This window comes from Agelaius tricolor, unplaced genomic scaffold, assembly GCF_023055355.1.
Source record: "Agelaius tricolor isolate 1412-34295 unplaced genomic scaffold, bAgeTri1.0.p SCAF_3, whole genome shotgun sequence".
Classification (NCBI taxonomy): domain Eukaryota; kingdom Metazoa; phylum Chordata; class Aves; order Passeriformes; family Icteridae; genus Agelaius; species Agelaius tricolor.
In genome coordinates, this window is record NW_027269263.1 from 23,547,113 (window position 1) to 24,700,545 (window position 1,153,433).

General features: G+C 38.3%; 12 protein-coding genes, 2 long non-coding RNA genes and 4 other non-coding genes across 51 annotated transcripts; 6 read left to right on the top strand and 12 right to left on the bottom strand.

Moving 5' to 3' along the window:
* Positions 1-14,095: 14,095 nt before the first annotated feature.
* On the bottom strand, positions 14,096-23,873 carry GAS2L3 (growth arrest specific 2 like 3). The gene is made up of 8 exons (XM_071424299.1): positions 23,856-23,873; positions 22,711-22,879; positions 22,222-22,340; positions 21,373-21,514; positions 18,732-18,795; positions 17,931-18,069; positions 16,979-17,086; positions 14,096-16,273 (listed from the first exon to the last, which is right to left on the bottom strand). Exons 1-8 carry the CDS (start codon positions 23,871-23,873, stop codon positions 14,903-14,905), a joined length of 2,130 nt encoding a protein of 709 aa, XP_071280400.1. The 3' UTR covers positions 14,096-14,902.
* A 6,422-nt stretch (positions 23,874-30,295) lies between these two features.
* On the bottom strand, positions 30,296-60,431 carry NR1H4 (nuclear receptor subfamily 1 group H member 4). 3 transcript variants are annotated; one of them, XM_071424301.1, is made up of 9 exons: positions 60,347-60,431; positions 52,000-52,362; positions 46,580-46,720; positions 42,777-42,910; positions 42,169-42,267; positions 41,523-41,622; positions 40,416-40,562; positions 31,605-31,718; positions 30,296-30,534 (listed from the first exon to the last, which is right to left on the bottom strand). In XM_071424301.1, exons 1-9 carry the CDS (start codon positions 60,429-60,431, stop codon positions 30,296-30,298), a joined length of 1,422 nt encoding a protein of 473 aa, XP_071280402.1. The 3 variants fall into 3 exon arrangements, with proteins under 3 accessions (XP_071280402.1, XP_071280401.1, XP_071280403.1); XM_071424300.1 differs by having other exon boundaries at positions 46,568-46,720; XM_071424302.1 differs by lacking the exon at positions 46,580-46,720.
* A 22,173-nt stretch (positions 60,432-82,604) lies between these two features.
* SLC17A8 (solute carrier family 17 member 8) lies at positions 82,605-107,487 on the bottom strand. Of its 2 annotated transcripts, XM_071424303.1 has the most exons (12): positions 107,150-107,487; positions 100,276-100,528; positions 98,073-98,191; positions 94,585-94,699; positions 94,033-94,120; positions 92,077-92,163; positions 91,027-91,166; positions 89,383-89,532; positions 87,722-87,854; positions 86,336-86,446; positions 84,860-84,987; positions 82,605-84,230 (listed from the first exon to the last, which is right to left on the bottom strand). In XM_071424303.1, exons 1-12 carry the CDS (start codon positions 107,290-107,292, stop codon positions 83,892-83,894), a joined length of 1,806 nt encoding a protein of 601 aa, XP_071280404.1. In that variant the 5' UTR covers positions 107,293-107,487; the 3' UTR covers positions 82,605-83,891. The 2 variants fall into 2 exon arrangements, with proteins under 2 accessions (XP_071280404.1, XP_071280405.1); XM_071424304.1 differs by lacking the exon at positions 89,383-89,532.
* Positions 107,488-119,164: 11,677 nt separating this feature from the next.
* SCYL2 (SCY1 like pseudokinase 2) lies at positions 119,165-153,632 on the bottom strand. Of its 2 annotated transcripts, XM_071423196.1 has the most exons (19): positions 153,499-153,632; positions 149,511-149,714; positions 145,443-145,600; positions 141,390-141,534; positions 140,601-140,750; positions 139,761-139,982; positions 138,791-138,907; positions 137,303-137,428; positions 135,692-135,868; positions 132,452-132,463; positions 132,197-132,319; positions 130,851-130,964; positions 130,272-130,404; positions 128,406-128,524; positions 127,685-127,785; positions 127,084-127,150; positions 126,874-126,960; positions 125,648-125,767; positions 119,165-125,055 (listed from the first exon to the last, which is right to left on the bottom strand). In XM_071423196.1, the coding sequence occupies exons 2-19, from the start codon at positions 149,685-149,687 to the stop codon at positions 124,405-124,407; spliced, it is 2,799 nt and encodes a 932-aa protein (XP_071279297.1). In that variant the 5' UTR covers positions 149,688-149,714; positions 153,499-153,632; the 3' UTR covers positions 119,165-124,404. The 2 variants fall into 2 exon arrangements, with proteins under 2 accessions (XP_071279297.1, XP_071279298.1); XM_071423197.1 differs by lacking the exon at positions 132,452-132,463.
* Positions 153,633-153,706: 74 nt separating this feature from the next.
* Positions 153,707-166,124, top strand: DEPDC4 (DEP domain containing 4). 3 transcript variants are annotated; one of them, XM_071423198.1, is made up of 9 exons: positions 153,707-153,852; positions 155,354-155,780; positions 156,303-156,454; positions 157,001-157,187; positions 158,736-158,962; positions 159,796-159,938; positions 160,132-160,257; positions 161,477-161,555; positions 163,899-166,124. In XM_071423198.1, the coding sequence occupies exons 1-9, from the start codon at positions 153,768-153,770 to the stop codon at positions 164,114-164,116; spliced, it is 1,644 nt and encodes a 547-aa protein (XP_071279299.1). In that variant the 5' UTR covers positions 153,707-153,767; the 3' UTR covers positions 164,117-166,124. The 3 variants fall into 3 exon arrangements, with proteins under 3 accessions (XP_071279299.1, XP_071279300.1, XP_071279301.1); XM_071423199.1 differs by having other exon boundaries at positions 156,306-156,454; XM_071423200.1 differs by lacking the exon at positions 155,354-155,780 and having other exon boundaries at positions 156,306-156,454.
* Positions 166,125-167,883: 1,759 nt separating this feature from the next.
* ACTR6 (actin related protein 6) lies at positions 167,884-177,264 on the bottom strand. The gene is made up of 11 exons (XM_071423201.1): positions 177,035-177,264; positions 175,913-176,030; positions 174,173-174,241; positions 172,719-172,842; positions 171,816-171,951; positions 171,669-171,725; positions 170,909-171,007; positions 170,667-170,745; positions 169,794-169,965; positions 169,086-169,224; positions 167,884-168,300 (listed from the first exon to the last, which is right to left on the bottom strand). Exons 1-11 carry the CDS (start codon positions 177,100-177,102, stop codon positions 168,171-168,173), a joined length of 1,191 nt encoding a protein of 396 aa, XP_071279302.1. The 5' UTR covers positions 177,103-177,264; the 3' UTR covers positions 167,884-168,170.
* A 5,165-nt stretch (positions 177,265-182,429) lies between these two features.
* Positions 182,430-230,294, top strand: BLTP3B (bridge-like lipid transfer protein family member 3B). Of its 4 annotated transcripts, XM_071423204.1 has the most exons (22): positions 182,437-182,787; positions 189,855-190,001; positions 195,712-195,874; positions 197,050-197,103; positions 199,597-199,688; positions 201,217-201,406; positions 204,351-204,491; positions 205,109-205,279; positions 206,545-206,725; positions 208,117-208,200; positions 210,337-210,519; positions 210,621-210,739; positions 212,495-212,636; positions 213,429-213,622; positions 215,542-217,040; positions 217,521-217,696; positions 219,012-219,148; positions 219,841-219,991; positions 223,959-224,215; positions 226,346-226,454; positions 227,367-227,536; positions 228,233-230,294. In XM_071423204.1, exons 2-22 carry the CDS (start codon positions 189,979-189,981, stop codon positions 228,356-228,358), a joined length of 4,362 nt encoding a protein of 1,453 aa, XP_071279305.1. In that variant the 5' UTR covers positions 182,437-182,787; positions 189,855-189,978; the 3' UTR covers positions 228,359-230,294. The 4 variants fall into 4 exon arrangements, with proteins under 4 accessions (XP_071279307.1, XP_071279305.1, XP_071279304.1 ...); XM_071423203.1 differs by lacking the exon at positions 189,855-190,001 and having other exon boundaries at positions 182,438-182,787; XM_071423205.1 differs by lacking the exons at positions 182,437-182,787; positions 189,855-190,001 and having other exon boundaries at positions 195,766-195,874; positions 197,045-197,103.
* Positions 230,295-245,109: 14,815 nt separating this feature from the next.
* Positions 245,110-653,280, top strand: ANKS1B (ankyrin repeat and sterile alpha motif domain containing 1B). 13 transcript variants are annotated; one of them, XM_071423209.1, is made up of 26 exons: positions 245,110-245,361; positions 290,976-291,056; positions 294,694-294,850; positions 303,271-303,567; positions 311,013-311,088; positions 313,245-313,346; positions 321,553-321,663; positions 324,750-324,925; positions 345,092-345,232; positions 362,140-362,305; positions 385,098-385,234; positions 398,503-398,683; positions 440,369-440,949; positions 442,882-442,954; positions 464,067-464,173; positions 490,787-490,885; positions 500,580-500,732; positions 603,629-603,736; positions 609,012-609,191; positions 620,374-620,448; positions 625,801-625,929; positions 630,059-630,130; positions 640,727-640,813; positions 645,375-645,512; positions 650,048-650,215; positions 651,356-653,280. In XM_071423209.1, the coding sequence occupies exons 1-26, from the start codon at positions 245,228-245,230 to the stop codon at positions 651,461-651,463; spliced, it is 3,837 nt and encodes a 1,278-aa protein (XP_071279310.1). In that variant the 5' UTR covers positions 245,110-245,227; the 3' UTR covers positions 651,464-653,280. The 13 variants fall into 13 exon arrangements, with proteins under 13 accessions (XP_071279310.1, XP_071279312.1, XP_071279311.1 ...); XM_071423211.1 differs by having other exon boundaries at positions 245,111-245,361; positions 651,185-653,280; XM_071423210.1 differs by having other exon boundaries at positions 245,113-245,361; positions 640,730-640,813; positions 651,353-653,280.
* On the top strand, positions 513,892-556,082 carry LOC139588175 (uncharacterized). Its single transcript, XR_011678572.1, has 4 exons — positions 513,892-519,383; positions 525,290-525,483; positions 526,336-531,300; positions 545,497-556,082. It is a non-coding gene; the product is annotated as an uncharacterized lncRNA (long non-coding RNA).
* Positions 653,281-667,787: 14,507 nt separating the features above from the next.
* Positions 667,788-699,298, bottom strand: APAF1 (apoptotic peptidase activating factor 1). 6 transcript variants are annotated; one of them, XM_071423221.1, is made up of 27 exons: positions 699,146-699,298; positions 697,867-698,008; positions 697,400-697,589; positions 695,979-696,176; positions 694,790-694,973; positions 691,729-691,841; positions 691,075-691,206; positions 690,432-690,670; positions 689,320-689,487; positions 688,395-688,526; positions 686,423-686,536; positions 685,678-685,856; positions 684,153-684,279; positions 682,097-682,222; positions 681,380-681,511; positions 680,582-680,707; positions 679,365-679,526; positions 678,968-679,096; positions 678,073-678,198; positions 677,057-677,176; positions 676,294-676,419; positions 675,815-675,940; positions 674,339-674,458; positions 673,884-674,009; positions 672,996-673,121; positions 672,412-672,558; positions 667,788-669,430 (listed from the first exon to the last, which is right to left on the bottom strand). In XM_071423221.1, exons 2-27 carry the CDS (start codon positions 698,002-698,004, stop codon positions 669,287-669,289), a joined length of 3,750 nt encoding a protein of 1,249 aa, XP_071279322.1. In that variant the 5' UTR covers positions 698,005-698,008; positions 699,146-699,298; the 3' UTR covers positions 667,788-669,286. The 6 variants fall into 6 exon arrangements, with proteins under 6 accessions (XP_071279322.1, XP_071279323.1, XP_071279324.1 ...); XM_071423222.1 differs by lacking the exon at positions 699,146-699,298 and adding an exon at positions 699,009-699,026; XM_071423223.1 differs by lacking the exon at positions 695,979-696,176.
* Positions 699,299-699,405: 107 nt separating this feature from the next.
* On the top strand, positions 699,406-707,080 carry IKBIP (IKBKB interacting protein). 3 transcript variants are annotated; one of them, XM_071423229.1, is made up of 5 exons: positions 699,417-699,544; positions 700,142-700,241; positions 701,100-701,328; positions 702,026-702,143; positions 703,026-705,181. In XM_071423229.1, the coding sequence occupies exons 3-5, from the start codon at positions 701,135-701,137 to the stop codon at positions 703,851-703,853; spliced, it is 1,140 nt and encodes a 379-aa protein (XP_071279330.1). In that variant the 5' UTR covers positions 699,417-699,544; positions 700,142-700,241; positions 701,100-701,134; the 3' UTR covers positions 703,854-705,181. The 3 variants fall into 3 exon arrangements, with proteins under 3 accessions (XP_071279331.1, XP_071279329.1, XP_071279330.1); XM_071423230.1 differs by lacking the exons at positions 700,142-700,241; positions 703,026-705,181 and adding an exon at positions 706,055-707,080 and having other exon boundaries at positions 699,406-699,544; XM_071423228.1 differs by lacking the exon at positions 700,142-700,241 and having other exon boundaries at positions 699,406-699,544.
* A 2,661-nt stretch (positions 707,081-709,741) lies between these two features.
* SLC25A3 (solute carrier family 25 member 3) lies at positions 709,742-722,228 on the bottom strand. Its single transcript, XM_071423231.1, has 8 exons — positions 722,076-722,228; positions 721,765-721,921; positions 717,077-717,198; positions 714,716-714,895; positions 714,417-714,598; positions 713,511-713,683; positions 712,937-713,047; positions 709,742-712,827 (listed from the first exon to the last, which is right to left on the bottom strand). Exons 2-8 carry the CDS (start codon positions 721,913-721,915, stop codon positions 712,667-712,669), a joined length of 1,080 nt encoding a protein of 359 aa, XP_071279332.1. The 5' UTR covers positions 721,916-721,921; positions 722,076-722,228; the 3' UTR covers positions 709,742-712,666.
* LOC139588733 (small nucleolar RNA SNORA53) lies at positions 714,004-714,243 on the bottom strand. Its single transcript, XR_011678792.1, has one exon. It is a non-coding gene; the product is annotated as a small nucleolar RNA SNORA53 (small nucleolar RNA).
* A 4,636-nt stretch (positions 722,229-726,864) lies between the features above and the next one.
* TMPO (thymopoietin) lies at positions 726,865-748,377 on the bottom strand. Of its 6 annotated transcripts, XM_071423232.1 has the most exons (9): positions 747,970-748,377; positions 740,267-740,393; positions 738,478-738,633; positions 736,854-736,954; positions 732,169-732,288; positions 731,964-732,059; positions 731,308-731,418; positions 730,035-730,126; positions 726,865-728,760 (listed from the first exon to the last, which is right to left on the bottom strand). In XM_071423232.1, exons 1-9 carry the CDS (start codon positions 748,210-748,212, stop codon positions 728,463-728,465), a joined length of 1,344 nt encoding a protein of 447 aa, XP_071279333.1. In that variant the 5' UTR covers positions 748,213-748,377; the 3' UTR covers positions 726,865-728,462. The 6 variants fall into 6 exon arrangements, with proteins under 6 accessions (XP_071279333.1, XP_071279335.1, XP_071279334.1 ...); XM_071423234.1 differs by lacking the exon at positions 732,169-732,288; XM_071423233.1 differs by lacking the exon at positions 731,308-731,418.
* Positions 748,378-755,108: 6,731 nt separating this feature from the next.
* TRNAW-CCA (transfer RNA tryptophan (anticodon CCA)) lies at positions 755,109-755,180 on the bottom strand. The gene has a single exon. It is a non-coding gene; the product is annotated as a tRNA-Trp (tRNA).
* A 449-nt stretch (positions 755,181-755,629) lies between these two features.
* TRNAD-GUC (transfer RNA aspartic acid (anticodon GUC)) lies at positions 755,630-755,701 on the top strand. Its single transcript has one exon. It is a non-coding gene; the product is annotated as a tRNA-Asp (tRNA).
* Positions 755,702-755,811: 110 nt separating this feature from the next.
* On the bottom strand, positions 755,812-755,883 carry TRNAD-GUC (transfer RNA aspartic acid (anticodon GUC)). Its single transcript has one exon. It is a non-coding gene; the product is annotated as a tRNA-Asp (tRNA).
* Positions 755,884-1,079,991: 324,108 nt separating this feature from the next.
* Positions 1,079,992-1,102,656, bottom strand: LOC139588181 (uncharacterized). The gene is made up of 4 exons (XR_011678573.1): positions 1,102,481-1,102,656; positions 1,086,903-1,087,000; positions 1,083,701-1,083,860; positions 1,079,992-1,083,608 (listed from the first exon to the last, which is right to left on the bottom strand). It is a non-coding gene; the product is annotated as an uncharacterized lncRNA (long non-coding RNA).
* Positions 1,102,657-1,153,433: the final 50,777 nt, after the last annotated feature.

The following is a 1,153,433-nucleotide window of genomic DNA, read 5'->3' on the forward strand; positions in this document are numbered from 1 at the left end:
AGCCACATGAAAATAAATGTCTAATTAAAACAACACATATAGAACACATATGTGTGTATATATCAATAATATATATGTGTACCTAGATATGAAAATATATATAAACACACACATACCCATGAAAGTGTATGTATGAGAAGCAAATACAGGAGTTTTAAATTTTTGAATTTCAAAGCCATAACTGTTTTGTTTGCAGAAAACTTTAGTTTCAATTGGGTTTTTCTTTGGAAGGGGGGAAAATACTCCCTGAAAATTTTCAACTCAGAACAAAAAAAGCCACTTGACAAAGTTGTCATAGTTAAAAGACGTGTCTTTCAAGGTGAGTGCAACACCAGGGATCATTGCAAAATGCAAGGAATGTTGGCTAACCCTGCAGCAGCACAACAATGCGTTTAACTACATGATCCATGCACAGGCTGTTTCTGCCTGTCTTTTCAACTGACAGAAAACCAGCAGCTGAACCAGAAGAATCCAAAAAAGAGACTTTTGCTGTGGTCACATACCTTTTAAGTTGTACCAAAAATTTTAATCTTATAACAGCAAAGGAAAGCAGTATACAGCTCTCAACAGAAGGCAGGGAAAGGGTTGCCTGAGATGTGCTGCAGGAGACTCTTTAGCAGCCTAATAGAATCGAGGTTGGAAACAAGAGGACAACTATGAATCCACAGACACTGTTCCAGCCACAAGCTTAATGCCATTCCCAGGTGTTTGGATATGCTTTGCAGAGAAACAAACACAAGCACCCTCTACTAGCAATACAGAAATTAAATTGTATACCTTGGAATAATTTTTCCAAGTGAAGAAGACTGAAAGGGGCTTGATAGTCCCTCAGAGTATTGCAGAGACAATGCCCTGAAGAGCAAACCTTAAAGCTTGAACATGGATGCAAACCTGGCTATCCTAGTCCCCCAGGTTTTCCTGTCAGGCATCCACTTTTTGTGCACTTGTTCCACTGTTAGACAGGTTTCCCTTTCTCTCTGCAGTTTTCTCTGAAGTGGTGGATTTGCATCTCTGAGTTTTCTCTCTGCTGGATGGCTCCCAGCCTTGTTCTCTCACAGACAAACCACACTCAAAAATTCTCCCCAAAAACCCTAAACTTTTGTACATCCTCCTGAAGCAGTAATACTCAAAACCAATCCCCTAATGCTCCTCTTACCCCATAAATGTAGTAATGCTATACAGCAAGCACATAACTCAGTGCTTCTCCTGCTTCTGCCTTATAATGTAACAAGCCAAAAGTAAGAGAGATGAAAAAATAACATACCTTGCATGGTCCATGCATTTGCCCTGCCTGGGCTCCAGGCTGGGTTTGCTGCAGAGCACCAGCAGTCTGTCTGTCCTGGCCTGTGCACCTCCAGACCTCCCCTGTTTCCTGGGGTGCTGGAATCCCCCATCCTGCTAGGATGCTTCTTGCTGCTGCTGCCCAGCCAGTGCCTCTCACCTGTGCTCCTGCTGCCTCCTGAAGCCTGCATGGCACATGCTGGCCACATGTTAGAAGTGCAGCCTTGCCATTCAAAGGCTTGGGTTGTTTTTTTTTTTTCCCTTTTCTTTTCCCCTCCCTCCTCTCCTCTCTTCTCCCAGTTCTCCAGCTAATCCCGATCTTCACAATCAGACACACCTTTCCCCTCCTGCAGCTGAAGTGGAGCAGGAGCTGCTGTTCTTTCACATGGCTGCTGCTCCAGTCAGGCTGCTCCATAGGGAAAGAGTCTCCCTCAGGGAGGTGGGAACAGAAAAAGGCACAAACACATTTGCAAAAACACACATATATTTATTCACTTAACTCCTTTTTGCTGCTAAACCCTCCCTGAGCTGTGGTGGTAAAACCAGACACAGCCCTTGCATAGGAAAATGAGGCTGCTGCAGGGTGGGCCAAATACATCTGCACAAAAGATGGGACATTAAAAGGAAGTGTTTATATGGAGACAAATATACACATTATAACAAAACAAATCCAAGTCCAAGAGACTCCAGTGGCAAGTTTTACTGCTACATTTCCACCTGAGATCCCATTCCACCTCCCCTGCTCCTGTTCAGAGCAGGAGGCAGAAAGCTCAACAGATTATCTGGGCCTGAGCTTTACTGCAGGTCAGCAGCCAGCCAGCTCCTCTCCTTCACCAATGCCAAGGGATGCAGACTGTGGCCACCCGAGTCACACTCCCTGACACTTTCCTCCAAAAGCTTAAGCTGTGGGTGGCCAGCATGCAACTTGCTGGAAACTCCTGAAGCTCCCAGACCATCCCACTTAACCCCTGCAACATTAACCTGAAATGCCTCAACACGCTAGGGAGGCAAAGCAGGACACCCATTTTCTCCCAGGGTAAAACTCTCCCAGTTGTATTAAAAACTGCTCTTTTTAACCCAGGAATCTGATTAAAAGCTCTGCAGTGTAGGGAAGGAGGGCAGAAGAGAGACAGGACCAATCCTGGCATCAGAGCCTGCCTTACCACCTGCTCAGCTTGCTTATCTGACCTGAAATACTGCATTGGGCTACCTGCTCTGGAAAAGGTTCTCCAAATTCTCTGACCCTTCAAAGAGGTTAAAGGATTGAGACATCTTATTCCAAAATTTTTCTTCCTTTTTTGAAATAATCTGTTCTGAATAAACCACTTTATTCATTTCTTTCCACTTAAAATATACATATTGGGAATAGATGACATATAGCTAACATGGCAAAAAAATTCACAGTAAGAGACTTAGAGTACCAGTTCTCAAATAACCCCACCCCCCCCCAAACTATTAAGTCTATATCAGCATTTTCTAGTCTTGCATACTTCTGGTATGTTTATAGGTATATTTAGCCAAATAGGACAACAATAATTACTTTCAAGAAATTCTGTTCCAGCTAAGCATATTTGACATTCACACACAGCATAAAACTGAAAGTGCATACATGGGATTTTTTCAAAGTTTAGGTTAAGCAGAAAAACATCTTTTAGGTTTTTATTATCTATGTGTGCCCCAATTCAAACTTTTCATCTTAACCTTTCCTTGTCCAGGTTTCAAATATTGGTGTTAGCTGGCAGACTGGCTAACACATAACCAGATACAAAGAGCATGGTATAGATTTGATATGACTGAATTATTTTACATCTTAGCAATCACTCTATCCCTTCCCCTTTGTAGAAAGGGAATTATCCTTTAGCTGCCTCTCCTAGGAGGAGATATGCTGCCAAGGGTGAGCCAGATCTTCCATGGCCTTTATTAATTCATATCTGGTTTTGACAAGAACTGATATTTATATTAACTTTTGGTAGAAAATAAAAACACATGTACATGAAAGTCGTATGTGCAATGTGCACTCACATTGCATCTGCTGACATGTGAGTCATTTCCTTTGGTTCATGTTGAGACTATAGATGCACATCCAAGGACAGAGATTTGCACTCAACCACAGAAAAGGTGCACAGCAGACCGTGTCACTGCTTAGCTTCACTTAGCTGCTTTAGGAGGGGAGCCTCCATAAGTCTCTCCCCTAAATGAAGAGAGAAGGATAAACTGGAATAATATGTAGTAAGATCAAAAGTCTAGTCTGGGAATAATTCTTGATAAGAGCTTTACTTTTCTTTACCATTAAGTAATGATACAGCACAAGGAAACTAGCTACCTAATTTAGCTGGCTAAATCAGTTTCCTGAAATAGGAAATGTAAACCATGACCCACTGTATCCATTTTGTCATCCAGTCTCCTTCCTTTTTTTCTGGATTCAATAAGCACTTAAAAGTTTATTCTGGGGAGGCAATTCCACAAGTGTGTTGTCTACTTCTGTGGGGAAGAGCAGTACCAGCCTCCACTATCACAGCTTGTCTTCCTCTACACTGGGCATCCATCAAGATCAGGACAGATTGCAAATCATAGACAGATGGTGGAAATCACCCTGGATCTCTACAGATTGAGGCAAAAAAAAAATTATTAAGGAAAAGGTGTTGCTTCCACCTGTCTCACTGCAAAGCAGTGGGTAGAACACCTGGCAGAGCCAGAACACACAAAGCACTAAAAGCCACAAGGGGTTTCCCTGTCTTCTTACCTAAGGATTTTGAGACTGCTTCCTGTGGAAGGAGAAAGTGTAAATAGCAGTTTTGGAAATATCTAAAGGAGAACAACAAGACTTCCTCTGCTTACACACAGATCTATGCCACTAACAAAAGCCTTGATCTTTAGCTAGTCACCTCAGACTGCTTATCTGTCAGATAACTTCAATTTGATTGAGAGCCCTTGCTGTGACTTTTCATGTTAGTGCAATAAAATACACTGCTATGGATGTCCACTTCATCAGTGGTGTGGTTGAGAGGGTGGATTTTTTTTTTGGTTGTCTGTTTAGCTGCACAAGGTGAGGTAGGAGCATTGCAAATCACTGCTTTAGACATACCATAGCAGAGGGGCTGGGGAGAGTTGGAGCATAATGCATGGCAAAGAGATTTAATTCACAACAATAATTTATATTTACACTAGAGACTGCATCATTAAAAATCCCCACTGCAGAAAAAGCCTGGGAGAACAATGACTATAAACATCTTTCCTGAAAAAGTTTGATGCAAGTCAGTGAAGGCCAAATTCTAGCAGAAAGCATTCAGCATGTGGAACCTAGATGACTCAAGATGAGGAGTTATGAGTTGTCTTAGTAGTGCACCATAAAATTTTAAGTAATTAATTATTAATTTAATTTTTAAAAAATACATACTGGTGACATATATTGGCATTTTAATGAAAAGACAAGTAGCTCAAGAAGAGACTGGCTTGCTGCATTCTACAGCCTGCACAGGAAGAAGTCTTTAAGCTTAACATCTTCTCTTCCCATTAATAACTGTGATATACCAGCTGAATACAAGTTAAATAAATCCTAAAAGCTTTAATTTTTACTATGGAAGTGGAGAATGAAAGATCAGACGTCACAGCAGCATGAAGTTTACCCAGTCCTCTCTATTTAACCAAGTTTTCATATCTGCTAAGGAGAATTCTGTTCAGAAAACAGCTTTGTTGCAAGTGCTGACAAATGGATAACACAAGGTTTGCTATAGACCTTGACAAAAAATAATTGAGCGTCAATCAAAATCTATTTGGAAAACCTCACTGTGTATTAGATACAAGTTATGGATGTCTCTTCCTAACTCAAACTTTCAGTCAACAGGGGTGAAGACTGAGTTGCAGAGTGCCAGCTGCCTGAAATATGTAACCTACATCATCATTCAGCACACAGATCCTGTCCCAAGAGCCTTGGCACCCTAGGTCTCACCTTTGCCTGAACATGCGCATGCTCAGAGACACAGAGGGGCTTTGAATTCTACAGCAGAGTTTCCTTGTATAAGATACAAATTACACCTTTAAAGAAAGGCCTCTGCTCTGCAAGCAAAGCAAACTGACTAAGCCTTCCCATTGCACAGAGTAGAACAAATCCTCTCCTCAGCTTGGTAACTTTTACCAATTTCCTGTCTTACACAGACTCCACACAAACCTGCAGAGTCTCTGTTGCCTCCAAAGGCCCAGAAGGCTGAGGTACGTCTGCCCCACCTTTGCAGATGCTGATGTTGGAAGGTAGGGTTACCTTGCTCCTCTGCAAGAAGAACATATTCTGAATGTAGTGGGCTCCAGCAGGTGTCACCCAGGTTTGTCAGAATAAAATTAACAATTTGATAGATATTAAATGGCAAAGCTTAGTTTTCATTGTCACTGGGTAATGTAGTCTTAGTGAAAACTTCATTGAAATTTGAATGATTATTCTCCTTTTCCAAACTCATTCCTGACTTCAGCACATAGCCACACAAAGACTCCTAACCACTGTCATCTTATTGCAAATTTCCCATACCTTCTCAATGATTTCTTGTGGGCACCTCCTTACAGCACTGACTCCTTCTTCTTCACAGCACAGCCAACTGACTCCAGCTCTCCTCAGAACCAGCTAACCCACTCTTTTGTAGCACTCATCCTCATTGGATACAGCTGTGGCCTGTTAAGGGCAGGCCTGTTCCTAATCTTTGGTGATTAGTACAGCTGCAACTCCTCAGGGGTGAGATTGCCTTCTGCACTATCTTTAGTTTCTTACATTCTATGCCCCCACACCTAATGTTTTTACTTCTGTTTTAAAACACATTTTTCTGTCCTGCTATTTCATTGCTTAGCCCTTAATAATTGAGTCATAAGCAATTTTCACTGTTAAAAAAAATCAAAGGATTTTTTTCTAGTTCTTGGAATAGGATTATGAGAAAAAGAACATGTACAAAAATAGCTGCTTTAAATGTAACAAACTCTCATTTGTTATTGCTGAATTTCACTTGTTGAATTGAATGGCAAGCATAGGTTTTTACTGCATTTTATGAAGTTGCTCATTAAGGTACATTTTTGCAACTTCCTGGGCTTGAGCTTAGCTTAAGGATCCCATTGGCCTGAGTACAGTTTGAGAATTCCTGCTGTATAGGGATAAAGCATGCAGACAGAGAGCCTGAGCCTTGTTTCCTTCCAAAGAGCCTCTCAAAACACCACTACATACAGCTCCTCCTAAAACACTGAGCTCAGTTGGCTTTGAGAGACATTGCTACATCTCACATTTGTCTTTTACTTTATGAACTGCAGAAATCTGTGAAGACTCAGGCAATGTAACAGCACATGCCCTTGAATTTTTATTAGTCTATGCAGAATCAGATTTTATTGAGAGCAGTACTTGTTCAGCTAAAACCAAATGCTTTATTGTCACAATACCACTTCATTGTTTTTAAAGACACTGCAGTATTTTCCAAAACACATTTCTAATCTGGTTTTTAAAAACTCCTTTGTGTTTATCTGTGTGTCAGACAGATGTCTCTTCCTAACTCAAACATTCAATCAACAGGAGTATCTGTATATGTGTCAAGGGAAAGGCAAACTAAGCCAAACACTACCATAATTCATTTTCTACTAGAACATTTGGTGATGAGAATTTCCCAAGAAGTGCATTTGCAGAGAAGCAAAAAGCTGAGCTGAGAACAAGAGTGAGCTCACCTGCAAACTTTGCTTCAGAGAGATCTTACTGAAGCATCCAGCACTCCAAAGGCAGCATCCTGTCATCCAACCCACTGACAATCACCTAGTCACCAGGTTGTTCTTGATCAAAATTTTCTTTATTTTTTGGAGATAGATACAGATTTTTAATCCTCCAAATGAGACAATGCTGCCTGCCCCATTATGTGGTTGTGGTGGTTGTAGGTTGTGACTGGAGATCTGGGGGTGAAGAGGGAGAAGGCAAGGCCTGAACAGGGCTGCTGTAGAAACTTCAGCAGAGGTTTTGGAGACTGAAGGTATGACTTCATGACTGCTTAATATAATTTCCTTATTGAGGGAGGGGAAAGCAGTAAAAAGTAAAAGACCTAAATTAAGCTTATGTGCTTATTTTAAAGCTTTATAAAACCCTCTCAACCCAATTCTTGGAAAATCAATCACAATGCCTTTTTGCTCAGTCGCAGCAAGAGCGACACTCTCTCACAAATTACAGTTCTCCAGGCACCCATTTCCATTAGAATGTTCACAAGAAGTTTGTTAACCAAGTTGGTAGTGACTAAGAAGGTGAATAATAAAAAATGGTAAATAGTGAAGCATCAGCTGTATGTTGTATGCAGTTAATCTTTTCTCATTGTTTTCTTCCCTTCACCTTTGGCATTATACTGTTAGGTTATAGCCCAAACCCAGCTGAATAACTCAAGCATTGTTTGAACCTCGCTATATCTTTCACTAGTACAAGCAGCTACTTTTGCTTGATTTGAACAGGAGCACATGTGTGGTGACATGGAGCAGAACAGCTAAATTGGAATGGACCTATGCCACTCATTTTGTCCAACAATACTTACAGTGTAGTCCAGAAACTGTGGAACAGAGAGACTTTAAGTTTCATTCTACAGAATGTCTTCTTCAACATACAAAATGGTCAAATAATTTCAGAGGCAGATATTATAAGTTTAGGAAATGACAGAAATAATTTGGTCAGAAATGCTTGTAGCTCCTGAACACAGATCCCTTACATGCATTTAAGATGAGATGAACTGTAAATTCCTGAAGATTGGTTCTGCATCCTTGGGAGACGTAGATGAACATGTTGAAAGAATACAGGAAAGCTGTACGATTTGCTTCAAGTAAAAAATTTCTCTCTCTATGAACAAGATTTATATGTCCTCTTTTTTCTTTCTACCTCCCTGCATGATATTAGACAATTGAGATAAGCTCACTGTTTCACAAAGAGTTACTTTACTTTCTTGTTATAAGTGTCTGACTCAAGCCCATTACTCAAATTTGCAATGCTGCTAAGCACTCCCAAGATATAAAGCCAAGTCACCTGAAATTTCCAAATTATTCAGTCCTGTATCACCACACTATCACACTAACTACTTTGAAGTGCAAGTTAATTGACTCAACTGAATGGATACTTTAATCTCAGCGACTTTCAGCCCTGACTTTTCTCAATTTTTAAGGAGATAAGCTTCAAGAAACATTCAGGTGCTGGGATAAGATCCTGCAAATGCCCATATGACAATGATTTACTGTCTTCAGCACAGGCTAAAAAATAAGGCAAGGGGCCACACACTGATGTACAGAGAGTATCCCCAATCCTGAACAACTGCCTGTGCAGGCAGAGCTGTCTCTTCTACAGCCTAAGGGAAACAGCATTCTGATGAAATCATAATTGATAATGGACATCTGTGTCAAAATGATAGAAAGAGAGAATGGTTTGGGTTAAAAGACACTGTCAAGACTATCTAGCTCCAATGCTCCTGTCACAGGCAGGGACACCTTCTATTAGACCAGGTGGCTCAAAGCTCCATCCAGCCTGGCCTTGAACACTTCCACAGAGGAGGCAACCACAACTTCTCTGAGCTACCCATGCCTCACCACTGTCATAGTGAAGAATTCCTTCCTAACATCCAATATAAACCTACCTTCTTTAATGTCATTACACCCCTTATCCTCTCACTCACTACATGCCCCCATAAAGAGCCCCTGCTCAGCTTTCCTGAAGGCCGTCTTTAGGTACTGAAAAGCTGCAATGGGCTCTCCCCAGAGCCTTCTCTCCTCTAGGCTCAACAACCCCACCTCTCTGAGCATGTCTTCATAGGAGAAGTGCTCAAGCCCTCTGATCATCTTCATGGCCCTTCTTTGGGCTGGCTCAAACAGGTCCATGTTCTTTTTTTGCTGAGGCCCCAGAGCTGAGCACAGTACTCCAAGTGCTTCATGTATGCTAGTGAAACAGTCACACGTACCCATCTGAATTACACCTTTCTCTAAATTGTGAATGTTTGACTTCACAGACCTAATATGTTACTTTTACACACCGGTGTAAATGAACTGTGACTTAAGGACCCAAGTCTTGGGGAAACTCATGGGGTTTTAAGAAGGAAATCACAAAGAAACTAACCAATATTTTTCATTAAACAATTAAATCTAGCACACATTCTTATGGCCATTGTCATGTACATCACCAAAAATGCTTTTTCATGGATATATTTGTAAATAATTTGACCTAGCAAAATATCCTACTACAGCTAAGTGTTTTAAAATCCAGACTATACAATTGTGTAGTCAGAAAAACCTCCAAAATCTAATGTATTATAGTGGACCCTAATTCCAGGGCTATAGATCCAGACAAAGATATTTAGTTTGATTTTTAAATAAACTCATTCTGCTGCTCTTTTCTTTGGATGCAGCAATAAATAACATCACAGTACTTCAAGGGTCAATGCTGCAATGTGTACACAGTAAAAGCAATTTATTTTAGTTTTATTTCACAGGTGTCTATAGAGCAGTGTATTCAGCAAAAAGGAAAAAAAAGCTGTGAAGCAGCATATTGTTCATCAGGATGACACATCACAGTAATTATTTCTGTTCTTCTGGGAATATAGGTTCTGCTACAAGGCACTTTTTCTTACAGCAGCAGGGCTTCAGAAAAGTAAGTAATAATAATGCTTAAATAAAAGTTCAGCAAATTACAAGATTCTCAACCTGAATTTCAACAATTACTTTTATTTTAGAATGCAAGAGGTAAAGTATATGCTTTCACTGTAAAGATGCATGTAACTGACTTTAACATGGTTCTTATGAGGTGCCCTGTCTGAGTATTTTGACAAACACTAATATATTCCATTTTTCCTGAGTGAATATCCTAACAGGGTGTTTGAGGAAGCAGGCAAGTTTGGCTTTCTTTAATAGGACCTCAGCTTTGCACAGTACTTTCTGACTCAGCACTATAGGCCAATTTTACATCAAAGTTCTGTGCTGCAATCTTACCTTCTAAAAACTCTTAGCACAACAAATCTGTCAATACTTTCTGCCTAGCTACATTCTTTGGAGAAATGGCCAGCTGCTCCCATCCTGTAAGGGTTTTCTTCCATCTGGAACAAAATACTTCACACAAAATGCCATAATAGCTTTGCTTTAGACATCAGTACCCCTCCCCAAGTAGAAAGCTGTCCACTGCTGGCACTCCCACCAGGTGACACACCTGAAAGTTCATTTCTCAGTTAATGGGGATTGCTGGCTAGCTAGATCTGAACTGTGAGCAGATCTCACCCCTCAAATATTTCAATGCTTTATTTTTTATTAAAATGTCAGAAAGGTACTAAGTGTTGAACTTATCTACATTTCAGACAATTTAATTTTTCAAAACTTTTATTAAGGAATTAGCTTCAATTTTGGCTTTAAAAAATAATGAAAAGGAAGTTTTCAAGAATGTACATGCATGAAATGAAAGGGTCTTATAGCATTAAATGTCTCTTGCATTACTTATTTCATGCCAAATCTGGATTTTGCTAGCTAAAGGTTTTATTTGAATCAAAGAGAAAAGTTTTGTCTGTGCATTTCTAGAAAAGTTAAGGGGTTTACATTGTCAAAGTAGTCTCTAGAAAATTAACAGACACCAGATGACCCCATAGAATTCACTCACCTAACAGATTTCATTTTCCCTGCAGGGAAAAAGAAAAGGAGCTGCCTAGTTTGATGTTCAAAGTTACGGGTGCTTCAAGTTTTAGAAGGAAAACTGCCTTGAAATTTGCCAGGTAGATAGATAGATATGATTAGGATATATAAAAAAGCGTTAGGATACTTACCTGAGAAAATCTTGGACTGCCTTTGCATTTTATGGGCCAGCTGTAACAGCATCTCTTTAAAAAAACAGCCACAACTAACACCTATGCAGAGCTTGGTCCTGTAGGAACAAGGATGGTGGATGGCACTTGCATGTGCTCACTAGTCACAGCTGAAGTGGAAGGGTAAGTCTGTGTGATTAGGCACCAGCACCACACCGCCAGGAACTGAAGACACTTTGGAACAGCAGACAAAGGCAGGCTTTAACAGAGTTTAAAAAAAAATAGAATAGGGAAGGGGGAAAAAAGTTAATTAGGTGGTTCCAGTGAGAACACCCAATTCTCCACCCAAGAAAACTAATTAAATTTCTGTCATTAATGGCAACAGACAGAGAGATCTTTTGTTGACAAGATATGAGCAGGGAAAATATGGCACGCAGATGCTTTATATTTCAAGTAGAGCTGCAAACACAACTTTTTGGTATATCTGAAACTACTTAGGCTCATTACTAGATGAGGATGCCCCTTCCCCACAATTAGTCAGACTGACAACAGGGTAAGAGTAAAAATGTCTTGAACTCCAAACAAAGCAATGGATTAGACTCAGCTATTTATGCCAGAGATGGAATCTACTATTTATGTGGTGGCAGAGGGAAAACATGAGCCTTCTGAAATGCATTCTTTTTCCCTCCCTGCAGAAAGATGTCAGGAGAAGAAACATGTGTGCACATAAAAAGGTGCAGTGTATGTTTATTTTAAATAAGTACTCATACAGAGGACATCGATATCACATGGAGAATTCAGTCAGATTATCCCTCCAAATTATCTTTCCCTCATAAAAGGTAATATAAACTGAAGATTAGATTTGCTATTTGGCAACAGTTGTCATAAAAATAGTATCCATTTCCATTAGGAGGTACTTTGTTACACTTTTTTCTTGGCTCACCTCACATTACATGACTATGCAGCTGGTGACAACAATTTCCACAGAAGATGGATCACGCTCAAATACAGTATTTTTATAATAAAACCAAACAAGTCTACCCATGTGTAACTTTAGATTAGCTTATTAAGGTATCAACTGTAACAGTTTCTGCATTTTTATCTCAATTTTGAACTTTAAAATTCAGTTTATTACATGACATTATATATGACAAAGACGAAGCCATTTGCTTAATTTTCTCTGTAGTTCAGAAAGGCAGAAGTTGCCTGACACCATGATCCAAGAGCCTCAGTGTTTAAATTGATGCTAAGAACTTTGTAAATGGTTTAAAAGGCGCTGTGGGTTGACCCCACTCAGAAGCCAAGTACCTGCGCACTCCCCTCGCTCTCCTTATCTCTCCTCCACCCCCAGCAAGATAAGGAGAGTGGAGCAGCAAAAGCAAAACTCACTGGCTGGGATAAAGAGTTTAATGAATGAAGAAAAGATATGAAAAGTAAACCACCAAGTGATGCAAAGGCAATCCTTCACTACTCCCACAGACAGACTGATGCCCAGCCAGCTGGCAAACAACCACCATAGAAGCCACACAACCTGCACGCCCTTCTTTCTCTACCTCCTCCTTCTTTTTATTGTTGAGGTGATGCTTTATGATATGGAGTAGCCCTTTGGCCAGTTCAGGTTGGCCAGTTCCCAGCCATGTCACTCCCAATCTCCTGCCTACTCACTGTGGGGGCAGAGCAGGAAAAAGAAAGACTTGACTCTGGAAGGGTTGTTCAGCAACAGCCCAAACAACAGCACGTTATCAACATGGGCTTAGATTTTAATCTAACACACAGCCCCATAGGGGATGCTATGAAGAAAGTTAACTCCATCTCTTCCAGACCCATTACAGAAAGAAAACCCCAAGAAGTCAGCTAATCTGCATGAGATATATCACATGTAATTTACCATTTGGAAGCCCAAAAATAAAAAGCAAGTCAACTACTGTAAAATGCTTTCAGCACATGAAGCCATGTGCCAGATTTATCAAACCTGACAGGAAACCACTATAGTCAATACTCTGCCTAACACTGAAGCAGTGGCTTTGACCAGCGTACATTTAAAACAAGCAAGACCAAGGCCTTCCCCAAACATACAACTTTGTATGGGATCCTGTGGGACTTGTGTCCATGTTATCAAAACAGATCTCTTTTCCTCCTACAGTTTGGATACTGGCATCTACTGCTTACTCCCAGCAGGTTGTGAGCAGTATTGTACAGTAGATATGCATAAATAGAATCATAAATTAAATAAAATAAGCTAACAAGGTGCTCAGAAAAGCAGCTCTACGACTCTGCCACATCGCAAGAGAACTCAGCTTACGATGTTTGCTTACACTAGTTCCAAGAAAAAAAAAAAAAAACTAAAATAAAATCCCTTAACAACAGAAACTATATATTCCATGGAACTCTTCTCCTTCTAAAAAGACTTCCCAGTTCCACTATGCAGGAGCCTTTAAGGCAGTGACATCCACTCCTGCCCATAAATAGACTGGGAATGAAGGGCAGAAGTGATGGTCTGTGGAAACCACCAGTGTGTCTTCAAAGACCTTCAGAGCTCCTCAGAGTCTGGAGGGACAACTGTTCCTTAACACCAAAATAACCCAAACAGCACTAGTCCCAAAGACAGTAGTTCTCAATCTACCATGAAGCTCACTCCCCAAGGTTAAAGGTGTTGAGCACCCAGATGTTTAACTCACTGAAAGACTTCAGGAGCTGGGTGTAAACAGTGCATAGCTTTCTGGCACTTTAAGATGTTTAAAGGCAAATGCAGGCTATATTCCTCTTTGAGAAACTATTTCTCACCTCCAGAGAGTGATAGAGGAGAGCCAGGAAAGAGGTGTCCACAAACAAAACAAGAAAGGCCCCTGCAGACTAGAGTGCCAACAAAAATTAACCCATAGCACTGAGAAAAGCATTTGGCAATTCAGTCTTCCATGCAAAGGCCACTCCTGCAGAGCAGTAAAGCTCTGCTAGAACAGGTCAATGCTTGCAGCTCAGTGTTGCTGCAGCAGGAGCTGTTTTGGGGCTCAAACCCAGGAGTAGGAGCTGGCGTGGGGCTCCAGCCCAGGGGCAAGTGTCTTCCCTAGAACACAGAAACATCCCTCCATGCAGCAAGAGCTTTCTAGGAAAGCTAGTCAGATTTGAATATGGACTAAGCAAGGTTATCTGCCAGGGGTTTTAAAGGTAGCATTGCTCACTGGAGAGTTCTGTTCTGAATTTGAGAGGCTAAGGCACAATGAAAGTGAGCAATCAAGGCCATGATTATTGGTGTCCAATTTAAACCAAACCAAGCTCCACTTCCAAGTGAGCTGAATCCACTTTAAGGCATATGGGGGGGACACAATGAACATTCATAACAGCATCTGTCAAATCTAAACAGGACTAGAAAATTCTTCTCTTTCTAAAACATGTGACCCAGACTGGGTTCTGGGATACCAGTGAAGCAAACCAACAGTTTTGTTTGAGGTATTAGAAATTTTACAGCTTGTTGCATTGAGGTATTAGAAATTTTACAGCTTGCACTGCTCTGTTACTTGCCACACACCCCAATGCAGATGTGCCAGAACCACCAGAGTTCTGCTGCAAAAGCATCAGCCTTAATTCCCCTTTCCTCTCCCACACTTTTTTGCAGCAGATCAAGGATATTTGCCATTCCACAGTGCCACACAGCAAGTAAGCTACTTCTAAACATACCCAAATAGAAGTTTCTAAACCGCAAAATAAACACAGTTCATACACTAAGTTAGGCAGCAAAAGGCATGTTATACCTAATATTTCATATTAAATGTAGTGCTATTTAGCTTTTTTTCCTTGTCCTCAGTGTAGCAGTTACAAGAGGCCCTTTTGAACAAGACAGGGACTTCCCCAGAAAGTAACAAATTAGTTTACTTTCTGGGCTTTTTAGTCCCTGTCATAACAAAATAGTGATCATCTTGCCTGCTCTTCGTAAGAGGAACTTTTGATGCACCAGGTGTTCCTTTGTTATACGCCTGTTCCTTTGGAAGTGGCTTCTTGGCTCCTGGGGTCAAGCTTTTGTTTGTTTGCAAGTTTTTGGTTGAATGCTGACCTTTTGTGGAAGGCTGTGCTGGCTTTTTGGTCACTGCTGCTTTGGCTGAAGTTTGAGGAAGCCGTACGACAGACAAAGGTGTGCGTTCAGCAGGTTTGGATAAAGAGGCTCCAACCTGAGGGGGATTACTGGCATTTGGCTGCTTGCTGCCAGCTGATGACACATTTTTGCTTGTAGGTAACAATGGAGGTGGTGACTTTGATGCTTTGCTAACGGCAAGGGAAGGTGCAGAAGTGGAAAGTTTTAGCTCAGAAGCAGTTTTCAAGTTTCTTGCCAGGTGAGAAGTTGTTTGTGGGGCTCTCAGAGGATGCTGAGACCCAGCACCTGAGATCTGAATATCTTTTTCAGGAGGTTTTGCAAGGAGTTGCTGGGAATGTGCAAACTTGGCAACAGTGTGCAGATTTGTAACGGGTGGCCGAGCAGCCCCGGGAGCAGCTGAATTCACCTTGGTTTTAGCGACAGATACAGGTCTGCATTTAGCAGGCACACACTTTTGTTTTGAAGTAGTTGTTCCAGCTGTCCCAGACAAGAGAGAGGGTTGTTTTTTAGAGGGTGAGGGGGCACGATGGAGTGCTGGTGCTGGGGAGCCCCGAGGCAGGGCAAATTTCACCTTGGTAGCATCGGGGGACCGAATACGTTTGCGCAATGTTTCAGAGGGAGCAGGAGCTGTCCTTGTTCCTGCACGTGTAGAACTTTTGCTTCCAGGCTGTGAAGGAGCAGAAGCTGGTGAGTTGCACGCAGGAGACTCCAGTTTCTTTGAGGTGCCAGCTAATGGTTTGAAAGGAGACTGCACACCTGTTGCTGAGGACCCTTGTAATTTGGACCTGACTGTGGATGACTTGGCAGTGGAAGATGGGGTCACTCTGGGTGATGCCAGGGCAGGGGACTGAGGACGTTTAGCTAAAGCCTTCTTGGCACTGGCCCCAAGACCTAAAGCAGGAGCAGGAGGTTTTGATGGCTGCTTTTGAAACATATTGACAGCTGACATTGGATTCATAAGAGGAGGCTCCTGATTTCTAGCTGACAAGCTGGGGACACTGTCACTGGTGACCCCTTTCTGAAATGCCAGGATTTTTTGTTCCAGAGTTGCAAACTGAAGCACTCGGCATGGATCATATTTGAGCAGAAAGCCTTGAAGAGTGTCCCAGCCTCCACCAACACGTACCATCACATGTTTGCCATGTAGCATCTGAGAATGGGGAAGAGGGAGGAGGAGCAGAAGAACAAGAGAAATTCTTATCTTGTTTCATTTTTCTTCATCTTACATTGCCACCTATTGAAATTGACTAAAAATAGCACTTCCTTTGAAAAACATTTCAAAATAAAATTATGTGATAAACAAGGTTTTTGCTTCCCAATTATTTTATTAGATAGCTTCTCCTGCACAGGTAGTAATTCTGTGTCAGGAAATAATGGAAACATCTTTATAGAAGACCTTTAAACCATTCTGTAAGAATCTTTGTTTAGTATGCATAGTTCTGGGCATGGGTTGAATTTAGATTATGTCCTTGCAACACAAACTCTTATGAGTATGAGAGTACTCAACAACCCTGCAAATTATAAACCCCAAGAATCTAGGTTTTGAACAAGCAACATTCTCAGGATATTCTATGGCATTTTCCATATTTATGTTGCAAGTCATTACTGAAATTTTAGTGACACCACAGAGAAACATTATCTTAGTTTAGTGTGGTTGTAAAAATCAATGTTTGTGGATCAAAGATCTAAAGAATGGAGTAATTAAACCTATTTAGAACAAGGGATCGAATGTCAAGTTGTCCCAACCTAAATAATTCTGTAATTCTAAAACAACTCCATAAAAATGAGGTATTTCACTTAAAAGCATTTCTCTCCCCAAAATAAATATAAATTGGAGTTCTAAAAAACTACTTACTCGTATGAAGAGTATTTTATCTCCCAGCCTATAACGTCCCTCTGACAAGTATTCAATTGAAAATCGATGGGAACAACTGCAGGGAGGATCTTCTGCTATATGTTTTACCTAGTTATTAAATTGAAAGCATTTGTTAGTATTTTGACAGAAGCACAAGTTTAACCATCTATTGAGTTAATCTTCTATTAAGATGGAAGACCCAAGAAGGAAACAACTGAAAAAAGGGGAAAAGGAGTCTCCAAAGAAATGCTGGGTTAGAGAAGATCTGCCTCTAAGAGCCACTTAGAAATGCAACAAATTGGAAGGGTGAGACTATTGCCAAGAAGGAGAAATAGTGAGTTTCCAGAGAAAGTGAATCTGGTGGCTGACATTCCCAAAGAAACAGACTTTTTACATTACAACACAGAGGACCTTTAAAACAAATGAATTTTTAAGCAGAATAGGAAAATTGTTCATCATTTCCTCTGGACCAGTTTACAAGCTGTACAAATAATTTCCTTTTCTGGATATATATTCATTTCCAATTGGTACAGCTACAGAGGTTTGATTTAAAAATCTTCTTTCAAAAGACTTTCATCAAAGCCTACTTTAACACCTGATGAAGTTTTATGAAAAGATCAAATTGAAGAGCAACATTCATTGCAGTCATAGAACATTGACACCAGAAAAATGGAATGAGATCATTCCCTATACTCAAAGAAGCAAGGAAAAGGAAGAGGGGAAAGGAAAACAATGTAGGCTCTATGCACTCCAAAACACATAGAACAGCATTTTAGTTATATTTTCAAAACAAAACAAAAAAAATTGATTAAAAGAGGTGCATAGCCTTCTGTTTGAGGAGGCTTATACATATTAGATGAAAACCAGCCTGTCCATACTGAGACAGATCATACAAGTTTAAAACTAAGAGTTTAATTTAAAGCCTATATCCCACTACGCAAGTAGTACTTACTGCCTCGTGTAGCTCCCCATGGTGACAACATGACTTTGGTGTGCTAAGAGGTGATGGTGGCCCAGAGGTCATCAGCAGGGTTTCTTCTAGCTCAATTTCCTTCTCTAGTTTTACAAGTACAGGAGGTTCAACTCCATACCTCAAAGACCAAAGCAGAGTGTTTAATTACTAATTTATTAAAGAAAACGAAAAGAAATGAATGATAAACTTGTAAAATTATAATGGCTTGACAGACAAGGACATCTGAATCAGAGGAGTAATTGCCTTGATAATCCAAAAGAAGGAGCGTCTCTGAGTTTCTAGCAGGAGCCCTTCCTAAGGTAGCCTTGGTGTTTCCAGAGGATGCAGTAAAAATACTGCCAAAACTATACAGTTGAGGTCACATCCAATTTAGATGGACTATTTTAAAGCTTCCAGCTCTGCACTAGAAATAAATTAAGTCTACATTTAGATAATAAAGAGATACCTTCCAAAAAGCTGAAAAATTGAAACCCTTAGAATCGTATTTAATGCTCAGTAAGCTGTTCCAAGAGGTACACATTATCTATAGGATGAATGTATAACTGAAACACACAGCTATAGAAACCAGCATGGAACAGCACCTCTCCAAGGAAAGAGTCCAATAAATATTTGAAAAAAACATTCATATTGTACGATGGTCCTAGAAAAGCTGCTCATTACTTTTTGCACAGAATTAACATCACTTGACAGCTGCAAATAATATCCTAACTTTGTCTTAGCTTTTACTTAGTAGGATGTGTCCTTCAATTTTCTTGTTGGGAGCGTGTGTGGATCACCTACCCGGATACAATGCGCCCAATTTCCAGCAGACAAAGATACACTTGTCTTGGATCCTTGTGCAACACTAAAAGGGAAGAGAATAAAGAGGAGTTATAGTTCATATTTATTGCAGGAGGCCTATGCAATTAGGTACAGCCAAGAGAAGGGAAGATGAGGTATCCATGACTATAAATTTCCCATCATCCTACCCAGAGGCAAGGTACATTATCATTGACAATGCACTACATGCTTTACAACTCTAATTTTCTATTCCATAAAAATCTTTAAACCCATCCTGGCACTCCTGAAACCACTCTTCCTCCTAAGAGAAATATGTTTTATAATATCCTTTCTTGATGAGAACAGGAAAGAAAGAGACATGAATGCTTCCCATTCCCTACTCCCAAATGCAATATTACAGTCTTAAAGATGAAGAGCACTTAAAAAAGACCAAAAGGAAAATACACAGATCTGTTCATGCTCATGCCTACAGACACAGCTAGGTACATGCACTCTGGAGGTTATTATCCACAAGAAGATACACTGCAAGGGCCCCAGCTCACAAGTGGATGGCTACACAGCCAGTCAGCCTGAGTGGATTTAAACCTCTGCTGGGAAAGAACAATCTGGGTGATTGTCACCAGTTCAGTAATCAACAAGTAAGATCTTTTCTTATCACTGCTTCAAAAGTTCCAGCTCTATCTTTACAAGTGAAATCCAACATCCCTCTGATATCAATTTGATATTTGAAAGGCCTTTGTTTTAAAAGTGTTTCCTAAAGTATAGTCCAAGTATGAAGTCAGATTTTCTGATGATGTTTACATCATCTACTCCAGTTTCTAAGTCTGCTGTTTAAAAGATCTGATTATGAAGGGTAAATCTAGAATAGAAAGTTGACAAAGCCATAATCTCAAAGCTACTTTTAGAGGCCAATCAATCTCTTTTTTAGTGTATGTGCATGTGTGCGTGTGAATTTGCCAGCTGTAACAAAGGTGTTTTAATTTGCTTGAGTCCAAAAGGGAAAAATCCAAATACATCCCTAGCAAGGATCAAGACATTTGTTTTGGCTTGATGTCAAAGGGCACCCCACAATGCCTACTCTTTATTTCTGCTGTCTCAGGAGCCTCTTGATTTATTCCCTTCCCAATCATCTACATTTTTCAGGAGGTGCTGCTATATGTCCCTGATGGGTAAAAGACAATTTTCAACTTATCCTTCCCCTGTTTCATTCATGAAGAATGGCTTGAAAGTCTGATGAAAAACATCAGTGGAAAGAATGTTTCATCTAGGAGGCTGCAAGTCTGCTCATTTCAACTGCCAAAAAGGCTCACAAAAGATATTTATGCCACAAAGCAAGCTTGTGTCAAGAGTTACAGACTTCAAAACACTTCTTTGCAATGAGTGAAAGCCACAGCACTAGGAAATCATGTCTGCTTATCACAGGGAAGCTAAACAGGTCCTAGTTACCTGTCCACTTACAGGAACTAACATGTTTAAGCAATATAATTAGTACAAGGAACTAAAAAAAAAAATTCAAATATTCTTGTAACTCAGTTCTACTCTATATTTCCTGGCACTGAAAAAAGATGCACTCACTAGTTAATCAAAATGAAACATGCAAATGATGGAGTTTTCTCAACTGTTTTAAAAGATGACTTATCCAGTAGAGATGCATGGGCAGTCCAGCCAGTATGTAAATAGCATTTAATTAGCATTAATGCTAATTAATAGCATTAATGGAACAAAGACTTCAAAATACAGTAAATATTATGACAATTTCATAGAATTACTGAAAACAAAGATGGTTCTCAGTTTTTTGCTAGTCTGCTGACAGGCAGATATTTTACTTACTAAAAAAAAAAAAAAAGCCAAACAACAAAAAACAGAATTTGGCTTGCCATAGAAAGTTTTGTATTAATTAATTTTTACTGACATAATAGCTGATAGAAGAGCATTTCCTTATTTATTATGTGATGAAAGTACAATCTTCTTAACTAGCAGTCAAAAAAATTTTATTCCATCGTGCCAGTCTAGAAGATGCTGTACAGCACCAGTTGTGCACTGAGGCAGGCATACTCATAGTTGGTAATATTTATTTTTATAACTATCTTATAAACAGAAAAATACAAATGGTTTAGAGTAATGTTGTGTCCTGAAGTAAACATTAATTACCAACAGGCTGTTGCCACTTGAGACACAACGCCCTGATGTTGTTACCAAATTTAACCATCTTAAACATATTATTCTGAGGGATTTTTGTAAGAAGAATGAGCTGTAATACCAAATAAAGGATCTTATTATGAGTTGACTCCATGGCCCTGTGGTCTTCCCACACACAGAAAGTGAAACCACACTTTTCTCCTGTTTCTCAGTGGTTCTTTTTACTGAAGAAAAACATGGTATTTTGTTGCACAGCTCTCAGTCCCCACTTCATCCCACACAGTAACTTTCAGAAGTTTGCAAAAGCATCATGCAAGTTATATTAGTCACTGAACTGATTTTTCAATGCTTTTACTTGGACACTACCTTAAAATAAATAAGAGCTTGCACAACACATGCAGAGTCAAGAGAAAAAGTTCAAAAGTCTGTAACAAGGCATCTCCCTGACCAGGTAGTGATTCACACAGAGATCAAAGCAAATTTAACAAAAAGAGAGAGCTACCTAAGCCTTCAGATTCAAAGAGGTATGTCTCATCAACTCCAATGGCTCTACACCAGTTAAGAAAGTTGGCTGTATTATCTCTGGCAAAAAAAGATCCTGATGGAGCATCCTTCTTACATGGAACTTTTCTCATAGGAAAATTCTGGCAAGGGAAGAAAACAAAAAGCACATTGTACACATCAACATTGCCAACAGATTTCAAAGCATATTTGCAAAGGAAAATACACCCTAAATTCAGAGTACAGAAACAGTTGTAACTATTTTGTGTTCACCTCACTATGTATTCCATGAAAAAAGCTACACTAATATAGAAGGCATTCTACTTTATCATTGTGAACAGTCACTGAACGAACAGTCCTCAGTTCTGCAGCCTTTGTACTCCAAAGTAACAGGGACTTGCTTGAGATTCACACTTCAACTGAGCACTGCCTCTCAATGGAAACACTGAAGCCCACCTGCAGGTCTGGATACTTTTATGGCTGACCTGTACACCTGAGTTCAGCCACCACTTTCTGGCATAAAACATATCACCAAGTGCAAATGGATATCTCAGTAACAACCCACACTGGTGTCAGGGGAACAAACTCCAGACTTGGATTAGATCGTCCTCTGGCAAGATTTCTACTGAAATCAAACCAAAAACCTAGTAAAGACCTTAGGATGTGATTAACAAAGCAAGCAATTTATTGGATGAGTTTATCCATCTATAAAGCCACTTTGCTGTTAATCAGTCTCTGGATACACAGCATACAAAACACTTATTTGGGAAGCCTCACTCACCTGCTTTCCCTGTAACTACTACTTGAGATTTAGGACTTTGTATTTTAAAAAAATCATTATAAAACTCACCCTTAAGTTATTTGTGCTACAACATTTTTTAACTGTGTTTTGAAGAACATCAATCAATTGGCAAAGCAGTACCCCATTATCAAGTTCTTCTAGCAGTTGCTCTGCTTTGACTTCCATTCCTTTAAGAAAAAGAAGGTCAATATTAAAGTTACTCCATGAAGGTAAAGAATTTTATATGAACTTAGAGGCAAATCAAACAGCATTCCAGTGTTAAAGACTGAAAAATAGAAAAATAGAATTAGATTAATTAGATTTTAATTAGACTAACAAGATTCATAAATATAAATTAGAATTATTAATTGTGCAACCCTTAAGAGGTAGCAGCTAATAAAACTGAAATCAAAGCATACATTTTAATGCAATTCTCCCAGCCATTCAAACTCAAATACACCAGCTCTTAACAGTACTATAGATATTACACATCAGTGCTGACTAGAACATTGGATGTGCTTTGAAATTCATGAGAGAGTGATTTATTTTTAAGCTCACCCAGCAAGCCAGACAGCCAAATGGAGAGATCTTCCTGCATGGGCACCAAAGTGGCCTCGTGCCTCACAGATATCCATTGGTCATAGAGGCACACGTCTGCCAGACCTGGCCCATGCCTCGGAGTCAGGGGACTTCGGGGACTCAAGGGAAGCTCATCTCCAAACCACACCTGCACAAGAGTCCAGTAAGCTGCAGACAGAGGCTCTAATATTTGCAGTCAGATAAAAAAAACCTGTGCTTCTGAATTAGACTGAAGAACTATTATTCAAAGAGTGTTCGCTTCCCTTTCAACAGATATAGCAAACCAACAGAGCAATCAAATGGTTCTGCTCTTGTTAGCAACTCCTGCATCAATATACCACTGCATTCCTCCTCTTGACTCCCTTGGATTTAAAATTACATACTTGCCTGAGTATAGAATAAAGACAACATGCATTAAATGCTTCGGGTTTTTTAAACTCAGCACATTTTAAGTCACAAAATCTGCAAATTATCATATAATTTACTACTGATTTCTTAATCAAATGTTTCAGAGGCATTTTGTGCTTAGATCATGAAAATTATAGCATTAAAAGAGGAAATGTTTCCATGCAAGGATGTAACATATTTCTTGAACACAAATACTTAGCAGTTCTCTTCAGAACTGTATATCTAGTAAATGAAAGGTAACTTACACTTCAAGAAAAGGACCATACTGAAATTTTTGAAGAAAAATTTCCAGATTTTTTTCTGAATAATTTTTGACTGAATAAAACCAGAATCTTTCTGGTACTCTTAACTATTTTCCTTCAGTTCAGTGTGTATGTAAAATACATTTATTTATTTATACTTAAGTGATTAATTAGAATAAAAGGTTACTAAAAAAGCACTTCTTAATCATGATGGAAATTTTTCAATAATCTCAGGCTTTGACTTCAAAACCTTAGCTAACAGCACTAAGAAGTGAATGGGTCATCTATCTGATAATAACAGTGGATTATCCTTGTCACATTGCTTCTTGTAAAAGGGGAAAACAACTACTTTTTTTTTTAATCAGAGGTAACTGGGGAATCTAGTATTTTATCTGCTTCAGGGTAAACTTTTGTATTAAAAAGAAAAAGTAGTATACATGTATACAGGATTTAAACACTTCAAAAGGCATTTACCTGAACTGCATTCTGCATGGTCACCTGCTTTACATTAGTTTCTCCTCCTGGGGAAAAAGAAGAGATTTTTATTGCAGTCTCTCCTGCTTTCATGAAAATCCTGAGGAAAAACCCATCAGTGCTGTTTTGGAAAAATAAGAATGTGTCTAATAGGAAGGGAAGGGGAAAGAGGGAAATATCTTAGTAGCTAAAGTTTTGATCCAGTACTCAGTCAAATTCAGTTCTCTGCCCTTAGATAAAAATGCAGTTATTACAGCAAAAGTAGCTAATAACTTTGTATGCATAAACAGTGCTCCAAAGTTGGCAAGATTTTTAGGAGCTGTAGGATATTTATTTTGTCAAAGAGTAATGCACATATTTGAAACCATTTTTGGATTTAACACTGTTGGCTCTGATTTTTCCTTCCAAGTTATCACAAGTGCATCTCATACATATGTGCAAACAGATATATGCATCCTGAGTTCACATTAAATACTTGGAATATCATGAAAACCTTAAAACAAAGAAATAATTTTGACAAATAAGATTTTCTCTTACAGAATCATAGAATGGTGTGCATTGGAAGGGATCTCAAAGATCATCAAGGTCTAGCATAGACACATGAGAGAAATCAATGTTTTTATAAATCTCTGTTGCAATTGTGACTTTGCTGGCAGCATGCATGCACTAAGTTTTCAACAGAATGCTGCAAACTATTGCAGCAACATAGTTATCAGAACAAATCCCTGGCAAAAGGAACATTAAGGAAACTTTAGATACAATCCAGTCTCTTTCTCTCCTGAAGCCAACACTGTATTTTCCAGCAATACTTTCAACCATGGGAAAATCCAGCACAAGCTCTACACTGGGCTAAGGATTACTAAGTCTTTCCTTGGAGGCTCCAGGACTAAAGATGTGCAGCATTGCCAGGTTAGCTGCATGCATGTGTACAGAGGGTATTTCTCCATAATCATTTTCCAGTGGTATTTTACAATGTCAAAAAGTTCCTATCTGCGTCTTGAAACCTGTTAAAAAAGACTTACTTGCTCTGTTACTCAATAGCTGCAATAAAATTGCATCTTACAGATTAAACTGAAAGCCATATTGAAGACATTATCAGACATTTTTAACTCATCTGTTTTCATTTAAAATTAAGTATTTTTCCTCTCCTGTCCCAGATATTTAGGCTTTGTAAGTAGATGGCATCTTCTGTCCTGCACAACCTGGCCTTCCTATGACAAATATTGAAATGCCCATCACAGAAAACACAATTCTTGTAAAAATTCTCACCCTTTCATCCTACATAGAAAGCAGAATAGTGTCATTTTCTCCCCCTTGCTCCTTCCCACTGCCTTAAACCTCACAGACTACATGGGACCACACGTAGTAGGCATTTCAAACAACTTACCTCTACGACTGGCAAATGAGCAACCAGTTTGGTTTCAGGTGAAGACACTTCCTTGTACCAGGACTGCTAGCACTTCTCAGACCTTATCAGAGACACTCCAGTGATATCTTTCCCCTTCCTTTTATTTCTAGGGAAGGAAAAAAAAAAAAAAAGAAAGAGACATCCTCTCCTTGATGTCATTTTTCCTTCTATGAATGAACAAGGGAAGGAAAGGGTATATACCAAGCATTACTAATGAGCATGTTATGCTTCCCACAGCTTTGTCCAGGGGAATACATTTTCCTTTCGCATAAGAAAGCTATTGTCCTAAGAGAAGCTCAATAAGAGGCTTCATTGATTAAAAAAAAATAAATAAAACAACAGCAGAACAGCCAGTAGAGAAGCTGGTCTCATTAAAATAAGGAGTTCCATATAGGCTAACAAGAGCTCTAGCATATTAACTGCCAAGGGAAAACAAAAGACAGCCTAATTCACAGGGAGCACTCAAAACATGAACAAAGCAAAATATTCACACTGCAGCTATCACAGGAATGCTCAGCATCTGCAGTTTTGTGGCATGCCTAACAAAAACTAGTCTTGCCAAAAAAAAGGAAAATAGGAGATTGAGGGAAATTGTGGCACTTGAACTCCAAGGGCCTGCTCTTCTTAAACAAGTTATTTTGTAAGTCCATATGTCAGAGCTCCCTAGTAAGCCAAAAGGCTTCACTTATTATCAGGGCATCTGAAAAACACTTAACAAAAAACCCCTCTGATGATGAGAGCTACAGTACATGAATTTTGAGTTGAAAAGGAATACAGTAACAATTGGCCATTTTCAGATGCCAAAGTGTTCAGCTCAGAGCTTGCAGGGAATACAGATTAATGTAGCCTTATCACTTACTGTGAGAGGCACAGGATGAGAAGACCCAGGTCTGCCACCTTCAAGTAGTCTGCCTGTAAATGTGCAGAAGGTGCTGTGGTGAGGTGAATACTGCAGTACCAGGCAGAGTCATAACCAAATCTGACTTCTAAAACCAGTTGGGTTCCCTGCATCAAAAAGCTGTACATAATGAATGAAGTAAGTAGCTGATACTGAATTTTGGCAGCTCCAGATAGGACTGTATCAGTTTCTACACATGCCAGTTTTATCAACTCTCATTCAACAGGCATTTGGTGTTCAGACACTGAAGTTTGTGAAAGAAAGGAGCTCAGAATAAAAGTACACTGTAACACATCCCCCGCACAGCTTCAGGCCGTGCCATTCTCATTTCCAGGCAGACCTTGATATCCTCAAGGTCCCTTGGGACGGAGGACTGAATAAGCCCATCACAGCAGAAACAATTCTTTTAATAATTCTTCCCCTTCCTCCTACTGTTTCTGGTGCTGTTTCTTCCCCATTTTCCCCTCCCTGCTTCACCCCTTAAGACAAGGAAAAAACCAGAAATGTTATCTTTTCCCAACCAGGGGGCAACCAGCCCAGTTCCAAGCTCAGTAAGCATAGAGATCCCCCACCACCAACCCCACCTTCAGAAAACCCCTCTTTTTTGCTGGTGTTTCTGCTGCCAATGGCTCTGTGGGATGGAAGGAGAGGAGGTATCACCAAGCCACACCTTGCAGCTGGATCAATAGAGAGACACTGATTTACTGGGAGACAGGTGGTCAGCCACAAATTATATACTAGGAGAGGCAAGAATTGCTTTCAGCTGGTTGAGTGCCAAACCTCCAGTGAAGGACTAGAGCTATGGATCAACACCAGGTAAGAGAGATGAGAAAAACATCCCTATCTATTGACACGTGGCATAGGGACAGGCATTCCTCAGGAAAGGGGGTGCAGACACACCCTGGACATGACCCACACAGACTTGTGAGACCACAGTTTGCCTCTGCTCTCCACAGAGATGCCCAGCACTTTGCCCCCAGACACTCTGAGAAACAGCAGAGTCAGCAAATACTAAAGCACTTTACACAAATACTTCAGGGTGCTAACACATGCTCTTAGATACTCCATGAGATAGTCTTCTTAGGATCAGCTGTATCAGGATGTATGGATCACTCAGTGGGCCCCAACCAGCAAGACATGCTACACTAATTACAACCCATTCTGCAGCACAAGATGAACCGAGTCCAAATCCCATTTTACTTGACTGAACAGTTTACATATAAACAAACAACCAAACAGAATCCACAACTCTACAGATAGCTAAAACATTGATGAAGCAGCCATTGACCTAGCTTAAGTGGAACCTAAAGGAATTCACAGGCTCATTAAACTGCCTTCTGTTAACAGGCTCATTAAGGAAACACTTGGGTAGAAATGCTTTTACATCTTCACCCTATATTTAAGATATATAATATCATCTTCTACTCCATCAACACCCAAAGGTAGTCACAACAGTCTAACCCAGAGCAACTGGCTTAGTCTTGACAGTGCCTACTGAAACTCATGTTTATAAACAGACCGAAATGAAAGAAGCTGTCATGTCAGTATCTGTTGAAACATACTACAGGATAGTCAAGATTTTTTTTAGACACATCTACCAACACGCAAAAGAAAAGGGGTAGGCACAAGAGACTGAACGGAGTGCTTCTCCATCACTACAGCAATTTCAGAGCCTTTTTGTTGCATTACTGAGTCAGCAGGAGCTCTGCTTCCCTGGGGAGGCCTCAGAGGCACGAAAGAGAAAGAACCAGACTGGTCAGTCCGCGGTGATGGGCTTTAAGGCGGCAACCAACTCCTTACATTAAAGCACGCTGACTGTTCTCCCCAGATACTGCCTCTCCACACCTGTCCATGAAGTGCACACAAACAGAGGCAGTGAGCACGCTCTCCCCTACCAAATGGCAACAAAGGGCCCGGGTACACCTGTCAGAGCAGAGAAACCCACTCGAAATCAGGGAGGAGCACTTCGTCTCAACAGCTGCCATCTCCGCAGGAGACATGCAGACGGCTGCTTTCCCACAGGAGCATCCAGTTTGGGCAGAGGCTGGTTAACACCAGACACACTGCCCCAGCTGCTCCCTCACATACACAGGTAAATTCTTCTCTCCCTCCCATTTCTAACCCACACTTCTTCCAGCAAAGCATTTTTCAATGCCCATTCAGCAGGCTGCTGGCTGGCCACAGCCAGGAGTAGTTTATTATGATTTAAATATAGAATCATGCATTATTCTGAAAGATCCACCCAGTACAATTTCAAATGCATAGGCCAGTTGGCCTTATAGCTCCCCAAGGAATACATGTACTTTTTCCCATGTCTTGATCTGGTACTATGCCAAAGGTGACACACAGCATCCCTGGAACACGGCCAGCTTTTGGGCAAAGAAAGGAGCCAGACGCTTTTTGGCTTATTAAGCAAAATGAATGAGTGTTTTAGCCAAGAGCACTGTGGCAAATTTCCTACAGAAACAGCACTGCATCCTCAAACGCCTGCGTAGGGCACAGGAGATACTGGTTTGAAGGCGGTTATGCAAAAGCTCTCCCCTCTCCCTTCCCCAGGGTAAGTTTCGAGGCACTTCCCTTCCGACATCCGTGACTGAGACGCTGGATGAACTGCTGCCGCTGGACGTGTGACCGGGCCGATGGCAGCGAGCGGCTCCGCCCAGCACCGGGCTCTGCCGGGGCTCCCCGACACGCGGGACTCTCAGCGCGTTCCCAGCGCTGCCCCTGCAGCTCGGGACCCCCCGAGCGCCGCCGCTCCGGAGCTGCGCGCTCGGGGCACTGCGGAGAGCGGGGCTCCGCCTCAGCGCCCCGCTGCCCGCCCGGCCCCTCAGCCCCCTCAGCTCCGCCGCGGGCCGGGGCCGGGCCACCGCCACCCCCCGGTGCGGGCTGCTGTCACACCCACCGCTCTGCCGCGCCGTCCCTTGCTCCGCCGCGCCGTGCTTTGCTCTGCCGTGCCGTCCTGTGCCGTGCCGGGCTGTGCTGTTCCGTGCTCTCACAGCGCAGCGGGCGCCGCCGCGCCGGCCGCTCCTTTCGAAAGCGCCAATCGGCGCCGGGGGCGGGGCCGTGCCCGCCGCACCTGGCCCGGAGCCGCGGCACCGCCCCGCTCCCGGGACAGCGGCCGCGGGCTGGGACACGGCCCCAGGGCTCGGACACCGCCTCCGAGCTGCGACACGGGCCCCGGGCTGGGACATCGCCTTCGGGCTGGGACACGGCCCCGGGCTGGGACATCGCCTTCGGGCTGGGACACGGCCCGCCTGCAGCCCCGGGCGCTGGGAGCCGAAGAGCCCCCGGCAGCCGGCGTGCTGCCCGCAGCGCTCGGCACAGCGCTGCCCCCGTCGCTGGGAGCGGAGCCCCGCACGAAGAGTCCCCCCCATCCTGCCTGCAGCCCCTGGCGGCATCCGCACGCCCGCGCACGGCATCCAGATACGCTTACCTGTCCCAGGGGTGCTGCCGATGGTATTTCTGAGAGGTATTAAGCAGAAGCAATCTGAGTCATAAAGCAAAATAACCTGTGACACACTTTCACAAAGTGAAGATACGCTATAATTTTTACTTCAAAATAATATTGCAATTGAAGTTACATGTTATATCATTAAAAGAGTTTGTGTGTATGTGGTTTTTCTCCATTACATAATTTTTCATCTTGTGAAGAAATAATATCTTGTGTACCTTAACATGAACGCATTTCAGAGTTGAACAGCAAATGACTGACATTAACCATTTCAGCTGGTTTATTACTGTAACAATCTGGAATATATTCTTTGTCAGAGGTAAAGAACAAAAAAACACTGCAATGAAAAATTATGAATGGAAACTTAAATTTCCCCTTTTCCTTACAGAGGAACAGTTACTGCAATCAACTTAATTGCAGCAGGAATTAATTGGGTTCCTCTGAAGAGCTGGTGGGCTCTTTCTGGTCAAGGGGTATAAATACAGAAAAAGTTATACTCACGTGTGAGGGTCTGATAGCTATACAATATTCTGTGTATAGTGGACAAAATGACTTTTATGAATCCATGGCATAAAAATGCAGTAAAGAAAATATAATGCACCGTGGGAACTTCTCTATGAAAATAAGTGCTATGTGGTCCTTTAAAAAGATATTTCTCCTAAAATAAAATAAAGAAGTATCCATCACTGCACATCCCAGATCTCACAGAGAAGAGGTGTGAATTTGTGATCATTCACTCTCCATGACATCAGCATCTCTGCGTGGTGATGGTTAAATGTCCGTAATTCTGTGAGACGGCCCAGGAGGCATGCAAAGTGTTGAGGGTTATCTGGGTGGTGAAGTTTGCAGACTTTTTGTAGAATATCCAGCAGTGGTTCTTGAAGCCTTTCCACAGAATCTCTGTCCTTTATATATTGTCGATCTGATTATGGTTTTAAAGAAAATAAGTGATTAGCAAATATACGCCCTTATACATTGCAATTATTTACACTGAAAAGTTAAAATAAAAATATTCAAATATTTACACTGGCCACTGATATTCATACCTACAAAGAATATTTATTTTCAAATTAATATGAAATAAAAATGTTTAATGCTCTATTTTTGCTTAAACTTAGGGTTTTCATGTTAGCTTCCCACTTCTACCTAGAGAAAATTTTTAACCTTCTTAAAAACTGAACTGTTTTAACTCTGCAACGTTTCACTGGAGTTCTGTCATCATCCCTCCATACTCTGGTTCTGCACCAGAGTATGTCATAAAATGCATTTCAAAAGCTGAGCAACACCCTAAGTTCTTGGAGGTGTAGTACTGGGGAATTTAGCCAGAAGAGAAGAGCGTAAAAGCAGGTCACCAGGGGGAAATCAAACATCTTCATCCTCAGATTAAATTTCCTTGTTAGAAAATACTTGTATTTTATTTTGTTCATATGGAAATATGTTTGAATATTTGGATTGGGAGGAGAAGAGAAGGATGAGATTTTTGGTGTAAAAAAATTTCCTGAGACACAGTGACTCAAAGAGTGATGGAAATGCTTCACCTTCCCATCTTTCATGAAACCTGGTTTGGAAACCTCCCAATAAATTCTGAAGACCTCCATTGCCATACTCTTAGTTATTCTAAGTTATAGGGTTTCCCAATTCCCCTTTAAAATAAGTAGCATTCCACAGTGGTCAGGGGTAATGTGCTTATGAAGCCACATTTGGGGTTTTCTGAAGGAAGAAGCCTGTTTTGCTAAGCAGTGAAGAGTTACATGTAATTTTTAAAAGAACGTTATTTAAGCAGTTTCTTCCTTGTATTCAAAACCAAATGGTGTAGCAGGACATTTGGAGTTTGCATTTCTGTGCTTTTTTTCTGGTTTAACAATTGAATGTGCATAATGAGCATGCACATTGACTTACTCCATGCAGAATGTAAGTTTTTACAAATCTCATATCTGCTCCTCGTGCTTTCTTTCCAGAACCACTAATATTTAATTCTGGATGAGAAGTTACCTGGAGACAGGATAACTATGGCTGTGAGCAGTGCATATTCTTCCTGTGTCATCTTCAGCTCTCCAATGCTTTTATAAAAATTAAACATGGGAGTTATGAATTCATCTGAGATACCTGTGAGAATGAAAAAATAGTTATAGTATGTCTTAATTATTGAAGCATTCTGGTTTATTGCTACACAGCAATTATTTCATATTTCATATTGACTGTCTTGGTGGGAGAAATCTACTACAGAAATCATGATGCAAGACAATTAGTTACAGAAGTGCAAGCACATCCTTGTTTTCCAGAGCAAACTAGACACAGGCAAACACTGGCAATTTCTTTTTGCATGGTTTCAAAGTCTTTTTTTCAAACAATTCATTTCACTCTGCAGGTTTGTCCATCTGGATCTTCAGGACAAGTCTCATAGGTGGTTTCCTTGTCTGTTGATAATCCTCTTTGGGAAGCAGACCCTGTGTTCCCTGTCTCTGCATTAGTTATGTGGAAACCTCTCAGTCTGTATGGTTTAATTCCAGCCCAACTCTACAGCCAACTGCCTTGGGCAGTTGCTTCAGTTTTCTCCATAAAGACACTTAATTACTCCTTTTATGTAGCCTGAAACTTTCATTAGGTCTAGGATTACCTGCAGTCCAAGATCAACTTGCTTGCAACCACTACCACCTTAAAGCATAAAATAATGTATTATAAAATACAGAGCCAAAAATAGCTAAAATCCAGTCCTATTTAAGAATATGATCATGTGATTCACCATCAGCAGAAGCCTGACTTTGTCATCAGGTCACAATGTTCTAAGTTAGCCTTGAATTACAGATGTACTCCATCCTACTCTTTGGTGTAAAAGAGAAGTTCTGTGACATCAAAATTATTCCTTTTTTAAATGATATGTGAGTCACTCAGAGCAGAGACTAAACTATTGTCAGTGGCTGCTTGCAGCTCTGAAGCAGTGTGGACATCCAAACCAGTGGTTCTGCAGCAAGAACCTTTTGGCCTTCCTTGGCTGAAAGGATGGGAACCTCCTCGGTTCCCACAGATGAGGGCCACAGGATCTCTTGTAGATTTAATCTTAATTTTGAGCTGTTCTAGGAGAAGTCTTTATAACTTCCTTTGGAAACCATGTGAATGAATGTGGGTTTGAGTGTTGTGTACAACAACAAGCTGAAGTCCAGGACTAGTGCGGTTTGGAGTGCCCCCAGTAGGCACAATTCAAACTGAAACTCAGCATGTGGAACCTAAAGAAAGGAAACATGAAGTCACTTGACTCAACTATGAAACAGTCACATTTTGCTGTGACAGTGAATTTACTTCAAGCAATGGAATAGTTATGCGTCCCAACAGTGAAGGAATCATCTTGTAGGGTGTGGTTTATTTCATGGCTGAGTCATGTTTTTAAACACATGACACGAGCAACCTATGTTCACTTCAGACTACAAGCCACAAATCTTGTTTCCTTGATGAGTTCAATACTACTAAGTCAATTAAAGGGATATATATGATGTGGGTCAGCTTGTCCTTTAGAAGTTAGTAATACAGCTGGCCCTTCTTTCAGGGCAAACAATAGTCATAGCATCTAATGTGCTGCAAGGCTTATGCTGTTAGTCATCAGTATTAACTGCTTAGAATTTTGAATACTTGTTATTGCTAACTTTTGGGGACCCCCTGTCTCCCTCTCAGGTGGTTTGAAATGCCAAGGTTCCTTATATATGTAAGTAGCACATATATATGGAACACCAAAGTCTTAAAGTTTGCATGAAAGTAGAAAAAAAAGAAGTGAAAAGCTGGGCCCTAAAGCAGAGCAAATTAATTCCTTTCATGGAAATGAGTAGCTCAGCAGCAACATGAGAAAAGTCTAAGACAAAGTTGATATTTTTAGAAGTCTCTGTGCAAGGTATTGTGCTGCTGGGCATAATCATCTTGACAGGAAACAAGAAATGGTAGGAAGTGGGCTGTGGCTGACTCCCATCATTTGTTTCTCATATTCATAATTTGAAGGTTTTTTCTCTTTTTTCTTTCGAAGGTCAGGCTAGCTTTCAGCTAGATTGATTTATTGCTTTTGGTGACCCCAAACTCCTCAAATTCTATTGTTTGTATAGCAGAAGTAGGATGAAAATGGTGCTAGCAAGCAGGATATGGAAAAGCTAGTGAGGACCTAAATTCACATCCTCACTGCTCCAAACAATGCCTAAGCATATAGTGAAACAATCCCTGCCCAGACAGCTTCTAAGGTAACATTAAGTATGGAAGGGTAAAGCAAAAAATGAGTATAGATGTGAAAACAAATGAAATTACTGCAGAGAACTCTGCATCAGTGTACTGCAAACAAAGAAATAAAACCATAGAGATGAAAGGGAATTATAAAGGTATGTTTGAGCAATGCAAGGGATTTACCACTTTTCCAAGGGAGAACAGAACTTCAAAATCTTTAAACTGATATATGTCACAAGACAATTATGAAAAAAATCCGTGAAAAATGAGCAATTTTGGAACTAGAATAATGGAATCTTTTCTCTTAGTAGTTTTGCTGTCATCCCACCTATGCTGAAGTTTCCCTGCTATTAGTTCATCTTCCGGCATGCACGTTACACAAATTGCTTTTCTGTCACAAGAGGGAGCTGTTTTCTAATGTGATTGTAAAAGCTTCGGTTTGGCTTTAATAAGCTCCAACAGAAAGAAAAAAAAAAAAAAAAAACCAAAAAAAAAAAAAACGAGGAAACACAGGAAACAGATGTTTATAGTTCTTACTTTTTTTTCCTAGCTACTGTATGAGATGTTGCCACTTCAGATTATCAGAACAAGAATTAAAGGTGATTTGGTGCTTGTAAATGGAAAGGCTAGAGAAGTAGTGAGTTACATGATTTTCCCAAAGTCATACCTCAAAGTTATAGCTCAAAAGTAAAAAAAAAAAAAAGAAATTATATTTCTGGCTTCATTGAGAACAGAAAAGTTAGTTCTGCCTTACCTTCTATATTTCTATATTTAGATCAGATGAGAGCCCTGCACAGTGCTGTCAGGCAGGCAGAGCTTCCTGGTCACTGCTAATAGTGCCTCCTTCCTAACTTTCTTCAAAAAGGTTTCAAAAACCTTGTTTCAGGCAGCATTACAGCAGTAAGAACATGCTTATCCTTCACATGCCATTGGGGCATCTTTCTGTGTTATACAAATTCCTACCTTACCCAGCTCAGACACCTGCAGAAGGTGCTGCAGATCATTTGATTATTTTGTTGTGTTGTGTTCATATATGTCTGGCTGTAAATCCAATTGTGGTCACTGGGAAATGCAAGCTTTACTGAGTGCAGCTTTGCAGCATCAAACTAGAGCAGATTTAAACACATTAACATTATTCATTCACATCCCTTACTTGCACAAGTTCATGCCCATCTGTAGTTCAAGGCACAGCATTACTTTAGATCTTGTCTTTTTTAGAGTTTTGTGGCTATGATTACTCTTTAAAGGTAAGATGACTGATACCTGATATCATAAGGTTTGCAGTTTCAGGCCCTGAATAATTATCTGTTTAACATAATTCTGGAATATGTGTATTTACTGTGATATCAGGTCAGTATTGCCAGCTTTTTGAGGCAGCATTCTCTCTTCTACTTTGGCTGTGTTGCAAAACTGAATAATTAATCTATTGCAAGAAGAAAGCTTGAGAGTAAATGCTAATTAACAGTAACTAACACTGTGTTATTAATATAGATAGAGATCATTTTTTCTTTATAAACATTTAAACATTAGTGAATATGAATCCAAGGGTATATTAGTAGCTGCTTTATGCAAATAAAATATTCTAATTACTCAAACTTATATTTTATCTTTCACATTATTCCATCTACCAGCATTGTTTTTCATGCTGCTTATTAGCTCTCCCTTCTGAGCTATTCAAATGCATAAATGGTGCTTTAAACACTGACCAAATTCACCCCTGTGATGCTGAGTGCCAAACCAGGGGAAAATCTAGCCAGGAGAGAAGACACACCAGAGCATGGGCACATTCTTTTCTGTCTGCTGTTGTCTTGTAGGGGTTAAATGGCCAGCTTAAATGAGACTTAGCATGTGTTGAGCAGAACTCACAACCAAGTACCAAACCCCCCTCTTCTTTAAAGCAATCTATAGGACCTCTGTTAAGTCATAATTGCAAGCAAAGAAACCTTAGTTTAAACCCCCCGACCCCCCAAAAAAAACCCAGTTAAAAAACAAACAAACAAACAAACAAACAAACAAAAAAAACCCCAAACCAAGCCTGTAAGGAGGGTGCAAATGACCTTTCCACATACTCTCCTTTAGCAGTGGCCTGAGTCAAGAGTCAAGAGAGAAATGTGGTCTGGCCCACAGTAGCAGCATCTGCAGTGCCTTGAGCTAGTCTTCATAGGCACAGTCTAAAAATGCTTTTGGCCTGAAGAAACACACATGCAGAAGGAAAGAGATTGGGTTCCTAACATCTGTTTTGCTTCCATGGGTGTAGATCTATTGTGTAGATATGATTTAAATAATTTTAGCAACTTGAATTGTGGTTCAGGTACCTAGAACCGGATGACTCGGTGTGGTAGATTGTGCAGGAAAGGTGTGTGGACAGAAAAGCTCTTTCCTATATTTTACAATGTAGAGTGGTCAAAATCTCTTAATGTTTTGGGCAGTGTGCCAGTTTCACCTTGAGTCACAGGCTGATGTGTCTCCTTCCACGAGGATGCACATGACCATTTGGAGGGTTAGACACTTTGGACACGTCAGTGAAGATCATTTTGTTCCTCTGCACAAACCCCAGCACAAGGGGGGTTTGAAGCGCTACCCTTGCTCAGTACTAATAACCAAATTATAAAAGACAAGGGCAATGGAAGTTATTCAGTATCCATGCTCCAATATCAAACTTTGCTTTTGGTTGCAGGAGCCTCTTATCCAAATCAGTGGGAACTTTGTATCCCACATTCGATGGCAGGAGGTGGCCTTTTGCCAGTGCTTTGAAAGTGCGGCTATTTCTTTTTTTCCCTTGGATCTGAGTGTACTTCAGCACCTGTAACCCATCCAGGAAGACAACAGTGTGTTTCACAATGTCAGAGCTCCTGCTGCCAACTTAAAATTTGGGTCCAGATTCTTCCCTTTCTGTCAATATCAGTATTTTATTTCCCAATACTCAAATTCCTAGAACTGCTCTGTAGAGTAAAGTGATGAAATAAAAATCTCGATCTTTTCATGACTACTGAAACCTGGTATCTTTAGCAAAACTACAAATACTCACAGAGAAAAATTTCTGTATCTCAGCTCTGTTTTTTAAAAATAGTGTACTGCTCAATAATGGGGAGAATTTACTTTCAAAATAACAGAAAAACACTAAGCATTAAATTACTAGAATGTCAGCCTTTCACAGAATGAGTCAATCACATATGGTATATGCATAGTGAAGCACCAAATAAGATGACTAAATGGCAACAAATCTCAGTAACATTAAATTTAAAAAGTCTATTTCTCATTAAGTCTCAATATTAGGGTGTGTAGGAGAGGATTTCAGTCACAGGAGAATATAATGCAAGAATTTTCCTAATGGCTTACAGAGAAAGACCATCAGGGCTCAAACAAAGGCATTCTCTGAGGTGCAGCAGGACTTGAGCAAATGCACAAGCTGAGAAATAAAAGTATGCCTCATCAGCATGAGAATGAAAATGAATGCTGATAATGCTCAAAGGTCATCACCACCAGATCTCTGACTTCTTTATCAGGAAAAAAAAACCCCAAACATTCCATACAGGCACAGCAGAGAAGACATAAATATTAATAGATGAGAGCAGCTTCAAAGTGGACATGGTGGCAGGTGACAGAATGCTGGACAGCTTGTGACTTTTAGGCAGAATCACCACCACCCTCCCTGATTTTATGGATACAGGCATCAAAGCTTGACAATAGAACTTCTGATATTCAGACATTAGTCTGTACCTAAAAATATACAGACAGAAATTCTGACTAACAGCAATAATTTATGGCTGCTGGCATGACAATATTTAGGACCTCACTAGGAGCCATAAATAATCCTGATGCTATTTTTTCATTTGTTACCTATAATCTTGATTTTCAAACTCCCATTCAGCCATCACTGAATTTCTTCTGATGCTCTCTGCTGTCTTCATATGTTTCAGTTTGCTGCATTTAGCCTTTTTTGTTTCTGTGTTTATTTGTTTGTTTTCCAGTGAGGCATATGGAAAAAGAGGAGTTTAATCTCTTCTGGCCATTCTTGTCTCTTGGACCAGTCTATAACATGATAATGGGCAGCTGCAGCTTTTAGTAGCATTTGTCCTTACTGGTTAAGACTGGAAAAGATTGTTTACATTTCTACTCTAATGTCACATTTGGTACAGGCTACCGTGAAACCTAGAGCCCTGGTGTTGAGTTCTATGACATTCAGGGGTGTGAACTGCATAATATTTAATATTTTTAATATTGAATACTTGTAATATTTTATTTTACTATAATTTATATTACAGATTATTGAAATATTATTGAAAGTTGTATCTGTAAACAATGATAACAGAAGAATTTGGATGCCTTTCTATCATTTTGTTTAAACTTTGACACATGAAAATAATGAGTGTTTAAACTGCAAAAATAAGCTATTTCTATAGTAGATATTTTAAAACTATTTCAAAGTTTAGTTTATTTAAAAGTTAAATAGGTCCAGTAGCAGTAATTAAACTAGAAATGCAAAGATTTACAAGCTGCTTTTTTTATTGTCACAGCCCCATTAAATGCAGCAAAGGAAAATCTTTTAAAGTAGGTTTGAATTTGCACTAAGTAAAGAAATAAAATATATGAGTTCTTTTATTCTGGCTATTAATAGAAGGAAAAAATGCAGTCAGCAGCAGTAAGCTGGATAATACATTATCCTTCTGTAATACATGGGGGGGAAGTTCTAACATCAGAATTTCCTCTTATGTCTTCAACTTGATCCTGGCTTGAGGAAAGATATTTTAGAAAGCTTCTTCCAAGAGCAAGAAGTTACACATTTGTATTTATACATGCATACAGGTTTAAAAAGTTATTGTGTTTCATTTTTTGGGAACTATTCAGCCCAGGTTTTTGTTCTAAGAGTTTGCTTTTAATTTACCCTGGAGCTTTCCCCACAGAAAAAAAAAAAAAAAGAATTGCAGGAAACATACCACATTTGTTACTTGTCTTGAAATTTCTACACAAATTTCTTCTAAATTGTTCTAAACAAAATGTGTTTGTTTTAAATCTGCAACATGACAGGTAAATAATACTGAGGCAGGATACAATGTAGTATTCCAGCCAGTTGTATTATCATGAAGTCAAGCACAAACTTGTAAAATATAATATTGCATCTCATCTGGATTCGATAGCTGCAGAAAATGAACAGAATATTTTTACATTATGACTAAGGAAAATTATTGGTGTGACATAAGGGCTTATGCAATGTTCTGGATTAAAGTATTTCTTGCTTTTGGGTTTGGTTTTTTGCTTTCTTTTTTAATGAATAGTTGATACCTGGAACAAAGAAGCTTCATAGTCATTGTACAGATTAGAGAAGCTTTCAGTAATCATGTTGCCATATGGATTCATTTCTCCAAGACCTATTTTTATCAAAAATTTGGGTTATAATCCAGTAAAAAAATCTCTTAATGAAGACATTTGGATCTGTGACAACTCATTACAGTTTCCAGGAAACATATCTGGCCTTCTTGGCATACTTCTCTGCCTGCAGAACCTGGACCAGAAGTTGTTCATATCACTCTGGAAATCACTGTTTCCAGTCCATCAAATAGTACCCTCTTATAATCAATGAAAATGAAAGAAATAGAAAAAACTACTAATTATACATGAGTGTGCCAAGCCAAAATAAATACATATATTCAGCTAGTGAATTATTCTCAAGTTTTCTGAACCTTTTCAGTGGATCAACTATGTAAATATTGGCTTAATTTTCCCTACATCAGTAGTAGTTTCTGAACTGAGTTCAAGCCCATTCCCATGACCAATATTAAGGTTACATGTCCCTTCTCCTTCTGATCCTTAAAAAGGAAAGTCAGAAGGCAGAATCTATAGACTGACTCTCTCATTCAGAATTGTTGATCCCTTTGAATATTCATTGATAGGTATCTGAGGGTTGGATAAAGCCCGCTGGTCAATACCAAAAAAAGCAAACATTCAGTATTGTATTGGTGGAGCACAAAGAATACATAATAATGTACAACACAACTTCTGCTATAAGGAACAAACAATATCTAGCCCCATTTGGCTTTTCAAAATTATTACGATTTATGTCTAGAACCAGTGAACTTATCAGAGTCACTGAGCTTTCAATGGACTTTAAGAAGAAAAAAACATACTCAAAACCTGCTGTATTTATAATTCTTCTATGGACCTTGTTCAGTGTGATTCAATTTTACCAGAACAACCCTAAGAATAGGTGCTTGCCTTCAGTCATCTTCACTAACATCCTACAATATTTTTTTCTTTTCTGCTTATGGGGATTGTCTTTGAAAGCATAATTACCAATACTTTATGTGAACAATTTGAAATGGTAGTAGCTCTTCTTCATCATTCTTTCATTCTTATCACTGGAGACATGCACTAGGTTTATTTGATGTAGCATTATTCATAAAAGTTGCAAGGTACTTGTAAAGAATCCTTTACCCTATGAACTTCAGACTTGAGGCTCAGTTAGATTTGTTCTAGTTAGTGTAAAGAACATTCAGATAAATCTGTCTCAATGCTACTAAACAATCTCACCAGCTTCCCAAGGGCCAAATACTGACACAGAAGTGGAATGGTGTGGTTTGGTTTTGCCTCATTGAACAAGGTACCTACCACTATTGCGAATTCTCTCTTCTAGAAGGACAGTGTGTCCCGAGGGAAGTTTCCTGCTGAAGATCTCAGCTGAGCGGAGGAACATGGCTTCTACTGCTGAGCCCTTCAGCAAAGCAATCTGGTCTTCATGATCAAGGGTTTGGAAGCCTGAGGACACATTATAGACAAATCAGACAGCAGCAGAAACAGCTCCCACTTCTTTCTGTCCTGCAATTCCTGCATGTGAGGTGCCACACATCTGCATAACCTCGATGCTGGTGTCAGTAGGCTTGCTAATTGCTGCAGACATTCAAAACTGGACTTCAGCACATGACACTAATTTGAACCTCCCCAGATTTTATGAGGATTACACACGTATTTCAGTGTTCATGGTATTTTAGAGGATCAGCAAAGGGTGGTGGTGCATAACCAATAGTGAGAATTTTGTCTAACCTGATGTTGCTCCATAACATTGTCTGTTGTGTTTCCACCAGAGCTCTCTACACTCCCACTGCCATGCTGCTTTCAGTGTTACAATGCACCTTCCTTAGTTAAAGGGACCTCTACCATACGCCCAGTGTTCACTCTTGAGGTAACATGAACTTGAGAGTTAAAAAAATGCTAATAAACTCAGATTTTCAGTACTTGTCCATAACACACTAGGCAAGGACCATAAATATTGGTGCCACCAGCTAGAGAAAGTTCTTGTGTGGGACTCACAATTCAGTGGGTGTTATAACCTAGAAGCATAGCTAGAAAAGCAGCAAAGGGAGTCAAGTACAGTCTAGCAAGTGTTAGTGGTAATTTAGAGGCAGACTATTTGGCACTGCAGCAATATATAAAAATAAAATCTCTCTACAGACGCAATCCTTTCTCCGAGCATTTTCTCTGTCAATAGCTAAAGGGTGCCACATCTTGGAGTAGCAGAGTTTGGATTGTTCAGTCTACTATTCTTCTGACCACAAAGCACCTTTACTTTATACAACATCTAAGCAGATAGAAGGATCTGTGTAGAAGGATCAGGCATTTTTAAATAGTCTTTAAAACATATGCAAATCTTTCCAAAAGGCAACAGAAAGGCATGTAAGCATTGCAATAACAAATATTTCCCCAACACCCTGGATGTACCTGGTAGTTTTTTAGTGAATTCCACAAGAACCTGCACATGACTGGTGGCCATTTCTGTTAAAATCAGAAAATTTCCTTCAGCGCTGAATTCCTCATTCAACTGTTGAAAATCAAACCAAACAAAATCTGTTAATTTTCACTGACATTTCCTCTTTAGAAGCATAAAATACAATAACTGCTGGATTGGACCAGGCAAGAGCTCTGCCAAACATTGTAATTTGTCTCCAATGTTGTCAAAAGCAAGTATTTTGGAAGGCAGCATAAGAAGTAGACAATGTCTTTTTACTCTAGAAAATATTTTCAAGATTCCGGACTGATGTCTTTACAGGAAAAGAAGCTTGACAGCAAGTCAAATTCAAATCATTGCCTACACTGAAAATGGAAAAAACAAAGCTCCAATCAGCAAAGATTAGATTTGATCATAAGAGTCTTATCCTACAGTTGAAAGATTTTTCTTAACATTTAAGTTTCATAAGATGTGGTCTAATTTTTGACTGAATGGGAAAGATTCTGCCCCACTTTCAGCATACTTAAAGTGTAAGCCCACAGTTTGCTCTACTTACTACTTGTGCTGACTATGTTTTTTGCCTTGGAATCCTCAACTTCATTATCAGTGTTTCAAAAATGAATTTGTCAATATACTTACTAGTTTTTTTGACACCTCCTGGGGTATTTGTTGTTTACTGTATGAATCCATAATATAATCAAGAAGTTTCTGCTGCTCTGGGGTAAGTTCTACCTTCTCCTATACTGGCAAAAAAAAAAAAAAAGCCCATCATGAAATGCAGTCATAGTGAAGATGTAGCATCGCTTGCTTTAGGCAAAAGCTATACATCCATTTCTCACCATTTGGGGACTAAGGACATAAGAGGTTTTCTTGTCACTGTAGTGTACAGAAGAGAGGTGTATAATGTTTTTAAACTGCATAGGTTTGTGTGGTTAATTATCAGAAATAAGGAAATGATTAGCAAATGACTAGGTGTGTTCAAGTTTTAATATCACACCTCAATGTATGTGATATATGTACCACAGAAAAGATACTGCATGGATCTTACAGATGCTTTACAGGGTTTTGACTAAAAATATCAGAAGTACATCTACACTCAAGGTATTTCCTTGACTTAGTTGAAGATAGAGTTTTAATCAACACAGGCAGCTCCAGAGGGTTTTCAATACCCTTTTTCACTGTACTAGATGCACTTAACAAAAATCATATCACCTTATAGTAATGAGCTATTACAAGAATTCTCTTACCCTATATATTTTAGTTGTAGAAGTTACTTGTTTCACATCATGGCCTTCGTTGTCTTCACTGACTGTCTGATCTGGGGGCTGCTTCACATTTTTCCGTAGCCTTTTTGACTTGCACTGTATCTCTGTTAAGAGACCTAGGACACATAATGCAACACAAGGCAATTGGATTGATATATGCCTGAGGTACTGAAGAGGTACTTTACTTAGACATGCCCATGAATGCCCTTTACACCAACAACCCTCTTACCTGAGCAGATCATCTCCTGAATGTGTCACTATCTTTGGATGTGATCCTACTGAGACAAGCTAGGCACACACTATGAGTGGTCTACCCCACATGGAGCTTATCTGCAGAGGAAAACAGTTGGCTTTGTTGGCCCAGAATCCACACACTGAGCATGTCAGGGGTCTTGCTTTGGACCAGGTCTAATATATTCTTACAGGCAAAAAAGCCTATTAGTGCTGGAAGTATACTGTATTTGTTTCAGTTTTATAGAAGAGAAAAGCCTTTCCTGTGCTCCAAGACCTGAACCAAAGTGCAAAAAAATAGGAACAACTGGAAGACTGTCATCAAAGTAATGTTCTTTTGCTTTGATCCAAAACAGTGCTGGAGGTGCAGCTGTTCTTACACGAAGGGCATTGGATATTTTCAATAATCCTCAAGCAATATTAGGTCTGTTGTGCACAATTTTTGGAAAGAAAGTCCACACAGAAGAGGGCATGCCCAGGCTTTAGCCTTTACTACCTCCCTACACAGGTAGACCAAAGCTGAAAACATAAACTCAGAAGTAACTCAGACTGGCAAAATACCTTTAAAATGCATTTAAGAAGTTACCCAGCTGGTCTTGTTATTTTACTTTTCATTGTATTAGAGAAGTGCATAAAGCCGTGATTTGATTTTAGAGCTTCACTTGCAAAAAATGATTTTTGAATTTGTGGTATGGGATTTTTTCTTTTTTTTTCTTTTTTTTTTTTTTTTTTTTTGTTCTAGACTACATTTCAGTACTTTGAACCAGGAAGCATCCTTGTTTGGATGTCCTAAAAACTATCAATTTTCTTGTTCTAACAAAAGAAGGGAACAATAGGTACCCTACACAATCTGTGGAAGTAAACACCTAAGTATTCATCTAAAAATAAACCTATTTATTTTAAGCATAGGACTTCTTTTTCTTTCTTTCTTTCTTTCTTTCTTTCTTTCTTTCTTTCTTTCTTTCTTTCTTTCTTTCTTTCTTTCTTTCTCTCTTTCTTTCTCTCTCTCTCTCTCTTTCTTTCTTTTTTTCTCTCAAGTATTCTTCCCATTCTTCACCTTTAAAAATGCAGAGCAGGAAAAGAGGCCCATTCAGCGAGTATATGATGTGGAGGAAGATACCATGAAACCAGTGAATCTCGTTGTGAATGTTTTTAATTTCCTGTTTAAGCCCTATATAAAATGACCTACCTGAACTGCTGAGAGAAGAGGAAATTTACATGATTAAAATAAGACCTGCAAAGAATACCTTGAAAGGAGGGAATAGGAATGATAGAGATAATAATTGGTATCGAGCCATGTAATTTGTGGTGCCACACAGCACCATAGATTTCTTTTTCTAAATTATTCAGTGCATCTTTGGTGCTGTTAATGGGCTTGTGCTGTTTTCCACCAGCTTAGGTTCTGGTCTATTGCTTTTCTAGGGAAAATTTGCTTTATATTACCTTGAGCATTAAGACAGATTTTCCTCATGCTTCTTGCTACTAAGTATTACCTTGATATCTTATTCTGGCTCCATTTAAGTCATCTGAAAAACTTGTGTGTGAGACAGGACATCACTTTTTAGCTCAGAGATAGCTAGGTTTCAATGGGTATAATTCCAAAAGAGTGGCAGAACCTGGGTCTTCCCTAGGTAGACATTTCACCCAAGAAACTTGCAGTTTAGATCCAAATGACAGCAAATGACTGAAATTGATGGGTAGTAATTTTGGTCTGTCTGTAGTTTGCACATAAAGGGCAGGAGAAAGATTGTTGAGTAGCTGTGCCATAAATATTTATAATACTTTAGCTCCTTGTTCAGAGGGAAAGAAAAAAGAATCCCCAGAGCTTGCAATTACAATCCTACAAAATGAGTAAGTGAAACAAAGTTCAAGGTAACCTTTTATTTCCTAGTCATATTTTTTCAAATAAATGCCCTATACTACCAGAAGTTTCATGTTTTACTGTCCTAGATTGCCTTGAACAAAAAGCAATTATACAACACACTCCTACTTTAAAGCCATTAAATGGTGCCTTGCCAAACATCCTCATTGCAGTGCATTAGAGCACACTTATGGTTAAGTCATGAGCAACACAAGATACCCCGTGTTTCCATTGCAGAGAGGGAATCAAATGGCAGCAGCACCCACTGGCTTTTATTTCCCCTATGCCAGCTTGTGAAAATGATAGGCCAGCATAAAAGTTTCATGTGGTCCCAGTCAGTATTATTTACGCTGACCTGGTTTTATTTTTTCAGCAGTGGGTTGTTGGGTTTTTTGCTGCACTGAGTGACTCAAGCTATTTTGAATTCTCAAAATTTTGAAGCAATGGATCAGGGGTGAGCTCCACAGGGGAATTATTTTCCTTTGACAACGCAGAATGCATTGGTTCTTCCATCAAAGTGGGGTCTGCTCATATATTTATGTATTGCACAAGAATATGTCCTATCTCAGGATCTTTGCAGCCTGTTCAATTTGCAGAATGAAAGATTAATTACATTATGCTGGCAACACCTTCGAAATATTGATGGAGCTTATTGTTTCTCATATAACCAACAGTTACTATAGCATCTTCTGATCAGATTGAAGGATAGAAATATATTAAAAATTCCAAGTAGATTAATTTCCTGTATGAACCTAAATTGATTTCACACATACGTGTATGCTAAAGTGACTGGAGCCATAAAGAAGAATAAATTGTAGTCTTATTCATGGAAGGCAAAGGAGCAGATGTTTACAGAGTGTTTACAGGAGCAGGCTTACAAAAACAGTGCAATAACTCAAAGAGAAGCTTTAAACATGTTCAAAGTTGTACTTCAATATCCCCATTGTTCTAAGTTATCCAGCTTGAAGCTCAATAAAATTTATAAACTGTCAGTCTGAATAGAATATTTGCTTTACTATGCAACATTATTAAAATCCATTTGGTTCATTTCTGGAGACCTATGTGTCCATGAGTTCTACCTGTGTGCCTGTAGCACCATGAGGAAAGCTAATGAGACTATAAAAAAGGGCCAGCCCTTACCCGGCTTTGCCTGATTGCTGGGTGAGGTCTGGGAACATACATTTGGCAAGTCCACAGAAACTTCCTGCTAGCAACACTCCCGCTCTTTTCTTGAAAATGGCATTGTGTATGTGCCAAAACTTTCACTTGGCCAGCAAGAACTTGACTGGGGGAGCCCCAGAAAGAGGAGGAAAGAAAAACGCCAGGACTTTCCTGCTCTGGCTTCCATAACACTGCAAAACCCTGACTCCTGGGGAGTCTCCCACAGACCCACTTCCCCTGCTCCTTCCCACTCAAGCAGACTAAGAGCTGTCATCCAGTGCAGGACTGGCCTTCCTTCACCATTTGCTCACCTCTTATGCCCTCTATCCCTGACCACCAGTTAAATCCCATTGTTTACAAGTGCATTTGTCTTTCAACAGGGTTTGATGCGCAGGCACGGCATCTTCTTTCATACACCTTCCACCTGCCAAATGACATCTTTTATAACTTTACTGTCAAACCCAGACCACTCAAGCAAATCCAGTATTTAATGCACTCTCTGCCTGCATGATGCAAATACCTGTATACATACATTCAGCCAACATGCCCATCTGCTTGCATTTCCTTAGACGACACTCCTGGCATTTTCTCCTCATGTACATGTCCATCTCACAGTTGCCTCCATTTTTACACTTGTATACTGCATTTTTTGTGATGCTTCTTCTGAAGAATCCTGCACAAAACAGCAGTGACATAGATGAAAGAAAACACTCAGAAGCAAAGTCACCAAGGTGAAGTTCACCTCCATCTGCACTGAAATGACGCATGTTCTGCCAGATCAACAATTTATGTCAGTGCCTGGATGACTAAAATCTTGATACTTGTACTGACAACTGTATTCAAGTTATATAATTTTTAAAATGAGCCCAAGCACTAGACATTAGTCCAAAGTAAAGTCTTGTAACTGTGAATTTTGGGAAAATTCAGACCCAAATCTGAAACCTGCCTGTAGCAGGCTGAGCACCAGCACTAGAGCCGTAGGGTGATACCATACAAATAAGCCAGTGAAAAAAAATGCTAGTCTGTTAAGTCTCTTGAGATGCAGAATGTGCAGAATGTACAGAATGTGCAGAAAGAGAGATGAGTAATTCTTCACCCTTCCCCCTGCTCCTGGGAGCAACAGAAGCTCCACATACTGCTCTGCTCACCCACCCCCAAGTTTAATAAGGAAGTTGCACTGTACCTGCCTATTGTACATGTGGCCTCCGCCCCTGTTTACAAGATCCTCCAGCCTTATTCACTAAGTACTGTCCACTTGATGAGTTAAGTAGTCACCTAATTTCACCTGCACAGGTAGTTCTACTGGTATTGTCACTGTATTCACTCAAAAATTGCACAGTTATAGCTGCAAATAGCAACTGATACAAAAAATTGAGAGGACCCTTCCTAAGTCTGTTCAAACCTCCTATTTGGTTGCTGCCCATCTGTGAGAGCGGCACTGTGGGCAAAACATGGGGTAGACAAGATAATAAATGTGATTAAATAAGGGTCATCACAAAGCAACAGAATCTTTGCTGTCAATGTTTCCTGAATTTTTAGTGTTAGTCACTGTGCCATTATAATCTTCTTACATTGCCCTTCACATGGCAGAAACTATTTAGCATCAACTACAGTGGGAATCAGTTTTCCTCCCCATGTGAGGGCAGGTTTCTGAAATAAACTCCTGGGAGCTTCTGCTGCCACATCACTGATTATACTGTACTTCAAACTAGAGCTCTGTGTACATTTATATTAACCAGAGCTATTCAAAAAGCTTTTGCTTTCTTATCACCACTGCCTGGCACAATAAAACTATTGTTTTCCAACCTGACACTCTAATGCATTAAAAGAAGGACCAGATAAGAGCCAGTCTCCCATAATCAAATCATAAAGCACATTCAGTTGTGAATATAAAGAATTGTCTGTGTGTTTGAAGGATCATGCATTGTCAGATGACAATTTCCCAAATTTGCCCCATGGTTTTATAGTTGCCTAATCTCGTCCATGCACTGGTGTGTAGCAACCAGTAAAACAATTCCACTACCTGGTCCCAAAAATCTGGCATTTCTCTGAATCTTCAGTAATTCCTGCTTGAAATCTCTTCCATGCTGTGTGTCTTATTGGCTGCTTTTCAAACAAATACAGTTGACTGGCATCAGTCTCTTTTGAAATGCAGATTACTTAGAGCCTCCAGAAGCCCCAGGCATTATTTTTATTCATCACTCACATGGTTTTAATACATTGCCATTTACTGGTCAGGGAAGGAAAAAAAGCCTGGATTGAAGCTGTAAGTTCTCACTGTCAGTTAAAGGCAACTGCATCTGCTTTATAAAATTGATTGTTTTATTTGCAAATTTAAAATCGTATCGTTTATGATACGTTATTTAGTAGTAAACACTGAAAAGCTCTGCACCAATATTTATAACATTCTAAGACTGATTGATGACTTTATCACTTAACCTATTCACAAGGTGTGCATTTACTTCATGATGGAAGAAAGAAAAAAATTGATAAATAATTTATTTAAGATATACAAGAAAGAAAAGGGCAAAAATATGGATGCAAAAGCTAGGAACCAACAATATTCAAGCAGTCAAATACTTTCTCTTGAAAACAAAGGTGAAATGATCTGAAATAAAAAGCAAAATAATTTTTTTCTTTTTGGCAAACACTAGTTTTAACCCTATTCTTGCTTCAGTTTTCTGTGAAGTGACTCTTGAATCATTGTCTTTTTGAACAGACTTCTTCATAACTAATTTGGAAATTAGCTTTTGGTATGAATGAAATTTCTGTATATATTATCCACTACTAATTCAAAATGAATTTACACTGCCAGATATGTGACTTTCTATAACAGGAGGAGTTTTACTAAAATTTAAAGGTAAGTCTGAAACAACATAGGTTAAACTAACAAAGGGTTAGCAATCCCAAAAGCTGAAGGTTTTTCTGGCACAGTCTAATTTTTATCTGATCTCGCCAAATTACAAAAAGCTCATGTTGGCTGGAAATGTTGAATTTGCTTTGCTCTGAGGTAGTCATGAATATGATTAATTATGGTAGAGCTGCTCCAATGTTACTGATGCTGATTTTTTCTCATGGAAATTATGAAAGTTGAAGGAGGGAAGCTGTAAAAAGATTGGATGGAAGCTTTGGAAATATCTCTGTTTGGCACTCTGAAGGGTTTTAAATTTAAAAGTTTTTGAAATTCACAGTTGCTAACAAAGCACCTGCTCTGCTCTGTCAGACCATCAAGACATCTTCTGGCATTCTTTTGCCCCATGCCCCCATGGTGGGTGTTAGTGTAAGGAGAAGATTAAAGCGGGACCCTTTCTGCAAGAAGAATTCTAGTCTGGTGTGAGACACATCAAGCAGCACAGGAGTGGTTTGAATACTGCAAAAATTCCTACTGCAAGCCTGCATGGAGGGGATGTGTAACTAGCTTTTCATAGAGTCACAGAATGGCTGGGGTTGAAAGGGAGCTCAAAGATGGGCGCTTTTTGTTTCAACCAAACTCATTCTGTGGCTTAATTAAACAAGCACAACATTATGTCACACTTGTCCTGTAACATCTAAAAATGGCCCTCAAAACCCAGTATAACTGTCCAGGCTGAGGCTGTACTAGAATGTCTTTGATGTTAGTCTGCAAAGATTGTTTCAGAAATGGTCTCCACAGTAGCAAGTTTAAACATAGTGTATTGCTCCTTGTGCTGTAAATATTATGTAAAATACCAATGAAATAGTTCATACATATTTGTTTATGGATGACAATATATTAAGAAATATATATATATCAATATATACTCCTGCCAATATCTTCAGATGAATATTCTCATAAGGACAATAGATAAGATCCTAATATTGTTTCATCTGCACAAGAAAGAAAACCAAAGAGAATGGAATACATTACCCATGAAAGAAATAATAAAAAAAATTAACATATTCATCACAGAGGATTGAATCCCATAAAAATATGTGCAAAGCTTCTTCCTTTGAATAAGAACAACCACTGCATCAATGGAGCAGAGGTGCTCCAAGGTGAGCACTAGAAAGGGACCTGCATATTATTTTGGACACACATTGAGCATGAATTAGCAGTCTTGTTGCAAAAAGAAGGGATAATCTCATACTGAGGTTCAAGACACAGACACGTGAGGTGGTTATTATACTGCACTGATAAGAGCACAACTGAAGTGCCGAGCATAATTTTGGTCTCCATGCTTTGAAGGTAATGTATACCCATGTGAAAAACTCCACAGGTAACAAGAATGATCAAGAGATCTAGAAAACATAGTATCTGCTCTGCCTTGTCAGACAGAATTACTGTCCTCAGCACATCTCTTTACTGAATCAGCTGGTACTTTAGTCACCTTTAAAATTTATTGTAGAAACAGAATCCATTATCTTTAAGTAATTCAACTTTTACTATGTTTGATCAAGGGTACTATTCTTTGTAATTGATGTTGCAGTCATGAAACAGAACAAAAATATAAAATAGATTATCCCAATAAAGCAGTAAAATTATGGTTACATAGAGTGATTCAAACTGAATCAGTAGGGAAGTGGATGCACTTTTCCTTTCACCATGGGTTTTAGTCTGAATATTTACCTGATAGCTTTAACCTCTCTTCCAGAAACATTCTATACAAAATTCAAAGTTTGTAATTTTAAGTCTTTGAAAAGTTTCTCACACATTAAATACTGCAGTTAATAAAGAGGAGGAACAGCTTACTAACAGAATTAACTTAACTGTATCATTACTTGGAATTGTCACATCAAAATTGAGTTTAACCTGGTTTATAATGACAGCATTAATATGAGTTAATTCACAGTTTTTGTCTCGGAGACTATTCACTCAGACAGCAGAAATAAATTAATCTCTTATTTATTGGAATTATTGAAATAAACTGTGTGAGCCTTGACTGTATTCATGTTTCGAGTGTTCGAATCTTGTGATCTGTTTTTCCCTCACAAATGATTCTGTGATAGATAAAGCACACATTAGGTCCAGGTCCACTCTCTATAACAGTGAATTCCACATTAAGATATTTTAGTAATTTGGTAGTGACCATGCTTTAGTCTTTATCCATAAAACAGAAATTTTATTGAAATATTTATTCACAGAACAGGATGAAAAAATGGGGCACTATTTTTCTGGCCATAATGTACCTTGGCCTTGTCACAGGTATATTATACTTCTTCAGGTATGATAGTTGACATAATCTCTTGTCCCTCTCTGCTAAAATATCTGACAATCATGTTTACCATGACAGTAATGATTTTTTACATCACATTTATCCTGATAATATTATGTGAATAATATTTTTCTAAGAAGCAAGATATTTGTCCTACAGATAAAACCTTCTCCTGAAGAAGCTCCCTCCCTACAGATAGGGGCTACCCTAAGAAGAAAGTACAGAACTAGAAATCCTTTAATTTCACAAACCTGAAGATGCCCATCATATCCTTTGGGAGCTGGGGGAAAGAGAGTCCCTGGGAGCAGCCTGCAGGTGGGGGTTGACAGCTTTTACTTCCCTTCAATGCATACTACATGAGGCACTTGGGCTGGTTTTAGCTATTTTCTAGGGCAGCCTAGCACTCAGCTCCCAGGGGCCTCCATGGGCATGTTCCTTCCAGAGGCAGAGAATGGCATGAGCAGCTTCCACAGAGAGCAGAGCCAGGCTGCCAGTCTCCAGAGAAAGCTGTTCACCAAAAGCTAATGGTGCTCAAGAGCTGGAGGTTGGCCTGTTATGCTGTATAACCATAGGGCAATGGTAGAAGACACTGCCAGTCTGCCCTGGGGGAAATGCAGAACAGGGTGCACAGGCTCCAAATGCAAATCTCTAGTATGTTTAACGATTTGGACAAAATTAACAAGTAAAAAACAAACCACAGAACAACAACAACAACAACAACAAAAAACCAAACCCAAAAAACCTGAGTAGCTGCTGTGCCTATTAGCTGATTTCATCCTACCTTTGCATCCTTCACAAGTCAGGGCATTATAGTGATACCCAGAGGCTTTGTCACCGCAGACCACACAGAGCTCTTCTCCTTTCACTCTTCCCGTGGAGTGACCCAGTCTAGGCTTTTTGGCTGCAGGGATGTCCATTATCTCTGTCTCCCTTGTGAAAAAGGTCTCTGAGGGTAACCTCCTGAGTTCATACATCCCAGGGGAGTACCATTCCTCATGCTGTGGAGGGTAGAAGCCTAGGTTGGAGTAATAAGGTGGCGACGAGATCTGAGGCTGAACTTGAGGAAATGGCACATTGTTGTACTGTGCATAAGGTGACACATCTGCCTCTTGCACTGGAGAACTCATTGGTTCTGAAAGGACACCTGGAAAATAATAATGCAAAACCAATTTCTATTACTACCATGAAATTTTAGTTATCAGAGAAGTTTCTGCTTCCAGACATCTATCTCAAAAACCAGGCACAAAGATTGCATTATCTAAACTCAGATTTGCTACACAAATACACTGCAAGAAGTTTTAAAAATAATTTATTCATTCTCAAACACTCCTTTATAATTGGTGGAAATGTCCAGCACTGGCAGTTACATAAAAAAATCTTGAAAAATATTGTGCAGGTAATCATATAATTGTTCAGTTTATTAGAAAGAGCAACCCCACCCCAGAGAAGTTAACAATCCAAATTAGGCCTAAAAGCAGAATGGAAGAAATCCAAACAAATGGCAAAAACCCCATGGTATTGGTGAATGCTAAATCAAGATTCGAACATCATGTTAATTTGTATTAATTCTGAATGAACACATCATGACAGACAAAAACTTCACTAGGGAAAATTACAAGGGTGAGGCTTAATTAGAAGACTGAAAACATGAAATAAGCCTTCAAGAAGAGCCTGAAATAAGAAGGTGAGGTTACCAGGAAAGAACAAGAAAGGTATCCCTAATGTAAGTGATGAAATGCAACCTTCTCACCATCCAGCCTCCAGTGGCCAGCCAGACTCTGCAGCCTGGTCCCCAGCCCCTGTGCCACTCAGTGAGCCTCTCATGGGAAGCACCTTTGTAAGCCAGCATTAGTCACCTCTGAGCCAGCAACAGAGCTGGCAGTGGCACAAGGAGTGGCAACCTTTCCTGTTGGGATCAACACAGTATCTGGAGATTACCTTAACCTTGCTCATTAAATAGCATATTTTAAATTGCAGACAACTGAACCCTCTTTTCTTTTCTGTACTCCAAGCACAGCAACATCTCGCAGTCCCTGGATGGCATAGGTAAAATCCAGTCCACATCAAACAGCTGAAAAGCTGAATTTAAAAGTTATTTGCAAACTATTTCTTATTTTCGGTTGGAGAGAGCCACATCTTGCGGTTTCATGAAAACTCTGACTCTCAATTCTTTCAATAGTTCCAAGAAGAGAGTCTGAGGAAAAGAGTGCATATTTCCAGGAAGATGATCAGTCCAGTCTTATTTGAATCAACAGCAGTATTTACAGGAAAATCATAGATTAATGCTCATTGGTGACCATCACTTAACAGTACTTCAGAAGAACTCCAAAAACATTTTTGCTGACATAAAATTGGTCACGGACAAGTGTCCTTCTTTTGTGAGGAATCAAAAACAATGAAGAAATGCCAACAGTTAAGAACAGAGAACATCTGTAATGACAAAAATAATTAAAATCTATTGTGGGGGATCCTTCCCTCTCCTTTGTCTCACTTCAGTTAATGCCAGGAACTGACCTTTTAATTACACTGGCTTTTTCACTTTCAAGGTCTCACACTTTTGCTCTGCAGCTTTCTGCCCTTCTTATTTTACCATGCTGCAGAAGCCATGCGCATGTTTTGGGTTTTTGTGGCTTCTCTACTATAGCCCACAGCACATCTTTGCCAATCACAAGTGTTGAGGTCCCAGTTCCAGAATAAGCAGCGAGATGTATGTCTGGAAAAAGGTGAGCCAAAACCAAATGAGAATAATGGTGCCCTTTATTACCAGCAATTAGTTTAATTATGGTTGCTTTTTGTTGCTCTGGAAGAGGCCAGGGCACCAAGTGCTACAGTGGCAGAAGCAGAGTAGCAGAAGGCACTCCCTGAATCCAAGGTTATGCCATTTAAACAAAGAGTATAGACACACAGAGGGCATCTGGGGACTCTGTGAAAGAGCCTGGAAGTGACACTACAGCTTCATGCATCAGATGCAGACTGTCACTGATACCTGCCAGCCACAGCAGTGATGAAACAAGTAAAGGGTGAGGACAGCAAAGATTTCATATCCAGTATAGGTTTAATGAGTGGTATTTTAGCTCTATTTACCACTTGCAGAGACTGCTGCTCATGAAGACTGGTCAAGGTACCTCAGGTACCTTGATGATGGTAAATATGGGGTTAATTGTGGGATACACAATCATTCAGTATCTCTTTGGAAAGGAAACTGTTCACTGTGGAAATCTAAGTTTTCACTTGCTCATTGGTAATTAGGTGAGTTTGCTAAAAGAAAGTGGGACAATCCCAAAATTAAAAGGAAGAAACTGTTGATTTTTAGCTTTTTGCTTTCTGTCATACACAGGAAACTCCACAACAGCTGTATACCAGCCTCTTGAACTGCTTGGGCTTCTGAAAGAGCAAGAAGAGAAGGCAACATTCCTTCCATGGAAAAAAATATCAGGGCTTGTTAAAAAACTCAGATTACTAAAGGACTGCAGCACATCCTGAGACAATACTGGGGGTTTATTTAAAGAACTGTAGAGCCATTTGGGTTACAAGTATGTTTAGAAAAATCTCCCCAGTCATTAATTCTACTCTGCTTCCAAAGGAAACAAACAAACAAAAAAAAAGAGTCTTAATTAAGTTTAGAAAAGGAAAAAAAGCCAAACAGCCCAAATCACCTCCTTTCTCCTTCCATCAGACACTTTAAACAATTTAGCTGAACTGAGTCCATGCTCAGAGCAATGGAAGGGAAAAGGAAAACCAGACAGGTTTGAGAGAGACTGAGAGAACATGGCCTTGTTTTATGTAAAACAGACTCACAGCTTAAGCTTTGGGAAGTGCTTAAAGACCAGTATGATTTTTGAAGATAATTAGGTGGCAACTCTGTAGGTTTTCCCACTTTAGCTTGAAGTTTTGAGGGTTTTTTGTTTGGTTTTGATTTGGTATGTTTTAAGTAGACCTGAGCATGACGTACCTGTAGACCTGTACATGAGAGTCTGGACTAAATAATTTCTTATCACAGAAGAAAAGTAATCTTATCTTACCAAGCAGAACGTACATAAGCTTTTCTCCAGATATATATATAATAGAGGTCTGGCATGGACTGGTCTCATGCAACTAAAGCATGAGCAGCCCAGTAAAATCATTGTAGTGGCAGTAGCATGAGCAGTGAAAGTGAAATCAGAAATGAGCACATTGGACTACACCGACATTTTGTTTGTGTAGTCTTAAATATTTTGAACCACTTATCTCTTTTTCCTTTTGGAAGGATACCTTTCAGATTTTTAAGGAAAGACTATTTAAGCACACACAAATGTTAAGTTTATTACATCTGCATATTTTTTTCAATTTGCAAATCTTATATTTTGTAATAAGTATTTTTCAATTAAAACCTTTTACAAAAATATTGACCGCTTACTAAAAACAAAGTGAAACCTTCACATGTGTATGATCATTGTTTTACAAATATTTTTTTCTACTTGCAACTGAAACTTATTAGCGAGTTTTACTTTTGTTACTTTAAATTTTACACTGAATACTTTACAAGAAGCTTCAAAAAATATTTGACTTGTAGAAATATTCCTTGCAGGAGTAAAGAAATTGTTTTCAGTTCACAGAATGATACTGAGATTTTGGACAAGCTAAATATGATTTTATGCAGAATATTACAGAAATTACAATGAGATCACATTTTAATGTAAAAGTTATTGTTCCACTAATATAAAGTTCAACAAAGAGAACTAAATTCTAAGCAGGTTTAAAATATGAACCCCTGGCTCTCCTTCATTATTCATCAAGGAACATAATAAAATAACAATATCCAGAATTAGGTCATTCGGAAACCATGGCATAGCCATTATCAAAATCCTGGTTTAATTCCAAACAAATTATTTGTGCATCTTTTAAAGATCACTTGGTGTAAAAAGCCTACTAGCATCCCACAATTTCAAGGAAGAGTGCAAGAATAGATAACAAAAATATCCAAGGGAGAATATGGCAATATCCTACCTCAGGCTGCGTTCAATCTGTCCATTTCCTGATGAAAGATACTCTCCTTAAGGTGCCACAGTCCTTTTCTCACTCTCTTTTTCCTTTTTTGACCTCCTAAAGTCTACATGTACATAAAACTTCTTAATTCTGCTTTGTCTGTGTCCTGTTCACTGTGAGAACTTTCTTTAAGATTAGAAAGGAGTGACACAGACCAGGGGTTGTATAGTTTACTAATTAACTTTATTACGAGCAACTTGTTTGTAGATGCCGGAAACAATGTCTGTTCCCAGTGTGGATTTACCTGGATAAAATTTGGCTACCAGTTTGAGGGGATGCCTCCAAGTAGCCTAGCCATTGTATTTTTGTACCTATTGTGGTTTTGTTCCAAACAAATTTTCTATCAATCAATATTTGGTAAGGTCAGGTGATTCTGTGCAATAGATTAACCACTCCCATATCACAGGAAGCAGGGTTTTTAAGTGGAGAAATGTTGCATTCTCAAAAAAAGGCCAAAGTGCTCAGACCATACTGGACACACCTGTATGACAAGACAGAATGGTTTGGGCTGGAAGGGACCTTAAAGATCACCTAGTTCCAAACCCTAAAATAGAAAGGGATACCTTCCTCATAAGTAGGTTGCTGAAAGCCACATCCAATCTGTCCTTCTCATTAATTTTTTTACTCACATTGCCACTCTGTTTGGTTTGGCTCTCTTAATAATTATTATGCATCCAATGTTTTCTGTTTTAATTTGTGCTGGTTTGTTCCTTTTGATTTGGGGGTCAGTTATGAGCCTAATTATCTTCTCTGCAGGGATGAAGCCAGATGTTGCATCAACTGCCAGGTGGTGCCAAAGACAAGAAGTTATTTAACATATCTTATGATCTTGAAGCTGTTTAATCAGTTTGGACACTTGACCCTAACAACTTTTTCATCACTCTTATTTATTTTAAAAATACACACACAAAAAAAAGACCAAACAAAACAAAACAAACAAACAAACAAATCCCATAAAACAAAACCAAAAATCCTCACAAAATAAACTGAAACCCCCAACAAAACAACAACTAAAAGAACCCAAATAACCACAAATCAAACCAAACCAAACTAAGCCAAGAAAAAAAGCAGAAAAAAAAAAGTACATTTACCTAAAAGGAGTCAGTCTTTTAAGCTACTCTTAGGCCCAGTTCTGTGTCTACAACAATTAATTTTCAATTATATTTGTTGTTCTTTCATTAAGAAGTTTAGGTATACAGGTTTTTTTACCCCCTTTGTTACACGTCATTTTTTTTCTTATTGTTCCTCATCCTTTCCACAGCTTTTAAGAGTGTTCATTTCCCCCAAAACCTTCTTTCCCAGCTAGATACATCTACAGTGAGGCTGGCATTTCTTGTCTTGTTATATTTTAGCATCACATTACAAGAAAACATTTTCAGGCCATCAAGAATACTTGAAATACTTGAAAATACTTGAAATAGGTGTTCATTCAAACTAAGAATTTTATTTTCTTTTCAGTTTCTTAGAAATAATTCAGTTTCTGATATCTGAAGTTTCACATTTAGTATCCTGCATACTAGCAACTTGTATATGAGGTGCTTTCACAGAAAATAAAATGGAGCTAACTACTTATCATAGAAATGACAGTTTGAGTCACATACTGTATATACTTCAGGTGCCACACAAATATATAACCTTTCTGAGTAGAGAGTCAGAAAAAAAGCAGTTTTGCAAGAAGACAGGGTGGAAGGGAAGGACCCTGAATTTAACTAGGTTAAAAATCCTTCCTCATTTGCATTTTGAGGCCCTTTCCCCAGGGACTGCAGAAGTGAAAAACTATGGTTAGAACACACTACCTCCAAAGACATCCAGAGATACTTTACCTTAGACATATACTCTTAAAATGGCAACATACAATTTTCATCTACTGAAAGGCAGACAACCTTTTCTTTTCTGAAACCTGCTGCATCTGAAAGTCTTGAGGCAAAGGATGTAGAAGTGCCCTGGAATTTCTATGGTGATGAGGCTCAAAGCACAAGCAACTCAGAATTGACAACATTTCTTTTTGAAAGACCTGAACCCGGAGTTAATGTTTGGAGTAGCAATTAGATTTGCATCTGAAGGTCTAAGAACACTCTCCCCATCGACTGAATAAAGCAGAGTGAAAACAAAATGTATTTCCAAGGTTCTTTTACAGAATGAGAGCGTGCATCTTTGAATAAAGGAGACTGTTTGTGTAAAGGGTAATGTCTGTAAGCCAGCAATTTTTAACTTGTGAGCTGAAATGTATGAGAAGACCTAAAAGAAACATGCATTATAAGGACCATCTAAAAGAAAAACTTTCTTCCTGTTTTCTGGGGTTCACAAGTCACTTCCTGCCAAAATGGAATGACAAAAATTGCAAATAATTTACAAAGATAAAGAATTGAGAGACAAAGCCATTTCCTACAAGTGTTTTGTGGGTATGGAGTCATATTTTCACAATGAGTAATTTTCTCTGTGCACTCAGTTGCATATTATTTCTGATAGGCTTTTTTCCAGCTATAAAAACAAAAAAGACACCCTATTAGAGTGACACCCCACAAAAGAAAAGTCAGCTTAAGTGAAACACAGCAGGAGTCCTAAGTTTTCTTCCTAATAAGACCCCTGATTCAACTCCTTAGTACATTATTTCTTTATGTTACAGAAATGTCAGTTTGAATTAAATCTCCATTGTGCTAAGCTCTGAACACCATTAATGAGACACATTGCCTCTTCTGAAAGGTTCACAATTTGTAAGTAAGATTACCCTGTGGAAGGAAAGTATTTTACATTAACACTCTTCCTTGTATTTTTAAGCAACCTTATAATTACTCCTTTAATTAATGAAATAATTAATGAAAAAGTAGATATTGGGGAGGAATGTATTAATAAAAATCTGAAGTAGCTCGCGTATGCAGGAGTTTTGAAAGATCACTGGATATAAAATTTGGCACCCTAAATTTGAACATCATTCTCCTCTCTGTATATCATGGCCTGACACTGGAATTTAAAGGTAGCAAAGGAGTGTTTTAGCTGTTAGTATATTTTTTTTTCAACAACTCCAAAACATTTCTCCAACCAAGCCCCAAAACAAAGAGGAATAAAAACTGGTAACACTCAATAATGGAGTGGGTTCTGCCTACCATTAGTGATAATTCTTTAATTTAATTTTCTGGAGCCGGGCCACTGCAAGTGGTCTGACTTGTAGAGATGGTCCTGACTCCTGGGAGCTCTGCAGCTGGAGTGGCTCTGCGTGCCAGAGCCCTTCCTTCCAGGCCCCAGGCCATACTCCTGTTTCAGACAGGTGAAACTGCAATGTGTTGGTCTTTCCAGCACTCAAAAAGGCAGAATTCTGGTCTTATTTGGACTGCAAACTTCTGAAGTGTTGCAGCATTTTGTGGGGGTCTGTATTGTGTGTGAGGCCCTCAATGTGTCATAACTTATTCAATGAAGGACCCATTGTCTTGTCAAATGAAAGGCTAAAACAATTTATTATTATCTTTTTTTTTTTCTTAGTGGTACATATACCAGAAAACAACTTACCCATGCTTATAAAATATTGACCAAGAATTTTTCACTTATTAACAAACTCATGCTTAGCCTTAAAAAATCCAGTGAAACTGGAGCAAGGAGAATCTTCCAGCCTGCTTTATAAATTTTCTTGTGCACTGAAGCTAATAGGATAAATTTTTAATGGCCGTAATAAGACAGGGATTTTAATTTAGGTGAAATTACTTTCATAAATTTGCATAATATGGCAATACAAATACATTGCACTATAACTTCGTTACAGATTAACTGAAAATATATCTGCTCAGCTTGATTTAAGTGACTCACATGAAGGTAACATCCAGCCTCCATACAAAGGTCTGTTTTTGCCAAATGATCTCCAGTATTAGAAGAGTGTCACAAAAACAACCTACAGGTTGTAGGTGAGACTGTGAGCAGTGATGAGAGCAAGAATGTGCAGGATTGCATTAACACCACAGATCTATTGTTTGTTATTCCTCTCACAGGTATTGAAGATTCAAGAAGGTTGGCACATTTCAGCCTAATATCCTTGACTTGAAATTTCAGTCCATTTTCTCCTAGGTTTCTGAGTATAGGACAGCTTGCTATTTCAACCCAGTTTGGTGACTTACCAAACAAATGAGGACCTTCAGCAAGAGGAAATCCATCAGCAGAGGCTAGCTGATGATGTCCTATTAAATTCATTTCAGATCCCATTTATTCTTCAGTTCAGGAGGAATATGCTGATTAAACAGGAGGTTGAAAAGAGACCCTGAAAAATATGAAGCAAAAAAGAATATTTTAAACAAGACAACTAACTTTTGTGTACCTAGTGTAAAGCAGAATGCAGGAAGTTGTTTCAATATTTGTTGTAACAAATATTGTCTTGAAATTACAAAACCTAATTCAGCCTTTAAATAAAAAGCTACATCCAGCCTGTTTGTTTTTTCCTTGCTGTGGCATATTTTTTTTTGCCCTCTTTCTGGTCATTTTAAATTAATAGCGGTTCATGCCCGAATTTATTCAAATATTCAGACTGAAGCACTGGCCTGACCTCCTGAGGGTCAATTTAGCATGCTGCCCAGCCCCCCTACCATGCAATACCAATTGTTTGCATTATTTTTCACCACCCTTTCATCATTTCATTGTTTTCACTTCCTGAAAAAGTGTAAGTTTATGGTTAGATCAGAAGAACACAGATGGGAAACTTAAGTTTAATTTCGAGGGACCAGCTCTTTATCTTGTCTTCAGTAATTACTGAACAAGATAGATGGGAAAAAAACCACAGAAGCACAGAAACAGCAGAAAGCCAAGCCTTGCTCTGATAACCAGGCTCAGCCACCCTCTCTCTCTGGTCTCAAGCAGCCACACAAGCCTCCCTTGGGGAGGCTGGGAGAGGAGTGAAAGGGGCTCCCCTGGCCAGCTCACCTGGGTGCACTGGGCCAACTCCAGATTTGCATTTGAGGCAGGACCAGCAGGAGAATATAGAGCTCCAACGAGGAAATGTTGGAGGGCTTATACAGACACCAAGAGGATTCTGCACAAAGTTGTCAGCAATCTGTTTTACAGTCTTAATTCTTTATTTGGTTTTATTACCGTGGGACTGTCCCTGGGACTGCATTTCCACTCACTGAAGGCATTTGAGAGTTCTAGCCCAGTCTGCTTCTCAGTGAGGGCCCAGCATGTTTCTCGAGGAGAAATGAAATCATCTGACAAAAACGTGAATGCTGAAGGAGGCCCCAGTGCTGAGCAGGCTGGGAAGTAGCTTGTGAGAGTGAGTGACAAGCACACTCTGTAATTATATTCAGATTTGTCTGTAAGGATTCATTAAGTTCTTTTTTAACATAAACAGAGGCCCTCTAATTAGACAGATGCATTTTAAATGTCTGCCCACAGATAATTTAAACAGTTTACTTAGAAATGTCAAAAGCTACTTGTATCACAGACCAGATAGGGTTCTTGAGGCAAATCACATATAAACACAGTCTCAAATCTAGCACAGAAACATAGTTTTGCAACAGCAAAAAAACTCCCTGTATCTTGGATGGGGTTTGGCAACCATCCCAGCCACCCCACTATGTCCATGTTTAATTCCAACCATTTTATTGCCTTGCTGCCTCATTTTCCAGGCAAGCTATCTGCTGAAATGAAGATGTGGGGCTACTCACATGGCTTTAAGGTCTTAAAATTCCTGACAGACAGATTTCTCATGAAATACCCATGACAAACCCTTAGAATGGGATTCCTCTTACAGCCCATTAGAAGTGTTCTGTGATGGGAGAAGGCAAGAAAAGCATCAAAATGAGGTATTTTCCGAGGGCTAATGAATATTTGTCTGGATTTTCTTGTTGAAGACCAGAGAAGAGAGACCATCAGCTCCCTCTCCTCATGTCCCAGCCCTTGAATATCTTCCTTGCAGCCCATGGGAGTGCAGCCCTTAGAGCTCCTTGCAGGATCAGCTCACCTTACAGCCAGACATGAAGACTGCTCCACCACTGCCATCCTACTTCTCATATCTCCTCATCAGCCCATGTTTGAGGGCCTAACACTGCAACACCTAACATCAGCACTGGGATTATGAATTCCTCTATGTTAATACAGAGCCTAGAATTTATCTTCTCAGGGAATGTTGGAAGCTATATCAAAATACTTTAAATACAGTCCCAAGAAGACATCTATTTAAAAGTATTTACTGCCAGTATATCCTCAGAGTTTCAATGCATAGATTCTTAACTTGTAAATTCTATATTCTGCATCCTGCTAGTTTGTGCTGCAAATAAGAAGAAAGAGGGCAAGCTATGTTTCTAAAGGCTTATAGAAAGCCTTTAGAAACTTTCTAAAGGCCTATGTTTTTATAGTCTCTTTGATATGCCTATAAACTTCTTTCTCATTTTTTGAGGACATTCCATTTTTAACATGTCATTGTATAATGACCTCTTTAACCTCAAGATGGACTCCTTAGAATCTATTTTCTTCGCACACAAAAAGACAAAACCCTCATGTTTTTAATACTGCCTTGTTGATAGTAAGAATCTTGAGGACATATTTGTTATAATCTGCACTATTGTAGGACATTTCAAGTTTTGTAAGTCCATGCCTTCTGCCACATATATTTTTGTCTGGATTGATTCAGTTCAAGCCAAATGTTCATGATGATTTTTCCATTCCCACCATTTTAATACCTCATTTTCTTTAATATATCCACCTGATGTAGACCATTTACTAGATTTCATGGAAGAGATTATTCCTATCTTCTTGGGTTTTCTGCAAGCCACAAGATCACCATAAAAAAGACCAGAAATATATTTTCCAATGCATATAACTTTGGTACTGGAAATTTCACTGAAACAAATTCTTTATTAAGTACTGATTGATATTTGGCTTTGATTTTCTCCTGAGTCCAGCCTGCTGTGAGCTATCTAGCCTACATTAGATTTATCCATATAATTAATTTCACATGTATTTAAAAGGAGCAGGTGCTGATTTGCAGCTCTGAGACCCAGAGTAGGTACACAGTACAGAGCATTGAAGCTACACTTACTACATAATTGTTCAGTTCTGGGAAATAATGTAGGTCACTATATTGGATTGATACTCCATCTTGAGGTGTAACAACAGAAACAAAGAGCATCTGACATGTAAAAGCTGAAATAAAGGCAATAGTAGCACAGGAAATCAATATGTTCTCCAAAATAAGAGCCCTTCAAGAGAAAAGAAAAGGCGTGTGATAAATTAAAGATTCTTTTTTCCAAATAATTTTTAGTTAACTTTTTCAATAAATCAATTTACTCCACCACTTTTGGAGATTATTTCATAGGCTAAAATATACAGCAAAGGAAAACAGAGATCAGCATGTATAAAGTAAAATATGCGAACAACTGCTTGAAATTATTGTCTTCAACTGCACGTTAGAATCTCAGAATTGCATAAAATTTTGTTACATGTAACCTTTAACATACTTCAGAACAATCAATGTGTGTTTACTTGTTCTATGTTTAACTAAGGAAATTTACATGTATATTATTATAGATGGGGCTCGTTTTTCCACTGTGTGGGTGTATATACCTATTCATTCAGATTTCTTATGGGATGCATGTTCATTGAAGTATACAAATAGGTATGTAGAGACAACTGGGCTTACCACTGAACTCTGGGTTTCAGATGTATTGTCGGCTCTTATCTATGCACTACCCTGACCTTGCTATGGTCAATAGTAAAGCTTTTCCTGGCTTCTGTGCCAGCAAAGCCAGGTCTCTTACTGAAATAATTAAAGTTGAATCAACTGGCTTCACTGAAAACGAAAGCATAATGGCCCCACACTTTCAAGTAAATGTAAAAATACATTTGATCATCAGAAAAGCTCCATGACAGCTCTAATTGTGGTTTACCTTCAGAAGAATGGTTGAATCTATTTCAATTACTCAGCAAAGGAAGATGTATCAAAGCACATGCAAAATCTTTCACGAATATTAGTGAAGTACATTTCCTTCCATCTGTCCCATAATATTTTCCTATTCTTCACACATCTGACTGCCTATTGCCCAAAGAGAAATTTCAATAACATCATTAATCTATGGCTCAATCCAAACATTGTTAACATCAATGGGAAGATAGATTCCCATCTCATTCACAGGCTTTTGATGTGGCCTCATAGCCTTTCTGTAAAATATTTAATGCAGTGCCTCAGTTATTTGAGAAGCTATTTTATTTGCTTACAGATTTGTTTTAAAGTGTATCAAAGGGACCTGAAAGCATTAGGAAGATTCATGCTCTCTATTTCCAGCCTGCTTCTCTCAGGTCATTTTGGCAAGCGCAGCACTACAGGCAACTACACAGCAACTCTTGCAAAATGCGAGCAACCACACGAGCAAGTTTGAGAAGCGGAGGCAGGACGAGTGTTATTGGGGTTATTTGAAATTTTCTGTTACATTTCTTAATATGGAGTTTAAAATCAGAGCAGGAAAGAGACACAGGACACAGGAAAAAAAAATAGAATATTCCTACTTCTTAATTCTGCGTCCCAAGTAGAACTGAAAACTCTATGAGAAGTATCAATGACATTTCTGTAAGCAGGTAAGTGACTTCAAAGAGCGGGGCCAGCTTCTGACTCTGCCTGGGATTACCAGCCAAACACCATCTGTGTGTTTCTTGCTTTCTCCAGCATGGTTTTCATGTCTCACCTGAAAAACCTGCAAGCCCTCCACTTCTAACTTGTTTTTGGACTGCCATTTGGACTAGTGCAATTCCAATACATTTCCCAATCTTTAGGTTCTCTGTAACACAAGCAATAGCACTAAAAATAACAGAAGTGAAATGTGTTCTGCCACAGTGATAGTTTTCTGAAGATAAATGAGTAGCAGAAACACTCAGAGTAGAATTACATTTTCTTAAAAACTAGCAATGGATTCAAATCACTTGAAATTTGAAACCCCCTTTTACTTTTCCTAGTTATGTGAAATATATGCCAAAATCTTCAACTTTGGAAGATGCACTTGAAATATACACACAGAACTGTGAAAGAAATAATTGGATGAAACAAATACAATTTTCCCTTTCTGGATTTTTCTCTATTCTCCCATTAATCACATTGAAAATATTTCCTGTTTCTAAAAGGAGAAAAAAAAATTCAAAGCTAATGCACACAATTAACTAGATACTGCTGTTGCAAGAAAGTCTCAATATCAAACTTCCACCTTCTGTTCCGGTGAGACACAGAATCCAGATTCTAAAGAAAAATTTCAACATGACCTTATTTTTCACCTTATCATTTTTCCCAAAGGGAATTCCCACTGTTGAGAGAGTTTTGTGGATGAAATGTCTTCTTAAATTATTCTTCACTTCAATTTTTGTTTCTGATAAAAAAATCCATTAACATCTACTAAATAATTCAGGTGATAAAATTACTTTTATACTACACAACAGCAAGAAGCTATCAGTTTAAGGAATTATTACTTACTTGTTCTTTTCTGGAAGACTGCAGATGGCAGGATGTAAGACAGTTCTGCACTCAGTTCAGTATCCTAATGATTCTCACATAGGAACATTTTTGTTTTGTTTTTCTTTCATGTTTAGCAGAAGCCTGTAGTGATAACACAATGAATCAAAGCTTGGGTTTATTGGCTCAGTGCCCTAATGGACAAGGATTACTCATTAACAATTCTTCCTTTGCGAAACTCTCCAAACATGGGCTGTATTAAAATGTTGTGAATTCCAGCTTGACCATCAGCAGAGAGATTTGAGATGCTCGTTAATACTCTGATCAAGTGCAGAGGGGAAGTTAACTCAGACACTGGGGTGATAGTACCTTGTTGCTAATTATAACACTTTCCTTGCACATGTACATTTTATGACATCTTCAGCCTCCTTGTCTTTCCCATCCAAAGAGCCTAGATGTTATTCCAAGACATAAACTTGTTTTTTAAGTCTTTCTGTTATTTTTTCATACTTTTTTATGGAGACTGAGCATTAGACTGAGTACTGAAGCAGAATAGGCTATAAATTTCACCATCACAGGGATGCGAGGACATTGAAGTTTAATTCCTGTATCTGCAACAATCTCTAAAAAATTGCATCATTTTGATTTGGGCTCATCACATAAAGCTTTACACAAGAAACTGAGGCCCCTAATTTTAAATCTATCAAACTCATGCACTAGGTGTGCACAGGGAGAAGAAATTAGTGCCTGTAGATGGAAAACCACATCCTTGAGTGGGTTGCACTGTATCTGAAAATGCTGATGTGTTGTCACCGACAGAAAGGGGACCTTGAATGACCACATCCCAATTTATCCTGCAGAGGGAATCAAAGTGAAGACAAATGGATTGAGGCTGTTTTATTTCAACATCCCACCTGCTCAGGAAGCATAATAATTCCCTGGTTTGCATTGCTAAACATACCCAGTGGGCATGAGTTGATCTGACAGTGGTACTGAGACAAATTTCAGTCAGAGGAGACTACTGACAGCATCACTCGTGGTAAGTGAGTTTATGATTGCCACACAGTATATGATGTCCATCCTTCCCTACATATTTACGCTGTCTGAGAAAGATTGAATACACAGAGACACAGGCTGTGCCTCCTACTTGAGCAAAGAGAGGCACTGGGCAACAAAGACGGTCCTTTCTCTGAGAAAAGTGAGAGCTGCTGGCCCTAAAATTACCAAGAATAAAATTCCTCCACTTTCCCTCATTTTAAGAGGAAAAAAAATACTTAAAAAAGGTATATTAATCCTCAAGCTTTTATCAGGGCAACTCAAATTTTCTATAAATTCTCTATATTTCTCATGAAAATATTATTAATAATGAGTCTCTTATGTGTTCTGTCCCTTGCAAATTCACCTGGTAGCCACCCAAACACTCCTGGTCTGACAGATTTCTGAAGAGAGCAATGGGAGAATGATGCCATAAGGCTGTCACTGGATACTTACTCCCAAGAGACTACTGTTTCCAGGGATTTATACCTACAACTCATTCCAGCAGGCACTAGACACATGATAAATGCATTTAAGACTAAGGCTCTCTCAGTCCTCATGTCTGACTCTCTGAACATCATCTCACTCCTGTAAACAATGAGATTTCTGTTTGACAAATTAATATTTAGCAAAATCAACAAAGTACTTTCAAGTAAGAGAATTCTTCCAAAACAGCCCTATCCACAGGAGACAGGTGGTCTCTTCAACCAAGCATGCCAACAGCCCATCTGACACTTTCCACTATATGTCCACTCCAGTGGTGCCTAGAAAGCACATGCCATTTTAGTATGCCAAAAAAGCCAATTTATTTGGTCATACTGAGGCCAGTGATGGGTTTTGTCCAGGAGAAAAAGCAGAAGTGGAGGCAAGAAATCCAGCAAATGTCATATTATGTGCCGTGGAGCTTTCGGTCTCTTGGTAGGTTTCAAAGATCTGAAATTTCCTTTTCATCATTCAGCTTCCCCCAGCATTGGGTTGATATAGGTGGTGGCACAGAGCAATTGCTTTTTAGAAGTCCCTAGAGACTAACTTTCAATAAATGTTCTTTCTCAAAAAGCATTTTCCTCTGTGTGGATGTTGTTTGTCAGACAGCTAAGAGTTTAGCACAAAGGAAATGGAATTTAGTGCCCCTATTCACCAACACATTTGTTGCATTGAAATATTTTTCCTTTCCTTAAAATAATAAAGAGGCAAGTGCCAAAGTGGTGCTTTGTCCATTAATCAATATATTCAAGATATTATTGGAAAAAGCAAAGAAATCATCCACATGATCAAAAGAGGAGATGTTGCCCGTAGCAATGACATGTGGCACTACTGGTTAAAGCCCGGTGTTCATATTTATTGTGGTTCATGTACAAATGAGAATTGAAAAGAAAGGAATTGGAGCAAATTAAATATATCTTCTGTGGTGTTTCAAGAGATTACATACACAGCATCAAGGGAGAGAATAGAAGGAGGAAATATTCAAGCACAGATACTTATAAATGGAATATCTCCTCTAAGATAGCATTGCATTCTAAAATTTTTTAAATTTCAGATTATCTGACATCCTGAAACTTTTCCAGACAATAGTAACATTACTTCTGTAATTGACAAAGAGTATGTGTTCTACACTACATCTATGTCATTAGCAGTCCAAATACATGTTCAGCAACAAAACCAGGGACATAGATAACATTCAGAGCTAGAAATCTGTCTGCCTAGAAAATACCGCTTCATGAACTTCACATTCCATGAAAGAAAGGGGGTGTTTGCCATAGCTCATTTGCTCCTCCTCTTGCTACTCTGTCTTTTCTCCACTGAAATAAATGACATTCCACACTTTCACTGACAAGGTACCTCATGGAAAGGCAAGACAAGTCCTGGAAACAAAGTAGTTTGCCATCAAAAGTGTGGGTGGGAAATATGTAGTACAGAAAGAGATAGAGGGAAAGAAGAAAAAAGTAGGCTGGGTGTTCGCCTTTAACATTTCCTTCTTTCCACATCCAAATGAATGCATCATCACACATTAAAAAAAATGAAAATAATACACCCACAAATAACCAGTACCTGCTCCTTTTGCTCCGAATTTTCTTCCAGCAGCTGAAAAACTTACTGACTACTCACAGCCAGTTTTCTGGAGCTCCAACAGCATTGTACACATGACAATTGTAGAACTGTTCCAGTTGAAGATGATCTCTAAGGATCCAACCATTAACCCAGCACCACCAAATCCACCAGTAAACCACGTCCATAAGTGCCACATCTACACAACTTCTGAATAGCTCCAGGGTTGGTGACTCAACCACTTCCTTGGGCAGACAGTTTTAATGCTTGACAACCCTGTTGGTGAGGAAAGTTTTCCTAATATTAAATCTCAATCACCCCTGGCACAACTGGAGGCAGATTCTTTCCTGCATTAGACAGCCATTCCCACAGGGAAGGTAAGGATGAGGAGCTAAAGCCAGATAGATCTCTGCCAATGGATTAATTTCTCTGTTCTCCAAGATGCAAAGGGAGAAACTTCCTGTCTTGCCAGTGGGAAAACATACCTTCCTGGCCTAGGGATTTCTGGAAACATCTTGGGGCAAGTGGGAGTTGCAACAAGGAGTAGGTCTGGTCTGGCTGAAGGATAATTCAGCTTTTCCAACTGGCACCTGGAGCTGTCAGTACTTTGAAAACACCTGGGCATTCCTGACAAAAGATCCAATTTGCAGCAGTCATGAGTGAGATGCCTTGGATCTGTGTTTGTTTCATATGCCAAGATCTACTTTTGCTGAAGGATTTATTTTTCCCTATTCTTATATCTCCTGCAATGAATGGTACTGCAGACACGTGAGAGATTATGCAAACTAAATTGTGCCTCAGCACAAACCATCAGTTTCAGTTCAGAAAGTGTTCACAAAATGACCAGAAACAGTTACCACTAAAGAGCAGTCACTCTCAGCTCTTCATTCATCCCTGTGGCACGCCTTATTTATCATTGCTACCCAGAGGATTCACATCCTCTACACCACTTTGGGCCATGGTTTGTCTCCTTAAACCAGCCATTTCTTACTCTCAGGCACCCTCACCTTTTCATTTCTGGAAAGAGGCCCAAGATTATCATATGCTTACAATTAATTTTATCATCTGAAGACAATTAAGCAATCTTAATAGCTATGGTTGTTTCTGTACAGGTTAAAAAATTGGTAAGGAATGGCTGCAAAGTTTAAGTAAGTTAATTCTTATGTCTGTTAATCTTTTTTTTTTTTTACCTCCTGCATTTTAAAAGTGGAGGAATTACTGCTTTTAAGATTAGTTTCGTTGTTGATTAAATATTTCATTGACCAGAGCCTCTTCATTATAAGTTGCTCTCTGATTATTCAGTTTCTGAGCAGGGCAAAATTTATTCAATAATCTTATATTCTGCCCTGATGAAATAATCTGTCTTTGCCACTCACATAGTTTAAGTGGAATATCATGAAGGGTAAAATGACCACAGAACAATCTGTCCTAAGAGGGGGAATTCCTCCCTGGTGACAGGCAGTTAATTGTTAGCCAGCATGCTCTAGTGAGATCATATATGTAAGATACCATCTTACAGCTGCCTGGGTGCAAGAGGAGAGCTGACTATATGTGGAATCAGCTACAGCATCAAAAAGTTAAGTTTCAGTAGGGGAAACTTGGTCTACTTCCCTCCAGCTAACTTAACTGAAAATTTGGATTTGTTTTTCTATTAATAAATTCTGGTATTCCACATTAGATTATCTCTCATTATTTTAAATTTTAATTAACACACTGATATTACATGTTCTTCCCCACCCTTACCCCCTTCTAGAGGTTACAAGTTTACAAGTTCCTAAAGAAATCACAGCTATAAATTAAACATGTTGGTACAGTATTAGCTGATAAGAAGTTCTCCTAGAGGCCTCGGGCTAAATATATACTTTATTCTTACAGTTTTTTTTCTCTTGACATTTTGATGTTTTACAGTGTGATAGAGATTGAGTTCAATAAGGGTTAGCCTTCATTTATGTAAATATTTGTAGAGATAAAATTGTTAAGAAATGTTGATCTATTCCAGTAAATGAAAGCACTGTCCTTTCATTAATAAGTAGTTCTCTTAAACTAAATGTCAAAGGTGACCAGTGAAGTATTATTAATAAATAAATGTTAGAATATTTTTAGATGGGTTTTTGAATTGTTATAATAATCACACCAAGTAAATTCATTCTGCAAACTTTTAAAACTCTACTTTTTTCTCATACTTTGTCTAATGTCAAGAAAAAGACAGATGTTTAAAAGGACTAGTTCAGTAGCTAGCCAAGAACCATTTCTTTCAGGAGGGGAGAGGAAGTGTAGACTAGACAGCATATGAGTGGACAGTGTAAAGCAGTGGAGGTGCAGGACAAGCTCTGCTGATGCTATCTGGCAAGGCAGAGTCACTGTTAACCTCTTAAACCCTCAGGTGTACAATTTATTGTTCTAGAGGAGGCTCTACCATGCCCTGAAGCATTGCAGGCTGATGACTGCTCTCACTCATTGAGAGGGAAAGCTGCAGAGCTGGCATCAGATGCACAAGAGGTCCCCAGGACAAAGCCTGGGAGAATATCCCTATCCTGTCCCAAGAAGTCCATGATAACCAGGGAAAAATGGGAATATTTCACACTCAGCAGCTGATGGAGATGTCATCACATCTGCCTGGACATTTGAGAGGAAAGAGAACATCAGATTCCACTGTAAGTAATGCTGCAGTGCTCAGTTTGGGAGAGGCTGCCTTCTTCCTTTGGCAAGGCAGGCACTTGTACATCAGGAAGGAGCAGGAGCAGGAGCAGAGCTGTTCCATGAGGGGATAAAACTGGAGCTAAGGACATCTCCACACTACCTGAGTGGCCAGGTTGCTGATGGCAACAGGCCCAGGGGAGACAACATCGTAAATTAGAATGAGGGGCCATCCAGGGATGAGGGATCAATGAGGGACCAACCAAGAGCAGCAGGGAGATGTGGGGCCAGGTGCATGGCTGGGAGCACCCTGCATGCAGCCCCATACCAAGGGGGAAGCACCCAAGTGCAGCCCCATACCAAGGTCCTTCCAGGAGGCAGAGCAGAGGCAGGACTGCAGATATTGCAGGCTACAGCTTAGCACCTACATTCGACCTGGGGAAAAATCCACTTATTAGCCAGGGCATGAGGACACAATACCAAACACACTTCCAGAAACTTAACACAAACCAGCACTAGAAAGCCAGGCTTGAACTTAAACAGCATCCTCAACCCACAGGTAAGGCATGTGGGAGACTCCAGATGAGGCTGTTTTAAAGCTTAGTAGTACCTCAGGACCTTATTGTGGAGCAGCTCTCAAAGCTTTTGTTGACTCTTCCTTGTTCCCTAAGAGAATTTAGACAAACAATGAACTTATGATCACTTGTGGCAAGCAAGAGGAGTAGCAGCAGGACTAGACCTTCAATGTCCAATTAGCAGAGAAAATACTGAGATATGTCACAAGTTTAGCTGAAGAGTACTCATGACTCCAGTCAGCTAAGAAGAGATGAAAGGGACTGGAAATTAGTGAATGTTGGGCTCTGCACATTGCTGAGATATTTCCAAACTCAGAAAAGTAGTTTCATGTACCAGGGCCCAGGTCAATCTGATCATGCTCTTAGTTTCCACCTAGTAAAGAGCTGGTCCTAAGGAAAGAAAGGGATTTGAAGATCAAGGAAAATTGTGGTTATTGAAGGGAAAGTTAAAGGGATATTGAACAATAGATCTTGGAAGAATTAATTTCTTTTCCTTTCTTTCCTAATCTTCAGTTGACATCATTGCATTCTGAAAACAACTTACTTTCCTTTTTAGAAGAAAGAAACTAAATGTGGTATAAAGCTTATTAAATTTATATAAAGCATATCAGGAAATGGAGAGGTTACTTATCTCATAGCAGTATTAGCTTGGGCTCAATCTGAACAAAAGCTTCATTTATCAATATCTAATCTGAATACCATTTTTGCCCAGAATTTGGTCTCATCCCAAAATATGGGATCATTTGCATTGGCAGATCCCTCATTTATGTCAAATCTCACTTGGCTGATGTATTCCATCTCACCATCTCATCCCAAAACACAAAACATATAACAAAACCATGTTATCTAGAGGAGATTGCATGCATGGAAAGTTTGTCTAGTTCTGTTTCTTGTCTTTTGTGACCCCCTCCTGCAAAACCTTCGTAAGGGAGGGAATCTTACAATGAATTTTAGGCATTAATTCTTTCTCTAAGGAGGTGTGTAATATAAGAAAATTTATGAGGAAAAGGGGAAAATAAAATCAATTCAAAGCATGGCAGCTCACCTACTCAGCAACTTAATCAGCAACTTAAGCCATTGTTCCTCCCTATGCACTGGCTCTTCACAAATATGGAGCCAAATTACAGGTTTCTATCCTTTCCCTTGAGGTTTCCTCAAAATTGCCTCAAGTTAGGGGGGACTGTGCCTACAGCTCTCTGAATTTAAAAGCCTTCCACCAAAACTTGTATTTCTCTTGGTCAATGGAGTTGCCTTCCCAGAAGATGCGCTGTGCTCATAAGGAAATGGCCTTTTCTCAGCTGATAATCCATGGTGGAATAAATCCTCAATGGCCTGCAGGATTCATTCCTACATATCACAGCCAATTGCAGCCATATTTGTATTTCTTGGGCATAGAAACTGGTTACCACGAGGGAAATGGGGGAAGGAAGGTGTTATATATAATAATGTATATAATATAATAATGTATAAATACCAGCTAGGAAGGTCTTCAGAGAAGTGACTGGATTGAGCATCCAGCCCTGGTGTTAACTCTTTTGTCCAGCAGGAACTAGCAAAGAAATGGGCTCCAGTAGGCTTCAGGAGGCTTTCTACCAACCCATTTGATGTACAGAACTGCTTGATAAGAACATCCGCAGTCCACATGAACCAGCCACCACATAGAACGGAGAGTACGGTTCCAGTTTCTCATCTATTAAATTTGAGTGAAAAATTAAAACAAGATAGTACCAATAATGGGAGCTGCTGTTCTGGTTATCATGAGGATGACAGATAGGTCTCAGCTGCAGCAAAATTACACATTAATTTTTTGGGAGGTGAAGCACGCATATGTCCATGTGTAAGTGTTGTTATTTCTACTCAAAGGAAGGAGAATCTCTACATGTGATTAAATTGACATCACCAACAACTGAGGGGAAAAAGTCATATCTTATTCTTTTTCCAGTTGTCTTTCCCCATAATAGCTGATGCTGATAAACTCAGCAGCAGAAGCTGATGGAAACATCAATGGTACCAAATACTGGAATAACAGTGTGATTATTAGATGCAACTAATCTTGTTCTAATATTACTAAACTGATTACTTCCAGTATGTAATGTATACCTCCAGAAAGTTACCCTCATGTAACACAACAACAAAAGGGATTCCTTCCTGTATGCATGAAAATTATCAAGATACAGGCAGATGATTCTGTTTCAGATTGTGTCTCACTAATGTGCAGCTGCTACACATGCATATATACACATGCCAAATAAAAGATTAATAGAGGAGGAAAAAAAATGCAGGTAGCAACATTAGTCTTTCAAAACAGAAAACATTTTTCAACTGGATATGTGATATCAATCTGGAAATGTTTATAAACCCTGAAATTGCATTCTTTTTTTCTCCACATCCAGTTCATTCCAGAGAGAGCAAAGGAAGAATATACCTAGCTCTTACCACTTTCAATTTAGTTCAAGGGTGGTAAGTCAAAGTTAGAAAATGTGAGGGAACTGCTATGTTCCCAATGACAGAACTGCTGTTCAGATAGGTGATGAACTGTAACCTTAAACTCTGCAAGACCTTTATGTCACTGCTATTGCATGATACTGTCTATATTGCAAGATGTTTGCTCTGAAGAAGTCTTAAATCTTTTTTGAAAACTGACAAAGCCTAACTTTTCTGTATTGTAAAGCTGATCTATAAATGGAATATGGCAAAAATATGCCTCTCCTCAAATATTAAAAATGATAAAAAAAGAAATTGCCTGAGAAAGAGGACAATTAATAAATGCCAGAGACTTTAAATAAGCAGAACAGAAACATTTTAGTACTTCAAATTTCTTACAACTCAGAGAAGTGGGTTTTTTTCTTCATACTTTCTAAATATCTTTTTAAACTAGCAGAGTTGATATCCATCTTATCCGTTTAATCATTGACTTGTTGCTTAACTTGTCTTGTTACCTAGGCCTTTTAAAGTCAACAGATAATAATATGAAATAAACAAAACCTTTGTCACTTATTCCTACACCAAGCTTTATGTAACTCCCCTAAATATGAGTTGCAATAGAAACCTTTGAACACCATGCCAGTAAAATGGACTGTATTGCAAAGAAGCTGATAAAATCTTGTTTGGAATACCATCAGTTTATTCCAGGAATTAACTATAATTAACCATATATTTTAGGCTTCTTGAATGTAATAAATCTCTGTTCTGTTAATATACTGTTCCTTGCTTCTTCAGGTGGAAAATCTTGATCCATAATTGCCTGGATACAGTTTTTTGAGATTACCATTTAAAGTGGGCAGAGACACATGATTTCTCTAATCAGAATGTCAGCCAGCAGGTGCTAAAATGAAATGAGACCTTGACTGCATTTACAACTGACCTTGGATTATTTCAAGGCAATAAGTGAGGTATGGAAAAACACTCTTTTCCTGTACCTATGCTTGATCTCTCCACTTAATTTCACAATTCAACGGTATTTTAGCAATCTACTTCCCAGTTCAGAATTTTAGAAATTAATTAAAAATTTGGTGTGTCTCCGTTATTTGCCTTAAGATGGTGGACCATAACTCTGTGTACTTCAGCATGTTGAGGACTTGTTTGGAAGAATATCATGGGATATGGCCCTGGGGAGAAGAGTGGTCCAAAAGAGCTGGATATCATTCAAAAATCACCTCCTCCAAGTTAAAGAGCAGTCCATCTTTAAAGCCTGAATCAAGCAAAGTCATCAGGTGGCCCACATGGATGAACAAGGAGTTTCTAACTAAAATCATAGAAAAGCAGTGTAGAAGTGGTAGAAGCAGTGTTACATGATCCAGGAGGAATACAGAGCATGCAATGCATGCAGAAGTAGTGTTAGCAAAGTTAAAGACCACACCATTGCATATGGCAAGAAATGTGCAGGGCAACAAGAAAGACTTTTACATGTGTATAAGCAGAAAAAGGAAAATTAGGGAAAATTTGGGTTTGCTGCTGAATAGGACAGGGGACTACCTGACAAACATAGAGAAAACCAAGGTATTCAATGCTGCCTTTGCCTCAGTCTTCACTTATAAGAGCAGCCTCCAGGAATTCCAGGTACCTGAAACCTGTATAAAAGTCCAAGAAAGTCTTGCCCTCCGTGGAATCAGTTTAAGGAGCATCTACACAGACTGGACATGCGTAGGTCTATGGGTTCTGATGGAATGTACTAAGGGTGTTGAGGGAGCTTCTGGTGCCACTGTAAGGCCACTTTCAATTGCCTTTGAAGGGCTGTAACTACTGGGAGAGATTCCTGATGACTGGGAAAAAAATCAAACCACTCTGGTCTTTAGGAAGGAGGGAAGGAACCCAATAACCTTCTATGAAAAGAAGACAGGTTCCATGAACAAGGGCAGAGCTTGAACTTAACAAGGCTTTCAGCACTGTCTTAATTGACAAAATCATAAAGCACGTAATAGATAAGTACACAGTGAGTTTGATTTGAAATTAGCTAAATTGTTTGTCTCAAAGGTTTGGGATGAGAAGGAGGAAGCCCAGCTAGAGGCAGTGATTTGGGGTATATCCCAGGACCGAAGACTAAGACCAGTCATTAATGACTAATATGACTAAGACCAGTCATTAAAGACTAATACAAGTCATTAATGACTTGTATGATGGGACAGAGCACACCCTCAACAGCTTTGCAGATGATGCAAAACTGGCAGGAGCGGTTAGTGCGACAGCTCCTCATGCTGCCACTCAGAGGGGCCTTGACAGGTTGTAGAAATGGCCTGACAGGTATCCTACAAGCTTCAACAAAGGGAATTTCAAGTACTGTAGCTGGGGAGGGATAGCCCTCTGGAGTAGCCAAATTTACCTGGGCATCTTTCACTAAGACCCTAGTACAGAAACCTATCTCTCCAAATATAGCATCACTAAATAGATTAAACTGTTAAGCCACAATTTGGGGAGAACATCAGGTGTGGAAACTCAAACTCTGTGCAAGTTTGGTGGACTTCAGTTGCTCATTCTTAGATATTTCATAGTTTCTTGGGGGAAGCACTAAAGAAAATACTACTGGAGGAAACACTTTGCTTCCTAGTAGGGTTTGTACCAGGCATTCCTGGTGAGGAAATATGCATGTGTGGTGTGTTGGGCTGGAAGCCTTGCTGACCTTCAGCTCTTGCAGTAATTTGATGGCTCAAGAAAACATTTTGTGATTTTTTTTTCAAACTAATATGTGTCTGTGTCCTCTGAAACCAATGCCAGCCATTGACACAAACAGAGAACAACCTGTTAGCAAACTTCTACTGCATATTTTTTGAAGAGGCACGTTTCTTTTGAGGTAAGTCTTACCCAATATCTGGCATGAGTCAGCACCATATCTTCTCTGAAAGACACAAAATTGCCCAAGAATCATAGAATCATAGAATAGTTTGGATTGGAATGGACCTTTAAAAGGCAATCTACTCCACCCCCACTGCTATGAGCAGGGACATATTCAACTAGACCAGGTTTCTCAGAGCCTCATCCACCCTGACCTTGAATGATTCCCAGTCTGGGGCACCTGCCACCATGCTGGGGAAAAAGGTGGGGACAAGAGGGGTGCATGGACCAAAGGTACAGCTCAAGGGCACTGAAGGAGGGTGAGATTGGGAGCACTGATGCATAATGAGCTCCAGGCTTGGGATACATCTTGGGAAAGAGAAGATGCCAGTTGACAAGGGGCATTTTAAGCTGTGCACAATTTTCTGTTAAAATGGAATAGAAGTGGTTCCTTGGGTATAGTAAGATTGTGGATGAGGAATGCAGAAAATTCTTAGAAACACCAGATGTTTCTCATGGTCTGACAGCTCCTGTACCCAGGCAGCCAACAAGGGTAGGAGACAGAGATCCTGACTGCAGCTCCCCTCCCAGCTTTGTCAGCAACTTTGCCCTTCAGCCCCCTACAAGCGTGACAGTTTGCTGTGTGCTCTGGCAGAGCAGAGGGGGCAGGACAGGCCAGCGTGGCCTTGACCTTTGGCCAGCCAGGGTAACATTTCAGCTGCCCACCAAGGACACGGTTCCAGCCTCTGCTGCCACGAACCTTGGCACAGAATTTGCCACTTCCTAGCAAAATTAAAATACAATAAAATAATAATAAAGCTAAACTAAACTAAACCAAACTAAACTAAACTAAAATAAGGAATATGCTAAAAAGCAAACCCTTGGTAATTTTGGCTTTGGGCTGTCCCAGTGTCCAGTGTACCAGTCCATCATTTAGCAAGGGTCAAGGGAAGCCACTCATGAAAACAAGAAAATACAAGGTAAAGATAGGGGTCTGGTGTGACTGCAATAATCTTCTTCACTCCATCCAAGCATTGTAACAGGTAAACTTGCAGGCAGTATGGGGCACTGGGAAATGGGAAGGGAACAGTGCGGGACAGAGGTAATTCCATTACATTCCCTTGCTGAGGGAAAACCTACTTGCTAGGGTTACTCCCAGTTGCCCATGTCTGCACCACACAGCAGCATTATTCCACAGAAGTAACATTACATCCATTCACGTTGATTGTCCTTCACTTGTTTGTCCTTAATGTTAATCTCTTTCATGTCTAAATTCAAGTTTCATGTTAGTGTTACAGTTTCCCCTTGCCCAACATAAATCAGCAAGGGCCCATAAGCCACTTCCAGCCTCCTGCAGATTTGTACCAGTACAAACTACATGGCTGATCACTGCCAAGGAAAAAAAAATAGGGTCTCTCAGGACCTGCAGACATTTTTCTTTTGATTGCACACCAGAGAAGGAGCAGGGAACAAGCAGATGGGATCAAAGTCCCCTCCCTAGAAGAAGAGAAAGTCCCATTTTTCTTATCTTAAGCACTGCATCAGCAAGTTTCTCCCATGAATTCCCCTTATGTTCATTACATTTATTCCCAGCCAAGAGAAAGCACCTGGCATGTTGCTTCTGGTGATGACTGCCAGCTTCAGAGGCATCTTTATTGGGGTTCTCAAATACTTCCTGTTTTATAAACATTGTTGTCTTCCTGGTTGGTGCTTCAAAGATTTGTCAGACACCTCTGGGCAACCAAAACTCTGAGCCAATGGAGATGTATTTTTCATGAGTTCCACTGTTTTCTTGACACATATTTAACAAAACAGCCATGACCTTCTCAGAGGAGTTCTGAATTTGCCATGCAGATAGAACTAAGTCTAAAACAAGGAGTGAAATTGTTGTCAAAAACTTGTACAGCAAGTGTCTGAGCACTGACTTTATTGAGCAGATAAATATGCTTATACATAAATAAATTTAGTCTGCTAGCTACTGCAGATATCCAATACAGTAATTAAATTGAGGGGCAGTACAAGACAACATGGGACAGAGACAACAAAATAAATGGGTCAAGCTTTTATTGTGATCAAGAGTTAAAATACTCAAATATTCTGTGGAAAAAAATGTGTTGGCTTTTATTATGCTATAGATAGTTCAGCATGAAGAAGTACAATCTTACTACATTTCTTACATAATTTTCCTTCTGTACTTGTGTAATTTTGCATGCAGAAGAGCTGTAAAAATGATAAATCATATAAACACAAAACCAAAAAAGTCAAGATAAAAAAGGGACAATTTTTTTCTGTCACAGCTAAACACTGTTATCAAATGGAAGTTAAGAAATAACTGATACCAATATGTAAGTAGTTGAAAGCTTTTTTACTAGGAAGCCTGTCTTCTGCATGGACACATAGAGCTGCAATATTATTAATAATGTTACTTTTCCAGCAGTATTATCTAATCCAACATTTGGAAGACATAAGAATGAGGAGTTTTTAATCTATTCTTGATTTCATGAGACTTAAGCTTTGACATGGGACCTGAGAGTGAATTCCCTGGACCCTAGGATGATGCAGAATATTAGACCATGGCACACGTCCTGTAGGTTTTTAACTCAAATATCTAGAGAACTCCAAGTCCTATTTCCAGGATTTGAAATTTGACTTCTTATCCATCCTCAGCCTTCTGTCTGCATGGCCTTGTGGAAGCAATTTTCTTTCTCTTTTTCTCTATTCCCCTTTCTATTCTTTAAATCCCAAGAAATACTCCTCTTTCTTAAAATATGAATAATTAAATAGCAGTCTAAAATTAAGATCTTCAATTTAAAATAAAGAGAAAATTAAGATAAAAAAAACTGGTGGTTTACAAAATTTTCCCTAAAATAATGACTAAACTTACAGATCTCTGTAAGTGTCAAAAGAAGTCAGTTGGAAACATATATGTGAAGCCTTAACACATTTTGCATGACCTTCAGTTAATTTTTACCTTCCTGCTTTCAGTTAATTATGTTACACATGAGACTCCTCCTGGCGCTTTGTCAACATCTGGATGCCCTTATTATCTATTTCACCCCAAAGTCTGTACAATCTTTTGGACTGCGATTATTTCCCTGGAGAAATTCCTACTCAGGTGAATTTTTCATCATTTCTGTCATTAATTTGGCCTTTCTCACTAAAAGGAGCATTTTTTTTAACTCTTACAAAAATATTAGAGGAGTATTAATTATCATTAAATGTCTACTGGTAGTGCCTAAAAAATATAAGCTGTCAAAGAAATAAAAGCTACAGCTTTCTTTGTTAAGAAAGATCAGTAGATAACAACACAGAACAACATATTCCTGGGACTGTACTGCTTTTTTTCTCCTGAGACTTGAATTCATTCCTGTGGTCTATTCTACCATTTCAGCTTATGGAGAGCTGAATCTTCCTCTGGCTTAATTAAAATCTCCATTCCAGTGTAAAGAAAATTTTGCTTCCTTCTGCAATCAGAAAGCCATTTCCAAATCAAACTCTGACTGGTATGAGCACTGTCATATTTGAAAATATGCAAAAGTTATTTTGGACATGGGGACAGAAAAATATTCAAACTGTGTAATAAATGAAGTGTAATCAAGCTACTATTTCTCCATAGAAAATATCATTTTAATTATTCACATCCACTACCATCTGAGACATGACTTTTTAGAAGTCTGAGTGGGATATACCAGTTTCCCTGATTGTTTAAATGTTCCAAATTCTGACATATTTTAAGAAGTCATTTTTTAGGAAAAATATCCTCAGTGACCATATCTCCTTAGACTCCACAAGAAAATTTTACTGAAGCATATTGCAGATAGAAACATCCAGCAAAACTGGAGCTACAAAGTCCATTTCTTCTCAACAGGTTGTCTTTATTCTTTGTCATACAGGATTGTGGAAGCCACTGTGTAATCAAAGAGTTGATTAAGTACAGAGATTTCCAGGAAAAAAACCTAGTTTCCAACCAGTGCTGATGTTTACACTTCATGCAATGCACCTGAAATATTTAAACAAATGAAAAGGAAAGAGAGAAAGCCCGAACATCTCACTGTGAGTGCCTGAAAAAGCACTGTGGCATGTATGTAACTGGTAAGAGTTGATATATTATTATCAACCCAGTTGGTATATTGAGTTAACAGACAGTTAAATTCAGACAAAAAAGAAAGGGGGTTTTCAAAAGCAAAAGTTTTCCAGATGTTTTTAAGCTATTTCTTTCATAGTATTAAATAATGCTCAAATGTCCACTGAAGTCAAACTTCCACTGAACTAAATCAGTGCAGTCTGTTTGTGGATACAAAATGATCCTGCTAAACTGAGCTGTGGCTTGTCACTTGTGACAGCTGTGGTGCATCTGCAACAGGAAAAAAATAGCAGCTACACTCACAGAGAGGCAGCCAAGCTCTCATGGGCCAGCTGGCCATTTCCCAAACTGTTGGGATGTTTGTAGTTCTTTGTCATAACAACAGCATCCACTCCTTTTGTATTCCTCTTAACAACAGGAAAGTTACCCTTCATCATTACTGGAAAAATGATGCTGCTTCTAAGCAAAAGTTACTGTTTCTAGAGTAATACATTGTCTGGCCTTCTCTTTTCTCCCTCAGATTATACAGATTCTTATATTGAATCCCTTCATAATATGGTTTTCCCTATTAGACTTCCTGTAGCAACTATATGAATGTTACATTACTGGAGAGGGAGGAAGAAGCTGTTTGCTTTGCACATATGCAAAGTGGTGGACCTCTTTCTTTTGTAAATTGTGGTGAATGTTGCAAAATAGTTTGACAGCAGCTGGTCCTGCTACTGTGATAGACTAATGAGAATATTTGACCCAAGTTCTTGCCAATTAAATCCCCAGAAGCTGACTATCACCTGAAAGAAATAAGATATTTTCTTGTACCTGTTCTAAATATCAGTAGTGAAATAAGGAACTCTAGTCTAAAATGAGTCTTTGAATTTGAAAAAAAGTATTATTTTCTGAATAACAGCATAAAGTGAGAAGTTTTTTTGGGCTGTGCCATAAAACTACCCCTTTCATTAAATTATCTGCTCATATCGAAAGTCTTCACTGTAGTCAAATTAGGCATTCAACTCACTTTCCTTTTTACCCATATACAGTTGCAGATTGGATTTTGCTGAGTAGAACAGACACAAGAGACACATCAGAGAATTAGCTAACTTCCCAGTATACCTGTTTGAAGGGAAGATAAATCATCCATGGATTCAAATGAATGTACAAGTGTAATTGCACTCATGCTATTCAATTGCACTTCAATAAAATAGCAAAATGCATCTGAGAAATGTTCAAATCCTGTGTGCATCATAGTGTCTGCATGTGGTACACAAGAACAATAATACTGAAACATCACAAAGCACAGCGTAGGCCAGACAATATAGCTTTCACTTGAATTTAATGAGGCAGTAGTCATAATGAGAGACAAATTAAATCACATCTTACTGAAATTATCCATTCTGAAAAGAGTATTAATGCCACAATGAGTCTCTGAGTTGCACCTAACTGAGATGATACAGCATGCTCCACTGTTTGATTCTAAAAATGGTAGAAAAAGGTTAAAGCCACTTTATACTGTCAAATATATACCAATGGCAGAGGATAATTACTTTTATACATAGGTACCCTGTTAACTCTCAAATAGTACAGAGCTTCATTCATAGCAAGACCAAGACTGAGGCATTGAAAATTACAGATCCAGAACTAAATGCTCCTGTAAGAAAGCTCCTTTGCCTAAACGAGGACTGTTGGTGTTGAGAGCAGGAACTCTATCAGTATAATACTAGAAAAATATATTCAAATTACTTCGCAATGATGAATTGAGTGAGAATCCTAATCAAAACAGGGCTAAGATTTCCTTTCATAAGGATCATTAATATTGCATCACTAATGATGATTTTGAATTCAGAATTATCTCATGCCAGCACAAAATCTTTGGAGGGGGAGAAATTTAACAAGTATCCATTTTATGGTCTTATCCATACTCTGTGAGGTGTGCATATAAAGATATCTGCCAATCAGTTTGTAGGAACTGTTGAAACAATCCTGCCACCTCTGCCACATGTTCCTCTTCCCCTTGTTGAGTGACTATTAGCAATTAATTACAGCCTACTGTCATAAATCTGCTTTTCCCTCTGCTCTGATCTTTCAGCATGAACTTGTGGTTTGACATGGATTAAGCAGTTCAAATGCCACCCTACTGGAAACCTAAAAAGGCAAAGCAGGCCTGCTCACTAGAGACTGTGACACCACAGTCAGGGATCACACAGATCACCGTGGATCCACCATCTGGTATCACTTGTCCTTTCTCTGTTCAGATGAGATGATGAGGGAACTCCTTGCTCCTACAGTAAGTTGCTCCTTGCTCCTACAGTAAGTTCTACAGCTTGCATCAAGCAGGAGCCCTGCCAGGGTTGGTCATCTAACTGGCACAGAAGCTCTCCCAAGGTCATATAATGGCTAGGAGAAGATTTAGGATCACTTATCCCAGTCCTATTGTTGTTAGCTTCTTACACACCACTGGGAAGGAACTATCACCCCTCAAATCTAGCCATGTGGCCAGATGTTACATAATTGAATAAGACAATAAATGTGAATACCTGATGATTTGGGGCAGCTAGGCAGGAGTCATGGGAGTAGCTGCTATACAAATTTTACAGTTTCAAGTGTTAAGACAAATCTTGAAAATTTCCATTTTCATAATGGTAAGAAGTCTGTTCCTCCATGTCTTGAGTTACTTGCTCTTGCTTCCTCCATTCCCTTCTCTGTACTTCACTATTTTGACTGGTAGCACCATACGTTTTCTTTGGACTTACAAAAGTTTCATTGTTCATCTCTGTTTCTTCTGCCAGTTCATCCTGATCAATTATGCCACATTTCTCTTCACTGAGGTTTTCGGGGTCAGCCCATTCCTGCTTCTCCCCAGAGGCAAAGATAGCGTAGAATATCACACCACTGTAATGCACCAGGGCTGCAATCAGAAAGACGTTCTGCCATTCCTCACGGGTCTGAAAGAATGGTGCAGGTCTCATTAAGGTTCCAGTTATAAGAAATGTCACTCTCCAAATTATGCCATGAATTAGCTCATATTGAGGAATGACTATGAGCACTGTTTGATTCCTGATGCTGAAGATAGAACAACATATGAGAACCATTGCAAAGATTTTTTTTTACTATCTATAACTACAGCAGATATAGTAAACTTGGGTTTCTTTGTTGGTTTTTTTTAACAGTAAAGTTTCTCTCTTGCATGTGAAATATTTGTGGAGTTGGAAATGCAAGGATTTCTCTAACAACTACACAAATATTATTGTAGATTAATGTTTGCTTAGAAACTCTACCATGGGGGTATGGATGCATTGCAGAGGAGTTTTCCAAGCCCTATAAGCATTGCACAGTTGTATGGAGATGCTGCAGAGACTCAGGCTCAGATGGTACTAAAAAATATCTGCCTACACAGGTAATTAGTTATAACAGCTGAGAATTAGGCCAAAGTGGTAATTAAAAAGTGCATGTTTAAGACAAACAAAAAGCAGGTGCAGAGACCAAGGATGGAATGGCATCCCCAGGAATCTAAAATGTCTTAAATTTGTTGCATTACCTAACCCTTTTCCTAGAAAACATGGAGAAATGTTACCTTATGCTTTGTCATTGCACCAACGATGAGTGGGCACACCATTCCCGACAGCGTCCCCACGCCATTGGAGATCCCCATCAGAATGCTGGCATAACGAGGGGCTATGTCCAAGTGATTCACATTGAAGCCTACAAAAAATGAGAGAAACAATCAGCTGTACAGCATTGCACTACCCGGCCAACAGGGCTTTCTACAGCCATTCTGGCTGAAGAAAACGAAAAGGGCTAGCAACCTCCCTAGTGCACCTCCAAAGATTATGTTGTATAGAAAATAAAGTTTAGTTTGGCCCTGTTTAAAGTGTCTGTACTTTCCATTTTCTCATACTGGAACAGTGAACTTGGCAAATATTTTTAATTAAGGAATCAACGCCACAAATTAGTGAAATGTCATTTGTCTTTTTATTTATGTAGTAGTGTTTTTAATTAATTTCTTTCCGTGTTTTAACCACTTGAGTGGTTTAACAGCAGTTTAACAACATGATAAAAAAACAGAATATAAGCCAGTAGGAAAAACAATTATCCTTACTGTAGTGTGTCTTCTGAGCACATATTTTATTAAGAAATAAAAACAAATACTAAATGTCAGCTGAGATATTTATCATTCCTTAGGTAATGAAAATTAGTCATATTAACTATGGTTGATGACAAGAAGTGCCAAGTGCATGGTAATAAATAAGGTAAGAAATAGACTACTGGGAAAATCCTGCAATAAAAATTGATTGATAGAAATGACCAGTTATGCAAGCACCTCGTAACTGAGCAGCAAAACCACTTCCCATCTGCAGAATCTTGAAATAACTGAACACCAGCAGTTACTTTGCTGGTCAATTTTGTTCAATAGATTAATGTTCTTGGCAGTCTTCTTGGAAGATCTTCAATCTTAAGAAAATCTTTAATCTTCATAGCAAAAGGAGCTTTTTTTTCAGTGATGCTGGTACTGATGGTGCCACAAAACAGCTTGAGACTACAAATCGTGGGTGAGACTCGTGAAAGTGTTAGAAACAACTTCTGGAGAAGGGCTGGATGTAGGATGCAACAGAGGGAGGGCTGACATAGAAAGCAGAAATTGGGTGCTAGGGTTTGGGACAGAATTGTAACTGATAGCCTTTGTGCAACTATTCACTGCAGAGTAATTCTCTCTCTCCCTCGCTCTCTCTCTTTCCTTTTAGGCATACAAATAAATAGGATGAAAAGGTGACTGACAGTGTAAAGGTATATTAGAAAATAACAGCATAAAGCTGATGTAAATTGGGATCAATAAAGAGCAGATTCTTTTCAAAGCTTCAGGTATTGTGTGCAACATGTTTCATAGATACCAAAGTAAATTAGTTCTGATATGGGAAGAAATAACAAACACCCCATAAGTTGCCACATTAAGAGCAAACAAAATAATAGAAATTATGACAGTAAGAACAGTGAGGATAATAACATCAGTTTTATCATGAATAGTAAAAGCAAGAATAAGATTAATTCTTACCTGAAATTGCAAAGCCGCTGAAGCCTACTGCTAACACCAGAAAGGAAATAGCCACACCTTTTGTGTGAGAATAACCAACCACCAAAAGCAAGGTTGCTTCCATCCCAAAGCCTTCCAATGAAACACATGAGAATGAATTACATTTAAATTTCTAGTTGCCATGAAAATACTAATAAGCACTATCCAGGGTAGCAGCTTAAAATGAGAGAAAATTATTTTGTATCTTTTAGCTATTCTTGAACACAACTGGGAGCTTTGTACATTTGCAGAAGTGTTTGTATATTTATTGTTTGAGAATATATTCTTTTTTTCTCCTCGTTCACTGCTGTATACATGACCCAAACAGTTGGTGAAGTTAATTCACTGTATTCACTGAGCAATACAGGAAGGAAATTGAGAAAGTAAGTATGTGCAAAGAGCAGAAAAATTCACAAACCCACAAACATTTGAGTGAAAGAAGAAAAACGCTTGCCTTTAATTTCTTATGGTTGTAGTGATACAAGAAGTTCTTGGTAAATGGAGCAAAAGAGTGTTTTACATACAACTGTGTTACCAACACAACAGGACATCCCTGAGCATCACAGGGAACTTCCAGTCTCTGCCATTATTGGAAATTAATATTTTCTAATATGTAACATTACAACCCTTCTGTTTTGTTGTTTTAATGACATTATTAATATGCCCTGAAAATACAATGAATTTAACCATCCTTTCTGAAGATGCATAGCCAAGTTATGTGATATCACTGGCTGCAGGCATCTCTACTTCTAGGAGTCTGTGCCATTTATAAATAATGCAAGCCAGCAATTGGCAGAGGGCAACTAACTACTCCACAGGCTGTCTGGCTTGAAATCTTTTCTCTAATTCAATATCAACCCTACATGTCACTGATTTTTCACTTCAGTGATGGAATTGGAAACAAATTATTTCGTGCTGAGTTAAAATTTTCCTGTTCATCTTTCACTTTTTACCCCCACCCTAAAACTTCCAGCCTAAACTTGTCAGTGGGCTCTTCTGGAAGTAACAAATGGGAACACGGCCAGTTACTTCAAGAATATATCCACTGGGAAAGGGTCTCTCCAGCACCATGATACAGGGCTAACTTTGTATGAGTTTGCAGAATGAGGCCTATTTGATCATACTATGCTATTGCCATTCAATTATTAACCAGACGTTTTGTCTCCTCCCTTTTTTAAAGCATGCTCATATGAGTAAGGATTTATGTCATGAGGCATCAGCTCTCCACTTAACGCTTCAGATTAACCAGCTATAAATGCAATCTTGAGTAAATTGTCTCTTGTTAAAATTAAACATGGGCAAAACTATGATACTTGGACTGACTGCAGCACACAATTGGAATGCCATATTTTTAGAATCCAATAGTACCTCCACAGTTCATGACCTTCCTTACAGTGGTAGTGGTTAAGATCTTCCTGCTCCGTAAGAAGTCAGCTAGTTGCCCTCCAATGGGCACAATGATTGTCATGACCATGTGAGGAACTGCAGACAAAAGGCCAACCTGCAATTAGACAAATGCATGTTTAACTGTCATTTCTCCTTCAAGATTTAGAGGCAAGAGAACAGGAATCATAATGATTCTTCACCTCTTTTCCCTTGGATCATTTTATCTGATTACAGCAGGTGCTCAAAGCTGGGTGAGGGAAGAAAGATCTCCTTGTGGTCCAGGAGGAGAAATCAGAGCACAAGTGAGAATCTCACCTTAGAAATGCCATGCAATATCCCAAGTACTCATGGTTGCTCTAAAGAGTTGCACAGAAGCCTGTTTATATTAAATTCTATTGTAGACATCACAAAGCCCTGCCATTTGTCCTGATACTGGAGTGCTTTATCTCGGTTTTCAACTGTGTTTTTATATTTTTGTTATTCATGTTCTCAAGGACCTCCTTCCTGAACAACAAATCAATCCCTGCTTCCTACCTCTGTGTAAAGGAAGGAAGCACCTGCACATTGCACAGGGACTGAAGACCGTACAGCATAAAACCTGACATAATGAAATAATTTTACAAATAATTAAATAATCATATATGTAAAAACATTGATTTATTTTTATTCTTGTGGGATTACAGCCTACAAACTGATGTTCACCTTTTTTCATTTTCCCAGAATCCCAAAATTGTTGAGGTTGGAAGGAGCCTCCTTCTGCTCAAGCTGGGTTGCATAAAGAATGATGCCCAGAAATGTTGTCCAGACAGATCCTGAGTGTCTCCAAGGATGGAGATTCCACAACCAGGTAATTTTTATCCTCTTCTTGATTTTTGTGACTTTTCATTAGCAATGAAGATCAAAGGATCTGAGGACTCTGAGGAGCCTGTTCAAGTACACAGTCCTCCTCACAGCAAAAAAGTCTTTCCTCATGTTCAGAAGGAACCTCCTATGAAAAGAGCCTATTTTCATCTTCTTTACACTCTCAGATGAGTTTTAAAAACTTTTCTAAAACAACTATTCCGTATTCCTCATTCATGCGCCGAAGAGGAAGTGTAACAATTCTGATTTTAATGAAATGGTGGTGGCACCGAATATGTACCTATAAAGAATTTGATCTTCATTGCAAATGAAAGTCACAAAAATCAAGAAGAGGATAAAAATTATCTGGTTAAATGCTGAACGGTCAACACTAAACAAAATGTACATTTCTATTTACTCACTTAGTGGTTTTTCATGATAGGTGGGGGCTTTTAATCAACTATTTCCCAAAATAATTTCTCCATTCTTTCCTTTTTCTAATAATTTCATGCTTGCAGACTTTTATTTCACTCAGGTCAGCAGAAGTATGTAATCCCAAATACTGGGAATAATCTACAGTAATTATTCCAGGTCTATCTGGATCTCCTCAAATAACTAAACCTTACCACTAGAGTGCCATGCCCAGTTATTTCTTTAACATCTTCAGGTATGATACTCACCTCCTCTCTGGGCAGAGCACTCCAATATTTAACCACCCTTTCAGTGAAGAAATCCTTCCTGATGTGCAACCTGAACTTCCCCTGCTGCATTTCCTAAGTCTCTGCTTATTCTCAGACATTTACCTTGCTTATTGCAAATCCAAAGACTTCTTCAAAGTAAGCAGGCTGACTTATAAGGAGCAAATAGAAGGTCCAGCTTCTGCAGAAGTTTGCCACAATGATTGCATAAACTGGCATTGAAGTGAAAAATCTCTTCCATGGAGTACTAAATTTCTAGGGGGAAAAAAACCCACAAAATTGGGTTGATAGAGGCAAAATAAAGAACCAGTATCTTTTATTATCAAGTCTATTAGATACATTGCATACAACTTACATTGCAGATCACTTAAAATGCAAGTAAAATATATCTCTTGAATTGCTGACAAAAACGAGGTGGAGAATCTTTCTTAGAAGTTAGGATGTTAAAGGTGGATACTGCACTGCTATTGCCCTGCTTACTGAAATTACATGAGGTCTTCTGGAATCCTGCTAGTGGGATAACAGGAGCAGTAAAAGAATCAAAGAAAACTAGAGAAAACCTTGTGCCATTCCCGACTTTTTGGCTGATGCAGTTTGACATTCTATTGAAAAGAATGGGGAAAAAGGGTTATCCAAGCTAAGGCACATGCAGTAGCACAGCAATAAGCAGCTACCTGCTTCAGTCTAATTAGTTTAATTCAGAAAGAAAAGGCCTTTGGTACAGAATTTAATTTCTGTTACTTGCTTTTTTGGCATTTTCAATTAGTATTATGCTCCAATACTCCGTATAGCAGGAAACATACTGCAGAGACCTATTGATTTTTAATCGAATTCCAATCAGAAGCTGAAATCTGTGGCTATGGCAATACACATTGATATTCTCCTTTTTTTTTGAAAAGAATGTTAATTGTGTTCTACAGGCCACCATATGCCTGCAGTTGTGCCTGCACCCATGAAGTTGGTACCAGTTTCTTCTGCATAGAAACCATTGTACTGCAAGAAACATCCACGACCTGGAACAAGTGTGTGTGTATCTCCAGCCAAGACTTGATCAGATGAATTTCAGATGCATGCCCAAAAAGACAGTCTGGTACTTTACACTCCCAGCCTTGCTGCTACCCAAAACATGTAGAGGAAAAACCTGGAGTTACTTTATTCCAGAGCGTTGAAAACTGAAAGCTAAGAATGAACAAAAAACACCTCTGTTTTTCACTACTGGCAAAAAAGTTGCCTAAGGGAACAGAGGGAAATTTGATGGGAAAATAGGTTTTAACTCAAAGTTTCCAGGATCTTCTCAGAGAGAGGATGAGAAGTCTTAAAGGACCTGAGCTGCTGTGAGAGTGAGCAGGGCAGAAACCCAGTCCTTAAGCTATTAGATTTGCAATCATCCATAAAAGGAGTTCAAAAGGCAGCTGGATAACTTAATATCTGCAGTCAAATTCTTATTTAGCTAAATCCATTGATATTTTTTAGAACAAGCATGACAATTACTCAAGAGCAGGAGACCAGAATGTGTGGTTCCCCGTCCCAACCCATCCCTTCCCTGCCTAGATCAGAGAACCTCCATAAGCCAAGAGCTTAAACAGCATTACGGGTTTTCCTGTACTCATCCAGTCCAGCTGCAAGAGTCTGATTCTGTAATTTTCTTGAAAAGAAAAGCCTGCTAACAATATCCATCCAGTCATATGCTCGTCTTCTGCAAAGGGCTCACAAATGACAACAAGGAAAGCCTTTTTTTTTTTTACTTACACTTGCATTAGCTAGGCTGGCTCCTTCTCCTATACTTGTTTCTATATATATCTTTTCTTCACTGGTTATTGTTGGATGTACAGCAGGGCTCTCATAGGCATGAAGCAGCCAAAACACGTACCAAACAATACCAAACATTCCTGAAGAGGCAGAAAAGCGACTTGGTTTTCAAAGCCAATAAAGCTACACTTCAGTATCTGCAAGCCTTGAAGTTTATTTCAAGTGCCAGTTAAACAAAACCCGCAAAGAAATTATGCCCAGGGAATAACAAAATATGGCAACTAACTCTGTGTATATTGTATGCCTGCTTGCAAAGCATTTGAGCATTTTCTCACTTTTATTACATTATGCAAAGAAAACACAGGAAAAAACCTCTCTGTTGAACCTAGGGGAAAAAGAAAAGCAGATGGGCCATAAAGTGGTGGGAATCTGCGTGAAGGGACTTCACTGTAAGATGACAATGGCAAATCTTGTGCTGTGTCCTGTATTTCCAGGGAAGACAGGGAAAACCCGCTTTAACTGGGCTGCTGATGTGCAAGGTTGGTTGCAGCCACCTCTGCCATGTACTTTGAGGGGAAGAATGAGGCATTGCAGATCAGCCACAAGACACATGGGACCACTTTGTAAAGGTGGCACTGCTTTATTAAAGGTGGGTAGCATGGGGAAGATTTCTCAGGGCAGAAGTTTTCAGATCCATTTGGCTCCCAGTCAGCAGCATTTGCTGTAATTTTTGCTGTTAGTGTGCACTCTGGGGCAGGTTCCACACAAGTGTTTGTGTTTGCAAAGAGGAACCTTTGCAACCACATCCAATCCTGTCACTGGGTGACCATGGGCTGCAGCCTGGTCATCACAATTTTACAAGATTTTGTAACAGATGATTACAAAATGAGAGCTCTCAGAATCTGCAATAAGTAGGGAATAAATTGGAGCACACATTTGCAACCTCTTCATTCATCAAAATAACTTTGATCCATCCTTGTTAGACAGGTTTTAGCAAACAACTGGCAGTACTGATCTAGTGGCAGATGTCCTTCATGTTAGGCAACTCACCATAAATATAAAAGACTGATGACCATCCTATGTACTGTACCAGCACACCTGCCAGGGGCATGGCCACCACTGCGCCTGCATAAGACCCTGAAGAGAAAACAGATGTGTAAAACATGTCAGCTGTGGTAGGTGTGCCCAGCTTTCAGAGCAGATGATCCAGACAGGCGCTCACGAGAGCAGAACTGGAGGGATGGGTCTGATTGACTTTTTATGAACTTGGAGAATGGGATGGAAGCTGCAAAATTTTGACTGGGGTGACAGGAAGCACTGACCCCTCATGCATCACCAGTCTCTTTTTGCAGAGTCGTGCCTTGTAGGGAAATAGGAGTTGCAAGTCCAAGACTGATGACCGACGACTGCAGAGACATAACCTATGTGTGTGCTCTCGAGTGGGAAATCCCACCTGGCACTGTGTGAGGTGAGTTTTGGAGAAGATAAAGGACCAAGTTTCAGAAGCTTCATGGAGGAATCCTGCAGATGATCCTGCATATGATGACTGCAGGTATGTTGGGAGGCTCTTGTCATGGCCCTAGACCCATGACCACACAAGCACTGGTAGCAGAGAGGGTGTTCAAACCAACCTTGAGTCTGTGTAACCATGCTTAATTCATATCAACATAAACAAACAGCTGGAATAAATTGGAAAATGTTGACAGGGGGATAAAAGAGGATAAAAATGTTGTCTGTGCCAAGGTTTCTGATTGGGAAATACATAATACTGGTGAAATATATTTCTAAGTGTCTTGTGGGAAGAGATGAGTACTTAAGTGCAAACTAGATAATAGGTTTCAGTGCAAGACAGTGCCAATGGCTTTATATATGAAGAGTGTTGCTCTGAATTATTCTAGGAAATCAGATACTTGCGGTTTTGAGAGTAGTACATGTTTTGTTAATAAACATTTGTTAATGGTCTACTCATTAGCAAATACTTCTTTGCAATGGTTCACAGTGATCCTTCTCCTTCATCTTCATGTAATTAATTTTTCCTACAGCTTTCCTACAGAAAAGCCCTAGGCCAGAATGTAGATAGAAAAACCAGGAACCTGCTTAACCTGGATTTTCCTAATTTTTCACTGCTCCAATGCAACTTTCAAGTGCAAGGATCAGTGACCTGTAGCTACTAAAATGGATGTCAAGCTGAAGGATGGATCTTTCTCTAGAGATCCCATGCTAGGAATTTCATGGAAGGAACACTGAGAGTGGAGAGGCTTTTCTTTGGGTCTTTTCTTCTGCAGGAAGTGAAAACACCTAAATAATGAAAACCTGAAGCCATCTGTAGTAAAAATAAAATTCCCATAATATACAAACATGGGGTTTTTTCCACTTGCTCCACTCTTCCTTTTATTTCCTATCTTTTTTTAGTGCTGTATTTTCCCCAGCCATCTGCTGATGGACAGAATTTTTTTTCCTGTGACTTCTACATCTTTACTGAACATTTTCTCCTACAGACATTCATCTTCAGCAGTCAGCATTGGAAAGGGACACAGAGAAGAGAGCAAAGCATATGTCTGATCATAACTCAGAACAGAATGAAGCAGGGCAGCTGCTGGCAAGAAGTTACATCACCTCCACTGCATTATATTGAGCAACCAGCCTAAAGCAATGAAGATAATTTCAGATAATTTTTAAATGTGTGCTTATTTGGAAGTATCCAAGTATTGAGTATGTATAATAAATGGAATCCCTAAGGATGATACAAATAAAAAAATACAATATAATTTCTCACATGTGAACCTCTAGACCCATTTATTATGAGAGTCATTTTGAGTGTTGGCTTTAAATGATAAAATGATGGCATATTAAACAAAAAAGGACTCACAAGTTCCTAAGTTTAGGGTACAAGGTGATTGTAGCAAAGGGCAGAGTGTCTGTGCAGCTCCTTCCAATAATGAAATGAATAAAATAAATCTCATAAGGACACATGCTTACACGAACCCTAGAAGCCCATGGACTCACCACAGAATGAAGTGGTAGCCAGCCTGCTCCTCTCCAGCGGCGGGGCCCACTTACTCCACATCCCATGGCAGGCTGGGTACGTGACGCCCTGGCAGACATTTCACACATCACATTATTTGCTTTCACTGTGTTCCACCTGAAATACTTGCTGATGCTATTCCTACTGCCTAGCTGTTTGTCACCATCGAATGATACAGGAAGGGTAAGGTAAGTCTGGAAGAACTCGACTGCTTGAGTATGAAGATGTCACACTGATCTGAATTACCTATCACCTGAATAGTAACATGTTCTGAGATAAAAACACTGTTTAGTATATGCAGTTGATGGCACAAGAAAACTAAAATAACTCAAATTGCAGCACCAGAAATATACATTTTCCTTTACTTTAAGTAAACTTAGAAATATGAATCAGTATAATTAAAAAATTATCACCTCAAAAGGAGCAACCGTATATTGATGAGAAACTGTGATCAAAAGAGATCTTACGACTTCTAGAACCAAATCTCAAAAGCAAGCTCAGTTTGAAAGGACCAAAATGGTGTGTGCTCCTACCTCTACCAAACCTTGAAGAATCCTTACAAACATCACACAGCCATAATGCACTCTTGCTGCAGAAGGGATGATCATATTCAGTGTAGATGTTAGAAAGATAGCTGCACCAAATACCCTATGGAGAAAAGTAGCATGAAAGGGAATACAATCATTATCCATTCTTCAGAAGTGTTTTCATGTTCCACTTTATAAATATTTATAAACTTATTTTAAAATATTTTGTTACAATTCTTTTTCTTTAAAATATGTATTTAAATTGTTTGCATTTCAGCCTCTGAAAACTTGTTCACAGGAAATATATGTGACTTCATTTTTGTGTCTGGTCTTATTCACAGTAGGATTAATGTGTTAGAGCATGAAAAATTTACAGTCAGAGAACAATACTGTTTGATCTAAATCCTCTACACCTGTTGACAAAAGCAACAACCCACTCATTATCTGAGTGACAAGAAAGCACTAAACAGATGAGCACAAAAGCAAAGAAGCTGAGCAGGCTTCTATGTAAATCAGTTCCTTTGTCACTTAGAGAAGTGACAAAGTAACTGATTTATATAGAAAACAGTCTGAAAATATGAATTGGAATACAAAGCCCACAGTCATATCTTGACATTTAGGAGACTGCTTTAAAAGTCAAGTAAACATTTAACTGAGAAATAAGTACTATCTCTCTGTTGTGATCCCTGAAGAAAAGACTTCTGCCTTTTGCTTTTTACCACTAATAGGAATATCAGGTCTGTTATAACACTATTGACTCAGCAAACCATGTGAATTAATAACCATGTGAAAGAAAAAACTGTAACAAAGAGAATATGTTAAATTATCCAAACAGCTATCTCTAAAGACTGAGATTCCAATCTCTGCTACTTCTTTTGATGCCAACTCTTAATATTCCTAGGTAGTAAATGCATAATTTATATCGAGTTGGAGCCAGTCACTCTTCTGCTACTATTTAAAGAGTTGAGTATTGTTTCCACAGAGGCAGCATCTTTTCATCAATTCACTGCCATTTATCCCAAAGAAGTTTGTCTCCACTTTGACAAGAAATATTCCAGTTTTTTTCAATTAATTCACGTATTCTTCTGTCCTTGCTACCACAATTCCTGGGCAGCTGCCACTTTTGGATCAAAACAGACCTCTTCAGCTACAGACTCCTCTGCCCAGCAGGGTGCTCTTCCTGAAAACTGATATCAAGAGGTGCCTCGTGTTTCATGCATCCATCAAGCAATTCTGAAATCACATTTAGATGCATGTTTGAGGATAAGCACCAAGTTAAAGGGATGGTGTCAGTAAATGGCTGATGAACTTTTTGGTGGAAGGCAGATTTACATCGATTTGGGTGAATGTATTGAGTAAATTATGTACTGTTAGAGGGGTTTGGTGCAAACCCATAAAGAACTCAATATCTTCAGCCATTGTGAGATCCATTTGAATCCCTCACTATTACAGATAATTATGTGCATTAGAGAAGTGCCTGGGGTGGGTAGATATGTTCAAGGTTGCACAGTTTAAACAAGTGGCAAAGGAGTCTTTGCCTAAATCTATAAGGTCAGTATTAGCATAGAATCTCATTTCCAGAGTGCATCTGGGACAAAAGAAAGTTTTTCCTCTCTTTAGAGCTGGTAGGTTCATTGGCCACATGACACCTGTTTTTCTGCCCTGTGTCTTAGCAAATAACCTCTGAAACTGAAACTGAAACTTGGCACCACTGGTGAGCCTACCTAAGCTGAAATTGGTTGGGTAAACAAGAATTAAAGGAAAAACATGGATTTAGTGAATCCTATTACAGCAAATAGAAATTCTCTTTGAGCTCAGCTCTTGAGCTATTTTTGTTCCTCAGCAAATTCTACTCCTCAACCCAGTTATGATGGGCAAATCCATAATGTGATGTTATAGCATAGCTTTAGGTTGAGTTGGAAACTCTCACGGGGATAGTGATGTTATAGTATAGCACTAGATTGAGTTGGAAACGCTCATGGGGATAAATGCAGAGCTTTCTGTGCTTGTGAACAGCCTGTACTTAAGGAAACACTCTGCTGACAGAACACATCAAGTTATGGTGTAAACATGGTTATTTTACTGCTTGCAAGCAAATTAAGGAAACAAAAGCTAAACTAATAATATGCCAAATTATTCAGCCAACAGTGTGCACATCTGTGTTTTGGAGCCCTTCTGCTGCAAAAGCTGGTGGCAAGACTAGAAAGGCTGGAGAAGTGATTAAGCTTAGCTAATTTGTTTGGCTTACTTGGCAGATGGAAAAATATTGTGCCTAGGCACTGTTATGTGGTAGAGAAATAAATAATTGAGGATGAGAACAGTGCTGAAGAAGCAGTGCAAACCAAATTCTGAGTAACTTTTGGTTCTAGACAGAGGAGAGTGGGACTGAACAGTCTGGGTAGTTCTGTGGGATGACTGTTCTGGAGAAATTTCCACAAGGGCATATGGGTGGGAAGAACATCTACACAGTCTTGTAACCCTCATAGCTCTTTGCAGAATGCAGAAAGCAAAGTACTTTGATTTGGGGCAAAGTACAACATAAAACTGGTCTTAAAGACCCTTTCCAATCCTGACACTTTGCAGATAAGTCACATCTCGTTTGCAGAGAACAAAGTTAGTATCAGCCATCTTTTTTTATTTTAATCTGTAGATTCCAAGTAGCCTTAATATGCATATCTCATGAGCTCATTCACAACCAGCTGTCTTCGGACAACAACCCTCTCTCTTGTGATAATATTCAAAGTTCTGAAGTAAAGTACAAAATCAAAGTTAACATTGACAAAATTAGCTAGTTTTTCTTATTCACATTTTCAAAAGCAGCTGAATTTTTTATAAAATAATAAAAATTGGCCGACACATTGATGGTAAAAAAAAAAATCTGTGCAGATTCTCAGACTTCACCAAGCAGAAATCAGAGGCTCTATTAGAAGTTGTATGCAATCTTAATTACAGTCAGTACTGTATCCAGCCTTAGCAAGGATATTTGTGTGCATGAGGATAGATTCATGAATTCAGATCATAAATAGTTCTGTAATTCCTTTATTCCCAGCTTCAGTCCACAGGGACTGTGGACTGTTAAAGGAGGAAGACTAAACACTGCTGGAAAACCATTGTTTGATGTTAAGTTGAGGTAAAGAGCACTAAGGCAACTTCTTAAAGACAAATGCTTCAAACTTTGTTGGAAGCATTAGGTGTGATTTTCCTTGAACTCTCCAGAAAGCATTATTGTTTAGAGAAGAAATGCATAAATATTTGAGATGAACAAGTTAAATTGAAAAAAACAGCAATAGATCCATAATGGAAGTCTTGTCCTCTGAAATAATTTTTATTAATTATTAATTATTATTAATAATAATTCTTGATAAATACTGAATTTTCAGCTTCAGATGTGCATTTCTGAAACACTAATTTGCTATTTTAATAATTCCCATTTACACAGTGCAAAACAGTTGTCAGGCTCTAAAGCTTAATTCATTTCCTTGTTGTTTTCTTACCTGTTAGCAGCTAATTTGTTTGAGATGAACCCTCCTGGAATTTGTGTCACAATGTAACCCCAGAAAAAAGAGCCATGAATGAGTCCTACAGTCTCTGGATCCCAGTTGAATTGGGCTGTCTGGAAAGGAAATGGGACACATGCTGCAAGATAAACCATACTCATTGTAAGGTAACTGTTGCTTACAAGTCACACAGAAGTCACTCATTGCACCAAATCAAGCCTCTTTACACTGGCTGCTCAGGATTGCTGAGCTTGAAAGCCCCCAGTTAAGGCAAAAGGATGTTCAATTCCCCTGTGAGATTACTGCTTTCACTCCTAGGAGTGGGAAAGGTTTCAGCCATAAAGTAGCTAATGCTGGACCTTCAACTTTGCCACTTGCCACTGCTTCCCCTTGGGCTCCTTAAACTTGAAGCCTTTGCTTTCAAGACTGCTCAGAGTTATAAGAAGGGCCTGGTACCTTTCAATGGACATATTCATTTTCCCAAGATTATCAAGGCTGCTTAAATCCTTGGAGTTGATTTGTTTCCTGGTCAGATTTGTTCATGGCTCTCCCTGTCAGGGCCCAACTCTGATCCTCCACTGTCAGCATTAAATGGCATGGAGCAGAAAATAGTTGGAGGCAAGGAGAACATCTGAAGACAAAGCAATCTGAAAATAAAACCAGGTAGCACTAGCCAGTGACTAGTTTATCTTTTGTTAGAAGTGATGCCAGAATAGCAGTTATCACTAAAATACCACAGAGAACTGGCAACGGTAGTGACATCTCTTTTTTCAATATTACTTTCTGCATGTTAAAAGAAAAACAGCTTTTCCCACTACATTGATTTTTTGCTCACAAAGAAGCAAACTGGGAATCAGCTCACTATTTGACCTACAGCCAGATGGCATTGATTAGCCAGACATGTTTACAGAAGGCTAAAGGGCTTCCTTCCCCATCAATACTCATTTTGATGTGTCCCACTTTCCTGTGCTGAAGCACTTCTGTTTAAACACCTAACTTTCTACTGGCAATTTCCAGTTGAGTTTCTAGGTAGTGTTAATTTCTGAAGGCAGAAACACCATGAGATATGGAAGAAGGTTCCTCCTGATTCAGGAGATGCTCATACCCAAACACTATGAGTTTAGATTTGTGGAAGAAATTTACTCCCATTTTCTGAAACTACCTCTTCTGAGTTTCCCAACCTATGCAGGCATGTACTTTCTCTTGCTTAAGTACAGAACCTGGAAGTCCCAGCAGGACCATGGGGAGCAGGGATTAGACTGAATAAATACAAACTCAGCAGGAAGTCTAAGCATGGCTCCTATGATCATGAGTCATGGAGACAGGCATACTTTTAACATTGGAAATTTATGATAGACATTTTCTGCACTCTTCTTTACCAAAAAGTTAAAAGGTGTAGGAGAAAAGCTGGTAAATATTTGCACAGCATTTCATTCAAGAGTCAAGATTCCTCTGAATTTGTTAGGCCAAAAACATTCAAAAGATATCCAAACATAAGTCAACAAGTAGAGCGAATGTAGAGATTTAAGTTCATGAAATCCACAAAGGGACACGACATCACAGCCAAATACTGAGGGAGGATGGGGAATGCTGTGGTATGGATTGAATGCACCTGCTGGGGTGCATTGATAAAGCTGTGTAGGATCTGCTGTGGACCACATGCCATCCACTGCAAATTTGAAAATAAGCATGGCACCTAGTTCTTAATAGCTCCTGACAACAATCTACACTGCCAAAAACCTGATGTCGTATTGCCAATGACTGCTTTAAGGTCTTGAAAATCATCTGCTGATATGAATGTAGTGGCTGTAGCCCTACATAAAATAATTGATAATTCCTTCTGCAGCAGCATCACAGCACATTTCTCTGAGAGGGAGTAAAGAGCAAAAGCTTCTGCCACCACAGCAAAATCTGTCTTCAGCTGACAGATCAGCTACCTGGGAGACATGCAAGTTCAGTTCCCATTACAGGTACTTATACCCTCTCTATGACACTGCAAATCCTCAGATCTTGAATGTTTTTAATGTGACTTCATCACATAAGTAGGAATTAAGTGCCTGCTCATCTATGTGCATCAAGACTGATGTGTCTCCCTCATTCTGCTTTTTTAATCTGTACATACACAGGACTTCGCTGTGTGGCATTTGGGAGATTTCGCAGCGGGATCTGCTCAGAGCAGTGAAAGGAAGCCTTTTCTCACCCTCAGCTCTGGCTTTCCATCGACATAGACAGTGTTGTTGTTGACCATCTCCACGATGGCCACGCCCAGGTTGCACCTGATGCCGAAGGAGATGCAGAAGCCCAGGCCGCTCATGATGGCGATGATGTAGCGCTTGGGCAGGCCGCAGCAGTGGCACTCGCACAGCGCGGCCCGGCGCCCGCTCGCTGCCACGGGCCGCCCCTCCACCGTCAGCTCCAGGGGCTCCTCCTCCACATTGGTGCCATCGAGCTTCCTAGACACGTGAGGGAAGGAAAAATGAAGGTGCCCTGTTGTCTCAATAAAATTTGCTGAAACATGGATGGACAGCTCTGTGCTCCAGTCACCTGCTAGCTCCTGTTGTGAGGTGCTTCTCTCCAGGCAGTTGTGAGGTGACCTAATGCTGAACAGGCTGTGAAAGGTTAGCAGAGACCACACTTTTGCCTGAATGAATTCTGAAGGTTGCACGTCTGAGCCATCTAGCCAGACAGCCAACTGCAACAATGTTCACAGGCTATTCATGAGCGTAACTGTGACATCTAACTGGAGGTCTCTTGTGATAAATTCCATTGATTCTTTGGAAAATTTACATTTAAATTAAGCATAATTTCTGACTAGATTTACTAAGCAGACCCGCCAGTATGTTTCAAGAAAAAAGGCAAATACAACACAAAGCATGGTTTCACTCAGCCCCAAACTTCCTGGAATTTGTTTTCTCCCATGAGACAAAAATCAGAGCTGTACAGCAGGGGAGAAACCTCTCTGGCATCAGGTCCCCTATTAAAGACACAAAAGTGACAGGCCCAGACTTTCTTTGCCCATCAGCTACCAACTAACACAGGAGTGCAGCTCCTCAGGCTTTGCATATCCAGCCTTTCCTTTTTCTACAGGCAATCTACCTGAGATATTCATATTAAACAAAATGGCACTTCCATGCAATCTGGAATTGCATGATAGGGCAATTAAAATTTAATTTGGTCTCTCAATCTGATTAGGGCCATCAACATCATGCTGCAGGACCAGGCAGTCTGTGGCAGGAAAAGTGAGGTAAGAAAGCACTAGGCATACCTACCAGACCAGAGCTAAATAATTCCTTTTCTAACATTACTTTTCCAGGTGTATTTTAAAATGCAGATTATGGTTTTCCTGACATGCTGAAACACTTAAGGACATGGCCAGCTGTGACTAACCCACTGAACACTAACCATAAGCTTAAGGTTAAGCCTTTACTAAGAGAGGCAGCACTGAGCTCAGGATCCAGCTCTTTTTGTGCCTGCCATGGAGTACTGTGAAAATATGAACAGTTAATTAACCTAAAGGAAGCCCAGCTTGCCATGGAAAATTATGAGATTATTTCATTCACTATTTTCTGATAAGGAATAACTTCTTTCCTTCTTCCATGCATCTGGCTGAGTGTATTTGAAATCTAATGTATATCTTTGATATGTATTTGAAACATCAATTTTCAGTATCAAAATTACCATAAACAAATGCTGACAGAGCATACATGGATGGGCTACACCTGACTGGGTTGGGTTTTTTGGGACAGTGTTGGCTAAATCACTGCTTTTCCCAGTTGCTTTAAGTCTAATGTACCACCCATAATCTAACAGATAGTACTCTGCACTAGACAGTGTGCAGATAAAGATTCTAAGTATGGCTTCTTGTGCACTTAAATATATCTTTCCAATATAAAGTTCCACTTAAAAATCTCATCATTTTTAGCTCTACAGCTAACTGGAGCATCATTTACCATATTATTCCTTTTTACATCACAATATAAACCATTGTTTCAGCCGTAGTCTTAGCAAAAAGAAAATAAACATACTGCAATCCATCAGCTCACATTTTCAAGAAGCACTAGAATCACTGTGTTTTGGGCCAGAAGGGAACTCCTGAGATTATTTTATTTAATTCCTTTCTCAAACCAGTGCTCACTACAAAGTTAGATCCTTAGCTCATTGTCAGACTGGAGCAAAGACTTTCCATTCAAGCAAGGTAACACAGAAAATGTAATCTTACTGTGGTGTTATTGGGCGTGATGGAGATCTTATGATTCACCTGCAGGGGAACAGCATTTGTTAGTGAAATGGCAGTACAGAGACTAATTCAGTCAGGCACTTGAAAAAGAAGACACCAATATTCTGTGCTCTATGTACTGATAGAGGTAAGGGTAAACAGAATGAGATACCAAAAATAAAGACCTCAGGAAGTGAAAAAACAATTGAATAATTATTTTTTTTAGAACTGTTGTCATCTCCCAAGTGTTATTAACAAGCCAAAAGAAATAATTTGTCTTCCTCTAACAGAATATAAGATATTGATGGAATTAAATCAATTAACAATTTTCCAAATATTACCAGACATTAGACTTTAGGGAGTGCATTATTTTGGGCAGCTGGCAAAGATTAGACACTTCATGCAAAGCCAAAACATCTGGACGTCTTCAGCTGGCTGTCAATTCAGATTGGCATGAAAACATCCTTCTGCTCCAAATGCAGTGCTAAAAGTGGTGACCTAGGACTAGAACTATGGGCCAATATCGTCTCTGCAGAGAAGTTCATTATCCTGCTATTTTATTTGACTAATGAAAAGAAGCAAGTTGAGGACTGATCGATCACCCCAAATCCACATAGTTTGTTTCCTACTCCCAGAGATTAATTTCAATGCCTCTATACCAGGCTTGTCTCGGAGAAAACTATTTTTCAGTAGCAGTCCAAACACATAGATATTAGAGAAGTGCAGATATTCACAAAGCCAGTGTCTGCACTGGTTTTTTGGGGTTTTTTTTAATTGAATAGATACATAATGAAAATATGGCAATTCCATGAAATGATGAGAAATTTGTCTTCCAATTGATCCATGTACTTTCGTAGTGTCAGTGAAAATTTTTATTAGTTGTATACCAATGACTTAGAAGGAAACTGCTTCAGGGCCAGTGCTCTCCTCTAATTATCAGCCTCATGCAGGAGATGCAGGTGTGCATTTTCCTGCACAGGACATGTTCACTTCTTAGATATGTTTTTGCTTTTTTCAGCAAATACACAACACTTGGCAAGTAAGAAGGGCTAAGTTATTTCAATCTGCATCCGTATTCTGTGCCCAAATGTCATTAAACTTTATGCAAAATTTCTCTTTTTTATTAAATGCCTACTCTGGCATATATAGAATTTTGAAAGCATGAAAGAAATTTTAAAAATCCCATCATGAAAGAAATTTTAAAATTTTATTTATCAGTAATAAATAAAATCCCTAGAGCATATATACATTCAGCTCTCTGTATTTAAGGGGGTTTTAGCAGAGGAATTAGATCTTTCTAGGTGTACTAGAATTTAATTTCATTTATTAAAAACTCATTGATTGTACAGTAACAAACAATGTTAACATCTGTTGTGTTAAAACACATTGTAGAATGGATTTCACCAGATGTGGCAGTCTTTCACAGGCAGCTGGAGCACAATCATACACAATGTTCAAAGCTCACACCTACAAATCCAGTAACTACAATGATCCCTGCGTAACTTCAGAAACCAGTAATTATCATTATCAATAACCAGAAATACCAGTATTATCAAAAAATATCATTAATCCAAAAGCAGATACAATCTCCTAAGATCTTATTAATTCTTTGGGGATTTGTCCAGGTGATAATTTTCCATAAGAAATCCTGTATTTGATGCATCGGTACCAAATCCCAGCACAAATATCCAAACTCTCTCGAGTTACTCAGGGCATGGGGCCTCTCTTGCTGGTTTCTGCACGGTATTTCCATGAAACCCACAACAAGGCTCAGACATGAGGGACTGCATGGCCCAGGTGCTGCACTCCTGGGCTGCAGGGCATCCTGTCCTCAGCAGGGATGTGCAGCACCGCAGCACTGCAGGGGCAAACGAGTGCTCTGTGCCCTGGCACTAACAGTGCTACAAAGGCAGGACTTGTGCATCAGCTGGGTCTGCACACCCACAGTGCTCACAGCACTGCGCAGTCTGGGAGACACCAAGTTCCCCCTGCTTTTGCACAAAGGGAAAATCTGAGAGGAATAACTCCATGATCCAGCACATTCAGAGGAGCCCTGTCCAATGCAAGTGTCTATCACCCAGGTTCAAGATGCAGTTTTCAGCAATTTAGGCTAATTCACCAAGGGACATTTACAGCAGTCAGAACTACACCTATCAGAGCTACACTCTATACAGCAGCCATGTGGCATAGCCCATATGTCTTTTTACATTAAAAGTGACAATACTGGGCTGTAAACCCATTTGAACACCTCCCACTTCACCAAGAAGCCCACAGTTGCCATTAGCTGGTCCAGGACTCCTGAAATCCTTAGAGTAGAGAGAGGCTAATATCTTACTTCAGTCTTTGGCCTTTTCCTTGACTGCAGTAAGTTCACAGAAGGACCAAAGTGTTTGTGTCTGTCAAGAAGATCTGCAGGAAATCTTTCTTCTCTGAGAAACATAATGATGACAGAGCCACAACTCTGACATTCATTCACCCAAGCCTTGAATTCTCTAATTTTTTTAACTGCCTCACTGCATAAAATTAATCAAGAAAAAAACACTTTTGAATTAAAAAAAAAATTATGCAAAGCATTTACAACATTTTCTAAAACATTTTCTAAGATCTCACAAATTAAACAGCTGCCAACAGCCTAAAGAAAGGATGGCTCTTGGGTCTCTCAATTCAGTCTTCCCTGCCTCCCTTCCAGGATCCAGACACCCTAAAGTCTCCTCCTGTGAGCAGACTCTTATTTTGCAGCACCCACCAAATAAGCACACCTGTGAGGAGGCAGTAAGCTGCTTTATGCTGCCTGTGCTTTAGCACTTGAGCTGGACTGTGGATAATTGCCATGGAGCAGCTGCTCTTGCCAGGCATCTGCTTCTCTCTTGTTTGCAAGACAGAGGAAATGTGGCAGGAAGGCACAGGCCAGTCATATTTACCAAAGCTAAAACATGTTTTTCTACCCGCTTTGCCAGTTTTGACATCAACACACCACAGTCAGTGAAGTCACACTTGGAGGTCTAATCAAGGATGTGCATTATAATAATTCATCAAACTATGATGAATGCTAGAAGAGAAACCAAATTCTTTGCTGATTTTCACCGCATTAAAGACAATTGGATTGGATGAAGAGCAAAGTCAAGTTTGTCTTCCAAGCTGGTCCATATAGGTATATGTGCCACCATATAAAAACACAAGTGTGTGCTGTCATTTGTAGCCTAAGCTGTAGAGAATGAAGTTCATATTAAAAACATGCGTGTTTCGTTCATTTATGGAAACTTTCAAAGATGACTGCATATCTCCTACAGGACTGCTCAAGTTGCAGCAATTCTTACTTAGATCTGACTGCAGACATAATAAAAAGATTTTATAGTTTGGATTATTTCCTCTGCTGATTGGTACATCTAAGGAAGGCTCTGAAATACCTATGTTTAAAACAGAAAATAATTAAGTTCAGCAAACTTTCTTGCACCTCAAGTGATATTTGGGTTAATTTGATTCAGGAGCAGTGTTGCTGAAGTTGGCTGCCTGTACTATCAACTGTGTAGAAACTAGCACGACAGCTTTAATAGATAGCTACAAGAGGAGAGCAATCTAAATAATCTATAGTGAGCCCAGTGTACTGTCACATCACGTATTCACTAGATACAAACCTTACAGGTATTTGGTCAAATTGACCAGCAGAGCCCACAGCAAAGAGAATTTATCACTGAATAAATTACTTGAATCAATGTTCTAAAAGATAAACAGATTTCTTGGAATTACTGTAGAGTATTGTAAAAGTAGAAAAAGAAGCAAAACATCAGGCTTCATCTGTAACACTGTAAATTAAAAAAAGTTAAGTAGAAACTGTATAGAACACAGATACTCTGTTCACATGATAAATAGAATAACTGCAGTATAATATGTGTAAATTCTTACACATTTTCTTGTGATCAAAGGCTTGGTTAGATATACTATTTCTTGACTCAAAATAGCATTCCCAATAGAAGGCAAAAGGGTGGATATGAAAGCAAATACATTTCAATCACTAGAAACCCCTTCGGTTAAAATATTGGCCTGATCCACACAAAGATTTAAAACACAACATCAAGCATTGAAGCATTGCCACTAACCTCTCTGGCTTTCATCTATTGATTACACAAATAGGTGTTGTCAGTAGCCATTACAAACGTAAATAAGCTTCTCTTTAAATAGGAAATATCTTTCCCTTTATGAAACTGGTCATTTCTTACATCAGATTTTCATTTCTCTAAAAATAAGAATCCTCCATTTCTTGGTTCATAAAACCATCAGGTTAAGATGAAAATCTTAAATCTTTTTTCTGCTTTTGATAGCAAACAGCTGCTTCTCCTTATTCTCTCTCTAATTTGCTAGTGTCAGTAAACTCACACATGCACATCTCTATTCAATATATTTTCTCTTACTGATTTGGAACAAGTTTTAAAAAACTCCAAACCTGTAATTTAAGAACATTTAGTCTAATTTCAAGAGTGGCATCATTGGGAGTGTTAATTCCGATTAAATTATTGCTTTTTCTCATGCAAGTTAAACCACAGAATTAGTCACATTTAATTATTTAAAGGTTTTTTAATTAAACAGTTCTTCAAGCTCTTTTTTATATTAGAACATTATTTCATAATTTATTTTCAACTTTTTTGTTTAATATAAATATTCTATGATCTACAGTCATATGCTGTTGTAACTGCTCCTTTTACATCTTCTGTCTTACAGCAAGCTGTCTCACTCTCTGTACTCGGATATTAATTTTGCAACTCTATGGTCTGTTTTATGTTTATACATTTTTTTCTATACTACATTTCTCTTAATAAATGGAATCAATGGACCTGTCTGGGAATTTTCTGTTGAGTTTTACCTTCTCAGATTCCCCAGCGAGTCACTAATGGTGTTCTTCACCTCTTCCTTTCCTGGGTTAAAAAATCTTTCTTTCAGTGAACCAAGCCCTTTGAAAGGCATTTTGTCTTTCTTCTTCAGTAAATCCCTTATGTTAACGAGCATTCACTTCTGCTGTCATATTTCCCAATGCCAGAGCCAGGAGCCTCCACCAGTCCCCTCGGTGACCTCTTCCACAACAACCAGTTGCTCAAGAAAGGAGTGGGTAAAAAAATAATAATAAAAAAAAATTAAGTCAGATCTTGCGAAGCCAGAAGGGAAAAGCTGTGGAGCAAAGCCCCCCCAGAAGCACTCAGGGGCTTGGCGTGGCCCTGGGAGCAGCTCTGGTGCCTGCTGCCGGTACCTGCGCGGGGCAGCGGCTCCGGGCTGCAGCTGGGAGCTGCAGGTGCTGCTCAGGCCGGCCTCGCTGGGCAGGAGGTGCTGCCTGCTCCACAGGCAAACATCAGCCTGCCTCGCTGGGGCTCATCCTCAGTGCATCCCTCTCTCTCTTCTTCCCTCCCTCCCTCCCCTGCCTCTTTCACACCGAGATCCTGTGCAAGGTGGTGCTATAGTAACAGACACAATACCTGTCCTCAAGCCACTCCAGTTCGCTAATAAGACCTCATCTATGGCAAGGGCCAGAAGTTTATTAAATATTTACGAGACCTTTCTGCAGGGAGGGAATTATTGCAAGCTACAGCTCCCATTCACTGTGTACCCCCCACTCAGGGGGGTGTGTACCCCTGCCCCAACACACTTGCTGGTTTGAGCCCAAAGCTGCCTTCCCATGCCTGGTCATTTATTATTCATGTTGCTGGTCCCTTAGGCAGACAGGCATGGAGGGGCATTGGTGCGATGCTGTTTGAATTAGCAATGGAAGACCAGCCATAAATTGAATTCATTGCATTTTTGAAACACAAAGTAGCTTAAAGAGGTGACCAGTCCAACTCAGTGTGACTTTGTGACAACAACACTCTTCCTAGCGTGGCAGAAAGTACCTAATGAAAACTCTTGTGGAAATGCAGCTGGCCACTCCACTCATCATGCCTGCACATTGGCTGGGGTCAAATGAAGAATTTCTGCTCTTGGCAAGGCCTCAGATATTGGATTTGGGTTACGGACAAGTTAAACAAAAAAAACAAAAAAAAAAACCAAAAAACCCAAAAAAACCCCACACATAAAAAAATAGAACAAAAAAACCCCCCAAAAAAACCAACCACAACAACAACTAAAGCAACATCAACAACAATAAAAAAAATAAAACACAAAAAAAAACCAAACCCAAACAAACAACAAAAAAGCCCAAAGCCACAAACCATTTAATATATTCCCTCTCCCATCAGTCCCTCCCTTCAGGTGATGAGGAAGGCAGAAACTCTGTAGATTGTTAGAAAAATGGAGAGCTTTGTGTTTGGCACATTACCTCACTCCTACAAGAAAAGTGAAATTAAGTACCTGTCAGTGCCTCATCAGGCCAGCAGCACAATAAGAATTGATTGCCCCTGGAAGTCCCCAGCTGAGAGCTGACATGTGTTGGACAGGCAGCTGCCCACCCACCAACCCCATCTCCTGTTCTGCCACAGGCCACCTGGTGTCCCTGAGCCAGTGGGTGACTCTGAACCCTCTCTCCTGCCCTACACTGTCCTTCTCCTTCCACGCTCAGGAGCCACACTTTCACTCTAGCTTCTGTAGAGCTTGATCTACCCAGACTCTACAGAGAGACACAAGGAAAAAAGAAACCCAGAAAACTATTCCTCCAGAGAAACAAACTGGATCTGACTTCTTTTCACTTAAAAACTCCTCATTTGGGTGTTTGAACTGAGTGAGCAGGTTTGAGTGGGATGTAAATGTGGGCCAAAGCTGTGCAAGGACTATTCATCCACCCATTCCTCTCCTGGCTCCTTACATGGACCCCCAGTCTCTGGGTTTTAGAACTCTCCATAATACAAACACCAAATGTCTGGATTGTCCCAGCTCCACTTTGAGGAAGGCAATTTTGGAAAATACATTTTCTCAGGGTTATGTGAGGCAGGCAAGCAGCTTTCACTGAAATCCTTTATTCCTAGTATAAACCAGGAGGGAAGAAGAGAGGGAGAGGGAGCATACTTAGGAGCTGAGAGTTTGCCTTTGCTGCAGTCTCTTTTGTTGCAGCACTGGTTAGAGTTTCTTCTCCTCTTTGAATAATTCATGTGATGTAGGAAGCGTTGGCTCAGCACAGCCAACACACTTGTCCCTGCAGAACAGTCCTCTCATAGCAAGCATTTAGAACATGGGTACCTCCAGATCTCAGCACTACCCACATGCCCCTGGCAGGGCTTCTCTGGGTGAGTTTCTCTCTAGCTGGGTTGAACAGCAACTGCTCTTATTGCCAACTCAAGGACTGACCAGTGACCCTCCTTGCAGCACATCCCCTGTCCTGGCAGCAGCTGCACCTCCTCCTCCTCCTCCTCACACTGCCCAGGCTTGGACTGCTCAGGCATCTCCAAACTGAGCAAGAAGAAGGAATTCCTCCTGGTCTCACTCCAGACCCCTAATCCTGGTTTACCATTGGGGTGTGCAGACAGGCAAAGCAGCAAGGTCACCACAATGGCACGGCCCAACACGACCACGTGTGTGGATTAAAGCAGCCCCTCCAATTTCCACCAGGCACTGCTGCAAGACACCAGAGGTACACATGGGTTTGGGAATATATACATGTGAAACTACAAAACAAAATTGTCTTCCATGTATTTGCTGGCATCTGAGATAGTATTGTGAATGCTCTCATGGCAGCTGAACACCTGAAATCATGGAAGAACCCAGCTCCAAACTGGAAATGGTGCAAACTCCAGTGCAAGGAATTCACTTTGGAAGACTGGAACTCAGGTTGGAAAGTGGTGTTCAAAACCCATACCTGCCAGCTGCTGTGGAAAAAAGGGTTTTATCTTGTCCATCTTTCTGGTCTTCTGGTCCTGGTTTGGATAAAGAGAGCACAGAGCAGACAGAAGAAAGGAGTTATGCTTAAAATGTGGTGTTTTGTTCACTTACCCACACATTCTCTAGTTGCATTTAGCACAGATGTCTGAAGCCTGTCCTCCATGCATTTGGGGCTGATTCAAGTGGTTCCCTCAGAGATCTATCCTGGCTGGTCCCTGGCAGAGTATGCTCCCCTCAAGGATGCAGGGGTCTCTCATTAGCAATACCCCTTACCTTACCTCCCCATTAACAGAATTACACATTTCTCACAGCAGGTTTCCTCTTTCCCTCCTCTTCACTCTCAGGAATCCTTCACTTCCTGCACGTCTGCAGTGCTTCAGCAGTAGCCCCTTTAAAATTCACAGATCCTTTCTCTAAGGTCTAGAGAAAGTGTGTTACTCACTCCTGCTTCTCTGAGGGCAGGCAGCTCCACAGGAGCAGCGCTGCTTCTCTGTGTCCTCCTCCTCCTCAGGCTCACAAGCTAACAAACTGCCTGGATTCCAAAGCCCTGCTGCAGAGACTGTCCCAGCAGCCTGGCAGTGCCCTGCTCCTGCTGCCACCATCCACAGGGAAACAACCAATTCCCAACAGGAATGTGCTGGATGAGGCCATGGCAATGCCTGTGGCACTAATCCCAGCACGCATTCCAGAGCATCAGCTGAGGAACTCTTCCTGGATAAGACCTAACATGATAACAGCCCTTAGAGACCCAGCTGCCATCGTTACTGCCTTTTTCTTTCCTGTTTTAACCTGTGCCCTAATTTTCTTTTTCAGAAATTATACCACATTGTGATTCTTCTTTTGCTATCTCAGACCTCCTTAAAACACAATGTATTACATAATTTCATTTTAAGTCTGCTGTTTGCAAGCTGGAGCTAAGTCCAAGATACAGAATTTGCTTGCACTTGTAAGGAAATACTTTGCAAAATTAAAACTGTATGGCTCACACGGCTTGTAGATTGAAACTACAAGTTTCAATTGAACTACTACTGTTGAAACTACAGTTGTCCTATCCCTAGAGACAACTAGTAAGTGTACTAAAACCATATTTTAGACCCAACACAGACCTAAACCAGCATGCAGACAGGCACTGCTGAGTGCACATAACACCATCACTACCTCAGGTGTTTAAGAGTAAAGTGAGCTGCAAGAAAACTCAAAACTGGTCAAGTGCACATACAGGAGATGTGCCTTCCTAACAAGAGCTGTGCCTTGCAGACATAGGGCTTGATTCAGAGTTTTAGCAACCCCTTAAGTGTCGTGAACGGCGGAAGAATTGCAGCACACAATATGCGTGAACAGCAAATCCCAAAGTTTATTGATAACGCACACCTATTTATATTGGTGTTAATGAAGCTTATACATATTGCAAAAGCTGAGCTCATTATTGGTTAAAGCACACTTAGATCAACCACACCTACTTCTATGCTCTAATGATTATTTTGTTTCTATGTTTACATTCTTATAGCTACTCTACCTAGGCTATCTTCATTTTCTGGCAAACGATTTTCTCCCCCATCTTCCTGTTGCAGCGAAGGTCACCATGACCTCTGTCAGTGATTGGACACATTACTTAATCCCCAGCTTGTTTCCCCTATCCTTATCCAACGGTATCACATCAAAGTGGCCCTTCTCAGCTAGCCAATTATCCACAAAGCTCTCCACACTTAAGAAAACCAAGCTTGCAAATATCAGAACTAGCAATAAACATAACTTATGTGGAACAGTACTTTTTACAGGTACAAGTAAATGTACACCTAGAGGCTGTCTAATTTGTTACACTTATTTCTTTTGTTGAAAAGCCTTGAAATACCATCTTTAGGCTGCTCCTACTGATGATTCCTCAACATAATGGACAGGTAAAGTCTTTGCCACATTTAAAAGAGATTTTTGCTACTGCTTTCAGTGCAGACTGGATAGCATATACATTTCATGTGGTGATTGTCTTGCAAGCAGTCGCTTCTCCCAATGCTTGTAAAATATAAAATTTTGATCTCTTTACAAGCATTTAATTATCACAGTAATTGACACCCTGACACCAACACCCTGAGAAAGAAAATTTAACCTTTTGGTGTCTGCTGAATTAGCATAAGCATGCTTCACTTTGTGCTGTGATCAACCTTAACAATAACCAGAGGCTGCTGGGCTCCTCCGGTGGAAATACACAAGAATGACTTTGTCAATTTTTAATTAGTTTCTTTTCAGTTCAGGGCCATGTGATCACATCCCTGGTGCTTGTGAGGTGATTTTTAGAACATAATTTGCTCTTGTTATTTGGAGGAACCTTCTTTTGTTAGAGCAAGATGACTTTGCCTTTTTAGCTCTTACCAAGAGCTCAAATGCTAGAAAATCCTGAGTGACCTCTCTTAGTAAGGAAGATTTCTTAAAATTAAACTGAATTTTAAAATTTTGATGTTTCAAAACTGAGTATCTTTGAAAGTTTTAAATGCCTCCATTTCTTGCAAATGGAGCAAAGTAATGAAGCAGAGATAATGAATATTGGTTTCATCTGCACATAGGTCTTAGGGTTGGCAAACTTTAATGTTTACAGCACTGGGAGTTTGACAATGCTGTGCCCAAGAACAAGGCCTTGGTAAAAGTTGTCTGGTAGATTCCATTGAATCATGGAATCATTCTTTCAGGAAAAGACCTTTGAGATCATCAAGTTCATCTGTTAACTCAGCACTGGCAAGTCCACCACTAAACCATGTCCTTAGGCAGTGCCTAAGAGTCCACTCAGATGACAAGCATATTTTATTGTTAGGCACAAAATTTTGGGTTTAAGCCAATTCTTCCTTTGTATTTGTACAGTGTCTGGTGTCCTGAAGACCCTATTTCTGTTGGCACCTGTGAAAGGCATTGTAACATTCCATCAAAAAGAGAGTACTGCAGGAATTCAGCCTTCAAGATCCACAGCATCTGCTGTCAAAGATAAAAGTGGTGATCTGGGATCCCATGTTATACAAGGGTTTAGAGTAAATGGTCAGTCTGGTCCTTCAGATTTTGAAACCTATGGCTTTACACCTACAGTATTCTGCCATAAATGAGGATAGATTCAAAGACTTCAGAATCCTGATTTCTATTTTACCATATATGAGAACTGAGTGCTTTCCTGCCAGGTTAAAACGTTTCATGTTGAGTCAGCCCAAACCATGTTTGTTTCCCTGATAACTGCAGCAAAACCAGCACTAATTCTAAATTTAAAAAGGGTTAAAAAAATCCCTCTTTAGTTTCTAGTTTCTTCTTCCTGATCAGATTGCTGGTATGAAAAAATCTAATCACAGTTGGACAAAATAAAAATAGTGGCTCCTGGGATGTTAATAACATATAAAATAACAATAGAAATAAGAATTCCTATTTATAATTTTCCTTACTGAAAACTACTAATTAAGTACTAATTTCTTACCTTATGCTGTAAGAGGGCTTTTAAAGCATTTCTATGTGGAAAGTTCCTATGTGAAGCATGTTCTTTTTTCCACAAAAAAAAAAATGGGCAGAGTTTTTACATCATTGCACTAACACAGATATATTTGATGATGATTTCTGTGCATAAAGGAATACAGTTTGCTAATTAAAAATAAGGTCTTTTTTACTTTCACAAAACTATAGAAGAAAAGTCTTGTAGCTGGACAAGACTATTTCTATAATGTTTGGAACTTATTTGAAAGTTTCTTGGGTTATAGTGACCCCTTATGGCAGTTTTATTGTAGCTGACAGATCATTTTGAAATTAACATTTTACAGCCTGTCACTATCAGTAAGGAACTGCTTCAATGTTTTTAGAACTCTTTTAGTTACAAGTTACTCAAAAGATCATTCCACCTCTTCAAATTTGTGTTTTCCCTTTTCCTCTTACTAGAAAAATATATTTTACAGTCTTTGGCATTATCTTCTCTCCACATTTAACAGATAATCTATGCCAAGCAGTACAGTTAAAACGTACTATTCATACCTACCTATGGTGATACCAATTTGTGAACAGTCTCTTACTTGATTGATTCACTAAATTATAGAATGTAGCTCAGTGTGTTTCTCTAATCCTAGATCTGAATTTTTTAAAAGAAAACATCATGATAGAGGTTAAGGAATTTTTTTTTCCTTTTACATGCTGTTGGAAACCAAAACTGTGGGACATGAAAATAAAACTCACTACTACATGAAGAACAGAAATTATAAAACCTGCCTTCCTGGGGCTCTCCCTTACATGAATTTTCCAGTGTCTAACCAGACCTATCTTTACCTACAGCCCTTCCCTCACCTGAGGTACAAAGTTGGTCCCTCTAATGAGGCAACAGTTACCATAAAACTTACATTAATTCTTTATCTTTGGCATTTTAACAACACTTGCATCGAACAAGGGTGGAAACTGGGCAGCAGGTTTGAAGTTGCAAGGGGCTGAGAAGGAATGAGGGAGAAGGATGACTGAGCACTCACATTAATCTTAAAAACAGAGATGAAAATCTTCAAATGCTCAAGCTAACTTGAAAGAGGAGTTGTGTTTATGCTGAACTGCAGTTAGGGCTTAGTTATGTTAGAATAAAATAAGCTCCAGAGTACCTTTCATGTGACCTTTTCTTGTTTTAAAATTGACATAGAGACAGCTTAAAATGATAAAGATTTTTTTTTCTTTGAGCAAGATATTTGTTTAAAATCAGTATCTTAAGTGCCAACAGATGTCAGTTAGTACACTGTTAAGTGTATTAACAGATGTCAGTGACTAAATATGTCAAATCTTTTACAATCTATAAATTAAAAAATTAAAACCCACATACTTTTGCCATCATTTTAAAGGTATTTCCATTGCTAAGGTAGCTGAAATGACTGAGTAAACACCTAGTATGTCCTGCAGCTCTTTTGAAAGAACAAAAGGGAAACCAGCTCAATTTCAATTTAAAACTACTAGTATTTCAAAACTAAGAAACTGAGCAACACAGAAAGCAAAGTTTCTTCCCTCACAATGCCTGCATTAAAATGTACTGAAGAAAAATTAAATTAAACAATTGTAGCTTCTTGAAGGACACGGTGACTAGTAACTCACAGTTCAGGACAGTACTTTTAATTACTATTGCTTTTGTTCAAATAAATTTTGTTTTAAAACACACAGATTTAATACAGTCCCTTTCTAATGTCTCTAATCTTTATGTACATTTACATACTGAATATTTGACCTAACTTTCACTAGAAAATGTCTGCTACAGCAAAACAGGGACTGGGAAAAAAAGTTAATTATTCAACTTCCTAATCGCAGTCATTCAATTTAACAAGGTAATCACTTCCAACAAAAAACAAACACAAAGAAATGAAACATTCCAATAAGAGTGTTAAGACTAGATTTAATCAGAGGTCAAGCAGCTGCCCATCAGCAGCAGTAATAGTTGTCAGGACCAGTCAGGCTCTTCCATAAAACAGCATCCAGCAGCATCCCTGCATAGGCCCCAGGAACGTGAAGAGAGCAGGTGGGAAGGAGATAGAATTTCAAAGAAAATAGGTCCAACTCTGCAGGGCAGGCACTAGGTACTCTGGCATTTTGCAGATGACAGTTTCCACTGTCCTTCCTGGTTTTTTTCCTTCAACAATTCCATGAACTCTGCCTCTCTGCACTGAAGGGTTGCTCTATCACTCTGGCACCTGGATTCAGTAATCCTTCAGGTCACTCACCTGCAGCTGCTCTTAACACTTCTACTTCAGGCTCACACTGCCTGTAGAACAGATGACAAGGGAACCAGATGCCTACTCATCAGGCCACTCCACTGCCTTGCCAGAGCTGGACCATCCAGCTGAGATGCAGAGCCCCATGTTAGGTTCCCTTCTGCAGCCCCTCATGGCAAAGCAACAATCTCCAGCTGAAATGCAACAAGCACAAAATTCAGCCTGTCACTGTCATAAAGTCAGCATTCCCTTACCAAGCATCACCAGAAAAAAGAAATTGTCAGACGCCCTTGAGTTTGGCTGCCCTTCTACTTCTAAAGCTAGGGAGCAATGATGCAGGAAAAAATTGAAGAGAAAGTAGATGCAAGAAATGCCTTCACCAAAAGGGGCCTGGAAAAGTAGCAGGCACATGGTCCAAAGGAAAATTCTGACAAAGGAAGTGCTACGTGTGGGATTGAGCTCAGTTAAGTTGGAAATTATGTGTGAAGAGACTCACATAATTTAAGACACACTTATTTAATCTCTGCAATGTGCTGGAAATCACAGCTTTGTCCTATCTATGTCATGAATAGAATAAGGTAACACTTCCTACCCAGCAGCCAGTTAATGATCTGGTTAGCTTAAGAAATATTTACTGTTTGCTAAATCAAAGTATTCCAGCTGTATGGCTCTGGTTTGCAAAATGTAGCAATGAAGATATTGCAAGAGGTATTTGCTATTTCACTGCAAATCTTTTATTTGTAACGGCTGTAAATCAGTAAGACTCAAGCAATGAATTCTTTAGGAAACATGTAACCAGTAAGAACAATCAAACTGAAAAAAAAATCAGCTAATTTAACAGTTTTCTGCTTGCTAGATAATAAAAATAGAGAAACAATAATTTAATCATACACAGAATAATGATTAAAATGTTAGTACTTTATAGTGAAACCACCCCAATTGCAGAAATGACATTTAGTATCTATCAAGTCAGAAAATTACACAGAAAATACTTCTGTTGCTATTTTATATAACAGATCAATAATTTAAGCACAGCTTGCATCAAAATTGTATATAGATCTACAAATACTTTGATTTTTTTTTCCTATTTTGTAGCCAAGTAAAACCAGGGTTTGTAGCATGAGGCTATTTGAGGAAGATCTACAACTGAAGTTCCCATTCAACAACAAAAGTATGAAAATTATATTCTAGTCTAATTTTATTTTTTCCTGATTCTCCTACTTTGATTTTTTAAGATTATCCTTGTAAGACACAATTATTTTTAGAAATTCTTAAAAATAGAAATAATAAAAATATCTATCTGTTGCCAAGTTAGGATAGATTCTTCAAATGAAATTTACGGTAATTACAGAGGCCTCTGATTGCTTCATTAGCATTTTCTTATTTGCAATATTTGAAGTCACTGCTGTGACATTGGTTAAAATGCTTATTCACAGCTTTGGTACCACAGGTAAGTGTTTATTTCATCTGCGTGGCAATAGCAGGAATTCCAATTCTAGGTTTTTTTTAGTTCTCTGCTCTAGAATTTGATTTTTCTGTTCAGAAGATAAGCAGTTATTCTTCTGTGTGGTGTGTGGTTCTAAAGTCACCTGCTGGAAATCAAGCTCTACAAGGTTTTGATTTCATTTACTCTTACAAGTACTAGGTTGCATCAAGGAGAATCAGACTGACATGAACAAAGGCTGCCTGTGTTATAACTTCAGCTCCCAAACCCCTTGCTTCCCAGGTAAAAGATAACAATGTTTTCATTGATGTAGTTACAAATGGAGGTTCTTCTTTGATTATTTGACTAATTATTGCAGGAGAATGTAAAATCTAGTCTTTTGATGTTTTGCAAAAGGTGAAGCATTTTAAGAAATTCCATCATAAAAGGCCAAATAATAATTAAGGCACAAGCAAAAGGATGAAAAAAATTCCTTTAAAAAATTGGTACGTAAATGTAGGTAGGTCATTAAACTTCTACCATTTCTGAGTTTCCAATCGTTACACATCCAGAACAGCCTTAATTTGCAGGAAGAAACTGCAATAGATCCATAATAGTACAGTTCATAGACAAGTTTCATACAGAGGGAAAAAAAAAGACTTTTTAAAAAAAGCCTAGAGTTTTAATTTTATGTCTAGAATACTTAGTAAATTATTTCAGAGCCTGAATAACTAGTATTTATTGAGGTGCTTTTGGGTTTGTGCAGGGATAGGAGTATAAACTGAATTCCTGCTTTGTCAGTTTGGCACAGGGAATCAGAATCCACCTTGTTACCTTAGGAACCATTTTCCAGTCCTCTGAGCAACTGCAGTGGTCCCCAGCTGGTAACACATCTCTACAAAGGCCGATATAAAAAAGATTAATTGAAGTTCTAGTGTATGACAAATCTAAAGGTTGGACTAGAGATATTTAAGTGAAATATCTGATGAAATACAGACAATTTCATTGACAATATCAAAGAATTCCAGGCGACGAAAAACCAACTGCAAATATCTCCAGCTTCCCTGTTTGAAGATTTAGGCTATCTGGATTGATGAAAGAGTTTATAAAAATGTCAACTCTACTCCACAACAAACCAACCCAGAACATGTGGATTTCAGCACTTGAAACCTTCTAGCTTAAGAAACAGGTAGGAGTTATGGATCCTACCAATATCCAGAACTGGAGAGACAAAGAGAACATTTCCAGGGTGAAGGACATGCCAGTCAGATCAGGACTCTGATTAGCTGAGCAATTTAAGGCAGGCATTTTCTCAGCAGGGAGCTGGCATATGACAGGACTGTGCTCACTTGATGGATACAGCTGTGGAAGGAAAGGGGCTGCTGTCACCCTCAGCAAGTGAAATCAAAGAGAGAACTGAAGCCAGCTGATACTACCTTTCCATTTTCACCTCATCTATCTTTTTGTTCTTTCACTCTCTTCTCCCACACCATCTCTGCTTCTAAGCAGATCAGACATCAGATGTCTTGCACTTTAACAATTTATACCATACAAAAGGCTGAAAACTACATTTCTTCAGAATGCTGGCAAACTCTAACCTGCCAGAGCAGTGTATCTTGAAACTCTGGTTTAAAGAAAGGGCTGGTTTATGGGTCAATGAGCTGTGAAAATGCAAATTGAGATCACTATGTGTCATCAGAAAAAGTAAATGCTAATTTTAGAGGCATCTAGCGTGGTAATTTTCCCCCAGAACTTTAATCCACTGCATGAAGGCAATATGTGATGACATTTGACAAATGTCTGGACTGCAATCTCTAAGAAATGAACTCAGAAGTACATGGGATAAAACTCAGAAGTACATGGGAAGTATATTTTGTTTGTATTTCAAACAAAATGTACAGGGGAAAAGTGTTCTGTAGAAGTTACTGTTAGTTAATTTAATGAAAATTATCAATAAAAATATCTTCCAACGTGAAAATATGAAAATTCATTTATTTCCATAGGCAACCTAATTCAGAGTACAAAGTGATGTGTATTTCTCAAAACTGTCACTGTACCTTTTACATAGCTTTAAAGTAACTGATCTAAAAGTTGATACAAGAATAATTTTGGTTTTGAAGAGCTGTCCAATAAATCAGATATACACTAATGCCATGCTATGACAGTTCTATTTATGAATCACGGCTGACACAACAACAACATCACTATAAATCCCATGAGAATTTTAATGTTTTACAATCAGAACATAAAACTGCCACTAGTACAGAGACTGTACAATTAGACAAATAAACAAGTATTAAATATTTTGCACAAGGCCTGAGTTCACTATAACACATTTTGATTTACAGCTTCATCTCAGAAATCTGTACAGCAGTTACACCTGTTCCAGAGAACTTGAAGACAATACAACTTCAGGGCTTATTTGTTATGTTGATACAAGGGTGAGGCCTGAAAGGCAAGAGGATTTGGTGTATGAATCCAGGGTTTTACTGCCTTGTGTCATTTTCTTGCAAAGCAGTCAAAACTTAATTGAAGGTAATGTACAAGGCAGAACCTCAACTGAAAATCAGCTCACTCATCTGAAGTTCTCCAGACAGATTTCCTCACAGCTTTCCAAAGGAAAAGTTCACAATGAGTATATAAAATGCAGCATATCTCTTAACAAAGAAAAAGAAGGATTACATATACAGCAGGGTATTTTTTTCTGTACTTCCCCTCCCTTCTTTCATTGGAAATGGCACTAATCACCAATATCCCACCCAACCCCAATAAAAAAACCCTAATCAATAAGCAAAGGTCACTCCAAAGTCCAAAAACTTCATTGCAATGCAAAATCTAGTAATGCAAGATCCAGTGTTCATAAACTTATGTTTAAAAAACTTTCCTTTTCTGCTCAAGTCACACAGATGTAGGCAGACTAAGCATGTATTAATAATAGATAACACAAGTATCATAGAATTCTTAGCCTGTATGGAAGCTTTATGGAATTTGATTCAAATCTAACTTCTCATTTAATCTGGTTTTTTGGTGCAGTTGAACTGAAAAATCCAAAAATCCTATAATCTAGAATATAATCACACTTATCTATCAACAGACACAGATAACATTACAACAGAGGTTAGAATACAAAAGTCAACATACATTTTTCTTACTTTAAAAGGCAATCGGGGTATTTGTTAAGGTTCCACATAAATGTGAACCAGTTGTTGCTAAAAAGATGAAACAGAAAAGGAAAGTTTTAAAGAATAAGGCTTGAAATGTTGTGCACCTACACATCCAAAAATTCAGCCTTTTACCTGGGGTACTTAACACCTGTGTAAGGCCACAACTTCCCCACAACATTTCTTATTCACAGTGAGGAGAACATAGTATCTTCATTAAAATAAACTAGCATCCTCCCACGCTCCCAGTAGAATTTCTTTCCCCCATCTCCCAAGTAACTGTTAACTCCTTTACCTTTCAAAAGCCTCCACTGGTACTGCTGCCCTCCTGCATAAGCAAGTTCCAAGGGCTGTTCTGTGCCTTAGTCACACCACTTGTGTGATGAAAAGGAACAGAAGCAGCTCCCTCCCCCAGTGACACCTGTGCCATTTCATTCCTGGTTTCTCTCAAGAGTCAGAACTAGGGGCTTCTAAGCTAATCTGAAACTCAGTAGTTTTAAGGTTCTCCATTAGCCCAAGTAGAGAAGGTTTTTCAAGCTTCTTTATTACAATCCTTTCCTCTAGCAGGATTAGTTCGTTTTCTGTGACTGAGTTTTGAGAGGATGCTTCAGACACATTAATACTTAAACCCAAATGGAACCAAGAGCTCTAATATGGAAAACACTGCTGTCTTGGTGCAGTCATGTTCATTCAGCATACACCAGAGCAGGAAAAGCACAACTGATGTAAGATGTGCAGCTATTTTCACTTAGCTTCTCCTTTTTAGAAAACAAAATATAGATTAATCACTTCAAGAATAGGAACTTATGCCCTTCCCTTTACAAATCAATGTAAACTAGATGGGCTGGGCATTTCAGCCCAGACTCTGTCCTCATTTCCACAGTAGAATGAAGACATGCTGACAGTGGGTGAGCCAAGTGGGTGCACAGGGGCTGCTGTCATGATACAACCTGACAGGCTTTCACATTTTTCCTTTAAATTAAGTTGAATATGAAGGGCAGAACTTCAGTGTAATTTAGTGCCTTGTCTTCCTCAAGGCATTGTAAAGAATAACTTATTACCAGGTTACTATTTCATTAACAGCATTTGTAGTTTCTTAACCACGTACCAATTCCAAACCTGTGTTCTCCACTTTACTTTGCATGAGGACTAGACAGACCCCCTCTGCTTCAGGCCAAGCTAGATGTAGCACTGCTTTCCATCCAAGTTCAGCCAGAGGAAGCTCCTGGAACACCCACATTTTGTAACATTGTTCCTTCCCTTTGTCTTTCCCAAAAAACAACTTGGATGTGAAGCACAACTGCTGCTCTCAAACAACTCACTCTGGCCACAAAACAAGTCTTCCAGCCTCTTGCAGGGCCTCAGAACAACGACTTCTAAGGGGAGAGATCAGTTGGCCAAAGATTCCTAAAGAAAAACTATTGTAGCAGGAGCCAAGTGGCATGTGGCCATGGTGACTTACCTCTTGCAAGTGCTCTTTCCTTTAAGTTAAGAAGAAATCATTTGAGAACTTCAAACACACTGAGTTTCCTGACATACTAAGCAAGAAGCATCTATGTGGAAAAGGGATTGGACTCACTGCTTTTGTTGCACTGAGTTTAGAAAAAAAAAATTAAATAACTGGAAAATTTTGTTAGAGCTTTTGTAAGCACCCTTTCCAGTTTTCTTTGTTGTTCTTCCATTCTGGGCATTCTGAAAATTGCAGCAAACAAGAGAAATCAAAGTTATGCTCTCACATATAAATGAAAAAAGGCCTATTGCTTGAGTCAGATAAAGACCTTATTCCATTGCATTACCACTTCAAAAAAGAGCTTATTTTAATTTGAACCTGTAGGATTTATTTTTACTTTGTTCTTACAAAACAGTGTATGTTCTGGTACAGCCCATGACAAAAGCACATACCCCAAACCACACAGTTTAGGAGGTCTAGTAAATGAAATCAGATCTTTTTTTTTCTACTTTCCCTGCAATAGGCTAAACTAAATCCAGTTCTGAAAAGCTCCCAGTCCAGAGACATCAGGACACTGACTTTTAAGACTGCCTTTGCCATAGATGTATTAATTTAATACATTTTAGAGTCCTATGAGATGTTTTTAACATAAACTTATTTTCCTAATAATTTAGAGGAATACAGATTCAAGTAATTCTTCAAAGGCTTGCCTTAGGTTACCCTAACAAAACACAGCTTCGAAGGGTTGACATAAAAGAAGACATGAGTGTGATTGAGAGTATAGAGTGCCAGCAACTGTAAATGAATTTAAATAGTTCAACAGTTCTAGTATTGTACTTCAATTTACATGGATATTTTAACATAACCTACAATGCTTACCATGAATATTAAGAGCACATAAGCATCACAATATATTAGGTATTGTTTTCCAGACCACAAATTTATTGGTCCCAGGTATTTTAAAATGATAGGACTAACGCGGCAGCAATTATACACAAAGAATTCTTTAAGAAATATGCTTAATGCTATCACGGCTTAGAACTGTGGAAGTATAACAAAATACAAGTCATATTTACAGCATAAGGCCCTTTGGTTTCTTAAGCAGCAAATGAAAGAAGAGTTTCTTCAGTGAAAGGCTTTGAAAAATAAAGCAAGTAGGCTTTCCATAAAAAAGGTAACTAGTTCTTTCCTTCTCAAAATAACCATTTATAGTCTTCAAAATACTAGGTAAGAAAGCACTTGAAATTCTTAGGGAAAAAGAAGTTAAAACTCAACAGTAGTATCTGACAGAGCAGAGATTCCACCATGGGCAAGCTGAACGTACACCTTCTTGAAGTAGAAGAAACTACTCTTTGGATTTCTGGAGACCTTTATTGAATTTAGCATAATACAATAAAAAGGATCTGAAATACCTGTGTATTTATCATACACTCTAGAGCTTACAAATCCGTATTTGAGAAATCACTTCATGTCAATCTATCCTTCATAAGGACTTGATTTAAACCAAAAGTAAAATGAAATAGTTCACTCTTAGTCAAGGCAATTTATGGCAGTCTGCTTTTTCATAAAACCCTGTGCAAATTGTATAAGGTGATCCTTTTTCATTGTCTCAATTGAGCCAAAAATTATTAATTAATTCAAGATATTTCTCTGTAACTATGTAACGTGTGTTTAGTTACACAGTTGGGGCAGTCAACATGAATTTCACATTTACATTCATTTTTTGAGGTTTCATAACTACAGGGTTTTTTTCACATCAGTTAGAAGCAGCATCGTACTAGCCAAAACAATGGAATATACAGTAAATGTGATGAAATCACCACATGTATTTTAAAATCCTGCTTAAGTGGTATGTTGCTTTTGCTATGGGGCTTGTAACAAGGATGTGGCATTATAAAAGAGCTTGTAAACCAGCATGACCTTTGAAGCAGTGTTCTTCCTCTGTCCCAAACTTGAATCAAATTTTAGAACAACTTCTTATGCCTGATGAATCTTGTTAGATCTTACTACCACATTCATTACATTAGCTTACATGAGAGAAGAAAGTCAAAATACGCTCCCTTCTTAGTCTCGCCCTTAGTTATGGGTTAGAGTGCTCTCTGTATAATTTGGCTATCAAAATTTTTAGGTCAGCATAAGAATTTTCTTTTTGCAAACTGTCATAGGACAAAATGACAGCTTGTGACAAATTCAGGCAACATGAGTAATTCTCCAGGTTTGCATCCAATAGCAGCATTATACCCCATAAGCATTTTTGCTTAACTTAAAATTTTGTAGGGAATTTCATTGGACTTGACTGAATTCAGCTCTGAATAATTTCAATATACTTTTTTTTCAGATGAATATACGCATCCTACCTTCAGCACTCTCATGTTGGTAAAGAGACAGGAAATCTTTAGCATGTAAGATGACTTTGCACTCACACAATTCCACTGCAGTACCAGGTGAATGAAACATCAGCCTTTTTTCCTGCCCAGAAGTCTTTACTTTGCTGGGTTGAAAGTTTCCCCAAGTCATGCTTTTATTAATAAAAACAAGATGTTAATCAGCTTACCCATGATCCAAATTTCACCAATCTTTGAAGGAAGAAAACAAAACATTTTACCCAAAAAGATCTTTTAAGTCATTGCTAGCTGAGCTGCTGTTTGTCATTGTGTTTGCTGGTTGTGCAAAGTTCTGAGGAGAAAAGAAAGGATTACCCTGTATGCCAAAGCCTGGCTGTGCTAGCATGTTCATCTGAGGTCCCAAGGCTGTATTGCTCGCATTCGGGGACCCTGAAGGTGGCACAAACTGATTGACCCACTGGCTTGATTTCTGTTGAGCCAACTGCTTCATGCTAACTTTGGGTTTTTGAGGACCAAAAAGATTATCTAAAGCAGACATATCTGGGGGTCTGTTTTGTTGTGTCAGTGGAGAGATTGCAGATGCAGCATTCATAGGACTGTAATTTGGCATATTGGCAGGCGGTACCATGTTCATCTTGGTTGCTCCTGTTGCACTTGGACCACTGAAGAAATTCTGAGTGGCAAGACCTGCTCCCATGGTGAATCCAGCAGTCTGAAATCCCATATTTGTGTTTAGTCCATTTGTCATATTTCTCTTTGCGTTGTCAATGGGTGATGAAAATCCCATCCCAACACCCATAGAGGGAACGGAAGAGAAGCTGTTTGAAGATGCAACTTGAGCTTGGTTGATAGGACGGCTGGTCAAAGATGCCATATTATCTATCAAGGTATCTGTCAAGTCTTTTGTCTGCAAAATACATAAAATGCAGTTAAATGTTTTCCCTGTACAGACTCTGGCAACAGTATTTTATTGTTACCCCTGCAGACCTGGTATTAATTTTTCAGAAATTAGAATTCACTGCAAGGAATTGTGCATGAAATGTAATAATACACAAGAGAAATTACATTATTTGTGTTCTTTGCTACTTAGAACTAATTGTTATGCAGCTTTAATTTGACATCTAAGATTCCACACACAGCACTACTGTGACTGTTTGCTTAAATGCCTCATTCCTATCCCCAAATCTTATATATATTTCCTTAAGAAACTCTTCAGAGAAAAAACCTTTCTTAGTATATCCTTTTTTCTTATCTAGTACCATGACCTTCTGATAATAATGACACCCTTGGAAACTCTAGCAATTTAAAAAGTGGGAATATTGCTAATTATGCAAATGGAAGACACATGAAAATTTAATTTAGCTTTTCTCAGCTGTGCTGTTGTACCACTGGAGAAAACAAAAGTGACTCACAGAAGGAAAAATATGCTAAATGCATACAGCCCTTGAAAAAGCATCAGAGCTCCAATGGAAACAGTGCAGTTGTTTGTTCTCTCTCACCTGCTTCACTGGAGGTGTCACTGTAGTTGCCTGGGGCTTAAGAGGTTGCTGGCTTTTCAGTTTCTGTGCCTGTTCTTGTTCTTTAGCTAACTTTTGTTTCTCTTCCAGTGTAAGTGAGGCCTTTAAAAGGAAAAGTACTGGTAGTATGTTGTACAAAATGGTTATTCTAACACTCATATTTTTATTTCATACTAGCACTGTTGTTTCAATAATATGTGATAAATACAATTATTTACACAAAAGAGAAAGGCAGTAAGTGAAACCTACTATAATATTTACCATATCACTAGAAAGTACTTCAAGCAAATAAATATAATATTAAGAGCAGCATAATGAGAAATTTGGGCAGATCTCAAATAAAAGAGACATCAGCAAAACCACTTTAGCTTTGTTTCCTTAATATTGGCAAAAGAAAAAGTGTTCTTCACAGTTTTTGTTTTTATATGGTTACTAACTTGATCTAGAAATTCAATTGACTGTGGAGTTGAAAAGGGAATTTCATTTTAAAACTGCTCAAGAGTATTTTGAGGATTTTAACTCCACTTCTGTTAATAATGAAGGATGAAATAATTATATCATTCCCCCTTACTTTAAAATTAATGCAAGGATTCAGAGAACTAAAAAGAAAAATGATAAAACATAGATTCTGGGCAGCATTTCCATAATTAGTACAAAAAGAATTTTACAATACTTAAAGCTTAAGTATTACTGCTTATATTTTATGTTATGCTATGTTTTTCTTTTACTTCTTGTATTTAACCACATATTGACTGTTTTCACTTAACTTTGAAAGGTACAGTAAAAGTTAGTATCTATTACTACTTAAAATTCTACACTTTATTTTCATTTCTCTTTGTCATTTTTCAATTAGTCATAGAGTCTAACTTTGCTCTTCCCTTTACTCTTCGTACCTATATCCAGTGGTGAAGTTTCAGTTTCATTTAAATCTATAATTAAGGAGAAAGCAAATGACCACAAATTTATAATCCTATTTGCTGCCTGCTTCATACAAACATATTTTCAAGGAAAGGCTTACATGAAAACTGAAGGATATGATCTGAACGTTTTTTATGGACCTTCTCATGTGACTATATAAAGCAGTTAGTTTTTCTACTAAAGCTTTAAATATTGTACCTATTTACACACTTTTTCTGCAACCCTATCAGCTTTGGATTAGACAGATGGAAAAAAAAAGAATTACAAAAAAAAAAAAAAGCAAAGCACACCTTTCTCTGTATTGATGACATCTCATTCTCTTTACTATCAGATCCACTAGTCAGAAGGTCAGCTCCATTATTAAATACCTTGTCAATCTGGTAAAGTTCCAAGAAAAAAAGCTTCATTATTTGAAATACTGCAATTTAAGGCTATGTAAATATCAACTAAGTGATTTTAAATTTCAATATTCTATGTGTAAGTTACATACTGTTACTTACCTGATTGCCTGTACCACTAGATCTTGCCTCTTCACCCCCACTCATTTGGTTGGCGATGTCCAAGGATCTACACAGTGCAGAGTACATTACAACAAGACAACTTTGCAATCACAGCCACAACATTAATCTAACAATGCAGATCATTCTTCTGCATTTAAATAATACCAAACAATTGCACTGAGAGCAACCACTTTTATATAATGCCTTCAGGAGACTGGCAAATGTTCCTTTGAGAAGTAGTAAACATCTCCTAATAATCTCCCATGGTCTTCATTTCTCCCTTTGAGCAGGGTGACCCAGACTTCAGATATCACAAATTATTTTGTCTCAGAAATCTCACTTCATATCAGGCTCCATAAAATAGCACCAAGTACTTCAAAATAGCACAGCCATGTTTATGTTTCTCTGATATGGTTTATTTCTCAGCAAGTACAGGAAAGCAGCTTAGCACATAAAGTGGATCTTCTGCCAGCTGTGCTTATTTGAGATAATTCTCAACTACTGAACTTAGAATTACCTGATTTTTTTATTGCTATGGCTAGAGTTCTCAAACATTTGCCAAAAAATGACTACTTCTCCAACACAAAATATTAACACTTACTTCTGTTGCTCTTGCATGACATGAAGTTGCTCAAGTTTTGTTTTATGTTCTGCTTCCAATCTATTGAGCATATCTCTTATAACACAAATAAAAGAATTGAACTGGAAAAGAAATACATAAGAAGTTTGGATTTTGCAGTGATGGAATTCAGATAGGTGTAACTTAGCAGGTAATACCTCATAAACCTACAATACACAATGTAAGATAAAGTCATCTTACACAATGTAAGATAAATAATTTGTACTCCACCTTCATTCTTGTGCATTAGATAGAAAATTACAAGCAGAGTGCATAGTGAAACATGGAAAAATACATGCCACTAAAAAAATTCAAATGGGCCAATGCAGACAAAACCTCCACACGAGTATTACCAGATTCATTTTCAAACAAACAAACCAACCTATTATTCCCTTTCCCAATATTTCATAGCATCATAGCATTTTATTTTAATACTTACTATGTTAGTAGCTAACTGCTTTTGCAGGGTATTTGGAAGGTGACAGTATTAATTTTGAAATTTTACACCAGATCAGTTAAATACACTAAAAAATAACAAGCTTCAAATACAGCAATACAGTAAAATTGGGAAGGGTTTTTGTATTGTTTATTTTCACAATAGACACAGACATGCAGTAATGAATGAATTTTTTTTATGACAACAGTTTAAATTTATCCTCTGATAATTGTCAAGGAAACGCATGCAAAACAGTTGTGTTCCTACCTGATTGAGATTCAGATTGTTCTCAATACTAAGAGGAATCAGATGGGGCAATACTTTTCCTGCAAGCTGTTCTTTGGTAATTCCCAACTTCTTGTGAGTAAATGTACATTTGTAAATACCTAACACAGCATATCAAAATAAGAGAAATTGTTAAGTTTAGCAAACAATGTCAACAAACTCGAAGTAGCACACTCATACATGTATTGAGCAAGCACTGTGCTTGTGTGCAAGCAGGGACAAACATGGCCAAGAGACTTAAAGGCTAAGTACTGATCCACACAAACTGCAAGAGGCTTTGCTACAGATCAGAACAAGATGTCCAAAGTCTCACTTTGCAGCTATGAAACCTGGTATTAGTGAAAGCCTTGCTCGGGCCAATTATTTGAGAATATAAATCTTTGAATGTGCAAGTGATTTGCCACAAACTGACACACTGCCACAGAGGAATAAGGCTGCATCAACTAAGGGTGTGTTCTCTCTCTCCTGGCTCACTACAAGTAGCTAGGATTAACTATCATCCTGCTCTCTGATGTTTGTTTTACAAAAACTGTCAACTATAAGTTTTGGACTGTTACACATAGTATCAGAACTCATGCATAATCTTTATCTGTTTCAAATTCACTGGGAAAAGAATCCTGACATGCATGAGAGACCCAGTGTTAAGCCCAAATGTTCTGTAGTGTTTCTGACAGGAAGAATCTGGTAGCTCTGGTAGCAAACACTGAACATACTAGCATAAAAGACACAGCAGCTTTCCTCAATTGCTATGGTAGTAGAACAGAGCTGTCACCAAGACAAAGACAGTGAAGGATTGTATTATGATTATGGAAGAAAGGAGAGCCTGAGTATATAAAACTGATTTCAGCCCATCATTTCCAAACCAGGATTCACTTACTGTATCTGAGTAGAATTCAGAATTTACACAGCTAAAGCAAAAAATAGAGTCTCTTATTCTTAGCAAATAAAAGTCGAAGCTGCAAGGGTTAAGGGAAACAGGCAGCTTTAGATCAGTACAGACAAGATGCCTTCTTGCTGCTTTTGAGCAAATAAAAATAATGCTGCCATCACACATGAGCACAGTGTTTAATGAGGGCTCCTGGCAGTGCAGCTCAGCTGTTACAACTGGTCTACACCACTTTGGTGTCAGGAGGGGAAACAGTCACTGTCTTCCAGACTTGGCCAAGGAGTCACAACTCTTCCTTGGCAGTGGCTCTGGTCATCTGGATTCCTTAAGCCCATTCAATTTGCTAAAATCACACACCCTGCGAAAGGCAAGCATCAAGCGGCAGTAGGAAAGCTCAAGTGGGAGTGAGGTATTCCCCTTGCAGAATTACCAAACCATTGAGTTTTGTTAGTCATTTTGGGAGACCTCACTCAGACTGTGTTCCACTTCTGCCCACAGGCACAACTGTGTGCCTAAATATCCAACAAAATGAGTCTAACAAAACCTGCAGTAAGGAACAGCAGATTTGTTCACCATCATTTACAGCATATGCTATGCAAGAGTGGTAAAAGAAGGCAACAGTAACATCTCAAAAGCTCCAGCATCTGAAAGATGACAGTTCATATATTCTTCTGAAGAAAACACCACCTCTGACTCTGTGGAGCACCTAGTCCATGTAAGTGTTGCAGTCCAAGAACTGCAGTGAGTACTCAGAACTGCACCGGGCCCTGAAGACTGAAAATATATGTACTAGTGCTCAAATGTCATACATAAGGTAACTGAACAGGGACATACTCAAGAACCAGAAAGTTTTTAATAGTCATTTTAGGGATACACTATGTAAACATGTTCAATGGTAATACAGAAAGCTCTTGGATTTACAGTATCAAAATACAAAAGAGAAAGTTGGAAGTATTAGTTACCTAAAATTCCCATGAGCACCGCAGGTTCCTTTGATGGAATTTGTTGTAGAAAAGGTAAAATATCATCAAGCACAAACCATTTATCCAAGTACTCCAAGATCTTGCCCAAACACACTAGTGAGTTTACCCGGACCTGTGAAGTATGATAAGAATTAAACAAAGTCTTTATTTATAGAAAAAAACCCAAAACAAATTTACAAAACTCGTAAGAAAATCTTTGTTCTGAAAAATTCAAGACAAGTTAAAAAAAGGTTTTGTATCATGAAAGAAAAACACTTGTTTTTATGCTCACAAAAACTTAGCTTTTCTGCATGACAAACATTGTCAACGTGTATTACTGTGGAACTCACTTCAGTGATTTTTACACTATTACTAACATGGTAAGTTGTTAACAACTTAAAAAATTGTTAGAGCAAAGAAATGATGCTTTTGCACTTTTAAGAAGTTTTTTAAAAAAAATTCAGTAAGAAATCAGAACACAATGGTTGGCTTTTCTTTAAAGATGCAACATGGTAGACCCAAAGTAATTAAAGGTTACAATATTTTCTGAATACTAGAGAATGTTACTATGATACTCACAGCAAGAGAAGAAGTTTGCAAACATGCATTTTTAATTCTTGGAATTAATGAATTTTTCATTGATGGGTAATCTATTAAATTGGCAAACGTGGGAATTATGTTTAAGCAAAGCTCCTAAAAGAAAACCAAAAACACACAAGTTTAAAAAGAAACATGCACATTTATTATAAAATTAGTACTAATATAACCCAATATCAGTTAGTTTGAAGTGTCTTCTTATGCTTTCCTCTTAAGAAAATCTGTTCAGCTAAGCTGCCCTTAATCTATCACACTCACTTAAAAATAGCTATAATAATAAAGCATTATGGCATGTGTACAGAATCTTCAAAAACGGATTTTATAAAAAAAGAGCCTTCTTAAATTCATAATATTTAAACAGCAAAAACATCTTGCATTTTCGTGAGGCTCATTTATATAAAACCCAGCTTTTACTGCACCAAACTACCAATCTCTTACATAAATCAAGAAAATGAGTACTATCAATAATACTGCAGTAAAATGATAGACTGAATGATAAAATATCATGTCAAGATTAACCATACTTTAGCACCAGAGAAAAAATAAACACATAATTTCAGACCAATCTCAAAAAAAAGAAACAGCAATACTAAGTATATGTTGTAAGTAAACACCTCAGTAACCAAATTACTGATGCAGAAAGAAACTCATGACAGATACTTAGAAACAAAAACCTTTGTCCCTAATACTACAAAGGCAGAAGTCACATCTGATTATCCAAAACCGCCTTTGAGAAATATTTTGTTTCTTTATCTCCCGCTCCTGAACGTTTTTGGGTAACTGGAAGTTAACTGCAGTTGAATGATTAAAAAAAAATCCCCAGAAGAACTTTAGAAAGGTAGAGAAAGACTAAGGAGAAAAAAAATCATGGATATATAAAAATGTCACCAGAATGTAGATTAATACGAGTTTACAGCACAGGTCTCCTGAGGTAACTGTCAGCACAGATGTTCTCAGCAGCAGGAGCTCAGAACAAGCCACCTCTCACTGACTGGTAAAGCATGCATGGTTTCTGCATGGTTTCTGCTGCACAGGCAGTGAAATATAAATGCATATCCTACTTTCTGCTATGGTGGCTAGTAGGAATCTAAGATAAGAGCATTAGAACAACAGCCAAGTGGTTACCTTCCTGGAAAACAAGGAAACTAAATTTTACATTAACAGAAACAAATGTTCCTTAATAAAGCATTCATCTCTTTCAACATTCAGGCATATTATACAGTTTTGGGTTTTTTTAAGTAAATAAATACATGAGTACACAAAGAGTTGGCATGTCAGCTGAAAGAGGAAAAAAGAAAAGTTTTAAATAAAGGCTGCAACTACTATACCTGGATCTGAATTGAAGGTGCTTCCAAGGCTCTATAAACCATTGGTAGAACGCTGTTCTTTATTTCATCTGGTGGAGTTTTGGTTAGAAGCAAGTCCATTTTTTGCAGGAAGATTAACAATATCTATTCAAAGAAAGACAATTCAGAAGCCAAAAGTTTTAACTGCAAAGGATATATTTACAATTTAAAGTGTGTTGTATCATATCAAAAAAACTTCAGAAGTTTTCTTATAACTCAGGAAATATGGTCACTTACCATGTTGCTTGCCTGAAGGCATGGAAGACAAAAAACACTTTGACATGTTATTGCATTTTAAAAACAGCAAATACAAATCCAACAAAATATGTATGTTCTAGACTGATTCTTCTGAAATAACAAACCATAATGACTCAGTAAGGAGTTCTTGTTTCTACTTACACGAACTTGTAAATAGTTCTTGTTTCTCTTTATAGTCTTTTGTTAATATACACCCACAGAAAATCTTTATACACACATCACAGCTACAAAAGCTAAACTTCCAAAAAACTGTAACTCAAATTCTGTCCTCAAAGCACTTGATCACAACTCCACATATACAGCTGTATTCCATGTGTCTAAAATCAAAATAGGGACATAACAAAAACAATATAATGGCTACTAGATGGAAAAATAAGCCTTTATTCTATTTAACATGGAAATTGTGTATCCTAAAATTAAAAAGATAATAATAAAATATTCCTCAAATAAAATATTCACATCACATTAACTTAAAAACTAGAATAGCACATATGCATAGTGGGATCCATCTTGCTTAAGATTAGCCATCTAAAGGTTAAACACTATTCTAAATCACTCAGCCAGCTCAGTTTTAAATACAGAGCACTCATAAGATTCATATCACAACTCGGACAGGTACCAGAGGGGACAGTGAGCATCCATTGATAGCAGAACTCCTTTCAGGAAACAGGTTAAACTAGATGGATAAATTATGTTTAGAAGTATCATATTTATAACAAAAAGCCAAGTATTTTATAGGAACATTTACGTTTTTGTCTAAAAATACATGGCAATCATGTATGTCATGATTCTATGTCTTCTATGTCAAATAAACAGAAGCACTGAAGTGTAGAAACAGAAATGTACCAAGACCCCATTACAAATTTTCCCCTTTTATTTATTCCCCCTTCTCTTTACAGAGAAGAAAAATAGATTTTTATAGTGCAGCTAATATGTGTTTTCTTGTTGGAAATGTGTAATTTCCCAAATTGCACACACACACACACACAAAATCATTCATTTGTTCCATGAACATTGATTCTGATGTAATATCCCCATATTTGGGACAATCAGTGTGAAATGGACGAGACTAGTTTTAAAGCTAAATTTCATGGTTTTCTTCAATACACAATTTTTGTCCTAAACTTGAGTTTTTAAGCCTTACATGTTCTTTTAACCCCTGCTCTTCTCTAACAACCCTAACCACGTAATGTGGAATTACAGTTTCTATGTTTAAGCTTCGATGATTCCATTTGATACTTTTTATCTATTTAGGTAAAAATTGAGAAGGTACTGATTCACACACACCATTTACTAAGCAATTAACAGCAGCTGCACTCTAAGTAACAATGCTTCATTCATTAATGCAGGGCCCAGTACTTGTCAGGGACCACTTCTGAGTAGTGAACTAGAAAATGAATTTACAGCACATCCTATGCTGTCTATGGAATCCTGTAGATACAAATTAAGGGTTTGTCTGGGAAGCTATGTCAGAGTAAGCAAGGATGTTAACATACAGCACACATTACTCCACACTAACAAGAAGAATAAGTTTATCTAAATATTCCATTTTCATATTATGAATTCCCTTACAAAAAGACATTGTGAACACTACCTGAATTTCTTCATCTTGAATTAGAGCAGCTTTCCTATGATGCATTCATTTCCTAATTTGAATATCCTACTAAAGACAAGCAACAAGCCCCTCCTACAAATCTGTAACATTTTGAAAAAGTGTTTGGAAGAAACACTGGCATCTTCCCTGAATACCCTTCTCCAGGAGTTAGAAGCACACAGAAACCAGACATTTCTGCCTTGTACAAAGATAGTCACACCTGGAAATCTATCCTCTGGCATTCTGAACCTCTAATTTTTTCTGGAATTCCTGATATATTAACTTTGAAAACATGACCTAGATTATTTAAACTCTGCCATACTAAAAAGACCATAGAAATAATAGTTGAATAAGCCATGCAGTACTTTGCATTAAAAATACCAGCATAAGAATTTAATAGTGTCTAGATAGTCACAGAGAAGCTTTGCAAAGATCTGCCATTATGAGTTGACTCCAGGTTTGTATTTTGCTTCCTTCATCTCTCAAGATACAAACAGCTTTTGTGTCCATTATGCTCCAGATGTAACTTTGCTACAAACGTTTTGCAGCAAGGATTATGTCACAAATCTAATGCTAAAGGCAACAGAACACAGATTTACCTTTTAGGATGACACAGCACAAATGAGATATTCACTGGCTTTTGGTTAGTTAAACATTGACTTTTTTCAAGACAAAAGAATTAACATAAAGCTTCGGTGTACAAAGTATAAACAGCATTAAGTAGTTCAAATTTCCTGAGGTATTCTCAGACAGCTGCTTCCTTCCCTGCCTCCACAGTGTAATGACACTTCTCTGGTCCAGTTTTCTGAAATCCAGAAATCAAAGGTCTGCTATGCTTACCTTGCCCTTTAAGTACTCTGCAGATAAATAATGGCACACAGGAGTGAGCTAGAAGGAATGCATACCCGTCTCTCATCTGTGGAGGTACAATGCCCTACTTTGCGACAGATTTCTCAGGAATCATCACGGTGATGACAAAAGGATGCAAATTTTTGCTCCTTTCCAGTAATGACTATGTCTTAATGTTATACATTTAAACAGCAGGGAAAACAGCATATTTTACTTACCTATTACAATTGCCAAATAAAAATGAAATTAATTTCACAAATTTTTGCACAGTCCTCAAACAAATGCTATTCTTAATATGAATAAAGAGCACTTCTTAGAGAGTGTCAATGCTACAATTTTTCCACCCCATGATCCCAATGTCAGCAAACTGGATAGAAGAAAAAACCCAACTCAAAAAACCCCAGGTTCATCTACTGGTAGAATATATGCAAACTGTACTGTACAATCCTGCTCAGATTGCCAAGATATGTGTTAACATGCATAGAAATATATCTCCTACAATCAACCAAAACCAAGTGGTAAATGAAACCTTTTTTGCAAATCTCATCTCAATATAAATGCAATATACCCTCAGAACTCATCTAAACAAGCAGAGGTAGAGGCTTTGAAAATTTCCTGGAAAAATCTATTTTGAATGAATCAAGACTGCCTGGACAACTAAAGAGCAGACTGGGCAATGTGTGTGAAGCTGGAAAAGGGAAATAGAACAATTAGTCATTTTTTCAGGGAAAACAAAAACAAATACAAAAATGTTAATATGAATAATATTAACATACCTGGATTGGTTCTTGCTGCTTAAAAACAGGACCAAGATCAGGTAGAATGAGCTTGATATATTCTTCTTTGGTGCACTCCTCAGCAATTAAGAGAACATTAGGCAAGACAAAGGGCACCATATCCGGATTCACAAATTCAGAAGTCAAGCAAGGCAAAATTCGCTGAATTATAACACGCTAAAAGAAAAAAAACCCCAAGTATGAATCATGTACTGCACCGCAGTAAGTTACCATTGTGCCAGTTCAGCAGCTTCTGTATTAGCCTGATATTTACAAAAAAGTAGACATGTAATTTTCAGTTCTGATCTCTTATTGGCACAGTACACTGCAGTTAATTTACACTGTGCTACTCTGTTTAATTTTGTGTTTGTACTCAAAATTAACAACTGTGAAGAACAACAAAAAGCAATTAACTGTACAGAAAATAGGACTTTGAGCCACACGAGTTATGAAAACCATGCTCCATATGCTTTCTTTAAATATACCCTAACAAGACCCTTAATAATGCCCTATAAACCCTCCAAATTAGTAATTTTTTTGTTTCTGATCCCCATGATTCACTGAACAAACACATAATCCTACTATACCTTCCTGCAAAACTCCAGACACATTCCCTAACTAGGATTCTGCTGATGAAACAGATATTAAAACTGTGGATGTCTACTGTAGCGTTAGACATCCTTAAATGCTCTTGAAGTCAATAAACAGAAATATATGGTTCAAGGGCATAGTCATTTCCCTCATAAAATATACTTTCAAGACAGAAAAAAAAAAGATTATTTGATCAATCAGTGGCTGTCTAAAGTTAGGTAAAATACATGCCACTTATTTCCAAATTCAAAGCACCAACCATATCTGATCAAACGAAAAAATTACTAAATTAAAAAGAATCGAGTATTGACTATGGAGTCTAAATGTTGCAATTTTTAATTCTGCAAAACAGAATTAAAAATACAGAAATCTAATGCACTGGTTGAGAAGCTCAGTTATTCTATTATGTATTAAACTAATACTACTTTTCTATGCCATGTGCATTACGGCTTATATAAATTAAGGTATACCAGAAAAGGAAAGGGAGCCTGTCTAGACATCTTGCTTAATACTGCACAAGAGAAATATGTAATGACAGGCATTTGCCTTTGAGATTTCTGAGCACTGCCAGCACAAGAAAGCACTTAGTCTACTGAGGGAAGAAAGTTTTGCATCATTCAACAGTAAAGCACTGCCTTGCTACGAAAAAACTTGAAGCAATCTTATAGGAAAAAAAGGTGGCAAATTGGCTTCAAAGAGCTATGATGGCATCTAAAACACAGGGAAAGCCTTTAAGTGGAGAGAAGACAACTCCTTTTCAAACTGGGATGAACTACAACAGGACACGCAAATGATGGCTCCTTATTTGGCTTATTTGCCATTTCCCATTTAAAGTATTATTGATTGCTGAGGAATACTTCCAGAATAAGGTTCTAATCTCCCTTTATTTCCTTCTACTCTATTCTGACAGTCTCATGGCAGTCTATTATGGTACAATGCTAAAGAAAGTCCAGCTTTCCAGAGTCAAAATGCTAACAGATGTTTCAAACTGGCTAAACAAGACATCATTACAAGACATACCTTAGGTAGTTTTGGCAGAACTTTTGGTAGTCCTTTAAAGAATTGTGATTTCTGCAGGTTATCCCTTTGAAATAATGAATCAAAATACTGAAGCGTCATTGCTCCTACATCATCAAAGAATGGTATCTAAAAATAAGACTAAAGGTTATGATCTGGAGGGGGACAACACTGACACTGCTACAATAATTATCATCTACCTATGATAATTACCTGTCCTTTCAATGCATGACAGTAAGCTTTTACAATGACATGTCTGCAACTAACAATTAGAAAATTAAATTTTTACATACCAAGTAGTAAAATATTCAGATACAGGTTTATTATTAAGACAGAATTTTCGTAGCATTTTTCAAAAACTCATGCATGTTATGTGTATCTAAGTTAAAACATTATTTCATTTAGTGGCTTACAAAAAAAATGCAATGTAAAATAAAAACTTTGAATAAATATTCTTCTAGGAATAATTATGCTATATTATATTATATTATATTATATTATATTATATTATATTACAACACAAGATGACCTACTAGGTCATCCACATCTGGCTCCCACCCCTGGAAACTCCAGAAACCCTGGAAGCTCTGGTATCTCTACCCTATAATTCAGTGTGCAGATGTGGTAAAAGAGACTCAACATCTTTATAAAACCATACTGCTTAATACAACCCCTCACAGATTTGTTTGTTGTAGTCCTTCAGAAAATTGAGTTGATACCCTAAGAAATATCTGCCAATTCCCTCACTCCCATCTTTCAGCATATAGATGCACAAAACCATCACCTGCTCCCTCTCACTTCTTTGCCCACTGTTTCCTTCAAAAACAGTCAAAACACTGATTCCTATCTCTGCATACCATCTTTTTACACCACAAAAAAAAACTCCTTTAGCAAAACAAATCTATAAGCAGAAATCTGAAAAGCTATCAGATTGGAGAAAATGGGGCATAAGACAAGGGAAGAACAATGCTACTTTCAGATAGAAAAATGGAGCAACAGTTTTGACAAATTAAAACTTACATTATTTCCTACTTGCAATTAAATTTTGCTTTGTTGGGGTTAACAATTTCTGAATATAATTTATTATTCTGGATACTTAAAAATACACAAAAGTTAATCCTTACGTTTATTGCCCTTTATCATTTCCTCACTTTCAAATCCTTCCAATATAATTTTGAAGACTGAATTGTATAAAACCATAGCACCAAAAAGCTTTCAACTGAATAGAAAGGAATAAAACAGTGTTGCACTGAATAATTTTTGAATAATTGAATAATTTTTTTCAAATTCTGTCTCAGCACCCACTTTTTCCCTATAAATAAATATCAGCACAAGGATAACTTTTGGCATCAACTAATATTACATCTAAATGGTTAAAAAATATTTAACATTTCAAATAAAATAATTAGCAGAAAACACTTCAAAATAGGTTTACAAATCAAACAGTAATTTCTCTCTTTCCTATGGCTGCTGTATTTTCCATGGACTGACCTTAGTCATTTGATCAGCGTCTGGTCTGACTGCTGGCGCTACGTTTAGGAGGAGCTTTACGTGCTCACGCACCTCCTCGGGTATGTTCTCAAGAGTACTGGAGCTTAAACGGCTCAGCTGTGGAAGTAATTCAAGCATGAACACCATGAAGTCAGAAAACTCTGCATGTAACTATTTCCAATATACAACAGGCCTATACTTTGTTCTCTTGATGGTTTCTCTATCCACGCATTTGATATCCCTCTCTTCTTGCTCACAGTCTCCTCTGTTTCCCAAGAGCCTACCTGTTTTAGGCCCCATCTCTGTTTTTAAAACTTCCCACTGTAGTTCAGCTTATCAGAGAACACAAACACATTATTTTAAACAGGCAAATGTCATTATCTGAGGTGATGTCTACAAACATTAAAACACAGTACATACTGTGTGGCAATGGGCACCAAAAGAACTTACAACAAAGGAAACCTGCATATGAATAGACATTATGTCAGCTAATCCAATTAACTGTGATGCTGTCCTCTGTTAATACTCACAGTCCACAAAGAATGTGAAATGGTGATAGCTAAATGGATACCAACTGCCATGTCAAGTGATCAAATCACTCTAAACCCAGCCCTCTTCAGTGGTCCTACACAGGTAATTTGCTGCCAGGTGTTTCATACTGTTCACCCCAACAGGTAAGCATTATTTCACAAGACCACATTCAACAGGTTTACAGAGGAATTAGGTGAAAAATGCAATTTTTAGTTTATAAAGTTGGTACACGTAACCTCCTCTAAACATATTTTTATTTCTCATATTTTGCTATGATGTTTTTCCTTGTTATAACAACAATATGCAGGGTAAGATACCATTGTCAGATGGTTTATGTTGGAGCACTGATAGTGTTCTCAATATTTAAATCTATTTTACAGTAGTAGTAACTTTTCAAATACAAAAATCAACAAACAATAACCATAAAAAGAATAAATACCTGGTCCAGCTGTCTACTAAAGCTTTTATAAATATCTTGCTTGTTGACTTCAAAAATTGGTTTCCCTTTATTAAACACTGCATACATAACAGCTCCCAAAGAGTACATATCACTGGCTGTCTCACAGCTCACAGAGAGAATATATTCTGGCGCCAGATACTCAGGATTTGGAAGACACAAGGATGGCAAGTTTGGATCCCATTCCTTACAAGGGAACTTTGGCTACAAGAGAAGTGTGAGAAGCGAAACAAAGTACATTTATCAAGGATTTTTAAAGACCATTTTCAAAAAGAAACTCAAGCAGCAAAAAATAATTAAGCCACTCAAATTCAATTATGAATCAAACATCAACACAGTAAGGCAAAACTGTTAAGTATCTCTGTCTGCAGCTTAGAGTGATTCACTGATGCAGTTTTATCTGAATATTAGAGCTGGGAAGTGTAATGTAAAATCAAAGCACTGCTGTAATGGGGAAACATGAGATATGATGGAATTAATTTTCAAAGGTAGCAGCTAGGCACTGAGTAAGTGCAACACACTAAGTTAGGCTTGCAAGTCATCCAACATAGAGGGGAGCAGAAGTGGCACAGGCTCCAGCCTCTGTTTGAAACCATCACTAGTCTACTGTGACCCCACTGAGCTCACTCAGGCTCTTTTTCTGAGACTATCAAATGCAGCACTTCAATCCAGACCTGTGCCGTATGTTCTAACTTCTGGCCAACGAAATACAGAGGTGAATATTAAATAAATGGCTATATACTGGAATGCAAAATCATGAAACTGGTTCCAGGCAAAGACCTGAATTTGAAGCTGAATGATAATAAATATTAAGATGATTACCTCCTGTTCAGATGGATTTGTTGATTGGATACAAAAATCAAAGCCCATAATTTTCCATGCTCCACTCTTATTCAAGATTATATTTTCAGGAGTAATATTTCCATGGACCATTTTGACACTGCTATGCAAAAACGACAAACCTTCAGAAACCTGTTCATAAAAGATCATTATTTCAGGTTAAATATTTCCCCAAACGTCCTATAAGACATTTACAAAAATTCTGTTCATATGGTCACAGTTAAATTCCTAAGTTAACTACGAAACAATTTTTCCTATTTTAGCCTATGCCTTAAAAATTACGCATGAAGGAAATGAAACACAGATGGGGAATCAACAAGTGAGAGTACTAGTGTTAATCAACTATGACAGCATAAGTGTGGTGGTGCATTCCCCTCTCCTCTCAGGCCACACCATCTCAGAAGAACAAAAATGCTTTATGAAGCTGGTCAACAATATTCACCAAACAAAACCTGGGAGCTAATGGTTCTCCACAGAACATAAAGGAAAGATTCACATATGGAAGAGACAGATGTAGCATAGACATTTACATGGAAAATAAAAATTAAGTTTCTAGTTTACATGTCAGAACAATCAAAGAAAGAGTAGCACCTTAGAGTTTCTAGTGTTTATCCTCTTTTACACTAGAGAGATCAGGGCACTATTATCTCTCACCTCACAATTACTTGATTTACTATAGGCAGACAAAACTTTGGCAGTGTACTGACTTCATTTAAAAAATCATTAACACTAAAAGCACAAAAAAAATTATAAAGACAACCTGTACCATACCTGAAGCAAACCATATTTGGTCTCCACGTCATAAAGTTTGTATTCTTTAATGTCTGATGGTAAAGGAGAAGGTAGGTTGTCCCAGCTGCCAAGAACATTAGCTAAACTTGCACAGACTGGTTCTGTACAAAATGCCAAGCAATCCCTGTATAGGAAATGCATTAAAAAATTTCTTGTACATAAATGTAATATATCTCTTGACTGCAAATAAAGAACCATACAAATATCAAATATATTGCCAAAGCACCTGGTGCTACCAAAAGCCATGTTATATTTCAGGTTTTGAATTCTTTTAATATTATACTAAAGAGAAACACATAAATGTCTGAAGTTGAAAAAATTACTAGAATTAGGATATTTTATTCTCTAATATTCATATAAATCACTAATGATTCACACAATGCCTCATAAATATTTTTTTTAAAAATAATGCTTTCCTTGTCCTGATCCAGGACAAATTGATCAAGTAATTCTTACTGCTATTAAAACTTGTAAAATCAGACTTCTACCTATGCCTAAAACCAACACATCCCTGACTGAAGCAGTACTTAATGAGGTCAGACAATGATCAGAAACTAAATTAATATAAGGGAGCACCTGAATATTCTTTTACTTTGACAACTGACAGTGAAGACCCGCAAACACAAATACACTTGTTATATGAACAGCAGTTTGCATGTGAAGTGATTGTTCTCTAATTATTTTCTTGATTTTTTTTTCTTCATGAAAAATTAATGGTCTTGCTTATGCATTTTTGTGTCAATTGTGTTTGAAAAGCACAGAAGAAGCGAACTTCCATACATAAGGTCCGGTTGTATCACTGTCAAAATTTCAAATTTCAGAAATGGTCTTACATATTGGAAACCAATAAATGTCTCAATTTCCCAAGCTTCATGCAACACAGACATAGTCATTCTTTACATGTGCATTCTTCACACTGCTCTGCATAGCAGTGGAGGCCCTGGACAGACAGTGCAATTCACTCCTTAATTGTTTTAAAGGGCTTTTTTTGAGAAAGCACTACATGGATGGTAGCACACATACCTGCTTTAAGGATCATTAATTCATGAGAACACTAAATACTGCATCAGTATGGACACAGAAAACAAACCATAAAACAGTTAACAAAGATGTATTTTTTAATATAAAGTTCTAGGTAAGAGGACAGAGCCTAACTTTTTGATCACTCCATAAAAACATCAGAAGATACGTCTCAGCATGAAACTACCACATATTTTTTTTAGTATTTCAATAATTAACAAGCTTGACCTTTGAAGTAAAATAAGGCTGCTCTAACATGCAAACCTCTTACTATCCATCCAGACTTTAGTTTTATCTACTGCCTCTCTAGAAGAAAAACAACTGAAAAGTAAAATACATTGAATGCTAAGTGCCAACCAACCTGACAGAATTTTTTTGCTTGCTTTCCTCCCTCCCATTCTGATAATAACATACCTTTCATGTTTCTATTGATATGGCTAGGGTTATAAAACTTGTTCCTGTTATAAACACAACTCAAAACGAGAAGATAGAAAGAAAAAGTACTTTCTTTTCAGTCTGACTTCAGCTTTACCATAGAGCTTATCCATTTAGTAATGGTTGAGGCACAGATGAAAATACCAAGGGAACAGTTATTCCATGGTTTTCATAAGAAACTGTCTGATTACTGCTGGTTTGAGGCAATAAAAATATGGCTGTTTATTTTTTACTTTAGGAGGTAATTAAAAAAAGGGCCCAAGCCACAATACTGGAGGGATGCAGTAAATCTAATTAAATAGTAGAATTTTGCAGAAGGTGATGTCTGCCACACAGGGCACCTGCCTTAACAATTTCCTGAATAATATCAACATGAAAGTCAGAATAGTAAGATAAAAACATTTTAAAAATAAAAAATGACAGCTAAAAATACATATGCTTTCTACAGGGAAACAATGTAACAAATGCAATGTCTAGTAAATTATAAGGGCCAATTCACACTACTACTATTTTTAAAGGGTAGGAATGATATTATGAGTTAACCCACAATTTGTTTTTTTTATCCTTTTCTTCAATAACAAGCTAAATATAAATTAATAATGCTTTCCAGTCCTGTTAATGGAATTCAAGACCATTTTTAAATAAACATACTCATAATGAATACTCAGTATAAATACGGAGTTACTCATATAAATGAACATTAAGAGGTTTTACATCATTATATGTATTACATACATTTATATTAAATATAACTATGTTGGATACCAATAATTTGTAGTAGAAACATTCTATTAATAGTGGAAAAGCTATCCAGACACTAGGGTCAGAAAGGTATGGCCTTTCTTTCCATATCTACTTCAGCCCTCCAGGGGCATCAAGTATCTATTTGCATCATATAGGAGGAATATAATGGGTGACCTGCAAGCAGTTCATTACAACTGTACGCTACTTTGGGGAAACACAAAATAAGAAAAAAGGAAGAAAAAGAAAGATCAGGTACACTCTAGCTAGAGGCTCACAAGAGATTTCTTCAAGAATAGGCACGCTGGAAAGACCTGAAATCCTAAAGCAATCTTACAGTATGTTTGCACAAGGTTACACACACATATATTCTACATAAACGTTTATTTTATTAATCTTCTCCAGAAATTGTTATATCCATTTCTGGCACAGCAAGCAGCTGTACAGGTTTTGTGCTTCTGGTGTTTCTACCAGCAGCTGAGTGTGCTGAGTATGGAAACAAATACAGCAGAAGCCAAGTGTGAGGCATTACTAAAGACTCACAAACAAGAACTGTGATGTAACTACACTTATACTCAAAAAGCTTAAATGCTTCACAAGAACACCACCAAAGGTTTCTTAAAGGTATGAATCTGGGTGTTTTCTTCTGAAAGGCAAAGTTCAGGGGGAAAGTTGCTGAGTCAACTGGAAAGCTGTGACAATTTTAGGAAGAAGGCTGAGGTATACTCTGGGATTCACTTGCATACATTATAATTTGAGATGACCCTAGGCCATTTAGCATGTAATAGTTTGTTTACTGTTGTAGAGTACTGAGAGCTGTCTTCAACTACCTAATTGATTTTCTTTAGGCCATTGTAAGGGACATCCTAGATCATAGGTGCAATGACAGCTTTGAACCGCTGTTAATGTGAAATGTGTTTAGCACTGGAGGAAAGATAGATATGAATATGAAAGTGCAATTTAATCCAATAAACCTGTCTCAAAGCAGCCATTGCAAAGATGAAGAAGCATTACTACAGTATTCGCAGCTCCTAGAAACAATTTGGAAAAAGTCAACACAGAAAGGAAGGACATTATATAATGAATCTCTATCAGGCTACAATTAGGATCACAGAATGGCTGGGGTTAGAAAGCACTTCTGGAAATCATCTAGTCCAACCCCCTTCCTCTTTGGGGAAAAAAACCCTAAAACTTCCATGATCTTCTTTGGTAGTATCAGGATCAGCTTCCTATTTTAACATAAAAGCTTGATTTTCTATGTTAGATTTTAGTGTGCTGTTATCCCTACAGCTGAACAATAAACCTGTAAGACTAACCAGTTATTGTTCCTAGTGACCAACCTTTCAAAAATCAAATAAGCACTAGAAGAACATGCTGAATTTTGTCTTCCTTGATAGGCACTTGAGGGCCTTTTCAACACATATTTAGCTACAACACATACAGTTTATCAAAAATCTCTAATCTCACATGTACTAAATACATCTTATACATGGAACAAAATGTATGAATAAGTTTTTGAGAGAAAACTATTTTAAGAGAGTTCTTTGAAAGCAAAATTAATTAAAGCACCAAATTTTCATGCTGTAATGGTCATATGTAGCCTTACAGCTGCAACTGGACCAAAATCAAGCAACAGATTATTAATTTGATTCACACCCAAACTGCATTCTATGGTGGGGGGCGGGGAATATAGGGATAGGGTGAATACCTTGTCATATGAATAAATACACTAAACTTGAATCTCATCAAATGTATGTATTGAATGTTCCAGACAGTTTACATCCACTACCAAAACAATGATTAAAAGTAACTGTTCTCTACTTTACTACAGCTTACCTGGACTCTTCTAATGGATGCTGTACAGTAAGTAGTCTGGGGTGTCGAAGCCTAGTTAGCTGTTGAACACCTCGTTTTAAGGAATCAATAATCTGATCTTTTTCAAATTTTTGGTACTTGTCTATTAGCTTCTTATCAAAGACAAAAACAGCCACTTCCTGAAAATAAGCAACAGAATTCTCTCAGTATATAACACAGCCAAAATCTAAGCCTATACACAATTATATACAAATGTGGTTTTTGAATCAACAGTACAATCCCACCAATACAATAACCAAACAAAGAAACTGACTTGTTCTTATTTAGTCCCAGTCATGGGAGACCTTACTGTAGATAAACCCTGAAACAGGCATTTTGAATTAAGGTACTAATGTTCCTTTATTGTATAAATAGTAATGAGCAAACTATAACCCCTACCTACACAGTGAAAAAGCAGCAGATCCACAGTCAGAAATCAGCCTGATTTTAAGTAGATCAAAGCATTTATATCTACTATGAACAGTTAAAATATTCTGAGTATATATCAAGTGTTGCTTTATTAAACCAAGTCCTGTCTTAGTGTTCTGCTCCAAACCAGTACAATCTGTCAAAGGAGTCACAGCAGTCTATAAATCTGATCGGACCATTCACATGATAAAACACTAAGAATTTTGTAATGCTTAAAGATGTGAAAAAACCAAAAACATTAAGAACAGAGAAATCCTCTCCAACTTCTGCAACTGGAGCAGAAGAAAATTAAGAAATCTGTATGAAACTTTGAAATTACAGAGGTCGATGTAAAATAAAAAATTAGATTACATCAGCATCTGGGAAGTGGTTAATGTGAAATTTATCAACTGACGAAAACAAGGAATTAAAACCTTTCATCATTAAACAGACTTTTATATGCCGCTACAACAGCATTATGAATAATAATAAAGGTTAGAAAGCAGCAGAAAATAATATGAAAATACAGTTTGCAGTCCCAAGAGGAACTCGATGCTCTTTTACTGCACATTTTATAACCATTACTCTAATTTAAATCTCATAGGAACAACTTCATTATTAATTAAATAAAACCCTATAAACTTTTAGAAATAGGCTATCTAAAATATGAAATTCAGCCCTATGCACAAAAAATTGGTTTTTAGCTATTTTCATGAAGTCCTTAGCAGGTGAATACTTGTACCTAACTCAACTAAGTACACTTTTGCTGCCTCTATCCATATTGGCTCCCTGTTCCAGCTTTTAAGTGTGATGGATCAAATATTAACACAAGGCAGAGAAGAGCAATGACAGGAGATGGAAGACATACACTGAGCAGTACATGACCAATAACAAAATTTCAAACTAAGACTGCACTTCTGAAAAAACTTCTGTTTGATGACAAGTGAAAAGAATCAGAAAGTATTTAAATCAGCTATGGTTTGAATATTTTGTGATGGGTCTAAGTAAGTTCTATTGGTGCTTGCTGCAATCCTGCACGGTTTGTTTAAACTCTTAATTCCCTGCACCTGGCAGAAGAGAACACAATTTGTGCTTCAGATCCTTAACCAGCTGATTCAAGGCCATTAGGACCCTCTTGACTGTCTGTAGCCTTGTTGTTGAGACTTACCTGATTTCTGCTAGCTTTACAACTGAGCTGGCAAGTGCTTTGTGACCTTACCCTACCTATTTATGATTGCACTTTCTAAGCAGAAGGACAAGTGACATACTGTGCCAAAAAAAATGCAAGCGCATAAAGTCTAAGTTAATAAATCTAAGATGAGCTGAAATACATACTATACTGTGAAATTATACACCTATATATAACCAGAGTGACTCATAAATCTTTCAAACAGCAGCAGATCAGCTATGAAATAGCACCAGACAAATATATGCATACAGGTAAGTAATTTCCTCACATTCTGTTAGGTTGTTACTAAGTCACCTACACAGCAAGCAAGAAAAGACAAGGTACATTAAAAAAACAATAACAGATAAACATTCAGAAATCCTAGAAAAGCAGCAAGGGAGGAACCAGGCAGAACTCGGAAAAGAAGAATAAAGTTAGAGATATCTACTCTCACCAGAGATGGAATATTTGTAACTGTCCACTGACTCAAAACAGGAACAAAAATAATCCTGAAAACAAAGATTTCTACTGCTGTAACATTAAAACCTCCAAATTTAGTTGTTTTATCTGGCTACAATGACTTAAACTATCAAGTCTATTAGACTTATAAGACTTAAACTATTGTGTTGTGGTAAAGTGACAACAACAAGGCCTTACATCCTACTTGTCTGATTACAATACACACTGCAAAAAAACCCTTGTAGCTTCAACTTAGATATACACACTTGTAATACAGCAAATATGTGCAACTTCACAAAAGTGACTGCTATCACCTGGAAAATGACAGCCAGCCCAAAGAACATTCAGAAGGTACATGGGAGAGAAATAAAAAATGTTAAAGAACATATATTGCAATACAACACACCATAAGCCTGTATTGCTGCACAATTTGTTTTGCAATGGCAAAGTGAATGTTGACATGGTGTTACTTAACTGGTAATATTAATACTTAATGGTAACTGCATGTCAAAAGACCAGCCATCTAAAATTCCATGCAGTACAACTGCTGCTGTATTTTTAATTACTAATGATGGCATGCAACGGCACGGATGCTAGTCCGGGTTTACAGATATATTGCAGGACCACATGGAGCACCTGAACTAAAACTCTGTAAAATTGTTGGTCAGAACACCCATTCAAGGCTTGAAAAAGGTGATTGACAGGAAACTAGTTACATATACTTTGTCAACTATACAGTGAAAGAAACTTGCTACAACTCTCCAGACCTTAAGGATATACCTGCTACAGGTCAAATGCTTACTGGGCACATAGATCGTATAAAAAAGATCAAAATTACCATGCTTCCAATGTTATTACTGTGTATAGCTGAGTAAGACCAAAAAAAAGCCCAAATGAACAGCTATGTTGGGCAAATTCAGTAAATAAAAGAAGCACAGAGCTCTGCACCAGCTAAAAAAATGAAAACATGGCAAAAATACCTGATTAAACATTGTTCAGACTCTGTCACACAGAATCAGATCACACATTCTTTGCAGATTATTTATTCTATCTATTATATATATATTTGCTACTGTTTATTTGCTTATTATCTATCAGATTGTATAAACATTTTCCAGCGACATTCCTTTGTGTCCATTTCTTTTTGGTATATTTGCAGCAAGCTGTTGCATTGTCTAAGTGACTTCACATTTCTCAGCACTACTTTTAACTAAAGACCATAATTTATTAACACTTCATTTACACTTTGAAACTTGTATTTCCTCCCCGAATTTGAAAAAAGACTTTTCACATTTCTCCAGCGCAACAAAATAATTTTCTGTAATAATAACTCTTAAACTCTGTTTTTTGCAAACCTTCTTCTGAAGTCACAGTCCTATATTCATTTATACAAGTAATTTCAAATGAGTCAAATGCTTGAGTATTGGTGCTCTAAACCCTAATACTGTAAGGAAACTAAAAAGGAGCAATACAGATCTGAAAGCAGCACACGAAAGCGTAACTTCCTTCACAACCTCCTCCTCTATCCCATGCCTTCCTGTTACAGTATCTCATAACTTAACATTTCTAAGTGCTCAATTTCTGTATGGTAGCTGAGCAAAAAACTACAGTGTCGGTTGCTGACAACAGATGACGACACACTTCGTGGTCATTTTAAACTGTAAAAAGTCAGAATTGTTACCAAAAAAAAAGCTGCAAGCTGCAACAAACTGGGGAACCAATCCATGGTAAAGTAAACTTATTGTCAGGTCACTTTTAACTTGGAAGAATTCTTGATCTTGGTTCCAAATTGTATGCTATGAATGTAGAACCTCTTCTTTCTCTGACAAAAAACTTAAAGCAAGTAATACTTATATATCTGAGAACAATGTACTTAAATAATGCTGAGGTTTTGTGTCATTTCACTACCCTTAACATGAGTCTGTCCAGTTGGACTTTAACTGCCACTTTCCAACTGCTACCTATCAATCTGTCATCTAATGCTTATAAACACAGGTCTTTAGTTGGTAACTCACCTGCTTTGTTGATTTTTTAGTTCCATTGAATATCTTCCAAGCAAGCCCGTTACCTCCACTGGCAATGTGTCGCCCGACATCGAATTCCCTGGTGACGGGATTTCCCATGACTGCACTGGTGACATCAGCTGTCACCTTTGTGACAGTGCTCTTCAGCTTGTTCAGCATGGACTCCATGGTTTCAGTTTGCACCAATGGCTTATCCTACAAAGATAAGACAACAAAGGTTTCACGGTCTTCTCAGTTCAACCATTTATTGGAAACTGTAATCAAATAATGCAAAGGATTTGTAAACTGTCCCCCGACAGGAAAGGTTCACACTCTGTGTATTAGTATCCGTCAAATAGAGAAACAAATCTGAAGGAAAACAGACTCCTTTAATTCCAGTGCTCACAGAATTACTCATTTGTCTGAAGTGAAGGATTGCTTAAGATCCCAGGCCAGCAAAATAATGGATGTGTATTATACAGACAGCAAGTAAAAACCAGAAATATTCTTTCCTATGCAGTGCTTTTCAAAACACAAGCTCAAAATTCAATATTTTGCCCATCAGACTGCTGACATTACCATTTGTATTACCCAACAATTAATGAACTTAAGTATCAAGTGCATGGGAAGGGAACAAGAAATCCATCCTTTTATGCTTTACCAAAACTGTGCAAGGAAACTTTTTTTCACATCACCTTTCAAATTTTAGAGTTATAAGACTGTAGCAGCTTCCAATTTACTTCATCTTCCCCTGTAGTGTAGACTTCCAGAGTTTTCTGTATTTTCTCAATAAATCTGACTTGCCTATTCTGCCAGATACAAGTTCTGAAGCCATTTATGCAATTGTTTCTCTGATAATGTGTACACAAGAAAGAATGAAGGCAGCAAACAAACAGCAGAAAAAAAGATATAGACATTCAGCTTCATTATCTGTGTGAGCAAAGAAAAAGAGAATGCAAGAAGAAATTATTTCCTGGAATCAGTATTATGCAGTATATTCAAAAGCAACACTTGAGGATATTTCTTCAGTCTCTCTTTCAAGTAAGATGTAAAAACATCCGTATCCTTCAGTCAAACTTAACCAAAATCAACCACACTGAGGTTACCTGGTCATGCACTCCTTCTCTCTCTGGTACTATAGATTTCATTCCACTACAAATCAGGACAAATAATCTGATTAGGTTCCAATTGCAAAGACAGACCTGTAATAGAGGTCTATAAATGTAAAAGAGGTAATAAACATACTAAACAAAACTGTTTAAAAAGTTCCCTGTGTTATGGGACAATTCCCTCCAGTGCAATTGTGTGTAACAGTATTAGCCAAGCCCCAAGCAAATCTTAGTGCAGCACTGCACATGGAACAGCTGTGCTGCTCTATCTTGACTCTTCAGATAGAGAAACTGTGCCTGAAATCAACAAGACAATCTTAAGAATAACTACAAACTTGTTTGGTATATCGTTAGTGTTTTGTTGAGAACAAACCTTGAAATAAATTATGGAAACACAGAATTCCTTTATTAAGTAATTTTATTTCAGTATTTTAAATTTCATTATTACAAGAAATTAATTTTACTTTCTGATTCATTATATAGAAAAACACATGCAAGTCCTAACTGTGCAGCCCTATACCAAACTTCTAGTAAGACACTGGCTAATATCCCTGTATGAAGAAACTTTTCATTAACCGAATAAATAGGCACAAACAAGGATCATGGATTATTCTAAAAAGGATCTATAGGCATTTCCAGCTCTCAGCAATTTTATTCAGCAGCTATTCTGTGGGCAAACTCTATATGCTAAAAGACTATAAAATCAATCCTAACGAGTTCAAGATAATCCCAAATCTAATTTACTTGGGTTTAGATCTCATGCTTTTTCCATTGTTTTGTTCACTCCCAGCCATCAAATCTTCTCTAGTACCAATGCAACACCATCTTGTTAGGACTCTCAAACACTTTGCAAAATTAACTGCAGAAATATTATTAAGAAAACGCATGTGGATGCATGTTCAAATTCCTTTGTATAAATCTGAAAGGAAACTTTCTCTACAGAGATGATGGGAAAATGGTGTAGTATTCATTAAATCAGAGGTGTCCTCTGCTGTGGGTGACAGACAAACTGCAGTGAGTAGCCTAAAAAAGCCACTAGGTGAGAATGCCAACAGCACTTTAGTATCTGAAGTGCCAGAATTTAAAATTCAAGCCTGGCAGACCCTGTCCAACCTGTTCCCCTCCAGCCTGACAGCAGGTAAACTATTGTTTAATTTAGCTTCTGAGCAAGCAGTACCAAGCAACTTATTTCTCAATAAGCAGATGGGGTTTAAAGCTTACATCTACCTAACCGTAAATTTGTAGAAATCCTCTTATCAACATCTGAATATAAGTTAAAATAATACATTTTGCTTTATTAAAAAAATTGCCATCACCAACTTCAGTAAAAAAATCTATATATGTCAACAGGAACAAGGTATCTAGAAAATCCATGCCCCACCAAAAATATCTGTTTTGGATAGGATCTCTAATACCACCACAAATCATGACAAGTTAACCACATCTGAAATACACAAGTCTGGTTCTCTGCTGTAGGAAAACTTGTTTGTTCAGTTAAGACTGGTCTAGTATTTCCAAAAAAAATAATAACCAAGTGGCATTAAAGTCAGTCACCCACAATGAAATTTGCATTTCAAGTTAAAAGGTAATAAATGAGACAAATGCAAAATTGGAAGTATAACAGTGTCTGTACAAGCCACACAGCACATGCAATAAATGTTTAAGAACTCTTCCTGTTTGAATTTCATGAGTAATATCAATGCTACTGATTCTGACTCTGCAAAACCTGGAACTAATCCTAAAACATTCTGGATGTTCAATATGTTTTTTCATGAATGCCCCTCACAATCAGTAATGGTTTTTATACTGGTGTACATCAGCAATCATAAGGCAGCAGGATGAGAACAATCATTTAGCAAGGTAGTAAGCAACAACCACCACTGCACTCAGAAAGGAGGCAGAACATTCAAAATGCTGAAATACTGGCTGCTGAAATCCAAAACAAAGACTGCCCACCATTTCTCAATTCTCACTCATAAAAAAAACCCAAAAAAACCTGCATAATGCAAACCCAGCAGTTTAACCTCAAACTAATTCACAGCTTCATCTGATGTATGGCTGTGAGTGCACACCGCACAGCAGTACAACACACACTACCACTACTCTGAACTATAACAAGCTGGGATCCCCCTTGGGGAGCCCAGACCAGCAGGCTGCTGCTGCACAGCTACTTCGTGCTGCCCAACCGCATCCTACCCACCTGCCCCAAGCCAGGATCAATCCACAGAAGTAAGTGCTGGAACAACTGAGTCACAGCAAATAAAAGGACAAAACCCCAGCATTTTTAAGGCAAAACCAAGCTTTTGCATTTGTTACAAAACATTGAGAGGATCAAATGCAATGAAGCACTGGACAAGGCTGCCCTCGCCGCACGTCAATTTCTTAACTTTCATGTACCATGTCGGTACTGAGCTTCAGCTGAATCCCTACCAAAACCTCACGGAACGAGATCCATGAACAAGGTTCTGTCTGTCGCCTGGTGACAGGTGAAACCCAGCCTGTGCACTGCACAAACCCCGGTCAGCCTCCTGCGGGCTCCGGGATGAAGTATTTACTGTTATTTCCAGCGAGAGCGGACTCGCACCGCTCCGCGCCGCAGGGCCGGTGCCTGCGCTCCCTGCTCCGCGGGGCAGCCGGCAGCAGCGCGCCGGGGGCGAGCACAGGCGGCCGCGGCCACAGGCGGCAGGTGACCCGCGATCCGCCGGCTCGGGCAGCTCAGCGCTCCCCGCGCGGCGATCGAGCCTCCGGGGCGGCCCTTCCCCTCCAGCCCCCAGCGCCGGGCACCCAGGACCCGAGACCACCGGCCCCGCGGAGCCGGCCGGCCCTGCCCGCCCCGCGCAGCGCCACCAGGCCACGGGCAGCCGCTGTCGACCCGGGCCGCGGCCTCTCACCTGAGCCCGCGGGAAGCTGCCGGCGCAGCGCCCGGCTGCCCGTCGCCCTGTGGTCCCGGCGGGCCGCCTGTCACGCCGGCTCCGTCTCTCGCTCGAACCCCGTCCTGCCGCGACTACTCCATAGTGACGGCAGCAGCCTCGGCGGCGGGGCGGGGGCGGCCGGAGCTCGGCTCACTTCCGACCCGCAGGGGCGGCGCTGGGCGCGGCCGGGGGCGGCGGGCGGGAAGTGATGCGCTCTGCCGGCTTCCGCCAGGCGCCCGGCCGCGGCCATGGCGGGGTATTTGACTCCGCGCTTCAGGAGGATCCGCAGCCAGAGCGAGTTGCAGCCGCGCCGGGGGAGCGGGCGGCGCCGAGGTGGGCGACGAGCGTCATCCCCGTCTCTCCCCCGCAGTGTCGGAGGGGCCGGGGAGCGGAGCAGGCTGCGAGGGGCCGGCGTTTCCCCGTTGTTTGTGCTGCACCCCCGGCTGCCGGTGCCGCGGGAGGGGGCGGCGGGCAGAACGGGGCTAGGGAGGCTCGGCAGCTGGACGGGGGGGAAAGGAGCTTCCTCCGGCCGTACCCCTGGAGCTGAGCTTACGGGGGACGCCGCTGGGAGAGCTGGGCTGGGTGCCAGGCGCGGTTAATGCTCTTCAAACACTTGTTTGTCGTCTGCTGATCTGGGCGCCATATGTGAGGATCAACTGGGGGCTTCGGAGCATCTCCCCCAGAGGGGCTGAGAGCGCTGGGGCTGCTCCGCCGGGAGAAGAGAAGCCTTGGGGGTGTCTTTGCAAGAGTGCAAAGAGGATGGAGGCAGACTGTGAAAAACGCATGTATTTTATGATTGGCTTTCACAAATATTAAAATGAATATTATATGTGTTGTGTTAGAAAGTAATGCTGTATTAATTCTCTTTAAGTAGTGTATTAAATATAGTTTTAGTTTATAAAAAGTGTTAAAATAGAAACTACGCTATGTAGGATACTTTTTTTAAAGAAAGGACTTGCAGTGAAATAGCAGCCACAGGACACCTAAATATTTCAGAGAAAAAGAATTTATTGCCCTCTTATCAGAAGAAACAAACTCGAAGGCGCTGTTAGGATTCAGAGGAAGAAGCTGAAGATGACCAGACAGAATCTTGTATTTGAATGGAATTTATGCATCATGTATGAAGTGTATGAATATGCAACAGGCTATTGCTTTTAAGGGTTAATCCTTTGTTAATGGGTATCCTTTTTCAGGCTCGTGCTGCCCAGAAAAAGGTACCCGGACATCCGTAACTCCTTGTCTCTATTGTCTCATATTGTCCTAATTCAAATTGTCCAAATTATTACTACTGTAATTGTATTACTATTTTTATAACCATTTTATTACTATTAAACTTCTAAAATTTTAAAAGAAGTGATTAGCGTTTTTTACACTGACTCTCTTCAGTGGTACCCGGAGAGGTTGTGATATCGTGTGTGGACATCTCGGCTTCTGGAAATATTCAAAACTTGGTTCTGGGTGGCCTTGCTTGAGCAAGGAGGTTAAACCAGATAGACCCCAGAGGTTCCTGCAAGCCTCGGCTGTTTTGTGATTCTCTAATGATTTAATGTGTATGTACACAGCACATACGTACAATATGTGTGGTCGTAACAATGACCAAAAAACCCCTTCATCCCCTGTTTTTAGTGGATTTTTGTTCTCTTCTCTTGATTCTACCATAGTGGGTGTGAGTCAGCTTACAAGAAGGACTGAGTCATGAAATATTATCTTTGTGTTTGTAAAATTCAGCTGATTTCTGAATATTTAAAAAAAGATATAAAACTAAAATCACAGTGTATTTTTTTAAGTATTTAAGGTTTTAAATTTGTACAACTTTCACATAAACATTTTGCAGACTGCGATGGTCCTTTTCAAGCAACTCAGCTGTGGAATAGTATTATACATGCCCTTTACAATCAAGTGGAAATCAGAAGACGTAGACAACACCTGAAAACATACAGAAACTGCTTCACCGGCTCCAATGCTGTTGATGTGGTACTGAGCCATCTCATGCAAAGCATGTACCTAAGCTGCAATGACATTTCTCGGCTGAAGGGGGTCCGTGTATGCCAAGCACTGATGGATCACAAAGTGTTTGAGCCAGTTGGAGCCAAGCTTTACTTATTCAAGAACGGGAAGGAAACAGAGTTTGAAGACACGGACACTAGTCTCTATAGATTCGTAAACAGCAGTCTTGATCCTCTTCTTCCAGGAAAGAGTAAGGACAATGAAAGCTTATCTCCTGAGCAAATCTACAAACAGAAAACAAAACTGTGTTCCAAGTGAGTTATTCTGGACTATTCCCATTTTTCTCTTTTTTAAAAAAAGTTAAGGAAGGTTACCTTTAAATGAAGTTATGTCTGACTAAACCAGGTATTGGAGACTTCTGAAAAGTATGTGCCAGTTTTGAGAAACATTATGTCTAAATTGTAGATGTTTCCAGGTATTTTTGAGTAAAGTATTTTGATCTGCTGTTTGTTATTTGAAATAGTCTGGCACAATAGCATAAGCCTAGGAATAATTTGGTTTTGCTATCAATTGTGCTGAAATCTGAAACTTAGCATGAATGAGCTAGTTACTGAAAGCCAGTAAACAAAGTGGAACTAGCTAACAGTATTTGGAATCAATATCCTTGCCCTTGCTGCAAAGCAGATGTGGATGGTAGGAATTCTAGTAGCAGGATAGACTCCAGATATAATGAAGCCATAAAGTTCTGATTTAAGAGCAATTTAGTAAGTAACAGAAAGCCAAATGTGTTCTAATAGTATTTGTTTTACATCTTTTTTTTTTCCCCCCTCCCTAAGCAGAAAGTGTGGCACAACACTTTCAAACCCATTAGCATTGGAAGCAGCTGATAAAAAAAGGATTGAGGAGCTTCTTCAATCAATATATGTTCATGCATCTTTACCTCCAAAGATCATGGTTAATGAGCCAACTCGCCTGCTTTCAAAAGGAGGTGAGGATTGCATTTTTTCTTTTTAAAACTTGATTGTTCTTCACTGTATTATTTGAAATCACACTGCAACACTGTATCTTGTAGTGAGTGCCCCGTTTCTGTACAACAATGCTCCACGGAGACCTAAATTTAACCTGTCGCTAATAACAAAATATCTAAATGAGCCTTAAAGGGGTTAATGCTTGTAAACAGAAGGAAACACAACAGGGGTATGTTTTTGCATAATGTGCTATTTATGAAAATACTACTTCAGAAGGAAGTAGGTTTTAAGATTAAGACTATCTTTATTATGTGATTCCTTTGCTTTTCACTTGTCTTTTTTTTCTTCTACTAATTAGTTTATTCTGAATCCTAGATGGGGGAGACATTTATATTTTTTTTAGCATTCCTATTTTGATCCCTTCTTACCCAGCACAGCAACTTCACATTATGCTGTTACTGAGTTTTCTTTGAACACTTAAAAGATTCTTTGGTGAGTAAAAACAAAGGTTAGTTGTTTATGTAAGATCTTGTTTCTGAAGGTTTTTTGTTTGTTTATGGTATCAGTAATAGAAGATGTCTGGAAACAGCAAGCTCTGCTACGACTGCTGCAGTTAATTGATGTTCCCCTTCTAGAAGATATCTTGGTGTCTTCAGTGAAGACAAAATCAGAGAGTTTTGGCAAAGAAGAAGACATGATTATCTCAAATACTTTCCTGGACAGAGAGGTTGCATGTAGCTTAAACTTGCCTGAGTAAGTTTTATATCTGTTAAATGAATTTGTTAGTAAAGGCTTTATTTTATTCTTGATCAAAGGTTTGTGTTAAGTGAACAAACAGACATCATTATGTTTGTGTACTTGTAGACAGAGGTGACATAAGTGTGATTGACTTCAGAAGTGCTAAGTGATTTCACAAAAAGTATATATTTAGAGTTGGACATTTGAGCATTTTAAGTAAACATTAGAACTTAACCTTGAATGTTGTAAACATGCCTAGTTTCTAGATCAGATTCTTTACTCTTAGGCCTCTGTAACAGATATCAGAACTTGAAAACTTTATTCTGAGTCTTTGTAGCAGTTCCTGGTGGCTGTGGTGTGAAGATAGATAGAAAGTCAATAATGCATCTATTGTTAGCAAGAGAAAAGGAGAAACTAAGCTGTAGCACTGAAGAATGCTTATATAATGAGAATATAAATGTGGCTGCATGTTGTCAATGTTCTTTTCCTTAAGTCTTCTCTTACTTTTGTAGTGTTCCTGTTTAGTGTACTGAGGCTGATCTCTATCTTGCATATACTTCTAACGAATATGTCAAGGCTCATGTGAATGTCTTAGGAATTACTATTTTTGTCAAATTAATTCAGTTTTTATCTGTAATTTAACAATCTTTGTTTCTGTTCTCCATGATAAAAATAAGATTCTGTGGATCTTAAATTATATTTGCAACTTGTCATTGGTTCAGATCAAATTATTTTAGGTCCAGAATCAGGTAAAAGCTATTGTTCTTCTGCCCCACACATTTCCATGATTTTATATTCCTTCTGTACAAAATGGTTGGGACTTTTTCCTCTGATTTTCTGGCTTCTTTCAACAATAAATTGTGCACCCGAATTTTAGGTACATAATTAGGTTACATTTTCTTTCCTTAGTTAAGATATACAGACAATAGATGCTTGTGAAAACTCATACCTTTATAGTAGGTTATATAATAAACTGCTTCTGTAGTCCTCTGGGATTTAACCAACTTTTATTTTCCTCTTTTTTCAAACTAACTGTCTTTTTCTCTTCTGTTAAGATCAGTTTTTTTTCACCCTGGTTAGCCCTGGTGGGTTCTGAATGTGTGTGTTGGAGTAATGGTTTTTAAATACTGCTGGGGTCAGTGACAGTCTGGCATGATTGCAGCTTGTTTTGATCTGGGTTTGTCTCAGGTGTATTGCCTTTAGCATCAGAAAAACATGGAAGTTGCCCATTTTGAGCAGGTTCTTGAACTGCTGTAGTGAAATAAGTTACACAAACTGCTTAATAAACCAGTTCAGCATTGTGGTTCATATATGTGACTATACCTGCATGGTTATTTCTATCTAGTTTTCTTTTAGAGGATTAAATGGACCCTGAGATAGCTCAGTTGTTTAGAGCATGGTGCTAATTATACCAAGGTTACAGATTCAATCCTATTTCCTTAAGAGTTGGATGCAATGATCCTTGTGTGTCCCTTCTGACTCAAAATATTCTATGAATCTGTGAAAATAAAAATAGGTAGAGCATTTTAAAGCAAGCACTAAAACAACCTTTTTCTTCTGCAGGCTTGACAGATGGCTCTATGCTGCAATTGAATGCTTGGAGTATTTTCCTGACCAATTCCTAGTGATGGTTAGTCAGCAGTTACCTCAAAGCACTGACAACCCCAGCAGTCTGAATGCATACAAGAAGATTCTTTTTGATGTTATTATGAAGTATTACAATCAAAAGAAGGATTCTCTTCTTGCCACTCAGGATTTTGATATTCATTCAGGAATTATAGAACTTATAGGTAAGAGCAGCCTGGAACAAAAAATAAAGATGGAAGCTGTGTAGAGGAAGTCACTAAGTATCAATTGACTGAATCATGACACCATTTGCAGTGCCAATGCAGATGCACTTTTTAGGTTTGAAGGAAATGCTCAAGATCACTATTATGAACCTCTACTCAAGACAAGGACAAATTTCAAAGTTAGATCAATTTGCTTAGGGCCTGGTCCAACTGAATTTTGAAAATCTGGAAGGATAGAGATTCACCAACCTCTGTGGGTAACTCAATATGTAACTACTCCCATTGTGAAAGTTACTTACCCCAGGTCAGAATTTGCCTTATTGCTACTACTAAGTAATAACATAAAACTAAAATCATTGCTATGCAGTTTTTCCTGTTAACCAGAATAAGGTTTTTAAAGTTATGAACATAGGGTCCTTTTCAGTAATAGAAATTATTTAAAATTATAAAAGGGACTATTGAGAGCCCTCCCATCATATGCACAGAAGTAAACCAGAAGGGTTTCATTTAAGTACAAGTTTAGGATTTATCCTACCTAAATAGGCTTTAGTGCTGCTGCTTCAGTCCTGTTGGGTTGTTGTGCCTTAACCCCAGCTGCCAACTAAGTACTACAAAGCTGCTCACTCACTGCCTGCTGCCACTCTGCCCCTGGTGGGGGAGGAAAAATTAAAACTTGTGGATTGAGGAAAGAATCCTTTGATAACTGGAACAACATGAAATTTTGTTTGGAAGGAAACACCCCCAAAACTGGGATTATTATTGGGATTTAAGTAAGTATTCATGGCTCTGAAAATGAGTAGTAACATTGGATATGCTGTTTTACTCCATGACAGAAAAAGGAAAAACAGATCAAGCTCTAGAGGCATTACAACTTTATTTAAAATTATTAGCACCAAATATCAGGGAAGAACTTCACAGGCTCCTTACATTCCTAGCCATTGCATCGGAGTCTGAGGGCTACAGATTGCAAAAACAAGTAAGTATCTGTTCTGCTTAATGTGAAAAATAGCAGTTTGTCATAGTAAAGTTAAATTTTTGTCTAGTTAGAAGTATTCTGTTTACTGCCTTTCCGTGTTATCTGTTTCCCACTGATAGCATCCCGTTGTACTTAGTCTTTGCTAGCACTCTGCAAGTCAATCTAATGCCAAATCCGGGTACTATTTTTCTAGTTTGAGAACAGATTTGTGATCATCAAGACTTGTACAAAGTTCATCTTACAAAACAGGACACTGTCAAAGCCACAGGCAGAACTGCTGACTCAGTTTCTGATGGACAATCACTCCGAGCTCTTCAAGGTATCATTCTCCTTTACATCATTGGCTTTGTCATGTTAAAAGCCATGAATTGCCTTTTTTTGAGCACGACAAGTCTGAGGAGCTGTGTTTAATGTTCCATTTGTTACAGTTTAATAGTACAGCCAAACAGGGTGAGAAGCTATTCCAGACTATACAGGACAGATTTTTGAGAGCTTTTCAATCCTTTATAAATTATATCCTCTCTTTGTATTTGAATGATTTCTATTAGGAAAATATTTAAAATATTAATAATTTTTATAGAGTCATTTTGGCACCTTGTTGGTAATGAATGCCTACTAAATATTTAAGTATCTTAATGTATTTCTCCTTTAGAAGTTCACTGGCATACTATGAGTGGTAGAAAAATGGCATGCTCTTGTACCCCAGTGTATGTGTATAGCTTTGACAAATCTAAAAGATCCTTCAGCATTTTGGAATGTTAACTTTTAAACTGAAGAAAACAAATAGAACCACAAAATACTAGTAGCCTTTCTATTAAACTTGATGAGTTGTGTAAATATGCACATATAATCTCCTTAATTTATGTTTCATCATATTGTCACATTGAAAAGATGAAACTTTACCATACTCTATAAAAAAAAGCTTCACAGAAATTTGGTTTCAGTAAAATAGTGGTTTTTATTTTTATACAACACATTGATTTCCACTTCTGACTTCAGGTTGAGACATGGGAGAACTTTTTTTTTTTTTTAATTAGCTCCATTTTAGTTTGAAAGCATTAAGTGGTTAGTGAGGGTTTTATATTTGTTAATACACAGCCAACTCCCCTTTTTTAATTTGTGTTAAGGGTTCTGACATGAGGGTTGGGCCTTTGATTCCCCACTAGAGTTAGGGCCAGAACTGTGCAGCAGTGACAGCAGGATGGTGGTTCACTCTGATAGCTGCAATTGAGAGCCTTGTGTGAAAGCTGAAATCAGCTTGTTTTAAACTGCAGTTTTTGCCATGGAAAGCAGCATCTAGAATTTTTGCTTCCTATTTCTTTGGCCAGAAATACCAGAAATAAACACATGTATCTTAGTAAAACTATGTATTTTAGTGCAATTCTGTGAGAGACTTTGAATGTGTACAAAAAAAATTTGGGCATAAATTCTTCTGCATTTATCTATGTGTTTTTAAATTGGTTATCTGAAAGCTTTACATTATAAAAATATAGAAGTATTGCTTTTGTAATATTTTCTTTGTTGGGTTGTATTTTCAGGCTCCTTTAACTCTTCTGGAACTAATGAGTAGGAGACTTCAGAGTTTGCTAGAAGAGCAAGATCCAGATATCAATTCAGGTAGATGATGGGATAAATTTTTTATTTAAATTATTGTATAAGAACTAATTTATCATCAGTTGCCTATAATTGTGTGTAGAGTTCTTTTTCTTTGTTGGAAGTGAAGCATTAGGGGCATTAGTGGCTAATGCACTAAATATTAAATTATATGCTATCTGCAAAACTGGTCTGAATATTGGAGAGCAAGGATTCTATTAATATCTACTTTGGATAAGCTACGATTTTTAAATTTTTTTTTTTTACCAAATAATTTCTTTCTGGAAATAGTAGTGCAAAATGTGCTTCCTGAAGTGATTTGCGTCTAATTTGGTTTGGGAATTTAATGAGACTTTGTATTTAGGAGCAGTAGTCTTTTATTTTTGCCACAAGACACCTATAAATTGTCACAGAACTCAGTAGTTCAAGGTTCTGATAGATGACTTGAGTACAGACTTTGATTGTTTAGTGTTTTGAAGAACTCTCCTTTTTCTGGGTAAGCCTAAAGTTTATTAAGATCTTAGGCACCAGGTGTCAAATGCCTTCCTTTTAGGCTACAATACCTTTATGTATGTGGAGTTAATGCTTCTCAGCTTATTTCTTTTGAGCTAACATTGTGTCTGGCCTTGCTGCCAATACTGATTAATAGGGTTGGCTTAAATAATTGAATTTCTCTCTGACTCTTCATCTTCTTTGACTCCTGTATTGCCAGTGCATTGTGTGCTTAAACACTGAAGAGAAACCATTGGGAAACAAACTGCACTAAGTTATTTTGCTGTGGAATATTACATTTAATACAGCAGCTGCTGGAGAAGTAGTTTGGTACAGAATCTTTTACCATCTGTGTTGGATTCTGGAATGAGGCCAAATTCCTTCTGGTTCAGTGTTCTGAGAATCACATATTATGAAGCCAAAGAATACAGAAATGAGCAGCAGTGGGAAGAGCTGCCTATCTGTAATATTTTCAGAGCCTGTGTGATCTCCATTGACACCCTGAAGAGACAACAGAAGCACAAACCCCATATTCCATTTTTCTTACTAACTTTTGGGGTTCCGATCTATAAATGCATATAGGTTCCATTGACTTGTTGAAATAGTTTGATCTAATTGTAAGCTCTCTGACATGGCATATTTCTGTTTTCCTGTGTGCCTCATATGCTGGTGTCATTTTCCCTTTTTCCAAAATCTTTCCTAGGAGCTATTGAGCATTCTTAGCTGGTGAACTTCTTAAGTCCAGGTGGGAGCAGGAGGGAATGCTGGGAGACCCACATAAGAAAAGGGCTCTGTCAATTGCAGGAAAGTAATCCTTAGGTCTGCTGGAAATAAAAAATACTAAAACCAGCAAGAGAACTCTGGAATTTGTTTTAATCTAGTAAGACACTTGAAACCACAGAACTTAAGATCCATACTGAAGTTTTAAAAGTTAATCTTTTTGTCAGTTGTTAAGCCTTCCCTTTTAAAAGAGCTGTCTTTTTTCTTCATCTGATTCTACTAAACCATAAAAATATTGATATTTGACAAACTTACTTTATAAGAAGGGAAGGACAGGTCCACATGAAAACTCTGACAGGTCAGGTTAATACTACTCTCTATGTGAAGCCTAAAGATGATGGTGTTTGTAAAGGATTAATAAGAAGTCTTTCCCCTTTAGGCAACTGACAATTGTTCAACCAAATTGCTCTCTAATATGTATAGGAATAAAAAGTGTCTGTGGAGTAGCTGAATGCCTGTCTTTGCTCAGGCCAGAACTCACCTGCCCAGTGAGGGGGCTTGAGTCCTTGCAGGGCAGCACTTTACTGCAGAGATTCACAACCTTTCAGTAGCTAAGGTGTGCTGAGTTAAGTATCCTTCTTGCATCACCTCTGTTTCTGGTGCCCAAACCATGCTCAGATGTCTACTCATGTAGAAGCTCCTAAATTCTGTTCCTGATTTTTGTAGTCTGGTTTAGAGGCAACTATTTCTCCACAGTATGTATTCACTTGCATTAGGTACTGAGCCTTGCTTACAGATCTGATTTAGTCACAGAGAACCTTTGGATCCTGACAAATGCAAGGTGCCAGTCTTATTGTGTAATGTTCTTCTTGTCTCTGTGTGAGAACTGTATTTGCTCTTTTTCTTGCAGGCCTGTTTTGCAATACAGAATCTTCTGTGATACTGTACTTGTAACGCTGCTTTTTAACTTTATTTTTGCAATTCATGTTTAGATTTCTGTCCATTCTCAGTGGAGAGCTGGATGTTTCACATTACTTGTAGATGTAATCACATCTGAACTAAAATATCAATATACCTATGTTTCTTACCATATTTTGTAACAAGGCTTTTACATGATGCACGAAACTTAATCTGAACCTCTGATTTCTCACAAAGGCTTCACCTTCTGTCAACGCATTACAACTAAAGAATATGAAGATCAAAAGCAACAAACCAATCAGTATCTTCTAGCACTGGTTCAAGACATAGACAATGACCCTACTGTTCCTTTGAAGCAAAAGAAGAAGTTAATCAAAGAATTTCGAAAATACCATTCTTTTGTCTACTGTAGTGGTTGTAAAACTACATGTGAATTTTGTACTCCAAATGGTTAGACTTCAATACAGCCTTTTTTAATATTTTTTTAAAAGAGTGAAGGAGGCACATGAAAATTGCTCATAAAAATGTTTTTATCTTCAGTTTCAGGAAGCTACAACTATCAAAATTACTATGCTGCTATAAAGCATTAAATCTAATTTATCTTTTAAGCAAAATATACTTAATTATTTGTAAGTAAGTAGTAACAGGTCACTGCTTGGGCTGCCTTGAGTTCAGGGTTTGGCACTTTTTTCAATCTGTCCCACAGCCCCATGGCTTTCTGTCTGAGCCACATCTGTGTTCTGAGCCATGCTTGGGTTGATAATCAGTAGGGGGTTTTAATCTTTTCTATCTTTAATTAATAATAACTTAATCTCATCTTAAACATAGGTTATGACTCCTGTGGGTATTGTAAAAGTGTATGAAGTGTGTAAAAAATGTTGGAAGCAGGTCAGTGGGTTTTGAATTTGCAGCAGGAAGGATTTATTAGGCAAGTGAGCTGTGAGTGCTTGCAGTCAGTAATTACAACCTGTTGTTACTGCCTCCCCACTCTGGCAGACTGAGCCTCTGCTAATTCAAGGAAAAAGTTACATTTTGAAGAAATCCTCTCCAGGTCTCTTTGTAGGCTCCCTTAAGGTACAGGAAGGCAACAATTAGGTCACCCCAAAGCCTTCTCTTTTTCATGCTCTCTCAGCCTTTTTTTAATAATAAATAAATATGTGATATAGTGTGAGAGGTTACATTACTTCTTTGATCCTTGCAACAGACATTTAGTCATGTATTGGACAAAGGCTCAAAGACTTGGTATTGGAAGGGACCTCTGGTCTACTCTCACCAGCCAGATTGAAGTGGAGTTGGTCAGTGCAGGCTGCTCAAGAACTTTTCCAGTTGAGTTTAGAGTATCTACAAAAACAGATATGCCACAGCCTCTTGGGTGAGTCTGGTCCAGACTTTCACCAGTCTCACAGTATTTAAAAACAAACAAACGAACCCTACCTCCACACAAAAAAGAAAGAAAATACCCAACCAAACTAAACTGCCTTATGCTTAGGCAGAATTTCTTGCACTGCCTCCTGTCCTTTTACTGGCACTGCTGAAGTGTTTGGCTCAGTCTTCTTCACTCCCTCCCATGAGCATTCTCAGGGCTAAACAATCACAGCACTCTCAGCCTCTTCCCTGTGTGACAGATCCTCTACTTTATCATTTTCTTGGCCCCAGTGCTGGACTAGTTCCACTATAAGCATGATTTAATGATTTATTTTTTTTCTGTTGTGAGTGTGCTGCTTTAGGTGTCTCCATCCTCCTGTAGGCTCAAATACAGTCAAGTGAACAGGATACCAAAGCTTTCTTAGAACAAGTGCTGTTTGTATTTTTTTTAAATTGAAATGGTTGCACTGTAAGATATAAACAACACAACTTATTACCTGTGCACTTAGTTAACTTGCATATTTGAAGTAGCCTTATTTAAATTACCTGGCCCTATTAGAAATCAGGGAATGTAGTTGAAATCTCTGTCCATGAATCCATGTTTATGCACTTGTTATTTAAGTGTGACTTACCAGTGTGAAATAAATAATTTCTAGAGGAGGAAAAACATCCAAGTTTCCCCTTTCAGAGGTGAATACCCTAATTCCTATACTACAGGGCCATGTATTCTTTTTCTAGCCCTGTGTGGGATTTTGGTCACTCTCCCAGAAGAGGGAGCATATACAGAAGCAGGTTATTGAGACTTGTAAACAGGAAAGTTTTTCCTGACTAAGTGCTTCTGATGTTGCGTAATAGAAGAAAGAGGTTTGAGTTGGTTTTTTTTCCTAATCTCTGTGTCTTCAGTCTGTTTACTGTGTCTTACTCAAAATACTAAACCTGGTAACAGGGAGGGGTGATAACATGGTAATTTGTAGGCTGGATGGGCTGGGAATTGCTTTGGGGAAAAACTGTTTTGTTAAAAACAAACTTGCACTTTGTGACTTGATTTAGAATTTTCTTGGGGTAATTTAAATGTAATAAATAATTGTATAAAAAGTGGTGAGCCTTTCATTTCATAGTGTGTGCATTGGGAAGAGGCAGGTCAAGGGGGGTAGAACCAGGTATTAAACAGTTAGGAAGTGTTCTGAGCAGCAGTTTATAGCTGCCCTGTGGTTCTCTTCAGTTCATGGGAAAAGAAGCTAAATTGATCTAGTTCTGAAAAGGAAAGGAAGAGCACTTGAGAGCCATATTTTATTCACATACCCTAACAGAGGATCTACTTACCTTTTAATCTTCTCTTGACAGAAGCTTGTTATTTTACATCTAAGGGCCCACAGAATAGTTTTGGAGAACTATAGACTACTGGTTTTCAGTTAAATTCCAAAATTAGAAAAAATTTACTGGACTTTAGAAAGTTCTGTCACATATTTTTAACAGTATCTGACACAGAATCATGTGCTAAGGAAACTTGGGACCTGTCACTCATTTCTGTTTATGATTTCTAGCATACAGCTATCAAATTAATTGCCAGTATGAATTTGCCAGTTTGAAGTAGAGAGTGTTCAGAGTGAAGAGTTTAATCAAGGTACTTTTCAGTACAGTCTTATCAAAGCACAAGTGGTGCTACCTTCAAAGGAGGCTTGCTTCTATTCACAGAGCATTCATGTTTGCTCCTACAAAAAGTTCAATAGTGCTTTCATGAGAATGTGTATGTTTCTTTAAGTCCCAGCTAAAGTATGCTAACACTTTCATGAAGCACTTAGTTAAAAAACTAGAGCTTGGACACAAGGGCTTCTCCATGTGGCTGTCAAAGTGACAGTGTACCAGACTTACTCATGTCCTAACAAAGTCATACAGTCTGTGTCCAACAAGTTGTAAGTGCTGGTCTCACGCCCTCATACCCTAGCTGCTAACAGCAGGAGGAAGGTACTCCTTTCATTCCTTTCAGCAGCTTAGACTAGAGGAAAGCAACCTTGAGCTTCTTCCAAAGTAAAAAAAGCCACATTCAATAAGTAAGATTGTCTCCCTCTCTTTGAAGCACTGGCTGCTCTTCAATGTTGCCCTTAAGCAAGGTAGCCAGGTAAGTGCACTGTGTAGGAATATTTACTGGCTTTATGTTAGGATGGACAAGAGAGGGAATATGAGACACAACAGAACACTCCAGTGTCCATTTTCCACCCTATCTGAGTGCCTCTGTCTTGGCAAGCAAGCAGGCCAGGTGGGGCACCCCCAACTAGCCTGGCCCTCCAAGCCTTCTGCCTCTTAGGCCAGGCTCTTCTCCCTCCTGCATGCCATGCTGCACAACTGATAGCAAAGTAACAGCTTCTGATGCAAGAATAACAAGTTCTGGGGTGTTTATGTTTATCTAGGATGCCTGGAGAGGACACAGATGGGTCATCACTCAGAACACAGCTGTAAGCTTTGTTCATCACCTTTGTGTCAACTTGTTATCAGAAAGATGGGAGTGGCAGGAAGCTTATTTGCTGGGGCATTGTTTAAAACAACAAACAAAAAACTCCACAACCTACTAAATTAAAAGCCCTTTAGAAAAATGAATTGTTCAAATTACTCTCTTCTCAAAGCCTAAGCATATTGTCAATAGCAGTGGTCACATTTCAAGTATATTTCCCTCATAGCTACTGACTAAAATAACCAAAAATAACACTCATGTATTTCTTTGCAGGAAAGGAAACATCAAAGGCTACTTCTGAGATACATTTAATGCCCTTTTAGTGGAATATGTGAGTTAGAATAATACTCATTTTGAAAAAGAAAAAACAAACCCATTTCTTCTCACTGTGTATTAGCATCACACCAATACAAGTACTTGGTATTTTTATTGCCTCATGCACTGAGGTGTTCTGCAATAAAAATACAATGAAGCTATCAGAAAAGATACAAACATAAGGAAATTACAGTGAACATATTACTTCATAGTATTACGCTTGTAAAACTTTATTTCTAAACTCTTAAAATTATTTTTTCTCAACCCAATTCAATACAGGAAAGCTAAAACACAATCCTAGCTGATGGAAAAGGGGTTGTAGTTCAAAGAATTCCATTCTAAGTAAATCAATGGAATAACAACATATCCAACTATGCTACCTATATATCAAATTTTTCTTCACAGATATTGTGTCCATGTTCTTCATAGTCTTCTCTAGTTACTATCATGTCTTCAAAATCATCATTTTCAGAAATGAGCTTCCCACCTTCCCAAGAATAAGTGATAGGGCTGGAAAACGAAAGTTATTATTACTCCTCTATAGATTCATTTAAAATAGAAATATGCAGTGATGATTTCCAAGACTTTTATTTAGCCATACCTATTTAAACTACATTTTTGATTGCTAAATCAAACCATCCAGCTCCAGAGAAGTTATGAAACAAAGTCTGAAACTTTAGCAGGGCTAGCTGACTTGGGTTTTAAAAAGGGGCCTCTTTGAAGGCAGGTGTGAAGAGGGAACAACATGGATATGCTTTGTATTTACTTTGCACAGATAGTAATTCTTTAATAGTATTTAAAAATACTCCTTAAAAATACTTTTTTAAAAGTAGACTTTTTTTGGTATATTCAAAATATACTTGTTTTGTCTCCACTCTTTCTGTAAAGATGTTACCCCTTCTAACCCCTGAAGTGGTATATTGATAATGACAAGGCAGCATTCAGATGCTGAAAATTCTAAGTAAAAGACCAAGTTCTAATCTTACATACTTACAATACAGTCTTATTTATCTGTTTGCAGTAAAAAGGCTGACTCTAAAAACAATTCCTTAACTTTATTAGGTAAAGTACAGAGCAAAGAGGTGATCGCTAGTTTATATGGCTTGTCTGAAAGCCATATAAATATAGATGCGTACACTGATTTAAAACATCCTTTTTGCACAATTTTTGTTCACTTAGTATTTAAATTACTGCCTTTACTCAATCTACCTTCTTAATCAGCAAAAGAAACCCTACTTTATTGTTTGTTCTGCTAGAAAGATAAGGCCCCTTCTATTTATTAGTTTAGGACTTACTTTTCAGGAAGAACAACGGAAACATCATAGTCAGTTGGCGTAAGACATCTAACTTCAGAATAAACCCGATCTCTGAAGCCTGGAAAAAGGGTGTTTCCCCCAGTCAGAACTATGTTCTTGAAGAAATGAGGCTGCATTTCTGTAAAATAATTATGTAAATATGTAGTTAAGAGATGGAACATAAATCTAAAGATTAAAGGTGGTAATTTTTCCAATTTTGTTATGAATTTAAACAGAAGTAAGAAATATGCATACAAAAAATTTATGATCATCTAAACAGCATATCAGTTAAATAGAAATATGAGAAGGTGATCAATCACCCTATGTTCTCTCTGATTTCAGAATTTGGCTTTGATAACTACTGTTTTCTCGTATTTATTAAATTTCACAATCACCAACACAATTCCCCTTTCAAGAGGGATTTTAAACGAGGGCTTTTTAAGACTACATTAATAGCCTAAATGCTGCCATATTAACATGGCATCATAAAACCTATGAAAATCTTCTTTGTAATAATAATTACCTACACATAATCTATGAAATGAAAGCCTTAGTATTACTTCTGACAAACAGCAGTCAGAAAGGTTTTACTCTTTGATGCTTAAATTACTGACTTTTGGTCAGTTTCACACCAAATTAAACCAAGCCATTACAACATCCCTCCTTCTCCCACTCCCCTGTCTTTTTCCAAATACTTTCAGGATATACCTTCAGGTAAATTCTGAATAGAATAAACAATGGCTTCAGGAATTCCCATCTCTTGAATACCAATATCCGAAGGATGGAAAAGTATTTCTGGAACTGCAAATCTTTCATTTGTTAGACGAAGTATTTGTTCACCGGTCTTGTATTTTCCACTTAACACCATCTCTTCCCTTGGCTAAATTAAAGACATGAATAGTATCCACTGCTTAAGAAAAGAAATCACATCCTAGAAAATTCAGCTGATCTATTTCATGTCCTGCAGAGGTAGGCTGCCATTGTGTATGCTGCCATTGTCATATTATCTAGCAGCAACTCTTTTAAAAATAATGCATACTCCAGTTTTAAATCTGAAGTGACTTTGCTCTTACCAACTGTAGTTTTGCCCAAAGCAAAATAAAGCTAGGTAGGCATGAGAGTAGCCTTAAAAGTATAGGACTGCTTTCAAAACTTTGGCTGGCTCAGTAAATGAGATAAAACTGTTAAACTGTCTTCACTGATATTTCAGGCTCTTCTATAACATTGAACTTTCAACCTTATTTGGGTCTTTAAATGTAATTCAGAGAAACTTACAAAAAAAAACCATCAAAGCAGAGAAAACATTTCCTAACTTAATGTTCAAAATCTTAATAATGATATGGATAAGTTATATGACAGAGCACAAACAGAGAAAGCTACAACTGTTAAATAATAGAACATAAAATGCTATGCTAAAAAAACAGTATTTTGTTGTCATCCCAATTTACTGAGGAAAAACTTTACCAATTAATGCATAGCAAGAAAAATGCTACAGTACAGTATTAGAAAAAAGGGAGTATTTTTAACCTCTCCACTAGACTTGTGCAGGAAACAGCCAAAAAACTTCAGAACTATTATTACCTTACAAAATCCTTTTTTGATTGTGCTGAAGTCTGGCAAAACATAATCTACCATTACAGTATTTTCCTCTCCTTTCAATCTGAAAAAGAATGTAAAATTCAACAGAATAAAAAACAAGTTCTAAGTTCCAGCTATTTTATACTAACAAGACTTCTTTAACTTAACTGCAAAGTTTTCTGATAAGAGTACAGTTTTGTTTGTACAAACAGGTTATTCTACATTTAGTACCATCGCATACATACTTGGCAATGTCCATGTCTTTGTAAAAGTCTTGAGAAACATAACACACATCTTCTTTCACTTGATTAATTACATGTGTTTCATCCATAACATGTAGCTGCCTGTGAACAACAAAAACCAAAACCACAGAAGTTTGAGAATAATTAAGTGTTCCCTTTCCTGTCCAGTTTTGCTCTGGAACTGAGCAACCATTGTTTTTCAGCCACAGGAAGCTACTGTCTCAATATCTAAACTTGCATTCAATTTACAAAAGCATTCCTGGCCTACTGGAGCTTAATATTGTCCTGTTTCACAGTTCAGTAAATACATCAACCTGCATTTGCCCACTGTCTTGCTAACAAGCACAGCTGTAATCCTGCCAGTAGCTCTTTGGTAAAGACCTTTACCTAGATATACTTCGAAGCTGAAGGATCCCAATGAAAGGTTGATCCTACTGCATTTTATTTTTCAGTATTGATACAATCAGTCATCAAACTGACTGATGATCTACTCAGAAAATATGTTAAGACTTGTATAATTGTGAACAGGTAACCTCAACAACTTCAAAAACACTGGCACTTTGAAAAATAACAGCCTAATTCTTCAATCTTAATTCATCTTGATCTTAAGGTCAAGATGGTAGCTAGCAGATTATAACAGACAAAAAATTCCCTTCTCCTTTAAACAGCAATTAATCTAAAATTCACAGAACCAGTAAGAATACCCCATAAACTTCTAGCTCATTTCATACCAAGTTTCAGAGTGAAAATTAGGATTCTTTACCTGTAAGAGATGATCTCCTTTAGATGGTTGGTTAAGAGTTTCCCTCCAACATTAATCCTACAGAAAAAGAAAAGCATGAGGAATTCTGTCATTATTAACTTCAGGCACAGCAAGCAGTTCTTCTAGAAAATACATACTGCAGTATACCTGATGATTGCCTCTTTTTTCTTTTTACTTCTGCAGTAAGGTACAATGTGGGTAAAAGAGTATCCGCTATCCACGATGATACAACACAGCTCAGATGGATTATCCCGGAAATACCTGTGTGCACTAAGAGCTCCAGCTGAAATACAGAAGATTGAATTCCATTTTTTTATGAACATTTAGAATTCACAGTGATATGAAGGTGTACTTGCTTCATATTTTACATGCCTTTGACAGACTTTCAAGACCTCAATACATAGTAATACAGCCACTGCATTAATTCATTTTGGCAGAGGATAAAATTGTTATATATGGTCCTATTTAATATTTTTCAGGAATTCCAGTGCATGTTCCATTTCCTCTAAAGTCTAATCACACTGATCATGCTACAAACTTATCAAACTTATCAAAAGGAGTATCCTGTGTCCAGTTACCTATCAGAAGGGTGGTATGGTTGTTTACACATTCCCTTTGAGACACCATACATTTCATAATCATAATGCTGTATTTTATTTGCTAACACATAACAAAACCAAACAAAAAACCAATCCTACCCCCCTAAAAAAGGAAAGCTATCAAAGACTTCATGCAAAGTTTTAGTAGAATTCTTTAAATGTTATCCTGTTCCAAAATCCATCTGTTATTTCTGTCATACTTACTCTCCTCAAATTTCCTGTCCTTATATACCATGACACTCTTTAGGAAGTAATACAAGACTACAGCTGGAATTTGTAAAAGATATAATTTTTAAAATGTTTAATCCACTTTTACTCAAGAGCCAGGAAGCAACTGAAGTAATATTTTTTACTACATATATGTGTGTGTGCATGTGTGCTTGCTAATTCATTTATTTAAAGAGTTAATCTTCAAAATACATAAATGCAAACTGGAAGGAGACATACTCACCATTTACTCTAAGAACTGCTTGAAATTGATATTCTTCAAATAGAATTTCATTCATAGATTCTTGTATTGAAGTGAAGTTAAAATAAGGTTCGGTAATAATTATATTGGTATCTACAAAATCCACCTATAAAAAACATATTAAGATTGTCAGTACATAAAAGGTAAAAATTAAATAAAAATCCCTTACCATCTTTTGCAGCACTGGAAGGTCATGTGAATCTGAAGTCATGATTACCATCTGCCATATCTGTTTGTAGAAGCTAGACTTAGAATGTTTTAGCTTTTTAAGGGCTTCATGATCAGTGATACAAATTTATCTAATTAATGGGTAAAAAACATAATAGAAGGCAACACTTTCATACATATCCTGATTCTGTTTCCATCCTTTCAAATTGTAATCCAACATTCTAAAGAGACACCACAAAGGAACACTACAATTTTAATGTAAAATACTTTACACTAATCCTGTCAGCTACAGAAAAATAACTCTCCTTGACAGCTCAGGACTTGCACCACAGATTACTTGTCTAATAACCAAAGCCCTGTACAGTGAAGAAACAATAATAAAACTCCCAGTGGCCTCTACTGAGGCCAGCAAAGGATCCTGGATTTTCCATGTTTACCAGTATCTAAAACACTCTGTTAGAGAGGACTTAATACGGTTACTTCAATCATAAGTGGATATGGCCCTAAAAACATTACCAGCTGTATCTCTCTGTAGTCTTCACTTGTGAAGAAGAATGAAAAACAAATTCCCAAAACCATAATTACATTGAATACAGTTCCAAAATGAAAATGGAATTTATGTATCAAAAGTCAGCACTTTATATTTTAAATATAAAAATGTACAGAGACTAACTTGATTTGAGGGATTACGTTCATTCTCAGTACGCAGGTGTTGGAAAAAACTCAAGCATTTCCAGAAAACTTAACATTTTTAAAAGAAAAAAATTAAAAGAAAGTTTTAATACACTTCCTGTGCTAAATCCAGCTTGTGTGATATGAAAAAAATAAAGCATCAGATATTTATATTTTATACATTTAAGTTATTCAGAAGTAGAAAATGGCTAGCCAAAGATGATTACTAAATGCGTATGTATTTTGGCCTACTGACCCAGCTCATCCCTCCCTTTTACATTTACTATTTCTTGATCTCTTAACTACATTGTATCTGTCTGTGATTAATTTTATTAATTTGACCCCTTAATTATATTGATATGAATTTCTTATGTGAGCTGCACTCAGTACATACCTACAAGACTAAAAAATTTAAATAATTTTCAAAATTCTACACCAGAACTCAAAAACATTTGCAAAAACTTAAATCCCTGTGATTTCTAATTGAAGGCACTTTCAAAAAGAACAGTAAGATCACTTGTTCTACTTAATATTTGTTAATTCCATTAGTCAGTATTTAATCTACACAAAATATGTAGTTAAGAAAAGACTCTTACTTGATACATTTCTTTTCCAAAGAGATAATCCCAAACCTGTCTCTGAACATCCCAGTTCACCAAGTAACCCTGTAGGAATTTAGAAACAAATTTACACTGTTTAGAAAAAAAAAATCATACTTTAAAAAAACAGTCAACAATTGAGACTAGTAATATTAAAAAATTGAGAGTTAAAATGTCTAAATTTACATTTTTAGGCTAAGGAGTAAATGTTACATAGGATTAAGGTATTCCCCATTGATACATTGATTACTGCACGCCAAAAACAATGCACATGATGTTTTCTGTATACATTATTGTTTTTGGCATAAGTTTCTCAGTCTTCCTCAGTGCCAGGGAAGCAGATTATGGAGCAGATTACCTGGAGTGCCACCACCCAGCATGTAGGGGACATACAAGTGATCAGGTCTAGTCAGCATGCAGCTTGACTAACTTGTTGTTCTCCTATGACAACGTGCCCCACTGATTGGAGAAGGGAATGGATGTGAATGTTGTCTACATGGACTTTACCTAAGTTAGTAAAGTCTTTGACAGCAGTTCTCACAGCATTCTCTGGAGAAGCTGGCTGCTCATGCCTTGGGTGGATGAACTCTTTGCTGGGTAAAAGACTGGCTGGATATCCAGTCCAGAGAGTGGTGCTGAATGGTGCCACATCCACTTGGCATCCCATCACCAGTGGTGTTCCCCAGGGCTCAGTACTGGGGTCCCTGTGATCAACAATCTGGGCAAGGGAATCAGGTGTACCCTCAATAAGTTCACAGAAAGCACTAAGTTGGGTAGGACTGTTGATCTGCTGGAGGGTAGAAAAGCTCTGTAAAGATTTCTGGATGGGCTGGATTGATGGACTGAGGACAATCTTCTCATGTTCAGCGAGGCCAAGGGTAGGGTCCTGCACTTGGATCATAAAAACCCATGCAGCACTGCTGGCTTGGGGCAGAATAGCTGGGACATTGCCCAGTGGAAAAGGACCTGGGATGCTGGTTGGCAGCCACTGAGCATGAGCCAGCGTGTGCCCAGGTGGCCAAAAAGGCCAAGAGTACCCTGGCCTGTATCAGCAATAGAGTGGCCAGCAGGATCAGGGCAGGGATTGCCCTTCTGCACCAGGCACTGGCGAGGCCACCCCTTGACTCCTCCTTTCAGTTTTGGCTCCCTCCCAACAAGAAAGACATTTTGAAGGACTGAAGCAAGTCCAGAGAAGGGCAACAAAGCTGGTGAGGGGTTCAGAGAACAAATCCTGTGAGGACCAGCTGAGGGAGGCTGTCTAGCCTGGAGAAATGGAGGCTCAAGGGGGACCTTATTGCTCTCTGCAGTGACCTGAAAAGAGGCTGTAGTGATGTGGTGGTTTTGTCTCTTCTCCGAGGTAACAAGTGACAGGACCAGGGAGAATGTCCTTAAGTTGCACCAGAGAATTTTAGACTAGAAATATTTTCTCACCAACAGGGCCGTCAACTACTGGCAGAGGCTGCCCAGGGAACTGGCTGCATCACCACCCCTGGAGGTATTTAGAAGATGTGCAGATGTGCACTGAGGGACATGGACAGTGCAGGGTTAACTTTTGGACTTGATGATCTTAAAGGTCTTTTTCAACCTAAACACTTCTATGACTGTTAAACTTCACACTGCTGACTGATTCTTGTATGACACCACATATAACCCGCAGTTGGGACATACAGTATGAAAACTATTCCTTAGAACAATTCACATTGGGCTTTAATGTTAAACTGAAGATATCTTACTTACTTTCTGAAAGGGAAGAATATAAAAAAGACCAGAGGGATCCTTAATTTCATCCAGTTGATTTGCCGTAAACGTTTTCAAGCGTGCAGTCTTTGACCTGAATTGACAGTTGGGAATAACGCTGGAAAAGATTGGGAAGTTTCCTATTAAACATGGTATGAGACACATTCACTTTCTTTAAGCCACTTTCATAAACAGTGTACTTTCAATAATATTTTTGCTGATGTATTTTGGTTTTAGTCCATTAGCTGGAGCCAGTCGTGAGGGAAATCTTTAATTTCTGACAACTCCAGTACAGACGAGACACTTTTTGGAAAACCAAATACCACCCCCCACCTCCGCCACCCCCTGCACAGCAAGAAGAGCGCCAGGGGCTCTCCCCCCACACTGGCCGGTGGGGCACGGTGTGACACAGAGGGGGGCACGGTGTGACACAGAGGGGCACGGTGACACACAGGTGCATGGTGTGACACACAGGTGCACGGTGTGACACACAGGTGCACAGTGTGACACAGAGGGGCACGGTGTGACACAGAGGGACAGAGTGTGACACGGCGGGGCACGGTGTGACACGGAGGTGCACGGTGTGACACGGCGGGGCATGGTGTGACACACAGGTGCACGGTGTGACACAGAGGGGCACGGTGTGACACACAGGTGCACGGTGTGACACAGAGGGACAGAGTGTGACACGGCGGGGCACGGTGTGACACACAGGTGCACAGTGTGACACGGCGGGGCACGGTGTGACACGGCGGGGCACGGTGTGACACACAGGTGCACGGTGTGACACGGCGGGGCACGGTGTGACACACAGGTGCACGGTGTGACACACAGGTGCACGGTGTGACACGGCGGGGCACGGTGTGACACACAGGTGCACGGTGTGACAGAGGGGCACAGTGCGCAGCGCGGCGAGCGCCGCAGGGGCGGGCCCGCAGCCGCCGCAGGGGCGGGGCGGGGCCAGGCCGCGCCCCTCCGCAGCGAGCGCAAGCGCGCTGCGCGCCCGCGCGCCGGTGAGCGGCCGTGGGGCGCGGGGAGCGGGGCCGGCGGAGAGCGGCGGCGGCGGTGGTGAAGCCGTGAGGGGACGCCCAACGCCCGCCCCGCCCCGTCCCGGCCTCTCACCTGACGTTCGCGTGGCTGTAGCCGATCTTGGCGTTGTAGGCGCCGTTATCCAGCACCAGCGTCGCCATGTTCCCCACGGCGCCACGGCCGCCGCCGTCCCAGTATAGATCCGCCACCGCCGTGGATCTGTACGGTGACCATAGAGCGGAGGAGCAGCGCGCGCGTGGCCGCGGGACGCGGGAGTGCCGGCAGCGCTCCGCCTCTGCCGCGGGGCGCGCGCCCTGCCGGTGACGCTGGCGGAGCCGCGGGAACCATTGGCCGGGCGTGACCCGGCAGCGCTCGTCACACGGTGGGCGGGGAGGTGACACGGCGTCTCCGCGGTCAGCGCCCGGCCCGGGAGCACGCTTCCCCGCCGCCGTCAGTCCCGCGGGGGCGGCACCGACGGCTGGGGACAAGGCGGGGGTGGTTAGGGCGAGAGCCCGGTGTGGCGGTGGTTTAAAGGTACACACTGCCTCGGGTGACTCTGCCGGCTCGGGATGCCTCGGTGCGGGAGCGCCGCGCCTCGGGATAAAGGTGCTGAGTGACGATGTCATTGAGAAGTGCGGAGCAACACGGGCCTGGGCTGTGAAACAATGTGACACAGTGGAAAGGGGGACAACTCTAAATTCCATCATCATTGTTTTACTGTTACAAAATCACAGAATCAATTCTGTGGTTGGAAAAGACTTGAGATCACTGAGTTCAACCTATGACTGAACACCATGGTGCTAATGCATGGCCTTTCTTTAAACACCTTCAGGGACAGTGACTCCACCACCTCCCTGGGCAGTCCATTCCAATGTCTAATCACCATTTCTGCGAAACAATAACAACAAGTTCTGGTGCAGTTTGAGAGTAAGTCCTTGCATCCTGTCCCTGGTTGTCTGGGAGAAGAGACCAGCCCCCAGCTGCCTACAACTTTCCTTCATGTAGAAAGTCTTTCAAAGCATGCATAATTAACACTTTTATTATAAATAGTATGGAAAAGAGTGCTATTGGCATTCTGTGTTGCTGACCAGCTTTTGTTTTACTGAAGTCCGTGTAGTATAGCAGCACACACCTTTATAGAATCATAGAACCATAGAACAGCACCAGGTGGAAGAGTGCTGAAAGATCATCTGGTCCAATCTTTCATAGTAAAGGGAACCATGATGAGATAATCTAACACCCTGTCCAACACCATCTTGAAAACCTGCAATAGGAGCTCCCTGAGGAATGGTTTTTGCAGTGATTGGTTGTTCTCACTGGGCAAAAGTTCCCTATATCAAGACAAAAGCTCTGCTGGTACAACTTAACACTTGTTTTTTGTCTTCTTGTGAAGAGAGAGCCTCCATCATTGTAGCCACTCAGTAAGTATCACAATACTGTGATAAGGTCCCCCTGAGCTTCTCCAGAAAAAAACAGTCCTTCAGTCTTTCTTCAGTGCGTGTTCTTGAGCCTTTGATCACCTTTATAGCCTTAGTTTGGATGCTCTCCAGTTGTCCACAATTTTTTGGAACTGCCTGGAGCAGAACTGGACACAGTACTCCAGGTGTGGCCTGAAATACACCAAGCAGGGTGGGATGGTCAAGTTTCTGTCCCTGCTAGCAATGCCCCTGAGGATGCAACCCAGGATCTGCTTGCTGCAGTGGTGCACTGCTAAGTGCAGTTCAGCCTGATGTCCATCCAGACCCCCAGGCCCTTTTCCACAAGGCTGTTTCTGTGGCACACAGCTCTGAGCCTGCACTGGGCTCTGTGCGTATCTCATCTCAGGTGCAGCACCTTGCACTTGTCTTGGTGATGAATTTTTCCTCTATTTATATGTTTTACTTGCTATCACTAGTTCCTTTGTTGTATTCCAGTAAAACCAAATGAGCATTACAGTTCTGTATTTGTGTGTAATTGACTTTCCTGAACTTAAAAATAACTGTTACTCTGTATGATGACTCTTCTCCCTAACAAATAAAAGATGTCTTTCCACGAGCTGGGATGTTTATTGGAACACATGGCAATCTGCTTTTAGACAAATCCTCTTTATGTGCTTGTGAAGGAAGTGTGTCTTAAGGACAGCTTCCTTAATCCTGACCGTAGCAGATACATTATTTGATTCTTGAGAAGAGGTCACAGGAATTATCAAAAGCCTGTTTTTCAAGTTCAGGAGCTCCTGGGTGCTTTTTAAGGAACACTGTAGGTTGTTTTCCTTCTTTGCCTACTGACAGGTATACTCATAGTAAATTTTGGGTTTGTAATTAAAATCCAAAATACACAAAACATAGAACAGTAACAAATTTATTAGGTATTCAGTGTTACAGAGAAACATAAAATACTACTCTTAAAACTGCATAACTTTTACTTTATCCTTTTACTAATATAAAGTTCTTAGAATAATTGTTTAGATTCAAAAAGTCCTAATATCTATTGCTAACTTTTGCCTTGTGAATATAAAAGTGAACGCCAGATTTTAGTAAATTACTGTTTCCCTTCTAAATACTAGCTCCAGCTCTATGAAGATTCATCTCTTAGCATCCAATGACTTGTTAGGAGTTACTTTTGCTTTTTTCCTTTTTTTTTTTGTCCTAGGATGTAGGACAAATGCCAGGCTTTTATTTAGATTTATATGAAGTGGTTGATATACATAAATATTTCAAATCTCTTCAAACTAAAGTTGGTGTATTTACTGTCACTGCTACTTGAGGGCAATTCACACATATTTATTGAGATTGTTTACACATTCACCCATATATTCCAATGGCACTTCTGATAAGACTTTCTGCTGTTGTTGGAGTAGGTAACACAGACCAAGTCAGCCACATAGCGAGGACACATAAATAGGAATTTCAAAAGTCCATGTGGTAGCAAACCTTGTACATTGCCCCTTACAATAGTGAGAATTGATATTTTGTGATGTTCTTTGAATAATGGTGTATCAGACTACTTAAGCTTGCACATCTGCATTTGAAGACAGACCATTATCTTTTGCATTATCTATAAGAAGGCATGCCAGATTTCTCATTCTGCAAGTACTATACAAAGCACTCACTGAAACAGCTCAAATTTAGTTTGTTCTCATACCACATCTCCTACTGCCTTATTTAATGGGAAAAACAATTTTTTAAAAAAATTCTGTGACCTTCATGTTTCTGAAGTTGCTTGAGCTCTATTTGGTTTTGGTTTTTTTCCTCTCAACCCCATTCCAGTTTTTACAGTTAAGAAATCCCCATGAACACATGAAACTGTGAGAGAGTCAAACTCACTGTGCACACCCTCTACAAAGCACAGGTGCTCCAGTCTGTGGGAACAAGCAGCGTCAGAATGACTGAGTGGTGCCAAGTACAGAATTTCCAGGTTGTTTAGAGCATCCAAAGAAAGATTACCTTGAGGAAGAAGTTACCGCACTCTTTGACACAGAGGGCTGTTATCCTGGACTTCGCATCAATGAACAGTGCTTCGTGTACCTGTATTTGTGTGATGGTGAAGGGCAGGGTGCTGGTTGAGATGACTGCCTGATGGAAAATTCCACATCCACGGCTTCTTGAGTGTTCTGTTGAATTCACAAATTCTGTTGTGTTTGCATATAGGCCCTAAGAATACCTATGGCAAATACAAGACAATTTTTTTCTTTGAGATCATTTCAGCATCCTGGATATGCTCACAAGTGGGGCTCTTTCTTAGTGACATGACTGCCATCTGTTCTGAGAGGGAGAGAACCCAGGAGCTAGGAGGGCTACTGTGGCCAGCAGGGCAGGGCCTTTCTATCCAGGGCCTGTCCCACCACCCCCAGCCAGGGAGCAAGGCAGACAGGCGTGGGAGTGAAGCCCAGAGCCCAGGTTATCAAGAAAACATGACAATGAAGCAGGTGGAACATCAAGCACATAAGACAATCCTCAGGTCACAATCATGATCAGGACTGGTGGGATTAGCAAGGGCCAGACATAGTCTGAGGATCATCATGCAGGTCCACGGTGACTGGGAAGGTCTGAAATCAACATTGTTGCCCTTCTAATTCCCTTCTGGGTGAGGAGGGTGTGGTGTGTGGTGGGTGTTAATCTGTGCATTTTCCTCTGCTCCTCCTCACAGTATGCTCCAGGACATGGGGACGCAACATGAGGTCACAAATCAATCCTGCTGGACAGAAATATTTCTGGTCTTCAGTTCTGACACCAGTGAAGAGCCTCAGGACTTCCTCTGTTCTTCCAGAGCTATGCTTGCAGGACACTTGAAAGAGAACATATGGCATGGGTCCTGCTTTCCTTGCCCCTTGTGTTTGCTCTCTTGGTGAGAAGATGACCCATCATGATGATGAGTACTGTTCTCCATGATACTGGTAAACTTCTTCCTACTTGAGAAAACTGAACGTAAAACAGGCATAAAAGTGTTAGCTTCATACACAGCTCATTCCTACTTTATAAATCTCCTTAAGAATATAATGAGGTCAGTATTACACAACTGACTGATTTTTAAATGTCTGGAAAAATCAATTGAAAATGTTCATCTCCTGACCTATTTTTTCTATGCTGCTTCATATTTCTGACTTAAAGGTCCTTAGGGTTTTGGTTCATCACTTGTAAATTATTAATATTATGTATATGAGAAGCAGAGAAAATAGTATCTGATGTCTTTCCTCTGCAGCTCAAGCTCTATTACAGAGGCCCATTCTGCATATGGAGGACACATCTGCAAGTTTTTAGTTTTCTGACTGATAATTTTTTCTTTTTCTTTTTTTTTTTTCCAGTTAATATTTTTAGGGTACTTGGTTACCCACCACTGAAATTCTTCCAGATGCCTTTTATGAATGAGGGAGTGCCAGAGGAAAAGGGTTACAAAACCATGTTTGGATGAACAAAACTACTACAAGACATTAATTTCTTAACCGACTTGGAGATTTTGCTACAGCATGAGAGGCTGTTCTCTCAAAAGTAAAATAACTCATAGGCTATATACTTGTCACAGATACCCAGCAAAATGTAAGCATTTGAGGAACAACCTGATTTTACAAGTCTCTGGGTTTGAGCAATTCGGATATAGGATATTTATATGTGTGTGCATATACATGTGAATTTCTTGCCATAGCATTGTAAGTTTCTGTCGGTAAGCTCTTTATCTTATCCAGCCTTGTTTCTTTTGTGTGGTGCTGTAGAAGCAGCAGCTGTCCTATCTTTGGGCTTGGCCGCTGTCAGGCCCAGGCAAAGGTGTGATGGTGCTGGGACACGCTCCACAGGCGGGAGAGGGATGGAGCCACAGGCGGGGATGCAGAGACAGCTTCCAGAATTTTGGAGATGGGAAGGCTGAAGAGGGATGAGAGAAACAGCTGACGGAAGAGGGTGGGGGAAAGGTAGGCGGTGGGGCTGAGGGGGGAGAGGCTTTGAGCGCTGAATGGGGACGGAGATGCTGAGCAGACGGGCAGGAGCTTTGCGAACATGCGAAGGGCGGAGGCACCCCTGCCCTTGCCCAAGGCGCCACGAGTGCCCGTGTGCCTGTCCCCGGGCCATGCCCCCGTCCCCCGCGCCGCTCTGCCCGCCTGGAGCCGCCGCTCTCCGCGCGGGGCGGGGGCCCCGGGCCCGTCCCGCCCCGTCTCGCCCCCGTCACCAGGCGATGCTGCGGCCAAGATGGCGCCGGGCGTCGAGTAAGCGCGAGTGGGGATAGCGGCTCCGCTCCCGGCGCTCTCCCCACCTCGGGCAGGGGCGGGCGCAGGGATGAGGCGCGTTCCCGGTCCCGGCTGGTCGTCGTGAGGGGCGCGGGCAGGCAGACACCATGGCGGGGATTATCAAGAAGCAGATCCTGAAGCATCTCTCCAGGTCAGTGGGGCGCGGTGCACCGGGCAGCTGAGGCGGTGCGGGGAGGGGGCGACTGCGGGTCCCTGTCCCGGTGAGCGACCCCCGGTCTGGGCGCTGGGCGGGGGCACCGGGTCCATTCTGCGCGCAGAAGGGGGAACCGAAGACGCCTCCTCGTAGTGATTTGGAGGCGGAGGAGGTGGCTAGGCGCTCGTGTGGGGCTGTCCGGCGGCCACAGCCGCTTAGCTGGCCCCTGGCCCCCGGCTCTTTCGCCCGGTGCCCGGCGGCGCAGGCGGGGAGGGGGCTCGGTCTGCCTGGCGCAGGAGGGAGTCACCGAGTGAGTCACCGCCGGGCTCCGGCCGCCTCCCCGCCGGGCTGACGGTGCCCGCCCCCGCTGCCCGAGGTGTGCGGGGGGCAGAGAAGCGGGGCAGACCCCGACCCCCGTGATTCCCGGGTGGCGGGGGCGAGCAGCAGCCGCCGCGGCGCGCTGCTGGCCGGGCTGGGGCAGCTCGGCCTGTGTCCTTGCAGCTCGGCTCGCCAATTCCGAGCTCTGGAGACACCCAGCAGGTGAGGCCGGGCAACAGAAAGGTGCACGCGGAGAGGTGAAAATAAGTTCGTGGTGTTCTGGGTGACTGAAATAATGTCTATGGTGCCTCGCGGCCTAAAACAAAACAAACAAACCTCCTGTAAATTTCTTAGCTGTCAATGTCGTGTGCTTGAAAGATGGAGAAATCACAGAAAGTACACAATCTGATTCATACGGTTTTAAAAAGCCGCATCAGGTTTCTCCCATTTTCTAAAGAAAGGCAAAAACCTGTTCGGTACTTGATCTGTCATAATGCCATAGCGTTGCTAATTCTTCACAGCTTACTTTTATATCTTAAAAAATACAACCTGAAATATTTTTTTTCTTACAAAATGTTCTATTCCACTTTAGTGTAGTATATCTGAAAAGTGTTTATAGAGAAAATCAAACAAAATGAAATGACAGATTGTCATTTGACTAATCTGTTGTTGATGCGTATGGAGAACATAATTCTCATTCCAAATCCTTTGATATCTATCTGCTAAATGTGATATATGGAGCAGTAGTAGAATAATTTTTCTGCTCTGCCCTGCTCATGAGTTATGTAGCAGGGAATGCTGACAAAGAAATCTCTTCGCATGAAAATGACAGAGCACCGTGTGAATGGAAATGCAAGGAGAAGATGTCATCAGCCTTGAGTCACTTTTCTAATCAGCAGTGTGCTTGGAATAGCTGGATTTAGCAGCTTGTTTCCTGTAGTGATATGTATGTAGCAAGCTGTACGGGAAGAGAAGTGGGCTCTAGTCTCTGTGCTACAGGTTAACTCTAAAAAGTATCTGGGAACTTGGCATGAGTAAGATGAGTCGGTTTTTGTCCAGTTTTTCAAATGAGCAGCTGAATAGATTAGAAATAAGTACTTTGTCATTTTTGTGATTCCTCTCTTGTCTGTTGTGATAATGTTTACTCAACAAGGCTCTGTCAAATGATTATGACAGATTTTATCACTTCTGGAAAGCTTATGGGATATATCCAGTGGTATGTGGCTTGCAAGTTGAACTTGATGCTCATAATCCATACTATTCAAAGAGTGTTTTTGATACCTGAACTGTAGACAGTATTATTAAGCCCCTTGTTATGGGTGTTCTTCATTACATGTTCAGATAATACCTTTACTTCCTGCAGAACAGGTGTTTCAGTGGTTTCAGAAGCTCATTACTCAGGAAAGCAGAATTCAAGTGACATGAGCTTAAATTTCAGGACCTTGATTTTTTCTGCAAAAAATATAAAAGTATTCATTCAGAATTTTCATTAATAAGTTCTGTGAGAATGTGACTTAGGAGCTAAATACATAATGAATTTCCTGTAATAGAGAGTGCCAAAGGATGCTTTCACTTTTTTACTCTTACTATAATAGTTGCTGTTCTGCAGTTTTCATAATTTCTTGCAACTGCTGCCTGCTTCAACTAAGCAGGCATTAGTGGCAGGACTAAAACTTATTGGAAGAGGTACATATATAGTGGAAAGAATTACCCTCTTATCTTGATTTATTTTCATTTTTGAATATTTTATTTCCCTTTATGTTTGAACAAAGATATGAATTTATATCTTGAGTTACAGAGAAGTGCTTTGATTTTTTGCCACAAACCACAGAACAGTTGAGGTTGGAAGGGATCTTTAAATCTTGTCCAGCTCCCCAAATCATCATTGATTTGGCAATGTTTGCCATGAAGATCACTGCAATATCTGTTAATCATGTTTTTACTCTTTTTCCTATCTAGGTACTGTATTTGCACATTTGGAAGCATTGTGTCATTCAGCAATGCAGTTTCCATTTAGCAGTTCACAGTGCTTTTATTAGATGAACTGATAATGGGCACTGGTGTAGAAGGAGCCCTCATCATTCTACGTTTGTTAGACAGTGAAAATGTTTCATGGGTATGAGTCTTTAATGTCTGAGAATAAGAAGATGACCCAAGCTGCATTTTGAAATGGTTTTGATATCCAAATTACTTTTTACCTTTATAAAGGGGTTTTTGTTGCTGTGTTACAGTTTAAGAGCAGTGAAGGTAATAAAGCTTATTTTATTCAGTTTGTAACAAGTCTTTATCTCATGTCAGGATGTGGTGATGAGTTTTTTGCTTTTTTCAGTCTTTTAAAATTTTTAAAAATGTCCTCTATCTTCAACATGCATTGTTCTTTCCCAAGGCTGTGGTAGAAAACAAAAAGGAGGGAAGGGCTAGGAACAAATTACATCTGTTTTTGTTGTACTTCACATTATGTGGTGCTTGGTGTAGGATACGAAACTAAATGTATCAACTAAACTGAAGAGATGAGTTTGCCATTTGGAGGCTTGAAATTTTTACATCTCCACATTGTGTTAGGTGTGGTTTTACTGAATGCACTTGACCGAATGTCTTTATTTCATATGTGCCCTAAAGTGAAACAAGTGTCTGGGTAACAGCATCATTCTTTACAGAGGTAGGAAAGATACTCCATCCCTAGGAGAAATCTTCTCTGTAGTGTTGGGATCACTTACTTGTACTGTAAAGGCCTTCCCCATTGAACTGGAACGTGTGTTGTATCTTCATTTGTGCTGTTACGTATTTTCAGTGGGTGAGAGAATTCTTGTTGAACACCACCTTTTTATGGCAAAATTTTCTGTTCAGTGCTCTGCTATGATGATTGCAGATATCCTTCAGCATTCCTTCTTTTTTCTCAGACTTGGTGGACAAGTGTATGAAACAATGGTGTTAAAGATTTCCAATAGGAATTTAGATTGCCCTGTGCAAGTTCACTGTGGGGTTACTGTAATACTATCTCTGTTTTTGAGGGGATCATCTCCATGGCAGGGGTTTCAATCTTGGGTTTTTTGGATGGGAGGTGCATACAGAGATCAGGTATTACTCAGACTTGTATAAGGGTGTTTTCAGGTGTTTTTTAGTTTTGGCTTCTAGTCCCATTGAAATTCCCTTCTAGTTAATGAGCAGTCTGAGTCTTCTGTGTATTTGCATGATCCATACCTTTCTGTGAAAAACAGTTTTGTTTATGTGTAAGAAGTATGGAAGGCAAGCTTATAAACTTTGCTGGTCTGATAAGTAGCCACACTGAATATGACAGTCTTCACCTCAATTAATATTGACTCATAAGTTTATTAATGATAACACATAGTTCAACTTAAAGAGTTTCAGTTTGCATCTTACTCAATATTTTCCACAAAGAAAACAGTAAGAGGTTTTGAAGTGTGTTTGGTATGGCAGAAATTGTTTTCAGTTGTGTCATTAGTTAATGTTCTGCATGAACTTAGACCTTTGCTTTTGCTTATCTGAATCAATAGATGTGAACGTACTAAGATTTCAATAGAGGAAAATTGGAGTGAGTTTGGACAATTGTTACAATCTCATAATTAGGAAGCCATTCTAAAGTTCATATGCAGAATGGTTGTACAAAGAATAGCATCCTAATTGTATGAATATCAGGAATCAGCTGGTACTGATATAAACAATGATATCCTACATCAGCTGGTACAACTGATATGCATCCTACCAAAGTATTTACCCTGCATATTGACCTGGTTTTAAGCCAGTCAGACATGCCTGATTGGTGAGGAATGTTGTCCTCTCAAGGGATCTGATTTCTTTTAGGGTAAAGCAGTGCAACACCTTTATTGGGCTAGAATGGGCCATTTCCTTCCTGAAAGTGAATGACCAAAGTTGTTTGGATGAATTTTGAAAATTCTGCTAGTAGCAAAATAAGTAGGTTTTTGCTTATTTTCAGTTTTGTGTATTCTACTCCTGTGTCACTTTAGTTTTGGGAAAGTTATCCAATTCCCTTAGCCAGCCAAAGAACACAAAGTATGTACTTTTCCGCTTCTCTTTTTGCTTGTACTAATTTTGCAGAGTGTATTCTAGCTGACTGACTTCATTGGCTTGTCTAGTATGTGAGAAAATTGCAGAACACAATGTAGACATAATAATCTCTCTTATTCTGAATGAGTCTGTATTGTATCTGAATGCTTGCAGAAGGTGTTAGCATCATATCTGTCTTAAATGCTGCACCTAGGGAAAGAATAAGCCTAAAAAACTACAAGTAGTAAAGCAGAACTGCTTTAGACAGCAGACAAGAAGGAGAAAGAGCAATTTGAAATTTCACTGTAATCCTATATTCCTTAAATTCCCTTATGCTTGAAAATCAATACTTTTGGTATTTAGGTGGAGACTTGGTGCCAACAATTTCTTCTGCATGAACGTCTTAGTAATGTTCTGATGAGAATGTAGGAATCAATAAATGCTTTTTTAAACAGAAATAAAAAACTTTCACTCTCTTCTGTTTTTATTAGTAGCTTCATGCATCATATTGCATTTTAATATTGTGTAACAGAACATCTTCCAAAATTCAGACTGAAATTGCTGTGGTGCTTTATGAAAGTATACATGTATTTTGGAGATAAATGAGCAATAATGCATTTTCTGGAAAAATTCTAAATTGTTACCTTTATTAAGATTTGATATTAAATCTTGTGTTATGTCTCAGAAAGATCTCTTAAGCTTTCAGTAGGATTTGGGTTAATAAAATAAACTCACAGAATTTGAGTTGACCATTTCAGTTTGTTTTAGGTTATTTTTGCAAATGTATTATAAATCTAAATGCTAATTCTACAGACATTGTATTTGTACAATTAAAGCTCTGCTGAAGCTTTGTTGAAGTCAGACAACTCTTGTGCATACATAATAAAAACTAATACATTTGCACAATCAAGAGGAATTAGTCAGCACCATTTGAGTTGTATGTGATCATTTTCTTTAAAGAGTTCTCAGAATATTAGTAAGTTTCACAATGAAAATGATCTTGAAGATTGCTCTGTTCAAGTATCTGACACACTAGTATGAAGTATTCCCTGGGAAAAATGGGTATTTAAATAAAACCTGTAAGGAATAAAATTGTCTCTTAAGGTCAAGTGATTATGGAGTATGTAAGAATCAAAACTAGCCCACAGTTGCATTTTTCTAAAATTTGTTATTTCTCCTGCCAAAGCCTTAGTGTTTTGAGGGTTTTTTTTTTAATATTGAAGCAGAATAAATGTCAGTACTAAATAACTCCAAGAAGAAGAGGTGCTTTTTAAAGTGTCTTGTTATATTTTTTCTTTTTTTCTACAAGAAGATTGGACGAAGGAGATCAGATAATTTCTGATGAGACATTAATGGAATTATAAAAGCTTATGCAAAGTGATTTACTTCACAGGTTTTTTGTGAATCATCAGAATAATTGCTAACAAGTAATTACTCAGTTGTATCAAGAGTATCTTGGGTTTGGCCACTTGCACAACAACCCAGGTTTCTCAATCCAGTAACTCCTGTAGGAGTACACCTTTGTGGAGCTGGTGCTAACCAAGATTCAGATCTCTCAATTGTCTTCTTTTTTGGTAAGGAAACACAGGAGAGGAAAGAGTTCCAGCTAGGCTGTGCTTTTTAGTTCTTCCAGCCTCCTCTGGATGGATGTACGAGCCTTGCTGGAAGAAGAATGTCCCCAGCACAGATTTGGTGGCAGCTCTGCCATGCATCTTTACCATTCAGCTTGAAAACACCGGAGTTTTGGGTTTTTTACCTCAGAGACACTTGCTCCTTTTGACTCTCAAGGAAGTAACACTTGGATCCAGACGCCCAGGAATCTGAAAGTTACGTGGTTGCCTACTTCTGAAATAGTTTTCTTGTCGTGGTTTCTTCCATTACTGGGGGTCTGGAGACTTGAGAAGAAGAATAATTTGTAACTAGGTATCTCTAAGTCACTTTAGTGATAAATCTCTTAAATTCTGTTCTGATATCCCAGCGAACTGCCTACCAAGGTCACTGTCCAAATGTTTGCATTTTGTTGCAACCAAAAGGGTGAAAGTGTAGGAATTAATTATATTTAAGCTGAAGTACCTCTTTGAAGTGAAAACAGTTAGCAGAGAACTTTTTTTTGAAGAGCTGATTGTACTAAAATTTCATAGCCTGCAAAATCAGACTGTCAAATGTGTGCAGGTCTTTGTAGCACCACCCCAAACACAAAAATCTAGAAGTCCCATTCCCCTACATCTCTAGAATCAGGTTTCTTTAGTGTGAATTTTGAATAGCTGAGGTTGAGACACTGTAAGTAGGAACAAATAATATGAGAAATCTCAGGCTAAGCAAAACAAAACTGAAAAATTGTCTGCCATTTAAAAATAAAACCCTCTTATGCTGCATCCTTGGGCTATCTTCTTCCTCATCTTCCAAATGTACTTACTGGGTATCCTTGAAATGACTTGGCTACATTGTATCGATCTTTTCTGCATGATTAAAATCTTGTTCATAAGCTGTTCATTTAAACAGGGCTCCAGTACTGTAGTATCAGACAGCAAGGGATACTCTCACAGGAATCTAGTGTTTTACACAGGCCTGTTTCCTTTTGAATTCTGTAGTGTCATGATGTGTAACAAACTGTTGTAACTGCAGTTATCTTCAGCTAAAACTCTCTTACATTATTGTATCAATCCTTTTTCCCTTTGAACTTGATCCCTTGTGTGTCCCCTGTGTCCCGTTCCCTACAGCGATCCCAGCTGGCTCTGGTGGAGATTGGTTTGCTGTGAATATCCTTACTACCAAAATGAGTACCAGAAGCTTCTCAGAAGCCGTGGCAACTGACCACTTGCTTTCACCAGGAATAGGGGCCTTATGTCTGAATACCTTGCCCTCAGGTAACTTCCCCTCTCCCACCTTTGTAGAGTAAATGTAAGAGGTGGTATGTATTTATATAAATTTAGGAGTGAAGTGAGCTCTATAAAATGTTACTTGAGTTTCCACTCCTGTTTCTTTTTGTAATTTAAAATTATGCAAAAAATAATTGTTTGTATGCAGCCGTGTGGTTTGGATTCTTTGGGATTTTTCTAAGTCCTAAACTAAATTTGGGTTTGTGAACTAAATCAGCAATCCCATTATAAACATACCTTGACATGTATTTTCTAAATGTAATCTGGGTATTTCCCAATATCTTTAGGCTATATGACATTTACTGTTTATTATTTGCATCTACTTAATTCTTTTTCATTACTTATTGTGTATTAGCTTTGTATTTGATATACTTGAAGGATCAGACAGCTCTTAAACTAGTTTACAGAAGAAAGTGACTGATTTTATTTATTTATTTAAAATTAAGAGTTCTTATAGTTAATATCTAATCAAAAAGATCTTACTTTGTTGTGAGATCTGATCAGTTACCATAAAAAAAGATACCTGCTAATGTGATATAAATAAATGATACCATTTCCAAAAGGAGGTATTGTTATGCTTTTACACTGTATCATTATTTCATGATTTTAAATTTCTGAAGTTATTTTTCATTAAATGGCTTTTTTTTTGCATTAGGTACAGAATATTGTATTTTAAGTGGTACTTTTTAATAGTTTAAGTTTGGGGTTTTTTTAATAGTTTAAGTATATTTAATAGTTATCAAGTATAAGCAAATTAAGGTGGTTTTTTTGCTGCCTGTGATGGGGAACTTGTGTATGTATTGCCACATATTGTTTGATATATTCAGGATTTTATATTATCTTGTACTCACTGTATCGTTAAGTCATGATGTATAGGATTGTCGTGTTTGAATAAATTTCTTTTGGGTTGATCATATTGGCCATTTCTCTGCTTGATGTGAAAAGACTCATGGAATAGAAAAGCTTAATATTGATCTGTGTGAGGGTTTATCATAAATGAAAGGTAAATTGCTTGAGCAATGTTTTACTTGCGACATGATTATCATTTGTGCAGTGCAAGCTCCTCATTTATGCACAGTGCTTGGCTGTGTCTCTGCAGATCTGCTTCATGACACATAATTAGATAATAACCACTGATGACAGCAGCTGTCTCAGTTCTGCCTGTACCCAAAAAGCAAGCAATACAGCTTTTCTAAATTGAAAGAAAATAATGTTCTATATGTGTTATTACAGAATTAACTAGGGGAGGCATTACATACTTGGTGGGGATGTCAGTATTTGAGAAAGTGTGGAACAGCTCTTGAAGTGAGTAGCAGTGTTCTAAGACGTCTTTAGGAAGTCACCTGGAGTGGGAGTCTGTGCTGAAGTCCTGTGTTGTAATGAAATGGAAGCCATTATTGGAAAAGTGTCAGCAAAGCAGACATACTATTCAGGGCTCCTACAATGGGATGGATCAGGAGGTGGTGTGACACTGCACCAGATGTGTTACACACATATGGGTTCCTTGTTGAGCCAAGGTCCTAATTAGTGATCTCCCTGGAAAGGAAGTTTAGTTCTTGGACTATGATAGGTCAAAAAGCTTGATAATTGTTAGGTACATGAGGTTCTATATAGTAGCATGAAAAGTCCCACCTGAAGCTGTAGGGTTGTAGGTGCTATTTTGGATCTGTCCAGTGTGCTATAACTCATGGCCAGCCCAAGAGCAGTAGGTCCAGCTGGGTGTGTAAACAAGGAAATGCCCTGTCCTGCTCCAAAGGGTTGGGCGATGAGCACCTTCACAAAGTGCTTTGCAGGAGGTGATCCTCTCCATGCTGGACATCCAGCAGGCCATGGAGGGTTCTCCATCTTGCACTCAGACACCAAATACATATCAGACAATTCTGCAAATGTTCATGGTGAGATTAGATAAAGCATGTAGGAATTTGTGGGGAGTAGCCACAATACTGATGGGTAAAGGGGTGATACCTTTCTCATGTACAAGCTGATGTTGGAGGGTGTAAGAGGGTGACAGTTGGGTGTCACAGATAGTGAGGGGTGTACTTGATCAAGCCAGTTACTTAAGATCAGCTATGATTTGTGGTGTTGTGTTGGATGAGAGGAACTCAATTGTAACAGTATACACTGGTGATCCCAATATTTTTTTTCCTGTGGGAAATTTGACAGAGAGTTAGTTCTATTCCTCTTCCATACTTGAAATCCTCAAGTTTGAAGTGGTATAGTGAGCTGAATAGTAGACGACTTCCTTCATTCTGTTACTTAGAGTCATGGGAAGGAAACATCTTCCTGAGAAACTCAATTGAAAAAGACCATTTTTCTTGTTTCAGAAATGGTTTAATATTCCTTAGTGATCAAATAACATAGTTCAGCCAGGTGAAACAGTAAAAAAACCCCAGTTATCTTCATGTTCCATTTCTGCTGTTCTATTATTGATCCAGTTGCCTGTGCTTAGTAGGTCATGCTTCCCTTTTTCAAAGCCTGTTGTTTAAGCAGTTTGAGTTCATAACAAGGAGATAAGCAAAACTGTGGTACATACTGTGATTTAATAATTTATCATGATTAGAGCATACATTTAGACTCATATCGCTGAGGAAATTTTATTTAAAAAGCAGGGAAGACACATGGTAGAGCTGGGGGAAAGCAGTTGTATATTCAGGAGATGTGCCAAACATCTGAGAATCTGTGTCCAAACGTGATCCAGACTTCTCTTATTTCTCTACTAAATCCAGAGGTTGGAATTTCTGTTGTCAAACTTGACAAGGCACCTGCTATTCGCTCCAAACCTTTGGGGGGCACTGCTCTAAGCTTCATGTGGTTTGTGGCCTTCCCTATACAAACCATAAGCTTGTGGCTTCAGAAGAGTGTTTTCCCATCTTCTCTACCTGTTTTGGGGGGTTTTTTGTTTCTGTTTTCAACTTCTTGGCCATCTTCTCTGCCAGAATGGTGGAGCTCCAAGCCTGTGGTGTTACAAACAAACCTTTAGAAAATAAATATTTTAGGCAAGGAAATAAATGCATCTTTTATGTGGGTTTTGAGTTATTTTAGAGGGAGAGAACTGAAAGAACTGTTGTGTCCTGACAAAATACATTGATTATAACTTACTCCTCTTTGATTCTTAGTACTGCACTGTTACTGTACAGTCCTTTATGCTTTGCACAAAACTCTTAGTCTGTACTTTGTAAATTGAAGTTGAACCATTTATCTGTAACTGCGTAGGTGTGTAGATGTACCCAAAGGAGCTATGTCAGGCAGCTTGTGATATTGACAAATTCATATTTCTGGATTCTTGCATTTAAACTGTAAATATTTTACAGCATTATTCTACTTATGAAATTCAATATTAAAGCTGTATTGAAATCTATACTATCACACAGTAATTCAAACCTCAGATATGTTTTGAGAAAGAAAGTGTAGTTTGTAAAATTGAAAATCAATCTGTGAAAACAATTATGCGAAGAATATCTTCTCACTGCTCACCTGTTGAGAGTTTCCTTCCATGACTTTTGACATGAAGAGTACAGTCCTAACAGGCAGAGGTCCTCTTATGTCTGTCTCTTCTGAATGAAGAATTAAAAAAAATGTATATAGAAAAAGTGATGGTCCTTGAATTTTTTCCCTGTCCTGCTCCATGTTGAGAGAAACTGGCTTCTATTTTGTTTGTTGGAAGGATATGGAAAGTAACTCAAAAATGGCTTCGCTGTTGCCATTCTCCCCTGATTGGTATTTTGGTATTTTTCTTACTCTGGAATTTGAAAACCTCTTTTTGTAGGTCCTGTGTGTTTCCTCTGATGTGTCTGCAGCTGTGATCCAGGATAATGCTTAGATCTGTCTCCAATCTGAGAGGCATTTCTGGTGTGGCTGAACTACAGGGAACTCTGAGGGGGACTTCTTTCACAGAGCATGTGTCTCAGGAGACTTGTGTGTGTGTAATGGCACAATGGTTTTGCATTTGCTGTGTAAATGTGACTTTAAATGACACCAGTTTGTAATTCTTATGTTGACCCTTACGTAGAAAGTCAAGACTGAGAGGTACTACCAGGTGACTAAAAAACTCAATGACTGCTTTTTATCTTCTAGGAATTTTGTGCGACCTGAGTCAGATGAGACTTTGCAATGTTTTCTGAGATAGGAAATTTTATATTTTGCTCTTACTAATAGGTTGTTTTAATGAGGAAGGTTATTTAGCTCTTGTCATTATTCTTTCTTGTTGAAAGCAAGAAAAAAGGGTAATCAGAAAACAAAATAATTCAAGTCCTTTATTCCTCTCATAATGTTTCTAAACAGACCATTTAAAAGTACATTAGTTACCAAGGAGAATACATTTATCAATACCCTTATCTCAATATATTTTTAGTACTGAAATTATGAAACTATATTATTCACAGATTACATCTCATTGCTTATGGATAATTTATGACTGTAAGCAGTACAGTAACAACTGCAGTACTTCTGTCATAAAAAACGTGTCTAGCATTATTTGCAAATACATACTACTTGTATTTTGTTAGGCTAGGTAAATGCATTTTCAAAGCTAACCATCCCAGAATGGAGTCGGGGAGTTGGACTCAAAAAATGCCTTCTCTGTTTCAAGCTGTATTTGGAAACTGTTAAGAGGAAAAAAAAAGCTTGCTGACCTTCTTCATCTTCTTCCACATCTCCTCCAGAATCAGACTTAATGAGGACCTTGTAGTTCAGTTAGAAGCTGGTCTCTTGAATGGAAAGGAAATGCTGGAATTGCACCTCCTGGGGCATCGCTGCAGAGTGATGTTCCATCATTGAGGACAGACAAACCCCTTTGCTCTCCGCCTGGAGAATAACAGCACCAGGAGATTTTGGTGGGAAAAATCACGAAGCATACTGCCAACAGCAGTATTTTCTACTCCCTGGTCTTGCAAAACTAGACTCAATTCATGAGCAGAAACAATTTTTTCATGGCAGATTGAAAGTGTGGCAAAGTATAGCCTGTTCATAGCTTATGGTAGATACAATGCTACAGCTGTTGGTTTGAAGGTAGGGTACCCATGGGCTCTGGCATGCGGCCTCACAAGGATGTGAACCATTTGACACAGTCACATTGTCAGATTGTTTCATTGTATCATCAAATCCTAGCGCATTTGAAATATAAAGTAATTTATATGTACACTTTTAACTAGTTACACTTTTTACCACATGGATATCTTATTGAGCTTTCAAGTTTTCATCCAGTATTTTATATACCTCATGCTGTTGTATGTGTATTTCTAATTGGTCTTTAAATTCTATGACTAAATCAAATTAATATTGTAAATAAAACTGTTTTATTGCAAGATTTTAACTAAATATAGAAAGGTAATGTTTATGACAGTAATTTTAGGGGCTTGGGATTTTTTCTCCTTTCAAAAAAATTAAAGAGTGAAATAGATTCAATTCTACTTTATATAGTTTAAAATAAATTGTTCAATAGTTTGAGTTTGTTAGTCTGGGTGACACAAAATTTAGAAGATATCTCACAATATATTTTTGTTTATGTATTTATAAATTGAGCTAATGAGATGAAAAAATTGAAGGGACAAATCAATTACATCATACCATTTCTTTCCTGGGTGAAATTTATCAAGGATTTCCTCACCCCCAGACCATTGCTTTAAGTTAAATTGTTACTGATATGAAGGATAACTTTGATTGCTTTATATGTATTTACTTAAGGTGTGTTTGTTTTCAGGTTCACCAAAAATCTGTCACCTGACAAGATCAACCTGAGCACGTTAAAGGGAGAAGGTCAGCTGACTAATTTAGAGCTGGATCAAGAAGTACTCCAGAACATGCTGGATCTTCCAACATGGCTGGCTATAAACAAGGTGTTTTGTAATAAAGCATCCATTAGGGTGAGTGTTCTATTGTGCTGGAGTGGTAATTAACCAACTCTTTTTTCTTTTTGTCTTGTCTTTGTAAAAACTTTCAAGCAACTTTGTATTAGGAAATTCTAATAAGTGCTTGATAAAATTTTAAACAATGAAGATTTTATCAGCAATAATTTCTTCCTTATTTTTCTTTCTTATGTGATAACATGAAATACACCTGGAAATAATGAAAATAAGAGTGATTATTTTTATTTTTTCTTCCTGAGGAGAATTCATTCCTGCCTGTTTTGAAAATGTAGAAGTAAAAGTTTGTATTTGTCTGCAGTATTTAGTCTATCATAATTATTTATTATTCTCTTTTTTATGTGTTCTCTCTTCACTCCTCTTCATTTATTGCTTTCCCTCTTGCTCTGTTCCTGTTTCCAAAAATACCTTTTGGAAGGATTCTGATCTCTCTGGGAAATGTGGGAAGCACAGTAAATCTAGGAGATACTGCATTTTTGGGCGTTGTGGCTGCGAGTAATTGAAACAATGTGTATCATCTCTACCACATTGCATGAACGTGGGATTAAGAAATGAACTTTGGCTTGTTCTTGACTGGAGTTACAATCTGGTCAAACATTAACGCCTCCTTAGTCTTTTGGTGGAGTTTGGTTATGGTTTTTTGGTGTTCTGTCTCTGCTTTTTTTTTTCCACTATGGGAGATTGTCCTGATTTTTCTAAATGCAGTGAACTTGATGTTTTGTTGCAGGCGTCTAATTAGTTCTAGGTCAACAAAGGAAATATACATATTTACATTATTTCCTATATTATTATTATTATTATTATTATTATTATTATTATTATTATTGTTGTTGTTGTTGTTATTATTATTTCCTTTCCTATTTACATTATTTCCTTTTAAAGGAAATAATGTGTAAGGCTGTGATGCTTTTTCTAATGCTTGACAACTCACTGTTAAAGAGACAGATTCTACTTTGTTCCTCTATTTTTCTACTCAGTGATAAGTAGATTTTGAAGTTCAAACTTTTTAACACCTAGTGTGCATAAAGTTACCACATAGTATGTTCAGATGAACTTAATATTTTGAAAGTAATATTATGCTGAGTTCAGAAGCTAGAAATATAATTTGTATGCCTAGAACACATTCTGTGTGATTTTTTTATTGTATTTTTAATATTTAATTTGCTTTAGATTAGTGTTTTCTCTTGCAGATACCATGGACAAAATTGAAAACACATCCCATCTCTTTGGTGAGTTCTGAAATAAACTCTGAAATGTACTGTGTGTAGCAGTATCTATATCAAATATTTATATAGTTCTCTTGATTTGATTATGGAAATAGCTGAAACATTAACTGGCCTTTACAAAGTGTCCTCTGGTAGCAGCAGATCAAGGCAAAACACCTTAATGTTTTCCTTGGTAGGTTTATTTTCTTAATCTGTGGCTTCAGTGTAATCACTGATGTTTGACTGTTAGCTCACTTCTGTCACGTTTTTAGTCATTGCATGTTCATTTGGGATTACCTGAAGGGTGGTTATTTGTCCAAGTCTCCCCTTTTACAAGTTCCTGCCTTTCTTTTGGAGCAGTCTTTTCTGGGACTTTTCATTCTACATCTGTACTTTACATAGTGATCTCAGCTATAGCAGGTTTGACGCACATAGCATTTATAGGGGTTTTGTAACCACCTAGGATTCAGCCTGGATATAAATAGGAGGTAAAATGTGTAAATAGAACTCAACAGCAATTAGAAGTCACATTAATTCTTGCATTTGTTCTCCTTTGTTCTTTAATTTTAAATATACTAACAATTGTGGTAGCACCAGAAGTAATGTATTTGATGAGTAAACTTTCTCAATTGCATTTGCTTAAGGGTGAATATTCCTTTAGCTGAACATTCACAGTCTTGCAGTGAATGTGCTTGTAATTCCTTCATTCTGAATCAGACTTGGGAAAGACATGTTGTTTTAAATAATTGATGCATTTGCTAGTGACCCAGTTGGAATGTACCTTCATCTGTACTGCTTCTTCCTGACAGCCAGAACTTAAAGCCTGGTAAGGCCGAGGGGGGATGATTCAACCACTTGGCTGTGAGATGCAACTGCCGAATTAGGAAATGGGTTTAAGCTGTGCTATTCTTAAACATGACACACTTTGACCTGTGGTAGCAAGGCACTGTTTGGTTAACTCCTGTTGGACTTACATTAGCACTCTTGGAGGCTAAAATAACTTTCAAGGTAACCTTTTTTACATAAAGGTGTCCTTGAACAAGTGCATTAAATATGTAACTAAAGTTCACTATTCAATATGGTAGATTGTACAACAGCCTTTTTGATTTCTAAAGGAAAGTGAATACAGTGGCCCAAGTGCCAAACCTCAGCCCTTCATTACATCACTGAACTTCTGGTATTTTGGCAGGGATGGGGAGAGAGGATATTTTTGCTACTGAGAGTTGAATTAAATTGGAATAGCATCCTCTGTTAGCACAGCTTACTGGATAACTAGAACCCACTTGTCTAGCCAAAGGGACTTTCACTAAGCTGAGTTGCCCTTTGTGAGAATCAGTCTGTTGACATAGTGGCACATACTGTTTGTTCATGACCCAGTTCTGGTTTTATATGATAAACAGGATAGTTTTGAGGAGTGATTTTGGGCCCCAGGGATGATCTGCAGCAGTTTTTACTCTTTCCAAGTACAGAAGTTGCCAGTGAAAAAAGACTTAGATCTGCATCCAGGCATTCTTCGTTACCTCTTTTTTATATTGTGCTGTCTCCTTGAATCCATGTCCTACTGATCTGTGCACGAATCATGTAGTAAAGAGAATTTTTAAAAGAGTGGTCAAACATCCAAAACTGTTAGGATAACTAGGAGAAATCTTGGCTTCCCCCCACCATCCTCAAACTAAGGGATTGGGTTTTTCTTGTTTTTTTTTTCTCTGTTGTTTTCAAGGAAAGATAGTCATTGAGACAGCTAAAAAAATAATTCTAAAATGTCCAAATTTACTCTTAACAGCTATTCTTCCCTTTAAGCATCAAAATACAGTCAAATATAAATAAATCCAGACTGGACACTTCATTAATTTTTTGGTTGTAGTCAGGTTTTTATCCATGTAATCATGGATAAGAGTAGCACAGAAAAATGTTGAGCAAGCAGATTATGACAATGGGCATGATTAACACAATATGATAATAATCTAGTAGCTAAGGCAGGTTGAATCATTAAAAATCTAAAATTGAGGACAAAGGGGTTTTTGGTATTTGTCTGACCTAAGAGCATAAATGGGGGAATTCAGAAGGGCTGGTAGAAAGTTGCAGTTAGACAGGGAAAAAAATCTTAACTGTTGTGCTTTGAATCAGCTTGCATTAAGTATTTCATTGAAAGAACAGCCATGTAAAAAGAAAATTCAGATAACTACACATTAAAGCATGTCCATTTTGAAATGCGATTTTTGAAAATTCATGTGTTGGATAAATAATATTCAGGAATCAAGAATTTTAAGATACAATATTTGACTGGAGATGTGTGTTAGAACTCAAAAGCATAAGAAAAAGTTTAAAACAGATAATTCTAGTGCATTACAAAAGTTTGTGGAAAAATTGACATGGTAGGAAATGTTTTATGTATATTTCAGAAAAAGTTCTCAAGTGACCTTTTTCTGTTTGGATTTTGGTTCTTCATAATGTCATCTATTTACTTTGTTACCTCTAAGGTCTCCAATTTGGTTTTGTTTTGTTTTGTTTTTCAAGTCCTTGGATAAAGTTGTAATGGAAATGAGCACATGTGAAGAGCCACGTGCCCCTAATGGACCCTCTCCTATAGCGACTGCATCTGGGCAGAGGTCAGTGATGATACTTACATGTAATTGGTCAAAAAAGGTTTGGCATTATGTAAAACAGATTGACTATGTACTTCTGAAAATTTAAATTTTTAGAAGTATATAGGGTTGCAGCCCGCCATTCCCATCTCCTCCAAAATTTTATTTTATTGCTTGTGTGTGAAGTAGTGTAGTGATAGTGGAGTTATCCAGGCCCAAGCCTGGAGAACTAGATATAGAGCTTGCAAGGTACATTCCATAGGGGTGCAACTGCTATATCAGATATTTTCTGAGTTTAATTGATATTAAGTTTTTAAAAAATGAATGATATCTTGCCTTCATCCATTTTGGAAAATACATATAATGTTCATGTGTGTTTTAAATATTTTTCTTTTTTGTTTTGTCTAAAGAGTTTTAAGAGTTGTTTGTTAGTGCAGTGTTTTAAAGTTCTATTTCCTTAATTGTATCAGCTGATTCTTACTGAAAGACTTCACACACACTGTGTAGCCCAAAACTTAAGCAATTTGATGGGACAACACAACATTATATCAGTGATTTTATGTCTTGCTAATTTCCTTTACACGGACTCAAAACATTTTTCCGTTGTCACAGGGCCCTATATACAGAGAAATAAATTTGATGATACAATATTTTTTCTTGTAGTAACTTCTATGCAATGTATAGAAATCCATGGGCCTCTGTGTCTCCTAAGGTACAGCTTGATAATCACAGCCATAGAGATTTTGTGTAGAATGAAAGTTGAAAAAGGAAAAGGAATGATAAACCACACAAGTTTTTTTTTAAAACAAGCAGAAAAAATCCACAAGAAAACAAAAGGGTAGAAATTTTTACATGTTAAAATAATATTTAATATTCAGTTTTCCATACACTAATCTAAAACATTCAGAACATATAAGATTTTTATTTAAAAATTATTTACAACAGCTTAATCTTTTTTAATACCGGAATGCATGTTGATTTACTGTAGAAGTGTAGCCACCATTTAGGATGCCTTCCTTTATAGAGTGAAATAATGTAAATAATGTAAATACTTTATACTATTTTGAATATCTGAAAGTTATTATTTTTAATGGACAAAATATTTTGGCTTATAGACATAAATACTAACCAGACTGGAATTGTCAAGTAATTAATTTGACATGAATTACTCCTTATGTTTATAAAGAAAAGTAGGCTTTCTGCATAATGACGTAGACTGCTTTTTTAATGTATGTATAATAACATATAATACATACATCCATGTAATTTAACATCTCATCCATGTAATTTAACTTTAAAGGAATGTATTAAATGTTATAATTTGTGTACATTGATCTTAGTCAAATAGATGTTCTTTAATTATGTAGAGATCAGGATCACAGAGTGAAAATTATTGTAAACTGCATCAAGTATATTGAGCAAAAGTTGCTAACTGTAGAATACATTAGTAACTTCATTTATTTTAACATCTGTTTCATAATTTATTTAATCTGTTTAATTTTGTGCCCTTTCCCTCGGTTTATATTTAATATGTTGGCATTTCACTTTTTAGTGAATATGGCTTTGCTGAAAAAGTGGTAGAAGGCATTTCAGTTTCTGTGAACTCCATTATTATAAGGATTGGTGCAAAAGCCTTTAATGCTTCATTTGAACTTTCCCAGCTGAGAATATATAGTGTAAATGCAAACTGGGAACATGCTGACCTTAGATTTACCAGAATACAAGAAGCTCAACGTGGAGAGGTAAATAATAGCATTTACTAACTTTTTTCCCTTGTTTGTGTGATAAAGGAGGGAGTTGAATTTCAACCTTTTAAAGGGTAGAGAACATTACTGGGAATGGAGACATTCTGTGCTCAGTAATTTCAGTTGCTCTTTAGGAGCACAAATATGTAAAAATTGTGGATGTGAGTCAGATCAAAGAGCCAATGTGGATGCTTAGGCAAGAACAAAGACCAAGGCAAGCAGGTGTATGGTTTCCCTCTTATGTCTTCCAAGTGAATGACTATTCTAAAATGCAAACTGAGCCAGACTTGGAGAGTACTGAAAGAACAAAGAACGGTATATTAAATAGGGAAGGATAAGAAGTTGTGCTTTTTGTAATTATTGTTGTTATTATTAGTAGTAGTAATAATAATAACAACAACAGCGACAGGAATTATATTTTAAAAGTTTTATCTGGTTATTTATTTGCTTGTGAGAGTTTGCCTGATAAGGATTTTTTTTTTCTAAAGCAATTTTAAATGAAATTTAGTCAAGTTCTTGTGCAATTATTTTCTGGGAATACCTAAACCATATGTATATATAAAAAAGTAATAGCAGTAAAGTATATATGTTTCTGCTGTCCTGGGAGTAGCACATGGAAGTGCTAGTTTGTTGTACAAATTATTCATTTGCCTTCTTCCAGCTAACCAATGTTAATTGTATACTGAGTGCAAGGTTGATTATAAATATTGTATTCAAGGAGACTTGTTTTAGCATCATACATCTGGCCAGCTTACTCCAGAGTTAAGGAGTCTAGTAGTTGATTTTTATGTAGGGAAAGAAACCCCAAGAGAATATCAGTTAAAAATACCACAAAAGTAAGAAGCTGAAAACTATTTTTCTGACTGTTTTCCTTTCCTGCAGCTTATCTGTATGCTTATGCTCCCATGTTAATGACATCTGAATGGGAAGAATTAAACTTTGACTAGATGGAGTTTTGTATTGGCAGATTTTTTGATTTTGTGGTTTTTAGGAAGAATTTCATTCTGAACAGTTGAGCTGTACACAACAGCTTTCCTTGGGAGAGTGTTTCTTTCCTATCCAATTAATACCAGAAACAAATTTCTAGATATTACAGCGAATGATTTTTTAGCAGCAAATTGCATGAAAAGGTGAAAAACCAAAATCAGTGCTGTACTTTGAAGATAACATGTGCTAAACCATATATTTAGGGCATAATCATTTAGCTTTGCACTGTAGCTACATTATTAATATAATAAGCAATCTCCTTAGAATACTTAAAAGCTTTTGATCACACTGCATCTCCTGTATGAAGAGGGTATGTATTCTGCTTTTCTGCAAAAAGTGTTTCAGGATGCTTTGCACTGCACTTTGCATCTTGCTCACTTGATGGAGTGTACCTCCTTTATAGACACACTGGGTATGATTTACTTAAGTCTCTGCATTTCTCAGGACATATGGTGTAAGGTTTTCAAATTGATAAGAGGAGAATGACAAGTAAGAATAAGTCATATACCAAACAAATTCTTCCATCTTGCTCTTTACTCATGGCTCATCCTTGTTTCTTCAGAGAGTAATCCTGGAATCATTAAGGTTGGAAAAGACCTGCAAGATTGAGTCCAACTTTTGACCAAACATCACCATGCCCGCTCAACCATAGCACTAAGTGCTGCATCCAGTCATTTCTTGAAACTCTCTAGGGATGGTGACTCTAACAATTCCCTAGGCAGCCCATTCCAATGCTTAACCACCCTTTAGTGAATAAATTCTTCCTCATGTCCCTTCCTTAACCTCCCCTGGTGCAGCTAGAGGCCATTTCCTCTTGTCCTGTTGCTAGTCTTGTCTCCTGCCTGGGAGAAGAAACCAATCCCCATCTTTGTGCAATCTCCCCTCAGGCAGTTGTAGAGAGCAATAAGGTCACCTCTGAGCCTTCTTTTCTCCAGGCTAAACATGCTTATTTCCCTCAGATGCTCCTCATAAGATTTGTACTCCAGACCCTTTACCTTCTCTGAGCATGCTCCAGCCACCTCTGTGTCTGTGCTGAAGTGAAGGACCCCGTACTGAACAGTCAGTCTGCCCCCAGCCTATGGTGTTGCTTGCAGTTGTTGTGACCCAGGTGCAGGACCTGGCACCTGGCCTTGCTGAGCATCATAAAATTGCCCTTGGCCCATCAATCCAAACTGTCCAGATCCCTCTTCAGTGCCTTCTTATGCTCCAGCAGATCAACTCTCTCCCAGCTTAGTGTTGTCTGTGAACTTACTGGGGGAACTTGATCCTATCATCCAAATCATGCAGGAGCGAGTTTTAGGTAAACTAGAATTACTGGTTTTCCCTACTGATATCCTGTTCATTTGATGTTCTCCATGATGTTCCTGCTGGACAGTCGTTCATTTTTCCGTATTTGATTTTCAGCGTACAGCTGTACTTGATGCTCTTGTGTCATCATTATTCTAACATTTGATTCCTGTGCCTTCTGGAAATCCATGTAGTGGATTCAGAGCTTGTGGGGTCTGCATGGCATGCTGTGTGCTGAATGTTTAACTTTCTCTTTTAATTGAAATAAAACACTCAAAAAAAACCTCTCCTATCCTGTAGCTTGCTTCATCCCCTGCCCTTTTCTTATTTAACATTTTTAAACTAAACTAAACTATCATTTTTTTCCTCTCCCAAAAGCAACCTAGTATGCAATAGCTGTGACCTTTATTTTCTTCTGAATATTTGACATGCTGCTTTTTACCTCAACCTACTTGGAAGTAGCTTAATGTTTCTGTGGCAAGCAGGGTAAGGGCTTCCTGACACCTTTAGGTGGAATAACAAGTGAGTTGTATTTGTTCTGATTATGTGGCTCATGTGAGTTTTTTTGTACATATGTACAGATGTATACATACACATGCACAGGGCTAGGTGCAAGTAGCTGTCATATTGCATCAAGGTGTTTTTCTCTTTTTTTCTGTCTTTAAAGGTCTTGACTTTTAAAGAAATCAACTGGCAGATGATCAGAATAGAAGCTGATGCAATCCAGAGTTCTAAGCATGAAATAATGAGTGCTCCAGTTCGACTGATTACTAACCAATCAAAAATTAGGGTCACACTTAAAAGAAGGGTAAACTTGAAAAGTTTGAAGTCTTACTTTATTTTTTAATTTGTAACTCATGCTCTTAATGCTTACATGTACATAGTAAAGATTTTAAATGTAGACCATATTGAATGTAGAATTCCCTGAACTAAATTTATAATAACATGTAACTGGTTAGACTGTAGAGTTTACAAGAAATACTGCAGACAGATTTTGAAAATGAAGACCTTATATAGGTCCCATTAATAAAATGGTTTGATCCACAAAGCTTTGTTTATTGTTGTTTATTTCATTGTTTTATCTCTCTAGATTCTGGTCATATTTACACTGCTTACATTTGAATAAATGCAGCAGTTTAATATCTGATGCATGCCAAATACATAGAGTGAAGCATAAATATACTGTGTGTTAGGTACTCCTTAATTAGTAAGAGTTATAAGATTTAAAATAAAAAAATGCTTGTTATTGCTTTTTGCATGAAAAAAACCCCCCACATATTATTATATTTATTATATATTATATATTATATGATTTATATTTATTTATATTATATATTATATATTTATTATATTATATTTACCCCACATATTTAATATAAGAAATATAAGTACTTAGTTCAACGTCTTTAAATTTTTATTTTACAGTTAAAAGACTGTAATGTTGTGGCATCCAAACTGGTTCTGATTCTGGATGATTTGCTGTGGGTTTTGACTGATTCCCAATTGAAAGCCATGGTGCAGTATGCCAAATCTCTTAGTGAAGCCATAGAGAAATCAGCAGAACAGAGGAAAAGCTTGGCTTCTGAAACAGCCCAGGTATGAGGATTAATTGTCTCACTGTATCATTTTCAGGTGTTCTACAACACAACACAGTGTGGTTAGTTGTGTTACTTTATTTTAGAGAATGTTCAGTTACTCATTTTCATTCAGCTGTATATCTTAAATTATACCAGGAATTAATAATAGTTTAAAATAGTCTTTGCAAGATTTTGTGTATTGATGTGAACTGCAGAAAATAAAAGTAGTTCTATTTCTTTACCCATGTACAGTGTTTAGACTTCTGTATTTACTTAACTCTTTATTGACTGTTTAGTAAATTTGTTCTCCAAGTATTTTATGGTTATGAATTTAAATAATTAAGACACATTAAAGTAAACTTAATGTGTGGGTAGATATGGTTACTATAATAATTTAACGTGCTTGTCCAGTTTGTTCTCATGGTACTGAAAAATTAGCTTTTATTAAGATCTTATCTTCATGCAGTTCTTGTTGGAATATATAGTGAAAACCAATTCTACTTTAAATATATTTCTGCTGGCATATCTGTGCTGCTGATGCTGCATGTAAATCTTGGTGTTCTTCAGCACATAGAGCAGGCTAGACCAACTGGGCTTTGTGAGTGTTGAGGGGAGGCACCTCTTCTTGTGTGTGAAGAAGCAGGACAAGTACACTTATAGAAGATAAGTGCTATAAAATAAAACATGGTTGATTACTGAGTACAGTCAGTTGTAGAGGATCTCTTAGAGTAAAGCCAGTGTACTGTAACAGAGTTCAGTTCTTTTGCTGGCCCTGATGCCTTATGCTGTGATATGAAGGTTTAGCAACAGCAATGTAATGGTTACCTGCTCTTGAGCAGGGAGATTCTGGTTCTTCAGTGCCCTGTACTTGTATCTTACCTGTTCTTTGACACTGGCACTGACTTATGTTTGACCCTGTTGTGATGTAGCCTGAGGAACTAAATTAGCAGAATGGAGCCCAGTGTTGGTTTAGTTCCCTGAACAGCTTGCAACAAAAGCTAGAAAAATACCAGTGCTGTGAGTGACAGGGGTGTAAGGAAGTGTGAGGAATGGGGAGAATGGGGTGTGCCCTGGCAGTGCAGTACAGTGCACCCAGCCATTAGATCAACTTAGCTTTATTCTCAAATATTAAACTTAAATCTCAGTAATGATCCAAGGGGGAACGCATGTCATGCAGATTTTTCCTTGTTTCAAATGCCTGTGTTGTGTAAGGAGACAGATACTTATGCTTGAAAAAAACAATAAACATTATAAATTGATGTGATTGACTAAATATTTTTTCAGAGCTCTGCCCCTGCACCCAGCTCCCAGCAGGTGAAAGCGCACCAGACAACAGCAGCACCTGATCAAAACGATGCAATAGTAAAATTGTTTAATGATTTTGATGTTAAGGAAACTTCTTATCACTTAGTAATTTCCCACTTGGACCTACATATATGTGATGATATCCACTCTAAAGAAAAAGGTAATTTTTTTTTTTTTTTAAGTTGCATGTCTATGAATAATAATCATCTTCAGGGGAGACATTTTGAGGAATACAATAATGAGAAAATAATAATACAATAAAGTCAAGAGACTTTAGTTTAGAAGAATAGTTAGAATTGTCTCCAGTGTCTATGGGTTCATGTAAAGCTATTTAGGTGGCTCTGTTAGGACAGCATTTAATTAATAAATGTAATTATTTTAGAATAATTGCAAAACCTAAGAGTGTTAGTACTTCTGTGCTTTTTCTGTCTTCTAGGAACTTATTCTATCAGTCTGATTGTTACTGCTCAGTCTTTTTCTTTTATAAGTTAGCTGGGTTATGAAGAATACAGTGACAACATTTTTGTGGCTTAGGGAAGGGGTCACTATACAATCTGTTTCTTTAATACTCTTATAAATGCAAACTAATAAAAGAGTGTTACTCTTTGTGTTACTAATTTAGACAATTTGTGTCTGCAGCACATGGAAAGAATAGAACGATTGTCCTGTGACCTTAAAATTTTGTGTGTAAATCTTGTACTGATTCTTTTTAACAAAAGCCTATTGCATGTAGTCACATTTAGAATCAGAAAAAAAAAAGACAAATAAGGGCATTTTTTCATGCCTTTCAAAAGTGATCATAGGGAGTGACATATTACTGTATATCTAGTCACTGAAAATTTTATGGAAACGTACAAGGTCTACTATATTATTAGTCACTGAAAAATTTATGGAAACATACAAGGTCTGCTGAAGAAAAATGTGAAAAAACGTAGGGTTTAACAAAAATGCATTTCCTTGGTTAGGAAAGACACTTTCAGAACAGCAGACCATGAGGTTTACTGGCTGGAGATGTATTTCCTTACATGCAGTGTATCTACTGTGGTTGGAATTTATCACTCCTAGTGAGATCTTTTTATTGGTCCTTTATTTTTGGAGTTTAAATTCAACAGTGGAAAAAGTCAGAAGAGAAGATTCTCAGAAAACCCTAACCGTTCACTGCAATATTTGTCAAATAAAATTATATTATATAGTATTCTTGAAAGTAAATGTTGACTTCAAGGACTGATTATAATCATATATTCAGCATAAAAAGTTTTGTTTCAGAAAAACTGCAGTAATGTGTTTTCAAGATGTTGTCATTTTAGTAGCATTGAAAACAGCATGCAATTTGTAAGTAGTGACTGAGTACAGAATTCTACAAACTCAAGCTGATCTTTAGAAACCAGTGAAGACTATCAGAATGAAAATTTTGAGGGAAGATAATGAGGTTGTAAGGAGAGACAGTAAGGGGAAGAAAGAAGGTGTTAGGTGTTTAAAGGATTACTGCAGCATGAGAGCTAACACGCTAAATGCAATGTCTGCCGGACCAAGCATTGTTTTGTTTTGCAGACCCAAACAGACGTGTTACAGGAGGGGCCATGCAGCTTTCCTTCAGCTATTTAACAGTGGATTATTATCCATTCCACAAAGCAGGTATGAAAGCAAGCAAGCCTTTTATGAATTACCTGTGACTGTGACTATCTTGTCTGAAAGCAAAAAAAATTTGTGCATACACATATACGGCTTGGATAATCATGCTCAAACCATGCTCAAACCATTTGAAACCTTTTACTTCCTTCTATATGCAAAAACAAACAACAAAACCAACAATCTGGGAACCAATTTAATTTCTGCGAATGAGCTGGTTTAGGCCAAAGGCTTTTCACTGTTTTGTTCGGTTAACAAAACAGTGTTTACACATTTCTGACATGAAGAGAATTTTGTGTTGACAGAGGAAGGCAGTACTGCATATTGAGAATTCAGTAATTGGATATTAGCAAGAATCAATCTGTTAGATTTTTTTCATATATAGAATACTATCATTTTATGTCCATTTCCAATCAGTGTTTTGCTTTTTACATTATTTTGCTGAACAGGAACCTCAGTGTGTAGAGGCTCAATTGTGTAGCCTTTTGTTAAGCAATGTTATTAAAAATGTTAGCAATTTCCAAAGAAGTGTTTCTTACAAAAATATTTACAAGAAAAGTCTTTCTCATAAATTTCTAGTAGAAATCTAAAAATTTTAAAAGAGGCTACATTACAGACCATGTGACAACAAAACAGGGTCTGATCATCTTTCTAATCAGATGGTCTGGAGCAGAAATCCACGTCATCATTCATGTTAGTCTGTCCTCTACTCCCAACCTGTAAACACTTAGTTGACTGGTGATCCATGCCAAAGCTGAGCTCCATCTGGTCTTGCCTTGCCTGCCCTCTTGTGCTCCCCAAAAGCCTGTGTTCATCCCCTGCAGCATTTCAGTTGTGTGCGCTGTCTCGCCACGTGTCTGTGACCCTAATGAGATTGCAGCCATGCGACTGCATACCAGGGGTGTGGTTGCTCTGCTCCCACATGCTGCTGCATGTGTTAGTGTTCATGCACTTCAGAGAGGCAGTTGCCCCAACTGGCTTCCCAGAAGGAGTGTTAGAGCTTTCACTATAGTGTTGCTAACAAAGTCCTGGAGGTCCTTCAGAATCTGTTTGCATGTGCTTAGAGTAATCCCATGCTGCTAGCCCTGTTTTGGAGAATCCCATTGTCATGGGCTTCAGTCTAATGCATCTTTGTCCTTTTGTTCCCTTTCTGTTTTTTTCCCTGTTCCTTTATCTTCCTCCTTAGCTATAAAATGATAATAACAAATAACTGTGAAGAAGGGTGGGGAAAAATGTCATCTCTTGTGATAGGCACCAGCCTAAAAGTTTATTTGATGCTGCATTTAGACTTAAAATAATTTTTTTTTCCAAAATAATTTTCCTATTTTAATAGCAATCATATTTGCTTATCCCCAGTGTAAGTATCCAAAAAGTCATTAAGTCCCAAATAAAGTAAATTTTCACATGGTAGTATTTAAAGAGTGATGTACCAACTGATAGAAGTTGTCATTGCATCCTTATTGAACAGGTTAGTAGAATGTCTTTACAGGGACTACTTGGAAGATACCATGATTTTTTTCAGATGTTTGAGTGCTTGACCAACAGAAACATGTTGGAATTGAAAGCAGGGACAAAAGCATTTCCAGTGGGATTTATTTTAAGGCTGTGTGTGCTGCAGCACTTCTTGAACTTACCTTGTTGTTTGTGTGCCATAAAGGTGCTAGAGAACCAAGACAAAAAGAATACATTTCTGGAAAGGGACCAGGAACTTCTTAGGACACAGTTCTGGCAGGAAAGATAAGCTTGGAAAAAGTGAGCATGAGAACATTGTTCTGTTACTTGCTCTCACTTTTTTTTTCAACTGAACATTTTTTTGCATGTTCTCACATATGACATTAATGTGTCGTAAGATTTCTCTGAACTGAAAATACTCAATGATGTTTTGAGTGTTAGTGGTGTTATAAGGCAGCTGGTAATGCTATATTCTGCGTGATTTCGTGAAGTGCTGAGACTTGGAATATGGAATGTATATGGAATATATAACTTCTGTTTTAACGTCTGGTATGACTGCTGTTGTTCTATAATTACAGCATGCAATGAGCTTATAGTTCGAAGAATACTTGTGAAATAGTGGAAACATGTTATCCTGTTAAAAGCAAAATTTCAAATGAGCTAATATTTTCCCATTTCTCTTATTTGCAGGAGACAGCTGTGATCACTGGATGCATTATAGTGATGCCACTAAAACCAGAAGTGGATGGGCCAAAGAATTATTAAATGAATTCAAAAGCAATGTTGAATTGCTTAAGCAGGCTGTGAAGGATCAGGTCACAGATTCTCCTCCTAAATCACCACCTGCTGTATCTCCTCAGAACCTACAAACAGGTATTTTCTTTACATCACTAACTCTCTACTTCCATGAAATATTAAAACTATGAAAAAAAGACTGTTTTTTTCAATGATTCCATCACTATTCTTTCTTACAGGCAAGGAACAGATGCCGAAAGGAACATCTAGGGCTTCCTCTGTATCTTCCCAGCAACCAAAGGGCAAACTGATGTCTAGTCCTATTGTGGTTAGACTTGCAGACTTCAATATATATCAGGTACGTTTCTTTAAGTTAGTAAAACTGGGGTAACTCCACCCTTACTGTTATGTAATTGTGGTTTTTAAGGGACAACATGAAGCCCATTGAAATTAATGAGACTTTCCATTCATTATTCGGGTAGACCTTTATGAACCTGCTTCTGCTTTGTTAAAATTGTCATCCTATCACAATTAAGTGTTGGATCTAAGTTCTACTGTTCTCCAAATTAGGAATTTGGAATTCAAATTTAATCTTTTCATTGTACTATCTTATGTGCCTTATATCTTAATATGTGGTTTTGTATATTATGCTTTTCTTATTGTTACATTTTTCAAAGTACATTAAAAACCGTTAAGAGGTTTTATTAGGTTTTTAAAATCTTTTTCCAGCCACTCCCTTTCTAGTGATATTTTGAGCAGACACTTTTACCATTTCCGTCCCCCTTCCCTTTGTTAGAATGAGTAGTTTTAGTTGCTGGTTGTGGTCCAGATTGACTGTTCTGAGGCAAGTGAAATAGAGGTGTGTCTCCATTAGGCAGAATTGTAGTGATATGTGAGGATCTACGCTTAAATTTCAGGTCCTAACAAAAATGTTTAGTGTGTGTCCTTTGTCACTGTGATTTCTGCTTGCTCTTTTTCCAATTTCCAACACATTTCTGCCATATCACTACTGGTGTTGTGGGAGATTGCAGATAGCTGCTGGGAGCCTTATCTGGATCTGAAGTGGTTTTATGTTATTGTTTTATACTGTTCATGTTTCCGTTTGCCTTCTGCTCTTGTCTCCTTCTCTCTACAGAAACACATTTTCAGTTTTTAAATTGGCATTATTTCTATGCAATTTCCTAAAAGCTATTTTTCTAAATAGATCATTTTACTTGAATTTTGTGTCTGTTAATGCAGTTATGTTTGCCTCTTGAAAACAGCTACATAAAGTGAGGCAGGCTTATAAAGGTCATGTTTCCAGGGAAATTCTAGTAGACATCATCATGTATTCAATATTAATACATTGGGTAATTTCAAACTAGCAGTTTGACCTACTAACTGTTGAATGGAAAAGCTTTGTTTTGGCAACATACTTTTTAAACTAGGACGCTTTCAATGAAATTTAAGGTCAAATATATATCAAACGTTGGTTTCTTATTTGTTTGATAATTTACATTGTAAGGAAACAGAAATGGACATTACTGTTCCATAGCATCTTGAGTCTCCTGTGAAGCAGACCTTCAGGCATATCCAAGCATACACATCTCTGCCAGGTGCATGCTGAACACCTTGCTTCACACACAGTTTGAGAGTCAGCCTGTGCACTGGAATTTGTTCTTATGACAAAACAAGAACTACCTAATGTGTGTAATAAACTTACCTAGCTTATCTATCCCTTATCTAGACCAGACTGTATGGAAATACTCCATCCAAGCATAAATGCTTAAACAGAAGCTGTAGTATTTGCAATTAAAAATCAGATCATTCTAGGCTTCTGCTGGACCCCTTTGAAAGTGACCTGCTCCCTTTTGTCTTATATGAAGGAAGGGGATCTGGTACCTTTAAAACGGTTTTCTTGTGAAACTCTTCTATGTGAGTCATTTCTGCTTCAAGGCAGTTAACTGTTTGTCACTGTTCATCAGCACTTTGTACTTTGTGTTATGTTATTTGGGGGCCTACACCCAAGAGCAGTGGAATGTTACCTTACTAGGGACAGTACCATGCAAGTACAAATGCTTAGTCGTTCATAAAAGTGGAATGTGTTAATGAAATAATCTTTTATCATTTACAGGTTTCAACAGCAGACCAGTGTCGTTCTTCCCCTAAAGCTCTGATTTCTTGCAATAAAAAGTCACTTTACCTTCCACCAGAAATGCCAGCTATTCATATTGAATTCACTGAATATTACTACCCAGATGGAAAGGACTTTCCCAGTAAGACTTTTTTTATGGTTTTGGGGGTTTTTTTTGTTTGTTTGTTTGGGTTTTTTGGGTTTGTTTTGGTTGTTGTTGTTGTTGTTGTTGTACTGACGCATAAATTTTGTGTGTTACTTTCACCTTTGTGAAGCTTAAAGCTTGGAAATAGGTAATGGCTTTCTAAAATGGATAGAGCACAAGACTGCTCCGTTTCCACAATGCTTCCTCCTACAAACTTCTATTAATACTGGTTTATATAAACATGGTTGTTCAGTCTGAAAACACTTGCATCATTTTTACTGGCACATGAATTATTCATTCTCCAGCATCCACATATTGTTTCTGCAATTTCACTGTCTGACTACATAAAAGAAAAACTATTGCAACAATACCTAAAATGCACTGAAGAGCTGCTGGAGTTATTGTAGGAATGTCTTCTGTGGCTGGCCATATTTTATATACAGAAATGTTAGTGGATTTCTTGGGGATGGAACCTGAGGACAGCAGATTTCCATGGTCTTCCCTTTCTTCTGTAATGAGAATATTCTCCCCATTTCTTCAGACTTAATTCTGTTCTTAGGTTTTATACACTCAAAAATTCAGTTACTTTCTTGGAGTGAGAGAAAGAAGCATCACTTCAGGTATGCCCTAACAATTCTTCCTTGAGACTAAAGGACTGGGTTTCTGTTCTTTCTCTGATGAAAAGTACTGGTGAAATTTTAAGTTTGCAATCATTTAAAAACCAAAGAAAACCCAACCCATAAACAATTTCCTTATTCTCATGGTTTCTTTTTTTTTTTTCTCCTTTAGTTCCATGTCCAAATTTGTATGGCCAGCTGAATGCTTTACAGTTCACTCTGGATCAGAGAAGTATTCTTTGGCTAAACCAGTTTGTGTTGGATTTGAAACAGAGTCTTATTCAGTTCATGGCCATGTACAAGTTAAATGACAATTCAAAATCAGATGAACATGTTGATGTGAGAGTGGATGGACTAATGTCAAAGGTATGCTATCCTTCAGTAGGGGTTTTGTGGTTCCTTGGAAGACTAATTCTTTTGTTATTCTCTTGCAAATACCTAAATGAATGAAAAAATGCTTCTCTAGAAAACTCTGCAGAATATGATTTTTTGAAGGCAGACATCTTGTTTCCTGTACTCCTTCATCTGTGTCCTGGTATTTTGGTTTGGGTATTTTGGTTTAGTATTGAAGATCTGAGTGGGAATACTAACAAATTATTTCCCTGTGGTCAGCGAACTTGGCATAACAGAGCTAAAAAGAAATTGAGCACTAAAGTAAAAAGATGAGTGAAAAATTAATATCTGTACTCTATATTTACGCAAGGGTCCTCCCTTGTTCCTCTGGCTGTATTATATCAAAGCTCTTTTGTCTTGGCAGTGAATGCTCTAGAGTAAAGAAAGCAGTTCATCTGAAGGTTTATTTCCTTCTCCAAAACCCATTCTCACCATTTTCTGTATCATGCTGGCTGTTAGTGTAGTTCAGGTACATGAGTTCTCTGTATGCTTGTTGCAGAGGAGTGATGCTTGTTCCTTGTCTTCTGCTTCTTTGTAAAAAAAAGGATAATGGAGCAGATAAATTTCCCACCCAAACCCTGTTTGCATTGGGCATTTCATTGTATGGTTTCCAAGGTTCAGAGGTGAACGAAATGAGTCTCTTTAGTGGAGCCCACAGGAGAGGTTTCAAGGGCTCTAACAAGTCAGCAAATGGAGGGATGGTTATCTTTCTAACCTGTTGCTACATTCTTAATGGAACTTTACAAGGACATGGTTTGTACTGAATAGAAACAGTTATTAAGAGCAAACAACTGGAATCTGCAAATATATATTAATCTGATATTGAATCATTATATGGGAATAGCCTACTAAACTATGAGAGGATAAAAGTATTCTAACATCTCTCAAACCTTGATTTGAATTAATTATGTCACCCTGTATTAACAGCATTATTTTTATTCAAGCAAATGATAAATTGATGAATGGTTAATTGTTTTATTTAGTTCTTTTTTTTCCTGAGTCCTTGCGTTTAAATGAAGAAGCTTCATAACCCCCATCTTTGTGTCTTTAGGGATGATTTTTTTACTCCTACTTTCTAGATTCAGAATGGAGATATTGTGATGGAAAGCAGTGTCACTGATGTTGGCCAAACTAGAGTGGCCAAGGTTCATATTAACAATTTAAGATTCAGGATTTGGCATAAAATAAGTTTACTTTAATATATGCACTAAAAATATGCAAGTTAATGACAGTGTGCTGAACTATTTGTTTTCTTTAGGAGTTGAGATATATTATTATTTTCCTGATTAAACAAATATATTATGATTATCAGATAATTGTCAAAAATACCTGATCTAAATTCTGCAATATTAAGAATACTAGCTGCAGTGGCATATCTAACTGATTGCTTGTATCTTAACAAAGAAATAAAATACTGTAGTACTCGATATGGTGAAAAACCCTATCTGATGTACCAGATTGAACTCCAAATTATAATTCTCTGTTTTTCAAAGCCATAAATTTTGGAAACACTTTAAGAAACGTTCTACCAAGTTGCTTGAGTTGAGGAAATGAGCCAGTTCAGCCTAATATAGCTGAACTAAATTTAAGACCTTCAGATAAGAAAAGCCTGAGACCCTTATGTTTCTGTGCAAATATTGATGAAAAGCCTGAGACCCTGCTGTTTTGTAAAAATATTGATGCCACAGCATCTTCTTAAAAATGAGAGAGAACATAAATCTTAGTCTGTCAGCCCAACTTATCCCTGTTCTGTTTCACTGTACTTGATTTCTCATAAAACTATAATTATATTCCTTTGTATCAGCTGTCATGGCTATTATTTTGTTTCTTTGATTGTATACCTTCTTAATCTACATAGTTTTAACTAGAAAAAATTTATTTCTCCCTTGCAGATCATCATCCCATTTGAAAACAAACCTGAAATTCATAAAGATCAACCTCGTGCACTTTCCATTCAAAGTTCAGAGATGATTGCTACGAATACCAGATGCTCCCCAAACTGCAGACACTCTGATCTAGAAGCTTTGTTTCAGAACTTCAAGGACTCTGAATTTTTCAGTAGAAATTTCACCACTTTTCCTAAGTCCCCCAGAAATTTTAATCTTTTACATCCAATCTTCCAGAGACATGCTCACGAGCAAGATACCAAAATGCATGATGTTTATAAAGGTTATATCATTCCAGAATTGAACAAATATGCATTAAAGACATCTGCAGCTACTGATGTTTGGGCCGTGCATTTTTCCCAGTTTTGGATAGATTACGAAGGAACGAAAAGTGGGAAAGGCCGGCCAGTAAGCTTTGTGGACTCTTTCCCACTTTCACTTTGGATTTGCCAGCCAATAAGATTTGCAAAGTCACAAAAAGAGCTTGTATCCCGTAATCAGACAGCCTTGAACATTCCAAAAAGTGAATCTAGTGATCTCTCTAATAGATTGCAACGTAAGAAACTTCTAAAGGAGTATTACAGCAGTGAGACAGAGCCTTCGACCAATGGCATTCAAATGTCTGAGACTTCAGGAGTGCTTTCTGAAAGCTCTTCCTCTGATGCAGATGTACATGTTCTTGTCCATGTTCAAAAACATGTAAGCGTGCAGATCAATCACTACCAGTATCTTTTTTTGCTGTTTCTCCATGAATCTCTTGTACTGCTCCTGGAAAACTTAAGGAAGGACGTAGAGGCAGTGACAGGAAAACCTGCAAAGCAAACAGATGTCTGCATTGGGATTCTGCTGAAAACTGCAGAAGTAGCCTTACTGCTCCATCCAGTGACTCAGGGAAGCCCTTGTAAATCTCCTGTTGAGGAAGAAGGAAGTACCATGGCATCAGAACTCTCCCCTGTGGGAAATGGAGAAACTCTTACTTCAGAGAGTAAATTAGTTGGTAGTAAGGTAGTGGAAGCCAGTGTTACTAATTTTGGTTATGTAAATGACTGCAAGCCTCTGAATGCTGAAGTTAATAAAGGAATTTTAATAGATCCTCTTTTGTTTAAATCAGACAGTAATACGGATTTTCAGAAAGCAATGTCATTTTCTGATGATGCATCAGATAAAGGTTTGGGAGATACGAGTGAAGGAGGAAGCAGTGGACTTTTTAGTAGAAGTGATTCTGAAGAGGTCTGTGGACCTCTAAGTGAGAAAAGTAGTTTGAATCCTAGGGATTCGGTGTCCATTCTAAATAAGAGAGAAGATTCTACTGAATTTTTCATTGATAAAGAGGATGACAGAAACATATTCTCAAATAAGTTAAATGAACAGGAAGGCACAACTGAAGGCTGTCCTAACCAAGTCGCTGACTTGGAAACAGAAACTGCCTTAGAATCTGAAGAGCTTGAAATCAACAAAGACAAAGTGGCTTCAGTTAAAATGTTTGCATCCCAGTCTTCTTCAAGGTATAGAAAATTAATACTAAAACAGTTTTCCTACTCTTTGAAAAGATTTAGAAATCTTGTTGGCAACAGACTTCCAGTACTTTCAGCAGTCAGGAAGGGAACATCTTTAGAGGTGGTCTCGATGGTCCTTCCAACTCAGGTTGTTCTGTGATTCTGTGTTCTAATAGATGAAAATTTTTAAAACACGTAAAAAGTTATGCAGTATCCAGCATTCAGTGAAAGTTAAAATTAGTGTTAATTAATTGATTTAAACTATATACTTTTAGTTTAAGTGTTAGGAAATATGTAGTGAGAGAAGTATTGACATAAATACCTACATGAATATGTCTTGTTTCTACATTTACCTTGTCTTGTCAAAGGATTATTGAATAATCGGACTTTTTCATTTATATCTTGCTTGGTTTGGAGGAATTTTTAATGTAACTTCTACGTATTATTTAATATAAATAATGATTTCCTCATATCTTTATATTTTAAAAGTGCTAAGCCCAAGGAACGCTGCTCGTCCAACCTCCCTGCATTCTCTGTTTCTTACAAAAATATGAAGAGAAGTCCATCACAAGTCTCTCTGGATACCATCTCTATTGATAGTATGATGCTAGAGGATCATTTGATAGAGAGTGATGGAAGTGATAGTCAAAGCTTTCTGGAGAAAGGTAAGCAGGTTTCACAAAATATTTTTAAGCAATACATGAAAGTGTTGTTTGTTATTGAAGTCATGCTCAAAAGGATTCTAGTCCAGCAAATCCTGGATACTTTACAAGACTATTTCTGTTACCTTTACCAGTAAAATCAAGTGTATTCACCACATATAATTTCAGGGGAAAGTAATAACATGCGCTACTTAAGCAGCACTATTTAATTTTAACACTGCTTAATTTTCCTCTCTTAAGGAAAGTAAGAGCATTGAAGTGCTGTGTTGCAGGTCTGAATTAGGCAGAACTTGTTCCTTGCTATGCTTGAAAGCAACTGCTTTGGCTGCAACACTTACAGGTTGGAGCCTGAATCAGTGTTACACTTGAAGTGGTAAAGAAGCTTTCATTTTAGAAGTGGATGAAAAAGAAATGAATTTTCACTAATGCTCACTGTGCTAATTACCAGTCAGATAGGTTTGGTAGTCTCCTTGCAGTTCATCCCTCAAGGAGTATTTCCCAAGTATTGACTGTCTAATAGCAGGTATTTGTCCAATTCTTGCTCATCTGTGTATATACTGATGAAATAGTTTTCCCATGTCAGGAAATAGAGTAAGAAGACCTTATTGATACCTCTTTTCTGATAATTCTAATTAGCATAAGACTGTTTTTTTCTGTAGGATTTCTCTTCAGTCTAGAGCAATAATGAGAAGACTGCTTCACTTGCAAGCCTGTTATATATTTGAATTGTAGGAGTATTCCTGCATGTGCTTATGTGGGAGTATGCCATGAAATACACTTTCCATTTTAAATAACCTTTATATGTCTTTTTAGCTTGTTAAATAATATTTAACTGCAGGTTAAGTATCTATGCTTTCCAGTTGTCAAGGAAACACTATCATGATTATGATTGCTCTAACAAAAAGATATATAGCTTACTTCTCTAAACATACAAGCATATGCTCTAAAGGCACTGTGCAGTATTTTAGATACACAACTTGGATTTTTTTTTTCTGGCTGCATCACATTTATATTATTTGATTTGGAAGACTAAAAAATGCCTTCACAGTTTTTTTTAACAATGCATGTAGAGTGCTGTATTGGTTTTGTCACTATATCCTGCTTTACTTTTGATTAGCATCTAGAACTTGGAACTCTCTATAAGAGGAATGGATTTGGCAGTTCAGTTATAAATCTTTGTTTAATAAGCCACTCAACTCGTATTAAAAAATGAGTTAATGTGTGCACTCACTAACAGTCACTGACTTTATTCTTAATGGAGAAGTGATTAAGATTATGCTGTGCTAAATTCGCATTTTTTCTGATGTGTGTTTGGAAGGTATTACAGCCACAAACTATCAAAGCCCATCAGAAAATGTTCATGAAGGAGGCACAGTGATGGGAAATTGTGATGGGTCATCTCCAGATGCCATGAGTGCTGCTTCAGAAAATGCCCATGAGACTAGTGAAGAAATGGTAATGTTATTGAATTCAATTAGAACACATGATTCTGTAAATTAAACCTTAAAGCACAACTAAAATGTCTCCTTTTAGAGGCGATTTTTTGAGTCATTAGAAACATGAATCCAAAATACTAGTAATGATGATGGATACACATCTTCTGATAGCAAAGCTGACTTAAAACTGGCTTCTGCTTCTTTTTTAAAAATACTGCAACCCTGTAAATAGAGAAGAAGGGCCGACTACTATGCAGATAGCCAAAGTTTAGTAGCCTAGCCTAGCTTTTTAACCTGGTTTGATTCAGCACTGCAAGTGCTTGGTTGTGCTTATGATATGCATAAAGTTGAATGCAGTTGTAGGTAATGTCAGATACCTGATATTTCAGGTATCACATAGGTCATGAGCTTCTCTGTCAGTAAGGAAACTCTATCTCACTTCCATGGCTTTTCTAGCCAGTTCTGAATTGGCATCAGTACAAGTGTCTATCTTTGGACAGGCTGTTGAGCAATCCATTATGAAGCCAATGTGTACAAAAAGAAAAGAACAAGAAAATGAGAAAACTTTTTGCTTCTCTGTGAGCAAGGGCTTTCAATACAAAGGGCTGTTTTCCTTTTGTGATGGAAAAGGTTTAGACATACCTTACAAACAATAATCACTGTAAAATAATTTTATAATCTTATATTGTTTTATCTGGGTTTTGTTGACAGATGTCTGTTGTGGTTTTTCAAGTATTTGGTATTAATGGTGAAATTGACATCAGAGGAGAAGACACAGAAATATGCTTACAGGTCAACCAAGTGATACCAAACCAGCTAGGAAATATTGGTGTTCGACAATATCTGTGCAACCGAACTGTTGGTAAGAACTAACAATTCAGTGTGTTGAAATTGGAGCTGGAAACATTTGTTCCAAGTAAATAAAAATGAAAACACAGTTTTATGTTAGACTAGCATCCATTTAATGCTAGTTTAGAACTCTGATTTCTTTCTTTATTGCCATACATTAAAAAGAATAAATAAATGGAACTGTATATGATCATTTGGGTAAAAAGGTGCATTGCATTGAATTCTGATCATTAGTTTCCTTTTTTGACAATAAAGTAAGCTGCATTATGAGCTGGTTTTGGCTGGGGTAGAATTGTCTTCATAGTGACTGGTATGGGGCTATGTTCTTGGATTTTGTTTTTTGTATTAAACTGTCTTTGTCTTAAGCCATGAGTTTTCTGGCTTTTACCCTTCCAGTTCTCTCCCCAGTCCCACTGGTGGGGGGTGAACGAGAGGCTGTGTGGGGCCTGGCTGCTGGGGGTGGAACCACGACACATTGCATTGTGTTACTGTTCCCTGAAGATGGAACTCCTTATGACTCTAATAGTACTTGGCTTTATGTACCTTCCTTTGAAGGAATGTTTCTTTTTTATCAGGATCGGTTTCTCTAGATTAAATGACATACACTGTTTAAACAGGCTTAAAATATGTGGTTTAAGAAAATTTTAAATATTTCCTCTGTCAGGAAATATGAGCTTTAAAGATAGACAACTGTTTTTAGTTTGGTTTGGGTTGGGTTTTTTTGTTTGTTTTGGTTTTTTGGGGGTTTTGTTGGTTGGTTGTCTTTGGTTTTTTTGACTTAATACAAAGAGTATAGTTTCATGTCAAATATTTGCACAGCTAGATCAACTGGTGTCTTTCAGAGCTGTTTTAGGGCATGAGTACAGTATATGTACTCATATGTTGTACTCATGCCCAAGAATATGAGTACAATATGAGTACTTTGCCAGAAAAACCAAGTTCTCGTGGATGATTTGTTTTCCTTGTCATGATGTATTGGTGTGGCAGCTCATGTCACAGTCTGCTTTGCTCCCCTCTGCCAGCCTTCTACATGGATTGCTGGATGTTAGCTCTGTTGCACTATAGGGTTTTTGGGTTTCCCTGACGCAACGGCTTCCGTTCAGTTCCTTTCTGAGGAAATAGCTGTAGCAGCTGTTGGCTGCCATTTTCTTATTCCAAGCTTCTATCAGCATGGCTTTTGTTCAGCAGGTGCTTCAGCTTTGGAGGTGGTACAACCTCTGATCCCCTAGCTAAAGAACACATTTTCTGGTAAGCTGAGCCACTGCCAGCAGCTGCTGCCTGAGCAGCTGTTGCATGATGTTGTAGTCAACATCTGAAGGCTAGGAGAACATCCAGCAGGGAGGACTCATGGCTGACCTTCAGTTCATACAGGCAAATTGACTTCTGGTTATCTGCCATATACTCTGTAAAAGCTGGAGGGAGTAAGTAATATGAACATACCACCTTCCTGCTCTTCTTTGTATCTTCAGCTGGAGCCTCTGATAATGACAATGCTTCTCAGCTGATAATGAGAGGCTTGTGCACTGTCTAATTATTTTGTGGGTAGAAAAGATATAACATGATTGGAATCTCCAAATACTTCCACTTTGTATCCCTTCCTTTCTCTTTCTGGCAGGTACCTGAATGGATGAGCCAACAACACTTTTTTTGGTTTTTTATGCATTGCTGGTCACTCCTATTCTGTAATGTACACATTCTCTCGACTGATCTTTTCACTGTGATTTCTGTACTGTCAGGAGTCTTCTGCTCCTGCTCCGTGTGTCCCATATTCATTTCTATTAGAACTAAAAGAGAAAAAGTTTGGGAAAAGCTTGAGAATCAGATCAAAAGAGACTGTTTAAAAGAGTTAATAGTAACAAAATACAACTAAAAGAACAGGTGAGCAAATGTGTACGATAATATCCCAATAAAAGCAACCTCCCTCTTCAAGACCTTTAATAAAACTTTCTCAAGTGCTGCATTAACAATTGAAACCAGTAATCTGAGGAACCATGCAATGCAGTGAATACTCAACTAATAATTACAGTCTCCAAGATGTTCTGGATGAAAATAACCATTTAAAATGTACTATGCTGTTAATGCAGTGGATGTAAAAAGGGAAGAATGTGGCTAAAAGCTGGACTAAGTTGGCTACATGGCAGCTGTGCAATTCCCTGCAGGGCTGGATGCAGGGAACTGCTACTTTATCTGATCTTGCCTGGCAGCAAGACTAAAAGAAGGAGGGCAGAAGTATTGTGGGAGGGCTGTGCTTTTACTGAGATCTAATCATGCTGAACCTGCTTCTTAGAAGGCAACAGCAGTTCACAGCAGCTTCCAGATTTTTTTAAAGCATTTTTTACTCCATCTTCCCTTGACTCTGCCCCTTTCAAGTATCTGCAAGATAACTAAAATTGACTCAAACCTGAGACTAAATGTGTGTTCTTTTCCTCTGCTCTTTTTCTGTACTTTGGATCCTTCCAGCAATGATGCAGGCACTCTTTTCAGGTGCAGAAATACTTAGGGCACCTACTGCTTATTTCTTTATCTGTATGTGTGGGAGGTATATGGATCCTTGAGGGAAACAAAGTTTCCTGAACCAGTTGCAGAGATTCATTGAACAGTGTGGTCATTGTTCTTCTCCTGGAGAGCGTCTCTTTCTCCTGGGCTGCTGGTAGTTTATTCACTTTTGTCTGGACTGAGCCTAAAAAGATAGTTGATACTTGTAGAATGGTTTTGGTTGGTTGCTTGGTTTTTGGAGTGGGTTTTTGTGGAGAAAGGGAATATGAGATTTAGCACTTCTCAAACATTGGAAAGATGGAAGGATGGAGTTGTGGCTGTCAGTGTTCTGGAAACCCCTATTCACAGAGGTAACAAAGGGAGAGATTCTGGTTCACCACAGAGGCTGAAGGTTCTCATGTACATCTTGTCATTGGTCTTTGTCTGCCCAGATCGACAGTGTGTCCATCTACCCCGGCTCTAGTGCCAGTAGATAAGTGCACAAGTCCTGACTCTGCTGCTGTGCCAGGTCATCCATGAACCTGCAGACTGTACAGGAAGAGGAACCCAATTAATGTACAAATAGGAAAGCAAATCAATTACCTTGTCAGACTGCTGTAGCTCTAGGCAGTGTCTGTTGCATGATGAATTGACATAATGCAGTTGATTTTTCTTGAGTTTCTTTTTTGAGGTAGCTTTCACCTTTCAATGTTTGTTTTTTCTGTTTGTTACTGTGATTGTGCTTCTTGTCATAGAGATAATTTCTGTAGGTCAGCCATCATAGTGATGCCATGACTTGGGAATCCCATAGGGAACTACTTTATACAAAAAATGGTTACTGCTCACTGCCCACCTCCCGCAATTTGGTTACCTTAAATTTTTATTTTAGTTTTCTTTAGTTTAGTTTATTATGGTTTTCAGAACTTTTTAGGTTGAATGTTGTAATTGTCCTTACTGATTAAAGATACTGAAATTAGCAGGAAAGTGACAGAGTTTTTTAACATTCAAATCTGTTGCTGCTCAAGTAATGCATATGTGGTCATACTCTCTATCTTACTGCATTGCTGCTCATGGTTCCTAAGTTAGGAAGTTCAGCCTTTCCAAGAAAATACCTGCTCTCCTGAGAGAGTGAAGTGACTTTAATGTTTTTCTGAATTGAAATTTAATGACTTAGTGGAAAAGCATAAAAAACAATTGGCTATCCACCATTAAGGCACCAAGGAAACAATTTTATTTTTGTGGATGGTGATACTTCTGCATTGTATTTTCTCTTGTCACAGTGAGGTACTAGCCTTTTTATGTACTCTTTATTTTTGTACTTTGAAGTGCTATACTTAGAAATTTGCTCTGAAGTTCTGTATTTGCAACACTGCTTTTAATGAATAATAACTCTATGATACCATTTGGGAAATAAGTTGGACAATAGAGGTGGAAATAATTACATCATAATTGATTTTCTGTACAATGCAAAATTTTAATGCAAATTTGTTTTCTTTTTGCAACAGGTTCTGACTGTAAATCTATGGCTGGACCTGTTAATTCATCACCTGAGATTAGTCTGAGATGGGAAAGTGGGCCTAGTGCTGTTGTACATTCCCTGCTCGCTGTAAAAAATGGGTTTCTTCAGTGTCATGTGGAGAACTTCAGTGCTGAATTTCTAACATCTTCTCTCACAAACATTCAGCATTTTCTAGAAGATGAAACTGTCGCAGAAGTGATGCCTATGAAGATAAAAGTTTCTAATGCAAGGATTAATTTAAAAGTATGTTAACAATGAGATACTTGGCTGCTCCAAAAAAAAATTGTGTTCTTGTTTCTTTGATGATAAACTACTAATCTGGATACAGTTAACTTCAAAGAAACTGCTATCATACTCTGAAAGGTCTTTAGATAACACTAAAACAATTTTAAAATCCATAGATTTGGTTAGTTCTGTGGTATGCCTAGAGGGGAATTTTCTGCATGAACGAGCTATTTGTCTGAATTAACATTTTATACTTTTTCCCCCTGTCCCAAATCTTTCTTGTAGAGTGATGGTGTCTGGGAATTTTATATGTAAGGTTCTAGAGGCACAATGTAGGTTTTTCTGGTTGGGCTTTTTTGCTTAGCAAAGGATATGTTTTCTAATTACAAAGCATGGATTTTAAAGGTTATTTCTCTCTCCTAGTTGGAGGGTAGCTCTTGCAATGAAAGTTCTGTACAAAATAAGGAGAAGGGTTATAGAATTCCAGTACAAACCACTTGAACACAACCCAAATTTCATGTTCTTCTAGAAACAGATACTGAACAGTGCAAGCATTTTTCAGCACCATATCTTAAAATAGTAACATTAAAAGAACACTTCTGTTCAAGTCTCTTAGGGGACTTTATTTCAGACATTTAAATAAGAGGGTGAGTTCTGTGCTGCACACCCACCAAATTTAAAGATAAGGACACTTTTTTGAGGAGTGTAGAACAACAGAAAAACAAACAAACATAAGGAATTATTACATTGCTTTGGACAGTAATAGTCACCCATACAAACTTTGAACAAGGTGAGACTGGAAGAGCAGCTCCAGTTCTACATCTGGGGCTAAGGTCTTGATTCTGCCAAGATCATTATTGACTGGAAAGGCAATTGTCTTGTGTTCTACTCAAAATACATCAGTATTCCTTCCCTCAGTGATACAGCCCTTTCATTCCCTGAGGATCTTTGGGCACTCTTAGAGTTGTTCCTCCTCTACAGGATTAGCATAAACATTTTCTGTAAGAGCTGTGAATCTGTTCCTCAGATTTCAGTGGATCACAAACATGAATGCCTAAATGCAAATAGCAAAACCTTTACACATAGTCACTTGCATTTAAAACCAGGATTGTTCTGGTTTATTGGCAAGAAGGCAGACTTAAGCAAAATGTTCTTGGGAAAGCAGCTGCTTGAGATGGCGAATGTACAATAATAAACTGGCAACAAGATTCTACTTGGCAGCAAAAGCACCAAAGTGCTCACTCAGCAGTGCACACAAGTCATGGTGCAGTTACTCATGATGGTTGACAAACTGCAGATTTGACATAGAGATGATTCATTTCTCTAGAGTTGTTGGGTATTATAGAGTGAGAAGATATGGTTCAAATGTGTGCTGCATTACCTATTCATTGCAGTATGTTCTTTTATTTCTTCTGCATGAGACTTCACGCAGTGTGTTTCATGGCAGGGGAGGAATTTGGGAAAGATTATTTTATTGTTTGCATTTTCTGCTGCAATCTCAATGCTGTTTCAAGAAGCTTTGGAAGCTATATCTCAACAGCTTTCTTGGTACACATTTAATGCTGATATGTATAGTTTCTGATTATACTGGCTTTGTTATTCTGTTAACAGGGATAATGAACTATAAAGACTTCCTGGGAAGACACCAAAGAAGTAATTTGTGAAGTTTCTCTTGTGTTTAATACAGTAGTATAACTAAACTGCTGCTGGTGTCATCCCAAACTAAATTCTGAAAAGACAAAATCTGCTCAAGAATGATAGCTGTACCCATTCAATCTTTAAATAGTTCAAGGGAAAATCAGACACTATATAGCACAGGCTTCTTATCTGTAACTCAGCTCCTGAGCTAACAAATGTCTTGAGTTGGGGTATAATCTTATTGAGATGTCTGTAAAAACACTTTGAAGTATCTTAGTCGGACTATATATTGAGTTGAGCAGACTTACTCCAGAGATAATTTTGAGCCTTTAAAACGATCCCTGGGGGGAAAAAAAAGGAAGCCAAAGTTTAGTGGAGATCCCATTAGAAAATTCTTCTCTGAAACATTCCCTTTCAAGTTTCATTAAATCCACTTATGTTTAAATAAACATCCTACTTATCTATTTTGATTTCCTTGTAAACTCATTTTTTATTATGTGTGTTTTTTAGGATGACAGTCCACGCGAAAATCTTAAGGCATCTGAGCTGGTACCCATAAAACTGCATATTGACATACTCTGGATAGAAAGAAATGATGATGGCACTTTTCTCATTAGAGGTTTGTATGTTGCTGCTCCTTGATCTCAATTCAATAATCCTGTTGTTTTTTCCTTTGTGCATACTTGTGACTAATTATGAAATGATAACTGTTGATAATTTGTGTAAGCTGTGTTGCCATATGCCATAATTCTAAGTGTAGTCACAAAAAGGAAGATTACCTTTTTGAATAGTGTATTGGCTATGATAACCCACAGTTGAATCAATCTGGGAGAAATAAAAAATATGCTTATAATGTCATCAGGATATGCTTCATCAGTGCATATCACATCATCATGATAAGTTTAGGGTTCCTTTGTTGCTACAAAGCAAACAAAAAAATTGCCTTTCTTTACAGATTTCCAAGGTGGTTGCTGTCTTTATTGTTTTGTGTTGCAGGTAGTTGTAGAAACTACTGTAAAATTATGACCCTGACTTCTTCCCGTAATGTACAACAGTATATTTTAAGAGGTGTTATATAGCGTACTTCACTTACAAATGCTAGAAAATTTCTTTAATGGCAAGTAATTAAGGTTATTTTCTAATTTAAAAACGTGATTCTGCAGGTTTATCTCACTGTGTCTTTAAATGTAAATACAGTCTTCAGAGAGACCTGGAGACAGTAAGTTAATAGCAATATTATTAGTTCTCAAATTTCTGATTATTCAGAGTGTATATTCTGTGGTGATGATACAGGTCGGTATAAAAACGTGTTTATTTTCTCCAGGCTGGAAGTTACATATTGTTTCTTTCTTCCTCTAAAAGGTTATGAGTTTTAATTACATTTTATTCTTAAATTTGATTTTGAGAGGCAAATATTAATGTACTTAATATTATAAGTATATTTGTTTTAGGTGGATTTAATTTTGTACTGATAAGAATAAAGCTTAAAAAATTTTTGACAAAACCTCTGCATACTATTTCTGTAATGCAGACAATCAAAAAGTAAACGATGTGTCAAAGATGAAGAATTCAAGCAGCACATTGCAGCAAGCAGTGGGATCTGTCAAACGTAAAACACAGGACCAAGCCACGCAAACTACTTGGGAAACACCCAGACCTTCTAAATCAAGCAGGGATTCATCTGACTTCCTTAAAAATGAGGTATAAAAAACTCATTTTGACTTCACCTTTCCCCCCTCAAAATTATCTTACAATGATTATTAATCATAATTGTAAGGCTGTCTGGGGGTGGGCCTGTGATACACTTTTATTTAGAAATCTGTTGGAAGTGGAAGATACGGATCGTGGATATTATGGTGTGGTTCAGCAATTTAACACTGCTTTCTAAATAGTGTAATAATAAACTGCACACTGACCCTTTTCCTTTAAGTCAGAGGAAATTTTATAAGGGAGTTTTCTTCTCCCCATCTCCTTCATTCCTGTACAACACAGCTACCAAAAACAAGGGACTTAGCTGTTTGGTCAGATCTGTACTGATCTATCAGTCATACCAGATTTTGAATGGATGATGACAGAACCCACACATTAATTTTGCTGTTTTTCTCACTGGGTAAGAATCTGGTCCTAGACCTCACAATCTTGGGTCATTTCCATTCCACTCTAGAATGGAAATGGCACAGCTGAAACACTATCTATCCCACCTTTTGAGCTGATTGCATTAACTCTCTCCATGTTCTACGCTCACTGACTGAGAATTAGTTGCAATTGGCTCAGCCTCAGCAAACCTCTGCCCAGCAATGAATGCGAGCGTTTGGTTTTTTAGAAGTTACTGAAATGGAAAAAGTCATCAGGATGGAGTTATGCTAATAGCTTTCTTTTCTAACCCCTTCATTTCAGCTTATTGAAGAAAATGAATGTCTCAAACAGGAACTAGCCAAAGCCAAAATGGCTCTTGCTGAGGTCCAAATGGAAAAAGATGCCCTGCTTCATCGCATGAAGAGGATGAATGTTGATCATCAGTAGGACACTGTTCTGTGTCCTGTCTGTTTGTTGGTACAAAGCATCATCATCGTAGTGCAGGTGGTGGTGGCGCTTAACATACTGTCTGCAAATCACTTGAAAATGTGGTTATTTTCTTGCTTACAGACAGTTTTCTCATTACAAAAAAAAATGTTTGTGAACCAGGTACTCTTCTGAAATTATCATTAAACATTGTAACTTTTCTCAATCCATTTTAAACTGAAATGACTTTGGAAAAATCAGTTTATACTGTACTTTATTAATTTACTGAGGAAAAAAATCATATCATCTACTTTTAATATTATCAAAGGAAATGTTATTTTTTAAATGTTTTCCGAAAAGTGGATGGTTCTGCAATGAAAGAAGGTGCCTGGGTACATAGCAGAGTCCATGTACCATGCCTCACTAACAAGGCATACCTCTTTTTCTAAGGTTATGTTGTTTGATTGTTACCAGAAGATATCTATAGAAGAGGTTACATTTGCACTATGATGATACAGGCTAGATCCTCTAGAATAGTATAGCTACTGAAAATTAAAATACCAGCCCTAAACTGGCCCTACATTCAATGTAATTTGCCCCGAGAGGATTTTAAGTACAATCCTCTGGTGCTATAGAGTTCCATATATCCTTTCCATATGCACTCCTAAAATAAAACAGTAAATGCTGGAGAATTTAAATAAGAGGGCATACTACTGGGCTTTCCTTCTGCTTGAAGGTCCACTGTATCTGTACAGTTGATGTAATTTAGACATTCACACTTTATTTTTCCTTTCTCTGTGAAGAGGATATAGCCCTGATATAGGATCTGGCCCTTTGTGACAGGTGAGCTTTGAGCCATTTTGCATGCATGTCTGATTCCTGCACAACTCATCAGACATGCCCAAGGATTTGGTTCAGTGTGTTTAAATAAATAATGTCAGTGCTTGTGAGGGGGGAAAATCCTACTGGGATTCATTAGTTGTATATTGCTCTTTTTTTTTTGATAAAAAAGCTGTAGAGAATCACTTAATTACCCAAAGAAATTGTGAGATTACATGAAATGTAATTATACAGTTTAAATTATGGGTGATTTGTACAAATTGAACAATAATTTTCAGCTAAAAACTGGTACAGATGAATAAGTAAAAAAGCACAACACCATAAAATAGAGACTATAAGAGTCTGCTTCTTAACAATTTAGGAAACAACGTACAAAACCATACATGCCTGTAAGAGTTTGTCTTTGCTGGAAGTAAAACTGACTGAATAATTTAACTAGTGACCTTGAATCTGACAAATGAAAATCTTCTAATTGCTACCACAATTGTTTCTGCTCCATGGGATCTTGGAGGGAAGTTCTGTTTGTAGATAAGCAAACAAATCTCAAAAAGTATTTAGTATCCTGTGGTTTGACTTTGCATACTCAGGTTGTCAAACCAGTTTTAATTAAATTGTTTTCATTAAAACTTTTTGGAGGACACATAATTTGCACTGCTGGAAATAGTTATTGAAAGTGTGCAGATTTTAACCAAGAGCTCTGTGGAAGAACTGGTTCAGGCACTATTTTAAAGCCTGCCATATGAAACCCTAGTTGAAACTCTTCTTAATTCCCATGGAAATTTTTATTTTATTATTCTGAATTAGATGAAAAACATACACACAATGTTTCTATCAGAGAAATGAAATATTTGTATTTGAATAGTTATATAAGACAACACAGTATTAAATATGAGTGGTGCAATTTCACATAAATATGATGTCAGATTCAGGGGAGGAATTCTCCTTTGGTTTAACTCTGGTTGGTACTATTAAAGTAATTCTTATTTGGTTTATCCTTGCCAAGATCTAGTTGGAATTATTTTGAAGAAGGAATGTATAGAATGCTTAGTAGCATGTTGCTAGAATATTACATTGAGAATTATCTAATTTTTAAAAAGAAATAAATAGCAATATCAAATGTCTGGAGTTTTTTTACTACATAAACAAAAGCTTGCTTGTTTTGAGAAAAACCAATTTCAAACCAAATCCAAAATAACTGCCCAAAGCAGCCCTTCTCAGTACAATTGCTGAAATTCAGGGTATCACTTCCTAGCACTTCATTGTAACTGGATACATTTTCAACTTCATGGCCGTTGCACAGTATTGAACATCACCTGTGGACACTTCAGAGGAGATGGGTGTGCTTGGTTGTGAGCTTGACAATACTGAGAGTGATAGTACAGTGTCATTCTGAAATGAGTTTTACTATTGAAAAAACTGCAGAGGGAGAGTTAATTTATTAATGTTTGAAAGTACAAAGTTAAACTAAGCTCTAATAGGTTATACTAAATGTAGTTACAAAAAGCCTCAGAATTAAAAAAAAAAAAAAAAAGGCATAATTCATCCTCAAGGCTCTGCTGTGTTCATAACCTCCTAGACAGGAAATTTGTACTATCAGTAGAGCCTCTTGCTTTTATTCTGCAAACACATAAATGGAAGATAGTTTGGAGAACTTCATTGTTTATAGAAAACTGACTCCAGAAGTCTGGCAGGAAAACTGTTACCATGTTTTGTTTTACATTTTCTGGGGAAATTTAAACTGGTCTACAGTTTAGCTTAACACTCTTCATCTTGTTTAGAAATGCTGGTTTGATATCTAATGAAGCTTTCACATCAGCTCACCTGAAAGAGGCTGTGCCCTTTCCCAGGCTTGGTTACTGAATCTTTCTGGCATGTGCTGTTCCAGTTCTCACTGCAACTCAAACTTTGTTGGTAAGCACCAGTTTTAAATCAAAACTTTGTGGCCTTACAGTATGACTTATAAAAGGCCTGGTGGAGAGGGAGTTCTTTAGAGATCATACCTGCTTGGGTCCATTCTGCCTAAGTCCTTTATTTCCCATTTCCATTAGCCATGTTCTGTTTGTACACTGTCTCACTTAGGAATTTAATTGGGAGTCTTAATCTGGGATCACAAATGATCTCTAAAGAATAACTGCCAGCTGCAGAAAATGTCCTATGTCTGCCATGATAATGGTTACCTTTATTCAAAATAATTTTTTAATAAATGTATGGAGAATGTGATTGTCACAGACATCTTGTATGAAAAATCCTTTACTTATTAGGATTTTTTCTCCTGAGAGGCTGAGTCCTCAGGAACAAAATGTAAACAATGGTTATCTGCTGCTGTGGATGCAACAGGTGGATCTGTGATTGGTCTCATAGAGCTGTTTCTAATTAATGGCCAGTCACAGAGTCCAGCTGGCTTGGACTCTGTCCGAGCCACAAGCCTTTGTTATTCATTCCTTCTTATTCTATTCTTAGCTAGCCTTCTGATGAAATCCTTTCTTCTATTCTTTTAGTATAGTTTTAATATAATATATATCATAAAATAATAAATCAAGCCTTCTGAAACATGGAGTCAGATCCTCGTCTCTTCTCTCATCCTCGGACTCCTGCGAATGCAGTCACGTGTGATAATAAAGGTAAAGAATTGTATCAGGCATCTACAATTCCAAGAGTATCAAGTGTATGTAAATATTGCAGAAGCAAACTCCCTGCAGTGACCAGATTCAGGTAAGTAGTGATGGACACAATGGTTTCTATATAAAATAATGTGCTTACATTGGTATAGTTCTTAAAACGTTCATCACAAAATGCTTCAAGTAGACTTTCAGCTCACTGTTATCATCTGCACATTTTAGAGAGTACATCAGATTCCAATTCAGCTGGTGATATAAATGAATGTCTTTTTCTGTACTGTAGGAACAGAGCATCACCTTGCTGATATGTTAAGTACCAATGAAGTTGTGGGCACTTGCTGTGAAATCCACTAATTCACCCCTCCCAATAGGGAAATGAGTTTTTTGACAGCCCTGCAATACAACCTTATCTTTTTTTAATTCCAACCCATGCCCCTTTTGAATAGCAGCCCCAATTTCTGTGCCTCATTGTGAACCCAGTGGCAGGCTCTGTCGTGCTGAGGCTCGTGGCTCCCAGTGGGGCAGCACCAAGCAGTGTGCTTAGCTCACCCGGCCAGGTCCCTGGCAGTGACCTCCTCCCTCATCTTAGTAACAGCAGGAAACCTGAGAGCACAAGCAGCACCACGATTGTGCTAATTGGTGTTAAGGGATGCAAAACATGGACAGGAATAGTGGTCTTTGCTGGAGGAACAAAGCTTTGTCTCTCAATAAAATTAGGGAAAAGCATAAAGATTGCTGGTAAATAAAAGCTGTGTAGTTACAGTTGTTTACAGTTTTAGGTGTTTTTAGCATGCTTATATAAAAACTTAATTAAAATTGTTCTGATTTTAAATTTTATGGAAGATACTTTTGTACACTAATATTTCAAAAACTTTTTTGCAACTCTCAGCTTCTCAAATGCTATAGAATGTCTTGCAAGTATGTGTCATGCTACTTGCTAGCTAAAACAAGTTGCAGGAATTAAACCTTCAAAAATCAACTAAACTCTTGATAGCCTATGTTCTCTCCCAAAATAAAGCATAACTTCTGCATCCCAAAGAGATGAATCTTTCATATTGCCACCTATTTAATGAGTAGATAATAACTTTTTCAAATGGACATTCTTTTGGTTTTGTCTATCATTGCCCAAGCCACTTCTAAGCAGTTACATTAAAGTATTTGTATTTTATTATTCCTTCACTTATTTCCTGCCTTTTTTTTGTCACCATCACTCATTTTAGTATGAGTGGAAGTGGAATATATGTATTTCCTAAAGCTTTCTGCCGTGTAATCTCAGTATTAAATCTTAATATTGTTTTAACAATCTCTGAGAACATTGTTTTGGAAGTAAAAATAAGATGTACTTATGCTGTGTCTTTGAGAGTATGATGGCAGTGTGTGGAGCATAATGCATGAACTGGTTTAAGGCAGTTTTCCTAGGACAGAGTCTGTTTAAAACCACCATTATTTAATTTGAGTTAGATAATTGGTAAGTATTTTAAACATTTGACAGAGACATGGACAGATGAGCACTTGGGAAGTGGTGGTCTGAAGCAGTAAGTGCTGAATAAAGAGGCAGCCTCTGCCCAACCTATCTGTGGAACAAATCTGCAAACCTCATTCCACCGCTACCACGGAGGTTGCAACTGCCAGAAACAACTTCTGTCAGTGTGATAATATTGTTCTAGCAAGGTGGGGTTTTTGAGCACTGGAGAACGCCTTTGCAGTGGGAATTATTACCACGTTGCAGTCCATGACGGTGAGTGAGTGTCGCGCCGGCCAGCAGAGCCGCGCTCGGCCGCGGACGCCTCCCCGCGCTGAGCAGCGCTGCCGCCAGGGGGCGGAGCGGGAGCCGCGCTGCCGAGGGTCACCGGACGGCCGGCAGCTTCCCCCAGCTCCGTCTCGTAACGTGACCGAAAATCAGGGTCGGCTTGTTTTCAAATTTACATAACTTGGCTTTGTTGCTACTGCCGTCTTCATGGCATATGTTTCCCTCTTTAAGTAAATCACATGAACTGCCTGAACAGTGTCAGAAGAAAGATTTTCTTCCCCCTTTTAGCTTTAAAAAAAAATATAAAAATTTATTTTTCTACATATTGTCACCTTTATGGTAAGATTTTTTAAGATTTCTTGTGCTTCATCATTATCTCTTGGAAGTGTAGAATAAATTTTTCTGGTTTTCCTATCATTGTATAGATGAAAAGGTCCACTTTGATATCAACAATTTATTTGTTTAATTTCCTTGCTCATTTTAACAAAAAAATTTGCTGTGTTTCTTTGGGAATAACCAAATGTAATCCTATACAAATGCTTACCTTATGCACCTTTGCCAGATGGTAATCTAACATGACAGTTTATATTAACACCATAGTGTGTGCTAAGTGATCTGGAGTTATTTCTTTTTATATCCTGTTTGGCTATTCAAAAACTTACAGGCAGAATGACTAAGCAGAGAGGAAAGCAATTTATATAAAATTTACTGTAGGAATGGGGTTGCTTTATTTTTGTCAAATAGAGAAAGAAAATAGCATAGAAAGCAGCTGTCTCTTTATTCCACTGGAATCTTAATGTAGTTTTTTTCTTCCACTTATTTTTAATTCTAAAAAGAGCCTGAAACTCAGGATAGGTACAATGAAGAGTTTTTTAAGATGTCATCCTGCAGTGCCAATACTAGAATATGTTGCAGAACATGAGAATATAGTGGACACCAGCAAAATCACAGCTGCTTACCTGAACTGAGTTTTATGTAGAAATGAGGCTTCTCTGCTCAAACTTAGCAGGAAGATAGCAGGAAGTCTTCTGAAAAATCACTTCCTTCTAAACATAAGATTTGCTATTGGTAGAGTATTCACCAAAAAACCCCCATCTATTTACAGACTTTTTGAGTTTGTATGTGTGTGTGTGTATTTGAAAGTACTTATACCATGGCTTTCTTAAAGAATTATAACAAATATGCCACCCCCAGCACTTAATTTCCTATTCAGGAGTAATGTAAGAAATATGGTAAGTTACAAACAGTCATTGAGAAATTCTTTAAAGCAGTATCAGAGCTATTTGCTTTAGCTGGGTCCTAAATTTTTCCAAGTCACTAACAGCTGGCAATGTAACTCGTGGAAACTACAAGTTTCAAACTCATGCTCATCTGAAGATATATCTGAGATAGGTCATGACCTGAATGCTGTTCTTAAACTTTCCTTTGCTATTATCAGAAGCTTTTTCAGCTTATGCAACAGGAAAGAATTCCTTCAAAGTCATAATATTAAGAAGATTTTTTAAAAGACTCCTTGAAATGGGACTTGACAAAATACTTCAGCAGGCAAAGGCAACCTAATCTCTTTTGCCTTTTCATTATGCAAAACATGTCTCTTATTTAGCTACTATAAGTCAAGGAGGAAAAAGGGAGAGTGTTTGAAATAAGCATAGGGAAAATAACACATTAGAACAAATTCTCATCACCTTATTCATGAAAACGTGTTCCTATGTGGCTGAATAGCTGTCAACCTTAATGTCAGTGTGGCTGCATTTAAATCCACAGCTGCTGGAATCAAAAGGAATATTTTTACTTAGCAGCAAATAGTAATGTATTGGCAGTAACAGATTTATTTTTTTTCTTCTCCATCTGGTGATAAAACTCATATATGGAGCAACATCATACTGCATGTGTTTGCTGGATACTAACTGACAAACACTGTCATAACCTCCCACTTTGCTGATGTCCTTTCACTTTAAGGACCCTTGGAAACTTCTTATGCCAATAAGGAGACCCTACTTCAAGTGGGATTTATAAATAACAGGAAATTTAGGTATCAAATACTCAGGATCCAGTCTCACCCACTCTACCATTCCTGATATCCACTGGAAATGGGCCTGCCAGAAGAATCTGAGCCCTAAACACTAGAGGTGATTACTGTGAACTTAATTGAAGCTGTGTTTAACTAAATAAAGATAAGGCAGAGCTGTAGCACAAACACGTCCTCAGCATGATGTACATTTTCACTACAACCATCCTAACAGGGTGGGATGCAAGAAATACAGGGTTGTATTCTAGAAGGAAATAGAAAAGAGAGACTGAGAATTTCTATGAAATAAAATTTAAAAATTGTAGCAAGAGAAAAATGCACAATAAACAGACAAACTGAATAATAATTAAATCAGGTGCTACAAATGTTTAGTTACTGTATACACAATGTGCATTAGATCCAGGTACATTACAAATGTATCAAAACATTCAAAATAATTGGAAAATATGCTTTGATGTAAAAAAAAAAATCCTATCAGAAAAAAAAGAAATTGACTTGCTTCCACAGCAAATCTGAACTGTTGCTTCCCTGCTCAAATGGTGGGGGTGGTGGTGAAATGTTTCAGTCTCCCCGACAGGAAACAAGTGATAGGACAAGAGGAAACTGCCTCAAGTTGTACTAGGGGAGGTTTAGGTTGGACATAGGAAATATTTCTGGACCAAAAGGGTTGTCAAGCACTGGAACAGCCTAGCCAGGAAAGTGGGGGAGTCACCATCCCTGAAGGTATTTTAAAGATGTGTAGATGTAGCACTTAATGGACACAGTGCAGTGGTGGACTTGGCAGTGATGGGGCAATGGTTGGGCTCAATTACCTCAAAGGTCTCTTCCAACGTGAAGGTTTTTGTGAAATGGGATTGGGCTAATGCAGGGTAGTGTCCTCACTGGGATATTGCTGGGAAAAGCAATAGTTTGATGAAATAGTAGCATCAAGATAAAACTGGGCAGTTCCATATTTTGATGTTTCAAATTTAAAAATGTTTTGTTGTATCTTCAATATAAAAAGGAATGATGTGATAAATAGTAGTGTCATAGAAGCTCAATTATTTGCCATTACAAAGTCTATTTTCAGAAAACTACAGTGAGTGGTAGGTCCAGAGGTGTGAAAAGAGGAAACAAATGTAAGAAAACAGCAGTTATCAGATTCATGTGACTTCAGAATTTTCCTACTTGAATTATTCATCCTACTTTAGTTATTCACCCAGCATTATTGGAGGTGGATCTTTTTAGCTCCAATTTGTTGTATACTTAATTATTTGATTAAAGATTACTTTGCAGTAATTATTGCATATTTTTCGAGGATTATGCCAGCCTATTTGCATATCCATAGCAGAGTGTGTCTCTGTAGTTTCTATTCTCTTAATAGAATATGGAAATAGAACTTATATCCCAAATAGCTGCACCGGTTTTCTTTCTTCCAATGTGAAAGAATGCAAAGATTAATTCCTAGATCTGTTTTTCTGAATCAGCTCCAGTTAGAAGAGGGTCATGGATATGCTGGTATTCCTGTAATCCTCTCTGCTACCTTTGCTGCTGATGCTCTGGGGTAGGTCAGTACACTATTATGTTCTTGAAACATTAATCTTACATGGAATAATTTTTGTGCATGGTTCTTCCTTTGAGATCTTAGCTTTTACTTAGCTGCTGAAATAAAATCAGGGCTTTTTGCCTGGGGTTGATAGTCACCTTCAGTTCAGATGAGTAAGTGTAAATCAAATTAATTGGCTGGTTTAGCCATAGACTTTACCAATTATTTTTTTAGACCAAGACTTATTGTGTTGTTAGAAGGCTCAAAATGAGGGAGTTGCACATCAGCAAACAAATTACTCATGTTAATATTTTCCTCTGTAATCCAGTTACACAAGAGGTAATTGAGATTAAGAAATTCACTGCATAACCATGTCCTCATGCAAAAAGTAATAACTTTCTTCCTTAGGCAGTGCAGGACTAGCTGTCTAATTTTAATTAACACTCTAGAATGTTGTTTTGTGGAGATTGAAGAAGTAATTAAGAATGAAGAACCTTTTTACTGTTGGGCTAACTGAATAAAATATGTTGGGGCCCTAATCTTGTGCTGGGAGCAAAATACCAGCTTCACAAAATCACCATTTCTGACAAATTTGATATTAATTGGTGTTTTGACAGACAGCAGCAGTGCCCTTAACATCAGAATAACTACGTTTGTATATGTACTGTACAAAACCACAGTAAACACTGTGCCGTGTATTTTAATTTACATATGAAGAGTCCATTAAACTACACATAGACAAGGCAGTAACCTGAGATAAAACAAATTAGCAAGACAATGAGCAAAGCTTACATACCTGTTATTTGTGCTGTGCTGCTATCAGAGTGCACATATACAGGTGCATGCTAACATGTCATTTCTCAGAACAAAAGCATGGGTTTCCAAGTAGAATACAAAGCAATCCCAAGCCTATTCTAAATTAAAATATTTGAATGAAAACAATATGTTAACTTGGTTTAAGTCTGTCCCCTGACCACTGTGATACCTAAGTTCTTCTTTAGGAAAAATAATTGTTTTAGATTTACTTTACCCATGTCCCTTATTTTATATACTTCTATTTATATCTCCCTATGGTTATAATTTTTTTAAAGCTGAAGTGGCCTAGTCTATTTAGGCTTTACAAAGACTGTACATACTATACATCTGATCATATCTGATCATAGCTCTTTGCCTTTACTGTACCTTGCTTAGTTCTGATGTAATATTTTTGAGACAGGACAAAGTCAGTGGTTTTATACACTGACATATTGCTGCTCATTTCCTTTCCTAATAATTCCCAATAATTGTGTTTGCTGTTTTGATTACCATATAGGATTAAATGGACATTTTATAGACATGTATGGAGATGTAACAGCAGTTGTGGAATTGTAAAAGGGGAATCCAAAATATCCCTCCACTAAGGAATTATTCCTTTCTTTTGAAAATGTTGAGTTCTACCTTCTGTTTTACTATCTACTAGAACAATGTACTCTTGCATACTCAGTTTTAGTCCAAGCTATCCTGAAATCTGTTGTTTTGCTACTTTATTTCACTTTTTAGTCTCTTCAGAGGCTCTTTATGAGCCTGCCGGACAGTGCAGATCCTAGGAGAGACCTCTACACAGCTGTACTGGCAACCTCTCACCAATGTGAAAATTGACCATTTTTCCCTTTTACTTTCCTTCCTTTAAACACTCACAAGAGAATCGTCCCTCTTAATAACAATTTGATTTCTTTAAAAGTATTCTCTAAGGACCTTGTCAAAAGCTTTTTGGAAAGCCTAATACAACCTATTGATTGACTTGCAATTTTCTATATGCTCTTTGACTTCTCCAAAGGACTCCTACAGAAACACAAGACATGACTTCCTTTTCCAAAAGCTGTACTGAATCTTCACTGTTGTATGCAGGCAGGTGTCTACCAATTTTCCAAGCATGCAAATCAACTCAGTAGTTCTCCAGGGCTCCTTCAAGCCCCTTAGAAGCTATTAGGATCACATTTGCCACCTTCCACTCATCTAGTACCAAGGCCAATTGAAACAATAGCTCACAGGTCATCATTTTAATTCTGTGAGTGTTAGATCTGAGGTTCTTCAGATTCTTTGGGGAATTGAATCTGGTCCAGGCAAGTTATTTTTATTTATTGATTTGTTTCAACAAAACCTTTGCTTATGAGACTGTAACTTCAGTTAACACCTTGGACTTCTCCTGTAAAGAAAAGCCTTGGTAGTTGAAATGTCAACTACTTTTTCACCACAAATAGTTATATCCACTGGAAAAAACACCTGGCCAGACCAAGAATCCAGTGCAAAGTTAGCTATCTGCATAATTTGTGTTAAGAATAAGCATAAAAGCTAAAACTTGCATGGATTTGGTAAAATAGAGCCTGTAAGAGAATCTGTGGAATACTGTACATTTGACAATGTTATACTGAGAAAAAAGAGTGCTGTGTCCATCTGGTTCCAGGTTAATTCCCACTGCAACATTAATCAAATATTTTTGTCTTGTATTTCTCTGTTGAAATTTCAAATACATTCTACCTTGTTGGTCATTACCACACGTATGCACAAATAAAAACATACCTAAAGAATGCACGATGTATGAGTGTTCACTCAACCATTTATATCAATTCTGAGTGATTTACCACTATGTATTCATGTAGGATAGTTACTACTAGAGGAGACAAAACCAGAATAGGCCCCCTGGCAGAACACTTCTAGCTACTACCTTACAGTGCACCAGCCCCCTGTGCTGATTTCCTGGATATTACTGATGGAGAGCAAGGATAACACTTGCACACGATTCTACCAGCTGTCTGTACTTGCAGTTGCAGTCCCTTGTCACTTGCATGTTGCAGCTGAGACTTCTCTATGATCCTTCTTTCAGGCAGTCAGAATCTGATGTGTAGGCAATGTTGTACATATCCTCAAAGGAAGATAAGAAGATGAAAATATTTCATAGTCCGAAAGAGGTTGCAATGTATCAAGGTAGAAACAAGTTGTTTTTTTATGCAATAAGCTGTGCATTAAGCAGTACAGGCAAAGCTTTAATACTGCACTGTATCTGTCAGCACACACTGGATTGGGGCATCTAATCAGCATGCTGCTCTTACCAACTTGTATCCACATTTGATTGTGCATTTCTCTCTAATGCATGAAAAATAGTCTCAGGCATATTTTGATAGCACACTGATGTAAGCCTAACCCAGAGCAGAAGGACTGGATGAATAATCATACTGCTAATCCCACCTGCTCTGACACAAGAAATACATGTAAAGATATGTATAGATATCCCAGTTAACCTTAGCATCTGCCATCAGAGCAAAATCACAGCTGTACTGGAAAGGGCACAGCAACAGTACTGACTTTCTGTCAGTAATATCCCACACCCATATTCTGGAGGTTTGGCTCTCCAGCACTGACACAACCTGCAGTCTGTGTGCCCTTGACACTTTCCAGCAGTGGGACATTTCAGCCCTTTGGGGAATGCAGCACACTTCCCATGGTATATTCAGATGACTCTGTAGGTTTGTGGCTGTGAGACAGGATCACAGTTTAATTTCTTGCTCTCCCTTAATGTGTTCAGAGCCCCATAAAGATGATGCCATGAGGTCACTGCAAATGCTGAGACAGTGCCTTGCTGTTGTGCAACATTACCAAGGGACTGGTTTTCCATTCTTTTCCCATGCAAATTTTCAACATGCTTAAAGGAAGTGTTTATAGAAAATGGAATCCAGTCAGAATTGTTTGGTCAGAGACAGGATTGTTATGGGTGTCAAAAATGGCTTTTTCCTCACATGTTACTTCAGCTTCTACTTAATTGGGTGAATCCAAGAATCCATGCAGTGTTTTAAGACCACAGAACTCTTGGTGTTTTTATATCCCTCATGAGTTAGTTTTAGTACCTTCAGTTTCTATAATTTTCTTTTACAGTGGGGGAGGATGCAAGTCCTTTTGCATATTTCAGTGGTGAGAGCTACACTAAGCATCATGTGAGTATTATGGTGTGTCCCAGTTTTCCAAACTGAGGCCATGTCCACCGTGCCATCTACCTGCTGAGCCTATCCCCGAGGAGGGCTGACCTGCATCCAGGTTCCACCTTGGCAGGCAACCAGGACATGATGGCATTCACACCTGGCCTCAAGAGCTCATGGCTTGAAACTCAGTTTCTTTTTTATGCTATAGATATACACTCTAAAGAGCAAAAGACAATATCAAGACTGAAAAACGCCACCCAGATGCATGAAAAATGCTGCTTTCTCTTGGGCAGCCTTCACAAAAATTAGAATAATAATCAGGCCTATTTAATGCTAATTTATTTTCTGCTGTCAAAAAGAGCTGATGGTTTATTCTAGCATTTTGAGCTCTGTTTCAGAATACCCCTCAGAATTTGTAATCGGGATCTTAGGCCTTCCCTATATCTTTACGTGAGAGGACTGATAATACATAGTCCTGAAATATGGTGTCAATATGTTTGCTATTCTACACTACTATTTTTTAATATCATGGATTTAGTGTTTTCTTCAATACCTACAACTCAGTTTTTCATACTCTCTTCCACGCATTTGCTTGGAAATAAAGAGGGAAAAGTCATGGAATGTTAGAAAGCACCCATTTAATTTGCCTTTAATTCTGGGAGGCTGCAGGAGGAAGAAATGAAGAAGTTGTCACCCTGATATGAGAACAAAGCCGAGTGATAGTTGCATTGTAAAAACATTAAGGAAACTCCCTGCTTTTTACAGTCACTTCTAGTCCTTTCAAATGACAAACCAGTTAAAGAATTTCTAGGTAGGCTAAGTGCTCTCTCTGGTATTTTAGAAAATGGAAGAAAACAGAAGGTAAAGCATATGTTGTGTTGAGAGAAATTCTGAGATTGAAGGTGTGATGCCACTTAGACACTGACAGCTGCAGTGGTCATAACTTAAAATGTCTTTACAAATACTAAAACCTTAGAATCAAAATTGTGCTGTCATATGGAACATCACTGCTCAAAAAACATACAACATTTTGAAGGATCTCTTTGCTGTTTTACGTATTATTTTTCTCATCTGTAACTACTGCAAATTATACAGCTAGGTTTCTACATTCTGTGTCTAATTCCCTTATTTATCATACATACATCTTTTAACACTCCACAGTCTTGTCTTGGTATTACCCAGAGCAAAAAAAGTAAGACATTTAAAAACACAAAGGAGTCCACTTAATCCAATGAATGGGTTTGGCCATTTACTTTCAACTCAGTCAAGATACTTTGTTTTTCTTACTACAGCCCACTGTCGATTTCATCTCTGGAAACAGACCAGCCCATGCTCTCAATTCTTCTCTTCAGTAGCCCTTAGAATTTATCCACATTTAACCCTTCCATTAAACAGTGCTGCTTACATTTCACTTTTCAAATTGATGGAATTACTCTGCTCTGCCATATTTGTTAATGAAACTAAATCTTCTATTCAGCCTTCACAGGTTGTTTTGGGCACTAGGCTATGGGTTTACTGGGGTCTTGAGCCTTTCTACATTCATAAAATCTTTCTGAATTTGCTGGCTACTGAATGCATCTGCTCCATTGATATTTCTATGCTGATTCTACTTACTGTTCTTCAACAGCTTTTTGGACGATCATTTCAATTAGAGCACAGTCTTGAGATTTTATTTTCCCTGGAAGAATTATGTAACATTTATACTGAGTCATATTTGCCATCTGCTGATCCAACCACATAAACAATACAAATTCTTGAAAACCTGAGATTTTCCTTAGCATCTGCTTCTAATCTAATTTTTCACAAATGTGCAGGTTTATGCACACACTCCTGCCTTACAATTAGCTCCTCACCAAACACTGGCACCTCTTCCGAGGCCCTCAGCAAACTGGAAGGAATCTCTTCATGCAGAGCATGCAGAGGATACATGTGAGAAGGTGTTTATCAGGCCATGCATGTGACTGCCTACAAAATCAAAAGCAAGGAAGGAAAACAGGGAAATTATGGCACCCTTAACACGAATTCAGAATGCAGGGGTGCTCTTAGTTTATGGCTAACTTCTTTGGAACTAGTTAATGCTCAAGTGGGTGCCAACAAGATACAACTTTTTAGTTGGTTTTGAATTACAGTTTTCCACTGTGACTGCTGTGGCTAAGGACTTAAACTATAAATCCTAATTCATGTGATTACACATTTATATATTCAAACCACATTGAAACACTTGTGATCACAGAATCAGGCCTTAAAATTCCTATTTATATCAGACTCTTTCAATAAGAAAAGCTGTAGTTAGAGTCCTTATTAATTTTATGCATGTGTTCAGTTCTGTGTCCTGCTGACAATATTGGAGAAGACATCATTTTACATCCTGAAAATGAAAAACTATGTAAATTACATTTTCTAGCTAAAATATACTGTTTTGTTTCTGTGGATGACTTTCTTGAAATGACAGGTTTGGTTTTTTTTCTTTTCTAAGAGAAAATCGGACCCCACAACGAAATTTCTATCAATTTTTAAGATATTAAAATTGCTTAATTAGCTAACAGAAACACAAAAACATCTGTAGAACTGTTACTGTCAGGGACTAAAACAAATCATTTGTGAAATCAACAAGGATCTTTCCACTGCCTTAAATGTACCATAGGTTTGGTGTAATACTCTCCAAAAACATAATATTAGAATCTTGCCTAACACAATGTTATTTTGCCACTGCTCCCATTGCTTCTTGTGAACACAAGAGGAGAGTGGGAACACATGGGAGAGTGCCACTGATCCCAGTGGGGGAAGGGTGAGGGATTATAACTTATTTACCTATGGTCCTACCTACCCCAAACACTAAACTAAAACAGGAACTCGGGGCTATAATTCAGTTCTTGTGTATGCACAGTATCAAACGGTGCATTTGTCAAGGATCTGCCTATGAGCTGGCCAGCACTGAGAATTTTCAGCATGGCTTGAAAGAACCCACAATCCACGAGGAATGATTAATTTTGGAGCCCGGAAAAGTCACACAATTTAAAAGGTCTCTGTTAACAAAACCGGGAGCTCCAGAAGGGCTGACTGGATTTGACACCAAATATATTGTTATATTCAGTTATACCTATACTCAGTGTTTCTTATCCTTGGAAACACTGAGAAGCCGCGACCCTAGCGTGCGGCAGCTGCCGGCAGTCCCGCCTGCCCGATTCGCTCCTGACCCCCGCGGGGCCCGGCTTTTCCTGTCTGCCCGCACCGCTTCGCGCCGCGGAGCCGGCGCTGTTGGTGCGGGGCCCCCGGCGCGCCCCTGACGGCCGGAGTGCTGCTGGCGCCCCCGCCCCGCACACTGTGCCACGGGCCCGTCGCCCCTCCCGCACCTGCTGGCAATCGCCCCGCGGGCGCGCCGCAGGAGCCGCCCTCCGCTCCCTCGGCTCCCGCGCCTCCCCAGCCCCCCGTGCTCAGCGCGGGCAGCCGGCCCCGGCCCGGCGCTGCCTGAGGCCGCTTGGAGCCGCCGCGGGGGGCGCGGCCGGCGCACCTGGCGGGGCGCGGGCGGGCGGCGCTGCCGGCACCGCAGTGGAGCGCGGGGCGGGCCGGGGCCGGAGCCGGGGCGGGGGCGCGGCGGCCGCGGTGGAGCGCGGGGCCGACGGAGCGCCGGGGCGGGCGGAGGGGGCGCCGCGCCCGGGCAGCCACTGGGAGCGCGCCAGCCGCGTCTCCTCAGCAACGGGCCTGGCACGGCAGGGCTGCGCCTCCTCCCTGCCTCCCTCCGCCCGCTCCTCCCCGCTTCCGTCCGTCCGTCCGTCCGTCCGTCCGTCCATCCATCCCTCTGTGAGGGTTGTTATCCCCGCTGGCCCGTCCGGCCATAGGGGCCGAAGCTGCCCGCTCCCCCCGCCCCATCCTCTCGGCCGGGGCTGTGTGTGCATGGGAGTGGGGGGAGGTTCTTTATTGGCCTCGTCCTCCCTCTCTCCCTCCCTCCCCCCTTCTTCCACACTCCACCCAGAAATGATCCAGTGAAACTAGGAGGAGGTGATTCTCCTCCTCCCTCCTGCTGCTGCTCCTGCTGGTCTGGAAGGGACTGCAGGAATCTCTGCTGTGCTCTGCTCTGAGGCAGGGTCTGGGGAGGGGAGACCGTTCTGTGGAGGGAGGGGGCCGCAGTGGCCCGGGGTGCAGCTCTCCCGTGGGGGGCTGCTCGGTTCCCGACCATGGGCAAGGACCAGGAACTGCTGGAAGCCGCTCGCACTGGGAATGTGGCTCTGGTGGAGAAACTCCTCTCTGGGAGGAAAGGAGGGATCCTGGGCAGTGGATCTGGAGCTATTCCCTTATCCAGCTTATTGAGGTAGGGACATCGTTCCCCATCAAATGCTGGGGATATTAACCTGTTCTTCCCTATCATTATTATCATCGCCCCTCTCATCTTCATTTCCATTCCCGCATCCTTCATAGTAACAATAAATCGTTCACTCTCTCGCCAAGTACAAGCATGCCAGGGTTTAAAGTCACAGGCAGTCATTTTATTAATATAGTGGTACTGAATTTCCTGCCTTCAATGCGTCTGCAGAGTCCTTGTTCATTCTGTTACTAGCTGTGGTGCAGAACTTATGTTTTGACTGCTGGGCTAATACATACAATGTATTAATTACCCTTCCTTTGATATTTCTATCTTCCAATTGCTACTTAAATCACAGATGGAAGTGTTTATCACAGACAAGGCATTGCATCGTGGAATTCTGTGTAAAAAGACAGCTTCACCCCATACTCTCACCCATAGCTTCTACCCTTGCTTGCAGAGGAAATTAGGCATGCCATCGTAATAAGCCTACAAAACAAAGAAAGGGAATCTTTTTTTGTGGGAGATCATCGAGGCAGAGGAGGTGTAAAACTTAGGGAGCAGGTTAGGTAAGAGCAGCATTACTTTCAAGGTACCTGGATTTAGTGGAGTGAAACTGGGTTACTGGCCATGTTGGGTGATAGGGCTTAACTTCAGTCATTAGTTGTATCTCCTGCCATCTCCAGCATAGCTTTGATCATAAGTTTCATCATGCTCTTAAGTCAGAGCGTTGTCACAATCATTTATGGCATCTGACTGTATTCAGAGCAGACAAGGTCTGCAGCACACTGTCCAGTCCTAGTGTTCAACACTAAACTAGGCATAGCAAAAGAAGAAAAAATGAACTGAAACACTGTTGACCTAGAACTTGAATAAATTTGGGGCTTGGTTTGGGTTTTTTTGTTTCTTACAGAAAGAAAAGGCCTAGCACAATGGAAATTGATTAAATTAAAATATATTTGTGCTTCTTTTGCCAGTGCCTTCTTGTCAAGATATTTATATTATTTCAAAGTTCCCTGTCAGGGAAAATTTATTGTTAACTCTCTAAATTATACTGTTTAACCTCTTTTATAAAATCTTGCTATTTTAAAGCTAGGTTTAGTGCTGTAAACAAGAACAGTTCAGGTATTCATAGTTTACCAAAGTTCTGTGGTGCCCCTGTTCAATTAGCTATTGCACCACTGTTAAATTACTAGCCCATTGACCAAAATCAAAACACACCATGTGATTGCTTTTTGTACTGTACTCGAATAGGCTGCTTAGGAAGAAGTGTGCCAGCTAGTCAGTTGAATTTGAAATATGATACCCACTTTTCTAAGTACAGAAGTAAGTTCACTTCAGTACAATGACTGGCCATTTATAATCTAGTTCTAACACATGGTTTGTGCAGAGGCTTTCTCCAGGGCTAGTGCCTGTGGTGTATTCTTGCACTGTTAATTTCGTGTTTTATATTGTGAGTTCTGTATATCCAGAGGGGGTGCATTTGCTTGTGCTTGCCTCCCTTTATTAAACAGCACTCTTGTGTGTTGTGTACACAGAACACGTGAACTGTGTGTTTTGTATATACAGATGGGTCATCACAGTCCTTGTTTGTTACTCAGGATTGAGGAATTTTAGGCTGTAAAGTCAACTGGCTTTTTTTTTTTTTCCTGGAAGTGCACTTAGCTTGAAGAGAAGTAAAGCAGAGTAAAATATATACTGTTTAATTTATGGCATTTCTTACTAATGTCAACAAGAATGTCTATGGCTTTCTGTAAACACAGCTTCAAAAATGAAGAGTGAACTTTCAGCTGTATGCTGCATCCAGCTGTATGATGAAATATTTCTAATTTAGAAAGAATTCAGTAAGAATCATTAATGATGCTTAAATATTCACAATCTAACACACTATGGAACATAGGACTTTTCAGAAGGCTCAGCGGGAACGCTTGAAGCAGAAACTAGTATGCATTATAGTAAATGTTTTTCATGAAAGAATTATATGTGACAGGTATTTTGACATAGCTTTTTTTTCCTTTTTTTTTGGAAATGTTCCATGATCTAACTGATGCCATTAATTATGGATTAAGTCCAGAATGACATGCAAGATTAAGCTTGGATCTATCTTGGTACAGAAAACATGGAAACAATGTGAGAGTCATATGAACATCCTGATCCTGTTTGGGAAATCAACACTTATGGATAGTAGCAAAGCTGTAGAAGAGCCATACTTGTACACTATAAAAGTTTGAATTTGAAGGGGATCCAAAGATTTTTTTAAATTGAAAACCTGAAGAAGTTTACTAGTAGAGCTATATTGGTATCTTTGCATACAGTTTGTTAGAATAAAAACTTTTGACAGTTGATTTTAAAAAAGCAACAGAGAAAAATATAGGTGGCATAATTTTAAAAAATTTATTTATTTTTAGGAGTAATTTTGACACTGACTCCTGTTGTTTTGTTGATCATAATTATTGCTCAGTTTCTAAAACAGTGCCCCAGGACTGTACGTATCCCACTCTGGTGAGAAATGTTGCTCTTGTCCATGTTGCTCTTTCTTTCTTCTTTTGGCAGTGCTGTTTCTCGTGTTAGGTTGGAAAAGTCCAACTCTTTCTGCATGCATATAGACTAATACTGTGCCTGATGCATTGGTCTAGGTAGTAGGACTACATTGTCCCTTTGGATTTCTTCCAAGTGCTGAAGACAACTCAGTTTATGTGGCTGAACGCTCTATGGACAGACATGATTTTTTGGCCGAAATTGGCTTTACAATAATTATGTGCCCTGTGAATGAAATTTAATATTCATACATTGAAAAACACACATTGATTGTTATCTGAACCAATGAGCAAACTATCTGAGCTCTGATGTCCTATTTACATTTTTATAACAGCTTTTTTTTCTTAACTATTAATGTGCTTTATAGTACCTGGGGGGAAACTACGGCAAACTTTTGTATGGGTATTCTATAGTTGGACCTAGTTTTTTGCAGACTAAATTATATAAATTTTAAAGGCCTGACTTCCAACTCCTAAGTCATTAAATTATGACAACAGTTGAAGAAAACAGCTCTGTTCTGGAAGGCTGTTTAAGCACACATATAAATGTATGAAGGAATTCCTGCAGTAACTTAAACACGTGCTTAGAGTATGTGCAAAGTACATAAAAATGATGTATGCTTAATTAAGACCTCATATGCACCCAGATATCTGTAATACTTACTACATAATACCTCATGGCCAGATTGGCTTATCTACAACAACAAATCAGTGATGTTTGACTGTGTGGATTCTGTAACTCATTTCAGCTCAGGAGGAGCTTTGGAGGGCTGCCCTGGGTAGTTTGTGCCCCCTGCCTCAATATCCATAGTTTGCTCTGTTTCATAAAGATTGTGGCTCAATATAGTAAGGGTGAATTCTTCAGGTGCAAAGATCAGCATGAAGTATTGCAACATACTAGAGCAAGTAACCTAAGTAAACACCTGATGTAATTTAGTTGCTTAAACTTGGGTACTTAGTGGTACTTTAGGTGCCCAGGTGTTTTCTGAATTGAATGATGGACTTTGACAAAGAACCAGGAACTCTGGAGATACATCTAAATTCCCAGTGTGATAGATTAGGACATCTAAAGCTGTGCTACATGTTTTGCCTACGGTCTCTAACCCAAAACATTAGTGCAGGGCTGGAGTGTCTTCTTTTACTATGTTGAGACACCTCATAAAACATTCAAAGTTTAGAAAACTTAAGTCTAAATTTATTTTTTCTGTTTCTTTGTGAATTCCATTGGAATTGTCATAAATTAGTATATTAAATAAGTTTCATACTAAAAAAAAAAGTTTTTGAAGTTTAGAGTTATGGATTTTTTTTCCAGATTGCAAATAGAATTTTCACATATTTTTATGTGATTTCACTGGCTCTTATATTATTCTAGTGTGAACATCAAAACTTGACAGTAAAATCCCACAGTCTCTCTAGAATTTATCATTAATTTCTGTATCCCAAATTCTTAATGCATATTAAAGGATTTAACACATAGGAAGAGTAAAGTGTTTCTAACAAACCTGGTATTTTTAATTTTCTTAATTTGACTATCTCTGTATACATAGCATGTTTTAATTGACCAGCAGTTTTTCATTGTTGGATAGAGACAGCTTTCATTTCTTTCAAAGAATTTTTAGGAGAAAAAACTTTGGATGTTTTAATGTATATCAGAGACCTTACCTCATTTTGCCACATGTAGCCATGCACATGCCCATTTCTTCCATGTTACTAGCAGGAATGGATAGTTTTTTGTTATATGTTAATTTTTAGTCTTTTTAAAGTGAACATGGTAAAAGAGCTTTGGTTTTTTAACGGGACCGTGGGATTGAATATTAATTAATATGAACTGGCACAGAGTAGTAGGGAAGGTTGAATTGGCCCTTTTTTGCTCTTTGTTGGCTGCTGCCATTACACAGCATGAGAGGGTGGAGCAGCCTGCCTGGAGCTGGTTCTTTCCCCTTCCACACTTGGCACTGTGGCAGGGAATGGTTTCGTTCTTTGCTCAGCCTTACTTAGCGCAGCTACACCATGTGTAGGCCTGGCCCAAGTTATTTCTCCTCCAAAGTGTAAGAAACACGGCAAGCAGATTGTCAGTCTGGGAGTTGCAATCTGTTTCCTCATCTGTTTCTCAGAGCAGTGTCTTGCTTGCAGCAAAGCCACAGTTTAGCCTGATGGCCTCAGTGCGTGCTGAAAACCACACAGATCCTCTTCTGTCCTTGTGCAGAGCCCTCTGATTCATTCAGCTTCCTTTGTGAAAACAGATCACACTTGGTAGGTCTTGTAGAGCAGGAAGTATTTAAAATGTTGAAATACTTTATGAAGCTTTAGTTAACAGTTTTAAAGCTTTTTCATGTTATAATTTGAATAACAAATGGATCAACTTAACAAGAATAAGGGATCTATTTCTGTTGTTCATTACAGCTAGCATTGTTTAAAGTAAGGGGATCTTAACAAGATAGTATTATGTGAGACTTGCAGTTCCAGAGTTCTGGGCTCACATGATTCCAAGGTATTTATTTCAGACAACCAGCACAGATAATAAAATGGAAAGTATTTATTACGTAGTTCAATACGGCATCCAGTAACTCTATATTTATTTCTAATTTTAGTTATACTACTTTTAATGAATGAAGGGATTTTTACTGATGTCCTAAGCAGAGACCAGCATTCCCAGATTTCCCACTTACCTTCTTTATCCTGTTGGAGAAGTTAATCTAATTCTTTTGAGGACATATTTAATCTTTCTTCTTTTTGCCTTTCAGTATGGAATGCAAACTAATAATCAGGACAACAGTTAGTTTATGCTTTTTGGTATTAGTGGTAGTTGATTGATGCATTGACTCTGCTTTCCCTTGCAAATGTGTGAGCTTCTCTTATCCTTTATTTTGTCATCTTCTACCCTTTTTAGATTTATTTTTAGTCTTCTTTTTGATAAATGCTTTCAATCAAAGTTCAGACAACATTTTTATCTATTGAACTCCTTAGATTTCTTCTCTAGTTTGAAATATTTACAATATGTAAAGGTAGCAATATAACAATATCCAGGTTATAGATAGATGGTTAAGGCAAGGCAATTCACGAAGTCTGTGTAATAAATCTTCCCTAGGAGTTCAGTATGATCCCAGATTTAAGCTCTGTAGTTAAACTTCATGGATAAACTTCTCACATCTCCTTACTCCAGAAATAGTTTTCTGAGTATTGGTGAAGTGTATGTTCTATTAATTTTCTTAAGTGTTAGACCAAATGCAAAAATTGACCACTAAGAACTGTAGATCTAGTGTAAAATCTACCAAGGTAATTTTATCTGCCCATAGATAGGATCAAGATATGGGAACTGTATTGGGAGGACTGATGGAGCTTATGATGGAACCAGGCAGACTAGTAAGGGAAGTTTGACAAAGGTGTCAAAAGGGGAAGGTAAGGAACAGTCTTCAGAAGATGGAAGTGTCTGTAACTTAATACCTTTACAATTCATATAGAATCCTTAGCCACTAGATGGCTAGTGTCTAATTCCACAGAGGACCCTATAAAGTCATTGTGATCACCCCTCCTGTATATTTCCCCATTTATAATTTTAGAGATTTGGTAATTCAGTAGAATTAATGCTGCTTTGTAAATTTTTGACATTGACATAACATTACTGTTTTTAAGTAGTAATGTTATAGTGGAACTAAAAGGGGAAATAAACGAAAGGGAATGAAGAATTATGTAATCTGAAAGGTCTGCTATCTTGTGAAGGTTGGAGATGTTATGAATGAAGAGCAAATATAGATGCTTTTAGGGCAGGCGTTTTCACAGTCACTGCAGTAGGGATCCAGGACATAGCTATGTTTCCAAAACTCTACAGGTAGATTTTTTTATTTGCCTCAATTTCTGTTTGTATGAGTATTCCTGGATGAGCTGCTAAGGAGTGCTTACAGCTTTAGGCAATTTTTTTTTATTTTCCTGACAAAGGCACTAGTTGAAGCATCCTATAAACTGCTTTAATTTATGCAACTGGTATATAATCTGTAAGGGACAGTGTAATGTAGAGTGCAGTTACAGTGCCTTTTCTTCAGCAAGCTTCTCTGCTTACCTGGGGGAGTGACAGATACAAGAGTTCTGCAGCTGGAATTCCCTTCTGCCATGGAATTTCTCTGCTGGTCATTTCCAGTTAGAATACACATCCTAATCCTATACTAATACTTCAAAGTAAAATATATTGACAGCTTTTACTGTTAAATGTGTTAAGGCATGGTAAGTAGTGTTAATTTCTGCTTACTCATATGATATTTTCAAGTACATGGACACTTTTGGGAAGTAGGGAATACATTTTTTTTAACCTTCCTTCTATTGGAAGACCTTTTTTATTTTCAATTACTTTTTCCTGGTGGCAGTATTTTCAGTATCATCACTTTGCATTAAGAAGTAATACAACAACTGTTCTGCACCTCATTTAACATCTATGAATTTCTATTAATGTACAGGTATCTACTGTAAGAAAGGTTCTGTGAGATTTAATTCCACAAGGTTATACTTTTAGTATAATCACTTTACACTCTTTCCTATGTATTGCACATACATTTTCTAAAGCTAGAAAAAATGTTCAAAATGACATCTTGAGTGCAATTTAGTTCCTCTTTAAAACAGCCAGTGGCAGCTATGTTTTTGTGGGTGTTGATGTCAGTGCTGGGTGTCTAAGTTCCTATTACAGGCAATGGAGATCTAGTCAGTTAGGGGGCATAGAGAGTGACTGAGCTCACCCCAAAGTAGATATTGAGTTATTTTATGTTGAGATGAAACATATCCCTTATTTAAATATTTTTGTAGGTAAACGTTGAAGAACAGGAAAACAATTGTAATTGAAAGTATATGTAGAATATATTAAAAATTATATATAGGTAGGTTGAAGCTAAATTTGGGTGGAATTTCTTTCCTTCTGTGTTGTATAGCTGGTTGGGGTTAATTCAGAAGCAGTAGAAAGTAGGTACTGATCGATAATCAGTAGATTAGCTGGCCAAGGGGCAGAATTCTGGATGGTTGAAGTTAGAGAGACATGAAAATTGCTTCAAATGCATGATGTTGTATCACATGAGGTTTATTGAAAGTGCTCCAAGTGTACAAGAAACAAATTAGAAAACATGAGCTGGAGTTGAAACTTAGGAAGATAAGAAAGGCAAAAGTAAATACGTTGACATCAAAAGAAAATATGGACTCAGTACTTGGTGGGGCAGAAGACCCAGTGACAAAGCTCATGGACAAGGCAATGACTCGTTGTCTTTTCTGCTTTGGTTGTCTGGCTGTAAAGTTTGACTTGCCAGCTTTTGAAACAGTCCCCACAGTAGAGGAAGATCAGGGGAACATTTACATTTGAGGAACCCATATTACTGTGAGGTCACTTAATTTTTGGAGGATTGTGTCAAACATGGGAAGTTTCTGATGACTGAAAAAGGAAAATGTCATGTGTGGGGGGATAGAATGTAAGAAAATAGAGATAGTGCAGAAGGCAATCTCACCCCTGAGGAGTTGCAGCTGTACTAATCACCAAAGATTAGGAGCAGGCCTGCCCTTAATAGGCCACAGCTGTGTCCAATATGCATGAGTGCTATAAAGGAGTGGGTTGGCTGGGTGAGAAGAGAGTTGGGGTTTGTTGGCTCTGTGGAAGATGGAGTTAGTGCTGTGAGGAGCATGCAAAACCACCAAGTAGGTATGGGACTTTTGTAGTACAGTAACCACAGTCACGGCCATGGTTTGGAAGGGCAAAAGGATGGTTCTGGGGTCGCCTGGCTCATCAGTCTATTCTAAGTCCTAGAGAAAGTTCCCAAGCATATCCTTATGTGTGTAATTTCTGCTCTCACAAAGGGTGAGAACACAGCTGATAATAGCCAGCATGGATTTACTAAGCTTGTGATGGATAAGAGGATGATAAGATGGGTTGAAACTTGGCTGGACTGTGAGAGGGTGTGATTGACAGTACAAAATCCAGCTGCTGGGATCTGCTAGAGGGTTTCCTCAAGATTCAAGGGCCAGTATGGATCGCAACATTTTGCATATAGCAGGTTTGTAGGTGACACCAAACTGCAGCAGGAACATTCTTATGAGGAATTGCTGTAAGGAGGGACCTGGGCAGGCTGGAGAAATGGGCTCATTGGTATCTCATGAAATTCAGGCAAAAACATTGTGTAGTCCTTCAGCTGGGAGTGAATAGCTCTTACACCACTGCAGGTTCTTTTGCTGGAGTTGGACAGTTTTTTGTGTTGTACATATTTTTCTGGCGTGTTAGTCATTACAAAACCACAAATATTACACTTAGTCTTTGAATTCACACATTAGTAACTTCTTTCTCCTGTGGGAATGGTGTGATTGGTATGTGGATTTTCTCCTAATCCTTCATAGCCTGGACAAGTGCTGAAATAGGTTAAGTTGTTAAATATTCACACTGTCACAGTATGAGACGTGTCCAAGAGATAGATGTCTTTTGGAGAAAATAAGAAAAAAGAAGAGTTTTATAAATCAGATTTGGGACTGTCTTTTGGACTAGGTATTTTCTGCATATTGCCTGAATTTTGCTTGCTTCAGCACTGCATATTGCTTGAATTTTAAACCTTCATGATAATACTTTCCAGTGTAGTTTTTACTGGTATTCTGAAAATTAACTCCTGAGTTTAATGTCTTCGATGTTTACTTACTGACTTGTTAGGGTCATTGTTTTCTATTTTTAGATGTCACTCCATATGAACAGTGAATCTCTAGGTTATTTTTTGCAAATTAACATCCCCAGCATATTCATATTAGCAGTTTGACCCCAGAATCTCAATTAAGTCATTGGTAAGGTTTCTTAAAAACATAATTTGTGCTTATTTTTAGTTTTCAGCTTTCTCAAGTAATTATTTATGCACTTTCATGTCCTTCTTGTCATCTGGATAGTTAATTTGTCAAAATATGCTCATAAGTGATTTGCAATCACCCTGCTTCCTGTTTTGTGCACATTTATTGCAGAGCAGTCTCTTGCATAACCAAGTGATCTGCCAGGGATATTCTCACATAATGCGTGCAAGTAATGCTTCAAAGAACCAAATAAATAATTTGGGGAAATAAAGCATATGGCATGTAGTATACATACATGTTACAAATCTGTTGTTTGCCTGTCACAACAGTTAAATCTATCCCCTATATTCCTACTTTCATGTAGACCATGCAAGTCTTGATTTCAGAGGGAGAGGCCTCTTGTCATAAGCAGAAAATAAAGCCTCTAAAGGTTTGGAATAAGCATATGTTCTGGGTGAGGAAATGGGGATAGAAGACAGGAGGAGACATGAATCAAGGTATTTGGGGTGGTTTGCAAGCAGGCTGTATGTTAAACTCTGAAAATAAATGATTGGTAAAGGAATTGGGTAGAAGAATTGAGATTAGGAATAAGAACTGAGACTGACCATGGCAGTTAGCAGCACTGAGGACAGTGAGAGAAGTTTAGGAGATGAGCTATGGGAACAGGGCAGAATAAAGAAAAATTCATTCAGCAGAATTGAAAGAAAATGTTTTTGTACTGAAATACAGTTTTCATTCAAAGCCTGACATTTTCATATTTCCTTGCTATATATGTGAAATGCATTTGCGAAAGGTCTCATTTTCTTTTTGTGCAAAAAAAATTTCCTATAATAGTGGTTAATAAAGGGCCACTAGTCATGACATTAGTTTAAGCGGAAGAAGTGGTAATGATAAATCATCTAGTCAAGTTTTGCCAAGATGACACTACAGGGTGAAATTTCAGGAGTTTTAGTTTGCTTTTTTTTGAATGATAACATTAAGGTTGCCAGTAAAGTTTTTATGTATCCCACTGAATGCAGGCATTACATATTTTTATTTTAATGACACAATCTGTAGTCTTTTCCTCACTTGTGGCCCAGGTTAGACAGTGCTCATTAAATAATCAGTTATTCAGCATTTTTGGCTTACTACTCAGTGTTTAGCCCTGAGCCTAATTTTCTGCACAAAATTCAAACTCTTCTCTAGAAAAAGAATGATTAATATTTCTCCTGGGCTTTTTTTGTTTGGTGATGTTTGTCACTATGGTATCTGACTGCTTCACAGTCAGAGTTAATGAGTTTGCTGTCCCTGTACTTCAGTGACTGGGTAGGGTTTTAATGTCTGCACTTAAAAATGCTGACTGAAGCACTCAGATTATGGTGAGAAGTATATTGAATTGGTGTTTCCATCTGGTGACTTCAAAGAGCTCATTTTTCACAGGATTAATATAGTTAGTATAAAATTATAGGAGTGGCTCTTCATGGTCAGAATGAATGTCTGTCTAGCAAAGTACTCTTCTCCAGTTTTGACTGTGAGTCAAGAGCCTGTTCTTAGAAGAACATAGTGGCAAAGCAAACACGTTGTATATAACAGTTTCTCCAGTGTACTCTCACAGCTTTTAGCAATTTACAGCAGCTTTCTACAACAGATGTATTGTCTTTGTATTAAAAAGCTCCAATGGATTTTTTTCTTCTGTGCATTTGTTCAATTGGTCTTTGAAGCAATGCAAATTTTTAGCATTCATGACATCTCACAGCAAGGGTTTCACATCTTAATGAAGTATTATGTGAAGAACATTCTCTGTAAATTAAGTAGCATTTATATGTTCAAATGTATGAAGATCTGTTCAGATACTCAGAGGTTTGTTTCTGGAGAACAGACATGGATACAATGCAGTTCTGTGGTGCAGCATTAAACTGCTGTTCCTGTTCCTGTTCTTACCTTATTTAATTGATTTAATAAATACAAATGCACCTTTTAATACCTTTGATTTTCAAAAAGAAAAGTTTTTATTCAATCATCCCCATACTAAGGGATAGGCCTTCAACTGTTCCAACATCATTCATTGCACAATACAAGAAAATCATGTGATTAAGACTATTATTAATACTTATGTGTTAGTAGGGTGACTGAGCATCAGAACTTTAATCCTCGCCTTTGCAATCTCAACACTTTTTAATACACTCCTTTTGTATATAGTTATGTATATATTTCCACAGAAATATATTTTTTCCAGAGAAAAATGTATTTAGAGATTGTAAATATGGACTACCCATTTGGTGGTGAACAGAACACAAAGAAATTTGAGACACCTCTAATAATTTAGGAAAAACTACAACTCCTGATGTGTATCTAATATGTTTATGAGACATTATGTAGAATTTAAGATACTGGAGGATGGTTTTTTCCTTTTTTTTTTCCTTTTCAGTGACTAGTAATACTCATTTGCACCAGATTCCCATTATATTATGTGAAATAGCAAAAGTGAGGCAAGAAAAATCAAACTTTAATTGTTGAAAGTCAAGTGTGAAGATGAAATGAAAGAGCTGTGTGTAGGGGAAAGATGTTATTTTCCTCTCTTCTCTTGTGGGAAACAGCAAGGTCGTTCCCCAGTGATGGAATGTTTCCTCTTATGCCCTAGAAAGATAGTTTGAGGCATAAATGGGATGTGTATCATTTTCTTACTTAAACTGTGGACCAGAACTAATGAGTTACTTCAGAAGAGAAGCTGTTCTTGGTCCGTGGTACTTACTGTGTTGCTACTGCTTAACCAAAAAAAGAGAGGAGCTTCAGTACTGAGCATCTATGTCTCTGTCATTCAAGCAAGAAAGAGTTACACAGACATAAATAGTATAAAAGGAGTAAAAGTAGCAGAAATCTTGTCATCTGCCTCCAGTGCCTGAATAGTCTTTGCTATGACATGAACTGTTACAATGTTTGCGCTCATTCTTTTGCTTTAAAGCTCGACTGGTTGTTACAGGACACAGACTGAGTTTTGAGAAAAGCACTTGTTTAGAAGTGTCTCCTTTTTAAAATGCCAAGGGATCATCCTCCTTGTTAGGCTGCCTATTTCAGTAGATAATCTCCAGGGAATAAATCAGCTAATTATGATGGTGGTAAGGGATGAAGAGATTTCTTTCCCTTCCCTCAGTAACTAAATATTGTTTTCATAGGATTTTTTCTCATCATCCCTTCCTTTCCCACTATTATTGTGATGCCCAGCCTGAAAGGGGGAAGAAAGGATGTGAAGAATCCTGAGGTTGCTTGTGCCAGCCTTGAAAAAGAGAACCTTGCTGCAGATACTCACCTCAAGGCCAGGGAGTCCATATGAAAAAAAAAAAAAAAAAAATCTAGGTTAATGACTTTGGTGAATGCAGAAGGCACTAGGCTGGAAATGGCATGGAAAAATTGAACGTAAAGCAGAATTCATTGGGTAGTTTGAAAGAACAGACACAGAACTGATCAAAAATATAAGATCAGGGATACAGGACTGATTTACAAAGTAGGGCATGGTAATTTCCTGGACAAAATAGTAGAGGTCCATTTTCAGAACCTTCCTCAAAGACTGATGAAAACTTTTGATGTGGCAAATGTATTTTCTTGTCACTCTCTAAATAAATTTATGCAGATGGTTGGATGTTGTCTGGTCTTTGCCCGAGAGACCTGTAGCACATGTGGATGAATTTGCCCAGCTACTTGGGAAAATGCCAAAACCAAACCCACTATCTCGGAAAAATGGCAGAAGGAAGGAACTCAGTCCTTTTGTGGTATTTCTGGTAAAATATGTTCTTGGGCTTAAAAAAAGTTCAGTCAAGAGAGAGAAAGCAGGCCTCAGGATTATTTTTTGAAGGATAGAGCCAGAATGTCTAGACTTCTTTCTTTTAAAATTTACTACTTTGGCTAATCTTCATAGTAGCTAATTAGCCAAATCTCCTTTGAAAATCTGACTTTGTTAAATTACACAAGATGTCACCATTTCTGAGTGTCACAATCCCTAAAGAAGAATCAAGAGCAATTATTGAAGAAGGTCAGCTCATAATATGCATCTCTGTAGATAAGTTTCATTTGACTTGTGAGGTGCTGTATCACCATGCAACTGTCATTCAGCATGCATTATTGTAGTCTTCTGGGATTCTTGGAAAAGTCCAGAGTACAGCTGAGATTTTCCCCGTGAAAATGAGCCTTTTGGTAAAATTGAAAATTCATTATATTCCTGAAGAGTTGGGTCTTTGGAGACTTTCTTTCTCTGCTCCATAGAAAGCAATCTATGTACCAGATTAATTTCACAGTATTGCACTACCAAACTTACTGGGCATCAGATGAACCTCAGGTAAAGCATGCAGAACTCAGCAAAGCATGGCTTTCTTTTCACTGTAACTATAAGGCAGATGCTGCCTTTCAAAGCAGTTGAATGACACTCACGTAGGGAGTTGTCAGGAACTATTTCAAATTTTCCAGAGCAGTAAGGGAGGCTGTCCTGACTGTGAGAGCACTGCTCAGGGCATACTTCTGCAATTTTAGTCACACAGCCTTATGTTCAGATCATTGCAGGCAAATGCAATATAATTTTGATGACAAATCTCTTTCCCTTTTCAACTCCATTAGGGTACATTATGACACATCTAAGCATACAGAACTTGACAATAATAGGAATGATTAAAGTAGTTGTTTTTCATTTAAACCATTTTTGATTCATATATGAAGAATTACTTTCTTTCTAAAGATGTTTTAAGTTTAGTTTTCATGAGCATCATGCAAAGAAGTTTTAGCTAGAATTGAAAATGCTTAGAAACCTGGTAACACCTGGGACTAAGATTAGAGATTTGTGACCCACCTTAAAAATTGTCAGAAAAGGAAAAAGTAGCCTGACTTGAGCTTCTCATTTGAAGTGTAATATGGCTCTTAATTTGGTATTGTGCTGCTGTGCTGAAGTTGGCTGTATGTAATACAGTACCTGATTTTTTCCATAGTTTTCAAGTGATTGTTTTTTGAGCAGGTTTTGGCATCAGTAAGCATATATAGCAATTACAGTATGCAAAGAGAAGTTTGCCTCATATCTGTTCAAATGGATTTTCAGGCTAAAGTTGGGATCATTTATCCTGACCATAACAGCTGAAGACTTGCACACCTAAGCATTAGTTCACATTCCAAATGAAGAAAATGCCTTTGGCTAACAGCAATGCATTCTGTAACTATACACTGACCACATTAATGATATTGTATAGCTGAGTGTTACTGCACTAAATATTACACGTCTCCAGTTCTGTTAGTGCTTTGATCATTAGATTCTCTTTTCCAATTGAAACGCTATCAAGTTGTGTTTGTGTTTCACTGTTAATCAATAGTGAGCTAGCCTATCAATTTCTCAATAGGTCAGTATTTTCCACTACAGCTTAAAAACTTAAATGTAAATAATTGCTCACTTTATCTTCACACATCTTTTTTTTTTTTTTTTTCTGTTGCGGGATGTTACTTCAATGCTAATGAGACAGGACTGGGTATCACCATCCTCCAGAAAATAATGCAAGTGGGAGAAAACATACTGAAGACATTTTGCAAATAAATTTGAGTTATGTCTTGCCTATATAGGAAACCTTGAAAAATCTTGAAATGAGCTCAGTCACAGTTAGGTAGTTATGTGTCTGGTTTATAGATCTATGCTTCAGTGAAAAGAGCCAAGTTCCTTTCCTTAGAGGCATGCATCAATAATATGATGATGCCGAAGGTGCATGTCCTCTTCCCTCCCAACCAATATCTTTTTTTTTTCAAGAAAATAGAGGTGTTTGTATGTCTGTAGTTGTGCATGAGAAGCCATCTTCAATTAAAAAAACTCCCAGCTTTTCTTGTTGAACAACTTGGTTGTTTTTATATCTGCTGTGGTCTAAGTTTCTGACCACAGAAACGGCATGGAGTGTAACAGAGCCCAAAACAGTAGTGAAGCTGATAACCCTATAATTCACCTCTGATTTGGAGATTCAGGTTCAAGTCTCTGGTCTTATCCCAAGGGAGTTCTGTAATAACTGGTTTACCCAGCATGTACTTTTCCCCAGACCAAAGATTATACAGCATTACGTAAAAATATTCAAAGAGATTAAAGATTTTAAATCCAAAACGTACAAGCAGTGTTGGACATGACACTTGCTTGAGAAATGGTACAGGGTTACTTTAAGTTTAATCTTCCCATCATAATCCAGCAGCCTTGAGTTTCACATTCTGTTCAAAATACTTAAATGTCAACATGAAAAATCCCCACTTCAGAATGATTCGTAGTTTAAGTTTCACATAGGAAAGTGGAATTACCAGAGACTCAAAATTTGGAAGTCAAATACTTTAGTGAATTCTAAAGGCAATTTGTGGTGAAGTAAGGGAGTGTTCTGTTTGTACTGTATTGAAACCTTTCTGAACCACACCTTTCAATGAAATTGTTTTTGTGTGACAACATTTTGAATGAGTAAGAAATGTGTTAGAGCTATGATGGTAGGTTCAGAAGTGTTAGCACTCTTTGAAGTGGACCTGCAGTTTTCTCTGTGGCATGGACTTTGAAGTACAGGACTTTGAACTTCTCAGAGTATTCTGACTATAATTTTATAGACTTAGCAGAATGGTGCAGTTGTGAATGTATTGGTTGTAGGTTTCATTTGTTTAGGCACTGAACAAGATCTAAAACTGATCCTTTCTCAGATGAATATCATCAATCCATTCATGCCTGTGGTGGAGTTTTACGTTTGTGCAATAATTTTCATCTGCTGAAGTAATTACTATTCATATGTGACTTCTAGCTGAACTGGTTGGAGAAAAATATGTTCATTAACATATTACGTTACTGAAATATATCAATTTGGAGCATAGAGGTCTTTCTTTAGTATCTCCATTTCTTTCTTCCCCCTTCCTCTGATCCCTCTCCCTTGGTTTCTCTGCCCACCTGTTCCCACTGTTTCCCCCTTCTCTGCCTCTCTCTCCCTCATCACTCTATCTCCATTAATCTACCTTTCCATTCATCCCTTTCTCACCACATCTCTGCACCAGCTTCTGCCCCACCACCATCTCTCTCCTCTCTCTCCACCAGTTTAAGCCATAAAGAGAATCACCTGAGGCAAAATAATACAAGAACACAAATCAGGAAGCGTTGCCTATTGAGCTGAAATTAGTAAGATGGAAGGATACAGTGACAAAGTAGTCTGAAAAGAGAGAAACTGACGTCTTTGTTTAGGAAAAAAGCTGGTGTTCCTGAGGATGAGCCAATGGCAAGTATGATTAGACTAAAACAGGGCAAGGCACCCATAATCCCATCCAACATTGAAAAGTGTGAAATAGAGAAGACATGTTTTATTTAGAATATGGACATCTGCTTGGGTTGTATACTCTTTTCTATGAACTAAGACTTAGCATAATAATGACAGCAAGTATCATAAAGAATTGTTGGATGGTTTGACTGATTATAGACAAGTTCATTTAAAAATAGAAGCTTATGCAGAAATACCTGATAAGAACATAAACTACTTCAGAAAAGAGAGCTGAAGATGAGGATGTCTGATATGTTTTCAGAAATAATTTAGATGACAGTGAAAAAAGAAAAAGGTGTGACTAGGGATTTCTGGCAGTAAAGAGAAGTTTTAGATCACACCCTTTTAATTGGTTTGGTGATGTTGCTAGATTGTGGTGGATGGGCCTTTTTTATAATGTAAACAAAATAACTTCACACAAGTGCTTCAGATTTACAATGGGGCTGCTTTGGAATAAGATAATTAAAGTAATGAAAAAGCAGAAAGAGTGAGGAAAAGTACAGTGACAGGCTGATTTACTGGTTTATAAAAAACCTGGAGACATGATTTTGTTAGTTAAAACATAAGCATGAATAAAGATACTTACTTAGGAGAGATATAAAGAGAAGGTACAGAAGGGAAGTCCTTCTCAGTATGCAATTGTCTTGAGAAAGACATAGATCAGTTAATGAGTAAAAAAGTTGTCTTGCGGAGATCAAGGTCATATTCTGCACTCCACTTCAAAATTCTTTCTCTCCTTCCTAAAGATTTTATGTCTAGGCAAAGCATCATAGAATGATGAGGGGTGAGCAAATTTAGGATCTCTTAGATGCTGAAGTACTGGAAAGCATGGTGAGGTAACACACACCAGTGTTATCTGTAAATGACATTATCTGTGCCAGGATCAACAGAGCCATCTAATAATCTATATATGGTACTCTTTAGGTTTACATGCATGGAGCAATGATACCCAGCCTAGAGCTACACAGAGCATGCTTGCGACTTCTTAGCTGAGGTTCAGCTTGCGACTTCTTAGCTGAGGTTCAGCTTGCGACTTCTTAGCTGAGGTTCAGTGTCATGCAAATGTGGCTATAATTCTTCCAGACTTTAGCTAGTTTTAGGAGCATTATAAATGCACACAGTTGGCGAAGAAGTGCTAAGTCCTAACTGGCTTTTGCAGGCAGTCCTATGTCTGTGTACCCACATTTGTCTGCAGATAGTCTGCCCATGAACTGTGCCGTGTTGGTACCATATTGTGTGTATCACTGAATGTTGTACATTACCACATGGTGTTCTTCAGATAAAATTCACTCCGCTTTAATGGTATGAGAGGGATGGTGCTCTCTTATTTGTTATTCAGTATTTTATTTTCTCATTGTAGCTGTTAGCTTATGCCTTTGACGCACAGCTTGTAGGTGTTTCTATAAAGAGAATTCTTTTCCTCACTTATTTCACAGCAGAGTTTTGCAAGTATAATGCATTTATTTTCAAAAACAACCTTTGTTTGATGACAGGGTATTATTACTCCACCTTACAAATGGATATGTGAAGCCCTGAGACACTAGGGTCAACATCATTGGGTAATTTTAGATGCCTGATTTAAAACACCTAAAACTTGCTTTCTGCCTTGAAGAATATTTGTCATCACAAACCATTTAAAAGTGCAAAGCACAATTTCCTCTGACTAGCAGGGCAACTGCATATAGTGCTTGTGCAGTTAAAACTCAGAATATGAAGTGGATACTCTGAAAGTTACATGCTTGATGATCATTCTTATAAAGTCAGATTTAAGAGACTTTTCTACTGTCAGAAAACCTCTGTGGTACAAGAGGTCTGCATCTCTAGGTCAATATTGCACTACCCTGCATACAAATGAATACATTTTTCCCATGCAGTCCTTTAGTCTGTTCAGAATATATTTCCCTTTCTGTTTAACTTAGCAGGCTCTGTTGTACAGATTCATGAACTACCTTTAGAGTAGGTTACATAGGCTGACGCAGGTTTAATAAGAAAAAAAATGCATGCATAATTTATTTGTGCCATTTCTTGTCTTTTCAGTGGGATTTCTTAAAATATTTTTACGTAATTATAGAATTTCCTTTTTCTTGTCTTTGGTTAAAAAACCTTGATGAACTAGCAATTCCATCATGTTTGTGGTATCAACACTCAGATGCATTAGGCCTGTTCAATTTTTGCATCACAACTGACCAGCTGCATGATAGCAACTCATGGGGCTAGCCTCCTGATTATTCATGGCCAAAGAAGTTGTCTTTTGGCCTTATGAAGCTTGTAAGCCACTAACTACATGAACCTGATGCGGGTCAGTAAAAAATGGCACTTCAGGATGTGCTGCACAGAACTTTGTGCTTGACTAGCATGCTTGGTATAGGTAGCCAGTGGTCATGGGCATTATTATTTTATTGAAAGTGTTGCTGATGTTTGCCCAGTTATTGTGGAGTTCACTTTAGGAAAATATGTTCTGGAAGAGTGTTTTACAAGTGTTAGACACTTGTCACTTGATGAAAGTTCAGCTCTTCTAGTCTGTCCAACTGTTTTCTTAGCTTTAGACTTTATTCTAAATATCCTGTGTTTCTTTGTGTCCTTTCACAGCTCTTCATTTTACCTTGGGAGGCTAATCCTGCCAGTTTTTGCCTCATCTATTTAAATTATTTTAACAGCCCCCTCCAAATTTCATGTCTTGCCTGCCTGAGTACTCTTTTCTGTCTTCTCATTTAAGTTTATTTTAATTTCCTGCGAATTTCCCTTAATATGCTAATTCAGGCTTTCTTCCCTCATCCCCTGTTTTCTTCTTCTACTCTAGATAACCTTTCTTAGAAACCTGACATGTGGCATTGCAGCTTAAACAAAGTAAAATGTGATTAAAATGTGATTTTTACACTGAGGAGTGGAGGTAATGCATAATAGGCAATGCTGCTAGAGCATTTGCTAAATTCACCATCCATAAAGAAGAGGAGTTAGTCAGAGAATATATCTGAGTCTGCATTTTACTGATGGGCAGTAGCTTTTTAGCATGGTTTGTACAGAAGACCGTGATTTATTTAATTCTGCATGGTAGGATGAGTCTTAGAGTGCACTAGTGTGTAAATAGTACACTCGGGGAACTTCTTGTTTATGAAAGAATATCTGATTATTATAGTAGAATGAAGGGAATGCTGCAGTCAAGCAGTAAGGAAATAGTTTGGAAATTTTAAGATTTAAGTGACTTCTCAAAAAAAATCATGCATGAATATGCTTGAAAAGTTGGAATCAAAAAGTTTTTGGTTGAAAAGGGGAAAAAAGGCATTATTTTTATGTATGTATATATAAATATATCTAAAATGAACCAATAAATCATTCAGTGAGTGAAGCTAATTTTATTGGTTTGGATAGTTACTCTGCAGTGTGAATGGGAGAATTCCTCTGTGCCATGAAAAGCACTGCTTTGCTCACATCCAGCATATATAGGCATGATGCAGGTACTGCACTAGAACTTCTGCATTAGTAATATGTTCCAAGTAGAGAAACAGTCCCAGAATGTCAGTACATGCAACACTTTTATAAATCCATATTGACCATGCAAGATACATTCTCAAAGTATCTGACTGATGAACAATGGGAGAAGACCTTGGGAAATTTCTCCACCCAAAAAATGCAAATTTCAAAATTCATGCTACATAACTAATTTTTTAAAGTATATATATGCTGGATGTTTTATTTATGAAGATCATTAGCTTGAAAATTTTTGCCATATCTAAGAATTCTTCTTTAAAGAAAACTGTGAAGAACTGAACTCATCCCTTGGTATGGCGTATAGCTCTCAGAAGGGAAAAACATTACAATAAATATTGATTTCTCTCATTCTAATATAATATTTTACTATCATTTAACTTGGAATATATTACAAACAACAACAAAAAAATCATTCATTATCTAGAACCTGAGCAGAAAACATTAATTATGAATGAATGATAATTTATGTAAAACTAGGTCCCATCTTAAAAGATAATTATAAAATTGGATAATGAAAGGAATGCAGAATATGCAACATTTTAAATTTTAAATATATAATCAGATTGGAGTAAATAAAATGATACTGTGATTCTTAAGACCTTAATGTTGGAAAAAACCAAACATTGCATTAGCTTGAACATGAATGTTGTCATGGATTAAAGTGTTAGTAGATAAGAGACTTTAAAGTTTGATAGAATAAGCTACCATTTATAGTTTCTGTTTCATGTTAGTAGCCAGAGGGTTGCTCTAACAGTAAAACCAAGAGGAAAATGCATTTAAATGTGGCTGACTCCCAAGCTAATCTTAACAAAGTCCAGTCTGAGAGTTCCCATATTCCTCTAACCTGTTTCCTTTGTTCAGTGTCTTGGAATAAATTGTCACTTAGAGAAATGCCAAAGTTTGATTCTGCGAAGTATTTTCATTTTGGAGGAAGAAACTAAAATTGCATTAGTCAAATTGACAGATACTGAAAAACTAGAAACTATTGCAAAATGCTTTATAAAACAGGATTAGACTATAATAAAACCTTGATAATCTGCAGGAATGGGTTAAACACAAACATTTTTGATAAACCGAGAATATTTTAAAGAAGAAAAATAAAGATTTAAAACCAAAATATATAAAGAAGACTGAGTGTGAACAAATTGGTATCTGATTCTTTAGATAACCACTCTATGGATAGACTTCTTACACCATCAAAAGAATTGAGAGATCTCAAGAAAGCTCCAAGAACCTAAATTTTGTAGCAACATACTGTAAGAATACTCTTAGTCCCAGTTTACAATACTAACCCCACAGTATTTGCAAGTGACACTAATAGAGAAGTTCCCAACAATTTATCTCAAAGTTTTCTCAAGATGACAAATGAGTGTACCAAAATTGTAATTTCTTCTCACATCTCTTAGTATGGGCTAGTGGTTCATATTTATTTAAAATTCCTCAGATTGTCTGCATTTTTGTATTCAGTTCCATTCAACTTTCAGTAGGTGCATCTTGGTATTTTTGTTCCTCTTCTCTGATATCTGTAATAAAAATAGTGTATTTTATTCAGTTGGTGGCTGGGACACATCCTGGTGCCTGATTCATTTCGTTTTTAAATACCCAGGGAAGTTCTAATCTGTCAATACCTGCAGGTAGTTGGAGCAAAATTTGTTAGTTGAACATGTAGCTGATTTAGCACTATACACCAGGATCTATTCTTGGCATCTCAAATAGTGATAGTATTTTTTTTACTTAAATCATGTATTAAGACAGTAAAGTGACATATTTTCAATAATTTTAAAAAGAATTTTAAATTAAGGGAGATCCTCAGACTGGTGAAAATTTTCTCATGGCAGAAAATTGCTGGTCTAATGTGTGCTGCTTTCTCTTGATAAAATTATGCCTTGTGTACAGGTTTGCCATTTAATTTTCAGTTTTATCAAACCTAGTGATAATCTGGCTTTCACTGCAGTGAAAATTAGTGATTATTTGCAGCACCCAGCATATTGATTATAACTTAAACTTTATATCTAGGTGCCCATGTTTTGAAATAGATCTTTGTTTTACACTGGATCTGTAAGAACCATCCTATTTGTCATTCCATATTGAAGATGCAGTTTGCAGTGAGTCTAAAAAAGCCCCTTCAGATGATGGTTCTTGAGGCTGTACCTGAGAAATAAAATTCTTCTCAATCTTAAAGAGATGTTTCCCTTTTAGTACATTACCAAGGATGTTGAAGTCAACAGGAACTTGAGCACATCTTCAGGCTATTGCATTGCTATTCTGAGAGGAGTATGATATTTAAACAGTTGGAATGAGTGCATCCTGCATTAGTTTTGTTTTACATTATCCCATGGCAGGTGTATTAAACTATTTCCTATTCAGGTGTTTATGAATAGTGAAGTGCATGATTGAAAATTCCCGGAAAGTGTAATAGACAGTGTATTAGAAGTGTCAAGAAGCAACGTCAGTGAAACATCACACAGTTGACTGATAACAGTTTAACCAGATACATTAAAGCCTAATTTAAATGGATCTAGCATTACCCATCACCCCAAAACCTTCTATATGTCGGATTTTCCTTCTAAAGTGGGACAGTTGTGGTCAAAGTAAATCCAAGCTGTTGTTCTTTGTTAGACTTAAAATGAATCAACGTTCAGAGGATGGTTTGAAATGATAATTAATTTTTTTAATAATAGATAATTAATAGAACAACTATTCAAAATTTTTGTTTAAGATCTGAGGAAGTCCTACTTGGATAATTAATGTTTTTCATCTCATTCATATTATTAATATATTATCAGAACAAGTTTTAGTGTGAAATTATTCTCTATTTATCTTGATCTTTTGCCCTAAAATCAAATTTGAATGGTGATGCTTTCAACTGAACTTCAATTTTAATCTGTAATAAAGATGACTGTGCAAGACTACCATTAACTTATGAGCAAATACTTTAAAATTAGTTGATCAGAAATTGCAGAATTCAAGATAAAGCAAGCATGTAATAAATCTGAAAAATTTCATATTTCTGTAGGCATCCAAAGTCATATGCATCTGGATAATGGAAGCTTCTATCAGAAGCCTCTTATTTATCATGGGGAGAAATAAAGTAGGAGAAAGGGATGAAAGCTGGAATGGATAAAAATGCTGAAAAGGATGGATAAAAGTACAGTCTTTAAAGCTGTACTGCTCTTCAGGAACAAGTGTACAGTGTGAGATAGTCAAAGCAGGGAGACTGTGTTCAGTGAGAGTGAAAGATGGATGTGTGTGCCTAAGTGGATATCTTACTTGATAGTGGTTTACCCTATCCTTTGCAAATGATTTTAATTTAGAAAGATAACATTTTCTCAAGACTATTAAATTTCGAATGGAATAGTATGGACAGCTGGCTTCAGGATAATTGGTAAATTTGAACTCTGACAGACCAGGCTGTTAGCAATGAGAGTATCTGTTGCTTTAACCCTTTAATCCCATAAGGAAATGTCTCAGTCCTTAGAATTCTAAGTTAATACAGCTCCCAGACCTGTTCCCAGCTTTGTCTCATGTGCTCTCAGCACAATTGTACTCTTATGGGAGTATGCCTCCTGCTCTTTTCACAGCTAAAATCTACACAACTAAATGAAGTTTGCTTCCATTCACTTTTTCTATTCATTTGGTAACAACCAACCTAATGCTGAAGGATTCTAGGTCCTTGGACCATTCTCGCTTCTCTTGTGAGCTGGCTGTAAAAGATTCTGTTCCTGCTTTGCGCAAGGAGGACCACAAGTAGTGGAACCTCCTAGATTAGAGTAGTAGAATTAAATGTTATTTGTAACATTACTTAAATGAATTAAGTAGTGAAGAAATGAAGTAATTTCAAGAATTGAATGTTACTTGTAACATTACTTAATCTGTAAGGATTTAAGTTCCTATGGAGTGTAGAATAATAGTTATTTTATGCTTTCTGATATCTAGTAATCTCTCAGTCTTACATCCAAGAAAAGTCAATAATAAAAATATGGCTGGGATAACTTTTGAAAGCTACTACAGGTAAAATTTAGCTAATTTTCCTTTCATGTAACTCCATAGATTTTTTTTCATTAATATCTTGCCATAAATTCTGTATTTCTTACTTTTGTTTGACAGATTTTAATAAATTACCTGTCATCAAAACCACAAGTCATTTGCAGAATCTCCTGCATAATTCAATGTGGGCTTTATCATAGAGACTTGTTATAGGTTTCTTAGAGAAAATCCTTGCTCTTTTTCATGCTTGAAATGTTCTCTTGCAAAGCCTGTGCCAGGATTTATTATTCTTATGATTGTATATATTTGGTTAATTATAGATAAAATACAGAAACAATCATTTCCTAGTTAAGGGACTGGAGGTCAGGGTATTTCCCAGGTGAATGCTCTCATTGCCCTTTTTAAGTATTTTCCACCGTCACTGAGCACCTTGAAAAAAAAGGAGTCAACTTTTCTGAGTTCTTAGGAAGGGGAGATGCCTACTTATATTTCTGAAAGTCCCTCCAATCTATGGGTTTTAAATCGAGGACATTTTTCTTTAGTCTTAAGATACTTTATCCTTGAAAGAAGAGGGGGTTTTCAGAAACGTGTATGTCTTGGAATTTCCTCTTGACTACATTTAAGGAGCTGCATAGTGTTCTTTGCTTAGATTACTCTGCTGAGTGTTAGCTGAGGTGCCTAATTCTGGCAATGCAATGTATGTTTATTTGTTTGTAAGTATTTAACTTATTTAACCTGAGGAGAAAGAACAATATTACCTATCCTGTATGTACTGTCTTTTTCATAATTCTAGGCCTTAGAAAAAAACAACTGCACTTTAAAATTAATGGGAAAAAAATTCAGGTCATGGGAACCTGAAGAGAGAGCATAGAACATTAGTAGCCTTTCAGCTTTATCCAGGTAGTATTTATTTACAATTTAGTATGCTCTCCTTTTAGAAGAGAACTGGAAAATTCAAAGGCTTTCACAGTCGTGAATTGATGGAAAATATCCAGACTTCAGGCTATGAATAAGGAAGTAAGATCAAGGTTTGAAAGACAGCCATTATAATATTGGACTTATATTAAACCATGTATAGAATAAAGAGTGCAAAATTATTATTTCTTTCTTGAATCATCTTCAGTTTTTTAATATCTTCAGCCATATCAGGGTACGTGTATTTTCTTCATGACAGCATATCCAAGTACATAAAGGACAAGAATGTGAATGAAGGCATCAACCTGGATTTACCAAGGCTAATTTGTAGCTGGCTAACCTGTCTGCCATCTGTGAGGAGAACATAAGTCAACAATGTGCCCTTGCAGCAGAGAAGGTCAACAGAAAATATGGCCAGCAAGTTGAGGGAAGTGCCTATTCACCTCTGTTCAAAGACTTGTATGGTTTTGGACTTCATTATAGGAGATACAAACCAAATGGGGAAAATCCAGAAGAGAGAAACACAGCAAAATCCTTAAGAGGCTGGAGCGAGAAGTCGAAAGAGCTGTTTGTTCAGACAGAAGAAAAGAGCACTAACCAGAGTCTCATTTAGGTGTCCTTAACTAAACTACCTCTTTTGGGGTTAAAAAGGGCCCCCGTCTTATTAGGTGTGCACAGCAAGGGGAAAATGGGGGCAAATACAAAATGCAGCAAGGAAATTTATGTTGGATATTATGGATAAAAATCACAGGGTAATCAAGCTCTGCAAAAGATTGGCAAGGGAGATGATGTAATATCCATGACTGAAGAGACTTAAAACTTGACTGCACAATTTCCAAAGCAAGCTGAACTAACCTCAAAATTAGCTCCACCTTTGAGATTTTCCTAGCTCAGAGAAAGTGATTGAATGAGATGATTCCAAAGGTCCTTTTCATATATTCTGAAAGTCTTCACAGTTAAATTCTCACCATAAGCATTCTGTCTTTTCTGGCAACAATATTCCCAGCTGCAAGTTCTTCTGGTGCTGAAGCTTGGCCTAAGAATTTATTGTGATCAATCATGTTCACTACTTGCTTCTGTTACTTAGATTCTTAAGCAGTGATACTGTTGGACAAGAGTAATTTTTTCCTCCCTTTCTTTTCTCCTCCATTTTACCAATATCTCTTTGATAGTAGTATTTTCTCATTGACTAATTTAAGGTGTACTAATTTAGTAACTCTCCTTTTCTGTTACTTTCTTCATTTTGAGTTGATAGAGATGATTGCATGTTCCCTTTGTTTTCCACTTGCAGTCTGTCATTGTTAAAGGTGACGTTCTTCACAAACAACTTCATGGTAAAGTAGTTCTGGTACCTAGAAGTTTCTTTAGCCTCTGAAAATTAAACAGTTATCTTTTAGTGGGATAGAACTGCTGTTGCCCCAGTCAGTCCATTATTTACGTTGCCACAAACTGAAAAGATGAAATTGTTCAAATTGTCTTGCCATCTGGACCACAAGCATTTAGATGTTCAGGAGAAAAGAAATAGGTATGTTGCAAGTTTTTTGGGTAGTTGTGTATTGTGGTCTTACTTTGGTACAAGTCATTTGATCAACTTTTGACCAGTCTTGTTATTCTTATCCCAGTAGTTAATGGGAGGACTTTATGGCAGTACTGAATGCAGTTCAATATATCTCCTACATGTCTCTCTAGGACTGCCAGAAGCAGGGATTTTATTAATGCACCCTAGCTCCAAGTTTCTTAGGAAGTGTGCGTAGAATGGAATATGAGGTACACTTATGTGTTAGAAAGGAAAAAACCTGGTTGGTTTGGATTGACTGGGTATATTTAGTCCATCATTCCATCAGTGAGTTACTCTTCATGCAATCTGCTTACTGGTGTCTAGATTAATAGATTAATTTTTGTAGGTGAAGCTCTGTATAGTTGAAGAGGTCAATTTGAATTCTCTGGATTTGAAGGAAAAAACAATTACAGATCAATTTTCTGTTTTATGTGCTTTCATGTGTGACATCAAGAGGTGGACCTCTTAGTAAAAAATTAATCCATCTTTGTCAGCATCAGTGCTTGGCACCAGCTTATAATCTTAGTTTAAAACTTTCATACCTTCTCTGTGAGTTCTCATGGGCATCTCCTTTCATCACTGACAGCTCTCTTTCTTCCGCATGGCTGGCTGACTCCTTCCTGTCCCTTGCACAACCACCTGACCCTTCCTCCTCACAGCTCCTTCAGCACTATCTCTATTCTCCTGCATTCCATCCTCCCACACATCTTCATGTAAAATTAATGTGTATCACAGAAGGGTTGTTGTTGGAAGGGACCTCAGGACATGATCTGTAGAGGTCAGCTAAAAGAGGTTGCCCAGTCGGATCTTGAGTACCTCCAGGAATGCACACTCTGAATCTTGGGCAATCCCACTCAAGTCTTCCATAATAATTAGAGTAAAAAAGCATCTTATTATTTCCAGATGGAATTTAATGTGTTGAACTTCATGTCCATTGCCTCTTGTCCTACCACAGGGCACTACTGAGAAGAGTTTGGCTTTGCCTTCTCTAAACCCTCCCACTGTATACTTACTGTGAGATCCTCCCCAAGACTTCTCTAGCCTAAACAATGTTATAAGACTCAGCTTCTACTCTTAAAAGATACTCCAGTCCCTTAGTTTTGGGAGTTAAGGTTTTTTCTTTCAGTAACAATTGTGAAATAATTTTGCTGATAGTTGGACTGAAGTTTGTCAAATGTTTTGATTTCTTTTATCCTGAAAATATAGCTTTATTTAAAGAAACTTTATCCCCTTACATAAAAAGAATTCAGAAAAATATCAGGAGAAAAAAAATCACTGTTTTATTCATGTATTATACAGCTATAACTTCCCTTCATTTTATGTTTTCATCTTAACTACAGGAATAAAGAAATAGCAATAGAACCAATAAAAACAGAATCAAATGCTGTTGGAAACACTTAAAACATGGGGAATTGCTGTTCTTTTATTACCTTAATTATTGACAAAGTAACTTCTCTCATTTGACTTCAAAATATTTTGTACACAATTTATGTTTTATAGTATAGTACCAAATGTCATAGTAAAACCTAATTTTATGTTACTGTCTTTACAATGCTGAAATATTGATGATGATTTGATAGTAACTATGTTGAATTTGGTATCATATTGTATTCACTCAATGCTTGGGTTGTGTTCAGGATAAAAAGACTAATTGGTCACCTTTGTAAGGGTAAAATCCACATATTGTCTTTTGGAGAATATGAAACTTTCTTCCTCTGCCTACAAATATGAGTTCTGTTTGATGTAGCTCAATGTCGAAGTGTGAAAATAGTTTCCCAAGAATGGAAATGGCCTTGGGAAGAAGTGAATAATCATAGTATATGCATATTCTACTTAATGAAACCCTCCACAGTATGTGGAGAAGCATTTGCAATTGAGTTTATTCTGTCTTTGCTTATTGCAGTAACTATATTTAAAATCAGTTCAATTTAAAATAAAGTTACATTTTATAGTGTGCTAAGGAGATAGCTAGGTAGTTTCTAATTGTGGATTATATTCATATGGATTATTGTTCCTTTTTTATATTTCATTTGAGATCCATGGGTCGAGATCTAAGTTTAGAACTATTCACTGAAATAAAAGGAGTACATAGTGAACCACATCACTAGAAATAGTAAATGAAGAATAAAAAATAATACTACTTTTATAGTATAACTAACTTGAGTTGTTCTTATTTTTAATCTTGTGGTTGACCACAAGTTTGTGGTTCATTGATTTCTGCACACATAAGACATCGCAGCTGAAATTAGACCTTCTTGACCTGCAGTGCCTGTAATTCACTTCATCCACCATGTACAAGTGTAAAGAAGGTAGTACAGTCTGCTACCAAATCTTTGTGATCTTTTAATAGCTATAATTGCAGGATACAGCTGGTAGGAGCTCAATTCACATGAACTGAATTTTGATTTCTTTCCTCCTTTTTCTTTTATTAATTTTATTTCTAATACACAATATTAGTTGCATTTTGTTTTTATGGAAGTTTTAGTTTGTACTGGTTAAGATATCTGCTTGTCTCTCTCCTCCCAGCCCCGTAGCTGTACCATTCCAAATTTCCTTCAACTTTTTGTGACTGTGGCCAAGAAATCAGTTCCTTTGTTATTGCATAAGAAACCAACGGTAAACCAGATACATTCAAGTTTGAAAGAAAAAGGGGTCCATCTTGAGCTTGAAGAATAGTTCAAATGATGAAATTCAATGCTATTTTATCTTTAAATTGACAGAGGGCATTTGTGTCTCTTTGTTTGTAAGACAGTCTTTCTTCCATAATGTGATTTAACTGTGGGAAATTTAACTTAAAGTTGGTTATGAGTATTCCAGTATATAGTCCTGTAGTTTGGACTCTTTGTGACTCCCAAGTATCTTCTGTTACAGTTTCCCATGCTCAGGTGGACTAGAGCACCATTTTAACTTCACTGTAATGATTAGGTGTGGAAATGGTGCTGTGCCACCATGTGATCCATAAACAAAGTGATACAAAATTCTCTCTGCCATACTGGAAGCTGGCTAATCTTTCTGATCAGTATATCCAGTTAAAGATTTCAATTCCTAGAAGCTCTAAATACATTATCAAACAATTTGACATTTTGTAGTTTGATTTTATTACCTCAGCCTTCCAGAAGCTGAAACTTTGTCTCAGAGATCAATAGAATGTGTCTCCTGCCCCGCTTCAACTGTGGTGAGGCATCGGAGTTCCTTTCTTCTCTGTTTAAATTTCCTGAATTATATTCCTTCCTTTCTTTTTCATTTTAAGGGATTTTCAGAGATAGTATGACAGACTGGCAGTATGGTAATTCCTGGTTCCAGCATATTCTTCATCATGGGTATGGATATCCAACTCTCATCCTTGACCTGTTCTCACAAGACAGAAATTTGTTCGTTCTTCTGGAGAGACAATTTAATTAATTATGGAAAATAATATCTCTAAGTGGGACAAATTTCCAATGTTTAACTAGGTCCCTCTCACCTAAGAAGGCTTCTTTCTCCTTGATTTGTGATGGCTGGGAAATCAGAAGTGAGAAATGTGTCAGTTCAGTAAGGCTTTGGCTGTCTTTAATTTCAACTTGTTTTGTATTGGTGGGATTAATTATTTTTTCCTACCCAGTCACTTCTGGCTTCCTTCTGTACAATATGAAGTTTCTTCCAGAGTCCCTGTTTACAAAACTTAACTGTAGGTATTTTTTGGTGTGAAGGATTTTCATACCTATGCCTACCTTTTGATTTTTTTGAACCAAAAAAGGACTGCTTTTTTGGTAAGTGTTCTCTCTGCTAAAAAGTTCAAGACATTCATGCTGCTATAGCTGTTAGCAATATTTTCCTGGAATAAGGTCATTCTGAGTCCATTGTGGATTCCTTTCTTAAATTTTTACCAGAATGAGACTCCTAGACTGCCTTGCAGGTGTACTATGCAGTTTGGATGCACTGCTAGGAATTTCCATCAATATCAGTGTGCAAGTGAAGGAGGAGAAAAGAAGTTAACAACAGTTTGGGATTTTCACATTTACAACTTTCCTCCCCCTTATCCTCTATCCTGGTGTTGAGCAGTCAAACAATGAGCTAAAAAAGGAATTGGGGTCAGTGTACCACTGCTTCTCCCTTCTATGCTCTTTGCTGGGAGAATCAAAGGCATAAAGCAGAAACATGAACTGTGGGCCAGAGGCTCATCCTGATGTGTCTGGACCTAAACTCAAAACAGTGGTGCTCTTGCATCCCTGAGTGATAAATGCTGCTAGTGACAGGCTTCTGCCAAATTTGTGACAGGAATGTGAGACTGCATCTAACTTTAATGTGCCAGGGAACGTTTCTGGGTACTGGAAGGTGCCATGTGGCATTCTCCCAAGCAAAGAGCTACCAAACACAGCTGAAGAATGGGTGTGTGCCTAGGCCCTGACAGACAATCTGGATGCAGCTATCCTGTTTAGAGGGTTTGAGTAGTGAAGGTGTGGAGCATTCTATGCCAGTATGACCTTAGTGCCAGAAAATAGTTCCAAACATGTTTAGTTTACTATTGCTGGTGCAGCGTGAGCTCCTAAATGGTTCAGAGCTGAAGTGACAAGAGAACTGACATGGCACTCAGGCTCTGGCAGAATGGGGAGTCCTAACCTGCATACAACCATGACATTTTCTGGGAGTTAAGCAGAGCCAGATAGTTTTAATGATACAGATTGTGCTTTGATCTCAACAGTATATAAGCATTCTAGATCCCAGACTGTCCACTGCCGTTTTGTAAATGAGGCCTGAAACAATTGTGCCTCTGTGACATGGAAGAGTAGTATGTAAAACTCTACTGCCTAAATATGATTGTCTGGAGAATCTGTTAGGGATTTTAGGTTGTTCCGAGTGACTTGGTGATGTGGGAAAGACAAAAATCAGTTTCTGTTTGTAAAATTAAAAATGCAGTCCTGTGCCAATTTACCTCTGTGTGAAGATTTTTGTAGCTGTGATGGCTACAAAACTGAAGCTGTAAAATTCATCTTGCCGTTTAAAAAAACCACCAAGCTATTCTGAAATTATTTCATACCCTAGACTGCTCCTAAAGTTTTGTCTTCTCTGTGGCAGAACTATATGAGTAGCTATGTTAAAATTTGTGTTTCATGTAATGAGAATTTATTCCTTCATTGGTTGGACTGTTAAAGTTTTATGTTTTACAAAAAAAAAGTCAGAAGTTTTGTTTCTGTTTTGTTTGCTGTAGATTTGGTATAGCTTTAGAATTTCTGCAACCATGAACTGCATTCTGGTATTCTGTTTCCATGCCCAAGGAGAAATTAACCTTCCAGCTTTGATTATGCTTTTAGAGAAAATACTTACAAATTCTCTGTGTATTCAGTCTACTCTGAACTGGCATGATCAAAGTCTGTATGGAATCAAGGCTGTATGGAATCTTTATGCTAATAATGTACCCCCAATTAATTCAGTATCTCAATTATCAGTATTATAGGAGTAATAATGTGCTGTGTGTGTCTTTTCAAATCATGTGCTATGCATGATCATATAAATTTAGGTTGAATTTTCATGCTTTTTAAGATGCCGAGTTCCTTCAGATCACATTGCACTCTTTTCAGGTGGCTTCCTGAAAATCCAGGAGATGGATATTCTGGTAACTAGATGGTTCTTAAACATTTACCTTCTACTACAACCCCCTCAACCTAGGAGAGAAATGTTCCTTGATTATTGCTAACTTATGCTGTCAGAGCTTCTTTGCCTGTGTGGTGGGACCATGGGGGGCCAGCCATGAACTACCAACTAGCTGGGCCTTGGCCACTTTTAAAATTTAATTCCAGTGGAAGGATATATGTATATATATTTGGATTTTCTAGTGTGACTCCAAATATGACAAGTGTAGTTTTGGTCAGCCCTTAAGCACTTGGAGGGAATAAATGTCCCTCTTCTTACTATTTGAAATCCAACTGTGCCCCCTTTGAAGAAATGATGGCTTCATCTAAATAATTTTACAGCCAAGATTGAACTAACAGTCAAATCTACTTGATAAAAGTGACCTTAGAATGAGATATAGTAAAAGATTTTTCTTTCCAAGATTAAAGATAATTGAAATTTAAAGTGAATTCAGAATCAGGTAAATTCAGTTGGGGTCTGTTTTTCAGGAGGTTTTGTGTCTGGATTCTTTTAAGAGTTAATAGTAAGTAGCTTCTAGAGAACCTAGCCCATGTGTATGTCAGAGGCCTTCCCATCTCCATAATTTTCTAAAAACCTACAGCTTTCTGGAGATTTCACAAACAAGGATGCCTTTCTCTCTGTGAATGTATGACCTTTAATGGAAAGAAAAAAGGAGAGATTTATATATGTAATAAAGGAAAGGATGGAATCTGCCATCTACACATGCATTTTGTAACATTTTTTGGTGTATTATTTCCCTTCTTTTTGTTGTAGACCAGTCTAGCCTTGCATGATACATTTAGTTTAGTACCTAAGGTATTTAGTTGGGGATTGTTTTTTGCCTGCTCAATTATATAAAGATTTAGGAGCATTATTTGGGTTAAACACAGCTAAAAAAATCACAGTAGTTGTTCCATGAGTCCTTCAGGTACCATAGTGCTGATGCTAAATTAGAGAGAGAGATGTGATGAATCATTTTGCATGGTGTCTTATTGTGGAACTGGGATCTCTCCTGCAATGTGTTTTGGTTTTTTTAACCTATGATATTAAGAAGACTATTTGCAGACAATTTTGGGTTCTCTAGATATCTCTTACCAAACAGGCAGTTCAAAAAAGACATCAAATTATTCCTGTTATGGGCTGAGTCTTGTTATATATTTTACAAAAATGTATTTGCCAAAACAGATTTTGTTAAGTATCTTATCAGTTCGATTTAAAGGAGCAGAAAGATGCTGGAAGTTGCTGAAAGACTACTCTTTAAATACATTCCCCCAAATTTAACCCTTTTATTTTAATATTGTTGAAAAGTTCATGATCTAGAGAGCTGCAATTCTATGGAGCCCTTGCAATACTTTTGGAGTAGGTCTCGGGTTCATTTTCTAGAAAAAATTCCACAGTAAAACTATTTGAGGTACAAAGAATATTTCTTTCTTGATGCATAATTGGTTTTTGGAAAATTATAAAACACAGTGTTCACTTTAGATACATCTGGAAATAAGTGATGGGTTATTGTTCTTTTTAAGCTCTTTGAAAGTCTACGTCAGCCAAATCTTCCTTTATAGTAGAAGCTTCTGTGTCATTTAAACCTCTTAGTTTTGGATTTTGTTTCTACATTTGATAAGGCTTTTAAATAGAGTAGAAACAATAACTTGTAATGGATTTAAACAGGGAATTCTAAGATAAATAGACTGAAAATTTACTGAATATTTTTACTGTAATTGCATTTTGCCTTCTAAGCTGTGTGTCATAAATGATTTTGTTCAATAGAAAGTGTCTTGTTGGATGAATTGATGTTTTCTGAGTGACCCAAATGATTGCTAGCATATCTTACCAAATAATTTGTCAGTCATGTGATGGATATGACCTTTGTAGTTATCTCAGTAATAGTGTTCAGGAAATTTTAAGTGGTGACGTTGTTACATATCCGAAAGCTTTGGAAGACCTTTATAGTATGTCACTGTGAAACTTCAGTCTCTATTTAAAGTACGTTATTTGTCTTTGTGAATGTAATTTTTTGGAAATAAAAGTATTTCTAGTCATGATCACAGTAATGCTTTGGATGCTGCTGAGGTAATTCTGACCTCTGTTGGCAAAGCACAGCAAACGAAATGTGTGCTGAGTAGCATCCTTCTGTTTTGATATTATTTATTTCAAATATGACATGTGCTGAGAGAAGAAATTAAGGAATTAATTCTATATTTTTATTGTTGGAAAGCTTTTTTTCTGTCTTACTGTTCCACTTAGGTAGACCATAGCTAGCTAACATAGGATAGAGAACTTATGCTCAAACTGTCCTTAGTTAATAACATTATCTGATTTAATAGTTTTGTATCATGCAATAGTTTCATCCAGTATCTTTCTTATTCAGATTTTCTATGCTATGCCAAAAACATTTGAAAATTTCACATTATAATAGCTCTATGTGTTAAAGATTAGATGTTACAATGATTCCATTTGAGGTTTGCAGTATGTCTGATAAAGACCAATCTTCAAGGCTCTGCAAAAACTCAATTAGTGGATGGATTTTGCCCAGTTGTACTTAATGCAGTAGCTAATTTCACCCTGACTTACTTCCTTATTTAACTTGATATTCAAGAGAAGAAAGAAATATTGATGTAATCTGAACAGGTGTTAATTTTTTTCTATACAGTGACTATCATTTCTATAATGTATTTGTCATATCTATATTTCATATTTCTTTCCTAAGCTGTCCTTGTTAATGAACTTAATTCAAAGCTGATGGAAAGAATGAGTGTTAGCACTTGGATGGAGGCAGTCAATATGCAGATACTCCATGGCAGCGTTCCAGCATATGCAATAAGAGCACCTGTGATTTAAAATTGTTTCTCCAAAGAACAGGCTCAAATTGTTTAAAATTTATGTTATTAAATATAAACAAGTTTTGTATTATACAGTTCATTATAAAGTCACCCCAGGGCAACAGGAAAGAATTTTAGTACTCTTTTGAATACATTTTGATCAAGGTTACTTTCAAATACCTTATATCCTGTAAAAATGTACTCTTGCACACTTCTGATATTCCCTGACTTGCTTACTGTCTGCTTAGGTCCATGGAGTCTGAATAACTAAGGAAATAGTCTACTGGAAAGCACAAATGTTATGCATATATTCTACATATGTTATAGGTCATTGATAGATGTCAAGAGCCTTAATATCTCAGGATTCATATTTTGGAAGCGAGTTCCCGGAGCTGTAGTCTTTCACAGTTCTGAGTTAAGGCTGTTATGGCAGGTTGTCCAAAAGGCTTGGACATTATTGCTGCTGTGATGAGATGAAGATATGGAAGCTTTGAATAGGGAATATGGGAAATCATGTGGATAACATTTAATATCATGTGGATGCAAACAGAAGTGAGACTCTCACATCTGTTACATTTTCATATGTCAAGATAGTGAGGGATTGATTACATTGATGCAGGGATTAATGTTAATATAGTTGATTTCTGAATCTCATTTTCAAATCTTAGCATAAATTGAAAATGAAGTATGAGATGGCCTTCAAGAATCAAGGGGAAATAGAATTGTGCATTTCTTTTTGTGTCTATTTTGCTAGTGTCTGAAAGGATTATTCTACTTTTGAGGAAACCCAGATGAGGAAGGACAAGGTATTAAAGCCAGCTGAATTGCAGACTCTATATATAGCAAGCTCTGTTCTGTGTGTCCTAGAGCTATAACAGAGTCTCATCTCAGGTTGGTTTCTAAGATGAACAATCTTTAGTACTAGATTGAGGTCACAGATCTAGCAGCATCCATATTCAAAAATCTTTGATGCAAATTGTTACTCTTCCCAGTGCTGCTTCCAGTGCCAGAGCTTCAGGAATTTTTATTCCACTTAAACAAATGTCAGTAAGTGTTCCAGGATGCATAATTAATCATTTAGAGGTTTTAAAATCTCCTTTTCTAGTAAATATTGACTTTGCCTCTCTGTGATAAGAATGTGTTTAAAATTGCAAACACTATGAATTTATGCTGGATAGGAACACTGTGTTAGATCTCCAAAAATGAATTGTGGAAAAAGTCTCTTTTCTTACTCCAGATTCAAGGTCAGTTGAACTAGGAAAAAGAATTGCTAATGGAATATCTTTCCTAATAAAATGTATCATCATATCTGTATTCTTGAGAGGAAGAGAAATATGACTTTGCTTCCATTTATTTCTGGTAAAAGTAATATTGGAGTGGCTTTTAAAAATTTTTATTTTAATGTCAGCTTTTTTTGTGAAAGGAGTCAGAATGGTCTTTCTGAGGATGTGCTCTGCTCTTCAAAAGAGAATAATTATGTATATACTATACCTCAGCATCCATGGGTATATTCATATAAGTGTATGCAATCTGAAAATCATAGAATAAGCAGAGTCGCAAGAGACTTGCAAGGGTCATCAAAGTCCAGCTCCTGGCCCTGCACCATCCCCAGGAGTCACTCCCTGTGCCTGAGAGCATTGTCCAGATGCACCCTGAGCTCTGTCAGGCTGATGCTGTGACCACTGCCCTGGGGAGCCTATTCTGGTGCCTTAACACCCTCTGGATGAAGAACCTTCTTCTAATACCCAACCTAAACACAACCTGGACACAACTTCAGGTCATTCCTTGGGTCCTGCCACTGGTCACTATAGAGAAGAGATCAGTGTCTGCCCCTTCTCTTCCCATCACAAGGAAGTTGTAACTGAGGTTTTTCCTCAGTCTCCTCCAGGCTGAACAGACCAAGTGTCCTCGAACGGCTTCCCCTCAAGGCCTTTCACCATCTGTGTTGCTCTCTAATAGCTTTATATCATTCTTATATTGTGGCACCCAAACCTGCACGCAGCACTTGTGGTGAGGCTGCACTAATGCAGAGTAGAATGGGACAATCCCCTCCCTCAACCAACTGGTGAGTGTTTGATGTACTTAAAATCATGAGATATGCAAGTGTTTTCACAACCACTGAAAAGACCGATTTCTGTTGTGATTATAGAAAAATAATTGTTTATGTAATTTCACTAAGTATTAGTTGTCTAAAAAGAGTTGAAAGAACCCAGTATTTATTTATAAAGGGAGTTTAATGTATGAATATACCCATAAGTGTTGCATTCACACTGAAAAAAGATATAGCCAAGGCAATTAGCCTTTATTATATGGCCTAATCATAAATAACACAGTGACTGTGTTCCTGGTTAATCTTAATCAATCTGTAGATCTTATACAAAGTGCATAGGTCTGATTCATAACAAATACGTAGAACCCAACCACCTCATATGTGTTGGAGAGCCCAAACTAAGGATACAATGATTGTGGAGTTGCTCTTCATAGGAACAATTCATCTGATGCGCTGATCTTCAGCATTAGCTGTGTGGTAATCTTTCAGATTGCTAAGATCGTACATACCACTGGCAATGGTTTTAGAATTATTTACGTTGCTTAAACATAAATTATTTTACTTATAAAAGCTACTGCCTGCTGATCTGGTTTTGGACTGTGTATTTTCATAATTTAATAGTTGTTCTTACAGCGTTCTTCTGCAGGATGATGCCAATGAGAGGTAATGTTTTTTCCTGTCAGAATGACGGTATTTTCAAGGACAGAAGCCTGGATTGAGTCCAAAGATCTGTCTGACTCATCCCTGACAAGCTGGAATTACTGTGGTTCTCTGTGGACTAAGCAAAACCCCAGCTTGTCCCTGTAGACAAGTAGAATACAGAGGAGCCCTTATGTCATAGCTGAGGAAGGCTTTCTCTCTTTTAACTACTCCAGGCAAATTGGTCTTGACTGTAAAAGCTAACCAGTACTAGTAAGGAACATTTTGCTTTCTGAATATAGCCACAGTATTATGCAGTATACTCAGCCAGTGTACTTCTAGATGAGTAGTCCATAAGGAATGATGAAGCCAGACTGGTTAGATAAAGGTCAAATGCAAAGTTACCTTATATATGACAGATTTTTAAAGTAAAGCATAACTGATTTCCTATTCCGTTGTGTGACATCATCCTGAAGTCAATGTGTTTCTCCTTTTGTAGTTATTTAAAGTGATGTAACTATTAAGACTATCAGGATAAAAGTACGTACCCTCAAGGGAAATTGATTGCAGCTTCAAGTAAACAGAGTTCTAGCTCAGTTAAAATAGTTCATGTGACTTCTGTTCTGGTTTAGTTTATTTAGATTTTACCATACAGAGTACTTAATTGGAGAAACTGAGTGCTCATCAACATGTTTTTTCTAGATAGATTCTTTCCCAAACTGGGCATACATAAATTTGCATGTAGTTACACATGCCCAAACTGTCCAGTCTGCAGAGTTGTAGGACGTGCCTCCCAGTGGTCTATGTCAAGACCTGGTTTCTCTAGTATTTTTAATATACATGTCTTAACCTCAGAGACATACAGCTACACAACTGGCTCCCAGGCTACTTCACCTGCTTTGCTGACTGATCTAGCTTGGTCTTCATAACCAATCACACACTGTCTTACACACCCACACTACAGCTGCAGCCTCTGATCCAAGGTCTCCCTCCAGTTTCTGGTACGCAGACCTTGTTTGCTCCATTTCCTGGCCAGACTGACATATATTCTCAATAACCCATCATGTGACTCAGGTGCAGGTAGTTTGGCCCTCATACATGCACACAGGATAGAAGTCCTTGTCCCGGGAAATAGAATCAGAATTTAATAAGATTGAGTGCAGGACATGACTAGCCTATTGTGCTGCAGAACCAACTATACACAAGTGATCAACCCTTTTTGTCGCCTTATCCCTCTATCTTCTCAAACTTGTTCCTCCCCAAATCACCTAAGTCCATCCCTTTCCCTGCCTTTGGTTCCTTCCCTAAATATCCCATTGGAAATCCTACTGAATCCGCATGTCCCATAGACCTAGACAATGGGGCTCTTTCAGCTTGAAGTGCTATCCAGCATTGTTTCATGTTGATATGTGTCACCCCTAGGCAGTGGGGTGGAGGCTCTCACAGCACAGTTTTGAGAGAGACCCCAACAAGGTGTGTCTTTGCCTGCTGTGGTGCTGCTGTGCTCTGCTGGACTTGCATGGATGGGCTTTTACTGCACTGGTGATCTTCTCTGATGAGCTCCAGAGTAGCAGGGCTAGGACATTACTTGATTCTCCAACTTTCTGTTGTCCCTTTGTGCTCCTTTGTGGATAAACAGGAGGTGTTCATGACATAACCTAACATGTGAATAAGAATTTGTATAGTTTCCAATCATCTCAGTACTATTCCAGCCTGTTCTTTGGGTACTTCACAATCGTAATGTCCTCATTTACAAGTTCTATAATTTCTCATCTCAGGAGTTCCTTTCAAGTTGTTTAAGTCCTAACTCTATCAAAATATGCTTTTATAAAACCTTTTTCTTTCAATTGCAATTCTTTTATCCTGAGGTTATTCAGGATAAGGCCATATTGAATATTATGAGGTTATTCAAAGGATAAGTCCATATTGTCTCTCTGTAAGGCTCATCATGACTAATCTATTTCTGGATAGCCAGGACTTTGTGGGTACACACCCAGTTTGTGGTAATTGGCAGCAGAGCCTCATCCCTAATGGGCTACAGCTGTGAAAAGCAGGTGAACAGCATTGAAGGTAATGAGGCATGGAGTGCCCAGGTGTACTGACCAATCACGAGAGGGAGCAGAAGGCACACAGGTGCAATGCATGAATGATGAGGGATATAAAAGGTTGGGGTGAAGAACAAGAAGGGCAGATGTTTGCAGCCTTCTGATGTGATATGATGTTACTCTGTGTGGGTAGATGCCTTCTGATGTGGTATGGTGTTACTCTGTGTGGGTAGATGCCTTCTGATGTGGTATGGTTTTACTCTGTACGGGTTGAAGCCTTCTGATACTGTATGGTGATGCTCTGTGTATTGTGGCCTTCTTGATTGTGGCATGTGCTGCAACCCTTTGGTCCGGCTTTCTGCCTCTGCTCAGCAACACACGGACTTTCAGTCATTTATAATGAACCTTTTCATAGTTCTTTCCACTGGAGAAGGAATGGTGGCAGGTTGGCCTAATGATGGTATGGGTATCATCGTTCTCCAAGCAAAAATACAGTTAGTAACACCGAGAATGGTAAGTGAGCAAGTATCTCTGAGGCTATCTGTTGGACACTAGGTTATTTGCATACTTCTAAATACTGCCACCCTACTCCAAATTTTAGTCTGGGCAGCTGTAGCCTGTTAAATCTATCAGTGTTCATTTAGCAATGATTCTTTGTAAAACTTGAAAAGCAATAATTACTGGTAAGATACTGGTTTTTTGAGTCTTATGTGGTTGGACATGATCCTGTTTTTCTACATGTTTTCTTAAATTACACTTTTTACTTCCATGCTTCTGTTATTACTCGAAGTGTTAATCCTGCTGTTTGCATATTTGGGAAAAGACCTTTTACTAACCCAGTGTTGTAGCTAGCTCTAAGTATAGTAATGACTAAAGGTTGTATACTAAATAATCAAACTCATAATGTGCATTGCACTTGCTATGTCAAATAGAAACCACAAATTGAAGACGCTCAGTATGGAAATAAGATCACAGTTTGGTGGAATCCTCCAGTTTTGAAGACTTAGATTAAGGCCCAGACTATAAACAAGTCTAGGTTAAAGAAAGAAAGTGGAGTAAACTTCTTTAGAACCCGAATTTGGGTAGCATCCTTAATCCCATGAATAGTTGATCATGAATTTTGTTGTATTATTTATACTGAGGAAGCTAAACAGGAGGAATCAAAATGAAATCAGTGCATTCAAAATTGAGTCATATTTCACACTGATACAACAAAAGCACTAAATCAGAATTATATATACAATAAGCTTTTAACATAAAATCACTATTAACTGAATTGATAGTACATTTGCTGTTCCCTTTATTTTTAATTAAAATTATAAAAATGTCATTATATTAATGTGAGATTTTTAACTCTCAGTTGCTTCATGCAACAGTTTTTTTTTGATACTGGAAAGAAAATCAAAGATAGCCTTACTCAAAAATTAATACCTATAACTGCACCTGCTTGAAACTAAGCCTAAAGTACATTTTTCATGGGTTTTTTGCATGTACAGTTATTTGTTAGGCTTTAAAATATGACTTCCTAAAAAGGTTTTATCTCCTCTGCTACTGAGGGCAAATATTTAAATTTACTTTCTTTGAAGTAATTTGAAGGCATACATCAAATTCGGCAGAGGGAATGTTCATAATAGGTAAAACCATACATGAAAAAGGAATATATGTATTTTTATAGGATAATATATTTGGCATAACACTGGATTCTAAAAAAGAGGAATCCATAGAAAGAAAAATATCACGTGTACTAAAATGATATGCTTCTATATTTGATAAGTAACATTATTAAGTTATATGGGTTAGAGCAAGAGTTGTCCACTTGGTGTATTTGTGCATAAAATAGAGAATGGGATCTACTTTTTTTGTTGTTCACAATAAGTAATATTATTATTATGTATCTGAATGATGATACATATTATTGTGTAAAAGATTGCATTTTCAAAATTCTCTGTAAAGTTGTCCCTGTACTTTGTATAAACTGAGTTTACTGAACACACTGAACATGTGTATGAATGTAGGCAGAGCACTAATAAAGAGCCTGTCCATGTGCTTAAGAAACTTTAGTCAATGTGTTTCTGCCAGATTAACAAAAAGCATGGAAAATTTGGAAGATTTTGGCTCAGAACAAGACAAATTCCGTTAATGTGTATTTATTCTGTGGAACACAGGAACAGTAAGAGGCTGTGTAAATCTGAACTGGTTTCTAAGGCTTTTAAAAATTCTTATCCTTGTTTACCAAGAATATTTTCTTTTCATCTTAGCAAAACTCCCATGTAAGGACCAGAAATATTATTGCATAGTCATGAAATAGTATAATGATAATGGAATGATATAATACAGATATATATGAGAGAGAAGAAACATGATGGAAAAATTATACATACCTTGCAAGCATAGTTCTTGTACTATTGGTGGAGAGTGTGTCTGTGTGATGATTAGCTGGAAAAAGCTTTTATTTCCTTTTCTATTCATATGCGTGTAACAACAGGCACTTCACAATTGTTTCTTTCCAAAAATCATAGCAAAATAAGAAATCAATTGACTAAACATCATTTTCTTTTGTCATTTTCATCTGTCTTTTGAAATTCTACTCTTTATATGTAACTACTTAAGCTCATTAAGTAGTTTTCTTACCAAGTAAAGAGTATTTTCAATTATTTCTTACCAAGTAAAGAGTATTTTCAATTATTATTTGACATCGGTTCATATAAGGTCAATATTCTTTGTCCACAATGAGAGCAGACTGTTGAGGAGGAGATCTTTCATCTTTTTGCAATAATGTAAATAGTATAACAGACTTCTGTTTCTTTGTGCCTTACTTTGGCAAGATGTAATGGAGGAAACTAACTGATCATCATGTTTTAATTCACCATTGAATGAAAACTAATTTTTTTTTTTTTTTTACAAAAAGTAGGTTCAATTACTTTTTAAAAATTCATTAAGTAATGGGAAGGTTTTAATTTACTGATGTACGTGGGGAAAACATTCCTAACTTACTAATGCATGCCGCATTAAGAAATTCGGTTGGCTGCATCACTGGAAGAAATATGCTTTTGAGAATATTCAATATTAACAGTATTCTGAAGAGCTGCTAATTTTCTCTCAACAAATATTCTTTTCTGGCGAGTGAATGGTCGTATTTGTTTTCTGCCAGATCCTCCTTTTTGTTGTTGTTTTTACAGATATTTTAACATACAGATAAATCAATGTATTTATTTAGTCTTCATATATCATATATGTTTATGATACTAAAGAAGGGATCTTTAGGTTTTCCTCAAACTCTATTCCACTTTTGTTTGAAGTCAGCTGCTTTTTAGGAGCTTATATGACTGGACTTCTGTCCTGCTGCGTTCTAATCGCAAGAGAAGAGTGCTAGCTGAAGCTGGGAGTTTTAGGATGTAAGAATTTGTGTTCAGAATGTCCAGTTTGAATTTACTTTGATTCTCAGTTATCAAAGCAATATCCTGTGTATATACTGGACCTGTTGCAATTCAGGACCTTCTGGGAGAGGATTTCAGCACAGGCCCAAGGGAAGAGAGCTGCCTGCAGCCATGTCCTGCTCCTGTTTGCTGTGTTCTGTACTTTGATAACTGCACTGTGATTTTAAGCATGTCTTTGTGTACCCTTTGGGAGCTGACAGTGATTAGTCTGTCCGTTCTGTCTGGTGTCTCCGAGTCATCAGCATTTACTCATTGTCTTTTGTCCTTTGCCCCTCAGCTGCCCAACCTGCGTGTCATGAAGAGTTTCACATAGGTGCATTTATATACTCTCTAACAAAGTCTCAGAGGTTTGTTTTGTTTTTTTTTTTTTTTAAGTTCATATAGTTTCAGTTGAAAGATATTTCCTAAAACCAGAGTCAGGAAGTAAAACAATGTTTTAATTAGTGAATGGATTAAAGAAGAAAATTAGGGGGGAACGAATGAGGATAGTCTTAGGGAATTTGGTAGGAGTTTTAAAGTTTTTCTTTGATTTTTTTTTTTTTTTTTAAGTTCATGATGCCTAGTGCATCATGAACAGTATATGAATTCATGGATTCTTGCACTTTAAAAAAAAAGACAACAGACAAATCCGAACAACTCTAAGTCAAAGGAAGCAAATTATAACCACATCATAACTAAGTAAATCGTTCTGATTGGTAGTATATTTTTTTGGTAATATCTTAAATCTTACTTTCTATGCCACTTCTTGTCTTCTTCATTCTCCCATAAGCTGGTATATATATCAAAGGATGAAAATATAATTCAATAAATAAACAATAATTGATAAACACTATGCGAAAGTATGAGAGGTTGTACCTTATCAATACATTAGGACTTCTTTCCTTCTAATAGAAAGGAACGATTGTCTTTGCCATAAAAATAACATCTGTCTATTGCAGAGGAGCTCTCAGTTCAGGGACTCAATTTTTACTATTCCATGAACTTAAAATTACCTCCTTTAATTGAAAGGACTAGAATGACTTTTCTTATCTGAAAGTTGCCTTCAGTAGAAAAGAACATCTGTAGATGTCTGAGCAGATTTTTTAAAAAGTTACTTTTTCTTTTCTTTGCTTCTTTGCACCCAAGAAAATAATTCAGTCCTGTTCTTCCAAGAAATTAAATTGCAGGGAGAGGTGAGGTACCCAGCATTATGTAGAATTATGCTCAGTGCAGAACACAATGTTTCACACAAGTAATTCTGTGTGCACACAGTATTACTTGTAGGACAACAACTGCTTAAGTTTATGAGCTAATGAATCATTCAAATACACACAATGAAAAAGAGACCAGTCTACATCAGTATTCCCTTGTGTGGAATATATATGTACAAATATATATATTCCATTTTATAGGTAATAAAATGCAGATTCAATAGTAAATCTTAAAAATAATTTGTTAAGCATAACATGTCATTTTTCTGATGTAGATAATGAAAAATGATAGTATGAAAAATTATTTTCACTTATTAGCTTTAAATTATTTTCTTTAAACAACAGCACTTAATTCTAATGTATGAAGTGAAGGGAAATATGTCTTGCCAGTGACTGTTTAGCACTGAATTAGAAAGTAACGAATATAGACTGTGATTCAGGACTCATAATTTTGTGTTCTGGAAGTTTTAATACTAATGATGAAAACTGTTACAGAAAAGTAAATTGCTTCTGTAAAGGATACAATCAGTTTCAAATGTGGTCAGTTAGATAAAAAAGCCTGCTGGTTCTCAATACACCTCTTTTATCCAATTTCCTGGGCTTGATTTTGTTGTTGGTTTTGGTAGAGTAGCAGCCATGTTTTCCACTTTGAAACAAAATATGTCCTTTACTGTTTTTTGAAAAGCCCATAATAGATCATGAGACTGGTTAAACAGGACATGTAATGAGGTTGTCTGTAAAATACAGCAAGATAACAAAACTTAATAAAATTATTTTTGAAAGTATATCTAATTTATTTTAAAAATATTATCAGCTAAAGTGGGAACTAAAATATCAAGGTAAGTAAAAAGAACAAATTTCCTGGCCCTTTAAGCAATGTGATTGGTTCTCACTTATCTGATGTTTGTTTGGTTCTAGACTAACTGACCTAAAGACAATGAATACATACTTGTGGAAAAGTAGTACAAAATCAGATGATAACCTCAGTGTAATTATCAGAGTAATAGAGGGAGAACAGTTCTAATTGAAATAACTTTTCTGTTATTAGTCTTTGAGTCTGCCCTACATAAAGTTCATGACTCTTATATAGATGGATGTGCAAAATTATTTTTCAAGATAAATTATATTGATATGAAGATGACACTTGCTATTTTAACTTTCTTTCAAGGTAATTCATCTCTTAAAGTTTAATCACACTTGTTGCAGAGATCTTCAGATTGTTTGTAGATCAAATTTCTGACACTTCTGTACTTGCTGAGCCAAAATATTAATATCACAATTTTGCTTTATTTGCAGCATCTGGCGAGGACCAAACATAAACTGCACTGACAGTTCGGGTTATACTGCTTTACATCATGCAGCTTTAAATGGACACAAGTAAGTGCCTCACATTTTGATTTTATGTAGAATGATATTTAACTTTGTAATGCAAGAAAATAGAGCATAGTTCTGAGGTTTGTACCAGAAAATGACAAACCTTGACATATTAAAAGTGCCTTTTTTCCAAATGGAATAAATTAATATGAGATGTTTTGACAGTGTCATCAATATCAATAAGTAGTACTGACAAATGGGAACTGTAGTTTAAAAGCTATTGATTCTATAGTGCTTCTACCAAATTCTTCCTCAGTTTTGGGGAAATTTAGCATTGTTGCTGCTGGTCTTGGCTGTAGTTTTCATCGCTGGGAAATTGCAGCAGAAAATATTGTGTTACATTTCTGTATGTATGTACACATGTGTAGAGCGTGAACGTTTGGGAAGCAATTTTGTGAAACAACAGTAGAGATTAATCATTATCAAAGCAAAAGTAACATGGAAAGAATATTTAGTAATTATACACTTGAAAGCAGGGTGGGGAAAAGGGTATTTTCACTAAAGAAAGTTTTGACATAAAACTTTGGTTAAACTCCTCTGTGGGAGAAAAAGAATTGATCTAAATCCAATGGAAATTAAGAGTGATCAGCATGAATTTTTGTGTGATTTTGGACTGTCCATAAAATAACACATGGATATATAACTATTAGTTATTTAGTTTACTCCTTGCAAAATTTTTGCATCCTTCTATGGAAAAATTAAAACTTTAGGATATGTTCTCAATTGTAGTCTAGAAAGGTGCCTGTTTCCTTTAGGATGGATCAATCTTTTGATGAATATGAGATATTCTTTCTAAATATATAAAGTAAACTCTTGAACTAGATATTGTGCATTTTCCAAAGTTTCAGCTGTGTAGGAAGGTTCAGAATCATCCATTAATATATTTTTACTTAATATATTTTACTTCCATATAATTAGGTCTAAGTTCAAGTGGTCTGTTAAACTCAGCATTTTTGTTCATGCTTTATGGATTATTTCTTGTGCTATTGCTAATTTTTGACCAACCAAACCCAAGCATTGGCTTGAAAAGATTGCTGATTTTAAATAGATGAAAGCTGGAACTAGTATATTTAATACTAGCAGTGCAGTAATAGTTACACACAAAGTTAAAAATATTGCTGTATAAATACTGAAACTATCAGAGGTTCAAGTGAATTCTAGCAATATGAAGTCCCAAAACATGCAAAAGCCAAATCATGATTTTAGACAAAGTCATGACCAAACTTGTTCCAAGGTCAGGGAGGACTTAAAAATGTGGACTTATATCTGCTGCTGTACATAACTACAGCCTTTGAAAAGTCCAATGTTGGCTGCTGTGACCCCTTACGCTCTTAGCAGGATAAGTAGCAGTAACTGACATCACAATTATACCTTGTTATATTAAGCTGAAATAAATTATGAGGTATTTTGTGATAAATCATGATGGCTTCAGGACCTGTTACCCAAGCCATCATACTGATCCTGCTGCAATGGTAGCATGGCCAGCAAGAGAATTGGACAGACACCTGATGTCCTAATTTTGTTAGTCATTACAATTAACCAATAAATTACTTTACATTCTATTTGAGTTTTCAGACTTGATATTCAAAATCAAAATGGCATACAATCATTTGACACAAGAATCTGCCACTTAGGAGAAGTCCCTGTCTTTTAAAAACTTCTGGGATTTTAATTTTTCCCACTTTTTACACTAGGTTGAATGTGAGATATTTCAGAGGTTCTCAAGAAATGTAAGAATGTGATTTGTGGCTTGGATACTTGGGCACCATTGTTCAAATCCTTGCTTGATCACTGGATGTGAATGCCCTCCTTCTTGGTCATTGTGGGATCATTCTCTTTCTTTGTGAAACTATTCTGCTTTATATAAGTAATTAAATTATATCTGGGGCAGGCACTGGAATCTGTCTCCCTAAGTAATTTCACTTAGCCCAGTAATGTTACTGGGCTAAGGACTTGGTCTCCTCCTCTCTGAAATATATTTGTACAAAATGAAAAAGTTCTGCCAAAGCACTAAAAAAGACTCACCCTAGATAAGTGTGATGGGTCAGGGCATTCTTGAAGGATAAAGGAGATGCATGTTCTATTTTGTAACTTGAATCTTGCAATAGACTCTTCCCAAAAATTCCTGTATGTTTTAATCTATGAAATCTATGATTTCATCTGTGCAGGGCTTTTCTTCTGATTTTCTTCCACTTACTTCAGTTTATACTTCCTTTATTTGGTGTTCCTTTCAAGGAAACTGTTGTGTATGTCGAGCCCTCATTGGATGATTTGCTGCAAAACTATTATTTAGTGGGAAGGCTCTGAAGCCTTACATGTACTAAAAAGTTTCCCTCAGGAGTCATTTTTCTGGAACTTTTTGTGTAACAGAAATCTTCTGTAGTGGACCTGCTCTTTTTTGGCTGTTCTCATGGCATTTGACCTTGTCAGGAGTAACCAAAATCCAGCTTAAATTTTCCTCAAAGCTTAGATGTGATGACTCCAGTATCTTTTGAAGTCAACTGGCAGTTTCTTTTGTGCTGGATATATTCCCTCATAACTCATCACATTTTTCTTTCAATATGCAATTAAATAAAGTTCTGTCAAGGTTGAAAGAATAATGACATTAGAGTTATTTTCTGTCTTAATTTGTAGTCAGTTTGTAGTAATTTTTTTTTGTCATAACATAGGCTACATCGAGGTCCCTCCCCTCACTGATTTTTTTGAGCCAAATCAGTAAGTGTTTCCATATTTGTAAAAAGTGTGTAGAGCTGCCCACACTGGATCATAGATTCTCTTAGCTTAATAACTAAGGAGGCCAGACTATGTCAAACTATGAGACTACAAATGCAGCAGCAAGACAGAATTTATTTACTTTCTGACATACTTGGTAATGTTATCATACCACACAGCTGATTTTTACTTTAGCTTTTGAAGTTAAGTACAGGGAACTGCTTAAAAATCAGGGATGCAATATGCCAATTTATGCTAATCTTTCACTTAATGTATGATAAGCCACACCAAAAGGAATATAAAGAGAATTAAAATGGTAATAAGTCACCTTTCCCCTCACTTCTACAAGGCGGCTGAGTGTGGAAAATGAGAATAGCAGTTATTTCATAGAAGTTATACATAGAAGAAGTTATTTCATATATCTAGCTAGATAATCATTGAATTGTTTCCTAAATATCTTTGAGATAATGCCTTAAAGAAGAGGAAAGACTATTACTTAGCCTTCCAGTAAGAAATGTGTCCATCAAACTATCCTCTTGTCATCCTGCCTCCAGAGTTCAGCAGTGATGGGGACAAGAGTACTTCTCTGCCTTTAGTGCCTTGAGGACATGCACATGTTCTTTACAGGCAAATTCTAAAAATAATTCTATGGCCAGGTGATCCTGTTGAAATAAACAGATTCAGAGAGCTGATGATAATATTGTTGATGGTATTCATAAGTAAGAATCATTACAATTAACTTGTTGTCTATGTTTCACTATCTATTTAATGTTCAGAAATTATTTGTCTTCACTTTTTGTAGCTGTTTTGCTTGAAATACAGGTTTGTTTTTTTCTATTTTCCAGGATAAAAATATTGGTATGCATGTTCATGTAAAAACTTAAAATTAGTTTCCTGTTGATTTTGAGATTTACCTCCTGTTTTCCAGGGATATAGTTCTCAAATTACTTCAGTATGAAGCATCAACCAATGTAGCAGATAATAAAGGTTACTTTCCTATTCACTTGGCTGCTTGGAGAGGAGATGTAGATATTGTGAAGATTCTCATCCATCATGGACCATCACACTCCAGAGTGAATGAACAGGTGAAGTGATAAAAAATACTTGTGTATCATCAGAAAAAAAAGCAGCACATATTCTATGGGTTTGACCAATTTATAGACAAGTTTAAAAAATTCTGTTTTCCATTGTTTCAATAATTTCTTCTCCAAGATTGATCAAATCTTCCATTATAAGCATACGAGATACCTTTCTTCTGAATAGGCACTGACTTAAAGAATATTAGATTTAAAAAGTATGCAAAAACCTTCTGTTTGCTTTGGAAAAATCACATCAAGACATACTCTAACTTTGCATCTTTTTTTTGTATGGTTGTAAATTTGCAATTTTTTACTCTGAGATACTAAGTTCCTGAAAATCTTTGAGATAAAATTGATGTCCTTGTTATATTTTAAGAGTACTGTAAATAATCAGATATGCAGAGGTAAATATCAAACCAGATGGGCTGCATGGATGCACATGCAGCAGAAAGGATAGATAAAAAGAAAAAGACCAAGAGAAAATGATGAGAGTATTACAGTGTGTAAGGGCAGTATAAGCATTTTGCATTCTGCTGTCAAACATATGGTACACCTTCTGTTTTTATTCTGTATATTCTTCCGTGGTCCATTCATAGGATTAGTACTTAGAAATAGAAAGAAGCTCATTAAAATTTGACACCATCTAGGCTGAGCTGCTTAAGAGCTGGAAGTAGGCTGTGAAATGCGGACAGTAACCATTAAGCAATTGCATTTGCCAGGGTAGTCAGAGACTTGGAATGTGAAGGTGGGAGTCAGCTCCTAATTCAGATCTAGGCTATAATTGTCTACATTTCCTGCATGGTCACCTTTTGGTTCCACAGAGGTCTGGGCTGTGTAATCACAGGAGCCAACAGGGCTATTCAGATGACTAAAAGAGGGATTCAAGTGTCCAAACACAGAAATGCAGTATCTTCTGAGACCCTGCAGTAACTAGACATCTGCATGGGCCTGAGAGTGTGACAGAGGGTGCTCAGAATTTCCAGGTCCTTGTGGAGTGAGTGGTGAAATCCAGGTATGGTCCCACCTGGCACCCCACAACACCTCAAATGGCAAAGTGCAATCTAACAAATTAATTGTTCTTTCAGTGCCTACAGTAGTGTGGCCAGAAGGCAAACTGTGAGAAGATAAGAAATGGGAGACCTAGATTACAAACACTCAAAACACCATGCTTTGAGTCATCTATTTGATATCTGAGGTTATACACCTAGCCATTGGAATCCATACAATAACGAAGATATGAATATCAAGTATTAGTGCAGGAAATATAGGAAAGTAAAGTAATAAAATATGTCCATGTGGCAGTCTTCTGGGATATCCTGTAGTACTCTGGCATATTCAAGAAAAAAAACCTTATGCAAAATTTGTCATGCTGTGATTTCAGTTTCAGATTGAGAAAGTTGAAGAATTATGTTATTCTCATTAGTTGTTTTATGTAGGATGAAACCAGTTGAACTGTAGGATTACCTTTTGTCAAGGAGAGGTGTTTTCAGTTTTATTTATGCAAAAAACCAAAAAGCAACTATTGAATCGTGTGTCACACGCTTGCTTGAAGACATTACGTATATTCTACTGACAGAATACTGGAAGCTGTGTAGGAACTTCTGAGAGGGTGAGTCAAAAATATATTTCAGTAAGATCAGAAAGAGAGATGTAAATTCAAACCTACTCCCCAATCCCCATATCCCCAGACTTCTAGAATATTGTCAGACTTGGTTAGGTGCGCTGTATCTGGTTTGATCACTGGAGCAAATAAGCAGGAATACAGCTGACTGACCCCACTGACTCAAAAAAGGTCCTCCTGTTTATGCATTTAACCCAAAAACCTTATAATAGAAAATATGTGAGCAATACTTACATGAAATGTTGCATCTTAAGTCTTTTCAGTTTGATATGATCTTCATCATATCAAACTTTGAAGTTAAACTCATATATACGGAGTTTTTCTGACCTTGTAAATTCCTTGGTGTTCCACTCTAGACAATGGCCAGGTTTAGTATGTGGACTACTTTGCTGGCACCTACTTCCCCCTGCTAATTAGCACTCTGTGCAGAGAATATCCTGTGTATCCCAGAAAGAGGGGATGTCGTGTTGTTATAGAGCCACCTCCACCCACGTTTCCTCAAATAACACCTGAGGCATCCTCACCCTAACTAACCTGTTGTGCATTCCCATGAGCCTGTAGGATTCTGAGGCTTTTGCTTGTTTGCAGATAGACTCTGTAAGGCAGGTGACTCCTTAATGCTCTATTAACTTTTCTCTGGAGCTGAAGCTATGGCTTGTAAGAAATCCTGGACTACTTTTCTCTCCTTTTTCTTCTGAGACCTGGAGATAAGGACAGCCATTTTTCATAACAATTTTTCACCTCAGCAAATAGTGCACTCAAGTCAGACTATTTTTTCCTCTGTTTTTGTTGTTTGTGGTGGTTTTTTTTTTTAAGGATCACATTAAGATGCAATTGTTTGCATTTTAAGAAATTTTTTTTTCATGATTTAAAAATTATTGCAACTAATTTGTAACATGTTTTTGTTATCTCTCTGATTGAAATTCTATGTGAAAGAAATACTTCTAAAAAGTTATGGGAAAGCGATTGGATAACTTAACAAAGAAATAAATGACAAGTTCATGATGCATAAATGTCTATTAGATGAAATAATGGATTTTATATGGTAATACTGTAAATTGATCAAACTGCATTCTACACTTTCAAAATGCAGTTAAGTAGCATCATAGCATCATTCAGAGCATCTAAAGCTCTGAATGCCCCCTGCTGTTCCTATTACATAAAATGGGAACAAACAATAAAGAGACAAACAGCTAAATGACAATTACATTATGGGGGTGGTGGAATGTAGACTGGCAGCTCTACACACAGAGAATGGTTAGAGCATAACAATTATGTATGAAGAATTCTATCACAGTTTAATGTAGGAGTCTTAGTTGACAGGCATAGTGTATGTTTTAAATCACAAAATACAGTGACGTTGCATAAATGTAAGGGTTTAACTTCATTGAAGGTTTAAAATTATGTAAGTTATAAACTGAATTAAAATAGTATGAGATTAAGATTTGTTAATTGATAATAAAAAGGTGTGCTGTTAACAGTCAAACTATTTATAGTTTATTTCTGTAAAACTGATCTGGATAGCTAAAACATTTATTGTGGCAATTTTCATCATAAAATTGCATAATTGATAACAAATCCTAATTTAAGAAAAAGTGTTTAATAAATAACAGCCGCATACGGGTCAATATGCAGTGTTTGGTATTTTCCAGAAAAACTGTGAATAACATCAGGGATAAATATAAATAAGTTTTATTAAATATGAATAAAATATATTCCAATTATATATATACAGAATATGACTTGTGAAAAATTTACAGGAAAAAATGTGAATACTTCTGAAATTTTTATGGATTCAGTGTGCTGTAGAATTTGCCTCTGCATCAAATTGCAATTGCCACAAAACCCACCCACACTTCTTTAAAACTATTCAACAATTCTTTTGGAACATGAAGAAAGAGTCCAGGATGCATTCATATGGTGTAAACACCTAAATTTTAACATATTTGTGAACTTTTCCATATCATCCAAATGAAACACAGGCTTTTCTCAGTGGCACCTCACGGACTTCCAGAAGTTCAGTTCCAAAATAGCCTGCTAACCCAATATTTTTCAAATTCTGCACTTGATTTTACCCCTCAATTAATTTGATTATAGTGTATGAATTTCAGAGTTTCCCTTGCAGCTCTTACTATACTTTCTTTAGAAGGAAAAAAAGTGCACACACAATCTTTCTGATTTAAGCCAATTGCAGCAATAAATTAGGAAAAATGTTTTTACAAAGTAGTCAACCATATTACATTACTTTTTTGTGATGTTTACATAAGTAAAAGTGCATTTCAATGGGAAGTCAGTAGATTTGATTTAAATTCACACTGAGTAACTTGCAGACTAACTTCCTTTGTGTTTTCAGAGTTATTAACTTCTTGGTGGAACTTCTCAGGAAACTGTCTTCCTGGTTTAATACATAAACTAAGAGCCTCCTGAGGTCATTCCTTTCTCTGTCCTGCATATATTCTTTTGCTCCTTTTTTCTCTATTTAATTATTTGGTTATTAAAGCCTTATTTTTGTCTTGTTTTTCTTCTAGTTGACTACTTTTGAGTATATTCAGCATATAGGTAGGTGTTTCTAGAATCTCCCACCAGAATCTCCCATTATTCCCTCCTTCTTTAAATTAAACTTAAATTCTCATTTCATAACTGAGCAAATAGCAAAAAGCTTTTAATAACAAAGATCTTGTTCACTTACTTCACTTTGGGATTATGTGACAGAGAAATGGCTCAGTGATTTAGGAAGTCTCCTTTTTCAAGCTCAGCATCAAAACACTTTGATAAAAAAAGGAGTTAAGCATCCTTTGGACAGCTCTGTTAAATCAGTACTTGAGTTATTATTGCTTGTACTGTACTTGCATGGACTTTAGGAGATTTAACACTTGCTTGGCAAAAAATAAAGGACTTCACAACTATACAATAAATGTCCTGAATTTACCCACAGTCTAATAGTGGCTTCACAAGGGCCTCTATAATATTCATGATAGCCATTCATTCTCTTGATACTTCCTGTACTTTTTCACTATCAGACTGCCAAGCTACAATAACTGTCTCTATAATGTATTTGCTAATCTGCTCTCTAATGAATAGACCTAAAGATATATTGTACATTTTGCAGTGGCACACCTCCTTAGCAGCTAAATGATGTAGCACAGCCTGCAAATTCTGATGAGATGCAGGGCTCTGAAGGCACAGTTCAGTTTGCAGCCACACCAGCCTGAGTTCTGGCTGTATGTAGAAGAGAAGAGTCAGAGAAAGGCTGCAAAAGGTCAGGATCTTGCCCATGAAATAACACTTGTGACAAAAAATGAAGAAAATTTAAAAAAGGTTAAAAGCTGAATCACGGAATGCTTTCCTTATTTCTGGTCGAGGTCCTTCGGACCATAAGAGTAGCTACTTGACAAAAATATTATTATTCATGAATATTAGAGACTGTTTTAAAAATACTATGTTTGCATGATATTGGTCTACTCTTTTTATCTTAAGTTTTGCATGTCTTTACTTGGTTCTTATTTCTCAATCTTTCTTTTTCTAGAACCATTCAGGTGTAGAATCTGTCTTTTAGTTGCTAACATACCATGAAGTATCCAAAATTGCTGCAATGATTCTAGTCTTTTTCTTCAGCACTAGATGTAATGTTTAGCCCTTGGATATCAAATTTGAGGCTCTCATTACAGAATGGTAATTTGCATGCAGATATTTTTTAGCAGATCACCTGCTCATTGCAATGAGTGTTAACACATAAACTTTCTGTGGTCCAGAAACAATTGTTTATGCTTGGAACTGAAAATACAGGCAACAGCATGAAGTTATTGCCAATTTCTTGAAGAATTTTTTGCATTTTTAAGTTATTGTTTCAAAACAGTATGTAACTTCAGAGATATGAAGACAAACTACCTTAAAATCAATAGTCTCCTCTCCTTTCCTCTCCATTCTAAGCTGATTTAGATAAGTAGTACTAAATTGTCAAAGTAGATAAATTTAGAGGGCAGTTAAACAAGTCTTAATTTACTCTTTGAAGGTAAAAAATAGTTTTGTCTTCTCTACCTGAATTGAAGCTATTAATTTGCATTTCGAAGAAGGAAGAACGTTTTACTACCAAGTTTTAATTAGGTAGTACCTCTCAGCTCTGATAACACAATATGTACAATGCTTTTTTGAGAGCGTATATATACGTAATTTAATTATCATGTTTGTCCAGGTTGCATTCTTCTGCTTTATTTCAGTGATATGTAGCTCTTTATAATTTTGTATCAGTTCAATTGGTCATGACCTGAAATGTAGCTTTTATTTGGCGAATAAAGACCATAGAAAAATGTTCAACAATATACATTTGAAAATAATAACATTTTATTACTTTGCTTTTGTGCATCAGGCTGTTTTAAAATGTACTTTTCCTTTCAATATGCCTTTGTGTGAAAATTCAGCTGGTTATTCTTTATCCAGAGGGAGCAAATTCCAGTTTGGTGTTCAACAGCCGCAGCGTCTACTGTTTGATCTCTCTGTGCCTGTATCTGTCTATCACATTTTGAGAAAAGGCCCACAACAAATTTAATTTTTGTTTCTTTGAAAATTTACTCAGAATACTTTTAAGCTGCAGTATTAGCGTCATTGGCACAAGATTTGAAATAGTTCAATTAGTACTTCCATAAATTCTTGAAGAAACCCTCAGATATAAGCAGATATTGGACAGGTATTTAATTGTAAACATTTATTTTGTTATTTACTTCCCAGAATGCCAATATAGTTATTTGTATAGTTATTACACAACTTTGTGTAATATGTGTCTTTGTGTAACTATGTCCATTGGACATATAAATGCAGTAACTGTAGGCAAAAATTATCATGATCGTCCATTTTGTGTGCAATTATCTGATGTTCATACTTAATTGTATGTGAAATCAGGCTGCAATTGCCTGTTCATCTAGCTGTCCATGAAATATAGAAGAATTTGAAAATTAATTTTAATAACCTGTGCTTGTGACTGTGGACATACAATTGTACATAAAAACATTACTTTGCTTGGTCCTATTTAAAGATATATTAAAGTCACTAGAGCAGAAAAAGCTTGTTTTGGGTACTTGGTGGAACATTGCAGCAGTGTAGTATTGTGACAGTATATATAGTTTGATCTGAATTTCTTGTCTGTGCAATAAAGAAAGCCCACATGGTGGTCTGAATGATGCACAATGATTTATACTTACTAGACATCAAGCCATGTCTGCCAGTGCAAGATTCTCCACCTGGATCTTCTCTAGCCTCTGTGTTACAGTTTAGCAGGAAACATGCTTCAGTCTCAGATCTTGTGTGGTGTTGCAGACACCCATGAGTTTGACTGCAACATTGATTTATCTGAATGTATTGATCTGTCTCTTCTGTTTCCCAAGTTCATCTGAGTCATCTTAGATTGCAAGTGATGAAAATGGCAGGCAAGTTGTTAAAACCACAAACCTAAGAGTTGAGTTCTTGGTTACAGAATTAGAAACATCATTACAAAAAAAAAAAAATCATCGCTTTTCCTCCTTTCTAGTTTTTACTGTGCAACATGAATATTCTTATCCTAGCTAGCTTTTGAGTAAGAGTCCAAAGCCTCATTTCTCTGAGTCTCTGACTCTTTGTCTTTTAAAAGGCAATTGTTTTTTTCAATTTTCAGTTCTCTCTCCCCTGAGCTTTCTTCAGCTGCCTCCTTGAAAAATACACCTATGGATTCAGATTTGCCCCTTTTTCTTCCTTTAGAATGATATCTCTACCCTTCTTTAGTATCTTTTCTGAATTTACATTAATCTTAATTTTTTTATATAGCTTGTTGATTTTGTATTTTTACAACATTCCTAAACTGTCACAATATTTTATAAATAATTTATCAGAAGAGACAGTTAATGTATATACTTGTACAATTTATAGCATCTAGTGTATTTTAAAGTTTTGTGAAGTCTGCATATGATATATTAATAACATAGATGACATAGAATTCAGAGCTTGATAAACTATTTCCCTTGTCTTTGCCTGAAGTTGTGTCTTTGGTGTTGCAAGTATATAGACAGAATTGGAAGGAAACAATTAAAAAATATAATGTTTATTCTCAATATTTATTATTAAGTTTATTGAGTAATATTTTGAGAAACACTTGGGAGGGCATTGCTTTATAAAGCGAAAACCTATTCATATACAGGTTTGTGAGCATACACATACTCATATGCCTTAAAACACGTAGGTACCTCTCTCTGGAGTCCTGGTAAGACCAAGTGCTTAAGTGATTTGTAAATATTTGTATAGGTGCTGTTTTGTCTTCTTCAGAGTTGTAATTGTTGTCTGGATAGTAACTTTTTATAGTGATACATGAAACTAACCTTGTGCCTGATGCATTTGCACTGCAGCTTTACTCCATAATTCCATTTCTCTAATAACAAACTGCTGTGGTATAAAACCAGCAAAATCAAGAAGAGAGACTTCACTGTCGAGTATTTTTAAGAGAAGTACTCAATTATAATTTCAGGAACAGTTGAATCAAAGAAGGTTACAGATTTTGGCATATCATGAGCTACAAGGTTTTGAGGGGCATGTTGTTAAAATGGATTGGGAGCAATGTAGACACATAAGAAGCTCATCTGCTTGAGAGCAGCAAGCTGAAGTATTAATGTGTTATTATTAAAATTTCAGTGGAGTAATTTTGAAGCATTTAACATATATTACCATACATTATATTACAAACCTCTGCCTCTGTAGTGATCTCATGGAAGCAATTTATAGAAGCTGAGCATTTCTGTTGTAGATTAAACATGAATTTCTGAAGCTTTTGGGTTTTTTTTAACAGAACAATGAAAATGAAACAGCCCTCCATTGTGCAGCTCAGTATGGTCATTCAGAAGTTGTTGCTGTTCTGCTAGAAGAGCTCACAGACCCCACAATAAGAAACAACAAACTGGAAACACCTCTGGATCTGGCAGCACTTTATGGACGTCTGCGCGTTGTGAAAATGATCATCAAAGCCTATCCAAACCTGATGAACTGTAATACAAGAAAACACACTCCTTTGCATCTTGCTGCTCGAAATGGCCACAAAGCTGTCGTGCAGGTGCTTCTGGAGGCTGGAATGGATGTCAGCTGCCAAGTTAGTGTGTAATTCCTCCCTCCCCTTCTTCCCTCCCTTCCTTTCCTCCCTCTCTCCCTTTCCTTCCTTCCGCCTCCATTAGACTATGATTTAAATGAAATTACTTCTTACATTTTTTTCTTAAAGATATACTTGCATTTACTTTATTAGAAATGCTGCAAGGTGATACATAATACAACTTTATTACAACTGAATGTGTGGAAAGGGATAACTCAAGAAAGGTACATATCTTCAAAGCTGAGTGCATGTTTTAATGTTGTCTTGAAATATGTAGATACACAAATCATATCAACTGTTCATGTAGGTATGTATAAATTTATTTTCTACAGGAGTGGCTGTAAAGGTGGTGAGCTGATTTTCTAGAGCTATGGCCCTTCATGGTCACAGCAATCTAAAACAGTGTTTCATTGAGAGCTCATTTTCTTGTTATTATTCCATTCTAAATTCAAGTTACTAAGTAATAACAATTTTGATTTTCTGCATTTCTAAACACTTCTTGTAAAAATCTAAGAGAAAATTCTATAGCAATACACTCTCCCAGCTACTGACTCCAACCTGTCGGCTCTTTGGTGCATCAAGTTTTATGCACAGTAAGTTATAAGGATGTTAAAGGGGTAACTTTAAAAAAATAGACATAGATGAGAAGAGACACAAGGTACAACAGCAGTGGATTTTCTGTTCAATTCTTTGTACTGGAAGGTGTCCAGGCCTTTTAGCTACGGAGGACTGGATTCTGTTATGTGTTCTGAAATGTTGCCTCAATCTTATGATTTCTCTTGATTTGATTGATGGCACTGTGTTTGTTGTAGAGTGGATTTAATCTTCATAAATGGAGTAACTCCCTTCCTGTCTCTCTCTCACTGTTTAAAATATGCTTTGATTTAAGGTTGTTTCAGGTTTATATATATTTTCAGATAAAGCAAACAACCAAAATTAATTACATTTACTTTAGAGTCACATTCAGACATTCTCTACCACTTAGCAGTTGGTTAGAGCCTGTTGATAAAAACACCAAAGTTGTGGGTTCAATCTCTGTATGGGCCATTCCCTTTAGAGTTGGATTTGATGATCCTTCTGGGCCACTTCCAACTTAGAAGATTGTGTGAATCTGTGAACAAATCTTGCAAACTTTGTCTAAACTTTGATTAAAATTTATATCCATTTTAAGCTTTAATTAAGGTGCATTTAAGTTTAACTCCTTTATGCACAAAATTCCCTTTTATATGGAAAGATTGGACCTGGATTCCATACACTTTTATTTCTGGATTCTTCCATCAAGGTCATGTTTTTCAACTTCTGAGAAAAAGAATGGGAAGTCGGGAAGAAAAGATAGATTAAAAAAAAAAAAAACAACAAAAAAACCCAGCAAAACAAAGCAAATCAGAAAATATTAATGTATTTTAAGATTAAAAGTGGATATTCTCAAGTGCCTTCCATAGCAAAATGTGGTAAAATTGTTTTACTACTTTTATTACTTCTCTCATATTTTGAGTTAGTGTTGATACTTGTTTCAAACTATTTTAAAGCGAAACACTTTTGTGCATTTTGTGAATTTGCCATCCATCAAGCTTTCAATTTAGTTTGATTTTGATTTTCTTTACTAGAAAGAGCCATTTGCAAAGGTTAATATAAGCAGCTCATTTTTTATCTTCCCTTTCTATTGCTACAGCTTCAGTAATTTAGGAACGTTTAATGCTACAGCAACATAGAACTTTCAAATGCATATTTCTGAATGTATAATTTCTCTTTTATCTCTAGCAAAAGAATGAGGAAAAATTCAGCAAGAAACTGGTGCCTGAATTGATATCTAAGAAATAGAATAATTGAAGGAAAGTAGTCTCTGTCATGGCAGCTTACAAACTGATGGTTACATGAGGGCAAAATATTACACAATTCTTTTATGAAATGTGTTCTTCCTCTTATGTAATCTAGATAATTTTAGCACTACTGTGAATTCTCCTATGCCATTTTTATCTATAGTTATACTAAAAATTTTTCACTAGACTTTAAAAAATGCAGTGCCTGGAATCTTTTAAGAAATGAAAGATTCTTTTAGTAATGGTGATATCTTTTACATCTATACTAAAATTATAGGGCTTACTTGTTTTTAATTTTTTTATTCTAATTGCTTTTAAGTGATTTATATTCTTAGGGGTTTTTTGTAGTTATTCAGAGGTAGGTTTTTTTTTTTTCCACTAGGTTATCTTGTTTCTTAGAGCTTTGTCCCACTTGCCATAAGGAAATATCATTTATTTATTTTCTTGCTGGTATACAGAGTCTCTATCAATATGTTCCTTTTCATTCAGCAACTTAACATATTGGTAATTTTGCTTATTAACTTATTACTTCTATAGCCTCTGAAAAATTCTGTTGATGATTACTGGCAGCTTATTAAACTGAGGAGAGCACAAAATATTAGCCTGTCACTTAAAACTATTTTGTTATTAATTAAATTGATCTGCATCACTGTTTAGGAAAGAACAATTTGCAAAGTAAAATCTTATGTGATAAACAACTTTGCACACATTTAAACATGTGAAATAAATTCAGTTTATTGCCATAAAGACCTCTCAGAATATTTAGAGATGATAATAGGAGTAGCCTGTCTTGTATCACTCTGTAGTTGTAGAGATGTATTTATTTAAATGGGAGGTTTACTTTAGCCATCTTTCTTTTTTACTCCCTGAGCACTTTTAATCACAGCAAAAATTTTGACTAATGAAAGAGAGCATTATTTTTATTTAATTAATCACATATTTTATTAATTTCCCAGGTCTATCCACTATCCTTCAATCTGGAATTATTTAGGAGTGGGCAATACAAATCTGCTTCAACTCTTTATGCTTTGGAGTATTCATTTATATTGAAACATATGAAAAATGCACGTTTTGGTTGAGTAATAGACTTTGGGCCTTCAGTAAATTGATAAACTGCACTGTTCAGTATGTTTCATGTAAACAGTAGTTTAATAATTATAAATACGCTAAAATCTTGGCCTCTTCTGTTTATCCAACTTTCATCTATCCCTATTTGCCTTCCCTGTCTGTTCCAGTAATGATGGCAATTTCCACTGCTTATCACTGGTAGTTCTGCCAAAAGCTGTGCCCCCTCCTTTTTGCTCTCACTGTATATGAAGGATATTCTGTGAATCAATTTGCTAAGCTACATTCTGTCCTTCAGATTCTGTCTGAAATCCATGTCAGAACTATAGCAAATTGCCTATGAATAAAGACTAGACAAATGACCTAATTACAAGCTCTTGCATATTTACATGATTAAAAGAAAATATGTAATTATTAAAACCCTTGATGCTTCTCTGTGAGCCTAGAAATTGTACGCCAAGTTGACCTGGGTGTTCTGGTGTGCCTATTGACAATGTCCTCCTGTCCTAGCTTGATTTATGTGTCCAGCTGACCTGTATTTAGTAGTAAGCAGGGGCAGGGACTGTTTTATTATGTTTAGCACAACTTGTGCTCTAGTTCTCTGTATTCCATATACAGAAAATTATGCCAGTGTCAATATATTATCCATTGGAGCAAACTCAAGTAGACTTTAGCTCACTTTGTTCATGAAAAATTGCCAGCAGTTTCTGTATTAAGTATCACTGGGAAAGACTTTCCAAATATAATGGTAGTGTTTACTTTGCCAGGAAAGTATGATCCAAGGCAATGAAAGATTCAGGAAGTAAAGCAGTGAAAATTGTCTATAAATCTTAAGCTCACTTGCTGTGATATAGACAAGAAGAATATATTAGTGCACAGGCACACTATTATAAGTGAAAAAGAGCTATCTAAAAGTTCTAGGACATCTTAAATAATATATAGAAATTACTTGCGACTATATTTTTTAATCCTTGTGATTTGTGTAAATGCTCTAATGCACAAGAATAAAACATTCTGAACTTACTTCTACCTTCAAGTAGTAAGCCACGTGTACATCTAAAAAGAGAGCTGCATCTACTTAGCCAGTCTGAAGTTTTCTTGGCCCTGTTCATCCTGAGGTGCAGCATTCCCTCTAAGTTAAAGCAGAATTTTGTAACTGAACTGTCTGGTAACAAGGGCATTTCTGCCTTCTGGATAGTTTTTGGGTTGAGGGATCTGATTCACTTGTTAGTTATTCACCATTACCATGAAATCCTGCCTAGGGCTTTTAAGATTTCTGTCAGCATTCATCTCTCTGACATCTTATGCAGGATTACATGCCTGCATCTTACAAGTGTGCTTTCAATCTCCATATTCTCAGATTGGTTTTAGTTCAGTTTCATGGTAATATTTCCCCTCTTGTTCAGAAGTCACCTTTGGTAGTGTACAGATCCTTGCACTGTTTATGTGGTGTGCCTTTTAAATTCCTCTTTTGAACAAATTGTTCATAATATATGTCTCATTTCCTGGATGTGACATTCATTACTATTGTCTGATAGCTCAGAGTTATAATGCACAGATTGCCCTAGAATTCAGGGCAGTGTGGAATGTCTATAAAGCATTTTAGGATCATGTTCTGATATGACAGGAAATATTATGGTAGAATAGACTAAGAAGCAAGAAAGCATATATGGAAAAAAATGGCATTTAAGTTTGGATTCCTTTTCCAACTCTATGAATTACATGTGTAAAGGTGGATTAAGTTCCTGTACTCCCTTTATGCATAGCAGAACTGTCTTCTGGTTCTTAGGTTGCCCCCAGATAGATTTGTTTGCCTTATGCATCTACAGGAAGTTCCTCTTTTCCTGTTAGTTTAAATTCAATTTCTTACAAGATGTGTGCTTTCATCAAGGAAAATATTGCTTACCTTTCCTCCAGTGGGGAATTTTGATGAACAGAAAGACTGCTGCCCATGCCAATTATCATATCAGGATCCTTTTTCCCCTTTAACTGGGTAATCAGAGGATAAATCCTATTCTTCATCCTCAAAGCTGTTGATTCAGTATGCCAGAACTTTCTCAGTCTCAGATCATGGTACAGTTGTCACTAATGTAGTCAATTTTTTCCATTAAACAAGGATTCTTATTAGTACAGAATGATATTTACAATTTTAGTCAAGATGCAGCTGGTTTTCATCTTTGTGGTTCAGTCTTTTAGAAATAAAATTTAGTGCTCTGGCTTCCTCCAACAATTGAACCTCTGTGGATTTCATTGTTTATGTGTACATCACTAATTCTTATCCTTGACAGAATCAGAGCTTGTTTGAGGTTGGAAGGGAACTCTGGAGGTCATCAGGTCCAACTCCCCCTTTCAAGCAGAATCCCATAGAATAAGTTGCCCAGGATCATGTCCAAACAACCTTTGAATTGAATATCTTCAAGGACTGAGACCCTACAACTTTCCTTGACAACCTGTACCAGAGCTCAGTTGCTTGCAAAGCAAAAAAAAAAAAAAAAAAAAAACCACAAAAAAACCCCAAAAAACCAAAAAAAAACAAACCAAAAAAAACCCAAAAAAACCATATGTTCAAACGGAACCTACTGTGTTTCAGTTTTCCCCCATTATTTCTTCTGTCACTGGACATGACCAAGCCTGGCTTAGACTTCTTTATACCCTCCCTTCAGATATTTGTACACATTGATGAGATCCACTGTAAGCCTTCATTTGTCTAGGTTAAACTGTCCCAGATCTCTCTGCCATTTCTCATAGAAGAGATGCTCCTGTCTCTTAACAATCGTGCTCTCTCTAGTAGCTCCATCTCCATCTTGTGCTGGGGAGCCCAGAACTGAACTGGTGTGGAGCCCCCAGTAGTGAGCAGAAGGGGAGCCACCTCCCTTGACCTGCTGTTAACACTCCTCCTCGATGACAGAGAACTTTATCTTAGTAGTACCAGAGCCACCTAATAGTCATGCCAGTAAGTGACCAATCCAAAGGAAATGCAATATGACACCAGGAGAATAATAGGCTTTTTTAAGATTGCTGATGTCAAGCCTCTTTCATTCAGTAATCAGAGCTATAACTATCAGTGACTTTTCTGAGAACTTTTCTCATTCCCAGAAATTTCTGAGCTGCACATTAATCTCTGTGTGTACCTCTGTGGTTCCGCTGTCATTGCAGAGTTATCCCATTTTGAAGTCAATTGCACTAATTGGAAATATCCTGAAGATATTGTTTGAGTAAAGGATTCTGAGACCATCTCTAAGTAAATCTGCATATTTAGTCTTCTTGTTCCAAATAAACCTGGGAATGTTCAACTGGATTGCTTCTGAAAATGGAAATATTAGAAGTTGTTTTGAGATAGGTGTTTCATATGTATATTCTCTTACTGACTTCCTTCTCTCTTTTATGCTGTTAGTATAAGTGGTGTGCAGGAGGTAGATGTCATTGGGCATGCTCTACTTTTTACCTCCATGTACTAAGCAGTAGTAGGACATATGTACACTTACAGTGTACTCACATCCTATCTCAAGATCTCTGATTACTTCTAAATATCCTGTCATTGCATTGCTGTAACTCTGATGCATTCCGACACAACTAATTAATAATGAATTTCTATTTTATTTCAGAATTGGGTTTTGTATGTGTGTATCTTTAAGCTCTTTCTACCATAGTAAGTATGACTGGGTAAAGTACAGAAAAAACAAATTCAAGCAGCAAAATCTTTAATATTTGTCACAGATAAATTTCAAAATTTAATTTACCATCAAAAAAAAGGAGGTAAGTCAGATAGTGAGATCTAGTAGTGCTCTAGCTAATGCTATTGGATGGAAAGTGATTCTGTTCAGATTTTTCAGTAACAGCAGTATAAAATACAAAGAAAACTAGCTTGTTAAGAGAGATAGTGTGTTTTTCAGTACTATAAATTTTATTTGAGCAAAAGTCTGCTCACAAAGAATTTTGTGTCAAAAAAATCTGCAAAATCAAGTTCACAGACAGCTAAGTTAGAATTCAAATGACATGAGCATAGGCATCTAAAGCTGTTGGGGGTGCCTTAGGATATCCATGGCATCTGTATTGGGCAGATGTGAGGCAGATCAAATGTGAACATCAACTGGACCAGCAGCTGGATCCCAGGATGTCCTAGGGCATCTCTCACATGTAACTGAATTGACCTTCTAGGGTGTGATCCAGTTTCACACTAAAATATCTATTTGTAGATGTCCAAATGTAAACTGTCTGACTCTGCTGAAGAGCCGTGTTCCACTGATGGTGCTGACTAGATTTTCACTGCCTGTAATGGGAGTTTAGAAATTTTTCACAAACTCAGACTTGTTAACAGGGAGCTGTATTCCATTCCTACTATAGTTTCTTATATAGTTATTAATTTTACAGTAGAACTGATAGCACTTTTGGTTTTGTCTTGAACAATAATAAAAAAAATCTTGTATTCTAGTATTTATTCTTGCCTGTTCCATGTTTTTTTAATGTATAAGTAAAATAGAAGGGAAAAAATATTTATTTTCCAAGTGTGTTCTTTACAGAAAAATTAATTGGTATTTAAATGTCACAATATTTCTTTTCTAGACAGAAAAAGGGAGTGCCCTACATGAAGCAGCCCTATTTGGAAAGGTGGAGGTAGTACGCATTTTGCTTGAAACAGGTAAATCTGATTTACAGGAAACACTGAGCAAATACCCTTAATTTTCCTAATTTGGTGTGTCCTTAAATTTTGGTCATACAAATTACTGTTATTTTTATCAGCCTTTGCAAATCTAATCACATGTACTTCTCATTAAAACAGTGTTTTAGAATAAGAAATTGCTATACACAGAGAACAAAGGTGATGTTCAGACTCAGAAATTCCATATATGACTCAGTGTATGTCACTGTATTCTGAGAATAAATGTATTATGAGAACAAAATGGCTACATAAAATTTTGTTATTCACTCTGAAAGGCAGCCAAGAATATTCTTTGATGTAGACACCAGAAGATTCATGTTCACATTTATTTCCTTCACTTAGCTATTCCTAGCATACCCACCATTCTGCTTGTTTCTTCATTTCCTGGATAAACTGAGTGCCTGCAAAGAGAGGGGAAGACACTGTATCTCTGAGAATTGCATTTGTCCTGAAAGAAAAGAAGAACAGGGATATAAAGTCCAAACAACCCATCTACTGCATAATAAGTTTCAGAATTGTTGTAGGTAAATTACTTATCTAGAAAACTGTCTTCTCAGGTAAATGGTAAGACCAATGAGAATGAAAATTCTTAGAAATAATTTCTTGCAGATCCATGAACTTCCATTACACTGAGGGATCTCATTGGTCTTTATTATCAGTTCTTGCGGTGTTACATATATATTGCAAAAGAAGGTATATCCTAATCACAGCTCTTCATCTAAATCTCAACAGCTCTTCATCTGAATCCCAATCTCAACTGAGGTCAGTGTATCCCTGACCTCAAACCTGTTTTCAGAAAAAAAATGGTCCTTCCGAGTTACTTCTCTGTTTGGATGAAAAAGAAGGAGGCTGAAAGGGATCTTTACCTGCCCTTGAAAAGGGCTTTTTATTTCCTAAAAAAGGAAGGACTGGAGAACATCACACAAGCATAGGAAGCCCTTTAGACCACAGCAAAAGCCCAACTTTTTCAGATTAATACATGTTACAGCCTCTACCAGCATATAATTGTCAAGACAGTGGAGTAGAATCTTCACTGTGAACCTTCAACCCCAAATGCTCTGCACTTCTGCAACACTCCCCACCTTCTGCCTTTTGTACCTAACAATCCCTTCTTTTCTAGTTCTGCTTAAAAAAGAGTCAGAAGATGTTATAAGTAGCTGCTACAAAGGAAAGATGTGAGTTGGTATGTCTGGCCTCTGAAAGTCAACTGCCACTGCTAAATAGCCCAGTAATATTTTGGTTTTGTTTTCAGTGAAAAAATTTTGTGTTTATCACAAAACAAATTAGGAAAATGTCCATAGGGTTAGGAAACTGCAGCCTTTTCTGGATGCCTTCAGAATGTCCTTTTAAATCCCGCTTCCTCTATTTTTCTCTAGTGTCCTGAGAAGAATTTCACTTTGTTTGCTAGGACATTTCATATCTTTACTTTTTATGAAAGCACATCTAAACTGAAAAACAACTTAGCATCCTACCATAAGGCAAAATTTCCAAGGAAGCGCCTGCAAGGCAAAGGTAGAGTTATGCAGTACCCAGTACAACAGGTCCTGGTCCAGGGCAGGCCTCAAACTTAAATCACAGTTTAAGCCCAACCATTAGTTTGTTACCAGTATGGATGGTCTGTGAGGAAATCCTGTGGCTGTTCATAGTGCCTGTATTCTACACATGGATATTTCAGTCTATTCATGGCATGAGTTTTGAAAATGTTGCCATGAAGTACAACTTTATTAACATGTACTTAAAAATTTATTCAGTCTTGCTCCCGAAGCACATTCATTCAAGTTCCCAATGAATTATAGTAGTTTGGAGAGAAATGTAGGAAAAACATTCAGAGAATTTCTTGATTTTACAAAATATCCTTTTCAGGATGGTTGTTCTTTAGGAACAATCTGTTAAAATAATCCCGAATTTGGTTACTTTATATCCCCATGATGTGCAGAAACATAAAAACCATCTATGTCAGTAGGTGAATTTTAGGCTACTTGAGCTTTAAACAGAAATGTATCCTCTACTTCAGCTGTATTGCAGTTGTAAAACCATTGCTTTCAATTTGTCAGATAACTCGGTCTGATATAGCACATTTATAATCCAAAGCATTTAGGGTTAAATATTCCACCACAGATCCATTTCTTTTTCAGGAATTGATACCAATATAAAGGACAGTTTGGGTAGAACAGTTTTGGATATACTTAAAGAGCATCCATCTCAGCAGTCTCTCCAAATTGCAGCTCTACTTCAAGGTAAGGCATATTCAATTACACATTTGTTAGATACAATAGAGTATTATTGTATATTGTGATTTCTAATCTTTAAATGTTTCATTACACAAAGGAGCAGTCTTTTGATTTAAAAAGACTAGTTGAACAAAAATAAGTTGTCCAATATCTGAATTTCAGAGTAAACCCTTTCTTTTTTGCAGGCCACTGACATTACCATGGTGTGTCTCTTATACTTAGTCTTTTAACATTCTTCATTACACCACAACATATTGTAATATTTCAGTAGCAGTTCCATTAAATTGTAATGATAACCTACAATTGAAATGCTTGATTTGTAGCAACTAAATGACTGAAAGATGATGACAATTTTTCATTTCATTATAGTTTTTCATTTTTCTTAAATGAAAAAAATATAAACCAGGCAGTATTTCTTGTTATTGTAGGAGAAATAATAAGTTTTTTGTACATGGATTTGTTCTCATTCCCCATTGTACGTTCCTGGTGTAAGGTTGATGGAAGTTCATTGTTTACTTCAATCTTCTACTCTAGAAGATGGCTGTAAAGTGATGAAACATGAACTACAACATAATTCAGTGTTAAACGTCATTTCTTCTTGTCTATGGAATTTGTTCCCTGTGTTTTCAGCTTAGCCTTTCATTAAGTGCATTTGACAGAGGAGGTCCCTGCGGGTATCAGTGCTGCATCTTGATTTGTATTGATTATTCCCACCATTAAATAAGCCATTTTAATCAGTTCAGTGTTGGTTCTACACATGACAGGCTCCCTCATAACTGTATTTTCTAAGAACATTTCTTAGAGAAAATGAGGTCATGTAGCCATACTGTGTCATTTCTTTAATGAATTACTTCCAAACTGCATCAAAGAATTGACCAGCTTCCATAAAGTTTTCTAGTAAGATGAGGGACTGAAGATACAAAGTTTCTGTAAGTATAATGAAAATTTTGCAGGCTCTAGGACAGGTGTTCCTGTAAGGAGCAGATTCATGTTAGGCCTGAACCAGTTAACAGATTGCCTTGAGGTCTCCCTCTCTCCCTTCTATTTTCTTTTGCCTTTTCCCTCACTTTCCCCCTTCCTCCTCCTCTACTTCCACCTACACAGTTCCCTTACATATTCCCCATTTACATGAGACTTCAAAGTGACTTGATTCAGTTCACAAACTGGTAGAATACAAAATATATATGTATGATATATATAAGATAATGAAAAATAATATTAAAAACATAGAACTATACTTTCTACAGTTTTAATTAGCTGGCCTCCTGTGTGATTCATGTCTCCAAGTTACCTCTGTCCCAGGTAACTGACAGTAATGTGCTTTGAAAAGTGGGAAGGAAGAGATGTGTGGGGGACACAGGGCTTCCCCTGTCAGCAGAAGGGAGTTTCTAATTTGAGTCAGACTCAAACTTCAACCTTTAAGTCCTCACTGAGCTGCAGCATGAACATGGTACCATGTAGAGGAAAAGAGAGTTAATGTCATCCTGGAACTTCTTCAGTGGCAGGAAAACGGTCAGGCAGAGCTCCCACTTTCTTAGACATCCAAATCAATCATCCTTCAGGTACTGATTTAAGATTCATCATAAAATCCCATCGCCAACTAAACTAATTTTAATTTTAACTACCTCTTTATTGTTCCATTTTATCCTTATTGTGATAACCTTGCAGTCTCTAACCCTACTGATGAACATTTTTTTGCTATATGAGTAATAAGCACCACACTCCCTCTCATGGGTTTCTCATGTTGATGGATCAGTAGCTGCCCTCGGTCTTTACCACACACACACAGAAAAAGTCTATTAATTTCAATGCTTTTTGTTGCTTTGACATGCAGTCTTTTTCAAAAGTGTGCCTTGAAGTATAAAAATGCTTAGTAGTTTCAGCTCTTATTAGTGTGATGAAACTGTCTTGTAATGAGCAGCTGTTTATTTTTGCTCTCTGCCTGTAATCAGAAGTGATGTGCAAGAATGAAAAATAGTTACAAAGATGCCATTCTGACTCCTAAGACAACCTGAGGAGCTCCTTCAGAACTCACATATATTCTTTTGGGGAACTTACATATATTCTGTTTCATCAGCAAAATGTTCACTGAATCTTTATCCATCAAAGTATGAGCTGAAGTTGAAAAAATAAGGTTCAGTACTTGCACTACTGATGATGCAGTTGACCTACCCATCTCTAAAAGACAACTGACTATAGTCTTCAGTAAGGTGTGGGAATTTATTCTATTGTAGCTGAAAAATCAGTGAAGCACTAGAATTTTTGGAATCCTGAATGTACTATAATTGAGTTTGACTTCAGTGCATAATTAATTCCATGCTAAGAAAGGGCAATTGCTGAGAGAGATTTAGTGGCTTCCAAATACATTCCTGTTAAGGCTGCTGTCTTCAGATGGTTGTCTAGGGCAGCTTACATGGCTCTTTCATGTAGACATATAGGAAATAGAAATTCAATTAATGATGTCAGACAATTACTGGCCAAATTTTTTAAGTTTCTTGCTAATTTTGTGCTTTATGCAGACAAAGTGAGATTGATTTGTTCTTTCACCTTGTTGCAAGGATAGACTAAGATGTTATCACCAAGTATTGTCATTAATTTTTTCTGGTTTCCACTTGCACTGTTCTGAGTGTCAGTTTAGTTTATAGTATTAACATAGCATAGTATTTGTCCCTGCCATAAAACATTGGCTTTCAAAACATAAAACAAAGGCTAAAGGATGCATATGAACAGGCTGGCAGAAATGGGCAAGGAAATTATGTGACTGGTATTACTGGTGGACCTGTTATGCAGAGGGATAAGAGAGTTGGAAGAAATGTTTAGAAAGAAAATCAGTTGGCTTTGGGGATATTTATAAGAAACTCCTTGAAGGAGATAAAAGAAATTTCTGGTTTTGGAAGCAATTAATGGAGGTAGTAACACTAAATCCCATGAGTTGATACTAGACCCAGCAGGGCTGGTAGCCACCTGTGAATAAATGCCCTCCCAGAATTTAAGAATTGTGGATAGAAATTGTTCTCCCTCTTTTAAAGAGTATTTATACAACTACTTTTTACAGATTGTAGGTTTAAAGAAACAAGGCCTTTTGCTTGTAAGGTTTTAGAAGTGATCCTAGCATTCTTGTGATCTTTATTTTACATCTTTTCTCACTATCCTGAGAAAAGAGCAATGGAAGTTCCTGCAAAAGTTTTTTTTTTTTTCTGTGTGTGTGTGTTTGTAAAGTCTGCCGCCTTTTTTGAGGTGTTGGCACGTTATCTGATAGAAGGAAAATAAATTAAAAGATCACTTTATTGAGCAGCAGGAAAAAGGCTGAGTAAGCTATAGAAGACCTAAATGTTTTTTTTACGTCCTGTTAATTATAGTTTGAATTTATAGAAATTACAGTTCAGGTTTTTTTTTTTTTTTCCCTATGTTTTTTGTAAATGTCACGTCATTTTCTGTGTCTTCATCAGATCTGAGTAGCATTGAACTCTAAATGCTTATTAGGGTTTAGATTCTTAATGTAGTAAGGAATAAATAGATATATAAGTACTATGGTACTGGAAGAGCAGAGAATTAGGATTCTGTGCCAAGCAAGGCCAAGCTACTGGATGCATTTCATGGGTGCAGTGGAACAACAGCACTCAGTGCTGAAGCAGTTAACAGTACTGGCGCTTAGGGCTTTTATAATTAGGCATTGGAGATAAAAGGGATGTTGCCAAGGCTAGTAGGCCTAAAATTAAACCAACCAGCTGTGTTTTAGTTTCAGCACATGTGAATGTGACGCAGGTGCGAGCTGCACCGTCTTTCAACTCTCTCTGCACAGCCCACTATGCTCTCTATTAGAATCTTGCTCTTTTACTATTTCTGGAAGCAGAATTCTCGTTATTACGAAACAAAGAAGATAGTAGATAAACAGATGAAAAATGGCAGGAGCCCCAGTAAACGCTGCTGCACAGACAGTATGGAGGGAGATGCAGTGGAAAATGCATTCCTCTATTCTGCTGAAGCTGCTTAGGAACCTAACATTGTACCTGTTACCAAATTATTCATAAATGGAAAATACTTAAGCAGCTGCAGAACCAGAACTCCTTTCTGTTCCTCTCTGCTTAAATAGCTTTGGTGACATTAGCACTGGCTTTTTTTTTTTTTTTTTTAATGTATTCTCACTCTCTCTTTCTCTCCTCTTTCTGTGGACAAGAAGATCTTGCATTCTGTTGAGTGCAGAAGGCCAGCCTCAGTCAAGGGTGGAAGAATGGAATAGGTTTTCAGTCAAGGATTTAATTACAGCTGCATGGGATGAAAATAATTGAGATCTCAATTCCCCCTCATTGTTTTGGTTTTGTTTTTATTTTTGTTTTGTTTATGGGTTCATTTTGTTTTGTTTTTCTGGGGCCTTTTCAACTTCTGTAGGCTCTTGTGCAAAGGCTGTGGAGCATTGACTGCTTTCATGAATTTAACTACTGTTGTTGTGACTGAAAGTTTAGCCGCAGCCTTACCTATCTTACAGTCATAGGAGTACTTCAGTGCCTGTTTCTATTATCTTCTCTGAACACATGCACAAAAACATCTATTGATTTCAGCTTTCTCTGGGATTCAGTTTAACTTGGATCATTTAGAAATTGTCCTCTGAAATTTAGCAGACTGAAGTGAACCAGCCTCCATCCCAGCTTGTCTCTCACCTTAGCACACCCGACCATGGTAGTTTCAGTTTCCTGCTACTGCAGCTGCTTTAAAGAGAAAAGGAATTGGGTCACAAAGCCTCAGGTGGCTTCTTTACCATGGGGGCAAGTGAGCTGTTTTGGGAGGAGCTTTTTGAGAGTTTCCTGGCTGGGCCAGGACTCGACAGAGCTGCAGAATCCCCACACAGGTTCTGGAAGATGTTAGGGAGGGCAGAGGTTTTTTTGAAGATTGCTACCCCTCAGGAAGATGTGAAGGAGGTGTAAGCACCCCTCTGCAGGGATATTGGCTATGGAGGGGACTGGTTTCTGTAAGTTTTATTTCTCTGATCTAGTTACTTGGAGAGTCTTCTGCTTAAAAAGGTGAGTGTTCATAATTATATTCTGGTCAAATTTGGCCTTTTTAGTTTTTTTAGAGTTTTAAGGAGCCTTTTGGTCTTCCTAGGGAAAAATTGTTCTAGAAAGAATTCTATATGAATCTACCACATGGCATGGCTGTGGTATATATAAAGGGTGTATAAAAAAAGAAACTGGCTTATACTTAAAGAAAAATAAGGATTAATTAATTGGTTTTTATTTTCCATTAAAATAAAAAGTTTTCTGAGGTGAATATAACCATTACTCTAAGAGCCAGGGTTTGTAAACAAAGCAAAACTCCTAACCCTACCACCGCAGTGAGAAATTAGAGTCTAAGAGGAGCTGAAGTTAAAGCAAGTTGTGCTTTTATATTCCTTGGAAGTTCAGGAGCAGCTCTAGCTGAGCTGGGCCATGCTCTCTTCATGCTGGAGAGGCAGCTGTGTTTCTCTGCTTATATGTTCAGTCTTTTCCATCTCTTTGGCATTGGCCTAACTGGTATTACAGAAACTAAGAAAGCTGGAGTTCCAACTGTTTGAACTTCCCAGAGTTTGTTCCCTGCTTGAGTTATATTCCCCACTGTTCCTATTTCCACTGCTGTGTGACCACTTGTATGGTATTATTTTTTGTGCACAGCACCCAATTTAGGTTGAGTGGGGCTTTGACAAAGTAACTAAAGAAAACTATCCTACTAAACAGACCAAGTTTTTTGACCACTTAATATTAAGTGCAGTAGTCCTCTCTTTACACTGAGCTATTAAGTTCATTCTGGGTAAGGTGAAGAAGTAAAATGGTCCATTCTTCCCATCATGAATTTGACAGGTTGTGTCCTAAACAGCCTTTACTCTCCCCTGGGGTAGGAATGATGGGTTTTCCTCTAAAGTTGTGTGAAACCACAGATAGGGACACTGTTCTGGTCATGAAGTGGTATAAGTCACTAAGCTTAACTTTGTTCTGAATTCTCTTTTTGCTTTGAGAAAAATGATCCACTCTGATCCACCCTCAAGCACCCAGCAATAAGTTTGGGCGGGATTTGCAGATGGATTCATAGCCAGCTGCAGGTGATTAAAATGCAGCTGCTGGTGAAAGCATCTGGTGCTTTTGTGTGCTTTTTCTTTGGTTCTTAATACAGATCACCTGTTCTGTGTCTCTTTCTCTGACAGTATTATGGATAAATATACATTTACCTGGACTATAAGCCTCTTTAAACTGAGGCTCTGTCTTTGTCTCGTTTGTATCTGAATTTTCAATAGTATAAACCAAGTTAGGAGTAGTAGTCCCACAAAAGCCCAAAGTCCCAAGGGTTGTACCCTCAAAACATTGGTAAGGCAGCCAGCCTGTGTTAAGACTTTTCTACCATACCTTGTGAGAGCCAGCTCTAAAGGTTTTCTGGAAGGAACTCTGTGGTTTTTAAAGTAAGTATTTAAGACTTATGTTGAACCTGGGATTTCCTCCTCAGAACTAGCCTCCAGGAGGTAAGTTCATTGGTCTGGAAGTTTGGACTGACAAAGAGCAAAAATAGAGAATTACTTTAAAACCACAGACTTGTATGATTATGTGAGAACAAGGTTAGAGTTCTTCACAATATCTCCTTCATTTCCTCTGCTAATTAAAGATGTAATAATCTAATAATTGTAACATTCACCAGATAGAATTACATTTCCTTTTGGACAGTTGCATAATTACCAAGCAAACATTTTTCATTCATGAATTTCTTTTTCTTTTAGTTTTCTTTGGGAATGGCTTCCTTTTTATCTTATCCCCATCTTGCACGTTCACTTGACAAATACTATCTCTGACAGAGCTGGAAAACATTCCAGAGCATTTTGTCATGGTGTTAGTTTTCTCATAGTCTCCTACAGTTTGTCTTTGCTTTCAGACCCACACAAGCACAAAATTTTCATATGATGAAATTTATGACAGATAATGCCAGGGACCACTGCCAGTCATTAAACTTATATGGCATTTTCAAATCATACCATTTAAAAAAACCAAAACAACCCAACAATCTGCAAGGCATTTTGAAACTGCTTGCTGTTCTATGCCATTTCCAATTTCAATTTCTCAGATGTCTATTTTATCACAGATTGTATTTGGGTTTTGGGATTTGTTATTTAATCATGAGTAACAGCAAGCTTAACAAGTGCATTTATAGACTGTAGAAATTAAATCAGGGAGATTTCACTTCCCAGAAACTCCTTAGTCCTTCAGTGTGGTATTGATGAAAGACATTATTGTACTTTGGTGCTCTGTGTGTTGCAACATATGCTATTATTGGTATCACAATGAAATTATTTAAACAATTTCATAAACTCAAGAAAATGCAGATGCAGAATAACTGCCCAAATTGAGAACCAGTTACTCTGTTGGAAAAAAAAGTGCCACTATTGCAGAAATTAATTTCATATTTAGTATTGCACTGCAATTCATTAACATTTTGGTCTTCCATTGAAGTAGCTTGTGTAGAAAAGCACAGGAAAATCATGTAGATATTTATAAGAAAAGAACAGTAATGAAATTGAAGTTTAGCACATTCATTATTTCATTTTTTTTCTGTTTTTATAAACATTGTTGTGAACATGGGGCAAGGGAAGTTCTAAGGAGAAAAACCAGAAATTTCAGCACACTGCTTTTTAGACTGCTATTTTTAACTAAATTTTCAGGGATGCTTTTTGTTTTTCCTCATGTACTGTATCTGTGCTGCAAGCAGAGTATTTGGCTTTCTTAAATCAATGCTTGTGTGGATTTTGAACATCCTGAATATCTGGACAAAAAAGTCTCCACAAACTTAGAATAAAAGTGTCTTTTAACTGTAATATTGTAATAGAACAGTCATGTTGATATTTCAAGGAGGCAAGAAAAACACAGGGATAGTCTCAACTGATTACCCTTACAATGAGATTTCTGTAGCTGTTTCCACAGATTGAAGCATTGACCATTTTAGTGTTTTACAGTACTTTCAACAAATGACTGCCTTGCAGCAGTGTTTATGAATAATTATTATTACAGGGTTGTGATATTAATGTTTGCCGATGACAATATTAATATTCCTAATAATGTTGTTATGATTAATAATTATTACAGGGTTGTAACATGAAAATTTGAAAAGTCTTTTATGAAAAATGAAGTAGCAAATATACTTTCAATTGAAGTAAACCCTCTTAATTCAGACTTTTAAGTGTATTTGTATCTTTAACTTGCAGAATATATGGAAACAGGAAATGCAAGCATTTCAGAGGAATGCCCACTGGAATGTGCAGAACATCAGTCTTGCGTTTTGTCTCCAGAAGTTCCTCCATCTCCAAAGGCTAAAAGTAAATACATGTACTCTGTGAATGCAAAAGCTGTACTGAATTTCTCTTTAATATTAACATTCATACAAACGTACAAAGTAGAAAAAAATTTAAGGAAGTTATTGATATCAAGTATGGGTTTTTTTCCTACCATGAATCACCTATCTTGACTTACATACACTGTAATCCATGTCATATAGAAAAGCAAGGAACTGTATTCTCAGAAAGGGCAGGTCACTAATGGATTACAATGTACTGCATTGTTTGATCTTAAATATTTTTAATTTATCTGACCTTATCCATTGCATAATCAAGTAAAACAAAAAACTTGATATGTTGAAATACTCCGCAGGTATTGTTTGCATTTGGGTTAAAAATTGAATTTACTTCATCTTCCCTAATGAGTGCATCTACCAATGGTTTCACATTTGGAAGCCTCTTTCAAAGGTCACAAATGTACTGCTCTTCCATTTGTCTTCTAACACAGCTTTCATACACTGTAGCAGTCACTTGTGTGCATGTGCTTTCATTTTATGTTCCAATTCACCATTTCCTCACCACAGCCACTAAAACAGGGCATGTCCTGAGTGCGGTGTCTTTCATGAACCTCCTGTAGAACCAAACCTGACTTCTACGTTCATAATCATCCAGAGTGAATGTAATTGACTACTGGCAATTAACTGAACCTGTCCTTGGTTTTGTTGTGTGAGTTGTGGTGTTATTTTGCTTAGTAGTGTTTTTTTTGTTTGTTTGTTCATGCTGTTTGTTGGGTTTTTTTTGTCTTTTTTTAACATGTTCTTTTTTCTTTAACATGTTCACTGGGAGAGTTTTTATTCGTGAGAGAATGAAGCTTCCTGATGCATGTCAGGTTATGATCTTCATAGTAATAGTGAACAAATGCTGTAGTTCCTATAGTATTTCCCATTGGGGTGCTTAACACATATGTGGTATGTGAAGATAAATAGCTCCTTTGAGATTAGCAGGATTGTGAAGCCAACTGTGCAATAGAAATGTCTGTTCTGAAATTAAGTAGCAAATAATTTTAAAATATGTTTTACTTTTTAAAATAATAAGGTCATGATCCCACATTCCTTATTTCCTCTTACAAGGTATAAATAATGTAAAACATGCTAGCTGGCTTTTGCTTGTCTATTCTGTAATCTGTTACTAAAGGAGAGAAATAGTACTTGATCGTGCTTCCCATCCATCTGTCTGCCATTCATTGACAATCTAATTTCAGATAATTTAAACCAACTTTGGAAGAGGGATAGCAGTACCAATTACCTTTTTGTGACTTTCATGAAAATAGGGAGCTGGATAGAGGCTAAAGGCCCTAATTAGTACCTGCCCTGAAAGAAATAGGAAAAATCTGTCTTTTATGTGTTCTGGCTGCAGTCAGCCAGTCAGCTAGTGCACTCTCACCCAGGTCAGTCCAGTTTTATCACACAGAACTCCTTCTTGCCCAGTAAGAAATACTGCAGGCCATATGTGGGAGAATGTGGGACTAGGGACATGAACATAGTTCTGTAGGAAGCAGTAGTTCTTGTTCTTTTTTTAAAAAATCACTGTATCATGATTTTGGAATAGTTTTTAATATTTAGGTATTTTAGTTCCAATTTTTAGTTATAATATTAATCTGGAATAATTTCAATTTACTAATTAAAAAGCAGAATATAAATAAACCCGATTAAAATTTTGCTTAATTTACAAGTTTTGTGCAAAGCTACTATTGACTAAGAGTAGAAAGATTAAATGCTTTTAATTCACAACTTCTAGTCTTGTCTCTGAAAATTTTAGTAATAACTGGCCATGGTTATACTTTAAATATATTTTTGAGTATTTGTGTTTACTTAGCATAGCAAACAGCAACTATGAAAAAAATGAAACAGAGCTCTAGACCAAGCAGAGATACAGTTTTATCAGTGGATTCTGTAGTTATGTGAGTGTACTTAAGTCTGGTTTATGTAGGCTGAGCTTAATATGCTCACTCTGTTTTTCCTTTTCAGCATTTTATTTCCAAAGATGGAGTAACATGGAAGCATCTGTATTTTATCAAGTCTAAGCACTGCAGTTTTCACCATATGACTGTTGTAAACCTAGTTTAAAAAAGGGGTTTCTTACTTGCTCCTGGAAACTCTTGGTCTTTTTCATTTTTCATTGCTATTACTAAAGGTAGCTGTGTAACACACACACAGAGTACATAATCAGAACCCAATGTGGTTGATCATAATGAGTACCTTTTCAGTCTGCGGAGGCCTTGCTGCTGCCAGTGGATTATTTGCAGAATGGTTAGCACTCAGTGTGATTCTAGTACTTATTACTACAGCTATTTCCAATAGTGGTCCTCAGTGTAGACATGGAAAGCCTATTGTCTTACTGTTCTGGCAGATTTCTGTAGTTAAGAAATCCGATAAATTAAGGAGAAAACATGAAACATGAAATCTGGCAGATTTCTGTAGTTAAGAAATCTGATAAATTAAGGAGAAAACATGAAACACAGTGCAGAATGCACTAAGTGTGGGTTTCTGATAGACTGCTGTAGGAAGGCATGTTTTAAGCATGTAGGGTTTGCCCAGTATATTCTTCCACCATTCCATTTAGTCCTGGGATAGTGAGCAAGAATTATTCATAAAGCATAGCTGCTTTGATGGGAGAGATATGCATTCTTAGTCACTCACAGTTTACAGAGCTTATATAGTGTATTAATTAATTACAGCAGCAAACATGAACCTGATGCAGAGTATGGGATATTGATTTTGTATGTTTGTAGAAACTTTCTTTTCCTGGATTAATTTTACATTCTTGGATAGTTGCTATTTCTATAAATTTTCAGGATTAGAAAACATAGAAAGGGTAAGTATATATTCATCCTAATTAAATGCAAGGTATAGGGCAATGCAGAAGTATGTAGATTGCCTCAAGCAAATTCCTAGCCTGGAACAAAATGTCATTATTTTTGAGCAGAGAATGGTGCATGAAGATCATTGTTTAGAAGATAAGGTATGGAAAATAATAGATGATAAAGTTTAAAGAATGTGCATTTCCTTTTTAGGGATAAATTACCCCGGTATTCTAATTACTGACTAATGGTGTGTCTGTTTTTAAAGGTGAAGCTGTGACTGGAGAATTATCAAAGCTCTTAGATGAAATCAAATTGTGCCAAGAAAAGGAATACTCTTTTGAAGATCTGTCTCATACACTATCAGACCATTATCTGGAAAATTTTAGTAAAGTATCAGAGGAAGATCTTATGACCAGTGGAAGCCAAACCAAGCTTAATGTAGTAAGTAAGATGGGATACAAGGACAATGTATTCAGTTACATCTGATTTATTTATAGCACATTCAAGAAAGAAATAATAAAAGAGTGAGAATAGTGCAAGGTTAACATTATAATAAAAAACATGTGCTTCTTACAGATTTAGAATGTAATGTTCACTTCATTTCTCAAAGGTATTGCTTACCACACCTCAGAAAGGCTTTTCATGTCACCACTAATTCAGGTTACTTGTTTTGAGCATGGCGAGGGCAAGGAAGGCTTTTTTTTGTGAAATCAGTGGAGATCGGTGTGTTCAATACTGAATACTAAATGTTAACAGAATCTGGTCGGATATGCCCCCAAAAGAACCAGTAAACATCCTCAGTTATTTTTCTTCTACATTTTATTACTATATAGCTTCCATGGTAGCCTAATGGTATTGAAGATTGAATCTCTAATACAGATAATTGTGGTTGTGATACTTCAGTGATTTCCAACTACAGTTGAAGATAACTTCATTGCTACTAATATTATGAATAAAGTACTCTAGGATTCATTTTTTCTTTACTGTAACAAAGCTTTTTTTTTTTTTTAATTGAATTCTCTTCCTTATTAGGTTTCCTGGTTTTAGCTGGTTTAGACTGAAACTTAAATTGTGACACTAAATAAATGTGATTGCCCTGGGAATAAAGCAGAGAACAAAGGAAAACTGCTAAATTCTAAATTTCAGTTAACGTTTTTCATAAGTTAAGAAAAATTATGCTCACTTGTGTGAGGAAAACCATGGCAAGTTAAAGACTTTCATTTTTTGGAGGATTTATTATGACATATGTAGACAAAATGAGATTTACAAAGATGCATAGCTACCCTGAAATGCAGTAGATACTTTTGAAAAGCCCTTCTAGATGTTTGAATGTTTAGATACATAACTCATATTGAACTCAATTTGAACAAGATACTAATCCCATTTAATCATTTTTAGACACTTGTCTAGTGTCTCTCTGAATTTAGGTGCTAACTGCTATTTAAATCTTCTCAGCTGCTGTTTTGCAGAAAATGTATTCCATATAAATCCGTCTGCTCAGGCCTAAATGAAGTACAATATGAATAGAAAGTATTCAGACACTAAATCTGTAATTTCTGCGACAGGGAAATATAAAGGTAAATTAGGCAATATATTTTCTAGATATTTCATCTATTTTGAATTGAACTAGATGTGGAAACAAATCTTTGGAATTGGAGACTGTTTGAAGCATTTTATGGTGCTTTCCTGCTGGGGCATCCAGCTTTTCTTTTAGAGAAAACTGTAGTCAAGATGATGGGTGTGCACTCCCAACATGAAGTTAGGATGGAGGGCAGAATATGGTTCCCCCTGCAGTAAACCCAGGTATACAGATCTGTATGGAGAGGACTCTTTGCTGTGATGTGAGATTTTCCTAAAGCAGCCATTTCATTTTTTAATGTATTTTAGGGTTATTCAGTCTGTTCAGTTGCTACCTGGCTACCTTGCATAAAAAAAATGGAAGTTGCTTCCATTTTTGATACACCTTTTAATTTTGGGCAGGTATTGACTTCCCTTTGTGTTTAGGCTCCCTGGGTGATATGAAAATCAACACGCTCTGTAAGGGGCCGTGGAAGAGTAATTGGGAAGAAGCGCTAAAGTGAAGAGATATGTGTAGCTCTGAAAATTATTGCGAAGGTGAATGCTGCCAAACTGCTCTGGTGGCAGGACCAGCAAGCGTAGTCAAGGAAGATGTGTGACAGTACAGTGATGATTGAAGAAACTTAAATGAATATTTATATAAGAACATGAAGATACAGAGAGAAAGAAGTGAAGATGTATATTATATAGATGTGGAGAGTCAGAAATAGATTCCTTGGATATGTATTAAAGAGAGATTCTTGCAGCTTTTTCTGACTTAAAGTTTTCTCCTCCATGGGAAGCTTCTGTAAGAATCTCAGTAGGTTAAGTGGGTTCTTATCTGTTGTCTGCATTTGTTCACCTCACATTTGCCTTTACTGCACATACCAAGACCCTTTGAAAGTATGGGCAGCACAGGACACCCTATGGAGTCTGTGTGGAGCACAGACTCTTTCTGCCTGCTGGACTGAGTGTTGCCTTTCTCAGTTACCAGCTCCAACAGAGGGCTGGAACCTCACTTGGTGTACTTCCACAAAGGAGCAGTTACTTCAGGTTCATATCAGTTCATATTCAGGTTCAAATCAGCAGATTTTTCCTAACTTTCATTGCTGGCTGTGCTGGCATCAGCTCTGAAGAGGTGTAGAAGTTAGGTCCCTGTTGATAATGTGTTAGGTGGTGCCATTTCCTGAACTTATGTCGATTCCAGAGACGATGACTGTTGAAGGCTTTTCAACTTCATGTAGTTCAGCAATCTGAAAAGTTTCCAAATCCTAAGTCATGCCACTTTGTGACCCTTAGGGAGATTCTGTAAAGGCACTGGCTGCTTGGAGACATCTGAATTTTTTGCATCATGCTATTGTTTAGAGAAATAGGGGGCCAAGACTGGGGAATTTCTGATTTGAATAGTAACTTGTGGATCATAAACTTAGGAAGCTGGAGCAAGGAGCATCAGGAGCCACCTCCTGAGGATAGCATAGGCTTGGGAAAGAGAAGACATCAGGAAGCAGAGTGTATTTCAAAGCATTTTTTTTTAACAATTGGCTCTTTTCAGGAGGGCCAAAACTGCTGAGACTAAATGAGGTTATGGTTGATTTGGGACTGCAGAAAGGAGTGTCTGTCTACCCAGAATGCACAGGCTGGAATTCTATCCTGAATTTTAACTGCCAACCTCTATTGTTTGAAACAGTGGGGCTCACAGTTTTTGTTTAGTGTAAGGGTAGTGTGAATGCCTGCTTTTTAATACAGTAACTTGACAGTAAAGGCTCCATCTGGAAAAGTGGTGCTCAATTCTGTCCATGGCATAGGGGTGAGTTTCCATTGGTTGTATAGTCTCCCAGATAAAGTACAGACATCAGGTTATGATCCCTTCTAGTATTGTTTCTGCATTGTACAGCCACTGGAAAAATACCAGTGCAATGTGGATAGCAGGACTTTGGATGTCTTGTTCACAGGAACATTCTCTTCCTTTTCTGGTCTTAGGCATCTTGAATGGTTTGTTGCTCAATGATACAGCACTTGTAGAATTCTGTACTTTCTTTGAAAGAAGTGGGTTGGAAGTCTTTTAGGTCAAGGACAGAATGGAATCCATTCCTCCATTTGCTGTGTTATTAGACAGGTAGTCATCCAACAACATAACAAGTTGTTTTGGAATGTTTGTAATAAGGAACTACTTCTTTTCATCTAATTTTGCATTGAAAACATTACATGTTTGTATTATATGTTTCTGTTGGCCAGGTGTGTGATTTGTGACAAGGCGTTAAAACCCCAGAGATTTATGTGCTTACAGTATTTTCAAGTCAAATAGGAAGCAGAGTTTGCACAGCTCTGAGGTTAAGTGAAAAAAGAAAACCAAAATGAAAAAAGAAACTCTTTGGTTTAGTCTTCTGAGTTCCAAGTTACTAATCAGCTTTGACTCTTAAATTTCCTTGGGACATGGAAGAGCTGACTAGGAAAATTAGTGGTGAGGATCTTGGGGACTGAAAGGCATGACATCTGGGAGAGGGAGAGTACAATAGAGCAGTAAGTAGGAGTAAGGACAGTAACAGTACACCCATAGTGTAGACATGAATAGGAACAGATCTGGAGATGAGTGAAAATGTCCCCAAAGGATGCTTCCCTTCCAAAAGTTGAAAGGGGAACTGTGACAGAAGAACAGATTGTCTTAGCTGCCTGAATTGGAGGGAATGATTAATGAAGAGAGAGGAAAAGACTGAATGCTAACAGCAGAAAGTCAGATGAGAGTAAGTTAATGATATCTTTCAATTTGAAGAGTACATTATTAAGGATAAACTAAAGGAAGTCAAAGCTGCACTGGAAATGTCATAATTTAAAGGTTTTCTTTTGCCACTCTGGCTGTGTTTGGTGTGCTGTTGTGCAGGTATTAATGCCATGTTTCCTAGTCTGCCTTTACCAGTCATTAAAATATGTACATTATAACATAGCATGCAACGAGCCCCTATTCATTGTTTCCACAAAATCAAAGGCCAGATTGAGCACAGTTTTGCAATTCTACTTCAGGGAGAGCTCCAAAAGGTGTTCATACAGCTATGCATCATTTTAGTTGCAATTCCTAGTATTTCTTAATTACTTGTATGCTGGGTGATGGTCACTTCATAGATTTGTGCCTCCTGTTCTTGTCTTTGTTTTTCCCATTTTGGCCATTGTGACTTGAATGTACTTTTTAGTTGACCTATGTATGCAAAGGCATGGAAAGTCCTGACTGGTGCTGCACAGGCAAGCTTGGGAAGCTTTATACTTGAGTTTTGCTCAGTGCTGACATATTACAGTTTTTCTATGTTCCCTAGATAAAAATCTTTCAAAAAAACTAGAATTTGATTGTTCTGTGAGTCAGAAAAGCAACTGTGCTTCAAAACATATTTCAGAAAATGTGAGGTGAAAAAAAATATAGGAAAGTCCTTGATTTTTATCACAGTTCATTTGAAAAGGTGTTTCCTTTTCAAGCTGAATTAAGTGTGATTGCAGTTTCAGGTTTGTTTTTTTTAAAGCATAATTAAAAAATATTTATTTTCCAATAGATGGCAGTCTGGTTCAGTAATTTCAAGAACAAAAGCAACCATCTTATATAAGAGTTTTCCAACATTTCTTGTTGCTGTGTTAAAATTGTGCATTTTAACACAGTTGATAGTCCAAACGGCTTCAAAATGAAAACCTTAAATTCCTCTAGGAGAAAAATGTATGGAACATCATGACATACATTAAAACTACAAGCTAAAACATCAGGACTAAATTTAGAAGTGTATCATGGCAAAGAGGTTACACACCAAGTGTGCATTCAAACAATCTGTGTGAATAGAACAGCAAGCAAGAAAATTTAAACAGGTATAATGCACAAAGCAAGGATCCTGAAAAATTAAGTGTGTCAGGAAAATGAACAGAAGACTGTCAAAGTGTGTATTGTGAGAATCCTGAGCACCCACAATAAAATTGCTTTAGATTCCTCTGTCTGTGACATTCTAAGATCATTGCCAGTTTCCTGTCAGGTTTGAGATTCCTGTGTATGGATTCATGTCAGGACTTAGAATTCTAATTAAACCCAGGAATGCACTGGCTGTATTGCGATGTATTTGCACATTGTGTTCTTTAAAAAAATAATATTGGAAAATAAAAATATGGGCTTTTTGTACATGTTAGAAATTCCTATGGATTTCAAAGAATATTTGACTTTTTACTGGCTTTGGCTAACCTGTGACTGCAAAACAAAAACTAGAGATTAAGAACTTCTCCACTTGCCTGTGTGTGTAAATATACATTTGCTAGATGTACATGTTGGATACAATAAATCTCAGACTTTTTCTTTAGTAAACTTGATGTTTTATTTGAAAAATGTTTTCCTAAAATTCTCTCTTAAAAAGGCTTTATCTTACTCTGTATTCAAAAGTTTATTTCCATCTTTATTTTGAAAAGTGTGGTTTTCTTTTCATGTAGAAACCATAAGTATTCCATATTTTTTGAGAACTCCTGAGATTTTTTTTGAACTAAAACTAATTTTAAAATGTGCCACTTCAATAGAACTGAGGCTCCACATTGAAGTATATTCTTCAGAACAGTCTCTTTAATCTTTTGTAGTAGGTGGTTGCAATGTTTGCTTTTACATTTATGCTGTTGTGTTCAGAAGCATAACAAAAAAAAATGTGTTACTGATTTTCAAGTGCAAATGCAATATCTTACTGTCTTTGGATTTGTGACATGAGTTTAGATTAAAGAAAGAGTTCTTGAGAGTTTTCTGTGTTCTTAAAAGCAGAGTGTACGTTAAAGGATTTTGCTTAATTACATGGTATAAATACTGAGAAACTTAAGATGCCCCCAATTTATTTTTTTTAAACTGAAGATAGTAAAACCATGTAGTAACTGCACTACAGAGGGATTTCACAGAAGTGGCAGCAGCATATCTGTTTAAATTTAATGCGGTTATATAATAGATAATAAAGGCTGGCAGCAGTAATTTAAATTTAAACATGAGGAAAGGTTCTGTGTAGTCTCAGGGAAAAGATTTGGATTTCATCACAGGCATATAAATGTCAGTTTCTGTCATCCAGAATGGGAAGTTGATACTTGTGCATGTTGAGAGAGTGGAAAAAAATATATGTAAAAATATAATAAGATTGCTGAAAAGAGTGACGGTACATATTCAAAACCACCATTTTTACTCTTATGTCAGAATATCAAGAAATATGAGGCTGTATAACAGCAATAAAACTATAATCGTGTCTGGTTTATATCTAAGGAGAGATTCAAAATCATAGAATTATGTGGTTTTGAAAGAAGTTGACTAAGAGAATATATTAGAGTGGGTAAAATTTATGCATGGTTTTTCAGAAGTCAGTTATTCTGATGAATTTTTTTCTCTAAAGAAAAGAACAATTATTTTTTATAAAAAGCACAGGTTTTTTTTTATTTCGCAAAGTAATTGCTAGAGCTTGTTGGATATTGAAGTAAACTGTTTAGTAGCATTAGTCAAGAATACTATTTTGGTTTTTACTTTTAATATAAAATTTAAATAAATAATGGCTGGATTGAAATATAATTGCTAAGAGTGACCAAACATGCTCGAGTAAAATAATTGCTGTCTTGAGCCTTTAAAAACACCACACACTTGCATGCATTATTGAGAGATGGATACAAAATTTCACAGTGATGAGCAAGCCAGAAGTATGTACAACGGCTTACTAATGAGGATACAGTAAAAACACCTTCCAGAACAATTTTTGTTTCTTATTCATTAGGGAATAGTAAGATAATCAGGCCTGATTGTATGGGGCTTCAAGGACAGACACAGATAAATTTAAATCATTTAATATAGTAACATTTGGTGAATTTGATAAGAAAGCTTCAATGCATTTTGCAGGTATTTATGATGTATTGAGAGACAGTGTTTGGAAGATTGCTGCTTTACTGAATTCCTTTTTTATGATAGTGTTAGATAACTTTAGTATTGCCAAATTCTGATGTTGCAAGAATTTTGTATAAAGTTGCTCTTTTACCCAGTTCAGTTACAATTCCTGTTTTGCAAGCATATACTGACTCTTATTTCTATGGGAAGTAAAAGTATGATGGCCATCTCTCCTAGGATATGTAAACATAACTTTTTGAGATTCCCTTGTTGAAAAGGTCTACCCACACTCTGAAGATTATATAACTTTAAAAATTTTTTTTAAAATCTACCACCTCACTAAAAACCATCTGCTACTCCCAATTTCTAGTGCACACAGTAGTATTTCCCACTGAGAACTGTTGCTGCTGCTACTTTTTTTTCATTAGATATTTATAATGGGACATCCAGTACCAAACATCCATTTGGTTAGTGTGGAATTATATACTTTCCATAAACTGCTTTACAAAAGGATTTCTAAATTCTGTTTAAACATGAGCTAGTGATTACAAAGAAGCAGAAGGAAACCAACTGGATACAAATTTTTCCCCCTCTTTTAGGCTACTACCTACGTAGTGAAGGGGAGTTCAGACTTTCTAAAAGTATCCTTTCCTAACGTGTGTTCTGTAGCTATTAAAAAAGATTATGTTCTGTATCTGTAGGTTAGGCTATGCTTCAGCACAGTGTTGTGAAAATTTATGTTAGAGGGGTCCTAATAGGAGCTATGTGGAACTCTACACAGAATTATTTGCCTGGTATCATGCTTCACAGCTGACTAAATTAGCCTGCAGCTCCCTGCTGCTGTGATTTCGGGTAGAAAGATTGCTAGCCAATCCTCCCGTGAGCTGCACAGACCTACCCTGTCAGAAAGCCACTGCTTGTTTAGGAATATAAGATCTCAAAACATGACAACACTTAGTGTGATTTAAACTACATGGAGTTAAGTATAACTAGGGGAATGTGCTGGCCAAACCACCAATTCATTTAATCTGCATTAAAAAGTACCTGCTCTTTTTTCCACTAGAACGATTTTCTGGAATATTTAAGCAGTCTGTGCAATTATGTGTGTGTGGCAAATTCCTTGACTATCAGGTGCTAGCAGGAAAATAGCTTACAGACAAATGTATCTCTCTGAACGCTGTTATGTGTTTAGCTTGCAGTGGTGAAGCCTAAAGGTATCTAATCCTTTTGCTCCAGTCTGTCACATTGTTTACCACCGTGTAATACCCTGTATTGCTTTTTTGCAGAATGTGTGCTCTAGACACAGGCATTTTCTCTTACTGGCTGAGTTTATGCTTCCATTTATTCTTATATGGTAAAATCTGATAGAGCAGAAAAGAGCAAATGCTTTGTGCCCACCCTTCATAATTTGTAATATTTCAGGCTTGTTCTTTCTTAAAGCTTTCCTTTTCCTGACTACGTAATTTTAGCATTTTCTTATTTTGTATGTAAGTCTTTCCATGCTGCCAAGCACTTTCACTTGCCCTGCTGTGGACCCTTTCATCTCAGCTGAATCTTTTACATAAGGACCTTGGATATGGGTTTAGAATTTTTTCCATATAAAGTAATTATAATACAAGCTTTTCAGATCAAAGAGCTTGTTTGTTTTTGTGGTTATAAAGCTGTGTGTAAATTTGGGGTGCTGTGGCGATGATTAGTAAAATTTTGTCTACTCAAAAATTCTGTTTGATAGCTAGGTTTTATTAACTTGACTACAGTAGACATATTTTTTTTTTTACAAGAACAATTTTAGTTGAATACTGAGCACATATGTAGAGTCATCTCTGTTTCATTATACTTAGATGAACACCAAGGATATCTACTAATCTCAGTAGGATTAGCCAACATCTGAGGGCTCTGTCAGAACTGATCCTGAAATCATCTTCCCAATATGAAATATATTTGCTTGCATTAAATATCTTTTTTTTTAATGTAACTCAATGCTTTAGAGAGCCTTCTTTCTCATCTGTGTTTCATGATTTTTTTTAAGATCCTTGAGCTGTCTGTGCCATTGTGCCACTGTTGCCAGTGCTGCACAGCAGAACCCCTTCTCTTTCATTTCTTGTGCTACCCTCAGGGTCTGTCGTCCTGGGAGTATTCAGTAGTGTACAACATGATGCCCATACTGAAGCTGCAGTCTCCAGATTCATTTGGGACCTTCCAAGAGAGTTTCAGTCACTTCTGGAGAACAGAATGAGAAGATAATACCATGACATTTCCACCCAGACGGGTGACTTTTTTAATGTTAGCATCAACTCTATCTTTGTGATGTTATTATAAAACCAAATTGTCAGGAACACTAAGTTATTGGTAACCGGAGTTGCTTCCCTCAAGAACTGAACTTCATTAGAAGTTTGTCAAAAAAAATCTCTCATGGACTCCTGCTCTCCATTTCCCTTGGGTTTCTCCTGTCCTCAGACAGTTCTCTAGTGTTCCAGTCAGAATCACAATTTCAGATTCTCCTTCACAAGAGAACAAAAAGTTCTTTTCCTCTTCCTTGGTCTTCTCAAAATACAGGTTCTGCCTATGTGATTTAGAGCATCACCAGTAGGAACGCTGATACTCCAAAGGTGTATTGGTTTATCACATTTGAGCAATAGAGTATGGAGCAATGTAAGAGGTCTAGAAAGAATTTGAAAGACTTTGCTGACATTTAGGTACAATCAGATTTTAATTTCTGAAACATATTTTTTGCTCTCTGGAAAAACTGCTTTTGGTAGAATATAAGAAGAATGAGCTTAGATGTGTAGAAGATTTGTTTTTCACAGTCATATGTAGATATTTACCTGAGGGAAAAGATAACTGAGTTAATAAGGAAAGAAGGAGAACCTGTCCTGCAATCTAAACAAAAAACACATTGTTCTAGAACACTTTAGCTTTTGATGTTTCTGCATTTTAAGAGATAGGAATTTCTGTAATAATTTAGAACACTTATCAGCAGGTACCAGGTTGTCAGCAGGTACCAGTGCAGGTTTGATTGTTCTTTAAAATACATAGGGGCCTCAGAATAAATGAGTGTTATACCTACACATCAAGTTACAAAGAGTAGAGGGGAAAAAAATGAAATATTTTTGTATATAACTCAAGTCAACACTGATTTCATGTCTATTCCATTAGTGCAGGAATTAAGTCATTAGGCTGGGAACTTGCAGTGAAGCCTCTGATGATCACCATCTGACAGGAAATGCATGAGAAAAGTAAGAACTGTATGGGTATTTCTCAGTTGTTTTCTGTGGTGAGTGGAACAGCATCATTTTATCCCAATGGTATAACCAGGAGATGGACCCTGCTAATCCATCAGAGCCATGTGAACTTCCACAGGATCCTAAGGGGTGGGGATTAAATGTATGGTTTCAGTATATTTGATTCAATGATTCTTTTGAAGTTGGCTAAGTAGGTACTTTCTTAGAAGCTGCAGTCTCGCTTTCTTTTCTTTGCTTCTTAGTAAGAGGTATACAAATAATGTTAATGATAAATAATGTGCCATATTTCACAGGGCAAAATGACCACCCATGAAAAGCTAATACAAAATAATGCTCTCTTTAAAAATTGTTTAGTAGCTGAAATTAGAGCATTGGGCAGTTTGTTTGGACTACTTGTTTAATTTCATTTTTATTCAATCTTAATGGCTACAAGCAGATTTGTTTTATAGTAGGCATATAAAATAAATTCAGTATTTTTGTCGTTAAGTCTTGAAAGTTGACCATTCATAACATAGAGTTTCATTGTATTCTGTTGACAGATTTTTCCAGCCCCTGTTAATAAGCTCAGCAAGTAGAAAATGAATAGAAAAATATGCTCGACCAGATTCCTATACCTCTATAGAATATAATATCTTGAGGAATTAAGTTGCCTGATATTTACTATGCATTAGAAAAGTTTGCCCATACAGCAAGAGTGTGCTAGAAATGCACTCCTTAGCTTTTCTGTGACTTTAGTATAAGTTTTTAAACTGAGATTAGAATCAGAAGCCAGATTTACTTGATGTTTTGTGTCACATGATGCACGTCTTGGTCTTTACAGCAGTTTCTTTATTTTTCCAGAGAAACATGAAGGTTGAATGACTTACACAATTTTTGAATATCTATTTTCATTCCTCTTCTCTTGGCCTCTATCCTTCCTAAACTTACTGTAAGTTTCAGTTTAGTGTCATGAGGGAAAAATCTCAGGAGAGGTTCTACAATTTTATTTACTTGAGTAATTATTTGAGATTAAGCAATTTGCATTAATACTACCACTATTATTTTTGTTGATATTGGTGCTCCACCTAATATTTCTGAAACATGGGCTGTTCACAATCTGCAAAGAAGCAGCCTCAATACTGCCTTAGACAAAAATCATATTAAAATATAATTACTTTTTTATTGCTATGCTGGTCTTTCTTTCCATTGTTAATAGTTTCTTACTTACGGGTATTGGAATATTTATTGCCTCACTTTTGTCTCTGCCAGTGGTGCTTCCTTTAAGAAATCTAAATAATTTTAACAGTTCACAATTGCTTATTTAGTCATTGATACCTCCTGAGAAACACAGTGCTTCACAGGAGTTATAGATGAAAGCCTGTTACTGACTTGTTTATCTGTATTTTATAGGAGCTTTAAGACATTATATTATGGATGGCTGGAGAAAGAATTTAAATATTAAGTCTTCAGCTACTTAGGAATGTGTCTGGAAAAGAACATAAAGGTGTGCTTGTGCTGCGGTGGATCTGAATGTGTGGCGTTGAATCTACCACAGGCAAAAGGAAACAGTACCAATGAGCTAGCACAGAAAAAGCACACCCTGTCCTACATCTTCTGGCAGTAGTGGTTGGTGAGATTACTGCAGTGATATCACTGGTTTAATGATATAAGACAGGAAAAAGCAGCAACTTGCAGTATGTCAGCTTCACACTGGCAGATTTTCCTATTGGCCATAGCAAAGACTTTGCCTTGCTAGTGGAGATGATTTTGAATGCTGCTTCCACATGCCATGTCAATCAGGCTGCATCAAGAGCTGCTCTCCAGTTGATAGTATGCTGCATCTCTGATGGGATGTGTGTGTGTGATCTTTTTCAGCACCTCTAGAGGAGTCTGAGCCATTGCTTGTGCTTCTGAGAACAAAAGGTAGATTATTCTTTGACTGATCTTTTCTAGTTAGGCCTTCAACTTCTATAGCCTTCTAAGACATTTCAGCTGTTAACTGTTCTACTGTGTTGTGTTTACATTATGTTTAGCACTTGGCTGCCAATATGGCAAACCACAAGTAATTTGTTACTGCTGGATCTGTAAATCACATAGCAAAAATGCTTTTCAAAGCTCTTTTGATTGTCAACTCTTAACCAGCATTCACCTTCAGATGACTAATGCAGTACTGCATATAGTTCTTTAGAGTGCTTTTGACTATTCAGGTATGATTTTCTTTTATGTTCTTTATTAAGGCAACAGCAGCTTAATGGAATAATAACTGCATTTTCATTTACACATTTCTACTGAGAATATGTGTGCTAAATAAAAAACTGTGCACTGGAGGAGTAATAAAGTGATGACTTCTGCCTACTCTCTTGCCACCTGATTTTTCCCTATTTTAATTTCTCTTCCTTCTGCTCTATTTCATGAGAAATAATGTGTTTTCTATAAGTTTCATCATACTGCCACCCACTTACCCACCCTCTCTTTCACAATTTTAAAAGAGGAAAAATGCAAGATTTACAATTGATTTTCATGGCAATTACATAGCACTGAGATTTTCAAATGTTATATGATAACATTCAGATGGTATAGGCCTGTAAATACAGAGATGCCTCTGTAACTATTCTCCAAGCAGTATTTTCTCTGACACATTTAAAGCCAAAAGTGGCTTACATTACTTTGAATTATGACTTTTTTCCTTTATGCAAGGGCAAACATTCTGTATTTAATTAATTCTTTAATTCTCTTTAATATTTTTAAATTATTAACACTTGATTTTGTTTTTCTGTGGGCTCCTATGCCCTTCATTATCAGTTTCTTCTTTTTCATCTGGTGCATGAGTTTTTCGGTGAGTCACATTTTGGAGTGAGTCATGTGCATATTGATTCAGGGAGACGCAAAAGTCTGTCATTAACATGAGAAATTCCATTAACTTAATTGCAACTGTTCTGTGGTTCAACTGTGGTTCAATTTCAAGACTCAAAAATAAAGGTACCAAATTCCTTCCCTTTTTGCACAGCCCATATTTGTGTATAGTCTTCCTTACATACCAACACAGGTCAAATCTACTATGCCTGTGGGATGGAAAGGCGTTCCTAGAGATGCATTCTGTAGCAGAGTGTCCTTGCAGTCTTTATGACTTCCTGGGTGAATTCTATTTTAGGGCTTTATGCTTCATGTGCCAAGTTCTTTTTCATGGTAAAGTAAAGCACTTGAAATGCTTTGACATTAAACATTTAAAATTAAGTGTGCAAATGGACTGATTTATTAGTATTAGGTATGTGCTCAAAGTTAGACAAGTATTTTAAACACAGGTTCACTTTATTTTAGCTAATGTTAAGTAAGAGAAATTAATTTGGCAGTTCAATCCTGTCCCAAACACATATTAGAGTAAGTTATGGAAGTGTCTATGTTTTGATATATTATGGAGAAGTAGCTTAATCCATAGATTAAACATATAACTTTTATTAAATCACAGAATTCACTGAGTTGGAAGGGGCCCACAAGGATCATCAAGTCCAGTTCTCTGGCCCTGCTGAGAGCCATCCCCAAGACTCACACGCTGTGCCTGAGACTGTTATCCAAATGTGTGTTGAGCTCTGTCAGGATGATGCTGTGACCACTGTCCTGGGGAGCCTGTTCAGTGCCCAGACACCCTCTGGGTGCAAAACCTTTTCCTGATATCCAACCTAAACCTTCCCTGACACAACTTCAGGACATTTTTGTGGGTCCCGTAACTGATCACCTGAGAAAACAGATCACCTATTAGGTTTTTAAATTCTAAAACTTTTGTTTTATGAATGGTTTCATCCTTCTATGAGAGTAGTGCAAAGATTAGAATCATCTTAATATTTGTTATTTATGCTACATGCAAGGATGAATTAAAATTTTGAATTTATTGCTCTACTTTCAATACATGTCCAGATGTACTCATTTGATAATCTCATTTTTACTTAAAATTTTGACCTTATTCAGTGTGCATTATACTTGCCATTTGGTTTCAGGATGTATTTCCTGTATAGTGTCAGATCCTGCTCTGGAGACAGAGTGATTTATTTTGGGGTGCTCATCATGATAGGTGTCAATGGTGCTTCCCCACTGAGGGGCAGCAGCTACACCACCACATAGTTGTGTATATATGTGAATGTATGTGAATTAATCACATTTGCCTAGTTAATGCATCTTGTGTTTGCTACATGCAGTCGTTTCACTTGACTCTACTGACTTCAAGTGACAGGAATATCTCCTCAGAATCAGATATCACAGTGATCTTGAGTTCCAAGGGTGTAACTGCTTCAGATGTGGTGTTTCTTTGGGAGCCCCAGTCAGAAAATATCACATGCAACTGGGCTGATGTGCAGTGGTGTAGAAACCAAGATTCCACATCTGGGACTGCTGGAGCTGGGATTTGCAGGGTACTTAGGCTCATATACCACTGAGAATGGACGCAGAGTCTCCCAAGATGATTCCTGATGTAGCCCGGGATTTGTGCAAACTCACCTTCGGTTTCAGCATAGCCAGCAGATCAGGAGCACAAACTTAGCGACCATCTTGGAGATGTTGAGATGACATGTCTAGCATCCCACAGGGATTAAGGCAGAGGCAGGTGCAGAGTACTCTTCTCCATCATTCTGCTGCTGTAAGTACAAGACTGTCTTTGTCTTCCTGACTCTTTGCAGAATACAGGAGGTGCAGTCAAACTCTACCCACACTCAGAGCGAATGAAAGAGACGCAGACTTGGAACATGTTAGTGAAAGAACAGCAGCAGATGTGCAGTGTAAGGTGAAAGACAAAATAATGAGGATGGGAAACAGAAAATCATTAGTAGGGAGAAGGCCTTGGGGGATGTGGGAAAAATGTGCCCAGGTTCCCAAAACCTTTCACTGTCTGTGAGACATAGGATGTATGTCATAATTGAGGCTCCTCCTTTTCAGGATCCTTACTCAGTCTCAGAAGGGTGTACTTGCTTAATGCAGGGATGCTGCTGTAGAAAAATAGTAACTGATTGTATTATATGTCATGCCCTAATGCTCTTTTTTCTTCTGCATACCTCAGGCATTTTCCCCTGAGAGCAGCTTGGGCAGCAGCAGGGGGAGCACTGAGAGCACAGAACAGTGTTCCAGCTCTTCTGTCCCTGGCTTGACTGCTGCAGCTGCTGGGGACAGCTGTGGCAGAGATAGACCTGCTCATCCAAATTTATAGAAGAAATTCAGGACCAGTTTCCTGTTCTATTAGTTATTAGTAATAATAATGTCAAAATAGAATACTAGGTAACAGACCTGTAATTTTTTGCTTTTATTTCACAGTGTAAGGTACATGTCCTTTGGGCCAAGGAGAGTTAGAAGCCCATCTCTGTTAGGATGATAGAAAAATACGTGTTTGACAAATCATTTCTAAAGAAGAAACTTCCTACTGACCTCATTGTTTCAAACTGAGTGGCAGCACTTGGCTTATCAAATGTCTGGTTGCTATCTGCCTCCCATAAGCAGAACAATATTGCCTTCTGGATTTCATCTTTACTGCTCCATTTAAAAATAGTGTTTCCTAATGAAGATAAATGATAAGCGAATGTTCATGTCTCCAGAGCTATGATGCAATAGCAAACAGTAAATGTCCTGTTATTTTGCACCTTTAATAATTTGCTGATGATGTTTGGCTCTAGCAGATACTGTTTGAAAGGGTATATGAAATACTTCTGCAATTGGATGATATTGTGAAAAAACCACATACAAGAAGTAAAGGTTTTGATGTTTCATTTTAGGTTTCACTGGACTAGTCCAGGAAAGTCTCCTATGTATTCTGAAACAAGGGAATTGAGTAATATTTTTTCCTGGCAGTGTCTGCTTACAAATGTCAAGGCAGAAAGCAGACCAGTCTTCAGTAAAAGCTGAGAAAAATGGAGGGACTGAAAGGAAATAAGACATCTTTTATAATTTGTTGTATTCCTTAAATAAACTTGTCTAGGTAATAAGGCCATATATTAGGAGGGAGATAGTTAACATTTGATAAAACGAAGGCCATACATGAAGGTATTTATGTATGTTTTATGCATGGTGTACAACTGCTGAGCTGTGAACTTGGTGACTGTAAATAATAGTTAAGATTAAAGCTACTCTCACCTTCTCTTGTTGTTGACTTTCAAGAGTAGAACAAACTTGCTCTGCTTTTTCTTTCTGTATTCATCGTTCTCTCTGTTGATAAATATTGCCTTGCTCTCTTAGATGAGGATAGAGATTCCAAGTTATTGTGATAGACAATAACTGGATATTATGCACAATATGATGCACATACATGTTTTGAAAGTAAATAGGCTCTTTATAAAGTGTCCTTCAGTCTAAAGTGTCCTAGTACCCAAATTTTTGCCATTTATATACATGGAGGCATGAAAAGGAAGGCTTACATACCTAAATTTTGGAAGACATGATTTAGATACTCATTAAGTATGAAAATGGGAGGTGATGTGATAGGCTTAGTAGTGTCTGAAGAAAATTTGTCACTAGTTGGAGTGGTAGAATGTCCTTATGCTAGATCTTACTACTCTCTCACTGCTGTATCATTATTATTCTCTCTTTACTCGGAGTAATTACTTTCTTAGCCTTTTATTATTGCAAGCAATGTCTAATACTTGATTCAGTGTTCCAGTAAAACCCAGAAATTTAATAAAGCTTTAATTCTCTATTAATATCTTTGCAATTTCTCTACCAAATTTTCCTTTTGCATATCATATCTAATATCATGTAAGGTTTTCTGTCTGTTCTGTTGAGGATATATGTTTCTTATGGTCGTCTCTTCTAACTTAGGCAGAAGTTCCCTTACTGAAGCTTAGTACTGCAGTTTATATTGGCTTTGCCATTTCATAATGTCTAATTCAATTAATTGAGTAGCTGTGATTTAGATGGCATTTTTAACTACATTTGTTTGGGTTGTTTTAACTCCAAACAGGCATAAATAAGAGGTTCTAAATGGTGCCTGTTTTTCTTTAGTTGACAGAAATATCTTCTACTCTGTTTATTTATTTATTTTCTGAGAAGTGGGCATAAATAAGTTTAGTTTTACTAAAATTCTCCCTACAGGGCTATATCAAGGCTTTCCAGTAGCACACACAGAATTAGATTTTCATGTTCAAAGGACCTCTAAGGAGGCAAAATTAAATTATACAACAGAACAGAAAAATTAGGGAGTTCTGGGAAAGGAATGGAGGCTGTGAGACAGTAACAGGAAACTGTGTGGTCTGGGTTTGGAGTTTTATGGGTTTGTGTGACAATCTGAACTCTGTGAATGGATTCTAGATTTTTCTGTATCTCGTTTGCCTCCTCCAGATGCATCCCTCTTCCCAGGGTATGCAACCCCAGTCTATCAAATCTGGGGCACTTGTGACCCTTTTCTCTCATGCAGTTACTAACTCCTTCCTTCCTCCTTGCAAATGCAGCTTTCTTTCCCTGCAGTAATTTCCACATATCTCTCTCCCACTGCCTGGGAGGAACTGGGCATCTGTCAAGCAGCGATGGGTGAGAAAGGTGATGGCAATAACTGTTTCTTCACCCTCCAAATTGACTTTTCCTAATGGTGCCTTTTTAGTGCCTTATTGGTGGCAGAAATCTGTACAAGTATAAAAAGAGCTCACCCTGATCTACAATAGTCTGTAAATTAGTCTGTATCATGTTCATAGCTATGTTGTCTAGTTGCATGACAGAACCACTTTGTTCCAGTATATGTCCAATGAACTCTGGCATTGACTGATCCTTTTTTAATGATCAGGAGATCTGACTAGATACTTTGCACTTCCTCTCATTCACATTGACATTAAATTCCTGTGATTCACACTCTATCTTAGGCTATTTATATAAAATACATCTAAGGGAAATGTAAAACTCTCATTCTGCTTGTCTATTTTGTTTTTACCATTCAATAATTGTTTGGCATGGGTTTTTTTCACTCTGTTCCTGTAATGGCTAAATACTCATATGGTCCCCTTTCAGTGACTCTATTGTAATTCATCTTCCTTTAGTTGTGTTGAAAATCTCTCACTTATGTGTGTGTTTTTTACCTTTACAGGGTGCACTGACATTTTTATATGACTTTTGTATTCATTCACTTCCATTGGCTTGTAAGGTTACAGCTAATGTGTGTCACCTGCTTTCCTGTGCTGAGCACTGCTGCAGTTCTTTGCTTTTTACTCCAGGGGGCAAGAAATGCTTTATTCTCTGGTACAGCAAATCTGAAATTTAAAATACAAGTGTAGGGCAGCTACCATGGAAGATGGTGTCATAAATAGAGGGGAAATACCTCTAGTCTGCTTCCTTTGTCTATGCAAATACCTAGCAATAATAGTCTTTCATGACCTACACTCTTCAGAATTAACCCGATGCTTTTAATAATCAGTGTGAGAATACTGGTTGCTATGGCAACACATTCTGTGGTGCTACTAGAGTGTCAAAATAACCTAATGAAATACCACGGTAAGAATGCTTTAGAAATTGACTTCTAAAATAAAAAGTAAATAAATCCACCTAACTTTACAAGATATGGATAGATGAGTGAAGTCTGCAATAAGGGAACAACCATTTTCTAACCGAGGGGAATCAGCATAATGGAGTGGGATATATTGTGTTTCTCATCTTTGATGCATCAGTTGAGATAGAATTTCTAAATATTTTCCCTGCTTAAATAAGTGGTATACCAACAACTTTTGTGTTAAGAAGTTAGCTCAAGAGTTGAATGATCCTCAGATGTTACACAATTTGAGTTAGTGCCTGTCTGTGTGGTGCCTTTGCTTCCACAGTTTCCATCAGCTTGTGTTCATCTTTAGAGCTGCTGCTGTTTCTCTACTTCTTTTCCTTCCTACTTTTCTTTCACTTTTCTATTCCCTTCCTTGCAGCAGACTCCATGCATTTCTTTATTCTATTGGCTAAAATAATCTGCAATTAGGTGTTGGGGTTTTTAAGATGATTTTTATATGGACCCCATAGCAGTGCTTTAGAGTTAATGTTACCATCAGATCGATAGCTGTGGTCAGCCATTGTCTCAAACAGTGCTATTTTGGTCCAGCCACTTCTGAAAGAAATGGTCCTAAACACAGCATTTAGTATCAGGCAGGCTGCTCAAGCAAATTTGAAGCAGGCTAGAACAGCTATTTCATATACCAATTTAGAATTACTGTGTGAAAATTACTTTTTTTTTTTACTTGTAACAATTTGTGTTGACATGTGATTTTAAGTCATTCATTACTGGATTAACTTTCCTCCTCCTTCTAAAATTAGTAAAAATTACCAGTGCAATTCAGTTGGGGTGGATTTTCCTGTGTAGCAAAATAGCATAAATATATGGGAACTGACCACTGTTCCTATTTCTGTCTGTCATAGAAAATTAGGATACTGGTTTAAGCAAAAATCAGCATTTTTCCCTTATCACTCAGATCATTATGTAAGCCACAGTGTTTATAAGTCAGTGATTATTCCTGATACTTTTCATCCCTTTCAGACTATAAAGCACAATAATACAGGTCATTTTAAATACATCTTTTGCCTACAAAATAAGATAACACATTTATTACTGATAAATATAATGCAAAACCTAAAACCTCATTTTTTGACTGATTTAGTAGTTTTTGTCTGCAAAAATATTGTACCCATCCAGGCAAATGTTAGTTTTTATTCTTTGTAGAATATCCTAAACTTAATGATATTACAGCAAATTTTTAAGTAAAATGAAGTAGAAATTGCCAATTTCTTGATAATAAAGACAATAAATATTTTGTAGGTATATTAATATGTTCACTCAATTTTAAAGTATAATTGCAGGTAGCTCAATATGTACCTTCCTTAGAAAGTATTTTCATTCAACAGTTTAACAGTAGGTACTTTGGATTGAAATAGCAGTTTATCTTTTGGTATTTCTGGATGGGATGCTCTTAAGTTCATAAGATAAAAAATTTCTTTACAGTTTATATCACTGTGTTTAATTTGAAAGTATTGTTTCTTTATGCCCAGAGGCCTTCTTCAATGCGTTTATCACCAAGGGAGGAAGAAGATGATGATGCAGCTGAAAATACTTGTGGACCCTCTGGTTTATGGGAGGCACTCACACCTTGTAATGGATGCAGGAACCTCGGATTTCCCATGCTTGCACAGGTATGTGATTCCCTTTTCATCATAAAACTTAGTAACTATGGAAGAGATGCCTAATCTCTGCCTTAACCTTTAAAGTTATTTATAGTCTTGCCTGATTCCCTTCAAAATTGCTACTTTCACTCTTCAGTTTAATGTCAAAAGCTGCTTCCAAAATTAAATGTTGAGGTTCAGTCATCCTGCTATAATAATTATTCATAAGAGTTTAATATGGAGACTGGTGTTTACTACCCCTATTTTAGACAGATAGTTGCTGTATTGGATAGCTTTCTTTTCCATCTGGAAAGAAATTTTGAAGTCACATAGTTTCCTTTGGGATAAGTACTCTATTTTTGACCAGCTTCTAATTAATATAATGACATCTCAGCTACTTTCTTTATAGAATTAATTGAGGACATCATGCATAACTCAACTGATGTAAGAATATAGCCTAAGACTTCTTTTTGAAGATTATGTAAGTTGAAGAAAAAATTCCCAAACGTTTTCAAATGCTCATCATAACACAGAAGAGAATAAATAGAAGTGGGTAATATATTTGAGTCTAAGTCCCAGCAACTCTCAGAGCAGACCAGTCTACAGTATCTACCAAGGCATTCCAGCAGCTGTGTCCTGAACAAGTGATATTGTATTGCTCCAGAACAGGATGATGCTTATTGCTGCTTCTGGGTCTCCCTTGTTCTCTCCCCCTACTATAAATTAGCACTCTCGTTTGTGTAACATTTTTCCTGCACTTTTTTTTTTGTAGCGTTGAATGAAGACCTGCCAAATTTCTGTTTAGAAATGGCTGGTGTTTTTCCAGTTGCATCCTTACTTGGCACTACATTTAAATAGCTTTGTCAGATTCTTGTGTACCACATTGGAATTCCATATCCTGTCTCCCCACACTTCATACACTGTTGCTTTCATACCGTGACTGTATGTTTTATTCCCTTTAAGTCTCGTGGGACTTGCACCTGTTTGAAGTCAATGCTGAAGCCTTCCCTGCAGTCAATGGAAACAGGATATGGCAGCTCATGTGCTTGAATAACAATGAGCACTGCCCTGTCTCTTGATAAGGAGCCTTTATATTCCTTTCCCCTTTCAGAAGCTGTTTCCTACTTCATACTATCCATCATTTTAGACATTTGGCAAAGTGGGGCATTGTTGGAATCATCCCGATTTACAATCGGAGTACTAGTTACTAATTCCTCATTTTTAAAGATTTGTTTCAAAACGTATTTCTTAAATGGAACTTTTCTTATTTAAATATCACCTGTGCTTTAATTGTTGTTAAACTTGCCTATGATGAATATACTTGCCATTTTTATTTCCTAATTTTAGAAAATATTTTTGTTTTCCTTGTTTGTTCTTTAGGTAAGGTATACATAAATGGTGCTATAAAATCGAAGGATGCATTTGAAATGTGTAATCAAGTGTGGTTGTTTGGTTGGTTGGTATGTCTTTCCTATTTATAAAGAGAGTCATTCCAACTATGATGTAAATTTTAAGATAGTGATTCCTGAATGAGTGTTATTCATTGTACTTATATTTTAATCTCAGACTTATGAGATCTCATCCTTCTTGCTCTGAGAACAATAAGATTTTTAATTATAAATACAAAAAAGAGTATATTTCTTATGCTTTCATTTATGATATGACAGACTGCCTTTCTAGATTGCTTCTATCCATAAAAATTAACGACAGAGATAGTTTTGGTCTTTCGTTGATTTCTTTTTATGGGAGAAAGGAAAAAAGTTAGGTAGTGAAAAACCTCCAGACTAAAAGTCCGTGACTTTGTTTTTTATAAATTGTTGCCATCGGTGCATGCAGTCTTTCAAGCTGTTAGCTAATCTGTTGGATCTTTCACATTTACTTCAGAAAGTAGCAGAGAACATCTTGTTCTAAGGGATTGAAAACACAAAGTATATATGTAAGTTTCTGGATTAAGAACAGTATCTGGAATTGGTCTAACAAATTATATATTGTGTGCAATAGCATTTTTTAGGTAAAAGTGCAAAAATATGTTTCTGATATGTCAGTGCACTAACATATCAGAAAGTGCAGATTTCATCATGAAGAAACAGTGAGATAAGGGTATTTGACATGGTATCTTAAAATTTGTACTCTCCTAAAGGTTCAAAAACAGGGAAAAGTCTCTATCAGTTACTCTTGGACTCAAACAAGTTCATTTTACACTTCTCCTTTAGTTAAAAATAGATTTTACAATCATATAAATATAGTGTGTTTGCACATCAAAGGTGAACAAACATAAAGATTGATTCTTGCTTTATATACACAGTCAGAGGCACAATGATAACATGAAATTGAGTTTTAGGTGAGATTATGAAAATGTCCATCTGTGACCTAGTGAGCTGACAGTTTTCAGTATGCCAAAGGAGAGGGCAGTAATCTCCTTGACAAACTTGGTTTCTTTTTTGCAGTTAGGGAAAAAAGCTTGTCTGGAGGTACTTCTGGCATGCAGTGTGTTACTGCTGTCTCTATTGTGCTGGGAAGTGTCATTTTAGAAAGGCTATTATAGAATGTTCTGCGTAAAATGTTACTTAAGACCTAGCATAGCAGTAATACAGGTGTTCTCAGAACAATCAACTCTTTTACAGTCTCAAAATTGGTGAAGAGCTTTATGGAAAAATCTTTGTGCCTTGTAAAAATTTCAGGGGTTTAGAATATGCAGCTGGATTTTTGGAGTCTGGAATTGAGACAGACTGATTGTCTTCTTATTTTAGCAAAGAGTGTTTTCCATTTGTAGGTTATGATTTAGGATTAATGTGGGCTGTTGCTTTATTCTGGAGTTAATCTTTGGTTTAGGGCAAAAATTCAGTACCCACATACATATTCACATTTTCTTGAGAATAGAGCAGCATACTCTGAATGTATGTATATAATTCCATTTTCTTTTTCATGTATAGCATACCTTGAATATTTCTCTGCTAAGGGGGCAAACAGGGCCTGATTTACAGAGATAAATAGAGGGCAGTCTGCAATGTCAAAGAGATGAGTGCTGCAGAGTTCTATATGATCCCTTCAGTATTATCAGTTTAAAGCAAGCAGTTCACACACCTTAATCCTGACAGTCATGCCAGCATATTTTTCTAATTATGATATAAAGTAATTGTGAGATAAGGCAGGTTTAGCTCTGTCCCATTTAAGATGCTGCTGGGTCAGCTTGACTGGACTGTGACTTGAATTGTGTTGTATGTACAACTTAAAAATTCTGACAGTGATTCCGTGTGTTTGACATGATGACAGCAAGGAACACGCTCATTTGTTACACCTCTGTTACAAAATGAAAATAATGTCTGTAAAGAGAGCAGTGCAGTTGCTATGGAAAAATTGAACTTTGATTCAAAAGCTGTAAGTATAAATCTTCGTGTTGCCAGTCGCTGGGAAGCATGGCTCTTCACAAAAATATCTGGCAAATTTACTTAAATATTTAAATGCTGTGTTTCTAGCTTAGTGTCAACTTTTCATCTTTCAAGAGGGAATGAAATTCTGGGAGACCTTGACATTTCCCTTTAAGACTGATCAACATTCTGCTTATATATTTCTAGGATTCCTAGAGCTAGGAACTCTAGCAACTTTATCAAGGGTTCTCCTGTGGAAGAGAGACATTCCCCCCAAAAAGCCTTTTTATTTAGAGGGAGGGTAGAAAAAGTGGACTCCTAACTACATTTTTAGGAGATGAGAATTGTATGCAATAGTTTCTTCATCAGTACAGGCTATGGTGGGAATATTTAAAGTTTGGGATTTGATGCATCTGTTAATAAGGTTATTTATTTCATGTCTGCCTTCCAGAAGGTCATTTTGTCTGTCTGTACTTCTTTTAGTAAATTTTAAAAATTAATTTTTGATGGGAAGAGATTTTTGTATACTGTTTGTATTGTAGAAGCTAGTTAAGGTTGTCCTGTAGAAAGCCTGACATTGAAAATCATTATGTTGCAATTATTTTTACATTTTCAAAATCAGCTCAGGATACATGAGAGATGAATGGAGTATTTTAGTAATGCACTAACTCAGTTTTCACATAGAGATCAAATCTGCTACTAAAAAACCCTCCATACTGACACTCTCTGGAGAGAGGCAGCATGGGTCTTTGTTATCACTTTCTGAAGAATTTTAATATTGGGAATTTTATTTGGCATTATTTCTTTTCATTTTAACATATTCTTTTGGTTTGAACTCCTTCTTTCTTCAGTTGCCTCAAAAATTTTCTTAGATTTTAAGGTCAATGTGATGAATGTTCAAGTAATTTGTAAACTGCTCTGGTGCAGGGGAGGTACTATAAAAGAGGAAGTATTTCTTCTCTTTTTTAATAAAAACAGACAAAATCAAAGAACATGTTTTTAATTAAACAATAATTGCTAAAATATTTCATCTTGGTGTTTCAATCCATTAATAACTTGACCTTTCAGTACATTCAGTGGAAGCAAATTTCAAACTAGACTGGTAAAGAAGCAGATTTGGCTCATTTTACTTAGTGCTGAAGTTCTCCAAAATTAGAAACAAAAAGTATTGTGGCATTATCTAATTTCTATGTTACAGGGGAGGAAACCTGTCTCCTTATTTAGTGAGGATATAGACAAAGTAGGGAAAGCTTTGACCTAAAATATGTCTGAGTATGGATTGCCAGAGTAAGATTGTTATATTATCTGTAATACTTTCCTATAGTTTCTGACCTTCAGTGAAAAATATTTTTTTCTTCCTAATTTAGTAGATTAGATTATAAATTTACATAAATGGGAGTAATATGAAGCTCTACTACCCATAAAAATATTTCTGTCAAACTCTTGATTTGCAGTGTTGTCTCCTTTGCAGTAAGTTTAAGTCTTATTAGTAATTTCAGGAACACATCACCCACACAGTGAAGGAGCTACTGAAAAGTGCAATATGTGTTCTGCCTAGAAAGAACCAGCAGGTGATGATTATACCCCGCTGAACAGTGATAGGAAATAAGTATATTGAAAAAATTGTGGTTTATTTTGGTGCTATGCTACATTTTCTGATTGTGTTTTAAGGAATGAAGCTGAACGTTTTATTCTTGCATGTGGTATGTATTGCATATGTAGCTTCTGAATTTCCAGTGTAAATTTGGAGTAGCCCATGTAAATTTGCAAGTGTCTTGTTGCAAAAGCATTTTTATTGTGCTAGTTGTATAATCTACACACCACTACACAGGTGTGTAGTATAACCAGAGAAGTTATAGTCTGTTTTGTTTATCCTTGGGTATTTTCAGAATTGACTGGTCAAGCTCCTAAGCTCTGCTTCAACTGCAAGTTTGGAAAAGATGACTTCCAGAGATCTCTTTCACATTGTTGCTAACACCTATGTTCTATAATCCTCTGCAAGGCTATGGGACCTCAGATGAGTTTATTTCTTTAAAAGCTTAGGACTGCCTATGCAGTTGGTAAATGACTGGTTTTGAAAATGTGGCTATCCCTGTCCAGAACTGTGTAAATCTGGTCACTGCTGGGATGTGTTATCTCTTGGTGTGATCATGAAACAGCAAAATTAAACAGGATGAGAAAGAAAGGAGAGAAGTGTCAAAATGTACTGGAACTATTGATGTATGTCAGAAGTAATCTGAAATATTAATGACTGGAGTGGTTTACAAGATTAAATTTAATTCCTATTCATGGTATTCAAATTCATGTAGAAATTACTGTTGAATTGAGCACTGTCACATACCAACTGAAGCATGTCACAATTGTAATCTGGGAAGATCTTACATAGTAGAACTATATTGCATTTTATTGTTTTGTGGTTTAAAATTTAGTGGCAACCAGAAGACACACTTTCATGGAATGTCTTTGCTTTCAGTTCTGCTTCTCAAATTATGGGAAAATGGAAAATTATTTTGAATTGCCCAGTGAATAGATAGCAGTTGCACATCACAATTAGTTCCGTTCATGAAAGCAATTCCAACTTAATGTTAAAAACTTAATGTTTGGACTTCAACTGCTTCATAACAAAAATACTAAAGCAGTATATTAAAACCTGAAAGTTTATGTTGATCTTCCTGGTTATTCTGACCAAATGGAGCTACTAATTTTTCAGTATTAATGTTTCCTGGGGGGGAAAAAAAACCCATCATAGATACATTGTATTTGTTACTCCTACCGTCATAACAGGAGGAAGAGTTTATGCACAAAAGTGCTGGTGTTGAGGTGTCTGGAGTTAAGATATCAGTTGAGTGGAGATATCTGGCCATGGTGATTGTGACATGGATTTGTTACACTGATTAGCCATGCAGTCAAGCTTTGTGTCAGGTTGTATTTCTGTGAAGGGCTGTTTAAAGACACTTGACATTTTGGGACTGTTTTTGAGCATAAAAGCCTATTTTCTATGGGGTTTTCTGTTTGTTTGTTTTTAATTATGTTAAAAATTTATCTGAGAACTAAGCTAATACTGGAACCATGAGGGATATTTTTTCTTACTTCAGTTTTTATAGTACAGAAAATCATGTCTTTGTAGAGTGAGTCCATGAGAAGTCTGTAAAATTTATAGACCTGATTTCTTTCTGAAGAAAAGACCTGACTGGCAGCTGGACTTTTTAAAAGAACAACTTTGTACTATCTAACTGTGAATCCTCTCTTGCAGTGCAAAAGGAAATGCATAGCTTGGGTTTAAAGTCATGTCTGGTGGTTGTATTTACTGAGAACCTTTAATGATGGTATCCATTATACTGAGTCTAAAAATGGGATAGATCCTGAATCAATGAATTTCTTAAGTGTAAGCATTAATGTGCTCAACCCCACTTGGATTTCCATACAAATGGAACTTTATAAAGAGATACCTTATATTTTCACCAAAATTCAAAATTAGTCTAAGACTTAGAGTTTCTTAAAATCCCAAACTGATTGTTATGATTTTTTTCACTACTAGCAACCTGTAGTTGAGAAGAACTCATGAACTGGATGTAAAATAAATGAAACTGAATTTGGGGGATACTTTATTTAAGACATCAAAGGGAAATATATAAGACTACATTGTCTCATGTTTTCATGAAAACGTATTTTGGATTTACTTTGGATAGAAAATGTGATCTGCCAATTATAGTGAAATACTTCTTTTTACTTTAAGGTCATTTAAAAAGGCAATTCTGCTAGAAAATGGAAATCTCATGTTTCATGTTTTTTTACCTAGGATGTTCATCATATATATTGCTGTAGAATGCAGATGCTCTATTCACTTTCCAGAAGCAATAAGCAGTTTTGTTTCATAAAATCTACTATAAAAAAAAGAAGTCACAGTAATGCTCCTAGTAGTATGGAGAATAGCTGTGTTCCTTTGGTGAAAGGTGGAGATAGCTTTTTTAAAAAAACTTGTTATAAATGTGTCTCTGTATAACACGAACAGTCCACCAGGCATTTTGCATTTTTTTGAGATAAAAGGTGTAGGTGTGAAGACATTGAGGTAAATTAATAAATTGACAGTATCGTGCCAACTATTATTTTTGGAGATGCTATAGTTTTATAACGCCGTAGTTTTTGTTTCCCAATATTTTATACTGTGAAGAAAAAGAGAGAAAATAAAACCTTTAGGCAATGCTAAGTCCTATTTATAGCTACCTAATTTTGAATTTAGCAAAATTGGGTGTATAACTCTCAGACAGTGTTTTAGCCCAACAGTCTAACTACTTGCAAACCAAAAGGTTTGTCCCTAATTAGCTTTTCTGATTAGCAGATACTACATACAGACAGCAGTTCTATATACACATGAAGCCTTTTTAGTGAATTGTTGTAATATGTTGTATATAGGCAGGTGATTAAATACTCCCTTATTCACACTGGTTTGATAGAACTAGTAGTTTTGCATTGTAAAAAATAAATATTGACAGCAGAATGTTCCTTCAGAAACCCATCTGGATATTCTTGCTCCTTGTATCATTATGAAAGTGTCAACATCTCTGAAGGTATTTGACTGGTTGCTCTTTTCTGTTGAACAGGAAGCCACTGTGAGCCAGCCAGTGTGAGATATGAATTTAGGGATGTTTTTGACCACATGCCTAGCTTTTGAGCTGAATTTATGTGCAAGTTAAACACCAGGGCACTTAGGGTACACAGCTGACAAAGCAGAAGGCTTTCCTTCAGTCCTTCCTACCCACTTGCAAAGTGGACAGACCGAGTGTATCTTTATTATAGTCTCTTTTGAATGCAATAATGTTCTATTGTAAGGTTCCTGAGCAATTTTTGAGGTGCTTCTCAAGGATAGCAATCTTAACATCTTTCTCCCACAGACAGTTATGTCTCATCAGGACTGTACGATCAAAGAAGAACTCCTCACACTCCACAGTTTGGATTTTTAGTGGCTAGAATGTCATTTTTTGATCCAGGAAGAAAGACCCACTGCCAAGAGTTTCCTGTTGTCTGGCTTTAGGTGGTTTCATGTGACATCCCGGCATTCCAAGTAGCAAATTTCTTTTACTTAACAACACTGTTTTCTCAATAATGAAAATTTGAAAGGATCTTGAATTTGCAAATTACTTGAGTTTTTAACTTCTAGCATTTACATTGCTATTTTGAAGATGAGTTATTATTTGATGAAATATAAGAAAATAAATGAATCAGAACTTAGAGCAATGGAATTATTAGGGAAAAAGTTCTTGTCTGAGAACTTTTTACCATCTTGGTTTTGGGAAACTCTTGACATAGTAGTTTGTTTGTATATAAACGAATCAACAACATTAACAGAGAGTATCTGTAATAAAAGTATTCATTGCAGCTAGTATGACTGCAAACCTGAAGCAAGAGCCCTTAATTCTTGTTAAATAGGCAGAGTGGTCACTGTTCCAAACTGGAATCTTGCAGAGAACCTATAGAAAAAAAATTAAGTTCAAATGTTATTGAAAATGTGATTTAGGTTCCCTTATAATCTTCATTAATTTCATTTTATGTAGTCTTTACATTCTGTTTCCATTTCACAATATCTAGGCCTGAGAATTTGCAAGGAATTAAGACATCATCATAGCAACAATTAAAGCAATAGAACTTTGACATAAAAAGGTGGGATTTCTTGTTTAAAGTGCCATATGGAAGTAGCATGTTTTTTAGTGGAATGGTTTTCCTTCAGTGATGAATAAAGTAATTATGTTCATGTATTGAACATTATTACTTATATTTTCATCTTACCTGCTGAAATTCAACATGGCCACATCAGCCCTCATAAAATTGCCAAGAATATAGGCAGTATGAAGAGATAGCACTGAGCAATGTATCCATAGAACATCAACCTTTTTGTATCCATAGAACTAAAAATCCTTGTTATGAATGTTAGCGGGCTTTGGCACACTTGTGGCCAGGAAACAGCAGAGTTCCCATTCAGAACTACTGTTCTGAACTACGGTATGAAATAGAAAATCACTGGGTTATTTAGGAATATAGGAGTTATAGGCAATATCCTCTTAACTTGTGTTTAGTGCTAATGTGCATATTTCCCCTGTTGCCATGGAATAACTTGTTTTACTGTTTTTAAGCATCACTTCTAGCTTACAGTAGCTTACTTCCCTCCAACTGTCTCTTACTGTTTGGCTTAGTTTTCACATTGCTGAAATATCTGCAAAGTTTATTTTGTACTATTTAATTAGGAAGTATTAACTTTCACAAACTTTGCATGCTGCTGGGATCTTTAAAGAACAATCTCAAACTTTTTTCCTGTTAATTTTGTATTTCACTTTTCTCTTCAGTTATGTAACAAATAAAAGTAAGATTCACAGCAAAGTTCTTTCGCTTTGACAATACAACTCTCCATAACTTTAGTATTTTGAAAAACACTTTCTTGTTCTTTCTATTTTACTGTGGGAGCATGTGTAGGAGAGATTTCTTCTAAGAGAGTCTTGGTTTATGCTATTGCAGTAATAACTTTGATACCAAACATACTTAAATTTTTCTTTCTTCATTGTCAAAAACTTTTGAACATGGAAAATTGTCTTTCCTGATGTAGCGAATATTTATTTGTCTCTTCTATCAATTTCATTATATGTGATATCAATTAATTGGTTTCCATTTTGCAAATTTTTGAGTATTTACTTCAGAAAAAGATGTAGGGGCAGATATAGAATATTTTTTAAAAAGATATAGGTTATTTGTAATAGACAATGGATTAACACATGTTAACATGGTGTTAAGTCTCTCTTTTCAAAGAAGATTTCTCCCATAATGTCTCCCATAATTTTAGTGAAGTTATCTGCTTTCCAATCAAGTCAGTGTACAGCTGTAAGGTTGCTATTCAGAGAGCAGTTGTGTTTTGCTTCAGGATTTACTTAAGTGCATTCAGTTCTTTTCTCCCCTTCATAGCAACACATACATTTTTCATTTAATGGCACAGTAGTTGACAGATATTAAGCTATAAAATGTGAGAAATATGAGTCTGCTTAACATAGAGCATTAACCATTTGTCTGCATTTGCTGTCTAATATTGACTTTCATATAAGGTTTCTCAGTATCATTTTCCATGGTTACTACCCTTATAATGTGAGGAGTTAGTTTTCATATTTGCTGCTTCTGTTGGAGCTGTGTATGTTTAAAACGTAGGCATTAGAGCATAAGCATCTTGCAGAGAAGTATTGTTTCCATGGAGCTTAGGTTTAAGCTCACTTTATCTTTTTTTTAACATAATAGCCTTTATTTTAACGAGGCATTTTCCCACAGCTTCAAGTTCAAACATGACATAATTTTTTAAAATATCTTTCATGAAAACAATAGAAAAAAAGGAGGATATTTAAACTGGAAATTGCTTTCTTGTTTATAATTGGTTTTTTTCAGCTAAACTGAGAATTGTTTATTAAAACTGTTATTGTATTACACTACATCACCAAACACAACCACTAACATTTGCATAAACTGCATTATGTACACTTTTAGTATATTCTTTGTCACAGTGAGTTAGTTATTAGAGGAAGCATCTGCTCTTTTCCATGGCCTGAGTGTTGAATGCATGGGAAAGCATGTAACATGACTACAACAATCTAGCTTCATTTGAAATGCTGAATATCTGCCAGTTAGAATTATGAAAACACTGCATAAAATATAGTGACATGTTTCTGCTGCTGAGGTTAGCACTGCATTCATTATGCTCACAATTTACCCATGTCTTCACACATTTATAGTTTAGGCTATATTAGTGAGTTTTGTGTTGTAAGGCATTGTAGGAACCTTTAGCTTTCAGGGATTTATGTCTGTACAGCTTTTGTATGAACTTTTAAATTTGAAAGGTGGATTTTTGAAATTATGCATTGGAAAAAGAGAAAAATAAACCTGTATTTGGGGTGTTATATAAATAAGGCTCAATTTTTCATACATAAAGTTTGAAAAAGCAAATCTAAATTTTGAGTGGTTTCTGAAAAACTAAACATTATATTTACATTTCTAACTAAAAAGGAAAACAATTCTAACACGCTTTTTAAAACTGATGTTTTTCTCAGCTCTGTGGAAGGCTTTCTGAAACTTAAAAAGGCTGTTTCAGGTGTTGATGGGAAATAAGTATTTCAATTAACTCTGTACATGTATTATTCCTACAGCTGCAAACCTGCAATTTCAGATGTTTGCTGAAAGAGTAAAAGATCCTACTCTTTTAAAATCCTTGCTAGAAATAATTTGTGCAGACCAGAGTAGATCCTCTGGTGTCATTACCTTTAAATGAGATTATGGGTGATTTTCCAGATTCTGTAATATATCATGAACCTTATTATATGTTCTATGACAGATTACACATTCAAGTGTTTCTAGCTGTCATAACAATGAACATTTCTGATAGTTTGACTCATGAAAAAATATTCTAATTGTGTGATACTATGAAACTTGCTTTGGTTAAATCATTAGTAATAGATAAATGCGTTTTTACTAGCCATAAATTATAGTACTATTCCTGATATCTTTGACTAGAAAGGCAGTCAAAATAAAAATTTCACTATCTACTTTGGATTCTTGTTTAGGAAATAATTTCCTATACATAGGAAATAATTTCAGTTGTTTTTGCTTAGTACATTATTGTGGCAAACTTGTGCAATGCCATTCAGGTTCACACATTTCCCTTTCCACCTTGCTGCATGTCAGAAAAATGTTCTAATTATCTTGAGTCACTGGTCAGGACTTCTTTCTTGCTTGAATTCTCGATTCCTCTCAGCAACCTTCAGTTACTTATTAATATTTCAGTGTGAAGTGTCCCAATCCAACAAGGTTATATATCAGTCTGTTTACAAATGTCAAGTCTGCAAGTACACTCAGACTAGATGTAAGGAAATTTTTTTTTACAGTGAGGATGGTGAATCACTGGAATAGTTTGCCCAGGGAGGAGGTAGATGCTCATCCCTGGAAACATTCAAGGTCAGGGGCTCTGAGCAGCCTGGTCTAGTTTAAGATACCCCTCCCCATAGCAAGGGGTTTGGCTAGATGACCTTTAAAGGTGCCTTCCAACCCAAACCATTCCATAATTACATGACATACATGGGATAAATGCAATATTCATTGCTCACAGGATGATCAGGAGCTTTGGGTTGATGGAGCATGTAAGATCAGTAACTCTCAAAGTTTCATCAATAAAGTGTCATAGTACTCTTCTAAGGAGCAGCTGGGCAGAATTGATCGTACTATGATAGAGGGGCAGCCACCTGGATTCTAGATGCTGGTCCTCTGGCCTTCAGCAAGCCAGAGGAGACAGCATCATACCCTCATGGATCTCAAGGGGTATGTCAGAATTTAATAGCTGTTCTTCACTATCTGTAAAAATGAAAAAGATATTTCTAATAAGGTGGCAGATACATTGCATTCTTCCTTTCTGTGTTTTCCAGATTATTTCTACTTTAAGAGGAGAGTCATGTGTGTTGTCCCATGTTCCAGGGAAGTAATAAAGTGTCAAGTGACTTGATTTTTATAGGAAAGGATATTGACAGAATTTTAGAAATTCTGTAAAGTACAAATTCTATCTTCTGGTCAGAGTGTCAGTTCAGATTAGGTGTCTCCTGAGCCTCTACCATTCTATTCATAGCTCATACAAACGCAAACTTGCATATACCTCAGCCCTTAGTCATACATCATTCAGTTTTATTCTTAAAAGGAAGGCAAGACTATATAGAAGGCAGAAACAAGGAAAAAATGTGGAAAAAACGTGGGAAAAAAAGGTCCAACTCAACATCATGTAGTTCTTGAAGATTTAGTCATATTATGGCACATTTTTTCACAATTCTGTTTAACCCTTTGCAATGGCCAAAAATAGATAATTTTAGGAACAATTTCATTCCCACTGATTAACAATCTCTTACCCTTGTGCAGGTTTCAGATAGTGTATCATAGGTATTATACTTTCAAACTTATGCTCAGAGGAGAACCAGCTGACTGCAGGCCTATGAATAAGGGCAGCAGTGTGTCCCTGGCATGTGCTCTGCAACTTCAGTGTCACATTACTCTTTCTTTCTACAAGACAAAAGATCTAATTTACATTGATCAGTATGGGTGGCTGTTCTCTAGTGATTTCCCACTAGAGTGACTCACTCACTCTCAATGTTGGGGTATTTTTTTACTTCTATTGTGTATGTATTTTTATCCTTTCCACAAAAAAAACCCTACTTATTTTAATGTGTGAGAAGCCCAGAACATTATTTTTGTGAAGTTATAATTTCAAATAAGGATAAATTGTGCCTTGATGATGGTGGTCAGTTATAGGTCTCATGTTCAGCAATTTGGAGTGGTTAATAAAAATTTGAGATTGAATAATCTCTATTTTTAAAACAAAAATTAGACTCTGATTTTGATTTCAGGACTAAAGATAAAGGAAAAGTATTTGTAGAATTTTTTATTATGGAGTTGATAATAACTTGGGCATGTAGAATGACTGTAGTTACTTGTTGCAGTTGGTTGAGAGCTTTCAAGAAAAGAACAGAATCACATTGCTTCATACCTGAGCAATATCTGCTCACATTTAAGTTGGTGAATTAGTTTAGATCTTAGAAATTTCTAGAAATGCTCAGGACCAGCAAAATGGAGAACATTTTGCAGCAACCAAAAGACTTTACAATGTCAGTGATGAGAAATTTTCTTTTTTCTTTTTGGTACATAAGCACTTTTTAATAAAGGTATATCATCTTCACTTAATGGGTTGATAGAATTTCTGTCTTTCTAAAGTATTAACAATTCTTTTTTGGCTCTAACTCATTTAACTTTTGCTGGACATACTATTATATTTTATTTATTAGAGAGATAATTAGGAAGACTTTAATTGCTGGTAGTTTACATTCTGACAATTTTCTGAGTAACCCCATCATTTTTATTTATTCTTCTCTGACATTTATATTCATGCACTGTTAATTACAGAATGTTGAATAACATTCAGAAAATCAAATTGAATGTTAAGAGCAATTAGGAAAGGAGTAGAGTACAAAAAAAATCATTATGTCAGTATGACTGCTTGGTGAGCCCTCATCTTGAATGAGGAAATCTGAGAAAAAGTCATCCCTGTCACATCATTGAAAACTGAGAGGATGAAGGGTGACAGAGATGGTCTAAATCCTGGAACAGCTGGGCAAGTAGGCTAATATTTCTCAGTCCCTAAAGGGGAGGACATGGCAAGTGCCTATGTCTGTGACATCACAAGGAGGGGATAAGTAAAGAACAACCCTTTATAGCCATCTAAAGTATAAAACAGCAATGTCAAACTTGGTGAGATAGCTAAAAACAAAATGGGGGCATGCAAACTATGAAAGGGGACGTGCTCTAAAGGCAACTGGAGAAGGCAATTCTACAAAGTTGGTTTGGTACACATGTGAAACAAAGTCAGCACCTTTTGACTATGAAGTCTGAGACCCACAAGGTGTTGCAGAAGGAGGAGCAGTTACTGCAGGCTTGACCTGATCTCAGGCTGGTTTCACTGTTCTCTAGGTCAGCACTGTTGGCTGCCTTTAAGGGTAGAATGTTGGGTGACACAAGGTATGATCCAAAGTCTGTTCTAACATTTGGTGTATCAACTTTTAATTTATTTTTTTTTAATGCAGCTGAACTCAGGCACAGAACAGAATTTCCCTTGGGTGTTTTGTAACAATTTTAAGGCTGCAGTATTTCTTCATGGGCTTCTCTAGGCAGATTTACTATAATTAGGGTTTTGGCATTCTGACTTAAATGCATGTTTCTTGAAGGGTACAAGGATTAGATTGAAGTCTCCTGTTTTAGTCATTGCCTTGGTAAATAAATTTTTGCCTCTGCCTTTTTACAGCAGACTTAAATGGACAGGATAAAAATTCTCTTTTTTTTCAAGGTTGGAAGGATTTCTTCTCTTCAGCTGCTACGATGCCTCTGTGTAATTTTCTATTAACTTCATTTAAGGAATCACATGGCTTAAGTTAATAAAGTTATATTTGGAACTGCAGGAAATCTACTTGCCAAATTTTGTAATCTTATAATTTCTACTACCTGAAAGTGGTTATTATTAGTCTATATATGTGAGATTACTAATACTGAGAGCTCATAATCTGACTACGTAGAAACTGGAAAGGTAGAAACAGGTAGAGATACAATCTCATTCCTCATTTAGATATGTTTTTTGAATGCTGACCAACAATTTTGTATTGTTTGCCGGTACATACTAATTTTTTTTAAATTACAAATGCATCTTAGTATTCAATTTATTATTTACTTATTATATTTATTTATTTATTATTCTCTTTATTCTATTTATTTTATTTGTACAATTTTTTTTCCTGATCACTGTTACCAGTGCTCATTTTCAAGTTCTTGTTAGTTTAACCTGTGATTTAAATCTTTCTCTACCAAAATCATCAATAATTTTGAAGTGAAGCTATTCTTGGTGTCATCTTAACCCTATTCTTCGAGAAGCCTTGAATTATTGCCAAACTATGAACTTACATAAAGATAAAATGACCACAATGACCAGGAAAAAAACCCAAAAAACTAAGAGTCATGTAATTATATGCTAACAGTATAAATCATTTATCCAAAAAGGCACTGTTACCTACAGCCATAGCTTACCTCAGTTAATATAAATTCTTGGTGAAGAAATTGTTACTCCGCATTTTGTTTTAGACATCATGTTCTTCAGTCATTTTCTTAGTAGGGCTATGATAATATCTAACTGTCAGGGTGCTTTCCTGCCCTTTGCCTTTTATTATATCATATTTGATTTGTGTCTGATGCTTGATTTTCAGAGACATCCATATGTCCAATGTAAGAAAGATGTGGAAATATGTCTTTGCCCATTCAATTGCTTTCTGCTGGTATTAAAGAAATAAATCTCTGTTGAAACAGGATGTTATCTTCTTATTCGTGGTCGAAACTAGAAACAGTCTGCTTGATTGGATTACTGTACCAGTAAAACTTCTAATTCCTTTTTTCCTCCTCCCTCAACATTTGCTAATCATTAGGATTTGCTGTACAGATCGCTGTTATGGGACCTTTTGTCATTATTTTGCTCAAATGTAGAGCAGTAATTCATCTTCATTCACAGCCTGGGATCCTGCCATCCATATGTACAAGGCATATTTTAAGTTTTCTTATATGTAATGTAAATATTTTGTAAAACTGTCCCTGAAGAGAATGTAATTGTAGTGGTTAATGTAATTGTTGCTCTCATGAGATACAATTAAAAAAGAAAATGAGACATCCCCTGAATTACAAGCTAGCAAAACAGGTATTGCAAAAGCAGTAATCCAGTTTTCATTAAATAAAAAGTTTGATGAATGAAGTTCTTCTGTAAACTGAAGAAGAACTGTATTATATGAAAATTTAAAGAAATAAATGTTTTCTTCTAGCATGCAAGTTATTCTTCTGGTCTGTTACAGTTTGGATGTCAGCAGAATGTGGTATTTAATTTGCTGAATTCTAAACCCTGCTGGCCAGAGTTATTGAGCCTAGTCCTTTTCCTGTGTCATCTGAGAAATACCTCTCTTACCTACTGAAATTTTTGCATTTCAGGAATCCTATTCAAAGAAGAGAGGTTATGCACTGGAAGCAATACCTTCTGTACCTCTGGATGCAGTTCCTTCAGAAAATGACAGCAGTCTTTGTGATTCCATAGACATAGCAGTCACCAAAAAGCCTTGTTCCCTAGAGATAGCAAGAGTTCCTTCCTCAAGACCAGGTAAATCACCAAATAATCCTTTACACAGTCATTGGTGTAAGGGTTAATCTATAGAATATGTAGGTTTATGTTTTTAAGCATGCAGTTCTCTGTTTATCACAGTGTGATTATAGTCTTCCATTAGCTACTATAAGAGCTTCACATTCGAATAAGGATTAATAGCAAAATGTTGTAGAAGTGAAAACAAAGCAGATGTTTAAATACTTTCCTAGATAAAGACGAGGTTTCAAAAAGCCAAATTAGAAAGTGTTTCTTGTGGACAAGCCTTTTGCAATAATCCTTTAACCAACCTGTTTCTTTTTTTTCTAAGCAACAACATTATGGAACTACTTCAAAATTCAAAGTACTCTGCATTTTCATGTTACGTGAAAGAATACCTCATCCATTTTTGAAAATTAAATATTGAATGAGAATTAAGAGAATATTAAATGAGTTTGACAGACTGCTGTTTGTGTTATATACTGCTGCTATTGTGTTATATATACATAGTTTTTAACTATTTTAACTCATTGCTGTTCAAAGCAATAATAGAATTATTAATAGAATAGAATTATTAATAGAATACTAATAGAATTATCCTAAGTCAGATATTATCTCTAAGTATCATATTATATGTAAGAATTGTGTATGTGTTCTCCAAAATTATATGATCTCTTCCATTACCCTATTTTGAACTCTTCATTAGTCACCGCCTGGTACAGGAATTTCAGAATAGAGAAATTTTGCTCCAAGTAATTGGACTGAGAGTCTGCTGTGACAAATGACAGTTCTCAGCAGCAGAGACCTATTTGAAACAGGCAATTGACTTTCCGACCTGTGTGATCTTGATTAGGAATCATGATTTGGGTAATGTACAAGGATGACAGATGATTGTTGACTAACATCGTGCTACTGCTCTGGTCTGTGTGAGGGGAAGCACCTTCTTGATTTTACAGCTGAAGTAATATTGAAGGAGTGCCAGAGCTGTATCAGGCATAGTGTATGAGGGCCAGATAGCAACATACAGCTTTGTAGTTTGCAAGGTAAGGTGGAGTGGATTGTAGTTCCTACCTCTCTTTTAAATTTGGGCTAAAGAAGACTTGCTGGAACCTGAATTATTAGCAGCAGTCTAAAAGGTGGCACAAAATAGGATAGCATCTTTGTAGCATAGCTGCACAGAATGGACCAGAATCTGACTTGAACATCAGCATGACTACTTGCTTCTACTACTTGTTTCTGACTTTGATGATTTCGGCTCTGATAGTCTTAAACAAAATTAGTCTGTGCAGGACAATATTGTGGGTTGCTTTTCAGTAGAGGAAGAAAATAGCAAATTATCTTTGTTTTTCACACTTCTACTTGAATAATTGCTATAAATATATTTATTGTAGTGGAAAGACTACCATACACATACCCAATAAATTGATAGGGGGAGTTCATTACCTGTCTTCTTAATAATGGGGCTCAACAACAAATCTTCCCATTTTTTAAAACAAGATGGAGCTTTTACTAGTTAAAATACCAGCTTTGGAATTGTGCTGTCTGCTGAACATAAGCATTTTTCATAGGCATAGTAAATCCATTAAGATCAGCAAGAAACACAGATCGTATGAAGGACAGTTTTATGTCTTAATCTGTAAATATGTTTTGTATAAAGTTTAAAATAGTGTGTGTCAGAGACCTAGAGTATAACCAAGGAAGCTGTAGGACATTCATGAGGGTGTGCATGATATTTAGAAGATCTAACAGATCAATGAGTTGACAATACAAATGTACTGTAATTCCTTCTGTTAATTTTCCATATACCACTTTGATATTTTCCTCTTGGCATTTTATTGGGAAGAACATTCGGCTGTATAGAAAAATGTAGTTTTATTTTAAGCTATAAATGTAGAAGCTATCTAACTGCCCTTGCTTGCAAGCCATATCTGGAATCATGTTAGCTCTTATCTTACACTAGAAATGGACCAAATGAAATAAATCTTATAATAAATAAATCTAACAATAAATCTCACTTATAAGGTATTTAGCGCTAGGTGTAATTGTATGCGAAGTCATCCTGCCACTTTAGGTTGTATGGAGTTATTGCTTGATTAAGTTACATATAATTATAGATCATTTATTTAAAATAAATATCTAATTCTGCATGGGTTTTTTTCCTGAATTTCCCTCAGTTTTTGTGTCACTGAGACATGCCAACTTTGGGAATACTATTTCAGATCTCTGTATTATGTGATATATAGGGTTCTGGGGAGAAAAAACAGACTGCTCTGTAGTTCTCCTGAGTCTTGTTGTTGAACTGGTAGGGGATCACAGAGGACGAGAACTCCATGCAGCAAATGGTAAAGGCTTCTTTGTTTTCAGGGAGAAAAACTGAATAGAAAGAAATTAAAAGTAGTCATAAAGTTGGTTATCTTTACTTCTGAAACCCTATTTTCTGTGACTTTTATGTCTGTTTGCAGATTAGGTTTATATAGGAAGAGGAACAGTTACATTTATTGGTTTATGCTCACAGTTAAACCAATTGCTTCTAATTAGCACAGATTTAAGAGTAAGAAAGACTGTGTGTCTCAGTCCAAGTTAAACTGTTCTTTTTTTTCTGTAAAAGAGTAATAGGACAAGTTTGGCAGAAATTATTTCTCATCTTTTTTTTTTAAACTAGTAGTTAACACATGATAGGAATATTCTGAAATATTGTGCTCTTTGAGAACATTCTTTCCATTAAGTAAAATATAAATTTGGGGTTAAAATTTCATAGAACCATCTCATAAAATGAATATAAAATAGTGATTCATTAATCAATCTGACTGATTCTTCTGTTGGCTATTGTTCTGTTGGATATGTACTGTATCCAACAGTATCAATATTTCTTAAACTAGGCATTTCTGCTACTCATTTTAATTTTTACACTGCTCTTCTGCTTACAAAGTTCACATGACATATTTAACCTTGAAAAATAGTAATGAAATTTTATTAGTTCATAAGCCATGCATTAGAATTTTCCTTTTGCTTTTAGGGATGTAATGAAATTTTGTGAATTATAGGAACAAATCATCTTGGAGAAGGTGTAAATGAATTTAAAATTATGTTCATGAAGTTAGTGTGGTTTTGGTCACTTATATAGAGTCCAGAATACTGATTTAGGTATTGGGGCTGCTTTGGGGCTCTGATGTCCAAGATCCTTACAGACTTGCACCCTTAGTAACTTAGACATTCTGTATCACAATCCATCCTTGCACCTCGTAGTGTCATCCATTTTATTTAGGAGAGATATTGAATGAAATCTGAGCTACATTAGGGTTTTCTAGTTGTAGTTAAATGCATGTCCCTACCCAGCAGGGAGATTTATATCTCTTTGAGTCGGATTTTACCATTTCTACTGCAGAAACTCCCTATGACTGACACCAGGTGACAGTTCACATGTTAAATTTTCAATAATAGTGAGTGATGGCCAGTAATAATTAAACTATTTTTAGATCTCCTTGAGTATCATCAGGAAATAGAACTTTTCAAACTCTATCCCAAATAACTTGTGGAAGAAAAATACAACCACCTTCCTTGGGAAATTTGTTATGTCTATGCAGATTAACAAAGGTTTTAATAAAGCATCTCAATGACAAGAGACATTTCTCTGTGCCAACTGCATGAGAATCATCGTTGGATAAGAGAATTCTAGTTCAAGAACCTCTTATGTTTCATTATGTTACTTCACTGTGGCTGCAGGTCAGGGTTGCCTTAGTGAGCCATCTTCAACTCTAAAAACAGCTGAGCTGTGGCAATGCAGAACTCAGTGTGGGCTGCAAAATCCAGCTGAGAAGTAAGGTGAATACTATAGGGCTTCACTTGTGCTGAGCTCTCAGCCACTGCACAATCAGCAACTCTCAAGGCAGTAATTTTAAAGATAGCTCTTGTACAACTACTCTACCCAGTTATATCAAAGGTATGGGTTCTATCAGGGATAAAAATTGTCCTTAGACATGTTGTGTTGCCAGTAGCCTAAAGCAGGCAAACGCAAGGCAGGGAGCTGAAACATAAAGAAAGAGATAGCAGCTATTCTGCTCCTTTGCCCAGCTAAGTGTACTTTGAAACAATCTTGCTTTTGTTAGTCAGGGTGTTTTGTTATCTGAAAAAATTGCTTGGTTTGTGCTTAAATGCCAGTGACTCCTCAGGAGGACCAGGCAGTTAATAAATCTGTAATTAATCATACCTTTTTATTATAGCCTCATAATCACAACAGGGAAATTAATAAAAAGTAGTTGACATTGAATTAATACACTCTACCAAACTGTCCCCAGGCTGGCCAGTTCTTTGCACTACTAGGGTTAGTTTTTTTTTTTTTGCTTTCTCAGCCTGGCATCCCTTTCCTGTCATTACAGTGAAAATGAACCTGAAAACTTGTCAGTGTGTCATATCACCTCAGCTGTATAACACTGTGTCAGCAGTCTCACACAGATATCTAGGAGTCTCTTCTCCAGAAACCTGAATAGAAAAAAGAGCCTAGCTGTGATAACATTTTTATCAACATTTAAATATGTCTTCTACTTAATTTCAAAATCATCAAATACTTGGCTTGGTAAATAAAGTTCTATTTGTCAGATCATCAGTTTCTGTTTGACTTCAGTAATCCTTAATATTTGCACACTTCAGTTTTCCAGTTTGAGACTAAGATCCCAGACACATATTTTCTAACTTGATTAATTTATACCTTCAGTTTTGTGCAGTTATTTTCTAGTTATAAGCAAATCAGCGAAAAGTGGCCACAAGAAGGAACCATCACACTGCCAGATATAAAAAATTGTCTGAATGAAAAGAAGTTCAAGAGTGTAGCTTTAGTCATCGATGCTTCACCACTTTGAAACTCCAATTGATCTGAAGGGTCAGACACAAACCTTTCTGAAAGCCACTCACACTTGTATTGCTTCAAGCAGGACTGCTAATAGAGCTGTATTTCATTTCAGTATGCTTTTTAAACCAGAGATAGTAGGATATAGTGCTCTTAAACACATGACCTACAGTCTAACTCCCCAGGCTTAAATACTTTCAACGAAGGATATTTAATGATCAAGAAAATCATCTTAGTTGTATGGAAGGGCATAATAAAGGACGCAGGGTAACAGTTGGTCTAAACCAGCTGAAAATACTCTATGAAATTTAGCCTAATTGAACATAAATGTTTCTGAAACAACTGGCTGTTCATGAAGGCTTTTGATACTGTGGTGCATATTCTAAATCATTATTACCTGCCTGCCATCAGTGCTGAATTTTCTAAGCAGCAGGGATGTGAACAGAGAACTTCAGAATGCTTATCAGGGCCATTAAAACTTACTAGTGCTTCAGGACCTGACATGACATCACAGCACCAGCCTGCCAGAGCTGAGGAAATGTTTCAACAACACTTTGGCACCTGATGTCATTCTTGGGGCTGCTCTGCGCAGGGCCATGAGTTGGACTTTGGTGATCTTGTTGACCCCTTCCAAGGAATTGCTATCAGAATATTCTGTGATTCAGCGGTGATATATAAGTGCTAATCAAATGTCCCTTCTTGTTCTCTCAATTACTCAAGGGGACATTATCTCCAAAGAGTGTAATTGGTCTCTGTAATTGGTATGTTGAGTGAGAAGCAAGGAGCCACTCAGAGCTTGTCATTAGAGAGCACAGGGCATAGGTATCATAATGTGAGCCCTGCATCCTTTTGGTGGAGTTGGTTCCCTGACAAAAGAGGGTTGTGTTTCCATAACAACCTAATAGCTGAACAAATCTTAGGCAGCAAGCATTTTCTTCTCTTAAGTAATTTTTTGCCTTAGAGAAATGCTCCCATTGTTAAATAAAGTTTCCCAGTTCTCAGGATGTTTTGCATGATATAATCCCCCTTTACATCCAGCACAGAAAGAGTATCATAGGCCATGGAAAGAATGAGCAAGAGAGCCTCGCTGTGCCCTGAAACGATGACAATATTCCCCTTAAAGGGAGAAAAGTTAGATTCTAGTCCTTATGTAGTTCCTTTCAAGACAGATCTTCAAAATATCTTGGTTTTGTGCCTGTTGCTCTTCAAAGTCATCTCTATTAGAATCACTCATTCCTGTGCTAGATATTAAGAATTCTTATTTCCAACTTCAGTGTATTCATGGCCAACTCCAGTCAAGACAGATATATCCTAAAATTCTGTCTTTGGAGAAGTTGGAGCTCTCCAAGGACTCTTCTGAAATCAAATCTGGATTAAAATATTTATACCAATGGAAGTGGTTGAACTGGAAAACAGATACCTTTTTTTTCCAATTAAATGTTATATTTAGTCCAAATGAAAATAGTTTGATTTGGCTGTTTATGTGCTTTTTAGTAAAATTTACTTCAAAGTAAAAATTGAAAATTAGCAAAATTTTTCAGCTGAACTTTTGATCAATAACTTATTAATAGTGAAATTTAATGTCAAGACCTATACGTTGTTTTTCTCTCCTATTCTTTTCCTTACTTTATCCCATGTTTGAACTAAATGGACATAATTTAGCTATTGTACAGAATGTATCAACTTACTTGTTTTAACAGGTTAATTTACAGTGTTGTAAGGTTCACATTCAGAGTTTCAAGATACACATCTTTGCCAGCACACAGTACCAGAAACCAAACTACCCTTCTCCTGACTTTCAGTGGTGACACATTTTGTGTTTGTCATTCCAACTGCCACAGGATGTAGTGCAGGATATAGTGCACATTTATCAGAAGTGATTTTGTCTAGTACATTAATATGTGTGTACAGTTAAGATTTTTCATTTCATGTGAACTTTTAATGAAAATCAAGAGAATGTTGATGGAAGAGTGAAATATACAATAGCTCTTCTATCTTGCATTTTGCTGGGTTTTTTCTTCAGTACAGCTAGTTCTTTTTTAAGCACCCTTCAAAACCAGAAAAGATTCCTGAAACTTATGCCTGGAGTATTTGCTGCTGTAGCTGTTTCTATAACAGAAATTAAAATTTTATGATTTCTTTTAAGTTTTAAAGTATCTTCTGGCATTTTATAGTTCCTTTTAATTTTTTTAAGTACAAATCCCCAAAATACGAGAAGCTTTGGCGTTTTGTCTTACCATAATGATATTTTCATACCTGGTTTTTGTATTCCTGATATTATTTAATTAGGATGCTTTCTACTGACTTTTTAAGTACTGTATCTCCTAGAGGAGCACAGTTCACCTGTGGTCTTGTATTGGTCACTATTTTATTGACAAAGGGGTTATAAACCTGCTGGTCTCAATAACTAGATCTTCAAGTGATCTGAGTCTCAGGCTGAAATGTATTTTTAATGTCATTGATGTTAGCACATGTTTTGATACTGATTTCAGTTGAGTTAGATTTTCACCGTGTACATCATCTTCCAAAAGAAGGTGCTGCATTAGAATTAGGAATTAGTCAGTTAAGTAGTGATATGAGACTGGGAAATCTCTTGTATTATGAGATGAAGAATGAGGTACTGTCTTGAGAATATTGCCCTTCTGATTTTGTCTGAGATCAGGAGAAGATGCCTCTCAAATTATCTGCTACACGGTTGTAGTTGGAAGTGGCTGTAGACTGGTCAGTGAGGTGTGTAACTCTGATTTCTGCCCTGTTAACTACCTCCTTCAATTCCAGTTGTGACAACATATTGAAGCTGTGGTCCACCCTAGCTATATTTGGGTAGTGTTCAGGAGGTGAGTGAGACAGCCTGAAAATCCTTTCTACAGTAAAGTTTGTTCCTAGGTTGTCCAGGTTTGGAGGTTTCTGGTATTAGCCAAGAAACAGGCCCAGGTGATCTGTGTTCACTTTTTGTAGACAGGTGCTGTCCCATATTCTTTCTTGACATGTCTTGTAGCCTGCTGTCAATAGATACACCCACAGTGCACATCTCCCCTCCCTAATGTTTAAAGAAGAAAATATCCATGCTTTATTGTTTCAATTTTCTGCACAATGTAGGAAATGTTTGGGTTTTTTTTGTTAGAAGTTACAAAGGGAGAGGAAAAAAATTAACTTTTGTTGTACAAAATAAGCACCATTTTCATTAGGATTTGACCCTAATTATAAATGTATTAACAGAACAAATTAAGAGATGAGGGAAAATAAATTATAGAAACTTTCAGTAGCAGTTCTTCCTCTGGCTTCCCCTCTAAGCAGTCCAGGGCAGCATGAGATAAAGCCATAGATTCCTCTAAGACAGCTGTTCCATTAGTTATTCTATTTTAAACAGTGAAATTTTGTATTTGGACAAACCTTTGTTATCATAAAACTCTCAAATTAATAACTAGAAAATTGAAATAATCCACTTTTGTCATCAAATGAGTGGCAGACTCTAACTCCAAAGCAGTATGATAAAAATGAATTCTTTGCAGTGTTGGGAATAAAAAAATTCTGCTTTTTTTTACTTTTTTTTTTTTTTATTATTTTCACTTAACTTCTTGACTTTTGAAAAAAATGGGAATTTTTCCTGCAGGGCTAAAATAAAACTTCACTGTCATAAACTGAGAAGTAGACTGTGGAACAGACAGAAGTATTCAGTGATTGCTGTTTCTAGAGTGCTTTCTTGGCTGACTCTTCCCCATTTAACTGGCAGCTTTCAGAATCCTGACAAAGAGCATTAAAGGAATGAGGTCTGTGTAGGCTTTTTGACACTCCTTCTACCCATTGTAGGTTTGCAGGATAAGGATGGTAAAACTGTTACCTTTTTTCCATTTGGGTAGGGCACTCTTCTCATGCACATGTATTTGGAAGAATTCAGTATAAAAATTTTTTAATTTTCGCCACTGCAAAGACAGACCACTTGAGTAAAGTTTATTAATCCAAATTTACTTGTAGTACTTACCTCTATTCCAAAAACTTTACATATTATTTAACCTTGTTTTTTAACTAAAAAGATCCAGTTTTTCTGAAATAACATTAATTTGCATGACCTGTGTCCCTTCCATTTATTATTAATGGTGATCCATATCAGCTATTCCATTATTCCTGATCTCAGGCTGAAAGCCTATAATGACCAAGGTTACTCCATTAGCTTCCTTTTAATCTTAAATCTTATCAATATGCCAGGTACTATTAAGAGACAGCACCATTTATTGAGATGAATTCTTGCCAGATCTTTTTGAAATCTTGGATACAAATTAGATATATTGATTAAAAATTTCTAGCTTTAGTAACTCTCATTTAACATTCGTTTGGAATATTATCCTACGAGTTTCTGTTTGATATTTCGGGAAAATATTTTTCATCTCTCAGTTTATAATAATGTTGACCCTGCCACATTTCTAGAGTGATGTACCATAATTTTGTTTCTTCCACTTTCTATTTCCCCCACATTTTTATGACCTTGATGCAGCAGAAGTCATGTGAAGAAACAGCATTATTATCATAAAGGCTTCTTCAGAGTGCCTGTGCACAGGAGACTGCATTGAGGTTGCACAATTGAGGTGTCAATTCTTACATATTGCAGCTCTAATGTACTTTCCATTAAAACCTTATCATCCCTCTAAAAGGTTTTTAGTATATAATTAGGATAATTGCTCCCCTGGATAGCATCTCTGATAATATCCTGAAGAATGAAATCTTATTCTTAAAAATACTCTGTCATATTTGAAGTTAACACACATGGAGGTGGTGATACCATGGGATCAGTTCATTATCAAAATACATGCACTCTCTGCCCATCCATTATGTTCCAGTAAATATGTTTATTTTGAAGTAATTTCATTTTCCAAAGGACTAGCTTCTGTTTTCTCTACCAACACAAGGAAAAAGGCTTCTGCTCAGCATATGTTAAAATTTTTCTGATGTTTTATTATTATTCATTAAAATGCAGTTGAAAAAAATCAGCCCTCACAGGAGTTTTTGGCAATTTTTGCAAATGAGTGCTCATCAAAGTGTGTTCATTCTGACCAATGCTCAGTTTCATCCATCCTGGTGTGATTACTGTCTAGAATGATCTCATTATACACTTGACTGCATGCTGTCAGACAAAAACCCTTTTTCAAATCAAAACAATAATTCAAAGGAACATAATTATTTTTGGCTGTTTTGCATTTTAAAGCCCACATGAAAATATTATTTAGCAGGATTTGAGTTTTTCTTTGTTAAATGACTATTAGTTGCGATGTTCTTTGTAGTACTTTTGAGTTGGGGCTGGAATATATATAGATAACATAGAACCTATTCCATTCTAGTAAGTAATACTACATCTCAGAGTGCTGATGGGATTGTTTGATAATTGAGCAGATGTAAATGACAGTGCCTTTCATAAGTGGCAGTAATTTAATAGATAAATGGGAAATAATACTTCTGTAAAAGTATTAAGTAAAATATTATTAAAAAGTATTAAGTAAAAAATACTTTTCACCAAATTGCTACTATTAGGAGTAATAGTAAAACTTCATCTATAAATTTGTTTGCAGTTTACATGCATCTGGTACATTCTAGAGGAATATAAGCTTGAAATAGGTATAGCATTGCACATAGATCTTAATAGGTATATAGCTAATATTACATGTCTCCTGATGCACCTGTGAATTTTCTGCCAACGTTACCCTGATCTTCTACAAAGCTTTTCAGTTTGACTCTTACTCCATTTTAGAAGCTGGGAAGAACCAGTTATCTTGAGCTCATAGGTTTTATCCTCTTATATTCAAGACTAGATACTGTGCTATTTTGCATGAAGTTGAGTCCTATAGTTTGAGAGATTCAGTGCTCAAGAGCTAGTGCTTCACTTGAGTTATGTCTATAATGCAGTGCCATTCAAGTACTGTAAAAAAAGCTCAAGTGGTTTTCAGAAACACTGGAACTGCAATAGAGGTATGTGTTGAATCAGACAAAGAACTCTGTCTTTTGTGGAAAATTAATTTCTCTGCTGTTTGGTCTCTTAATTTCAGATGGTAAAGCCACTCAGCTCTAAATGTTTAATCAATAGACACAACAATATACTTATCTTAGGGTACTCTAGACATTCTCAGCATTACCAATGCTCCTGATCTCTCCTGCTCCTTGTATAGTTTTTCCAGCTTTGTTGGTATTTTTATATTGAAGATTGCAAGTGTAACACAGTTTATTAGGGAATGGCTTGTGACTTGCTGCAGATGGCAAGTAGATGTGTAGCACAGTTTTTGTTATGTGATTACCTTTGATTTAGCTATTAGATTTGATTACCTGGGCAATCCCTTGTGTTTCTATGTCCCATGTCAGGGATGTGGAAGATCAGGGGAACCCTAAGCATCAGACTATAATATGAGTGACTTATATCTGTATCTCAGAACATGAGAATTCTATTCAATGCTGGGTACATCCTGTGTGCATCCCAGCTCCATGCTAGACACCCCATACAGTAAGTCTTCCCTTTGCTCACCACCAAACAAACTAAAAAAGTTTTTCTGGCTCTTCTGATTGGCAGTCTTTAGGAGAATTTATTTTGGTGACTGACTGTGTCAAAATTGGAATATTATATCATACAATCAACTGAATAGCCTTGCTAATAATTTTATTTCAGCATTGGCCTGAATCAGATTTGGAATACTAGATTTTATTGCAAAAAAAAAACAAAGCCTCCTATTTCCGCTGTCTTAACCTCGCCAGTAAAAAAACAACTGAAATGTAGTTTTGTGAAAAGAATTAAGAGATTGTATTTAATACTTGAATATGTTTTAATGTGTTCCACTGGGAATTCTTTCTAATAAGAATTATATGTTTTAAGAATTTTTAATAAACTTTTCTATTAACTTTGGTACATTTGGAAAACAGAAATCTTGGCACAGCTTGCTAAATTTTGTTTAAGTCAAAATATTTGTGACAATATTAAGCAATTTCTAAAATAAACGAATTTTGTACATAATGAACAGATTTATTGGCTTTATTCAGTGTAATAAATGATTAAAAAATAGAAAAACGTTGATTCCTAGTGAAGGTACTCAGTGTTGCATTAAAAAAAAATCCTCCTATTCTATTTGAAGCTAAACCACTCATTTATTTCCATTTTCTCTGCTTCTGTCTCCCTTTCACATTTGCTAGTCCTGATGGCAACGTATAGCTTGCTGCCAAAAAGTTTTCTTCTCTTACTTTACGGAAATTTTATTTTTGTTCTTTTCGTACCATTTTCTTCTTATGCCACCTCAAAAGAAAACTTGAAGTGTGCAAGTCATGTAGGATTTTGCTATATATCAAAATAGGGCGGGAAAGGGTTTCTATTGCCAATCCACAAACATATAGATGCAGCATATATTTAATAGTATCTAATAACAGAATAATTTGCTACTGCAACAGAATATCAAATTAGTCTTTTTCTTTTTTTTTCCTGATATGCATTAAAATATCTCAGTTTTGGAAGAACCCATATGAAAGAATATGTTCACACCCAGCTGCTTTATTGTTATCAGAAAACAGGTAGTCTTCAAAAAGACCATTTCATATTTTGTGGCTCCAGAGCAGAATGTGTTCTTTCTGTAGTGCAGTATAGCACTGTATGTGGTTGTAACTGTTCTGGATGATGACATTAAAACCAGCTGTTAGTAAGAATACTCTTTGCAGTCTAGCTCCAGTTCACCCCATGTCCTTTTTTCTTTCAGAAATCATTCTCTTCATGTTGTAAGATACATAATAAATACTGCAGCACAATTAAAACCATTTTCTTACCCATAGGACTGGGATTAACACTAAAGTTTTATCCAAGAGCATTTCCATTACTTTTATGTCTATTTATGTCATACATTATGGTGAAAAGATATCAGAACTTCCTGTGAATATTGTGAAAGTAAATTTTGAAAAAAACCCCTTTTTTTCTAATCAATTATGTAAGTTGTCTTTCAAAGTTATTCTCATCCAATCTGATATAACTGCAAAAAGAATTTGCTAGTGATCAATTTAACAAAAGTGTGTTCTTATGGAATAGTGCCATTTGCAGTAGGAAGTTGTTACTGGTTAGGAGTTCTGCCAGTAAGAGTGACAGGACTTGTGTGGGTCTTTTAGTTAAATTCTTACCTGTATTCCAGTGTGATTAATTGTGATTTTTTGTTATAATTTATGAACTGTAAATTATGGAAACTTGAAAAATTCAAGCCATATTTTTCTCCATAAAACTTGACAAACTCCCAATAGTTTTACTAATAGATTTTATTGTAATCCCTCTTTGTTTCTGCTCCACTGTGCTGGAATACTCCTTCTTGTCTAAATCTACTGATTTGGACTGATCTAAATCAACCAAACACGCCAAAGCTGCATGGTCTGAAAATTGAGATTTTTTCCATTTGCTGTCAATAGCAAATACAAATGGCTCACCTCTTCAATATATACAGTTTTGTGCTAATCTTATCACTCCTTTATGTAGTTAACTGCAGCCCTCAAAAATTCCAACAATCTATCCAAATTAGGTATCTGTGCTCTCTATAATAAATGTAGTAGGTTGTATTAGTGGGAAAACATGATGGGAAGAATTTTAAGCAATTTACAAAGCTAGCGTATGGATTTTACAGAACCTAAAACCCAAATGAGAAACCTACGGTTTCAATCAATAGGCTGATCTGTTGAGAAGATTCTAAACACTCAGAGAAGTTATGTAAATCCTGCTTTGTCAGTCAGAAGATGAATAATGTCTAAATATATAACATTTTTTTAATATATCATTTTATCTGAATTGCAGGAGATAGAAAATAAATTAATGCAGGAATATTAGTAAAAGGGGTAGAATTTTAGTATTTTTCAGGTGAAAATGATAGTACAAATGAAATATATAAAATATGGCAAAAAAGTTTTGGCAAACTAATTATAAAATGGAAAATTCAGAAATTAAAAATGCTATCAATTTTTTTGAGGTTTTGAGTTATTAGAAACTTTAATGCTGTACTGCCAAAAATTAGCTGGTTGAAAATTGGGTTGTGTTATTCCAAAATTATCCACAGTAGTTCCTTTCGCTTTTTCAAGTCATTTGGACACTATGAGGGCAACATATTGGTCTATATGGTCCAGTCTGGTCCAGATGCTTTTGTATCTCTTTCAAATTGAACAGTAAAGCCCATAAAGAATCCCTGAATTCTTTCTGTGTATTTGTAGTGTATTCTATCTGGTAGACAAGTTCTTTATGCTTAATGAATATAACTGTTACATGATACAATATGCAATACATATTAACAAGATACTTCTTTCAGTGTATATTAAATACAAAAATGTAAACTTTCAGGGTGAGAGTTGAGCTTCCTAAATCTCTCTGAAGCTGCTTGAAAATTTAGATACTTTAAATAGGAATAACTGGATTGTGAAACATTTTAAAACATATCTGTGTCTTTGGTTTTAAAATATTTTGGTTAGCACTTTGACTTCAGTATTCTGATAAAGAGCTTTATTAATTATGTGATACCTAGAAGAACTGAAAATATAGGTTTTTTCCATTAATTGATTTTCACCGTAGCTGTAGATAGATGTATATTGGGAGGTTTATCTTCAAGACTGCTTAAATTATTTATTAACTGAGCTTCATCCCTGGGGTGTGTGGCTATCATTGGCATTATTTAAATAATTTGAGAACACTTACTCTCACCACCTTCTGTAGTTTATTTTCTGAAATAATTTGACAATGTAGCCTAATTCAGTAATCATCTGTTGCCTTTGTGAGGGTGGAGTATTTTTTCTGTGCACCACGCTTTGGTTATTTTCTTTGGTTTATAGGAGAAGCCTTATGATCCTAAGGCATATGCAAGCCTAAGGCATATGCAAGCCTAAGGCATGCATATGATCACATTCAGTGACCTCTCACTGATAAATTAAATTTAAAAATAAGCACAGAAATCCCCAATACCTACCATTCTTTTTTGAGGTAATTTTTTTACAAGACTATTAGGCATCCTGGTTTTTAGTTAATGGCTAAGATAACAAAAAATATTTTGGCACATGTAACTATACCATATGCTTTTCACTGAACTCCCAGAAATATGCTGCTTGTGTGTTGAGACAGGGCAAATACAGAAATCTGTGAAATACCTGTCATAGACAAGTGCAATCATTTCACTACAAACCTTTTAAATATGGAAAAGCCAGCAAAAACGCTATTAGACAAAAATAAAAAAGGTAGATGGCAACTGTGTGGTATTGTTTTTGAATGCTCAATTAAACATCAGCAGCTTGCAGAGGCAGTCTCAAAAGGTTACTCAGGAAATGGTGGAAATCACCCATCATCTCTCATTAGTACTTAATGAGAGATGTTTTTCCAGACAGTTGCCTGGTATTACAAGGGTTATACAGGCTTGAAGCAGTTCCAAAGTCTGTTTGTGCAGGTGGGTGATTAGAGGAAATAAAAACTTGATAATAGTCATACCCAACTCTCTTGGATGATGCAGAAACAACTAAACAAACCCCCTGCTGCCACTGGAATGCACTTCACTGGTAATTAATTCCAAATACAATCCAGAAATAACTGCCACATCCAAGACTGGGGCAGTTATAGCTTCGAGTGCTTTCAACAAGACAGTTGCAGATATATATTTACAATTCTACTCAGAACAACAGTTATTCAGGGTTAAGTGTGTGGGAACCAAGCAAATTCAAAAGAGCAAATTCAAACAGTTGAGTCCAACCATTACCCCTATGCATCCAGTGTAGCTACCTACTGATTCTGTTATTCACTATTCCATCTGTTCTTTTGAAATGTCTCTGGTAATGTTTGTTCCTTGAAATCCTGAAATACACGGTTGTCCTTATCTGTAGCTTGTAGATTTATTCCATATTGAATAGTCATGTAGGAGAGAAGATTTGCTGTGAGGATTTAGTCAAGTAAAACAATTTTAAAGCTGAATCCTATGCTATGGGAAATTACTTAGTCCTGTTTGAGGCTACTCTGTACCGTGAATGTTTTTGTTATCTCCCTGACAAAATAGGAGATTTTTTTTTCTGGATTTCTGTATGAACTGCTTAATTTACTATAGGCTATTGCTGTTACTCTTTGCAATGGGTCCCCCACTTACAGAGGACAACACATTTTTATCACACATGCTGTTCAAGAAGTCTTACATATGGCATCTGTAGATAAAATCAGTGTGGTTCCTGCTATTTTGTGACCTGCTCTGCTCAGTTTTGGGTTATGTTAATTCTTTCCTATTTGATGGCTTGGGCTCCTGCCTTTTAAATCTTCTCTTGCTGGAATTCAGCAGCCAAGAGTGATCCACAGAGAATGAACTGAGCCCAAGTCCTGTCCTCATACAAACACACCTACTTTTACTGAAGTCTGTGGGTTTCGATTTAGAGTAATGGGTTGATTCTCCTTGCTCTGCCTTAGAAAGGGTTGTTAATGAGCCGTCTACAAAATTCAGGGCATCACTGGGTCAGAATTCTCTTTACCATGCAGAGTCAGATTTAGATGACTCCTCATGTGGGCCTGTGTCTCCCTCTTGCTTGTGGATCAAGCTCAAAGATTCCCTGAAACGGAATCAGGGAAGTTTCTTGGTCTTCTCAGCATGAGAGTATCAGCATATTCCTGATAAAGCATCCATATCTTTGATTATCATAGGAATCAGAAATTGCTGGTTTATCTATCACTCCAGTGGAATTATAAGTGGTAATTCTTTTTTTATTCCAGCTGTGAAGATTTTAGAAGGAGTAGATGACCATTCCCCATTATCAGAGAGCATTAAAATCTGTTCCTAATGGTACCCCACATGATTGGACCTGCATTAATGTGTTAATATCTTAACCAGACAATTAAATTAGCCATTTTGGTGGCTCTGTTCTCTACAAGGAGATATATGTAAGTTCAGTCACTGCAAACTGATCCTCTAGAATAAGTACTATTTCCATAGTATCTTCTTTTTACTCTTCCAAGATTTCTATTGGGATTATGACTGCTTTCTGTCCAGGGCAGATCATTAGCATTGCCATGTTCTTTTTAAAGCTTTTTGCCTTCATGTAACACATTTGATGTTAAGAGGACATGTAACATATACAGACAAAGGCACTCCAACTTTTTTTCCAAAGACAGATCCAAACCCATAGAAATTGCCAGAATAGATAAAAGTTTTATAATAGTCTAGCAAATTGAGTCTGCTATAATTGATCAAATTTAGGTCTGTCTTGTTACCACACTAAAGCTCATTTTGAGTCCAGATGGCACTGAGCTATCTGGACCTATATGTACATATTTGCATTATCTCTGATGATGGGGTGTCCAAAACAGATGGAGGATTTTGACCCACATTCAAGTCGTTTGAAACAGTGCATTAAAAATTCTACACTAAGCAGAGCTTGAGGAAGCTATTGATCATAATAGTGTGCCTTTGGATTTGTTGTCCATTTATGTGTGCAAGTGTATCTCTATATATTTATGTGTATGAACATTCATGCACATTCATTTTCCACCCTTGTCTTTTTTCTCTCCCAGTTTTGCAGTGAACAAACCTGTCCAGGCCCTGTGTTTGTAGTATAAATTTCTACAGGTCATAATGATTAGGCTTTGTGTAGTATTTTTCTTCATGCCTAGTATTGTCTTTTCGGATGTTTTAGAATTTAGTATATGTATTTAAACACAGCATTAGGTGTGTAGTGTATAATCTAGTTCTAGGCTATTACTAGTCCATACCTCTAAAGTGAAATACACTTTTCTTCCATTTTTATAGCAAATTGTAAATCTGAGAATATAGTGTTTAAGTGACTCCACATATAGTTGGAATATGGAAATAAAATAGGTGGAGTATAAATTTGCATTTTGCCTCAGGGCACTGGATGTGAATATGAAATAAATCATCATTTGCAGTTACTATTAATTTCTTCAGTCACAGGCCAGCTTTGGAGCACATAAACCAGATTCCTTCTGGATGTGATGCTCCCTTTTAGGTGGGCACCAAAAGCACAGGGTCCTTCTGGACACTGGAAGTTGTGAGGAGTGTGTATGATGGGGGTGTTTGGTAGAATAAATAAGTAGCTAGATAGTGCTAAAAGTTCAAACCCACATATAATCTAAATGGAGTGTCATGCAGATCAACTACTTTTGATCTGCTGATCCATTGCCATCACACTAAGAAATAACTGATATAATAGCTAATACAGACATAACTGTAAATTTTGATAAGGATGCTAGCATGTTTCTGCAATGAAAGTAGAAAACTAGATTAACTGTGTGTTCCATTTTAGAGATTTATTTCTGAGGTGAAATCTAATTATAACTGTATTTCTGGAACATGGGCTGTGTCTGGTTTTTGATATTTTGCTTGCTGGGATGCAGTAAGTGTTCTGGTTGGTGTACTTAGTCTTGCCTGATAGTTAATATTGTGGCATTGTATACATATAGTGCCTTTTCTTTGAGTGCATTATGAGAAAAAAAAAATCCCTTAGAAAAGTTTCAGTGAGTGATTTATGGCTTGTCCTCACAGCACATAGATAGTGGGATGAAAATGTCAATGAAGCACTTGTTGAACTCTGGTGTTATGGTCTCTTATTATCCATGAGGGCCTTTTTCTCTGTGCAGTGCTCCATGAGAAAAAAAGACATGTGAAACCAATGACTGATGTCACACAGCACAGGAAAAGGCAAAATTCCCTGATATGGCTTTTTTTTTACCATCTCAGTTAAACAGTTGACATTTTTGTTTTTGTCTGACATTTTAGAAGACAGCCCTAGAAAAACGTCTTCATTTGCTCTTACGATATACTAAAAGACCACATTAATGCATTTTCCTTGTTCTATTCTATTTCCTTTGCCCTGAAATAAAGAAAATGGAGAATGTCAAGTCCTCAGTAAGCATTTAAGCATTTTCAAAAATCAGAATAAGATCAAATTACATAGACCTTGTGACAACTTCTCATGTGTGATGGAGGAAGGAAGGAGTATTGTTAGAGCATGCTGCAGTTCATTAGTTTTTAGCTGCTAGATGATCCCTGGAGCCTGCTGTTATGTGACTTACACAGAAACATCTAGATTTTTGCAATGTGAGCCAGGAACTGGAAGAGAATGACTTCCCTGTTGCCCCCATCTGTAGCACCTATCAGAAATTCAGCATGAGAGCTAATCTCTCCTAGGTAAATTTGGTAGTTTCTTAAGTTTCCAAGCTCTATTTCACAGTTTTTCTGAAACTTGCCGTGTTGCCATCATAGTTACCTGAAGAAGGAAAAAATTGCCTTAGTTTTGTCACCAGGAAAATTTTAAAATGATTGTTATATCATTTAATTCCAAAGAAAATAAATGCAAATATATTCTTAATGAAACTATAAGTACTGTATACATAAACAGGTCCTACAAATTGGTTGCAGGAACTAATTTGATGGTGTTGTTCTCTCTCTGATGGAGCAGACCCAGGTAGTAAATCATTATTGGTTGCCTAATGGGAACATCCTACTGTGAAAATAAACAGCTGTCCACAATAAAGAAATTGTTTACAAGAAATCATTACATGTCAGACACTTAGCCCCTTGAGAAAGAAGGAAAGGTGTGAAATACTGAACAGTTGGATGTTTTTTCTGGGCTGTTTATTTTTAAAAAAAGAATTTATAGCTTCTTTTTGAAAAGCTTTGTTTTAGGCTGTATAAACATGATTTTTTTTTTTTTTTATTTCTACCTAATTTTGCTTGGAAAGAAAATCTGTAACTAATCTTCTCTGAGGTTGCTGCATATTGTGTATATTGCTGAATTGTTTATGGTTGTATTCACACATTGTGGCCTAAGAATTTTTTCTCAGCTGTGTCTTGTGGGGCATGTAACAGCCCTGTTCCCTCTCCTGTATGCCTTCCAGTAAATTTTCTTTCCAAGAATATTGGAATACTGTCACTCACAGTCGATTCAATGCCACTCATGTGGCACATATGAAGGGGGAAAACCTGGCCTTCAGTGAGCTACTTCTGAACAGGGTCAACAAGAAGTCTTTCCTATGGAAAGACCAAAAACTTGCTCATGTATCTTGACTCCTTGTTACCCTCTTCTGCATATTTGAAGTGTGGTTAAACTGAGCTGAGGTGACGATCAACAAGGCTTTGAAACAGAATAAACTGGTGGGCAGACAGCTGCATTTGTTACCATTGACACCAATCTGTGTTTCCTAGGACGTGTCCTTTGAGTGATCCATCCTTGAGATATCTAGATAATATCTGCATCTGCAAGACTGCCTGATTTCCCTTGCAAAGCTTTAATGTGCTAAGTAGCTCAAGGGCAGTTGTGCTAAGCACAGGCTCACAGGGAAATAGGGACAGAAAGGCAGGGACTGCTGCAGTATGGAGGAGTTTGTGTTCTTTACAGCTTTAGCTTTTTGTCAGAGACAATCATCCTGTTTGTTTCTCGCACCAGTGAGTAAATAAGTGCACTAAGTGCACTAAGCTGGATTCATGTGGAGCATTTCTCACTCAAGAATTCATTTTTTACCTTCCTGTATATGGTGCCTGTGTTCTCACATTTCTTGACAATAGTGTAGTCCCCTGTTTGGCGGCTCCCCAAACAGAGGGCAGGGGTCTCTTAGAGCAACTCTGATTCCTCAGTAAGGGAGGTTCATTGATGATATTCTGTCAATCCACAGAGTGAAAGGAGATGCTGTTTCATAGTCTGGGGCAAAAGACATGAAGACTTTCAGCTCACTTAAGGTGTTACTCTAGCCTTTGTCTCACTGTGAGATTTTCAGAGTATATCTGGCTTTTGTCCTCACTATGAAATTTTCAGAGTATGGCAATGCTTTAGAGATTTCTCTTCTTGCCAAATCCCTACTTTGATGAGCTGGGCTTTCATATCACACAATACTCATTTACATGGTGCATGTGAACAACATTATAAAGTTAGACACCAGGTCAGGCAGGAAAGAATATGAGACTTAAGGCTTTCTGAAATGCTATCAAAATTCTTCCATGTCAGTTATATTATTGTGAGAATTCATTTTCAGTTCTTTTCTAAGGCTGTGTTAAAACTGTTTTGATACATTGTATCAACACACATTTATTACTTTATTAAATAAATTACTTCTGATCCAAGCTTTCTGTACACATTTATGATGATTTAGGAAGAACTTATCTGTGTGGTAAGACTGCATACCTTTTGGATTGGCAATTTCAATGAGATACTTTTAAAAAGGTTGGACTTCTCTGTTTCTGTAGCAGAGAGTGTTCACACTGTCAGGTAACACCTGAGGTTATCTACAGGATGTCTCCATTTAGGTGTCTGTCAATCTGCCATCTCAATTTTTGTTTATGCTTTCATTAAGTGTTGTATCAGTATTGCTGAAATCTAAAACATTCCAGCTTAACATTTGTTTTAGAAGACTTAAATTGTCAGACTGTATTTGATTAGAAACTTTGATTAGAAACCTCATCCAGTTACGAAGTGTTTCTGCAGGAAGAATCCTGCAGATTTCCTAGAACCACTCATGCTGTGAAAGTATCTGTAAGTCAGAACAGCCATCAAGTTTACTTTCCTGAAGCTATTCTCCTTTATCCTATATTATCTCTGTTAATGCAACTGGATATTTCCTTCTTTTTCTGTTACCCTTCCAAGAATTCTTTCAGGTTAGTAAGACTGAGAGAGCAGCTTCTGTCATGGCTTTCAGAGAGGCATTTATGACTTGTGCAGAGGGAGGAGCTCATGGATATATCTGTAGACGTTGGTCAGGCAAAAATTCTCCAGCTACAGAGGCCTGCTTTTGTTTATTGATATTTGGGTGTTTCTGGAGTGAATTTGTCCACAGAGTGGAAGCACGTATTGGAGAACCACCACAATCACAAAAAAACCCCACAACTTGCTTTCTTCTGTGAACCCTGCAGGCTGTCAGTTGAAGCCCACAGACATGAGACTTGACATCATTGTCTTGATGCAGTGCTTCAGGTGTAACAGCACATTTAGGAGCATGGAGCACATCTTTGTAACTCACAAAGAAAGGTGCTCAGTAAATTCACAGACAATGTAATAACCACCATAACCAGGCACAGGCAATGGCACTTTCCCCAGAATCTGAATTAAAGCATTTCTTTACTGATACAATTCTAGTGGCCTGAAGTAATGTGGAGTTTTTGGCCTTCTGCTAAGTCATTCCAGTGATTGAGTGCACAGCTGAGAAGTATTTCATAGTCCTCTCTACCCTCTGATATGATTTGCACTAACTTTACATTGATAAAACAGCATTAAGAACATTTAGAGAAGGTAAGAATGATATTTTAAGTCCTTTTAATGGTTCTTCCCAGTGCTATAAAATGGTAAATCAAAATATGTCTAAACAGAAGTTTCCCATGCAGTTTTCCATACACATGCAGGTGTGCAGGTATTTTTAAGCCAGCTGTAGGTTATATAGCTGAGGTACTGCTGGAAGGGAAGTTATTGCAGTGCAGAACTCTATGGAAGATGCAAATTTTACCTGACAAACTGAGCATATTTACCTGACAAACTGAGCTGGTCAGTTATGCTGATCACAATGTTAGGCAAAGTTGTCAATGATGGGTATTAGCATGTTCTTAGTTAGTAAGTGTTTGTGTAACACAAAGATATATGTAGAGCTTGGTCATATGTGTTAGGATTTTCCAGGATGAACTAGAAGTTGCGTTATAAACCTTCTTTTCAAGTCACCTCTGTTATAGTGATAATATTTGAATTCACTGTCAGTAATTCAAGGTAATGAAAGTAAAATATTCATGCTTGATTTCCACCTCATTTTGTTTAGGTACTGAGAGAATTCTGTATCCTGTCTTAACATAGAATGAATGTATGGGCTGAAAAAATAAGTGTAGATATCAATATATTCCTTGACAAATATATTCAAATGCTATCAGATTTTATAAGTTTAAATAGTGTTCTGAGTAACCTTCTGCTTTCAAAGTTCTTTTTTACTTTAAAATACACAAAGTATTTGTAATTTCACATAGATGTTATTTTTATTCACAGATAATGCACCTCAGGTAGCAATTACCGCACCAGGATCTGGTAACCATAGAAACAGCTCCACAGGCCCAACACCTGACTGCTCTCCTCCATCACCAGACACTGCACTTAAAAACATAGTGAAAGTCATACGTCCTCAGGTAGGTGCTCACCATAAGCATCCTCTTACTCGTTGTGTTTCTCTTTTCAATAGCAGGCTGTGATGCACGTATTCTAAGAGGATGTTATGGCTTTATGCATTTGAGTAGGTAAAAGACATAAACAGGACACAAAGTACTTTGTCGTCTTAAAAATCATCTTAGTAGCAGAAGAACATAAAATATTTTATAAATGAGCCCAAATGTACAGAGAGGTATTAGTACATATTTCTTATAGTGCTAAGAATGAATCAACTCTTATGTAGTATTTTGGTTTTTTGCATACTCTTATTTCAAGGTTATGTTTTGATTTTATCAGTATCATTTCCATATTAATTTTCCAGGTTTACTTTCTTCTCTCTGCATCTCCATTTGCATGAAGTTATAATGTTTCGTACCTTTTTTCTTTTACTTTCCCATGCAATATTGCTTATGAACTTCCATATTTATAATACTGTTTGGGAAACAAGATGCATAATGTGTGGGAAACTTGAGTGCTCCATTTAATTCTTTAAGGAGTGCATCTCTTTAAAACCAAAGCTTTAAAGTAAATACATGTTAGATCTTGAATCAGTAATATAGAGTTAATCAGCATAGAGGAGTTTATTTTAAAATTGTGGGATCATGGGATGAGTCAGAACAAACCTTGGGATGATCTATTTCCTTGTTTAAAAAGCCATGACATTAGGTGTGCCAAAGCTAGCTCGGACAACTGCATGCTGAATTGACTAATTGTGAAACTTTTTTAATGTGAACCAAAAGAACTTCATCTCCTACTAATTTTGGGTTCAAGTGCAGCCATCTGTTCTTTATTGCTAAGCTGGTCTCTGCAGCTGAGCCACTCTGGATGGAGGCTTTGTACCATCAGTATGTCACTGGCACTTGTTTTACTTGAGGAGCAAGCTGATGGACACATGATATTTTCCTAGGACTAGTATAGGCCAGGTTCTTTTGGTACCACACAAGAGACTGTGTCACAGTGTTGGAGGTGATTTTTCCTTTCAGTTCTCATTGGAGTGCACAGTTGAGAAGGTCTTGCAGAATTAAAGGCAATTACTAGGTGCACTTGCCATTGCTCTCTAGGAGCCCCTGGCTTCCTGTGGCTGACACTGTCACCTTGCAATAATTCGATTGACAGGCTGGTGCAGACCCTCCTCTTCTGACACCACCACAGTTCAGGTTCCACATGCTGGTTTAAATCTAGATTGTAGAGAGTCTAAAATTACAGTTTCTTGTATTTTTTATTTTTATAGTTGTTTCTCATTTTGCTTGTTTCTGTAGTGTCTCTGTCCCTCCCACCCTACATCAGTCTATAGTACTGAAATGCCTCCTTCCCTCCAAGCTGTTTTTTATAGTAGGCGGCAAACAAACAGAAAGGTAATGAAATATTGTTGAAACAAGCTGTTGTGTGATAGCTTATTGAAAATAGCATTTAAAAAGCTGTTTCCATCATGATATTGCCAACAGATGGACCCAGAACACTTCATGGTGATGCTCTCCTGCTAGTTAACTCTGAATGGATTCAGCAGATTCGGGGGAGCTATTTTCAAACTTAAATTATTCCATTTACTGACTCACAGTGTTCTCATCGTTCTGCAGAACAAAAGCTAGCGCTGTGATATATATGGTCAGAACTTTACCACATTTCCTAAAATGTCTCTCACGTGGTCCTACACATGGCATGCTCCCTGTACAGAAAACAGCAGCAGACAGGCATAATGTATGTTTTAAGTCTCTGTGCTAATACACAACAAGTTGGATATGCTGTAGCATTCAGATCCCCTTATGCTTCTCCTTTTTTTCATGTGTTTTATGCACATCCCCCAGTATTCTTTATTTTCTTTGTTTTTGCTTTTTATCTAATCACCTTCCCCTAAGACCTCAACTGAAGAATTTAGACAAAGAAGCTGTAGATATTTGCAATGTGCTGTTTGCTAACCATTAGTGTTCAGTCTGCCTGCATATTTAATTCCTTTCTTCCATTCAATTACATGGCAAGCTCTTTGAAGGGTAGCACAATGGGATTCTATTCCTGACTGACCTCTCACCATTAATGTAAAACTAATGAATACTGTTACACAATGTATGCAAAATAATTAATTTTCTGTTTGCTGCCAGGGCCTCTTTGCATTTTTCTAGCAAAATAAATTGATTTCTAAGAGATCTAAACCAAGGATCATATAGATTTCCAAAACAGCTTCTTTCCCTTTTTTGTGTCTTGTGCATCCAGCGCAGGAAAGTGCCAGTAAAGGCAGAATGGGAAACGCTTCAGCAGCCATGTTTGCATGAGACAGGCTTTAGCAGCTTGGATGGAACTGCCTGGGAAGTCTGGTCTTTCAACACATAGAGTTGTTTTTATTTGTAGCCTTACTTATCTTTCCCCTAGGGTTGTACATATACTGGTTTACCAGCAGTGAGGAGAAACACTGTTTCTATGCAACCAGGACAAGAGGACACAGTCTTAAGGTGCATTAGGGAAAGTTTAGGCTAGACATAAGGGGGGATTTTTTCACAGAAAGGGTGATTACACACTGGAATGGATTACACCTGGTGGAATGATCATCCCTGGAGGTATTTGAGTATTAAGTTCAGTGCCACAATGCCACCCACCTCTACTACCTTCAGTCCTGGGGCTGGCATACTTAACAGTATCACAGGGATCTGTGTACTCTTCTATCTGTGCACCTTAGCTATAGCTTGTACTTGTGGTCTAGTATTTTGCAAATAAATTTCTTCTTTTCAAATTTTCCCATGGTCAGTCTCTGAAAAAAAAGTTTTGTAAAAAGTTGCATATATGCAGAAAAGAAGTAAACAGAATTTAGCTCAGGTCTGGAAATTGCTTAATCTTTTTTTTTTCTGATTGTCCAGATGAGACTTACTAAGATTTTAACTCTTGAATTGCTAGTTAATGGAGACTCTGAGAAAGTAATACACATTGAAATTAAGGACATATTCTGCTGTGTATATTCACAGCACATGGGATCCAAAATAAGATGGGGTAGGAGAACAAGTAGATAAGTCTCCTTCAAGTTTTAACTTAGTTACTTTAGTAAATAGACTAAAATATTACTCACCTTATCGGACTGTAATTTTACAAAGTGACAGTAAAATGGAGCTTGTTCTATCACAGTTCCTGTAGTTCTCAGTCTAAGTGAAGCCTGAAAAAAACTGAACTACTTGTGATGCTTCATATATTTTTTGTATTAGCTACTCAATTTAATGAACTTCTCCTTATTTATTTTTTCAGCTCCATTGGAAAAAATAAACTATATCCATAGAGGGAGAAAGTGCACCTTTTTCGCTATAAGAGTGTTTCTTTTGCCAGTGTTATTTACTTCTGGGTCTTGGGCTAATTCTCATAAAACTGAATTCTGACTTCTCACCTTTAAATTTAGTTATTAAATGTAGTCCAGCATTTGCATGTTGTCTTCTTGTCTTTTTAAGATATGTTTCAAATGGCTTACTGTAGGTACAGCTTTTGATGTCAAAATGTGGATTATTTAAAAGTTACTTTGATTTTATCTATCGTGAATTAGTATTTCCCCTATTTTATGTGAATAACCCAATTTCCTAAAAGTGTTGTTTCAATGCTGTTAAGAGAGTTTCTGGTAGGAGGACAAAGGAACAAAGAATTTCAGTGTTTCTGACATGATGAAATTTCATAATGTTGTTCTTTCTTGTTTTATTGCTAAGATCTGCAATAATCTATTCATCATAATATCTTTTTTTTTCTTATCAATATAGATGTGCTGTCTTTACAGGAATCAAATTTTTCTTTCCCATTTATTGTTTTGTAACCTCGGTAAGCAAAGTTGCAATTCAATCTATGGCTCCTCATTCATTTGGCTAAGACATCTATGAATATAGTAGCACCTAATAGTTTAAACATTAGTAGGCAAAAGAAATTGTCTCCTTTTTCTGTAAGTTCTAGTGGAATCTTGCAGGACATGTGTAGCCTTTGATTGACCTATCCCACTTGTTTGGGCTACCAGGTGTATGGCAGTTTTTGCACGCACAGTGTGCCCGTCAAACCTGTGTTTATGTGGTTCATCAAGGCATAGGGAAAGATCAGGACCAGGACATTCCACTCCCTGTGTCAGCCTGGACATGAATCGACAGACCATCTGTTGGAGATGTGTGCTCCAGAGCCTCCCAAGCTGAATTAAAAAGTGATTATAATTTACATTCAACGAAATTATTTATCATTCTTTTTGCTGGTAGGGGCAGGAATTACTCTGAACACAAACAAACAAACAAAAATCATCTGAGTGGAAACTCTGGAAAATCACAGTTCCAGAAAATAAATTTTCAGAACTAATGGTTCCATAAACAGAATTTTTCAAGGGGATTAGTGTGACTGTTTCCCCATGTTGAAACAATGAAACTCTTTCTGCCTGGTTCCTCCCCTATACCAGCACCATGCTGTGGTTTCCTTGTTTACAAATGAAATGCACGCATTGTCACAGTGTGCTTGAGTTGGCACGAACCTGTCACTGCCAGCTTGGTGAAATCCCTGCTGGAGGTTGTTGCACCAGTACACAGCACCATGAGAACTCCATGTTGCATCTACTGAACTTGTTTTGCAACACATGCACAGAAAATTTATTCTGTTCCATTTTGCCACAAAAAAGAGGGCTGGAGAACAATGTTATGCAATAAATCCTCTCCACTCTCTGAATGAGATTACAGGACAGCAGGGGTGGAAGGGACTTCTTTGTCCCATGAGCTGCTTTCTGTGCTTAGCTCCACTTACAACATGCTCAGCCAGGTTGATTTTCCTCAACCAGGAAAATAAATCACTGTGAAGAAAGACTGTGCAGGCACATGGTGCTTCCTATTCAGGTGCACACTTCTTCTGCTGCTGTGTTTTGGTGCTGGACTTTGTGCCCTGTCTGTGCTTAGCACAAGAGGCAGATAAGACTTAAAAAAAAACAACTTTACTGAGAGTTATGATTTTGTGGGGGATCATATCCAAGGTAAAAGCTACTCCTGTGTACATGCTTTTATGAACTTCTGGGAAGGGCTGAGCATTCTCCAAACCCTTTGAAATAAAAATATATTCTACAGTCCACACATGGGTAGATTTAGTGCTCATGCTTTTTGTGCCTGGTATGGAGATTTTCCCTGGAAAATATTGTTTCCAATGTTGTGTGTATCTCTTAGGGCTGCAAGCACATTAAGGTGGTTGTCAGCAGTCAGTGACCTTGATTCTATGTAAATATATTTCAGATTATTCTCTCTGTGACAGGGAATGTCTGTACAAATCTACTGCACACAGTTTGATGTCTTCTCATTCTAATGATGTTGAATAAAAAATAAACCTCCTAAATAGCCCTTGAAAAAAAAGGAACAAAGCAGAGAAAGAGGTATACTGTCAATGCCATTAAGATGTGGCTAGCAATTAATCTATGCATGACTGAAAATAGGACAGATATTATGAAATTATTTTATTCTGGAATACTGAGTAATAAACACAAAAAAAGTTATGGTTGAAATTATCTTTAAGGATTGATTCCTACACACCCCTTTCCCCCAGCGCACATCCCCCCACACTCACCTGTTTTATCACAGCATTCATGGGCAGAAGATGTGTTACAGCTCCAAAGGAGAATATTTGGAAAAAAAAAATTCCTTGGAGCATAATGGATACTCTGTGACTACTTAATAACAACATTAAACAAAATATTATTAAAGAGACGCACTGTAAGAGATCTCCTTTGACAAGTAACTATAAAACATTAATCTATTTATATATTTTAATTAGGTCTAATAAGAAAACATAAACACATCTACCCAGTATATGGAACTAATGAAAACAGCAAACAGTGTGTGTTAGTGCATTTAATTACAGTTCAACAGGATAATAAAACACAAGTATAAATTAAAGCAGAATAAAACTCTGTTGTGAGGAGTGTTAAGTTTTAGAATGTCACTTGTACATGCATAGGTCTTTCTTGGTTGAAATTGGTTTCTTACCTGGAGAAATTTTCTAGTTTGCGATTCCTGATTCAATATAAACACAAATCATGCTGAAATATAGAACATTTTTCCTATATGTAACAGACAGGTTATCTACTGTTCTTAAAGGTAGTTCAGATACTGAAAGGAACATCTCTGCTAGTAAAATGAGCTTTAGCTCTGCAGTGTTGTCATCTACACTGTTGAATTATGGACACAGTCCCGGGTATAATTTTGGTACTGTACAATTTTCTTTCTCCAAACATATCCACTGTCAGGCCTGATTTGTGATTTGAATAGAGCAAGCACCATTCCTGGTAGATAATTTGCCTTGAAGACCCTTCTCTGACACCTAATGAAGTTTAATTGTAGGGGTGTGAGCAAATCCATGCCAGTAGCCCTGCCCTAGTACACATGATACTTGGCAACAGAACACACTCAGAATATGGAAGATTAAAGCCTTATCTATTGTGCCTTCATGGGTTTCTTACATTATATTCTTAGCATTTTCATTTGTTTCTGTTAGTATTGGGGGGGTTTTGAGCACCTTAGTTACGCAGTAACCCTTTATCATCATCTGATAATGCACATTTTCACACATGCATGTTGTCTGTAGCATGCAGCTTAGAAAAAACAGCCATCACTTTGACTCTTCAAAATTTATGATATAGAAATATCAGAATACAAATAGTTTTCATAATCTGCAGGTGAAAAGAGGGATGGTACTAGCAACTGGAAGCTGAGCTTTTTTGAATAAAATGGTCTTACATCCATTTTCCAACTGTTTCAGTGAAAATAACACTATTTTAATCTGTGAAAGATAGATCCTCATTTTTCTATCTGAGGAAGGAATCATTCCTCTTATTTATCAAATTTATCTCTTGCTATTGGATCTCATTTCAAGCAATGTTTTCCCAGGATAGGTATAATTGTGTATCTCCAAAATCTGGTCACATCTATCAAGGAGGGAAGCTGCTCCAACGGTGTTGCAGTTTTTGGCATTCAGGATTGCAGCTCCTCAGAACCCACAGCTGCAATATGGTTGCAAATAAAATAAAAGTAGAAGGCAAGGAAAATAGAAACCGAGGGAGATCAACTTTTTCTTTTATTTATTTCCTGTGTGGTTTGTCATCTGAGATAAGACCACAGGTAGAAGGGGCAGCAACCCTCTGACCTTTAATTACTGACTCCAGTGGGAGGCTTTCAAGGCAGAGGTAGGAAAACATGCAGAGGAGAGCAGAAAGCATCGTGTCTGTATGGCCCCCAGAGTCATACAGCACAGCTTCCTGACCACAGGCTACACAAAAGAACTGAGTCTGTGTCATTCCTGAGCATGGCACTGACAGGGGAGTGATCCAAGTATTCTGAGGAACCATGAGATTACGCTAAAGTAATATGCACTTCCTGGTCATGCAGGATGCAAGCAGTGTCTTTCTCTAAATTAATAATCAATCAAACAGAAATGGCTAGGACTTTGACGCTATGATGTCATTAAAATCAATTTAGTTTCAGAATGCATTATGCTTTTAGTATTGTAAAGAATCTACAGTAAAAAACAGTGAAAGCATTTTTCTTTAATTTTTTTTTTTTAAGTCTCATGGTCCTGCAGGCTTCCTGTTGTGGCTGCTTGGGATATATTAGGTGCCAGCCTCTGTGTATTTTCTGCTTTCTGCTCTTAAACTTAATTAAAATGTTGACAAGTAATATCAAGACTGTCAAGATGGGTGCTGAAACTGCCTATATTTAATTTTTAATTGTTGCTGTAATATAAGATAAAGTTCTGTGAAATGAAAAAAGAGAAAATTATATTACTATGTTAAAAAGAAAATGTGTCTTCAGCTTGTTCAACATGGTATTTTGAACCTTGACAGAATAATTGATTCAGTAGTCTAGTAATAATTCAGTGTAGTCTTGCACTTCTAGGTGACATAGATAAATCAAACGCAGACGCATTGTAATCTCCAGTTTTTGCAATTTCAAGGCTACTTGATCACCTTAGCTCAGATCCTATAAATCAAATAATTCTTGACAGCAACATTGACTGATGAGAATGTATCAGAACTGGTGATTTCTGCAAATCAAACTGGGGACAGGAGAAAACAAGGAAGCCTGTCCTGTCCCAGACTGTATTTTACTGGGAAAATTTTGAATGTTTTGGGCTTCTATGTAAGTGTACATGAGCAAAAGGGGCAAAGATAGAAACAGAGATGGTATGCTGGAATGTTGAGGCAAAAGGCAGAAACCAAAAAAGTCATGTGAAAGTTGCATTTGAAAGGGAAGAGAGAGGTTAAAACTGAATGCATTCAAGGATAATGAGAGGGATATAGGGACCCTAAAGGCATTGTGAGATGGGACCATGAGGGAGTCTTTTTGAGAGACCTTGATGACAAAACCACAGAGAAAACAGAAAATCAAATTTTAGAGCACCAAATAGAACTGGAACAAACTGGATACTCTGCAGGTCTTTTTAGAGTAATATAAGTAGATTTGGAAGGAATGTAACAATAGATAGGAGAAAACAAAAGAAGGGAGGTGCCCAGAGAAATTGTGGATGCCCAGTCCCTGGAAGTGTTCGAGGTTAGATTGGATGGGGCTCTGAGCAACCTGGTCTAGTTGAAGATGTCCCAGCTTATTGCAGAAGGTTTGGATCTAATGACCTTCAAAGGTTCTTTTCAACTCAAAGCATTCTATGAAAAGGAAAATGAGTGTGTAGAATGAGATTTTGGAAGGAAGCTGAAGAAAGGAAAATTTCTGAAGAAGTGAGTTGATCAGAGAATTGAAAGAATTGAATCATCTGGGCAGGTATCAAAATGAGGGATTTAAGTGGCCACATAAGTGCACTCACATGGTGTTAAATATGTGAGATGAGCCTGGGGGAAGGGGCTGCAGCCTCTTGCTTTCTTTGACAAGTCTTTATTTTATGTGCTAACTAGAATTTGAGAATGTAGGTGCAGTTCTCTCTTCTATCATACATTTTCTGCATGATATATTGCAACTGAAATGAGTTTCTACATTATATAGGGCAGCTGGAATTTGCCAGGTTTTGCCAAATGCAGAATTTCCTTAGGCTCGTTGGTTCTCATTGTTTCAAAAAACCACACATCTGTCCCTTGGGAAAGATCTATACCCTTGCTCAGCATCTGTAAAATGGGGCAACTAGCTCTGCCATAGTACCGAGTACTGTGAGAATTAATTTTTTTGAAGGCTATGATAGTGCTATGTACACAAATCCCAAAGGTAAAAGAAGGTGAAGTCAGAAGCTTGTATTGCAGAGTATGCTTCAAAGCTGAAGAAATATTTTGGTGTTGAATTGAGAAAGGAGTTTTGCCCTACTGCCTCTGCTAAATGTTGTAAGAAATATTTGAATGATCCCTTGCCTGCTTATAGTGTAACATGCCAGTCATGGTAGCATTACAGAACTTGCATGCAAATTCCATTAATGGAAGGATTAAGTTCTTACTTGTCTTTTGAACAAAAAAGCAATTAAATATGTGCATTTTGATGCTTTTCCTGTGTTTGCAGTTTCAGAGGGGTATCTTTCATTGATATATGTTCACTACAGACTGAACATGAAAATATTTTTATTATACCTCATTTAACAGTTATTTAAATCTTATTGCTATCTTTAAAGGTTTGTACTGACATTTTTTTCTTATGCATTGAAAAGATTTATTCATTAGCATGATTTGATATGCTATTTTAGGATGGTGTAGGGTTTTCTAGGTTGGTATTATGACAATTGAAATAATATAAAAGTAAATATCAGTCATTAAATAGATTTACACATAACAAGTGGATTAAACACATGAATCCAATGAATCAAAATCTACTTAAGGAAAAATCTGCATTCTATGTAGCATAATTACTGGGGTGAAGTGAAGCCAAAAGTATACCAGAATTTCACAAGCGTTATCTAAGCATGTCCAGACCTTTGTAGTTGTACAAGGAAGGCATGTAATAACAAAGCTGGCTTTGAAGAATGGAGGAAGCATTCTCTTTGGGACAGAGTTTTGTATTTGTGTTTCACAACCATGAAATCTTGACCCTTGACTGAGTTATAGGTGTTCAATATAGTAAATAATCTTAGAATTTTTCAGAAACAATCTCAAGAGTTCTTGGTAAATGTAGTTAAACAGTGGCTTTGGCAGGGGCAATCAGCAAACCAAGTCAGGATTTACTGCCAGTAAGACCGGAATTTGATGTCGGATTCTAAGATTTCTAGAGTGTTTCAAGGGGTGAGCTGGATGTGAGATTAAATCTGGGACTGAAACACCTCTGCTTTCATTTCTGTGTGTAAGAATCTATGTCTGATTTAGAGTCCTAATCTCCCATCATGCTTAGGACAGTTGCAGGATTAAATTCTGTTACTTAAAAGTAGGAAGCTAATGTCATTTGAGGTGCTATAGAGGTGTCTTTGAGATGCACATGTGCAGGTATTGTACAGGGCAGACCTGCACTCTTCTGAATGGCAGCTGGAGGCCAGGTGAGATGCCCTATGGAATCTGCAGTGATGGCAGATACCTGCATTAAGGCAAAGGAATCAATACCAAGGGGACTGGGGTGAGGAAAATTGTTCTCTGAACTCTTGATGGCACACACACTAGATCATGATTTTATTGGCTAGATCCCAACTGAGTGCTCTGGGAGCTTAAATACCTAGGGCGCATGTAAATAGCTATACTGGAAATTTGGTTGATGAAATCAGGAATGGAATTTAATCCTAACTGTAAAAAAAGATTGATTCATTTCTACTGGGGTTTTTTTTGTTAGTTTGTTTTTTGTGCAAATAGTGCTTTAGAGTGATAAAGGCAGAGAGATACACTCAGCACAAACTGGTTTACTGAGGCTCTCATAGCATATATTAATGAACAACTAGTGTACTTTAACAGCATTACATTTTACAGGACACAGCGAAAGTGCGAAAAATTCCTCTAGTTTCTTAGTTAGCTACAAAGGCTTAGATGCTGGATTCCTGACTAATTATGTAGAAAAATTATTGGCACATGTTGATGGATGGACCTTGTTAACTCCAAATATATTGCAGCAGTGTAATACTGTGCAGGACTAGAGGCTGAGAGAGGTTTTCTGCAGAAGCCTTAGATTGGAAAGACTTTAAACTGAAATACGTTTCTCTCAATCAGTAATAATAATGCCCAAGTCCAAAATAAGGTAGTGAAAGGCCAAATGGTGTATCAGATGCTGCTATTCTGCCTCTAAGAAAGGGGCACACAGACAAAACAGTGGCTGGAGAGCTGACTAGACAAAGGCCAGGGCAGTTGCCTTTGGAGCTGCTTTGGGAGACAAAGATGGACCATTCCAGCTGCTCATTTAGGCAAGAACTGTCTTGGCTTTAAAATAACCAGACACCACATCTCATGTTAAGAGAAGTGTCTCCTTTTCAACGCAGGAGTTCAGATCCTGCAGATCTGCAAAGCCACCATTGCTGGGCAAGGGCCAGAAATGTACTTCTAAATGACCAGAGATCATTTTCAGTTTTAGAAATAATTAGGTCATTTGTGAATCTGTTGTCTAGCAAAAGTGTGCCATTTAGATTTAATTAATACAGATGAATGGTTTTGGTCTGATCTGAGAGTTATTTTGGCTCAGATCCCAAACAATGATTTCCAACCACACTGTTTGATGTTGGAGTCTGTCCCTGTTCATTTAACTCTCCCATGAAATTACTAGACCTAGGAGTCAGGCATTCAAAGCAGAAACTGGTTTTAATTATTAAAGAAAGTAAGTCTGCCCAATAGACCATAGATGAGTTCCAGATGCTTACCAAAATTTTCCTTTTTTTTAGTTTTAACATGACACAGCTAATTCATATGATGCCTAATACAACTTGAAGAAATAATCAACATTATACAGACCTAATTCTATTGAATTTTTCTGTCTGACATTCCAATATGAAGGGTGAATTTTTAGTGAAAACAGCCTGGTCCAGTATTTGTAACACAAGCATTGCAGGACTTGTAACCTAAAAATTAAATTTGAAAATTTGAAAATTAAATTTAATCAAAAACAAATTTGAAAATCACTCCACTGGAATATGGATAGATTTAAGAGATAAGGGATGATGAATACCTTTGTGGTCCAATGAGGATCTTATGTTCCCAAAGGTAATAATTAGGTCATGACACTAATAAGGAACAAATTTTTGACCCTTACAAATATTCTGACATGTTAAGCCTGACATGCTAGAACAGGAAGAGATAACGCATCTTTTATTCTCTTTTTCTTATTTTTGTCCAGGTTTGGTTTTCCAAGGCAGAATTTCCTGAGATGTTTTTCTCTATTGTGAAATATACAGACAGCTATAAATGTGTATGCAGGGCCTCCTCTATTTCAGACGTGTTCAATGTTTCAGGTCATTGATCTTGAGGCAGCAAGGAGCATTCTGGGGTTCGGGTACTGTGGGTATGGAACCAGATGAGTGCTGCAACAGACTGTTTAGCATGGCATTGCAAACCAGCAGTGATCTGTGGCTTAAAAGCTGTGATGTTGACCACTAAGGTTGTGCCTGTATTAGTACGTAGTGCAGTGCAATGGGAACAAGTCCATGTAGTGAAAAAGTTGTTGCTGACTTGATGAACACATTATATAGGTTTAATTTCTACACCTGATGGTGTAGATCCACCCAAAAGAAATTAGTTTCTGATGCTTTGAAACTGCTCTGCAATCCAAAGCACAACCATTAAATGGGGTCTCCTCAGAGGTTTCCTTTGAAAGTAAACATTTGAAATAAAGTGGTGCCAAGTTCTTTAACTATTGCATGAAAACTCATACAGAAAGTTTGAATTTCATGTATGTTTTTCAAGCTGACACTTTTCCCTTAAGCTTCCAGACATTTCAGTCTTTGAATATTTGAGGCACATTCATAAATGGAATAAACAGCAGAGGGTGGCTTTCGAGTGATGGGCACTTGATATTATTTAGTAAACTTCATTATACAGGCATCAGCGGTCTAATTGTTTTGCAAGATGTACCCAGCAATGCAGCTGGTGAAGAGCTCCCTTTCTTATCAAAAGATGATTGAAATTATTATATGCAAGGCTGTAAAGGCCTATTTTATGTTGAATTAAATTGATTAGAATGAAGACACACATTTTTTCTAATAAAGATTAATCCAGATTTTAGAAGGAAATTATCTCTACACGTAGGCTTGTCATATGAAATGATTTTTACCACTATAACCTTTGAGCCAAATAAAAAAAAGAAAAACAAAGAAAAATAGGTTTATTAAATGTCAAGTGATGAAAACTATATAAAAAGTCGGTATTTTTCATGGCAACTTTCTATTTTTCTTGTAGCCAAAGCAACGTACATCCATAGTATCTTCTCTGGAATTTCACCGAATGAATCACGGCCACAATTATTTTGAAATCAACCCAACCATTGGCTGTGCAAGTTTTATTTCTACTCCTGCAATCAGTCCAGCTAATTATTCCTTTGGATCTCTGGAATACAGTCTTGAAGAGAAAGAACTTACAGGTATAGAAAAAAGACTTACTTTGTCTGTCAACAAAGCTTTATAAAACTTTAGGTCTCTGGGTTTAACTTGTAATTGCTGTTGTCTTTCGTAGTAAAATACATTTATCATAAATACAGAATTATTATCATAAATACAGAATTATTCCTGATTTTTTTTCTTACTACTCTACAAAGAGTTCTGATAATTTTATGACCAGTATTATGAAGCATACTTTTTTCCTGAATATTATATTTTGAATAAGAAACCTTTAATTTCCAGACTTGCCTAGAATTTAGGTATTTTAGTTTTTGAAATGATGATGATTCATACATCTACTTTCATCATTGTGTGGTCAATATACTCCAATAAGAATTTTAAGTTGAAAAAATGTAATTAGAAATCATTATGTAACCAGCAGTAAAGATGAGGAAGAGAAGATTTCTAGGAAAGCTGTGATTGTTTCTTCAATAGTGATGGGATTCATTAAAGTAAAACTTCACTGTATTTGCTCTGATGATAACAGTTGAATGGAGTGATGGAATGAGGAAGGTTTTATCTGTAAACAGAGATTTACATAATGAAAATGCTGTAAAAAGGATTAAAGTATTTCCTTTTTCACAGATCAAAGCTTCAAGAATGGGAAATTGTCAGCAAAACAAGCATTTACCTTTGTCCTTTCAAATTCCATATAAAATTGCTTTATTTAGGCTAAATTTGTGGCAGAAGGATATAGTATTCAGGAAAGCTGCTGTTATGAAAGAAATGTCTTTGGTAGCTAATTTATGGGATCTGCAGATCAAGTTTAAAAGGGTATTGTATTTAAAATATAAATAGGAGTAGATTACTGTAAAATAAAAATAATTAAAATGTTACAATTCAGTGCAAACTTATCAATTGCTTTTTGTAGCATTGGTCTTGGAATGAGATGAATCCTCTTCATTCCTAGTTGGTAGAGTTTAAAAACATAATTTCATAGCTAGATCAATAGAAAACTGTATGTTTAGGGAACTATTGTGAAATAAGAGTGAGAAATCCTATCTTCTCTGATGAAGAGAGAGTTAAAATGATCAGAGATTATTCATATTGGTTTTTTGGATTATAATATAAACAAAGATAATATATGTCATCTTTGAAACTAAAAGAAGGTGCTTATATAAAGGATATAGAAAACATTTTTGAACTTAACTGGAAGCAATTTGAATGGTATCTTTTATTCCTAGGTCTGGGGTCATTTGATTCTTTAATGTTTTGGTTGTTTTCTGTTGTTACTGGGGTTTTTTCTACTGTAAATTCTCCTCAGTAATCACAATTTTATTCTGGGTAGTTGAATTATACTAAATATTTCTTGATGTTTAAAAGCAAAGATAAGAAAACAGAAAGAACATTCACTGGCATTAGATAATTCACTTCTCCAGATTTCTGCTGTTGCACAATTCTGTTAAAGTTCTTCATAGTATCTGGATTCGCTTGACTCTTGTCTTCTTTGGTTGAATCTACAATGGACTGCATTCAGTAACTTCTAATTACTGCATTTAATTTTATCTGAGATTGGGACTTTAAGGTCATGCTCCTTAGAATTTTATGCTTCTAATTTGTGGATTATTTGATTTATGGATTGAGTGAAAACTGAATTTCCTTTTATCTCTGCCCAGAAAGCTAAGAAAAAATAACAGGCAAAATGACTGAAGTTCAGGGCATCTTCAACAAGCTTTTCAATAGTACATTTTACCATCAATAATCCTTAATTTGTCATTAGTAAATGAAATAATTACAATTAAAATTACAATTCTGCCCTTCGTTTTCAGCTGGTATCCTGGAATTATTAAGTAATATATGGGATCCTGTATTAGACACAATATTACTCTGAATGAAAAAACCCACACTTTATTTTGATCATTTAGTTCATTTTGATTCATTACTGATAGATGATGCATGGTAACTCTGCAAGAGACAAGAAGTACTAATGTGGAAAGAGAATAAAATCTTAAAGGAACAGATCAAAATTGTCTCTCTTGGAAAAGTCTTTAAGGCTTGTCTCTTATCTAAAAATGTTAAAAGCTGAACCTGGAATAATAATGGTCAGCAAGGAGCAGCAGAAACATTGTTCTGTGTTCTGCTACAGCTTTTCTCTGCTTTAGATAGCTGTTGTTTCACTGAAAGGTCCCTTGTTTCTTTTCATGATCTACAGTGACAACAGATACAACTCCTCATATGATCTAAATATAACCTTCTGAAAATTCATGGAAAGTCTGCATCTTAGAATACTGGTTAGTTTAATTGAAGATTTGTGTGCATTTGAGTGAAACAATTTAAATGCTTTTTACAGGATTTCTAAATCAGAAACTTCCATCTAAATAAGGCATAAGTATTTCCCTACTCAATTACAGTGCTTTTCATGTTTTCTTCTTTTGCAATGATTCATTATAATTCAGATAAAAGTAAGAGATGAATACAAAAAATAATTATTGTAAAAATTTTACCTTTACCTCAGGTGGTCTAGGCTACCTTTGATAGTCTGCTACCAAAGAATCAACCTGTTGTTGATGGCTCCTTTTTGTGTTTGGGGATCACAGTTTTACTCTTGGTGTTTGCTAATTCCCTCCATCACCTAATTGAAACAGAGGTCCTGATTTTTAAGAAGTGAATTTTTATCAAATAGAGAAACATGGAACACTTTCAGAGATATATTAAATATCTGAGACATATCATCTGAATGATAGTATATGTCAACCTTTCTGATTAGTTATCCAGAGAACAGGCCACATGCAGAGGTAAATATGTGCTTCAGCTTTGGTGTCAGATAGTAAAGTAGACAAACCAGGTATGTTGCATGCATGGATGGCAGCAGATACCTTAATATCAGGTTGCCTGATGGAAGAATAAAGGCTCTGTCCTTTGTTTTGAACTTTAACTGGTGGAAGAACCTGCAACAAGTTGGCAACATTTCTGTCCCTCCAGGATGTGTAGGGCAGACTGTGTGAATGCAGTGATGGTGTGACCTCTTTTCAGGGCTTTGTCTGGTGCTAGATCATTGACATCAGAGAAGCATTCTCGAATTCCAAGTGCATGGTCATGCTTTCATAGCATTGCATTTCACCTCAAGCTGGACACCAGTGCATCCCAGTAATACCAGCTACTACACATAGTAGTATAATAAGTTACTGTGCTAAAAGTGAGACCACTTCATTGCACAGGGAGTCATTTCTGTAGGCAACTCTGTCCCAGCAAGATGCATGTGATTTTTTTTCATCATCTGAATACAGATATTTAATAGGTGTTCTGTAAGATAACACACATGAAAAATTAAACACCTGATAATCAGGTGATTGTTGTTTGTGAGATGTTCCTCATGTTACTTTGACTGTGAGCTAAGACCACAGATGTGCAAAATTATTCATTCCAGGAGAGGGCAGCCTGGGCTTTCAGGGAAATGCCTGCCTAAGAGATCTCTCTGCCTTGTTTTCTGTATCCCTCAAGTTCTCTTGAAACTGTAAATCTTAAAGATGGAAGGCAACAAAATTGTGGCCTTTTGGTAACATTGGCTTGGCACAATCAACGCTTGCAGCTGAAAATGCCAGTCTGGATGATTTTCTTTTTCATTTTCACTTGATCAGTCAAAATAATGGATCTTTCTCTAACCCATATAATTACATTATGTCTTCTTGTCCCAAGTATAATTGGGCCATGAAATTAAAAAGACAGTTCTGCAGAGGTTCTTGTTCTGTTTCAGCTCACAAAATATATTTGTACTCAGATTCATGTATGCAGCAAAAATGCCAGCAGATGTCTGAAGGTAATCTCATTACAATCTTTATTTTCAGCTCATGAAAATCTGTACATTTTCAATAAGTTCAATATGCCATTCATTGTAAACGAGTATACAGTTTTTTCTCATCTTGTTGTGGTACTGAGAAGTATTTACTGAGTTTATCTCTTAGTTAGAAAGGCTGTCTCCACTGGAGAGGACCTTAAAGTACCTGTTACTACATTTATATGCCATGTTCTTTAACTGTGAGAGACATTTAGTACATCTAAGAAGGCTGCATTTTTCCTTAAACCAGCCTGGAATGAACAATTCAAGAATTTAATCCTCAATGTGTAGACTATAGTTTTTTTTCTTTTACTTTTGAAAAAATGGTATTTGAGTCACACCTGCCATTCCTTCTATAATTGTCTTCAGATCTTTCTTTACAGTACATATCTGATGAAATTGTTCTGTCTCACAAGCCCTATTTCAGAAGCAAAAGCAGCCCTAAAAGCTCAGAACTTGTAGTTTTGTCTTTTTCTTTTGAGAGAATTGAGAACTACAGGCCTATTAGAATTAGAAACTTCTTTCAGAGATCAGGCCTAAAATTCTTGGCTATGTTGCATTCCTTTATACAGTCAGAATTTATTCTCATGCAGGAATGTTTCTTTATGTGACAATAGCAAAGCTGCTCTTTGAAGTAGGTCATGTAGTTGTCAGCATTACTTTCTCATTCAAGTTTCTCATTTATTAAGAGCTGATATGAAAAGATCAAACTCTGATGTCTATGTAGACTCTTCAAGCCTTGTTTCTTCAATTATAAATGTTTTGGAATGAGTAGAAGTGAAATAGAAAATGAAAGAAATACCAAGAAGAAGAAAGTAACTTTTATTACCAGTGAATTTTTTGGGTGTGCTGTATGCAAGCTCATGGTACACTGTCTTTGTTAACAAAACCTCACTAATGAGTAAAAGAATACATGGTTTTCAAGTGACAGATAAAGGGGAAAATATTGGCTTGTAATGAAATAAGAATAATAAAAAAATTTTGGTAGATAAAGCTTTCCAACCTCCTTTATCCAGACACCTGTACATCCAGTGAGGTAATATCTAAAAAAAATGGTATTACCAGTCTGTACCAACTTGTCATTGATTGAAAACTCTTTTCCAGATGAAATGGCTTTGAAGGTCAAATTCAGGCCCTCTTTTCTCTGGTTTTTAATTTTCTTCATCATCTTCTTGATTACAATGCAACAAATTCTGCCAAGGCATTCTTCAAAACAGGTTAATTTGAACCTTTTCATCTGCAAAAATTATTTGTTTTTCCCTATAATTTATAGCTACATTCAACTGAATGCAATTAGTAAGACATAGTAGAGCTATTCCGGGAATTGCTACTGGGGACCGTACTCTGTACTGTCTCATACAGTTTATTTTTTGTTCTAATTAACTTGTCCAGCAGATGTAGCATGTTGAGGTCTCCTTATGTTGCCCTTCTTTTTGCTGCTTCTAATTTCAGCCTTTGCAGAGTTATCTGAGGCAAGATGCAGTCTGTCCCACAGGGGCAGGGAAATGTAGGGTTGATTATTATTATAAACTTCTCTTTGTTAACTACTATTGTCTTTGCACAGTCCAGTTTCAAAGAAATGAATTTCATGCAGCTCATTGTAATTATATCTCAGTGTTACGAATATTTCAACACACCCAAAAATCTAGTGGCAGAAAGGTCTTCTGAGGCAATACCTGGAAAGCTGTGGATGAAACCAATTCCTGTTGTTCCACTCAAAAACAGTATACCTTTTTCCAAGAAATTGGTTTGTGCTAGTGCCTTCATGAAACATTAGATACAATATGCCCCTGAATCTCATGCCACCTGAACTTAAAGGTAATCTCCTTGGAATTAACTATATTATTCCAACTTAAAGTTCATGACAGCCCTTCAGTAATGCCTCTGCAGTGTTGTAATTCAGTCTTTTCTCAGGCTTAAAGGAATTATGTGGGCTAAACCCACTTAGTTGTTCATGCTCTCCAAACATACTGTCTCATGTCACTCAATATGTGGACGTTCAGATTGCTAAAAAATGGTAAAGTAATATGAAAATAAAACAATTTGTAGCAAGCATATTGAGGGAATAGAACTGCAGATGGGTCTTGAATCTCTGTTGTCAGATATAGCAGTGGATGTGTTAATCAAACAAGGAATGACATGAGCAGCTTATCTCTTTTCACATCAAATTCTGAACCATCTGACCACATGTGGAAAGGCATGTGCTGAGCCATGTGCCTGCCTATCTTTTATTCAAATGGCTATTCTTCACAGGATTTGCTCTTTTCACTCACATTATTTGCTTACTCTGAATAAAGCCAGTTAGCTATTGTTTACAATATGGGGGGGAAAAAATCTGTTCTGATACTTAAGGTATTTTTACTAATTTTGAAAGCCTGTATTCTTAAGCCTCCGTCTGGCAAGGAAGAAGGTAGGAGATAGAGCAATGCTGTGATGGTGCTGGAGAGGAAAATTTTAGATACTCACCTAAAACTGGGGAAAATTTCCCTCAGGATCCTTGGGAGTGTGTTACATTGCTATCAGGTCCAGGAGTTAGCTGTTTCTCTGGATCCTTTTTTGCCTCTGAAATAAGCATAATGTAAAGCTTACTGCAATGTATGTGTGTTTGTATACATGTCTATCTGCACTATTAAAATCTTCTACACTTCATTTAGTTGCATACCTCCCCTTTCTTGAGAGGTGTCAGTACAGATAAATAAGTGCTTCATCAAACCATAAAATGATTCTCTGAAGGAGCAACAGATACTACTACATTAAGTCAATAAGGACTAAGGACCTTCTTTTGAGGAACCTTCTTTTGAGGTTATGAGTGCAGCTGTTAGAAGCAATGTAATTAAAAATGTTATTTGTCTACATTTAATATAGCTTTTTCCAGGTGTAATAACCATCCTGACATGTAAGGTCAAAAGAAGAAACATTTTCTGTAATGTGTCATTTACGCTTCTTCGCCATCTCTAGAAGCAGACTAACTATGGACAATACTCATATTTATCTGATTGTGATCTTAGTCAGCTCTTTGCTTTGCTGTTTTGTTTTGGTTTTTTTTACTGAGCCAGAAGCAAAATAACTCTTTAACTTGTAATAGGACCATTTGCAGAGAGAGATTGTTTTAGTCTTTAGGCTGTCACCATGCCTTGTATTGTTCCCTTATCTTTTCATTGGATGTTTTGTAAATGAGATTGACCAAGCTGTGGAGGGATGCTCTTCTTCACTTCATCAGTCAGAACAATTGCCATTGTGAGGTGAAGGCAATGAACAAAGAGCCCTAGGATATCTCAGTCTTCAATTCCTCACAATATTGTTTATGGTACAGTTTTCTTTTACCCTGTGAATGCACTTAAACTGATTGTAACATTATTTAGGATATTCTATCTTACATTTCAATCTGGTTTTCTTTTCCTGTGTCATGTCCTCTTATTCATATTTAATTGCTTTTCTGCTTCTTCTCCTTTGCATCTTTTAGAAAGCTTTCTACTCACCAGCTGTATTTCCAAGCCATATGTGAGATGATTAGAACTGAAGGAAATAGCAAAATCTGCCTGTTTTTTTTAAGAATTTTAGTCCTCTGGGTATAATTAGTGATGTCCAGTTTTAAGAAAAACAAAAAGCTCTTTGTATAACACACTAGTCAGTAACAAAAAAAAAAAAAAGTTTTCTCCTAAGGCCATTCTGGAATTAAAGAGAATTCTTATTTCCTTTCTTGCACGCAACTCACTAGATTTCTTTCTTTGCTTCTGTTTCTTGCTCTCCCATTGTAATGCTAGTATCATTTGATGTAACAATCTTCTCTCTTTATGTCGTTCCAAGCTGTATGAAAAAATGGGGGTGGGAAAACAAGCCTTCTTTACCTTTGGTGGATATCCAAAAACTAGACTAGAGTCAGTCTTCCTCATTAGTTAATTTATTATGCATTTTATAAACAGCTCTAGCTGAACAATGTAAACATGACAAATATCAGAGTACATTGCTGATTCTAGTGTTCTTGTGGAAAATTAAACTTTGATGCCGTTTAGTGAAAGATGAAAACTGAACACCAGTCTCCCTCATTCTGGAATAGCCACTGTCATTTTTCCTAAAATGGATATGATGCTAGAAGTTCCAGAATTTTGATTCCAGCCTTGAAAACCCTTTTTTCAGCAGGATTTGGTCAACAAATCTGAGACAATTGCATGAATGGTTTCAGAATGACTGAGTAGATCTTACTGTAAAACAAGATTAAATAATTTGCATCTGGTTCTTGCTATATTGAGTAACTTTTATACGGTGGCTAGTTTGATTTGTAATTAGAAATTTAAAAAATAATGGCAGGTTTAAAAAAATTTAAAATACTCCTTGCTTTCAGGAGCATTTCTGCCTTTTGGTAGAAATGATTGATTGTACAAATTCAGTATATAATAAAATTGAAACTCTCAACATTTCTTTGAAAATCTACAGAAACACTATATATTACACCTAATTTAGCACTTGATCATACAAGTTGTGTATATGACTTTTCAGTTCATATTTATAATTGTAATGTAGCTCTAGTGCTAAAGTTGAATAAATAGAAAGGATTTTTTTACATTTCTAATTTTTACATCATGAGAGATTAATTATCTTCTTAGAGCTATGCAGAGGGTTCACTGGGAGCTTGGACTCATTCATTTGAAGAAGAAAAATTCACATGGCCATGTCTGGGGAAGATACACAGCTGTACTCTTAAAATATGTCAGAACTGTCAGATACCCAAATAAATAAGTTCTCATAAGTTTACTAAAAACAGAAGGACAGACAATAATGTGGTTGGTCTCAGTAAGAGTAAAGTTTTATCTACCCTGTGCCCTATTTGACTGATTATGAATACCTTTGGGAAATGTGTAATTGCAGTACGGTGGCACAGTGACACCTCTTCAGAGTGTTACAGCCTTTGAGTGTTTGCAGCCCAAGGTCCTCCTAAGCCCAAGCACCTCCTGGGTGTTTCCTGTGTATTATGTAACCTTACTAGATGTATGCCTATGGATGGATCCATTCTCCATGCAACCCATATGCAGATTTTGTTCCCACAAGGAATTTTGCAAGGATTTACACACTTAACTAACTATTGAATCACCATGAGGGAGTTCCATCTTTTGTTTCAATAATACTTTCAAAACTCAGAAGGCTAAAAAGTGGGTCCACTGTTCATGTTCTAGAGCTTTCATCTGTGTCACTTGTACCCAGCAAATTGTGACACCATCTCATGCCAATTTTCTGCATTTCAACAGCACTGTTCATAAAACTAAGATTCTCAATTCCTGAGACATAGAATAATTTTCTAATCACAGAATATTCTGAGCTGGAAGGGACTCTCAAAAATCATAAAGTCCAACTCTTAAGTGCATGGACAATACAGGGATTGAAGCCATGACCTTGGTGTTATTAGCAGCACTCTCTGACCAACTGAACTGATCTCTTGAGGTTTTTTTTCCTAGTTATGCATATTTTTCTTATATCAAAGGAAGACCTTTGCTAAATCATTTAGAAGGAAAGTCTTATTTTCACTTTTGTTGGTGTTTTGTAGATCTCATTAGCAGCTATTTATTGTTTATTTATTGTATTTACAAGGATGAAAGTGTTGTAGACTTACTCTGTAGTGGCATTATATATGCTTTCTTAATATTTAAGTCATGCTGAAGTGCCCTCTTAAAAAGGACTCTGGATCAAACTTGTACAGCTCACAAAGAATAATATTAATTGTCTTCTATGGATTTTTATTTTTAAAGAAAATATTTAAGAATTGGTGCCTCCAGACATATCTCATAGAATGGCAAGATTCTCTATAATTTTTCCTCCCAAAATCCATTCTGTCAACAGTAGAGGCACCACACACCAAGGAGTTTGGGTCACACTTCTGATGATCGATGTAATATCATCTGCAGTCTCTCTTTAAAATATCATGTAGATTGTAGCTTTGATAATGGGATCCATGTTTCTGGAACAAGTCAGGCTCTAAGTGGCTGTAGAGAGAAGTATGTCCTTGTGCAATTGTTTGCAAGATGTTTACTTGTCAAGAAATAAAAATCTCCACGCAAAATCTCGATCCATATGTGAAAACACAAAGACATGCAAAAATAATTTCACCATACCATTTTAGTAAAACTTTAATTAAAAATCTAGTTTAGTTTAAATACATCTCTGGGGACCAGCATGCTTGCTTTTTTAAATCTAAATTTAAGTTTTTCTTCAAATATAATGCTCCCCAAGCTGGTTTTAATTTATCAAAATATCAAGATATGAGACACATAGACACACACACACACACACACACATATATATATATATATATATGTAGGCATGCTTGAGAGCTGTAATATTACTTCTTTGTGGTGACCAGTGACAGGACACAAGGGAATGGCCTGAAGTTGTGTCCAGGGAGGTTTAGGCTGGGTATTAGAAATAGATTCTTCACCCAGAGGGTGTCTGGGCACTGAACAGCTCCCCAGGGCAGTGGTCACAGCACCGGCCCCACAGAGCTCAGGGAGTGCCTGGACAATGCTCTCAGGCACAGGAGTGACTCCTGGGGATGGTGCTGTGCAGGGCCACGAGCTGGACTCTGACCCTCGTGGGTCCCTTCCAATCCAGTGTATTCTGTGACTCTGTGATGCTGCTATGCTCAGCTTACATGAATTTTAATTAGGAGAAAGGTGGGTGTAGGTTTATTCAGTTTTAGTTTTCACTGGATTCCATAGAATACTATAAGCAAATACTATAGTTGAATTAAATATTTAATAGAAAGAATTCAGTAACAAATTATTAAAAGTGAATTTACTTTTTTATTTCTAATTTGGTATTTCCCAGAGTCGGACTATAAGGTTGTCATAGGGGACTTTTGTTTCTGATAAATGGGTTGAATTTAGAAAAAAACAACTTTTGTCTACACAGCAATCTTCTAAGAGGCAGTTTAATGTTGCTATTACTAAAGCAAAAGTAAAAACCAAACATCCTTCAAATGAACCCTGTGAATCTTATAGATCCTTGTTGGGTCTTAAAATATTGGCTTTGAAAGTCTAGTGGCACCTTAAAAATGATGGAAGAACAGATCATGTAAATCATGTAAAAGTAAACAAAGGTATAGCACTCACATTTGAGCCCACATTCCCATTTAATTTTATCCAGAAGGAAGGGACTTCAAGATTGCTCCAGGATGTGAACAAAACCACCATAAATAGGAACTGTGGAGAGATTTCCCAGCCAAGGTAAAACTCTAATGAAGATGCACCTGTGAGCCTTCAGTACAAATGAGGTCCTATTAACCATGAAAAAAAATTAGATGAATGAAAACAATGAGAAATGAGAGATTCTGAGTGTTTCAACTGTGGAAAAAGCTGTAATTGTCTCTTTTACCATCAGAAAGACTAACTATGAGATACAGGTTTTGTATAACCAAGCTTATTGTTTTGCTGTTCATTTCTGGGAACAATTCCAGGAGTTAGATGTTAAAACCATAAATATTCAATTATTTGAATCGCTTGCTGTCTATCCAAGCAATTAGAATAACCCCTACCTACGTGCTAGCTAGTTCAGATCCCTCAGATAAAGTGAGATGATACTCAAAATTGCATTCCCCTCCCTCCTCCTCTGGAAAGGTATTCTATGTCATCTTCATAGGCAAGACAAATGAGACACTGAAAAAGAAAAAAAATAGAGTAACAACATAAAAGAAGAAAAAAAGTGCTGAAAATACAGGTTCAGGGAACAGGGAGGACTGTTTTTCCCTGTATTACCAGGCATTTTTCTCAAAGCTAAAAACAGACATTTCTCAGAGCAGCATGTACTGCATGAGCTCTTCTCCCCCAAGTTTTTTTGTGACTTAGGAGGTAGTGTTATATCATGACCACAGAATAATAAATGTTCATCACTGTTTTCTTTTTCATATTGTAAAATATCAAAATTCCATACTCTAGTATAGGCAGAAAACCCCTTAATGTTGTAATGCCAGTGGAACTGACAGCCCATATCTGCCTACATGAGGTGTCTACTGTTGTCAGGAGAAGTTCTCCTTGGACTGTGTATCACTTAAGAGTTTCTGAGAGAATTTAGGCAGCTGTGCTTTGGTGGTTTAACAAGCAGCCAGCCCCCATCTGCTGTATCTTCATGCTTTTACTCTATGGCAAATGCTGAATTTGTCTTCAGTGCAATAGAGATGGAACACTGTTGGTTTTGACCCATGTGGGAATGCTAAGCGTAAACTCTTAGCATTAAACTCTTAAACTCTTGATAAGGTGCTACAAGATGCCCGAGTGATGTGTTGTCTTTTGTCATATAGCTACATGTTGAAAATGATGGGGGAAACAGAAACAGCACTAATCTCAATTAAAGATAAGGTGACCAGTACTGAGGTACTAAATGCCTCATTTAATTTTGTAGAAAAATTTTGGAACAGACCTATTTCAAATTCCAATCAAGTGTCATAATGTGTCTTAAGGATTATTTCAGGAAATAATCACACATGATAATTTTAGGATTTCAGAAAATTCTGACCTGATATATTCCTTCTCTCAAGAACATTCTTCCACAGTAAAGCAGCAATTGAAACATCACCTATAGCAACAGTAGCCATGGGGAAACATTTTTTCTCAGTCAGTGAAAGCAAACCACTGTCACAAAATGAGGTACACACATCGAAGCAAGAATATCTCATGATGGTGTTTACCTGGAATCCTGATGAAGTAAACACTGTTAATGCATACTTCAATATTTTAGATTTTTAAATTGCACTGTTTGAGATTAGTAATGTCATATATTTTGGTCTAAACTACTCTGCCTCCTATTACTCCAGGGATAATATTGAGTTGCCTTAAATGCTTACATCAGCTGCATAAATAATCAGTACAATTACTTTAGAAAGTGTCATATAGTTGTTGCCTTTCTTAACCTTTTGGGATTTAAATGGTCATAGATTATTATGCCTCGAATAAATTCTAAACTTGTCATTGTAATTAGATATCATATTGTGTTTTCCTTATGAGAGTTTTATTTCTTTTTATGGGAGCTCTTTGCACTCTTCTCAGCACTTGGAAATCAAGCTTGGTTACTGGATATGCCTTCTCCTCCTGCTTCATTCTTCTGTGTCACAACCAGTAGGGGCATTTGCACTTCCAAACCCCATGTTCAGATATTGATACTGAGTTAAAATGGTGTTGAACAAATAAAAAACCCACCCATCACTCTGCATAATTAAATTCTGCCTCAGCACCATAGACAGCAGATCTTGTACAATTAGCATCATATCTGTAAGCAAATTAAGATTAAAGAATTGTTTACTAAATACTGTCATTAAAGTAGTATTAGGAAAAGATACACAAAATAGAAAAAAATATGTTAACTGCATTTCACTGCTTTCAGTTGTCTTAGTCCTCAATCTGATAATCCAAGGAATAATGGCAGTGATGGTACAAAATAAAGGAAAAAGGTTTCTAAGCAAATAATTTGTCTTGTAAAAGAAATGTAATTCTTAGCAGTCCTTATACCCCTCATCCCCTGGAATCCTGAGAACCAAAAATAAACTGAAGATATGGCAGTAGGTCCAGTTTTTCTCTTAGGTAAATGTCTATAATATGATTAGGCTAAATCTGTTGAGAAATTTAGCATAATATGATTATGCTAAATCTGGTGAGAAATTTTGTATTCTGACTTAGAAATGTTGGAACCATGAGAAAGAGAACAAGAAAAAATTAATAGATAAGTCAAAATTGGGAGAGAGAAAAGAAAGAGAAAACAATAGTCAGCAGTTTGATTGCTAATTCTCATCTATTCCTTAAAATCCTACTTTCAAGTACCTGTTTTTTAATGGATATAGCAAACTGTTCTGCATGTTATCACTCATTCATTCATAACCTGAAAAATAAATTAGACTGTTTATGAAGGAGTTTTAATTACATGCTGTAGTTACATATGCTGCATTATTCTTTGAAGTCACTGTTTTGACCAAAATGTGCAAATGTATTTTGCAAAAATACAATGTTCTGCAAGGTACCTACACTTATAGGTGTACATAAGTATACCTATATAGTTATCTATAGAAGGTGTCATAGAATATTTGATACTGACAATATATGGAATTTAGTAAGAAAATGTGTTTAAAATGCTGATAATCAGTTAAGATTCTCTACGGGCCTCATCCAAAGCGTATTGGTAATAGTGGAAATTTTCTTACTCAGTATAGCGTATTTCAGATGGAATCAGACTCCAACACATTAAAAATTACTGGTGTTGAAGAGCTTTTTCTTTCTAAAAACACTGGAGGCAATACATTAGTTCAAAACCAGTGGGATATCATTCTGGACTAAGTCTATAATTCTAAAGTAGAACATGTGCAGGATAGAACTGAACAGTGACTTAAAACAGATCTGAATTGGACAGGTGCACTTAACTGACAAGACTTGGGATTATTCTGTGCTCTAAAAAGGCATTTAAATCTGCATGCTTCCTGTTTTTCTAAGGCTAGCAATCAATTTGGGACATTTTAGCACAGTACATCACTTATTTCTGTTTCAGATTCTAAAAATTGCTTTGAAGTATATGCCAGAAGCAAAATTATTTCTGCCTGTAGATGAAATAACTCGTTCTCTGTGGCTTCCTCAGATGTGAAGTCAATCTCTGCTCAAGAAAAATATCATTTTTAGTAATAGAATAATATGTATCTCCTAATTTTAAGTTGAACATTTAGCATTCTAAGTTGAACATTTAACATCCAGACAACGTTATGGGCTAAATAGTGGCACAGAGCCAAAAGTTTTTCTGATGGAAGTGCATCAAAGAAGTCTGTCTCAGCTGGGCACAACCTGCTCTGGGAAATAAAGAGTTGGGACTGTTGTCCACTGTTTGTTATGCCAGTGATAAATTTAACTTGAATCTCCTTGGATAAGTTGTTAGAAAAGCATGGAGGTGTTAGAAAAAATTGTTGTTTTTATTATTTTTTACTTAACAGGCAAATTCATGCAAAATAATTTGAACTGTTACCTCTTTGCCTCTTTTCTTTTCAGATGTGTAAGATGTAGCATGCCAGGAAAAAAAAAGGATTGGTTTATCTCTTCAGTCCTTACCATGGAATTCAGGAAGAGTTTCTGTCTGCTGTTTTTGGACAGCTGTCTTGCTAGCTGGTGTAAGGTCTTGTGGCAGGCTTTCACACATCCACAGTAGATCAGGAGCAGTACACAGTATGGCCCTGTGTAGATTCAGAGCAGTATATAAATAGAAAGTCATAGAAAAAGATACCTAGTTCAGACCATCACAGCTATAGTCTCATTACTATCTGGTTTTCACAACATTTTCTTACCAATTTCCTGCATAACTCTCAACCTTTGAAAACTTTAAGATCATCACAATGAAGCTCTGGTGTAATCATTTCTGCTGCTGTGGCATTCAGTCAATTGTATCTGCTTATGTTAGAATGATTTATAAGGAGATTTCACATAAAGTGAATGCAGGACACGTTATCAGTAAGGCTAGGATCTGTGAATCGTGCTAGAAATAGTTCTAGAACTTTCAGTGCCTAAATTGGATCTCTGAAGCTATTAATTTTGCCACCATTCTGTTCACAACCTTCCCAGATCTAATGCAAATCCCACAATTCCTTCCTGTGTTGGGCTGGAGAGGACACATATCCTTCAAAGGATCCATCATAGGGGCTTCTGTCGACATAAAACAGTGGTGAATTTGGTTGATGAGATAAAACTTAAAATTGAGAATAAGCATGTTAAACATGTGACATTCTCTTCTGTGTGCCCAAATTTCTGTGAACAGTAAATAGAATATACAGCTTTGGAATACCCTGTAAGGGGACACATAATAGGCTGGAAGATGCTTATAGAAAATCTGAAAGGTGTTTGCATCGTTTAATGGTATAGGGTGTAGTGTTAAGGAAAAAGAAGTTAAAGGGCATTCTCTTTTGATCCCATCTATTGGTCACTTTGATCCTCTTTCTGGATCCAGAGGTGCACAGTAAACATGAAAACTCTTTTGAAAAGTGTGGTTATCAATAGAAATGTACCTTTCCAGTGAAGTATTTACCAAAGCTTTTTGAAGCTCAAAGCCTGAATAAGCAAAACTGATGCAATTTTTCCAATTACAGTTCAAGTGTGATTCTGCATATTTTTATATAATTAGATAGCATATTGGAATTATAGAATTGTGACAAAGAAAGATTTGGTGAAAACTGTGCTGCCCTGGTATTTTGCAAAGAGTTACTGAAAATAAGTTAAGTGTGAAGCATTTCCCAGATGGTAAAAATTCACTCCAAGGAATTTAAATTGATACTCAAAATGTTGCTGTGTTCATGAAGCTCCTTTTGCATCTTTAAAAAGAAAATTGCAATGTACTCTAATCACTGACATTTGTACTGTAATTTATTATAGGGAAGATTAAATGAACATAAAAATTGCAGGTGGAAATTTAATCTCACCCTGCATTAAAAACTTGCAGTATAATATTCTCATCTTTCAAGTTTTGACCTGTTTTTGCTGTATTATCATGAAACTGAGCTTTCTTCAGGGAAATATCAGTAAAAAAACATGCCCTTATGAAACAGCTGTCAGTGTTAATTTAGTTATAGAGACATTTCTTTCAGTTTAAGCAAGCTTTCTTATGATCTTTGGACGCAGTGCTAGTTTCTAACAAATATTTTTAATCAAAGGATTCATCATTGTTTTTTGAAATATTTGAGTCACTTCATAATTGATCAGTCTAACATAAACCTTTCTTCAAATTCCGTAACATTGAAATGTACCGTTTTAAACTGTTTGCTGTCTTCACAACTTGACTTATTTGTCCCAAATTTTGCATATAATTTTGTTATCCAATGTTTGATATGTGCTTAATGCAAACTGAGTCAAGAAAGGCAAGTGATGTTGATTTGATTAAAGAATAGAAACATACTGATTTAATTTGGCATTATTGACATAATAATCAGGATTAATTCATACAATAAATGGCACATTCTGTGCCAAATATCACTTCTATGGAAAAAAAAAAAAAGTACTTCCTTAATTAGAATATCTATAACCTTAATGCAGAGAATGAATCTTCTAAGTTAAGCTTCTGCATGGTCATGTATGCTTCTGCATGGTCATGTTTTCCTAGAGTTTCCAGCACACAAATTCAACTTTCTGTGAAAACAAACCAAGAACAAAAGGTCTTCAGTTATGGCTGATATTAATTCTCTCCTTGCTCCTGCATCATTTGGAAGCTGATCAAGGTTTATCTGATATAGGCCACATCCTTGTCTATCTGAAATGTGAGGTAAGAAAGTGGATTGTTTAATTTCTGTGGCAGGAAAAGATGTGGTGCTGCTCATAAGTCTGCTGAATGGTTGCCATTGTGTTCTTCAGAGGCAGCTGCTTCTGTTAGGGGTAGCTACAATGTGTTTCATGATCTTTGGATCAGAGCAGTTACGGGACTGATTGTGCTTCTAGATATTAATTTATTTCTGTACAAGGAGAATTATTATTATTTTGCAAAGAGAATTATTGCATGCATTTCTTTGTATGCATAGTATAGCGTTGTGTAGGCAAACAATATAAGCCTTTCAGTTTGTGATATTGAGAAATGAAGGTGCTGTTTAATGACAATTGTTCTGGGTTTGTTTTCTTTTGAGCCTGGCAGTAAAACACTAGAGGAAAACCTGAAAAACTGAGAGATTGATCCAGTTCAGTTTATAAAGCAGCCAAAGACGTAATTCTTAGAACAATTTTATTTTAAAATAAAACATAATACATAAGTATTAATTTAAATTTCTCTTAAAACCTAAAGTATGGATTCTGAACTTCTTGAATATTTATATCAAATAAAGAGAACATGCAAGGCTTATATTCAAACGTAGAGGAATATGCCTTGACTGTAAGCTAATCTGTGACACAGCAGTAGACCGATGCTTGTTTTCTCTTAAAAGGGACATAAGTTCATGTCTACACTAAAATATGAAGTGCAGCCACTATTGTAAGTGACATATTATTGTTGGATTTCTTATTAGTGAAAATCATACATAAAAATCAAGGATGTATGTTTAGCCTGTAAATGAGAAACTGGGTTAAGTGCCATCTCTTAGCATTTTACATTTAAACTGAGATATGCAAAGAAGAACTGTGAGCAGCTGTAGCATCAGCTTCAATATTTTCTTCATTGCTTTGATTTGGCTTTCTCTTGTGTGTTTGATGCTTTGAAAATTACTTGTTCTAAGACATAGTTGCCTGGAATTAATCACTCTTTCCCTAACATCTTTATCACTGATCCTCTGTCTTTAGAGGGATCCCTTCCTCCTTTCTAAAATACAAGGAATGACCATGCATCTTCTATTTTTCTAATGTAATTCAGTATGCTAAATACTGAGTTCTTGGCTGTGTAACTATGTCAACTCTTTGGTTGCTTGTACTGTCCTTCTGGCTTAACATACCCTTACTATATTTCTGTTTGGGTCAAATGATATTCATTTGCTTTTTTCTCAAATGAAATTCAGAGTATCTTTGAAAACTAAGCTCTGTAAAATACAGCTATAGAATGACTGATAAAATTAGAGCTGGCCTATGGCAAATATTTCTTCTGAAATATTGGGAGGGAAAGTAATATTAATGGTGTAGGTAATATTCTTTATTCCATTATTAATTAAAAGTGCAAGCATAGATCACTGGATATTTTTTTGTGAGAGATCACCTGAACTGTGTCAGCAAAATGAAAGCTGGTACCAGGACTGTGCTGTGACGACCCTAATTTGTACAATAGGACTAGTGTTTAGATTGCAGTGATTTTATCAAGCCCATGCTTTGTTCAGTATATCAGATTGGTAATCCGACTCAGAAGAGCTTGTCCATTATTGCTTACTGACATAAAACTTCCTGTGACATTAATAAGGGAATGGCTTTCATAAATCTTGCATAGATATCACAGAAATTAGTCACAAATATTTTGATGCTTTATTTGATATGAAGATGTTGCTGAATATTAGTGACTATTTTTTTCTGAAAAGCAAGTTTAAAATTCAGGTTTTAGATTCAGTTTTCTTAGTGATTCTATGCATTTGATGATTCAATGCAGTTTGGAAATAATACAAGTTGTTAGTACCAGTTCTTTTACAATTTTGTTGATGTAAAATACGCATCAAATCTGGACTGTTTTTCTGGTCTTACATAACATCACACTACTTTATAAACTGGATACCTATTCTGAATTAAGTAGATTTCCATTCAGTGAGATTACTTTTTCCATGTTTTGTTTCCTCACAGTGGAGCTGGTTGCCTGAGCAACCAGTAAAATACCAAGACTGCTTCCTTCCTCACTTCTAACCTGCATGCAGTTAGGGCTGTGTGAGCTCCCAGTGTTGGGAGCTGTAAGGAAAGCATTGCCCATCACGCTTTACTAAGTGAATGGTGAACAACCTCCCCTGGGCTAGACAAAATCTGTGGTATTTTGTGTTGGACGTTCTCCCAAGAAACATGGACCTGGAGCTGATGCATTGGGTGAAATCAGAGAACCAAGGGTGCATATCTGAGGACACGAGCCTCCATCTGTTCTTAGAGGGGGATTTGTCAAAGAAAAAATTGAAGCAGTGACAAGTGCTGTGACCTGTTGAGAGACACACATAAAACATGCAGCATAGAGATGTGCAGAAGATCCCAAACTCTTGTAAGAGCTTCATGTTCTCTGCACACAGATCAAGTGTTGCCCAAAATACAGGTAGCTCGGTGAAGCAGGGTTCCTGGGCAGGTTATTTTCAGAAGTTGTATTGCTGTTTTTCACTCTTGAGCTCTCATTTGATAAAAAGATAAAAATCAACTGTTCGTTCTCTTGGATTAAACAGAAAGAAAGTGCTAGGCCCAGTACTTCAAGAAAATTTATCAGTCTGATTTGTTCTACTGCAAATTAAAAATTTCAATAATTTTGTTTAATACACAGGAAAATTTAACCAGTCAATTACATTGAAATGTATGGAAGATCAAAAATAGCCATGGTATGTTTCTTGAAAATATTAGCTGGAATAAGTACTCATGGATGAGATGCTGTAATATCAAAAACAGTAATTATATTTTAGAAATATTTGGGGGGGGGTTCAGTTTATACAATGAGAAAAGGTGAAATTCTTATGCTAACATTTCTTTTCCTGAGGCAGTAAGATGGTATTTTAAGAACATGCTCATATGCAGTGAAAGGAAAAATGAAACATTTTATTCCTTTTTTTACTCCTTTTAGTTGTGAAGGAAATAAAATTAGATTTTAGCATAAATTAATGGAGCATAACTTTTCTGTGCATTTGAATAAGGCACTTGGATGCTTTTAGCTCACTTGTTTAATGTACAGTTCTGGTACCTGAAGGGAGAGATGATGGATTTGAGGATTTTTTCCTTCCTCATCTTCCATCATCACAATAATCTGTAGTGTAACAGTTCCCACATTTTACATATTTATATTTTACAGTCTCCTCAACAATAAAACACAAAATGGCCGGGGCTCTCCACAACCTTTTTTCCCATAGCCAGGATGGGTGTGACTATGAAAAAGCCATGTCACTGTTCAACATGTCTCTGGTACTAAATAACAATGTAGAGAGTTAATTTGTTATTTGAAAGCTGCCCTTTTGCTAACATATGTGGTGATTTTGCTTTTTGCTTGTATAAAATTTCCTTTCTTTGTGGGGGTGGTGGAAGTGGTATGTCTTCTGTAACACTTACAGCTAAACTGAAAATGCAGCCTTGTAGCTATTTTAGTATCAGGAGAAAACAGTCTGTAGAGAGACAGCAGTCTGTGTGCCAGTTCCATACCCATGTGGCTTTGCTCACACAGATGTAAGCTGGAATTCACTGGTCAGTTTGAATGAGTGAAGTTACCTATATGCATAAATTTGGATAAAAATTTGGTCTTTTTCTGGGGAAAAAAAAAAAAAAAGTCAAAATAATTCTATGAATTCTGTAATAAGGGTTTTTTCTTGAAAAAATTCTTTTCCACAATTTTTAAAATTCTATTAATTAAATTAAGAAATGTCCATCATGTTTAAGGAGTAATTGTCAAAGCATAGAATTGACACCAAAATTACTGCTCATAGGTTTTTATCATATTATTAGCCTTCTAATACTTCTGTATGCAGATTGGCCAAATCTGTTTTATACTTGTGATTTTAATATGAATTCACTTCCTGGAGGGGAAAACTGACTAATCACTTGCAGACCACATATAAAAAGGTCTGTAGTCAAATGTAAATATCAAACAAAATTAGATTTATTTAGTCTTCAGTATTTTTAAACTGAATAAGCTGCATTTAAATAATGTAAAAAACCATGCATTCTAGTTCTGAACACTTCCATTACACAATTTGCTTTCTAAAGACATTTGTGTCTTCACAGTCCTAGAATCAGTAAGTGTGGGAAAGACCTCCAAGATCATCAAGTGCAACCTTTGACCGAGCACCATTGTCATGTGCAGGCATTTCTTGAGCACCTCCAGGGATGGTCACTCCACCAGCTTCCTGGGGAACCAGTGACAGTGCTTTCACCCTTTCAGTGAAAAAATTCTTCCTGATGTCTCATCTCCCCTGGCACAGCTTGAGGCCATTTCCTCTTGTCCTGTCTCTGGGTTCCTGGGAGAAGAGGCCAGCCCCCACCTTTCTACAAACTCCTTGAGCAAATGTTCCTGATAAGAAATATAGTCCTTAAATGTATGCTGAGGCAGTACCATATATTCATTCACTTCAGGAGGCTTTGCAAATACCAAAGATAATGTCAATTTTTCACCGTTTCATGTTTTCCCAGAAGCAGAATAATCACAAAATTATTATTTTTTTAGTCATTCATGCTATCTGTGGAAAATGCGACACTCTGGAAATGAATATTATACTGAAAAGTGGCAGATGCTCACACCATATGGATTAGTCAGGAACAGCTTCATGAATGTTAGGTATGGCAGAGGATCCTCTGGGTATTTTCACATAAAGAATTGCGTGGGCATGAAAGACCCAAGGACATCTAAAGTATTCTTGATCTCTCCTGCCAACTTACTGCAGTGCAAGCTCTGGGGATTTTTTGATTTTTTTTTTTTTGTGTGCTGTATGTCTTAAATGGTTTTGAGGAGCTGCTTGGGGACCTGTAGTTCATGGCATGTCTACAGATGGTCTCTGAACTCTTCAGACCAGTGTTCTCAGCACTGCTGCCTGTTCTTAGGAAGGACTAGATGCAGTGACCCCGTCCTGGGTGTGTGCAGCCTTTAGTGATGGTATTCCTCCAGGAGAGTATCAGTGTGTTCTTGGAACTGAAGTGAATGGATGGTAGTTAATACAAATTAATTTTGGTAAAACACAAGCATCTTCTCTGTGAAGTTTTAGCCACTATTGGAATAAGAAGAAATGGGTCTAGAGAACCCAGAAGAGAGAGACCTGAAAATAAAAAAGCAATCCTCTGGTAATATAAATGTCTTTTTCTCCCCTCAATCCAATGGCAAATAGATGGTATTCAGTAAAGAAACAGCTTGGAAGATAGTTTAATAGTCTTTAACGCTAATAATAGTAGTAAAAGTGGAAAAATATCTGGGTCTTAAACATGTATTTTTTGTTAATTATTTCTCATACCACTTACAGATGCCAGTATTGTCTCCATTTCACAGTATTTCTGTGTTGTACAATGAATGTGTGATAACCCAGCAATTCAGGAAATAGAAACAATTAACCTGTAGACCTATGTGAGGACCTGTTAGTCCTGAGAGAGCACATGAAACAGACAAAATTATATTGACATAGAAGGCTGTATCTTGCATCTGGGCTTCTATTTTTGCATTACATTATATTCAGAGTTAGAGAAAGCATTTCCCACAGCTGTGCAGCATTGCTTATCAATGTCCTTACCTTGGTAGGAAAACTAGATAAGAAGTGTGAGAAAGCATAGGGATTGAGTCAGTTTCTGGAAAGATGGAATGTGTAGGAGAGGAGGAGGCAGATGATTTGGTTTGGGGTCATGACTTGGAGCAATGAGAAAAGGCTTCATGGCACAGGTTGACACCCTGTTTTGGAGGCTGGAGCTTTGCAGTGGGAAGATTAAGAATGGTGTTTTAAATGGAAGTTTCACAGCTGGATTGATAGAGTTTCAACTCTCATATTTTCTAAGGTTAATTCTCACAACAGAGGCAGGTATAAAATCCCAAGGGATGTTACTTTTCGTATGGAATTAAATTCTGTAGGTTACTCAGATGACCTTAAATCATATCAGGCTCTAGGCAGTAAGCTCAATGACAGCCTAGTTACCAAGAAAGTTTCTTGAAAACGTCTTTTCTCAAAAAATACCACATTTTTTTTTTAGAAAACTCTATGATCAGTGCTCATCTCTGTCATCATTAATGAGCCAGCCACAGCTTCTGAAATAAGGTTATATTTGCAGAGGTTATTTGGAGATTTTTGTGAGGGTTTTCTTGCCAGCATTAAAGCATGTGAATGCAGTTTTTATTACCCAAAAAAATGGTAATGAATAGAAGTCTAAAAGTTAGATGGGCTGAGTGGGAAAGATCATAAAAGGACAAGGTATTTAATTGAACCTGGAATTCATGACAACATTGGAGACTCCTGATGCAGTTTTTCTCCTTTTCTGTGTAGCCTTGCGCAGTAAATAAATGTTTTAAGTGAACACCATATTTCTAGCTCCCCTTCCAACATAGAATGACTTTCTAAGACCCTAGAGATCCTGTTTGTCTTAAACAGACAAAATACTAAATTGTCTGACATACCAGTCCTCTCAGTGAGAATACTGGATACCATCTGCCTCTGATTTAAATCCAATGTATCATACTGTGTGAAAAATCACATTTTGCAAAATAATATTTAATCATTCAAATCTTATAAATATTTTAAATTCATTTTGTTGGAGTTAAACCATAACCATTTTCCTTTGAAGTATGTGTGCCTAGGAGTAACACATCATTATTATACCCAGAGTGCTTTATAAAACATTCTCCAATTTTTCAATTTATTATATATATAATAAATCTATGTATACTCTGTAGTTAAATTTGTTTCCACATGCATTCAGTTTCTTTCATATTAAAAAAGATTCCTACAAACATTAGAGAAGTATAAAACCACAGTAAGAGAGTTTTTAAAGGACTTCTGAAAAACTCAGGGTTTATGGTGAAGTGTGACAAACATCTTAAAAGATGCTGATAATACTTAGGTTTCCTATAGTGCTGTTTTCCTTAGCAGGTCGTAAAGCCCTTTAGAAGGATTGATGTTATTGCAGATGAGGAAATTCAGGAAAACTAATACTAAAGTGATTTTCAAAATTCGCCTGGTAAACAACTGAAAATGCTAGGAGTGGCTCGTGAGTTGCAATATAGCAGATTTTAGTTTGGACTACAGTGGTTTTTTTCTTTATTCTGTTCTGCTTTAATTAGAAAGTCTTCCATTTAGAAAAATACCTTTTAATGATTTGTAACATTGTTCTTGTGAACAGTTAAAAATAAAGAGGTTGGTATTTTTAAAGATATCTGTGCATGATAGGCAAATTGAGTCAAAGCCTAATTCCCTTAGTCTTTCCTGGCAGCCCTGGTATTTTACCTAAATTGTTGAGAATATTTCTGCAAAACAGACAGTTGTGCCATCTTTAAACTGCCTCCAGCTTGAGAAGGTATTGAAGTGCAGCATAACATGGGCTAATTTGCTCAGGGTGGGAGCAAGCTTCACAGCCTATTCAATGCACCAAAATGATATTGCAAGGTTTCTGTAACCAAGTAGGGTATTTTCAAAACTTTCTTGCTGTGTACAAAACATTGTAGCTATTGTCAGTGCCGTGTGGTCACATCTCATGTCTCTTTAAGGTGTTGTGGTTTTTTTTTCCTTCCTGATGACCTTTCCTCTTTGCCCCCTTGTGATTCAGTCTCACTGATCAGAGAACTTAATGCAAGCAAAGGTATTTAAGTTACATTAAAGTGATTTCTGTGGATTTTCTGTAGGCCATTAAACAAGACAGTTCTGAAATGTTCATATTGCAGAGTTTGTTTCTAGTGTACACTTGCATTGATACTTGGAGCAGACAGGTATTTAACAGAATTTCAATGCATGTTCTTATTTTCTTCAAATTAATTTTAACTTCTTAGATTTTTTTTCTGGAAGTTAGAGCATCTTTCAGACCCGAAGCAAATTTGCCATTAAACCACATAATGAATACATTTTCTATGTTTCATAAATACAGTCTATTTATTCTCTTTTGTATCTAGAAGGAGTTGTGTAGAAGCTTATGTCCCCTTAGTAGAAGGGAAACTACCACATCAGATATTTTGTATATAAATTTATATTTGGAAAGGGCAATTTCTTAATGTAATACTCTCAGTGAACAGCTGGTACACAGTAAATTTTATATAATCACAGCTGTCCTCAGTGATTTTTATGACTCAGCCTGAGTTTGATACTAAGACTAGAAGCTTAAATTATGTTCAATTTTTGTTCCTTCATACTTCAAAAAAATTTTACTTCAGAACTAAATGAAAAATATCCTAATCTCCTGATTTATGTGATTCTTGACAGTCTGTAAAATCCTAATAAATACTTGAGGTCTTTCAAGAAAATCAATTCCTCTCTAGTGGCTTATATAAAAATCAAGTTTCTTTCTCTATATGTAAAATCTTTATTCTAGTTTTGATTTAGTAGGTCTCTAATGTTCTGCTGTGAAAAAATATCAACACAAAATGGCTTCATATTAGTGAATGTGGTTGAATCAGTATTATTATTATTACTCAGCTAGTCTGCGTCACATGTGCAAAACCATCCTCCAATAAGCACCCTTGCATTCCCACATTGTGAAGAAAAAACAGTTGTTACCTTGAAAATACTTTTTAATTAGAAGAGTGGAAATTTGCCATGATGGCAGATTTATGAAAAAAAATAAATTACCATGTACTTACTGACAGATCTGCAGTGTTCCCACTGAAATTGTGGGAAGGTAATTTCTTTTGTAAGAAGATGAAAAGCTTTGGGGTGGAGACAGGATTATGAGCAGCAAATGCTTGGAGGCCACTGGAGGTGTAGCGATGTGGCCAATGACACTGCCAGCTGTGTCACAGGAGTGGGATGTGAGAGATGATCTACCACAGCTAAAAAATTGTTCTTGGTGTCTCTAGGATCACAGCTGTCAATTAAGTGCTCCTGATGCCGTTGAGAGTTCCCCAGGAAAGGCTCTTTGTGCCATCCTTATGTTAGTATGCTTTAGTGGGGTTGAGGGTGTCTAAGGGATGAGAGTCACACCTAGCACTCAGTTATGGGTAGTGCCTCCAAGCCAATCATGGTGTTTATACGTGAAATCGAGGAAGAAGTCTGTCTCATTCACACATTTAATTTAAGAGCATGTGGGAGCCTAATTGTATTAACTGGCTTTGAAGTTGTAGAGGAAGCAGAACGATAGCAATCTTATGCATAACACCTCCAAACTTTTCTTGTGCTCTGTCATCAACATTTGATCTGCATATTAGCAGTGTTTCTGTTTTCTGAAGAATGCAGTTGATAGGCTACATAATTTCCTAACTCATCAAATAAACTTTTTGTCAAAAAGCTGAAAGATGTAGTGAAAAGGCTGAAATTCATCCTAAGATTTTGTAATATTCTTTAAAATGATAGAACCCAATGACTTTTTTACCTGCTTAAGCTATTTTCCTTTTTTCCCTCCGTCCCAATCTGTTTCTTAGGTGTACAATCTCCATGAATATGTTTGTAATCCCATGAGGATTTAGAATGCAACTTTACATTTTTAGGTTATGGCTCTCTCTCTAAAGTTAACAGAAGGAAAAGTACATTCTGTGTGTGTGTGTATTGGTAGCTTCCAATTCACAATACCTGCGATGGCAAATACAAGTCTATGTAGAAATGGGCATGTGTGTTTGGGATTTTTAATTTTTGTTTTGAAAGAAAGGCATAGGTTCATGAAACAGGCTAAAAATACTTTCAGTATTCTGTTCCCTCTCTTTGACCCCTTCTATCTTCTTTTCACTTGTCTGGTTGAGCTCTGCCTCCTCTGCCCTTAGTTTTTGTTATTTTGTTGGAATTCTTCCAAAGTGGTGACTTCTCCTTGTGTTAGTCCAGGAATCTGGTATGGTCTTGGTACCTACTTCCACTGTGCCAGAAGCCAAAACTTCCATCTTTGAGCTTTGTACTCTTTCATTGGGTTTGGGATGTAGGTTCTTTGTTTTCAAATTGTTCTGGAAAATTACAGTGACTGAAGAAAACACTTGGGACACCAAACATTTATCTCTTTCACCTGAGGCCAAGGAATACACTAATCCTCCTTCAGGAGTCAAAACATGTGCCATATATAAGACTTGCACACCAAAGAAATAAGTATATAAGGACTGAGAAAGTGTCTGATGATGCTGCAAAATTTCTGCCTTCATGACTGAAGGCTATCTTTGCTTATCAATAGCCTTGGCTTTACAACCTGGTTTACAACTCAGAACAGCATGGCTAAGCTTCCCACATGACATAGCTGAAAGGATTGCTGAGTGAATGTGGAATATGCTAAGAAACTCACTGTGGCATAGCTAAACATGTGAGGAAGCTTTAATTATAAAGAAAAAAAAAGACATCTGTCAAAATTAAGTTATCAAAAAAGCCCCCATCTAAAATGAATAACTAAAAGGTATTTGGGGTTATTCTGTTTCTTTTAATTGAGTCAATATACAGTTTTTCAAAGGTGCTTTAGCTACTGTAAATTTCTCCTCGATTTTGTCTTAAGTTTTCCCATGATTGTGATGTGATACTGAGAAAATTATTATGACTTAGTCCAGAAATTGTCAATGACAAATCTATAGGTTTAAATAAAGTAGAAAAACAAAATGTAATACAGAAAATAATGTCATTGTTATTTGGGTAAGCAAAGTTGCATTTAAATATGATTGACTTCAGGCAAGGTGCACAGTAAAAATAAAAACTCCGTGCAATTCTCTTCATGTATAAAGAATCAGGAAACTAAGTAGTATCCACTCAACAAATACTTGAAAACCTCAGCTTCTACCTGGGCAGTAATTTAGAGTTGATGTGGCTGTGATAATACAGGCAAGGAACATAGCAAAAGTGAAAGACAGAGAAGTCTAATTTCAGTATTTTGATCAAAGGAGTTTCTTGACAGGAGAGACAGATGCAGCAAGAAGACTGAAAGCCCTTGTCAAGTAGTGCAGTTCTGGTGAGAGCTCCCTGGAACTATTAATATATATATAACCATATAGAACTATTAATATGTATATCTCTAGATGTATAATTAATATTCACCCTTGACTTCTGCTTCTGTTTTTCCCTACTCTCACTCTCTTGCTTACACTTCTAGAATATTTTTAATCTTTCTGGTATGGTAACTCTTCTTTCAAGTTTTCTCTTTTTTTTTCTTTGTTTCTTTTTCATGTATCTTCAAGCAGCCTTTTTGTATATTCCATATAGGAATACAATGTAAAATAGAAATAAAGTGAGTTTGTAGGAGCTTTGCTTTTTTAAAATACTTCAACAAACACTAATTTGTTAAAGAAATATCCCATGATTAAAACTGAAATCTGATCTCCATATTTAGTGTCTCAGTGTCAGATGTATTCAGGGGAGGTGAACCTCATTATTCTATGCTCTTATATGCAGGGCAAATGGAAATGGCACTTCCTGACTCTAAATTCATTATTTTGGAAATAAAAACTGTTGTGTTTTCCTAAAAGGCATTGTACCACACCTGAAGAAGAAAGGCCAGCACTGCCTTAAGCTCTGGTCCACTTTAATCAGCTGGGAACTTTTGCCTGATGCCTAATTTTAAAATTTGTAGAACAGTTTGGGTTGTGAGGCACCTTTAAAGGTCATCCAGTTGGGCACTTGTGCCATGTGCTGGGACATCTACTAGATCAGATGAAAACCCCATCCAGACTGGCCTCAAATGTTTCTAGCAATGAGGCATCCACCACCTCTCTGGGAAACCTGTTCTAGTGTTTCACCACCGCCATTGTAAAAAACTATTTCTTTATATCTAGTCTAAATATGCCTTCTTTTAGCTGAAAACCATTACCCCTGACCTATTGCTACAGGTTGTACTAAAAATTCTGTCCCCATCTTTCTTCTAATCCCCATTTAGTTATTGAAAGCCCACAATAATGTCTTCACTCGGTCTTCTCAAGGCTAAACAGCCCAACTTTCTCAGCCTGTCTTCATGGGAGAGGCGGTCCACCTCTGATCATTTTTGGGGCCCTCCTCTGCACCCACTCCAACAGGTCCATGCTTTTCCTATACTGAGACTCCAGAGCTGGATCCAGGTAGGGTTTCACCAAAGTGGAGCAGACAGGAAAAATCACCTCCTCACCATAGACCTCTCACATCTTGGTGTGTAGCAGTACTTCCATCCCCACAATGAAGGTGAAATGTTTTTACTTTCTATGATTCAGGCTCTCTAACTGCCAAGAGACATTAAGAACCCATACCACAAAGCTCAGAATTCTTACTTTCCCACAGGAGTTCTTACAGGATTAGCACTCTGCCGCCCTTCACCTGAGGACTGTAAAGTAAAATTGTACAAGTGTGATGGTCTTTATTAATAGTCTTTATTAATAGTGATGGTCTTTATTAATAGTCTTCCTCAACTAATTGACTTCAGAAACTGGCAAAAAGAATCAGACCTTAGAAATGACTGACTTATTCTGAATCTTTGTCTTTGCTGTGATAAACATTTCTGTGTTGGCTCCAGTAGAAAGTGTGGTTTACCTGATGTAGAAGAAAAATGCCATTTTTAAGAAGCAGGCAGTTATTTTGATTGAAACTTCTGTACTTCTCTGTGATGATTACTGCATGTCTTGGGATTCTATCAAATGACAATCTGAATTGAAATTCAGATTGATTAGAGAATTTGAAAGCAATTACAAATGACAGACTTTTAGGCTTCATATTAATAGACTAACTGTTGGTGAACTTTAGTCAAGTTTCACTTTAAATTTGCTTTTAGACTTCACTGATCAACGTTCATATCGGTGGAGTTAATTTTGGTTTGAAAACGCATAGTATATCCTCATATATGTGTAGATGGTTTTTGTTTTTTAAAATTTGTCCAAGTTATGCTTGGAAGAAAGGAAGCTGTTTTAAAAGAAAAAAAAAAAAAAAATATATATATATATATATATATATATATATGTCTCTTTCCTCTGTGTAGATTATTCTTTGTTTACCAGTACTGTAACTGTCTCAATTCCTTTGAATTCTGGCCCACCATGTATTCTCTGAGCAAAGAAGATTTTAACAGCTTAGTGCCTTCTTTTCCATCTTAAAGACTTGAAGAAAATTCGGTTATCTGTTAACTGGGCTAGAAAGAGGCCAGTATCCATGTCCCATTTGGTAGATGACTCCCTGTTCAATTAAGAACGGCTGTTATTCCCCTTGGAAATACCTAATGCATGTAATTTATTCCCGCCACTGTCATCAGCCCTCTTTCATTTAGGTTGGTGCAGATAGGAGGAATAATTAACTAACTTAATGTGAAATGCTAAAAACACTATAAAATTCAAGGCAACCTATTCCAGGTGTGACCATCTTTGCTTTATTTTACTGTGCTTCATTATAGGTGGTTCCATAAAAATGCTTTCAGGAAACAAGCATTGTCTAAAGATTTGACATTTTGTCTTTGTGTCTTCATGAGATTTTTGCAGCTAATTAAAAAAAAAAAACCAACACAAAAACAACCAAAAAAAAAAACCAACAAGACACAAAACCATAAAATCACATTGCACATTCAAAAAAGTCCTTTTTGAGAACAGTTGTAATTTGAAAGCCTAATCAAGAGTTTCTGGTTTTACTATCTGTGGTCATCAGAATGGCTTCTTTCTTTCCTCCTGTTCTCTCTCTGCCTTCCTTTCTTCTCTCTCTTTCCTATTCTTACAAGAAAAAGGTGTGTGCCCACTTTTAATAAGAAAAATGATTAATTTTTTTTCATGGTAATTTCTTGTTATTTTAACAATAAAATTTAGAAAAAGAAAGAATCTGCAGATTTTTTTTCTGGTATATCTTGGAGTGCTATCTCATATCTTGAGTTGCTAGTCATGCTTGTTTGTTTTTAGAGAGTAAAAGTGACTTGTTTTAAGTTTCTCGGGAAACCATGATTGTCTGATTTCCAGTTTATTCCAAATGAAGAATGTGCTAATTAAAACAATCAAAATATTGTTTCTGCAATAATTTGTTACTTATGATTGACATAACAGACTACTTCTGCACTCTCATTTCTCATGGGTATGTTTCTCATGGGTAAATTAGATAACTGGCTATATCTCATCACCTTGCTTTTTACAAGGAACTTCCCTGTTAATGGAGAGTCTTCCCATCTACATATCTACAAAACAAGATCTCAGTGATCTGTTGTCTCCTCAGGTGAAATGTAAGCACACTTGCTTAAATAGCAAAAATACATAAGTGATAGAAGGATCAGATCTGCCTGGTTTGAGGACTTAGTTCACAGGTAAATAAAATTATTGATGCTACCAAGTGTAGCATAAATAAATTAGAGCAGAATTAAGCAATAATAAAATTCTACATCTGCCTTGCTTCAGATGTATCTGGTTTAAGGCCCTAAAGAACTTGTCACCACCTGTCTTGAAGCATTGTGGATGAGAAGTAAATAACTCATGGTCAAGAAAGGTGTTTTCTAAATCTAAAGTATCTAATTACATAAGAAGTTTTATTTACTTATTAAAGATATGCCAATGACTGGATGAGGTTATTTGGTAAAGAAGAGTTTTCTACCATCTATTATTCCTGGTATTCTGATCAGACTGTTAGCTGAACAGAATCTGGACTATAGATTATGGGACTAGAATGGTATCATTCCCACAAATACTAGTCTATATTCTGATCCCATGGACTGAGTTTCTGTTTTCCTATTTACAGTTTCTGGACTCTTAAACAAACATATATATATATTTCTACTAGTCTGGAGGATGTTTTTTGAAAGCTGTACCATTATAGTGCTTTTAGCTTGATAAATTAGTCTTCTTTATTAGACCTTGCTAATGTTTATTAATGTACATTATTATCCCTAGTTAAGAAAATATTATTTTTAATAGGTGTACCATATTTGAAAAGCAGGGCTATTTAGTGCCTTTGGGGGATATCTGCCTTTGTGTTTCAGAGAGAACAGTTGACCCTTCTTTGCAGAGAATATCATCCTTTCATGGATGGCAGAGTTCAGTGAAAGTAGCTGGAGGTGTGACCAGCACCTCTGTATCATTGCACTTCTTTCATAGAATGTCCCCAGGTATGGCTTCAGCAGAAGGGTTTGTGTGAGAACTTTTAATCCAGCTCAAGCAAAATAAACCAGGTGAATTCAAATAGCCTGCCCAAAGTGGGGCAGCTGATTAGCCCTCTAAGCCATTCTTACACTCAGCTCTGGCCCTGGAGCTGCTTGGTGATACCCTCTGTTTGAAGAGCAGTGGGGTGAGTGGTAATCTATTCTTTTGCTGCAGCTATTCAGTAGGTGAAACTCTGTCCTCTAACTCCTATATGATCCTAAGTGAAGGTAAATTATCCAGAGTTTCTATGTGTAACATTTGTGTTGTGTGACTTTCCAGTTTGTTGTGTAAGAGGGGTTTTAATTACGTTAAATTATGCCTCTCAGTCTGTGGGAGCTTCTGTCCTGCAACTAGCTGATGAATCATACAGTTTTTCATGATAATATTTTTGTTTATTTGGTTGTATTTGTATAGTAAGAGAGCTCTGTAAAGTGTAATTTGTGGTGGAGCATGAAAGTTTGTAATTGTCTTCCAAAACTACTCACTGCTCTTCCATGTCTAAGCAACTGTAGTCTAATGGTCGTTCTTCCTTTAACTGTATCTAAATTGAGACGTGCTTTTCTGCATCCTAGGAGCTTAATAAAAGCTACACATTGACTGCTAACTATGCTACTCCCCTAGCAGTAATAGTTGATTTAAAGCAGGTTAATTTCATGTTCCAAATGCACATTTGTTTCCAAAATATCATAACCTGATTTTTGGAACCGACTTGGTGTCAGCCAGCCTTTCATGCTCTGTGGCACTCAGGTGTTCTGGACTCTTAACTTGATGGTTATTTTGGTAGAAGTATCAATAATCATTACTTAAAATAATAACAAGTTTTCAGTTCCTATATAAAGTGAGTGTATGTAAGTCATCTGAAATGGAGTATATGCACACATGAAATTATTTATTCTACTATAAAGGATTCTTTGAGATGTATTGTCTACGTCTACCCTCAGTACTCCTTCTCTGCTAGCATTTGATCTCTAAGAAACAATTCTAGTGCCAAACCAGGTGTCTAGACCAACTTGGATACTAGAAATACTGTTTCTGAGCTCTTGCTGCTTCACCAGAAAGACAAAGGTTTCCAAGTTGTGTGTCACACCCGTCAGCCTTTGCAGTCACTTTGGATACCGTGTAGTGTCTAAAATGGCCATATGTGTCTCTGTTTAGCCACTTGAATATTTGCTCTTTGTTTCACATCTTCTTCTAAGCATCCTGTGTGTAATACTACTTTTTAAAGTAAATACAGTTACCTGTGAAAAGTAAACAACTTTTAGAGATATTAAATATGCCTAGAAAGTTATTATTCTCAGATAAATTATTTTGCACATTATTGTGTCAATTATTTTAAGATCATTTATGTTTCGTAAATACTTTTCAAAAGAATTTAAATGGCTATCCTGTCACATTTGCAACCCCCAAATAAATCATTTGGAGCAGTTAATTTGGTTTTATTCTCTCATTTTCCCTAGTCAGTATTTATAACTACAAAATGTGGTAAGCTGCAAGCTTGCTAAAAGACTATGATTTTTAGTGATTAGTTTCAATACCGTCACATGTAAGCAATTATATAAAATTTCAGTGAATGGTCCACATAGAGCTTAAAATCTGAATGTAATTTTCCATGACTGTATATGTACCTATATCTAGAACTGAAATTCCATTCTACAGCCAGGGATATTTTCTATACATTCTTAATTTTTGTACACTTTTTTGTCCCTACAACCTAACAGATTTAGCAAAAACTGGGGTAGGGCACCTTTATTTTACATTATTTCTTATGAAAGCACCAATTCCGTTCCTTCTGGATTTGAAACATAAGTTGAAAAAGAGCACAGATGATCTTGTACATGGAATGAGGAAAGAGACAAGCTGAAATATCTTAAAAACTCTGCTCTGGTCAGAAATATATTCTATATTGAGGTTAGAAAAGAAAAACGTATGGTCAGTGCAAATGGCAAAACATACACTTTCTTTGCTTTCTGGTCTTGTCTCATGCTGGGGGAAACTGAGTTGTTGCTAGGGCAAATAATTCCTTTTAAACAAAATTGTTGTGCAGTGTCTCCTTTTAGAAACATTATTTTGAGAATCATCCACTATTTCTTACGGTTTCTTTTGCCTTGTATGTTGTAAGTTTTTTTCCCACTTGGTGGAGGAATTTGTCATTCCTTCTTTGCATGTGATGTGTGAAATACCAGGAGTGGAACATGTAACAGGGTTTTTTTACAGTCTTCAACCAAAGGATACGATTTCAAGAGCTCATCTATCACACTGATATTACTTTGCACTGATTTTAGTTATTAAGTGTACCGAGATTTCCTCTTGTATTACTCTGCCCTGCTGTACTATATTGTCAAATTAACATGTACTTTCTGAGCACAGCCACAACCCACTCAACTGCTTTCTGCTGAAAAAAGAGATCCCCACAGAATTTCTCAGTGTGATTATATGTGATCTCTCTGCAGAATTACATTTTACATCCATTGCCATTCACCTCTCAGAATTTCTTATGAAAGATTCACTAAAAGTTACAGACAGACTGAGAGGATTTCTTTTTGCTTTTGCTGCATTGCAAAGCTGAAGCGTTCCAGCAGAATTTTAGCTTGAATGTGAATGTTGAATTTGTCCAGCATTTCACCTGAGGGATGTTGACCATTATTTTATCAGTCTGATATGTTTAGTCCATAAAAATGTTAGCATGTTATTTTTCTGAAGAATCCTTATTTTGATGTGCAGGCATAAGGCAGAATTTTGTGCTGTAAAATGTGATGGTTCATGAGAGCCTGTCTGTCTTTAAGATGTCTAGGAACCAAGCCTTATATAGTCACATAGAAAGAAATCCTCATGGAAACGGCATTATGGAGGTGGCAGCTGCAGCTCTTTATTTTTGTCTGTGTTGAATTTTGCAGTAAAAGGTTAACCCTTTATGTGATTATGAAAATTACATTTATGTCCTCCTCAAATACAGAATATACATGTATCAGAAAAACCTGAAGATGTACAGAAGAGACAAAGCAGCTCAATAAGAGCTAAAATTAACTCTCTTGGTACCATAGTACACTGCTATTGCTGAAAATTTGGGCAAGGACTATATTTAGGCATTATAATGTGGTTGGAATTAGCAGTAATAACTGCCTAATATCCTTCCTCACCCAAAGCTTTTTTCTTTGTTAGATACTGGCAAGCAATGTTCAGGAAACTCCGTATCTTTCCCTGAAAATCTTTCTCATCTTTTCATTTCCTGATGGGTCATAGGGAAACGATGAAGGTAGAGACAGTGAAGCAGTAAAACCCCTCGCTACAGAGTCAAGTGCAGACTGCAATGCTGAGGGGTGAATTGGCAGTTTTGAAGCTTATGAGAGCAAACTCCCAACCCACAGAAACACTCACTCTAATTTCTAAGGGAATGGTTTTGAGAAGCTGGCAGTGTTGGAACCTGGGCACAGAGCCTGGAGACCATCAACAGCAACCTTGCCAACCACTTTTTTCTGGTTTCTCCAGATTTAGGAATAACCAGAAGAAGAAACTGCAGTCTGGCTGGACACTATTGCTCCTCTTCTATGTTGTTGCTGGTGGCAGTAGAAGCCCACAGTCTTCACCACTTCCTTAGTAATCTTGTTGTATCCATTGCAAGGTCCACTGTACCTTGCTATAACTTTGACTTGAGTGAGAAAACATTGTTCTGCCTCATCTAAGATATCTGCTGCCATCAAAGAGCTGTAGCTTGCTCAGAGCACAACGTTTTTTGCTGTGTGAAATAAAGCCTTCCTGAATATTGCTACTTCTGTTTTTAAATACTATGAATTTTCTTGATCTTATACCTTTTCTTGCTGATCATCCCCTTTTATATCGCTTTGGCAATACAACTCATATCCTCACTACTGAGGGTATTCTAGTGCTTGCAAAGAAATCTTTACTATGTAAATATGCTTACCCATCCTTCTATAAGAGGGTACTTTCCAAATATTGCTCAGTCCTGACTGTTGGTTTTAGCAATCAACTGAATGTGGGGAAAAGGGAGTTGAGAATACATTTTTGGGCAGATATTACACATGTGCAAAGTGTGATGCTAAAAACATCTTTCTGGATCAAATGAAAACAGAAGCTGAATAGAATAATCATGTCACAATACAGTTGTTACCATAGCTATAGAACAATTTTCTAGTGGATTTTTATTTTACATTAGAAATATTGTGCCATGGCAACAGCAATGCCTGTTAAAGATCTGACTCTGTCATTATAATTTATCTATTACAGCTCTTTTCATTAGTATTATTAACAACTGTTATTCTCCTGAATGTACTTTAGTTAGGAACATGGAATCTCTTGAGATACAAATGTGAATAAGACAATTTCCAATTTTACATGAATGCAAAACTCACAGTATTCAGTATGCTTCTGGTTTTCTTAATGTGTTCTGCAGTCTTGGAGTCAGAATCAGGAAAAAATATCTGAGTTTGATGAAGCATCTGTAAATTATAACTCTCGAATACTGGAAGTGAGAAATGGTATTCCATGGAGTTCTATATATGTACCACGAGCAACTGTGCTGGGGTGCATCACTGTGAAAATAAATAGCTGATTGAATTGCAATCTGCTGCCTAAATACCAGTTTGGTTGTATATAAACTGGTGATAATAGCAATATGTATCTGTGGCTTTGAGATTATGGCACAACTGAATTTATTTGTAGTTCCAAATGTAAATGTTTTCCTTGTAACACAGCTATGGCAGTATCACAGTGATTTTCAGAAGTAATTCTCAGATGGATAAGCTGTACGTGCACTTGTAATAACACTAAAGTTCTGTAGAAATGACATCTGTTTATGTTTTGGTATTATGATACTATTTACAAGTAAAAAGATAAAGTGGTAAGAAAAGCAGTATCTGGTAAGGAAGCAAGATCTCTTTCTGTTGGCGTTTTTTTTTAATTACAAAAATAAATGTACTTGCAAAAAGAAAAAAAAAATACTTATAAGCTGAATGCTTCTCTCCATTGGGATTGAGTCCAAGAGCTTGAACTTCTCATGTTCTCTTGTGTCCTCACCCTCTTTCCTAAAGTTTCTTCTCATAAAGCTTACTCAAACGTCTGGGAGAAGAAAAAGCTGTCATTATTAAATGGCTGTTCACTAAGTATAGACCTATGTATTTTATATTTATTTATATAAATTCTTAGTTCCAGTTAAGTTGGTTGAAATAATAATAATAATAATAAATAAAATTAAGAAATAATAAGTGGTTTAATAGCATGGGTATTTTTCAATATCACAGCAATATTCAAGACAAGAATTATTTTATATGTTTAAAACCAGAAAATAATGTATAAAATATCGCATTTTTGCATTGCTACTAAGCCTCAGGAGAAATATTTATTTCAGTATAATTTCTCTTGAAGTTTATGACAGAAATATGCAGCAAATAAAAAAAATATCTCAGAGATGGGTAATTATTAAAAGCAAGGATTTAAATTTTTTTAAATAAAGTTTCCTATTTTAGCAAGGGCATAGTAGTGGTATTATTCTGTGTAAAGCTTTTCATTATTTAAGTTCTTGAGATGGAGATCTTGGATATTCCCATGAACAATGAATCTGCATTTTTAGATAATGGTGCAGTTTGAAGAGCTTATTTCACATCTCACATTTCAGGTCTTAGGTCAACAAATACTGACTTGGAATAAGACAGAAAAGCATACTCTAGGAAATTATTTTACGATTATCTGTTGTATGGTTTATTTTTTCCTTCTGTGATTTCTTTAGAACACGACAGGGAGTGATAGACTACTGTACTATTTAGAGCAGTGCTATAGTCCATCTCTGTGCTCTCCTTATTTGCTCAGCATAAAAGTATTAAATATTAACTGCATTAGGAAACTAAAATAATAATGCAAGTCAGTATTCAAAGAGCATTAACCTTAACAGTTATCAGTTCAAAAGGCAGAATATTCAGAATTATAATTGGTTCACTAAACTGTTGGATATCTGGAGGATTTCTAGTCCATCCTCCTCTTTGGAGCAGGACTGTCATCGTGAGATCAGACATGTCTTTTCCTAACCAGGTTTTGAAACCATCCAGGGATGCAGATGGCACCACTCTGCATAGCCTGCTTTAGGGCTGCAGTGCAGCATGCAGTGCACCCTGCTCCTTAACCTTCGTCATGACCACATGGGTTTTTTTTTTCCTGACAGCCCCAGTCTTTTTTGTTGCCTAGTATAGATGTGGTTTGCACTGCTCAAAATCATGGTGTGTAGAAGGTATAGCTTTAAGTGCTTTGTTTACATTGCCACATAATTAACAAAGCTCTTATTAAAAGTCTCTTTAATAAAAGTTTCCCTGTATCTGCCAGGGCTTTTTTTACTCTGGTCAAGACAGACCAAAGGTTACCCAAGTAGCCATTAATCATATTCCTTGGGTTTTGAATTACGAATTTGACACATTAGGGGGTCTGATTTTTTTGATCTACTGAAATGAATAGTGACCAGGCTTCAAAAATATTCTGTATTTAAAAATGTTTAATACTCTGAACAAGGAAAATCTTGAGGAATCTCAAATCAGATGCCTAAACATTTTTGCATTTTCAGCATTATATCCTCGTGTTATCTCCCATTTTTCAAATTAGCATAATATCACATTACAGTCTCACCTTAGAAGGATATGTGAGTTCATATCTGTGAACTTCTTAGATAGTGGACATCATAAAAATATGAGAAGCTGTTAAAGAAGTTGATATTCAAAGAATTTAGATGCTGTGCAATAAATAGGTAATAGGACTACTCTTATATAAATCCCTGGAGATATTTAAAAGGTGTGAAGATGTGACACTTAGGGACATGGATTGGTGGTGGTGGTAGACTAGGCAGTACTGGTTTAACAGTTGGACTTGATGATCTTAGAGGCCTTTTCCAAACTGACCAGTTCTATGATTCTATGGAAATGTTGAGGTGTTCTTCTTCATTGAGCAGCTTCATTCTCAACATTAAGTGAAATAGGGTATTTTTGAAAACTAGTACTGATCTTATAAAAAGTGGAATAGACTACTTAGTAACACATAAGAAGACTAATGTGTGCTCAAGCAACCTTTGTTTTAATTTTTCCTGACTTCCTTAAAGTATTTGTGTGGGTATTTTAAAGATGAAAGTTATACCTAAAGTAGAATATATATACTTATGTGTGCATAGTACAGTAAGAGTTGTGAAAGATCAAGCTGAAAAAGGCTCATACAATATATTTGGGGTCTTTGCTGCTGCATCAACTATCAAAACAACCAGAATTAATGTTTTGGTATGCTCTCGCTGCAACACTGCTGGAAAGAGACACACACACACACACACACACACACACACACTTTGTAGTGATCAGTATATATATTTACTGACCTCAGGGGAATGGGAATTCTCAGTAAAAATGTACTTTGTTTACAGAAATAAATTGATGAAAGTCAGAGCATCAGATGCCACTGGTGCTTGGCAGTCTGTACTCTTAAACTGAACTGTTTGGGTTTTGCCAGTCTTTGGCCAATACTGAATAGACCCACCTAGACAGTGCCCAGGCACAGTGCAAGTTATAACTGAGACCAGAGACTATTCCCAGTAATTATTTGGATGGACCAGCTCTGTCATGAGAAGGAGAGTTTAACTTAAAGGACATGAACCTAGTAATTCCTTCAGATCCTCATAGCTGTTGGCCAATACTATTTAGTAAAATAGATGTAAAATAGATGTAAAGCTACTAGTGGAATTCTTGCAATCCAGGTTCCGTAAGCTTTTGTTTTTCTTGATTTATTGCCTCCTGGTTTACTTTGTCCTGACAAAAATATTTATTTCTTCAATGAGTTCAATACACAGCTATGAGATACCTGTCTGGAACATCAAAATAGGATTCAGTTCATGGCAGATATATCAGGAAGGTATCTGGACACAAACTGAATGCTGTCTCCCATAAGTCACTGGCAGTGTAGTTAGCACAGTTAACAGAGTACAGAGTGTTATAGGTTCCACTCATTTTATTAGTCTGATCTCTGACTATGGTGGGAGCTAACATGCTTCTTACCCATGTAGAAAAATTATGTGTCTTAATCTGGAGCAGAATCTCAGCTACTGAGTTTTTCATGTAAAGGAAAAGCACCAAAGCCACTAATTTTTTGCATAATTTATTCCTCATTTTGAATTCACCTTCAAAATTGCAGACATATGTATAAATCAGCAACTTTCAGAAATCAAAGAGAGAATGCCCCATGTCCTCCTTTTCCCCTGAAATTTCCCCTAAACCAAATTTTTCTAGGTATATTGATCCCTTAAGCTCTGTCATGTCCTACATTTAACCTTTCTCCATAACACCTCACATGCTTTTGGTTGCAAAATGTCTGAAGTGTATATTCTAATAGGTTGTTTCTCAAAGAAGAAATGTGTATTTTCTTAGGTTCTTAAAATTTTATCAAATATAGAAAAACATTTAATTTTATATTTTTAAGCTGCTGACTAGTAAGAGTTGATGAAGTTTTGAAGTACACACCAAAATCTTTCTTTTTATTCTTTTTAAAGTCAAGCACTTCTTTCTTTTAGAAAGGATATTTTGAGATTTGATTGGGGTTTTTTTTTGCCAGCAGATATTTTAGTTAATTGGAGAAAACTGCTCAATATCTTTGCACATTATGTCATGATGCTATGCTCAATTCCTTGTGGTAGCTACTGCTGTGCTCATAATCCCACCGTTAGAGTCCATCTAGAATATACAAATTCTAGAAGGAATGAGATGAATTATTTATCTTTAAGAAAGTAGTTATAGAGATGTGACCATTAGTAGGGACCGAGTTATTCTGAGTAGAACATGCTGACTTAATGCCATGTTAGTGGAGTGATGTTAAGCACACCAACACTTTAAGTGAGGCAGCTCAGACCTCCGTTTTTTCCCCCCTCCTAGGTCTTTCAGCAACAAGCATAAAAAAGAGTTATAAAATTTTAATAATCCACTCTAAACCTTGCCAAAGTAGTGCATTTTTCTGTGGTTGCTTTTTGTGTTTATGTATGTGCTAAGTTACATATTAGGTGTGGTTGAAAAGACTTGATTTTGTGTTCTTTTTTCCCAATGGTTACTATTACTATTCTCAAAAGTTCCCGAAAACAAAAACAGCACTCAAATCTATTCCTTAGAGACTGTCAGTAAAAAGGCATCATAGTGTAAATTCCCTATTATTATAATGGCTATAAAAAGAAAAATTACTAAGAATATTCGTGACAATAATGATTCTTCATGTATTTTACCACCTACAAACTACCTACCTAATTCATCATACTAAACTATATAATTTTTGCACATTTCAGCTCAATAGCAAACTAAAAGAGACATCATCAAGCTGATGGAATAGCAATGGCCTATTTTATCTTATGAATTTGTTTTTTCATGGAGTTTTATTTATAGCACTGAGCATTGTTGGCTATTCTTCTACCAGCAGATATTTTAGTCAGGATAAAATAGTCATATTTAAGATTTTTTTTTTAAGAGAATAATAAATCAGTTCATGGCATAGTTGTATTTTGTTTTTTTTTATGTAAGAATGTACCAAGCAGCATTAAAAAGTAATTTTGAGGGGAGTAAGGATTTTTTTTTTGTTTGCAGTATTTTATCACCCTTTTATGTTTACAAGTACTCTCTCATTTCAGAGCAACGTAGCCAGGGTGAAACATCCACTGAAAGTGAGCTTCCTGAAGGACACCCCGCTGAGCAGTTTGCAGGTTTACTTCATGGATCATCACCTGCATGTGACCCACCTGAAAATCCACTGCAGCTGTACAGCAAAGTAAACCTGTGCAGTGGGCCACTGGAGAAAAGCATTTTGAGCAAGAGCGCAGCGCAGCAGATACAGCTACGGAAAGAGAGCAGCTCTGATCCTCCTGTTAAGAAAAAAAAGCCACCAATTGTAAACAGAACCATATTTCATACTAAGAATAAACCAGCAGAAAATCATACCCTGGTTGGTGCACCAAGGATCAGTGAACAATGGGTTATTACCACTGGGGGATTTGTGGAGCGAGCGTGCACGCTGGGCAGAATACGATCTTTACCAAAGACCTTGCTGGAAATGCATTTGTGCAAAAATGTTTCAAAATCCGATTCTAATCTTATCACCCATCCACCAAATGATAAAAAAGCAAGAAGCAATTGGAGTGAACCCACGCCAAAGCCACAGTGCTCCAAGGGGAATTCGGAGAGAACACCTTCCTTCACGTCAGAGTGGGAAGAAGTAAGTTTTTTTTCATTTTTTAAGTACTGTGGTCTTGTGAAGACACTGTTATTGTTTCCAGTTTCAGAGACAAAATGAAAAGTGAATATTCCATACTGCAAACCTCAGAGTGAATGTCACAGTGTACTTCATGAGAGTTCAACAGCTAGCACAAAATGCAAAGCATTTCTGTTCAAATGCTGCCCACTCAATAAAGTCTATTGTTTCCCTAGTGAATGAAGTTAACCAGAAGTAACTCGGCAATTTTTGTGGCACTGAAATTATTGTCTGCTAAAGCTCTCACCGCTGACAATATTAGTATTGGTAAAATCCTTAGTAAGTGTGCCATTTGTTTACATATTTGCTAATTATTTCCACCATGGCAGTGCCCATTAGCAAGAGCCAGGAGAAAATGGCAGCAACAGAGAGTTGATTGGGCATTCTACAAACCCTCCTTATGTATCATATCCTCTAACTAGTGTGTAGCCTATGTGCAAAATGCTTGGCACATACCTGGCTGCTGTGTGAATTGGGAATACTCTTATAGCAGCAATGAATTCAGAACTACTAACAGAAATTTCCACACTGAATTTGTAGTGCACATGCTTGCTCATATGAGAGGTTTTTATTTTAGGTTTAGAATTCAATTTAAATTAATTTTTAGATACCATATGTTTAACTTTTTTCCCTGTGCTGAATTTCAAGAATGTAAATGGTTCTTCATAGACACAGAAGTACCCATCTCAGTGAAGTAAATTAAGAGTTTGAAATGTTTGGATCTTTGCTGCTCCTACAGAGAAGAGAGAATTTCTCTTTAAAACTACTACAGTGGGAAAATTCATCTATCTCCAGGGTGCTATTGTGTTCAGAAAGAACCCCAAGTTTGATTATGTGGTTGGTTGTTTTTCTAGGAAAATGTTTCAAGCTAACCTAAGTGTCTGATTTGTTAGGATATTGAAAGTCACTTTTGTAAGGGAAATACTCTCTCAGTGAAGATGTACTAAGGATATCAGGTTTTGATCTTTACTACTTGGATATGTTATTATAAAATCCTGATTAGAATCAGGTCCAGGTTGGCCTTTCTACATGGTCATCAAGGTTTGATCTTAAAAGTAAAAAAGTGCCATATATATATATATATATATATATATATATATACATATATACATATATACATATCTATATATGTATGTTTAAAGTATGAATGCTCAGTCTGCAGATTCTGTCAATTTCCAGACTTTCTTCTGTCACCAGTGACTAATATATACTTTTCCTACTAGTCCTAATATTAAGCTTAGTAAGGTGTGTTTGTCTATCTTCTTAGTCCACAGCAACCTTTTGATTCACTTTTTGGTTTGTCCTGTTCTTACAGAAAGTAAAATAGATACAGTGGTTTTGACCTAGTAAGTTCAATGACGCATGTGAGCAAGTTTTGGGATCAGGGCAGTGTTGTTTCACAGAGAATGTTGTTCTGTTTTATGTGGGGACACAACTATGTTTCATACTTATTTAGTGCCCTTGGGGCAGATGGAAAGAAAAGGGGGCTAGGAAATTCTCTGGAAATATTAATTGAACAATTGATCTAATTGTGTGTATTTGAAATACTTTGGAACATACAAAATATTTTTTATTCATTAATATTACTGCTTAAATAAACCACTAGTGGGCATATCTAGATGACCAGAGTCATCAGTATGTAAGGAACTTTACCATGGAAAAAGATATACTAATCCTAAGCCTTAGTTTTTGCTAACATACAAAATTGCAAATCAAATTGCAGTCTCCAAATCAAAGTGGAGGAATTAATTGTCTACCTTTGATTTATGCATTTTTACATTTTTAATTTTTTTTTTCCTAATGAGGGTAATAATGCCATAAATCTATGCATGAAAAACTAAAATAAAATACTGAAGATGGGATCCCACAAATTTTTCACTGTTCTCTCTTTTGTAGATTGATAAAATCATGAGTTCAATAGATGCTGGAATTAATACTGGACTGGGGGAGATGAAAGATCATGCTACAAGTAAGGAAAAACAAGCAACTATTGTTTAATTTTGATGTAATTGTCCATAGGGAAAATGTGGATAAGACATTGCTAAGTAACCCACTGTGTTGGAATAATTTGTAGATATTTGAATAACCATGAACAGAATCTATGTTGTTTACTGTTAGAGATGCATTAGGCCCAGTGTCCTGGAGCTGTTGCTTTAAATAGCATATTGGAGTCATTAATGTTGTTTTGAAATCTTACCAGAAAAAATACTCCATTAATGTCTTTGTATTGAAGCCTTTCTTCTAGGGGGGTATTTTACAATCTTTTTCAGATGAGGTTTTGTATGGAATGATGGAACTCTAGTATATATAATCCATTTACTGCCAACACTTTTTTAAGTATTGCATTATATAATGCTGCTTCGAAGAAATATTTGACAGGGCTGAAAATGTTGCTGACAGACAGTGACTGGTGTTAGCAATGATGGGAAAATTTGAAAACCTCTGCTACTGAGAACCCTAAGTCATGCTTAGCCTGTTGGTCTGTCAGCATAAACCTGTGCAACTGTGCTGATAAGAATTTTTAAAGCATTTTATTATGTCTTCTCCCTAACTCATGGAGGGAAAACTGCCTTGCATGTCCAAATAATTTAGTCCTGAGGCAAAGCTGTGTTACTCAGCTGTACTGGTACATCCCTGCTAAAAATTGCATTGGGTTTATATATAGGGCAGGATGTTATGTACCTTATCACTTAAAATTGGGAAAAGGATATATTTGAACAATGGTCCATTTCATGGAACATAACATATATACAGGATGAAACTGTGTCTTATCAATTAAATATAATTGACACAGCTATTTTAACAGTAGCTCGCAGTGAAAAGGGGATCTAGGATAAAGAGAAAATAACTGATTTGAATGCAAATATAATTGCAGATAAAACAAGCAAACTCAGCTTATTTTTTTTCTAAAAAGAGTAAGGGGCAATATAATGATAAATGCTAGGCATGTTGTTCTGGCAGTCTGTTCTTTGTGCAACTTGCAACGTTGGAAAACAGAATTGTCCATAGACAACCTCCACATTAGGAGACAGTGAATAATTTCTGAAGAGATTATAAATAATTCAGGATTTTCTGTGTCTTATATTTTATCATGGTAATTGTACTGGGTCTGCTGGAGATGGAGTTATCTTTCCCACAGCAGCCTTCACAGTTCTTTGCATGGGTACCTAGAAAGGTGTTCACCTGTCAAACACCCTGGTGCTCACCCAGCACCAAGGCTGCCTCTCCAACATTCCCCCCTCGCCAGTGGGAAGAGGGTGGGCAAGGCCTTGGGAGAGAACATATCCAAGACAGCTGACTCAAGCTGCAAAGGAATGTTTCACACCATACAGGGCTGGACAGCAATAAAAGCTAAGAAAAAGGAGGGCGAGGCTGGATACCACCTCCTAATAGGAAGTAGAGAATAAATATTTTGTTTTCCTTTGGTTTCACACAGACCTTTTCTTTTGTTGTATTAAACTGCCTTTATCTTGACCCAAAGGGTTTTTTTCTGTCTTATTCTCTCCTGTGCCCTGTCCTGCTCAGGGCAGTGATGGAGTGGCTTGCTGGGCACCTGGCATCCAGCCAGGGTCAGCTTCCCACAGCAGCACACAGGCACCAAAGGCAAAATTGGATGTAGGGTAAGAAGCTGCAGAGCAAGTAAAAGCCATGAAAGGGAGACAATAGCAACAGTATATGTTTGAAAATTTCCGTATTTTGGTGATGTGTAAATACTACTCTATCTGTTCCCATGATTGATCACTGCTTTTCATTTATTACTTTTTTAAGATCAGAAAATACCTTACAACTCTTGTCATCAGCCATTTTGTACTTCTACTGCATACCTTTTATTTCTTGACATAGAAATATGGCATTTAGGGTTTCAACCCTTGCAGATGGCAGAAGATCAACTCTTTGCTTCTTTTCCCTGTGTGGACATTGAGTCCTTACTTACTTTCTATTCAGTGTGCAGCTTTCTAAACACAAACTTCTTTTTCTTCTTTCCTGTCAACTTCTTCACAGTCTTTAGCTAGTTTAGGATGATAATTTGATTTTGCTCTTAATTAAGATATTAAGCTATGATCAATGAAGTACAGCTATCTTTCCTTAAATTTTATCAATTTTGCTTTATATGCAGCTTGCAATAACGACATGTCTTTCTACTATAGACCTGAATATATGCAGCTTCACATGTATGTCTTCCACTTTTCATTCCTTTTGGCCATTTCCAGATTTAGTCAAACACAATTTAGGCAGCAAAGCAAAGGGAACTATTACTGAATCAAATGAATTGCATGCATCAAACATGTTATGTGGGATTCACATTCCCGGAACCTGAGAGAAGCAATGAGAGAAGCAGAGAAAAGAATGATCAAAACAATTCTTATCTCATTTGCTGCACCTGTGTTGTGCCAAAGTAGAATGCAATATGGAGATTGTTTACCCAGAGTGGTGGTGTTTTGTTTCCTTGGCCTGTCAGGGCCAAGTGCGTGTTCAGACTGTCGGTCAGCAGACAGTCACGAGATTTTGTTGAGTTGAGTGCTTGTGCAGTTTCAGTTTAAATGTAGTATAATATAGTGTAATATAGTATAGAATAATATAGTATAATATAATAAAGTAATTAATTAGCCTTCTAATATCAATAGAGTCAGATGCATCATTTCTCCCTGTAACGGGGGTCGCCTTGATTTACTATAATGTTATACTTCGAGTACATTATTTTTTATTGCATAATAACCAAGTAATAGATTATCCAGGAGGAAATAAGGAGTTCTTACTTCTCACTGCTAGCAGGCTTCTCCTTAAACATAGCACAATCAAAGGTAATGATCTGGCCTATGCTTAGGAATAAAAATTAAGTAGTATGGTATCACATAATATAATTTTGAAATACTTCATCATTTTATGTATAAATATGAGGGATTTTAGTTTTTACTTGAATATATGTGGAAAAAGCTTATCCGTAAAGCTTAAAAATAATATTTTTAATGTTCAGAGTGTGTAAGTCAAAGAAACTTCTACTGTTGAACTGTAAGCATCTGGATCATTGTGCGCTGTATTCAAGCAACTTCACTTGCCTAATAACTTTTTAGCAAGTAACAAAATTCCTGGTAATACTGAAGAGTAAACGTAGCTTCCTATGGAATCCTTCATTTTAGTGTTTGATTAATCCTGTACTTTATATTATACTTCAGTATTATAGTTATTAGTATTATAGTTCAGTATGAACTGCTAATAAAACCAAAAATATGTAAAATTCAAGCACAAATACTAGATCAGTCATAAAGAGCTTTTTGTACTACATAGTATCTCATTCTTAGTGGAAAATATTTGAGAGGAAATATCTTGTGCGCTCATAATTAAATAGCTTTATTTAAAATTAAACAGTGATGACATCTTGTGATGAAATTCTTGAATAGACTTGCCAGAACTTTGGCCTATATTTTCCTAATGGTAGTATCTGGAAAGACTTCTCTTGGATCTCCAGGGAAATCTCCTAAGAAGCAATTAGAGGACCAGTAAAAGGAGAGATTTAAAACTGAGTATGCTCATGAGGATTTCATCCACAGCATGCATTCAGGAACAAAAAAATTAAAGCAGAGCTTTCCATTTGGTAACAGAACAGGTACTGGAGGAGCAAACTTAAAACTACAGAGAGGAAGATGACTGTTGATGTCCTCTGACAAATTAAAAGCAGGAGTGCTGACCAGGAAACAAGTAAGAACAACTCTTGATAACTGAAAAAAGCCCCAAACACTAGCCCAAGGAATAAAAAATCCCTGTTGCCCAGAGGAAATGAAAGGTGCTGCTGGCTACTGGTCTTCTACTCAAGGTGATGTGGAAACATCTACAACACCTGGCACTTAAATTATGGCTTATGTGTTTCTTCAGAGAGTCACATTTTTCCAAATCACAAAGGATTCCACCAATAATTAGCATAGGATAAAGAATAATAATGCTAAGAATAATAATGCTAAAAATTATTCTGCTAAGAATTATCCTAGCAAATCAAATGCTCTTATCAGGCTCTATGGCAGTGAATAAAGAAGTTGAAGATTCAAGATAATGTCCAAGTTTAGCATCAGTCAGATAGACCGTAAATGTAACTCTTCTCTCTCCTGAGAGAAATTTAAAATGAGAACCATTTGGCAAGAACAAAAATCATTATCTTAAATGAGGCAACTTGAACATAGGTCTTGTCCCTGGGACGATTTAAAACAAGATTAAAGAAGTGACTAGAGAAAGTCATGGGTCAGTTTGCAAGGTATCTTAGCTGTTTGCGTGCTAGTGGTAGAATAACAAGGAACAGAGAAGAAATAACTGAAGAGTTAATGAGGAAAACAAGAATTAATTGAATATTACAACAAAATTTACATTGTAGGTACTTTATCAAATATATCACAATAGTAGTACAATCATATAGAAGCAGGGAAGAAGAGAGGAACTTTTAGCTTGTATTTCAAAACCAGTTGCTTTGAAATCCCAAAAATAGGATTAGATAGAGCTTTTAAATATCTGTTGGTGTCCAGGGAAGCAGTGAAGAATATATTTGTTCTTGAGTTTTTTCCAAAGACATTGGACATTATAGAAATGGAGATTTTTTATTTGCCATTTTTGTGTAAGAAATTACATTGACAGACTGCCCAGGGGAAAAAAAGCTGAAAATGGTAGATATCAACAAATTCAGAAATTTAATTTTAAGAAATATATAGGGCACAGGTTTAAGACAAATCTGTGGGGGTTTCAATAGAAATCTACAAAAGACCATAGTACAATCTTCACCAATGTGAAGAAAAGAAAGTGTAAAAGACCAGCTGAGCTAAATTTTCATCTCTCCTTCCACCTTAGGCAAAATGAGGAAAATTTCTCTTAACTAAACATGGTGGAATAGCACCATGTACCATGTGTGTAGAGACGTGTCAAAAGTGCCAAAGCACTCATTGAGAATCAACTAGCAAGATTCAATATAACATAATTATATTAGTGCATTAATAGATAGAAGAACAAGGAGATGTTCAGTACCTTAGAGAGCTCCTGGAGGAAAGGAAAGGGTGCATGGAGTAGGAGCAGAGAAGGGAAAAGCACACCATGATTTTTTATTACATGAGTTTTCTGTAGAGGTTGTCGGTGAATATATGACATCCACAGTTAATCCTAGAGCTAAAACCTCAATTGTAGATAAGGAAAGAACAGACTATATAGGTTAGGTTTCTTAACTGTCTGCAAAACTTAGGCCTATTAGTGGATTTCTGTGAGATTTCATGAGGGATGTATCAGGTACCAGAAGACTAAATAAGAATAACATAGATCTTATCTTTAAAAGAGGAAAGAAAGAAGAATGTGAGGAATTATTTTCAATTAATAAACAAGTCAATGAACAGATATACTTCTTTAAGTAGCTAGAAGAAATAAGTAATAAACAATATGGATTTGCCAAGAGCAAACCTATTAAAGCCATCTAATTCCCTTCTGGGAGTGGATAGGAAATATTAGGTAAGGGAAAATAGTAGATGTCCAGTATTTGGACTTCCCTTAAGGTTTTGACGCTGTCTCATTTGTCTTTCTTGCAGATTAATTAAGAAAGCATGAGCTTGATGAAAGTAATGGTAGGTCAGATAGATTAATCTTATTCTTAATGTCTAAATTCAGACTTCTGGAGTGTGGACTGCATTGAGCACATGTGAGCCATTAATGCTGAGTTAGATAAGCAGGCATTTTTTTGTTATTGGTCATCATGTCTAAATGTCTGAAGCATGCAAAATGGCATTGGTGTCTTAGAGGAGCTCCTCAGATGTAGCTGACTAAAACTACCTAAAGTGAATCTCCCTCTGTTCTGCAGGACAAGATTATAAAGGTGGTATAGTGAAGCATCCAAACAGATTATTATTATTATTAGGAGGATTATAACTTTGGTTACATCCAGTAGCATCTGTAAGACTTTTGAATAGTTGCTAGAATGAGAAAGAATAACAGTTGGGATATAACTGACCTTGGCTTGAGTCAGAATGTAATAGATCACTGGTTTATACCCCTTTGAGTCTATTTCATAATGATTCTGTGACTACTGTGATAACACGATTTAGAAGGAGCCTATCTACAAAGTAAAGTAAAAAGAAGACACACTAAAATTTCATATTTTCTTTGCCTAATTATAAACAACTTTTTTCCAACAGTAAGTCTTTCAAGACATACACAGCAGTAAACCTGTGTTAGTTGTAGCTTGGTAGCTGTTTTGTAGGTGTCTCAGGTAGCTGTGTGCAGATGTGACTCAGGGTTTACTTATATTTGCAAATCACTTGGAAGGGAATAATAAAAAATAATCTACTTCAAAAAAAAAACCAAACTAAAATAGGTAATGGATATCATATCATCATCATGATTAAAGCTAGCATTGTGTCAAATCAGGGAAGTTAAAATAATGAGTAAGAAAATAATTGTTGAAAGTCATTCCACATCAAAATAGTCAACAATCATTTTAGTTTTTTGAGAGAGTCACTTATGTCAAATATGTTCTAGCACATGGAGGGTGATTTACAGTTTTATAATTCTACTGATCATAAATTCTGTTTTGGATGCTGTCCATAAATGCACTAAACAGTTGCTGGGTGTATACAAGTCAGGATATTTTTGGTCAGCTGAGAATGTACCTACCCTTGAGTGCTCTCGTTGTTCCACCTGGAGGCAGAAAGGGTAGAGTTTACTGAATTACCTTAATTTTCTTGATCTAAAATTTTATTTTGAAACATACTGTCATACTTTTTTGTTACAGCTGAAATAAACAATTCTTATTGCATTTAGGAAGATTGTATTTTACAGGGTTTCGTGTTGCCCTTTTGTGAGAGCAGTGCCTATTCCTGTGCTTGGAGATAATCCTAGCACCACTTGCAGCATCTCTGCCTTAATATCAATATCAAGGCTACAAACCTTGCTCAATGACACAATCTGAGTGCTTGCCTTTCAAAGATTAATGTTGCATTTTACTGGAAGGGGTATATGAAACAGAATCACACCACATGAGAAAAAAAAAAAGACTTTCAAGGAAACTAGCAAATCTTGTGGAATATTTACTTTAGCAGTATGTATCCCCATGTGTACAGCTTCAGAGAGATTCATGAGTTGGCTCTTTTAGGGCTGCTTTGAAACCAGAAGGACTCTGCAACACTGAAGGCTATGCCTGTGTTGACTGCATTAGCTGTATCTCATTTGAAAGCAGGACTCCACTACATTGTGCTGTATTCTGAATAAACCTACAATTCCACTTTATGTCAAGTTTTTTGTACAAAGACGTTATTGCTTCTCAGTGTGCCCGCTGTATGTTTGGGGTTCAATGTCATGTATCCAAACTTAATGCCAAGGACTGACAGTAGGTCACAGAGCTCTGAATTAGAGTACATTTTGTAGTGTTCTTTCTCAAATCTTCCATCTCAGGATAAAAGTTGTAGACAGTCATCATATGAAAGTTATTTTCTTTGTTTATTTACCTTCTCTACTGATACAAACAAGGCTGTTATTGATGATTTCTTTGCAGTATAGGGAAAATTTTAAGAAATTTTACTTTTCAGATTTGTGAGGGAAATTACTTTGAGCACAAAGGTTGGGAAAATAAAATAGACATGACTTCACCAGCTTAGGAAAAGATGGAATCAGATGGAGCCATATCCAGAAAAGCTGACTGAGAAGAGTAAGGGTTCATGTTGCACCCTGTACAGCTGTAAGACAGTTGAAATTGGGCAAAACCCTTGACTGCCTGAAGCTACATGCTTTGGTTTCCTGTCTTCCCCCTGTTCCACTGCCACTGCTCAGACATGAAGCCTTCATCATCCCTACAGTGGTTCTGCCTATAAAAGCTAATATATTAACTGAAAAGTCAAGCTTTCTTTTAACAAATGAAGCCTTGTTAGGCTGGTCCTTTTCTGTTTGCTGCCATATGGTTGCAGTTTTGGCAAAGTGGTTTTCCTCCAAAGCTGTTAATATCCTCCCTCCTCCAAGAGCTGAAAACAGATAAAATATAAGTACTTAAGGCAGAATTTTAATTGGATATGTGTAGGCACGTTGGCATAAGGCAGATTTCACAGTGGTACATTATAGACTTAAAAGTATATATTTTTTTTTTGTAATTCAATTCCTGTTTTGCAGCATTTACCTTGTCCTTTTTAAATCTCTATTTGGTTAAAATAAGATATTTAATAAAGTGGACTTAATTAATAGATTTTAATAAAATGAGCCATGAAACTTCTCTCTAAGAGGGACACCTCTTAAGTTTACAGTTTTGAGCACATAACTATAATTTTGCCATAGCCAACCACAACAACCAGACAGTACAATAAGTTCTCTCCCAACTTCCCTTTGGAGCTGATATGCTGTGCTAAAAGACCAAAATACCTGTAATCTCATAGCTGGCATAAAAGACAGAAGGAACCTGCCTCTGTAGCTGATGAGACGAGGCAGCTCCAGCAGCTGGTGTCTGCTGCCCGTGCTGTTTGATGCTTCCTCAATAGGAAATACACATGCAGTCTGAAATTACTAAGCTGCAAGTCTTTGAACTCTTTAGCAACAATTATAGGACTGCAGTTCAGGAAAGAGAGCCACACATTTGTGTTTGGGTCTGCCCTTCCTTGTATCCCGTCAACTACTGGAATGTGGAATTTTATTTGCAATGGCAGAACAGCTGGGGGGAATTTGCATAAACAAAGTTAATATGCAATATTACAGAAGGCAGAAATGACATTTCTTTTAGGTAAGATGGTTTTCAGTCAGTCCCACTCTTGTATGGAGCTCAGAACCCAGGAGCAAGGAGGTGTGCATGTGTGTGTGGCCAAGTTGCTTGTCCATGGTCACTTCTGTGTGTTGTGGTAGGCTGACTGTGGCATTCTTAGTGTATCTGTTGGTCTTTTTGATTAGGACAAGCAAGATTTTTTTCCATAGGCCTTCAGGAATCAACCTTTGCTGTGGTATGGCCCTTTGGATCCAAAATTTTCTTCAGCGGCACTCACTGTTTTTTCTCAGATATTTTAGGCCATCCTTTTGGAATAACAAAAAGATGAATATCACATGCAATGTGCTGTAGTGTTGTTGCTGTAGTGCAGGGTCTTCTGCTGATAAATTGTCTGAGCTGTTGTTTTATCAGAGCACACTCCTCCTCTTGACAGGAACATATTCCCTAGTGTTTTACCACTGCCAGCAGTGTCCTTGATTATCAGTACAGACCATGCCTTTAACTCTTTGAGGCATGTGTTTTCTGTATTTTCTGGTGTTTTCACATATGCATTTCTGCCCCTGCATTATTCATACCAATCTTTCTATTTCTGTTAATAATATCTTCATTTCAAATTATTTGAATGGCAATTTAAATCTATGCAATTATCTAGATTATAAAATAGTGGAGAACAGAAGGCATATAGCTATAAAATATTAGAAAGAAATATTTTTAGCATTTATTTACTGAGGACATGATAGTCTGAATGTATTGCATGTCACTGAACTTACCTAAAGATCATACAAATTCTACAGAAGTTATCACATATATTTGGGGTAATTTTTTTTTTACTTCTACGTCATAAAAACCTAAACAAGAGATAAAAATGTATCTGTTTTAATGATGTATTTAGTCCCAAAACAAACCTTACAGAAACTGGGCGAACTGCAAGATAATTGTAGAGTTTTTAGCTATGTTTTATAACAAATGCAATGGGAGTTGGATGCAAAAGCCGCAGGCATTTATTTTATTTTCTTATACTCAAGTATTCCTATTATATTAGCAATTTTGCCCTGTGGTGTCTTTAAATGTAATATTCAGCTCTATATTCTTCATAAACCTTTTCTTTTGAAACAGCCTACTACAACAGAAGACTCAGGCTAAGCAGAAAATAGAGTAAAAATGTAAGTCATTGGACCATATTTATCAAAGTAGTCTTTAACTCTGATACATTTTCTTTTTACATTTCCACTCTCTCTAGGAGTGCCAATCAACATTTACCTTTTATCTCTGCTCATGCTTTTTGTGTTCAGCATTAGGCTTCTTTTTCCAAAACTGTTGGAAAGCAATTGGGTCTTTATATTCACAGACTTGGATAAATTATTTCTGTCATATGTCTTCTAGAAGGAATAGAGAATATTGATAGCAAACAAAGAATCTTAGGAAAATGGAACTATAATGTCATAAATATTGACATCCATCAGAGAGTAAATGTATAGCTTAATTTTTGTCAATTTTGGTGTAGTCTACTACTGCCTGTCAGACCTGGTCTGCAACAGAACTGTTTGAACAGAGGAGTCTTCTACAAACTCTCTTTTAACTGGAGGATTGATATGTCATTTTGACTGACATATGCTGGGACTTTTCAGTGGTACACATCAGATTTAACATGCTGTTAAAACAGCATAGGAAATTAAGGCCCTATTTCAATACGAAATTTTCTCCTTTTTAAAAAATAAAAATTAAAACCATCAGCAGTCTACTGTGCTGTACCATTATTTCTGAGATACCAAACTTTTTTTTTTCCCCTTACAGAATACCAACAATTTATTCTTCTTTGGGAAATTTTTCGGATCTAAAGGGGTTTTTTTTATTTACTAGAAGTACTTATTCTCAGAAAGAGGAATGCATGCTGAATCCCTACCATGTCTTCTTTTATTTTATTCTTAAACTAATAGCTAATCCATCCATTCTATTGTTAAATATGGTTAAAAAAGAAGTCTTTATGACCACACACATGAAACAGTTAGGTACAGTTTGAATGCTACTCAAATCTATGGAAATTCAAATAGTGTGCTTACCACTGTTATTAAAGCCTTGTTTCAGTATTTGTAAAATATTCTCATATTTTAAAATATATATATAATTTCTTTCTAGAAGAAGTGAGAGGTACTGAGTTATAAAGAAGATGTGTATGTTAATATGTCATGATATAGAGCTATATTATATACACTTCTACTATGTTTTTTGAGATAGAGTGCAGAATGGTACGAATATATAGAATGCAAAACAGAAAAGCAGATTTTCAGTGACTTCCAAGGGCGTGAAGCTCAGAAATACTCACAAATAATAGTAAAATGGAGAGTTCATTATTATGATGTTTTAGTATGTTTGGGGACAATGCTTAGAAAAACTGTCTGTTTCTCCACAGAAAATCAAAAGTAAGTGAATAAAAGTTATTCTCACTTTAAAAGTTTGGATATACCTGCCTAGGGCCCTAATCTTACAAAATCATACTGATAAAAAAAATCATGTTAGATCTCAAATTAGTTTGTTGTGAAAGTTGCTTAAAAAATAGTATTGCTCACATTACCTCTTGGGTTCTAATGGTAGTAAATGGGTTCCTAACACTTAGCTGGATTTAAAAACATTTCTGAGGATGATGTTAATGCTGCACTCTGCTATTCCTGGTCAATTCTCTCATCTGTCAGACCAGTCCCTCAAGTCACTGAGATGTATAGAATGTATGTTTTCCCACCATGGGGTTGAATATATGTCTAAGCTTTGCCCATCTAGATAAGAGATAAAAGGATCAACCAAGGAAGATTATGGGATTCAGAACTTGAAAAAAAAAAAAAAAAAAGGATTGAAACACTTTCAAAGTTATTTCCAGTAAAACTGAGGTCTTGCCTGTTTCTCCACTGAACCACAATGGTGTGGGGGAAGTTTCCACTTCCAATTTCCACCATTCCACTTTCCAAAAACAGTTTGGCTGGATTTCACAAAGTTAATGCCAGAGTGCTTGCTGGTGTGCCTAAAAAGTAGCAAGCCAACAATGCCCTCATTCTATAATGCTCTAATAATAATCTTACTGTAATTCCAGAGGTTAAGAGATATTTTTTTCAAGACATGATAAATTATGTGAAAAGAATTATCAGATTACTTGAAAGCTTTAGAAATCACATGTTTAGGTTCAGCTTTTTCCTTGATGTCTAATCTGAACCTTGCAACTATTTAGCCACTTACACACATGTATGTTAATATATTATTCAATTTGTTTGACTAAATTGAACAGTGTTTATTTCTAAAGCAGGATCAAATTCAATACCAGGTTGAAAAAACATATGCAGAATAGGAATCAGCACATCAATGGAATTAAAAATATCTGATGCAAAATGAGGCTTTTGCAGCCTGTGGCCAGAAAATACTTTAAAGGCAGCAGAATATTCCTGACTTCTAAAATCAGTTTTACAGATTTGGCTTTAATAATCAGTTTTTTATTTTCATGTGTGATTCCTAGTGGCAAATCTCTAAAACTTTGTTCAGTATCTCTGGTGGTGTTTTGTATGAAATGCTAGGAGTGTTGCTTTCAAAAATATGTTAGGGTTGGAGATGTTGTGGCAAGTGAGACTATGATGAAGTTTATCTTTCATAAATGATATAGAGATCTAAGTCTACTAAAACTGTATTAATAGTGGTTTCTTGAAAATTCAGCTGATTCACTCATTTTTCCTTCTAGTAGTCCTTGGATTTAAATAGATATGAATCTTTGGATTAATATTTCTAGTAATCACATTTTGAGTAATCACAAGAACATCACATGCTAGTTGAAAAATCTTTGGCTTATTATAGAATTTACAGTGCACCAAATTGTTTCTAGTTTTCATTCCACCTACAGAAAATGAAGTAATTCAGAATATTGAACTTATTAAAGGGAGTTCATTTACTTTCTAACCCAGACTGTTAACCTGAGTTCATGATTTTAATGCTAGGATCAGTATTTTCTTGTTTAATTTCCCTGTATTCAGGAAGGTACTGCATCAGAATGCCTTCACATCCTTCAAAAATTATTTGTGATATGCTACTCACCAGCCCTACAATGTAACTCATGATACCAGGAATTTTGCAAAACTGTTTTTCTACTTTTATCCATTACTTTCTTTTAGGTTACTGCATTGTTACAATTCTTAGAATGGCTGAGGTTGAATTATTGATTGATAATATGAATTTCCATTAAATGCTAAAATAGCGTTTAGTCTAAAGTTGTTCTGGAAACTACTTCTAAAGTGTATTTCTTATTCGTTGACAATAAATACTTGCACTTCATGTGTGAGTTTAGATAAACTCTCTTACAAACTCTGCTGTTTGCTTTTCTATTTACAGAGTATGATGGCTTATCTCAGTTACTTTGTGCTACTTTTGTTTTCTGCTAGGCTATTTGAAGTGTTTCATAGAGCACTATTCTAAAGAATACATTATTTTGTCAGTACACAAATCCCCCTATTTGTGTATCAGTATGGCATTTATATAGAGCCCAGCCATTCTTCTCAAATTTATGCAAGAAGAAAATCCATGTACTTGAAAATTTTGAAACAAGTAGCAAGAAATGTGGCCAAACAGCTCTAAACCAGAATGTGAGGCTACTTGTAGGTGTTGGGTTTGCTTATTAAACCACCTCTAGTTTTGGTCTACTTTGTAGTTTAGGAAGTAATCATTAACCTGCAATAATATTTATAAAATATTGGTGGAACTAGTCTGATCAGTGCATTTTCAGCTAACCTGTACCTGCAGGACCACTTGAGCTCAAGCTGAGATCCTTTAGCCTTGACAAATGAGCTAGGTAAGGAATCATTCCTGGAGTACATTTTGTGAAACTTGTCCGAAGAGTTGCATCTGTATCATTCCAATTTCTAAAACAAAAAGCCATGCAGGACTAAGTACAATTCCATTAGAGGTATTTGCAGTGTTGCAAACGTCAGCACAGATCCTTGAAACGAGACCCTAGGCTCCAGAGCTGGGAGAGTGAGAATAGAGCCGTTGGCATGAGGGAGCTCACAGACAGGATGAACTGGGTTTATATAAGCTCATCCATATGCAAACAGTCCAGTGAGTTGCCAGAGCTGTGCCAGCATGCCACCCACTCAAGTAACGTCTTTATTATTCATTGAAAGATGCTGCAGTTTTCTTGTGGTGCTGCAGAGCCTGTGTTAGCAGGGGATAAATATTACAGAAGGTGGTTATAGAGTTTGTGTGTAATAAGGCAAGTTCCTGTTGAGAACCTGACTTTTTGTCAGGAAACAGAGATGGATAGTTATTCTCAAAAAGCAAGGAGATGTCTGCCCCTGCTGGGCAGAGCTGGGTGCTGGTGGCACACTCCACTGACCACTGAAGTCAAGTTAGTATTACCTGAAATACCAAATCCAACCTAGTCTTAACTCGAAAGAAATCTTGGGGTAGTTTAATCTCAGTAAGTTATTTCATTTTTAAATGAACTTTTTTTTAACCTGTTTTGAAAGATTTGAAAGGGGAAGTAGGAGAAAAAGATTAGGAAAGGAAAAAGACTGATGTGAAACAAAACAATAAATTGTAGTAGCTGGAGGTGAAGGATGACAAAAGAGCAGATGACCATAATTTACAAAAACAAGAAGTGAGATAACCAGGGAGCATAGAAAATGAATTCTAAAATGAAGTTAGAAAGAATATAAAGGAGAGAAGGAAATTAACCTGATCATCTGTTCAAAGGAGAAGTTCACTCTGAAATCTGGTGCATGGGGGGCAAGGAAGCCTCTGAACCCAGCTAGGCAAAAGCAACCAGAAAAAAAAAAGTGCCACACTGTCTCAGGCTGAATCTGATTTATAAAATAACCTCAGGAGAAATCTTTAATCTTCCATCATCTATAATTTCATTATTCAGAATTTCAAAAATATGTGTCAGTAAATGTTTCTCATTTCCACAGCTCTTCACAGCACCTTGCAGCAGTTACCAAATCTATGAAATCAAGGCTATGGTTTATTTAACAGCTGTATGTAACTTCTTGAGATATCTCTGTGCAGATATCTTTTTTTGAACAGTTTCTTCAAATAGTTCTCTGTTACCCAATTCTGTGTTACCTAGTTCTGCTTGTTTGCTAGTCCGGTGTTGCTTAGCACAGAGCTGTAAAAAGACTTGCTCAAATTTGAAATTACATAAATTTGGGTTTATGGTGCCAGGAATTATAGGATAAAGGGTTGAGCTTCCTTAGTATTTTTAGCAAGATTATGTAGTATACACTTTTTTATATATATGCACTCAGTGTACTATCTTTTAACAGTAGTCTAAAATTTTTACTGAATTAAGTAAAATATTTTGATTGGTCATGGTGTCATGTAAATTTTCAAGGGGATTTTTTTTTCCTTACTAGACGAAAGCAGTGAAAATGATTACTCATAGGTGGTGAGAGTAGTGTTACTATTATCCCATAAAACTTCCCAAGAAAAGGACAGAAATTGCTCTGAGACAATAACTCCTTTTTTCAGAAAATATTATTAACTTCCATTGAAGTCAGAATAAGGATGATTCTTTCTTAGACCATATTTCAACCACCAAACTGCCAGAAAAATACATAAAGGACAATTAAGCATAAGGACACTTTCTCTTTCAGAAAGACATTTAACTGCAAATTGCTGGAAACTGGGAAAATGCTAGGAAAGGATTGCTGGATGTCCATCTTATTCTTATGCTCTTCTGCAGTCATCTAATAGTAGCCACTGTGATTGAAGCTGATGAATGATGAAGCTAGATGAGCTAAATGAAGCTGTGTTCTGATCCAATGAAGTTGATCCTGTGGTCTTGCAGTAAAACATCCATCTGTTCTTAACTTGTGATTCAGTAGCTGCATCTTGTATTGTAAGCCAAGGATATACATCTGACTGAAGTTGTGCATGTTGCAATGCTATATAATATATATATTTGATTATCCCAATGTCTTTAGAAAAAAAAAGTCCCCAAAATCTATTAATTTAAAATAGAAAATCGAAATCTGGAAAGACTAACTGTATCTCAAGCACTCTTGCTGCATGGTAATATATGTTACCAAATACAATAGATAGATAGATAGATAGATAGATAGATAGATAGATAGATAGATAGATGGATAATTTCTCTGCATTATGGTAATGACATTCTTGAATAGAAATGAGTCCTAGTCCAGTGGCTGTGCTCTAGAGAACAGGTATTTTAATTTTCCAATAAGATCTGCTCCTCATTGACTGAACAGCATGCATTCTGAAGGAGGCTAAATTAAAGTTGTCAAAGCAATCAACCGAACATGAAGAATATTCTAACTTTGAAGTGTCTGTGATAAACGTATGTTTCATGATACAGTGGAGTACTTTGACTGAGCTCTTCCTGGGTAAATAGTACATCAACAGTCAGAAATGCAAACGTGTAGAAGGGCCAGTGTGTTTCACAAAGTACAGGTCACTGCTGGCAAATCATCTGTCAAGTAAAATGAATTTTCCTTGTTGACTTTGAGGTTATAGTTATTAAAGATACAGCACTTACACAGTGGTAATGTAGAGTTATAATCAATATTGGTATAAAAATCAGAAAAGAGCTGTGAGGATTATTTTTCCTAGTCACTGAGGGTTTTTCCATTAGCTTGATTAGCTGTGATGTGAGAGCTATTTTTGTGAGTTCTGAGCCACACATAAGCAATGGAATGTAACCTTTAGATCATAGATACTAGATAGTGTTACTTAAATTCAAGCTGTCCCTGTTGATTTTGTTTTGTTTCTGTATATACCATGAAAAATGTCTCTAAAAGCACTTTCAGAGGAATATTCAGCATCACCAAATATTATCATCCACAGTGCCATCATCATCCAAAGAGCCAGGCTGCTGACAGAAGTTATAGATCTTATGCAAGGCATCCATTTTTTTCAGAGTTTTATGAAAAAGATCATTTAAAATCTCTAAACCTTTGGGGCTGCCTTATAGTATAACTGAAATGCATGAGATAAACCAGAATCCTGCATACCTTTCTTGAAACCTAGGATGCTTCTTGCATAATAAACTTTAATTGTAGTAATCTGCTGGATGTTTGGTGTAGTTTTTCTCATACACCATCCTGTTCCTAGCTATCCTTATCTCCTCTCAGGGATACATGCATTAGGTTAGTTTATTCACTAGAGCACCCTGCCATGCTAACTGCTGTCACAATGTAGACAGGTAGCTTTTGTATCTGCCTGAAGTCATAAATATAGAAATTATATTCTATTTAGCTTTATACAAAGCTGAAAGCTTTAATTAAAAAAAAAAAAAAAAGTTTTCAGTACTTATTGTAGCATCAATTTCTTTTCCAGCTTTGCTAAACTTACCTTCCAGCTTACCTAAATGATTCATTTTTTCATATTCTCTACTCAGGAATTTTTTGGTCACTACTAGTCACTACTAAAATCCTCCACTTTTTGTTTCCTTAGCACCAGAAGTGTTTAAGTTTAGTAATGTTTAACAGGTATTTATATATCAAAAAACAATTGTTTAAAATATTCTGTTCATAATGATTCTCCTCAGTCAAAAAACCAAAGAAAAATCAAGAAAAATTCATATTGCTAACAGTAGAAAGAATAAAATTGAGAGACTCTTAAATTACTTAGCATTTAGAGCAGATCTACCTTACAACAGGTTTGAAATCATGTGCCCTCTGATATTACAGATTCAGTCCATTCCAAACCCCACAATAAACATATTCTGAATCCTATTGGGAACAAGATGTCTTGTAGAAATTATCGTATAGCATACCAGATGGCATCTTTCTTGCAGACATCACTTCAGTGTGCTTCTTCTGTTGCCTTGGAGAAGAAAGAGCCAAGTACTGCTATCTCTATAAGAGGCTTAAGTGTCAGGAATGGATGCATCTTTTTTGATTGTGGTATCACAGAAGGATTATCATGGAATTTTTGTCATTTGAAATTGCAGGAAAGCACGGTAGTGTGCAAGTGTGTCGAGGTGAGACCATCTCATATAGCCTGCAGGGTGTTTTCAATGTCAGCACCAGCTTTGGGCATAGGCAAAGTGTAGGCACTGCCTGCAACAGCACACTGGTGGGGCTGGCACTGAGTCATAGACTTAAAAAAAATCAAGAGACAGCCTTTTAGTCTCAAAGCAGGAGCATCTGCTCCAGGTTCCCATTGCACTGGCAAGGAAAAACTGCCCAAGCAGCCCCCCCAAGGTAAAACACCTGAAGTGGCTAAAGATCTGGAGAACTTAAAGGGCTGCAAGTTCCCTAATCCAAACAGTCCTGGCTCTGTGCCTGCCTTTGCCTTGCTATAACCTTTGGTGGAAGCAGGAGGGAAGAAAAGCCTTGTAGATAACAGGATACTTTAGCAATGAAACAATAGTCAGGGGTGAGGACTAGGCAGCAAGCTGACTGTTTCTCCTCGCTTTCTTTCCCCTTGCTGAGCAACCTTATGTTGTGTTGATGGGTTCAGCCTCGTAGTTATACTGGCAAAGGACAGAGTTGGAGAGAGTGCACAGTGGGACCAGCAGTGCTATAATCATCCAGGGCTGGAGCCATGGAGACAGTTAGACACAGTACCAACAGCTACATGAGGAAATGTGTCTGGGGAGCCACTCAGCAACTGAATTTTGCCTACACTGTTGCTAGGCATTGAGCCAAGCACTCATCACTGGCAGCATAGCTTCCATGCTGTTTATAGTAAGGTAAGGCAGAAGCAGTTCGACCATGAAACTAGTATATTGATTATTGTGTGCCTTTTTGTGGGCAGCAGATTTTTGGTGTTGGGGAACACAATGCAGAGACATTTGTGTCTCTGCATTTATAGGAAATACAGGAGCCAGTCATGCATAAACTGTTCAAAGGGATTATGCTTCGCAAGATCTCTGATATCAATTTTTCTGCTTACAGGGGAAAGGGAAAGACAGAATCAGAAATCCTTTTAAAAGAAGTTTATTAATTCTCAGTCAACTAAGAAAAAATCATAAAGGATAGAATTCTCATGTTATTTAAGATACCTTTGTTCTCAGTTTTCACTCTGAAGATCTTGCCCAGCCTTTTGAATTTGCCTACTTGGGGAATGTCCCCTATAAACTTACGATTTTATTCTTTTATTCTTATATCTCAGCTCAGTATAGCCTACCCTTCTTCATGCCTGGGCACTATCCTGAAGGGATTGTGATCTGTCTATATACAAAAATATTCATTCATACTAGAGAAAACTTCTCAAAAACAGGAATGATTGCAGACCTGTGTGAACAAATGCATTTCTATCTCCATCAGACCTAGATTTCCTATCAGTTTGGCGTACCTGCTTTCTCTGAGAAAAAATTAATCCTTCATTCATTTATTTGAAATACATTTAGCAATAAGAAAACTAATAAAAGTTTCTTTGGCTACTGCAGGTTTACCAGTGCCTGGTAAGTGTTCAGTATTCTTTTCAGACATAATGAACCTTTCACACTTTGTGTAGTAAATTTATCAAGTCAGTAAGAATACCTGGAATAACAGAAGATCTTATAAGAGATCTTAAGCAACTTTCCAACTTCATGAAAGATATTCTATGCTCAACTAAAATTATTCTACAAAATTATTATGACTTCAATTTGCATGAGATGTTTCAAAAACCCAGGCAGCAATATCAAAGTGAAAGGTCATCCAAGTTTTAGTCCAAAGACTAGTCAGATTAGAGTTGAAACTCTTAAAATATTGTTAATTCTATATATTTAGAATCTGTTCTGTGAATGCTCAGAGACCTTCTTTGTAGCACTGGAAGAGTCATTGTATTATAATGTGTTGGTCAGACTCTAGGTTTGGTTTTCTATGAAACAATTATCTGCCATAGTATTATCAGTTCCATATTATCCCCTTGACAAACATCTATAATTTCCTCATGCCTGGAATTACATTCCTCCTTTGAGATGGTCATTGCTTGAGATGCGCAATGGATAAGAAAAACAAAAAAGTAATTAATTTGCTCAATAAATGAAGCACCGCTGACAGGATTCCTTCTGGAATTGTACCCTGAATATACCTATTTACTACCTTTTTTTGCTAAGTCCTTTCATATGGTTATGAAAAACAGAAGTTTAGTAAACATTCCTTTCAGAACAAAGGAATAAAATATTTCCATCTCGAGAGAAACTGTCTCAAAGATGAAATGTAGATATAAAATACATCATGAGATATTTGGTTTCTTATGCAGAAAATGAATTTTCCGCTCATTTAAAATTCATAATCTTTTTTTTTCCAGTTATAGTTGATAAAATTTAAATCCTCTCTAGAAATCATGCAAATCTTATGTCTACTTGCTATCATTCACATTTTTGTAAGAAAGGATATAAACTTACAATTTTATTCTTTTAATTATTCATTTGAAATGGTGACCTTTTCAATTTGAATTATTATATGTCAGCATAAAGATTTTCTTGTGTCTTAAATTTTACAGTTGAAGAAATCATGCAGATAATCTAATTACTTTGACTAAAATTGTTGTGCCTTTTATGTCTTTTGCTGTACTACACGAGAGAGAAGCTGTGAAATATATTCATTATTGATTCATTAAAGGGTTTTGTTATTATATAAGCAGAGATGCAGACCACTACCTATCTTACATTAAAAGGGAAAAGGGGAAGGCATAGTAAACCATGCCATGGGCTATGCTTTAAGTACTGTGTTTCTTAATGTCTTGTGAAATGTAAAAATCTACAACAAATAGATATGTAAAGCGTAGCTGGTATGAAGATTCTATTCAGATTTAAGTGCTCTAGGTTGCTTTTGAATCTTGCTATTTTCTGCATTTGTTTTGACTGCTCTCATCATTCAAGATTGACGCTTGGATGGGTGTGTAGGAGGAAGCAGCAGCAGCAGGCTTACAGCTTGCAGACAAAAAAAAAATCTGCCTTATCTGATGGCTATTATTGAAAATGCGAGGTGTAGCCTAGGCTGGGTAATGAAGGGGAGCGAGCGAGGGGGAGCAAGAAGCATGGAGCTGCATACTGATGAGTGTAGGAGTACTTGATAAAAAGAATTCTTGCTGCTGGCAGTGCATTGCTCATTGTGGAGTATTCCAACAATCACATATAACGGAGAGCAGCTTAGCTGACAGCTTGATATGCTTTTTTTTTTTTTCCTCTACTGTATGACGTACTGGTCTGTAGTAAAGATTAATAACCAAGAAATGTAGAGCTGCGATCAGACCTTACATTATATACTGCCCTGAAAACTATGTTTTACTTCTGACTTTTCTGTTTGCTGAAAACATTAATCTGTCAAGCTGGCGGGCTCGTTTGATACCAACTTTTCCAGGAACACGATGTGGCAATGCCACCTCTCAGCCCAGGACTACCGCTATTATCCAGTGGATGGTTATTCGTTGCTTAAACGCCTCCCTCTTCACCCTCCTACAGGACCCCGATGCCCTGTCCAGACAGTGGGACAATGGTTGGAAAATATTGGGCTACCTCAGTATGAAAACCACTTGCTGGCTAATGGATTTGACAATGTGCAATTCATGGTAAGAAATCTTCCGTGCCTAGCTGTGTATATACACTGTAGCTGCCGTTTTTGTCTGTCTCGTATGTGCTCGTAAAACCTTGGAGCTATTCTGCATTGCACTAAGATCTGTTTAGTGTTTCACTCTCCTATCTGTAGCTGAATTAATATATAAACTGCCTTTTTATAAACTTCCAGACTGTACACATTACAGAAGAGTCTAGCCTGAAATTTGGTAAAATAAAAACTGAGTATTAATGTTCTTTCTCTCCCTCATCAATCCTCTGATTGAAGAAAAAGGCACAGTTGTTTTAATCCATTGCAGAATTTTCATAGTATGAAAAAGCTGCAAACACCCCTTTCTGCAGTGCATCACATTGTTACTTTTATTTCATCATTAACTTGTAATGATAATTAAAGAACATGCAATGCCATTCTTGCCTTGAGATGTATTTTCATAACAGAAAATTATTTAATGAAATGCCCTCTCTCTGCAAGTAATTCTGGATGTCTTGGTTAAATATTTTTGCATCTTAGATAATCAGGCTGTGGGATTCACTTGTTGAAACTTATGCCCTGAGAGAAAAAGTAATGCATTCTTACTAATTGTTCCATTTTAATGTTTTAACTCGAGGCATTTATCAGGAATGTTTGAAAGAAATGAAATTTTAGTTAGGTCAGGATTTACCATATCACCATGTGGTGTAAAGTAACAGACCTGTCATGCACAAACTTTCCATTGTAATGAATATTGACAGTAAAGAGAGAAGCTTACTTGTAAAGCTGTTATATAATCACTTCTCTACCTGCTTCAGTATTCCTCCTACTTGAGCCTCTTCCAAAATCCCGACTGCATTTCTTAAAAAGTATCAGGTCTTTAAAAAATATTTTTAAATGCCTTTAAAATATATTTTAAGTATCCATGTATATCTTGGAACAATTCTAACTTTTCATAACTTCTATCTGCCATATAAGAAACAGAAGTGAAAGGGCATGAATATTTTATCTGTAAAATCATCACATGAGTTGTGTCCTTCCTCTTTACATTATTTTGCCAACATTATTATATGCCTTTGGACTACTGATCAAAAAATTAGGAGACATATCTCTGCCATTTCCACATTACAATAGAGTAGACATTTCTTCCTGGTTTTTATGGCTACCATGTGATCATTTGCTTAGATCAATAAAAATCATTGTCATCTGCACCTTTAAATATTCTTTAAAACAAAGCTATGCTGTCTGCCCAGCAATATAGGGAAGAAAATAAAAAGTGTATCATGCTGCAGTTTCCCAAAATGTAACTACATATTCTTATATATGTTGTAGCATTAGTTACATAAGTAGGTGATCATTTAAAGAGGCTACAAAAGGAAACTGTTCACAAGAGGCTGTAGGTGGCATGACAAATGCAGAGGGGTGCACATACCACAGGTAAATTATGAGCACCAGAGAAGTCAAATAACTGCCCTGGAGGGCTTTTCAGTCATATTCTGGCTCTGGAGGGGCCGGAACCATGGTCTCGGGGAATTTATGTGACTTTCCTGCATCTCTGATTACTGTACTTATATAAACATACAAATTACATACAAGATTTTGTTATGCAATGTGCAAGTCAAACTTCCAACGTATCAGGCAGATTAAGTTTTGCTTGCATACTTCTCTGTTAGCCAGTGTTTTCTGGTAATTTTAAGCCTTTTCTGATATATTACAGATGAAATACATAATTACTCTTAATATTAGCTGAGCTAGCATGCCTTGAATGGAAGATTAGACTCATAAATCCAGTAACAATAAAAGAGCTGTGAAACTGTATTGTAATTAAAAAAATGTATAATTTCAATAGTTTATAATTTCCAATTTATTGATTTCACCATTCATCATGCTTTTGCATATTTCAGTTTTTGTCTGTGCCAGAAATTGAATATTTTCTATATTTTATTGGAAAAAACCCAATAATTTCTTTTTATATCACTCCTTTGAATACATCAGCATTATGTAAGAAAAGCCTTTCTTGAAAAATTTAAACGAGTATTTTAAAAACTCTTTTTCATCCCAGCCAAAATATTAAAGGGAAAATTAAACTTAGAAAGTATATAGGAAAATGAGACACCTACTATGCTAAGAGAAAAATTCAGATTATTCCAAACTTAGTAAATTGTATTCTTTCTTAATATGACAGAACAGCGTTACCTTTATTACAGCGGTATAGTTTTATATGTTAAACTAGAGTTCGAGATCTTATTAATGTAAATGTTTCAGATAGATTAGCTGCTTTACATTGAAGAAGTCTTAATAGTTCAATGCAGTAAAAATCAGTTAAGACATATTTCTTATTCATTCTGTACTATATTCCTGCTTTTGTTTTTTCTGGAAGCACAGTCTGACCTGCATTTATTCATTCTGTTGCCTAAGCAACAACCATCACACTCCTATTAAGTATGATTTAGTAGTACAGGTTTTACTAGCTGTTCAGAATAGAAAAGGGAATATCACAATGTTATAATTAATGTCCATGGAATAACGTACATCTGAGAACAAATATATCCCATATATACTATTCTCAACAGCAAAATTCTATTAATTAAATTAGCATTTTAATAAAAAGGTGATTTTCTGATAAAAAGATTTCATGGTTAATAATTCATTAGATCATGGAAATTAACTCCTTGTGTTTAGTCTCCCTTGGGCATTAGGAAAGTTACTCACTAGACTGTGGTTAGAATTACAAATATTTGTTTATCTTTCCTGAAGTATGTGAACTTCATATGAAGAACCAGCTGGATTCCTATTAACTTTACAGTATAAATATTTTTCAGTACTTCATCAATATATGTTTTAAAAATGCATTGAAACATAGTATTTAGAAAATTTGTGTTTTTTCATTAAATACTTTAATTCTACTTACAGCATGTTTGCGCACATAGCAAGTGCAGCTCCTACCCACTGTTAGGGTCATGCAGGAATGACACTTCCATAGATTTTAGTAGGCCCCAGGCAGATTCAGTCCCAAGTCTTGGTTCACATGTGCTTGAATATGTGTATGGATACGCAATCAGCATTAACTTTGATAATTTGTTGTGTAATAGGCTGCAGTGTCCTTCAGATGTAGAAATTGGTAGTGACTTTGTGCAGATACTCTGTATTTGAAGATGCAGATGATACTGCAGTTTCTTAATGTGAAGGCCACTTCACAAGTAAACCAATTCCAAAGCGAAGAAAACAATTAAACCAGTCATAAATCAGAGTATATGAATTAGATGTAAAATTAGATGTAAACAAAACTTATGCATCTTTTTGATGCATAGGTGCAATGGATATCCCTGGGACAAGTTATAATTTTATGCAGACTTGCAGGCCTACATCACTTAGTATGCTGAGAAAAAAAAAAAGTTGACTTGCAGAGAAACAGATGTAAATATATAAATGTGCGGGGTCACTAAAAGCTCTCATGCAGTTTTCTACAACTGTGAAACTTCATCAAACACTCCATTCTGCATTCAGAGATAAAAGCAGTTCAATCAAATAATTTTTTGCCCAGTGGGGACTAGTTCTGATTAAGGGCTGTATATAAGGACTATCTATTTGTAGGTTGTCCTAATAATTTAAAATATTCTGAAGTTTTATCACTTATTATTGCAGTTTGATGAAAAAAAAAGTCTCTTAAAAATTATGATAAAACACACTATGACAGAAACAGGGATCAGCATTCAAAGTGAGTTAACAGAAAATATGAAGCATTTTATTATATCTTTGGCATTCTAAAATATTGTTCACTATCAACAGTTAATATTTGCATTACACTCTAGGCTTTCATAGCTGCTTTGAAAAGACATGCGTCTCTACCGCTCCAAGTACTTATGTGGCTTGCATTGCCTAATGGTCTAAATATTGCATAAATGGTTTGGGGTTTTTTTTTTAAATTCTCTCTTTTCCACTGTTGGGAAACTGAGACATAGAGTCACTGCGGGGTGGGATTTAAAACTCTTATGCATTTGATACAAAAGGCACTAATTCTCAAAATGCCTGCTGACATAATGCTTAACAGATCAAGTCAGTTGCTTAAATGTGGGTGTCTAGTACCATTGAAATACCATAGGGAACCCAGGAGATTTAGGCAAGGTTGACAGATATTGCTGAGGACCAGAGACAACCAGGCCCTTCATGATTATCAAGTTCAGGTGGGATATCACCAAACCCCTCAGACAGCTGTAGAGTCCTGATGCTTTGACAGCTGAAATGGATCTTAAATTACACACAGTTTGTGACATGCCTAGAAATTGAACATAGATGTCTTGAGTTTTCACTTATTTGCATATGCATTTCTTTACCTTCTAATTATTTTCTGTATTTGTATTCATCCAGTGGACTTACCTGCAAAAGTATTTACAAGGTTTCTCACTGCTAGACATGGTCTACCTTCTCAATTCCCCTTAGCTGAGTGCTTTGGATGTAGTTTTGAGTTAAGTTTTGGCTTTTCTTTCTCCCTTCCTCTCTGTCTCTTTCTTTCTTTGTTTCTTTTCTTTCATTTTTTCACTAGTTCTGGAGGTTGATTAGCTGAAGTTTATCTGAAGACTCTCCTCTCAGGTGTCATTCCTGGGAATTGCTCCTCTGGAATACACAGTAGTTCTTCTTGCCTTTAATCTCTTTTGAGGATCTTAAACTCTATCAAGTACAAAGGACAGAAGCAATTTTATTTCCTTAGAGTGAAATGCACCTAAAAGAAAATCTCTATGTACATTAGCTCCAAGTCCTGTATTTGTGGAGACCACCAGATCTTTTCACCAAAAATATCCAGGGCAGAGATTGATTATTTAGGCATTAGATGAAAGCTAAAAAAGACTCCATCATTCTGCCAACACCTTTCTTAAGTTGACCATGTTGATGAAAAAGAGGCCAATTTTAGACAATGGTTCTAGCCTTTAGTGACCTTGGTGACTTGCAGAAGCCAACTCCTAACAAGCCAACCCCTGCAGCATCCAGGCTGTCAGCTCTCCAGGCCTGTAATGGCTACTGCTGGGACTCATTGGGATACTTGTGCATCATCTGGACTCTAAGAAGATTAAGAGGACATTCTCTGTGCGTATTTTACCCAGAAATTAAGAACTGTTTAAGGCAACCTTAAAACTGGCTGTTGATAAGTTGGTGATATACAGCAAGCCATACTTTTAGCTGTGTACCACTGATGCTGGAATAAACTGTGGTTTACTACACATGTAATAAAATCTTAGAATATATTCCTGGAACCACAAGTTTTGGTCCCCTTATCAAGGCCTCACTGTCATACCCAGGACTTTCTTTTAGTTTCATGGCAGACCTACAGAACTTAACATTAAAAATGTGGAGCTCCTCTCAGTATCAGTGTAGCATTGTTGGTTTTTTTTGCATGAGTAAAGTGACTCTGTCATTCTGATGTCTTCTGAGTCTTCCTCTCCTTCACCCCAGTAACCTCTGAACCTGTAGGTCCACCTTTCCCCTTAGCTCAGAGTGAATGAGGCAGATTTAAAGTTCAGATATAGACAATTACATGTCCATTTACACATCAGTAGATGTTTAGAACTCAGTTCAGTTGCCCTCACATTGGAATTGAGATGTCTGGGACATCTGTGTAGGCTTGGACTTTACTAGCAATACCTGTCTGGAGTTTCAATCAGATTCCAGGTGATGTACATTTGCAGCACCTCAGATGACTCTAAATTCATTTCTGTGGGTGACTAAGTGAAGCACCTAATCAGACATTAAAGCCAATGGAGCACAGAATGCAATTTAGCTGGGTGGCTGAATAACTATTAGGGTAGTTATTTGAGGATAAATTAAAGTAGAGTCATCTGATCAGCTGAACCACTGTCTAAGCTCTATTGATGATGGTTTTGTACTTGATCTCCTTAAGCTATAATGTAGACACAAAATTTATGATGGTTCAGTTTGGGCTAGAATCCATACAGAGTTCACTGAAAACAAAACACAAATTATTTTTATTAGAGCTTTTTCTTCTCCCTCAGAACATCTAGCCCTGAGGCTTCAAGATCTTTTTCATCCTAGTAGGAATTCTTACTATAGAAACTGCAAATTAGAGCTCAGGTGGGTGCCAGAGTTGAAGATTGTGCCTGTCATCTTGCAACAGCAGTGAGTGTAACAAATAATCCTGTTCCACATGCTTCTGTTAATGCTTCTGTCATGGTATTCCTCAAGCCAAGCTAGTCAAGAGACAGAAGGGCTTATTAATGTACTATCCAGTATTGCATGTGTAAATAATAGCTTGCACTGTCATTCTCTCTTGAGGTCTCTGGCAAGTTGGCATCATCCTGTGTGAGTGCATGCAGCTATGGAAGAGAGGTAGTGCTCATTTCCCAGTGGGAAGGGAGTTTAAAGGAATTTGCTTCATGTTTTTGTATCTATATATGTAATGTGTGTGTGTAAAAAACACAGCACTGCAAGCTGGAAACTGATCCTGCACTAGATAAAGGACTTTATGAAAGTTTTGGCAATAATGATTGCTCAACAGGGAGACAAAGTTTTTGGGTATTTCACTTGAATGGTTAATTCATAAGGAACACACCTCCAAACAGACTGTTGGCTTCATTAAGACATCCTGGGTATGGTGGATCCCTTGAGAGTCAGAGGGAGTATGTTTTCATCTAAACCTGTCTAAGCAATTGTATCTTGAAGGTATAATCAGGAATGGGTCCATCTGCCTGTATGCTACATTCTGCTAGGTTAATCTTTAGGTGAGGGTTTCTCTAGTTGCTCTGGAATATTGGGAATATATGGAATATTTGGCCATCTTCAATTAAATGTTGTTCCACGCAAGGTTGTACATACCAGGCAGAGAGACAGGACTTTGGGCTGCAGTTCTGGTCAACAATCCAGGTGCCAGTATCTTAAGTGGAATGTCTTTGCACTCACCCTCTGCCATTCAGGTTAGTGACACTTGGTGTGGATTTGCTATTTTGCTAAGTTCAGTCTTAGAAGAAAGAGCTTGTCCAAGGTACACAGCAGTGTACTGGGCTCAGTCATACCCTCCCTAGCAGCAAAGGGCCAAATCCAGATATTGAAAGCCATCACATGTACAGTCACCATTAACAGTTACACCATTTCATGGTATATATCTGTGAATACGACACACGAGGACTGGAATTAGTCCCTTCTGTTCTAACAATATGTTAAATGTTAATGTTAAACAGTGTGTTTAAGCTAAAAGCCTGCCTAGTGCACAGGGTGGCCTCATTTTGATGTACAAACACTGATGAGCTGTATTTTGAGACTACATATGTGAGGAATTGGCTATGGGCCCTAAATGCGATTTTATGATAAACTAGTCACAAGTATTTAATTGAAAACTAGTTTGATAAAGTGGATGAAAACTCTAATAACCAGAATGAAGCATGATGTTTTAGTAACTCATAAAATAACAGGTGTAATGCTAGTAAAGTGTTCTTGCTATGTATTTATGTAGGGGCAAAACCTTCCAGCTGATTATGTTGACCAAAAGGGACAATGGTAAATCTTCAAGAATTAGAAATGTTTGTGTATAGAGTGATGTGTATGATGATGTTATTGATAACTGATGAAAGTTATGGAAAACTTGACAGGATGTAAACATTCTTTAAAGTAACAGAAAATTTAAAGTTTGAGAAGACAAAAAAATCTAAGAGTTTTTATGCCTTAGGGAAGAAAGCTGAAGATTCACAGGACAATCCGTTTTTAGTTCTATTTACAGTTTTAAAACAAATGTCCTGTATGTAATAAGAAGTTACAGCTTATTCATGGTTATTCCATAGGGGAATACTTTTTAATAAAATTAAATTAAAAAAAAAAAAACAGGATGAAAGAAATTCTCAAAGCAACATAGTATATGGTTGTGTGTATTACTGGATTAGAAAAACATTGCCAACAAGAAGCAATTAAATGGAATCTGGAACAGTAGATAAATTTCAAACAATGACAGACTTCCCTGACTAAGTTAAAGGACAGAGCAGTACAGAGGGGCTTGATTATAGATAATGGCATGGTGGGACTCTGAAGGAGTTTTCAGGGAAAGATTAATGGCTACAGAGAGATAGCTGGAAATAAGCATGATTCTTGGGTATGTTATCCTTTTTGAAGGAAGACTGGATAAGGTGAGAAAAGCTTGGGGAATTACATGAACAAGTATTAATGCTGATCAAAAAATAGAAACAATATAAGATAAAGAGAGAATGCATTGTGAAAGAGCAGATAAATAATCAAAATACAAAAAGGAAAAAAGAAATGAGAGAAAACGCAATGTCACCAACTGTGTGAGTAGAATGCCTTCAGAGAAATTTTTATCAATATGCTAAAGCAAAAAGGTCTACTTAAAAAGCTACAACCACTGCTGGATTTAGATAAAATTCATTTTAGTTTTGCATTAAGAACAAAATATAATTGATCAAGTACAGTGTTAATGAAAACCACTAAGAAATTGGAGGAATAGAAGGAGTGAGAATAATCATATTGCAAACAGACAAAAGAGTACTTGGTTAACTAGAATATCTGAATCATCTAGGTTAGGTGATATTTGATGAAGAGTTCTAAGAAACTGAAGAGAAAGTACCAAATCATTTAGCAATCATTTCTGAGAACTTCTGGAGAATGAATAAATTATTAGAGGACAACCAAAATATAGATGTAGTACTAATATGTGTGTCAGATCACAGGATTTGTCCTCAGGATAGATTTCCAACCTCCTGGGCTGTTTGTCTTCAACCATTCACCATACAACCTTTGCCTAAATCAAGGGGGAAATGTATGGTGGCATTACTGGCAACAGAAAATTGCTGTCATTAGCACTGACTCTGGTGAAGGGAAAATGGGGAAGTATATGGAATGCTGCAATGGGATGTAATGGGAAGAGAATAAAGCTAAATGAAGTAACTCAGCAGTTGGAAGCTGAACTATTTAAAGGGAACCAGTAAAGAAACAGATGTACTGTACAACACATTGTGCCCTGCATCATTTTGATGAGAAATTATTTTCTGTCAGAAGCCACTAAAATTTCGACAAGGGAGACAAGCTTAATTTTGCTAGTAAAATTACAGCTACCTTTTAAAAGCTACCTCTTAGACTGATGTACCAGAATTGCCATGCAAGCAAACCATTCCTGGTACAGTTTGCTGAACTCCTTCTAAATTTCCTGGGTGTCTAAATTTACTGTCCTTCAGTTTAGAAATCTTTTGTTTTCCCACATATTGGTGAATGTTTTGCCTTTTTTATGGTGTTGACACCCCAGCATCTGTTTTAACCTTGGCAATGACAAAAGCAGCGACACCCATGTAGCTTTTGTCACCATGCTGTCCATTCTCTCTGTTCACACACACACACTCACGTTTGTGCACGCACATATTACACAAAAAGGCAATTTCATTACAATGAAATATTCCACATGCTTAGAAATAAAGAACTGGAGAGTTACAGTACCTAGGTGACCTCAGTTCACCCCTCACATTCACAAGCCTTATGAAAGAGTCTTCAATCACAGGTTTCTTTACTAATTTTTCCCCTCAAAATTCCTTTCTCATTAAGTGTACTGAGATTTGAATATGCATAGGAACATACTTCAAATAACTATTAGTTAAAATAAAACCTTTTGTTGTTTTTATAATACTATATTGCTTGAATTTTATGACCTTAGTCCAGCAGTCATTTAAAACAACGAGACCCCCTAAACTGCCTTTTTTTCTCATTCAGAAGTGATGTACATTTGCATAGTGTTGTTCATCTGGAACATTAGAAAAAAATACCTACATATCTGAGCATGCATTTGCATTTTAGAAACTGAGTTATAAAGAGTTAGAAAACATAAAATTATAGTACTTCAGGTTATAACTTTGACAATTGAAAATAAGTATATCCAGTTAGAAACACTTTTGTCACAATTTTTTTAGAAGCTGAGAACTGTGCATCAGAAGTCACCTCCAAAAACTTTGCCTGTGCTTCACATGGGTCAAAGCACAAGCTCAGTTATAAAAAAGTTTGATGTTCTTGACTTTACATGGGACAAAATATAGATTCTTAAATCTGCTGAAAGTAAGGTAAAGGCCCAGTGTAGACAAAGCAAGCTGCTGTGTCTAAAATATTAATTTTATTCCACATATGCATAATTGGTTGAATTAATTGAAAGCTTTTGTTCGTTGTAGGTACAATGAACAAGGTCACACATGAAATTCACACCTGTTCTCTGGTCTTGTTCTTAGCCCAATCCAGATTGAAATATATTTTCAGCAAAACAAGAAATAAAAATGCTACTTTAATCCCCAAATAATGTACTTCCGTAGTCTTTAAAACTCTGCATTAAACACTTCAGGCATTTTATTCACTATGGAACATGTTCTATTCTGTATTTTTTCCATTAAACCTCGATTATTGTGCATGTGGGATAAAATCTCCCTACAGCAAAACACTGTATTTACTTTGGAGTGGCTAGTACTGTTGAAACTGAAGGCACATGCACTTGTTACAAATGCAACTCTTGACTTAACTGAAACCTCATATTTCACATGTTTATTACTCTTATCTTATGCAGTATTTTATTAAATTATTGGAAATGGAATGCTTCAATAACATTATTGATGGGAACATCAATGGGTTAAATTTGCAAGATGTACCATACCTGCTCTAGATTTGTGTTGAAAGTCTTTGATTAGATAATAATTATTTGGATATTTTTTGGTCGAAAGTCTATACCTAGATGGAAGTTTTGACATATAAAAGCCAAAGTATTTGTGCAGGTGACAGAAGTGGGGGGGTTAGCTTACTGTAAATAGAAGTGAATAAACATTAAAAACTAGAATACCATGAATAAAAATACACTGGATAAATACCTATCAAATGACCTTCCAGTATAATCTCAGATGGTATTTTCTCTGAATCCCTACTTAGCAGCCAAAAATTAGCAAAGAGTGGTCCCTCTGTGCACTATCCCCCTTTGCAGTCACAAAGAAAGGGAAAAAGCCTGTAGTTTATTCACTGGTATCTTACAGCTTACACTAAGAAAAAGTATGTTATTTGTTGCAGCTAGTTACAGCTCTTCAATCTCTGAAATGATTGAAAGCTTCTGTTCTTCAGAACAGAACTATTTCCCATCTTTTTCACTTTTTGAGGTTTGTTCTCTCCAAACAGCTCCCCTTTTAATCACATAGAAAGGCCACTTCTTGAAGTAAGTTAAGATGGCGTTTAAAAAGAAATAGCAGTTCTTAGCTGCTATGCTGCATTAGGATAAAAGATGGCACAACTGAGTTGGTGTTTAGCCTTGATCCATTTTTAAATATAGTATGAATATTATAGCCCTGTTAGCTTCTCTGAACTCCCTAGGCATCCCTCTTGTTGCCAGAAAGGAATTACAAATTGACGATGCAAGTTATTTTATTTTGTTTTCCATCTCCCTTGGAATTTGGAAGTGTGTCTGTTCTGTCCATGAGCTTTTTATTTCCTGACATTCTGATTTTTAAGTACTTTTTTTTATTGCCTATTGAAATAGTAGATCTTCGCTTTCTGTTCAGAAAAATAACTTTATGTAGCAGTGGAGTGGTATATTATACCAAAGAACCAACATACTAACAAATCTATGACTCTCAGTAATACCAAGCTTTTTGTCAGAAAATTCTGCTCTCACTCCTTGTATGGTTGATTTCCCTCTATCTCCTAACTCTGCTTCAAATATATGTTTGTTTAAAAAGCATTCTGATTTCCCTCATTCTTCAAAAATAAGAAATGGAGACTCAGGGGAAAAGAGAATAAAGGAAAAACTTGCTAGGACATGCAGAAGCAGCCTGGTCCATAGAGAATCCATAGGACAATATATCTAAGGGTCTTCTCTGAGGTCATCTTTTTATTTGAATTATGAATTTGGAGAAAATGCCTCTCTATTCCCTTATCTGGTGGAGGGAAATTACATAACTTTGCTGGCCTACATATAGGAAATCAAGAGAGGATCCTGGGATAGAAATATCTGTGTATTTTGAGCTGTCTTATGGATAATTATCTGCTTGTGTCTGACTTTTGACATGCAGATTCCTAAGTAGCTTTAGTTGGGAAGAACACTTTCTCAGGAAGGAGTCAGAGGTAGCCAGATTACCTGAAGAATCAAACAAGCATTTAATAGCTATTTTAATAATTTTTTTAATTAATCAGGAACTTTTTTTTTCTGTATATGAGCTTTCTAAATGTAATTTATCATTACTTTAAGTCGTGAATTTTATTCCATAAACCAAACTCATGGCAGAAACACTTTCTTAACATTCCTCTTGTCTCCTCTGGAGCTGCTGGCTACCACTCTTCCTTTCTGTTTATTTCTGAGGTTCTCTACATCTGACCCCTTTCCCCAAAATTCATTTGGTTTCTGAGATCTCTATCTTCTCACCATTCCTGCAGGCTGGACTCTTCTTGTGTAGCCTAAGTCCTCCTTTTCTCCATTTCCTCTTTCCTAAATAGAAATTACCATATTTCTTTTCTTTGGTCTGTAAATCAAAGGAGGGAGGGTCCAGGGGAGGAAGAGAAGATGGGAAGGAGAGGAAAAAAGGAGATTAAATAACTGAAGATGTCTGCTTCACATCTGTGTTCTTTTACTGACCTAAAACATTTTTACTTGAGTTGAAAAGCAGTGGAACATTTAACTCTTTTCACATGTTCTTGTCACTTGCACCTCAAACCCAACAGAGTTGATGCTGAGTGAAAAATTCCTTGTCTGGGCTTAGGATGAGTTCTTGCAGAGCGTTGGCCATGCTTTCCAGCATGCTTTGTAGTTCCATGTTATTCAGATTTTTCCATTTTTCAGGGTATCTCAGGCTTCTTATTTACCTGGACAGCTAACTACAAATGGTGACGAACTTGTCTGATAGAACTGTTGCACTCAAAATCCTTTAACATACATGGTAAAGGGAAGGAGCAGATTTTGATTTGCTGAAGTATGAGTGCTCACAGCTAAAGCTGAATATAACTACAGTCGTCCCTTGAATACATATGTAGGTAGATACTAAATACTTACTGAAATGGAAGAAAGCAATCTGCATTTATGCATTGAGAATTAATATATTGTAATTTTTTTAAAATTCTAGCCCTAATTTTTTCTACTTTAATTCTTTATCTGTATAATGGATATAATCTGTATATTAAATTGCCACCTTGCTTTGATGGAGTCTTATAAAATACATTAAATCATTGTTTGGAGCTGTCTAATATTAATTCAATGAATGTCTAAAAAAAGTCTGAAGAAAGTGAGTCATTCTTGCTGGTGAGGTCTTCAATGGGAAGCTATATATAAGACATGGACCCACACAGAGAATGATAAAGACTAAAAGAAGAAATATCAGCTGCCTTATTTTCCAAGCACAATCTATCCTCTGGTACTGAATTCTTGGATTATTCAGAAATATAATTATAGTGTGTGTTTGGTGCCATGTGGGATATGTAACCTGGGGTGAAGAGTAGTTAGCCAATGTTGAACAATCTGCAGTCTGGTATTTTGTAGCTTCATGACATTCCTATAATGTGTAGTGGGGATTAGTAACTCCTGTTTTGTCTGTTTTATTCATTGAAGTGACTGTTCCTTTTAGGAAGGTGTACTGAAATCTAGAAATTATATCAAGTGAAGTCACAGTGTCCCACAATCTTCCCTCACTGGATCAGGAGCATACTGTTGTATTGTGCAATTTGTTGATAGCACTGGTCTGTTGGGACCAAATACCACAAGGTGTGAGGGACAAGGGAAACTCACAAGTGTTTGCCAGACTATTAGGAGCAGTTTTTTTACTGCAAAGAAAAATTAAAGTAGAAAAATCCAGCTCATGGAGCAATGTGTAAAGTGTCAGTAAACGACTTGTCTTGAGTTAGGATAGGAGGAGGCCCCAAAGAACCCCTAGTTATTTGTCAAATGCAGTATCCTTGTATAGAAAGGGATTGGTGGAAACACTCATCACAACAACATTAGGAAGAGGGGTGCCAGAAAAAGTGGACTCTTGCATGAAGGTTCCTTGTGACTGAAGGAATGAGGTACTAGAGTTCCAGATTAATGGACTTTGACAGTAGGTATCCCAACACCTTAAAAATCAGCTGTGTAGCAATGTTGCAGAATCCTTCAATAGTGTTTTGCAGCTGAATTAGTCTGTGTACAGTTAACATTATCCTAAGAGTATATCAAGCTATCCCCTCATTAATTTTGAACATATTTATTCAGATTTTTAAGGAAATGCAGTGTGTTGTGAGAAGTATAATCAGCCCCTTGGTCAAAAAGCAGAAGAAGCTTGCCTTTGTAGAAAAGACTCTTGAAGACAAATACTGTTTGGAGAGTTCAGAGGGCTATGTCAAGGTGCTAGGACTATGTGTATGAAGCCAATATGCGCCTTTAGGTTTCACAGCCAGTTCTTGCTTCAGCTGAACGTGAGTTACATAGCTCGTTTCTTTGAACAAGCTTCTTTAGATGGATTTTTTTTTTCCTTATATTCACTGTTAATAAGAGATTATGTATGCCATTAGATATGCAACTAATTTATGGGCTGGTGTAAAAATGACATTTTGTGTGAGTATTTGTAGCATCTAACTACTCAGGTATCAGTAGAAAACACAGAACTGTTGTAGTCTAATTACTGCTTTTGTGTTGCATCTGAGATAAACAATACAAGAACATTTGCAAAAGAGTGAAAAGGTGTAAATAAAGCAGAGAATGTGTACAGAAAGAAAGGTCACAATATTAGAACTGTTTCTTAAAATATGTGGGCTGGGAATAAGTTGCACAGGAAAAAAGAAGCAGACATGAAGGAAAAAAGCAGACAGAAAATAGGCAACTTGCTATCTGGCTTACACAACCAGAAATCTGATTTTGCATTTGTTTATTTTTTGGATGTGCTTGTTTATTTTTAGATTTTTGAATTATGAATGTTATTGTTCAATGGCAAGATACTTGAAATTTGTGGGCAAGCTATTTTGAAGCCTGTGGTATTTATTAATTCATATGAGATCCACTCAACAGCTACAAAGTGGTAGCGACTTTATTTTTAATAGGTTCTGGGTGACAGTTGCTGCATTAGCCGTGATGTAGCTAGACTGTGCTACATGAAATGATACTGCTAAATATGTAGTCAGAATTGAAAAAGAAATACAAAGAAATGTAGTGAATCACTCCAGAGTGCACTTCTTATATATCAGTGGCTACCCAGTTGTTTTCCAAAATGGAGCCTTTTCTGTTTAGATAAGGTTAGCATACATGGAATGTGTTTCTCTCATTCTTTGGGCTCATTCATCAAGTTGAAAGGCATTTTCAGCAACATGAAAATTGTCCTGCCCATGACAGGAACTAGATGATGTTTGAAGATTCCTTCTGACCCAAATCAGTCAGTGATTATGACTCTGTTAGAATCATTTAGTTTAGAAAAAACTCTTAAGATCATCAGGTACAAGCATTACCTCAGCACTTCCAAGTCCACTGCTAAATGATGTTCCTAAGTGCCACATCCATGTGTCTTCTAAATACCTCCAGGGATTGTGACTCAACCACTTCCTTGGGCACTCTGTTCTTGACAACCCGTCCAATAAAGGAATTTTTCTTCATATACAATCTAAACCTCCCCTGGTGCAAGTTGAGACTGTTTCCTCTTGTCCCATTGCTTGTAACACAGAAGAGACTGACTCCCACCTGGCTGCAGCCTCCTTTCACGTGGTTGTAGAGAGCAGTAATGTCCCCCTGGAGAAACTTTTTGTCCAGGCTGAACACCCCCAGTTCCCTTAGCTGCTCTTCATCAGACTGGTACTCCCTTCCCCAGCTCCACTGCCCTTCTCTGGACTGCCTCCAGCACCTCTGTGTCTTTCCTGTAGTGAAGGGCCCAGAACTGGACGTAGGATTTGAGGTGTGGCCTCACCAGTGCCAAGTATGGGGGGTTGGTTCTGAAATATCCTTTCTGCCATGATCTCTACAAGTTTGGGTCTGCCATCATAACACAGCTTGGAAGGATGAGCTTTTACTTCTATTCTTGTGGAATATATCTTCCCAAAGTTAATTTGAAAGAAAGAAAGTCTGTGTTTCTGTCATCTCTGCAACACACTAAGAAAAAAAGAAAATAAGCTTTGCAGTGCAGGCATGTTTTGCTGCAGTCTAGAAAAGGCATGGTAAATCAGTTTCCTCAAAATGATAAAGAGTTGCTGGATCTCATGTATCCCTTGAAATTTATGGTAGATTTTTATTTAGGAAAATCAGGTCTTCCTTCTGCTGGGTATATATAGATGTATCTATATCACTCAGTCCCTGGTGTAGCTAAATGCCCATGTGCTTAACTTTAAATGAGCCAAAAGATGAGAGTGAAAAAAACAATATGCATTAGGTAAACTATTGATATATTTTCCTTTTCTGGGCAGTTTTGGCCAACAGCAGAAACACTGAACCAATGAGTTGGGGAGACCTTTGATCTCACCTAGTGTGGTTGTATGGTGATGATGCTTATGATGCTTCTGAACTGCAGGATCAATTCAGATTCTCTGCAATGTTTCTGAGGAGCAGGGTCTGCTTGGTGCTGAACACAGGTTTTATGGAGCAAACTAGTCATTACCCATTCCCGCTGCATGGGAAGTGAAGCACATCCTAAGGTGATGCAGCAGTCCATGCGTGATGCCCAGGATGACCAGTGGAACAACAATCAGTCCTCCTTGGTGGGAATATTGGCATGCCTCTCCCCACTGGTTCCAGGAGAACAATAGCCCTGTGTAGTGGCACAAGGCGCCTGGGATGGCACCGCAGCGATCCGCTGGTTGCCGTGGTGACGGGAGTGGGCCCGCAAAGCCAGCCTCCTGGCTGCTGAGTTGGAAGGGATAAGAAAAACACAGCCCACTTCCCATGTGAGACGAATTACAAGAACAAGCAAAGGAAGAAAAGAAAAATGTCAACCCTTAATCAAATGTTCTCTTATTTTTAGAAGGGGTTTCAAGAAAATGGAGACCATCTCTGCATACCTCTTGGGCCTCAGGGATTTGGCTAGTAATACCTCTGTACATACTGTGGAAATAAATCACAGAGGTTTGTATAAGAAAAATCATGTGTAAAAGGTATCTGTGTGCAGTGGGAGATGAGAAAACCTTATTCTATCCTGCTATCCTTTGTGCTTGCCTTAGCAAACAAAATCTGTAAGAATATGTTAAAATGATTCTCAATCTAATAACTATATTTGGCAGTCAAATGAAATACACTAGTTTTTAACTAGAAAAAGGTAGCATATTCCAGTTTCTTATTATCTCACAATGTCTCTTACCTTTTAACCTTACTGCACAGCTGCATATCAAAAGCAGCATGATGGACTGTGAAATACATTTAAACATAGCAAATCAGTGGTGTGTAGAAAACACCATTCATTTTCTGGCATTTGTCATTCTTGGGAGCTGCTTCATATTTTATTATATTTAGTAATATTAAACAAACCAGCAGTTTCAGTCAACCTAACAACCTCCAGTTACTAGCAGCTAGGTCCTGAAAATTATTTGGGCACCTGACAGTTAGGAGGTGCCTCCATTTCACAGAACACAGTGCACTGAAAAAACAGCCAAGTCAGGCCTCCAAGACCATAATAAACTCACTGTGAGTTGCAGCGATTTGTGAGCATCATGATGTTTGACTGAAGAGTTCCTGTTCCAGGCAGTAGGATGTCTACTACTGAACATGCAACAAGGCCCTGTTTAACTTAACAGGAGGAGAAAGGCAAGGAGAAAAAGGGTGTGCAGTGCTAAGCAGAGGAAGCCAGTGAGATTCTTTGAAGCAGGAGTTACATCTGGAAGTTTTGCTTCCATTTGCATCCCTGCATTAGATGCAATTTGAAAGCTGGAATTCCTGTCCTGCTCCCTGGATCTTGACATGTGAATCAACCCTTTGGATAAGGACAACTGCTTCATTGTTCTTTCAAACTGAAATACAAGCATAAGTCTGTAGCTTAGAAGTTAGGATACTTGGATGAAAGAAAGTAATGAATTTTTAGCTTTTTTTCTGCCTTTTCTTTTTTTTTTGGCAGTCACTAGATATAAACCAGAAATATTTCTAGAAACAGCACAAGAAGATTGATTTATCACAACCAGCTGTCACTGGTCTTAAGGATGATATTCTTTCTGACTTACTGACTAAACCTCACAGCAATTTAGTTTCAGCAGGACCAATGAGCAATTCCTTCTCAACCCCAGAGTTCCCTTTCCTGATAGCTGTTGCATAGTTTCCTTTGTTTCTAGGAAATTTGAGTATGAGAAATACAGGTAAATCTGATCTCCTACCTTCTGCATGAATAGGTAACAGGTGGGCTGTTCTATGAGAAAGAAAACTAAAGCCATTCTTCCCCCTTTTGACACATTTTAAGAAAGAGCAGCAGTTCATGTGGTGCTCCTGTTTCTGCCTTGGGCATGCTCTGAGACTTCCTACCAGATCAAGCCCTGATGACATTTCAGAGGAGGGCCTACTTTCTAGACTCCCACAAAGGATTGATGGGGTTTCCTAGCTGCTCTGTCTGCTCTGAACTGGAAGCCTGAACACCAGGCAGCCCACAGGCAAAGACACCAGTGTGAGCAGGGTTCAGTTGCAGGCAGGAGGTGAACAAGTGCTTGAAGATGTCTGTCATAACTTTAGGGTGTAAGTATGTGAAAACTTACATATTTTGTTGGGAATGTTTTCCTTGCTGCTATTTGACAGGCCACTTCTGGCAATAACCTATTTTTAAGGTGTGGAGGTTGCCTGGAATTTTAGTATCTTTGACTCTGCATTTTGTGCTCTCTGGGGTGATTTGGGTGGCTCACATTTTAAAACATATGACTCTGGTTGATAAAAATATGGGGAAGGAAATATATGTATAGGACACTCTGAGAGGTGAACTGAGTTTTTATATTTCATAGAATTACAGAATTATAAAATAGGTTGGGTTGGGAGAGACCTTAAAATTCACATAGTTCTTCTCCAGGCTGAACAACCCTATCTCTTTTAGCCTAGTTTAATAGAAGAGATATTCCAGCCCTGACATCATATTCATGACCTTCCTCTGAACTGCAGGTTCAAGTCATTCTTTGATGAGGGCTTCAGAGCTGGATGCAGCTCACTAGGTGGGATCTCACAACAGTGGAGTAGAAGGGCAGAATCACCTCGCTTGACCTGATGGACACAATTCTTTTGATTTGACCCAGAAAATGGTAGGCTTTATGGGCTGTGAGTGCACATTGCCCAGTCATGTCAACCAAAGCCTTCTCCTCAGGGCTGCTCTCAATCCATTCTCTGCCCAGCCTGTATTTGTGCTTGGGATTTCCCTCACCCACGTTCAGGGCCTTGCCCTTGGCCTTGTTGAACTTCATGAAGTTCACACGAGCCCATGTCCCAAGCCTGTCAAGGTCCCTCTCTGGATGGCATCCCTGTCCTCGGTGTCAGCTGCATTGGTGACAAACTTGCCAAGGGTGCACTCAATCCTGCTGTCCATGGTGCTGAAAAAGATCTTAAACAGTGCCATCCCCACACCAATCCCTGAGGACACTGCTTGTCCCTGCTCTCCACTTGGACATCGAGCCATTGGCCACAACTCTGAATGCAGCCATCCAGCCAATTCTTTACCCACTGAGAGACCCACTGAGAGGCACATCTGTCAAGTCTATGCCTCCTCAACTTAGAGACAAGGCTGTTGTGTGGGACAGTGTCAAATGCTTTGCACAATCCAGGTGGAGAACATCAGTTGTCCCTCCCTTATCCACCAGTGCTGTAACCACATTGCAGAAGGCCACCAAATTTGTTTGCTCTTAGTGAAGGCATGTTGGCTGGCAGCAATCAGCACCAAATTTTATTACAAAAGTTAATTTGTTATTTGATTATCACCTCCTTATTTATTACAATACTACAGTGCTAGCTGGTTAAAACTCCATGTTACATGCAGAGTAGGTTTTCAACATTTTTTGTAGGTCTGAAAATATTATCTTTGCCCCTTCCAGCACTCCACAGCCTTACACACTTACTGGAGAAAGGAATATTTTTCTGAGACTTTAGAAGTCTGTTAATTAGCTCACAGTAATATTGATTTTTAAAGTGGGTCCTTTGAGAAATTTAGCATCCAAGCTAAGCAGCATTTTTAGCAAGTAATCTGAATAATGGTACAATAAAGACTCTCTGGAATTTTCATTACTCAAATGAAGTGAAATTATCTTCACAATATACATTGAAGACATTAAGATGTAATTTAGGTAAGTATTAATAATTATATTATTGAATTGTTATGACTAAATAGGTAGACAGAGTTGGGTCCACAGCATTAGTAATTAAGTGGGCCATGTGTGACATCAGAGGTAATTTTTTCAATTGCCACCTTATCTGTGCAGCTAATTTGCGTGTGACAATTGTGTTGCTTGTAATGAATCAGTGCTACAAGGAGGAGGGATAAAAATAGCAGAAATTCTTCCTACAAGGATCCTTGTCCCAGCTATCCATGTTGGTTAATTACCCCTACACTTTAATTAAGTATTCCTGTTGTGTGAAAGGTCTGTGACTGTATGATCATTTAAATGTCAATATTTGAAAAGCTTTGGATGGCACTGGTTGCTTCAGGTTCATTTCTAGAAAAGCTGAATGTGAACCAGAGAGAAATCTTTAAAACTTTAGTCATATGGGCCTCAGGTCTGTAGGGACTCCTTTTTAAACTGACCTTGCTTAAATTACCAATTTTTATGCAGGTTGCAAATTTGTACACGAGTGCTATCACCCCACCCTTATCTTTGAGTGAAATGGCCTCTTTTTAGTGAACATTTCAGTAGTAGCTTGTTTTTACTTCCTGGCTAAATGGGACTGACATGGAAAACTTTCAGTTTCTTTGATTTTGTTCATTTTTTAATTGCTAAGAGAGTCATAAATGTAAAGACTGGAAACAGAGCAAGGTGAGGATTGAGAATGAGTGTCAGTAGTTTTACAGCAAATTAATTTGGAAGAATATTATCAAATGATTATTTTGCAACCTGCTTGGTCCTTTCATCTGAACACATTTTATAATCAATATCTTTCTCCCAAGACAAAATTCCATGCTTCTGCAGGGGATTTTTCTAACAAAATCTTGTCAGGTTTTTAGATTAAATAATGTCTGCAGTATCTTAAGGAGTCTGAAATCTTTCTGACCTGAAAGTACAAGTTGGGCATTTAACTCCGTAGTCATTCTTACAGATCTTGTTTTCATGTTAACAGTGGAAATACTAGTGAGAGGCAACCTTTTCACTTATAATGAAGCTTGCTAAAGTCTGGTCATTTGCCAGTTCTTGTTTGCCTGAAATTTTTGCACTAATAAGAAGCAATGCTCATTACTGAAAGCTACATTCCTCTAGTCCTTTCTTGCAAGTCTCTAAGAAATAAATTCTTTTATCTTGTGGGAAAATTGTGTTGTGTTGAAAAAAACCTTTTGGCTTATAATTTAGCTTATGAAAAGGAAAAGTTGTTCAGTGTGTTTTTAATTACATTGTGAGATGTCTTTAATTTTTTCCCAGACAGATGACAATTTAGATGTCCAATATTTCAAGAGGATGCAGTTTGGAAGGATATTGGGGTTAGGTGGGTGAGAAACAAAACAATTCCAAAATTCCAACTGAGGAGGCTTGTTTGAGTGAGCTATTGAGGATGTGCTTTATATTTTTCCCTCACCAGTTATGCATCTGGAATCGTAGAAAATAAGAAAGAATAGAGCTTTTTGGTGCTGTTGATCTGAGTTTGAGTCTGCTCTCTCTGACTCCAGTCTCCAACCATGTGTAATGGTAGAACATGCCCATCTGCTCCTGCCCTTCTCCCACCTCTCTTATCTGAGTGACAGGAATAATGGCACTCTCAGACACTCCAGTTAAATGTACAACCCAGCAGATATTCTTTTCTGTGCCAGGCCATATTTCCAGCAGCTCTGTAAGCTGAAGTATGAGGTCTGTTGCCCAGCTCCACTGAAATGCCCCAGCTGTGCTCCTGCAGTGCCAGGTCTCAGTCCATCAGGGTGAGGCTCAGTGCGGTACACTTTGGTAGAGACATTAGCAAGGCCCTTCAAACACCACCAGACCTTGTCTGTCATACACTTACACCATGATCCTACCCACTGCTGTGTGCTGGATGCCACCTGTACCAGCTCCTCAGAGTCTCTTCTGACCTCATTATTTTGGTGATGCAGCAGATTACTACATGGATGACTGGGAGGGGACAATGGAGAGTGTAAAGTGCTCCCTGCACATTGGGAGTGATGCAAGCACCTCTGCTGCCCCATCAGCCCTCTGCTTATTTCAGAAGTCATCCTTCCCTTGTCCACACCAATCCTGTTGTTTGTCAAACCAGTTTCCAGTACATTAGAAACATAAAACATTAACAGAAGTTGTTGTTACTTTGTTGTTACCTTGTAGCACTTGATATCTCCAGCCGACCTGGGTTTCATTAATGGCTGCACAGCAAATGACTTTGACTCAATCTGTTGAGCAGCAGCACTTACACAGCTTTAGGTACCTGAATTACTACTTTTCCTCCTTTGCTGACACAGATGAACACCAAAAGAATCGATTAAGGTGGCACTGCCAGCCTAAAGCTAGAAGTCCCCCAAATCTTCTATTTCTTATGTAAATCTTTTTCCTTTGCAGGGGAGAAAGAAAACTTTAAATTCAAAGTCAATTTGTTCTTTCTTTTTTCAGTCATTTTGTTCCCCACAGCTCATATCTTCCAACTTCAGTGGCTGAATTTCCAGAGAAGTCTAGTGATACATCTGCCAACTCTTTTAAAGCTTCTGTACCATTTTACTTAGGTGACAGAACCAGATATTAGACTTTTTCATGATAGTTCCCAGCACAAAAAATATGTCAGGGAAGATTAAAAACATAGGTACAAAAGGAAATGTGAAACATACAGTCATGCCTGCAATTCTAATATGTTGTTCAATATTTTATTATCTTATGGGACAAATCTTCAGCATTCTTTTGTTTCTGCAAAAGGTAGAATGCATATGGGTGCTTAGGTCTAATCCAGAATTTCTGGGAATGACTGTATTTAGGTGGAGAATGCAAGAGGTGATTTTGTATTGAACAACCCATATAAATGCCAGTGACATCTTTATCTCATAATGTATCATTATGCATTTTGTTCTGAACTCATTTATAGGAACTATCTCAGAATTTGGCAAAATTTCTGGTTTTTTAAAATTATGTTGTTTTTCATATGCCTCCAGTCTCCCACATGCAGTTTTTCCTTCGCTCTTGAGCCCAACTGTTCTGTGAAACTACTGCCTTCTTGCTCAGGAGATGAGCTTCCAATGTGTGCTTACAGGGAAAAAGATGATGATCCTGGGAGTTGTGCAGAACCACAGATCTGGGGGGTGGAGGGTTTCAGATGCACTCTTTCCTAACTGGAACTTCAGAAGCAGGATCTTTCCAGCTCATTAGACTATTGTGCATAATTAAGACAGGAATTTCAACAATGTAAGCTGAAGTGTATGAGATCTGAACCTGTCCTTATATAAGCAATTTTTGTTGTGAATTCTAAGTTTTCCTTCCAACTAAGTTTTCCTGTAGACTTAAGAAACTGCAGTATCACATAGTCTCTTATGTTTTTATTATAGAAAGCATAAAGCTCTATAGAGATTGTTCACCCATATTTCCTGTTATAAGAACCTGTTTCGCACATAAGCATATAAAAGTTAAATCTTTGGACTCAAATTCTCTAGGTGCCTACTAGGATAATTTCTTTTTGGTGAATATTTCAACTAATGTAGCTCAACTATTTTTAAGGATGAAATAATGTGACAAGACATTCTTGCATTCATATTCATTTTAATTATATTTACCATGTCATCTCTAAAGTTAATTGAGGTTACATTTGGTCCAGCTTATAATAGATGGAAGCTAAGAGCAGGGAAAGAACTTCTCCCCTTGTAGCAGAAGGAAGTTAGGTTTTCTTCACTTTTGATGTAGGAACCTGTGGAAAGAGACTGGAAGAGAACAAGAGGAATAATCAGGTAAAAAAAAATCAGGGAATAGGATTAAGGGGGTAGCATGAGCAGATACTTGGAAGATAGGACTGTGAGGGCTAGGCTGTTTCTTTCTCTTCACAGGTATTTCTGCAAATCTAACAGCAGCTTTCTACTGCCATGAGTTTATTCCTCTATACTAAGCAGTAGTGGATTATACTGAGTATCTAAATTTCCCTGGTTTGCTATTGTGGAAAGATGAAAAGTTGTTTTAGTTTCATGGCAGAAGACAATAAAATCAGTTTTACGGGAGGGATGAGTGTCTGCCCCTGTTGATACTTAACGTTGACACAGGAAAGCTCTAAAACCTGAGCACATTCAAAGACAAGGTTGTTGCCTTATTGAGGCAACATGAGTTCCAGGCTTTCCTGAGTTTTAAATATTTGCTTCTGTAACCTTGACCTACTTAAAAAAAATACATTCAGTAATACATAAGGAAAAAACAATAGCAAAGAATTAATAAAATAATGCTTTCTCTGCGATGCAGCAACTACATGCAAATATTTTTCCTGTGCCTGTTAGTTTAATTGAGTTTTAAGCATTGTAATATTTGAAGCTGTGTGCCAAGGTTACTGGCACCAGTAAACAGTGATGAGTACACTGTAATTGTGTGTAAACATCATGCGGTAATGAAGGTGAAATCTAAAAAACTGTTAAATGAAGTGAAAGCAGTAGCTGCAAACGAAATAGATGCATTTATTAAAATGAATGGAAATGTATAGCCTTTGTTTTGGACTGGATCCTCAGTTGGCTCAGTTCCCTTAAATCCATTTATGCTAGCTATTTCCAGCTGCTGGAGAATCCAGCCCAAAATGGATGGCTTTTTTCATGGTTTTTTTCTATAGGTTTACAGCCTCCTTTTGGTTACTTAAAAGAGAAAGGCAGAAAGAGAAAATTATATTTTTGTGTGTTTACCAGGGAGATGAAGGGGGTATTACCCCCATTTATCACTATCGCTGGTTGCACAGCCCGTGCTGCAGGCACTCTTATATCAGATGCTCTACTTAAGCTGGCATCATTGCACAGCTTCTCCTGGTAGAGCAGGTTTCTGCCTGCGCTATTCTGAATGCTGCACACAGATTGTCTCAGGGTATGATTTGCAGATTTGTAGTCCTAAACCATACCACTTACTGTAAAGTATAGTTTAAAATATAATAGCTTTGCAAAGCTTCCTCGATTGCCTTAAAAAGACATCACCTAGATTTTGCAGGGTACTCTGTGGAGTAGCACTTGAGAATCCTCAGGGGTGCACCTGTAAATTAATCAGTCCATCTGAAAAGAGTGAAAATTTAGCAGCTGAACAGAGTGAAGTCTTCCATATTCCAGGGTGATTTTTGAAAGAAATCCATGCTGCTTTGGGACAGGAGATTTTATTTTCAGAAAGAAGTCACATCCTTCATTAAGCCCTGACTGAGCAAAGCATTTAAGCATGTTCTGTTATGGGCCTATTTGCTTTTCATTTTTCCACTTCTTAAGAGCTGTGCTAAGTCAGGAGCAGCAAGCCAAATGGAAAGCTAGACATGAAATTTTCATGGATTTACTCTCATAACGCCAAAGTGATCAAATTAAATGAGTACAAGTAAGAATTCTTGCTTCTAGTCAATTAGTGTTATGAGACTCCAACAAGGGTAAGAGATCAGGACAGGTCATCAGTTTTTTCAGGTTTTATTTTCAACTGTAATAGAAACTTTCTTAAAACAAAATATATTATAAAAAGATGAGATTTTTCTCTGAAATGATAAACTCAAAAAAGAATACAAGATTGCCAGCTATTCCAACTTGATCCTTGTCTTCAATTCCCCTTTTGAGCCACTCTTGTGTCTCCAATGAGTCCTTCAATAGTCACTGACAGCTCTTTAGATCATCAACTTTCAAATGCTGGACTTATTAGGTGGTATCAGACTCCTTGAATTTAGGAATTGTATTGTCCTGTTTGTGTAGTTCCTACTGCTAGCAACTCCTAGCTAGCCATCCATCAAGAGATGCTTGAATTGTGGAGGTTTATTTCATTGACTTTTCTGGGCAATTATTTTGTGTATTATTTGAACAGATGGTCTTTTTCAGCTATTTGAATGTTTGGAACTATTTGACCTGCCCATGAGCCGGAAAATAAAAGCAGTGACAAGTAAAGTTAGCATTGAACTGGTACAGTTAAATGGGGGATGGGGACTGCATAGTTTGTTGACACCGGTCCCTTTCTTCATCATTTTACTATCAATGAACTAAATAATTTTATCCTTATCCACTCTCCTCATCTTATTCTGTGTTGATTTTTTATCAGTCTGGAGGGAAATGAACATCATAAATAGATAGTTGAGGTAGGAGGTGAATTGAAAAAATGGAGAGTTTCTGAACAATTCTGTAGTCGTGTCCTTGGTTCCAAATGAAAGAGCAATCACATCTGGTATTTGGCTTGAGTGAGAGCTACAATTTCTCCACCAGCAGTGCTGCCAGCAGTGTAGCAATAGTCCATGGGTTCAAGCACCTGCCACCATATTTTATTATTGTGAAAATGAATGCAATCATCAGTAATTTATTATTCTTGTCACATGCTATAAGTTAAGCAAAGTGTTCTCTTCTAAATGTGACAGAAGTGCCTGTTTCAGGGTATTGAGGGCATCTGTTAAGTTTTCAATTTTTATTCCACTTTTTTTCCCCATTTTTAGGGAAGCAACGTGATGGAGGACCAGGATCTCCTGGAAATAGGAATCCTTAACTCTGGGCACAGACAGAGAATACTCCAAGCAATCCAGCTTCTCCCAAAGGTATAGTTTCTGTTATTATGCAACTGAGGGAACTAACCTCTGCAGTATTCACATTATTTAAAACACTTTTTGGAATGGAGATTAGATTTGGAATAGAGTTACATCCGTAACTCTACTGGTTTTGTAGACACATTTTTTGCGTATGCAAATATGGTGTAAAATAATGTCAATGTATTGAACTCCCTTTGCATAGATGTAGTTGACAAAGCAAAGGGAGCTAAAATCTGTAATTTGACGTGATGGCTGTTTAGAATGAATTTGAATTCCTTTTGACCTTTCAGCCTATTTATAGACTGCCATTACACATGTGTAAATAAGGCTGTCCATGAATCCCAGAATGCCTTTCTTAACATAGGAGTTGCCCCTACTTTGCCCCTTATATAAGTACTCATAAAAGCATTGGAGGAAAGATTGTTTCCTAGTACCTGCCTTTTGTGTGACATACAGAGACTTCCTGCAGGCTGCATATTTCATTTTCTGCTATGTATATGAATTTTGCTTCTCAGCTGCAGACAGAAAAGCTTGCAGCCATTTTCCCAATCATTTTTAGTGCTAACCAATTTAAAATCTAGATTTAAAAATCAGTGATAGAATATTCTGCATACCAGAATGTATCACTGGAGGCTCCTACTACCATTCCAAACTAGAGATAGTGGACCTAACATGAAAAATTACTACTTTGATTTGGAAAATTTTAAAAGGAGAATGAATGATGAATAGCAGACACCAGTAGGGCTCAGAAGGCTGTCACATGTGATGCTGATACTTCGTGCAAAATGCTATGGCAGGAATAAAATCAAGTGTAAAGTGCACTGAGTGTTCTGGTAGCAGCATATCAGAAGTAATCGAGGTAAATAGAGATTATTCCACTTGAAGTTTCATAATGCTGAAGAATGACAAGAGTTATTAAAGGATTTTTCAGTTTAGATCATGTAAAAGGCTTTTTGATGCATCAAGGCTTCCTGGATGGACGACTTGTAAGAAAGAGCACAAAGGTTTCTTTTGTATGGGAAAATCAGAAGTTGTGAAGCAATTTCTGTGTCTGGAGGTGTTAGTCAATCCATATATACTGCAATGTGAGTCTGCACATGGAAACACCAAAGATTATTAAAAAGAACCATTTTCCACGTACCATATTAGACAAATGAGATAAATGGTACAAGAAGCAGGGTATTAAAAGTAGCATTTGATGAATTTAAAAAGATATTAAAGGTTTATCTATGAATTTATGAATTTTTCAGGAATACTATCATTCAAACAAAAATTTTGTAATCTTTAGCTGAGCTTGTAGCTGATGATATCTTTATACTGTTTCTCATGCTTCTTAGGGAGATCAACTTTCATGTGGTTTTGTTAACATTCTTCAAAATTATTGTTAATATATCATCATGTTAGTGCTGTCTGCACTCGGTGGCTGGTGTTTATGAAAGCATTGCTAATATGGTCTGCTTTTGGAGAGTTTAGTAATGCTGAGAGCAGATTCTGTTATAAAGCTACAACCTCAGTCCTTTTAACATCTTGATGTGAGACAGGATCGCACCTGCTTGATGTGAGACAGGATCGAGATCTGGAGGTACTCTTGAAACCAGTTGAGAACAGGATGGTTATGCAGTTACTCAGAAGAATTCTGTGCCAAAGATAGTTAAGTAACACAAGATGGCTTGAAGCATGTGCTGAATAATGGTGGGATAGTTTTTAGCTTCTTCCCTGTTGAGCTAAAAAGGCAGTCCCTAAGGACCACATTTTTAACTTGTCTTTGATGCAGGGATGTTACACCAAATCAAATGCAGTTGCAAGCTGAAGCTGTGCATCATGTTTCTCCATGTAAATGACTCAGCAATGTAAGGGAGCTTACGCAGTAAAAACACATAATTTCCTATATAAACTGAGTTCTTTTGAAGGCAGGTTATAGAGCCCAAAAATTAGGATCATGGGAAGTTTTATCTAATGTAACACACCCTTGTTGTATTCACAACAGCTTGCTAAATACATAAAACACTTTCACAACCTGCAACAAACCATTAAACATTGCTGTATTTCTATTTGTGTGTTGATAAGTTCAGCTCTGTCATCCTGCATTCAAAATAGTGCATGCCATCTAAATATATTAAGACCTCAAACCGTAATTGGAGTCTCACTAATTTGAATCTCATTAGATAAAAATTCTGTTAGTTTGTTTGTTTTGAACATGTACCTCTTTTCTGTTCCTCATTTAATTTAAATCTCGATGACTCCATGCATTTTTAACTTAATGACAATGCTGATGATGTTATTTTTAGTTCTACCAATAATGTTTCCTATCTTGAGATACTTTTTTGCTCGTATTTTGAGGTGGAAGTTAAGTGCTTTAAAAAACACCTATCAAACAACACTTTCTTAAAGCCCCAGGCAGCACTGAGTTAAAAGTTAAAAGGGTAACAATCAAGCAACAAATCTATCACCAAGGTTTTAAAATAGCTTTTTTAAAAGCTCTTTTTGTTGTTCTGATACATATTCATCTCTGCAGCCTGGAAATGCATAGGTATTTAGTAGCTGAAATTTTTTACTCATAACTGAACTGCTTCCTTCCTAAAGAGTATAGAATTTCTAGATATCAAAAACCAGTATCCTTATTAGGAACCATTCTCTGGAGCTTGAAGTGGTTTTAAATAGGAAAAAAAACCCCTCACATTTTGGCCAAATATAGATTAATTAAGCATTGTGGTCTCTTAAGCAGGTATAAAAGGGTATGTTTACCTGGATTTCTCAAAATGTTTTCTTTCCCATTATATTCTGTATTTGAGAAGAAATAAGAGGAAAAAATAGTATGTTCACCAGTAGGTAGGTAAGGTTGAAATCTTTGAGACAGAATGCTTCTTTCCAAAATACTCTTCATTTTTGTTGGATTAGAGCTTGTAGCTCTAATTCTTGTCTTGTACCAATGTAATTTAAATTTCTCAAGTTTCACCTTAATATTAACTAGAGCACTTTATGGCTTATTTTAATAATATAAGGTTAAGACAGTCTGGTAGAAATATCATTTGCAAAATTAATTCTTGAAATAGAAGTATTTTATACATTACATCAGTCTTAAAGCAAATTTCATAGCAGAGTTTATTGCATTTAAGACTTTTGTATGAAAAAATGAAATCAATAAAGTTTTGGAGGAGGATGTTATATGCTTTATTGAAAGGAAATTCAGATATGTTGAGAAGTGGAGATAACATATAAAAAGATACTGAAGCTGCAAATACCTTGAGAAAAAAATTAATACTGAGAAAAGAATTGTGTGCAGTGTATGCTTAATTGACTAAGAAAGTAATAACAGTCATGGCATAAAATTTTAGTCACACTTAGGTTACATAGAAAATCTAAGGAGCATTGGCTAGCTATTTCAGCATCCCAAACCTATGTGTGAGTGACTTTTCAGTGGGTTCTTCAAAAAGTTGGTTTTTTTAAAATTACAATTATCCTAGGTTATCTCAAAATTTATCCAAGAAAGAGGATTGGTTCTGTGTGGGATGCTCAGTGTATGGCTCCTTCTCCGAGCATATAATGGTAACACATGCTCTCATTTGACAGATGGAAGAAAGATGTTAGCTGAGAGCAGCTTTCTCCTGGCTTCAGAGCTATTCTTAAAGCAGCTTGTTCCTTCCTGCACAGAGAGGTCTCAGCACAAAGCAGGTTTGGGAATAGCAGTGGTGTGCAGGCAGCCAGCCTCTTTTCTTGGGTGCTTTGCAGAACGAGACAAGAAGTAGGATTTGAGCAGGCTATGAGCACATCCTGTCTGCAAGTGGTGTTGTAAAGCTCTGCTTCCAAAAGTGCTGGACTTATTACTCATATGTAACACTCTTGTGCAAGCACAGTGAGTCTGGCATTTAGGAAAGCAGAATGACTGTTCTGCTTTGTGCTGACATGTGCATGTGCTCATTAACTATGCTGTGTATGTAAGAGAGAAAGATCACATCATGTGATCTTTGCTGCTGCCATATTGCTATTGGCTTAGACATTGCAGAGTTCAGCAAGATGCCAGTCCTGGTGTTTAATTACCTCCCATTTAGCACTTCCATTCCTAAGGCAGGTTCCAAACTAGGAGGTGCTGCAAAATGTTGATGACTCTTTCTGACTGTGACTTCTTGTTTCTGGTCTGCTGGAAGTGAAAATGAAAAATGGGATTCCAAGGACGTGCTTTTTACTCTGCTGTTTTCCCTGCTTCTTATGCCTCTGGATGTTACTTTTCTGGTTTGAGGGGAGGCCACCCACATGCTTACTGCACCACTTGCAAGACCTTTAGCCACAAGGACAGAAAAAAGCTATTAGAATCCAGTATAACACATGAATTTTTCAAGTCTGAAATACAAATAGGTAGTCTATGTTGTTTAACTAATGCAGCACAATAGGAATGAATCAGTAGAAGCAATTAGATACATGCAAGATATAGTTCCAGGTGTTTACTTCAGACCGACTTTAGACTAGTCCCACAGACTTCTCCAGGCATGTCCTTCAAATCTCACTGATGAAAGAAGTATCATAAACATTTTCCTTCTTATCTGAGCCTACCAGAGAGCCACTCTAGACATGACATGCTGACATTTATCTGTATCGTGTCGATAACAGTAGCATGCAGCTGGTCCTGCCACTGTTGCCATACAGGATGTCCTACTTACTTTCCTGCTTCTTTTATACTTTCTTATTTGCGATTGGCTCCACAGTATCTTCTGGCTGCCCTGAGAATAGTCAGCAGGCAAGGAGATACGCTACATAAGAGGAAGTACTATCCCCTTTTTTTGGTAACCGGACTAGGATGATAACCTGAAGGAGCTGACTTAAACTTTTTCATGAGATCAAAAGTCATAGCTTCCACTTAGTCCACAAATTTCATCTTTAGATCTTCTTAAGATTACATTTTATGCAATGGATATGTCCAAACTGTTGCGTACATTATCACTGAATGACAACTGTTATTTCTTTGTCCCACATATTGTATCTGATGAAGAACTGGGAGGTTTCTTCATTCTTCTGGATTGGAATGGTTTACATTTCTCCAGAAAAAAGAAAAAAGCAAACACAAAAGCCCCCAGGTGTGCATCTATTTTCCTTTAAATTTGGAAGACAGATTCCAACTGAAAAAACCGTAGAATGGATAGCTGCTGCAATTCTGACAATCTTAGGTAGGAAACATTGAACTCAGGGGTATTCTGGACCTTGCATTGAGGCAAGATCCTGCCTCAATCAAGCACTGCTGTGAAGTGAATGTGCCTGTACTGTCTTTTTCTAGCAAGCTCCACAAGAAGACAGAAGGCTTTTGATTAGTGGAAAGAAAAGTCTAACATTAATAGAACACAAGCTTGAATAGTTAACTTTTAAAATATGTGACAGGCTAGATGGAATAGAAACCCAAAAAGTTTATATACAGTTCTTCCTCACCTGCTGTCTCTCTGCAGGCAGACCCTGTTTCACTCAGTGCCTTTCTACCAGCAGCACATGCAAAGTCCTCTCAGGTCCTTCGTCATTTTGCCCATCCCCTGTGAAAGCTGCTCCTCTGCCCCTGACTGCAGGCTCAATTTCTGCCCAGGCACTGCAGGAACCAGCTCCGTGTGGTGCCCCTGTTCCAGCCAGGCTCTCTGGGCTTCAGAAGTGTCACTCTTCTGAGCCTTTTCTTTTGGTGCTCTAGAGGAGGAATGATCTCCTCTTCCAACAATAGGACTCCAACTGACCACATTTCTGAAGTACGTAATATAAAACAGATAGCTGACAAAGACAGGAAACAAGAAAGAACTGCTATATCCCCTATTACAACCACGTAAAATTTCTTAGCTAGGTAGCTGATAGTTTCATGTAAGTTCCCAAAAATGCTCCTTAAAACTCTTGAATGGGCCAGCAGTGTAAAAGAAAGCATTGCTTGCTTGCATATATGCTTGCTAAAAAGATCTTTCTTCCAAACGAACACAAGCATAAATTCACAGTAATCATAGCCACCATTTAAAATGCAGTGAAAGTCAAGTAATCTCATCCTCCTTGTACAACACATGAAAAGCTTGTGGATAGTGATACTAAGCTCCACTGGATAGTGATACTGCCTTTGGAGAACATAGTATTAATTCTCTATCTGTCTGTGACGATCAGAGAAAACTGGTAACAGTCCATGCTACTGAATTTACCTCGATTTTTCTAGTGCATATGTGATTACTTTGAAGCTCTGTTTGTGTTTATTTGGCCACCTTTCAGAGACAAAAAACTCAAGTGCCTTTTATCCTAATGTAAAATGCTCTATCAACAGAGCAGTGATATATGTTTTTCAAAAGTCTGTTATGCAGACAGTCTCTTGAGAGGGGTTTCTCAAACCATTAGGATACTACTTGACATTGCTATGTTATTATGAGAAACAGCTCTTTCTGGCTTTTGCTTTCTATTCATTTCAAAGGAAGTGATACTGATGATATATCATTAGGACCTAGGAGAGAAATTTCATATGTTTTGTATCTTCCTCCATACTTTTTTGAATCATATTTTCTTAAATATTTTTTTCTCTAAATCCTTTGGGCTTCAATTCCTAGCCTTTTCCACAGTCAGCACACAAAAATCTTCTGCAGTGAAAGAGCTGACATTGGTATTGCTCTCTAAACAGCTGAGTGAACTGGTAGTAGTGTCTGTGGAAGAACAATAGTGCCCCTATTTATGAGCAGTTAATATTTGAAACACTGTCATGACTTGCAGCTCAGAGATTTTACATTGATCTGAATCAAACAGTGTGCAACTTACTTGGATGCTTGACATCACTGGTGCTTGTGTTGTAGCTGGTTCAAAATGATTGAAATATCCATGGAAATATACTCAGTAGGTAGGAGGGAATTTTTCTTTCAAGAAACATCAATCAACAAGGAAGCCTACGGGGTTTAAATTATCTGTGAGAGGAGTCCAAGATAATAGTGCAGCATAGAAGAAAAGATACAGTCTAAGAGTCATGACCTGTTAATGAAGATTGGGGTAAGATGCAACTAAACTGAATCTCTGGCAAAGTAAAAGGGCAGCACTTCCAGACAGATATTTCAAAGTGGTTTTATTTAAAAACTCAATAACATTTTATATGAAAAGCAGATACTATTAATGATACTGTCACATCTAGATAACCAATATGTCTGTCAGTAATTGTCTGAAAGGAAAACATTCAGGTAACTATGAATGACAGTTAATAAAGTTGGTATTATTAAAAAACAGAAAGAGACAAGAGGACAGATACTGAAATTTTAATAATTTTCATTTTAGAAAGCCTGTTTTAGATAAAAGAGTAGTTCTTTGTTCATGACAAAACAAAATAATGTTTTTGTGCTGAAAACAATAGTAAATATTCTAGCTCCGAGATTAATTTTTGGTGATAGTAGCAACTGTCCTGCCAGGGCAGGTGGGCTGGGAGCTCAGAGGCGAGTAGGGCAGGGACAGTGGCAGTGACTGTGAGCAGCCACATCCCAGGGCAAATCAACAGGACACTCACAGGGATAGGGACAGGGCAAGGTCACCTTGGAGGGTCAGTCAGTGTTTGAGGAGGAACAAATGTGGCTGGGCACAGACATACCTACAGCATAGCTTAGCTAAGTGTCAGGACATGGACCTGAGTTCAGATGCAGCTCCTGCAAAAGGTGGGGTCTGGCTAAAGCCCTGGCCAAACTTCCCACTGCTCTTCCTCACACAGATCTGATCCAAGGCTAAGCAGCTGCACTACCTGCAGCATGGCCTTGAATACCAGCAGACAAAAATCTGGGAGAGGGAAAATGCTTGCAGAATCAGCTGCTGCCCTACAACAGACCAGTGTTTTTTCATGTAGGCTATTGAGTGACCCAATAACAGTTTTGTCTATTGGCACCAAATCCAAACACTGAAATTGTCACATCCATTTCAGTTGTTCTCTTGTTTATTGTATTGTTCACCTGTGTTTACTTGCCTGCAGCCCTTTGCAACTCTGTTGTAGTAGAGGAATATCAATTTTAACAATTCTTTTGATGGAGATCTCCAGTGGGAATTGAGAATTTAGAAACTTGCCATGTTGTGTTTACTTTTCATAGAGGCTGATGGGTTAGCAGAAGTATGGACCAGACTGCGTGGGTTTTCTCAAATCAGGATGCCAAAAAAAAAAAAAAATTAAAATCAGAATCTATTAAATGTAAAGATCAAATAGTAAGAAACACAAGAAATATTTTGCATGACATGCCCTATCTGAATAGGTTGAAAATTATTTGATGGTGCATCAATTTTCTTTGTTAGAGAAAGGAAACAAAAATACCTTATATTTTCTGAAACTCATGTGTTCCCTGTGGGTCTGTTCCCTGTCTTCATGACTTCTCTATACTAGATTTTTCTTATTCCATTTATCAGGTTCTTGCCTTACAAGTGTCTATTTAAGCATACCCTTTGTAAAATCAGTATGCCAGAGAGGAGTGATGCAGGCACACTGCAACGTGAATATGAGAGTTTAAGCTCAAAGCATTATGTTTCTGTCACACTTCCATTGTTTCTCATAAAGTAGGAATGTATATTAGTAGGCAAAAATGGGAGACTGGCTTTTACTATTTGCAGTCACCCCTGCACAGTCAGGAGAACCTATGCAAAACCCGTGATTTCTAACCCTCTAAAGCTTCTTGATAATTTACCGGTTCAGTGTATTTTCAAGTTAGCAATAGTTACATTTCCATAGAAAGACAATATGTGCAGAATAGTGTTGATAATTGAGGCTATTTCATAACTTTTTCTACCTCATTCTACTTTTATTTTTGCCACTATTGTAGGTTACTTTAAAATTCATTATAACAGTGTGGCGTAACAAACTGCACCGGTAGAGGCTTTATAAGTTTTATCTTTAATAGCTTTAATGACTATCTTGAAAGTCTTCACTTGTGTCACTGAGAGGCATTTGTGAAAGAGAAATTGCAGCTTTTACTTCCTGGCAGCTTAACAAAATTCAGAAAAATTAGATGCCAGAGGTATTTCTTCGTTTTTTATGAAAACAAGATTTATGACATTAGGTGGCTGTGTTTCTATGTAGATGTAAATGGTGCACTTCTGTGTATGGTATTCTGTCAATTCCATTCCAATAATATCTGATTCAGTTGTCCAATCTCAGGGAACTTACCAGACAGTGAGAAATATAAAACATGTTAAATTCCCATGCCATGAAAAATGTGAGCAAGTAGAGGAAAGAGACTTTTTTTAAACCTTCCCTGGGGATGGAAAAATATAGTGCAGGTTCAGCTGTTAGAAAATAACATATAGCCTGGTAGGAACGATAATTTAGGAATAATGCAACCAAGACCATATATTTCATTTGCAGTATGATACCAAAAGAACCATTTCTCAGTCTAATTTCTTCCCCTTCTATGAAATCTGAGGTGAAAATCCGACATTTTTGGGCAGTAAGGATATTAATATCTCTTTTAGCCTTTTGCCTTCCCCCACTTATGGATTATCTGATGTTTAGAAAGAATTGAAACTCCAGCTACAGTCTTGGTATACTCTGGTGTAAAAGGCAAGATTCCATAAGAAAAAGATGCATCGAAAACTAAGTTCTATTGCTGCTTAAACACAAAATTGTTTCATGTTCTACTAACCATTAAAAGACTGTTGATCAGAGAAGAAGATAAGTGACCCAAAGAATGTGTAACTCGTGTTTGGAAAGGTGTTTAATGGGTATCACCAGTAATTGTTGCTCATCCTTGTTTTTCAGATGAAGCAGATCGGTCACGATGGTTACAACCCCTCCTCTGTAGCTGAATGGCTGGATTCCATTGAACTGGGTGACTATACCAAATCCTTTCTAATTAATGGCTATACATCGATGGACCTTGTGAAAAAAATATGGGAGATTGAATTAATTAATGTAAGTTGATTAATTTATAGCAGTAGTTCCTCCCAAATACATTACATAGTACTTGTCCTTGTACATCAAGGAGAAGGCAGAAAAGCAATTTGCACCACAAGTACAATCATCAATGTATCATTTAATGTATCTTGTAGCTCTTAATGACTACACCTTTCATGCCTGTACCTGGGTTGGCCGTACCCTTTGCTTCCATTTAGTTTGCCATTGTCTTTAGCATGGTATTCAATCAGCATGATTGTGTTTGCCTTCAGGAGGCAGAATGACATTTAAAAATATGTTTTGGGAGTTTGTAGCTACAAAGCACATAGCTCCAGCTGAATTAGACATAAAATAAGAAACCTTATTGTAAGTAAGTTATTCAAAAAAAATACCGTTTTTTATTTAGTCATCAATTTTGCTTGAAACTTCATTTACATGACTCAGTTTAATTAGATGCCCACATATGGGCAACCATAAACTTTAATGTGGACTGTTCTGCAGGGTAATTTGGAATGAGAGGAGGTTTGTGCTGTTATAGTGAAGTTTCTAATGTTACAGTGAAGCCATTGACAGTACAGCTCTGCCAGAGGAATTTTCATGTGAGTTATGTGTCTGAAAGTGAGTTGTTTTCTCTTATAAAAGATTGAGGATTGTAGCTTTGCTGTGACTTCTGAAATCAACTGTAATGTCAGTTTACATTAACTTTTAGGGCAACCTCTACATGGAGAGAAGCCCGATATCATATGTTATTGATTCTTCACAGACAAAAGGCTCTGCTCTTCCTTCAGGTGTAGGAGATGCTGCATCTCTGCCTCTGATTAGGGCTGGAGTCCCAGAGCACTCCAAGGGCTACCAGTAACCACAGTCAATCAAGCATAAGATAAAGCAGCTGCTGTAGTTGTATGCTAGGAAACAGTTCCCACTGTGTCCCAGGCTGGAGAAATAAAGAACATAGCTATGGTGAAAAGCCCTGCTGCAGCACAGTAACTTCTGCACATGGCACAGGTGTCTGTGCCTGAGACCAGCATCTAAACAAAAGAAAGAAAAGCATAAAAGGAGTTAATTCATGTTAGCTGGAAGACAAAACCATGGAACATTAGAATTTCTTTTCTTGCTGCCACAGTTGATGTTAACTGGCAGAAAAAAATGTCGTGTAAGGGCCAAACTCTGCCTTGTGTGTTTTGTCTCATTTAATGTATCTTGTAGCTACATAATTGCAGTCAGGATATGATTGATGCATTACGGATGTCTGCTGCTAAGCTAGTTATAACTGGGTTTCTTTTTTCTCTAAATTGCTGGAATTTTAATAAGAATTGGGGACCCTTTGCCTCAGAAGCTAATATAGGTCATCAATCAGCACTGAGTTGAAAAAAGTAGAAGATTCTGCTCTTACTGTTTTCTCTAATTTTGCATCCCGTTTTGCCACAATCAATTTGCAAACAAATTACCCTTTGGCTCCCCCAAGTGGATCATTAAAACGTCATTAAAGGTTTGTGGTTTGATTCCAAACATGCTTAAACTGATGAAAAGGGGAGTACCTGCACTGAAGTTAACAGGAATACACTTCTGTAAAACTTATATAAATGAAACCCTTATGTCCCTATAACTTTAAAGCTTAACATTATATTCAATTTGAAGGCCTGTACTTCTTGGGGAAACACCTCCTTTTGCCATGAGTTGCAAGAAGCTGTTTAATGGTTGTATAAATACTTCCATAGATATAGGAATCTACAGAGATAAATATTTTTCCACATGATAGGTTTGAATTATATTGTTCAAGAGCAAAGTTAATAAAACAGTTTTGCCTTATAAGAATTACTGTTTTAATCCTGCCATATTTGATTCCTCCCAATCAGTAGGAGCTCAATGTAATGATATTAGGTTCACTGAGAAAATCTGTAGCTTAGAAAGGTATTTACTATTACTGGTTTTTTTTTCATTTGGAGGGAATCTTTCAGAAATGGACAAGAAATTGGTTTGAAGCATTGTGCAGTCTGTCAGAACGAGATACTTAGCTCCAACCAGCAGTCCTGCTGTCTGAAATTGATTTCAAAGGTCTCACTTTTTCAGTTGTTAGCAAAGAAAATCTTATCCAGAAAGTTTTTCACAAAAGAATGCATAAAGGTCAAAGCCACTAACTCAGGAACAGGACTCTTCTCTTGAGTAGGTCAAAATCCAGACATTTGAAAAACAAGGGAAAGAAACAGACTCAGAATCATAAAAATAATTCAGAGTACCCTTGGTTTGGAGGCTCTGGATGCCTCAGTTGTAGATAGAACAAGAAATTTAAATTAAAGTTATGCCTAATATGCAATAAAAAATATCAAGGGCTACAGAAATGATAACTTCTTCATTTCAGCTTCTTAAATAGTTTCTGCCACTGAATTTGACATGAAAGCCGTACCTATTTTGCTTCAAGGAATCCCTTTGTTCATATTTGGTGCTACTTTCCATTTAACTGTTGGGAAATCAAGCATGGGTCCTGGAGGGGTAGGAACAGGTTTGGTGCTAGAGATAATATCTTCTGTTTGGATCCCTCACTACAAGAAGGAGGTTGAGGCACTGGAGCGTATCCCAAAAGGGCAGCAAAGTTGGTGAAGGGTCTGGAGCACACATCCTGTGAAGGGTGGCTGAGGGAGCTGGGGGTGCTCAGCCTGGAGAAAAGGAGGCTCAGAGGAGACATTTTCACTCTACACCTACCTGAAAGGAGGCTGTGGCAAGGTGGAGGTCAGTCTCTTCTCCCAAGTAACAAACAGTAGGATAAGAGGAAATGGCCTCAAGGCTCATATTGAATATTAGGAAAAGATTCCTCACAGAAAAGAAAGAGTAGTCAAGCACTGGCACAGGCTGCCCACAGAAGTCACCAGGGTTGAGTCACCATCCCTAGAGATATTTCAAAGACATGTAGGTGTGATGTCACACTTAAAGATATGGTTTAGTGGGACCTGACAGTGTTAGGTTTATGGTGGAACTCAATTAGCTTCAAGGTCTTTTCCAGCTTAAATGATTCTATGATTTAGGTTCTCCTTCGTGGTTTTTCCTTTATTCCCATAGGACACTGGAATGATCAGAACTTTGAGTCTTCTTGTCTTCCTAAAAAGAACAGTTCTTACTTTATTTCCAACACAGTCTTATTATTCTTGTAAATTATCATCTAGATAAGCACATTGAAAAGCACTGTGAGGAGAGCACCAAGCAGGAGAATGTCCTGAGGCACTGGTGGGAAAGGGCATCTTCCCTCAGCTTTTCTGGTTCCCCAGCCAGCTCTCTGGCATTAAAAAACAAATTTAATATTCATATTCCTAAAAGTTATTTCAAATTATTCTGGCAAGGTAATGTCATCTCTAACTTACATGCTAGTTTCTTTCAAACTTCTATGTGTAAATAGAGCATGTGTTTCTTGAAAGGCAATTTCTAAAAGCATTTGAATCAGAAGAATAATTGTAAAAGTTACTCATTTGTGTTTCTTGTAAGCTCCCACCAGCATTCTCAGTCCTTCTTCAACAAGTCAGACTTTGAAATTTAGGTTTTGTTTCAGCAATTAATTTTTCATTTAGATAATTTAGAAATTTCCCAGATCCATTTCCTTCTGTGATGTGCTTTCTGGGAAGCATTGTTCTAATTTTCTTATCCTGGGATTGTAAGTATTCAAAATGCCTTCTCTTAGATTAGGCTTTCCCAACACTTCTGCTTTTGTCTCCCAGGTTTCTTGGCTCATTAGAGAGATCAAATTCTGTATCCTGATTCAGATATAATTTATTCAATGCTGTAGCCATGAGGAACTTTTCTGAAATACATATCATCTGCTGAAAAAAAAGTCCAGCATGTTCTACAATCCCCTAACCCTCCTGTGCACCTGTGCTTTGAAGTATAAATGCTTTTCTATATGACTAATCATATTATCCTTGTCTGTTATTCTAGATTACTTATGTAACCCTCCCCCTGTGGGACTCGCTCTCCTCAGGGAACTTTACCATAGAGATTCTTCAGGCAAGATATAAACACCTTAAAAGCACAAAGCAGATTATTTGTCGTGTAACACACAATACTTTGTAGGACTAATGAACTAGGCATTAAATCAACCCCCACGAAATGAGTCACTCAGTATAATGGGCAAGTAGTCATCACTCAGGTAAGGGGAGAGCTGGCCTCTGGGGCTCACTGAACTACCACTGATCTGTGGTAGTGCTGAGCTGCTGTCTTCTGATTTCCCTTTCTTTTTTCTTGTTAGGATTTTATGCCCCTTCATGGGAGTGCTGTTCCTTGAATCTTTGAGGTGCCAGTTTTCCCTGTGTCAACAATCTTACTTATGTCTGCAACTTTACCATTCTTATCTCAAATGCTTCCAGCCTGTGCACTCTCTCACAGCTCCCTCTCACGCCCTAGCAATTTTCTCAGAAGGAAGCTGAGAACAGTTGCACAGCTGCGCTGTACTGAAAGTAGGTCTGGGATCACAGATAGTTGAACTCCTGGGAGGAGGGTTACATGGAAGTGGCCTGGTTTACATTTCTTCTCAATTAGTTCATCTTGCACTCTGAGCTTCTTTTCACATACATACTTCTTTCCCATGGATGATTCAGTCTTTTTCTTCTGTAAAATTAATCTTTATGCTATGGTTCAATTCCTGTCCATACTTTGAACTTTTTGGGGAGCATCCTTGAATATCTCTCCCAGATTGCACTCCTGGTTTCTCTTAGGATAGAATGGCTGCTGTTCAGGATCAGAGCAAAAAATATCGGAGAGAGAAATTAGTTACCAATGGACTGCCTTCCATTAGTTTATAGCTAAATACTTTGGACCTTTCAGAAGATCACTGATGAGTCCCACAACTTAATTGAATTATATACTGCATGGAAAAGTGACTCTTTTAGTTTTATTTAAAGCGGGTACATGATTATTGAAGCCCATGATGTTTTTTACTGTAGGAATGAAAGAGCCTAACAGCAGCCATAGTGAAGCAGATCAGTAGGTCTGTGTAACCCACTGTGATGTCTGTAAAAATCACTATAAACAGAGGACCAGGGAAGGCTATGTAGCAAGTATATTATGAACAAGCATATTATGAATTATTTGCGTAGCATTCTTAAAATAACAGTTTTGAGCTCAAGGACTTCTGAAATTGGGCCCAACTGGTCCTTGACTTTTTAACCTGGAATAAGTTCCTATCATCATCAAATTTTGTGATCTTACTGCTGGTCTTCTTGCCTATAGAATGAATAAATATATTGAGCCGAGGTTCATTCACAGATCTCTTGAGGAATTCACTAGAAACCTTCCACCTTGAAAACTGTGATTTCTCCTGCAGTTTCCTGGTTTAAACAGCTGTTTCTCCATGAAAGAACCTCTTCTTAATGCTTAATCTTTAATGACTGCTGTTTTGTGGCCTTTGGGGTATTTTTTTGTAAAAGGGTTTTCAGAGTGACTTCATCAAAAGGCTTTAGAAGTTCAGGCAAACAAGCAGATCAAGGAACATGTTAGCCTTCACTATGTGATTTTGACTGCTTCAAGGAGCACCAGTAGGTTCCTGAGATATGAGGCATCCTTACATGCAGTCACTTCAACTTTTCTTGGTTGGCTTTATTCATGTGTACATTACTGGTATACAGTTTTAAATTCCTACTATTTCACCTGGGATAGGTGTAGGGGCCAGTATTATTGTGGATGTTCCGTGAAACTAGTCTCAAAAACTGACAGCAATTTTGTTACTTTCCAGTCCTCAGATAACAAGTTTTTACACATTGTTGCTAGTAGCACATCAAATTCATCTTTGAATTCCTTCTCTATTTATCTTTTCTGTGCTATGGTTCATTTTACACACTTCTATCATTTCTCCTGTCAATGGTCTCATTTGCAAACCAAAGAGTCTTACATCATTTAGTAATTTCAGGCATCCAGAAATCCTTGTTCTGTATCTTTCTGGTCCTTCCCTTTACAGCTCCAATGCAGTCACAGAGTGGCAGTGATACATGTCTAATTTCAAAGTCAGAATTTCTTTATGCATATCTAGCTTGAGCCTGTAGGTCTAAGTTATGGAAACCACTGTGTTGAACTTGGTGCTCTGAGCTCTCATGAGGCCTTAGCTGACTAATACACCTACAATATCTACTTTTACTAAGAGTTCTTCTTTTACTAAGGAACTGATATTTCTAGCCTTTGAAATTTTAATGTGAATCTTTAAAATTCTCTGCCAGGCAGACTGAACTTTGGGTCTTCTCACTCATTAGTAGAGTAGTAACCTATGTATAAGATACATGAATACATTCAGGGAAACATTTTCTACTACGTTTATGGTGGATTTCATATTAAATAACTACAATTTTTAAATGGGTAATGGTCAGCCTTGGTTTGTTTGAGAAAATGTGAAGGAAAATTTCAAAATCCATTCAAATTCTTTGGCTTCATTTTCAAAGCTACCCTAATTATATTAATTAGGATCATTAATATAATTAATTATATAGAACCAGATATTGAGCATTCTTTTGACAACAGAAGAGTTGTTTGTGTTTTTCATATCAAAAAGATGAGTATGCAACTGAATGGCTTTCATCATGATGCATTACTTCTTCATGAGGTAAGATGTGTATGGATTTGTTCATTTCCTCCTGCATAATCCGCTGTAGATTGGATTACATTCATATCTGTTACCCACTATGGTTTCAAATACAAAGGATAACACTCTAAATTACTCTATTTACCTTTGACACTGGATCAGTAAGTTCATTAAATGTACAAAAAAAGCCATGCACTATTATGCATACAGCATTTTTTTCCATATACTGGAGTTATGTAGATTCCCTTTATCCGGGGCACCCACAGAGGTCTCAAAGTAGTTTTAATAATGCGTATCTGTTTCTTTTGCAATAATTAAAGATGTACCAATTGCAATAATGTACTAAATTTGTTCCTTTGGATCTTGCATTTGAAAATTATTCTTTCTGCAGTCAGACTGTTTCTGTTTTGAATGCTGATAATATCTCCATCATTCAGTTCCTAAATTACTGTGGATGTTACTTTTAATTTAGAAACTGTTGTTTTGTTGTAGTATTGCAGTGGCTGTCTCTAGAAGTCTCATTGGAAGCTCTGTATCCTCAACAAATCCATGTGCCAGTATTTTAACTTTGTAACATGTTTAACTCTTCTGTGCAGTTTCTGCATGTAATGTTTTGCATAGGTAGTGATCTTACAGCCTGGGAGTGATTTGATGTGCAAGCTTCCATCTGTTCCTCACTCTGAAGAAAATACTTTTAAAATACATCATTCTCTTTCCTCTATACTGTTACTTGCAAAAGAGCTTGAGATGACATAAACCATGGCAATTCCTTTAAACATCTTGTGTTTACCTCTTCCCACTCCCACTTTGGATCATGGCAGTGCTTAGAGTTCAGAGCGGAGGGAGGGAGGGAGGGAGGGAGGGAGGGAGGGAGGGAGGGAGGAAGGAAGGAAGGAAGGAAGGAAGGAAGGAAGGAAGGAAGGAAGGAAGGAAGGAAGGAAGGAAGGAAGGAAGGAAGGAAGGAAGGAAGGAAGGAAGGAAGGAAGGAAGGAAGGAAGGAAGGAAGGAAGGAAGGAAGGAAATATTTGCACTGTGAACAATGTCATGACATTTATTCTTTTGGTAGCATAATGATTCTTTTCTAATCCACCTCATGTCATTTTGTATTACAGGTTATTTTAATAGAAGACATGATATAAATACTTTGAAGTAATTTTCCTGATTCTTTTATTTCCTTGCATTATGGCAATAACAAAAAAAATATTGTTTTGTGATTTAAAAGTGATATTAAAACCACTATGTTTGATTTGTAAATCTAGCCATTGAAATTTGCAGATAGCAATTGCTTTTCCCTCCTTTCTGAGGCAAACATTTGCCTTAGAATTTTTAAAATCAGAACTTCCCCCCTCTTTTTCTCTTTTATTTCATTCCTTCTCTTCCCCCACACTCTCTTCAAAACAAATTATAATCAGGTAGTGATTGGCAGTCATTTTTAGCACTAATAATCAAAGCTGAGCAATTTTAGCACCTATTGTGTTCCATCTGCAGGATCATTTTCTTGTCCTGTAACACACAAGGTAGCACAAATGATTGATTTATTAAAAAAATTATCTTGCATTATGAAGCAACCCACTCTATCTATTGCCAGAGAGAGCAATGTCTCTGAAGTATCTTAACAAAATCTCTCTCCATTCAGGGAACAAATAAATTGCCTTATCATTTGATTTTCTCTCTAAAATCTTGGTGTTCTATTAGAAGGTTCATATTTAGAGTTTCAGAATGTGATCTCCTTTGCAGGGAGTACAATAGACTTCTTATTTCCTTTTAAACCCCTGGAAAATAACCTCTTCTGCCAGCCCACAAGTTCTCTACAAAAACAGATAAAATACAGTTACTAAATATTTTGTTGTCCTAGGCAACAACTAGTTCTGCCTTCAGTAGCTTAGAAGAGGCCTGAATAAAGAATTATATTTTACCATCTTAACCTTTTAAGTGTTTATGAGCCAGCAAGGAAATTGGATTTCCATTTTAAAATCATATCCTTTTTCAGATCATGCTGATATTAATGCAGAAATTTTGTACATATCTTATTTTGAATTTGACCTCTGAAATGTGCAGGCTTAGGATAGCATCCTTCATTACAACAGGAATTGTTGATTGTAGTGAAAGATAGGTGCTGTAAATAATGTCATTATGGGTATTTTATTTTCTAGATAGTATTTGTGATACTTCAGCTGAAATAAATTGTTTCAAATGCTTGCATTTTCTGCCCATAAAACATACCTCTCATAGTTTTAGCTGAAGGCATTTTAAAACAGATTGTGTTGATTGAAGGTCAATGCAAAATACTTGAAGGTGATGATGCATAAAAGCAAACAAGAACATAATTGTGTTAATTTTGCAAACTAATAATTCTGCTTTTACTTTGAAGCAATTTGCAGTGATAAAAATCATAAAGAAATATCCCCTTTTTCAAAGAAATAAAGCTGCAGAATTTATTACATGATTTTTTTTAAGGACTGCAGTACTATTTTGGTGCTTTTCAAAGAATACTGTGTTCAGTAGTGTGCAAAGGAGAAATAATTCTTCTTTAAAATCTTCTTAAATCCATTTTTTTTTCTGCTTCTGCATTGCTGTATAGAACACTGTGAAGGGTTGATATTTCCAGTTAAAATTCCCAAGTGTATCAGATCTTGGCTAGCATGATTTGTCTTCTGTTTGCAGCTGATTTCAATAGCTGAAGATAGAGAGGACTGAATGGCAGTCATTTTAACTATAAAGATGTTGAGGATCAGAAATACTTTAGAAATTTTTTCCCTCTAGAACAGATTTTTTTAACATTCTCAAGTGTGAGAGCCAATGCAGTGCTGTGCCATATAGACCTTTCAGTGTGATTAATGTTCCAGAATTAGGACAGCAGCCTTACCCTGGGTCTTTTGCTTGATTCTCCTGTCTCATATTGTTCAGAGCTACTTTGGATATCTCTGCAGTCCACTGCATTTGTATCACAGAGATACAGCCCTGGATTTCAAAAAAGACTGCAAAGTATTATACCAAGATTATTAATAGAAGTAAAGTATTTTTTTTCAAAACAGAATAATATTATTCTATTATTACTTCTATTATTAATAGAAGTAAAGTTAATCTTTTTCAATGAAGTTGAGGGGGAAGTAAGTATTTACTCAACTGTAAAAGGTTCTGTTGCAGCCTACAGCCAACAGGGCTTGAGTCCTTAAAGTCATCTTCAAGTCTTTCACTGTTTTTAACTTTCAAAGGAATAAGGTTTCAGTCACTTTCCATAAAGGGCAATGCACAATTCTAATAGCTGTTGGTGCCAAGAAACCTTTCATATTCAGTCTGCATTATTTCAAAATTAAATACCATTTTCTCCAGTTATAAATTTTCTATAGATGTAAATAACACACTGGCAGCCCAAATGTTTACATCCTGGAAATAGTTATTGGCATGTACTTGCAATCCCTTTCATAATGATCAAGACCTTGGAAGGTTATGTACATTTAACTCCTGATTTAGATTCCTGCCTCAGATTGTACTTTCTCACTCATTGCTTATTTTAAAGATTGTTCTTCGTACCACGTAGAGATCTTGAAAGTGCTGTATTCATCCAAAAAGCAATATGTGTATGGACTTGAATGCATTTCAATAATATGAAAAATAATTTGAGAAAATGCAGTTGAACTTGGGGTTTTTTTGTGCAATGATATTCAAAATGTTATTCAGATAATGAATTATAGCATAGATTGCAAGTCTGTGAGTCTGTTAATAGGAAATTAGAAAGCTTTCTAGTTTTCTGGGTTTCAAAACAGAAAATCAGTTTCAAAATCTATTAGAATGCTTTATCTGTGCTTTTTTAATCTATGAACTAAGTGCCTGATTCAGATGCACTAATGACAGAAGCTACTGGAAAAATATAGTTAGACCTTGGTTATTCTTTTCTTCACGTACTGAAAGCTGGCTCAGAACCTGTCTGAGCTAATCAGGTTGTATGAACACATTTATCAGTAAAGGAAGGACATATATGAGTCTTCCAAATGGCATTTTTTTATCACTCTTGAGGCATCAACCAAGCACCTGGCCATCCTGCTTTTCTCAGGGTCTGGACTTCATGCACCCCTTTAAAGTAATATATTTAATAATAATTCTATTCCGTGGTTGCAGATGAGCTGCTGATGACTGTCTTTCAGTCTCTATCATCTAAGGATTTTTTCCTGTTCTACATGCATGATCTACTTGAAAACAGAAAAGACAGTCATAATGACTTTCTATAAAATACTTTTCCCTCCAGTAAGCCACAAAGAAATACATATGCACTCATGTGCACACATAAAGCACAAGAAGAAGAATTATGCAGAGCTAAGTATTTAAAACATTTGTGTTCCCACACACAATATGGTTCTACTGTGTTTTCAGTGAACATAACCAAATGCAAGGTATTTTGTGCTTCCTGCTTTATAAGTTAAATTTATGTAAGATTTATATAAGCAACAGATAAGCATCAAAGCCATAGCTGAGGAGGATGGATGGCAAAACACCAGGCTAGTTCATAAATTTACATTATTAAAGAGAAGTGATAGATCTGTGCTGCTTCTTTCGTTGAAGCTGAGCAACAAGTTGCAAGCAGAAATAATTCTTCTCACCTGCTTTTCATAGCAAAGTGTACAGTAGTACTAGTACATGACCTTCACCAAAAAAAAATCATTATTTTAGGTTATCTGCTCTATCTGTGAACACTTTTTTTCTTGGTAATTTGTGGCTCTCTGGGAATCAGAAGCATAAGATGTGACAATGTGAGAGAAAAAAAATGACAGAAGTCTAATATGCCTCTAAGCATATGGAGTGGTTGGCTTTGGAAATTGGCTAGAACTGAAGCATGGGAAAGAGGAAGCTGAGAACTGAGGAGAGTTAGTAGCAAATGAGATACATGCAAGGATGAGATGTCAAGAGTCAGAAACAAGTGCCATGAGAAGCTAATAGGCTTAGCAAGAATGACTAGAAATGTATTTTGAAGAAACAAAGAGTATCTAAGTATCATATAAAATAGATGGCAGTCCTTATTTTATGTCTATTTAAAACGGAAGCAAATGACTACACAGATACATAGAGAGTTTCAAATATTCAAAATTGCTCTCACAATTAGGTTTTCTGTTTTTCTTTAATCAAATCAGCTTGCTGACCCTTTGCATCAGAGATTCACCCTCAAAGTTTGACAGCAAGTTCCTAGAACACTCTCTAAAATATGATCAGAAATTATACTTTCTCTCAGTATTTTTATGGTGTTATTAATAAACAATACTATGGATATGAAGGTGATGATTTACAGAAAATGTGAAAGATGACTACATGTCATATATTATAGAAGAAATAAAACATTGGATAGTGTTTCAGGTAAGATTTGTGTCAAGAATGCCTTGATGTGAGAAAGAGTTTAAAAGTTTATAAAAGATTCTTTGGAGATGTTTCATTCAAGCTGATGTTCTTGGTAAAATATTTTCCTGCAGATTTTCAGCTTTTCACCATAAGATTTCTGTTGGCCACTGGAATTCAGATAAGGCAGAGAAGCAATCTGACTGCTATCTTCTTTGCATTTCCCCAGGGATTTAACACAGATTATTCCACTGTGTCAGGGATAAAACCCCCACACTGTTTTGCAGGAGGTGCTTTTAAGCAAAATGGCTGAGATTTTGGGTTTATTGCTGACAATTTGTTATTTTTCCATAAGCATCAGCATTTTAGCATCCCATTTATTTGTGTTAACCTAAGTATTTTTTCCATGTAAGTGTGGAATTAGCTGCTGCATTTTTCTACAAGGAATCAAGGAAGATACTGCTGATAATTAAACACAGACCAATTAATAGGAAAATGAAGACTTTTATTTGGTCTTGAGACTCACCTATTTTGTTTGACTGTGCATGTAGCAATTATCAAGACACTAAATAGACTCAGAGGTTATGAAATATAAATTTTCCAATGGGAAAATGTCAAGGTAAGTTTAAATGAATAGGAGGGTCAGAAATGTTTACTGATAAGCAGAAAACTGCCATTAGAATCACAACACACATAATTCTGAATATATGAAATCTTGTATTTGAACTTAGTCTTCATCATGTCCTCCTAATGTCTTGCAAGTAAAAAAAAAAAACAAAATTAAAAACAAACAAAAATAAGGAACAAAATCCCAAAACCTTTCCCAAGTATCTATCAACAGAGCTATATCTTTATAACAAATCTTTTATTGAATTGTAAGAGATGAGTGTTAATGACAATACCCACAGTTAGTTTTTACCCACAACTAGTAAAATAATAATAAGTAGTAGCATTTTTATTTATTTTAGTAGCTAGCTGACACTTGGCTTTGACAGTTGAAAAATACTGTGTGAAATCAATTCTTTTCATTGTTTATTTTCTTTTCTCTTCATCTTTTTTGTCTCAAGGGTAGTTTCCCATTAAAACATTTCTGAACTTAGTTTGCTCTCACTGTGATTTTCCCACCTGAGTTCCTAATCCAGTTTAGCTGACATGCCAAGAGTAAGTGGTCCTGGTGCAGAAAGAACAAACACCAGTCAGTGCAATGGACATTCTGGGGCATATCTGGAGGTCTTGTAGGTTCGGCGCTTTCACCAAAGCTGTCTTGCCAGCAGCTGAAAATTTGGAATTCTTCTGTATCTCCTCATGAAACTTATTGATACTTTAGGAACCCAGCATGCTTGTTCAGTGTATTACTTTGCCATGAGGCTCTTGGGAATTTTTAAAATGTGTACACTCAAATGTCTCTGGTGGTAGAATACCGTGAGTTGTTCAGTTGATATGTGAAGCTATATACAAAGACTATTAAAAAAAAAATTACACAATAATTTAGCAGGGTGGTATAATTCAATGTATATCTATATATACCTTGAATTATACATATATCTATATAAGTATATATATTATCCTGATCTGCTTCTTGTGTTATGTTTAATTTACCTATGCCTCCGTCCCCTGGCTTTTATTTTTTAAGACTTCTCTTTTGCCAGTCTTCATATGATATTACAGCATAAGCAATTATAAACAAGGCTAACAGTATTCTTGGAGAGCTCTAACTCAACCAGTTTCTCTCCTCATGGATAAGCAGAAGAACCCTCAGTTACATTATTGATATTTTAGAATGCATCTTCTAACCAGCCATTACCAAAATGATTAAAGTTCAAAAGGGTTTACAGCCCAACTTTACTAAATTATTGTATAGGGCAACTAAAACTAATTAGGCCTATAACTATATAGGGCAACTAATACTATATAATTATAAAGGGCAATGTTGGGCAAAATTCATAACTGTGTCTTTCATGTGCCCATTATATTTATTATTTTGCATATTCCACTCATTAAGCGGGTGGAAGTGGAGCAAGACATTGCATAATTAGAAAAAACTATGTTTTCCCTATGCGTGTGTTAATTTCTAAGTTCCTTGTTATGATTGGTCCTACAGTATGCAACCATGGATATACTGGTAACTGTCCAGATTATTTTGTTTTTACTAAAATTAATTGTCTTATGAAGCAGACACTCTTTTTCATAACTGTGTCACAGTTATGAAAAGAAAATTCTGAAAATTATTATAAAAATTAAAAATAAATTGCATTTGAAAATCTATATAATTTTAAAATATCTAAATATTTTTAAAAATAATCTTGAAAGTTTATTTCATGTACCTAGGTGATCACTTGAAATTGGAATGAAATCAATAATATTTTCTTTGATCTATATTGAACATGCTAAATTGTATTCTGCTTTAGCAAAAGGAGGAACAGTGGAAGGATAAAATTTCAATTTCTGACTGTATCAGTGAAATTCATATTTACTACTCAGTCATAGGAGATACATGTCTAGCTTCTTGCTATAATCATTGAAGATAGTCAGCCATTTCTCTTATGTGATTCATCTAGTCCTAAAGCAAAAGCCTAAATTATATCAAATGAGTCATGCCTTAAAGGTGCCTATTTTTCCCTGTTAATTAAAGGGACCTTTACATGAGTACTGAGATCTCTGTTGTGAACATTTTTTATGCCATAAAATTAATATTACTCTGAATCTGTATTTGGACTTTTACTTGAGAAAATACAATAGAAATTATTGACTAAAAATTGTGATATACAGGAAAAATAATAATTAAAAAATAGTCCCAGTATCAAAACTCCTGAGATGAAACCTGTTTCTTACTTGAGGAAACATGCTTGAAAGTCTCACTGTGTTCTGAGAAAGTAATTGTAGCACACCATCATATATCATCAACACGTTTTAGCATTAACAGCCACTGGATGTACCAGACTGCTGAATGCTGCCTACTCCTTAGGAACACCATGTATCATATGTCTGGCTTTTTCAGTCCTGCAACTATGTCACTCGTACTTCCATGGCATTTGTACCACAAAAGAGAACAACTTTTACCATGTCTTTTTAAATCCACACTCCCAGTTACGAATAGAAAGAACAAAGTTAATAACCTCATTTTTTCTGACAAGTCAGGATACTGAAAAGTCCCAGAATAATCCCATGTAAAACAGATTTTCCAATTTCCGTCTTAAATTTCTGTGTTTTATCCAGGACCTGTGGTTTTTTTATTCAGGCAAGAAAACTCCCTTCAGATAGCACAGACCTGATTTTATAAGGGCTGTGCTCTTTACTGCTATGCCTACAGATTTGAACCCATTTGCACTTCCTAAGGATAAATTTTGTATATGATGTTAATTTGTAAACTTCACAGCAAGATCATAAATATTAATTCTATGTTCAGCAGTCAAACCAAGCAGTTGCTGAAAGTATAGCTCAGCATGTCTTGTGGGTTCAGCTGCTTTACATTTGAGGCCTAGAAAACTTTATAAATATTTTTCTAGTGTTCTCTTAGAAAATAAGTATATATATGGCAAAGAAGGAATGAAATCTGATGATGCTGTCTTATGTGCTAAAGACAGTCATACATGCAGGATTACCAACTCTTGCCCGTATTCCTGAGATGAATTTAAAATACAAAATAGTCTGAATATGGTCTTACAGTTGTAAAAAGATGTGTTATGAAAACATATATTTAAGTGCCCTTGATATTTCTGTGCATCATCTTAGTACAGTTTTGCACATATCCCCAGAAAGATAAAACTATGTGTTTTAGGGAATTATAAAGGAAAAGAAAAAATTCACCAGAGAGTTTAAATTATAGCAGTAATAGAATTTAATACTGTTACCAACACCGCTGTGGAGTACAGAAGGAACATAACAGAACTTTATAGGTTTGAAGTTTAAAAGCAGATAGTTGTCAGAGTAATGTATCCAATTGCTTAAAAACAAAAAAATTACACAAAAAAGACACATTTAATTTAGTTAGAAGAAAAAAAAAATTTATGACATAAGAAAAATTAGCAAACTCTCTCTCTCTAAATGAACAGTGTAAACATCTTCCTCTCATAAATTTAAGGTAGGTGAAAGCCAGAATAATAGTCCTGTATGACAGGGAAAAACCTAGCAGTAATCTTCCCAGCCCTAAATTCTGTGATTCAGTGACAATAACACATACTGGCTTTCCCACCAAGCCGCATATATTGTGATATTGCTTACAAGATGGCATTTTCGAGTCCTTGTAATAAAGGAAATTTCCACTAGGTGGATCTGGTGCTCTTCTAACAGGGATCGAGAATGTTAGTGCACAGTAATTCCGTGCCTTTACTTTTTTATTTTCTTGATTGTTTTCTTAACTCTTCTGATTATGTCAGACTCCAAACATATAGTTGAATTTTGGATTTTAGCACTAATATTGTATTTATTGATTAAGGATAAAATACCCTTGGTTAAATAAGACCAAGGTATGAGACTTCAATAATGTGTAATTCCATTGCTGAGTAGTAAGTATTTATCTTACTGCTAGTATTTATATAAACTGCTAGAGCCATGTTTTATTTCAGCCCTCAAAGTTACCTTGAATTTTTAAACTTGTACTGTAATCACAATGGACTTTGAATTACATTTTTTCTGGGAATTATCATCAGTCTAAGTAGAATTTTAAATTGGTACATTTATTACATTTGAAACATTTTCATACTTAAAGTGGAATGTCATAACAGAATGTAAGTAACCAGGGGAACTTTCTTTTTGTACGGGTCATTGCTTAAGGGCATGTTGATTTAAACACATCTCTAGAGCTCTGCTATGGCCTGGTGCAGTCACTCATATTTTTATTAAAATCACTTTATGCTTATCAACTTTTTCTCTCAGATGGCCTGAGATATGCAACTTCAGGCATGCAGCTTATATATTCTCAACTTGTATTCTTCTTTAAAGGCTGAAATTGCTGTTTGAGACCCAAAGGCCTTATGGCCAAACACCTGTTTCTCCCAGATATGTCAGTGTGGTCTAGTAAAAGGTGGTTTTCAATACTACAAATCCTACTCTTTTGAGAAGGTTTAGAGTGGGTTTCTGGTTCTACAAAATGCTTTTCTGTCTTTTTTTTTCCTTGCCATTTCTAGTGTTACACAGTTGGTTATTTTTGCAAACAAGGCTCATGTTATTAATGCTAGGTAACTACTACAAATATTTCCACGAACTACAGGACTTAGTTTGTTTCAGCTGTGTTTGCATTTTCCTAATATGCTGGTGAATGAGTTTTGGAATATTACAGAGAATAATATAGAAAATTAGGCATAACATATATGATAAATTCCCAGTCTGCACACCAGAAAACCAATTCTGATGTTTTTTAAACTCATTCACTATATGTGGTCTTGTTTCTGGTAGGCATGTGGGTTCATATGCAGCAAATACAAACCTATTGACAATAGTCCTACTGAGACACTAGAAATTATTGTCAGACCCACACAAGTCCACAGTGCAACACAGACTCCCATCAGGCCAGAAATGAGAGTTTATATCATGTACTACTGATAATTATGATTTATCTGGTATCTGTTTTCTTTTTCTTTAGCTCACTGTTAAGAAAGCTTTTTTTCTGTTAAATATAAAGGTGCAGATCATCTACTCATCAGCTATTTTCATCTAATGCCATGCCACACAACCTGTGCATGGAACTGGATTGGTGCCCCACTTTGCCAGAATAATCTTCTTACTTCTTTTCATGGTAGGTGTAGAATGGAGATCTACTTCCATCATTGAACAAGACTAGAAGTACAGGTATTTCCCTGCATAAAAGGATCTCAAAAGACTGAAACATCCAAAAAGCATTCATCAAAAAGAGTAAACCAGTCTGAAAAGTGCTATGGCATGTTTCAAAAAGCAATTATTTGGCTGGCAGAGATAGAAAGCTCCATCTTTCTATAATCAAAAAAAAGTGGTACACTTTTTCTAAAGCTCAAACCCATTCTTTCATCTTGCCATAGCCAACCCTCGATATCAGAAGTATTACAAAGGTGTGATGTAAATGCCTTCTAAGCTCTAGGAAGCTTACCTAAAAATACCAGGTAAATAGAAGATCAAATGTGCAATTGTTTGTGATTCATGTGTTGAAATACCCTTGTGACCTTGGTTATTCTAGTAAAAACAACTAAAACTAGATATTGCAATTCAGAAATTCTTTGTACTCAAATGAAATTAGGCATGCAATAGCCAGTACTGGGTGCAGAAATGTGTGAATTTGCAAAATTTATTTCTGCCAGAATTTCTTAGTGAAGTTGAAGCAGACATAACTTTCAACTACAAAAAACCTACTCAGTCTGTATGATTAAACCCCAGAATCTCATGAGTTAACAATTAGTAGAAGCTTGCTTTTCAATTCTTTTGACTACTGTTGCTTGACATAACCAGGAACTATCATAGTAACCAATACTAAGGCATTTGTGAGTGTGAAGAACTAGCAAGGAGCATTATTTTTAACTTTTGTTTCTAAGCAGTGCAATAGCAACAATACTGGTGCTGCGACAACACTCCTCTGCCTCAGCTCTGCCCACAATCCCTACCTTAAACAAAGGAAGAGTACATACTTGGAGAATTCCATTATTAATGATCTACAAAATTTACATCGTTCTATGAAAACAAAATAATCTTCTGCCAACATTTGGACATTTCAAACTTGTCTTATTGCTCAAAATATAAAACACAGGGAACAGTCATTTTGGCATGAAAAGCTTTTTCATATGGTTCATAATGTGCATTGCCAGAATTGACCTTGAACTGAGAAGCCTGTAAGTATTTTTTTTTTCTCTCGGTATTTCAAAAGACTATTTCTATTATGTCCTAAATATTTTTTGTCATTGTGAGCTTTATTTCTAGAGTAACCTCTCATGGTATGTTGTTTCTCAGGAAAACACATAAAATGTCACAGACTAGCCTGGCAGATTACAGATTGCCCTGATGGTTCTTGACACACCAAGAGGACTTTGGAAACTACTAGAGACAGAAAACATTTAAGAATGGTTTTGATTAGAATTCTGATTTCACCCATATTTTTCCAAGCTGTTATTGTATTCATTTCCATGCAGGCCTCCCAGGATACTACCTCTTTAATTCTGTGTGTCAGTTTGCTGGTGGATTTGTACTTGTTGCAAGCAGTAGACATAACCTTGCTGGCTTATGGTACGTTACCAAATTAGTTGTGACTTCAGATCTGTGAATTCCATAGTTATGTCTATATTAGTAAATTAAACAGTGTTCAGGAAATGTGTCCAGGCATTAGAGCACACATTCAGAAGGACCCACGTATCCTTTTGGCTTGTACCTACTAGTACTGAAGAGGTGCTTGAAAAAATGAGGATTCTTTTTTGCTTCTTCCTTATTGCATTGTATCCTAGTATTCTGGAAAAGGCAGGAGAATTTTGCCCTCAGCGTGATTTTTACCCTGGTATCATAAAGTATGTACATGCATTAAACCAGTTCAAAAATATCCCGTTATCTGTAATGACAAATGTCTATCTTTAACTCCCTGTCCTCTTTGTCTTAGTTACCAAAACCCATCTTCATTAGTGTCTTGCTGTAACAACACTTTATATGAAATTCTAACGACTTGCATCTCAACAGGGAGTTTTAATTAGGGACAAAAGTTTTCCATTTCTGTCTTTCTCACAATACTGTCATACAAGTAGCAGATGAAAGGTTTAAATTTTAATGTGTACTCCAGCGTACTCCTTTGATTTGTATTCTAAGTACTATTTGGCAGCCTGCCCTTATTACTTGTGTTTTACTTTATCACTATACATAATTTTGAAAAATTGCTCTAAGAGTTGATACAAAGTATGGGTGAGAATAATCTAGGCACTTGCTGTTATATATCTTCCATTATTATCTTGTTTCCAACAATTTTGCTCTACTTGTCAGCTCTCTCACATTCAGTGATACCCAGGTTTTCAGATTGCTTTCTAATGTAGCCATCAGCTGTAAATTAAAGCCTGCTACTTCTTCCATTGCTCACTCTGCAGACATAACTACTTTAACTTTGCAAACTCCTCAGAGGAGGGATCACCATATTATCTGCACAGTGTTTGGCACAGTGACTTTCTGACTCATAATCAGTTTGTCTGTCCATTCTAGAAGAAAAATTAGCTTGTTATCCATATTTTATAATGAATGATTTAAATTTTATTTTCATTTGATGAGGTAAAAACCAAGCAAAACACAGCCTTCCAGCTGTCCTGCATCACCAGGGTGGTTCTGTTTGCCTGCACTGCAGCGTGACAGTGTGATTTCAGAGGTCTCATACATCCTGGCTTACCCCATGGAAGCCGGTGTATCCTTTAGAAAGGAATTGTTCCATCTCGAATTTTATCTGAGGGAATAGCTGTTGAAACCTGTGGTACCACAGGTGTGGTGTTGTCAGTAGCTGTGCACAGGCTGAGGCCACACATCTGGGCAGCTGTTCCCTTGGTGCTTCAGTACCTCTCAGCCTGTGGCTTGCTTCCACTGGGAATCTTTGTGCCTCACGGTGGGGCAGGGATAGCACAGGGGGAGCCTGGTGCTGCACGGGCTGTGCCACAGTGCTCCAGCAGTCAGCTGTGCCTGGCAGGTGGGGCGGTGTGGGCACACAGCAGCCTCCTGCCCACAGCCTCTTCCCTCTGACTGGCAGTGTCTGAGCCAGGAATGACTCAACCTTTCTGTGAGATACCGACGGAAGTCGCGAGCGCTGTTATTTAAAACCGTAGTGTTTCCAAGCTGAGCTAAGCGGATGTGTAACACATGTCACAGAGCTCCGGCGTCTGCTTGATGCAGTCGCTTTGCAGAACACTTAAAGTCATGTTTCCCCATTGCTGCTGGAAAGGAATGGATTTTGAGAATAGACAAAGGAACTACAAGATTTAGGAAGTGTCCAGAAGCGACAGGGTTCCACAAGACTGGGGGCTCCCCAGGGCAGCAGGGCAGGGCCTGGCAGCCGAGCCTCATCGCACCACTCCAGCCAGGAACAGGGCATCTGCAGGGGACCAGGACAGCCCCAGGGATCGGGCACTTTCTGGGGAAGGGAACAGGCTCTGCTGGGATATTGGCCCACAAGGGGTGTCAGGATCAGGCAGGGTGTGTGGGGGCTGGGGTTGGACATGGCCCCAGGGTCGTTGTGCAGAGCTTCCCCATGGTGGTGTCTGGGGGCCTCCATGAGGCCATGGACAGCACAGGGGATGTGCTCTGGGCCTCACCAGAAGTGTAGAGCAGCTGAATTCAACCTAGTGATTCCTTCCTTCAGTTGTTAGAATTGTCCAGAATGTAACATCCTTGCTGTTTATATAGTTTTCAATATATCACTACTTTTTCATTGGAATTTGAGGTTGTTTAGATCTTTCAGCACATTCAGAGATTTGGATGTAGTAGTCTGCTTGGTTATATCATAGAATCACAGAATGTTAAGGGGTAGAAATGGACCTTAAAGATCATCTAGTCCCAACCCCTGCTGCCATGGGCAGGGACACCTTCCACTAGACCATGCTGCTCAAGGGTTTACCTAACCCTGAACATGGCCAGGGTTGGGGCATCTACAACCTCCCTGGGTAACTTGCTCCATTGTCTCACCACCCTCACAATCATTTCTTCCTAATATCTAATCTAAATTTCCTCTCTTTCAATTTGTACCTATTACTCCTTATTCCTGATGAAGAGTTGCTCTCCAGCTTCCCTCTAGGCCCCTTTCAGGTACTGGAAGGTTGCTACAAGGTCTCCATGCAAGCCTCTGTTCTTCGTTATCCTCTGTGTCAAAATCTGGGTATAACAGAGACACCTTTACTGAGGATCAGTACTGCATAGGTGTAGCAGCTTGCCTTTGGAGAAACTCCTCAGGATATAGGATACAGGAACATTTTAAATGTTTCTACATGATAATAATTTCTAGGATATCTGACTTGGCTTGTCATTCCTTTGTGTATGACAGTCCAGGTCTTTTAACTTTAACTAAGTTGAATATGAAGCTTGGTGGTTTTCTTTTTGTTTGGGTTGTTTTACCTCTACTTATATAAATTAATTTCAAACTTTCATAGGTTTCTAAAAATTGAGTTGATCAGACTATGAAGGCTGGGAGAAAGTTGACACTTTCCACAAAATATTACATTCTAACCCTTTAGTTCTTTTTCAGTTGCAAATGCAAGAAAATAAGTTATGTTGGATGAAATGCTGTACTTATTATTAACAAATATATTAGTTATTGTTATATTTAAGTTCACAAAAATGTAGATAGATAATTTGGTAATTCTATTCTTTAAAATAAGCATATTAGTATCCCTGCTACTTTGTAGGCATTCTCCAAGGTCAGTGGAAGGAAATAGGTACCCCCCATGGCTAATTATCACATGCTAAACTGTTGGTTTATTCTGAAATTTTGCTTTTGACCTCTACTGCTCAATGGTGACTGTATGATGGGGAATATAATTGTGCTGATATCCAGATTCCATGTTACTGAGCTCTGCTCTATTGGAAAATTTTCTCTTTTCATCTGGATAGTGATCTCTTCTGCAGTGGTTGGGGATGAGAGCAATGTTCTCATCATAGCAGTGACTGCATGTTGAGTAATATGCCAGAAAACTTCTGACTTTTGTGAGTCACCAAATCTGAGTGGTGTGGTGATCCTCTGGGCTGATTTGAAGGGTGGAGCAGGAAGAATTTTAGAATGTTTCTGATCATTCTTGAAGTGATCCAGTAGCTTCTTGTTTCTGCTACATCAAATATATCATATAAGTTGAGCAAAGAAATGTTCTTTTCTATTAAAAGAAGCAAGCAAAATCCAGAGGAGTCAGAGTCTGTATGCTTTTTGAGGTTAAATTTGGGTTGTGGGGGTAATTGGGAAGGCAGAAGTTTCACCTAAAAAGATTTGAAAGCAGCTTATTTTATTTCTGAAGCAAAATACTTCCACTCAGGTAAAGGTTGTATATCTCATAGTTGTGGAGAAACTCCTAAATGTTAAAATGGATACAGACTCCAACAAATGTAGTACTGTTTGATATTTCTGCAACTTTCATGCTGCTAACTGGTCTGTGGAAATCCTCTGATTGACACTTTCAGTTATCATGAAGTATTTACAACTTCAAAACTTGAATTTTCTTCTTTTCTATTTTTAACTGCAGTAAGAACACTGACAAAATAGCAGAGCATATGAACCTTTTAAGGATTAAAGAAAAGCAGTTAAGTCCTATGTATGAAGACACAGTGTATAGTTTTAGAAAGCCATCAAGGCCATTCTCTGCTGATGGACTTAGGATAAGATACGTTCTTGTAAAGTTAGAAACTATTTAAAGAAGAATTTTTTGAGAGTAGTCACAGAGAGGCTGAGTTAGATTACAAACTGAACATGGTCAAGGACTGTTCGTGGGTTCTGAAATTAAATGGCATGAGCTGATTGACCTCTATTCAGCAAAAATCGCATCCTTACCTCCAAAACAACAGGTGATGATGTCTGAACTGGCCAGTGAGAATGGTCCCTGGAGCAGGCTGTCCTGAGAATTATGGCACAGAGAGTGCTAATTTCCCATCCCAGGGTGAAGGCTATCAGTTAATTAACATGTATGATCAGCAGTGTGGTGCCTGGGTTCACTCCCTGGCTCCATTCCACTGAGCAGTTTAGCCACAAACAACTATCCTTGCTGGAATTAGCAGCTTTTCTCTGCAGGCTCCAGGCTTGCTAATGGGCATTGCTCATTGATTCAAAGGCAAGTTGTGATTTAGTCTTGTTCAGTGGGTTGCTGCTTTTCTTTTCTTGCCTTGCATTATAAATTGATGAAAGCCCTTCTGTTGGAGCACTGGCAGAACCTGGTGCCTGAAATGGAAGGAAAAGACCAGCTTATAACTTATTCTCTTTCATGCAGTCTTACTGCCATTTTATTATGAAATAAAGGCAACTTGTGAGCAACTTAGCCAAGTAATCCAGTTTTGTGAATTTAAAGAAAGAATAATTTGAAAAAAAAAAAAATATATATACATATACAGTAGCTAATCAAATCCAGATCACTGATCTTTTACTCTTGGGTGCAATGGGTGAATTAGATTTGCAGCAGCCTGTATTTGTTTTTATGAGAACTATAATTCTTTCTTTCCCTACTGCACAAAAAAGACTACTTTCCCAGAAGAGCTTAAAACACCAGGAATGTATGAAGCTGCAGTCCCAGACTTCTGCTTTCGTTCAGACTCCGACCCAGTTCCCTCTCCTGTGCTATAGCAGTGATTCCAGGAGGATATGACTTTTTTTGCATCTGGATGGTTTTCAGCAAAGGTTGTTCCTGAGCCAGGAGGAGGCAAATGCTTACCTCTTGAGACTTAATGAATTAGTTCTGATTACCTAGATGGGTTCTGCAACCTGTATTATCAGTATTTCTAAGTGGTGTTGGTTCTTTTTGACCAGTAGACCTATTTACGTGTCAGTAATTACTATATAAGCTGTTTTTTCTGAAACCCACAACCAAGCAGGAGGTGCAGTGGCTCTTACATCTTGGAGGACCATCTCATCTTTATTATTGCAAGCATTCCAGGCATCATTCAGATGTTGGTCACAGCAACAAGGAGTGATGGGACCAAATGCTAAGCCATGTCTTTCTAAGTTTGGAAAGCAAAAGAATCTCTGTGGTAGGCTGATACATCTGCTTCTTCCTAAATGATTTGGAATAGATTGTGAAGTTTTTTGCATTTGCAGAGCCTACCATGTTATTGAACAGCACCAAAGAACAATCTCCTGTATCATGAGGGGAGGGCAGGTATTACAGAAAGCATTCAAAATGGTGATCAAGAGGAAGAGCACCCCTGGAAGTGAAAGCACCTCTCTGGATCTGCAGGAGAGCTTACTATAAGTGAAACAGAGAGCTATCAAAAGTGAAGCCACCAGACAAGGTATTTTGCTTTTTAATGTCACAGCTTTTATGGGTGTGTGTTTTTTGTGGGAATTGATGTAATATTTTTAATTTTAGCAGACAGCATCCAGGACTTGATGTGTTGTTTCATTAATGTCTCTCTATGATTGCATATGTCAATCACAATATCCTTTATAAACCATTTCCTAGTTTTGTGTTTCACTTTAAGAAGCTGATGGTTTTTAATATTCACTTGTGATGTAAGAACTATGCTAGCTCCCAGAATAAAGATGGTATCTCATTGTTACTGCAAAAGATAAATGCCTTGCAGAATGTGAGTATTCCAAAGAAGAAATAGCAAACATTAAATCAATTTACTAGAAAGCAAGCAGCCTACTTTGTTATTTGTGGTCTCTCTACTAGTAGTGAATTGATCAACATGTTTAGAACAGCTGGAACTGGAACAGCTGCTTATTTAGTTCTCAATCTGTAAATACTTTGGTGGCCACCTCACATTATCAAGATTTTCTCCCCATGCTGGTTTAAGTTTGCCTTTGTCTGCTGAATTTACTAATACTGATAGCATAAGCTTGTGAGGCCAGGAGGTCTTCTAAATCTGTAACTGATGCTAACCAGTGCAAACAGGATCTTCTGGATTAGGATCAAACAGGCAGGTTTGCATTATATATTGCTGTACCCTGATTTGGTCCTCTAAGTAGGAGCATTTCCATAAAGGTGATTTATCAATACCAAGATTGAGATCCCCAGAGGATCTGAATTAGTGGCTTCAATGCCAATCTTTTACCTATTGCATGTCTAAAACTTGATGAGAAATGGAATACACAATAGCACTGCTAACCTGCTCATACCTGTCTCTTTTTTTTTTTTCAAGTGAGAAGACATTACATATGGTCATACAACAGCAGAAGCCAGGAGAGAGCTCAGCTGCATAGCAACTGAGGTTTCAGAAGAACAGAAGACTCAGGCATCTTCCTCCTTTTGTGCAAGGAATTATGAAGATAGCCTGAATTGCAAAAGCCCAGGAGAATAAGAAAGGGGAAAAGAGTAAACAAAAATAGGATGTGAACCCCTTTGACTTTCCATAGAGTTTGTGTCTTCAGCATATCAAAACAGTACTGAAAAAAGGGGATCAGTAGCAACAAGAAAAAAAAATACTGCAGGAAAAAAATTAAGATAGGGAGAAAATAATCTCCTAAGATCACTTTTTTTAAGAAATGAAAACAGCCAAATTGTCAGTGTCCTTGGTCAAGTGCATAGTATATCAAATCTGAAGTTGCAGAGAAGCAAAAAACTTTTGTCCCCTGTTAAATTGGTAGGAAAAAGGAACAAAAAAGCAAATGTGGAAAAATATTTTCTTTAAACGTGAATAACAGTCTGTTTTTTCTGCAACATGTGATATTCCATGAGTATCCTGCTTCTGCTTTTTGAGACTGAAAAGCTCTGAGAACCTTCTGGAGGAATCCATACCCTCCAGAAGGCAAATTCCTCCAAGCTCTTCCTCCAAGAACTTAGAAAAAAAATACAAGCCTCAAACTACTCCGTTCCTTCCTGCTGTCATACAAATGCGGGTGTCTGTATCTTAGAACCTTAAAGTATTTTATTTATTTTTGCTTCTTAGAGAATGATACCCGGGTTTGTGTCCACACTGTGCTTTTCTGATGACATGCCAGCCTGAAGTGGCATATGCCTGGCTGTTTACCACACATCCAGCATAGTGTGGCTGGCCTTTATTCAGGGGATAAAAGTAGGTCTACCAAGATATCCTGAACCTTCAATTCTTGGTAACTTCATTCTGCTATGACTATAGGAAAGGTAAGCACAGGTTCACTCTTTTTGTCTGAGAAATGTCAGGACTGTTACAAAGCACCAAGGGCAATCACAGTTTTGCTGCTAGTGAGTAAAGACTAGTTTTTCTCTGAAACCATTTCTTGATTTCTATATGAAATATAGAAATATATTCTTATTAGAATATAAGAATAGATAAATATATATAAATATATATATAAATAGGCTTATTGCTCTTCATATTATACTTCTGTCTTCTACTGGAAAAGGAAGAGGAAATGAGAAGTAATCTATTGGCAGCTTTTCATGTAACTGTTTATGTCCATTGTTGAATCATGAGAATGAATTACAGAACAGCCCTGAATTTATAGAAGCAATTGCTTTTCACATTTCACAACTAACATCCATTTTAATAATTTAGTGCATTAATAAATCATCATCTTTGCAATGCATTGCACTGCCCTCTCTGTCTCTCTTAACCTTTTCATTCAAAAAGGTTCCACCTGTATGATATACCTGATATCATGTCTCCTAGTCTTCCTGCATTACTTTATCTCTCAGGCCACCCTCAAAGTCATCTACTTCAAATACAAATGTGAATTTTAAAACTGCAGAAGGTGTAGTAAAAAATTACTCAAATAAATCTGTTTTATTTTATTTAGCTACTGATTCAGCTGTTCCACTTTGCAACTGTTTGTGATTTGTGGACTTGAGGGAGAGCAGTCTACTCCTCACAGTTTCTTGGTTAGAGAAAGAAACCATTCAAAAGCCCTACTGTGGGCTATTATTCCCAAAGTTCAAATTGAAATCCTGACTTTCCAAACAACTTTCCTCTTTCCTGTGGAGCACATCTCGAATATATTTCTTCTGGGGGAATTTCCAGCTCCTTCTCAAAGCACCATCACATTACTAATTTGTTATTGATTAGGGAAATATTAGCATATCTCAAATCTGAAGGTTGCTTGTCTCACTCTGGTTGTTTTCTTTGTTTCTAGCAACTACATAGCAGTAGGAAATCATTTTAGTGGGTGTTAAGTGAGCTCTGCAGATCATTCATTGGCTGTTGGTCTAAAGCCACACTGTTGGGTCGATGTTGCATATCCATTTAGTCTTATGATTTAAGGTTTCATGCTAAATTAACAGTTTTAGGGGTTGTAAGTAATTTTTACACACAATATCAAATTGAACAAGTGAAGTTTTTATTTTGCTGCTTCATTATCTGTTTGCACAGAAGTCTGTGACCCTATGATTACCCAAATATATAGTACACATTGATTATATGCAAATAATCAATCTCTTTTGGGTTTTCTGATAAGAAATTGCCAGAAAGCTAAAGTAAAAAAATTCTTAGAATAAACTCATTGACATAAAATTAATTTTCTTCTGTCTGTACTGTAAGTCATCTAGCATGCTTCCAGTAGTTGTAACAATACTGAGCTCTTTCAGAAACAAGTGTAATAAAAATGAGAAACTAAGTAAAAATGACTGATTGTATTCTGTCATAGCTAAAAACAAATGTAAATAGTATCATCATAAGCAAGGGTGTGAATGTTGGAGAAGGCTACTGTTGCAGAAGCACAGAATTTGGTGAGTTGAAAGGGACTGATAGTGTTCTTGCTTTAAAGCATTATTACTCTTATTTCACAAGTTTGATGATATTGGTGAAACTAGACATTTCAAATAATTCCTGGGAAATAGTTGATTTAATTAGTTTTAGCTCTGTTTCTGCATGTGTTTTTGTCATGAACATATTATAATTTTCTCAAATGTACTCATTAGAAAATTTCTCTGAGTAAGTTTTAGTATTTGTATTCTTCGCACATACTTTAAATTCAACATCTAAGCTGTTTTAAAGAGCTTTGATTGGATATATGAGTCACATAGTATTGTTGTGTTCCAAGACTGGTTAAAAGAAACTTATAAATTTTTATGACTATGTTCTAAGTTCAAAATTTTCTGTGTTCTTATTCTCTCTTTTGTTAACTGTCCTGCTATTTGACTCATTTGCCTGAATAGGCACACAAAAACTAGCCTCAAAATGAGTCTAAACACAGCCACAGTAGAGTCAGCGTTTTTTCAAGTAAGTATTTCTGGAAATTCCACTCATGTAGATATATACCTCATGAACTGGCCATTTCAAATGTGCTTTGACATACTTTTTTTGAAGTAACTTTGTCATGGGAATATTTAGATCTTGCAAACTGGGGGAGGAGGGAGGGAGGAAAGCTCATTTGCAATTCTGAGGTATTGTCTGCTGTAGTTAAGGAAAGCAATTTAGTATCCCTTAGTGTCCAAGTTCATATCATCAGCACTGAATACCAGCCCAAAATATCTGGATGCAACTGTATACTCATTTTTGCATTCACAGGTTTTCTACTCTGGTACCACTTAAGGGAACCAGCTCTTAAACTAATACTTGACTCTAGGACAGGTTTAGGAGCTATATATATGTCTGTTATTCTAAATTATATACTAAATCAGAAGCATATTTCTGACATGTGATTATTTATATGTAGTGATTAAAAATTTAAACTCTAAGGCACTAATACCCCAAGGCAGTTGTTCAGTTTTGCTGATACATCATGGTGAATTAAGCTGGTTACTTTTGGCCCAATTACCTAATTCACACACTCCATAATGGAATGAAATACTTTGTTAAAATTTGATTGGCCTGCCCTTTACCTCTAATAATTTTTGGTAGAGACAGAAATAACAAAATCTATTGATTACATACTCCACAGTTTTGTAGTGGTTAGTATAATTTAAAAAGGAAGTTATGCATAAGAATATGCTCATTAGTACATTAGTACAGACTTATACTGCAAACACCATTAGGGTAATAATGACATTTAATGTCATGTACTTTGACCATAACTAACCAAATTTATTAAAAAATGCTTCAGTGGGACTAATTCAAAATTCAGAATATTCTTAAATGCTCTGTAGACTTGAAATATGTAAGAATTTCAAATTGTCTGTCATTTCCACTATGGCTGTTCCTTCTCTATGGTAACTAAAATCAAACATATGCTAGTCTAAAGAAAGGAAGTTACATATATTTTAAAGCAAGCTCTAAGTGTATCACAGAGTTAATTCAACATAATCTAAGATTCTATAAGTTTGCTACATCAGAAACATTCATTTATATGTCTTAATTGCCAATGATCTCTCGCCACTCTTTTCAAGTAGCATTTTTAGGGCTGCTGCTACCAGCAAGACAACTAGTAATGTGGTGTCTTAAATAATATCAGTCAGATTTATTGAAGCAGGTATTTGACCTTCATTTTTGTTCACCTCTGTAATCTCAGGTAGAAATTAACTCCCTGTTTCCAGACACAGAGCAAGTACTGCTTTCAGTCTTCTTGTTTCAGAAAGTAACTACTATTGGGAGACTTATTGGAACTACAGAATATATTATATCTGAGGGCAGAGCATTGCCAGAGTTTCCACAGACTATTATTTCTCTCCTACCTGGATATCTTAATGGCCTTGTTTTTATTTCAAGTAGTTAGCAGATGCTCTGTCTGACAACCTTACACAAAACTCTGTGAAGGTGTTCCCAGTAAATAAATTATTATCCTGAATATCTAATAGACACCATTAAATGCATGTTATTTTTCCAGAGCTATCCCACCACTTAGAACAGGTAATGCTCTGACAACAAATGCTACCTTTAGAACAAGATGAACTTTTATATTTTGCTATTTATAGAGATGTGCTTAAAAAATCAGCAACACTAAGTAGCAGTCAAAAATGGTAATTATAGCTTTCTCTTTCTTAAATTACATAAATTCATTTAGCAAAATAACACAAGGATATCCCTTATGCTTTATGATGGCTTGTTCTTCTGCCTTTTTTTCACGCATAGGGACAACCATACCTTACATAGGATCCCAGCAGGAAATCCCTAGAAATTCCTGGAAGCCCTGCCATCTGTTGGAGCATAGCAGAATGGGAGCTCTCAGATATATAGGAAGTTTTGGTCCATCACTTCTTCTACACTTTCTGTAAAGAACAGAAGATAACACACAGCCCTCCATTTGAATTTTGGGTAAGCCTCTTTAACATAATTCTCATAAAAAGATGTTGCTGGCTTACCTGAGGCCCTCTGAGATCACCAGTTTGGGATCAGCATTATTTTATTACATGAATAGTAAAGATGTAGCAAAAACTTGTATCAAATGAATGCAGGTTTTGCAATTTTTTTTTTCCTGTATGAGCTTCACATCCTGAGAGAATAGCTAAAGATCACTGTTATTTATCAGTATACAAATTTGGTAGTACAAAGGGAATATAAAGGTTATTTCTGCAGTGAGTTGCTTTGCAGTGATGGTATCCTACCGACAGTCCTTTAGTAAATAAGCAGTTTTATCCAAAATTCCTGTTCTTCCAGAAAAATATCCTGCATCTGCTTCTTTTCTCCCTTTCTAAAAACCAAGGTAGAGCAGATGGAAGAAGCAGAATTAAATAACAGCATTTCCTTTGCAATCTCTTTCACTGTACTTCTTTAAACAGATTATCATAGATATTGAGATAACCACTATTTTTCAGTCTATATAAAGACAGCAATAAGGCATATTTGTTACAAAGTAGCATGGGAATCAAAAATAATCTTCTGGCAAACAGCACAGTGAAATAGGAGCAGAAAGGTCATGTTAGACAGCATCTGGGTGGATTGTGACAAGAAAGAAATGGAGATGAATGACTAGTCTTAGATTAAAGATTCTCAGAAGCGTCTTACAGTAATCATCGTTGCAAAGGTGATTAAAATAGCACGCTTAGTCATGTTGTCTCCACTAATCTGGAGCTAGAACATTATTATACAGCACTTATTCACGTATGTAGCACATGAAGGCAGAATTTTAAAATGGTACATCCCATTCGGCTTGTGACTCAAGCTAAGATTATGGAACACCCATTTAATTGCCTCTGTAATGCCACAGCTGCAGTACGTGTATTTCTGCATTCAAATACTAGAAGCTCCTTTCCTAGCTGTTTTAGCTCATTTTACCTTCATTCTCTTCCCTTCCCTGCTAAATCAGCTGCCCAAGACATAGAGTAAAAAATGGCTTTCTGCCATCTTTTAGGGGAAGGTGCCTCCTGCACCCAGCTGGTCTGCAGTAAATCAGAAACCTCCATTCCTCCTCAAAAGGAAAAAAGCTTCTGCATTCTGCCTGAAGAAGGCATTGCCAACATTTTTAACAGACCATCAGACACCAATCTTCCTAAATTATTTTCAACAAATTTTATGTAACAGTTAGGATCTCTTATCTGTCCAACCTTCTCTTATAATTCATGGAACTAATTCCCCTGATTCACGATCAGATACATGATCTTGAAAATTCCTGTGTGCAGCCTGCATGCTGAGACTTTAGACTACCATGCTGTTTCATTAGTCGTGGTTTATCTTTTTTCACATCAGTTTTAGAAAAAGATTCTTCATTTTTGATAGTTCCTGGCCTGAGGGGATTCTGGCCTGCTTGTTCTCCTTGTAAAGGCAAGTGACCCTGAATATTCCACAGCCTCTGAGAAATCTAAGAAAATAATTAAGTATTAAAAGACATATTCTCCAAATGTCTCTAAGGTGAATAAATTGTCCCACATGCACCTTTTTTAATCCACTTTATGCTCATATTCTATTGTGTACATGGAGACTGATTAAGAAAGACAGGACATTAATTTAACTGAAAATACTACCATTGTGAGTAATTTCTTTAGAATCTGAGGGTGAGAACGTAGAACATAGCAAGATTATCTTCTCTTGGATATTTTTAATCTGTGAACTGAGAATTTAGAAGACTAGAAGAAAATAATTGGCATTATTATTGCAAAATCATCTATAAAAATAGAAAAATTATAAGGGTATGTTGGTCTTCCAAATGTCAATAAAATACACAGTTTCTTGAATAATCAAGCTAAACACAGAACATAGCCTTAGAGGGAGCTGAAGTCCCTGAGGAAGAGAGCTCTGTGCAGCCCTAACCTCTAGGGCATTTGCAGGAGACAGTGGCAACTTACCTAGTAAGAAGCCATGTAGCTGCTTTATTGCACTCTGCTTGCTTTAATTTGTTCTGCCCAGAAGTTGTGTATGTTGGACAAGGCAAATCCCCTCCCTGGTGTGACTGCAATGCTGCAAGTCACTGATGTACTCTGTGCTGAGTTGTGCTGTCTCATCATGATTGAAAAGGTTTCTTCTCTGGTAAAAGTGTAAAGTTAAGCAATTATAAAATATCTTCTTTCTTCATGCATTATTCTGAGTGGTATTACTTGTTTTTCATTTTAGTCACCTTTTTTCCTTGCACAGAAGAAATTCTGGTGTAGTGCCTGGCAAAATGATTTCTCAGGTGTCCTAAATCCCTTCTGATACCTAGATTTTTCAAGATGGTCTTGCATAATTTCATTAATAAGGAACAGATGCACAGCTAAAAAAAGTAGTTCTAAATTTAGATATATTTTTAATACATTTAAAGCCATCTTTTAATTGCTCTAGTTTGGAATATGAATATTGATAAATTAAAAAGTAAAATAGTTACTGGGACTGGTTCAAACAGTTGTGTCCTTTCAACCAAAGAAATAAAACTGTTATTGATATTTGCTAGCCCACTGTATGGAGCTCTGCCAAACTGCTTTCCCAACTGATAGCATCCATGGTAAATAGGCAAGATCTTTTTCTTCTTCCTCCCCTTCATCTGTGAAATGTATTCAACTCAATAAAGAGATTGGCCTCTTCCCAGGGGATCCAGAACTTCATATCCCTAGAAACTAATGTTCCCTGCTCTGAAGCAGTATCATGAATATTATTCAAGAGTCAAGATACTGTCTGTTCTGCCAGAGAAAAGAAGGCTTTTGCCAGATTTTAATCATGAACCATATAACCTAATAGCCTAAGTTTAGAAACTTCTTTTCCAGATGGTGCACATTTCCTTTTCTAATCTTAGGAATTCTTCTACTCAGTTGCACTGTTAATGTTATTCCTTCCTGTTTTTCCCTCCATTTCTCTTCAAATAAGATTCAGAAATAGTCAATTTAGTTAAGGAAAAATTTTAAAACATTTTAAAAGTAAAAGTATTTCATTTCAGTGCAGTCTGCCTCAGGGTAAAAATTGGTATTTTTAAATAGTTTCATGCCATTTTTCCCAGATGACTCCAAAATTGTTTCTGAAATTATTTTACAAGTACTCTGAATGATCTCACATTTGCTTTTAATTGAGATTGCAATAATTTTGATGAATTGCAAGGTTATATTTTAGTATTTCTTACACTAATAGAAAACAGTAAAATTTTGAACATTTTTTTGAAAGGCATTGTTGCATAGAGACTGGACCAGCAAGAAAAGAGATTGTAAATCACTATTGTCTAATTGTAGGGGCAAGAAAAGAAATAAAGTTCAATAGAACTCCCAGCCTACTAAAAAATTGTTCATTAGAAAGGAAGATGTGACCATGACAGCTCTTTTTGTTGTTGGGTTTTTTTGGTTTTGATGGGAGAAATCTTTCATTCAAGGGTGTAGAACTGGGGAAAAAAAAAACCAAAACAAAAAAAAACCAAACAAAACAAAACACAACCAAACCACTGAGAAGCAGAAAAATGAGAATAAACACTGCTGAGTATACAGTGGGGTTTATGTTTTTTCTCTTCGGTGAGATAAGCCACTGCAGACTTTTAAAGGTGCACTTGATTGCATGGTACCAATGTCATGACTCTGAGGAGAGCCTTCCTTTATCACTGTCCAAAGGGAAAGTGCTGTTAACAGGAGCACAGCCCAGACAGGTTTACTTTTGCTGTTGTTCCAGAACCTGTAAGAACAGTGGCACACTGAACATCTGAGAAATAAGAGTGGAAAGTAAAAATAGAGTAAAGATAAGCAATAAATATTTCAAAAGAGAGGGAAAGTGGCAGTAGGAATCAACATGAAATCCAACAAAACATCCTTAGTAAAACCTCCATCTATTCCATTGTTCAGGCATTGACTCTGTTTCCTCTTAAGACTTCCTCTTCCTCCTAAAAGAAGAAAAATTCTGACAAAAGAGTGTTTCTTAATATTAGAGTATTATTCCCGTTTCCATGCCCCTGTTTTAAGGCTTAGGACTTGTAGCAAGATATGATATGATATATAATTGTGGAAAATGTCTCATGGAGCACATCTCAGTAGATAAGCATTAGTATCTTAGAAGAGCATCACTGGAACATCATTGGATTAGTAATGAACTGAATAATTTGATGCTGTCTTGATAAAGGTGGTAACAGAAATGGATCATGGTAGCCTTGAATTACCACAGTTCTTTTAAATCTTTGGGCAGAGAGTCACGAAGGATTCAAGGGCCATAGGCAAGATGTTTTTCTCCCTCTCACTCCTACTGTCCAACCAATCTGACCTCAGTGCACTAAGACCATGGGGAAGCTATGACCTATTCCAGCAGCTGTGAGGAAGAAGGAGGGACGCTGCAAGCTGTGCAGAATGATGTCATTCAGGCATTGTACATCCACTCTGTGAGACAACTATCAGATACTGTGTCCCCAGCTTTGAGGAGAAATTAAAGGGGGCAAAAGCAGATATTGGAAAAGTACAATATTGGACCAGGGAGTACTGTATAGAACCAGTACTCCCTGGTTCTGAACAAGCTTTATGTTGTGCTGACTATCCTGACTAATACCTGCCCAATAATTGTGGTACAATTTAGTGTTGTGTTTGTTTAAACCTCAGTGTTGTTAGTTGTGTAGTATGGGAATATATGATGGTAGTATTTCTACGCTGATGAGGGTATTGGGTTTTTGAATAACAACAGTGAACTCCTTTGAGTCATGCATACACATTCATATTTTCTGCATCTAGATAAGATGAGGAATTAGGAGCATCATACAGAGCCTGCTCTTTCTTTTTGGATCTGAAATCCTTCAAAGCTGACACAAGCTGTTAATAGCAAGCTGTTAATACTGCTGTTTGATGACTCTGGAGTGGACTATGTGAAATGTATTTCATGGCTGCCATTCCAGCTTCTATATTTGTTACAAATTGTCAGTGGTGTTGGTTAAAGACTATGTATACTCAAAGGCAAAATTATTTGCATGTCTGTGGAGCTGATGCTTGCAAAATGGTTTGATGAGTGCTGGCAGGGCTGTGGGGAAGTTTGCAATGGGAACTGATACAGTTCTCCAGTGGGAGACTGGGAACTTGAAAGAATGAGCAAAATGACTGGAAAAGGTTTAATGAAATACATAGACAGTTGGAAGCAGTTAAGAGAAACCTGAGTTAAATGTGAACACGAACAACAAAAAAGAAAATTATTATAATAAACTGAATGATAATTACTTTTGGGAAAATTAGAAAGAACAATTCACTTGACAATGGATAATGAATAGGATCAAAAGGGAGAAATCTCAAGATTACTATATGATTAATTGCTATTTGCACTCCAGAGAGATTATTATTTTAAAATCTTTTTTTTTTCTCTAAGCTATACTGGCATGTACTGTATACCTAGATATCTGGATCATCTTTTTTTTTTTTTTGCATTTTTTGTAGGGGATCAGGCAAAATACATTTCAAGTTATTTTAATTATTAAAGGTAGTTTTTTCACTTTCCACTTACTGTGTGACACCCAAAAATTATTTAAAAAAGGGTATCTTTTCTGGTTACAAAAGTCTGTTTATGTATTTTTTAAGCTCTTAATAAGGTGATAGTCATAAATTGATACCTGGTGATAAGGTCCCAGTATGAGACAGTAATTTTAGTACTTTTTTACTCAGCAAAAATTTATTTAGGGAATATCCAGCAAGATTACTTATATTAAAATTTTGCCAAGTTCCAACTTTTTCAGGCATTTCTCCACCTTTCATTAGAAATTGGGATGTTAGGATGCTGGTGTCTCTTGAGGAATGCCTTTAAGAACAATTACATAACATTCTGAACAGATATTGACACATTAAGGAATCTTTTCACATATTGTTGAGATATCTACGGAACAAAATTCCTGAAGTAACAATCAAACTCCACCAATTCCTTAATTTTTTGCCCCCAGCTAGCAATATTTTCAAATTATTTCAAAACAGATTTCAAAACATTGTCTCAACATTATGTTAAAGAGCAGGTGGGAACATCGGTGATTAACAGTGCGATTCACATGAATGGGTTGCCCTGAATAGATGAGCAGTCGTGATGACTGATGACTTTGGAAAGCATGGAAGATCATTAGCACCTTCATGCATCAAGAAGAGAAGGAGGTAGGACCAGGCATTACTTCTACATGATATTTTTTTGCAGTGGCTTCAGCTGGTGGGACAAGTCTATTTTTTTTGGCACAGCAGTCTGAACACAGAATGTAGGTCTGACAACCTAAATGAAGCTGTAGCTTGAGCTGTAATCAAAGTGCACTTTGTATCTCGTAAAAAGTGTTTAGCCCCTGCCATCTGGCAAGCTACTTCTTTCCCAGTTGTATCAGCCTATAATCAGCCATTCTAATGTTGGCAAATCAACCACTGAAGGGGTTTTAATAGACATATACTCTGATAAGTCAAAATATGCCTGCACTGGCCATAAAACTCAGCATAAAAAAGATAAATTACAGGTTTTAGTTTGTAAATTTTAAAGTCAAGCAAGCATCAGCAGCCAAAGACATAACCACAAGACATGACTGTGGCGTGTCATTTTGCCGCCCCCACCCCGCTGGGATCCTAAGACCTTCAAACACTTATATAAAGTGCCTGTACACCAGTGCATGCAGAATGGGGAACAAACAGGAGGAGCTACAGATCCATGGGCAGTCCCAGGGCTTTGACCTTGTTGTGGTTATGGAGGCATGGTGAAATGATCCTTGTGTGACTGCAGTGTTGTGCCAGTGCTTCTCGGGAGAGACAGACAAGGAAGGTGTGGTGGTGGAGTTACCCTCTGTGTGAGGCAACACCTGGAATGTATCGAGCTCTTGGGGTGGATGATGAGCAAGTCAAGAGCTTATGGGTCACAATAAAAACTAGGGCAAACTAGTAAAGGTGACATTATGGGGTGTGTCTGTTACAGGCTGGAAGGAAATCCTGATTTTCAAAAAGGATAAGAGGTAGGGGGCACAGAGAACTACTGGCCAGTCGGCCTCACTTCAATCCCTGGAAAGACAATGGAGCAGCTCATTCTGGAGGCATTTTCTGTCCACATGGATGACAGAAGTGGGATCAGGAATAGTCAGCATGAATTCACTGAAGGTAAATCATGCCTGACCAACCTGATTGCCTTCTGAAATGAAACAACTACCTGGATGAATGAGTGGAGAGCAGTGGATATTGCCTGCCTTGACTTCAGCAAGCCTTTTGGCACCATCTCTCACAATGTCTTCATAGGCAAACCCAGGAAGTGTGGACTGGATGAGCAGACAGCAAGGTGGATTGAGAACAGACTGAACAGCAGATCCCCAAGGGTTATGATGGTGGCACAGGGTCTAGTGGGAGGCCTGTCACTAGTGGTGTCCCTCAAGGTCCCATACTGAGCCCAGCATTGTTTAACTTATTCCTCAATGACTTGGAGAAGGGGGCAGATGCTTCCTCAGCAAATTCACTGATGGCACAAAGATGTGAGGTGTGCCCAATGCTCCAGAGTGCTCTGCAGCCCTTCAGCACTTCCAACAGGTTGAGGGAGGTGATCCTATCCCTCTGCTCAGCCCTGGTGAGGCCTCGGAATGCTGTGGCCAGTGCTGGGTTCCTCTGTACAAGAGAGGCATGGAGGTCCTGGAGTGGGTCCAGTGGAGGGCTACAAAGATGATGAGGGGAGTGGAACCTCATTTATGAGGAAAGACTGAAGGAGCCAGGTCTGTTCAACCTCAAGAAAGGATGACTGAAAGTGGACCTCATCATTGTCTGTAACTATTTTTGGGAGGGTGTCAAGAGGATGGATCCAGGCTCTTCTCAGTGGTGCCAAGCAACAGGACAAGAGGCAATGAGAAGACACTGATGCACAGAAGTTCCACCTGAGAAAGAACTTCTTTACTGTGCAGGTGACTGGGCACTGGAGCAGATTGCCCAGAGAGGTTGTAGAGTCTTCCTCATTGAAGATACTCAAGAACCATCTGAACACAATCCTGTGCAATGTGATCCAGAATTACCCTATTTGAGCAGGAAGGTTGGATCAAATGACCCATCCCTTCCAACCTTGTCCATTCTGTGATTCTCTGAGCTAATATTTGACCTCGCACCGCTGGGCAGAAGACACTGCAAGTACCAGTTGATTAGGTATGATTGATCCATTAACATAAATATCTCTAAAGTTCCCTTGTAGAACTTTAATAAATATCCTAAAGTTCCCTTGTTCCCTTTCAAATTACATTTTGAAATTTCAGTCTTCTCCAAACACTGAATAATGAAACTCTTGCCTGAAACAGATATTAGTGGTGCTATAATTTATTCGGACTTTATTCTGAAAGACCCACCTTGGCTCATGCTTCCCTGTTTCACAAAAATTACTGCTGTTTGTATGCTGAAAGATGTTACTTGTATCCAAATTACAGAATGATACTCATTTCATGTGGTAGATGTTTGTAGTGCCTGCATATCAGAAAGGTGTTTACACAGAGGTGATAGATGGGAACCAAATCTGGAGATTCTGTCAGAATGCTCTCAAGAGGCTGCAACACTGGTTCTTCAGATGTCCTCTTGGGCTTTGGGGTCATGACCAAGAGAACATTGTGTTTTATTTGTAAAGTGGATTTTAGGTTTTGAGTGGTTAATATTGGGTAGGAAATTATTGCACATTATAGTGCCTGTTTTGATTTTGTTGATAAAATTCATTAAAGGGGATATGCAGTTGAATGGCATTTTTCAGTAAAATGCACTTCCAGAGTAATAGAACTCTGTTCTAGTTTGAGGTGTAACAGCATAGTGGACTGGAAAACTAAAGTAGCATACAAAAAGGCAATGTGCAGAATGAATGCATACTTGTACAGCCATGGATCATAGCTGTTCTTGTTCTTATTTCTTAATAAGTGGAGGGTCTGTCTGTCCCATGTAAGTAGAAGACTTGCAGAGGTCTTGTGTCCTCAGCAGGTTTTAGAACAGGGTTAGAAAGGCCAATACGTTTATGCATTGTCAATCACTGTCCTTCAGTGAGCTCAGCTCTACTGTTTCATATGCAGTATCTTTTCCTGGATGAAACTTTTTCTGTGCAATCTTCCTTTTCTTGACTTTTTCTGGCATTTTTCTAGTTCTTCTGCCTTGTTCTTCTCTCTAATGTAACTCTTCCTTTCTGCTTTTGTGCAGCTGCTAACTTGGAGGCATAGCTCGGTTTTATTAAAGCAATACGATTTTTCTTTTTCATTCCCTTTCTCATCTCCTGCAGATAAAGCAAGGTATTAACTGCTGATACCAGTTTTTTTACCTCATGTTATACTGTACTTGGTGCTAAAAGAAAGAAACATTTCCGATTCCCTTACTGAAGAGCATTTTCCAGGAAGAAGAGTAAGATTTGACAATGTTTCTTGTTTCTTTTTTTTTTTTTTTTCATTCTAGTGTTTTCCCTGCAATACAGTCTAACAATAGCCTTTCAAAGACTACCACACATCTTTCTAAGCAGAGGCAAAGGATTTAAAAGTAGTAAGATGAGTAACTTCATTTTAACCCTTCCCAGACAGGCTGTCCTTTCTTTGAAGATAGCACCAGCCAGAAATAAAGTATGCTGTTAATCAAAAAAACTCCACAAATTGGAAAGATGCACTTAAAAGTTCTTCAGCATCCTGAGAACAAGGGTTTAGCAAATGGCATAAAGATTGAGAGTGACCAATAGGTGTTAAACAATATTTCCTGCTTTTTGTAGGCAAGGATAATGGCATGGAGGATCAAGTCAGCAGGGAACAACATGTGTGCTTGAATTGGCACAAAGAGATCTAGTTCAATGAGATATATTTAACCTTTTTGTCAGCTGAAAACTGCCAAAGATAAGCTGCCATTATCAGATTCTTTTGAACTGGGGAAATTGCATTACACTGGAGAAATGATCTTTCCCTTTAAACAACATGTGATTGAGATATAACTTACAGTTTTACTAATTGATTCTCTGTGAACAAGATAAAAAAGTACATAAAGTTTCTTCATTTCTCCAGCAGTGTTCTGCTAGTGATACCAGATGCTGTTCATAAACAGGACAAGAAAATTTATCAACTACTTTCTTACTATACCGGGGATAAAGGATCTAAGTGTTCCTTGAAAAGCCATTCTCTCTGAGATGAATGATCAATTCCAGGAAGTTGTCATGAGACCAAAATGTTTAAACTAGACCCTGACCAGCATCTTGATGCCATGTGAGTGTCAGTACAATGTGGTTTTTTCATATTTAGTCTATTTAAATGGTCTAGACAAATTTCTGAGTATCACCGAGCAGCTGCAGCACATTTTATCCCTGCACACAATCAATTTACTTTTGCATATGATATAGTTTAAAAATGTGTAAAAGATGTTTTTAATTTGTACTCACCAGTAAAAGACTAAGTTCTATCATGGGAACTTAATTTGGCAAGGATATATCCTGTATCCCTTTGAAAACATGGTGGATTCTTTTTTATTTTATGTATCCATTTTTCAACAGGTATTGTTTGTCTTATGGCATCTTCCAGTTAGAGGAATTTGCTAGCTATAGTGACAGCTGCTCTTTATCAAATATTTAATTTCCCCTAGAATCCTTTTGGTAAGGCAGGCTCTATTAGTCTTATGAATTTATTTATTATTTATATTTCCAAGACTGCCAATTCATAAATGTGAATGTAAATACACATTTCAGGTTAATAAACAGTTAATTTGAAATATGAATAAGAAATCTCTAAACCTAGATTTCTATTTCTTATAATTATGTTTTTTCTCCTACTTTTATGACAACTGTAGAAATACTACTTCTCAGTCATTTTATAGATGACTTAGTATATTAATAAGAGGTATAGGGTAGTATCAATTCTTCCTTCTCCAAGAATTTGGACTAAATTGATGACAGCAGGAGTGGACATATCGTTAGGAAGTCTCTGACATATTCCTGTTCTTGAAGGATCTCTATTCATACTATACAAAATATTATTAATGAGATATGGCTTCTGGGTCAGCTGCTTAGTTTGGCAGGACAGTATTTCCATACCCATTAAACAGTGATTCAAATCTACTCTGACTAGCAGTGTCTGGACAGGACACCTGAAGAAGGAATGGGTGTAACATATTCATGTACTTTCAGGTTCCATTCACTTTATCTTTTTTGTGTGAGAAGGAAAAGGATTCTGACCAGAATGTTAATAAGGTCAAAATAGGTGCACAAGTTGGCAGAGAAGAAAGAGCTGAGTCATTGGAAATACCACAGTGTTCCTTTCATGGCCTGGCTTTCAAGATGTGCAGGAATGATTAGGAGGGGAGGACTAATAGGGGCGCACAAGGCTGTTAAAGTCCTGAAGTATAAAACATTGTCCTGCCTCTTAACTCTGATTTAAATGCAGGAACAACTTCCATTTCCACAAGATGGTGATGAAAGAGGGGAAGAACTACCTACATAGCATGCAGCTAAAACTCTAGATTGCTTTGCTTGAGCTTTTATGACCCCCAACTCCAAAGCAAAGTGAAGCAGCAATATCTGTACCAATTAGCGATCATGATGTATATACACTTAAGGCTCAAATTTAAGTGTTACTTACAAGTGAAAGTTTACTGAAAAATAATTTCTAATCATTATGTAACAATAGCTTATAGCATTTATATGTTTTTTTAAAGAAAGCTAAAAATAATTTAGTCTCAAGTGTGTGCAGTTTTAATTTCATTTTATGTATAAGAAAATCTTATTATCTCTAAAAGTTTGGTATGGAACCAAATTTGTGACCTTATGTTAATTTTCTGCTAGTGTATTTCTTGGACTTTTTTCTTTCATTCTAATGTATGGTAAGTTCAAGGGCATTAATATTTATTCCTGAATGTGTTACATTGCCAAATGGAAAAATGAGGATCAGAAGCAGTTACAAGAGATGAAATGGTCAAACCAATCAGAAAAGATGGGAGAATTCTCATTTGATTTGCAGATAAAGGATTTAAAATGTGTAGTGGGGGGAAAATGTTATTGGTTTTACTGCTCTGTTTTCTTGCTTCAGTAATACTCTGAAGGTGCTATACCATTAGAAAAACACCTAAGCAGCTGGAGGACTGAAGGACATTGAAGTCTTGTCCTGTCGTTACTTACTAAATATAGAGGTAGCACAGAATTTTTCAAATCCTATACGGCAAGCAGCAATGGGAGACTTGGTATTTTAGAGCACTTTGTACCTCCTGGATTAGAGACTTTCTACAATATTGTTACTTATCTTTCTCATGCCTGATGGTGGAACTCTCACTGGGTAGAAAACAGGCTGAAGGCAGGTAAAAGCAGGTATTTCTCTTGGCTGCACTCTGATGGCTTTCATGGTCTCAGGGAAATGTTTGATGTATTTCAAATCAGACCCAAAATACTGAACACACATCATGATTCTGGAGACAGAATCATGATGACAGCCAGGTAAAAATCTGGTCCAGCTTCTCACACAGCGTGTATGGAAATGTGCACTGAAAAAGGTTATTTTGACTTTGAGTTTTGGTAATTCACCCTGAGAACACTGGCAAGGAACTTGCCCCTGGAAACAGGATTAATTACAGTAAGTGTAACTTGCTAGGACATCAATGAAACAGTTAAATGTGCCTCATCTTAAAGACACGAAACATTAGGATCTTGTTTCATGCCTGTTCGGAGGCACAGGACTTCTGAATGGAGCTGACTCACCATCAAAGGCCTTGTCTTGTGCTGGAATTACCAACTGCCAAGTTTTGAATATGTCTACATATAGGTAAAAATTAGATAAATGAATGGGGTGGGTCATAGGTTGAAGGGATCAAGGAGTTCTCTGAGCAAAGCAGATGTGGAGTAATCTGTTTGTGATAGTTGTGGAGAGGACTGCTTGACGAGGTGATTGAAATAGTAATAACAACCTATCTCAGGGTGAAATAGACCAATGTAGGGCCTAATTTTACATAGAGTGAAAATTACCACTTTTTCAATTAAAATCTTCAATGTATAGACAAGAGCTGCATTTTTATAGAAAATATTCCGTTTGCTGAAAGACTTAAATTTAAAAAAAAAACCAAACCCAGACCTCTATAAATTTCCCATAATCCTATCTATACACTTCATTTCTGTGCATGTGCTGGTTTTGGCTGGATTAGAGTTAATCCCAACAGGGGTTAAACCATGATACTGCATAACGGACTCAGTTTTTGTTAAAACTTCACAATTCAATATAATCTTCCAGGAGCAGCCATCAAAAGCACTTTCACAATGACTTCAAAAGCCTCTCTTAAGTCTGGAGAAACTGGCTATCAAACACTGTCAGCCAAAGTACTAACATAATACCATCAATTCAAGTCATGATCTAAGTAGAAAAATGATGTTTCACTCTAGAGCACTTTAAAATAGTTCCTCCTTCCTCACACTGTACTACCTGATTGGCAGAAAGCTGTGTGAACAGTGCAGTTCTCTATTCTAGTTGTTAATCAAATAATATGAAAATTTTCCAGAATAAGTGTCACCACTGGGATTTTTTGTAATTCAATATGAGCACAATCCAAAGCACATGGCAACAGGAAGGAAAAGCAATGATCTCTTCCTGAAACCCATCAGCTCATTATGGAATTAGTCTCCTTGGAGATGACATCTGAACTCCTTTCTACAGAATTTTCTATTGCAAGCAATGAGGCTGATAATAACTATAGCTGTTAAAGAAACCGGTCTCCTTTATGAAATGGAAGTTGGTTTACTTTTAATTAGAAAAAGTGTCCTGAGGAAAAAAGGTCTGTTTATTCTTCGCAGTTCATCCAATTTTTCCATAAATTAGTTGCTGTTAGGGTGCTCTGTGTAGTTTCCTAACTAACTCTTTTCAGGCTAGCAGCTGAATGGTTTTTTCCAAAGGCATAGATTGTTGCTGAAATTTCTGCAAGAAGGCATGGTAGTGTATATTTCATTTGAAAGGCTGCCATGCCCAGGCCTTGAGTAAGTTCTGGAACTACTGAAGTCCTTTTTGGTGGCATTCTGGCCAATACATGCCCTGGAACTCTTTTTGGAATTAGAAAAGAACCCACTGAAAAAAATACTGATATAAAAACCACAGTTCTTCACAATCAGAAATAAATAGAAAAAAATCTGATTATGAACTGAACTAAGAGTCAGATAAAAAAAAAGAATTCTTCTGAGTGCTTTAATAACTTTTTTTTTCTTTTTATTTTTTAGGTTATTGTTTTCCTGCTTCAGGACAGTTCTTCCCTTCCCTTAATGTGCCAGAACTGCAGGGCTTAGTCATCTTTTTCCCTTCCTCTCCTACCCCCAGTGACAGAACTTTTCATTTATGCTTTCATTTTTTGAGAAAGCTAAAGCAACATTTGTGTGCTCCTCGTGATTTATCCGTAATCCCCTGAAGTTCAAGGAAAACTTGAGCAGAGAATTTTTCAGAATAAATGGTAATGAAATATGCCTCAGAAGAGCTTCTCAAGTTCCCGATTTAGAATTCTTTATTTTTTCATTTCTGCTGTTGCGGACAAGACCATAAGTAATATTTTAATGTTGATCACTGACTCCTGATCTAGGAACTCCTGAGAACCTGTTAACACAGTGTAGTTACCCAGAAGAATTACTGCTGGGCAATATGGACACCTCCTCACCTGTAGGAATTAAGGATTTGGCATCTTCAGGCCAATTAATCTTTAAATTGAGAAACTTGGGCATGATGGTGGTGCTAAATCTTCATGAAAAGGCAAGGAAAGTAATTATCAGTGAGCCACAGAGCAACTGTCAACTTTTTTGTTGCTGTTGTTTTTGTTTTTCTAATGGCATGTGCATTAGTTCCAGATAAAACAAATAGTAGCTTGGAGATTTTCATTTGTTCAAAAATGTTACCAATCTAAAGCCATTGATCTTTTACTTTATAATGCTGCTGCTCAGTTTAAGCTATTTTAGAGAGGCTTTGATTTGGAATGTCCAATCCAAGTATGAGCAAGTGTCATTAAAACGTAATAAATTAGAACTCACTGCCCATCCTTTTAAAAGCAATAAATTAATTAAACTAAGTTGATGAGAGTGTGGTCCAAAAGGGACCATTCAGAGTCCATGGACATCAGTGGGAGGTTGATCCCTTTAAATCACTGTTTTCCCACAAAATATTTCTCTTTTCCTTTGACTGTTATGCAATTCTAAACAATTCCTATGGTAAAGAGAGAGAATGTGGCATAAATCCAATATCCAGCTGCCACAAAACCCAAAGAATCAAACCTAGAGTGATTTCAATGACTGATAAAATTTCACGTATCACTGTTGGCAGTGCAGAGGTGCTCTGTAGGGATGGTGACCCATACTTCACTCTGTCCCAGTGCTTACCTGGGAACTCTTCAGCGATTCCAGTTCTGCAAAGTGCTGAGCAAGTTCCCAAGTACGTGTGGCTCCCACTGGCTTGCTTTGGGGCGCCATTCGGAGGCACAAATCCAGAGAGAGATACTGGGCCCCTGCTGAAAGGGGAGCTCTAAAAGAAAGATCGTAAGAACAGGGGACTGCTAAATGGAGTGTGGAGAGGAACTGATAATGCTTTCCACTGTAGGAAATTATCTGGTTTTCTCAATAGGTTTTATATTTAGGATGCATCCTGGTGCTTTGACTGCTTCCCTTTTATGGGATGTAGTTGGTTCTTAAAGGGGATTGTTTACTAGCAATTTCCAGCATTTCCAATTATACTTCAGTTATTATTGATTAAGTATCAAATAGTAATGGTAATGCTTTACATATAGTAGTTCACAAAATAAAATTGTTGTGGAAGGCTAGTGGATGCATCAGAAATAACTTCTAGCATTCTTTAAATTTGCATTTCACACAACTGGTATATTTGTGCCACTGGATGCATTAATTATTTTCAGACTGATTTTTTTAGGGTATTTATAGTCAATGGCTACATTTGTTCTTCTGAATGGCTCTTCATTTCCACAACTCGAATTTTATTTCACGAAAACCAAAAGATGTGTGAAAAATAAACAGAACAATGCTTCAAGTGTGTGTTTGCACAGAGTACTTCTAATCAGATCTCAGTTTAAGGTTTGAGAGCTCTGAATAACAGTTTACCTCAGTACTTAACTCAGTCAGCTGAAGAAAAAGGGAAGTGAAAGAGTACAATCTGAAGGTTACAGATCTTGTCTTGAACAGTAGCTCATTGTTGGCATGTGTATTTGAACTTAGGAGTTACTTCTGCTTTTTGTTGTGACTCAAAAGGAATGAAGTCCAGCAAAGAAGCTGAGCCTTTTGGGGAAAAGATAGAACAGTGCTAATTGGTACATGACAGAGAGAATACATGAACAAAACTGAGGAGTTTGTTCTGCTGAAAGCATGTTATGTTGTTTCCCCATGGATAGAAACTGGAAAAGTCAAGGTATTTTTCTCAAGATTCTTTACTGCCATGAAAGTATTTTGAATTACATATACTGGTAGAATTATCACAGTAAATTTTATACAAAATCTGTACATTACTGAAATGAGAAAAGAAAAGAGTAAGTTATCTATTAAGGTAAGGGTATTTGCCTTTCATAATTTATTCTGACATATCCAGGACTTGGCTAAAGGTCACTGGCAAAGACAAATTCCTTAGACTTGTTGGGGTTTTTGTGTTGTATGCAGGGAGTTTTCATACTGTTACAGACCTGGACACAGCCTCTGCCTACATCCAAATACCCTCCTGCTCTTTGGACAAGAGTCCTTGAAGCTTACCTGCCTTACTGCCTCAGGCCTAATAATACATTCTGATGCTGATTGGAAATGTGCTGTAGCCATTCTCAAGAGTGGTTTATAGGGAAAGAATAACATCTTAATTGAGTTACAATAATTTCTGGTAATTATCATGCAATAACAATTTAATGTGGCAAATACCTTGTCATTTAACTAGTGTAGTTGTTATTGCATATTACAGTTTTCTTGAAATTTTGTATAATTTACTCATAGGCGAACCTTTATATGTTCACATAAAAATTATAATACACATAAATATATTATATAATTGGTCATATCTACTTGCAGGTATTACAAGGAGTAGCAATTTGAGAATAACATGATTGCTAATTATTAAATCAGATGTTTCCATGAAATTAAAAAGAAGATTACTTTTTTAACCTGTATTTTTTTTGATTCTGAAAAGCTTTTCAAAGTTACCTTCTGCCTCTCTTGGTAATTGGGCACTCAGATTAAGTGGTAATGTCACTGAAATCTAAAGAAATTATCAGTGTCTGACCCCAAATAATTTACTTATTGAAAGACATTATATAAAGTCCCCTGAATGAATTGGCCTGGTGGCACTCCATGAACTACTTTATATCCTGCTTAAACAAGTTCCAGAGTCTGAAGGAGTCAGTGGGAAGGAACTTGAGTAACTAGAGGCAGAATTCAGCCTGTATGAATTCATCATTCAAATACAGGCATTCTTCTATCAGCTAAGAACACTGAAGCTAGAGTTTATTTTTTAAAGTATAATTAACACCAAAATATCTTCAGCTCTAAGTTACTTTTATATCTATGCTACCCTGTTTCTTTCATAGGATCCCAAGTAATTTAAAGTGGAAGGGAGCATACTGAGCATATACTGAGCATATACATTAGAACCTAAGATTTTTTTTGTGTCACTGCACCATTTATATTCAATGGTATACTCCTTTTACCATAAAAAAAACCCCCAACATTTCACATTAAACTATATTATTTCTCTCCAAAAGACGAAAAAGCCCCTTTTTTAAATCTGGTATACAGTTTCATAAATATATCACATTTTTTCCTAGGCATTTAAAAAAAGCACTGCATTACTCTGCTGTCCACATGCTAGCATAAAGAGATGTAATCTAATTTTAAAGTTAATACTGAGCAGTTTGCATGCTTGGGTAGTAAAACTCTTCTCAGCAATGTCTTCCTCATCTGAAGAGCACTTCTCTCTGGTTAGAAATGTACAGGCCTTTACTGCAGGATATTGTTGCTGCTCACCTTTCTTTGGCTAGTTTTGAGGTGCTCAATGGTGCTCAATGGTGCATTTTGTATCCTTCTGACCCCCATACAGTGGCCACACATACAGTACAGCAAGGGTGGTATTGCAAGGAGTTCTGCTCCAATAACACCTTTTTTTTTCTTTAGTCTTTCCAATTACTTGAACAAAGGCTCAAGGAATGTGTCCTTGTGTTTTTATTTTGCCCAGTATTGTATTAAGTCTCTCAAGGAATTAAGTTTTCAGTCAAGATTTGTCCTAAAAAACCCCAGGATGTTTTCTCTTACAATTTCCTCACAAGTCTAGATTATGACTTTTTTGGTAACACCTTCCAGCACTTTGTCTTTCTGTGTCATCTTCAATTTGGGGGAAATCCCAAGTGTTTTCTTCAGTATGACAGACAGGTGAATATATTCCTTCCCTTCTATAACAAGCAGCAGTACTGAAGTGACTTACTTGGATTATGCAAAGGTATGGCAGAAATAGAAAAACTTCTCAAAAAAAAAAAGCTACAAGAATTGCCAGAATTTGCCCCTTCATATGCTTTTATCAAACAGCTTCTGCCTCTGCCAGAAGTTGCAGCAGGACTCCTCCCTGTTCTGTCAGCATATCAGCTGTGGGCAGTAATTAGGCACAACAAAGTAACAAATTGCTGGCTCTGCACTTTGTTCCTCATTTGTCTTTCCTCAACTGTCCACTACATGTCAAAAATAACTGTCACTTTTAGACTATTAAACTTCATTATTATTATTATCATCCAGCTAGCTAATTTGTGCCAATCCTCTTCCCTCCCATTATTTTTTCCAGAACACTGAAAACAGTCAATTTGTCAAGGACATAAATTTTCTATTTTGCCCTTGTGCAGCCAGAGTTCACCATGGGCAAATAGAATCTCTGGGCTCACAGGGCAGGGGAAGGAAAACAGGGAAGAGGGAACAGCAGTAGGATGGCAAAGGGGACACGTAAATGAATATGTAGGAAAGCCATGAAAGGTTCTACAGCCTTCTTTGTGCAGGAAACCCTCAATAAATAGTGTGCAGTGTGATTTTATTGAGATGTCTGCTTTCCCTATCAGCAGTTTATATGATCCTTCTGCATGCTTTTTAGGGACTATTGTCTATTCCTTCCTGCCTTCTCCAGATCTAACATACCTATTTGCATTGGAAGTATCTGTTTGTAATCACTTTCTAGAATATCTTCTTCTGTCACTTTGTCACCGTCAATTCCCAGTGGCTCTGCTTTTGGTAGGTGTTGTGGTTTTTGTTTCTTATGCTACTGGATTTATTGGGCAATCTGATAAAGCAGGGGTTTCACTAAGCTTTAGAAATGCTTTACTTAAACCAAACTGAAAATTTTATTAGAAATTATATAAATATAGGAAGGCTGGTGTCTTGTTTTGAACCACATCTGTAGAAATGGGCTGCAAAAATAATATCAAACATTTTTATGAGAATAGCATTGTCAGTGAAATAAAGGAAGCATAGTGGAGCAAATTAACCTTGGTCTTCAGAGACTAAATAAAAATATTATAAAGCATTCAAGAGATCTGGTTTAAGGGCATAGACTTTTTGGAATATTTGTGTAACTATTCCTACACAAGAAGTAACATAATAGTGTGCAAATGACTGAAATACAAAATAAGAATAAATTTATTCACAAAAGGATAAATGCCACCAAAGGCCATTAGTAAAAGTAAAGGAAAAAAACCAAACTTGAGAGTTCAGTATCAGTAACATAAAGCATCATTGAGGTGCAGTTAAAAAACTGTTGTGAAAATAGCCAAAACTTTTTCATTTGGGAACTTTTAATCTAGTCTGGGGGAAAAAACCCCCTAGGAAATATACGAAATATACTTGAATTTGCAGAGATTTAATGGGACACTAATAAAGATTTTCTCCAGCTCTAAATCTCCGAATCAATTTTTGGGCAAGACTACCTGAAATATTGATGTTAAATAGAAATTTAAAGTCATTGAGGCAATATCTTGTTGTGGTTAGGGAAGTAAACAAATTACAGTGATATGTCAGAAAAGCACATGTGCAAACACCAGGAGAAACTAGGAAATCTAGGAGAAACTAGAGATCCACTGAGGCAACCCTAAAATACTTCATTTGGCCAGTGGACTGTGCTACAGATGGAAATTAGGTTTGTAAAGATGAGCAAGCCCTTACCTATGAGGACATATAGTTATATGTCACATGATTTTTGTACTAAAAATGTAAGTATGTTCAATTCCACTTTGCAATATTTTTCTCTTATATGCCTTAATTTAAAAGTCCAGCTTCCATCTGGGCCTTTCATTTATGAGCCTCAAATGTCTGCTGTTTGGGCTTTTGTGACTATTGCCTTGTTAGGGTTTCTACCATGAAATTTTGGACAGAAAATGACTGTATCTTGGATGCAGAAACATCTTGCCTGCCAGACTTTCTCACTGCTACCAAGCATCTTCTCACATTTACAATTTATACCAAATCTTGAGAGACTGTTCCTAAGGTGATCTTAATGTAACTCTTGCTCATATTTACCATGATTGCTCTTTTTTCCCAGATGCCCATTTTAATCCTTTGTTTTTTAATGAATTTTATCTTGCTTATTTCAGATGTTAAAAGGGTGTGTTTTAGTGTAGTTTTTGCTGTATTCTATCATGTTTTTAAAAACATCCAGAAAGCCTAGATTTATCAGGGGAGTTCTCATTTGGCAGTTAAATTATTTTTGTCATAAAGTGGATATTATAAAACTCTTTGAGAGGAAGCATGAAACTGAAATAATGGGACAAAGATCAAAGCAGCAGCTACACAGTGTTTCTTGAGCAGAATCCTTGACTGGCAAAAGGGAGCTGGCTGATGACTTTTTTTTTTTTTTTGTACAACTAATGAAAATTTCTCAAGAGGTTAAGCCTCCTCTCAGTTTGGAAGATGTAATAAAAACTCATTTCAGACTAACACAGAGTTTGCAGCAATATGTTATATGTATGAAATTTGTCCTTTATAGCTGGTAATTTGTCACCACCTTAATCTTCTGTCCTGCAACCACACACAGGATCAGTCCTGTTTATTTCAGTGCTTATTCCCAGAAAAACTGTGAAGTCTCATTGCTGCTGATCTTTCTCCAACATTTTATATAGATGCTCTGATGATTTTTAGCAGTACTTTTTTTTTACCAGTACAGAAATTGAATCTCACATCCTTTGATTGTCCTGGTGGAATATCTGCCTGTAAGTGTCTGTATTCCTTTACCAAAATACTTCTAGTTAAATATAATAAATAAAATTCTAGTAAATTAGTAGAAATGGTAAAACATTTGTACATTTTCACCAAACTCCTTGATGTCTCACTAGAAATTTTTATAAATTCTGATTTGTAATTAAGATTATATTTCATTCAATTATCTGTAATTTACTCACTTTATATGTACTTTAACATCACTAAAAACTTGTTTTATTTAATTAAAATAGGGGTTTTTAAGAGTTTTAAGTGAAAATCAGAGAATGCAAGGTGCAGAAAATAAATGTGGCAAATAGGCAGGAACAGAAGGAGAAATAACAGGAAAAAATTAATAATGATACAAGAGGAGTGATGTATTAAATGAAAAAAGTATGAGACTTACAGAATTTAGGTAATTTACTGAATAAAGTGAAATAAATTTTCCAAAATAAGAGTCAATCAGCAAGATTTATGTGTTTTCTGGAAACTTTTAACAGTGTTTTTCCTCTTCCAACTGCAAGTAGTTTGGTATCATGTTTATATAATATGGCCTGTGGTTTGTGTACTACTTAGCTATTTACTCACAAGGAAAAGCACCATTCATTAAACAACCAGTAGCATTTTGTTCAGTGTAATGGGCTTTCCTTACACAATATCCATCACAATAAAGAGGACTGCTATTACTAAGATCTGGCAGCTACACAATCCAAATGATAAATATAAAAGCTGTTTAACATTCTAGTAGACTGTAACCTGCAATAATTTCTAAAATTATAAAGCACTTCAACATTTTCATCCTGTAGGGTCAGTTCTGAGCACCCATGAATTTTAAGAAGTTTTTAGAGGCCTATCAGGAAGGCAAATATCACCCAGAAAATGTCTGATACAAATCTCAATTTCTTAGTTTTGTCAGTGTACTGCAAGGGATGTCTGCTCTATAAGGGAGAGAATGCAAGGGGGTCAAATATATATATTAAAAATAAGGAAATTTTCATTCAGAGCTGTGAAATCTCCTTAATCATGCTGCAGTAGGCTGTAGTGGTCAGTTTGGACAGTCTCAACTCCCTTTCCCCTGGTATCTGGAAGAAAAGATCCTGTAAAGATCAAAGTCTGTTGCTTATGAAGTTGGCATTAGCTGTTTTCTAACTACCTTGCCGTTCATGGGTTTGGTGGGATTTCTGTGTCATTAAATCAATGCTTTAGAGCCCTAAGAAAGATGTGACAGGGGCTTGGGATTGAGTCACCATTTCCAGGACCAACTATGTTCAGATACTTGCCAGCCAAGTGACATTTTCAGCACAGACAGGCAGAAGCGAACAGCTGCCTGGGCTGTAAGAAAATGATGCTCATGTAACACTGACTTAGATGAGCTGGGGAGTTTCTCCTTGTTTAACACACATGAAATGTCTTACTACACAAAAAAAAAATGTCTGTTACTACACAAAATGTCTTACTTGATTAAATAAAATCACTACTACAACACAAAATGTCTTTCTGATCCAGTCTTTTCATCAGGATCAGGAACTTCTTTCTCAGGGAAACATCTTACTCGTTGTTCCTTCTCAGTGGAAGATTTTCTTCCTTTCTTATCTCAAACCTGGCCTTCACTGGAGAACCATAACAGCAGTTACTTAAATGATCTAAAGAATTTTTTCCTCAGCAGTCTTGCATGGAGAAGAAGAACATCAGATGTTTGATGTGATTGCCTTTGATTTATACAAACCTGATAAACCACAATATTTCCATGAAAATGAATAATCCAGTTTCTCTTTTGGGATTATTTCCTTGCTGGAAAGTCATCCCTCTGGTTCATGATGACCACCCCAGCCCTAGCCTGGTCTTCTTGCTCTTGGCAAGTCTTTGCTCAGAGCAATGTTACCAGCCCTTGCTGCTGCTCTTAGTGCTTAAGACCTAATTCAAAGTATTCCTTGCTGACCACACATTTTTCATTAAGACGGAATCTTATCCTGATGCTGTCATCCTTTTCTTTATTTCTTTTTTTACTCAATACAATAGATAGGTAGCTGTAAATATACTGGTATGTCACTGAAATACAGAAGGCTGTTTTATTTGGTTACGGGTTTGGAGGTTTTTTGCATGTTTGGAAATAGGCCTAACTAAAGAAATGTGTGAAATCTGCCACTAGACAGTCGTGTTATATAGTTACCAAAGAATACAGGGAAAGGTGGAAAAGAAACTTAGTTTTTCTCCTGGAATATGAAAAATACAGAGTAGGAAATCAGATTTTTCAAGTTTGAAAGATTGGTATGCTTCCATTCATCTAAAAGAGGTAAGGGAAGATACTTTATTTTACTTTTTTAAAACTTCAGCAGAAGTTTCCCATAAGAGACCTCTAATTCTGGAATTGAGCTATTATAGTTAGGTTTGAACATATTGGTGTCAGAAGTTACTCTGAGTTTTCCCACAATAATATACATTATATTTCATTCCCTTGACCACTGTTCCACCTGCTGCTAACACAAGGAAGAGAGAATTTAGAGATGTTGATTTATGCAACTGCTGATTATGCAACACTGGATAACAAAAAATAATTACAGATAGTGCAACAACTTGTGTTTTTATAGAATGCTATACAAAAATAGTAAAGCTGAATTAATTTCTACAATATCCCAAAAGAGCAGTAGCTTCTAAAGAAGAGCAAAGAGAAAAATAAGTAGTTTTGTAGGAACAAGTTATTTTCACCTTAATTGTCTACCAAAACCAGACTGAGCATCTTTACAGAACCATTAGCATATTTTCCACTCTATTTTATCCAGAAGACTCTGTTCCTCTCTAGGCTCAGACTGAAGTGTTTTGCTTTTGAATAATTTCAAGTTCTGGTAGGTTGCTCCAGTAGCATGGCCCCCTTGTCACTATAATCACTATACTAGATTCCAGATTGGTAAGGAATAATTATATTCTCTTCTGTAATTCTGGTATTCTTCATTTGCTGAGATCTCTAGTACTGTGCATGTGGAAAAAATGCAAGGTACCTTTGAGAAAGAATGATAAAAAAATAGTTCCAAATTTGAAAGTATTACAAATGTCATTAGAATTCTCTATTTGAGCCCCCCAATGTGATTATTTAAGATTACCTTTAGTTAGGTCATTTTAGCTGAAGAAAATATATTATTAAAATTGATTTTGTCCTCTAAAATATGTAATTTATTTGATAGAATGTGGTGGTTTGGTGAGTAAATACCTGTTGATATATCCATTATTTAAATGTTACAAAATACAGGTTTATCTATCAACAACAAAACTGCCTGTATCAATAGTAAACTGCTTGATTTCTTGCACCAGAATGAAAAACAACTTGAAAATGCTGATTATCTTAGAGCTACCTTTTTTGACACCCTGCAAGGTCTCATTTCATTATCACCACCTGCCATTGCTTTATAGATTGTAACGAGTGAATCTTCCCATATTTTAATGAAAAATAACTATCAAAGTTATGCCCTACCAAAGGAAAAAAAAATAATCAGGGTCTCTTTCTGGCCTGCCCAGATTCTGCTGACTACAAAAAAAAAAAAGAAAAAAAAAAGCAGTATCCATTCAGGAACATGCTCCATCTTGCTGGTATTTTGCCTGAAACAACATGAAAGAAATAGAATGGATGAGAGAAACTTATACAAAAAGCAATTCAAACCCCTTTGACTGCTCTAGGTGAGGCTGTATTGAACCCCAAAGCTGTGGGTAGAATTCAGGCTTTTGAACCAAAAATATTTCAGGTTAAATTTTCCGGAAGCATGGATTACCAAAGAGAGTTTCATTTTTCTGTGCTTGTTCTTGGAGTTTGTAATTTGTTATGTAATGGTGTCATCAATACAGATACTGTATTAAAACATTATATATATAAAATACTGACATTAAAAACTGTCATAAAACAGGTAAATCAAACTAATCATACAGGTGAATCAAACTGAGTCCTACAGCCAGCTAAACTCTGATACTTTATCAACTGCCAGAATTTTGATAACAAAAATCTAAAATGGCCTGGTTGGGCTGCCTTGCTTATGTCTCCCTTGAGGCAGTCAATTGAATTTGCTAAACAATCCACCCTCCACTCTACCTATCTTCCCTATCACAAATAAATGGATGCAGAATTATGACACATCTTCATTTATTGACAGACTTTTGTCATTGAGACCCTTTCTGCTTTCCTACTGATGTATGTACCATGCATACATACAATGTTATGCTGGAAAAATATGCATAAAAGCTATCACATTCAGCTTAATTTAAAACTAATTAACAGCCCTTCTGGCCTTTGCAGAATACCATGCTAAATTCAAGAAATAATTTGAATAGGTAATTATGAATGCTATTTTAAAATAATGAGTTGAAGCATCTACAAGACTTTACCTTGACAAAAGTGTGATTGCTAAAATTGCCACTGACTAATACATAGTTGGGAAGAACAAACTTTTTTCTTTTAAAAAGGAAAAAGTGTTCTTTCATTGTCCACAAAAGCTCATTAGAAATAAGAAAGAAATTTGGAGGCTCTCCAAATGCAGGATTATGAAAGGGAAGAGAGAAAAAAGTAATTTCTTGGAAATATTTATTAATGGATGAAAATGTGCAACATCCAATGTCATTTGGAAGGCACTGGACTTTGCACCATGCTAGCAGTGATTGTCTCCCCACAATGCAAATTACAATACTAGGGACCAAGTAGCCACTGTCATGTACAATTCTATGTTATAACACTTTAGATTTGATTTCTACAGCAGCCTTGAAAACCTTGCTGCTGACAAAACGAAATGTATTCTTTCATAGTCTGGCTTTTCAGTCTGCTTTTTATTCACTTATGCCCATAAATCACCACTCTCTGTTTATAAGGTTACACCAACATCCTTAATCTAACAGTATTTCAACCAAACCATTTATGAAAATTAATGGTTTTCATACATAGTATGAAGATGTCTGAATTACCCAGAGGGTGGTTAAAGTACAGTGTTACTGTATAAAGTACAAAGGTATTAATCAGTTTCGTGGTTTTGTTGCCTTTTATAAAAGCCAGAGGCGATTGCAGCTGCAGAGTTGCTCAGTCTTGAGATGACCTCTAGGGGTCACCTGGTGCTTTCTCTTATAAGGCACAGGGTCTATTTAATTATTTCTAAACAACCCCAAAGAAAATAAGACTTCTTGAACCGTTTTTCACTTTCAGCTAGTGATGGCACACTCTGGTTTGCATATGAACTCTTATTTGTTCAAATCTTCTACAGTCTTTCCTAACGTGTAACCTAAATTTTCCCCTCTGCATGTTAAATGAGTTCTGAGTTCCTCAGTCTTCTTTGATTAATCAAAAAATCTGGCCTACTTTATGACATGCCTTTAATTATTCGCAGACAGTTCTTGTTATGTCATTTTCCTCCGGATGGAAATTGCTTAGCTGTATATTTCCACATGGATCTTGTTTTCCAAACACCTCTGTTCAGCTCCAGCCTGCACAGCTGGCTTGGCCAGAGCACATCCTCTGAAATACTGCATCCCTCGACAATTCCCCGGTCTTTACTCACTGTCGAGTGATTGCCACCTTGCTCAGTGTTTGCCTTGTGCCTCTCCAGAGTGAATGAAAAATAACCTCTGAGCCTAAAGGGACCCCTACAAACAAGCAGGAGGAAGAGGCCAATGTAGGGGGGAAATTAAGAGTGATGTTAAGAGAGGCAGCAGCCATGAGAATCCTGAAATTCCCTCCTGGGTCAGTCAGGTGTGACCGCAGAAGAGCAGGAGCTGCTGTTGTTCTGCTGAGCCCAGGAGGAGTGTGTGTTACTGTCCTTCCTGCACACAGGTGTTCCTGGGATGGAGACTGCTTCCTTAGATCCTGCCCCTCCCTAGCCATAAATTGACTTACAGTCTGACATTCCAGTATCTTCATGCAGAAAAAGAACACATTTCTCTCTTTTGTAGCCATGTGAAATATTAATATAGGATAAATTTATATTTGATGCTGGGGAGAGAACTAAAGGTCACTGTACCTTTGCTTTGCATTTTTTATGTAGCAATACCTTCTGGCCATAAAAGATAGGAATTTTCTGAATCATTAATGTGGGTTTGTCTTTGACTAATGCCTAAAATTTTAAATTTTTTTTCTTAAAATAATAAATATTAAGATTTTTCATTCAGTGAATACTCTATAACTTTGAAATGTCTTTTAATTGATTCATGACAAGAAACTCAAATCCAAAAATATTTAATGGAGAAAGTATTCTGAAAACATTTTCAGAACATAGTCTGCATGTATAATATGTCCATAATTATGGTCATAGACAGACATTTGTTTTGAATTCTCAGGCAAAAACAAAATAGTAGCATTGTAGTTTAAACTATTCCACTTATTTTCATGTGGGATCAGTATTCATAGACACATTTTATAATAGTTTGTAGTCTACTCATTCCTCTGATTCACCATGGTATTTGTTCAGAAGGGCTCTTGTACTGTAGTAAAAGAATTTAAGGGATTCTTTTTCTTCTTCTGGGAAAACACAGAAATCTTACTTACAGATCCTGTGAGAAATTCATTGATTTGGAAAGATAGTCAATAATTTTTTTTTCTTTTTTTGGAGAGAAGTTATTAATATGGAATATTTAATTTTGTTTTACTTATTCAAAACACAGCATTTGTAAACCCCCTAGTAAGGATACTGTATATCTTTTGATTCTCTTCCAACTTCTGATCACTCTACTTTATAATCCACCTCTCAATCTGCTTGTAATATCTTGAGAAATTTTATGCTGAATAGTCTTAGAAATAGACTGTTTGTGTCTAGTATTTGAATAGTTCAAATATAATATGACCACCATTACAACACAGTGATTATTTGCAGCACGGCCTTTGACACCAATAGCAATATTCAGAATTCAAATTTTTTTTAAAACATCTAAATGCATCTTACAGTGACAGTAAATATATATATTTGAAGCCATGTATTTAGTGTTGGTATACAATCTGCATGCATATGCCTGTGTTTCTAAAGTCAAGTTTTCTTTCTGTTAGAATCTGATCATCTCATGGTATTTTTGTACTAACTATACCATCCAGCTCAAAATTAATTTCCTCAAGTAGCCTTCTCTGTCTAACTCTCTGGGAAGCATTTATTCCTTCCTCTCTGACTTCCAAGCTTTAAAAATTATACATTTTCAGGAAAAATAAGAGAACAAAGTTACTTCTATGATTTTATGCTTTCCTTTTCTACATAAAAACCACCAAATGGCTGAGCTGGGTGTCTCCCTACTTCACTTCAATATCCCATTATTGTTTCCCTTGTCCCAGTAAATACATGCACATTAACATTCACATACATCCCCTCCATGGGTCCATGGTTAATTATCTCATTACTAGGAAACAAATATTCTGTTCTATCATTCTGAGGTATTATTCCACATTATACATTTCTTAATCAAGATTAAGAGCAGATTTTCACTCTTTTTCATTGCTTTGCTTTCTGATCACACATTGGATTATATCTTCACTCAAGTCTTTATTTTCTTTTCTAATTAGTCAAAGGTAGAATAACCATTGTGGTGACAAGAATAAAATGGATCCATGTACTTTTACTTTTCCTAGATTTCTTTGTTTCTTTCCATTAACCTACTTGAAACCACATTATACATTATATTCATATCAATATTCCTAATGGAAAATATTCTCCAGTTTTCTAGAAATTATTTCTATTTATTTTTTTTTTTTGCTTCAATTCAGGTTGCAATGTGGTTCTTTTAGGGAAATTTTGCTCTCAGAGAAACTGACTTTACAAATATTCCATGTTTATAAGCACCACCAGCATTGGTAATTAACCAGGATCAGTTCTTGACACTTCATTCAAAGGCAGATAAAGGGGATTTGTAGTTACTCCATGCCTTTGGCACCCAGATATTTGTTAGTTCTCAGCAAGCAAGAACCAGATGTTGTTTGAGTCTGTATGGACAAGACCTCTGTGTATATTCAGTTGATCCTCAGATACTAAATTTATTCTAGTAACACTTTATTTCTTTATAGACCTAGGAGATTGTCTGGGGAGGAGAAGGCATAATTTATGTTTCCCAGTGAGAATGTCTCCTCAAACCCCAGCACACCATAGGACCAGGTCCTGCAGATACTCCAGTGATTCCAGAAGATACCTGCAGTTATCTCTTTGGTTCCTACAATAACTGCATGCCCACACAACTTTATTTAGAACGTGCTCTTTCCAAAGGGACTGTATAGTCCAAATTTATCCGTTTCTTTTAAATGCTCTCTAACACTGGACAATATTAAGAATAAAAATCAAAATAAATTATGGATTATTTGAAACTGGGGCACTTCAGTTCCTTATTCTGAGATTGGAATTAAAAGAAATGTATAAAGACAATTCTGGATGTAGTATGATACCTAAATTTCTTTCTAGTCCCTGACTTTTTTTTTTTTTTCTAGAATATTTAAGCTTTCAGAAGTGTTTGTCCTATGCAGGAAGATCCCATCATCTGAGTGCTGACCTAGAGCTGAAAATAAAGCTAGCAGGACTGGCTTAAATTCCCTATAAGATTTCCCTGCTTAAAACATCATTCTGTTACCTTTCTGTGTTCAAAAAATGACAACTTCCTTTTTCTTCCTTACTTTGAACTTAAGTCCCTGCTCCTTACTGAGCCAACACAGCTGTTCCATCTATTTTCAGTTATTGCATTCCCTTTGTCCTGATTTGCTGCAGCCCTGGTGCAAGTGTTACAGCCTCTGTCGAGTTATATAGCATGGGCATTACCTAAGCAGATTTTACCAAGTGCAGAGAATTCCTGTGATTCTTGTTTGCAACTCTCCCTCTCCATGTGTCCCTTCTCACCTGGATGCTCCCAGCTACAGGGACCCCAGCTACGTACCCCAGCTAGAGAGGCTGGTTTTGTCAAGTGTAATTTACTAGTAAAATTTTCAAATATGCATTCTGTTTATCTCTTAGATTCATGTTATGATGATGCTTTCTCAGTAAACATATGTAAACAATTTCTTTACTCAATATCTGAATATTATTATGTTTATGTGTACTTCTGCTAACCTATGGTATAAAGCCAATCTGCTCAGTCCCAATTCAGGAAATTCAAAATCAACATGGCTCTGGAAAAAGATTATAAAAGCAGTCTGGTTAAATATTTTCAATCATTTTATCTTGCTTTTTAATGAAGATCACTTCTCTACTTGAAAACATGATTTAATTTTATCTTGCTTTAACTCACTGGACCCCTTGATAGACTATAAACTAGTAAGAGTAGGGACATCAGCAAAGCAGTTCAATTAGCAAGTACTTATCTCTAAGAAAAAAGAATCGAGTTGTTATAATGCAGACTTTTGCAGCACTGGTGAAAGAAAATAAATGAGCACAAACCTTTGGAGACATTATTTGAAGAATCAGGATATAGTACTTCTATTTACTAAGAAGAAGCTGTTTCAACTTATTTTCAGAAATAAATTTCATTGCTAAAAGACATTAATTTGTATGACTAAAACTTCCAGTATGAAGCTAATCAAGTGCTTATTAACAATGAATTTTAAGCAGAAAACAGATTTCCTCCCTGTGTTTCAATAGATCTCACTTTCTGTGAAATTCACGTAGCATTGTTTCTCAGCAGAAAAAATAACTTTTAGGGGACATTTTGTTAAAAATCTAGGTCTGTTTTGACTTATTCATCAATGTGCAGTATGGTGATAAGCCTGAGAAATCTTGCATGTAAGTAACTGTATGCCTGTGGTAACTGGTTTCTTTATTTAAAACTGTCTTTTATGCTATAGGTTAGGGTGATCCTTTTCCAGAAATAATCCAAACCTCCCATTTCTGCAATCTCATTTGTAGAAGAAATTTCTGCTACTTTCACGTGGAGGTGACTCATGTCTAGAATCTATGGAATGTTGCTGCCCACAGGTGGTTTCCACAACGAGGAATTCCCCAGTGTGCCTGATTTTAAGGCATATCTGGATACCAGCTGAATCTAAGAAAGCAGATCCTGTTCTAGCCATTCTCTGGGAATGGAGACTTCCTCGTTATCGTGCCCTACTGGTCAGACAAGTTTCATTCAGGCAAAGACAGTAATGGTAGCCTTTTGCCATGAGGCTGGTTAGCAATTCGTGCTCCTCATCTGACATTGCTGAAGACACCCGAGTAGAACCACTGCTGCTCAGCCTGAGCCACTCCCAGGGCAGTAGAATCACATGTTGTCTACTGTTCTCCAGCTTTTAACTCCTAGGAGTTTGCCTCTAATCAGCCACAATGGATGAAGCTTGCAGGAATGTGTAATGGCACCCAAAAATAATATGAAGCCATTCACAAAACCAAACAATTTGACAGGGTTGTTTTTTTGCTGTAAAGGAGAAAGCCATTGCAGCTCCTTGTAGTGATCCACAGATCTACAGATAAAGGAAGTGTTGGGCCAGGCTTTGATCATTGTGATCAGTACATCAGCATACTTTGCTGATCAGTTCAAGAAAAATCACAGGGATCTTCTAAGAAAAGAAAATTATATTTGTGATCAGATCCACTCATACAACCACTGACAAAATTTGGCCTCAACATACACATCCAAGATTTTGAAGCTTAAAAAATATTTTATAAAACTCATTAAAGGGACCCCTCTCTCTTCTACCTAGATTCCCATTGCTAAAATAAATTCTTACTCTGCCTTTATGAAAAGACAGTGATCACACTTGTTGAAACACAGAATGGCTCACATGGCCCTCAAGCCAGGACTGCAGTCTGTCCAGAGTCTCTGGTCTCACACCCCATCTCAGTCCAGCCTGTAACACTCACAAAAACACCAACTGAAGAAATGGCCTGTTCCTGCCCATGAGAGAGGCAATTTTTTTCTCCCTTTACAGTAACAGATCTTCTAAACAGACTGAGAGGTATCCCAAAGAACATTCCTGCTATGACACAGGTCTCTCACGTCATTGATTTTTCTCTTTACTTATCTGGCCCTGTCAGGATGCCGAGTGACCAGCGTTCTCTTCAGCTCCATCACAGGAGCAGGGTGAGCACCAGGTACAAGTGGCAGCCTGCAGGTGCAGACTTGGCTCACTCACCACTGACACAGCCATGGCACCTGCTCACCTGTGGGTGGTCAGGCCTTGGAGAAAGTGCTGCTGGCTGGAAAAGAAGCCAGGCAAAAAGAAGGTCAGAGTGGCTGAATGGGAGATGTACCTAGTGGTGAAATCATGCAGATCTTCCCTGTCAAAACATGACAAAATCCAGGTTCATGTTCGCCTCTTCACTAAGCCTCTAAATGCCTAAAAATGTCCTTTCTTTCACCATCTTGCTAGAAACCTTCATCCTTTCCTAGGACTTGCTGTGTGCTACACACTTCTTTCCTTCATGGAGCGCTGCTCTAGGCTGGAATATGTTGCAATCAATAGAAGTAATGAAGTTTATGGCAGGTATAGAAACTGGCTGGCACATCCACTATGCTCTGCCATCATCAGATTGGCCTCATGCTGACAGCCTTAACTGGTTCCTCCTCTGGCTTAGCAATTCCATGTAATTATTGCTCCTAACTCAGACAGTTGTTAATGGATCACATCCCACCTATTCTAAAGATCTGATTTCAATTTAAAAATGCAGATCACAAAATCCAGGACAAAGCAAGTTCAGACTGTGCTAAAAGTCTTGTTAGTTATAGGGATAGAGATGTGGAGACCCAAGGTATTGGAAAAGTATAGACAAATCTATAAACATCATTCAACATTTTAAGGAAATGCTGCCAAAGCATCTGCTTTAACAAAAGTGGCACTGACAATGTAGACGTTAAAATTTAAACTGCATTGACATGTTTTGAAAAGATGAAAAAGAAATGTTTTGAAATGGACATTTTCATATTTCCAGACTCAGTTTTTAGAATTCTGTTCAGGATATGTTGCAAAATGTTTATGTTTTCTCCTGATTCAAGATGAAACTAAACTTTTGTATTCTGTTCAGTCCTTCTCCAGATGGGCTACATCAAATCTGTGTAAACACCAGACCGCGTCTATAAGATTTTATTTAAACAATGGAGCTCTGCAAAGAAGCAGAGAGTACTCAGTTAAAATCAAAATAATTTTCCAAATCTCATTCTAAAATGTGCTTTAGAGCTAATGCTTAGAGTTCCCCAACATTATTTTGGCAGGAGTAATTAGATGAAATCAGCTATGATATAGACAACTGTATCTCTAGTTTTCATTCCTACTTTAAGCATTCCTTTCAACTCTTAAATAATCAGCAGTTGATCTCTGTGATTCATAGGCAAACACTGCTGCCTTTACTCACACACGGAGCAGTGCATTCAAAGTCAGCACTATCTTGTGGTTGAGTCAGTCCAACCGCTACACGTCGCTGAGCTCGTGGCTATGTGCATGTTATCTGTACTCTCTGTAACCAAGAGAACCATTCGTAAATATGATCGTTTACTCCTTGAAAGACTTGCTTTGGAAAAAAATGCAGCTTAGCATTAGTTTGAGACCTAATTAATGCTCTGAGGGACATACACTCAGAGCCTCAAGTACGATTTATTTTGGTGCTCAAAGCCATCTATGCTTGAAGTTCTATATAAGCACGTGCAGTTGAACATGTCCGACGAAAGGGCTGGTGAATTAGGTTTCTCCATTTAATCAGTGTGAGGTCCCTGAGAAGTCTGACTGACTATGAACTTCTGCACCTGGAAAGTTTGCCTTGCTGGTGTGCTGGATCTGCAGCTACTGCATCATCCATCCCTGCTCTTCTTGCAGGGCTGAAAATGATACTGAATTTCAGAACTATTACTTGTCTGTATAAAGCTGTGCTGCCCAGAGAGAAACACTTTGTTTTTCTTCCAGTTGTTTATTAAGGATTTTATTTCAGAGAAGACAGAAAGCCTCCAAAGGCAGGACTGGGGCCTGAGGCACCTGCCTGGCTGATGTCTTGGATAGATCTGCCGGGAGCGGGCTGGAGAAATGCAGCAGGCATTACTAACCACAGCCTCCCTATCAATTCACCTGCTGTAACTGAGTAAAATTTTTTGACCTGGTAAAATGCTTCTTCCAGTCTCCACCGGCTGAGCTTGTCAGATAATGTGCTCAGCCATCAAGTGTGTAACTTCCTCAGGGAAGCAGAGTAAGAGATAAGAGCCGCCATGGGGGACTGAAAGTGCAACTCTGTCTTCTGACATTTTATAAAGTTAAATTATAGGGCCATTATCTTCTGTATTTTATTTCATTTATTAGGCAGCGCGGGTGCTGCTTAATGGGATGCAGTCACTGAAGTAAATAATCCCGTGGGATGCTTATTTGTTCGTATTAACGCAGAAATTCGAGCTCGGATGTGATTTATGTAGACACTCGTGTTAAAAAAAAAAAAAAAAAAAAAAAAAAGGTGGCTCTGCCAAGGGAACGAGGCAAGGCGCTCGCCAGCCGGCGGCGGGGACGGAGTTTCGCCGGCGGCTCCCCCGGTCCCCGCGCCGCCACGGCTCCGCTCGGCGGCCGCCGCCAGGCCCGGGGCAGCGGCGCCGCGCGGGAGCGCCCCGCCCGCGCGGAGTGCGCGGGGGCGCGCAGGGCCGATATCCATAGATATCCATAGTAACGGCGGGGGCCGGGGGAGGCGCCGCGGCAGCTCCCGCCCGCCGCAGCCGGGACCGCACCGAGCCGCGGTGAGCGCGCGCGCGCGCCCGTCCCGCTCCGCCCCTCCCCCCCCGCGGGCGGCGCGGCCGGGAGCGCGCGCGCGCGGCCCCGGGGAAAGCGGGAGGGGGCTCGGGGGGGGCCGACGGGGGCGCGCGCGCGGCGGCGGCCGGACGGGGAGGGCGGCGGGGGCTCCGGTGTGCGCGGCTCCGCGGCGCTCTCCCTGCCTGACTCACCGCGGGGCGCGGGGAAGATGCTCAGCGTGGAGGGGTAGCGGCTGCGGAGCAGACGTCGGGGCCCCCCTCGCTCCCCTCCCTCCCCGCCCCCGCCGGGCTCGGCAGCTCAGCCCGCCGCCGCCGCTGCCGCTCCTAGGTGAGACCGGGGGCCAGGGGAGGTGCTGGGCGAGCACGGGGGGCCGGGCACGGGGCCACCGGGCACCGCCCCCGCCCCGCCGCGCGGCCCGGAGCGGGTGTCGTTCCCCCCAGGGCCCCGGGCGCGGGGAAGCGCCGGGAGCGGACCCCGGGGGACGGGCGGGCGGGAGCCGGCGGCGCCTGCGGTTGCTGCGTTAGCAGGATTATGTCAAGCCTCGCCTCGCCGGAGCCGCTGGGGCGAGCGGCGGCGGCAGCTCCCGCCCGGCGGCGCTGCGGGGCGCCGCGCTCCGGGGCGGGCGGGGGTCGGCGGGGAGGCGGCCACGGGGCAGCGGTGGGCGGCGGGGCGGACGGAGTTTGAGCCGCCCGACGGAGCCGGTGCTCGCGGCTGGTGAGTTCTCACCGGGCCGGCGTGGCCGCGGGAAGAGAGCAGCCCCGGCCGCCCCGGTGCGCTCCCTCCGAGCCGTCCGGAGCAGTGATTAAGCCCAGGGGAGCGGGCAGGCGGGCACCCGCCTCCGGTGCCGCACGGGAGAGCGGCAGCGCGGCGCGCAGGGTCCGCAGCAGCGGCTGTCGGGGGGGCCGTGTCCGTGTGCGCCCTGCAAAGCTCTGCTTACTTGGGTCTGGTAACTTGGCCGTAGTGTGCCCTGGTCCGAAACTTGCTACGCGAGGTTTCGCCTTCACGGCACCGCTGGTTGTCCGCTCGGTGTTTCAGGAACGCTGGTTGGGCGAAATGTTACGGTTGTGTGGCGGGGGGAAAACAAAAGGGATGAAAAGCAGAAGTGTGTAAAGATCAGAATGATGGTTTATGTTTCTCTATCTCGGAAAAGACTCATGTTTGAAAAATACACAGTAATGAGCAGGTATTGTACTGTACGGCGAGAATACAGTATTGGCATTGGGAGACAAACGGTACCTGAGAATTTAATTTGGATTTTAGTTTGCTGCACACGTGCAGTAACAGTTTTCCTGAGCATTTTTAGCATGTGGAGTGATGCATGTTGCCATGTGCCTTGCAAAATTCCTTTAGCTATGCGAGCAGTGGCAATGTGTGCCAACGTGCCCAAAATCAAGGTGTACTCCATGCCGTTAAGAGCAGCGGTGCTAATGAGGAGGCTACAGTGTCTATCTGACAGGATTACTGATAGACCATATCTTATCTTAGAGAACGTTTTAACTTGTTCCTTTAACGAGGCACAAAATGCTGTTAGACCCTGGCGTGATGGATAGTAACTTGCCATTTGAATGCACTTTAAGGACCAATTTGTGTCCTCTTCTGTATATGCCAAAATATAATATATAGTCACTTGCTAGAAAAAAAACCTCAGTGGAAGGCTGTTCATATGACTATCTTTATAAAGATAGTGGTACGTGATCACATCTGTATGAATGTGATCACAAATTGTAAGCACTCATGCGAAGTTGATACTTGTTTGCTCAGTATAAAGCCTTGGTCCTATGGTGTGTAATTAGGATAAGGAATTAAAGCTTCATTCTGGTAGCATTCTAAAAATTTCAGTGGTGCTCTGAAAAAAATGAAGAGTAAGTTATTTTAGCAGAAAATTTTGGTCTGTTGGCAGTTGCTCGCTAAGAGATTTGTTCTCCTTGATATGTGAGTATAACACATACAAGCTGCTGTTGTGCTGTTGCTCACACACCCTCTTAACTTTACACACCTGAGAAGTTCCATTTCAAGAGTTTCTGCAAATGGTTGACAGATGAGATCTGGAAGAGCTCGCTGATGTATTCTAAGTAAGCTTTGCTTTCTGTACTGTTGGTGAGCTCCTTTATAATTTTTTTTTTTTTCCAGAGAAAGGAGATGTGATAGTCAGGAAGATATAAATTTATCTAGAAAGAAGGCAAATTAAAATGTACTGTACATATTCATTCTACTTAGGAGGCGTTGAAATGCAGTACCCCAAAATTAATTCAGAAAGCTGAGGGTCTGCTGCTTTTTCTCTTTGCGTTTTTCTTGGGTAGGGGGGAGGGAAGAATGACACCCCTAACTGGAAGTGGGCACATGGAGTTAAAAATGCAGGGTAGAGGATGTGAAAATTGGGAGCAGAACTGGCAATGAAGCTGCCATCAAAGGTGGCTGCACTGAAGTAGGAACCTAAAGCAAACTGACTCTAGGCAAAAGTTTTGCTGCTGAGGAACTTAAGAGGGAGCTGTGACCTGGGTCAGTCATGATTTCATTAACAGTCCAAGAAAAAGACATTTTATTGTTGAAGGAATCAGAATTCCATTTCAGAAATGTTAATTTTAATTTGTTTCCATCACTCAGAAGGATGGAGGCTTTGCTTTGTTTTAACATTGAACAATTGGCATTTTGGTAAGGATCTTTGTATTTATTTGTTGCATGTTAGTGATAGGCATAGCGAATAATATTCTTCACAAATAGTAAATTCCCACCTTGCTTTGGGCAGACTCAGAAACTGTCAAGCCTTGGACTTAAGCTCTTTTGGCTCTTGGTCCTGAGACCTGCTCTGCATGCAGACTACAGGTTAAAGCAGAGATGAGAGTGAATGACATCATTCTGGGTCCCGCTTACTCATTTGCCAAATACCAATCATGAATAGATTTTTTTTTTTTCTGATGATCCTATTATCATAATGCTTTGCTTATTAAATGTTGAAATTTTATATTAATCTTCCAAATCAACACTTGCTGTGATGAACTGGCCAGTTTTTACTCTGAGATATGTGATTTTTGTGTTTGTACATTAGGGAACATATTGGCTTATGCTAGCTCACATTTTCAATGTTGTCTTCACAGTTCTACGAGCTGCAAGCTTATTTTTAAGAAATCACAGTCAAATTCTGGAGAATAACACCTTCAGAAAATTGTACCATACTGGCACTCTTTATGATCCAATGCAATTTTTCCCTTTGTGTAGGCAATAACAGAGGGCTGCTTGTGCTTGGTCTTTTAGTCCATGTGCCAACTATGCCAGCTTGTCTACAAGACAGTAGTCATGGTTCCAAGTTTCAAGGGGTTATGCTTCAGATAAAGATGGCTTTGACAAGGTAATTAAGCAAGGAAAGTTGTTTCATTGTCTTCGTTTGCTTGCTGTCTCTATCCATGGACTTTCTGGTTTTTTTTGCCTATGAGGAGAAAAGATTCAAAAGGTGGTAAGTTCATTAGAGGGTTTCAGCATGTTATGCCCAAAAAAGAGTATTTTGGGCACTGCAGTTCAAAGATGCAGGTCTTCACATACCTTTTACTGCTTAGCTCTCTAATAGAGTACCAGTCTGCACCTTGAATTGCTCTTAAAATTGTCTTGTTTTATGGATTACATGTAAACACAGTGGGGCATTCTTGGGTCAATTTTAGTGGTCATATTGCTTTTGATACGGATTTATATACTGCCAAGTGTTCTTGGTGGTGTTCAGTTGTGGTTGTTTTCCTTCTTTTCTGTTTACGTACTCTGGAGCAGTAGAATTTTTCTAAAAGTCCTTCAGCCAGGTAGAAACATTTTTTCCTCTCTCCAAAGATTCTTCATTTAAAAAAACCCCTCAAATTTGGCCTGAATTCACTCTGACAAACTTGAGCATAGTGTTAAAGGATCTTGTTGACATTGTCACCCTGCAGTTAATTTCTCTGAAGTGAAGTGTCTTGCAACATTTCAGATGGCTTCATGTTAGCTGCAGATAGCAATTATTATGTCTGGCCTAAGGAAGCGATGATACTGGTGTTGAACAAACCTTAACCAAAGAAAATCACCAGGCAGATAGTCTCTCTTCCTTGACAAAGGAATGGTCATTCTTGGTTGAGGGGTGCTGGTACATCTCCTTGGAGATTGTTCTCTGTCCTCTGATCACAAAGAGGTTCTTGTTGTCATGAAAATGCCCAAGCACATAGAAAACCCAGGATCTGTTCTTCCTCCATTCCTTCCTTATTGCCTTCAGCCTCTTACTGGTGGGTTATTTCTAACTCTGTGGACTGAGGAACATCTTTGAGAGTTTTGTGATGCCTTTTGTAAAGGCAAATGATATTTGGTGCCTGCTTGGCACATCCTTTGGGGTTGGATAGCATCTTTGTGGTGTCTTGAGAGGAATAACAAGAACACAGGGTTATCAGTGTTAACAATACCCAGCTTTGGTCTCTTTTTTCATTAGAACTCAAATCCCAGAATATCTGTGCCCTGAGAACTGAGTTTGGGTTAAAGTCAAATGCCTGAAACACAGCTTGATCAAGAGAAGAGGTAATGAGCAGTGACAGTGTATCTGAGGACCTTCTAAAATCTCTGGCTGTGCTATCACCTGAGGGCACTTGCTTAATGTTAGAAAGCAGTCTTCAGCACTGGAATGTACTCACTCTGTGGACAGTTAAGATTGTACTTTTTTTCCCTTGTGGATATTCATATCTTGGCTTGTTTCCAAGGCTTGCATGATCCCTTGCTAAAAGAAGAGTACCTTTCCTTTGGGAAAACCAACTGAAAATTCCAGCTGGTCCAGAACTAAGTAATTGTAACCATCCTGTTTTTTCTAAATGTACCACATGTTCTGTAGGCTTATCGGTGGTGCCTGAAATAAGTGTCAGCTGGGGTCTTGAGAAGCTTGAGATGAAAGGTCTTTCTCCCAGGCCTTTGTCTTTGGAGTTTCCTCTTTCTAGAAACAAGAAACTGGGACATGTTAAGGAAAGATATGTAATTTTTCTTACTTTTTTTTCAGCTTTTTGATGCAGGAAATCCAACGTGTTTTATACGACGTTTGTTACGTGTAATTGGTTTGTTCTTCATTCTGTTCTTGTTTCCTGCAGTTATCATACATTGAGAGAGTTTTTTCTATTGTTTAGAATGTTTTAAGTTCTGAGGCTGTAAAAAGGCTAAATTTAATAAAAGCTGCAATAATAGCAGATGAAGTCAGCAGGGAGTTTTGCCTCTTTGACAGAAGATTTTGGACCATTGTTTAAATTTTGAAGTTCTTTTTTCCAGAAAGTGCTTCTCTACAGCAAAGAATAAGCATTTTGTTTTGCAGTACATTTAAATGTCACAAAATGGGAAGGTGATAAACATTTGTTTTGCTTGTCCAACTGTAGATAATTTTCTGAACTCTTCAGTTAGTTGACTGGTCCTCCTGGTGCAGATTGGGGTCAGACCTTCAGTGCTTCTGGGTATTTGCATGTATGCTGCCTTAGTTGGTTCTGTGTACTTTGAAGTAAGGCTTTTGCAGTGATATCAGTGGGAATATATGACTCTTTCACCGTGGGTATACTGAAGATAATTTATTTCTTCTCCATGTATCTGTTCAGTGAAGAACACTATTATACACAATATCTTCAAGTATCTCAATACAAGATGGTACAAGCCACTGGTAAATTGGTGAGCTGTAAAAATGTTTGGGTGTAATTATTACCAGTACAGGAAAATGCAAAGTCAGTTACAGTGTTCATCAAGAATTATTATATAATACTAAAATGTGTGTTTATGTATGTGTATATGCATGTATAATAGGAATAATTTAAATTCTAGAAGTTTTACTGTTGTAATGCATGATCATCTCACTGTTCTCAAGCTTCATCTTACCCCACTGAAAGTGATATTAAAGCTCTCAATAATTTTGAGAAGAATCATAAAAAATGTGTGTAAAAATAATCTAGTAAATTCTTACTGTTTATACAATCTTAGATAATGTCACAGCGTAAAGAGATATGCTGTAAATGCCAGTTTGCAAATAGTTAAAACACTTATTTTTTAAGTTACCTGAAAACTGGCTAATTATCTCCTTCAGGATCCCATAATCAAAGAGCTGTTATGCTGCTGTTGTGCTTTGTTAATGCTTTTGTTTTCCAGGAATATTTTCATATATGGTTATAGAACCTTGGAAAAGTGTTACTTTGTTAATAGTGCAGCCACCTGGAAAGTACATTATTAATGAGTATGCAATTGGTCTGTGAAGCACCTGTGTTATTATTATACAATCAAAATACATAGAACTTCAGTTTTCTGTACCAATATTAATAAACCACCACAGAGGTAAGTGGATATTAAAGTGAATAGTCACACAGAAAAATACTTTAGCAAAACCTAAGGGAATTATTGTATGATTCATTGTATTTTTAATGAAGTCATTATAAACTGGATGTAAGTTATTATTTTTCTTTAAAATCTGAGTGTGGTAGGGATTTGGCTCTTAGCACTAGCAAGAAACAAGAATTCAAGGATTTCCATAGGCTTTTGTGAGCACTTCTCAATACTAATCCATGTTATGCCCAGCTTGGGTATTTCAGAAGCAAAGATTGGCTCTACAAGAAGCACATTATAAGAAAACTTCCAAACCTCATCTTTGTTAAAAATTCACATCAAAGTGTTATGTTTAACAGGTGTTGACAGGATTAAAAACCTGTTGCACTAACCATTTACTAGGGATTTCCCCACTGCTTATTAATTTAATTAATTAACTATCCATGTCACTTTTACATACTTATGCAAAATGACAATAAATCTTTAATATTGTCTCTATACTGCAAAGTTGCACTTCTTTAAGCATTAAAATATGGAAAGAACATGAAACATTACAACTGTTATTTTTTGCTTGAGTTCTGTTGATCCTAATTTTTGTTGTTGGCATGAGTATCTTTAACTTGTGTGACCCTTAGCACAAGATACAGATTTTGGAATCATCATGTGATGGTGGGACTTGAGTGCTGCCAAATCACTGCCTGCACTGAACCATCTCAGCATGCCACCAGACAGCTCCATACTCGTCCTTCAAGTACTTTGTGTATGTGTTAGTCACAGCACAGTAATAGCAAGTTTAATTGTTTAATGCTGTCTGCATCATGTTCCTTTCATAAGCCTCCACCAACCAGTGCAGGATAATCTTTGGGCTTGCCTGGATGAAACATGCCCTGGATGAAACAGCTGTAGTTCTTGGCTGTGCCCATTCCTTGCTGTTACCATTTTTGTTCCTTACAGAGCTGTCTGGGGCTAAGCAGAGCAGCTCTGCAGCGATGATGCGCACTGGGAAGCGTAGGGCAGAAGGAGGTGTCACATACCCTGAAGGGTTTGCACTCAGAGCTTTTGAACACGGTTCTCAGCTAGTGAAAATTGTCATAGCACCACTGATTCTGTTGACTGCACAGGCTGAAGAGCATGTCTCAGGTACCTTGTCAGAAATAATCTTCCTGGATACTGGGAAGAGGGACAAGCAATGGAATATGTTCAGTTATCGCTGTGGTGAAGAAGCATTTGGCCTGCTTCACACATACCTTTTGGAAGATAGCAAGAATCTTCCTGCTGCTATCACAGTCATGAGAGCTCTGACACTGAGAGAAGCCCTGTGGGGTCTTGCTAAAGATGCCATCTTTTAACGTGATTTTATTTACTTCTTGATTCATTTGCATTGACCAATTAATTGGCTAAAACTTCAAAGAAAATGAAATGTTGAAGAGGAAACTCGATATGTGGTTTTCAAAGGGAAAGGTGCCTTTAGAGGAAGTGTTAGTATAATTGATATTCTCTGTAAATGCTCAGCTGTGGAAATGGGAAACTAAAGTTAGGTGGTCCTGATCTGGAAAGCTTGGCTGAAGAGTGTTAAGTTTCCCTTTGAAGTATATTTCACTAAATATGGCATGTTCTACTGTGTATGCAAGCAAGTGGTGTTCCTAGGTTGAAAATTTTGTTGAAATCCTTTGGCCTTAATATTTTAAGGGTAGTATTGCAGGCGTACACTTCTGTAATAAAAGTATTGTTAATGTTCATTAAAATTATTGTTAATGTTCATTTAAATACGCAGCTTAAAACGTAAGCTAGAGAGCAAATCATAGCTCCCCAAAATAGCAATCTTCTTCCCCATTTAAACAGTTGACTGCATTGAGATTTCAGTTTTTGGTTATTAGAGGGACTGAAGACTACTGTAGTTACAAGAAAATTTACAAGCTCCTTTCTTTTTTGAACAGTTTCCTAAATACTTCCACAAATAAAGCAAAGCTGCTACTTGCTTCTGCTGACTCTCAATACTGTGCACCATCTCATAAGTCTGGTGGCCATAGTGGTCAGATCACCTCAGCTGAGGACAGTAGCTTGGTCAGACTGGGAGGTGATTCCCCAGTGGCTCACTCTTTGATGTCTGAGATTGGTAATCTATGCTGGGATTTTTGCAAGAGAAAGATCCTGTTTTATCTGCAGAGCATCGCATAGAATTGATTTTTAAAAATGTCTTTCTTGACTTACAGTAGAAAAAATTTCTTTTGCAAAAGTAGTTTAGAACAGAAGTACTGTAAAATAAACAATCTGAGTTAGAAGCAGTGAATAAACACAAACCAGCAGTCATCTTTCCATGTTGTTTTTACACTGGCATGCACCCTGCTTTGAGTTATGTAACTTAAGTAATAGGATTGTTCTTTGACCTTCATAATCTCTTTCTATACTGGAGGTACAAATATTAATGTAAAATAAAATTTCTTCTTTTCTAAGCAATCTTCATTTTTAGTTATCCATATGTGATGGTGATTTTATTCTTTAATGCAAAACTGTTGATTCATGGAAGTAATCCTGTGTTCATGCATTATACAAAAGCTATATCTGGTATTGTTGCTATTGCTAGGGGCTGATGTGTCACATTTTTATAAATCTTGTTTTTAGAATATCTTATTTCAGCCACTACAGCCCAGTTCTGCTTAAAACCTTGTTATGTTGATCCTAATGCAGTGATGACATAACTAAGAGAGTGAGGGGGCTTATTAAAAACTAATAATATCCCTGAAGTATTATTTTAGTTCATTAGGAATGTAGCAAATCCTTACCAGTCAGGTCTTCCTAAAGAGGTTGATTTGAATGTCTAAACTAAGTGGACTTTAGCAGTTTTGGTTTTTTAGTTGTTTTTTTTTTTCTTCTACTTCCCCCCTGTTTTTTTGGTCTAAGTTTATACTTTTATGTTATGGATCTTGTACTTCATTATTCACCTCTGCCATTCCCAAAACCAAATCCTGATCTTTTGCCCTGATGACTTTGTGCTGCTCCATGGGCAAAGGAGAGGTGGTGCTGCCCTTCCAAAGTGCGTGTGGAGAATCCTTTTGACTGATGGTCTCCAAGATGGATCTCACCCTTTGGCTTCCTGTTCTTCCTCCTGTTCCTGACTTCCTACCTCAGCACAGGGCCCCAGTGATGAGACAAAGCTCTGAAATCTCCCTGCCCGTGGGAGGAAGCAGGTGGTTGAAACTTAACCCAATCTTGAGGCATCCTCATATCCTACAGAGTCAAGATAAGGATTAGGGCATTACAGAATAACTTCCAAGTCGCTCTTTGTCACACATTGCTGTGGTGAGCAGAGGGTCTAGCCCAGCAGTATGAAAACTGACATAACTGAGTTTGGTTTAAAGGTCTTCATGTTGCTGAATTCATGGATAAAGCAGCTTGAATTTGGCTCAAACGTTAATGGTGTGTGCGAGTGTATAATCAAATTTGAAGGCATTTACATAATTACTGATACATCGGAAGCATTAAGAGACCTGTCATGCATTATTATGCTATCAAACGTGATACCCTTTGTAGACTGTGACACATGGAGTGTTTTTGTTTATGCTTTTGACATGCTACAAAAGATTGTGTGATGCATTCAGAAATTACATTGACATTATAGCAGTCTCTGTCTCCCTTTTTCTACACAGCAGTTTTTCAGAGAGAACAATGTCAGTCATGGTTTTCTATAATCTGAAAAGGGATAAAAGTTGAGTTAGTAATCATCATAAAAAAATTAGATAAAGGAGTTTTTTTCCTACTTCTTAAAGCTATGACAAAGAGGACTTCTTCCTCACTCTACAGTACACTGTATTTACAGGCTTTGAAGGTTGAAAGTTAGAGAGCTTGCTAAATTGTGAACAGGAATAGTTGAAAACAGCAAGTTTTGTGTTTGGAATCTGGAAAACAGTGATGGCAGAATGGAATAGAAACTTCAGGTCTTCAGGACTGATTCTGGATACTGTATTAATTGGACCAAAATCAATCAAGGTTTAAATTATTACAGTTTTTATTTGTATTCTGGTATCTTCTTCCACAGACAAGAATTCGGTAGTCATATTCTTGTTTAGATTTTGCTAGGGCTGGTATGAAAGACTGAAATACTGCCTGCTAATGGGGTAAAATTATTTTATTTTCTGGGATACAAGACTTACTGGGCTACATTTGTAAGGATTCTGTAAAGACATTGTTCTCTGCAATACTCCAGGTGTGGGCTGGGGAACTTGTGTAATCCAAAGACTCCCTATGGAACTGGAGCCCACACTCCCTAATGTATCAGGGAGATATTTGCATGGTTACGTTTTTCTTAGGTACGTACATTACACGGACTATGCAAATCAGAGCAAAGGGCATGTTAGTTTTTACAGAGTGCATCTCAGACATCAACTTGAAAATGCAATATTCCTATTCTTTAACTCAATATCTAAAATGTATGGAATTGGTGTGTTCTGAATTGCATATGTGTCCATAGCATTGCAATGCTTGGTCAATGAGAACATTCTGGTAGGTGCTACCTGGTAGAAAGCTCTTATGCCAAATGTTAAAAAGTGTGAGTGGCTGAAGACAGGTAACAACAACAAAGGGGGTTTATAAAAAGGCTGCAGAGAGACTCTTCATGAAAGTCACATAGTGATAGGACAAGGGGGAATGACCTTAAGGTGAAGGATGGCAAGCTTAGATTAGCTATTACGAAGAAATTCTTTAATGTGAGGTTGATGAGGCACTGAAACAGATTGTCCAGAGGTGTTATGGACTCTTATCAGTGGAGGTGTGCAAGACCAGGCTGGATGAGTCTCTGGGTAACCTGATTTAGTAGAGGGTTGCCTGCCCATGGCAGTGGGGTTGGAAGTAGATGTTCTTGAAGGTCCCTTCCAACCCAAAATATTCTATGATTCTGTTGTAGCAAATGTGGCTCATCAGTAGCTCTGTGTTGCCACAAAAGATATTGCAAAGTCATCTTTGGTTTTTTGAGCATTAAGGAGTGAGAGAGCAGGGTCTCTGAGGCATTGGCTCGACTAAAGCAAATGTTCCTTTATGAAATCACTCCAGTTGCTCTTATTTCAAGCCTTTTCTAGAAGATTAGAAAAGATTGTGCTAGTCTGCTACAAATAGCTTCAGTATCAGTCTATGACTTTTGATTTTGTTAGAGTAGTAGATTCAAATACTTCTGTTCATGTTGGTAGAAAACATCTGGGGCAAGGATGTTTTCTACCAACCAAACCAAGGCTTTGTTTGGTGATAGGTTTGATTGCTCCTCCAAAGTAAAATCCCACTGGAAAGCAAGAATATTTCACCAGGAGCACTTGGTCCATGATGAAAGTGAAAATGTTTTTCTGGATAAAGTGGATAAGAAATTGAGTGATGCTCATTTCATACACTTTTATCCTAAACTACTGACCTCCTCTTAAGCAGTCCTGAATTTCTGTCAGCTCAGTAACAGCCCTGGCCTTTCATCTGTCTGTTTAGGATAATACTATGTGTGTGATTATTATACAGTTACATTTTTGAGGGATTTATTCCCTGTGTTTGCTCTGCTGCCTGAACCATACCTATCCTAGGAGTTGATTGCAGTATTTATCAAAGCTATGGAGCCCCCATTGGAGCCATCTGTAGGTAGTGGTTGTGCCATCTGTCACTGAAGACTGCGTTCCAGAGGGAGAGACAATATGCACAGACCTCGTCATGCAAAGCCTGTAGGGTACGGTCTCTGATGTTTGCTGTATCCTTCTGATATGTATAAGTTCCAGTGTTACACTAACTCCTAAAATCTTTATTGCAATGAGGCTTTTGAACACCACAGTGGCTGATACTTCATCCTTGCCCCCTCTGTATGCATAATGCATTTTGCTGAACTCCACACATTCCTCTGAGAGGTGAACTGTGATCCCTGGTTGTTCAAGACTGCAAGAGTAGTAAAAAATGGGCAACACCAAGCTGCAAAAAATTTCCAACTGGTATATAAAGCTCAGAGATAATGGCAAGGGCCACAAAAACTAAGGTGCCTTTGGGTGCAAGCATACAATTTTCTGAATATTTTTGCTATGAATTATCAGGGATTACAGCAGCAGCAGATGTTCGAGGCAGCATGATATGGATTGTGTATACCTTTGTGCTGTGATTAACTGAGCCAATATCCTTGCATGCTAAGAGATAGGTGACTTCAAAAAGTTTCAAGAGAACATTAACAGAATATTTCAGGAATGCTTTCCCTAAAGATGTTGCTAGCTAGAGCAACATTCAAAATTGTTGTATGGTGTTTACTGATCTTCTAATTTGTGAGTAGAAGTAGTGGCATGTGATTAGCCACCAAGTTTTAAGTGGAATTTGCATTATCTTCAGATGTATCTCATGTTGTATCTGGGGGCAATGTGATGACCTAGACAATATTGGATGTGGGAACCTACTAATGAAACTGCAGGCCTTCAGGACAGCAATTTTCATGACTTCATATTCTCTCTACTGCCTAAGCTTAATTGCAGTCCTTGTCATAGGGAAGGATATACCTTCATAGTTTGTGCTCATGGGGCCACGAATCCTTGTGCTGCCTCTTTCAGCTCTGAGTAAAGCACGTACCAGACACATGCTGGTAACCACAGAGCTCAGAGGCTGCTGTCAGATTTGCACATTGCCCAACTCTGTAGCTCATCCACACGAGTAGCACTCCTGAGCTACTCTTATTTGTTTTTGTCCACACAATGTTGGCAATCTGTCAGAAACAGACATGAAATATAAAGCAACAAAGTAGTGGGGCTTTTAGTAAATTTTCTTTTTAAATGCAACTCAAGGAACATTTTGTACAAATGACAGCACCCTAAAAAGAGATATTGCATCAGTAAGAGGCGATACTATGCACTGCTATGTTAAATGGGAGAGGAACTGATTTAGCACAAGCAAACGAACTTTAAACAAGCCCTGTGATACCTATTCCTATTCTGTTACAGATCAGATGTAGCATTAAGAGCCTGTCATGACTTATATGTGTTATGGCTGTGTACTTATGTATGCATTAAAATATTCCAAGAAATACATAGCAAGAACATTATATTGTCGGCAAGAGGTTATGCATGTTTAATCAAGACCAAGCTTCTGAAAATACTCATGAAATGTGGATGATCAAACATTTTACTCAAGTATTGAATTTGAGGGCATTTGAGTGGATTATTCTTTGTTCTTTATGGATGTTCTCTCAACATAAAATGACGGGAATATACAAATATATATATTTCCTTTTTTATGTATTTTTTTGCACCATAGCAAGGACTTGCTTCGTTGCTAGGTAACAAGGTATTGCTTTATTTGCAGGAGCAGTAGCTGAGTTGATAGTGGAGGCAATGATTTATCTGAAATGTATTAATATATACTGGAGCAGTAATAATGATTATTGAAATTGCTTATTTTTATGTGCTCCATACCATGGAAAAAATATATAATCAGTCCATTAGAATATTTCCTTCTACTGTGTAGAATAAATGCTTAATTACTAAGAATGTCCATTTATTTAGTAAAACACCAGAATCTGTATCATTTCTTTAGTGTCTTAAAATGGGTTCTTTCAGGTACAAAACAAGTAGTAAAGTGCTACCAAAATAAGGGGATTTATAAGGTGTAGCTATAATTGTCCATTCATAGCTTTTTTGGCCTTTCATAGACAGGCTTGCTTTTTCAGCAGCAATACATTTTCCTCCAGGGATCAAGGCCAAACCTGCCAGTCACCAGGGCAGAAGCTGGCTCCTTTCCTGTGGCAGGCTGCCAGCTCAGTTCTGCCTCCAAGAAGACTGGCAGGTGGTCTCCAGGCCACTCCATTGCTTCCTTTCTCACACAAGTCTGGAAATTCAGAATGGTTGCAGTTGCCTTCAGGGTAAACGCTAATGCCACCTGCTGCCACTGCTGGCACAGTGACTGACTGGGTGGTGCTGGATGCTGTGTCCATGGCCAAAATGTCACTGCTGTTCATCTTGCTCAGTTTTGCTGCTGTTTGTGAGAGGAAAGCATAGTCCTGGTGGAGTCCTGGTGGAGTCCCCGTTGACTTGAGGCTTGCTCCTCTTAGGTCAGGTTACTCCTAGCCAGGTAAGCACCTTCATCCCTGTTATGTGAGATGCCAGGTCTCACAAGAGTCCATGGATGCAGGAGGACTTTTGAGTACATGAAGGAGGATTTCTGTGGTCACACTGAAGCAGAAACATGCAGTTGTTCTTTCTTGGTGGTGGAAGCTGTATTGACTCAGAAGAAAGTTGTCTTCAGCATTAGCCAATTAGTGATTGGGGTATGGCTGAACATTTTTTAGTAGGATTCATGGAACCCTAGAATATCCTCAGTAGGAAGGGACCCCCACAGATCATCAAAGTCCAGCTCCTGGCTCTGCACAGGACCATCCTCAAGAGTCACACCATGTGCCTGAGAGCATTGTCCAAATACTTCTTGATTTCCATCAGGCTGGTGCTGTGACCATTTCCCTGGTGGTTCCAGTGCCCAAACACCCCCTGGGTGAAAAGCCTTCTCCTAATATCTAACCTGAACCTCTCCTGACTCAGCTTCAGGCCGTTCCCTTGGGTCCTGTCACTAGTAACCAAAGACAAAAGATCAGTGCCTGGCCCTGGGCTTCAATTTGTGTCACCCTTGCCTAAATTTTTGACACCTTTCCTTCTTGCAAGGACTGAAGTTTCATAATAAATCACGTGTATAATTCTGCTCTTTGTAGAGTAAACATTGGCTTTTTCCTCAGTTTTAGCAGCTGCAACTCTTTTTAACCTGCAGGATTACCCGTTAGACTTCCAACTTTTGTTCCAGATATTCACATACAGCTCCAGAAAGTTGCACTCCACTCATAGAGATTTTCTTACCCTGGTGGTTTTACCTTTAAAAAGGCTATTAATCTGTAGTCCTGATCAGGCTGTTTTGTTGGGGTTCTTTTTGCAAAGCAAGATCCTGCTTAATATAAATAAAATGGGGCATTTAGCAGTCTGTGATGGAGACCAAGACTAGCCTACAAGGGACAGTTGATGGGCAGGCAAAACCAGGATAGAAGAGATAGCAAAATTTATTTCAATGTGCCTTACCTGTGCAAAGAAATGTTTGCAGCTGTGGGTAACATTGCAGCTTTGTTGTAGTTTCTGTATTGTATCACACTTGACATTTTCCCTTAGAGCTCTAATGACTTCTAACACAGTCATTGCCATAATCATTTCATAAGTAAATAGCTGCGGGCTTGGACAGTATCTTAAGAACTAAAGTGTTCCTTGTCTTTTTGGCTTCCATTTCAGCAAAAACAATGAGTAAATAAAAAAGGCAAAATGGCACTTTGACAGTACCTAGCTTTCCTGAAAAGTTGCGGAAAAGAAAAAGCCAAAGCACAATAGGGTTAAAAAGAATAACATTTAGAAAACTGTTTCTAGATCTATAAGTGTAGAAGTTCAAAATAAATAAAAGGAAAACAGAAAGGACAAATGGGAGAAAATGGATGCTGCAATAAATAAAAAAAGAGGAGCTGTTATGCTTCAGCATGAGTCAAAAGGATGAATAAGGATGGTTCTTTTCTGTAGATCATCATCAGAAGAAGGAATATGGAACCAATGCTGGATAAGGACTTCAGTATATACAAGTCTGTTATTTTAAAGTTAGAAGAAATTTTTTTTTTTTTTTTACATTTTCATGTCCTATCAAGTGAAAGTTATGCATTGAGGAAACATACATTCAGGGTTGGTCACACTGCCTGTCTGACCATCCTCACCTCACTTTCACCTCTTCTGACAGCACCTGTTGTGTAGTGCGTTGGAGCTCGGTGTTGATTTATCTTGGCACTGGGAGTGTCTAGAGAACTCTTGGATCATCATCAGAGGCACACTAGCATGGACTGTAGGAATTTCTTAACTCCCCAGATTTAGTGAGCTTTGTGTTTCATTGCTGTTTAAAATTCCCCAGTAGTAGTTATGATACTGACAGAGGACAACATTTGCCTGCCTGATGTTTTCATTATTTGAGCAGCTGGGTTGATGACTTGGTTCTTCACTGAATAGGAGGTCACCTGTATGGCTCTTTTGGTAAAAATGCTTTCCTTTTTGGATAAATCATCAAAGAACTGAAATTTTTCAGATTTCAAAATACTTTAATATATTAGTGTAGATGTGTTATAAGCTCAGAAATCAGTTTGATTCTTGCACTTCCTAAGCATCAGATGTCTCTTTCTAATCTGTGTCAAAAGAATGCTGTGTATAAATTCTGGATGTGCATGCTAAGGTGAGAAGAATCACTGAAGACAGTTGCTTAATTAATCACTGTTCTGACAGGAGCATGGAATGACATTCACTCTACATGAATGCCATGTCATTTAAGTAAACACGAGTGCACAGCCCAGCTTTGTTATGCTGACTTGTGTTAATCGTTGCAGAAGGATGGAATTGAATCTAAATTTGGGAATGCTTTAACTTCTTGGTTTTAAGCAAAAGAATATTAAGAGTAGCACGATACTCTTATTTGATGAGGTGGAGTGTAATTAAATAACTGCAGTTATGTAAAGTTACATAAGAAATAAGATTTGATGTTCTTATTCTGAACTGTATTATTAAAAGACACATATTTTAGCATTTTTGGTCACTGATCTACTCCATTAAAGTTGCCTTTTGGAGAATACTTTTTAACCTAATGAAGTGTGGTCTTGCAGTTATTCTGTTGATCTTTCAAACTGTTTGGCCATTTGAGCTGGAAGAATGGTTTCTTTCAGAGGTATTAAATTCCCACAACTTTCATGGAAGTGAGTAGAGGGAACTCTTTTCATATCCTCTTTGTGGTGGTGATATTGTGTCTTGCATTGTTGAGGGTAGGAAAAAGCACAGTTGAGTGGTAAAGCCGTGGTGGGAAGCTGAAATTACAGTGAGGATGGAGGAAGCTGAAAAGAATACAGAGAAAGAGGTACAGAGAGAGGAGGAGTTCTGCTGTGGGCCAAGGGAAGGATTGTGGAGACAGGCATGAAAATCCATAGGAAAATGTGCTGTTCTTGATGCTGCTGGTGGTACTGGTCAATCACCAGTTGCCTTTTTAGAATAGCTCACTGTGTGATGAATGGCATGTTGGCTTAAATAAAAGCAGTCAATTACAGGTGACTTCTCATACTGCTCTTCTCACTGCAATAGTGCACCCTGACTGATGACAGCCACCAGCACTTGTCTGTGGTACTCTTGTCTTCTGCCCAGGGAGAAAGGATTGGAGCTGGATTGAGCAGAACACCATGGCTGGTGGTAAAGTTCCTCGATGTATGTGTTGGGAAGGCAGAGGCAGATAAATATGCCTTCTATCTGGGATGGAAGGTAGTGGAGTGATGTGGTAGATGGTGACTTTAGAAATTCACTTCCGCTTTCTCATGTATTTTCAATCAGATGTTTTACTTTTTTTACAAGGATTAATGTTGGACAGTCCTTGATTTGGAATTTCTTTATATCTTTGATCAGAAAATGCAATGTCTGTTATAGAGCATAATAATTTTTCACTTAAACTAGTATTCCATGAGAAAGAGTGTTGTTACCTTCATAATATTATCATTAGTTAATGAGAACAAAGACCACTATAAGAAAATGGTGTGGAACATCTGATTTTAGGCTTCCAGAGAGTGAAGACTGTGAATCACTTCTTACAGTGCTTGGCCAGACTGCATACATGGTAAATGTTTTTTAATGGTCGTATTTCACCCATTCTGATTGTGTGGATACAGCAAGTAAATCCAGGATGATTTCATGAATAAGGCATGGTGTTAGGATTTAGAAGATAGGGTTTTCATTCCTATTAGTATGCCAAGTTTCACCTGCAGCCTCAAATTTTTCAGTTAATCCACAGGTTTGCATTTGTTCAAAAGAAAATAGGAAAGAGAAATCAAGTTAGTATTTTTTTCCTCTCTGCACTGATAGAAACATACACTTGCAGTATTCAAAGACTCGAGAGACACACTCTCATCAGCAATACGGAATCAAGTGACCACATTGCAACAGGGAAGGTTGACTCTATATAAAATTAAAGTCAATGCATTAAAAATGGGCTTGTAGCCTGATGTTTGTACTATGATAAGACTCACTAGAGTACAATAAAGCTTGATCATATGCGATGTAGGATAGTGGATTAAATTTCTTAATTGCTAATAATAAGTAATCCTTATGTCTCCAGGGTATATAGAAGGTTGAAAAGCAGCCAAACCCACTGCATTTTCATTGTGTCAGTCTCCTTGGCAGTTCTCTGTGGAAGCATGCTGATGGGCAGGAGGGAGGTTAGGAAGAGCCTGTGGGTATGTATGGCATTGCTGTCAGGTTAATAAATTACATGGGTCCACTGCAAAGTGGGTGCACAGAAGCACATATTGTATATGCTTCCGTGACACTCCAGCATGGCATTCTTCTGGCTCAGGGGATTCAGTTATTCATAGCTCTCTCCCTCTCTTAATTTAATTTGTGAGCTCATTTCACAGTAGTCTATTCTACTCCTAATGCTTCTACCAACTTTCCAGAATACTAGAAGTGTATAAAAGCAGTGGGAATAGACCCCTGAGCCTGGACTGTGTTTTTCACTGTGCTAAATATGTGTTTTACCATTCATAAGCTCTCACTCCACAAAACCTGTGCTGCTGTTGTAAGATAAAATGTGTAGGTTTGGATTTCCTTTTCCTAGGAAGCTGGATAATAGACGTAGAAATGATGCATACAGCCATGTATCAGAATAGTTCTGTGTTATATAGCTGTATTTGAAAGTAAAGCTCAAAGAACAAGTCTTTTATTCTTCTTCACATTTCTTTAATCATTTTTTAGCATGCTGTGGAATAAAACATACTGTGTCATATTTTTCTTCTCAAATCACCTTGCTCTACCCCCTATTCTTATTTATCTAGTGAAGCAGGAGGCTGTGTCTGAGTGCTTGTACTTTGTGCCCTGCACTGCAGTTCTAAACTCATTTGATGTTCAGTTTACTGCCCTTTTTCATTTCATCCTGATGGCCCATGTCTTCTCTTATACTTTTCCCTGGAGTGGCAGAAGTCCTGGATGCCTGAGATGCAAGGACAAATCTTAGCAAATGGGATATGTCCAGTTGTCTTAATTTCACCAAGGGTGTCATTCTTATTGAGACCCAAGATCCTTGTAAGCTTCTGCTGTAAAAAAGTGTGGGTGTTCACAGAGCAGACTGGAAATGTTGAGTTGACAATATAGGATCAAGAGCAGCTATTAGTAAAAGTTGCTAACATCTTCATCTTAGCATATCATTAAAGTTGTGACTGGGATGAGCTATCTGTGCTCTGAGCACTGACAGCCTGGGCGGAGTTCCTGTAGAGAAGGGAGAAACACATCAAAACTGCAGCTTGTCCCCAGCTTGTCTCAGATCTGCCTCTGTTTTACACACTGAAGCAGTGGGTTGGCAGGAGGGGATTAGCACTGACAGCAGTGTCCTTTACACCCAAGTCTCAACAGAACCCTTTACAGAACACAGTCAGGGAGAGATAACGTCACACAACTTCTCTCCTCTTTGCATATGGTTTTGGGTTTTGTAGTTTGATTTCACTTGTGTCCAAGCTTTTCTTTGCATCCCTCAGAGATTGTGAATTCCGTGAACTTCAGTGACTTAGAATCATTGACAGCCCAGTGTTGTGAAAAGCTGAAGCTTCAGAGAAGGATTACAAAGTGCCCTGTTCATTTTGTCTTGTGAACCAAAAGGAAAAAGTTGTCAAGTTTGGAAATAAGAGTTTTCTCTTAATTAGAATATGCATGTTGCCTGAAAGTCCAATTTGGTCTCTGTAAGACTTCTTTCTTGCCCTTATACAGTAATAAGGTGGCAATTTACAGTAGGGCTGCTCCAGCTCAGGCAGACTATTCCTGTGTGTAGAATGTGAAAGTTCAGTTGTCCTTTAATTAGTGATTATCTATGTGATGAAAAACTAGTTAACCTCAGGGCTTGAAATACCATAGGGAAAAAAAATTACATAATGTAAAACTGTCCATGCGGTCATGGGACTTGTGCATTTGTCTTCCAAGCAAAGCTGAGATTCAAAAGTTTGTGGTTTTGGGAAGCAGATAGGCTTTGTTGAGACTTGTGATGAAATCACAGGAGTGAAAGACAAGATACAGGATCTGCTTACTCACCATAACTGGGCCATCTCTGAAATTGAAATAAAAAGTAATCCTAGGATGTTTTTCTAGCTCTGAGTATAAGCAGTTATGAGATGGAATATATTTGTAGGGTAGGTCTGCTGAATAAGAAAATACTATTTTTACACGGTCAGCTTTCATTCTACCATTTCGTTGTGACTTTACCCATCCTTTTCAGTTCTGCAATGCAGCGTAATCCCTATTTTATTGGAGTACAGCATGTCCAAGTGAGACACTGGCTTCATTCCAGTCAATGGTATTTTGACATTGACATCAAGAAAACCAGGTTCTCATCCTTGTTACCAGTACGTGGTGTTTGAAAGGGAACCTTTCACTGGCATTAGATCGTTGCAGGCAGGTCATTTATAAGCTTGTGGAAAATATTTTAAGTGCTTTCAAAATTCTAGTGCGTGTATGCTTTGTTATTAAACAGTGTCAAGCTGGTATTCAGTGTACATTCAGAAATTCTTACAAAGCAAAGATTCCTTTGGGAACAGGGCGCCTCAGACCAAGAACATAAGTGTAAATCTAGACAAAAGATAAAGTGTTAGCTCGGATCTAAACGTGAGCAGTTTCTATAGGGTTTATAGGTTGCACAGCCCCAGATGTCCAGCACCCTGGTACTTCCAGCAAGCTGAGAAGGCTTCTCACTGGGTTCTCCTGCCCTGCAAAAAGCACATGGATCCACGGGCAGGGGCAAAAAAAAACCAACCAGAAATGGCATTTTGATTCTGCTTGGAGGATTTTGTTGTTAATATTTAAGTTAATGAAACACCTGACCTATTGAATTATTTTCTTAACCATTTGTCCAACCTTAAAACGCATGAAAAATTCAATGTAACTAACATAGCAAAAATTATTTAAATGTGTGTTCACTGAGTGCATAATAATCTGCAGAGTATAGATAACTTTTCAGTTTGCTGCACAGAGATTTAGCTGTGCAACTTTGAGCCAAGTTAAAATAATGATGTACATTTTCCCATTTAATTTTAGATCCTATTTTTCAGTATATGGGTCAGCTTCTTATGTCAGTCTTGCATTAGTCTTTTGCACAAAACCGGTTTAGACCTGCAATCAGGTCTTCCACATATTCGTTTCTTTAAAGTGCTGAACTGTAAATGAGATGATTATATCTAGAAATACAGGTGTGTCCAACAATGGCTTTTGTCTTCTTGTAACCTGCACAACAAAAGTTATATTTATTCTCTGAAAGAAATTATTTTTACTAGTGACTCTTCTGCAGATAAATATCTGGGGTTTTTTTAACCTTTCAAGAATTAGAGGTTTTAGAGAGAAAAGGGTTTTTTTTATCTCATCTTAATCTCAGTTGTAAATTGTATCAGGTTTTGCTATCTCACTTGTCCATGTACATTCTCTGCTGTTGTGAGGAACATTTTAGCACTGTAGCTTGTGTCTGCGTTTTTGTTTGGGGTGGGGGAAGCTGCCTCGACTTTGAATTTAAAATAGATTGTGTGAGCCTCTATGAGAACATCTGAATGAGTAATTCCTTGGTTGTGTACCCCAGAAAGATGAGGCTTACCTCCCTGTTTTCTCTGACCTGGAGGATATTGATGCTACCCCAGTCCGGGCTTTGGGGGTCTCTGTTTCTCAGGCTTGTTGTGGCTGGCTCTGCTGCAGTAGTATGAGGGGTCTCTTGCACATTTTTTCTTTCCTGCTTTCTAGCCATTGTGCATGTACAAAGATGGGAACACACATCACGCATTTTTACTGAAGAGTGGGTGTATTTATTTAAACCCCACATAATTGCACACCAAGTGTTTGGAATCAACTCAATGAATCAGGCCAGTGCAAGATTCACTGTACTTTCCATTTTATGCCTTAAAGCTATGTTTTTAAGAGGAGGGTGGTCTGAGACATTTGTAAATGAAGGTCACTAGTAGGTATCTCTGAGGGATACCAGCCCAAGTCTTATCCATAGAGTGAGCACTCTCTATTTAGAGTTTTTATACTCTTCATATATGGAAATTCTTCCTGCCCTCGATTTATTTTTGATGCAGGCTTTGTTAATGCACATTTCTTTATCACACAAGCAGAATAAAAATGTGCTTGAACTTTAAAGAATAAATGACTGCCCTTGCACAAAGAGAAACCTACATATATATACACATGTATTCTGTATATATATCACCTGGCCTTTAATCTTACCAGGTCATATGAAGTGGTGAGCTGTGAGGGATATACTGCCCTTTTCCCTTCCCTGATTTTAAGAGATATATGGGGGGAAAGATGGTTAGGATAAGCTTTTGGCTTATTAGCACCTATTGAAAAATAATTCCTTGCAAGTCTTATGGTAGACATTCTTCATTGCGTTTGTCAGTTGTTTCCTAGCTTTACATATGTTTTAAATGGGATAGCTGGACTACATTGCTTTAGCATTTAAATGAAGCCAAATTAGTATTGTGTTAGCAAGCAGAAGGGGTTTTTATACTAGAAAGGTGTAGGAGGGAAATGGATAATGGGGGATGAAACTTGCTGATACAAACACATGCCATATTTTGTTAAAAAAATGAAATTCTGAACCACTGAAGCTTGTAAATTATTAAAGATGACCCTAGATGATTTTAACTTACATGCCTGTTCCTGGGGGCTTATGAAATTTTTTATCAAAATGATACAACGATAACATACAAGAATGAACTTTTATCTTTTCTAAGTATTTCCTGTATCATGACACAGTAATAATTTTTGGCTTAGACAGTAAGAAAATGTATCCTGGTGAGGGGATTTCATGGGATTTTAAATAACTAAAACTTAGATACGCAATATTATACAAATAATATTTCATAGCTGGAGCCCATGTTCACAAAATCAGTTCTTTTTTCAAAACGTTATTGAATAGCCAGCCCTTCTGCAAAATGCTTCCTATTGATAAAACATTGTGTTCTCTCTATGTTTTATCTCAATAAAGAATTAAGCAATCCTACTATGTGTGGTAGTAAACTCAGTCGTCCTAGGTCGCAGCTGATGAGGGGAGGTGGTTGCAGTTCTTCTTGCAGCACCACTTGTACAAGACTGCACAGACCATGAAAGAATAGAAACCTATGTGGGTGTTTGTGCTTTTCATTTCCACGGTATCCTAGAGTTGCAAAATGAGGACAGAGATTGCTGAAGAATGAGGCAGTCTTTTTCTGCAACCCTGAGCAGTTATCCTGTAAATAACATATATAATAGATGTTAAACATACATTAAAAATGTTCATTAAGTTGTTATTTCATTGCTTATGGAGGAGAGCAGATGCCATTAAATCAAATCTGATTTTATTATTAATCCAACTGCTTCCTTTCCATTTTTCCATGGACTTTTTGCCTTATTCACTGGTTGGCAGTTTTTGCTCATCATTTTTTTCGTCTTTTGCTGTCATTTTTCCCTGTCACCTCTGCAGTGGTTGGCTGAAGGAGGTGGGAATATGGTTGCAAGTGCAGATAAGTTGCTGAGCTGGGTGGTGGGTGATGGGTGGTAAAGAAATGAAGGGGACCTAGAGGAAAGCTGCAAAGGAAAAGGAATTTAGGGTTTCTTGAGCTGAAAATAAGATGTGGAGAGAGAGGGAGAAGGTTGACAGAGAGGGAAGGAAGTTGAATTTGCAAAGAACAAAATAGGAAAGTTACCCGAACAGCCAGAAGAGGCAGATAAAATAATCTACTCTGGTTATCACAAATGCCTTCTGATGTCACCTACTGATATCCTTCAAATAGTTGCTTTTTAATTGTATTGTAAAATGTTAATCCTTCCATTAGCTATTTCTCATCTAAATACTATAATGACCCATTTTCTGGTCTTCCTATTCTTCTCCCATGTTATTCATCCTCTTAAAATTCCGGCACTCATTTTATCTCTCGTAGGTTCCAAATTCTCATATTGCTTTATTATTTCAGGAGCTTGCGTTGGTTGTATCTGCAGTTATGGAGCAGATTAGCAAAACTTTACATTTGCATTTTAAGTTCTCAACAGATATAATTCCTTGTACAGTTAGTACTTAATTGTAACTCGTGGTGTCTCTCACCATCTTTTCATTTATGATTTGCACATGGTGTTTTGTCATCTGTTTGCTTTCCCCAGGCATGGATGTGGAGGAATCCCTGGCCTGAACAAGGTCTTATTTCCTGTTGGTCTGTAAGACAAATGTAGATTGTAATGTTCCACAGTCCTAGCTCTCTCTAGAGAGAAGACAAGAGCATTCCTTGATGCCTGAGATGAAGCCAGAGATACGAAGCATGCAGCAATGCATTCAGCATGACCCTGTTTGCAGCAGTGGAGCTGCAGGATGGCAGCGAAGCAGCTCCAAGCAGGAAGGGCTCACTGGGCTGGTGGTAGGAAAATTTGTACACTCTAGCATTCCACTGTGCTTCAAACTCCTCCATCCCTAAACCTACCAGCATCCTGGTTTTGAACAGGAGCTTCTGTGTCAGTCCCCAGAAGGCTCTGCCAGCTGATTGCTGTTGTCTGGGAACGGTCTTGAAATTCCAGGGAGCTAGTTAGTGCACTGTGCTCTGCTCCCTGTTTTCCAGACTGAAATACGCCTTTTCATATCCTGAGCAATCCTGAAGAGCCAGTACATGCAGTGTTTTCTTTTCAGCTAGAGGGTGGCTGGGCTCTGGAACAGGCTTCCCAGTAACATGGTCACAGCACCAGCCTGACAGAGCTCAGTAAGGGTTTCCACACTCCTCTCAGCACAGGGTGTGACTCTTGGGGTGTCCTGTGCAGGGCCAGGAGTTGGACTCAATGACCCCCATGGGTCCCTTCCAACTCTGCTTATCCTATGATTTTATGATTTGAGAATGCTTTGCTAATTTTATGTATCATTCTCGATCTTCAAGTGTGAAGAATCTGAAGCATTTTTCCCAGTCCATCCATGCCACACTTTGATGGCAAACACCTGCCTGCAACAAGGTTGTGCTGGTTCTGTCCTTTGGGCCCATAGGCAGGGAGGGCACCCGGCTCCAGGCGCTCAGTGGGAACATCAGCACTTGGTAAATTCCTTGTGGAGAGTGTTCATTGATGAAAGATCACTGGACCAAGTTTAGGGTGAAAATTCCTGCAAATGAAGAAACTTCCCACTGCTAAGTAAGCCTGTGGTTTTTAATGTAGAAATATAATATAACATTTCAAAAGCATATTTTAAATCAACACAGTCATTTCCTTACAATTCTGTTCAGAAATTTGGTTTACTTATGCAGTTGAGTATCTGTGAAAAATCTGTTTGAAAGGAAAATATGGACACAAAATATGAATGGAAAATATTTTATGATTCAGAGGATCTTACAGCAGGAACAAGTAAGTTTAAATGTCAGGATTCTTAAAATGAGAAAAAGCTTACACTCTTCTGGGTCCAGATCTGGATCACAAATACAGGAAGAATTAAAAAACCCACATAAATGAGATGTATGCTTGAATAGTAGTCTTTCTAAAACTATATTTAACAGTGACTAAATTTAGGCTTACTGACTAATTTGAAAAGCCAAAATGTTATTTAATTCTCTAGTACAACTCAGAAATACATTTTAAGTAAGTCATGTGAACATACCCTAGGTGGCTGCATATTAGAACATAGCAAATATGTAGGTTACATTATCATCTAATTGTCCATAATGAGTTTTTTTCTCTTTGCTTGTTATTTATTTAAATCTACTCCTCTGATTCATCATTAATCACAGTTCATGTGGTGATTTGGTGTAAAATGCTCATGACAGGATTTCTTGTAGTGAGTTAATGTGATCTGTACAGTAGTGCACGTTTGTGACAAGATCATATAGAAACTTAATTGTCTTCACAATAATGCCTCTGGCTATTACATCTAAGAATATAAATTAAGAGATATAAACATACATGTAAACTAATCTCTTCTTTTGCTGTAATCCCAAGCAAATGTGGATTTTCGTGGCATTTTTTCTGATCTGAAAGGTGATTATTTAACACTGTAGTAACATTCGTAAAATAGGATTAAAATAGAGTATGATCTTCATAATGCATAAATGGGCTGAATCAGTTATATAAGATTTAATTGAAGAAATGTGAAAGTGATTTATTTTGAAAGTACAGATCACATGAGAATATAATGAGCTCTGAGTATATCACTGAACAGCACTATGGGGGAATAATTTAGGCGGGAGGACAAGAGCTACTGTGTATTTGACTGAGCATCAGTCAACAACAGAACACAAAAAAGGGAATGTTGTGCATAGTAGCAAGAGGAGTGTGTTTAAAAACTTGTAGATTTCTGTCCCCTAGCACAGTTCCCTTCATATTTCACCTGGGATAATATGTTTATACATTGTATTCTTTATGTCCACTTAAAACAAACTAGGAAAAGAAAACAAGTTTCTATTCTTGGTAGGAGAGTTTTGCAAAATTGTATGCATGTTACAATAAATGACTTGCAGAAGAAAGTAAAACTGTTCATAATGATGAATTATTTTCTGAAATCAGTGAGGACAGAACAAGAGATACAGAAGTGACTATTTAGGTTAAATATTAACAAAAACCATAATTCAAGAATCAGAGGGCTTAGTTGTTGCATTAAGGATATTTATAATCATAGGATCATTTAGGTAGGAAAAGACCTCTAAGATGATTGAGCCTAACTGTTAAGCTAACAATGCTAAATTCAAGTTAATACTGCCAAGATATTTGCTGAATTACAATATTTAGAATTATAAAAAGACATGACTAGAGACTGGAGAGATTCTTGACAACATTCAGTGTGGTTTGGAAATCATTATAGATGTGATTCTGGGCATCTGACTTCTTGCAGCTTGGGACAACTCTCCTGCAGTTAGCTGAACCCACAGGTTTGATAAGTCTTTTTGGTTTCATGGAGGTCCAAATATCCCCTCATGTAACACTCTGCAAAAAAGGACCTGCTGGTGTTACTGCTACTGATGGGAAAAGTTACTGCTACTGATGGAAAAATTCTTGGAACTGTCTTTCCTTTTTTTGACTTTATTTTATGGGTTGGATGGAAGTAGGATAAAAAAGAAGAAAATCAAAGCATGAGCCATGGAGGTGATGTTTGTCATCCGTTTGAAGAGAACCTTGCTTTTTTGGGGGCTTTTGATAAGGCTGAAGAAAAAAAGGAGAAAGAGTAGAGGTGTAGAAGACACGCTGCTCTACCCTCTACAAGTAGTCAGTCCTGTACAGCCCTTCTCACTGAGAAAATTCAAATAGAATTTGTAGCAAGAAAGCCTTTCCCATGACAACCCATTCATTGGTGGGTTTTGTCAGAATTCTTCATTAATAATGGATCTGCCCAAACTCTGGATTCAGAAGCATACATCTATATTCTTTTTCATTTATAAAATAACTTTAAGGACAAGAAGTTTGAGATCACCAAAACTTTGCCAGTTTTCACTGTTATTAAGGAGTTTGGTTTATGTTTTTTTTAACCATAGTACAAAATCAGCCTCTTGTTTGGAGAGCTCTTCAGTACAGCTTGCTTTGTTCTAATTTTGTAATGTACAAAAATGTTTCTTTCTTAAGCCAGACTAATGTTGAATGTTTAATGAAGGAATCTGCCTAAGATGTGTAAGATCTGAACTGCCTTGTGGTTTCGATCTCTCTCAAATCATGCAGACAATAATCTTTTCTGCTGGAATTTGTTGTGTTGCTCAGAGCCACGTGGGAAGAATTTACTTGAGCTATGGACGAATGAATATTTTTGCCACTTTATTTGTATCCTTTTGTAATGCCACTTTTTGATGGTATTCCTTCCTCCTCTTACCTCAAAGCATGAAAGAAAAAGATATTTTGAGAAATGCTTTTGCTGTCCCCTTGCTGCCCCTGGCAGAGTTAATCCAGCCATCCTGCTGTGCTTATAGAGCCTGTTCTTTCCCACCCATGGTGCTTCCTCCTCACAGATTAAGAGTCAAAGTACAGGATGATGCTGGCTCTGCCTGTGATGTATGATTCTGCTCTGCCATGGTGGCCATTGCCTTTTTTAAGATAAGGACTATCATTGATACTGTTGTGACAGCATTAAGGATACGAACAAAGCCAGGATATAAGGGAGAACTAATAGCTTTTTTAAAGCCATATCATGTATTTGGAAAGTGTACAAGATTTGGGGTTAAGAATCTGGCAAGCAGCGTCACAATCCAAACTCAATGTAGATTAGTCAGAGTTCCTCTTAATTTATTTAGAGTCAGCTAATCAATCAGACTACCTGAAAGAAATCAGTAGACTACTTTAGCTGGAGTTGAGATTAATTGGTAGCCTTTATGTATGCAGTAGCTTCTTCCATTTGGTGTTAAAGGGTGAGGTTGATGAAGGTGGATGGCAACATGAAAAACTTGGGGAGAGAGGCTGGCATTTAATTCAACAATTGTTTAGTGAGCAAAGATTACAAACCAAGATAGTAAAGGATGTCTGGAAAAATAATTAGATGGAAACAATTTTTTTATTAATTATTTTTATGCTAAGGTTGTATGTCACAACCTATACTGAGTTTTATCAGTTATTCAAAGTTTATTCTTCTAGGGAGTGTCCTTGCTGGAAGAAAAGTGATGAAATTGGTCAGATGGCTTTTCCTGCAGTACAGGTAGAGCAATAGTTGAGGATCCTCTTTACACCATGACATATCTGTTGGTGCATATTCCCTGTAGATTAATGAAATTAAGATCTTGATAGTAGTGGCATTCCTGGATGGCAAAACACATGGTGCCCTAAAACAAAGTTAAAGCTGCCTATCACCAGCATGTCACAAAATGTGTTCTTCCTTCAGTGTGCCAAACACTCAACGACAGAGGTATGGCTGGGGGTAAGCAGCCACACTCTGCAGTAGGGTCAGTCCACACTTACAATTGTTAAGACGGGAGCTGCTGAGTACTCAAATGCATGGGCTTATAGACCATGGTTTCTGTTAAAGCATTTGCTTTCTGTCTCTTTGCAGTCTCTTTTTAATCCTAGCTGCCCTTCTCTTTTGGGTGGTCCGTTGTGAAAGAAGCTGCAGTTTCCCTGTAGTGGGTTCATCTTGTGTTTGGCTTGTACTGCTGTAAGCACAAGCAGCTGCTGAAAATGAAATTTCCACCCCTTCTTCTTTCCTACATCTCTGGCTGTACTTTCCAGCCCATTTACTTGTGCCAATGTTAGCATTTCTGTGATCAAGGAACAAAGGAGATGAGGAGCTGGCCATGCAGAGAGCTGCTCCCTGCCCATATCCCAGGTCCATTTTTGGAGTGAATGGGATCCCAGGAGTGAGATCCCTGGGAGGTCACTCTGCTGCAACTGCTCCCACTGCAGTTCAGAACCCCTCCTGCTGGACCAAACCCTGGTATTTCTTTCTGCAGATCTTTCTTTTAAGGAAGCAGTTCTGCACAGTTTTCATGAGATTTATAGGACAATGCACCTGTATTTTAGCAGTGAATTGGGATGGGTTGTGGCCTCAGCTTCATGCTGTCAGTTCATGGTTGTAGGGTACTGACATTACCAGTGCTTGTATCAAAGCCTCCAAACACTTTTCAGATTTTTATTATGATAATTCTTTTACAATTTTTCCCCTTAAAAAGTGGTAAATATTAATGTTACCAGTAGAACAATAATGCATTGTCATGTTTGTAACTCTGGGATATATACTGCTGTAAGGGATGAGTACATTTTGGATTGCTGTATGTCCAGTATGAACCACTCCATAGCATGCTGGACTGTGTCCAGAGAAGGGCAGTGGAGCTGGGGATGGGTCTGGAGCACAAGTCTGATGAGGAGTGGCTGAGGGAGCTGGGGGTGTTTGGTCTGGAGAAAAGGAGGCTCAGGGGGGACCTTGCTGACCTCTACAAGCACCTGACAAGGAGGCTGTAACCAGGTGGGGGCTGGCCTCTTCTCCCAAGTTACAAGTGACAGGACAAGAGGAATTTACCTCAAGCTGCACCAGGGGAGGTTTCGTTTGGATATTAGGAAAAAATTTCTTCACCAAAACCATTGTCAAGCACTGGCACAGGCTGCCCAGGGAAGTGGTGGAGTCACCATTCCTGAAGATATTTAGAAGACATCTAGATGTGGCACTTAGGGACATGGTCTAGTGTTGGAGCTGGCAGTTTTAGTTCTGTGGTTGAACTCGGTGGCCTTAAGGGCCTTTCCCAACTTAAACGATTTCCATGATTCTGTGGCTCTGTGATAGCAGAGCCAGAATGAAGCCACAGCCTCTGTGCATAGATCTGGCTTGGACTTTGATCTGGCTTGAATATCTATTCAGGAGTGGAATCAATGCTTTTAATGTGAATGTTTTACAATACAGAAAAATAGTTTCACTAAACTGAAATGATTATGATGCAATAGTAATTAGGTCTTCATGCTTACATCTGGTAACTGGCAAATATACTGAGAAGCTAGATCTGTTCTGAATAGCATTTCTTTAACAACATTACTTCTGATCCTCAGTCCAGGTTCTTCTCTCCAGTGTTTGGGTTTTTCTTGTGTATGTTGATAACAGTCTTTCTGCAATCATTTTATATCTAAATAATGCTGATTTGAAAGAAAAATTAAAAAAAAACATAGAGGGACTTCCATTAAACTCTAGTAGTAGAAGATATTACACCATCTTAGGTTCTTCACTATTTTTGCTGCAATTTTTATCAGATTATATAATTGCATTATATAGAAATAAACAATTTCCAATCCTAATATATTAATATCTTTATAATTAACTGATAATATTCATATATTGCAGAGCTTACCTTTTCATGACAGCCTTGGTTAGGACGGTGAGCTAGAGTAATCTTTTTTACTCCAGACAGTGAATGGCTGTTTGCTTCTTCTGATACAGTAAAAACTCTTATTACTCTGTGTTATTAGAAGGTTTTTTTAAAAAGCCATTTACTTAGTAGAAAAGTGTCCCATTCTTTAAATGGGCTTGAATGTTTGGGTTTTTTTCTTTTTGCTTGGAATAAAGTCTGCAATGAAAATAGATCAAAATCAGAAAAAAAAGGATCCATTTTAGAGCTATTAAAATTTTCTATAGAGATTTTATTTCATCTCTTATTTCTCATTACATGAGCTGTATTTCATGCTTGTGTACAGATTAATGTGCTTTGCTGATAATTGCCTATTAAAAATAGATAAATAAATTATTAGCTCATTATGAAATGTGTTATAGTACCAGTAACTTTAATTATAATTTATCTGCTGTGTAAGTAATCCTGCAAAATGTTGTGGGATAACATATTGGTACTGCAATTGCTCTCCTGTAGTGCCACATGATTAACACTGAAGACCTCAAGGAGTAAGTGCTTCTGGTCTCTGTGTCCACACATTCTTCAGATCTGATCTGAACCAGTAACTGGATCTACCATTAGCTCAACACACAGGTGAAAATGCAAGTCCTCAGTGGAGGGAACAGTCTGTCTTCTAGCACACATTTGGGAATGTGGTCCACTTTTCAAATTCTCTAATATTTTTTCTACTTACTTCCTGTGAAAATGGAATGCTTTCCTTTACGTACAGACCTGCTTAGTGCTTGCCATTTTGCACATAAATAATATTTTCAGCCCTTCCTGTTAGAATAGGTAATCATTATTGTAACAATCTTGGTGTTTGTACGTACAACAGATCTTCAGGATTTCTGATTTATGGGGGTTTGAGACTAATGTGACAAAAATGCACATATGTAATGTTTATCATTACATCTGAGGCTTGTAAAATGATTGAACTGTGACTTATTTCTTAAGAAGCTGTGTATTTAACTTTTTAATTAAAAAATTGTTTTTAAGAAACAGTCCAGCATGCAACCTGAGACACGTCCTCAGGAGTCAAAGTGGCCAGCTATCAGTTTCAGCCAAGTCTTATTTCACTGCATTTTACTGGGTTTTTAAAAGGAAATATTAAATAGATTTTTTTTCACTGAAATATTAATGTTTATTGATTACAAGCACAAAATTACTGTTACTATTTTTACCTTTAGTGGAGCCAAAATACTAGCACCTGGTATTTGGAAATTACAAATTTGGAAAACACTTTAATGATAAAAATGGCTTGATTGGCCAAGTCAGGACAAAGTCTTTCCTGAGAACCCCTACAAAAAATAATGAATTCTCTCAGTCTGACCTGGGGTGGCAGTGGCTATTTACTTGGAGGAAACTCTTGGCCTTTGCCTTCTCAATGCCCTTAAGTGGAAATCTGCATCTCAGTAATTTATTTGAGTGATAGGGGACCAAACAAACATCAGTTCCTCATGATAACATCTAGAAATGGGACTTGCAAGACAGTCATTGGCCTTTGTGAAATTATGTCATCAAGACAACTGGCATCGGTTTCCAGTTGGGTAATTAATTCCAGAGGATTGTGACATACATTTCATATCCTTATGATGTGAAATCATTATGATATGAAATAACAAGTCTCTTACAGGTGTCTTCTTAGGCATAATAAACACTTGCCTCCCCTGCAAATGTGGACACCAGAGGAGCTGCAGCAAGCCTCTGGCCAGCAGGATGCTTTGGTGCTTCTCTGTTGCCATGTGCTGAGAAAGAGCATAAAGTACCCCCATGGGAAAAATGCAATAGAAGTCTGATATGATTTGACAGGATTTGGCTTTGTCTGGTGCTGCTAAAGCCCCTGGGCATGCACAGAATCACAGAGTGGTTGGGGTTGGAGGGGGCCTTGAAGAGCACCCAGTTCCATGCCCCTTGCCATGGACATGCCTCCTGCCACTGGATCAGGCTGCTCAGAGCCCCAGCCAGCCTGGCCTTGAGCGCTTCTAGGGATGGGGCATCCACAACTCCTCTGGGCAACCTGCTCAGTGCCTCACTATCCTCACTGTAAAGAATTTCTTTTTAATATCTAGTCTAAACCTGCCCTCTTTGAGTTTAAGTATCATAGATTACTTGGGCCTATTTAATTTTCAAAATATACCAATTATTACACCAAGTAATCTTGGTCAGTATGCAGAATATGGAGTTTTTTTACCTTTTTTGTTAGTTTGGTGGGTTTTGTTTGTATGTTTGTTTTAACTGTTAACATTGACAGCAGTTCTGTGGTTAGGATCTGTAAAATTGATGCTGAAAATTTATACAAGTTTAATCCTTTTGTAATTTTCAATTCCATTGGTTAGGTGAGCGGTACAGTTGATCTGGGGTCACTTTCTGGCTATTCTGGGCCCTGCCATGTTTTAGGATTAGCCCTGTGGGGCAGCATTGTGGCAGGAGAGGGGTAATAATCAAATGTATCCCTTCATCTGTAATTCCAGATAGCTTGGAGTTTATTCCAATATGACCAGCAGTAAAATGGTTAATAATATTGATTTTTAGCAAGTGTTTTGAGCTGTTTTCTTGCAGAAATGGGAAGATCCCACTTTTTTGGCTTGCATTTACCTTTTTTTCTCAAATTCTGGTGTCTGATGCTGCTACTGGAGAATCACTAGTATTGTTCTGATCGCTCTTCAATTTTATATTTTGTAGGTGGTTCCTAGTGTCCAGTTGCTGCTACACAATTAGTCCAGACCTCTTGTGCTATTATGATCCTAATTTTAGTCCATACAAATTTTTTTCAGATTATTCCAAAAGAAGGAGAATTAATGTCTTGAATTTCAGTACTCTTTGTAATATTCTGGAAAAAAAAATAGAATCATACAGTACTGAATATTTTTATTCAATTAGAGAAAAGATCAGGCAGAAGAATGTTGCAGAAATAAAGCTCATTTTTAGGTGGAATAACTTGTTAATTCCAGCATTTGCGCATACACAGTCATCGGGGAGTTATTGGGCTACATGTATCTTTTGAAACATCTGTCAACTAAGCCAGAGATCTAAATGCAAAGTGTTACATTGGCTATATTTGTGGATTTCTTACATTTCCTAGTGGAATTTCATTTTGTATGCTAATCATTGCAGAGTACAGAAGTAAAAATAAGATTAAATTTTTGTGCATGTGTCAGTGCTTTGGATGAATGACTTGCCCCATTCTCTTTTAATTGTACTGCAACATCAAATACATGAAATGGAGTAATATCATTCTTGTCTCAGGTATCCTGCCATCAGTGTGGAAAGAAGCATGTCATGTACATGCTTCTTTTTTTTTCCCTTTTGTCCCAGTGATGAAATAACATACTGTGGACAGCCTTGAGCTACTCTGAACAGTTTGACAACATGTTGTTGCTGATTCCACACTCATTTCATTGTTGTGTAGTAAGTGGGCTACAATCCATTTGACAAAATGCCTCACTGCATGACACTTATGTGCGCTGTATTGACTGTATTCAGTGTTAGTTCAGTGTTCACTGTAACCTGATTTATAGAAATTATTTACCAGGAAAGCTAACTTGTGGGCTGTTTTAGTGCAAGACTTTCAACTGTAACATATTTCTATGGTACTGCTTTAGGCAGCTGTAGCATTCCACACTGTTGACCTATATTTGTGATATTTGACATTTTTGATAAATACTGTCAAGGATAATCCATCGCAGGACGAGTTTCCAGAGCTTCAGGATGTTTGTTAAACCCTCATAACTCAAATATAGAAGTGTTTCAGAAAACAGTATTTTACATTGGGAAACAGGTTTTCCAAGTAAGAAAATTGCTAGGGAGTAATTTCCAGAAGAATACAGCTGTCTTCAGTTAATGGAGTATGTGCTCCAAATGAGACTGGGATGCAGCTGCCTGTTGCCTGGGGACCATATGTTTCTGTAGGTTGCATCGTTAACTCCCTCCCATTCACATCTGGGGCAACCACCATTATAATAGAAAAACAAAATGTGGAGTAAGCTTAGCAGTGCCTATGGTGTTTAAATATCTGTATTGCCTTCCAATTGGGAACAGTTTTTGAAATAATTCAGTCATTGAGACCTGTCTGCTGATCTCTTATGTTTGTAGTCCCTCAAGACCCATGCCTTGTTCTCTCCCATTGTTCGACAGCTCTGTGAAGTCAAAGAAAATTGCTTTGTGTGCTTTGATATAGCTAATAAGGCAGTCAGAGTGCTGAGGACCTTGAAACGACCCAAAGAACTTTTAAGCTTGGCTTAAAAATCTCTGGATAAATGATCTTGTTGATGGGGAAGCATTATGAAAAAAACAAGTTCACTGAAGTGCATTACTTGAGTAATGTTTAAAGCAGCTGTGGTTCATTCACGTGTTTCACATAGTTAAATACAGAGATAAACTGTGCACCCTTCTGTTTAACACTCAGTGTAAACTGAATACATAACTAAGTCTCCTGCATGCCTCAGGCATTTCTCTGTTGCTGCCTTATCTCAGCTTTGCTCGTGCTTCTCTAGATTTAGACTGAAAGGACAGCACATAGCAGGGTGGTTTGTGGGACCGCAGCTTGTGCCCGCTGCTGAGCTGCAGGGTCTGCAGCAGCCCTGTGAGCTGCCTCTCAGAGGAAGGCCTCCATCTGCTCCATGTCATAGCCCATCACTCTGGAGGCGTGGGCAGCAAAGAGGTTATTGATGTTCAACAGTACCAGATAGCACAGAGACATCTAACAGAGGAAACGTGCACGTGGATGGGTAGGCATGGATACTGGAATAATGACAGCGTGTTGCTGTACCATATTTTGAGATCCTGCATTTAAGAGATGTAGCAGGGGAGTTGCTGGGGTTTGGGTTTTGTTTGTTCTCATGAATTGCAGTTCTTAGTGCTACCACTTAAGCTGAGGTAGTTGTTCATTTAAGATGCAGCATTTCCAGGTTTTTTGGGGACTATTACTTTTTCTAGGTTGAGTGAGAACTTCCTCTCAGCTGAAGGGTGTTGACACACGGTGGTCCTAAATATAGTGGGAAGTACTGTTTTCTGAGAGGGAATGGAGGCAGCTCTGGAGTATGAAACCACATGTACAGTCTGGAGGAGTTATGTAAGGACACTGCTGTTTGCAGAGCAGAGGCTTTGCTGCTACAATTAGTGCTGCTATACACTCTACACTACAGCCATTGTAGCCATTAAAGAATACCATTGAAATATGCTTTTTTTTTTTCCCACTAATACTTAAAATTTCCAACTGGCTGCTTCTGCTCTCCCTCTTTTCTTGAGAGCAGTGGTTTTGTACGAGGCAAGGACACAGAAAAATACAAATGAGGAGTAGTTGCTGTAAATTAGGGGCAACTTTTTGGCAGTGTTCTGGGAGTTTGGGCAAGCATGAGGTGTGTGAATGTATCCACTGATGGACCCGTTTCTGTGCAACAGAGATTTTGCATCTGATAAAAAAAGTAATATAACTCCAGGGTAAAAGTTTGTCCACCCGGTGTTTCTTACACAAGGATGATTCTACATAATAACACAAACTGTATGAGATATTTGGAGATTACTTTGTGTGAATCTACACATACAGGTAACCAAGGGCAACCCTCAAGCCACAGCCAAAATGCAAAGGATGAATTTATTTCATTACCTTGCTAACCACACCAGGTGACAGAGGGACAGGGACATGGCTCCATTCTAGCTGGCAGGAGGGGAGGGGAGGGCTTCTGCCTCTCTATAACACAAGGTTTCCCCCATGTCTGTGAGAGTGTATTATCTCTCCACAGGACTTCCACTTCTCAAAACAAGCAGAGTATGAACAACATTCAGCATAATAAATGGAGTTTTCCCACACCAACAATTTTAGCATTCCTGGCTGCAAGGTGACTTTGAGAGAAACTATTCCCTCCTCCTCTGCCAAATCTTGCAGTTTTAAGCCTTTCCTAGCAACACTGTTAAAGGCATGGTTAATAGATTTAGAAGTTGTAACATTTACTCATACTACAATTCCTTTTTTCCCTTCTTGCCTCCTCTAAGCATTCACTGGCTGTTTCTCACTCTTCCTCATCCATCCCATGAATCACTTTAATCCTCATCACTCACTGTTTGCATGCACCTTTGCATTTCCTTCTCCAGTCTTCTCATCCCCTTCCCTTTTTTCTTCCTGCTCTTCTGCCTTCTCCTCATTTCATTTTTGTTTCCTCTTTACTCATGTTTTAGTCTGTTTTTTTGCAGTTTTTCACACCTATACATGCTCTAGTTTCTTCCTTCATTTTACAGTGTTTTTCCTCTGATCTCACCTCTCATTTTCTCTGCTGATTGTTTGCCTTGCACAGTTCCCTGTCTGCTCAGCCTGTCTAAAGGACTAATTTGTTAAAAGGTTTAAAGAGAAAATGGCTTCAATCTGAATGGATGTTCAGGTAATGGTTGCCATGTGCTCTTTTAATGATGGATTTTTGATATTATTTCAGGTCTTAAAAATTAGCTTGATTGGCCACCGGAAGCGTGTTCTGGCATCTTTGGGAGACAGGCTTCACGAAGATCCTCCTCAGAAACCACCTCGGTCAATAACCCTCAGGGTGAGTCTCCATGAAAATTTGTTTGCATTTCTTGACAAGTCAGCAAGGGTTTAATAACCTTCACATGAAAACAATGGCTGCTTTGAGTGTGGTTCAACTTACCTCCCTTCAGAGTTGTACATTATGGACACCTTAGGCTGACCTGCTCTGTCACACCTCCCCGTGTGGCCAGCAGAGATATATTGACATTTTTACAGGATGATCCATTTTCAGATGTCTGCCTTAGGATGAGATAAGTAGAGTCTTAAGAGTATCAGCTTATCTTTGCTAAGGAAACTAGCTCAGGACCAGGGATGTAAAAGATGCATGTCTTCATTTGCCCACAGGATTCCCAGCCCAGCTGATCAACACTGCAGGAGAGTTACCATTTTCCTTTCATGTTTTCAAATGTTTGCACTTACTTTTCAGACATATGCTTTAAGCTTTTTTTAAGGAGAACATCTTGAAAGTGTTGAGATAAAAATGCCATTAAGGGGTCTCTGTATATCAAAAGTTTCATCATGTTTTTAATTTTCATTTGAATTCCCTCTTTCAGAAACCTTGTTGCAGTGTCCCTGGGGTTTTTCCACACTTGACCACATTTAATCTCCTCTCATTACACTACCTTCACTCAGTTTCTCCAATCCAATGCCTTTGCTTACTTGTTGTCTGCTACTCTTACCAAGTTGTGGTCTGATGGCCACTTCCTACTGGGTTCTCTCCAACAGAGTTCATAGCAACATTTTTATTTTGATATTTTAGGTCACACCTTTCGCATTTGATTGGATCCTATTATTTTCGTGGGGCTGCATTTCTGACAGGAATTTTGTTTGGGATTAAATTTCAAAATGTCAGAGGGTGTCTGTGCTCCCAATTTAAATTTCCTGGTGTAAATAGAAATACAGAAAGACAGAATGAGGGCTTATTTTTAAGTGTATTTAAAATTTCTATGACCGGCCTGTTTTCACCCTGCTTATTCTCAGATGCCCCATACAGACATTTTAGATCCAGGCCCTCAATTCAAGCTATTCCCAATGCCATATTTAAAAAGGTCTGACAAATCTGTAATGTGCCCAAAGGCACATTGCATAAATGTGTGGATGTTTTTCTTGTATTTTATATTTATGTATTTTGTGAATGATTCCTGATGCATGGCAGGTGTTAAAACACTCCAAGGAAACAGAAATAGATAAAAAGGCAGACTTTTTTGCTGAATGCCTTCAATACTCTGGACTGGATAATTAATTCCTACTCAGCAAGTGGGAAGGTTTCCACAGGCCACATTCTTGGTCAGGACTGTATATTCTCAGTTAATATGGAAGAGAAAACTGGATGTCCTCCATCTGTAGTCAAAATGATAAAAAGTAGTCTGCTGCTGCACAGCTAGAGTTACTGATGTGGGCCAGTGCTAAATGTCATTTATCACCTCTTGGAATTGGAGTCTTCACAGAGAATCCTAAAGAGGGGGACATGCATTTGGAATGGAGTTTTACTTTCCCATCAACTGCTACTATGCCATTTCACATGAAACAAAGACATAGTGTTGAGTTTGTAGTCCACAATAATTTCTATCTTGAAAATTGGCTGAAATAAACCATCTGCTGCTGCTGTAAGATTGATTTATATAGAATCACTGAACAGTTTGCATTAGAAAGGACCTTAAAGATCATCGAGTTTCAACCCTCTCTGCCATGGGCAAGAGCACTTTCCACTAGATAAGGCTGCTCTACATCAGTAGAAAAGGTAGTTTCTTATTTAAAGTCTACTTTTAAGTTCCCCAGCTCAAGCTAAGCAATGCTAATGCTTCATCTTTTTTGTCTGTTTTTGTATTAGCTTTTAAAATATTTCAAAGTAGAAGGTTAAATATTGATAAAAAGCAAAAATTCCTTAAAATCTTAAAAATATCCACAACATATGTTATTCTCTGTTGTGTTACTGTGTAACACTATTTTGATTACAAATATACTATATTCAAATATATATATGTTATATATATATATATTGCATATATATAGACACAGACACTATACAAATATACTTTTCTATACACAAAAGTATAGAAATTGCTGGATCTTGGGTTACCTATGCAATCTTGCTTTCTTTCCTTGAATGCATATTTTCCTTGAGTAATCTTTAATTACAGGACCAGTTTCCATGTTCTTCATGGGAGCCCTTCCTCACCCAGTCAGCACCGAATGCCGGAATTTTAACTAAAGGACCAACAATTTTGGCAGAAAATTTGGAGAAGAAGTGTTGCAATAGTTATGATATTTTAAGACAAGAATTTGTTCACTGGAGAGAATTTCTGGTTTCAGGTTAGACAAACATCTGTGGGACATGAAGTGTGCTCAGGCAGCTTGGGAAAGGATCTCTTGAGCTCCCTTCCAGCCCTGACCTCTGTGGTTCCAGGTGTACATGAGCAGCAGGTCTGAGAGGGAATGAGGCAGATTTTATAGTGAAATATGTGATCAGACACCCCTGCAGGCCATGTGTCCTTGCACTCACAGCTGGGTAGAAACATGATATGAGTATCTGGTGACTAACAGCAGCGTGGCACTGAGGCCAGGGAAGCACCTGCAAGGGTGTCCATGCCTGGTCTGCAGCTTTGTTTAAGGAGGTGAAAAGGTGGGTATGGAGTGAGGAAGAAGAATGAGGGAAGAATGGGAGACAGGCTCATGATTAAAGGAATAGCTGTACCTATGAAACTATAGACTTACACCTGGTTTTGCCACAAAAAACTTGGATAATTTGTGTTATTTAATTAATTGCCTCCTAAACAGACACTAATTGTATGTTACTGACAATCTACATATTTGATTGGAGCCTTGAGTCTGATTTATACAAGTGCTGAGTACACAGTGCTGAAAATTAGATAAACAGACATGGAGTTTGGAACTCAAGCACTTGGGAAATGGAGCAATAGATGTTGTAATTGAGTGAGTGGTACTTTCTAACCTTTGTTGTCTGTGTGTCTCTGGTCACCCACACTAAAGTAGTGATTATGAAATGCCAGAAGTCACAGGTGTGGTGAAAATTAATTGACTGACATTTGTAAAGCATTTATGAGCATCATGACTACAACGATATTAATCATCTTATCTTCAGAGCAGGATTTAGAAAGGGTTTAGGAGAGAGGTTTGGGGCCATGAAACGAGGCAAGAATAAAATCCTGACTACATGTTAACTAATGATAACACGGTGCTGAGTAGATGACAACACGCTGCACAGTTGAGGATCCATCTGTGCTGTGAAGGACAACTTTGAGAAAATAGCATAAAATTGTACAATGACATACTGTTCCATAATGCAGAGGCACAGTAATTCTTTTTCTTCTTGAGTTGGTAGTTTTGTCTGTATTGCCTTGCCAGCAATCTTCCAATATAGATCTCAGAGTGAATTTCCTCCTCATAAGCAGTTTGATAAAAGATGAAAAGCTCGATGAGGGCTGGAATCCCTATGTTCATCTGTCACTTTGATACACTGGTGGTCCTGCAACAGCGGGTGGATCCTGATCAGAGCAGAGAGAGGTTACCCTCCTGGCTGAAGCAGCAGGTAGCACTCACTAAAGAGGATCTTGTTTGGTGCCCATGTACCCTGGTTATTTTCAGAGCAGAGGTGTGTGTGCACCATGTTGTTAGAGGTGTGTGCTCAGGGAGGGTGGGTTTTAGAGGTTCTATGCCTCACCAAACCTACTGAGCATGTGCAGAATACAGCTTTCCAGAAGCTTTTAACTGGGCCAAATGTAGGTGGATTTTTGTGAAGGAGGGAAAAGATTATTCCTAAGAGGAAAATACTCTTTTCTTTGCCCTGGGAAATGTCAAGTGCTTGTCTCAGATCATAGAAAAAACAGAGAATTTTTTAAAAAAATTAAAATCCCAGTTAATTAAAAATTGCTAAAGAGCTATATTTTCCTAACATTTTTCTTGTTGGCAACATGAAAAATACTAATCCATTACTGTGATTGCAAGGACTAATGTGACATAGACTTCTACACTTCAAATATTGACATCAGGCATTACTATGACTTGAACTTTCCTTTCTATTTGGAAGAGATTACAACTCTCTGATTTCTTACACCAGATCTTGTTTCTTAACAGCATGGAGTAAAGTACCTTGATGCTTTTCAGAACTGGGCTTGCCTCAGTGTAATAATGCATGAATCATCCATTTTAATTCTCTCTTTAAATAAAAAGCCAGAACTTTTTTACCTTCCACACTGGAGCAGGTTTTTGCTTGCTCCACCATATTCAGGTCTCTTCTTGTTGCTGAGTACTGAAATAGAGCATTGCAGCAGCAGGTGGTTTAGGGAAGGTCTGCACTGAGCAAACCTGCTCCTGGGTACGTTCTGCCAGTACTCTATATCCCGAGAGAGGAGCATTTCCCATTCAGTTGCTGTGAGAGTGTTTCCCTGCTCACACTGGGCAGTGCTGGTGCAGACTGGGCAGTGCACTGTAGCTCCCTGCTCCTGCTGATGGAGCTCCAAGAGAGTGTGGAACACCGGACCTGGACACCAATGTTTGTAGCTGGTTGAACGAGAGATGTCATGTGCGTGAGGCTGGGTGTTTCCAAGCATACAGCACCATGCCTGGCTGTGGACAGTGTGGTGGCAGATCCTGGTGCAATGTACGTCAGGAGCACCTGTTTATTTATTAGGTGGCACTTATGTATCAATTCTGTGTGGTAATGGCACACAGACTGATACAAGGTTACAGTCCAGTAGAGGTAAGGAGAAAAGCCAGGTAAAATATATGTGCTCTGATGCTTTCATGCATTCCAGGAGTTAGTATTTAGCTTGTGTCTGATATCTGGTACTTCAAGTTAAAATGGATGTTCTGCAAGACCTATAAAAATTGCAACAAAATGTCTATACTGTGTAAATGGGCATGTGTTTCTTTTTTCCAGCAAGAGGTGTTGCTAGTGTTCAAATCACTTTCACTGCTCAGAAGTGGTGAGAATGCATTTCGTCTTACAAATAGCTAATCCTAAATAATGGCTTTATTTGGGCCTTGACGAGAAGTAGCTCACTGTTTTATCTCTAGGAGAGAGTATATATTACACAAGGAGCTTTTAGGGAGGAAATTTGCCACTAGTTCATGTAATCAGTGAACTATTTTTCCTTCTACATGGGCTCTACACTTCAGGTAGCAAATCTCAAAAGTTCATCCACAATAACCTCTACTGCAGGAATTGTTCCATAAGTTTTTAGTGTGAGCAATTCAAATGCACTTTTTAATGTGTGATTTGAAGTCAGCAGTATGCTGTTCTTCTTATGCTGCATTTTTCTTTCTCTGTCCAGGAACCCAGTGGTAACCACACTCCTCCTCAGTTGTCTCCATCACTTAGCCAAAGCACTTTCACTACTGGTGGCTCCCTGGACGTTCCCCACATTATCATGCAGGGCGATGCAAGGAGAAGAAGAAATGAAAACTATTTTGATGATATTCCCCGGTCAAAGCTGGAGAGGCAGATGGCACAGGTAGGACTAAAACCAGTGCCGTTAAAAGGCTGGGCCTTGCTGCTCTTGGTTACAGGACTAATCCTGACCACAGCAGAGGGTTGTGTATGAAGGCTGAGTTGTAAACAACAAAGGTTGACAATTTTTCCAAGCTGTCTGTTCCAGCTCTCTATATTTCAAGTAGTGTAAATTGATGTGTTGGTGTACAACCTCTCCTCAGAGGCAGAGGTCTGAGGGTGTTTAGATGCATGGAGGCTGAGATGAAGGTGGCTTCCATGCACCAGAGTGTGCAGTCTTCCCCCAGCACTGACTCTGCCCCTCATTTTCATAATAAGGTGCAGATTCCTGAAATTCTGAGCAATGTAGATAAAAGTAAGCTTGCATCAGTTCACTGCTGGAAACTCAGAGGACTTGAAGGGTGATGATTGCATTTATTAAGGGAAAGGGTCAGCATTCTGCAAAACTGTGATCTGGGGATATATTTTGATTATTTAAAAATAAGATTTAACTATGAAAAAATTATTTGAATAGCACTAGACTCAACTGGGTGTTAAATTAAGCTGCTCATGAAAGAAAGCTTAAGGCGGCCTTCATGTCTAAATTTTTTGCATCCAACCACTGAAAGAGTACTGGTAACTTTAAGTTAAGCATACTCTGAGTGATGCCACAGAACCATAGAACTGTGTAGGATGGAAAAGACCCTTAAGGTCTTCAACTCCAACCCTTAACTCAGCACTGCCATGTTCACCACTAAACCATGTCCCAAAGAGCCACACCTACATGTTGTTTGAACAATTCCAGGGATGAGGATTGAACCACTTCCCTGGACAGCTCACTCCAATGCCTGACCACCCCGTTCAGTGAAGAAATTTTTTCTAATATTCAATCGAAAGCACAGTAAATTATGCATGGAGAGTCTGTTGGTGAAAATGCTTTAGAATGAGCTCAACTGGTTTTCATTGATACCTATGATGATGAAAGACAGCCAGGTCTTATGCTGCATGCTGGAAACAGGACTTTGATTTGCTGTCAGAAGCAGATGGGCAGCCAGGGCAGTTTCTGGAGCAACTCATTCCACGAAGGACCAGGTTGCTGCATGCTTCCCTGCATGAAGCTTCCCAGCAGTGGCTCTGCCTGCCACAACCCAAAATAGAGCCTCTGTCCAAAATGCTGCCTCAAAATGGAAACAGCTATGCAAATAACTGTATTATAATGAACAAAAGGCTGCAGTCTGTCAGCTAATTACATGAACAAGAAGTAATTAAATAAAAACAAACAAAACAAGGTGCTGCCATTACCTGGGAACACAGAAGCAAATTGAATTTCATTTGTTCAGAGGACATTTCTAAGGAAGTGAAATTGCATTTGGTTGGGTGGGGCTGTAGCCTTGCCCTTTTTTAATCTAATTTTCTGCTATAAAATTTTCTTGTACAGAATTAAGGAGAAAGTTGCTGAGTGAATGAGCTTGTTTTCAAACCAAAGTCTGCTGGACTTTGTGGCAAGAATATGGTTGAGCTGAAGTCCAGCAAAGACAGGTTCTTAACATGAAAATATTTCTTGAACGTCATGAAATTTAGGTGTTTGAGCATAAAATGCACACTTGCTTGTGGCTGAATACATTGATTTGTTGAATTAGTTCATTTTATCACTTTGCTACAAATCCCTCTACTTGCTACCTCTTTTACTCACTAGCATTGAAGACAAAAAATAAAACAAAACAAAACAAAACAAAAAAACACCCCTATGCTTACAATTCTTTCTGACTCCGTTTCACTCCTTTGTTTTACTGATATTCCCAAGAGGTATGGCATGCTCTAATAAATGACACCTGGAGATTTTCTTTGTGTTGTTGAATACTGCATTTCCAGAAGGACTGATATGATACATGTCCAAAGAGAAAACTGAACAATTATTACTTACACCACTCCAAACTCCTGTACAACCAATTAAGTGCTTAAGAGATTTTTTTTTTGTTGATGGGGTTTTGGTTGGTTGGGTGGGTGAGTGGATGATTGGTTTGTTGTATTTTTTTTTCCTTGTGGTTTTTGTGGTTTTTTTGGTTGGGTTTTTTTTCTGTTGTTGTGGGTATGTACCCACTGAATGGATGACTTCAGTGCCTACTTTCTAATTTTAACCATTAAATATAGCTGTCATCCTTTGGGACTCCAAAGGGGAAAATGGATTCAGATTAAATCCATAAAATGTGGTTTGTGTTGTTCCCTGAACTCCAATCTGTTTGAAGTCTTTTTCAGCTCTGCCCCCAAATTCTGCATTCCTGATGTATGTAAAATTCCCTTTGACTTTAATGGGAAAGTCAATGACTCCCTCTGGTGATCATTCTCAATAAATTGGATTCACCCCATTAAGAGGCTAATCAGGGATTTCTTCAACCATTCCAGCCCAAAAATAGATTCTTAAATTTATTTTGTGCAATGTGTGCTCTGCCAAAATGAACTATATTTCCTTCAGTCTTTTCCCCCAAAGCCTCTTTGAAATTAAAAGTAAAATAATTGTTTCTGCAAAGCAAAGGAGATCCAACTGATTCTTAACATAAACCTTCTGCTCTGTGTGTTGTGGGTTTTTTTGGGGTTTTTCTTTCATCTAGCAACTTTCTCCTTGCAGTTTGCTGGTTCTTTTGGCTTGTGTCAGATCAGCAGCAATTTCTGAACTGATACCTGTCCAGCTTCCCAGCTACAATACTTTTCACATACAGAATGATCTAGAGGGATTATTTGAATTGCTTTGAGAATGTTCTTTTGTCTTAGCCCTTTCTTTGCTAGGCTGTTTGCATGCTGCTGTATGAATCTGCATGTGTACTGGATGCTATAGTTCACAAATGTGCATAAATGGATGCTGTGGTGTTTTGGAAGTTTTAGGTCTGTTCTGGATGATGAGATTAGTGGGTGTTTTTATGGCCTTGAAGAGAGAGGCCAACATGGTATTGTGAACTTATTTGTTGTATTGCTTTCATGAACTTGATTTTATTTAAAAAATGTTAGAATGAGACTATCTTATCCTTAATTTAAAATATAAAATCTGAAGCTGTTTTGATGAAACTGGACATTTCCATCTTTACTATGGCCTGTGTTTCCACTAAACTGTTACAGGGAGTCATCAATCATGTTGATCTTTGCATCAATCAACCAATATTTCTTAAACAAGACACAGCAGTTTAAATCTATTTTCTTTGATGTGCTAGATGTGTTTAAACAGTTCTCCAAACCATAATCAAATCTGCTTGTAAGTAATACAACTCTTTGTTTCCTGGAGGAAGCACTGATTTAAATTTACTTAATGTGGGTGGTTTTGTCTCAAGGCCAGCATGTACCTTCATTTACAGTTCCCTAGCAGACTATTTGTGCCCTAAGGGGAAGATTGTGATATAAACAATGAGTCTAACCAATTTAGATTCCCCAATGGAATAGGTTTGGTCATCCAACTCCCCCATTGATCATCCAGCTCCAAAAGTCTGTGATGTCTGGTTGTATAAATCATAACTGCCAAAATGGTAATACAGGAGGTTGTGAGATGGTTTGTTTTCCAAAGAAAAAGTAGAAAAAAAATCTAGGAAGAAATTAGTAGTCTGAGTCATCATTAGCTGTGGATGTTGAATTTTGAGCCTGCGAACTGCAGGTTAGTATGATCAAATTAACGTAGTTTAAAATAGCTGAGGTTGTTCTTAAGATTGCCTAAACCTTTAAAATAGAACTGAAATCATGCAGGCAAAGCTTGAGTACTTTGGAACCAAAATCGATAGGAGGAGTCGTCCCATTGAAGGGATTGGGCTCTTCATTCACCCCTGAAATAGGTGCAGGGAAGAACTTTGGCGGTTTAAAGGAATCATAGCCATGTTCATTAAAAGACATCAGTCAAAATACCACCTTTGTAGGATTTGCAATTCTCCAGGCAGGAGAGAAGCTTCAGGTACCAGCTGCAAGCATATTCCAGACTGCCAGCCCCAAGGCACTGGTTATTTGTTGCACCAGCCAGTGGTGTATGGTGCTTTTAGCCGCCCTGGTCCATACGACCTCTTGCCGTGGTGCTCCGAGCCCTGCACTCTGCCCTGGGCCAGGAGTGAGGAACAAAGCCATCCTTCCCATGGCAGGCATGCAGGGAGGTGCAGGAAACACCCCTGCCCATGGCACTCCTTGCAGCAGGAGAGCTGGGGCAGGTGTCCCCTGATGCTGTCACGCATCCTGAACCTGTGGCACAGCCCAAGCTGGGACAGGTCTGTCCTCTTGGGGGGCAGTGGTCAGGAGCCTCTCTGGGGCTCTGGAGACAGCTCTAGCCTGTGTCTGCCTCTGGCAGGACAGACTGGTAGTGAGTCAGAGTAAGATTTCTAGGAGGGTAAACCCAGTCATGGCCCCTATGAGGGCACCCGAGAGAGCTGTCATGGAAGAAGAGATCTTTTAAGATCCGAGAGAGTTGAAAAATTTATTCACAAAGGCTGACAGGAGAAGTTCTTTCCCAGAGTTGCTGAACTCAGACTTAATTTTGAAAGCCTTTCTGGGTGCTTCAGTCACATGGTCTGAGGTTTCTTGCTTTTTTAAATTTTTAAATTTTTTTTCCCTAAATGCAGGATGGCTTCAGTGTAAGGTCATTGTAATGGCTGCTCAGTAAATGTTAAGCAAATCTGTCCTGATTGTTGGGATTCTGCCTTTTAACATTATTTTGTAAGATACAATAATTCATTGCTGGGTTAGGATTGATATGCAGGGGACAATCATTTAAATGGATTTAGTAAACAGATTCTTTACCTACAGAAGAGGAGAAATGTCATAAAAACAAAAAAAAAAACCCCAGAATTAGCAAAGGCAGGTTTATATTAAAATTGTGAAATAATTTTGCTTCTTTCTGAAATAATACTTTCAACTCAGCAATGTTTTCCAAATACTTCACAGATATTAATGCATTTATATTTCCAGTGCACTGTGGGGCTGTGATTTAAAATCATATTTTCTGTTTTTCAGCTAGGAAAACTGACATACAGCGATGTTGCAGGTTGAGTAAGATGATATAGAAAGTTTGAAGGAGCCTAAAATAGTCATCTTTAGTTTTGTAACTGTAAAACACAGTATGACTTTTTTTTTTACTTGTTTCATGATTGTTTTCTCATCTCCTCTGCTTTTGAAGGATTTAAATATTACTGTGAATGAGGAAAAATATGCCCAAGAGAATACTGGTGTGTAAAATGAGATTATCTAAGAAGCAGTGAAGAAGGTATAGTTGAAATTACTCATGAAATAACAGAATTCTTTACTTGTTGATTTATGAAGCAATAAATACAGAAATGTGGTCATCTAGATTCATTCTCTTGTTACTTCTTAGGCTACTTTTTTCCTTTTTTTTGTAAGCATAAAATAGTTTATGTTGGGAGGATAGATAGACAGCTATTTAAAAAAAAAAGTAAAATCCAAACAAAATTCCCTGAGGTTCATATTTTTGGTGCATTATATTTTTAATATGAAAAGATGACTGAACTGTGACGACCTTCAATTTAACATCAAAAGAAAAATGCTTAACTACATCTATTGCTGGCAGTTGTAATTCACACAGATGCAAACACCATAGATGGCTGTATCTTGATCTGTGAATTTCAGCTCATTTTCTTCCATAGATCCCTTGCGAATTGTGTATTTCATAGAATCAGAACCATCACTGAGTTGGATCATCTAGTTCCAACCTCCCTGCTCTGGGCAGGGACACCTCCCACTAGAGCAGGTTTCTCAAAGCCCCATCCAGCATGGCCTTGAACACTTCCATGGATGGATACCCAATATTTCTCTGGGCAATGGACAAGTAAACCGATAAAGACATTGTAAGAAGTCTTCTTAATTTCTGTCTGAATAGAGAGAGAGAAATTTTTCAAGAATGTTACAGAAGCTAATATTTTAGAACTGAATTCATGTGGGGTGGATCATACCTACGAGCTGCTTCAGCAAATGGAATTGAGAAAGCCTCTTCTGTATTCAGTATTAATGATCCAGACTTTAGCTGTAAATACCACACCAGAAAAGGGACAAACGTTCTTTATTAATTTACTGCTTTTCACACTCGCTCTTGTGATCTAGAAGGTCTACATTGAAAAGATTTTATGAAAACTGAATTTTAATACCTAACTTTTACATTTTTGATCTGCTGGAAAAAAGCTGTACTTAGAGTTTGGGGTGCTTTTCTGACAGAGCATTTTTGTTGTTTGGAGGTATTTTTTTTTTGCAGAAAGGTCGATACCTATAGTCTGATAAACTTCATTGGTGTTTGTCCAGAACTTTGTATCCTCTCTGCAAGGCTAAGAGGCTGGGATACACTGGAAGCTGGCAGAACCAGCAGAAGGGGTCATGTCAATGAGGAGGAGCTCACCCATCACCCACTTCTTGCCTGCAAGAGAGCCAGTCCTAGGGGCCCAGATGTTGTCTGGAAATTTTCATGTAAAGTATTTTCAGGAGCAGCAGAAGAAATACACTGCTGCACAGTGTGTAATTCTTCTAATAGGAAGTGATATTTTAAGTTTCTGCTTCTCTAAAAGAAATACAAATTACAAATTTCACTCTAAATCTCTGAAGATTTGTTTTTTTGTTTTTTTGGGGTTTTTTTTGGGAAGGAGAATTTGCAGTTATTTCTGCTAGTAAGGCAAGCTCTTCCCAGAGCTTTGAGAACATTCAGGGATGCAGCATCTAGTTTTATTAAATACCTGAGGTTTTTCATATGGGAGAAGTAAATTCAGCAAAGGGCCACTGAGATGGCTGGGACCTGAAGCAGTTGCCCTCTGAGGAGAGTCTGAACAACCATGGCTGGCTGGAGAAGACGTGGCTTTGGGTACTAAAACTGAAAGAGGGACTCTGGACACCACGAGGAGCTTTCTCTCCATATGGACAGGAAAGCAGGGGGACAGGTTGTTCACAGAGTCTGTCCTTGAGGTTTTCAAGACATGACAGGATGAAGCCCTGAGAAATCTGGTCTCATCTCACAGATGCTCCTGGTTTGAGCTGCAGTTGGAGTGGAGCTTTCCTGAGCTTCCTTGCAGCATGAATTAGCCTGTGATTTATACCCTTATTCTGTTGAAAGACTGCTCTATCTAATTTGAAGTATACTGAAACTTTCAGATCTTTTTTGACTTCCCCTAACCTAAATCACTTTGCTAATTTATTTGCTCTTGTATTTCTCTGTGTAATCCTACTAAATTTCATCTGACTGATCTGTAGGTCATCAGACCTGTTTTCAGTTCTTACCCCATTCCGAGAAGTCCCTCACTTCAGAATCCTCCTTAGAGAGCACTGGCACTCCTCCAAGCCACAGCATGGAGCAGGTCCTTGCAGATTGCCTCAACATGTTCAGTCCATTTGTGCTTAAATACCAATAATCATCCTTGAAACATGCTGCATCAGGAGTCACACAGTGCCCAAGTCTTGCTGTACTTCTCCTTGCTGCTGCTGGTTTAATTGGCCAGTTTTCCAACACAGGAAGGAAATTTGATCTCAGATGATTCATAATGAAGGACCTTGTTGTGAACATCTTGAATTTTTCTTGGTGCATAGAAACTGTCTTGGTAGCACATGGCAGGAAATACTAACTTTTTCTTTGTTATTCTCAATAATGTATGCATAGATATAAATATACACATGCATACATATATTCCTGAGTGTTTATTTCAGATGGCCAGGAGCAATGCCAGAAGGTCATGAAAACCAGGGGATGGTAACTGGATTTTTAAACTTTTCTAGTCACTTACTGGTCCCTGCAGTTAGGCTGGCTGTAACCTTCTGAACCTTCCTTTTCTCCCATCTTAAATACTCTTTTAGCCTTTCTTTGGTGCTTTAGTATCTTCTGTGAATTTTCAAGGATAGTTACTCCTAATTTAGGTAAATCTTTAACATCTCCTAACGTGTCATTGAGTGAAACTCATTGAGCTGTCATGAATACGTCTGGACTGCCCTCCACTTGGCTCCTGCTGCTCCTGTGTGTGCTGTCCAGGTATTCTTTTCTGCCACCTTCCTCTCCTTAGAAAGCATATGATTTCTATGATCAGTCTTATGGTTACTTTCTTTCTTCAGATTATCAGCCATGTTTTCCTAGTCTATAAGGAGGAAGCCTAAAGTTTTCCCTGGATAATTCTTTTCACCCTTTTTGCCCCTCCTGCTTGTCAGAGTTGTGTTCCACCGTGACTAGACAGGGCAACCTTTTATGCATGGGACACCACAAAGAGAATATGATAGCAGAGTCTTGCTGTGACCTTACTGGTAAGCATTTATCTTTTGGGAAGTATTAAGATAATGGCATATTTGATACTAATCAGGCAATAGATGATGCTATTGTTTTGCTCTTCTTTGCCATATTACTTAGGAAAATGTTCTTTGTTAAACTCTTTCCACAGAACCTCTGTGTCAGTGGTATTGGATGCCCAAGTGTATTTGTGTTTACTGTGGTGGAAATGTATGCACAGATTGAATTCTTTAGGGTTTTTTTGAGAGCATATGTTTTGGGAGCTGAAAGTTGTGAGTGTTTGAAGCCTAATCCACATTCTTCTTTCTACTGCCTATTTTTTGGCCTCTGATAATCACTTAACCTTTTTCCTTGCGTTGGTTCCCTCCCCTCCACCACAGGGATATGCAACTTTAGGTACTTCTCCTGGGTATTTCATTAAAAAATTTAAGTACTTTAAAGATATAAACTATGTATATAGTAAATGCTAAATATTTCTACAATGGTGCAAGGAAAAGGTTGATTTCTGAATCTGAATTCATTACCATCCATAAATTAATGTTCCATCTGCACTGCATTTCAGTACCTTAGTCATTCAAACATTAATGAAAGCAAAACTGAGTAATGAATTTTGCACTGCTATCCTTCTGACTGGGCATTTGTGGAGTTGTGGGAAATTCTCAGTCTCTGCTGGTCTGCTTGATTTATTGTGGATTGTATTTAAAAATGGTTTCACTTAAGCCTAAATCCTTTAAGCCTGTAATTCTGAAGGTAAATCTTTTTGTTGGGGGAAGTTCACTTGAACAGTTCTTGAAGCAGAGACTTGCACACTACTTTCCATTTGGGACAAGATGGGCTGGGGAGGGAGGGGCCGGATGGGTACCACTGACATGTGTAAGAGAGGATTCATTCACTGCCCTCTTTTTAAATGGAGCAACTTGAAGACTGGGCACACAAGTGCTGCAGGGTTCCCTGTCCCTGAGTTAGCACTGGGGCAGCTGAAGGGCTGAGCTGGCTGAGGCCCCATGCCAGTCCCTAAAGGCAAGTCCTTGAGAGGGGCACCATTTAAGAGCATACTTCTGTCTCAAGAATATCATGGTGCTGAGAAGCGGCTGCACAATGTGGCAGCATCATGGCAAGCCCTTGCCAGTGCTGGGCAGAAATCAAACATCTGCCAGCATGCAGTATCCTGCTGCATCCCCTCCTGCTTTTGGTACCTCGGCATGTACAAATAGCAGTGCCGTCGGTTTTCTTCACTACCTTGACCACCTTGATGACCAGATGTTTGGGCATGCTGCACCAGCATGGAAATGCCTTCTCTTTGCTCTTCTCTTGCAAAGCAGAGGCACAATCTTCTGCCATGGATTCCTATTCAGGAATCTTCCCCACCTGAGGCAAACAGATATAGGCATCACAGTGATGGGGTATGGCCAGAACATCCAGAAGTCAGTTTTCTTGACATACACAGAAAAAGTCATTGGTAACCACTAGTGCAGTGTCCTAAGGATGGCACAGCAGAAGAAGCTGCAGCAGTGTTTTGCTGCTGATCTTGCACTGAGACTATGTGTTCATCACATGGAGGAGGACTAGCAAGTTGCAGGGGATGACATAGAAGACTGAAAAAAAGTCAAAATTTTAATTAGCTAATGCTATCAAAATGTAGAGCCCTGCACATCAGGAAATAGAAGCAAAGAACTTGGAAAACAAGATGAGGGAGGTGGAATTAACCACATATGTGAAAGTATTAAAATGATTGAAGCTGAAGGAAGGGTTGTGTGCTCATGCATTTCAGATGATGAAGGAAGTAAGGGACAATTAACAACATTAGACAGCCAGCAGGTGTCTGGCAGCACTCTGTAGTCAGTCCAGAGGATGCCAGGCTTCCCTGACAGTATATAGAAGTGGTAACTTGTTCTGTCATCAGCCAGGGTACAGGCTACAAAAGGTAAGAGCAAGAGTCATATTTTGAGAAGACTTGCACTTCTTCAGGTTGATTTGAGCATTAGTGCTAAATTCCTACTGCTGCTGACAGAACCCAGCAATGCACGTTCTTGATGTTGTTAAATTACTGAAATATTAATTGCTATCTCTTCTGGATGCTGCAGTTGCATTTTTCATGTCTGTTTATTGCCTTTTGTTGCTGCCTGCTGAAGATAGCGTGGGCAGATCCTATGTCTGATGCTTTGTTTTAGTTGCCTGGCTACTGTAAAATGTTAGCTTTTGCTGAGGTGCCACAGATGCTTTATTGATGATTGTCCAAACAAGGAAATATATAAAGGATGCTGGTGAATGCTGTGCTTGCCTAGCTCTGCTGCTTTTGCTAGAGATGCTACAACATGCTTACTTTGCTTTGCTACTACAGATTCTCTGTACGATAATGTAGAGGGTAGGCTGAAACCTTGCGTCTACACACAGGGGTCATGGTCAGTGCCAAAGGTAATATTATCTGTATCTTAGTGTGCAAAGGGACTGTTGTTGGAAGGAGATGGTGGGCAGCTGCTTCACTAAATTGCAATGCATTCATTTCTGGTAATTGTTATAAAGAAAATGTATTTCTCCTGTTAATCGTGTTGCCAGATTTTTCCCTTCCTTTCTCCCTGTGAATGTCTCCAACAGAGAGAGATTTAAGTCTCAAAACTTACTTGGGATGTTGACTTCAAACTTCTTCCCTGCCAAAAACTGAAAGTAACCAATATTTCTTCTGCTCTAGGCAGTTTCTATTTATGCTTGCATAACTTTATATCTACATCATTAGTGCTTCTGACTAAATTGTTTTCTTGTACTCACAGTCTGAAACCTCTTCTAAAGTCTCTGAATAAGCTATGTTTCTTTTCTGTCAGTCCAAAAATATTTTGTCAGCCAATAAATAATAGAATTACTTTTTACAACTGTTTTGCTTCCTTCTTTAGTTTTATTGCAAGCCTTTTCCTAATTATTCTTGCCTTTTGGCAGTTGCAGTGCATTACTATTTACAAGATGAGATACAGTTTTCTGTTTATATTAGCAGTCTTCGGTCTGTGAGATCTGGACCAACCAGAATGCAGGATATCCTTTCTCCTCGATCCATCAGGTCCATAATGTAAGATACAGTGATGAATGGCTGTGTTGTCCCTCTCTGGATGTACAGTCTGTTGCCGTGGTGTTATCTCGGGTGTCGTGTCGCTGAAGCGAGGAGCAGTCCGTACCTCGTGGGCCCCATGCGGGGCCGTGTGTGCGCGCGTCCCTCCGTCCGTGTGTCCTGCCGTGTGGCTGCCATGTGTCGGCTCCGTGTGTGCGTGCCAGCGGGACGGGGGCACAGCCAGCAGCCGGCTGGCCCGGGGCAGCTTTGGATTCTGGTCCTCGTGTTTCTGTTCGCTCTCTCTTCCGAAGCGGGAAACCGTGTGAACAGCTCGGTTTGCACAGTTTGGCCCCCGCCGTGTGTCCTACTGCTCTCCCTGTGTCGGTCTGGAGGCTTTGCCCAGCTGAGGTTGCACACTGCCTCGGCAGAGGCCCTTTGGGGGAGTTGGGCTCATGGTGCCCTGTTTTTGTCACCACTTCAGTGGCAGTCACGAGCGCTGTGCACGTGAGAGCAAACCTGGTGATGCACGCTGCAGTGTGGTAAGGACGGCAGCCAGTTGTTCAGCAAAGTACTCGAGAGCAGCTGTAGATTTCTCCCCATTCTGTCATGCCTCCTTGGAACATTTCTGCTAGAGAGGGGTCATATTGGCCACCGAGCATCAGAAGTATTTTGAATCTGAAGTACACCATGAACCTGTTTCCATTATTTCAAAGCCAAATATTTTAGGAGCTAAAGAAATTGTCTTCCTCTAGGATTTAGAACACAAGCAAATAATGAGGATTCGGCTGGTCTGCAGAACATTTAAAATTTTTACAGGAAAGAATTATAAATTTTTCAGCCAGAACTGTTTTATCCATGTGTGCTCCAATTTGTTGTTGTCATGGTAACTAATACACGTTACCATAACCAGGCATAAGGCTTAACAGGTGAAAAGTTATAAGATGTGCTCCTTGTTAAAAATAACTACATTCAAACCACTCAAAACCAGGCCTTCTTGGCTTTTTCTTCCATTTAGCACGGAGATTTTTTAACGTGACATTTTTATAAAAAGACGAGGGAGGTGTTAGATTTTTATAGATTTATTGAGGTTACTTCTTATCTGCAACTATCTCTGCATCCAGGTGCCTTTAATATGAGTCAAATACACTTCTCAGAGAATGGAAGAGATAGGAAAATGTGCAGCAATTGTACAAAAAATTGTAGAGAAAATAATAGCTGTAGTCTGTTTCTCTAGCTCATTTGACATCAAGCATCCAACCCTCTCCAGAGCACTGAGAATTGCACATCTGCCCATTTTTGGGGTTAGTAAACACTGCAAGAGCACAAGGTATTGGTCTCCAAGGCTATTAAAAGTTGTCATTGCAATAGGATTGAATCCTTACCTCTCTGACACCTGCCTTGAGACCATTTTCTGATTATAAATAATTTATCTGCAAAATGTGGAGCAAAAGATCTTCTTTTTCAAGTTAGCTGATGCCAAAGAGAGGAAAGGTGCTGGCTAAAGTCATAGGGAGGTTAGAATACTAAACCACAGGCAGTACAGAAAAATCCATGTGATAAATTGCACAGCTGTCTGATGAGCTGTAAAGTTAGATGAGGAAGAAATTATCTCTTGCCTTTCTACTTCATCAGAGAGATAAATATCTCCATCCGTATATTGTGTCATAAAAAATACATAAGCTTAAATGTTTGATTATTTCTTATAATTGCAAATTAAATATTCAAACCAGCAAATCCTTATCCTATCATATCTATTTTTAAAACTTAAATCAAACATTATAGTTGGTCTTGCACTGCAATTTATTAACGTTTCTGTACTGCTTGAAAAGTGTATTAGGTGCTTATGAAGGACTTGAATCTCAATATATCACCCATAAATTGTTCCACATCAGCTCCTCAGATTTAGGACTATTAGTAATTAATATTTTTCTACCCCAACTCGAGCCTTGTGATTTTGAGTCTTCTCTAGGTCAAAGATGGTCCTGTTTTGTATTTTACCTGATGTTAGCTGTCATCATCTCATCCTAAATCTCAGAATTTCACTATCTGACTAGAGCCAGTCAGCTGAGAAACTCCCTTTACTCTTGGTGAGGTTTTTAGACACAGATTTATTTAGCTCTCTAAATCTTGTTTAAAAGCATTTCTTCCCTACATTAAAAAAAAAAAAAATTAAAAAAGAAAAGAGGAAAGGAAAGGAAAGGAAAGGAAAGGAAAGGAAAGGAAAGGAAAGGAAAGGAAAGGAAAGGAAAGGAAAGGAAAGGAAAGGAAAGGAAAGGAAAGGAAAGGAAAGGAAAGGAAAGGAAAGGAAAGGAAAGGAAAGGAAAGGAAAGGAAAGGAAAGGAAAGGAAATTGCATAGGGAATATGTAATAGGAATTACACTTCTAAACATCTTCATGGATCTAGGCTTTGGAGACTACCCTGTTACAACTCAGTCTAAATAAGTTATGAATACTAACAGTAGTACTGTTTAAAAGTCTAAGGAGTTTGGTAAGAAACAAAAGGAAAGGAAATCGGGAGCCACTTCTGCTGAACATGAAAAAAACACCAATGATACAGCTGTAAAAGAAAATTTTGCCTATTTATAATACTTCTCCATCCATCATAATAATCTATATCTATGTGTTTAATTTTATAAACTTGTCTTAGTAACTGCTTCCTCTACAAGACACATGGAAGTACATGAAAGGCCTCCAGGGGCAGTGGTCTGTCAGGAACAGCAGAAATCCTGAATGTCTGCATTCCCCTAACCTCAGCTCTATAGCATGTTTAGAACATCCTAGAGATATGTATAGCAATCTTGGCAATTCTGTTTTGTCTAATTTAAAAGGAGTAGGTAGTGAGATGATTGTATTTATAGAGCATTCAGTGGATACAAACATGGTCTCCACATGGTCCTGCTCTAAGTGTCTCATACACAAGTTTTATTAGCCTGGTTGAAGATTATTTCTCATTTCTTTATCAAATTGAGCCAAAACAAGAGGTAATCATTGTTCCCCTTTTCCTGCCCTTTATTTACAGGCAGAAACAATGCAGTTCTCTGTACTTTTCATGCTTAATGTGCAAAAGGGAAACAAACTGTAAAATTATGTACTCACTTTACTCTTCATGTACCCTGCTTAATTTGCCAGTGCTGTCCCTTTCCTGCATGTGAGGGAAGCCACCTGCTGAGCAGTGCAACAGAAGGGTTTGGAGCACTACCCCTGGTCACTTGTTCAGTAGGATTTCTGGTCCTGCCTCATGGCCATCCCTGTGCTTCCTTGGCAGAGAAACCAGCGGTCAAAAGATGAACTTTTGTAGCTTTTCTGTCCTGAATTTCCTCCCTGTCCACATAGGAACCTTTTGCTAAATGGCCAGGATGTACCTCCTGAGCTCTGCTTCCCTACACAGAACATGCAGGAGTGTGTCTTTATTAGGGGGAAAAGAAGAACTAAATCAAGTGGTCTATTAGCTGTGGCCTTGAACAGTTCATAAGAGGCAGCCGAGCACACTGTGAGAATTTGTCATGGGTGCAATCCATCTTCTCTTGTTGTGAAAGACAGACTCCACTAATAAGGATGCAGATCCTTGCCCCTTGTAATATGATGGAAATCTTATTTTATGAGAAGAGCTGCCTTGTAAAGAAATCAAATTCCCCCTTCAGATTAAATAAGATAGAAATTTTTTATGCATTAGCGGCCAGAAGGATTCACTTTCGTGGATACAAACTGCCAAAAATTGGAGCAATTGCTCCTGCTGCTTTCCTTTCAACATCTCATGCTGAAGTCATATCCATGGCATATAAGCAACTTAACTAGGCAAAACAGAAATTACACTACTGTGTAATTGGTAGATTTGCTAATGGTGCCAACAGTAACTAACTAGGTTTGACTTGTTTTATGATGTTCTCTTGCTTGAATTTGCCATGTTGGCAGGGTAATGTTGATGTTTCCAGATTTATCTCTTGCTTTTCATTGCAGAGCTGTGCAAATGTGTGTCATTTTGTTATTTTGTGACACATGAAATGATGTACTTGTTTTGTTTACTCTGTCTTGACTTAATTAGTAAGTTGTGATAGATGGCAAGACTTTGAATGTCTTCAATAAGGTTTTTTTCGTGTGTTTTTGATGCTTAACTTCTTTTTGCTGTAAAAGTCTAAACTTCTATCCATGTTCTGTGTGAAATGCTGATAACAATTCCTTGTCAGTTTCAACATATATTTTAACAATATGACATATATAGAAAATACACAGAGATAAGTGTAGGTAAAGAAAGAAGTAGCATAAGCCAAACTGAAATTGTCATGTAGGAGAGGGTAAAATAGTTTGGGAGAGAAGAATGGGGCAGGATAAGGAATAAGGAAGATCAGGAAGGACAAGTGTAATTGCAAAAAGACAGGGTTGTGAGAAGAGGGGGTTTGAGTGGCAGTCCAGACGAGAAAGGATAGGAGAGAAGTGAGAGTGGTGGCAAAGGGAGGAGGGCTTAGGAAGAGGAGAAGTCCATGCATGGGTCATTTTCAGCTAAAGTGAGTTCATGCATGGACCTTGCAAGGTAGAAGGAGCCCCTAAGGAGAGGTCAGTTCAGGTCCTATGGAGCCATGACCCAAAATACAGCGGCAAGTGAGACCTAGACCAGCTGCCAGGCTGGGGACATTCCTGCACTGATGCCTGCATTGGCTCTTTTGGAGGGAAGAAAAGTGTGCTGCCAAGAGATTTGGCAGCAAACTGCACTCCTACCCATGTTCTCTGAGGGCTTTGAGGAAAGAGGGGAGAGGACAGCTCAGAAAGGCAATCTGCTGTATCAATGAGAATGATGAATGTGGAAGGACAATGTTAGTGCCTCCACAATGAGGCATCAAGAGAAGGTGATCAAAGTAAATATTCATGAAGAGATTAAAGAATGCCTCATGTGTTTGAAGAATGTATAATAAGTCTTCAGATCAAAGCAAAGTCTGTGTTATTTAGCCATTTAGGAAAGTTAGTTATTGGTTATATGAGCTGGATAATGGAAGGTGTATTAACTGTGCAGAAAATCTTGTAAAACACATAGCAGAAATTGTGAAAGGCATTTTTGTGCATCTCATGATTTTTTTCAAGTGCTCTCATCCTCATATATGTATTGTAAACACTTGTTTTTAGGGAACATTTCCGGTGCCTAATGATTTTATTCTCAAAGCAAAGAGATTTAATTAAAGCCTCATTAAACACTACAGTAGATGACTTTGGATTATAAATTAAATCATGAAAAATGTTGTAGGAGTTGTGTTCCCTTATTTTAGTAACATGGCTCTGTGTGTAGAAAATAAATCCTTGTTAATTGAGCACAACAGTGGAGGGCTACTTTATAGTGAATTTTCCTGCTCATACTCTTACATCTTGAACAACTGTGATTTTCAGACAGGAGACTGGGGAGAGCCTTCAATTACCTTACGACCTCCAAATGAAGCCACAGCATCAACGCCTGTACAATATTGGCAACATCATCCAGAGAAACTCATCTTCCAGTCATGCGATTATAAAGCCTTTGTAAGTGTTGATAAATTTAGTGCTTTGATTTGGGGTAGATATATTAAACTTGGATTTTGATAGGCTGTTGTGTTTTACTTTCATTTATAATATTTTTTCAGTCACTTTTAGAGAGACAGGTCACTACTTCTGAAATACTGTAATCGTAATAAATGAGAAACAAGGATGCACGGTACCTTTTTGCTATGAATTGTGTGATACATTGCAGTCCATGTGGCATTAGTGTTAGAGAAAGGGCACTATGAGTAAGTGGGTAAGTGTTGTTGAAGTGACAGTGAGAGCAAGGACCCCTACTTTTCATTTCTTACAAATCCCTGTCCAGTAGTTATGGAAGAATAATAAAGCATACCTACCTCATACCTACCTTGATGCTGTGTGCACAGCAGTTAAAGTGTTACCTCACTCGAGTTTTATACAGGTGTTTTAGGGAAAGGAAATAGAGAAAAAGGAGGTGAGGGTCCCACCCTCAACAGACAAAAAGGAAGTGAGGGTCCTGAGTGTTTTTTGTCTATGTAACAAGGGCACATTCAGACCTCTTCCAACCTGATGGCTGCTTGAAGTACCACTAGCAGTCAGTTCCATCGGGGCAAAAATACTTATTTTTACTTCCATGTGGCTGCAGGCAGTTACCACTTCCCATCCCTGGAAAAATAGAGCTTCCCTCTGCAACTAAAGACAATTAGTCTTCTCTAGCTGTTATAAATGTTTGTGGAGGAGAGAAAGGTCTCCTGCAGTACAGAGAGTCATTGGAAGGTGGTTTTTTTAATGAAAAACAGTTCTCTGAAATCTTGAGTTCCCTGTCACCAGGGTGGGGGGACTGGAGCTTCTGGGGAGCTGAAGAGGTATCTCAGCCCACCTTTTTAAATGCTTGCATTTCCCCTTCTGACTCTGCTGGAAAGCATTGTTGAAGCTGCTGAAGGTGCCTGCCAGCCCCCTCTGTGTCCTCTCTGGAGGTGGCCACCTTATGGCTGGCTTATGTACCAAGGGGCTCAGTAGTTACAGTGAGTTTAGGATGATAGCTGGGTGTTAACTGCTGGTCCAGGACGTGGGGTTGAGATCCTCTTCACTTGAAGGGCCTTGGATCTTTGGTGCTTTTTAGGATAATGCTCTGTTCACTAAATAATGCTGCATTTTAGGGAACAGTTGGAAGTTGCTGGGTCGGATTTAAAGCATATCTGGAAAGGAATTAGAGGCTAAAAGCAGGTGAGACAGAGCCTGGCTCCCTCTGAGGAGGGGCAGAAGGAGTGTTACAGACCTGTCTTTCTGAAGAACATCTGTATCTTCCATCAGACCCTCATGGGGTTAAAAATTGCCACGCATGCAGTGGTCATCCCTGGACAGTACTAGAACCTCTGTCTTCCTCGGCACGATGGTCAAGGACCATCTTATCTGCTCTCAGTCTTGTTCTCCTACTGTTCAAAACCTCCTTGCTCACCTCAGATTGAAAGGAAGGTTAGCAACTTCTAGTTCTTTAAATATTTTTCATAGTTTTCAGTGAAGTGAACATGTCTACCTCGAGTGCCTTTTCTCTTTTTGCATGATCCAGCAGTAAATTCATAATCTAATGTTACCTTTGTAGTAGATTGGAAGATGGATCATTAAAGAAATGAAGCTGGAATGACCAGGAATATCCAAGTTAGTGGTGATTAAGGAAAGACCTTCCTTTCCTAAGGACCATGTGTCACCCCTTTGTTTCAGCTCCTTGAGCTGTATTGACCTCAGCTTTAAGTTATAATTGGGGTAGCTTTCACTCTATGTCACATCAATCACTTAAACTGTTGGATGCTCTCTGTATTGCTCCCACATGCCCTGGGTGTTTGAGAAGGGCTGTTTCCAAAAGCACAGAAAGTCAAAAGGAAGCAAAATTTCTTCCAAGAGTTTCGGATTTTTCTGACAACTAAATTGGATGGTACTGCTGTGATTTGTGTGTCTATTCCACAGTCCATCTTGGGAAGCATTTCTGAATGCCTTCAGCTGAGGCTTTTTGCTGCTGTGCAGATGGGACAGGTGCTCTCCTTCTCTTCTCTTTCTTCCTCTTCTGCCTTAAGCAAAAAGCACTGCTTTTTTACCCTGGTGCCTGACCAACTAGTAGCTTTCAAGGAAAAAACAATTTGTTTTACTGTAGTCTCTAGAAAAATGAGAGAAAAAAAAAACAACCCCCAAAGCAAAACAAAAGACACCCAACCATCCAACCAACCAACCAAAAAACTGAAGACATTAATTGCAATCTGCCCAGAGAAGGCTAAAGATTCCAGATGTGTCAGACAGCAGGATTCAGAGAAAAATACAGTTAAGTTCAATATGGTTTTGTTTACTCTTCTAATTTCAGAGTTTGCTTTAAATATGTTGTTTTTCTTCAAGGGCAACATCACTCTGTCCCATCAAATTAATGCCCAAAGCCTTATTCACATCACCAGCAAGGCCCCAGCTGGACTCACAGCTGCTCAGCTTATGAATCTTTCACATCTGCAGTCCTCTAGGAATGCCCTTCATTCATTCCTTTATGCTTGTGCTTATCTGGTAGTGTTGATGTTGCTCACTGGCCCATTTATAATGCCCTATAAAGTGTTTCTCACTAATTGCTGTGTTGGCTACTGTCTACATTGAAATATTTATGCATTTTCTTGCAGGTCAGAGACTCCTGCTGTACACAGTGTAAACTGAAGTCTTTAAAGAAAATATCTCAGTTTAGGTCAGGAGACCAGAGAACTGAACCAGTACACTTTGTGTTCAGTTCCAGCTTGCTTCATCTGTAACTGAAGTTCATTTTGATAGGTTCTTGTCTAAGCTGAAGCTGGTTCACCATCTGGTTGGGTCAGTTTAGGCTGTTTCCAAGAGGAGACATTCTGGTAGAGTGAGACAGGTCAGCAGTGGTGGGTTGCAGCATCCTCTGGAAGGTGCCTCCTTCCACAGTGCTTTCTCTCCTCCTGCAGCCTACCTACCATACTCTCACAGTGGCATGGCTTATCTTCAGCTCCCACGTTGCTCACTTAGAATTGGAGACTTAAGAGAAGCCATGGCCTTGTGCTGCAGTGAGAGTACAGAGAGAGACTCCTCTGTGTCTGGGGAAGAGCAGGTGAGAGGGGCCTTGCTGTGCTCTCTGCTCAGTTAAGCCTGACTTGCATGTGACATCATACAGAAATTAGCAGCTCTAAGGGCACACACACACACACCCACAGGTAAGCAGGCCTGTGGCACCTGCAGGAGAGATGCAGAGCATGGTGTGGCTTTGGTTCAGCCCAGGTAGCTGTAACAAGGCCCCTCTCTGCTAGGTGGGAATGGCAGGGATGATGCAGCCAGCTCAATCCCAGCCACGGTGCAGGGGGTGCTGAGACCTCAGGGGAGCAGAGGCTGCTGTCAGGCTGCAGGAGGGCTCAGACTGGGTGTGCCAACAAGTGACACAGTGAGGGGGAGCCTGTAGCACAGGGCTGTGTCACTGAGGCACTGCCTGCCTTGTTAGCCCTGGAGATGAGCAGGCTCCTGCCAGGTGTTCCTCCCGGTGCGCTGAGCCAGGACACAGCACCCTGCTGCTTCCTCTCACACAGCCTCCTCCAGATCACTAAGGGCTTCAAAATAATGGTTCAGGGGCAGCCTTTCCTTAGCAAAAAATAATGGTTTAAGCTAGTTATAGTGCAGATTTATTGTCTCTCTTTGCTGACATCGGGCTCTGTTTGCACATAAATTAGTTTCAGATTGACTACACCGAGGTTAAGATCACTGCTGGCCTTCTCATCCACATGACTGCACACATAACAATAGGAGTTTGGCAGATGGCAGCTAAAAAAAGCAAATTCTCCATTTTATAATCAAATGGTTTTTTTTAAGATGGAATCTGTAGTATTTGTTGTTTCAGTAACTAAAATGATAAGCTAGAAGACTTTCAGGTATTGTTTCAAATGCTCCAGCTGATTCAATACACTTGTTGCTGTGCATTCTTGTTTCATGGGTTGATTAACATATTAGTTTAAATGATTTGTCAAAGAACTGCAGAGTAAGAAAGATCTAAAGCAATACATTAGGAAATAGATTGCTACCAGTAGTTTTTTAAAGCATTTTTTTGTGCATTTCTGCAAATGTTTGTTGGTTCTGGAATTTCAGTTAATCTAAGTGCAATGGATTTCTGTTCTAGTATTTAGGTTCTATGCTGGTAAAAGAGTTAAGAGGCACAGAGTCAACACAGGATGCATGTGCAAAGATGAGGGTAAGTTTGTAAACCTATTCCTTCTCTGTTGTAATAGTATTAAATAACTGTGATTGCTTGGGCTGTACCCTTTTTGTTTTTGTAATGTACTGTTACCCTTTTCCTTTCCTTGCTTTTACATTGATATTCAATAGGGAATCTATTCTGTTTTATATCTTAATTTGAAGTAATACCAAAATTTAAAGAGAATTTTTTATTTTGCATGTTGTATCTAACAAAAAACCCCAAAGGTTTGTGTTATGTTTCTCATGAATCTTTGAGTATGTTTCAAAGTACTGTCCACACAATTAAGCATGCCCATATTCAATTGTTTTATAAACAGAATTTATAGCTTTTATATGATAATCTAGATTGAATTTTCAATGTTAAACATGTAGTAGTAAATATTTAACATGTTACCAAGCATATTGGTTTTTACATATGGGCTAATCCAACAGTTACATAATCCTATGGATAATTTTTACTCACATGAGTATTTCCTTTAATTGTTAGTTACTTATATGCTTTTTGATTAAAGGGTGAAATGGGGTCTAACTCACTTTCATCTCATGGTGGAAAAGAAACTAGGTTTCCTTCAGACTGTTAAGAATATGTTTTTCTGTGGCTCTTTGGCCTGATACTGGTTTGTAGAAAATTACAGTAGTCTATCTCCAAGAAACATTGCTGCTGGAAATGCAAAACAAGCCATAGTCTGATTTATTCCCAGCTGTAGTTGTAATAAGAATACACCTGTTCCCAGCAATGGTGAACATATCATGGGCTGACATGACTAATTAATGAAGAAAATAATTGTTTGCTAATCTACCAAACCTGTACAATTACCCAGATGAATGAGCAAAATCTTTTCTTCTGTGTATCATGAGTCTCTTATGCAAGATGTCTCTGAGCACAAGAGGTGACATTCAGACCAGAAAGCTGGAAGATGTGTAAAATTCATGCAATCAGACAACCATTTCCTGCTGGTTACATGTGTGCAGCACACAGACTTCCATACAAGCTGGTTTAGCTAAGGGCTGGCAGTAATTCACAATTATAGACTGCCTGAAGATCTGAGGCTTTTCAGCTAATTACATGCTAATCATTCCTTACCTGGGCTTAAACTCCTCTGAAAAAAACCCCAACAATTTGACACAGGGGGATCTACAATCACGTACACGTGTTCTGGGGAATTAATAGAGCCTGCAGGCATGCCATCTTCCAATCCAGTTTTCAAACTGTCAGGCTTAGCAGTTTGATTCTTTAGGCATATGCATGTTCAGAAATTAGGGCAGAATTTGGCACTCTAGTAGCATATGACAACTTCAGTAAGTTTTCTGACTGAACTAGGAGACTTAACATCAAAAAAGGCACTCTAAATAATTTATAGGCATTTTAATATATATTTCTATAAGTAATAACTTTGGCCAATTAAAATTATACAACTGAAAAAACTAAGTGTTTGAAAACAGATTTAATTTAAAATACACATTTCCTATATAAATAGTGCAGTTGCACTAGTTTTCTATAGTGCCATACAGGATACTTATATAATAGTGTGATGGGGTTTTATGTACATTTGTTTTGTACATTCTCTTTTGAAAAAATTGTTCTGTGAGAGTGTTTATTTTGTGGTTTGAGGTTTTTTTCATTGCAAAGATATTTGAATAAAGCAGTTTTTAATCAGGATTTCGTCTATTCTTTCTATGTATCCTTTTAATCATGTTCCTATTCAAGTCAAAAGCAAAAATGTTTGACTTAATGGGAACAAATTATTATTTTAGCCTGTTTCCCAGTGAGAAAAATGTATATTTTTCCAAAGCTTTTTCTCTCTGGATGTCTCCTAAAAGTTTTTGTCAGTGAATTGGGAGTCCAGGTTGTCCAAAGTCATCCTGAAATTTTGCTGTGATGTTCGTTGCTGTATTTAAGTAACCTTGGGTTGTCATTGAAAAGCTGGTTTCTGTTATAGTTACATTTTACTTTAAATGTATTGAAAGGTACATTTCACTTACAAGAAAGAGAAGTGAAAAGTTGAATGTATTATTTGTCTGGCTCTCAGGTACTGAATTCTTTACACTTGTCCAGTGTCTCTAGAATCAGCAAGACCTTTACATAGGGTTTACTATTGTGATAGAACAACATTTTTTTATTCTGGTATTTTATTTGTTATTCCATGCACATATTGCAAAACTATAGCCTGCTGCAATCTGAAACGTTGGGTATTGGGTCAGTATGTCACATATAAACTTGTACCAGGTGGAGGTCACTCCCCACAATTTTTTTTAATCTTTCTGGACTCAGCCACATAATGGCTTTATGGAGAATGTATGCAATTAGGTATCTAATTTTTCTGTCAGTGTGGCTTTTGATTCTCCATCTTTAACTTAATGTTGCTCTCAAAAATGTTGACATTCACTGAATGTCTTGCAGTCAGCAGGTGCACAAGGATGAAAGAAGTGTATCAGTGAAAAAAATCTTGATCTTCCTTAATCATTTATAAATACAGGGAAACAACAAAAATGACATGTTTGCTGACTGCAGATCCCTCACTGTTAGTTGTAGACGCTCCCAGGGCTTTCAATTATTGCAATTGATGGTTTTGGTTCTCCAGGGAAGTGTCATGTGGATATCCCTTGTGTCTCTTTGCAGAGAGGCTTACAGCAGCCTCCTTCTTATAGCTTAAAAGTAAAAGGAGAGCCTCAATCTTCTATAATGTAAAAAAAACCCATCAAGAATAATAATAATTTTAAAAAAAGGAACAAAACAAAAGAGCGACAACAAAAAAGACCTGGGAACCTTTACCTTAATAACTCTTCTTGGAAATCCACTGTGCTTCTCAGCATTGTGCAGCAATGTGCTCTAGCAGGGCAGATGATGGATTTGTTTGGGGAAAGTCATGCAGATGCAATAGCTGGAGCTCAACACTGGCGTCAAGGTTATACCTGGTTTTTTTCCCCCATCCAAACTGCAGAATCATGTAACCACACAAAATTATGGATATTTGTCAAGAACTTCACTTTTCTATTAATATATTTGCACTCCTTTATATTTTGCAGTTTCTTATTTGTTTCCAGCTATTTTCTCTCACAAACTCTCTCTCTAGTGGACAGCACTGTCTCCTTATCTCCATTTCCACCCACCATAAACTGACCTTTCCTACTTGGAGATTAAACCTTGCCTTCCTGGCCAGAATAGATTTATTAATTATATTTGAGAGATGCCTTCAAGAAATTAAGAGTTCATTTTTTTCATTGTGAAATAGAAAATACTGCAAGTTGAGTTTTCAATCAGATCGGTGCCTTCATTGCAATTTATCATAGGAACAGGAAGGGAGAATAAGATGTGTTTGCATCAAAATAAAGGCAAGGGTTAAAGTTAATTTGATCTAGAAAGATACTTGTTCTCTACAGAAGACTTAATTTGGCATTTACACATCAGAATTCCTTGACAGGTGGGAAGGGGATTGTTTTATACTTACTGGCATGAGCACAGCAACAAGGTAGATTCTTTCTTAGCAGCTCTGTTAAATCACTGATGTTGCATACACCAACTGAACTGTCTAAACCAGGCAAATATTTACTGCCGCAGAAGGGAACTTAAATTTGGTTCTGGGATCCTGCCACCTTCCTGACTATTATATTTCTTTTTAAATATTTTCTTGCTAGGAATAGGTTTTTAAATTTCAGGTCAAAATTCTGAGGAACCAGCAATATAATTCTGTTCACAAAGCAGGTGAAATGTCTTGCTGACTTAAGACCAAAATGTCAAAGTTGGAGTTGCTATAAGATCTGATTCTCTTATCTCTGGAAAGTGAGGCAGAGTTGACTCACTGAAAACAGGCAGCATCTGGGGCCTTTCTTCCTCCTTTCATTTCTTCTTATGTAAGGAAGGAACCGAGTTTAGATGGCAGTCTCCTTGTTTCTGCTAAACCCTTTCTTGTTTTTCAATCTCTGTTTCATTTTTCCTCCAAAAGTAGAAGTCTGCATATGTCTCCTGGTGAAACTCCCTGGGCAAATACCATGTCAGCATCAAACACTATTTTGGGATTTAGACTCTTCAGTCTCTGCTCTTTGGAGACTTGTAGCTCTGCCTCTCTCTTGTGTGGCCGCTGCTTTCAGAGGGTCTACAGTGGAACAGGCACATGGATCTTACTCAAAAGGAAAAAATAAATAGTGGTGGAAGATCTTATGAACATTCAGTCTCTATGCACATCCACATCATGCTGTACCATGTGTTCAGAGAATTGTATGTCTTTGAATTCTGGCTGAAAGGAATCTCAAGGGCAGTTGGAATGCAGAGGAATGCTCAGAGATATCGCAAAAGAAAAAAATATCTCCCTCTCAACTAGGTGCATTACCCCAGGTGCAATGTTCATATTAACAATGTAGCTTGGAGGCATCCACTAACTGGAGAGCAGTAAAGAGTTTTGTACCACGAGGATTGCAGATGTAGTTTTATTCCAAGTGTTAAATTATGTCAGTAATGCATTTTTAAACTTTTTGGACAGAGAGAAGTTAGTAAGTATTTGTTAAAAGGCAGATTGTATAATTGTATGTAAATTTGCCTTTCTTAAAAGGTAAATTGGCTTCGAAACTTACTGGTCATGTGTGGACTTAAAACTTTTATTTCAGTTTCATCTCCTGCATGATCTTGTCAAAGTGATTCACTCAAGCTCCTCTTCCCCAGCTGGTCAAGGGAGATGATTGTCCCACTTTACTCTGCGCTGGTGCAGCCTCACCTTGAGTCCTGTGTGCAGTTTTGGGCACCATGCTATGAGAAGGAAATAAAGCTGTAAGATAGCATCCAAAGGAGGGCCATGAGAATGTTGAAGGGCCTTGAGGGGAAACCTTATGAGGAGCAGCTGAGGACACTTAATCTGTTCAGCCTGGAGAAGAGGAGACTGAGGGCGGCTCCTGCATGGCACTCTGCAACTTCCTCATGATGGGAAGAGGAGGGGCAGGCACTGATCTCTTTTCTGTGGTGATCAGTGACAGGACACAAGGGAATGGCCTGAAGTTGTGTCAGGGGAGGTTTAGGTTGGGTATTAGAAATAGATTCTTCACCCAGAGGGTGTCTGGGCACTGGAACAGCTCGCCAGGGCAGTGGTCACAGCACCGGCCCCACAGAGCTCAAGAAGGGTTTGGGCCACACTCTCAGGCACAGGGTGTAACTTTTGGGGGTGGCCCTCTCTAGGGCCAGGAGTTGGATTGGATTCAGTTATTCTTCTGGTTCCCTTCCAACTGAGATTTCACTGATTCTGTGAACTATTTAGTAAAGTTTCATAAGCCTTAAATAAATACCAGACTTACTGGTATGATAGTAGGTGGTACTAACACATGTTTTAAAATGTGCAGTCTGATGCCATTTAGAATTAACAGTTGCTACCAGTTTGGGAAAATATTCAGATTCTTATAAGGAAGTGAATTCCAATACATAATTGGATAGAGTTGCCAGCTAGAGTGTTCATATCGATATTAAAAATCTATATAGGGCTGAAGATTCATTTGCAAAAGTAGAAAGCCAAGATGAAGACTTAAGATTTTACAGGCTCATAAACTTTTACTTGGAATTTATTTATGTATGAGGTTGTTAGTGACTTGTCATAGCTGAATAATATTTCTTTCCTGTGTCTTTGCAATATCAAATATAATTACATATAAACCTAAAAGTAAATCTGTTTTATTTTGGCCACTGTATGAAAGCTGAGTAATCCAGTTATAAATGCATGTATAAGTATATTGAAGTGGTCAACATGGCAAAGTAGAAGTACCAGTGTATTCCCTTTCCTCTTGGCAGAAAATAAATAAATGAGATGAAAGATTTTCAGAGGGGGCTGTGTTACACCATGTGCTACAGTATATCAAGGGAATTTGTTAACATCTTACTTGGACACCATTCTATGTGTGTTTCTGAATTTCTTATTCAGCTGCTTTGTGTGGGTGTGTGCTCAGAGATACCATGGTTTGTTTGTACACTGCAGGAGCATTCAAAGGTGTTGAATTATTCTATGTATTGTTGAAGCAATACATAGAATAATTAATGCATAGAATAAGGTATTGAGGTACAATCCTGTCTTGAAAAGGTTAAAGGCCCTTCAGGGTTGCAGGTTTTGTATTTGCTTTTTAAAAATAGTGTGAGGCCTACGATGACGAATGGGAGGAGGAAATGAAGGGCAAAGAATCAAGTTAGTGTCGACAGAGAACCCACCTCAGGCTCATTCGACTCGTGTCTGTCCAATGTAGGGGATCGCTGAGAATAGGTTTGTGATTACAGTAGCCGCTAGTTTATATTACTTTATTAAGTCCTCTGCCTCTTAAGTCATTGTTAACTACCTAGATTTGTTAGGCATGCTGGCAGGGTGGATCTCAAATTAGTTGGATTTTATTTTGTATTCTAAATGAATGTCTAGAAGTCCTGCACAGCCTTTAACTCAAAATCAATATGCAAGTGGAAATGTTTTACCTACTTAAGACAATTTGTAGTACTACTATAAAATGAAAATAAGTTTAGGCTCTGGATAGGAGAGTGATTTTTTTTTCAGTGAAACTAAAGAAAACCCATGAACAAGATGAGATGCGAGATTGCACTCCCTCTCTTGCTCTCTCTAGCACCACTGCTCTTGCATCTCCTTGTGACCCATTTCAAAAGGAGAAATTGGGACCAGCACTGTCCAAGCCTATGCAGGGTTTTGCCACTGTCCTACATAATGGCAGCAGTGGGTTCAGATGCAAACTCAGAACAGTCTTAAGTTCAGACCTTTGTTGTAAAAGCAGTCACTGTGGTAACCAGGTAGTCATGCAGAGGGTACCTTCTACCTTCTTCCACTCAGCTGATCTACATTGTGGGTGCTGAGGGGATGAAGCAGCTTCATTGCAGCAACTGCATCAAAATACAGACAAGACTGGTACTCCAGATGTTCCTTGTTCTGAAGAGAAAGATGCTCTGTGTCTTTTGAGAAGTCTGGGGAAGCTGCACATATGTCACATTAGATTTAGGATGGTGTTACTTTCTTCTATCTTGCTGTGTATGCACACAAGCCTGTTTTACGGTTCTTGAATTATACATGGCCTGCTTTCACGTAGTCATTTACCTGTCTGGCAGCAAGGATTTCAGAGGTGCACCAAAGCTCAGTCTCTCTGGCAGTGCAGCCTGTGCAGCACAGAGGCTCCTGCCTGCAGGAGCAGGGCACCCATGGAGATGGGGCATGCACATCTGTCCTGACGTAGGTGACCAGCTGATCAGCACAGGCACTGGCAAGGAGCCTGGAATAGGCTTGCTGTTCACCCAGGTGATTCTCCTAAAGAAGTGTATTGAAATGAAGAGCCGGTAACAGTCACAAACAATGGAGTTTATAGGAACTATGACCAGTTCCAGGCTAGTGAGCAGTTGCCCAAAGACAGTGTCCTGTCACTATGATTACTTCTTTGTGAGATGAAATCTAATCCTGCTACTATGGTATGAACATGCCTTGGAGCATGAGACCATATGTCAGCATGCACATGACATCCAACGCCAGCCTTTAGCTGTGGCTCCTATAACTTTGGCTCAAGTCCATATGCTTCCCATAGAGACACCAGATGGACAAGAATATTTTGTCATCTCATTGTGTCCTCATGGAGTTGGTACAGTGGCTAGAATGTGAAAAGCCTGAGGAAAGGGAATACTGACTCCTGTGTCCCACCTTCTTCTCAGATTCTGGGCACAGACATGGGCAGAGATGCCCACTTGGCCTGCACAGAGGTGTGAAATGTCTGACCAAGAAATCTGTGGGACTTCATCTCAGCATCCTAGAATTCAGAGCCAAAGCACCTACAGGGCCTGAGCAAAAGGTATTCATACCGTATCTCTGAATTCATTCTGGCAGACAACTCCTTCATTAAAAAGAAAGGAACAACAAGCAAATAGTGTGAGCTCACCATGACAACGTAAAACTGTTGAAGCCTGGAGACTGCTTGGAAATAATAATTATCTGGTGGACCTCAGTTACTGTATCACTAAGAGTCCAGCCAGGGAATAGAGCTGCATGTTTTTCTTCATGGCACTGTTGTAATAACAAAGGATGTTATTCTACTGCCCAGCTGTTTGTTTCAATGAGAGTACAAGTGCAGAATTGTTACCCCAGATTCTACACTGGACTGCAGCGTAGAGCACCTTCCAGCACAAATCCTGGGGTTTGTATGGTTTGCAAGCTGATGAGGAATAACCTGTGCTCCTTACCAGCTGAGATGGTTTGGCTTAATAAATTACAAATGTCCATCAGTCTCCGATTTGTTTCCTAATTTTCCAGCTGTAATTTAATAGCATCTTGATGAACTGTTTCACTCAGAGACAGTCTTCTGGCAGTTTGCAACCCTGATTAAATACTAGAGGTCAGGTCTGGTCAAGACAAACCCAGGTGAATGTGGAGCAGATGAAGATGATTAAGTTACAAACTAAAGGTCTAGAGGAAAGAGGTAATGAATACAATGTGGCCTGGCCAACAGGATGCTTCACCTTTATGGCAAATACCAGACAATGGGAATTATACTGAAAAACTAAAATATGTGAACTTAGTACCTGTGTTTGTATAGCATGTTGGAAAAAAGGAATTTTGCTGTTAAGAAGGCAATGAAGGTAAATACAATAATCAAAATAGAAAAGAAAGCTCTCTTGTGTGTAGGTGTTGGACTAAATTGAAAGGACAAAAGGCGAATGATTGCTGCCCCACCAAACGATTAAAGTGATATTGTCATATTTGTGACTATTTTGTCTAGTATGAGCATAGATGGGGTTTATTGCTTGTTATTCTGACAGATGTATGTACTGCAGGTTCTGTACAGTCACTGTCATGCTTTCTGTGCATTGAAATTGAATTTTATGAAAAGATGTGTTTAAAGATCTGTTAAAGTGACACACATACACGCACAGGTAGCTGCCTGCTCTACTTTTGGTAGGGATACCACTCCACTAAGTTCAGAGGCATGCAAATCAGATTAGTGTCTTTCTTCAGAATTTGTTAAAATTCTTCAAGAAGTTTTATCATTTAAGCTTTCATTTTTCAAAAGTGGCGAGCATTCTGGGTGAAAGGAATTTTCTATGGGGTAAATTGACACTTGATTGTTGTCTCAAGTCTCAAGTCATTTGATACAGAGAGATCCAACAATCCTCTCTGTTACACAGATGGGTGGGGCTCTCCTTGAAACTTTAATATGAGGTCTTAGCCTGCATGGACACTAATTGCAGAACATAGCTGGATCTGTAGCTTTGAATTTTATGCTGACAGAAATGGAGCCTTGTTTGATTCTGGGAGGATCGAGAGCCAATAAGGAGACAAGATCACAGGGGGGTTTTTTGTTTTAAGTTTCTGTTTATTTTATATGCTCTCTAGTGTTAGCATTGCCTATTTTTTCAAACATATTTTTTAGTTACAGTTTGTGTTTTCAAGGTTCTATCTCTGCTTCTGTGGGCTTTTTTTGAATAATACAAAGCCACCACTGTTACTTTTGTTCAGCTGCTTTAATGATCTTCCTATGTGCCAGTTCTAGACTTCTCAGTGTGTTTACACTCTCCTTCTGTGTGCTGATGTTGCTTCATGTTTACCTGTAACTGTCAATAGTTCATTTCCTCTCAGGAAAATATTTGACTGATCTCTCTGATTGTTTGCAGATAATCCCATAAATAAGCATTTTCTGAATGTTACTATAGAATAGTCTAATGTGTAGAATAGTCTAGTCCATCATTGTTGTCAACCTTAAAAAAATTCAAATCAGTTATAAACTATTATGCCAAATTTGGGAGTTTTGTTTTTTTAGTTTTGAGGTTGTTCTAGTAAATTTTATCCGTAAACCAAAGAACTTTTTTTTTCTGCAGAGAACTTAAATCTGCCCCAAATATTTTCCCAGTCTGTTCAGTGGGAAATATGTTTGCTGTGTGCATCACGCAGAAGGCACACAGAAGTAGACTAGCATAAAAGGAAAAACAATCTTATAGGAGGGCATGAACTGTAGGTAGGAGAACCTGGCACTGAGGGAATGCAGAATAAGCCTCAGTGCTAATTCATGTGTAAAGCAGCTTCCCGTAGCAGCTGCACTGGAAGTGCAGACAGCCAGACTGACAAGATACAGCACTGGGCTGACAGATTGACTGGCAGGCCTGGCGGGCTGCAAGGATACCTCATGGCACAAATACAGCTGCAAAGAAGGGAAAAACAGGGAAATATTTCTAAATAACAACTAATTGCAGCAAAGAAATGGTACTACAAGAGGTATTGTCCTGTTGATTCTTACAGCTGGGAAGGGCAGGAGAAGGGGAGGGAGGCAGCAGTAGATTTATTAGATAGATGTCCTAAACACACATGTTTTGGGAAACACTGGTTGCATGACTGGTCTTTTTAATCCTGGAAAAGTTACTTTATTCTCTTCCCATTGTGATAGAAAAAAAAAGTAGAATTTTTACTACCCTCACAACAAACTTAAAATTATTTTAGTTTTGTAACTACAAGATAGCATAAACCCAGAGCACAACTGGCTGAAGAAAAAGTAAAATATTTATTTAACTTAGGTATTTAATCAGAAGAAGAAAGCACTGTTATTGCAATGCAACACAACTCTAAGAATAATAGTATCTTCGTTTTGATTTCAGAAGTCTACAGAACAAATGAAGAAAGTACCAACTATTGTCCTGTCTGTCTCTTACAAGGGAGTCAAATTTATTGATGCCACAAATAAGGTATGTGCAATTACTGAATATTACCTTTTGTTTCTCACAACTAGGACAAATAGTAATACCTATGAAGGCAGGGCCAGAGAGGGAACAGATTGGCACTTTGTGTTTTCCTTCTCCCTTTTTTTCCTCTCCTTTTTTCCTTTTCCTCTCCTCTCCTTTCTTCTCTTGCCCAAAATGGATGTAATGTAATTGTCATTCTCCAGAAACTCAGTCTGGAGAGCAAGTGAAGTAGCTTTAATGGCTTATTTGGAGAACATTGTGTCCAGCATTCTGCTCTTATATGCAAGCTTATCATAAAAGATGTTCAGCAGAGAGCCTCTGTGGAATCCTTTACCATATTCTTTTCTACACAGTTCCATAAATATGTAGAATATACGTGTGTGTGTGTGTGTGTGTGTGTGTGTGTGTGTATGTTCATTAATATAATTTGATTTTTAAAAAAAGCTGTCTCAATAAAGAATAAAGAAGCAGTTTTATCCAGGGCCGGCCATTCTAAGAATAAGGAACACAAGCCTTGAATGTCCTTTCCAGACATTCCAATACCACTGTTTTCTTGATGCTAGCCATTTAACTACCTGAACTGCAGCAGCTTCTTAATAGTTGCTGTTCCTTTTTTTTTCATCTTCCTATATGGCAGTGCTCCTGAACTTTGTCTCTTACATTTCTAAATACATCCAAATCTTTAAAAAACCTTAACCAAAACCACAAAAGCAGAAGTTAAGAGATCAGAGAACTCAGTGATGGATAGAGCAATGGATTATTGCTTAGCCAAAGTAAAATGTACAAACTCTGTAAAGAGAAGTAAAGTAATGCATTAATTTCTCTTCTTTGTATGTCTAAAATGGCAAGGAAATACAATCCATACTTGTGCTTTTATATGAACAGGAAAGAAATTATATTTTCTGCTATGTGAATAAAACTGACTAAGCAATACAGAAAATAAATCTGACAGCCCAGCTACCTGACCAGGTTAATAATGTATATAGCAGCTTTGTGTTGCTGAACATTCAGACCACACAGTACACCTAACCCAGCATCCTTCAAACTTGCCAAATCAGTTTTTAAGTTTAACTAGAACTGTGTTGTAAGTGGTGGATGGAAGCAGTTTTGTGAACTTCTGCTAGAGTTTGGAAGCCATATTTAGAGTTAGAAGATGGCATAATAGGAAAATTGAGGTGAAATTACTGTTATTTCAAGTCTGGCATGTTTGCCAGAGCAGAGGAACCAGGGATTCCTGTCTGCTCCTTTTTCCTTCCATTGATTCAAAACTGAGCTTCTACAACCCTCATTCCTTTTATGTTCTCTGATGTACAGGGCATAAATCAGGATGTTGTAATGCATTAACTCCAACTTGGATAATACTGATTTCAGCTCTTAAATCTCCTCTGTAGCATAAAGGATGTAACTGCGGTGTCCTTAGGTTTACAAAAAATCCCAGGAGAACAAAAGGAGCTTCTTGTGTCTCTTTGCACAGTGCATAGAGTTTTATGTAAGATGGAAAGCTGAAAGAAGGTTGGCAAATTGCAGTAGTTGACTCTATATATCCCACTGAAACCTTGTAGTGCAACAGATATATTTGATGGAGTTAAATATGCCACAGTCCAATGTTTTCTCTCCAGTTCAGAATTTGCACTGCCTTTCCCTTCTGTAAAAACCAGCTAATAGCCTGCACCTCTCCCAGAAGCATTGTTATCATCCTTGTCCACAGTGTGCTGTTCCCAATTCCTTCAAGACCCAGACAGATTAGCCCTGTATAAGGTGAGAGCCTGTCCAGACCTGTACTGCTTCCATTTGAGCTTAGAGCTGACAGTGCTGGGCACCACTTAGCAAGAAGTGCATCATTTTCAATGACAAAACTAGCTGGCAGTTCTGTGCTTGAAAACTTGGCTCTCATGGCTGCTCATCCTTTTCCTTTATGCCACCTAGCCAAGAATTTGTCCTCCCAGTCGTAGCAGGCAAAGTTTCAGGTGAGGAAGGGGCCCTGACCTCATTCCACGACAGCTCTTTCAGTGGCGCCTCGAAGTTTGGTGTGACACCATTTCTTTGCAAGTGAGGCCAGAAAGAAATTACTGCTTAGGAAAAAGCAGACTCACAGAATTTTCTTGTGGCTCACAGCTCACCCTAACTTCTGGGTGATTTCTGCCAGAAGGGAGATTGGCTGGCATGAGTTAGGCAAGCAAAAGGAAGGCTGCTTAGCAAAAACCTGGTCTCTCCAAGGTATTTCCTTGGCAGAACCAGAACTGACTTTCAGCTTCCCCACTTTTTGAGAAGCACTGGAGGTTTCTCTTGCCAAACTGAAAGACAATTTTTAGAACAACTGTGCAGTGTCAGTCAGTGTCATCTGAGGAATGTACCCAGAACAGGAAGCTGGTTCATAGCCTTCTACTTCCTACAGAATAAGTCCATGGTCTACTGAAATGTGACAGTGTAAAGGCATGCACTGAAAAATGTTCAATTTTGAAAGGAGATCACAGAGGACATCCTAGAGTTGCTAGGAAAAACCTCAATTTCACTACCAATTTCTATATAGAAGATTTCATGTAGGTATACTTTATACTATTCAAAGTAGATTTGATATGTGTATGTTTCTAAAATTCACTTGATTTAAATTTAAAACATGAAAATAATTAATGCAAATCCCTGTGTCACCTAGAAAAAGTTTCAGCATAGCAGAGCTCTGTCCACATATGCTGCATAAATTCAGGTGATTACGTTGTGGCTCATGATTTGGCATAAATACTTCACATATGATTTTAACACCTTCCAAGCTTGAATTCTTTCTGCTTTCTGAACTACAATGTTGCCAACACTACATCAATGACAGTGCATTACAGCTCCCTCTGTGGATATCTAAATCCCTGGTTTTGGTATAATTCTAATTCTCATCAAAATCTTTATTGAGGGTAAAAGTTATCAATTTGAGAACAAAGAAAATAAAATGCTTCAAGTAACTTAAAAAGCAAGCAATTGTTGAGCAGAGATTATACATGTCATTATAAATTGGCATATATTGAAACACAAGTACTGGTTTTGTCATCTTTATGAATAATGCATTAAACAGAAATAATCAAGTATGTTGCAACAATTTAAGAGGATTATTTCTTTTCTTCAGTAAAGTTTCCTTATCTCAGTTTTTCCATAATTTGAAATTTGGTATGCTTTTTATTAGGATTTTTCTTAAGTCATGATTTCTTCAATTAGATATGCTAATACTTCTTTTCATTAACTTGGCACCTATGCGCAAGGGGGAAAGTTGCCACTTAGCAAATGAGAGAAGATATGGCAAAGCATCTGAAGTAACTTAGTTGCATGTATTTAAAAAAAAAAATTTTTAAAAAAGGAAGTTGAGGAAATGAGGTAGGAAGGAAAGGAGAGGGGTGAGGGAAAACCAGGTATGCTCAGAGATTGTTTTAACTTGGACAGATGTCACCATGGCAGCAGCAAGCGGTGGCTGTGTGAGGAACTGGGACACTACAGGTGTCACCTGTTCCATGAGGCAGTAGTGATGTCATGCTGCAGCAGGATATGTCACTGTGGGCTTTTGTGGAAATGCCAGAGCTACAGCCAGCAGGGCTACAATTCAAGAAATCATATAAACTAACCCCTAAGTAAATTCCTATTCAGCAAATCCATCTTCTCTTTAAACAAACCACTTGAAACCTGTCTGCTGCTGAAGGCCTCATCATAAGCCACTCTGCTGTATCTTCTTCTCTGGCTTCATGGTTCCCTTGGCCTGAGCACAGTAATTATATATCAGCAGTTTATGTAATGAGTATTCATCATTTTCTCCAAAGCTTTAAGACAGCTTTTTTTATTCCATTGGACAGACATGTCCCCCCTCTCTCCCAGTAGTGTACTATAGCTTACATTGGCTGTTGCAAGTAGTGTGGCTTGGTGCATGAACAGTTTCATTTTCCCACATCTCTCCTACAGGATGCTGCTGTCAGTAAGTGGAGATAAGCTGTAGTTACCATTTTAGTAATCAGAATCCTTTAAATTTCTCACAGTTTCAATTGTAAGGGGTGTTTGGTGGGGTTTTTTTCCTCCTGAAGAACTATAACTAAAATTTGTCAAATAGTGTGTGCAAAAACCTGGCCATTGAGCTTGCTGGGTTTCAGCAGATTCCTGTCTGTCAGTAGACTGAAACAGTGTCCCATTTTGATCTTTATACAAAAGCCCAGAACTTCATAAGATGCTGGTATAGTGCTTTGAAATTGTATCTATTAATACAATTTCGAAGCACTATATATCAGCATCTTATGAAGTTATGTCCCGTGTGCCAGGAAAGATGTCTCTGTCAAAGGAACCTGAATAAATTGCAAAGCAGAAGTGGTCTCATAGGGAAGAGTCTAGAATATAATGGTTTCCTACCAGACAATTGGCAATTGGAGAGGGTCAAAATTCCACATACCTGTGTAAGATGTCACATAGGGTATATTAAGTCTCTTCTTATTAGGACATTTCTGAAATACTTTGGTACAGTAGATCAATGCAAATGTGAATCTAAACCTGCACTTTTTAAAATGTAATTCTTAAATTGATTGAAAATATCTTTTTTAAACAGAATATTATTGCTGAACATGAAATCCGTAACATTTCCTGTGCTGCACAAGACCCCGAAGACCTTTCTACGTTTGCGTACATCACTAAAGACTTGAAGACCAACCACCACTACTGCCACGTATTCACTGCATTTGATGTGGTCAGTTGATAGAAGATGCTTCATTTAATAGTTCTTTCTATTCATAATACTTACTTAGCTCTGTTACAACAGTTTCATGATGTATTCATGGTGATTAATAGAAGGCATCATTAATTTACCCCAGGAAAAGATCAGTGTGGGATAGCAAAGGGACATTTCTGGAGTAGAGCAAAGATTTTCTTTGATATCTCATTTCCCAGTGGAAATAAGTCACCTCTGTCACCTCAGCCATTAACTGTAAACTTAGTGAGTAGCTTTTCATGCAAGTCTGGGCATGTAATTCTCATAACCTAAGCTACAATCCTAAGGCTTCCAAAAGTTTGTAACAAGTATGTTTGGTCAGCCATTCTGAAATCTCAGTACACACCAAAAGATTGCCTTTATTTTGAAAGTAGCAAATTAATTATTTAATTCTTATTTCCTTGTTCTGCAATTCTTGCCTACATATCTCAAAATATTACTTCAGCAAAAGTCCTTTTAACTCCTATTATATTGATGGAAAATTAGTCATTTCTTCCTATACTTGTATTTTTCAGGTGGGGACACACAAACTATTATGGTTTCAAGAAATCACAAACACATACCAAATAATCAGTTATGCAGTTTTCAGCTAAATTTGGTGAACTAAGTTCACCAAATTTATAGTCCAAAACTTTCAAGGAAACTTACTCTTTGAGTTGTGCACAAGAGAAATTTAAGGCGCTATTAAAACTTCAAACTCATTCAAGAAAAAATATTTTAATAGAGTATAATGTGCATGAATTCTTGAAACATGCTTATATGAATATAAATAAGTTAAATCAAAAGAACAGGGTACCTTGAACTGCAGCTTTTTATTTGGAACTGGGAAAATAGCAATAATGTGTGGGAGAATTTAAATAACAAGATGTACAGGTAGGTTAAAGGAATTCTAGCATATTGGTTGAGTGCTTTTGTTATTTAAATTCTCTGCTGACATTTTAGTATCCACAGGGAGTAGGAAAACTTTGAAATTGTGTTAAAAATAGATAGAAAATGATCAACAAGATGCTACATTATATAGGTTTTAGTGATGTGTGAACAACTGAAATTAGACTGATTGAATGTGAGGTTATTATTTCTCCTGGTCTATTTAAGTTCTACTTAATGGTTTTGAAGTACTGCAGTTTCATTTATAGGTTTAGTAATCAAGCAGAAATATGGACTCAGGTATTGCAGATGAAATTCATCTCCTTTTTTGGAAAGGGAAGAAAAGTGATCCAGGAATAATTACATTTTGCCCACTTCCTGTACTTTAGGAGGAACATTTAATATCCCAAGCACTTTAAATGGCTATTTTAAGCAATATGGAAACTTTACTGTCTTAAGTTAGTTTTCTCCTGCAACCTAATCCTCAGCTGGGTGTTACCTACTCAAATATCTTTTTGTGTTGGTTTTTTTTTTCCCCTCAGTAGCTAGCATTTTTGATGCAAGTATGAGCTCTCTAAAACCTAGCTAGATGCATAAAAACTATGCTAGATGCAGCTATAAGTGCAAGCACAGTGTGAATTAAATTTTCTATTTAAAGCCTAATGTTAAACTGATTGTCCCATTTGCTAATAGAAACAATTCACCCCATTTGCCAATGGGTAGAAGTACAATCATTTTAAGATAATTAAGGTTTAAAATGGTAGAAATCCACAATAAGATGTAAGGCATTTTAAACCATATATGTTTTGGTAATACAATATATGCAATGTTATGAAAAAAAATCACTCTCTTGGGTTCTTCAGTTTCTCAGGAAATGTGGGCAAGAATAAATTATTTATAGGTAGGGAAGTATTTTGGTGTAGTGACATGCAACCACAAGCATTACTGATACTATTTAGGAGTAACTGTACATTTAACTTTAACTCAGAGTTCAAATTCTACAATCAAAATTGCAGAAAGATGAGACATTATTAAAGAATATTGAAGAGGAAAAGGGTTGAGGGAAGAAGAGGATTCATTATTTGGGAAATTCCTCAAACCAAGTTTATTTACTTATGGGGTTTTTCCCAGATAACTTTTTAAAAATTTCACAAGGTACAGTTTTAAAGCCCTCCTTGCCTCCATTTGCAGACTTCCCTTTGTCAAGGCTCTACCACAGTATACAACGTATGAAATTTATGTACAAGTTATGGCTCACTTTGCATTTCAAATATTGAACAGAACAGTGGATGTTCTATTTTATTTGCTATATTTCAAATATTTATTAACCAGAGAAGCAGTTACATGCTTCTTATGGTTTTCAGGTCCCAGGCAGTCCTGCTTTTTTAATTTTACAGACAACAAAGGAAAACAGATAATAGTGGCTTTATACAAGATGCAGAACTTAAACTAAATTATGGCTCAGTCTGGCAAACTTTCAGTCTGTCTCTGGTCCTATCTCCCGAATTTTCAGGCTTGTCTCAGTGATCTTTTTGTGTGCCAAGCTGGGTGGTGTATTTTCTCAGTCCTACTAGTACTGCAGCCTGCATATTCTGCAACAAGCCATTCCTACACCTTGTCCTGCTGATGTATTCCTCAGTAATATTAATAATATCCACTGCAGACAATCCCATCATATAGTACACTCTCTTACTGTCACAACAGCTGATTCTAAAGGCATCTCTTTTTAGAATAATATTCTTATTCCTCTTAAATTACGCTCCATTAGAAATTATATTATCCTCTACATTTTTAACAACTATACTCTGTTGATCTTAATTCCTTGGCCAGCATTCTGCTAAAAGGCAGAGCACTTTATAACAGGCTCTTTAGTTTTCCTTTTATTATTCCACTGGCAAACTGCAGCCTCAGTGTTTTTCAATTCTGGACAGTTTCCCTTGAAGTTAAAGGGGAGATAATTTGGAGACTACAGCAATCAAATCAGGCATTTTTATTTGGGAAGCTATAAAATTTTGGCTGGCATGCTGTTGTGACTGTAGTTGTAACAGCAGAGAGCAAGTCCCAGTGCAGGAGTATAATTGTTTTCTGTCTGACCTAACACAGAGCAGAACTGGCACCTTTATAAGAAGCTCTTATAATGAGCAAAATATGCTGAATTTAGCCTGTATTATATCAGTATACATGAGTGATAAAAAAGGAATGGAAATTCTTCAGGGAAATTAAACTGTAAGGCATGAAATACAATGCTTGTCCATTTAACTTTGCTTTAATGATTGAAGGGGCTGAAAATAGTGTAATTCCTAGTGAATTGCATTGCTTTGTAACTTATGCAAACTTAACAGTTAGACTTAACTAGTAAAGACATAACTCATTTTGAAAAAGCATCAGGGAATTTTAAGGGATCGCCTAGGTTCAAAAAATGCAGAATTGCTTCCTACTATAGACTATGGAGATTGAGGAAGGAGAGAGTAACATCTGAATCATATCAAAGATTTATGAATTATTCCAAGGAGACTGTAGGACATCATATGGAGGCAAGCCAACAGGCTTGCCTTTGCTCTGCAGGGGTTCTAAAGATTATTGCAGAGTTAGTAGCCCAGAAATTTTAAGCTCTAGTAGGAGCCTAAAAATAGGCTCCAGTAGGAGCCTGAAAATAAATATACAAAAACAAACCCACAAACTTGAAGAAAAATTACCATAGGACTTCAGTTGCCATTTAGAGTAAGGTCAAATTTGAAACTCCCAGTTGCTTTTTCATTGATGTATAACTGTACTGAAAAGATATTTATATCAACCCCTCTGATACCTCATTCATGCTTTATAAATATTTCAACAAGTTTTCTTCACCATATTTGAAGATTTAAAATATTCCACCTATAACACTGAACAGGTTTTAGGCATAATAGCCTAACTTTTTTGGTTATGCCCAGTAACCTCCCTTCCCCTTGCTAACAGGAGTGTTGTTACACAACAGTTTGAGCTCAGTTTTACTTCTAGAAAACAAGCCCATGAGAAAGTTTCCCCGGGCCTTGCAGCACACACTTGAAGCAGTGCGCTGACTGCGCGCACAGCTGCCTCGACCGCATCTGTCACTCGGAGTACGCACTTCCAGCCTTGGCTCTCTGTCCCTTTGAAAGCGTCACACCCAGGCTGCAGCTCTTCTGTGCTGCTTGGTGAGCACAGAGCATGCCAAGGCATGTGCCCAGGGAAGCAGCCAGTCAGGCTGCTGGCTCTGGAGGAGGAAGGGTCAGCACAGGAGTTCTGAAATAGAGCGAGGCCGAATGTCACATTGCAGCAGGGCAAGAGGGGCTGGATCCCGAGAACAGAGACATGGGATGAGTTGGGAAGGTGGGAAGGTTAATGTACTTGTTCTAAAAAGAGATGGCAACACACTCACCCACTCATGTTTTCATGTTTAGTAAGACGTTTTCAAGGGGTTTAGAAGTAATTACTTTCAATACAATAAATTACTTTTAGATCATTTTTAATCAATGAGAAATCAAATGACAGATGTAAACATCACAGAGACTGAGGAGCCTATTACCAGCCTGATTTTAATTATTTGCATTGCAAATCACTACCCTACTTCATGTATCTGACAATAATTCAACCTCACCTCATTTTTAACTGTTTCTGTTTTGTTCCAGAATTTAGCTTATGAAATCATTCTTACACTAGGACAAGCATTTGAGGTGGCCTATCAGCTTGCACTACAGGCACGAAAAGGGGGTCATTCTTCAACCCTCCCCGAAAGCTTTGAAAACAAACCCTCTAAACCTATTCCCAAACCACGCGTTAGTATTCGGAAGTCAGTGGTAAGTAGAAGGTAGTAATGCATGCAAACAAATCCAAAATTCAGCTATACAGTTAAGAGTTTATATACTAGAAGCTGTACAAATAAAATTACTTCTTGAGTCAGAAATGCTCCATCATGCCACCTCTGCTCATCAGCTGGCAGGGTTGTGTCACCACAACACTGGCAGCCATTTCAAATAACTGCTTATTTCAGATTTCTCCAGATTAAGATGTTGCTTGGTTAGTCTTGTGTCTTATAGCAATTACTGAACTTTAATTAGTTCAGTTTAATCAATGCATACCTCTCAAACTCTGCAGTTTCATGGACTTTCTTAATCTATCACCTAACTTGTTTCGTATACAATCACGGCATATGTATCCTAATCAATTCACAAATCCAAATCAATTAACAGTTATCCTGTCAGACCAAGCAACTTCTTTTCTTACCCTTTTCTTTTTTCTTTTGTTTTTGGTTTGTTTTTTTTTTTTTCTGGTCTGGGATTCAATATTCGTTTTCAGTATTAATCACAGACTCCTAAGAAACAAAGCTCATTGAAGCATACGTATTGATTGCCATAAAAGTGCCCTCCTGAAGTGCAGAGATGACAGAAATATTCTTTTACAGTAGACCTTTTTAAAAAATTATGAAAACTATTATAAATTAAGTGAGAACACAGGCACAGGGTGATTTGGGAGGGAAAGGAGAAAAATGACCGCACACTGTATCATAATCACTGACTGACGATAACGTGAGAACTGTACTCTATGACACTTAATTATTGGGTGAGGGGAAGGGAGGGGGGGAAATGTATGACTGTACACTTTGTCATCCATTGCCACAGAATCTTCCTCCATAAAACTTTAAGTAGAAACATTTCCTGATGCCATCGTCTGTCTCATTAGCGAACAGACTTCTCAGGATGAAGTGTGGCTTTAATGAACTATGATACCCTATAGCTTGGGGGTAAACACAGCTCTGATCTCAACAGGAAGAAGAAGGCAGCCATGAGTACATGGGAGTGTAGACACCACCATACTTGCTGCTGTACGACTTTGTCAATTCGGGATTTGCCCTGTTAGTTTAAAGAAAAACCCTCTGCTCAAGCTGCCGTGCACGGAGATGGTAACCCGTCTGTATGTTTGCATTTGTCTTAAAGCAGATAGATCCATCCGAACAAAAGACTCTTGCGAATCTACCCTGGATTGTTGAACCTGGACAAGAGGCCAAAAGAGGCATTAATACCAAGTATGAAACTACAATTTTCTGATACAAAACTGTCCCCCTGTTCCTTGTTGTGCCTTGCACGCCAAGCAGTCACAGCACAGCCTTTCCTTTATGGCAACGTTTCAATCCAGCAGAGAGGAAGACTGCACTGTATGAGTGGCCTTGTAACTAACAAAAAAGGCTGACAGTCATTTCTGGTGATGTTCTTCTTCCTGCAGCACTGACTGAAGAATGATTCTATATGAAGACTTTTAAAATTAAAGTCCACAAGAGGAGTGAGAAACCTTATTTTTCGTGCAGTTCTCCCTTGTGACTCTGCCACAGTGCTTTCTTTGATTTCTTGTTTTAGAATTCTACTTTTTAAAGGAAAAAAAAAACCAAAATGTCTCTAAACTAATACTAATGCTGCCTACGAGTAGAGTATTTGATTGGGTTTTTTATTTAAATCTTGGCAGTTTTTAATTGAAATAGAACCAGAATTAATAAATAGATTATTTGTGAAACCACTGAATTCATTAATAATTACTGTGTTGAATAAAGAATTCATTAAAGTGACAAGAAATTAGGCACCCTGATTTCTGTGTGCACTGATTTTATATGTAATCATTGATGTCCTTTGATCCTCTACAGAAATAAGAACCTCTTGCATTGTAGCAAAGGATCAGAGTTTTATGAATGGTTAGAAAAAGGTATTAATAATGCACAGAAAACATTTATTAGATATTTTTATGGAAGAGAAGTACTATAGGAAAACATATGACTATTTATGGAAGGAAGCCAGATTAATTATGAGAAATATTGTTTATTTTAAAGTTAAGTAAATGACTGCTATTGCAGCATTATGAAAATTATAAGAGTTGTAGCATCAGTGCACTGGATGTTCTGTGTGATCAGTCTGGAATGAAAGTGGAATGGTCATTCTACTACACCTACATATAGTTTATGCAGTTCAACATTGCTATAGCCATGAATTCTGATAGTATTTTTAAAAAAATAATCTCAGTGGTTCTAAAAAAAGTCAAAACCATGGATTTTGCTATCAAGATTTCTGTCACAGAAAGCTTGTTTGGAAGAGTGTTGATAAAATTCTACTGCAAAACATTTTCTAAATAAAAACAGCAAGAAAAAGAAAAAAATTCCAAAGTAATAAAAATGTTTTCATGAAACAAAATGATTAAGCATTTGCTTAATATTTGGTTAAATGAGATTTACTTACTTTTTCTTTAAAGTGTTTTAATTTTTTTAATGTCTGTGGAGTATTTGTATAATACCATGATGTATATTTATGTAGAACTGAAATTATAACAGTAAAAATATCATTATAGGAGAAAAATGACATTTTAACGTATATTGTTCTTTCCAGTCAAATTGTGAATCATTTTGAAGTTCATTATAGAGATATTGATAAATTGTGTGGTTGTCTTAATGTTTTTTTAATTATTATTTCATATCCAGCTGAGGTTTTTCAGTTAGAATCATCAGTTGGTATATTCCAAAAAATGGATAATTGAACTTGGTTTAAAACTGATAACTGTATATGGTTTAGTTAAACCTAATCATAGCGCTGAGTGATGACATCCTTTTAATACAGTATTCAATTTACTTGAACAAAATAGTTCCTTGTACATATTTTTGCTTATTCACTGTTGATATGTACTTAGTCAACTGACGGTAAAAAAAAAGAAATAACACTAAAAATATGGTACCAAAAGGAAAATTGTATAGGAGAACAGTAAATAGTAGCCTCACTGCAACAAATACTTATGTAAATATGCTTGGGCTTCCAGTTATAAATTTTGTAATTTTGTCATTTATTTATATCCTATAAAAGCACACAAAATAAAAGGAAGTTGTACAGTCCCAGCTTTGTGTATCATTTTGTCATTGCTAAGGGGAATCAGGGGCCTGATGCAAAGGATACTAAATCAGTGAAAGATCCCCACCCTGTTTCACTGATTTCACTGGGCTTTGGATCTAGTACCAAGGAAACCTAGGAATTGCTGTGGAGAGAATTTTGGTTTGCAATACAGATTTTGTTTACAGATGGTAAAAACATCACACTTTGAAGTCCTCAATTAACTGGTTCTTCCATGCTCTACTCAACTGCTGACTTCCCATATTTAATCACACCCTGTAAAGATTTGTGCAGGAGTTATGTTAAAACACATTCACTTGAGGCACATAAAGTACAAATGGGCCAGCTTTCCAGGGTATTAAAACTGGGGCACCTCTTATGCAGCTGAGTGACCCCTAAAATTAAAGGATGAGACAGGAGCTGCAGCAAAACTCTGAGCAGATGTAAAGGAAAGGTGTGAAACAACAGGAAGAACTGCCACCTTGCAGGAAGAATTTGATCTAGGTTCATCAAAGAGATGTCAGGCAGGTAAGGTGGCACAGGAAGCAGCTGAACTCATTTGGGGGAGATAATTGGGGCAAGAGGGACTGACGATAACTAGCAGGACTGATGAAAGATGAGACAGATGAAAGATGAGACAGATGAAAGACTGGTAGTGCAGAGAATTGAGTGTGAAGGTTTTGGGACACAGGCAGTGAACAACTGAAGCCCCCACAGCAGGCAGATTTAAACTGGAAGGAAAGATAATTATTAACACACATCAGGCACTTCTGTATTTGCAGAAACCTGGGATTTTTAGAAGGAAACATATCTGTCTACTCACCAATTCTAGTGTAAGCCAGTTGGAGAGAAGTCCATGGGGTCTCCTTAGCAGGGGACAGTGGTTCAGCACTCCTTTCTTCAGATCCAAAAGGACTTTACAAACTTGCACTAATTCAAAGGAGATACCACTTGGTCTTTTGTCTTTTTTGGTTAAGATGACTTGTCATTTCAGTTCCTGGTATTCTGGAAGTGCATAGGCATTAAGGGGATAATGGTCAGTCTTAAGAGTGAAGGCAGGGAAAAACCAGAGACCTCTATAAGATCAGAAAGTCAGGAAAATTGCTGTTCTTGACCTCTAGGGTAAAAGGGAAGCAGAGGCAGGTCAGGGAGGGCATATGAAAAAGCTGGAGCATTTGGATGCTGGAAAACCAATAGTTAATTCCAATGGCTGACTTAGAGTGGGAAGGTGGAGAACAGGCAAAAGAAGAGAGCTGATACAGAAGTAGATTGCATTTGACATGAGAAGGTAAGCAAATTGAAATCCAAATGAGATGTGGGTGACAAAGGGTCTTGAGAATTATGTGAGTAGTGAGGTCTCTAATATGCTGTGAATGGGTGTTTTGTGTTGCTCAAAGAATCACTGGCAAAGGTATTGGCTAAAGCAGGTTTAATAAAAACATGAAAGTGCAATGAAGTTTATTTGTCAACTACGTAGTTGAAGCACACAGAGAAAAATTGGACTAAAACCTAAAATCAATCAAACTCAAAGGAGGATGGGGATAGGAAAAAGTTAAGGATGGAAAAGCGTAAGGATAAAAGGGAATGAGGGGGACCCTCCTGCTGAGCCACAAAGTTCAGAGTTGATGTGTTTGCCAGACCTGATTAATGGCTTAGGCCTCAAGTTTTTAACAGCATTTTACTGACAGCCTAATTTAAACAAGTTAAGTTTCTTTAGAAATTACAATGAGCACAACAGTAATACACAGGCCTACCTTACGTAGGAATCTAATGTACTTAGGAATCACGGAGATCAGCACTCACAGTGCTTGTGTGTCCTGGTTTTGGCAAGGACAGTTCATTCTCTCACCATTGCTGAGAGGGGCAGAGCCTACAGGTGTGTGGATGTGGCTGGGCTGCTCTTCTAAACCACCCACGTCATCATGGGGGAACATGGTTCCAGGTGGGAGAGAAGGTGAGCCTGCAGCAGAAACGGCACCATTTTGTTCCTCTTTTCTGGAGGAGCAAAGCCGTGCCCACAACCCCTGGGGTGTGGACACGGAGCAGGGCAGTCAGTGCAGTCAGTGTCATGCAGACAATCTGGGTGGGAGGTTTGTCCATCCTTGTTTCTCATTGGCTTGGGCCTGGGGAAGGAGGACACCAGCTGCGGGAGCATCCGCCACACCTTTGTTTCTGGAAGAGTGTGTAGCTGCTGGGCTGTGGTAACATCCCCCATTTTGTCTTGGTGCCCATGTGGAGCTGGGTGGGGGTGGTGAGCACCTTTCTGTATGTAAATCACCTCTTTTACGCACTGTTGTTATGAGTACTGTTTGCTGTTACTGTTTGTTTTCCTTCTCTCATTGCTTTTTCTCTAGTAAATTGTTATCTCAACCCATAATCTCTGCCTTTTTGTCCCTTTCTCACTGGAGGGGATTGGGGAGAAGGGAAGCAGCTGTTTGGTTTTTAACCACAATGATTTGCAATATTATGTTCACGCTTGGCAGACACACATTAAAGGAGTGTGGGCACACACCTGTGAAAAATTCCTCTCAGGATCAGTGAAGTACTCATGTTGGATGCCTTTAGCATCATTCTGAAGGGTGAAGAGTTGGGCTTCGAGGAGTGGGGGTATCAACCCAGGCTCCATCACTGGCTTTTGGTAGTGGTCCTACAAAAAGAGTGAACTTCAGAATTTTCTCTCTCAGAGGAGTGGCCAGCTCAGAGTAAATTCCTGGCTGCAGCCCTCTGTGGTCCAGTAGAGCTCAGAGGGTCTCATTTAGAACCGCTTTTTCCAGGGTTGCAAGAGTGTTTTCTTTTGTCACAGCAATTTTCCATCCTGGCCACAATTCAGGTCAGTAACTTTCTGTAAAAGTTCAATTGCAAAAGCGGTGTTACACTTGCATTCTTAGGAAGGCAAGAAAAATAGGTTTCCAAGACTGTTCACTAAAATACAGGAGCTCATTAGCCAAAATAAGTTCCTGGGAGCACACAGTGTTTCTGATAAGCTCAAGGAGCTTAGCTGAGCTGTCATTCATCAAGGCCAAGGCCTAACAAGCATTTCTGAAGTCATAGTCTGGGCCAGTGTGAGAGCGGGATGCACCACCACATATGCAGAGTAAAAAAGCTGCTGCTGGGACAAGGCTTAAAACTGCACAAAGTCCTGACAAAGAACTAGGAACTTCTGTGTTTGTGGAGTTAGAGGGTTTCCTAAAGCAGATGTTGACGTTGCATTTGAGACTGGATGCAGTGACCCCTTCAAGCTGGCCTGGTGTTTATTAAAAGCCAGAAGAGCCACTGCCTACAGCTGGCAGGAAGAAACACTCAGCATCTCTGGGGCTGGTATTCCACCAGGAAGTTGTGAGAGGCTGCTTCTCCTGCAGAGCCACAAGGTACTCATGCCTTGCAGTTTAAAATCAACATCTCAGTATCAAAAACTGGCATAGTCATAAAATGGTAACCATTGGCAAGGGAATCATCAGGTTGTGAAGATTTTGTCTGTCCTTTGGAAAAGAAGCAGATGCTAGACAACTAATGCACATACAACTGTGGAATAGTTTATCTCCCATTCTAGATTAAAACAGGCAGTTTGTGCCACATGCAGAACTCTAATTTTGCTCTAAATTTCTTTCAATATGTGCTGTCCAGCTGGCCTGCTTCACACTTCACTGGAAGATGGTGTGTAAGATGCCAACAAGACAACCACCCAGAAAGAGTAAGTTAACTATCTCCAAAGTACCAGCCCAAAGAACAATTGACTCCGGGAAGGAACTGCGTGGCACTGACAAACACATAAGTAAGAGATATGGCATAGGGATTAGAGACAATATTTAGATGTGGGCACTTATGTAAGAAGAGGGATATTTGTTATCACATGTTTAAAAATCATCTGAAGAGAGTGGGAAAAAAAGGGACTCTTAACTGGCTGGAAATCCTGGCAGGATTTTAGCCCACTGGAAATCACAGGGGGATAATTCTTAGGCTTCTACTGAAAAGTTCTGCAATTGTTCAGTGTTCTTTGGCTTCTTTAGGTGAAACAACTTCTTTGCTAAATCAGCAAACTGACTTTACTGCTGTCCAGTCACAGTGATTCTGGTTAACCATGTGCTGGTTCTAGTTAACTTTCACACTTGATAACCTGAGCTAGACAGAGGCTGGCCACAAGTGAAGCACTGGGTGTAGATTTAGTGGAACTGGTGGAAGATTTCGTTCCTACTGACTAGACAGTCACCCTCACCCTCATTACAAGCCTGAGTGCAACCAGCCCAAGCACCACTGTCCTGCTGAAGAGGCAGAAGAGGGAAAGCAGAGAAATGGCCCATAGCCCTTGCCTCTCAGGAAGGCTGTGCTCCAACTGCATGAATAGGGAAGAGCATCTCCAGCTGGGTCCTGCTCTTGTAAAGACCACAAGCAAATTTCTCTTCAATCCTACTTAACCTTTATAGAGTGCCACATCTTTCTTCCTTCTGTGGAAGTCAGGCACCTAGATATATTCAAGGATGTGGGTCTGGGTGAAGTGGTGACAACTAGGCAGACAAAAACGCCATCCATGCTATCAGTATGTGAATTAAACCAAATTCTCTCTCTTTCTCTCTCTCCTGTCTTCTCTTGCCACTGAGCTTGGATAGAAAAACTGCTTTTTCTAGCAATCATAAAAGCTGGATTCAAAACACATTACAACAACATAAGGAAAGATGAGGCTTACTGGAAATATCCAAGAACTGCCTGGATGCAGGCCTGTGTCACATGCTCTAGGATGACCCTGCTTGAGCTGGCAGGTTGGGCCCACTGTGGTCTCTACCAACAATGACAATGCAATTCATAGAGTTTCTATGTGTGATGAAGTCAGTCACAAGGGTAACTTCATAAGCTCCCTTGACTGTAAGATATATGCCTTTTTGTATTTTTAAACATGGCATTTCCTACTTTCAAGTCATTAGAACTGCTCGAATTCTCCACACCCTTATATAAAGCTAAATTAATTATAATATTAAATCCTTAGGGAAAAAAAAAAGGAAAAGAAGAAGAAAAATTCATGCTCAGTGTTAAGGACAGGCCAGTGCCTGACAGAATGTGTTCAAATTTGAAGGCAGTATATTTGTAATCATATTTTCTAAACATATAAAAGAAAATCAGAAAGCCGGTGAGACAAAGGAAATGGAAATATGTTCCAGTATCAAGAATACCCAATGAGCATTAACTCTATCTTATAGTGACACCATGAGGAAAAAAAGAAATAGACCACACTTATTTAGAAACCACATTAGATGCAGTGCAGTCTGCATTCTTCCATTTGTGATTATTGGATAGTGATAATTGTGAGGCTACAGAATGTCAGGCTTGGGCATGTCCTAAGCAAAAATATCCTAATGTATATAGTTGAGGCTAGCACGACTTCTTTCTTGAGTTAATGTTGCAAAGACTAATATTCTTTTCTTCAATTTACCCCCCAGACACTATGTAAGTCTATAAAAGTATCAGTGATGGATTAAGTGAATAATTCTGCATTGCAATTGAGTGAATCTACTGAAACATACAAGTGTCTGGGAATGCTGTGCATGAGTGGAAGTTAGTATAAAAAGATATTAGATCATTCACCATGGCCATCTCTCTGTCACAGCCATTTCTCAGTTATACTTACATAAAACTTGGAGAGTTAACTAAGCTAAGTACCTCAAAAACCTGGAAAATTCAACTGATTGTTAAAGTACTAGGGAAAAGAAGCTATTACAGTGCCAACATTATCCCCAGCCCCTGATGTGGCAAGAAAGCCCTTTAGAGAGATGTACCTAAGTAATTGCAGCTCATGATACATACAGCCTGCTCCATAGACAAAGAAAAAGATGGGGGGAAATATTCCTGCCAATCTGTCAATTGGCAGGAATTCTGCCAATTCCTGCCCAATACTCTGGGGATATCTCTTTCTCAGCCAGAAGTCTAGCCCTGGCATGATGCAATCTGAAAGGAAACAAAAATATGAGTATCTATTGCACCTGAAGGTACAGATCATCTGTGTTCAATACTGCACATCCTAAAGCCAATCTCACAGGAAGGTGAAAAGAATTAAACATCAAATTACACAGTACAAGAATGAAATTCTTCCTGATCTGCAGATGACCAACAAAAACTCTGAATCCTAGTGTTTCATTACAGTCCCTTCTCTAGAGCAGACTTTTGCAGACCTGAGGCAAGGAACATTATCAGAGGGTTTCTGAAGTTCCCTATTTTTAGGTAGACATGTAAAGAAAGGAAATAAACATCTCAGCTTTATAATAACCCATAACATTTGAAACACACAGAACATCTGGAAGCATTTAAGCAGAAACAGAATGTTTACCTGAGATGTTTGTTTACATTCCATATTGCATAGAGATGTAGGAATTAAGAGCTAATTACTTTGTTGTATATGATTTTACAAGTTTGTTTTAGATCAAAATATGGTGTGATAATAAATCAAAATCCTTCAAGAAATCCAAAGTTCATGTATTGATAATGACATGATAAGAACAAAATAAAAACCATAAGCAAAAAAATTCATAAGCAAAACAATTAGAAATCTGTCAGTAACATTTGCCAAAACCAGTCTCTCAAAAAACCACAGCAGTCAGTAATGCCTAGAAAAATCCTATGCTGCTATGAGTAGACTCTATTTTTCCATGTAACCTCAAATCTGTCATTCCACTATTTTCCTCAGGAATGACTTCAGGTTAGTAGTTGCCTTGATCACTTCTTTAAAAACAACAGAACTGCAACAATTCACAACCTTTTGGAATTTCACTTTTTTTTAAGTGTGATGAATTTTACCAGGTGTGATTCAAAGGACTCTTCATCTTATCTATTGCAGACAAATGGCTATTAATCATTTGGACTGGTGATTCAAAATTCTTTAGTTTGAATAAATGCATCCTTGCTACCTGTTCTGTTAAGATTATCAATTTCCAATGCCATATTTCCAAACTGAAATCATAATTTCCAAACTGAATCATATTTCAAAACTGTGTCACTGCAATCAATGGAATAAACTTCTTTTTGTTAATTACATAGGTTTAATATTAATCCCTCATTTGCTTTTCTTATTGGTATTTCACTTCTTGCTTTAAAACTGGTTTTAAAGAGAGACTGGTTTTGGCAAATGTTACTGACAGATTTCTAATTGTTTTGTTTATGATTTTTTTGCTTATGGTTTTTATTTTGTTCTTAACATGTCATTATCAATACATGAACTTCATGTTTCTTGAAGGATTTTGATTTATTATCACACCATATTTTGATCTAAAAGAAACTTGTAAAATCATATACAATACAATATTATAAACATCATCTCTTAATATATTTGTCTGTGTTGCACTGCAGCTTCTACACCTTTTTTAAAGGGATGTCGTGTGAGATAACATCTCATGCAGCGGGTTTGGTGGTGTGGTGGCTTTTTTCACATCTGTGGAACTGTGACTTCTTGGCCCCCTTTCAAAGTTTTCCAGCTTTTACACATCCTACATTACATCTGTGCTCCCAACCATGTCGAAATTTATTTGCTGGAATGATTCCAAATCTGTAACTCCCTGATCAAGGTGATACCCTGTTGTACAAGGAATATTCAAGCAGAGTGCAATCAATGACACCTGGAAAACTCATAATTTTTTACACATTGACATTGGTTTCAAAATAAAGATTTCATAAAGGTTTGCTTTTGAAGAACATCTCTGCTGATCCAAAGCCAAATGTGTGGGTGTTTTTCATCTCGCTGTAGTTGATTTAACTTGTAAAAGGAGACTTAACTTCCTTTCTATAGTTCCTCTCAATTACATAAACATTTCTGTGAGCCAGTCAGTTAAGAGTTTATGACAGATTTAGAGCTGCTTGGTGATAATTTATGAGTACTTCATGTTGGCCTGATTACTGAAATGTTTGCTATATGGCTTCATTTGTTTAGTGTAACAAGAATTTGTCGGGAAAAAAACAACTCTGAAAAGGAAGGATGGATTAAGGTACCCAGTTTTCAAACTCTACTACATCCTTAAGGAAATGTCAGAATTATTTGAACATCCTATTCAACACAGCCTCTAAAATCAGCTTGGAGAATGAAAAAGAAAAGTCCAGGAATCTGCAAGAGCAAACCTTGCATTTCAAATGGTAAGTGAAAAGTGCTTCACTGCTAAAAAAAGTGCTGCTTCTGCCAGTCACCACAGAAACACCACCACTACAGCTACACCATGAGTGTGCCACTGCTGCTGGATTATCTGTGCCACTGATCTCTGACAGTAGTTGCTGAAGTCTTCACTTCTTTTGGGGAAGAATTTTTGCAGTCCTCCCCTTGGACCAAGTCCTTGGGTTACAATACCTAACTCAGCTGTTCTCACTTTGACATTCTGATTGGGTTTATGAACATTCCTCTTTTTCCCTTCAAGGAAAGCAGCAGCAATGAACAGTCCATTTAGAAATATAACAAAAAAAAAATCTCAGTTTCAATAGAAAAAACATCTTGGTAGAACTCAAATGTAGTTAAAAACACATTCTAAACAGAAGACACTCAAGTTCCAAGCCCCTCGCTTCCTATCATAGGTATTAATTCCAGCTGAAATATCTAAAGTATGATATACTCTTTCTTACAAAGTTAAGGCTCTTGTATTTGCTGATAACTGCTCAAAGTATTCACTGTGATCAAATTCTCATTTTCCAAATGAGAAACAAAACAAACACATGGGCAGATACATAACAATCCTAAAGTAATGTCTAACTCATCATAGAACCCAAATAAAGAGCAAAATAAGTAAAGCAAAATGGATGGACAAATTGCATGAGCTGGAAGCACTGTGGTTTAATTTTTGAAAAGGAGGAGATGTAATTTGTATGCAAAATAAAAATAACTATAGAAAAGATCATCATTTTCAGAGAATATGATCTTAATTTCCTAAATTTGTATTTTAGCAAAAAAATAGCTTTATGATATATAACACATAAATGTAACAGCTTGTTAAAGATCACTCTTTTTTTTGCTATTACATTCTGAAGAAACCAGAGAGATCCAGAAAACAAACTGAGAAAATGTTCCGTTCCACAGAGTCACTTTGTGATAAAAAAAAAAAGAACAGTGAAGTCCAACTTTGCTGCAGCAAGTCTTCCCCTAACACTACCAGTACTAGAACCCCTAGAACCCTGAACAGTGGATCCCCTCATTTGAAGGAAGATTGACATAATTAATTAAGGACTAGAAATGAGATGTAAGGAGTAGTACAGGAGTTTGAGAAACCACAATGTGTAAAAAGCTCACATCTGGGAGAAGCTTAAGAGGAAAAGTAGACCATAGCTCAAGGAATAGACTTCTTTTTCTAGAGCTAACAAAAGTTTAACCCTTTCAACAAAGATATTTCAGGGAAAAGGAGATTAAACAGTCAAACTGGTAGCCTTATCAGTTATTGCCACCTACTGTGTTTAATATATTTTTAACCAAATTGAAATGATCAAGATACGCTGTGAAGAAAATTCCAGGTCACATGAAGTTCAGTTGAATTGTACCTATCTCAGGCAGGTATTCACTGATACAATTTCACAGTGAAAAACAATTCTTCCACAAGTTCAGCTTGGCCCCTGAACCATTTCTTTGAATGAATGTGTACCTGTAAGATCTCACTCAAACCCAGTGCTCCAGACTATAAAAAAAGAGCTGCTGACTCAAAACAACATCTTAATAGCTGAATCCTTGATACCGTAGAATTATTTTTTTTAAATTAGTATCTGCTCTATAATTTTTGAAGTAGAAAAACTATAACTCTTTGTTTGATAAATTGAGAGTGCAACATCTGCAAGACATTAAAACATCTTTTTAAATATTTTGAGAAATCAGGCACATTCAGGTGACCTTTTTTCATGCTCTTGTTAAACATATACTCAAATAGAGGCAAAATTTGGGCAACATTTCTTCTTTTCAAACTCTGTGAAACTGTTTCTCTTCCTATTTCCTAATTCTGAAATTTAAGGCACATTTTGTTAAGACCACACATTCTCTCCAAGATCTCAGCTGGAAATATAAACCTATATTGCTATCCTGTACCAATTTAAATAAAATTCACAGCACCTTTTAAGAAATTGTGCAAATACACTGAAAAAATCAGGAGCTACCAGCTTCCTTAAGTATCTTACCTTACTGTGTAGATGCTGCATGCTCAACCATCAAGACATGATTATTGGCTTCAGGCTGGAGTCTTTGGATCAAAATGTTTGATCTGCATTTAGAGACAAATTTCCACTGGCCTGTGCTTATAGTCTGTTCATTCATCTCTTCTCTACTAAAAAGACTCTAAGCATTTCCAAGCCTCAAATGAAAAATATGCTTTTCCTCTCAGGTATTATTTCAGGGCTATTAAACCAGAAGTATATTTCTCAGGCTTTCTTTAATCTTTTTTCCCCTACACTACTTCTGCCAAGGGGCTCATAAACAACAGCCAGTACTGATGACAATATTAATTTAAAGGAGGAATTTAAGTGGTTATAACTGGGAAGCACAAAAAGAAATGTTTTTATTGTTACTCCGGCACAGGAAAACTCAAGACTAAGATTTCTTAGCACTGAAGTAAGAGTTTGAACCAGCAGGCTACAAAGGCTTATCAACCCAAATATTGACACTAATGAGGAAGAGGAATATGAATAGTTATTACTATCTTTGGAGGATATGGCAGGCGAATAATATGATTTTTAGAAATAAAACACTGCTACCATGTGCTAGAAAGTACTACAGAAAAGTGATATGGAAATTATATTTTCTATACCGTTGCAGAGAAGAATTAGAAGAGTCTACAGCTTTAGAAAAGTAAAATAAAAGGTATTTTAAATATCAAGCATACTTCATGTGCTTTATGCATTAGAAATAACACATGCTTTACCTAAGGAGCATCATATTTACTTTTGAGGAGTTTGAATGTGTAAATTTGTCTTTGCCTCATTTTGAGTTAAACATCATGATTTTCAAAACTCATCTGAGTTTTGAATACATTATTAGAGAAACATGAACAAAGCTAAAAATAAATCAGAGACACAAGTAAATTGAAGGAAGCTAATACAGTAAGAGATTAAAAATACCAGATAAACACATGGAATCTAATTGCATCATCCAAAGTAGTACTCAGAGGATGCCTCTTGAGTACAGAACGAGAATCCTCTCTAGCCTGAAGGACATGAATCTAACCATTCTCAGAGCACTTCTCCTATGTACAACATATGGTTTGTTAAATGGAAACAAGCTCAGGAAGATAATTTGTTCTGTAAACAGTCAGGCCCCAAGAGAGAAACTGCCTATTGAAACACTTACAAGATACTTTAGCTTTCTCATCCTCCTGAACAAACACACAGAGGCAACTTAAATAATTCTAGTCCAATTATCACTCAGTTATGGTATATCCCTCAAGTGCAACTGTAGGAGATGATATAGGAAGTGATGAAGCTGTCAATGACACATGCAGACTGAAAATCTGACTCCTTTGTACTCCTTTAGGATGTACCCTAATAGTCTCAGCCCAGGCCTCTATTAAATCTGGTTGCAAGGTTTCTCATAAAAAAACCCTCCTAGAAGAAGGCTAGTGAATTAATCTGGAAGAACAGCCTCTTAAAACCCAAGAAAAGCCAGCATCTCTGCTCCAAACTCACTGGCCCCCACCTCCCAAAAAAAAAAGCTCACATCAACACCATCATAGACATGGATAGCAGCACACCCCACGGAAGCTTTGGAAGGGCTGAAAAACACAATCAATTTACTGTCAATCTATTGCAGAGTTCCAGCCACAAACAAGCCTCAGCTTAACATCTTACTGCACATTGGCAGAGCCAGTAGCTGTGCCCCATTCCTAGCTTGAAAGAACAAAGTGAAATTGAGCACAGAAAATGAAAAATAAGACACTTCATACTGGAAGTATTCAGAGTATCTGGCACTCTCCCTGTCCTCCAAACAGTAAATGTCATTTTGCTTCTGCTTTTCTTGGAATCACGACAGAAATTAGGTGCCCCAAGTCCTCAGAGCTCTTGGGCATCACCATCACTATCTATGAACCCAAATAAATTTATGCCTTCATAGTAGATACAAGAAGGAGGAAAGCACAAGGTGGACAAATACACCTGACAGCTCAAGTGTCCTACCAGAGGCAAATACAGCCCCAAGGCTGATTTTTCCACTCCTGGGCATTGCCATGGAACCTGCACTTGCTATGAAGGAGAAAGGGCAACCAAAGAGCTCAAAAGGAGGCTGAGTTCTACTTGCAATTGCAAAACCATACCTGAATTCTCTGTGCTCTGCTGCCATTCTGGATTTAGCACCTTCTTGAAGATGAGGGCAAGCAGCCTCCCTGTGATGTCCTGTTCCAGGAGGGCAGAGGAAATCACTCAGAGTCTCTCAGCCTGGCTTTCCCCAGAAACCTGCAAGGGCATCAGCTTCTGCAAAACACTCAAAACACTTTGGGAGAGCAGTGATTTGGACAGATTCTGTTGTGGCTAGATAAAACCCAGGGAACTGGACCCCATATAGAGACTTCACTGAATTTAAAAGTTGTAAAAACCCCTGCAAAGCAGCGATTTGCATGGCATTCTGTAATGGGAAGTTTAACTGCACAATTTTCAAAAGGAGGCAAAATAATTTTGGGGTGGGGAATAGTCCTCTACTGGCAACAGGTTACCAGTTCCAGTTCTACCCATCCCCTTCCAGCACTACAAGAGATCTATTTGAAAAAACCTCAGGCTCTCAGTGCACAATTCTATTTCAAACTGTGTAAGATAAGAATAAGAGAGGGGAAGAACACTGTAGTGGAGGAATGGTACACTTTAAGGCAATAAAAAGCATCCTCTAGAGCAGCTGTATCACACATGGGCACAATTCCCAAGGAAAGAGAGAAAAGTGATATGTGAAGGAGCTGTAGGTTTAATTGACAAAGTGAAGAGACTCAAAACTTCTACAGAAACTGATAGGCATGGTTAATAGGAAGTATACAAATTGTTTTCACAAAAGCATATTATAATTTCAGTTATAGAAGTAGATAAAATTAGCAATGCTCATTAGTTAAATTTGAACATATACTGATTCATTTTAATCTGACATTAAAAAAGATAATGGGAACACTAATATTCAATCTACATAAAAATTGCTTTTAGCCAAATTCTCTTTTGTTTCCTTTACATTACATGTAACATTGACAAGAACAGCCAAATCTGATCATTCAGCAAGACTTTTTTTTTTTTATTACAGTAAACCGTCTTCTTAAATATTTTAAATTGAAGAAGTTGCTTGTGGCATTCACATTTTCTGGAAAAATCCCTTTGCCCAGGCTTTTTTTCCCGGGAAGCTGAGAAGCCTCAGAGAAAAAGGAAAACAGTAATTATCTGATTTGCTTCTCCTGTCTTCTGCTCCTTTGGAATGTGTTTGGAGATTGTTTACCAACAGGTGGTTGTTTTATTGGTTTCTGCTGTGGTATGTATTGACTCTTGCCAATTGGGGCCAGGCTGTGTCGTGGCTCTGGAAGGAGTCACGAGTCTTCATTATTATCTTGTTAGCCTTCTGTAAGTATCCTTTCTGTATTCTTTAGTTAATTAGTATAGTATTCTTTATATAATATAGTATCTTAAAATAATAAGTTAGCCTTCTGAGAACATGGAATCAGATTCATTCCTTCCTTCCTTCATCAGGGCACCCTGCAAATACAATAGTTGCTTCCCTGGCTCCTATTTCAATGATTTTTCACTTGAATTTTTACATATGTTTCCTGTAAATCAGATCTATTGGCTCTTCAGACATTTTCATCACTATTCCTCTTCCACCTTAGTTTCAAATACTTACAGCCAGCTCCAGACTTCTACATATGTGAATGCAACCATCCCAACATCACCTTCTGTGAAGAACAGCTTCCTCAGTTCCAGCAACAAGCAATTCTGTGCTGTCATTCTTCCAGAACATCCAAGAATGTCATATTTATCTCACATTTCTTCAAGTTTCTTTCCTATTTGCTTCCTAGTCACTTTAAAATTGCAATTGTCTCTGAAGTCTGCTCATGCACCATTTGCTTTCTGCATTAAACTGTGATGATCCGTTTTTTTTCTTATCATCAGAATTTCATTAGTGTTCTCAGAGAAGAGAACTTTCTGCCCTGGTTCCTCATGGGAAATATTTTTCCTGTACCTTTTACCCTGGTTGGGTCTCTAAGTTCAGCCTGACAGGGTCCTAAGCAGTAAGGAGAGCACAGTCTCTGGGATAGAGGGACACTGGCTAAGAGAAGCTTCCTGCTCCTTTGATCCTCAGCTACTCATGGGCTACTGATGGGCTCTCTACAAACTGGACACCAGAAGCAATACTGTCCTGAACTCTGCAGACATATTCCAAGACTTTGTTTTCCCTCTGTTTCCTTTGTCTTCTACATCCATATTTAATACTCTTGCTCACCTCTCAAAGCACTTTTGATGCAGTTTGTAAAGCAGCATTATGTTTAGACTGAAAAAAAAAACCCAATAGAAGATGCAGCCATCCCCCTCCCTCCCAGGTATGAAAAAACTGACTCAGGAATTCAAATTCATTTACAACTTTGGCCAATATTGCCTGGATCATCTTTATTAAGTACTTGTACATACTTGGAATACAAAACATCATGTTCTTTTCTATTGAATTTCTTCTCTTTACATTTCTGCCAGCAGTACTTTGATTATACTGACCCGTATTGAACAGCACCTTAGAAAGAGTAGAATTTCAAGTTGGAAAAGAGGAAAAACTGGTGATTGTCAAAACCGGGGAAATACTAAGAATGCCTATTAAATTTTATGAAATGCACACAAAAAATATTAAAAGTAAAAATTTCATTATTCTGTACCAGTTGAGATACTTGCTACTGTACTTTTTACAATCAAGTTGTTAGACAGTGTTCTACTGCCAGCTACAAAAATATGAAAATCACATTAATGATTGTGCAGTTGCTCATAGCAGTTGAGAGGCAATTGAATAGAAAAAGGCTTACTAGGTACCAAATAAAACATTGCTACCCAATTATTCAGAAAGCATTTGTCAAGTACAATTAGTACAAAACACTGATATTTCTACCTTATATTGAATCTATAAATAGACTGTAAAAATTACAAAAGAACATTTAAAAAAACATAAAATCACATATTACCAGGCAAGAGATCAACTGGGCATAGAATCCCATGTAAACAAAGCTGACAACAGTAAAGTGTCTCCTTAGTATAAACTGAGTATTATTACCAAAAGAAAAAAAAAATCTAAAATTCACACCTTCTTATAATTTTCAATACATAACTTTTAAGCCATTTCCATTCTCATTTTACCTGGTTAGCTGTACTCATCCTTTGACTGGAAATGTGGCACAATCTCTTCCACTTCAATTACAATATTGAATTTCAGCTTTTGCCATGAGAAAAGAAGACTCAGGATGTTCCCTTTAATAGGAACAGCTCATCCATGTTACAGTGGGCTTTATCTCCACAGGTTTGAAGCATGAAGGTTCTCACTGCAAGTGGGAGGCACAGCTGCTGTAAACTGAACATCATCTCAATTTGGTTTGAACATCAAGCACCAACGTGGCTGGTTCCATTTTGCAAATGAACAATGCCCCTGCTTCTTCCCATTCTGTACTAAATGAAAATCCTTGCATTGCACCAAAAAAATGGGTTTTTTGCATCTTGCACAATTGTGTTCATAGCTGAAGAGCATTTAACCATCAACTTTAGCATAAAATATAATTTCAAAGTATTATACACTTATTCTTTCTTCAGTGCTATTAATATTAATTTCAACTAATTTGAATAGATCTTAATATAATTTCCTTACAAAACTGGAAGCAACATACTTAAGATGCAAATCAAGATTTAAGGATCATAATAATTCTTATTAAAAACAAGATTAAATGCAAGTTCATTTGAAAAAACATGCATAAAAGCACATAAATATACATGAATACAACAATTAAATATAATTCACAGCTAAATGACTGTCAGGCAAAGCAAAATTTTTTCTCCAGCTTAAAAAATTAGTTATCTTTGCAGTGTTCAGACCACTAATCAGAACCTCTGTAGTACATAAAGAATGCCAAGATTATCAACAGTCACATATACTTTGAAATTAGGGGACACATGTATTGACTTGAGGTTTGTTCCATTTGTGTAGAAGGTTTGTAAAGATTCTCCCGTAGTTACATTCCACCACTATAAAAAAAATAAAAACACACTTTCAGTTAGGTGAAAGAAGTTCAGAATAGAATCTGTTAACAGGCTTAGCATGGCTAACCCAGTTGACTGCTTTTACCAAAAAGGTAGAATTAAAAATAAAACCATCAAATTAGTTAACATTAAAAACAATCTTTAAGTAGAATAAATTTAGGACTAATCACTAAATATAAGGCTTTGAGATGAAAAGAAACTTCAAAAATACTGAAGCTGTTAAATTTCAAGAAAATATACAAAATAAATTCAGGTACTGCCCCTTACCCCATCACAAAATGCAATCAATAGACATAAACTGCAATAAGTCCAAACTTTTAAAAATTATGTATTTTCATGTAACCAAATGAATACATAAAACATGTTACCACATAACTTAAAGTATAGCTGAATTAAAAACTTAGCTAGACACACAAGAGGGTTGATCATGTACATGTTTGAAATAATTTGCAGTTTTTCTAGTAGGACTGACTTCTTTTTCAGTGAGATTACAATAAATATTTTTAGAATACACAGTTAGCACTAAAAACAAAGAAACCAAAAAACCTGCAACCATCAGTTTACCATAGTCTGAAATTTCCCATTTCTCAGAGAAACTGTAGACCAATGCAAAACTGGACCTAACACAATCCAGCACAAAGCAGTTATTCCATTGTGCCAGTAAGAACTCTACCTTCTATTCAGGCAGCATTTGAGTGCAGCAGCAAAATATCACAACAGATTACCTTCAGCTTTGATCACATTGAAAAGCAGATGGTATTACTACTTTTGAGCTTACTCATCTCATGAAATATGTAACATTATAGTTATGTGCATAATACAGATTTGCCACTACACAGCTACAATGCTCTGATTAAATCCACTGTTCCTAAAGTGTCTGTTATTTGATGGAGACCCCCTCAAAAAAAGAAAAAAAAAATTAACCAAACCAAAAATGGATCTTAATGAGCTTTTGAACCTTTGGTCTGAATAAATGAGCAGGTGCTGTGGCAGTGGGTACCACTCACACAGCAAGTTCAATAGTATCCAGGTGGATACACCTCATCTGTGACTAAGATGACTCATTCATTCAAAGGTGTTGATCATGTAACTCTAGAGTCCAACTCAGTCCAGCTTTAGGGGTGCAGACTCCTGAAATGTTCTGGACATTCCCTGACTAGTGTCTCTCTACAAAATGGCTCTGTGTTTGTGTGTTTTCAGGCACATCATACACATCTATCTGTAGAAGCAGAAATACAATACTTTCAGAAGGCATTGTGATTGAACATGGTCCCACAACTGGAAAAAGACAAATGCCATACCCACTTTCACAAGGAGCAAAGAAGGTACTGGGAACTACAGGTCAGTAATCTTCACTACAAAGTCCAGGATTATTATGGAACAAGTTTCCTGGAAGTCATTTCAAGTCCCATGAAAAGCAAGGATGTGATCTTGAACAACTAGCAGAGATACACCACAAGTAAATCATGCTGAAGCACCCAATTGACTTGTGCTGACAAAAATGGTGTCTCTCCAAAGAACATGGCAAGAGCAGAGGATGTGAGCACCCTTGACTTCAGCCATGCCAACAGCATGGTCTGCCATAGCATCCCTGCAGCCAAACTGGAGGGATAAGGACTGGCTGAGTGGAATACAGGGTAGGTAACAAATTGGGTGGGCTGTTAGTTCAGTCACTGTGTGTGGGGCCCTGCCCAAGTACAAGAAAGACACTGACACACTGGAGCAAGACCAGCACATAGTGATTTGAGGTGGCTGGACACCTAGAACAGATGCCATGGACGACAGAGCACTACATTTGTTTAGGAGGCTAATGATGTCTTCAGCTAATAAAAGGGTTAGAGATAACAGAGATCAGGTTAAAGATAACCCTCTTTTACAGGGCCCAGAGGCAACCCTGTTGGACTGGGGACAATATTTTACAGGGCAAGGCCCTAAATAATTTTACCTAACTCTGCAAACACTTCTAGCAAGGGGCTGGACTAGAAGAATTCCAGAAGACCCTAACATTCTAAATCATTCTACACTCCAAGAAGCATTACAACACCATACTGTGCAACCACAAGATAAAATGAGGAGGAAGCTAGAAACAGAAAGTATGTCTTATTCTTTAATATAAAATGAACATCAGAAGGTGCTATCAAAACTAACTTAGAAATTTCAACTCTTTGTTACATGGTTACTGACTCCAAAGAATTAGTCTGATAGCATATCTAACACCAAGAGACTGACCAACAATCAGCTAAAATTCCATCCCTCCAAGGTTAGAACTTTGCCACCTGTCATTTCACACACACACACACACACAGATAACACCTTTCTAATAACAGGTGTTGGCTATCACAAGGGGAAAAAACCAACACAAAACCTCATGAGAAACTTAGAATTACAAAGAACCATTCACAGACTGAAAAAAGGCTACCTTTTCCCCTTCCCAAAAAACCATATGCCCAGTAGATGCATGAACCAATGAAAGAGTGATGAAAACACTGATTTCCTCCAAATATTACTTATAAAATGTCTTTCAAGGCAGAAATCATTGCCTGTAATTTCCTCTGGATTTCTACTTATGAGAAAATTTAAACCTCAGTATATCAAAAAAAAAAAAGAAGCCTGATATAGAGTATTTTTCTGTTAATCATAGAGAACATAATTGCTGTCAAAAGTGAGTGGATATTAAGGCATACAAAAATGTTTGGAATCTTTAAAGGTGTTTAGGAAGTACATTGCAAATGAAAATATGAAGTTAAATTGAATGTAGAGACTTTGAAACAAACCTGAATTCTTAGAAGACTTTTTCAGGGGACTTGCAGATATAAGAAAAAGTGAAAAGTGCTAGACCATCACAAAAATGAAGCAGCTTTGTGTTAACTAAAATGTTTCAGGTCTGTTTATTGAATTAGTCTTAATTGTCAGAGTACTGCCATTTAGTAAGGTATGACAGGGTATTGTTTTATTTCAAGGCTTACCTTAAGATAGCCTCCAGATGACACAAGCATTTTACTGTCAGGAGAAAAGGAGAGGTCTGTTACCCAACCCCCATGTGTTGGCTCTCCTTCATCTACAGTAACTGGGGAGCAGAAATGAAGTAATGCACCTGTTAAAACATCCCAAATCTGAAAAAGAGGAAAGAGTATTTAAAGAAGGAAACTTAACAGGGAAAGAAATGCCTCAAATAAGGAAACCTGAAATCCATTTTCTGTATTAGAGGGGAAAAAAAAAAAACAACCAACCACCTTGCAAATATATATTCTACATGAAGTGACAAAATAATCTTTTAAAAATCCTGTTTTAGAACTGTATCTTATATAGAGGATTTAATCACACATGTAATTCACAGTAGAATTATTAAATCCTGCGAATCAGTTTCTTAGCATTCATGGGACATAAATCTAACAATATGGTTACAAACTACTGCCTCATGTGGCCAACTTTGCTATTTTCACCACAAAGCTATGGAATCAGACCTGCAGAACAAAAGCCATAAGAACTCTTCTGTCTGTGAACTGACAATCAATGGAATTATAAAGTAACATCAAGATTAGAGCAGTACCCTTATTTCTCCTTTGTCATCTCCAGTGGCCAGCAGTTTGTTATTAGGAGAGAAAGTGCAGCACCGCACACAGGCTTCGTGGTCCTTCAGTTCATGAAGAACAGATGAACTTTCAAAGCTCCATATCTAAATGGAAAACATTACAGAGGAGTGAAAGACAAGTTCAAAACCAGTTATGATTTCCTTCTAAAAGGCATTAGCATTAAACTGTACATAAGATGTTTTATACATATGCATATTTTTAGGTGGATTTAGGTGGATTTTAGGTGTAAATGCATTAAACTGTAGAGTCTGGTTTTCTTTTTTATTACCAGAATCACACAAGAATTTGCTAGGAATTACTGAACTGACTATATGTATCTTTCCTTGGAATGTACCTTTTAATGAAACCTATATATTTACAAGGAAGTTTAAAGCTGTTCACAGAAATAGGATTAATCAATCACTTGAAAATTATATTTTTGAAACCTAATGGAATGTTTTAGGAACATAATGGGGCAGCCCCAGCTCACTACTTTGTGCACCTGCCTTCTGAACCTATGAACCGAAACTTCACTGGAAGTTTCAGAAATTTTTCTTAAATTACAAATTAAGAAGTTCAGGCTATCAACAAATCGATACAGAGAAATAAACAAAGTGTTCTGCACAAAGCTGTGCATTAAACACACATTTTATTTGTACAGAAGCCACTAGGCTTAAGTTATAGCCAAGATCAATTGCAAATGACTGCAACAGCTTTAGTAACATGTTGACGGATAGAGGAAATTTAAAACCAGAAATACAACAGGATAACTTGAATAATCACTAGTTACCTCAAAATTAAAAATACAGACTACATTTCAGGACAAATAAGGCACCATGTTTATCTCTATACAGAAGGTAACCAACCTTTGCAGTTTTGTCAGCAGAAGTAGATGAAAATTTACTACCATCAGGTGAAACAGCACAGGAAAGAACAGCGCCTCCATGACAAGCAAAATCTTTTTCTGGGTTTCCAGTAGTGATATTCCAAACCTATCACACATACAGAAAAAAAAAGGTTACTTTTTTAACACAGTAATAAGGTAAAACCACATCTTATACAAAAATATATAAAGCATAAAACTCAACTAGATAGTTCTAATGTGGCCAATATTTTGTTATACTCACTAGTATAGTTATAATACAACAGTGCAGATCTTACTGAAAATAGAAAAACCACAATTTTGTCTTAGAAGTCAGCTTACACTTTATAATTTATTTGTAAAATGTGTGCCCACACAAAATGTAGGAAATACCAAATGTTACAAGAGAGAGTCAAATGTGTTTGATGTGACTTCTTCAGTTCACAGCCTGTTACTCACCTTAACAGTTCCATCGAATGACCAAGAGAGAATTTTTGAATTTTCCAGAAGTCTAAAATCCTTGATTGCTTCCTTGTGCCCTCTTAGAAACACACATTCACTCAATTGCCAATTCCATACCTAATCATAAAAATCAAATACATTCTTTTTAAAAAGTGAAACAGCAACATAAGAAGCATGAACTAACTTTTTCTTTTTAAGTAACAGGACTAATAACAAGTTCATATGATGGTGGTGGTGATTAATTAAAATGTTAGATATTGAAGTGATCCATAATGGAGATGCTGAAGATTGAGGGTGCCATAGCATTTAATGGTCAACATATGAGAGTTCCTTATAATACACATATAATCTTATTTGCAAAGTGAATTTGATACTTAAAATTCACTGGTAATTAAAAAAAAAAGCAGCAAACCAATAATTTTCAGGCACCTCAGTAGTTTGGGGTTTTAAACTTTTGATCATCAAACATATAGACTTATTTCACCTGGCAGACCTCATGTTTTGCTGACTTAAATTAGATTTCTTTTATATTTTAAAAGGCATTTTTAATAAACTGCCATTTTGCTTTGCCTTTTATAACAAAATGACACTTCTATTTTCAATTCAACTATTCACTGCAAAATGATTTACGTGAAATTTTTTCTACAGAAGCAATTAAGCATCAATTTCTTTTAAACAGCACTGATTTCATAGTTTTCAAAGGAGCAGGTTTCCTGCAGCAGGGTGAACAGAAAGCTGTGTGTGCAGAGACAGTCCTGGCGGTTCAGCCCACCAGAGGGAGCTGAGGGCCAGCAGGAACACTTCCCACAGCACAACCAGGAGAAGGATCCCAGGCTGAGGATCAGCATCCAGGAGTGCTTTGGAGGTTTTGTTTAAACTAGGGATCCTGCCAGCACTCTGAAGCGCTCTGCAGGACAAACCAGGGCTCAGCAAGCTCCAAGTGAGACACTGATCTTTACTGCAGACCTGCAGCCCTAGGTGGATAATGCTAACACAGACACACCAGAACGCATCCCTGGAGCAAACCCACCTTGCTGAGAGGCAGAGGTTCCTAATTCGAGCCCACATTAGTGCAGCCACTCTATTTCTAGCTGGTTTTCTGCACTGGACAGGGTGGGCACACCAGCCTGCTCAGAGACTTTTTACATCATTCCCCAAGACAGTGGAAGCAACACTGACAGACCTACAGCATCCCAAACCCTCATTTCAGAACTGCTGAGACACCTTGTTTGACAGCTAGTGTTTCTTTACTCTTCTCAAAGTCTTTCTAGCATCCACAGCAGTAAAAACAGAAAATCTGTAATATTCATTATCACATAAGGCATAAATAAAAGCTACACTTTCTACAGTCCCTTGCCCCTGGATGGAGCAATGCAGAATACAGTAGTCATATACTGAGTTTACATTATCTGTAGTATAAATCCCTTTATTTTAAGTAAGTTACAGCATTATCTTTTTAAATGTTGCCCAAACCTGTATAACTGGATCATGAGCACTTGAGATGAGAGTCTGACAGTCGGGTGTAAACTGACAGTGCTGCACAGATGTCCTGTAGGCCTCCCAGGACTTCAGAATCTTCCCATCTGACAACTGTAGTACCTTTACAGTGAAAAACACAATAATTGCATTTATTTGACACACTTGAGGAAAGAATTTGCATGTTCTTGTTTTCTTAAATTACATGAAATTGCAAATACATGATTTTAAGTCACTGGATTGGAACAACCAAAAATTCTTATTAGTGTAGTCTGGGTAAAATGAAATTCAGAGCTAGATTATTAGCATTACCTTTAAGATATTTTAATTTAGACATAATTCACAAATGTAAATTGAATTACTATACTGAATAATATTATTGTATAACATCATCCAAATAACATTTATTTTAAAAGAAAAAGCATAAAGAGGAGTGTTTTCCTACTGTTTTTCAAACCAGATTTAGAATTTAATACCTTTATTGTTCCACTCTCCTGCCCAAAAGCTGCAAATTTAAGATCTTCACTTAAGCAACAGCAGGAAATGGGGGATTCTTGAGCTGCTGTCTGCATAATAACTTTGTCTGTATTTCCATTGATAAGCTGTAAAATAGGAAGGCAATTAAGGTATTAGAATATTTTAAAATTTAAACTTAAATGAATTACAACACAGAGCTGACAATGCCAAAGGGAACAGTTATGGACTTTAAATTACGAGTTACTTTCATAAACCACTTTGGATGTTGGTGCACTTAGCACTTGGTGTGGCAGGCCCACAGTAGTGAGAGTGTAGCCACTATTTCCTTTAGTGCAAATCCGGGCTCACACCTCTCACTGGCCCAGGCTGAGATGATTCCTTCAGCTGTTACACAGAGCTTTGGAGCATCACATCATTTGCTGTGTAACACCTGCTCTATAGGTGCTGTACACATTACACATTGCTGTGCACATCTGAGCCACCTGGAGAGCCCACAGTCCCCTACCATGAAGGGATAAGAGTTCTGGTCCTCTGCATCCAGACTCAGTTTAGCATAGAAATTTCCCCTTAAACCCCATTTTTCCACTTACTAAACTAGGCACAGTTTCTAGATAAAAAAATGTTATCACACACTGAGTCATCTGCTACAGATTGAACTCTTGAAAGCCAAGAACAAGAGGTTCTTTCAGTGCTTCCTCAGTTTTCTACTGAGATTTGCTGGTAGCAGTCAAACGTACTAAAATATTGGTAAATACACCTTACTTGTAAATTCTTCTGGTTGTAGATGGCTAAAATCATCACTTCACCATCGTGAAACACAACATCTAGTTCACTCTTCAGCACAGCATCAGAAGACTTGCACACCTTCTTTGTTTCCCAGATCTGTGGAAGAACACAGTGTTTCATTAGCTTTATTAAAGAACAAGACATAAAACTTGCTGAGTAACAGCACCTGTAAACAGAAGGCTTATAAAGTTTAAGCAACACTGACTTTTTAAAACAATAAAAATTATGCTTCTGCTGTTCTTGATACTGGGGAAAGTTGTGCAGTTACTACAGTGATTCCAACAGATGAAATAGAACTTTTTTTTTCCAGGCTGACTACAAGACTTCCCTGTGTTTAGAGTCATAGCTGTAATATCCAAAATTTTCTAAGAGCAGCATTAAAATCCAATTACAAAAAAAATGAAATAAAAATATAAAATACATATTTAAATATAAAAATGCAATATAAATATGAAATATAAAAATACTGATTTCTATATTTCAATTGCTTTCAAAATTGAAAGAATGTATGTGCTAATTTGGGAGAAAGGGAAAGGTTACCTTGGTAAGATATAGTTATATTTTCACAGGTTTTAATGAGACATTACAATTACAGTAATTTATCCTAAATACTAACAGGCAAATATACCTAACAATGAAACATATCAAGTCTGCTAGAATCCTGAAAAACCTTCAAAGTTCCCAATTCAGATAAAGTGCAAAACAAAATAGAAGCTTATAATTACTCTCGAAGTGCAACCAAACTTTAAAAAATCATATAAAGAGGAAATTTAGATAAACAGTAAATAAATAAAAAAAGCCAGTACATTTTACAGTATATGTAAATTACTTTATAACAAATATTTGAATTTATACTAACTATAACCTTACACAAAAAATACACAAGTATATTTTTATGTATTTTATATATGATTTTACAATAAAAAATTCCTTAAATGGGTGACTTAATACCTATCTAAATTCAGATATTTCAAAAAAGAAAAGTTTCTTACACGTATTGTCTGGTCATCAGATGAAGTCAGAAATAAAGATCCATCTGGTGAAAATGTCACACAGTGAACCCAGCTCATGTGTCCTCTGCAATATGCCACTTTTGATAAAGACTTAATATTCCATAACTACAATAAAAATATGAAACAAAAACTCAAAAGTATTTAAAATGCATTTACAGTGCAAATAGTGCAAGTACACTAATTACTTACTAATTGCTTACTAATTACTACTAAGACACTTAATTACTATGTCTCCTAGTATTTTCTTAGTTCTTATTCTGAAATCAAATGTAACAAGAACTGGGCCTGCTTACCAGATTTCAATTGTCAGGGAAATGGAATCAGCAGCCTCTTTGACTGCCATGATTTTAAGAGATACAGAGAAAAAAAACACATTATAAAGAAAATACAAGTTCTACTTGACTGTACAGACTGAAGAACCAAAAGATCCCAAGACAAAAACAACAAAACAACCCCAAACTAACCACAACCCCAAACTTGTTATTTGTATAGACCTACTCTAGCCATGCTAGCCTCAAAGTCATTCTAGATGTTTCCTTCCTTCTTACCTACCAGCACACAGAAGAAGAGAGGGTTTGGTTTGAGTTTAGCAATACCCCTGAGAGTACAAGAGTAGCTTTAGATACACTTAGTGGACTAGTCTAGTTTTAGATAAATGTGGGTTCCATTGTCCAAAATGAACATATAACTTTAAAACATTATTTCCCAGCTGGTATTTTAAGTCTAAAAAGCAAATGATAATTAAAAAGAATGGAGCACACCAAAAGCCTGCTAAAAACAGCATGTGTTTTATCTCTGCATACAAGAAACTATGAGGACAAATGTAACATTTTAAATTGCAAGCAGCCTTCCATGGTATATTGCAGACACTTACCTCAACAGAGCAGTGAGACAAAGCAACTGCTACCAACTCATCCCCAGGACAGAAGTCACAGTATTGGATTGTGCTGTGATGGCTGACAATGACTTGAGTTAACAAACCACAGGTGTGGATGTCAAAAAGCTGTGAACACATAATTACAATAGAAACCCTGTTTGAATGACTCCACTACTGACAAATATTTTATACGCTCAACACTCTACATTCTTGAATTCAAAAGGTATTCCTCTTAGTCACAGGTTTGTTGACCACATATTTTTGTTTATTCACACTTGAAATCAGACACTTCTATCTGAAAGAACTTAATGGCCTGGATTTTCATCTGTAATCATAATTTCTACCTATATTGTAATACACTGCCCCCAAAAGATTACTGAAGTGAGGTACTTACCAAAAGCTTATTTTTGGCTACCACCAAAATCATGTTACCATTTCTGGACCAAGAGCAACATTTTACTAAAACCTCTACATCATCTGGTTGTTCATCTGCATTTTTAAAGTAATCTTTTATCTCAAGGCTTTTCAGTTCATTTCCTGAGCGTGCTTCCCAAAGCTGGAATAAACAGAAAATAGACACAATCTATTGGCTGATGTAGGTACAGAATACAACAGGAGAGAGCTCCCAACTACTTCTTAATAAAAAAGGGCAGAGAATAAACTATGAAAGCCCCTTGTTACTTTCCCTAGTCAACAAATAGCACTAGAATATTCACAAGTCCAAATTATTTATATATTAAAAAAAGGAGAAAAACAAATTAAGAAATAAAAACAAACCACAAAGAGGATTATGCTGTAGCAGAACTTTCTCTTTGGGTTTTTCCCTCCTATCATTCCAGCTACAATGCTGCCTGAACTTCTCCTTAAAAAAAGGATAAAACCAAAAATAACACCTGCCCTGCAACTCTGTAAACAATCTACTCACCATGAGAAATCTGGTACACATCTAGATTTGCACCTTAATTTCATTGAGGGACCTGTCAAAAATCTAGGGAACACTTCTGTCCCCTTCACTACATTTTTCCTTATGAAAAATAGCTACAGCAATCCTTCCTTCCTGATTTAGCAACTACATAGAAACATAAGAGTGTTTTAAGAATTGCAATTCTGAAATAGCATAATTCTGTTGCAACTAAAGGCAATAAAAATACTTACACTCTCAGAAAAACACAAACCTCCCTTCTTGTATTTCTAGTGCATACAAGAAAACAGCAGATGAAATTGCTCTTAATTTTTATGTCTCCTAATGATTCATTTTCAGAAACAACAAAACTTTCAATTAACCTAAAAACATACTACTGTTTCTGGGTAAAGAATTTTTACTCCCCACTCAAGTTTTCTTAACAAAGTGCATTAGGGGGCAAAAACATTCAAAATGAGGCTAGTTAGAATTTACTTGCAACTACAAGCAGTTGACTTTTTTCCTAGTACTGGACAAGCCAATTCAAAATCCTGCATTACAAATGGGACCAACAATCAACTGTTTCAGGATTGAATGCATTAAAGCTGATTTTGCAGACACAAAATTTTCTTACACATATTTTGCATTTGATGCAAAACCTGCCCATTCATCATCAAAACAAAGGGCTGATTTAAAAATATACTGTATACCTTTACTGTTCCATCTGTCGAGCAGCTAGCAACATACTCATCATTTGGTGAAAATCTGCAGTGATTGACAGAATTTTCATGACCTATCATCGTATTTCTACAGTATTTTCCATTCAAATCCCAAATCTGTAAGAGAAATAAACATATAAATATCATCATAATAATGAATTATTTAAAGACAGATCATTTATGCTCTTCTCAAAATCATACACTGGCAACCAAAACACCACTATTATTTTTTCTTAGTTTTACATGCTCATGGACTGGATGCTACACCCTGGCCTACCCTACAATTTACCTCTATCTGCTAAGATGCATGAAAACTATTAACATCAGAATTACATAAATCTAGTTTAAAATTTCTGTACAGTGCAGACAAGGCCCCTGACCAGCACAAAATTACTGAAAGTTTCCTCAGACTGAGAAAAAAAGCTGTGTCTTGCCTCATTCCTTTTCAGCTTTCTAAATTAGAGTTACGTAGTTTACGCACTTCAACAAAAACGAAATCTCTTAAGTTAGTCTTGAACAAACTGAATATCATCAGACAAAGTCCTCACCTTCATGCCCTACCAACAGAGGACTTGCCCATTCTCCTTTTCTGAGTATAAACACTCCTATTCTGCCTTGCTGAAATCTGATAACAGAGCTGTAGCCAATACTCTTGATCTGTTGCCATGTCTCTTCTACCAGGCTCATTTAAAAAAACCATTACTTTGCCATGTTTAGATAAATTTCTACATCAACAACTACCTTGTTATGACAAACAGCATGAGAATAATCTCACCCTTTTCCACTTACTTTGATGAAAGTGTCATTTGAGCAGGTGGCCAGAAGGTACTGACCACTTTTGTTATTGAACTGGCAGCAATTGACCTGCTCGGAGTGCTCTTCATACACACACCTACACTGGCCTGTTCTTGAATTCCAGACCTAGGCAGAATCAAAAGATGAAACAGACTTTTAAATACATTTAAAGTAATTGTTTTTAAAATCTGGAAGTTTTGCCTAAAATATTTCTAATAATACCTCAAATATATTTTGAAGAGGGAAGATTATATATTTAAATAAAGAAGCAAGACATTATGAAAAGAAAGGTCATAATTCAGATTAGAATCTGATAAATTCTGAAATTCCAACAGGATTTTGCTAGTATAATGAGGAATTAAAAATCCCAACTATTTCACAGATAACAGAAAAGAAGCATTAAAAAAAGTTATTAATAGATTCATCTCATGTTATGAGTAGGACTGGACTCACATATGTTCTAGTTAAAAAGAAACATCAGATGATACAAATAAAATAAGTGGTTAATTCTGCATATATGATGTTAACATTAAGTATCTTTTCTTTTATGTAACAAGTGGGGCTTTTCAGTTTGTCAAGTATTAAATTATCCACATAATATTTAAAACAGTTTAAAACACCTTTAGTTTTAAGAATCTGTGCTGAGTTGGTTAAACAGAAATTCAAATTATGAGTTTGAAAAAAAGAATCATCTTTCCTTCATTCCCTTACCTTGACTTTTTTATCACTTGAACAAGTTGCTACAAATTCACCATCTGCAGAAAAAGCGCAACAGAGTATTTCATCATCGTGGGCATTTATCTCCAGGAGTCTCTCTCCACTTTCTGCTTTAAACACCTAAACCAAGGAAGAGTAAAACCTTATAACTTGCAGACAGTTTGAAAACACGTATACAAGTTTCTTTTATCAGCTCAAACAGTTCTCTTTATGCAAGCTCTTAAAAAAATGGGTTGATTTTTGAAAGCATTCATAATTTCAGGGACAATAACATAATTGTAAAGTCCTGCAAGGGTGATAGAAATTGTAAGAGAGAGAATTAGTGAAAATTGATTTTTCAAAATATTTTTGTTCTACCCCCACTCTAACCTAAGAGCCATGACCTTTCACATCCTATTTTAACAGTAACTGGAAAACACAACCTATTAACAACATCTAAGATATTCATAGAACTACAAATTCCAGTTTTATATGTATGGGACACCCATACATCTAAAGTAAGAATTTCAACAGAATTGATGATTGGAAGAACAAAAAACCAAAAATAAATAGGGGAAAAATGACGGGAAAATTGTCACACATTTCAGTCTCAAGTTAGACATAGGCAATGAAAGGACAGTTGGGGAAAAGTGCAACATATTAATCCATTTCCTTAAATTCTGGGATTTAACTTTACAGTGTGGGTTGGGCAGGGGGTGGAAATCAGGCGTCCCTTTCCATCTTAGGTTACATATTCTTAATTATTAAAACAGACCACAAGGTGTTCTTTACAGCACTTTTCAGATTTTTTTATTGAACAGAAATACCAATGACAATTAAATGGTTGGTATTTGTTCAAATAAGAACTTAAGTACTGAAGTAACAGGAAATCTACCTTCACAGTAAGTTCTGCAGAGTATCTGTTCTTAATCCAGCAATCATTTTTTTAAGTAGCCTTGAAAACTGAAAAGCTTAAGCCATAATTAGAAAAAAACATTAATAAGCTCAAAGTTTAAAAACAAAAAAAAGGATTATGGCTAATTTTCCTATTGTTTCTTCAATGAAAGTTTAGTTTAAATGCAATTGCAATCCACAGATTATTATTTTTTATGGATGTAAAATGAAGAAAAAAGATAAGCAATCTGCAGTGTCAATAATGAGGCCATTAAGTACAGAAGCCCAGCACAGCAACTACAGCACAGCATGAGTACATCCACCAGCATCTCCTATGTGGATGCCACGATCATAATTCTGTCCAGGCCAGCAAATAAAATAAGCAAATAAAAAACCCAGTAACAACACAGTAAGTAGCCAAATGAGCAGCAACTTAGTACTCAACTTCTCAAGCATCCAAAACAATACTACAGGTTTGCAGCAAAGCTGTTCTTTTCCCTTACCTTTGGCTGTCTGAATATGGATACTTTACCAGGTTACTGGCTGGCTGATTGCTAGTTTTCTTGAGAGCTGGCTGACTCCCCTCCAGGCAGACTGCTGGCAAATTTATATTAGTCACGTTCCTCTCTGTCTCTTCTAATCTGCTTTCTAAGCACTTTGGGCCTGTATCCAATTTAATACTGTCCCCTGCTTCAGGCATTTTCTCCACAGATGTATTTCTTATGTGTTAAGGTATTTAACTAATTAAACACTAAAGTGGCATAACATCCACTACAATCTCATATAAATAGTAAAGCTGTACCTAAAACATCTTACTGCTCAGTACTTAGAAGGTCTACTGTGACTGGAAATAACATTTTATGCAAGCAAATATTAAATAAGCTGGGGTGCATTGCTGGGCTGTGACCTTTTCCATATCATCTTCTGTTCACACATTAGGGCAGTGAGGAGATAAACCCTAAAATCCCACCATTCAGCTCTTGAAGATAATGCTTACTTATTCTGAACATGCAACTTGGCATTTTTGCAATAATACATCCTTTTCAATCATTTGTCTCCAATTACAACCTAGATCCAAATATTTCCACATAGCAACAGAAGAAAAGTGATAGGACTGTTTAAAATGTTTTTGAAATGGTAAACAGCATCTCTTTTGACTCATTCACAGGTGTCTTACCTGAAGAGTTTTATCAGCTCCACATGATGCTATTCTTTGTCTGTCCTTAGAAAAGCAGGCATGGTAAACTGCATCTCTGTGCGGGCGAACAACCATACGGTAGAGATTTTTCAAGGATTTTTTATTTCTGCAGGGGAAGACAATTATTTAGATGAGTGCCTTTGTATTATTCAAAATCATCTCTAAGAAGATTAACACTTTTTCACACATCTTGAGCAGCAAGCTTTATAAACAAACAAAACAACCAACCCACTACACCCAGCCTTCATGCTGAACTAATAAAGGAAGCACATATTCCAACATTCACTCAAAGGTTTATATTGTGCTCCAACAGTTCCAGCTTAGAGACCAAGAAAGATAACAGTTTTATGATCTGAAATATGCCATTTCCAAATATAGACTTTTTCCTGAGAATTCTTGTTCTCCTGCAGAACTCCTCCTTTTCAAGCATATTAAAAAACACTAGTATATTTGCTTAGATCTGCACAAATTTCCTTAATTTCCATGACAATGGGTCAATTCTTATCACTAGATAGTTAAATAAGATCTGTGACTATCACCACTTTTCAATCACAGATTAGGGACAGGATATAACTCACCTTAGATGACTCTTGCCTCACTTCAACAAAAACTTAAGAGTTAGTAGCAATCACAATCATCCTGTTTAGCCAGATCTTAACACAGAAAGCTGGCACTGTAATGAGATGACTTGGTGATAATAACCAAACCATCTCTGTCCTGAACTAACTAGATATTGTCTCCTGACCTGTGCAATTTCCAAGCAGTTTTGCTAAATAAAATCACCAAATATTCAAACAGGGGACTAATCTGCCTGGCTTGTACTATAGTTGCTTGACACAGAGTCACTCTGTTTTATAAGCACCAAGTACTACAAATGTCAGAAGAGAAATATCAAACAGAATCAAAGAGAGTTACGTGGTCAACTAACTATTGGACAAGGCTGTGAAAATGTGTAGATCTGTATATCTTTTCCTTAAACAACTTCCAAAAATACAGTAACAGTAAAGAATTGCTTAAATTGGAGAAGTTTCAAGATTGTGTAGAGATTACTATTTCACATCTCGCTACTTTATAAAACTTTGCAAGTTGGCACAAATGCTCTCCTTCTTAAAGTCACAGTGTACTTTAAAACCTAAAAACATACACTAACATACCAAATACTGGCACTACAATTCTAACTTTAAAATAAAACTATTTAAAGAAGATTCAAAGTATCATATTGTGATCTTTGCATTGTTATTAAAAATGAACAATAATTGAATACAGAAGTAAATATTTTACTCAATTTATTTTTATGTAATTATTGCTAAGTTGTCACCTTACATATCATGAGTTCCCCTTCTCCCACAAGTTCTTGAAAATTATTACACCTTCTTTCCCCAGGAGAAAACCCCAGCAGTTCTTACACAGATCCTTTTATTACCATACATGGTATTTAGTTGCACATTAAATGACTTCCTTGGTCAAGGGATCAGCACATCAGCAGAGGGCTGCAGCTACTTACACCCACTCCAGATAAAATGCTCCTGTTTCCCTTTGAGCATGTAGCTTGGCCTGTTGATACACCTCTGATGTCTCTGGCTGGCAAAGACCCAGCTGGATGATGTCAGGAAAGGGCTGCCGGCCAAGAAGGTGCCCATTTAAGGACAGAAACTCCTGGAAATTCTCACGCACTGTGCTATCCTAAATACAGAGCAGACATTTGGTAACACAGAAAAAATAAATCTTAGGATTTATTTCCTTGCTTTTTAAAATTTCTATACAGCTAATATTCTTACAGAAGCCCTTAGCTCTATTTTTATATTAAGTTATATTAGCAAATACAGACAGTAGATTGAAATATTTCAGTATCCTATTCAGAAAGCAATATCCTTATTTTTCAAAGAATACTAGCAATTGTGATTTATTCAATAAGCAGTGTGAAATATCAGAAAGACTATTCCAAGTGGTCAGCATAATTCTACACCTCCTCAAAAGCAAAGTACCTTACATACCCACCCATAGGTATTCATCACTATAGCTATTGAGTTCCATGGCCAACCACTTACACACTGAAGTCAAAACAAACAGAACACTGAATTTCCTTATTTTTTTCTTCTCCAAGTTAAACTTCAATTTAATATTGGTTTCATGCTTTGGTTTTATAAGTGTTCTATATACCTGCCATATACATACATCCAACAAAATGCAATTACAAAATAGAAAATTATATTTGGAAACAACTGATCATTTACCTTTTATTATCATACCTTTTGATCCAGGACTGAACTATATTCAACATATTCATGAATCAGGTGAGCAGGCCCCACCAATTCTGTTTTAGCTTTAATCCAATCTAAAGAAAACATAAGATCACAGAGCTCCTAAAAGAAATACAAATTTAAGATCAGAGTGTAAGTTTCACAACAGAATCTACTTAGGAGGAAAAAGAAAAACACAGGAAATAGATTAGGTATTTAATATACTTTGGTACAACTGTCTCTGTTTGAAAACTTAGGCAATTTCCCATTTCCTGCATCTTAATTGTTCTGTTATAAAAATTGAGTGTACAGAAGGCTAAGTTTGTTATTTTAAACTGTTCTTTGATACAGCTAAGCAGACAGGAGATGGAGGCACAGAGCAATTCTTGACTTATGCAGCACACGAGACCTGTTTACTTAACTCTGAAAAATCTTCTTGTAGTCCAGTCTAGCAAAAATCACTGTTAATAATGATTGTTGATCTTCCTAAGAGATGCTGGAACTCCTAAAACCATTGGTAAATGATCAAGGGCATCCTACCATAACATCCTTTCATTCCTTTAAAGCTCTGGCTTGCATCATATCAGGCCCTATGGACTTGTGAACATGCAACTGATCCAGCCAGTCCCTTACAATTTCACATCTGTCCCACAAATGAAAAGTCCCTGTTTCCACATTCATGGTCCTCAAAACCATGAGGCTGGGCACACAAGGTCTGTCAATATTATTAAAGACCCAGGTAAAAAAAAAAAAGCATTGAACTTTATCCCTATTAATTAGATGACCATCTTTAACAAGTATTGGTCCAATGTTTTCTTTAGACTTCCTCAAAAAAACTGCTTAGCAGTAACACTGCACAGGTGTAAAGCATATTCTAATTTTGAATCAATAAATACCACAAGAATTAAAATATTATCATTGTTAAACGAAGAAAAGGAATACCTCCTAGCTTCATTAGCCTTCCAACAAGTAGAAATCATTTCTAAATAATGAAAAATGAGTGATGCATAGAATATAAACTCTAGGAAGCATATAGTCACAATGAGCCGGGCTCAAGACTTCTGAGACGCTAATTCTACAGAATGTAGAAAGGTTTCCATTAAAAACATTTTCACAACACACTGAAACTAAAGATACTAAGATATAAATATGATTCAAAACACCTAGACTTGTAACCAACATTAACTATGAAGGTTCCTATAAGAGATAAGTCCAATAAGTGTATTATATGATAAGTCAGATGAACCATCTTGAAAGAAGCTCAAATGAGAAGCATTGAGTACTTCTGAAATAAAGCAATTAACAACCATGACCAAACACTATTCAAGACATTTGAAACTCAAATTCAAGTGAAACTACCAATTATTAATCTTTCTGCATGATTTCCTTCTCATAATAGCTCAATATCTGAAAAAGAGCAGCTGGCAAAAATGACAGCAATTTTTTTAAGGTGCCAAGACAATTCTGGAAACAAGAGACTTGCGCATCTAACTCTTGATGGGGGTTTTTTGCTATTGAAATCAGATAATGAATTTTTACACACATATCTCCATGACATAAGAGGAAAAAGCTAACAAGACTTCTGAAGATAAAAAAGTAACTAACTGATAAAATGCTCTGATGAAATTAATTTACTTGTATTATTACACAATAAAGAAAGCCTGGGTTTTCAAAAAGGTTTAGAGAAAACTTCTTATTAAAGCTTCTTGAAAAGGAAAAGAAAACCAGAAGCCATTATGATATAAAATAGAAAATCTTCTCAAGAAGTGGTTGAAAAGACAAGATACAAAGGATAGAAATAAAGTAGTTTTTGTAAGGGACAGTGATTATCAGAAGACCTCCTAAAGACTCTATGTTGAGTGTTCACCCAGTTGGACTAAAGTCAAGGGGAAAAGAGGCTCAGCTGGGAGAAGGCCTGGAGAGAAAAGCAGAGGTAAGAGTGAGTAAAAAAGGGAAGCAAAGGACACCTGTCAGAACCCACCTGCTGCATTTTGGCACCTGCCATGTGATATGCTAGAAAGTTATACCAGTACATGCAATCCTCTTGAGACAGAACAGGTGTATTAAGCTTGTAGTATTTCTTGTACTGATTTACAATGTTTTTATGTAGCTCCTGCAAAGTGAAGAAAAACACACTTTTGGCACAGAGGAATTATAAGTATTATTATTGTTGCATTGTAAATAGCATTGAAGAATAATATTATTTCTCAATTGTAATACATTAACAAGTGAAATAAGAAAGCTTATCTTCCAAAAACTGTACACCTAACCTAATTTACTGCTAAAGACTTCTCCAGGAATATTCTCTGTATATTGAAGGACAGAAAAGCAAGCTGTTAACCCTCCTTCTCAGACTGAGATTAGCTACCAAATCTCTCTTCATCTTAAATGTGGGTAGCCAAGAACAACAACAACAAAAAAGGACCCTTCTAAAGCAAGACAAAAAACTTGCCTTTTCTTCATATCTACTCTTTCTGCCTTGTACTTCAGAACTGAAATTGAGCCTAACTTACAGGTCATCTTCCTGAAAGTACTGCCTTAAATTGAATAAAAAGGAGCAAAAAGCATTTCTCTGCATTAAAGTAGTCTTCTATTCTGGTAGGGCCTTGATGTCTTTGGAACCAACAGTGGAACATTACATCTCCTGCTGGAAACATCTGATAGAGAAATAATGGTTATAGAGTCTTCTCTCAGTTTAGTCTCTTAGCTGCAGATGTAACCATGAAGAAATACTCCCACAGTTTCAAGTCGAAAATTACTATTTTTAATTATTCAGCCTTAAGTTAAATTAAATTTGGACCTATGCTATGAAGATACTCAAGGTACCATTTAACAAAGCAACATTTTCTGCAAGCTGCCCAGCTTTGGAGAGTAAAGTTGAATGCAAGTATGAGTTGTCACATTACCTGAAGCTGGTTGCGGTTCTTCTCTGTGAGAAAGTCAAGCTGAAGATCATGCAAATAATAATGGAATGACTTCCCATTACGATCACAGAACAACAGTGATTTGTTAACAAACTCCTGTAGTATATCTTCAACTTCTTCAGTTTCCATATCCCAAAGAATACAGAGAACCTAAAAAATATTTACACAAAACCAGAAAAGAGAATCAGAACCAAGTTGTAATATGATTTTTATGAATATTATAAAAGGCTACCAATTAACTGTCAACAAAATGCATACTAACACATATAGACACAAAGAGTAACCAATTCAATAAATTACCAATTCCTTCATACCAAACCACAGGACAGATGTTAGAAGTTAACCTATCTTTTGTCTATTTGTACTGATTTATGGTGACCATAAAAGGAGACAAATTCCACATAACAGTTTTCAAGCTTTCAGTGAGCTCAATTACAATCTAATTAAAGAACATTATACGGAATGCAGATTAAACTTATCTGGTATTCACGTTCTTTGAACAGAGAGAGACATAATTTTCTCTCCCATGATTTTTCCTGGGGAAGGCAGTGAGAAGCTCAGAGAAGAAGAGAACAATTCTTATCTCTACTTGCTGTTCCTGTTGTTTGGCACACATGGAATGTGTTATGGAGATTGTTTACTGAGTGATTTGTTAATTGGGCTCTGGTGATGGTTGCTTGGATTGATTGGCCAATTGGGTCAAAGCTTTGTCGTGACTGTCAGGAGACAGTCACAGGTTTTTCTTTAGTAGTATCTTTTTAGTATAGTACCTCTTTAGTATAGTTATAATATAGTATTAGTGTAATATAACATAGGTTAATAAAGCATTTCTTCAGCCTTCTGAAATCATGGAGTCAGAGCATCGATAAACTTAAACTGTATGAATAGGTTTATTCAGTTATGATTTTTTTTAGTTTCACTACTAACAATACAAGTCATGATACAATAATGGAACAAATCTACCCAATCTATCAATTATTATTAAGCTACATACTGTAGAAGTTATACGTGGCAATTATAAATTTTGATAATTCTTTAAGGTTGTTGTTTGTATCTTACTAAAAATCATAAGGTTTCTGCACTGCTTTTATTACCTTAGTAGGTACTTTAACATCTTTTGGGAGGATAGAGAGGTCTTTATAGTAGTCTTTGTAATTGTCATCCAGCTGCTCAACACTTATGGACATTGCTTCATCAAGGGCTTCATAATCATAGGAGGAAGATTTTCTTATTCTTCTAAACTGCTTATTCTGCAGCTGCCTGAGATAGTACTCCCAGCGGCTCGGGAAGTCTCGGAGTAATGCACCTATCAAGGATATCACGAGAGGAGAACCTGAAGGAAAAGATTAAATCAAATTTAGAGGTCATCAAGAAACACAGTCCAACAGTTGATGGTCATGTGACTGAAACAGGTAATATTCCCAATATACTGATTAAATTCTTGAGGTGTGGAACAGAGATAAATAAAATAAATGCTCCATGTAGACATTCGCAAACTCCCCACATTTAAGTGTAATTGTGGTGCAGAGAGAAAATATACTGAAGAAAACTACCCAAAAATCAACATGAGACTTCTGCTAAGCTTAAAAAAAACCCAAAATATTTAACAAGCCCTTGTATTTTACTTAACATATATAGTATTAAAGGATGTTCCCATCTCTATTTTTAAGTCAAAATATAGAAGAAAAAAAAATTACATACAGTGGTAAATTGTACAACAAAGAGCAACTAGAATACCTTTGCATTCTCTTACAAGAGAGTTAGCTTGTTCTGGAAGTTCTGATATTTTCATATTCACAAATAGGGATAAAATCTCCAGTCCTTTCTCATGTGCTAGTCCACTTTCCACATGAACCTCGTATTTATTGCCTAGAAACAGAAACATGGAAAAAATTTCAACTAATGAAAAAAAAATATGGAAATTCAAAGTATTTCCCAAGCAAAATCTGGAGCAAAGCTTCATGATTTTTTGCATAGTATTTTATAGGACTAAGAAGAGTATAAATTCTACTTATCAGAATCAGCTTGCATTAGAGATATATACACAGAAAAAAACAGACTATAAGCTAATAATTACGAATGCATTACGAGCAGTCACTGGTGAATAGTGTAGAGATAATCAGTCTAACAGCACCAGTGTCACAGAGGTTAATTTCTTCTTCAATTGTTGAGAATTACTGCACTCATCAATGAAAACATGTAACTTTTGGGATAACATACAACACTTGTTTCACAAAGAGCATAAAGTTTTTCAAAGCAGAATTCTAAACCTTGCCACTTGTGCGCAGATTGATAGACAGATTCTATCAGATTCTTTTGAAAGCTCACAAGACCAAACTGCAGACACAGACACACAAAATCCGTGGTGCAGGAGAGGAAAGTGTTCCTTACCAGCCACAGCATCTGTTACACTCCTGTCCCTGCTCGTGATCAGTACCTGACATTGATTATCGAATGCTTTTAACACCCAGGAATCCCAAATGTCATCCAGGACCAAAAGAGACCTAGTGAGAGAAGAAATACTTCAGGTCAACTATTAATGCTAAAATAAAGTATTGCATTTTAATAAAGAAAATAAATTTTAATAATTTACAAAGTATCACTGCATAATTTTTTTAATATTAGTATGCAGAATATCTTAATAGTATGCCCACAGAACAGTAACAAAGCTGGTAAAGGGTCTAGAAAATGTCCTAAGAGCCACAGCTGAGGGAGCTGGGGTTGTTTAGTCTGGAGAAAAGATGGCTCAGGGGGAACCTTATCAATATTTATGACCTGAAAGGAGGTTGTAGCCAGGTGGGAGATGGTCTCTTTGCCATGTCTCCAGCGGAAGTATGAGAGGAAATGGCCTTAAATTGCACCAGGGCAGTTCAGATTAGATATTAGAGAAAATAATTTGCTGTGAAAGAGTGGTTTAGGCACTGGAATAAGCTGCCAAGGGAGGTGGTGGAGTCATTGTCTCTGGAAGCATTCAATAAGTGTCTGTATGTGGCACTTAGGGGATATGGCTGAGAGGTGATTATGGTGGTGCTGGGTTGATGGCTGGACTTGATGATCTTGAATGTCTCTTCCAACCTTGGTGATTCTATGATTAAACACTGTGCAAGAAGCTGAATGCAGTTATCTCAAAAAGGTATTTACCATTTATTATTTCATAGCTACAACTGAAGTCCAAACAATGTTTTGGGAAACATTTCCATTAGCAGACACCAGGAAAACCAGAAATATTTACTGATTTTAAGTCACTAAGTATCATAAATTGAGAAAAGAGTTGTATAAAACTAAACTCTGACACAGGTTAGTGATGAGCTTTGTGGGAAAGCATTTAAGTTTTCTTTTGACTCGAGTTTTCAATTTTGTTCTTGTATCTTTGAAAGCTATATGAGACTAACCCCCTTGTGAAGCAATTGTCTTGAATGGCAAGGCTCTTCTTACATAAATGACATTTCATACTGACTACATATTCCAATCATATGGCCAGCCACATTTGTAGGTTCCCACAAGGAATCTCACCAGAATATGCACAGTAGACTTCCCTACACCTGCCTATATACGACAGATTTCAAATTACTGAAAATTGTTTTTAAAGATGGGGTTTAAGGGAGCAAGAAGTCAAAAAGACCAGCTGGCAAGCAGATGTATGAAAAGAAATAAGTTATTTGCATTCAGTGAGTTTTAGCTATTGACACCTAATCCTACAAATTGTTTACATGTACTTTGCTTGTTTTTTAAGGGATGGAATTTTCCACTCCACTAGTTACTGGTTAAGTTGTCTAATTCTCACTGAAGCACGACAAACCTTCTGCATTTTTGTTCAGCTAAGTGGCTCTTGCGCCATCAAAGCCTGTAAATAAGGATTTGATCCTCCTTAAAGAAGTGCATACACACCAGACTACATTCTCAAAGATAGGGGTATCCAAGACTTAAATGTATCTCATTTTTATACAACTCTTCTATTAATAACCTTTTGATAAATCAGAGGGTTCACAAGAATACTAGCATAGCCATGAAGGGCTCGTTTTGTGGCACTTTCACAATGGAAAATATGATGGGTGACATGAATTACAGCCTGATTATATGTTTTTAATTAATCTGAGGACTTCAAAGTCCTCCCATTCATTAGGCACAAGTGATTTTTCTCTTCCAGTCACACCAACAAAACTTAAATTCTAATTAGGATTATTTTAAAAACCTTATAACAAAGAGAAACCAAAACAAACAAAAACACACCCCAAACAAACAAAACCCTGTGAAAACAATCACAGGAGATTAAATGCTGTAATTTCTTATTCTAAACTACACCATAGTTTCCATTTTTCATTTGACTAGTAAAAAAAATTTAATCCCAAGAAACATACTGGCTTCAAAATTTGAATTCTTTGTCTAACACTTTATTCCCAAGAGATGTACTGGGCTGGCTGTCTGAATCCAGGTATAGCTCAAGTGACTTCTTGTTGCCAAAGAGAATTCCAGAGCCAGAGAAACAGAACCAGCTTCTTCCCAAGCTGCAGTGAAGTTTTGTTTCCCATATACTTGCACCCTCTATGAACCTTACTCCCAGGCACGTTCCCCTCTATTTCCTGCCATGCCCACTTCTGTATTGAAGAGTTTTGATTTGTTTGTTAATAAACAAGAAATAACAACGGAAATGTGTCAGTGGAGACAACCACTTCCCATCCTTTAAGGAAAAGTGCACTTTCAGCTGATAGATTTCTTTTGGAGGACCTGTCAATATTTCACACATCTTTTCTTCAAATTAAAGATGTATTTTTTTTTTTCCTGTACAGAAATGCCAGTATGTTATCTACAAAGATCACAAGGCTGGAGTATTATTCCCAAGATAACTCACTGACAAGCAGGCTCATTTAGTTTAGTACAAATATTCCCAGAGAGTAATTAAATCCTCAGCAAATAACAAAAACTATTGCTCAAAGGTGAAAAAAGCAGTGCAATGACTGAGAAAGACACTAGTTTCTTGGAAATAATTAGTCACATCATGAAAACCTGATTTCATTTTGGTACCTCTAGACCAAGCACTTTCTAAAGACACCATCTGCTCTGGAAAGGAAGAATTTTCTGTAGTGATACACACCCTTTTTTCTGCTGTATGATCTTCACATATCAATAAAGTGGTCTAAACACACTGTGAGAACACTGAAAGTTAGAGAAATCCTTATTTCCAGTTGTTTGTTCCTATCTTGCACTATTCAAACCCATCCTTCATTATTTCACTATTTGCTTTTTCAAGAAAACATAACTCCTGCACAGCTGGTTAGCATATTTTGTGGATAGAAGTCTTATTAGCCTAAGTTAGGAAGTTGGTTAAAAAACCAAAAATGTAGACACATGAAGACACATGTAACAACAACACAGACACCTCAGATGATAGACCAAAGTTAATCTGCAAAGTTTTATCAGTTAAAAGAATAGTATTTGATTTTACTGATATCACCTGGGGTATTTGTGCAACATCAGCAAACGAAGACGATCTTTAGCCTCCTCAATGTTCAGTGGTGGCCTTTGTGAAAGAGTGGAGTCATGTTCCAATCTACTGCAGAGATTCTGAAGTTTTATCAGCAGCCCTGCTTTGTCCTGCTTCCCAACAGAGATCCAGTAAACTCCTCCTGGAAAGTAACCTAAAAAGAAAAAAAGTATTAATCATGCTATACATTTTAAACAATTTTAAATATTTTATAGCAACTTACAGTAGTAAGTCAACAAACCTCTAAAATCTGTTGCAAGCCATCCCTGCAAATCTTCTATTAACACCAAAGGGTGGTTCTACAAGACCACTCTGTTTATTTTTAAAGGAGTAGACTCTGTAGGGCAAGTACCCACAGAATTTCCACACCATCACTGATGCTCTTGTCCCTCTTTTCTACACCTCTTCCTTCCCGTCCCTCCACAGCCCCTTCTGCATCCATCTTCCTGCTACTCTGACCTACTATTTACATTTTAACTGTGTAGTACTGCAAGAGTTCAAAGCCTGGGGTGTAAAAATAACCCTGAAACAGTGATCAAGGAGACATCTAGAAGAATCAGCAGAGGATGCTATAGTATCTATCCCTACATCATTATTTTCTTTAATGCCAAGTCCTACTTTCTCCTCTTAGTGTCCTATGCAAGGAAAAATAAATAAAATAGAAAAAATGCCATTAAACAGTTGCATCTACGACCTACTTTAAGCTAAGGCAATACTAATCACCCACAAATGCCTTTCACTATTAAAATCTATGCAAAAGTTAGAGCAAGATTTTTTTAAACTCACATAGCAAGGAGAGGAGTCTGAAGACCTTACAAGCAATGCCCAAAAGGAATACAACTAGATATATTATTTTGCACTAACAGAAAAAACAATTTCAAGTTAATTAAGGATGCATCTACTCTCATAAACCAATGAGAGATTCTAAGGTGAAAAGCTATTCTAAACCTTTTTCTAAAAATTAAGAGAATACTTAGTGGTCCTAAACCACTAAATGGTTATGAAAGTTGTATGTTGCAAGCAAATATTTCAGAATCACCAAAGAAATTTAGAAATCCAAAACACTTCCAAGGTGACATATGATATTGCACCATACATGTCCAATATGTGTAGATCTACAGCGAGATTTATAAAAATACAGATGTTTTTCTGAAAGTACCTTCCAAGAGCTGAGGATCCCTTAAAGCTTCTGCTGTTAAAACAGTCTTCCCACAGCCTGCCATTCCATAAACTGTGACCCAACCTGGGTCACTTCCCAAGCAGTACAGTTTCTTTTTAATAGCATCTACCAGTTTTGGTCGAGTGACAAACACAACTGGTCTCTGTGGTACGCCCCCTTCGCAGAGAATGGTCTTCACTAAAGTTAAGAAAAAGAAACATCAAAATAAAACATGAGTTCTAAATGTGATGTCTCTTCAAACCCAACCAAACAACTCTTCAGTCAAAATAACTAGTGGGCTCCCTCCCCACCTCATGTCCCATAAAAATGCCCTAAAACCTGCTGGACTCAAAATACCAAAAACTAAAAAAAAATATTGTTATTTAGAAATAAATTACTTAGCATATAACTAGCCCCTCACCTAACTGCATGAGGAAAGCTTGTTACACTAATCCCTAGAAGTGAAAAGAGAATTAACATCTCCCATGGAAACTGTGGCAAACACAGGAGCTCAACATCACGATACCCAACAAAGAAATCACTTTCTCAGCCAGAAGTCACCACACTGTGGATGCAGCAGAAAAGAAAGGATGCTGTGTAGGGCCTTTCCTTGGCAGTTCACAGCACAGCACTGGGGTCCAAGCAAGATTTCCATTGATTTAAGTTGAGATTGCATGACTTGAAAGAGGTAAAGCATAACAGGAAGGGAAATGTGCACTTCATCTGCCCACTTTGTGGCCATATGGAGTGACATAACTGATAAACTTTGATTATCTAAGATAGCCTTGAATTCCACATGCTTTTGACACTTATTAAATGCAGAGTGCCAGTAAATATGGCAGTTAGTCATATGCAGTTAGAAGGTTCTGCCCATTAGAAACTACAAATTTATTTCATGTCAGTCAAAGATGATCCTGATGAAAATTCAGGTATAGTTATGGAACTTTTTTAGGGTAACTAAAAGATCTGGTGGAAAGAATTAAGTAAGCTAATAATTAGATCAACTAATCAATAATCAAGTGTAGGTTGAGAGATTCCTGATTAATCTTCTAGATAAATATCAGAATTTTGGAGGCTACGAGTTTTTCTTTTAATAGGTACAAATGAGATTCTTCCTTTCTCTAACTTGTAACATTTTTGCTGTAAGTGAAAACTGTAAGAGCATCAGTTCTCCTGCCTTTTAAAATGAGCATTACTCAGTATGAACACTTTCAAGATGACCTATAAAAATTGTAACTGTTGTAACTCTGCTGCCATATTAAGTAGATAAAACAGATATAGTTACTACACTACCAAAACAAACAAGTGCACCAACTGCTCCTTTTTCATTGGAACAGGTATTACACATAGTCACTTTCTAAGGAATAAAAAGACAGCTTTTGTTCACACACAAGCGCAGGGATTGCTGCAGTTACACTGACCACAGGAAGTCATTCCATCCATTGAACTCTTTCTGTTACCAGACGAGACGGCAGGGATGCCATCCTGAAGAAGTGCAGCGAGATCTCTGTACCCTTCATGGAGCAGTGCATTATAAAAGGACCTATATGAATTATTATCTTTTGTAAGAATAATGTTTATTAGCATAGCTGCTCGCTCCTGCCGTGTATTCTAGGAAAAAAAAAATAGAAGAGGTATTATACAAAACTAAGCAACCTCAGAAATCATTTAATCTATCACTCTGTAAATTATAGACTATTTATAGTGATAGAAATAGCCTTTAACTTACCAAGCCCTTAACCTTATTAAGAGCAACAAATAATGCGTGCTAGAATTTAACAAAGCCAGGAATTAGATAGTCAGAAAATACTATTTTTAAAAAGGATAAAATATAGGTAAAATATGTGAGTAAACTAGGAAAAGAAATAGCAGTGAGAGAGAATTCTACCTGTTGCTTCACTCTCTCCTCTTCCTGTAATGTCAGTACTTCATCAGAAATCATATGATCCATAATATAAGAAGTCTTGATGTCATTTTCCAGTGCTTGACGATTCATAAGCAAATAGTTTCTACTCTTGACATCCATATTTCTTCAAGGTGAAAAAGAGTGGGGAGAGGGGGTGAAGTCAAGTCAGACTGGGAACATAACTTACAAGCAAGAGGAAAGAAGTTTTAGAACAGCTTATAAATTTTGGCGTTAAAATCAGAAAGAGTAGCAAAGCACAGCTAATTCTGAAAATAGAAATTCTTTTCCCCATTCCTATGAATTTATAATTATGAACACTTTCAGAACTACAAAACCAAAGACTACAAGCTTCTTATATACTAGCACCTTGCTAAATATCTCTATTAAAAGGTCTTCTCTCTGCTGACTACATCTTTCAATTTTTTTTTAAGTCCTTGGATCATATGGTTGGGGCAACAGGATGAGAAAGAGGACTGGTCTCATCGCACGGGATAAACGCATTGTTGTCTCCAAGCTCAAGACTCCATACAAGGACACTTGGATGCTGGCATATGATGGAAGAGGGAGCACCCAACACTGCCAATAAGTGCGCTATACCTTCCTTTATCAGCATTTGGACACGCAACTTCAAACTCGCATTCTTCCTCCATATCATAAAAAACCAAACGTCTGAAGAAAACAGGTGAAAACTACGGCATGAAGGTTTCCCAGAACTGATCAGCGACTCCGAGAGTCCCAATTGATCGAAATGCCCTCTCCGATCACCCTCCTGCCAGGAAAGCTCCATAAACAAGTCCAAACTCCTCCACAAAGCACCCATGCAGGTGCCTGCAGAAGCGTTCGCCTTTTCCGGCCCTCTCTCCTTCAGGAGCTGGGTAGATGTAGAACAGCTGCCTTTGGATAAGCCCGTGATAGAGTGCCTCTTCCGCTGTGCTGACAGAATTTTCTATTTTCACTAAAAATTACGTCGTTAAGAAAGCCTTTATCCCACCGCACCGCGAAGGAAAGGAGACGCTAAAGCTCCCTGGTCGAAAAACGGATAATAATAACAATAACACTGCCACACGCGAGGCAAATACAGAAGAAATCGCTCCACAAACAAACAAAACAAAGAGTTAACTCACACCGTGCCGCTGGTGCCAGCCACCAACGAAACAGAAACCGAGGCGCTCAGACCGCCCGCCCGCCGACCCCTGCCCTGCCCTGGCAGAACCCTCGCGGTCCCGTCCGGTCCGGTCCGTCCCTATGGTACACCGCTCACCTGGCGGGCAGCGCGGAGCTCCGGCAGCCGCCGACCCCGAGCCGAGCCCCCAGGCGCAGCCGCTGCTCCCGGGAAGGCGGCGCCGGCAGCGCTTCCTCCTTCCGGGCCTGGGCGGGGAAAGGCCGGCCCGGCCCGGCCCGGCCCGGCCCGGCCCGTTCGCCGTCCGCCGCCGCCGAACAAAGCCCCGCACCGTCTCCCGCGCCGGCGCGGAATCGCCGAGCCCTGGCTGTGCGTGCGGGGTCGCTGCCCGTGGCGGGCGGGCCTGGACGTGGCGCACCGGGCGGGATGCGCCTGCCGCGGGCAGGGGAGGGGCCCCGGGGCCTGTAAACGTGGTGCCTGCGGGGCAGGGCGGCCCTGCCCGCCTCCGCCCCTACAGCTGAGGCCGGAGCAGCGCGGCGGGTACGGGACAGCGGCCGCAGGGAAGGGAGATGGGAGGCATTGCTGGGGCTGGGGGTGTCCTGCAGGGCGGGCTTGGAGGGGAGGTGGGTCGCTTTGGGGGGAGCGGAGAGGATGTGGGTTGCTTTGGGGGGAGCGGAGAGGATGCGGGTCACTCTGGGGTAGCGGAGGGGGCAGTCGGTCACTCTGGGGGAGCGGAGGGGGCAGTCGGTCCCTTTGGGGGAGCGGAGGGGGCGGTCGGTCCCTTTGGGGGAGCGGAGGGGGCGGTCGGTCCCTTTGGGGGAGCAGACCGGTCCGGAAGGGTCTCTGGGGAGCTGCGGCTCATTCCCCTGTGCAGCACCGGGCTGCGCGCTGCAGCCGTCCTTTCAAAGCAGAGGTTTTCTCTGTTAAACTCTTTCCCTAACTATCATTCAAAGCTCTTTTTTTTTTCTCCACTTTAACTTCATGGTATGTGCTCTCGAACCCAAAGATGTTTTAAAAACTTCAAAATACAATTTTTCTGGTTTGGTGGCTTTTTTTGTTTGGTTTTCTTTGGGGTTTTGTTTTTTTTTTTGTGGAATTTTTTGGAAATGAAAAACTTTTTTTCCTCCATGCTTCAAGCTCAGAGTGTGCTTCCTAGTACTGTGGCTCAAACAGCTCTAAGCTACCTGCATGACAGATTAGATTTTAAACAATGCCTTTTACCCCTGTACATGACTATGTAAGTATCTCCAAATATTTATATTTTGATATGTGACTAAGCAGTGCTGCAAAGTGATCCAAAAAACCAGCACAATAGTTTGGTCTCAAGTGAGGCTAAAGCAACTCTGACAAGGATCAAATCTATTTTGAGCAGTATGGTGGAAGATTTTAGGCTTAAAAACTACACTCTGTACTTCACTTGGATGATTAAAATATGAGCTAGAGATTCATATTGCCTCAATCTATTCTGACCTTAATTTTATCAAGAGGAAGTTACAGTTTTTCTTTTTTCTAGAGGCATGATTTCATGAATCTTCTGAATTTTTCTGTCATGACTTTTTGTTAACCAACATTTGTGATTTTACAGATGACATGAAATCATTACAATAGAACTACTAAATTAAAGCTTGATTTGCAATTTTATTTTTTAAGTTGAAAAATTAACTTTCCCCTTTTAGTGTGGTGTAGGTAATAATTCTTTTTCAAATTTACAGGTAAAACATAAGTTCATCAGTGAAATTGCTGATGAAATTGTCACAGTCATCAGCTACAGAAATACACTTTTAATCCTTGTAATTTTAAGTACATATTTAAAATAGCTTATTCTACAGCAGATGAAATATTTCTGGGAACATGAAATTAGCTTAAGCTTGGAAAGTGAGTTCACAGTTGGAGAAAATATGAAAGCAGTGCTCTGTGATATGGAAAGCAAATGAAAGTATTATGGTACTTTACAAAAGTTCACATAACTAGGAATCATCGTGAACACCAAAAGAAACATGTTTGGAGATATATTTGTGAACTTAAAGCTTATGTTTGAGGATATTTAAAATGTAAGAAGTAAAAACTAGTCCTTTCTGTTTTTTTTTTTTCGTAGCTCTCTCCTTTGCTTCTGCATTTTAAAACCACAAAATGTCTGAAGTTAAGCCAAGGAAAAAAGGTATTTCTTCATCCAAGACCAGTGAAGGTTCACAGAAGGCTGAGAAGCACAGTAATTATGGGAAGCTGGCAAGTCCCAGGACCAGCAATAATCACAGTTCCTTTTGGATGGACTCAAAGACAAGTTTGAGTATCATTTCCCTTGCTGTTTGCCTGGTGGTGAGCTGGTAGGTAACTCTCTAAAGAGGATTTTAGTATTTTCTTTTGTATTCTGTGGGCTGTATGATTTACATATTAACAGACGGCTTGGGCTAAGTGTCTACAGAAACTTGTTAGAGCCAGAAGGATCCAGGAAAGAGTAGAAGTATTGACAAGCACAGAAACATGGGTGTGCAGTGAGTTACTGTAGAAGCTCCATCTGTTACATCACCCTGAAGGTGCCTTGCTCATGAATTCTAAATATCTGCTTTGGAGACTGCATCTACCTGGAGAGCAGCTTAGGCTGACAGGAAGTGCTCATTTGACAGGCAATAAATGGACAGAAGTGAAATAGAGTTTTCTGTAAATAATTTGCTCAACTGTGTAATAAACCATTCATCAGGTGGAGTCTTTAAGTAAAGGCCAAATACCTTTGTTAAAGAAGTTTTAAAATATCTTAGCAGCATCAGTGCCTTAGTTACCTTAGAATGTAGTGTAAAAGTAAAGACATCTATGGATGCTTCCTTGCTGTCATACCTCTTTTAGAAGATAACTCCAGTATCAAGACAGACCAATTTTTTTTTTTTTTTTGGTCATGTATTGATCTAGCACATTTTGTGAACACAAATCCCTCCAGTAACAATTTGCTGTGAATCAAGTCATGGAATACTTAATATATACTAATTAAGAAGTTATGTTTTCTGTTTATTTACTTGAAATTTGCAGGTTTCTATTTCAGCAGTCGGGTCAATTTGCTGATCTGGAAAGAAAGTATAATTTTTTACATCAAGAAGCTGAAAAAATCATGGATGTGGGAAGTAAAGTAAACCTAATTTCTGAAAAGGTAATAATTAACATCTTAATTGGATGATCTTTGGTGAATATTTGCCATTGCTTACTTCATCATTATTTTGTTAATTTAACTGCCTGTTTTAAAACAAGTTTTCAGAATGTGTTTTACTTGGCTGTGAAGAGGCATTTAGGGACTATTTCATGTGACAAAGCAATCCATGTCATTGTTCCAGTATGTGAATACAGTACTTGTACCTCAGTGTTATTTTTCAGAAACAAAACTATTTTTAAGAACTTACATACATGCATGTTTCATTTTACCAGCCTTCTCTTGTGTACAATTCTAATGTACATTGATTTGAAGAAAATTTACCGGCATTTTTATGTAGCAGACCTCTTCTAATAATAGGAAGACATAATAAAGTGATAAGAAAATACAATAGTACTGAGAAAAGACATTACCACATGTGACATTACCAAGCAGAAAAGCTGTGTTGGTTGCTGAATTATCCCTGATACCTTACAGTAAGGATGGTAGCACGGCATGGCTCATGCCACTGATTTTGTTTCAGCACTGATCTCAGAATAATGTCATTTATACATGATGTAATTTGGATATTTATATACTATACTTCAGATTGCAGAATGTTGCATGAGATTTACTGTATTTTGGACACAAAAAGAAACCAAACATGGGAAATTGCATATATGCTATAGAAGTTCAACAACAGACATAGCTTTTTTTCTGTGACTTTTTCATGCTAGGTTAATCAACAATATTTTAAAGATGAAACATGGAAACGCACCATGGAGGAGCTTTGTAACAAATACAGTGGTTTTTAAGGGACTTCATTACCTCTTAATAAATGGAAAGGGTTTTCTGTTCTTACTTTTGTTTAGTAGACACAGACGTTGTTTTGTGTTGTAAATGCAGCTTGAGTCTTCTGAAAGTATCCTGCAAGAAGCTGCCTCATCCATCTCTGTGATGACTGAGTTTGGGCAGGAAATATCTTCTCTTCATAACACCATAAATGATATTCGGAACAATGAACAGACTCTATCTCTAAAGATGCAGAGCATTAATGAGAAGTTCCAAAATGTTACGAATTCCTGGAGAAGAAGCCTGGATGAAATGAACACAAATGCTAGTGGTTTAAAATCTGAAGCAAAGTTCATACATACAGAAGTTACTTCCAAAATCAATGAAGTTGACCAAAGAATTAAATCCCTTGCAGAAAGAGTAAAAGATTTGGAGGACAGTACAGCCAGAAATATCAGAACACTAAAAAAGCAAGAAGATGATGAATTCTCTAGAGTTGAACAAAAGTTGAACTTGGATGCAAAGTCAGTTGAAAAGCTAGAAGAAGAACAGAATAGTCTGGTAGCCAAGGACACAGAGCTGAATCAGAAACTTGCAAACTATGAACCTAAAATTGAGGAGTGCAAGACCCATTTGCCAACAATTGAAAATGCTATTCACTCTATTCTTAGATTGTCCAGTGACTTGCTTGGTATGGAGAAAAAGATAGAGGACTTGAAGACACAGCTGTATGCTGTGGAAAATGACATGCTGAAAACTGTTTCTGATACAGTGGCCATGCAGAAGGCTCTTGAGGGCCTCCAGTCCAATGGCAGCTTGATCAAAATGCAGCTTGAACTAGCTGTTCTAGAAACAGGGCCTGACACAGCAGTATCTTCAAAAGCAGAAGAAGTAACTTTAGAAAGCTTTCACTTAGAAAATGACCAGAATGAGGATAATTGAATTTGGTCTTAGGTTTTTTTCATTGATGAAAAAGCACTTTTTTATAAATAATGTGATTTAAATCTATGTCAGGGTTAGCTGATGTATTATCATTGATCTAAAGATCATTGGAACAGCTTGAAAGGTTGATAAAGAGGGTAGAGAGCAAAAGAGTAATACTCTGTTAAAGAAGGAAAGGAATATTTTCTTAAATTAAGGATTATTTTCAGTTTATTTATTAAAAGATCTTTTTTATTAAAAATTATTTGAAGCCAAGTATTTAGATTTAAGGGAAAAAGTTCATATTTTTAGTTTGTATTTAGCTTTCACTACTTAGTTTCTTTTGTTGTTACTTTGTGTATTATTTTCCATAGACTTGTAACACAGTGAACAATTAATCACTTATTTCTCAGCTGAGATAGCTGTACCTTGCTGTTGAAGTGTTGTACACCATAATGGTTTTGTGCTGCAGGAAAGCACTGAGTACATTTTTAACAGCTGAAGCTCAGATACAACACCCTTAGAGAAAACCTGCTGAGAACCTTGTATTGTTCTGGTTTCTATAAGCTGGCATTTACATAGCACCTGGTTTGGTTTTATTTTTTTGGGGGTGGGCATTTTGGTGCTCTAGAAACAAATTTTAACCTTTTAACGTTTTCTTCTGTAGGATGCTCTTTGTTAGGCATTACATGATACATCTTATATTGCTTTTGAAAAGAAAAAAAAATTAACAATGTCGCTGACATTGTTTCCCAAAGTTTGCTGAAGCAAGAGCTGCAAAAGTAATTAATGAAATCAGTGGAGTTATGTGCTTGGGAGCAGGGAATATGCAGTTTACCCACAGACCTACTTACACATGATGAAATACTACCTAGTAGGCCTGATAGATGTTCATTGAAATTTGGATCTCAGGGACAACACAAATTGTCTGCAGACTTAATGGCTTGATAATTTTGTATTTCTCTGGAAAGGAGATTGCTTAGTACAAACAGTATGAACACATTTATGGCTTAATCAGACCTAATTTAAATTAGTCTGGGTTTGTACATTAATTTCTTTAGAACTCCACTGAAATCTTCACTAAACAAGTAACACTGTCCATTCAAGGGACTATGAAACCAGTGTTTCTCAATGTTATAAAACTGTGTTGGTTTCATATAATTATTGCTTATGTATGAATTTCACAGTGATATTCAAAATAAAAATATATTGTAGTGAATTTCCCTGTCCTGATGCATAATCTAATTCAAAATAAACTGTTCCTCCAGAACGGGTACAGAGTAAATACTTTAGTGTTCCCTGTCCTATTAGGAAAAACTACGATATAAAGAAATGCTTTTTAAATATTTTTCACAAGTTTCAGGTTTTTTTCACAGTGTTTCAGTTCTAGTGTTTCTACTTTGTATCATTTTGAGGCAGGGTGGTGGAAGTGACAGTGGTGTAATCCCTAATCTTTCATCAACCCTACTGAAAGCTGAATGTGCAGGAGATTCAACATGAAATCCTTATCCTTGGAGGCATTAAGTAGGAAACAAGCACAACTTTCCACAACCTAAATTCTGGTCTTTTGCTTTTGAGCAAAAACGATTCTGTGCTATTGAGGAACGACCATCACTACTAAGGAGTTAAAAATATTGGTTTCTGTGATGATATTTGTCCAGAAGAGGATTTATATGAAACTAATTCTAGCCTCATAGAATGTGTTTCAGTTTGCCTGTTTGTGCTTTTTTTCTCTCCAAGTTCTACCCTGACTTATTGGGGATTGAACTGGATAGTTTCACTTAGATGATTTCCTTTTCTCCTCTCAAATTTGAAATCCAAGAACCAATCATAAGAAAATAAATATAAAAGCGTGAACTAGCAAATCAAGACAAAAATCCAGCAGTAGCATGAGTTTTCCTTCACTAAAATAGCTTTTATGGAGACTTAAAAATTCCAATGTATGGAAAACGATTCCATTTGATGACTTGTGTTTTCAGAGGTCACCTTGGAAAGTCATATGGCACCTTCTTGTAATTTTTTGTTGTAATAGAAGAAGTACTAACATTTATTAAATATACTGACAAGAAAAAAAAAACTGGTTGTGTTGTAACAGAAATTAATTTCCTAGAAACAGGGTTTGCACTCAACTTGAATGTCAGAATAGTAAGATATTTCATTAAAGTATAGCTTGAATTTTGACGTTGAGTTGTTAAGCTAGAAATATTTTTGTATCCCTCTAGTGTGAAAAGACTTGGAACTTAATGAAACAGCTGGAAGATCTTCAAATAATTTCTCACATTAAATATCTGCAGGAAGATATTTATACAATGAAAACATGGTCTAGCAGCATAATTAAAAAACAAGAAGAACTGGAGAAGAATTTAACAAGCCTTTTTCATGCAGTTTCAAGCGCTGAACAGAACACAGCTTCTGTAGCAAAAAATGTAACATTGACGATTGTGACAGTAAAAACTGACATAAGGCGCATTTCAGGCCTGGTCTCAGACATGACTGCACTGACAGATTCTTTGCAAACACTAGAAGATAAAGTGGAAAAAGGTGAAAAGGCAACAGTAAAAAACATAGGTGACCTCCTTACCAGTAGCATCGACCGAAGTACGAAAATACAAAGCCTGGCATCCAGTAATGCAAGGAAAATAGAGCAAATTAAGACAGCACTGTCTGAGTTACGGAGCGATTTTAACAAGCATTCCAATAGACTTTTGAATCTTGAAGGTGACAGAGCAAAAGTTCTGAAGACAGTTACGTTTGCTAATGATTTAAAACCTAAGATGTACAAAGTTAAAAAGGAGTTTGCCAATTTGGAGCCTTTAATAAATGACCTAACACTGAGAATAGGAAGATTAGTGGAGGAGGTCTTACAACGGGAGAAGGAAATTGCTTTACTGAATGAGAAATTGGCCAATCTAACAAGAGTTCAAACCGAGATCAAGGATGTGAAAGATGAAATAACCAAGATTTCAGACATTAACTGATCACTGAAAGGCCACTGCCTAAAGAATAGTGTTTGAGAATTGTTAACTCCCATCATGTGTAGTACTGAGAAGACAGACAATATTTAAAGGCTTCATTTAGAAGCACACCTAAACCTGAAATTTGTCCTATTCCTTTGAAAGGACAGGAAAAAGTCATACTTATTTCAAGGGAGAAATAATAATGTGAACAAAAACATACCTCTTTGCATGTATCTTTCTGAAGAATGACAAATGCTATATTTAATAAATTGCTTGTTTTGTAAAATAAAACAGTGTTAAAGTATAAAATGATGTTCTTAGCTTTAGAGTTTGCTTTCATGAAGAAAGCAGGACCCAAGAATGACAGATTCCAGTTTTGCTTTCTTGCTGCAAAGGAAGGAATAGAACTGTGGTTTCCAGCTCAATAAGAGGTAGTCCAACAGCAGTAGTACTTTGTCTCTATTCACTCTATGATTTTTGTAAACTAGTTTCTTTTTAAAATAATATTTTACAAGGTAAATGCATCGAAGCAAGAAATGCTCAGAAATATTGCTGATGCCTTCCAGAAAGTTTGTCACACATTTAGATGGAATAATTTGTATAAGGCTTTGTGTAAGGCTTTTACAATTATAAAAGCCTTACAAAAGGCTTTTATATCAAAATTACTGATTCATTGATTAAATCAAAATTACTGTGCAGCACCATTCTGTCTTTAAAACACAGAATGCTCTATAGGGACAATGCTCTGAAAGACCTAATAATGCTGCTGATGGCTTTATCCCAGTGTCACAGTGTCTGCTCAGGAATCCGAACAGTGTTAGTCATTCATTATTTCTTAGTCTGTAAAATACTACAGTGAGCAGCAGAATTAGCAAAGAGAAGCTGCTTATATCCCAGAAGGCTACTGCTATGAACTACTGGGACTATTTAGGTGCTGCAGAACAACAGATTTGAGACATTTGAAAATGAAGTAGGCAGTAACAATATAGTGGGAATGGTTTTAGCAGAGGAAGGTGGGGGAGAGAAATGCATTAAATAGGAATAAAAATGGCTATAAATATCAATTAGAAGCAATACAGCAACTCAGAAAATCCCTGTAAATGAAATTATATCAAGAAGTGTAAGTATATAGTAAAGCCATTATAACTTTTCGGTTTGCCATACCTTAACATCTAGCAACTACTAGACTCATGATGGTATGGAAGATACAAGCATTCCTGTCCCTCACTATTTTCATCCTCATTCAGCATTCCATGTATTTTGGTCTGCTTCATGTGGCTGGTCTTCTGTACCTTCTTTGCTTCATTTGCCCACAGTCAACCTCCAATACTTTGTTTAAAGTTTTCCTCTTTTTGGTACAGGTCCATTCCTATCTCCCCCTTTCTTCTACCCCTTTCCAGGCCACCTGACAGATGGCAATAAACCTGTCAAAAGACAGGTTTCCCTAGGAGCATCCACAGATACTCTACCACCCCCTGTCCCTTTGCTGCTCCACACAGTTCTTAAGTGAGCTCCTGAAAATTACCAAATGGCATTTGAAGCAGGCAGCAAAATTAAAGAACAGCCATGGTAAAGTATGCATTGCCTATCATACCTGAAGAAATGTATGTACACATGCACATACACTTTAGGGGTTTGAGGGTTACATAATAAATATATTGTGGATTAAAGGCATCACAGGCTACAGTCACTTGATTCACTTTGCTTTCAATTTTATGAATGCATCATTTGTGGTCAGTAGCCAGTAAGAATCTGTAGAGGCAGAACTGGAGAACCGGTAGAGCAACATCTACACAAGTGATGTGGAAAAAAACACATTCCAGCTGCACAGTTAATCTGAGCAGCCTTGACACAGCAGAGGTCTGTCTACATGCAAAGAGTGTACTTACTCCTTGGGACAGCAATTAGAAAACAAGCCAGGATAAACAACTGTGAATTTCACTTTCAACCTCCAAATTCTAGAACACGTCTCCCAATGAAAAGCTGAGTGTACAGTCCTGTGCGTGGTCTCCAAGGGAAGTTAAGCATGCAAAAAATGTTACAGGACCTTTCATTTTCCTTTCCCTTTAGATGTGTGCAGACTTCCTACCCTTACTTCCCAGGATAATCCTCTCAGATATTTTTCTTGCTGCAAGCAAGGCAAAAAATTTAAGTCACAAAGGTAAAGTTTACTTGAAAAAGATATTTTGGAATAATCTGTATCTCAAGTTGTCACACCACTGTACTGACCTCAGGAGTAAGGCGAGCGATCTGAAATTCTCCCATAATCCACACAGGTATTACAAATCTCTATTTGCCCTTCGGGTACACATCTCCACTGTACTAAAAAAATGGAAGCTTTATAGTAGCTTTATAATTGTACTGCTCTCATCAGGGAGGCAGAGAGCTCCTTGGACAGTGGAAAGGTGAGCAGAGAGTGAGGTCTTTTTCAAAAATTTAAAGCAGACAGGTAACTTGCCTCCTTGTTATAGTACTGTCAGGTGGGGAGAGTATCGGCTCAGTGAAACTACAACCCCTTAGTTCATTTCTAGGGTCATGCAGTGATACTCTGCAATTTTATCAAATGATTGAGTGATTCAGGTAATAATGAAAATCACAGCTATGCTACTTAAAACAGATCATCCCATTGAGCCCAAAATGTAGTGACATTCAGGCCATCTTTGCTTTTAATTTAGCTTTCAGGTACAAAACTGGCCAATTAGTATACTTGTCAGCAATTTAAAAGGAAAAAAAACAACCCAAAAGCCAGCAACAGCATTAAATGATCAATGATGAAAAATTACATGAGCAAATGAATCCCAAAAGAATAAAATTTACTTTTAGACACCAGAACATCTGCTTAGCCAAGAATTTTCTGCTAGCAGTATCTTTCTCCCTAGCACTGAGTTACAAAAATTGTATTCTGTAACAAAGCCACACAGCTATTAAGCCCATCTACCCAAGGTACTCATATTTGCTATAAAAAAGCAGGATGTTTATTGTTTTCACTGTGAACTACATCATTTCTATGTAAAAATGTAAATGAGTTACAAGTATTTGTATTATTACAGCCCATTTTAAAATGATATGCAACAGACATTTCCGCAAGTATCAGTGAGCGTCAGCACATTTCATCTGTAGTACAACCTGATATAAACACCGTGTGCAAATGCAGTTGTTACTCCAAATTTATATATATGGTATGCTTTAAACCAGAAAGCTCATCTCAGCTCCAAAACCAGCAAGAAAGTATGTTTTCTCCTTCATAAAATATACACAAGCAGCATATACATAATCCATGTTTTACAGAGCACTTTGGGGTTTATTGATGGGTCTGGAGTTACCTAAGTTCAAAATGGGGTACCTCTTCTGGATACAGGACTTTACTTGCAATGGAAGGGCAAATCCATCAAAAGCACCATTGCTCTATCTCAATCTTCAGAAAATGTACCAGGCATTATGCACAAAGACCTTTTAAATTGTATTTTAATACTACGTTTTTCCCACTGAAGCTTATTTAAAATACCAGCAGGCAACCCTTTAAGCAACACCCTTTCCTAACAAGCATCTGAACAATCCTATGGCTGAATGTCAATGAAGCTGGCAGCTGCAAGGCAATTCTCTCCCCCTCTTGGGTTTTCCACTGAAATACAACACTGCAAGGAGCACTAAGTGTATTTTCCCTTTCTCAGTTACAGAAGAGGAACTGCAGGCTGCTCCTTGTAGTCTTATCTCAGGTCTACCTTGATATAATTATCTAAGCATTTTTAAAAGATAGTTTCAGGTCTACCAGTGAGCAATAAGAAAACAGACTTAAGGTGCTCTTATTGTTGTACCTATTTGTAACAACTGTGCAATATGGACTCAATCCTAGAGAAAAATTGTGCGATTTTGCTCCACATACAGAATAAGAGTCTTGAGAAATTTAGCTCAGCACTAGATTGCTTGACAGACTACCTCACTACACGAGCCAAGCTTGTCTCAGTCTTCTGCCAGCCTTAAAATTTGAGTTCTTCACTTTCCCCAGGATTAGAAGGAACTTTCAGCAAAGAAAGAAAATTCTACTGAGTAAAAACATGCCTCTAAAGAAACTGATTTTCAGTACACGAAAGTGAGTTTTCCTAGCAAGCCGCACCATACACACAACTTCAAAAATGTGATTTAACATCAACAGTCTTAATACAAGTCATAGTAAGGGCTCTTCTCCAAGGAGGCTCTTACAAGTATTTAATGACTCATTAAATAATTTCAGAGCTTCCCATTCACGATGTGGAAACAAGATTTACATACTTTTAACATGAGATAATTTTAATTCAACAACAAAGTACTTGTACGAGTATTTTATTTAGACTGAGGGTCTAAATTTGACTTTGCTGTGTAATGCAGGCAGATACCAGTTGCTCTAAGAGTGCCTTTATTACTGTCATGGTGACAGGGAAATGGTGTAGTTCTAGCTTTTACTCTGCATTCTGAAAGGCAACAATTCAAAATAAGGCCCAGCTTTCCTGTTTAGCATAATCATTCAAAATCTTGGATGTTGGAGGATTTTCCCAGGGGGTGAGAAGCTCAGCGCTACAATAGCAGGCACATCTGATTCCAGCAAGATGCAGCAGTCAGTACATTTAGAATATCCAATGGCACCTGCCTGATTTGTCCTTTTGGCTCTGAAGGAGCCAAGAGGAAGAAGCAGTGTAACATCAGTGCCAAGCTAAGTTCAGTATCAACAGCTCACACGCTGTAAGGCAGCCTATCCACAGAATTGCACAAAAACCACATCAGCTCCAGCTCTACTTTGGGAGCAAAGTAGTACTGGATGGGGTGTAGTGATTACCAACTGCGGGTTATTGAACAGGTGAAATGCAGAAGGCAGCACCATCTCCCTCCACTAAGACTTGAGAAAAAATTCAAAAATAAATACCTTATTATTGCCTAAATTGTCTCCTCTTGTGTGCTGAGGAGCATGTATTTCTTCATATCAAGGTCCAAAAAGCCTGGCATGGCTCCTTGAGCTGCAGAAATACATGGTTCAACCATAATTCAGTATTATACTAATTCAGAAAAAAAAACTGAAATAAAAAACTACAGCTGTAGCAAATGTAGGGAAAAGCTGGCAAGTTTTTCAAACTCTAGAGTAAAAGACAAGCCATTTTTATTTTATTGTAAAGCTGAAGTACACCATTAGTAGTCAAATATATTTGAAAATCTTTATTAACATCAGCTTTTCTCTAGTTAAGAGGTAGCAACTACTGTTTAATTCCACAGGACAATCAGAAGGGCCAAGTTCTTTGGTGTGGTTCAAAGCCAACAGAAGCAGAAATTAGTCAAGTAAGCATAAGTTGGGATGACCATCCCAAGGCAGAAACAGCTCTAGTATGCATAAGGTTCCTTTTATCTCTGTGGGAAACACTGATATCATGACTAGGATGCCCAATCAGACTCCAGTCTCATCTCAGCCATTCAGGAGTTCAGCTGTTCCACAGTAACAGCTTATTACAGGCAAATGATCAGTGGGCTCCAAGTGCAAGGACAGGTTCTTGGCACTTCTCTGGAAACAGTGAAAACCTAATTTTAAGTGAAAGGGTAACATTTCTCTAGTTTCTAAAGTGTGATACAGGGTATTTTTTAAAAAACTTTTTTGGGGTGGGAGGGGGGAAGCCAGGAGAGTATTTGAGGTATTTGCTACTATGAAATGAAGCTTACATATGCAGTAGTAAACAGACACTAAGCACTCTGTTTCTCATTTATTTCAGGCAATGACAGTGGTAGAATTTAAACCCTCACATGAGATGAGGGCACAACCAATAATGACATTGTATAGTTTGTTTTCTACATAGTCAAATATATAAAAGTTTCATGAAACTCATCACTGGGTCAGCCAGCAGTCAGTCCATGAGTTGTCTATTCAGTTAGACCAAGCTTCTTCTTCAGAGATTCTGGCATTTCAGGTGGAGGTGGGCGAGGAAGTCTGAAATAAACCTTGACAGAATCGTAGATGAACCACTGTAGTGCAGTCAGGGTACCAATCATAATGATACGAGCAAACAGACCTTTCCATACACCTGGAGAGCAAACCGTAAGTGTGAGCAGCATAAAATGGCATGAAAAAAATACCTCCTCCCCTAAACACCAGAAACACTTGATCCAAAATACATGAAAGAAAGAATGTACCTTTGAATCCAAGCCTCATAAGAACCTGTGAAGCTGAGCTGCCTTTTTCTTTGTTCAACACAGACACCACAGAGTCAGCAGGATGGGAAACAATTGCACAGAACACACCAGCTGAAAGAATAATTTGACATTAGTTCTGTGGTGTTTTAGCTGTACCACTACTGACCACTACTGTGTACACTTAGTACAACAACCTGAAACTTCTGAACAGAAGAGAACAGCCAGAAAAAAACTTCTGAATCTTTGGATATTGAAAATTCCCCCCTTCCATCAAAAGATTCCCAAGACTGAGAAAGATGCAAATTTTCACTTAAATCAGCTGCAATTTTTAAATCTGGCCATCAATACTGGCAACATATAGGAGCACTTAAGAGAAGTCTCCTATTACAGACCCAATTTCCCCTAACAGACCTATTTTATAGTTACTTCTCCTGCACATTGCAAAGCTGCAGGGAAGTTCTCCCATGTTAGTGACATCTGCTAATGTCACTTTTCAGTTAATACTCTGAAAAGCAACAGGTCTCTAGATTTGCAGTAATCCATTAATGAAGTGTAGAACTTAAAGATTCCTTACCAATATAGCCTGCAACAAATGTGACTACCAGCTGTTCTCCTTTTGTACATTCACTTCGTGGCTTGGGAACAACGTACTTGTAGAGAGCTTCAACAGTACGTTCAAAGCAGGCAAATTTCATCATTGTGTATGGAATCTGTCTCATCCATAGTGGAGCAACACCTTTATAGAAACTTAACCAGAGAAGAGACAATCTCAGTTTCATTTTCTTCATTATTGAAAGTGTATTTCTAACCTGAAATGAATTAGCTTATTTATTGCTGCTATACAACTTCTATATACTGACCCTGTAATGCCACAGAATTTAATTCTGTGGGATTAAATGTAATCCCACAGAAATTAGAGTTGTTTAAATTCCTAAGTAGTACCTTCAAACAGCAGCACAAATTGAAATTTTCCTGATCCTCAGGCTGCACAGCAGTTTCTTTAGTCCCTTTTCAGATTACAATACACGGCAGCAATGTAGTACTGATACTACCAGTGCAGTAAGGGTAATGTCTGCATACCAGCCAAGTCCTGATAGTGAAACATGACCTGTACATCTACAGCCACTTCTATCAGAACAGAAAGCTAACATGCAGTTATATTGCTCTCACATGCCAATGACTCAAGCATCTTTGACTGTACAACCAGAAAGTTGCTGAGTATCTCTGACTGGAACTGCTAGAAACTGAAGTTATCCAGCAGAATGCAGCACAAAGATACTCACAAAGATGGATCTAAGGAGCATGTGGAATTAACAGCCAGTTCAGCAGAGATCACCTGAAGTATGTTAAGTTCTTATCTTGAAATACAAAAGACCAAGAAGTATTACAAGCTAAGGCCAGAACTAGTTACAGCACCAGCTCTTCATTAAGAAAACATACTGAAAATCAAGAATTGCAATTAAAATGAAGGGATGCTTACGCCCAGATGCCTTCTTCTGCAAACATTTTGGGTAAAGCCTGCCGTAGAGTGTTTGCATATCCAGGCTGTGTCTGAATGCGAACTTTAGCAGCTTCCATTGGAGCCAGGGCAATGTCAGCAAAAAACTCCGCACTGGCAGATGCAGCTAAATATAGTGAAGTACGCCACAAATAGGCATTTTCCTGAAAGGAATTGAAACACACATTTTTATTAATGAGTCATGCTTTTGGGATTACTCCTTATCACTAATACTACTGTGCTGCAGACATACAGCTTTACAAAAAACATTTAAGGCTTACCTCTCCCAGCATGTTGCCATACAGGATTTTGAAAACTTCATAAAACCCAAATTTACAAAGCCCTTGCATGGAATAGCCAATAAAAGTTGGAGCCCATCCCTTAGCCAAGCCACGAACACCATCTTCCTTGATTGTCACTGAAAATCCATTGAAGATGCTCTTGTATTTTTGTGGATCGACCTAAAAAGAACAGACAGTTAAATGTTTGATATAGCTTACTATTTTCCTTCTCACGCCTCCATCCAAAATTTTAAATTTTTCTATTCCTCAGACAGCTGGTTTCCTCTAATTCCTAGAATACACACCACCAAGTTACACTAATGGTTACTTGCTACTCTCAAACCCTGACTTATTTTAACAGCCAGTATGTTCTTCCTCAATACTCAGAAACCACCAAACTGAATTTTGTTTCACTTTAATTCTCCAAACAACGCAACTGTAATGAAAAGACTTACTGAAATCACTGTTCTAACACTGTCAGTGGTGCAACTACGTGTAGATCAGATTTTAATGGGTCCTGTCAGCAATCTCATCTACTTTACACACTCTACCTATGTACACTCAAGCACTGCCAGAAACCTAGTGATCATATGATTACTAATCAGAGAAGGTTGTTTCTCCTGTGTGATCTCTCCACGTAGTCAGAGTAAGACAGATGGAGTAAACCAGATCAAAGAGTGATCAAAAACTTCCACACTTGTACTTTGACTTGGCAATAAAGGCTACACAGCAATTGTCTTCTGCCCATAAAATTTTGAGAGATTTTATTAACTTATCAGAAATTTAACACAGACTGACTTGAATAATTTTGTTTCAGGTGAAAGGAAGTAATTTAGCAGGAACTTTTCAACAGGTAATTACGTCACATCCCACTGTTACTTTTCATATTTGACATCATCCTACAGCTCCTCCAAGGATAAAAAGGAAGATATCAAACTGGATGCCCATCAAAGCTTTCAGAAAGAGCTATGAAACATGCATGCCAACCTGCACTGACTGGTATACTGTCTTGCAGTCTAGGAACAATATACATGAGATCTAGTTCACCTAAATATTTTAGAAAGAGCCATAATTTTAGAAAATTGGATATTTAATCAGGCACTGTAAAATGGGACTATGTTCAAGTCAGAACCATGCTTAGTTATGAGGTGTGTAACAGGTGTCCTGGTTTCAGTTAAACCATGGCAAAGGTGACCTCTTCTTAAAAAGACATGAGAGGGCTGGCAAACGGTTTCTTCCTGGAGAACTTAGGAAGGATTAGTAACATGCTCTGTACTGGATCTGTAAAGAGATAAATGCTGACAGGTTTTACAAGATCACATCTGGAATCCACATGGAACCCCCCTCCTGAACCTCCCTCTAAGTGCTGGAGAGGGAAGGGGAAGTACCACCACCCTGACCATATAATAAACCAGAACTGGTAGCCCACACTGAGCATGTCTGATGTGTTACAGATTTCCTAGTTTGAGACCAGAATTTCAGATGCTCTCAAGAATGTGAAAAAGTCTCTCTGGTAAATATTAAATAAAGGCCATTCCAAAGAACATGGTTTTGAAGAACAGCACATGCATACTTCTAGCATGACAAGGAGGTCTGACTAATTCAGAGTTCCCTCCTAATTTCAGGAGTTCTATAATAACAAAATGGCCATTTTTATCATCAGCTATGCAACAGGGAAATCATGAACTACTATATTTCCAGAAATTTACAGGAATGCTTTAATTTGCATTCTTGCAGATTTGCCTGAATAAATCCATTAGTATGTTTTCATCCATGGCTGTTCACAAAATTATTTTAATGGGTCACAAGTGCAATGCAACTTTCAGATTGATCAAAAACCACTTCAAGGAAAGCAGTTGCAAACATCAATGGCCTTCATGATATCAAATCAAGTATCAGCCACTCTGTTCAAAGTGACATCATTAGAAAATATCCAATCCATAAGCCATGCACTGATATCCATGGTGTTAATGAATCAAATTACACATGCATGTCACTCCAGGCTAAAAAACACAGATCCAAAAGATACTATTTCCTTACTCCAAAAGCACTGGAATAATGCTGGACAGCTAACCAGCCAGCAGAGTAACATTGTGGTGGATGCCTTTTAGCACATAGTCAGTTAAATGAGCCTTAAATGCTGTCAAAAATAAATGCTGTAAAAAAAAAAATGCCAGATTATCCGTAATACCTTTACTTCTCTTCAAAGTGGTACTTTGCTAGTCTTACAGCAGTAAATTTGATAAATTCAAGTTTGCTTGCTTGTTCTCATCCACAAAAGATTGCATCCCTACTGCCAACTCTTAATATGCTGGCTACATAGAAAGCAGAAGTTCAAGAAATGTTGAAGTTGATACAAACCTGCATACGACATTTCACTAAATCCAGAGGTACGACACCAGTGTGTGTCAGGCCACAACTTAGGACCCCACCAACGCCACAGAGAGCATAAAACTTGAGCGAGCCATATTCACAACTGTATTCTGCAGCAAAAAATAAAGACACACCATGCTTTTATATCAACTCCATGCACTGTTGGACAGCCATGTCCAGGGTATAGTTTATGCCTCCATCTCATTAGTAATTAAATATACCACACTGAACATGCTCTGTCATCACATACCAACATGCAGAACAAACCTGCATTCTGCATTTAACCAGGTCTAGAGGAACCAGGGCTGTATGTGTTGTTCCACAGCTAATAATCCCACCAAGGCCACAAAGGACAAAGAATCTGTTTGAGCCATAGGCACAGCTGTATTCTAGTTAATTGGAAAAAATTACATATACATGATCAATCATAAATTGTAACAATGATCAGAAAAGAAACAAAACTAAATTCTACTTTCTCAAAAGTATTAAACTGAAATAATCTCCCATGCTGGATTATTTTAATATAGTGTCATAATGAAAAATTATTCTTTTGCTTTAAATTAAAACATTTTGGACTGAAAAGATTTGGTTCTAAGCCTTCCGAGTTGAATTTGTTCCTTTAAATAAGCAAAGGAAGAAACACTGACGTTTTGGCTCAGAGCACGCTAAAACCACAGAAATTAATCCCAAAAGTTACTAGCAGAAATTATGACTCAAAGTTGCAATGCCCAACAATTTCTTATATCCAGGAAACAAGAACAGTATTCCTCTAGAACTCAAAAGACAAAGCTTCTCTCATTAAATATTCTATGAGAGTTTAACTTCTGTATTTAAGTAGTGACTATAAAAGCTACAATATTGGTGTTGGACATATGCAGATATATTTTCAGGTATTTCTCAGATTATTTACATAGATTTTTTGTAAACTGTCTTTCAAATACAGAATCTCACATGTATACAGCTTGATGAAACTGCAGATTGCTATTTATCGTCCCATTGAATGCTCATACACAAGGTTCATTAAAGAATCTTTCAGATCACATTTATTCAAGAGATACTTCATATGCACTGTCCTATACAGTGTATATACTGTGTATAAAACCATCCAACCTTAGAATAATTAATTTTCACATATTGCTATACAACAAAGTTACTGGAGCTGGAAAAAAGAGCCCATTTTCTTCTTTCATTTTTGAAGAAGCTACAGAGGCTAGAAGTGAGTGCAAACAAGAAACACTCAAATTTACAATGAACAGTAAAAAATAAGCAGAAAGTAGCAGCACAGTTCTGCTACTATGCTCAAAATTTAAAAAAATACGTAAAAGCAAATCCAATATACTGAATAAGAATACAGAAAATAATACACTATGTAAAAATATTCTTCAAAGTAGAAAAACAATCTTTTGCTACTAAATTCACTGGTGTCACTTCAATATAATGGAACAATCATTAAAGTGTTACAACTTAGTATCTCCAAGAAACACTAATGAAAACTAAAAGACAGCAAAAGCCTATCTTATGTAGAGCTTCTTTGCCATCTTTCTGGTTCTGAATTCCTTTATGAATATCAATAGAAGCTGACAATGATGTTCAACAGCACCAGCAGAACAGCAGATAACACTAGCAGGCTTATCCAGCTCATAAGTTTGCTAACATAACTTTTAAAGGAACTCCTTCCCACAAACGTTCCAGATTTTGCATTACATTTTGTATTTATATTTTTTACCTTACTTTTAAAAATTGCCCGAACAACAAAAAATAAGTTTTCACAGATGCCATAGTGAACCTAAGTTAAAAGCTAAAACTCAGTTATCAGAATAACTTATTTTTAATTGAGACACTGCTAAAGACTGTAAATATGCTGGTCTGGGACTTACACATAGCTCCAAAATAGCTTGGCTAGCAGAAACAGTCTGTTCTTTCTAGAATGGCTGGTTAAACACACACAGATCAGGCAGGTATAACCAGAGAACAGACTCTAGGTCTGTTTGGGCCAGCTCTGTCTAGCTGTGTCTTTGGCCAACAGCACCACAGCCCTGCAGCAGCTAACATGCTGCCAGATCTCAGAACTGCTTGTTCACATGGCCTTTCTCACAGTAATTTTAAGTCATACTCCTCAAATGACAGGGACAGAGCTTTATAGTAGCCAGAGTAAAAAAGAGTTTTATATATGTGCTGGATTACAGTGCTATTCAGACTGATCTGTCAGCCTGGTGTTCAAGTACAGTGATTAAGAAAGCCAGTACCAATTAGGCTTGAGCTCTTTAGAGGTGCCTAGGTTTGTAGTGGTACAATACTATTAGGAAAATAAAGCCACAGATGATATTGGAATTTTTATTTCAGAAGTAGAGTCAAATTTTCTAAAAAATTTCTAAATAAACAGCTGAACATGCTGCACAGAGGACAGGTAATGATTTAAGACAAACACCCTTATGGTACACAAGTTATACATATGGCATAAAAATATATCTACTCTGTTGAGACAGCTACATTGTAACTATTTCATATCTCTGCTTCCAATCTGACACGGTAACAAGGACAAATTCCATGAGTGGGTCATAAAATACTTGGTCTCTGAGCGCCGATGTGGCTGATGCCCTGAGCTGATCTCAGAAGGTCGTGTGGTTTGTACTGACTCTGTGTGACCTTGTGCAAGTTCCGATATCTTCTGCAACGTGCTATGTTCTCAACACAAAAGCCAGAACCAGCTGGGTACATGAAATAATGAATTCAGCAGAAAAGATTATGAAGATTGAAAAACTTTGGCCACCTTTGACCTCAACTGCCAACAAACAGGATGAAGATTAAGCATAATGCTTTGAAGAAATAAGTGCACCTACAGAATATATTTAGCACACCAAAGAGCGATTTAGGGCTTTAGTTGCTGGCAGCAGGATTACTACACTGAAAGCCACAAATAATTTCTTGAAGACTTTGTAAAACTAACCTCTTTCATATATTATATGAATGTTTCTGCAACTCCACTGAAATACTTCAATAATCACAGTACTTCAGAAGAGGCAGCTTGCTGAAAGTAATTCCTATTTTTTTGGTTTTTTAAGTAAAACCAGAGAGACACTTTTAAGTTACTGACAGCTTAAAAGAATTAGAATTTTAATATCCACCTCTACTTCAGATGGACCTCAACAGGTTGGAGAGGCGTGCAGAAAAGAACCGAATTAAGTTCAACAAAGGCAAATGTAGGATCCTATACCCGGGGAGACACAGCCCCATGGACCAGCACAGGCTGGGAGCCAACCTGCTGGAAATGGCTCTGCAGAGAAGGAGCTGGGGGTCCTGCTGGGCAGCCAAGCTGTCCATGAGCCAGCAGTGTGTGTCCCTGTGGCCAAGAAGGCCGCTCCTCCAGGGTATCCTGTAATGCACTGGGAAGAGCACTGCCAGCACCTTGAGGGTGATCCTGTCCCTTTACTCAGCCCTAGTGAGGCTACAGTTGGAGTGCTGTGCCCAGTCCTGCGCCCCTCGGCACAAGACAGACATGGAGCTCCTGGAGCAGGTCCAGGGGAGGGCAACAAAGATGATGAGGAGACTGGAGCACCTCATTTATGAAGAGAGGTTGAAGGAGCTGGGTCTGTTCAGCCTCAAGAAAGGATGACTGAAAGTGGACCTCATCATTGTGTATAACTACTTTTGGGAGGGTGTCGAGAGGATGGATCCAGGCTCTTCTCAGTGGTGACTGGACAAGAAGCAATGGGCAGACACTAACACACAGGAAGTTTTATCTGAAAATAACTGAACTTCTTTACTGTAGTGACCACACACTGAAACAGGATGCCCAAAGGGGCTGTGGAGTCTCCCTCCCTGGAGATATTCAAGAATCTGGACACAGCCCTGTGCAATCTGCTCCAAGATGACCCTGCTTCAGCAGGAAAGCTGGACCTGTAACGATGATGACGATGACTCATGGTAGTCCTTTCCACCCTTACCCATTTTGTGGTACTGCAAGTATCATCAAGGTCTGACCTTCAGAAGTCGACAAATTAACTGGGAAACATACAGGAAGCACTTGCACTTAACTCTTAAGTGCATGCCTGTATCTTAAAGAGCAAGTTATCTGGCATACATCCCACAACTAGTAAAAAGAAAAAAAGAACTAAAAACTAACAGCAGCAAGCAAGCCTAATGTATCTAGATGTTCACGTACCCAGCTATGAATAAACTGGTGAAAAAAATAAGAGAAAAAGGATGGGAGAGATGGTCTTTCGAATCCACAAATTTCAGTCACTGCTCTTCTCCACCGATGAAAGAAGTACAGGCCTACAACCTCGGTGCCCGAGGCTGCAGGCCGTGCAGAGTCAGAAAAAGCGCTCTCTGCTCCCCAGGACAAAATCTACAGGAGTTTCTGTGATTACTCTGCACTAGAAGCTTCCGATGTGCTTTCCCGGCAAACCCGGATCCCTCCTGCTCCTCAGCACACACCGCCGGGAGAGCGGAAGCACTGCCAGCGCCTCCCCCGCCCGTGCCCTTCCTCGTCCTCCAAGCGGGCGCGTAGGCCCGGCACCGGCCCCTCCCGGCCCAGCCGAGCCCCGCTGGGCGCTGACATCCCCTGCACCGCCCTGTCGGGCACAGGCCCGCGTTGGCGGGGTCAGCGCAGGCACCGCCAGCCCCGCACGCCCGCGGGCCTCGCCTCCGCCGCGGCCCCTCCGTCCCCCTCTCACCTTCGTCGGCGGACGCGGCCGCCAGGCTCCGCCGCGTGGCGGAGGCCTCCGCGGGCTCCGCTGGGCGCTTTCTCACGCCGTCCTGCACCAGCTGGAAGTGCGGCGCGTAGAACGGGTTGTGCCGCGCGAGCGGCGCGATGGACGAGAACATGGCGACCTGAGGGGGGCGAGAAGACCGGAGCGACGTGGGACCAGAAAACCCCGCCACGGCGCGGCCGCCGAGCCCCGGCCCGGCAGCCGCGAGGCGGCCATGCCGCCCCGAGGCTGAGCCCGGTCCCCGGCGGCGGGCGGCCCGCGCCGCCCCGACTCACCTCGCAAGATGGAGCCGCTGCGGCAGAGGCTGAACGCGGGCCCCGCGCCGTCACCTTGTCCTTCACCGCGCCGGGGGCGGGGCCGCCGCGCAACGACCCGCGCCGCGATTGGCGGAGGCGCCACGCCAACCGCCGCGCACGCGCGGCCACCGCCCTCCCACCCCGCGCCTGCGCCCGGGCGGGGCCGCGCTCGCTCCGCGCCCGGGCTGAACCCGTCCCGCAGTGCCCCGGGAGCGGCTCCGCCGGCGCTGAGTCGCTGCGGCCCGCTGCTGGGGCTGGGTGAGCCCGCCCTACCGCGATAAACCGCGTGCCTCAGCTGCTGCTCCTTCCTTATCGCCGGCCGGCTCGGGGCGCTTGCCAGTCGCGCCACGTGCCTCCCGCAGCCTTGCCCCGGGCAATGTCAAACCAGAGACGCCCCCGAACGCGAGTTCCCTGTACTGGCCTTGACCCGTGCTCTGCAGCACTCACACCGAATCATGAAAGCACCAGGGTTGGAAGAGATGTTTAAGATGAAGTCCAAGCCCTAGCATCTCACCCATTTTAAAAGATTAGTTAAAGAAATCCTCGGTATCAGCCCAGGTTACACGTCTGGTAATCACATCCAGTAATACTTTGCAAAAAGCTCACCCCTCTCACCGGACTCCAGCTGAGAACTCTGCCAGCAAAAGCACAAGTCAGATCTAGGACCAAGCACTGTCTGCAGACTCCCTGGCCGAGCTCCATCTTCGGAGGGTCAGCTTGCAGGGCACCGTGGCATAGCATATGCTACAAGGGCTGCAGATGCTCATAGAATTGTTTCTTACCGGTTTGTTAAAAGCAGAATGTTCTGTAACACAGGACCCATGCTTGGCCTTACCTATCTTTAAGTGTGCCTTTACCAGCACAGGGTGATTTCACTCATTTTTACATAGTACAAGACTAGCACAGACAAGTTCAGCTCTCCAGTTACTGAAGAGGCAGTAACTTCACTTTTTCATTGTTTTGATCATATACTTTTGATTATGGTGCTCTGCAACAGCATTCACACACAAGCCAGGAAAGCAAGAGATGTGCTGAATATCCCAGCTCTTACTTCTGGACAAATGACTGCACCCCAACTTTGGTCAGCTAAGGGGCTCCTATCAAACTTCCAAGGAAGGCCCTTAAACCCTGGCTCTACTTGCTCTATTTCACAATGAAGTTGTGAATCCAGGGAGACTGTCCTACAATGACAAAAGTGCCCAATAGCACTGTCAAAGATATCAAGGCTGGTAAGTGAGTCTTGAATAAACTACACTCCAGCTGCTCAAGTAGGAAAAGGACAAATGAAACTTGCATTCTCCAAATACTTTAATTTAGCAACTAGCTGACAGCCCAAAGTGCTGTTGAATTCATTGACAGTGGCAGCCGTGAAAACAAACCAGAATTGTTCATTTTGCCATTACTTGTTCTGCTCTACTCACTCGCCTCTAAACAATTCTTGGTAACAATGTTTTATTTGAAAGGCAAACACTGACACTTATTTTCAATTAGACAGTAACCTCTGAACGTGATTGAGAATTGGGCTCTTACCTTGAAACTGCATATAAATTATTACAATCCTTGTGCTTTTCCAATTTTTAACATATGGAAAACCTTTGTTCCTTCCAATTATAAAGGATGAGTAGATGACTATTTATAGACATTTAATAGCAATTTGTGTGCACAACTATACAGATGCTTATGAGTTTGTCTGTAGAATTTTTCCGGAACAAACTGTGAGTTTGGTTTTTGTTTTAAACGACAATTAACTTCTAACAGCTGTAGTATTAACAAGAACTACTAAACAGCATAGTCCCATGAAAATACAGGGATAATGTATATTCTTGCTGAAACATAATTTCACAAAAAATATCTACCACTTTTCCCAGATGTGAAGGAATAAAATAGGAATAGCCTGTAACTCAAACTACCTAGATTAATTTAATTAATTTCTGAGAGACATTGCAGGTAGTAATAGGTGAAGACTTGAAAGATGTTACCTTCTAGTGTCAACCTCTGTCCAATTCACAGTAAAAAGAGCTATTGTAAATTAAATCCACCTTTTTAATCAATACAAGTTTTATGAGGTTAGGAAAAATTCAGTTTGCAACTCTGGAATGTTCTTCATTTGTATCCTTCTGTTTTAACACCCACCATACACCCTCTCAATTTCTATCCCAATTTCACCTCACACTGCATACAATCAAGTAAATGCAGGCTAGTTCCTATCTTAAAGTAACTTTTCACAGTTCTAACATTTTGGTGAAGCCTGCAAGCAAAATCAAAGCTCTTAGGAGTTTGTTTCCCAGGTGACCTTGTTTTCAAAAATACACAAGATACTGAAACAACCATCCATCATTTGATAACCAGGTTAGCAGAGCAGCATCTGCTTGGGTTGTAAACTTGTACTTTATATACACTTTCCTTGTTGCAACATCAGAACTACAAGACCATGGTTCTAGAATCAGTCATGGATCAGGTTTTACAGCACAAGGGAAACCTGGGCCGCAGCATTTCCTTCACCAGGATCCAAGCTTCCAATGTTGAACAACAGCAGTCACATGTTCTCAACACAAAAAGTAGTGAAACCTCTATTCTAATTAATTGCTGCCATGGATATCCTTGTCTGATAGTATTTCTTTAATTTATTTTTTTAAATTCTCCTCACACATTATATGGTTTATCTCTTAAGCATCACCATTTTTTTTCCCCTAAAGAACAAATAAATAAGACAGTGCAGTTATTATGATTTAACCACAGGCTACCAATGCTAACAAAGAACTTCAAAGTGAGGTGGAACAGAAAACTTGTGGGATTTTTTTTTTTTTTTTAGTATCAGCATATACACAGTACTTACAGGTTTCTGGTAAATTCCCTCAGGAAAAAGAAAAGCAAGTCATTTTCCACAGTTCTAGACAAAGATAGGTAGACTCACCAAACACACAATAAAAGCCACATTAACAGACAACAAAGGCTATGCTGAAATATCTACCTTTGCAAATATAAAATTTATGCATCCCTGTCTCTATTCCACCCAATATGTTACTTAAGTCATATCAAAGTATGCCAAATGTACCATGCACAAGATATGCCATGCAATTTTACCAGCTTCATTTGCAATTACATAAATTTTACTGCTGAGTCTTCTTTGGGACCTGTATTATTTAAAGGCATTCTTTTTGTACTTGGCTTTTCTGCTTTGAATCTACATAAACCAGTTAAAATATTTTTTTTAAGATATCTTGTCCACAAAACTAGCAAAGAAGGTAATTAGCAGACATTTTAATACCATAGTTTTGTAAGTTATGCTATAGGAAACAAAACAAAACACCTAGACCAAGGCCAGGAGGGATTTGTAATAATTCTGTAGGGCAGTGCTGAGCATGCTGTTAGGAAGTCAACTTGGAGAAGAGGTTCTTTCATGCTGTTTCTTATGCAAATACAAATTAAGGTCTTAAAACACACAAAATTTAAATTTAAGATCCTTCTGGAAAATGTATTCTCTTAGACACTACTGAAGCTCTCACGCTCTCACCATGGATCAGATGCTATAAGATTAATCTCAAGACTGCAAGTGAAATCCTCTAGTGATCCACAGCCTGATACCAGGCTCCCAAGACTGGATGCATGCTGAAAGATTAGCACAGAATTTAAAGGGGAAAATACAAACAGTGTGTTAACTCCAATTCAGACAGGAAATCAAAACCTGGCAGGTTTTCAGCATAACATTCTGAGCAATATGACCAATTATGAGACCCAAACTCAAAATAACATTGTCATGCCCATCAACTTCCACAAACCTTTTCCAGGCTTGTTGCAGTCCTTGCCCTAGAAGGAACTTCTTAAATCATACTTACTACATCAGAACTCCACTCATTTTTGCAACTGAATTTTGGATACTAGTTCATAAAGTTGCTCTGTTTTGTCATTGGTTCTGAAAGTTCAAGCTGGCTCTGTCTAAAAAACAAGATGAACTCATAGAACAAAAGTGAGAATGTGTAAAAGGAAGGGAAAAAAGGAACATCAGTGCCTATTGCTTCAGCACTTTGATACAAAGACTACAGTATAATTATATACTTCAGCTTAACTTATACTGCAGTAGTTAGAATGCTTTAAGCACATACAGCTTATAGCCCTACTATGTGTTACTCTTAGAATACCATGAAAAATTCATCTTTGGGGCCAGGAGAAAGATTCTACTCTCAGGGCTACCTCACACCATTAAATGTCTGAAATATAAAAAAATTCCTGTCTTGAAGATGCAATGCCTTCCAACTACAACTGAACTAAATGTGGATTACTTTGAGGACTTTTCTAGAAAACTCTACCAGCTGGGAGGTAACACTGAAATTGAGAACATTCTCCAAAACAGTGCAAAAATGAAAGAAGGATGACATTTAATTGTAACAAAATCCAGTTTGAAGTATGTTTTGATTGTGGCATGCTTTTTTTCTTTGATGCTAGTAGTATCCCTGGAGGAGGTTGACTGAAAGTATTTCATGTAACTAGGAAAGAAAGCTCTATTTTACATTGAAACATGCAAAGTGGTGTGAGAAATAATTTAAAGTGAAAAGGAAGTTCTTTAGTATTGAAGAACAAATGAAAGCCATCTTCTCCCCCCATCCAAATTAAAGGCCTGACATAGGCTAAAGAACTATGGTGCAAAACTGATACTGCAAATATGATGATACTCCTGCCACCAGGTGAATTAACTGACCTGAGTTTATTAGCAGATTTTTAATTTTTTTTCAATATGGAAGACTGTAGCAGCACAAAATGACACCACTGATTTGCCTTGCTTTTGCTGCCTTTCAGCAATGCATTTATTTTGATAAGGAAAATCCACACACATTAAAATCATTTTTATTTTTCTCCATTTTTGACACCAAAAGTGAATGTCTTATGTTACAATTCCCTATAGGATGGACACAAGTTTAGCTATTTGAATTACTCAAAAAAGCAGTTTAGAAGGAAAAAAAAACATTAAACAGGAAAAAAACCCCAAAACTATTGCTTTGCTACAAATTACCATGTTTGTCCCAAAGTTCACAGAAAGTAAAGCTTCCCCATAGCTATAGTCTACACAATAATTGTACCTAGAGTAAAAAGATATTGACTATTAACTAATGTTCTCAGCTTTTTATAAGTAGCACTTTAAGAATAAGTAGTATGTTTATTGCAATTTTGTACCAAGCAATAAGACTGAACATCTGTATGCTGCAGATTTAAGCACACCAAAAATGTATACATTCACTTTAAAAAGATTTTTGCTTATCACTCTTCATTGGTAGTAGTGAAGTCAGCTGCCTGCTTAACCAAGTTACACAATAGAGAGTGTTTCAGCATGCTTCCACTGAGAAAAATAGTCAATGGCATGAAAGTAGTAAATCTCACCTTAAAAGATGAAACTAGCAGAAAATGCAGCAATGCCCTCTTCATACAAGAATAAAACTTCATATGGAATTTTCACACTTTGAGAATACTTCTCTACATGAATATTTAAAGATAATCACATAAAGCTGTGTTGGAAAGACCTCGCTTTTTAAAAAAAAAAAAAGACCACTGCTAATGTTGGAATTTCGACTGCTTCAGATAACAATCTTGACCCAAAAAAGTATTTTAGTAGCAAATTATTATGATGTTGTTTTTATTTCCCACACATTTTACTAATAAATAAGTTCCTCTAAGAGATCTCTTGCCAATTAGATTCGCATTCAGATCCTACAACACTGTAAGCACTAAAATGAAGGGATACATTTAAATGAAATTACACTTAAACAGAGTTACTAATATGATACTAAGACTGTTACAGAAATGCAAACAGGTTTACAGTTACATTTACTAAAAAGTTACAGTAATCTACAGAAAAGGTTGTTGTACTCTCTCTACATCCCAAGAGATCAAATTCAGTTATGTTGTTACTGAAAAAAATGCATAAAGAAATGCATTTCCCTTTTCCTATGTTAAAATCTTTCTCCACTATAGTCTAGAGACAGAAGTACAACTTCTTTTCTGTACAAATGAAAAGCTTTAAAAACACAGCTTCACATTTTACTACATTTTTGCCCTTCTCAGCTTCCAAGTTCTTGCAAAAACAAATATACATTTTCTCAAAAGTGAATTTAAAGGATGTCCACATTAAAAAAATAAAGCCTACAAAAAGTTCAAAGATTTAAAAAAATGTTACTCCTATGGCAGTGATCTCCTACTTGTCCAAAGTCCAGAAAGTTACCGATGTCCATTTAATATTATCTTTCTTCATTTATCCAATTTATCAGGTTCCAATCACATTATTTGTAAGAAGTCCTTGAGCCGATGAGAGGGCAGAAGAGTTCTCTACAATTAAAAAACAGGAGATCAAATTGGGTGTGCCTTTCAGAAAGATATTCATTCGGCACTGCCCCTGCCCGGAGAGACCATTTTCAGGTATTTAGAAAAAGGATTTCCTTGATTAGTTTCCATTGACTGATAAACCAAAAACATGAAGACTGAAACAATAACAAAGAGAAGAACTTTTATCCACAGGGCAACAGGGCGTTCTTTTTTTATTGGTGGTTTCTCCGACTTGGTGTCAGTGGAGGTACCATATTTCTGCACATACTTAGAGTAACTTTCCTCCAGTATGAAGTCACTGTGCTCTAGAGGCCGGCTTGCAGCTCCTTTGATCGGTCTACGGCAGCTAGCACTGTTAATAAAAAAAAAATCAAATTGAAATACTGCATATTTAAAGGAGCAGTCTAAAGTACATAGGGAAGTTTTAGTATAATTAAAGAACTAAGAATTATTTCTGGTGAATATAGTACCTGTAATACTACTTTTGAAGCTTGACAGGTAGACATATTAAGTTAATAATTCAGCGTTCAAGCAAACACTCTAAAAAAACCCTCAAATGCTACTTCACCCTATCCACATAAAAAGGATCATAGCTGGCAATCAAACTGTAGAAAGTAGCTCCCTCTATTTACTTTTTTAATCATTACTTATGCAGCCCTGCTGGGATTTCTAAACATTAGATTATCTCTGGCCAATAAAATATCTACTGATGGCTAAGCCATACACAGAGCCAAAAGACAAAGCAGCAAGGATTAGAAAAACCCCATGTACACTGCCAAGTTCCTATATACAAGGAGTACACATATATGATTTTTATTGAAAAGAAAAGAAAAAGTGGTATGGATTTAACTAGACCTCAAAACAGGAGAGCAAACTTGAGTAGTCAGCAGATGCACTACAGTAGTAGCAACTGGTACTATATATGCTCCTTATGGTTAAGAGTTTATGCAATTGCAGTTTAAATTGAAGCTATAATTCACATGTTGGAAACACAGGAGATGATTTCACATCTTAACATGGGGAAACTTTTTCTCATATCCTCTAAACAGAGTATTTTTTAAATTACCTAATTAACCAGAGGGTTGCTTCAATTTTTGTTTAAATATAAAGACACAAAAATAACCCCCAAATGCACAAGTAACAGCCTTTCCTAGATGCCATCCTTATTCACACTAAGAGTAATCAATATGACTACCACCTAAAGGAAAAAATAGATTACCTGAAAGTTCTTTCTTGCTTTACAAAAGAAAACTCAAATATATGCTGCGAAATCTTTCCTTAATTTACAGCAGGCCTAAGCAGTTGCATGTTGTCAAAAACTTAAATATTGCAAGTCATTACCACAGAAAAGCCCTTTCCATTTAACTTTCACCACCCAGAAATTCCAGTAATAATTCCTACTATAGTACCACCCTGTTCTCCCTCCTCCAATTTCAATAGAGAGGGGGCTGTTTTGGTAACAAATCTATGTGTATAGAACGGAAGAATAGGTGGCTGTCACAAATGTCATTGAGCCAGAGTGCAAAAACTATTCCTCAGAAATCTATCAATATAATCAAAAGATATTTCTCAGCTTGAATAGGTTTAGAAGAACTGAGAAAAAGCCCCCATAAACCTTAGAATTACCTAATTCCTGTAGGTGTTGATACTTCATAAGGGAACAATTCTTTAAGAATATCCCTTTCTACTCTTCTTTCTTCTGCAGTTCTCTCCAGCACCTAGGAAACCAAAAACAGTTAGAAGCCAAATAGACAGCAAAACAAAACGTTTCTGCATAGCTATCTCAGTGACCACTACCATGTGCAATTTGTAAGAATGAGTGAGTCACCCAGTGCCATTCAAGAAGTTTACTTCTTGGGTTTTAGAAGTTTAACCTTAGTTATTGGCAGCCATCCAGTCACTTTTGGCGTCTGAAAGCATTCAGTGATCACCTCAGTTTCCTTTAAGATAAAGAATAAGTTGTATAAATCCTATACACCTGTGAGCCAATGATGTAGATGATCAAAAAAACTTAACGATCACCTCTATCATGGCTGTGTTGAGCAGATCACAGGACTGGTTGTGACCAACATGCTTTAAAAAGCACTGATGTGGGCAATCTGTCTCTTCTTGCTGTAATAAACCACAGTACAGTCAAATACTGACTGAAAAACCCCATCAGCAGTTTGGAGTAGAACATCGAGTTGACCCACAACATTCTATTTGACAACTAAGTCTACATTGCAGTCGTATTGTAAATGAAGTGTTAATAGCAGCTTTATCTAGAGCTACATGAACAAACAGCATCTTGTAATGTAAAATTCCACATTACAGTATTACATTAATACAACTACATATACTTGCAGGTGCTTTAGACAGTTCTCCAAGAGATAATTTTTGACAGCCTGAATAGGTTAACAGTAAAATAATTGTTTTCTTTCTTGATAACTGTCAGGAATCTATAGATACTTTTTTTTAATTCAGGCATTTGGTCTAAAGTAATTCTGCTACTTAATTCCCTAAATTAAAGCACATAGCATTTTTTCAGAATAGGCTGATTTACAAGCTCAAAGGGAGATAACCCAAATCTACTCTGAGCTATAAAGAATTTAAAAGAAAAAAAAAATCTACATTTTGTTCAGAAAAATAACAGCACAAGGAAAAATAACACATCAAAACATATTTGTCTTAGGAAAAGAGAAAAATCAGATTTTTCACACACACACCCCAATCTGAAAGGGGAAAATGAAAATAAGTTTATATTCTGTTTTATGTCATGTGACAACACTAGTTTATTTTGACTGGTGTCACCCAGGCAGTGACATCCTCTACCCCCTCTGTACTAAGAAATAAGCACATACACACAAGAATTTTGTTCACAGAGAGTAAGCAAGAGCAATCTAAGTTTTAATTTATTTACTTCAGCTGTCATCAGTAGTTTCTTTGGTGTTCTTCTGGGCATGTCTGAGAGTTCACTGACTGACAGTGTAGGAGCTGCATGCTTGAAATTTCCAGGCACCCTATTGCCAACCTGCCGAGATTCAAAATTGTTCAAACTCAGAAACAGCCAAAATACAAAATGAAAAGGGGCAAGGTGGCAGAACCAAAAAACAAAACCTTTATGTGCATTGAATATATGCATGTTAGAAGTTAACTGAAGAAGGTTATGTAAAAGATGCTCCAAGATCAGCAAAGGAAACACACTGCTTATCATTCCAAGTAGTTTCTCTTAAGCCATTTAGAAACATAAAAGTTATTTAGTTCACAAGAAAAGCCAAACTTAAAAGCAAATATTCTGCATATACTTAAATAAATTAAGAAAGTATCTATGCTTGTAAAGCTTACTCCCCCCCAAACGACATTAGATGGGACCTAGGTGTTGACCTAGTCCCATCTCAAAGTGAAGAGTATTAGGTACTAAAACAGATACTGAGTATGTGTTCTTAAAGACTACTGAATAGTCTTACTTTCCTTAAAACAGTCTTCTATTTGTCCAAAACAGAATGAATCTGTCAGTGAAGATATATTACAGAAGAATACCGCAATTGATTAAACATATGTACTAAGCATATTTACTAGGGTCTCGTCGCTTGCAGCCAATACAGTTTCATTTATGGGAGTACTCTCTGATATTACAGCATCATCTACAGGCAACTGTGCTGTAGCTTCCACCTGTTTGTTTAAAACAAACAAAAGACAACAATTGAATAAAAGAGCCACTGGGACCCTAAGAGTGAGAGAAAAAAAAAAAAGCTTGTCTATTATAAAAGCCTCTCATCACCCTTTTTCTTGGTGTTCTTCTTGACACTCTTGTAGACTCCCTAGAAAATGCCTGCAGAGGTCCACTTTTTGAAGATCCACTTGTCCAGACAGTCTCAGTAACTCCATCTTGAGAATAGGTCTATTTGAGCATCAAACACATGATCATATACATGAAAACCAGCTCCAAACATCAGATACTCACAACCAAAAGCCAAAATAGCATGCACACTCCAGAAGCAACATGTCTACAATCAAAAAACTGCGGATCCTAATACATTCAATAATGAATAGCTAGCTAGATTAGTAGCATTGACCAGAATACTTATATTTGAGCATATTATTCAAATACAGAACTGAATAGATAATGCCCAACAGTAAAAACTGCTGATTTGCTCACTGCCCTAGTGAGCAACATGAGGAGTTACATCAACTCATGGACAGCAGACATGAAGCTTTCAGTCCCATTACATTTCCTGCCTACACACACACAAAAATAAATCTATGTGCATAAGCAGAAAGCATCACCTCTTTCTCTACATAGATAGGGTTCTATTTTCTCAAGCAGAATTAGGCACAGTTTATGCACAGCCACCGATGTATCAACAGGAGCTAATCTTCAGCCACAGGGGGCAGGCAGAGACACTTAATGATCTTAAAAAGTTTCCACATACAGGGATGAAACTAAAACTTTTCACAAAACAGCAGGTTTAAACAATCAAGCCTGATACAGATCTCTCACAAATTGAAGTAACAGCATGAAGCACCAAACTTTCATAGCCACTAACAAATGCAGATCGTTCCCTATGCTTTACTGCAAGATTCATGCTCAAAGCAAATATTCCCCTCAGAACTAATTCCAAGATGGAAAGGGAGATGTGGATCTGCTTCATCTAGATTACATACAAGATTTTCTTTTTTATTTGGTTAAGTTTAAAAATAAAAATTATTACTTTTTCAATACTTCTATCTTTGCACATTAACACCTCATAGAGCAATGTATTACCAAGTTTTTAGAAGTTACACTCCTTGCTAAATAAACTTATACGCTGCAACTGTCAGTTACAGGTTCAATAGTGAAAATTACTTCACTAGAACAGCTTCAGCCCCAAAACAAGGTGTTAAAAGAACAGGCTGAAAAGTATTTATTAATTGAGAGGGGACAGTGAAACTAGAAGCTGAGCCGCCTTATGGTTCTATGACAAATTCTGTATAACAGCGACTACATACACAGCAGAGGGAGCACAAGTGTTTCACTTCATTCCAAAGTCACTGAAGTACTTTATAAAACAAATACAGACCTCAGGTCCAAACAGATTCAGATTTTTTTTATAATTGTAGATTTCAGCCTAATTCTCCAAAATTCTTTACAATTTTAAGAAACCTTGGATGAAACATCTTCTAACCCCTTCCTAAATATTTACCAGACACTGCATTCTCTTCCTTCCTGCAACCTACAATCACACTTCCCCACCTCAACCCCATACACTTTCTATTTGAGAGGTGTTCTTTAGAAGCTTAGAGAAAAAATACTAATTTCAGAGTGTTTCTACTCCAACAATCTACTCAGGAAAGCGGGAAGGCAAATTCACTCATACTAGTAACCACGAGCTCCCCATTCCAGACTATTTGACTATGAATTATTTATCTCCTAATGAAAGTTAGAAGCACTTCACTAATAACTGCCTCTCTTCTTCAGATGCTTTAATCGTGTTTTAAGTACCAACTTTCACTTTTTTTCTTGCATGAAAAGTCTAGGAAAAACCAGAATCTACTGCATAAGACCCATCCAGATTTCAGTAGAACACAGTCAACAGACAAAACAAAAAAGAAGAAATAAAACTTGTTATCTACAGTTATAATTATTCTCACTGTCAACAGAGCAGGCCTCTAACCCTATCAAAATGTAATACTCATGTTGGGTACACCACCACCCTGTAATGTAACCAGAGAAACTACAATGGTGTGGTACGTAAGCAGTGTTCAGTGTCTGCTTCTAACTGTCAAATAACTCATGAGCAGTGGAGCTATAGATTATGACTTTACCTCAGCTATCACTTACCAAGTTACTATACAGGTAGTAAAAAAAATACAGGGAGGAGTAGGGGAACACAGCACATGTAGAATGTCACTGTACAAAGTTTCTGGAGAGAGACTAGTTCTACACTGCTCCTTAACATTTACATTGTTTGGCTGCCTCGTTCTAACCAGTGCCATTTACTATGACATGTCAGGCTCAGTTTTGAACTCCTACTCTAGATTCACCTACTGGATTAGAAGGGGGTTTTAAAATTAGGATTTTCTGCCAACTTTTCCCTATGAAGAGGTAATTAAACACAAATAGCTGAGCTCAAGTTCATCCAGCCCTCCACTGCTAACTGACTGATAAGACCCATATTCAACCTCCCCACCCAATTTCTTTTCCAGCAGTCTGCCTAATAGCTATCTATCTGTTTGCACTCTCTTCTCAAGAGAACAGCTACATCCAGCCATGCCAAACGACAAACAAACAGTCTTGTAAGCTACATACACCTGGTATAAAACCAGTGCTGCACAGGACCTAGAAGTAACTAGCAAGTCTGCTCACTCCACACTGCCCACCAGCTCAGCCTCACCATGCTTCAGACACTCAATCTTTGTGCAATGCCACACAGTGCACAACAGTTGAAATAGTTCTGCAAAATTAGTATAGTCCCTTGATACATTGCTGAAAACCTACAATGGAATTCCACAGGAAGAAGGGGAGAAAAGAAAAAAAATCATCTCCATGTTCTGTTTTTCTCAGCAAAAAACATGACTACACACATTCGCTAGCCAAAAGCATTAAGTTGTTCTTGGCTTCAAGCAGCTGCAAAATTTAAATGGGGGTGGGTGGGGCTGTTTTGTTTTGGGTTTTTTTGGTGGTTTTGTCTGTTTGCAGTATTTAAAAAAAAACAAACAAGAAACAACCAGAAAATCAAAAGTAAAAGGTTTAACAAAACAAAGAGTTTCTGAAGAATTTGGCAATTTTGACATTAAGTAATTTTTTGATTATTCTTTTGATTAACTCCTGGCAATTAAAATACACAAGTTGCAAAATATTGCATCTATACTGCACATGTAAGATTGCCAAAAGAATAATGACCTGATACTAATATAGTGAAACTGGATGACAAAAAAATTGAGTAAACAAATAATCACTTAAAATACCACAAAAACACCTCACTGAATCTCATTTATTCTGTAAGCAAGTTCCTGAAGACTACCAATTTTGTTTGTTGACAACAGAATTAAATATCTGTATTACACTGAAGCTGACAGGAATTTCTGGTAGAATAACTATTTCGAAAAAAGTGATTCTTGAAATACAAGAATCTAAAGATTAAGATGCTCATTATAGAGAGACCATTATAAGCAGAAGTTGCCTGATCAAATTAAAGAATGCTTAGTGCATTGAACTATGTGTGTGTTTGAATTTTTTGAAGTAAAATCTGTTCAGCTTGCACCCTAAAACTCCAACTTAAAATAAGCAAACTAGTTATGGATCTCCATAGCTGTCTTGCATTACTCAAGGTCATATAGCAGCATTTCACCTGCTAAAGAGACATCCATAGCTAAAGCATGTTTATACATATACACACACACTAAATAGCAAGCATCTGGCATTTAACAAAGTATTGAGAAAAGTCACCGTGATCTGCTAAAATACACCAAGCAATTAACAAGCCAGATTCTGAGGCACTGAATGTTTCTTTACGAGTCCTTTACTGCAGCATAACTCCACTACTTACTGAACAGATGAACAACACTCTAAAGACTCTAAGTATCCTAAGCTGGGGAAGAGGGCATTTAGTGATGCTTTCACATCAGAAGGACAGATCAGCCATCAACTACCAAACCCTGTATTCAGCAGTTTGAAAAATCAGAGGTGATTCTGTAAAATCCCTCTTCTGTCAAGACAGCAGAACTAATATTTATAAGTAGAGAACAGGTGAGAGATCTACACTTGTTATCTATTCTTTTTCTTCATAGGAGAAATTTTTCAACAAATTTGTGTCTACTCTAGTACTGCTGCTACAAACATAGCTGAAGAAAAAATATTACATAGCTAGCATACATGTGTGTACACACATACACACACCTGTACATATAGGCATATACCCAAATACATTACGTCACAGATTACATTTAAATGAGTCATTAGACAAATGTATTTAAAATGCATACATATATCTGTAGCTATCTAATCACACATATATATGTATGTATTTAAAAACGCTTGTTTAAAAAAAAGCCAAAAAAACCCCCCACACATCTCTTTGTCCTAACTTTTCTTTTTTTTGAGAAAACACTGCTTTTATTAAATCAAGTTGATTACGAGCATCCAACAGAAAGCCATCAGCCCACATGACTTAATCTGCCAGGTTTCCAAAACTAAGCATGTTAAGGTTGCCTACTATTCTTCTCTAGGAGGTGCTGCAGCAGCTGGCAAGTCAGACAAACAGCTTTCAGCAGACCATTACTTTGAACATTATCAGACATGCTAAAAACGGCCACTATAGTTAATTCACAAGATCTTCATGCTATATTAGAACAGGCTTTCTAAAAGAACTTTTAAAAACCAGCATGGCTCACTTAGTCAAATGTGATGTTAAAGGTAGTAAGGTGTTTAGTGAGCACATCACCAGCAGTTAGTAGCTGTTCCACGAGCCCCTATGACAAACATACCTGGTTGTGTTCAACAACTCTTTTTTGTTTGAGCGCAACTGACGTCTTCGTCCTGGCTTTCAGGGGTTCTCTCTTCTCAAGCCTCAGCTCAGTCTTCGGATCTGCAACCAGTTTTAATATAACTAGTTTCTATAATACTACTGTTGTTGTACTAGTTGAAACAAAATGTATTTTAATAAAAATTCATTTTGAGAGGCAACATAACTCTTATGAGTTATTTCCTTAAAAAGCTGTGAAACAGGTATATTTTCTATTAAATGTATAAGAACAAAGACTTTTGAAGAATAACCTTAAAATTATTTCAAAACACTGATCCACGTATTTACCTTTTTTGCTAAAAATCTTACATTTCAGATAAGCCTTGACAAATCCAGCAGTTCCATTTAGAAACTGCTATCAAATTATAATTCCTTTAACCAAAGTACCATTCTACTATTGATTGTAGTAAAGGTATTGAAGCTTGTCAATGTTGGTTGAAGCTGTTAGCTTAGTTTCCTCTAATACAAGTCCTTTTATATAAAACCCCATTTTTGATGCAGTAGAAAGGAGAGTGATTAGCAGTCATCTCACCAATAAAAGGATGTATTATTTCCACTGCTTTTCTAAAATTCTAATAGCTTTACACCAACATATTTAAGATTTTTTTTTTGTAGGGGAAACGGGGAATATTTGGGTTTGAGTTTTTTTCCCCAGTGTGTGAACAGTTCAGTAGTTATATGAAGCATATGTAATTATAAGAAGTTAGCTGTCAGTTGTGACTGGGCTCTTGGCTGTCCCAAACATTAATAAATCAATCTCTAACATCCTCTCCCCCTTAAAAGTGCAAGATATAAAAGTTGAAAAACAAGCCCAAATATGCAAGGGAGATCAATCCAATTACTAGTTCTATTTCAACCCTTTCTGTCCTATGTCCATGGAAATTTCTTTAAAAAACAAAACAAAACAAACCCACTCCCAAAACCAAACCACACTAAATAAGCATCTTCTAACACTCCATTCAAGTAATTCTTTAAAACCTGTGCTGTTTTTATTTTTTGTAAATTGCGCAATAGTGTGTTTTTGGTCCCACTTTCCTCACCACTACACATGCTCGATACAAACTTGATATTAAAACCCACAAAACACACACCCAGGACCAACCAATCAACCCACCCCCAACTAAGTCCATAAGGAACAGAACATAAAGGGGTTGAATCATAAGTGTTAGCCATTAAACAAAAAAAGAACAAAAAATTAATAGGCAAACATTCATTTACTATCCCACAGTAAATAACTACTGTGAGCACCATAAGACGAAATTGGACTAGTACTTAAGTATGAAGTGCAAAGAACATTGTGACACCCAATACACAGTTCTCCTGTCTATTGGATTTACAGGCTCCATCCAGTCTGGGGAAAATGGAAAAAAGGGACCAGGTCAGCAGCAAAAGGTTTCCTTTCCCATAACAGGCACCTGGATCACTGTGCTGGTACTGCATGATCAAGTACATGACTGACATGGCCCACAGCAGTAACTTACAGCCTCCCCCAACAGCAAGATCATACATCCTTAGGTTATTTCTACTGCAAGTATTACTCATGTATAATTTGAACTGTTCTCATGCAAGTTCCATTCGAGTCTTACCTTCCTCATTGTCACTGTACTGGTCAGAATCATTGTTTCCATTCTGTCTGGTGTTCTCAGTAGTTGAAATCGCTGGGAGAGGCACAGGTGCCTTCAGGTCAGGACCTTGTTCCATCAGTTTCAAAAGCTTTTTCTCATAAAGTTTCCTAGTAGTAGCTATAACAAGGAAGGATACACGCTAAAGAAACAGTTTTAATCTTTCCTGACTTGACTGATAGAACTGGGCTGTTATATATTCAATGGGAATTTTTGAACATAATGTTTTGTTTATTTTTAATCAGTTTGTATGGCCCAGAGTGTTTCTCTATATATACACACACACCTACCTCTAGGTACACAACTCTGCCTCTAAAACCTCTAACTTCTCAGTTTAAGAGAATTCTTAGATAAACTCGGACCTCTTTGTACACTGAAAGTTACAGAAAGGAAATGTATGGAAAGGGAATTTATCTGCTTCTTAGATATGCTACTTCATATGCTGCAATATACAAGTTGTTATTCCCTCACAAAAAAAAAAAAGAAAGAGTGAATTTAATGGTTTCCGTTGCACTATTTCCATGCAGATTGCTCTATTCTTCTCCTAATTCCCCTACCCTGGAATTAATGGCCCTGCCTTTGCCTTGTTGGCAAATTCAGTCCAATAAGCATCAGAGGTGGTGCAAGCAAGCAGCAACAACAGAACTTTCTGCTTGCTGCCATCTAGCCATCAGGTTGGCTTGCTTGGGACAAGCAAGAACAGCTGTCTAAAACATTTTAAGTCTAGCACATACTTCCACATCTGGACTTTGCTGGCAAAAATCTGTAGAGGTGACTGGTGTCTGAGCTGTTAGCTGCAGAAAAGAAAAAAAATCTAACTTTTGAAGTTTTCTGATAAGAGGAAAACACCATTTAAAAGAAATGTCAGCCCTTCAAGGAATAATCCATACCCTCTAAGAATTAAAGGCAATAAATTAGACCAAATGTAAATGCCTTTCCAGTGGACTCCACAGGTTCTTGAGTACTATCCAAGAGGTACAGGATGAATGGAAAGGCATGCAGAATCAGCTAACTGAAAATATGACAGACAAGACTTTGAATACACACATGACTGCAGGCTCAGTCATGGACACTTCCATCCACCTAGGATTCAAGAACATTCCACAGAAGGCTCTGCATACTACAAAGAACAATCTTTTTTTCAAGAATTGTGAAATCAAATTCCCTTGCCATTAGGCTACTGCACAATCTGAAAGGCAAGGCACTTTGATCTCACATCACAGACAGTATCCAAGGCAGGAGATTAGGCTGGGGTCAGGACTACTCCTGACATAGGCCAGCACACAGGACAGAATGCTAGGCTAGAAAAAAACATTAGCAAAGGAAAACATTACTGCACAATGCAGTGAGTAGGAAATGCTCTAGGGAAAGGGAAGTTCCCTGTTCTTATTTGGCTCTCAATATTATTAGGTTATTATGTAAGATGTATTTCCTATTTAAGTGGGCCCAGATCTAAACCTCTGTATCAGAAGACCTAACTACCCCAGCACTGAACTTTAACTAAGAGTCACACAGCTTCAGAACACAAGCTGGAACATCTCCAGCTGGCCTAGAACAGGAGAAACAAACTACAGACTTCTCCACTGCAATGCTTCAAGACTTCTCAATGTAAACAGTACAATGAAAATATCCAAGGTGGGAAGTAGGATTGCAACAGTACTGGTAATAAAAAGTAACTGTACCAGGGAAACTTCACAAATGAGGCATAGTGAGAAATAAAACAGATCAGTATCTGCTAGTTTAATTGACCTACCTACAATTGGGCCAGGATTTACTCCATACTTCATAAGCTGCTCTTGAAGGTCTTCATTGCTCATCTCTGTTATATCTAGGCCATCCTTCTCCTCTGGTCTGGGTTTGTCAGTTTTCTTTGTGGCTTTCTGGGACAGGAGAGAGAAATGAAAGATGGTGTTTTCAGTTAATACTGAACACATCTTTTTCTTCTAAGGGAACAGGAAAACATAAGAGTACTAAACATGTAAATCCAGAAGAAATTAATTCTATTCTCACCCATGATCACTACTAAAGCCTATGTGAAACAGTACAAACATTTACACCTACTAAGAAAAAATGCAAAGGTTTTCTACTTAGGAAGGAAATACCCATTACAAGTCTCCTCTTAAAATCGCTCATTCTGGTCTTGTGTTTTAGTTTGAAGTTCAAGCATACAGTGCAAAGGGATTGCTTTCCTGTGACTGGAGAAGTAAGCTTCTGGCCATTTCACCATCACTACACAAAACTACAAATATGTATGTTACATTATTTTTCTACCTGATAGGTCATTTCCTTCTCTAATGATATGGAACAAGTTCTTTAGTATCTACATGCTTTCAACCAAGTTTCCAAAACTGCTATTCCTACTCATCCTGTCATTCTCTGTGAGATTACATGATATTACAAGGTGAGTACAGGAAAGGCAAAAATCAGAAACAGTCTCATATTTTCAAAATCCTACTTGTCTGCTTAGGCCTCTGCTACTTGCAGCTCCAAAAAATTCTAAACCCAACTCTGGCAACAGTACTTGAACACTTGGCAATGCACCATCACCACATGCAGATGGCTATCAAAATAATCTGCTGAGATGCTACTCCTAAATTAGCAGTTTCTGCTCAATCCAAACAGAGTCATCATAACACTTCAACTTGGGAAGCCTCTGTTGCTACAATAGGGATGGTAAAAGTGAAGAGGTAAGACACAAAAAAGCATGCTTAGGATTTGCATGCTCTTTGCTAAGAAAGACCTTGATACTGCTTAGAAATAAGTCATATTTGTATCTCAAAGTTGTATTATATAAACAGAAACAATTTCTGCACTTAGCATTTTTCTCAACTCAGTTGTCTGGAAGGCCTATTTGTTTGGGGTTTTTTTTTTTTTTTTACACTAAGATGATTTACATGAGCTAACAGAATCTATCTAGCTATTAATGCAGGTTCAAGATTTGTTTGCATGCAAACCTGGTCTTGCCTCAAATATCTTGGTATTTTAAAACTAAGCAGGGACTGAATGAGGGTTTCCCAAGTATATCTGACTCCAAATTTTCCTCTGGCTTCTGGGTATTCTAGCATGATAAACTTAAAATCAGCTGCTGAAAAGCAACAGAATCTCTAAGGATCAAGACATTTCTTTATTTTATGAAATAAACTACAAACAGTCCAAGGAAAGTAAAGGACCATTAAAGAAGCAGATTTGACTAAAGACAGATTTACAACTCACTTTATCAGTCATCCCACTTCTAATTAGTTTTTGAAGCAATTAAGCCATACACAAGAAACAATCCTGCAGCTGCAAGACACTTTTCACTTTTGAACATGTTGGTCATAAACATTACGTCAAGTTAAACATTGCATTAACTTTAATTTCATATTCAATGTGTTTTTTTCTGGGCTACTGGACTGTCCAAACAGAAAAAAGTTCCAAAAAAAACCGTTGGCTTTTCTTGTTCAGATCTGTTCAGACTAATGACAGCTCTGGTGTTTGCCTGCATCACCAAGCGGATTAATCACAACGCTAGTCCATATTTTAGAAAAAAACTACTATGGTGCAGGAAATTAACATTCCAATGACACTTCAGAGAAACTGGAATCCTAATGTAATGTATCTCTACCTTTGTTCACTTAGAGACCACAGAAGAGACTACAACAATATACACAAGAAAAACTACTCAGCATTCTGGATGCTTTACAGAAATCTTTGCCATCAGAAATCTAACTCTGACTAATGACTACCAGGGTACTCTAACACAAGTAAACTCACATATCTCATAGTTTCTTTGCGGCTTTTTTCCTTCAAAATACCATTTCACTTTTTCCAGCACTACTGTCACAAACAGAGATCATCAAAACAGCCAGTTTCAGCAAAGAAAAAGAGTAGGGAGGGGATGAAGCAAGTTGAAAGGAATCTGTGTTCTTCAATAATTGGGCCAGATGTGTTCATTTTGTGTTCTGCAAGGTCACAGCTTTTACTTTTGAACACCTATTCTCCTTAGCGCAGGAGCAAATGATTTCCCTTGAACAAGTAGAAAGCTGCCATCTAACCATTCACTGGACCACAAGGTGAGTCCCTAGAAGTATAAGGCTGGATAGAAGAATTTCTCACACCTCAGCTGTGGTATGACAGCACCAACTTCAGCAACAACACTAAATTTAATTACCACTACCATTATAGCCTAATGCATCACTATGCTTCCTGTGAATCATGACAGCTTGTCTGGTGGACTACACCTTGAGAGAGATCAAAAGAGATAGCTTAAAAGTTTAACGCTGTAAATTAAATACAAACAAACAAACCCAAAAAACCTCACAATCTCATTTACCTGTTTTAAGACCACTAGCAGAATTTGTCTTACTGCGGAGCAGAGATGAAGGGCCTGAAATGAAATTGTGGCAGAATTTGCCAATGCAAGGTAGTGCCACTGACCACTTTGTCCATAATGTAATTATTTTTGCAGTAATACACCCAAATCTATGTAAATATTTTTGCAACAATATACCCAAATCAATAAATCCTTATCTGAAGATCTTCTAATCTGATCCAGAGCTCACAGCATTAAAAAAATATTTCTAGTCATTGCTATTTTCTAGAAAACAGAAGATGGAAGATTATCTGCATACTTCACTTGAGAGAGATTTGTTCACACCAGAGATAGCAATTTGGTAGTGGTACATGTCAGGCTTGGTTTTCAATTGCCTAGGAACTAACTCTTCAGACAAGTACTGAAGTGAATTACAAGCATGGGGCTGCCACACAGCATTCGCAGTACTAGGGCCACAGAAAAACAACAGCATAAATGAAGTTCATCTTCTCCAAGTGTCATCTCTTGACAGCACAAAGCTTTCACCTTTTGCTAGCAAGAAGAGCAGACAATGCAAGCAACCAGAATTCAGAACCTACCCCTTACCTTAGGCATTCCTGCTGAATAGAAATTAACAGCCAGAGACCAGGTTAATTAGGCAAACCTCATAACCGCCTGTACTAGTCCCGGCACTGTCCCAAAGACAAGCATAAGAAACTGCTGAAGAAGCCATTAAATAATAAAACCAACAACTATGGGACATCACCAAATACTATTTTCAAATCCCAAGTTAAATGGCATCTACATCAGGATACACAAGGATCTTAATCCCAAACCAGTGCAGCTTCATCACGAGACACAAAAAGGGTCAGGGCTTATTTATGATTTCTCTGAATGAGGTTAAGATAGGCTAAAGAAAGCCCAAATCCCACCAACAGAATGCTGTTTAATTCTCCAGTTTGCAGGGCTCCCTCTGGTAACAAATAACTATTTCTCTTAGGAGAAAGTTAAGGAAGAAGTTAAGGAAAGTTAAGGAACTGGATATGCAAACTGTTAATAATAGATTTATAATGTGAAATAGATAGAATGAAAAGTACAAGGGGAACAAAGACCTACAATACACAATCATTTCTTGCAACAGAATTTCCTTTTTTAAAAATCAAGTCCTACTGAACTTTTTAACCTTAAAGGCCTGGAGACAATATTTACCAAGAGCTACAGGACAGACAAAATAAACAATGGAAAGAGAATTAAGCAGCAGCAATTCCAAAGATACTGATACACACAACTTAAGAGAATTCACTATCTTTTAACCTTAATTAGTAAGTGCCAGACTTAAAATTTCCAAGCCTATGTACAGTAACAGTCATAAACTATAAGATTAAGGACAACTCAACCCTACCACCCCCTTCTCCTCCCAGACACTAATTTTCCATGTTACTTGGTGAAGGAAATACACCCTCTCAAAGTCTGAAGGTGCAGAACAGCCTGGCAGGACTTCTCACTGAAGTGAGAATTACTTTGGTCATCTCATCCCTGCTGCTCACAGCTTTCTCTCAGCCAGCAGATGAGTGCTTTTTAAAAGGCCATAAAGGATTTAAACTGTATTCTGTGTGATGTTTGTGTGGCAGGTCGTAATGAAGACATACGGCCACACAGGAAACACCAAATAGATTCTCTGCCTTCACTGGGCACACACAGATGCTTTACACTGCCTCACCTATCCAGTACACTTTCCACAAACCTAATCTTCATAAACTACCAGTTTTACTATTACTTCTCTTTTCTAATAGGGAAGGGGTTGAAGCTGTTGTTACCTCGGCTACAGATATCACAACCACAGCATGCTGACTATGAAAAGCTGGAGCTGGCTCTTTAGTTACTTGGCACTTGATTAGAACAAAAAACCTCAACAACCCAAACAAACAACTCTCCCCCCTCCCCCCATCAAACCCAACATCTTGACCTGATCGGTCTCATGTATGATCTTTCAAACAGGCCCTTCAGATCCAGATGTTCTCATCATACCTTCATTAACAGGAGACATTTGACTGATCTTTTTCATATAATCCCTTTAAAGGTCAAAAATATCACTCAATATATGCTTTAGAAGTGATTCTTCCAGGACATGAAATACACAACAAGCTCAGTCATAATAATCCATGCATTCTAAGCTCTGAACAGTTTCTATTTGACAACAGCATCAAGACAATATTTTTGGTACATGCTTTAAAATAATGGTCCTAGAAAGGCAAAAATGTAATTTCATAGTTACTTTTCCTGTGAGCTACCTTTGCTGACATTCAGCCCATAACTAACCAGGACAAGGGGCATTCAGATGCAGATGGTTCACCCTGCAGAAAAAACAGTGTCTTGCATACCTAGTCACTGTCCTCACATACCACTATGCTAAAAAAGCTTAAGGTAAAAAAGCAAAAAAATTGCTCAAAAATATTAGTAGAGCTGGAGAAGTTGGCTCCTCCAGACAATATTATCAGACTGAGGTACAAACAGGCATGATTTTAAAAGCTCTTCCTGTTCTGGTAGGAATATAGCCAAAGTGAGCTATATATTCTTGGGCTGGATAGAGCTAAGCCAGAAGAGCGACCGATTCAAAACATGTAATTTGCAACAGAATTCAAACTATGGGATTTGGTCTCTGCACAGCTTTTATCGATAGAAAATAAGCACCTAAATGCATTATCAAATGTTCAGAACTTAGAAAAACCCCACTAAAATGACAGCGTAGACAGTTCAAAATTACTCATGACTACAGCCGTGTCCAAGCTCTAACGCCACTATTAAGAGAGCTGGTGTAGCTTTCAGCGACTGCAGCACGGACCTTCAGATGACTCTTTCGCACTTGTTGCTCCCAGGCACTTAAAGAAAAGCGATGCCTGCCCCTCTCCAGGGCCGCTAAGGCAGCCGAGCGATCCCGCGGGTGCCGCAGGAGGAGCCGCTCGGAGCGCGCCCCCTGGCGCCCGGCCCGCAGCGCGCACGGGCCGCGACCCCGCCCGCGCCGCCCCACCCTCCGAGTGCCCTGCTCACACGAGGGCTGCAACTCAGCCGGGCTGCAGCCTCTGACCGAGAGGCTTCTGACTATGTGCTCGCAATAAAGGGAAGGGCAAGCAGGCACAGAGAGGAATGGTGGAAAGCCCATGCTTTCATTTTATTCATCCTTTCCATAAATCCTTGCAGTTCCAGCTTCCTCCCTTGCCCCTTATGTCTAAGGGGTCTTATGTCCCTCCTGTCCTCTCTTATTAAGATATTTTGCTTTAGTTTTTCACCAGAATCCAGGTCCCCTGGGATGTCAGCCTTCCCTCACTCTTCTTCTTTCCAATTGTTCTGAGAGCAAATTGCTCTGGAGACACGAGTGCTAATCTTTTTGAAGGCAGCAGATCAGAGAAACACCCTTATGCCAAAAGACATTAACAGGGACAACAGTTACTCGGGCTACAAGTAGTTGCAGAACTACTCAAGTAGCACAAAGGAGGCAACAAGCACACATCATCCAAATTTGTTTTACTTGGCAGGTACTGTTTGGGATTTTTCTGAATGTTTTGGTTGGGGTTGGTTGTTGGGGGGGAGGTTAAGGGGAAGGCGACACAACACGGGGCACAACGGACCCAAATCTGAGCACTAGAGTACTTGCTGAAGTTCTAGAACTTCTGATGATACAGTGCTCTGATTCTAACACACAAGATAAGCATAAATAGCGCAGAGCCTTCCAGATATTGTTAACAAAAGTGTAGGAGTACCACCCATTCTCTAAACATCAAAAAAGTCACCCATAATTGTTTAAACTTAAGCACCGTGGAAAGGAAAACTCAGATCTAGGATAGGAACTAGCAGTTCTGAGATGTTCCTCCTCCAACAAGCATGAAACAAGTCAGATTCAAGCTCATCCAGTTTTACTCAAAAGCACCTTATGAATGCTATCAGCAGAACACTGTAAGTCAGGAAAATGTCTGTTTCACTGTAACTGCATTCAGTGAATGCCACTTAAGTGTCTGAAACAGACAGATGTTAAGCTAAATAATTTGGTTTTAGAGATCTCTTCCTCTTGAAGCTGCAGTTTTCAATTTTTTAATTCAATAACTGTTTTATTGGGCTTTTGAAGGTTAAAGCGTGAAAGTGAAAGACCTTCAAAGGACTCCGTTTCTCGGCACTCCCTCAACTAATGACCTTTGAAACACAGTATCTAAGATACAATTAAATAGTTTCACTATCACACACATTAAGACTCCGGAAGCTGATAATCATTATCCAAGCCTTTTCTCGAGACCAGACATCTTACAATTATCAATTACAAGATTGCTTTCTCAAGATATACTAATTTATAGTCCACTTATGAAAAATTAAAAAAGAAATCACAGCTTCCCAAAGAGAAAAATTTCAAATAGCATCAGCTTCCCTTTTTTCCTTACATGTGCAAAGTCTAAGAAAACAAGCACAGGGGACTAATTGAACATGCACCAGAGGCGCTTTGCTATAATACACATCTCAGAGGTACGAGCAAGACATCTACACTACGCAGACTCTCTTTACACTAAACAGTCCACTTCATTAAGCCAAGCAAACCAGCTGTTCACGCAAAGCTTCATCCTTTCATTTAGAAGCATTTACACCGAGTAGCGTGGCTGCTGTACGACCACGACAGCGGACCGGAGTCCTCTCCTGAGCAAGTTACACCCTCATGCTGTTCTCTTGCTTCGTTCCTCCAACACCGAAACAGTCTCCTTAGGACACCGCTCGCCAAGCTACAGTAAATGTCTCCCAGTTTACCCTCGGGGGGCCGTCGCACTCTCCACGCGCGGTCCCGCTGCCCCTGCCCCCCGAGCCAGCCGCTCCAAAGGGCGCTCAGGGTGGGACGCGTCCTGGAGGAGCAGCCGGCGGCCCCCAGCACCGGCCCCGCCGTCCCAGCTGCTCCCCGACGCGGGGCGGCCGCCCGGCAGCGCCGCTGCCCCTCTCCCCCAGGCGGCGGGACCGTCCCGCCCTCAGCCAAGCCGGAGAAGCTCCCGACCCCGTGCGGGGACCCTGGCGCGTTGTGGCGCTCCCCGAGCCGCGGCCGGCGGGCGGAGGCGGCCGGCCCCGTTCGGGCGGGAAAGCGGGCCCGAGGCTGCCGGGAAGCCGAGGCGGCGCGGGCAGGAGGCAGCGGTACTCACCCGCCCGGCGGCAGCAGCTCCGCGGCTCCGGGCGCCGAGAGGTGTGGGCTCCCGCTCCTCGTCGCTGGAAAAGTCGGGCTGCGCGAGGGCGGGCGGGTTGCGGGCGGTGAGGTGCTGCAGGTAGAGCTGCACGTACACGTCCTTGCGCTGCTCGCCGCCCGGGAGGCTCACATTGTTAGCGATCAGCTCGCTCTTCAGCTTCTCCTTGGTCAGCACCGACGGATCCGCCAGGAACTCGGGCATCGCCGCCGGCCGCAGCCGCCGCCGCTCTCCCGGGAGAGGCACCAACAAAGCGCGGGGAGAAGGGGCGGGGGAGCGGGAGGAGGAGGAGGACTCGTCTGCTCCGCGCCAGGGACCAGCTCCACAGCGAGCGGGCGCGCGCACCGAGCGCTTCTTCCCAGCCAGCAATAAACGGCGCCCTGATTGGCGGGGAGGACAACGAAGCGGCCTCGCTATTGGCTGGCGGGCGGAAGGGGGGCGGGACGCGCGGGAGCAGCGGCGTTGGTGCTTTGCGCGAGGGACAGTAACGCAGTTTAAATTCGGCTCGGGCGGGAGAGGCGCGCGGGGCGGCGCTCGAGGGCCCGGGGAGAGTGAAGGCGCCGGCCGCGCCCCGTGGGTCCCGGTGGCGCCGGGGCCCTTTCGGGTGACAGGTGTGTCTCCACCGACCCGGAGCGCCCCTCCCTGCCGCAAGCAGCGGGGGAGGCGGTTAGCGCGATCCCAGTTACCTGCCGTGATCCCGGTGTCCTGCCGCGACACCTGCCGCCACTTCTGCCCCCAGGCACCTGCGGGCCTGGCGGCCGCGCCTCCCGCGCCTCCCGCGCTCAGCACCGCGGACCGGGCGGGCACGGCAGCTCCTGCTCCCCCGGGATAGCCGCCCTCGCCCAGCCTTTGGCTGGCGGGCTCCAGAAGGAATCCAGCTGGGAAATTGGTAGCTAGTCTCTTAGTGTGACTGCCGCCGGTGCGGTGACTTAAACGCAAAAAAAACCCCGAACGCGCATCTATAGTGCCGCAGAGTTTGAAAGGCGGGTAGTTGTTTTATTTATTTATTTGTAAAGCCGACTTCTAAAATGTCACGAGTGTGTCCCGGCTGAGAAAGTTCAAGATTTGAGCTCAAGACTGCAGTTTTACAATCTTTAAACAAGTGGGCTAAATCCTTCTGTGTTTACACGCTGCTGGCTGGGAACGCGCGCTGCTTCTGTTTTCTGATGGCAAGGGTTCAGTGTTTAGATTCGACTACATAGCCTATGCTTTTGACGACTGCCTTGCAGTATACCCGAGATAAGAATTTAAATGAGGCTATTTTAGTTCTCCCATCAGTCATGGATCTGAAACAGGATTATTGGTGTTTGCACCTTCTCCTCTTTGTATTCCAGAAAGAGTTATAAATTGCTGTTGGGGATTTCCACTACTGTTGTGTGCTCCATCATGAAGCTGTCCTGGTGCCTGTTGTTCCTATTTACCTTACCATAGCCTCAATATCAGCTAGACGAAGGCAATGAGGATTATTTTTTGTAGTAGGTAATTTCGAGACAGATCAAGGACCCACCCACAGGAAGCTTGACGCTTCCCACCGAAGGATTGATGTGGTGTAACAAAGTAATGGAGAGGAGGGAGAAGCTTAGCTTGGGGCATTTAATTTGCCTAGTTGTGCTAGTAGCTCTGTGAGGTGGCAGTCATCTGAAGTTCATTATAATTTGGATCTGAAGTGCTCGGTTCTTGGTGCACACACTTTACCTGTTCCGTTTGTTTGGCAATGAGGCTGAACAGTGGGTAGAAACATCTTCCTCCATTGACACCACACACGTACACAGTAAAAAGTAATGTATTAATGTGTATTGACTGCTATCACTTACTTTTAGGCTTGAATAGAACAAATTAGATGGTTCTGTCTATTTTTCAGCATATCTTACCAAAATTTTACCAGGAACATGGGTATTACATGAAAGGTGCTTTGGAAATGCTTAAAGGAAATTTAATTCCTATTCAAAATTGATAGTACTAATTTAAAGCATAGATAGTATTTTTCACCTTGAAAAGCTTTTAAGTGGCTTGGGAACTAGTCTTTCCTCTACCTTTAAGAATTTGCTTCTTTTCCAGATATGGAACTAGTTGCACAGCATACTTTAGAGACGTTCTTCAGCTATCATACTAATGTAGAAAATAATAACTTTAATTCATATCAAGGCTAAAATCTTTTAAAGCAGCATAAGGGGGAACTGGGTCTGGGAAATTTTAACCAAACTTAATAGTGAAAATACAATCTAAAAATTTGGTGCAGTCACCACCTAACATCCCCACAGAAAATAATGGTAGGATAGCCCTGCAGCTTGTTTTTTGGCAGTACTTCTTAGTGCAGGCACAATTCTCCACTCACTGTACTGTTCAGATTCTGCAATACAGCTGGTGCTGGCTTTTCTTGTGAGTAACAGTTCAGGAGTGGAAAGAAGCACAGCTGCTGAGCTTGAAGTCTACACTGATGGTAGGCCTGGTTTTAATGCATTAAATGTAGCATAAAAAACCCCTACAGGAATATGGTATGAAGTAGTAAATCCCTATAGTTACACTCACAGTTCAGCTTTGGTCAAAACAAATGGATGGGCTGACTTGTCTTATCTTGGCTCTGTGTTTTTCTGCTTTAGCTGTCAGATGAAACTGGCACAGAAGCATAAAGATAGCAGAAACATATCATATGTTTTGGCTATTTGTTCAAACTCCAGTACTGTTGTTGTAGAGCCACTGAAGTTGTGGCTCTGATTAATATTGCTTAAAGTTTGTCTTTACAGTCCATTAAAGTTTTGAAAGTTATTTTCCCCAACTATAAAGAAAAAGTGTATTTATTGTGGATTACTTTCTCTATTATGTTGTTACCCTGAGGTAACTGCCTTGCACTGACATGGAACTCTTTTATTGGTTACCTCTAGTTGCTTCCAAAGCAGCCAAACCTAAAGAAGCATGATACAATACTTCAGTGTCACTCTTCTTTGCAGCAATAGACTTCTCCAGGAAGCCAAGTCCCTAACAGTCCTTGGCACAAAACTGTCCTTTATTGGTTCTACACTTGTTACTGTCACACTTTGGGACCAACAGGCATCTTCCAGGCAAGGCAAAGACAGGGAAAGTAGCATAAGAAAGCACCTAAATGTGAAAACACATGATAATTGACACTGGAACCTGCAGGTGTCACCACAATTAGACCTTAATACACCTGCACCTTTATTGTTTGTTCTGTTTGAAGGAAAAAGGAAGTCACGTTTTGTAGCACGAGGCAGCAGTCAAAGGGATGAAGGGAACCAGTTCATTATGAATGAGCTCAAAAAATCTTTCTAATGTTGTTACAGTGTGGGGAGGAAACCCACAAATATGAAGTCTCTGGTCCCTATGCCTATTCAATAATTTGCTGTGTAAAGGTTGGAGCATGGAACTGTTGTTTTACCATGCCTTCTGTGAAGCTTTCCAGTACTTGAATGTTTACCCCTAACTGCAAGTTCTGGTTTTTGAAGACTAGAATACCTGCCTCTACCTGAGAAACAGGTAGTTACAGTTTCCTACTTGTCAGTATAAATGCTGACAAAAGCAAAGTTTAGGAAAAAATGTGAAAATGTTGTGAGAATATTGCCATTTCCAGTGGTTAAAAAAAAGTGCTTTAAGCTTGCCTAAAAATTTGAAATATGCTGAAAGGAGAAGCCAAAAATCCTTCCTTTGTAGGACCCTCCCAAATGTCTGGAATTTCTTAGTTTTCCTGAGCATGAGAAAGAGATTTTTCAAGCATACATTCATCTTTGACATGAAAACACTGAATGCCTTTTAAACTGTCTCAGATTTCTGGCTTGAGTTTCCCTAAGTTTGTGATTTCTAACCTCTAATGCCAACCATAAAAATAAGACAAATGGTTTATGTTGCAGTATGCTGAAAAAATTATTTTTCTATAAATGTGCTTTCAAAAAAGTAACCTAGATTAAGTGGAGGGTCTGGAAAATGGCCTATAATGAAGTATAGATGAATAATTTGCATTCATTTGTAACATTTGTCTCACAACAGATAACATAACGACTATAAATTCATAGCAAAGGCATTAAAGCAAGAGTTACAGACATGCTCTTGTCTTAGACTGAGCTGACAAGGAAATGTAAAAAAGCTGTATGAAGTATTAATTCAGTCTTGGCAGGTTTCACTATAAAAATGATATTCCCTTTGAGAAATGCAATAGAAACTGGAAAGCTTTACTAGAAATAAAATAAGCAGTTGTCTAATCATTATAGCATAGAATAACTATACTTTCTAGAATAAATTATTTCTTTTTCACAATCTTGATTAAATTAGAAAAATTAGGTGGCTTTTTAATAACTCTAGTTTTCTCATTAGAATTGTCTGGTTTTGAAGTAGAAAGGGAAAAGTGATAAGAAAGAAAGCATGCCTTAGTATAATGGAGCATCTTGCTTCTAGAGCAGTTCCAGAGCTGGCAGCCGCTGGGAACGCTGCTCTGCCAGTGTCACCTGAAACAGTGAACACACACGTGAATAAAGGGATGCCCAGCACTGTATGGCTGTGCCCAGGCAAGGAAAGAAATTTGTACAACTGCATTAAAACCTCTTACTGCTGATCCTATGATAATCAAAGGCCTATACCAACAAGGATTAAAAACAGAAGTGTCAGCTCCTGTTTAAGTATGCTGGCATACTTAATGAAATGGACAGTTTTCAGGGTGGTTTTCTACATGGAATAATTTCCAAACCAGAATTATTAGGATATTTATTTCTGTCAAACACATACAATAGTTATATTTACCATATATAGGCTATTACTTCAGCTCCACTGTTTTTTGAGGCTTAAGTGGATTTTAGTTTTTGTCTATATTTAGCTAGTAACATTTCCATATGAAAAAATAACCGTGTTAAGAGAACAGTCAGGTTACAAAATGCAGTATTTTAAAGTCAGGAAGAGACAAAAAGCACAGAAGCACATGGGCTGTTGAAATGCTGGTGAGAGACAAATACCCCCTGGCATCCTTGGAAGCCTCAGAATTAATGGAGTCAACCTGACAAAACATCTGTAAGGTCAAAGGGAACTATTATCCCCACTTCACCAATAGGAAATTGAGTGGGAGAGTTTGTAGGTAGCTAAGGCACATTTAGTTCTTTCATTTAGTTTTGAAACATCACTAAATGATTTTGATTTAGGGACAGTGACCTCTCCTCCCAAAAAACAGCTGACAAAATCTTAAACTGAACCACTAGTATTTGTGGTTGCTGCCAAAGGGGATGATCCTGCTCTATCCTGTCCCAGGCCATGTGCTCCTGGTGCTTTTCCTGTGTTGGATCTAGGAGTTGTGCCACCAGATTCTCATGCTGAGCTGGCAGCTGCTGCAATGGCATTGCAAGATGTGATCCAAGTGTAAGGAGGGAAATGCACAGGCAGGGATGGTCAGGGCAGAGCGAGATGGACTGTTTTGTGACAACCTGCACGTGTCAGGTATACTAGTGCAAACCACACTCTGAAAACTTTGACTCCTATAAGCAGATATTACCCTTACTGCAAGCCAGAGATATTGTCTGGCAACAATCTGGAATGTTTAGAGCGGGGCACCTGCTTTGGCAGAAGTACAGGAATGCAAACAGATTGCTGCCACTTCTTACATCCAGCTCTCTGGTGGGTGGTGAGGCTGAGAGATAAGGTACTGTGTTGGACCAGGGAAACATCTAACAGATGATGCATCTCATACAAAATGCATCCATCTAACAGATTGTGCATTAAAGAAGAAAAGGACTAACCACATTAAGTGGAATTCCTGTCAGCACAACATGTGAGGCAATCTTCCTTGTCCATTCAGACCTGGTAAAATCTGAGTCAGCTGAAATATTGTGACCAGTTCTGAGCGCTTAAAAATGCAGCTGGTTTGGAAAGGCTCCAGAGGCAAGCGATAAAATAATCAGAGGCCCAGAAACATAGTCTGTTATGCTGGAACGTCTATAGAGAGGCATAACAAATTTCAAATATGTAAGAAGTACCTATAAAAAGGAAGTGAGAAACTGTTCTCCAGTGCAATGACATGAGGGCTGGATTTAAGTCAAGGTAAAAGAGACATCAGGGTTAAACTACATATGCTAATTTTGTAATTGTAAGAAGAGCAAAGTACTGCAACAGATCACTTAAGGAAGATCCAGAATTTCTGTATTTAAAAGGTTTTAAGGGTATATAGAACAAACAATAGCCTGTAAAAGCCAATGTATTTGGTTTAATAACCCCACATAATTTGTTGAGTCTGCTGAGTATGATTTCCAAGACTTCTGTATTCATTTTCTTCTGTGGTTTACAACACTAGTAATCAGTCTTACAAAGTGAGAATTGTATCTTTGGCATTCTCTCTCAATTGAGGCCCTTGACAAACGATTGTTTTCCTCCCATTTAAATTTCATCAAGTGTCAAACTTTCCAATCCATCTAAATCACTAAAGTAAGACTTGCTATCTCATGTCTAAGTCAAAGCTAAGTCCCCTCTGTGCCTTTCTGCCATGGGTACCTGTCAATCTCAGCATGTGGAAATAGCTACTCTGAGAAAGCTCTTCTGTTCTGCAGCCTACCCCCATCACCCTCGAGAGTTCCCCCCACCGGCACCCTGGTCCCCTCTCTCTCCCTGTCAGGGTTTCACTCTTCTGTGGGGTTCTCAAGATCTCTCTGAACTCTTGGCTCCATCAGACCATTTGCTGCTTCTGCCTTTACTTTTACTTCTTGTTATGTGAATTTCTGTGCTGAAAACATGGTGTCTCCATTTTTGGGGCCTCTGTCCCCTTTAAAATTGAAAGTTACTCTATTAATGCAACTTTCTGAAGTTTTCTCATCATTTCCACAGAGTCGGCTGCCTTAATAAAGTAAACCTTTGACACGTTCTTTTGTGTTTAAGCGTGTAATCCAACAGTCCAATACACACAAAGGCCATAAACAAAACAATTACAATTTTATCCAATGGGATCTTGCCTTGACCCTCGTTTTATCCTCTGTGTCGCGCTGCCCTCTCAGCCTCAAGCAAAAGAGGAGACCTTAAGCTGTAGGGGAAAACATTAAAAAACACCAACCAACAATAACGTTCCTCGGTTTCAGGCACGAGGAAGGCGGTAAAAGCCGACAAAAAAGGAAAAAACCGAATGACCCCGACGTGATTCGAACACGCAGCCTTCTGATCTGGAGTCAGACGCGCTACCGTTGCGCCACGAGGTCTTGCTGAGCGGTGATAATCAGAGTCTTACAACTCGGCCGCCAGGGCCGCCGGCAGTGCAGCCCCTTTGCCGGAGGGGCAGGGCAGGGGCGGGTTGGGCCGACGCGGCCCCAGACCCTGCCCGTCCGCCGCCGCACCCCTGCGCCGGCCCCTCTGCTTCGGCACTGCTCCGTTACCGCCTTCCCGCGCAAGCACGCCACCTCTCCCCACCCACACCCCCACTAGTGGTCCGCAGCAGCAAGGGCCTTCCGCCCCCGCTCTCTGGTGGTGCCGAGCTCGCCTCCCGCGCCGTTGCCCCCCTACGCAGGCTCGTGGGTCCATGCTCCCGCTGCCGGAGGTCGCCCCTGCTGTCCCTCCGCCCACAGCACAGCATTGATAATCCACCAGCAGGGACGTGGTTGTGCGGACTTACTGCTAAAAGCAGTTCTGCAGGCGTTCCGTGTAAGGCAGTTCCTCGTTAGTATAGTGGTGAGTATCCCCGCCTGTCACGCGGGAGACCGGGGTTCGATTCCCCGACGGGGAGGCCGGACAGAATGTTTTTTTTTCTGCCGGCGGGCGGCGCCTTTTGCTGCCCGCGTCATAAAAATGTCTCGCGCGGGGCGGGGCAGTAAAAAGAATCGCGCGAGCGCAGCTCTCCCCGTCGGGGAATCGAACCCCGGTCTCCCGCGTGACAGGCGGGGATACTCACCACTATACTAACGAGGAGTTGGGGGTTCGTGTCTCCCCCCACCGGGGCGGCTCCCGCTCGGCCCGGGGCGCGGGTGGGGCTGGGGGGGAGCGGGACAGGTACAGCTCACGGGGACAGGGACAGCTCCGCACACACACGCCCCGCTGCGGCCCCGCCGCGCAGCCGCACGCGGAGCTGCGGGCACGGATCGCTGGAAATTGCCGCGGGCGGGAAGTGCCCGGCTGGAGGCGGGGGGAGCGGAGCAGCGCCGGCAGCTCGGGTGTCTTTGCGTTTGTAGTTCTGCATCTCGTTCACGCAGAGTTTCTTTTTACGGGAACCTGAGAAGTGCTGGAGTCAGCAGTTCTTGAGGTGAAGGAACCGGAGCACCTGCTCCTTACCTACCTAAAAAAGGAACGAGGGAAATGGAAACCAGCTACTTTGAGATTTGAGAGTAAAAGGCAGAAGGACATGGGCTGACCATCTGGCTTGATGCTGACCCGGTCAGCAGAAACATGGTTGTAATTTTGTATGACAGTGACATTAGACAAGGAACTATATTTACTTTGCTGACTTCTGAGATGAAGAATTAACACCACATAATAAACAAGCGATTGGAGCAAATGGTGTTCTCTTTTGATGGCCCACTACTGCTAGTATTAGCATAAATGAACCCCAGCTTAGCTTTTTCAGATAATCATAGCTAAAGAGCAAACAGCTTCCTTTATGAAGACTTCTAAATATAAGTGACCTGTAAATAATGCATTTCTGGGAATTTAAACTAATTTAAATGTTTCAATGTGTTTCTCAGTGGATGCAACAGATTTAAATTTTGTCCTGGAAAGTGAAAAATAACAACCACAGTCTCATAACAATTTCAAGACTTCAGATATATTGTAATGAGACATATTGTAGGGCTATGATCTGGTGATAGGCTTTAAACCTCCCAGAGCAGGATCAAAACCAGTGTTTCCAGGCTGGTCTGCACTTGCTGTGCATGTTCAAATTTTATTCAAAAGATGTTAATTGTTTGCTTGAAGCTGAGAGACTTTCTGGTGGATCAAACGTTGCCTGTTTGCATTTTATAGGATCACACACATATGGTTTAGATCTTTTTGCCTGCAATTTCTCACTTCCTTCTGTTCATTAACCCTTGTGGTCAGGGAGCTGAGCTTCAGACATCTTTATGTACCCCAAAGAAGAAGATAACTCATAAAATATATTTCAGGAGGGAAGCAAGAAGAGACATGGGGGTGTGAGTCAGTGCAGCTAAAGGGCTGTTTTGAGGTGGATGGACTATTATGAGGCTACAATGATTTGCAGTTACAGAGCAAATACATTCCTTGTTGATTTGTCACAGAGGCATGCAAATGCAAAGCAGAACAGGTACTGGAAGCTATGATCAATGCTCCAGGATCTGTGGAGGCTCCATCTTCTCCTCAGGATCTACATGCAGTTATTTCATGTGTCCAGTTCTAACAATCTTGTTGCGTGGTTTCCTCATCATTGCATCAGCTCTGTGTTTAGCTTGTCCCTGGAGGCTGCTAAAACATGGCTGGTGCAAGTCACCTGTGAGAGGCCCATTACAGCCACAGGCAGGAGCAGGGCTGCCATCTAGCACATCATTGTGGCTGGATGCTTGTTACCTCCCCATCAGCTTGCTTAGCTGAAGCTCCTCTTGCAAAATGTCCAGATGAGTTTTGAATCTCATTGTGGATGGGAAATTCCATGACCTCTTGGCCACAACAGGTTGTCCACCCTCACTGGTAAGAATTTCCACATACCCCCCTATTGTATTTGCAGGGTGCCCCATGGCAGGAAGGAATGATGACTCTGACTCCATGTTCTCATGGAGTCAAGGCTAATTTATTATTTATGATACTATAATACATTAAAGAATGCTATACTAAACTATACTATACTAAAGAATACAGAAAGGATACTTAGAGAAGGCTAAAAAGATAATCATGAAAACTTGTGACTCTCTCCAGAGTTCTGACACAGCCTGGCCCCAACTGGCCAATGGGTGAAAACAACCCACAGCAGAAACCAATAAAACAATCACCTGTTGGTAAACAATCTCCAAACACATTCCAAAGGAGCAAAACACGGGAGAAGCAAATCAGATAATTATTGTTTTCTTTTTTCTCTGAGGCTTCTCAGCTTCCCAGGAGAAAAATCATGGGCGAAGGGATTTTTCCAGAAAATGTGAATGCCACACATTTTCCACTCCTTGGAATTTGCCATGTTGCAACTTGATCTTTTTGCCCTGCACCTCCAAGAAGTGTCTGGCTCCATCTTCTTTATTCCCTCCCAACAGGTAGCTGAAGACATAAGTCAGATAATCCTGTAACCTCCTTCAGGCTGAACAAACTAACCTTTCTCAGTGTCTCCCTGTTTGTCACATGCTCCAGCTCTCTGTTCATTTGGTGATCCTTCACTGGACTCATTGTAGTTTGTTGGATCTTTCTTGTTTCACCCTGCCCTGAGCTGTGCACAGCTGTCCATAGGCAGCCACAAGTGCCAGGAGGGGATGGGGGCAGTGATCACTTCCCTTGATCCAGCTAGGCTGTTACTGATATTTCCCAGCCTATCACTAATTTTCATTGCTGTAAGAACAATCATTCACTCAAGGCTGCCCTTGTTGTGCACTGGGACTTTTCTGTAAAGCTGCTGTTTACCCAGTCAGTCAGCTCCTGGCTGCTTAGGTTATTACATCCAAGGTGCAGGACTTTACGTTTGCCTTAATTGAATTGGAAGAAATTCACACTGGCCCATGTCCCCAGCCTTTCAGAGTCCTGCTAAGGACATCCCTGGCCTTGAGGGAATCACCTGCTTCCCTCAATTCGAGGTCATCCACCTGAGTCACGTGCTGATACCCATTTGCCTTGGCAAGTAACATACCTTGTTATTGGCATGTTGAGGTGCAGCACTGATCAGTGATGGAGCCTCCTGTAGCTGCAGAAATTAATTCTTCCAAATCAATGAAAACCCACAAATCCTAGAGGAGGAAGGAAGCCCTTTACTGGGTGTGGTCTTTAGGATGCCACGATCCTGAACAGCTGCTGCAACTTGACGATGTTTGATTCTGATTAATCTTCACGGCTATTTTGTATGCTCTTCTTTCTGCCCATTCACACATATCCAACACTCCATCTGCTCTTTGTGTTTTATTTTCCTTTTAATTTTTGTCTGTACCCTCACTCTGTGATGTTCACAGCACACGATTTAATGAGCTTTTCAGTAAGAACATATGAGTTATCAAATGGCATCTTAACTCAAAGGACTTCTTTCTGTATAGTTTTGGCCTTATACAATTTCTGTCCAGTGGAATGGGTTTGTAGTGAGGTCTGTATGGCTCCATGATCTCCTTCTGTGCTAATGTATTTTGATTTAGCTAAAATGAAGTTTAAGAAGTTATCAGAAAAATCCATTTACATCTCTTAAGGGAAGGTGTGATCAGGCATCCCTTGTGAAATTAACAGCTGAAGAGCTGAAAAAATTCTGGGTAAAGAGGACTGTGACACTGTACATCAGTGCCTGGGAGATTAGTGGGAGGAGGGATTTAAGGGGCTTTCCCCTATTACTTAATTATTTATTATTTAATTAAGGCACTATTTCCCCTAGCATAGGTTTTTCAGTACTAAAAGCAGTCACACAGCTGGGCAGCTTCCCCTCTGTGTTGAGTCATGTGAACTGCCTAATAAATGGAGCCTTTTAAAAACTTGTTGGAGAAATCTCAGGGCTTGAATATTTATGTCCTAAGAATTTTGAAATTAAATAGACAAGAAATGCCCATGCTGACTTGCATTTTCTGTTTAGGTAAAAAGCTCAACAGTTGGATCTGGCCATTTTTATTTCTATAGCATTGTTTGCATCCAGTGGATGCTTCCAATAAGAATAAATTCCTTCTCGGAGGGGATCTGCATTATCATCACTTGTCCTCAGAAGGGATTGCCAGATAAATGTACTAAAGAAATACCATAAACATTGGAAAATGAAAGCTGGGAAAAGTAGAGGCTGGCTGGTTTTAATGAATAATTTCAACTTCACAATTGCAAAAACTGAGAGAGGTCCTGCTTAGAAATAGAAGGATAAGACTTGGTAATTAAAACAAAGAAGATTTAAGTTTGTGTGCAGAATAAACCTCTCTTTGTTTATGAGATATATTGTTTCAGAGTAATCTCAAAAGCGGGTTTATGCAGCAAAATCTTTAGACACATATCAGGACACTCCAAAATCGAAAGAGATTGTGTACTAATCTAAGTATTCCATTGTCATGTAGGTTTGGATACCACAGTATGTCTACCAAATGACTACAAGTACAATCATAACTTTCTAGCTGTGATGAAAGACTGCAGTAGACTCAAAAATTTCACTTTTGGTCTGACTAGCTTTGAAATATGGTATTTCTTAGAACCTTGAAATTGTCAGTGATTAGCCTCCAAATAGACCTGTCACATAATGCCTATGAAGGAAAATTCTAGGGACAAATGTGGAAAAGATAAAATACTCTGATATACAGTTACAATATAACAATCAGGACTGACTCTCACATCATATCCATTTTAGAAGTAAACAACTGGCATTCAAATAAAAAAAAAGGAATCATGAATGTCATCATGGACAATAATAAAGCTAAATTAAGTGTAGAGACAGGAAAAATATGGAATAGGCAAACCCACAGAAAGTAATACAGGAAGAAGCATCATAGATTGAGGTTAGGTGGCACAACAAAGATGTCATGAGATAAAGGCACGTGCAAAGACATTAGTTATACTGTGAAGAGCATGGGGAGACTTTTGTATGTGTTGGTTTTACAAAACTATAAATGAGTCTATGTGCAATGAATTTAACTTGGAAATCACACTTTCATGCAGGAATGCACAGTGAAGCCTGCACTACAACAAATTGCTAGAGCGCTGGCAGCTTTGACCTAGTTTGGTTGTTAAAATAAGTAAGTTGTCAACTTTGTCTTTTGCTGACTGTTATTAGCACCTTTGGGGGTTTTAATATTTTTATTTTTTTATTTTTCCCAAAACATTCATCACATTCTGAAGCTCTTCTCTAGCTGAAGTCAAGCAAGATTGCTAACAGAAATGACACTCTTTATATAAGCTCCATTAAGTTATATACCACGTAGAAGATTCCAAACTGTCATTTGTCATGCTTTCTACTTTGTGTTCAATCTTTCCCCAGACAAACTATGTGCTTAGAGCACAGCTACTTGAAATCAGACCTTAACTCTACTGTGTATTTCCAATACGTTGCCGGACGATCACCAGAATACTCTTAATTCTAGTAAAATCAAAGAAAAAGTGTTTAAAGAAAAGAAATCAGATACATTGTTAGTTAGAGTCACAGGACATTTTACAGCTCTGTCCCAGCTGCTGTGGTGGAGATGGTGATCTGCAACCGCTGGTTTGGTGATGCCCGTTTTAAGAGAGGAGAAAAAGGATGAGGAGTTGGTGTGGGGCAAAATATGGAGGGAGACATTGTCAAGGTGATAAAAAATGATCAAAATAAGGTTTTCTTAAAGTGTAGTGTAATGCAAAATAATGCACTTCCTGGGGAAAAAATATAAGCGTGGTTGTTAAAATATCATTTTAATTTATGTTATTGATCTCCATTATGTGTTATTTTGCATGTGAAGAATTTTGCTTCAAAAGGCACAAACACGGTGCTTCTGAAGATCAGTCTTTATCTCTTTTCAGTCTGCAATTTTGCAGCATAATGATCTTTCCCTAAGTGTTTTTTGGGTTTGATTTTTTTTTTTTTTTTTTTTTGAATTTAGCTTTTCAAGTTTTTCAATCGCACTGGCTCCCTCTGGTGGAATTCTGAAGCGCTCTACTTTACAGTCAGTAAAATTACTGACTGACACTTAGTTTGATAGATGATACACGAGGTTACTGTTTTATATAATTGTTACATTAAAAATAGGGGGGGAAAAAAGAAAATAATATCTCATAAATGCAATTCAGCTTACTCAAATTGAGCTCATACAATGAAATGTTCGCAATCTGTGTCAAAATGGCAGGAGAAAACATCTTTCATTTCCCCGCCCTCACATTCTCTTATCTGAAATCATGGCTACTATTTTGCTAGTATGTGTTTGGAAAGGAAAGGAGTTACAAAAATGTCATAAATATGGGACTGGCCTGTTTCACTTGGCAGCAAAACTCAGTCAGTCTCTTACAGAGAGTGCTCACAGGAGAATTTCCGTTTCGAAATTATTCACTTGGCAGCGGTTGCCACTTGCATCCTGAGGGCTCTCACCAGAGCTGAACCAGTCCATGGTCCATTTGTCCATTTGTTATTAATCATGAATACAGAAAAGAGAAAAGAAAGGATAAAGAGGAGCAGGAAATGGGGAAACTGTTATTTCCCCTGTTTATGCATGTGGCAAGGACTTACGTTTTTGAGGACTTTGCAAATAAATGAAGCTAAGCCTTTCACCTAGAGTGAGGCAACTGTGTGGTTGCCCTTTCTCAGTGTAGCAAGTCTGACTGAGAGGAAAAAAATGTTTAAACTTGCATCATCACTCCATCCCAGTCCCCTGTCTGTGCAGTGTAAGTCCTCATTGCTGGACATGGTAGGTTTCCCAAATGAACGTATGCTCCTGCCCCTTCTTTAATAGCTACAAGGATTCAAGAGCTCTTGCCTGGAGCCAGAGAAAGGGAGTGCTTTTTGTCAATTTGATTCTGCTGTATAAACATTCTCAGGTTGACGCCCTGATATACTTTTAATTATGGCACTTTAGAAACTTTGAAAAAAAAGAAGACATGGAAAAGTCTATTATTTTCTGTAGAGTCTGTTCATATTGGAAGAAATTATGTAGGCTCCTCTGTTCACATGGATGAAAGGGCGACAGTCTTTTCTGACATAGTTTAAGAAAGGTAAAAGAGAAATGCTGAAGATATTTTTAGAACCATTGTTCTCTAAGTGGCATTAAGACTGAGCTATTTGAAAGGGTTTCAGTGCTAAATATCAATAATATTTTACACTTTTGACAAAATTCTGCTGAAGATATCAAATTTCTCCTCAGTCTGACATGGGAAAAATCCTGACCCTACATATTTCTCTGTTTAAAGAAAAGAATTTAAACAAACTAATTAGATAACTTTTTAAAAATGAACATATTGTTCCAGTGAGTCTGAAAGTTCAGCTTTTCAGAATTATTTCAGACAGGTTAATTCAGATTTTCACAAGAACTCCACAACCAACAGTATTATGAGTAAGAACTATAAGAGCTGTGACTAGTGTATATAATTCTGCACACCTCAAAGTTCTTGGAACATTTCTTTAACCTGTAAGAAACACAACATCAGATAAGTAATATATTGCATGTGCCAACATGTTAGTCAAACATTTGATATGGACTTTAGTATTGTTAAATCTTGTTTCTTCTTATGCACAAGTCCTATATTGTTCACCAAACTCCTTACCTGACATTTCCACAGTGAATGTTTGTTTACATCTATAAACCTCACTAGTTTTGGCCAATGCTTTTTTATTTTTAAAATCAATGGAACCAGTCAGAAGTTACCAATTTTTAAATAACTCTAGCTTCTGCGCCAAAAGAGTATATAAGAAATTTCAGCTGTGTTTGAAAGGCAAAAGTTATTGCAACTGTGCATTAAGAATTGAAAGTAATTCATAACATTCATAATATATGATTAAAAGCTGAGTTTGACTATTTTCAGCTAAGCTCTGTCAAGAGCTGTATGGGTTAATCAGAGAACCTGATAGATAGTGCACTCCTAGGTTTGGTGTATGCCAAAGACACCTGTACAGTGCAAGAAAAGAAAAGAAGAATGAAAACAATATTTAGAAACCAGAAAGCATGTATCTAAAAGACTTAGATACACAAAATTGTAAAAATTGCAGGCAAAAAGAGCTAAAATAGGTAAAATTATCAGCAACTATTTGTAAAGCAACTCTGCCTCCTATAGAAACTTTAAAATGTAAACTCATAATACTTTAAAATTTACTTATAAGGAATAAGTATATTAGTGTTTTTAATAGTAGTTAATTACTACTAATAAAAAAAACCCCTCCCCATCAAATAAATAGAGATTAATATATTCAGAATGTATCTTTTCCTGAAGGCATTTTTTCAAACAAAGGAGGGAAAACAAACACTTTGTATAGGGTCTCAATTCCAGTAAAATGCTGAATGCAAGCTTCTGCATTTTTGTTCTGTAATGATCTGGGTTATATAAAGGATAATTTCAGGATAAGTGAAAAATGTGAAGGCAAGAACAAAGGTATTTAACTCTTAGGGGTGTGTCAATCCCTAAACCTGAAATCACTTCTACATCGTCCATCAATGGGTACAACCCCGTAGAATATTTAAAAGTTTAAGGGATGCAGCTTTGTGAGATTATTTAGATCAGTCTGGGAATCTGACCAAAAGACATACATTCAGGGCAGAAGTTGTATCAGAAGATAGAGCAATGGATTCATTCAGCAATCTTCTGGTCATCACTCTTATTCAGAAAACAAAACCCTTTCCATGCACAGGAGAGAGCTCCTGCAGTTTGACTATTCCATTGAATAACATTGTATTTTCTTTGGATGAGAGGTTAAAATATAAAATGTACAGGTTTGGGGAATGTTTTTAGCTGAATTAATTATGAACATTCTCTACAGCTTTCATTCTTATCATATGCCACCTCCTGTAACTGCAGTCTAGGGATCTGTTTTCCCTATGTTTGCAAATGAAAGAACAACTCAAAAATGGGCACTACCAGGCCCGTAATATTTCTGTTCTCTTAACAAGACACATGCTTGTGTGTAAAGTTTAAATCTAGACCTGAGTTTCCTTATAATTTAGGGAGGGTCAGGAGAGCATTGCAGTTCTGCAGACCGGATGCAGAACTTGGGCTGAGATACTTGGGAGAAGGATGTTGTGGATAGATACGTATCTCAGATTCTAATGCCTTTGTGTTTCAGGATGCATTCTGAATTTGGGTGTTGCCTTGTGCTAGTTCCATATTTAAACTTCCTCTGTGGTAAAACAATTACTTTGAGATTTTGGTGAGTGAAATAAAAAGGATTCATGAGTTTTGAAAAGACAAGGTAGTGAAAGTTATAAAGAGGAAAATATACACAGAACACATGTGAAGAGGATATGAAATTTGGAAGGCCGATACTCTGGTTTCTCCAGCCTGTATTTCCTTCATGTGTTCAAATAACGCAGGCAAGAAATGATTGTTGTGCAGTGTGCTGTCTGCCTTTGACAGGTCACTTTCTGAAAGGGAAAACAGCATGATGTTATGCATGAATAATGGCAGTTTAATGGCTGGTCCTAAACAGATGGATATGATACAAAAAAAGGATGGGGGTGCTTGGTGGTGTCGGTGCTGTCCAACAGCAGCAGGTGTGCCATGCACACTGTCAGGAAGTCAGAGATCTCAGCAGGTGCCTGTGCCTGCATTCCTCATCCCTCTCTGCATGACAATGTTATGCCCACACTGTGACTGCTCCTGTCTTAGCTCCTGACTGCAGTCCTTAATGAGAACACTGTGAGCACTCCCTCTCTGTGTAGGCACTTGCACTGGTTTTGCCTGGGGGAGAGTGAATTTTCTTCACAGTAGCTCCTATGGGGCTGTGGTTTGGATTTGTGCTGGAAACAGTGTTGATAACACAGGGATGTGTTTGTTATTGCTGAGCAGAGTTTACAGAGAGCCAAGGCCTTTTCTGACTCTCACTCCACCAGAGAGGAGGCCAGGGGTGCACAAGGAGCTGAGAGGGGACACAGCTGGACAGCTGACCCCACTGACCAAAGGGGTATTCCAGACCACATGCTGGAGGGGGGGAAGAAGGAGGCAGTGGAGGATGTTTGGGGTGATGGTGTTTGTCATCTCAAGGAAGCCTTGCATGTGATGGAGCCCTGCTCTCCTGGAGATGGCTGAGCACCTGCCTGCCCATGGGAAGCAGTGAATTAATTTCTCATTTGGCTTTGCCTGTGTGTGTGACTTCTGCTTTATCTGTTAGAATCTCTCTTTATCTCAACCCCTGAGTTTTCTCACTTTTCCCATTCTCTTCCCCCTACCACTGGAGGGACTGAGTGAACAGCAGCGTGGTCCTTAGCTGCTGGCTGTGGCTAAGCCACAACATTTCAGAGTGACAGAGGCAGCATTTCAGTGTGAGGCTACCAGAGTGTTATTCTGGGCTGCCTGCAGTGTCCAAAGTCAGGTGGGATAAAGGAAAGCTTGTTGACAAGGAAATTGTTGTTTTTTGTTTTGTATCTCCCTCCTCATCTCAAGAAGATAGTTTCTAGAATTTTTGTTGTTTCAGTGACACAGAAATATTTACCTTGACTTTTTTTTCATTAAACTTGTCTGTAAGAAGATTGTCATTCACAAAAACTTTAATTTATATTCTTGTTATATTACTACAAAAGAGACAGTTACATTGAGTGAATATTGTTTTATATTGAAATTCTTTTCATTAGGTAATTTAATTGATGCATTTGGTGCTACCACAAGGAACTCTCAAGAAAAGGGATTGTTTTAGCTTAATATACTATGTATGAACACTTTCCAGCCTGTATGGCAATTGCTCATCCTTCTGTCTGAAGCAATGGTCTTTTGGCAGAAACTTAATGGTTGCTATTCCATTGGGCAAGCTAAGGCTCTTAACTCTAAGTTATTCACTTAGAGAGTTATTGTCTTAATTCTTTGTGTCTGGATGATCACAGAGAATGTTATTAATAATAGATTGGAGATGAAAAATAAGAGGGTCTATTCATCAAAGACCATATCCAAAGGACATAGGAACTCTGGCCAGCTGGACTGATTGTTTTATGCAATGACTGTGTCATTTGTACAGCAGATGCCTAATAGTATCTGCTGAAGTCACTGAACTCCATTTTTCTCTGGAATATGTAAGCATCTTACCAACTTTGCAAATTGCAAAGATACATTTTCATAGATGAGGCTGAGTTTCATAGATGAGACTGCTGTTAAGCAAGTAAAGATATAGGACTTAATTTTATTGTATGACTCTAATCCAAATGCAGAATGACTGGAATAGAGAAAAGGTTTGTAGCAGAATGTAGCATGAGAAGAAAGACTCAAAAAAGTTTTAGAAATATTTTTATTATGAAGGATTCTTCTATCAAGCATCTAGCTATGGTTTCTAGATTTATCTGAAGGGGAGACATTTTTCATCATCTTTTTAAGTGCTTTAAATAGCTGACCTTTTTTATACCCACTATTTGCTCTTCTACAGTCTGTGGTGGGAGAGGATTTGTTGTTCTGCAAACAGCATCATTTTCTCCTATACACAGCCGTGTATGATGGGCTCACAGGAGGAGTACGTCTTAGAGGAGGAGGGGTTTGGGAAAGGGGGGGAGTCACACAACTGGCTGTGCTGGAAGCAGCAGAAAGCACAGGAAAAAAAGAGCATGAGGCAAAGTATTTTGGAACAGAGTTTGCAAACAGTTATTGATGTGAGCAGGGACTGATAGAGAGCCCAGATTAGTGTATGAGTGTAATGGGGCTTCATGCTCTACAAGATCAAAATAGCAAATGCCCCATTATGGCAATTATCAACTGGTAAAAGCACAATAGATGAAGTTGATAAAGTACTTCTGTGTTCATTAGCCTCACTATGTGGCAAATGTATTATAGGTCACCATATGCTAATGCTTTACCTGACAAACAGAAAATGTTAATGGAAATTATAGAAAGACAAATTATAAAGAGGCCAATCCATGTTCAGCCATTACAAATCCAACTAAATGTTCAGCCTACAAATACATATTGGTCAGTCTGTGGTCAACATCCAAAATTCTTTCTTCTGATCCAAGTGTGGAGGGCATTTAGGTCAGGCAGCATCTTTCTTGCAACTTGGCTACTTGGAGCCAAGACGGATCCATTTTGATTTTTAACTCAGGGAAACAGATAGCTAATTCATTTGGCCTTGAAGAATATTGGAAGGCAAATAAATGATCAAGCATTGTCAAGCATTCTTTAGGGAAAAGCCATTTGTAATCAAGATTTACAAAACAAAAAACATAAATAACTTGGGCTGAACTAAATGCAGCTTTTTAATAAGGAAATGTACTAATTTTACATGTAGGTCCTTGCCTTCTATCTTATGTCTTAAGGTTTTGCATGCAACTATTTTACCCATGTTAGATTTTTGATGTAACATTTTATTAAAGTAATTACTTTTTGTTCTGCTCAGGAAAAAGCCTTTAGCTCATCATGTACCAGTGGATTCTGATATGTTTTTAAGAATTTCACCATTTCCCTTTGTGGCTGAGAATTTCACCATTTCTGATATGTTTTTAAGAATTTCACCATTTCCCTTTGTGGCTGAGCCAGGATTTTAATATTCACTCAAAGGTCTGGGTAGAACAGAAGATGTAGACTTTTATCAACACAGAATACATTCCCTCCATAATGGTACTAGTTAACAAGCTGTAGGGAGGAAGGACTCTTTTCCAGATCTATCTCAAATCCTTCCAGGCAAGTCCTTCCAAAGCACTAAAGAGCCCTTCAACACTTACATTCAGAAGATCTAAGGGTTCTAATTACAACCAGGTCTTCACCACTGACACAGATGAGGATGATGAGATCTCAGTGTGTTCCTTCTGTTTTTTATTAACCTACAGTGAGTGTTACAGACATAATTGGCTTCTATTGGTTGCATATATCACCACAGGATACTATGATACTCAGGGTACCAGCAAAAAAAATTAGATAAAATGCTGATTTGTGTAATGGATCTGATCTAAATTTGGTGCTCGTTTCTAGTTTAAGGCCTCAGAACACAGATATACCTGTACAAACTCTTTGGACTTATTACATTTACCTCAAGATTCAAGCCTATATAATGCTGGTGCTCAGGAAAAATTATACGGTAGCTGGAGAGGAATAAAAACTCAACAGGATAAAACAGCACAATAACAGGAAAAAATGAAGATATAAAAAGGAATGGGTTGTTTTTGAGGTTAGTGGAATGGTGCTCTATGGCTAAACCCAGCTGGCCTGGAGGAAGAGAAAAATAGGGTAAACAAAAATATGTAAATAAGAAGCATTGCCAATTAAGTTTTAACAAGATTTGAACAAGAACGTAGCAATATTTAATAAAAATATAAGTATTAACTGTCGGGGCAAAGATATGTAAGCAGGGAGTTCTTAAATAACCAGCACATATATTTGGTATCCTCAGCAATGTATTTCTTCCAAGGAGAATTTCAAAACACAGCACCATAATTTCAACAGTTCTCCCATTCTCTGGACCAGATTTTCTACCCTTTTTTTAATCTCTGCATGCTTTAATAGCTTCAAAAGTGTTGCAGAGAGATAGTTAAATTGTTCTGTAGTTAACTCTTGCAGATAGAAGTTAGGAGAGATCTGGGAGATAAAAAACCAAATTTCTGAATAAAGAAAGAAAAAAGTAGTAATAGAGTTTAAAGTATGCTTTGGGGCAAGCAGTTCTTTATGGCTGCAGCAGCTGCAGCAGGCGAGGTAGCTTTGCTGTGCAATGAGGGTAAGGTAGGCTACTGTGCACCCTCCCGAGGTGCCTTGGCATAGGAGTGTCACTTAAGCTATACACACTGCCTTGCCACAGCTTGTAGGAATTGAAGAAAATAGTCTTGTGACAAACTTAGGGATGATAGGGGCCAGAGAGGCTTATCAAATTCCTTTGAGCTTTTACTAAATAAGTAATGCCACCAAAGTGACTACAGCAGCCTTTAGACCAGCACAGCCTCTGTGGGTAGGCTGAACTACAGGAAACTTCGGGACAGTGAATGTCTCCTGTCCTTTGCCTGGTGTTCAGATGGGAAATTGTTCATTAGTGAGTACTAACACTGGCTCAAACTCACAGCCTTCTCATAATTCATATCCTCTGTCCCATGGGGATTGAGAGCCTTCGGTAATTCATGAGCCATTAAAGTTGCTCTGCTGGTGCTGTGTCACACAGGGTGTTATGGATTAGCACTGGCACAGTGTCATACGGTGTGCTATGGATTAGCAGTGGCACAGTGTCACACAGTGTGTTAGGGATTAGCAGTCAAAGTTTGTCACACAGTGTGTTATGGATTAGCAGTGGCAGTGTGTCACACAGGGTGCTATGGATTAGCAGTGGCTCTGTGTCACACAGTGTGTTAGGGATTAGCAGTGGCACAGTGTCACACAGTGTGCTATGGATTAGCAGTGGCACAGTGTCACACAGTGTGTTATGGATTAGCAGTGGAAGTGTGTCACACAGTGTGCTATGGATTAGCAGTGGCTCTGTGTCACACAGTGTGTTATGGATTAGCAGTGGCTCTGTGTCACACAGTGTGTAATGGATTAGCAGTGGCTCTGTTTTACAGTGTGTTATGGATTAGCAGTGGCTCTGTGTCACACAGTGTGTTATGGATTAGCAGTGGCACAGTGTCACACAGTGTGTTATGGATTAGCAGTGGCACAGTGTCACACAGGGTGCTATGGATTAGCAGTGGCACAGTGTCACACAGTGTGTTATGGATTAGCAGTGGCTCTGTGTCACACGGTGCTATGGATTAGCAGTGGCACAGTGTCACACAGAGTGTTATGGATTAGCAGTGGCTCTGTTTTACAGTGTGTTATGGATTAGCAGTGGCTCTGTGTCACACAGGGTGTTATGGATTAGCAGTGGCACTGTGCTCTCACCCTCAGCCACCAGAGCTATGTCGTGGGACATAAGGTCTACAGAAGGATTCAGCTGCCCATCTAAACTGGCCTCAGCTGATAGAAGGAGGCAGTGGGACCTTGTGGGTATAGTGTAACCACCTGCCTGTGGGCCTGTGCTGATGTCCCTTCTCCTCACATGCCAGGGGTGTTGCTTTTTGTGATATGGAGACTTTGGTATGCTGCTTGAAGACTCTGAAATATTATGCACATTGAATAATATATGTAATAGATATTGCATATCATTAATATGATATTGCCAAATTCAATTTTAATTTCATTTGTTTTGAAGTTAAAACCAATTTAAAATGTCAAATGATTAGGATACACTTTGTAGATTAGACTTTTGCATATTATCCAAAGAGAAAATCCAGCAATTAGACATGGAGCCAGAGAGTTGTACAACCACAGTTATGGGATCAGAGCAGTTCACAGAAATATTTTAGAGTTTTTAAATCTGTGTTCCCACCACTGCCCTAGAAGTCTATGTTCACATTCATAGTACCATCTATGTCTAACCTATGTGTCTGAGTCAATATCAAGCCACTGCATTTTCACATGCTTCCAGACTTCAGTGCCTGTTGGAACCAAGGGCTGCAGCACCTTTGTGCTCCCTCTGCTGTGCAGGGCTGCATAAAACTGAGGACAATCAGGTTCACACATTCAGCTGCTTTTGATGCATTTCCCCTACTTTAAATTCATGATGTTGAGAATATAATCCACATAGTGGCCAGGTGGCATGAACTTTAAATCTTCCAGGTGTTACTGTTAACTGTTTCTAAGAAAAATATCTCATCACTGCTTCCCATAAAAAGACATAAGCCTCTCCCCAGTTTTGCTGAAATGGGAGAGGAAGTTAGCTATGAATTTTAGAGTTTACTTTTAGGGGTCAGTAGAGTGTGATAAAAGCATTTTGAATGTAATTGGTGAAGTGAACCCAAATAGAAGAACATTCTTTATGAAACAAAACATAGCATTGCCCTATCGTATTACTCAGGTCAGATTGCAAAATGTTTTTACTGTGACTGTAACAGATTCTGCCATTAGCAGGTGCATATGCAGAGTACATGCACGCCGACCTAGGAGATAATTAACAGGAACAGAAAACAGCATGAATGATCAAAAACCCCTGGTTCTCTCTGCTGCATTGTATCATCCCTTCTGGGTGTCATAGAATGCAGTATTATCAGCCAGTATTAAGGTAGGGTTTAATCTCAAGCCTCAGGCTGTGCCAGCTTCTGCATTGCTCTATAAATCCTCCTTTCTTAGCAGGGTTTGGTTGGGTATGAAAAAGGTGTTTATATCTAAGCTTCAAAGTCAGCACTTGCTGATGCAATTAACTAATCTACAGCTCTCAAAGCTGAAGCTAGTTGTTTATTTTTAGGTAGAACTACTTTTCATCTAAAAGTGCTGACTTATCAAAATTGGAGTGCGTTGTGGGAAGATGTTTTAGCAAAAATTGAATACAACTGTCTGCTGAGGAGGCATGAGGAGAATCTGCCAGCTTGATGGAGCAAGGAGCAATGGCAAGTTGAGAACTCACAGCTCTGGAGCCAGGCATGCAGCTCTTGGCAAACTTGGTTTTTCTGTTCTCAGCTTTTACAAACCTCACCTCAGGACTGCCAGCAGTGGGGAAATCCTTAGTGTTCAGCCCTGAACTGCCCATCTACCCCAAACACTGGTGTAGCAAGGCTTGGGGAACATGAGGAAGCTTTGTGGGAAGGTAAAAAACACAAAGAGATCTGTACTTTTGAAGACCATGATTTTGAAATTTCTTTGCTATGACAATTTGAAGTTTTTAGTCTGAAAGACAAGAGGCCTTTTACATTCAGCAGAAAAATTCCTGTGACTATACAATGGACAATATGTATACAGCATTAGCTTCCCTTTTTCTCAACTGTCTGCGCAGGGTTTTTTAAACCCTACCTATTTCAGATATGAAAAGAGAAGTTATGAGAAACACAGCCGCAGTTACCAAGGGGAAATGCTGACAAGCAGTACGGTATGGACTAGCCAAACAGAAATCCCATATTGCAGTGATACCATTTTTGAAAGGAATTTACGAATGCATGCATTAGTAGATGCTATCCACAGGAGTTTTGGGGTACATACACACCCTTGTCCCACTCTCTCCATCTCTGGGTTGCTGCATTTAAGACTTGCAGTTTCACCTTGTTGTATTTGCCTTTGGACAAAGCACAAGCAGAGCATCTTCTCTGTTCCTCTGAACAGTGACTCTAAAGATCTAGAGTCAGAAGTTGTGAAATAACTACTCTCAGTTCCCTGAACAAGCTTGCTATTGAGCTGTCTCCTTTGTTCTTACCCAAGGAGAGTACTCATCCTCATCTCTGTAATTTACTTGGCAGCCAAACCACAACCTCCTACTATTCGAGGTATTTTGAAACGGAAAAGCATTGTTTTAAATATTGTTTTATACTGAAGAGTTATATAAAACAAGAGAGATGCTCACAAAGGTAACTTAAATAATTCTCTATGCAATTAAACTCCTATAATTACAATGATAAGATAATATCATACATAATAAATTTGTATGACTTAGCCAGGATGAGCTTTATTTTTTCCCCTGAAGCTCTAACTCTCTTTTAAAGTGATACAATGATGTAATTCTTGGCTACTGTACTGTGTTTACTAGAACTTGAAATTTTCAGTATTTAGGCACTCTGATCAGTAAAGAATGAAAATTTGCTTGATACAGGATGGATCAGTGCTGCCTTTCAGACTTGGCCTCCTGTCTCTTATAAGCACTTTCTATAGCGTTCAGTGCAGTTCACTGTTTTGGTGTCTGTGTTCAAGATGCTTCAGGACCTGCCCCAGCTTATCTAAAACATCTCATAAAGTGCCAGGAGGAAGAGTGTGAGGAGTAAGCTCAGAAGAGGAGCAATAATTATCAAAAGGGAGCTGCTCACTTTCTTGAAGCTGCTGTCCACCAGTTTATTCTAACCTTGTGCTGCTTTCCCAGTAATCACACTGAAAATCCTGCTGTGATTATCAGATATTCCTTGAACTATGCTGGGCAATAACATAAGAATTTTAATTCTTGATTGGCCAAAATATGCCTGTTTGTACAGCTGGAAACTGGAAAGGAATGTGAGAAAAGTGCTCGTGTATAATTGCAGTTCCTAATACATGTTCCTTTCTTCTGGTAATCTGAAGTTCATAAATGTCTAAAGACAGAGTTGGTGTGATATTATTTTTTAAAATGAGAAGTATTCTTATCTTTTTACAAATGTAGGAGCCTGTTTGGAGAAGTAGAAGAGTATATAGGGGTTCCTCACTTTTGATCTGGATTTTCCTTCTTTCATTGGACGCAACATTTCCAAAGTCTGTGTCAGGCCATGAAGCTTTTCTCTCAACCAGAAGTTTGGAAAGTACTTATTCAGAAAATTTCTTATGATTCTTAATGGTTAATCATATGTGGAATTTAATACTGGCATACCAGGAACTAGAATGAATACCTTTAATGTTCAAAATTTTATAACTTTCCCTTCTATCTTTTTAGTATTTAAATAGTTCATTTTCATATTGCCTACAATATTCATGCATATGTGTAAGTGTTGCTACTACTGGTCTTTTATGGCTGAAATATTGAGAGCTGTATTCAAATTTCAGTTTAATTTTGGGATAATTAAACCACATTTCTGCATTTTTCTCAATAGTGAAGGATATTTGCCTCCCAAATTATAAAACAGTTGGACATATTTTACTATTTTAGTGCCACATATATTCCCGTGTCTATCCTTGAATGCAAATAAGTTTTTTAAAGAAAGCCAATGCTGTGAATACCATGTAATGTCATGTGAACTTTGCACTGGAGATAAATAGAATGTGATGACATTTCCACAGCTGTGGGAGAATAATCTAGAAAGGTTAGGCAGGATTACCTTTTTTTTATTTGAATACATAAAATTGATCAGTTTGCAGTGGAGGTCATCCATTGTGGGCTTGTGCTCACTGGATCATATCCAAAACCTACTGATGTACTTTCCTCTACCCACTTGTGTCTGCCTGTGGGGACAGAAAACTCTGGTTGCTGAGTACAGAGGCTAAGCAATGTTAGTTTAAAACTGGAATTTAAAACAGATGGTGCCCCATGCTGACACTGACCTGCAGCACCCTCTCATGGCTTTTCTCGTCACCCTTGTGTGCTGGCTGGGATATGACCCCATGTACAGACCAGTTGCACTTTGGTTTGTTCTGTTCTGTACCCTCTGCCTGTCACATGTTGCCTCTGGTTTTATACAGAAATTATTGCCTCTCTGGCTGAGGGCAGCATAGAGGAATTGGGAAGGTGCCTGCCAGCCTCATCGGCAAAATCTGGGCATGAATGGAAATCAGAATCAATTAATAAATAATACGATAAATAAAAATATTAATAAATAATAGTAATATTTAGCTAAATACACTACTTGCTCTCTGCCCTTTTACTGTTTCTAGTATAAAGCCTTTCATTTATCTCATCGGATGTCCAAAGCCCAGCAGCACCACTCCAGAGAAGCGACCCCTGTGGTGATCCGGGGACTGCACAGACCCCGCTCCGGCTCCCAACCCGCCAGCCGGAGCCTGCCCGTGTTTCAGCACACGGACACCCGAGCTGGACCGCAGAGAGGAACAGAGATCATCACCAACATGAGCCCGAGGAGTTAATGCAGCTCCGTGCCGGGCCCGACAGCCGCTGCCGGGCGGCGCTGCGGGGCCGTGCGGGCGCGGGGGGACACCTCGTGGGCAGCGCGGGGACACCTCGGGATAACGGGGGACACCTCGTGGGCCGGGGGGGATGCCTCGGGGAGCGGGGGACACCTCGTGGGCAGCGCGGGGACGACACCTCGCGGACACGGGGGACACCTCGATGGCGCAGGGGGACACCTCGGGGCAGCGGAGGAAGCTCGCCCGCCCCGGCCGCCGTCAGCCCGCGCCTGCCTCCCGCGGCCGGCACCCCCGCTGGACCGAGAGGAGAGACGTCCCTGTTCCCAGCTGGGCTGGGCGGCTGCGGGAGCTCAGCTGGGCTTATGAAAAATCGCATTTCTGCAATGGGTGTGCATTGACAGAGACTTAGTCTCTCTTTGACATAACATCCGGGAGCCACAGCCATCAGCCTCAGCAAAGTTCAGGCACGAAACTGAGTTAGGTTTGCTATATAGGGTATCAGCAAAAGGTTCTTCACCCAGAGGGTGGTTGGGCATTGGAACAGGCTCCCCAGGGGAGTGGTCACAGCACCAGCCTGGCAGAGCTCAAGAAGTATTTGGACAATGCGCTGAAGCACAGGATATGACTCTTGGGGTGTCCTGCGCAGGGTCAGGAGTTGGACTCAATGTTCCTGATGAGTCTCTTCCAATTCAGCTAATTTTATGATTCTATGAAAGTTGTTCCATGTGGAGTGTGTTTTGTGTCAGCGGGGAAGTGGACAGAGTGTAACTTGCATCAGGGATGAAAATTTGCACTGGAAATGTAACCCAAGGCAGGAAGCACAACAAAGCCTCTCAAGCTGGATGCTGCTGGCATGCAGTGATTTGAATGCTGCACCTCAAATACCATGTTCAGTTTTGAGCCCCTCTCTACAGGACAAGAGTTTGAAGTTCTAGAGCATGTGCAGAGTAAGACAATGGAGCAGGTGAATTAGCTGGAGCACAAGTCTGATGAGGAACAGCTGAGGGAGCTGTGGTGGTTTAGCCAGGAGAGAAGGAGGCACAGGTGGGATCTTATTGATCTCTACAACCACCTGAAAGGAGGTTGTATCAAGGTGAAGATCAGTCTCTTCTCTTAAATTACAAGTGGTAGGACAAATGGAAATGGCCTCAAGTTCCACCAGGGCAGGTTTAGATTGGATATTAGGAAAAATTTCTTCACTGAATAGTCAGACATTGAAAAAAGTTGCCCAGGCAAATGGTGGAATTACCATCCTGGAAGTGTTCAATAAACATATACATGTGGCACTTGGGGGCATGGTTTAGTGGTGAACGTGGCAGTGCTGGGTTAAGGGTTGGACTCAATGACCTTAAGGGTCTTTTCCAACATTAATAATTCTGTGATTCTATGAATATGACCTGTGAACCAATAATGGAGCCTGCAGCATGGTCACACAGGCCTTACCCAGGCTGGCCTTACAGGCCTTTGGGCCAAATGGGGTTAGGATGAAAGGGGACCAGGCTGAATGGGCCCCTTCAAGTGCTGCAGGAGTACCCAGGGGCAGGAGGCAGCTGGGTGGCAGTGTGGTGGCCTGGCTAAGGAGGGATAAGCAGCAGGTCCCTGGGGCTGCCTGCCCACAGAGGTTGCTCAGAGCTGATGGTGTCACCAGCTACCTACGTTTGTCCTGCTGTCCTCACACTGACATGCATCGGGCTCTTTGCAGCATCAGGAAAAGGAACAAAAAAGCAATAATTTATCAGGATGGACTGTCACGTGCCTGCTGAGGATGTCCTTGGCAGAGAGAGCCGTGCAAGTTCCGTTTCTCCTTGTGTCTGACACACTGAACCCGTGCTGCACAGATGTCGCACAGGGACCGGCACGGTACGTGCATGCTGTGGCAATCACCAAGATTCCTGCTCACAGCTTGTACTGTTCTGTCTACCAGACACATGGAATCCCAAACACAGCAACTCCTCAAAGGTAAATGTGTCCAAGGGGAAAAGGAGAATCTGGGAAAACACACTGTCCAAAATTACTGTGATCTTAACCAGGGATACAGAAGGATGGAGGAAAAGAGCAAAAGGGAGGAACAGCAATGCAAAACATACTGGGCTTTTCTGGAAGTTGGTAGTAGACAGCTCTGCTCTGCACTTTAAAAGATATTTACTAAGCCTGCAGTTAGCTTTCTGTGTGCTTTCTCCACATTCTTCATATGCCCTTTTGTGTTAAGGAATATCTACATTGTGTTTCTTCAAAGTCTACCACAATAAGGCTCAGTTTTATATCTACTTTTTCTCAGATTTTTCTCAGTTTTATGTCTACTTCTAAAAATAGATAAGTATGGTCACATTTTGACACTCTACTGTAGAAAGCTGAGATTAGTCACATGAAGGGCATGCTGACTGAACTTGGTAAAGTCTGCTTTTTATGGATCTGACAAAGACTAACATGGAAAGTGTAGACCCTTGTGTTTTATCTCAATTTAACTCTGTAGATGGGGTAAACAGATGTGCACCTTACTGTTTCAATCACTGAAATTAAAGATTTGTTTTGATATATCAGCTCACTATAATAGAAATAAATACTTTGCTACATTATTTCATTTGCTGACCAAACTTCTACACAATCTTGTTTTAAGCTCTTCACTGCAAATCCCAAGATTGGGGTGACACCCACTGTTCTGTGCACACCTTTTATATCAGTGAGCACTACCACCTAACTCTTTCCTTGCACTCTGTGCCACCATCTCTATTAACATGATGTAAACACCTGACCATCTAATTTTCATATTCTTATGCAATATTGAATGTAATGAGATCCTGAGGCTACAGGCTCTACCACAGTAGGGCAGAAGTAATTACAGGAACACCAGTAATGCAATTAGTGGCCATGAATTTTGCTGACGTGATGTACCCTTAGCAGCATGTCCAGCTCCTGTGGCATTGTACAGCTGAGAGTTGTGGATGGAAATTTTAAGACAGTTTTCTGATGGAGATTGCTATGCCTAAAAGACCACCTTGAAACCTTGATCCTTGCAGCTTAAAATAACTTGAACTTTTCATCAGAATTCTGTACAGATTTCAGCTAGGCTGCTGTTATTAACCTGTCTGGAAAAATATATACAGGGATACTAATGAAAAAAAAATCCTGCTCAGTCTACTTCCACCTAGGATTTAGTTTCAGTATATTGCTTAAGGAAGATGAAAAACATTTGCCTCCGATACTGGCATGGATATAGGAACATGGATTACTTTGTTTTATGATGTTTTATGAGGATTTTCTTCTACTTCCTGTCATAGGCTTTATATATATATATATGTATATAAACATATATGTTTTTACCCTTTTGCTACTGTTAGAACTCTTCATATGACATTGAAATGTAACATTTTATTGGTTTGTCTTTGATCTTTAAACATTAATTTTTGAGTTGCACTTTTAAAATTAGAATTTTTCAGTTTACTTTCCAGGTGGAAAGACTATCCCACTAACAAGTTCTTGTTTATTGTCCTCTACATTTATTATTGAGTAGGCTCTCCAAAACCATGTGTGCTTTTCTTCATGATCAGTTTGAATTCCAGGACTTCTTTTACTTTCTTCTTCCAGTGACTGTGTTTTAAACCACTTTCTTTCAATCTGCACAATTTGCTTGTACTGCAGGTTGTGTACACTTCTCTCCTCAGAGAGAGATATTGTACGTTTCACGATGAGATAAAATAAGAGTAATCAGTAGGTGATTTTTTGCCAAGACAAAGAGGGCAACTGTAGGAGCTAGAAAAACATGAAAAAAATGGTGAAATCAGGCCAAACTGCAATGAAACAAAAGTTCCTCCAGCTGCAGAGAATGGTAGGTCCTCTGCTAGTCTGTTATTGCTTGATTTATTAACATACAGACCATATCTAACAATATCCACATATTTAACGCATGTCTAATCACATTTGCAACAGAAAATAGACTTATTTTGCACAGTCATGGCCTAAATGTATCTTTAGGTTTATCTCATATCCCAGTAAGTTTGGGAATGTCTTTCTTTGTGTCTTGCACATTTATATTGAAAGGAATGCATGAAATTAGACAGTTCTGTCTCAGGTTTTGTGTAACAGATTCTGTGTGTTATGTAATATATTTAGCCTATAAATCAAAGCTAGACAGAATTCAAATATCTGCAGGGCACAGTTGTTATGCAGTTTGAGTCTGTGTTTTCACAGAAAAAACAATGTCTCGCACTGAACTGCTGGTAGGGAACTAACTACACTGGTTTAGCTTGCCTTCAACCTGACCTCCATTCCATCCACCCTTAGCCTTTGCTATCTCTTACCACCAAAATAGCACAGGAGTCTGAAGCAGGAAGTGTTATCAGTGTGTTATCAGTGCCACAGCAGACAAAGCTGTTGCGGTAGTTCAGAAGCGTTGTCTGGGGCTGTGCGCCTTGCCCATGGGATGTAGGAGGTGCTGTAGCCAGTGCACTGGTTGGCACAGTGTGGCTCAGGATTTGGTATGTTGTGGCTTCCCTGCTGGTTTAACACCTGATACATTAGTTTGCACCGTTTGAGTTCAATGATAGTGGCTTAAGCTGCTGTACTGGAGTCTGAAGTGCAATGGCTGAGAGCCACCACACACAACAGCTGCTGCTGTTTCCTCACCTGTGGGCAAGAATCTCCCAGAAAGTTATAACACAGATCTATGAGAATGAAACTCCCCATGCACTGCAAATATGCCTTTTGTTATATTTGAACCTGCAGGGTAATTTTTCAGGAGATGCTTGCCATGGCTGCTGGTCCCAGAGTACTGACTGGGTACAGATGGCTGGAAAGGAGCACTGACAAAGCTCTTCTTGTCCATTGGTGGTGTTGACAGCATGTCACCAGAACTGTGTGAGACTGTTTTGTAACAAGCTGCATTTTAATACATTTGTTTTATTTCTGTGTCTGAAAAAATTGATTTTTGAAGTCAAAGCCTGCAGTCTATCCCCTCTTAATACAAATGAATCACTTTGGTATTCCTTTTTAGATTAATCCAGCAGTTGTGATAATGACATTTTTGAAAGTGGCTGCTGCCTAACGCCGTGTAATTTTTTTTTAGTAACGATTGATCCATAAAATAGAATTCACACCATTCTTAATATTCATTCTAACTAGAAGCAGTGATGGTGTGTGTGCAAAGCAGGCATATCGAGAAGTGTCTGAGTCCTTGTTTCATGGGGCATATTAAGGCCCTGGCTGCAGCAAAAGTAGGTATTCTCCTTTGGCTGGACTGGAACTTCAGTTGTTATCAGCTACAGAGAATTCAATCTGTGATCCAAACAAGAGCCAGACTCCAAAGCAAGCTATTGGAAATTAAAAGTAGAATGGTATTATATGTGAATACTTTACTTCTGTTCTAGAGAGTGAATTACAAGCAGCCAAGAGAAACAGAGACAGTGGGGGAAATTCCCTGCCCATGCCTGGGGTGTTCTCTGTAATAAAGTGAAATGCAGCTCTGGATAGTTTTTCACTTGTAGGATCTTAGGCCAGTGTAACACAGTTTGAAAAAACTCGGTTGTGGTTCAGTTTATAAATGAAAAGAAGTATATATGTAACTTTTTATTTATAAGTTGTCTTGATAAAATGAAGACCCACTTGGTCAAAGACACTTGACTCCAGTTCTTATATATAGGATATGCTTGCAGGTAGCTATTATTGAAGAAAATATAAGGAAGCTAGGATGAGTCAAGAGGAAAAGGCTCCTCTTTAGTCTTGAGTATTGTACTTTAATGTATTAAGTACTGCAGTAAACAGTGTCTTTGTTTTTTGCTGGGGGTGGAGAGACAGAACGTTCCTTTCAGCACTGTGAAATGTTCATGTCATCTGCTGTGACAAGGGTATCTATGCAGGCATTTTACTAGCAGCACCACTTGGCCACTGGGACAGCAATTTAGATTGATTCCTGCCTATTACAGTAACATTATGCCAGCTGTGTCTTTCAAGAAGTTCAAGAATATATTTTCTCTATTAGTGGTCCTTGATGGAAACAACATTCTCCTAAAATCCAAGGATCTGGTGAATACAGACATTGGCATTATTTTTAATTTTTCAATCTGCTGGTTTAATCACTTTTAAAAGTCATACATTAGGTCTAATTCAGTATGTACAGGTCTTAACAACAGTTGTGTTTTAAAAGCAACCTGTTCTACTCAGTTCAATAAAGTGTGCTGTCTGTAGCTGGTAGGTCCATGGAGCTACAGAGACTTTCCTGGGCTGTGACATTCTCTTCCTTTAGCGTGTGAACTGCTTTCAGAAGGCTGCCAGTTAAAAGGGGTCAGTTCTGCTGTGACCTACTGAGCATGGATGGGACCCAGTCCTTTGTTTGTGGGCAGATATTAATATCTGAAAGACCTTGAGGGACATTACCAGCAGAAGAACAAAGGTGGGCTTTGGATGGTTTTCCTATTTTTTTTCGCTCTTAGTGTTATAACGAAAGAAAAAATATAATCATAAAGAGTGGTACATCTCAAACATTACTGCTATTTCTCCTCTACATGCTCCTGAGGGGCCTTCCTTAATGAGGGACCCCAGTCCTGGAGAGGCCAGCTCCAGCTTTGGTTCTGCTTTTCTGGGACACTTGCTGAGCGGCAGAATCTCTACAGGTGAAAACAGTGCCTGCAACTGTAATTGTTGGCTTTGTACCAAATGCAGAGCCAGCCTGGATGGAGAAACTGATGATCTAAAGTCAACAAAGTGGAGTTTTGTAGAAGTAAGTTGTAGAAGATTATAATAAGATGAAATCAAGAACAAAATATCCAATGCCTGGCAAGGTAGCAGAGCTGCAGAGCAGGCTCTGGTGCTTATTCTGGGTCACAAACTGAAGAAAAGCCAGTCAGTGAGATACTGTGATATAGAAAATCAATCTCCCTCTGGGATGTATTAGCAAGAGTGTCACTGAACTGAGCAGAATTTGCTCTTTGCAATGCTGGTGTGACATTATTTGGAGAGGTCAAAGCACCAGACATTAAAAGGAAGACATGCCCAAAAAGAGCAAAGAGAATAGTCAGAGGCATTTTAAAAGTGCTATTTGTGAGAAATGAAAGAGGAAAGGATTTGTTAACTTTTGGAAGAGAAATAACTATGATTGGGAGAAGTAATGCTGATAACCTTTCAACTCTGTAAAGTTTAAAAGATTATTATAAGGAAAGAGAACAGTGATCAATTGTTTTCATTGCTCATCACCCCAAACCAAGGGAAATGGCAGCTGAAGTTTCAGCAAATGGTACTTTGGTTAAGTATTAGGAAAAAGTCAAGCCACCAGTTTTTTCAGTCTACCAGATCAGTCTTCCCATGATAAACACAACCTACAAAAACTGCCTGCATGACATCCCACTTCTCTCTGAGACACAGCAGTAATCCCCTGTATCCTTTTCTATAGGATCCAGACATGGACTTGCAGCATCTGGATCAAACCTGTGAAAACTGGAACTGCTAGTGAATGTAATCATTGTTTTCCCAGTTTGTTTGTGTCTTGACTTCTTTCTGAAAGTCTGTGTCTCTTTTCCTACCTCCTGGACTGTGTCTGAAGTAAATAGAGATGAGTTGAAAGACTTAATGTTGGCAGCCTGGAAGGCAAATAATTCTGTGCCTGGGACTGTAACCAGGCAGCTTAGTCAATATCAACTTCAGTAAATCAGTAACACTCACTGCTCTCAGCAAAAATCACTTCTTTCTCTAAAAGAGCACATTCTTGGTAATCTACACTCAAAACCCACTTCAAAACATTCCAGAGAATTAATTTGCATCTCTCTGGCCTTTAATTTCCTTTCCCCCCACTCCAATAGGTTACAAAATTTGGGCTGCTCAAAAGACCACTGTAGCAGTTGCAGGAGAAAAAGTCATTACTAGAAATCTGTGCGTAGCTCTTTTTGAAATAATAAACTAGGTGACAGGTTTTTTTGAGCTGGGGACTAAGAATATGCAGTAATGTTTTGATGGGGTAGAATATATATGAGAACAATCTCTATGTAGTCATACAGGCTCTCAAATCTGTTATTACTCCTGTTTCTTTGGCAGGCATAAAGATGGGGCACTGTACAAACAAGGAATATGTTCAGATGTATATTTTGAATGGTGTGTTGGAAATGGCAGGAAAGTCTTTGTTCTGCCCAGGATCTGTGCAGGTGGAAGATGACTTGTTTTACAAGTCATCGTCCACACTTCTGCTGTCACCTTGGGATCCCAGGGCAAGTAAACTCTCTAATCTTTGACTGACTATTTAAAAGATATCACTAGAAACTGAAACAAACTATTTCATGCAAGAAAGGTTTCCTACATTTTGGATTTAGAGAATCTTGACTGCTGAAATGCTGCTTTCATACAGCCTTCTCTGCTAAAAATTGGTTTTCGCCAAATGATCCCAAACTTTCTGAAATAACCTGACAAATCCTAATTCCTGCAGAACTTTTTTTCCCTTATTTTTGGTGTTATCATTGGTAAACATACCTCTGGGCTGGTATTAAGTGGCACACTTGTGATGTACTTCTAATAACTTTAACACCTGCATTTTTTTTTTTCACTGCAGAGTAAATCCCTCTGAAAAATATTTATAGTGATCATCATTTCAGATGCTTTTACAGTAAGTCCAGAGGACTTATAAATAAGTGTTGATCTTTTCTATGGGCCTCCATAACTGCAGTGTGTCTGACTGCAGTAAGTCACAGCTCCCAAAGGGACTTTGATTATATAGAGTCAAATGCAGAGAGAGCAAAGATAAGCCTAGGAGCTAAAAACCACTGAATCCAGCCTTAAAATTAACAATGACAAAAGCTATATCTATTTAGAGCTTTGATGTAACTAAGTCTCTCAGAGCACAGATCAATCGTAGGCATGGCATCGAAGCCAATCACCATGATATCTAAGTGAGGATGGTTATCCCAGCCTTATTCTTCCCTGCATTAGCCTAGACACACAGTGGGATCAAACTCTCTTGTTAAACACTCAGCCATTCCTCCCTTTGTATCTACAAATGACAGGCAAGGGACAGAAACAGATATGTCTTGCAGTCCACAACAGCATATCAATATCCCAATCTGCATAGCACACAACAGGGGTCACCTTGCAGATGGATTAGTGTGCCAGATCCCTGTTGCAGCTAGGTAACACAATGAGTTACACAGAAGTTAATTAGCAAAGCAAAGAAAGCAGAGAACCTGAAAGGCTCTGATGTTTTGTTTAAATACTATAATCCTCTGATGTTCTGCCGATTTACAGCAAGACTCATGGGTTCCTCTTCTTTATGGGAGGGGATGGGTTACTGCTTGGTGAATTTGACTCTTTAGATGCATAGCTGAATAATCTATAAGGCATGTTTATAAGACAGGGTAATGCTTCATGAATCTGTCCCAGAGCTACATGTTATTTAGTGTCCTTTTGATTTATTCTGTTAGGATAGCATTTAATAGGATTGCCAGATTGCTCCTGAGCTTGGTTAGCCAAGGCCAGACTTCCAAAAGGAAAAACTTGAGACAGTTTGGGAGTTCAGGCCTATTAAAAGATTCTAATTTCTGTAGTCACTTTTATTTTTAACAAAGTCAATTACATTTTTGTACTAACCCTCTTATCTTTAGTAATAAGTGTGACCTTTAACCTAGTTGCCATATACAATCCAGCCTGGTATGACACAGAGAGCAAAATGTTTATTCTCAAATGTCTTGTGTCCTTTTGCAGCATCCAGCCTGAATGCTGCAACTCTATAGAGGTGAGGAACAAGCTCTAATCTTCTGCTACAGACTGCTTTTCAGCTGGGTGACATGATGGTTGTACTTGTGAGCATCAGCTTTCCTTAATGGGGATCAGGTCATGGGATTCCAGGCATAGCAACGGGCATAGGATGAGAACACAACCTGGTGGACAACAGATGAATGTGGTGATAAGAAAGTGGGTTTATGGATGTGGAATAGGAGCAGAGCTTCTTAATTTCCACCTTGTGTGGGCCATGACTCAAACAAACTGAGTCATAGCAGTAACTAATACAGCTACACTCAATCTCATTTCCTTTGGACTAGCACTCCCATTGCAAAATGTGGCTACTGCTGCAGATTATTTTATTGATAACCAGTGGTGTTCTCCACAGAAATAAGCCCTTGGTTGAATTTTTGCAGCTGTGCCTCATTCTGGCCATCAGAAAATCCCAGGGTAGCAGAGGGACAGAGGACTTAATAAAGACCAAATTTGTTCCCGTCAGATCAGTGCTGAGTGTGGGTGACAAGGTGGCAAAAGAAAAGTCACTATCAGTCATGCTCCAGCTCTTTTTTGGTAAAGCAGAAGTTAGTTCCCTACAGCAGCATGTGCAGCTTTCAAAAGTTTCAAACCCCTATAAGGAAAAAAATCAGAAGTGGGTCTGTCAAGAAAGGAGGAAATAGCAGAACACCCAAGGCACAGACAGTATGGCATAAAGGGGAGTGGGCAATGCCATTCAGCTAGAAAAACAACATCTCATTGTGATTTCAGGATCTGGGCTGCATGGCCTTTGATGTTTCATTCCTTTGGGCTTTCTCCCCTTAGTTGCAAACTCCTCTTTTGATGGATACACTGCAGATGCAGTAGTGAAATTTTTTTCTGAAACATAAATGTTGATACCATGCATTGTTGTAAGAAACAAATGTTTACTTAAAATGAAAGCTTCAGGGAACTTCAGCCCATAATTGTTTGAATTTTCTGCCTAGAATTGTGATGCTAATGCAGAGACCACTGTCATTTTGTGAAAGAGAAGAGGAATGACATAATCCGCAATATTTTTCTCTTCCAGAAATGTTTTCGTGGCAGGTTGGCAATTGTACAAGCAGCCACTGGATGGCAATGTTTCACACACAATTTCAGTCTCAATGGTTTAATAAGACTTGGAGTGCAGGTGCTCATCTGATTAAAACTTTCATCCAAATCCTAGTCTAACACTTATTTCAATTCCATGTTTGTGTCGCTGACAGAAATTGAACTGACAGTTGTATTATGGAGAGGCTACTGGCTCTGCATTGCTAAGGTCGAAACTTGTTTTTCATTATAAACTCAATCTTGGCCTCAACTCTGAAATTCTCAGTAAAGACTATTCCTCTTTCACATATTGGGACCACAATGAGCAGCAAAGAGAGATGTTTTGTTCCCATTTCAGATAAGTTAAGCAGGGTGTTTATTTGGTTCAGGTCTGTGGACACTCTGGTGTTAAAATGCATAAAACTTTTTGCAGTGTCTCTTCTCTGAAACTTTCTGTGAAATTCAAGACCCCCCCCAGAAAAAACACAGGCTGGATCTGTAAGGCTTATTGAGTAAAATGGGAAGTGAAGTTCCTACAGCTGAATTCACCCTTCCTTCCTTATATTTGCTTGCAGTGAAATTTACCTAACATTTCTGAACATTTTCAGAAAATGAAAATCTAGTGACAAGTAACACAGTGACAGGTGCAGGTGTTCTGAGGAAGCAATTTTTTACACTCATCTGTCAGTATTCATGCTGAGAGCACTCACACCTGGATTCAGCTAGGAAACAAACACAGCACAAATCGGGTGACTTGGCTGGCAAATTAGAGCTGACCAACACAGATCAAAAAGAAAATGCTGAATGCTTAGAGAATTAAGGTGGCATATCCATACACTGGGGTTTTTCACTCCTTAAAAAAAGGAACATTGGAAGACAATATGAGATAAGAAATTTGAAGAATCCTGATCCTTACAAGTATTCACTGTGAAAAATCAAAACACTAAAATCCCTGATGATATTATTTACTTTGTTTCACTCACCATGTTGCAAAAGCCTCCTTTCTCTTCATACACCTGCTCTTGTTATCTGTTGCTGACCAGCACATATCTGACAGGTATGCCATATGCCAGGCCAGTAAACAGAAAATCACTGTGCAAAAGAAATTATCCACAAATCTTTGTTTCTTGTTTTGATGCAGGTTTGAGTAGTAATTGTGGGAATCATGTTTATAGCTCATTCCTCCCTGCCTGGGTCAATTTAGTATGGTGTTTACTGCATCTGAGGAAATCAGCTCCTTTGGAAGACAGTTGTCTCTTGAGATATTTCTTGATGCTGCAATCATCCAGGAACAGATACACTTTCTACTCTGCCACTGGTTTTGAGCAACAAGCTTTTTATACCTGCCCTCAGAGAATTCAGAATGGCTCTATATGGGAAAAATCCAATCTCATTCCTATATTGGCACAACCTTTGAATCCTTTGCTTTACTTCTACAGATCATAGAGAATGCTCCTAGCGCTTTTGTGTAGCAGATAAAAAGGTACACAAAGGGGAGGACTGAAAGCCTGGTATTGCTGTGGAAGAGAGCTAAGATTAGAACTACACCTGAAGATCATTTCCACTTTCAAGCATTCTCAGTTTAGTCTTACAATGTGTACCCTAACTCTGTAATGTCTCTCTTAGACAGTTAAAGTGCTCTTACATTTTACTTCTCTGATACTGACAGGCACTCTCACACTGTACACAAGCTTCTGTCTGGGAAGTACACCATTTCTTTTTCTTTGCTGCTGTGTACAGCTAAATTGAGAAGGTGAATCTGTACTTGATCAAACCTTTTCAAACTTGGTACTTCCACATTTTTTGATCATAAACAGTGACATGCCAGAATAGTATGTTATGACACAAATCTGAGCTGTGGCCGGACAGAAAATAAAAAATAAATTAGACTTATATTACCTAGACCATTTTAAGAAAATAATGTAACCTAGTCCTAGAAGTAGCATAGTGATACCATTTGTATCACTGAAATTCATTAATAAGGTCACCATTTCTCCAAGGAACTATTGCTTCAGATGTTAGTAATATGAGTGTGAATATTTGTTTTGACAGGACTTTCATCAGTTTGGATATATTTAAGTCAATTATTTAAAAAGGGAAATACTTTCAAATTACAAAAAAGCAATGAAAGCAGATCATTAAAACCCTTAACATTTTACCAAAATATGTTTTAAAGGGTATATCATAAGGAGATTTTTGTTAACAAGTATCTACTGACAGCCTCACAGCTCAGGTTCTTGGCTGATGCAGTAGGTCAGTCATACAGAAAGGGTAAGTCTCAATAGCACTCAACAGCCACTTACATACCCTGCTCAAAATACCCAGAGCCTGACATTTTTAAGTAAATGATTTTACTGAAATGAGTGAGTTCAGGTCTAATATACAGCTGTAGCCATGCATCCAAATCTGGCCCAGGGAATTCACATTACACATTTTGTGCATGTGGAACAGGTAAATAGTGATCACTGATAAACATTTTAGTCTAAATGCCCTGCCCCAAATCATATAGGAACCCTTTGTCAGGGACACAGGAATACTCTGTGATACTGAAATAACAAAAGATTCAAATTACTTTTTTTTCTCTTTCAAAAACATCAATGTTTGCATCTCTGGATAAAAATGGAATATTTTATTTTGAGGCCTTGACTCAGGATAGATTACATATTGACACAATTCACAATTGGAGTTGTCCCAGCGTACTCCTTCAGGTATTAAAGGGTTCCAGAATTAACTGTGCATTTGTTTGATGCTAATCATGCAGGTTTAAGTCTTCAGCATCAAGCTTTTAGGTCAAGTATGTTGTGGTGGCTCACATTAAGCAGAATTCTAGAAATGGTACCTTTAATTTAACATTTTAGCAAACCTCTTATGGAAGTCAACAGGACTTGTCCTGAATTAAAAGTGTAACATTTTCCCCACTATTTGTGGTAAGTCAAATAAACTAGTAATTTTCTCCTTGTCAGCAAAGAAGACAGTTCTAAAATGCTCTCCCCACAGAAGCACACAGTCAGCTCTCAGGAAGAAAAATGAAATTAAGGAAGATCAGAAAACACTGAAGAACAATACTTCCACAAGTAAAATTTGGGGGTGACTTCAGGACAGAAAGAAGGAGGGCCTTTAAAACTTATTTTTTGAGAGGTTTTTGGATATGAGAAGTGTATTTCCTGTGGAATTGCAAAAATTAAAGTGGCTTTGAGATATTAATGCCCAGTATAATTATTCTAGGAGGCAGTAGGAAGATTTTCTTAGAGGGAAACCCTCTGTAGCACATCACCACCAAACACAGAAATGAACCAGAGACATTGTGAAACAGTATGTAAAATGAGATTGGAATTTTTCAGTGTGGTAACTTTTACGGTGCCACATCAGCTTAATGTTAGAGAGATAGAGTGACTTGAAAATGCAGCAAAATCATCATATAAATTATTATTATTAGAATTTTTTTCCAATATTAATGACATCAAAGTGACTTGAGAGATTTCATTTATTTCTTATTGAATATGAAAATATCCTGATACTTTGTCCACATCAGATTTGTGTCTGTACTGACTTCTGTTTAGGGATAATAGTTGTCAAATCCAAGACTCATTAAATAATGGGAAAAAACCAAAGAACCAGGCTGCATGGGAGGACACATAAGATCTGGGATACTGTTAGTGATGTGTGCTTGTAGAACTGAGTGGACAGAAGGACTGCCAGGATGGAGATTCAGCTGTTCCAGGAGCTGACAGCTACTCCATACCTGAGGCTTTGAGGGAAGCTTCAAGAAATGTGATAATCGGAGAACGATTGAACTTTTAGACAAATGTCTTCCTTTGCTTCACCAGCTCTTGGCTCATCAGCTCTGCAGGAAGAATGTGATTAGGAGACAGTTATCCTCTTTAATGCAGGAATAGTGTTTTCCCTCCAGCTGCTTTAGGAAAATGGTGCTTCTTTCCCCAAAGTATGACACCCCAGAAAGGAAGTTGACACTATCTTCTACAAAGCAGAGATATGTGAAAGGAAGAGTCACCAGTGAATGCCAGCCCAGCACCCTTGCTTTGAGGCTGAGCAAGGGTTGGGAAGTGTCATTAGGACACCAGACCTGTGGTCCTGCAAAATTGTCCAGCAGGCTCCTGGCTACCGGCTCCCTGGCCTGCCTTGCACCTTCATCCCACGTGTGATGGCACCCACCACAAGGCACTTTGTGCCACCTCCCACTCAGTGTCAGATGGATGCAGGCAGAACAGTGTTCCTGTGGCTTTTCCTCTCTTTGGCCAATGGGGAGGCTGTGGGCAATGAGGGCATTTCAGAAATATGTCCTTTCCCTGCCTATTGACGGCTGTGGGAGGAATAAGAACATCTCAAAAGCAGATAGAGAAGATAAAAATCCCTGTAAATAGAGGAGAAAAAGAGGTGGAATATGAAACCTTGCAACCACTGAGGTCAGAGGCAAGTTTCTCAGGAAATCCGTGAGACCAGTCCTTCTGCAACAAGAGTGGAAGGCAGAGAGAGATGGAAGCTTGAAAATTTTCAAAAGGAAGCTGGCTTTTTGTTTTCTTAGTTGCACTGTAAATTAGATGTGGGAAATATCAAATACTTCATGCCTTGGCAGAAGCTTGTTTTTCCCTATGGGAAATGAAATAGAGAAGAATTTGCTTGAAAACTTGTAAAATGGAGACGATGTTTTGGGGTTTTGTAAGCCAAAGACCAAATGCCTTGAAGGCTGAAAAGGGAATATTTTTTTATTTTATTTTGTCAGCAGCAACTATGTGTTTTACTAGGCAACAAAAGGCTTTAACAGTTATTTTATACACCTTCATTTCCTAGTAGAATATTTTCATCAATTTCTTTCCCCATTCTTGCCACAGTCTCCATTAAACTCTTTATTTTGCCATTTCCTCTTCTCATTTTTTTTGGTCTACACCAGAGTTTGCAAAGTGGACCGACAGACTTGGTTTTTTTTTTTCAGAGAAGCTCTGTCAGTCTTATAAAGAAAAGTTGGAAACAGTATCTAAAGTGTCAGAGAGTCATATGCTAAATGGTTGTGGCCCTTCTCTCACTGCTGCTCTCCTGCCTAGAGCTGTGATTTTGTACTCACATTCAGTTTTCAGAGCAGACAAGATTTCTGGTTGCACTTTGCACTGGTAATCTGTAGCTGTGATGCCACTTAGCAGTTCATAGCTTTAAAAACAATCCCTTCAATTTTAATCCAATAAATGGCTTCTAGTCAACAGCCTGTGGAATTCTACTGTTTCTTAGCTTTGTTTGACAATATCTTGAAAAAACCTTTAGCTGTGAATCTATAAAGAAAGCCTAATTTTCACCTTAATTCCGGACACAAGAGAATAAACAGAAAAACTAGAAAACTGTATACCTGTTTACTGATATCTGGGACAGACTTGAAGATGGTAACCATTGCAGAGATTGATTCTGCAGCCTCAGCAACTTTGATAGGAAATAGAAAGTTTAAAATCACCAGCTGCAGCATTTTCAGAATCTAAAAAATAGTGAAAGTGCAAAACATCTTTCAGTTTGAAGCTACAGAGAACAGCATCTGTTACATTATGACTTACGAATAAGAGAAGAAAGAAAAACCAAAGACATTTCTATATTTAGGAAGGCTTTATTTTGGATCAGAGGAACATATTTCTCATATGAAAGAAAGAAACATTACTATATCATGTCCAAGAAATTTGTCATAACCTGCCTAGTTATTTCCATAATTGAATAGTTGGGATTTTTTTATCCTTAAGCAAAAGAGGATTGGTTCTTTGCAGAGCCTAGTCTTAGACATACTTAGAGTACAGATTCACAGCCTGGTTTTGGATGCTTAAGTGGCAACAGAATTTGAGTTAATGACCTGAGAGAGCCAGAGGTTAGTGCTCCAGTGGGTTTCAAAAGCTCCATCAGCAGGAGTCTTGATCTTTTGCTTATATCTTTCTTTTTTGTGAGGTGCCAGATGCCTGTCATGCTGCATGAAGAAACAAAACATCTTCACTGATCAGGACAGTGAGAAGTAAAAATGCATGTTGATGAAATGCTAGAATGAATTTTTTTCTGCAGTGCTAGTGTTAGCCTGTCTGAGCAGTGGTTGGAAGCAAAGCAAAAGCTCCTCTGGAAAAGTCCTACTCTATGTTAGGAATTTGCATCTTGGTTCTTAATAGCAATTCAAACTTTTTGTACAAAATTATGCTAAAGATGGATTTGTCAAGAGGTCTGTTTAAGACACTGACAATTGCCTGGATAACTCCAGGGCAACTCTGGTAATCATACTTGTGTAATTTCAGGATTGTGAGAGAAATAGAATTAAGAAATACAATTCAAAGATAAGAATGTTCTTTGCAGGAAAAAGACAATCTTGTTCAGTGAGTCCAGACCTCTAGTACACCTTGCTTTTCCTTTTCCTATGATTCTGACTTTTCCATTCAAATTAGATTGTTTAATGCCCCTATTACTTTTATATTTGCTTAATTTGTTTGCTGGAACCTAAGAAGGGATCAGTGGGTGGCTGATTTCCCCACTGAAATGTTTGTATCAGCTTGTCTGGAGTTCAGTGGGCATAGGGAAGTTTGATCATCACTCCCTGTCAGCAGTTCTGTGAAAGCCTCACAGGAAACAGATGTGGTTTTAAGGTATTTCTCACAATCAATTTAACAGATCACTGTGACTATGCTCACAGCTAAGGCACTCCAAAGACAGCTCACTCCTCAGATCAGCATGTGGTCCATGCTGGCTTTGCAGGACAATCCTTTGATGCCTGTAATTAATAACTCCCTTTTCCAGGAAAGGTTGGAGTGACATTCACCCACCAACTCTGGAGAGAGGACAGATGAAAAGTTCCCCCTACACACCACCTCTTCCTTTCTGCAACTTATTGTTTTCTTTCAAAGCTACTGACTGAAGTCCAGCTATACACTCTGGAGCTTGTTGGATTTCTTTGCCAGGGGACCCTCTTGTTTGCATAATGGGATCAGATGGTCATGGCAGGTTATGTGATGCTGGCAGCTGCCTCTTTTCAAACAGCTTTAGTGTCTCCTAGTCCCATGTCAATTGCAAGGTTGAGGCACAAAGTCTTTTGGGAGCTCAGTCTTTATTAAGCAACATGGAGAAACCCTGTTTTTTTAAAAATTTGAACCGAATGAGAAGAGTGATTGACTACTTTATGGCTATCTCTACCAGCAATTTTGCTAATCCAGAGAAAGATCAGTGAAAAAAAGGAAGGGTCTACTTTTTATATGTTTTAAATGGTTAAGAATTTCTTCCCAAATATGTTTTCATGACTGGAATAGCACAGAAAAAGGTTTCACAAACATTTACTACTTTCCAGCCGGGTGTTAATTATGTAAGTTGCATGCATTGTTTCTGCTTTCTGGTTGAGTGACTTAGGCAACCACCCATTTCAATAAAAATTATAACAATCAACCTTAAATGTGTTGGTTTTTTTTTTTTTTGTTTGCTTTCTGAATAACTCACCATTCAAAGGTGAAAATCAATCTTTTGAACATCAGTGGAAGTGAAGCTTCACTGCATGAATATTTACTGACAGCTAAGATGTCAGATTGGCAAATCATATGAATCAAATTTGGGGTTGCTTGTTACTATTGTTAATAATTGGTTGTGGGACAATATTACTTAGTATTCTTTCAGTGTTCAAAATATAGCGAAAGCATACAACTAAGAGAGTGTGAACTTCAAAGTTACACTTGAAGCATAAAACACAGGGGGTTTACTAGCTTTGGAACAAATGTTTGCAAAATTTTCCCTCTTTTTTCCCTGTCCCTTTTGTCTCTCTCTGTTAGAAAAATACATTCTTTTCCCAATTATGAGCCTCTATGAAAAACTGATATAAAGTTACCACTTCATATTCCCCAAGACAGGGCTGAATAAAGCTTTTAATTTCTCTAACTCCTACAAGTGCTTTGTCTTAGAAAGAAGAGAGGAATCAAATCACACTGATCACGTCTGTGATGTCAAAAGATTCAGTTCTATTTCTGATGAGCTTTTACAATTCCATCTGCAGAGGGATCTGCTACAAAACACTCTCTCTTAGAGCCAGAACGGAAGCCTATCAGTGGCTTGTGTTCTTCATAGAAGTAGGAGGGTTGGATAAATATCCCTAAAAGTTTTCTATGTGCATTGGCAAACTTAGTATTTAACTCTTTAGATGCTGTTCAAAAACTTCCAGCCAGATTATTTATTCAAAATTTAATTTCTGTCAAAAGAATTTCTGGCAAGATTGCTTATTGAAAGCTCATATCTTAAGTAAAATTTTATAAACTGATGAGTAAATCCATAAGTAAAAAGAAAAAAAAAACCCAGATCACTGGATTTAAATAAAAAAGCAAGCTTTTAAAGTAGAAATACTAGTCTAAAAGTTATAATATGTAATCAAGGCATAAAATCATGCACCGAAAACTATATACTCAATCCAAAGGGTTAGAACATGACATTTCAAACATTGAATCTCTTCTGTGGAGTAAGCATTAAATGCAGACAGGAATTTATTTTTGAGTAAGCTATCAACATAATGTTTGAAATAATGCATATGTTCAAAAAATCCATAGTCAAATAATAACAGGGTAAAAAAAAAAATCATATATCTTTTCCACTTGCAAGAACAGTTTGTCACATAGAGGCAGAATCAGCCACGGAATTACCAGCAAAGTGAAAGAAAGCTTCAGCAGCCTTCGTTAGATGTGGTTAGCAAAATGCACAGTCCTACATTACCTGATGTGGTTGCAGTACCCTGCATTTAAGCCAGGGGTGTTTCCATCCATTCAAGGATCAGTTCAAATTCCATTTATTTATTTATTTATTTATTTATTTATTTATTTCACCAGGTAGTTGAAGACCCTCATAACAGGGGCACGCACTAACTGCAATGTTAGAAAAGAGTGAAGTTCATAACCCCTAGTAAGATTGCAGCAATGCACCATATGAAATCAGAGTAGGAAGAGACAGAGCTCGGTCAAAAGTCAAAGGAAATCAATGGCAGATCATCTGCAGACTTCAGGGGAATGGGAATGAAACTGAAACATCTAATCTCATGTCTGATCCTCACTTTGCCTGTAAATTTGGACAAGATATTTCTATTTTATAGCCTTAATTTCTTTCTGAAATAGTTGCAAGGCTTCAGTTAGTGTTTCAGAAGAGTGCCAAAACCTTAAATGAAAATATGAACAATTACAGAAATATGAACCGTTATTAACAAAACAAAAATATGGGTTTTTTACCTTAATTGAAAACAAGTAGCAGGAAGAGGAGAATACCTATAAAGTGCACTTAAACTTCTGACTTACAAATTCAATTAGAGAGATATTGCAGGAGTATATATGAAATATATGAGTACTGAAGAAAAGCAATAAAGCATCCAAAACCACCCAAATGTCTGTCATACAAAACCTTCCTCCCTCCTCCCCCCTGAAAACCCACAGGTACTGAATATATTGGCAAAACAAAGAGAGAAAGCAAGCCGGCACTTGCAAATGTAAACAACTAACAAACTTTGCAAACAAAGCAAGCCGGCACTTGCAAAAATAAAACCATTCAGGGAATCTCAATGAATAATAATCTGACTACTTATCACTTACATAATGAAGGAAACATTTTTGCCAAGGGCTCAGTGCTAGTGCAATTTAGCAAAATTGTGGGCGAAGAAAAAGGGGTATTGTCAACATGCATATCAAAATGTTATTTGATTTCATATTGGGATATTAAAAACTTCCTTTTCTGAGTCTGGATCACCCATATTTCAAGTTCCATGAGAGTGTTTTACTAAGACCTAATTAATCCTTCTGGTAGTTCAAATATGTATATATACATAACTGCACCTTTTTGCATAATCTTAGCCTTAACATTTTTGCAAATTAGGAACCATTTACTCAGACAGTTTAAGCCAAAAGGACATTTTAATTGAATTGGCATGATTCTTAGAGTCATATTTTACAACTGTAGTTTTCACTAGTACTGATCTTGGGAAAAGATTCTCTGCACTTAGAGAAAATTCTGTGTTATTCAGAACTGACCTTATATCCTGAAATGTCAGTTTTCTATAAATTTTGCTGTGTTTGTGAACCATATCTTTTCAGGCATGTTTTTAGGTGCCCTCACAAAGGTTTTAGGTACTAAATACAAAATATTCTTGGGCCAATAAGTTTTTTCATAAGTGTAGTTTTGCCAAGTATTTCCATGCAGGCAAAAGTACAAGTCCTTTTATCCACAAACTGCAGTATTGTAAAAATTCAAAGCTATTTTTGTACAGATCAATACTCCCTATATATTAATAATAGATATTTTAAAAATTAATTCCAAAAGTTAACTTAAAAACATAGTTCTAATACATGTAATTAGGTGTAGTATAACATAAGTGTATAATCTACACTGATGTGAGCTAAAGTCCCTGTGGTAGTTTCCTAACATTCTCTGACAGCTATATAATAACAAGCCTGTACGACAATAAAATTTAATTTTTAAACAGGGTTAAATTCTCTCTATGTTAATGAAATCCTGAGAAATGTGACTGATGTATTTCAATTTCACATGAAGAGAGGCTGGTTTATCCATAGCGTTGTATAACCCAACAGGATTCCATCCACAGTTGTTGAATAGCATATGTAAAAGATGGGATGTGGGAGCAGTCAAGTCCATTACAACCAATATTGATGCCCCGCTTTGACAATTTTGCCATAGAAATCAAGAATTAGTGTGCCTGAAAATAATTATCCTCTCCTCACTAGAGATAGTCCTTCTGTACTGGGATAATACTACGTGGACAATGGCTGTGGGACTGCTTTTGTCATGCTCCTCATGCAATCTGTATTTGACTGACAAACAAAGACTTTCAAGGGCAGAAGTTCAGGTTTTTACAAGTGCTAGTTGTAAACCCACAAGGTAAAATCTTCTTCTCATAAGTGTCAAGATCCTCTGTTCTCCCTCAGGTATGAGCCATCTCAGAAGGTGGGTAGCAGAGAATAATGACAACGAAAGCATTGATGTAGCTTTGAGATGAGACTTTTGCTGTGAGAACACACAGTTCATTTAAGCAGAAAAGGACTCATTATCCTGCTTTCTGTGACAAAACTTTAAAGGCTAATTTTGTTTCAGTCCTTTTGTCTGCCTGTGGAAAACTAACCATTCTATATCCCGATTGCTCTCATTTGGCTGAACAGGGTAATTTTAGAATCTGTGTTTCCTGATTTTTAACAACAATTAGACTTTTGGGCATTGCTGAAGCAGTTTGGATTTTTACAGATAAACCTTCATACTTCAAAGAGTGAGGAAGCCTACCAAAATAAAAACTATCCAGTATCTTCCCCCATGTGGGGAATTGCTTAAGCTCACTACTATTACAACATTCCCTGTCCTGGTGCACATGTTCTGCATCTGCTTTTTCTCCTTCTGAAAGGGCAGGGTGTGAGAGGGAGTTCTTAAGGAAAGTTGTAGGATTCAAACCCCAGTACAAGCTTGGAAGTTGCCTGCAGGCACATGCAACCCAGATGCTTTGCCTCCCCTGTTCTCCACAAACTCTCTCCAACACTCCATAACAAAGTTCAGGACAAGGAGCAGGAGGCTCAGAAGTTACTCTTTGCCTGAGGATAGGAGCAGGCACATTGCCTGCTCCCATCATCAGCACTGCCTCGTGCTTTCAATAGAGTCCATGGAGTTCATCAGTCAAGAAAGTCTCAATGGCTCTGAAAGAGATCTGTCCCCAGAGGTACCAAGGCAGATAAAAAATAAAATATGTCATGTTTTATCCCTGTGCCAATTTGTCTCTTCCTGACTTCAGACTGACACACTCCCCTGGTTTTTCAAACACTAAAATATTTTGGCAATCTCTTCTGGCTCCCAATAGACACAGTAACTGCATGTCTTAGCAGGCACACTCTGGACTGAGTGACCAATGATGTAGGACAGAGCTCTCATTGGGAAGAGGTGCAGGCATTGAAGGTGCAGTCATGTTCTTGCTGGGGTGTGGGAAAGAGATCTTATACTAGCTTCCAGGCCTCCAATCCTACTCATTTGGATAATTTTTGGAAATTTTTAGCACCTGTCCCTGGGCTCTATTTTTCAAGAGTGCTTACAGCTGAGCACTGAAATAAGAAGGTGGAGTTCAAAAAAAGCTCAAACTCTTGGACTGAATTCTTCTGAAATTCTGGCTGCATTTGCAGATGATGAGTATTTGCAGATCCTGCTCTAAAAGCCTTTGAAAAATGACTGACTCTTGCAGTAGAATAAGAATTACAACTGAGATTCATTTTTGCACATAAAAGGAACAGTACAGACAGATACTGTCTGAAACCTTTCCTTTCTCATCCTGCCAATGCCTTGACTCAAAAGTAATATGAAAGTTGGTCTATTTGTGGCTTATTTCATCCAATAAAGCAAGTTATATCTAAGATGGTCTGCTCAGATAGGATCTGAGCTGTTAGCTCAAAGCCTCTTGGGAACTTAAGTGCCATTTGTATTCTGTTCTGTAAACACATGCATGAGAAAACTCCTGGAGGAGTAACTTGTTAGATACCCATGAAACGTCATTTTGGTCTTGTCTGGGTCAATAAAAAACTTCTGAGAGATCTGCTAATATGCTGCAAAACCTGTTAGTTGAAGATAGTAATTTTAGTGTCCCCTCTGGGTATGCTTCTTGTTCTTTGAAAGAAGGGAATCATTCACACAGGAAGATATTAACAAAAATGAGAGACCAATAAATGCACCTGTCAGTGTTCAGCAACAGCTAAAATTAATTCACAAATCCAAACAATCTGTAGAAAACTGAACACAATTACATAAGAAATTAAGTTATACAGTTGCCATGACCTTTAATCAATCATTCCAGCTGTTAATGTTAATTTTGTGATCTGAAAATCATAGTTCTATTTGCATTTTAATGGCTGTTAAATGAGAGTAATCAGGAAGAAATAGTGACAGCTTGGCCTTTTGATACCAAGTTCTTCCTTCCTAATGTGATTTGGAAGATTTGGAATTCCTGCTCAGAAGGGGTTTTGTTTCAAGCCACAGCAGGCACACGGAGCCAATTTTGCAGAGGGAAAACTGGCAATTCAAAGCTACATACCTTTTTTAATCCACCTGCATCTACGAAAAGATCATAAAAAACAGGTGAAAAAGCTGTAATGGCAACTTCATTACCCTCAGACTAACAGAACCTCTATCATCTTTTAAAGCCCTTTTCACAGATATACGCTGGTTTAATATTTTTTCCGTGAGTGGGGATGTTTGCACTTAATGAACAGAATTTTTTGTCAAGTAGTCAATGAAATAAAACACAGAAAATGCAAGAAAACTACTGAATAACCATGAATTTTAGGATTAGTTCAATGAGTTTTTTCTGCATTTACCTGACAAAAGTGTTGCATACAGGACTGCCTTACAACATAAATACTATTCATTGGCTTATTTTGCAGGTTATGATATTAGTGGTGTTGCATTAGATCAAAACTCTATTTAAATCTGATTATCATTCTGGAGTAACTGTCAACTTGTTGATCGCTTTAATTATTAATAAGATCTAAATGTCTGCCAACCTCTTGTGCTAGTAGCTTCCATTTTATCATTAATACATTTTCTTATTAATAGGAAGACCTTCACTGCTACATGACAATTTATTTGTATGCGAAGTGCACAGTTCTGATTAAAATGAGATGTTCTTCCTAAATCTTCATCTAAATATCCTAGGAGACAGCCCCCAAGTGAATCTTCTTTGCTTAAAAAAGGAGGTCTTGGAATTACATGTTCAGAAAAGGAAGCAGTGAGCTGCAGACAGATTTCAGAAACTGGAAAGCAAAGTCAGTATTAACAATGGAAGAAGAAAATGGTTTCGCTCTATCCAAAGTCCTTTTTATTTAAAGCAGGTACATTGTAAGAGGAGGAGAGTTTCAGCAGATGTTCCTAGGCTGAGTTTCATAAAGGACTGAATAGCAATAGGGAAGAGGAACATTGATAAATGCCCTGCCTTTTATCACACAAGTAGGACTTCTGTCCATAAAGGCAGCCTAATTTGAATGCAATGAACAGCACACCCTCTTCTTTCCCCAAGCACACAACCTATGCATTTTCTGCTTCTACATTACTTGTCCAAATAAAACTTGTAAAGGTTTTATGCATGCCAGTGGGTCTGAACTCTAAAGTCAGAGCACTGACCGATGCAGGAAATTGTCGCAGGGCAGAAGGACTCCCATGCTCATTGTGACAAGCCCTGCCCTTTTGCAGATATACTGTCCTTTTGCAGCAATACTGTTGCTATCCCAACTTCTCATTTTAAAAGCTAACCTGGAAAGAAGGCTTGGCTGAAATGCAAATCAAAAGTAACAGTGTCAGAATGCTGATATTCTGGTTCCGCTGGATTACAGGAAGTTTGCTTCCTTAGAAATGTGAGGAAGCAAGATCAAATTTTCTCCCTGGCCAGTAATGTTCCAGCCTGTAGTATGGCTTTGTACAATGTCAGTAGAGCCCTGTGTGTGAGTGTGTGCATGTGTGCACGTGTGTAAATGTAAGTAAGCAGCAGCATGTGGGGCAGGAATGGGAACAGATACCCTCAGTCTGAAATTCTGCCTCCACAGAACTCGGTGAGAGCTCTACCCACACTTTTGCTGGAACCAGGCTGTCATCCTGCAGTCTGAATTCCTTCAGTTCTTTAGAATTAGAATGGGTGAAGTGCAGGGCCCTGGGGGCTTCTCCAAGCTGGACAGAGTTAAGAACATTTGGTGTGAAATGTCTCTTCTTGTCATATTTAAGTAGGAAGAGAGAAATCTCCAAAGCTTTGGAGGTCGATTTGGGCAGATGTTCAGAAGGTCTATGGCTAATTCTATTTCTCCTCTGTGGATCTCTTCAGTTTAGTCATCAGGTAACAGATCTCCTGAGCACAAGCTCTTTTATACTTTTTTTCTAGTAATTTCAATTCTGATCAGGTTTGAAATAAGAACCATTTTTTTTCCCCAGGTATCTTAGAGATTTTGTGCACATCAAATAAACGGATAATAAATATTCTTCAAGAAGAATGGCATGTGAGAAGGATTCACCTAGATTCCTTGCTGAAGAATCAGGCTTCTCCTTTTTTCCCAGCCATACACATCTGTCCTGAATTTCCATTGCTGGATTAAAGGCATTAAAGAAATCTGAACTGAGTGATTACTTATTATTTCCTACCTGTTGATAAGTCTTGGCATTTAAAATGTCCCTATTGTGTTTTTGAGACAGAAAAATTCTGTCTCAAAATCCTTCTTTCTCAGAAAACCCTCTATGTGGTGTTTATCATGCAATACCAATCATGTTCCTCAACAAACCTCAGGAATCAAGCCAGCAGATTAGCTCTAGGAGAACAGACAAATCTCAAAGGTATCTTTACAGCTATATTGCAGGTCAGAAGCTCACCGCAAATGGACCCATTTTGTTGTTCAGAAATTGCTGAATTGCAGGAAATGTCTGCATTAATATCCTAAACAAATATATTCTTCCTATTATTCTTGATCATATCTTACATGTATTGCTGTTTTAAAATATAGATTATTTAGCATTAAACTGAAATGTTTTCAACAAATCAGACCCTATCGTACTGTAGGGTTGGTTTTGGTTTGCCTGTTTTTTTTTTCTTCCCCAGGTAGTCAGGGATTTAAGTCACTTTTTTTCTCTGATTTCACCATTTTTTTCTGAACCCATCAGAATTTCTAGCTGCCCCTTTCAGACAGATTAGTGTTTAGGAATAAAATACTTTTCAAAATATTTTTATCCTGATTTAAGATATTTGTAACACTTGATAGCCAGATTTTTTTTGCAATTATGAAGCCTGGGAACTAGCACATGATGCTGGATAAAAATCCTTGTGCAAAAGTAAGCCAAAATTCAATTTCTTTTTTGAAAGGTTACCAGAAGCAATGATAGATGACGCACAGTTTTGGTGTCATGTACCTTCTTCTTCTTCATGAATATGCTCTTTTTTTCCTCAGAAAACTCTAACCAAGTTTGTTCCATCTGATCATAGGTGTTTTTAAGAAGCCTTACCTCATTAAGATGCACTGATAAGAGATGTGAAAAGGAGCGTAATTTCTGTCCTGTTGCCCAGATGGTCAGCAGTTATACTAAAATACACTTAAAGGCCATCTGGCCCATGCAAGAGACTGTTTTCATACAAATGGGTTTATGCCAAAAGCTTTATGAATACAAAGATAAGTAAGAAGACTGTTGAGACTGAAGGAGAAGACTCTTGGTAAAATACCGACTACTGGGGGCTTTAATGTGACAGAAGAACTGTGTTTCCTCATATCCCCTTTGGGAAGACAAGCTGATTGCAGTCCTGGTTCCATGGCTGGAGAGGAGAGATTTGGGGATGTGCAACTTCCTGGTCAGGCAGGACCTGGAGTGGGATGATGGGAAAGAGTGTACAGAGCGTCCCAGGTGACTCAAAGAGTCAAAGAGGGGACAGCCAAACCTTGAGGGCAGCATTGCTGAGACTGCTGACCCTACATCCTGAAGTGAGAGACAAGAACTGGACTTTTGGCTCTTGTGCAGCTGCCTCCAAAACTCCTTTGGCAAATCTCTGTTGCAGGTCTGCTGGATTCATTACTCCTCAGCCTCCCACCCTCTCAGCTTTTCCCAACAGGTCCTCTTGGGCTCCCAGCAGGGATTATTTATAAAGTTAGCAAGCTCATCTTTTGTGGTAACTATGAAAAAAGGGTAAATATTAGATATTTAACCTGGGCCATGCTACTACATCCCTCAAAGAGGAGGTAGCTGTTTCCTTAGACACTTGATGGAAGAGTTTATCATGTCTTCTTTAAGTGGTAAGTTTGGAATAGTTTTTGGTGTCCTGGTTGAATGACTTTTCAGACAGTAGGATTTTTCACTTGCCTTAGGAATTAATCTTTGAAGATGGGTCTGGAATATGAGGCTTTGCAGATTTAATGGTAGTAGAAAAAGCTCCAAAGAATGTAATAAAGTGAATGAACAACAAAGTAAATGGCAGTCAAATAAGTGACATAAATCTTCAAAGAGAAAAGATGTCTCAGCAGAGTACCAAATTTAATGGAGGAAAGAAATTTATCAGGAATTTAAACAGAATCTGCAGGAAGGAAGGTTAAAGTCAACTAATCAATAAACGTTTAGAAAGTTGCCATTTCCCCAAGTCTCCTAACACTCACAAAGTCCTAATCTCAGCTTCTTAAGCTGTGTAGCAGAGCTGAGGTTGCAGGACAAAATAGTATATCTGGTCTGGTGCTGGCAGACTGAAACAAAGTTCCCTGCATTTTCTTCATCCCTAGGACCTACAAGTAGGTTAAGCTGATTGACCAGGGCTGAACTGACAGGATAGCCCTGGAGGCTATAAAACAAACAAAGTTTGCATTGTTGTTCAGAAAACTGCATTTAATAATTAAGAACGCAGATGATTTCAGCTAGAGATATATTTTAAGCAACTTTCCTGCTTTTGGTTTTAGACTAATAGATAGGAGTGTAGCACAAAACTGTAATAAATATAACTCTGCATTACAAGAAGCACTATTAATAAGTTGCTTCTAGTGACAATGTTATTGCTCCTTATATGTGAGAACATACTGCAGGTGTCACAGGTAATTTCTTAGAGCAATGTTCAGAATATTTACTGATGAGCCTGACAGGATTATTGTTTTGGATGGTAAAATTCAGAAATAGTCTCTCTTCTGAATTTTATATGACTGATAATAAAGAGATTGAAAGAAATTCTCCACCACTGCAGAAGTATTTACAGTGAGGTGCAGTTTTACCAACACAAGAGTAAGTAAAATCCATTTTAAACTAGGCTAACACACAGCACACTGTATGTGAGTATTCCTGCTTTGGAAACTTTTGCAGTATGATTGTTCTCCTGTTATACAACCTGAAACATAAATTGACAGCTTTAGGAGGTGCTTTTCATTCACTGGCATAATCGTTCAATGTGTTATGGAAATAACTTAGATTAATTCATATTCAAGGGCTGTGGAAGGACTTCTATGTAGAAAGGTGCTCAGATGCAAATTTTCAGCATATCTAAAATTCATGTGATATATTTTTCTCTTAAAATGAATTATCAAACACTAGGATAATATTATGGGGAAAAATGCATGTTTTAACCAGACCCAGTTATCTTATCATGGAGTGGTATTCACATATGTCCTATTACAGTGAAAATATCAAATATTTTCTGCATTTATTTTGCATATATCCAAGAATTTGTGTGTGTTTGGTTGTACATTCATTATTTAAAACTTCAGTCCTGCAGCAGGATAGTCACAAATAGCTCCATACCCAAGTCTGAGAGCAGCCTATTAACAGCCAACTTCTGGAAGTGATCTGAAATCCAAGTGGAGATGTAGACCATCCTGAGAGCTGCTATATCTTATGAAGGTGTGGGGCAGATGAAGAAGATGGCATCCAAAGCAGAAGTCATAAAAGATTACTTTGCTGGAAGATGAGTGGGTGCTAATTAACATGCTCTCTGAAGTGTCTTTATTATTTCCATTGAGTGATGCCCAAAAGAGCACAGTGACCAGTGACTACAAAGTCACTTAGATCAAAAGATCCAGACTGTTTTCAGCTGTAAAAAATTAGGGGAATGTTGATTCCCTGTTTGAGCCTTATGCTTCACTGCCATCAGGAAGCAGTGGAGCCCTGAGGTCCCCCCTCTCAGTCTCCATCAATACAAAGCCATGCTTTCATCTCCTCAGAAATCTTAGAAGATGATAACCACAGTTCTCCTGGATCTTCCAAGTCAGAGACCACAGAAAACATCTAAACAAATTGACCTCTGGAGAAGTCTAGGGTCCTAATTTTTTTCACTAGGAAGTCTTCAAGAAATATTGGAACATGTGTCTAGTGAAGATGTGTCTTTTCCCTAAGAGCAAACTTCTGGTCAGCCAATCCACTAAAACCATTATAGGATACAAAACAATTTGATAATAGGCCATAAGACTTATCCCACCACCAACTATCATCCACTCATTCATCATGGCCTTGAATCCACAGTCTGGATTATCCAAAAGTCTCCTGGAGATTTCTGAGGACTTACCAATTATTGATGTTTGCGTACATTTACAGAAGACTCCAGCAAATCTGTGAAGCTAATTAAAGGCAAATGGGTCTCTAAAGAAGTGAATAATGTAAATGTGAAGTTGGGGATCTGCTTCAGTCAAATGAGCACAGAGAAGAAGGGAGAGAAACATAATAAGGCTCTGGAAATCCCAGTGCAGAAAAGCTGACTTACAGCCAGGACAGGAGAAATGAATGAATTCTGAATTTTTCTCTCCTGAATGCTTAAATATTTTCAATGTGAGTCTAAAATAAACCTTTAAATGAAACTTTAATATACCACTGAGTAGTTCAAGGAAGTTTCTGTGAATATAATAGACCACAGCTAGGATCCAAAGTGTCAAATTCAATCCAAGAGTCTGTGCTGCCACCCCTGCAGCTCAAAGTGAAGTAATGTCCCTCAGGCACTAGCTGAGTCTTGATCATACCCTACCTGTTGTAATGCGTTTTTATATTTTGTAATACTTTGAAGTAGTTTGTTTTGTATTCCCATATTTTTCCCAAATGGTTTATCCCAGACTGTACCCCCCCCCTCCCTTTACTTGTGTTATCCCTCTCCCGGGATGAGATCATCCCAAAACCCCCACCCTGGCTCTCTGTCAATCACTCAGCATCCCATCCCCCTATCCAGAAGTTTCGGTCCAAGTTGTCGAGTGATTAGCCAGAGGCCAGGGGTCAGCCCCCCAAACCCTGCCCCATACGCTGTTTTGTGTGTCTATCCCCCCAGCACCCATCCCCCAGAGATACCTATTGGTTGGTACAATGTTATCTACTTTTGGTTTCCACCTCCCTTTAAATGTAACCTTGGGACATCCCCCGGGGCTCTCGGCAGGAGGCCCCTGAGGTGCAGGAGCTCCTTCGGGACTCCTAAATAAAACCTTGGATTAACCCCTGCTGAGAGTCGGCCTCTTCTCTTCTACCGATGTCTCTGCTGTCTCTGCTGCAGCGAAGGCAACCAGCCCAGGTGCCCTCAGCACCCTCGGGGCACAGAGAGTGTCTCCCTGCTGTCGGCCGTGTTGGGGCAGCTCCCCCCAGTATCTGCCGACTCGGGACTGGCCCAGGGGCTTGAGAGGCCTGCAGAGAGACTGAGACACCCTACCTGTATAGTACCAGCTACCAAAAGCCAACATGTAGGTGGCCAAGGAAGCAGATATGGGTATCACTGAAGGGTTGCCTTTTTGACAGCTCAATAGCCTACTCAGGAACCTCCAAAACACCGTTTTCTGTGGATCTCATCATGACTCAGGTTCCTAGGATGTCATATAGACCCTGTTTACCCCAGCAGCACAGAAGATGTGTGTAGAGTCAACAAGTTCTCACTCACCTGCCGTGTTTATTCTTGCTCTGCTTGTGCTGCTCAGGCTAAATCGCAGGCACACATGTCACAAATCCTCTGGGATTCACAAACTGCAAAATTTAAACACTGTCAGTTCAATGTGCCTCTGCTGAGGAGGCAGCCTTTCTGATCTCTTTTGTGCAGACAGCAGCAGAAGTGGAAGGATGTGAGGAAAGGAAAGCCTTTTTCTCTCCAAATTGGGTTGGTTGACTGAATTCCATGGTCTTCTGCACAGGTCTGTCCTACTGTCTTTTCCCTCTAATGATTAGTCCCTGATCCCTCTCTACTCAGCTGCCTTAAGGCTCCCTGCAAGCTCCACCATCACTTGCTTATGCAGGATGTAAGCTTTACACACTCTCCACAGTTTCCCAGGGGATGCTTCTAACCCCAAGTGGTTTATAGCTGGATGTGTATTTGCAAATGGATAATTTTGCATCATGCTGCTTAGCCCTGGGCAGCGCTGTATTAGGGCTTCATTCCCCCATGGGCTCTTGAGCAGAAATTACAAAGGCTGGAAGTAGAGCAGAGTGCTGGTGCTGGCAGCCTCAGAGGTAGCTGCTGGCAGCCCAGAGTAGCAGGGAGGACTCTGGGTGCTGGGATGTGATGTTCAAGCCGCTGCAACCAGCTGAGACATTCACTTTCTTCCCATTCACTGCCTAATGAAAGGCAGAGTCTGACCTCTGGGACTGGAGCCTCTCCCGAGGATACAGAGAGCCACACTGCACTCTCAGAGCTTTACTCTCAGTGGAGCAGCCCAGCATAGCCAAGTGTGCCATGCACAACATTCAGCCTCAGCAGGAAAGCACATCTACAGGCATTGCCCTGCACTGACAAACAGAGTATGCACCAGCTTTGCTGTTAGGAAACCTCCCAAAACTTTCAGGTGGGGACACAGGCAACTCTTCCCTGCCAGTTGTGGAGCTGCTCTCCCACAGCAGCCGTCATGCCTCAGGGCTGCAGTGCTTTCCCCTTCAGACAAGTAAACATAACAAGAGAGGGGAAAGGGATAGTCTAAACAGGAGAGCAACTAGGAGGGACTGAAAGATGAAGGACACTAGGAAGCAAAATGTAGTTCAGCCTTAGGAAGTCACATTTATATTGAGCAGTGCTGGAGCTGGCTGGGAAGAAGAGCAAGTGAATAGCTCATGTGTAAATAATAGCTGGGTAGTTATTGTGCTAAAGGACACTGAAATTCTCACTGATGAGAGGAAGTCTGATGTAGCTGTCATTGCAGAGCATTAACAGGGTGATTCATGTGAGTGGAGTCTTTGAAATCAGTGCATAGTTTTTGTGGGAAGGACTGAGGGGGAGGGATGGCACCCTGCTCTACCCCCTTTTCAATGATCAGTAACTGGAGGAGTGTGAAAACATGCAAATGATAAACTCCAGAAAGGAGTTGAGGGAATGAGGAGTAATGAAGTGATGAGATATGCTACAAAATACTAAATCAAACTAGAAAGTAGGATGAATTATTCCTAAAGCATCTGTCTGCACTGAAGGATAAAAATTGCATTATTATAGAGAACTAAAGTTTGGAGGATCTCATACAACTGGTAGTAAAACATTACAAGTTTTAGAGATTGAATTTTTTTTTCTTTCCACGAAAGGAGATTGCATGTGACAGCAATCTCCTTTTGGAGGCTCATTCTTACATTAATACTAGGACTACAAGTTGTTGATCAAGGCTTATGTTACATTCATTATGGACCAAAGACAGTTCTAACTAGTAATATTTATATTTGGAGCTTCACAGAAACAAACTTCTCATCCTTAATGAACATTAAAGAGAATTTGACTAGAGGGTGGATAAAAGGCAGAAAAACATGACTGAAAATCAGGAGCTGTTTAAGAAGTTTTCTAGATGGGCAAGAAGCCATGGCCTAGAGTTAAGACCAGGGACAACTTTGGCAGAAAGCTCAGGGCAGTTGAATGAAGAAGCCCATGGCAACAGATTTCTTAAAGCACAAAGGGCTATAAAGGGACAGTGAACTGTTGCACAGAGACAACCACAGCATATGGCTTCTAGCACAGCATATGGCTTCTAGCACATGGATGTCCTTGGATATTGGCAATTTTTCTACAGCTCATCAGGCCTTTCAGAGGGAACTGCTGCAGAAGTCCATCCTCTAGGAGGGTGACTCTGGCTGAATGACAAGGATAACCCATGCAGCAGCAATGTTGGGCTGGCCTCAAAAAGTTAGCAGTTGCTTTCAGCCTGACATAAAAATTCTGACACTGGGAAAAACAAGTACCTTTGGTGTCCCTTGAGAAACTACACTTTACTCTTTGTGAATGGAGAGCCTGTGTTGGAAACAAAGGAAATTTTAACTGGAGGAAAGGAACTTCAATTTAGGGGAAAAAAACCCCAACCCAACAGCAGCGGCAAATCAGGGAGTCTTTACGGTTCAGCTGAACAAATAACATGTGAAACATCTGATTACAGCTAACCTCCAGTAGTCTTTAATCTCACTCTTCTCATGCGCCTGACTGGTCAACAAATGACTGCCCTTTCACAGGATGCTTTCCTCCCACCCTTTGGTTTGTTGAAGCCCCACTCTGGGTCTAGCATCATTAGCTGACAAAGTCCAGCATGTGAACTCAGGCAGGCCCTACTCCTGCCCTGAGGAGAAAGGATGCTGTGTTTCCGTGACAAGGCTCCTATGCCTTTGTCCTTCAGTGACTGTTTTCCAGGTGACTGTGACTCCAGAGGCTTTCTTCTGCCAGCCTGGCCCAGTCCTGCGGGCCAAGTGCTCGGCACCCATCCACCGGCACGACCCAGCACCGACGCTGCGGGCGGAGCCCCACGGCCCGAGCCGCCCCTGAGCCCGGCCGGGCCGTGAGGGCGGCCGCGCCGCGGGGCCGCTCGGGCACCAGGGGGCGCTGCCGCCCAGGGGCCCCGCCGGGCCGCGCCCCGGCCGCACGCCGCGGCCACGCGGGCTGGTGGCGCACTGCGGCACCCGCGCGCCGGCCCTCAGCGCGCCGTACCGCACCACACCGAACCGAACCGAACCATACCGCACCGCACCGACCCGAACCATACCGCACCACACCGAACCGAAACACACCGCATCGAACTGCACCGCACCGCTCTGTTTCACATCCACTGCCCGCACCGCGCCGCTCCACATCCACTTTCCGCAACGCCACTGTCCGCACCGCCCCGCATCCACGGCTTACACTGCCACAGCCCCGCACCACCCCGCTCCACATCGCACTGCCCACACTGCCCCGGCCCCGCACCGCCCCGCTCCCCATGGCACTGCCCGCACCGCCGCGGCCCCGCACCGCCCCGCTCCCCATGGCACTGCCCGCACCGCCACGGCCCGCCCCGCGCTGCCGGCCCGGCAACAGAGCCGCAGGTGCCCTGGCGCGCTGCCTCCGATCCGAGTGTGACACTTGAGCTGTGCTAAAGCAGCCCAAACGCGCGTGTTCGCGGTGCATCCCGGCCTGAGGCAGGATTCTCTCAGCCTCCCAACGTGGCGTTGGATAGGGGGTTCAAGATACAGGGAGTCCTCACATCCTGCTCTCTGCCTCTGGGGTGAAAAGTGTGGGGCGCTGATTTCTTTAAGCCTCTGTATGCTCAGGAATAGTTCTCTTAGAAATATTCTTTCCTTGGAGGAGAGGAAATTGATCCCCCTATTTTTAAGAGACTTACTAAATCCCGAGTTTAGAAACATTACAACTTATGAGTGTGTACAATGATGTGAATAAGTTTGGGCTTCTTTTTGGAGGTGACAAATTCATCATATTCCATTAGATTTTGTTCCAGATGTACTTGCTCATTTTTTAAATTTTTTCCTTGTTTGAATACTCTATGATACATGTTAGCTGGCAAGAGTGATAGGTGAAAATCTAGTGACGCTTTGAATGATTGCAAGAGAATTCTCAACAAAAGTAATTTTGGGATTAAAAAGCGTTAGAACTGGCATTAGAATACTCTTTCTATAAGAATGTCATCTAATCAGGCAACAGAAAACTATCATCTGATACACACTATCAATCAATATTAACCAATAGAGCTCAACAAAGAATGTTGAGTGCTGCCATAAATTTCTCTGAGCAAACTATAAATCAAGAATATATGCTTGGATTATATGACAAATAGATTCTAGCAGTGAATTGCATTGAGGTGAAAAAAATTTTATGCAGTTTGCCAACAATTCACAAAACAAGAGCTAAATTCATGTGGTCTTTGTGAAAAAACCCAGCTCTAATTTTTTGTAACTAGTTTTGCAAGTGCAATTATGTGTTCTGAAACATAGTATCCATTTTTGTAGACAAGTAATTTTGATTTGATGAGATTCTAGCTGAAAGCCCTTTATTCTTTTAAAAATGATTGCTGTGTGCATGGTGATGTTGCAGATCTCAGATAACAGCCTCATTGAATGCAATTTGCATGAAAATTAATCTGACAATATACACTGATGGTCATGTGGGTCTAGAAATAATCATCTCATATGGACAGGAAAAATGGAACATAAAAATATTATCTGGCATTCATAACATGGACATAACATTGACAGGCTTTCAGACCCCTATAAGAAATTCTGGTGGCAGAAAGTGAGCTTGGGGATCACAGCCTTGTTCCTAATCACCTTGCTGCCTTTCCAACATCTGTGCTAGGCTCCCTGTCCAGCACATGGAAAGATGTGCCTGCCTCGAGGTGGAGTCCAAGGAGACTCTGTGTCTCTCTTCCCTACCATGAGAAGATGAAGATAGACAGCAGCTAACACTGCCAAATAGTGCACATGTCTAAAGAATGTTTGTCCCTTGGAAGCCTGCAGGAAGGGGCCATGCATTCAGGAAGGCTCTTCCTTTCTGGAGATAGGCTAATGTGAAAAGCATGTTCAAGCTTCTGAATAGCAGGATGCTCTGGGTATCTTGCTCCCAAGCTCTTCTTGGTACTGACTATTAAATACTTCATAGATAACTGGGACCTCAGACTGCATATTTTCTGCTTTCAGAAAGAAGAGCTGAATCATATGAAGAGAGCATCAAGTTCCACCTTTCCTTCTCCCATTTCCAACAAGTATTTGATTATTCTGTACAGAACACAACTTGCCCAGAGCAGAGTTAGTCCAAACCCAGCTTGGGAGACAGTCCAAACTGCAAGGGTTAGGGCATCCTTGAGCCTGTCAGGCACTGCAAGGAGTTCATCCCCTTTGGTACAGGTGAGTAATAGCAACAACTCAGCTGAGTCCCAGGTGGAAAATCCCTGGGGTACCTCCACTGCAGCAAGCACTGCAGAAGAGCACATCCCCTAATCTGGGACTCCCGACTGTGCTCCTGTCTAAGTCAGGGTTCAGCCACTCACTGAGGCTGAGACAGAGGCTTCTTTGGATGAGTCAGAGTCAGATACTGGACCAGTAAAAGGTGATGTTTGAACTGGAAAATACACACAGCCTGCAGGTGCTTTGGAGTAAAATGAACAGGGCTTACAAATACCTGCATTTAGATGCAGAATTTCAGCACTAGTGTGGACTTAGCCCTCTGCTTTCTAGAAAATAAAAGCAGTTTTTTTGTTAAAATGTAGGGGTAACTTACAAATGGAAAGGTGACCTTGATCTTCCAACTACAAAAAAAGGGAAGAAAGGGTTTGATGGTTAGGAATTCCATTTATACCTAGGTCAATCCCCCTCAGATTTTCCACAGATATTTCCAGACCTCAGGTGAGATGAGAAAAGCATACAGAGAACAGCCCAAACTCCTTATAGCCACTGAGTAGGTGAAAATGTTTGTCAGAGGGAGAAAATCAGAGTATGTAAAGTTCCTTGTGCAGTCAAGGTGTCCTAGTTTTATTCCCACAAAAAAAGTCTACATATCAATCAGAGATGACATGTCCTCCCCCTTACTTTGGCTGTGCTAAATTGCTTCAGGGTATATCGGTGCTGTTGTTGTAGCCCTGCTGCAGGTACAGGTGCTTGCCATTAATAAATACACTAATAAATACATGGGGTACTAAGGTCTTCTTAGCTAAAATGAAACAAACTTTTCACAGAGGAAAAAAAACCAAAACTTCTTGGAAGGTTTTTATCTCCATGGCACTAGAATGGAGCCTATTTAAAAGTTTTTCAAAAACAGAATCAATATTTTAAAAGTGGATTTGAAATACTGTGTTGAATGTTTTTTTTGCACAAATACTCTGATGAAAACACAAACAGTGATCAGTCAGACCCCAAATATTTTATACAATAGAAATTTGTATTGCAATTTTTGGAAATTTTGGCCTGAGCAGTCTGAGAGAAAAAAAATGTTGAAGAATGGATTTAGTGCAGGTAGCTTGGGGTGCAGTGGCAGTTTGAGCTGCTGCAGAATGAACTCTGGGTGGCTGGAGCCCCGGCAAGGGGCTGTAAACTGGTGCCAACCCTTTGCACAACAAAGGGCACAAGAGACTTGTGGCCCATCTGGGGGACCAAACATTCAAAGACATGGCAGGAGCTGAGGACTCAGCTGGAAGAGCCCAGACTCACTCAGACTGACTGTAAGGGTACAAAAATCCAGGGATTCTCATGTTCAGGGTCCTTCCTCAGAGGCACCAGTTTGAGCTTATGCTGTTGTTGCACCATGACTAAATTATTTTAAGGATTGGGATGTCTGAGACACTGTTCTGGGAAACCTGGGGTCGTACTGGTAAGGAATCCTGGTCTGACTGAGTGTGGTGAGTACCAGGAGTCAAGCAGGGCACCTGTCAGGTACCGTGAAGGGATCTGTCAGCTGGTGTGGGTGTGACTGCCAGCATCAGGGAAGTTTCTGTAACAAAAATACAAAAGAAATTTGAGTTTATACTGAGAGAGAAATAGGCTCTGTCTTGCTCTGGTTGTGGGCCCCTCATATCAGGGTATCTGTCTGTGTGTTCCTCATATCCTGGCTGAAGGCAGCAGGCAGGGCAGCTTGCTCATCTGAGCTCCACACAGGGGCTGGGAAGAGAAGGGAATCCACTCCAGATTGTTGCAACACAGGGGCTATCCCTCCTGGTCTGGCAGGGGAAATCCTCTTCACTGCTCCCAGGATTGGCCCAAGGTCTCTCTGCTTGAAGGAAAAGACAAAGAGGGGACTGATCAGAGATTATTTGAATTACAACATAACCCATGGCTATTCCACATATCTGAGTTAGGACTTCAGGACTCTCAGAGGTAGAGAGTGAGGTGAATTCTCACCCTACAGGCTTCAGAGAATTTGAATATATAAAAAATTACCTAAATTATTTAAAATATAAATATAGCAGATAAAGTACAGCAGATAAAACTGAAACCATAGCTATCTGGCTGAGTCAGTCTGTTTTTCTGTATACATTCATGGTAAATGCAGAGAAGACATTTGCTGTTAAGACAACACAGGAAAGCTCACGCGCTAGACACTACAAAGATATTACAACAGTTTCAAATCTGAAGCAAAATTCTACCAATTTTAAGAGCTTTTAGAAGAAAAAAAGAGTGAAAGCCCTAACAGTGAGCACCGACTAGCTCCTGAGATGAGGGCTTCAACACTGGTGACATTTTATATTTGCAACTGTAAACAACATTGACAAGTGCCAAATGTGTGTTGGTGTGCACATCTATTTCTTCTTGGCCTTCTCCACATCTACTAAGAGAAGGAGAAGTGAAGTTTTCAAGAGCCCACAGTCTACCACAATGTTTAAGTGAACCCAGACAGTGCTGATTGTTTTAGGCATGTCAGCTTTCCATGTGGGAGCCATCACTGCAGTCAGTCCTTTATGGCTCTTCTGTCATTAGATGCCATGATGGGGATGGGAAAGTCTCCTGCATGACTGCTGTTGGATTTGCATTAGACTTGTTAAACATACAGGTCCCCTGTGTGATTATTCAGATAAACTATCAGGTGATTCTGATTTAAGCATCTTGATACAGAGCAGAGCATCCAGGCTATTGCTGATATTTGGATTTGTGGCTGCTTGTGATGGGCTTGCTCATTACTGCCTGTGCAGCGCCATTAGTGGGTAGAGTGTACTACTGAAACAAAGGCACACTTGCCCTGAGGAGTCTGCAGTCAAAAGCAGACACCAGGATAGTGAAGGCTACAAATACTCAAAAAGTGCAGGAATGAGAGAATGAGGGCTATAACAACTGAAAGATTATGAGATATGCTTGTTATGTTCACCTTTTGCTAGTGCCTTGTTTTTTCAGTCTGTGCTGACACCTAACCTGAACGATCTTGCAAAAGAATCATGTTCTGAATTCATATAGCTTCTTGTGATAAGCTGTTGATGTGCTTCTGGTATTTTTAAGACACAGAGGAGACATGTCAGGGAAACAGAAGCTCGATTGCACTGCAGATAGAATATTCTAATCAGCGAGCAGCTTATCAGCACACTTACCGGCAGCAAATGCTTCACAAATCCCCGAGAATGCCAGCTGAAAATCCCCATCATTACTGACATAACTTTCTCGATAAGCCTCCTCAACAATATGAGCTATTGTTTATACTGAGAAGCACTGCCGAGGTTCAGTGGAAAGGTGTGCAGAGCTTTTTCCCCCAAACAAATGAAGTGCTGGATTCATGGATGAGAAGCAGACCTGCTGGCATTCACTGCTCTTATTCTATTCAATGGTCAGAGCAAATGACACCCTTTCCTTTTCCCTTCCTGCACTTCATAGTACAAAAGAAAAACTTAAGCCTAAACCAGCTATTTTTATTTTTGATTAAATCTGTTTCCTCCCTCCAGATGGTACGTGCAGGAGCACAACATTAACCCAAAACAAAATGAGCAACCAGAAGCAAGTGTGCCATTAGCTCAGCTCAATGTCTGATGTGTTTATTTTCAGTGGATCTGTGCAGCAGGCTGACAAGCAGAATCTTTTGCTTCACATACCACTTACAGAACTCCAGTAGAGCAGGCACCATATGAAACAGTCAGTGAAAAAAGGCATGGCTTTGTTTTTTTTTTCTTTTTAGGCACAGATATAGTCAATCAAAACCTCTATCTATGAAAGAGACTCATCAGAGACAATATTAAGATAATTACATCGTAACTACAAATTGTCATAAGAGAGGCTTTATGACACAATTTAGCTGAATTTGATACTACTGACCTCAGAGTGGTTTATCAAGGCAGGAGAAATAAATTAAGAGATATGAGTACTCAGAGAGCGAGCAAATGGCGAACTGTATTTTCCAACTTCTTTGAGGTACAGTGGGATATTTGTATTTACAGTCACCAAAATGAAAAGTTCAGATTTTTAAACTACTGATATATGGCTTTGTCTATGGCAGTGAACCAGGCCAGGGTATGGGTCTGCATATTAGCCTGGGATTATCCATACTGGAATTTACATTACAAGGTCCTTGACATGGTTTTGACCTGTGTCAGTTATCATCCCTCCTAGGTTTCAGACACAGTCTGAGGGCTAGCACAGGCTAAGGACCTGCCTGACTGCAGGTCAGATGTGACCCCCCATTTAGCAAAGAAATGTAGCCATACAAATGACAGTGCTGTGCCAGTGCATCTCAGAGCTGGAGAATGATCCCTATTTACTCATACGGATGTGCCTTGTAATATCAGATAGAGAAGGAGCGATGTCTGTCTTGTGTGCCAAAACAAATGTTCCAGTAAATAGCATTGATAACTGAACTTCCTGGCTGTGTTAGAGCACTCTACCCTGGTAAAGCCTCTCAGCAGCCATGGCTAATTATGAAATACTGCCTTCCTTTGGGCTAGTTCCTGAACTGGATGTGCAGAAGGATGTGACAAGGATGTACACTTGTCAGCTATGAGCCAGCTTGTACCCAGAGGCAATGTCGGTATGCTGTGGTGTTGCAGCTCATGGGAAGAGCTTTAGCCTGTAAACACTGACATCATCCCTGTGTGGAAGTTTTGGTGTGGGTTTCTGCTGGCGGAAATGACTGTATGGTGCAGCTCCCATCAGCACATCCTCTCTCAGGATTTATGTGTCAGTTTAGCACATAAAGAGAGGTGACTTTTCTTATGCATTTGCACACTGAAGAGCACAAGGGTGAGGGGGGGCTGTTCAAAGACTTCAGCTGCTATTGAAATACAAGTATTAGATAATGGGAATCACTAACAATGAAAATTAAATGAGCATCATCAACATGAAAGTCCAGCTCACCTTGAGATATAATGCCTCAAACACAGGCAAAACTGAAATATCCTTTGCCGCCTACAACTTCATTAAGGTGACATTTTCCACACTATGTACTTTGCAAACACAACTCAAACCCTTACTGAGTTCTCTGCTGCTTTCAAAATGTGGCACCTCTTGGGACCTGGAATCTGCTGACACAGATGTTATAAAAGACTTTTTGTAGGATTGACGGCAAATAAAATATTCTGCTGCTTATTGCAAGCTTTTTGATGGCATAATTATGGGTATCCTTGCTCCAGGCTTCCTGACTGATTCCCACCTGACAGACAGCCTCATAGATTTTATGCATTCAACAAATGCATTGGCACTCTCCCTCATATTTCAGCATAAATCCAGGAATGGAACAGTCATTAGGTGACTGCCTATTTTGAATCTGTTGTACAGCTTTTCAGGTTCCTGTCTTTACTGTGTTGTTACAGTAAGTCTTGCTTTTTCCTCTCAGCTTTCTGAAACAAAAGTAAAGGGCTGTGTCATAAACATCAGAAACAAAAGACGAGAAGCATTGTATAGCCAGGGTCCTGTGTGTGTACATTACTTTGAGCAATTCAACATTATTTTATTAAAGGTAGCTTAAAAGGGAGTGGAGAGAAACTAGAAAACCAGAACCTTCTCGTCACAGGTGTTGAGCTCCTTAAACTTCCATTAGCTTTCTGAAGGTCTCCATTTCTTTTAGGTTCAAGGTGCTCTGTGAACAAAAAGCACTTAAGAGAAACATGCTTTTTAAATGGTAGTGGCCAATGACAGACAATAACAATTTGTGGAAGGACAAGGAAAGCTTTTCTTTGAAAAGACAAGAGCATCTCTGAAAAAAAGCAGGACAACCTGATTTTTCTGTGCTTATTTTAGCAGAATGTTCCAGAGCAGACTTATTAAAAAGTCTCCACTAAATCTTGTTTCCAAGAAGGAATGATATAATTTCTGATCATGCACACCATCTTTAGCTTTGACTTGAAGAACACTAAGCTACTTTTCCTTTATCCTTTGTACCTTTAATTGTGCAGTAAAGTATTCTTAGCTTCCTCATGAGGTACAATGCTACCAGTCAGCTTCCTACTGTACAGTTCTCTTCTTTTATCACATCTTCAGCTTTTCTTATCTTTCTGTAGCTATTGAATCTTGATTTCACTGTCATTTGTCATAACCTCTAGCCTAGATTTCAAAAATCCCTCTCTTTTCAAAATAAGCTTTATACCATGTCATCATCACTTCTCAAAGGATCCTTTGAGAGCAGCAAATTTCAGTGCTAACATGCAAAGTGCAGCTCTTTGCTTTCTGATCCAAGGAGGTTGTACCAGCGTCACACAGGTGAGTTCAGCTCATTATGTTTGTGGTCCCAAAGGCCTCCTTGCTATTTCTCTGAAGTGTGTATCCTCAGACATGTTTTTGCTCCCACACACCACAGATCCCCAGGGAGTGATCCCTTACCATGGGGGCTATTTAAAGTCAGCAGCTGAGAATACAGTGAGGAGTAGAGGCTTTTCTTCTTCTGATCTTGTCCCCAGTACAACTCATACCTTTAGATTTGTAGTTACTTCCTCCTGGGTAATGTAGAAGCCTGATAATGGAGTCTGTGGTCCCAAGCCCTCCTAGTAGAGGGTTTCAAAAATAATGACACTACACCAATATTACTTTAAATGTGATTGGTGTACAAAAGACAAAATATTGTAATTTTGCATCCTAGGCCTGCAGAGAGCAGGGCTAGATGCCCTCCCTTAAATCACACCAAAATTTCTAATGTTGTTGTTAAGGTGGTGGAAACATCCAGCTTTAATTTTGACCTTTCAGAAACCAATGGATAAGCTAAAGAACTGTCTGAATATATGGCCTGGAGGTGACAAGTAACATAGAATTCACAGTTCCAAGTTTATTTCTTTACTGTGAGGTGTTTGATAATGTAGCTGTCAACTGTCTTCCCATAAAGAACATTATTTAGGAGAGGTGTTGTCTAAGCCTGGGCAGAAAGCCCTGAACTCACATCTCTAGGGCTGTGGGAGAGGGCTCTACCCATGCTATTCCACCTATGTTCATGCAAACAAGGGCTGTAATAATCCCTCACCTTCATCCTGAAAGAACACATGAAGATGAAAAGGAAGGAACTATTATGTGAGATTTCTTCTGTTAACCTTCATTTTCCACATTCTAATTTTACTTGACCTTTTTAATTGTTAGAAAAGATTTTTTTTTAAAGAAAATAAATTTACAGGTACAGTAGGAGGATATCTAAGAGAATTAAAGACTTTCACTTGGCATACTGCTACTGTAATTTTCATTTCCTATTTAGGACTTGGGCATTACAGTCCAGAGCTCTCAATACCCAGGAATGAAACTTGCCTAATCACAGTGATCCCTGTGCACCGCACTCACTGTGAGACCTTTGCTTTCCCAGGAGCACGTACCCAACTTTGAAAGATCTGAAATGAAACCCACATGTATGCATTTTAAAGAACACTGTAGTACCCCCCTGGAAATAGCATTGTCATGGAATAAGTAAAACATGGGGTGAAAGGATAATATCTCTGTTCCAAGGCTCCAATATTTCTTTTGAGAGATGCAGTGCATCAAGCATTTTATCCTGTGCAAACATGTTAGCTGAGGAAGAACAACTGAGTATTGCTAACATGCTGGACTTTGCAGTGAATAAAGGAAGAACAAAAAGAGCAGAATAAAAACTAGTCACAGGTAACTAAGGTGCTTTACCAGGCTGTAGTTACCACCAGAGTGGCACTGAGTGGTAGGTCGAATAGGTAGAAAAAACAATACCAATTTTGCCAGTTTTAACTGCCTGATATAGCACAATGAAGAATCACCACAAGCTGTCATTTGATATGTGATACTGCTTCTTAAGACCAGCAGTGGTGTTTCTTTAGGGCATAAAAGGAGATTTGTGCAGAGTGGCTACAATACAACACCTGGTCAGAAGTGCCAATAGGGGCTGTCAGAAGCAAGCTGCCTTGCTGAGGAAGCACCCAGGTGCTGTGGTGAGGAGCCAAAAACTGGTGACATCAGTGTCTCCATGATAGTCCAAAGCCTGGAAATGCTTCTCTGCACAGGACCTCCAATTTGATGTCTCAGTTTGTTGGCTAACAGGCCCAGCAGGTATTTGCCATGAATTGTGTGTGTTTGTGTGTCTCCTGGGTGGAAAGTGAGAATTAAAAAGTATCTGCATGTACAGTCTACCAGAAACAGTGGCTTTTTCAAAACTGATGAGACAAGCAGGCAGCAGGGAAAAAAAGGATAAATGCAGTTCATTTTGGATGGAAGCAGCAATGACCAGGACAAACCTGACCGGAGCGCTTTCATCAAAAACAGAAAGACCCACTGAAGAGAAAAATCATGAATGTCCAACCCCGTTAAGTGAGCTCACAGTAGGAGTAATTTTTAAAATGAAAAGCATGCCCACTGTTCAGAGATACAAGCAGGAGAATGGCAGGGGAATCTACAAAAGGAGAAAGGTGATGAAGAGAGACAGCAGGAAATCAAGCTCCACTGAGAAAAGCCACAAAGTTCCAGTGAAGTCCAGCCTGCAAAATAACAAATAAACTCTCCCTAAGATGAATAAACTGCTAAATGCACTGATCACAAAAGAATGAGTTGTACCTACAGGTACCTCACAGCCCTTTTAAATGGTAACAGTTAGAAGTCCAGATGTGAATACAAGCCTCCTTTTCTTTCTCTAATTCACATTATACATGCTTTTGTAACAGGAACATATGGAATAAGGAGTTTGGCTACTCAGGAAAATCATCATGTTTCAAACAACCTGTATCACCATTAGATTATTTTCATTTTCTTCTGATCTATTAATCCTTTGCTGAAGGGGGTGTCAACTAAAGGCCCAAATAACTGTAAAATTACATTTATACATAGGTATAAATTACATTTATGATATTACATTTATACATAGGTATAAAAAGTGAAGCCAAAAACTAGTGTAATCTCTGCTTTAATCAGAAGTTGTCTGGTTGAGAAAATATTCTTGATTTGTAGGTGTTGTCACTGCCCACTTTCATTTCTCAGGTGTAAAAATATTTTCATTATTTTAGCATGGGATAAGAACTTTCTGATAAGGAATCTTGAAATGAATTGTCTGTATTTCACCTTTGAAATATTGGTGGCATTTATGTCAGGTATACCAAGATTTTTTTCAGGCAGATAAAGTAACGAGATCTATTTTTAGATTTTTTTTCAACTTTATCGCCCTCAGCAATTTTAGAGATAGCTACTGAACTCTTTTTCAAAGTTTGAGAAAGCCTAAACTTGTTAGAGATGTGAGCTTTGACTGGTCAGGCATAGTACACGGCTGTGAGGACCCAATTAGGAATTTAAAGGCACTGCTCAAAACAAGATAGGTGGGTTGATTTCATTAGTATTGGCAGGCAGGTCATCGAGAAGTTCACCATGGGAAGAACTCATTTAGATAATAAATCCTCACTGGTGTTTACAAGGTAAGGCTTACTTCCTGTCCAAAAGAAAAGCTACTTCCTTTTTTTTTTCCTTCCCAATAATGAAGGTGGCCTTAGGATTTTATACAAACAGATTGGATTATAGGTTTTGCTGGAAAACTTTGGACAAACTACCTAGGCAGTAATTTGCACTAGTACAGGCACACTAGTCCAGCAGCTTCAAATGCTGGATGTTCCAGTGCTAGAGGGAACATCAGGAGTGCAAGGCAGGGATGTGTTTGCTACAGGTATTTGTGAATTCTTCCTGACCCAAAAGCTTGGCTTGATTAAATAGTAGAAAACTGCATTTAACTTATTGCCTCCAATTAATTTGTGTAAATTGCTCAGTAATCCTAAATCATTAGAGTGTTTAGAGTAATGACTTTGAATTTTTATTATGGAACATTTTCATTAATGCTATTTCATTACTGGTTAGAGAATTCTTGCAAGAAAAAAATTATGCTGAGATGGTACTTTCTTCAGTTCCCATAAGTATGGTACGTTAGGTTGGTGTGTGTTTGCAGGTGTCCTCTTCCACAAGCACCCTGTGAGCAGCTGCCCCAGGGTGTCCATGCAGTGTTTGGGTGGCCACTGATGAGATGCTCTGCAGCATGTTGACCAGGATTCTGCAGAGATGATGCAAGTGGGATCAAGTCAATAATAAATCTCCCCTCTGAAACTTGTGAAACCCAGCAAGGCCACCGTGGCAGTGACTGTGAATAGTGAATGTCTTGCTGATTTTTAATCAGTGGAGCTACATATTCAGGAAGTCCTGCACTTGGGTTCTTTCAAACTGTTCCCCTTTGTGTTGCTGCTGCCTTATCCACAAGAGCTGGCCATTTCTGATGCAAATGGCTAATCTGCCACAGCTGCTCTGCAGCAAAACCAAGAGTTAAATGTCTCCCAAGACTAAATTTCCAAGTGGCTAAACCAAGCACCCCAATTTGGATATTTTTTAGGAGTGCTGCAAACACTAATCTTTTGAGATGGCTTAAAATTGCACAGGATGAATTATCTCTACAGCTGAAAGTGATTGCCCTGGTGTCTTCAGCATATGGAAAATAAAGATGTGCTGAACTTTGATATTATTGGCATCAGCAACTGTACACCTAAGGATATTCATGACAGTTGCACCAATTTAATGTGTGATCAAGATTTTGAGATTGCTGTGATAATCAGGTTGGTAAGTATATGTCCAGGCACGTAATATTTTGTAATATTTCTGGCTTTGGAAGTAGGCTGAGCATGCAAATAAGCACTCTTTGTTTAAAGCACTGGAGATCACTAGCTGTATACTGTTCACTTTAATAGGTTGAGTATACCTTCCTTCCTTCCTTCCTTCCTTCCTTCCTTCCTTCCTTCCTTCCTTCCTTCCTTCCTTCCTTCCTTCCTTCCTTCCTTCCTTCCTTCCTTCCTTCCTTCCTTCCTTCCTTCCTTCCTTCCTTCCTTCCTTCCTTCCTTCCTTCCTCCCCTCCCCTCCCTTCCCCCACGAGGTGTAGGCAATCTTTTTTTCCAGAGTGAGGTGAAAGCCAAATGAAGGAACAAAGCCAAATGCACAGGTATGTGCATTCATACCCGTATTTGTACACAAGACATATACATATATCATGTTCAAAAATACACATTGAAAGGAAATTATTGTTTCCAAAAGTAAGCCCGTAGAATTTAGGAAATACCAGAATCAAGTTTGCCTGTGCATGTTTAATTGAATTCTGTTCACATTACAATGAGTGCTCCATCATACAGCTACATGTTTTTTTACCCACAGGTGGCTGGGATGGATTAGGATCACTTGCTGGGCAGCTTTTCAATATTCTGTTTTATCTTCATAGTTCAGCACGTGGCCCCATGTCTCGGGTATTGCCCTCTATTCAAGCTGTGATCTGGATACATAATTATTAATTCCATCAGCAGCTTTTTGGTGGCAGGCACTGCTATTGTTTTCAGGTGACTCACAAATAACATTGAATTCTATTTTCCCTCTCTAAGATCAAAGGACATTGTTATCTTAATTTTTCAGGTGGAAAAAAAAGAAGGAGGATTGTGGTCCAGAGATGCCGCTAATTTCAGCCACCAAAGATCTCTGCTGATTACCCTTGTGAAAAGCTCATAGAGTTAGCCACAGCCTTTATGTGGTTCAGTGCTAGCAGAGCCTTGGCAGCAGGCATCACAGCCACTTGCTGACAGGGAAAGCACAGGAGCCCCAAAGTGCTGGAGCCCCAAGTGCCTCCCCAGCTCTTCGAGACAGACACACCACAGACAGACACAGGTTCATCTGTCCCCCCTCCCCAGCCAATGATCCCTGAGCAGCCCACCCTGGCTCTAGCTGAAGAGGGCAGTGTCATCCCTGAGAGCGAGCCAGGCGGGGGCTCTGCTGCCAGCCCTGGTCACTGTCTCCAGCCGAGCAGCAGCAGCCTTGGACAGCAGCTGCTGGGCGATGCCGAGGCACCCCAGTGGGGCCCATGCCCTGAAAGCACAGACTCTTTCAGGAATTTTACTGCTTTCCTGTGCTTGGAGTGTGATCTCAGAAAGGCATGGTCAGATTTGGGTTGATTTGCACAGGAGTAGCAAATGCACTGGTAACCTTTCAAGATGAGGGTAGGATATATATTTTTTCCTTAAACTTCTTCTTAGAAAAAGAAACAAACCAACAGTCTGAAATTGGATATTTCCCTAAGTATACAGCCTGTGGGAAAATCTGCCTAGAATAATTCAGTCCAACAGGTTAAAGTCTAGCAAAGATGTTAACAGATGAAACAGGCAAATCCTGGATGACTTTACTATTAAGTACTTTCTGTAGTGGCCTTGCTGCTAATAAGAAGTCAGATACACGCACGTATGCACCCACACACAGACTGTGTGTGCATGCACAAGCACAATAATTAGCAGGATGCTGGATGCCCTCTCATTTATTTTACTTGTTCTTTTCTGTAGAGCTTAATCTTGCAGACAGTTTGCTTTAATCGTGAGCTGGTGAAAACGGCAGGAGTTTGTATAAAATTGGTGTAACTTTTCAGCTGCTGAGAGCAGAACCCATCAGAAGGCAATGCTGAATAAATCCAGAAGAACACCGTGGCATTAATTGTGCACCGTGCTGAGCATACCTACTGTGGCAGAAGGTGACTCCCACCCCAGTGATGGATGGAATCCTGAACAAACTAGGGCCTCCTCATGTTTCACCAATGCAGAATTGCTTAAAGCTCATGCTGTAGCCTAATTCAAATTACTTGAATTTAAATGGTAAACACAGACTCATACAAAAAAATTAAGTACAAAGCAAAGGAACCTACTGCTGTCATTCCTCTTTTGAAATGCATTAACACCTTTTGGGGAAAATCTTGAGACATGGAGGAAAAAGAGACTCATTTGCTTAAAAAAAAAGTGTTAGGTCTTTTAAAATCTGATCTGCTTTTTCTTTTTTAAATAATAATTATATCTTAATGCATAATATAAATGGGGGTAATGTATGTATTATTAAGGGCTCAGATTTGCAAGGAGTGTGAAACAGTAATTTAATCCTCCTGAATTATGTTGTCAGTGTCAGTCCCATGCTTTTTATACATGTGCAAAATTAAGTGGAAACCACCTTAACTGTTTTCCTTCTTATTAAAGAGTAAAAATCTACAATTCAGTGAGACATTAAGCAGTTGGCATTTGTTGCTATACAATCGCGTTCCACAAGCCCCACTGTGAATTCAGCGGGGCATTCAGCACTAGCCAGCTTCTGTTATCAGTAACTCTACATGAGAGAACTTGCATTTTCCTGCTAACAAAACAAACAGAACAATAATAAAGTTGTTCAGTGTTTTAAAACCTTAGTTTGAATTCCAGCTCTGAGATTTCAGTACTGAGAACTGTTGAGATGCTCTCAAGTCCAAGAGTCTCTCACTGCTAAGTGCCTGTATGCTCTTATCTCCTACAGGTGAACATGTACAAGTTGTCACAACTATTGGACATCAGTGAGATAATATCACTAAATTCTGATAGGAGATCCCAAATATTCTATGAGCTGTATCTGGATTAGTGAATTACGAATTGAAAAGCCAAACTGGACCCTTGGGTCTGAAGACAGTGAGCAATACAGGCTTCAACCATAAGGTAGAAAGATCAGATCCTGACACATTCCTCCCCTTATCTTCCTAGCATGACCATTGCTTTCTATGACACATAGTTTTGAAGAATGGTAAGAGTTTTTGCCCCTTACAGGGTTTTTGACTAATAAGCCAGTCATCAGCACTCCAGTTGGAGGCACTGACATCAAATACTCTTTGGACTTAAGCTCCTTTTGGCCACCTGTATGTTTGTGTGGTGCCTGTCACCCCTTCCCCTGTATGAGCCCAACTTGGCTTGAGGAACCAGGTTTTTTTCAATGAAGTGGCTGGTGTTGCTCCTGAGATGACCAAGTGTGGTGGGTTGCAGTTGCTCAGGGTGAAGTGTCTGGGCTGAACATGGTGGCATGAGGCTGCAGCACATGGGAGGGGATCATGATGGGGTGTCACTTGGGCATCCCTGGTAAGCCCCTGTGGCTTCTGGAAAGCTCAAAATTAAGATGATAAGAAGATGAGTCAAAGATATTTTAAACTGTGGTCTTTGGCCTGTGCTTAACTGTTCTGTGCTTCTCAGGCCATCCCTATACTGTCACTTTGCCCAAGGCAGGTCTCTCCATTCCCTTTTTTGATTTCTGGAAACTTGCCAGAAAGAAGAACAGTTTATTTGCCCTCTGTTATGGCTGGGAAACCACAGCTCTACCCCACTTCCTTGGATCTTGCTGTCTGTCTCCATCCTACTCTAGAGAAGAAGGTATTAATCAGCATTGTGGGAGCAACATGATGTTGTATTAAGCTGGAGAAATTCTTTCAAATGGGAGAAATTTCAATTTAGAAGATAAAATACCATTTTGGTGAAGCAAGCAGCAAGTGCTCTGAGTTTGGGCTTTGTCAGTGGAGGAGTCTTACACTGATTGTATCCCCCAATCAGTAATTGGGTGAGTTTGCACTGCTGAAACCAGGACAAGTTTTGCTGCTTATCTACATCAGATAGCAGTCCAGAAAGTTGTGTTTCTCTGCACTTGTATTTTTCCGCTTTTTTTGACTAGATGAATTATTGCTGAAATATTTATCAAGAAAAAAAATGCGAATATTTGCCTTTTACAGGAAAATGCCCCATTTCCTTCCCTTCTACACCTATAAATTCTACTTCTACTCTACCTGCTCTGCTTGTTTGGAGACATTACATCAGAGCTAGGAGCATAGTTTTGCAGGAGGAGGGAAGGACCAGTCAGCAAAGTTGCAGAAGCTGTTGCATGGGATTTGTATTGCCCAACACAACATTGTGATTGCAGAAGATTTCCAGGCTGTGCAAAAATTTGCAAAACATTAATGATCCTGGTTTCTAATGAATTTTAAAAAGAATTTGTGCTAGTAAAATCAGTTTTGTTAACTGCTGAGCAACCGTTCTTCTGTTCATGCTTAGTTGTGGAAGTACAATGACAGACATGCAAATAGAAGCTGTATTTAAACCAGCACATTCCAGTTAAGTACATGGCTGATCACTGTACAATTGGAGGCTTGTAATAATGGAATTGTCAGGAAAGATCAGACAGGTGTTTGAAGACATGGTGTGGAGGCAACTTTGAGGGTTGAAACTCTGCACTCTCTTATGTCTGTGAGAAGAGCTGGATCTTTTCCATGCAAAAACCTAGACTGCAGGGGTGAATGGGAAGCAAGGAAAAAGATCATGGACTTCTGACAGTGGAGGATTGTAAGGACTCTATGTATGCCAGAACACCAAGGTCTCAGGGCCTTGGTTTTGTTCCTTGGTTGACAAAAAGGGCTTGTTCCAATTATGGAATACTGGGAAGACTGAGCATCAGCCCCTTTGTGCAATAATTGAAACTTTGAACTATCCTGTTTGGATAAGACTTCTTAGGAAGAAAGTGGGTAAAGTGCATGGATTGCTGAGGACGGAGAAGAGCACTGTATTTTAGGAGGTGTCAGTCCCCAAGTCACTTCCCGAATTTCCACTGCTGTGAAAGGGGACTCAGAAAACCCTTTGTGAGTCCCTGATGTTGAAAGCCAACCTTGACTTCCCTGGGTAGCAGAGTTTGAAGACCTAGTAGTAAGTCATTCGCATGAGTATGATCATATTTCCTAGCCAATGAGATAGTATGAGTTTCCAAAGTTTATTAGAAATCTTGGGGCAAAATGGAAAGAGATATGTAGAGGAGGGAGAGTAAGGAGTCCTTGGCCTGTCCAACCAGCCCACGATTGCTAGCAGTCAGCATGAACATCAGAGGACCCTTGGAAATACCCAAGATGGAGAAAACACTGGTTGAATCTCTCCTCATCTGTTTATGTATTCATTGGCATGTAGCCATGTGAACACACAGAAAGCAGCTAGTTTATTAGTTCCTCAAAGAAATCTCTATTTCTTGGCAGGGAAAATACAGGCTGAGACACAGTGTGACACTCCACACCTGCCAGGAGCAGCAAGGAGATGGGCTTGGAGCAACATCCACATCCAGCAGTTAACATCTGTCCTAGCTGCTGGTGCCACAGGGATGGGAGGATAGCTCTAGGGGCTGCCTGTAAGCTTGGCAGTGGGCAGGACTCCTGCTGTCTGCTGTCTGCTGCCTCTGCCCAGCTGGCACCTCAGCACAGTCCTGCTCCGGGTGCGCACAGACCTCCCAGTGCTGGGATGAGAGGCTGAGAAGGGGTCTTGTCCTCTGTAATCCCTTGAAGCAGGGATTATCAGTGCCAAAGATGCACAGACGTTCTTCTGAACAGCTTTGCCATTCCCATTTTACTGCCTCTCTGGAGGAGGCTGCCCAGCCCTGACACAGTTGCTGGGCTGGCTGCACTTGTCTGACTTGCTCATTTTGCCAAGTGCTGAAGGGAGATCGATTGGAAAGAGTTAAGTCATTGGGCTGATGATACAGACTGGATGGAATGGAAATGGCATGGTGTGAAGAGAATAGAACAAAACATAATATATATTTAGAGCTGATAGCTGCTTCACCACCCTATTCCCTGGCCTCCTGATCTTGAGGCCTACTTATCTGCCGTGGCAGAAAGATCGAGAGAGGTTAACTGTGGAATTAACCACTCCTCATACAACCAGCACAGTTTCTGCACCAGAGAGACATAACCAGCAAAATGTGCTGTTTTCAAGGAAAAGTGCTAGTGTGGATTTCTGGAGGAGTGGGGGAAATAAAGGGATTTTAGTGCCCTTAGACTGTGGGCTACGGTTAAGTGCCTTTGGGCCACTTAGTCTTTGCAAAAAGGAAGACTTGACACAGAGAGAAGTGTAGAAGGAAGGAATTATTATTAATCAGGATGGATTATTTCAATATCAGGATTCCATGACAACAGAACAGTTAATTTGTTGTTCAGAAAAAAGAGAAAAATGACAACCACCCTGATTTTAAGAGCATCCCCTGTCTCAGGTGGTTAGCTAAAGGACCCTTTTCGTATGCAGCTTGAGAAAACATCATGGAGACTTTTATTAAATAATTGCATAAACAACAATGGTATCACAATAGCCAGACTTCTACAGTGCCTTAAGGTCCTCCCTGAGGAGCCTGCTGCAGGGCAGAGGGGCAGCAGCTGGGGAGACTTTGCCTATTCTTACAAAATTCTCTGTGGTTAAAAATTTTGCTGCTAAAGAAAAATAGACCAAGACAGAACTAAACTTATTCAATATGCACAAGGCTATACAAATCAGCTCTGTACTTGCTTTGCCTTGCCTGTCCTTCCCCTACACCTCTTTGTCATTCAAAGTATGCTCATAGGAAACTTCAAGAGAAGCTGCTAACAACATTATCAACATCAGGAGAGACAGACAAACCAATGACACAGGATGTAAGTGAAAGGATACCACTGAGAAAAGCTACACAGATGGTTTTAGAGATTAAAAAAGCTGGCATTTCTAAAGCTCAGGATGGTTAAAAACAGACACAGATAGAGGGGGAGAGGGTGAGAGGGAGGAGTAACTTATTCAATCCTTCTGGTTTGGTATTTCTGTAGGCCCCATCTGTACTTTGTGAGAATGGGTTTGTGCTTTTGGTTGCACTCCCAGCTCATTCTTCTTGGTGTTGATAGACTATCCCAAATGTCAAGTTCTTTTTCACAAAGCAAGTTGATAGCTCCTCACTGCAAGAATTGTTCTGTTCTGGGACTGTGCCAAGGCATTTTGCATTTTTAAAGTGATTTCCAGCCCAGAGAAGTCCTGTGAGTAATGACTTTGCTGTTCCTAGGGCAGAGAAGGACTGGGTCTCTCTCTTGGCCTGCCTGCCTTTAGCTAGAAAAAATTCTTAGTTATAGTCTTTGTTCATTCATTTTCTCTTTCCCTAAAATCACTTACTCTAGTAGTTCCCAGACCACAATCTCTTGTAGCACATCAAACAGTGCTTTCTTTAGGTGCTTTCACTGCAGCCTTCAGGAAACGGACATCTAAGAAATTTTGCTAGTGCAATATTTGAAAAAATAATATTTGGAAAAACAAACAGACCTTTTCTTTTTCAGAAGATTTATGGGATTACCAGCTGTGAGATTTCAACAAGAAGATAAAATTGGTAGGAGGGATCCCACAAGCCTTCAAGAATATTTGCTCAAAGTTGTGCAGTTTCAAGAATTCTCACTTCTGAATAAACCACCCCAAAACCCCCCATCTCCTTCTTGCTAAGTAATTGACATTAAATGGGTGTTACTTCTGGGCACCTCCTGGCCCCATCTGTCCCTGGCTCTCCTGCCAGGTTCTGCACCCAAACATACCCCAACTTCTCTGTACATACCTCATGTCTTACCTACAGTCCCAGCCAACAAGGAGGCAGCAGAGATTCTGAAATATTTTCCTCTCTCCCAGTCCCCTGGCTAGTTTGGCTTGTGCTGAAGTTTCACTTTTCCACCTACATGGCATTCATGAAAGGCACAAAGTGTCCTTGGGTCCCCTGCAGCACCTTGCACGAAAGAGAGGCTATACCAGGCACCAATTCATGGCATTCCATTTAATAACCCAAGCCAAAGTAACACTGCATCTCTGTTAGGAGCTCTATCTAAGCATTTGAGGCTGTGACAAGTGTTTGGTGCAAAAAACACTTTTAAGGGAAAAAATTTTCTCTCTGAGGACTAGAATGAAATGAGCTTCTGAGAAGTAAATAGACAGAAATGTATAGACAGACAAATGGGCGGGTGATGAAATTGGTCCTGTACTCTGTTTCTAACATATTTCAAAATAGCAGCTTTGGAAGATGGCACTTCCTTTTACAGTCCTTTTCAGAAATAGTAAGTACAGTTTGCTGGAATTTTGGTCTAACTATTTAAACACCACATTGCCTTTTAGCAAAGGTTTGCTTCCCATCATTAAGTAATTCATTCAGGATAAAAAGTGGAATAAAACCGAGGGATGGTGTGGTAGTCTCAGATGCAAGTCTTATATTACAATAAAAACCAGTGTGGTTAGGCTTTTTCCAGAGGATTTTTTTATTTTCTTGCTCTGTTACAGCTTGCAGAAAGTAGGGATTACAGCATGTATCTGCTGATCAATATTAAACTAGTAGAGTAAAATGTCAAGAAGAAAAAAAATTGAAATCATACTAGATTTCAACACCAACAGAGAAAATCCCAGCATATGAAATGGCAGCAAAAAAACTAGCAATTGTTATTTAGTTTTAAGTAATGAACAACATAAAAAATACAAAACTTGCTGCATTGCCTCCCAAATGGAGCTTATTACACTGCTGCTTGAATGTTTGTACAATCTTTAATTTAAACATTTTCTCTTTGGGTCTTAGTAATAGGCATGGCCTGTTGCAATTTACTTTCTCTTCAAAGGCAAAAAATGAAAGAGGAAAACAAAATACTTTAACTCACATGTGAACAGAACTGACTCATTCAGCTAGAGGAGGGGTTGAAAGTCAGAAAATTTCACCCTCCGATTTATCTTTCAGCCAGGTAAGGGCAGGATTAGCATGTGGACACTCCAAAGCTGCTCCCCCAGTGAGAAGGAAAAGCCATTCATCACTGTTTACTGTGCTTTTGTTGTGCTGCAAACCCTCACAGAGAAGAAAAATAAAGGGTAATTTGTATTTCTTAAAAGGACACCAACATGCAATCACATAGATGCTGCAAGGAGTTTTTTTTATCATTATATTTTAATATATAAGCAACCGAGAAAAGCATTTAGAGGTGAATGTTAATATATTCCATTCCTCGTGGCCCACAGGATTCTCAATTCTCAGTTCGGTTTTTTCATTATATTTCTGGAATTACTGTGGTAGTTTACTGGTTTGAAGGATTTTAGAGTCATAAATAGCAGCAAATCTTAACCTTGAAACTTGAATGACAAAATAATCCTATTTGAAACAACACTTGAGTGGCACAGGGAAGAGAAATAAATAAATAAATAAATAAATAAATTCCACTTTTTCCTGTACATGACTACTTCAAGCTCAAGCTGCTGTTTAAATTTGATCATCTGATTAAAAAAAAAACAACTTTTAAAATGCCTGGCTCTAATTTTTTTATGAAGGAACAAAGGTGGGCTGCAGTGTTTATTCCTGGTCTTGGGCTCTGTGGATCCTTTGTTTCCCCCCTGCCTTTAGGTCACCAGTGCTTACAGCTTCACATGCAGGCAGAAATAATTTTGAAAAAATTGGGTTCAGATGCTCACCTGAGAGGTAAATAAGGAAATCTTTCTCTTGGGCTACATTTGATTTCTTTAAATATTTTTGTTCTTTGGATTCTGGTGTGCCTTTGCAGGGAGGCATGGCTCTTTACTCAACCTGCACAGCAGAAGCAGGACCTGAGTGGAAGGGCTGCTGCTTTGCAGGGGTCAGAGCCGCCCTCTGGGCACCTGCCCAGCATCTGGGTAGGTGTGATGGCCTCGTCAAGCCTGGGAAGGAGTATTTTGGAGGCCTGGAGGAGCACAGAACCCTCCTTTACATCTTGTGTCTTGTCTCAGACATGGCTATGAGGGCATTTCTCTGAAATTGTCCATCCTGGGTAGCTGTGAGACCTCAGCTGCTTTTCTCAGTGACCCACAACATGGCTTTCTGTGGGAAATGTAAGCTACAGTCTATGAGCTTTTTACACAGTACTGGAATGACATTTAATAGGCCACAACATACAGAAGGATAGATTAAAGACCACTGTACAATGTTTAGCGTTAATTTTTGTTGTGCTGGTAACCTTTATCCTTCCTTATGGAGAACTCTCTCTCCTGATGGAGCTCTGTACTAAAAATTGAAAAAACAAAAATGTCCTTAGCGCAGTAAAGTAAACCAGACAGTAAAACATGATGCCACTAAAGAAGATGATCAAATAATCAGGCTCTGCCTTTCTGCACCTCAGCACCAGGCAGAGAAGGCAGGACCTGGCTCACCCTTTGCACAGCAGCTGAGGGCGCACTGCTCAAATCTGATGCCACTTGGGCTGAGATCCCACAACACTCCTGAGTGTTAACATCTGCATTCAGGGGTCCTCTGAAGCATGCTGGGACAATCCCCATGCTTCAGACTATGATATCCTTTTCCAGGTATGCATAAACCTTCAGCACAGGACACATTTCCGATGTAGCCATGACAGCTGATAGAAGAAACAAGGAGCAAGTGACAATGACATCTGCAAAATGCATTCTGAAGAGTTGTTGCAAAGAATTTGGATTTGGCTTGCTTTTGCTAGGGAACTGGAGAAGGAATATGTGTTTAGTAGGGAGATACTATGCCAAGAAGTATATTAGAGGTTTAGCACAGCTATGTAGTTTGTGAGGTAAAAGAATATTGCTGAAATTTTATCAGTATTGGCACCTAAATAGTGCTGTACATCCTTTAGGATCTGTTACAGATAGACTCATACAACCACTGTAAAACATAATGAAATTACACTCTTCTCCCCCTAGATTAGTCTAGGAAACAGCTGGGAACACAGTATTCATTTCTGTCTTATTTTTTTGCATTGAGAATTTCTGACACATTCAAACTATTGGTCAGTCAGAAATCTGTAAGCCATGAGATACTGACCATAAGAAATTCAGATAGGAAACAATTTTCCAAATTATGCCACAATGTTTCCTCATTTACAGTTAAATTAATGGGAAAAAACAATTAGAAAGATGTGACTTAAGCCTGAGTATATACAAGGCAAAGAGATACTTCTTACTGTCAACAATGAGGATCTATCAAATACTGAATGTTGAGGATAGACTCTTTAAAATCTAGGACCAATTTTACATCCAGAGAGAATAAAATTTAAAAGATACTAGAAATTTTAATTATGTATGAAAATTTAAGAAATGTTACCTCTTGTTTTGAGGACATTATTCATTACTACTTATGCTGAGGGATGAAAATGTTGAACAAATTATATCAGCTCTGTATGGCAAATTGAGGAAAGTACTTCCTAAATCTAACGGGTTACCTCATGAAGTTCAGGGGTATTATGATTGTAGATAGGCAGAAAAGTGCATTGTGATAAAATCAAACCTCAAGTGCTTACTATTCTGAGAGAGAATCTAGCTGAGGGAAAAAATAACACATGCCTGCACTCATACCTACCTACACATATCCTGTGTTTACAGGAAGCTTTAATGATAATCCATCATCAGCATTAATGGGGAAGCCTTCCAGCCACATCAAGTAACCGGGAGTGCGTGGGCCACAGCTGGAGGTGCAAAACCAGCCTGCAGCTCATCATCATTTTCCTGGTAATTCCTTCCTTCTTTTTAATCAAGGGCCATTGTACCTTCATAAACTTGAGGACCAGATGGTGGTGTTGTGGTCTCCCAGGTGAACAGCAGTACGCAAGCCAGGGAATCTCAGGCAGTATTTCCTGAATCTTAGGATACTTTGTCCTTGCCTTAGAGTAGGGGGATTGCCTTGGGACCTCCAGGAAACTAAGTAGGCACCCAGCTATGCAGTGATTTCACAATGATTTCTGAAGGTGTTGATTCTTTCCCCAAAAGTTAATCTTTGTTATTAATAGCTACATGAGCAAAAGGAAACAAAGTTAAGAGATATTCAGTGTAACTGTTAAAATAGAAGAGTTTTCTATCTTTTGGGGAGTGTTTTTGAGTCTGGCTCAGATTAACTGTGATCAAAATATATTTCTATCCTTGGAAGGCAAAGAGAATGCTTTTGTCTCGGGCCTTTGCTCAATGACAAAGGTTTGGTTTTGCATCTGCAAATCTGACCTGAGGCTGCAGAGCTGTTCAAACAGGAGAATGAGAAAAGCAAGGAGGAATTATCTGCAGCTAAAAGGCAAGCCCTCGCTACAGGTTAAAGCTTTTTTGCTTTCAGCTGCTGTCTCTTGTCTCATGTTGTCTGATCTAGCATCTAGCTGATAGAAACTCCCTGCAAAATGAGGCATAACAAAGGCAGGAGAGAGGGGAATGGCTTCATCCTACATCAATGTTTATACTCAGTGCCAGTGGGGAGAGGAGGGCATGGATGTGTGCTCCTAAGGCTTTGCCCCTTGCTAAGTCAAAAAGGAAGAGCTCGTAGGTGGAAGCCTTGAGAAAAAATACCAGTATTTATAGAGGCTATGAAACAGGGAGGAAAATTATGTATCATAAAAGAGGGGAACCTCTGTTTGAGCCAGAACAAAGGCAGAAACTTAATACTGAATGAAGGATTTCCTCAGAAGGAAAAAGCACAAGAGAGTGGTGTCCCTGCTTAGAACAGAAGACCAAAAGGAGAGACAGGGCAAAGAACAGTTTCTCAGTTAGGGAGGGGAAAAGAATCATAGTAGGAGAAATGGTGTAGCTTACATCATAAAAGAAAGCACTAAATATAGAAGTTCTGCCTTGAGAGAGGCAGCGGGACTTGGTGCTTGTTACAGCTAATGCCAAGCGATATTACTTTACCCCACCAGGTATTAGTGAATATTAATATTATGTCATTAGCAAGCTTTCAGTACCACTGTAGTATGTTATGCCTTTTCTGGGGTGAAATAAAAACCCTCAGTTTCTAGCCCAACTAATTTTATATCTTTTACGAGCAACACATTTTCTTCTAAAAATAAAATACATAATGTAAAAGTAGTGATTTACAGCTAAAGCAACTATTTTCTGATGTTCTCATTAAGCCTATTTTATGCACCTGTCTTCAATTCACTCCTTTGAAATTGTAAACCACAAATAAGTGTACTGGGAGTGAGTAATTAGCCATAATTATTGTTTCTTTGTAATATTTTGGGATGTTGAGAAGATTTCTTGCATGAGGGTGTCTTTTGTGAGAAGGGAAATAGTCATAATAATGCTGAAGCTTATGACTTGAACCTACACATCAACAGCAGCCTGCAGTGAGGAGAGAAAAAAAAGAATTATAGCAGGGTGTCTGCAGCAGCAGGTTTCACCAAGGACAAATCTCAATATGGTTTAATCACTGCTTGGTTTTAAATATTTTTCATGAAATATTTGCATTTTTATGTCTGCTAAAGGCTTTGATAGTTCCAAGCTCTTTCATTTCCTAAATTTGCTATAATGGTGTGTATGTTTAAATACATCTGTATGTATAATGATCTGTAACGTTGCTGATCCTCTGTGTAATGAATTAGACTTTTCATTGCTGTAAATAGGACTGATGTGAGATAAATAAACCAGGCCAAAGAGTATTGATACATGGAATTGATGTAAACCAGGGTAGAGGAGAAGCTAATAAACATACTTGACTGATTTACAGTCTAATCCTATGCAAAACATTAGAAACCTAACTTGTGAGCACTAAAACAATGAATCCCAGCTTAAATATTAAAACCAATGTTTCAAATTCTGTTGTGGTTTGTCCCCTCAACGCTCCTTAATATTACACAAGATATGATTTTGCAGACTAAATATAACCATTGTTATTTGTTTTAAAATTGGATTTAATGTGAAATATGTTTTTCACAAGGATTTTTTAAAGAAATTAGTGGATTTCTCCATCTATTTGCAAATCTAAACTATTCAATTCAAACAGTAACTGTGAAAGTGTGAAAAGCTGTTTGCACGTCTGCAGCCATCTCTAGTTTCATCAATTTGTTTTTCAATCTTTGTTATTTCTTGTTTCTTATGTATCTCCTGGGACAGCTTCTTGCTTGAGGAGAGAATGTTAATAGCTCATTCATCCTCCAGGATGTTTCCTCGCAACAATGAGAATGCTCCCCAAATTTCATCTAATTCCTTTGCCTCTTTTCTGTAAAATCAAGGAAAAAATAGTCAAGAAACATGAATATAATCTGAATAAGGATCTTCTGCAATAACAGCCTGCTTTTGCTTGGTTTGTGTAAAAAGATATTTAAATAGACTATAAGTTTCAAAAAACCATTAGTGAAATTCCAGTCCATTTTAGGTCTTAATTTCAGAATAGTGTAGGGGCTAAATGAAGTTCATCTGAGAAGGGATTTATGCTTTGGGTTTTTTTTAAATTTCACTAACATATTCATCCAACTTGTAATTAAAGCTTGTGTACCTCTAGGTCAGTCTGCTGCAATATTTAAGAATTAGTTTTCATTTTCCTGGAACCGTAAGATATTTCTTGGCCCATGCAATATGATGATGCACTGCAGTGTTCATAGCATTGTTTAAAAAAAGAAAAAAAAGGAAGTATAAGCATAAATGCAGACAAGTATTTGTACTATAATGGATTCTAGAGAGAAATAAACTTGAATTAGGTGAAGAGCTAAAGTTTTCTTAGATATAATATATGGGGAAAGCATCTATGAACTATCTGTCTACAATTTATAAGAAAAGATAATTTCCTTTGTTCAGGGCATATCTACCAAGGGAAATTAATTATGATAGCTAGTCTGGATTAATTGTCCACACATATCCTGGATTAATATCAAACATAAGAATTCTTATTCCAGAATTAAAGTGCATATGTAAGGAAAAATAGTTTTGCAACTTGCCAACATTCTTTTCATGCCTGAATTAATCTAGATTAATTTTCTTTACAGTCATCCTGGAAAAAAAATTACACTCTTTTGGTTTTTAAGGAAAGCATTTAGAACTGTGGAATGGCTTGGGTCATTCCAGAAGGGATCTTGAAGATCATCTTGTTCCAACTCCCTGCCATGGGCAGGGACACCTCCCACTAAACCAGGTTGCTCCAAGCCCCATCCAACCCGGCCTTGAACACTTCCAGGGATGAAGCATCTACTACTTCTCTGGGCAACCTGTTTCAGTGTTTTTCCATCCTCAGTAAATAATTTCTTCCTAATATCTTCAGTTTAAAGCCCTCTTTCAGGGCCTTTTTAACTCTTGTGCACTTTCACATTCCTTACAAAGTCAGAGAGCAGTTCTCTATTCTTCCAATCCCTGCCTTAGCCTTCTGCTCCTTGGCCACTGTGGCTGGAGCACTTGTAGGTGAAGAATGCAAACATTGAGTACCTCAGCCTCTCTGTATGCTGGTTTCCCAGTCTCCTGTTTCCTTCTGAAGAGGAGCCACATTTTCCCTATCCTTCTTTTCATCACCAATGCACCTATAGAAGCTTTTCTTGTTGCCCTTGTTGTCCCTGAACAGATTTAATTCTATCAGGGCTTTGATTTTTCTAACCAGATTCCTGCCTGTTCAGATAATCTCTCTGTATTCCTCCCAAGCTACCTGTCTGTTTCTTCTTTCTGTAGGCTTCTTTTTCTCTCTTTTTTTTTTTAATTTTTTTTTTAATTTATTTTTTTAAGTTTTCCCAGGATCTCCTTGCTTATTCAAGCAGATGCCCTGGCATTTTCGCATGGCTTCCTCTTTGTTGGCATGTATTGTTCCTGAGTCAGGAAAATGTGATCCTTGAATATTGGCTAGCTTTCTTTGACCATACTCTGTCAAGAAGATCCCTGAAGAGGCAAAGTCTGCTCTCCTGAAATCCAGTGTAGTGAGCTTCCCATGTTGCTGCCTTAAAGAACTTGAACTCTGCTCATGGTCACCACAGCCAGGTCTACCCTTGAATTTCACATCCCCCACCAGACCCTTTGCTGGTCCAGCTTGACACCTCTCCTCGCTGGATCCTCTATCCCTTGGAGAAGGAGGTTATCACCAAGGCAATCCAGTAATGTCCTAGATTGCTTGCACCTGACTGTACTGTCCTTCCAACAGACGTCAGAGTGGTTGAAAGCCTCCACAAGGGTCAGGTTTGTGAATGTGAGGCTGCTGCTGTCTGTCTATAGAGGACTTTACCTGCTTGGTCTTCCTGGTCAGGTGGCCTGTAGCAGACCCTCACTATTCTGTCACCTGTCCTGGAGCTTCCTTTAATCCTGACCCATAAGCTCTCCATGATCTCCTCATCCATTGCCAGACAGCGTTCCATGCATGTCAGCTGGGCATTGACACAGAGGATGATGCCCACTCCTCATCTCCCTTGCCTGTCCTTCCTAAAGAGCCTGTATCCTTCCACTCTTACTTACCAAAGATCTATCCCCCCATGTCTCTGCAATGCCACTAGGATCACAGCCCTGCAAGCCTGTGCACATCTTTAACTCCTCTTCTTTGATTCTCATGCTACATTCACTTCCATAGAGGCATTTCAGGGGCCCCCATAAGGTAACCTACTGGCTGGAAAGACTGGAATTCCTCTGTGCTGGTCTTCAGGTGCTCTCCTGCTGACCTACTATCACTCTTCACACTCTGGGTACCTATTGCTGACACTGGCATCAAACTGATATGAGCAGGAATAGTTGAGATTCCCCTCACACAACAATATTATTTTACCCCCCTTCACCATCTTCATAGAAATTCCCTAAAGCTGGCTCTGAACTATGAGAAAAGGAGAATTACCTGTACAGTGATTTAAACTATTTCAGTGTATTTACTACCTTAGTTCCTATCTGATTATACTTCTGGAGTTATTGAGCACTGGGATCCTTGGAACAGCACACAGATATTAGCTCTGCTCTGAACCCATCTGAAAAAAAAAAAAAGAAAACAACAAAATAATATTTCCTGGAATAGTTCTATAACAAAAAAATAATTTTCAATTCATAGTTAAATTTGGTGTGATAGTAAAGCTGAGACTGTGACTTCTCTGTTGACATCTGTACATATCTGTAAAATCTGTGAAATTACTGCACCTTTTAGCTTTCTAGACTCTGACAGGTTATTTTTTTTTCTTTGTTAACATAAGCGACTACCTGTTAGGGGGACCAGCTTCTCATATTAGTTACTTGATTATTGTCTAGCAGAGTGCAGCTTAACCTAACTTTTCCTCCCCCTGTTCCCTCAAACAAAAAACCTCTAAAAACCTATGGGAAATCAGGTGAGAAACTGTATTAGAGAAAATCAGTTCATATATATACCGACTAACAACCTTCTGACCTTTCTTGCCAGAATACACATGATAAGGGTAATTGCCAGCACTGTTATTTGTTCTCATTTTATTAAGTCTGTTTTTACAATAGGTATTTGAGATAACTACTCTGATGGCTATTTCTCCAGCTGTCTGGTTTAAATATACCATAAAACATGCTGGGTGGTGTATCCACTAGCACCATATAGTGATGAGTAGCATTGATTTACATTAAACAATGTGTTAAAGGAGAAAATGTTTCTAAATTGCATTTTCTAGGGTTACTTGCAACCACCAGAAATAATTAAAACTGCAATAATTAAAAAAGGATTTCCTTCCATATGCTGTTTACTTTCCCCCTTTGTTCAGTTTTGAAATTCTGGGATACTTTCAGTGTGAGGATATTCAGGTTTGGTGCTTCTGATGCTGTGCAATGGAGGGAATATATTTGTGCTTCCAGAGCTGGGAAAGAATCGCAGATGTTCTGTCTCTGCTCTTTATCCACTCCCTCATTATGCACAGACACTCTCTGCCCTTGCATGTTAGGTTATTTTACACACAAGTGACATGCACAGCACCATGATGAGTGTACATTGTTGGTAAAAAATAAGAGCTTTTATGTTCTCAATATTCCTACTCCAAATCTGAACCTTTGAAAATCTCTTCTGTATCCTAAAACTGTATCCAGTTGGACCTACACTGCCAGGAAACAACTCAGACTTTTAGTCTCCGGAAAGAGTCAATAGTCTTTAAATCTGAGAATCCATAATGCTTTTTATGAAACACACTTTCATATATTCTTCTAAGCAGTATCTCTCCCTTTTTCCCCCCACAAAAAACATTGAACACTTCATAGTTTTGCTGTGCATTGCTTTGTTGCCATCACCACTATCCTGGTTATACATTTCAGCTTTGGTGTCCTGCTTTAACTTTTTCTATAACTCCTAAACAATATTCTCCAGCTACTTTTTCCCTTTTCTCTGTTTTAATTTTTTTTTACCCCATTATTGGATAGTTTTTCCTTTCTATCTATTCCACCAAGTATTTTTCAACAACAGTATTTGATTTCTATGATTTCCTTTTCTAGTAACTTGTATAGAGAAAATATACTTTGACAGATACTTCAGGCAGATAATGAGTATTTTGGAGATGAGTGATCATGTGGTACTTGAAATCCCTGCTGTAATGAGTAACAGCCTTTCCCCAACTGGATATGTTCCATTTCACTTTGTTTAAATGTCTCTTAGCTTTGCAGACTCTAGAGTAGGACTGAGATCTTCTGAAAGGTTTTCAATCAGCATGGTATTCCCAGACTATCAAAGCAGAAATGTATCAGAAAGAGGAAAGAATAAGCAAACAATTAACATTTTATTTCAAAATCCTTAAACAACATTGGTTACTTAGCATAGCAAGAAACACAGTTTGAATGGAGCCTAACAAACTAATTTTGATAGTCCTGTGCTTGTCAACCATTGTTTTTTTCCCTTTAAGTCAATACTGTGCATTTCTTTGATTTCTAAGCAGTGACCAGAAATAAGTGAAACATTTTAATTGAAAACTGAGCTTGTATATTCAACATAAGGAAAAAATACCAAACAAGCTGGGCAGAAAAAAATATTTCCTTTGCATTAATAGATGATGAAAAGTTCACTTCTGTGAAGAAACGATGATTTTCATTTCTCAGTACCATTGCATTATGACTCCTCACAATGCTCCAGAAATCATTTTTCCTGGACTTTGGATGTTCATGCTCTTTTAAAACCTGATATTATGGGATGGCAGCACCTGCTACACAGGAGACTGGCCCCTGAATTTAAACCATTTGATGAAGTGGGAGCTCCTGGCATGAGGAGGGTAATTATATTGGTTGAAACCCAGCCTTTGAGACTGGATAACTGATAACTGCCTGACTGCAGTTTCCTGTCAGGTGGAAGCAGGAACAAGCATTACTTTATGGAGAGGAAAGATTCTAAGGGATTAATGTCCTGGTACCTATATGAAGAGATTTTGTAAAAAGTTTGCCTTCTTAATTGGTAGATTTTTCTAGCTGTATTTTATTACTTCTCAGTAGAGTTTAAAACCCACCAGGCTGATGCCCAAGTCATCCAGTGCCATTTTGCACCCACAGCCTTCAGCAGAAATGCAGGGATTTAATGGGTAAAGGAGGGGTTTTGAACTTTACAAAGGTGATCTTTTTCCTATGATCCTTTTTCTATTTTCTTTTACTTTTGGGACAGTGGCTGAGTCTCATTTTCCATGCAGAGTGGCCATTTGTCATCATCTGGAAAAGCTTCCCAGCAGACAGGAATCTGGAGAGATGATGTGAGTTTGACAATGTTTCTTTCTTCCTTGACAGCTCATCAGCCTACTCCATAACATTTGCAAGAGATTTTTAGGACAGTGAAAGGCTATGGCATAAGATTTTCTGTAATGGATTTCACTGCTGGGGCTTATTTTCACTTGTAATAGCCCAGGCATCTCCTGAAACTCCAGAGTTTTCTTGCCAACTTGGATGTGAAGGCAGTTAACTTTGGTGTCCTTTTCTCCTGGGCAAGTGGGCTGGACTCAGCTAAATTTTTCATCAAAGTTAACTGATTAAAAAACAGAGGTATGGGAGCTGGCACTTGGGTCTGAGATTTGGGGAAGGAAAGCAGGGGTTGTTATCCACTGGTTCTTAAAATCAATTCACTGAAGTTAATTCCCATGCTTATATTCTTCAGACTGCTTCAGCTTCCTTCAGTGTGTGGTGGCTATTTGTGCCCTCAGTGTTGCATGGACATGCAACAAGAGACCAGTGAAGCCACAGAGGGCATGAGGGAAGCTGGAATGCCTCAGGAACCATGGTTTTATAATGTGAGAGAAGGTGGGGAAATGAAGGTGCAGTCAGGTGAAGAGGAACAGGAGGAAGATAAAGAAAGAGATAATGAAGGAGTAGCTACAGTAACACAAAGGGGAGTGGATGAAATGATCATGCAAGAAAGTGGAAACTGGAGACAAGGCCAGAGTAGAGAATGGACAGGGAAATTTGGCAATCCCTCCATCCTCTGCTGTGACTGCCAGGAATACAACCGTGTCTACAATGACAGAGAAAGCTTCAGTTATGCATACAAACTGTGTTTTGGGCACTGGAGGAGGAAGACCATTTCTTGCCATATTTAATACAGAAGGAAAATTCATCCAGGATAAATTTTAGAGAATAGTAATATTTTGCTCAACAACTTTTAAAAAAGATGTTCTCTTGAAATGGTGTAAATTTTAGCTGATCATGTGAATACAAAAATATAATCTACAAAGTTACAAATTTGATGCATTGAAAAACTAGAGTAGCAAATTGCTTTATGCAGAGTGATGAATATGATGAACCCTACTAAAAGTTGTTATGTTTATAATGGATATGTCTTCAGCATAATAGAACAGGTTTTTTAGATCAAATTATATGCTGTCTCTGTTTTGCTAGAGATAAAAGTTTTTAAGGATTTCCTGTCTTTTTAGTATTTCTCTGTGACTAGTACTTCTCATAAAATTCTTTGCAAATAGAATTAATATAGATATTTTGAAATAGGTATGTTCCATCTTCTGTATAGCAAACTAACAGGATCCAATACTGGTGAACAAATATAAAAAAACAGGCCATCCTTGGATTTCTTAACACATAACTAAATAAATCTTTCTCATGTAAACCAATTCTGTAGAAGAAAGATTTCATGGTGCCCCTGCACATACTAGTAATAGCTATCTCTGTGTCTTGGAGACTCAGCATCTGACAGGTGTGCTGGTTTTGGCTGGGATAGAGTTATTTATCTCTATGGTAGCTGGTATGGGGCTGTGTTTTGGATTTGTGGTGGGAACGGTATTGACAACACCGGGCTGATTTAGCTGTTACTGAGCAGAGCTTACACAGAGCCTTTTCTGGTTCACACACCTTCTTCCCCCACCCACCAGCAAGGACTCTGGGAGTGCACAAGGATCTGGGAGGGAAAACAGCAGGCACAGCTGGCCTTGATGACCAAAGAGATATCCCCTACCCTATGGCATTGTGCTCAGCATACAGAACTGGGGAAAAAGAAGGAAGGGGTGGGGGATGTTCACAGTGATGATATTTGTCTTTCCCAGTCACCATTACATGTGGTGGACCCCTGATCTCCTGAAGATGGCTGAACACCTGCTGCCCATGGGATGAGGTGAATGAATCCCTTGCTTTGCTTGTGAGCATGACTTTTGCCTTACTCATTAAATTGTCTTTATCTCAGCCCATGAATTTTCTCAGTTTTACCCTTCCAATTCTCTCCCTCGGCTTCTGGGAGAATGACTGATTGGCTGTGTGGGGGCTAGTTGCTTTCTGGGTTTAAACCATAACACAGGTTGACCTTGACTTTCAGCAATAAGCTTCTTTCAAATAAATATCACTTTCCCCAGGTACAAATGGATATTCAGAAAGCACAGACAAACAGTCAAAACCCAAACACATGAACAAACAGAAGCCTTGTGTAATTGTATTTCAGAAATGCCATGAGTGTGTTTTAAAGGTACATGACAACATGCAGGTTTTGTCCTGGTTTGATAGTATTGAAAGCTCATAACATGAACCAGGAAAGCTTTGAAGTACTGCTTCTAGACACAGCTTGTTATTGAAGAAACATATTGCTGCTGCTCAACAAGAAATTCCTCTATTGAACTCCTCTGCTCTAAGTTCCCCAGACAAATAAGCAGCAGCTGGACTTGACATGGGCCTTTCACAAGCTGGAGAACATACCTGCTCTCACCCAGCTAAGGCAGGAGCATTAATACTCTGCAGCAGCTGGGAAAACACGTGTGTGCTGCCAATTAAGAAACCTTTCAAAGTGCGGCTTTGTAGCTCATCTGTGATCTGCAGACCTCAGCTTGGGAACCATTATTCTCTACTAATGGCACCTGTGGGCCAGGAGGGATGGGGAAACTGGGGTTTGAGGGAGCAGAGTCTATTAAATGCTATGGCAACAGGTAGCAAAGCAGTGTTCTCCCTCTCTCCCTAATTAGTAGCTGTTAGCATCTGGAGTTGACTGTTGGTGGATGTAATTTGCTGCACTCCATCATGTGATGGTGCAAGGATCAGTGAAGGGTGATGCAAGGACCAGTCAAGAGGTAAAAGAAATATTAGGGATTAGCTTCTCTATACATACTTTGCAATGCCATATTTAAAATAAAATCGTGCTCCTGGAGGTGTGGGAGTAATGTACCTAATGTTACAATGTTTTCTACACTGTCTTGATTGTGATTATGTGCTTTGCATTCTTTTGGCAGAAAATGCACACTGATCTTTTCACTTGTTTGAAATTTCCAGAAAATGAAAATTGCCTGTTGAAAACAAAATTCCCATGTGTGGTGGTTTGACAGGAAATGTGTTTTTTGGGATGCTGTGTTTTTGGCCAATGGATATTCAGGCTTTAATATTGGCATTTAACCTGGCCATTGGGACATGGACACGCCTCTGAGATCACGGGGTTAAAAGCAGAGCTCTCCCCTGGGAGGGCCCTCTTGGGTTTCCCGGCGGGAAAGAGTTCAGGTCTCTCCCCCGGCCCAGCTGCTGGCTGGGCAGGGGGAGGGGAAAGCCATGTGGCCGAGAGAGGTAGGCCTGAGCCCGGGGGTGGAAGAGAGAAAGAGAGAGAGACACCGGGAGCCATCGGGCAGCCCCCCCTGAGAGACAGAGAGAGAGAGAGAGAGAGAGAGAGAGAGAGAGCCGGTGCCTGAGACTGTAACCTTGAAACTGGATAAACATGGGCCTGTGCCGGCAGCACGGCTGGGACAGAGAAGAAGGGGGGGTTCAGCCGGCCGCTTGTAGGAGCTTTTAACCCCTTTTTGGAGAATGAGAACTTCACAGAACATTGACCTTTCCTAGAAGATAGAGTGGAAGATGAGGAAGAAATGGGCCAGTGTGAGAGAGGTCTGGGCGAGTGAGAGATAGTAGAAGAGTAGAGAAGAATCCTAGTGGGAAGAGATGATGGAGTGGCTTTTGCTGGACTCTTTTTGTATAGCCATGGACAGAACCATGTTCCTTGTGATACAGAGACTGCATTCTAGGGGGAGGCAATGGCCTCAGAACCAAGAGGGTTCAGTGTTGATGCCCCTCGGCCCCAGGGGGTGAAAAAATATGGGGGGGACAGGTGTCCCAAAGGAGAGATTGTGGGGACAGGTGTCCCAAAGGAGAGACTGTGCCTTTTTTGGATCGGGACAGAGCATCCTTAAAAGACAACCCTAGAAGCAGTTCTGGTCCGTGTTCAGTGGTGAGAGCACTGGACATGAAAAGGAAGAAGTCACGACAGCAGATGTACTCCCGGCGGTGCCACGAGTGACACGGAAACACACGAGGCTTCGACTGTGTTTCCAGGGGAAGCCCATGGTACAAGAAGGACTCCTCTCCTCTTGATGAACTGAGGATTGATTGTCTAAAAGGTGCTGCTGGACCGAGAGTTGGTGATTTGAGGAACAAATGTATTGTGTTAGAAATTTGGTGGGGGGAGGAGGAAATGCATTTGTGAAGTTTTCATTTTCCCTGTGTGTGTGTTCCTTTTTATCTGTAGTTGTAGAGTAGTTAATAAAGTTCTGGTTTTTTTTTTCCTAAGTAGGAGCCTGCTTTGCTTATTCCTGGTCACATCTCACAGCAGAAACCAGGGAGAAGGTATCTTCATGGGGGCACTGGCATTGTGCCAGTGTTAAACCATGACACCATGGTAGATCTCAGTGAAATCTTTCCACTTCTATGAGTGATCCAAATCCCTTGGAAAGGGGAGGTTTCAGGTAAGCTCTGCTCCTGTGGCATGCTGATAGAGGGCTGGGGAAGTAGCCTTAACTATGAGGTTGCTCTTGTCTGTAGGAAGAGGAGGGTTCCATGCAATCAGTAGAGTGAAGTCTATAGTGAAATCTTTCTTCTTACCAAAGCTGAATGTTTTCAGACCACCATATTAGATATGATTATTATGAAATAAATTTGACCTTTAGGGTTCAAAATGGTTTGGAGAAAGAGAGAAGGAAATGTATATGAAGATGAAATGTATTTGCAAATATGTTTCCTTATTTCCTGGGGAAACTAAGATACAAAGAAGAATTTCAGTCTTAAATATTGCATATATTTGATATGTTTGAAGGCAGGAGTGACATTAGACCACTATGGTCACTTGCATTGGTATTTTATGCTTGATTGTATTGATCTCTTTCATTCAGTGCTTGGTTACTACGAAAATCCACAATTTCCTCACTGACTGGCTGGTGAGGAAAAAGGAGCTGGCACCAAGAGATGTCAAAAGAAAGATCTGTCAGCAGAACCATTTTCTGTACAAAATAAAATGGGGTGGTTGCTATTCATTGGTGAAGTACCAGAGTTTTCCAGGTATGATCCTGACATGCTACAAACAGAGCAATTATGGTTGTGCATGTCTGGTGGCCCAAAGAATGTTCAGCCTCCTGCTGGCTTCACTAGCCAGGAGACAGCAGTACAAGTTAGTTATGTACCTTTTTGAGACTCTACAAAATCCATGCATTTTATATGATCCTAATCTGCAAAATTTTATTCATGGTTCTGTTTCTTTTGTTGTAAGAAATTCCAGTTATACATATACATATTTGCAGAATGTAGATGTCATGATATATGCCAAGTACAGCCCCCAGGCTGTATCGAGTTATATCAGCTCTTTGCCATCAGCAGATGGACAATGTCTATGATTTAATAAGCACTGTTCTGATTATTTATGTACTTATGATTTCTTTTGTTGTTTTATGTGAGTTTGAATAAATGATGCAGTAGCTCTGCAGAAACTTAAATATTATGAGAAACTGTAAGAAAATAGAAATTTCTTCTAAAACCAGAAGTCATAGTTTATTTATTAGGTAAACAAGATGGCTTAATAGAAGGAGGGCTTTTCCATTTTTAACAGAGCCTAAATAGAAGTTTGAAGTTTCACATGTCATCAACTTTGCAAAATTTGATTTTAATTTCTCTCTTTGTTTTTAGTTTGTGTACCAGCTTGACCCTAAAGGCCTGAAAAAGAGTTAAAACTATCTTTTGAAAATACAGACAAAATTATAAAAGCAATGAGATCTAGGTGATGATGGGCATTTGAAAATCCCACTAGGTACACATTTGTGTTTTTAGAAATTCATTCTTCACGCTGCAAAACTCTCAGTTACTCATTGGGCATTTGTGACAGCAGATTTAGAGATCTGCAGGTGCACTAATAAGAAATCAGCATAATTTGCAGCAGCACAAATATGTTATACAGTATCTTCTGTGTTATACAGAAGCTTTAAATTAGGGTGGGCTGCAGGAATGACTCAAAGCAAAAGACTTGTGAAGCTTGAGGAACAGAAGCTCCAAAAGGACCATAGGGGAATATTTGATTAGGGGAGTTTTGGTTATCATTGCTGTTTGGTGTATATGGTTTACAAAAGATAATTTTTTTCCCAAGCCCAGATTCAGTAGTTCAATGAATGGCAGTGGATTAAACCCTATTGACACATATGATAAAGCAATACTCAAGTAATTGCTTGGGATTCAAGCATTGTCTGTGAGACATACAGATTATAAAGGGGAGAAAAAAATTTATACAAACCACACAAAAATAGTCTTAATCACTACACTGGCTTTTAGTGCCCAAATCCTTGAGAAGGAGAAGAATGGCAGACAAAGGGCAAATGAAAAGATGGTAAAATAACACAAAATTAATCCTTATGTTTTCTCTTATCTCCAAGTCCTGCCTGTCATTTTTCTACATTAAAAATGTATTTTTGAAGTACCAATTCATTCAACAGATACATGATACCTATATCAAAGGTAGCCTAATGCTTTGCAGGACTAAGATATTCCCAGCTGCAGGATTTTACTTGCTGAGATTATAGAAATTCATTTGTACTGCTTGTTTAGTTCAGTTGCCCACTATACTTGCACCACTTTTTTAGTCTGTAAGAACAGTGACACTCATTTTATGAGAATGAGGTTGTAAATCACATATTTTTTAAGTTCAGTGTTTTCCCCTGGCATTCTCCTCTGACAGATCAGACAGAGGTGGGCCTTGAGGATTCTACTTCATCTCTCAGTCCCTAAGAGCACTGCTGGCATGTTGTTGGTTTTTCTTTGCCTGCATGTTTAAGATAGTTCTTCTGAATGTCCACTCATTGTCACTGGGCAATGGTCTTTAAAATTCATGCAGAAAGCAATTATCTCTTGCCTGGATTGACATACAAGCTTGAAAAGCAATTTTGGATTTCCTTCATTAATATATTCTGATGTGGGTTTTAAAAATCCTATTTAAAAGGAAACCAGATTAGTGAAAGACAAATAAAAGATCTCAAAATCTGGCATGCACTTACTCTATCTGTAAAGGGTTTTCTGAAAGATGATGTTTTATCAATATCCAAGGTGTTAGTCATGCCAAACACGGAAAGGCAGAGAACAGTCCAAGGTAGAGAAAATTTGGTAATTGTAAAACTTTAAATAAGAACATTTATTGTTATTTTAATTGGGAGGTAATTAGATTATTTTTTGCTTCTTTTGTGAAGGTAAATATACAGAACCTTAGCCAGGCTGTGCAGTGTGGTATTGCTTCTCATGTCTACAAATTCTTTAACAGAGAGGATTATCCTACCTTCTAATTTGCTTTGTGTGTTATTTTAGAGATGGAAATGAACAGTCTTTGTTTTAATTTAACCAGAAAGGCACAGCTGTCTACATAGGGAGTGAGTATATGATAAACTTTTAAGAGGAGCACACATGTAGTCAGTGTGAGAGTGGTACTGGTCGTTTATTACCCTTTTTTGATTTACTGTACAATTTTGATATGTTCTGTACTGCAGTTGTTGGTAGATAAGCAATGACGTGATGAATTGTGGGGTACAAAGTCATGAGCATTTTTATAGGGAAGTATTGCGGTTGTTATAGTCTTAGTATATTTATTGTGTACTAGAAAAAGCAGGAATAGGAGACCTGTGGCAGGGCTCAGTCAGTTTGGAAAGTCAAATTCTGTGCTTTTGAAGAATTTTAATGGCACAGAGAAGTGATGGTATTACCCAAAAATATCTAGACATGGTGCAAAGGGGCATAGTTTAGTGGTGAACACAGTGGTGCAGGGATAACAGCTGGGTTCTATGCCTTTAGAGGCCCTTTCCAACCTTAAAATTCTCTCTTGAACTGCAGGGACAATTTTTTGCATTCTACTTACTTGATCTTATTTATTTTTATTTTTAAACAGAAAAGAGAAGAACCAGAACAGTTGTTCCTTAGCATTATCATGTGGCTGTAAACATTAGTGTTCACTGAGGATAGCTGTGAGGAGTAGCTAAGCTGTCTTGAGCAGGGCCTGAACACACTGTCATCTCTGCTGCATCAGCCAAAATAAAACCACGTGCCTTGTGTATGTGTGGGGAGAGGAATTTGCTGCTCAAGAGTCTCTTTATGAGGAGGAGGGATGGCTGGAGAGGGATGAAGGAGAGAGAAGCAGCGCCAAGTGTAGCGATCAAGTTTTAAGTGCACAGCTCCAGAGGAGCTCTCAGAGAGAGCTTTGTGGCTGGATGGGAACAGAGGTGGCTCCTAACATTTCCTGAAGAGCACTGCTCCAGGGAAGCAGTGCACAGGCTGGGCTTCTGCACCAGCTGCTGTGCCAAAGGTGGATACAGCTGCAGGTGTAGTTGAGCTCATGACAGGCAAGGGAAGAGCGAGTGCTGAGACCACAGCAAATCTGCTGGGGCCTTCTTGAGGAGTAAGGCTGGGTTACTTCACAAGTGCAATGGCCCTGAAGTGGAGGTTTATTTCTCTTAACACATGATATTTTTTAGAACCTTTGGAAACGTCTGTTTAGGCTCTCAGGTAACTCTGAGTTAAAATGGAGGCGCTGGCAGATTTTCAGCACACTTGGGTATGTGGTGATGTTTTCAGGCAGGCGGTTTCAGTTGACGGTCAACACAGCACAGCAGAGATGACCGTTCATGTTCTTCCTGCAGGCACTGTGGTGCCTCCAAGGGCCCTCATGTATATTCATAAAATTATGGAATCGTTTAGGTTGGAAAAGACCCTTGAGGTCATTGAGTCCAAGTGTTACCCATTGTGACCAAGCCCACCACTAAACCATGCCTCTAAGCAAGGCATCTTCACACCTTTGAAATACCTCCAGGGGTGACAATTCCACCACTTTCCTGGGCAGCCTGTTCCAATGCTTGACAGCCCTTTCAGTGAAGAAATTTTTCCAAACATCCAATCTAAACCTCCTCTGGTGTTCCTTGAGGCCATATCCTTTTGTTCTGTCATTTAATACTTGGGAAGGGTTGTTTCATTCACCTCATTGCTAAGAATCTCAGTGCTTTTTCTACTTCCGTCCTGCTGCAAGCCATCTGGGCTGCCAAAAAGTCTGATCCAGAAGCATCCCAGAAGCACTTACCCCATTGCTAGCAGGGACTTCCTTGCATTTGTCCTGTCGGTAAGTGGTCTGCAACAGGCTCATCTGTAAGAGTATCGTGCAGACTTTAATAAAAGGTTTTGGGGCTGAATGAGGTTTTCTGCGTCCACTCTGACCTTCCTGCAGCAGTGCAGGTGAGCAGGCTGAGGCTTGAAAGACCAAAAATAGATGGATGGTGTGAGAAGCAGAACAACCCATGGAGCTCACAGCAAGGGAGTAAAGCAATTAGCTGATTTCAGGGACTTTTCAACTGGTGCCAGCAATATTTTGTAGTTAACTGCTTGAAAACACTTTAGTGGGACCAAGTCATTCCCCAGACTTGTAATGATGGACACTGAGGTGTTAATTCGCAGAATGCAAAATGGAGCCAGATGACTTCTGGTTGAGAAGATACTTTGCCTTCATTTTTGGTTGCCATCAAGGTCTGTTTCTCAGGATATATCCTCTCTGCGAGGTAGCCACGTTTGACAATTAAGGCACAACAGTTTGGCATCAACTAGGACCAGCATCATAGCAGAGATCTGCAAACCCATATGCCATCTGTTCTGCTCTCTTCAAAGTTTTTGGCTTTGTTATCGTTTTGGCAGTCAACTCAAAAAGGAAATGGTTATTGAAATCTGAACTTAAGTTTCTTGCCAGCAGACCACTGCTTGCTTAACCTTGAAATACTCGAACAATTTCTACTCTGTTCCCAAGCAGTGTAGGTATAATGGGGGTAAAATCACTTTGTGGTATTACATGAAGTGAGTGGACATTTACTTGTACCAGCAGCACTTTTGTGACAGGACTGGGAAGATTCATGTAGCCCTCAGACTGGAGGAGAAGGTTAGTAGTAAGGAAAGGATATCACCAAGTCAAGAGAACAGAAACACAGTGGAGGTAGAAATATTGTTAATGCAGACTGAAATGAAATCCAGACAAATCTGAGAAACCTTTTCTTTTTCCATTTGTCTCAATACTCTCTGTTGCCTCCGCTTGAGGCAAGGCGGCCTGGATCGGGAAAGGCACGGCGGCAACCCCCTTTGCCACTCAGTGCAAGTACTCGCATGCACCAATGTGGTGGACGGTAAATGGCATTTATTAATGGTTGGACAGGGTCATTTATAGCAGGGGTTAATGGTTAACAACATGCGGGGCTAAGTAACGGTAAAGGGGAGGGGTTCTTTCTGCCCATAACATCGTGATATCCTGTGGCTGGTCCCTGATCTCCCACATTTCCTCCCCACCTCTTATGACTAACCAAAAACATAGAAAGTGTAAAGGCTATAAAAACATAAAGGCTAGTGAACCGAAATGTGGTAAAAACTGACAACTGGTAAAAACAATGAACATTTCCGTAACCTGTCTCAAAGCAACTGTAAGTGTCTAACAAACAAAATGTTAACTCTTTCTAACTGATTTTTAACGAATAATGCCAACTTATTTAAAATGCAAGGCCCAAAATCGATGCCAGGGGCGTTGCAGCAAGACGGCCTAATAAGGTGGAACCAAGGGTGATCAGTCATGGGCACTGACTGAACCATGACTCAAAATATCTTTGCAGGACTTCTTCCTCAGTTTTTTTGGCACTTTTGCAGAGGCTTCTCCCTGTTGATGCTTGGGACAAAAATCAATCAGAAACAAATCAATCAATCAGGTAAGACACATAACTGATAACACAGTTGATGATCTGAAATCATACAATTACCGGTCACTACAACACTGACCTATCATCCCAGAGTCTGCAACAACTGATGAACTTTAACAAGAGAGAATTGTAGAACTCATGTCTGGATTCATGGTTCTCCAAATTCCCTTTGAACCTTTTGATGCAGAAAACCTCTGGGATGATTGTCAATCCTTCCATTCAAGTAGAGCAAGAACTTGGTCAGAGTTCGAACTCTACTTGATGGACATCACTTACATTTTAAAACAAGACTTTTAAAAACAGCAATTACGAATAGGCAATCAAACCATTATACAATTGAATTCCTCTGAAACTTTGAACCATGACTGAAAACATTTCTGTTGAGCCTCTCCCCCAGTCCTTCTCTGTGCTAGCCTTTCTTTTAGTTTGGCCACAGAGTTTCTCATGACCCCGGTATGGTCTGCTGTCGGGCTGCTTGATGATTTGTCACAGCCTTCAGGAAGCGGAGCACACAGGCCACGGGGGTGTCTAAGGATTCAGTCCTGCAAAATAAACTTCACAAGTTTTATCAGTTTCGCCCCGAAGACCCAGTTTGATTGACTTAAGCAGGCACCATTTAATTTTACCATTTTTCTTAACGGCTGCATACCCTCGCCCTGTGAGTACCAGTCTCCAACCCTGTTCCCATTCCCCTAGTTCATTTTTAATTATGACCTGTGGGCCTTCCTCCAGTGCTTGGGTGGCCCAGTGCTTCTGGGCAGGGCTTTTTGTCTCGTCCCCCCTAGGGAACTGATTTAATGCTAGTAGAGCTGTTGCCAGGATGCGCGCTTGGTCTTTTGGGGGAATGGAACTTGTAAAACCGTCTGGTTTTGCCATCACCTCTAGTTTAGAGTTTGATTTGCCTGTTCAACAATGGCCTGTCCGGTGCTATGGGATACTGTGTACTAAAGTGATGCCCCATTTTGAAACAAAGGCTTGGATCGATTTTGAGACCTTTGCACTCACAATTTCGAACCCATTTGCTTTCAAGGTCTCTGAGACTGCAGACGCTAACCAGTCTACTTGGCTCATTGATGGTGTGGCAATCAACGATGTCATCCATGTACTGGATAATGGTTGCGGTGGGATCATTCTGCTGGACTGGCGCTAGTGCTCGGTCCACTGTGATTTGGCAAATGGCAGGGGAGTTCACCATTCCCTGAGGCAATACCCGCCACTGGAAGCGCAGGTTGGGCCACTGGCTGTTCGGGAAGGTGATGGAAAAGGCAAACCGCTCTTTGTCTTCGTCATGCAGGGGGATGGAGAAGAAGCAGTCTTTGATGTCGAGCACTGCACAGGGGTGTCCTCTTGGTACCATTGAATTCATCGGCAACAAAGTTTGCACAGGACCCATTGGCTGGATTTTTTTGTTCACCTCTCGTAGGTCGTGTAAGAGACGGAAGACTTCACCAGACTGTTTGGGTATAACAAAGATGGGAGTGTTCCACGGGCTTGTGGAGGGTTCAATGTGGCTTCGCTGCAGCTCCCGGGTAATTAATTCAAGAAGGGCAGTCATTCGAGGCTTCGATAAGGGCCACTGCTCGACCCACACTGGGTCCAGTGATTTCCATATTAATTTGATGGGTAGTTGTGGGTATGCAGCAGTAGTCCTTAGAATAAATTTGTCATTCTGACATCCAACAAGGTTAGGGCATCCCTCCCTAACAAGAGTGGACTTTCGGACATTACATTTGGGGAGAGGATGACGGTTCTCCCCAGTCCCCTCTCAGTGCAAAGCATTACTGCAACAAGCTGGGTGCTTTTTCAGGCCTGAGACAGCCCTCCAACCCTGATTACCATGGGCGCTTCTTCCAACTTCCATTGTGAAGGCCAGTGTATGTTCAGAATAATGGTGACATCTGATACCGTGTCAACCCAAAAGGGAAGGCAGATTGCAGGGGCATCAGGGTTGTTATAGAGAGGGCAAACAGCCCACACTATCAGTGGGTGTCTGCCCCCCTTCACAGCAAAAGCCACCCATGGGTCTCGCTCCCATGCCTTCATGGCCAGGGCCACCCAGGGGCCTCGTCCCCAGGGAGCCGTTCTTGGTATTCCTGGGGTGTGGATGGGTTTGGCTGGGCCGTTGGCTGAGCTGTGAAGTTGACCATGGAAGGGGGCAGTGGGTGCAGGAGCTCTGCACCCCACTGACAATTGGCACAACCGGGCTGCTTCATGTTCCAGGTGGGAGGGGGCTGTGTGTGGCCTGGGTGCCCCCTCCTCCTCCCATTTCCCTGATCTTTGGATTTGCAATCTTTAGCAATATGCCCCCTCTTTCCACATGCCCAGCATGGCCCCCTAGATTTCATCTGGCGTGGGGGAACGGCTGTTGGTGGGTACCCTGACTGAGGGCAGTTCACTGCAATGTGATCTGCCGGGCCACACTTAAGGCATGCCATCATGCTAGTTATTGCAGTGTGGACGGCTGCCTGAACTGGGGCTAGATGCTCCTCTTTCACGACATGCCTAATCATGTCTGCAATGGTAGACCCAGGTGGTAGCGACCGTAAGATGTCCTTGGTAGCGGTATTGCACTGTTGGCGCAGGCACTCTGCTAGCACAGGGCCCTTTGCTTCAGATGGTAGAGTGGAGGAGTCAAGTGCTGCCTGGAGGTGGTCCACAAACTGCGTGAAGCTTTCACTTTCTCTCTGCTTTATAGTAGACCATGGTGATGGTCTGGCAGTAACTTTAGATGCGGAGCGAATAGCCTCTCTGGCAGCTCAGGTTGTTGTCATGACCTCATGGGCCCGAAGGCCCTCAGCCTGTGCCTGGGGGGTGATCATAGTTGGGTCTGTGCCCATTAAACGTTGTATGCTGGAACCATGTAGTGGGTGGTCTGCCCCAGTCACTAAGGCCGGTTGCCTTACACAGTTATCTTCCCATTCTTGTTTGAAAACAATCATCCCTGCCCCATCAAAAATTATTCTGCATGTTTGCTTGATGTCAAATGGAAGCATGTCACCCCCTCCAAAAACACTATCTATAAGAGTGGAGACCATCGCTGAATTAATCCCCCTGTCTGCAATTGCTTTAACAATTGCCTGTATATCCTTGGGGTTTACCGGCCTGTAGGTTCTCTGATTTCTGCCCGGCCCCCCCATTCGGACAGGAGATGCCAGCATGACTGATGGGGCCCACTTGGCACATGCTATTTTTATTTTCCTCCAATCAGTAAGAGGAGCTTGTTCTTTTCCTAGCTTTCCCTTGACCCAAGCAGGAGGATTGTGATGGCTACCCTTGCGTGGTCTCACTCCCTCTTCATCAGAATCGAAATCAGAATTGGGATCGGCAATAGACCACTTGTGGAACCACTCGTCCCAGCTCGAGTCCGACTCCGGTCCGGAGCTCGACTGACTGGAAACTTCTGGGCTCCAGGACCTTTTCGTCAGGCTTTGACCTCGCCCCTTTTTCCTAGCATTGGGCCGCTCCCTCCCTCTAGGCTCGCCTCGTCTCCTGCTGGGGGAGGCTAGTTTCTTATGAAAAGAAGTTTTCATACGCGCACTCCAAGCTGCCTCAGCTCCCCCTCCGTGTCTTTCACCTCTTTCTTGCTCGCGTGTGTCTGTGGTGTCCCGCAGACCTTCTCTGCCCCCGCCTACCGCGCCCGCATCCGTGCTCCCCCGCCTCTGGGGTTCGCCGTCCTGTGGTGCCTAAGGCAGAGGCCCCACCCAGGCTCCATCAGACCCTGAGGTAACGGCAGCACCCCGTGCCTCTGAGTTAACGGCAGTGTCTTGCGCCTCCTCTAACACTCCGTCCCAAAATGATTGCTTTTTTCCCATAGCCGGCGTGCCTGGGCTCGGGAGCGGCGAAGAGCGTCCCCGCAGCTGTAAATCCCCACACTCGGCAAGCTCATGATCATCCAAAGTCTGTGTGGCCGCCCCCACACCCAGCCGGGACCCCGCCTGCAAACAGTCCTGCACGGCTTTCCACATTTCCCGCCCCGGCCGAACTTTTCGCAGAGCCTGCATGACTCTTCCCCATAATTTAAGATTTCGCCCCGAGCCTGAGGAAATCGCCTCCTCGGCTAGGGCCTTGGTACATCTATCCCACACCTCCGGGTGGAGAATATGCCCCGGCTGCCCAATTACCCCAATTTGCAGGAGCCTCGATACTATGAGGACAAAATCTCCTGGCTTGCAGTCTACACCCCACTGCCTATGAACTTTAAAAACTACCTTTGCGAGAGACTCCATTACTCCTTTGCTGGTCTGGGAATGTCCTCCCCGCCGAAGTTGGTCCAGCCACTGCGGCCACCGTTCACCTGTCCAGGCGTCCCACGTCCCCCGGGCAGTCCCGGGTTTTGGCACCACTTTGTTGTCTCTGCTTGAGGCAAGGCGACCTGGATCAGGAACGGCACAGCGGCAACCCCCTTTGCCACTCGGTCCAAGTACTCTCATACACAAATGTGGTGAACGGTAAATGGCATTTATTAATGGTTGGACAGGGTCATTTATAACAGGGGTTAACAGTTAACAACACACGGGGTAAGTAACGGTAAAGGGCAGGGGTTCTGTCTGCCCGTAACATCGCGATATCCTGCGGCCAGTCCCTGATCTCCCACAACTCTCGATACGTCTCTTTATATTATACTCCTATCAAAAGTGAAGGATATTAATCACTCATCTGTAACAAACATGGAAATTGAATAATTGATGACAGATTCGAAGATTGCTTTTTCTGTCCTCAGTCAGTCCTGGGCATGTCTGGGTTTTTCCTTTGTTTTTTCCTGTTTTGCACATGTGTGTTTTATTTTGTACATAATTTCTCTCCAACCAAGAGGACAGAAAACAGTAGAAGTAGAAACATTGATAGTGCAGACTAAAATTAAATCCAGTCTCTTGCTATACAAGGGCTCTCTGTATTGCTAACATGGTCTACAAGGTCCTCACCCAAGTCACAGGTTTCTCTTTTTGGCTGTTAGCTTTTTTAGCCTGAGCTGACATTCCCTCATAGTGTTTTCTTTAAAGCAGAAGAGACGTTGAACTACAAACTTTAAAAAAACACATCACCCATTCTCCCTCTCCCCTGAGAAGTTACAAATTCCTAAAGAATGTGAAAAAAAAGTAGTTTGGTTTAGACCAGAGAACCATTCTCACTTCCATAAGACAGATCACACCTTTGCATGTGCATGTGATGGGACACCTGTGAATTACCTCAGGGACTGTTTTCACCATTCTTCCATCTGATCCTGAACAAAGGGTGTGGGATGGCATCACTGAAGAGCTGGGGCATGACTCTATTCTGCTTGTATTTAGCTGAAGGTACAAGCACGCTCATAACTGATTTTTCAGGTATTTTAAATTTTTTTACACTTATTACTTAATTTCTAGGAGATTTACTGTTCAAAATCAAGTCTTACATACAATGTCATGAGTACTATTTTAGGTGTGAAACCAGAATATGCTTTAAATATCTTCACAAGCCACTGAGACTCAAAATATAAAATTTATATTTAAATAAAACCGAAAGAAAATTGCAAGGGTAAAAAAAGCATGTCTCAGCAGACTTTTAAGAACCTGCCTAAGTAAGAGACCTAGAATAGCTGTTTCTCCCACACCAATTTTTTTAAGGTTTATAGAAAGTGTTTTTCAGCTTTGGATGTCTTAACTCAAAAACATTCTCAAGAGAGTCACTTTTGCTTTCTTGGCTGATTTTTAGTTCCATACTGCATTTTTTGTAGAAAGAGAGTTTATTTTAGTAGAGATCATTAATATTGTTTTGATCAAATAAATTGAAAACAAAAAGAAAGTTCTTAGAATAATTTTTTTCTTGAGGCCTGAATTTATCAAATTTTGAAGCTTAGAGAAGATTTCTTCTGAACACAAGTCCTCTTTCACATTTTGTCTCTAGACTAGCAGCAAGTCAAGAAAATAAAGAGGTGACCAGCATGAATGAGCAGGAAAATCCTGGTTAAGTGAAACAGATAAGGGTGTGGAAGGAAGAAATAGAAACATCTACCCAGAGGTAACAGGGAGACATTGCCTGAGTCTGCAGGGATGGAATTAAGAAAATTCAACGAGAGCTGAAATTATCAGGGGATTTGAAGGGCAGATAGATGTAATTTGGTAGCAAAAAAACCCAAACAACCCAACAAATGAAATTGGAGGCCCCATGGCTCAGTGGAACAGGAAACCTAGTGTCAAGGGGGCATGGTAAACACTGAAGTGCTAAATTCCCTTTTTTCAGCCTCATTTTTTACTGGAAAAATTTGCTGGAGGGACTTGTGGACTTCAGTGAACAAGAAGTTGAATTTGATTCAGCAGTGATCCCTCAAAAACCAGCCATGTACAGGCTGTACTAGCAAGGGTGCAGCCAGCAAGACTAGAAAGGGAAGCTGTTGTCTCCCCACACTTAGTACCAGTGAGACCACAGCTGAGTCCTGGATCCAATTTTACAGTCTCAAGTACAAGAAAGAGCCTGACAGGAAGAAGAGCATTGTGGAGAGAAGTAATACCAGGCACCAAGATCAGCTCATGCATTTTACCCTTAGCCTCTCAAACTTTGCCTTCAGTAGCACACATTTCTTCAGACATTTTCAGAGCTGGAAGAACAACGTGCTCCCCAGTATGCTGTAGGGGTCACCATGAAAAAGAGATTCTAAATAGCTACCAACAAATCTAAGCAAACTTCATCACCTGGATTGAAAACCTAGAATACCTATCGATTTCCACCACAGCTTCATTAATCACTTTCTGTAAAACACTAATTTCCTGGCCACAAGCAGCAGCATAAAGAACAGATGGAATACACACAAAACCAAGATCAGTGCACCCACCTCTGCAATAATTTATCCACCAATCAATAACTTAAAACAAAAATGTTGGGGTATGCACTCAGAACCTGAAATGCAGTGTATTACCTTTGAGGAAATATTACACCTACCCAACCCATCCCTTCTCCAGATCTCCCAAAAAAGGATCATCACCTGTAAGGCAATTCTGTGAAAATGTACCCCATAATAACCAAACCACAACACTACCGTATACAAAGTATCTTCATTTAAAAAATCCCCTCGACTGTATGCAGCAACCTGTATTACACCCCAGCCTTGAAAATAACTCTGAATTATCATCCACACTTGAAGAAAGTTGGCATCTATTTCCTTTATTGGAAAATAAATTGGCAGCACATTCCCTCTTACCCTCTCCACCCCCTCCAGTCTCACTCACTTCATTGCCCAAAGAAAATTTCCTGAAGTTCAACATGCACCACTGGTTCAGGGCATTGTTCAGCATGACTGGGAAATTTGGCAGGAGGTCCACTTGGCTAAGCAAGGAGCTTCTTAATGAACTAAAATGCAAAGCACATAAGAAGTGAAAACAAGGGCAAACAACAAAGGAAAAGTATAAAAGTACTGCTCAGACGTGTTGGGACAAAACCAGAAAGACTAAAGCCCAGCTGGATTTAAAACCGGACAGGAACATAAAAACTAACAAGATGTGATTTTACAAGCATGTCAGAAGTGAAAAGAAACTCAGAGAAAGAGTGAGTCCATTTCTGAATGGAAGAAAACCTAGTGATGGAAAGTATGGAAAAGGCTGCTCAATGGCTTTTTGTCAGCCAAAACCTGCTCCCAGATGTCTGCACCCACCAATGCTATATGGGAAGCCAACAGTGTATTAAAATCCATAGGTCTGGATGGGACTCCTCAGCAGGTGCTGAAAGATTGCTTTTGAGGCTTGTCATAATTTTTGAAAAATCGTAGTTTTTGGGGGCAATCCCAGATGACTGGGCTGATGTTACCCCCAGCTTTAAGAAAGGCAAGAAGCAGGATCTGGATGACTGCAGGCTGATCAGCCTCACTTCAGTCCTTAGAAAAATAACAGAGCACATCCATTTCTGAGCACAGGAATGACAGGTAGCAATGAGGAGCTATCAACAGATTTATCAGAGCAAATCACAGTTCTGAACTTGGACTGAGGAGTGGACTGCATTAAAAGATCACAGGTAGCAGGGTGTGGGTGGACTGGTGATTATTTCCCTCTTTTTGACACTTGTGAGGTAACATCTAGAACACCAGTTTGACCACACCTATATCCATAGTTTAAAAAGACCCCTGACATGTTAAAGTGTCAGGGTTTTTTTAAAAGTGTGTCTTGGGAGTCTCCAGGATGACCGGAAGGATTGTGGCACAGAGAACAAAAGGCTACAGGGAAGTCTGATTGTTGTTTTCTACCACCAAAAGGTAAGTATAAAGAAGGCAAAGACTTCTTGAAAGTGCCTGGCAAAAGTACATGCTATAGAAATAGCAATTTTGGTCACTGGAATAATCAGACATATTTAAAGCTCAGTTGGGCAGGTCCCTGATCTCACTTTTGAAGTCAGCCCTGCCTTGAGCAGGACCCTAGACAGTACAATCTTGAGTTTACTTCCAGCAAAAACCCTTCAATGTTTTTATGCTTCTGTGTTTAGACAGCTTGATTCCTGTCTGTAATGAAAGAACTGGTGACGTGGATACTGAGTGGTTCATGTGGGCTTGGATCCTTTCTGTCTGGAAGCTGAGGAAGAATAGGCTGGACAAATGGACTCCTAAATGAACTGTAGATTGTCAGGGCCATCGGGCTGAAAAGATAGCAATCAGCGTCTGCAGGTCAAGAGAGCAGCCAGCAGAGTGCTCAAATGTTTGATAACGAGGCCAGTACTTTCCAGTATTTTCATCAGCAAAAGGGATGATGATGCAGAATGCACCTCCTAAAAGCTGTGGAAGGTTTGGTGGAGTGCACCATGACAGCCTTGAGCCTGTGGCATATGGCCAATAAAGAAAGATTGAAGGAACTGAGTTTGTTTAGTCTGCTAAAGAGGACCCATAGAAGCAGAATTCAAGAGTAGCCTACAACAGCTTGAAGGGGAATTGCCAAGCCAACAGAGCCACAATCCTCTAGCAGACAGCAGATGCCATAAAAACATGCAATGGCCACAAGTCACAGATTTAAAGGTTCAGAGTGGACATCAGGAATGACATTCACTAGAAGCATATGACAACAGTGGAACAGGCTTCCCAGAGAGATGTTGAATCTCTGTCTTAGCAAGTTTTCAATACTTGCTTAGCTTGACACAGCTACAAAATGTGATTTGGTGCTTGCCATACACCTGCTTAAGCAGGACTTGGGACCAATTGAGCACTCTTCCAATCAAAATTCCTATGGCTCTGTGAGCAACACATGTGAGACCTGCCAACATATCTCCATGTCCATGATGTTAAATGCACCACCACAGAAGCATCAGAACTCCTGATTCCTGCACAAACACAAAGCAGAACACACTATGCACTGTCCAGTGAGGCAGCTACCAGGCTGTTTCCATGGCAGTAAAAGTGCAATAACCACACACTGGAAAAACTCACAGAGATGAACAGTAAATGACAGGAGCTTCCAGTTAGCAGGAGCTTAGGGTTTTATTTTGTTTTTTAACTTTCTTTCACGAAGTAGCAGTTTCATCTGTGCCTGCTCAGGCTTAACCATCCAGGGAAATGTGCAGAGCACCTTCAGAAGAGGAGTGTAGGAAGTAAAATACACACCCCAGCTGGACACTAAAAATTACAGATTAAATGGAGAGATTGGCTTTATAGCACATTGTAATTCCCTCCCCAAACCCCTCTATCTTTCACAGACAATGAATTACCTGTCTTTTTCTCTTTTTGCCCACCAGAAGCTAATGACCTTACCAGCTTTTTCATTGCTCACACTACCCATCTGCTCCTCAGGTACCCTCCACTTTCTTGCCCAGATAGTCTAACTATTTAACATCATAAAGTTAACCTCAGACCACTGTTGCCTTTAACACTGAAGATGCTGCATTTATTTCAGCTTTGAAAAATGGCTCTCATAGCTGAAAGGCTGTCTGCTTTCTCCAGCTATCTGCTGGGTCTAATAAAAGGTATTATCTTCCCTTACAAACCTTTCAACCATTATATCCATAGATTATCATGATTCAACAACAATGCCACTTTTATGAATTAAACAATTTGAAAGAACCATGTTCTTTTAAACAATTGCTTAATCCTTTCTTCCAATGCCGCCCATTTCCATATGTGAAGGCACATGCCCAGACTCTGCCTGTAAACGTCATTTTTCATTGGAGCCAGGTGATATAAAACAAAGTTTACTTTACTTCAATTTGGAATGCTGCAGGTCTTAATCCTGATATAGGTCAAAACTTACTTCTTACAATCTGCTGAAGGCTGATGTAAGTCAGCCTTTGAAAGTAACCTGTTTGTCTTTATGAACTGCATCAATCTCAGACTCTTCAGCCCAAACACAGGACTTTGTTGTAGCAGATTTCTGTGCAGCCTTGGAAATTGCAGAGCTGAGCAATTTATACTAGTCTGTCAAACCTGTATTCTTTAGGGCTAGTGATCTTGATTGACAAGGATTCTTTTTAAATATTTAATTTTTAATTTTTTACTGATTTTAAATCAGCCCATTATCTTGTTGCTGGAAATGCAAGGGAGCTTCTGAGACTAAAAGGGAATAATGGTCCTCTCTTGATGGACTGTATCCCATGTCATAGATAAGTCATTTCAATGCAAGACTAATTTAAGATAAAAATCTGAATGTTGTTTTAAAAGGATTGAAGCAAAGAATAGTTAAAATGCACTAAATCTTGCAACTTTTGTGCTTGTTTATAAACCAGTTATAGTCTTGCCAGAAGCCAGCACCATCTTTGGAGCTGTTCTGGATTTTCACTTTCAACAGTTTCACTGTAGGTCAGAGTTCACTATAAGCTGCTCCACTGTATAATGAACCAAGCCAGAGGGGTTGACTTAGTAGTCTCAGAATCCACTTTGAAATATCCAGACGCCCTGGAAACAAAGGTTTAAATTCCAACAGGGTTGACTCAACCCTTCTACTTTTTGAGGCAGATAAATGGTGTGCAGTGCACTAGTCTACCTATGGACCTCTCTGGTAAGGTGAGACCTGAAAAAGAGACATGCCATCTACTCTGCACACATGAAAGGACTTACTGCCTTTTTCTCAAGGACAAGTTTGTTTCAAATTCATGTCCAAAAGTTTTCAGCTCCAAGAGCTGTGCAGTTCAACCTGTATTGCTTTTCTGAGTGACTCTTACCCCCTGAGTTAGTGAGACTGACTGCACTTCAGCTTGATCCAAACCCATCAAAATTAAGGTTGTTCTTTTAACCTTTATATTGATTTTTTTTTTTTTTGGTGTGACACCTTCCATTAAACTCTAGGTGTCCCCCCCCTCAACCCAAATATTATTAAAGACAGTCCCTGTGGTACAGTCCCTGTGGTATCAGAAGTACAAATGCACGTGTAATACCATATATTCATGACCTCTTGGATATGCAACTGTGCACACACCTAATATGAAAATGAAATCAAACAAATGTGATTCAGTCCTTCCAGATACCTCAGCCCACTTGTCCCAGTTGTGTAGCATATTAGCATTCATCTCACAGTGATTTGCCTGCAGAAATTTTTCAAGATGAAAGTTTGATGCATAAGAAGAATCTCAGGCCAGAGCGGTTCCCTTAGCAACCTTGCAGCTGGCTCCAGCAGCCCTGACCCAGCTACAAAGCCCTTCACAAGCAGAGGAGACACACTTAATGACAGCTGGATGAAATTTGGGAGTACTGATAAACTGCCTTCTTATCTGGAAAACACCTTTGAGGAATATTATCTTTATTGACTTGCTTAAAAAAAAAACCCCACAAACTGCTGCTACAAATTAGTACACAATAATAAGCAACAATACCAATTTATTAGTGTGCCCTCCCTCTCCACCAGTAAAGCACCTGGGGCACTGAATAACAGAGTAAAAATAAACCCAGCATAATTAATTAACACTGATTACACTTCCTCCCCTCTAGACCTTCTTGAACATAGCTGTTCAATCCTGTCTGTCTCACCCATGGCTCTCCCCATGCTACCTACACCAGGTAGCCCCTTGCCACATCCCCAGCTCTCCATTTCCTCTGCAAGCTCTGGCCTTGCCCCATCTTGTGTCTCAGAGCACAGCTATGCCATTTTCCTATTTTTGTACCTGCCCTCCCCTGCCTCCATTTTATGAAAAAAGTCCAGTTTTGTCTTTTGTTGGACAGGGAAATGAATTATGGGTGTGACTGAATTGGAATAGCAAGGAAATATTTAGAGAATAACATGGGCAAATGTTGCTATGATTTCCCAGGTCTTTCTTTTCTGCATTGCTGAAAAAAAGTATTATCAAATTTTTGCTTTTAATCACATATTCACCTGGTATCTCTGGGCCAGGTCTGAGCGTTCTAGTTGACTTCTGTGTTGTTTAAATTAAGAAAAATAAAACATCTCCTCTACAGAGAGATTGATGGCATTGACCTCTCTGCTAAGTTACAAGGTGCTAACTTTTAGCCAAGTTTCAACATGAGTTTTGTAAATCTCCCCAACTTCACCCTAGGGCTGACTCATGGAAAAAGGCAAGCTTTAACAGGTAGGGATTGCAACAGAAAATTTTTGATGTGATGGTGAATGTGCATGTGGAACACAAGGGAGGTTGAAGAGACCTTTGTCTGACACAACACAAGGAAAGCCATTTTCTATAGGTCAGGATAATCCCTTTCCATTGTCAAGATAATATTAATAATTTAAGAGTACTAAATTGTTATGTGTTGGGAAAAAAAGGCCTTTAGGATCCTGACTTTCTCCAATGTGGTCCTTTTCATGATTAGCCCCTGTCACCACATGCAAATCTCTGCAAGGATTAACCAGCAAAATCCCCACTGAGGACTCCACTGTGCCAGTGCACTGACCCATGAGAAATCAGCAATGCCTTCCAGACTCTTAGAAATAAAATAGGAAAGAAAAATTGTGGAAATTTTGTTATATGTTATAATAGCTATTGCATGATGTAAACAGTACATATTGCAACAAATTTGAATGAAACTTGTAGTTACCTCCATTGCATTATTCATACTGTTATTAAAAGAGAATGAAAAAATCTTAGCAAGGTTTATAAAATTCTGATGGGGATGGACCTCCTGTACTCCAAGATAAAAGTTACATATGTAAACAGAAAATCTGCATGTCAAAGGGAGATATTCCCTTTCACAGCTTGTGTTAGGCAGGAAACTGTAGAAGTTGTGGCTGAAAAATGAGCACTGTGTACTCGTGCAAGACTGTGGCTGGAGATGTGACAGTGCGTGTGACAGCAGCTTCAGCATTCCTTCATGCTGGGGTGAGCATGAGCCTTCTTTCCACAAATTCAAAGGCATTGTTTGTGGAAAAGATGATTTTTTTTTAGGACAAATACACTCAGCCTAAACCACCACTCATTCTAAACCTTGATTCTGCATCTGTAGATGTTCAGAAGCAGATATTAGTAAGTTTAGATTAAATGCTGATAAATAGATCAAATTTGCTTACACATCTCATGTTATTTAAAGTGATTTTCCCAGGTCACTTGACAGTCTCCAAAGTTATAAGATATCCCTATTGTGTGTAGATACACAAACACAGTTTATAATTTCAAATCATCCCTTCACCTTCAGATCAGCTGGGCAAAGTTGGGGCACAGGCAGAGGAGGTGGCTGTAAAATTGTGATCGGCCCTGGCTTCCACAGCTTTGGCACAAGTGCTGTTTTTTGCCTGTCCTTCCTCCTGGAAGGGATGGGAATAGGCTGTCTGAGCCACCTGAGCTACTCTCATCTCCCTCCCTACATAGCTGGAGGTGCCACTGCCCTGTGGTTGGGGTCAGGGTGTGGAGCTGGAGGAGATTTCACCAGCATGGACAGACAGACAGGCGCATCACGAGGCCACTGTCCATGTCTGTACCTTCCCCCTCCTTCCCCACGCTGTTTGTGTGAGGGCACAGATTCACGGGGAGAAGGTAGGAGGAGACAGCACACCTATACCACCACCTAACACCACCAAAAATCTTCTGGAGCTTCCAAAAACCACCGAAATTTTGCAGGCCTCTGCACCATTCAGTCCACTTCCTTCTCTCCTGTCTCCCCAGATTCTGGCAATTCCTGTCCCTGCTATCTCTGCCCCAGCCAACACGTGCCTTTCCACACAATCCCTACACTGCACCTGGGTGTTGCTTGCACAGTGGGTTTGCCTGTGCACTTGACATAAACATTTCTGACCTCTGAGCAAAGTATTCCTACGTTGCCCCTCTGATGTCTTAACTCTGACCATGCTCTGCCAGCCCAAGCTCTTGCTGAGAAGTCACGGGGAGCAAGTTGGAGCTGTCAGCTGTGCCCCAGCTCCATGGCACCACAATGCCAGCCCTGAAAAGCTGACAAAAGCTCTGGCCATGAAAGATGCTGCAAAAAAGAATTTACAGTCTCGGCAGACAGGCTGAGCAGAGGTTTGTGAGAAGGGAAACAGGAAAGCAGAGAGAAGAAAAATGACAGCCCAACACAGAGGACATCAGTGACATCTTCAGAACTAGATGTGCTAAGATGGACCTGCATCTCAAAAAGGACAGGGTATGGCTTGGGGACCATGACTCAGAGAATGCAGGGCTGCAAGATTTTATGGTAAGCCACATGATCCTCAAAAATGTTGAATTTAACTCTCTAAACACCTAGCTCAAATAAAAAAAAAAATTCGGATGTTACAGTCTGAATAAAACATAAAGACATATTAAATATTCACCATAGTCCCCTCTGAGTTTTTAACCCCTGGATGTTGAAAATTTTAGCCAGGGATATGCCACCTCGGAAGTAGGCCAAAATAATTATAGCATAGATGGTGAAATATATATGGGATATAAGAAAAGGCATCCTTGCTAACACAGTGCTCTAAATTCAAATTGATTGAAGAATTTAAGAAAGATATTTGCAATTTTTCATGGAATGGAAATTGAAAGAAAAAAATGTATCTTTCTCAGATATCCCAGTTTGGTGTTGTTTTGCTGATTAGAAACAGCCCAATTTGTTTTATGATACCATTTGTTACTGTACCACAAGGTCCCAATAAACATTTTAATAAACATCATAACCCAAGAACTCATCATCTCTGGTTATGTCTCCATAAAAATTTATGACAGAATCATTCTGCCAGGGTTTCTGACTGAAGAACTTAACTTAGATGGTTATTTATGAATTTTGTCTGGGGGCACATATTTATAGAACAGTTGGATGCAGCTGGCTAATCGCATCCTCCCCATACATCCATAGTGGAAGCCATCTAGACTTTTCTTTGGGCATTTTGTGCCTTCTGCCTCCCACAGTGGCCTGGTGCAAAAAGGGGATGAGCAGTGGAGGGGGTACAAGCCTGAGCCTGAGCTGCAGCTCAAGCCTGTGGATGAGACACTGTCTGTACCTGAACATTGCCCTGCTGGGTACATGTGCTGCTGAGTGACTCCTTCCAAACACCAGAGGGTGAATTCCAGTCCAGGCCTGCTGCCTATTGCTTTAGATGTATCTAGCACCTACCTCACCTTTATGGTTTAAACACTGATGAGAAAATGCTTGAACTGACTTAACCCAAACCCCAATTCTGTTCTTTCCTCCCAGTTCATCGCTTCAGATGATAATTTTGCACCTAGTCATGCTGAAGCAGTGGCATTACTTGCATGTATGTCTTAACAATACTTAATGCCATCAAAAACTTTGAAACAAGCTGTGGTATAACAGATTTTCCAGAGTGTAGAAGTGAAGTGCACTGTTCTTCCCACAGTGAAGTGGAGACAGGACCTGCCCATGGCTCTGGGCTTGCTGAGTACCAACAGCACCAATGGAGCCATTCATAAAGGGGGACAGAAAAGCAAAAAGCAAGAAGAAAGGGTCTTTCTGTCAGCCATCATGAGGAGATTAGACATGGTAAGAGCCCAGTCCCAGTGCTCTGGGCAGATGCTGGGTGTCCTCAGCTTCCACTTCCCCAGGCATGATGGGAGAGACTGGGAGCCTGCCTGAACACTCAGCTCCATGCTGCAGCATCCCTGGGAGCTGCTGCTCAGTCTCCTCTTTTTAACTTCCATTTTCCTTCAATTTCAGTTGCAGCGTGAAAAGGTAAAATAGGAGGAAGGGATTTGATGCACATAGAGGTAGTTCAGTTTCATAGTGGCAACAATCTGCCAAATTCCCAATATTGTTTGGCCATATTTGTCTCCTCAATTGAAAAGAGACTTTATCAGGAATGTGATTTATATAAAAGATTTCTGGTTTTATACCTCTTTATACAAAGCAGGCAATCTTGGCATAAATCAGCATTAAAGCATTTAAACAATAAGTTGTTAACTCATAAAACAGTAAGTCAGCTTCCACACAAGCCAAAATCAGTCACTGTCAGGTTCTGATCACTTGGTAGGAGTCTCCAGGCAATTTCTCTCACATCTGTGCCTTAAAAACACATTTATCTCAATGCATGGGGGATTTAGCTCTGATTCTCATCAGGAAGAGGTCCATTTCCAGGCCATTTTTATAGCAAAGTCATAGTCACACACAGGTGTAGGTTTTTTATTGGATTATTGGCTTGACTGTTTGGTTTTTTGGTTTTTTTTTTTTTTTTTTGGAGGGGTTTTTTTTAAAGGAAATGTCACTGTTTTATTTTTCATGAGTATTGCACCACAGAGACCAAAGTATATGGGCTTCACCACTGTGCCTTCATTTGTAAGTTGTTCTGTGGCTCAGTTCTTTACTACATTGGCTTATGCAGCTTTTTCCTTCTTTATTTTCCTAGCATTACTTCCTACTGTACAGTTTAAGACTAAAAATAAAGAGTAAAATGACAATAAAGGCTCCCAGGGAAAAACAAAAGGGAGGAAACATGAAAAGGACTTGAGAAGAAAAGGGTATAAAAGCACAAAGTACAAAGGAACCTAGAGTTGAAAAGATTATAGAATTAAGGGGGAAAACGTGCTAATGTAATCTTTAAAAAAAAGAAGGGAAATAATTCAAATGAAAAGCCATCAAAAGGAAGATAAAAAGGAGGAACATTAAAAAAACCCGAGATATTTTTAGACAGCCTGTTTAACATGAGGGGCCACCCTCAGGAAAGCCAGATGTAGTTTACTGAAATTATAATCCTAATAAAATGTGTAACAGAACAGAGAGCACCATAAAAACAGTTTTAATGGAGAACACAAAATGATCTTCTCCTTCTTGCTGGTAACACCTTTGCTTTGAGCACAACTCCTGTAAAGGGTACTGGCATTCCCAGCTTGTTAATTCTCTGCCAAAACAATGCCTGTGCAGCTCATACATATTTTTCTACATCAAAAATTCACTTTTCCTACCTATAAAACATGGGTATTATTTCTGAACTTGTTTTTCCCTGGGGAGAACAGGTGTATTAAGAGCTAATGGGGACCAGTCCTCAAGTCCTGTGCATGTGGAGAGAACGATGGGGATGCAGCCCTGCAGAGGGAGAGCAGTGTCCCCAGCCCTGCCTGCCCACTGCCCTTTCCCCAGGCTCATCCCAACAGGTACCTTTATTTATGTGATGCTCTTAACAGGGTTAAAATCAAATGGCCACTCTGAGGGCAGAAAAGGAGAAGCAGTCTGCTTAGTGAAACACAGTCACTAATTTTCTACATTATAATCTTTCATTACAGTGATATATTTAAAGCTAAGACTTTTTTTTCCCTTTTTTCATAGTCCCTATTTACAGAAATGTCTGTATCTCCTGAAATACTACATTTTTTCTGGTAATCATTATGTTTCTCCTGATTTCATAAAAGAGCTGTAAAAAAAGTGTAACCCCTCTGTTCAAATGATATCAAGATAAAGAAGTAAGAGAGTGAGTAGTCTTATTAGTTAAATCTTCATTTCCCATTTCTTTTTACAGGGGCCATAGTATAAACCAGTTGAAAGGGCAGTTAGCTAAATTAACAAAAGAAACATTCATTAAGGACTATTAACCACAAAGGTGTAAACTCAGTTTTTGGCTTCAGGAGCCAGTAAGTTAAGTCACTAAAGTCACTGAAAACTGAAATATCACATGGTTCTTGCCTTGATTTAATCTTGCTTTAGACTGGAGGGAGATGGCTTAGAGGCACAGTTGCATGCAGCCTGGCATTTTAATGTTGTAAAACCAGAAGACAAAGAACCAAAAATAGCTTTAAGAAAGTATTTGTCATGGGGATTTCGTTGGCATGCATTGCTGCAGCAGGCAGGTTGTCAATGCTAAACACACCATTAGGGGTTGGGAGTATGAAGTCCATGTTTTGCACTGGCACACAGATCTCTGTCCAGGTTGTTCAGTGGAGCAACTTCTTGTTAGGTCTGCACATGTGCAGGGAAAGGCATTGACAAGGAAGGTAGGGCACAGAAATATTCAGAAGTAGTGGGTTTAGTTCCCAGACAAGCTGGGCAGCTGCTTCTGATGTTCATGAAAACTTTCACACCCTGGGTTACACACAGCCGAATCCTATCATGGCTGACATAATCATTGCTAGGGTGAGAATAAGGGAGGGGGAGAAAGGCTGAAATCAGGGGAGCCTAGACAGCAAGGGAATTAAAGGTTAAAAATAGACCACTCTCAAGCTGTATTTGACATTTCCCACATGCAATCCCCTGGTACTTTAGAGCACTCAGGAGCAGGTATAAAACCTCATTTCTACCCACGGTCCAGTGTTGGAATTGGGTTTTATCTCTGACAAACTCAAGCCAAAAAGCCCTGGGAATGAGATTGCTGTCATCTAGGGAAGGACCCAAACACCTCTGTCATGTGTGACACCGTGCAACCAAGATGTGCAGCCAAACTAGAGTAGTAATGAAGACAAATCCTACAACCATGGTCTGCCTGCCTTGTGGGCTAAAACACGTTTGAGAAAGATCACTTATCAAATCCACTAGCGAAAAAAGAGAGGAATAGAAAAATAGTCTGCTGGAGAAAATCATTGCTGATCACAAGTGGATCTTTGGTGAACTATTTGACAATATGCAGGTGGGACTGAATGGCATGCAGCAGGCAATTTCACAGAATCACAGAATAATGAGGTTGGAAGAGATCTCTAAGATCATCGAGTCCAACCTATGCCCTAACACCTCAACTACACTATAGCACCAAGTGCCATGTCCAGTCTTTTTTTAAACACATACAGAGATGGTGATTCTACCACCTCCCTGGGAAGAGCATTCCAGTACTTTATTATTCTTTCAGTGAAATTTTTTTCCTAATATCCAACCTATACCTTCCCTGACATAGCTTGAGACTGTGTCCTCTTGTTCTGTCAATAAATTTCTCCCAGAAGGAGGTGTTTTGGGAGCAGACAGTGAAGGATGACAAAGAGAAAGAAATCAGAAGGTATTGGCTGGTTTACCAGTTCAGGACCCCAAGCCTGGGATTCCTCCTGAGCATGTGTGTCTATTAAGGTAGGACTGTGGCTCCCTCAGTTAAAAAAATAGTTCTGTCTACTGGCATCAGTATAACGATTCTGTGGAAATGAAAATACATGAAGCATTTCCCAAATGGTCATGCATATGGTTATGCTTGACTTCAAAGCTGAGTGCATTTCTATGACCTGTCTCCCTGCACTCTGCCTTTTCCCAAGGGAAGAAATTCTTGGATTCTTTTGCACTTTTCTTTATGTTTCTAGTGTTAACTTCACTCTTCTTTAGCAATACATTCTTCTTTCTATAAGAAGTCTGAAAGCAAACTCCCATGTGAAGAATGGTGTCAATATTTCCATCCACAACCTCCTTGTCTTTAAACAGTAAAATTGTTGACACATGGCTCAGAATATGAATATTTGATCAAAATAAAGCTTCAGTGATTCCAGAAATTTCACGTCCCCAAGCATCTTTTTGGCAGATGGCCAGTAATCATCTACATTTTTTTCCATTTGGATCCACCTTGTTTCAGGTTTAATGCCCTTAGAATAGAACAACCATTATGGAAATTAGTTAGCAGCTGCTGTACATCAATGTTTAGAAAATTAATATTACCCACATTACACAGCACAGAAGCTGAATTTTAATGAAGCATGGAAACTATAAGCAAATTGGCCTTTCACCTCATCAGAGAAATAGTCAAACACTACTTTTTCTGAGAAAACTTATAATTTTTGTCAGAATTCTCCGGACATGATAAAAGAAATACAGCATTTTCATTATAACAAAAGGAATTAAACGCTTCAGCAGATTAAAGATGACAATAGAATCTAAACTATAACATCTTCTTACTGCTAAGCTTTAGAAATATTTTCTCTTAGTTGTATGACAGTGGAAATTACAATGCTTTATAAAAACAGCTCCAACACATGAAGAGAAATGATGAGATATATGCTGGGAGGAAAAGTGATCTAAGCAGTCAGTTGAGGTTTGAGGTTTCCTCTGGCTTAGGAGCCATTACCAGCCCATACCAAGAAGGCAGCAGCATCAGTCCCTCACTGACTTTTTGGTTGCTGGCTTCTTTGTTTTCCAGCTTTTCACCACCATTTTCTTCTCCTTTTTATTGAACTCTCAAGAATGTTCAATTCTGACCTCTGTAATTAAATCATGTATCTTCTTTTATATTCTAAGACATTTATAACTAGATCATAGGAAAAACAGAAGGGGTGAATTTACTATACTCAAGCAATATATCATGGACATTTTAATTTCAGCTAGAAGCATTTACTTAATGCATTTTTCTCTTCTTTAAAAAAAATACAAAAAATGACTTAGAAAAACTTGCAGGGTGCTTTTTTGCAAAGACTTTCTAATATATTTTTATAGCCTTTTTAAAACACCATCCTAGCATGTGTTTCTGTGTATGTGCTTGTGTAGTGTTGTGCATTTTGTAAATATGTATCAAGACTGCCAGTATAAATTTACCTTGAGGGTACATTTATTCTATAAATGGCAGTGAGTACAAGAAAGTCTTGTGATGAAAAATTATGCAGTTTCTAGCAGAACTATTTACTGGAGTACAAAGTTAGAGGAACAGGTCTGAATGCTGTAGTAGCCAAATTTAGGTTTTACTCACATTTAGTTGGCAATAAAAAAGGCCTGAAACTCTCAAAAGTTAATAAATGTGAAATAAAAAAAGGCATCAGGAAGACATTACAAGGCTCAAATAACTGTACTATAAGCTGACTCACCTGGCTGCAGGAGGAATTCTTGGTGTGTAGGGATTCAAATTAATGGAACTTTGGATGAATAAGAACGTCTGCTTATAATTTCCCTCAGACACAATGCTGATTAGAAGACGGCAGCAGAACCATAAAGTGCTATAAAATTACTTAAAGGTCATCGCATGTTGTAATAAACTGTAACCTAATTTGTTTTTTCTTTAATGCTGACATGAATCTGCTGAAACTAAAAAAGCTGGTAACTTTCTCAATTAATGTCAAAATGTTCCATTTTATTTTATAGGTTGTTTTACCCATTCTAAGTTGAAATGATGCTTTATTATGGTATCACTTTATGAGCCCTAAGAGACATTTTGACATTTAGCATAATCTTCCAGAAAATCAGTAGAGAAATGGTTACAAAAGGTGTACTGAAACAAAATGTAGGAAAGATTACATTATAAATAGGAGTGGTGAATAAAGTATTGTTTTTTCCCCACTTCAGATGTGGGGGCTGTATTTCCCTCGCTTTCTCTATACTCTTCAGCACTGTCTTTGAAATAAAAGGCAAGCAACTTGCAAGAGACCTTTGAAAAGCAATAAAAATCCTTCTTCAGACTTCATTTTTGTCTCGTTACTTTAGCTGTAACCATTTCATGACAGTCTAGTGCAGAGGTATTATGGATTTCAAGTGCAATTTATGGGCAGTCTCTGCTCCTTGCTGGAGTACTGTGGGTGAAGAGATGAGGCATAAAGGGTTGAAAAGTCTCATTTAAAGAGACTCTTTCTCATGGCCCTCTCTGTGGGGCACTCAAGCACCCCAATTCATGCCACCACAATGCAAGGGCGGGAGGATGCTGGCAGCCCCTCTCCCTCCACTGGCCTTTGTCCCTGCCTCTCTGCAGCTTCCCCACTCAGCTGTAATTCATTGCTGTGGCTCACGGGCAGAGATGCAGAGCAGAGGTGACTGACATACTCTGCTTTGGCTCTTTCAAGGACATGGCCACATGGTGCTCCTCACTGGCCCCTTCCCTGGCTCCCAGCCACGGCTGCCAGCATGCTGGCCACACGCCCTGCACGTCTCTGAAGTCAAGGGGTGTTTAAAAATACCCCATAAGGTTCATTGAAGCCTGGTGCTTTAGGGATTGGCAGAGAATCAGTCCTTCCTAATTAAAAGTTTTAATTTACTTTTGAGCCACCCCTTAGGTCCCCAGAACAATCCTGGCTTACTCTATGTGTCTTCAGAAGGACATTTCTCATTTTCCTGGGCCCACTAGAGACCTAAGGGCTGGAAGTGACACTGAGAAGATGCTTTTTTCTGGTGGTAGAGGTTGGAGGAGTGGAAGGCAGTGGCAGTGGTCTGGAAAGCTCCCCAGGAATCAGGGCTAAGCCCAGAAGGGTCTCACTGTCTTTGGATCTTCATCTCTCTTCACAGGCAAGGAAGTGGTAGGTTGTACTTCACTAAGTATTAATCACTAAATGCTGACGTCGTGTCAGGGATTTCTCTGTTTTAACAGCAGCTGTTTCCAGGGACTCAGTGGCAGCTCACAGCTGCCTAAGACCAAACAGTGGCTCCTGTCTGCCAATGGACATCAAATGTTTTAAAGCACAGGATGTGTGTGTGGAGCCAGCAGTCCAGAAGGGTGAGGGGAGATGTGTAAGGAAAGGCCATTGCTGGTCCTGCCCAGGGCACCATGAACATCTGCTCAGTGCCAGAGGTGCCCTGTGCCATGTCTGGGGCTGGGGAGAGCTGGGGAGAGCAAGCCATGGAGGGCTGGACATTCAGGGAGACACTGTGAACACAAAATTCAATCCTTACACAGCTGACATGTTGTTTGGGATCCCCAAATAAATGGTGTTGGGCAGTGTTAGAAAAGGGACCAAGACCTACACTGTGCGTGGTGAGCAGCCAAAGACTCAGAAAGTCCCTGATCAGGGAGAAAGTGTGGAGTCACACCCAGAACAATGACACTCTTTTCTTGCTCTAGGAAGAGGGAAGAGAAGATAGTACCATCCCACTTCTGCACTCACTTCAGAGCTCTGGACCTCAAGTCAATCAGGCAGGGAAAAAAATCTCCACCAATCTCAGCACCACAGGAAGGGTGTTTGACTGCTGGGGGCTTGGAGAGGGTTGTGGTGGATCACCATCATCTCCCCCTGCCAGGTACATGTTATTCAGGGTTTGGCATGGTGAGAGAACCCAGTCCCTGCACGCTTGTCAAACTGCCAGCAGCAATTTTCTTTGGGAATTTAAACACTGCCAAGTCATACAGAGGACAGTAAAACAATCATTTTGGATAAATAAGCGTTCTGCTCAGTAAATTACCTTTGGTTTTCCTGTAAACCTCAGGTATTTTCTGCTCTGGTGGTGCTTACTGGAAAGGCATGAAAATGCACTGATGGAACAAAAGGAGGGGAAAAAGAAATAGAGAAAAGAGGAAAAAATGGGTGTTGCACAGTTAAAGGCAAATGTTAGAAGAGAGGGCATATAATTGAGGTATAAGGCTGGAATCCCCAATGATCCAACGAGCCTTGCAAACTGCTTTCTCACCATGTGTTAAATCACCAGATCCCTTCCCCAGCACACCCTGTAATGCACAGCCAGCCAGTTTTCATCCTAAATGATATGCTTGCAAAACCTCCAGTAGGCCTCATTAGCAGGGAGCTGTGAGCATGTGCAGACGTGTTGCATTGAGCTGGTATTTCACAGGCACATTTTTAATGTCCTTGCTATGACTGCAGCTGCAATTTTGAAAGATGATACCAACCCCAAGTGACTGCAACTTTCTGTCTGCCCCAAGGGGAAGGACAGCAGTCACAGATCAGACAGGGCATGGGGGATTTCTGCTTTTCTCTGTTAGTAAGAAGGCAGTATCTGAAGTGCCACTTTCGTAAAGAACACTGTGTTCAGTTTTCCTCCAGCCCTGATGCTGGACTGATCAATACTAAATCTAAATTACAACGATGGCCCCTGTGAAGCTTGCAAATGTTATGTCAACATGTCTTAATAGCTTTGGCTTCCTGAGCAACCTTATTAGCTACAACCTTCTCTGCTTCTGCTATTCTCTTAACTACTTCCAGCTATGGAGCCCCATCTCTAACAATGCTGAACACTTCTTCCATCCTTCTTTCTCTCTTCCACCAGTGGTGGCTTCCATCCTGTTGGTTCCTGTCATGTGAGAGCTCTCTGACAAGGACATACAAGAAAAAGAGAAGAAGAGGGAAGAAAACAAAATTAATTCCCCTGCCTATTCTCCCCCTCCCTGCAACTGATGAACCAAAGAAGGAAATAATTGCTACTTTCTTTTAATAACACCACGTTTACAGAAATTTCCATAAAGATGATTCAGAAAGGAATGCATAGATTTCTTCTCTGTGGGGTGTCAAAAACGGTTTGCATTGTTCTGTAATGTAATGTTATTAGTGCTCCATCTAATTTATATTTGCATTTCCCTGTCTCCAGGGCAAATTTTTACAACTCACTGGCAAAGTACTAAATGAAGAAGTGCTGCAGTGCTAAAGAACATTTCCTAGCAAGCTTCAAGCCATTCATTAATTGCCAAGGGGTCAAACCTGAAAGGTGTTGAAGGACTCCAAAGAAATCCTGAGTATTCTCCATCCTCATGGGGAGCACAGAGCACGCAGCACTGCAGAAGTGTTTGATCATTATGGCTGTAACATGGAAAGTGGGAATGAACAGACTTTGTGTCTGTAGCCTGAATTTGCTATAAATGGGAAGGATTGCCTCCCCACTTACCACTGGAAAGGAAGTTGAAAGTGGAACAGAGGCAGGTGAAAGATGAATGACAGGTGGAAAATTACCATTTTTCTGAGGTCTCTCACTGCCAGGGCATGTGTCACATCCACATGTATGACGGGATATTTTAGGCAAACAAGCTTTCATTAATTGAAAACTTACAAACTCTAGACTATACAAATACTAATTGTAACAGAGCTTCTCCTGCCAGTTACAGTGTAGGCATAGGGTCTCTATCCCAATGGAACAATACAGGGAAGATAGGAAATAATACTAATGTTATTAATTAATTATTCTGAAGTAGCTGTGAACTCTATGTGCACTGGGAAACAGGTGCCAAGAGATGTAAATGACTTGCTCAAAAGTCAGATGGGAAGTAAGTGGCAGTGGGGAGGAGGACATGAATCCCATGAATCTCAGTCACATTCTTTATGCTCAAACAATTTTCTCCTTTTCAGATACCATCTATATAAAAACTATAAATACCTGTTCATAAAAAACCCCTACATAAATTAAACACCACCAAGTGGATTCTTAATTCTGACACTAAGTGTGTGGCATTTCAAGAATTTGCCCAGCAGCTCAGGTCAAGCTAATTTGGGTTTAACAACAAAAGCTGCAGACACGCCTGAATAGTCACCAAGGGACAATGGTTACTTTCTTCTTCCAGGAAAGAGCTCAGGCTTCACAGCCTGTGGAAGAAAAAAATGTACTAAAAATCACCAGGGTTGGGAGAGAAAGAAACATAATGTGAGGTTTCTGCTGTAAATACCTGATCAAAAGGCAAGAAAAGAAGAAAGCAGCAGCTTCCTAACCTTTCCGGGCAGCAGAAAATTGTGATGATTTCTGTGTCTGTGATGCCAAGGTGGCTGCTTTGCTTTCTAACAAGAGAGTATTATAGTCCAATTAAAACAGGATAAGCTTGTTCCTCCTGTTCTTTAATGTCAATAACTCAAGACTGCAGTTTATGGCAAACTCCATTCACATAATGGGGAAGCTGCACCTGCTTAAACATCAGGTCTTAATTTAGAAAAAAGTCTTTATGGATGCACCTCAGATTTTGTTTCATTACGATGACTCTACATGCTTCACTGGGTGCTAACCTTTCAGATATATTTGCAAAGCAGAAAAATGTAATATTTCAAGAATTAATCATGTGCCTTACTTAGCAACTCAAGCTTTATGTTCCAGTATTTTAAGAAAACCCTTAATTAATTCAAGGTAAGGAACCAGAATCACGTATTTTCTTTTTCTTAATAGGGATTCAAAGAATCCATCCACCTGTTCAAAATAGAGGATGAGCCAAAATTTCATGTTGGAGTAACAATTATGTCTGTCAAAGAAACAACTTTTCCTCCACTCCCCCCTTTATTTGGCCCATTCTTCCTGTTCAGAAGATATAATCTGTAGAACAAGTCTTCAGCAAATCCAGCAAGTATCATTTGTAAAAATCACACCAAGTTAAAAACAGAAACCAATTTCCACTTCAGCAGCTTGAAGTTTAGGTCAGAGGTGAAGCAATGCAGACACTTATGTTTATAAATAATATTGAGCTCTAAGACATTGTGAAAGTTGTATTTTAAAATTGAGATAAACAGTGGCCAAAGGAATGTCCTGTTATGTAACCGTTTGGACTCCAAAAATAATGAGGATGGCTTTTACAATGGAAAAGAACATCCATCTCGGGGCTGGCCTCTCCCTTTGTTCACTCCTCCATTGATCCACCTCTCTCTGTTCCTCTGGCTTTGGTAGTCAGCAAGCAATTTTCTCTTTGGCAGGAGGGTTTCTGCAGGCTGGTGATGAACATCTTACCACTCACAAGAGTGAGGTTCTCCATAAGGAAGAAAAACCTTATACAGCATCCTCATAAGCGATGTTTCTATATACTGGGGTCCTAAGGGCAATGAGATTGGTTGGAGACTATATAAAGCCTATAACATTTAGGACAAGTCCCTGAGATAATAATTTAATAGCTGGGCCATGATTTCAAGAGGAAGACTAGAAACTCACAGTAAAACATGGAAACTGACCTTCAGCTCAACGTTTACAGCTTCTGGGTACCCACAGGCTTTGATTATGACTTTCAGTAGACCCAGTCTGGCTCTGCCTAAATAAATCCCTGAAGATCATGCACATGGCAAGACAAAGGACCATGTGCCCTTTTTTTTGGTTCACCTCCCTGACTGTATATATGTGTCTCCATGTTCTTTGAGGACTTTCTTTCCTTGAATATTTGCTCCAGGTATAGTCCTGCAGTTGTGCCCCAGAGAAGATCCTCACCACAGTCTATGGATTTTGTTAAGCTGATCAAGCAGACACCACACAAAGAATTTTTTCAGGTTGAGTCATGTGCAGAGGTTTCCATGCCTTTCCTCTGCCTCAATGCAGTATCTGCTGGCTTAGTTTGGACCAGATTAATGGCACCTGGAGCTAATGCTGCACTCAGAGAGAGAGAAATCCACTGATGTAGTGCTTTCAGCTGCATAAGAACAAGGAACTGGTGTCTGGCAGTAATACCCAATGCCCTCACAGCCACTGCTTCAGTGGTCATCTGGGACACAGTAGATGGGTCAGAGCAGTGTTTGTTATGGGCATTCTGCCTTAAAAGTGCCCGAATTTTCACACAGGTTAGAAAGGGTGAGCAAATATTTGCAAATGAATCCCCTAGTCTAGACAAAGCCAGTGAATTCGTGTTTAAGTTGGATTTGGAGGATTTGGCAACCAGCCAGGCCACTTCTTCCCTACTTATAGCAAAGTGTTAAAAACAGGGTAAGGTCCAGAAGGCTCAGATCTGCCCTTCAAAAAAATCCATATAATTGAGGAGTTTCTCTCACTGACACGTTTCTATTTCTGTTGTCAAAAGGAAAGAAAAACTAATAATGTTGGGGTTTAATAACAGAATATCCCTGACATACAGAAGGTCTTTAGATTTTGATTGGGAGATTACAAGGTAGGCTGCTGTTACCTGTGCGTAGTAAATGGTGCACAGTGAAATCATAACTGAAGGGCTGAGGTGCAGGTCAGACATGCCACAAACAAAAAAATAAAAGAGCGAGAGAGCTATAATATCTTTCATTTCTCTTTCACCCTGCAGGGTTTTAGGAACAGTAATAAGTAAATAGGTTTACAGCCGTCCACACATGAGGGGTTTTTGATCACCAATATGGCTATATTTTTCAGACATGATAAGTTTAGGACCAGGGTTTTTTAATGATCTGAACTGGTCCAAATTTCAGCCTTAGTATTGCAACAGAAGTTCTTGATTACTGTCTAAAACACCAAGAAGAATGAAAGTGGTAAAATGTCCATTATAGGACCCGATTTGCTGCTTTGCATCCTTATTATTGGTGGCAATCAAAAACAAACACATAAAAAATACTCATCTTAAAATGGAAGCTCAGTGCTATAAATAACAATTCTCTGCGAGATTTTTGAAAGATATGCATTCAGTTTACTGAAAAAAACCCATATTTTTCTTTCTGTCACCAGAATAGAGACAATATAACTACACATGAACACACTGCATTCTGACTCAAACACTTCCCTGGAGAATTTTCAGTTAAGGTTTTATTTGACAATTTTTATAGTCAGCGATGATACTTAAAGCACAGAAATAACAGTTTAACTTGAAGTTATAAGGCTAAATCTCCATTCTTGATCAAAAAATCTTGAATTGACTTTAAAAATGAGTGAATTCATGTGGCATTTATGGTGCAGGAATATGTAGGGAGTGTTTGTATGTCATTTTCATAAGGACAATTCTTATAGTAACTGAAGCTGCTATAAATTGAATTCTGGAATATGAAAGTCCTTAAGGTTTATGGTAGAGTTTGTGACTGCTGAAATGAAGACAAAGAACTTGAGATAGCAGGTGTGTCAGCAGCACAGAGGCTAAGTATGATTCATTTTGTTGTAAAATTAAAATACAGTATTTTCTGCAAATATTTGAATTCCATCGTAGGTGAATAAATACTGGTTTTCTATTAATTCATACTGAAAAACATGCCTCTTTGTCTCTTTGATGTTGAATAGACTATATTGCACTATAAAGTTTTAGTTCTGTTATTTCTTTCACCACTAATACTTTTACAGTTTCACAGCTATTACACTGCCATGCTCCTTGGACTTGAAAATATGTTCTGTGCACTGATCCCACAGAATCTGCTTATGCATTTCACTCTCCTGAGTTTGTTCATTAGAGAAGTAATTACTTGCAGGAGCAGAGCTTGCCTTTTCAGGTCCTAAAAACATGCTACTCTACTCTAATTAGGTTCTTTGAAGCCACCACATCCTGTAAATAATTCAAACATATCTGATTCATGCAAACACATCTAAATGACCTGTAAATATAATTTCATATGCAACAGATATTGGATACCAATTCCAAGATTTCTGCCTCTTCTGAAGCGTTGGAGATGCAACAGGGACTGCTGTTGTACTGGGATCTTTTGGGGTCAAGAAGTGCCCTGGTGTCCCAGGCTCCTCCATGCCAGCACCAGGTAAGGTCCAGCTTCAGCTTCAGCAGGGAGACCACAACTTGATATTCACAGAATCACACCATCACACAATAAGCTGAGTTGGAAGTAATCCACAAGGATAATCGAGTCCAGCTCCTGGCCCTGCACAGGACCATCCCCAGGAGTCACGCCGTGTGCCTGAGAGCATTGTCCAAACACTTCTTGAGCTCTATCAGGCTGATGCTGTCATCATTTCCATGGGGTGACCATTCCAGTGCCCTTCTGGGAGAAGAAATTTTCCTAATACCCAACCTAAACCTCCTCTGACACAACTTCAGGCCATTCCCTCAGGTCCTGTCTCTGACCGCCACAGGGAGGATATCAGTGCCTGCACCTCCACTTCCCTTCATGAGGAAGCTGAGACTGCCATGAGGTCTCCCCTCAGTCTTCTCTACAGGATGAACAGGCCAAGTGACCTCAGCTGCTCCTCATATGGCTTCCCCTCAAGGCCCTTCGCCATCCTCATGGCCCTCCTTTGGCACTCAAGGTGAGGCTGCCCCAGTGCAGTGCAGAGGGGACAATCCCCTCCCTTGCCCAGCTGGTGATGCTGTGCCTGATGCAACCCAGGACAGGGTTGGCCCTCCTGGCTGCCAGGGCACTGCTGGCTCATGTTCAGCTTGCCAGGTCCCTTTCCATGGCACTGCTTTCCAGTGCCTCGTTCCCCATTCTGCATGTACCACACCAACAGAGTTGCCCCATCCCAGGCACAGAATTTGACATTTTCCCTTGTTGAACTTCCCATGGTTGGTGATTGCCCATCTCTTTCATTTACTGAGGTCTGTCTGCAGGGCCTCTTGGACTTCAAGAGGGTCAACAGCTCCTCTCAGTTTTGTATTATCTGCAAACTTGCTAAGTATCCCTTGCAATCCCCCGTCCTAGTAATTTATCAGCACGGATGCATTTCAAGCAAGAAGCTTAGCTGAAATTTTGCAAAGTCTTTGAGATCTGTGGTGGATAAGCAGAGGAACAAACTTTGGATGCTTGAAGAGGTGAGGTCAAGGCAAGTGTCAGCTGAATGATAAATATGATGACTGATATTGCATTTAGTTACCACAGAAAGTAGTACTTACTTTTGAAATAAAATTGGGGACATATTTAGTGTTGGTGAATGCAGTGCCTCTGAAAGACACCACAGTGGAAATTCTGACTTCTCCTCCACCCCCAAACAAATGCACCAAAGGTACCAGTAAAATACAGCAAAAGTAGCAGCCAGCCAACCCAGCAGTATGCTGCCCACTGACCCTGAAGCCACTTCAAAGCCATAAAAGTTGCTCACTTCTATGGCCCACCTAATCTCTGACCTGTCTATTTAAAAGGTGCTATTGAACATTATAGTACCATTTTGTTGTTGCTGTTGTGGGTTCTCTCTGTTCTCCTCTCCTCCACCCACCCCATCCTGCTCCTTTTTTTTTCTCTTCTTTTCTTCAAGCCAATTCCTGCACTGGTATGAAGCAAGCCACCCCATTTCTCACATAGCACTAAAATAGTCACGAAAAAGAATTTGTTGTTAACGTGAACTTAGGCTAAAGTTGAACACCCAAACATGAACACCAGCTACTTGTCTTTCATGTTAAGGGGACTATTCTTGAGCTTTCAGCTATATGTTTTTAACACTCTCAGGGGATCAGTTCCACTGAAGTGAAAGATCTTAAAGATCTTGATTCACATATATCTTTCTATTTGCTTAATTAATGTTAAACAACAGCTCCTTGAGAAGGCAAGAAAGTCCAAGCAGGGGTGATATCTTCTAGATATTGAAAATGAGTATAGAAAAGTATAACAAACATATAGTAAAGCAGAAGTTACAGAAATTGTGATACATTGTTCATAATGACTAGAGAAATGTGATAGCTTAATATACCTTATGAAAAATGCTTAAAAATTAGATGGAATACTTGCATTAAAATTACAGCTTGATTTTTAATTCCATTGACACAATTTCATTATTTAGACATTTCTAATATTTCTCTTTACCTGAGAAATATTTTGTGGTCATGTCTTCTGAAACCATGCTGAAACCACACTGAAGCCATTGCAGGTCTGGTGGTGATACCTTTTAACTCAACAGTAAGGATCTCAGCAGTAGTAAATGTGTGAGCATGTTTGGATACACTTTACATAATCAAAGTTTAAGGGAGTACAATTGCACAAATCAGTAGAATTTTTCATTAGAAAGATAAACCTAACCGGACAAAAAATATTTAGTGCTTAGATTTTGAAGAACAGATAAAATGTCTGTACATTCTATAAGGACCCTTCTGATTTTTTTCTGTGACCTCTTTTCAAGCTCTAGCCAAGTCACCATGTGGCAATCTCTATGAGCCTGAGGATAGACAAAAAGTGCCCAGTAAGAGCTACCTATTACTCAAATGCATAAGAACTCTGAAATGCATTTATAAAACTTGTTTTTATAACTCAAAGCCAATCTACTTTGTTCATCTTCCCTATGAAAATGGCAGCTGAAGCACACAACTATATGAGAAGTTCAGTTCTTACTATTTGCTTCATCAACAAAATCACAGGGCAGATGGGTCACAGGACATTTTGTTCTTTCCAATTATATCCTAAAACTCTCCTCTCACTCAGTCCAACCTGCATGCATGTGCCCACATCTGTGACCTTGGGAATAGCTGGGGAATTTGCCACTGTCTGTATTTTCGTTTCTGCTGTGCTGTGGGGCTGGATGCTGCTGTGTGCACCAGCAATGCTCACTACAAGGAGGGGATTAGAAACATTTTACAAAGGACTATGAAGTTATTGTGGGGTTGGATCCCATAACCTTGAAGGTAGGAGCTTTCCCTGCCCCACTGGTTGGCACGATTAGTAATCTACATAAAGGCTGCAGTAGAATTAAGTGATCTAAACATAGTATCTTAGAAACCCTGAAGCTGTCTGTTTAAAATCAGCTATATTTAAGGAATTGGAGAAATACAAATTATTTTAAGATGAAGCTGACCTATAACTGCAGTACACCACTTTGCCATTATCACTTAAAGAAATAAAACTCCAAGTACATAACTTTGTAAAATAGTGGGAATATAAAGTCTGATAAATTATTGAAAAACACTAAAGAGATAATGAAGAGCAATGCATGAGCAATCTACATTTCAAAAGCCAAAACACAGGCGTGCTGTATTTCATACAATTAGTTTTGCTGTCATGCTCATCCTGTGCAGAACTTGGGACATCCACCGTAACAGCGAACTTTCCAAGCACGTATTCTACAAAAGGCCATCTCATTACACAGCCAATTAAAACGATTTGTTTGTTCATGATGGAATCTAATGTAGGGATTTGTTTTCTTCCAATAGATACCTTCTGCTAAGAAGCCAATTTGGCACAACTTTATAATTGTGCTAGTTCCGCTGGGAGCTACAAAGAAGTTTGTGAAGCTGATAATTCTTTAGTGCAAATGAACGAACAATAAAGACAAGACACTTATGAAATTTTCCACAGTGGAATTTCAGAAACATTGTAGCATCCAAAGAAAATGTTGGAGATAAAAAACCCTAGGACTGTGTTATATTACCATCTTTATTGTATTACTGATGTTATAATATTTATGATATTATTATATTAACATATATATTATATGATCAGCTTTATTGTTGATGCATCAATGAAATCTTATTCTTGAGGATTTTAAGACCAACAAATTGATATTGCAAAACCTTGTTCTTTCCCAAGCAAGATACCAAAGATGCTGTAAAAGTTGTCACAGTGACAAAGTTTTGCACTCTGTTTCTCAAATAAACACATTAACCATCAGAGCCAACCTGGGTATAAAATTCAGTAACTTACATATAAACATTTTAAAATTGCAAAGAGAAACCTGTAGAGCCTTATAGACTTTGCTTGTAATGAATGTAAATAAAAATTTTCTCTGAGGCACTCAGAGCAATATGCACCCCACACAGCATAGCCTGTTCATCATAACTACAATCGGTGCAAACCCGCAGATTTAAGCATGCGGCATGGAGGGAACAGGAGGAAAGAGGCCGTAGTTTTCTAAAAATTAAGCTGAAACCAAACCAGGAACATTTTCTGAGAAAAAAATAAGGGCTTCTGTAGCTCACAGTGGAGTTGACTTTGGCATAGAAGCTTAGGTGGTGTCATTGCTGCAATAGAAGCAGCAGCAATGAAACCCAGAACACTCAGGTATTTTTTCAGCTCCAAAGCTTGTTTTTCCTTTCCTAATTTTGGGGTTGGGGTGGTGGTGGGGGGGGAAGCACTAGAGTGAGGACCATCAATATGTTTAGAGACAGACCTGATCACCCAAAGCTGGTGGAGAGACTGATAGTCCTTGTTGCAGACCACATAATCGTGGAGGAAATGCTGAGAAAGCCTGACGTGAAGCACTTATCATCCTTCTGGGCATGAATGACTCTGCAGCAGTGTCAGCAAACTATATTATGGATCATTCTCACACTGCTATCAAAGTGGTGAGAAAAGATGGATGCTGTTGGCAGTGATGGGGAGAGGGTGTGACCCCTGATGGTCCTTACATGTTGTATTTATGGGCATCCAGAACCTCACACTCTTCTCTCCAGGGCAATTGCTGTCAGTAGAGACCAAAAAAAAAAAAAAAAAAAACTAGTACAGAAATACTACTACTGAAAAAAATAAATACCAATACTATAAGTACTCCCTTTCATTTATTCTCCTTAGCCCTGGGAATCCAGCCCAAAAATGAAGAGAGTGAAGGAGGTCTCTGAGAGCTCTGGGGAAGAGCTGCTGCACACCTGGAAGCTAAGGAGAACTCCTAGGGTGAGACACAGGTTTCATCACAAGTGATTCTGTGGCCGAGGCCTGAGGGTTTTATCCACACTGCAGCATTAATCAGAGAATCATGTTTCCTTTTCTTGGAGGCAAAAGTTTGGTTTATGTCATTAGAAGATTAAAATTAGAAAATAAAAATGTGGTGTATGCTCACATACATCCAAAGGTAGGAATTTTCCTCAGGGTATTTAAATTGCCTCAAGCGGATTTCCTTTTATGGCCACAAGTGTGTGGAACTAGCATTTCCCTTACCTTGTGACTTTATCATCTTTCAAATTAGTGCAAAGTAGCAGTCAAGTACCACAAACCCAGAAGTTTGTAACACTGCATTTTAGCTCAGTAACTCAGAAGAAAAGATGGTTTGTTACAATATTTGAGCTATTTTCCTTCGGACAATAAATGCCAGTTTGAAACATCATTATTATTCTTATTGTGGATAAAATTAGAATTTAAACTTGTAAAATATATGACAGAAGCTGGCAATATAAGAAAATGAAGTTTTGGACCTGATGAATAGTTTATACTGTGGATGCTAAAATAAGATAAAGAATGGAGTTAATGCTGAAAAAAATGAGCTGGATACATCTCATTAAGGGCTTACTGCTGTATTTGCATTTTTGTTTAATACTCAAATCCTGAAGCACTGCAAATGAGCTGTAACTTTGCAGTCTTTAAAATATAAATAAAGATTAGATAAATGCAGATGCTATGCAAATAGTCAAGCAGCAGAAGGCTACTGGGCAGCCATTAAGGAGTGCTGGGAAGTTACATAGGTGATCATGAAGACCTTTCCAGGAAGACTAAATGCCAAAGTGATGTGTAATTTCCTTCTGCCTCTTTCCTTGAATTTGTCATACAGGCTATTCAGAGGTAATCTGGAGTTATGCCTTGTTAGGTGAGGAAAGTTGATGTATCTGTAGGTGGGGAAATACATGTAGCATTGCAGTCATGTACAGAAGAGACAAATAGTATAATTGCACAATGCCTGAATCATTGCAAAGGAAATGAAACAACCTTTTCTGTTATTTCTAGTTCTTCTTCATTATCAAGTAACATATGAGTATCTCCTGGATTTGCAATCATACCCAGACCTTCTAAAAATTACTTATCCTCAATCAGATGAGACAGTTGCTCATTTACACCCCAGATTACAAAAGCGTTTTAAAAATCTTTCTTTCACTATCCATTTATTTGTCTGCCTCACGTCTTCTTATTTGTTGTTCGTTATGAAAGAGATTTATGGTTTAAAACTCCTTCTTATTTATCCCCTTCCTTTTAATGAGTAACTATAAAATAAGCATCATTTTCCTAATGTGCATTTTGAGTGTCAGAAATAGGCAATTTAAATGTGAGGCTTCAAAGCGCTATTAATGCTGCAATTTAGTGACAAAATATCTCTGTTTTCAGTGCCTCTTGCCACTCTTTCTTCATTTCAGTGATTTATTGTATTATTTCTCTGCCTGTAATAGTTAGTGCCCTAAGTAGCCGGTTTATTTTTGTATTTCCCTGCACATTAATACCCTTTGGTAATGGCTGGCTCTACCTTTGTTTGACAGTCAGCCAAGAGGAATGCCACAAAAGCCCCTCATTGTGCCAGGCCCTTCACGACACCTTTCTGGGATTGTGTCTCTGTTCCCTGGCTGTGGATGGCTCCTGAATACTAACTTGGAAAAGCTCAGCCTGCCACGAATGGCTCCAGCCTCGCCAGAGAGCGCCAACCGCTGCTTTCTCCCCCTGGTGACAAGGGGGAAAAGCTGTCACAATGACTAACATGAAAACCTAAGTAATGATAGAGATTAGAGGGTTTCTTGATGATTAGCTCAGCTTCATCTGTTCCAAAGCCTTTAGAGAGGATGAACTCTGTCTCAAGAAAGGGACTGTTGCTCAGTGAGTTTAGCAGCCTCTTTTCTCAAATATGCTACAAACACAAGTAAGTTCTTAGCATTCAGTGTGTGGCAAGCACAGTTTCAGGGTGCTGGATTTCATGTCTGCCTGCATGAGGCACAATGTAAATTATCCAGCAACCTGCTGCTATTTGAAGATACTGAAAGGTTTTTTTCCATTTTAAATGTGCACTCAAAATCCAGAGACTGTACCATCGTGCCTGCATTAGATATACACTTGTGCTGAAAATGTTTTCAGACAGCTTTATATAAACAGGTCTTTTGTGAAAATATATTGTGGTGCTCTGAAAGCTGCAAAAAGACAAATTGTGCTTGTCAAAGCCCTTCCACAGTCTTCTCTCTTCTCCTCCCAGACTTCAAAGCCTATAACACAGAATAGGTACCCTCATCATTTACAAACTGTGTATGATGCAGGGATGGCTTAGTGTCAGTGTTGGCATTTCAGGCTGAGGAAATAAACCTCAGAGTTGTAAGGTACCTGTCCTAGCATTGTACAGCAGATCTATTACAAAATTTCCTTGCTCTGTGCTCTAATCCAATATTGCTAATTGGCTGACCTAAATGCATTCCTGTGGTGGTGTCTCCCAACAGCAAAATCAAGTAAACAGCAACATTTGCCACTGGAAAAAATATTTGTTGCCCCAGATTTGGTCCTGAATCTGACTCTTGTATCCCAGAAGATCACAAGGCCACTTTTGTTGAGATTTTGTCCTGTCGTTGAAATGTTGGCAGAAATGTAGGACAGAAAAGAACAGAAATGTTTGGGGGGAAAAGAACAGAAAACAGCCTCCTCCTCTGTCTGAGTGTTTAAAAAAGCCTGAAGGGTTATTCCTAGAAGAGGACAAAAATGTTCACTAATGATGTAAAATAAAAAACCATGGCCTTATTGGGAAAATGAATGATATATTGTGATCAACAGCTCATTTTGATGCCACAAGAGCAAATTTCCTTACAGCTTATTGAGAGAGTAATGTCCCACCAACGTAGCAGAGGATATGATGGGCTCATTTCTCATGGGTAGTGAGGGAGGTTGCTGCTGAACTAAGTTCCCTAAAGGAAAAATCAATGCTATTGCACCCAGAAAAAACATGTGCCACAATATTTGCAAAATCTACCCAGGCTTATCAAATTTATTTCTATTTAGGTGTATGTTTATACAGTATTTAGCACTGGAACACATTTTTAAAAAACTTCTCAAACTACTTTTTTTTTCCAGGAGTAGGAAGCCCTGCATCACTTTAGCTGGACCATCCCCAAAGCCAAAAATCACTCTGAAGTTCAGGGGAGACTGGCTGGATAGGAAAATTGTTAGTGTAGCTCAAAAATTGTTAGTGTAGACTGTGGATTTGGCAATGCCATGGAATGAGCCTTATGTAAATCTCCCAAAACTTCAAGATCCCGTGCAAAATTTGGATCACCTGGCAGTTGAAATACACTTGCCCTTTGTCCACTTTTTGAATTTTAAAGGACCGTGTGTGTCTGAAATTCTTCCATTATGACTCCAGTTTATTCCCACCTGCTCCTCAGTCTTATGCCAGGTTTTACTCTGAGAAGACTTAAGTTTGCATAGAGCCTGAAACAATAGCTTGACAAACATATATTCTCCACCTGAAATAAAAATAAAAAAAACCCCAAAATTTTCTAAGAGAAGTATGAAATGTCACTTCACTGAATGAGTTCACCTGAAAGAACAGATCAACCAGAAAATTGTTCTCTACATGCACCTGAATGCTCTTTGATTGCTGCAGTCAGTCACCAACCATCACATTAGTCTTTGAAAGAGGAAACTGCAGACTGACTGTGGAGACTTGAGGACATTAGGCCAGCAGGGCTTGTAGACACTCTGAAAGTTTCTCTCCTCACTCATACAGTGATTCACTGCTGAGCATTTTGCAGTTTAACTGGCCACAGAGAAGGCTGTCAACTATTTCCAAGTGCTAATCATCACACTTTTGTGGAGAATAAAAAAGGGACATAATAACGAGGAGTGCCTTAGAACAAGATGAAGCTGGGCCATCTGAGAGCACCATTTCAGGCACACAGACAAGATCCACAAACCTAGGGCTCCCAGTTCTTTAGGCTGGTCCTTCCGCATGGCAGGATTATCTTTTCGTTTCTCATGTGAAGCAGTCACTTATATTTACTCATTTTATTTATGTTGTATGTCAGTAATTTTCTTATTCTGGCATTTTAATTTTCTCTGAAGAGACAGATTTGTCAAAGAAAAAGCTACAAAAATCATCTTCTTGTAGAAGTGCCTCTCAAGAAGGGAGCAGTCTTTTTCCCTTTGAGTGGAGTTTGCACAATGTTCTGAGAAGGGAAATATCTTAATAACTCTGCCCATTTTATTCAAATTCCACATGGAATGTACAAAAAAAATTTCATATTTTTACTACATTTTCACCATATTTTTCAATAGAAAAGAAAAATTTAGAAATAAATGTGGAATTATGTAGTTCAAGTTTATTAAGTCTACTTGACCCATATGTCATATAATGACATTTTAATTTTACTGCCTGACATTTAACAAATCCTTAGCAGTCCTGAAAAAGTTAATGATTGAAAAAGAAAAAAGTAATCTCTCTGAGGAGTTAACTAAAATACATGCAAATAAAATAATTAGCAGCATCTTTTGTTTTATCATATAAAATTGTTCGCTATTATGATTTTTAATTGCTTGTTCAGCATGTATTTATCCACAGCCTTTTGACTAACAGCTTGCCCTATTTATTTAAGTAGTGGTTGATTCTTTAAATGGACAATAAGGAGAGGCCAATATAATAATAATAATAGTAATTTATAATATTCCTATCATGTATCAGACTTTTCCCTTCTTCACACTGACCTGGAGAGACTCTACTACAGGAATGAAAATACTACGTTGCCTTTGCATATTTCCTACAATAGGATCATGTCCCTCCCAGCTATTTGCAAGAAGTCCTATAGGAACAATTATGAAATACTCTCATTCATTTGGCACAATGGCATATGGAAATTTCCTGCAACACTAATTACTATGGTTGCAATCTTTAGCCAAAAATGTCAGTGTCTAGGATTTAATTAGGCTGCAGCAGGATTTTAAAACTGACCTTCTAGTTTAGTTAATTAATTTTCCAGTTCTTTTCTTTTTTCTTTTCTTTTTTTTCAGAGAATCCTGTCACATCAGTTTTTAAGAGATTTTAATTAAAAAGAAATCACTACTTCTAATGCCAGCCGAATGTCTAAAAGCAGTTGTTAAAACATTTTTAGCAAATAAAGCAATGAGGTCAAGTCCCTATTGCTTCAGTGTGCCCTGCTAGCCATTGCCCACGAGTGCTAGGATTGCCACCCAGGTATTGGTGAAAGGCAGTTTGCAAAGTGAAAAAGTGTAATGAAGTTCTTCCCCAATTAACTATTCTTCCCTATGCTTGCATCAGCACTCTCTGCTGATAGTGATGTCTTTACAGGAGTCTTTTACAGTATTAATTAGAGACCTATTTGAATAAAAATACAGAAATCAACACACTGAAACTCTTGGAAAGATTGAATTGTTCCAAAATCTCCAATGAGTGTCTGAGGCTGGCTTCTCATTTGAACCAGAAATCTTGATATAAATTCAGTTTCAGAGTTATAAAGATAGAACTGCAAAAAAGATTTTTTTTTGTTCAGTTTTATCTTGACATGAGCCAAAATATGTCTTTTATTCTATCCTCTTTCTTTGTGACAGTTACTCTGCTGAGAAGTTACACATTACTCTTTCCTGTGGAGAAAATTAAAAACAAGCTATCTAGCAGTCCCAGCTCTGCAGCCCATTCCAGCTACTGAACTGTGTCACACTGTTTTAAAAGAAGAACTATAGTACATCCCCTGAAATGGAAGCAGCTGTGGCTTTTTAGGTGCCGAGGAATCAATAAAAGGATGAAAAAGTACATGGACGTGCCTCAGACTGCTCTTGACACCCGCACCCAGACACAATTATCAGCTATAGGGTACTATAATGGAGGGGCTTTACAGCTGGGATTTAATCACCAGGAGCATGCATGTTGTCAGCTAAACCATGCAAACATCCAGGAGCTACTTTTTTGCAAAACTGTGGTAAACTTTAATCTGTATGGCAATACTTGTGATGGATTTCTAGTCATAGGTCCACCCTGTTTCCCCCATATCCTGGATGAGACAAAGGAATTAAAATACAAGTAGAAGAATGTCATCTTGTTATAGAATCATCACCTTGCCAAAAAGTCACAGTGATACATAATCCCAGAGCTATCACCTGGGATAACTCATCAAGCCACTAGGAAGGGCAATAGCTATATCCATGTATCTCTGCAGCTCAGTCTGCCTATATCTGTCATCTTTCCATTGCAGACAAATGCTTCCCTTGCAGCCACAAAATGCTGCTACACTCTGAAAGAAGAAGAAATGAGACTTCATTCTTTAAAGGAGACCAGCTTTTGGATAAAGAGAGAGGAAAAAACAGAGTTAGAAAAGACGCAAGATTTGAAAGATATGAGAAAATATCAGAGAAAATAATTTCAGGGAATATTCCAGTTGAAATCTCAGAAGAAAATAACAGGAGGACTGGACCCTCTCTCCTGTAAAAAGAGTGAGAATTGGGGTTGTTCAGCCTGCAGAAAAGAGGATGCTGGGGACCTTGTTGCAGCCGTTCAATACAGTAAGACTTTTACTAAGTCCTGTAGGAGCAGGACAAGAGATAATGGTTTTAAACTGCAAGAGACTAGATTTAGATTGGATTTAAGGAAGAAATTCTTTACCATGAGGATGATGAGACACTGGAACAAGTTGCCCAGAGAAGCTGTGGATAGTGCATCCCTGGAATTGCTCAAGGCCAGGGTGGGTGGGGCTGTGAGCTACCTTCTCTAGTAGAAGTTGTCCCTTCTATAATGTCCCAAACCATTCTGTAATTCTTCGACCTGCCAGTGAGCAAGTCTGATGGCGAGCTGAGGGCCTGCTATCTTCAGTTTGTTTGCTCAGTAGATCATGGCTCATCAGTGGTGAATTATGAATACCAGGTCAACTCACTTTCCATACAAAACCTCTCTCAAATATCATGAAACCTCCAGGATGCAGGAACCTCTATCAGGTGTTCCATAATTTCAAGGAATGTGCTTTTGATGTTGCCCCACTATTCGTTCATCAGAGGCCACTCTCTAGGCCTTTACAAACTGCACATGCCTGTTCTCATTTCTCAGCAATGAGCTTGCCTGAAGACACAAATTATCATCAGATATATTTGTCCTCATGTTACTGGCCTCTTCCTGCATTACTGCATGATGCTAAGCTCCACTACAAGGGCTACCAAAAATGAGATGAGCTCTCTCTCCTATTTTAACTGGTTTAACTGTTGAACACATTCTCTTCAGAGAGCCAGAGAGGATTTGTTTAACAGAGTGGCTGCATGGTTGCAGTGTTTGTTGGCTCTTCATCCTCAACAGGGGAGGGTATTCCATTGCTCACAGATTTAACTGAATATTTTACGGGCAGCACCACTAAGTTAAAACCAAGTAATTTATTTCCCTTTAAAAGAACAACCATAGGGAAGTTATGGCCTTTCAATTGTGTGGTAACTGTTGACTATTAACAGTTCAAAGCAAGTTCTGAATAACATCAAGTACAGACTTTACTTATTATTAAACAATGAAAGACGAATGAATGGGTGACTGTTTCTGAATCAGAAACCATAGAGAAGACTAGCAGTAATGACTTGTGAAATGAAATTAAACTTACAGGGAGCTAGACTGAACACCTAATTTCTCCACTACCATTAGCAATTTTGACTTTCCATTGTACAGTATATGTTCCAAAGGTGGAATTTCCTTTACCTGAACATATTTTGGACTCAAGGAGTTAAAAAGCAAACAAGCAAAATAAAGAAGCATCAGTGCATCTTTCATAACCTTTATACTGTTAGAAGGTCCAAGGCTTTGAGGATTTGTCTGAAATCATTAGCTGATTTTCTCATTACCTTCACAGTGTGGAAGGAAAGTTCCCTCTGTACCAGCTTTGACTGTCTACAACTTTATCAAAAAGGACCCAGTAGACTTCTTGTACCCATAGTTGCATTGACTTTCACATCCCCTCAATAGCTTAAGGTACTTTTCTGCCTTCAATAAAATCACTCCTTACCAATCAATAAAAAAACCCAGAGAATATGAATCTTTCAAAATCAATTATTATGTACAATAATCACACAAGTATGCTAGCGACAGCTGGAGTGTCAAAGCAAATCCCAGGACCAATGATCTCAAAGCCTCCAGAAAGTAGCAGAAAATGATGTAGTTTTATTCACTTGTACTTTTGTGTGAGCCAGTGTCAAGGTTAGATGATGAGTGGGTGTATTAACTCCTCAGCCTGTTCCCTCCACTTTCACAAAACAAACTCCACTTAAATGTGAGGATTTTCAGTTTGATCAAAAAATTTCTACTGCTGGCTGCTGATTGAAATGGCAGAGTTAAGACAAGGTGGAAAAGAACAAAATAGTGTATATGAGTGCTGACCTCTCACACTAGCTATTTATATGGTGCAAAGAGGATTCATGAGGCCACTTTACAGAAGTAAAATTTACAAGACTAGTTAGAAATGACTGAAACAATGCAAGCTGAAAGCAGCTTGGCAAGTCCACATTCAGCAGGAAGTCCCCTTGGGTAAAGGGCTGGGGTTTACATCTTCCTCATAACATTTTTGGTCATGTTGGAAAGTTAGCTGCTCTAGGGATGACACTGACTCCTAAATAACATATTGGTGTAATGTGATTTAAGAAACCTGCAGTCTTCAAATTCTAAGATATCAAATAATTGCCTTGTAACTGTTCAACCTTTTCAGCTATAGTTTTCTGAATCTGCGATATTTGCAAGCTATGGCTGTATTTTTTTAAGTGTTTCTTAGAGCTCATTCTGAGCTCTACACTCAAGTAAGTTTGCTTTCTTGCAAAGAAAGTACTAAAATTGACAGTAGGAAATGATGAGAGGTAAGGGTCACGGGCACAAAAGTATGTGTTTTCACATTTGTCCTCAGTGCTTTTTCAAGGCTAGCCTCAGTTTCTGGCATTCTTGCTTTCCATTGGGTGGTGCATAACACTGAAAGACCTTGCACACAGCCTTGATCTTCCTTGCTTTTGGCCATCTCCTAAGTACAGCACAATTCAGGGGACAACCTCAGCAGCCCCATGCTCCATGTGCCAGGGCAGCATAATTTCAAATGGGTGTCTAAACTGCATTGCTATTTCATCCCTCTAACTATGCTCAGATCCAGGAGTGTAACAAGCATCTCACAAACAACTTCTTCCAATCTCACAACCAATACTCTTCCCTTCACCCTCTAGCCCTGTTTTTTCCCCCTTGTAATGCAGATTTCTACTTACATTTTTACAAAGTCACAAAAATACATGGATTACATTTAACTATTTCAAACTGAACATACTACCCAGAAAGTATACTGAAAAATCCTTTCTGGGGAAGGTGTAAGAAGATTTACATAAACAGCACCACTTCTCAGTTATTCATGTTGTTGTATGTTGTTGCCCAAAACCGTAACGGAATAGCAGCAAGGTCAAAAAAATTAAAAGTACGTCTATATTGGTATTTCAAAGCACCACATTAGAGCTCAGGTTTATCAGCAGGAAACTGAATACACTGATATCAAACAGCAGCTCCAGCCTGTCAGTCAAGAGTTCAGCCACATCTTGTTTGGAAGTGTGTGCAGTTCTTAGGAGTCCTTTGGTGATAAAGTGAGCTTGGATGTAGCTCCCATTCCTTGTATCCTTGGTCTCCAGAGAGAATGATAAATGTGTGTGGAAGAAAACTTTCCAGAGTTAAAAACATCTGCCCTCTGATCATTTTTCTAGACAACCAAGCCAGAGAAGCTATAAGTCAGATCAGTCTACAGAATAAATATGAATGTAATCAAAACATAAGAGAAGGGAAACAATTTGAGTAAGTGATAAAAGGAAATAAAAATTTAGCATGAAGACTACTTTCTTTTTAATCCATATATGGCTGTCTCTGACATTTTCATTATTCTTAGGTGTTACATCCTACATTATTAACCTCCTGTTTGCATCTTCCCCATTTTTGCTTCTTGTTTTATGTTTTCCAGGTATTTTTAAGGGCCCTTCCAGTCTTTACAGAGAGGAAAGACTGGAAAACTAGAGAAGCCAGAGATATAAGCCTTTAATCAGCAGGAGGGAAGGTTTTTCTGAATCACCACAAATCCAAATAAAACAAAGCTTTTGCTCAGTGTTGGCTATATTCAGTTGTCTCACTACCTCAGGGCCTAATTCCCCTACTTGTGTTATTTTCTTCAGGGCTCTGCACCCAAACTCCAAACCCCCCCCGCCCAAAAAACCTCCCACAAACCCAGGCAAAAGATATGAGTGTGTCCACAGGGCTTTTATGATACAGCCATGTTTGTCTCCCTATAATGCTGCAAGTCCTCTGTGAAAAGTGTCCCTATTCATGTCTTTAGTAGATTTTAGGACCAGAGAACTTCCTAATTAAAAGTTCCCAATTTCTTACAAACTCAATTCTTAGGAGATACATGTATATATCTTGATTTGATGTATTTAATTTCTCCTTCAGAACTATGGAAAGAATAAACCTGAGTTAAGGATGCAGGCAAATAAACCCTGAACATGAAAAACATTGAGGGGGTTTAAATCTCAAAGTACAAGTGCCTGTAAATACTAAAGACCTTTTTTAGGAAGAAAAAAACCAAAGATGCATTTGGCTCAGTTTGGTTTTCAGCCCACAGTTGCAGTTTACAGCCATATTACCATGCAGAGTGACAGACCTATGGACTGGATAAATAAGATTTGCAATTAAGTCCTCATTGGGAAAAAAAGCCAAAATTCACCAGAAGGACTCTGCAAAGAATTTCATCCCTTTTTTAACCAGTTCTAATAAATGAGGTGACAGATGGCCCCAGATCCAATACAAGGTTGCACTGGCTCAGGGGGCTCTGCCTGTTCATGGGTAGCAGCTGAACTCCAGGATTGGGCTGCTCCCTGGGAGACACCATTTGTTTTAATGGGCAATGCTTCATATTTGTGTGTGTGTGCATGTTTGTGTCCCTTTTTTTTTGTGCCACATGCATACAATGTCTTGTAAATGATTCCTCACAAGGTTTCCTTTTTGTACCACTGGCAAAGATTTTGTCCTCCACCAGTTCTTAGGGGAAAAGGCTTGCACAGCTTTTCATAATGACCTTATCTGTGCAGCCAGCGGCAGCACTGGCAATGGGGGAGATTGGGTTTTATAATTAAACTAGTGCTCCCTCTGTTGGCTGGATGTCAGGGCCCAGAAACAAGGATTTGCTTAGCCAGAAATTGTATTGATTGGGGGGGGGGGGAAATAAAAAAGTAGTATTCTGACTCTTTGCAAAATGTGATTTCTCATTTTTGAGCGTGCATGCCAAAACTCCTTCCCGTCCCTTTGCATTCACATCAGTCACAAGTAACGTAGAGACTCTGAAGTTTACCTGGCAAAGAGAAATAATTCAGAGACAAAACTCAGCAACTAGCTGCAGTACTGTCTTTCAAGTAACTCCACAACTGTCAAAGGATGAATAATACATACAAATAAGGCTGAAAAGGAAAAAAAAAAAAAAGGACTCATTCAAGTTGTTTAAGACCTGCACATCAAAACTGCATACCATTTGTGAAAAATTATCTACAGTCCACTTTGCTTATGTTTGTGGGTTCTCCTGTCCCACTGGTTTCCCTCCACCATCACAGAAAAAGAATGCAAGAATGCACTTTTAACCAAACAACTAAATAACACACCCAGAAACTGATGGGAATGTTTTGGGCCCCTCTGTTTATCTCTCTCATATTGATGGAAGGGGAGTCAAAAGAGTGTAATGAAGTTTTGCCCTTTGTGTTCTACTATGACACAGTGACAGAGAGCCTCATTATTACCTTGTTCTGTTTACAAGGATGGGATTAGTCTTTTGAAAAAGTGCAATCAACCAGGCTTTCCACAGAATGCTGAATATCTTTACTAAATTACAAATCTTACATTTCAGAACTAATGCTGTTCTCCATTTTAAGAAAGCTGTATGTATCAGCTTTTTAATTAATTACTTACCTGGCGCTCTGTTGCAAGATAAATACATTTGTGATTGTATTATTAGCAAACAATATTATCTTGGATGCAGCCCATTGGGTTGTCAAGCACTGCTTGCATTAGATGAGTCTGTCTCTGCTTTTTTGACACAGTGGAGTTTAGGATATTTTTTACTTCATAGAATGAACTGGAGGCAAGAAAAACTAAATAAAAATGCCAAGATATGCTTCAGCTAATCTCAGGAATTCTTTTAATCTTACCTCTTTGTAGGACATTGCCACCTGCAGAGGTGTTTCTTGGCAGGGTTCTGGCACTGGCTCTTTTCCAGAGCCTTTGACCTTCCAACAGGGTGTTGTAGCACCTCACTGGATCTTGCTGGACATGAGCTAAGTTCCCAACCAAATCCATTCTTAAAGCTTGTTCACCTAGCTAGCTCACTAAAATGATGTCTTTTCTCTTTAGAGAATCCTAATTTTTTTCCATACTCTATAATTTTTTTTAATTTCTTTCCTACTAAAGCTATTTATCATCTCCATTTCAATCTCAGATTGTTTTATACTTGCTCACCTTGTAAAAATCATTTTCTTTATTTAGTGATGAAGCCATACATGCTGCCAGTCCCTACTCTTCTCCCCCACCTTGTTTGGTGTCAATCTTTCTCTCCATTTCCCATTGCTGTTAGCTCAAATCCTGCTGAAATAATTTCTCTCATTTCAGGTACCACAGGGAAGATCAATACCAATTAGGAGACCATATTGTAATAGAGATGTATTAAAATCTTTCATTCTTATAGTCCAATTTTATTCCCACTGAAGGATAAAATAAGGCAACAGTTTAGAGACAATTCCCTTTTTCTGAAAAGGGCTATATATCAAGTTAGCTGAGAGCTTAGTGGGGCATGCTGCATTTGCCTACAGTGAAAGTGTTATTTCTTCCCGTGAAAACTCTCCATTTTAGTTACTTTTGGATATAGAATAGCACATTAAACAGACCTTGGTTATGACCTAAATGTAGGAAATAGCTTATACATAGCTTAAAATCCTGAAAACTGTTGAGAAATTATTTTAATGAATGCCTATGAGGGCTTTTTGTTATCTTTATTGGAAAAATCATATAATCATAGTACTGTTTTCTTACTTCTCCACAGATGCAGAAGTCACATTCACTTCCTTGGTGTGCAAAGCCTTGACACAGAATTTGGCTCATATTCTTGTCAGTATGGTCAGAGAAAAGAAGATACATGGTTGCTATGCTTTTATGCTTGGATTAGATTTCAGAAAAGAGAAAACTCTGCATCAAAATGCTCAGTCATCTCCTGAGGAAAGGAGCTTGTCAGGAAAGACCCTTGTCCTGTTTTTCTTAGGGAAGGCATCTGTGGAGATTCCATCAAAAAAGGACAGGGAGACTTCTTTGTCTTCCACCACCAGGAGGGGCCATAGCTGCAACCAAGAACTTGTCCTTGACTTGTACCACACCCCTGCCTTCCTACATCAAAACCAAAAATTACTTAATTTTTCGTTCATGTCCTTGCCAAAACCTCAAACCCAATGAATTTGCCTGCTCTCCCACCACAAACTCTCTTTAATGGAGAGCATAAAGCACACCATGCCATCCCTCTGCTATTAAGTATTCCTCAGAAAGCAGAAAAGAGTCATAGCACAGAATAAGGATGGGCAATGATGTTTACTGCAAATGAAAGTGGGGGGCTGGGCTGGGGGGTTGAGGTTTTCACAGCCTGGTATTAAAAGGTAACTGTTTGCATCTCTGCTGCTGTCAGGAAGAGCTATTCTCTAAAGCAAATGGATTCCTGACAGTGTTTATTCTGGCAGCTGGAGTTTAAAATAATGATCTCAGACGTTAGTTAAGCATTTAACAAACAGCGAATTAAGATTTGCATTCTCAGAGAAATTACTGGAACAGGCCTAATTTCTGGTCTGCCAATCAGACAGAGGAAAAACATTAAAGGAATAAATTGCTTTCTCCCATCCTCCTGCCTGCCTTCAGACAGGCAGAGCCACATTTCAGGAGAATGTGCTTCACCCACGTGCATCCTCCAAGGCACTGGAGTGTACTGGGCACTGTTTCCCCAGTAAAGGCCATTCTTTTGTGACATGCAGTCCCAGTTGTAGGGGAAAGTCTGCACATGCAGCCATGTTTGTACAAGCCCAGCTGCCCTCTTTCCCTTGCTCCTAAACTGGAGCTGACTCCTCGCCATGGAACTTTGCTTTGATGCCTTTGCCATCAACATTGCCCACTGCTACACCAGACCAACAGAGCAGAGACTTAAACCCTTTTTTACGAAAAATTTGCAGCCTCCCTCTTGAAAATCAGTACTTTTCCCTTGCTTTTGTTTTGCTTGCTTTTTAAATTAAGTTTAAATAGCCCTGGCAGCAATTTAGTCAACTCATTCTCTTTTGTCTCTTCTCAGAGCAACTCTTCCTTTTGTCTCCCCTTCCTCCTCTCCCAACACCCTACCACAATATCAGCATGTATCTCAATCATCAAAACATGTCCATGTCACAGATCTGAAACTCTGTTCTCCAAAATACTGCTGCTATATTTCAACTGAAAATGTACAGTGGGCAAGGAAAGAGCCCAGACTGCAGGGTCAGAAGGCTTGAAAGACTCATCACATTTTTGTTCCAGTTATAAAACTAGTACCCTGGGAGGGGAGGTTGGGGGGAGGGCAAAAGTTGATGAAGTCTGAGCTGTAGAAAAGTGCAGTGTGACTGGTGCTAGACCAGTCCATCTGGTGGTTCAGCTTCTTTATGGCTTGCTGTGAGAGGATGGCACGGGTCTATTCAAGCATGAAAAAAGGCAGAAGACAGAGTCACTGCTGTAATCTGAAACGTGGTGCTGTCTGACAGGCTGATTGCCACCCCAACCTAGCAGGGCTAGAGGCAAAGAGCAGTGAGAGAGGGGCAGCAAAATCTGAGTGGGGGTGAGAGATCGATGTGCTTTTCTTTGCTGACACACAAGATTGCCAATTGTCAGTGCTAGTTGAACAACTGTTTTTCCCCTGCAAATGACTATTAACAGTTGGTGAGAATTCTCAAATAAAATGATATAAATGTTTATTCATGCTTCAGCTGTTCTTGGCAACTCCATGTCTTCTGATTTCTTGTCAGGATTCCTTTGCACAGGCTCCCTTTTGCCCCTTGCAGAGATAGGGGCACAGGGTGTGATTGCCATGCTCTCATGATCACTGGTCACCTTTCACTGCTTAACCCAAGACCTCACCACTGTACAAGACCTGCAGGCTCTTTGATCTGCCATGCAATTCTCCACAAATGCACAATAATCAAGATATCCAACAGGACTTGCAGAGGTTTCTAACCACACTGTTCTGACGCATAAAGATTGCACAAGGAATATATATATATATACACGTAAAGGAACCCAACTTCTTCCTGCTCTTCCCTGATTCAGTTTCCTTATCAATTTAAAGAATCAGGCTCTTTTAAAGCATTCTGGAAGTTTCTTCTCCTCTGCCCTTCGAGCTCCTTCTGTGTCCTTCTCTTCTTGGGCTGTGAAACAAACCTGTCCTTCATAGAATCACAGAATGGTTTGGGCTGGAAGGGATTTTAAAGATCATCTGGTCCCAATCCTCCTGCAGTGGGCAGGACCATCTTCCTCTAGAGCAGGTTGCACAAAGGCCCATCCAGCCTGGCCTTGAACACTTCCAGGGATGGGGCACCTACACCTTTTGTGGGAAAGTGTTCCAGTGTCCCACTGCATTCATGGCTCCACATTGTGCTCCTTTGCTCCTAGGAAGATTTGTTCAAATCCCCCACCATGTTATGAGGCTGTAAGCACACTGGCTTTTTTAACCTGGCTGCCATTTTATCAAAAATGCTTAATTTCAAAAGTAAATTATCAATGCGTAAACTTTCTCTACAATCAGCAGCCTTCTTTGCCTCTGAAATTTTCCTGGACTGAACATGAAAACACACTGGAGAAGGTAAACAATGTTCAGACTTGAAGCATGTGTTTCATGATGGCTATATATAAAGCGCTATATATATATATATATATATGTGGTGTAATGCTATATATAATTATACTACTGAATTTGCAAGAACTTCTGACTAGGAAATTAAACAACAGGTATTACTAGAGCAATAATAGAGTAAATGATTATATAGTATTTTGTTTAAAAATTAAATAGGAAAAAAATAAACCCGGACACCAAATAATATTAATTATGTTTCATCACTTTTCAGTAGAAAAGATTTATTGAAAATTTCCCAACTACTCATTTTAGTGATTTCTGTTGTTTATCAGGATTTATTTTAATTTCTTTTAAATCACAAGATAGTCCTTAATTCTTGGAAGAAACACCTTAATTTCTTGGCAAGAATTTTCTTCTTGCTGTTAAAAATGTCTGACGCTGATGGTCCTGTTCAGTGAGTAATAAGATTAAAATAATTGTGGTAGGGTTGAAGATATGGTCTGGTTGCATATCTCAGTTTTCTTTTTAAATGCTTATTCTGTTATCCAAGAGCCTTGATGTAATGAGTGGAAATAGCCATCACTCCAGAGACAATAATTTTGGACTATATATGTAACTTTTAAGTGCTGTTCATTTATCAGTGACCTCCAGGAGTTTGTCTTTTCAAAGTATAGAGGGATGGTAGGATATCAAGGGAAGTAACAAAAAGTGATGGGTATAATACATTACAGAAACTGAAAGAAATTGAGAGCAAAAGAAGAGAGGGAAATGCAGCTAGAAATCTTGCCCAGTTTTGCACTGATTGTGTGAGAGACCAAGGGGCCCTTTGGATGCTGCCTTCAAGGGGACGAAACAATCAGTAACTGCCTTGTAGCTGCCTGGAGAATCGACCAGGACAGGACAAAGGGTGTCATCTTGCATCATGTAAGGAAGGATTTGTGTGTGATAAGGCCACTGAGAAGAGGGACAGAGGAAAAAAAAACACATCTAAATCTCTTACAGACTATACAAGCTCTATGGTGATAGGCAGGGATGGACAAGTACATTCAAATCTCCTGTAAATCAGAAATTAGGGAATCCACAGAGATGAGCCTGTTTCCATTATAGTTCTGTGTACACAGAGGTTTTGCAAGCTCAGTGGCAAGGTGCAAATCAAGAGAAAGAAAGAGGTTTCTGATGTGAATCTTGTCTCCCCATTCCTATCCTTTATGCAGTTTGAACCAGCTTTCTCAGGGGGCAATTGCAATCAACAGAAGAATGGTGCACTCTCTTCCATTCCACACTTCTAAAATAGCACATGGGGGATTAAAACTCTGAAACTTTGCTATGTGTAAATATTCTCCAAAACCTAAAATCCAAGAAAGGACTGAAACATATTTTTATTTTTCTATTTTTGTGGCAGCTTTCAAAATATGATATAAATAAATTTTACTTCATAATCTCATGATAAGTATGACTTCATGAAGAAATAATTAATTTTACGTTTTCAGAAGCTGCTGAAATATTTTATTGCTGTAGCAAGATTCATGGTGTCTAGTACATGGGGAGTAAGGGGAAAACGTTTTTCTTCTTCTGTGTTCTACAGAGAACTTGAACCATTTGCAACAATCCTTTTCAGGTAGCTCAGTTTATTTTCTCTGTCCACATTGGGGATTGAACACTGAGTTCAGCCTAGAGGAAGTAGGGACAATTGCTGGGGACCAAATTTCGGTTTCACATCCATGACTTCTCAGAACCACATGAGAGAGAGAAGTATGAAATGATATATCTAAAACTGAAAAAGTGTGACTTGGGGGGTTCATTTTTAAAAAACAGACATTGAAAAGAAAGCAAGGGGTAAAATTGGCAGGTTAGGAACAGAGGAGCAATGGGCATCGGGACAGGATGCAGAAGATGAAAAATTGCAGATAAGTCAGTCAATCTCCACCCAAGTTTTCCACATTCCATGATATTTTTTTGTTCACTAGCTGAACTAAACCCCCAAACCCCAGATGTGAACATCCTTGGGATTGCTTTGCTCCACAGACACTGCTGTAGCTCCTGTCTCAAGAGACATGTTTGAACCCATATCGAACGGGTTAGCTTGGGTTACACTATTTAACTGGGACAGCACAAGCAGCAGAGACCACACAATGGCACAGAAAACCAAGCATTTGCACAGACTCTTAGGCAGGATTTGCAGCTCCTGTGTTGCCATAAATGCCCTTCCAGTAACTTCAAGCTACTTCTCATGAGCTTCAGTGGGGTAGGCAGGAGTCCACCCTCAGGCTCAGCACTGACACCAGGGCAAAGCAGCACTTTACTCTCTTCTGAGCACAGTTGCACAGGTCTGCAATGCAAACTGTAATACTCTAGACCTCTTGTCCTCACCTCACTGGTGAGTTAAGATATTTTATCCCTTGTCAATATGAACAGACTACAGCTATCTCTGGGTTAGACTCTGCTGCAGCCTTTCAACAAAGCCACAGGATTCTTAAGGGATGGGCATGGAGGAGGAAAAGACTTGTCTTAATGAAATAAATGAAAGAAAAGCCATTGATTAGATGAAAACTGTTATGATGGAAAGTCCCACATGATAGACTGCTTCCTTACTGTGCTCATATCTACATAAAATGGCACAAACACCCACAGATCTATTTACTATTGTATGATGTCATATTAACTAGAGTTTTATATATATATATATATAGAGAGAGAGAGAGAGGGAAAGAAAGAAAGAAAAAGAAAGAAAGAAAGAAAGAAAGAAAGAAAGAAAGAAAGAAAAGAAAGAAAGAAAGAAAGAAAGAAAGACATGACTCTCTATATATGTGCCTGTTTCCTTTCCCTTAAAGTGATGAGAAGCAGCAAGTGGACTGATGAACAGCTGGTTCTTGATAAAACCAGGATACCTGTGTGATATTTACAAGAAGGGAAAATACTGCACAGAATGTGCCAGAATTCTGACCTTTGTGTTGTGTAATATCTCCTGGGTCTTATGGGATACCTGGGAAAGAAGTGTGTCAGGAAAGCCTTCTGTCATCTTTGTCTGGCAGCCATACCTTTGTTTGCTCATCCCCAACAAGACCTGCAGTTCATGTGTTTGCCTGCCCTGGGACAGACCACAGATTCTTACTCTAGCTGGAGGTGAACATGACTGTCTCAGACTGGTCAAGTCAAACAGCCCAGTAATTCAACCACCCATATGATCTACAAAGGACACTTTGAACCCATCTCATCTTCCTTTATAAAATTCTTCCCTTACACATTCCTTCCAAATAAGTTCAAAGGCCAATTCCTGTCTGATGAAAAAAAACTTCCAAAATCAGGAGTGATCTATCTAAGAAACACATCCACTAAGTTTTTCATTCACCACTAAAACTGTGTCATGGAAAAGCCATAGTTTTAAAGTGATACAAATTGAGGACATAAGATTGTCCATTGGCTCTAGGACCTGCTTCTGAAAGAAATCAGACTAAGCTGTATTGCACTTAAATTCAATCTTTTTAATACAATTTTTGTCAGGGACAGAGCCGGTAAATGAGGCAACCAAGGCTCATGTATAGGGAGGAAGAAAAATGAGAAAGAAAACAAAACAAGAAGAGGTTCACACAAGTGCATTTTTCCCCCTTGCATCAGGAAAAACAGGGTTCTGTTATCATGGGAAATGCTACCCACCTCACAGTATGTATCTTAAGGCAGGATTTGTTCCTTTTCGTTTCCACATGTCCCCTGCATTTCTTCACTCCTATTACAGTTCAGCTTTCTGTTTCATGTTCCTTATTTTGGCACTTCAGAGCCAGTTTGCAACATATGGTCTATTAGGTGTAGACCTGCAACTGCTTACATAACTCAAGGCTTGCTGGAGTACAAAGACCTTGGTATACAACAGATGTACGAATGAACACGGTCAAACGTGCTGTGGATACAAAAGGGTAATGATACTGCTCAGAATCAGATTTATTCTGCTTCTCCTGTGGAGTACACCTGTCTTCTGCTGGCTATACATGTGGCTCCAGCCAGCAAGGCTTCATCATCCAAAACTAAGCTTAGATCTTCTTTCCCTCATTACTGCACTGTGATTTCCCCTCCTACACCTCATTTGCACAGGGCAACTACATGTTCATCTAAGCATTTCATTAGTGTATTCTAGACAAACCCCCAGCAGGCTTGAAAGTGATACACACAGAGGCAAACAAATAAACCTAGATGAGGAAACATAAGTGTACCCGTGGGTTCACAACAGGTTTTAAACAAATTCCCAGAAAGGAGATTAAAAGTCATGACACCCTTAGCTGTAAGAAAATGAGTCATGTTTGTTAACTCCTTCTAACCATTCCCTATCCCCTTTAAAGAGTGCTGTGTTGCTTATGCCATCAAGGGAGCTTCCTCAAAGGAGCCTCAACTGTGATCTTCTGCCAGATGGAGGTTATTCCAGAGGTCAGATATTAAGTCCTGGCTCCTGCTCCTTCACCCTGTGTGGATAGTGCAAAGGTAATGGAGCTGCTAACATCCAGTTGGCAATTAATCGAAGAGTCTTCATGTGGAGTAATTCTGGTATAAATAAGTTTATGCCATCTGCTTTTTCCTCTGACACAGGTGTTTGGGAATGTTCAAGGTAGCCTGACCTTGGTATGTTGGGCTCCAGCAGTTTGGAGAGGGATCTTTAGGAGGCTGAAGCTTACAGAAAGTCAGACCAGTAGAGAAATGAAAATATGCCATGACGCAGAATGTCCAGACAAGTAGTTGTAAAGCTCTCTTAAATATTTATTAGAATAAAAATTTCTTCTTTCACAGACTGGGGAACCAAGGGACCTTTCACCCCTTCATCCAGCTCTACAGCTTCAGATTCTCTAATGTGTCCTCCATAGCCCTCCCACCCCAAATACTCCACCACACAATGTGTGGGCTTCTGCCCCACCCCATCCATCCCTCACTGGGGTCACACCTTCTGTGTTTGGAGTGTTTTGACATCTCTGAGACTGCAATTGCTGTGTCAAAACTGGTTCACAAGTTCTCAGGGAGCAGAGCTGCCAGATAATGAAAACACCGGAGCATGATTTCCTTGGGACTTCTTCCCTGCATGAAGTCAGGAGCTTTTTTCCTTGTCTGCAGTTACCTCACAGATAGCGTGGCAGAAAGCAGCCTCTGAGGCAGTAGTGGGTCTTTTACTAGCAAATCTTTCCTATTTAGCATCCTCAATGGCTTTGCCACCAACAGTTTAATCACCTTAGAAAGCCATGGTTCCCTCTGACAGGAAAGGATACTACCTAGAATTACCTCATCTGCTTCTTCCTGTGGCTATATTGTCAGACATTATCAGCAAATATTTGCTTGTTATAAACATGCCAGTCTTCCTGCCTCCCAGGTAACCAATGCTTTGTTGTTTTTATCCAGTGAAGACCATCTTGCTCGAATTGTTCTTTCTGTGTATATTGCTCATCCAGACAGGTTGACAAGTGACAAGGTACACCCACAAGCACAAGTAATTCTGAGTATATAAGGGAGCAAAACCTTTTTGTTTCAAATGGCATGAGTTTGTTTTCTCGCTGTCCCCATCTGCTTCTTCCTAACCTACATCTCATGGCTTATACCGAGGGTAGGGGAGTATGAGCATTTCTGACAATGAAAAACCTTATTGCTCCTACAAGGAAAGAAATTCTGTTGTATTTTTTAAAAAACAAGGGATTTTGGACCAGCAAAATTCCATGCATTCCAATTGCACTATCCCAAGTTCAGTATAAAATGGTAAAAAGGTTCTACTTAATGCTTTAAGCGTCAAGTGCAAATTCACTTTGAAAATATTAAGAAAGCTTCTATAGTTTTGAGAAAACATCAGATTTGAAAACACCCACATTTCTCATTTTCTATTTCCTCACTCTTTTGTATTGCACTATAGAAAAGCTGAAGCCTTTATTTGATTTGATTTAGGGTAAAGAGAAAGGTAGGAGTTCCAACTGAAATGCAGACAGTACCTGTCAACTTTCCTGCCTCTCTCCTGAAAAGCACAGAGGGATCACAGTCTGAAACTGCCATGTAAAGTTGTAATACAATGTTAAACATGCATTACTAGAAAACAAGATTTTCAGTGCAGTAATGTGTCTAATGAGAGGTTTAAGCATAATTGCAAACTAGAGTAATAATAAATCATGCAAGAAGCACCAGTTCTTAATTAACAGCCCATTATTTTGGGTAAAGTGCAGCTGCTTTATATCTTAGGTGTATATAATTAAGTGTATCATAAACTATGGTTACATTTTTCTAATAGTTGAGCTAGACTAGGTGCTATTTTACTTTTCCTGTTCCAATTTAGTTTTTTTTTTTCCTTAAAGCTGCACATTAGTAGGCTGACTCTTAAACAATAGATACTTATTTAATGTTCATATATATGAGACATAAGCAAGGGAGAATTTGAAGTCTTTCTAACCACCAGTATTACCACAAATCATGCAGAAAAGTGCCTGAGTCTTCTTCTAAATGCTGGCTGTGCTTTAGAAAAGCATCTTCAGCTGCATTCCGACCTCAAAGTCATTTGCTGAAAGACAAATTGTTTTGTTTCAGTCCTTAACAACCAGGAACTAAAAATTTATTTGAAAGTGTTTTGTACTGGCTTAAATACTGACGGTGTTTTCTCAAAAACATGAAAATGCGTGTTGTGCCTTTCTCCCTTATAGGCTTGGCTTTCTCATGCTGTAATTCACTGCAACATATAAGCCTTTATTCCTTTTCCTGTACAGGGAGTCGTGTAACTCAGAGTGTTTTCCTGTTGTGACTGAGAAGATGAGGAATTATAAAAGACTAACACTACAATTTAACGCTTCAGAGAAACAGTGTATATCATTACTCCTCTGTAGCCAAGCACACTAATTAATATTTATTGCACTTGTCAAACCAGTAGCCATGGTCAATCCATTGCTGCAGCAGTTCAATGGGAGGCTGGGCACCATATTTCTCCTTGGCAGGCATGTTTAGGTCATCAACAAAGACAAAAGCCCTTTTCCCTGGTGGAGCACTGTAAACCCTCTTCTTTCTCCTGCAAAATTAAACCATTAATTTTATTCATGTTAATTTTCATCTTACTTTGAAAAAGCAGAAAAAAAGAGAGAGAGAGATTGGAAAAACAAAAGAAAAGAAGAAAAGAAAGAAGGAAAATCACACACTTTCTGGGGAGCCTGCCTGACATTATTATTAGAACCAGTTCTTTTGGAATCCATGACCTTTTATTTTTATCCGATGTGCCGTAAAGGTCACAGAAACATGGGGAGGACATAGTTATAAATCCACATGGAGTTTAATCAAAGGTGGCATGTTGTTCTGAAGTAAACAAGCTAATAAAACTATTCCAGTTTAAACAAAGGAAAAAAAAAGGAAAAGAAAAACCCTTTGTTAAAGACTGTCAACAGAACTCTGATGAACTTGAATGTATCAATGGAATTAATTAGGCAAGAAGGATTATAATAAGTGAATTTCAGTGTTGCATCTACAGTAGCGTCTTTGGCACCCTGAGTAAAATGCTTTTATTTAGAGCCCTGCACCTCATTCCAAAGCATGTTGTGGTGCACAGTGTGCTGCTGGGGAGATGTATTCACTCCAGCTAATTACAAGACAGAGAGAACTTGAACTAAAGGCAACCATGGAGCAGACTGCTTCAGTTCTACCAGCCTGTGTCCTGACTGCATCACAAAAGCTTGGGACACTGTGAAGTGACAACATAAATGGAGAAGATCTATGACACCCTGCATTTCTGCATGTAGTATGACAGCAAATTTTAATTACAGGCCTTGAAAAAATCCCCCCCTTTTTCTTTCCCCCCTCAAAAATATCAGGTTGGGGTGTCAGAAAAAAGATAGTGCTCCAGTGTGGGTACTATATAAGCTAGGGAGTCAAAAGTAAGGTATTGGTTCTACTTATTCTCAAGCTTAACTGGTTGTGCTGGATCCCAGGGAAATGTCTGAAGTACCGGAGGATCTAGGAATAGAGCAGGAGGCAAGGTTGAAATACCAGCTACCAAGGCTAAAAGAGGTGAAACCACCTGAAGTTAATGGCTAGAAGACAAGTAAAGAATATAGAGATCATCTCTTGAAGAATATAGAGATCATCTTGGCAAAGTCCAGTCCTGCATGAGTCCTTGTGAACACTGAATCAGATGCCAAGACTTTTAGAATACATTATAAGATGGTCAGTGAATGTGTGTTTTAATGTTATAGATGCATATTAACAGCCTCATGCTTCTCCCTGCAAAAGAGTCCAGGCTGGGTTTTTCAGTACAGTACTCAGAGAAATAGATAAATGCTTCGAACATCTCACTGGCTGTCTAAAGAACTCTTTGAAATAAGAACTGGCTGTCAAACCTACTAAGGTACATTTGAAAATCATTTTAGCAGTTACATGACTCAACAGATGTCTAAATACCTTAGAAAATAAAATCCTTTATGGTTAGATATACAAGGACAGATGTATACATATTTTGGCTTGTTACTCAGATGGGTCTGGATCCACTGGGAAGATGTAGGTCATGCCACACACAGCTTTTAAAAAGTGCCTTTAAGATGACACTTTGCCTTTTTAAGGAAACCATAGCTCAAAGCTGGGTGCTTGAGGCTTCTCCATATAGTGAGAAAAACAGGTTCCAAGCCAAGGCTTCTATACAGAGACCTTGTACGCCAGGAGACTTCAGGTATCAGAACAAGGCAAAATCAGTTTAAGGAAAGTTAGGCCACCCCTCCACTCTTGTCATAGCTGGTTGCTTAACCCATGAAACAGAAACTGTGTCAACCCCAGGAAAATGCCCTGGTTAGGGCAGCTCTCCTGAGAAATAAGTCCCTGCCCAAGTGGCCTGAACCTGGGTGCCCATCTCCCAGAGGGAAGCACAGGCAGCCAGGAGCCAGAGTCACAGCAGGGGAGGCAGGATGCAAACACTGGGGGAACTGAAATGAGTGCTAAGTGCCGGCATGTGTTTTGTGAGTCTAACCTATATTTCTTGGCTCTTTAATTCCTCCACAGGGTTTGTTACACGAGGCTGGTGAAATGCATCAAGAAGTACACTCTGGTCTGACTGTGGAAAGAAAGCCATTTTCCCTGTGCAAATAATTATAGAACTAATTCTAGGGTCTTTTGTCAGCTGTCTCGCCTCTCCCTTAAACGCTCTTGGATGGTTGTAGAGCCATAAAATGGGTTCAAAATAATACTTGAAATTAATACAGTTTGATTTAGATGACCATTTATTTTATAGCCCTAGTTAAAATGTCAGGGAGATTTAACAGAAGATAAACTTTGTATTTGCTAGAATAATTCCAGCAGCTCAAAGCCATGTTTTGAGGGCCTAGTGTTAGCAGTATTCCATTTTCCTTGACAAATGGACTGTAAGTTAGCCATCAGTTAATTATTGACAGATAGAGGTGATATATCAGATAATATCTGGTAGAAGAGAATCACAGGAATTACCAGAAAAGACTAAAAATACTAGAATCACAGCAATGATGCAGAAAATAATTCTTATGCTGTTCATGTCCCTACCAATATGGAGCCGTTTTGTATTCTATATATCTATACAGTTCATTTTACATGACCTAAGAAATTCTGCTTTCATTGTTTCTCCTGGAGTCTATTCATTAACAGGAGCTTTTTTCTAATATGCAGCTTAAACGTTCATTACCTTATTATGCCTCACAATGAGCTCAGCTCAGTGCTTTCAGCATATAGTCATAATTTTTACCTATCAGCTGGAAGTGTACTCTACTCTATGAAAACGTCAGAATTATCATACAGCTACTGCCTGATAAAACATTGCTCAAATCCTGTAATGTTTTCAAATCTTGAGCTATTAATAATTTAACATAATTAATTCAAAACACTTCACTCAATGTGAACCAGAGAGAGACGATGGGGAAATGATGCATATTCCATCTTTCAAGGGCGGAATTAAATATGGGAAACAAGGAAAAGATAAAGAGCTGCCAACACTTACTTGGAGTGTAATTCGCCTGTTTTGAACTTACTATAAATTTCACGTTTCTAAGACTTTCAACTAACTTCACAGGCATAAATGATAAAACTCTTTCCCCTATCACAAGCAAACAATTTAACATGGTTAGAGCTGTTTGTCAGGCATAAGAAGAAAAGAAACAAATTAACAAATGGGTGAGATTTCTCTACAAAGGGGAGTAACAATTAAGCAAACGAACAGTCTTGTAGAAAATCCTTTAAAATGCAATACACGGAGATTCCTCGCTCTTTTTGTTAAAGCTTATCAACAAAGAGTATTGTATTGCTAACACTTTTGCTTGATTAAGCCTTCTTTAAAAGCACTTTGTTGTTGCTCTTTTCATGGTAGGGTTGTTTTTTAAAATTTTATTTATTTAAATCAAGGCTGGACCCAACCTTTGTTTTCCTGGCTGGAAATTCTTGCTGTTAGAAAGAACTGCAGGTGCTAAATTATGGCACAATACATTGCAGCTGCAGAAGTGCACCTGGAAAAAATTAGACTAGTAATGAAAATTTCACCTGAGAAGTGCCAAATTGGAAGTCTCAGAGATTGAATGCTTCCATTAAGCCACCACTCAGGAACAAAACAGGTAATAAATATTGAAACTTCCTTCTTTTCTTTGACCATGAGAACTTATTTCAAATGTGTTTTCCTCTTTATTTGGGGAAAGAAGGGAAGAACTCGGAGAGAGCATGTTCATCTCTCATCTCCATTAAATCCCTAGCCAACCTCTACTGCCAATAGAGGTACCAATTAGTACTAATTGTAGTAGACACTAATAGTGTAGACACCTGTCACTATCTATTGAGCTGGGACTGTCAGTAAATTCACAAAGGCCACCAAAAGAACATCTGGAATAATAATGATCATCATTTTGGTACTGACCCAGTCTGAAATTAAACTGTTGATTCTGAGGTAAAAAGCTCAGCAATGCTTTTTGAAGGTGCAGTAATCTAATGAAAGTAATGCACATACTCACACACACACACACACACACACACACACATATATAGGTTTTTATTACAGAAACACACAAAAAATGATACAGAACTTGTTACCATAGCAACAGTGCTTTCTGCACTGCACGGACCAATGATCCTCACTATTTTGGAGCATTACAATGGATTCGCGCTTTATAAAAAGCCGCCCCCCCTCCGGACAATGGCAGGACCTGTGTGGGTAGAATGATGAACCCCAGCCTGCCCCGATCCCCTCCACAGCTGACAGTACATCACTCATGCCCACACAGGGCAATGTTCAGCTTCTCCCATTTCATGTGTAATAATGTGGTAATTCTGTATGTAATATGTCACAACGTGATGAAAGGTGGCCACCTTTCATTTTGACAAAAAGCATGCGGAGCCTGTCAGCTTCAGCGCAACAAGGGCAGCTCAAGGGCCAAGCCTGAGCCTTGTTTCCAGACCACCTACTGATTATGTGATGTAAGTCATTCCTGTGAATGCTGCCTTCCCTCAAAGTGGTTGTGGGAAGGACAAAAACTCCCATGACGTGATTCGCACCAAACCAGCCAGACACGGGACACGTGCTGCTTGGCCTGGGGATGGGAACCAGCACCTGTTGGTCTTGGGGGAATTTCTAATTCCCACAGTTATTCTGGAAGCACTCCAGGCACACACTGCAAACACCACAAGCGATAACAAGCCCATAAAACACTGAATGTTAGAGATTACATGTAAGCATGATAGAGAAAAATTAAATCCATTAAAAATCCCTGCCAAGCCGTGATTAGCTATTATTATTTTTTAATTCATTGTAATATACACTGTGCATAAGAGAAAAGCTAACAAACATAAATGAGAGGGATGTTAACCAACACATTAATTTTCATTTTAACTTAGGCCTCTTGCCTGAAATAAATGGAAGTGGTAACTCATGCAGATGAGTAAGATATGTTCTAAAATCTTCTGGATGATGGAGCCCTGCAGAAATACCAACAGGATGCCATTTGTGAGCGGCTTCTCTCTGGCAATGAAGAGAACCGCCTGCAGTATTCAGAGCAGGTCATTTTTCCTCCATGCAGAACAGCTGGACAGCCATGGATTCTCAAGCAGTTTCTTTTCATCAAAGGAAAAAGGGGGACTGGGAGTTCAGAGGATTCCTGCAAACTCTGTTCTGCTTGAAGTTGAGCATCAAAGAAATCCACAGGAATATATATGGAGAAGTCTTTGGGAAAGCCTTTTCCCAAAGACAGACATGTTTAATTTTTCAGAGAACCTTTTTGAATTTCTGCAGGTTGGGAAATCCACCATGAAGTTTCTGTCTATATTCTAATGTCTCATAAGGTTGCATCTCAGGGCCAGCAACACGTATCAGCTGCAGCAGTGCCTGATGGGCTCAGCTATGCTCATAAGGATGGTCACTTCATCTCTGTCTCGGAGGAAACACAGGAAAGGTTTTCATTAATCACTAACTCTCCAGACAGGACTTGTATCTGGAGTTCCTTTGCTCACCAGAATGTTGTGCAGACAGGCCTGAAAAGGTGCTGCTTTGCTCCTTGACTTTCAGTACAGCATTTCACATTCCCCAAGCAGGCATGAAGTCATAGCTTTACCAGTGCAACCTACCTATAAGCTCTGAGAGAAAATATTGCTGCTTGCAGCTAAATTTCCACTTAGGGGCCTGAGTGTGCGCCCTGCAAAGACCTGCCTGTGAGAGAAGCTTCTTGGCAAAGATGACCCTCTTCTTTTTAAGAATTAATTAAACTGGTCACCAAGGGATGGTAAAGGAGCTCAGCACAGAACTTCAAAACAGAAGCTGCAATCAAACTATGGAAATCACTTCACCCATATTTGCTTCAGCAGGTGGGTAAATGCAATCTGCTCTTGGAGAGAGACAGCACAAGAAAAGCTACACAGAAGGAGATTGTTGTTTCTCCAGCCCCTGACGAGCCTTCTTCCTCATCTCGTGTTCCCAGCCAGAGTATTTTGACTGACACAGAAGAGGGTACACTGCAACCCTTTCCTTTCCCTCACTGCCCTTCAGCAGTGAGGATTTGGACAAGTTAAGGACCAAGCAGACACAGGCAAAAAAGCACAGGATGTCTTTCTTCACTTGTTGAAAAAGGGGAAAGCCAATCTTTATCACAGGGGGTGAAAGAAATCTCATTTTTGAGAGCACACTGTGCACTGTCTGTTAGACTCCTTATTTATTTGACTGTTTAATTCAGTACATGACTTCAGTCATGTATTCAGATGTCTGGTGCTCATTTTCAGCCAGTTGACAAACTGCCTGAAAGTTTGAGTCTTTTGATCAAATACTTAATGAAATAATCACTGTCTGAATCATGCTGACAGATCCAGGTTGGGTTCTCCTTCAGCTGATTTTTTTGTAGATTAGAAAGTTGCCTCGTGCTGAATGTAGCTTAAATGTCTCTTTGATCAGGCAGTTTGGTGCTGTTTGCTATGCTGAAGGTACCTTCTGCACCTTTGCCTGAACAGCCTCCTGCTGCCTCCATTCTGCCTGAAAACCAAGACCAGCTCAATCCTCCTTCCTTCCCTGGGGCCACCACCTCTCTCCTCCCTGTTCTCAGCAGATGACTGTCCAGATGGACTTGTATCCATTTGACTTTCTTCATCTTGTTCCAGTACTGTGCCCTCAAGGGAGCCCTGCACCCTGTCCCGCCTCAGCCCTGGTCCTCACCCATGAGTGCCTGCACTGCATTGTGGGGGTTCCCTAGTGCCATGACCACTCAGAGACTTTTCTTACTACTTAGGCTGCATTTTTCAAATTGTTTCCACCATCTAACTTTCACTGCACCCACCTCAAGATGAGAGCCACCTACACCATGTGGGCCAAGCTGGGTGCTGTGTTATTCCATCATTGACATTTACAACACTAGATTGTGTTGATTACTACAGAAAATACAATATCCTTGCTGCTGGGGCTTCTAGCTTAGTAGCAGATGTGTAGCAATTACAACATTAATAAAATATATTGACCTTTATTACAAAAATAGTTCTTCTGTTCTTTGCTTTTACAAGTCTCTGTGATCAACTGGAAACCTTAAAATTAAGCTTGCAGCACCCATAATACAGTTTGATTTCATTTCCAGGAGTGCTTGTAGATGCACACGTTCAAGGTTTGCTCACTCTGAGTAAATGTTTCAGCAATATTCACTATCTGCTTCATCTGAGGAGGTTAAAGTAACTCTGGAAAATGATCCTGGTCTCTAAGAAATAATCCTGAGTGATCTTGGCCAAGCATAATCAGAGAAGAAACCTCATCTAGGCCATAGAACCATCTAGACTGGATGGTGAACCATCTAAATTGCTGGTTTCCCATTAGAAAAAGGCTATTACTTTAATATAGTTTTGGAAGACCACATTTCAGGTCCTTCAGCAGCTTTTGATTCAGAAACAGATATGAAAAGAGCATGAAAAGCACTTTAAAAATATTTAATGAATTTTCAATATATATATTACATTTTTCAGAATCTGTATGATCTCACTCATTTTGTAGCTAATCCACTGCAATCCATCAACTTAACACGTGGGCTTTTAAAATAAATTTTATGAACTGGAAAATCAAAATGCTAGTAATCAAAATCTGACCATCCCTATGTTGCACTTTACACTATAGCACTTTGCTAGAATCTGCTCTACTAGTGCATATGCACTTTGATAAATTGAAAAGAATGCTCTTCTGAGAATTTTTCTCTCTTGAGAGAAAATTCCTATTTTAGTGCAGGCTAAAACAGCGCAGCTTCCTCAGAGAGTTTATGATGACCTTGTCAGGATTGGGAACAGATCATTTTTGGATGTCTAGTTATTCCAAATCTTCTGTCTAGGCTACTTTAACATTTTGGGGGTTTTTTGATAGACTTTGAAAACACAGCTTACAGAAGAATACAAATATAAAACAAAAATACATGGAGCAGTGGTTTTATCTTGACTACTCAGAGATTGAAATGATCATGACTTGTGAGCCCCACAGCAAGCACCCTTATAGCATTTTCTAGTCCTTTGTATTGTTGGTAGGATGTATTTCTCCATTCACTACATCCTGCCAGTTGTCATAATAGCATTTATCAAACTCCATAAAAATGCATTCTTTGTCTACTTTTACTATTTATGTCACACCTGAGTCAAATTCCTAGTTTTATTTGCTCAAGGAAACTACAAATATTACAGTAAATTTTAGCGCCAAAAATATAATCTCCAATATTCCTAAAGATTCATGCTTGCCCTGAGCATTTTCAGTATTTTCTTTCACTAAAAAAAAAAAAAAAAAAATATTTTTTTTGCATTGATTGATGTGTGATACTACCCACAGATCTCATTTCTGGTGCATGCAAATATAAAGTTGGAGGTTTTGTTGAGGCTGTCTGGCAAGCAAGCCTCTCTGTATTGAAAGGTGCAGAATACACTATGAGCTCCCTTTTATCATGCCAATTAACGTTTGACTTGTTTGTCTGCCATGTGATGAATTAAAAATGCATGATTTAGATGCTGGTGAGCTAGCCATTTTCTAGATATAATCCCCTGGATGCTGCCATTCTTCCAGTTGATCTTTTTGCCCTCCGTGGGTTGGCAAGTACCATATATAGCCCACTGCTCAGATCTTTCCCTAACAGATGGCTCTCTTTACTAGTTGGGACTCAATCTGGTGATTCCCTTTAATATGCTTTAGACTGAAGAATACCCAGGGACAGGGAGCTGATTCACTCTCCTAAAGCAAAAACATCTAAGAAAATAAAGTTAACCAGACATGCTTTCTGGACTATGCGCTGTTCTATATATGCCATAAATCAGAATTTTTGTCAACATCAATTAAAATGTAGTTTCCCCGGTAATAAACATTACATAGAGAAACAAATCAGCTTTCATTTATTCTGTCATAAATGGAAGAAGAGCATTTCATGTTATTTTGTGGATGATCTCTGTGGACCAAACTGAGCACAATTACATATTTGATTTTAATTAAAACTCAGGATACCCTTCGAGTTTTGTTAGGAAGATGTCCTGGGTATGATTAGCTGAGACCTGTGCTGAGAAGTTAATTTGACATACAACATATTTTTCATGAGGTAACTGTCGCAGGAAGTTGTTTGTAATAGCTATCTTTCCCAGGCCTGTGGGGGCAACAAAAAGTAATGGCTTATCCTGAAGCAGCAACTTCTCTAGTATGCAGCACATCTGCATAACAGTCCCAGTGGTGCTCACAGTAATGTCATTAAGCTGAGAGGAAAAAAGAAAGAACCAAAAGATGCAGCTACTGATAAAGGTGTTTCATTACCCACTGTACGAAGAACAACAGCAGAACTCAGTCATAAAATAGTTTCAGGTCACAATAAAATCAAAACCCACAGAAAATACCTGGGAATGACAAAGGAGTTACAGTTTATGAGCATTGGGCTGGGTGGAATTGCCAGGTTGGAGAGTTAAGCACAAAAGAGCACAGAGAAATCCTGTTTGGTGTGAGGGAGGGAAGCTATTATACACAAAGCTGGTAATGAGAATGCAGTGTCGTTAACTGTTTTCTTTTACAATATTTGACACCAGGATGGCTTAATGCTATGTTGTTTTCTCTTCAAGCTACAGTTTTCCTTTGCAAGAGTGTGAGAGCAGAATTCTAATGTAGGTATACACTGGGAAAAAAGGGCCTCACTGCTCTGCTTTGTCTTTTTCAATCTCTTACACTTTAACTGGAAGGTCATTTCATTTATTACACACAGAAAAGGGCAGGAGCCAGGCTTAAAACTTGCTGTGTACTCGTATATCAAACTGGCACTTATTTTGTTCTCCCCTATCTGGCTTAGCTTCCTGCCCTCATCACTGCTCTAGGTCCATGGTCTGGCTAGAGAGAGGTGAAAATAACAAAAGTAACCTCCCTGCATGCACTCCTCCTTCACACCCTTCCAAAGGAGTCACCTGAACTTGGGGGATGGGTGGAAAAATTGTTTGGTTGTTCCACAGGGCATCTTCTAACCTCAGCAGCTATTCCTCTGCATGAGAAAGCTACAAAGAATGTGTGCTCCATGCAGAAGGTTCACAAAGCAATTTCATCTATTTACAGCTGGCTTATTAAGGGAATCTAGCAAATGACAGTATCATTGAAGCATCGTGTTTCCTGCCCTTTTCCTTTTGAACATAACTTTGAAAATGTAACCAATATAAGCTGATAGAAACCGATTGCTGGGGTTGATAGGTTGTAACTTATATTTCTTGAACACTGGAAGTTATTCAGTCTGCTCTACCAGGGTCCAAATTGTGCTTTGAGCAACAGCAGCTGCAAGAATATTTTCCATGCCTGTCCAGGGCTAAATGTAGTGCCATGTCTGCATTGCCTTCCCCAGTTTGTGGGCTGACAGCTCTCCTCCCAGCTCAATCTGGCCATAACACAGCTACCACACTGCTGAGTAGCCAGTGGAATATACTGTACCAGGCTCTGCTACAGCAGGGTCAAGGTGTGGAAGTGCAGAAAAAAGTGAAGGAAAAAGCACTCTTACTTAAGACTGCTCTGCCTTTTTCATACAAATTCTCTCTTTGGCTGAAGCAAACCACATAGGTCTTGTCCCTCATTCTCCTGGATTATTACTGACAATGCATTTGCTCCAGAGTGGGTATATTGTGTACAGAAACATTTTAAAAGGCTAGGCAGCACACAGACATACAGATAGAGATAACTCACCTCCTGCAAGAGCCTGAGTTATGAACAGAAAAACAGCTTAAAGTTTGGAGGGAAAGGCAGAGGTGTTCTGTGTCCCAGAGTCAAATTAGCAATTTTGGAACAAAACAGTTAACAGCATCCCTAGCTGGCTGTGACAGGGTCCCTTCCAGCATGATACTGTGCTGAGCAGCACAGGTGGGTAAGACACATTATCCTCTGCTGAGGATGTCTGTAACATTTATAGAGAATCATGACCAAATATACAAAATACATCCATGCATAGGGAGTTAACAACATCCTTTTCATTTTAACAAGAAGCCTTGAAGCCTTTTAAAGCTACAGACTGAAGAGGAAGCAGTTGGCCAGTATTCCTGCAGTAGAATATGGCCTCTCCTCTGGGATTCCTACCCATTTTTATAAAAAAAAAAAGAATTAGTTGGTTTTGGAGCATGTCCTGAAGTACTGGCTCTCTAATCAGCCCTTTTCCTGACCAGAAGCTGTCTCTGGGCCTGGCTGTACATTACTGGTGGGCTGGAATTAATTGTTCTTACAGATGGACACTCATTTTCAGTAGTGCCTCACCACTGCACAAATCACATACTAGGGGACCTTGTTGTGCTGCCATAGAAAGGGGAAAGGAGAAAAATAAAAAGCTATTTAATTATCACAGAAAGTTTGTGGCTCCAGAGATGTGCACTGTACACGTGAGGATACAAAATTAAGCTGTGAATTACACACAGTTTGGCCTGTACAATATTGCTAGCTGTCTTACAGATTGGTTTCACTCCAGTCCAAATTCTCAGCCTAAAAGGTTAAATATATAATACTCCATATTGTCAGTAATCCATTTTTCCTGCTTTCAGCAGTAGGAAGAAGGTGAACATACAGCTAATTAAAATACATTTGTTGAAAAGGTCATGCAGAGCTACAGTTCAACTGAATAGAAGGATTATGATCCTATTCACCCAGTCTGGTGACAAACACACTGAAGACAGAGCCTAAGATACAATTAATCTGTTTTGCTGTCACGGAATGGAAAATGGCTCAAACTTAAGCGTGTTCTGGTCCTGAAAAAATCCCAATCCTTAGCGTTCCCAACATGCTCTGGAACAGTAGTAATAGGCTATGACCATGCTTTTCACAAGAGAATTAAGGAGTCAGTTGCTCCAAGTCTATTCAAATGCAGTTAGAGCATGTCATTCCTGTTGCTGTAAAAATACCTGTTTATTTTACAGAAGTAATTCGCATAGCACAGAGCAGCCACATATTAGTGGCTACTACCTCCTGGCAAATAATGAGGTAATTAAAATCCATTCTCAGTTTGAAACCACTGATCATCCCCTTCATCCTGGAAGAAAACTTACAACAAACAAAGTTATGTGTGCCTACCCCTTCTGTGGAGTCTGATCTCAGTTCGGGAGTCTGATGTTTTACTTTATCAAAGACAGGAACTGTTTTATGTTTAGATTTTAACAGACACCAGAGGAATCTAAAGGTATCTCCTCTGCATGAATACATAAAAAAAGAAGTTGTGAACATAGCATTTTTCATGCTACTCACTGTTCTGAGTCAGACACCTCCATGAAGCCATAGACCGGAGAAGATTCTTATGCCAAGGATAGTTGAACATTAAAGAGAAAAAGATTACATTCATCAGCCTCTCACATTACCCAGAAGAGGTTTGAAAAGCCACATACTTGTGCTGCTTGTGATCATTATTCACCCTGGGGCTTTTTGTTGCCAGCTCCTGATCCAAGTCAAACTTTATCACGGGGACTTGTGCAGGAACAGAAGGAGCTCAGTGGTTCAGTACCCAGCCTTTACACAAGTGTGACCTGTGAGGTGATGCTCTGGGGCTGTATGACCCATGCATTCCTGAATAATCATCACGGACCAGGGAAAAGATGCAGTTATCATTCATACTGGAGTGAATCCAGTACACCAGCAGAAACAGTAATGAAGTGAAAACATGGTATCTACTTGATTATGCTCAGAGGTAAACAAACAGGCAGACAGCAAACAGTTAACCACGGGTAGTGTGATTGCTGAAAATGAAAGGCAGCCCAAGACAAAATCTATTTATAGGTCTTCAGGTTGAAGGAAGTTTAAACTTCTTACAAAACCACAAAGACTGACAGAATTACGGAGTTTAATTCATGAAAATACAGATGGTCAGTGACCAGGACTAAAATTCAGATTCAAAATACAATGGACCAAAAGCTAGATGTTAACAGTGCTGAACTCTTAACTACCTTCTCCTTCTGAGATTCAAGATTTCTTATGCAACCTGAAAGGTTGCTGGCAGAGGCGATCTTTTGCATCATCAAAACATGTAAAGTTTTGCCCAGCTATCCCAAAAATTTGAAGCAGCCTTGAGAAAGAGGGTAAATTAGCATGAGCTACAGTGCTTCTGCTCTGCAGTGGTTAAACAGCACATCCATTTCCAACACGGCATGGTAGAGACTCAGATGGCTGTGAAGCGGCCTGCGCAACTGCACCCTACTGGCATGACACACAGCGCCATTTCCCCAGCTGACAGGGCATCCAGCCTGCTCTCCAGCAGCACCACAGAACCCTGTGTCACACACACATTCTCCTATGCAAAACGGGCTCTCAAATAGCCAGCCTGCTGGGCAGGAAGCTGCCTGGAGCTAATCGACACATGCAGCTAATGACAACAATAAGTCTTAAGTCCTGTCCCTTGGGCAGAAGTTGCCACCCAAACTCTCCCGTGAAGATTGACATCTGTACTTTCTTTTTTCCCCAAGTCCTAAGCAGGATCTCAATTCCTCTGCTGTGGTAATCCTTATTGCTTATTGTCCTCCTTACTCCTCACACACAAAGACAAAACCAGGAAGCATTAGGCTAGCATGGAAAAGGATGCTAAGCAGCTCCTGTGTTTAAAGTGCCTAACTATATAAAAATAATGCAAGATACATATGGGAATCAGGAAGAATCAGGAAGAAGGGGTTGATGAAACATATTTGGTTATATTATAAATCTCTTAGTTTAAGGAAAAAATGTTCAGCTGTGAGGAGAGGCTTGTGTTTGATCATGGTTTAATCCACCAACCCAGAACAAGAATTAAAGTGAGGTGTTATCCCATGTGAGCCTCTGAAGCAGTACAGACTATAGCTTTCTACCCAGTCTATTGCACCATCTCTGAACTTGTTCAGGGCACACTGCTACAGCCCCAGAGGTACCTTTGTCCTTGCCCCAGAGCAATCCTGACCTGAAAGTCAGAAGACTTCAGAGGGCCCTTCAGGCAAAGCAGAATTAAGCAGTGATCAGTCGACTACTTAGTAGATGAGCACAGAAGCCACAAGAAAAGATGGTGTGCTAAGAGAAGAAGGAGGCAGCAGGTAATCTCAGAGATCTTCTGAAGTAGGACACAGCTGGACTGGCCTCCCCACAGAGCCCAGTCTGGCTGCCCATGGCCTCCAAAGGCTGGTCAGGCTGGCCTGTAGATGATTTCTCAGAGGGAAAGTTTCCTCTCGGTTTGACCTGAGGTGGAGATGGGTTGCTTTTCTCTTTCAAAACAGAGGGAAGCTGACAGGGAACAAACTGAGTCTTTAGGCACTTTCAGAGTAATAAGAATAAAATTACTAACTAAACTAAAAATAGAGTAAAAGGAGAAATTCTGTGAGCAATGTTACAAAAAGCTCTTTTCTTTTTTGGATTATCTGTCTGACAGAATATGAGTTCTGACTTGAGATTTCTGAGACCACAGCTGGGATTTGTGATTCTCTTCTCTCTCATAGAGACTTCAGTGTATAAGAAGGATTAAGCTCATGCTGCAGGCTTTATCACAGTGGGCACCCTAATTACAGTCTTACTCCTCTACACAGCTGTTTATTTTCATCAAACTTGTGGAATTTAATATATTTAAGACTATCTTTCCACTTTGAAATATGGTTGAAACTAAATAATAAGTTCAAAATGTACTCAAAGAGAATCTGTAGGTAAAACAAATGTATTCTAGATTATATTGGTCATACTTTCCTAAGAAATGAGGTAAAAATCTGCTGTACCAGTGAAACTAAGGTACTTTCAAAGGTAAGGTGTAGGGAAGGGAAGCCTTCAAAGGTATCTTTTTGAACCAGATGCTCAAGTTGATTAAGTCCCACCAGAAGACCTATATCTGGGAGATTTTTCTTCATTACAAAACAAAACTAACAAGCACTCCAGAGGACAGGACTCATTTGTTTTCTTACCCCGTTGAATAGATATCCTCTTCTTTCGACCCACATGACCCTGCATAATGTTAGCTGTACTAATTGTAAACAAAAGTCACACTGTCAGAATAAAAGGGAGATGAATTAGCAACAATAGAGTTCATTAAGGCTTGTTAATCTTTAAGAGGATAGGTGCAATATAATTGGAAGAAAGGCTAAGAGCTATGTGGATAAAATTTTTCAGGGGAATACATTTCACTTCAAATGACAAAACATAATTAAAAGTGAGCTGTTAAATCAACTGTCAAAAGCCCAGTTACAGCTGTCTTTCTTTGTTCTTTGCATTTTAAATACGATGACGTTCTTTAGCCAGCTTTCCCAGCCTGTCTAACCAGCTGTGCTCTGCTACAGTTTTAGCTGCAGGCTCCTTCAGGCTAGCTCTTACTGCTCCAAGGGAGACTGTACCCCTTGTGTATTTTCCACTATTTTCCTCCTTAGTTTCCTACCCCATATATTTAGCTACCAGGTCATCCTCATAGCAACATCTGCTGCAGCTTTTCTTTTACTTACTGAGCTCTACTTTCCTTCCATAGCAAACCTGATACTCCTTCTGACAGCCAGCCACACAATCAAGTCTTTGCAAGTGACCCTCTCCTGTCTGTAAACCAAATATCCAGGGATCTGCAGTCTTCTACTTCAGTCCCTGGGAGATCCCCCTATGTCAGATGCCACAGCCTACCTTCCTGAACTCTCATTTTAACTCTTTGCCCCACAGTCCCTACCTCCTCCTCTGCAACTTTGCAATCATAGTATTTTATCAACTATCAGTTCTTCTTCATCTTCCCATTAGAGATACCTGAACTTCTGTTAGCAGCGCTTTTGTGGTTTGAATATCTTCTCTCTTCCACTGGGCACAGTAGTCTCATGGTTATGGTTCAGGTTGGCTCAACCTCTGCAGTGCCAGGCTTGTCCATCAGCCCATACAGAAGGAAACCTGGGAAGTGTAAGCTTAAAGCTGCAACATCTGCACCCACAGCATGCACTCACCAAGAGGATTTTGCTTGTCTCCCTCTGCATTATTGCATGCTATCTCATCTCTCAGTTTAATGCTGCTTCTGCTGGTAGTGCCTATCTCAGCTAGTCAGTGAGCTCCTTGAATCACAAGCTTTTATGTGTAAGCTATCTAAGCAGCACACATACACTCAAGGTGTCTCTTCCTTCAAACATAAGCATGTTTTATTACTCTCACAGTCAAGGTAGCTGCTTTCCAGGGAGGGAGGAGAGATGGGACTAAATAGCAGCATAAGGTAATTTCCCCACCATATCATTACTGCTAAGTGCTCTGTCATACTTCTGAGGTCTGGTTTGTAACTGCAGACTGGGTGCTTACACACACATCTGCCTTTGTCTGAAGGTGCACACAGAGAGCTGCCAGTGACTATTTCCAGGGCCCTGAGGGCACCCCCAGCACCCTCTGTCCTTGCCTGAACCCCTGGGGCTCCCCTCTCCCTGCTCACATCCCAGCACTCCATTTCAGTGGTCAGTCCCTGTCCCAGCAAGGCTGGTGACCTCTGTCTGTCCTTATTCATCAAGGGAGATGGGATGGGCCCTGGCTTTCCCATGGAGAGCTCTTAGCCCCCTCAGGGGCCTGGCAGTTGTACTTAAGGCTCCAGCATTTATCACAGGCTTTCACAGAGGAAATACTGGGAATGGTTGAATCTCTGCTGCAAGGGCTGCACCTGGGTTACCTCCATGTCTGTGACCACACTGAAATTAATGTAATATATCAGAATTTCATGCAGTATGCAGAACTGTGGTGTTTGTAGCTGTGGAGGGCTTTTCACAGGGGGTTGGTGCGAAGAAACCACCCACCCTGTGTCTTTCAGCTCCTCATATTTGCCTGGTTTCCAGGCTTGTCACACTGCCTCCTGGTCATGGCTGCACCAGTCCATGATCCTCAAGTGTCAGATTCTCCCCTCCTTACACCACTGTCACAGACACTTCCCACATTTGGCTAGAATGCTGAGTGCTGGTGCATTTGCTGCAAATAATAATCATGGAGGAATCACTTGGTAAGCAATGCATTGTGCACTGCTGTTGTGTTAAACCCCTCTGTTTCCACAGCTGACAGTAAGCTATTTTTTTTAGAGGAGTCACCTATTACAAAGCACATCCAGGTCTATGGTCAGCATTTGAAGTATGCCCCATTGACCAGCAGCAAAAATCTTGTCTCTGCAAATAAAGCAAATGTCAGCCCATACTGACACTAGCACACAGTTTCTGGGAAAGGCACAAGAGTAATTTTTCCTCATACCAAAACAACAAGCTTTTTATTCTCCTATTGTCTCAGAGTAACCAGCTCCCACCTAAGCACTGGGAGCTACCTGAGCACCTCAGGTCCTCAGGACTCTGGAGCACTGAGCCACCTACCTCTTTTGTGTGACAATGGCATTGCTTTATGTCCTCAGCTTGAAGGAGCTGCTTGTGGTGGACTTGGGCCCGAGTAACACCAGCAGGGTTCACACAAGTGTCCTTGCTAGAACCTGTGTGAGCCAGACACTGTGGCCAGCCCTCCACAGAGATGTACTCTAGACTCTGCTGGGAGATCCAGTGCTGGGAATGAGTGGTGGAGGTTGCAGAACCCCAGGCATGGCCTTGGCTTCTGCCTCCGAGGTGATGATCTCAACCAGCTCAGCACCTCCCAATGACACCTGTTAAAAACTTATCCTCCCATAGAGCACCCCCAGTGCCTCTAAAGAGGCACTCTAAAGGGCTGGGACCTGCAGTGCACTGCTATGGGGGCTGCTGGCTGCTTCCACCAAGTAAGAACGTGGGCACATTTGGCTGAAAGATTAGATGGGATGGGGAAATGAGAGAGAATCCTGAAAAAGGCAAAAGAACCAACAACAAATGAGCATACAAACTCAGCTATGAGTTTGTATACTTGTATGCTGTCCTAGTCATCTCTTACTTATTAGTAACAACTCCTCAGGAGTAACTCTGACTTTAGAAATGGGAAGTAGTCTCATTATGTGCATATTAAATGTCTAGCACCCTGTGCATACTATATATAAATAATTCATAATGTTCCTAATAATATGACAATACTATTCACAATTTTCACAATTGTCAAATAGGCAGAGAGAAGCCTCATCCACACTAAACAAAAAACATCTTAAAATATGTATATATGTAAACAGAAGCCAAAAGGGGCAAAAGCATTCTTCTTTCAAACACATCTGAATCCCTGTCCCATAAGCTGTAAACACATCAGCTTCAGATTCAGGATTACAGTATGAAAACTCTGCCTAAATTTGGAGATTTATGGTGTTCCCAAAAGTTCCCCATTCAATTTACAGGAGAAAAGTAGTGTGCTGAGGTAAATGTTTTAGTTCAGTGATATTTATACTGTCAACTTAGGCCACCTCCAGATGAGGTATGTAGAATAGTAATAACAAAGATTATTACTGCAGGTTAATTGCATAACTACAAGGTTGTACAAGTTGTTTAAATAACACTGCTGTGAACACAGATCAGCTTGCCTGCTATCACCATATTTTAATATGGTTTCTTGGGGTGTGAATTATGATTAATGAATTTCTAGGTGAATGAAATACGATATTATGACTAAATGTAATACATTGAAATGTCTCTGCTGGCATCTCTGTTCTACAAGGAAATTAGAGTGATTCTTTAGTTTTTGCTTGTGCAAGGGATTCAAACACATATTTTGGGAACAGCATATGTCATAAGTTTTGAAAAATAGGAAGGGATTTCTTCCAAATAAAACTTAACCATAAAAATAATTAGTAGAGAAGAAACTGTATCATCCTTTTACAGGTTCTGAACTGTCACCTTTGGCATGGGTGTATTCAGTCTTTTTAATACAGAATTTTTCCTTTGTGTTCTTTAGGTCAGACCTTGATGTATTGAAACAAACCCACCCTATAAAATCAGTCCAAGGAAATGCTTGAATACCATATATCTCCTCCACTGTCACATATATGGTGTAGTATAGGGTTAATTTTCTCACAAGAGCAGTGAGTTTATGATCATTTCTAGCTTATTGAAAAAATACCTCATGTTAAGAGGCTTATCATTAAGTCTGGCAACAAATCTGACTTAACTCAGTCACAATTAAATACGGAACTATTGACTATAAATAATACATATGGTATTAAATTATTTTAAATTCTTAATATTTTTATAAAAAAAGAGTGTTTAATTTTGTATGAAGCCCTGTAATTTTCTTTGTACTGCTTTAATGAAAATATTATTGTTTATCCGATTTTCTGATTAGAAATACACAAAAGAAACAGACATCCTGATTTTTAAGGGTTTTTTTTCTTTTTTTTCTGTCTGATGGTAAGAATATGAATGGCATCCTCCCTATGACTTTTTTTTTGTTTCTGTTTTACTTTGGTAGACATAAGCCACTTAAAAACAAAACCCTAAACAACTGTTGCAGCCCAAGGATACAGACCAAAGATGAACAAAAAATTATTCTGAAAGATTTATATTTCAAAGGATGATGTGATACATTGCAAGTATGGTTGATGCAGTATATTCTCCTCAAATATTGCATTCTAGTCCTAAAAGTCAAAAAGGTGCAAGTCTTCTGCAAGATATTGATGAAAAACTCCACTAAATTGTTTGTGCCACCTTCAATTCCCTGAACAGTGGCCCTTTAATATTTTTTTTAATAGGAATCATAGACCTAGCCTGCAGCATACTAATGAGTCTAAGCCTACCAATTACATTTTGCTCTCCATTTCAGATTAAATGACTCTCTGTCTATGCAGTCATGCATCCCACCCCCTCCCCACACCACGGTGCCCTGGTTTTCAAAAATAGAAATAATAACAATAATAATGTACTGTATCTTTCCAGTTAGCTACAACTCTATATGCTTTGTTAGGCTAATGATAAAGAAAATGCCTGAATCTCAATGTTATGGTAGCTGCTTCATGAGGATAATCAACTTGCCATGCATCCCTGATGCTTTGCAAAGCAGAACAGAGAGATAGGCTTTAAGGAGTTAGAAACAGCAAAGTGCATAGAGAAAACAAAAATAACCCACAGATGAAAGAGTAGAAGAAAGCTGAAGGGTAAAAACAGTAGAACTGCTAAGAATTTTTCACTCCACTCTTTTCCTTTGGAGACTTTTTCCCCATGATGTGCCCTTTCCATTATCTTCCTTTAGAAGAAGGACTATTCCAGCTTTCTGGCAACACCTCTCTCCATATTCCTGGATCAGAAGGCCTCTGGGATATCAGCTGTCTGTACCCCGTTCAGTCTGGGTGCCAGAAAACCAGTGGCTTAGGGTGCTCAGCTTCCAGCAACACTTGGAAGGTTGTTCTCAATCTCTCTGTTTGCCTGTCAGATGCAGGTGGACAGCCAGGCAGGCAAAAACATTGCATCTCTTTGAGCTCACACCCTGCACATCAGAAAGCCAAGGAGGTTGAACCAGACCCGTGCCTCCCTCTCATGGTCTGCTCTCTACTTCTCAAGTAGATGTCTGTTTTGGACACCAACAATGTACTTGGTACTTTATTAGTTGTGCTGAAAACATAACCACACTGGTCTGGGACCTCTGAAATAACACAGGCTTGCTGTCAACACAAAAGTGCTCCCCAGATCAAGGATCAGCCTCTTGGGTTTTACAGGAGACTGGGAAATAAGAGAAGGAGAGTGAGGCTACAATGACAGGCTGCTTTTATTAGAGACAGAGACTGGGCTTATCCAGGGTAGATGTAGGGAAAGTTTGACAAAGGCTTGTAAGCCATGTTTATAATATTCCAGAGTTTGAAATCCACATGCATCCAGGAATATCATTAGGCAGGACTGCAAATAGAAAGGTTTCATAAGAGGCAAACTAAAGCCTCTCAGTATGTTTGTCTTTACACACACACCCCACTGCCTTTAAATGCATTCAGTCCCTGATCTCCAGGAAGTGGAAAGCAGGTCTTCAAGGGTTATTCCCACAGCTTTTCCCCATAGGCAGTAGCCCAGTTTATTCCCTCCCTACTGGCAGGATGCTCTGTACTGGGGGAATAAGTACTCAGTCCAATGGAGTTGTAGCAGCCTTGCTGCTCTAGATTGTTAGATGAAACAGAACAGTTTGGGGAGAATTGGTGCACCCATCTTCATAGTGGAGAGGGTCACTATTTCTCTCTGAAGATTCCCAAGACCCAATTAACATGGGGCAGCGGGAAAAATTAGTTTTAGATTGATATCTTCACTTGATCATGGGTAGTTGAGGACTGTGTCAACATTTTGCTGACAAAGACCTTGTGCAACTTGGGACCAAAGGAACACACTGAGAAAAGAAATATCCCTATTGCTTGGTGAGATGTTTATCTATTGCAGCGCACAGAAGGAGGGCAGAGTTGGGGCTATTATAAAAGCTTTTCCTTGCCTCTATGTGCTATGGCCTTGCATTGCCCTTAGCTGCAAACCCCTGGTCCTTGTTAATTAATTAATTTCTCCTGAGCATAACATGCATTTCTCTTCCTTACTTTTTCTCTGCCTCACCATAGGTGGAGTCCTGTGCTGTGCCAAAGTCTTTTGTTCTGCTTCCAAAGCTAGAAGAAAACCACCTTTCTCCAGCCTGACACCTCATGCGTGAAGAGAAAAATGGGATACTGACAACAGGTTGGCATGATGCCTGAAGAGTGGATGCAGCAGCCCTCAAATTGGCTGAAATTAATGAAGGAGAATGGCTGACCTACACTATAAAGCCGTTCCTTGATTGCTTTGTGATGAAGAAAGGTAATAAACTTGCTGCCTAAACCATGTTTTTCTCACCTCGTCCTGAGCCTCTGAAACACTGAAAGATTGGGTGGGAAAGAAGATTCTCTTTGCCAGTTCTTTTCCAGGGCTGATAACATGTTCCCAAATCTCTTGCTGATTGTTGTACAAATGTCCTGGCTGCTCAGAAAGAGCCAGGTCCCAATTTCATCCCCTTTTAATTCTCATGTGGCCAGTCCTTTTAGAGGATTCTTGGGCCATCTTCTGGAATAGATTTGCACAAAGACTTTGATTGCCTTCTCTGCACAGACTCCATAATGAGAGCAGAATTCACTCAACCAACACACAGGAGGGTGCATGATTACCCCACTGGAAGGGGTGGCAAAACTCCACATGTGGGAGCCATAAGTAAGTTTTAGAGAAATCACTCTTAGGTTACAAGTCCTTAAATGACTCCCACTGGTTTTTGAATCAATCACAAAGACTGCAAGAGAACTAACAGAGTTAACCTACTCTGCAGTTGTTAATTTTGCCTGGTAGGTAAAACTGAAAAAAAAAATCCCACTGCAAAACATAAAATTCACAGGTGTTTTGTATGTCCCTTTGGAGTTCAACCATATAAACTACTGAATTGGTACAACTACAGGTGCAGAAAGACCTCAGAGGGGAAGGAAAGATATGGAGGCTTGGTGGTTTGAATTGGGAGTTTTCTTGGGTAGATCCATGGCTGCCAGAGGAATACTGTTCCCTTGGGGAAGACTGACTTTGACAGTTCTCCATTCATCATGATCCTCTTCCCCTCCCTCAAGGGTGCCAAATGTCATATCATGCAGTTTCACACTTATTGAGAGGAAGGATCACGGGACCATCAGAAGAATATGCAAAAGAAAAAAAGGATTATTGTTTTCAAAAGTGATGATTGGAAGTGCCCACCTAACAGCCCTTATGTGGATATGATTGAACACCCTTGTTGAAAAAAGAATCCTCAGGGGCAACTTCACTTGGATTACAGGTGCAAAGAGATGTCATGGCCAGTTGCAGTTTGACTTCAATAGGACCAGGATTTCACACAGGAAGCCTGTTTAATTGACATTTACCATACTCAAATGCTTTTTAACTTTCATTCCATTCAAATCTAGTACTGTCAACTTCCAGTCAGGAGTATAGAACCAGCTGAAACCTTCAACATGGTTAACTCTGCAGAAACAATATTATTCTCAGGTACTTACTCAAGTCTTACTCAACTGCATCAATAACCTATCTGGAAGAAGAGTCATTTGCTAAGAAAGGTTAATTGACAGTCAGAAGGTCTGACTGATGTGGAAAGGTACAAAACCTAAATATGACAAGGTTTGCCAAGTACCACCTATTACTATGAGAATACATGAACCACCCAAAAGTACCAGAAACCCCTGAACCCCAAGGATGGAAAGGAGATGATTAAAGTGGTGTCATAGGTAAGAGCAGGAGCAGTAGTAGGATCATATTTTCAGAAATGACACATTCACAGCTAAATAGAAAGCCAAGCTTTGATAATATATAGAAGAACAGCTTTTCACAGTAAGCCATTAAGCCCTGTCTACTGAGACCTTAAACCTAGACTCAGAAAGTACCATAAAAGCCAGGGACAAAGCTGCCATGGAAAAGATGACCCAATATATCTTTTTTTTTGGTCCATAATTTATATAATTCCATGAGCTTTCATATTCAGAAAATAAAATTAATTTCTGTTCATTGAATGCTGCCACTGTCTTTTGTCCTGTGAAAGTAGAAACACCTCTCCAAAAAGTTTCAGCTGCCCTTTATTGCAGTCTTTTGTCACTGTCATATCTTCATCTTCAGGCTATCTGCACCACAAAAAAAATTGTTTAGGAACTAAGACTAATAACAGTTTCATTGAAAGGGGTGAAAATGCAGTAGGATGCATGATTTTTAGCCTCTAGCTGCTAATGAGGCATCTTACACACATTGGCATTCTTTGCCTTTGGAAAACAGGAATGGTGTTTCTGCTGATAGCAGAAATGTAGCATGTTTACAATACTGCTCTGAGAAGACAAGTAGTTGCTGACCAGTTGCTATTAATAAACAAAGAAACCCTGACTCAGAATGCAGCAGTGCTTTCTGAGAAGGCTTTTTTTTTCATTTCATCTAACTTGCCATTTTTTTCTCAGTTTATCAACTTACCTTTTTTTTCCCTCAGCACTCCTGAAATGGACCGTGCCATTTTAAAAATGAATTAAGATTGAAATTAGGTAGAACACTAAAAGATATGGGAATGGAAAGGAATTTTTAATTAAACCAGAAATGACTGAAGTTAGGTATGTTACTGTTGAAGAAAACTGCACTGACTCTAGGAAGTGACTAGCTCTTACTGTGAACTCAGAGAAAAATCAGAATTTCGACAGGACTCAGCAGGGTCAGAAAGGTGACACAAAAAAAAGCTGGGCAACCAACTGTGAAGAAATTCCCTGAATATTTTCTTCTGCCCTCTCTTACCCCCCTTAGTGACAACAAATCTTTGTCCTACCTATTTACTCATTCTTGAGTACTGTGTGCCAAGTAGTTGGTCCAAATTTCATGGAGTGAAATTTGTTCCACTGGGAAATAATTGCTTGGCTGGGGGTGAGGAGGGGGAATGTTTTATTACACATCTTGGAAAACGAGATGTGTTTGGGTCATTAAGCCATTCTTTTCTGTCTGGATAAAATCAGATCAGAGGGCACTGGAAACATGACAGCAACAGTAGCAAAGATAGATGGACATATACAGAGATAAGATGGATAGACAGATATGACAGATGCTGATAACAGGGTGTTAATATATGGGGTAGAAGACATTGCAAAAACTACAATCTTTCTCTGGCCAAATGTGGAAACTGTTTTATGGAATTTTACCTTTGCTAGTAAGAATTCTGTAAAAACATTAAAGTGATCTGATGTATATGATTTATAATAACTATAAAGAAGCTACCAGCCTGTAAATGGAAAAATGGAAAGGCTCTGAGGAGCAGAAAATCATGGGACAACAGAAATAATTTGAAAAATAGTGTCCTCAAGTAATATAGACACTTTCTCACAGGTATCTCCAGAGAAGAAACTTCTTACTGAAATACACAGCAACCCTGTAACCAATTACATCATCTGCTATATTTAGAATACCTCCAGAGTTACCATGGAAACTGCTTTTGCTTAAACTCACATTATTCCATTCAACATTAGTTGACAGTAGAGTAATACTTTTAGAAGATCATAAAACAATTAATGTATCACTGTATATATATAGCAATGTGTTTTTTCTCAAGTATGCATTATGCACACCCAGAGATATCAGATTTCTGACAAAGACTACAAAGACCCAGATTCATGGCAATGGAGTGCATATACCAGACTCCAGGAGAATTCAGAGTACATCTCTGTACTTTGCTTTAGGCCAGTTGCCTGTGGAAAGAGTTCATGCTGTCACACTGCATGCACATGTCTGTGTGTCTGTCTTTGGCATGCAACAGTTGAACACAATTTCAACAAAACTAAACAAGGAGAAAAATAAAAGGGGAGTTTTTAATCTCCCACAAGATTTGCAAAAATAAGCAGCTACGCAGAAGAAAGCCTTACCAGAGATGCCACTGAAAGACTAATAAAAGCAATCCTTTTTACAGAGAGAAGAATTTACAAAAAAGAGGCTCTGTGATTTTTGCAGGTCAGAGAACTACTTATAATATTGATGATCAAATCAGAAAACAAATAAAGCTATATTTATGCACTGCATTGCAGAAATAAAATAAAAAAGAGTTTCTATTGTTTCTCTGTGAAAATGATGCTTTGCAGAAATCGTCAAGAAATCCCAAACAGGTACAAGAACTTCAAAAAAAAAAACAAAACCAGAACTCCCAAAATGAGAATTAAAAAAAACTAAACCGAAACTTAGAAACAGAAGCCCCAGACTCAGACTTTCAAACTGTACTCAAGGAGATATAATCAAATGGTTTTAATTTTTACAAGTGATTATCCAAGGAGGAAATGTAAACTTAGTATTTGGAAACAAAGTACTACAAGTACAAATGTCCAGTTTTCATAGTGCAGGAATGTTACTATGAGGTTCCAGATGCATCTGTGCTCCTTGGTGTATTTAGAACTGAGCTGTAAATGGGAATGAGGCAACCACATTTGCAGACTACAGCTGACTGCAAATAATTTCAGAAGGATCTACTACAATTGGGTGTCTGAGTGATAAAATGGAAAATCACATACTATGGTAATCAATATGAAGCAGAGTATGTGTGTGTAAAATAATCCAGGCTATGCATGTACAGGGGTGAGCTCTAACTTAGCAGTTGTTACTCAGAGGGAAATACTGGATTTGTAGGTACCTCAACACAAAGATGAGCAAGAAAGGCAAATCAATCAGATATTCAGAGTTATCAGCAGAGTTACCAGCGCAACAGGGAAAGACCTTATGTCACTTACACACAGTTTAATGACTGCGTGTGATTTTAGTCACCTCAGAAGTGATGTGAGAGAACTGCTAACACAAGGAGGAAGAAGAAAACAGAGAGCCAGGCGATGGTATCCTTTCAAGAAGAAAAGAATATATGAGAATTCCTCAGCCTGGAAGAGAGTCAGCTGGAGGGTGGTAAGATTAAAGCCTACAGATACATGAATTGTATGGAGAAGATGAAGGGGGAGTGACCTCTTTTGTGCTGGGGAAAGGATGAAATAGGAAGAAGGAAAATGACCTTGACCTCAACTTCCACTTTAGTTGAGAGTCCTGCCAGCTGCACATCTTTTACCTCTGTCCCAAATCCTGTATCCTGTCTGTGAGTGATCCTGCCAGGAGTGCATCGTCCGATAAAGAGACTGCAGGAAAGCAAAGGAATTGCATTACAGAAACATGGAAGAGAATTTTCTAGCAACTACATATCAAAATGAGAATGACATTTACCAAAGACATTGTTTTTAGTCCATTAGGGGTTCTTGCACAGATTTTTTTCTCCAGCAATATCCTAATTCTTCAGTAGCATTGGGCAAAACCGCCTAATACTGAGTGGCATAGCACATGCTTTGTGAAGACTACATATTTTCAGCATTTTCCTCCATTTTCTCAAAAGCTGCTGAAAAGACTTGCTGCTGGCTAAAGCTGTAACTACTAAACTCAGTCATGGGAGCAGACCTGTAGAACAAAAGGATCAGGCATTCAGTTTGGGGAAGTGAAGTTACTGCAGCTTAGCTCTAGTCAAGTACCACAGTCTGAAGGCAGCAAGCCTTCTGTTGCCCTCCCTGTGCTCCCAGGAGGGCAGGCAGCCTTCCCTGCCCTGCTCCAAGTCTGTCCTGGCACCTTCCTTTGTGCAGTGAGGCTGTAAAACAGATTGATGAAATGATCTGAGTTAAAAATAACCCAGCAGAAAAATCTATGCAAAATGATGCTCTGCTGCAAAAGATGGCCAACAGCTTTCCAGCTGCTGGGTGGGTTTAGTCCATAGGATTTCTGTGGGAAAGCAGTCAAAAGGATTTTCAGTACAGTGGCTGAGCTAAGGAGGATAAAATAAAATAATAGTGACAGTCGGTTCCTCCAGCAGCATAATGTCCCCATAATGGCCAGAAAGAGATGTCTGAAAGTCAATCCTGCTGTGTTGAGTGTTGGGGTCCCTCAAAGAGCATGGATAAGGGAATGAATCCTTTCTGCAGCAAGGAATTCTTCATCCCTTGATGGTAGCAGAGCACCAGTTACAATCTGCAAAAGCTTCTGTATTGAACATGTGAAAGCCATAAGTACTTCCCATTGAATGAAAACTATCACTCACTTGTAGTAGGTTGACTTTGAAGGAAAATGACGCTTGCAGCTTTTATGCTTTTAAAAAACTTTTTTCAAAGTATCAATTCCTTTTCAATCTTAAGAGTCTCAAAGATGTCAGTTTGAAAAGCATAACTTTCCAAAATATTTTGCAAATGTTTCATGGTAGGTCTGCTTCTACCAGTGGAATTCTTTAACAGAAAAATCAGATTGCTACCAACATCCAGAAACTAATTAGGAGGGAAAAGTACATTTCAAACTGCAAATATTCCTTTTTATATTCCCAGTGCATTACAAATGGAATGAAAATTTGATTTTCAACCCTCATCCCCTCCTGTGATGTTAAAAATGTGACTGGAAAATAATATATCACCAACCTGAAACCTTGTTTTACAAATACAAGTTGTAACCTAAGGCAATAGTTTCAAACAGTTAGGTGGAAAATCCTGAAACTAGGGACTGGAATGCCCTCTTGGAGAGGGGAGACACCCTGAACTAATGTGTTGTCTGCTTGTTGATGTTTTGTAGCTTCTTATTCCATCTAATGGGGCAGAGATTATTTCAGATCTACATTAATTTGCTAAGCAAATTCATTAGGCTCCTTCAAGTCATTTGCATCTTACTTTAATCCTTCAGTGTAACATAGACAGCTCCATAGTCCCACATAATATGAACGAGTGGAATGGATTCCAATTTATCAAGAAACTATAAATTGCAAAATATCAAGCTGAAATGGCACTAACAAATCCAGTGATCATTTTCCTATACATTTTAGATTGATATTTAAGTTCTCCTGGAAGATCAATTCTGTATAACTTATTTCTGAGGATTCCTGTGTGCTCTATGAATTCTCTGTGACTGTTTTCATTAATGTATTATGACTTGTTTATGATACTGAAGAATAAGGGGTGAGATATGGTCACAGTGCAATGGGAAATTATGTGGAAATCATCAGGAAAAGGTGTCATTTTTTTTCCTGTCTCTGTGTGCATATACTGAAGGATTATAATTAGCCTGTTCCACAGGCCTCACATTTATATCCCTCACACACTGTGTCTGCACCTAGATGTACCCTCTTTGTGAAAAATACAATGTCTGTAATACACATTGACTCCTTAAAAATAATCGCAGAACTCAGACCCAAGATTTAACTTTAAATTAAGAAGTTCAGAGAATTGGTCAGTAGAACTTTAAATCTGTGGATTTCTTCACAGATTATGTGACTGCCAGGCAAGCAACACCTGACTTGATGGTAGCCAATGTAAGAGATGATTTTGACCTCTACTGCATCCCTGCCTGTTCCTGCTGATGCATGCCACTTTCAGGAACCAGGAGACTGAATCCCTCCAGGAGAGGGGATTTTCTACTCAGCAGCTGCAGAGGAGATGGCTTAAACAGGGTACTTTGGGCAGTACCCACTGGGCAGCAGGTTTGTGATTACACCTCCTCTACTTTCCCATCTGCTCATCTAGCTCTTCCAGGGAATAAGCCAAGCCTCACCAGGAAGGTGCTGGAAAGAGTAAGTAAAAGACAAAGTCAGTTGTTCTCCCTCCTTTCTGTGCTAGCAGCTTCTGATAATGAGGCTTGGAAAGCAGTTGTGGCTGAAAATATCAAGGAGGGCAGCCATGGGACCACCACTGGCAAGATTTCATCCCCCTTCTTTCTGATCCATCATGAAGCCAGGCTCCCTTGCCCTGTGCCTCACTCCTATATCTTGTGTGTCCACATCCCTGTGCAATCCTCAGTGTTGCTGGCACCTCGGGAGCACATCTTTCCCTCTGACAGCAAAGGGAGTCATGTCCCTGGGGAGGCTGCTCTGTGCAAGCTGTTTTCAACATTATATCATGGATTTCCCGAAAGGCTTATGCTATCAGTACAATTACTCCCATTTTAGGATGGACATAACTGCAGCTGAGAGCTTACCAGTTTGCTCAGATATATCTCATGTGAATGATACTTTTAGCTCAGGAATACATTTAAGTATATACTTAAGACCCTTTACACTGCTCTCTAGGAATACACTATTAAAGACTTATTTTAAAGCCCACTTTAAATCCAGTTGATTAAAGTGCATGACTATATGGTTTTTTGAGTAAAAAAAACTTCACCAAATTGGAGTCTCATGTATAAAATGGATGACTAAAAATAAAATGCTGTTCACTGTAGGCACCCAACAGAGCAAAGAAATATATCAAGGGCTTTTATGATTGGTGTCAGGCATGATCAGATTCATTTTGGGTCTGTCCTCTGAGTAGAGAAAGTACCAGCAGTCTGAAACACATAAAATAAGAGAAATAAACACAACCATTTCATGTGATAATGAGAATGCAGTGTATTTTCCTTTGTCTTCCTTTCCTGCCCCTGTTTGCCTCCCTGTTTTCCACAAAGCATTAAAGAATAATAAAACCATTTGTTTAATAATGAAAAGTATAATTTCTCATTGTTTGCAATGCTTTAGCATATCCTGCATCATTCCTATGAGGAAGTGAGTTTTGCAATCAGTATGATCCTACAATATGTTCTTTTGTGACAAGGTGCTTTAAAAGATTATGCTGTACCACCTCTTCCCATGCAACTCAGTTGCTGCCTTTTTCTTCCCTCCCTGTAGAATAATTTTCAGGATAGAGCCAAAATTAGTTATTTGTAAAGCCATCACTCCATTTCATCCACACTGATATACAGATCTCTCACAGCAAAATATTGTAGAGTGCATTGAAATAAAAGTAATAATGAGAGGAGTTTAACTGTGGGATGTGTTGCAGTTGTTAAAAAGAAGCTGTTAAATCCTTTCTGTTTTGTTTCACAAGACAATATATACCTTCACAGTATTATTATTCAAATAACTACTGAATTATAAGAATTAGCTTCAAGCTCTGATTCTTAATCTAGTTTATCTGTGTCAAAGTTTTATAATGCTTTATAATTAAAGGACACTATTGCTTTGACCTAGTGGAGAGAGACTAGTGTTTTTGAATCTTGGCCCAACATTAAGATTGTCTTGCTCACAGCACTTCATCAAGGACGTATGCACACCCAGATGTGCACACACATGTTGCCTCACTCAAACTGCTACAGAAGTGCCTTGTCTGCTGATAAAACATGACCTGTAGAGGGTGAAAGCTTGCAACTATTTAATGGCTTGCAGTCTTGCACATTGATTTGAAGAAGTTGTGGACTTGGCTACAAGGGGACCTGCAAGGAGCAAACCAGTCACAATCTGAGATTTGGTGTAGGCATCAGGATTAATAGCCAGAGGCTTAAAGACAAGGCTGCCTGTAGTGCACAAAGGTGAGGAGACCTTGGCTTCATGGCCCAACTAAATCAGAGCATTTCCAGCAGCACAGTCTCTGCTGCCATTTGGACTTGGTGCTGATGCAGCCTGGACTTACCAAAGGCCCAGCACCATTTCCTGCAGCCTGGGGGTACTTTTTGCTATATGCTTATGCAGAAAAGACTGACAGGATTAACTGCACCCGAGCCAGCTCTGGCTGGGCTCTATTAAGAACAAGAAGCAGACTACATGAGCTCTATGTTTTTCCTCTTCTGAAAGTATATGATATTGATATAGGCTTCCCATCTAAGCAATGATTTACTTTCTCCTTGTTTAGCATATCGATTTAGACAGCATCAAAGTACAAGATGACATGGCTGAAAACTAATCAACTTATAATTTGCACAGGATACCATGCCAGTATTGTACATCATTAATAAATACGACAAGAATCAGACAACTCTGCTTGCTAATCATTCATTCTACATAGGAAATTGACTGAAATGTCATTTAAAAAAATTTGTATTTGCCCAGAATCCAGAGTACTTTTTCCTGTTTTTCTTTCCAGAAGTTGTCCAAATCTTTAAAAACACAGAAGAAAAGTTGCTTTGATTTTTTAAAATGTCAGCTATCCCTAAGTGGCTTTTTTCTAGATTCTGAAAAGTATTGACAGGCTTTCTCATTTGCAACCCTCAGAAAGTTTCACAAATAATCTTTTTTGTCTGATTTTAAGTCAATAAATATGAGACTATATGCAGAGGAAATGGGATGAAAAGCGAATCGACTGAAAAGTCATCAAGTAAATAGCTTCTTTTAAAACAACTACTAAATTAGAACAAAATTTTTGAGATGTTGGAAATCATCTCTGCATCCCTTCAACAATAAAAAGTATTTTGCAGAGGGAAGGCTGAAGAGCTTATCTCTCACCTCCAACTGTAGGTATGAGTGTCTTTGAAATAGCCGTGGGCAAAAGGCCATCCTAGGAAACCTCTGAGTTTTCTGGTGAAAACAGCCAGTAAATGAAATCCTACGGAAAATATAGGATGTTGTCAAAGCACAAACCAAGGGTGTAACCAGGATGCTGGCTATCTGAGACTGCTGTTTGGTGGCACCAGGTTTCTATCTTTGTGTTGCCATCCCACCACGGTGGTCACTCATGGGCTGATGCTGACTGGAATCTCCTGCTTTTCATTAAGCCTCTTGCCCCTGCGTCATGCCACCAAGTCCTGTGCCAGACTGGGCCATTCCTGGGCACAACTGTGCTTCCTTTGGCTGCCAGCCAGGCCCGTGCTGCTTTCTGCAGTACCTGGAGCTTTGCAGTGCATCTGTCCTGGCTGACTTGGTGGGATCAAAGGCAGCTGCTGACATGCTCAAGAGTTCCACTGCAGACATGGGCATGTATTTCATAGTCAAAGTGAAATTTGGGGATTTCGGTGAATGTGTCTTTGACATTAAATTAACAAATATCATCAAGGGGAAAACAACTCAGAGAAATTACAGGGGTTTTAAAAGCTAAAAAATTAAAAATTCTTTAATTTTTTTTAAAATTTTTTAAATTAAAAATTAAAAAAATTAAAACTTTTTAAATTTTCTTTAATTCTATTTTCTTTTCTTTTTTCTTTTCATTAATTCTATTTTTTTTAAGGTTTTGGCTTAGGCACCTCAATTAGCAAGAGGAATAGGCTAAATTAATCTCTAAGTGAAAAGATCATGGAAAGGACTGTATGCTTGATAATTTCAGGCCATGACCAATAATAACTGAGAATAATGCTTGTCTCATAATAATTAGCATAATAATACTAAAGGATAACAATGCCATTTTAGCTGGAAAAAGTAGAAGGAAAAAAGTTTGGCCTGCTTTGATATTAAGAATGCAGTCTTTGCCTTTGTTAAGATAAAGTTGAAGATGGAATGAATTATTCATATAAATGTTGCCGTAGTAACAAGCCAGCAAATAAAATAATGAAAGCAGTTCCTTGGTTTTAAGGGGGAAACAACAAACTTCAGCATCTGAAAATTCAACCATTTGTACAATCTGGGGCTATTCTGACTTATGCCTGCACCTGCAAAATCAGTTCTGCATGATCCATATGACCACTTTTAGCATTTAGAGGAGTGAAGGAGCATTGCCTCAGTGAGCTCCATGCTGCATGAGATGCATATTTCAGCATCACCCAGAACTTAGTTCTACAATGAATGAAGACCTTTTTTTTCTTTTTTTCTTTTCTTTTTCTAAAATTGAGATAGCATCATTCAAAATGCTTTATTAAACGGAAACTTAGGTCAAAAACCAGTCCACAAGATCAGGAAATGTCAGCACAAAAATGATAGCGAGAAGATTTTCAAAGAGTACGTTTTTGTGGAAATGGATGCAGATAGAGAACTTTGTATGTCCAAGGCATTTAAATCAATTAGGGAAAACCAACAAAAGGAATAGAGTAGGGATTTTGTATTGCCTGGCGAAAATTGGAGTCCTCTGCTTAAAACATGAACTCCCATTTGGTGCCTGAGGCACATTCAGCACCCAAAGCTGTCCCAGCTGGCATGGTGACACAGGGTTGGCTCACTGAAGGCAGCAGACAAGAAGGGAGCAGCCCAAGCCTACCAGCATGGGGGATAACAAGATGTCAAAAGGGTGATCACTGGGACAAGGGTCCCTGTTCCAGGCACCCAGCCAGCAAACCCTCTGGGTGAGGTAGCAGGCAATGCCTGACATTGTCTGCTGGTGAGGGACACCAGCATCTCTGGGGGCTGAGCCATTGACCCACCTGATCAACTGTGCCGCTCAGGACACTCACCTGGGAACAGAGAACCCAATACTTCAGGGAGCATAAATCAGAGCACTGGTAAGCTGCCTAGTGGTGTCAAATGTCCCTGATGGCTCTCAGAGCCCTCTCTGACCCCCTGTGTGAGGGAATGGATGTGCACACAATTGCTCCTCACAGCTGTTGGAGCTCACATACATAAATAAATATTTTCTGCTCTATATTCAGTTGTTTAAATGAAGTACATCTGGAGAGGGTCAATACAGGTGGCAAGCAGTTTGCCACAGGGAATGCTCTCCAGTCAGAAGGGATAACCCATGGGGTGAGACTTGTTCTCCTCCAAACTGTTATTTTAATCATAGGTGTTTTGGCATATTTTGCAAGACCATTTCTGTTCAGCTTGTTCTGATGTCATTAAAACTCAACTCAGCATCAGTATTTGGGTCTGTAAACAAACCTGAGGCTAGGCTAGGAGCAATACCAGCTTATACCATTGGAGAACCTGGCATATATTCTTTCATATTCTCTCCTTTTTTTTTTTTACTCCCTTCTGAATCTTTTTTCTGGAAGTATTTCTTTATTTTAAGCAACTGTATGTAATATCAGAGAAGACAGAGTGCAATGTGGTATCTTTGTAGCACATTGCCTAATGTCCCAGGTATAATCAATTGAGACAATCTCTAGCACTGAAGAGTTTAAGGAAGGGTCAATTTATATCAGGAAAACTTTAAATACTTTTGCTTTCTAAAATCTCTTTAAAGAAACATGTAGTTTGGCCAAAATCTTTTTTTATGGATAGATGCTTTCAAACAGTGTCAGAATATCCTCTGTGCCTGGTGTTTTTCTCTTCATAATCATGTAAACTGGGCTTTATAGACTACCTTACATCAGATCATTTCAAAGCAACATCTGTTGGTTTCAAGGTTAAGCTTGCTGTTACAATAAAGTACTGCTAAAATGTTAGCTCTCAGTAGAAATACCTTGGCTGAGGTCCACTTTATGCACAAATGGTTGTCTCATAATAGTGCATTGAAAATAGAACGTATAAGCTAAATTACAAAGATATTTGTTTGCAGCAATCACTTTTTGTTTACAATAGCATCAGCTAGAGAGCACTGGAAGACCTTGGCTTCACACTATTTTTTGAGGATGTGTTCATGAAACACATGAAATGTGTTGACCCTCACATTCACACTTCCACAGTCAAAATGCCAAGAGATCCCTCCGACTGGAGTGACTGCCAATAATGCCAAGGATAGACAGGGCTGGATGGAGTCTGGCCATAGCCATTGCTTGTAGGGGATCCCCATCACTGAGCTGCCCTGAAATTGGTGTTGATGGATTATCATGGATCCATTCCAGGGACAGAACCTCAGTTGGGGCATGACTGACTTAGTGGGTAAGTAAACAAAAGTAGTTTTGTTGCATTTATGGTGGTTATTTTCTTTCTGCTAAATGTAATAAACTAGAGATTGGGCAGATTCCCGGCAATTTTTCTTGTTACCAATCTACCTAGCTTTTTACACATAAAACTGCCATTTATTGCACCTAAGCTGTTGATTAGATCAGCTTAGGTGTGGGTAGTGATGCTAGTGAATTAGGCAGCTACATAGGCATTTTCACTTCTGCAGTGGAGTTTGGGTTGATAGACTGGACCCCAACCTCTGAGTGGGGAAAATTAATGTTTGTACCAAACAGCTCCAGCAGGATCACAGGTCTCAAAAATTCTCCTTAGCAAACAGAAGTTTCATTAGAGGTTAGAAATATAAATTGGTGAAGTGACAGATTCTATGATATGATGGAAGCTCAATTATAAGTGGATAACATAATATAACAAGTGCAGATGAAATCCTATTAAGGTCTGAAAATCCAATATCTCATCTTCCTGACTTTTAATTGATCTTTACACATATTGTCATTACAGTCAAATATTTGAAATGATTCCTGTACACATAAACAAATGTAAGCACATTAACTCTGTTAATAATTTTAACAAGTAATTTGTATTTCCCATTAGAGTATCTTACAATTTGCTTTACTATAATTAAAGATATCATCAGTGATAAGCTTTAATGTGTTATTTAAACTCTGCTTGTTTATAAGATTTGCTTTTATCATTAACTGCAGGTTGATAAGATCCACATCTTAATGAAGACACTCTCATTAAGAAATTAGATTTTATGTCTAAAGCAAATAGGATGTTCAGGTAGACAAAGACTGCTTATTTTTTCATAAATCCTAAATATAGACCTTTCTTCCTAAGGCAGATCTGTGGTAAGTCAAGCAAGTTCATTAAACCATGGCTTTCAGTCTGTTTTAGCTGAGAAGCAGCACCTCTGGTAAACAGTATATCCTTCACTTGACATAAAATTACGTATGTCTGTGGTGTCAGAGTACTGATGGGCAAAAGAAATCCTGCACATGAAGACAGCTATGGGCTCTTACTCTGGAGCAAGGTCAGGCCACTTTGCTTTTGACTGGGATCAAAAGCCTTAAAGAATGGAAATGTTTTTGCCTGCGTTTCCCAAAGCCCAGACAGCAGAGGTTTTCAGGGACCAAGCTAGAGAAGAAAAATGGGATACATTTGGGACACTGATTAAATCCCTTGTAAATATTTTGCTTCTTATGGACTTCCAAATCAGGTACAAAACACCCCCCTTTATTCTTGACTAACACAATGGGAAGAAACAGACTATTTGCCTCTGCCCTGCTCTGTCTTGTATAATGATTATGTCTCTCTCTACAGCGGTGCTCTGAAACTGCTGTTCAGAGACAATTTCTTTGGTGTTATTTGCCAAGAAGAGAAAGAGAAGTAATATATATGTTTCCGGCTTCAGGTTTGAGCTATTTGCTTGTGGTAAAAATGTGACTTTTGGGACAGTTTCTTTAGATATACCCAACACTGCCACTTAGTAAACAAAAACAACTGTTGTCACCAGCTATGACTAATCCATTTCTTTAGTGCAGTAAGTAGAATATATGTTCAAATCATAACCAAAGAGATTAAATTATCTTGCAAGGTTGAAAAACAGACAGGTGGTTTAGCTTTTTTTTTTGTTGTTGTTGTTCCTAAGGTTATAAGACATTTAGATAGAGGTAAATAAATGTCCTCGTGAATAAATTAGCAGAGTAGGTGGAAGGGAAAGTAATTTTCCTTAGTTTATTTTTCACTTGTGGTTTGTTTAGAGGGCTTTTTTGTCCTTGGTTTTATTTTAAGGAATGAAGCACTTATTCCCTCAGAATCTGCTGCTTTGCTGTTTTTATTTTTCTGTAGAGAGGAGATCATTTGGACCTTAATTAAAATTAGAATCTCTTCTTCCCATGGAATGATACCAAATACTTCGCTAGAGAGAACTAGCATTTAGTAAAAACTTTTTCTTGCTATTATTTTCATGGAACTGTCAAGATTCCTCAAGAAGATGAAAAGAGTCTACAAAGACATAACTGGCAAGTAATAGATGGATGCCCTTCCATTCCACATAGCAATCAGAACAGCAAAATCATGTGTATCTTCCTTCTCCTCTGTATCCTTATTCTTCCTCTGTAACTTACATTTTCTAAATTATCAAGGGCAGAATGGATTCAACTATAACGTTAACTGAGAACTGTTTAACTATTTATGTTACTATAATTTTGTATTGATTTTATGTAAACTTTTAACCAAACACAGATTGCATTGCTTAAAGAAGACTTTTGGGAGTTCTTAATAAATTGCCTTTCCGATCTTTAATGGAGCATTAGTAATTATTGGATACAATGTGATTTAAAGTCATTTAGAAACCACATACCAGTAGATACAGTACATTCCTGTTTCACTAACAAGTTGTGTTAAATGCAATTTATGTCTGACAGGAAAAATACTGGCAAAAGTATATCTTGATTGTAAAATTCTGTGTGATCTTCATGATATCTCATATGCTAGATAGTATTTTGATCACTAAAAATTAGTGTAGTGATTTATGCATTTCTACAGGAAAAACAAATAGCAGAAGTAGCACAACAGAAGGTTGCAGGATTAACTCACATCTAAACAAAATCTTAGCAATGGAAAAATAACCAGGTCCAGAACAGGTAACAAAATGAATGAATAAAAACATGCTCCTGCTTGCAGCAGACAAAATATAACAATTTCCCCACAGAGAGATAACTGATTATTCTTATGATAGAATTTCTGGTGATGACCAGATCTTTAGGCTTTCCCTTCAGTTGTTGGTTAACAGCCAAGAAACCCAAAGAACACGCACCACTGGCTAACAAGGATCTTTGGATGACCAGAAACTGCTGTGATGCAGCAACTGGACAAAATTCATTGTAGTGGGACAAATGAATGGCCTGGCAACTCTTCTGTGTCTTATCTACTTTCCAGACCTAATAACACCTCTGATACTTGCTTTAGATACAAAACACTTCAGAAATTTTTCCATAGTCCTCCTGTTGGTCATCTGGCACAGCTTGTTTAAATGGGCTGAGTGTGCAGTGAAGGATCGAGGATGGTCTGAGAGGAGAATTCACTTCTCTGTATTGCTGTTGCCTTTTCTATTGCTGCTGATAACCCCCGTAGTTCCAGCAGCTGGAACCTAAGGTAAGGGCTTTTTATTAGGCACCCTGTAGCCATGGCCAAAGGCCCCATCACATCAGAACTGCACACAGATCTAAGAGAAAACTTCCTACCCCTTGCCCTCAGGCTAAGGATGCTATAGCTGTCAGTTTGTGCCTCTGTCCCTGTCACAGCTCACTATATCCACGCCCTGCTCAGAATGTTCTCCTTCTTGCTCCTTTCTTCACTGCTCATCCCCATAGCCCCCACCTGTGTCCCACCCAGCTGCTGATACCCATGTCTCTGCCTCCCACCCCTGCCTTTTGGGCATCCAGTTCCCACCAGTACACATATTTCTCCATTCAGTGTCTGAATCACCTCTTCAGTCTCCTTTCCCCATTAGCTGCTTCCACTTGGGCTGTTACTGCCACTCAATTCTCTTTCATATTTTCACTCTGTCCACAGCAAACACTGCCCAGGTCTACAATAAATTTCAGCTAACCCATTTCTTGTTCTTCCCATCAATCTACCCTGATGCCTTTTATCAGTTTTGTCCCCAGGGAATTATTTGCCCTTTACTTGGCCCCTATAAAACTGCTGAAGTAACTGTATTCCTATCATGTCTACCCATCTATCTTCAGCATTTATGGTCTTCAGGTCATTACAGAGCATAGGTACTGCTACCTTTCCTGAGATCACCAATTACTGTTGGAGCCACTTCTTTAAAACTCAACCCATTAATTAGATATTCTTGCTAGTAGTCTCACCACCCCTTTCTTACTAGCTCATATATATATTTCAATTCCTTTGTTCTATGAACAAAGAAACAGTCGACAGGACTTGTATTTCTAAGTACTTTTTGCAGGTAGAGCTGAAAAAGCTTCCGTGAGTAACAACACTCCTCTCCACCCTTGCAGATTTCCAGATGCCACAGCCTGGGGCACAGCTCAGGAAAGTTCATCTGTTGACTTGAGTGGTCAACAAATAGGGTCTGCTGTCTTATTTTTTTTATCTGTAAGAGCAGACAAGAGCAACATAACTAAACGAACATTTTTAAGATTTAGGAGAGGGATTTTTTATCTGCTCATTTCATGGTGTACCACGACTCATGGAGATCATGGGTGTGACTCTAGAAAGCAGAAAGCCCAAAAATATTCTATACAGCACTCACTGGTGGAAAGAAATGCAAATGTTCACAGCCAGCAAGCAGCCAGCTTACCTCATGCATTACCTCAATTGGTGTATTCTCATGTGTACAGGAACCTTCTTGGGTAGATCTAAAAATGAGACAGTGATTGATTATGGAAGGAACTGTTATGTAACTTAAACATTATTTCCGTTTCCACAACCCTAATCACAAAGTTCCAAATGCAGTCAAGTGACAAACCAATTTAAAAACAATTTGACTCCCAAGAAAATCACAACAGGGAAACACTTTAAACTGAGCAGGTAATACAATGCAATTAGCACAATTAACCCCTTATCACAGCAACAAATCAAGAATTTTCACCTCTCACTGTTTCTTTAAAATGTCTGCAATTGGAAAAGTGACTTCTGGCATGGAGGAGTTAACACTATGGCAATCTCTCCCTTACAGATTTTTAACAGTCACCAGGTGGCAAAATCTATTTATACACCATATGTTTGTAATAGGATCTCAATTTGTAAGATATAACACTAAATTTTTCAAATGAATATACTGAACAGAATAGCATGGCAACTGAAGCTGCAATATCATGATAAAATGTATTAAAATTGGTGTTAATATAATAATCGGCTGTGTTTTGTTCCATATGGCAATTTATGTTAACAATCAAGTTGAACCCCATCTGCTTCTTTAAAAGCTGAATATAATAAAGGAAGAAAGGTCACAATCATGAACTTCTGCCTCCAAGTCACACCATGTGTATGTAATAATGAATGTATAGCTCAGTGGTTCTCTATAGGATGTGTTTCGAAGAAAAAGGCAAGGGCTGTTTCCCAGAAAAACTAGCTCCTATTTCCTAAGTTATTAAAAGAGCCTTATGGAAGCATACAGATGGGAGCAGAATGGTCAATGGTGGTGCAAAGAGTAGACCCAAGTTTTTCCTGCACCGAAGACCCTGGCATCTCAAGGTATACCTGATTCTGCTGCTATGACAAGACAAATGGTATATTCCACACATCTAACAGGTGTGCTGTGCTACCATTCTGCTTGTACTGAAATGCGCTGACAGTACAGCAATAGGGAACATTTGTCTTTATAACAACTGACAAGATGCATGATTACAACTGTAAGGGTATCAGGGATAAAAGAAAAGGCAGGCCCTCTCTGTGAGCTCAGTTATTAGTCACATGCTGAAATGCTGACCAAATCTAGGAGAACAGGAATTATTTATAAAATTGCTCTCAAAGAATATTATCTTCTGCCCTGCTTCCAATAAACAAGTGAAACAGATCTAAGCTGATCTAGATTTTTGTTCTTTTTTGTGAGAATTTCTATCAGTTTTAACTTAGCCAAGTTCAAACTATTAATGTCGATCTGAAATTCATCACATCTATGGGGGTTTTTTTAACCCTTAAAAAAATCTATTACTATGATGGATTTTTTTTCAGCACAAATAGTTCAGAAGGGTTGCTACCTGTGAATTTGCCCAATGTGGGCAAAATATATATGTATACTGTATTTATTTTTGAAGACAAACCTCTCCTGGGATACCTTTGAAGGAAATAAAATTATCAAGCCCCATGTTCAAACAGAGGATCCTTACCTGGGCACCGACCTTACATCTTTTCTATTTTATGTCTTTTACCGCACTGAGATATGTAAAGAAAGGGTCTAGGTTGTCAGTTTTGTCATACATGTGAGAAACAGCCTATCAAAGACTTCTTCTATCAGCCTGTTACATAGTATTCCTGAATTTTCCTTCCTAAAGTGTGTGCATTCCCAACTTGCCTGGAAGTGTAATCTGGAGTGTAATGTCTATGAACACATAGATCTGTAAATATAATTCTGCCATTGATGAACAGATCTGTTGTCCTTCTCAACACACAACAAATTCACCATGTACACAGTTCTAGGTTTCCGATTTGGAGCCAGGAGTTGACATATGGAAGGGTAAGAGTTTGTGCAACCCGGGATACCCCTTCAGAGAACAAAAATAAAGAGGATTAGAAACATAGTTTATGCCTACCAACAATAATTTAAACTTTATGAATTGCCTCCCAGGGCACAGTAAAGGCAAATGTGGGTTTTCCTTTACCTCTGAAAGTGTGGTTTTAGATAAACCTTTTCCACTCGTGAGGAAATTACACCTACAGCACCACTGCACCACTAGCTGGTGTACAAACAGGAGATCCTCCTGCTCCCCCAAGGATGGGGAGTACAAAAACATCTCAGGTCTTCTGCAAGATCTCCCCCAAGACTTCACCAAGTGAGTGGATGTCCTCTCTGGACAGTGAGGACAGTCACTGTGAACCACTTCAGCTGCCCTGACTTCATATAGCAGCAAACTGGACATAGGAGCACCAGCAGCTGCAGCTCAAGGTAGAAGGACAATGTTACATAACATGGATGTTATTTTCAAGGTGTTTTCCTCCAGAGGGTGCTGAAAAAGGGATAATGGAAAAAGAATATTCTGTCTTTTAAAAAAGCTTCAAGTCCCAGCACCACTCAGAGCCCCACTCACACAAATTTTCTGGGTCTTCCTACATGCCTTGCTTTTCTGTTACCTGTCCTATCTACAAGCTTCTTGACCAGATATTTTGTCCTTGTATCTGCCTGTGAAAGCTATCAGTAAATTGTCTAACCAGGCAAATATGCAACTAATAAATAATAATCAATTTAGAAGATAGGTCTTTAGACAAGTGGTAGAGTCCTTTCTCTCACTGACAGTTATTACCTCAGGAGAGCTGCTGTGGCCTCTTTACATATTCAGTCCTGCACTGCTCTGTTTTATTTATGATAAAGTAAAACAAAAATGAATTTAGAAGGAAATGATATCACTTCTATGCCATTAAAATTGAGATACAAACCACAGAAGCCAAGATATGCAAAGACACGACTGTCATTTTTCCTGACACCATGCAGTCTGACATAGTGTCAGACTTAACTTTGAATTTCCTGGCTTTGGTGGATTCTTGTTCTAACCCCAAGATATCATTTAAATGCAGTTTGTCATTTCTGAATATAACTGTAACTCTTATATTATCAATAATAATAGGGTACCTTCTGCTCCTCAGGGGCAAACTCTCAAACAAATGGCTTGTGAATCAATAAATATGTTCTGTGCTGCAGCTGAATTTATTTATTCATGAGATGCTTATCTCTCCGTAAATTCCTTAGGAAAAATCCTTAATCCCACCATACTGAATTGACTATTTATCAGTTTTAAATTGGACCTTATTAATTTTGTTCCATTCTGGAAAACGTCTCTCGCAATCCATCTTCGGACAGAATTGAATTTCTTTCTGTCTCCCTTTTCTCTCTCAGGAACAAAACCCAGTGGTTAAGAATGGGAAATAACAGATGGCAGCAATCTCCCATATACAAATCTGCTCTGTCTGAGCATCCTGCAAACTCTCTTTGCAATGTACTTGCAGAAGCCTGTATGCCATGGCATAAGCACAGTCACATTTGGCTCCTCACTTATCGATGACAGGCTGAGCTGTTTCTTCTTTTGTTTTATTGCTGGCTCATTGGCGGCTGCTGTAAGGAGAGATCAGCTCCATCACAACCAAGCACAATTATATTTATGGGCTACAGAGGTACTTACAAACCCATAAGCATAACACTGAATTAAATGCTAAGGTTGTGATGTAGGTTTTACCTACTGACTGTGGCAGGAGATGTCTTCTCAAGATCTAGGAGCTAGGAAAACAATGTTCTGCTCATTTGAATAATCTCACCATTCATTAAATACAGCTGCAAGGCAAGGAATGACAGGTTCAAAGGCAGACCAGGGGAATATATTAGTAACAAAATTATTGTCAGACCCTTTAGGTATGTTTCCTGATATTCCTCAGTGTAATTCCATAAATTACAATGGGAACAATTGTGTCATTTGCGAACACTTGAAAAGGTTAGCTGGAGATTCTGTGCTGATAGCCTTAGTAGTCTATTTTTAGAAACACTGTTGCTAGAGAATTTCAAAATATTGTATATTTTGATTAAAGATCAAAAGAGGGACTTGGTTTGGGCATTCATGGACCATTTCACATTATGTGATTAGTGAGTGAGAAGTCCTAGACTGTGTTCTTTTCCAAAAAACAGTTGTTATGATTTAAAATACATTGCCTAATTCCAGTATCTTTTAGAGGCTGCAGAATGCAGGAAAAAGACAGCATTCAGATATTCACACAAGGTTATGTTTTGCTTGTGTTTTTACATACTATTATGATCCAGCTACTTTTCTGGCCAAATGGCATCCACTGGGACATCAGAAATGCGCCGTTCTCCGCCTTTTTGGCAAACGTTCCCCAATACACCTGTTAGGAGAGGCAGCGAGCACAGCAATGGGGCAGCCTCTTTTGATTCAGATCCTGTGATCAGAGGGTGCCAAAATGCTTCAGGGCCATCAAAGTGTTGACGTCTCTAGTGCAATTTTCATCTTTGCTAAATAAAATAAACTTTCCAATATGGCTCAGGAGATTGGAGTAGTGTCTTTTTTCTTCTCTGCAAATAAGAACTGCTGCCATCCTTTAATATTTATCAACCCGAATCCAGAGGGAAATATTCAGCTGCTCATTTTCCAGAATACGTGTTTTTTCTCACCCCCAAAAAAGCTCCTGGATTCTATGAGGCAAAGAAATTCAACTGCATTTGATTTGGGAGAAGGGGGATATTACAAGTGCTTGGAGGCCTATGTGGCAAGTGGCCATATTTCAGATCTGCCACTGTAATCAGAAGCAGAGTGACTGGAAGGTGTTTTCCATGAAAAACCTCTCTGGAGCTAAATCCAGGGACTGGGGCATTGTTTGTGAAAACACTGTCATTTTTAAAGGAAATGTACTTGTTTACACATCATAAAAAATTTAAGAGGTACTTCTCCTTTAGGGACAAGCGTGAATGACTAGAGCTAAAGAAAGTTATTTTCTGGATCCTTCAAGTGAGAGGGAGCACTGAAAAGAAAAGGACTGTAAGTGCTGCTTATGGAGTGTTTCACTTTAAACTTTTGTAAAACAGGTAAAGGAAATGCTTCGTATGGAAGAGATACAAGAGCTCCCAATTAGACCTTGCTTTGCATAGCACTCAGGCACCCACTTATCTCCCAGCCTGTGAGTAGTAATGCTGGCTCCCAAAGGACATGCTTACAGCTGAGCATAGTCTTCAGCCTGGATGGAGAGGAGGAGCTGGCACAGAGGCAGCGTGCCATGCTGTGCCTTGCTGCGTCTTCTGTGCCCCCGACTCCCCTCCTTTTCCAGGCCAGAGAGCAAAGGACCTCTGCACACAGCGGGGATTATGCTGCAGCAGAGATCAGTGGACACACAAATGAAGTTTGATTATACTCACTGTTGCTTTAAGTCTTGTTTTGGTCCTGCAGATGCTTTGCTTAACCTTGCAAAAGTCATTTGCAGGCAAACTCGCAGGTGAAAGTCCTTTGTTAACAGCAAGCCAACACCAGCTGCTTTTAGCCTTTCTGTATGGGAACAAATGTCACAAAGAAGGAAAGAGAATATGCTTTTATTTTTATTTCATAGGGAATTAGAAACACTAGAAGCCATGGGCCTATATCACTGCACAATTTAATTAGACTATTTTTCAGTGGTTTGTTTAGTTCTCTTATTCATATTTAATGTGGCTGCAAACAGCAAGCAAGGAGTTTGGTTCACCAGCGTAATGATGCATTATGCTAGCCACTAAACTCCCGAGACTTTGTGATCCTGGCATTTATGGTCAGGTCAGCTGCTATTATTCTGTTTCTGGAGTCACATGTGAGGGATATTAGCATTTGTTCTTCCAGCAAGGGGAGGCAGAGCACACAACCAGCAGGCCAATGGAGGCTGTTGCTAGGCAGGAGCCGGAGTCCTGCGGTAGGGTCATGCTCGCTCCCCCGCACTGTGGCACCCAGGGTCATGGCAAATTACTGGACACGGATTGAAGAAAGCAGAACCATATTCTCTGGAAGGACAGAAGAAAAAGGGTGGATGGAAGAAATATGGTGTTAAGAGTAAATCTTTGCCATTACTCAGCACAAGGGGCCATGCTCATCCTTGGCTTTTAGCATGGCTTGTTTTGCTGAGAGAACAAACGGCACACAAGGACAGAAAGAGCTGGTTATGCCAGCGGCCCTGAACTGCTCGTTACCCCCTTCATCCACCTGGAGAAAATATCGAAACTGAAACATGCACCCAATATTCAGGTTTCCCATAAAGGAGAACTGCAGGTGGTGAGATTTGGAAACCTTGCCCCAGCCATCCCACACCCCTATTAAACATGTCTGCTGCCCTGGAGTTTTTATGAGCCCCGAGAGGTCTTCAGACACTGTGCTCTAGGGTAATAATTTCACTATCTGAGACAGAGAAAGCAGAGTTGCCTGGGGCATCTGCCAATAACACAGGAACTTGACAAGCAGAATTTACGTTTTGGTTTTTTGGGCCTTTCTTTTTAGTGACATTTTTTTAAGCCAAGCTTTGATAATGTAGCAGTAGTACTGATTAACTTAATTTTCTCAATTGGTTACATATTGCAATTTCTAGACTACATTTCTGTGAGTATATGTAACGAGTGTTGGATTTAATTTGACAGAAATGGATATTTTTAGGAAGTTTTTGAGGATGTATAACAAAAACGAAAACTGACAATGCTGTGGCACATTTGTCTGAGTTTTAGAAAGTTAAAAGACCTATTGAGAGGTCTCAAATATTAATTCCCACTTCCAGCTAATGTAAGAAATGCATTTGGAATAGGATAATAAGAAGAAAAATAACTACCCACTTCTTATGCAGAAAAGTTTCAAAATCTTTTTCACAGGAAAGAAATAACTCAGAGAAAAAATAATATTCTAATCAAGTCTGAGATGTTATTGCAGTCATATCATACAGCAATGGTATAATGGATTATGAATGATGAATGAAGGCAATAAAATGAGATCACCTAAACCAGCTCACCATACACAGGGTTTTCCAGCCAAAGCTGGTGTTGACATACTATACAGTCTTAACTGAAAAGAAGGTAAATAGCTAAAGTCTACTAATGGTCTTGTGCTTTGAGAATTTTTTTGCATATCTGAAACAGAACTATCCTGGTTTTGAAATCAGTACATAAGAATAGAATGGGGAAAGAAATCCATGGAGGAAACTCAAGCTGAACCTGAATGCTATTTTAAGCAGAGGAAGGCAAAAGTCTCTGCATGGAATACAGACAAAGCTTCTGAAGAGGGCTGATTAATATCTTCCTGGTGCTTAAGAGCAGAATACATAAAACACTCAGATGAAGTCAGTAACTCCATAAAATGACCATGATGTGCTTTAAAAACAGAGCTACAAACAAAAACAAAGCATATGTCAAGTTCTGGGGTTGGAATATCAATGAATAGGTTGGCTGCAATCAATTGGTTGATGCTGGCCTAAGGTGTGCCTGGTGTGGGTTGCAGACAAGGAAGCTGTGACCTGTGTTGGATTTTGTTTCCTGCACTATCTCCCTAAGAAAGAGCAATGTTGAAAATACAGCCTTGTCCTAGTAGCAAAGAATAGAAAAGTGAAGGCCATTGACCATGTAGAACTTTATCTTGTGATTAGACTGGCCAGTCAGACCTCGGAAAATGCACAACAGAACTTCTGGATATGAATGCAGCAGGATTACATCTACAATGTTTCATTTACATTGGTATGGCTTGTATGGAGAGGACCATCAAGCAGAAAAGAGAGCTTAATTCAGACCTTATGGCTGCTTTAATATGAAAGTGAAGAGAAAATTCTCAAGAGGGGCTCAAAAATTTGTAAGGACTCTGCCTGAGAGTCAGAAAAACAAAGACAATTATTCATCCCTTTCTGTCTGTATGCAGAATTTCCAAAATACCTGTTATTGAAACATGATCTTGACAGCTGTGTATATAATCAGTTTCAAGTCCAGGGCAAAAGACTGGCATTTCACAAAGTTCCTTAATCCCTGCCATTATGAGCGTATATAACATATAACGGCATATAACAGGAATGATGATGAAAACAATAAAAAGAAATGCAGGGAATGCAGACAGACTATAAGTTGTACACAGCATTTATATAAAAGGATTACTTCACTTCATGGCTTTACAGGGCTATGGAACAGTTTGTAACTCTTTAGCAATATTAGCAGTGCTGAGTGAGATGATTTATGTTACACAGCTGAAATGATGGAAGTTTAGAGATGTGGTCTACTGTAAGGCAGGCTGGACTGCAGCCAGGATACTCTGTTAAGTAACACTACTGGAAGCTCATGAACAGCAATCTTGGGATCTTTAATGACTGCAGAGGAGCAAGCTAACTGCTTTGCAACTCATCTGAAAAGTAGTTCATTACCAGAGTGGAGACATTCAGTCTTACAGCCAAGGCACTCCTGGGCATTTGGGAGAGCTGAGTCTGACTCCCCACGCTGTGGAACAGAGGAGAAATAAATTCAGCTTTCCAGGACTCCACTCCTGCCATGACACACATGGCCCCAGTCAGCCTCCGTGCCTTCCAGCCTTTGACTGCTTTGTCAAAAAAGCAGAAATTGGATGTGATGAGCTGTGTTTGTACACATCTATCCCTGCGTGACCCTTTCATTACTGGGAGTTGCTCCTGCTCTGGGGAACCATCTTCTTAGGCTGAGGCAGTGTGGTGGCACTCTGCATCATGTCCTGTGTGTGTGGGAAACAGAAGGAAGTGACAGGTACCTCAGGAGGTAACCACAGGTACAACCCTGATGAAGGAAAGGTCCTCCTGATGGATGCTGGTGGCCTGCACCGATGGCTATTCCACCATAGAGGGCCCCAATTCCAGGCCTTAACCTCAGTAGAAGTCCTGGGCTCCACAGCCATAGCTGAGGCTCAAAAGCAGAAGAGAGGCTCAACACTTCAGTGCAAACATGAGAGGGATAAATATCACTATGAAAGAGAGCAGGGCTGAGGCCAAATACAAGTGACATTTGATGGGTCTGGTCTGGAAGCATGGGCAAAAGCTAAGGTAGCCAGATGGTAGAACAAGGGCTTATGAAGAATAAGTCAGAAATACTGAGGGACTTGCTGCTAGACATATTAATCTGGCATTAAATAATGTTATGTATTTCAAAGGAGGCATAATAAAATCCCCAGATACATTACTATAAATCATCTAATTTTAACCCCCTAAAATATTCATATTTCTAAAGTGGTCTGATAGTTAAGTCTAGAGATAGGGCATTCAAAGATTTAATTTAATTAGCTGTAGAATTATAGGCATTTAGTATAAATCAAGAGAGGCAGCTGTAGTGGCTGCCTAAGAATAACATGTAAGACTTTAAGCTCATTCAGACTAAAATTTTCTAATCACAAACTGCCAGTAAGCTTTTGAAATAGGTGCTACTATATGAGCTGGGAAACATACTACAGAACTAATCATATTAAATTAACCATATTAAACTCAGCAGATTAAGGAAAAGAAAATATAAAAAAACAGGGACTCTTAGGAAAACAAAAACACTCAAGAGAGTGGACCAGAAGGATGGAGAACTGTCCCACACTAATTCTTCATCAGTAGAAATGCAGCCAACCAAACTGTTACAATAGATTTGGATTACTTGCTGACATGAAACAGACAGTGAAAATACATTTATCTGAGTTCTAATAATTAATATCTTTAATATAAAGGAAAAGTGATGGGGTTAATTCTAACAGCTGTTTGAAACCTTTGAATAAAGAAACTCTCAATCATCTACAGAAAACATATTCATAAAGTCAAATTGCCTGTAGTAGGTTGTTAGAGTAATATGATAAATGAAATAAATGGTTATTTCTCCTTTACAATAAGAATAGCTGACAAATATGTCAATATTTCTCTCAAGTTTTATGAACAGATGAAATATTTAAGCTAGACATTGAACATGGGCATTTGTACCTTTTTATTTGTGTAAAATGGTCAATCTGAAATAAAATTAGCCTATGCAAAAAAACACAAGGTAAAGGAACCAAAACCACAGTGTAAAACCAGACACCGCAGTTTTGAAAATAAGCATTAAGTAATGGAAAGTGCATGTGTTCAGACAGCACTGTGTGATAAGTTGTCAGATGGGAGCCCTTGAGGGCATAAAGGAAATGTCTTGGGATCTCACTCTTCCTCTGTGCCCAGGTGTATGGATGTGAGCTGATAAGAGTGAATTCAGCCTTTAAAAGCCCTATTAACATCCCTCTAGTAGTTTCCCCTGTTCTCCTGTGGTGGTTTTGGCTGGAGTAGAGTTAATTTTTTTCATAATACCTGGTATGGGGCTGTTTTAGATTTGTGCTGAAACCAGTGTTGATAATAGAGAGATGCTTTAGTTACTGCTGAGCAGCTTTTCCACGGAGCCAAGGTCTTTTCTGCTTCTTGCAACAGCCCAGAGAGGAGGCTAGGGGTTTTCAAGAATTTGGGAGTGGGGCACAGCTGGAACAGCTGACCACAGTGACTAAAGGGACATTCAAGACCGTATGCTGCCATACTCAGTATATAAATTTGGGAGAAGAAGGAGGAAGGAGGGATGATGGTGCTGGTTAGAGCCTGGTGCTAATAACACCAAGATTGAGGGTTTGATCCCTGCATGGTCTGTTCACTTAAGAGCTGGATTCAGTGATCTTTGAGAGTCCCTTCCAACTCAGAATATTCTGTGATTCTGTCCTCCCAAGTGATGGAGCCCTGCTTTCCTGGAGATGGCTGAACACCTGTCTGCCCATGGCAAGAGGTAAAAGAATTTCTTGTTATGTTTTGCTTGCACATCCATTTTTCTATTTTACCTATTAATCTGTCTTTATCTCATCCCGTGATTTTTTGCTGCACCCTTATGATTTGTTACCCCATCTCACTGGAGTGGGATAGGGAGTGAGTGGCTGTGTGGGGCATGGTTTAGGATGGGGTTAAACCATGACCCTTGGAGTTCTCCCTTTTGGTAAGCATTCAAAGGAAATTTATGCATGGCATCAGAAAACTGACCAAAAAACTTGAAAAAATTGATGGAATCAGGAGCAACAGATATTTCAGAAAACTGGTCTTGGAGCAAGAGAAATTTCAGGAAACTAGTCTAGGAGAGAAGAGGTGAATTCTGTGGGGCAGCAACTCTGGGACTCAATGGGATAAATGATCTATGGGCCAGGAAGTTGTAGGCCTATTTCCTCATACATTTTGTACACACAGGCAGGATACCTGCACTCTCTAGAGGAAAGCTCACTGAAGACAGTGGTTGTATGTCTAGAGTCCCTCTAGAGTGCTTATTCATAAGCACTCCAAGGGCAGCTTCTTTTTATCCCAGTGTAGGGAAAATAGGTCAGATTATTCACACTTTAAAAACTGTATATTTCATTCATGTGGATGAAAGAGATCTGTCTGATACAGTCTATATGGATTTCCAAAATCATTCAGCAAAGTCCTTCCACAAAATTTCCTAAAGTATCTAAATGGATGTGGGATAAAAGTTGTTGCATGAATAAACAACTGATTAAAGTATTGGAAGAAAGGGTAAGAGTAAATGGCCAATTTTCACAGTGGAGGGAGGTCACCAGTGGAGTCCTACAGGGCCATGTTGGAACTCATGCTGTTTAACATATTCTTAAAATGCTGTGAAGCAGTGGCTGTGGAAGTGTGGGTGGTGAAGTAGCAAAGTTTACTGAGAGTACTGGGTTGTTCAGGGTTGGAAAGTTGAAGACCAGCAGTGGAAAAAGGTATAAGGACCTCTTAAAGCTGAATGACTGGGCATCATAACTCTGTGTAGAGAAAGATACAATGAGGAAAAACTTCTGATACAACATTGGGCAATTTTGTCTGATATTACCCTTTAGGACCAAGATCTTAGGCTTCTAGTGGATAAGTAGAGAATTCCTTGAAAATCTTTGCAAGGAGGAAGTATGATAAAAAAATCAAATTGCCAGGATAAAGGACTATAAGGAAAAGAACACAGATCAAACCAGAAAACAACATGATGCTTTGAAAAGCAATGACTGAGAGAGGCAGAAGGCTAGGAAATTGTGAAGGGCATGGTTAGACCATTCCAGAAGGAGTTTCTGCCTGTTCCTGTACAAGAAAAAGAAGGCATCAATAGTCATTCAGAGATAATATGTTCATAAAAAAAAAATTAAAGCAAGTTGTTTTTCATGCAGCTTGTATTTCAGCTGTGGAATTTCTTGCTTCAGATTGCTGGAGGTTCACATCAGTGCTTACAGAGATTCAAAAGGCAACCTGTCCAAGGAAGAGAATACCTTTCTTTCTAGGATAATTAATTGCAAAATAAATTAATAGAAAAACTGTCCCAAAATCCTGAATGTATTGGTTTATGAAACCACTGACCTGCAACTTGTAGAATGCTTGGAGAATATTTTAGTAGTATTATAGATAGCCAACAGCTTTTCAAACTCATCCTTTGGCATCTGCTGTCAGCCATTGCCCACGGAAAGATGCTGGGCTGGATAGATTTTTTCCTCAACTTAGTCTGGTTGCTCTTACATTATATAATGTGAATAAAAGGACATTCTTGACAAAACTTTGTCTTTTGTACCACAGTGACTTCCATCCTCAGTGTTAGAATTATAAAAGTACACCTCAAATGTGAAATAGAAAACTGAGTAATTCCTAAGAAGGACAAAATGCAGAATGGAACAAAATGAAGCAAAAAGCCAAAGAAAAGTATTTGAAAGAACAAGCACACACACTGCTGTAATGGTTACCAGATCTGCAAAACACAGGAATCGGAAAATGGAGAAACTAGGATTGACAATGCAGTGAGTCCTTTAAAAGAAATAATAAGCTCACACTGGGCTGCACAGAGACTAGTTCCCTTGACTACCAGAGACTTTCAGAATGGAAATAAACCCAAAGGTGACTTAGAGAAAGAGCAAGTGCAGAAAGAGGGGGAAACAGAGACTCCAATTAAAATGCACCAAGAGGCTGAAAAGATTCATGACGACACCTCAGATGATATGCAAACGACTGGGCAAAGAGTAGACTTCATTGGGCCAGCATGAATGCACAGAGTGTAAAAATGGTAAGAAATCATTGCCACTGTGCAAAGTACCAGAGATAGAAACGCTGGGAGGCTGTGACCATTTGTGATGCACCCAGCAGAGCTTGACAGCAACTGGCAACTGATGTATTTAAACATGGAGGAAACCACCACCTGCTGATAATTGATTATTACAGTTGTTCTTTGAAGCTAACAAAAGTAAAAAACACATTATGCAGCACTCTGGTGAATCACACTGAGGTAGTAGTCATCGAACACTGCATTTGCAATGCGTTCATTTGAGATAATGGGTCACCATACACACTGGAGGAATTTTTAAGGTTTTTAAAGTACCAGGGTTTCAGATGCAGCTGGTAGTTCTTATTGCTGATAGTTTTATGGGCTGGTCAACATTATTAATACCCAAAAATATATTAATTCAGAGAAGATCTGCCTTGAGGTTTACTGACACGGCCCTGTGGAATCAAATGCTTTACTGCCTGGGATGCTAATAAACTGAAAGCTCTTCTCGTAAGTCCCATGGCATAGTCTTTCTACAGCCCAGAGCTGCAGATAACAGCCAAGTAGCACAGATGGGAGCAGAGTGGGAAATGAGAGTGCAAGTCCAGCATGATCATTCGAGAAACTACAATACAGCTCTAGGTAACTCGGAGATAATAGCATGGCTGGTGTTATTCTTGTGTGGAAACAACATTTGTGGAAAAATTCACTTTCTCTGCAATACAGGTAGAAAATGGAGAGAAACGAGATTAACCTCAGATGTTAGAAGACAGCCCTGGCCATGCAACTACTCTTCTGCTCTGATAAAAATCTTATTCTTGATCCTCAAACAGCATCTGAAGAAGTCAACAGCCACAATCTCGCCATGGCTTTAAAGCCACCCACTACGCAGAAGGGAAATGACTCATACCTGAGCATCAAGTGATACAAGTGAACTGTACTGTGTCACTCAAAAAGTTCAAGCCCAAAGATGTGAAATTTTTATGTTGTGATTACACAGAAACATTGGTAAGAGCATTTCCAGTTTTATGTCATTTTCATGCATCATTAGATAACTGGTGCAACATCATTTAGAGAAAACCTCTTAAAATTACTCCAGGAGATTGTTTTCTGCTCACTTGATCAGCACGGGTGCTGAGTTCAGATGCTGAGAGCAAAGGGTGTTTTTGAAAGCCCAAATTAAAAAAACTGTTAAAGTTTACATGCATGGAGTGTCATTCAAGTGAGCAGTCAGAATAATACAAAATAACAAAAATGAAAATAAATATGAAAAGTTACACTCAAGGCAGAAATTCACAGCTGTGCTGTGGAAGGGTTGGGGGAGATTTTTGTTGCTGAGCTGTATCTCCTTCATCTCACAGAGGGAAAGGAAAGCCTGTGATCCCAAAGCCATGCCATAGATTTTACCTCACACATATATTGCCTCAACTAAGAATTCATTTAAATTAAGAGCACTGAATGCTACAAAGCAATTCATTCAGGTAGGAAGGTGATTACAGTACCCTGTAAAATGGTTTATTTGAAGAATAGGCCCCTTACATTGCAGGATCAGGTTCCTTTCCATACCCTTAACATAGTCTCTGGGAGCAATCTGGCTGATAAACCACTTGGTATATGAGCTGAATGGCTCTTTTGATTCCCCTGTCTCAGTTAAATATCCACTGAACAGAGTAGAAGCTTAGATATCCAGAGCAAAGGAAGACACTCATGTAACCACCTAAACTCAGGTGTCTTAAGCTGTCACGCATTATGACTTTTCCTCTTCTCCTTTGTGGCTGCTCCTACCCTCTCACCCTTATTTAGCAGAGTTAAAATGAGTAAAATTGTAATTCATTTAAATTAGTGGAAATCAACTACTCATTTCTTTTTTTGCACAATCTATTTCCAGTCCCCTTTCCTCTGTTTGACTAGGGGAAAGCTGGGGACAGTTTCTTTTTTACGTTTACTAGATTCTAGCATAAAGGGAGCCAGGAAGCAACAGGCTTTCTGGACTGTATCACAGTAAAATTTTATATTATTGATCTTAAAGTACTGGTTACATGTTAGATCCTATGTAATGTCAAAAATGTCAAAACAGCAGAACTTGCCTCTGACTTTGTATGTGTATAATTGCTGTGTGACATTTTCACCTGATAAATATCAGACTAGAGAATATGAAGCTGATCATATGTGTGTATATATATATATATACACACATATGTGTATATATGCAAGCACACACATATACATTAATTAATTAATTAATTAATTGTGACTGTGTTTATAAAATTTCTGTCCTTTTAAGTTACAAATTCATCATCCATATTTTGTATAAACAGCTGCACTTACATTAATTTTTTGAGAATGGTAAGGTCATTTAATTTAAATTAGCAGCAATACATTTTTCTGTTATTATTATCTTTTCCTAATAACCTTCCAAGCTTTCCAAAAAGCTTGGAAAAAAAAGTTCCAAAAGCTTTCTTTAGCCTTCAGGAACTTCTTCAGTTTTCTATTCAAATATTGATGAAACTTAACCCTGGTTAGTTTTCACATTTGACAAGATCATAACTCGATGTGTACTATTATCCATTAAAAACCACTTAAGGCAATTGCTGTTACCATTGTAACATGATAAACCTGACAATAGACTGTTAGTTCAAAAGAAAGAACCCAGTAATTTCATTTATTCTCTATTCCTCAAAACATCTGCAGTGACGTAAAAGAAATGTCAAGTTAAAAATAACAACTCATGGGTCACGGTATCAACTGTGATTTCATTACATTATGTCTCTGAGCAGACTAAAGCTGCTCTGGCATTCAGACTTTAGGTGAGCTTGTAAATGAAGAAAATCTTAATCTATTTCAGTTCAAGATTATCAATTATTCAAATACCTACACAGAGCCTTCATTTTCCCCGCACTGCTAAAATGAGAACCCAATGTAGTCAGCACAGTGGGAGGCAGGTAAGTGTGGTGAGCTCTGTTTGCAGCCTAATCCTGCAGCCTCTGTGCTAAGCTGGGGTGGGATGCTGGGAGACCATGGCTGAGGAAGGGCTTTGGATGGCTCCCCAGCCAGCTGGGGAAGCTGGACTTCAGCTCAGAATCAGCACCCTGCCCAGGTGGCTTCCTGCATTTTTTCTCGGAGCTGTGCTGCCCCTGCAGACAATGCTCACCTGTGCCTGCCAGAGCTCCCCTGGGATGCTGTGCCTTGGGAGACAGGCTGCTTGAAAGAGAGATCCTCCAGGTCCCTTCTGACCACCTCCCCTCCTATGCTGAAAGTCAATTATTACAAAGCACATTACTACTTTTATAGTAAGTAATATACAATTATTACTTTATCAGTTAGAAAAATGAATTTATGAATACAAATGGAAAAAAACAGGAAAAAAAAAACAGGAGAGGAAAGTAAATATAACACACCTTACCCCTTCAGTGCATTTATGGCAGTTACATTGCAGTATCTATGACTGACAGGACCTGGTAAGCTCATGTTCTGTTCTGAGACACCTGCATCAAGAAATAAAGAGAACTTTTATCCTTATTTCAGAACTAAGTTGCTTTAAATTAGCAAACCTTTAGGGCTGACCTTACTTTTGGGGAACAAAAATTGCCAACTCCTAAGTGAGAGAGATAAAGATGAAATCTAGAAGAGCTGATATTTCAAGACATCCCTTGCTTTAAGCTGTCTCCAGGAAAAAATGAAGCTTAAATGCAAGAGTGATGTAGGCACTTCAGAAATCCCCATACAAAAAGGGACAGATTCTCAGAGATATGGACAGCTATAGGCACCCATTTCAGAATGTATCCACCAAGTGTCACTGCCCAGAATTTGGGTAAAATGGATCTTATGTTTAAGAATGACACAGATAATAAAAACTTAAAATATTTGCAAGCTGAAAAAAATCCATATAGAAAGAAGAATTTCACCAGGGTTATTTTCTTTTCTGAAAGCATCATGTCTGCAGCTAGTGCTTGAGTGCATGCACAAATTAAGTTTACAGATTTCATAAAGCAATTTATTCTACTTGAATGTAATAGCAGTAATTTTTCATGTAAGTCAGCAAAATACAATCCATAAAGGAAAAAGTACTGCCATTATTTTAAACTATATTGTTCTTATTCTATCCAAATGTGAACTGAAACTAAATAATTTACTGTGTAAATTTCATTTTTAATTTTATGCCATTGAAAAAGAAAACAGAGAGAATGAGAGAGAGACGGGGAATCTTCAAAGCTCTAAATCCTTGTATAGTAATGTCTCAACAGTAAAATAATCTAAGGAATGTGCTTCAGCAAAAATGATTGCTAGGATCTATAACAGGATTGTTTTAACTCAATAGTGTTTTATAAATTTTTGATTCACTCTGGGTTTTTGACAGCTTGCCAAGTTACAGTTTTTATCTGATCATCTTTGCATTAATAATACATTACAATAAGTTTTGCTGAAAAGTGGCCACTTTTTTCTCACTGAATACTTTACTTTTGCCAGCAAAATATTGACTTGAGTTTATAATCAATTCCTGTTTGGCTTGATCATGCTTAGCACGAAACTAAAATATTTGCTGCTAGACAGATGCCAATACAAATGCCATCATTGTCGTACTCTAACGAATTCCATCAGCTGCTAAATGATCTGCCTTGCAGGTTGCAATATGTATCAGACTGAGGCCCAGAGCTTCAGGCACACCAGGATGTGAGTAGTTGTACTTACACAAAGCTCCCATTCCTCTCCTTCAGAAACACTTCCTCCCAGCAACAGCATTTATTTCCACACAGACATCCTCTGAGTCATCTGTGGCTTGCCCACTGACTGGATTCATCAAGGCAAATATACTGAACAAAGAAAAAAAAAAAGCCAGAAATTACTTTAGTCACCTACCCCCATCTTCTGAGGCGTGAATGAAAATTGACTTTCAGGAAAGAAACCAAACCAACCCCTAGAAAAGGAACTTAAGAGATTTCTCAAGAGATTTTGCGTAAAAAAAATTAAGCTAGTTGCATTTCACATATCTTTATCTTTCATCATAATTATAACATTTATATACAGATTAATTATACTTGATTAGTATCAGGAAATAGAATAGTCTGAGAAATACTACTGTTTAACCTAACTCAGTCAACTTACCTCATGAAGATAGCACAAATTACCCCTTTCCTTGCACTGGCATGCCATTTGGAAAACCCCATCCTGTTCTGGCACATCAATCCCAGACCCTGAGTTTGCCCCGCCAGAATTCTTGCAATTTTCTCTTTCTGCCTTCAATGTTGAAAGCATAGCTCTTGTGTGCCAGGTCCAGGACTGGCACTCGGCCAAAGTTCTGCACTGTTGGCAAGAGACTGCTTTGCCACATGGCCCAACCAGAGAAGGCAAGCATGCACACCTCTAGAAACTCAGTGAGGTGATGATGATGGATAGCAGGTACTCTCTGAACAGGGGAAACCTTGCCACTCTCAGCTACTCCCATTGTGAGGAACGGGAGTGACTTTTCTCAAGCCCCAAGAAGACAACTGCAGAGAGTGAGAACATACCTGGAGAATATAAATGTTGGAGCCTGTCCTAAAGAGATCTGTGTGCTGAGGTCCTTCTGTCTGAAAGGCAAAACAAGCATGCAGAAGTGGCACAGGCACAGAGCCAGTGCCAAACACCCTACCTGACCCTCACAACACTCTCTGTCCTAACACACATCTCTCTTTGACCTGGCTAAATGCTCTGATACTTCGTCACCTTGTGGGGTTCTACAATTGACATAATGTGTTGTTCATTTCATGCCCAACTTAGTTATTTGAAAAGAGTGAGGAAATTAAAAACTGGCATGTGCAGGCACTGCAAATCAACAGATTGTGTACATCAAGACATGCTTTAGAATTTCATAAAGTCACTCCTGATGTCCAGCCATTATTTGTAATTAACTGTTACCTTCAGGCTGACCAGTTAAAAAAAAAACAAACATGAAAATATGAGTTTATATTTAAACACAATTACACATTATATTTATTGCTTCATATAGTAAATTTCTCCTCTCCCCCAGGCAACAGGCAATTGCTCTGAGAAATAAAATATATGTGAGCCACTAAATTATGCAGGCCCTTTTAAGCACTGCATACATCTATAGTGTCCCAGTGGCAGTGACACTGCAAATTGTAACATAGCAATATGGCCTTTATGAAAGCCATTTTGCTACATCTGGTACAAGTACTTTCAGAAATATGTTTCATTTTTCCAAAACTTAAATTCCTTTCAGAAAAGCATGCGAGATTTTGTCTATGAAAAAGCTAGGGTTGGCAGTCCTGTGGCACGTAAGAAAACCAACTGCCTCAAGTCTCAGCCCTAGTGATCTCAGAGAATAAACTCCCTTTATATAGTTTCATCTCACTTGGGGCAAACAAGGAAGACAAAAATGTGAGTTTGCTGCAGCTGCTATCTCCTGCCTGAAAGTGACTGTCAATCAGCTTGAAATGAAAGGAAGATGCATCCCTCTTGTAGCAAGGCAAAAAGAATATAGTGGGAGCTCACTAAATCAAGATAGTGAAAAGCATCATTTGGAATTAAAATTGGAATCAGCTGGGCAATGACCTTCTTCCATGCCTGTGATTTATCAATATTTCTATAATGAATCAATTAATAGTTGATAGCTGCTATATCTATTATGAAGGTCAAACAGCAGAAACAAAATTCAATTGAAATAAATAAGCCTGCACATATATATCAGTGAAAAAATTGCTCTGGAATGCTGAAAAACAAGTGTTCATTATTTTTAATGTATGCTTTCCATTTGCCAGGATTGGGCTTCCCAGTCCTCAGGGCTGGGTGAAGGTGGCAAATGGATGGTGCTGCAGTGAATGCTGAACACATGAGTGACACGTGGGACTGACTTAAAAATTACCTTTTGTCTCAAAGAACAATAAAAAGATGACAGTTTCAGATTCATTCACATCACTGTCTTTTTGCAAATCCACAACAGTAACTCTGTCACTGATACAGCACACAGCACTCTCCATTCCAATGCAGGCAAGCATAACCTACATGGCAGCACAGGAAGTCTGGAAGCAAGAAATGCCATCCTGATTTCCCTTCCTACAGTATAATTTGTATTTTTAAGGTTTGAGGGAATCAGTAAATTCACTGAGACAATGGATGGGAATGAAAAAATTAAACCTCTCTCTCACTGTCATGTGCATACAAAATGAGAATTATCCACCCAATGCAATCAAGCATATGGAAAACAATTTCATTGTTTATACAACAGAAGCAAAAAAGGTCATTTAGCCCTGGCTTTCCAATCTCTGATTTGCTATATTTTTTTTCAAATAGGAAGGATTAGTTGGTTTTGGTTTTACTTTCTGTTGAAACATGAAAAGAGCTCACTGGTGTCCCTTCATCTGTGAACCCTCGTCGGACTTGAGCTGAGCTAGAAGGTTGGTACTTTGCATGTTGTTGCAAAAAGGAAACCTTCTGGTTTTGACAAACTGAAGAAAAATGACCAGAAATAGCAAAAATGCATCAGATATTAGCTGGAAACACATGATCAGGAACTGGTAATATGAACAACACTGCTAATCATTTCATCCCTTTGTCAAAGGAGAGAGACATTTTCTGTTTTGAGGGTTGTTTATATTTCACCCTGTTGAAACAATCATTCTTCCATTAATGTACACTGGTCATGACATTGTTGGTTTGTTTATGTGATTTCCTAGCACTGCGGATGTCTGTGATGCTTTGTCCAAGCATCCTGACACCTAATTTTCTCTGACAGCAATCATTCCTATCACAAATGCCAGTGGAGAATGTTACAATGGAACAAAGTGGAATTTGGTGCTTTTCTAACCATGCATCACTGTTACAGTGATTGAAGGTCAAGCAACAGGACTACACAGGGGTTTGTATAGCTGCAGCAATGCTAACAGTGAGTGGTTGATGTCCAGGAAATCACCTTTTATTGTTTCCTTTGTGTTACACAGTTCCATGCATTTTTCTGTAAACTGACTTGACCTGTGGTGAAGTATGTGTCATCCAAAAATTGATACCATGGTCTTTTTGCCTTTCTCTGCCTCGAAGGTCAAACAAAAGGAAGGTGTACTTGCTTGTGTCTTTTTTTAAAACTTTTTTGAGAGTGTTCATCTGAAATGATCCAGTGAGTAACAAAGAAACTCAAAAGGAAGCTGGTTTCATTAAAAGAAAAAGTATGCAGAAACATAATGAATTTTTCTTGCATTAAATGAGCAGCTGACTCACACAATAGAGGAGGGGATCAAAACCCAGGTACTTATAAGAATATCACAGGTTCTCCTCTTTGGCCTGAGTCAACACAGGCATTTCATTACATTAGCGCATCTCATGGTGTTTTGTTTGAAACAATACTCTCAAATGCCAAGATGATCCTATCTTGGCTCTAAATCACAACTCCTCCAGCTTCTGAGTCAGACAGCAGCCCCTGAGCACACAGAAGCAGCAGACAGATACCAAAGTGGTTTTGAGCTACACAAATTTGTATATTTCACTGCAGATGTTGGGCAAAGTCTCTGTTTTCTAATTGAGCCAAAACAGTTTGTCTTCTGCTAGTGCCAAGCTACTCAAATGCAGGTCCTTAGTTTCCCCCATTCACTGCATGTTGAGGAAAGAGAAGGATGTGAAATGTGTGATCCCCACTTTTGGTCAGAGGTGCAGGGAAACAGATGATTCTTTACAGAAGCTGCAGAGGCTTTCTCCTTTTCCGCTCTGTATTTCTTGCTTAACTTCCATGTTTTCACAGTTTCCTGCCACTGGCTCCAGCAGTTCCACTTTAAATGGAGCTTTAACATGGATATTTCACCCTGTCTGCCATTCTTCCTTGGACTAACATTTGCATGGCAGATGGTACAAATGGCCCAGCAAATATTTACTGGATCAGTGTTAGAAAGGCAAGGCAAAGCAAAACAAAACAAAACAAAACAAAACCACTCCAGCTGCCAGACTGATGACTTTTTGGCACCATATTATGTACCACCAGTCAACAGGATGGGGAAAACACCACAGGAAGATAATTGATGTTGAACTTACTGGATTTTTCGGAGTACTTTCTGAATCTTTTTATTTGGAGCAACTCCAGAGGGCAAGTACAAGGACGAGAACTTTTCCCTTTCCTTCTCAGAGTCTGCCTTTTTCTTGTTGCTTAGGTGAAAAAAAAAAAAGTATTGTGACAGATTAATATATTCAAAAAAAACCTTTCAAAAAAAACCCAGTCATATCCGGTATCAGAACTGTATTAATACAGAGAATAGATTGAGCTCCTTGCAAATGGAGTCTATGAAATTCTCATGGCAAAGTCTGGGACAAATATCTTACAGATTTAAGTAATGATAGAAGGAGAGGAAGGTGATCAATGTTAAGAATAACCCATGGCTTTTGGAGGCACTTGTTAAGGCTTATCAAGGGAAGAGCAGAACAGTGAAGTACCTGTGCAATGAAGTTGCTTTTTAATTTCCATGTTCCTATCAATCACTATCCCTTTATTTTGCCATTTCTTTGCTAGCTGAACTAACTGGGTGTGAACATCTTTGATGGTGAAGGACAATGAAATGCCAGGAAGTCTTATGGAGCAAAATCCTTTTTCTTCACCACAGTGATTCTCTATAATATAATTAACAGTGCAGAAGCAGTTCAAATTATATTACTATTCAAATATGCTATTTTCTAAGCAGGTTACATAACCCATAATTTAAAAACATTCTGTTAATATTCCAAGCAGATAAAAAAAAGGAAAACTAAAAAACAAAAGCCAAAAATATATGGGCCACCACTCTGAAAAGCATTTCAGCAGATGGTCAAAAGGAAGATTTGTATAGAATGGGACACAGCAGAAGGAGATGGAGCTCATCTAAAATTCTTGTTCCAACTGGAAGTTTGAACCATCTGAAAATGAAATTACGTTTATCCTACAGCTAATTTTTAATTGAAATTTCTAAGTCTAAGAAATATTTAGAAATAATGGGTTTTGTATGTATATTTGTTTAAAGGAAAACAAATTTTCTTTCTCCCATCAGTTCCTAAGGACATATTTAATTTCTCTTTAAGCCTAGGAGCAGGATAGATAGAAGGAGAATGTACACACAACAAATATAAGTAAAGAGAAGAAAGAAATTTCTGTCTCCTGCAATTGTGTTTTGCCCATTTATCTTGCACTGTAAACTGTGAAATAAATGAGAATATGCCATGAACTGTAAAAGGGAAAACAATACAGTCCTGATTAATGTAGTTCACCCAAAGTTCTCCTCTTGATCTTATGGCATTTCAGAAGATACTGTTCATTAGTTACCAAAGCTAAAAAAATGTCACTGTATCTTCGGTGCCAAAAGACAAGTGAAGAATTCTTCCACTGGAAAACCAAAGCAACTACAAAGTCTTTACACAAATGCTACAGGGAGTAGGGCTGGTTTGGGGTCCTCTCTCCAGGATTACTTTCATGACTTTCAAACAGATCCTCCTTTCCAAACTCATGTGTCCGAATGCTAAACCTGACAGTATCAGAGTTTACATCTGAATTCAAAACAGCAGCATCAGATATAGGCAGATTCATATAGCCTAGAAAAAGAATATATTCTTATACAGGCTTTAAACCTCATGCCATGAATTTCTACTTATTAAAAAAGGTGGTTACCTGGTTCAGGATGTTCAAAGGTTCCCATCTTTCATGCCAGTAATTCTTCAGTTAATCTCAACTTGGCTGCTGAATTTATTCAGTTAAAGAAATTGACCAAAAAAACCCCACCCAAAACCCAACCTACTCAGCTGGAGTTTTTTTATATCTATATGTAAAAAAGTACAAAAAACCAAATCAATGCTTAAGTAATTTGCCAATGTTTTATTCATCGTCCAGCTGCACAACAAAGAGATTCTATCTGCTATTGTTTCTACCATTCTGTCTCAGTGATTCCTAGGGAGGTTAATCTCTCTGAAGCACCTGCAAACTGCCACCTTGTTAAGCCAAAAAATTCACCAAAGGATATTGGATATTGGATTTCACTGGCCCAGGATAGCCTATCACCAGGTTTTTATTTTAGCTCTCTGCTTTATGTGGTAAATAGATGAGGTTAAGCAAGGAGAGAGGAGATTCTTTTTTTTGCGCCCATTTTCTTTTTCTTTCTAGAAAAAGGTGACTTAAATTGCACATTACTAGAAATAGATATGTGGAGTCCAAGGTTTAAAATAAATGTATTTTATAAGGTTTAGATTTTGTAAGCAAATCTGTTCATTATATAATTAGGGAAGAAACTATGAAGACACTGGCCAGCTCCTCAGCTGGAAGAGCTGGACAAAGCTGTGGTGAAGCCCAGGGAGGGGCTGCTCAGGGAAGGTTTGAGCCTTTTTTAAAAGTTACAGCTTCTGTAACTGAAGTAGCACCTGCCACTCTTTTCCCATCTAGAGAGAGTGCTGTTGCTCTGTAGAGAGAGCTTATTGCTCTGTCAAAAGCACCAGAATTTTCTGTCTGGAATTGCTATCTCAGATTGCACTGCTTTTTAAAATTTTCAGCCACAACATTCACTAAATAAAATGTGGAAAACATCTTGTAAAAGAAGGTTTCTCTTGAAAGCAGGGAAGAAAAAGCAATTGAAATAAATGTTAAAACCAAGGATAAGTGGAAATGTTGCAGGTCTCTACCTATAAATGGGGGTCAGTGGACCTTGCTCTTCCTAGGGTATTGTAAAGATTCATTAAAGTCTGTAATGTGTTCAGATAGAGTGAGAACTGCAGAACAGTCAAGTAGGAAATGAATAATTCTGTCTTTAGAATCAAGCCTGAGCAGTGTGCAGTAAATAAGGCCTGAGGCCAAGCGCCAAGCAATGAGGATAAAAGAACATATTGAATAGCTGCTCATTAAGTGAGCACCATCCATCCTGTGCCCTGCTGAAGCAGGTGTCCTGGGGAACAGTAATAGTATGCAACCTTGTAATTAAAGCCGTATCATAATGCATATTCACCAGGAGGCAAATTTAAGGATGCCTTGAGAAATTCAGCCTGGCGTTACCTAACTTTTGAATGCTCAACTTTTGAATGCTGGACTTTGCATTTTTTATATCCTTTTTCATATATTTATATATGTATGTAAATTCACATATACATATATCTAGGAGTGTGTGTGTATATATAAAATATATACAAATATTATTTTCTCCTGTTTTCTGTTTTTCAGGAGGTGGAGATATATGAAAAGAGATTGCAGAATATAGTCTTTCTGGCCCCACATCCAAACAAGAATGACTTCAAGCCAGTGGACTGAAACATGGACACTGCATGTGTCTGAGGAGCCCAGAGCAGTGCTGAAAGGAGGGGAGTGGTAGATCTGAGAATCTGTAAATGAGGTAAAAAATGTCTGAGAGACAGGGATCATTAGCCTGTGGCCTGTACTTATAAGGTACTGATGCACATCAGGGATAGATCTTGATAGACACTTTCCTTGCTTGCAATCTGGTTATGCTTGATTAGAAATTTTAAGTAATAATTTTTTTATTAAATAAATTCTATGTTCGTTGATAACTTGTTATGGAACCTATTATTCATTCTACTCCTTCCTTCCTTCCTTCCTTCCTTCCTTCCTTCCTTCCTTCCTTCCTTCCTTCCTTCCTTCCTTCCTTCCTTCCTTCCTTCCTTCCTTCCTTCCTCCCTCCCTCCCTCCCTCCCTCCCCTTTTCTTATCACATTAATACTTAACTTACCCCAAAGAAATTGCAAATAATTTTCCTGTTTATCCTCTGTCTTGAAACACCTTTTCTCATTTTCTACCCTAAGGGGATCTTATTCATTACCAGCACTTTTTTGCTTGTTATATTGATAGTAACTCTATACCTGTCCATAATCTAGCATGTGAAAATGACTGTAGATATGCAGGTCTTCATAAGCACACTTTTTCTGCAGGTATAAACTGTAAATGAAAGAATAGTAATTTCACAAAGTCAAGGTCACAAGAGTGAGTGAATCCATAAACTTTCTTTGAACTTAAATAAACATAATTTCTTCCTCTGTATTTGTATTTCCCTGTCTGTGCAACTACTTTTGCACATATATAAATGGAAGTTTATTTCCTTGTTGACCTCCAGAGGTACCGACACAGAGTGTTCAAGCACCTCTGTCCCCACGCATAGATGGGGATGAAGAGCCCAGACAGGTTGTTTTCCTGGCCATGCTGGAAGAGAGATGACCTGCCCACAAGACCTTTTTTTCTACCAGGAACATGGTCCTCATGCAAAAACCACCCTGCAAGTATGAGGAACACCAAGGAAATAGATTTTTAACCAAAGAGCAAATTCAGCATCCTCAGCCTTCATGCTATGGGCCTATGCTCTTTTTTCTGCACATCTGACTTCACAGACAAAACTAATTACTTTCTTACTGCTCACAAGATTTGTCTGGGTGCTCAACTTATAATGCAAATACTTGGAACTTGCTCAGCAAAGAGAACTGCCTAGCAACTTCCTAGCAAGGCATAAAGTCAAATTTATCCTGAACAACCCTCAGCCCACCTTGGGCTTGTTTCTGACTACTTTGCTAAGCTCAAGCCCAAGATAAGGAACCTTTATGTAGTAATACATTTCCTATAAAACACATACTTTATAGATTACATGTTTCAGAAATATTTTGAATCATTGCTTTTAAAATGCATTTTTCATTACCTACTTATTCAAAAAGCAAGAGATGTTTTAATACTCCAAATACTATTTTATAGGCCTTGAGAGAAAACTTTTTTTATACATAATAATTCAGCAAATTCAACTTCTAATATCTAATTCTGATGTTCATTCAACCCCTTTGAGTCTCGCTTTTCCTTACAAAACATTGCTTGAGGTTAAATCTCAAGAGCTTTTGACTTTCAGCCTTTAAAACAGTTATAGTCTCTAACAAAATATTGCACAGGCTGAGGCTCAGGGCTAGCTCAGTGCAAAGGTAAAACCTTATGAGTTGGAAGAAAGGAGGAAGGAAATATTGTTGTGCTTTTATGTTTCAGACAAATATCTGTGAACAGCAGAATTAATGAACTTGAGTTTCCAACATATTTGTGTCTTCTGCTTAGTCTGCCTTGTGACTGAAAAAGTGCAAACTGCAGGCAAAGCTTTGCATGCTGCTGAGGAGGTCACAGATGCCCCTCCAGAAATCTTGGTCCTCTCCTTCTCCTTATTTTTTGCCTAAAACTTGAAGGATTTTAAGATCCTTTTTTCCTGTCTGCAGTGTGAAACACAGAAGCTCTTAATGATCTCTGATGCAACATCAGGGCTTGGAAATTAAATCTATACAAAGGGAGAAAAGGTGGAATCCTGTTTCCATACAAAGATCACAGGTCAAGCTGTACCACACATAGGCAGGAAAGTGTGAATCTATCTATCTGTGATGTGTTGTCTGACCTCTTTGTCTCTCTGGCAGATGTGATTGACATTGACCAAGTGGTTCTCAAGTTGTAGACACAGAAGCGAAAAGACAGCATCACAGAAACCTTGCTTCTGAAGAAGCCCAGGGTCAAAATACTATTAGCCTAGAGAACCATTGGGATGCATTTAAAGTACTGGGAAATAGATGGGTTTATCATCTAGATACAAATCACACAGTCAATGCCTCTCCCACAACTGCTGGTCACAGCAGCATCAAGAGATTTTAAGACTGAGAGCAAGAAGCTGAAAGAAACCAATAGGAAATTGCAACCCTGGTTTTCCTGAGCACTGTGGGGAGCACACAGATTAAACGTGGGGCAGAGGAGAACATGAGGGCAGCTTGAGCAGAGAAGACCCAAGACATGAAGGCAGAGAGGAAGGAGCAGCTGAGCAGCTCCCAATGCTACTTTAGAGCAGAGGGATGAGCACAAGATTTACTGGTGTCACTGAGGACCCAAATCACTGAGCAGTAGCTCCTGAAGTGCCACAAGGAGAAGAATCAGACAGTCTGTAACTGAGGGACTTCTTTGCCTATTCTCTGGCTTTATGAATCTTGCAGGCAGAAAAGAAAAGGGTGTCCTGATAGAGTTGAAGATGTTAATTGTGGGACAGTTAGACCACCTGACTTTTAAAGGTCCCTGTCAACCCAAAACATTCTGTGGTTCTGTGAAAACGGTGTTAAACATGAGGGAGAAAAACAGTGCACAAGCATGTGGCTGGGTCCTTTGTTTGGCATCCCAATCTCTCCTCCCTCTGTTTTGAACAATAAGAGGAATTCTTCAGCAAATCTGTTGAGAACATTTTATTGCAGTTTGCTTCACCTGGTGCCAGGCATACAGCGGTGCTGTCCTCACAGACTAGCCAAAATTGCTGCTGACAGCTCTGGGAAGCCACAGAGACAACAACAGAAACAATGGCAAGGGTGGGGGTGAAGCACCACAAACCACAAACCACAAACCACAAACCACAAACCACAAAAATTGCTGCATTTACCCAGAGAATAGAATTCTAACGTGAAGGGGTAATGAGAGGCCAAAGGTCAGCCTGGCTGTGCAGGTCCTCAGACATACCTGTGCTCTGAAGGTACCTACATTGCTGGTCTGCCACATCCAGAGAGCACGAGATGTGTTTAGCCATTTTTTGTTCACAGTTCAGTATCATGGTAATTGAGTCACCTCTTTTCAATATACAAAGAATAAAAGGACAGAGAGAGGATTGTGAAAGACCAGCTCAAAGTTCAGTTGCCTGCACTTATTTGTTTCTTCTTCTTCATGTGCAACCTTTCCAAGAAGGGCCCTTTTGTGCAAAATATCTTTGTGCTTTTATAGCACCAAATTCCACTTAGAGTTTATTGAGGCTCCCATGTAACACAGCTTTTACGTACCTGCTTAATGATGAGCATTTATTTAAATCACATCCTTAGTCAGCAAAGGATTCAAATCCCTTATGAGCCTCAAGGACTTGAAATTGCTTTTCAAACTAAAGAATAATACATCAGTATAGGAAAAAGAGACTTTGAAAAGCAGAAATGTGACAAATAGAATCAAAATCAAGCTTGGAAGTTGCATTCTTAAATATCAACAAGAAAAAAAAGTTAGGGATAGTATTTGAAAATTGTCTCAGTGCTGAGTACTTAGTTATTATTATTCTTCCAACATTTTAGTAACACCCTTGCCACCTGGAGAAAACATACTACAGCTCTATACAGATCTTTCATCTTCAGGTAACTGGGACATGTGGAACAGGAACCTAAAGTGTATTGTGGGTGCTATAGGCCAGAATGTCCCCACCAGGATGTTCATCTACACAGTCAGAAAAGACTTTCTCAAATGTGGAGGTGGCATTTGCCCCTTGGCAATGGAAATTTACAGTTTGGTGCCAGCAAATGCTGCAAGTGCAGAACACATCTACAGACTTGATTAGCATTCTGAAGGTGTATATCATTCACTCTGTTGAAGGAAAGAAGACAAGTACCATAGATGACTTGCACTGTTAGTGGAAGCATGCAGTCCATACGGTTACAGCATATGAAGTGAAGCAGTTTATTTAGCATTGTGGCATTTTAGTTTAGGTATTGGGCCCCTCATGGAAGCCTCTTATATATTTCATTATAGAAATGTGGAGTTGTGGACTTTGTAACATGAGAAGATTTAAAACAAAAAAACATCTGAACAAGATTTTAGGTTTTCTGAGTGCTTTAAAGAATAATTTATGTATTAAACCTGAATGTTGGAAATAAACAAATAAATTGCCAAAATTACATAAAGATAGTCGCTAGTTGATGAACAGTTACTTTACCTCTCAGTTAATTTCTCTCTCTTAAATGAGAAATACGTCAATTAAAAAAGAAAGCTTATACATCAATTTCTGCTTTGGAAAACAAAAAAATTCACTCATAAGTTCTAACTCAATTTTAAAAATATTTAGAGAAATTTTAATGAGAATGCAAACTGCATAGAGTTAGAACTCCAGATCCTTGAAATATATGGCATCTATCCCCTAGACTAAGCAGCTTTTGGTACCATCTACAAATAAGATGCACAATTTTCACAGGCTCTCCTGAAGAGCAGAGTTATTATCATACATTAGATTTTGCTTCTTGATTAAAAAATCATATTAATTAAATGCAATTAAATTAAATTAAATTAAGAGTTGAAGAAGCAGCAATCCATTTATTATTATTTTCTCACAGTGTGGGCCACATTCTAATAGAGCGATCACCTTCTCTCCCAGCCTCCCAGTCACAATTACCCAGCATCCCTGGAGCACTATGCAGAGGTATTAACATATTTTAATTCTCTTCTGTGGGATATTTCTTTGCACGAAGAAAACTGGTTATGAGGCCTCCTCCTTTTTGGGTTAATCTCTTCCTTTTAATTGATTTTTTTTCTTTGTCTTGCTCTCTCTGAATTGTCTTTTCTTTGTCTCATTATGTGATGTCTCCTTGCATTGTACTAGTCTACTTCACTGTATCCTCTCAAGAATTCCTGGAAACTTTCTTGGGAAGGATAGCCAACTCTGCTGACAGTTACTCTTACAGTGTGTGTTGTATATTCATTGAGATCATACATCTCAAAGATCCTTGAGAACAGAGAAGTGGAGAAGAGTGGAAGCAATTCCTCAAAGTAAGAACAAATTAAATTTTCTTTGGTCTTGATGGCAGGATGTATCATGCAAAAGCCACTTTTGGTTTCATGTACTGATTCCCAAGAAATCAAGTCACTTAAATAGAGGTCTAGTTTTGTTGCAGTGCAATGTAATAGCCTGTTTCAGTCATCCTGGTTCTTCCCCCAGGTGTACCAACAATCTCCCCCTTCCCCTGCCCCCTGCTGACTGCTGTCCGTCAGTCCTGGCATTCCAGAAGGGCTCGAGTGATTGGCAGAGTTCCAAAGGTGCCTCTCAGCCCTGGGGACACTGGGCCATCCCGGTGTCATTTGTCCCCTGAGGCTCCCCCCTTGCCTGGTCGGTGGATCCCTGCCCCTTCCCTCCCCCTCTCCCCGGGGTTCAGGGACACAGCAGCCACGCGGTTCATGGTTCTGTGGGCGCTGCTGCTGCCTTCAGAGGCCTGTGGGCCAGGAATAAAGCTCTGGATCGAAACCCTCCCGCAGAACCCGACTCCTTTCCTTCACCTCACCTAAAGCCTCTCCACCAGAGGCAAACCTGAGCTCCTGCGTGCCTGGACTTGTCCCCAGCGCCAGCTGCAGCATCCAGCCAGCCAAAGGTGTCTCTGAGGAGAAACCACCACAGCTGCTGCCCTTGGTCAAGCAGCAAGGCCAGACGAGCCCAGGCACGTTCCATCCGGCTATATTGGGATTTAAACTCCAATATGGTTTGTTTGTCCATTTGGGCAGGGGAGAACTCCCAAGGTGGCAGGGTAGTTGGCACTGAGGAACTGCCACAGACAGACTGCTCGGGCACAGGTTTCTGGGTCAGGTCTTTCTGCCCTACTCTACTGTAGACTGGCTGGAAGAAACGTGGGCTGTCCTGTTAAACCAGAGCTGAACTGATACATTGGGTGCTGCTTGAATCGGCACACACAGGTGAGTAAGGGGAACCAAAACACCACAGCTGTAATGCAAAGAGTAAATGTATTTCCTTATCTCTCTGGCTGGGAAGAGTGCCAGGCTGCAGAGACACAGGCAATGGGGACACAGGCACTGCTCAGGCTCAGTCCAGCCCAATGGCTGGCAGGGCTGCTCTTTGCACCTATTTGTCAAAGTCACACACAGACACAGTTAACCTCCATGCTGTGATCACCTCTGCTTTTTATGTTCTCTGTTTTGATCTCTGTCCCAAGACAAGGAGCTCAAGCATGTCTGGGAACCTCCAGGACCTCCAAGTCTGCAAACACCTACATTGTCTCTACACAGAAATTCTGCTCCTCAAAACAGAGAGGGCATAAGCAGCAGCAAGCATAACATATGGTTTCCCACATGTTTTTAACTGTTACTCTCCAGACCTTGGCATTCGAAGCTTCAGGGTCACTGGAGCAAATCCACCATCCTCCTTGCCATTCTTCTGCTTTTAACCCTTTTCTCCCAACAGATGCCCTGAACTATGACTCAAGAAAAGGTAAGCCACTCTGCCCAGCAATACAGAAGTGGGTAATGAAGTCCCAGCTGGCTGAAAAAGTGAGAGCAGGTGAGGAGTCTGGGGCGGAAACAAAGACCTGTGCTAAACAATCAATTTCTTGCCAGATGAGTCTCAGAGCAGTCCTGCTGGTAAACCTGTGACCTTGTTAAAATGAACACATTCTCCATGGAATTTTGTCTTCCTGAAAATATTAGGAAAAAAATTTGCTTATTTGCAGTTCTTTTTGAGCAGGCAATCCTCATGTGGGAGACCTATTGAGATCCTGAGCAGCTGCCCCTACAAAACCAAAACCCAGATCTTCATAGATGACTGGCACAGATGTGCCATAAATTACACCAGAGCCAGTTTTTAACAAGCATATAACAGCACGTGGAATTATTTTCTGCTGTTGTGTTCTCCTTCCTTCCACTAAGTTAGCACTGCCATCCCCTTTTCTGAAGCTCCTGCTCCCCTCTGGAGCATTCACCCGCCATCCTACACACTCCCACCATCTGTGAGAAACTTTGTCCTATATTATTCTCACCTATTTTCTATCTCACTTCAATTCACTGCTGGCAGCATGTTCTCTCTCTTTCCCTCCTTAATTCCCTTTCCTTTCTCTCAGCAATATAATTTTATATGTTAATACTGTTATTTAATATTGTCTCAGCTTCTTGGATCCAGCTTACATTGAAGTAGCTTTTGCCACAGCATCTTTGTATATTATGTTTTTATCTCATATGGCAGATTTGTTTCGAAGATGTTATGAAAACGTGTCTGTTCATGATTATGTACTGATGATTCAAGACAGAGTTTTGTTTTCCTTTTGGAAAATCATGTTGGCTAAACATCTTTCTCTTTTGATATCTCTGGACAGCTTCTGCATTGTGCTCCCTTGTGGCAGTTTGTTTCAGAATGGGTTTAAACTCATAAAATAATCTCCTTATAGTATCCAATTCACAGAAAATACTAACATGGGCCCTACTGAAAGGAAGATGCCTTCTGTGAATAACATGAATCCATGACAGCTTTAACTTCAATATTTATATAGTCAGAAACATAGGCTTAGAATTTATTCTCTTCTCTACAGCCAAATCCTGTTCAGATCTTCAACTCACTTAACTGAGGGGCACACCAGCCTGTAATTTAGAGCAGGAGGCACCCAGAATGGCCAGGCCACTATTCAGATAATTATGCACATGCATGCTTAAACTCATCCTGTCCACTTCAGTCCTCACCACAAAGACGTTTTCTGGACCAAAGTGAACTGTAGCCAGGCACTTCATCATAACAAGCTCCTCAGTCTTTTGTGGTTCACTTATTCACATTGAACACTGGTGGCTAAGACTGGTCTTTAACTCATTATCACATTTAAAAATAGTTTATTTGTAAGGTTGATTTGTAGCATATGCTCACACATGACACAGGAAAAAAAAATAAAAGCTTGCCAGGTGTCCATCAGTTTCCAAAGAAAAGCCCTAACCAAACTAACCTTCTGATTCTGAGAAATCAAATTTTTAGCCTTTCAGGAAAATTGAACTATAAAATAGGCCACGCATGAAAACATAATTAAAGTAGTTAGTAGTTTTCACTACAGGAGCCCTGTTCTGCTCCCTGAAACACCAGCCATCACTCCATTCATGTGAAATTGGATCAAATCTGCTATACAATTGCTCCACACTGATACTTCTGGGGCATATGAAAACATTCTCTACTCTATGGTCACCTATTAGAACTTTTCCCTCCTGCTCTTCAAGACTCTAACAAGTACTTTCAGACTAAAGGTTTTTACACCCTATAGGGCTTTCCACAATCTTAAAACCAATCTAAACTAGCATTCATTCATAGACTTTCAAAGACAAAAAATGTTCACATTTATTTATGGAGACAAAATGCTTAACCAGGCGATCATTCACTTTTCCATGACAGAGGTTTCTATGCATAGCTTAAATCCCCTCCTAAAAAGATAAGACATATATTATGCCCTTAAAGAAGTCTGTTTGTTTGCTTGTTATCTAGTGGAGGATGACAGAAGGACAGGTAGTACAGCCCTGGAGTGTGATATATAAAAATGATTTAATACATTATAAAATATACAAAGGTAGCAATATCAAAACTTTCCTAAATAAAGAGGATGGGATATTGGGGAAGGAATGCAAGAAGGGTAGATTTAAAGGAAAGGTTATTTTTTTCCCATGATGTCCCTTTTCTTTTTTTAAGTTTTGCCCTGGAGTTCCATTTATCATCTTGCTTAAACAGTGAGCATACATAGTTCAAAACAGTAACTGTTTAAATACATGAAAGATTACCTATGATTTCACTGGAATGTTTTCACATTATTTTCTTAAACCAAAGAATTCTGCATCCACATTTTAGAGCATTAAATAGAAATATGTCCTGGTTTGTATTATCTAACAAATGAACCAGTGAACCAAGGAACCAGCTGCAGATTCATTTTCTGTATGATTTCCCTGATGGATACATTCAGGATGCTATGGTCAGGAGACAGTGAAACAACCCCTGTGAAGAGGTCAGAAATGATGCTGTCAGAGAACAGACAACTGTGGGACAGGCACAGAAAATTAAAAAACACCAAAACCAAAACTGATAAGGAATATGCAGCTAGGGCCATAACTAAAGTAATAATTCTAGCTTCTTCTATTTGAATCTCCTTTAATCCTTCATCTACAATTAATAAGATTTGCTATTAAAAAAAGTAGTTCAGAGGGTTCCACACTTATTGCTAAAACATAAAAGTAAAATTTTGGCTTTTCATCATCTAAAATATATATAAAACTTAGTGAATCAAAAGTCTCTTTTAAACATCTCTGAGGGTGACAAGCTAAAAAACTGCCAAAAATGAACATTTTATTGTCAAAATCATAGCACAGAGTAGCAAAGATATAAAGCAAGATGATACTCTGTGGCATACTGAACTGTCATCAAAGAGAGTAAGCATTCCATCTATGAAAACAATTTTTCATTCAAAATAAAAGGTAGCCCATTAGAGATGCAGAGATTATCTTTCTCATTCTTAATAAGGATCAGACAGACCCGTACATGGAAGAACGGAAGCAATAAGCACAAGGAAATGACCCCAAATTAATGTTAAATGTGGACTTTCATAACAGCAATGACAGCACCAGCAAGATAAAAAAGGAACTGTGCATACACATATTTTGTGTATTTTGGACCCAGATGACATATTTGCACAAGTGACTTAACAAAAAGGCTTTTTTCATAGCCCTGGATTGCTAAACAAAGTCCTGTTTGCTGTGCAGAGATAAGCCTGATGCGGTGTGTAAGGCAGGAGAGCACCTGTGTGCCTTCCCTTCATTAGTGTCACACAGCCCCATGCTGGACTCAGCCTGCACTGGGGGAATGCAGCCAGTCCCAGCTGCATGGGATCCTCTCCTCTCCATCCACCCAAGCTGCCAGGTGATGCAGCACAACGTGGGACAAATGTGCTGGCACCTCCCCAGCTCCCCAAGTGCTGCGGCCCAGAGCTGCTGCTGCTCTGCCTGGGGGTGGGAAGGTGGCAGTGGGGTGAGTCAGGAGCACGTAGGCACAACAGCCCCGTGGGGCACAGAGCCCATCCTGCTCACCAGCCTGCCAGAGAGACTGTGATTCTGAAGGGAAGCAGAGCAGGGAAGAGACAAAAAAGCTACAAAATGGAGTCCCCCTTCTGATCAAAGCCAGAGACTAAAGAGAGGCCACTAGTGTACTGCAGGCAGCACAGACCAACTCCCGAGCTACACTGCCACAGAAAAGGAGATCTCTTCCAATCTTCCCTATATATTTGCTTTGGATCTGATTGCTTTTTGGTCTGTTAGATAGTCAGGACCATCTCTTCCACTTTTGAATGTCATGTTGTGTAGTACATGCTCCTAGAGGAAATACATAAAAAAAAAATCAAGACCAAGAAGCTAATTAACAGGCATAAAAGAGATCCTTTCCTGATTCCATTTCAAAACTGAGGAAGAACTTTTGCATCCAAAAGTGTGTCCTGTTTTTTCTTCTCATAAAGGATACTTCTTCTAAATTTGCTGCCATGAGAATGATGCATGGTATGAACAGTAGTGCTGCCTTGGGAGATTTGGGACATGGCATTGCTTTAATATGAGAGGAGACAACATTACCCTTCATCATTTATAATTTTCTTCCTGTATATAGAGAGAAATGTGTATGTACCCAGGAGAATAAATCAATCTACTCTGGATCAGACCCTTTAGTCAAGCAGTTTCCTGTCTTTCTTCAACAGCGTGTCTGCAATCAAAGCAGGAAGTTTTGCATTTTGGAGATGTTTTCTCCTGTAGCTTTGAATGCAGGTGACACCTTATTTGGATCCAAAAGCCAACCTCTTTGGTGCTCCTTGGTTTCCAACCTCACCCTTCCAATGTGCAGCACCAGAATGAGGCAGAGGCAGGGAATGAGTAGGTTAGCTCACTTCTGTGACAGTGTTCACAGGGGTTCTTGGATGAGGCAAGAGACAAGAATGTTGACTCCATGTTCAGAAGGCTTGATTTATTATTTTATTTTATATATATATATATTACACTATAACTATACTAAATAGAAATAGAAGAAAAAGTTTCTTCAGAAGCTAACTAAGAATAGAATAGAAAAGAATGATAACAAAAGCAGCTGGCTGGGACAGAGCATGAGAGCCAGCTCTGCCGTGACTGGTCAGTAAATCCAAACATCCACAAGAGACTAATCACAGATCCACCTGTGCATTCCACAGCAGCAGATAAACATTGTTTACATTTTGTTTCTGAAGCCTCAGCTTCTCAGAAGAGAAAAATCCTAAAGAAAAGGATTTTCACAAAAGATGTCTGCAACACACTTCTGCTCACAACTGCTTGCACAGAGGGGGACGCTGGCAGAGGTGTCCCCTGAGACCACTTAAAAATGTGAGGATACTTTAGTGATAACATTGCAGCCATGGAAGAGGGCTGACACCAGTGAGTTGATGTTTTTTCAGCAGGATATCTGAATAGGTATATCTCTTGTTTGTACACTGCAACACAGAAGTACATGCTGCATATATTTTTAAATTACATACACTATATTCTATCATATACAATCATAGAGTCATAGAATGACTCAGGTTGGAAGGAACCTTAAAGGTCATCTAATTCCAGCCTGTCTGCCATGGGCAGGGACACATTCCACTAGACCAAATTGCTCAGGGCCCCATCCAACCTGGCCTGCAAGGACAAAAGAGCAAAACATGGTAATGTGCATAGTTATGTTATGATAGTATGTTGTATATACATGTCAAAGATTTTAAAAAGTGAATTGCTTCTGGTTGTCCAGCTTAACAGCATTTGAATAGACTGATTTGAACAGTTTGCTTTCTGAGATGTCCTAATTTGATCTACTCTCTTGAGCTAGCAGAGCTAGGTTGGTTTTCACAGACAAGTAGTTTGAAAGAATGCCACGGTTTCCGATAAAATATGTAAATATGATGGTATACACATTTCTAAGATCACAAATGTCATATTATTTCAACACACCAAAATCTCTAAAATCCAAATTTTAAATGGTAAAATATATCTTGTTTGTCAGTGTGTTTTTAGTCCCATCAGATATTAGGTTTCAATCATGCCCAAAAGAAACAGTTGAAAAGTACTCCGTGATCAAATTGCAGATACATTGAACTCAATTGCTCACTGTGACATTTAAAACACTCTGGTTGCTGCAAGGCACTATAAATACATTGAAGAGAGTTTTCATACCAATAAAAAAGGAGAAATTTATCACTCAATAAACATAATTCATATCAACAGAAAGAATGACAACTTCCAGAATAAAAGCCTGACAATCCCCTTCTTCCTCCATACACACAGAGATGTGCATCTAAGGGAAAATAACATCTCATGGCTTCCATTATAATATATATATATTTAATAACTCTACAGCGCTGTAATGATGCTTTAAGGTTTTTCAAACAATAAAACATTTCCAGATGCATTTCAAGGAGTAAAGGCTACTAGCAAATTCCCTGCCAAAACAATTTAAATTACCATGCCACTTATCCATGCATGTTCAAAAGCAAAACGGAGATGAATATGAAACACCAAGTCTAAGATCTATTTTTCAAAGTGTTGTAGCCAACACATGAAAGAGAAATGTTTCTTAGTTTCCCTAATATAGATCCAGTGCATTAATGCAAGACAACGACTCAAAGCTATACCAGAACATTTAAAGGCTGAGAAACAAGCAATCTGGTTTTCTCAAGGAGGCCATAATAAATTATCTGTAGAAGAAACAAAAGTGTTTAGAATTCTGAGGCAACTAAAAAAACTGCCTGTAGAACTCCAAGAGATACCTGAGTGCAAAATTTCAAAACCTGAAATACCTAATTTATTTCTATTTTTAAAATGCCAGTTCCTCTTAGGAATATGAAATAAGGTACATGCACAATAACCTGAAAAATCTCAAAAAGATGCAGAGACAGATGGAAATGTAAACAAGTTTGAAGGATCTCTGCCAAAAGTCTGCTCTAATCCACAGTCCAATCATTAAAGAATAAACACCACACAAACCCCTTTGTTTTGAATGAATTACAACCTGGAATTACTTGGCAAATACACAATGCAGAACATTGTGGAAATAAAGAATTAGAATCTAGCATAGAGGGACATATTTGCAAGTCATCTCCTTCTGTGCAAGATCACAAAAAGGTAAAAAAATACGTCTTTAGGACTCTGTTGGCTAAATATATAGAAAACAAACACTCCACTTTTTGCTCCATGGACCTGGCAGCAGCAGGTTGGAGGAGCTGCAAGCTGCAAGATCCACGGGAAGTTTGACTGTCTTACAAAAACTGCCCTGGAGCTGCACTTGGGACCTCTTTTTCTCTGTCCAAGCAGGCATTGAGCCTCTGGGGAGGCCAGCACATCCTGTGGCAGCCAGCTTGATAGGCAGGCAGCCCTCCAAAAAGGACACAAGCACCAGGCAGCTGTGAATGCAGGAGACATGAGGAGACATTGCTCTTCTTGTTGCTGCATCTTCATAAAGTATGTAATAAAGAGACTAACTTTAATTTCTCCCCACACCTAGCCCCATGGTAGCTTAGTTGACCAATTTCCCCATTGTAATTTACACCTTTCTCACAGTAAAAACTTCTTGTTTTAGAAAGAGAAAATACCCTTAGCAATTTCCTGTTCATTCTGCTGTCTTGTGACAGCATGCCTCTTAAATTAAGGGTTATCATCGGAGAAGGTGCCCAGCACGACCACACTTTATAAAAAGTATCTACAGATGTCCAAGGTACAGAGAATCATGTTTGCAGTGGGGCCATCAGTATTCTGTTCCTCTCTAGTTTTGTTCTCTCAGCAGTCCCCTTCATTTGGTGTTGTCAGCAGCACCTACCAGGAGCTGTCTGGCGAGACAGGAAAATGGACACATTGCTTTTAATTACATGACTCATTAGCTAATGAAATTAAGTTTGATCAGCAAAGATATTTTATGTTCTATTTGTCTCATAGATTAGTTTGACTAGATTCACATAAATAAAACCATTTTGATTTCAAATTCCCAATACCTGCAACAGTATCCCAGTAATTCTCCATCCACGTTTTGTAGCAACTATGAAACAATGATTTTTTTGCTGACAGTAGGCACAGAAAAGGACAAGATGTCCCTCTCATCGATGCCAGCATAGATTGAAGTAATTCTATTAAGGACAATGTGGACCTGTCAGACATTGCAAATCTATATTTCACAGGGAGAGAAGAGAGCAGGAGCTAGTAGCAGGAGCTTAGGAGGAGCTTAGTATTCAATTTAGGAAAACCTGGCATGATAAGATGTAAAGCTTTGATTATATTCATATGAACATACACATAGAAAATATATATATATAAGCAAGAAAACAAATTCCCTTACTCATCTGTTGGTGAAGTCTATTAAGGATGCATTAATATAGACCTGTTTGTTTTGTCTAGACTTATGCCACTTGTTTCTCTCTCTTTCAAGGAACTTCACTTCCAAATGAGGCAAATATTAGGGTCTTGTTTCTGCAATTAGCTATATTTACATATGCTTTCTTTGCTAAACAGACATGGCTAAGCCCAGACAAAGTGGTTCCTTCCCTCTGATTCCCTGCTAGCCTTTTTTTTAAGAAGGCATCTATCTGTCTTAAATTGCCAAGATCTATTCATTTTTCATGCAGAACATGGCTGAAGACAAGTAAATTGTCCCTCTCCCCCCACACATATTCCAGAAGCAGCCACTGCAATGGCTGATAAAAAGAGGTGACATACGGATGTCACCTTGCACAGCCCAGCCACAGAACAAGGCAAGTCAGATCAGCTGTACAGTCCTGACCCACCACCTCACACCTCCCTTGCCAGCCCCCATCTCATGTCCCCTTTCCTGCCTCTTGGAATGTCTTGCCCCTCCATTGCTATTTCTGTAAAGCAAAACTTTTACAGAGTTTTGGGTTTGTTCAGCACGATGCCTTTCCACATCATAATTGGGAAATGTGCTAATTCAACTGTTAGCTCTAGTAATTGAAACATGCTGTTTGAGGCCCACAACGTGTGGAGTCATCCTGCTGGGACTAACAGCAGCCCTGGAACTGGAAAGAGAAGTTGGGAACAACCAGGAGACCAGGCAAGGAAGGTGTCTGGAAGTGATGAGAACAGCTCACTGGGGGATTTGGAGAACCTGGCACGGGGAACCCATCATGCCTGGTGTGGTACAAAACACAGTGCAGAGCTAAGTGCCTCTGCCCCAGGTGCAAAGACATAATTGTACCCTTTCCTTCTGCTGCAGAGTGCTGATGAGTGGATTTCTAACAGCTTGGAGATTGTTTCACTACATGGTCCAGGAGATTAGCTGAGCCCCTTGGGCCTGCAAAACCAACATTAAATCTCATGTAAACAAGCTTGACCGTGAGATGGTGAACATTTTTACTCCTTTCCAGACAAGCCAGAATTGGTTGACAAACCTATGATAATTTGAAAAAATCATAGAACTGAATTCTTCAAGCCTGGGAAAGACTTCATTTTCATGTGCAGATGAGGGCTTGTAACAGCTCTGATTTCATCAGACTCCTTGGCCATCCACACACAGAGGTAAGTGCAGTATCCACTAACCCTTACAGGCAGTCATTTGGGGTGGCAGTACTATAGAATTTGGTATATGTGTTAAGGAGGATTGATTTGCAGCATTTCTCAGTATGTTCAGCTCATTTCTCATTTCTCTTAGTATGTTCAGCTAATTCAACCTGGTGTTTATCAATCGTCTCTCAACCCCAGACACCCAATTTCATTGGCATTATTAAAAATGAGATCTTCTTATTATTCAAGAAACAATTCTGATTTCTTAATTCTCAAGGCATTTAATCTACTTGAATGAGTTGTTTACAGTGACCTTGCATTTATTTTTCTAAGTAAAATTGTTTATGAACAAGGAATCTGTAGCACACTTATGTTTTTACCCAAATTACTACCACACTGGCTTTTCTAACCAGCTGCACACACTTCATCCAAATGCTCAACACCTCCTTACTCCATGGTCTTCTGTACTCTTCCACATGTTGTTTACTGATTTTCACTGCTAAATACAACCTATGAATATAAGCATCTCAACTTTTTCACTGATTTTCAGCTCCAGATGCTTCCAGTGTTCCTTAAACCTTCCCAAATGCCATGGTTCTGCCTTTGGAATCTGTCAGAGCCTGCATTAGTACCTGGTTTATGTGTGCAGGGAATTACTTCCATAAACTGGTAGGGAAGAATGACACAAAATTACTGCAATTCTTAAGGGGTCACAGGTTTCACAGGCAGCAGTGCTAAAATGCCTCTTTACAAGCCTCACCAATGAGATCTTATAAGCCAGTTGTCTCCCAGGATTTAATTGATACCTCCTGGGCCTGATGAAGAAGGGAAGCAGTGTGTCCATCACTGCAGGAGCACGTGGCTGGGCGTGCAGTCCTTCAGAGCTCTGTGGGCAGTGCTGCACATGGCCAAGGCAGCCCTGAAAGATGGATTTGGTTGAATCTTCCATCATCTTTGGCTGTAAGATGTCCATCTCTTACAGCATGTATCACCAGCATGGGGAATTTTCCCACCCCTTCACAAACCCCATCCCCAGGACTGGGTTGGGAATGAGCCCTAGCAGGAGCAGACAACATGGGCTATCTCAAGGAGAGCTCTTGCCTGCCCTTTCACTGACAGGGAAAAGGCTTGACCAAAGCAAAGGGTCACTTTGTGCAGAAATCGTGCACTGAAGCCCAGGAATCCTAAGTATATAGAGAAACTCTTAACCTTGCAAAGTCAAAGAGCCTCTCTGACAGATGAATTTGATTTTTAAGTTAAGACCAGAAGCTTTTCCCCGATCGGGGAGGTGACTTGTTGAATCCCATTAACTGTTCATATCTCCTGGCTATCTGCAGGTACTATCAATACACCTTCCACCACCTCTCCTGGGATAGCTGAGACACTTGGCAATTAATCTGCAGGATCTCAAGCAGAAAATTGTCTCTCTGTAGAACGAGCAAACCCTGACTGGTCTCCATTTTAAGAGAGATAGTACAGAAATGGCTGCTATTCCCACAAAATCCTGAGCATGCATGCCCCTCTCCCAATTATCCCCTCTTACTCCTTGGAATTATATAGGTGATAAAGGACAGTGCTGTTGTGCAAAAAATCACAGCCTGATTGTGGCCAGAACTGCGCCCAAAACTGAGCAGCAGCTCCTGTGGAGCCATCTGACTGTCACTGTCTGCATCTGTGTGAAAATGCTGGCTACAGCTGGTTCTCTGGACCAGGCTCAAATAGAGGGGGATACCAAAAATATTTTCTTGTTCATTTTCATCTTTAACACATAAAAGTTGAGGGCTGCATGTTGTGGATGAGACAGAATTTCCATTTTCTGCAACTTGAGAAAGCATTGAAGCGAATATGTTTTATTGATTATTTTGATTGTGGGTCTGGAGAATAGGATCTATTCCAAGTGACATCTGCCACCTAAAACTTTAGCAACGTGCTAATTAAATAATTAATAAATAATTAATTCAGTTAACTTTTAATCTATTTCTATCAATTTTTTTCCAGAGCCACCAAATTTTGTTCCATAGTAGATAGTGCCCTCCTCAGAATTTAAAGTAATATATATTAAGGCTCTTTGTAGATACTTGAAATTTTCTTGCATAATTGAAAAGTGTTGCTATGAATGTTCACATTTAACACAAGCAACTATGCCTCTTACCATGAAAATCAAGAAGAAAAATGAATTCTAACTGAAAGAAAGATTTTCCTTGGAGTAGCTTCAGAGTGATATAAAAATTGGTAACAAAATTGTGATATAAAAATTAAATAAATATATGCAAACGGAAATGTTAGATACTAAACTTTCTATTTAATAGTTATGTAAATTAAAATTCTTAGCTTTCAGTGTATAGCACAATCAACTTTCAGTTATTTTAAATCACATAGCACCTATTCTAAGAGAAATTTTCTTTGGCTGTGGGGTGGAAACTCAGTAAATTGATCAGGAATGAGAAGAAAAAAGACGAGCAAGATCAGTGCAAATCTGGTGGCACTGATTCATTTTTCCCACTTCCAGATGAGTTTGTTCACAGCAGCTCAGCAGCTTCAAACCTACACTCTTAATGAAAGTGTGAACGTTTCTTTAAAGTTCCAGCAAAAGTGGTTAATTCATAGTCAGGGCATGAGCAGTAAATCTCTTTTCTCTCCTGTAACATTAAAGAAACATTAATTACTGAACATTAATTAAAGTAATGTTAATAATTTTACTAAAGGACTTTTATTCTCCCAAGCTGCCACTCAATTAAACCCTCACTGACACTTTGAGCAAACAGACCCTAAAAATAAACAAAAAAATAAATCCCAGAACCCCTGAAAGTACTCTCCTGTCTGGGAATGTCCTGGCAAATTCTGTGTACCCATTTTTGATATTGATATTGCCTCCAATAGCAGGCTTCCTGAGTACCTCTCTGTATTAAATATGTTTATTATCCAGCCTCTCTGGGGCATTATCTTATGAGTCAGAGGAAAAAAGCCCAATGTTTTCCTGCCCTAATTTAAGTTTTCAAAGTTAAATATCACCCCAGGCTCATCCACTGAACAACCCTCTAGAAACATCCCAATCTCTACCTCTCCTGCCAGGGCAGTGAAAAGTCATTGGCTCAAATTTATACATCTTAATCAGAGTCAGGTGAAATGTAGCCCAGCTCAAGAGATTTACCCAGAGCGCAACACTGGGAAAAAAGAGGCTGTGGAGCTTCCTTCCCTGTAGATATAGAAAATGCACCCAGATATGATCCCATGCAATGTCCTCCAGGAGAATTTGCTTTACCAGGAGCGTTGGACTGAATCAGCTCCAGAGGTCTCCTCCAGCTCCAGCCATTCTGTGACTCTGTGATCTTTCAAACCCAAATAATTACTGTGCTTTCTCTTCCCTAGTTCAAAATGGAGCAACAGTCATTGGTTTTTTACTTACACAATTTACATTTTTAAATGCTCTGGGACTGCTGTCTGGTTAATTAGGCAAAGATTTCTTTATGTGGAGAAGTTAGTTTTTAGCAGAAAAAAACCACCTGATTTAGATAGTTTGTGGGGACTTTGGGCTTTTTTTGTACACTATCATCACTTACAGCTTTTTTAACACAAAATTTGCAGTATGTTTCAAAATTAGTTAAAATTGTATTAATAATAATAATATATAGGTGGTGTTATAATTCTACTACTGTCATAGATCTATTTAGGATGAATTTCAGGAGAGCATTCAGTGCATCCCATTTTTAAACAGAAACCAAAAGAGATTAGCAAAGAGTTTAATGGCTTACTGTGCTTGATTCATGACCATGGAGTGTCCCACATGTTTGTTCAGTAGGCTGAAGAAAAAGGCAGCTACAAAGGACAAATGGTCACAGGGACATAAACCAGAATCAACATAACCTTTCAGGAACTATGCTGTAAGATTTTGTTACACACTAAATAAATTTAAGAAAAAAATCCTTTAATCTCTTATAATCTGCTTATAAATAGATTATAAATCCTTGCAAAGTCTCACTTTAAAAATCTAGAAGGATTTGAAGAGGCATCACAGAAAAAATGTCCTCTAGCTAATTAAGAATGTTGTACCTGGTGTCCCTGGCTCAAAAGATGCAATTTTCAAAATCTGGCCCTACTAAAACAAAGTAGTAGCCATGAGTTGTAAATAAAATTGACAATGGATACAAAAAAGGCTGTATTTTACTTGTAATTCATCTACTTCTCATCTTACAGACAAGAAATAAACACTCAGCAAAGAGATCCCTTAACCGGACATAGTTTAGTATGCATGTAAATCAAGGTTAGGGACACCTGCAAGTAACAAAAATCCTTTGATAATGCCTTGATTCTTCCACAAACCATATTTTTCTGCTTTTCAGCCCAGAAAGTGCAACCAGTATGTGTTTTCTAGTCTGCAGGTCAATGTGGTAGCTGTAGGCCCCTTACCAGCAGCTTTTCAATAGCTGTTGATAAGATGAATCTGTACATCTGCAATACAAACTAAGCATGTGAGCAGTATTAAAAAAAATTAATTACTCATATTTGGCAAATTGCTACTCACATAGGATTACACTTTCAGAATATAGGTGCTAAAACTTTATTGCATAGCATTCACTTATTTTTTTTTATAGCTGCAAGAAAAGAGTAAAATTTCTCCTACTTTATTATTTACAATATAAGGTAGATCTGAAGTGGAGGTTTCATGTGAGGAAAATGAGTCATTTTTTAAGAGAATGTTCAATGTCTTATATTATTAATGTCTTTTTCAGATTTTTCGCTATTTGAAATTAAAAGTCAATTCTGATTGTTCAATTGCCTGGTAAAAAGAAAAAGAATCCAGAGATTTTTTTTGCAGACATTTCTTTCTAGTCCTTATGGGGCTCCTAGTGTGTCATTATAAAGTGGGGAAAACATGAACCAGAGATACTTTTGGCTTTGTTCTCATTCTCTTGTCTTAAAAGAAGATAAGACAAAATGAACAGTCTCAAATGTGGTGTAAACCTCATGAATTTACATCCAAACTGGTGGTAAAATTAAATAAAGCTTTGATAAATTATACTGCTCATTTTGGATAGAACTGTCTTCTATATCCTCCTGGACATTATTTTTTTGTAAATTCCTGCATTCAGCTGATTGTTAAACTGTTTTATCAGTAGCTGTGAAGGTAAGAAAACATAACATTTTATCAGATATGTGAGTGAGAACACACAGTAAACGAGATATAAACTTAAAAAATCTTCCTTGGAGAGTTTCCAAGCTCTGTAATGAAGCCCTGAGTCCTTTGTTTCCTTTGTTTAAAAGCCCATTTAGAATATATCACTTTTCCTTTCTGGCAACAAATAGCCTCCTAAAATAATTTTGATTTTAAGGGTCATATTGCTAACCATAATGGGCCATACTGAGTATGTGTGATAAAGTCTCCACTGAGATGTGATTTCTGATATTCTGATTTCATAGCTTGTTTAAATACAGTGGAAATCCCAGTTCAGGTTTGATTCATGCAAGAAGCAACTGTTAGAGGTGACTTGCTAGGATAGTTCTCCTACTGGAAAGCCTTATATAACTTGTCCCAGAGTAAAACATCAAGAAAGAAGAACAAGAGGGGGGAACACCACTAGGAAAAAAAAAAAAAAAAAAAAGACATGAGGGCAAAGAAACCTCATACATATGGGTGGGCTCTAAGAAACCACAGCATTGCACAGACATGCCCTGCTCAGCATCCACAAAACAGGTGAGTGGCTTCCTATCCACCCAGAGCAGCAGTGACAGACAAAAGCTCTCACAGGAACAAGACCAAATGACGACAGCTTAATAACTTCCTGGAGCACCCAAATGCCAACTTTCATTTGATGGAGCCTTCCTGTCATGGTTTAACTCCAGCCAGCCACTCATCCACATGCAGGATGAGTAAGGCAGTAAGGATGCTCGTTTACTGCCCCCATGGATTGGGGGGCAGAACTGGAAGAGTGAAAAGGAGAAAACACATGGCTTGGGATAAAGACAGTTTAACATGTAAAGCAAAAGCTGTGCATGCAAACAAAGCAAAACAAGGAATTTATTCACCCCTTCCATGGGCAAGGTGTCCTTGTGTTCAGCCTTCCCCTGGAAAGCAGGGCTCCATCACGTGTAATGGTGACTTGGGAAGACAAGCACCATCATTCCAAATGCGCCCTCTTCCTTCTTCTTAGCCCCAGGTTTGTATGCTGAGCATGATAGCATATGGTAGGAGACAGATCCGTGGGATCAGCTGTCCTGGCTGTGTCCCTGCCCAGCTCCTTGTGCACCCCCAGCCTCCCCAGCCACTCTGGTGAGAGGAGCAGACTGTGTAAGGACTCCACGGCAATAACTACAACATTCCTGAATTATCAACACTCTTTTCATCACAAATCAAAACCAAAATCCCATTCTTGCTACTATGAAGAAAATTAACTCCATCCCAGCAAACACCTGCACACTTCCTCAATGTTGAGCCAAAATGCAGAGTCTGAAACTTCTTCCTAACTGCATTATCCTCAGCCTGTTTCACTGAGCTTTGGACTAGCACACTTTACCTGCCAGCTTAACCATGCTCAGCCTGCAACTGGGCCAGCTTGGGCAGCCCCTCTGACAGGTTGTTACACATTCCATTGCCAGTGCCTCTGATTACACCTCTGACAATCACATGCTAATCCCATTTCCAGCCAAAGCATACTCATTCTCTGACAGATTATTTTTACTGTATGTGGTCTTAAATTAGCCTAACAAAACATGTTGCTTTTTGTTTAAAAACAACACATCACACTAGTTTTTTAACAATGCTTCTGCAAGAATGTTAAATCAGGCATATTGTTAATATATGTTTATAGGTATAATTTTGTATTATACTGCATATTTACATCATTATTGGTATATATTATAACTTTTATAAGCATACCCTCTAGCTATGTGTCCTGCACCACATCTAGTACCTGCCATTTATGTTTTGTTCCCTCTGTGCTCTTCCTCCAGTGGGGGAGAGCAGGGAGTGCTGTGGAGGACTCAGTTTTGTCAGGGTGTTTGCTTTGGTTCTGGTGTTAAACACATGTTGCTTTGTGCTTGTGTCAGGGTCTGAGAGGGCTCAGCAGCACTTCTCACCCTGGAGCAGCTGCTGAGGAGGGCATCAGGGCTCCTGCAGGAGGGCATTGGCTCCCTGCCTCCTAGCCAAGTGCCCCAGAAACCCACAGCCCTCTGCACAGAGAAATTCTGTGAGCTAAATCTATGAATTCATGTGTACAAATGCACAAACTTGCATTATGCAATGCAAAAGCAGGATATAAACATTCAAGGAAAATTTCTGTTTGAGAGAAGTAGTTGATACCTCATGGCTTGAAACAGAAGTAGTTTCCCTGGGACATTTTTTCTGTAATGGTCAGGAAAGGTATTTTGGCACAGGGAGGAAAGAAGTTGGCTCTGTCACTCCACCAGCTCCTCCTGAGAACAAGCAGACAAAGGGAAGACGAGTATAAAATAGATGCCTCCAAGGAAAATTCCCTCTGCTACCATCAAAAAGAGTTAAATTTGGCAAGCATCTCTGATTGTTTTTCTGAAAACCAACATTTCCAATGTCTGTAAATTAACTTTCAGATTTCCAGTGAAGATGAGGACAAATTTTACCCTTGTCAACCATGGGTTGCAAAGACAGATCTTTGACAAGAACTAAAATCTGGAACTCATTTAAAAAGCATATTTGACACGACACTAGCCATTGGAATACATCCAATTTATAATTATAAGACTGGGAAACTTAAAATTAGGTCGAACTTCAGCTCCAAATTAAAATGAAAGCATTCAAGGACTTAATGCGTATGAGCAAGACATGCAGGGTTGCATTTCACACAGGGTACTTGAAGGCTAAAATGATATTAAAAGCAAGAGTGTTAAATAAGTGAATTTCTTTTTAATCAAGAGTTGCAGTTTTCTTTGCTCATCACTTTGTGCTAGAGGGCCATGAAACTATCTCAGCAAAACTGTCAGTGTTTGCAGTCTCTGTAGCCTGCTCCCCAGTGAAGCTGAGCTACTTATTTAGCTGTAAAAATGTTTCCCTAGTTGGAGTTTCTAAAATTACCCACAGAAAAAAGTTTGATAAATCTCTCCTGAGTGTAATGGCAAATCTCAAGAAATTTACCTTTAAAAAATTTATTTACCAGAGACAGTTCAGCTTTGGATGAAATATTTGCTTTTCCACAAGGCTTTGTGTTTCCATAATTTACCAACAAGTTTGGTTGGTAAAAAGAAAAGCTGATGAGTTGCCGTAAGATATGTAACAAAATGGTTTTTTTATTTTACAGTGGATACTAGAGCTCGGCTGACTGCCACGTTTTCAACCCTCAGTGTAGATCACCTCGAAATCCTACTGGAGGTTTGTAGGATCCCAGTAGGAGCCTTTTTTACTGGGTCCTTTTTTAGCTTTTTTTCTGACCTAGAGTGTAGACGTTGTGTGTAGAGAAGCAGTAATATGTCTTGCATGCTGTACTAGGCTACTAAACAGAGCTCTGAAATGAGACAGTAAGAACTAAACTATACTAAACTAGTCAGAAAAAATAGCTTAGTTAATGGAAAAATAACTTCTATTTGGATTATGCAAGAAATTGTCATGCTTTAGAGTGAAATAAAGCCTTCCCCAAGTGTAAAGAGCAAGCAGCTTCCATTCTTTTTTTTCTTTTAAAATTCCATTTTGTGACAGTAAGACTAGAGAACTCTCTTCTGTGAACCCACCTCTCAAAGACATTTCATCAAAGTAACAAGGTTACCCACTGGAAATCTAGCATCAAAGATATAGTGCTGTCATACAGGGCAGGGGCAAAAGTACAGGGAATGATGCATTGTTTCCAACTTAACTGCAGATAGTCAGGAGGAAGTTCAGTTATTATTTTTACAGTTTGTGGGTTTTTCATATGTGTTCAAAGGCAATTACACTAGGAAAAAAAAAAGAAAAAGAAAAAAAAAACACCAAAGAACCCCACCAAAACTAACCAGAAAAAAAAAAAAAAACAAACCCAAAAACCAAACCAAAGCATCTCTCCTTCCTAAGAGATCCTCCTGTTAAGTTACAATTTCACATCTTCAAATATATCTCTATCTTTTCCCTTCACACTTTTTTGAGAGCTGAAATAGGCTGCAAATATTACACATCATGTTTGGGTAGTACAACAGAGAATTGCTTGGATTAATTAATGCAAAATTATTTTCCACACTGTCCAGGGATGCAAAACCTAACTGTAAGTAACAGATGGGCAAAATAATAAATATTCCATTTTATTTTGACTTTTAATAATTTTCCCCATGTTGTATTAAAAGCAACATAGATAAACAGCCCCTTTTTTAATATGAGCATGCTAATTATAAGCTATTCCTTAAAAATGTAATAGGCAAAAACAAATTACTTACTTGAAAAGGAGCTACTAGTTTATCCAATCTGGGTTAGCAGACAGAAAACTTACTCAGTAGTAGCTATTGCTTAAAACTGCAATAGACAAAAATAAATTACTTAGCTGAAAAGCAGCTACTAGTTTATTGAAGCTGGGGTAGCAGAAAGAGAATTTACTTAGTAGTTTGGGATTTTGTTGTGTTTATTTTTACATCACAGTCTATCTTGGTTAGGAATAGGGTTTTAAAAAAAGAATTGAAATAAGCAACAAACAGAAAGCAGCCCTTAAATAAAGGGAAAGAGGTAACTACTTCGTTTGGGCTGGGGTGCCTGTGTGGGTGATGTCTGGAGCCCCCAGAGCAGTGCTCCAGTTCCTCCCGCTGCCTCCAGGATGTGATTCCTTCCTCTCCATGGTGCCATGGGCTGAGCCACTCCACCCCACACGTCTCTCCCGGTCACTGCTCCTCGAGGTCTGCATCCCACTCTGTGGAAGACAGCTCAGCACCTGCTGGTGATGTCTTAGCTCATGGCTGCTGTTTTCCCCCCTTCCATTTCCAAGTGGTACTTTAGTCAAAACAGTGCTTCTGTCTTTGATGGCATAAGGTAGGTAATCATCACACTAGGAGCGTAACTCCAGCCTAAATTCTGCTTTTAACACAAAATATCGTTAACTTCATCAAAAGAGATGTTGTTTCTACTTGCACATTAGAAACCCTTTATTTCCCTTTTGCCAAGAATTCCCTATGTTTGTTTCATCAACTGTCCTTCATAAGAGGAAAGGATAAAGCTTTTTCTTTCAGAAACAGACTGCCCAGAAAAATCCTTCTTACCCTAAAAATCCCTATTTTGGGCCATATTTATTTATTGGTTTGGGACTTCCAGAAAAATCCATGGGACCTGCTTTCAAGCTTTTAAATTCTGGTCCTGTTGAAGGTAAGGAAATATAAAATTCCAACAGAAGAATAAAGCTCTTCAGAGGAAATGCTTTAAAATATTTGAGTTAACTAGAAGCCTGTTTATCCAGGAAAAAAGGCCAGTACACTTAAGTATAGCAACCTAGGTCTTCTTTTTAAGCAAGTAAGAGAATAAACATTGGCTTTAGCTCCCAGTTTAAAAATAAAAGCCCCACAACAACTGTCTCAACATTAACTGCAGGAAGAAATGAAATATGACGTGTATTTTCTTCGAGGAAAATATTGCAGCCTTTCACCAGGATGAAATATATGCAGGGACATGTGGTCATCAGTTGGAAAAATTATATACTTTAAATAAATACCAGCATAGTCAAACACATTGTTGAAATACAAGTGGGTCTTTTACATGCTTTAAACATATTGGTCCAATTACCTGAGCACAACTTTCACATACATTAAATGACAAATAATCAAAAACTTTGAAAAATTAATGAAGTTAAATTCAAAATGGCCAGGGTAATTAAGTCATCGGCTAAAATGACATCTTTGGGGCATTCAGAATATCTACTACTTGCACATATGCAAAAACACAGCAAGGGAAGAACAGATTTTAAAGTGGATTTCTATATAAACTTGGAAATATGTCCATGAAGAAAATACTACACTGACATGTGAATTGTTCATTTAAATATAGGATCACTATCCCAAACAAAACATCAACCCAATAAAAGATTAAATTTTTTATAGGACTTTAGTGAAAGAAAAAAAAATAATACAAAAGCATAGGCATCCTATGTGTTTTGGAATCTGCAGAGATTCAAGGCCCAGTCAAGTAGACCAATTGTTCTTTTCATTATTTACATGCCAACATGCATCCTTAAATTAACAAGAGAGCATATAATGCCTTCAAAATTAATGGCCACACTTTCTTTGACTGCTGCAAAGTTAAGATTTCAAGTTTCTTTACTACATAAATGTTAACAATTTTTACAGAGACTGGTACTGCAGTGCAGAGCTTTGGAGAATGATCTAAATCCTCCTCTGCCTTCTGAATTCTTAGCAAAGGTGCTGGCAAGCATTCCCAGTGCACACTATTTGCATTAAATTTTAAGCAGCAGAAAGAGATCCAGATCCATCTTGAGATGTTAGATCTTTAGATGCTCTGTGTTCAGCCTTCTAAACTGAACACCTTTGATACAAAAGACAGCGAGAGACACATTGCAGGAGAATTTTAGGAGGCTATAGAGAAGAATAAAATATATGTTTTCATATTTTAAAAACCCCCACAAACTTACAAATAGCTGACATTGCATCCCTTTAGCCATGAATATCAAAACAAAACATTAGAAAAAATGGGATTTCAGCATTTAAACTAATTATCCATAGTTTTCTTGAAGCTTTCAAAGAAAGACTATTGAAAACGTTAAAAACAGGACAAATGAGCTTTAAATTTTGCTTATGGAAATAAGTAAATATCAGAACCTACCCAGAATAGTTTCAGTGCATAGAAACCAACTGAATTTTTAGTGACATTTGGGAAATGAACAGGAAAAGTCAGCTATTTGTTTCATTTGCAAGGAAAAATGATGATGGTGTGCTATTTGCAAAGCTGCTGTGTAAACACATGGTCATTAAAAGAACTAAACAGAGAAATAGTAAACTGGTACCCTACACAGGAGAATGTCACGTAACAGTAGAGAAAATTGAACAGCCTTGTGAGCTCCCATAAAATAAAAAATATCGCAAAATTAACATAAATAGACAACCATCATTAATATACAGAGATACACACCAGAAAATGTTTGACTGCTGGGAAAGCACATTTTTGAAAGAATTCATGCACAAAATTTACAGAATCAGCGCTGGGCAGTATAAAGTTGTGGTGCAAGATTTCCTTAGCACTCTACCTGCTTAACTCAATGCCTTCAATTAACCCTATCCTGAATTGGAGGGTGTGACATCTTTTTGGGAAGGCAAAAAAGCTGGAGGTGGTATGGAAATCTATTTTAGCAATATTTTGGATGCACAAAGAGCAATAGGCCAGAGTGGGTTACAGATGGGGCTACTGGTTACAGATGAGGAAATCACAGTTGAAAGCAGAATGGATCTTCCCTTCTTTCTGTCACTGAGAAGGAAAAGATAGCAGCAGTCTTGGTCTTGATGATTTTGGTCTGGAAGACACTGTCTGGAAATTATTGGCTTCTGGTAAGCAGCATTTCTGTTTCTAAAATTTAATGGTTTTCAAAAGTGAGAGACGATCTTGCAATACAGAAGCCTTGCATAAAACACAGGTCACTCCTGTGTGACAGGTTGAATCACAGCCCTGGGAGTGGACAGCTGCCCTGGCATCACTGAAAAGGTATGTTCCATCAGGCAATATCTGGCCTTTCCTTGGATGTGGGAAGGAGCACTAATAAGTCATCTTTTGAGGACTATCAAATTTAAAATGAACATTTTTGTCATTGTCCCAGAACAGAACGTGGTTATGAAGACAGCATTAAATTTGGAGCTGTGTGCATGCTTCAGGTTCTACAAGATGATGTGGAGATATGGAACCCAATCTGGACATTAATCAGTGGCAGAGATTGTGCAGGTGAGATTAAGAAGCTGGAGAAGGGTTTTACTGCTCAGGGAATACAAATATTGGCAGTGAGAGAAAACACATGTTGTGGTTCAAATCAAACAGGTGTAGGCAGGCAAAAAACCAGAGCCTTCCTGTTTTACCTGATCTTAGTTGAAAGTAAAGCTCTGGTTTAAGATAATTTCATCAATTTCCCTTATTTTAAATGTCAATAGCAAAGCAGATATTAGCTCAAAACCAACCACTAACTCAATGGCAAGAAGTTTTTGCATTGTTTCAGGCTCTGAAAAAGTGCACAACAGAATGCAAAGGAGCAGACTAAACAAAACAAAACAAGAAAAAAGAAAAAAAGGAGATAGAGAGAAAATAGCTGAGGCTAGTAATCCAAATACATTATTATGAATAACAAATATTTTTGGAGACAGAAAGCAAAAGCTTGGATTTCTCTCTCTTAGAATATTTATTACAGAAATTAAATCAGTTTTTATCTCTAGTTTGGGGAATATACTTGCAGAAAAGATGAGTTCACTTCTTTTGCTATCTGCAAGCCCAACATACTGTCCTATTTTATTTTCCCATTAGAATATTACTTTACTTGTTATTATAGTGGTGTCAAAGAGTACTGTCTTTAAGCACACAGACATAGCATAATATCCTTCTGTGAAATGAGAGAAATTCTGAAGTTGTTTCAATTGTGTGATCTATTATAAGGTAACATCTGGCCTGATGCAGCAGCATACTAGCTAGCTTTCTCCACAGTCTGAAATTCTTGTAAATACTTGTCCCTTAAGCAGTTTTAGACCTCATAACACACCAGAGAACTTATTGTCATTTAGAACTTAGTACTCAGAATTCTAAGGGAATATTTTATTTCCTATTTCTCCTATTTATTCTTTCCTTTAGTATGACATTAAGAAAATGTTCCAGTGCATGAGTTTAAAAATATTTAGAAATTTCAAATCCTCCACCATGTATTCTAAGTGTTCCTGTGTGTATACTTATACAGAATTAAGAGTGACAGTATCAGAGCTTTTGAAGAGCAATTAAAGATAATGAGACAAAATTTTGGATATACACTCTTTAATGGCAAAACTCCCAGTGGAATTCCCAGTGGTTCTCCCTACAGGACATTTACAGTCTCTGTGTTTTAATCTAGTCCATTTCAACATTTAGAAAAAAATGAATAACTTAGTAAATTTCTAGATTCAGGAGTGGATGCTAGGAGATGAGTCAAACTTGTGCAGATGAGACACAAGTCACAGTACTGAACTGAGAGAAGAAACCAGACATAATGTAAAGATAATTTTTCTAAAATTGAAATAGTCAGACTAGGCACTGAAATTGAAATCTTCAGACTAGGCTCAGCTAGACCTGAGCTCTTTTTCAGACATGAAAAAGCCTTAGCAAACCCAAAGTCTTTTCAGACTCACAGCTCTGATATTAGTGCTCCAACACAGGCTGAACTGGTTTACTGCCAGGCAATTGCAGTGATAATGAGCAGTGTCTGGGAGTGGTTGCAAGGACTGACCAAAAACATGAAGCAGAATAAAATACCCACTGACCTCTGTTAGATTTCCAGGCACTGATCTACATATGCTATAAAAAGCCTACAAATTGTATCAGATCATTCAAATATATGTGTGGCTTCTGCAACAGTTATCCATTAACATCTCACTCTGCCTACAGCAGCCTGTGGGTACCAGAGGCTGAAACACTCCTTGATCAGATATAGTGACCTTTGTTTGGGTAAAATTCTTTGCCATTAGTATGTTGCTTTTTTCTTTGGAAATGAATTGCTTCAGCAATTTGAGGACTAGAAATACCACGTAGGTAATATTTAGATGTAATGGTTTATCTTCCAGCTGGAATACAAGCAGCCTAGGTCTCAAAATTAAAATAAAAAAATTATTAAAATACAAGTAAAATAAACAGTGGATAGCTTTAATACATAACTGACTCTCATCAAGTAGATATAATTATATCCAGTTTATGATAATATATTAACATTAAATAATATTTCATTATGAATCAAAGAAGGTCTAAAAACCACAACACATTTAGGACTGCACATGTATGTAGCTTAACTCTAACTGCCCCTTAGCCTTATGTTAATGTAAGAATCCAGGTTTTAGGTGACCTTACATTAAAAAATGGAAAAAGAATATCACTTTGCAAGCATGAAACTCATTCAAAAAGGCAACAATATGAGGCGAGCTAAAATAATTTTAGCTAGAAGCAACAAATGTTTTTACAGAAAAGGAACTTAGTTTTTAGAAATAAATAAATTTAGAAAAGAAGTATTTTTCTGGTTGTTGATTAGTGGCATGCAGAAAATACAGCGAATGGTGAGCATCCTAGTCATCCATTCTAATTAAAATTTAAATTGAAAACTGAGTTCTAATGAAGAGGAGCTTAGTGCTGGTCTTGAGGGATCTCCTGTCAGTGGGCAAATGAAAAAAGTGCACAAAGGCAAAAGAGATTTCACTCAGGCATTTACTTGGTGTATGCTGCACTCTAATAGAAAAAGGGGTGCCTGCTGCCTCTTTATTGAAAAAGAACCAATGCAGGCAGAGTTGCTCTCTGCGGTACTGTGATCTAGGGAGAAAATCTCTCTAAGTCTAGCCGAGAAGAAGAACAGCAATAAGGAAGAAATGATCCTATAATTTTGTCCACCGTAACAAATTGGTTGTACTGTTCCACTCCTCCAGCTCACCAAAACTGTTGATAATAAACATAGCTGAAGGTGAATACAGACATATCTTCCTACACCTACATCTGCTCAGACCTGGTATCTGAAGGGTCAATGTTTGCTGAACAGATAAAAAGATCATTGAAGTGAAGCGCAAAGCAAGACCTTTGACACAATTTTAGTTAAAAAAAAAAAGTTTTTTTTTTTTAAACTTCAAAAGGATGCTTTAATGTGCTACTAAATGTAATAAAAACAAAAATACATCACACCCTTAGGCTAATAAATTTCCCAGTGCATTGAAAAAATCCCTATACATCAAATAGGGATAACCTACTAAATGAATGAAAATGCAAAAGTTATAGCATCTTCCAGAAACAGCTATGTATCTCTAATGGTCTAATACAACATAATGGAAAATACAGCAAGCATATTGTATTTTTAAAGCTGGTTTCTGTGCCACATCAGAGTCAGAAATTTAAATGAATGGGTATAAATTAATTCAATATCTATAACTTCTACTCTGGGTTGCTTGTAGCTGTGACTCCAAAAGGAAAAAAAATCAGAAAAATGTTGGATAGGTAAAAGACCAATCAGACCAGCTTATAGAAAAAAATAACTTATGCAGTATCTCCCAATATGGACACTTAATTATGCTTTGTGTAAGTGCAATAAATTACTTAAACCCAAAGCTCTCATTTGTTGCAGATCCCTCGGTGCAGGGCTGTTTTTTGGTTTTTTGCTGCTCCCCCCTCCCCAACAAAGTAATAAATGTGGAACTAAAGCAGTGTCTCTCTCTGGCTGTGAGCTTTCTGAAGATGGAAGTTAACTCCTGTCTTTCAAAGCGCTATGAGTGGCAGTTTCACACCCATGCGAAAGAGAAATCTCGCTGCTAATCTATCATGAAAAAAATACAATGTCTCCCCACAAACCTCCCTCTGTCACTCTGCTCAAAAGGTTGCAACAACAATATTTCTCTGCTATATTTTCAGTAAGAAATGTAGAAACCAGAAGAAAATCACAAGGAGAGATTTGCCATAGACGACCGGTTGTATTTGATTAAATTGTACTAAAATTGTATTTTTTTTTCATTTAACAGTAAAATTCAGTCAATGTTGTTTAATGTCAGTGCTGTTAATGAAGTTGTCAAGCTTGTCACTTTCATTGAATACCAACTTTGCTAAGAAACCGGTACTACAATTACCTCCAGCTCTATACGATTAAATTCATCAAAGCACACCAAGGCTCCAGATTGTGCCAGACCTTTGAAGAATTTCCCCATGGCTTTGTAGTCTCGTCCATCAGAGTAGTTCAACACAATGCATTGACAAAAGAAAAGACCTTAAAAAGATCATTTTCTGGGTTATTTAAAATGTATAGGATTCAGCAACATTTATTGCCAGTAATTCAGCCTCCCCTGCTGTCACTCCCCAGCCCCAGAATTTCCCCTTATTTATCCAATCTGAGTCTGTAATATAAAGACAGCTCATGCAGTTCTTAACTAACTCAATCTTTCACAGTAACATGGGAAATGCATTTACACACAATTTTAAAAATAAATCTCCAACAGCAGGAAAATAAAGTTAAAAGAGGAACAACAGCAGTTTCATGTCTACCCAACTTCTCCACTTAAATATGCTTCTCAGAGTCCCTCACAAAAAATAAATTAATTTAAAGAAAAGATATAATGGGAGACAAGATGTTCCTGGATTCCCCTCCTCCCTCTGCTGACACAAGGAACACCAACAGGGCGAGGTGACTGATATCACCAAGAGGCACTTGGGTAAGACCCAGCTTCCTCCTCCATCCCCATGTCTTCCTCTCTCACCAAAACCTCTGGTATTTGGACAAGGACCAACTCCAACACAGCCTAGGGGCAGGTACCTCACTGGGCACGTGCTGCATTGGACACTTCTCCTTGGCAGCCCCATGGCACACAAGCAGTATAGCAACCAGGGTGTTCCCAAAAGCAAGTCATTGTTTTCACTCCATGTTCTTTATGCCATCCTGGAAATGGATATGCATCACCTCCTGAAGAACAAGCACGAGAAATCACTCCCCACAGGGGTGGTATTGTAGAAACTAAAGTACCTATGCAATCATAGACAATCTTAAGACTTGAGAAATCTAAAACTAAGCATTTACATTCATATACATTGTGCTGGACACATACTTGCTCTGCTGCTGTAGTTGGGCTAAAGGATGCAGAGGGTGAAGAGGGAAATACTGCATCACTGATGGGAAAGCTAATTTGGCAACACACATTGTAGACTAAAAATAATAAAATCCTCAAATTATTAAAAAAAATAATAATTACAAGGAAAGGGAAACCTACATAAAAAACTCAAGACAGTGGGATTTTCAGTTACTCACAAGATCTTCCACTAGTAATCACTAGTTTTGGTTTGGTGCACGGGTAACACAGATGGACACCTGATGCAGCTGCAGGTAAGTTGTTCTTCCTGGCTTTATACTTGCTGAACTTTCCTCCCCGTACTGTGCTTATAAATAAAAGACATCTAAAATTCTCAGGTTTATTCTTCAAGATAAATGTAGTAGCAAGACTTGGACAGATGGCTCACCTGTGGATCCATCAGGCTCCAGCTCATACAGAGGTGGAAAACAACAAGTGGAGTCTCACCTGCCACTCTCAGGAGCCTCAGCTCCGAAGTGTACAGTGATGTAGATGCAGATATGTAAGAGATTCAGGAACAACCCAAATGGGTCACACCAGTGGCCCCTCTAATCCACCAGAGGTCAATCTTTGCACATGAGCCACTGAAGTCTGTGTGAGCTGTCCTGGGCACTTAAAGGCAGAGGTGACAAAGCAAGCAAATCACCATTAGCAGGAGTTATCTGTCAAGACACAAACATTGGGAAGAGAATAATGCATCAAATTCAGTGATTATCTTTGACATCTACATACCAAGTATGTAGAACAATCTTACAGTGGAATAAACAAGAGGACTGAAGTCTTCAAACATGATCAGAATTACTGCTTACATGGCATAGAGGATCAATCCAATCACTTTCTCAGAACCAGCACAGGAGGTGGTACAAAACTTTCTTAAGAAGTGGAGGTAGAGGAGAAAAGGAGAATCAGATATTTCAAATATTAAGGATATGTTTATTTGCCCTGAGATCCCAGGAGAGGACTTTTGAGAAGCTGAAGAGCTCTTAAGTAATGAGTAGAGGAAATACAGGTAGTGGGCAATCTATAAAACTTCAGCAAAACAGGATGATCCGGTAGAAGAAAATTTCATGACCAGAACCATTTAAATGAAAGGACTTAGTGGCGCTCAAGCATTTCAGCTACATATGTAACTAGTGGAAACTGGATATACTGGAATACAGAATCCCATTCTCCCTCAGATGCTTTGGCAACAACCACTAAATGCAGATGGCAGAGGAACCTCCAGAAAAAAAATAATGTTTCTGTATTTGATTCTAATGACATGAGTAATTGGAAAACCTGAATGTAGAAAACATCTCAAGGGAGCATCATTACAGAGAAAGAACAGCAAAACAGATATTGATAACCTCAAAAGATTGACTGGTCAGCTCTTCAGGAACTAAGTAAAAAGTGAGAAACACTGGAGGAGAAATAGCAGTTTCCCAATTTGACTGTACTTAGGGCATAAACGCAAGCCATAATAAGGAGAAAATAAGAGAGAAAGAGTTCACTAAATAATAATATTTTCACATAGCACAAATGCTGAAAGACATACAAGAGGCAAAAATTATATTTGCTTACAGACAGGCTTCCAGAAATAGCCAAAGATGACAGATTCACAAAAGCATGAAATGAGATACAACAACGAAGTGACAGGGTACATAACTAGAAATCATTTGAGAGTATTAGTTATACTAGAAGATGAGAAAAAAAAAAGCTGGAACACAAATTAAAAAGGAAAAATCAGCAACAGGTAGTGATGAGAAGATCCAAGTTCACTGCTTTTTTGCATCTCTTTACTAGAGAGGCCAGCCACAATCTGGTAACCAAAAACACCAATGGCAGCAGGATAATATCTCACGTTAATGCAGACAAGAGGTTAAAAACCAGTTTGTTCAGTTATTGTATTTAAATACCTGGCTGAGGCAAAGTCAGAATTATTACCCACTGTCTCTGAGGAAGCAGGAGTGACTAGTGAGATATTGGAAAACTGGCAAGGGCCAACAGAAAGCTGGTATTTATATAAGAGAAAATGAAGAATTACTAGCCCAATCTCAAATCCCCTAAAAAGCACTGAAACAAGCAATTAAATAAAGGGCTGTCCATAAGCCCTGAAAAGAAAACAAGATGAACAACAGTGTGGGTTGACTTGTTGGGAAAAATGACACCAAAACAGTTTGACTTCTTCCTGTGACAGGAAGAGGAGATATGTAAGTTGTAGTAGATGTCAAATACCATCTTTTTAATAAGGCCTTTGACATCATCTAGGAGAAAGCTAAGGAAAAGTTTTCTGAGGGATTTTTTTTCATTGCATTTTTGAAACTGCTGGAAAAATGTAGTTTAAATGTAGCTGCTGGTGGTTGGTTATCAAGCAGAGAACTATATCAAATATGGCTCTGCAGTGCATTACACCTGAGTCTGCTGTTCTCTGATGTTTTCATTAGCCACCTACATGACAGAACAGTGTAAAAATTAAAAAGCGTGTACCTCACTAATGTGAATTAAGAAAGCCCTGTTGTTTTAAAAATGCTGTGATGAGAGGAAAAAAGCATAGAGATATCCTCAAAAAATAATCATCCATCACTGGAAAATCTCCAGCTAAAATGGTGTGCTGAATTTTGAAGAAAGTGAACAAAACTGTATGCCATAAATTAAAGAGAAATAGAGAAAGAGAGATAAGAATTGGAAGAGAAATAAGAATGCTCTCTAATAAACCATTTCATAAGACTGAAAAAGACAACTAGAATCATAAAAAAAAAAAAGGAAAAGAAATAAAAAACGCCGGTTTTCTGTTTTTAAAACAAAAGATAACAGTGACAGGGGTGAATGGGCTTGCTTGTGGAATGCCCATTCTTTGGTCTTTAAGACAGAAAAAAGTACACGAAGGCACACGGCTTTTTTGTCAAGCTTTGTTGAGGAAAAACAGACTAGGATGATCTTGAACACAGTCTATCTTTTCATGTGATTCTAAGATCAGAGAAGACATGAGCTAATCTCAGACAAGAGAAGGTCCTACTTTGTGATGTCAGTTTTAAAGTAGCAGTGCCATGGAAACTTTCCCAAACTTTATAATTAACACAGCAATTTCTAGTGCCAGGAGTCACAGAGAGTGTATCACCTCTTTCTCAGTTAATTCAATCATATCTGCTCAGCACTCTTTTCTGCAATGGAGACATTCACCTGGCAATTAGTTTATGCCTAGCAACTTCAGCTTTTATAATCACAAATAAAAAGTGTGCAAAAAAGGATCCTATCTGAAGATAGCATTGAGACTTTCATTGCCCTTGCAAATGTTCAATTCTTGTTTCAACTCTAAGGATCTGGAAGTATCTTTGCCAGCTGGGTAAACTGGTAGTTTTCGTTGTTTTTTTTAAGTTCATAGTTTTTTATCTTTGTCCTCTCACATACGTTGTTAAGCAAAAAGGGACACAGGTGTAAAGTACCCCTGCTGGGCAATACTCCATGCACATGTAGCTGTCCCCATACTTTTCAGCCTCTTCTCATTTCAAAATTATAGGCTCATAGAGCAGCTCATGCTGGAAGGGACCTCGTAAGATCGTATTGTGAACCTGAAATCTCACTCTGTCTTAAAATGTGCCATAAATCTGTCATCTGAAGACCATCCCTCTTCTAACTTCTTTCCAAGACAGAATAGCTTTGGCTGAAAAACAGCATGGAGCTGAAGGGAGATGGGAATCTTTCTGAATCATGGCAGAGGTGATGTTTTCAGTATTATTTTGTATCCAGTTCATTAAAAAAAACAGTTTAACTAGGTTGCTTCTTAATCGACTGCTTCACATTTGCACATTAAGCAGAGGTTTAGAGCGACCTGTCCACAATGATGTCCTAGTCTTATTCCTTGGTTAACAGATAATTTAAAAACATCAATGTGCATGAAAACTCAGATTATTCTCTCTGAAGCCCATTAGCCTGTATCCGTCAGTAGTGCTTTCACTTGCCACTCTACCGCCTGGTCCTTTTATTTTGGTCTGCCTGAATTTCATGCTTTTCTCCATCCAAGCATAAGGCTAGGGGCCAATGAGGAATGGCAGAGGCACACAAATTTCCAAAGAGTGGGCTTCAAATAGTTGAAGGAAAGACGAGGACACACTGTAGAAGCATACCTGGCTTTGTTCCCCCTGTGGGTCTGACACACATGCCCACACAGATAAAGCCACTTCCAGATACCTGCTAAATCAGTAGTTACACCAAGTGAAGGAGCTGGCCCAGCATGTGTTCACAGCTGTTCTGAGCTTTTCATATCCCTAAACTACCATTTCTCTGCACTGCATTTTCCCTTTTGTTCATTTCCCTGCTTCCTTCTTTTACTGTGTGAGAACAGAGGTCTGGGTAATCCATTTGTCATTTTTTCATTCTAGGTCTCAATTATTCTTTCTAACCTGCTTTTCTTCTCTGTCAGCATTTCCTCTTGCTCCTAACCTTTTGTTTTCTTCCACCTCCTATCTGCCCAAGACTGATTTAAATAAATCTACAGGAAAGAAATGTGAATGGGACTTTTGCTTGCAAAATGAAAAGCAAGTGTTCTGCTGGCACTGCATTTCTATAGCTTATGTGCTGCAGAAAACTACATTCACATGGTCAGAAAGTGCACATATCTGGAGACAAGGAGGAAAGGTGACTGGAGCTTTGTGTCTCTCACAGAAGCAGCAGCCGGAACCATACCCATGCTCAAATGACTCCTTGAAAATATTTCCATCAACTGCAGTATTTAATACTGACAAGTGACATGGGAAACACCATATTTCAGTCTTAAACTTTCTAATTAAGTATCTTACTCTGCAACACTCTTATGACTGATTTTTATGTTTTTTGAACCGCCAACGTCTCTCTCAAACCTTTTCCATTGTATGTTTTGTCTCTCTCTAAAGCTTTGTTTCCCATATTGTGAATATTTCTCTGGCTTCTTAGCTTTTCCCTGTACCTAAAATCTCTTTCAGGTTGGGAAGACTGAAGGGTTGTGCCATTGTGCGTTGCTCACAATTGGCATTCTCTGATGTATAAACACGGTGCTGTTGTTGAACCAGGAGTGCTGGACAGAGGAAGGATATCTGCCTGAAACTGGACCAGCAAGGCACTGACCACAGGCCTTCATGTTCTTTGGTAGCTGTTTTTTACTCTTAATTTTCAACCATCAATCTGTGACTCTCCTTGCACTTCTCTGTGAAGTACAGTCTGAGGGCAAGAGGAAAGCTACACAGACAAGTGAGGAAGCTGCTTTCCCTTTGAAGCTATCACTGTCCTGAATGGATAAACAAGGACCTGTAACAGGGAATACAGTAGGCAGCTTGGGACACTGCAGTGGTAGTTCGCCCAATAACATTTTTTTAACCAATAGATATAAACATGCTCTTCAAGTTAAGCACACATTGATGAGTTAAAATTAGCTAGAAATTAGAAACCAGCTATGGGATGTTTTGCTATTACATATATATCTATGCTGGGACCTGTTTCTTTTCATTTGCATATATTTATGTGTTTAAGAGATGTTCATAAGCAAATCCTCTCTCTCCTACATGCTTATTTTCTTAATGAAAATGTGCTGTAATTTTTTGCTCTAGAAGTACTGGACTTTTATCTATCACATACAAGAATTTTTGATCATTTTCTTATTTCCTTGTTTCTGTACTTCCTTCTGCTTTTATTTTATTATTTAAGATGATGAAAAACCATCATCAAAAGATATCTAAGTGCCATCTCAACAGATTATTATAACAGGAAGCAAACCTACAAGTCACCTTACTATATGTTCCCAGCAAATACTAATAACTGTTTGTATGCATAATAAAACCAGATATGTATAAAACATTGTGTATAGAGCAATACAGCAATGAAAAATGTCCCTCTGGGACTTACACTGTTACTGTCTCAAAGAAATTTAGATCTTCTTTTCACCACTAATTTAGCAGCACAAAAACCCAGAATCCTTGCAGTCCCACACTGCGTCTCAGAAATGCCTGTGTTTCTCAGACTGTGTTTCTTTAATCAGTGTAAATTCACCCTGCAATTTTCTCTCCCCACTGCTAACCCCTTGAGCAACAACTAAATAAATAAATAAATAAATAAACAAAGAAACAAATAAATAAATAAAATTGGCTTAGCTACTCCCTGAGTCAAGTGCAGCCAGACATCCTCTCCAGGTCTTTAGGTAGATGAGCAACCGTGCTGACTCCAGTGACTCACATACTTGTAATTATGTGCACACAGGGAATCTACATCCTTAATTTGTTTTTTGCCTCCTGTGGTGTTTAAATCATGAGTTGTGGGTTTGGGGTTTTTTTAACTTGCTTGTTGTTCTAGTCAGGTCTTGGCAAGTGTTCCTTTTCCCTTTTCTGGCTGACTTTTCAGGTGCTCCAACAAAGTATAAGGTTCCCACCAGAGTTTTTAAAGACGAAAGATTTCCAGGGTGAGTATACTATATCAATAAATGATAGCCAACCTTTTAAAAATTACACTGTCAGAAAAACTCATTAGGCTTTAAAAGAGTTGAAGTAAACATTAGATTTTAATATCTACTGCTGCTTAGATTTTTCTGAACTGAAAATCCCCAGTGAGCACTTAAAACTTCATTACTACACTGAAAGGTTGTGAAAGGCTATTTAAAGGTTTTCAATTTTGCTGAAGTCTAGAGGTTATTACAGCTTGAAAGAATACAAACCCTAATATTACATGGAATGAAAGGAATCAAATTTATGTTCTCATCTCCCCTGTAGTTTAATCCAGTTCTATTAGATTCAATGGAGAAAATCAGGGCAGGTTGAAACTTTTTAGGGGGCTGATGAAAAATAATATTTGGTCATTGTAGAAAACATTTCTGTCTATTACTCACACTCTAAAGGATATTCCTATTTCTCAGTCCCACAATCACAACTTAGAGTGTTATCAGCCTCCTGCTCAGAAACCCATGGGCTGTGACCTTTGTCAGTCACACTAAAATTTCCACAATTACAAAAGAAAATTGAGGACATCTGCCTTCATCTCAAACTGAGGTTATCTATAACTTGATATGCAGTCTTGCATTATAAATATTTTTAGCTCTTTTTCTCCTTCACTTAATTTGGGAGAAACTATTGCGCAACTCAAACATTATGGTCTATCATCATATTAGACACCTTTAAGAGAATCTGACCAAACAGTGCAGCAAAAATTAGAACAAAGAAGAACTTTTATACTGAGCATTCCATCAGATTCCTGGTTTGGTCATACCCACAGTGTGAAATAAAGAAGCACATGTCCTGGTGTGCATCTGTGGCTGTGTGAAGACCTGCTCATCTCCAGCCTGCTGGGACTGGAGAGATCAGCTGTCTATTTCTTTACATTTTGGCATTCTAGATAACCTAGGGTCTCATATCTGAAAGAGAGAGGTACCCAGCTACAGAGATTTATGCCAATTTGTGTTCTTTTAGCATAAAACAGTAAAAAGAACTTAGACTTCTGCTTGGCACAACCCATATCTAAGTGCCTTTTTGCTGGCGTTTCTACCTTGAACGCAAATATTTTCATTATTTTAAAACTTACTGAGTGCTAATTGCTTAGATGCTTGTACATAACTATAGTTATATTGGCCTATATGCTAGAAGGTAAAAACCCCCCAACTAAATAGCACTCTGCATTTAAAGAACGCTCTTACTAGACACTTGGTCCCTCTAATAGGGAATAAAATTACTAGACAGTCTTTAAATGGCTGAAGCACACCATCCTCTTTGACATAGCAGCCATGGCACAGTTGAGAAGGGGAGAAAAAAGAAATCCTGATGATTTTTCTGCCTTCATTTGCCTTCTGCTTTGGGACGCAGCAGGAAGATCAGCCCACAAGGGTCTGAGTGATATGCTGGTTATCTCCCTCCTGCTCTTGGGAACATATGGTATCCATTCAGACTCTCTGCTGCTGCTCTTCTGCCAAACTCTCAGTAACACCAGTCCAGAAGCTGAGTACTCCCACCAACAGCACTAGCCTGAAGAGAGCTTAATTTACAGCACTGTTCCTCAGTGAGGTGTTCAGTTCAGGTACTAGATGTTGTGACAGCCACAACCCAAGGCAATCTGTGCCTTTGGCTTCTTCTTCCAACCCTTTGCACCACCTATTAGCTCTTTAACTCCTTCAGAAATCCCACAATTCACACAATTCACACGAGTAACGTGCATGGACTGCCAAGGAAGCATAAAGTGATTCAGGGACTTACAGAGCAAAAAAGCTGGAAGGGATCTCCAGAGGTCTTGTGGTGTAGCTTCCTGCTCAGAGGGAGTCCATCAAAGGAAAGAGGCTCAAGATCTCTTCAGCTTGAGTTTTGGATCTCTGGCATGGAGATAGGACTGTCTCTGCTGGCCTTGGGATCTCCATCTGTAAGGTCAGAGAAAATCATACATTTCCAGCAATAATTTCCTGTCTTGAAACCCAGAAGGTGTAAGAAAAGGCAGAAAGATATTATCTTATCAACTGTGCCCAATGAGCTATAGTGGTTTTAAGATGCAAATTACTCTTCAAATACAAATCTTAATATCATTCACTTGGGAGAATCACAGTTTATACTTCATATGTGGACAGAAACTTATGTTGCCACTGGCTGCTACAAGAATCACTTATTCAACACTGCATTTCAAAATATTCATCAACATTTCAGAATTAATGCATCTTCTACATTATCATAATATGTCCTTAAATTTTTATTAAGTAAGTGAGATTTCTACCCCTTTGTTGGTAGGAGAATTAATCTTCATATTTGTGCCATGTAATAAGTGCCAGAGCACAGAACCTGCACTTTCCGTTACGTTTGTTTAGAGACAAGATATAAAAAGGCATTAATTTCTTAAATATTGGCATGTGTGCCGTTTTCACCATTCCTGTAAAGGTCAGTGAATGTGCTGTCAGTGGAGTAGAAGAAAATAAGTGCTCCTTTGCCCAGGAAGGCAGGTGTTATTTGAATCATTCTTGTTAGGCAATATTCATCTTCCCTTGAATTTATTACTTGTGTCAGCATCAGCGACAATAAATCAAGCACAAGTTGCTTGTCCGCATGGACAATTCTCTTGTCTCATATGGTGGGAAGCTAATGAGGAGGAGGAAATGACACTGTGTGGGTGATGCAGGTAGGCATGCTCCCATGGGGAGGGTATGAGGACATTGTTTGTGCCAGCTCCCACCTACTCCAGGGATAGAGGGGCCAAATATGAGTTGCTTTAGTGCCATGGATTTCTCTAACCAGAAACTTCCCAGCTGTGGAGTCTGGGTGAAGTTAGTACAAATAAAGATTTTGAGAGATTCTAACTTATAAACAGCACCTTGGATTCACAGTGGAATACAAATTTTATTTTAGCTTGTATGAAAGGCACATCCTATAATACCACACAAGGATCCCATTAACTTGCAGTGCTCAAAGGTACCCAGGTCTTTAGGGAAGCCACAGCTTTGCACAGTTAGATCTGAGTCTAACCCAGTGCCATGCTGCTGTCAGTGGCTGCCTAACCAGCAGCAAGAGTGTTCTTTTAGCCTGGCACTGTTTCAGGTCTTTGTTCTTTTCTTAGAGCCCCAAGTGAACACATATCAAGTTATGAGGTCAGTGATCTCTGGGAGGTTTTCTGGGGGGTAGATGTTTATTTGGTTTTGTTTATTTGGTTTTAGTTTCATTTTAGGTTACTTTTGCTTTATTTTTATGCCTACAGCAGATTTACTTTCTTTAAAAAAAAACTAAAAGCAAGCAATGTCTCTGCTGACACCCTGATATAATTTGCAAGTAAGAAACTTCATGTTTTATGCTTATATCTCCTGATTAAACTGAATTCAATGATACACAGTTTCGGGCTATTTTCCCTGTCACTTATGGTATTTCCAGAATATGGTCCCAAAATACACAGTTCTGAATTAACAGGGCCTGAATGTTTAATGAATGCAAAAACATGTCCCAGCTTTAACCATGGGCTGCAGCAGATACCTCTATAGCTTCCTCAGAGAAAAGTGGCACAACTTATAACACTTTAAATGTTTCCTCAATGAGTTTTAAAATGGCATACTAACACACAGACACAGAGAAATGCAAATGCAGTCAGCATTACTGGGCTAACTTTATAACACAAAAATCCATCAACATTAACTACATAAATATCCTTTTTACTGGAGAAACAGCAGTTTCTTAAACCCATCCAAATGCTTTAGAGCAGGAGATGTTTCTCTCATCAATGCTAAAACAGTACTTTAAGTGCAGAGAGAGGTCTAAGAATGCATCCAGGATGAGGCTTGGGCTCCACACTTGGTCTGGAGCACACATTTTATTAACTCAAGATACAGATTCCCTGTGTTATGCTGTCACACAGGTTCCAGGGTGGCACTTAGAGGGGCATGGCTTCAAGGGGTTAAACATATCATGATGACATACTGAAGTTTCTAATGCTAATGTTTACATGGAATTTAGTTATTAATGAGGTCTTTCATTTGCAGTCACTAAATTTTTTTTTCATCTTACTTTCAGTACTTTCAAAGACACCGTCAGCTCATTATGAATAATCATAGAGTGTTCATGAAAGAAGAGTACACTGAAAATAACAAAATCTCCAAGTTATTAATGTGCAAATATTCAAATTAAAGTGAAAATTATTTATAAAAAACACTCTGAAATGTTGTAATGTCATTTGTACAATTTCAGAGTGGAAAAAACTAGAGAAAGAGGATGCAATCTTACTTTCTATCTTTTTCTAATATTTGCTATGCCCAGGATTAATTTCAAGGAAAATGTATATCTTCCTTTTAGACAGCTGCTACTTTGAGACTTAAAAAAATATTTAGAGAAGACAATTTGTTTAAAAGACTAAGAATATAAACACTGCATAATTAGATGTTAATGATATTGTAAATCTGTTTCTTAAGACACATATTTATCTGCTGATTTTAGAAGTAATCATTAGATTTACATTAAAATATAATCTACTCTCTCAATTTCTGTTCTAATGTTCAAAGGTGTCCTTTTTCTCTGTAAACATATCGATACAGAATCATTGCAATAACCTGTTTTATAAGTTTCTGTCTTTCAGGTATTAAAATAATACAGCAGCATGTGAATGTGATAATATCAAATTTAACAAAATCAAGGGGCGTTCCTTTGCACATGATGAACATTTGACCTACAGAAGACTTGATAAATAAAGGGCACCTTGGAGGCAAAGCGTAGGTTTCAGCCTGCAGCTGCTGGAAGCAGGCAGGAGCCTTATTAAAGCACACAGGGTTACACCAAATGAAACAAGGATCTGGTCAGGGCTTGTCATGGTTGGAGTAATGCAAGTTGCAGCCTTGAGAGAGAAAAAAAAAGAAAATATTTGAAGCCCACAAAAATAAAGAGTTTGCTGAATTTTACTGTCATGAAGGATTTTGGTGGCATTTGTTGGCTTATCTTGCAGTCAGATTTAGTATTTGACAGAATCACTTGACATGCCCAGGGCTCAGGTTGCCAGGTTTTTTTACTTCCCAAACACAGTAAGTGTGCGAACCTTACCTTGATGCAGATCTCCACCTTTCCATCGTGCTTCTTAGTGAGGCTAAAAGAAAAGAGAGAGACGAAGGGTTGTAATTTGGAAATAATTTTAGACACTATAGGGTTATGGAGACCTTTGAAATACGTTCTGAGTTTCATGTAACAACGTTTCTTCAAAGCAATGAATAACTTAAATTAGTGTTGCTTGAGAAAATTTCAAGACCAATTTTTCTGTAAATTAATTTCTTTTGCATTTTTAACTGGTTTTGGCTGGCAGTAATTTAATCAGAGTCTGTAATCTTCTATCAGTTATTGTGCCAACCCATAATGTTCCTTTACACTTCAATGGAGTCCCCAAGTCGGCTTCCAGCCTATTGAGAGAACAGATTCTAGGTACTGCTGGTCCTAAACATCATGTTTCAGTGTCTGAAAAGCAAAGAGATAATTGAAATAGGTCAATGTCAACTTCAAGTATTCTATTTTTCTCATTATATGCATTGAGGAGAATATATTCTTACAGAATCATTAAGTTCTATACTCTATTGATAGTTTTTTCTTGTCTCAGCAGAGATTGTTTTGAAAATATGGAAATTCCCTAAATAGGAACATATCTTTCATCTGAAAGTATGAAATAATTTAGGAAAAAAAAATCCTGATTGTGCAGACCAGTTGCATAAAAATATTGTTTCTGGCTGTAATTTTTATTTGTTGTTTATGGCAATTTAAAATGGGCTTTTGCCACAAATTCTAGGTGGAATCTATCAATCTTTCTGTCATAAAGTAAAACAATGCTTCACTCCTTCTGTGTGACCCTGGTGCTATAATATTTTTCTAATTAATATCACCATAAATTCATATTTCTTCTACTTCCTTCTCCACATCCCACTCCTAATTTTCTCTCAGAATAAGAAGGCTACTGTTTCTGTCTACTACCAACATAAATCAATTCCTAGCAAATAGCCTAGTGTGATATCTATTAACTTGTCACCAGAGATAAAATTTATTTAAAAGTTAAGAAGTGTTTTGCAATATAAAATTCTACCCAGTGCTGCAGTGAATAGCATACGCTTCCTTAATAAAGAACTTTTTCAGGCACCACTTCTCGAAATGTAATCTCCTGATCCTGGAATGCTGAATGAAATTCACAAACCATGAACGTCTTTAGTGATTAGTGTCTCAACAGTAACTTTTCTGGACAGGTTGCCGTTCATTATATCAAAGAGATTTTCCATTGTTTTGCTCTCCCTTCCTTTTTTTTTCTAGTTTTCTCAAACAAGCAAGTAGATCGCATCATTTGGATAGGGGTCTAAGAAAAATAAAAAGCATGTGAATAGTGCTAAGACAAATAAAAAGCATGTGAATAGTGCAAAAAGTTTTCTGATAAAAATCACGGCATGAAACTTGGCTAATTGCATTTTTCTTTTCTCTAGGCTTTACAGTAATTTGATTTTAGTTGTACAAATATGAATGCATTTGTTAATCAACTCTGGCATGTCCAAAACTGTGTAAGAAATCTTCTCATAGTTTCTAAGCTGATTTGAAAAACTCCTTTTTGGAGGAAATACCTCACTTTAGAGGTGCATAGAATAAAATAGGGTAAAATATGCATGACCTCATTGGATTTTGAAGTCACAGCATTTGTATTTTTCTGTTTTTCTCAGTTTATTGATGTCTAATAAGAAAGAAAAAAGGGAAAGAGATGCAGAAATCACAGGTAAAAGAAAACAAATGACAATAAACCAGTATTTCAGCATATTACATGCAAAAACAGAAGAAAAGAAAGAGTTCATCTCCAAAGACATACATGAATCTTTTCAAAGATAACAAGCATTAAGAAAATAGTTGGCATTTCATGTTAGAGTTCACTTTAAAATCCCTACCATTTGTAAAGGAGAAAATATCATTGTATTTTTCCAGTTCTGTGAACCACCCCGTGTTAACGTCTCCTCAGAGATATGCTGGATAGGTCATTTAGGAGTTTTGCATAAAATGGAATGTTTCAGATTTCCCTTACCTAAGTATGATTCATTTAGCCACTAAAATTGCTATTGAAAACCATTTTGCATCGTTAGCCAGTATTACTAAATCGTTCAGCATGCTTGGAAAACACAACCCTGGGAAAACATATGTTCATGTGAAGCACTTTTGATAAGCTGTTATAAAGAGAGTTCCAGTACATAAACCCATAACTCCTGCCTGTAAAATGAAATATGCAACAAGTAGGCCAAATCTTGATCATATCTCGGATGTTAAAGCCACAATTTTGGTTGATTTTGCCATGCAGTAATTATACCATCTGTGATGGAGCCCTTTAAACTCCTCTGCAGCCTTCTGTATAAAGTGAGAAAGAGCCATTTTTATGGCTTGCTTTCATTTGATATTTGGCTTTTGATTTAGATGGTCCCAGTTCATGATTTCTGGCCTGACGCACAAATAAGGAGTTCTCTGGTTTTCCTCTCAGGCCCCAGACCTCTGGCCAGTAACTACAGTGAATCTCTGGGATGAACTCCCTAAGTCACTGTGGTAGTCAGACCAGAAACTCCAAAGAATTTCCCAGTTAACAGAGTGTGGTGAATTCGTATCTTCCTTCCTCATAACAGTCAAGCAAGGCAAGAACTACAATAAAACAATTTTACAAGCAACGAGTTGCCAGTTTCTTTGAAAACCAATATTGATTCTTTGCTGGAAAAAGACACAGGAGATCCAAAGCTATGTTCCTTTGACTATATGACCAAAGCTCTTTAAAAAGCAATAGGGGCTCCTTTCCAGAAATCCAGTTAATTAATTGGTATAAATAATGCCTTGCAGGTTTTTGCATATTAATCAAAAGACAAAGCAGTTCCATGATGCTACGAGGATCAAAGTGCTTGGGCATTTAGAGGCAGGTCTGCTCCAACCAGTTCCTGCCCCATCCATCTGTCTTTTCCAATGGCTTGCTCCTGGCTGTGAATCAATGTGTCCCTTCTGCTGCATTTGTGTCATGAGGTCAGGTAGGCTGGAGGAACTTGACTTAGCTGAAGAATATCCTCTGGAAGAAAATAATCAAGAATATTTACTTTCCAGCCTGCTTCATATCCTTCCTGGAATAAAAGAGCTGTGCCAGCATGGGACTTTGGGATGAGGAGAGAGGCACAAAACACAGGGCAAGAGCCAGCAGCAAGGGCAGCTACTGCTTCTGCTAATTTTCTGGAAATTAGGGAGTGCCCATCAGGGAGTTGTTCAGCACACTGTGCCCACAGCACCCTGCCTGTCACCTACTTGATTTTTATCCTCCTCTCTCTAAGTGAAGTTCTGTCTCTTTCCTTCTGTTTCTCAACAAGCAACTCCTCAATGTGCAAAGCTCCACTTAGCACTAGCGCCTCTATTGTTTTTTGCAGAGGAAGAAGCTGTAGCACGTGCCCAGGCAAGTCACCAGAAGCAGCAATCCTTCTCTTTGGTCAGCGGCACCAATGAGGTCACAGCTGCTGGCAAACATTTCTTCACTGCCTTGATCCACCAGCAAAACAAATCTCTCACAAAACCCAGTTAAATATAGCAAACCCACCATTCATCTTCCTCTCTGAAAGATATCACAAGGACATTTGGAAATTAACCTGAATGATCATTAAACATCTTCCTGACGCAGGGCAAAGATCAATCTCACCAGCAGGTAACACATGAAGGGTGTCAGTGAGGTGCCCTTGCCCTGTTCCCTTGAGGGAACAGAAGGGAGGTGCTGAAGCCTCCATGAATGAAACGCCCTTCCCAAAGCACTTTCCCTTGCATTACATGGAGGACCCTCCATGGCAAAAGGGAGCTTGCCTGACTTGGTCCCTTCAGGGTGGGCAGGGAGGATCTGCCAGCAACACTTGGCAAGGAAAGTTGCATGTACTAAGCAGTGCTCTAGCAGGCAGCCACTCATCACTTTAGACTTACTACCAGCACAGAGAGCCAATTTAAAATAGCCACAAGCAGTGAGAAAATGCTCAAAAACATCAATGTCTCCACCACCTAACTTTCAGACATGCTGTGGAGGTAAAGAAGTGAGATACCTTAGGCCAAGAACAAGTTGCTGCTAAAAAATTTTGAGGCCTAAAAATGACCTTTTGGTGGCTCATCGGTCCCCACAGCACCAAAGCAAGACAGAGACAACCGACAGCTGATGAAAAGTACAACACTCTTTCACCTAACCTGTGAGTCATCAAAACATTTTTATGCCCTGACTTCTGGTGAGAATAACGCCTAGACAAAGCCGACAATGACAGGCATACCATGTTTGCTGGAGACTATCACCTCTCAATATGGACACAAAAAAAGATGAGGCTTTTTAAAACTCATGGAAATACCACCACTGTATGAACCTCCACAAAACAAACTGAAACATTTTCTCCTTTCTGACAGCACAGCAGGCTGGCTCGCTCCAGCTGCTGAGGTGCTATTTTTGTATCACATCACTCAAACCCATTGCGTCTCACTGCAGAGAGGGGTGCTGGGCAGGGGATAAAAGGCTCGGATGCTGCATCTAAGGAGGTGTTTTTAAAGCGCCATGGATTTAGCATAGCTGCACAGAGCAAGGGAGGGTTGCTGGCTGGAGGGATGCTCTCTGCCATTAATTAAAGTCTGTTTACTTAGGGATCATATCCCAGTGCAAAAGAAGAGAATTATTTTTAGAGAGATTTCACCTTTATTGCCATTGAATGAAATTAACGTTAGCTGAACGGCTCACTTGGAAACATAAAAAGCAAAAGCATCTTAGAGTGCCAATTACAAGCATAAGGTCTGGAATGGCTCTCACCAGCAAGCAGTAGCTACTGGTCCTTGTGAAACAACTCCACAATGCCCTCTCTCTCTCCCTTCCTGCTGTTGAATTTGCTGGCTTGTGATTGTGCAAAATGGCTCATTTTACCACAGACCGAAGCAAAGCAATTAGCTCACTGTCCGAGCTGACTAAAGCTGTCCATGTTCATGGCAGAATGGCTACAACCCCAAACCTGCCCCTTTGAGTGAAATCATTATACATTGTTTTTTCTGAGATGCTTGCCTTGTTTTAGAGTGTATGTTTTGATGAGCTGAAGAAGCACCTTTCCCTGATTAAACCAGGCAGTTCAGGGAGAGCTTTGATCTTTGCATGCCTTCTGTGCAGCATAAGGATTTTGCAAACAGTAACCTTGAAGGAAGTTGGCTTTCAGCCATGAGCAGGAAAAAGTAAATATTACATGTCAGTTGAGAATTTAATAGAGAATTTGGGGTTAAGACTTCTAATAGAAAGCAAATTTGTGAGAACTGAATTTTTCTGTCGTGTTTCAATTTCTGATGTGCAAAATGGAAATGAAACAGATTGGCTTAGGTTGGATTGATCCATACAGGACTAATTTAGTTTCCTAAATACAATTAAAATATCTTGTCTCAGGACGGTTCAACATTAATCTTTCCTCAAGCTGCCACAGTGATTCAGGGGAGCTGCAGTTCATTCTCTTTTGAGACAGATACCTGACAGACCTCATACCTCATGGTTCACACCATTTTCTAAACGAGATAAGGAAAAATAAAGCCATCACTTCACTGAATTTCATTTTGATATATTATCTTTGGTTAAACATGAAAATGCAGGGAAAGTTGGGGTAAGAATTTAGGAAACCACCTGCATGGTAAGATAAAAATCTCTTTGTACCAAGGTCTGTAAAATACAGAAGTAGATTATATCTAGCCCTTCAAAGTGCAGAAGGAGATAATATCTGGTCCTCCAGGGAGGTGTTAAACCACCTGGTTCTTTGGAAATGAATGGCTTCTCTGGGTAAATTTGGAGAACCATGACAGTGATGCATAAACAACAGCCCAGATCCCTCAAGGTGGACCAGGCAAACAAGCTCAAGGTCCACTGCACATACTTTTACATTGCAGGACTTCTGTGCAGAAATCATTCTCCGTGATTGCCAAAGGTGCGATTTTATTGCTCTAAAAGCACTCTGAATTGTGCCATTCAAGAGTAAAGGCAGCAGCTCTCCCCTCCAAACAGCTTTGCACGGCTGGATACCTTACCATTGAATACTTTCCTCTCAGGATTTTCTTCTTTCCAGCACAGTTTCCAAATTGTTCCCTTTTCTTTCAATAAACTCAGAATTTGAAGGGTTCAGCTGTAGATGTAACAACCAGTTTTCAACACTGAAAATGTAAGGGTGGAACAGTATACACTTAGAAGCAGAGTTTCAACATTTCATTTTCACAGAAAGGCTATCTCTTTCTAGGACACTAATGAGTAGAAGCTTGAATAGGAAAAAAAAAATAGATATACAGGTGATAAAGAAACTGCAGAGAGTTTCACCCTTTAGTGAAGGCATTTTAATGCCAGCCTGCTGTTCCTCTGGCTGCTGGTTGAGCTGACATGAGTTTCTCTGACCGCTCCCACTGGAGCTCTGTCCTGGGAGGACAGTTTGCACAGGGCAGTCAGCTGAAAACTTCCGATTGATCTTTCAATTGATCTTCTGTCATGGGTATATAAAAACATTTAGTGGTTTAGGGGCATGTGTTACAATTTTAGAAGAATCTCTGGTTAAATGGTAGTTCCTCTATTCTGGTGCTAGCTTTGAATCTGTGCATGCACACTCACATATGCTCCAGCACATATTGTGCACAAGATAAGGTAAACAATTGCCTTCTTTTCACTTCAACTATACCACAAGCAAAGACAAGTACATAATGCAAACAAATCCCTGAGCAGTGGGGTTCCTGGAGGACACTGGTTGCACCAGCTGAAAACTTGGAGGCAAGCACTTGCTTTCTCTTTTCTTGAGGCAGAATAGTCCTCGTATCTTCCCTAGGATATTTTTTTCTTTAGGCTTCATGGATCATTGAAAATGAGATAATTGTAAAAAGGTTTTAAAGATATTTTATAAAAATAGGGATTACTTTTAGTGTAATCAATACCACATGAGAGGCTGTACACTGCACTAGATGGAGTTGTTAGGCATTATGCATGAATAAAGAAATTTCCCTTGCCTAACATATCTACCTCCTAGCTTCTCACTGCAGGTAGCTTTTCTAAGTTCCACAATGTAGCAACTTTCTAAATTTTCATGATAGAGTCTTAGAATAGCCTGGGTTAAAAGGGACCTGAAAGATCATCCAGTTTTCCAAGCCCCAGGCTGTAGGCAGGGGCAACTTTTATTTTTGAAGTTTTCCCTGATCACAGCTTAATGTTCTATGCAAGTTCAGCTGCACATATTGATTCAAAGTTTTATGTAAAAATAACTTATTAATAAATAGCTTTTTCTGTCATTCTCACGTATTCATTGCAATCACAAGAAAGAGTTAATTTTATCAGCAACAAAGTTTTAAAAATATAGCAAAAAATAAGAGATCACTTTTAGAGCTATAGACTTCAAATAATGTTTATCCATTGATGAATGCAAAGGTATTCTATATTTTAAGTCCTACTATTTGTGGCCTTGTCCTTGTACTGTGCTTTGAATAGTGCCTTTCCAATGGAGCATATTGGAACATGTCACAGTGGGCATGATTCTGATTTCTCTTGTGTAAATACTGTGATTGACAGATGTGTGCTGATATTCTCTAACTCAAAATTTACTTCACCATTTTCATTGCATTACCCCTTACTTCAAGTCTGCTTTAATTTACCTTCTAATTATTTTAAATGGTATGTGAGCTGGGGAAATGGGAACTCTTGCTCTTCCTGTATCCAGGACACAGCATATCCAGATTTTGCAGAAATCCCTTGAAATCACACAGGATCTAGAGAAAGACGTACATTTGATAGCAAATTTGAAATGTCTTACCTAGCAGAGATAGGGGGATATGCTTGTCTCTGCTTCCAGGGAAAGCAAAAGAAAATCTGGCTGGTCCTTAACTTTCTGGGTTAAGAGGAAATGTCAGAATTTTGTTCCAGCTTCGCTGACACTGCAACTAAGAGAAGAAAAATATCGGAATAAAGGGACTCAGAGGAATGGGAAAAAAGTGAGAGAAGGTATATGAAACCTGCACTGTCTCTGTTCTAGATCAGCCAGTGCATGGAAGTTTTCTTTCTTTCTTTTGATTATCCAATATTCCCTGATAAGATAAAAGATTACTATTACTTTTCTACATACATTTTGTAAACTGCTTAAATAAAAGAGCTGAGAGATCAAATCTGTTAAGTAAGGTTACCCTGTAAAACACTTACAATTCATCTTGCTAATTATAGATAAAATGAGAAGCAAATGAACTGCAGTGTGAAAGATTTTACTTCTTTTTCACACAAGAAATCAATTTCAGGTGCTGTGAAGGATCATAATGGGCTTGGGAAGAGGAACAGACTTCTGCAATGGTCCTCCATATCCAGAGACAGACAAGTGTACAGTCAGCACATTTTATCACTAAGCAGCATCTTCAAATGCCAAACTTATTTACTGAACTTACAGTTCTATGTTATCTCTTACAAGCAATGCAAAAGAGTAATATGTTTTGTATAGATTAATTCTCATAATTCTACACTGCTTATTCACAGAGATAACTCTCACTCACTTTGTCTTCTCATTATCTAAACAGGCATGCCTTTCCTTAAGTCATCAACAGAGGTCATCACACAAATGCCCTTGTGGAATATTCATTAATCAAACAACTAATTTGAAATGGATCTTCAAAGCATTATTCATTCCCCATCATTCTTCATACATCAATTTAAATGCTTTATGTGTATAATGATTAGGTTGATGTTTAATTAATTGTGAAAATGTGAATTAAAGCTAAATTACAAGACAAATTATTCCACAGCACAGAAAAAAACCCCTTAATTCTCTACTGTTAAGTTTCAAAATCTCATCAAGTTTCCATAAACACCTTTTTCAGTCTTAAACTGTGTGGTTATAGCAGATTGGTTGGCCACACTATTTAAAGAAGATTATAGTCTCAGTGCCACTAATTTACTTCTGCAAATGGCAGAATAAGCAAAGGTTAATGCAAGTACACATCACCTATTTGTAATGAAAAATAAATAGGATATTCACTATTTGAGAGGCAACTTAAGAAGGCCTGAGACAGAGGAAGATGCAATAGACATATTCTACTTCAGCTTCAGAATTTATTTAATTTCATGAAGCCACTAGATCTAGCAATTAGTTTCTCAGACATCACTAAAAATAAACAACCAGCTACAGAGTATGAAGTAAGTGATACACTACGTGATATGTCTTAGCCATGGCAAGAGTCAGATGGTTTTATGACAGAGTAGCGTCCAAATTGCAGCATGTGAATTACACCTGTGCCATTTACAAACCAATGGCTCCACGTTTCAACTGGATAAACCATTATTTATGTTATTTCCTACAGGTTTTCACACATTGTTGCTCTTGCAGAATGGATATTGCTTCTAAATGCCAGGAGGGCATTTAATAAATGGATGGCTGATCTCAGTACATTGCAGTCCAAAGTACATTGGTAAGCCTTCTACTGAAATATATAAAATGACAATACTGATTGCATTGGAACAGTAAGAAGCTGATTTACAAGAAGAATCTCCTCAATTTACAGGTGAAAAATAATTTTAAAAAATTATGTTAGAAGAATTAGAACAACTTAAAAATTTCTAATTCAGTGTATATGAAGTGCATAATGAATACTAGTAGAGACTATATATATATGGTCAAAGAGATCCAAGAGAATGACGCATGATTAAAAAATAATTCTGGAAGGTAAGAATGCCATCTAATTATTATTACAAAAGTAAGTATAACATCTAATCAGGTTTATTACCATCTGGTTATTTAATGGAGGTAGGACAAAAAAGGCAACTCAGATTAAAAATCTTTCTTCTGCTCACAAAATGAATATGAAAAAAAGTGTTAAAATGGCATCATATTGAATTCACCCAAAATCAGAACAGGGAATGCACTTTACAGGACAGTGTCACAGCAATTGGTCCCAGTGTGGTAAGGCAGTAAGCACAGGCATTTGTTCTGAGCCTATGAGTTCACATGTACTCCAGCAAAAAGATTTAAACCCACATCCCTTGGGCCTATCCATATGCAGTGTCATGCTGAATCAGAAATTAAGGTTCAATTAGATATATGCTTATATGTGTTGTATGATAAGGCTGCATTATTAAATGAGTGATGCCTGAAGGAGAAGCAGTAAGATATAAACCAAGCTGCTCAGAATGAGGCAATTTTTTTGTTTTTCTTTTCATAAGCCTGCATGAGCCAGTATAAGGTGCCTTCCTTATTTGTATGGTTCCACAATGAGAAGTGGTGACCATCGACATCTCTCACCAACTCAGAATCAGATGCACATTCAGCAATAGACCAATTCTCTAAGATTTTGCAAGCATTCAAGTAAAACCACCAACTTTTAAAAATACTGCTGTTTTATCAGCAAATCCTTGAGTGTACAGACCTGAGCCACCAAAGATATATGAATATTAAAGATGTTGACTTTTGGTTAAGATGAAATTTCAGTTCAAATCAATGTCAAAATACAATGCAGAAAAAAAACATAGTCAAGTAGCATTTCATTCCTTTTCTTGTTTGGGGAGAGTTCAATTGAGGTTTTCAGATGAACCAAGAATCCTCAATCTGTTCAAATGTCTTGAATAATAAGTACTTTTCCTCCCCCCCTTTTTTTCCTTCCTCCTCCCCCCCATCTGGGATAACAGCTTTATGGTCTACAAGCCACACATGTTAAGAAGAAGCAGAGTCCAAATCCTGCTTCAGCACATGACATCCCTTAGCAGGTGACAAAGCAACATTAATAAACCTGGTCTCATCCTAGTCAAAGAAGATATCATTCAGAAGACATAAAATGCAGCAAGAGGGATGGAATTATATGTCTAGTTTTCAGTGATTTATTTATGAAATTCCTAGGGGACATAGCCATACAAAGGTCTCAAAGCCATCGTCTGTGTAAATAGTATGTCATAATACATTTAACAAATGATAATTCAAACCACAGAATACTATAAGGAGAAAGGTTTAGAAAATGTTTCTAGATGGGAAGTTACTGAACACTTGGTTTCAACAGTTTTATTATAGCTTAGGGGTACACTCACTGCTGACTGTACAAATAAATAATTCCCCCCCTCTGTGGTAGAGGAGATTTTTGCTCACAGTAAGTTTGTTCAAATACTAGAAAATTTACAGGTCAAGATGTAGAAGTTTCCATGAAAATGTCCCTGTGGATTGTCAGGCACTAATGGAGGAACAGTTTCATATATGGTGGTAAGCTTTCAGAGGTTATTCAGAACTAATAACTATAACAATAAAATATGAGCAACAGAAAATTGATTCAGCATCAGAGAAAACCTCAGGTGGTATATCATGCCAGCTCTCAGAATTAATCACTGAAAAAATAAAGGGAAGTACTGTACAGAATCCTGTACTCAATTCTATAGTGCAAAGTGTCTATTTGTAACTGAGTGGCCCATAGAACAGTGATGCTATGCTTCTTATTAAAAGGTTATCCCCTCATCTGGTATTGCTGCTAGAATCAGCATTTAAAAGAATCAGCCAGAATTTTCAAGCTCCCTATTCCACAGCATTACCCCCCTTTATACTGCCACAAGCAATCGTTTTCTTCCACTGATGCTTATATATGTGGGGTACTATATGGGAAGTGGATTATCCAACTTCATGGGTGCCTCTCATAGAACATCTCTCTTGTACTGCTGCCTGTTGCATTTACAGAAGTTTACCTACATCACCTTTCACTGTCCCATGCTACAATTTATAGGATATTTCCTCATATTATATATGTTTTCAGTGCTGTCTGCTTTTACTAACTGAGTTTCCATAGGGTTTCCATTTTTACAAAATTCTGAATAGTGTTAATAAACTGGGAAAAATTTACAAGAATTTAGTTGAGTTCTGACATATCCTACTGCACTAGCTAAAGTTTTAGTCTGGAATCTGTCATGCTATGCCTGTTTTCAGTCCAAATGCTCAGAAAGAAATTATGAATGTCAAGAAACCCTAAGCTCTGTATTTCTGTCAGAGGAAACCTCTATCAATGTGCCTTTGCTTGTTGCAAAAACACTGTCACAAAATCCGTTATCAGGTTCTCTCTCTTTAATAGTTTGGTTCTGACTTTATTTTTCTTGCTGCTCCTTTCTCTCTTCTATTATTGCCACCAGCTCCTTCTGTAAAAAAAACCCAAACTAACCAATGAACAAACACAAAAGCCATACAGTCTCATTAAGCCTGGATACAAAGTTCATCATTTGCAATGATGAGGACTGCACAGAAATGTCATTCTTTATGTGCAAGCAAGACACTTCAAAATCCCAGCCATATCTCTGCCTGGCTCCCAGGAGATCATCCTGTAACTTGTCATGCTCACATTAATTAATTCAGGGCTTATTTGTTTTGTCCTAGACTTTCCCCCCCTCTTTTATAAGGGAAGGCTACTGGATGGTAACAATGAAAAGGGTAAAAGTCACATATACAGTATCTTCAGAAAGGTCAAGTCATTAAGAATTTGCTTATATCCTTCTTTGTGTCTGCACTTTTGGTACTGATATGGAAGTCCCAAAGCTGAGCAGGAGAGTCAGCTCTCCTGCTCCAGGAGGACACTGTATCAGCCTCCATTTGTCTGCTCTGTGTAACCCAGCTCCACTCAAGCTTCTCACTGAAATTACCTCCCGTGCTTAACATCACAGCCCTTCCACTCTGTGTAAACAATTCAAAATACCAGAAGCCATTGGTACCCCCTTAAAAAAATTCCATCCCTGAAATCCTTGACTACTGTGACAGAGTGAAGAAAAATGTAGATTAAACAATATATTATCAAAAACTTCACAATGATTACAGTGAGGTAGGGGTTATACTGGCTGCCAATTCTCCAGCCATGTTGACTGTCTGCTTTAAGACTCTTCCTTATTCTTTTTATTGATTTAAGAGTATAGTATTGGAGGCCATCTATATTCCTGCTACACAAATGATTGTCAAGTAAAGATAACCATCATCAAAGAAAAAGACTAATTTATTCTCATTTGCTCCTTGAACAATACCTGCTCAATCAGGAGAAAAATCAGGAAGAAGAGAGGAAGAAATAAAACTCTTCTAGAAGAAAACACTTATACCAACAAGAAAAATAGCCTATTGAGCTAGCTTTTACTGTTCAGTTCCCTTAAAAATCGCCTTGCCCACAGACTTCTATTTTCTCCTGGATCTCCAGAAAGATAATTCCAGCTGATGACTTGTGGAGCTTCCAATTTCCACCTTTTACTCTTTATCAAGCAGTCAAGAGAAATGTCCTTAACAGCTTAAAGCTTTAGTTCCTTTACTAGCATTATTACTTGTCTTCAAATATGTTTTCTATCACCCATCCAATATAATTTCCCAGTGGTGATGCAATACAATAGCAGAGACCATGGTTCACCAGTACACTTCAACTTCCTTGTATTAAAAATATTTGCTACAAAAACAACTCTATCTCAAAAAAAAAAAAAAGTGCCATTGGAAAAGGTGCCATTAGTCAACAAAGTAATTAATTGCAAGAACCTTTTTCCTAAAAAACAGTGGAAAGTGTTTCATTTTCCTTGTAATTTCTTAAAGACAAATTTTAGAAGAAAGAGCCATGTGAATCAGAATTCTGTATTTTACTTTTACTATCGTTTGTCCTAAAGTCACTGGATTAAACTTGATTCACTCTTTATTTTAATTTTTCTAAAAAATGTGATGGTGTTATTTAGTAGATTTCAATAGCATCATGATAGTGACCTTGGGGCATTACAATAACTTATCCAAGCTAGCATGAATGTTGCTTTGGTACCCTCCTAAAGCCCAACCCCTGCTGTTTTTCCTTTCACAATACCCTTTACTGGTTTTACCTTTGATTTCTGTTACTCTGAAAACAGTGTCAGACATGAATGCTTTCCAGGCTAATCACGCAGCCTCCAAGATCTCTCATTTTGCTTTTGTGAAAAGAAATGTGAGTGTTTCTGGATCTTAAAAGCATCTTAGGACAGTCCTGAGCATGCTGACTTTCAGATCATTAAGCACAGTACCAAGCCTGCAGTGTCTCCAGGCTGTGAACTGTGAACCAGAGGTGATGCCGACACCAGCTATAGTGCAGCTGCTCTGTAGAAGGTTACAGAAGCTTTGAAAAATAAGGGTTCCTGGGGTTCTGTGATAAGTTTTGGGGAATGGCAACAGTCTTTGATACAACAGCACCCCCCAGGATATTCATCTCAGTGGAATTGAAAACAGTTGCACTTCTAACATACTTGGGCTGGTCATCTTTGCAGCATGGCATCAAATAACAATGCCAACTTCTTTACTAATCACAGCTGACCTGTGTCTCAGCCTTAGAACTTGGCTCACCCTGAAACCCAGCAGATTTCCCCCACCCCTTGTGCCAATGCAAGGGACAGGCCTTTCCACCACATATAGTTAATGTGTTGTTCCAGCTGTGTGAGGCAGCCTGACAGTCATTCCCAGATAAAAGGATAAAGCCCTGACACATGCACAGTCTTAAATACTCCATTGTCACAACTGGACATGAACACAGATGCACCCACAGAAAATGCTTTTATCAGCACAAGTTATTTGCTTTTATTTCCCACAGAATAATAAACTGTACTGGTAGAAGGTACTGTGGTGTTGGTCTAATGGTAACTGTGCTCAGAGTAACACTCTGGGAGAAAAAAGCTTATATGCCTCTCAAACAGAGTTACAGCAATTAAAATACTGCAGCCAAGTGGAAGCCTAAAAAACCATAAGCAATATACATGCACAAAAGCTGATGATGTTTTGTTTTTGTGGACCTCAGGCCAGCTGGGAGTACACACGGGAGGATGACTGGTGCCAACACCCTGGAACAGAGTCACGTCTCTCCTGGCCACCTCCCAACCTAATCACACATGCACATTTCAGCATTATCAGCACAGCTGCTTCTGCACCACACAGCAAACCAGCATGGGGGTTAATTGGTTGCAAAATTAACCCAGAAGGTAAAGAGAATGACAAAGTTGGGGGGGTCTTTTGTCTCAACTCACAGAGCTGTCACATGCAACCAGTGCTGCTGGACGGCAGGATGCTCCCTTTGAGGGCATTATTCTGTTCGGTTAGCTAAGGTTTTGCACCATGATGTCACTGCCTTGCCCCCATTACCATTTTAAGGCATTATGCAGATGCATTGCTAGTCTCTCCAGCCAGACATGGACCTTCTTCCATTTCCACACCAAGTGCACCACCCCCATCAAAACAGAGCGTATATTTCAACTTCTTTAGCACTGTAGAAAGTTTTTCATCACCATATCTCATTTCACTGTTCTCTATGTGCTTTGGAAACTTGTAAAACCCTTTTTACACATCTATGCCTTAGTTGACTAGGTAGAACCTCAGGTACCTGGATGTATATCAGAAAGCTCTTGAAGTACCAGCCAGCAAAACCCATGTGTAATTTCAGATTATATCTGCCCTTCTTCTCTTGCAGTCTAACCAGAGTTTCTCTCATCAAAATCAGTTCTGCTACAGGAACACAAGACACTGGTAATATCCTTGATTTCTCCTGCTCTTCTTATGTGCTGCATAGGTTAAAAAAACGGGCTTTATTATCTTGTCGGGGTGCTTTCCATCATTTTCAGCACACATCTCCCTTGGAGCAGGGTTTGGCTGAAAAGCTCTCTCTTTTCAGACTGCAGACATCATCTGCAGATTGCTAACTATGGGAACATGGATATCTAGCATCAGAATTGACCTGGGTGGGATTTAGAAACCATTCAAACAGTGACAAACTGCAGTGAAAAAACCGTAAGGCTTCCAGAGCAAGTGATATGGAAATGCAGAAAAACAGGCTGCTCTCAGCTGCACTGGGAGTTCTTTCAGTGTCTCTGTAAAGAGCAACCACTGAATCTGAATCTCAGTCTCGACCACCATATCCATCAAGCCAAAGTTGTATCCTCCTGCTCTGAGCAACAGCTCAAATATTTACTATCAATTCAGTCAGAATCCTTTTGGAATTCCTTTATACATCTTGCTGTTCTAGTTCTGATATAACTTACTTGATTGGGAATTAAACGAACAAGACTCTGAAATTCAGTGAAATATAAGACAATACTTCATAAATAGGGGTAAAACTCCACTTGAACAGTGCTCCCTACCTGCTATGAGGAAGCCTCTAAATTCTACAGTCAAATTCTGGAGACAAAGTAAAAAAGTGATAGGATTATCTGTTCTGCCTCCCTTCAGCAGGCAGCAAATTCTTGTCTATATAAGCTGAGTGGTCATGGTTATGTGCCCAGCTCATACTTAGGACTAAGCCATAATTTTTATCTGTAAGTTAAAATATTAAAATCTTAAATAAACCTAAGGACAGCAGGCCATCCAAGCGTATTATCTGACATTAATGGAAAGACAACATAAGCCTCTCTACCCCTTGGGTACCAGAAATTTTGTAGCTTAAAGTGCAGTTTTCTCATACCTTCTCATTAACTTCAGTGAGAATTGTGGGGTCTTAGAAATTCCTAATTTAGAGACATGAGTTAAAGCTTTCTCAAGCTGTAGGGCTGAAAATATCACCTCATACATGAAAAGCACAGGCAAAATGTTAGAATCTCCCTTTCCTCCCAGCACAGCCTTGTGCTGAGGTCTTGGGCTTTATCCTGCTCCAGAGCAACTGCTGGAGGGGTGCTTGGAGCATCCTGCCAAGGCAGTGCCACACAGCCACAACGGTAGTGCTATCAGTAATGAGATAACTTTGGACCATATCACCCTTAAATGAAAAGAGATGCTGCCCCTACTGTTGGCAGCAGAGGACCTGAACAGTCACAATTTTAATTGTACTCCCTGTGCTGCTATTTAAAGACATAAAGAGACAAATTTCCAATCTGTCTTTGCTGACCCCAAGACCCTTCCTGTTTCAGGTTCATTTTGGTGATTCTGCCTTAGGTCAGATGAATACAGATGTCTCTACCTCTCTGTGACCTAACTGCTCACACAATTTAATTTGTGGATTTTTACTAGCAGAATAAGAGGTCAGCTCCTGAAAACCCAGCCTTAATGTGTCCTGTTGACAGCTTCTCAGATATTGCCTATCTGCTACCCATAAGACAGTGCCTGTATTCTCTCCTCATAACAAACCTCCCTTCATTCTCCAACCTGTCATCTTTTTGCCATGTGAATTTCCAATAACATCCTGAAAAAAGGAGCAGAGCCTGAATGAAAGAGCTGAGAAAATACTGCCTTCGATGCTCCTGTATAATCCTCTGAACCATGGCATATATTAATATAAATCTATAATGAGAGAAAATCCTTGGAACAAAACAGCACAGGTTTTCCCTTGTCTGTTTGTTTGGGTTTCTCTTTGTCACTCCATGTATGTTAATATAAAAGACTGTAAGCAGAGGTACACGTCCAATGCATTACTCTCAGCTAATGCATGCCTATGAGGCATTCCAGCTGCTCCTTCAACCTGAGCTGTTTTGTAATGCCTGTGAACCTTGTTTGAGCTGCATGATATAGTATCTGGAAGAGCAATTTAATGCAATCTCTCATCTATTTCACTGATTGCAACCATTTAGTGCAATCTTAAAGAAAGATGATTAGAACTCTCTGGTTCTTAATGCTTAATTTATTTACATTCATGTCAGCTAGAGAGCCATTTCATTCATCTCCTAAATGATAGCATAAAATCATTGAAAAATGATGTGCAATAAACATTATTATTATAGTGCTGTCCTCACTAGCCGATAACAACTGCTGTCATTCGTAACACTGATTGACCTATATGGCACTGGTCTTTAAATTCCAGCCATAATAAAACACATTACATGCATAACCATTCTCTATTGATGCCTGGCACAATAACAGGTTTTTAGTTAAAATAAAATTCAAGCACGACTGGCATTTCTGTGCAAGTAGGTTGAAACACAGCCACGCTGTGAAAGAAAAAAGACGAGACACATAAATGTCATATTAGCTGAAAAGAAAGGGTGAATTTTTGGAACCAGGACTGCATCCTAATTGGCACTTCTGGTGATGTTGCCTGGTGCAGAGGCATTTATATTAGGCTGAACAAATGCCACATTTGCATTTCCGGTAAGTGATAACATTTTTCACATTTCTCATGCAACTCTCAGTTTAAAAAGCATACCTGAAAAGTTGTCTAAATTAGTCTGCCAGGAGAAATTACTATCTCATTCTCATTGGCAGAATTGTGAATTTTTTGCAATAATAGCCTTGATTCAAGGTAAAGAATCCTGCCAACAACATTCGGGAATTTAAAATTAGAGCAATATCAAAAGTTGAAGTGCCTACAAACTATACCTTCTAACAAAGCAGCAAGCAGCCTGTGCTATCAAACACTAAGTGTTTAACTACGTTTCCAGTAAATGAAGATATTCATGAGTATAAATTTTATTTTTTTTAAATTGCAATACAGCTATTTTGTGATTGCAGTGCTATCAATTGCTTTCATTTGATAAAAATCAATATTTTTCACATTATTACTTCTTTCAAATGTATAGTACCATTAGGAAAGAAGGTATCCATTTTCCTTGGTGTTATCAAGGTACTAAATAGTTGAAAGTCACTCTTCATTTCAGCTGTGCAGTATGGCTTCTAAGTTTCCAGTAAAAAAAATGAAGTAAAAATAAGTTACTCCTGTATAATGAAATAAGTTACTCCTGTATAATGCATGAATATGTATAAAAATAAATAAATAAATGGAAAATACATAAATAAATTAATTATATTTTATAAATTATACTCCTTCCCAGACATAGCACTGATTAGACCTATCAGGTTCCTCTAACAAAGAACCTGGCATCAAAAAGCATCGCCCTTTCAGGAAAAGACTGTGTGAAATGGGAACTTTCCCCTTACACCAACTAAAAAACTTCTTACTTTTCAAATTTACAACATTGAGAGAGACAGACATACAGATGTAAGGAGGGAGAGATGGAGGGAGGGATGCATGGACAGACAGACTGTTTTCTCCACATTACACTACCTTGCTGTCTGAATTCTAGCCAAATTCCAGCCTGTCACACATAAGCAAACTCTGGATGGCAGGTGAGGTTGCCCAGGTGCCACTGTAATTACCTAGTAAGACTGGTATTACCTGGAAAAACTGAGCATAACTCTGACTATAGGCTGCAGTTCCACGGCTGGAAAGCCAAGGAGCAATCTATTTCATTTGATGGAGGCTGAAAATACTGCACACAAAATTAGTCAAGTATAATTTAAAAAAAAAAACAACAAAACAACCAAAACTATAACCTACTTTATGTTCTTTATCAGAGAACAATCTAATATTAGAATAATATGGATACTTGAAAATTCACAAATGTTGGAACTCAGTACATCCCTCTGGGTGTCCAGAGTTGCCGAAGACCCTGCCGGGGGGCTCGGAGACACAGTGCACAGCCCAGAACACCTGGGGATTTGATTTTGACCCGTGGAGCAAATTACCAGCTTTGTATGAGGACCTGAAGGTCACAGAAGTTTAAATAGTATAATAATAAAATTATCACAGGGTGAAAATGTAGATTTTAAGATTTTTAGTATAGGAGTTATGGGGACAAGATAGAGGAACTTAGGTGTGTCTGGCCTTTCTTCTTCTTGGTCTCCATTTTCTGCTGTGATGCTGGCACTTTGGGATTGGTTTAGAATAGAAGTGCACTGTCCAACATAGGTGATAGGTATTGGAAAGTAATTGTAAATATGTTATACGTAGTTTGTAGTATAAAAAGACAACACCGCCTCAGGAGTGGTCAGAGTGCCTTTGGCTGCCCTGCTGAGCAGATCTCGGCTGGGCAGAAAGAAAATTTTATAGATAAGAATTAATAAACAACTTCAAGACCAAAAACTGAAGAGCTCTGACTCGTTCTTCAGATGTGCGGGCCGAAACAGAGACCTTTCATGCATCTTGGGGCAGCAATTAACAACCCAAAACCCGAGACACAAAGAACTACCTAAATAAGCATTAGTAAGTAGTTCCCACCATGATTTTTCACTATTCTTATATTTATTTATTTTATCTTTATGCTTGATGATATTATTTCTGTATACTTATGCACATACACAGACTTTTGTGGCAGAAGGGGGTGAGGGAAGAGTTCTGAGAGAGAGCTTGCAGATGGAGAAGATGGTGACATGAGCCCAGCCATAGGGATCCCTCAGCACCAGTCCCAGCTCTGTGGAGTGATGGCTTTCTGACATAGAGGCTCAGTGAGTGCCTAAATGCCCACTCCCATGCAGGAAGGGGAAATGATCTTTGAAAGCTGTATTTCGCTCTTCAGTAACCAGAATCCCATACTCCTTGTATAATGCCATTTCTGTGGCATAACTCTTGAACAATCAGGACTGATAAATAGCTATAGCTTCTTATACAATCATAAAAAAATAGCTTAAAACCACAAACAACCTACTCCAGACAACGAAGTTCAATCCAGACTTAAAGCTGTACAGATGGTATTGACTCTTTCCTTATAAATTTTATGGTGTCTCTTACCAAATTTATTTAGTTCCTCTTAAAATTCTGGGTCTGCTGTCTTTTGGGAAGCCCTTCTTGGGACTACTGGGATAGGAGGTTCAGAGCAAAGGTGGTTCAGGACTTGGTGCACCCACTTCTCTTTGAAAAGCACTGAAGCAAACCTCACCTGGTACCAACGGGGGGCTCTGGCACCTCTCAATATTCATGCCTGACTTACATGCATCAGCTGAAAAAGAACAAAACAAGAAATGTTTCTCTGATGTCTTCTATGCATACCTAACTTATATACAGTACCCTGAGTGTCTGAGGGCACCAGCTCTGGGGGTATCTTTGGGTCTTAGTTCTCTGGGTTATCTTTGGGTTTTAAGTCTCTCAGGATTCTTTAAAACTCAGCAAAGCTTGCTCAATATATCCAGGCCTTAAATGACCCTCTTTGTTGAGTAGACCCACCCTGTCACTGCACAAGGACAACTTGTTTTCTATTGAAAGTAGAGGTTCATCTGTTTCAAGTGAGTTTAGAAGCACTTTCATTGCCTTGGCATTAGATTTAGAGTGGGTTCCCCACTTTCCTACATGTTGCCAGCAGAAAGGAGAGAGAAGAGCATTTACTCCAGGTGTGCTGTCTCTCCAGCATGGTGTACACATCATCACCAAGAACAGCTTTCAACAGCAGAATAACAGTCTTAAACTGGAGAAATTAAATTAGGACTGGAAGATATTTGATGTAAAAGAAAATCAATTCCCCTGGTTTCCAATGACCATTGTCCCCTTCATCCAGCTAGACTAAAACAGCCTAACAGCTCCAGGTGTGTTTGCTCCTACTTCATGATGCTTGCTCCGTGCAAAAGTGGATTCAAAAGCACTGGGACCAGCACTGTGCAGATCAGCAAGACTCCATTAATGCTTTGTGTTCACTACTATCCTGAGTACTAACTACCCTGGTTGCTACAATTCTGAATTGGGCTTTCTGATAAAAGCAGGTTTTGGTGCAAGGTTAATAAATTCAAATTATGTATCAGAGGTGAGGGAGCAGTGGAGGGAGCCATTAGTCAACGAAGTTGCTTTGAGCTGGCAAAGTCCAAACCAGGGATGTACAACTGTGCCAGCCAAGCCTGGAGTGTTCCTCCTTCCAGTCTCCTACAAGTGTAACTCATTCAATCATTCATCCCTTTAGTTCCTATCCCACCCTTCCTGACTACTTAAGCTATGGGCACATGAATATGTTGACTTTTGCAAGCAATCTCAATTTTAACAAGCTGTAAATGACAATACAACTCTTAAAAGCAGTGCAGGCTTACCTGAAGAGCAGCAAAAACACAGTGGATGACTCGGGGCAAATCATGTCACACTTCCAATCACTTGCACAGTGTAATTTGCTGCAGGTTTATGACTTCAATGTCAGCTCCTTGCTCAGGGGTGCCTAGTCTTACAAAGTCTGAGCTAGTCACACAGCAAGATTTAATGCCAATAACTCTACCTCCCAAATCCTTGTTATGTGTGTGCTGTGGATAGCAAAGGATGGAGCAGGGAAAAGGCAGCAACTACTCTCTTAAGCTCCTTTTGAAGCTTCTGGTATTTCATGGCTATCTGAGTGCCAATTAGGACTCTGATTTAAAGTTTCAGCAGTCCCCAAGGACAATAGCAGCCACTGCAGAAAGCAAATACTTGAGCTTTCCTTTGCCTTACACTGATCTAGGGAACAGTGATGCCAATACATTTTCTCATTTCTCTGTGACTATTATTCTCAACCAAAAAATAACCTCTAGAGAGAGTCAGGCACAATGGTGAATTGGGCACAGTGTGTTTCATTCTTAGGAAACAAAATTATTATATTGTGCTAACCAGAACAAGGCTGCAAGAGCCAACCTACATGGATAATTCCTTTTATTCTGTATAATAATTCCTTTTACACTGTACACATAAGCAGAGCAGCCCCTCTTCTTACCATTGGCCCTTCTTTTCTCCATGTTTTATAAATTTTTGAGAAAAGTAGGCAAATTATGGGCCTGGAAGTGTACATTCTTCTGCTTTGTACAAAGCGTTGTAACCTTTTTCTGCTCTCCAATAACCAAAAAGTGTCTTGCTTTTAAAAGTTCAAACTTGTCATGTTGTTAATCCTGGAAGATGACAAGCGCGCACCATATATTTGAAAGATAATGGTTGGAAAATAAGAATGATATTAAGATTCAAATTGATTAACCTTTGCAGGGATATTGTATTGTACTGGCAGAAGATAGGCTGAATATAAACAATACTCTTTCAGATATCTATTTGAAGCTGTCTGATTCACCACAGATCCATTCCTTCCCTCTGCCTCAGGGGTAAAGTTGACCCCCTTATGGCAACTGCTGCCTCCTCCAGCTTCCTTTACCATGCTTTAAGGCATGACACAACTTCAAACCACTGCTATCCAAACAATGGTGCATAGGATGGTAGACTATAGGGCAGTAGAAATTTTTTTACAATCTGTCTAGGTGCTTTACAGTTTTCATTCCTGGCTGGCATTCCTTGGAGCATCCTGCAGGTATGGTCCCACCTCAGGTGGGGGTGCCACGGCTCAGCCCAGAAACATTCCCAGTGCATCTTTGCTGTGGCATCAGTCAGCACTGGGCACAATGGCAGGTGATGCTACTGGGGACTGCTTCCTTTGGAACACCTGAATTCAGCTTTTTGAACACTCCTTTGGTTCTTTAGTGCAAAATCATCAAGCTCAGCTTCAAGGCAATTGTGTCAATCTCATTTCTCTATCAAGCAAGGACCTGCTTGAAGCTATTCCCCAGTCAGGCACAGAGTCCAGCTGGAAGTAGCCAAGCCTTTTTTATGCTTATAGTAAACCCAAACCTTTACTAGAGGGTAAAAATGGTCAAAATTGCTTGTGAAGATATTTGAAAAGGTTCTGAGATTTCTGAAATTCATCACAAAAAATAATACTACCATATCTCCCATTCAGTTTGGGCACCAGAATTTGGATTGTAATGAGTTTTAATTTTTTTTTTCTTTCAGAAAAATCTCTTATTTTAGAGAGAACTATATCTCTTTTCTTTTAAAATCAGCAACTGGGAGTGCAAAGTGAAGAATGAAAAACCTCAGGTGCCTGAGAAAGACAATGAAGGCAGCTACACATGGCAGCTTCTCCTCATTTCCTATTCTGAGTCCATGTTTAAGAGTGGGCTCACTTTGCAATAAGCAGTATTGTGAAACAAAGGAGAAAATGGCAACAATGAACACATCTTGGAAAGAGAAATAGGAATTAGGGAATGGGAACTGTCCTGGAGAAAAAGTGAAAAGTGCACCAACCTTTTTGCTCTTTTTATGTCCTGAAAAGGAAACAATCCAGAAGAGATAGGTGGGCAATGATAGGGTACTTCATTTAATTGGAAAACAATCTAGTTCTCACGGGCTTTACAAAAAGGCAATCTCCACTTAAATCCAAAAATGTTTTGCATCTAGGATTGTGCTCCTTACACTGTCCTTGGAAAACAGAAAAATGATACCACTCTTTCATTACCTAGAATGAAGCAGTCAAGGAAATAAAGCCCTGGCTAATAGGCATACCTAAAAAAAAAAAAAAAAGAGAGAAAAGAAGAAAAGGTAACATGCAGAAGATACCTGGCTAAACTTAAAAGGTATTCAGCTTCTTCTCCAACCTACAGACCAATTGCCTCCTCAGGCCATAAATTTTGAGAATGGGAACAACTAGAATCGGAGAGTGCTTTTACAATTACTACTCACTATTTGTGGAGCAGTTACATTTTCAAAGGCATTAGCATTACATGTCAAACTCTGATTAAAAAGATGAAACATAAGACTATTATTTATAAGTGGTATTAAATAATCTCTGCTATTTTTTCATGTACAGAAATGTAAATTGGAATTTAGAAGTTGTGTTGTTAAAGTTGCTGTTATTAGCCAGACAGAAATAATTTAAAAACATTATTGAAATCATGTATAAGGCACTAAAAGTACATAGAGTTCAGATCCTGTTTCTATTTAAATAAATAATTTTGGGTTTTTGCCCCCAATTTCTAGAGATATAGCTGAATCTGGGAACTCTGTAGGCAGAGACTCATCTGGTACAGGTCATCTTTATTTTCTTTATGTTGTTCACTGCCAATCTCCACCCCATCCCCCTGGTTTTAGGTCTCTAATGGGCCCCAACAATTTAACAGAAAGGTTGGAGTTCAAAGAGTATTTAATTTCCTCACTATGTTAAACACCAGGGTGAGAAAGGGCAAGCCTAAGCAGCACTGTCTCCAGTCCACAGCATTACCAGATCATAGAATCACAGAATCCTAAATCACAGAATCATAGAACATGCTGGGTTGGAAGGACCATTAATTCAAACTCCTGATCTTGCATGGAACACCCCAAGAGTCACACCATGTGCCTGAGAGTACTGAGCAATTTCTTCTTGAACTCTGTCAGGCTTTCTGCTGTGACCACTTCCCTGGGGAGCCTCTCCAGCTCTGGGTGAAAATTTTTTTCCAGATGTCTAACCTAAACCTCCTCTGCTTCAGCTCTATAGCATTTCCTCTATAACTGTTAAAAGAGTCGAGGTATGGGTACTTGCCTCTCCTATTTTGCTTTTGGGGTACCAGACCACAAAAATCAGCTACTGAACTACAGCCAGCACTAGATACCAGTTGCTTAATATATCATCTTGTTTTCCTTTGGTAGTTCTCAGGGTACTTCCCTATTTTAATTTTTCTCAAATTGCAACAATGGCAACTTTCTTCCATGGTATTACTATGCCAGTGTATTTGCAATTCTTTAATAATTTAGGCACCATCTGACAGACCATCTTCTGTGAAGGTCATGAATGCTTTTAAAATTTTATAAATATACAAAATATTTACCCTTGGCCTACTCTTTATTTTCTTGTACTTTTCTCTTTGTCCTAAATTCCCACTCTGTTTTTCACCCCTGCCAACTTCCAATGATCACATGCAATGTGCCCTTATAAAGATAAGAATTACACCCATCTATCCCAGGGCAGTGCCCTTTCATCTAATAGCAACTTTAAGGGGACTAAGGGCCTGTATGCAAAAAGGAAACTGCAAAATGCTGCACCTAAAAATTCTGTGACCTGGTGGTCTCTTTCCCCTAAAAGGGAGAATAAGAAAGAAATAGCATATTTACATCACTGTATTTCGATGCCTCCAAAGACCTTCCTGTCTTTCATCAGGCAGTGAAAATTAAATGGTTGCTGATCTAGAACAGTGGTGGCATTTACCACACACTTCACATTAATCAACATCACCAAGGATTGAAACTTTGTTATTGCAGTTATTTCTCTTGCTTCTCTTGCTATTTCTCTTCCTCCCTCCTATTCTTTCTCATGCTTTCAAAATCAAATTCTTCTCCCTTCCTGTACCAAGACTGCAAAGTCCCATCCAAACTCCCAGCTGAAATATTGCCTGTCCACATCGAGGCCACTGTTTCCATGTGTGTTGCTGAAAAACTACCAGGCATTTGGTAACCAAAGTATCTTTCTGCAGTGTGTGCTGCTTAATAAACAGCCCCAAAGAGTAGAAAATTGAGATGCATAATATCCTCCTGACACCTCAGCTTGTAAGATTCAGTGTGGGAACAGGTGGAATTCAGGTCTATTTCCTCCATATGACTGCAAATTTGTCACTGAACACCCATCCAAGAATGGCTGTGAACTGGAGGACAGCTCTGCACTAGAGACAAGGCTGGGCAGAAACTAATTGCTGCTCTCTCTCCCTGCTCCAGCTTACAAAGAGTTGTCAACACATACAAATAGCTGGCTTCTAGTACAAAATCATCCACTGTTCGTACTGATAGCAAAAGTACTGTGAGTGAATTCCTCCTGCCTTCTGTGCACTATGTAAAAATGCAGCATATTGTAAGTATTCCCCTGCAGATGGCTTGTTGCAGAAAAATGTGGAGCACGAAAGGGGAATGTAAGGGTTCCCTTTCACACCTCTAAGGCCACAGACTTCACTGCAGCTTCTGGGCCAGTCAAAGGACCAAGTACAGCACATTCTGTGCCACAAAGGACAAGCCTAGTGCTCTCCAGAACGACAGTATCTGTGTGATTCCCAAGGCATGAGGATCCATCTTCCTTCCTTTGTCAGTACCAGGATGGAAGGAGACAGTTCTTGTTTTCAGTGGGTGGGAAACAAAACCTCATTTCTTCAGCCTGTATTAATACTACATATAAAAATGTCCCTTCAGTGGGCAGGACTTCTGGGGTTGTGTATCAGCAAGGTTGTGAAAATACTTTTAACTTCTCTGACAAACTTCTTTCTAGAATGAGAGCTACATAGAAGTTATTTTATAACTGTAGTGATTTCCTGGATATTTTTTATTTATATAGTGATATATATGAAATTACTGATATTTCTATGTAGCAACAGACACAGCTCACATATTTCTAACAAATGAGACTGTGTTACTAGGTGTATGCTGTGAATTGCCTGGAGATACTACCACAGGATTGTGTGTTTTATCATGCAAGTTGAAAACTAAATTGTTTTGTTCCCTTGTTGACTGCAATACACAAGAAACTCTGTAAACTCCCAATTACAGCTGTCAGACTTTTGCACATTCCCTAGCCAATTCAAAGAAATAAAATGGATTTTTGAAATCATGATAATCTGAAGCAACTGGAAGATATGTGGGTGGAACGGGTGTAAAGGTGAAGGAAGAAAAATGCACCAGGATATATATAACAAAAACACATCTTCCTTGAAGTTTCCTGCTTACACGCCTTTTGATGGAGAGGGATGCAGCAGCTGAGATGAATGATACAGTGTAAATCTGAAATCAGTTCTGCTTGGTGTGCTGTGTAATGCCAAGGTTTCAAATCTCCATTAACACCTCCTGTACATCGGTTTTGACACTAGCTGTTCAGAAGCCACAGAATTACTAGTGCCCCAAATGTCAAAACACAGACAGTCAAAATCACAAATGACAATTGCAAGGCTGTCTCAAGAAATTAAAATAAAAGTCTGAGGAGCTCAGCAAAGTAGTCAGATTATTCAGCTGACAAACCTTTTCCCAAACAAAAGAGTCTCCAGTCTCTTGTGTCTGTGAAAGAGAAAGTATTCCACCACCTTTTGCAACAGCTACCCAAAGGCAATATAACATGAGCCCAGTGTGGAGAATTTAAGGGTCAGCATTTGCAGTTATCATATTTTTTTACATTCCATTATAAAGGGCAAATTCTTTTTTCAGACAGCTGAATATATGAAGGAAACTTTTAAAGCAACTATGGGCGTATCAGCTCCAAGCGTTCTAAAAACACACAGAAATGCATGACCTTCAGGAGTCATAAATTCACCTTAAACATCCGAGATGAAGATGCATTCTCAGAAAAGCAGATGGCAGATTTGATTTCAACGGAGTATGGATTCCACTCTGTCAGATTTCCTAAAAAGCTTCAGGTTGATTTTATTTGCAGGTCAGGTTTCTAAGCCTGCAAGGTGCATTCAAGTTACATTTTCTTTTTTTTTTCCCCTGTGGAAGAGCTAAGAAAAAATTACTTAGCTTTTTGAAGAGCTGAAATTCTCTTAAAAAAAAATAAAACAAAGAAACACAGATCTGGAACTTTTACATATGCCCCATTTGAAACACAAAATGAGGCAACACTTGTGTAGTTCAGGGTAGTAGTTAAAATCTACCTAGTTAATAAACTTCAGCAGGAGAGAATGCACTAGTATTGCCAACTCTGCTGAAACTTGGCTTGGGTCTTGTTTGGGCTTTTTTTTGTTTTTCAATAATGAGTTCTAAAGTAACCTGGTAAAATAAAAAGCTGAAGTTTAATTTTAAAACATCATTTTGGGATATGGTAAATGAGCCTTGCTCCTGACCTGGTATGCATCAAGGTCTGGAGTTTTAAAAAGTCAGCAACACAATCTACTATTCATCTTACCAAGACAGGATTTCACATGGGGATAAACACTCATCTACCCAGACAGGTAATTTTTTGCCAGCAACCACTATGAATAAAAGTTGTCCAGTGTTAAAAATAATAAGCCCACATATATTACATTTTAAACTTATCAGAAGCATTTACCATGGGTATAGAATTTTCAAATTTAGAGAACAAAAGCTCTAATACGTTTTTGTTAGGAGAGTAAATTCTATCCAGAAACAAACAAGTTAAAGTCATTACAACTTACGAAAATGGAGGTTTTGTAGGCTTTAAGAACCAAAAAACCAGCTTGTCACCAGAAAGTTTTGGGAAGTAAAAAAAAAAAAAAAAAAAAAAAGAAAGAAAAACAAAAGAAAAACAATTTAATTGGTCTACCCAAAACATCACTTGTCTCAACAATTTAAAATGACCCACAGGACTACATGGTAAGGGTAAACAAGGGTAAACAAGGCCCCCAAAATGTGCTTACACTGGCTGTGAGATGCACTAGTAACTTGTAACCATGCTGAATTGCTTCTCTTATCTGTTTCTCAATTTCTGCTTTCCTATCTCTCAATAAATCTGATTAAATTGTGCTTGCTTAGTCAAGGGCAAAGGAAAGAGGAGATGGAACTGGCTAGGATTGAAAAGGAAATGAAAAAGGCAAGAAATTTAGTTAGGTTATTTTTTAAACCTTCTGAACACTATGACACTTAAAACTGAAGGCAACTGAAAACAAAAAGGATTTTGGAAACCTCAGAACAAATTCTATAAAACAAAGGAAAAAAATCCGCATCAGATAAAATATTTTTCTAAGCCTTGGGGCCAGATTACACTGTAATAGCATAAGCAGAGGCAGGGGCTGACTTAGACTCCAGTCTAACCAGCTGTATAACTAGCTTAAAAACTTGGAAGCCTTTTTTCACTTTGAAAAGTTACAGAGTTAGACCCCAGTCCTTCACACTCTTGTATAAGCCTTTATGTCATGACGGCTGAAAAGAACTCTTCTGAATACACTTTAGACACAGGCATGGAAACAAAATACAGAAAGCAGGGGTTTTTTGTTTGTTTGTTTTAATCCCTTGAAATCACAAAATCACAGCCTGAGAGGACAGGTCAAAATCAGTTTTCAAACCCTACATTCACTCAGGGTGCAGCATTACTGTCAATTGTTTTCATGGCTGCCCTGTAATGGAATTTATGAAGGATTTTCTAAGTTCTACATTAAAAAAAAGACAACAAAAAACCAAAACCAAAGCAAAACCCAAAACATTAATAAAGAAAAATCCATGCCACTTGATCAGGCTCACCACCACAGTTTTTAGACGACTGCTCCATATGATCTTTTGTCTGTCTCCACTCCTCCCCGTCTGTTCAAATGGAACAGTGCCCACTTGCAAATTAGACAGTCCTTGTTGCAGAGATGGCAGATGCAGAATGAATACTTGAAAACAGGGAAAAAAAGTTTGCAGACTAATGCTGTGTGCCAGCGAGACACAGCTGCATTGCAGAAAGCACATTAAAAGAAAAAGCAACCTACACAAAACCCTCCAAGAAACAACTGTGGCTAACTTTTAAAAGGATGTAGCTGAATTACAGCTGCAAAGCAGACAATTGCCTCCTCAGTCATGCGTGTGAGTGCACTGACAGCCCAGCAAGTACTGGCAGCACAAAGTTATTAAGAGTTCAAATGTGCTAGATGCGTTAATCAAAGAATAAAAACTTTTTAGCTGGTCAGATAAGAAGGAACATTATTTTCAGTGTGCATCTTAGTGCCTGAGGAAGTCTTGGCCAAGACTGCTTTATCCCTGCCTCTGCTCATCTGCTACTTAGGTAGTAGGCTGCAAACACAACTAGATCTGAGAAGCAATATTTCCTACAATTTTTACTGCACCAAAACCACAGGAAGTATCATTTGTCCGCACATTTGCTCCCTCAAATATTGAGATCAATATTTCATTCAAGTCTATTCCATTTGCTTGTCAATAACTGCAAAATAGTATATTCTACTGTACTATAGGAAAATGAAGGAAAATAACAGGGATGTGAAGAGAAAATTAGGGCACCGAAAAGTGCACCCAGCAAAACACCAGACATAATGATGCTCCCCACTAACCCCATCCAAGAATGTGTACCTGTAAAAAAGTACATTTTCAGATTTCTTCCAGATGCTGTGAAAATGGACTCAGGGCAATACAAAAAGCAGACATTCAGATATATAACCAGGGTCAAGTCTTGACAGAAGTTCAGGGAAAGATGTCTAGAAGAAGAGAGCAACTTTCGCTGATGGCTGAGGAGGTGGCAATGACCTATGGAGTTGCTGCTCTGCCAGGTTGGGAGGTGAGCCCAGAGGCAGCATTTGACTGTTTTATGACCACACTGTAACTTCATGTAAGTAGCTTAGATAGATACTACTTAAATTTTAGGCCAGGTGATAAAACTTTTAGGCTCAATCTATTGATTGCACAGTCCCAACCTATTTCTGTGGCCTACTGGAAAACCCAACAGCTGTCACTGCTTCCCTTCCACTACAGCTTCAACCCTATGCCCTATTGCCTTCAACTGCCCTAAAAACAGCTGGATAAAGAATACAGTTTTAAACAGGGAAGAGTTACTAAATGATAAATTTTTAACAGTATAAGACATTTAGCATTAATAACTTCACTTCATCATTTACTTTGCATGACAATAGTAGCCAGATATCCTTATGCTGTGATAAGCAACAGGCTTCTCTGCCCTGGAGATTATAAAATCAAAACAGACAAAAGAGAAAAAAAAGAATAATATATGGAGAGATTAAGTGAATGTGCAAGGTCACAGAAACCATGTGCCAAAGAGGATGGAGCTGAACCCAAAGAAGTGCAGCCACACTGCGTGTGTGATTATTTTAGTATTCCAGAAGGAGAGAGCCCTAAGGCAGCACAGCGAAAGGAAGGTGTATTATGGATTTAACTTCCATCTCAGGATAAGCCAAATCAACCATCAGAGCAGGGTCTGATTCATCTGCAATCCAGAAGGTGGTCGGTCATCCATCACAGCTCCACAGTGAAGGGTGAGAGCAGGAACTGACATCTTTGGTGGCATCACTTAATTTGATCTTTTAAACTGACTCTGTCATGAGTGCTGCTGAGACAATAGAAAAGTAGATGAATGTCACAGCCATGTTAACCTGGAGTGATGTTAATGTTTATTAACCTAAAAAGGTTTGGGGAGCATTAAGAAATAAAAACAGCTGTGTGTCCTGCAAAGTGTTTTTTCTTTTCCTGCCAAAGCCTTGTCTCTCTTGATTGTTTGCCACCATGATTGTCACTTAAATAAGTGTTTCTCTTTTTCTCACTGAATGTCTAAGCATCTTAAATATCCAGTGAAATGAGGCCACCTCTTTTCTTGATGACAAAGGAAAGACAGGAACAGGTGGTGCTGTTTATCTGCTTTTTTATTGTTGGAGTATTAGCAGGTTATCAGTATCTCTAAAACCTATAGCAATTTGATTTTGAAATTGGTTTCATTGATGCCCTTTTCACCTCATTTCTCAGGAGATTTGGAGTCCCATTCTCCTTTGATTCTCTTCCTCTGACCCTAGGGAGATTGAAGAGATACTTGTATTCAGATGTAATGTTCACTAAAAACTCAAGAAAATCTCCAACACCTTCTCTGTCACGGCTTTGTTTTTATCAGTCCCCTGGCTTGTGTATCATCTACTGAACAAGCTACATACCTAAATGAGATAGTGATCTTTACTATATTTACAGAACCATCCAAGAGCTGATCATTAAATTATGTACTGCAATCATCTGCTACTGAAATTCAATCATAAATGTAAATAGAAGTTGTAGACAACAAATTCAACCACATTCTTTCTCACATACTGTGAGAAATTGTACATTGTTTTTCTCTTTTATTGACCAAATCTTTAATACATAGATACATCCAACTTTGAGCAGTGTCCTTTAGAACAGAATGATACTAATGATTTTCTGTGTTGCCTTTCACATTTGATCAGGCAGAACAGAAGATCACATCAGATCATCCAGACTTGAAAAAATTGCCTTAGAACACAAAGATACTAAAGTGCATACTGTGTACTCTTTCTGCAAGGGACAAGGGCTGAGCTCAACCCTGCAGTACTCCAAGTAGCTCACCTGCACAAGAAAGCTTAAAATTGATCCATTGTTGGTAAATCAGTCAAAAATCTTGGCTGATAAATCTGGGTTACTTACAGTACCAACAACAATAGAATCATGCCCTTCATTTAAAGCACAGCATCTAATCATGTCCCTGGGTTTGGATAGGACTTTCAACAATTTTCTTTGCTTGTGGAAGAGGTAATGGCTTGCAGAAAATGAGTCACTTTTCTGCATCTGCAGGAAACCATTAATTCTGCTGAGCTCCACGTCCTTATATTGAAGCTGTTTGCCTATTTCTTTTTTCTCCAGAAACCCATATGCAAAGGAACCTCTCTATTACTGCAGAGAAACATCTGTAGAATGCATCTATTTTATTTGATCTTCATCACTTCACCACTTATTCACATCATCTCTCAATGTACTTCCACTATTGCAACAAATGTTTGACTCAAAAGGGGTAGGAAATTGTTCTTCACCCGGAGGGTGTTTGGGCACTGGAACAGGCTTCCCAGGGAAGTGGTCACAGCACCAGCCTGGCAGAGCTCAAGAAGTGTTTGGACAATCTCTGAGGCACAGGGTGTGACTCTTGGGGTGTCCTGTGCAGGGCCAGGAGCTGGACACAATGAGCTTTGTAGCCTCCTTCCAACTCAGGGTATTCTATGATTCTGTGATCCTAAGAAAGCTGCTGTTAGCATCTTCACTTGACCAGCATCTTCTGAAACCTACCTTCAGATAGATTCCTACAAGTTACAGCCAATCCTCTACTGATTTTATTTTGTATTGCATAATTATGAATCATCTTAGAAAAAGAAAAGCAACCAAACTAAAAAAAAAAATTCTTCTTCAGCCCAGACAGGCATCAATGACAGAAAACATATTGACAGCAAGTTCATTGCACTGACATATTCTTTTTTCTTTTCTTGGTAATAGTTACATTTAAATCTAAATCACTCACATAACTAAATTAAGGAATAATAGATTAGGGAAGAAAATCTGATATTTTGCAAATGAAAATCCCTGCCACTGTTATCACCAGGTCAGTCAGGAGCTGAGGCTTCTCAACTCAAATTGCCTGATCTGAGGTGAATTTCCCTTTTTAATGATACTTTTACCAAAATTCTGCATATATATGGAAAGGTAATTTACTTCTTGAGAGATCAGTCATGTTATCATCTCAATCTAATTAGAGAAAATTGTCCTTAAAACAATATTGATTTTGTACTGAAGCTTTCTGTTGTATTACCAGTAAGCAGTGTTTCCCTTATTTAACCTTGGTGACAGATAGTGTCAAATTCAACAAAAAACACTTTTGAAGAGCATAGTCACAGCAATTATGACTCTTAAAAGAGAAAATTAATTAAACTGTGCTAATTGCTCTATCAAATAAATACAACACATTCTCTGATAAAGGAGAAAGTTGCATAATTTTTCATTCATAATGTTTCAGAGTCATTAGAAAATATTTCTGCTGCATAGACAAGGTAGATTTAGTCTTTACTGTACCTTCAGATTATGGTTTGGCTCCCATGCTCTTTTTCACTGTACAATGTCATGATTGTTCTCAAGGGTAGGTGAAAACTAGTATTTACTCATCTGGTGTAATGTCCAGTTAAGAATCTATTTTCTTTTTTCCTGAAGTGTACTTTTGCCAAATGAAATGAGGTCATCTGAAAGAGAGAGGTTAAACCAGATTACCTTCCAGAAAAGAAACAGTCAGCCAGGGAACATGAGTCAACATGAAATTTGGAAAATTAAAGTTTGTAATATTTATAAACAGAAGCTCAAGTGCCTCTCCTAAAGTAGTTTGAGGCAATGAGAGAAATTATTTCAGTGCAACAGCAGAAGAGCTGTGAGGCTATTCCCCCTTCCATCTTCAAAAGTGCGGCAGACACTGGTCAGTGGGAAAGGCTGGCACTAGGCTGAGAGCAGTTATTAACTCCACATTTCAGCCAAAGCATTGCAGGTGGTCAGCACAGATACTTGTCCACAATTGTAAATAACCCTGGATTTTAGGCAATAGAGGGGAAAAAAGGTCCACTGGCCCACTAGCAGATTCAATAGTCAATGGCCCAGGCTGTGAATGCACTTTAAAAGATGATGACATTTTTACCCAATGGTATGTCATCATTCACTAGCCCCTCAACAAGCATGAGGAAGCCACAAACCCCCGCCCCCGCAAATTTCCAAAAGATATTTAGAAAAAGAGATAGCAGTAAAGAGGGAATAATATTTGGCTTGACCTAAACTGCATATTTTAGCATTAGTACAGAAACTAAGACAGAAGCAGTTTTCAGAAATATTGTTTGCAAGATGTCCAATCTTGAGGCTGTTTTGTACATTCAAACCATGTCTACACTCTCAACTACACTCATAATAGTAGACTGTAATAGCTGCACTTTTGCTGGTAATGGGAAAATTCCAGTTATTTTGGTAATGTTGTTTTCAGTTCATCATGGTTACAATCCATATTTTCTTGCCAAAGACTGTATGAATGATGGGGAAAGTTGACAATTTTGCATTTACTATCATTGTGGTTGCTCTTTCTTGGCAATATAGGAACTTGCTGTAATAAAAGTAGCTAATGTGTATTGGATGTGTTTGTTCAGTACAGTTTAGTGGACTCCTGGCTCCTCGGAGAGGATCTGGAAAGCTGCACCTGGGCTGAACAATTACCTCTCCTTGCTGATACTCTATGTTTTTCATGTATTAAAAAGTACGTTAGAAGGAGAATGGTTTTATATTTTTCCATCCCTAGTCACTGTTAGAAGTTACACAAAAAGCATCTCACCTGACCAGACCACACAAATAGGTGCCTGACCACAGCCACATTGCTGGAATCAATGCTCAGGACTAAAACAGAGAATGGCACTGCCAGCTCTGTGATGCTGCACCTGGGGACAGGGACAAGATTATAATTTTCAAAGACCCTCCAGTTAACCAGTGGCTGATTATACTTAGTACTCATCCTCAGCGGTCTCATTTCATCCTCCATACAAGGAGGACTTGGCTGAGACAAGACAATTTTGAACACCATTTTTCCTCTGAAGTTTGCTTTCTCATCCATTAAAAAAAATCAAAAATCCAGAGGCACATTTCTCTTAATAAGATTCTTGTCTAGAAACAGCATCAGATTTTGGCCCCGCTATTTTATTAGGATGGTTCATTATTGATTTATATTTAAAGTAAAAAGATCTGTAAAGTCTAAACACACTGATTCATGTTATTATCATCATATTATGCGGCAAATGGAAAGAAATAGAAGCAGACCTATTGCCTTCAGAGGACCTCCATTTGTGTGTTTACCATCAGCAGCACTTATGCCCTGAATCCCTGGTTGAGCCACCACTCTTGCAATATTAAGTAACAACTAAAATTTAAAAAGCAAGCCCTTAACTACTAAATCTATCATAGGCAGTAACTTCTCCCATGCCCAGTATATTTTGCAGAGTTTACATAACTTGCTGTCAGCCATTGATTATGAGCAACAGGCCTAATTAATTCCTATGAGTTTTTGCTAAATGGTAGCTGAGTCATCACAAAAGCCTCCACAAAAACATAATAAATGGTGTGGATCCTCAGTGAGCTCTATTGCTGCTTATCATTTCTAAAGACAGCCAGGCAGGCTTAAGCAGGCAATCCTTTCTTGAGGAAAGGATCATAGGAGGAAAACACCATCTGCAACTTGTTCAGACCAAGCTGTTCTGTGCCCAGAGAGCCCACTGGGACCACTGACCACTGCAGCCTCCAAGCCAAATGATCTCACTCTTGCACTTAGCACTGTGCAGGCTGGGTGAGCAGGGATCTCTGCAGCACAGATCAGGCTGTGACAGGGCCAATGGCTGCTCCTGCCTCTTACTTATTACTCTGGTGGAGATAAAGGCATTTAGCTCTGGGCTGGGTTCCCATCCCCACAAGAAGACCTGCCAACTCCCCATGTGAGGAACCACCCCTTGGTCCTAAAAATAGATTGCATGTATGTGGGAAATAAACTGGCCGGTGAACTTGAATTGGGATATCCATGAAAGGTGATATGAAGAAACATAAATATCAAAATACTGTGAAATGCATCAGCTTACAAAAAATTAAGATATTTTTTAAGGACCTTCAAAAGACTTAAGTGCAAACAAGTGAAGAGTCACCAGTGTCTCACTAAACAACAATGTGTGGAGGGTGTGACATAGATTACTAGATGCTATTTTATCATAGCATTTAAAGTTTGAATATACTGTTCCACTTAACTAAAATAACAGTCTTGTAGAGCCAATAATCTTCCCCTCTGATGGACAGCAGATAAGACACAAGAGGATTACATTAATTCTTTCAAGAGTTCCCCTATCTACTCAGTCCTCACTCCAATTTCTCCACTGGAAATAATTGCAAATGTTCTAGTGCCAATACAGGTGCCATAAAATTGTCAAAAGAAAAAAAAATATGTTGAAGTTCATTTTTAAAAAGATATTTTAAAGTTCTGTGAAGTCATTCCTTTAGTACTTCACTTCTTTTTTTCTTGTCAAAGCTTCTAAAATATTTTGCAAAAAAATATGAGAAGAATCCCTCAGATTCTAATATTTAAGATGATTTTCATACATTTCTAAGAAGTTGTTGACTGATTAAGTATGAAAAAATAAGAAACTTTTATTTCAGTTTTAGCATCAATCTTTTCCATTTCAGTGGCTGCTGCTGTTCTTTCTACTCTAAATATACTCCTGGGTGAACTTCTGGACCAGTGGTTACTGGACACTGTTTTCAAAATGACTGAAGTACACTAAATCTCATTGACTTTCAGTTTTGCCCAACATGGCATGCCCTCTGAGCAGTAAGTGACAGATGTGTCTATTGTCCACAGTAGGACTTAAAAGGCATCAGTGCTTTTTTGACAGGATTCATTTTCCCACCTAAAATGTTCTGTCATACAGAAGTTGGCTGTATTGCTATAAAAATTCCTTCTTCTTGGATCATAACCATTAAAAGAGAGCTTTTAGAAAGGCATCTGGAGGGCTTCTGATTTGCTCTCCCACATTCAATAAAGCTGATGCATCTTGCTTGATGGTGGATTCAGGAAGAATCCAGAGCTTTGAACTCCTTCCTGTGAAAAAGAGAATTAATCTACTGTCAATTGTACTGTATTTTGGACACACAAGTTCACTCTGCTTTTGGGGTTATTTGCATGAAACTATTAAAATTTATTCTGAAATAATGGCTGATTCCAGAAAAATTCCCATACCTATTGCTCACATAGCAGAGGCTTTGACCTTTTTTACCAATCAAGAGCAAAAGGAACATGAGAAGTGATTTGTAAGATTTTCTTCAGCTGAAAAACAATTGGCACCATTGTACAGGCACAGCAAAAGGAAGCAGCCAGGTGTGGTGGCTCCCCAAAATGTTGCAGGCTGCAGCTGGGCTGCTCCCCTTTCTGATGCTGGCAGCAGAGCAAAGCGTACTCCATCAAAATTCCTGATGCTCCCTGGTACAAGCAGTATATTGGCTATCATTGCCAGCTTTATTGAGCTTTATATTGAGATCTGCTCAGGAAGTATCTGGCCAGTTTAGTGCTCCTTAGCACATAGTAATCAATCCTAAAGAGTGAAGTTAATGAGTTTATGTTGAAAACATAAATTTGTGCAACCATGTAATTTTACATTGCAAGTAGCCTGCCTCTGTTGCAACCCTCTAATCTTGTGCACTAGCCTCTGTATGTAAAAGAGCCAGATCTCCAAGGAAAACAGTCCACCCTGTGCAAAGATTTTAACAGCTGAGGCACAAAAGAAAATAATGGTACCCGGCAACTGCTTTCTCTATAAATGCCTTCTTTGAAGTTGGATCTGCTAGTAAAGCTCCCTTTTAAGTTTGATGAGCAAATGCTGATTGCACCATGGAGATAGTTTCTACAAGTAACCACAAAGTAGTGAGAAAGTAGACAAAAGTCTGTAATATTCAGGGAACGCCTCCCTCTGCTAATCAGAGAAAGCTGAAAGATCAAATGCTTGCTCAGTGGGCAGCTGTTACTGGGTTTGCTTTTTAGCTCAGTTCAATAAATTGACTCGCTCACTTGTTACTAAAGCAGATTATTGTTAATGGGCTTCTTGGTCAACAGCACCTCTTGATAACATTTTAATTAAAATGAATATGTGTCTCATTTAGTTTTTGGGGTCTAATATGTGACACTTCAGAACACTGACATTGTCAGATGTCATTTTCTTCAATTAATTGGTGTGTAATTATTCTCAAATGGCTGGAAAGCATACAACTTTTTACTCTTGCCACATTTACCACTTTGATACTCAGTCCACCAGTAGTGCCCATTAAAAAAGTAGTGCCTTCCTTCTGAAAGGAGACACCAAGTTGAATTTGCAGATCAGATTTCTGTTGCTTACAATCATTCTTAACTCAGCATCAACACCTTTCCAGCTGGCTCTGCCAGGTAATCCTGTGTGGCCCTGGCTAAAGAAGGTGAAGGGATAATACCAGGAACCAAAAAACCCATCCCTGCTCCTGGCTTACCCCTGGAGGAGACTCATAGCACAGACAGAGGTACTTCTGGCCAAGGTTATGCTGGCAGCTTGAAAATACGATTGCCATGCTGTGCAGGATCAACATGAACTTGTGAGAAAGAAAGTAAATTAAAATACAGTGCAAAGCAAAGGCAGCCAGACTCACTAATCTTTTCTATCCTATGAGGTTTAACAGGAGCACTGCTTAGCTGGAGCTCCTGCCAGGGCCATTTCTGTGAGGCACTTGTACACAAACCTAAATATACTTAACTCACCTGCTGCACCTAGGTACAGGAGTGATAGCCTTCTTCTTCTTCTGCATTTAGGAAACAAAAGCACAGGAACTGGTTCAAACACTCACAAAAAGGCTCTCAGAGCAAAAGCAGCAAAAGGACATGGGACTCCCATGTTTCCAGCTACCATGTGAACCCCTGCACCAAGTCTCCCCAGCATTAATGGTAGCTAATCAGAATGACAGGTTTAGATCTTGTACCATGTATCCTTCTGGCAAATATAGATCTAATTCCAATCAATGATAGATTTCCCCTCTGTTTTCATCTTCAGAAAGGGCACTATTTTTCCCTTTTTGTACCAGTTCTGCTATGCTAAGAAATAATGATTAAAAAACATGGACATCATCCTGCTTCTTTAGCTCTGGCATCCCTATCATTATAAATGTTTTCCTACATTGTTACCATTACACGAGTTCTATAATGAACTATTTGTTCATCAGGGAGCTAACTTGTAAGCTGTAAAGATCAGAGCTTTATTTCAAAGGGAGGGAAAACATTATAGCATTTCATCTTATGCGCATTTGTCGTGGTTTAACTCCAGACAGACATGAAGCACCACACAGTCGCTCGCTTCCTCCCCACCCCCTCCATAAGATGGGGAAAAGAATCCATTTAATGAGAGTTTAATAGGTAAAGGAAAAACTGTGCATGCAGGCAAAGCAAAACAAGGAATTAATTCACCACGTCTCATGGACAGGCATGTGTTCTCAGCCTTCTTCAGGACAGCAGGGCTCTATCATGCACAAGGATTACTTGAGAACAGTCAACAAATATCGTCATTCCAAGCATCCCCCCTCTTCTCTCTTCTTTCCCCAGCTGTATCTGCTGAGCATGACTCTATATGGTACAGGGTATCTCTTTGGACAGTGGGGTCAGCTGTCCTAGCTGGGTCCTTTCCAGCCTCTTGTCCACCCTCAGCCGCCTCACTGGCAGACTGGTGTGAGAAGCAGGAAAGGCCTTGACTCTGTGTGAGCACTACTCAGAAGTAATCATAGAATGGTTTTGGCTGTAAAAGACTTTTAAGATCATCAAGTCCAACCAGATGATGCAGTGCAACACTGGAGGCACCAAAAACTTTTGGCCATATACCACAGCTGTGACCAGCCACAACCAGTAACTATCTCCCAAAACATCATGTTCAGCTAAGCCTTGTCAACATACAGACAAATCTTTAAAGTCAGCTGCACTTACCTGTCCAGGTCTCCAACTGCTTTGGTGTAGACATGAACGCAGCTAAGTAAGTCCACTATCCAAGAGTAAAAACATCTACTAACACTGTTTTCAGCACAAATACAAAACATCCTCCCATACTACTACTATTACTAAGAGGAAAACTCTATTCCAGCCAAAACCAGGGCAACTTTTAGGCAAATTTACAACATAGAGTAGAATCATAGAATAGAAACGTAAAATCACTAAAGTTAGAAAATAGCTCTGAGATCATTGAGTCCAATTGTTAATCCAGCAGTGCTGTGTTCAACCCTAAATGATTTCTCTAAGTGCCACATCCACATATTTTTTAACACTTCCAGGGATGGTGTCCTTCTCTGGAGAGCCTGTTCCAATGCCTCACCAGCATTGGAAGCCCCTTCAGTGAAGAAATATTTCCTAATATCCGATCTAAACCTCCCCTGGCACAATCTGGGGCCATTTCCTCTTGTGCTGTCAATTTTTATTTGGGAGAAGAGACCAACCCTCACCTGGCCGCAGCCTTTCTACAGGTAGTTGTAGAGAGCAACTGAGCATTATTTGTTCCAGGTCAAATAACCCCAGCTCTCTCAGCCTCCCCTCATCAGAGTTGGGCTCCAGACCTTCACCAGCTTCCTTGCCCTTCTCTAGACTTGCTCCAGCACCTCAACATGCTTCCTGTCGTGAGGTGCCCAGAAGTGGACACAGGAATAGAGGTAGGGCTGTACCAGTACCAAGTACAGGAGGACAATCCTTGCCCTGGTCCTGCTGGCCACACTATTGCTGATCCAGGCCAGGATTCCATTGGCCTTCTCAGCCACCTGGGCACAGCTGGCTTGTATTCAGCTTCTGTTGACCAGCACTTCATGAAAGACATTACAGGACCTTACTCACAGCTATGGGTGCACCAAAGAGGTGCAGCAGGATTTAGACATTTTGGATATTTCCAGAAAGAGCTGTGGACTCCATTTTTCAACACATTTTATCCAATGAGCAGAGAAGTTAGTCTGCTTCCAGTTCCCATAAACTCTCTTCTGCTGCAATCCTCTTTTTGTGCAGGTGATTTTTTTTTCTGTGGTGGACACCCGTCCATTTGGAAATATCCAAGCCACAAAAGAGCTGTTTGACAGTAGCAAGTTTTGGTTAGTCAGAACTAAGGCTGGATTCAACCCAACAGTGACTGAGAAGTGAAAGATTTGATATCATGTTAAGTGAGACATTTGGTATCATGTTACCAATTTTCTGAGCCATCTGGTTCAAATTTGTGCAACAGTGAAGGGTTAAGTTTTAAAACCAGATTATTTATTACCACAAATAATCTAGTAGCATTTATGAAGTATAAGACTAGAATGAACTTCCAAAAGGATAATCCTATCAACTTTAGCATATTACATGTTTAAAATATATCTACCATTCACAGTGAAGCAAAGATATATATATATATATATCATTAAATCTAATGGAACAGAAAAATTATGCTCTTACAGAAATATCTCACCAAAGTGTTTGATCTATGTCAAAGTAACACATGTTAATCAAGACAAAGACTTTAACACAAGATAAAGAATTTAGTTTGAACTACTGTACAAATCTCCATTAGAGTACTTCACTTTTCACATAAAAGGTAGAAAACATCTTCTCATGTACTGCACTATTTGTATGCAGTGCCATGAACCGTGGCAGGGTGTGACAGTCTTCAAAGCCTGTAGAAACTAATTTAATAGCTTGCTTCTATCAAACCCACTGCTCTAACTTCTGAGTGTCCCAAGAATTTCAGTTGAGACAGACCAATTCCTGATAGGATATACTTTTCAGCCTTCCTTCCTCCACTCCTCCTTATGCCCATTTTCCAGGTGGGAATGTGAAGCCCAGGCACCTACCAAGACCTGCTGAAGATCATATAAAAAGTCTCTAGCACAAGAATAAGCTGACAGGCTTTCCTCCAGCTTCAGGTTTGCATCCTTGCTGGATGACTGCATGACTTTTTATTCTCCTCCTCCAATGTACATGTTATTTTTATGACACATAGTTCCTAAGGTGTTTGGAAGCATGGAGGTCAGCCTGGGTGGACAGTCCTTGCAGCCATTTGGAAGCTTTATTAAAGTTAGTACACATCTAGGAAAATGAGGGCTATGATCCCTACTACTGAAATAGTACTTCAATATTATTTAAGATTTTATTTGAACTTTTAGTAAAATATTAATTCCTATCCTGGTCCTAATATAAAATTCTTTATTATGTACTGGTACTGATTTTCAGAATCTTGCAGTTTTAAAGTAGGCCAAATGTCAGGTTTAAATATCCTGAAAATGTATTTCTAGAAGATAATAATCAGTCAAATGCAAAACTGAGTTTGAGAGGTAACGTGTCTATATGGATCGCTGCAATTTTGAAGACTAAATCATGTCTAATTAACTAGGCTGAGATAGTAGCTTTTTTTTCCCATCTCAAATTTAATTTAATTGTTAAAAACCAAAATCTATATATTAACCAGCTCTCCACCTGAAATGTGGGGGAGTGCTGCTTGCAGAAATTTCTAAAATCAGACCTAAGCTATCAGGCTGTGCAGTTCCTTGCAGCTAGGAAATATGTCAAATGCTGCTCTCTGTGTATCACATCCCTGACATTGGCTTTTAAGGAAGGATTCAGCCTGAAAACCCCTTTGAAGGGGAGCAGAAACTTTGAAGGCATCATCAGAGCAAAATCATGTTACACTCTTCACATCAGTCTGTGCACTTGGCAGATGCCACACACCAATAATTTAAATTTTCATTTTCATTTTTCATTTTCAGGCATTGTGATAATTCCAGGGCATTTCCTCCATCATATTTGTAACCTATTCATTATACCATTTTACTGCATAATGAAGACAAATGCCAACACTTTAGCAACAGATTTGGGTAATGACAAGATGTACAATAACACAGAGTAATGTGACCAGGCCTTCAAGTTCTAATTGAATATTTTTCTGATCCTGCTTTCATTAATCTTTCCTCCTGTTTCATTTTCTAGCCATTTTTCTGCTGCCTGCCCCTTTTCCCCTTTCCCCCACAAACCACTCTCTGAAAGCTTTTTTGGGAAATAGATTCTGCCTCTATTGTGGGTTCAGGCTTTCTCCTTATCAAAGTACATGGCTCACTTGCTGATGAACCACCGAGCCTCTGATGGAGGCAGCAGCGTGCATCCCAGGCACGGCACTTAATTGGTATGCTGGCCCATGCAAAGCTATCTGATTGCATTCAGTAACTGGCAGGGACAGAAAGCATTTCCAAGGGAAATAATATCTAGCTGTGAATGTGGAATATGTGTGTAAGAACTGAACAGTAAACACCAGCCTTAATTTTAATATCTCACATTATGCAAAACTAAAAAAAGATGAGTGCTCCGATATTCGAGCAGACCCCTGCGGGATAGGAATGTTATCACAAGAATATTATAGAAACCAATGCAAAATATCCAGCTGCTGTGAGAGTTTAAGGGGCATCAAATGATTTTGAATCACCATTTTCCTTCCACAAATGAAAGTATTTACCTATTAACAGCAGCAAAACTATATTATTTTGCTGGGCAGTATGACCGCAAGCAACATTGCCTTTCAGTTTAAGCTCTGATATGTTAGCACTTAATGTCCCAAACAGCCCTTAAAAGCTCCAAGGTAAAAATGTAAAACCGTAATCCAGTTCTAAATGGTCATTTAAAAAATGATCATCCCAAAGCTCAAGAGTGCCTTTATCTGTTTATGAGGCATTCCAGTTAAAATAGTTACACTAGGAATGCAGGGAGGATGATACCTATTTAATTTTATGGTGTTTTTCTCTCTCTCCAATGATAAAAGGTGGCTGGGACTGCAGCAAAAGCCAAATCCTGTTTGCTTTGTTCACACAACTAGTCACACTGACTGCAGCAGGGCTGTGAAAGAGATTTGCCCTCACCTCTTACTGTCTAAATTATCTTTCTTTGTAAGCCACTTCTTGTTTGTGTCCTACTCTCTAGTGAAACTGTTACTCATATGCTTCCAAAAGGAATGTGGGACAGATAAGACCTAAGACATGACAGCAGAAAAAAGAAACACCCATTCAGATCAGTGGGTTCAGATTAAAAATAAAATCTTGACAAAACAAACTGTCTTACTGACACAATTTTTTGGGAGTTGGTCAAGGAAGATTTGCACAGAATTGCTCAGACAATACCTGTATTGTTCATCTCTTAGGACTTACATCACCTTTCCCAGAAATGAGATGGCAGGAAAGAATTTGTGATATTCAGAGAAAATTTGTGTCCAATTTAAAGATCATAAAGATGTACAAAAGTTCTTAAGCTGATTCTATTTTTATTTTTTTTTTTCCTAAAGTAATGTGTGACATAAAGAGAATTTAGTGCTGATCTTGCTGGGCAGTCATTTAGGCCAGGGTGATAAGTAAACAACTTGGCAGCACCACAGAGCTCTGTGTTTGAATCCTGCCCTCTGAGCAGCCCAATGAGCTCATGCTGATCTCTTTTCACACCTCAAAGCTAGATCTCAGCAGCCTGGGTCAGTTCCTGGGTCAGACACATCCAGAAGCGCCTCAGCAGCACCGTGCTGAGAGACAGTGGCTGCCCTGGTGTTGCTAGAATTGCTTGCTGCTGTCCAGAAGGACTTTTGCCACTTTGGTTGTGTGTCCCCACTTCCTCAGCCTGATTCCAGCTCTGCTTGCCAACTTTCTCCAGGGCTGCTCCTGAAAATAATAAAAAAAAAAAAGTCTGTTCTCTGATGATGTCCCCTCTGAGTGAGGAGGAAGAACTGGAATTTTGTGGCCAACTTTCCGGGCCCCCCTTGAACGCTCTGCTCTTGAGGGATAGGGAGAGGGTTGTTCCATAAACTTTGTTTTGTTCTTCAGGTGGCAGAAGAAACCTCAGCAACTTGGGCAGACTAGCTCCTTGTAGAGGTCCAGCCCTGTGAGAGGAGGGGATCTTAGTATCACTGTTCTCTGGGGTATGCCTCAGGAAGGAGGAAGAAATTTCTCTGCAAGAGCCCAGACATTCATCCTGAGAGACTGAAAAGCACGACATGGTACTGGATCATTTCTGCAAGCCTGGAAGAAGCACTGAGAGGCCTTGGGAAACTAGCATATACCTACTGAACAGAAAAACTTGCTCTGCTTAAAATCAGCAATTTTAATAATGCAAACACACTCCAGTGAAAAAACTCCTGGGAAAACACCAGTGTTATTTCCAGAGCATAAATGCACTATTTTAAACACCGCCCATTACTTTTTGTTCCAGAAAAAGATGTGGATCATATATTTATTTGAGACCAGGACCAAATCATCCTCAGTCCTTGCAGATGCCTTCCTTCTTGTAAAATAATAGCAGGGAAGACGAGAACTTTAAAAAATATTTTAGAACTGACGATAATAGCTACAAATCTCCACAATGGCATAAACCTTCAATTCCCCCTATTTAGGATTCAGGTTTTGTCAATTAATGGACATTAGGGACAAAGATTTGATAAACTGTTCTGTGCAGGTTGTGCCCTATTCTGGGTGTGTGTCCTACCCTGCAGCAACTGGAGATGTCAAGTCTAGCTGTCAAGGCAAAAAAGAAGAGAGATAAATGGTCACCCTGCCTCACAGCTGTAAATTCTGCAAACTAAGCACAAATACCGTGTTTAGAGCCCTAACATTTGAATAGGTTACAATGCACCTCCAAATGAAAGGTGCTTTTTTTTCTTTAATTCGTAATTAAAGAAAAAAAAAGGGACAGAATTTCTTTCCCTACTTATATAACACTTTTCTAAAAGACAGAATTTGAGAGAGAGTGGATTCACCTCAGTAAATTGGGTGAACTTTTGGATTTCAATGCATGAGACTCCTCATGCGTCAGGATGAGACAATTCTGTGGCTTGGACGATTACTTCTGAAGGCAAAAGGCCAAAGTTTTCTCCTTGAACTTTACATATGAATTGATCAGCTCAATGCCTTTACATAGTTTTAGGTACCTCCCAGATTTGCCTAGCCACATCAAGGGAATAGAGTGGTAAAAAGCCATTTTCTTTCTACTTGCAGAACACATTAGCATTTGAGAGGGAAAAATCTGTAAAAGACTCTATAAAAATATTCAGAGAATGCATTAATCCCAGATATTTTGTCCATAGTTCCTTGCAGAGCTATCTGAGTGTCTAGGTTACTGACCTATAATCCACTAATAGGATTTTTAAGAGTTCTGTTATGGTTACTCTTCAGGAGATGAGTGAACAGATGGATAGGATGGTCACCCCCTCGCTGTAACCTTTGCCTAACAAAGCTGATTAAATTCAGTTCGTTCTAGTTGATAAAGCATCAACTGTGGCTTTGTCTATAGATAATTAACTAAGATCCAAGCCAGAGAAGTCAGAGGAGGTGAACAGCAATGTGAACTTTCTAGGCTAAATCCAAGAGATTGAGGTCTAGAGGCAGGGGTGAGGTAAATGATGCTGTAAAGTATATGTCAGTAAGCACCACTGTGCCAGCCCAAGTTTTTGTGAGCAGAGGCAAGATAGAGCCCAGCAGATGAGCAGGCAGTGAGTGACATCAGGCACCAGGAGCACTTGCTGGAGCTTTCACAGGGTACCACAACTGCAGCCCATCACCTCATTCACTGCTCATTACACTTACCTGCCCAAAACATTTAAGCCACAAGAAGACAGTCCACCTGCGTTAGGCAGCACTGGAGGTGGCATAGAGCAAGCCCCCTGCCCTGCACAGGGGCATTTCCAGAGCAGGCAGAGAGGCAGAGGGAGCAGTGCTATAGCTGCAGATGCCCTGCAAACCCGTGGCAACATGGTTCTCCTGTTTACTTTTGTTTGGCTCTTTGGAGCATTTCCACAGGCCTGTGCTGGACCAGAGGCTAGCAGGTCCCTGCCTTGCTTCATTAGACATGAGCAGTAGGGGTTGCAGCCATCTACCACACTTAAGACATTCAAAAGCACCCAGACACATAATTGACTCCAGCTCCTTTCAACCCCAAAGCAAGCTAGCTACAGTCAACAATGACAAATAAAGAAAGAATTCAGGCCTGGTAAATAACCTGAAGTAGAGCAGCTGCAATGGGAAGGGAAGCAGCCAAGTGAATTAAGCCTCCCATATTCCTTGCTTAGCCTTTCTTTTCTCTCTCTGACCTGCAGCTGAATGCAGCCTTTTACCACTGCTCCTCATGGCTTGCAGCTGCAGCACTCTGAGGCTGTCAGGAGCCCTGTAACACTCCTCTGGGCAGTAGCAGGCAATTTGGAATACCAAGGCAGGTACACCATGGTGCTGCCCCTTTCACTTGCTCCTCTAAAGGCACATCTGCCTTCCTTGGCATCCTCCCAGCTCACCCCTGAGACCACTCCAGCACACACCACTGACTTCATGTTTGCAAAGCAGGTGTCCTAATAAAGTACCTTAGGAGTCAGCCTCAGCCATCAATTTCCAGCAAGGGGGTTGACATAGATATAGGTTAGCTGGTCCACTGCCTCACTTTTCAGTGGGGAGCAGAAGGAACACACAATCCATACCTTGTTGGCAGAGTGGTGGACAAACTATTTTTCACTTCTTCAGTGCAGAACCAACACTTTCAAATGTTGCGTCTTATGAGCAGCTGTGCAGAGGTTTTAATTCTATTTCTGAATGGAAAAAAATTAAATTCACTGTGCCAGAGCCCCCTTTTTTTTTCCCAAGAACACAAACTGAAATACTAACACTAAAATAGGAGGCTGTGCAAAAGCTTTGGTAGATTTTCACACTTGGACACCAAATTCTGATTTACTAACTGCTGATCCAGCTGTGGAATAGTACCATAGCTTCCCAAACTTCTGCTTTGGGATTGCAGAATTTTGCATTGTGCTACTCCCAGAGATATCTGAGTGTTGCTAAGACAGTCCAGCTCTAACCCTATGTCATGCTCATGCCTCATCAGAGGGCACAAATAGGCAGCCCTCTTCTTACAGGCTAATTACCAAATTGAAGGCTCCTCTGGGGTGGTGTCATGTTGAGGCTGGCTCATTGGAAACAATGAATTTTGGTTCAGTTTCTGTCCCAAGATCTATTTAATGTATTTTATTCTCTTCCTATTTAAGGTAAACTACATATGCAGCCCATAGGAGAGAACAGAAACCAAAATCAGATTTGCTGTGAGCCATAGTCAAACTGACACATTGCTCCCATAAGAAGCTATGATTTACCCTCTTTATTAGCTTTCTTTTTAGATCATTTTCTTAGAAGCTGTAAGACTTAACTTTAGTGCCATGCAGCAGAGAAGAAACTGAGCTCAGGTTTATCCTGTCCTAGATGAGCTCTTTGAATACCTAAATAATGTATTAAAAGGTGACAGTGACACTGGTACAGGCACAATGCTTTACAGTAAGGTACAGATAGGAATGGAATCCCGTCTTAGCCAAATTTTAAAATTTTATACATCTACATACAAACTTACAGTCAGGATTGTATATATACCAAATTTCAATAGAATTGGAAGGAACATGCACAGTTAAGCATTTTAACCAGTGCATAAACATTTATGAATGTTTCATGCATTTTTGTCTAGCACGGGTGTTTTTGCTCTCTTTACTCAAATGAGCAGTGCCACCAGAGAGGCTATTCATGTGAGCACAACAGCCTGATTTAGCTCTGTCTGATTTTTAAAACTCATAGTAGTCAGGATACAAGCTTCAAAATCAGGGTGACTTGGATATTTATTAGCACAATTACGTCTGCAACCCCTCCTAGACTGAACACAATTTTGGTAGTAATTTTCAAATCATTAGCACACTCTTTTAGTAACATCTTATCTCAGCTATTAGACAGGCTTTACTTAAATTGAAGTCATTAGCAAACACTCTATTACTGTATTGTTTTGCAGTATGCATTTAGTATATTGGATTATTTTGTAAAGTAAATATCCTCTGAATATGAAACAAATCAACATATATCTATAAAACATAATTATAAGGCTACTTAATTCTGCAATGTATAAAAAGTATTTTCAACTTTTATATGAAGTAGCTTCTAAATAATAGAATTCATGGTACATGATTAATTATAGCAATCATCTATCTGTGCTAAAATATGACAGTTTAATCTTCTAAATCGCATCGGGAATGAAACAATTCTGAATCCAAGATATCCCTTTATGGGTTCTAAGTACAGCTCATAAATTACTGTGGCTTTTAAATCTCATCTATATTTCTGCAGTAGAGAGGCAAGACAATACAATGTTCAAGTCTGCAGTCTTCTTTAAGTAAAATTCTTGTTCATAAAAAATATTTTAGAGGTGTCTCCCTAAAAACAGTGCCATATAGCTAATTTCCTCTGGAAGAACAACTCCAAATTCAGTTTGATAGGGTAGGTAATTTTTACCTTTTGGGGTTTTTGAGAAAGATTACCTCGGGTAGCAGCTTTGCTGCAGGGCACAGGTAAAATCTCTGTGAAACCCCTGTGAGATGAACCTCAGGTTTTTAGTTCCTTCCTTTTTCTGGTAGCATTGAAAGCTTATATAAGAATCAAGAGTCTCTTGCCTCATAAACAGCCTGAACTGTGACTTTGTCTGTGGTTCACAGCTCCTTACGGCTGCCCTGATCCAGACTGGGGGAGCCCACACTGTGACTTAGGTAGCTCTGCAGCTAAGTTTGGGGGCCCCCTATCCCTGTGCTCAGGACACTGTGCCAGGACCTGCTCTCTAAATTACCTGCAGGCCACTTTGGTCATCAGTGGGAATCAGGGAAGCTTGAAGAGAAGACTATTGCTCAGTGAGCACAAGACAATTTGAGACTTTCATTTGGAAAGAATAGTTAGCTCAAACCTACCCCACTGGCATGTAGGTCTAGCTTTAACAAAACAGTGCTGAATAATGTCCAGATTAATTTAATCCAATGGCACAAGGCAGAGCAGCATCATAATGTAGCTGAGGTGCATAAAACCAACCACGGCTCAATGGTAATAGAAACCTGGTGTTTCTCGGTAACTCATAGGCAAAAGAAGAGAAGAGACAAGAAGCTGTGTCATTGTGGTATACCCGGGTGTCTATGCTGCCATCTTCATTTGTAAATCTTTGCCAATGCTAACTGCTCCTGAGAAAAAGACTGGTTTAAAGGCAAGGCTGGAAAAGGTCAGGCTATGGCAAATCTCTTTTTCTTTTATTAGCCTTTTCCTTGGACTTGTCTGCAATAATCACCAAAACAGCCACACTATTCCATGGTGGTGGGAGCAGGGGGAAAGGTCTCAGTAAAAAAAAACAAGTGAAGTTCCAATACAAATAGCACAAAGAGTAAAAATTATGGACAAGTTCTAGAAACATTTACAGAAGGTTTTAAACCAAGTGACCGACTGGCTTTTTTTCTCCACCCATACTATAAATATGTAATACCAGAGTGAAAAAAAATCTTCACTGCACAAGTATTTGGTTATAAAAGTGATCCAAAAATATGTTGTTGCATCAGAAGTTCTTATCAGGACGATGCAAAGGAAGTGCTCAGTAAAACCTTGGTTTTATCTGCTGGAGCCCTAAGAGCACTACAGTGCCTCATGCAATGAGACAAGCAATGACTGTGCAGCTACCTTTCAGAAGAACACCATTCTACTATCACACTGATCCTTTTCCAAAATATTTTAATGCACATGTCAAGCTCAGCAAGACATTTGGCTGAAAGTTGTGATTGGATGTAATTTTTCACAATATAAATAAAATTAAGTTTCCTTTCAGCTTTCTAAGCTGAAATGGCGCTTAGATGCCATACATGTATTTCCAGTTCTCTTCTCCAAGGTCAGAAGAATTAATAGCTTAGTGGGTAAATTGGCCAACAAGCAAATCCTCTCCTGAGTTTTCAGTAAAAGAATTCCTCTTCTGTTTATCAGACTGCCTGAAGGTAATTTGCCAAACATGAGAGAAAAAGGGGATTTTTATTTTGTTCAAAAATGCTTTTTAAAGAAATCTGATTTTTTTCTTCCTGAGAGGCTTTCAATAAGAATTACATACTCAAAAACAACACCCACTTTAGAGTTCTCATTTGGCTGTATACTTTTTACTTTCAGCAACCTCCTCCAAGTTGTCCCTGATTTGAAAACAAATGCAGAGGAAGAGGAGACTGTAAAATGTAGGAGAGACAAAGTGAGGCCTTGAGATGAAAAACAGCGGCAAAAAGCTTTTATTTTCTGTTTGTTTTTTTTTTCAATCCAACTGCATTGTTATTGCCTAAGAACTTCATGATAAAATAGCATAGCTCAGTAATGCTATACACTATAACATTAGGCACCCAAACTCATAATCCAAAATTGCTACACATATGGATATCCTCTGAGAAGGTGTTGGTTATTATGCATTCCAAGCTACTTTTTAAGATTTTTTTTCTCTGTAGTCCTATATATCAGCTCTTCAATTAGTTTCACTTTTCATGTTGTTATCTGCTTTGATTTAAGTTCATTACAATCTTTATTTATTCCTCATTTCAGTGCTCTATATCCATTTGTCCCTGTTGAGGGCACCTTCACAAAGTCTCAACAGCAGCAGGGGAAAGCAACTAGTGAACCACAGGGAAACATAATCTAGAAGCAGGTCATCCTCTGGACAACCTCTGCTTCCAGCTCCCATGTTGGCAGCTCCCAGCATGCTCCCACAAGCAAAACCTTGTACTGAAATACATTAAAATTCCATTTTACTTCTTCACTCTGTTTTAGCAATAGGGTCGATTGAGGAATTGATTCAGGAATTCAAACTCTGTGAATGAATACCAATATATTTCTGCCCATTTTTAGCAGCTCTAGGCAATGGATTTGGGAAATCTCTGCAAGCAAGATCTGGAAACCTGTCACAACTTCCATCCCTTTGGGTATTTCCAGATTTTTCATTGCTGTTCCCACCTGTCATCACTTTGAGTGATCAATATTGTTCTGCAAGTTATAATGTCTAAACATTTATGCATGGCTAGATAGGCTCCCTTTATATATTGCCCTAAAGATTAACTACCAGCTATCAGAGTTTTTCCTAGCTTAATCAGATATACATCTCTTTAGTGTATTAGATACAATAACAGCATGATAAATATCCACAATTTATATGGATATTTATATATGGATAAACTATATGATGGATTTAATCATTAATGGGCCATCATGAAAAACTTACTAAGGTTTTTTAATAACATCAGTACATTCTCAGTTTAGCACATTTTGAATACCAATGAATGGTGATCTATAGATTTACTAAATAAATGACATACTCCATATTCCTCATGCTGCTACTTCATGGGACTTCATTTTTCTTGCTGCACTTTTTCAAATATCTTCTAATATATCTGGAATCCCCTCATTTTTGCTGCAGTATGCTAAATATTACTTATAACTGTGTAAAAATTCACAATTAGACATTTTAGAAATTATACAATGTACATTGCTTTTAAGAACTGCATATTTTTTTATCCAGAGGATCTGGTATTTCCACCAAAGTGAAACCTGGGACCAGACAATCCTGTATTATGACCAGGGAAAAAGCATGTTTTCTCAAGTGGGTTGGATGCCTCTGGGCATTGATGTCTTTTACATTATAGGTCTAAACATAGTGAATACAAAGTAAAATTCCTCACTAATGGAAAGTAGACTCCTCCTCAAATGCACCTATTGTCCTATCAATTTTAAGGTCAGGTGTAATTCCAGAGTAATCAAAACCATTTAAACAACAAATTGTTACCTATAACTTGGTCTAAAAAGAGATCACTGGGATTTGCAGATATGACAGCACTGAGGTGGCAAAATCATCAGCAGGATTTCTGGTATGCCTGACTGCAGTTTCAATACCTATTACTAATAAATCATTCAATTTTCCCTCCCTCTGCCTCCATTCAAATGTACACAGTTCACATGGGTGGAATATGACATGGCAGAACGTACTACTGCTGACAAATGACTCCCCAGCAGAATTGTCTGAAGCACAGGTTGCACAGATGATCAATAGCAACCGTCAGTGTTTTGGGATTGTTTAGCTTCCCATTTACATGGAGTAGAATCACAGCCGAGAACCTGAATTAGCACAGGCTTCAGGACTCATCCCTGCTCAGTAACAACTCTCCAGGAAGCCCACAGCAATGCCTGTGTCACATCTGTGACAGCCAAGCCTGGGCAGCTCCCCTCCCTGATGCACAGAAAAGATCTAGGAGTTCTGATATCCTGGGGTGACAAGGGGCTCCCAGCTGCCTGGCATGAAGCTGGTACTCAAACCACCACATCAAAACAAGGATCATAACAGCTCCAGCACACCCAGACTGTCCAGAGATGACAAATCTTCTAGCTGTGCCACCTCTTACCAGCCATTAGGGACGAGTCAGGTTTTCATGAAGTTTTACCTTGCAGCAATCAGAGATTTTTCAAACCAAAACCAAAACAAACCCAAGAAAAGAAACAAAGAAACCATGAAAAACAAACCACCAAAACACAACCCATAAAGAAACCAAAAGGTAAAAAATCTACCAAATCTCTTCATTTACAGGTTTTTGTCTGACAGCAATAGTTCCAATGACACAGAGGTTGAAGTTTCCACACCTGAGAATTAGATGCATTATATTATTTTCAGAGAACAAGTACTTGCAAGGTTTTTGTGTTCTGCATTTGCAAAAGACTTCATCGAGGTATTGGTGGAAAAGATGCTATCACAGACTAAAGCAGAGGTACATATATTAGCATTATTGACTAGCAACACTGAGTGATCTATTTTATTTAATACCAGATTTATCTCCCTGGTGCCTGCAACTGTAAGAGCTGTAAGATTAGCAATTTACAGGAAACGTCATAGGAAAGGACAGGATGAAATGATGTGGTGGGCTTTCATACAAAAACCAAATTGAAATTCAAAATCAACCAATCCAAAAAAACCAACCCAAACCCATGTCACAATGTAGGGTGGTTTTTGTTTTTGTTGGGTTTTTAAATCTTTAATTGCCAATGTTGCATATTGGCTGGAGGTTTGAACCATTCTGTAGGTGCTATTCCAAAAAAGCAATGTCCCTGGAGATTAATAGCATACGATCACTAGAATAACTCTTCATAAGTCCCCTGAGTCTCTGTAATTAACATGTTAAACTGCACTTAGAGGGAATAAAGTATCATTATACACAGAATAAATCATTTGAAATTACTGAATTATTTGTCTGTAAAATTACCCAGATAATTATCTAAACTTTATGAATAAAAGGTTTCATTAGCTACCACTTACTCTGGATAGAGCCCATCGAGCTTTCACTCTCAAATACATGAACAATGCAAAATACAACATAAATGTTATGGACATTTTAAAAAACAGAACTAAATTATATGCTGAGCATGATTTTGAGACCATATTTTTGTTATATAGGGTGCTTTACTGAGGTGAGCTAACTGGAGGCAGATTCTGCAACATAAAGAATAAGAAAGTAACTGAGTATTTGCTAAAGCATAATCAGCCAAGGTGAATCTTAGGCTTAAGATACAGGGTTGAAATTGAAGAAAAGTGACCTGTGACATATTGAAGCAGAATTTCATGCACCAGCTTGCCTATATTTAAAGGTAGAACCTTCCTTCAGCAAATTTAGAGTTTATCTAAGCTATTTGCATGGTGGTAGATAGTTTGAGTCTAATACAGGGGTAAGATAACAAAGTGAGAACTAAAATTGACAACAAGGTGGCATTACTGAAAAGACTAAGACCAGTGCTTAAGCAAGGTCTTCCTAAGCAGCATGGCTGATCATGCACATGCCACTGCTCTGAGGGCAATGAAATCTGAAGGTCTTGCTCTTTCTAGAGCTGAGGCACACCAGATGCAGATATGTGACCCAAAGGGGATGACTTTATCTCTGGAGCCACGGCTTAAACAGTCTTACACTAAATAAAACTGCCGTATGATCTCATTATTGGTAAGATGTAACACCTTTGGGAATTGTGCTTTCTTTCATTTTAAATCAAGTCAGTAATGACTTTGTCACTGTTATAACCTGCTGCACACGCAGGATTCATGCATGCACTTGGTATCCTGCTGTGGCCCCAGGTTCAACTCCATAATCCAGCCACCACATCAGCTGAACGCCAGTAACTGCTGCCAGCCCTCAGCAAATGCAAATTGAAATGACTGAGGTACAAAGTCGTATTTCCTTTAATTTGCAGCAGACTAAAAGCATGCACATGGACAGCTATAATGCTATAAACACCCGTTCTGCAGCTACCTCAGGCATAATTCAAGCACATGTCTAAAACCTTAACCATTATGGTACGTGAAGAGACATGTAATGTTTTATACACAGACTCCCTTGCCATTTATAAGTTGCACAATCACACTTTTCCTCCCACAAATCTCACTTTTGATCATATGGCTTTCCAGGAATCAGGCACAGAAATACCTTTGTTTTCTGGCTCTGGGGGCCTACCAATTCCTAAACTTCCCATATTAACTGTTTCCTTCTGGTACATCCCAACCTCAGCTGCACAACTCATAAATTTACTCAAGAGCTGTACTCTAAATCCTTTGACTTCGAAAAACACCCCATTTCCAGATGTGATACTGGTGCTGCTCATACTTATCCAGCTGATGAGTTATTAGGATGCTTAAAGCTTTACCTGAAAGCTCTTGAGCTTGTATTGGATATGTGATTGGGATATCTGGAGTGGAAATTCCTCACCCTTTCCAACTGAAGTTGTTCCACTTCAGGTGAAACCCTACCTGTCTTTGTAGCCATAAAGAAGATTGGGTCCCAAGTGCCCTTTCCACTGGCTTTGGTGTGCATTGTGGGACCTCCTGTTAACTTACTATATGTAACAGAAGACTTTGCCAAAATGCATGAGATTGCTTCTCCCTTCTTTTGAGATTTGTATGTGCCTACACTTCCAAACAGAGACCTGGGCATCTTTTTTATTCTTTGGTTTTGTGTATGTCGCTTCATAAGTTTTTATGTTGTTTCACAATTCTATCATATGAACATAGATAATATTGAGGAACTAATGCAGTAACATAGTTCATTAATAATGTTGGAAAGGTCATAGTCACCTATAACTATTACAGCAATGTTGATACTTTTTTCCTAAATAACATGTTGTTCCAGGGTTTTGGTTTGAATATTTTTGGCAATCTGCTGAAGAAAACGACAGGCATAGAAAATTTCAGCCTGATCAAGGTATTGACAATTGAAAGCAACATATTATAACAAAGCACTGTGCAACTTTGACTTCAAGAATCACTGCTTCAGATAAATAAAGCTATTTATAGACTTTCACAGTGTCCTCCAACCTTAGATTTGAAACTGTCTTATAGTAGAGAAGTATCAGAAACACTGGTTTTCCTTCAGCTAGAAAAATTGTCAAAGTCAGGACAGACTTGGCTACCGTACAAATTCCAATTCAAGATATAACCTCAGAAAAAGATTGCTAATTACTGGGATCCTGCTCCTACTCTTGGGAATGGAATCATGGCAGGTATGAGCATCCCCTCTGAAGCAGCTGTAGTGATTGGAAACAAATGTGGGTTCTTAGATATACACAAGCAGAACTTGATACCTTGCAGACACATCTGTATTTGCCTGCTGACTGAACAGGAGACTAGCATTTCTGCTTCCCATGGTATGGGCAAAGGAAAGAATTGCACCTTAATTTTTATGAGTTTATAACCCCACTTTTCCATATTCAAAGGTATTTCTCTGTTTTGAGAAGCACAAGAGATGGAGATGGATTATAGAAAGTCAAGCTTAGCAAGAAGTTTTGTGAATAGCAAGCAGTGTGCACAATCCTAACTGTTCATGAACCCATCACAGCTCAGAGAGCATGCCTGGCAGTCACAGAAGACCATGTAAATATATTGCTGTATGTTAGAAACTGCATTACTGATGCAGGCTCATGGAAGGAATTTTTTGGAACAGAAATTATACCATGGCAGTGGAATTCTTACAGCTATGTCCCCAGGATTGTGCAGCCCCAGTCTGCTGTCCACAGCTGTGAGGGAGGACACACAGACCCCTCTGAGGACAACTATCAAAGCAATTTAACTTATTTGCGGAACTAGAAAAGACACAGGCTTAAAACCAGGAGTCCCTCACTCAGCATGCCCAAGGATTTCTGCCATTAAAATGCATGAGTATAAGACACTGAAGGTCTCACTTCACCTATGTGCTTGCTATCCAGCTCCACCAAACAGTGGTTGAGAATCAGCATGGTAGAGAACTGCCTATAAGCCGGTAGGTACCCTCATGAGCTGCTTTTCAGTGGAGAGAACTGTGCAGTTATGTTGAAAGTAAGATTATTTTGTCTAACTGTTGCTCATTACTGACATGAAGTGCAATTAGGCAGGGCATTTGCTCACTTCTACCAAGGTGACAATGTCAATTGGCCTCCAACCTACCTGGTTGTCTCTGAACTGTCCCCCAAAGCTGCTGCATGATGTTCTCTTCTTGCCCCTAGGTCAGCAGAGAGCTGAACATTGTCACAGCCTGAACAAAAACAGCCACCACTTTGCCCAGCTTCCTGCACTCCAGAAAACGCTGGTGGTGGAAGGGTTAAGAGCCTCTCTGATAGCAGACAGGTCGTATTGAATTCTTCATTGTGAGATATATAAAAGTGTTTTTCAAGATTACATATCTCCATAGGTTATACTGTCATTATAAGGAACTGCATTTACACAGTAGGGAATTTAAGTTGGAAATGTGACACTCCTAGCAAAAATGTGAACTGGAACAAAAATTACCCAGGGAAGAAGCACCTTAAACCTTTCATTTCAAAGAATCTGCACTAAGCCTGAAGAGAGCAAATAATGAGTGATGAAAGGCGTCTTTGTTATGCTGTGATTTCAAAGCTCTGCCAAAATGTCAAACAATCCATTTAATCAATCAGAAAATTAAAGAATGTGGTAGATTCCCAAGGTAGCTTGACGTTTTAGCTCTGCCAAGTAATTCAGCTACTGCACAAAGCTTATGTCACAATAGCAATTACTTAATAAGGCATTTTTGTCTAACTGTGTTGATGTAAAAATGCAGTTTAGTTTTCAAATGATTTGCAGCTGTGTTCCTTGGATCAAGGATGCAATACCTTCGATGTTTACATTTGATGCTTTAAGCACTGACTTAATTCAATTTTTATCATAATGTATCCTTCAAAAGTTTCTTATTATCTCAAAACAGAAAGAAATTTATTTATTAAAATAGGCGTTCATAAGGTCACATAAGAAAAAGGAGACACTGTCTGTTGTTTCACATACAAGACTCATTACACACTTCAGACACCACTGGCAGAACTCCTGTGATTTCAAATACATATTCTTTATGATGTTTACATTTCCGATTTGGTTATTTATGTCAGGACAAAGTTAAACAGTCTTGGGAATACTGGATTAATATAAATTAAATTTCAAGAATGTGAAACAGTCTACACTGAACATTTTCTATATTACAGGTAATTTGTTTTCTATTTCTCCCAAAGGAAAAATGTGATAGACTTGTTACAAATGTAGATTGTTTTTTTCCTTCTGACAAGCCAAATAAAATTAAATATCCATTTTGTTAATGTGAAATTAAATGCAAAAGTTTTAAGGTAAAAAGTTCAATGAGCACTTAAATACATTGTTACTTTAGAAAACTTGGGTATACTAATATTGTCTGCCAAAATAATAATCCTCAATAAAAATGAAATAAAAGTTCATTTTATTTATGAAAATAAAAATGCATTAAATTTAATGTCTTAGTTTTAAATCAAATTGTTTGAGACATGGTTTTATTATCTACACTTTTGCACATTCCAGAAATTTCTTTTGAGCTCTACCTTGTGTCAGTGGCAAGAAATACATTCTATGTCTACCTGCAACTATACGGACAGTATCTGCTTTTCTTTTTTATCTTTTAAAATCTGAAATGCTGACATGAAAGAATCATAAACTCCGCCAAATATATACCTACACTGCAGTTTTTAAAGAAAAAAAGCATTCAGCACAGCAAACAAAGCCTGACCTGCACTCCTGCCAGCAGGTGGTGAGTGTCTTTGTGATCCTGGAGCCTATTAGTATGATCTCCTTCAGTGGCCGGATGAATAGGGACCTTCCTTTCAGAAGCCACAGTGAGTTGCACAAAAGCTTCTCTGCAGAGGAGGGGTGGAATGAATCCAGTCATGCAGCTTTCACTAACCCCCTGATCCTTTCTTTGGCTCCCCATCTCCGCTACCTACCTACCTCTCCCTGTCCCCCTGCATTTTGTTTCCTAGTCTGGTCTTATTGCCAATGGAAAAAGACTACAATGAAGACAGCAAAAATATCCCACAGAAATGCATTGAAATGGATCATAAGTGGGGAGCTCCCCAGCATGACCAGACCTGCACTCACAGAAAATTCTGCAGAAAATGCAAGAACTTTGGCCAGAGATGAAGCACCAAATTTGTATCACCTCTGAGTACTGTCAGTCTCCAGATTTTATCAGAACAGGGCACCCCCACATACCTCCTCTAACAATTTTCAGATGCACAAGTGCTTCCAGGGCTGAAGTATCAAGGAGACACCCTCCCCACCATATTTTCTTGTGGAAGTAGGAAAATTTACTCTAAACACTAAGAAACATAAGTGAAACAACAGTAAAAAACCTATTTGTCCCAAATAGGAATCAAACATTTTTTTCTGTAATGATTCTTGGAATCTCCTTTCTTGCTGATGTTTTAAAAGTAACCAAGTTAACTCGTTCAAAACAACACATAGGATTGACCAAATCTATTGAAAACTCAGGTCAAGCCAAAGTGTTTAACTTCAAAGTTGAAAAAAAATCCTCTCGAAACATTTAGCTGATCAAGTAGCTAAATAGGAACAGGTGACCCTCAAGTTGTTTGCATTATCCAAGAAAGACTTAGGAAATCCTGCTTGGATCTGAGATTACCAAGACACTGCTTCTCCTGAGAGCTGGTATGTCCACTACCTCAGACAGTATTTTGGAGGTAGAAGTAGAACATTTTCTTGCTCTTGACTAAGGCTGTTAATTTATTAAGAACACACGTAACATGGACATTTACAATATATTAAACAAAGAGGTAACTTTAACATTTCATCTTTGTGACAAGACCTTGCTTTTTTCTGACAACTGACTACATTTTAAACATATACACTTTTTACTCAATTTGACACTGACAAGAAAAATACTCTCTTTGCCATCATGGCAAGGTGTCACTTAAAACCTGATTGTCATAGTCTTATAATGCATAATTCAAAGAAGTATATCTGAATATATCATATTTCAGGATATATAAGAAAGCATATTTCTTGCTCAGAAAAAAAAAAGTAGATCTGCTCCACCTGGGAGGCAGAAGGAAAGGAAAATAATTAGGATATAAATACTAAATTTTTTTCAGAAAAGAATAGACTAAAGAAGGTTATCTGAAACATCTACAGATGAACTACTACTAGAAAGAAAATATAATCCCAAAGTAACACTCTCTCCTCCACTAACACCTTGAGGTGTGACCACTCCAGGACAGGTCATTGCTCATTAACTCCAGGGCTGAACTCTCATGGGCACTTGCAGCTGCTTCTGAAGTAGTCAGTGGAGTTAAATCTGCAAACATGTCATGAAGAGAGTTATTGAAGCACATTTGGGCCATTCTAGTGCCTTGTTTCCAAGGATGAACTCACCTCTGATGTTATTTCAGAGCGCTGTAACTTTTGACTCTTGAAGTAATTTGGAAACAAAATACAGTACTGAAAATATACTCTACAGGTGGGATTGTAGACTACTTTTCAAAGTATAGTTTGCAGTAAAGATGAATTAAATTTACCAAAAGAATAGTTCAATTGCAATTCATCATTAATTGGTAGAAATGGAGGAAAAGAGTACGGGGGCCCATGTTTAAAGGACTTTGTCTCAGGTCTATGAAAAATTGCAACCAAAGGAGGTATTGAAAAAACGAAGAAAATTTTTTACTCAGCCAAATAAAAAGTTGAAAAATAAACACAGCTTATTCTCTTGGCTGTACACCCTGGATACTATTGGAAAAATTTTTGTTAACACATGAGAAGGAAAATAATTTTTCGTAGAATAGGAGTCTGAAGATAATGTGATTTATAGGTTTTTACACTTTTCTTTCACATGGCAACATTGAAGCAAACCTGTGTCTACCTTTTTTAAGCCCAAGCAAGACTGAAATAATTGCCACACAACATCTGGGAATTTAATTGTGGTTAATTTCTCCACATGCTGTTTGATTTAAAGGAGAAATTAAAATTTATATTAAAATGGGAAATATACATTCTGCCTAATTATTGCTGGGGCTTTTCACCAGAAGATGACCTTAGTTACAATAAAGTCAGTATTTTTAGCAGAGAGAGGAAAAAAAAATCATACCTAAGAGAAATAATAAAGGAGTCAAAGTACCAAAAAAATCAATAATGTTTTATTAACATATGCTTCAGAGAAATATTACAACAGAAAAATTGGAAATAAATAACATTCCCCAAAATATTCTCAAAGGAAACTGGTATACAAAAGCAAAGGAGATAGAGCAGTAAGGCAATATGTGGAATAGCAGCACTGCAAGGAATTTGTCAGAAATTTTTTTCTGAGCCCAACACTATCAGCCTTCATCCCAGTTCCAGAGAGGAAAAGAACAAAGCACTTTCAGAAAGACATGCAAGCAGAGAAAATAATTCTTTTTAAATCCCTGGTTACATCTCAGATTTGCTCTTAAACATGGGAATAAAGAGTCTGGACCAGTTGCTATCAGGGTAGACCTTGCTTTGTTTCCTTCCTTATTTCCAAGCATTTAGAAATTCATTGGTATTTCTTTGTATTCATTTTGGCATGTGTTTATTAGCTATATTAAATTCTTAGCTAAGTGTTTCATATACAGTGTTATCTTTGGCAGAAAATGAAAGATGTATGAACAATTTAAATACTGAACACCGATGTAAAGATGGATAATCTCGTTACAAACTGATTTCCTCTCATCAACCTACATGGGTGAAGGATGAAGAAGCAAAATGCAAAAACATGGTAGTCAAAGTGATGACACACTAAACCATCTTCCAATCATTCTCCATAACTCTACAACTACAGCATGCTATCCTGATGGCCCCATCTGAGTTGATGATTTTTCACAATGTATTTCATGGCTTCCATCCCTACATGAGACTTTATTACTATCACATAGGAATAAAAAGCCATAAAACACTAGAGTGAATTTATCTTGATCAGATGCAATACTTATTTTCTTCACATGATTTCATCACCATTCCAAAACTAACCAATGATTTCATGCTACATTACTGAACATTTTAAACTACATTTCAATGACAAGAAAGACACTGAAATGGTTACATCACAAATTAACAAAGCTTTAGCCTTTAAACACATTCCTACCTACGAGAATCAAGAAACAATCACAAGACACAACCATTTAATTCACTGATAAAAGACAGGACGCCACAGAAAATATCACTTCCACATACATCTTTCAAGACATAAGGAAAGACAAGAGACACAAAAGAAACTGGTATAGATAAACGCTATGAAAGCACACTACCAGCATCTTTTTCCTAATTTTCCTTAGTAACTTCCTGGCATGCATTATTAAAAATTCGCACTCCAACACTACGACATCTTTAAGACATCTGAGCTTAATTGCAGAAGCAGAACAAGATTCCCTACTTATGACACTGAAACAGCCACTGTCACAGAGCTCCTGTCAAATATGACCCTCTCATCCCTAGGTCTTTTACCTTCTTGGCTATGACAAATTTACTATATACCTCCAAAGTCCATATTTCTCCTGATGAAAGACCAAATGAGACAAATTATAAAATATCCTTATTTTCTAACCCAGACTATAATACTGAGGTCCTGGTCTGAACACAGTTATTTATTAGTGTAATTACTATTCATCTTCCTATTACTACTAATTGGCCAAGTAGAAACACAAGTCTCTAGGGTCATTGAAAAGTCAATACAATAATTTAACTGCCATTTGAAAATAATTTTGCTTTCAAGCAAACTAGGCTACATCTGAAATGTCTCAAGCTAAAATCTCTGCTTTGCCAAAAATATTTTTCATCTTCCCAGCCATGTAAACCCACTGGCATGGGACCAATATTAATTCTGATCTAGTGGTGACACTAGAACTCAAAATTAACTCGGGTTTGATTTATATACTGCTATCCTTTCTTGCCTACCAAATCCAACTTCTTGCATAATATAATGTTGATAGCATAGAAAAGAGTGAGAAATCATTAAATGAAAGGAAGTGCATAAATAAATTCAATTATCATGCATAAAACATGCAAATGACTTAAAGACTGCATATGAAACTCTAGTTTATATTCATTAATCTCAGGTTGCACTTTTGAGGGAGAAAGAGACACTAATCTGATCCAGATTAATGCACTCCCAAACCTTCCCATTTGTTTTTAGGTGAGGGTTAAAATAGATGTATTAAAATAAACACAGCTGCTCACCTCCCTCAACCTTATTTCATATGTGGAAGAAAGTGAAAGCTAAAAATTATATCATAGGTTTGAGAATCTGGGTTTCTCCTCAGGACAGCTACTTTTCCACTGTCCCTTTTTTTTTTTTTTTTTTTTTAATGGAAGACAACTTTGTCTGCAAACTAGTCCAAAACCAAGCTAGTGGCTTGACACAGAGAGCAGGGTGGGAAGTGTTTGGGCTTGCCTAAATCATCCCCTTCTATTCTCCCTTCCCTATCCTGAAAAATAATTCAGATGGATCATTTTAGACCACGTGCAGTCACACCCAAAAGGGCCTCCATCCAAGGCTGTCACATTGCTGCTTCATTGTGTAGGAAAAGGGGATTCACAAGTGGGCTTATGCAGCCTGGCTTTGCTTATCTAGCCAGTAGGAACACGATACAGAATAGGGCTAAACACCTTTAACCTGCCACCTGCTCCAGGTTTCACTGCCCAGGGATTCCTCCCGGTCTCTGCCCAATCATCTGGCTATACAAATAGCAACCCCCCAGCCTCCCCTCACTTCCCCTGCTGGCGCTGGGTGCTGGTCCCTGTCACCTACCCTTGCCTAGGGAGCACTCGGGGACAGGCCCCTGAGGACGAGACCAGTACCTGCAACAGTGAACAAAGGGGAAGTGGAATTCCTGGGGCTGATCCTGCCCCAGGAAAAAGAGAAGCACATGGAAGAAATGTGCCCAGAAAGAAAAAAGAATGGAAGGCCCCATTCCCATCCACTGGGAGAGGAAGGTTAAACAAAGCAAACAAAAAAGGTCACCAAACTAATTTCGTACTGAAACCAATGAATTTAGATTAGAGGCCCAAAGGGGAAAGGTTAGGATGTTATCAGTGACATAATTTCTCTTCCCTTTTGTTAAAATGATTGGATATTAAACCCCTCCAACACAATGGGACACACTTTCTGCAGGGTGGAGGGAAGCATTTAAAATCTTACATTTCTTTGATTATTTTTTACATATTATCCTCCTGAACTACAGACATTACACCATGAAAGCACAAAAACACATACATGTAGACTCAAACATATATTCACACATATGGTTTCAGACACAGACCAACTTCTGCTGACAGCCTGATTCAAGAGAGCTTTTTATTAGAATTAATTTCTGCATGTTTGCAGATGCCAAATTACTTGCAATAAATAACAACAATAAGGCTGAAATCTGTCAACATCTTGACAAATATTCAGAGAGCTATTTAGTATACACTTATAATATTCATTGCTCCTAAAAGAGAAAATGATCATACAGTAACCAAACCCTAAGTAAGAGCTAAAGATATTCACCTCATGAAGCCATTTCTCAACTAGCCCCTTGGCACTTGCTGGAATTATTCGCAGCACGAGCTCTACTTTTTCATTTTCCGCTGACTCCATGAGGGTAATTTCTCTCTTGTGATTAAAAGTGAGCTTGTCAATTCCTTCAAAGCATTTCCTTAGGTTGGAGGTGGAGTGGATCCTTTGTCTCAAAAAGGATTCTTAATAGATCATTGCAGCATCTAGGGAAAAAAAACCTGAAAAATGATAAAAAATGAAGTTTAGAGGTATTTATATAAACATATTTTACACCAACACCAACAGCAGACGGATGAAATGGACTGTTTACCTTGAAAAGAATAGTCTTTTCTCCACCAGATAATCATTCAAGGCCTTCCTGAATGTCATCCAAAAGCGATTCTGCCTCCTTCAACTTATCCAGCATCTGGGGCTGTGAGATAACCCTTGTGGCATTGGTCTCCTCCACTGACTCCCTCGTTATTAGCCTCCTGGTGGGTGAGATAGAATACAGTGAATGTAATAACCATACTTCACACAACAGGCTCTCTCTCTCTTTTAAATTGAAAATCCCCTTATTACAAAACAAGGGGTGTTCTTTTTCTTCTACCTTTAAGTAGGACTGCCACATTCATTGCTTTTTACAAAAATGCAGCTGCTTTTTAAGCTACAGATAAATAGAATCTGCTAGGCAGTAATTCTGCTCAGTCTGAATGTATTATTTTCTAAGTCACTTTGGTGAGGCACTTTTTATTATGAACTGGAATGAACAGGGAAAGTCCTTTTCTCGACTAATTATGACTATGCTTTGTTCTATACTATTAACTTACAATGCCAGATTGGTCAGCTTTTTTTTTTCCTTCTTTCAACAACTTCAACAAATTACCATGCTTTTTCTGGGAAATTAGAGAGTTAATTAATAAGACTTTATGTACTAATGATGAAAATATAAATAGCACTGAACAACAGTGTATCGGTAACATTCACACAATCCCTTTGATATGCACAAGGCAAACTCCTATCTTAACACCACTGATGTGTGGACAGGGGTTACTTTAACACAATCTACAGTATTTTCTTCTCAAAAAGATTTGTTAAACTAGGTACTTTCTAACTGAGGAAAAAGGAGAGCTGAAACACCATTTTTCATATACCTATCCCTAGTATACTATTATTGTACTCCCTATTTATGAAAATCAGGAAAGACAGAATAGAAAGAAAAGCTATAAAGACATTAAACCAGGAAAGCAGCAGGACATCTGTTGTTTCCCACTACAAGACATAATGTTGTATGTTTGATTTGAAAGACAATTGTGGTTTGTTTGTTTTTAATTAACTACTTTAGGGAATGGATTAGTTTGCAAAGAAGATTTCAATATTCCCCAGTAACAATAAAAGCTAGAATATCATTCTGAGGAGTTGAGGCCTTCAGCAATCCATAATGCCCGGCTTTAACCAGGTAAGTAAAACATAAAGTAAAACATAGTTACATACCAAGTGGAAAACAATATTTTTAGCTTCATGTTTGTCCATACAGACATTCCAAGAAATGCAATGTAAGCATTTGGATGTCACAACACAGATCCTTTTATGTACTATATAGTGTGATGAATGGAATTCAAATAAATAAATAAGAAAAATATTTTCTCCTTAAAGTTTATTTTCAATACTTTTGAGCTGAAAACCATCAGTATGGTAGAAAAACCTGTCAGCAGAACTGCTGCTACCCAGTATTCATGTTTGCAAATTAGAAAGAATTCTGGAAATAAGAACTTGTTCATTGAAAGAAAATTCACATCTCCACCACCTTAATATCCCACTTGCATTCAAAATTATCCCATTTCTATCTATTTCTGCCTGAAATATTATGGGGGATATTTATGGTATGTTTTTCAAACACCTACCAAAAAAAAAAAATATAGATATAGCAACAGTGACATTGCTTTGAGAAGCTAAAACTTGCTTCTTCCATGAGGCATTTCTCAGACCTCTGATAATTGGTAAACTGTGGACCCTTTTGGGTTGCTTGTCTCCATATCTAGCGACCAACCTGAATGCTGGAGTATTAGAAGCCTAATTCATGTAGACTGAAATACAGTTGATGGTACTAAAAAATAACTCTGTATCAGCATAGCTTCCAAGATGTGAAAGCAAATGAACACATCCCCACAAACATTTATTTAACTTGATTTTAATACCAAGCTGAGTGTTCGTGTACATTCTAATAAGTCCCTCCATATTATCTCTGAAACAAGGACACAATCTAGCATATTGCAAATTTAGGTATGTTATCTTCTGCACTAACCTAATAAAAGAATTCTGAAATGCTTATTCCTGCTTGATTAAAAATATAACTGGATCTGTCAATTTAGCAACATTTCTTTTCAGGAAGTGACAGTAAGGACACTAAAAAAATACCTGTGAATGTGAGAAGCCTTACCAATGTGGGGTACTGTTTTTCCTAAAATAATTTCAGAATTAAAGATATCCTCAGTAATTTTGTTGAGAATGCCATTCTTTCAGGCATGAAAGGCCTTCAGATTACTGATTATCCCACTTTCAACATGGCTAGTATCAATGGAGCACAATATAGTTTGATTAAAACTGAACCTATTTCATTTTAGCTGAATCAATTAAACACAGTGAAATAGTCAGATTCTACCCTGTGCTCATCCTCTGCTGAGCACTCCCCGAGAGCTTTTCACAATAGCCAGGGTTATGGTACAAAGTGATTGAATGACTTGACAAACATTACAGCCCTAGTAGGGGCCCATTTACGTACAGGGGAAAGATTTAGAAACTCCCAGTTTTGTACTTTGTCCACCTGACCATGTTTCCCTTCACTTCAGAAGAGAGAATCAAAATGAAGAATAATTCAGGGGGAAAAAAAAAAATCAAACCTCCTATCTTTACCAAACCATTTTGTAGCTACTCCTTTTCCTTGCAACTCTATTAAGATAGCTAACATGGGAGACATATGTCTTCCAATGTATTACTTGCACGATTAAAAGGAAGTGTTTTACAGGTGCTTTTAGATATGCATGCATTTTGAATATTCTGCAGATCATTCATTAGCAGATCACATATATATCTAAACACTGACTCAATATTTCAGGGAAAAGACAGCAGTAAAGCCCAGTTTTTTATAAATTAAAAAAATAATTAAAGATATATTTTGCTAAAAACATTCTTTACCTGTTTCTAGTGGAGTACTTCACGGAGTACAATGAGAAACAAGACATGAGGAAATGATTGCTTGTCTTTGTCACTTGAATCCTAACTTACTGAGAGGCTGTGTCTATTGTTTCTGAGCTCATATCATAAAAACTAATTAGAAATCAATTTAAGACAATGAACTTTAAACTTTACTTTTCCCTCATTATTCTAAAGTGGCACAGCTAAGTTGGAAAAGTTTTAAATAATGGAAGTCAGTGAAGCCTAAATCACACACAATGGTGAAAGCTGAGATGCGAGATGGAGATGAAATCTAAAAGCTAATTAAATTCAACAAGAGCCTCTCAAAGGCAACATACCAGCTTAGCCTCCCATGCTAACATTTCATTTTGAAGGGTGCACTAAATGGAGGGCCTTTCATGGCTGCAGTTTTCACAATATGATCCACCAGCTAAACCTGAGAGGGGAGAGAAAAAAAAGATTAGATGCATGGATTACTGTACTGAATAGATGCCAAGGCCAAGATAAAAAGAATAGATAAGTTAGGGCTTCTGAGGAGCTAAATTTGAAGCCGACCGGCAAAACGGATTGAACTTTATTACCTCTAGTCACTGAGAAATTCCCTAGACAGTTGGATGTAATTTGAAAAGGTCAGAAAAAAAATTTCCTTCACAGTATTATTGCTTCATGCTTTAAGGGTGTACGATTGTGAGGTGCCAGCTCTAATCATTTTTATTGACTTGCTCCAGAGAGACAGACAGATGCACTGGGAGTCACGACAGACAGATAAGACATATCCTACCTTTGTTTCCAGTTTTAAAATGTATCACACAGTATTAGGTATGTTTTAATGTTACTCATTTCATTTTATCCTTTGCCATATCTGAGAAGAATTTCCTTGTTTCTCTAAGACAGCACAGGAAGGGGGAGGGAGGGAAACCCTGTGCATAACACTGGAAACTTGCTACAAATGTTCATATTTGATTTGAGCACTCATTGAATTCTATGTGAATCTGAAATACATAACTGGAATTCAGTAAATTCAATAGGATTTTCTAGACATTTTTAGGTATGCTCAGTTAATTTTTTTTTCACCTAAAGGGGAGCAGATCTTCCTGAATAGATTATAGCAATGACCTTCAGCATACTGACAGAACAAGCTTTATTACCAGTGTGGGATGTCTTGGGGAAAAAAATCCCCAATATACAAAAAACCTCATGAAGAAACAGAAAACAAACCTACCCCAATTAAAGTAATTCAATTCTTTGACTTAGCATTCACAGATGCTTGTAATCAAATATAAACATTTGCTAACATTACACTTACAGTCAATTTTTTGTCATGCAATTAAAATCAAAAGAGACTTAAGAACACAAAAGAAGAATTATCCAACCCAACCCCTGGAAAATTTTAATTAACATTAGATTTTCTTTTGCTCAGAAGATATTTTTTCCTTCCATTCATAACACAAGCATATGTATTCTATGTATCCTGACCCTGAATGCACAGCTGAGGCAATTAATGGCCATTAAAATACAGCTCTGTGAGTTTCTCTACTGTATTGTTTAAGAAATATTTTGAGGGGTTTATGACCCCTCCTGCAAGCTGACTAAACTGTTTCCACTTGGATAAGAAAGCCATTTCCATATGGTCATGTTCCCTCCCTTCAAGCCCTGTACATCAGAGGGTAACATGAAATTGCAGCAGAAGAGTTGCATATATATATTCACTCCTCCAGCATTTTATGCCTCTGAAAGGAAGTAAGAAACAAATTATTTTTCCCAACAGAAGGAGTGACAGAGAAATTAACTTCTGTTGTAAGTTCTGACATAAGCTCAAAGTTGAACTCATGTACCCTATCAATCTTTTTGCCAAAAAACCCCTTATTCATCATGAAAAAATATTTGATCAAGACACAAACATTTAATGTCCAAACTCAATCTTCCAAAAATATTCCCCCATCAACATATTTTGATGCCATTTGCAACAAGTTAGCATGATGTCATTCCCTGTTTACAAGACATTCACTACCTCTTTTGCTATTCCTTTTTTCCCGTCTCCTCAAGGGCAGCACACATAACAGAAGATTCATCGTACCACATATGGAAGGGGTAGATCTTTAAATGTTCCACATGACATCCCTCTCACTCTAAGACAAAAAACATGTGAGAAGCTGATCCTATTATCCCTTACACATAGGTGACAGCACCCTCCACCTTTTTATAATAATTTCTATGATACTGTTTGCCTCCCATATGACTATTAGCCATGCTGATGGTAAAATTGCACAAAATCCAAAATATTGCTAAACTGCACTGTAACAATAGGTTTAATTAACCACCAAAACAGTTTGCTCAGAAAGGTGAGAAATGTTCAGTTACTTCTAATCAGAATTTCATTTTAAACAACATTCTCACAGTTTTACAACAAATTATTTGGTTAGGTGTAGGAATCACACTTCTTTCCTTTACAGCCTTTAAGACTAAAGTGTTGTGAGCCAAGTGGAACACCAGTTGGCGTAACAGGATCCCACCAGTAGGATGTCTTACTTTCTGTTTTTCTCTGTGTGACCAGGAGACTGTGGCATTTATATACATTCAATTTGAAAATGAAGACCTTGCAATTCTGTGTTCTAACAATGAAAGAACTGTAGGTGCCTTTGTCTTGTGAACACTAGATTACTGAAACACATCCAGCATGTGATATTAGCCAATTGAAAAAACATGAATCCACGCAATATTTTTTTTCTGTTGGAAGCATGTAACCATGAGGGCTACAAGACAGGTATTCCCTGTAAGGTCTTTCACTTGAATGAATCCTACCCTTCATTTCTAATACAAAGTTCCTCCTCCCCAGACAGCTGATAGCAAAGGAAAATGCCATTTGTCTGTCCTGACCAACAACCTGAGTCCTCACAGGACTTGAGGAAGGGCTGCATTCCCATATTTGTTTAACCAAAATTAGATATCACCCATGTATTCTTCAGTTTTGTTCTGACCAGCTGACATGCCTAAACTGTATCTCTCTTCTTAAGAGGAAAAAGTCCAATCAAACAAAAAACCCAGAAAAACTAGAACAATGAAAAGCGGGCTTCAGAACATGCCCCAGACACTATCCTAGTTTCAGATGAGCTCCAGCATCACTTCAGCCTGCAGCAGGCCATGTTGCTCACATACATAGCTCATGCAAAAGATTAGGTAACTACTTCACAGATGAAGAAGAAATGCTTGAGAGATGGATATGAATATAATTACTAAGACTAACTCCAGAAAGCAGTGTTAGGTGCTGGCTACCGGTTTTACTACTTCCAAATTCTCCAACAGGTCTTCTTTCTGAATGGACTAGCTACTGGAAAAGGCTGGTGAGCTTGTTTGTTTGTTTGTGGGCTTTTGGTTTTGCCTTTTTTGTCAGGCTCAATATAAAAAGCTTCTCAATGAAGACACAGGAAACATTTCAGCATCTAATATCATACTGGGCCAGTTAAACCTGTTTTGTATCCTTCAGAATAGGTCACAAAGATTGATGGTCTTAAAGGTCTTTTCCAACTTAATGACTCTATGATTCTTTGTCAGTTAATCACTTAGCAAATATTTGCTTTCTCTTAAAAGCCACTCTGTGATGTGTGTAATTTGAACCTGTAGTTTTTTGCTATACAGAAGAAATAAAGCATTCTGAAAAAAGGCTGCAATACACTTACTAGACACAACATTTATGTCTTGAATGGCAACTCATTCTTAAAATAAATCAGACCTTCTTCAAGACATAGGAAAAACAAAACACTTTTGGATTTACTATGCATAATAGTATATTTTGGCAAATTCTCTCGTGAGCACTGATTCAGCTCCCAGCTCTAATATAATTAGACTTAACATGCAAAAAATTAGGTTTGAGAACAATGAAATGCAATTAAAATACCATATGTACTGCAGCAGAGATAACATTTTATGTAGGTTTAGTGGGAAGAAAGAGAAAATACTTTCTTGTTATTAAAGTTATAATGAAGGGACCTCAAAAAATATACATAGGTAAAGGAGGAATTTATAACTGATTTTTCCTCTCAGCATTTCAGCTAGCAATTCACTGTTGGTTGATCATATTAATGAAAATCTAAACATTTGATAAACAACAGTTGCTATAATTTGAATTCTCCTGTGTTTCTAAGAAGAAAGGTGATTATACATTTCCAATCAGCAGTTGTTTAAAAGGATTCTCTGATAAGTTCTTAATGATTTGGGCATTGCACATTGAACTTTAGGCCCTTCACCATTTTTTCTGGAGAAAACTTAAATCAACTGTCAGAAAACATCTTTATTCAGGATATTGTTGAATCCTCTCCAAGTTGTACTCACTATAAATAAATATTTAATAAAAATGAATGTCAGCTTTTGTACATTTTTTCCTTGATATTAGAACTGGTTTTGGAACCCAGAAGATATAGGTGAGTAAAGTGTTTGGCAGTCCTACAGAAGTATAATGGAGATGCAGCCAAGGTTCTTCTCATGCTGTTTTTCATATAATCAAGAAAACTAGAATTTATATAAAGCATTACAGGCACCATAGGTTTCTTTTCAAATTCTGTGTTCATAATAGATGAATGTCTTTTTTTTCAGGCCTCAGATTTCACTCTGAGTGAAGGTGACTCTCTGTGCTTTCTACTCCAAAAATTGAACTCTGAAATCATTTAAACCTAGTAGCTGTGGTAAGAAAAGATCTTTTTAAGGGCAGACTTTCTTTAACATCTACCATTTACCACTGAATTTAGGTATTCAATCATTTCTTTTAAAGAGTTTTGGAGGACTCTTTTTGGCTTTCTGTCCTGACACAACACTGACCCATGTCCAGCCACACAAAAGGTAGAAGGCAGTTATATGCACTTACTTTTTGCTGAATTTCCTTGTTTGTCAAGAAAAATTAACCTTCCAGTTACATAATACATACATATAAATATGTATACATCTATAAATGCATAATATATTACAAATAAAGCCATTGGTGAATGGTCAGGACCATCAAGAAGTCATTTTACTTTGTACTATATAAGCAAGAATGGATGCACCTGTTGCCCTGAAGAGTCTTCACTGAGTTAAGAAATACAGTGTTTTCATTATTTTGTAGCTGTCCACTGTAGCCTTGTAACAGTTCAGTATTTGATCAGTTACAGCTCGTTTGTCTTTGACAAACAAGACCAAGAGTTAAAATGGTACCATTCATATTTATGCCTTCCTTCTATGTCATGCTATTTATAAGAATGGGGCTTTTTTTCCTTTACTTGTATCAAATTAGTACCTGGAGTCCCCAGATCCTTCCAGCACAGACCACAAACAAACAAAATCTCTACTTTTTTTCCTCAGAGGCCCTATAGCTGAAGTGGAAATGAAAGAAAAGCATAGTGACTTGCCTAAAATCTTTCTTTTATCTCTCCTTTACACATGCATGGACTTACAGAGTCTAAAGAGAAGAAAGAGACCTCATAGAGAAATACATGGAACAAGTAAAGAATCAAAGTTCATACTATAATGAGGAAATAGGGAGAAAGTTAGTATTGTGCATAACATTTTAGAGCACACTACCATTGTTGAAGGCAGACTCAAACTGTATAGGTACAAAAGGAAAAGGAAAATCAATGCAAAAAGATTTAAAAGTTACACAATCTAAGAAGAAAAAAAAAAGCTGGGTAAAATATTACCAAGATTTGATTTTACACATCTGAGAGCTCATGTGCTTGGAAAGAAGTATTTTGTTGCACTGGGAATTTGTCCGAGTTTTCTTCCTTCTTTCCAAAAGTAAAATTTCCATTCTCATATCCAGAGAGAAAATTAACGTAAAAATAGTCTCTGATTTAAATACAGTCTAATACTACTCTGGGGACTAATAAGCATACAAATAATTTTCATCTAAGGGAAAAAGCACTTTTTCAGCTGTTTGTAAAAAGACACTAGCAATTTCTGGAATATGCTCCAAATGCCCCCAAAATGGTCAACCAAAGTGGAATTGTCAGGAAAAAGAAGAGAGAGATGGTGAGAGTTTTGATCCATTTTCTGTGTGATCTTCACAGCCGTTTTGATGGGCTATGCATTTGTACATGCATACACATGAGTATGCCAAATACAGACAGAAACACGTTTGTTATACTATGCAAGCACAACTTTCAGACAGCCTTTTTCACTACTTTAAATGCCGTTAGGCATATTTTTATCTGGCCTTGCAATTTTCCTTCTGAGAACGTATAGGCTTGGAAAAGCCATTATTCAAAAATCATGTCTCTTGCAGTAGATATTCAACTTAAATGCTCTGTGTTTATGGCAGTATAAAAATGCCACACACAGACTGGTTCATAAATGCTGTGCAAGCATCAGTCAGTGCATACATACACATTCAGGAAAAATCAAACTAAATTCAAATACTCATAATGTTTGTTCTATTTCTCAGTTGGCGCAGCTGACAATTGAAACCTGAAATAGACACTCTAACGTAAGAAAACTTACTAACTTATGTTGAGGCTTTACTCATTTCATGCCAGTTCTGTCTGAAACAGGAACAGGCCCAAAGTATGAACTTCATAAATTCACACAAGTGCACACACACACAAACACATATACAATATCTGCCAGAAGAAAGGATTGCATCATTGTCATCGATTATGAGGAATGTAGATGGGGAAAACACAATAATAAATGAGGGACCGTTGAGGAGAGGTAGTGAGAACAAAGCTATGTGAGGTTGAAAAGAAGACATCTCTAATGCCATAGAGACAAAGGAGCTAATGAAGTTATCTATGAAAGGAATTTATTCACATGGCTTGAGTCTTCCTTTCTGAGCATATTTTTGCAGAGACATGCACAACAACACAAAAACAGACTATGTCTAATGTGGCAGAAAAGGTGGTACTGACCAGCTCTGCTTTTCCTTCTCTTACTATCTTGTGTAGTTTTAGATAGTTGAAAGTAATTTTACATCAAAAGTAAATAGTTTCTAATTAGTGTAAAGAAATACAAGAGGAACAATTTAATCTGTGTTGAACAACAGAGAAAAATTTAGGAAATCTAATTTTAAAGTAAAATTAACAAAGACCAGTGATGTGAAAAAGAAATTTTTAGTGTTCAGCCTTGATTTGATGGAAGCTTGCAGATATCATAGAGTTATTACACTTGCCCTTTTGACATACATATGGTGGCTTCAAATATAGACAGGAAGTAAATTAATGAATGAATAAATGAAGGTTGAAGCTGAATCTGAGCAGAAGAGGCGTAAGAACATCTAGCAGAGAAAGGCACATGAAAAATTTCACATACAAAGTGAGTGAGAATCTGGGATAACACAGAAATAGTTGATCAAATAGGAATTTGCAAGACGTTTTGAAATCCATGCTGACACAACACACTTAGAAAAAAAATTCACTCTTAGTGATAGCACTCCCAGATGTCTAGAGTAGCCTAGTAGAATATTGCACTTTGGTTTTTCCTTTCCAAGGTAAAAGAAATTTTTTTTTCAGGTGCATAGCATTACTCAGACACTATTAGAAAGACAGAGAAATTCAGTATAATGAAGACCAAACTAAAACTCATGGTCAGCCTTAAGAGCTTTAAGTAGAAGAAAAATATGATCAACTAGAAAAATCAAAATTACCCAAATTGCGTACCAAGTACAAAGAGAAAGGGACAGACATGAAAGAGGATCAGGGAAAAAGATGAGGTGAGATACAGTGATAGCACAGAAACAGAGTGAACATAAAATAGCAACTGGACTATAAGAGAAAAGGAGTCTGGAGAAGGGGGGACAAAGAATCTGGAAGAGACTAGAGGACTTCACTTCTGGCAGGGTCTTGAAGGCATTTTTAAACAGGGACCCTTCATACCAATGGATACTTTAGATGCAATGTGAAAGAGAAAGGATATGTAATATGTGCTTCCCTTTTTCGAGGGGAATGTTAACTGCTTAATGTTATACAATGAACTTGAAAAATAGCGAACATTTAACTGTGAAATAGATTTATACTAAAACAAACTTTAAAAAAGTTCAGGTGGGTAACTGAGGTGTAAGTTATTTTTTGTAAGTGCACTGTGAGGTGTTTTAGTAAACGTAGAACAAAACAACTGCTTCAGAATGCATCAGATTTAAAAAATTCAATGCTGGAAATTAGAACAGATATGAAAAATGTCAAAAATTATCCATAAAAGCAGAAGATACTTTTTGACTTGGACTCTATAAAAGATTCCCCAAAGCAGCAAGAGTAGTCTTCTTGTTTTGAGAAATAACTTAAAAAGTCAAAAAGGTAGCCCACAGAGCCAAAATGGACATATTAATTGCTTGGAAGACCAGAAACATTGCCCAGATTTTGTAACAAAAAAATCCCTGGAATCCACTGGAAATACGCAAACAGAGGGAATGAATAGTCACTCAACTCATCCACAGAGGAGAGACCAATACAGCACAGTGTCTCATCTTTCCTTCCAAGTCAACCCTGTATGACAAGAATTCCAATAATGTGGACTGACAATAAAAACCCAAAGGCATTTAAGGTGGAGATGAAGAGAGAATTTCTGCATTAGCAGCAGGTTGGTCTTTCTGTTGTAGGAAAAAAAAAAAGGCAAAATTCAACATGAATGGTTAAGTAAGTAGCAAGACAGATGATTTCAAATCAAATATATAAATAAATTGTGCTAGAAACCATTTCCATTTTTAGATGGGCTTGTTCCCGACCAGAGATGCAATGTCATTACACAAGGTGGGAATGTAAAACTGGTAAAGGTGATGTTGAGTGAGAAGGAATCTCCTTTTCTATTATTCCTCCTTGGTTCATGTCTGCTGTTCAGGTTAAGTACATTTCATAAGAACAAAGTCTCCTGGATACTTCAGATCTTTTTATGAGGGTGCTTATATCCATGGCTTTCACATGGGCTGTGCAAAAGTTTCACATTTCAGTTCCAGTTGACCAAAAGTGATCTATTTTCCATAGGAATTTGATGACCACTCACTTTTATTGATGCAGAATTTTTTTGAGAAATAAAAGCAAAACAGGCAATTAGTCATGACACTATATTCTTTTTCCTGCATGATTTTTGTGTCCTTATTTAAGGGTTGACTGCAGAGCTCATGAATATTTATTTATTGTCATTTGGTTAGTCTATGCTTAAACTAGCTAATTTAGGGACTAAGGAAAGATATAATCTTAAAAAATGTTATTGTATCTCTTCAGTAAGCGATTTTATACAAATTCTGTAGAATGCATAGCAGGTGTCAGGAGATATCACACACACCTTTACACTGTTGACTGGAAATAAGAACCTGTTGCAAGGCTAAATCAGCTTTTGCAGCTGTATCATATAGATGCCCTGAGTAACAGCTGACTGCTGCCACCAAGATTCTGGCCTGAACTTCTATTTTAAAGGCCAAAAGCAAATACTGCGGACTTCTTTCCCACTGATTTTGCTCTCAAACAATGGTAGAGTAAAGGTCAAAGTTTGGAGATATTTTCTATATCAAGTGTTGTCTTTCTTTAAACATTTATGTGGAATTTGCAGCTTTATTTTCTATGGAAAAAAGGCCTTGGTAGATTCTTTTAAGCTATGAGTTAATCGATTCTTTCTTTCATCTACCAGTTTATTTGAACATCATCAACTGTCTGAAAGATCTTGTCTATGAATCATTTATTCCAGAAATTTCCAAGTGAGAGCAATGTCTGGACACAAATTTTCATGACTTTTTCAAACTCCATCTTAAAACTAAATTTTAAACTTTGAATTTGTGTGTCTCCCTCTTTCTGTGTTCCATAAGTTGATACTTCTCTCTCTTTTTCTCTTTCAACTACTCCTTGCATAAAGTCAAGCTCTGTTGAGGGTGGTGAAGTACTTGACATTAAATGGTCTAGTATAACATTTTATGACTCAGAGCTCCTGATAAATGTGATTTATTAGGGATAAAAGCTTTTTCCTAGGTCAGATGTCTGCACTGAAGAGACAGTTCATTATAGAGGATCACTCATATTTAGCGATGTAATAGGAATGAAGCAATTTTTTTATCATAGTGGTCCAAATCTGACTTGTACCACTACTGTTCTCTTCAGCCAGAGTTAATTGTCTGCTGAACAATGAAGGCACCTGGAATTAATTTATTTAGGAATATGTTCCATCTATAAAGCCTCTGCTAATGGAGTACAAGAGGCCATGACTAAAGGATTCAGGTATAAAGTTTAAGACCTTAGATAATTACTCGCAGAAAGTATCATCAGCTCTACGTGTCAACTTACACAAAAACAGAACTATTGAACCTTTTAAAAAGGATTATTGTGTCCACAAAACTAAAGTAACCAGGACAATTTCTATTCACCACAATGGTGGAATAACAGAGTCAAAAGAGTTCTCTCTCTCTCATTGCAACACACAGAAGAAAGTAGATTCCAACCAGCTGAGATCAAAAGATCTGACACTCTTTATAACTATAACTGTAGCTACCTACATTGAGCCAGGACCACTACAAATATCTTGAGAACATTTGTGAAAGAACTGTCCAAAAAGGAAAATTAGAACATTACAAGTCCAATTATTATTTTGGTACAAATAGGTGCAGTACTTACAACCCCTGCTTTTCACTTTGTCAAGACATTGTGCGTAAAGCTTCTGATGGAATTACTGAATTTCACATGGGAGCTGACCCCTGAATATTTAAGCTCTGAAGCAAACGAATAAATGGATTGAAAACTGGACATATGCTGTGTGGCAGTTGATCTATATTAAGAGCACTTATGCTCTAGATATTTTTTTGTACCACTTTAAGACTTATTTACAGGTTTGCATCCAACTGAACCACTAAGAGGGATTAAGTGCAACAATGGAATACCTTAATCTGTGCTGCTCTAAATAAAATTAGGAAAATAGATTGCATTTGTCAGATTAGTGCAGTTAAAAGCCTCTCCACAACAATCTGAAACATGTAGCCCAATTGTCCTATTATATAAAAAACTGGATTTTTTTTAATTCTTGCAAAAGGAGAAATCTCTGCTGTTGCAGAAGTTCTTTTAATGAGATCTGTTTAATCTTTCTGTTATTTGGTTTTATTCCATTTACTATCTAGCCTTATTACATTTGCAAAATAGCTTGTTTATCTTCATTCTGGGAAAGTAGGTGCCTATAATTTGTAAATATGTCAGTCAAAAATAGACCAGTTAGATGTTCCTGGTTGGCACATTGTCAAGGCACACAATGAGGGAGGCTCCCTTCTCTCTCTCACACACACTCCTTTCTCTCTCACATACACACACTCAAAAATGTATCCAGTAGAGTAAAATATTCACATTAATACTGGAAGCAATGGAGAAGAACCCTGGTCGACATCCCATCTGTTCCCTTGAATTAAATTTAGAATTCATATGTAATATAGACATTTCTGTCTGAATATCATAAAGCCCTGACACATTCAGGGTTTCATTAAAAAGCTCTGAGATGTGACTTGAATAACAATCTGTCTTAGCTAATTAGTATTTTCAGTTTAGCATATTCACTTTCAAACGTATTGCTGTTTGCACATGGTAATTTAGGTAAACAGAGCCCATCCACAGCTGCATCAATTAACACTGCTAATCAAAACTGAATTCAGGTAATTAGGCACATTTATGCAAAAAATGTGTAATTTGTGGGGAAAGCTAGATTCTTCAGTAATATTTCAATAAGTAGGAGTCTCTTTTTGCAAATAAGGCAAGAATATAGTGATAAATCAGCTCTAACATATACATGATACATAGTCAGTCACAAATATCTAAATTAAATCTCACTAATTGGTCTGTATTTTCAGAAATTTGACAATATTTTTTTCACATAAATGCTTTCCTCAGTGTTTCTACACGAAAGAGTGGATTGGTTTCTGATGGAAGTTTTCATGCCTTTAAAAGTTAATGTTTTCTCAAGCGGTTTTTGAACTGTTGAACATGATGGTCTGAGCTGTTCTCATTTTCAGACAGGAAAATTTTAATGAGAAAGCCCTCAACTCAATTAAAATTTTAATTTCTTCAAAGAAGGCGCATTTTGGTTTACTTGAAAGAAAAGCTAGAAATTTCTACCACCATCCATTTCAAGAATGTAAAGTGGTACATACCTCAAAAATATCCTGCCTTGACCTACAAAGTTTCACATCCTTTCCTTCCCTTTCTCTCACTTAATCCAAAATTTGAAACCCTCCAAAAACCACAAAAATCCCCAAACCCAAGCAGTGTAAGAAACTGCATATTCATAAGAGAATTTTAATTTCTATTGAAATGGAATGAAGAAATGTTCATTGAAACATTATACTCCAAGAGTTTTCATATGCAGCTATTCAAGTTATTCAAATTCAATTCTCTGTTATGCACACTTTCAGAAAGCTACACAGGTCTGATGAACAAGGAATGCAATTATCAACTTGCAGCTAATTTTCCATGATGAAAAGAAATACCTAGGCAATTGCTGATTTTTAACAGAAGCCTAAAATTAATCTGCAGGTTTTGTATCTTCTCTCCAATTTGAAGCTAACTCTGGGGGAAAATATGCAATACATTTTGTGCAGATTTGCAACATGGAATGTATAGCTTCTGCTAAATACATCATTGAGAAGAAAAAGAATTCTTTACAACTTTAAGGTCTAAGCCTAAGTAGCTACTGAAACTGCAGTGTGTTTTCCAATTATATGTAATGCAGTGGATATCTCACTATTCAGAAACTTTCCTCTATATAGAAAATTGCAGTTTGTTCCATTATAAATTTTTTTTTTAATGCTTCAGTTAAAATGGCTTTAAACCTGCAATTTTCATTTAGCTATTGGCTGAGTAACATATTGAAAGAATATTGAAATGAGATGGAAGAGGAAAAATGAAGCCTGTGGCAGGAGTAAAATTTTGAGGTGTTTTCTTTTCAAGTTATCGTAATGACTACTGATAATGTTAGAAATGCTGAACAAGATAATTTCTAAGCAATTATCCTACCAACATAAAAATATATTAAGTTCCCTATGCCATTCGCACTGGGAGCAATAGTGGGGGCAAACAAGATTTTAACTGCACCTTTTTTTGGGGTTCTTTTCAAGAGAGAAACATCACCTATATGACATCACATGCTAAGCACCACACCGATCTCTCATGTGACTTGATAACATTGACACACAGTGAAGATCATCAAAACAATCTTATGTGACCTTTGTCAATCTTATGTCTTTGAAAGAACCCGCTTGATAAATGCTTTTTCAAAAGAGCAAAGCAAAAGGCACAATGACTAACGGTGTTTATTTTAGGCGTTACGGTCTGTAGGAAGTGAGGACAGTGACAACATCCTTGTTGAGGGAGGAGGTCCCTCCTCCACCAGCCACATTGCTAGCCCTTTTTTTTTTGCCTAAAGTAATCAAGTATAGTATTACAGCAAACTTCCCAGAAATACTTTACTACACTGGCCTGCCTCTTCAGCCTGACTGCCTCAGAAAATATAAGTAGACACAGTTAGGAGAATCTCTTCACTAAACACATATGTATTTAGCATACATTATTACCTCCTCATGAATTTCCCTGATGCACCTCCCATTTGAAAATTTAATATCATGCTAGAGCATCATTATTTCGAGTGATTTGGAGGGGGTTTTCCCACAGAGGTTTAAGAAATTTATGGCAGTATTAGCAGATAAGAGACAAGGAAATAATGCCTATCTCAAAAGAGAAAATGCTATATATGAAAGTTGGCTGGTAAATAGATGTTTCTGACAGATGTAGCTCCAATTTTTTTTCTGTCCTGCATTGCTCTACTGTAAAATATGGAAAATAATTGAGGCATCTTTCTACTAAAAAAAATTTAAAATAGGATTTTACATTCCAATTACCATTAATTAAAATATGATGGATACATATGACTACAAAGGATCTATAAATACTGCTTCCCTCAATTTAAAGAAAAGTTTCATCCTATTACAAGCACTCAAGAGCATTCCAGAACTATAAGCAAAACAATAAATATTTGAAGTTATTTATTTTTTTCACAGAGCATGCAACTCATTATTCATAACATAAAAACTGTTGAAATGCTTCACATTCCAGGTATTCATATGGTTAATTCAAGAAGATGCAAAAATTTTGAGTTTGAGAAAAGCAAAAGCAAGAGCCAAAAGCCAACAATTAGTACTCTACACTTTACATGAGGAAAAAAAGCTCAATAATTTGCAAACGTTGAAGGAAGTGCTAGTTCCATAATTAAAAATCAGCCAGAGATCCTTTTGGCAAATGGATCTCTTTGTTAAACATCCCACTAATCCAAGCCTGAAGGTATAATTCAGTACCCTGGAGGATCCCCTCTATACTTTTGCCAGCTGTTCCATTTAGGTCACTCCACCACAAGTTTAGCTTTTATCTATTCCTCACTTTCTTCGCTGGGTCCCAGAAGCAGCAACCCATCTCTCTGAAGGCTGTTTAAAGTGTAAATGAAAAGACGAGACAGAAGTGAGCTGCTACCTCAGGGTCCTTAATTTCTGAACTGCAATTCCTTGGACTTCCCTACCTTGACAGATGCAATATAAAATCTTCCTTGATAAAAAGTGAGGAGATAAACTGAATATGGAATGCAGATGGCACATTCATTATCATTTTAATGCTTTACAGCTGCATGAAAGAATAGGAAATTTTACTAGGCAGAAAGTCCACTCAAGACCAAACAGTTGTAGAAGCCCTTCTGCCCTTCAGCCCAATTCCCAGCACTACTGCTGTTGGCATGCAAGCAAAAGCCTTCAAAGACCCATTTTATCTCTTCTCCGGTGGTCAGGGAGAGGTAGATTCAAGCATAGGAAATAAAAAGAAAGGAAAAAAAAAAGGGCAAAAAAATCCTGCATAGTCTGATCCAGTACAGTGTATACCAAAGGCCATGAAGTTTCCTGGGTGCAGACCTGACTCTCTTGCCTCCCTCTTCTGGACTGGCAGGTGAAGAAAGGAAACAGTAATCCTTGAAGGACTTGTTCATGCAAGTTAAACCAACCCCAAATAACAAAACTACTTCTAGTTTACCATTATTTTGATGCTTTTAACAAAAATATAATTTCCTAACAAAGCAACAAAAATATGTGAACTGGATCCATTTATAATGGCTGTAGTCAGTGTAAATTTAAGTCCTCGGAGATTCATTATAGTCCTCCAGAAGGACTTTTTGACAGTATGCTGCTTTATAACAACACCCTGATCTCTTACCCTGTGGAAGTTAAGTGTAATTCATCATAAAACAAATCACTGCTCTGACATTAATTTTTTCTGCTAAATAAAAATAAAGAGTCAGGCTAATACTCTGGGAGGAATTCCTAAGTGTTTAACTTTTAATGAAAGATTTATAAAAAATTCAGCAAGCATATTACTGAGGTCTTTCCAATTCAATATTAAGTAATAAAGTTTGCACACCCAGATACAAACTGTAATGTGAAGCAGTATAAGATCTATTGGAAATTAACTTTCTAGATTTTTTAAAATGCTGTTCAGTAGCATAGCCACAGCAACTCTGACAACCATCTGCAAGACTTTACACATGCAAAGTAATCCCACATGTTTTAGACATCTACTAAGATCATGCCCTGATCCTACCCATCCAGCACGACATACTGGCTACAGCCTAAGAAGCAGCTTGTTCACCCTTGCAGGAAGGATGGGAATCACATCCCTGAAGCAGCGCAGCAATTCACACACCTGCACTCAGCCTGCGCTGGAGGAAGCGCTCTGTCAGTCAAAAGTACAGTTCTGCAAGCTCGTACATCCGACGTTTAAGGATCGGGGAGAAGGGAAAAGCATCTCAAAGAACATAGATGCAACTCTAATTCTGCCATGGCTCGCACAGGTGAGCAACCCATCTCCGACACGCTGTCCCGTGAGGCTGGGCAGGGACCCTCACCTGTGCCACCTGGCCCGGGGTCTCCACTCGCGGATCGAGCACATCCACAGTGACTTGCTCCGCTTACCTCGCTGACGCCTCCATGCTCTCCTGCTGGCATTCCTGCACGCGAAGGCTCCTTGCAGGCAGCTGCTCCCAAGCTCAGCATCCCCGTGGCACGGCTGCTCCGGCGGGAGCCAGCAGAGCAAAGGCAGGTTGCCACTGGCCAGTTCCACCACAGCCCGGCCGCGCGCTGTCTGCAATCACATCTCACTGAGTGCAAAACGAAAATTAAAACGTTTTTTCCTCTTACACTTAGAACAGTATGCTATATCATTTGTGTTTGCATTTAAATTGGACAGAATAATTTACTACTGGCTTTTAATTTCAGAAGGGTTAATCACCTCAGCAAAGGTCAATCAAACTTTAATCTCCAATAAAATTGCAGTAGCTTCAGTCACCTGCAGGACATTTATTATATTCCTATTTCCATGCAAAAGGATGCATCACTAATCTTCTAATTCTTTACATTAGCACATTTGCTATTAACATTTTACTAAAATTATTAATTCCTCCAAAACTATTACAAGGGCTCATTTCTACACATCTCAGAAGATAATCCTGTTAAAAACCAGCCACATCTACTGTGACATTGCTTTAGTTGTCTGCTCTAATCCTCACAACCATTTGATACTCCAACTGAGTTCTAACAATGCACGAAGTCTCAATTACAGAAAATATTACAGGCTTTAGTTTAGAACAACAATATACTGTTTTAGTAACTTAATCTTCCCTATTGTCTGCAATCACAATACTAATCTATTTTGTCACTGCTCACAGCATTTTCTATTCAAAACAAAATATAGATTTTTAATTTTGCTTAGCAGCTCTTGAAAAGCAATAGATTTACAAGGATAACTTAAAATCCATTACCGAGGATAGGAATAATAATGATGGTAAGAATATGTTTCTGGCCTGCAGACAAGTATTTCCTCACAAAACAGAAGTCTCTTTTGGGGTATAACCCATTAAAAAAACAAAGAAATAACAAAAGAGAGTAGGTTGTTCTTTAAATTTGATCTACCAGTTAAGAGCAATTTATCTGCTATTAAATTGACTGAGAACTGCAAAGTCTCGCTGAAAAATTCACATCAGCATTAGTTTTAAACTACCATTGCAATAATATCAGCTCAAAATGAGAAAATTGCTTAACTCAAAACAGAAAATTATCCAATATATAAGAGCACATCCCCTCAAAAATGTTGGTTTTAGATAAACATCTGCTATGCTAGCTACTAAACAATACATTCCTGCAAAAGTCTACTGTAACAATTCCACCTGAATGCCCAGAACTAGTTTACCTGTAAAGACATAGAGAAAAGCAACAGAAAACTCAGGGAGAGCTCGTTACAGAACCGAAACAAAACACAAACAATTCATTTCCCAAATTTTAGAAGCTGGTACCAAAAAGTCAGAATTTATTGGGCAGAAAAATACTAATACCACAAAAATAAATGGGTCTCCCTTATCCTCCTACCATGGTCATATTAGCTCCTGCGAGAAAGAAATCTTCTGTCTATTTAAAATGGATTTTTTAGCCATAATAACATTTTGACATACCGTAATGTAAACAAACTGTTCTTTCCCATCCCAATATTTCCTTCTCTGTCTCTCTGTCTCTCTGTGTCTCCGTCTCTCTCCTCTTTTTGTTTTAATATATGGCACACAGACAGACACACGCCCCCGTCACTGTCAATATGCACACTCATTAGCAATATGTCAGGCTGGCATTTTCAACACACTCCAGAGCATAACTGAACTACCACACAGTGCACACACACACACACAGGCGTTAAAATACAATTGCAGAGAAAAAGAGCTCAGTGGAACAATGTTTAACTTGGAAAGCTAGGCAAACATACAAAAGGAGTGAGTGAGATTCTCGGGCAGTATTTTACAAAGGAGCTGTGAATTCCCAGCTAACATCATCAATGCTCCCCTCTTTTCATACACACAAACAGACACAAACACACATACACAAAAGGGAGCATTTTAGCAAGACATTCTAATGCTGAATTACAGATGCAAGAACACGGGTTTTCCCCTGGTTTATTCTTCCAACTTTTTAATGCATTTAAGTTACATTCTAACTTGAAGTAATGCATGAAAATAAATGCTGAGAAACCCAAGCTGAATGACGAGTTCCTAGAACATAGACTGTCAACAGCATTTCTCAGTTTCCAGCTGAGAAAATTAGCTACAAAACAACTGCATCCGCATTTTTTGCAAAAAGCATCCAGCAAGACACTGAAGACCACTTAGAAAGGGTGAGTATCACTGAACTACAGTCTTGATTATTCACCTCTTGACGCATTGATAAAACACATTCTAGATTGCTATTGCAACTGCTTTAAAATACGACAGAATAGCTTCACATGGGACCCTGAAATGAAAGGTATCCTCAAAGAACCATGCCCTTTATTTTTCAAAAGAACGAGCAGTGGAGAAATGCATAGGGAAAGAAACATACCTTCAGTTATCCCAGCGAACGACTTTTCAGCACATCTACATAGTCCTGCGGCTCCACCAGTGCAAAAGTCAACACTGCTGTACTTGTGATCTCTGTGACAATGGCATCATACTGCCGGCAATTTTTTCGATTAAACTTCTCAGACATGGTAGCAACTTTGTTAATTATGATATTAGCCAGCTGGCGGGTACAATCAATCATCCACTGTAAGAAAGCCAGACAAAGAGACATCTAATCATTGCAACCAGAGCAGATAAATTTTGTTCCTTTCTTATACGTGTCACAGATTCTATCCCTCCTGACCCTCTACACAGCCATCGACTGTCAAATTTAGATTCAGCAAGCTCCCAGCTTTTCTTTATCCCTGCCTTAGATCTGAAACTCCTGGTTATCAGGAAGACAAGCGTCACCAGCTGTCTCAGAACAGGAAGGCAATCAGGTGAATAGTACTTATTATCTCTCATTGCCTTCTTAGGAGCAACAAGATTGATTTTGGATCAACAACGCATCAAGATCTCAGGCACAGCTACTACAGTGTCAAGTCTAGAATGCAGTGCATACCTAAAGCTGACCTCAACCTTTATTAATACTGCATACCAAAAGTTTGAGGGCTGCTGGTTTTTTAGTTTTGTTTTGTGTTGAGTTTGTTGGGTTTTGGTTTTTTTTCATTTTTTCCCCTAAGAAAACTCTTATAATTTTTTTTTCTCCAAAGCTGCATTGGATATTCTCTTATTCCAGGCCTCCATCCCCCCACCTCAGCAAACCCAGGCAAGCAGACCGCACGGTTACTCCGGGGACTCTGTTTCACAGTTGGATAGTCTTAATTGGGCCCACAGAAGCAGTTAGCTACCATTAAAGGCTTCTCTGTATACATCTTCCTCTCAACTAGTCTGATTGTGCAGAAAACCCCACAAGTGAAGCCTATGCTTTGGGAAGGTTAAACACGCAAATATGTTATAAACCCAGAATATAAAAGCATCCTAACAGAATCTGAGCTCTTGGTGAATTTCAGCATTAGTCTAGATACAGGAATATATTTGGGCTTTTCATTTAGAGCAGCATTAAACAATCATGCACTCTTACTGTAAGACCTTTTTTAACACACCAAATGCACTGCCAGGTAGTGGAAGGTGGCTCATATGAAGTAGAAACAAAGGTTTTGTTACAATAGAACAAAAGCTATCAGAATAATGCATTCTGGTACAAAAAGCCCCACCAACTAACTTCATACATTTTGAAATGCCTGCCGACAGTTCCATTTAACTAAATAGAGTATAATAATCAGTGAATACAAATTTATAAGGTGAAAAAAATTTCAGCATCAGTTGTGGATTCTTGGTATACTGGCTGTCCTGGCACTTGGACCAAAGACTGCTTTTCCAAAACTATTTATCCTCAGAACGGTGATCTTGTGTTTATGTCACCTTAAGTGAAAGCTAGTTTCCATTTAAAGTGGTATCCAGCCAGACCATCTCAAATCAGGAAGATTTTGTGGACTTTACAGCATAAAATTACCTCTTTTTTTTAATAAATCCACTAAAAACGATACATTTTTTCTTGAAAGTTTTCACATGCAGTTCAGCTGAAATTTTCACGCTTTCTTTACATGCAAACATAAAATATCAACAGTTAGAAAGTAGCAGCTAGTGGGAGCAACATTTACATCCTGACTTTGCTCCCTTCAAATTAAAGTGTTGCAGAACCTGCTATGCCTTTCAGAAGTCAAATTTTTTGTCCTATGTGATTTCTTCATTTGGAAAGTTGAGGCTGAATACAGGAATAGCAATACTGTTCATAATTCATTATTAAACACAGCTAATTGCTTTCTGATATTTGTTTGAAAGGATGAAGACAACAAAATAAATTACATTCTCAAATGTGATGTCATTGTTTCATTCATTTTGGATGACTGAAGTATTCAACCAGCTTCTCAGGCAGATATTGAAGGCTACACCAGTTCTGCTTTGCATTCTATATCCAAATTGTTAACAAATTGAGATCTAGCTCAAGTACATCCACAACACATTGTCACCAATGCAATGGCAGACACTGTTAGAAACTCCTGACTAATTCATTTAAAATATCTGCCAACAAGAGGATTTTACTCAGAAGGAAGTAAATTTTTTTTAATGCTTTACTCAAACCAGATCTTGCTTTATTTAAGCAGCAGCTAAATATGAAGAAATAGTCTTAGTTTTAGCACAGAGGTTTAAGGCAAGAAGTAATAACTGAGCATAGCAAATGAATGAGGGACTTGATAAGCACACAAAAACAGGAGGCTGACATAACTACTGATTCATCTTTCTGGAAGGTTAACCAAAATCATCAGATACATAAGCCTATGCCTAGCAGTATCTCCTCTCAGCCACCAGCATAGACCTGACTAGGTTTCTAAGCTGTCAGAACAGATCTGAGCAGGCAAAACTGGAAAACAAACAGGATGGTGTCTGACAGACACACATTGACCTGACCAATTATTTTAAAGATGCGGGAAGGAAGGATCAAACCTGGGACCCCAGAAGAACATGCTTTTGTCCATTTTCAACAATTACATCTGGTTTTCCTCTTATTCACACTTTTTTTCCTTTTCATTACTTCAAAATTCACTGTGGGAAAATATGGAATTAACTTCATGAACCCTCAGCTATAATAAACAAAGCAACTGGGCTTGTCACAATGCTCTTCTCTGTCATTACTAGGATGGACAGCATGACAGGAATCTGCTGAGAATTAATTATTATACCTATTTACATACTTGTATACTAGTGGAACAACTTATACACTGGATGGATGTACTATCTCTCTCTATTAGCTCTCATGGAGATTGCAAAACTGGTCTGAATTCAGTTTTAACCCTGCTTGAAGGAGGAGGCTGGACTAATTGACTTCTGGATGTCTCTTCCAAATTGAATTATTCTATTTATCTATGAACTGTCTAAAGCAAAAACAACATAAATAGTAAAAATTATGAGATTATCCAAATTAAAGGAATTAGAGATGTAATTTGCACAAGAGGGCAGGGCACCTCCTCTGAGTACTTTGGCCCTCAATTTCTTAAGCCATTTGAAAAATTAGCCATATTTGGTTGGGGGGTTGTTTCCCCTGTCCTTTGAGACATAAATATTAGAATTACCAAATCCTCCATACAATAAGAATTTCAGAGAAAAGGAAACATATCAAGGGGAATACACAAAGGAAGTGAACAAAGACCTCCACGGAAGCAACTAGACAACATACTTGATATAGGAGGAGTAAATTCAGGGTCAGGTAAACGAAAAATTTCATTAGAATAGAGGGAGATAAAGGATAGACCATGGTTAACTAAAAGTATATTCAGTTTAAAAAAAGAAAATGCAAACCATGGCCATAATAATGGTGGTACAGGCTCAAAAGAGAGGTTTATTTTGGCAAAGACCGGATTACTCCAGGATTTCCACAGTATTTGCTACATTCTTAGCATTCCTACATGGGATGGGATCGGGGGGGGGGACCAAAAGAAACAAAAAATCCCTCAAATCCCAAAGATCCAATGTAGAAAAATATAGTAAAGAGTAGGAGCCATTATCTAAAGGGAAAAAAAAAAAGCAAAATAAAACAATTTATTTGTAAGCTTAACTTAAAAAATGTCCACCTAATAAACCTTCCATTGTACTCTCATAAATCCTGTAAGTCTTCAATTCACTACCTCATTCTAAAAAATTAAGTGAAATTAAGCAATAATATATGTAAATTATACATTTAAAATAATGAACAATGTAATGAAAGGAGTACTCTTCACATTACAATCCAGTGGGCTTTTAAATTAACTTCTAATGTTCAGCGGCTGCCAATTAATAAGGAGCCTACATGCTTGATTCTGCTAGAAAACACAAACTAGGAGAAGGAAAAGGGCACAACGCCAGTGCAGGAGGGTACACTAACACCAGTGCAGAGCTTTAAGGGAACACACGTAGCAGAACCTGGGTCCAAGCACCACAACCTTGGTCTGCAGTGGAGCTCTTCCTGAAAACAGCAGCTTTTAAGGTTTTGGGACACACTGATTCCCCCCTCAATCCAAGAAAAAGCATATGCAAGTGCAGACAGAGACCTTATGGTATGGCTTCTCATTTTGGCGTGTCATATGCACCTGAAAGCCACAGATATTTTTTCTTTTTAATTTTGTTTTAAGCAGCTGGCCTGCAGTTTAAACTGCACATATATTCCACTGAAAAGAATGAAATAATAAAGTTTCACAGTGCAGAACAATGTCTGCAAAGGTCACACGTAGCTTCTCGAGGGGGAAGCGCCATGAGGCAGATGTGAAGAGGCCACATGTTGTGTCAACCCTCAGCACAGAATGAGCAGAGGTGAAATATTAATGCATTGCAAGGAAAACAATCTCACCTATATTCTAGGAACTGATAAAGAAAGAAAAAGGGGGGAAAGACCATTTCTCCACCTGCAGCGTGATGAACAGGTCCAGTTTTGTCCCACTTTAATATTGTCAGGACATGTGAACTAAAGGACTTTTTCTGCCCTGCTGCGGCCAGATGCCGACAAGACTAAAAGCTGCAAATGTTTCTTCCTTGCCACTCCGTTTCACCAATGCTCTGCTGTTTTGCTACCTGCACTAGTAGTCTGACATACCTCTTCTTAAACTGACCATTAAGAATATAGACACTACATATATATGCTCCAGCACCCTGCCTTTGACAACATCCAGTAGCACATGTCCAGGAAAAAATGTAAAGGCAAGCAAGGAGCAATTTTCATTCCTGATGTCCGCTCCCAGCTTCTACCCACTCATGGCATGGAAGCTAACTTGCCACAAAGCCAGGACAGCTTAATGCAACACATTTGACAAGAATTTCAATTCTGTTACCTATATAACAGAATGACCCAAAAAATCGGTAATTTATAATATATCTGTGAAACAGAAATGCTTGTTGGAATAAGAAAGACTGAGCTGAAGTCGACAAAAAATTAATCTGTCCTAAACTATTTGTTTGCCTATTTTTTAAAAAAGACAGGCTGTTCATTAACATTCAGACTAAAAATTCTGGATTTGAAATGGGGTTGGGGGTTGTATCATTCTGTAAAGATGAGGCAATAGAAAAACTTGCATTGTCTTAATGGAATGACAGCATATAAAAGCCCTTTCCCAGAGAGCCTCTTGCTGGGTCAAGTGAGACATCTGAGCACCACAACTCCAGGAGCTAGTAATACTTCTTCCCTAAAGGCACTGCTCAAACTGTTTTACAGGAAACTCATTCCCAATGTTGTGGTTAAAAAGCCTTTTCTACAGCCTGAAGGCATCTCCTATGCAAAATTTCTCACCTGCAGTAAACTGGAACTGGGATGGCAGACACACACACAGAACAAAATAACAACTGAATTAAACAAATTCTTGTTCTGGAGACAACAAACACAAAACACATTGGAGAAAACATATTGCCATGCTACAGCAACACAATCTCTTTAGATTATATGGTACTTATGTTTAATGTGTCATTTTATATTTTTCTCCAAAATAAAAAATGCACTTACTGCTGAAGTAGTCTCATAAAATTACCCATTTTGTCTGAATAAAATTGAAACATGTAAAACACTAATAATGTGGCAGAAACAAACTCTGGTGCATGACCTATTAGAAAGGTTGTAACTTCAATGATCCAATCAAAGTGACATAAGCCAAACACCCAATAGACAGGAAAAAAAAATTAAATCCAACAACATAAACCACTAAAAGTGTCTGATAAAATTTCATTAAAAATAGAGTATAGAGTTAATGTAGTTACATTTTGAGTCTGGATTCTACAAAGATAGGTCTCAAATTGTGAAAGTGCCTGACACGGGCATCCAGGATATTAATAATTTTCTAAATTCACTTAATGAGCTTCTTTCAATATAAATAGTTAATTTCCTGACAGATAATACTCTACAACTGATTCCTTTTAGAGCAGTAAAAAGGCAACAGCTCCAAAGGCAAACTAAAAAAACCAAAAAGATAAGAAGGAGGCCAAGTCAGTCATCACTTTTTCCCCAAATTCTAAATTTCTTCCTTATATATCTTTAAAGGTTTTGCCATCAATGTCAGCTACCTATTATTTTCAATATTAGAGGACAGAGAGCTCTTACAGAGGGTTATACCAAAGAGTAGCTGAAAGAAGATGATCTAACAGCAAGAGAAGCATAGTTTGGGGTTGGAGGGAGGGAGGCGGGGGGGTTTATTTGCTTGTTTATTTTATCAGGCAAAAATTATCAATTTTTTTGTTTTGCAACAACATCAGATGTCATTGTATTATATCAGATTCAGATCTCTTTTTACTTCTTCATTACAGAAATTATCACTAGTAACAGTGTCATCTACTTACGTCACAGTGAAATCAAGCCTAAAATAAATAATTTTGTGAGGTTATGGTTCCTTTTAAATAAAGCCTAATGAATTCAAAATTTAAAAAGTTGTTCTTTCCCAAAACTTACTGGTTTATGCCTTTTTTTCCTCACTTATACAGATGGTATTTGCACAAGGATGCTATAAGATTCTCCTGTAAGGTGACTGAATGGGTCATATGTTATTGACCAAAGAAGCACCTCTGGAGGATCTGTCTCCATTTTTAAATGCAGATTTCCCCATCACATAATAATCAACTGCCCCAGGTTTTACCACAGTAAACAGGGAAGTGGAAGTTCTGCACAAGGAGCCTTCTCCAGAGAAACAGCATTAAAAGAAACCCACAAAAACTTTAGTGTTCAAATGCTGGCTGTTCCCAAAGGGACAAAATATGTTCCATATATGCAGCAAAATGGGGAATGGCTCTGAATATGCCAGACATGTAAGATGCTAGACTGAAGTGAAATATATCAAACCTCTTATGAGGAAAGACTCAGGAGTTTTGCTGCTGTAGACTTTTTGCTCATTTGAAAATGGTCTCTCCACTCCAGCATTACCGATCATGAGAAAAATTAAATTTCTACTCTCACTTGAAGATGAACACTGATTTAAATCTTTTTAAGAACAGAATTTAAACTCTATTGTACGTGTAGAGGGATCAATCATACCATTAAAAAATGCTCTGTTGGTGGTGCTAGTTTCAACTGAAAAGTATAATGAAAATTGTTAATTTGCTGCCTTCATTTGAAAAAGAGTAGAGTTGTCATACTTAAATTTAGGATGGGGTGGGGGGGGAGGTGGGGGGGCAGGGGTGAAGATAACCCAAAATGTTACTGTAGCTCAGCATTTGACTGAATTAGAACATGGAATTTTGAATGCCTTTAAACTCCCTGGAGTAGGATAAACACACAACTAAGAAAAAGAATAACTTCTTACCAGTTCTTAAGGAGCCGATTAAACTCAAGTTCTGCATTCTACAGCTCTGCCCACTACTGCTCAATGCCACTGTAGTTCAGGTGTCAATACCCAGCAGCAGGCTGCTCCAAATGTGTGTACTGTCCCAGCCTACTTCTTTGGCATGTCCACTATTTATCACCACTATCACCAGATGCACTAATCTGTAAGTTTGTAACAAATTACACTAATCCCTTTTAAGGATTCTGATCAAGGCTCTAAAATGCAAAGTGCCAACCCTGAAAATGACATGGCTCTCAGAGTCTTTGCCTGCGTTTTAAATGCCCGTACCAACCTAATTATCATAATGTTAAAGCTGTGCAATCAAGTTCCTTGAAAATAAAAAGTCATGCTAAAAGAACAAAATAAAATTGATGCATTCAAGTGGAAAAAGGTAAAATAAACAAAATAAAGCATTAGCTAGAAGTTAGGAAGATCATGCATTAAGATGAAAGATGAAACAGATGCAATACACAGCAAAGATCAAAGAGCTCCATCAATTCATTCTGAGAGTCAAAATCCAGCTGAGCATGGGAGCCCTGTCCGCATAATAAGAAAGGTTGACTAAAACATAAGGATTAAACAGATGAGCTGTCTCCAGTGAATGTATGGCACAGGAAGCCCTGCTGAGCCACTTGTAAAGACACTTTGGAATTGTACACCTGCTACTCCACAGTGAAACCTACAGGAAGCCAGCATGCAAGGAGAAAGAAATCCACTAATGGACTAAATAGCTATCTTTAAGAGGAAAAAAAAGAGTTGATGCAAGAAAACAGCAGCTAACGGATTTCCTCTTTCCCCTCCATTTCATTTATTTACCAAATATTTCCACCACAAATGATTATAAAGAAATTGTTATCACCACCCTCTCACTATCTCAAAACAAAAGAAAAAAGCTTACCACTTAAAGATCAGCACAACCATCCTTACAGGATCAGCCTAGTGTTCTCAATGATACTGTCTGTCACAATATTACTGGTTTGGAAGCTCTTTTTGTACTCCAGCACTTGTGTTAACCAGCCAAATCTCTAACAACTTCAGTGCTATGGGATTAATTTTAAGGGTCACTAAAATTTGTATTATTTCTAATGCTGATGGCATTTGAAATAAGGTTATATAAAAATCTTAATTTTCCTCATCCTCTTTATGGATAGGGATGGAGACATTTCAATCAAAATTTATATCTTATAACTAGTTTCTCTTATCATCGGTAACAAGAAAGAAAACTAGAAAAAAGTTATCAGGTAAGAAATGCTATTCAATTTCATTCATTCATTCATTAACTCTTGTATTAAAGTAAAATCCCTATGACATGCATGTAGCCAAAAACACAGTCTTCTCACAAAAAAAAAGGGAAAATGTAGGGCTAGCAGCTACTCCATGACTCAAAGAATCCGAACTGCTGGGGTTTCCAACACCTCTGACAGGATCAGTGCTATCCATTACACCTCCTCACAAAGAGCGGGTCAGGGATGCCCTCACATCATAAGATGGCAAAGCATAACTTAAAACAATCAGGAAGCAAAGCCCACAAGTTTCTTAAGGCTTTGTTTTCTGACAGATGTACAATTAATGTCCACTGTGGGCTACAGGTGGTTCATATTTATTTTTCAAATGAATGTTACTAGCCTGCTTGTCCCACAAATGTTATTTACAATCACATCTTTTATTCTTGTTTTAGCTGACAGGACAATCTCCTCAAGGATCTCTGCAGAGCTGATATATTTGATTTTCAGGTTATCTACTGCCTGCAGATACAAGCACTTTGATTGTTTACAATGCAGGAGTAATTGGTAACTGTTAAATAACTCCAGAGACTGATTTAAGAGTTCTTCACCTACTGCATGAAATTAGGGCTTCATCCCACAGTCCCTAATCTGGCTAAATACTTTAAGATTTCACTACAAAAACAGGATATTAAAAAATTAGCAAATGCAATGATAATTTAATCATCAATCGCATACAAGCATTATATTCAGTTTTAATGATTTCAAATCAATTTATATTTCAAAGTGGAAATTAAAATAAGAAACAAGCATGTTCCCTCATTATACTTCCAAAATCAGTTAAAAATATTAATTTGTGTAGCTCAGTTTAAAGCAGAATTTCTAGTGCTGCTTTCAGCATCTCAAGCCAAAGTAAGGACACTAAAAGACAATTCAGCCAGTGTTCCTATGAGGAATTTTACATGTTGTTTAATTGGTGATACATTACTTGCGATTACATAGGTTCAAGTTGATGACAATATTTAAAATAACTTTCAGAAGCATTTGCCTGGTCTTGAATAGTCAAATAGAATCACTTAGCTATAAACAAATCTGACAAAAAGTCACAGAGGGCATTTTGACTATTATTTGACACCATTTAATTGCCACTGAACTTTCCTGCTTCACAAAATGGCGAGGAAGCACAATACTGCTGTGAACACACTTTTCGTTGGCAGAACTCCTCTGAACTCAGCATTTTGTACTAGGAAAGAGCAGTGAAATGCATCATTGCAGACAGCACACATTACCAGACAGCACCATCATAGATGTAGCCTAAATCAGATTCTAAAGCACACTGTGGGAGGCCATCCAGTTAGCATTGCTGTGAGCTCACCATGGCCGCGTTTCACCGCAGAGCCCGCGTCCACCATGCTTGGAGGAGCAGCAAGAGATAGGGGTATGTCTCTCTTGTCACTCTCTGCCCCTCTGGCTTCTTTGGGGACTGCAGCACCAAGGCTTCTCCCCTGCTTCCATGTGAAAGCAATGTGGGTGCTTAAGGGCTGATAGCAGCGGCTTCCCAAAAGAGCAGCTCCACATGTTTGTGGAATGAAGGAGACACCAGTGGCAGAGCATCCACTCCTGTGCAGCACTACAGCCGACCTAAGGAGTCACAGGATCCTCTCCTGCTCCATATAACTCTAATGCAACCCCTCAATCTCATCCAGACAGAGATTTCTTTCCAAGCAGAAAATGTAAGGAAAACTGAGATTGTTCCTAAATAATTAACAATGCCAATTGTCTGACTTCTTGGAGCATAAATGTACATGCTAGCACACTGTAAATTAGTCAAGTGGAAGCCCAACGTTTTACAATTTACAGCCAGCATCAAGTGACACCTGGACTCCTGCAAATCCCAAGTGCACATCCTGCAAAAATCACATAAGATATACAGCAGAGACTGAGCCAAATGCTCTTCCAAGTAAGCTGGTGGATATACTACCACAAATTTTACCACCCATGGGCAAACCACAATACGTTCAGACCCAGTCACAACCGGTCTCATAAAGACATTTCAAACACTTTTCTCCAAAGAGAGAACTGCCACTTAGAAAAAGTTCAACCTGTTTACCCAGCTGTTTTGGCCCTACAGCTGTCATTTAAAAGGTCATAAACATTCATTTTTATAATGAGGTAATGATTTTACCTTCTCCTGCTCAACAGTTTTCCCTAAAATATTGAAATCACTTTTGTGCTGAAAGTTTACCATTGAAAATTTTAGAACAGTTTGTGAAGAGTACAGAATGTTATGATAAGTCAAATACAGAAATTGTGTCTGCTGTTAATTTAACCACTAGGCTCCTATGCAAATTCCACAGTGGGATGTATGTACTCATTTATTTGTTCTGCTTTTACATTTGAGCACTACATCTGCAGCTCTGTTGTTCTGCATTTTTTTAAACATTTACGTATATAGAATTAGCAGATGGCAAACAATACATCACCTCACTCTTTCAAGTAAAAAAAAATCTCACAACAAAAATCCTTTATAAGCTTTATAGTTAATTTGGAACTGTAAGAAAAAATCCAAACATTTGGACATACCTGTAAGTATGCTAAACAAGGCAAAAGGTGTGCCCTCACACCTAATTCTGAAACATTTCTTCTTTGAGTCTCCCTCAAACAAGGCTTATGTTTGGTTCAACACTAAATAAGAACTGCGGTAATTTACAACTTTTTATATGGAGGTAGGAGCAAAATTTTCAAAAGTTGTGCTCACATGTTCACGTGTGAAAGAGACACAGAATACATTAGTTTAGCATACTACTCTGGCTTACCTCTGTAAGCTTACTTTTCTGAATTTCATTTCCTAGACTGAAATTGTAGCTCTTCGTATTTCTCGATGGAGAATCACAGAATAAACTAATTGCAAAAGAAAGTGTCATTTCAGAGACTAGAGTCATTTGCAAAACTTTTTTCCTTCTCCATCCTACTTTGCAGTTTGTTAAAAAGTCTTACATGCATTGTATTATAACCTTGGTTTAAAAAAAAAAAAAAGAATAAAAATTCATACAATTTTACATACTGTAAAATTCACTTCACATTGTGGAATGTAAAGTGAATTTTACAGTCATATCACACACAGAAAACTCCGCCTTATATGAAAGTATCTATTAACGGGTTTTGTTTTGTTTAAATATAAGATAACATATAAAAGCACAAGTAAACTGTATATGCTGTTATACCCTGCATGAATTCTGTTATTATACTTTACTTTGACACCATGTCATAAATAAACAAACTCTAGGTCAAATCTAAATACTCAAGTCTCATCTTGATCCTTCACTGTCTCTTGGTCCAGCTTCTTTTAGAGTGGATAAGGTATGAGAAAAGAGTAAAGGAGCTTGACCTGCAGTTTATATCTTCAGCAAAGAATATGATAATGTGAGACTTAAATGAAATTAATAGTAAAAAAACCCTAAAAACCAAAAAACCCCCCACCAAAATAAATATATTTCCTTTTAGGTTTTCAATAGATGCCCCTATAAAAAGTCCAACAATATTTCCTCAGTCTTCCAGGTTCAGCTTCCACTGATCAAGCTAACACAGCATGATCACACATACGTCATCATGCACAGCTACATACATAGGAAAATCTATTAAAATTTTATAGAGTTCATAGTCTGAGCCCTTCAAAATGGATTACTAGCATTTCTTCAAGTGATTTCAGGCACCAAATGCTACAAACACATTTAAATTTGCCTGACTTCAGCAATGATCATACATTTACTGTAGTTTTCATTATATCAAAAATACTTCAGCTTCATTAGCAACAGATGAATTAATTATTTTTTTTATTAATTCAAACGATCTTTTTTCCAATTTTTTATAAGCCCCAAGGTTCTTTCAGCAATATTGGCTCCTTCTCTCTTCCATAAAATTGTAATCAATCTCTATTATTGTCATGAAAATGGTAGTTGTCACTTTGCTGAGAAAAAAACAATCAATACGTCCTGCAGAGTAGAATAGGAATTTAATGCAGTGAATTGATGTCTGTTAGAGAAATTTAGCTTGCCAGCAGTTTGGGACAAGCTAATAGAAAACCAGAAAATTCACTGAAGGTTGACAGATGAATACACAGACATGCCACAAAAATTAATATTTGGGCACTTTTGTATATTTGTATAGCCTGTCATTTCATATGCTGGAGAGAAAATAGAGGTAGACAAACATATCCCCCAGGAAATCCTTTTTGTTTTAAAAGTCAAAAGCCAAAAGCATGTAAAAATGAATTCTTCACTGTATTATTTTTAGGTTTATGTAAGTTTCTGAAAAATAAGTATTCTGAAACAATCTTCCATTTAAATATTTTTCATCAGACACGATACTGAATATGAAACACTGCTGAGTGATAAAATAACACAAAGTTTGTGAGGCAATACTGAATTCATGATCAGTCTGGATAACACCGCATTGCAAAATTAAATCAGAGCATTACTTCAAAAATTAGTACAGAAACTGAACAATAGGACCGCTCACAAAATGTTCTGGATCATGAAGAGAAAAAAAAAAGTAAAATTTTCATAACCAATACCTAGAAAGAGATGCAGTCATACATTTCATGATAAATACAATACCCTCAAAAGAGCTGATAGAATTATTTGAGCATTATTTAAAAAAAAGTTACATTTTAGGAACATAATCCTCCTTTCTGTCTATTGCCATCTGCAGAAGCTGTCAAAACACTCCACCTTCCAATTACACGCTTTCTGTCTTTCACTTGCTCCAACATAAGCCTATAATCTGTTTAATTCCCTTGTTTGATTGGTTTAATAAACAATGCTTTTAAGTAGCAGGGCTTGATAAACCCAGCATCCACAACAAGCAAGCTGCAGTTATCCCTCCCTCCAGCAGAGCATCAGCACCACTGACTGCGGAGACAACACGATGGCCACAGCAGGAAGCAGCACAGGGCACCCAGCTTTGGAATTCTGTGGCACTACTTTCTGAATTCCGTTCTTCCCGTGAAATCTGCTGATTCTACACTGGATGTAAATGGGACACAGTCTTCAGGTTCCCAGAAAGTCCCACAGTCCTCTGGTTCCCAGAAAGCTGTAAGAGGATGAATTTTAAGTCCTCAGGTACCCACCAGATCAAAGAGAAGCAAACGGGTCTCTAAAGCCTAAGGCAACCAGCTGATTGTTTGTGGTAAAAAGTTCATGCTGTCATTCCAGAGACTTCAAGTAAGCCTGGCATATGAGCTCTGTTTCAGTAAGAGGAACAGCTTTTTATCATGTGCAAAAGAGCATTCTTGGGCAAAAGGATGAGATGCTAAAGATGTCAGTAATTTTACAGGGAATCACACATGTTTAAACATAACAGAACAGAAGGGACAAAATTTAACAGCTCCTTTACTGTAAAACTGAAATATGACCAGACTACAGAGGGCTACAATAAGGTGGATATTGAAGAAAATCTGCATCTTCTACTGCCTTCACAATTCTGTCACGGATTTAAAGATACCCATGTGAATTAGAGGTCTCCCCTGCCACTCCTGCACTCCTTTCTAATGACAATGCTGCTAAACCCTCCTTTCTGATGACATCAGAAATTTGATACAGGAAGTGAAAAAATGCTAACATTTCTGAGGTTCTCCAAAAATAGGGAACTTAATCTAATTTTGTCCTAATTTGTAAAAGAATTTGACCTTCAACCTGATGAAATATCAGGTCAAGTTTCCACCACCGCAAAATTTAGGTTAAACGGTAGAAGGAGAATAAGCTTCTACTGAGACTGCACCAGTCACAATTTTGCAACCCTAATAGAAAGCAAACACTAACACTACTTGTAAGAAAGTTATGCATTCTTTAAAAAAAGGATGTCATACTCCATAGGAATTTCACAACACTAATGTAGGAGGTCCCAAAAGCCAACTGTGTGGTCTTTATTTCACAACTGAGTTCCAGCTGCTATTGTACATTACAGGATCATGCAGCTGATGGTAATGACAAGAAATCAGTGTTGCATGGCACTGTCAACTTTTCATGACTGCAAACATTTGTGGTTCACCCTAGGAAAGGTAAAGGGTTATTACAGAAGGTGACATAGTATTAGCAGAGCTAGTTCAAAATAGGAAATGTTCTGTTGTACACTGTCAAGTCTGATGCATCAGATTTGCATGTGTGGTGTGAAAATGAACACACATGTTATGCCCTGGGAGTTACATATGTATTTTTGTCAGAAGTGCAAAGCAGAGTTTGGTGTAAATGCAAGCTGTTAAAAAATTTATCAGAGCTGTAAGCATTTGCAATTTCACTGGCTCCACATGAATGTATACACTGAATCTCTTTCAGCAAAATTTTGTGAAAATATAAACATAAATTCCGTATTAAGCATGGATATTTTTTGTAATCAGTGTAGTGGATCCTGAGGGAAATATTCCCATTGAATTTTCCTTGGGCTTTCTAAGATAATTTGTACAAGACTGATGATGAATTTGAACAGGTTTGAAAGCTCAGTCCCACTGAGGAAAAGGGTAATAGGTATTTCCCAATTAAACTCTTTCAGATTAGTTTACTGACAAAGGGACATGAATTTGAACCCACAGCGTACATTAAAATTAGATGAGCTTCTACTAAAGATGGCAAATTTTCAGATTTTTTTCTTAATTTCACAAATACTTTTCAGTCATTTCCACAGAAACAGCCAGAAATTTTGCTGTACTCATAGAACAGACTAACAAGTAACATAAATGGCTTGGAAATGCCTTCCATCTTTATTATACACCCCAGTCATCAAGTGAGAATTAGATCATGCAAACCTTTCTAGCACTTGCCATTAATGCAAATACCATCAATATGAATCTGTTCTACTTTAAAGTCTTCTTCCTCATTTTCTATACGTCATCGTAATGTAGTCTGTTTTCTCTGAAACACGAAACATTTCCAGGGTCTATGTGAACACTTTTTCCAATAAGACTCAATAAAATTATGATGCAAGGGCATGCTCCTCCATCCACTGAAGTTAATGAAAAGTGTACTCTGGTTTAAACAGCACAGAAAAAATGTCTACAAAAGAAAAAATTTAAATGCAGCCAAAATAGTGGACTTTCTATCTAATATCTGGCCTCATTTACCACAAGTGTCAGTCATGAGCATTAGATAAATACTAATCAAACGCCTTGCAAAATTCCTGCAGCTTCATTTCCCATGCAACTCCAATGTCCATTATATCAGCAAATACGTTTGCTTCAGGTGGAAAAGAGTTTTTCAAAAATACCCAGTAGGTATCATCTCGATTTCTCATTTTGCTATTGACCAAGCAATAACAGTTGACTGCTAACTACTGAATCATTACTAGTTGAATTTGGATCTGATTTCTCTTATGAAATAGAAGGCTTTATACCATACAGATTTTCTTCTGAATAATCTCTTTCCCCTCAATTCATATTTGCAAATTAACTTAACTGATCAGCAGACAAGGGTTCATACGGTGTTGAAGAAAAACTTATGACAAATAAAAAAACTTTCTAACTTCTTCTCCAAATCTTACCTTCATTTTCAAGAACAACCATCATAGGTACTTTGCATAACATGCCCTTTAAAAACTTTTAGTTTTAAGAGCAATCTTTGAATGGATCCTCATTTAGGATTCATTTCTATTCTGGTTTTTGTAGGAGGCGTTACCTTAAACCTGTTTACAGAATAACAGCAGAGAAAGGTGGCCATATACACCCACAGCTGTGAGCAATTAAAGATAGCAGTGATGCCCTCTAGCAAAGAATAAGTTGTCCTAGTTCTGTTTTGCTTCCTCTGTGAAGTGTGCTAACACTTCTCATTTGGTTAAGAGATTTGAAGTCAAAGGATCCCCAAACTTGTCTGTTTGCATATTCATTGACATACACCAGAATGTTTCCCATTTTAATTTTCAAGGAAACTGCCTGCACTGACTAGTTAGAAATACAGAAAGGCATTTGACAGCAGACAAAATGGGCTAGACAACACTCACACCTCCTCCATAAGCTTCTCTTTTTGTCTTCTCATAAAGGATGTTTGCTGCCTAGCCCAGTCCTGTCTTTTCTGTAGCTCTCTCCTGCTCAAAGGTAAGTCAAGGAAAGCCTCCACAGACATCAGCAAGAGGAACCACGACTGAGCAGGAGGGACCAACTTCACGGGGCTCACCAGTTGCCTCCCTGTATCCATCCAGAGGGATCCATGAGTCGGACCTCAGCTCCTCCCAGAGAACAGATGGGTGGAGGAGATGGCCACTGGTGATCAGAGATATGTACTTCACCATGTCTTTCCCAGGGAAGTGATTTCAGATCTTAATTCCTTAAACACTGGCATGGCCAGATAAACCCACAACTTAGTAAACTTCTTTGACAAAATCTTTGCTCTATATATTACTGAGAAAATGATGATGAAAATAATTTTGGTGTTGTATAGTACAACCTGTTATAAACCATTTAGTCAATTGAAATACATGAAAAACTCACCATAACCTTGAACTGCAGATTGGCATTTATTTTAAAAACAGTTTTGTGCAGGTATAGTTAGTAAATAAACTGTTTTCAATGGCTAAGGGATCTAGCAGTCAGGTTTAGATTCAATCCTGAGTGACCAGAATTAAAATTCAATTGTTCATATTTAAAAAAAATTCAACCTAAATATTTTGTGAATTTAATTTTGAAAAAGCTGAAATTAAACCAAGTTACCAATTAATTTCAATCTACATACTTTGGGAATTATTTTTATCTATAGGTATCCATACAAGACACATACAAGATACATGAAGTCAGGTCAAAAAGAAGTAAATGAAACCTCTCTGTTGATGCTTTCCACTGATTTTTGTGAGTCAATAGGATAAGGCAGAATGGACCCAAGAGTCAATATTAAAATTAATTGAATATTTAGCTAGAAGTTCAACAACTTTGGTGGCCATCTGCCATTGTGCAGCTGCATTGGTTTAAGTACCTGCTATGGACTTTAGGTAGATGTCCACAGATGAAAGAAGCTGGTGTACAAGGAAAATCCTTAATATCCAGAGACACTAACACTGATCTTGCTAAGCACATCCTCCAACAAGTCAATTGCAGAACCTGTAGCAGCTCAAGGCCAGTTTATAGTGCACTTGGACAACTGTGTCACTCTGAGAGAGGTGTTTGAGATATTATCAATGTTAGCCTGCTGCAAATTAAAGTTTGAGTTTACTTAAAGTGGAAAGTTCTATTTCATACAAGATTTAATCATGGCACTCCAGATCATTAGGAATATGTCCTAGCAAAGAACAACCTAATCCCAAAATTATCAAAATACCTCGCCATGGAATTAAGGCTGTATTTATATGAGAAATAAAAAATACATATATAGGTTTTAAATAGACTGTTAGTCCAGAACTATAGACCAAAGAAAAACAGAGGCAAACAAAGAGCTGTTAGCAGGTTAAACAGGGAAATACACAATAAAGATGCCACAAAACTTTAACTTTGGACCATATATCTTCTTAAAACAAATGAAAATATGTGCAAAACCAGAGTCAATTTACTATTCAACACTGAAATTTTTCAAACACATTCATGTTATACCTACAGGACTTTTTGATTGGATGGAATCAAGACAGGTTAGATGCTGAAGTTGTAAATTCTGTATTCTGTTCAGTACACTTTTTAAAATAGAATTTCAAGAATGAACACATCAAGTGTTATGTTTAAATTCCCAACTTGAAATACACATTAAAAAGTTGACTGTTCTGTTCTATGATGGCATCAATTTACCAGTAAATGTTGTTCGCATGATGTTATGAAATGACATGAATAGAAATCTTTTCTATAATTTTCAAACTGAATTAAAATCCTAGTGAAGAAGGTAAATAAAATATTAAACCACTTTAAGCATTAACTTCCTTCACCTTTCTGAACACTGGTAAAGGTATCCATTTTTATATGGGTTTGTTCAATTTGAAGAGCAGGAGGATGCTCAAAGTTTATATATAGTGTGTGAGAATGGATTGCTATACTTCTATTATACTTACCTCATGATTCAGTTCTTAAATCCATTACCTTACTACATGTGACATGCTATGATTACTTCTCCTCAAAGGACAAAACAAACCCTGTATCAAAAACTTAACAGTCTCTTTGGTGTTCTGAAAAAGCTGCCTGATCTGTGCCTCAAACATCACTGATATGTTTCTTTTCTAGCTGCAAAGGAGGGGAAAGATGTTTAATTCACAGTTTTACTCCCCACCACTTGCAGGAAGCCCACACGAGGACGTTTGCTTTTGTTCGCTATTAACAGCACCGAATACGAGGTGGTTGTCAGAAGCTCAGGGAGAATGCTTTCTGTGGGCTGCTCTCAGTGAGGCTCTGCTCCAACTGGGGGAGCAAGGGAAAGGAGAGAAAGAGAGAAAATGGCAGAGACCAATTAGCCAGCACAGCCTGTCAAGCAACCTAGCCCTGGGAACCAGGAAGCTGCCTCGTTGCACACCCCACCACAGAAACAACAGGTGGAAAAAATGTATAATTGGTTAAAGTAAAGTAGAACCTAAATGGCATTTCTCACACAAAGAAAATAAGATAAGGAAACTATCTTTTTAATGCTGCTGGAAAAAAACCCAAACATATAAAAAGAGAAGCGATAACCAAAAGTTGGAATCTGATTAAGACCCTGAACCTGTGATGTTGACATTATATGGAATATGAAAAAGACAACTAAGAAAACAGAGTATTTGGAAAAATATCAGTGCCAAGGACAGTACTGATCTGTTTGTCTAACTTTCCTACATAGAAATCTTATAACTTTGCTCAATCTGCCAAAATATAGCTATAATAACAGTACTCTAAACGTGGAAAGTGGCTGCAGCAAAGCCCTGCACATAATGCCTTCTCGCAGAAAACTACAATGGGGAAAAAAACATTTAAATGTTGAGAAAGTTATGGTGAGTGGTAGTTGTTGAGGAAACAATCTCAAAAAAAAAAAAAAAAGGCAAAAAAACCCAAACCTAAAACTTAATAGTGTGTGCATGTCTACCACAGCAGCAGTTTCAGAAAGGACAAGGAAAAACTCAAATTCTCCTCTGAACCAATGCTTCAGGGAGAGAACCCCAATAAAGTGGGGTAAAGATAGTCAGATATTTAAAGGCTCTGCAAGAGAATACTTTACTTTTATGTGTAGCATTCATTCAGGCAAAATAAAAGAATGAGGCAAATACACCTGATTTAATTTGTTTTATTTTACTACTGAGGGCAGAAAAGACAAAACTGATTTGGGCTCACCCATAGTTCCTTCATTTAGGCAGCTAACTTCCATGAAACAGTTCTCGGAAGAGCAGCAATTAATTCCAAAGAGAATTAATTTTTCTTTGCCAAATCAGATCAAAAGCTGTTCTTTCTCTGAAAGGTTATTAAAACTTACTGGACTTAAAATATCCTTCCTTGATCTCTTCACAAAGTCAGTTACAATCCTGCTTTAACTGCATGAAACTCCAGCTTACTGTTGTTAGTCAGATAGTAATGACACACGGCAGGGAAGACACAACAGTGTTCTCCCTCCATTTGCCTAGTTCTGATCAGCAAAGTAACAATTAAAGTGTCACTGTGGATGGGTGATAAATGCTGAAATTATGCTCATTTCTGCAGTTATAAAAACAGAGTATAAACACAGAACACAACACACAACATCCATTATAAATAAAACCCTTTTTGAAATGTTCCCTCTATGCATTTCTCTACCTGTATATATTCTCTATTCCCCATACGGATATTCTCCATTTCCAATTCTACTCAATGGATATAATTTAAATGGGGACTGACTTTGAGTTCTTCCAGATTTAGAATAAGATAGTAAAAAAGTTTTCAAGTATTTTGATTCATTCAAGAATTAATAATATTTGCAGGCGATGGGTGAAGGAGAATTATGTCAAAGCTGGAGAAAAAAATTAACTTCAGAAGCTTGAACCTGTTGTTCAAGTCATACTAAGTACATAATGTGGCAGTAAATGGTTTTATACAGTTTCAAAGTCTTGGCTTTATTTGGTATTTTGGTGATTAAAAAGTTAGCCCTTTAGGGAGCTAAATGGCTTGGAAAATATGCTATACTATTTCACAGAAGTATGGACTGAAGCAGTAAAAGAAAAAGAGCATCTTACATCATGGCTGTCTCTAAAATTAATTTTAACATCAAATAGATGCAAAAAACCATACACATACATATTTAAACCACTCTTTCAAAATATCAGGACATCTGTCTTGTAGGAGTTATTGCTCTTGGTGAAAATACTTACAGCAGAACAGGGGCTTCTGATAATTAGTTGAGTCAAAACAGGCCTACTTACTATGAACAGAAAATAAGATTATTTCTTACTTCTCCCTTCTACGTTTTGAATTTTTTTTTTTTTTTTGCTCTTGAACAACAAGGCATTCTCATTGTGATACCCGGAAAAGCTGAAATCTCTCCTGTGACTTTCAATCATAATATCACAAGCTCATAAACAACACTATTTTTGACCCAAAAATTTACCTACAGTAAGTGTAAAAGTGGTATCTCTCATGATTACTATAAAACGAAAAGACACAAGCAGGCTACAAGCATGCAACAGAAGCCCTACTACCCGTGATTAACCGAGTAGAAATTAGTATTCTCACATGGTGCTTCATTGCGCACTTGCAAGAAATAATACCAAATAATTCAATAAAGCGGTAATTAAAAACCTGTCTCAATTCTCCTGGTACTGTGGCAATCATGCTCCCACAACCTCGCAGCTGAGCACGGAGCACTCAGCTGCCTGCACTGCACTGCAAAGAAACAATCCACCCACCACTGACTCCTGTTGTTTCATAGGGGATCCAATTACTGATATCGTTCTGACACCAGAGATTAGCTGATTGCCAGTTCAGTGTGCTTACAAAATCTTATGTGTCACAGGAGGCCCTTTACTTGTTTCTGTAAGACAAACAGTGGTTTTTTTAAAATCTATTAAAAACCCACTAGAATATATTCCCTCTCATGTGTAGCTCTTCAGCCCCATCCTGTTGGACTCAAAGTAAATTTCTCCTCTAAAATTGTCATAGAACTACAGTGTGGTGACAGTAGCAGCAAAAATGCACTTTTAATTGTGCTTTTCAAAGAAGAGATTCAAGAGAGGCAGAAGCTATACATGCCACTATTTTAGCACTCAGAAAGACTGCAGATCTTTGTGAAGTCTTAGAGCACAATTAAAATTTCTTCTAATTAAAAAATGCTAATGGAACTTTGCACTGTTCTTTTTCCAAATCTAAGAGCACATTGGAACAAGCACTTGTGTGGAAAACAATGGTTTGGTTTTTGTTAGAAAGTGTTTTTCTAATCCCCAATGCTGTAAATAAAATTCATTAGGACTGTATCATATCAGTCAGTTAAATTCTATTACCATTCAAAGGAAATATATCAGTGGGGCTCCAATACAATTTTCCTGTTACAGCTCTTGAACTGAAACAAAAAGAAGAAATGGAAAGGCAAACTACAGGTTGGACAAATTAATATGAAGGCAAGAAAGGTCAGATACTAAGAAAAAATAAGGAAGAAAGAGAGCAATGAGCAAAAAATACTCTATTTTCTCACCACCAAGACCAGTATTTTTACAGGGAGACATCCTAATGACTCTGCTGCTTATTCAAGTGCTTAAGCTGTATCTACATATGAGAAACCAGGAATACCCTTTTTAATGCTCCAGTGAACTTTACCATCCATTCTAGAAAACAGTGTCTTCATCAGCTGTGACAGGACATATTTTATTACTTTGAATACCATAGGATTTTACTGTAAATAACACCATCTCTAGAGAACCGAAGCTTAAATTGATGTGGGAAATGATGTAATGGTACATAGATTTAGAATGAAAAGGACTTTATTTATTTATGCTACGATATGAAAAAAACAAACAGAAAGGCATTTTACAATCTCCAATTTAATTAATTTCCACAAATCTTTTTTAAATAAAAATGGAAGTTAACCTATAAATTTCTAGGATTTAATTTTATCTAATGACAATATGCAAATTTTGTTTCAAACTATTAGAAAAAGATTTCATTCACAACATCCGAACAAAGAATACTGCCAAATAACACAAAATAAGGGCTAAGATAGTATTAAACAGACATGCTGCATTTTCTTTTAATACCCTTCCTGGGATAAAAAAAGCTGTGGAAACTTGCTGGTCAAAAGTATATTTAGGTTTTATCTTATACCCTAACAAGAGCAAAGTAAGAGACACTATCATAAAACAGATCAGGGTAAAGAAACCACTGCAATGCAAAGTTTTTAATCTCACTGCCTCCCAAGGACAATGCAAAAACAGGGCTGACCTAGACAGGGTGGGTAGGGATGCCACGAGCCGTCTTTGCCACCCCTCTGCTCACAAGGATCACTCAACTGCCTCTGACAGAAGTTTGCCTAACTCGCTCCCAGAATCTTCAAGAGGGACGCTGCAGCATCTCTCATCCATCAGCTGCTGTGCTTCACTAATTTTACACTTACAATGGTTTCCCCAATGCCTAACTTAAATCTCCCTCACTAGAATGTAAAAACATTATTATTCTTCTCCTGTTCCACATAGACAAAAGGACTTTCTTTTGTTTAGTACTTTCTTCTTTGCAACAACCTCTCATGTATTTGAATCTCAATCTGAAACCTTTTCTTCCATTGACTAATTCCTTCAGATTGCAGATTTGGGGAAAGTTTTCTAGAATGCTGACCATCCAAATCCTGGTTGATTTTCTTCAGACTAGCATGGAAATCACAGATCAACTAAAGTATGATAAAGAACTACAAGCACACTGTTAACTTCCACAGTACTGTCCTTTCCATGCCAACATAGACAAATGGTACCAGCCTACTGCACTTAGAGCTTGCTGAGTGCTGCTGTTCTTCAACTCAAACGGCACCTCAGCACTTTTTACTAATAAAACTGTTGAATGTGCAATAAAGACAAACATATGCTTAACTTAAAATCAATTTAACTATAAAAGGCCCTAAACCAGACCTCATTAATTTAAATTTTGCACTCTGTTTTGTGGTATGATTTACCCTTGCCACATAATATCACCTAGCCAAGGCACATTGTTTCTAAACAGTATTATTTCATTAGGTAAGTACTTATTGACAGACATTTCACATACACCGATTGCAAGCTGCTGTGCAAAGTTGGGGGGCACAAAAATAAACACCATGTGTTCATACACCTGAAGAAAGTTTAATCCTTTAACTTTCTTATTGAATAAGAAATTTATTAAGAACTTTATTAAGAAATTTAAATTCTTATTAAACAAGAAATATAAGGAAGTACATTATTTCATGAAGATAATTAATTCCTTTTGAAAGAGGTGACAATGACAGTGAGCTATAAACGATAGGAATATTCTAGATCAGAGGGAATCTCTTGCTTCTTTAAACCTCATATGAATTACGTGTCATTGCTTCCCTGGCTCTTGTTAAACATTATCAGCTAAACTTGCTAGACAATGTTCCCAAGGCAGGCCTCCTGGAGCACTGAACCTAAATCATCAAAATAAAAGTGAAGTTACTATAAATTAACCATAGGTGAGTCCTTACTAAATGTTAATTTTAAACTACATTATTGACTTACATCATCCATCATTAATGAAACACCAAGCCTCTGACTACATACCCTTCACCAATTCAATGTGTATGTGATTAGGAAGAGTGATTTTTTTTTTTTTCCCACTGAAGCAATTGCTCTATTTTGATGCTTGCTCCAAGTATTTTACCATCCCATATCACCATTGTTGTGACTTCAGCAGAGTGTTCTTGCTCGTCAAGGTTACCCAGGAACCCTGCACAGATGTACTACAAAATAGAAATGTATGTATGAGATAACACATGCCAAGTAGGTTTGCCATTCTGTGGCACGAAGCATTTCCAACCACTTATCAACTGTAGAGTTGCTATTTGCATTTTGTACTCTGTACATGAAAGCGCTACAGCTGCCTGTGGCAACAAAGGAAATGCAAAACTTGATGGAAGAAAATAAATAAAATAAAACCATTTCTTGTGGGACAATTTAAAGTCTCACCTCATCATCCTGAGACATCAGGGATTCTGTGTTGCCTCTGTTTTTTATTAATAATGCAGCAACAGTCTTTCAACCACTCTTTCATAAGAGGAGCCTTTCCTTTGGAGGTGATATGAGTCATGTGATTACCTCAGTCATCTGGAGTCAAAGGCTAAAAACTGGTAGAGGTTCTCACTATCAACTAGCCTATAATTTGGCACCCAGAGAAGCAGTAATAAATGAGTGTTTATCTACTCAATGGGGAATTTCATTTCACTTTCTGCCCCCAAAGTCATTACCTGCACAATAGGAACGAGCAATGGAAATTCACAACATAATAAACTATTACAGGCTTACTGCTTAAACAGCATCTCAAAATAATTTTCTGGACCAGAAGCTATAAGCAAACTGTGCTCCACAACATAAGAAAAATTTGTTGATATGATGAAATAAAAGGTATTTGCATCTCCTAAGAACAGAGAAGCATTTTTTACTCCAGATAAATAGTTTCTTCTGTCCTCAGTATTGTTTTCCTTGGTGAAGAAAAACATTAAATAGTCCTAGTTTTCTTTTTTAGAAACCATTTCAATTAAAGTGTCACTAAGCAATATTTGTGTCTTTTTATCTAACTGAAAGTTGAAAGACATTTTCTATCTTGTTGAAAAAAAATGTGATCAAAAGGATACGTAATAAGAAAATATTGTTCAATTAACTTGGTAGGCCATTTACACTTAACTATATTGCCAGTAAGTAAAAAAACAACACTTCTGGTGTAATATCTACTCAAAATCCTGCACAAAAACTTACTCTGAATATTATTTTTTTTTCTAAAATTGGCATTTTACTATGGAAGAAATTAAAATATTTGTAAATATACCAGCACTTAAAATGGTCAAAATTCATATTTTTATTCAGTATTTTTGTGGAATGTATTGGGGTATCATTTTAAAACTAGGATATTAAAAGATAGTTTCAAACAATACCTTTCCACTGCCTTAATCTTAAAAAACTAGTTTCTCATCACTGTTATATTTGTTCAAGCATGAAAAGCATAATATTTTTCCCCTTTTTTCCACATTCTGTTGAGATATTTCAGTCTAGAAATCTAAGATTATCTAGTCCAATACTGATATGACTGATATGAAGTAACTGTGTAGTCATCCTGTGATCCTATGTGAGGAAACGCAGCAAGAAAATTATGTAGTCATTAAGGGAGCAACAGAAGCCACTTACATAAATGACTGTACAGTAATTCAAAAGAATATGAGGAGAAGAGATGCTTGAGGCTTATGCTTCTTTATTCTGTAAGCCTTGAATGTATTATCTGCCCAAATCTTGGGTAAGAGACCACCCGGTATCTCCTTTTTAAGCTTAAGTGAACAAATCACTTTTTCTGTTTTTTCTAAGCATAATTCTTTTTTTTAAGCAGATAATATGGTATCTACAGTTTCTTACTACTGTAAAGTGACTGAACTAATATCCCTTAATATTAAAATAAGCAAAAATCCTAGCTCACCATGGGGATTTTCTGTGTGTTTTCTTAAGTCACAGGGGAAACCAGAAGTGAGGATACCATCCTTTCTCTGACCAAAGGAAAGTAATTTCTTCTAAGAACATATTTGGTTTAATGAAAATAGTATATTTCCTTTCCTAAAGCCTGCTGACATGATAATTTACTCATTTTAATTTTCCCTGTCTATAGGAAAATAAATACCACAGAAAGGAACAGACAGCTCCAGAAAATTTGCAGTGAGAATCAAGTGAGAATCTTGATCACAGAAGGTACCAGCTACATGCACAAGTCATACAAGTCCCCCCAGTCTGGTGGATTGCAGCCACCATGGAAAACGCACACCCTGGATTTTCAGTCTTGCCTTCAGGTTCAGAATAGAGACAATTAAATTATTTCACATTATTCAAATTATTTCTCAGGCAATAAAATTAAGTTGATCAGATGTTTCTCTCCAAGCATCAGTGAATAGTGTTCCCACCATGATGTTTACGGATGTCATTCTCAGCAGAGGAAAACCTCTCAGCAAGTTTCAGGGCATTCCCACATCATCAGCCTTTGTTCTCTGATAGTATAGAGTGTGGAATGTTTTTTTTCCCTTTTTTGTGCACATTTTTTGACTATAGGAATAGTGGATTTCAGTTTCTAACTATGAAGTGTGCATTTTTCATTGACCATAATATTTCAAAAGCTTCACATTGCACCTGATCATAATTGTAATAGCCTAGAAACTGGCATACACATGAAAAGTATCAGAATTGTTTATGAGGCCTGGGCTTGTGTTATATAGAACTTGACTCATTTTTTATCAAAACTTCACTTTTACCAATCACTGACTTGTGATTTATCAGAATATATTCATGCTTAGAATCAGCATTTTATCTCTCTGCTCTGATACTGACTATCTAAAACGGGACTTTCACTAAGAAGTCATCGGAAAGGCTCAGGGAGATACAGGAAGGTGCAGCAGAAAGCAGAAGAAGAACAGGATGGATCAGACCTGTTGGTGAGCCTGAACATTTAATGTTGCTCAAAGTCTCTGAAGAAGAGCAAAAGGAGTAGAAAAAAATACCTGATATTATTTTCTTAACAATGATTTCAGGACACTCTAATTAATTTTTCTCTGTTAAGAAAGAGGAGTGGACAACCTAAATTTCAAAATCTTCAAATTATCTGCGTGAATCAGAAGGCTGCATGCATGGAGGGCAAACACTGACATTTATTTTGTATAGTAGTGCATGTCTTGAGATGAATTGCCACTGGAACATTATTCCCACTCTGCATGTCAAACATTAATATAAAATCAATATGGAGCCATGATCCCAACATTTTTCACGCACCTGTGTTACCCCCCTGGAGGGTTTAGCCACACTTGGCATTTGGCTCCCCCAGGTCGTGGGAAGAGGTTCACTGCAATCCTCCTGCTCGGCACAGCCTCCGAGCATTGGCAAGGGCTCAGCAAGACCCCGGCATCTGTGGAGGGAAAGTGCAAGGTGAGACAAAGGTGATTGGTGGTAAATTTGCTGCTCTGTCAGCAAGTCCTGGAAAATAGAAAGTAAAAAAAGGGTGTCTTCCACAATACAGATGACATCCTCATTTGAAATTATACAGCTGGAGTAGCTTTGTGACAGACATGTTCCTTTCTGTCTTTAGACATGATAGGAATAAATCCACAAGAACAGCTAACCTGCAAAATACACTTAGGCTCACATAAAAGCTTGACTTCATAGATCCCAATTTTTTCCCCTGAAAATATAATTTCCTTTTGAACTCATAGTAAATTAGCCTTCATTTCATAGCTGAACTAGTTCTCAAACACGCTCTACACTTCAGTTTACCTCATGATCAGACATCGTCAAAAACATAAGTTAATCAAAACATCACAGTTTTGAGGAAAGAAAACCCCAGAAAACCACACCACACTATTGTTTTCTTCAAATAGGATGTAGCAGATCTCCCTCCATGTTTACATTCTCCTGGAACACTGCTCAGACAGCTGTTTTTGAGCTCAACATTCCAAAACTGCCAGTCTCAGAGAAGCTTCATTTTTTTCCCAGACAATGTGCATCTCTGTGAATGACTGGCACCTTTCAAACCTGGATTTTAAAAGATTCCTAAGTCAAAAGGTATTTAAGGATGCAGTTTTAACACGTTTCTTCTGGATCTGGTATAGGTATGCCAACCTGTTTTAATGTATACACTCAGAAAGCCACAATAGTCTATTGTCCTCAATTGAAATTACACCAGCTAAGGCCACTGCTTACTCTTTGTTGCTGATATACTAAATCATTGCTCCTAAATATCGTGACCTAGTGCTCAAAAATACACTCAAATTCCCATCTGGATTTTGTTCCTGGGTATTTTGCTTTATGGAATGGAGCTCAGTTTCCTTTCCTTTTTCTCCACCTCAAGCTTCCAAAGCTCAAGGCCAACATTTTCTGAGGCCTGTGGGAGAAAACCACAGCTAATTTCCATGACACAGATGGGAAAAAGATCTTAACCACAGCTCCCTACCTTCACTGGCTGCAAAAGGTACTACACTCAGTTATCACCGGCAGTATGTTAGATATATTCTAGTCCAATGAGATCAGGGAGGGGACTATTCAGAGAAGCAGCTCCTGCACACCTCCTTAATGAAGGTGAAGAGTCAAACATGATCTCAATATCATAGGAAAAACACGTGACAATTTCTGTTGTGGCTTCTACTGCTAAGAGTCAAAATGAAAACTGGTTATCCTGGACCAAAATTTTTTGTCTATTTTTTTAAAACAAGATTTCCAGAAGAAAAGAGGTCTCTGTGGAGAGGTGACAGCATGTTTGGACTCATCCGTGGATGCATACTGGCAGCAGATCCTGCATGGGGATGCCAGATGAACTCAGAAACCTACATGGGGGCCCAGTAATTTATTGTCATCAGTTTCAGAACAGTTCAGTTTTAGAAGCAGTAACCCTATAGACTGAGACCCTACAAACTAAGGAAGCCCAAGGCAAGTTTAGAATCTACTCCATTTGTGTTGCTGGGTAATAGCACGCGATACGAAGTCATGGTGCCACACACCCATTTCCTTAACGCATGAGATCTTTTGTTTTCATTGATGCATGCAATGCTTCTGAAAACAAATTGAAACTTTTCAAAAAATCTGAGAGGATCTTATGAATCAGTGCACAGACTAGTCCTTTTCACCAGCCACTGAATGTGACTTTGTTCAGGATGGCTGGTAGAAGGGGGAGTGTACGCTATGGACCACATGACTAGACAGAAGTTTGGCCAAAAGAGCTTACGGTTATACAAAGAGCCACGTCTTTCGTAGTCAAGAGAATCCTGTATTATAGGTGCTTATAAGAACAGCCTCCACAGAAAAAAAATCTCATCAGAGCCCTATTTATAGGCTTTATTTAGGTGAAGGAGCAAACAATCCCATTCTGGAATGAAACCTGTGATTTTAGACAAAAAAGCATTTCAAAACTCATTGTTTAGACACAATTCTCCCTCAAACTTAACAATTCTCCCTCAAACACAATTCTCCCTGAAACTTCAGCTTCTCCCATTACTTCTAAAAAACCACAGAGATTGAAATATCTCATGCAAAAATTACTGTATAATGTAGGGAATCTATAGAGATATACTCAACGTTGAATTAAGTAAAATAATCACCACATCTTTTATTAGTCAAATTTTCTGAGTACTCAAAGATCCCAACCTAAACCCCACTTATCATGAGCTGAGAAGTTAGCTGGTTCTTATTCCTAAGAGGCGTGGGAATTCCTCTGCAATCTATTGAAAATATCATTTGTCTGTGTACTGGTACTTACTTAACAAAAAGAAAGCTATTCAAAGAACTTATTCTGTTAGTGCTACTTTGCTACAACTTTTTTTTCATGCATGAACAAAAAAATTATTCTTCTATCCCAGTAAAATAGAAATACAAACTGCAGGAAACAATTCCTTCAGTCCTCGTGGAATAGGCATTATAAGGTTCAACAAAAGTTATTATCTCAGAGTAGACATTTACTAGTAAATTATTGATGATCTGCTTCCATTGTCATTTTTACTTCTGTTAACAGAAATTAGAGCAAATTTTAAATTTCTAAATACACCATGACTAGGAAAAAAATCATGTTTATAGGCACCAGGATTCTCTGCAGTCTCAAAGGAATTTTCATAATCTCACAGGTATCTTCAAGTCCTAGAATTTGCATTCTGCTTCTCAGCTCAGCTTGCAGATGTTTAAAAATACATGCAACAAGACAATTCGCTTTTGGCTACACATCTAAGAGGCTCAAACATCTGAATTATTCTGTCTGAGGTCAACTACAATTTATGTGCCAAATTAGGTTGAAATCAAGATAGGAAGAGCTAAGAAATACTAAGATCATTTGTGCTTGGGAACTTGAGGCTATTTCTGCCCAATGTGAATCATCTCCAATCTTCTTCCAGGAAAAGGAGGCATTTTCAGGAACCAGATATGAAATATAAGCTTACAACTTCTGAATCTCTAGACTTCAGTGATTTAAATTTTGCTGTGCAAACAGATATAAAATGTGGATTAGAATAGCAAAATTTTGTAAGAGTGTTCCTTGGATTTTGCAATTCTAGAAAACAAAGGATGCACGTGTTGTCATATGCACTTGCATGCCAACAAGATTTGCAATAAAGACAAAAAGACAAGTTCCCTGGGCTTTAACAATCCATATTTCTGTACTGTTTAATATAAACAGAAAATATTTTCCAGGAGCTCAGGTTCAAGGCTTAAAAGATAATTCCATCAAAATGTTGGATGCAGTACTAATTATACTAATATATATCTCATTTAGTCAGTTACTGAGAAAATCAATGTTCATCCCAAAATATATGGGCTATTTTTTGCACAATTCAAAATTGTGAACTAGTAACTCAAGTAAACTTATTATTTTTACTCTAAAATAATTTTCCATAAATATCTAAATGATGGAGGATATTTCATATAACTATCTCCTGAAACTTTTCAACGCAATTAAGGTAGAGCTAAAAAGAGCTCAAGTGACTTTCTTCCTCGGGGATTCATGTTTAAGTAAATTCCCAACCCGCAACCTAAAGCAATCTTTGCATTCTATTTTCTTGGAACAGATAACACCAATATTAAAACTAGTTTTGGGAGGGGACAACTTGAAACAGAATTATCCATAAATGAAAATGCTAATTAAATTAGCATTTTTTTCCTTTACTAAATATACTAAACTTCAAAGTCCAAGAAGGGATTTTAAAAATCTAAAGTAGCTATCAGCCTTCAGTACTGTTAATGTCTCTCCCACTCACCAAAACCCATCCCCACCAGCTTCCGAGTCTTATCTTACTTCTTCCAGGAACTGAGAATAGAATAATGAAAGAACAGTGAGGAATGGACTGAGATGTACTGGAAGATATTTGTTTTAAGACTGAAGAACTCAACAGATAATTCACTGTGTGCCAGCCACATTTTTCAGAAATAATCAGCATACTATCATAAACCTGGAATTAAGCTTCAAATATGGTTTAATGGGCTGATTCCAAAAACATTGAAGATTGCCATCAATCAAGAAGCTACAGGAAAAAAAATTACTAACAAGTAGTAATTTTTTTTTGGTATTTTTTCTTTCCTAATTATAGAACTTTTAAAGGAAACTCAAACCTTAAATAGATTGTATTCAATCAAAGCCCTCTTTCTGTACCAGTACAAAATTAAAAAGAAAAAAAAAATCATCCTTATCAGGGAGAGAAAGAGTCAGAATCTATTAAATCTATCTTGTCTGACACAAAATTACAAGTGTGACATAAAAATCTAGCTAGCCTGACACAAAATTAAGGTGCTCCTGGCTTAACTTTAAAGAACACAAACCATCTCAAATGCAATAGAGGAAACCACAGGATGCAGTTTCTAGAAGCACAAAAGTGGGATCCAAGATCCCAGTTGAATTCATTCTGTAAGAACAGAGTGCGATGATAATGATGTAACTGAATTCCTACAAGAGACTTGGAGCTGCACAAAGAGAAGAGAACTCTGGTAAAAGATCCAAGTTGCCTGATCACTACGGGTTCCTAATGAACACCTGTGCATTGCCTCCTTATGCAAATCAGAGCAAAGGCTGAATACTATAATTTAAGAATCCATTTTCAGTGCAACCTTTAAAAAATACGGAACTAAACACTGAAATAAGCATCTCATTTCTGGAGAAAAAAATCCAAGCCCCCTGACCTGCAAAAATAGTCGTACCAGTGCTGTGTATGCTTGTCCTTGACCATGGCTCAGAGCAGGCAGTCAAGGAAGATTATAAAATTAGGACATATTCCTCCTACTTTCTGGTTAAACTGGAAATTTAAACTTAACTTGAATGAACAGGGTACATGATGACAGTTACATTTTACAGCCACTGTGATGTCTACCCTCCAAGAACCTCACTAATTCCATTTTTAACTTACACTTTTGTCCTCCTTAATTTCTTCTGGCACTGAGTTCCACAACTCAGCTTCACACTGCCAGGAAGGGTTTTAAAACTTGTTCTTCCTGGGCAGCAGAACTGGCTCTTCTCTGGTCACCTTCTCCTCACAATGTCCTCGTGTAAGGAGAGCCAAATCTGAACTAACTGTGTCATAAGACAGAGAGACTTCTCTTCCTTCCCCCCCCCCCCCCCCCCCTTCTCATTCTTGTTTCAACCCATTCATCCTGTGAACACAGCAGTAAATAGTAAATTCCTTCTCTAAGAAACTCTCTCCTCCCAGCACACTCCTGCCAGGAGGCTTATGACTGCTCTAGCAGTCAACCCTGCTTTGTTATTTCAGTCCACGAGTCTTTCCTGAGCTGACTCTATTGAAATTAAAGTTATGGCTGTATTTAAATTAACCATAGCATTTGTGAGCATTAAAATCACCACACAGGAAAGCCCTCTGACCTGCTAGTTGATTCCTTTACCTTAAAAAATATTCAACCTGGCCAAAACTGCCACTTTATGTACAATCCCAAGAAAGCTGAAGGCTCAGCAGCCTGCTCAGAAGAGGTAAAAAAACTCTCATGAGACACAGTGCATTTATCCTGAGCCCAACCAAAAATAATAAAATGAAGGGAAAGGAAATTGATGGAGAATGATCAAGTTCAAAAATAAGACACAATTTCCTTCAATTTAAAAGAACTGATAACTGAAACAATGGCCAAGGGAACACATTTGTCTATATTTCACCAGATTCACTGAATCACTTAGTGTGACATGGAAGATATGATAGTTATAATGAGATGGCTTTAAGAAGGGAAAAAATAAGATTGAACAGTAGAAAACAGCATCAGTTAGTGAGATTTGCTAAACTAAGAAATGGTCCTCTCTGTCAATGCACTTTACATTTCTGAGAATATTTAAAGAAAAAGGATAGTGGAAAAAAAACTTTTAAAGAGAGAATTCCACATGGAGGGGGGGAAAAAAACAAAATAGATTTTACAACAATTCCCTCTATTCTAAGAAAAGCTGCACAAATCTGACCTCTGCCTGAAACAACCTCTACAGAGTTGCAAATGCTGATGGATGGCTATCATATACTCACCAGGCAGACAGTCCTGTGGAACACGAATAATTTGAGGGATGAATCAGATTAGCTCAAGTTGCTTCAAAGCCCCCACCTCTCTCTCTGATTCTCTCCCTCCAAGGGCACTATCTCACATGAGTGTGACATTCCAGAACAATGAAATTGGTAAAGCAACAAAAGAAAAGCTCATAAGGATGGATTTTAAAACAAACAAACAAACAAACAAAAAACCTACACAGAAGCAGAACCAAGGATGCAAAATTGCTTCCTAAATATCTCTTCCAAAAGACACATTCAGAGAAAAAGTTAACATTTGCTCCCCACATCCTGAAAGTGCCCTGCAGTAGTACTACCATAAATTAACACTTCAATTTCTACAGACATGTCTTAGGACCTATCACACGAGTATCTAAGTGAATGATATCAAAACTGTTAGCTTTCTTCCCTCAGTGTGACTCATGCCAGCTGGACTAATCTAAATATTATTAAACATCATTAAATATATTAAGTTTGAGCTTAAATTGTGCCAGCAGGGCTAGTTCAGAAAAAGAACATAAAAATAATGTTTTAATTAATTATGTTCCCAGGGTGTGGTGATGGGTGCTACCCTCACTACTTAGATACAGTCTCAATTATTTTCCACAAAAGGATAGGTATGCCTACCAATCCTTCTGGCAGCATTTCCACTGCTGATATGTGGTGCAAGATTTAAAAGGCCATCCAGGAAATTCTATAATGTGCTATAAAACTTAGGAAGTATTTAAGTGCCTAGATCACCTTCCCAGGGGACTTTCCACACTTACTTGACTAAATTTCGTTGACTGTCCCTGGAAAGAGACCTGCTTTCTGTACTGACAGCAGTATAACCCTACTTTTATTCTGGCATCTCTAAGAGATACTCAAAACAGCACTTACGAGGCACGGTGCTGGGGAAGACCAATTGTAGGACCAGAGGGATTATTTTACAGCAGTAAAAATCTACTGAAACTGGCTTTTGCATATTATAGTTCCTACACTGTTGCAACACTCAATATTTTTATGATTGTTCTAAACTTATATCTGTGTATATGCACAAATATATGTATATGTACAGCAAGCTCTAGCAATTGATGTGTTTTGCAGTTGGTTTTGCTGTTGTTTTTTATGAAATAATGATGTTGATAGTCTTAGAAGCTTTTCAACAGTGACAAATACAGTATTTTAGAAAGTCAAATTGTGTATTGCATGTCAAATCCAGCATGCCTCTGGGAGGACAAATCAGCATGTGTTACACTTTCAAGTCTGCAAGCACAACTGTTAAGTATATTATGATCAACAGGAGGAATGCAGAGTACATCAAAGGGAAAAATAAAACTCCTGGTAGATAGTAACCATTTTCTTCTTTTCTGTAGGTAATACTAAGATGCTGGAAATTGCTCATACTTAAATCACTATTAATTAAAATAAGCCTTAGCTACTCCTTCCTCAACACCTTACTCCTTTTCCTCTCTCTGCTTCCAAATCAAGACTGAGGAAAAAATGAAATGTCTGTGTAATGGAGACCTACATAACCTCCAAAAATTTGCATTCAGAGGTAAATACAATTTATTTGGTTTATACTATAATGGTACTTCAGTTTTGGTAACTTTTTCTAAAGGTTATAGAATTTTTTTATGACACTTTAGAAAAAATTTTTGCTAAATGCACAGAGTTCAAATGCCCTCTTTGTGCATATGCCCTTTTCCAGCAAAATAACTTTTCTCATTCAAATTAACCATACACTTTGTTCTCTGCTCCCACTTGTCCACACAAAGAGATTTTTTTTTCTAAAATTTCAGAAGTGCCTCTCATCTGAGGTATGAAGTGAAGGAATTGATTCCAGCTGAAATTTACCTAAATCAACCAACACTGTTCCCAGTTTCCACAAACAGCTGATTTCTGATCTTTGCCACCACTTTGTTTCTCTGGAGAATTTTCTCAGCAGCATCACACAGCCACATGCTCACAGACATGCCCATCAGATGCACAAGTGGCCTTGGGGAGCAAACCAGACTCTGGGTACAATATGAAAAATAGGAATATTCCTGTGCACATGTGATAGGACAGAGAAAGCAGAGACCACACTACTGCCCCAGGATGTCAACTACGTGGTCTTCTCATTCTGGTTTAGCATCTGCACGGATCATTATATTAAGCTGTGGACTTCTCACCTCTCTTGAGTGTACTATTTTTCCTTTGTTTTTAATTTCTCAATAGATTTTTAAAAATTGATTAAGAAGCTGAGTTGCAATCTCATCTAGTTTCTGTATTCTAAAGGTTAATACAGGCATCCAAGCATCACATTAACATAACAGCAGCAAAAATCAATCCAGCATGAGACTGAAAGCACAAAATTCACCCTTAATTCCAATTATGGCCTGTTGTATAAGTTTTGAATTTTAGGTAAAGAATTGATAGAATCGTAATTTCCCACTTCCTAAATCCTTTGAGGAGAAAGAAGAAGAAAAAAAAAAGTAAAATGGAGACTTGGCAAACAATTCCCTTTTTCACTGATACATGATGACCTTCTTCTAAGATCTTTCTTGGGAAAAACTTCATAAATTTTTTCCTGAAATATTCGAATATCTACATTAGAAGTTGTCAGTGTAGGGACAATGCTGTGAAGGATAAAAGAGAAACAAAACAAATTTAAGGGAATAGCAACCTAGATCTTGCTTGCCATAGGGGTAAAACACACCAAAAATATTTTGAATGCAGTAAAATATAGATATATTTTGCCACAGTTAATATCTAGTGTGAGTTCATGGCTTAGAAAAAGCCTTTGTGCCATCCTTGAAATTACTGCATTCAAAAGGACAAAAACAGGGGTGGAAAAACACCTTTAAAATGCATTTCACGTTTTCTTCTAGTCCAAAATTACAATTACTATACACTTTATAAGCCTGCAGCCAGGTTTAGTAAAGTGCTACTTACAGGTCTTGCATGACAGCCAACAGATGAAAGTGGTGTGAGTGAGAGCTCTCATTCACTGCTGCCGGCAACCCACTGCCTTTCTGATTTCTTTCTTCAGAAACAAAGATTAGGTGGGGGAAAATAAGGTAAAGGGTTATTTTTAAAAGTCCTTATTTTCAAATCACTATCCAGGAGCTGCCTGAGTTGGCCTCTTATTAGTTGTCTCTCATCTTCCACCTCTGTCTCCATAGAAACCTTGCAGCAGCATCTCCTGCCTCTCTAGCCTGAAGTCTTCAGATCTGGCTGGTGCCAAGCCTGGCTGGGCAAGCTGGGGGAGGATCATAGCAGCATCCCTCCAGTGCTGAGGTTCACCATGCTGGCCCCTGTCACATGGAGACCTTGTGCACAAAACAGAGACATCACCTCTAACCCATTGCACAGACTGCAGCAGACGGCTCATCCCAATTCCAGCTGCTTCCCTTTGCTCTGTCACCCTCGCAGAGATGGATATACATGGATTGGGATGAAGGAAACACCTCAGACCTCATACACTAAAACCCCAAAAGCTGGAAAATAAGTGAGGTGGAGGGATACTGAGCTATGTAATCAGCACAGGGAAAGCCAGCTGGCTACAAAGTGGGGCACTTCTCAAACTCTTGCCCAACTTCCCCTGCTTCTAGAAAAGGGTAGGAGATACTATCAGGAAATGGATTTAAAAAAACAAAAAAAAAGATCAGTCTGAATATTCAGAGGTACTTCGTAATACCACCTCTACTGTGGAAAAACACATTTGGAAAGTCTTTTTTCCATTATGTTTTTCTGTTTAAATGGATTATCTATGAAAAAGCCTACTTTTTTCTAATGTCAGTCTCTTGTTTTAGGGAGACATGTACTGAGAATTAATTTGTATTTTTTTTAATTTATATGAATGGCCTGCACATGAATAAAATGCTACTTTCTTTTTACCTGCTTCAACTTTTCCATCATTATTATCCCAATTGGAATATACCAAAAAAGTATCATTTTGAGGTGACAGCTATGAGTCACCAGGTGGCCAAAACTGACCAGTCAAATGCAAAAGAAGTTACTACTCTCTACAGACTGCCCAAGGGGACTACTAAAAACTCTTAGCTGGAGAATTGCTTTCTTCCAAAGGAGAGGGCATGTTTAGGCAGACAGTCTCTCAGAATGGTTTTCCCTGCCAGCCCAGCTAATCTCTTTTCAATTTGAGTAAATTGTTCTTAAAATAAAAAAATCTCTGCTCTCAGGCGCACAAACAGAAAGAAGTGGGGTATGGAAAGAAAAACACAATAACAACTTCTAGCAACTTGCTAACAACAAGGGAGCCTACAAAACACTTGGTATTGAGTAAAAGGTAACAAAATGTATCCTGTGAAAATCCAGAGAAAAGGGGGGCTATCCTCCCGTGTTTGAGAACTGCTGCAACAGTAGGTGAACGCAATTTCTCCTCTTTGTAGTTATTAGGCCCTCCAGACAGTTTCTGTTCAAGAGATCGTGCACAGTGTGCCAGAATTCCAACAATCTAGAAGAAACAGAACTGATTTTTATTTTTCCAACATATTAAAGCCTTAACCTCTATATGAAATATGTAGTTACTGAAAAAGCAAACTATGCATTACAGAACAGCTTTGGAGCTTTGGTGCGTGTGGGTAAGTTTAGAGGTTGCACAATAAATTAATGTGAATATATATATTAATATATACACGCAAAGGGTAGGTAGGAGATAACCCTTGTCTATTGTTTTCAATCAAAGGCTAAAGAAAATTGACAATCCAAATGTTTATCGCGGTGCAAAGAATATATCTGCATATTGGTTTTTATTCTATTTAGAGTTGTGAAGAACTTCTAAATATAAAGAATGTGTAAGGACAAATTTTAGCTTTAAAGTGCATTTCATGGACATGGAAGAAGGTGAACAGAAAGAAAAATGTCAGATTTGTGCCATAAGTTTGAACCAATATGCTGAATGCAGACAGCAGTGATCACAAGTTACTTGCCATGATGATGTTTATTTTCTTCAATATCATTACACATTTACTCACATAGGCAAAATCAGAACCACTTAGCAGTTCCTTCTTCAAGAAAGTAATTTTCTAAAATCATGCACTTCAACCTACTAACAAATAATTTGTTTTCTAATAAAAATTTTCCAAGGCATAATTTATGGGGAAACAATACTCTGTATTATGCTCTTTTTTAGTGTCTGTTGCACTTCACTGAATGTTAGGTGTGAATTTGTATTCCTCTCATAGAAAGAAGAGCAGTCTGCTCAAATCAGCATTCCTGGTATGGGACAGTACAGTTGCCATCTGTGTCAATGCAACAACCCTGCCAAGACATGCCAAGCTCATAGTTTAATTTGACAGAGAATCTTACAGTGCCCCCATCACATTCACTCACTTTCAATTTACCATACTTCCTCAGTGACGGAAACCAAATGTTAAACAGCAAAATGAAGGCTGGTTCAGTTTCCAACAATGAGATCATTTTTCAAATCTATGGTTTCCAGCTGATGGCCAAGTGAAGGTCTTGGATGCCTTAGCTCTCCATTCTTAGATGCAAAGGCCCTGTCACAACAACAGGAATACAGATTTTTGAGAAGAAGATATTAAACAGTAATGAACATAAGATAGCTACTCTAGTTATTTGTAGAGATCATGTTGCTGCCTATAGTTGCTGTAGTAAAATTTAAACATTTAATGTTGAAAACTGAGAATAACACTATAAAAATTAATTTCTCCATTCAAGTCAATGCCATCGGCCAGGAGTACACTGCCACCATTTTCTGATGCCACAGGCCCAGAGGAAGATGACAGCTGTTATTGAAGATAAAGATGATTTTGTGGAAGTGCTTGAGGATTTACTAGCAAGAAATGAAAGAGCAAACTTCTCCTATCTCTTTAAAGCAGAGGGCTGGAACCCATGCAATCAATAACAGTAGACTGAACAAAAGCAGAAGAAGCTAAAGGAAATACCTTGACAGACAAAAAAAAAAAACCCACAGAGGTAAAAGACACCTCTGGAAAATGTAACCTATCAATTTTAGTAGTGCACCTGCAATTTAATCACAGCATGGCACGTTTAGAGCATTGAGAATTGAAACTAGAATTCAAGGGGGTCTACATTCTGATTCAGGTTTAAGGGAACAATATCATTGTCTAACAAATTGACCTACAGACTGTTCCAAAAGCTTTTTTTTGCAAGAAATGACACTAACAGTGTGGAGCAAGAACCACTGGATCAGATCTCTTTCAAGATGCAAGTGCAGAGAAGAGAAGAATCCTAATCACATATCATTTGACGCTCAAAATCACCAAGGCAGGTGGCTTTTGCCCCAGAAAGTGCAGGAACAAGAGGGGCAGGAGTGTAACAGAGCTGCCTGTCCACAAACACTCCCAAAGGGCTGACCTGCCCTCTCCAGCCTCGTGCCCTGCTAGAGCTGCCTCTCCAATGCAGGCACCAGGATGTGAGCAGCCATGCAGTCAGCTGGATCAATCACTTGATCCAGCTGAAAACTAACCTTACCAGAGAAAGAAAAGGAAGATTAGTTTTCAGTTGATGAGCAAAGCTTTACAAGTCCTTTCTTCAACAAAGAGGAGACAGGACCAGCAGTTTCTCTGGCATTGCTGGCCCAGGTCAGCAAAGCTGCTGCAATGAAATGCTCCTGCTCACTCCTCCATGCACACAATCACAGCGCTGCCAGCCAGGTGACCCTTCCTCAGCTGCTTCACATCACAAAGGTATTTAGTTTAGTGGAGGACAACTTGGCCTGCAGTTCAAGCAGACTCAAGTTAGAGAGCAAGTGGCCCAAAATACCTCCAGCCAAAGAGGTGGTAACTAATTCTTTCTTGCATTCTAAAGAGAGAATGACATGTCACCCTGTACTTGAGGCCTGAAATTTTTTTATATAATTGGTCAATAGTATCATCAAGATGATTGAAGATGATGAAATTGATAGAGAGAGACAAAGCAAAGTGTTCTCACTCAGCCAGGCTCTGGTAGAATCTATTGATTCACAGCAAACCAAACAACGTGGGAAATAATATTCAGACAACCTTTTGGGTGTATTTTGGTTGCCAGTTCATTTCAACAAAATGGATGCTATTCAAAGCTGCAATTCTCACAAACTTTAAGCTAACCACATACACACTCTCTCTATATAAAAACACAGAAATTAATATTGAAGATTATGATAGAGGGTACAGAATTTTCAAATAAATAATAAGAGAGGAACCAAAATTAAGGTTGATGATGAAATAAGAACTGGATCTCATTATAACATGTTTAATTACACAACTATTTTTTTCCTGTTTTGGATAGGACCTCTGTCTCATTAAGTGCTCAGGAAGACTCTTACTGAATGCTGGATTATTTAATCCAAATTACTCTGTTCTCAAGCATCTCTGGTCTGCAGACTGATACACAGACAATAGACACCATGAGAAGGAGAACGGGGATGGCACATTGATACCTGGATCAACCATCAGATATTAAAGGGGTTTGTGCTGTTCATCATCAAATTTTCAAGTCCTCCTCTGTAGGCAAAAAATAACAACATGAGCCACCAAGAAACTGCTTCAATCCTCCACAAAACTTGAGTCAATAAGGTATCTCAAAAGAGAGGCAAGAACTGTGGAGAGTCAGACACTGAGCTATGACAAATTACAAGAAGAAATTAAGAATAAAAATACATTAGTAGCCTTAGATCAATTAGGTAAATACAAATGCATGTGTGGCAACAAATGTTGACCATGACAGAGACAAATATGTGGTGTGAGAGCAAGAGGATTGTTCCCAGCCTCAGGTGGGTGACTCTGTTGTCCCAGTTGAAGGGCAGAGGAACCAAGGACTTTTACCAGTAAGCCAAATACTTTGCTCAATATTTATGGCCGGGGCAAGAGCAGGATGGGTAAGACAGACCTTATCTGGTCAAATATCAAATGAGGAAGCTGCCTTATTTGGTGTTCCCAACATGTGAACTGTGCCAAAGGAAAGTGAAAAAAAAAAAAACCAACACATTTAGTGTATAATTCCTCTCCATTATTTCACTATGTATGATCTACTGTAGCCTAGTAGGTGTAGAAAAAACCTTAGCCAAAATTAGTGTACCTTTCAGTAATTTATTCTTGCACAGTTTTTTGCTTTATCCAAAATTCAGAAAGTCATGGGAAGTGGTTTTACATGTCACAGCTTCCTCATTCTGGGTACATGTGAGAGAGTATGTTTACTTCTCATGGAGAATATGAGGGAGAGAAAAAGAAACCAGCAAAATTTGTGATGGTGTAATTATTTATACATAATATTATTATGCAATCCCTTATTTTTCTTACCAAGCAGACTATTAGTTCACTATTAGTGAAGTATTCACTGTTTGTGAACTATTATAGTTCATAGTGAACTAATCTAGATCATAATGAATGTATCCAAAATACATACATGTTACTGGCACGATTACATGCAAAACCATGCATTTAATAGAGCAAAAATACAGGGATTTTTCACAGTTTTACTTTTATTTCAAAACCAGGACTATAAATCAGCTAAAAAGGCAGCTGTTGACAAGAAATGATAATGACTTTATTCACATATGACCACTGATTAAAATAAGCTTATAAATTTTCCTGTTTTCTTGCAACAAATTGCAATTTGATGGATCTTATCTACATATTTTCATAAATGGAAAGTCTGGGACAAAAACAGAAACTGTACTACTAGTAAAGGAAACTAGTTTCATAAACTGAAGGAACTCCCAAAAAACAGTAAGAATTTTTTCCTCTCACTTAGGTACTGCACCGAGGGGGTAGTGACATTTTTGCCAGTTAATCCACACTCTTTTATTATGCTCTACTGGAATACAAAGACAGAACGTCTGCATTTGCTTCTCTTAAGAGGAATTCTGTAGCTTTGAAGGGACTATTTCATATTACACTTGCATTTTAGATGACCAAATCCTAACAAGAAAATCTTACAAACATTTATTCCAAAAGCAATTTATACGTAAGCATGCAGAAACCAGTTAACTTAAATACAAGTGGGCAAAAGACAAAAGATACAAACCCTTCAAAAAAGCTTCTTTAGTTGCTGTGCTACTAAATGAAAAATTTTCATAAGATCAGCAAACTAGCTATTCTTTCCTTACATTTGATGAAACAATTAATAAACACTGAAACACATTATAGTCACAACACATACTCTTGATTAGTATTTTTAAATGTTTTTTTCTAAAACATTTCTCTTCCAAAAACATGGTCTTTTTGTTCAGCAGTGCTTATATTAAATCTCACAAACCTACTTCCAAGTGTGGAGGACTGATTTAAGAGTGTCTTATTGTATAAAGCAGTCAGTAGGTGAACATTGGACTATTACAAAGCACCTCTATAGAAAGAAAATCCAGGTTAGTTCTGTAACTAACATCCCAGACCATTTTTAGGAATAGCTGCTAATAACTCTTAAAAGCCCTGAAGCAGTAGCACTATTGTGAAGTAACCCCAAGGATCTGCCTCTGCAAATTCTGCTATCAATCTGATGCTGCAAAGCAGCTCAGTAGTTCCAGAAGCCTTTGTAAATTCCATCTCTGAGAATTGATTTCAACAACAATCATCTACTGAGTATATGGGGAAAATCTGTCACCGCTGTAGATTCAAATGTTAAAAATCCACCTCAGGAGGACTAAAAACCGCTCAATTAAAATACTAACCTTCACTGTAGCCTAATATTAAAAATAAGCTATGAAAAGAAATCAGGCTTCAGGAAATACTACTTTTTCTTTGAATACACTACTTTTAAAAGGCATACAAATGAAGAATGATTTCTGTCCAAAGCTATGCTGAACTCTATTATATCCGGGTATTATTTATTCTTTTAAAAAGAAAAAGTTTTGGGTTTTTAAGCAATATATTTATAATACTGTCAAGTACTAAGATCAGCAATTTATCTGACTTTTCCCTCTACGGACTAGTAAAGCTACAGTAGCAAATTTTGCAGAAGCCATTTTAACATCCAGCTTTTTAGAGTTTTATATATTTATTACTACTATATTTGAAAATAAATCCCTTTAAAAAACTAAATAATAACAATAATAATGACCAAAAAACCCAGCAAAATATGTTGCTTTTGCTACCGTCCATTCCGTATCACATCTGTTCAATGTACGTCTTGAATGGCTACAATTTCAATGCAAAAAAATTTACTACTCATATCATGAAAACCACTCTATATTCTCAATTACCTCTTAGAACAGCTCCTACTGAAAGAAGTTCTAATATAGATGAAAGACCAAGCACCACTAAGAACCGCACAAGTAGTACATGTCTGGAAGTTTCATATATCTGCTATTACTCGAAAACAAGGAACTTGCCTGGGAAACTGGGAATTTCCTGCAGCTAGGACACAGTTTATTTGAATGCAATTACTTTTGCAGTTAGCAATAAGAAAGTGGCAGGCAAACCGCATAAGACATCATATTCGTGACTTTTTAATATCTGTTCAGAATAAATAAATTCATAATTGATCAATTATATATTCAGGCGGGGAAACACAATGCTAGCCTTTCATTGTCCATGGACACACAGTCTCATCACCAGAGAGCACAAATGAAATGCTAATGGCAGAGAAGATGAATGCCAATTTCCTTCACTTTGCTCCAACTTTCAGTGGCTCTCTACAATAAAAGATAGCTATTTGTGGAGACTGGCTTGTTCCATACCATTAACTCAGAACAAAACATATTTTTAGTGGGACAGCAGTGTTTACTTGTAAGAACTGATGAATTGTACACCACCATTTATCACTTGTAGACAAAGACATTCAGGCACAATTTTGGACATAAATCAAGGTACATGCTCCTAAATAAAAAAGGGATTGCTTAAGTCCCTAAAACTGCATAGATTGAGGTCAGATTGGCCATAGCAACCACGAATGGTACTTAGGCCTTCCGTAAGACTTAGCAACCAATAAATGAGCTCAGATCTCTTTTCATCTCCACTGGTGTGAAAGCCAAAATTAAAAAGATTAGATCACGCTGCACCCATCACAATAGACTTCACAGTGAAAAAGTCATTTCTAGCCTTTGATTCACATCCAATAAATAACATTCATCCCTTCCATAATGAACAACTTTCAAAGTAAATTGAATCTCCATAGTGCTGCTTTCCCTTGCTGCACCGTATTTACATAACAATATATCACAGGAAGCTCAGAGTGGGTCTTGCAAATGGAAGACATGTCTTTAGCACTGATTATGCTATACTCAGCTTTAAAATGCTTGCCATTTAAACATAATGCACAGTAGATTATAATAAATAATAACCAACACTTTAAATCTTGCGGTATGAAACTTTGACAATTTCAATATGGAAATTTCATAGTAAACAGCTCCCTCCCCCTTTCCTTTGAGTCCTTCCATTTGAGGATATTCAGCAAATTCTACTTTCCAGGAGCACTGATGATACTATCTGTCTCGTGTTTCCAGGAAAAGGGAGAGTACATAATTTCATTTTTACTGCCTCTTTTTGCACTGCTTCTCTTCTCTTTTATATGTCTTTTCAAGTACTTGAACAATTCTTTTTGATGTTCCAAACACATCAGTAACCTATTACTCCAATCTCACACAAAGCACTAAGTATTGCTCCTTTTCCTCCCCCTAGAGCAGTAGCTATTTGTAAATAGGTGAAGCTGATCACAGCTGCATCTAACACAGATCTAACACATGAAATAAAAAATGCATCCAGCAAATGTTTGTGTTGTATTCCTACAGTATGCCCTGTATTTCCCATGCTCAGTTTGTCATTATTACAAATAGATTGTCATTCCCTTCTTACTGCAGGTTGCATAAATTGATGTTTAAAGGAGTGTTTGACAGAAATATATCGAAACAAAAATTCTACACCTAATTAAAAACATGCAGGAATAATTTCAGCCCTCTGCAGCAACAACTCATGTAGATTATACTATGCAAACTCAGCAGGGAACCTCATTAATTTTTAAAACTCTCTGACCCTAGTGCAGTTAAGGGTGTAAAAATAATTACAAATTAGGGTTGAGGGAGCACTGTTTTATTATTGCGTGTGTGCTATCAGCTACACAACATTTTATCAGATATGGATATTTATGATAGCTAAGCATAATTTTAACACAGCCAAAATAAATTTTAAAAATGCAAATATTAGACATCTTATATTTTCAAGAACATAACTATAGTAGCCACCACTTCCACAAAAAGAAAGCCTGTCAGCTCTCTGCAAACATTCTCATAGCACAAAGCACGTCAGTTACAGATTAAACGCTAGTAACAGCCTGGATACGACAGTAAACTAAGATATTTCTATAGCAAGGCGTGTTTGCAATCTACCAATTTCTAACTTATTTAGAAGGCTATAAAATACTTGGCAGAGGGTATAAATAGTCTCTCTTACCTAAAACTTGTCAGAAGAAAGATCCTTCTCCATTGTTGTCACCTCCAGTGCCCCCTCTTGCCACCATGGAGATTGGTTCTGCTATGTTTATTGCTCTGTGCCTCAGTTACAGCCGTGACACTAATCTGCCTGCACAGACCAGCACAGGGGTGTGTGTGGGTGTGCGGGTGTGTGTGCGTGTGAGAAAAGAGAGCCTGCTGACTTCAGGACTGGGAACCTAAACCTCAGGCCAAGTCAAGGCTGAATGAAAATGATCAAAGCTCTGTCCCTCATCAACAGAGTAGACAAGATTTCTCTCCCCCCTCCCAATGAGAAGCAGGGCTGTCATTAGGGATTCCCACTAAAAAGCCTCTAACAGAGGCAGACCTTCTCCAGACTGCTAGTGCCTGCCCAGCAGCCCGTGCAGAATACAGGTAGCTATTGTTCCTGAGACAGATATGTAGCCAGCCACTCAGACTCTGACAGATCTCAACAAACCAGTGAGCCTGCCTTCGGTTTAACTCTTTATTTACTAGCCGTTCACTTTTTACAAAGATCTCCTTTTGCCCTGGAGAGGGAGGGACAGGGAAGGTAAAAAAAGAAAATCATTAAATTGTTCTGCCTTTGTTAAGCAAAATGTTTCATGTATATAGGCAGTAATCCTATACAAATTTAGGAGTATTGACTTTCATTTTGAAATCTCATCTAGTCTGGTGCTGGACAACGAAGCAATAGCACACTTCAGCAGTAAAACAGGATTCCAGTCCTGTAAGCCAAGTAAGTCCTGCTCTGCCTTACTCTGAATTTTCATCATTCATGAGGAAATAAAACAGTTGGAATAGATAACACACATCCTTGCTCAAATAATCTAGGTATTAAGAAACGGAGAAATTTGGTGCAAAAGCTTCAGCAGTTCAGATGCACGTTTTAAGCATTTACTGAAAATGAAGTTAGCATCTCCAGCAGCAAATTGTGCTAGAGCAAGTAGATAGTAATTAGCTGGCATAAAAAGCAGAGATACTAATTCCAGTCTCATAGTAGTTATATATTTCTATAGGGAGATTTTATTTGCACAAAAATTTCTGGATTTTTAAAAATTTTCTATGACACGCAGCTTAATCATTTATTTGCAAACATTGTCAATGAAAATGTTGGAGGAAATATCCTGACACACTCTGTGCTTGACTTTTAGGAAGTAATGCATTTTTATATGAAAAGCTGTGGGCTTCACTCTGTATAGCTATTGTATAAGTTCAAGCCAGGCGCAGACTTCAGCTTTAAAACACTTTTTTCCCTTCTTCTGTGTAAGTCAGTCTTAATTTCATTTCAGGCATATTGTAGTAGGATGTGTATATGCGTGGGTACACTTGCCTTAGGTTGGTTTGCTTGGATTGCTTTAAAACAAGTTTAAGGCATAAAGGTTGAACATTACCAGCAGCATTTTCATGTGTCAATAAATTCAGATTTATAAAATGCAGAGTTAAAAAAAAATTGAAATTGAGACTGCTAACACAAGAGCATATTAGAGACATGATGTCAAAAGCAGTATTTTACCCTGACAGACCCTATCCTATCAGAGAAGCCTTCCTACCCATTACAAATAAACAGTCATTTCATCAGCAACTTCCAAATGACATACTAAAAAAACTGCATGTGATTTAATTTGAAAGTCACCAATGGTCAGTTTGGAGTGTTTTAAAGCTACCTTTTCTGCATGTTTGAGAATTTAGTTACATTCCTACTAAAATGCCAGGCATTCAGAGCCATTCACAATTCTTCCAGTGCAGTGAGGAAACAGACAAACAGGAAAGCAAACCAGCATTAATCAGTGTAACACACCCTATGTGGCAGAATACCTCTAGCCTACTCCATGCATTTTAAAGAACCAGGACTTTGCATTCAAAAACCTGGTTGCTGTTTAATTCCAGAGTATCTCTTTCATATTAATTGGAATATCAGTCTTTCATGATAGACTTATTCTTTGGACTGTGCTTTTCATCATCAGTTTATGTAAATGCCTGGATCTATGTGGAAAAATACCTTTCAGTTATAAATATGTTCGCTATTTACTTGTGCTCTTAGAGAAAAAAAATTAATTTACTATGAATTCTTTATAATTGTGCCCCAGTTTCCCTTTTATTTGAGTAAACTAGTAAACTCCTGCCACTAAATGGAATTTAAAATTTCTGAAGAAGTCTACGCCAGGAAGATCCTCTGCATGTGGTGTACAGCATGGAAAAACCGGTGAGAACATGGCCATGGAGCTGAAACAACAGGAGCCTGTGGGAGTACATGTCACTGTCTGGAAACACCTACCCTGCCCAGCACGTGCACTCTGCTGCCAAACAGAGACCACCAGTACCATGCCATGGAAAGCCTGTTTTGAAGCCGTTCTAAGGGCCATGTGACAAGCTGCTGAGCATGGTCACATGTGATTCCAACCTCTGACAAGGCCTTGCTGAGTGTAATAACCCCGGGGTGTTTCACCCTGAGTCCAGGATCCCCCACATCTTGCAGTGCTGGTATGTGCTCATCTGCTGCTGGCTTGGTATC

What these genes read in the sequence shown, in the direction of transcription:
- ANKS1B (XM_071423207.1), top strand. Translation starts at nt 245,228, where the DNA reads ATGGGCAAGGACCAGGAACTGCTGGAAGCCGCTCGCACTGGGAATGTG. An exon ending in AATTGCAGCTCTACTTCAAG is followed by an intron (nt 313,347 to 321,552) that starts GTAAGGCATATT and finishes TTTAACTTGCAG; the next exon opens with AATATATGGAAACAGGAAAT. An exon ending in TCACGTCAGAGTGGGAAGAA is followed by an intron (nt 440,950 to 442,881) that starts GTAAGTTTTTTT and finishes TCTCTTTTGTAG; the next exon opens with ATTGATAAAATCATGAGTTC.
- DEPDC4 (XM_071423198.1), top strand. Translation starts at nt 153,768, where the DNA reads ATGGCGGGGTATTTGACTCCGCGCTTCAGGAGGATCCGCAGCCAGAGC. An exon ending in AGGAATTATAGAACTTATAG is followed by an intron (nt 158,963 to 159,795) that starts GTAAGAGCAGCC and finishes ACTCCATGACAG; the next exon opens with AAAAAGGAAAAACAGATCAA. An exon ending in ATCACTCCGAGCTCTTCAAG is followed by an intron (nt 160,258 to 161,476) that starts GTATCATTCTCC and finishes TTGTATTTTCAG; the next exon opens with GCTCCTTTAACTCTTCTGGA.
- SCYL2 (XM_071423196.1), bottom strand. Translation starts at nt 149,687, where the DNA reads ATGGAGTCCATGCTGAACAAGCTGAAGAGCACTGTCACAAAGGTGACA. An exon ending in CATCCATTAGAAGAGTCCAG is followed by an intron (nt 141,535 to 145,442) that starts GTAAGCTGTAGT and finishes TTTCCTATACAG; the next exon opens with GGATTGCTTGGCATTTTGTA. An exon ending in CACCTTCAATTCAGATCCAG is followed by an intron (nt 130,965 to 132,196) that starts GTATAGTAGTTG and finishes GTTTTCTTTTAG; the next exon opens with GAGCTTTGCTTAAACATAAT.
- NR1H4 (XM_071424300.1), bottom strand. Translation starts at nt 60,431, where the DNA reads ATGGGATCTGAAATGAATTTAATAGGACATCATCAGCTAGCCTCTGCT. An exon ending in GACTTGTGAAGGATGCAAAG is followed by an intron (nt 46,721 to 51,999) that starts GTAGGATGAAAT and finishes TGTTTTGTGCAG; the next exon opens with GATTCTTCAGAAGAAGCATC. An exon ending in CATAGTTATCCTGTCTCCAG is followed by an intron (nt 30,535 to 31,604) that starts GTAACTTCTCAT and finishes AACCATAATCAG; the next exon opens with ATCGACAATATATAAAGGAC.
- GAS2L3 (XM_071424299.1), bottom strand. An exon ending in CTTTGAATCTGAAGGCTTAG is followed by an intron (nt 18,796 to 21,372) that starts GTAGCTCTCTCT and finishes CTTCCCTTTTAG; the next exon opens with TGTTGCACAAGGATCCAAGA. An exon ending in ATGGGGAGCTACACGAGGCA is followed by an intron (nt 17,087 to 17,930) that starts GTAAGTACTACT and finishes TTTAATAACTAG; the next exon opens with GTAAAACATATAGCAGAAGA.
- BLTP3B (XM_071423203.1), top strand. Translation starts at nt 182,744, where the DNA reads ATGGCGGGGATTATCAAGAAGCAGATCCTGAAGCATCTCTCCAG. An exon ending in GGGTCACACTTAAAAGAAGG is followed by an intron (nt 204,492 to 205,108) that starts GTAAACTTGAAA and finishes TTTATTTTACAG; the next exon opens with TTAAAAGACTGTAATGTTGT. An exon ending in TGGCTTCTGAAACAGCCCAG is followed by an intron (nt 205,280 to 206,544) that starts GTATGAGGATTA and finishes ATATTTTTTCAG; the next exon opens with AGCTCTGCCCCTGCACCCAG.
- ACTR6 (XM_071423201.1), bottom strand. Translation starts at nt 177,102, where the DNA reads ATGGCGACGCTGGTGCTGGATAACGGCGCCTACAACGCCAAGATCGGC. An exon ending in AAAAAAGAGGCAATCATCAG is followed by an intron (nt 171,726 to 171,815) that starts GTATACTGCAGT and finishes CTTTTTCTGTAG; the next exon opens with GATTAATGTTGGAGGGAAAC. An exon ending in TCAAAAAAGGATTTTGTAAG is followed by an intron (nt 169,966 to 170,666) that starts GTAATAATAGTT and finishes TCTTTAATTTAG; the next exon opens with CCAAGGGAAGAGATGGTGTT.
- SLC17A8 (XM_071424303.1), bottom strand. Translation starts at nt 107,292, where the DNA reads ATGCTCGTTAACATAAGGGATTTACTGAAGAAGAAAGACAAAATGCCT. An exon ending in CAGCGGCTTTGCAATTTCAG is followed by an intron (nt 84,988 to 86,335) that starts GTAAGAATTAAT and finishes CATTTTTTGTAG; the next exon opens with GCTTCAATGTGAATCACTTG. An exon ending in GTGCAATGACAAAGCATAAG is followed by an intron (nt 84,231 to 84,859) that starts GTAACATTTCTC and finishes CCATTCTTTCAG; the next exon opens with ACCCGTGAGGAATGGCAGAA.
- SLC25A3 (XM_071423231.1), bottom strand. Translation starts at nt 721,915, where the DNA reads ATGTTCTCGTCCATCGCGCCGCTCGCGCGGCACAACCCGTTCTACGCG. An exon ending in GGCCGCGTCCGCCGACGAAG is followed by an intron (nt 717,199 to 721,764) that starts GTGAGAGGGGGA and finishes TTTTTGCTGCAG; the next exon opens with AATACAGTTGTGAATATGGC. An exon ending in TAGTGAAATGTCGTATGCAG is followed by an intron (nt 714,896 to 717,076) that starts GTTTGTATCAAC and finishes TGTTCTTTTTAG; the next exon opens with GTCGATCCACAAAAATACAA.
- IKBIP (XM_071423228.1), top strand. Translation starts at nt 701,135, where the DNA reads ATGTCTGAAGTTAAGCCAAGGAAAAAAGGTATTTCTTCATCCAAGACC. An exon ending in GTTTGCCTGGTGGTGAGCTG is followed by an intron (nt 701,329 to 702,025) that starts GTAGGTAACTCT and finishes TGAAATTTGCAG; the next exon opens with GTTTCTATTTCAGCAGTCGG. An exon ending in TAAACCTAATTTCTGAAAAG is followed by an intron (nt 702,144 to 703,025) that starts GTAATAATTAAC and finishes TTGTAAATGCAG; the next exon opens with CTTGAGTCTTCTGAAAGTAT.
- APAF1 (XM_071423221.1), bottom strand. Translation starts at nt 698,004, where the DNA reads ATGGATGTCAAGAGTAGAAACTATTTGCTTATGAATCGTCAAGCACTG. An exon ending in GAGCTGATAAAACTCTTCAG is followed by an intron (nt 682,223 to 684,152) that starts GTAAGACACCTG and finishes TCCTTGGTTTAG; the next exon opens with GTGTTTAAAGCAGAAAGTGG. An exon ending in ATGACAAAGGAGAAATAAGG is followed by an intron (nt 672,559 to 672,995) that starts GTACTGCTCTAA and finishes CCTCTTTTTCAG; the next exon opens with ATTTGGGATGTTTTAACAGG.
- TMPO (XM_071423232.1), bottom strand. Translation starts at nt 748,212, where the DNA reads ATGCCCGAGTTCCTGGCGGATCCGTCGGTGCTGACCAAGGAGAAGCTG. An exon ending in AAATCCTGGCCCAATTGTAG is followed by an intron (nt 738,634 to 740,266) that starts GTAGGTCAATTA and finishes TCCTTGTTATAG; the next exon opens with CTACTACTAGGAAACTTTAT. An exon ending in GTACAGTGACAATGAGGAAG is followed by an intron (nt 736,955 to 738,477) that starts GTAAGACTCGAA and finishes AACTGGTTGCAG; the next exon opens with ATCCGAAGACTGAGCTGAGG.